Source organism: Gymnogyps californianus, chromosome 4, assembly GCF_018139145.2.
Source record: "Gymnogyps californianus isolate 813 chromosome 4, ASM1813914v2, whole genome shotgun sequence".
Classification (NCBI taxonomy): Eukaryota; Metazoa; Chordata; class Aves; order Accipitriformes; family Cathartidae; genus Gymnogyps; species Gymnogyps californianus.
The window spans coordinates 3966290-5119722 of NC_059474.1; the positions used below are offsets into that span (position 1 = coordinate 3966290).

The following is a 1153433-nucleotide window of genomic DNA, read 5'->3' on the forward strand; positions in this document are numbered from 1 at the left end:
ATCCTCCAGGAGAGGAAAGGCTTGTTTTGGGTTTGTTCCATAGTGATCTCTGTTTTGCCCACTGAGGGAACAAGACGGCACTAAATAGCTGGTATTCCACAAATACATCCCTGAGGAGATGCAGCTACCAGTGACTGTCACACATGCAGACAGACACAGTGTTGCTCAGTTTCTGAATATACAAAGAGCCAGAGCTTCAGCTGACTGAAGCGGTACAAAGCATCACATGAAGGGCTCTGTACCTCTGACAGTTTGTTCTAGAAAAGGAGCCCAACCCCTAATTAAATATCATGCTTTAGAAGCCATGTAATTCAGAGCTTTTTGTGCAGAACATGGTTTAACAGTGTGTGCTGTGGTGCTTCCTCCCTTTCTTAGCAATATTGGCGTTATCTGCTCATGACCAGTCTGTGGGCACAACCCAGGCTGTGTTGACCCCCTTTATAGAGCTCTAACAGCTTCACTCTTAGCAGCAGTATCACTGTTTTTTGAGGTTGCATGATGGTGGCAGAGGAGGGCCAGTATCATTCATATTGATGGGAGCTGTGTGTGCTTTGTGCCACTAAAGTCAAGGCATGCCCAAGCCTTATTACTGAGTTAGAAGCAGACTCTAGCATTGGAGGCAGATGTCCTGACTTCATGTCCCTGAAGACTTAACCCGTCTGTGCAGCCTCAGGGAGTTTGGTCAGAATCCCTCACACCAGCTTGGGGATGTCTTTTCCTATTTAGCAAGACAAGTGTGAACTCTTGACTGAGTAAAATTCAACTCAAGCAAAGAAATTTTGCTTCTGTTGAAAGCAGGAGGGATTTTGCCATTCATTTAAACGCACCTTCAGACTAAAATTCAGCTCTAATGTAGAGATGAATGGAGACGTGGAGCCAGTTGATTCAAGGATGCTGCATTGGAGTACTCACACTGTATTGGAGTACAAATCAACCCAGCTATGGGGAAAGGAGAATTTTGATTGCCAGTGAAACTCAGCTTGCTGTCATATCGCATCAACAGGACAGAGCCTTTTCAGCTGATCGATTATGGCAAAGGATATCTGGTTTAAGTTGTAACATATGCCGCATGCCTTTAAAAAGTGAGGGGGTCAGATGAAAATCTGCAGAGGGAGAGGGAGGTGTTCTTTTAGGACTAAACTAACGTTCTCAAGAAAGCTTCAACACTGAAGGATATGGCAGGTGCAGGAAGACGCAGACACTAAGAGTTTAGCAAGGACCTGGAAGGCTACAGGTCAAGACTGGGAGACTGCTGAAGAGAACAAAGAAATTGTGCAGAATTTGTTGGTACCCAGAAGACCACTGAGCTGACTGAAATCAAAAGGAGAAGCAAGGACACAGTGTCTTGTTCAAAACACTTGTTATTCTTGTTCTGCTTTACCTAATTGCTTTGAGTTGTCCTAATTAAAAAGGTGATTATTCTAGTCTGTGTACAACCCACTTTTTTGAGTTTAAAGGGCACTGTGGTCTTCATGGGGATATTACTAAATTATCTAGACACATCCTTCTGAAAGTTGTGCTTGATTTGTGGTCCCATCACCGTAATGAACAAAACCCCACAGCAATGCTTTCCAAACTGAATCAGAGTGCTATGGCCACAGGCAGGAATAAATCTCGTTCATGCTGGCTCCGGGCAAGCCATTTTTTCTCTAAGCCTCTCTTACAAGTAGCTGTGAGGTTTAACGAGAAGAATTCTGAAGAACACCAGATGTACAGTGACAGGTAGTTGTCACCCCTTCCATGAAGTGCAGGAGAGAGTGGATCATTGCTCCTGTTAACTGTAATCTGGAACATGAAAGTGTTCCCCCAAAGGTTTGCATTCGCCTTTCCCTGTGAACTCAAGGACTCACTGCATCCATGGTCCAAGTACTACCACAACAGATGATGGTAGCATTGGCTAGAGGAGGGCACCATACCTTCTGCCCTTCTGCAGTCTTCCCCTTCTGCTGACAGCCAGCAATCAAGTGAGGAAGTGGTGGACAAGGCTAGCAAGCAGAGTGCAGGGTGATGTGGACTTTATAATCAACAATACAGGATTAAAGGAGGCCCACTTCAAATGTATGGAGATAAAGACCAATGGACCTCTTCCACCAAGGCTATTGGTGGAAGAAGATCAGGTTAAAGAATACTTCAGGAAATTGGACATGTGGAAGTCCATGAGTGCTGAGCTGGTTGAAGTCACTGCAAGGCCACTCTCAATGATCTTTGAACAACTGAGGTGATTGGAAGAAGTGCCTGAGGACAGGAGGAAAGCAAATGTCACTCCTATCTACAAAAAGGGCAGGAAGGAGGACCCAGGGAACTACAAGCTGGTCAGCCAGCCTCCCCTCGATCCCTGGGAAGGTGATGGAGCAGCTAATCCTGGAAAAGATTTCCAGGCACATGAAGGACCTCAGGATAGTCAGGCACATGAAGGCACATGAAGGCATCAGGAGCAGTCAGCATGGATTGACAAAGGGGAAGCCATACTTGACCGACTTGATAAACTTCTACAATGAAATGACTGGCTTGCTAGATGAGGGGAGAGTAGTGGACATTGTCTACGTAGACTTCAGCAAGGCTTTCGACACTGTCTCCCATAAGATCCTCATAGAGAAGCTGATGAAGTATGGGCTGGATGAGCAGTGAGATCGACTGAATACTGACTGAACTGCTAAGTCTGGATATGCTGCTGTCCAGAGGGACCTTGACAGGCTGGAGAAATGGACTGACAGGAACCTCATGAAGTTCAACAAGGGGAAGTGCAAAGTCCTGCACCTGGGGAGAAATAACCCCATGAACCAGAACATGCTGGGGATTGACCAAATGAAAAGCAGCTTTGCAGAAAAGGGCTTGGGGATCCTAGTGGACACCAAGTTGACCATGAGCCAGCAATAGAAAAAAAGCCAACATTATCCTGGGCTGCATTAGGAAGATCATTGCCAGCAGGTCGAGGGAGGGGATCTTTCTCCTCTGCTCATCACTAGTGAGACACATGTGGAGTGCTGGGTCCAGTTTTGGGCTCCCCAGTACAAGAGAGACTTGGATGTCTGTCCAAGCATGTCCAGTAAAGGGCCACAAAGATGACTAAGGGATTGGAGCATCTCTCAGTGAAGAAAGGCTGAGAGAGCTGGGGCTGTTTCAATATTTGAGAGATCTTCCTTATGGGGGATCTTTCCAATGTGTATAAATACCTGATGGGGGAGTAAAGAAGATGGAGCCAGACTCTTCTCAGTGGTGCCCAGTAGAAGAACAAAAGACAACAGTCACAAATTGAAACACAAGAAAGCAATTTAAATACAAGAAAAAACTTTTTTTTTCCCGCCGGGCGGGACCCATCGCTCAGGATGCAGGGACGGAGCCCTGACCTGGGGGCTTTGTGCATCACTGTTTCCGCCCCCCCCCCCTTCCTTTTTTTGTTGTATTCCTTTTCATTACTATTATATTATATTTCATTATTACTATTGTTAGTATTATATTTTACTTTAGTTATTAAACTGTTCTTATCTCAACCCACGAGTTTTACTTTTTTTTTTCTTTCCTTTCCTCCTCCTCACCCCACTGGGAGGGGGAGGGGGAAACGGCTGCGTGGTGCTTACTCATCATGACAGGGTGATTGAACTGGAACAAGTTGCCCAGAGAGTTTGTGGAGTCGCCATCCTTAGAGATTTTCACACGCAACTGGACACTTTCCTGGACAACTTGCTGTAGCTGGTGTTTCTCTGATCGTGCATGTTGGAGCAGACAATCTCCAGAGGTCCCTTCTGAGCTCAACTACTCTGTGACTCTGTGTTCAGCCCCTCCATGTACCAACAACAAGGACCTCGGCTGCAATATATTTTGCTAATTACTCCAAACACTCCCCCCCCCCCCAAAAAAAAGAGGCGGGGCTGTAACCTTCTGTCTAATTAAAATTACTTCCTTAATGGAAGTAACCATGATACTAAACCAGGAAGTCTTGACCTCTCTTTCCACTGATAAGGGTATTATGGAGCTAGAGACCAATCTTTTCTGTCTGACGTCCCACCCTCCCCCTTCCCTTCTGCTTATGGGAAGAAGATGGATCTTTCCATCTGTGAATTACCCAATATAAATTATTCATGGAGCACTTTTATCAACCCTATTAGCTGCACACGAATCTAGGTAAATGTCAAGTCATCTTCGTTAATCCTTCATTCAGGCTGTTGGAAGTGATACTGCGCTGAGTGGTAATGCATTTGACCTCCCAGAGTATTCACTTTGCCAGAGAGTCACATTTTGATGAGAAAGTCTAAGTGCTTCTCTGTGGCAGAGCCTGGACTCCATCCTTTCTGAATAATTGGGTAGTAGGAGGTGGCCCAGATGTTTGCATATTTTCTTCTAGATCATATATTTCAAATGGAGGAAAAAAGGATCTACTAACTCATCTCATGTCCATTTGTGTAATACCTTCCCTGGTGCAGATGCCCTGCTCTCTAACAAGTTTTAAGAGTTGCACTGCTTTGCACTTCTCCTCGGCCCTAGCAGATGACCCTATCTTATATCTGGAAGATCTTTCCCAGTGAGAACATATCCAGTGGAACTTGTCTTTCACCCTAATCCTCAAATGAATTCCTGGACTTTAACAGGCCCAGTGTAGTGGATTCAAAATATGTCACTTGCTGTTATCTGGCACAACAGCTTTCCTTCCACAAAGACCTGAGTTCCTTGGTGTCGTGGTTTAACCCCAGCCAAAAACTCAGCACCACATAGCTGCCCACCCCTCCCCCCTCCCAGTGGGATGGGGAGGAGGAAAGGAAAAAAAAGTAAAACTCGTGGGCTGAGATAAGAACGGTTTAATAACTAAAGTAGAATGAAATACACTACTACTACTACTAAAAATATAATAATAATAATAATTGTAATCAAAAGGTATATAACAAAAAAAAGAGAAATAAAACCCAAGAAAAGACAAGTGATGCACAATGCAATTGCTCACCACCCGCTGACCGATGCCCGAGCAGTGATCCGCGCCTCCCAGCCAACTCCCCCCAGTTTATATACTGAGCATGACGTTCCATGGTATGGAATACCCCTTTGGCTAGTTCGGGTCAGCTGCCCCGGCCGTGCTCCCTCCCAGCTTCTTGTGCACCTCCTTGCTTGGCAGAGCATGGGAACTGAAAAGTCTTTAACTTAAGATAAGCGCTACTTAGCAACAACTAAAACATCAGTGTGTTATCAACATTATTCTCACACTAAATCCAAAACACAGCAGTATACCAGCTGCTAAGAAGAAAATTAACTCTATCTCAGCCGAAACCAGGACACTTGGAAAGAGACTTCAGCCCAAACCTGCAGCAATTGGCAAGTGCCTTTACAAGTGCCTACGTTCCAAGGACTTCCACAGACTTAAAGGTGCAAAGAACCCAAAGAGAACTCAGGTACCTAAATTGGGACATTAGTGGGAATTTTCTCATATGTACGCTAGGCTTCATAGCCCGTAACTCCCTGATTCCATAGATTTTACCCTTTGCAGTGTGTTTAGTCACACATACTTTCTCTCCAGCCCAGTGGATCTTGAATTGCTTCTTGGATGCTGACATGATTTCCAGAGGTGGGGTAGAACAGCCTAGTGGTGAGGACACCAGCTGCATATGCAGGACACATGGAGACTGGGTGGCACCAGATCTGGGCCATGGGATGGAGCCCATGTGAATGCTCCATCCTGCACAAAGTTGGGCTTGTTATTTTTAAATCATGCTTCCAAACAAACAGTTGTCATGACTGCATTTGGTGGGCAACCTGATCCCACTGGTCTGTGTTAGGTACAGTCTGAGAAGACCTAAGGGAATAATTTCCCACGAGACTTAGAGATGGTTTCTGCACCAGCCAGGCTTGGGCACAGAATGGGTGTCATGCCTCTCAGCCTAGCCAGGACAGATCTATCGGGTGGCAAATGCAAAACTGGAACTTTTGAATGCCTAAGGAATTTTTAAGTAAAAACAAATGCAAGATCTTTAGAATTTAGGAATCTGAAGACCAGAGATTTTCAGGATCATAGCTTAGGATTTTGGAACCTACTTTCCCTGCTTTCTATGTCTGGTATTTCTTGTGCCTTGCAATGGAGTCTGATGTGGAAATATCCATATTTCTGCCATGTTAACTAGAAGTAGCCAACTTTGAGAAGTCTACACCAGCTTTCCCTCTGCCCAGTCCTGAGCTGTGTCTCTACATGGTTCTGTACTGTCTGTGGAGATGTCACAACTCACCTGATGGTCCCTTTCAAGGTGTTTCTTTGCTTGGTGTGGTCACACCGTATTGTTTCAGATCTGGCCCTGAATAGCTTGCCCAAGGCTACATGGAGAGTCTGTGGTGGAGCAGAAACACGAATGCTGGCTACTGCCCAAATCCTTAATCCATCATTCCTGTGTGTACTGTAGTTGTCTTGCAGGCTGGCACTACACTAAATATAAAAGAATTAAAACAACCAGACAATATGCTTTCCACTTCCAGGCTTTCCTGGTCTCTCTTTTTGCATCTCCCTTGTTGATCCCACATGTAAAACGTAGAGTAAATACTGACTCATGCCAGCTGGAGTATTGCCTCGGTACAGACATGAAATGATGCTTCCCCTTGGTATCCTTCTTTTCCATAATCCTTTTCTAATCTGCTGGCAAGGAAAGAAAGACCGTATTAGAGCTACAGCTGCCCCTCTCGGATGGATGTAGAGACACAAGTTTGCACATACGTTACTCTGTTTCTGCCAACTCCACAACAATAACAAATTTTACTATTTAAAATAAGAGTGGTAGAAGCATAGCCCGTGGTGGTGGGGGAGTATATGACAGTGCAAGAAACTTGTAGATATACAATGGGCAGCAAAAGTATCTGAAATGGGCTTGAGCCCTTTCTACCAAATAGGTTATGAAGCATGCAAATAATTCAAGTATTATAAATCAAACCTGTTCATTTCACACACTTGTCAGCAGGCATTTAAAACTCAGCATCTCCTCCTTCCTGGCTGCAAGATCCTGGATTATATTCTCTGTAAAGCAGTATGGTTTTCTCGGCATAAAACAGAGCTTTTTTCTTCATCCATCTTCTCTGCACAGCAGAAAGCCTCTCCCACATATTTGACTAAGCATTTAAAGAGTAGTTGTGAAGTGCCCAGCCTGAGTGAGCAGGGGACGTAATGGGCCGACCTTTATTTACATCGGTACATAAAGAAGCTGAAGAGATTCATAGGAAAAAATGTCCTGCATTGAGGTCGGTTAAATATGAAAACGCCACCTCTCATTTAGCACAGCTCGAAGCCACAAGCTGATAAGAGATTGAACAAGTCCTCTGAGGAAGCAGGACAACAGGGCATGCTCCTATGCTCTTCCCAGGCATCCAGAGTTGATTACTGTCTGAAACAGGATGCTGGGCTAGGAGGATTTTTAGTCTGACCCAGCGCGGTCATTCTCACAGTCTCCTATTAATGGCAAACTGTGCAGAAACAGCCAGCCAGAGAGCTGAAAAAACACTATGCTAAGTTTGAGCTTGAGTAGCTGTAGGAAAAAGCAGTGGAGTATCAAGATCAGGGCCTTGTGACTCTGCTGTTTTCCCAAGCAAGTCAGAGACACGGCATGGCCCTGAGCTGTGGCAGCTGGCGTGAAGGCAGCTCTGACATAGCATTATGTTGCATGCATGGTGGAAACAAGAAGCATTATTAAACCTCTCTCTTGGAGAGCCTGGAAGGTCTGGTTGGTGAAAGCTAGAGCTACCTTCTCCTGGGAAAGAGGATTTGCCATATGGGGTGTATTTTCTGATGAGCTGTGTGAAATCTGAGAACCCCCAGATGAAAAACCCAGCACTGGAGCCTCTTTCCCTTCTCTACCTGGAAGGGAGCTGAACATTTCTGCTGGCTTCCCATTTCTCTTCTGTGCTTGCCTTCCTTTTGCTAGTTAAAAAATTCCCCTCTGTTTCCATTAAACAATTTATGACTGAAGCTGTCCTCATTCTTAAAATACATGGACCAAGAAGAAAGTGTTACAAGCACTCTCTTGCCTTGACTGGCCCACCAGGAATGTCAATGCTACAGTGGTTTGCGTTTTGATATCATGATTGAGTTAGTGGTTTCAATTTCACACTATACACAATCTTATCTTATTATCCATACTTTATGGACAGGGAAATGAGCATGTTGATAACCAAGATGCCTAAAAATCATGCAAGGAGGGGAGAAGGCAAGAAACTGAGTCTTCTTTCCAAGAAAAAAAATGATCCCCAGAAATAAGCAATTGAATGTGGCTGATAGGATATACAGACCACAATCCAAATGATACACATATGCAATTTTTTAGCTCTCTGAGTATCTAGATAAGCCTATCTGGTAGTAGCAGCAGCTGATCTAGTGACATGTGCAAAACTCAAATCCACCAAAAAAGAGATTACATTTTACATTTAGAAAGCATCTTTCCCTGAGGATAGCATACCATTTTGCAACTGTTAAATATTAACTTGATATCACACTAGCCCTCTGCATGTGTGATGTGTAAGGGGGCGAGTAACTATTTTTTATGAGACACCCAAAAGCAAGGACAGAGTAACCCACAATTATGGATTATGCTTCCTGTACCTATCTGTTGTAAATGCTAAAAACTATCAAATGTATTTATATTCTCTTGACACAAGCGTAAGCACATGCCTGGGGTGGAAGGATGTGAACAACCCCAACTGGAAAGTTGCAGAGAAATAGGGCGGTAAAGGGACTGGGAAAAGACTTGAATGTGTCTCCCACCTTTGACCTTATATCCCCATGTTATTCTGGGCAGATTGCTCAGTCTCTCCATACCTGTTTTCCATCCCTGAAACAGGAATATAAGTCTTTATTTTCTTTGCCTGGCTTACCTATTCATACTACAGTCCCCCAGGATGGGAATTTGTTATTATTTTGAGTTTGCAAAGTGCACAGCATGGAAGGGCCCTAGGCTCCAAATGCTACACTAGTGTAAGCAATAATAAAAGTCAAACAGTTCTTTGCTTCTCATTGCACAGAACTGGCCACAGTAGAGGAAATAATGTCTGGTTTGCTACCTCTGACAGGTGGAAAAATCTCACTTCTTTCCCAAAAGACTTTATCAGTAATCAGGAAGGAAAGCTTTCCTGCTGGAAGACCAGCTTGTGTACCTGGTGGAAAGACACAATTATATCCAATCTTGAAGCCAAACCATCAATACCTGATATATGAGTCTGTGTCTCTTGAGTGTGAGGGACTCCAGGAGCTCACACAGAGGTGAGCCCATGGAGCAGCCAAGTGATTACCCCACGACAGCAAATCACAGGAAAAGGAAATGCTTGTTGCAGGCTAGTGCTTCACAGAGATAACGAATGCTCGCTGCCTCCAGATTGGGAGGGTTGCAACCTGCTCCACAGAGAAGAAAAAGACCATCTTTTAGCCTGTCAGCAGCGAGGAGACAGATGGTCTTTTATGCACTAATCTTTCTCTACAGCCCCAGAAAATCAAGGGATTTTGTCAGTGAGAAACTACATGGCCAAACTCACTTAAAAGAATGTATTGCAAAACGATTTGGGTCATTATGGATTAGGCAAGCTTCCCACTTCTCGGGGAAACTAAACAACTCTTTAAAAGAGCTGTGTCAGATACAATCCTCTTTGATACACTCTGTCCCCTGTTGGCATCTCACAAGGGACTGTATACAGAGAGCACCTGGTTCTCCTCTCTCACACCAGTGACAATCAGGGGTAACGCTGTTATTGGGAAGACACAGGGGCATTGGGCTCAGAGTGTCTGATGGGACTGATGTTGGGTGCAAGTGATGGCATTGAGCAAATACTACTCAAGGGATGCGTATTATACAATGACTCTAACAGCAGCCTCCAATTTTCCCCTTTTTCTTCTCTCTCCTCTTCCCTGTTGTGATCTAAAAGAGACTGGAAATCAAGTCTGCAGAGATGAAAAGCTAAAGCACAAGTGTGCATTAGCTACCTTGTCTTATTTGCTTCTCCCAGGTGCTCTGTATTGTAAAAGTTTCATTCATTACATTTGAAATCCCATCGTTGTCAATCCCATGCATAATGGGAAAGGAAATCATTAGAGTTGAGCAAATGATTTCATGATTACTGACTTATTCAATGAATTTGCTGCACTTCACAGCTACTTTTTCTGAAATTTGATGCCATAGACTGATCAGGAATATTAAAATGTAATCCATATTGCATATTTATGACTGGCTGTAGAAGTCACATGGCCTCGATGCACCACCTGAATGACCATGACCAGCCAAACAGTCAATTTCTACCATCCACTGGCACAGGTCACTTTGGAGTTCACTTTCTACATCACTTTTGATCTGTATATTTTTTCATAAATTCACAAGATTTAAAGCCAGAGGGCTTTCTGGGGTCATCTAACAAGTTTCCCAAATTTTACCCGGTTTCTCCTAAGTCCAGTAACTTCTGTTTGATAAAAATGGATGTAGTTCCTGGATCGGTAACAAAGAGAGGATGAAAGAAGTTGTTCTGTGAGCAGAGGAGCTAACAAAACCAGCTTTGTTATAGGTTTATGCCTTCACAGCACTAACTCTAGCTCTCCCTCTGAGACTCTCAGTGTCTTGCTAGGTGAGAAACAATGTGTGTTATGCCTATTTCAGAGCTCTGCGTGCCAGCTGGTGGGCCAGTACCTGCAAGGCTGGCCAGCTGCCACCAAATAAATTGGCTAATGTGAGTTCTTCCTGTCTTTTCAATTTAGAGGGTGCTAATTCCCTTCTCTTTCCTCCGCCCAACGACAGACCACCACCCTTGTGGATACTGAATTCTCTCTGAACCTCCTGCCTCTTCCCCTTCAAATTTGATTGGGATTGACTAACAAGTTTCAAAAGTCATGAGGGGATGGAGGGAGGAGCAGGGGAAGAGTTGGTTTTTGTAGACATAAGATCACATAGCTATGTCTTCTTAGGAAGTTAATAATGAATGCAAACATGACTGAAGAAGGAATGAATTAAGTTAATGGAAGAAAGTTTATCTTTATTCTTCAAGCTCTGGGAAAAAAAAAAATCACAGAAGGGAAAAAAAAAATCACAGAAAGGAAAAAAGCCCATCTCTATTCCATTAGCTTGTATTCTCAAGCAGTGGGATTTGGGTACTGACCCTCAGCCAGGGTCAGTAGCTGGCCCTACCGATACTAGACTCATATATATATATCAATACAATAAAATGAAGAGTGAATCCTTGCTGAACAACAAATCAAAAAGCCAGTAGGTAGATTTTTCAATTTTAATTTTTTTTTCTTTCTAGTTAAGTATTTGGGAATTGTGATTGCCCTAGTTTTAAGCTACCAATGCAGTCACGTAGCTTTATGTATTTTTGAGAGCTCTACACTGGATGCACCAGCCACCACAAAGTTCCAGTTTTTCTTATGAGCCCTCCTTTAAGAGCTCAACATTTGCTGTCAATTCATTTTCCTCTTGCCCTCCCCTGTGAAACACCAGCTTTTCTTCCCACATTCTGGTTTTACAAGCCCTGCAGTAGCATTGTCAGAAGCACTAATGCTACGCTTAGATGGAGGAAAGACCACACAACTGTGTTTACCAAAGAAATCACAGGCAGAAAGTAATCAGCTAGAGGCAAAGTTATTTTGCTGGTATACCAAAGTCTAAATCATAGCAAGCCTTGCAGAACTGGTAGGGAGGAAGTTGGAAGGAGACATGATAGTGAGTCTATATGCAATGGTAGAAAACCAACTCCAATGTCTCTTTAAAAGGTCTGTCTTGAAAGGGACGCTTTAGTTTTACAAAGTGAGTGGTGTCTGACAGTATTGCCCAATGCCTATATGGGAAACAGGGAGAAAATTGGGGGCAGTCTTTTATCTGCAATAGTGGCACTGAACTTGTGCCTGTTGGGGAGCTGCTCTGTGATCCAACACATTCAATAGCGCAGCACCGTTAAGATGCCTGTTGATTTAAGAGAAAGAAATTAGAAATTTTATCAGCTGTATTTATGCTAGCTCCTTTTCTGGGGTGCTTCAAGAAGAGTTAAACTCTAATAAGCACTGACTATAACAGAGGGCACAGAAACCCCTATGTGATTTTATAACATCACTTTCTCTGAGGAACAATGACTTCCAGAGGTAAAGAGCTTTTCCTCTGCATTAGGTTTCTGCACTGATGTAACTGCGTTGCTTGCATCTGCATTGCATAAGCATAAACCCATATTATATAGATGTGCTGCAGTAGTGAGAAAGTGGTTTCACTTGATCACCCTCAAGCGGTTTCCCTCTGATACCCCAGAGTAATGAGGGCTTGTACTGAAACAGTCACACAAGTGCAGCTGCATTTTTGTTCAAAAGCCAAATTTTCAGTGGCCCATCATTTGGATCTCTGAAGGACCAAGGGCAACTAAAACTCAAACGTGCAAAGCTGAACTGCATTTGTAGCAGTCCAAGTACTGACAAGCCCAAGATTATTTCAATAAAAAGGCAGGAAATTCCTTCAGCATATGATGGTCTGTAACCACAGCAGCACATCGCTGCGTAGATCAATTTACAGGGACTTACCAAGGAGAAACAGTTATTGCATATTTTATTAATATTTATTTAAAGCAAGCCAACTATGCAATATATGACTTATGTAATATGCCACCAGTCCAAGTTACTGATTTCCTTTTTAAATGAGTGAGAATTTACACCCGAGTTCCCAGCTGAGAACTGGTTTTACAAAAAACCCCTACCTCCTGCTTTCAGTTCACAAATGATGCGGGATTTTTCAAGCAGACATGCGGCAAAATCAGAATAGCAGCAAATGCCGCATTGTATGATGTGCATCGAGAGGAAAATCCCAAAGACAAAAACTTGCTTTATGCCTTATTCATAAAAGGGAGAAACTATGGAATCACATGATTTTTAACTTTAAAGTGCTGGAGAATTTTAAACAATATGCTTTGAGTGTAGTGTTACATTGTATCTGAAAGGGTACCGCTTATAACTGAAGCTACTGGGGGAAAATTTCCCCTGACTTTGATGGAAGCAAATCAGCACAGAATCTGGCCCAGAATCTGTCTGCCTAACTGTCTGACTGTCACCTAGACTATTCATTTAAATATTTTTCTGCCTTAATACAGCTGAGGTTTCTCTTTTACCTTCAAATTGTCCTAGAAACTTTAATCATTGCATAGATTACAATAACCATTTCAAATTAATGCTGTAATTCAGTGCATACAGGTTTTCAGAAAACATTATCACTTCTACTGAAATGAAAACTGCACAGCCTTAAGTGTAATGTTGCTATCATTTTGCTGTAATTAACTGCTGAAGATCTGACTTAAATTTACGAAGACATAGGTCAAGTTAATTGTCTTGTTGCTTAGCAAAAGAGAAAGAGAACTCAGTAGGGTTACTGGAGAAGCAGCTACCTATGGTTAATAAAGATTTTGAAATACTGGTTTCTTGAGACCAATACAGCTTCAAAAATATGATATCCCACAGCCTGTAGAGTTCCAGGAACAATGACTTGTTTCCAAAACATCTGCAGATGAACAATGAAGTAGCTGCAGTTATGTCCAAAGGCATGTAAGAGAGTAACACAAAAAACTCAGTAGGCTGAAGATTTACAGTCTGGACCTCCTTTGTTTACTCAGAACAAGGTGCATAAATACCAGATGAGCTTTTTTTAAAAAAACTATCCACATGTTTTAAAATATAAGCTTATTTTCCAAAGGGAACAAAGAGCCAATCCCTAAATGGAGTATTACGTGTCAGACACCCAGTTAGTTTTAAGGATTTGGCTCCTAAGTCATGTTGATATGGATATTTTACTGCTTACACTAATTTAGCTGTATCTTGATAAGGGAGTGATTTTTATTTTTATTTTTATTTTTTTTTTAAGGTTAGACAAATCCCTTTTCCACTCAGGCAGGAACAAGGAGGTCAGCATCACTGTCCTGGTTGGAATTCACAGAGGTAACTTGAAGGTTTATTTACCCTTTGTTGGCAAGTCCATGGGAATTTGGAGTTTAAGTTCTTGTGTCAGTGGAATTCAGGTTGCCTGAAGACAGATTTTTAAAAGTAGGAACCTGTCTACATCTGTGGGCAAATACTCAAGCTTAAAAATCAAGTTTACTAATCAATGTGAGTAAGGATGGCTACATAAATCTGCAATTCGTTTGTCATGCAAAAGTGTGGTATAGAGGAAAAAGATTAGAGACATGCTAATTAATACCCTAGTTTTGCACTGATCATCTTTGCTTATGCAAAGAGCAGATAAGTTTACCTCCATACATATAAACATAAAGAAGCCAACTAAAGCTGTAAAACTCATAACCCTACCAATCAAGTTATTTCTCCAACAGATTGTAAAAGAAAAGGGAAGAATGTTGCTGCTATTTCAGCCTTGAAAGCTGTAGAGGTACCTGAGGAGCCAGGGGGAAGACAAAAGTCTGGAAACAGCTGGGGGCTGGTATCCTTCTGATTCCAGCCCAGATCTCATGACAGCTGAGCTACAAGTGGGTTTTTGGCCCACCGCTATCTTCTTCGTGGAAAGGAATATTTAAATTACGTGTAAACTAAAGCTGAATGAAAAACAGGCTAGAAATTAGAAGAACAGTGTTAGCTGGATCTATTTTTCTGAAAAAAAATTATCTACCTATCACAGACCTCTGCCATAGGATGAGAAGCAAATCCTCCAGAGGTGTTCATTTCTCTCCATTAGCTATTGAGAGTCCAGATAACCACCTTGCGAAGTGCCAAATTTTTGGAGAGCTGCAACTGCTCAAGAACAAATCTGATCCCCTGAGCCTCCCTGGCCTACCCTTTAATCTCCACTGTCCTTTGTAGCCCTTATCATGGTCATATAAAGTGAATAATCCTGTTACTTGGGGGGATCCCATATATTTAGGAGGACCATTTTGCTATAATTTCCTCCTCCTGTTTCTAGTTTTCATAATGTTTCTGGAGTATACACTGGTGATGTGGTTCTATATTCCTTCGCCCTACCAGAAACTGGCTGCAAACAGATTTATCTCACTGTAATATAACCAAATAAATTAGCATCCAAAAGAACTTTCTATCAAAGCCGGCAAGCCTAGAGGCACAGGAAAATTGGTATTACTGCAGAAGACAATTATTTGGTTTAAGACGGATAAAGATTCTGCAGGGATTTGATACTAGCTTAAAATTTGCAGGGGCGTTATAGCTATAAATCAGGAGGAAAGTAAAAAGCCTCAGATGGTCCTATTTGCTGACAATTTTTCCTCCACATTTATTTGAAAAAATATATCTAATAGCAAACAAGATTTGTTACTGTTGGATTTGTTTGTACTGTGATAGCATCTAAAATACTGCTGGAAGCTTTCCAAACTCAGTATCAGTTTCAGTACCACTCTGAAAAGTGTATGTTACATCCCCTTCATGCATCTCAGAAGAGTCTTGCATGAGAAAGAAATCTCATTAAAGGACCAGATATTGCCGTCCTGACTTTGAGCAAATACTGGAATCTGGGTCCTAGTCTAGGTTTTGGAAAAGCAATTAATTATTGCAGGTGCTTCAGGTATTAGGTGCTCAGCTAGAGACACCTTGAAGAAGGCTGAATTTCAGAATGTGCTATGCTCTGAATATAATTAGTGGCTTTCAAAAATCTTGGCTTTCCTAGTGCTCTCTGACGAGGACTGAATATTAAATTCCCACGGATGGATTTATTTTATCAGCCATTTGGGTTTTATTTAGTTGTTGGACTGCGATTGTTTGGGTTGGATTTTTATAGAGACCAGGACTGAAAGGTCATTCCTAAAAGGCTATATTATATGTTTTGTTTTAAGCATTTATTCTGCTGAATAGTAATATTTAAAACATCCAAACATGGATCATTTTGGTTAAAATGAAAGCTGAAACGCAAATGTCACTCTGGTCCCTTGATAGCGGTTTGAGTGTGTTCACTTTCCCTTTAAACCATCCATTTTCCAGTCAAAGAAAACCATCTCTGACAGATCTGTGATCTGTTCCAGCAGGGTAGATACGTCTAATTCCCATGTGGGTATCAGAATTGTATTTCTCCTATAGAATTAACTACTCAATCATCAAATAATGCATTGCTACACAATATATTTGTTTGACTACTGACATTTTTTATACATATCCCTTTTATTTCAGATAAGCCTAATTACACTCTGCTGTACCCTTTCAAGATACACAGTATGATTTTATTCTCCTAAGCACAGTGCTTTGAAAAAAGTCTGACCCAAGATTTATGAAAATCTCACCATAATTTCAAAAGACTTATAACTGCCTACATTTTGTCCTGATATTAAGCTTACCTTCTTGTATCATTTGTCATAATTTCCTGACAGTAAGAAAGAGGAATCCACTTGGGAATTTATATAAAACGAACTTGGATTTTTAAGTCTAAAATTAACTTCTCGGATTGATTTCTATGTCCCTCGCACCCTTCAAATAGAATGCACATAAAGATGTAATATCTGTCCATAAAATTGTCAATTTATGGAACTATTAAGTGTATGACAAAAATAATGGAAAAACGATGAGCCTGGCTTTTTCTCAGGCTCTTTCTAAATATCTTTCTGCTGCAGAACGTTACCCTACTTGGTTGTAGTGTGGGTCCTAATTGCCACTCAGGGTGGGAGTGTGTGCTCCCATAGGATTGTACTTGTCTGGATTTCTTCTCTTGATGCTGCTGATCCCTCAGGGATCTGTGCTTTGTTTCTGCTTTAGCACTAATGTTATCCATATAACTATCAGATGTTTCCTTAAGGATCTCAGCCAATCTGGGGTAGTAGGGCCAATTTACAGATCTTTAATGAATTCTTTTCAAAAAATGTTGCTTGATACTCAGCTGGGTTGGTTACCACCTTGGATCTCAATCTGGGAACATGTCGGAGAAGACAAGTTCTACCAAAGGGAAGTTCTGGCTCACTTCCAGGTGTAGGTTTTTGTGAGACTGTGAAGTCTATCCATACTGTGACCAGCAGTAAAAATCCACCTTGTGTGGATACAGGCATCTCCCTTGGGTAGCAGCGTAGTCATGGCAACATGGAGCTCAGTCTCTGCTGCCCACCGAGCATCTATCTGTCTTCTCCTTTCAACTCCCTTGGGGTGAGATCAGCTAAAAGGTAAAAAGCCCCTTTGTCTGTATTCTTTATTTAGAGTATTTGACTTTACAGCAAGTATTGTCTCAAACATTGCTTTGCTGGATTTTTTCTGTATTTCCGTGCCTCTGTAGCAGTGATGAGCTGACCACGTGCAACCCCACAGAGCGCATACAGGACTGCTCCCATCTAACTTGGTGTGGCACGTCATTCTGAAGGCCCGTCACTCTGGGATCCTCTCCTGCCCCAGTGTAAGACAGACATCTCCAGCACACAGCAACCTCTTCAGTTCTGAATCACCACCTGAAAGGGCCTCTTCCCAGCTGAGTAGATATTAAGCTCTGTGTTAGATTGTTCTTGTCTTATACTTGCTCGTTGGAATGAGTCTGCTAGTCATTGCAGACTAAGAGTATTCTTCCTCCTCTCACTGAAAAGATGATTGTCACCTTCTGGTAGCTACTTGTGACACTCTAGCCCTCAGTACACAAGTTGGTAATGAGAAAAGAGACCTCAGCCTTGCTTTGAAAGCCTCTGAAACCTTTCAGGTTATCTCAGTATTGACAACTACCCATATTCAAGAAGTCATGATCCATGCCTCAAAAATCAGTGCTGAACTCTGCAACATGAATAGACCCCTGTTCTCAAAACTAGCAAAGGAAGAGAAGTACCTCTTCTTCTATAGGTATCTCCATGTTATTCAGGTTGTGGGATGGTCTCCACCAATTATAGAGGGATCCTACCTTTGGGGATCATTACGAAGTATGAGAGGCTGAATCTGGGTCTCTATCAGCCTGACAACAGTTAAGGATCTAGCTGCTACCCTGCAGCGTTGCAGCCCTGAGAATGTGGAAAAGGTCACTGCTCACCTCAGTCCTTCTCTACTTTTTCATTTCATCTGTTCTTCCCACTCTGTACCCTGGCTCTTCCTGCTTTTTGTCTAGATTTCCTTTTATTCCCTTTTTACTGCAAGACTCAGCCCCTCTGTTGGCTGCAGTCAGGGGAAAAGCCTTATGATGACATAGTCAAAGAGATTTGACACTCTACAACATAAAGGGCAATGTCTAGGAAGGGCAGAGTGATGCAGCACAGATTCTGGATGTCAGATAACATTATCAAAGGGTAAAGTATAACATAATTCTTAGCATGTGTTTTATCTTTCAAAGCAAGCTTTGCCCTACACTTCATTCTGTGCTTCAGATGGTGACCAACCAAATGTATTTGTGCTTTCAATGTTTTTATTTAATAAATCCTTGTTACTTTGTCTTTTCGTTCTGCTCTAGCCCCCACTTTTATCACCATCTTCTAGTCTCAAAGAGTAGAAAGAAAGCTGTTGCTTAACACTTGAGAACTGTTGCCCTCTTTTCCCCTCATTTGTAGAGTTATATATTAACTCCTGCATTCATTAAGATTAGGATTTTTAAATATGCAGACCTAATTGTACCTTCTTTCATAGTTAAGTGTCCAAGTCAGTGCATTTTAGAAATGATGAGCCCCTGTGAGTTTAGATCAAGTCAGTTAGTTATCTTTGTCATTAAAACCCATTGTTTTGGGTGTTTTTAATCTTGGATTACATTTTGCATAAGCGATTAGGACCTGAGGCCAAACTTTTGAACAGCGATGCACAAAGCTAGGCACCCATTCCTATTTAGCACACAGTTAAAATGATCTAGTTTTCAGAGGTATTGAACACCCTAAATTCTAGTGCCATTTCTGGGATCTCCATACGCTCATTACAACCAAAATTCATGCAATGTTTAGATAGATGGACTAAGGTACCGCATTTCTTTTGCCTAAATCCATACCTAAAAACTCATTTAAAATAATTTCTCTTTATTTTTGAAATACCTTGCTAGTGCATAGTGAATAAATTGATGAAAATGGAGACTTTTTTCAATTATATTCATACAATATACCCAGTTTGTATCTTTTTCAAGCCTCAGTATAATTGCCAATGCTTTATTCCTCCACTGCAGCTGTGTTCCTGAATGTATTATTTCATAAATTGTTGAAGTGCATTCCCAAAATGTCCTCTAAGGATGTCTAATCTTACTTAAGCAATGAATTAAATCTTTCCACTGAGTCACGGTTATATTTGACAAGAAGGTATATATTTGTCAAGACGTCCTGTTTTCTCAACATTTTGGAGCTTTTGGGTCATCCAAATCAAAATAGCTTACCCCATCCCACCTGCTTTTGATGTCTTGACAACAGCTAAACCATAGAAGAAGGAAATTACAGTGATGTTCACATCTGCTTAGGCCTTGTTAATGCTCTTGAGTATAGTCCTTATTGCAAAGAACACACTCCTGAGACACTTTAAAAAAAAAAAAAAAATTCAGTCCAAATCCCCTCTCTGCTGTCATGATTTTCAAGATAGGTACAGTACAGCACATTTACTTGCCCTACTGTGGCATTTTTTGCTTCAGCACACACAAAAAATTACCAGTTGTGCCTTTCGGTTTTAATCTTGTTAAGATTTCTTTGCCATGAATTGCAAATAGATAAAAGGCACATCCACTGTGCTGATGTCTTTATGTGCATAGGGATTTATATGACCCAGTATCTGTACGTTTGCTATTAGCTGTAGTTAAAATAACATTAGCAGCGCTCATATGAGTAGATACAAGCCATAATAAATACATTTGGATATTTTATTTGAGGTAAGGTTGGGGGACTCTTTGCAAGCATGTAGACCTCCAGCAGCTCTGCTTGGCCTGACCAGCCCAGTGAATTAAAAGCCCAGACTCCAATCATGAAATGTAAACTCTTTCATATCAAAGCATTTACGTGTGATCTTTTGTTCTGAAGGTACTTATGTTTGTGGGTTTTGTAAATGTTCTTTCTCCCTTGGGACAACTGACTTACACTAGCTAGTAAAGGTCCTCAAGGAACCATTCATTTATCCAGTGAGCTCTGCCTGTGACCTTCTTATCTCACATGTCTTCATGTATCTTTCTGCCACATCCAGCAGTTGAAGGCGATATATCATCCAATTGTGCAGCTAGCCACTAGCAGAAGGTTTGTATCAGATGGAGACATATGGCTAATATCCAGGATATTTGCAATGCAACCTCGGTTCAAAGGGATCGTTATCAGGGGGGAGAATCGGGCCATCATTATTGTTTAAAATGACCTGTAACTATTAGGTCAGCTTGTTCACCAGCAGTATTGTGCCTCTGATTTCAGTGACAGTTTTTGATCTGTTATCTTTAGATCCCAGCTGGATTTTCAAAGCTAACTGTTGACAGCACATTAACTTTGTTATGCTTTTCAAGTTAACTGCAAAAGGTCGACAATGAGAATTTTGGGGCTTTAATACAATATTCTTTGCGTTGTCATGCTCACATTTATTATCAGCTTTAAAGAAAGGTTACTTCAATGCACAGCAGTGGAAAGCAGGTTGGCAGACCTAACAGAGGATCACAGTAAAGAGAAAACAGAGATGTACTGGCTGGACAGAGGGTCTCAGATGTGATTTGTGCAGATTTGAGCCAAGTTTGAGTATACAGTAAAAACACAGTAAGAATCTTTCATCCACTTTTCTAACCAACCAGGCTGCAAAAATATTTCCTTCTTCACTCAGGAGCCGGAAAGGATCTGACTGCTTCTGAAATTAAGTGCTCAAGGGCTTTCTCACAACCACCTAGGGCAGTGGATAAGACTTCTATTCACTTCAGTAGGACCCCAAATCAGTTTTTTTTCTGTGATGAGCTTGCATGCTTTGTCTGTGTTTTAGCCATGTCAAGGGGAGCTGTGGAAATAATACTGCTCTACTGACACTTTAGGCACCACTCCAGGTAAATGTAAAAGAGCCAGAAGTGAAATCCAACTCACAATTCACATTTTCTTATCGCAATCCTAACTTATTTTTTGACCACTAATGCAGAAAAAAATCAGGTGATATTCTTGCTGCCAGTAAGAATATCCATGAGTCTCTCAGTTCACATTATATACCTTAGTCATTTCAACAGCCGGTGTGATTTAAGAATGACCTAGAGCAACACATTATTTGAAAACGATGCCCTGGTAACAGGGATGTACATCCATGCTGCAACTTGACAAGTTTTTATCTCCACCGCAGGGGAGAGTTTAACTTTGCATCACTCCCATATGGCATGACTGGACAAACACATTCTGCTGAGTGTTCTTGAACTTCATTTCCTCTCTGCTAAGATCTCACTGCCTTACCTACTGCAGCTTCAAGGAAAAAAGCAAAGACAACAGCATTTACAGCCCCTCCTGCTCCAGGAATGCAGAAAAAAGTCACATTATCACTTTATGTCTGTAAAGCAGTATGTGGCTCGATTCACAGGCTATCCTGCAGAGAGCATCAGAGGAAGGGAAAGCTCTCCTTTGAAAAGTGAAAGTAACAGAAAGCCTTGAGAATTTACAGAAAAGACCACTCATTTATGTAGATGCATCTAAAATCTCAGTGCCTGATGTAAGGTCGCTGTCTAGGTTCCCTCAGTAGTCAACGGAAAAGGATTTTGGCACCTCTGGAAGTACGATTCATCCCATCCTTAGACAGTGATTTCAAATAGGTGGGATGTTGTCTCTCTCATTGACTGCAGATGATATGTGTTATGCAAAAAGCAACAATAATACTATTTCAGTATCTATATTTCAGTATCTATGCAGTACCTTCATAGATAACAGGCTATCTGTTGGCCTAGCAGAGCAGTCCTATATGGTCTGTGAAGGTGGATTAAAAGAAAAGGCTGAAAACCTTTTCACCCATTGAATGACTCCTGTTGGCTTTGAGTCAAGCCTGCAGCTAGATAAATTGAAATGTTTCCATTTGCAAAAAAAAATCTGATGTGTCATCCAATCAGCAAAGACGGGTAAATATACATAGAAGGAAACAGCAGCAACAAGTCTTCAGCAATTACGTTTGCCACACCTAGACAGAAGGGTAGAACGAGCTGTGAAAAAGAAGTCACAATATTTCTCCTGCTTATATGAATCTTGAGTTGAGGATGGTCAAGCTTTGTGGGAGGTGTTTTGTTTCTGTATAGTTTTGATCTCATTTGATCTGATTTTGTTTAGCTCCTATTTCAGTACAAGATGCCAGCTTGTTTCTGTTGATTGAAGGTACCTGTGCTTTGGCAGGAACTTCCTAAGGAAGAGGCATCGAAATTCATAGAAAACTGACTCAGCACGGCCCTGCACCTGACAAGGTGATGCAACTGAAGAGGTAAGTTTATGATACCTGCATTTCCCTTTGTGTGTTTGTACCTACGCTCCTGCTAAGAATTTATCACCTCAGCGGTAGCATTAGGACACACTTATTGTACCTATGTCATCACATATTTACCCATCCTGGTAGGGGTGGTGCATGCTCCATATCCACAGTTTCTCCTAACACCCAGCTTAGATCATAGTATTGCTTTGTACATTAACTGTTTTTCTACTTTGTCGCTTCTGTTCATCTGTCCTTGCCCCACCATATAGCTTGCCTTGAGGTAAGGTGAGATGTGATGTTTGCTTCCTCTACTTCATCATGCCATTGGTTACCTCAAAGCGTTCAAATCTGATACTTCTATCCAAGGTCTTTCGTGCCTCAGTAAACTCCACATCCCATGAAGTGTGTCATTCATATCAGGAAGGAGCATCAATACCATCTCCAGGAACACCGCCTGAGTAAGGAGGTGATTTTTAGCTCTTTGTTGGAGCCATTAGACCAGAGCAGATAGATACCTTCTAGAGCCCTGGACCCCTGTGGAGACTGCCAAATTGATGACAGAAGCCTCTGCCAAAGAACTGGGTGCCCCCACTAGCGGAAAGAATTCTTCCTCTAATAATAGGTGTCAAGAAGAGTGCATCATCTTCCCCTCCAAACATGGTAACCTGGAGATACCTTGGCACTTGTGGGGTTGCAGACAGAGTTTGTAATATGTGGGGTAGGACCACCAACAGGAGCTGCAGACTCTATTGTTTGGTCACTTTTGTCCAGCTATGACAGCTTTAGCTCTGGGCTGTGTTTGCAAGCCCACAGGATCCTCACAGCATTTATACAGACCTTTCCATGGAGGTGCCAAAAGCCAGAAAATGAAGCATCATTCATGCCTTCCAGGTTGCACCTCACCGATCATCTCTTTCTGTGGCACCTAAGGACTTGTTATTACTTGCCTGAGAAAGGGAGGGTAAATGGCGAAGGATGAAAAACAAAAGGCAAAGAAGAGCAATGGTCTCAAATTTCCTCTGAAATTGTGCTTTCTGTTGTGAAGATGGATTGGAACACATGGTTTCATTAAGAGCCTGCTCTGAAGACGATTGAAGACAATAGGAGAATTTCCCTTGATCTTGATGAACTTTTCACTGATTCTGGAAGACTGGACCTCGATCAGGAGACCCCCAGTGTGGGTCTCCAGTATGACGAAACTTTTTCTCTAGGGAGGGGAGAGATTGTTATGGATCCAGATGAGTCTACATATCCCATAGCCCTAAAGTTCCAAATTAAACATGCACTGAACTGAGGGAGCTTATAAAGGTTTGTAAATAACTTTTCTGGAAGTGTGATTGTGGCCATAGCACGCATGGCATCTCTGAGTAGGCGGGCAGCCCTTCTCATTCACCATTGTTTGAATAATTGGAAAATCACTCACCCATTACTATTTTATGGCCACAGCCGCAATCCTCCCCTGAGCTGACGCCTCAGCTGGGGATGCTTCATTTCCATTTAATAGGATGAAAACCATGTGGCTGTGAATCATCTGGTTCTGTCTCTGCCGTCTTAACATGAGCGCGTTCACTGTATTCAATCAACTGTGCTACAGTTCAAATTGATGGCAGGGCTCACACTTCATTTCCACACACAGAGGCTGTGAACTTTCTGAGGCTGTGAACATTTCCCTTGCCAACCTCCTCAGTTCTAGAGGCCTGCTCTTTTTTTTTTTTTTTTTTACTGCCATTGTGTGCTAGATACTTTGCAGACAGAGTAGGTACCATCATTCCCTAAAGCTTTTATTAACAGTACTTTTTCTTTCTGTCCAAGATTTTCTGCCACATTTATTATCACACATGCTCCCGAGCGTGTGTGTGTGTTAGGATGCCCATAAATCACCGTGCAACCCTAACTACACTCTAAGAGTGCAATTCCACAGTGCTTTAGCTAATCTAAACCAGAGCTACTGCAGTCGCTTGCTCTTCTTCACCCCCAGCCTCATGTTCCTACCTTCATCTTTGAGCTGGCACTAGCAGATTTGTTATAAAAGTTGATATTTTACGCAGTATCATGCAGTGAGCTAGCTCAGGGAGCTGATGCAGTTAGAAACCTGTCAGGCTAGTTTTTGGCCAGTCCATTTTCCTGAGCTATGTCATTATCCTGTACTGATAATGCAAGTCAGGGAATGATACCATGTGGAAAAGGATGGGATTGAGGGCAGTATGACAGCAAACCTGATTTAGAGTGGCTTAAAGTGCCCTGGTGCCTCTCCTCTGCACATGTGGGTGCATGCATGTGTTTTGTGGATGTTTATTTCTAGGTACACATGAGCAAAAATCTATAGATCAGGTGTTTCTAGACTGTTACACATAGCACTGAGGGTATAAAACCCTAATGAAAAGTTTGAAAGATCCCATTGGGAGGCTTTTACAGGAGCTGCAAGGTGACATTTCCCAGGAAGGCAGGCAACAATCTGGTATTAATCCTGACCTCCCTGGAGGTGCCGTTGGGTGAACACCTCAACACACTGATTAGTTAGTCAGTGATTAACACAGCTCCGCTCATCAGGAGTAACGAGCTGTAACTAACTGCCACAGCTTCCCAATCCATTCTGTTACTGGTGGGATGGACACAAGTGGTGCCAACACCTGTGTTTCTTGATGAGGGTGTAGGGACAGGGTCTGGGGTGAGTACATAAAAGGATGGTGATGAGGCTAGGGTGTATTTTTTGCATGTGGAGGATAAAACTAGGGTAATGGAGAGATGAGACTGGGTGATAAGCAGAGGGGAAGATAAATGATGTGCAACAGGGATCTGGGTGTGAAATGGTAGAGGGATGTGATAGATAGACGTGGTCAGCATTCTAGCCTACAAGGGCAGGGGGTGGGCAATGAATAGAGATTTTCCTTTGTTTCTGTTTGCATTTTTTCTAAACCCAGATGTGGCAATTGCTACCAGTATCTGTAGCTACTGCTGTTATCTGCAGTTCTACCGCTGTTGCTGGTAGTGCCTGCAGCCGCTCCATGGTTGATAGCAGCCAAATAGCTCGTGGCTGGGTTATGTGGCTGTAGACTGCAAGTACACAAGGCCTTGCAACGGATGCAGTGGAAACTGGGATACTACTGTACTAAGTCTGTGTGGGCCCAACCTTTATGGTGATGTAGGAGAGACAAGGCGTGACACCTCTTTTGCTGCTATGTGGAGAAGATGCCTTCACTTCTGGACAGTGGAAGGCAAACCACCTCATTCCACCTGGTTATAGTAGTAGTGGTTCCTCCAAGAGTAAGGCAGCAGTTTGATCACCTTACCAGGTAGTTCCTTTCTCTCCTTATTCATTTGTGTTCCTCTTTGTTCTCTGTATTGGTTGTGATTTTTCTCTTTCTAATATTTTCCACAACAGTAAAATTCTATTCCTCTGCAAACAAGCTCTGCTAATATTGACTCAGCCTTTATTACAAATGCATCAGTTGTGCTGTTATTGTCATTATTTAAGCTTTTACTCCTGCCCCATGACCCACAGCTAAATGAACATTTTGTCCTCTGTCTGCATAAGATATTTACTTACTTTTCCAGCATTTATCCTACACTTCCCATGTAATACAAATCCTGTTTCCTTTGCTTTTTTTAGAATAGCAGTGGTTGTGAATGTCAACTTATTTCACTGGTGAAATAAGCAAAAAAGTCATTGTTTTGATAGGACAGATTGTATTGCACTTTGCTTAAACACCTAAAAAATATGCAAAATGTTTGATGGAAAAGGCACTTCTGGAAGGGTGAGTTTCAACTTCCTAAACAATGAATTTCTCTTCCTTTCTCCTTTTGATCACAGAGGAAACCTAAGATCACTTAGGTCTTAGTGTAATCCTCTCAGTTAAATGTCTTTAAGTGGGTAGGATGGATCAGAGCAAAGGTGTGACTCTCGCTGAAGAATTTGATTTACACTAGTTCTGGGTAGGTTTTTTTTCCTCTTTCAAGTTTCTTTCAAGTTTCCTACATGAGAGCATTTTGCTCTTGCTGTGGCTCATGTTTATTGGAGGGAAAAAAATGCTATAAGCAGAGCAATGAATTAAGGATGTGGCACTTCATAAAGCACAGGAGAACAAGCATACCTGGATCCCACCTCTAGCCAAAGTGACCTCAACCTACTGTTGAGGCTGCACAGGAGCACCAAGTTAGCACAGCAAGGAAAGCAGGTAGTGATGCTACTCCAGTTTCTCTAACTATACGGCACCAAATACAACAGGGCATTTGGTTACAGTACTAACCCATGACTGCCCAAGCTATTTAATTATTAACATGCTCTTTGGTGCAGTTTTGTCTTTGTGCCAGCTAGTGGTCTCCCAGGCAGTGCCCAGGCATAGTCTGGGGAACAGGACTGCTCTCAGGAGGTTGTGTGGAGAGTGTGGTGTGAACTTTTGTCTTTCCACCTTGTACAGTTCTCCAAAGCCACCCCAGCAAGTTTTGTATTGTAACACACACTTACATGACCTCATATCACATCTCATGAAGGCACCTTAGGTCTGCAGAAATTTTCTTTTCCTCATGCAATTTATCAGTAGAGACACAACCTCCAAGAATGCAAGCAAACACTTTCCTCAACAGATGAATCAGTTCTGAATCAGAGTATCTTCTCCTACTTCCAATGAGCAAGGAGGACAATAACCTTTGGAAACCACCTGAATTCCCAGGAAGACCTCCCAATAGCTGTCTGCTGGAAGCTGCATTACAGCACTTCTGAGCCCCTCTACAAAGACAACAATAACTTACACCAGGGTAAGTTTAGCTGTAGCCATGGTATCATCAAGCAAGCCCAGAATTAGACAATAAGTTCTGACTCCAGTTTCCACCCTGCCTCCTCCTCCCATCTGCTAAATATTTCCTGGATTTCATAAGGCTGTTTTCCTTGGTCCTTCTTGATCTGCCACTCACTTGTAGGTGATCTCTCTACTCCAGAATCTCCCTCCAGGCAAACTAACATCATCTTGTGGGTGATTATGTACCAGTTCAACCTCAGCAAGGTTAGAACAGAGTTTATAATCCTTCCCTGTGATCCCTCTGGGCTGTCTTCATTCTCTATAGCCATTCTTGTGCTCATCCATGAATTCAGACAGCATTTTCTGCTTGTATCGCCCTTCAGGCGAGGAATCTTGGTTGGGGGCAGGGAAGAGTTATCTTAACATACCTTAAAATAAAAACAAACAAAAAACCCCAGCCTTTCCTACTTGACTTCAAGGCAAAAGTCTCATTCAAATTCTCATCACTTGGGATTCATCTTCTCCAGCTTTAGCTGTGTCAGGTATGTTTAGGCATGCCCAGCATCTAGTTTAAGCTCATGACCTAAGCTCCATGAGCAGTTGGCAAATAGATACAGGAATCCTTCACAGGTTATGTTTTCCTACCCTTTAGGGAGACAGGACGTTGTCAGGGTAAATGTAGCTGTGATGGGTAAATGTATTCCTAGATGTGTTTCTTTCCTCTGAAAATTCAGAGGAAACTGTGTCCTGTCATACTGAAGAGTACTATACCTTTCTTTTCCTCTAGTTCCCAGGGTAATTGTATTCATTTGTCTTTGGTTTCTTTTTACATTTAAGTTTTTTAGGGAAGATCACCCTTTTCAGTGTGTGTTTCCACAGTACCTAACACAGGAGAATCCTGCTCTGGCACTGCAGCTTCATGGTACTATGATAAGAGAAAGAAATAATAATGAATTAGGTATAGGAGTAGGATCAAGTACACACAAGTCCATGTAAGAAACTTTCCTTGGGAAGTCATTGATCTCAATGTGCAGCCAAGGATGAATCTAGCTTGTGACTCCTTGCTAGCACTCAATTTTCTTTTAGTCCTCTTTGGACTATCAGAGATTGTTATTTTTTTTTCACACTAAGAAACAACTATGGCAATATTTTTTTTTCTTTTTGAATTAAACTATTTTAATCAACTGGACATTTTGTTATAATAGATTATAAAAAGACTTATTAAGTAACATTATTACATTGAATATAATCCCATATAGACTTATTTAGCTTCTGCAGTCACTTGTTCCATCATTTTCCTTATAGTTTGCTGCCCACAGGTGATTCAAAGGTTGCTTTGACTAAACTAGAATCTAATAAATGATTGCAGTTTGTTATGAAGACCTTAAAATGTTTAACATATTTCAGTGCAAGTTCACATGGACTGCTTTGTCTAACCAGTTTGTAACTGAGAAAGCTGAATCTCTCTGTATCCATCAAATAGATTTGCACCCAGAATTTGTTGATATTTGACTGTTCCTGAAAATATCGAACAAGGACTATTCTTAATATCAAGACTGTAGACTAGCTGCATGCAGAAATATGAAATGGTCTCCGCACAGCTCATACTAGGGCACTCTACATGGCCAAGATTTCATAGTTAGGCTTTAATATGTGATTATTCTCCCTCACTGAAAAGAAGAAAAAAAAAAAAAAAAGAAGACCCAAGCTTAAAGTTAAGAGGTATTGAAAAGTATTGCCAAACTGGAACCTGCATCATCTTTGTGCAAAGGTAAATCTATTGTTGTCACAATCAAGTCTCAAGGGAACAAGCAGAGGCTACTGAATTTCTGTAATATACCTCCACGCCCTTGAAATTTCTCTCTCTTTATTATGTATTTTAAAATTCACTTCATTTCCAACAATATTCACTATTTATCCCTGAGTGAACCAGGGCGCTATGTTGTTGGTGTTTTAAGAAACAAACCTTTGACCCTTCAATGTGAGTACTTGGCCATTCTCTTTTAGACTTACGGAGTGGTAATAATTACCCTTATTAAAAGGAAATTTCTCTCAAGAGTTTTAAGATAGAACAGCTCAGATACCTCAAAAGAAGGAAATAGGGTAAGTATCCTATCGTATACTTACCACTCAAACAAATGCTTAAAAAAGAAGGGACTGGAGCTGCTGATTCAATAAATGTTCACTTTACAACACGAATTATCTTTATTCACATATAGTTAATTAATTTCTAAGACTTGACATTAACTTGCATGTCACAAATCACTTCTCACCCCCAAAAAGCAAAAAATACCTTAAATGAAAACTTAGGTTTCTCTTCTGAAGGTCATGAGCCTTCACTTGAGTATCCAAGCACGCACTTAATAGTAATTGCCTTTGACGGGACTCCAAGTTAAGCATATGATTAAATGCTTTGTGGCAGAAGTAGAAATTAAGCGTATTCTTATATGCCCAGTGGAATTTGAGACTGATTCGCAGGTTATTGGACTTACCAGGTATATTCTTGCCACTTTTGGAACCACTCAATGGCATACTGGCACTAGGAATACCTGACAAGGAAAGGTGTTGCGTTTGTAAAGTGATCAGCGCAGACAGATCCTGAAATTTTTGCAGAGCCCTGAAGCAGGCCTGGTAGTGTTAGATCTGAAAGCTGAAAGGGTCAGGATAAGGGTCATAACTTTTTATTGAGGTTTTTCTGCATTAATAATTCCCCACTTTTGGGAACCAGTTTGTTGGCTAACACAAGGTCGAAGCATGTTTGTGATATAGAGTAACCAGCTGGCTGGTTTGTTTGAGATCATGGAAAGCCTTACTGAGTTCTTTGTTCAGTCTTCATATAGTTTACATTCTCCTGCTTCAATATGCATCATATATATAATCGAATGCAGAAGACAAATATGTTGTTCACTTGGAAACCATGTGAAGTGAGGGAGAGGAAGCTGAAAATGAGGAGGGGGTTTAAAAGCACGCAAACTTTGATTGCTTCTATAGGAAAGTAAACAATTTGTCAGCCTAGCACTGAAAAAAGCTTCCATGGGCTCTTTAACAGGACAAAAATTAAGGCCTTGTTTATTTACTTATATGTATGCACACACGCAGGAGAGTGGAGGTAATTGTATGACATTCAAATGATTCCCGTATCTGTGTCTGAGTTCATCTAGCAGTAAATGTTAAGGTCATTCCCAATTTCAAAGATTAGGGCAAGACTAATCTTGCACTGAACTCAAGGCAATTGAAAAAGTTCAACACAAATGTGCTTTGCTGACATTGAAAGAAATTCAGGCAGGGAATTGGCAGACTTGAATCTATGCCCTTATTAAAGTCTATTTCTCCCACATGGCTTAGCAAGTTCAGCTTTTTTTTTTTTTTTTTTTTTTTTGCCAATCATAAAATATGTGCTTGAGGTGTAACTTCTTCCACCTTGGTGACACGGGCCTCTGCAAGAGGCTGCTTCCACAGGGGTAGTAGGTTTTCATCTTCATAAGTAAAAACACAGATTTTAAAAAAGGAAATAATAAAAAAAAAAAGAAAGCCTGGTGTTAAATGGACACACACAAAAGATAGTCCAGGAGCATATACTTTTCTGAGACTGCAGGGAAAGGAAAAGAGATATAAGTGAATCTGTAGCCTGAACTTTCTTACTACCTGCTGAAAGCAGGTAATGAAGAAGAAGAAAAGCAACCCAGGCTCCCTTCCTGCCTTGCTCTCTAATATGCTTTGGACGTCTCTTTTACAGCTTGGCCATCTTACTCCAATATTTTGTCTGTCTGTGATGGGTTGACCTTGGCTGGACACCAGGTGCCCACCAAGCTGCTCTGTCACTCCCCCTCCTCAGCTGGACAGGGGAGAGAAAATATAACGAAAGGCTCGTGGGTCGAGATAAGGACAGGGAGATCACTCACCAGTTACTGTCATGGGCAAAACAGACTTGACTCAGGGAAATCGATTTAATTTATTGACAATCAAATCAGAGCAGGGTAATGAGAAATAAAAATGAAATCTTAAAACACCTTCCCCCCACCCCTCCCTTCCTCCCGGGCTCAACTTCACTCCCAATTTTCTCTACCTCCTCCCCTGCAGCAGCACAGGGAGATGGGGAATGGGGGTTGCAGTCAGTTCATCACACGTTATTTGTGCCGCTCCTTCCTCCTCTGGGGGGGAGGACTCCTCACACTCTTCCCCTGCTCCAGTGTGGGGTCCCTCCCATGGGAGACAGTCCTCTATGAACTTCTCCAACATGGGTCCTTCCCATGGACTGCAGTTCTTCACGAACTGCTCCAGCGTGGGTCCCTTCCACGGGGTGCAGTCCTTCAGGAACAGACTGCTCCAGCGTGGGTCCCCCGCGGGGTCACAAGCCCTGCCAGCAAACCTGCTCCAGCCTGGGCTCCTCTCTCCACGGGGCCACAGGTCCTGCCAGGAGCCTGCTCCAGCGTGGGCTTCCCACAGGGTCACAGCCTCCTTCGGGTGTATCCACTTGCTCCAGCGTGGGGTCCTCCACGGGCTGCAGGTGGATATCTGCTCCAGCGTGGACCTCCATGGGCTGCCGGGGGACAGCCTGCCTCACCATGGTCTTCCCCACGGGCTGCAGGGGAATCTCTGCTCTGGCGCCTGGAGCACCTCCTCCCCTCCTTCTTCACTGACCTTGGTGTCTGCAGAGTTGTTTCACTCACATCTTCTCACTCCTCTCTCTGGCTTCTGTTCCACAGCAGGGTTTTTTTCCCCTTCTTAAATCTGTTATCCCAGAGGCACTACCACCGTCGCTGATGGGCTCGGCCTTGGCCAGCGGCGGGTCCGTCTTGGAGCCGGCTGGCATTGGCTCTATCGGACATAGGGGAAGCTTCTAGCAGCTTCTCACAGAAGCCACCCCTGTAGCCCCCCCCCTACCAAAACCTTGCCACGCAAACCCGGTACACTGTCTATTCAGATTCTCAGTATTTTAAAAGTATTTATGAACTTAAAAGTACATTTAATTTCTAACTAATGTTAGAAATCTGCTCTTTGGGGTGGAACAGTATCTTAGAACAAAGCAGGACTGGGCATTCAGATCAGGTACTTCAGATTACTTTCTACACCCACTGTTATATCCTTCAAACTGCTTTGGATGGGTTTCACCATTAGTAACAGCCTCACACACAGATTGAAAGATTGACCTACACCTACCATGGTCTCTACATATGGGAACTCAGGCTCTGATCTTTGGTCCCCTGAAGCGCACTTAAGATGAATGGCTAGAATAGCCCAAAGTAGGCAAGAAGGGTTCCCGAACAACTACAGCTCAGGCCATTTGACTGTGGGCACTTGCAAAAGCATCCACATTAGGAACTTCATTACTCACAGTCAAGAGAAAGAAGGACTTCTGCCAAAAACGTGGGTCATCTTCTGGAGCAGCTTATGTCCTTCAAAATTCACAATCCTAGCAGACTACCAAGACCTATAGTTATATTGACACCTTCTAGGAAGAGGAAAGACATTTTTATGTATGGTGCACAGACAACACCTGAGCTGAAAGCAGAGGTAGCAAAGAAAAAATTGCCTGATTCATCTTATACAAAACAATAAACACCAAACTGAAATACCATCTTAGGTTTTCCCAACAATACAAAAAATTAGTGCAGTGTTGCAATATCTATAGGAAGTCTTACTTTTCAGCTGAATTCTGATTTAGCCGTATTTCTTCCAGTTCACTAGATAGATAGACCAGCTTCTGACAGATTAGGGAGACATGTACTCCACTCCAATGTGCAATGTCGACATACTCTAAGAAGATAAAGAGCTGTAAGAAACCAAGAATTAAAAACCACTGGTCCATGACAGAAGGTAAATGCAATACTGAATGAAAAAGAAATGTCTAATGAATATTATATCTATAAGGGATGGAGATTCGTCATGTCCCCCCAGAGAAGACACCTGTTCAAATATCCTTGTCAGGATGATAATTAGAAAGATGACTCTTATGACTGGGATGCTAATGAGCAAAGTCACACATTTTGCTGCAAAGTGTTCCCAGACTAGCATGGATAACAAGTGAGCTGAACTGTTACTTGTCACCATAGGAATCAGAGAGTCCCTGATCACAAGAAACAAAAACTGTGAACACTAGATACTTGGGTGTTTTCCTTATCTGTAAGTGCAAAAAGGTTTGGGACACTCTGGGCAAGGCCTCGGGTCTGAGTTCTTCATGCCACACATCTTAACTGATCATTTGTGAGTATTTTGCTTTATTACTCACAAAAAAAATTCAATCTAATAATCTGAGTCTGGTAACAGGACATTCTTGTTCATTCATACAACAAAATCCTTCACAGATGAGAGTAGAGTGTGATTCACGTAGGATCTTCAATCAAAACGCCGGATGGTTTCCTAGAAGGTACAATCAGTGCCAGGGGCTGAGACTGTCTTCACTTACGTGAAAAGCCCTAACTATCACTGACAAAATCTAAGTTAGAAATGAGATCATGTCAGATGGGACATGACAACCACATTTAATAGACCATGTGAGAAATACAGTGAAATCTCAATGGCTGATCTTGCCCTACATTCATCTTAGGCAAATTCCCAGCAGTTTCTTTTTTAAGATTGCCTTTTTCAAGTTAACACTTTCATGAGCATTGCTTCAAAAACACGTTTTCTTGCGAAATTCTTTGCAGTCCTCAGGTAGAAGCAGCAAACAAAAATATGCTTGTGATTTATTATTACATACACTCAGACTTTGTAGTGAAGCCAGAGTCTAGTCAGTTGTTTTAAAGTAATTGAATACTACTATCAGAGAGGGAGAAAGTCATTCACTGACTGTGGTGGTTGAAAAGAGCTGACATAAACACAGAATTAACCGAGAAACTATCATCTAAGTATTCCCAGTTCTGTAGTAGTGGCCATCTGGCAAGACCTGAAATATTCCCTACCGCACTTTGTGAAGAAGAAGGCAGTCTTGTGTGAAATGCTCATGTGAGGTGATGAAAGGAAAATGACCTTCTGAAAAAAATTCTGATGCAAGATTTGCACTGGCAGATGTGCATGAACCTTTGACTACAGTAATTATGATTTTACATTGATAAAGCATTTCTCATCCTGAGTCCCACAGTGCCCTATGTAGGATCACACTGTTGAGGTGTCGACACTTTTGATAGTAGGATACCAGCAGGCTAAATCAAGGCATGTTAAGTGTGGCACTGAGGAAATGAGAAAATACTGTGATGAGAAAGAAAGCTTGCAAATGTAACCCAAATGCAGTTGCAGGGCTAGAAACAAAATTTCTAGTTTTAATAGATTATTTATAAGCCAAGTTTGCTGTATCTTTGAGGCTGGCTCATGACTTTTAAACACCAATTGTTGTCAATATTGAAGGTGCGAGCTTTGATTTCAAGTGCTTAGATCCTTCTCTTTTCACAAACATTCTTTTTATAGATGGTCCCGTACCCTAGGATTAGTTCAGAGCATTCAGTTCTTTAGCCTGGGAATAACGGCCACTGATCCTACCTAACTTTTTATTTGTAATTGAGAAGTTCAGAAAAAAAGTCTTCTCACCCATACACTCCTGTTCAGACAAAGGAGAGAAATGGACATCTTCTGGTGACAGCTCAGATTTTGGAAGTGTCTGTGTTCCCAACCTCGTCTCCTGCTTTAGACACCAACAGGCCAATGTGATGAGACTAGGACATACTGGGTACCTTTTCCTTTAATCAGTGGCAGTGAAGAATGTAGGAGCAATGTTGAAGGATGGACTATCTTTTGTTTACCCACTGATTGTGTTTTTTCTATCCATCAAGAGGTACTTGAATGGTGTGGACTAATCCAACCAGAGAACCTTAAATCTCCCTTCCAAGGGACTCTATAAAGATCTAAAATTGTTATAATATGCTAATAAATAACCTTGAGAGAAGGACTTGTGTGAGTCAAGTGAAACTTGAGATGGTTTTGAACCTGACAAGACATCAGTCCAAATTCCAAACTCTTTTCTGCCATTTGGAGCATCCTGCAGGACTAAGGTCCTGGGACAGATTTGCTAGTAACCTATATGCTAGCATGTCCAGTGGTCTTGCTTTCAGTATGATTAGAAAGACACCAATTCTAAAAAGCACCCTGTTTTTCTTCTGCATTTCAAGACTTATTTTCATTCACCTTAGGTTATAGCAGGAAAAAAAAGAAACTCTCTGAGGGTTATATTTTGAATTCCCAGGAGGGCTGACCTCCAACGTTATCTTCTAGCTGGTACTTAATGACAAAAGGACTTACTCTTTTTTTTAAAGAAAAAACCAAAAGACGTTCAATTTTCACAGGCATTTTGGGGGTGGGGAGCAGAGAGTTTGGGAATATGCAGAAGAAACATTTGTATTATAACTTTGCTAGGAGACAATGTGCTCTAATTAGATGGCAGCAGGCTTGCAATATCCACACAGCCTTACTCACATTATTAATATTTTATGCTAACTGGGACCCATCATGCATTCTTTAACATTCATTTTTTGCGCTTCACAGGTTACAGACAGGTCTTCACTTTCTGTGTCTATACAAGAATAAATCAAGGTCTTTAGCAAACATTTTACAAAAGAAAATGGGAAAATTTTTTTGCCATAGAAAGGTAAGGATTATGATTTACCCACTGCTGGGACATTTACTTATACTGCAAAAGATAGAAAAGATAGAAAATTGCCTTGAAAATTGCTTTGAATTATATGTATACAAAAATCCTATATTTGTCAGTGTGTAGGGGAGGGTGGCTGCAATACGTTTATTTTGCAGCTAGGTTTATATGCGTTCTGCCATACACAGGTTTAGTTTGGAAGGTCAGTGAGTATGATTCCTCATTTCAGATTCAAAGAAGTAAAATTACCCAGCTACCTCTGGCCTACATTTTCAGGAGTGTATGCCCGGCTTTCCTTCATCTGACGTTTCAAGATGGCATTTTTAAATGGATTTTAGCGTATTGCCAAGCACCTGCTCACGCAGGGTCACCACTAAAATGAACTCTGCCGTGAAAATGCATTTGCTGCACAGATGTTGCTGTCCAGATTTCCTTTGGTAAGAAATGGACCAAGAGCCTGGTTTCATCAGTTCGGTAATGAATGCTAGCACACGTGAACCTTCCCTGACATTATAACAAAAACTGTGTTCTTTCTTCAGAGTCCAACATAAAGGGTTTGACAGTGTAATGGAAGTACAGTGGAATGATCACTTTTTAGCTAGGGAAAAACTTAACATCAAAAAGTTCATCTTTACCTTGCAGTAGTAAGCAACTACTTGATCACGGTGTTCAAGTGCGACCATTAAGAGTTTTTAAACACACTTTCCACAAATGTTGCAGGGCCTGGGCTTCCCTGCTTAACTTCTGACATTGAGACAAAATGAGAAGCTTCATAAGTGAAAGTTATCAGAGTTACGGTTTACACCTTGTCCTGACACCCTTTATTGTGCTGTAGGTGGCAGGTGGGTATCAGCTGACCCTTGATGAACGCAAGGCAGTGGTGATGGATATTCACTTACCCAAATTCTTGCCCTACAAATAAGAGAAGACTGCAGGGGAGGAAGTAGGGACAAAACTTTGCTGGGAAAGAGGGCTGTCAGTTAAAATCGCAGCGCAGATATGTAAGAAAAGAGCTGAAACTTTCACACCAAGTTTTTCCATCAAGCTTCAAAGAAGTAGAGCTCTGTCTCTTTAAAAAAATATTCTGCTGTGTGGGCTCCTTAGCCTGCAAAGGCTCTTCCTTTTCTGTTAATTCCTACTTGCCCTACTTTTCTCTTTCCTATCATTGTTTTCTGTTGACTTATAATTCCCTCCATCTCTCTCTCCATCTTTCTTATTAAGTCTAATTGTTTCTCTCCTTTACTACTTTAGAACAAAATCATGTTGGACTTCTGTTTGGGTAGTTCTTTTCAATCTTAAAGATCATTTGCCTTTCATCTTCCATCTCCTTTAGAGGGGAGTTTTCTTTCAAATTTGGTCTTTCTTCATCTTCTTATTTATCTTTTGAATTTTTTTTCCTTTCCAGATTGATATTTTCCTCAGATTTCTTTTTACTGTTGCACAGTTAAATTGCTCTTTCTCTGCTAGGCTTCTGACCTCATAAACCTGTATCTTCTTTATCCATCAAAAAGATCAGAGAAAAAAGGCGAAAAGAAAAGGGGAACTCACTAAGAGGGAAAAAAATCAATACATTATATGCACGACACTCATTTGTGGGAACTAAGGTGATTCTGTGCTATCTGTATTATTGAAGCATCTAAGAACTTTACCGGGATCAAGGTCTCATTGTGCTTCACGGAAGACCATCCTTGCCTTAAAAAGTTTATACTCTAAGCAAACAAGATGTATAAAGAGTAGAAGAAAGGAGAATTCTCCATCACATAGATGGAGAATTGAGATTAAAGATGAGGTTTTCCAAAGAACTCAGCTATCATTTAGGAAGAGAAATAAGCCCAAATTCCTCTGGTCTAGCTTTTGTCTTCATCCCTCAGCCTGATATGTCCTTTGGGGTTGGCTCTAGGCTTTCGGAGACCACTAACATATGGACTTGAGTGAAAGTCATACAAGAAGAATGACTTTAAAGGCTAGATTTTCCTCAGGACATTGGACGTGAGGCAGTGAACTAAGCTGGAAAATCTGGTCATAAATGTCACAGGAAGAATTGAGGACTTCTGAATTTGTGGTTTACTGCTTGCAGAGCAAAGCAGAACAGCAGCCCCAGTGACTCGCTGGGTGCTTTCTTTGGGTCTCATCTTTCTTTCTGATCCTCGGTCGATTAGAAAGGCTGTGCCTACTTGGGGAATTATGTTCAGCAGGATTTGTATTTTTGCTGGTTTGCTTTGAAAAGTGTTTGCTTCTTAAGTATTTATAGGATTTAAAGGGACTAAGGAAGGAGGAAGGAAAGAGGAGGAAAGGACAGTGTGAAGGAAGGAAGGTGGGAAGGTTTACCCAGAGGACCAAGCAATAAAATGCAACAGCTCTGAAATAAGTTTTCAAAATCTTCACTGCAACTATCAAAATAAATCTAAACAAGTCTTATATGAATACTTCTTCCCTTCATACTTCTCCATGACTCCATGATGGCATTCCTGATTCTCACTCATGTAAATGAAATTAGGGAAAACTATAAGGAAGAGAATTTGTTGAAGATAAACTTTTCTTTTTTTTTAAGACACACACACACCCCCAACCATAAACAGGACTTTCAATGCAAATAATTTTTAAATAATTCTCTTTCTACAAGTAATGTTATAGAAGCTTCAGGCTCATTGGGTAGACTTTGATAAATCCAGAGTTTGACTGACAAGGTTCCTTGAAGAAATTGTTTTCTGTTGTCTCTGTTGTCTCTGTTCAAGTAATGAAAGAGTTTCAATTAGGGGAAAAAAAAAGTCAATTTAACACTGAGGATTTTGCAGTGAATCACAATGTGCCTCTGATTCAGTGTATTTATCGTCACGTTTCACTTGAGTAAACACGCTGTTGATTAGAATCCAAGCCAAATTATCAGGCAGCATGCTTGATGTCTGTTTTTATGTTGAATTCACACCGTATTTTATTTAAAGAAGACAAAAGCAATATTATGGGGTTTACCAGTATCCTTTTCTTGTTGCATAAGTAGTCCAAGCTTTAGCATCCCTGCAACATGTACACGCTGAGTAGGTTACTACAAGCTGTTGAAGCTGGTGATTTGTTTGGCAAATCTAGTCTTTAACAAACCAGATTTGTACACATATTGCTGGAGTTAACAAATCACTGTCTTTGAATCATTCCAGTCAAAAAGCAGTTTGTAAATGCTGCTGTGTAGCTTCCAAACATATTTGGAGAAAAACACTCACTCTTTCTACCACATTACATTTCATTAGTGTAAACGATGAACATGACAGCAGAAAAGTTCACATAATAAAGGCTAAAACACAGGGCAGCATTTTTAAATCCCTTTAGGACCAGATTTTCAAAGATCTCCAGGCTCCTACAGATGCACACAGACACTTTCTGGGATTTTCTGAGCATGCCTACACACATTAGGTGTCTGAAGTACTATGGGAAAAAATAAGTCATAATTGGGCCATTAATTATTTTTATAACACACATAGAAGATGATTTGTGAGTGATGATGTCTGTGAAGGAGGAGAAGTGGTCTGATTTATATAAGTCTTCCTGTCTGTGTGAATATTCTTTGTTATGTGGTTTTAGTCTGTCTTTTCAAAATGTTCACTTTGGTAGGATTTATCCAACAGCCAGACATCAAATACAAACTAATTAAGCCATACTTTGTTAAGTAACTCCTTCACTGGAAACAGGTAGACTCTTCTGATGAGATTCAGGCTACTGGTTGGTTATCTATCTCAAGGCAAGATGAATAGCCTTGTAAAAATTTCCTTCACTTTACTGTTCCTACAGACAACTAACTTAAATCAAACACTTAACTCTTATGTGGCTAAAGTTCAGTTAGAAATCCTCAGTGTAATGGTTTCAACTGAGGGTTAAAGCAATCTCTTCCCCCTCGCCCCTTTCAGATAACACAATTGCACTCACAACTATTATTCTAGACATAACTTAAACCGTGTCAGAAATACCTTATAACATTTCATTTCTCAGTGGCAGCCAACCAGAGGACCGGCAAAGGATTGACAGATTCTTCTTCTATTAAAGAACAAACAACCAAAAACCATTAATTAATAATTTCTGTTCTTAATTTTTGCAATTTTTTAAAAATCATGATGGATGCAAATACTTGAAAACAGAGCTATCTAAAAATAAATATTGCATCAGTATAACCCAATTACTCTTTCCTTGAATATCATTTAGACAAAAATAAAACTTTTTCTCATCATTATCAGAAAGAGAGCATTACTGTAACTCCTAGAAGCTCAAGCAGAGATTAGAGCCTCGTTTTGCAGATTACTCTACCAACCTGGAGACCCCAACTCCTCAAAATCTTAGACCAACATAAGAAATCGAAACAATTTCTTTCCTTTTAAAACTGAAGAATAAAGTCAGATGCCATGTGGGTACTGGACATTAAAAAGGTTAAGTAGGTCCTAATGTGTTTAAGGAAGTGGATGATGTAACAAGTTTGCAGAAAAATCATACATTTCAGACCGAAATTGGCTTATTTACAATGGAAGAACCATCCTCCCTCCCTAGTCCTGACTAAGTCAGAATATAAAATCTTGAATGAGTCTCTAGTTCAGAATAAAATCTTATCCAATGACTGCTGGGGGGGGGGTGTTTGGGGCTTTTTTTTCCTTTTTTTTTTCTTTTTTTTTTTTTTGCATTGATATCCATGGAGTGCTTCAAGCTCTTTATGCATATTTTAAAAAAGATCTCTACTCTTTAATCTCCTCCACGCTGAGATAACTGGCCTTGATTTCTTATCTTGGCCTAAGACTTGAGGAGCTAGTCTCTCAAATTAAACAGTTACTCAATACTTTGCATTTGACTGTGCAGCTGGCGTAAAATGCAGCTTGAGCGCACGTGTTTATAGAATAAATCTAATTTTTTTCCTCCTAATTGCATTTTATGCCATCAGCTATGAAAATGTGACCCACAGAAACTTAACGCTTCTCCTTGCATTACCTCACCTCCCATGTGGATACACACTCCCTGCTAAGAGTCTCCTTGTCAAATCCAATGATAAACTACCACTTGCGAGAACAATCTGCTGCCGTTCCTTTATTTTCCCAGTTACATTTACCAGGAGCTTGGTTGTAACCTTCCAGGCTACCAGCAGTGAGAGGCAGCACATATTTCTAGAAGATGCAATTTGGCAGCAAGGACCTGAGCATCCTTTTCATCTCTGACAAGTGGTGATTTGAGATGCAGGTTGGATCATGTGGTTAAGGCAAAGGGTTTGGATAAGCAGGTTATAATCTGTGACTTCAGGTAAGTCACTCAAGTTGCAATTCAGCTGTCTAAAGACATATAGGTGTCCAGTGGTACTTTAGACACCCTGGAGGGAGGCACTTGGCTTCCAGCTGTCTGTAGGACACTGTGACATATCTACCAGTCCTACTGGGTATCTCATATACTCAGGGTCATCTCAGATAGCGTTGGCTTCACCCTTAATTCCATTCCTTTCTCCATAAAGTTATTGGTGTAGTAGTTTGTGCTGATGTCACTGTTGTTATCAGTGATATGGTAGAAAGGGGCATAGGCACAACATAAGCTTGTCAAGCAATAGCATCACCCTGAAAATTTTTGATTTAAGCATCAAATAGAGAAAACAGACATTCAGCAAATGAACAGGGACTACAAAGGAAGGAGGAGACTCTTTATATATGTATATATATGTAGGCCAGATGTGCCCTGGAGAGGTTGGGGACATATAGCAGTGAGGCAGGAGTAGGTAACTATCCCCTCATAGCAGGATCACGCACATCAGAATGACCACTGACCTGGCTGATGAAGCAGTGAGTTTTTGCAGAATCTGTCAGTGCCCAGGCAGTAATTTACACCTTACATAAATTAAATCATGAGAAAGAAGAGTCTTGCTACATTTTTTACTGTTATAATGAGCAGGTCAGAAAAGACACAGTGTGGCCATTCCTTTTAATGACTACAAAACATACCTATTTTCATACCATAAATAGGAAGAAGTGAGCATTTGCTGCAATATTTTAATGCTTTCTTGAGGCTCTTGCTTTGCATGAGGGGATCTACCCAGCAGATTAAGGAGACTCCAGGTTTCTCATTTTCCATATTGCATTCCAGTTGCATACAAGAATATTCACCGTGTGGCTAAAGAGCCCTCTGCACCCCCCAAAACAGCCACAACCTGCCCTGAGTCCTCCAAGCAACTGGTCCAAAATAGTTTCTAGCATTTTAGCTCTTCTATGTACCAGAAAGAAGACTGAATGAATCAGCTTATGAAGAAAAATCCCTATTGTTTTAATAAAACACAAGTGCATAACCTGTCCACAGTACTTAAATCTCGTATGAGAAAGAAAACCTTTGCATTATTCTGCATTGCACGAGGTTGATGTAGGAATGCTGATACTGGCGTTTTAAAAAAAAATAAAATAAATCTGCCTTTGGAAGGCCCCAAGGGACTGTTATTAGCTGCTTTTACTGCAGCCAGAGTTATTCTTTAATATCACTGAAAATGTGTCACCTCATAGACATGCAGGATAGGTCTAAAGCGTTATCAAACAGCCTTGACAGAGACGATTGCTTATCCAGTTGGGAAAGGGCTCACTGAGGGCAGAGTTGTATCAGGTTTACAGTAATACTGAACATTTACTGTAGGCAGTGCGTCCGGTCCTTTAATTGCTCACCCGTGATGGAGAAACTTTGCCTCTGGCCATTTCAGGGCTATCATAGACAACATTTCAACTCCACTGCCACTGAAGGATTGGATGGTAGGCAGGCAAACAGACTGCATCCAAGCTAAACTGGGCTTGTTAGGGCTTTTTGATATCATGTCTCCTGCCCAGTCATTCATATCTATATGTCAGCTTGAAGCATAGATGCTAAATCCACCAGTGCTGGACATCGCTGATTTGTGGGAACGGTCCTGGAAAAGTCATACTTTTTTTCCTCTGTAGCCACAGCAACCTCCTGTGCTCTGATAGTCATGAGACTGGCATATGCCGTCTGGATCAGAGTGTGCTCTCCCAGCCCCTGGGCTGGCTGCTCCTGATTTACACCAACCTGGGGTTCTCTCTTCAGGAAGGCTCTAATTTCAAGTGGTAACCTCTGCAAAAGTGCCAAACCGCCTTGTCTTTGCTAGGGTTTTATCTCAAATTAGTGATGCCAAGTTAATTCAAGTTAAGAACAAGTCTTTTTTTCTTTTTTTCCTTTTCTTTCCTAAGTGAAAAGGGAAGTCAGATCACAAAGATGACTTTTAAAGCGGCACTGTTTTCAAAGGAAGCTTAAAGTGAACTGCAGTAATCTATCAGCCAGACTTTGCTGTGCAGTACACTAATTTCCCATTTCCACTTCATTTTGTGTTTAGCACTGTAATTTGTACATCTCAGAACTGCTACTGTAAAACCTCAGAGACAACCTCAAAAAAAAAAAAAAAAAGAAAGAAAGAAAGAAAGAAAGAAAGAAAGAAAAAAAACCTAAAGCAAACCAGGAATAAAAAGCCACAACAAAAAACTAGAAGTGTCTGGACTTACCTAGAATATCAATGTGTCCACAACAAAGGCTTTTTGTGAGTAAGCCCAATCTGCATTGCCAGTGCTCTTAGTTCTGCAAACTTTTCACATCTACTTAATTGTTCTCTGTGTTAAAGCACACTTTTGTATTTAAAAAAAAATATATATAATAAATTAATTATCTGCCTTATCCCGTAAAAGTGATCTGTCGAGATGCGAAAATGATGGCTCTTTTATAGCTGTGAAGAATTTGCATACACAAGCCGTAGGAGTCCCTGACATGTTGTTCAAAAATTAAATAACATGTATTCATCAGACAATGGACTACTCTTATACAGTAAGAGAATATTCAATCAGCTGAAGCAGATGCTTAGAGGAAGTCTCATTCTTGAGGCAACATTATGTTACCGACAGGTGCATAAAAGAGTCTTAGCTGTACAGACCAAAGATGCAAAATCCAATGCAAAATCCTTTATACTTTTTTTTTTTCTTGGAGATGAAAAAAAATCACTTTTAATGGGAAACCGTAGCCATTTTTGCAGCTGATGACAGTTTTAATTGTTTCAATGTGCGATCCAAAAATCAGCCGTGAGGAGAGCAGTGCTGGGGAACTGCTCACATCCCAAGCAGCAAGGCATTCCCACTCTCAGGGTGTCTTATACCCAGCCAGGGGCTGAAAGGGGACCTCAAAAGTAACTGTATGGGAGGAATAACTAAAAAGAGAAGAAAAATTCCCGTATGCTATTCCATTCCATTCCTCATATAGGAAAAGAGCTGCTGCGCTCCCCACAGTGCATATATGGCTCATTTGCTAAATGGTGTAGAGGAAAGGCCTAAAATCTCCCTGTATTTCATATAAGACAAAGGATTTCAAAGATAAGGATAACCTCTTTTCGGCAGCTTTTGGAGGCAGGGAAAAACATCTGATGACTGAAGTGTGTACTGGGCAAGTGAATTACTCGGGTTTTAACTTACTCCTGAATTTTCTAGCTAAGGAATAAACTACCAGAAGCAATTGAGGCAAGTGCATTACTGATTTCTGTTGTTGCTTTTAAAAGGTGTCTACGGGTCTTCTGCATGTGTTGGCACTCCCACCCAAGCATCACACATTTCTAGGCCCCTTTCACAGCTGCACAATTAATCTGGGTGGTACCTATAAGGTAAAACTCCAGACATTAAGAAATATGAATAAATCAGACAGGTCAGGCTTCAGAAAGGAGACAAGAAACTTCCAGAAAAATAATTAATATCCAGCAAAACAGCATTTTCAAACAGGAAAGCATTCTGTCAGAAAATATCTGACCAGTTTTACACAGCAACTGCATAAATTAATACCAACACTTTTGCCAAGGGGCAGGGAAGGGGAGAAGGCTGTTAGTGAAGTTCACTCGCTTTCAATTTTTTTTTTTTCTTATTCCCTCCAGAATATCAAAGACTTTTTTCCAGGGCATGAGGAAAGAAAAATTCACACTTGTGTCTTCTCTGATTGCAAGAACTCTCAGTTGCAGGGAGCCGACTTTACTGTCTGTCTTCAGAGGGCTCCTTTTGCTTCACAACTGCAGGGTCTGGGTTGGGGGAGGTTAGTGGCTTTTTTTCCTTTTCTTTTCTTTTCTTTTCTTTTTTTTTTTTTTTCCTTTCACACTGCGTTTTACATTTTAAGAGTTTCTTGGGTTTAGTCAAAAATGCCTGCTGGTGCTTTCAGTGCCTCTCAGCGTCTCCAGCAACAATTATCCCAGACCAGCTCCCTTCCAGAATCTCATAAAAATATGCTTTGAGATACAGTCTCTCTCTCACACAAGGGTTGCAACTGTCATTCTCTGTCAATTATTTTCTGTGGGAAATTAACTTGCTGCAGGAGATGAGGCAAGTCTCATTGAAGTCATCTGTGCTGAATAGTTTCTTGGGGTGGTTTTTTGGTTCTTTTTGGTAACAGATTTAACAGATCAGTGGCCAAGACTGTATTGTCTTGATTTTTGCATGCCATTGGCGAACTTAAAACTGTGCACTGGTACTTAGAGATACGTGCCTTTTATAAATATGGACTAAGGATGTTGATGCAGATGTCTTTACCATCTGAACAGCTCAAAATGCTTTTCAAGCTCTCATTTGAATGCAATGCAGCTCTCACCACTGTTCTGGCACAGCTTTGCTCGGAGCTGGGTGATGTTCATACCAAATGTAAATCAGTACACTGACCAAATGCATGGGCCTCATCCTCAGCTGTACTGTAGCTGTTTTGCAGCTTGTTGCCAGTACAAAATAGCCCCAAGGTCACTGTGATCACAGGAGGACTGTGGCTGCAATCCTAAAAATCTGCGTGGCCAGAGTAATGGTTTCACCCTGACCAGGACAAGGGATGTGGTTGAGGATCAAGGGCTGTTGCTGGGAATGCACATGTCCAGATTTGGCTCGCTGGTACCCAGCTGTCAGAACAGATTTTGGGGCAGTTGGCATAAGTTAAAAGGAGTAAATAAAAAGCAGAAGGAGGTTGTTTTTTGCTCTCTCCGCTAGACTGGGGTATTGTCCACACTTTTTAACCTCTGTTGGTGTTACTCTCGATATTGTACATTTGAAATCTCCATGCTGAAAACTCTTTACTTGTAATGGAGGAAAAGAAGACTCTCATTCAGTTACAGGAGGTGAGGATTTGGTCTTGCAAGGTGAAATCTTTCAAATCGTTCCTTGTCCAGTGGACAGCTGAGTACACATGGATGAGTGCCTCTCATGGTACTCTATAAATGCTCACATTTAAGCAAACATGCAAATACTAAAAAAGATGTTCTGCTACATAAAAGCCACAATTTGCCAGCTTCCATCTGCTTTGTCTTATTAAAAAGTAAAGTTTTACTCTTTGGGGTGGATCAACACCTAACTCTGGGGGGGTCTTGGATCATGATCACGGCCTCTGGGTGCTTCAAGAGAGAAATTACGATTATGAGTCCTCTGGGCTGAACACATGCTTGGGGCTGGCAGCTTGTTCTCTCTGCAAGTGTGTGCCGGTCAGCAGGGCTAGGGCTTCAGAGACCTTTTTTGTACAGTCACTAAGTGATAGCACCAGAGTGTTGTCAGAAAGCTGCAGCAGGATGCACTCAACTGGGGGAAAGCATTGAATCTGTGTTTCTTTTATCCCTATTCAGCACAGTTTTCTGCATGTTGTCTCCAATTCTTTGAATCTGTTAGCTGAAGGAACGCTCCAAGTAGTTCAAAAGCACACAGAAATTCTTTCTTTTTTTTCCCCGCTTCATGTCGGTACAGAAATGCTCTGAGCTCCTCATTGCTTCGCTGGTGATAGCGTCTAAATGCATGCTCAGGACGTGGCAGCAGCGTCCTGCAAAAATTGCCGCTTTGCTCTTTGAAAAATGCCACTGACCTTATGAAAAACAATCTTCTGACGCAGGCTAAAGGAGTAAATTATAGTACAAAGTTCATGTGTGATATTAGTAGTAGAAACCAAATGACAGAGTCGCAAGGCCAGCCTCTCAGCTCACCAGCCCCCGTATCAGCCCACTGTAGGGTCGTGGGGGAAACCTTCCCTCTGTTGATTCACCGGCGTGGTTAGGTTGCCATGCAAAATGGGTAACCTCAGCTGCATACAGCAATTTGAATTTTAGTACTGCCTCGGCCATCAAAAATTATGGTGATGGGGGCCATAGAACTACCTGACTATATAGATCACAGTAAATATCCTTCCCACTAAAAGGGCTCTATTCTCCTGTCAAGGCACAGTCCTCTTGTATTGCGATGGCAGCCGAACACATGTGATGATGGGGACAAATACCTTTAAGTGGTTTTTACTCTTCTAATCACTGAGCTGATCTTTTCATTCCTTTTGTCTTTTGCTGACTCTGTTCCTACTGCTTCCTTGCTGACTGCCTCTGCCTTATCTCCGTCTATGTACTAGTGCCATAACCACTAAATCCTCTCTCAGCCTCCTCAGTACTAACTGCTGTTGTCACCAACTACTTCTTGTCAACATTACTTGATCTCCTTTGTGCTTCATCCTGTCTTGATTCATTCTACCTGAAATTCATCAGTATATACAGGGACGAAGATATAAGGAGAGAGAATTCTGCCTTTCAATCCTTCTTTATTTGGAAAAAAGTCTCTCTTCCTACATGCACAGCTGAAAAAGGAATTGATTTATGTTGCTGCAACTCTACTGATTCCACCTGAAGTTTCTCTAATTTCCACTAGTGTAAGGGAGATTAAAATCCATCTCAGAGTACAGTACCTCACTGCTGCAGAATTGCTTTTGACTGGGTAAGAGATAGGAGGCATATTTCCAGCCTGAAATACATTTTCATCGTTATCTCACGCACAGGGCTCAGTGAAAGACTGTTATTGGAGTTCTCTGCAAATCACCTGAATTACCGATAATCCTTTAGCAGCCCATGAGCACTAAAACACCGTATGGCATGGGAAGTAATGTTTCTGCATGCCCTGGATGCGGTGGAAGCACAAAAACTGGCCGACAGCTGCATATTCAGTGTAGGAGTGCAAAAGAGTTGCCCTAGCTTGCACAAGGGCTGAATTTGGACCCCAGCATTTCTAACGGGCAACCCCACCATGTGATTATCTCACTGATCCGCAGCCACAGTCTGGCTCTGGGTTACCTTCTTAAAATGGTTCTTTTAGTAGCAAATGTTTTATTTAAGGCTAGGAATACATTTGCAAAGTATAATGTAGTGTCCCGATTTGTCTTGCCACATATGTTCCATATATCATGGAATATGTTCTCTTTGCTCTACCACTGACTTATCCAATAACCGTGCAGATACATTACTATTCACAGACCTGGGTAGGGGCAACACCGCTTTTTTCTCAACCACTTCACTCAAAGGAGAGATAGGAAGAGCGCAATAGTTCCAATCCCCGATTCACTGCTCCATTAGCTTCCAGTTTGCACCAGCTAAAGATACAGCCCAAATCTTATCAGTTTCCTAGAATATTCATTTATACCTCCTTCATCACAGATTCTCCAGCATTTCTCTCTTTGAGATGAAAAAGTTCTAGTTCGGGCAAAGTTGTCCATCTGTTTCATTGCCTTGCCAGGAGTCTCTGCACTCCTCTCTTCTAACCAGTCAATGGCTAAACAGATCATGCCACTCTGAGCCTTTATCTTACCTGGAGCCAACATTTTTTTTTTTCTCCATTTCATACCTTTGCTCACCATCATGACATCAGCCGATCAGAGGTGAAGCAGCCACTTATTCAGTATTTTTTTGCTTCCGAATCAGGAAAAAAAAAAACTTTAGTCACATTCACATTGCAAAATAAATGTGTGATATCCTTTTAAGTGTAAGAACTGAACTTCTGGAGAGTGTGATTCCTTGCTAGGAGAGAAGTGAGCCAGCAAAGAGTCTGGATATTGTATAATTGATCTCGGCATTTATATTTATGCGAAAGAGAGCAGGAAGGTGAATTCTGCTCCCAGGTCTCACGCTTGGTGCTGAGCTGAAGTTCTTTGTGCCCTAACAGACACGGTGATGGCAATTAACACTAATATTCAACCCAAATAGGGTTGCATCAGGCTGAGACTCCAGACTTGTGTCTGATTGTGTTGTTTGTGGCTATAAGTCTTTACCATCAAAAGTAATGTGTTAATGTCCAATTACCGCATTCAGACTTTGCTAGCAGGGTTTTCTTTTTATACGGTAAATATTTCAGCATCAAATGGGCTTACCAAACACCACAGACACCCCTAAGAGCAGCAGTAGATACTGTCTTCTGCAGTCTTGACCATCAGTATTTGATGGAGAAATTTAGTTCCCAGATTCATTTTGTTAATCCATGTCATTTCTGTTACTTTATGCAATACACACACATCCTTTGATTGGGTTAGTGACTCATTATAAACCACAAAAGCTACAGTTCAGTAAGTGAGAACTTCTCGGTGCTGGAAAGGAAAAAATCTTTTACCTTTGCTCATAATTGGTGTGAAGCCTCAAACTGTGCCCACTCAGAACTATTATCTTTACTTTTTTATCTTTTCCTAGCAGCAGAATGGAGCCAGAGCATCATTGCACTGGGTACTGTGCAAATATCTGACCAAGAGGGAGTCACTGCCACAGAGAGTTCAGGCATGAGACTTTGTAGAAGGTAGGAGACAGAGAGAGAACCATCAAACAACCTGAAAAGCAGCAGCCTCATTAAACTATCTGCCTAATCATTGCCAAGGTTGGCTCCTTTCTCATTGGCAGCACCACAAAGGGTTTTCAAGCAAAATGTGAAGGTGAGTAGTGAATTGGCTCTATGAATAGATTGTGGGTTTTACCTACAGAATTGCAGAAAATGGGATTGAAAAGAAGTTGAGGAGGTCATCTAGTCTCGTCCCCCTTCTCTGGTTAAGGGATTGAGGAGGAGAAAGGAAGAAAACAAGTAGCTAATATTTTTAGCAGACAGTCATGAAGTCTGTGGGCTGTGCCTGCGTGGCAACACCTCAGTAGGTGTAAGACACCATCAGCAGGGCTGGGAAAGGCTGCGGAGGTCTATGAAAGTGCACGAGTGTTGTGTGCTGAATGCTGTACAGATTTCCAGTGAAGGAATGCAAAAAAGGGACAAAAAGTGCCTTATTCCCTTAAATGACAAACTACAGTCACTTCACCTCTATTTTCAAAGGATATACATGTAGGAAGAAGTGGTTGTCAGGGGTAAGAGGAGCAAACGAGGGTGTGAGATGAGAATGACCTGAACAAGAGATTTCCCCTGCAAACAAGCCCAATCCTAAAGACATTGCATCACCCAAAATTGTATAGCTTCGATCTGGCTGTGCTGGGAGGGCTCAGAGGCGAGTCAGAGTCAAACCTACCCAGCAGAGCAACAGAGAACATATGAGTTTGCCATGGCTGAAGAAATAGAGTGAGTGGATGTTTGGTAGAGGAAGGAATAAAAATTCAGGTTTGACTATACTGATTTTAGGTCCACTAGGAACTTTCAGGTGGACAACCCCACAGATCAAGCTAGGAAATATTGAAGACGAGCTGCTGCTAGCTAGGCTGACCTTACAACAGGAGAGAGAGGGTCAAAGAGTTGAGGGCAAAAGAGACCCCAAGGGATGCTGCAATTCAGGCATCCTAGTAGCTTTCTTGAGCTTTTCAGAAGCTTAAGCAAAACAGACAAAATTACATTTACACAATCAAGAAAAGGCTGAGGTTTAAATACTGGTAAAGCTGATTCATTCCCTATTACTCTACTATTTTAAAGGGCAGACTGCCAGCTAGTGAAACACTGACCCTAACGTTTTTTCAGCAAGTGGGCCTCCCATCCCCTTAGAAACCCTGCCTGGTCTTGTTTGGTTTGAAAAAGCTGCAAGAGTAAATGTACAAGACTACGTGACTTGCATAATTCTGAAGCACAGCAAATTCATAAGTCCATATCTCACTGTTTACAAACACATTTACAACTCTTTCAATTTGGTATTGTGAGTGAATGAGCAAACAGGCTCAGTATATACTTACCTCATTTCCCTAGCACATTTAAGACACTTAGTTTATGCCAAAAAGCTATAGAGGATGAGATGGAAGGAGAAGTTCTTCCTGGTTCTAATTTCTAAATATATTAAGTGCAAACACTTCACTTTTATGAGAAAGTTTAACATTTAACTCTATGAATATCAATCTTTGGTAGCAGTTCAGATGAAGATTATCATGTTTCAATCTCATCACTTCTGTCACATCTATTAGATAAGGTCCTTTTCTGTCATTCTTCCATCCAGCTCAGGGTCTGAGATTACGAAATTAGCACGGAGCTATAAATTCTCCCTCCTGTCTGATTCTGGCCTCAGCAGATGTATTTTTCTCACTCAATTTCATTTCTTATTTTGTTGGTGCATTATATTTCAGAAATAGTTTGCTGCTTTTTTGTTGGGTTTTTTTGTTCTTCAAACAATTACCATGCTACAGCTAAAAAAAGTCATTTGCCTTCATGCAAGAAGCCTTCTTCCTAAGTGCCAATATGTAATACTGTAATATGCTGCAAATCCTTCATTTCTGTTTAGGTTCGGAGTGTGCCTATTAGTTTCTAGGGAATAAATCATGACTGTCTGATGACTGAAATGACCTTCAGTCTCTGTAGTAATTTAAAATGAAGCTGAGTTGATTCTCATTAAAAACCTGTAATTTAGCTAAGCATTTCAGTTACTTATTTTCTTTGTTGATACTGTATATAATTTCAAATCCTTTTCTGCAGCTAATTATCAAACTATATTTAGTTTTAAGTCTGAGTGATACTGCCATGCATTTTTAGAAACTGTAGTTACAATAGTAAAGTGTGCTCTCACCAAAGGACCAAAAATTTTCTGGGAATTGAATTTCACCTTGAATGACTCCAGGTTAGCCACATTATCTGTTTTATTAGCTTTACCTTAAAGCCTCTTTCTCCAGAGTTTTGTATGTGGTATTTCTCAAAACTCTGGATGTACCATTAGCTGATATCATTGCTTACGGTATGTAACCTCTCACTGCTATCCAGACAACACATAGATTTACTATACTACTGATGCTGATTTCCTATCATCAATGACCATTTACGCTAATAATTTAAGCACCTTCAGCAATAAGACACCTGAAATACCCACACTGCAGAAATTTTATGGTTTGAGAGCCAAGATTTTTTATAACTCTTAAGTGCACTTTCACTTTCTTTATTGCACCAAGTATGAAGTTAAATTTACCAAGTAGCATAAATCTCTTCCACCTGTGCACACCATGGAAAAGAAATCCTTAAAGGGGCATCATCATATCGTACAGGAAAAGCGGTGAAAGGAAGACGAAAGATTGAAGTAAAATGTTCACAGGTTGGTGCTTGGATTTTAGTATCCAGGACAAGATGTATCTCTTCAAATTTCAGACATCTGTGGTGTTGACACCCATCCTACACTCCTTTTAGAGGCATGGAGAGAAATGTGCCCTTGTAGGGGAAGATTCATGTGACCGGCTTTAGATACCTACTTAAGGATGAGATGATTCATTCTCTATCATGCCTCTTCTCTCCATTGACTGAAGGCAAAGTGGACGACCAAGTCAAACAGAAATATCCACATTGTATATTTGAAGTTGGGCAAGATGAATTCCACAGTTACAGCTGTATTTAAAAATATGACATTGAGCCCAACCCGAATGTGTCCCATCTTGCCTTTCTAAGTTTATATGATCAAAATCTTTAAAATGCCTGTTTTTCAGAAGGTCTGAGTGCTCCTGGTTCCCATAAAAAAACACAGGGACATACAGTCTCCTTGAAAAACAGTATCTTGGCTCTTGAAATCAATCTAGTTTTGCCTCCACTCAGGCCAGTTTTTAAATATGGTTTTAGCAGAAAAATTTTCCAGACTCCAAGCTTTAAATAGTCTCTTCTGCATGCTTTCCTAAATCCACATTTTTAGGCACCAGCCTTAAAATGTCCCCACTTTCAAAATCTCTGTTGGCATTAGTCAGAAGCCTTTGTAACAACTGCCTTCGGTTATGATGATTATGCTTCTTTTTCTAACTTTTTCGTTACTTTTCTCATTTTTCTCTGTTTAACGAAATTAAATAGATCTGCCTCAATTATAAGCCTTCCTGAATTACCAGGCTTGTGGGTTGTTTTGGGATTCTAATACTGCAAAGAATGTTTAAAGTAACAAGAAAATCATGAAACCAGATGTAAGCATAATAAATTGGCAAAACCTAATTCTTTTTTTTTTTTTTTTCAGGCTCCATTTTGGTGACCTACCTACTTGGCAAAGTTCTTCTAATAGTTAAGTAATTTTATCCTCAGAGGAATTTTTAATTTAAATACAACTCCATACGTTTTGGCCAAAATGAGCCTGTGAAATTAACACTGTTTTGGATAGCTGCAAAAAACCTGGAATCATCATCTAAAGGCATTTGCAAGAGTTCCAGGAACATCATTACATACATATTTTTAGTCTTCCTACTGGCAGCAAGAGCAGTGTAAGACAAATTTGCATTTCAAGGCTGGAACCAACTGCATTTCGCATGGATCTGATAAAAACATCAGAAGAACAACGAGATACTTTGGCACACACATACATTTCCTAAAACGACAGAAAAATGAGAATTTCAAGGATGCAGTTCTACACCTCCCACTTCAAAGTCTTGCTACTTAATCTCCCTTGAATAAGCTGCAAATATGTCTGACCTCTTAGTAAAACTCATTCATTTCTATGGTTTTTTCCATGTAAATCCCACAAAAGGACTGTCTCACTAAGTTTACAGATATTGCACAGATACTCAGTAAGAGTACAGATAACTTTACATTTATCAAACACAGATTTTTGCAATAGTAACAACCAGGACTTTTTCATGGAAATCTGTTCTCACTGGAGCCCCGCAATACCTGCTTCTCAAAACTTATCGCAGCACCCAATCTATTACTAGCTCCCTACAGTAAAGGCAGATCAAGAAGATATAACGTGGCTTGCGGACTCAGCTCCTAAGGTTGTTCCACAGTAGGCTTAAGGAGCACTAATGGAAAAGTTTTCTGTGCAAACTAGAGGATGCAGAGGGCTCTAGATCAAAATGTTTCACTTAAATCTTTCAACTCTGCTTTCTGGAAGTAATAGTAGGGTGAAGATAAGAACTACATTATTTGCACAAGTTGCTCCACAGCTCAGAAAACTCTGTTTGCTTTTTATTGCAAAAATTTTTGAAGAATCTCGACCTGCATGTGATGGCAGGAGACATTTTGTTTTCCAAAGTGCTCCGCTTTTGTACAGAAGATGTGTAGAGACAACAAAATGCCTCTTGGAGACATTTTATCCTTGCACGTAGTTTTGTTTGATCCCAAGTAAGTGATGTTGGATTGAAAGTACATGCTCTTCACTCTCTTGAAACAGCATATGCTCTTTTAGTATTGCAAGCTGAAAAAGGAGTATCAGAAACAAAACATCCTTATTTCTCAGAGAAAAGATCAGAGAAAATAAAAACCTTATCTGAATATAAAGAAAATATCCACAACTACTGGAGAATATAACTTTTGCAGTTAGGAAGGAGTTAGTAAGCTTAGCTTGACACATGATCTTTCCAACAAACAGACATACATTGGCAAAATTTCCTAATCTAACTGCTCTGCAACTTTTCCAAGTTCTCATATGTCAAATTTGGGCTTCAGCCCTGGCTTTTCTCCAGTAAACCTACTGATGCTCCGCCTCTGCATTCAGTCAAGCATGGCTCTCCATCTCTCACTGTGCCCCTCCAGCTGGCTTTGAAGCCAGGCAGGGGGCAAAAGAAGAGCTGTCCTTATCAGTGGCATGCTCCTGGCTCCCCGTCCAGCTGATGCTGGAGCATTGTCTGAGGTTTAAATGCTCAGCCAATACTGGAAACACTCACAAAATCTTTTGCAATATCCCAGACCTGGTGGTATTCTGGGATCAGTCTTCTTAGAAGCTACTTCAGGATGAAAATTGAACTGCAGCCTAGAGCAAATTATATTTCTTTAGGGACAAGCAGGACTCTTTTATCCTCATTTCTTTCGATCTGATAACCTATCTATCTGTTTCTCTTCTGAACGTTTTGCTCAGTTTCAACCAGAGAAGTCTCCAAGCTGTCAAGCTCCACCAGCCTTTTCGAAAGAAAGAAGAAAGAGGGAAGGTTTTGTTAACATGTTAATCTCATCCCTTGAAGGATTAACCTATTAACTAATCAGTATGTGTGTCCTGCCCAGGACACAGGCCACTTTCTTAATCCAGCAGGTAGGGGAGGTGACAATGAGACAAGGGAAAAGGAGGAATTTAGGATACAAATCTGTAGGAATCTCAGGTTTTTTACCTCTACTAAACAATATCTTTAAGCTTATTAACTTTATGCTCACCACGATATCACGTAGCAATACATTCCAAAGGCTAATTATGATTTTACCGCAAAAATTATTTTGCTTTCCAGTTCAAAATTTGTTGCCTTTCTATTTCAGGAAATACTGTTTGTTCCAACATTTTAAGAAAGTGCTAACCAGAGTTCTCCAGCTACTTCATCTGTATAGCTTATTTATTTATATAAATTTATCATGCTCTGGCTAATTTTTCCTCTCTGAGGTGAATGATCTCACTTTTTAATAGTTGTTGCTACAAATTACAGAATCATTTCCATGTCCGCTGTGTGCACTTTTGAGTTTAGGTGCTTGGAACTGCACATGGCATTCAAGGTGAAAGGGTATATTGATTTATACAGGTTTGTATCATTTTCTTTACTATTCTCCGTTATGGTCTTCATGTACCCTAGCAATTTTGTTCAATTGACCTTGCCTCCTCAATAAGTATTTTCATTAAGTTATTTGTAATGATTCACAGATCTTCTACTAGAGCTGAAACAGTTAATGTAGAATTTGCATAGCCAGCTGTATAAAATAAACATATGAGTATTTCAAGACAATGTCCATCATTTTTGCATCTCAACACTGAATTTCCTCTGCTGTTTAAACAGCTTGGAAGGCTCCTTCTGCCTAGATTTCTCCTACCTTGGAAACCATAGTAGTTGTTACCTGCATATTCCCCTCTGTCCCTGTTCACCGTCTCTTGTAGATTATTAAAGCATTCTTTAAACACCACCATGTTCGGAGGTGCACCTTTCAGCTTCCCCACTGATAGCTTCTTGCCTTGAGGAAAAATGAGCTTGTCCCTACTCCTTAATGAAATACTGAAGGGTTTGTCCTGGTTTCAGCTGGGATAGAGTTAATTTTCTTCCTAGTAGCTGGTATAGTGTTATGTTTTGGATTTAGTAGGAAAAGAATGTTGATAACACACTGATGGGTTTAGTTGTTACTAATTCAACAAGGATTTTTCAGCTTCTCCTGCCCAGCCAGCAAGAAGGCTGGAGGGGCACAAGAAGCTGGGGGGGGGACACAGCCAGGACAGCTGACCCAAACCGGCCAAAGGGATATTCCTTACCATATGATGTCATGCCCAGTATATAAACTGGGGAGAGTTGGCCGGGAGGAGTGGATCACTGCTCGGGTACTAACTGGGCATCGTTTGGCGAGTGGTGAGCAATTGCATTGTGCATCACTTGTTTTGTATATTCTAATTCTTTTAGTATTATTATTGTCATTTTATTATTATTATCATCATTATCATTATTTTTCTTCCTTTCTGTCCTATAAAACTGTTTTTATCTCAACCCACAAGTTTGTTTTTTTTTTTTATTCTCTCCCCCATCCCACTGGGTGGGGGGAGTGAGCGAGCATCTGCGTGGTGCTCAGTTGCCGTCTGGGGTTAAACCACAACAGGTTTCAGCCATCTTTATGCCAACACTTCTACTTGCAGCAGCATACCTGGAAGCAGCAATATGTTGGCAGATCAGGACAGATATATTGGTATTCTGTGACTGCTTTGCATTGCTCTGGTGATGCAAAGCAGATGTAAACCCAGATCATCTGGCTGGCTAGCTCAGGTCAGGGTAGGAGAACAATGAGATTGCTGCAGAGCCCCTGTCTTTGGAAAATCCGGAGTAGACCGGTACTGAGGTATTTTCAGAGTATATAGTATATTTAGGTATTACTCTTGTAATGTAAACTGGGGGTTTAAGCTAAATATTCATCCTGGTGTGATGTCCTATTCATTCATGATCTCCTGAGCTGAATTTTTGTATCAGCAAGAGGTTTGAGTAGTAGTCTGAATGACGTCACAGCACTTTTTTTAAACCGATCTCCATGCTCCTTAACCGGACCCACCAAAATCCCACCCACAAACTAGCACCTATAGTTATGCAATGTCCATCCTAATTTCCAGGCAGAAATGTAGTATCTTTATCGTCACCCTCCCCTCCAAACTCTCTCAATGTTTAGAACGGAGGGGTCTGCTGAGCCCGTGTCGATTCAGAAGCGATGCAAGGGCTGAATAGAGCTGTATTCACAACTCACACAGAGGAAATGTTATATTAGCTGCATGCAGATGAGCAGCCTGTGCCAGCAGCTGCTCAGCTTTCCAACATCTGAAAACTGCAGACCAAAACCATAACAGTGTCAGGAGGTGACCCGGCCAGAGTTTGATTTGTTTCCAGTATCAAAGCATGCGGTTGTTTTTTTCCTTTAAACTTACTATCCAGGATAGCCAAAAAGCCTGAAGAATGCATTGACTGTTTGTCTATGTAAAATAATGTTAAATTTAGCTACAACTGTGTTTGTATTTTGGGGGTATTTACCTAACTTAATGAGGAATGTGATCAGTACTAATGGGGAAAGCGCTGTGTTTTCATATGTGTATGCAAATGTAAGTAATTAGCATGTGCAAATGAGGAGTAGGTGTCCAGGGGAAGGTTGCTGTTTGCTTTCTATCACTTGTGCACGTTAATTATCAAAATAAGATTTGCAAATGATCCTATTTTTTTTATTCCAAGGTTAATAATACTATTCAGTGAGCTTTAAAAAGGCCAGGCTTGCATTACAGCTTTGGCAAGCTTCCCAAAATGTTATACAAACTCATAAGCTTTCCTGATCTAGGACCTTTAAATTCTTCATCTGACAAGTAACTGTCCTTTTTCAAGATACGGGCAGCTGATCTGGACATGTGTATATCTGATACGGACAGTATTATCAAACCCAGGTTTAAATTTAAGGTTTAAGTAAAATCAGCCCCAGTTTTCAAACAAAGAATTTAATTGTAGACAACTTATTCATATTTGTATACCTGATACTAACTGCCCATGAATCGGTAATTTCTGAGTGAAGGGTTTGTAAAGCATTTCCAGAAAAACAGCCTCCGTGGAGTCATTGTTCTTGAAATCAAGGACATTTCCTTAAATGTTTGTATATAATTGCTTAAATTAAAACTCCCAGATTAGAAAATCATAGAATCATAGAATCATAGAATCATAGAATCGTCTAGGTTGGAAAAGACCTTTAAGATCATCGAGTCCAACCATTAACCTAGCACTGCCAAGGCCATCACTAAACCGTGTCCTTAAGTGCCACATCTACACGTCTTTTAAATACCTCCAGGGATGGTGACTCCACCACTTCCCTGGGCAGCCTGTTCCAATGCTTGACAACCCTTTCGATGAAGAAATTTTTCCTAATATCCAATCTAAACCTCCCCTGATGCAACTTGAGGCCATTTCTTCTCATCCTAGCACTTGTTACTTGGGAAGAGAGACCGACCCCCACCTCGCTACAACCTGCTTTCAGGTAGTTGTAGAGAACGATAAGGTCTCCCCTCAGCCTCCTTTTCTCCAGGCTAAACAGCTGGTTGTCCTGTACGTGCCGCGTGATGGCACTCGAGGTGATCTGTTCCATAACCTTCTCCAGCACTGAGGTCAGACTGACAGGCCTGTAGCTCCCCAGATCCTCCTTCCAGCCCATCTCGCACATGGGCGTCACATTTGCTAAGTTCCAGCCAACTGGGACCTCCCTGGTTAGCCAGGACTGCTGTGCTGATAAATCTTGGCCATGTAAAGTTAAGAAGTTTTATCTGTGAACAAGCGTTTGTGTCCTATGAACTGTCTTTGATTACATCAGTCGTGAGTACACATATCCTATAAAGAAATCGAAACTATTAGACATGATTCAGCTTAGAGCCTGCAGCCTACTATACACACTAGAGATGCAAGATAAGTGTCTGTCTCAAAGAGACTATATTTCAAATATTGCAGGAAAATTCAAGGAAAACCCCACAAAAGACTATTCTTTTCTCTCTAAGCCCCTCTTTTGGTTTTTTTTAATCATTTTTTTTCTCTATTTAGGCATTAACTCTTAAAATTATGACTAACTATAGCATTTTTTTTAGCAAGCAAGACTGAATTCTGGTCAGAGCTTATGATTTCAACAAAACTTTACTACTGCGAATGGCAAATAAGCAACCAAGTGAAAAAAGAGCTGAGGATGGATAGAGAAACATTCATAAACCTCTATGAGGCCGCTGTTGACCAGCTATGAGGAACTGTTCCAACCCAAATCCTCCAACAGCTCCTAAAGTTATCAGTACAAATATAACCTTACGATCTTCTGACATGATGAGCCCATCTCTGAGTGGCAGCCTCGCATTTCACACTTTTTAAAGCTCCTTACATCAAGGCAGGGTAACATGCCCTTGTACCTCCCAGAAGAGAGTGGGCAGAGATGGAGCCAGGTTTGCAGTGGCTGAGTGGATAGGGGAGTCTAGTCTGATTCATATCAGGTTCAGTGACCCCTCTATACAGTTGTCCTGGACATCCCTATTCATCGAAAAATTCAAAACCTTAAGATACACATTTTCCTTTAGCCAAAGCAAGGATTTGCCGCACATTTGCATCCTGCTGTTTCCTAAGCAAACACTTTGCCTGTTGGCTGGAACCCTAGGATTAGTGAAGGACTTAGAAACGAGAAAGGCACTTGCAGAGACAAACACCCTCTGGGAGGCATGAACAAGGCCTTTCAGCTCCACTGAACACTGTGTCCAGTTATGGACACCATAGCTGAAGAAAAATATGGTCCAGCTGGAGGGAATCCAGAAAGGAGAACTGAGAGTGATCAAGTTGTTGACTGAACTGTTAAGCTGAAGGAAGAGGAGGCTGAGACCAAGAGAGATCATAGGACACCAGCATTGAGGGAGACAGTGAAACCGCCACTGCAGGGTATTTTTTTAGAACAAGGTAGATCAAATCTGTCAGAAATGGTATGGAAATAGTTGTTCTGGTCTGGGGAAAGAGGGAGGGACAAGCTCACCTATTCAGAGCCCTTCCATCAATCCCTCTCTTTTTATATATTCATGTGGCATCTTACAGTCAGGTGAGCGTCTATCATAGTCAAGGAGAGAATGAAGGAATTGGATTTGCTGAGTTTTCAGAAAAAAAGTCTTAGGGTAGATGTTAATGTTGTGCAGAACTACATAGCAGGAGGATTTAGGTAAGACAGAATGTGCTGGTTTTGGCTGGGATAGAGTTAAACCATGACACAGAGCCAGATGCTTCTCAAGGGTGCACAGTCCAAGAGCAAAAGGCAACAGTCATAAGTTGTCGTCCGATTAGATAGAAGACAACTTTTCCCACCATGAAGGTTGACAAGCATTGGCACAGGTGCCCAGAGAGGCGGAGTAATTTCCTTGAAGATACTCAAAATTCAACTCGGCAAGACCCTGAGCAACCTGATCTAATTTGGCCAGTTCCTCACAAGATGCCATCAGCCCCACAAGATGTCATGGGAATGAAACAATACTTTCCCATTAGTGCGTAGACGCTGAATTACAAGAGGAATTTGGCACTGCAACCATCAGCACTGGCTGCCATTTAAAGTTAGATAATCATCTCAGGGAGTAAATAGCACACAGCAAAGCAAAGCACCTATGCAGCTACGTGAGCTCTGGGAGAGCACTAACATCCTGAGTGAGAGTCATGGCATTAACATGACAAGCCAAGGAGAAATATCAACAGGAGATGTTCTGTCCGCATTTCAACCTGTCTCTTGCATGGCTGAGGACATGTCTCCAAGGGCTGCAGCTACAGAGCTGTGCATTATTGTAATTTAGACCTAGAGAGCAGGAAACCATTTCAGTCGCTTAAGTCACTATTTTCTCCAACAACTGATTACATACTTACTTTAGATAATTATGGGGTTAAAGAAACAGAAAGGAAAAGCAGAAGGAGACCAAAGGAAACAAACCTGCTTTCCTTACCCCTACCTGAATGTCCTAGCCAGCAGGCTACAAAGTCACAGCTCCTGTCCATGGGAATCAAGCAAGCCTTGCTGGCTGCAAGGGGGCTCTGCTTGAGTACACTTATCACTAAGGTCATCTATGCAAAAAGTGCACATCAGCAGACTTCAAACGGCAGCAGTGTTTAGATCAATATCCCACGAGACAGCTAACATAACTTTAATTTCCACCTCAGTCCAAGGAAATAAAAAGCTGTGTCGTTCCACAGCCAGGCTTGAAGCACCAGTTTATAGGATATTTTGCAAGGAAGCAAGTTCCCTCTTCCTCTTAGTGTTAATGCCACGAGGATGAAGGGAGACCCTTTAATCTGAAGAAAAACCTTTTTGCCTACTGCTTAGGACAGGTGGAAGAAGGGAAGAAGAAGCAGTTGTCTGAATTACCTGACTCTGGTGAAGCAGAAATATATCCTAGAGGCCAAACAGGAACATATGATATTTAAAAAACATGAGTCGCCCTTTCTGGCTCAATATTAAAAGTGAGTCAATGCACTGCATTGCACCAATCTGCCTCAAAGCTAACAAATGTTTTCCAGGAGCTCAGGCCTTGTGTGACATTTCTGTGTCCCTCAACTCCAGTTTAGTCAGTAAAAGAATAAGAAGTTAGCTCTGTAAAACAGGAGCTTAGCTTACCTGTCATCATCAACAATTTAGCCACATAACTTAAGTATAAAGTTTGCGCATTGTACCGAAGCAGACAGATCTTTGAGAGGTGACCCAAACTGTCTGCAAAACAGGGATCACATCCCAGGCAAGTGATTTTCAGGCAAAGGCGCTTTAGCCAAGCTTCTTCGCTAGTGCCAGGTCTTTTTCCCCTTGAAGTGAGTGGACTTTTGCCATTGCCTTCAATAGAATAAGGATTCAGGCAACAAGCCTCATCCCAGGCTGTTTGAATTTAAAAATGCAGCAGGGCTCAAGTCAGCAGAAGGATGGCCTTGAAAGAATGTATTACATATGTTAAAAATGTGCTTGTCTAATTAAATTGTCCTTCTACAGTTGTTTCAACAATTAATATGTTGAAAACAAATTGCAAATCTACATGAACAAATTTACATTTTTTCTTAATGGATCTAAAGGAAGTGACAGTTGTAACATGGCCAGAGAGGGTAACCCTGGCCATGCCATGCTCAAGTCGCTTTACTTGTGCCATAAAACGGGTTAGGTAAACCACACACAGGATTATTTAAGATAAACTGTTTTACATCAAAATATAAGTGATACTAAAATCAGACCATGTTCAGCTACTCTATCACATGGAGTAGGTGGGGATTTCTCAATGAACATAGTTCTTTTGCTTTTAATCTTCCAAACATATCTTGCTTTTGTTCAAGTCAGTAGTTTATAATTTAAGCCAGACCTATCATGGCCTATAGTCATATATCTTAGGGTATAAAACTAGTAAAGGCTACCTAGAAATGGGAACTATGGTATTGGATATACTGAAGACCTCTATGGAAAAAACTGGGCAACTCACGCACAGTAGGTCCACACGAGCGTGCAGAATCTGTGCGGTGACTGATGCTTTCCAAAATCATCAGAATTACTGCATATGCCCATGTGTTCAGCATGGAGGTATAGGAGCTCCAGCTTGCTGCCATATATCCACAAATCTTAACTATGAAGCAGTTCTAAATGTGTGACCATGCACATATTCTCTAGTTTTATCTAAAATTTCCCCCAGGGAAATGCTCAGTAGCCTGAAAAATAATTTCTAGGACTGCTAAAGTTCAAAAATTCCAGCTAAATTTTAAAAGGCTTCCCATGTTGACCATGGGAATTTTTTTTTTTTTCCTAGGAAGATTTTGAGGACACATACAAGAAAACGTAGTTATAAAGTAGTCCTAAAATTAAATTATTAGGGCTTTTATAATCTCATTTATAAATCAGTCAAGCTTGGAAGCCAATTAGGATTCATGCTGCCATTTCTTCTCTTGGAAGGCTCTGACACACAACCACAGTCTTCTTGCAGTTAGGAACTTCATTTTGATTTCCATCCTGAACTTATTCAGGTTTGGGTAATTACCTGTGATTCTCAGCCCGTGATCTGCAGGCACCGGGTAGTCTACAGAGAGCTTCTAGAGGCCTCTCGGCCAGCACAGACTCAATAGATGTGTATTAACTTCAGAGGATTCACAACTCCACTGGGAAACCCTTAGGTGCCTACCGATAACATAAAGAATGAAAATTGTTAATTCCTGTGTCGGGCATTAACTTGTGTTACAGCTCAAATGGCTGTTTCCACACCCCGCTGTTTAACTATGAAGTAGTAGTGTGCTATGCAATCATTTTGGGGATATGAAGCTATTTTAATTCCCTGTTATATGACATGCTCTTCATTCACCCAGTCGTACTCTTAGTCATTCCCTCCACTTGCAGAATAATTTTGCGGTGGCAATCCTTTACACCATGTAGCGAGAGTGGTTTATCCTGACTAGGTGTGATCAATAGTGCTGCTAACTGTCTGATAACATCACTTACTGCAGTGTCTGAGTTTTCCTTGGGGAACACTCTCACACAAATATTACTTGGGTTCAGCACTTAAATCCTCGTGAATATGGTTTATAAAGCACAAGCTGCAGGTACTGTAGCAGGATGCAATGAAGCATTTCAGGTGGTATTGGTATTTGACTGCATCTTTTAATAATTATTGGTCGGGTGCACAGCAACTATTAAACACAATACAGCCAGATTTTTTTTTTCCTCCTCTGCAATAACAAAAGGCCATAAAATGCTCATGTCTAGCAATTCATTACTTTGACTTTGCTATGGTTTAGGGCAAAAAAGCCCAGCAGTATTTAGAACAAAAGCAAATATACTTAAACCGGTGTTGTCACCACCATGTAAAATCTCTTCGCTATGCTCTGACTAAAGGCAACCAGCATAATACCTGACAATGTCTACCTAAAACTCTCACAGAGAGGTTTAGAAATGCTGATGTGTTGAAGGGCTCTTTTTTTTCAAAACCACCATGAGAGTTTGTGCGCTTAAATAAGAAACCAAGTCCATGGCAACAAGCTTGTACAAGTGTTCATCTTTAGGAACATGTTTCGTAGAACTGGTCTAAACCAATTTTCAACTAATGAGAATTCTGATGAAAAATAGGTTTCTTGAGTTTTATATACACTCTCTGGATATTTATCAGAAAAAAGAAGCCCCTGAAGTAAAATATAATTTCTCAGGAGAACAAAGCATTTCAGATGGGTTAAACAGCTCCTTTTTTGTTTTAAGATTGTATTTAACTGCTGAATTCAAATACGGTGACCAGCTTCAAAATATGATACATTTTCAGCGGGGATCTTAAAGGAGGTTTGGTGGCTATTTCTCCTCAAAAGGAAATAAAATTTTTAAAAAAACAACCTTCAAACCTGAACAGGAAATTCATATGCTTGAAGACAATTCTTTTTAAGAAAAAGCAGAATCTTCAGAATGAAAATTCACTATCTCTGAAGATTAAATTCATGAACCCGGCTACTCTTAGTGCATTAAGTTAAGCAGGTGGTAACTCCTCACAGATAAAGTACTGTATTGATATAGTACATCTACTTCGGTTCTCTCGAGCATGATAGATTGTAGAGGGGTATTTTAACAAAGTCAGACCTCCTGAATCACAGCAGGGATTTTGATGTTCCCTTATTTGACTCCACACTTAATCCAAATCTTCAGAAACTGTTATTATACATCATAACTACTAAAAAAGATTTTAAAAGAATGAGGAATGTTTAGAACGATAAACACTTTCTAAAGGTACTACAAACCCAAAGCTTGGCCCCTACTGCATGAAGTTTCTAGAACAGAGAAGTTCGATATTCTTTTTATTTATTTTCTGAGCATTCATGTTATTGCAAGGTTGTCTCTTCAGGCTTTTCTTCAGTTACTATGAGAACAGCAGTTCCCTTCTAGGTAAAAGCAGAGATTTTTCAAAAACTTCTTTACATTACACAATTTGATGGTCTAAGAAAAAACAATAACCTGATGTCGTAAATGCCTTCCAATATGCCTTCCCAACATTAGTCATGTATGGTTGACAAAGCTTCAACCCTTTAAAGAAAAAGACTTATGATGAGTTCTACGTCTTGCTATTTTACCAGGTGATTTCAAGTGTATTTTTGCCCTTTCTGGCTAATTTTAGCAGCATTTTTTTGGAAACAACTAGAGTTTAAGGTAGGCTTTATCTCTGCTATCTCCAACTTTCCGAAAGTTAGGGGTCTAGCTGAAATCTAGCTTAGTCACTCTGCATAGAAAGAAAGCACCTCCAACAGCCTCACAAGGTAGAGTCTGTAAAGACTCACTGACTTCATGATTTCATTGACTATTGAGGAAATCTAGACTGAGCACCCCATTTCTAGCTGTTCAGCAATAGGCAGGATGAATCTCATCCTTCTATTTCTTTTTCTTCAGTGCAAACTGAGATTCCCCCATAATGACATGACTTTTGAAGATGTGGCATTAAGAATTATAACATCTCAAGAGCTGGCAAAACCAATTTAGTACCTTGTCATACCTGATAAATAAACCGGTTATGTTTTTCAGGAGCAATAATCGGTCATGAAATGTGTGACCCTTGGTCCCATCCTGCTTCCAAAGTCGACATAAATGTATACGTTGCTTTCCTTTGTAACAAGAACACACCAGCTGTTCACATTCATTATCCCGACCATCCAATGGCAAGGATGGTTGCGGATTTTGGTGTGGATGTAGAAACTGCCTGCAAAGATGCAGGATGAGGGCTAAGTGGATGAATAACTGGATGCATCCAGTTACAATTATTGCTCAAAATCTACCCTCCCCATCTTTATAGTCTCTCCAAGCTGAACATTCCTTGGTAGATTTATGTGTGTTCTTAAGCTTTTCAGAACAGACTTCCCTTCCCACAGGCTATAAACCTTAATTAATCAAACACATTTTTCCAGTGCTGGAATTTATAAACCCAAAAATAAAATAAGAAAAGAACTTAAAAACAGCTGTATAGAGCCAGATACAAAATTCATCTAGGCTAATTCCTTATCTCTGATACCGGCCAGTGGCAGATCCTTAAGGAAAGTGTATAACTAAGAACGCATTTATAGTGAAATCTTTTCCCTGGCAAATCCTTCAGGCAGTCAGTGGTATAAGGACTTGCCACTGCAGTTAGTAGCTCCTAACTGACATATACTCATTGAAAAATTCTAGTCAGTTTTTGAGCACATTCATTCAAATTTCCACAACTTTCTGGGGCAACTTAAGTATGCTCCATATTAAAAAGTAGTTCACTTTCTTTGTTTTGAACTGCTTGCCTAATAATTGAATTCTGTGTCCCCTGTTCTGTGTATTTCAAGAATGGAAGAATAATGACTCCCTGCTCATTTTTTCAATGTCATTCATTGTTTTGTACATCTCTGATCATGTCCATCACAGTCGTTGCCAAGATAAAGAGGCTATTTTATAGGGTTCTTCCTTGTTGCAGAAGTTGTTACATGCCTCTGGCCATCTTTGCATGTTTTTTTCCCCTCCTTCTGAGGGGAATTACCCATTCTGAGATAACATAATTCTCAGGAGACACTACAGACGTGGATTTAAACGGAGTTGTGGTGGTGGTTTGGATCTCCATTCCCATCCTAACGATTGCTAAGATTCCTTCTGCCTCTAAACACCTTCTAAGTGCTGCACCAGCCTGCAGTGTCTCCAAGATCCCTGCTCTGAGTGGCAATTAATGTAGAGCCTTTCACTGAGAATGGATATTTATGGTTGCTTCTTTCCGCTTGGGTTACTTTGTGTTTAGCAATGCTTAATTTCATCTGCCATTTCCTCTTCCAGCCACCCATATCATAATTTAAATAAAAAATTATCCAAAGGAGTGACATTCGGTTCTTACACTGCTTCTTCCAGTGTCCACTGAGGTCAGCAGAGAGAATTAGACAGGCTTTCAGTTGGACCCTGATGGTATTAGGTTGCCATAGATTTTACAACATTTTCAAAGCGGAAAACCACTTCTGAAATAGAAATGTTTTCCAACCGTGTTCAGCAGCTGAGCTGCACATTCTGGACATTAGAAAGGGGCTGTCTTACCCACAAAAAGACTGGATGGCAACACCACAAAATTAGAAAGTGGTACCATAACACAGTTATTCAGATGCATTTTAATTCAAATTGGATGGAACTGCGGGGGAGGAAATGCTGAAAGCCACAGAAATAGAATTTTTCCTCTCTTGCTTCAGTGTAATTTAAAACATCAAACCATTTTTAATGAGTTTCAGTGAAACCAAGTCTTGGCTGTGACCTCCTATGCCAAAATTTAGCCTGGAGAAAGTTTTCAAAGCTGATTTATAAATCCTATAAAACAGGGAGGTTGATGGTGGAAACAGTGAGCTGCAGACACCAATAGGATATACTGTTACAGCCTTATTTTTAACTTTTAATCTGCGGAGAGGCTCTGTAAGGTGTATTTGCCCTGTATCCCAGTGCTGAAATTCTGCTTGAAACTTTGTCCTTATAAAACTATGACTTTGATATTTTGCACTTTGTTAGAATCAAGGAGAAAACCACGTTAGCCAAATAAAACCTACAGAAGGAAGCATGTACCACCAAGCTCTTATCTTCAACAGAGGCACCTCACTTACAGTAATAAACAGCAAAAAGGACACTAAACTGCTTATGTGGAAGGACAGCTTCTAGTCTTCTGTTGAACAAGTGGTTTCTGCACCCATTTCTCATTCTAGTATAAGGCTGAATAAGGTCTTCAAGGCACAGACTTTCTTACTGTCAATATGGACAGGGCCTGCCCCTGTGAACACTGTGTAGGATCTCTAGGAGATAACTGTTATGTAAATAATTAGTAATGACTAAGTTGCATCAGTCATTTTTTCCTTGAGAGTTGGTAATAATAAGATTTTGCAATCATCAGGTCTACTGCATAATGCTGCCTTATTGATTTCCTTGTCAACAGTTCATACGCTTGGGACCTTTTGCGCCAAAACGTAACTTGAGTTAAAGGTAAGGTCCATTATCTCATAGCCTCTGGCATTCTGCCTTGTAGAGGTCAAGGGCACAGGTACATCATATCACACCACCCATGGACTACCCATCTGATCTATTCACTATCCTGCACCATTCCCCACCAGCTTTTCCAGCACCTTCATGCCCCCTCAGTGGTGTGGTCTCCTATGAGCTACCTACCTGCACATGTGTCGTGGTTTAATCCCAGCCGGCAACTGAGCACCACGCAGCCGCTTGCTCACTCCCCCCGGTGGGATAGGGGAGAGAATCAGAAGAGTAAAAGTGAGAAAACTCATGAGTTGAGATAAAGACAGTTTAATAGGGAAAGCAAAAGCCGCACACACAAGCAAAGCAAAGCAAGGAATTCATTCACCACTTCCCATCGGCAGGCAGGTGCTCAGCCATCTCCAGGAAAGCAGGGCTCCATCACACGGAATGGTTACTTAGGAAGACAAATGCCATCACTCTGAACGTCCCCCCCCTTCCTTCTTCATCCACCAGCTTTACATGCTGAGCATGATATCCCATGGTCTGGAATATCCCTTTGGTCAGTTGGGGTCAGCTGTCCCAGCTGTGTCCCCTCCCAACCCCTTGTGCACCCCCAGCCTACTCGCTGGTGGGGTGGGGTGAGAAGCAGAAAAGGCCTTGACTCTGTGTAAGCACTGCTCAGCAATAACAAAAACATCCCTGAATTATCAACACTGTTTCCAGCACAAATCCAAAACATAGCCCCGTACTAGCTACTATGAAGAAAATGAACTCTATCCCAGCCAAAACCAGCACAACATGCTTATTTTCTCATCTAAGTAATTTTTCACTTTTACCATAGTCCTCTTGGTTCCTGAATTTATCAGCTCTTGCAGATCATACTAGTCTCCAGAGCTTACCATTCCTTGGGAAATTTCATCCACTACCTTCTCAGCACATACATTTCCTCTCCTCAGCCTTTGTTTTCTTGTAATTATTTCTCCATCCAAACTATAGACATCTATAGAATTTACATAAACTCAGGGAAAAGAAAATATCTATAACAAGAGAAGAAATAAAGTTAGGAAAAAAAGTTGTGTAGATAAAGGAATTTTGGTTGGGATTCACTTTCCTTCTAAATTTTGACTTTAGGTAGTGTTGGTGTCCCTATCTGAGTTGGTCATTTAAATGGCTCTCACAGGAGTTCATAGTACAGATCATCACAGTATGTATTTTAGGTATCTACTTGTGGTGAGATAAATTGTATGCTGTAGGAGCATTTCTTTCTCTCTCTTGACTGTAAAGGGATGCTCAATAGCTAGCACAGACGTAAATTATCTGCCTTGTAAATGCCTCAAGTCAGGCGAACTGTCTCTGTCCTTCATTTCCTTGCCCCACACACAGCACATGAGCAGGAGGACATGATGCTATGACTCTATCCTGCACTGACCTTGATGAAGGCAGATTTCTTGACCAATAACTGAAGTCTTGACTAATTAGTTAATAACAAGCTGCATTTATCAACTTTCTTTGTAAGAATTTCGCTGACTTCAAGTAAATGCTGTATGCACAAACCTCCTGGCAAAGCACAGACTTTAGCCCTTCAAATCCAGTTTAAAGCAACAAAAATTGTGATTATATTGAGCAAAACAGAGAGAAAAGTTCAGCAACGCTGGTGATGAACAGCACTCCGGGGAACAATTCTGCACAGAGTAGGATCAGTGGAAGTTGCTCCAGCTCCTAAAGAAAACGTACTTTGCTTAACACATTGGTGATGGAGGTGGTGGTGGTGGCAGGGTTATTTTATGATTCTATTGTTTTCTTTGTGTACTTTCTACTTTTGTACTTCATTTCCAAAATAAGTGGATGGGAGCGTGGAGACTTGGTGAATATTCCTAGCTCCATTACTGACTTGCTGCAGTAAATTAAGAGGTCTCTTAACCTCCCTGTACCTCAAATATTGCATCTGTGAAACGGGGCTTGTCCTTTCACCTCTATAAAGAACTTTGGGACTTAAGGGACTATTATCACTATATTCAGCGCAAAGCCAACAGCTCAAAACAAACACTCCTGATGCTGATGGTCACAGTGCAAACTGCAAGGACTATCCCTACCCAGAGACCAGTTACAGACTGTGAAAAAAACGAGGCTGTTTAAATATATTTCTAGTTTTCCTGTCCACCCAAGAAAAAAAGGAGAGAAAGGGAGACAAAAAAACCCCAAGCACTTCAAAGGGCTGGTCCCCTTGCCCAGAGCACTGAGATCTTAAAGCATGCTGTACAACATGGCTACAGTTCCCAAGCTAGAGAGAGATCAAAACTGCAGCTTCACCAGCTCTTCTTTACAATAAAGCTAATCACATTAGCCACTTCGCAAGAATAAATCTTTCATTTCCATTTCACTTTGATTTTCCCTTTTCATTTTTATCTTTAATGGGAAATGGTTTGAATAAAAATTTTTAGGTACGAGGGGGACAAGCTGGTTGCAGAAGGCATGTCTGGGATGAGACTGCAAGGTGGAGGCCCTGGAGAGGTCACCACCTTATAGGGTAGGCTTAAAATGTGAGCCAGTGGTTCATTAATCTGCTTAAGGATGTATATCAGCTGCTACAGTGCCCTGGCTTGGAGGAAGTTTGTTTTGTTTCAAAGCTTCCCTCTTCTTCACTTAGAGGGAAATACAAAAAGAGAAAGAAAAATAAAGTGTAAGCAGGAAAATATTTCATTTTTCAATTTTTCACTGCTATGAGTTTTGCCATGGCAGAGAAGGAAGAAGTCTGGTCTGATATTGCCTGAACCCCTCAATAAAAGCCCATGACAATATGTCAAGGAAGAAACAAGACAACAAGGCCAAGAAGCCAAAGAAACTAAAGGTGCTATCCTATCCCTAACACTTTAATTCAGATATCTGGGCCTGATTCTGTACAAGCTTGTACACTGAGACCTCTCATGAAGGAGTTCAGATGTCTCCAAAGTAGGATCATCTACTGACTGAGCCTCATGTTTAGTCCTTGCCACCTAATTTGCAATGCTTTGCATAAGAGTGTGCTATTTTCTTGTTCTGTATGTTGTACAGAATCAGGTCCCTGATTTTTGGTAGACTAACTGTGAAGAAACAGATTAAGATAAATGTAAATATGCAGAGATGTGCTTGGCATTTCAGGGAAGTTTTTCCTCTCCACATCAAAAATGTAACAAATATTACTACATGAGTTACTTCAGCAGGTAGTATCTCAGTTTCCAAACCCCTGGACTAGCTTGTTTTCCTGACGAGGGGTGGGGGAGAGGAAGGAAATAAAAATTACTCTAGAAAAAGCAGCAAATGAATTCCCAAGCTCCGCAAATCTTTTCGGCTTCTGGTATGCACGGTACCTCAACCCAGTTTGTTGTCCCCTGAAGGAAGCTATTTATTCATGACAATATTAATCAGTTTTTTCCAATGTTTTCTCACCCCTTCCCTTCCAACACCCTTCGTTCCCTACCTCCTTCATTTTAAAGGCATCAAACAAAATTTAACCTAAATAGTCAAATTATACCATCAGTTTCTTACTGCAGTCTCATGCAAATGAATACCCAAGGGAAATTGTGCTCGATTTAAGAGGACTCACGCTATAATTTTTAGCTTGGGTAGAGGTCTATAAGCCTGCATGAAAAAGACAATGGTCCTTCTTTTTCCCTTTTTTTTTTTTTTTGGGGGGGGGGGCAGTGTTTGTTTGGGTTTTGTTGTTGTCGCAAACGTTTCTATATCTGCAATTGCAGTTCAGGGCCAGAAACTTGCTGTTCATGAAAAATTAGAATGTGCAGCTTCTTGTCGAAGGAGCTGAAGTCTGCAGAGAGATGTGAAGATCTCAGGTTCTGTGATTCGCATGGGTGTGTGCCCACAGCTTTTTCCGTCCTCGTTATAAATACAAAGGTGTAAGGAAGTGTGTGCTGTCTGGCTCCCTGGTACAAAGGCAGGGGGATTTGCAAAGCTCTTGTCACTGCCATAAGCCAAGGGGTGATTTCAATGAGGACTGTTAGGCTAGAAAAAACTCCTACCATCAGAGACTTCAGGCATGGCATGGCATGAGGGGAGGAGAAGGAGTTCCCAGATGGACTTCATCTGCACTGATCAAGGAAATTAGAAATGCTCTGGGTAAAATTAAGTGTAAAACTGGCAGTGTAGGAGTGCACTTTTTGTTCAGCGTTGTGTGCCCTTCCTAAGCTGGGGAGGGAAGGCTACGTGCTCTCTTCACCGCTCCCCTCAGGATATTTGGTCAGAGTTGGAGTTAAGCAAGTCTTTTCTCCTGTATTAATAGAAATTTGGGCATCACTTTAATATGGGCCATGTCTCCAAACCAATATCAGTAGTATTTCTACTTTGTAAATGAGGAAACTGAGGCACAAAGCACTTAAGAGATATGGTCTGATTCTCGTCATGGGACAAAATTTGGAGTCTGCTCCATTTCCACCCCTATTTGCTATCAGAAAGAAAATAAAGGCTATATTAACTGTTATTTAAAAGAATGGAGAACCAAATACAGTATTTTTTAGAAGCATAAATATTCTTTCTTTGGTTATTTAAAGAATTAATAAAAAATATAGATGCAAATATTCGTATGTTTTAGGTATCCGAAAATTACTGGTAGGCATTAATATGAACAGTTGAAATGGGTCTACAGTCCATTCTGAGGAACTCAGCATGGAAATAGCTCTAAAATTACATAAACAAAGTACAGGCAGCACAAATTCCTAAACATATTAGAACAACAACGTGCTATACAATGTGGCCACATGTGTTCAAAAGTGTAAGAATAATAACAGGTCTCGCTGCCTGGAGAAATGCAGTCTGACTCAGGCATCAGGCAAAGGTTCGCTGCTATGATATGATAGAGCTGTCACCTTTTAATATGTGATGCCAAAAAAAAAAAAAAAGAAAGATTCATAGCTCCCTTCTCAGTCAATTTTAATTAGATTGGGGGAGGAGAAGGTTGGCTGTGGAGGGGGAGCCACCATATGCTGGTGATATCTGAACATACACAGACAAATACAATAAAACATTGCTATTTCTGTGTCTAGGTCTATCTGCTGCCCTTTTTCCAGTATGCATTTAATAAGGAGGTCAGTGGGGAAAAAAACCCCAGAGCAAGTAGTATCTCTATGACTAGTTCTGGACCAGCTATCTTAACTGGAAATCTTGGACATTCACCCAATACATGCATTATTTTTATCTAAGAGGTCCCCATTCCTGCAAACACAGGCAGGTTTGTTTAGCCTCCCACATACAAATAATTTAATTGATTTCAGGGGGGCTGCTTTCAATTCTAGCATTGAACATCTGCTTAATGCTTGAAGGAGCAGCACCCTAATTTTCTTTTCCAAATAAACCTCATGACGCATAAAGTAATAACTGACAGACAATAACTGCGTAAAATTAATTCACTCCATATGTGTTTACAAGGCTAAGAAAGAATACTAATAGAGAAATGCAGTTTTCAAAAATCTATGAGAGGTAGTTTCACAAGAGATTCATAAACCATCTTACAAGCAGTGTAAGATGTTTTGTCAGGGCATTTGTACCGTGCTTATCCCTAGGGTAATCCTAGTGTTTGATGTAGGAATTAAGAAGGAAAAGAGTATGGGAAAATTGGCAGAATGGTCCTGCAATTAAGATGCTGAGCTGTGATTCAATGCCTCGTTCCCTTCCTACCTCTACGACAGCAAACACCCTTTGTAACCTTGGGAGTTACTTTTCTATAGACTATAGAAACAGCACTCATTACTGGAGCTCTGAATACCTCAAAGCAGCGCCAGCCCCCAGTAATCCAATGGAAAACATTGCTCTTTTCAAGGGGACCTGTGGAAGGATGTAAAGATTTCTACTGCCACCTTCCACTTAATTTTAAACAGAGCTTTCTCACACAAAGGCCAAAATAATGCTAAAGTAAGCAATACTCCTGGCTCTCCTAATTTCACAGTAAAAAAAATTCGCAAGGCATAATTTAACCCTGCTTTCATTGGTTGGTTTATTCATTTATTTTGGTTTACATTATTTTTCAGGCAGGGCAGAAGTTGAGGACAAGAGGGACAGAAGGCTTGAAGACTCGAAGTGAAAATAAGCAGACTGTGGAGTAGGAGCTTTTTGGAAATGTGACACTTTTTAGTGGGGGCACAAAGCAGCAGATTGAAATAGCATAATTGCAACATATGCCTTTGGAAAATAACATGCAATAACTGCAACCCAGGGCAGAGCCACAAGAGAGTCAAGGTCAAGTTGCATGAACAACCTTAACTGTGGCATTTCCTGAGTTTTACTTATTTGACTTTACAGCCTGAGCTTTTTGTTCTTCTAGTTATTTTCTATTGCATATATGAAACACATTCAACCTGCACATTATTCATTAATAGCTGGTGTTTGAAAGGAAATGGAATAAAACCATGTGGGCTATACATGTTTGTGTGGTAAAAAATCGCGAGAGGGATCTTTGTAATATTTCTTTGGCCTTTTGTTTTGAGGAACTGCAGAGTGAAATATTATCCTCAAGATAGAAAAAAAGCTACTTCAGTGTTACATGAAGAAATTTCAGCCTTTAGCTCCAGGCATTGCATCATAATCTCAGTAACCCTCTATCCCTAGGCGATATTTTACCACGTTTTCCCTCCACAGTCACTATTTATAGGCTGGGAGAGAGTGCAGACAGTGTGGTATTTTATATGCACATGGTGGTTTGTTTTGTGTGTATGTGAGGAACATGAGGTTTGTTCCTAACAATTCAGGCAGCTTTATTTTATGTTCTCGGAACATGTACATGCAGAAAGATTCTTCATAACAATTCTAGACAGAGTGGTGAAAGAGGAGTTTCTCATATCAAATGATATTGAGGAAAAAAGAAAAAAACCACCAAACAACCCCTCCTAAAAACCAACAGAAGATATTCAGAGACCTTTCCCTTTGTTCACGTTCTCAGCTCAGGAACTAAAAAACCACATCCATCCAAAAAAGTCAGTCAAGGCACCCTAGTGAAGGTTTATATGGATGTAATTGTAATCCGTACTCAAGTCTTCTGCATCGTGTTTAACTTAGCAGCTTGTGAAATATATGGTACAGCTTGTGAAATATATGGTACAACTTGTGAAATATATGGTACAGTGGACTACACTGAGGCAGGATTCATTTGATCAACCTTAACCATGTAAAGTCACAGCTAATCTAAACTGGGCTCTTATAAACTTCCTCTATGGAGTTAGTGAAGAGTGATAGACAATTCGTTCCAACTGAGAATGTATATACAATAAGCTTTGCCTTTGGAGAAATGTCTTTCTCTCTGTCGATGATGGGGGTAACCTGGAGCCTAGGTATATCATTTTTCGATAGATGAAGCAAAGTAAGATGTGGGATCATAGGGTCATAGGAAAATTCAGGTTGGAAGGACCATCATGAGTCTCTGCTCAAAGCAAGACCAACTCTGAGGTCAGACCAAGTTACACCAGGCTTTGTCCAGCCTAGACAAGGGCTGGAGACTGTGCAGCCCGTCTGGGAAGCCTGTTCTCATAGCCAAGCAGTGGAGCTGTCTTCCTATCCTTGTCTCTCAAGTCTGATTTTTTTATCATGGAAAAAGTTCCTTTTGAAGAAGACCTCAGGGATTTATGTAGTCCAACCTCATACTCAAAGCATATGTCATCTTTCCAAGGGGATAGAGCACTGCATGGCATATGTCATTAGTTATGAACCTTGATATCATAAAGGGAAAAGCATTTTCTCCTTTGTCACTGATATTAAAAAGAGTTCTTTGTTGTCACATACATTCATCCTCTGGAAACCGCTGATTTAGATGTTAGATTAGCTCATTTAAATATAAGTGAAATTTTTAATAAGATATTCCAAAAAAAGTGCTTAGTTCAGTGGAAGAACAAGGGAAGAACAGTACCTACAAGGTAAGTAAGAGGATGAGAGGCAATTAGAGGATGTCAGTGGACTGTGCTGAAGGAGAAGGAAAGAGGTTTTCTGAGGAGACTTTCAAGTATTGGGTGCTGGCAATGATCTTGTTTAATGCTTTCACTAATAAACTTGGCAAAATGAGGAGTATGCTAATTAAACTGATGACAAAAACTGGGAGACATCAGTGACAGAGGAGTGCAATCTACTGAAATAATTGAACGTGAAGTGAAATAACAGAAATGGGATGAAATTTAATACTTTGAAGTTATAAGGTCACACACTTGGAGACTAGGAACAATTAATTTAGTAAAGCTTCAAGCTTTACAGTGCAAACAGCTGACAGGAAAATACAACGTGGTATATTAGCCAATCAGAGCATGGCTGTGAGCCACCAACATGGTATGGCCATGGAAAAGACAAATGTGATTCTAGGGGGTATCAGGTTGAATGCTGCAAATAGATATCAGGAAGTATTAATTGTGCTTTCCAAAGCAGCAGTCTTTTCTCATCTGAAGCTGTGCATACAGTTCTAGCCACTCCTGTTCAATAAAGATATTAAGCATATGATATTACATTCTTGTTTGGTAGAAAAAGGAAATTAAAATGACATGCAAGTGAGAAAGAGAGATTCCACTTTGATTCATGATATATTCCAAGACTAAAGAAGATTGGGACTAGGGAGAAGTGGACAGGCAGGCTTTAAATTTCTGATGTATTGGAGCAGCTAAGAAAATATGATCTAAAATTGCACTTTATTTGTACTTCCTTTAACATTGTTATAAATGTTATATATCCAATAAATATTCTAACAGAAAAACAAAACTTTGTTTTCTTAGAATAAAATGTTTTCTTCTTTAAGCTCATCTGACCTTAAGAGCGCGCTCAGGTCAGTATGACAAGCATGGACATGTTCTTTCCTCGGCTGTAATAGGTTCAACTGAGGGTGATTTACCGCTAAAACACGGGATTTGCAACCTGGCACATGCTGGGGATGCAAGGAGCTGGAGCATGCTTCCAGCTAGCCTGCAAGAGCCAGTGTGGGTCAAGCAGAGAACAGAGAATAATTTCTCCTGACAGGGTGTCAACTAATGTGCCATTTGCCAAAAACACATTGGTTGGCTAAGGGAGATACATCCCACAATGCCGAATAGCTTCAGATTATCAAAACAACATACCTCGCTGAGTCTTGTGTCTTATTTCCTAGTTAACCCAATTTATACTTTTTTTAACAAGACGAGATGGTCTGTGAAATCTTGGAAACGAGTTTCTTTTCTGTTTTCCCATAGTGTTTTCTGTCCTTTCTGGGTAAATAACAACTGAGAATACCAAAAAATCAGGAAAAAGACCTTTTCTAAGTTGCTGGTGGTGTCATTGTGCTCAAGATGAGGGTTGGACTGGTAGAACAGGTAATAAAAGTCGCATAATCCTTCCGGCTGGAATTGCATATTTTTAAAATCTAGTTTTGCACACAGAAGACTCCAGGTAGATAATGAGGAAGCTGGAGATTAAGGCAGGGACTGAAAGCAAATAAGTGACCTGGCTTAAAGCTTGCCAGATGGGATTTTGATAAATTAAAGAAGAATCTACCACCATTCTGAGTTTTATTAGACTGCATTTAAACAGGGCCAAGACCAGTGAATGGAAAAAAAATCTATCAAAGTAAAAAAAAAAAACCAGCTCTGGCATAGGTGTAGATGGAAATAATACTTTTAATTTGCTTGGAGGGAGATGAGGGAAGGTAAGTTTCTACTGATTGTTACAGTAATTATAGATATCAGGTCAAGAATACCTTCCCAACAGGAGCAGTCTGTGCTGATATGCTGTGGTTTTTATAACTCGGGTCTTTTCTTTACCATTGTTCATTGCAACAGTTCCACATTCTAATTTTTGCCTTATTAAAAACTGCTTATCCCAATGGCAGAACACCAGAGACCAACTAATTTATCAAAAAGCCATTTTTTTAAATCTACATCTGCAAAATATTGAGACACATACTATGAACATATTAGCAGATACCCACCAAAGAGTCCTCAAGTGTACATTTCTTGAGAAAACTTCCAGAGGGGAGCCTAGGAAAAAGAGCCAAGGCTGAAGAGCTGCAATTCGCTCTTCACTGTGGTCCTACACAGGGGTAATTCCACTAAATTCAGGATCCTGACTTCAGGCCCAAATGAAAGCAGGCTCAGCAAGCAGGAATTGAACAGTGCTGTAATGTCGATATGAATTCTGGAGCAAAGGGAAGGGAAAAGAAAAAGAAAAATTAAGTCATCTTGAAGGTCACATTTAAGACGGAAAATTACAAGGACTCGCTGCTGTGGTGTATAGTCCGTCCTACACATATCCTAATTTTTCTTACTGTTAAATTTTGAATGTGTTGCACAAAGAGATTATGACATTGCAAAGTGTCCGGAGATCAAAACAGTATTCCTCTCTCTCTTGAGGAGCAAAGCCTGTATATAGTCCACACAGCAGTATACGAGCAAATGCACATACCTCAGAAAAAAGACAGAGAACAAAATCCCCAACCTAGCTTTTTCGGTACGTCAAAAAGTGTTTCACTGAAATCAAAACTAAGTGGAACTGAATGCTCTCAACAGCCATCTAGCCAAAGAGAAGAACAGTGAGGAAAAAATAAAAAGATAGTAACAAGCAGAAAAGCAGACAAATTGAGGATAACAGCACCCGATGCAATAATCATAATGAGAGCAATTGAATTGCACCTTGAAAGGTCACATTTACTTGGATCCCATGCGGGTTCTGGATGTGTGTATTTGTACAAAAAGCCAGATGGCAGGACCCACCCCCTCCATACACCCCCCCCGTCTCTATCCATGCTTGCAGTTCCCAAGGGCGCTGTCACCTATGTTATCCCAGACCTCCTGGGGGAATCTCGCTATCAGCTACAGCGCATGCTGCCCTCCCTTATGGGGCTGTGCCTCCACATACTGCCTTGCCTTCCCTAGGTGGTGGCTTAACCATAGAATTGAGCCCCAAATCCAGATGTTCTTCTACTTTTTAAAGCAGCCGCTAGGCTAGGATTTATTGATGAGCACTTTGCAACCAACTGATGGAACGGGTTTGATGTGAATTGCTGGTGGACACATTAAACAGAAATGCAGCATTAATAGAATTATGCTGTGGCCTGGGATAGATCACTGCATACAAAAAGCACAGACCTGGCGGAGGTCTGACTTATCCCAGTGTGTAAAAGGAGCTACAGGTTTTGCTCAGCAGTTACCGCTGTGAATGCTTCTCTGTCATTGAAGTTCACAGCAAAAGCTCAGCACAAATAACAACAAGGTTAGAGTCACAGGAGCAAAGAACTGATGTGCGAAGATCATTGGCTATCGTGTGTTTTCCTCCTAATTTTGTGGTTAATTATCTTTTCAAACAACAGTGCTTAAATAAATATTAATGGTAAAAGTCTCTGAATTCAAGTGGCACATCAGAGCCCCACGTCACATCTGTGTCCAGTAGCTAATGTTACCAATGCCTGCTGAAGTCTAAAGCTGAAAGTCACTTCATAGATATTGAAGTTAGATGTTTAGTGAAGGCCAAGTACCTGAGCCCCTTCTATAGCCAATGGAGAGCATTAGGTAACTCCAGAGCTGCATCCTTTTTGTCCTTAAAAACACATGCCTTCATAAGATAAAGTGACAAATTTTGCAAAGCCTGAAGATAGGCAATGAGATTTCCACCTAGGACAACCATTCACCCATGGACAAGCAGGTCACCTGAGAACAGGCTGCAGCACAAAATCCAGAGCATCATTTGATTTTGCACCTCTGGATTTATCCAAAACTGTTTTTTAATTGATTTGTTACTGTGCCATCCTGATAACTAAAACAACATGGAAAATACTAATTTAACATGAAAATACACCATTCTATGCTCCTTCATTATCCTGGAATTAAGAGAATTCTGACGATAATGAGTCATTCTTTCCACTTGCTTTTGGCCTCCAACCAAAGGACCTCCGAATCTTCAGATGAGCTCAGGATACCCCTAAAAAAACGTATGTGCAGAGAATGTGAACCAAGGTAACAGGGATCTCAATGTCAGTGGCTGGGAGGGCAGATAAAATACAGGGGTTCAGACTTTTTCAGTAGCTTTCTGGAAAGCACAAACTAAGCGAAGCATCAGCATGTGAACATTTGAGGAGAAAGCATTATCATATCAACATGCACCAAGACCTGAGTTTCTCTCATTGCACTCCCATCCAGATGTTGCATAACCACATTAGCGCATTAGTACTTCTGGAGAAGACTAACCATGTAAGACTTACGAGCTTTATGGTTTCCTGACAGAAGCTGGCTCATATCCAGCCAGCTAAGAGCTTGGGCAGAGGAGTCTGGGACTGTCTGCGCCATCCATGCAGGCATGACCTTGGTTACAGGTCAATCTGCAATGAAGCATCTGACCCCTTTTAAAGAGGAACAATAGACAGTCCTGTTGCTTGGCCATGTTGTCGGAGCAACTGTAATTTAGCTTATAAAGAGAGTGAATGCAGTTCACTGCTGTCCAGTGCATTCATTGCTGTCCAGCAAACAATAAAATCCCCGTCTGGGTTTTAAGCACCGGCTCTGAACAGTGAGAGCAGCTCAGATTGCGGCTTGTGCATCCAGGCACGGGTAAAGGCAGGTGGACAGATATGGAAGTAGTGTCAATAAAAGCAGGACATATTAAAGTTAATAATAATCACAAAGCAAAATGCCAAGAGGACCTGAGCTGTTCCAGGCTGCACAGCTACAGGAGTAACTTCCAGCAAGTCATAGGCATGAGGGGACCGGGGGAACCGCCTGGGACAGTGACTGAGGGCATCAGCTGAAGTGCTTTAATATGAATTGCAGTTAGGGGAGATTTTCAAAAGCACCAATAGTACGTTCGATGCTCAGCCCCATTGCCTCGGAAACAGAGTCAGTCCCTTGGAAATCCCCACTTTGGCCCTTCATAAAGCAGTTTATACCTACGAAGCTGAATGCGCTTTACAAAGGAAGGCATTACCCTCCACACACTCTTAGGGGAATCAAGGCACACAGGCATGGGAAATCCTCGGTGGCAGAATTAGAAATCAAACAGGAATTTCAGCCTTGTCTCATCCACTTGGCCTTACCTTGTTGCCAATGCAGATACCAAACCCAGACTGTCGCACCTGCTACAACATGCGCTGTGGTCCATATGCTAATTTTCTGTCTGTGAGCTAATGCACATTTCTGCGACATTAATTACACTTTAAAAGTTTCTTCTGTCTCCTACTGGTTCCACTGGTCTGTCCTGACAAAGCATAGCCATATTTTTCAAAATTCAGACTACGATATCAAAGTAGTCCCTTCTGGCTTGAAAAAATGTAAGCTCATTGGTGTTTCAGACTGGAAGAAATGCTGTCACTAAATATAAGCCAACGTCTCTTTTCCTCTTTCTATCTTTTTCAATTTTTTGTTTCACTAGATACAGTAAAAACTTGGTCTCTCAAGCTACAGCAACCAGTCCCAGCAATGAGGCTGCATTTCTGCTTGGGGATGGTGATGGTTATGGTTTTTTATTTCCAACCACGTGCACTCGCTGTCAAATTCCATGTCATTTTTATTTAATCTGATTCTCTATCAAGCTGATTCTCTGTCTCCCAAGCCTTCCTGTCTTCCAGCTGGGCATTTTTTAAAGCAGTGATTTGCAAAACATTAAAGAAGGCATATAAATAAATTACTGTCTGGAGAGTGAGTCATCATTATTTAATAGGAGACTGTATCATAAGTAGTGGCTGCTTGTTGGCAAAGCAGACCCATGCTGCCCCCAGTTTTATCCTGCTGTTCTCTGCTGCTCTCCAGCTTTCTGAGGGCTTGTCCTGCTCTACCACATCCCGTAATATTTTGCCTCCTGGTAAATGAGGCTCTTGCTCTGGACCCCTGGTGTTACAGGAGCTAAGGGGAGGACAGCAAAGGCACACTAAAACCTGAGACACGAGAGCTACCCTGTTGTAACACGGGTTCAGAAGAGACACCTTACGCCTAGGGCCCCGTTAATCACTAGTTGCTGGGGAGCTGAAGGGCATCCAGAGCACACGGACGAGAGCCTGCATACACACTAACATTTACAGGCTTCCTCAAAAGAAATTATGGCCTGTGCCACATCCCTGCTCCTGAAAATGTTGTCTGGCCTTGGGAACAGGCTGGGAGCCAACTTAACTAAGAACATGCCTCAGTGTGGCTGCAAATCACAGTTGCATCTTAATTCTGTGACTTTGGGGCCTAAATTAAAGGAATTTATCCTGAGAAAGATCTGACTGTGCTTCTACAGTGTGCAAAAGAGAGGAATAGTGCAATAGGGATCAGTTTGTACAGAGATAGAAATCCCTCTCTCTTCTACTAGCCCCACTCAGTTGGGTCTCTCAACATCTCTATAGAGACTGAGCTTATTTCTTCATCTCCAAAATTCTGCCACAGAAGTAAGCAGGGAGGATACAATTAAAATAAACTTCAAGCACTAGTCTTTCTTCTGTCCCACCTTATGCTTGCTATGGCCTAGTTCCCAGTTATATCCAATATATTTAAACTCCACGAAAGAGCCATACAATGACCCCACCTGAGGCTTCAACTTCAAATTTTCCCTCCTCTCCATCACAGTCTTGAACTTCTGGCTCCCCGTCACTCAGCACTGTTGGCTCCCAGTCACCATCTTACCAGTGGAAAAGCTCCAGTCCACTAGAGGAGCTGCACGTTACTACCTTTAAAAATGATGCAGCAAAGCCTCCCAAAACCTCAAATGATGCAGCCAAACCACCGCCATTCTTCATTTCCACTTCTTCATTCATGACTCTTCTCTCAGAACCTGGGTTAGCTAAACCCATGATCATCTCTCATACAGTGAGGCTTTTTTTGACTGTGATGCTATGCTGACAGGCAGAATTCCCACTGATAGCCGCCACAATACTGACAAATCCCTTTTTATTCACATTGCCTTGAAGTTTCCACCCCATCCTTTCTGCGTGCAGAACAGATGTGACTTCAGTGCATCTATTTTAGGCCCTCAGTAGCATTTGAACAGGTATGAGGTACTTCCTGACGAGAATGCCAGCTAGAAAAAGGATCACATTTACACCTGATGTCAACCAGTGTAATTCCTGTGAAGTAGAAACCCAAGAACCATTGAAAGCTACAATAACTTCCACTATCTGAGGACTTGATCTGACTCTCTGCATTTGCATAGGGCCTAATACATCTAAAGGACCACCATAATATAAACAGAGAGTGCTGATTAATATTTTCCTACTTTTTTGATGGAAATTTTGTTTTACTTTTCTACTAAGACAGTTTGTTTCTAGAGGTCACAGAGCAGGATTTGGAGTCTCCTCTTGGTGCCAACGGGTATCCTTATCAACTCTATTCTTGTTTTCCCTACAATGACTTGTAAAGAAAAGCCAAGGGGGGGCAGGAAGAGGACAGTCTTAAGATCCAGGCGAAAGGTTTGGTCAGAAACTAGCAATGGCGTTTCAGATTTCTGTACTTCTGTTTCTTCTTTGGGTAGGCAAGGCCCATCTCTTCCTGTGTGTTTATACCATACTTAGCTTAGCAAGAACTTGATCTTAAATGGGACTTTTTGATAAGCCCTTATAAAAGAGAAATTTACTCCTCTTAACTTACGTACTAATGCATAGTTTATGGCCCATGGGGACTCCAAAGGGCAGAGCATCCAAGCTAAGTATCTGCCTCTCTCCATCACTTACATGTGGAATGAAGACTAAACACTTAATTCCTAAATAAAGCATCTAATAATAAAAGTGCCTTTCTCCATAAAAAGTGACTAAGAAGCAATAGAAGGCAACCTATGGATCCTGACTTACAGTGCTTTGAGTAACAAAAGGAAATTGGGAAAATTTCCAGCATACGGAAAATGAAATCAAATTCGGCTTAGAAAGGAAACCTGTTCTAAGTACTGAGAGCCAACTGACAGCAATGGTTATACTTGATACGTATCACCAGGTACGGCAATCCTTGTTCTCAGTAATGGCCATTTTTCCTACCTGGGGAATGCAGAACAAAGTGATAGATAAACTATTATGCCTTTATGCTCATGAAGGCTACAGATCGATGACCAAGGTTCTCTCTCCTTTTACCCTCCAGCTTTTTCCTTTCTTTGGCTAAGAGCCAGGATAGAAAATATGTTTACTCTCAGCAAAAAAAGCCCTGTTAAAGTAAGCAGAAAAGAATAAATAATTAGCAGCCCTTTAAAAAAATAATTTGGGCTAAATTGTTTTCTACTAGCAAAGATAATCGTCTTAATAGGTAGTTTTTATTTGGTTATGGTTTATCTGGAAATGGGAATCATTAAAATGCCTTGACAATAGAACAACCAAAGCTACTAATGAGGTGTAATTAAAACATAAGATATATATAATTAAGCATTATAAATTGACAAGTCCTTGACAGCCTGTAGTGAGCTAATCTCATGGTATTGCTCACAAGTGTTAGGAGTATTCAGTGCCCTTTCTGAGCTAAATGAACATTTGGGTAATACATTTTCCTTTCCCAAGCTCTCCCTGCAACTAGATAGCACATTCGTCATTTCCTGGCAGTATTTAAAATGGAATTTTAAAAGACCCATTGAAACCTATTTGTCCTATAGCCCAGGGTAATGACCATTACTGCAAAATGTGAGTATATATATTTGATATACTGAGAAGTGCCAGGATCCTGTATTCTAATGCACTTGCATCCAGCACTAAACTACTGTGAAGGTTGATGATGTTTTGCTGGAAAGGCTGAGGAATATATGCATGTCTCATTTAAAAACCCACCTGGTGTTGATATTCATGTAATAAACTTCATAAGCAGGTGATCAATTGCATTTGCATGCCTTCCTCACCTGCACTGTACCCTTTAGTCTATTTGTCTCCCTGAGTTCCTTCCAACTTTCAAAATCTCTGAATGGCTTCAAGCAGCCACTATATTATTTTAAACATAACCTTGTAAAGCTTCTGGGGCTTTTTCTCCATTTTGCCTAAAGGCGGAATTTTTCTTGCCTGAGATTAGGGTGCTCTCACTTGGATGCAGAATGAACAAGAGTGTTTCTGTGCAAGTTGAAAATCAAGTATCTTATAACACAGAGTCTATAAGGAAGTAGAGGAATTTTGTCATTGCAAAACAAAGATCTCCAGCTCCATAACAGGTCCAGCATTTGCTCCTAGATCCCAAACTATGATATATAACATTAGTTGTCCTCCAATTACAGAAAACACTGTTTTAGCTTATTTTACATTAAAGGGTTTTCAAACATTAGCTTAGGTTTCTCCTATCTCTTCATCCTTTCTAGCCAGACTAACGGTAACTAAAGCACATGACTGCACATATGGAATGAAAAATGAGTCACTAAAAGCTCTGAGCCATATTTAATCTGTTTTCCCTAATCACGAGTAACGCAGTACTGCAAGTGTGGACGGTCCTGCTTCCCTCTTCCCCATGTTATAGAGCTGTCCAAAAGTTAAGAGCTTCTGCAAACAGGAACATATAGCATTTCTTTTGTTCAGGTCATGAATAGTTTATAGAGGGCTCTCTAGCTTTCAGGTTATTCTTATTGCTGCACATGAATGCTCATTTCCTACTCACTGGCAGGAAAACATCTGTGGTCAGAACCTCAGCTGGTGCAAATAGGTAATGGAGACTGGATGATTTTTGCCAGCTGATGATCTGAAATAAGATATTTCAGCATTGAAAATCTTCCATTTCCGATTAGACAGAGAAGAGAAACACTGCATGATGTGAACAGCAGCTCTTGATATAAGTATTTTGAAGTTAGAATGGGGAAAAAATGTTATCTGTGTTTCACAAGTAGACTTGAAATTTTGGACTAGTCCAAGATCACTTTTCTTCTATTTTGGAGTCTTTTATTTAGATGCTGAGATCACCTCCATAACATCTGAACATTTTCGAATACCACACTGAGCAACATAATATCATTTGTCACATTTGTTCTTCTCCTGTCTCTGTAGCAAGACAAACATATGCAGTGAAGTGCCTCTCTTTCAAAGGGTTGTGGGGTCGGTTCTGTTTTTATTTTTTAGAATGTTATTAATTAGGGTACGTGGAGGCTGTGTGTCTTTTAGTAAATAGATACATTTTTATGGAGGGGTGGAAAAATAGGAAAAAAAAAAAGCAAGTATCTGGCACTTTGACATGAAGATGGTAAGATTTATAAGGATAGTGTCCTGGTCTCAGTGAATTTACTGCACATCTGACCTTTTACTATACTGAAGAAAGTCATACTGTGGCAAAGAAATGAACTTTTTGGCCATGATATTTACTCTGGAGATTTACATTGTCTTTTAGATATTCTGAGCCTACATCCTAAGTCTTGAAGATAACAAGTGACTTCATGAATGGAAAACAAATATGTCTTATTTTTTCTTTAAACAAATAGAAAATCTATGATGAATCTGTCTTAGTCAAAAAGTGGAGTTCATTTAAAAAGACAAAATGTGTAGTCTTTTTAATGGTGAAAATGGGGAAAAAATGACAGCTTTCATATATTCGTATTTTACTCTTAAAATCCTACTCAAAGAAATCAGGAAGAGAAGCTAAAATGTCTGCAGAAAAGCAAAATGATAAAGAGGTAAATACATCATAAAAGAGAAAACCAGAAAGAAAGGTGGGTATCAGATCCAGAAACTGTGTATGAAAGCCTCAGGGCCAGATTTTTATTCAGGGGTTGGTCTCCTCAGACCATCTCCAAAAGTATAAATACTTTGCTCCCTCAAACCCCTGAGGAGGGGAGGGACAATTCTGTTGCCCAATATTTTTTAATGGAAAAATGCCTTGCTTTTTCCCTTGGGATGACGACACTGAATGCGCAATGACTGACTGATTCCCTCTCTGGCTCTTGCACTGCTATTCTATGGTCATTCTATGGAAATCCTTCTTCTTGCAGAAAGCCAGGTTTTTGGCTGGTACCAAGAGAGGACAACGGACTAAGCATTCACCTGAGATCCCTTTTAAACCTATGGTTCTTTGATTGTCACATGTGGCTTCTTCGTGAGACTTCTTTAAAGCATGAGACTTTGCCGTCTGACTTTAAGGTCTTATGTCAGCAATGTGGGGCAGGCTAGGATTCTTCCTGTGGGCTCCTAGAAAAGGAGAAAAACACTTGGACAAGGATTTAATTGTAAAGAAAGAAAAGCAGGTCCAAGAACTTCTTTCCACTTTGTTAAAAAGAGGCACCAATGCATCAGAAGTAGTTGTATTTCACTTACAGCTTGGGTGAAGGGGACAGAACGCACGTAGAAAAGAAAGTTTTGCCTATCTACGCCTATCTGTGTCTGTCCGCACAGCAAGGAGTTGCCTCCTGACTCCTTTCCAGCAGCTCAGCAGAGCCATGCTGCCTACTCTGCCAGGCTGACCAGCACTGTTTCATTCCTTCCTCATACTTCCCTCTGACTCAATTGTCTCCTTTAATTCTCAAAGCCAGTCTCTCAATGCCAAAGCATCTTCTCCCCCACCCCACTTTGTACACACTACCTTGCTCAATGGAGTCTTAGTCAATGACCTTGAGATGGAGATGTGACAGCCTTAAGCAACTATAAATAACAAAGGTAGCTTTGATAGGTCTTTAGTTTGGAGTAAAAGTTTTTAACTTAATCCTCTTGAAACAGAGGAGGGGGATGGATCAATCCAGACCAACTCATTTTCAACCCACTCTTTCAGCATGAACTGATATAACTCACAATGACATCTATGGGACTAAAAAAGCACAAGCCATGTTAAGCCCAGTCAGTAGAAAATAAAGTATGTTACTATTTTGTTTCCATGCATTGATTTATGTCACCTTTTTTTATTTTGTTTTTCTTTTTTAGTTATCTGTATTTTAGGACAATAAATAAAAGCTGTAATTATAGCAGAATTTTTTTTTTGCTTGTACATGTAGGTGGCAATTCCTACACCAGTAAATCCTAATAACAGCATCTATTAATTTCATTTTACAAATTTGGTTTGTATATAGAGCCAATTCAAACTATTGTACAAGAGTCAAAAATATGCCAAGCATTTCCTAACTTACAAAAACTGTGATTAAACTCAGTTAGGATTCAATAAGCTCTGCAGAGGTTAATTAAATTTTTATAGATTTATTCTTCATTCAGTGCTGTAAAAGGCTCTTCTGTTTGGCTACCGTTGCCAAGCTGGTGATGGGGGAAATTGAGAATCCTGATCCACATCAATCTTCTGTGTTGCCAGACATTGAAATAATTTGCAGAATATTGGTATGGCATAAATTGGGGAAAGAAGGAAGAAACAGAACTACATCTGAAAGCTATTTGGGTGATCTGTGGGCTACTGTGACTGTTAGACTTCTGCAGGCACAAGTGACATATCGAAACTTTCTCTCACTGGGAATTAGCTTCAGAAGAATGAACACTTTTCATCTTGCTTTCAGGCAAAATGGATAGCCACTTCTCCACCGAGGCTATACAAGGGTAGAATGTGGCAATCTCAGTTCCATGAAGATATTACACTTACAAATAGGAATCAAGCACACAAGTGGGTTCTCTGCCTTTCCAAATTACTGGAAAGGCTACTAGCTACTAGGTTACTAGCAGTAGTACTATAGATATCTACAACGTTTCATCTAGAAAACCCAAGTGGGGACAGGTGTTTTCTTGAACTAGGTGTCAGGTAGGCAGGTAGCAAAGCAAAGCAAAGCAGTCAATGTCCCAGGAGGATTACAATCAATGTACTACATACATAGGAGGTGGCTGTGATGAAAAACAAAAAAAAGACGAAGGCTGAGAGATTAAAATAACAATATAAAGAGTACTTTGAAGGTGAAAGTCTCTGCTCAGCTTCTGCTTAATCTACTCTGTAAGTCACTCGTTCAGCAAAGCTGAAAACATGCTTAAGCCCAACTCTCTTCAGCAAAGCGCTATGGCATGTGTTTAGTTTTCAGCTTGTGATGAAGTGTTCTGCTAAATATGGATTGACTGCTGAATCTGAGCCTGAGGATCTTGTTAAAATAGTGGTTAGAGGAGATGCAGTTAACATTATTTATTAAAATGCTTTTAACAGCATTCTTTACAAAAAGCTGCTTAAGAAACTAATCTATCATGGGGTAAAGTTCTGCCTGGAGTCAAAAACTGGCAAAAAGAAAAAAAAGGATCAGACTTGATAGTCACATTTCATCACAGAAGGACGATTGTCACAAGAATCCACAACAGGAATGAAACTCTGTAATGTCGCCTACGGGGATACTAGCTATGTACACTGAGTAGCCTGAAGTGTATCTGGGAACAGTTGGGTTTTCTCCCAAAAGGTATTAAAAATTATAGCTTGCCTTTTTTTTTTTTTTAACAAGGTGTCGCTAATAATCATCCTGAATATTCCAGTTATGTTGTGGATCCCTTGCCTGAAAACTGTGTTTAATAGCCGAGCTCCTTGGAGGATAGCTCTTGCTTTCTTTTTGACTTCGAAAATATCTTGCATAGTCCAGGCAGTAGCTGAGACAAATAGCAATAAATATTGTTAATAATCTGGAACAAGGCCTTTAGCAGCAAAACATATTTTTTTTTTGCCAGGAAAAGTGTATTTTATGTGACATAAATTAGATCAGCCAAGACTAAATAAGACTTTGGAGAATTCTAGATGGCCAGACTAAACTGTCTGCACAACATTCATGACAGATGAAATTCACTGCAGATAAATTCAAGGTGATACACGCTGGAAAGGACAATTCAACTGCTCATACACATAGCTGAGTTATAAATTAACTGTAATCATTCAAGAAAAAGATCTTGCTGTCACTGTAGACAACTCCATGAAAACATCTGCTCAGTGCACAGCAGTGATCAAGAAGCAAACAAAACGTCAAGATGTATTAAGACAGGGTTAAGGTTTAAGGCTGGAAGTATTATAATGCCATGGCCTAAGTCAATGGTGTGCAGTCACCTTGAACGTTGTGACCAATTGTGGTCATCCCCCTTCAGAAGTAATTTATTGGAAAAAGAAAGGATTCAGAAAAAAAGATGTGAGGGTAACATTAAAATAAGCAACACAAACATATGCATTGAAAAGCTCAGTTTCCCCTCTCTTGCAGCACCCATTATGGGGTTAGCCACTGTCTAAAAGACAAATTGAAAGAAGTAAATTTTTGAGAATTTTTTTATAATTAACATGTGCAACCTATTCCTACAAAAACTCGGTTCAAGAGCTTAACCATTTTCAAAAATAACTGTCAATAACATTCAAACTTAGAGGTAGGTATCACTAAGAAGGGACATAACCAACGGAAAGAATGCCAGCCAAATGGCAGATAAGGACATTTGGAGGAAGCATCCCCTCTGGCCAGGTTATTGAATATATTTCATACTCATTAAAGACCTCTCTGGTTTTTACACTGCGGGTTCTCCAATTTGCCTACTATATCCTAGAGAATTTCATGCCATTTGCAACAGATGTAACACATGTGCAGACGTATCATACCTAGCACATGTAGAGGTACATCACTGGCAGAGCATGCTAACAAAATTTTGCACTATTAGCTATTATACCTTATTACCATATTCCACTACTCTTAAGTTTTTTGGAATATTGCCAGATCGCTTCAATGTGCAATGTTATGTTTCTGTGCTGGCTTGTTTTAGAATAACCTACCTGAATCAATGACTGGTGAATTAACTTTACTCTATAGAAACTTCCTGCGAGAGAATGCATCATGCCAAAATGTTAAAATAAAGATGTCAAAATAAATGTTAAAATACAGCAAACTCAGAAAATAGAAGGAAAGTTAAAATTTAGACCAAAAGACTCGATAAATGAGCCTAAAGTTCATATCGTTCAGCAAGCAAAAAGTGTAAGAAAAAAGTTCAGTGAAGGAAAAGAAATATTAGCCAAATACAGCTCTGGGAATTATTTCCCAACAAAAACATTTTAAGGATCTGAAGCACAAAAATCTATTTTATGCTTCTCTATGCAGTTGATCACGCATTCCTTCAGGCAGGCAAATCCTATTGACTAAACAAGATTGATGTGCAGAGAGCAACAATGGGATCAAAACTGAGGTACCAGCCAGTTAATATCAGAGCAAGGCAGGAAGCAGTTTTTCTATCTTTGCAAAAATGCATGCGATTTGAAGAATGGTACCTGTGTGTATAGAGATGAACTTCGAAACAACATTAATTGTGAAAAATGAGAGAGAAAGAGAGAAAGAAAGAAAAAGAGAGAGAGAGAGAGAAGGGAGGGAGGGAGGGAGAAAGGAAGGAAGGAAAGAAAAGAAAGAAAAGAAAGAAAGAAAGAGAAAGAAAGAGAAAGAGAGAAGGAAAGAAAGAAAGAAGGAAGGAAGGAAGGAAAGAAAGAAGAAAGAAAGAGAGAAAGAAAGAAAGAAAGAAAGAAAGAAAGAAAGAAAGAAAGAAAGAGAGAAAGAAAGAGAGAAAGAAAGACCAGACAGACAGACAGACTTATCTCCCAGGTAAGTCTGCCAATTAGAAGATTGGAAAGGAACAGACTGAAAGACACGTCCTAATATGTTCTAACAAACATTCACTCAATTTTAAGTAAAGTAAAATCCAAGAGACTTCCAAAAGATTTCATGATATCAGCACCTGAGTGGTTCATACATTATCTCAAGGGGAGATGGTGGAGCTTAGGTTCCACTTGAACTCTCTTTACAAACTGGTACAAACAAAAAATGTAGACAGAGGAAACCAAGTGGTGTCGCATGTTGTTACTTTATAGCGCCTAGACCACACAAATTTACCTACTTGTATTATGAATACAAGAGGCAGTGCCTGGTATCTCTTTTCCACTGAACTAATGGCTCTTTGGAATAGCTGACGGTGTCTCTGTGCCCCTTATCCCCATTCTTCTTCAGTTTGACAAGAAATTCTGCCTGCACCCAAATGTCTTTTCTGAGAAAACTGTTATCTAGTTTGCTTCAAGAAAAAAAAAAGAAAAGTTTTGATGAAACTGCATTTTATCAAAGAAAAAGCAATTTCTTAGAAATGTCCCAAACAGCCCTGGGTAATACTGTGTTTTCTTTCTTTAGAGAGACCTACCTTGCCTTAAAATGTACACACTATAGAAATACACTGCTAACCAGCTCTTCTTTCAGATACATCGTCTCTCCATGTCCACATGGTAGCTACTCCTGTACACGTAGCTAAGTAGTAGAGTTATATTTTGGTGCATTCAATAGTTATGAGACCACCTCCCTGCAAAAAGGGACTGCTGTCACCAGTATAATCTATTTTGTACTAAATATGTAGTGTTAAAAATTAAAGCTACTCTGGAACCGTACTTAAAGTAAGACAGAACTAAATTTATAAAAGCTACTGTGTAAGAACCTGATTCTAGCCCATAGGATGCTTGATTATTTACTTCAATTGTTGTAGTGTTCATTTCCTATTTTTCCAGTAGCATCTAGAAACTGTAAGCTGGGTAAACAGTCTCTTCAGTTAAATATTGTTTGTACAGGTAGGTCCCTCTAGAAATATTGCAATCATTGATGTTACTGTCATTAATGCAGTGCCATTTATCAGCTAAACTACACTCACTTGTCTTTTGCATGTTCTTCTCCCATTGCAAATACAAAGTAAAACAAGTTAACTGAAAACATCTTAATTTAAATGAACACATTTTATTTCATACGTGCAACAGATATAGAGCCTGAATATGGGTACACACTGTCCTTGAAGAGCTGAATGGACAAAGCCTTGAGCGATCTGGTCTGACCTCTCAGCTGACCTTGCTCTGAGGAGGAGGTTGGGCTAGAGATGTCCTGAGGTCTCCTCCAACCAGGGTGAGTTTACAGGCAATGACTGTTGTTGAGAGAACGGTCTACAACTCATGGTAAAACAGCTACAGGTGGTTGTTTACCCATAGCTTGAGTTCAGGTTTTGGGGGTAATTTTATTGTGTATCACTGAAAACTGTTACAAATTGACTGTCTCAAGAGTGAACGTTTGCCCAGACAGTTCAAGAAGTTGACTGATTCAAATAAACTTAGTTGCATCACAGTCGAAGCGCTACTTTCCAAGAGGCTTAGTAAGACACAGTTTACCCTATGGCATTGGGTTTGGTGCTCACCTGTTAGCATACAGTGTAAAGAACACAGCACTTCGCAGTTGGTGGTATCTAAAAATGGAAAAACGATGAAGTTTTCTGATATTTTCCTCTGAAATTTTGCATATTTCTCTTGTCCGACTTCCATCCATCGTTTGTGTCATCTTTCAGCTCAAGGTCAGTGTGAGAGTGAAGCAGTCACCACGAGGGTATCCTGCACCCCAAGCCAGCAGCAGCTATTGGCAGCAGTGGTTACCTCATCATTACACACAATGAGTCCTTAAGAGGACATAAATAATGTATTGAAGAGCACCATTAAACAGGAAGTAGAGGTTTTGCTCTGTAAGGACAGTTTCAAAGTTAGATGGCTGGAAAACTGCTCTCCTACTATTTTGGTAATATATGAGGCAAACAACATAGGGACTGTACTTTATTAACCTTTGCACCCTTTCTCCTCCTGATCTCTAGTATCCTGGAGATGTTTCTCTGCCCTCTGACTTATTAGTGTGACAAAATAAACAACTGCCATTAATTATGCACATAGCACCTCTTAATGCTGGCTTAGTGGGATTCATTTTCCATTGCCTTTTGCCATACAAAAGGGAGAGGGAGGAAAGAAGGAAGGGAATAAAGGAGGCTGCTAATCAGTTCATAGCTTGAGCTTTCCTGATTGCAATTACTTTTTTTCCTTAATCATTATGAATCATGAATAAGTACTTAAATAAATGAAACAGTAAGTTTGAATGACATCCACATGTATTGTCCTACCCAGCTATGATGTTTGTGGGTGGAGACAATGATTTACTTTTATTCATTAATCACTATGCAATAGTCCTGCTAGCTTGTTGAGTAACCAACAGATTTGTTATAATAAGAGTAAGCAAGTTCCTTAAACTCTTAAATATATCCCTTTTTATCAGCGGGCAGATCTTCCTTCCTGATCATGTGATGAAGAGAAATCACATATTGGTTTTGAAAACAACCTTCACACCTTTGGCTTTAATTTCAAATTGACAAACTTATGCTTACAGTCATCCGTTTGTAAATGCCTCAGTTCTTGCTCTTAAGATGTGACATCCACCAAGCTGCCATACAGCTATAATAAACTAGATGAGAGAAGCTTTCCGTGCAGTATTTGCTCGATGAGGCATTCAGAGTTGGCACAAGCACTGCATAATTAAAAGGGAAGTATGTTATACTGTGTGTCTTGGTTCAGCTTGAAAGCCGTGCTCCCATTCCCTTCGGAATCCACTTGCATCTCCTATCTATTGAAAACCTATTTGGAAAATGCTATATGGATCTTGTTATAGAATCCGGTCACAGAGCGAAAACCAATGTTTTGAGGACAAATTGAATGTGTTTTCACTGTCCCTGACAAACACTGGTTTAACCACTTCTTTAAAGCATATAGTGATGAAGAATCCACCTTCTTCCCTGCTCTGATACCAAACTATCTTTAGTCGGATGATTTTTCTGCTTCTAGACTTATCTTCTTGAGGAGAACACAGCAGATTATCCATGGCCTATCTCTGTAGGATATATCACCATCCTTGTATGGCGTATTTCTAAAATAAGAAAATTCTTTCTTCCCCTCCCCCAGATTTCCTTATAAATTATGAATCAGCAGTTTTTTGCGAACTGAATCAAGCCTCCAGGCTTTGAAGGTTCCCAGCCTCTAGCATTAGGAGTATAAACGAGTGACCCTGTATAATCATTCTCAGATTATCGTTGTATTTCCCTCTGTTCCCCCTTTGACCATCCCATGATGCAGACAGGGCATAACTTCTGTGTGTCCCAAAATAATATTCACTGACCCACTAAATCTAATCACATGCAAGGATGAGACATGGCCACAACACGATATAATCCACTAGCAAAGTGACTTTTTTGAAAAGAGAGCTTTCCAAAATGTTTGTCAGAGCAGTCCCATTGAGACTATTCTGGCACGCTTACAGTATCTGGGAAGCTTTTGTTTTCTGCCCGCATTGTGATAAATATCAGTACATCCACCTGAACGTTCTTGAACAAAAACAAGTTACAGATACCTCAGCAACAAACTGGTCAGCCTTTTATTTGCATAAATGTCCAAAATACTTTTCTCCTATTTGTCCCACTCTGTTGCAGATTGCTACGATTAATTATGCTCATATCAAAGTGCTCCAGTGAAACTGCTTTAGAAATAAATGCATACAGTCATTGACTTCATTTATTCTGTGTATTTCTTGGAGCCCTTTTTCTGGGGCAAAAATCTTATTTGTTACCTTGTAGTTCTGAAATGGGGCATTGTGTTTATATGTATTTTCAGAGCAGTGTTAAGTTGACATTTTTTGAGCCTGTTATAGTTGGAAAAAAATCGAGAAAATGGGAGCATTTGCCCCTTGGAAGACAGAACACGATTAAGCAAAAGCAGTTTAGTATTATATTGCAATCTGATATAATAATGTCCCACCACTGACCTGGTGAACCTGCCACAGAACTACGTCTAATACCATATTAGTTTCTTTCAGCATAAGAAATGTTAAACAAATGGACACACTGAGAGCCAGCAAAATTGTACCAACCACTTGAGCATGGCAAATGGGCAAAGTAATTATGCTACACACACTGCACAGAAGAAGAGGGATAACACAAAATAAAAAATAAACATGCCCTTTGAAAATCATTTGGGAGTTATTCCACAAATATCAAAATTAAACTTGCTGAGATTAAATCTAAGTACCCTTAAATACAGAGCATCTTTGACAAAAATGAGCCAGTGGACCATGAAACTCTCTCTTAGGGATAGGATATTCAACAGAAGTCTCTCACAGTCCTTAAAACTCTAGAAAGCTTTGGTTCCCACCTATGAGGTTTGCATCAGAGCTGAAGCAAGACCACATTAGAGGTGTTACATACACCGTTGGGGGTAGAGGAGGTGTTCAACAGTTGATGCAGTGGTAGAGGTGCCCAAGCTTGGGTGTCCATGCTCCAGCTCTTGCTATTCAGCAGCACCAAGCATCCCAGAGCTCAGCTTCTGCCCGTTCCACACCCTGTTTTCTAGCATTTGGCACCTTTTTGGTCTTGCAAGTCACCTCAGTCTTGTGCAAGTTCCCTGTAGTTTAGAGGAAGGGAGGACCACAGAGAGATGACTGTGCCCACCGATCCAGTTATTTGGCAGCACTAAGCTTAATGCATTACTTGTCTGTGTCTTCAAAGCTGCTTCATGAATGATGAGCTAGTTCATGGTTTCTATAGTATTTCTGCTACATTTTAAATGTGGGTTTGGTTCTCTCTAAAACCTATTCCATTGGTTCTTTCACTGTCTTCTTAATATTCTGACATCTCTGACGAGTTCAGCCTTAGGGAGTCAGTACTATTCATCTAGCATGGTGCCTCAGTTTGTACAGACTTGTAAGGAGACAGAGCAAACCTGATGCTCTGAAGGATTACGCCCTGTATAAATGCCAGAGCTAGATGCACATGCCAAGTCCTTGCATTCAGAATGTGTAAATATTTAACCTGTCCTTGCATAAATGGAGGCTACTGAAATAGCTTCCCTCTCTTCAAAAAATATGATCGGAGTTCACTGCTATCTTTTAAAACTGTGCTGTGGCACTACTCACCTTTCACGGTGTTCGGTGGTGGCTGAAGAACTCAACATGAAAGCAGAGGACTTAGTTCACTGCCCCTTTCATTCAGAAAGGGTTTCAGCCCACATCTTTCACCTCACAGAACAGAAGTTTAATCTTTTTCAACTTCGGGCCAGTCTGGGTACTTTGTACTTCACTTCTTAATGCTACTACTCGACACGTGTACAGGAGAGAAAAATGGCATAAACGTGTCTCTCTCTAGCCTGGTGCTTCATTTGACATGGGAAGGTCTGGTTTGCAGTTGCTTCCTGGGACAGTTTCTGTAATTTAGCAGTCATCGTATAACATGCTTAAACTGTCCGGATAAGATGGAGAGAACCCAGAATTATGTTCTTCTCTAATCTGTCAGCAAAAATTTCCAGTCACCTCTTTTTTACATGATTATCTTTCCTGGCCCCCTGACTTCTGCATTCTTGGCTGCAAAGAGCAGCAGCTTCAAAATAGCGTGATGGCAAGTACCTCACCTGTAATATTCCTGCATGACCCCATATACGATCCATATGCGTCAGCTGTTGATTATTCTCTTCTTCTGCAAGTTGGAACAGATGAGATTGAAAGCTCTCAGGCTGAGGATGGATTTTAACTCAGGACCCACATCTCTTGGATGAATGTACTGTTCACTAAGTTCCTATATTTTAAGGCAAAGATCACAATCATATCTATCCTTGGGTATCTCTCGTGGTTTAACCCCAGGCAGCAACTCAGCACCACGCAGCCGTTTCCCCCTCCCCCTCCCAGTGGGGTGAGGAGGAGGAAAGGGAAAAAAAAAAGTAAAACTCGTGGGTTGAGATAAGAACAGTTTAATAACTAAAGTAAAATATAATACTAATGATAGTAATAATGAAATATAATAATAATAGTAAAGGAATATAACAAAAACAAGGAAGGGGGGGAAGAAAAAAAACAGTGATGCACAATGCAATTGCTCACGACCTGCTGACCGATGCCCAGTTAGTTCCCGAGCCGCGATCCGCACCTCCTGGCCAACTCCCCCCGGTTTATATACTGGGCATGACGTTCCATGGTATGGAATACCCCTTTGGCTAGTTCGGGTCAGCTGCCCCGGCCGTGCTTCCTCCCAGCTCCTTGCACACCTGCTTGCTGGCAGAGCATGGGGAACTGAAAAGCCCTTGGCTTAAGATAAGCGCTACTTAGCAACAACTCAAACATCAGTGTGTTATCAACATCATTCTCACACTAAATCCAAAACACAGCACTGTACCAGCTACTAACAAGAGAGTTAACTCTGTCCCAGCCGAAACCAGGACAGTATCCTATGAAAGTGTTTGTTAGTTGGGGGTCCTCAACATTCCTTGACTCTATTCCAGCTTAAACCAGAGACAGATGTTAAAATTCTTGTTACAGGACAGGTGGATCTGTATGAGGACATGCATGTTTGAGATGCTTTTAGGCAGAGTTAAAAACAGAGCTGGGGATTGTATGGATCAGAATTTGTGAGCTATGTAATTTTACAGAAATTCTTCTCTGAGTTTCTGTCTTTTATTGGGACCTGCTCTCCATTATCTACACCAGGAGTTATCATCACCAGGGTCTCCCAGCTCTTGTGCCAGTTGCTGCATATTGGATGTGGGTTTTGCCAAAAGGAAGTAATGATCAATTAGTTGAAATGCCTGAAGTGGAAAGGACTTCAATGACATTCCTGTGGTGTATCTGTGATTTTTTTCTCCTGCGTATATCTGTGTATATTTAAGACTCCAAGTTTTTCTTTTTATCTGCAAGTCACATCAAGCTCCAACTAATGCTTCTGACTTTAAATACCTGTAAGAGAGAATATTTTCTTTTGCCTTTTATATTCTGTCAGCTACTTTAGGAGGTTTATTATTTCTTCTAGAATACACTTTTTCTCTCACCATGTATATCCCAGGACTATTAAAAATTAGCAATTCAGAAGTGTTGTTTTTATTTGGATAACCTTAATAGAATCACAGAATCATAGAATGGTTTGGGTTGGAAAGGACCTTGAAGATCATCTAGTTCCAACCCCCCTGCCATGGGCAGGGACACCTTCCACTAGACCAGGGTGCTCAAAGCCCCAGCCAACCTGGCCTTGAACACTTCCAGGGAGGGGGCATCCACAACCTCTCTGGGCAACCTGTTCCAGTGCCTCACCACCGTCACAGTGAAGAACTTCTTCCTTACATCTAATCTAAATCTGCCCTCTCTCAGTTTAAAGCCATTACCCCTTGTCCTATCATGACATGCCCTTGTAAAAAGTCCCTCTCCAGCTTTCTTGTAGGCTCCCTTTAAGTACTGGATGGCTGCTAGAAGGTGTCCCTGGAGCCTTCTCTTCTCCAGGCTGAACAACCCCAACTCTCTCAGCCTGTCTTCATAGGAGAGGTGCTCCAGCCCTCTGATCGTCTTCGTGGCCCTCCTCTGGACCCGCTCCAACAGGTCCCTGTCCTTCTTATGCTGGGGGCCCCAGAGCTGAACGCAGTACTGCAGGTGGGGTCTCACAAGAGGGGAGTAGAGGGGGAGAATCACCTCCCTCGCCCTGCTGGCCATGCTTCTTTGGATGCAGCCCAGGATACGGTTGGCTTTCTGGGCTGCGAGCGCACATTGCTGCCTCATATTCAGTTTTTCATCCACTAATACCCCAAGTCCTTCTCCTCAGGGCTGCTCTCAGTCCACTCTCCGCCCAGCCTGTATGTGCTGGGATTGTCCCGACCCATGTGCAGGACCTTGAACTTGGCCTTGTTGAACTTCACGAGGTTCACCCAGGCCCAGCTCTCAAGCCTGTCCAGGTCCCTCTGGATGGCATCCCTTCCCTCCAGCGTGTTGACCGCACCACACAGCTTGGTGTCATCGGCAAACTTGCTGAGGGTGCACTCAATCCCACTATCCATGTCACCGACAGAGATGTTAAACAGCGCTGGTCCCAGTACCGACCCCCGAGGAACGCCACTCGTACAAGCACTCGTACACTCATTAATATCGTACAAGCATCAGATTTTGCCTGGCCTCAGTTGCCCCCATTCCTGCATTACATAACCTGGCAGCTCAGGCTTCTGATTAGGCTTTGTAACTCCAAAAATGTGCCAGAACTTATATGTTACAATTGTTCGACATATCTAAGTGTAACAGGTAAAACCACAGGGAAATTATTTTCCTGAAAATTGAAATGGTTTCCATTTTGTTGTGTGGAGTAAACACATACTTTTTTTTTTTTCTTCTCACATCCTTATGTGTTCGCAGTGCCATGTATTTTGCTGTAATAAATTAGCCTTGTATTTGCACTAAAAATATAGGCCACATTGCAAAAGTCATAATTTCAAAGGGGATTTTTTTGCTCAGAAGAGTTTTTTTTAAACCAACCATTTTTCAACAAAGTTGTTATATCCACAAGGAAATATACAAGAACACAAGCCAAGTCTGGTTTAAAGCTTTTGGAATATCTAAGCTTCTCTTGCATTAAAAGTCTGGAACATCACTTTTTGGAAGGGAGAGTCAGTCCGTTCTTTTTTTTTTTTTTTTTCCCTTATGCTTTATTTCTTCTGGGTTTGGTCTTACTTTTCAGAGCAGGATCATCATGCTGGGCAGCTGCGATAACAGGCTGATGGACACTGGGCAGGCTCAGGGGAACCTGAGAAAAGAGGCAGCTCTTGAAGTGTGCGAGGTTTTGCCCTGGCCCTTTTTTTTTTTTTTTTTTTTTTTTTTGTGGGGAAGAGCTTTCAGATGAAAAAAAATAGCAACGATCCAGAAACATGTAGCTGTGTCCCTCTGGAAACTGGGAACTGCTGATTGCTACAAATCTGTTTAAGGCTGGAAAATCTGCAGCTGGCAGAGCCAGCGCTGAGGCTTACAGTACTGCCCCTGAGGCTTTCCATCTACTGATGGAATGAGGCAGGGTTTAAGTGAGGGAGCACGTGCAGGTGTCATTCAGCCCCTCTTCCTCGCAGCGAGTAGTGCTTTATTCTGGAAATCAATCCCCTAAAATCAGCCACAAAACATATGTAGTGATGGGAATGAGGGCAGCTAAATCTGGCCTGAAGAGAAGTGACAAAAATTACATATTGCACCTGAAGGAAGCTTGACACAATGTAAAGACAAACCGCAAATAAATCAATGTAAACTCAAATTCATTTGCACAACTACACGAAACCCCATTTTTCATGATGTGAATCGTCGCTTCCCATCTTCCACCTCTCCAAACACACAAAGGTTAAGTAGGGTGGAGGTTTTGATGGAGATGAACAGCTTTCAGCTGCCGGTGGGCGACTTGCAGCCCAGCTTGCCCATAAGCTCTCATGAGGAGGTGATGTAAGGCTAAATTGAAGAGAGGATAATGCGAGCAAATGTGACTGACCACAGGATGCTAATGTGAGCTGCTGCCATCACAAGTGCTCGAGACAGTGCACGTTTCTGAGGCTGTCATTACTAGTGACTCCGAGACTTTGCTGAGAAAAAGCACTTGTTTAAATTATTGCACTGGCTCTGAGCGCAAAACGCTTTGAGTTTAAATGAATCAAAGGCAAAGAATATCGCTTATCCTAGACATGGAAATTTCAATCCTTCAGAGAGATGAAAAAGCACTAATGCTTAATGACTGTGTGCACTTCCAGTAATTACTAAAGAATAAAGTCTGGTATCAGTGGTATAGGAAAGTTTAGGTTATGTAAAACTTGCCTTAAATGAAGGGAGTTTTTTGGGGGAGAAGGATGTGCATTCATGACTTCTTTTTCATTTGAAAAGTTTTGCTAATGGTAATGAAAATATGCTGTCTTTCCTTTAAATAAAACAGAAAATGTGCCGTTTCCCTAGAAATACTTCAGAAAAACACTTTTCTGAGTTTAAATCAGGGAGCCTGGACTCTGGCTTCTTTTTCCGGCTTTATAATAACATCACTTCCATGTTTCCTTGACCGAATCATTAAATCTGTAAAAATCTAGAAAAAACCTCTTGGTTCTGGATGCCATGAAACACTGACAAGGCTGCCAGTTTCCAAGGGTACTCAATGCCAACAAATTTGGTTGAAATCAGTGAAGCAGATATTCACAACCCAGTAAAGCCAATGGGTGCTCAAAAATTGAGGCAGTTATAATTATCGGGGACATGTGAACATGGATTCCCACACATGCAATGCAACCTTGAGCAGAAGTACAAAGGGGAAAGGACTGAATCAGAAGAGCTACCCCAACAGATATTGACGATTTCACCTGATTAATTCAGTATCCCCCCAAAATGTCGGCAATATTGTATTTATTTTTTCATTACTCCAAATATTTGGCATTCTTGCAAGCACCTTTCGAGCACTAATTAATTCTCTTTGCATCCCCTTGATCTGAGGATCATCTCCAGCTTCTGCGTGGAGAATCAAGGTTTTAAAAGGTGAGCCCACAAGCCAGAAATAGGAGATTTGGGCTGTCTGACATCTCTTGCTTTCCTCGTGGGACTGGAACAATAGATTAGCCTCAGAGGGGGGAATTCCTTGCTGCTTCTTTATTTGTGCTTCTGTGGGGTTTTTCTGTCTTCCTATCAGGCAGCGCTGTTCAGGCATAAATCCCGTGCTCTGCCATTGCCAAGAGAGAAGCCTCTCGACACTTTGAGGTGTGAAAGCGGTGAGTGCTGTTTATTTGAGTGCATGGCAGGGTGCCAGGCAGGTGGGTGGGCTGGAGACAGAAGCTGCCTAACACACGGGATAAGATGTCTGGGGAGGAAAAACTCTGAATCTTTCCTGTGCCAGGCTGACCCTCTTGTTTAAAGGTGAAGTTAAAAACAATCCTCCCCCACCCCCAACACACACAGATGCATAAAGAAGTTGAGAATTTTTTCACTACTGTTTGTTGCAAGAAAGAGAAATTCTGTAGCAGGATGGAGTTTCATTCTTTCTTTGAATTCCTCTGGCACTTAGATCTATTCATTCCCTTAGGACACCAGGGAGGCTTTTTGAAGATGCCCATGACAGACATTAGAGAGTTTATTACTTTCCCTTCGTTTTCACTTTGCAAGAAGCAGTAGCAGAACTTCAGACTGCCATAAAATCTCAGTGTTTTGAAATTTTTAAAAACATGTAATATAAGAAATAAAAGGAAAAAAAAAAAAAGGCAGAAAGCAGGTCTCCTGAGTGAGTTAAAAATTAGGAATGCCAAAAAGCGAGAGGAGGAAATGACTCACCCCAAGGTCACACAACAGCTTGGGAGCAACAGCGGTGAAAGAATGTGAAAATCCCAGTTCGTTGCCCTAGAGAGAGGACCCCCATCCTTCCCGGGCGTCTCTGGAAAGCAGCTGGGGAATGAAAGCGTCTCTCCCTGCCTGTTTCCTTGGAGATGGAGAGCAATGTCTGTAGCGGCAAGCGTGACGGGAAGTTGCCTTCTTGCAAATGGAGCCAGGTATCATCTGGCCCTCAGCTTGGTTGGATCCACGCGAGCAAAAAGTCTGCAGTGTAAAAAAGGAGCTTCTTTCAAGTGAATGTGTAGGACACGGCGATAGGAGGTGAGGTTATTTCAAAGCAGGATGTAGAAAACCCAAAGTTAAAGCTAAATCTTCCCCCAAAGCCTGTACTTTCAAGTTGCTAGGAGTAAGGTACATTGAATATGCAGGAGATTGGAAAAGGAAGGAGTTTGCCAAGTTATGTAATTCAATTGGATGGTCTCGCTCTAACAACTGACCTGGATCAAATCTGCCACCAACTTGCTCATACAAAAGTCAGCAGCTGGTTCTAGTACTGGCCTGGGACACGTTCTCATGTTCATTGCATGCATTTTCCAGTGGAAAAGTTATTAGAGAAATCAGAGAATAATACATTCTTTTACAGATTGTATATATATATAGCTATACATTAGAGCTAAAAAGATTTATTTTTATGCGCCTCCATATAGTTTTGTGGCTTTTGGCATTTTGTGCAAGTGTCTGTGTTTGTTATAGGGTGTTTCATGGAGGAGTTTGTGTCTTGTGATGTGCGGGAGTGATAGGAAGGGATGTGAGACTTTGCTGGGCTTACGAATCTGTTGCCAGACCGCCCGCGCTGGGGGGACTGGACTCCGAGCACAGAGAGTCTCTTCCAGGACTACTTTCTGAAGAGCTCTTCTCGTTAACTCCAGTGTGCTGTGGCCATACACTCGGAAAATATGCAGCTTTTATAAAGCATTACCTGACAGATTTCTATTGTGCATTGATTGCACTAAGCCACCTCAGATTTATGGCTCAACCTGAGAGTTCAGCTATGCACAGCAATCTCCCAGTTTACCTGACCTGTCAGTTAACTTGACCCATTTTTTTTTACAGGCAGCACCTTTTAGCTCCCTTGTTCATTTTTTTTCCTTTATTTTCTATTAATTTTCCTTTACAAGAACAGATGTTTGTGTAGACTGCAGTCACCATTCTGGCTGGCTGGTCTATACCTAACTCTTCTCTGGTGTGAAATGATCATGCTTTGAAATGCCGGAAGGCTGCGACTTCTCCATCCTCCCACTACCACCACAACTCGACTTCCTTCAGTCACCTCAGCTGTAACAGCAACACCGTTCTAACACCTTTGCATTGAAGTCAAACTCATTACTCATACTCGCAGGCAGTCATAACAATTCCAAAGAATCACTGTTGTAGATAAAAGGGCAAATGAATTTATGACAGCCAATTAAAGCGCAATTAATAATTAAATGGCGATGTGAATTCTTAACATGCATAGTGGTTTTTCTACAAAGAATGCTGGCATTTCACAGTGGAGTCTGTGGCTAAGTATTAAATAACATAGCACACCAAAGGAGTGGTGTCACTCCACCAAAGTTAATGAAATATTACAGTGGAGTCTGGTCCATTTTGCTCAGCTTCCAAATAAAGTGCAGAGATTTTAAGAGAATACATTAGATGTGAAAAATAAGTACCACATTTATGGAGTGGTTTTAGTTTTGTGGCAGGCTCTGTCTCTAACAGAGATGTCTCTGTCGAACCTCTGTTGGATTAAGGTTTGGCATAGACTTGCAAAAGGGTCCTAAGTGAAACAAAGAAAGAAAGAGAGGCAAAAAAGAACCTGCAATATAGTTACACTTTCCTGCCTCAAGCATTTAACTTAGGAAGGCAGATCTACATCCAAGACAGAAGGTTGCATGTGGGTTTTTGGCTATCACAGGAGTACGGAGGAAGGAGATACGCTGTGGGTTATAAAGCACAGCCTCCAGGAACCAAAGCTCATGTTGCCCAGAAGAGAAATGCAGATACATCTGTGGATGTAGTTGAGTCTCTGGACACCATGGAGTATAGAAGGCATGAACAAGAGATTTGGGCAATGTCCTCTTCCTGAACTTCTCTTATGGTAGGGAAACGTCTACCAGGGACATATTTTTGGTTGTTTACTCTTCCCCTAAGCTTCACATTTCAGATGTTCTGCTGTTATTTTATTATTACTCTCTGTTTTTCTGCCCCCGTGTTTATTTTTTAACAGCTTCCCCTTTAAAATTTTAAAATAACTATTTGTCTGCACGCAACCAGTATGAAAGCATATCCTCCTACCTCAACCCATGTGGTTAGGAAGCCCATATTTAAAATGCTTTCTCTCCCCCTACCTCCTTCCTGTACAAAAACAACCCAAACAAACAAAGGAGGCTTTCTTGGAAAGTTGGCAACAGTTTTCAGAGCTCCCACTGTCATTTCTTCTTTAAGATCTTCAACTTGTTTGTTTAAATGTTCATGTCTTTAGGCCTTTCTTCCTGATTTTATTGCTGGAAATCATGAGAGCTGCTATTTGTTCCAGAAAGCAGATTTATTATTTCTTCTCTACCCCAACTATGACTTTCCTTCAATTTAAAGTAAAAAAACCAATTTACTCTTCCAATATGCACTTTAACTCCTGCGACTTAGAGCCCCAAGCTGTGAAACAGCACATCTTCGGTGAGTTGTCGCAATTGAGAATCAAGAGTGGAAGGCACTCTATAAAATTTAGGTGATGCATGCCACAAACAGCTGCGATCTCATCAGTTCCAGAGTATGGCCTGATGATGGGAGTCAATATGCCATAATAAAATGTAAAAAAAAAAAAAAAGGATAAATATCCATTTTGCATTACATGGTATCAAATCTTGTCAGAATGGAGCTGGCTGGGGAACTTGCAGATAATAACAGTTATGTGGTGGATACCTGAAATTTTAATGAGAGTTTCTCAAGCTCGGAGGCACGTCTCATGAAGGCACAGGGGCTGCAGTTGTTAGTGAGCCTTGCTGGGGAGTGCGTGAGCGGTTTGCCCTGCTGCCGCCTCTGTCCGAAGAAGGATGTGCCACTGTGCCAGCAGAAGCCCAAGGTGATACACCGGGTTAGCAGAGGGTAGAGCGTGTGCCCAAAGGGGAAGAGAAAAGGGGTGCCTTCACACACACAGGTACGTAAGACTTGAAATCATTTGTCCAAATGGAAACTTTCCCAAGGAGTGCATTTCCTTTAGTGAAAAAATCACCCCACTCAAATGCAATTTTTCCTAGTATTCCCCAAGAGAATGCCCAACATAGGATAATAACAGAATAATCCAGGAGACTCTGAGTAGGTGAACGCCCAGGATCACTTCTTTCTATCCCATTTGAGCAGATGAGGAATTTGAATCCAGTGATCCCACACCTGAGAGTAGGGCTCTAGACACCAGCCTGTCAGTGTATTCTAGGGAAGGCAAGGGGTTGTTTTGTATATGTGACTGAAAACACATTTGCAAAACTTCAGTTCTGTTCTGCATCAGATTGGAAAATATATTTTGAAACCTGAATTTTCTACTAAACACAATTCTGGACTTCTTGCTATTCTACTGCAGAGATCAGCATGTAAAATTGTGCAACGGTCTTTTGATTACCTACAGAGTCTTGGTTCATCTATATATGTAAAAAGGTAATTCAGGTCATTCAGTTGTAAATAGAAAGATGATTTCTGGCAGGCACTGAAATGCATGTGGGAATTTATTTATTTTCTACACTGAATGAAGTTCTTCATGCTAACCATTCCTGCCTAAAACACAATCACAGCTAGTGGCAGCCGAGCATTCACCATGCTGTTCTTTTGAGATACATAACCATCACGACAAAGACGAATACAAAGAAGAGTTAGTGATAAGAAAGCCTTGGTAAAAATGGGTTCTGTGCTGATTGCATTTAAAGATTTCCAAATTCAAAGTTAAAGTGTTAAAAAGCTCATGATGAAAGAAATTCTGCTTTTAATGGAAGCTGAGTTGTGCACAACCACTTTGACAAGAATAAGCATAAGGCCAATAATCTGAAATGTTTAAGAGTCCCTATGAGTATGTAGTACTACAGATTGCAATATCATAGTGTTGGAAGTTATAGTGGCTTCTTATATTACTCATGATTTTTCTTTTCCCTGTGAAGAACTATTTTAATATAAAAACTCACCTTAAAGCGACAAGCCCATTTTTTCCAGCTGTTGGTTCGGGGGCAGCCTTGGCATTGTCATAGTTTTGCAAGGTATCAACAACGCCGTTAGTGTCTTCCACGGCAAGAGAGGATCAATAAGAGAGTGAAACAGATAAAATATGAGGATGGTCAAATTAGGCACCTTTGCAGGGGTGACTCAGGGAGCCATCCTGGTTTGCTAACATTTTATCCACACATTGAACAACAGTAAATGACTATATATTTCAAGAAAATAAGGAGCGTGGGCCAGTGTATCTGCAAATGTGTGCAGGTGTGTTTGTGGATTTTCCTTCCATCATTTTGCATCCCCTGATTTTCCCATGGAAGAATTCTTCTGTTATGATGAGTCACCTGTGCAGATCAGGATTTCTTCCTGTAACAGGGTATTTTCTGCAGTCTTGTGTTTCCCATTCTGTTTGTCTTCTAAATTCTTCTATCTCATGTCACTGGCTGCTATGGAAATGCTACAAATTCCCTGGACATTAACTGATACTGCTGTTGAAACACCTGGGAATAAAATGCCCTTTGATCAGAGAAGAACGTTGGTGGCTGACCTTACCGTGGCTCTGTGGTTTGTCTTCTCAGGATTCAGGGGTCTGACAATCGGTAGAAGTCCCATCTCCCTCTCACATTGTGTTAACAGAGCTTACCACCGGAAGACCAGATATGACACTGAAATCTAGTAAGTTAAGACCAGAGCTTCATTTTCTGGAATCATTCTGAGAAAGTACTTTGAAGTCAAGCTGAAAAGACAGGAATGCAACCAAACTACAAGCAAAATGAGTACGAAAAAATGGCAAAGGATATTGATTCTCCCTTGCTGTGTGTCTTTTGCAGTTGTTACCTTGAAAGGAGTACAGAGGAGAAGGAACCTCAAGCAAATTGGAAGGACGATGTCCTCCTTTCCAAGAGCATTGTGAGGGCTATCTACAAAGCTATAGTCTGAGCTGAACATCATCTCCTCTCTCACTCGCTTATACAAGTACATGAACACACTTGCATCATGCTCATTTACAAGAAGAGTCCCTAAAGGTTTGTAAGTGCTACCATTATGTTTATAGTAACACAAACCCACTAAACTAGAGTAAGAGAACTCTATACATAGGGAAATCTCAAATTTGCTAGGTGAGACAGATGACACTGAAGACCGTAAAATTGCTTGCTCCTTACGTCCTTGCAGGATAGGTTACTTTCCCCAGTACTGATTTCCAGCTTTGCTTTTTTACCTGCTTTGAAAAACTGTCCTCTTGGGAGTCTTCCTTCTCCCATCACCTGCAAAGGTTAACTTTGGGTCCCTTCCAAAAACGTCTTCATACTTCCCAGAAGTCTTTCAGTCTGCCCATGAACTGCAGTTTAGTCTCTCTCTGTCACAGCTCCATCCTATTTCTCCAGCCTGGACATACTCTCCAGCTGCCATACGGAAAGGAACAGTAGCCCTCTTCTCCACTGCCCACCCTCTCAGTGTTTAAACAGGCTGTAAAAGGTACATGTGCTAATAGAGTAAATTGTACAAGGACAAATCAAACATCTTTACCATCTGTCACAGATGTAGATAACTGGACATAAGGCAGTAGGAACTTAAGCAAAGACGTCAAAAAAATACAAGAAAGTGATTCAGTCCAACTCATGACTCCAGACTCATCAGGATCTTCCCTATAAATAACTATGATGTTGTTTTCATTTCTTTTTCTGGAGTTTGACTGTACTCCCACAGGCCTGGATGAGTATTTCCCACAGCATCTCAGTGGAAAAAAGTCTGATTTTAATGTGAAGAAAACTGGCATATGCCAGCAGCTCCAGTTGCAGTCAGTTCAAGCTACCCAGTAAGGAGAGAGTGATGTCCCTTTCCTTGTAAGAAACAGGATTCAGCCATTCCCATCAAGATGAGGAGCGATACCTGGGTAGGAACTGAATGGGGTGAGGAAGAGAAGGCTCCGTGTCTTCTCGTTTCCTTTTGTCTATGCAATTTCACTAGAATAAAATTGTATTCAACTTCTGTTTATTTGCCTTGCTGGCACCCAAACCACTAGCGGGTAAGGGTCTGTTTTCTATCTCATATTTGCTGTTATAAAATTTATAAATGAGTCTGCTATTTCAGCATTCTCTTCCTCTGCATTTTGATCCCTGAGTCTGAGGAAATTAGTACCATACAGTTGAAAATATCAGCAACTGCAGTTGATTTTTCTTCCTTTCAAAGTTGTCTTAAGCCTCATAACATGCCATATGCAGTAAGCAAATATAGTTTCAACAGAGCCTGTCTGAGGCAACCATCCAATACCATCCTATAAGTGGATCCCTATCTAAAAAGTAAATAAAACTGCATTAAGTCTGGGGAGAAGGAAGAAGAGCTTATGTTAAGAAGGATTTTAAAGCTGTTTCTTCTTTGAAGTGGTTTTATTGCAAATCATCTTACAGTGTAAAACTCAGCATTAAAACTCGTGTCTTCTTCTCAGATCACAAGTGTGGAATTCACCCACAGTTTACAGAATCAAAAAGTGCACTTTGTACATCATTTAAGTATTGCCACGGGATGGGATGTTTCATAATCCGTGGACGGTATCAGCTTATCCTCTCAGGTCAGGCCCAAAGAGGTTGCATGTCTAGTTTGGATAACCACTTGATTTCGAGTTGAACTATGTCCACTTCGCACATGTCAGTTCACATCATGGACTGGCTTTGGAGCAGCTGCTGCACATGATGTTCGGAGGACTAGTGTTACTCCAGCATGAAAACACTTAAAACATATACAGCGTGGACACGGGGTGCTCAGCACCAAATATTTGACCCTATAGATCTCTTCTTATAGTATCACATTACTTGGCAATGCAGCAATGGCCACAGACCATCACAGAAAGCCACAGCTGGAGAGGAACCATGGTCTTTTCATTAGCAAAATCACCTCTAGAGAGATGGTAGCGGTGCTAGGACCTGAATGCTGATATCCCGAATGCCATTTCCTATTCTGAACAAATACAATGCATCCTCACCGATTCTTCTTAAAAAGTGGAACATTAATTGAATTTCTCCGCTCATTCTTAGGGGGATCATAGTTCGCAATTGTCCTCTAGTTGCATGCCTCGCTGCAATTTTACTTTATTTCACACACTGTGATTATGAAAACTGGCTGTGTGGCATACAGTGAATCATGCTGTGATTTACTCTGAAGAGGTCAGCTTAAAAAATTTCCTGAGAGGAATTTTATTAGATGCAAACTGCACCACAACTGAATTAAAATGCAGCCTAAGTATTCTTATATCCATTTCATCAATACCATTATATTTCTCCCTCTGTTACACCATTATAAACTGATTGGAGGTGTTTTTTTCTTTAAAGTGGACGGGTCAAAAGAAGTTTTCTACAAACACAAGGTCAATTGTGTTCCACTGAAAATGATAATAGATAGCTCCAAAGCCTCAGTTACACTCTGTGATAAGTGGACAAAATGGACAGAGAGTGTAATGGAAGGGCAGATCTTGAAAGTATCATTTACTAATCACTCAGCCCAGAGGTTTGCAAGCATTTTTACCAATGGGCATGAAATGATGGAAGCCACCGTATAATGAAACCACCATTTCCCTCTTCATTTGAGCCAGACCCTCTTAAAGCACAGGTCTGCGCATGTCTTTCCCAGCTAAATAGAATAAATTGTAAGTATTAATGTAACACACAGTACAAAATTAGCTATCGCCGCTCCACTAAGCTATGGCTGTTGTACCTGATTTCATCAACCACTGTAGTGGTTTAACCCCAGCCGGCAACTGAGCCCCACGCAGCCGCTCGCTCACTCCCCCCTGGTGGGATGGGGCAGCGAATCGGAAGAGTAAAAGTGAGAAAACTCGTGGGCTGAGATAAAGACAGTTTAATAGGGAAAGCAAAAGCCGCACACGCAAGCAAAGCAAAACAAGGAATTCATTCACCACTTCCCATCGGCAGGCAGGTGTTCAGCCATCTCCAGGAAAGCAGGGCTCCATCACACAGAATGGTTACTTGGGAAGACAAACGCCATCACTCCCAACGTCCCCCCCTTCCTTCTTCTTCCCCCAGCTTCATATGCTGAGCATGACGTCATATGGTATGGGATATCCCTTTGGTCAGTTGGGGTCAGCTGTCCCGGCTGTGTCCCCTCCCAACTCCTTGTGCACCCCCAGCCTACTCGCTGGTGGGGTGGGGTGAGAAGCAGCAAAGGCCTTGACTCTGTGTAAGCACTGCTCAGCAGTAACTAAAACATCCCTGAATTATCAACACTGTTTCCAGCACAAATCCAAAACACAGCGCCATACTAGCTACTATGAAGAAAATTAACTCTACCCCAGCCAAAACCAGCACAACCACCTTCCACTTAAAGACAAGATCCTCATGCAGAATTTTTTGATCAGTCTTTAGTGTCTGTGTGAGCTATGAGACCTTGTAGATAAATATCCCTGTTTGATTCGAACATAGTAGAGGAATCCCTGTCTCATGTCTAGGGTACCCGGGAAAGACAATTATCTTTCTGTGTTAGCTAATAGATAAGGTATAAATAAATGATGCCAAAAACAGTGCAGCAGGTATTTTTGGTTTGTCAGTAAATTTGTTGTTCTGTACCAGGAATGGATGCCTTTTGCCAGTCTACATATGCTCTTAACAACGTTATTTTTTTCTTGTTACTAAGGATACTGCAGAGCTGTTAAATAACAAAAACTTATCTGCAGTTTTGGCTGAACTGCCATCTTTAATCATGTCACTCCAAAATGGCTTATGTAAATCAAAAATTGACTTGAAGCATCCGTTAATCTTTACTTGTTGAGATTGAGATGGCTAGTGGAAATGCAGAATTTCCTGGCATGACATATCATCCTGGCAACATGCCTGCAGATCTGGCAGCATGTAGATGAAGACACCTGGCAGGAGGAGAGAATTAGGAGATATTTTTAGGATTGATGCATTTCTGCTTTGAAAGTAGCAGTGGTAATACAGTATGCAATGAGTAAATGCTTCTGTACACACATGCATTTTGACATGTCCTACTTCTATACATGCCACCAACATGCAGAAAATATTTAGATATCTACTAAAATGGTAATAAGAAATAAATAAATTAAAAATTTATGTATTTTCTGAATTCTACCTATTTCTGTTTCTTGAATTATCCATGTTATGGTTTCCTTGGAAAACATTATTTGTATCTGTAGCTGAATATATTTTCTATGGCTCATTAGTGAACATTTGATTGTAATGATTCTGTATTGAAAGACTCAGTGATGCTCAAAGACATCATTTTATATGCTTAAAATCACTTTTTGGATGACTGTAAATCATAGAATTAGGTTTCTAATGAGGCTGTTATAATTTCTAAGTTGGTTTCCAAAATTCTGCTGGTACAGTTGTCTGTGAGAATGGGAATTATTGAAAAGAAAATACCATAGTGATTTAAAAGCACTTAAAATTAAAATATTCATGCAATCTTCCCCTGATACTTGCCCAACTCATAATTAAGAGGCCCCAGCTCTCAATTTTTTTCATTTGCAATGCCTAAGCCAAGGTATTTCAAGGTATATGATTAATTGATTTTAGCTTTGTTAGTACCTGTACTAAACCAGAGCTTTATGTCAGAAAGGCAGCACTAAAAGTCAGGCAAACATTGTCATTTGAATCCCTCTAAAGATGTAATTGTATATCATCTGCATATAATTAGAAGCAGGTGCACTCTCAGGCAACAAAGAGGTAACACTAAAAATTCAGTAAAACAGAACTCTGAGATACACGTAGCACTTGCAGAAGATAATTAATCAGCCTGGGACACCATAAAGACAAATTAAATGGGGTATCTGATATAACATGTTTGGAAAGTTCATTTGTAAATTTTCCTGAATGACTTAAAAAAACCCTGTGAAAATGCCAAGAATGAAGGTGATAGATTAAATGACTTGCTACATATAGTAAACCGGAGGCGGTGAGAGAATTTAGCCCTGTTAAAATGTAAAACCTAAAGGTCTCTGCTTCGTACCCTGCAGAGCGTTCACAGGATGCCAGTCCCCCAGCACTGACACCTATTCAGAGTTGTGTTTAGAAAATTGGGGCTTATGCATACATAAACAAGAGCCCATCTAGGGACTGGCTTTACTTGCCCTGACAGTTGCTTCCCATACCACTGCTTCTTTTCATTTTACATTTCATTATTTCCTTTTTTGACCCAAAGTCCATTCATATCAAAGGGAATTTTTCCATTGACATTCAATGGGCGTTGGATCATATCCTAATTTATCTGTTCCCAAGAAAGTGAGTCGAGAGCTGCCTAACTGCTGTAAAATCAGCATTCAGAAACATCCATTTAGACTAAGAAGGGTTGTTCAATTCAGCCAAGCCTCTGTCCTTTTTTATTACTAAAAACTGTATAATCAGTTATTTGCCCAACGAACAGCTGTTCTGCACCTCTATTCTTATGTGCACAATATTATATTATCGTTATTTTTCATTCATTATTCATTATCCTCCTATGAGACATCACTGATTTTTTTTTCTTTTTTTACAAAACCACCATTTCTCGAGGAGTCCTATTTTTCACTTTGCCCAGCATTTTGCAGTCATTGCTTTTTCAAAGAGAAAAAAAAAGACACACCAGTATTTTTGGCTATTGTCTTCTTTATTTTTCCCTATCTTTCTTTTCCCCATGACTTTTAATAGATAATAGGGAAGGAAAATGAAAACCCGAATACATTTTGTTTGGTCAATAAACAAAACAAGATGAGTGTTCCAAATGAATTATGATAATTTCTTTTTGAATCATCCCCACTTTCAAATTTTCAGATATCTATTCAAAGGAAGAAGAGTAGCATGTCTCATTCAGAAACAGCAAAAACCCCCTGAAATCTAAATAAATAGTGCATGAACACATCATGAGCCAAAATGTGTTTGCTTAGTCATTGAACAATTACAAAGAAGAAATAAGTACGCAAGAAAATCAGTGTGACTTGCAAATTATTTGTGAACAGAAAAAGAGCAGCCAAATACACCAGATAACTGATTAATTGTAATTAGAATGTGGGCTCCTGATCACGCATAGCAAATTTCCCACTGATCTGGTTTCAGTGAAAATAGGTTTTGGTCCATGCTAATGAATTCTCTCCTCAAATCAACTGATTTCAGTTCTCCTAAGGAAAGTATTTGGTTCACTTCAGCAATAAAAACTGTCCCCATTACCTAAAAAGCTTCATAAAAATTATCTGTTATTTCAGTCAGAAATTGTCACATACAGAAGAAGTGAGAAAAAAACATGTTCTACAGGACCTGTTGATGTGTGTTTGACAAAAGTACTTGGATCTCTGGTAGCACAACACAGATGGGCATGACAGCATCAAATGCCCCAAATAAATGCATATCGCTGGATTTATTTTATTTAAACAAAAGTTTTGCATCAACATACTCAAAGATGTGTATTTATAACTATCTCTTTCTCCATTAATATAGCAAACTGGCAGCAGCATTTAATTTTTCTAGAAAATCTATGATTTTTATATGTGGCTTGATAGAGTCAGCTGAAGCTGTCAAGAGTTTTGCTCGTGACCTCTCTGAGGGCAGGAATAGCAGGTATGTCTACGTTGCCTGCAAAGAATGGATGTGTGACTTCCTTCAAGACCAGAGCCATTGGCAATTTGCACAAACATGTAAGTCTGGCAGAGGAGTGCACTTGGCAGATGCCCGTCCTCCCTCTGCCTAAGAGCATCCAGATGGGTTAGCAAACAGCCAGGGCAGATGATCTGCAGTGTAGTAATTGCAAAGAAGTAGTAATGAAGAGAAAGTAACCTGAACGCACCAAAATTTCTCCAAAATTCAGATGTTTCCCTTCAAACAAGCTAATTCAGTAATATTTCCATCTTTCTTACATCACTGCTCAGTCTCTGAAAAATCACGCGAGAGTTTTGGCATGAATTTTGGGGTGCACATGGGCAAACGAGACTCACACTCGCAGGGCTGGGAGGAGGAACACTGGAAATCATTAATGTTAAATCTGAGGTTAAAAATTACTCTTGCTTCCTACTGTGTGCAAATGTAAATTAAATAAGCAGAAACAAGCCAGAGGAAATGCTGTTCAATCGGAAGCAGAAAGTTCCTGATTTTCCAGCTCTAAAAATGAAAGATTTCTTGTAACAACTTAGAGGTAGACTATTTCCACAATTCTGAATCAGGGAATTAACAACCTGAAGATATATTAATTGTCCAAGTGTTATGAGAGAATTCCTGAAGCATAGAAGTCATCCAGGCAATGATTAGTCCAGGAATTGAGCCTGACACCAGTTTAACCCTGAAGTAATGCCGATGATTTGCAGTGGCATGGAGACAGAACCCAGAACCGGGAGACCTGGTGGAGTTCTTACAAGAAGCACAAAAGGGAAAAGTGCATTAAAAACCCAAATTTACTCAAATAATTTTGGAGAGGAAAAAGATTGTGTGGATAAAAGTGAAATGCACTGAAGCAATATATTGCAAAGCATAATATTGCAGAGCTCTGATGAGCATCAGAGACAGTCAGACTTGTAGTAAATAAATGTTATTACGCTGCCACAATTACAGCATCTTCCTGTTTTCAGGCTGGTTGAGCCATCTGGCATGGGCATCCGGATAAAAGTTATGCAATTATTAAAACAAGCTAAATTAAATTAATTTAAATTAATCACAGTGTACGAAAATAACTGGCCAGAAGCATCGAATCATAGTTGTTTTGAACATGATGACCTATTTTTCTGTCTTTGCTGGGCTTTCTCTAATTATGAGATAACATGCTGCCTTTGAAACCAGTGGCAAAAGTCCAGTGAGTGAAAAGAGACGTTTGCGCAGGGTACTCTTTCCCTTGCACACTAACAGTGACATGCTTCATTAAAAAACATGCACATACAGCACCTAATAAAGGATACAGATACTTTTTTTATTACCGTCCGTTGGCCTGTCATGTAGGATGTGAAGTTCCTACATTACACCAAAATGTTTCCCACGCTATTTTGGGAAGATCCAAAAAGACTTTTTCATTCCCTTAAATGTTATGAAAAGTTTGTGTCCTTCAAAGTATTCATAAAAAGCTATTTTTTATTTAGAGGTTTCCAAAATGATTGTCTAAATGCTTTATTTGCCATAAATGTAGGTTTTCTGTTACAGATTCAGCCAATCTTTTGGTGACAATGTGTTTAAAAAACAGCGTAAAAAATGACTAACTGAAAATGGCTTGATTTAAAGTGCTGAAGCAAATGGGAAGGCGTTCAACTAACAACCTCCCAGAGCTGCTAGGAATAAGAGCAGTTGAGAAGGAGAATCCCAAGAAGGAGAACCCTGAAGAATTTATTTCTATATTTACCAAATCTGCTTGCCAGTACATGGAGGGAAAAGGCAGCATCTTGCCTACTGCTTGGTCAGAGGCAGCCTGGCTCCAGGTTTAGGAAGATGTTTGTGCCCTACTGATTCAACAGGACGTGTTTTCCATACGCAAGGCTCCTGATGGATGCTTGAAACCCAGCAGCAGACGCACTGAGGACGAAAGGATAGCAGCTTCCACAGCTCAAATCACGAGCATCCCCAGCTTTAGCTAAAACTCCCTAAAATGCTTCCCTGCATCCTAATAACCCATTAAAAGCCACCCAGCAAGGATGTACATATCCTCCTACAGCACAGACAAGAGCTCCCTCTGAACTCCATTTGGTTTTCAGTTTTTTTCTTCTCTTTTGCCATTTTTTTCACAATTACATTGACTTTAGGTAAACCCTTTTACAGAAGTTCTTCAAATCTATAACTGAATTGCATAAAGAGGCAGTTCAACTAGTTTAATATATTGGATTGGAATCCAAGCAGCAGATAAAACATGCTGTTTATTTGTTTTTATGCTCCTGATGTGATGTCCCCCACTGGGCAGAACCATGTGTCACATATTGAAGTGGATTTTGTGGGATGCGGGGAAAATCTGTACTAGATAATGACAAGTATTTTTTTCAGAAATGTTCGGGCAGGAGGTGGAGGCTGTTTAAAAACACATCATTTCTCCTAAGCGAGGTCCATACTTCTCAGAATAAAGCATAGGCAGGCATATTTATCACTGGCTTTTTTTCTTTCTTAAATAGGAAATGGTAAAAATGCATTCAGTGTAAGGTTCTATTTAAAAACCTAGCCCAGACTTGCCGTTCGTCACTTACCTAGCAAAATTAAAATGCAGAGGTGCTAACAGCTGTAGAGAAATCCAGATGTGGAATAGGTGACTTGGACCAATATGAAATAAAATGTTAGGCAGAGGGAATCTCTAACTGTAATTAGATTTTAACCTTAAGTAGCTGCAATTTTACAAATTTCTTCCCCTTCCAAATTGCAAAGAAACTCTTTTGAGTAAAGCTGATAATCTGCATACTTTCAGTCTAAGGAAATTAAAATGAATAAATTATTCACCCAAAATGACACGGGTGTTTACAATAGGAGTCTTATCTCTAATAGCATTGTTATTACCATTATAATTGTTACAATAATTTTCTTTTTAAAATCTCATAAGTCTGTTGCTCATACGTGCATTTAATTCAGATTCCCTTTCAAGTAAATATCATGCTTATTATGTCTAGGTTTCAGTAGACTTGCTCGAAATCTTTTCTTTCATAAGTTCTCACCTTCTGAGAATGTTATTGATCCTTAGAGGTAACGTGGTTATCTATCTGGGAGAGGAATTAGGAGTCTGGAGATGTAGTCCTGTTCTTGGCCCTCTCATTTAAGATTTGTGAACTTTAGCAAAGCACCTCAAAAAAAAAAAAAAAGCCTCAATAGTGAAACAGGATAATAGCCCATATGTGTCTTCTTTAAGTCAGTGAGTTTTGCAAAAGGAATGGACTAAATGTAAGACTAAGTCATTTTTTACAAAGAAGGTTTCAGATCTTCAGCTGCAAGTCCCTGGAAGTGCTAATTATTTTTATTCCAGCATCTATGTATAAATGATCTCACTGAACAATCAAATACTGCAGCCTTTTATATGTTCTTATGTGGTTAGTTCCACTACGATTACAGTATTTTAAAATATACATGAAAGACAGCAGTTATTAGCAAAAGCCTTAGAGATTCGTATTGACAGTGAGGACCAGAGGGTTAAAGTCAGCTATTTGGAAATGTCTGTATATAAAAACACCCACTAGACACATCAAGTCCTTGAGTGTGTATACAATGCAGCATCACGTCAGCTATCTGCATTTGTAAGCTAATAAAACCCATGCACAAATACCTGATTTATATGCATACCTTGGGGTTTGCACACATAAAAAATGGCAAGGGCAAATATCTGTGAACAATTGCATTTGCCTCACTTTGAAAACCTGCCTGTTAGGATAAGTCTGTATATTTTGAGAAACAACCCATCTTCCTCCTTCCTCCTGAGTGTTTATTATTGTAATGACCAAGTTAGCTCAAAAGCACAGTGAAAACAGGTGAACATTTAGAAGAGGGCAAGAGAGAGGAGTTCCCATCGTATGATTAATCAGACAAATGTGGTATTTGGAGAGAACTGTTTGCATGCAGCTGAGTTTTCTAAAATGTTATGAAGTAATTGCATTATGAAAATAATCAGCTGCTCTGCATTCTGATCATTAGAAGCTGATGATATAATTGTGTTATAATGAAAAGCATTCTGGTGATTATTCCATAGAGAACTTCTCTGCCGATAATATTCAAATTTACTTTATTTTGGCATCATTTCAAAGAAGCTGAAAGTACAATGGAAACAGCTGGACTGTGAGGTAATGTTATTATAACTTCTGAAGTATGTCCCCTTTTTTAAACTATTATCTTGAAAAAGTTCTTTGAGTTTATCTGCATAATGCCAGCTGAACTTGTTTATATTTTATGGTGGCTCATTACATAACTTTGTTCTGTATTTCCAATGGGAACCAGCAGTTTTATTCTTATTTTCTGAAGAATTAATTAGAAACCATCCCAAAGCCATAAAGAATCAATAATACTGTAATTCTCTCATATCCTGAAAGATATTTTATCACATACTCTTTTCTACCGATACCCTATGACAAATCTTAACAGCGTGTACTACTGGTGACTTAACATTTATGGCATTTTGCAGGGTATAACACAAGTCAGATCTTCCTCCATTGGTAACTTCACTATTGTTTCAAAATAAGCATGCTGTATTTTCTCAAGTTAATCAGCAATCTCCAAACTAGGCATCTGGTATATAAACCCCTCACCTAGGTGAATGAGGATCGCCTCCCAAAGACAATTCAATCCATTGGGTTTTAATGGGACAAACAACTCTACGGAGGAATCTGTTTTCCTGTTGAATACTGCCAGACTGTGTCTGTGGGTAAATTAATCTCCCAGCCAAATAAGAAAACTAAGTTATTCCGCTGTCTTGTTAAAAGCTGTGTATTTTTCTGCTATTGCTACAGTATTTGAATGCACCTTGAACAGTAAAACATAGTTTTATGCTCTGCTGACTATATTGCTTGCAGGGAGATGTTGTCTGGGCTACAACACAGGGTAATCTTTGACTTGTAACAAGCTCTTTGTTTTCTACTCCCAGTTTCTTCATTATCCTTCCTCAGATAAATATGTAACTGCAGTCCTATTTGATGGGTAATAGGGGTGAGAAAGCAGAGGTGAACATTGTTCTACTCAGTAAGACCCATTAGTTTCCCTTTGCTACAAACAAGCTTTTCCGTTCTCGGAATTTCCCAGCTGATTTAAATCTCCTCCCTGCCTTTTTATCCATGATACACACGGCTGTTTTTTGAATTTGTTGTTCAGTGCAAAGAGAAAAAATTGCCAATTCAGTGTGGTGTGGAGCCAGCCAAGTCTAGTAGCAGCAACGGTAGCTCGGGGGAGAAAGGGAAACAGTAAGTGTTGAACAGGGGATACTGAGATCTTGACCTCAAATGTCCTTCTGTAGTAGAAAATGCCAGTTACAAAGTTGTTGCATTACTATCTATAATAATGCAAATGTGGGCTGAGATTATCTTGAGTCCTTTAAGGGCTTTTGTTTGTAGTTACGGTCTTGCATAGCCGAGCCCACACTATTTGGGAGGTCAGCGTGCTCTCTGGGTCGGCGTGTGCTTGTTCCACCTTTACCTTAGTCCTGCTGTAAAACCAGAGTAATCAAATGGCTGTAGCACCGCTCTTAATGCACCAGATCAGCTCCCTCTGTTTTTCTCATTCTCAGGTCTTCGAAAAGTGTGTTCACATCTTCACCACTCTGCACTGTGATGTGCTGAATCAAGTGAGAAGGCTGGAATGAAATGCCCTGTTTCATTTGATAATGTTTTTACAGGGGAAGTAAAAGCCCACACCTCTCATTGACTCTAATTAGAACAGCACATAATTGGCAGTGCTGAAAATAAAGCCACTAACACAGATGTTTCTTGTTGTCTTCGAAATTTAAAAGAAGGAAAAAAAGGCAGCACCAGGACTTGAAAGAGATCTGTAAGCTTCTGAAAGTTATTTAGTTGCCTAACTCCACATTGCTTTAGTAAAACTTAAGCACCTAAATACACTTAAAGCTGTGTATATATATTTCTCTATGATTACTTAAGACAATAAGTAAATCTTAGACCTTTAGAGCCAGAACTCCATTTCCTGCTTTAACTATTAAGTGCCACTGCCAGATGGAAAGAGGTAGAAAAAGCTAACAGGACAGAAAAATGTTGTTCTCCTCCAGCCTCTGCAGTTCAGCCAACAAAGAGAACTTCTGCAGAGTCCAAATGCACTAAAGTTGGAGCTGATGTACCTTAGTCTATTGGCCTATGAAGTGGACTGCTGACTTGCTCTTTCTTACTTTCATACTGTAAGGGTCTCAAAATGGCATTGTAATAATAAAGTGCTGTAACAAGGAGTAACAACTGTGACTCCCTAGTTATGCTTTTTTACAGGGAGCTGGATTTTTCATGTAACTGCGATGTAAGTTTTTGAGATGTTGCTTTTTCAGTGCTTTTTATTTTACTGCAGTAATCAAAGAGAAAAATCATTTCTTTGACGTGTTATGTGAATCCAACAGAGAAGTGCTGGAGGGAGGCTTTGGGAATTGCTAGCTGCATATTCTACTAGCAACAGAAAGGACGGATTGGGATAATTCCTGCACCTTTGATGGGCTTGCACTATCTCCAGATATTGCCGAATCATTGAGGCCATAGAACTTCCACCTGGAACTCGTAAAAATGTTGGGGACAAGCAGCATTTCTGCCCAAAATTTACCACATTGAAGCATGTATTGGATTGACTTTTTTGTTTCTTTTTTTAAATGCCACCCTGGAGAACATCACCGGATGTACCTACAAGGTCTTTCCTCACCACCACCCTCCAGCGTATCTGGAGACATAAACGGAAGCTCTGGATATGCGGTTCTTCTGGGGGAAAAAAAAAAATCTTTTGCAGCTTTGCATTGGTTTCTAAATTTATTTACTAAATAGCATAAAGTAAAAGAAGTTTTCATCCCTTGTTGGGTATTGACATCTCCCCCTTGACATCTTTACGCTGAACAACAGAAGCAGATCTGTGAAGGTCAAAGTGAGATAGCAAGAGGAATCATGGACACAAACATGGTGTGGGAGAAGGCTTGGGAACCCTTGGTGCTGCTGTTACTAGACATGGTATACAATAAGACAGACAGGTTATACCTCTGTCATCAATTGCATCTATGAGCAGGGTCCTCAGAGAAACTATAGCAGAACATCTCTGTATTTTAAGCATTTTAAGACCAGATCTCTGCTAACAGTCCCACTAATCTACAGCTATGCTTGATTATATTATTATTACAAGTACTGCTATGGCACCTCATGTTGATAATATTAAAACACACACTTCAGCAGCACCTACACATCAGCCAAGCTAGCTCCTCCTTCCTCCCATGCCCACTGTGCTACGCAAATGACAGGTATGGTTAAAAAAAAAAATCCTAACCATTCTTACCCCTAGGCCACACAGTTTAAACATTACGCATAGCAGGGTGTTAGTAAGAGATGGACCGTTACAGTGTATGCCAGGAACGCCTACTAAGAACTGAATATAAGTTGTATCAGTATTGTGGTGGGGAAATAAAAATCCTCGTGAAGAGTCATTCCTGTAAGCAGTATAGTCTGGTGGTTTTAACTGGGGAGGTGGTGAGGAATAACAAAAGCAATCATTCCATATAATGGAATAACTACCTGCAACAGCTCCGTTTACATAGGCAGTCAGTTCTAATTTGTAAATAGCACAGAAGCTAAATTAAAGGAAATATTAATGGTTCACAGATTGAAACTTTGCAGAAGAAATTTTTAATGCATGGCGAACTTTTGCAGTCTATCTAAAAAAGGTGTTAATGGAAGTTTTGAAAGACCTTTAGTTAAGATAGCTTAAGGGAAGCCTTTGCAATTCATACTAATTTCTTTCTCATAAATGCATCATACATGTCCGCAGTATCTGCCATAATGTTATCATTTCCTCTGGTAATTATAACTCTTAACTTCTGTGTAGTCAGTCTCCGTATCTATAAAGCTTAATGTTTCACGTCCCGTATTATGCTCCCCTGGTAACAGCAGTTTGCTGCTACCGTTGGCTTTTTGTTATATGGCCTAGCATTACTGAATATGGTTTGTAATAGCCCATTTCCTTCTTTCCCTATTCCTAATTTAAAAGCAACCGTTTTTTAACGCTTGTAATATGCATGTCACTCCGAGCTGAAACATTTTGCTTAGGGCCAAATTCTGGTCTTCATTGACAGGAAAATGCCCATTCACATCAATGAAGCCAGGACGTATCTGCAGCTGTTTATACCTCATTTCATTTGGAAAAGTGAATTAGGTTTGTGCTTGGTGGCTTTGGTATGTCCTTCCAAGAAGCTGATAACCTTTCTACAAATGCTCTTCCCGAAAGGAAATGATCAGCAGAATGAGAATTAAAATGAGTTGAAGCAGAAAATTAATCAACCAGGAGCCGTTGATGGATTAACTCCTTTCCAGGCAGCATCCCTTCCAGCACCCCTCCACCTTTTCAAGGACAGGGTGGGCATGAAAACTGTCCCCTAACCTGGAGACCTGCCTAGCAGGAGACTAGCTCAGCTGGTCAGAAAAGCGTGCCCAGTCTTTTGCACCATTTGCTGAACAAATGATCATTTAATCTCTGATTAATCAGGACACTTATGCAAGTGCTAAACTGACCCCTAATACTTCTTTCTCTGACACCTGCAACAAAGTGCCGAGAAACCTTAGTTCCTTTGGGCTTTTCTCAAGCAGTTGTTCTCATGCCCAAGTTTCATCGTGCTTTCTGCATTAAAATCAAAGAAGGCCACCTGGTTACATTATACAATAGAGTATGTGACTCATCCTTATAAATATCTTCAGGATTTTTGCAAACCCCAGGATTGCTAATGTTTAAATCAACAAGAAACAAAATTAGTTCTAGCACTCTTTTCTTAAGGAACTCAGACACTAAAAAAGAAAATCACACGGTAAAATTGCTTCCCACTCTTAAATCCTGTGCTGTGTCACAAGCTAAATAATTCTAAATTCCCATGAAGTCTATCTGTTCCTGAAGGAGATAGATAATCTATCACCTTGTTGTATTGTGTTTGCAGGTTGAATATTCGCTAATGGTTTATTAGCACATATATTGTAGATGAGCAACTTTGATTAATGCCCAAGTGCTACAGTGTTTCTCATATTTAATAAATATTTTCAGTACTCCCTTATTGCTTTATCAACATAAATTACAGTAACTGTCTAATAATTGTAAATCAATACAAATGCTGCAGTAAATCATTCTGAAGCAGAGAGCTGTTAAAAAGTGAAATGCCAATCCAAACTTCTCTTTCACGGCTTTATTATACTTTCTCTGCTGATTTTTATTTTCTTCTGAACCCTCAGCCACGCTAGGACAGTATATTGGTTGAATCACCTCACTTGCACACAATTTTTCTTCTTGTCTCAATTCATTGAGATTAGGATCGTGTTCTTATTTTTGCTATAGACTGAAGAGGCAAGTGTGACTCTTGAGGTCTTGTGGTTAACTTAATTTTACTTTGCCTCTGGCTTTCCCTTGCTTTCTCTTCTATTTAGTTATTTTAACTGAAACTTGTGCATGCACTGAAACCAACGTACCCTTGTATGTATACCTTGAACAGACTGAACCCCAGATCCTTGGTTTCAGCACAGAGTGGGCCTTAAGAAGAAACTTCTTGTCTAGATTTAGGTTGGAAGACATAGCTTTCCAGTGGCTGCTCCCTTGGGTGTCCTCCACCGGTAGTGGAGAGAGGGAAGTCTTTCTAAAGAGCAGTTCCCAAAGTAGCTATCTAAAGCAGGCAGGATACATCTTCCTCCACAAGTGACAAAAAAGGGATGACTAACTTTGATTCAACACCTACCTTTTGGATGGCTAAAGTTAAGGAGGATGAATCATACTGTTACTGTGCTGGTCTCCCTCCTCTTTATAGAACAAGAATTTTGTTGTTGCTTCTGTCTTTATGTAGTCCTTGCCCCAAAATGTCTACTAGTTTTACGGTCTTTCAAAGACATATTTTACAGAATCATGCTACTGAGTTGAAATCACAGGCTGGAGTCTAGGTATGTGGAGACCAAAAGCCACTGGATTTAACTGCAGGATATGTTATTTGGTGAACAGACTTTCAATAAATTTTAGTATGGTTATTTGCCCTGGATTGGCCAATCTGTTTAATGCTTCCTGCTCTTCCAAAGCGGGCCATTACGTCTGGGATGATTTCAGGTAGTCAGGAACCTAATGTGAGTGAAAGTACTTCTAACAACAAAGTCTTTACTGTGTTGGAGTGAGTCAGTCCCTGCCAGCAGAACTGTTTGTTAAAATTACTGCCAGTTCCTGCATTATTTGTTAAAAATCACTTCTCCCCAATTCTATTTACTAGCACTGACTTACCCTCTCTGAAGATTTCTGCTACCAGACCTCTGCTCAGTGAAGTCTTTCAATGCTTGATGAGCACAGCTTAATTTAAGACACCCTCCACACCCCCCCTTATGGCTGAATATCTACATTTGCTTTGTTGTATGGAAACAGCCTATCTTAAATATTTTTACTAAACAAAACAATTATAAACCACTGATAATAGCAAACCCTGTTAAATTCTTGCCTGCTGCTTAATAAACTGATCTGACTGTCAATATATTTCTTCTTAGCAACACCCTCTAATATTCCCACATAGATTGCTCCTGCTCGAGACTTTTAAAACCGCATCCACAACTTCAGCTGCAGGCAATAGATGCAGAGATGACCCAACATATCACAGAAATGAAGTTTATAAGAGTATTTAGGTGCAGTTGCTCTGTAGGAAGTTATCTGGATTTCTTAAAAATATCAGGGGCAACAACCAAAAAAAAAAAAAAAAAAAGAAAAAGTGAGGTGCGTGGGAGAATGAAGGACACAAGATATTAATTCTTAGAGTCAGTGAGCTGTAGTGTACAAAATGAAGCCCAGGAACATATGCCACATGTTTGTGAAGCGCTAAATGATACCAACTCTCCTTTTCAGCAGGCACAAACAAGCCAGCTAGATTAGACGATGCCATGAAATGAAAAGGAAAAGAAAACAACAGAATTATCTATTTTAATTTTCCCCAAAGGACAATGCAACTTATCACAGAAGCTACAGAAGTGCATAAACTGTGGCCTAATATTGAAGATTTATAGATTATAAACTCAGAAGACACCATTATGTTCACCTAGTCTGACTTTTGGTACAGTTCACAATATATACTTTCACTGAGCACTTTTTGCATCAAGGCTATAACTTTCGGCAGCGTTAGGACTCTTCTCCTAGAAAAACATCCCAACATAAAGACTTAAAATGATGGGGAATCAATACCGTGCTTTAGTAATTTGTTACACAGAACCCCCATGGTTTAAAAATGTGTGTTTTATTTCCAAAATGATTTAAATGATTTTGTTCATTGGCTTTTGCCATGCTTCTGTCAGCTAGATTAAAGAGCTTTCCATTATCAGAAGTCTTCTCTCCATGTTCCTACTTATAGATTAGAGGGTGACTTAATCATAATCTTTTCTCAGATAAACTAAATAAATTGATCTTTTTTAGTCTTTGACTGTAAAGAAGGCTTTCCAGACCTCTATAAATCCAAACACTCTTCTAGACTCTCCGCTTTGCAAGATGTCGTTTCATACCTGAAATATCTGACATATTTTCTGCTTCTATTTGTATGACTTTTCCTGATTTTACTGAAATTTCTGTAGCTTAAATCAGGCCACCTCATCAAATGATTCAGAATGCTCTGTGAAATCAGCCCTTCATTGCAATTATTTCTTATAACTCAAAGCTCTTATTGATAATTAGTGTAGGGATGCTGTCTGATCACTTATCCCAGATCTACAGTTAGGTACTGTGCAGTACAGTTCTGATCCGGATTTTATTTAGGTTTTTAGAGATTTCTGATGGAGTATGTTCACATGTTGTTTGCAAAGACTCCTCTCAGAAAAACACAAAAGTATCCTTCTTTGTACTTATTTTCATCACAGTTTCACATACTGGTTCAGCTTTTCACTTCTGAATGACTGTTTCATAGACAACTTCTGATGATAAAGCTTGGAAAATACTATGACTTATTTATTTCCTTTTAACTGAACAGGTTTGGTGGTCTTGGTCTAGTTTTAGTGAGCAAATATCTTCCTCTAAAATTTATCAAAATAGCTAGTAGAGTTTACATACTGATTGGTCAAAGGCTGCAAATACCACAGACTACTTTCTTTACTTGCACATATGAGAAGTGCTAACAGTATTTGTGACAGCATATGGACTAGTTTCACATCATTTCTAAAATATTTCCAAGCTACATCACACGGCGGAGTAATCAGAGATATTTTGACTTGGTTACTCTGTCACGAATATGAAGAAAGGCTTTTGTAGCTCTAAGCCTAAAGGAGACAATTTAGGGAAGAGCCTTACTATATTGCTAAATTTTTTTTTTGTTTTTTTTTTAACCTTTCTTCTCATTTACATGTGTTTCAACAGTCTTACAGAAGGTGGTAGCAGCTACCCTAAAGAATGCTTTGTGCCTCTTACATGACTTCCTTTTGCAGGAAACATTTTTTTTCAGTTGGAGACCACCTTGCTCTTTAATCCTATACAGTTTTTATATAGGAATGAGTTGAAGTAATTCTTCTCAAGTGAAAATATGTTAAGGAATAGGAACATTTCATGTGTTGTTCATGTGTTTATGGCCAAGAAGTCAAATTTAAATCAGAATCTCAGCACCATAATCTTTTAGCAAATGTTACCAGCTGTTCAGCTCCACACTTTCTTCCTTCTAAAAGCAAGTAAGAAAGTGAAAATCCATCATAACAGCCAGCTAGTGGTTCTTAGTACCCTTACCTTGACAGATGATACATCAGAGTGCCTGTCTTTCTGGAAATTTTAGTTTTAATGGGCTGGGATCCATCTTCCTGCAAATATTAAAATAAAAATATGCATCAAGTCATCTATATATGACTTGAGCCTATATATATAGGCTCACTTTTTATATGTTCTTCTGAGAAGTAGTACTTAATTTTTCTTCTATGTCTATTTATTACATCTGACTCTATTTTTCTTCACTGAAAGGGCCAATGAAAGTAGCAGGGCTGCTCTAGTATTTTGAAATCCTTCCAAATGCAAAGAAGTGTGAGAATATTAAAAAAAAAAAAAGAAAGTAGAGACGTATAATAGGTAGAAAATTTCTGAGAAATTTGCCAAAAAATTAATTCAAGGGGAAAAAAAATCCTCATGAAAGGGGAATAAAAAAACCCCAAAGAAAGTATTTTCTAAGTGTTACAGTCAATGGGATCCCAGAAAAAAACTCCTTCTTCATACATATATAATTCTATATTATATATAATTCTAAATTATATAAATAATCATATAAATATATTCTTTCCTATATGCTATATTACCTAGACTGCATTCTTCTCTCATAGCTGTGCAGAGCCATACATCATAGAGTATGGATGCTAAACATAATGTTAGATGCTACTGTAGTAAAGATCAATATATAAATTTACTGTAATAAAGACAAATAAATTATCTGGGGGTGAACATTGTTTTTAAACACTATAATCTTTGTCCACGGAATAGCAAAACAATGTTTAACTCTGAACAGCTAAAATATGTGAGGTCAAATAGCCTCTAATCTAGCCTTTTTGCCAGACAGGTGTGACCTTGGTGGCAATGGGAAATGACAGATTACACTGTACATTTCTAGTACCAGAGAAACAGTCCTGGAAATATGATTTTTTCAAATTTTCTCCCGTCTGGCAAATAAGAACTACTTTGAAAAGCCAGCTGAAACCGTACGCCTTATGTACCAACCTGGGTAGCCTATATGCACCAACCTGGGTAGCCTATATGCTACTGGGGTTTTTTGACAGCAAAACTGGAGTAAGCGAGGAAAACAAATGGGGCACGTTTAAATCCACGACATTTTGTATTTTCATTTCTTATATGGGGGAGCTTGCCAAATATTAGAATAACTCAGATGCAAGCTTCATTTGCACGTCTATCTATATCAAATAATAGCTTCTTGTCTTTAAAGTCAAACCCCTTCATTACCTAGCTCCAGCCTGTTTGACCCACTAACCGGTTAGGACGCTGACCTTTCCCAATATCGTCAGGTTTTACTGTCCAGCTGTCAACCTATCCTGTACATCCACACTTTCCCTTGTACTAGTCTTCAACCACAGGAAAGGCTCCATAATAAAATCCAAACATCTGCTACCTTATCTTTCTTCAAATCCTGACTTACAGCTCATATCTCTCATGTAACCTACTTACATCTTCCTTTTTTGCTACTTGTTTACTTCCAACCTCTATCCTTGCATTAGCAACAACAAAAATACTAGAAATGCGTGAATACCTGATTTCATTTTTGTTATTGTCTGCTGACTGAAATGAAAAAAAAAATCAATATTTTCTTTTGATAATTCACTTTCATTTCTAGTCAGTCTGGTAAAAATGAAAAGAAAGATGAAATTATTTTGAATTGAAAAAGTATTTGCTTGACCCTAAACAAAGTAATTCAAATTGTTTCTTAAGCTCCATTTTTTATTATAAAGGAATTGATTTTTTGAAACACTATTTTTATTTAAAAATGATTTTTTCTAGCTTTTTCCTTTTTTCAAACAGTATGCACATACTTTGGTTGACACGATTCAGCCTCTTTTTGTTTTCATCAAAAAGATTTGATAGGAAAAACTTCCCATACTCAGAATCACAAATGGAACAGAAAATGTTGTAATACTTCTTTGCTATGTTCATTTATGTGCAAATTCAGCCTTCATGTCCTATTTCATGTGTTTGTGCCTTAATCTGTAAAGTTTGCTGGGCAACGATGCCTCCGTTTAGTGTTTGTGCAACACCTGCCACAAAATTTTGGACCTTAGCACGGACTTTTTATTTATAGTCCAAACCAAATGTCAGTAAGGGATGGAAATCGCCTACCTTTCCTGTCCTTTCCAGATTTAAGCTTAGATCAGGTATCTCACAACAAATATACTGAACAGAAATATTCACATGAATAAAATAATTGTATTTATATAGCCAAGTGGAAACACTTAAGGGTTGTTTAATGTGTAAGTACAAAACTATTAACAAGAACATAAATTTTGCCAAGAATGTTGACAAGAGATGATGTATTCCTTAAAGGATTTCTCTATACTCCCTAGTTTAAACCTTTAGCAAGACAACATCAGAAAATTTAGTTAAGGTGTCAGCTTAAAGGTCTGAAAAATGTTGGAGAAGCTTTGGACAGGAAAATTCACCTTTTGGTATGCTTTACATCCATCCAACCAAGGAGCAACCCACTATCTATCTAGGTATCTAGTGCAGTCACATAAAAAATGGGTAGAGTACGTATATATGTACACATATTTTTTTTTTAATTGGCATTTGGAAAGACAACATTCCCATTGAGTCAGGATTTGCTCTCACAGGTCATGTCTATCCAAAGCCATTGGTGCTCTGCACCCACTCCTGGGCTGTATGTTGGAACTGGACGCTGCAAAGTTGTAGGCTCCTGGAACGATGGTTAGCTTCTTCATGCCATTATAGTCAAATTGACGATTTAAGAAACAAAAGATAATGGCACAGCATTAGATTTGTCTCCTATGTTCCCCAACTGAAGTATATGACATGTTCTGCAGACTCAGGACTTCCTAGCTCTATGGGAATGTCCCATTCTGTGGCAGAAATGCTGGTGGGGAGCAATGATCTCAAATTTCTGGCCTATTTTCAATTAAGATCTGCAGTGTCCTTTCCTGATATCACACCAAGGACACAGAGTTTCAGTATATCCTTAGGATATCATATAAAATAACTGCTCTAATTTTTCCTAGCTGAATTATAGAATGAAGTGATCCTCTTTTAGTGTTGGTTTTTTTTTTCCCCTCCCCCTCTGATCCTCTTCTGATCCTGCGGCACTTTGCAGGTTTGGGACTATAATCAGCAATTCTTTGTGAAAACTTATCATCTGATTAAGCACTGTTGGTTCAAGCTGATAGGAAGAATTGCCTAAAAATAAGGAATCAATTTTGAGCCAAGTTTTGTAATTTTAAAACCACTACTTAAAAGGTATACGGTAATGTAATTAGTCAGGGATGTAATTAGAAACATTTCGATGATGGCTTGAGTGAATGACATTTCTTGCTTAGTCGTGCATTTTGAAAATGTTACAACTCGATTCCAGCTCTCAAAGTAACTTTTGTCTTGAACTTTGTACGCTATAGAAGTGGAAAAAATAATTGGCAATTCCTTTCAGGTGATGCTCTTCTGACGTTCCCCCAAAATGCCTTTGCTACAACATTGCTCTTGTATCGTAGCCTTTATTCAGATCAAAAAGCAATTTCAAGCAACCCAGCTTCATGTCAGATTAAGCAAAGACTAATCAGACTTTCAATCTTGAAGATACTCTTTAAGGAAGCGTGTTATACAGACACATTTAGTACACAGTCTGCTGATTAGCTTTCCATTTCTTAGCCATCTAGTAAAGCTTCTTGGTGAAGTTACCAACTTCTCAGCATGTAACCACATATGACAGAATCGTGGTTTACTGTTCCTGTGTGCATCCACAGCAAATGCAAGTTAATTTGACTTAAGCCATCCTAGAATGAAAGAGAATCAAACTTAATCTGCGTTGGCTTACTTCTTTCACAGGGCAAGGGCACACGCATGAAGAAATGTCATGCTCTAACTTCTAAGACTCAGTACTTTCCTCTTGGATCTGAACACTACGTTACAGATTGGACCAAGGAAAGCAACACTTGGGCTAGGACAACCTTTTGGCTAATGGTCAAAGATTTGGCTGTGGGATAACTTAAAATTCAGGATCATTGCCATTTTGTGAATGAGACTGAAAACTTACAAAATTAGGTGGTACTTTGTGGTTGCCTGGTCTACTGGGGGTTCTGTTGCCAGATGTCATAATCTAATTGCTTTGGTGCAAAACTAGTAAAGAAAGGTGCTTTTTGAAAAGGACTTAATTAAAAAAAAAAGTTAATAAACATGAACAGAGCAATATGAAATGGATAAGGACAGAAAAGGCTTCACTGAGGGTCAGTGTTATGGATGGTTCTGTATGAACATTAGGAAGGAAAAACAGTTTGGGATAGAAGTTGGGAGTATAACTGTAAGAACAGGTCCAAGTTTGGCAATGTAGATCTGAAGCCCATTATATGTAGGGATCTGAATCTGAAGTTTTATCTTTAATTAAATATTTTTTTAAAAATAAAACACATTTTCTTGGTATATTTGAAAACTGTTCACTCCAGGAGAAAACAACTGATATTTTTAATGACTAGCTGTTCAGAAACAGCCTAGTATACAAAAAACTGCACATCATTTTACTTCTGTGTACACAAAAGAAAAACTGGGTATTTTCAAGGTTGTATAACCTGTTCTTTTTTTTTTTTTTTTTTTTGGTAAGAGCTGGAGGGTTGGGCCTCTGTATAATTTGCCGAATCAAATGTTCTTTGAATCCAGTGATGGATGGAATGTACAGATGTGTCATCATCATTTAATACTGAGTAAACCTCTCTCCAGAGTTTCTCCAGATCTCCTTATCTGTTATGTACTACTCTGTTTAAAACTATGACTGATTTTTGCTATACTAAATCCTTTCCACAGAGTGACTTTCTTTAACAGTATGTCATTGATTATTTTTCCTATGGCATTCTGTTTTCAATTTTTTTATGTCTGGTCCTCTGTTTTTGGGTTTTTTTGTATTTGGAGGGGATGTTGGGTATGGTGAGTTATTTCAGGATGAACCTATCTTTCATTGGAAGGTAGTATCAGTTAAAAAATCTTCTATCTATTTACTCTAGACTTAGTATTTATCATGGCTCAGCTGAGCACAGGGAAGTGTTAAACAGCTGTATTACGGCAACTGTTTGGCACAATGCAGTGAATCCCCAACTCGGATGACACTGCAGTCACTGTGAGAGAGGGACAGTAAACAGCAGACTGATTAAACATCAGCGCCTTGGAGGAAAGCCTTGCCTTGCACCCTGTGACTTGTTTTTCTTGCTTGTGACATCTTGCAGATTTTTGTTTAAAATGTGCATAATTTTGTAGATACAGTACTTACAGACTTTAATCAGCAGTAAAGATAAAACAGTATCGCTTTTGTTCCTCTGCTAAAGCTCTTTTCATGTAGTGTCACTAGCTGCTCAACAGTCACATTTATTCTGAATGTCTTGTACAGCCCATCCAGTCCACGGGAGCAAGAACGTTCCTCACTCTTTTTTCCTACAACAAACATTTTCAACACATTTTCTATCCCAGGTTTATGAACCACGATTAATCCTGCAGTAACTTCTGTCCTTGCTCATCCCACAGCTGTGCACGACCCCCCAAAATGTCAGAGCACAACTCCCCCACTTTTCCATAATCCTCTCACTTTGCTGATGGCCCTGATTTGGCTAAAAACTCCAAAATGTAAATGGTGGAGGAGGAAGGAGGTCAAATTGATCGCTAACAAGACAGTTCTGACAAAATCACGTAGGAGGATTTCTTTTCCTTTCAAACCGGGAGGCATATAAGCAGACCAGAACTAACAAGTGCCAGATATAAATCTGGTACAAATTGATCTCTTTTTAGTTGAATGGAATAACTCAGCTTTCTCCCATCTGATGATTTGGCCCTTTGTTCCTCATTAGTAAGAAATAAATACATTTTTATAGACAGAGCAAAAAAAACATTAGCTCTGAAGACTGTTCATCAGTTCTTGTGTAACACCACTTGGATTAAGTTGGGAAAACTTAATTAAAACCAAAAAAATTTAAATTTCTCATGAGAAATTAAGTGCAGTGTGCTTCCTTCTTTCTGTGTGTATCTGACCCTCTTATTGCTGTTTACTTTCTGCAATATTGTAAATTATCTAAACAAAACTGAATCAGTGGACTATAGTTATACTGTGCTGTTTACAGAGAAATAGTTTTGTGCCGTCCTCATAGTAGGGGGACAGGCAAGAACTTGACATTTACCTCTGCTGTTTGCCAACAGCCAGCTGGTCGGACAGCATATGTGCATTAGCAGGACAATTGGCATAAGCAAAGCTTTATGTAGCATGTGCCATTTCTTGCAATGAGGGGGTCAAAAACCTGGGCGCAATAAAAGCTGGGGATACTTTAAGATTTTGAGGAGCATGTATAGAAAATATAGGACAGAAATCTAGAGAAAGATAAGTCTTTTAATACTATCCATGGAAGAGCTTATTGCACTTTATGCATAAATAACTGAATATTGGGGTCCTTTTAACATGAGCTTTCCTAGAAAAGCTGCAATACCTTGCCTATCTTAGGGTCTCCCATAATTCAATAATTTTGAGTTGATTTTTATAAATACAGAAAAGTCTACAGCTGAAAACTTTTCCTTCCCTCTATTTAAATTTGCAGTGCAAAAAATGATGTCCCCCATTCACATTAGTACAAGTTTTTGTCTGGGAAAGGGTGTTTGCCCCTATAGGACCATGAAGAATTTGACAAGAGAAGAGGTGATAAAGAATTTGGGTGCCTTAGGTGTTTACTTGATTGTAAGACACAGTTCCTAAAGAAGGATATTGCTATAGCCTAACTACTTTGGTTCCTAAGAAGCTCTAAGTACATACATCCTCCCCCCAGAGAACTTACTAAACCACCTAAATTTCTCCTACACTGCATAAAGCATGAGCATCTTGATTGCATCAGTGGCTATTTGCAGCCCAAGGCTACATGCAATTCAGAAACATACCTTTGGATCACCTGAGGAACTTGAGCTGATGGATACGTTCCAGCACAGGATGGGTAAGACAAAAAGCAGCCATCAGTCACAGCCGTTTTCCTTGGTAAGCCCAGTAACGGGGCAGAGCCAAGCCAACCTGTTAAAAGCCTGGGAAGAAGATCTGAATTGGAGGCCAGCCCGTCTCAGGGATTTCAAACCCACAGTTCCCACTTCAAGGAGTGGGCACAAAGCTAGAAGTGCTGACGTAACTGTTGGAACTGCCTGTCCTGCTGTAGCTGAACCTGGGCATATACATACAGAAACATGTAATTTTGGGACTTTCACAGACAAAAAAAAAAAAAAAGCATTTGCTAGAGCCTTCTTGTTCACTGAGCAGACTGCAGGAGGTGAGGGGAAGGGGAGCAGTCCCCAGTCCTGCTGTTTGGCACGAGAAGTAAAGAACCTGGAATCCATTTATTGCCTGAAACTGTAGTCTACCAGTCTGCAGTCCACTTTTCCTTTAGCATTGGAAAGATGGTATTTCTAAGTTCCATTTTACTGACACTAAAATGGTTCTAGGATGAAACGTAAAGACACAGGAGGCTCAGAAGGCGCATATGAGCCAACACGCGGGAGGTCTGCATAACAGCCAGAAACAGCACCTCCTCTCCTGTGCTGCAGTCCCACATCTAAGCACTCTATTACTATTGCACCGCTTCAGAATAAAGGCGTCAGTTTTACTTCAGCTTACACTTTGGTTCCAGATAGCTAGCACCTTATTTTTAATTTCCTCTGTCCTATCATGACATAATTTTCCAAGTGTGCATCATTATGGTCATTTACTTCATTAATTTGGATTGACTCATTAAATTGCTTCCTTTTCGTCTTTACAGATGAACCATATTTAATAGCTGTATTGCATAACATACACCTACCAGGACTACTCTGAACTTTCTTGAAGGGCAGTTTAGTTCTGTTCCACCACATTTATCTAAGCATCTAAATCTCATTTTGAAGATGCCAAATGTTCTTTCAATTACTATTCTGGTCACTTTTTGAGTTGCATTATAATTTATAATGATACAGTTTTCAGAGAGAATCTGGAGATAAAACAGAGAGAGATTAGGCAATTTTTCAAGAGATATCCACTGACACCTTATAAAGAAAAAGAAAGATTGTTATAAAATAAAAGTCCTTAGAATATTAGAATGTATTGGAATACCTAAATGCTTGCTTACTAAGAGAACATTCTTCCTGAAACATACTGTTTGGAAATAACATTACAAAAAACTCTGGGAGGGAGAGGTGAGATGCATAATACGATAGTATTAAAGCTCATTTGCTCAATATCTGACTTTTACAGTTTCAGCTTAGATCTGATGTCCACACAGCTATAACTCATCAAACTACCTTGTAATTTACATCTTTATAATTCCCTGCAACTAACAGAAGGTACAACAATTAAGGTCTTAACTGAACAAATGGAGGATCTTGTGACAAAAACCTTTGCTCACTCCTTCCCTTTTCACCACTGTTACTAGCATTAGGTGCTTCATTCTGATAAATTCAGATCGTGCCACTCCTTTGTTCTTACACAACCTTGCGTTGTGGGCAGTAACCTGGCGGCCTCCTTCCTATCACCAGAGGCTCCCTATTGTTCTTGGAATGTGAAAGAGGGAGTTTCATCTGGAGGCAGACCGAGGAGCCAGTATACGTCATCATCGCGCTTTTGCAGCACTGAAGACAAAAAGAGTTCAAGATAATTTGTCATTAATATATACTAGACCACATCCTGTGGCTATTGCTCCAGATTTAGGCATACCAAGGTCAAAGGAGATACTCACTTAAGACGTACAGGCGTTGAACCCTTCGTTGTGTTAGCTCCTTCTGTACGGTTGGGATTTTTTTTTTAAGAGGGACCCGTGTTGTAAATGCGGGCTACCTAAGCCTTGACCCACTTTTGGGAAAGGGATGTTATTACACACCACCTAAAAGGCTCGTAAGATATTTTTGGCCACTCACTAAATAATGAAAACATATATTCAATACTTTAATGCAGCATACTTCTTAATATTCTAAATGGGTCAAGGCACCACACCCACATTTACTTTTAAATAATGCTCATCTTTTATGATTGTTTGCACGTCTTTTTCTTAAATCATTAGTAAGATTTTTAAAACATCTATAGCGTCAAATAAATCACAGAGTTGAACTACTCTGACGGCTTTTTACTGTTAGGTCAGTTGAGAAAATATCAGTAACATACAGCTTGAGCACCCTTCATGGGGTGGCCTGTATTGGCCATTGACTTGCAGAAAATCAGATGCTGAATGGTAAGCTTTTTTTTTTCCCTTTCCACATCGTCTTGAACATCTTTATTTTGTCATTTGCTCTTATGATGAGTGTATTTCTATGACAGTGCTCCCTCAAATGTGTTCATAGCTAGGGCAGAAATTACAGATATTGTTAGTACTCACGTCCTTTTTACTGCTACCTAAATTTACTCCTGTTGAGCCTTTAAACAAGTTGTGTTATACATGCCAACTGCCAGTTTTACACGGTTTCTTCATGTCTAGAACCTGACTGAATGCATGACGGCTCTGAGTGATAGCAGAAGTCTTCTTTGGGCATACACATTCTCAGAATCAATTTGTCTGTATATTCCCAATACATGTGGATACATACAGCAAAGATACATAGTAAAAAGCATCTGATACACGCTGTTTTCCTGTGCACAGTACAAACTAATGTAATAACAGACACACCTAAATGTGTGTGCCAACAAGTATGCTGTCCTCGAGCCAAATGTCCCCTTAACAGAGTCAGAGCCCTCACATAAAGCACTAGTTTTCTCATCAGCTTTATACAAATAACCAATTTCCCAGGAGCACTTTCCATTTTACTCCCTATTACTCGAAGCTCTCCCAAATCATATGCATTTATAACCTGCTAACAGGACAAAAACATTGAAACATTAAAATAAATGCATAAAATAAATGTATCTCGCTCCTTGAAAGTCAACTGCAAAAGTCCTATTAATGTCAACGGGGGGGGGGGGGGGGGAGGAAAGAGTGAACTTAGCTAGAGTTTGAATATAAAAAAAAAAAATCAGCCATTTCTCTAACATTTCATGGTAAGAATCATTTTTCATAGGACTACATAACATCTCATATACAGTTATATGGACCATCTTTCTCTTCCATTCCCAACTACTTAACATCTCTGAGACAACTCCACGGTTCGGGGGAGAAAAGAACAAGAGGAAAGTCTGTGTTCTATCCCTTCAAGCACAATGCCTTTCAACATGTGCTGAAAAAATGCAGGTAACACTGGCTCCTGCAGCTCCTCAGCTCATCGATCTTAAATCAGCTCTTTTCTACCTGCTTTTTCAGAACATTACACCCTCTGCCATGTCTCCCCCTTCTTTTTCAGTATGCTCTCTGGTTATCTTGTTGCTTGCTTCGGGACATTCCCTTTTCCTTCTTTCTTAGCAACTTCAGAGCACCAGAAATAAGCTGCCATTAACCAAATGATTTCTAATTTCTTGACAGAACTCAAGCGTATATTGCTGCCCTGTCGATCACATTTTGAGAGACTGTGGCATAAACCAACATAGATGTCAGCCAGTCTTAGGAGATAGAATCAATCGATAATCCAAAAAAACCCCTTTGCATTAAACCCCATGATTAATCCATGTGTATAGGACACATCTGGCTTAATTTCAGGGAGGCATATCTATGAATTTTAATTAAAGAAATATCTTTAACCGTAATTTATCAACTTTATTGCCCCACACAAGTGAACTCTATCTTTGGCAACTCCTTCTCCAACCTATAGTTCTTATGTTCTGATGTCAAAAAATCTAAAACCTGAAAATACCCAGTCCTTTCCATACCTCTGAATGCGAAGACTCAACTACCAATTTGGTAAATACTATCCCCCATAAAAACTTTGAGTCAACTTTATCCTGTTGTAAATGCACTGACACAGAAAGACTTTTTTTTTTTTTCCCTTGCACTATTGCCTAACACTTACAGTGGTCCACCGGCACCGATATTAAATGAGTTCCTTATGTAAGATTTCATCAATGAAGTCTGTACGATAAATCTGTGCTATTTTTATGTCTGTACCTTTGAGAGTTCACCTGTTTCTTATTTACAAAGGAGTAGATGCAACTCCCTGTACCCACTTAGATTTCACTTGGCATTGTGCTACTGGAACAAAAATCAGAACTGTTAACATTTTCTGGCGATGGCTCGTATCTACACCATTGACTTCCATTTCAGAAACCACTAGAAACGGTTTAGCCAATGTTAAGTGTCATTTATTTTTCAGTCACTTGTTATACAGAGCAGTAAACAAAGTCAATTAAACTAACAATACTGTATCTAATGACATTACTCATTTATAAGACTAAAGCTATGTTCTCACGGGTTTACGATTATGTAGATGTAAGTTAGAGCATTTGAAATTAGCCTTCATCTTGACTTTGACAAATACTGAAAATTAGGGCATTGAAAAAATGCCTGGAAAATTTTCCCAAGAGGAAAAATTTCTGTTTTGACAGAAATGGCTTCATCTCGACATACTTATAATACAAAACAAAGCTAAAATAGAAAGATTTGTAGGAACTGTCATAGCAACCTGTTTTGATTTAATTTGCCAAAATTCTGTTATGGAAATTACTCAGTTTTTACAAAGTATTTTATGTAGTTTGCATGAAGAAATCATGAAATGGAATGGATCCTAGTACCCTGTCAGAGAAATTTCCAAATTAGGATAGCAGTAGTTTTTTCCGCCCACAACCTATTATTGCAAGTCCTATGATCATTATAGTTTGCTAGACGTTCCTTCAATATTTCTGAGCAGGTTCATTAATTTAATGAAAAAGCATTCTCTGTGTTCTTTTTTTAAGGGATGGTTCATTCAGCTGTCATTCAAATATGAAGAAAGCTTTCAAAATGTAAATATTCCTGCAGTATCATTCCCATTTGAGGTGTGCTTTACGTAAGGCCTTATGTAACTCTTGACCTGATCGATCAAGAAGTGCAACCCATTTTCAGAAGTAATAAGCTGCATAATTCAATTTGAATAGGCATAGCATTTTTGATATTGAAATCAAGATTTTTATCTAAATGCGGCATGCTCATTTTACATGGAGCGTTCTTCTCACACTTTTCATAATTCTCTCACAATTAACAGGTCCATGTGGATTTTCAGAATGTCATTTTCTTTCTGTTTGAAACTACATCCATCTCCAAACTGGCAGTGGATGAGCCTGCCGCTAGATAACTGTCTGCCTTCATAAGCCTATGTGATTATTCGCACTGGTCATGACAAACAGACAAACACAAAACTGAATTCTTTATATCATTCTTTAACTGTCAATAAAAAGTGAGGACAGGGCACAGGGGTGTGATATACTCCAGGCTTATTGCTCATGATTTATTAATTTGTTCATAATCAAAAAACTTGAATTTTATGTTGCTGTATTGCTACTGTAGATAATAAAAAGATTCCGTAGTTGAAGTACATGATCTTTAGCAGAAAAAAAGGTTTGACCTTTCTAAAAAAGTTAATTAACAAGAAAGACTCTGTAAATTAGGTCAAAAGGTCCATTAAGATGCAAGAAAATTTCAGCTTACAACAGACTGGTCACCACCAGCAGTAGCTCTTGTCATCAGCTTTCCATTATTTAATTTTGTTCTTGATTTTTCTCCTCTTTTTTACTTACAGCTGCTGCTCCTTTAGAAAAATCAACTTTCTGTCATTTTCATGATTCATCAAGGCCTGAAGGAAAAGACCAGAATCATCCATAGTGTTTTCATTTGTGATGCAGACTACTAACAACTTAATTAACTTTCTTCAGGCCATCTTTTAGTTAAAAGTCTTTTGTGCATTTTTACAGATGTTAATGGAAAGATGCATCGTCTTGGGCTTCTGTCAACAGAAAAAAAAAAAGAAATTAGAAATTTTACACACTTCAAGATGTGGGAGATAATTTCTGTAAACATTATTGCTTCTGAAACAAATCTTGATTATATCTCACCACTGCTTTGTGCCCACAAGATATCTAAGTGATTGCATTTTTTCTGATAAAAAATGTTTAGCAATTAATATATCACAAGTATCTGTTTTAACCCTTAATTAAGTACAGAGAATCTTTAACGTAGTGCAAACCAGGAACTATAAACAAAAAGAAAGGTTAATAAAAAGAAAAACAAGTTTCTTTTTCTTGTAGACCAGAAGTTCTACAGCTAGTTACCTCTAGATTACCAAGATGCAATGTCAGATATGGATATTCCCTGTCATGTCTACTAAAAGTCTCATGAAAACAACAGAAGTTTGTATACTAAGGCCTGAGAAAGGATAAAAATTTAGCCCTATACTTGTAAACGACATTGCAGAAAAGTACTATGATTCAGTGGAGGAATCCAACAATCTTCATGTAGATGAGCAAGTACCAGGCAGCTTTCCATCCTGCCTCATATGTATAGAAAGCACAACAGGATGTAATAATCGAAAAAGCAGAAGGTTGAGGACAGTAATTTCCCTGAAGTGAAGCAAATCCATTGGCTGTTTTCTTCAACAGAGGAATACTTAATGAACTGAATTTGGAGCCATGGCAGCACAGAAAACCCTTCTGTTCCTCAGACCGAAAATTTTGAAGAGAGTCATTCTTACTCTGTGACAGTTATTAGGATCTGGATATTAATCCTTCTCCCTAAGCCTTTCTTTGGTTAGGAAAAGAATGGAATTCTAGGGACAGAGCAGTTCCAGAAGACAACTTCAACTAGTTCTGCAAAAGCATGAGCCAAAAATACATACTGCGATTTTTAATCCGTCCACCTTCTGCCTAGTTTCTGTACCACCTCCTGTCCCTTCTCTCACACACTCAGCCCAGCTTCCCCCATAGACAAGACTACCTGAACATATACTCTGTGTACATATGAACTACATTGTCTTACAGTTTGCAACATAATTGTTTACCTCCGATAAATTTCACTAATTGAGAACCCTAGCAAGAAAAAACTATATTCCGGCATTGCGTAGGATTCAGAGTCATGGACAGACTTCCTGCTGTTTTGATGCAGTGTGCAAACATAAGAAAACAGAGCTTGTTTTCCAAGGAGCTAACAACATCAGCAGCACAAGACATGAAGTGTTTACAAACAACAGATGGGAAACAGCTAGAAGGTGGTGGTCAACATGAAAAGCAGCGCTCTCCACTTAAGAGCTGCTTAACCCATCAGGCTTTTTATAGGAGAGAAGAGCTTTAAGGAAAGATTAAAAAAGTAATTTTTCTGATGTATGTATAATTAAGACAACTTAGATGTAGAGAAACTGAGGCAGCTTTAAAGAAGTCAGATCAGTTATTCAAGGAGGCTTGAGGAAGAGCTGAGAAGACACATTTTCCTGCGTCTCAATCTTTTCCCTAGCTGCTACCCCGGCCAGATAGAACATGATTCGTTTTATAAACATGAGAGATTTTATGGCACTTGAATTGAATATTCCAAAGTTTACAGCACATTCTCTGAATATATGCAAGATTTCTAAACCCTTCTTTCTCCACTCCCCCCTTCAAAATACGGAGGTGCAATAAATCCACTGCACGTTGCCCTTCTTGCAATGAAAGGACGAGAGATGACCTCCACAAACACACACCCCTGCCCTGCCAATAGGTGGCATCAACTGAAGTTCAAAATAAAATTTTAACAAAATTTAAAATTTATTCCTGTGGTTTTGAGAAGTAACCATTTAAGGAAAAGGTCTTATAATAGTCTGCTATGCTGGTCATTAATCTAGTGAACATGAGCCTGACAACAGCAAAAAGCAGGTGTCTTTTTTGCATTTCTTTTGAATTTTTGAAGTCAGCTTTCTGAAAGAAGTGAAGGTAGTTGCCCCATCCTCTCCAGCATAAAAAAGTGGATAGACATACCCCTGTGGTTTTTTTTTCAAAACAAGCTGCATCTGCTCCTTGCCTTCTAGTTACTTCAGAGGTACAAGTCAGGGTAAATCCCTGGATGCTCTCACTGGCAGATTCTTTTGAGCCAGAGAAAACAGTCAAAAGGGCTGGCAGAGGGCATGGCTGGCAAGAGACTCTTAGTGTCAGAACCCACCTTGCATATGACTCTTTACACAATATCCAATTTAAATGACCTGCAGGGTGTGAAGGCTTTACTGTTGCTTACTGCGCTGCTCATGCTAATATCTAGCACAGAAGCGTCTCACTGCAGAGGAGAAGCAAGAAATATTTGCAACCCAGTGCTCAAGCAAATGTGCCGAAAATGACATACCTAAACCAAAATACGGGTCTCTAAAATACCTACCCAAAAGGCACCCAAATGTGCTCAGGGATGGTGAATGATTTTAGTCAATCCCTGTATATTTATGTGCACTCAGACAATCAAGTCCGAAAGGTAATGTCTTATTAATACAAGGCACTGAAATATCTTTCAGAGCTGCTGAGAATCTCCCTTCAGCATAGGCAGGCAACTATCTGCTTTAAAGAAACAACCTATTAGTTGGTTTGTCTTTAAAGATAACTAAGCCTAAAAGAAGCTTAAAGCATTCTAAGTTCCACCTGCAGCTTTCAAAATCTGCTCGAGTTGCCTAAGAGATACAGATCCTCCTCAATTTCTCTGACTTAGATACTAGTTAACTGATTCTTTCCATTAAAAACCCCTCTAGTCTTAGCTTTCCTGGTCTCAGAAATTCTCTTATTCAATAAAGTACAAATGTTGTCCAAATAGGAACAGGGATTCAGGATTAGGTGGTGAAAGAAACGAACTCCATCTAGACACAAAGAGGTATTGAGATAATAACAGAGGAAATAAGAACTCAAAAAAGTTCATGTTCTTGAAGCGAACAATCGAGACCGTTTCTAGCAATAATCTCTCCTCATGTGGAAGAAAGTTCTACAAGAGAAAAGATGAGCAAAAGGTGTGGACGGTTTTTTTTTGGGTATGCAGACACAATGCTGAGACTTTATGCTGGGGTAAGGGGGATAATTCCTGCTGTGGTATTTTCACGAGAGCTAGATGTAAAGATAAAAACATAGTCTGTAATACTTCAAGAAGTGGACTAACCTATTTTAAGACTGAACACATGTCAAATATGAGGTCTTACTGAAGAAGTTGATATTGTACAGTATTTGGATGCTAAGAAAACAGAGAAAAAGAGCTAAATGACATGACATATATTACGGCAAAAGCTAAATGCCCAGCAGTTAAGACAAATGTGGGAAAAAAATACAATAAATTGACTGCTACGCTAAAAAAAAGTAAAAAAAAAAAAAAAAAGAAAAAAGCTGGAATTAGCATTAAGATATAATATTGTGATTATATTTATAAGTATGGTCAGGTTAATTTTAGATCTACCCTCAGTGTAAATTCTTTTTGTATGCTGGAGAATATAAAAATTCTAGATTATTATCCCCACTATCCAAAAATAACTTTGTCAGAGAACACACGCAACATGTAATTTTATGGAAAAAAATCTGTATTTGCTGGATATCATGTCACAGCTATTGTAATAATAGGTAACAGACCATGGCTTGATTGCTACAGATTTAAATGGTACACAGAAGAAAATGATTTCCAGTACATTACATCACGTCAAGGTATCTGCTATCTAATGTTGTCATTTTAAAAAAAAAAAAGGATAGAAAAATATTTAATAGATGATTTAGAAAGTCAAGTTCAGATCTGTCTGGGCATCAGTAAACTACAGGTCAGTATTTGAAAACTGGGACTGCTATGTGCTGAAATTTGCTATGCGATACCCTTGGAACCAACAATCTGCCTATATAACCATAAATGCCAACATATAGTTCCTTAAGCAGAGAAACTTAAAAACCCCTTGATTTCTTTCACCTTTTATCTGAGGGATCACGCAGCTTTGAGTTCTTCAAAAGCAGCAAAGAGCACTGCATTTACAGAACCTAAATGCTCTTTCTGCCATGCAGTCTCCACAACATAAATACTGCAAATAAATACTTACAGAGCTCGTAAGACACCGTGGTTTCTCCTGTACATCTCCCTTCTGGTTGATCACACCACCACTACAGATCTAGGTCCTGCATTAACGTCTTTCAGCAATGATCCCACTCATTTCCTGATGGCCTTTTATATAGATAAGGACTACTATACCTATATGAGGTGACTGGGCACAATCAGAGGGTTCATCTGGCACATGGTGGGCTGAGGCTGTGTGATGCTGCTTCAAGAACCCCAACTCTGCCAGGACCTTTTGCCCATGCGTATTTATGTGTCTCCAAGCGTGTGTTCTCCCCCGAATTCTGCACATCACCTTTCTACTTCAATCAGCTGCTCTCAGTAACAGCTAAAGTAAATGCAACTTGTATCTGACCAGTTACTTCTTTGAGTAACTATTACAGAACTCAACATGAAAATCTTAAGTAAAGATTAAATGGCCAACAGGGACCAGGCTCACTGACAAATGTGAAGCATACCCTCTTTGTATTTTTCTGCAGTTCTTATTCTAATCATTCTTATTTTCTATGTACATGCTTAATATTTGGGTTCTTTATTGTGACAGTTCCAAAGTAGGCACAGAACTAAAAAAGCAACATGTATTTACAAAAAACATCCATGCATATTTCACTTAAGCAGAATAGTCTTTTTGTCTGTCTTGCTAATCAAAGTGCCCAATATTTCTGATGCTTTGGTGATGTCTTTTCTATACGTAGCTGAATGTTGGCAGTGGGAGATCCCATGGCAGTTGCAAGCGTTTGATAGGAGCTGTCAGTTGGCCTCCCTTGGCTGGTAAGAGCTACATTCATTTACAGAGCAGCTTAGCAGCTTATCTCAGTTTTTAGTAAACAATGGTAACAAATTCAATTTTCTTCCTTTTCTTTGAGACAGTTAACAGTGATAAAAAATAAGGGTAGTTTCAAAATCAGTTAATAACCTAAAGGAAAGAAAGAAATGTCTAAACAGTGGACAGAGCCCTCTTTCAGGACCATGAGGAAAAAAAAAAGTTCATACAGCTCTTCCAGATTTTCAGATTTCTTTATCGCATTCTGGCAGACCTCTTAGCAACAGTCCAGCAATCCATGTCTTCTGTCTTAGATAAAAGTAATCTGGACTAGGTAAGTAATCTGATTTGTTTCTTAAATTGACACACTTTAAACAGAAACATGCACAGATAGTTGAATGAGTCTTTTGGTTCAAATTTACAAGAGATGTATTTGCAGCTTAGTTACTGGTGAAGGGAAGAAGTTGTATCATTTTTCATAATCATGCTTATTTACTATTTGTGGTTCTTATATGTACACTATAGCTCATGCTTATTTTAGTCAAATGCCTGGAGAAACATTTAGCTGACATTCATTTAGTGATATAATGCACTGTGATAAAGGAGTAGGTAATTTACTATGTTCTATTTGGGAACCTTGCTTGTTTCCATTAATATTCACAATAGACTAACCAGTTACAACAAAGTAAGGCACTGCCCCTACCTAGAAGAACTAGTAATCCAAAAGATATGGAGTACAGAAACGAAAGCAAGAAACAGAACATCTGTAGGTAAAGGTTTCCTAACATTCAATAGGATGGGAAAGACAATATCAGTACCTATAAAAGTAATTTGATGCAACCTGAAAGCCTATTAAAGGCACAAACGAAATGCCTAGTTTGCCTTACAGCAATAATTTACACATCATCATAAAGGGCAAGCCAGCCTAGCATGATCTCTGTTTACACATGCAGAATAGGTCATGTTTCAGTCCTAAATGATACTGTGAGGTTAAAACAATTCAAAGTATTTCTGTATACTACCGACTGTGACTACTTACATCTGTTATATGGCTGTACCAAGCATGTGCCATGATGAATCTGATCACATTTAAATTCATGTTTAAATGAGCTCCTGCCTAAGAAATTGTTTTCCCTGCTTCAAACTCTCCCCTGAACTCTGTTGTTATGCCTTGATAAAGGGAATTAAGGTTCCAATTCGGCTCCCTTCCTTATTTATTCATTGTAAAAATGAATGTAGATCCTGACAATATTTTTCTCAGGCTGTGGAACAGAGAAGAAAAAGACTGGCAACTACTGCCTCTACTTGAGGCCTGATAGATACCTGTAGTACCAACATCATTCCCTTAGAGCCTGAGGCAAGGGAACTGTTTTGGCAAGTCCCCTCCAAGCCTAAAACAGGCAAGAAAAGGTAAAAGTGTGGAAGGACCCATCCTCCTCCCCTCCGCGTTGCCTGAGTTTACGTAGAAGCTGGCAAGGCAGATGGATGCCACAAGAAGTGCAAAGGATGTGTGGAACAACAGCACGTCAGTGGGATTCACACTGCCTCAAAACGGCAAAGTCCCTTCAACGACACCTACTCCACAGGGATCCTCCGCCACTGGGGCTTACGGGACTTCAGGCTCAGCGATTTTGGAGCAGGATGGTGGCAGCAGGTTCCATCCAAAAGAAACAGCAGAAGAAGGTGCTGCAGCATAGCGAAAAAACTTAAGCTTGGTAAGATCAGCAATACAAGTGAAGTAACGGAAAAAAGTAAAGTGCAAGGCTTTGCGGAGAGGGACAAAACCTGACATTTGGTGCAGAGAATGCAGGGCTGTACAACACCCACATAACAAGAAAGCCGTAAGCAAAGTTTTTGTAGTTTAAGAGAACAGGAGAGCTGACGTTCTGGCAATCGGTCCTGACGGTACACTCATAAAGCAATTATCTTCCCCCTGCGTAGTATCTGAAGCAGCGCAAGAGACCATTACACGAGTAAATCCACATAAACTCCCTCCCAGCTCTTTGTTCGCCAGCCCCTCCTGTCACAGCTTCCAGCGCTGTCCCTCGGCGACCGGGCTGCGCTTGCGAAGCCCCCATCGCCAGGCACAGCCTTTCTGCAGCTGCCCCTCGGCCTCCTCTGCGTTACCACTCGCAGAAGATGGACACGCCACGGTCACTCAATCGCACCTCGCCCCGCCGCGGTGCCGGGACGCGCCATCCCCTCCCGGTGCCGCTTTCCAGGCCGCTGGACTGGCTGCCAGCGCGGCCCGGTTCCGCCCCCCCCCACCCCCCCCCGTGGCCGCCGGGCCCGTCCAGCCGGGGTGCCCTCACCTCAGCTCTCCACCTGCCACGGCTGCCCCCACCACCACCCCGGGCCTCCCTCCGAGCCCTCTCCCGGCCCACACAGCAGCCGCCGCCCTCTCCCTCCGGCCCCTTGGGCGCCTCCCGCAAAGCCCCGCTCCCCTCCCCTCACACCCCCAGCCCCATGCCTCCTCCGCCGCCGCACCGCCCCCTCTCTCTCTCTCCCTCCCTCCCTCCCTCCCTCACCCGGCCGCCTGGTAACGCCGTTTCCATACTCACAGCAACTGCGCACTGAGGCGGCCCGCAGGCGGCCTGGGGACCCGCTTCGCCGGGACCGGCAGCAAGGCCTCCCCCTCGCCCCGTCACCCCCTCGGCGGGCAGCTCCCCGCTCCCCGCGCCCGGCGGCGGCGGCGGTGGCGGCGCAGGCGCGCTGCCTCCTCCCCTAGTGGCTGCCGCGGGGAGGCTGGCGGCCGCGGCGGCAGCTCCCGGGTCCCCTCAGAGCCGAGCGAGCGCGGCTTGGGCCGGCAGCGGGAGGCGGTGTGGCGAGGGCGGGAGGCGGGGGCCGGGGCCGGGCGCTGTGTGAGGGAGCCGCGCCGCACACCCAGCCCGTCAGTAACCGTCGCTGCTGGGGAGGAGGAGGCGGAGGAGGCGGCGGCGGCGAGAGATTCTCCCACCCCCACCCACCGAGCTGAGGTGAGGCCAGGGCAAAGCATCCTCCTTTCTTCCCCTCATCCCTTCCTCCCTTTCATCCTTCCCCCCCCCCCCCCCCCCCCCGAGCTCCTTCCTTTCATCCTTCTTTCCTTATCCTCCTTCCCCTCATCCTTCCTTGCGCTTCCTGGTCCTCCTTTCCTTTCTTCTCTCCTTAGCCACCTTTCTCCACTCCTCCCCATCCCCCAGACTCCTTCTCCCCGTGCCCACATTTCGCACCCACCAGAAATAATAATCACGCCGCCTTTTTTTTTTTTCTTTCCCCTTTTCCTTTTTTTAAATGCAATTTTAATTCTCGCCCAGTGAAAGAGGGAGAGAGAAAGAGACAGAGTCGGTCACAGACAGATAATCCCCCCTCCTTTAAAGAACGGATTTGAATTAATGGTCATTTTGTGGTGTGTGTATTATGGGAAGAGGGGGATTATAATTAGGGAAGAAAAGAAAGGGTCAAAGGTGTGTTGTTTCACTTATTCATCTATTTACCTAGCATCACTTCGAGGTGAAACCTAGCTCCGTATTATTTTAAGTCTTTTTTTAAATTATTTTTTAAAATTATTCTCCTTTCTTCAGGCATCAGAGGTTTCTTCCTCCCTTTTATCCATCCACCGTGCGTCTCTGTAATTTACAGTCGCTGCTGCTGCTGCTGCTCTGATTGTCTCAGCCGGGAGCCGGCGGGGAAGGGGCGCGGGGAGTGGTGCTGTGCGGTGGGGAGGGGGCGGCGGGCGCCGGCAGAAAGCAGCTTCCTCCATCCCTTCCCTCTAGGCCTCTTCCAGGGTCTGAGACCTTTCGAACCACCCGCTTCGTATCCCATCCGGAATCCAGCCCGAAAGGTGCCAGTTCCCATCAAAGGATTTGCTCCGGTGGCAAAGAGCGAAAGTTTAAATACGCGGCTTTGTCTTTACGTGGAGTGCGCTGGGGATGGCGAAAAGCTTGCGTGGATGTTGGCTGAGAGGCGACGGCCAAAGTGTCTCGTTGCGTGGCTTCTGGAGTGGAAGAAGTTTTGCTTAGACATGGTGGTGGTGGTGGTGGTGGTGGGGAGCAGCGTCGCTGCTGCGAGACTTCCCTGGCTGCCTTGCCTGTTTGGGAGTTGGTGTTGTGGATGTGTGTGCTTAGAGGAGCGTCAGTACCCCAAGGGTTCGGGAAAGTAACTTTTACATATTTACGGTGGGGTGTAGCGTGAGGAGTAGGTAGCACGCACCTGCTTCTCTGTAGATTGGAGGGGTGAATGCACTCCCTCGTGTCTCGCCGGTTGTGTGCGACGCCTGTTTTCTTTTTAAGGTGATGCTCCGTCAGTTGAAATGATCCGTTGATGGTTGTATTTCTCTCTTCATCAGTTGTGTAGTGGCAGAACGTTTATTTGATTGTTAGCATCCTTCAGACAATTTCAGCCTTTTTAAGCTTCTGTTTGCTGAATTAGAAGTTTGTTTATACTTCATCGGGATAGATATGTTTCAAAACCCCTGTTATTTCAGGCATCTATAGATACCACAGCAGCCGATACTATTGCAAAACTCTATCAGCCTGAATAATATTAAAACACACGTTATACATTATTTTGGCATGTATTCCCTAAGAAATGTTGATTCTGTTAACTTGTCAAGATTGCAATGAATGCTGCGTGTTTTGGAGTACAAGGTAGATAAGTAGCATAAATAGGGCTAGTCTTAAATGATGTTGCTGATGCGAACAACAGATCTTACTGGTTTTGTGGCTATTACAGTGCTGCTGGTTGTCCTTTTTACCTATAGTATCTATGACTGATATTATGTATTGTATCAGGCTTTTTATACTCCAGGTCAAACGGAATTCTTTCTAGAGGAGACAAAGTACTGACGTGAAGGATGAACTTTTTGCACTCAATTGTGTAAATCGTTGTTTACAGAAACACCACCTCAGCTGTATACAAGAGAGCTGTAATTCCATTAATGGGCTCTGTTGATGACAAAAGCCTCAACAGGAAAGCTCCAGTGTCACTTGAGCCCTTACATGGAAATGCAACCCTAATTTATGCAGATTTCTGAAAGCTCTTTTTAATATTAATGGCGAGCATGTATGGTGCTACTGAAATGCCTTTGAACTCCTGAAAAACAAGAGTGTTCATAGACTGAGACTTTAAAGCCAAAGGAAGCAATTAGAACTTCTGCTCTGACCCCTTGACTATTATGGTTAGTTGGATTTTATCCAGTTACTTTTGAGTGCAATAACTTGCATTTGGCTGAAATGTATTTTCCAGAAAAATTGGAATTTTGATCGGAAGAGAGTAAAAGGTGGAGAATCTGCTGTTTTAAGTTATTTGGCTTCAGCTTCCAGTCACTGGTTACTGATGTGCCTTTCTCCACTATGCTAAAGAACTCAAAGTGTTTTCTTACCATGAAGGTATTTATCTGCTGTAACCTAGTATTCCCTCTCTTTTCTATTTGAAAAAAAACAAGTGAACTAAAATTCTTTAAATTTGTCACTGCATGCATTTTCCTCACAACTCAGTTTCTGTGGCTTTTTTTCCAAATCCACTTTTTCAGTATTTTTGTGAAAATGTGAACTGGATACAGCATGCCAATGCCTTGTCTCAAGAGTGTTTTGTGAGTTTAAATATTACCTGTCTAGTGTTACTTTTCTGTTTATACGTTGCATTTACATATTAAACCTTCATCTGCAGCACTGCATTTTCGTCTCCTTTTCACTGGGTATGCTCACTGTGGCAAACCCTTTGCAGGACTGTTTCTTTCCACAAGAGTTCATCATTCTGTAGACTAGCACGTGTTTCTTGATTGTAGCTTTATAACTTTGTACACGGCTTTTTCTAAGAACGTTTTGTTTCTAGCACAGGTTGAATATATCAAACACTCCTGATCGCTTTTTGTAACTGATTTATCTCAGTTACGTAGCATTCTGTCAATTTATAACTTGTAAGTCTACACGATCAATCGTGACAAAATTTGCACAAATACTTGAAAAGGTGTTTCGTGATAGTGGCTCCACCTTTGTGGAACTCCATGTTAATCTGAGTTACGCTGTGATGCATTCTTCTCGAAAACTGTTTTTTTTTCTTTTTGAGTTGTCACTTAACCAGTTCTTCACCTGTTTATTTGGTGCTATTTTGTCGTCAGGTGGTCATAGAATACTACGCCAAGTGCCATAGAAGTTTATACATGCATATGGATATTTTTACCAATTGGAAGTATCAACTGTATCAAAGAATAAAGCCAGATTCATTTAAGAAGATAAATTTTCGTTAGTTCTACTTCCTATTATTTGTTGTATAGCTCTGATGTATTAGTTGAATCTTGTATAATTTTTCTTAAATTATTGTTTTGCTCAGGACTGCCATCATTCTAGCCTTCCTGTAGCTATAAACACTGTCTCACTGGCTCTTTTAGAGTACGGTTGTAACATTAGTGTTCATTCAGACTTCTGAAATTTCCCGGGTATTTTCAGAATTGCTAAAAATTCATGTCTGTGGGATAGACCTCTCCTTAGAGACTTGTGTGAGAACCCTCTTCTATGGTGATCTTTGGTCCTGCTGACCAAAAATGTTTCTTGCAAAGTAATATTGTTTTAATGTTGTACTTCTAATGGACTGAAGAAGTAATTAATCATTCTCATGAGGTGCCAGCAAATCATCCCACTTCTTTACAAATGCAGAATTACTTATTAAATATATCTGCCCTTTTGCACTATTAGTGTAGATCGGAGTCCTGTTTAGTAGCACACCTGTGTGAGGGCTAAGATTTCTTTTGTTCTTACAAACCCCCGCCAAACCCCTGCCCCCCCCCCCGTTTTTTTTGCTGTTGCCAAGAAATGTATTAATCTTCACCTATCAATTTTTTACACTTACTGTTTCAAAAAAGATGGAATTTGTTATCTTTTAATTTCTTCTTGTTATGTATGGCTTCTTACTTCTAATAGCAGTATTTATTGAAATCTATTTTGTTGCCAAATTGTAGTAGTTATGACAATGCCTTCTAGGTATTACATGCTGTCTGAACACACGAGTATGAGATTATTTTTTTTTTCTGTGTACAATGACAGAGCCATACAATTTATTACATTTCAGAGCAGAGTAGGCTTTTGCTTTTAATATAGCACGTTTCAAGGCTTGGCTAAAGAAAGCTAAGCTCTTTATTTATTTTCTCCATTCTTTGTTCATAGACAGTACAAAGCATAGGACATACTTTGGTTTTAGATATAATACCAGATGGTAGTGGAAATATGAAGGGCAAGTATACAGAAATAAATAATACAATATGTAGTTGGAAATAGGAAGGGCAGGCATACAGAAATAAAGAATAACAACATTAACCTAATAGTAATTACAGTAGCATACTTAGGTCATAACTTGATTGGAGTTTTTGTGGCTCAGGTCTGTAGAAATTCTTCCCCTAAAGCTAATTTGAGGTAAGATGCAAGGAGAAGGTATAAAAAGAACGGGATTGGAGGGGAAGATGAAAGTGACAAAAAGAAAGTTGTGTTTTAGAGGCTAGCTAAGAGCTGCTTCTTGGCTAAAATAAACTTGTTTATTTTGTATAAACATACCATTTGTTAGGATAAACTTTCTTGAGGAATTAGATAAACAATGAAGTGTATCAGCCGACCAGCGAGAACTTTCCCAAGGCACGGCTTCCAACCCAGCAGGCTTCTGCAGGAAGCAGAAGTGGCTGAGGCTCTAGTTCCTCTGTGGAGCTCCATTACTGATGGGTAAGGTCCTCCAGCTGTATCAACAACACCATGAAGCTGACTGTGATCAAACTGCTTCTAAGTCTAGCACGCCTTGAACGCTGTTGGAAAATAATTGTATTAATATTTTAATGTAAAAGAGACAAAAGTGTTTAAGACTTCTGTAACAAGTAAGTTGAAGATCTGACAACAAAGAACAGAAACCAGGTTTTGGCCCATTAAAAGAAGTGGTTAATAACTAAGTTATTCTTGTATTCTAGCTTCTTACTGTCTTATGGGAATTCATAATACATCTAAATATATCTCAAAGAGTGATAACACTATTGTATTGAGTCTTCAGTTGGGCAGGCTCAGCACTTTATGGATGTAAATTAGTTTTGTCTCGGGTTTCTGGATAAAAGCTCTACATCTCAGTTTTCTAAATGGCTTCCTCAACATCATACATGAGCCATTGAGAGAGTACTAAGATATCTGGTTCCAAACAATGGTTGTATACAAGAAGGCATTCTTGAAAGTTTTCAAACAGTAAGATAGGCTGAAGTCGTATTTACATAACAAAACATCAGCTGCTCTAGGAAATGAACTTGTTGTGAGCATCACTTACCAGTACAGTTGGTTGAAAATCAGGATTTTTGTGTAATAGAAAACCTTCGTCTTTGGAAATAGTCTTTCATTTTGGGTTGTAACAAGGTGGTGAAGTTTAAAATTTCCAGCAAAATGAAAATTATTTCCCCAAGTAGGAATATCACCCCCCCAACCCCCGATATACATATTTTGTTTCAAATTTCATATCCTGTCATCAGACAAAGCTTTTCAACTTTATGGGGAGCAGGAGGAAAGCTTTTCAATAGTTTTTCATTGAATGTGTTGACAAAGCACACCTTTCTTTGAAGTACTTTTACTCTGCTGAATCAGCATTTCTGGCAGCAAGTTGTTTTTTTTTTTTCTTTGGAATATTTTTTGGCTAGCTACACTTTTCAGTCACATCACCCCTTGCATTAGTATTCTAGTATTGAGAACAGTAGAGAAACATTTTCAACGTTGCTGCAGCAGAGACTGCCCAAGTTTTCAGGCTTCTTAAGTAATGAGAATTATTCAGTTAAGTGAAGCTGAATCCTGTAACGGTAAGAACATCTCACAGGGTTTTAATTTGAGAGGTAAGAGAAATAGTAGATTTTGCAGTTACACAAAAGAATCTCAGTATTTAGAGTATTGTAAAGCTTTTTTTATAGAAATTCCGAGCTGGTGTTATCACTGGTGTTACAATAATTATTATGTGACATTCCTCTCTCCTGTGTACTTGTCCTTTTCTTTGAAGCCATGTATTTTAAAAACAAGTATATGTTACATTATGCTTAAAGTAGACAAGAATATTAGAACAGAAGACAATTTGAATAAAGTGGAACTTAAATTCTGAATACACTTTTATGAGCAGAAAGTAGAAGTGGTTTCGGTCAGGCTAGGCTCCCAGTTGCCCAGGTGACTTCTGCAAATGGGACTTAAGCTTTTGAGTTGCTTAAGGCTTCTTGTAAATGGATTAATCAGTTTGCCCTTTTCTACAACTAATCAACTTTAATTTTTAATACTCTGTTATTTACTAACAAAAGCCACCCCTCTATATTCCATTGAATCTGTCGTTATGGAAATTCTCCATTAAAGCCCATTCAGCACAGCAAGGGCAGCTACATCTCTCAGTTCTCTAAGTTTTACTTATAAGAAATGGATCAATTGGAAGTATTTTATTCCTTATGTTTTAAATGCAGAAACTGTGTCCATCCTGTGCAGAGCTGAGAAAACTGCTTTTATCAGTTCTCTAAATCTTTTCAAACATCAAAAGAAACTCCGAAAGACCTCTTCCTAAAGATTTATCTTTCAAGTTAGATTATGGAGTAAAATACTACTACAAAATTTTAGTAAGCATTGGTTTTATTTCTGTTGTAGTATTATAATGTTTGTAGCAATAGTTGTGTCCTTTCCAAAGGAACCATGTTCACAAACATGAATAAAACCTCTTGAAAAGTGGTGTAAAAATATTTGCAGTTTTATATTTGCTCAAATAATCTGAGGCAGATATATTTATCTGATGAGATTTTTTTTTGCTCTTTCACTGCCTCTGGAAAAACATTTTGTTTTTTGCACCTTGGTCTAGTAAGATGTCCTCTTTCGTGTTCTGTAACTTCTGAGTCAATTTAGAGATTTTTGTAAATAAATGAGTTAATGAATATAAAAAAAAAGAATAATTAAGTTAATGAATATAAATAATTAGAGAATAGAGGTGATGTCCTCTGTCATTAAATATTATCTTCCTTGAACATTTATTGAATCGTCTCTCTTTCTGATACAAAATATGATCAGCTGTGATAAGTTACCCATGGTTAATTCTTCATGTCAGTTCATATCTGAATCATTACATATCCCCCACTGGATGCAATATTGCATCTGTAAGCAAGATGGGGCTCATGCATGGAGGTGAAATTTGTTTATGGCCAGTATTATGTAATGGAATATCTGATTATTTTGTTAGATAAAAGAAGCATAATACATATTTCCTATTAAGATGACTAGATCTCATGCTTAAACTCCTGGAAGCAAAAGCTACAGTTGCTTTAATTTATGCCGCCATATTTATTGGGCAACTTTGAATATAGAAGCCAATTACTTTTTGTTTTTTCTGCATCTCTGTAAAAAATCATATGATCATAGAATCATAGAATGGTTTGGGTTGGAAGGGACCCTAAAGATCATCTAGTTCCAACCCCCCTGCCATGGGCAGGGACACCTTCCACTAGACCAGGGTGCTCAAAGCCCCATCCAGCCTGACCTTGAACAATTCCAGGGAGGGGGCATCCACAGCCTCTCTGGGCAACCTGTTCCAGTGCCTCACCACCCTCACAGTGAAGAACTTCTTCCTTACATCTCATCTAAATCTGCCCTCTTTCAGTTTAAAGCCATTACCCCTTGTCCTATCACTACATGCCCTTGTAAAAAGTCCCTCTCCAGCTTTCTCGTAGGCCCCCTTTAGGTCCTGGAAGGCTGCTAGAAGGTGTCCCCGGAGCCTTCTCTTCTCCAGGCTGAACAACCCCAACTCTCTGAGCCTGTCTTCATAGGAGAGGGGCTCCAGCCCTCTGATCATCTTCGTGACCCTCCTCGAAAATGGTTATTTCAGTTTTTACCAAAATAGAAAAGGATTGATTTATAACTTTTAAAAATTGTGCCAGAATATTTCAGTATAATAAATTGTGTCATCTGTGCTTGATTTTGATAGAGAATTTATCAAAACTCTTCATAAATGGTTATCCAATGGTTACAAATGTTGATTGTTTAGATAACAAAAGACTGTTCAGCCTTTCAAGGAAAGGTATAAAATAGATAACAACTAGAATTTCAAGTGAGAAACATCCCGAGTAGGAAGGACGCATGTTTTAAGTATCTCTTTTCTGCTTTTTTACAGATGATGATCAAAAAATACCTCCATCTTTTAAGGCCAGCAGTGCTTGCACATAGCCAAGCTTGGCTTGAAACAATTGTAATTTAGTTTTCCTGTTGTTGATTAAGATTAGACTAGCACTCATCAGCATTAGCAGTCCTGTTTGAAATAATTTAGCAGATTAAATCTGGAAGTAGGAGAATAGTTCTTCCGTTTGTAAAATATAGGAAAACTGGTTAATTTAATTCTTGCAATTAAAATCCACAGGTGAATCTTTAAAATGAAGTTACAGAATTGCAAAGAAACAACTACCATTTGCTACCAGTTAGAAAGAAACAACTGCCATTTGTTACTGAGGTGTTTTTTTTTTATTGGGGTCAAAGTGAGAGAGATTCATGTACTTTTATTGCAACATATGAACTCATTTCTAGTTCTTATACAAATAGTCTTGAGTGCTTACTATAATCAAGTCAGAAATGCAAATTCAGAATTACAGCTGCTTAGTCTAATTTTAAACATATTTATTATCTCTGTAATCTACATTTCCAGTGCTTAGATGCTACGCAGAAATACTTCTAAGAAAATAAATTGTCAGGAAGTCCATGAATGAAGGAGGATGAGGCTGTGTAGGGATAGAATAGGAATAAATAGATTCAAACAAATATTCTGGTTGGGTGGGAGCACTAGTCAGAGGCCTCAGCAGTATGCAAAGCTGTCACTTGTACTTGGGTGGGCTGCCCATGCTTTCCGTAAAATTCAAGCCTATTTCATTCAGCTGACAAAATGTTTTGGACTTTTGGACTTGCTAAATATTGTTTCTGGGTCACATCTGATATCTAGCAAGAACAGGAACATTAAAAAAAAAAAAAGAGAAAAACTGTTGCTATCTTATGATTTAATTTTACTTGCATGGCTTAGGGAGAATTCAGTGTATAGCTAAGACAGCCAGCATACTGACTCCCTGGATGCTTTAATCTGCGCTTGCACACTAAAAAGTTGTTAGGTGACTTGCATCCTTGGACAAAGTTTTTTCTTTTATACTCAGATTCAAACCCTTGCATTCAGGCCTGAGCCCAGGGAATATTGGGTCAGTGCAGGTCAGAGTAATGGAACTGTACAGGTGCTTTCTAGGTGCTAAAGAGCAGTCGGGACACGAGTCCTGAGCAGGATTGTCTTCTACTCATGCTCTGTTTGTGTGAAAACCAGCATCAAACCTTATATAAATTTTCTCATTCCCCTGCGTGCTTTCCTCATCTTCTAAATAAGTTTAGTGCATTTCCAGAGCATTTTCTACAGCCTTACAAATACTTTTTGTCTTGCCTTGTTCTAGTTCTGTATTTACTACCAACAGTATTTTTGTTTACAAATTCAGCCTAAGAACCAGAAAATATGGGCTATCTTTGTTCAATATTTACCTTCAGTTGGCAGGGTAAGAAATAGCATTTTATTATTAATTTTTATTATATTTAATATATTTAATTATAATTTCCATAATGTGATTAGAGAAACTATCATCTTGCTTCTTGTGGAGTCTTCTTGGAATGCCAGCCAGAGGTACTGTGTGGTCCCAGGTGATCTCAAACGCTGCAACATAACCTAATTTACATGATAGAGTAATATAGAAGCATACATTTTGTGCAAACATAGCCAAAAAGCCTTCAGAATTAATGTCTTGAAGTAGTTGAGAAAGCTGAGTGACTGTAGTAGCTATGGTGACTTTTTTTTTGCTTTAAGTAGAAACATCACTAATTACTAACTTTCACGTGACCCTTAAGCTGGGTATGTGTTCAGCAAACTACAAATCTCGTGGCAGCAAAAGAAAAATCATAGATATGTGGACAGATTCAACACATGAAAAGCAGTGTGGTTTGGATGCAAAAATAGCAGGCTTGCAAACACAATTGAGAGCTGTAATGATGACACAAATATTTTTGAGGCTCCGCACTCCATGTTCTCCTTGTTTGCTACTAGTTTTAGAACTGTTTTGGCTTGACAGGCGCTGAAGTTGTACCCTTTAGCTCAGATGCTGTGAGAGACTGACTTTGGACTGACAGATCCTTCCAAACTTCGTTGACTCCTAAGGGTGGAGTCAGCTTAACTTTATTTTAATGGTTTTATGGCTTTTGGGTTCATGAGAATGATGCTGAGATGCACTGACAACATGAGTATGTTCAGGTCTCCTGTCAGCTTAATGAGTTTATTTTTGCTGGGTGGTTGACAGTCAGCCAAAAGAAACAAAAAAAATTACATAGCCCAAGAACAGCTTCTTGGCTGGTTTTCCATAAAAAGATCAGTCAGGAGGAAGGGGAAACACTAGAGATGACTATTTCTTTCTTTTTTTTTTTTTAAAATCAGTTTTCCATAATGATACAAAAATTGGGATCTCTTATTTTTGCTCTCTCTGCACCGTAAAAGTGTTGGAGAGGGTGTGAGGTCCATTCTTTTGCCATGATACCCAGAAGAAAGATTTGTTGTACCCTAAGGATGTTGCAGGACTTGTGATGGCTAAAGCCTTTCCTGATCAACCCTTGGGAGATAATCCACAATAATTAAGTATTTCTTGAAACAGAGCATGAGCGAGACAGACTCTGTAATGATTAGGACATGGGTGGATCAGAGCAATTAGTATTTGGTTACGCAAAAGGAACAGCTTCTAAGGAAGGACTAAAAGCCACACTCCCCAAAGAAATAAGAAGTTGGAGTTTAAACACTTCAGGTGTGCTTGAAATTAGTGGTGTGAATTGGGCAGTTTGAACCTGGATCTCCAAGATTTTGAGTGACCTTGTCCGCTCAGTTCTTGGCTATGCTGGTTTGGATGTTTCTCTTTTATTACTGTTCTTCATTAGAAGTTTTTTTCATTGGGATGAAACCAAGATAATGTAAGTCAGGAAAGAATTTTGAAATCACTCTTTTAAAAATGTATTTTTAATCATTTCCACCTAGCTTTAATGAGAAATGACTAAAAAAATGCTTAGAATTGAAATAACTTCTTGTCCATTGCAGCTAGGGTATAGGAAATACAGACAAAAACATAGCTGCTGTGGGAAAGGTATGTTGCAGGAAGACTTTCATCAGCTTCAAGTACTTAGAGCTCCTTTAAATAATAGGGAAGTATGTAAATAGAAAAAAAATACTGTGTCTTGAGTAGATGAACTTCCTTTATGCATTAAAAAAAAAAAAGAGCACCCATATAGAACGTTAGCTCTGGTGTTCCCGTAATACTCCTTTTGTAGTAAATTAAGTGCCTCAAATCTGAAATACTTTCTCCGATCTCAAGAAATGTGCAAAACATGAGAAGGACTTCACAATGACCAAGTAGAAAGATTTATTTTACCAGGGGCCTCTTCCAGCATTGCAGATGGGTTTCTGAGTATCTTAGCTAAGGGACTAGTTTGGGTATTCAGATTATGCAAGATTAAATCCTTGATCCTTTAAAAGTAATTACAGAATTTCCATTAATGTTGCAAAGCTCTTACCCAACACTTCTGCAGCTGGCTCTGCCTTTGGCTGTGGACTGTGTCTGTATCTTCTAAGTGTAGCAGGAGCCAGTCCTGTGTGGTATTACGACAATACATGAGTTGCTTAAGTCTCTGGAAAATTTAAATGCTTATCTGTGTTACCTTATAGAGCTGTTGTGCGTACTAACTGTATCTGTTACATGCTTTAGAAGGCAAATGATTTATGCGAGCAGGATTTTTTTAACATTTCAACAGTTTAAAAAAACCCCAAAGTAACAATCCAGTACCTGAGCTCTTCTTTGCATCTGATTTCTCAGCTGCTGCAAATATACAATGCACACTGCTCAAACTTTCATTTTAATGAGCTATTTTTTGTTCCTGCTTTGATGTAAAGATAGCATTTCGTCTGAAGTGAGAAACTCGTTCTGTCATGTTGGGCCAGTTGAACAAAACATTACAGATGGACTCAGTTACCTAAATATGAGTGTGTAGCACATCATTGTAGACACCTTACAGTATTCAGCTTGCTTTTCAGTTAGGTCATGGGTCTCATGCAGGTCCTGTACTGTATATGTCACTGCTGTCTTGCTTCTGTACAACATCCTGGGTTACAGCTCATCTCAGTGACAAAAAAAACCCAAATGCATTGGAGTGCTGAGTTACTTGATGAGTTTCATTGTATTTCTCTCAAATGGGGCTAAAGTGGGTGGAAGTGTGCCATGGGAGGAACCACAATTCATGGTTAGTCTTTAGTGTGGCAAGGTACATTAAATAATTATGAAATTTGGTGAGGGTACTGACATTTCAGAGATCCCTCGGGTAAGTGGAAATAGGGAGAATTATGAATGTTGTCTTAAAATTAAGTGTATTATAAGTGTATGTCTCATATGCAGAATATTCTGTGTGAAGAATCTAAATTCATTGTGGGCCTGTGTTTCTAAATACAGTGAGTACTATGGAAAATATTACAAGGTGAGATGCAAGATATGTCAAGGATGGTAATCATAGTCAATATGTTAGAAAGGTTTCATTATTTGTTTCTCCAAGGAAATTTTGGTGTCTGAAGAACAACTGTTGCATTTTCATTTTTGGATCCCACTAAATAAAATCGATGAATTTGATGAAGGTTTATAATCACTTAGATTTCTTCTGTCACAATAGTCATACTACCATGTGCAGTCCTTGCACATGTTTAATCACCATTAAAGAAAGTGTTGGGTTTTTAGCGATATTTGTCAAGGTCCTCTCATTTGAAAGTGCAAAACAAAACAACAAACCCACCGCATTTTATTCTGTTAAAGAAAGTATTTGTCTATTGTCATTCCTAAACTTCAGTCCAAACTTCAGTCCAGAAAGTGTATGTCTATATAGTTTTAAATAATTTAACAAAAATCATGTGTTGGTAGTATTTTTAAAATTAAAAACATTTGAATGTGTTAAAATTGAGTTTTGTAGAATACTGTGAAAAAGATGAAAAATAGACAACCTTATTTTTTATTATAATAAATTATGTATGCTTCAGGTGATTTCCGGATATCTTATGTGTTAATATAATGAACCGTTCCACTGCTGAACTATCTTGTGCTAAGTTATGTTCTTAAGCTGAAGGAAAAAAATAGTTTTTAAGAGCTGTGTTTCTGTGAAAACTGTTAGCAAATGCTTACAATTGGAGTGAGGCCTCAGTGAAGTGTAATCTATTATTCCTTGTGTTTTATTTCAAGACAACTGAATGTAAGGAGATGCTTTTTTGCTACACACTTCCTCAGAGTTGCTACAGTGCAATATTTGCTTTCCTATTGCTATTTTGGTTACTGCTTTTTGTGGTGAAGGCTTGTGATTTCATTAACAGTTATTTTAAAACCTGACAGAGGGCTAAATAGAAAATAATTCTGTTTTCCATGTAGATAAGCACAGAAATACATGAATAAAAATCAGGTTGGCCTCTCCTCCACACTTCAGAAGTCTCCTGCCTGGCTTTATGAACCTTTGGGAAATGGGCCACGTTATCTTTAATTTTGTAAATAATTAACGTTCTCTGTGTGATTATTTTTGTCAAAAGTGTATTTCTAGATTAATTTGTGGATAATAATAGTTGTAGTTCTTAAGAGGCTTTTCTTTTTTTGTTGTTTTTGTCTGTATTTCTGGCATAGGAGAGCAGGATCTTATCCCATTAGCCACCTTCCTTCTGTGGGAAGCCATGCATTGAATGAGGGAGTTAAACAATTTTCACAGACTTTGAACTTGTGTTACATTGTGATAACCCTTGAAACCCAAACATGTGTCTTATATGTTAACTCCACCTATAGTTTCCGCAAGTCATCTTAAGAGAGCTTCTTTGTCACTCAGAACACAGGGTCGTGTTTGTCCTTTGAATTAAGCAACAGTGATTAAATTACACATGCCTTCGTGATCCTTATTTTTCCTGCCTAAAGAATGGTATGGTGACCTTATGTTGACACTATAGAGAATGTGTGCTTTGTTAACTGCATTCGAGATCTGCCCCTGAAGTTTAAACCAGAGGCACTTGTTCTCAAACACCAGCTTTGTTTTTTGGGGTTATCACTATGACATCTGGACCTTCGCTACCTTAGGTGCCATGTGGTAGTACTTACTCACCTGGTATTCATTTGATGTGATTTGCTTAATATAAGAAAACAAGCCTGTACTACATTTATTTTTAAGTGAAGAGAAAAAAATGACTTTCTCTGGAATGATGACAATGAGCTGTTTATTACCACAAGCTGTGCATTTTATTTTCTTTTAGTTAGAAAGCAGTGATTTGTCTGAATTTTTGGAGTGGTTTTTAAGTGAATAATGATATAAGAGCCTTCTTACTTGAGGCTTCTTATAAATGTAGTTATTTATATGAGGAAAAACTGTTCAAGTGTGGATTATTTATGCAGGGGAGAAAACTGGCTCTGGATTGATATAATTTTTCTCTCCCATCTTCTCTGAACTAATTTGTTTTCTCTGTGCAGTGAGTGCTCAATATGCTTGCAACTTTGTTTTAGACACTTAGGAGCTCCTTGTACCATTTCCCTTGATGAAATGATCCGATGCAAACCTCACCTTCTGTTCTTCAAGGCAAACTTTGTTCCCATGTGGCTTCAAAGAAGTGTTATGACCTTTCTGCTTTCATTTTTAGCAGACCTGGTTTCATCATACATTTAAAAAGTAGAACTGAGATTTTTTTTTTTTCTTCGTCTAGTGGCATTGGCATGTTCTTTTCTTAATTTTTTGTATTTTTTTTCCTCCACAACAGTTGAGAGATGGATGAGAAGATTAAGTGCACTTTTGCCTCCCCTCTTTTGATTTCACTTTTGATGCCAGTCCTCTCCTAAGATGGTCCAGTCTATGCCTGGAGCCTGGGCTGAGCCCCCCGAGTGAATTGCGATGTGAATCCGCTCTGTTTAGCCACCAGATTGTTTCAAAATTGGTGATTCTGCCATTGGGAACATGCAGTTATTGGTAAAAAGAGCATCCAAGCAGCCTTCCTAAAGTATTGTTAATTATAGACAGTAAACATGAAGAGAAGATGTAGAGGATTTTATATCAATAAAGATCTCTCCTACCTAGAGCCAAGAATGACCTAATTTTTTTTTTTTTTAGATACACCAGCAGGATCTGTCTGTAAACAGTTTCTAAGCAACAGCTGCCTGTCCTCTAGAAAGAATGTCACTTTTTATCCATGACTCCTGGGTTTTATAGCCCTTCTGCCCAAATCGGCGCCTTAGATTAGAGGGAGGTTGGAGCAGTCTTGTCAGCAATGATAGTTCTCCTTTTTTCTAGTAGCAACCACCTACGGTTCGCTGAGGTGTGTTTGAAATTAAATCACTGCCTCCTTTATTGTTGGTTTCCCAACAGCTTTGCTGTTGCAGTCCAGCACTGTGAATTATTTCCGTGCAGTTTCATAAACATTCTGTAACGATCAAAGAACCCGTATTTCTACTTCCATTTAAATCCAAGAGGTGACAAACCAGAAACAGCTAAATAATTATTTTTGGTTTTTTAATGATTACATGGTTTAAATGGGTTTTGAGGCAAAAACTGAGTTTTCCCCACAGCACAGCAGGTCTCTTTCTTCATCAAGGGTTGCGTGGCATCTGTCTCAAAGACTGGGGTAATTCAGAGGCAAAGAAAACAAGAGCCCTTGGTGATCAGATTTTTATTACCTGGGAGCCTGCAGCTCGAGTGACCAGTTTTCTGAGACTTACCTGCATTAAGCACTGTCAAATAATTTGCATCTAGAGGTCAAGCAGTAACAACTACCCCAGAAAGAGAGCTAACTTTTTCCATGGTAATATAGTGGTAAATGGGAAAAAAGGGGAGAGAGAGTAATCTCACTGGACATTGTAAGCTCTTGTGATCAATTTTAAACAGATGTTATTTGAAAATAGCAATCATTTTCTTTTAGCCAAAGATCCGTATAAGATGAAGTATAGAAAAACAATTTTTAGAGGGATTTTTGTTTGTTTTGGTTTACTACCGGAATCTTTTAAAAGAATGTTAACCTGGGGAATGTGGAGATCAAGTAATTGGTTCAGGCTATTAGAAATTACAGTAGTCATAAATGTCAAGTTCTCTGTCTTGCAGCTGAGCTACCATGTCTTGCCTTAGCTGAGACTGCTTTTGAGGTCGGGAAACACAGATCTTGTAGAAAACAGGTTTTGCACCAAAGGACATTGGAATGGAATATGATCATAAACTCATTTAGTAAGAGGTGGGGAAGAGTCAGCTGGAATCTGTCTCACATTATATTCCAAGTAGCTCTAGAAAAGCACCCTCCAAGAAAATATGGTGAAGGTTACTTACAGAAAAAGCTTGAATTTTAACATACTAATTCCACGCTCCCATTTATGAGGTGTTTTTGCCAACACTGAGCCAGCAGAAGTAAACTTTCAGTTCATTGAAGATTTGGGAGGAACAAGAGTAGTTGCATCAGTTACCACAGGGTGGTAGGACCCTAAGTGTATTGTTCATTTTACTTATTTATTTTTACTTTGCTCTCTCTTATCTGCTGCTGTTAGAGTTAAATAGTGTTTCAGTTTGAAAAATGGTCTTACTGCTTTTACTAACAGTGCCTGAAGAGAAGGCCTGTGGATGCTGGAATCAGTTAGATTTGAGTAGTAGTTATGATTGATAATATAGGCTGTAGCCTACGTCCTGATTTAAGGGAATTGTAGAGTTTCTTTCTTCCCCAGAAGAGGTAAAATCATAGGTCTTTGAGTGCTTTTGAGAAAAACAGAGATCTCGGTATATGTTTCCTCTGTTGTTGCGAGAAGCTGTCTTGTTTCTTACAACTGTCTTTATTTCCTTTGTTTCATTTGAAATCAGAGATTTGTGCTATGGACAGAATGGGAAGTTAAGTAATTGAGGCATTTTTCTGGCTTGCATTAAGAAATAAAAATGAGTGGAAGGAATTCTGACTTATGAAAGGGAGGTTAGATGCTATTATGTGCAACTGGGTAACACAAGAAAGGCAGTTTAAAATACCTGTACGTTTAAAAAGCTAACATTAAAGTAAAAGAATGTTGAGTAAGAATACATATGAAACATGAGCTTTTGAAGAACTTTCTATGAAAAGGGCAATAAAACTAAGATTTGTGACCTTCTTACTTTTTAGGGGCTGCTAGGGTGGCTTCCTGTCAAATAACATAAAAATAGACTGTGATGAAAGACTGAGAGTAAATTCTGGTTTTTACTGTTTTCAGGATTCTCACCTTCTCCATTACATTTTGGCCAAGAGTAGTGTATTGTTATAAAATTCAGACTGAAAGTAAGCTTTTGTGGCTTTGTTTATTTCTGTTAATTTTGTACGTAAATGAAATGGTAATCTCAGTCAATCACTATCAATCTCTATCACTATTGGTTGATATTTCCCTCTAGATTTGGGCCAAATTTACTTGATAATTTCTTTTTCATGTAGTAATAATTCCTCATTATTATTATTTCTCTGTTATTCTGTGAGACATGGATAAATCCCAATGAAAGTATGTCTTTGTTACTAAATATTCTACTGTATACTATTCTTCTCTGTACAAGCAGAATTCTTCCATCTTTTGCAAGCTCTTAGTTTATGAAAAAACCCTCCCTTTTTGTAAGCAAACTATTGTAGATCTGTTTCCTGCATATATTAACAAAATGTTTGAAGACTGAAGGGAGCGACCATGCAGTGAGTCATCTTCTATTGAGAATAAAACCTGACACATTTGTGAATGAAATCCGGCTTTGTGAAGTAGAGCATGTAGTTTGTTATTATTGTGTTTTCGGGGATTTTTTTTTTTTTTTGGTATATTTTTGCTTTTAACAGATGTGCAAGTTAGGAAAGTTTTAATTAGACTTGGGAAGTGCTGTCTTACACATTTGTAAATCTGCAAATATTGGGATGAATTGGGTTTAGTAGAACTTTACTATCACTAGGATTATCTGCCCGAGGTGTTTTGAATAATTTTTGGAGGTGCCTCCATTGACACTATTTAAGGAACTTTGATTCCTAAACCTAAACACCAACACTAGGATGCCTAAAGACTTTGAAAGTGAACAGGATGCCAAAAGCTTGATGAAGCTCCTTGACTATTAAGTAGCTTGTGTTAGAACAAGTATAGGATTTTAGCAGAAATGTGAGTTGATCTGATGACATATGTGAAATGCCAAAGCCTGCATAAGTCCAAGTGTATGTTGTACAAAGATTTCTGCAACTCAGAAAATATTAAACATGGTGATTACAGGCAAAGTTAATAACAAAATCTGGTATTCTTTCTGCAATGGTAGTTGAAAACAAAGAGGACTTGTATGGGTTGATTCATCCCTGGTTATTCCATCCTAGCCTGTAAGAGCTAGCTATTTATGGAGTTCCCGAGTCTCAGCGTAGCAACTGGACAATAGTTTTTAATTGAGGACAGATGTGTTATTGTTCCATAACTTCTCTCGTTAATGTTCCCTTCATCTCTGAAACATCCTGCTGCAATTGGTTGCACAAATCTGAGGGAGGAAGTATTGCCTATTTGATACTTAGAAACTTGATGGCTGAAGAACTTGAGGTGCATTTAGGTTCTTGTATCATAGGAAGTATTGTGAGTTCTATTCATCTCCGTGCTGTCTGTCTTCACATGATTTTGATCGTATTTCTTCTCTGTGATTTATATTGAAAATTGAAGACTGAAGTGTGTTTAGACTCTCTTCATATGGAAAGCGTTCAATGCCTCTGATCATGGAGACTTTATAGATACATCTTCTAGTTCTACCAGACCTTTTTGGAGGTGGAAGGGCACATGGCATTAAAGATGTAGATGTGTAATAGATTTGTACCATGACGTACAAGTGTTCCCCCCCTACCCCCTCTTTTCTTTTCCTGAACAAAGCTGTGCAGAACTGCTGGTTTTTAGAGGACTTCCAAGTGTGACTCCAGGATCAGTTGCTAACTTCAAGCCAATCATTTTGTGTGTAAAGTAGGGTTGCTTTTCCCCATATTTTGCAGTGGTGGAAAATGCGTTTTCATCTGCCATCTTTACCCCTGGTCACTGAGCTTGATAAGATCTGCAGTTCTGTGTAGTGAGATTTATACTGAAGTATTCTGCCTTTTTTTTTTTTTTTTTTTTTTTTTTTTTTTTATCATTAACAAATAGTCACTTCACTCTTCACCTCCTTTTTTCCAAGTGGTGGGAGGAATTCAGTCTGTGGATTAGTGATACTATACAAGTTATATAGGGAAGATGTGAGGTTGTGCTTTACCTTCCAGAAAGCTTAGAGTCCAGTTAGATAAACAAGTTAACTATTTTAATAGGCAATATAGTTATATTGTTACGGACTGAAGTTCTGCGATGAGGTAGGAAAAGCTCACTGATGATGAGGCAGAAGTTGTCTGTCTGAAGACAGCTTTACTGAGCTGTAGTCAGGGATCACAGAAGAGGAAGACTCTTGGTTTTGAATGAGCATAGGACTAAAACCATTACTATTGAAAACATCTGAAACAATAATCATACACATTTTGGTTCAAAGCCTTGTAGGAGGTGGGGAAAAAAGCCAAATTCACTATAGTAGTGTTTAATCTCCAAAAGGAACTACACATGCAGGGAGACATGCTTAAAAGACAATTAAAAAGAACACTGAAACATATTAATTTCTTTTGGGTTTTTGTTCTTAAGAAATTTCAAGGTATTAAGGAATATAAAAAAATAGTCATTAAAATAGAAAATGAAGAAAAGACAATGAGGAATCAGGACAGTAGAGAAAGCTATTTTTAGATAATTAAATATTTTTTAAAAGGTAGCATAATGTGCAAGTATTCAAAGCCCAAAATATTATAAGGGAGGACAAAAATAATTCTGCAAAAATGTTCAAGATGTGAAAACCAATTATGAATCTCTTTCAAATCCTTTGGAAGCAAGAAGTGTTCCAGCGAGTTGGCAGCCAGTAGACAAGCGAGGTAGAAAAGGTAAAGTCAAAGAGCACGAGGCCCAGCAGAAAAGCCAGGGAGATTCTGTGCATCCTTGTTAACTGCGAAACAGCGTATGAAGGATTTTCACAGAGGAGCTTACAGAAAGGTGTCTGAGACCGAAGTGTTAATTAAAGGTGTTTTAGAGGAAATAGATACAATGAATAGTATCAGGTCACTAAAATTGAATTATTTTTTTTAGATCACCATGTATTCATTCTTTTAATGGTTGGTCTCACGCTTGTTGCTCTCTGTGTCTAAGATACAATGACAGGCTTAAGTGCCAGGTTTCATACCACAGTGGGCATTGATTAGTTTCGTCTTTTATAATTCCTGGATTGACATTGTCTGATTTTTACCAATTTTTATTAATGCTTAATGTATTATTTTGTTTGAAAAGGTATATAAGGTGACAGTTTCACCTTGTGGTTTTTTTTTTTTAAACCACTTTCCATTATAATCCTATATGAAAACTATTTGTATTCCATTGAGATGCCTGTAGTAGTTTATTTACCTGATGACCTGAAAAGTTTCATTGCCATTTTAGAGTTTATCTGGGTTCCTTTGTTCTCTTAATCTTCACAGAGATTTTTTTTTCAGACACACTGATCAAAGATTCACTATCAAGATGGAAACTGTGTATGAAAAGAAAAGTTCTTCAGCGGAAAAATTAATCTGATGTTAGCTAAATTGCTTTTTTGGAAACTACCATTTCATTGTCACCTGTTAACTTCTTGCATTTCCTTTAGCCTGCAAGTACTAGTCCATTTGTTAATTAATCCCATCATAATTTGCAGGTTTTTATGTATTTATGCAAGAAGTTACTTCATGTTTTAATGTTGGTAAAGAAGAAAATGCATTTTCTTTCTTTCTTTCTCCTCAACTTAGGGGGTTTTCAGTTCCAGTAAGAGTCACCTTGTAGTCAGACTGGAAAGGTGTTTTGAAGACTGAAAAAGAAACAGGTTAGATATGTTGGTTTCCTCTGTGGTCAGGGCACGTAGTGATGGTAATCACTTGGACAGGTTGCAAACAATTCAAAATACAACCCTGCAGTTACTGTACCTTTTTGTCCTGGATTTGAAGGCATGGAAAATACTTATTGCTGTTAAATATCTATATATCTATATATATTCTTTTTTTCTGAGCTGATATTATTCCCTTCTGTATTGCTTCTCCAGATTCTTCTCAGATCCATTAGTGCTGAAATCAGTTTCCTTCTGAGAATAGCACCATAGCATCAGTGAAAAAATGCTTTTAATTCTTTAAAATGTCCTCCCACAGAACCTCATGTAATAAAGTTTGAATTTTTTATATTTGAAATTCCAATTTTTTTGAGAATATTTTTTTTTAAATTTTCATATTAATTTTGAAATGGCTTCTTACAGAACTTGGTAGTGCAGAACCGAAAGCACCTCAGATTTAAGTAATCTGACCATATGGATATGGCTGGTATTTTGCAAATGAATGAATTTTGAGGATTCTCAGTTAAATATCTGATAAGGCATCTCTCTCACTGGAACTGTACAGCCTGTATCCATGTGTGTTTATATATGTCTGCTGCTTCAAAAAGTACAGTTGTAGTGTGATGGATATTTTAAGGATCAAGCACTGTTCTTCAGACCTCTTTATGTAAGAGATAGAGAAAGATCTCATATGTAAATGCTACTTGTTTTCTGGCGTATGGATTTTTCTGAATTCTCAAGAAGGTCAGCCAGTTTTTCTTCCTCTGTGGAGTTAGGACAAACCCAAGTAAGCTGAGTAACTTTTCTATATTTGTCTGATACCCCTTTGCTCTATCCTTCTCAAGAGCAGAGATTTATATCTGGAAAGCCAAGTATATTCTCTCTACCGTTTTGTAGTGTGCTTTCACAAGACAAGTGCTGTCCTGCTTCTGGTACAAATGGATGCAATCAAGGCAGTTTCTAATCCATGATGATTGCAGATTTCTTTGAAGTCAATGGGTGTCCTGAGCATCCTCTTATAGGCTCAGCAGAGGGGATGTTTGAACAGCTTTCTAAGTGTAGCAGGCTTCCCACCAACTCCTACGAAGTTGCTGTACTTTTCTCATCTGTTTAAAATTCATGTGCTCCTGGCTTCTTAAGACTGCTTTTCTCTTTTCTCTCTGTGTTCGTGATTCTTTCACCTTCAGTCAATAATAGGAAATCCTGTGCGACTTGAAAAGCCTGTAGTAGCCAGACGTCAGTTGGCAGTCACTATGCTACAGTGTTCCTTCAAGTCCGTTGTTCTCAAAGGAGAAGAAAATTGTTCATTATAAAAATATTTAATAAAAATCACACCGCTCATTGAGTTTTTGCTGGTTTGCCTGGGGGTGTGAATAAAAACATGATCAACTTAAACATGGCATCACTTTTTTCAGCATTACTGTAAAAAGCATATTAAGCTTTTCATTACGGTCTTTCCATTTTCAGAGTTTTATATCACCTAATAATTTACTCGTTATAAGAACATTACATAGAACGTCCATGTTGAACCAATCAAATTTTATTTGCAGAAAAATGGTCTCCAAACAGCCTTTCCACCTGTTCAGGAAGACATGCAGTTTACAAAAATTGTACTAAAAAAATCCAGACTCTTTTGTTCAGAGGGAAGGAATGTCAGATTAGGGTTCTCTGTATGATGAGAAAAAATTAGTTTAGCTTACAGACTAAAAAATATTTTTTCAGTGATTATTTTTCTTTTAATTCTATCTGTATGCTCAAAGTTCAGTATATAGTGGTATGCATATATTTCTTGATTTTTATTTTTTTTAAAGTTCAATCTAAGTTAAATAATAACATCTATTTAGTAATCCCTGAAAAGATTATTTTTCTCTATTTTTCATTGTTGTCCATTTAGTTATTTTGCTTCCTATATCTGTGTCCATATAGCAAGAACTTGATCCATAACGCATAACATTATGCCAGCGCTTCCAGATTTAATGCCTGTTTTAAAAAATGGGGAGGAGGGGGGAAGCAAGAGAACTTCACCTTGTAGTTGTCGTACACATGGGTAGTGGTGGTTTTTATGATTCTTTGAGAGGGAAGGGGAGGCTGGTTTTCCTATATTTCAGTACCTTTGATTGTGAGTTTTGGAGAAAGATCCCATTCTGTTTGTGCTAAGTGCTGTGGAAATACCCAGCAAAACCAGACTCAGTCTCTCTGTTCAAAATGAAAGACTACAGCTGGATTTAGACAGATGGAGTGCAAACACAGACTGAGTTAGAATTGATCAGCAAGGTAAGGCTTGGTGACAACAACCCATCCCAACCCAACCGCTATTTTTTCTTTACGTGGTGCAGCCAAGAAAAGTACTAGAAGGGGACTGAACGAAAGCAATGAGGAGACAGCTCTTTGGAAGAGTTTCCTTGCAGGTGTCAAGTGCAACTTTTGTCAAGGCGCGAAGTTACCTGTTTAACAATTTAGTCAGCTGCTTTATGGGATGTTTGTAGCTGAAGTCAACTTCCTGGTGCAGAAGTCTTATTTTCAGTAATTCTTTAGCTTCAGGGCTGACTTAAGCAGCTGCTGTTGATGATTCTTGTTCTGCGCCACCTCCTGAGCTATGCTGTAATATTTGTGCACAGCTGATCTGTGCTAAATTAACTTCCTTTTTAAAAAAAGGCTTGTTTTAAACCTGGATTTTTTTTCTTGGTTGCATCTGGTTTGTTATGCACCTAAAAAAGTACTTGTATGAGCAGAACTCAGAGCAGAGCATGGGGATAGGAAGAAGTGGTGAGGAATAGGTGGTTGCTGCTGAAACCATCACTGCTGCAGAAGGAAAGGCTCATTAAACTACAGCACACTAGGTGCCTGTAGTAAAGTTTTGAAAAGCTTTAAAAGTGAAGGTGAGCAATATGACGCAGAAAGGTGATTTAGTTAGTGGAAGAAGTCTGAGAAAGCATTGACTTTACAAAAAACTGAAGTATCTTTGTCATAGTTTCCTGAGTGCATTGTGAGGGAATAAGATTGCCATTAACAGAAAGTACAGAAAGTGAGATGCAGGATGATAATATCAAGAAGAGGAGGGGAGGAAGCTTAGTTTCAGGTATATGGATGAATCAGAATGTCATAAGAGTGTAATATCTGGAAGATTTAGGTGTAGCTTGGATTGGATGACGTAAAAGGAAATCCAAAAATAATACCTATATAACAGGACAGAGAGATAGTAATTTCATTTTTGATTGTGGATATGATTATCCAGACACAAAGTACAGAAGCCACATGACTTCCTTCTATACCTCTCTAGTTTCTTGGTAACTGCTCTAAAATCTGAATATCAGGACTGAATGCAGTATGGCAGTTCTGTTGCTTTCCATATGACCTTTAAAACCTTTTAGTCATTCCTTTTCACACTATTCCCACTCCCTTCAGAAGTAGCCAGTTGCGTTTTTGTTATATTGCAACAGTTTTCTTGAATGATCCCAATTTACCAAATAACTCAGATTTTGTGGCTGAACTATTTTCATTGTTGTCTGTTTATCTTTCTGGTGTTTGCAGTTTTTATCACTTTACCTGTTTTTTCTTTTCCTTTTTTAATTCTTTCTTCTGTAGAAATTATAAGGTGCTTGGGAATATATTTTATATCAAGTAATGGATCGCCAGCCTGAAGAGGCTGAAAAATTTTCTTCTACCTGAGAAATCATACCAACAGCTAAACTGATTCTCTTGAGGCAGGTAGATAAAGTGATTATGGCGGGAAGACGTTTGTGATGGAAAAGACTCGTAGCAGGTAGTTAAAGCCTTTGATTTGATCAGTGCTCGTTAGTCATGGTAAAAGGAAGGTAAAGCAGTAAAGCATCCTTTCGAGGGGTTATTTATATTGGTCACCTGGATGTTGATGTAAGCGTTTGCCAGTTGCTCCACATTGAACTTTGATGTGCAGATATTTTTAAATGACACTTCTGTTTTTTGTAGCAGCGAAGATATTTTTATTGATTGGGGGGTGGGGCAAATATTGGATTAATATACTCTACATTGATACATTGGAACAAGTGAATATTTCATTACTTAATAGTTTTCTTGAAGTTACCTGCAAGGCTAAGCATGCTTTCTGAGTAGATTAAGGCTGAAGTCAGAATTTGAATGGAGATGTATGTAAACAGTAACCGATAATTTCAATAGTTTACATCAGTTGTTGTTTATTGCTGCATTCATAGTATTAGTAGAAAGCTAAGGAAAAGTATAAATACATCATCAGATATATTAATTTTTGCCCTCATACATGCTTTTGAAGGAACTTTAAATCATACTTGTAAGTTGGCATAGACAATCATCAGGTAGAACGTATTAAATTAATATTTGATATTAAATGCCCCCATCCCTGCCCCCCAAGTCTAGGATGCTCTAGATATAATTTTGTGAAAGATTTCATGCAGGACATGCTTGTGTGATGTTCTCAGAGACCGAAGGAACTTAGAATCTGCAGAAATTTAAAAAAGTTAGTAGAATTTAAATGTTAGCTTAAATGGGGCTGAAAATACCTCTGTAGTCAGAATTTGCCTTTTAAAAAAATTATTGGATTTTAGAACCATTATATGAATTAGCAAGCTTAAGATAGTTAATTTTCCATTTACAAGATAATATAAATATAGTCAAGCTCTTCCATGGTGAAATTGTGGTATCAAAAACTATTCTCAAATACTTTTAAAGTCAGCATAGTGTGCTCATGATTTACAAAAAATAAGCAAATGACCAAAAAACTGGAAAGACAATTTTGTATAATATTTTTGTAAACTTCTTTCTCTATAGAAGATGTATTTATTGGGTTGAAAAGAACTCCTGATTTGCCTAAATGCTGAATTTCCCATCTGTACGGTAAACTTCTTTATGTGGCATGAAGTCTTAAGTGGTTAAGAAATCTCGTCTGGGACCTGCAAAGGCAAAGCTGGAATAAAAAGACAGTTGCTCTTACAGACAGGGGGGGATTTCTTGGTTCCCTTCATGGTGAGTCAGAACTGTGGGACTGGCAAAGGAAAATCCTGGGCCTATTATTAGATACAAGAACTAATTGTATTGGATGTATTTGAATTTTTTAATTTGGAATTTAATTTAAAAAAAAAGTTTTGGGTTTTTTTTTCCTTCTCTTTCTGATTATAATATGTCCCTCTAAGCATTTAGAGTAATAGCACTTTTTGGTACTGTTGTAGCAATCTTGCCAATGGTATGAAGTTACAGGCCTCACAGCTGAAGAAATAGTGTTGTAAAAAACGAATAGCTGTTTGTGTTGGCCAGTAGGTTTTATGAGCAGTCTCCACCAGAAAAGTGATATATCCATTTTCTAATTGTAGCCAGGAATTCAAACTAGCAAGTTCATTAGATAAGTTCCAGTTCAGTGGCATCTGAAATTTCCTCCCATCTCTTCCTCCACCAGTCTAGTTTTGACTTGGATTAGTAACAGTTTGTTAATTTGCACAGACCAGAAAGTATAAAATAAAAAATGGGAAGTTGCAATGTGCGATTTCAGCAGTTTAGTCCCTGTATTTTGCTGCTGTAATTCAGGCACCATTTGTAGTTCACGTGCAGTTGTCCATGGTGTGTGCAATGGGAGCAGCTCGGGACATGCGGCCATTTGCGCTACCTTGAGGGTGAAAGTGATGGTCAGGCTGCACCCGGGAAGTGGGAGCAGGAGCTGAAGAAAAGGTCTTTGGTTTCCCTTTTCAGTAAACCCACGTCAGAGACGTATAAGAAACTCACACGTGTTTCTACCCGATGAGGAATAACTCATTGGTGAGAGGTCTGGTTGAGTGGGTTGTGAGCACTGTCAGGGCACCCATAGCAGTAGCCATGTGCTCCTCTAGCGTACAAGAGCAAGAAATCAAGGTTACCACTCATTGAACCCCCTCCCACTAGCATCTACAAAACAGCATAAAACTTTTTTTGACCGTCTCTTCCGCAGATGCAGAAAATTGAGATGTTCCAGTAGCTCAGCATCACAGTGCCTAAAGAAATGGTGGTGGGTTATGTGGCGCGAGAGCTGGGATGGGATGAAACGTGGGAAGAGAAGACAAGACAAGACAAGGGAGCTCCTGCACCATGATGTTGCTCTGGCAGCACTACCACGTGCAAACAGGCTGTGCTGAACTGGTTCTTGCTGAGATGTCAGTGTGTAGTAAATTTGAACTATCAAATGGAATAAAAAAAAATATTTCAGAACTCCATTTAGATTTCTAAGCAGCACATCAAGGTAGTTCTGCTTCAAGAAAAAGAAATGGCTTCCCATTTTTTTTGATTGGGGTTAAGTTTTGGGCTATAGCGATTTTGTTAACTTTTAGTTTTTTTAGTTGTGTTAAATTTTGCTATTTGACTATGGATATGAAGCTGGTGGTTTTGGAAAAAGTAGATCAGAAATCTGTAAGTGATGTCACAAATTGTTTTTTCTAAGAGAAATGGAGAATAATCACATATCTTTAAAAAAAAAAAAAGTGATATTACCATTTCCTTCCTAAAACATAAAAAAATTTAAATGTATTTTCATGAGGCAGCTTTTCTAAGTAATGTTAAAATTATTTTATTCCCCTTAATCTGCTCCTTTTTTGTGTATAATTATTATCATACCATTGCCAGCATTATTTAATTTCTGTAATTATCAATATTAAAATGAAAAGCCTTGGTTTTCTGTCAGGGATTTTAACTAATTTCTCCTCTGACAGCTTTCTCTTTCTTAATTTGGTCTGTTTATTGAGAAGATCGGCAGTTCTATGGAATATGGAGTTTATAGAAGCATAGTGATTTTCATATATTAAGGAAAAATTAATTATCACTCTTTTAGTTCTGATTACTCCTGTATTGTTCCAGAGTTTCAGAAATGGGAATTTTGGGATTGAGTTTAGTTTCAATACTGCGACTTCTTGACCTCTGAGTGTCTGAAATTGCTGTAGAAATATTTTTAAAAAGGTAAAACAAATTTAAAAAAAAAAAAAATCCAATGACTTCGGTGTCATAAAGATCAAAATGAAAAGGAAAAGAATAGGTCGTATGAATTGGTTTTGGTCTTTATGCAGGTCAGGCAGCACCAGCGATGTTAAGATCCTTTGTACAGAGTTCCACCTTCTGAGGTCAGAGAAGAGCAGGAAAGAGCAGGTGCTTAGGTTGTTATCCTCTCGCTGCACCATCCTCTCTGGACATATTGGGCAGAATTTCCGTGGTTTATGTTACTGTTTGGTACGTGGTTGTTGCATGCTGGGTTTAGATGCTCTGGAGTGCAACCTGGCACTGCAGGAAAACATGCTCCAGAAATACATACTCTTTTTAATCATACATGTCTTTACATGGATTTGTCATTTCTGCTGTGTAGAAACGTAGCTTTGAGACCTGTTTCATTAAATAGGGAGGTATGGAAAATGGGGGTGAGGATCTGGAGAAATCATATGTACCTTTTTGTTTAGTAAGAGATGCCAAGTTTACCATCCTTATTCCAGTAAGTGAAAGAGCTTAAATAAGCTGAGAGTTGGTAGGAGAATCTTTCTGTGAAGCTAAGTTAGAGGTTATGTTTGTACCTCATGTGGAGCTCAGTTTTCAGATCCAAGAATATTACTTACACCCTAACTGAATCTACTGGCCTGTGAAAAATCTGCCCAAAGGGCATCTTCCCCACCCCCAGCATTTTTGGACATACAGATTTTTCTGCCTCAGCCTTTGGAGTTATTGAATCTCCTGTTATTGGAAGTTAGATTGATAGGTCTCTTTCTCCTTCCCCCAGGTTCTGCTTTAGGAATTCACTGAATCATTCCTGTTAAAAATCTCTCTCCTCCTTACTCTCTGAAACAACAACACAAACCAACCACAATCCACACGAGGCAAAGACCTAATGTCATTCCAAGTGGCCAAACTCAAATTTATAAGGACCTGAAATTAAAGGCCAGCAGTGAGATATTTTATTCCACCTTTGGTTTGAAGGTACTATACATGAGAAAGATGCTTAACCGCTTAGTTTGAATTTATTGCTCATCTTTGTCTCAACTATGTTTTCCAAGAAGTTCTGTTACATTTAAACTTATTTAAATCCAGAATGACTTCAAATGACTGCTTTAAAACTACATTTACGATGTCGTAAAATATTTCTTTCTTTTTTTGAAAAAGATAAAGGTTGAAAAAAGCGTAAAAAACTAGTCTGGACTGTAGAATAATGTTTGGAAATAGCGGAAATAAATCATGAACACAATTCTTTTACTTGAAAATCTCAAAGCTTCATTTAGTAGAGATATTCTTAGGTAGTTAATAATAAAGAAGTCTTACTCTATCTGAAAATGGTTATAGCATCGTTATTATTTCACTGTATATACTTCTCTCTACATATATTTCTATCTAGAGCGTATACAGTAGATACAGCTTTTTAATTTCACTTTGTTTAGATTGGTAGTATTCTTACAACTGTGGAAGAGTTGTTCCATATTTGATATGGAACATGACGGTATGTTTGTGTGAAAAGGTAAATACGTAATAGATAGATATCTACGTGCTTTTGTTTTTAATTATTAGATAGTTGAAAAGGGCACAAGAGTGCTACGGGTGAATCTGTGTAACGTAAGCACACACTGTTGGCAGACACAATTTAAATTTGAAAGGAGATCATCTCTTCTGACGCTGACGTTTTCTATTGCTGACGTTTTAGGCAGTAGAGCTATGTCTTAAACACTTCTTACTCTGTTTTGCTGTGGGATAATGTATGATCTGCAAGTCTCAAAATCCAAGCAATTAGAGTGGGAGAAGTCCTACCAAGTTTGTACAGATTATTTTCTTGACAATACAGGATTTTTTCCCTTAAACAACGTTTTCAAATATGTGTGCCTGTTCTAATCACAAATGCTCTTTCCAAAAGTCTTTTGCACAGTTTCTAAATACAGATCACCATTGGAAAGACATCATATATTTCCAGTTCTGTGGGTTCCTTGTCTTACTTCTCATTCATGTTAAAGAATTATGATTTTAAAAAAAAAAAAAATTTGAAGTTTGTTCTGTTTTTCTCCTCGTCAGTTACTTTTCTAAGAGGCAAATCATTCTTCTTGATCAGTGACCTTTAAAACTAGTTGATTTACATTTAAATACAGTCTGTCATTTACATTTCTAATAAAAATAAAGCCAGCAAGCTCCACAATACTCACATTTAAACATTACTTTTTGTCTATCATTGTAAAAACAATGGCTATGGAAAATACTACCATTAAAATTGAAATCAGAAGTCAAAACTTGACAAACTCACCCAATGTAGTTATCTTCTAAATATCCTTTGTGGTCTTTCACTTTGGCTGTCTGCTTATGAGCTTTTTAAATTCCTTTGCTTAATTTTTAAATTTTTTAATAATTTACATTTAAAGAGTGCTGGATAATGTTACTTGATAGACTGATATTTGTGTTGAATTTTTGAATGGCAATTTTAATTAAAATGCAGAAAATTGGCATTTAAATGGTTCTTATTTTAATAAAATGTATATGCAGGATGAATACGTTATTTTTCTTACCATTTAAATCAGTATAACAAATGCTACCTGTAGTTATGAATGATTTTATTTATTTTTTTGTGTGTGTATATGTTCATCATATCCTTTCAATTTCAGAAGTGGTAGATTTCTGGTAGATTTCTGATTATTATACTAATTTAATTTTTTTTTTTTCCTCTTTCTTTCTGTAAATGCTCAAATGAATCGAAGAAACAAAGCTTGCCGGCATTTTCAAATATCAGTTAGCTTCTGAACTTTGAATGAAAAAGATGTGGAATTAGACTAAACAGATAGACTGAAACAAAAAGAATTTTCTCACTGCACCTCCTGAAAAGGTTGGCCTCACAAGCAGAATTTTCTCCCAGCTACTTAGGCAGTCAATTCCTCCACTTTAACAGTTTGGCTTTCATTAGGGTGCACGTAGTGAATGTGTTATATTTAGATATTAATTTGTTTACATTCCGTCACTCCTTTATGATGACCTTTTTTCCTTGATAGTTTTCTTTAAATACTTTACGAATTTTATAATGCTGATTTGTGTAGTGTGTGTATATTATATATGAAGTGTCTTCTAGAGTAGAAACACAAAACCAACTGTGATTTAGAGTACATGTGTAGCACTAAAAAATGCAGCTGGAACTTCAGTTCTGACCTTGATAACTCCTGCAGAGAGTGTAGGGCAGTTTTACACTCTGCCTATCTCTCTGTTTATTTTGCATGGGGGTAATAAGTATACTGAGGATAGGCTTAGAATTTAATATTGTATTTATGGCAAAAAAACCCCCAGTAAAGTATGATTTTGAAAAGTATTCCTGGATAAAATAAGGAAATATAGAAAAATCTTTTTCAGTAAATAATTCTTCTGAATCTACCTTTTTTCCTCCCACTCTTTCATTTCACTAGTCTGACAGTTTCTGTCCCTTTACCAAACTATTGATTGAATTTTTAGAATGAAGTATTCTCTTACTTCCTCCAGCTAATTTGTACAAGATAGTAATTATAAATTGTCTGAAAGCAAAATTTTAGTTTCCAAAGACTTTTTATCTTCAGCTTCATTATAAATTGATGAACTTGCAAATTTAAATTAGTTTTGCTCATTAGTTTTCATCTTAGTGAGCTAGAAGTGCATTGTATTGATCAGAAGTTCTAAAATGGATGTAATTAAAACCCGTGAGTACAATGTGACAACACAAACCGATGTTGATCTCTGATGTGATTTCTGTTTCAAAACACAATAGAATCTTGTTAATTTGCTCAGATGGATGAGATCTATGCAGATTTAATAATTCGTGTTATAGAACAGGTATCAAGGACATTGAGTGACACATAATATCTTACCAATTTTAATTTTTGAGGCTCAATTTAATATAATATTGATAGCTTGCTAACAAATACTCCCTTTTATATTATTTTAAAATCATATCTCAGGAACGTGAAGTCAGGTTTCACTCCAGAACTGTGTTATGCAAAAATGAGGAAGATGGAACAAATGCAGTTGCAGCTGGCACTTGCCTATAGGCAGATATTTTTTTTTTTTGTATATGTATCTGAGTAAAAAAGGCATAACCAGTCGTATTTCAGTTGCCTCCGGAGAAGGTTTTTTTTTCCTTACTGTAGCTGCCCTTATGACCATAAACAGCTTCTCCTATGCAGAATATAGAAAAAAGAAGACTCTTTCCTCCCAAAATGTGATAAAAGTAAAATCCATACATTGGAAAGCTTGATCACAAATACTGATACTGTATTTGTACTGTACGTATCAGTGGAAAAATATTTTTCTGCTCTTACCTGCAAATCCTCCGTCACAAACTGCCTGCTGACAAGAAACCATCTGTTCAGTTTCTTCCATTGGAGCTCCCTGTAGCAGGTCCTGGGGAAAAGCTTTGCCAAACCTGCTCTTCCTTGAAACAAGAGCATGGCGGAATAAAAGATGTAGAAACACGTTTGAAAGGTAGTAATGCAGACCATCCACAGCGTGTATATACATGGGTTCTGAAGCATATAAATGTCTACATTAGGTAAAGAATACATTCCTGTGTTGAAAATACACCAGGAAGCTGGAGAACAGCAAGTTTTAAAAGCATTTTTTGGGTAAGGTTGGAAAAGTTTTTATTTGGTCCTGCCTCTCCTCCCCACCCCTTTAATGAGTAGATGTTTATTTCTGTTTTGTTTTATTTTTAAGTGACCTCTCACTCTAGAGTAATCAACTGATTGCTTGATTAAAATGAGACATTTTACATAATTAAATGAGCTTTTCGGCCTTTAGTGCTTTAATTTTTGCTTTTCATGGAGTGTTGTTTGCTCAGTGTTGCTGCTGATGGTCCAGGTATTTTCAGTTTATGGAGGTTATGGCTGGTAGGATTTTGTTTAATTTTGACACGCATTCATGCATTCCTGTAAATGATTCTTTTTGAGAGGTTGATGTGATTAAAGAGAATATAAGTTGTGCTTTCCATACTTAGCCTTTTCACGTTCTAACTTTTCCTTTTTTTCCCCCTTTGGTTTCTTTTTTTCTTTTCTTTACATCACAGTTCTTTATAGACTTTTTAGTGCGATTAATTTATAGTTCAAAGCCTTTGGACTTTAATACCTTGGGATGTATTTGGATTTCCTTCTGTGATTTTTTTTTTTTTTTTTTTTTTTTTTTTGAAAATCAGTGGTTTAAAGCAGCAGGTGGACACCTTGGAGCATCCTCTTCTCAAGTTCCCTGATTTGTTCTCTGCTCTTTGTAAAGCTTCTGTACTTCCTTCAATCAGTAATGTTCCTTTTCTTTTTTCTATGACTTTGTGATCCTTCCCAGATAGACATGTTGCAAACTCCTTTTCTCCTTTTTACCATGACTTCTTTATTTGATCCTTCGCTTGATGTTTACATGAATATCTGTCGTGTTTAACACGTCCCATTTAAATGCAGTAAAACTATTTCATATGATGAGGCAGCCTAAAGCAAAGGTTGGGATATCTGTGGTCAATTCTCTATCCCTACCAGTACTTAAGTTAATTACCAGTGAGTATTATTTATGAAACTGTAAATACATATGTCTGTGTGCTTTTAATCAGTTAACAGTTTCTGTGGTCATTCAGTTCTAAAAATACTCTTTGTCTTGGTTTTGATTGAAGACTTCACTTTCAGCATTAACTAATTGTTTCTTCAGATGTTGCTGGAACGTTAGATGCTTTGATATCTTTGCATTTAAGTGTCATTATTTATTAACAAACGTAACAAAAAAACCCCACCCACCACTGCACTTTAGTGTCTTAAACCCAGAAATTTCTCAGACTGACTATTATGAATTTTGAGGTAGCTTCAATCACGTTGTTTACATATCCTTAATTGTAATTATTTTTTCAGATTAGGGTTTTTCAATTATTTTTTCATGATGTTTTGTTCTAAGTAGCACACCTGTAAAAGGAGAGTCGGGGAGTACCACTGCTGTAAGGACAAAAAGACTGGGGGGCTGTAAAGGAGAGGAGGCTGTGGTCTGTTGCTTAAGGCATTTTCCTAGGGAATAAGGACTCTGGACTGAGGAAAGTATCGAAGACAGCTTTCTCCCAGTCTGCATGAAGACTGGTAACTGTGAGCTGGGTGATGAGACACTGTGACTGCTTCTTACGTCTCTAAATTCAGAGTGACCGTCGCTTCTGTTTGGATGGGATGGATTACTGTAGGAGGGGGCTGCCCGTTCCGAATCACGATGTGCAGCACCGTCATCTGGAGCTAAGTCCTAAAGCCTTGAAGAGAAAGTGGGCTTAAGATAAACTCTTTTCTGTTTCCAAAGAGCTATTTCAGATGGCATTCTGCTCCGAGCCTGGCTAATTTGAGGCTCTTGGAGGCTCTGTGTATCAGAGAGGCAGTTTAAATACCAGACACCACCGGTAGGTTCCTTCAGAAAAGTTCAGTATTGCAACAAAGAATGACATGAGACTTGACTCAGTAATAAGGAAGTTTTTGACACGTGATTCTCACGTGAATCTGGTGGCTTCAACAGAAGGACATGCAGGTCGTATAAAAACAAACAAACAAAAAGTTGCCTGTGAGGAGTCTACAGTCCTCTGTTTCTGATCTCCAGTCTGGTTTACCAACTTAGCATGAATTTTCTTATGAAAGAGAAAGTAAAATTATTGTTGGAAAGTGCCTTCATTCTTAAATTAGGGGAATCCCCTAGTAGGAAAAGGCAATGATATTTTGCACTGTTGGGTAGGAATTTTCTCCTGATAAGAACTATCCCCGTTTTTTGTCAAGAAAGCTAATATAAATATATTTTGTAATAGGGAAGAATATAGCCAGGTGTATGATAAGTAAATAATCTCACTTAAATGAGCTTATTTTGGAATACCATGCATGTTGTCAGCTCTGATGTTAAGAGCCTAAAAATCCCCTATTTTGAGACTACTGTTATACTAAAGATTTTTCTGGTCACAGTAGAATCAGAATCCGTTCTGAGGTGTTTGAGGCTGATAGTTTATATTTGTTTATCTAAAACAATGATTATACACTATGTAGTACACTGACAGTAATATGTTGCCATGAGAGAGCAAAAGGATAGTGTATAAAAACCAAAAGGATTTGCAAAACTAATCTAATCCAAAACTTTAAAAAAAAAATTCTAAATGGAAAAAGAAATTAAAAAACTTTGCAGTCAATTAGTCGAAATGTAGATTCTGGCTTCTTAATCAGAAGCTTTACTTCTGTATCTTTTTGCTGTGGAAATTTCTTGTTTAATGTAAAAATTTGTATAAATTATCTTCGTATTTTTATGCGATGTCACTGTAGACATTTCAAATATTAAAGCAAATTCTTGCTTGAAATGTCTTTAGAATCACCTTAGAGTTTTGGAAATGCTAAACTTTGGAAGGTTAACATCACATTTTCTCTAGGGATCGTAGAACATTCTTCTGGTAATGTTTAGTTTTTAATAATGTGTTAATATGAAACTCTTCGTGTCCAATATTAATATTTCCACTTGAACATAGATAAAGAAATCTGTCTAGATAAAGAAAAGCATTGGTCAAAGTACATAAAATTTTATGGTATGAATTACTGAACTGTATTCCTTGGAATAGTTGCTATGGAAATTCTTTTTTCTTGCTGGGTTTTTGTTATGTATGCAATGAGGCATTTAAATAACAGAAGGAATTACAGAGAAAGTTTGAAAAATAGAAGTAAACCTTTTAGTGGAAGTATTCAGAATAATCACTGAATTCTAGGTTGCCTAGCACTGTCCCATTCCTTTTTGCTCTGTCTATTCTGTTCACAAATTGACGATACACTTCAGTGTTAGTGGTATAATAGGTTATTTTCCAGGAAAATTTGGCTAAACAGAATGAACAGGCCATATTAGATACTGGCTTTATAGCTAGTGTTTTTATATCTGCCTCTCCAAAGCTAGGAAGAATAAAGTTGTTCTTGACCCAACACAAGGAGTAGGCTTCGAGGACCAGGTCTCCCCTCAAGCTCAGTAGTGCAGCAGTTGCTTCCCTGGCCTTTAAAATGAATGGATCTAAGTCAAATGTCCTCAGTAATGCGTATTTCTTCGTATATAAATTGTTTTCTTTCCCTGAATCAGATCTTAAAACATTATGAGCTTTCTAGACCAAAGTTAATAAACAAAGATCTGACACTGTAATTTAACAGTGATTATTGTTCATATCGCTGGTTCTAAAATGTGAGATGTTGTAACTAGGGAGAAATTTCTTCTGATTATTGTGAAGGATTATGTGAAATCCGTAATTCAGTTCTGCTGAGTGTATCATGCACAATCAGCTTAATATTATAAAAGAGGACGAGAATGAATCAAAATCTGCTTTCCCATTTCTTTGGGTTTTGGTAGGTACAGAATTAACTTTATTTTCAAACACTTAAATGTACCATGTTCAGTGTATACATAACTTTAAAACAAACAAACAAAAATACAATGATGATAATCAGAAACTGTCAACAGAAAGTAACTTATGTCTTTTAAATACTGTATTCATGGGAAAAGGTTTTAGAAAAGTTTTTGAGAGCTACTAAGAGAAGAAAGAATTGGGACAAGTCATCTGAAAAACCAAATTTAGAAATATTCTCCAAAGGTTATTAATAAAGCAATGAGATGTCCATACAATAGAAAGGGAATGGGAAACAGGAAAAAAAAAAAAAAAAAAAAAAAGAAAAAATTTATTGTCTTCAAAAAGATTAAGGGGTAAATCATGCTGGAGAATTTTTGGTGCTTTAGTCACCGTGCAGTCATCATCAAACTTACATAATAGGAACTCGAATCTTTTTCCCATTGAAGGCAATAGAGAAAATTGCTAATGGTTTCAATAAAACAGGTTTGGAGCCCATATCATGGTCTGTAAGGGGAGAAAAAAATCCCCACTCTTCTAAGATGCCTTTGTGTCTGACACACTCTTTTGAATTGCCAAACTACTGATGAATGCTATCTTAACCTGCAGCACTCAGGATTATAATTATAACTTAAATGTGGTGGATTGACTGCAGTACCAGGAAGTATAGCTTAAAAAGAAAACTAAAGTTATTTCAAATAATCTGAAGAATGATATCATGTGAGATTTGAGTCTCAGGTTTGTCATTAGGGTCATGATAAAAAGTCTGAAAAAAATCCAATTAAAGTCTGGTTAGTCTTTGAAATTTGTATACTATGTAAGTGGTCAGATTTTTTGAATTTTATTTTGCCAAGGTTTTTAATGAATCTACTGAGATGGCATAGCTCAGAAGATTAATAAATTGTATGCATTGTTTCAGTTATTGCTGGTAAATTGGTAATTTATTAAAAAGTGATACATTTAAAAGAAAAAGAGAGTGTCCCAGAACAAGTATAGTTTCCAATTTTCTGGTACTTTTATGTTGATTTTACTAGTGGAATGTTATCAGAAAAGTAATTGGTGCTAGATTTCTCTGTTATGAAAAAAATATTGAATATTAGAGAAGCTGAGTTATACAAAGGTTTAGATGTTTAGAATGTCTGAAATGTAATGAAAAGTAATCCTAATATAGCCTTCCTTTATTTTCTGGATGAATGAGATGCTGGTCACTGCAAGTGACCAAGTCCTCTTACTTTGAGTACACCAAAGTTTCATTCTAAATTTTACATATTCTATTTTCTTGCATAATACAATACCTGTATAGCTATATGGTTCTGAAATCATAATGTTGAACGTCTCACAATCACAAAATTATTTTTTCAGTTCTTTGGTGAACTGGAGGAAACACTATATTTGTTTATTGCAAGGAAAGGGAATGGCACAGATGAGGTGACATCTTGAAGTTACTAAAAAACCCTAAAGCTGAAGAAGGATTTGCAACAAAATTTTGTGACTTCTAATCCAGTTCTGTGTCAGTTACACCTTAAAGTGTCTAACATATGCCCAGAAGGAAAATTATCTATGCTAGAGCTTGCTCTCAAAAGGTCTCTGACAAAACGAGAAGGGAAGTGTGAGGTGTATGTGTTGTTCTGCTAGTAACAGCTCACTGCAAGTTTCTGACTTTGGTCAGGACGAGGGATCCCAGTCTGGGATGCATCTTTGCGTGCGGGTGCTGTAGAGTGCATGCTGTACAGATAGTCATCACGAATTATTTGACTTCTGTCTACGATGACTTCCATCTACAAGTAGGTTGTCTTGATCTTGCTATAGTTGCAGCAACCTCCTATTAATAGGGTAAGCTAATATTCTTCCTGGCTGAAAAGTTGGGGCACCATTGAACTGAACAGTCATAGAAAAGTGGAGTTATTTTCTTGGATGCAGTCACTGCCATTATTGCAAAATTCTGTGTTAATCAACACAATTTAGTGAATTGCATCGCTAGCATCCAAAACGGTCACTTTCTTTAGACAACCAGGCTCATTGGTGTAATCTGTAGGATGGATACTTTACGAGTGATGGTCCCAGAAGGACTTTATAAACAACCGCTACTTCACTGGGAGGTGATATCCTGTGATGACTGGCATTAGTGGTATAATTCAAAGTTACATATTAGTGTGGAGGTTCTGCAGTGAAATAAATGTTCCTGAAAGGTCAAATTGAATGTATTCAGTCAGGTCTGGCCCTGTTCCCAGATTTTATGAATGAAAACATAATATTGGGCTTGTAAAATCATATCCTTTCTCTTTTAGTGGAAAGTAGCCCTTTTAGCATACTTCCTTTAGAATTTGTAGCTGCTTGTGTAATCTGGTGTGAAAAATGAGATACTTTGCTGTTCTGTTTCGTTGGGTACAAGATTGTCTTCTGTGTGGTCCTTATTTCAGATGATTGCTTCTTTTGTGTTACATAGTGAATGCCATTATAACATTGTGGCATGACTAAGCATATGTGTATCCATGGCTGATACTCAAGTTCTTTCCATCCAAAACCTTTTTCGGATGTCTCCTTGATACCTAAGTCCTAGGCTTCCATAGTTAGAAAAGGAGAACAAAAACCCAGCAGATACATTGGGAAAAATTCATACATTTTGCTGCAGTACAAGAAAATGACTCTGTAGTTTCTGTAGGAGTTACACAGCATAAGGCAAAGCTGAAGTGGTTTATAATACTAGAGTCCTAAGTGAAATATATATATATTTTACCTTGGTTTGTTCTGCTTATTATTTTATGAAGCTTAGCTTTTTTTTTTCCCCCCTAAGACCTTTAATGAAAAATCTCAAAAATCATAATGTAGCTGTCAATGGGAACTTAGCTTTTCATTTAGCTTTTCTAGAGTTGCTGGCATATTTTAACTACTCTTCCCTTCCCATTATACCTTCTAAAGTAAATAGTCATTAGAGAAGCTGACTCTATATTTTACTTATAATCTGGTTTTGAGCATTTTATCATGTACAAACTACCTGAATTACCCATGGAGCCAATACCTAGGTTATAAAAAAAAAAGTAGTTGCTTACAAAATCAAGCTATGACACCAGTATGAAGGCAAGTGTGTGTTTGGTGCCTGGAGGATTCCACTATGGCTGGTGAAGTCATTAATCAAATATAATTCCTTGTTTTCTTGATAAAGATGAAACTGTTAAGGTAATATGTCTGTCTGAAGTATGACATTTTCAAACACTCTTTGTAGGTTCTGTTTTTACGTGCTCTTTCACATGGATTATGCTGAACCGTGACAGTAAGCCAGAACACATTTCAAGATGAGATTCAAGGGATAAGATGTAATCACCCAGCTGGCAGATGGCACTACTCGTTTTCTAGATGGGAAGTGGTGTTACACTTTTGGTCTGAAAATGGTAGAAATTGTCATAACTTGGGACTGTTGCTTGGGCAAACATATTCATCCAACAAGCTGAACTTTATATTGTGGTATGACCACGCAGACAGGTGCTAGTGTTTCTAAACCATGTTGGGACCAGGCATAGATCCTATTCTGCTGAACTGAAATGTAAACCGTGCCATAACTGTTCAATATTCAGTACTTGCTACCATTTGTACAAAGGAACAAAAGGTTGTTTTCCTCCTTCTCGCTCTCTCCTTCAACCAGGTTCTTTTTGGAAGTATGTTTTTTCCTTTTCTGTTTTACACCACAAGGGAAGAATAAGAGTTCAATAAATGGAGATTTCAGTGATTTGAGGTGGAAGAACGCTATGCGTTGTACTTTGTTTTAGTGAAATTGGAAGTGCCATTCAGCCTTATCTGGAAATTCCATCCAGCGCTCTCAGGTTCATGAGTTATAGTGTTGCATTGAGCAGAAACAATGTTATACGTGGAAAAGCGTTATTGTGCCCTTCAATTACTGTATGTGAGCCTGAGACAAATTATGTAGTTTTTCAGCTGAAGTAATGAAGCCCTTGGTGATGCAAGTGATGATAATTTAAATACTTTTGGTTAAATATTGGGAAGCATATATGTCTTCAAAGAACTAACAAAGTCCTCCAAAACATATATGCTGTTGTCTGGAGGAGGATATGCAGACCAGAAGATACGCAAATATTGGATTTAAAGGTAATTTGTGTAAACTGATGATCTAACACAGCTAATAATTGGAACTTACGTATGTGCTGGCATATAGGAAAAACTAATTAACCACTCGTGCCTAATGGTGCATAATAGGAAATGGTAACTTACAGGCAAATGCATGAAGAACTCATCAGATGCTTGTAAACAGGAGCCATGATTCAGATTTTTTGGATTCAGGCTGCTGTATAGTTAGATGCCAAAATGTTCTGTTGGATCAGCAATGTGCAGTGTTAAGCTTTCTGTGTACTACACAAAAAAATCCTGTGTAACAAATCCCATTTCAGCTTGAATTGTGTGGCTTGGCAAGTCTGAGCGAGTCAGGTCCGTGTAAGAGGTGAGATTAGAAATGGACTGTGGCGCTATCAGTTCTGGATAACCAGTAGACTGGCTGGAAAACCAGTAGACACTGGAAAGCTGAAAGTGGACAGTGGGAAAGGCAAGTAAGGTGTGGAACCTCCCGAAACAACATCGCTTTGTTAGAATTGAAATCACTTTGAAATTTTGTTGACCAGCAGTCATAGGGAATTTCTGGCTTTGAATGCAAAAATAGTCGTGCGTGAAAAGATTTGTATAAAATTTTAAAGCTCTTATGTGTAATGTTATGTTTAAACACTTTAGTAACTGCCACATTTGAGGAGAAGAGTTAGACAGTATATAAATGCTTGCTAAATGAGTTAGTGCTCCTTCTTGTTTAACAATGAAAGGTGCAAAAATGATGAATTGTCTCTTATATTAGAAAGTTGGCTTTGTACAGTTTTGTATTCCTAATAAAACTTATCCATATATTATGTTCTTCTGTGGTGAATGTGGAAATTAAGAGTAACTTGTCAAATTGATCTTTTTAATTTCAGGAAGAACTATACATGCTTTTCTTTTTCTTTTACCTAGAAGGAATAACTTGAATTTCCTAGGTTATTCTAAAGTACACTTACTTTTTTCTTTGTTTGTTTGTTTTATATTTGGGGAGGGAGTAAGAATAAAGAAAAAGAGGAAATAATTCCTAAACCAGCAACAATCTTTCAGCCATAGAAATATATTCATATTATCTCGCAAGAAGATGAATTAAATATTTAGTATATAACTGTAGATTTCCTTACATTTTTAGTTGTAATTTTAAGCTGTAGTTTACAACAACAGTAGAAAATTATACTATGGTCCTTTGAGACAGTATAATTTATGAGATGTATTTGTAGTTAGGCAGCTGGTAAGGACAGGATATGAAAAGGAAAAATCATAGCCATAGGGAATTGAAGTGACAAAGGAGACAATTTATGTGATTCAAACAGGATGGTGTAAAAGGTTGTTTCAGAGAGCAAGGTCAACTGTGTACAAAGCTGATTCTGAAAATGTTACATTTAAATTAAGTAAGCTTATTTTAATGGAACTAGAAGTAGCTGGGTCCTTACAGGGTATGGCTTTTATCTGGCCAGGATAAGCTGAGCTACTTCTCATTCCTCTGTTACTTGCTGGTAAAATGCAACAGATTGTCTTAAGGCATTCTAAGAGAATGGAACTGTACATGATGGATAGATAAGTCTGAATGAAAGCAAGACACAGCAGTGGTGATTAGGACATTGATTGTATCAAGAACATTTAAGAAATTGTCATTTTTTTCGCTCTTAGGCACTTGTCTCACTGATGACAGGATCAAAATTAATTCCACAAAATAATCTCTCTTGATTTCATGCTTTCTTCTCAGGCATGAATACTGTGTTTCTAAAAGAAATATGTAGCATCAAAAATGTTAATGGAAAGAGATAAGTTTGTGGCTCCCAATCTGAAGAGAATTGTATAGAAATTGCAAAAGGTGACATTGTAACTATAAAAGTGAAGATGAATGCTGAAGGTCTGTTCCCTTTAGGTCATCGTATTCTTGGAGGCAATGCTCCTTCTGTCCTGAGATGAGTACAAATGAGGGGAAATGTCATAAATTATGCCAGCCTTCCCAAATAAGTGCTATCAAGATGTCTGATAATGTGAGATACTTAACATAATGGCACTATTTGATCTTCTTGAACTCAGGCTTTGAATGTGATATTTCAGTGGCAATAGAAACAAAATGGTAAACTTTTCCTCTCTGTAATTTTTACTTTTTATTATTATTTTGGTAGGAAAAAGAATAAGTAAGTTGAGTTGTCTAACTCAGTTTAAAATACTCCACACATATGTATTTCTGCGATATTCCTGGCAAAAGTCTCTGGCCCATAAATCTTATTTCCAGGATTTTGATTTTTAGCAAATACTACCTTAAATTACCCCATATAGTTATAGATTTCAAACCTGTGTTTCTGTAAACAAATTTTGCTACACAGAGGTAGGCAAGATAATGGTAGATTTCTGGGATTAGCATTTTGTATCATTGAGGAATATACTGTATAACATGGCTTGAATTTTGCATACGTTAATAGGTTAGATTCGTTTATGGATTTGATTAAATGTGCTCTTTGTTGTGATGCATTATATTGTTGCAAGACTTACATAGCTAAGATTTATCTTCAGTTAATATTTTAATTTAATTGGCTTACTTGCAATAAACTAGTGAAATTATGTAGAACTAATTTGTTCTCCCAAAATTGCGTCAGTGGTTACCAATCCTTGCTCAAAAGTTTCCTTATGATGCCAACTGTGTGGTGATGTTCCCAAATTCATATCTAGCTCTTATACAACAAGGAATTTCAAAGTTATGGAAGGTTCAATATTTCAAATTCACGATGAACTTCTAGGGGAAGCTGAAGAAGTGGTTCTAATGGAACAATACAAAGAACAAAATGGATTAAGAACCAGTAAATTTCTGATGCTACTGCTCTTGGAAAGTTTTAATGTCATAGATGCTGTCACGAGCGATAACTTAAGGGAGAGATAACAAAAGAGATAAATAAAAAGAAATGGATGGAATTTTGTTGTAATTTTTCTGGCATTTATACTACAGTCCTTTTTGTAATAAAGCTGGGGTTGGTAAGTTATCTGGGCATTGCACAAGCTATTTTTCTTTAGTAGCAATTAAACATGTAAGCACTTTAACAGAATGAAAGAAAATAGGAACAGAAAAGCTGGGGATAATTTGATGTGGTTTCATAATATGATCTCATAGATTATTAATTTTTCCCCCACTGTGAGAGTTTAAGAATGGGTTTTTTTTGTGTGTGCTGGAAAAATTAGAACAGTAGTAGTTTATTGATATCTTTTTGATTATAGTGTATTTTATATGTTGGGAGTTTTTTAGAGTTAAGTTGTAGAAAAAAAAATAGCATATACTTTTGAAACAGTTTATTAAAAAGAAATTGGGGGGGTTAATTTGGTAATAATTTTGTATTTGGAGAAAAGCAATGTCTTTTATACTGACGTTATAGTAGATGACAAATGAAAGACAATTGCAAGAGTCATCCAGAGATGAAGTGGAATATTTATTGCTAAGGCATCTATTTTGATTTGTCAGATTATAGAATCATAGAATCATAGTTTGGTTTGGAAGGGACCTTTAAAGGTCATCTACTCCAGACCCCCTGCAATGAGTAGGAACATCTTCAACTAGATCAGGTTGCTCAGAGCCCTGTCCAACCTGACCTTGAATGATTCCAGGGGTGGGACATCTGCAGCCCCTGTGGACAACCTGTGCCAGTGTTTCACCACCCTCATTGTAAAAAATTTCTTCCTTATAGCTAGTCTGAATCTACCCTCTTTCAGTTTAAAACCCTTACCCCTTGTCCTATCGCAACAGGCCCTGCTAAAAAGTCTGTTCCCATCTTTCTTATAAGGGCCCTTTAAGTGCTGAAAGGCCTCAATAAGGTCTCCCCAGAGCCTTCTCTTCTCCAGGCTGAACAACCCCAACTCTCTCAGCCTGTCTTCATAGCAGAGGTGTTCCAGCCCTCTGATCATTTTTGTGGCCCTCCTCTGGACCTGCTCCAACAGGTCCATGTCTTTCCTGTGCTGAGGACTCCACAGCTGAACGCAGTACTGCAGGTGGGGTCTCACCAGCGCGGAGCAAAGGGGCAGAGTCCCCTCCCTCGACCTGCTGGTCACGCTGCTTGTGATGCAGCCCAGGATACGGTTGGCTTTCTGGGCTGCAAGCGCACATTGCCGGGTCATGTCCAGCTTTTCATCCACCAGTACCCCCAAGTCCTTCTCCTCAGGGCTGCTCTCAATCCCTTCATCCCCCAGCCTGTATTAATACTGAGGGCTGCCCCAACCCAGGTGCAGGACCTTGCACTTGGCCTTGTTGAACCTCATGAGGTTCACATGGGCCCACATCTCATGCTTGTCCAGGTCCCTCTGGATGGCATCCCATCCCTCAGGCATGTCAACCACACCACTCAGCTTGGTGTCGTCTGCAAACTTGCTGAGGGTGCACTCGATCCCACTGTCTATGTCATTGATGAAGATATTAAACAGTACTATTATATTATTTTCAGATACTGTAGTGGGATACTTCTCTATCTATAACACACAGAAATGGAAAAAAAAGTTTCAAAAGGAAAGTATTTTCTTAATAGTATCTCGTTTCAGAAGAGTTTGCCATTACTGTGTTAAAAAATTTAATTGCTGGTATGAATGTTTGAGTTCCTTTCTGTGATCTAAGGAAGTAATTAAATGCTGTTAAATAGAATCCTATTTCTTGAAATGAGTTCACTTTCTTTTGAATTTTCTCATTAGCTACTATCTTACCGTTAAGTAATTGTGCAAGATCATCGTGGATTAAAAGTAGTATAGAGGATTTAAACCTACATTGCTTCTTTTGAGAATGTGTGAACTATTGAGGGTATTTTAAAAGCTGGGACTAGAGAAGGGAAGAAGTGCAGAAAAAAAAATGTGAATATTTGATTGAATATGACATTTTACTGTCCAACTAAAATGATAGTAAGGAACTGATCGACCTGAAACGGACTAACAAGTGGTCTTTATATTTTGTTGCTGAAACGAGGCACAGGGGAGAGAAGGGGACGTGTGTTACCTCTATGGACATGACAAAGAAAAGGGTCCTTGTTTTGCCTAGTAAATAGGTCATGTACACATCTACATGGTCTACATGTATGTTGTCGCTGATGTGTTTTCTATCTCTTTCGGCACCAATAGCCCACAGAGTGTTGTCTGAACCTCCCTCTTGACTTCTAGTGGTGTGAGAGGCATTGAAAGCAGTACCACTGTGTCGCTGCCTTTTAGATACTGAAGAAGAAAGTCTTACCACCAGTTCAACACTTGACTTATTCTCTGTGTCTGTCATTCTCAGTACTGATTCCTCACTTCCAGGAACATTGTAGATCTATGATATGAAGTCATTTTCTTGAGTGCCTATGTGCTAAGCTGAATGATTCCTCTATGCACCTCTTTTAGTAAATGAAGCTGCTCATGCTTGAAAGGCAAATTGGAGCTGTCATCTCTGTGTTTACCCTCACTATCTACTGGGTTACTCGATTCCTGGTCTACCTTGTCAGGGCAAAGCTATTCCTGCTGTAATAGCTTGGCACCATGTGCCCTGGTTATTCTGTCACACAAGAAGAGCAAAGGGAGTAGATTTATCTCACTGCAAAAAGTTGACCCAATCTTTTATTCTTATTATATTTTGCTGGACTACCCTCCAAGCCTCAGACAGCCTGCAGCTCAGGGGCTTCAGGTCAATCTGTTAGGATTTGTTTGTTTGTTTTGTGTTTTTTTTTTCCCTTCCTTTCCTTTTCATGAATGTATTGACTTAATTTATGAGCTGATGTAAACTTCTAGCATCTGTAGTACCCTATGACAAGGAGTTCCAAAACCTTTGCTGGTAACTTAACATGTAGGGTTTTTGTTTGACTCTTTCTTTCTTTCTTTCATTGAAAGAGACAAAAGCAAAAGATTGTTTCACTTTATCCATGATAGTTCAGGTTTTGTTGGCTATATTCCCCCTCAGTCTTTTCTTCTGCATAATGAAGATTTTTAATCTATTTAGTTGTTCCTTGACGTCCTTGGTCATCCTTGTTACCACTGTATTTCTCAGTTCTATAAATAGTATTCATGATATGGGTTTATAATGGCATAATGGTGTTTTCTGTTTTATTCTCTTTCCATTTCAGAATAATTCCTCACTTCATTTTTGGTTGCTACTGTGTTAAGCTGGCATTTACATAAAGCTATTACAATTCACAGATTGCATTCCTGGGTATTAATAACCAATTTAGAGTCCATCGTTATGTATGTAATCAGGATCCTGGTCCTTTTTCCTGGTTTTTATCACTTTACATTTATCAAAGTTAAATTTCATCTATCTTTTTCATCGCCATTTTAAGAACTTCAAAGCAATTCTGCTCTATTGTTCTTGTTTGGTTGGAAGGAAGGAGAAAGGGAGAAGCAGCTAAGTGATGGGATTATGTGGGTTGGCATTTTGCACTTCAGTAGATGTTGTATTCAGTCCTAAGATCGGTTAATTTATTGTCAGTAACTAGGTTTCTCAGAAACATAAGAGGAGGGGGAAAGGACATGAAAGTAAAGGAAAATAATAAAGCTTGGATTGGACTATCTATCGTTTGTTTGAATTATAAAAGTATGGTGGATCAGGAAGGCAGCGTGAGATACAGAAGCAAGTCTGGAACCTGTAGCGGTATCAGAAACCTGATGCCTTCTTAAGAAGTAATGAATAGACACCCAAGAAGACATGTTATAACAGTGTTGGAAATGGACTTTTTCAGGCTATCAAAGACATAGGAAAATATGTTGCTATCCAACAAGCCTCCACAAAGTGCTAGTCCTGAGAGCAAGACCAAAGGAAAAGATCTACCCTGGAAGGACACGGTAGAAAGGAGATACAATTGTTCATAAATCCTTTTCATTTTGATTCTCTCTTTCTGAATTTTCTTTATTGTAATGGCCAAGCTGTGTTCTAATAAAATCTAGTTTTACTAATTCAAAGCCCTTGTAGTATTTTTGGTTCGCTTAATTGAAAGAAAAGCTACAAGTAGATCCAGGTCAAAGTAGTGGTTGATGTAGGGCCCAATTACAGTCACAGTGATGAATCTGAGAAATTCTCTCAATCTGTTAGCAATTGCAGATGTAGTCTAGACTGGCCACTAATTTTATTGGAACTGTCTTGTGTTCACTTGTGGTCATATCATGGATATCAGTAGCTAATTTTGAAAAAGGATTTTTCTAAAGATTTCTACAACAGTGACTGTAGAAGTTCTAGCTAGTATAGATAACATGGCTATATGTGTGACAATTGACTGACGAAAACTAGAAAATTGCAAATTTGGTTTGCTACTATGGTGGGGTTTTTTTGGTTTTTTTTGTTTTGTTTTGTTTTGTTTTTTTCCCCATATTTCAGATGTTGGTTAATAACACAAGTCTGAGGAAATAATTGTTTTTAAAAAAATAAGATTTTGGGCCTTTGAAAAGCACAATATTATTGAAAGGCCATTTATGTTCTGCAGGTGTTGCAGGTAATGTTGGCTTGGACTCCAAATTAATGCTCAGAGGACAACACAATTATATCTCAGACAAAAAGGAATGAATAAGACATGAAATGTATGAATAGGGAAGTCACAGAAGTAGTAGACTCTCATTTGTCCTTGGGATGATTTGTTCCTTCATGGATGAGGTGGGGAAAAAAATGTTTAGCTATGAGTACTACACAGAAAGCAAAAAATACGGACTGATGATAATACATTAAATAGTATGTTGCAAACTAGAGTATTAATAGAATTGCTGAGTAGACTAGAAGCAACCACATCTAGTCTGCTCTCAGACATTAGAAAGCTGGAGCTGCAGTGATAGGAATTATTTAAAAAAAATAGTATGGCACAGTGGAATTATGTGAAGACAAATAGGGAATTTAAAGTGGGATGTAAACATGTAGTAAAAAACAACTGAACAACAACAACAAAATAGCCACAAGGGACAAGCTTAGAGTGCTTTGTACATGGCAGCAGAACAAGTGATAGGATGCTACGGATTAGTGAGAGCAGGGGAATCACCTATTGAGTAGGTATTTGAATACAGTATATAAAACAAAAAACTACTCAGGCTGAAAGAATGAACATACCACGATCAGGAACAAATGGTGGTATTGGATACTTTCCATGCCTGTGCAATGAAAAGAAACGATGATGACACTTGCTGCTATTGAATTATCTTCTTCGTTTTCTTTAATTCTACTGTGAGGACCCTAGTAAAACCCAAGAACATTCATGCATCATTGTGATGGCTGGCAACATACGCTGAAGTTATTAGACATGGATGTGAGCCAAATAAAATAAATTTACTGTCTTGAAAACTGGCTTTTTTCATAGTAAGATATAAAGGAGGAAACTTTAAAATAATAGTATGCTTAGGAAATTAGCTACGATGATAGTAACTTTTTATGCTACTGCTCTGTATGTATAATGTAAATATTAGCTGTAACTAGATAGTTACCTTTCCATCTCTTGCTTCTGTAAGTAATCCCTTTAGCTAAAGCTGGAGAAACATTGCTTAAAACAAACCAACCCCAACGTGTTCATTTTTTACATCAAATAATTTTCTGTATTTTATGGGTAGTTTTAAAGAAATAGTGGATTGTACCAGTCAGTGCCAGTGGTTTCCAGCCGTGTGAATTATGTTGCCATGGAGCGTAAATGTCTAGATGTCACTGGCCTGTCTGACCTGTACTGGCACATTTGTAATTAGCAGGAACTCTTCAATCTGTATGCTTCTTATCTTAATGGAAAGTAGTGTTGTAGATTGTACGTGGTGTTCACTGCTAGAGTTCAAGGGTTCTGGAATTCAGTTTGACAAAAGCTGAATTTAGTTGTTGCTGGAGCATGTGAATTGGCTTCTCTGGAAACCTGGTTATTTGTTGGGTACCATAAAATGACCTTCAAAGTGTTCACATGGCTGTACAGGATTTTCTGAAGTGAAGCCAGATCCCATCCTTTGCTTTTGTTTTATCGAGTTTTTTTTATGTCTTGTGATGCATTTGAGGTTCAGTAGCAAGATTCTCCAGGTGCAATGCGGTAATAGTTTTATATTTTGACTGAACCAAGCATTCCCTCTACAACATTTTAAGCAGTATGTTTTCATACGTTGACAGAATGGCATGCTGGAAGGAAGAGATGCGATTAGTGTAATCACCTGCATAACATGCACTGTATCTTTTAATGAAGTCAGTCCTGTTTAAAGTAATCCTTACCTCTGAGGCAGTGAAGTTCTGAATTTAAAATAAGCAGTGATGGAAAATCCGTGTCAGGTTCTTGTAAATTGTTCCCCATAAATATTTTCCCTATTTAAAAATATTTTAGAAGCTGTTTATTTCTGTTAAGAACTTGTTTAATTTCAGCTGTCACTCACTAGATTTTAGTATATCTTGGCCTGGATTGAGGACTCTGTTACAATATTTTTTTTCTTTTAAGATCTCTAAATTTCTCTTAATTAAAAATCTATAAATCTGTGATACCAACAGTAATTTTGTAAGCCCCGTGTAATACTTTGTTAACAGATTCAAATGCCTACTTTTCCCATTGTTTTGTGAGAGGTTAATGTTGAATTGACAGCCTTACTCTGAGATCGTTCTCTCTTCAAATTTTAAGCAAAGGCGCAAGTTTTTTTCTGGAATGTCTTCAGTACTCCACATATTAAGGAAAAATAAGGAAAAATCAAAATTAGTCCAAATGTATAATAGATTAAAGAGAGGGGACAGATGCTAGGCGATCTGGTCTCTCTCTTTACATTTTTCCAAAGTTGTATGTAGGTTTTGGGAGAAACAGCTACTTTTTTTTTTTTTTTTTAAAGTTATTTTCATTAAGCATGTCATCTGCGCTGTTATGGCTTTGGATGTCATCTTTTACATTAGAAATGGTATGTGTTCTCTGATTGTCTGCATTACTTCTTTTTGAATAAAGGACTGTTCTGAATAGGAAACACAGACCTTTATTATCTTTAATTAAGTTAATTGATTTGAGAATATAATGGTGATGTGATTCTTATGCCACAATGTATTTCAGTATTTCTGAACTAATGAAACTACAGCAAATCCTGCAAACACACAGCTGGGGAAGATAAAAGTTTTTGGATATCGTCATGGATGGCTGTGTACACATTGTGCTTTATTTAAAACATCCATCAGCATAAGAATAACATCAGGAACAGTTTCAGTAATAAGAGATCAAGCAGAATTAAGCAATTTAGTTCTTATTCTTAAAATTTATTTCCATCATTACAGATTTTCACTTTGTCCTTTTTTTGGATTAGTGGAACAATGGTAAATAATTATGAAATGGTACATGTGACTTCTATCAGAATACAAGGCCTATTCTGAATGGATTTACTAGGGATAGAGCAACTTTCTTTAACATGTTTAAAGAAAGAGCAAATTTACTGGACACAAGGTTAGATGACAAATTTCTCTAAGATTTTTAGGAATTTCTCAGAGGCAACTGATGAACAGATTGACAAATGCAGATACCAGCAGCAAGACGATGTGTGCATCTAGAAGTTGGTGGGAATGTTCAGAAAGGTTATTAATGGCCCTTAATATTAATTGCCGAGGAAAATGTCAACTGTGCTCCCACAGGGCTTTGTTTGAAAACAATTCCGTTTAATGTGTTAATTATGGAGTTAGAAAATGGAACAGCTCCTTCTCCATAGTATGGAAGCTTGTAGACTTGACAAGGGCAGGGGGAGACTGTTGTCATCCAGTATGTCACGGTGAAATTGTACAAGCTTTGGGCTGCTTGTATATGTAGTTCAGATAACTGAAAGATTCAGTTCAGTGCAGGAAAATAGTGTTGCATCTGTAGGAACAAGAGCAAAAACCTCTTAATTAAAATAATTAATAGATAATTTAAAGCTTAATGGAGGAGAAAGATGCATAGAGATGATACTAGCAGTATTGCTATTGTAGTGAAACTAGCAGGAAAATAGTCTCCCTAAAAAGCCAACCAAACCAAAAAACCGCAAAAAACCCTAAAGCTTTGACTCTCCATAGGAAAAAAAGTAAATTGTTTCATTTGAAGGTAGCAGCGGTTGATCTTGTGGAATAAAGAGTTCTCTTTCAGAGAAATGAAGAAAAGCTGCAGGGAAATACAGAAGTGAGGTTAATTGTAGTTTCCAAGTATGAGGAATTGTAAATAGGATACTTTCAGTGAAAGGATGACCCCTACATGCAGAAGCAGAAGCTTGCAAAGTCACGGTTAGAGCCAAGTTCAAGAACTCTTTTTGAAGAACTTTTGGAATTTGAGATACAAATTCTGTGTTTCAAGGGGAGCAAACGTGTTAGTTTAAACCAAAGATGCTTAATACTTCTCTGCTCTTGTAAAATGTAAGCTGGTATTACTAATGCCAGTGTAATGCAGTGAATAAAAATAACAAGAGGTTAAATAGATTTAGTGAATAACAGTTGGGGTTTTTTTTCTGCAAGACATGAGATCAATGTTTCCTTAAGAAGGAACAGAACTTGAAAAAAGTTTTAAAAAGTTATGGTTTTATTACTAAAAAGGAGGGTCATTTATGTAAATTGATCATATCTACAGTAATCTAAATGTCTTATACGGGTCTTACTCTGCTATATGTAGAAATTTTCAGTCATTTGTGGGGAAAGATGATGGAGAGAGAATGCAGAGCATAGGATCTGCACCAAGGACCTGATTTAAAATAATTTGGTTTTCCTGGGCTTGCAATATGACCCTATGTGAACCAGCATCCCAGCAGCAGTAAGCTCAGAGGCTTTGATCATGTCCAGAACTCTGTGAGAAGACTTTTATTAGGAGGCACTGAAGAGCTGTGTGAATACAGAGAGATTTGTGGAAAAATCTTTGGTCGTACAGAAGTGACTTGGCAATCTTTTGCTGTGGCTTGGGCTCCCTTTCGGTATAGGTTTCTTAAAATCTTCACTTTCAGTAAGCATTTTAAGAAACTCCCCTACCTTGACAGTAAAAGTTATTTAGTGGACAAAAGCATGTTCTTATGAATAATACAATTTAAATCATTTGAATATAGGAATTTTATGTATGGCTGCTTAAAACAGCTTTCAAACATTTTCATTGCTTACTCATCTTGGAGTATATTACCTTTCACATCAAGCAATTCTACTCCTAATGTTTGTTAGAGCAAACAAATGTGAATCTCCCTCTCTCTTTCATCCTTCCTACTGATAGCCCTCTCCAAATCACCAGGTTACTCATGGAGAAGCAACTATTAGATTTTTAGGTGTTTTAAGAATTAGGTATTGTATCTAACATCCTCCTAGAGTGAGGATCTTCTGCGTAGCAAACTCCACCTGAGAGTTGAATTCATAGTCCAGTTTCTTGTCCCAGTGTCCACGGGTTGTCCTCAGATTTGTATTATAGTTTGTCTAAACCTTCTGAAATGGCCCTCTGAGGGACTGGATGCAGCTCAAAGGTGTGCTGGACCAAATGAGATGTAGGTTTGTACAACCACTGCCACATTGTGGTACCACGTTCCTCAGGAGCAACTCAGGCAATACGGATGTGAGAGTCCAAACAGATAGTCAATCTGTAGCTGTAGATGTGCGAGCCTTTAAAGTAGAATTATTTTTCTAAGCCATATAGTAGATAAAAACAATTTGGACATTGCACACAGCTAGGCTTTGCACAGAATTTTGAAGCATATTATCATTCGTTTTGGTTAAAGCAGAAGAGGAATCAGGTCGTGCGGGTGGGTGTAAGTGGAACCTTTCTGTTACGCTGACCCTTGCACTGCAGTTTGCACCTTCCCTGTGAGTTCCTTGTGGCCTTTTTGATTTCTGAAGGCAGTTTTCCCTTCCGGCTCAGTCAGGTCTTGGTGTAGGCAGTTGCCTCCAAGACTGAGCTGGTTAATGTGACTGAAAAGTGTGAATGACTCAACCATTGCCTTTTTATAGCTTTCCTGTTTCTGTGTCAGGGCACTGCATGGTCACCGTCCCACTGGCTTTGTTACCAAGGTAATCCTCCCCTTGTCAAGGCCTTTTTCCTCCTTACTTAATGGTTTATTGGCTAGAACCTGAGTTTGCATAATGAGCTGCTTCCATTTAAGAACTTTGTTTTGTTGAGGCCAGACCAGAATCTCAACCCAATGTGGAGGTGGAGGGTTAGCAGAAGGGGAGAGGGCTGTGAATCCAAAAGGAAGTTGAGAGCTTAGAAAAGCTCAAATTAAAAATTCTCTGCGTGGTTAAGCTTGGGAGTGGAGCCTAAAGGTTTATTTTGGCTTGTTTTTTCCTGCCTAAGTTTTAGGAAAGAAGAGAGGAGAGTCACATTTATGAAACAAAATGAACAAGTATGTCAAAAACTTGTTGTTCAAACATGCGGAGACAGATATTCCTCCAAACCATCCTGCTCCCTCTTTTTTTTTTTTTTTTTTTTTTTTTTAAATCTTTCTTTCATCTTTCTCCTTTTTTTAGGAAAGATGATGGGAACTGCCCATGTCAACTCTGATCGTTTCAGCCCAATCTGCTGGAGGCTGTACTGGGCTGTCATTGACTAACGATAGTTGCTTTTATCTGTAGAAAGGGAAGTTCTCTGTTCCCTTTTCCATTGCTCTTTTACTCCTCATTGTTAGTCTCTGTCCTCTTAGCATTTTCCCTTTATTTCCCTTCTTTGCAATTGTTATGCACTCATTCTTCTCTGTGTCCTTCTGTCTCTACTTGTATTCTTGTATTAGTAGAGACAGAGAACGGGCAAATGGATTGAGAATAGTGTTGGAAACCAGGCTCCCTTGAGTATCAGAGCTCTTGCAATTATGCTGCTCAGGTCAGATCACAAGGTATGTCTGCATTGCTCAATACTGCAGATAAACGTAAGGTAACAGCAGAATCTCAGCTATATATACCGCCAGGCATCACTGCTGTCCTCTGCCAGCCAGATCAGCCAAGTGGTGGGGTTTCTAGGACTGTGCGCGTTGCTAGTATTTCTAATGTCTGAGCTAGTTTGTCCGGTGCTCCAGCCTACCATGTACCCGTACGAGGTAATTCAGAGCCAGCTTGTGCATCTCTAATGTCACGCTGTTATACTCTGTAGGCATACTCAAGGATATAACCATTCAAGTATTTAGATTTCCAGCTCCCAGTGAAGCACATAAATGCATCTGTGAAGTCAGTCAGAATTTTTCTGTATCTGTCTCAAGAGATTGTGTATCCTGCTGTAAGGAATTCCATATTCTTCACATAAGTCTGTCTCTCTTTAGAGAGGTGTTTGTTTTGACATGGTTCTCAATCTAAGGATGCAAACCAAGAAAGCGCAGACTGTCTGTCGTTCAGTTTCTCAGTCATCTTAAACCAGTTTGTGTCCGTGCTGCTGCTGAAGAGGCAGTCCTGTCCTCCCCTTCACCTCTGCTGCCATATTCGGAGCTTTGCTTGTTGCTGGTGCTGTCATGCACGTGGCTCCGAAGTCAGGCAGGGAACTGAAAACTTGTTTTTCTTCTGTACAATTAGTTAGTGTTCAACCCGGTTATGTTCTTGATGGAATTCATAGCGCTGTTACAAAGTGCAGAGGATAGAAACATGCAGGAAGAGCTGAACTGGCCTCTCCACTGTGGAAGATCAGGCTGGTTTAAAGCATGTGTGGAAGTGCCCTGTTAGTCTGGACATGGGGACTGTAAGCTAACATGGTAATCGATGTGGGAGAATCGTCTGTAAAGCATGCTTTTTTTTTTTTTAATAGTCCATATAAATCCCTTGAAATATTAGGGCTATTATAAATTTAATATTTGGAAATGAGGGCTAAATTATTATTATTTTGTGTTTTGCCTCCTCTGAACTTACTGACTTTCTGCCTTGCTGGACATCTTTCTTTATCACCAATGAAGATCATTTTTTGCCTTCCAGTAACAAATATACTGTTGGAAGTACAGACTTGTGCTGCCAGTATTGCCAATCTAGTATTGCCACCAGATTAAGCCTACAGATTTGCTATGGATCAGGTAGAATACGTTTTTACTGTATTCAGTATGAAATGTTTAGCATCTGTCTTTCATGTCTGCAGTGTTCTGCATTGCAGATGTGAACTGGACTAACAGCTGGAGGCCTGTTCTAGGCTGGAAATGTTCATATTTCTAAAAAATTATCAGTTTGCTTCAGCAAATGTTGCTTTTGCTCATATAGAGTTGAAATATTTTTACTGTTACATTTAAGTTGCAGCCTAGAAATGAGATGCACTGTCACTTGTGAGCAGTTTCTGACAATCAGAATGCATATCTGTGTAAGTCGCAAGGAAAGTGGATCTATTGTAGAGAAAAACAATACATTATAGTGCGATAGACAAAAAAGTAATTTCATGTGCAGAATATTTTGGTTTTGTAGAAGGTTCCAAAAAGTAAAATCCTGCTGTGTGAAAAGGTTGGTGAAAAGGGTGGTTGTGGGGTTAGATTTTTGGTGACTGTTATGTTGATGAAGAATTCCACGTCAGTGGAATTTGGCTCTAATATAGGAATCCACTCTAATGATTTGTTGACTAAAGTAAATACTTATTTTCTTTACAGATAGGCTTTGAAGACAGAGTGCCTAAACAAATGTTCACATTGAATGATAGTTACCGGACTGGATAGAGATGTTTCTGTATTGCTGTATTTAGGAAAAACTAAAAGCTTAAAACAAGAGACAGATATATTTTGGCACATGCTCAAGGAAGAAAAAGCACAGTTAGGCAACAGAATTCCTTAAATATATTCTTGAATAAGTGTGGAGCTAGTTTCAGGATTAAGACTGCAATCATCTGTATACTTCTTTAGCAGTATTATCACAGTGCTATTAACGTACTTTTCTCATTTATTAATATCAGATTTCAAATTTGGACTTAATAATCACACTCTGCCAGTTGATAATATATGTGAACAACAGAGATTAAGTTTTACTGAAATTTTCTGCTAAAAATCTTTTCTTAACTCTGCAATCATAAAAACACCATGTGAATTTTAGTTCAATGAGATTTACCCCAAAGAACAATCAGTACGTGTTTCTAAATCACAGAGGTTGGAACTCAGACGGGAAACCTGATTTCACATTTTGAAGAAAGAATGGGTTATTTTCCAAGTATGTTGCTAAGTATTTAAAAAATGACAATAAATTGGAAACTCCAGGGGAAAGCAAAAAAATTAAGGCACTTAAGAAAATAGCAGATATCAGTCAACTCTAGAAGGTAATAGGAAAGGAGATCTTTTACTTATGGCTACTACTGTTTTCTTCTATCTGTCATAATACACTTTTATATAAAAAATGTTATGGGATGCCATTATCCTCTGCTCACACAGGTTATCTTCCTCACAGGTATTGCAGAACCCCAAGCCAAGTTTAAGCTATGAAGCAATTTATGTTTTCAGTCAAGTACTTAAAGCTAATTGTTTGGGGAATATCTGGTCAAAGATTCATAAGATATGGTTAGCATCCTTTCCTTTATCCAACTGAGCAGTCCCCGTTCACCTGTTCAGTCTAGGAAGATCATTGTAGAAATGGCAGGGAAGAAATATTCCATCTATTTGTATAGATACGCTTGGGCAGGTAACTTCTTTTTAGTCTTTTGTCATTTAAAATTGCTATTGTGACAGCAGCTGGTGAAATGTTGAGGAAAATGCACTAATTTGACTTTTTAATTTTACTTATTTGCTTTTGTGGTGTAGATTTTACTGCAAATGAAAAACTTTCTTATAGATTTTTAATAAGGCTTTTTCTTTGTAGTTGAAAGCGTTACTCACCCTTTCATACTGAATTTTGAAGGATATTTTTTCTATTTCTTAGTAAAGGTTGAAACTGAGGCAGTATTCAGATTGAAACAACTGATCATCCAGGTTATCTTTTGTGTCACCTGTATGATTGCCATCCACCGAAATGAATTTGCTTTTGTAGGCTTTGGACTATGTTACAGCTTTGAATATATTTTTGTATAATGAGAGGTGTATGTTTGAGTACCCATGTTAATAGTTAGTGAGGAAAAGTGTGCTTATTAAAAAGAAAGAAACTGTATTTGACACATTTAAAAGTAACATAACTCATAAATTATTGACTAGAATAATTGTCTACTTAAAACTTACTTTCTGAGTACAGAGGCCAACTGGAGGAGCAACCATCTTTATATAAAAAAGAAACAGGTTCGGAAAGACGATTAAACATTGTCTGTTGGAAAAATGAGGATAGCTCCCACATTAACCATGTTTACAGCAACTAGAAACTGTCTCGTAGTTTTCTTTAATCACATGTATGGGTGTTTTAAGCATTGTAAAACATGAAGCCTAATGATCTTTCGCAGAAGAGTGGAAAATGAATAATGGCAATTTTAGCACACACTAGATATTATCAGATAATTCTACTACCAAATGTTTGCAAATAAGAGAAGCTGAGGGTTGTTTTTATATGTGATTTATAAATACATTGATTAGGGGGTTCTGATACACCTCTCTTTTTGAGCAAGTATTTTAAGTTGTCTGCTAGTAACACAGTGAAAATCTTTTGCAGACTGTGAATGAATTTTGGGTAGACTTACTAGCCTGTTAATTTTGAGTGATAGTAATTAGTCAAGACATTCTCCTGAATAAAGCAGTAGAGCTTATTTTGTATATGCTAGATAATGTTGCTAAGTACTGAATATATACCTTATTGAATTAAGATTTATGAAGTGGATTGTTATTTAAGGAGCAATAGCTGAACTTCTGATTTTGTTCACTGAATTTTTTTTTTTTTTTTTTTTTTTTAATTACTGAAATTAGCTTGTCAGTTAAACATAGTTTTCTGGAGAAAACAATTTTAAATGTTTGGGATATTATATACAGAGGGCTTGATTTGAATCTCACGCAATGTACAAAGTGATATTATTGGTTTGTCTTTCTCTGCTAGAGTTCTCGTGGTGTTCTAAGTATATGGGACTTTTAATTTTTTATTTTAATTTTAAAATAAAGGGAAATATTTAAACCAGAATTATTTAAAATGAACATTTTTTTGTCAAATTTTTCTGTGTCTCCTTTTTTTTTTTATGGACAAGTTAGTTTACATGTGGCATTGCTTGTCACCAAATACTTACATCAGTTCCCAGCTCAATGAGGTGCATTGTATGTCTCCTACAACATGACAGCTGTATTTTTCTGTATCTGGAACTTCAAAAATGAAGTCAACTGTCTTGAAAATTTCATGAAAACCTGAAATGGCAAATAAAAAGACAGCAACTTGCTGTTGCCTTTGTTTTAGGCCTTGTTTAAGCTTTTAAGCCTAAGATGGTCTGGAGAATCCTTTTTGTTTTTAAATGAGTACTAGCATTTTTGGTGCAAAATTAAGAAATCCTGAATACTGTGGGGAAGTTTTACTCAAAAAGCTGAAGAAGCTTGTTGAATTTGTTGTATTCCATCTGTTGATGGGTTGACTTGGGTGGCTGCCAAGTGCCCACCAAGCTGCTCTCTCACTCTCTATCCTCAACAGGACAGGAGGAGAAAATAGGATGAAAACCTTGTAGGTGGAGATAAAGACAGGGCGATCATTTACCAGTTACCATCACAAGCAAAATAGACTTGACCTGGAGAAAATGAATTTAATTTATTGCTAATTAAAATAGAGATGGATTGTGAGAAAAAAAGGACAAAATTTAAAACACCTTCCCCCATCCTCACTTTTTTCCCAGTCTCAACTTCACTCCTGACTCTTCTACTTCCTTGCCTCTCCCGCCCCAAGCGGCACAGGGAGGATGGGGAATGGGGGTTGCAGTCAGTTCATAACGCTTCGTCTCTGCCACTCCTTCCTCACGCTTTCCCCCTGCTCCAGTGGGGGTCCTCTCCGTGGGCTGCAGTCCTTCAGGATAAACCTGCTCCTGCATGCACTCTCCATGGGATGCAGTTCCTTCAGGACATAATCATCTGCTGTGGTGTTGGGTCCCCGTGGCCTGCAGTAATATCTGCTCCGATGTGGTCCTCTATGGGCTGCAGGGAAATACCTGCCTCACCATGGTCTTCCCCACGGGCTGCAGGGGAACCTCTGCTCCAGTGCCTGGAGCACCTCCTCCCCCTTCTCCTTCTCTGACCTTGGAGTTTGTGGGATTGTTTCTTGCACTTTCTTTACCTCACTCCTCGCACTGCCAGGCAGCGTTTTTTCCTTTCTCAAACGTGTTTTCCCAGAGGCATCACCAGCATCGCTGATGGTCTCAGCTGTGTCCTGTGGTGGGTCCATGCTGTGTCCAGCATGCGGCAGCCCCTGGCCTCTTCTCACAGAGCTCACCTTGCAGCCCCCCCCCCCCCCCCCCCCCAAAACCTAGCCACGTACACCCAATACAATGTGGATGCAGCATGATAGGGTATCTATTCTTAAGAGGTATAGGAGAGAAAAAAATTCTGAATATAAAAGGTTAAGCACTCAGTGGATGTGGCAGTGGTGCACCTGGGAGTTCTTGGGAGTAGAGGAACACTGGCAAGATTATGGAGAAGTATTTTGTATGTGAACAGGAACAGCATATATGCTATTCTCTAAATAAATTATACGCACTATTTGGATATTATACTAATAATTTTCATGGATGTTGTGTAATTTTGTCTGTTCTAGGGAGTATGACTTCTGCAACGTCACCTATCATTTTGAAATGGGACCCCAAAAGTTTGGAAATCAGGACTCTCACAGTAGAGAGGCTATTGGAGCCACTCGTTACCCAGGCAAGTATCTTCGATTTGTTTTGCTTCTTCCTTCAGCCTGATGCTATATTTACTCATTGTACATAATTATCTTAATAATCTTTGATAATACAAACTTGAACAGTTTTTGTTCGTGATCTCTAGTGGAAAGCTCTGTTCAAACATGTTTAGAAGTTCTTGTTCTAAATAATTTATAGCCTCAAAGTATGAGCGGGAATACGGTAGCAACAACTATTTACTTATGTTTGTCTTTTAAAAGCAGTTTAGAAATTCATGAAACAGTCAGTTTAAGACAGGTATCTGACTCAGTACATACTCTTGGTTTGTTATTATACCATGAAAGACAGGTTCACATTAAAAACAAACAAAACCAACCAACCAAATTAAAGAAACTATTAAAACCTGTTTCATTTCATGCTGCGATCAATTAGGAGTGTATGCTCAACCAGTTATCTTTCAACTGAGTAAAATTTGCTAAGAGAAGCTAAAACATTTGTCCAGTGGTCTAAAAAGAGCAAGATGAAAGTGATGCTAGGTAACGTGTATAAAGTATATATTAGCGTTGTCCAGCTTTTAACCAGGTAGACCAGTTTCTTTATTGTCAGAGGAAATCTTTGTATATCTAGGCATATCACGTTTCCTGTGTCTGTACAAATTTACATGTGCTGTGAGTGCATGCACAGGGGCAGGAGCTGTGCGGTCCAGAGAAATATGGCAGTAGACATCAAACTTCTGTCGCCGTCAGTGCGATTTGCTGAGTCCGTGGCCTGGTGCCTTTCTGTCCCTGAGTTGCCATTAATAATGGGAAACTGGTTACATAATTTTATCCTAGTAAGCTTCAAGATGGATAGCTCCATTATTTAAAATACACACACAAGTAGTTTTTCTTCTAGGAATGCTCATTATATTAAAAATGAATGCCAGCTAACCCCATCTGTCCATCCACCTGTTACTAACAATTTTCTCATAGACATTGTGGATCTTGAGATTGGTCTGCTGGATAAAAATGTAGGCCTTCATTTGAGTCTGAGACCAGACGTGATGTTTTTGTTTTCAGAATAAAACAGGGATAAAATAGAAATTGCTACTTCTTTAATTTCCCCAAAATGATGTCTCTGTATGGTTCCTATGCTCCTTACAGTGAATCACTTCCCAAAGAAATTACACCTATTCGCCTTTCTTTGTTTTTGAAAAAAATTATGTTATCTTTCTACAAATTATTCTGGGCATGAAAGTCTCTAACAATGTACACAACTTTACAGACTCAAAGGCAAAGAGATATATGTTTCATTTCACATCACTGTTGATAACATGGTAATTAACTTTCATTATAAACCTTGATAATTTTGTTGTTGATATGGAAGACGGACTAAAATCCTGAATTCATTGTGATACTAACTGAAAATTAGGTTACGAGCTCTCTGTTATTCTGATCCTGGTGTTGGCGTAGTAAGTGAAGCTGATGTGAACCATGATCTGTTGTGAAAAGAGCAGATTATTGAGTCTTCTGTGAGTGAATTTCCTGTTTTCCTTTTACTTTCTTTTACTTTCCAGCACCTTGCCCAGAAGAGAATACATCAGCCAAGAAGTGAAAGTGTCATTGTAGTTTCTCAAGTTGCTTGGGTTAGCTTTTGGTTTAGCTAGATTTATGTTTGATAGCACGCCTCAACAAATATTAATAAAGAAATTACAAGTTGAACTACAGGACCTGGATTTCTTCCATGGTAGAAACTAAGGTGCCCGAGATCCTTACCTTTGTATTTTGATGAGGAACAATGTATTTCTATTTTAGCAGTATGTCAAGAAGACTAGAGAAAATAAAGTGCAGTCAAGAGGGGTAGAGAAATGTTGGGCTATTGTTTTATTCAACATTTATTAATATTTCCGTTCTGATTTCTTCATTTCGTAGGTTTCTAGATAGTATGGACATATAAAAAAGCCTTTTTGAACATATAATTTAATTTCTTGTATTAGAGAAATAAATAGCTTTACTTATTTTCCTCTACTTTGAATCCAATAAAGCATGTTTGACTAAAGCATGTTTTTGTGAGCCGCACAAACATAATCACGAAAGCTTCAAGTGATGAGAAGAGCTACCTTCAGATTGTTTATCTCTTGCATTTTTAGCTTAAGTTATTCAGCTGCTCTTTCTGTCTTTCTCAGATAAGTTGACGATCATCCCAGTTTAAAGACTTTTCTTTTTTCTAGCTAAAATTGCATATACAGTCTGGTCAAGTCAAGAATAGTATCTCATTTACCTCTGGGCTTAGATTGGAATCTGTATATGCAGTGACAAACTCCACAAGATAACGTGTGCACATTCCACATACGAAGATTTGGATCTCCTTCAAAAGTTTCAAAACACTTTCCTTCCTAAAGAGAACATCTAATTTGAAAGTTTATCTTGGCAAATAAATAAATACATAAATATTTAATCCCTGTTCAGTTTGAACTCTGAAGTCCACTGTAGTCATAAGAGCTGCCTAACACGGAAATCAGAGATGTGAAGTTTTTCCATAAGTCGTTAAAAATAGGTCACTGGATAGAAGAGAGAGATTTAATAGCCACAAAATGTAAAAGAACTGTGCTGCACAAGTTCCTGAGCAACCTTATCTGACTTTGGAGGCAGCCCTACTTTGACCAGGAGTTTGGAGTGGATGACATCCTGAGGTCCTGTACAGCCAAAATTTGTCTGATTCTGTGATTTCTAGCACCACCAAGACAAATCCATGTTTTATTTTGGCATTCACATTTGAATATTTAGAGTATCCTCTTGTTCTCCAAACTGTGTGTGATTTTGGAGAATGCTTGAAAAACCAGAAATGGTTGTACACAAGTCTTTGCGCTCCAAAAATGCTAATCAAGCCTTTTGTATCAGAGTGGGGGGGTAGGGGGGGATTTAGGTTCTCAACTCAGTGTATATATAGGCACATGAGTGACAGATTTTCAAATGGTGGTGCATCCACTGATTTCTACTGAAATTCTGGGGAGTAATACAGAAATGCAATGTGGATTTGAAAAAGAAGACCTCAGTGAGTCAGGAGAATGGTGTATTAAAACTGAATTTTAGACAAGCTCATTAGTGTTCCAGATGAGAAAATATGGATAACCTATGAATTGATTTAGAAGAAATTATAAGACAGGAAGGTTGTCTGAGCTGGAGGCAAAAAAAAAAAAAAAAAATCCATTAACTGATCATGAGAACGCATTAGAAATGACAGAATTGCATTTATTCTAGGAAGCCTTGAACTAGCAAACTAATTAAAACTTTCTCCGGCTGTCAGAGATGTAAGAGTATTGGAGCTTGCTGGGTACCCGTTTTCCCAGTGCTTGTTGGCATGTTTAAAGAGTAACAGATATGCCCTGCCACATGTCTTTTATCGCATTATCATCATTGAGATTTTGTAAGAAATGTGTGATTGAAAAATTTATTAGAATTTCTGTTCTCAACAATATTGAATTTAATAACTGAAATATGTTTCTTTTCTCTGGCTTCAATGTCACAATTAGCTAAAAGTATAAGGGAATTGTATTTATTGCTAGTTTTGTTTTCTCAGAGTTTATAACAGCTAACCTTTTTTTTTATGAATCTTGTAATTTTTAATTCTATGAAATTTTTATAAGGAAATGTGTAACTAAAATATATCTTCAAGGGTTAGTGCCTCTTATTCTCACCTTCATGCACAGTAACCAAAATGAATTACAGTTTTATTTGTTAGACCGTGGATGGTTTTCATAAGAAAAAAGAATTGCATTTCTAGGAAGGGCTTAACTGCCATTACATGATATTTTATGTGTAGCTGGAAAGTAGCACTTGTGGAGGTTGCCCATAGCGACTCAAGGGATATTTTCTGTTTGTTTGTTTGTTTGTTTCTAGTGGTTTTGTGTAATAATTAAATACAAATATGAATACAAGTTATGTATGTTAAGGAGAGAAAAAAAAACCCCAAACCAACCATAAACCAGCAACATCAATGCAATTGTTTTTTGGAAAAACACCAAAAATACTCATGTGTGAACACATGGATGAAAAGATGAGGGAGTTGTGTATAATTGTTGAAGATAAGATTTGCTCTTTTGATGAGATTTCAGTTTTCTAGTGTCAATCTGTGGTTCTTTTCGTTATTTTTTCCTACGTATTTTAAATAGCAGTGTGGCTGTTTTACAAATGTGCCTTTATTACCAGAGCCATGCAGCAGTTGTGCCTTTTGGGATCTTTAAATTTTTGGACTATTATGTATTATTACAGAATTCCAACAATAACACAAATAATGGTGAGTGTTCCTGTTGCAGATTTTTCATGACTGATTATGTTTTCCTTCAGTATGACACATTTTTGTCCTTTTAGATTTGCTGTGAAGACAATTCTGAATTGCAGTGCATGTTATGGTTTTTTTTTCCAGTAAATTTAAGATGCCCGTCACAGTAGCTTAGAATGAAACAATAGTATGTTGTAAGGCAGACAAAAATAATTGATTAATGATTTTGCATTTTTTTGTATATAGTATCACTCAGTAAAATTAAGTACCTGTATCTATAAAATAAACAAGTCCTTAGATAAAATTCCAAATAGTTCTAATTAGTGCAATTTATTTAGAAAATCATAATAATGACGTCTGATGTTATACTTCATGTACTTGTGCCTAATCTAATCCCTTGTGCAGTGTATTTGGAAAATGGACCGATTTCTATATCACCATGAGAAATATAAATATATTCCCAACCATTCCAGTTAATCGGATATTATTTATATTCAGTGAACCTTGTTTTTATGGCGTTTGAACCCTAAATCTGGTGCGCTAACTAATCTCCCTGGGAAATATATTGCTGATTACTATTGTCAGGGAGCTGCATCTGAACCACACCTATGCACGTACGCAGACGGCTTTCCTTCTGGAGGGTTTGTGAATGTGTATGCATGTTTCAAACAATTTTGAGAAAAGTTGAGTAACTGGTAATGGAACACTGTATGCCTGATACACGTTCCACTTGTTTTAGTAATTGCACAGAATTTTTGAGCAATTTCTCTGTTTGATAGCTGGATTGAGCTGCCTCAAGACAGACCTAAGGGAAAATGAATTATAAAGGCATATTTTTTTATCATTTGAGCTCAATTCAGCTGTACAATAGGGTCAATATTGGGGTTTTTTTGTTTTGGTTTTTTTTTTACTTGAATGGGACTGTTCTCCCAGTTGTGAAGTTAATTTCTGTTTAAGCTCTGTTTCTATCAGAACACTCCCACATCTGCGGTGTTTCTGGGAGTGCAGGAGGGTGGACTGTGCATCAGTCTGCTCTGGCATGGGCTAATTAGGCGCTGGCCATTCGTGTCAGGGAGTCAAAGCTGAATCCCATCAGAAAATGAATATGGACTTTTTCTTTTCTAACCGAAACTGAACTTGAAACATTATTTATGAAGTTATTCTGTTGAATAGGAACAGAATCCACCTTACTTTCTCCCACATTATGCTATGTATTACTTAAAATACTGAACTAAAAACTAGCAGGTGCCTATTTACTTCAGGGTGTTTTTTTAATCCACTAGATTCTGCAAGAAACATCTGCTGCATTCTGGCCATCACTGTTCCTTCTTTGCCATCGGATTCACTAACATCTGTGCCTCTCTGCCAGCTTTAGTTGGGATCTTCTCAGTATAGAGACTTTTTGTGCTGGCTGACAGAACCTTTAGCTAAATTTTCTCTTTTCTATTTTTATTCTCCCTTGCTTGAAAACTGTAGACTATTTATAGTATGTAGTGTCCTGTAAGGTCTGGACCTTGTCAGTCTATGCCTCCCAGTAATTTTATTTGCTGTTTAAAGGTGTTTATGTATGTGTTTGTACTTCTGAGTTTATGCATATGCAGGTTAGCATTTGCTGGGGGGAGAATGAAGACTCGGAGGGCTTTAGATCTCATCCGTTACTCCCATGTTCTGTTTTTATGGAATAATGGTGCTAAAACTCAGAGCAATGCAATACAATGGCTACTTTTTCTTCTCTTCTGCCACACAAGCCAATATGGAGACATGGTGAGAAAATTTGTTATGGGTGTATCATAGCTGGAAATGCAAGTTATGCTGGGAGTGTCATAGGTGTGCAGTAAATGGTGACTGAAAAAGCTTATGGCTAAAATGAACCTGCTCTACTGTGTAATTCTTTGTATTAAATGCTAGATTTTCCATCCATTGAGAAACTCTTCGATCTTGTTCATCGTTAGCAAATCATTAGTGGTTCAGGGTTGCCGGAAAGTGTTTTTGACTTTATGTGGTATGGACAAGACCATTTTCATCACGGTTTAACTTGAAAAAGCATTTACTGCTTTGACTCTTCAGTCTGACAGGTCTTGACAGTCTGACCTTATCAAGCAGGTTTGCTGTGTATGACATGAATATATCCAAGTGCAATGAGTAAGTTCTGAGAAGGAATTTGCTGGATGTCTTTGCAAATATAGTGAATAAATAAACTATCTGACTTGATGCAGTTGTGTACGTTGTGTCATGGCCTTGACTGTTATGTGAGCAGAAGATAGGTGCTCTTTCCCACCTACAGAGCTGATCTCTTCTCACAAATTGAGATCCATCTGTATTCCTGAAGTTGGACTCTCTGTTTGGGTTCAGGCTTCTGACATCTTCTCATCAAAGCCAAACCAAGAGAAGAGACACAGGGAATAAATATGTATCTAATGACAAGAAGACATAAACCATGTAGAAACATAGCTTTATGTAGACGGTGTGCACATTAATATAAGCCCTCAACCCCAAATCTCATTGCTTGGCTAGCAGGGATACCAGTTGTCCTTGCAAAGAACCTGAATTTTAACTTCAGGAGAGAGAACTGCTGAAAAGTTTCCCCCATCATGGAAGATTAGAGTGTAATTGTAATGGGACTCATGTCTTGACTGAAAAGAAATATAATGCATACACAACAAGAAAAGGCAGATAGCTGAGTATCAAGCTAAAGTAAACATTTCCAGTTGTGTCTGTGTTGCAAGAGGGAATGAATTGCAGTGGGGAGAGATCAGGGAAGGGGGGAGTTGGATGAATCTTTCCTATAAGCGTAGGGCATTCATCAGGGAAGAATTAGTACAAGCAATTGCGTAGCTGAAGCCTGGGAAAGTCCCTGGTACCGTCTTCATCCTGTCTACTGAAATAGTATAGCCTGGAGTTTTGAAACTTGTCTAGCCATTTTCCTAACCTTTTCTTGCATATGGTTTTCTTGCAACCGTTTCATGGAAGAGTTTTCAGAAAATGGTGTTCTTGCCTGGGATTTCCAAACTCTGAGCAAGAAGATCAAACTAATATGAATAATTATTGTAATACCTTTCTTCTCCTTGTGTCCTTGAAGATGTATAGCAAGATGCAGTGAAGCAGAGCTGAGCCTTTTTCTGTCCTCAAACATACAACTCAGCAAGTTCTTAACAATCCTGTTGATTTAATCGGGGTCATCGCTGTAGAAGGGGAACATCTAAAGGTTTTGAGGGAAAACTGGCTTTGGTTGCATTTTTAGTTGATTCTTTTCAGTTTGCTTGAAAAGCAGTTATGTGTTTTGTTTTTTTCAGAATATCTCATGAGCTACATGTCACTTCCAAAAATTCTCACAGTCAACAAATGTATTAGCAAATTACAGTCTTTTTGTTTTATGTCAAAAATGCTAATTAAAGCAGGATAGGTATATCAGCTTATGTTTTAAAAGATGATTGCATAGTTAATAGCTGGTGGCCTTGTTACAAAAGAAGTAATGGATTTTCATTTTGGCTGATAAGCAAATTCTTGTTGGTATCATAAACTTATACTTACTAAAAGTGTTTGACACATTTTTTCCAGTGGTTAAAATAAAAGACTTCAAAATTATTGCAGCACATATAACTGCTAATATGACAATTTATATAACTAGAATAGTTCTAAGTCTAGGATATTTTTGTAATGTAATTGAGTGCTTTAATGGGGGTTAGCTTGAAAAAAGTTTTTAATATCACCAAATGTGAGTCAAATATGTTAAAAATAAATAATGTCAGTCACGTACCATATGAGCAGGGCGTTGGTATGGTTTATTAAGCAGCAACTTCCAAATAGCTGTTATGATATCCAACTGAATGTGAGCTCATAGTAGCAAAAGATAATATGATCCTTAAGTGGATCAGCTGGTGGGTATAAAGTAAATTTAGTGAGGCAGTATTATTGTTATAACATAGCATTAATGAGATTATTATTGGAAGGATTCCCCATTCTCAAAAAAAATGTTGACAATTTGGAAGGAGATCAGAGAAGAATTATGTGAATGATTTGAGTTTTGTCTTTTAATGGCAGACTAAAGACTTTGGATGTATTTCATTTACATGCAGGATTATCAATAAGAAGTAATTGTCTTAAATTAACTGGCAGTATAGATTTTAAGACTATTTCTGGTAGCAGTTACAGTGTAAATAATATTCTAGAATTAATCTAAACTAAATTCAAATATGGGATTCACACCCTGAAACTACAACATCCCAACATTAAACTGATATTCAGCAGGAATTTTGAAGTAAGTGCTTACGGCAGTAGGCTGTAGTAAGTTAAGAGATACTATGATCTTAACCAGTACACATTTATGTATCAGCAAAAAGTTTTCTTGTAGTGAAGGGTTTTTTTAATCTGACAAAATCCTCTGGCTGGAAACTGAAATGATAAGTAAATATAAACTATAAATAAACTGTAAATAGCATACAAGCTGGAATAGTTCTCCTAGAATGGTGGGCAGCTCAGTGCTACCAGAATCTTTGATTAAGAACTGGATTTATTTTTGAAGGACATGCTTTAGGTCTACCAGGAGTTATAAAACTGGGAAAAGAATTACTAGAAGAACAAAACACTGCAATAATGGGATTTCTCGCTTTATGAATCAGGGAGGAAGTAGGAGCAGGATTGCTTGTTTTCTGTCATAGATCAGATTTGCCAGGAAAAAGAGAAAATAGATATACAACCTATGTGATTAAATATGTATGCTTCTAATGACTTCGGAAGCAATTTGGATATTAAAGTTTGTAATCCATCTTAGCTTCATTCTTGAGAGTGGTGTAAAAATCTTATTCGCTTTCTTATTTTTCATTAACTTAATTTGCTGTATGTCATCAATCCGCAAAAGTTAGAAAGGCTACAAAATAATCCTGATTACAAAAAGAATACACTGATTACAAGATTTTGCTTTGAGGTGTTAATTAACCTAATTATAATAGATTCATGTTCTGAAAAGCAATGGCAATTTTTGTTCCATTTCCCTTCAATACGTATTTCTGAAGATTGACTGATTTATTTGCAGTTCAAAGAATTCAGGGCATGGATACGTGGATCATTTTTTTTCTTTTTTTTTTTTTTTTTTTTTGTTTCCTATGTTAATTTCTTTGGAATATTGATTCTGTTGGGTGTGCAGCTTTTAATGGATCCAAATAATTTTTTTAGTGATCTTTGAATGTTTGGTAAAATGCAATAGTATGGAACTGGAGAGATCTGAGCTTTTGGTGTATTTTAAACAAGACATTGATTTTCAGCCAGAGAAATTTAGAAATGTATTGCAGTTTTGCCTGAAGCACATGGTCTGAATTACCATATTTAGTTTCCTGTTTGGTAAATTAATTTTTAGTATCTCTTCCCACAACCTCATAAGTGGTTGGTATTCTGGAATATTATGTGTCTGAGCAAATGCTCAGATTGTGAAATGTCCTCTTCTACTTGTCTCTTTCAATGGGATGATTAATATTTTGCCCTTGATGTATTGAAGTTTCTCTCTTATTCAGTGTATTTCTGTGTACAACTGTAGTCATTCAGTACTCATTGATGAGACTTCTCAAACCTTTTACTACTGTATAATGGGGGTATTAAGCATATGTAACTCATGCTTAGCGTATTGAACACAGATGTGTTCAACATTGTGCAGATGACCTTTGAAGAATACACAAGCAATATTGCTCAGCTGAGTAGAAACTTTCCTTTTTGTAGATACCTGTTTTTTAGAATAAGTCTTTTTAAAACCCTAAATGAAGTCAATACTAGAATTTTCATTCTCATTTAGTTTGTTGGGTCAGTGTGGAGCAAGGGACTAGTTGCTCAAATTTTCACTCTTGGCCAATAGCTAGCTCATAAATAAAAGGGTATTTAGCAAAAAAGCATAATCATAACAAAGGAGCCCTGACACCTTATTTTATGTGAATATTTTTCTTTAGAAATTATTTTTAAAGATGAAAATAGATGGAAATGATTATGCATACCATTTTAAACCAAGAAATACAGCTTAATTTTAGCTTAAGAAACTGTTAGCGTGGAAGAGGATAAACCAAAAATAATTCCTCGCCTGCTAAAAGTTACTGCAGACATGACTCTTCAGATTGCGCTCAGTCTGCTCTCCTTTTCCAAAGCACCTGCTGCAGCACTGGTATTTGGTACGTGTGGCTTAGCAGTGTCCTGTGCCGTGTCCCTTGCTCTGGGCTGTGCCTGACATGGTGGATCCGGGAGCAGAAGAGCTGTGGCAGAGCTCTGTGCTGCACCCAAGCCGGGTTGGTGCCTCCTACTTGCCCATTGCTTGGCAGCAGCCTGGTGTAGCCCCTAGCCCTGTCATACAGCCAAGGACACTTAGTTGTTGACCTGGGATCTTGCACAGCTTTCACATAACCCGACTCCTTTGACTGCTTCTCTTATCCCGCATGCATACATGCATCATATGATCCAAAATTTGAAGATTTTTTTCCACCTTTTGCCCCACCTTGAAAACTCTTGACAACATACGGCGTATTCAGCCCATGTTTCATTTTTCTATTTGTTTGCTTTTTCCCCCCAAACTTTATCTTGCCTGTCAGCATGCATTTGGGATGGAGGGGTGGGGAACAGATGAATTCTTGACTTTGTCTTCCTGACAGACCTGGTCATGTACTTTGTCTGACTTACTAGGGAGCACTTGTTGCACCAAGTCCAGGTCTAGTGTAATTCCCTCCTCAAAGCAACAATCAGATTGGGAGTCAGTCAAGCTTTCAAAGTTAGTTCATGATGCTTAGGATATACAACAATATACTGACCTTTCAAACTGTGAAATCACAAGCTAGCCCTGTGCTTGTGAGCATCATATTATGAGACGTGCACTTTCTTGTTCTAAAACCTTATCTGCTTGTACCAATGCTTAAACTGTAACTTTTCAGAGAAGGATTTTGGAGAAATGAGGTTTGCAACAGGAATTAATTTTCCTGATTCATTTCATTTTGCTCTATAGTAATGAAAATGTATTGTATCTGCTTATGCTAATAGTAAATTCTTTTATTAGAAGGTATTCATGTAGAAGCATAATGAATCCAGTGTACTGAATGGCTACTGAATATTGAGTTGTTTCCAGGGGATACGTATTAACCTATTCAATTTTTTGCAGCAAATTACACATATCTGCACTCTGTAGTGCAGAATGATTAAGCTTTTACTACTCTGCTTGAAATACTTTAATTGCCAGGTAGTTTTTTACTTTTTTGAAAAAGCAATTGGCTCAAAAAATTGAGGGAAATGCATGCATGAGGCACAACATGTATATTTTTTTTTCTTTCCTGTCTTCTACTCAGTCCGTATTCTTTAAATCTGCTTCCTTCATGTGTTCCACCATATAAGATCTCTTTGAATGTTTCCATGAACCTGTAATATTTGTATTTTTTATTTCTTTTTAAACTGAGGGACTCAGCGCTTCCATGTATGTGCAATATGATATTATTGACTATTGGAATGTTGTGGATTAAAAAAGTTTGTGGTAGTGTTTTTGTCCTTTGTAGAAAAGGAAATGGGCTTTATTTGTGAAGTTCCTGTCTGACACAACTGAAGTACTTGTTAGAGTAACTGAAAGCATGCAGGTGTATTCTTGGTGTAGTACTGACTATGATGAGTTAGTTCATTTTACAGTGTGGTCCATCCCCTGTAAAATAAGCTTTTCTTTATGAGCCACTTATGTGAAGAATAAATTCACTGTCAAATAGATATCTTTTTTTGGGAGTTTCTGAATTCAACAGTGTTCTAGCTTGTTTGTTCAAGATGTATCTGGGTTACTTCATTTATTTCCAGCCAAAAATGAATGCCACTTTACAGACATGCCTTCTCATCCAGAGCATATTTTTAATTGCATTATTGCAAGTATCAAGAATTCAGGTAAGAGAATTTAATTGTGTGTGTGTTTGGACACAGAACAAGAAAGTCTAAGGCTGTGAGCTACATCTGTCCGCTTCCCCATGTGGCAGACATATCGGAGACCAAAGTTTCTACTTCCTTGATAGCTTGCTTGGACAAGAAAGGAGGAGTTAGGAAGGTTATTTCCTATTTTCATATGTTGGTTGGTATCTTGTTGCTAGAAGCTTTCAGTCTCTTGTTAGGGACTTTGTGTGTTCCCGGCTTGGTTGCCTGTGTGTCAGTTTTCTTGGGTTCATCACGTGCAGTAAAGCCAGGTAGAAAGCTGCAGTGCCATATCATGGAGAGTGAAAAGTTGGTCTTCTGTTCTCAATCAAGGTAAAATTTAGGAGCCTCAGCACTTTATCAAATGTACTTTATCATCATTCCTCAGCCATTGTTAGTTTGGACCATTACTTGAAACTGAAAAGGCCAGACCTGGTTTTGAAGTATGCATACCTGCTAACATGGCAGACCACATATTTTTGTTATTAATATACCCTGTTACACAAATATTATAAATTCTTTGGGCAGAATGATTGAAGTTGTACATATTCCCATTACTGCCTGTCAACTTTGTTGATAGATACATACCAGTAGTATAATATACAGAATGGACTGATGCAGCTCAAAGCTATTTCTTTTTCTCTCTCAAAGGGCATCTTGTGAGTGCTTCTCTTTATTTATGTTTTAGTTTGTTTTGAATATTAAGTAGAAAGTAGTGAGAGATTTTTGTTAAAGAAAAAGGTGGGGAGGGTAGTTTGTGACACTAATAAAATTGCAGCAGTTGTACTGGTCTTTAGGGTCTTTAGTCTCCTATAAAAATTGACTTCTTGCAGTAGATGAACTGCAAGAGTGGAAATTATTATTGCAATCCATCCTAGAGCTTTTGCAGGTGTTTAAATTTTACTGAACAAAAGTTACTAAGCACTTTGAAACTGAAGACTGAAATTTTGAGCTCAATGTAGTAGTCACTGCATAATATTTTATACATCTTTTAATGAAGGCTGTAATGCGTATGTTCTTCACACCTCTCAGCCTTTTTCATTGAACTAAAAATGTTCAAGAGTAAAATTAGTATAATCAAGTTACACAATTGTGTTCTCTTTTCAAGTGATTGGCCCTGCAGTTTTCTCTTTAGACTTAGGAGAGTACCCTCAATTAATGTGAGGGATTTTGCCTTTTCTGATTGTGGTTTTTTGTGTGTAGTTTTTTGTTTTGTTTTGTTTTAGTTTTTTTTTTACTTTCTTTTCTTTGTTTTGCGATTGTTTTGTTTTTACAACCCAGCAATAACTCTTTAGGCTAGATGAGCCAGCAAGGACACTGAACATCCATAGATCATTTATTTTACATCTCTTATGGAAATGAGATAGGAAGTCCAGAGTATCAGTTTGTACTGAGCAGTGTGAGTTTTGTGTATAATCAAATGGTGAGAATGGTGTATTTTTATACATACTCTTGTCAGCAGAGAAATTCTAAAACAATTATGTCAGAAACCAAGTCAGAATAAATTAAGACGCTTATATGATGCTTCGCTATTCATTAACAGTGATGCTCCTAAAGCTGATTTGCCTTGAAGCAGGATGCGTCCTTCAGAGGTCTTCTGTCTGCAACCTTTCCTCCAAGTCTGCTGGGAAGCAAGGGAAGCAAGACTGACATTTTTCTCTCTGAGGAAGCAGATATAAGCCAACACTGATTGTAACAGGAGAGCTGCAATCGGATCTGCAGATGTCTGTCAATGCTCTTGTGAGCTGATGCCCGTAGAAGTCCTATTAAGTAGCCGATAATTTGGCGCTTAACTCTTTTGGAAATGGGATCGCTACTCCTGTGAGGAATCAGAGTGCAAGTTGCTATGAGTGGCATAGCCCTGAGTGCTGGTCAAGAGATCTTGTTGGTCTTGTGCATCTAAAAATCATCAGTTGAAGAAGGTACATGCTAATGCACTGTTCACATGTAGTTGTTAATCCATTACTCCATTTATTTCTTATTCACTACAGTCCTTCCACTACTTGAGACCAAGGACTTCAGTGACTGCAGCACTTGCACTTTTATCTGGAGTACTGTTCTCTGGCTCTCTACCTTTTATTTCTGAAATCTTGCATAGTGTTGAGTGACTTAGCAGTAGGTACATACCGCAGTCACATCCGATTGAGGTTACAGACTCGGTCAATATAAAGCAATATAAAGAGAGGCCACTAGAAGAGCCAGTGGTCATACCTACAATATGTTTTTTGAGCATCCTTAGGAAAACAATGAAACCCTTTCACTTTTGGGTAGTATTTTCTTCTTAAATCTCAATTCTGAAGAAGCATTTGGCTTGCTAAAATGTTTTAAAAAATGCAAAAACCTTGGTGCTTCTCAGGAGTCTGTATTCTGATAGCAGAGAAGAAGTCGTTTTACAGGGAGTATTTCTTCATCCCATATTAGAATCAGGTGCAACTGCAGAGCTGCTATGAAGGACAAAACATTGACCTGAAATGATTATGTGCTACTACTTCTGCTGACCTACAGCTTGTGGCTTCCACTGGACTTGATATCAAATGTTAAGCCATGACAGGGAAGCCAAAGGATCTTTACGTTTATGTGATGTAGTCCTCTCATCTCCTTGTCCTCCCGGCCTCCCCTCCAATCCTTTGCTTTTGCCAATTGTTTGGTTTTGTCCCCAGGCACTATTCTGTTCCAAAATACCAATAAAACTTATGAATTGCATGTCAAGAAAGTGTAAATAAATACTTTTGAACTGGAAGGTAAACTACTGAAAATATTTAAGCTCTCATTCTTTATGGAATGGAAATTTAGTAAAGAGAAGTAGTTTTAGAACTTTGGAGGTGAATGTTTTAGAAGTTTAATTTCAGTTTTTAGCTTCCTATAGTAATTTTATGCAGGATTGTCTTACTACTTCCATTTGACCAGACCATTTCTGTCTACTCCTTCAAACACTTCCTTTGGCCAAACAATTTCTAGTTATTACATCATCAATCTATGTCCTGTGATAATTTCTTCTCTTTTTTCTTCCTCCCTATTCTTCCTGGTTATAATATCTGGGTAGTCTAGATTCTTTTAAAATCATTGCATTAAAAAAATCGCTGCTCCTTTTAACCCAGAAATTCTTGTGCCTTTAATCAGGCCACACTCTGTGGTGGTCCATGTTTTTCTCTGCCAAACTCTTAGTAGGTCCTTGCTTTTACGGTAGGTACATCAGTAGTTCCTTAAGACTCCCATGGTAACATCTGGTTCCTAGGTACTTCTTTACTCTTTGCTCTGACACAGCTTTTGGTCTAGTGTGTTTTTATTACAGAAAAAGGCAGGAATCAGCAGGGTTGCATTTTTTGGTTTAGAATTTCCTGTTTTAGAGAAAATTATTTCAGGTTAACAGGCTGTTGGGTCTGAATTCATTGGCTAGTTATATGTTGAGTTTCATAAGTCTCATTTAAAGAAATCTCATTCATTCATTGGACAATCAGTCATGTTACAAATGTTCTGTATACTTGGCAGTCTGAACTGCAAATTTAATTACAAATTTTCCATTGAACTGCTGGCAAATACTTAGGTAACGTACGCTCTTTATGAGTCAACTCAGTTGCAGTGAGTCAGCTGCTCTTCTAACGTGTATCTTTCACTGATGTGGCCATCAGAAAGCTGAGGCTTCAAAGGCCACATATAAAGAAGATATATGTGCGAACGTAATATATCCTCTTTTTATATCCCTTTCCTCCATCACACTACCCAGTACTGTATAGAACATTATCTTCATTGATTTCCTTGTCAGTGGTTGCTGTAAGCTTATATGATGTATACTTGGAGGTTATATGGTTTGCTATTTAGGTATGTGATACTGTCACTGTGCACTCTCTATATGAGATGATATATTTGTCACCGCAGTATCTGAACACTCTGCAAGAAGCTTATTTGGCCAGAAAATGAATATGTGTAATCAGCATCTAATTTCACAAAAGTCCAACAGGGAAGCTTAAACTGGGTTCCTGCATTTCCATTTATGTAGGGTGGAACTATCAAAAAGCTAATTGTTTCATCAAAATGTGCCTTATGCTGGATTCATTAAGTTCCACTTTTGTCCACTGAGAGTGTGTGGGCAACTTGATATTCATAAAGCCTTTATTAACGTTTATAATTACATTTTTTACTACTGCATAACTCATTTTTACTTTTCATGAGATTTTTATGATGTTGCTTGTCCTTGTAAATTTATTTACTGCGGTCTTAATTTAGTAAATCTCATACAAGATACTGAAGAACTTTACATAAATAACATGATCAGAGGCTTTTTTATTGAGTTTTATTCTTGTTTGACACATTTTCTTTTTAAGTAACTATATAGTATTTCAAATGTTTCTAAGACTTAATAGAGATCTAGGTATAATAGATTCTGGGTTTAGTAAAGATTCTATCTTGATATAAGGTGCATATATGAAAAAATACTAGCATTTTACATTACATTTTCCATATTGATCAAGACGACATGTTCTAGTGACCGTATTGATCAATTCTGATTAACCACCTTAGCCCTGAATATTCAATTACTTTTATGGCAAGAGTCACACATTACTCAAATATTTTTCCTTTTATAGGAGGCCTTTTAGAGGGATGTCGTCCGTGGTCATCATCCCCCCCAAACAAAAAGAAAAGTTTTACTTCATCAGATTGTTTAGTTCTGGTCCTAAATGAATTTGGAAAATATATTTTGTATATTTTTTCCCCCATGTAAGACTTTATATTATATTGTATTCCCCAGCACAGTTTATATTCTAAAATTGGTTCTACTTAGAGATGAAGTGCATATGATAGTTCATTATCAGGTATTTCTGTTTGCCATATCGTATTTATTCATTTAACATACACTTTATTTTTAAAAGTCGTTCCACACAGAGAAACATAAGCCAGCTGATCAATTCCCATGCAAGCGGTAGCGAGCCAGTCAGCCCATCGGCAGCTGGAGGGATGTGGATTGGGCATACTGGGAAGCGAGTGATGGGGAGCTGGGAAAGCACAACACTTTAGAGACTGAGATGCTCATAGAACAGGTGCTCACAGAACAGTCTTGTCTTACTTATTCTGAGCACTTCATCCGAAACGAAATTACTTTAAGACTTATCCTCCCAAGGTAAATTTTTACGACAACAATGTTGTCCCTGAGTCTCTTACCAGACTTGTATAAAAGATTAGCTTAATCTAGTTATAATGAAAATCAGACCTGCTTTTGCCTTGCTTCCTAAATGGCTGATGGGAAAAAACATTCCTAGATGAGACAGATAAGCAGTCTTCTTACTTCTTGAAAGAAGAAAAAAACCTAACAAAAAACTAAGTGTGTGGAGAATGCCATAGGCAATTAGAAATTTTTAGAGCTCAAAAGAGAGATTGCTGTTTTGTGAGGTCTTTTATGAGGTGCTGTGGTAATGCAATGATGATATACCAGTAAGCTTTGAAATAAATTTTCTGTAAAACATTGGTGTTTGTTCTGTAGGCTTTTACTAGTATTTGTTTTCTTCTGGAATGGTTGCCCAGCTGTGGGATGCAGTTATAATACATTCTTTTCATCCAAAGTTTATCAGCTAATCCAAAATCAGAATACTTTGCAAGCATTACATTGTTATTACTGAGTTATGCAAAAGATGCTAGTTTAAGATCTGCATTACTTAAAGCAATGATTTGTTATAGTCTGATATAGGAGAGTGAAATTATTATTTTTTAAGTACGGGTGAAAAACTAAGAAGTTAGGAAAAGGTCCTGTGAGCTTTTGAATTGTTCCTGCTTATTGTTCATTTTGAGATTTCTGCAGTAGAGAGGTGCAGAAATCACTTGGCCATGTTTTGGAAAATTTTCAAAGTGGCAGTAAAAGCAAAACCAGCCATCTCCACATTCTTGTTGGGCAGCCTTTTCTCCCTCTTGCGCCTTCATAAATTGCATGTCTGCAATGCAAGAGATGGTGGCACTGGGTCTCCTCAACCAAAGGGCTGTAGGATATTGGCAAAATAACATGTTTTGAGTAATATTGGTCTGGAAATGGTAAAACCATTGTTGATGATCCTCTTCACAAAAATGTAGTATAATATGTACATCCAGAGTGGGAAACTGGAGCAAGTGGGAAGAGATAATTTCATGTAAATTTATAAATACTTGAAAACAGAGTATTAGTAGTTGATTGTCTCAAGTCTAATACTCACTACTTATTTGTTTACTTATGAGCTGAGAGTAATTAAAATTTCTACTTTCTAGTCCTTACAAGTTTGTATTGTCAAAAATACTGTGGCTAAGCAGCTATCTTTCTCATTTACAACATGGTTTCTTATAATTCTTTTGCATGATTCTGGGATTTACTGCAAGCAATGCGCTGGTTCATTCTTATTCACTTCATTCGTGAAAACAATTGAAACTCCTGCTAATTCTACTATAAGTACTTGATTAATGCGAAGTACATACTTAAGTGCTATCCTGACTACAGGTATTTCCTTGAGATGGCTTCCTGATAAGAACTGTAACTTTCAGTCCCCTGTTTCTTTTTAGCTCTTGTTTGTTATGTACAAGTGCCAGTTAAAAAGAAGAAAAAGAAAAAAAAAAAAAGGCAGGATCCAATTCCTTTTAGCTTCTGACAGTGGAAATCAATAGGGCTGTCCTGGATTGATTTTTGTACCTGTACTAAATAAATAGACATTTTTCTTAAGTGATATAATCTTTTTATAGTTGCATGAAAACAGTTGAAACATTTACATTAACTTTGTTGTAAACACATGACAGTAAATTACCTATAAAGTAAATTTTCTAAAAAAATTAGGACTGATAAAAGTTTTAGCTTGTAGATTCTACAAGTATCTCTACATTTATTTTAAATCACATATGCTTTTAGAAATTGACTCCTACAGGTAAATGTAAAATCAAGTTATTCAAAGACTGAGTAAATGCAAGTGCTTTTTCTTGTGAAGGAGCGTTATAGATAAAAGCCTTTTTTTTTTAATTCTGTACTTTGCTAAAAGAGATATTCAAGCTTTAAAATTCTGTTTTTCTGCATGTTAGAATAAAAATTACACGGTATGACCATAAGTATGCAGAGTCTGCAAAATGGTAATTAAAAAATGATGCTGCAGAAGAGGTGTTTGTTGCCGTACCCTGCCACTGCACATAGGAGTAATGTTTTACATTACTCGTTCAGCTACTCTAACCATCTTTGCTTTCGTCACTATCAAATGCAATAGTAGACCTGGGCAGATTTATTACCATTTGTTGACATATCAGTGGAGTTGAATGACCCAGTTGCTAGGCAACTTTTACACAGATTTTTCAGGTGGGACTGAATATGTTTTTTAGTACTCTGGTAGCCAAGAAATAGTTTTTTGGTGGCAAAAAATCTGATTGGTTCTATTGAAATTTTCTTCAAGCCCTCTAACATCATAACACACTGACACAGGAATTTTCAGTGCTGTGAGATAGCTGCTGCGTCCAAGCAGCCCCTTTCAGAGGCAAAGTCCTGTTAAAAACCAGCAAAAAAACCCTCAAGGACAGATGCTTTGATAAGACCTGATGCTTGTAAGGGCTGTCAGGCTGAGCTGTGGTTTGCCATCCCTCCTGTCTTCACCAGTGTCCAACAGCAGATAGTTACAGGAGATTGTGAGGCTCAGTAAATGCATAGAGATTACTGTCTTTGAACCCCTGATTGGCAGGAGCCAAGATTTCCTGAGCCTCAGACTTGGAGGCAGAGAGGAGGGAGGAGAACACAGAGTTCATGAAGGTTTCACAGGTATCACGAAGGTGTGTGTGCAGGGAGGAAGACTTGCTCTCTCTGGTCACTCTCCTTCCTCAGTTTTTTGTTCCAGTTCCACTGCATCTTTTTTGAGGGAGTGATTTGAATCTCAACTAGTAGTCAGCAACGCTTTTTGTTGAGTTTGTACAAGGGCATAAGAAACGTGGGTTCTTGCAGTTACCTCCTGTGTTGGGTTTGTGTAGCAGGGGAGGGCTACAGGGGTGGCTCCTGTGAGAAGATGCTGGAAGCTTCCCCGGCTCCAAGACAGACCCGCCTCTGGCCAAGGCCGAGCCCATCAGCAATGGTGGCAGAGCCTCTGTGATAGCATATTTAAGAAGGACAAAAGACTGCTGAGGTAGAGAGTAAAAAGGGTGGAGGAAGTTGGAGGAGGAAGAAGAAGAAGAGCTACAGTGAAGAGAGAAGGAGAGGGAGAAGAGGACAGAAGAAGAAGATGAGCTCCAGTGAGGAGAGGAGTGGGATGTGAGAGAAACAACCATGCAGACCCTGAGGTCAGTGCAGAAGGAGAGGGAGGAGGTGCGGGGGAGCAGAGATTCCCCTGCAGCCCCTGGTGAGAGGGCAGGCTGTCCCCCGGCAGCCCATGGAGGTGAACGGCGGAGCAGAGATTCCCCCGCAGCCCGTGGAGGACCCCACGCCGGAGCCGGTGGCTGGGCCCGGAGAAGGCCGTGACTCCGTGGGAAAGCCCACGCTGGAGCAGTTTGTGGAGGACTGCAGTGCGTGGAAAGGACTCGCATTGGAGAAGTTCGTGGAGGACTGTCTCCCGTGGGAGGGACCCCACGCTAGAGCAGGGGAAGAGTGTGAGGAGTCCTCCCCCTGAGGAGGAAGGAGCGGCAGAGACAACGTGTGATGAACTGACCCAAACCCCCATTCCCGTCCCCCTGCGCCGCTGGGTGGCGAGGAGGTAGAGGAATCAGGAGCAAAGCTGAGCCCTGGAAGAAGGGAGGGGTGGGGGGAAGGTGTCTTTTTAAGATATGGTTCTATTTCTCATCATCCTACTCAGATCTGGTTGTTCACAAATTAAATTGGTTTATTTTTTCCCCAAAATCAAGTCTCTTTTGCCTGTGACCATAAGTGGTGAGTGATCCCTCCCTGTCCTTGTCTTGACCCATGAGCTTTTTGTTGTATTTTCCGCTCCCCATCCCACCAGGAGGAGGAGTGAGCGAGCGGCTGCATGGCGCTTTGTTGCCGGCTGGGCCTAAACCACAACACCCCCTGTAACAGGGACTAGACTTGACCGAGTAAGGAGAACTTGGTGCCATGTATCTTGACTTCATTAAGACCTTTAATACTACCTGAAATGTCATTCTTAGGAGGAAGCCATAGTTTAGGTGAAACTGCTGTGAAATGAGATTTACTGCCAAGTTTCACTGTCAATATAGCTGAGTCAACTGAATGGTACTCTGATTTTTTCACTATTTTAACTAATGGTCCTGGCAATGGAATGGAGAGACGCGTACTACCTTTGCAGAGAACACCAAGCCAGAGTTGGGGCTGTAAGCATGCTGGTAGACAGAATTAGGAGTCGACATAACCTTGGCAAATTGCAGATGATAATCTGAAAATATAGAATGTAATTCAGTACAGGCAATTAGAAAGCTCTGCACTTGGCCAGGCATAATTAACTGCATAAATACACATCAGTGAGCTGCCATAGTAGAGGAGGCAAGGGATGGCAGTGGATCGTAGCTGAGCATGTCAAGAGTGTCATGATTTACTAAACAGGCATGCACTAAATTCAGCTGTAGAACAGAAATACACCTTCCTGAAAAATAATCCTCCCGTGCTTTTCAGCCCTGGGAGGGCTGTGCTGGTCAAGTAAGATGCAATATGATATCCAGTTTAAGCACCGCATTTCAGGAAAGATTTGAACAGTTATAAGGATTCTAGATAAGAGCAATAACAAAGATCAGAAGTCTAGAAAACATGACCTTCTGTGAAAGATTGGACAAACTGGAGCTGTTATTCTAAGGAAAGATGACTGAAGTGGAATGTAACAGTTCTTAAATACATGAAGAGGGAATGGGACAATTTGTTCTCCATGCCTGTAGTGGATAGGATGAGAAATAATGGACTTAAATTGCAAAGGGGAAGATTCCAGATAGATATCAGAAAAAGCTTTCTCAAAGTAAGACTAGTGAAGCATTGAAATAGATTTGCAATAGATCATGCAATGGGTGGTATTCAAGGTCTTTAAAAGTGGAGTAGATAACGGTTCTGCCATACCACTGTCGGGAATGGCAGAGGTAGAGCTGATTCTGTTTTGGGGTGAGATAGCCTAGATTTTTTTTTTTTACACCTTTTCCACGCATATGGTGCTAGAATGACTTTTCTGTTTGTTTGTTTGTTTTTCTGAATTTCTTTCTTGTTAAGTCTTTGCCTTTTTGACCATCAGTGAGCAGTGGCATTCACAACATCTCTTTGATCTCTTCTGAATACTGATAGCTTTGTATATATCCTTGTTTTTTCCTCACTGTGCATACCTTTATATTTTCAGTAGTGAAGTTTATCTACCATTTTATCACTAGATATAGCAAGTGTCCTCTGTGCTTCTTTGTGGTCAGCTTTAGTTTTGATTAATTTCATTAATATAATTTTGTATTTTATGCATACTGTGTCATCTGTTTCTTTTCCCCTTTATTCATATATCAAACACCAGAATCGTTCTTGAATTCTCCAGTATCTTTCCTATGTCCTTTGCTAAATTTGAAGGCTGAAGTATTTCAGTTAAAAATCTCTATCGCAGGCCCAAGAAGAAGTAAGAAAACTGATGGAGACCTTTGATGATCAGAGATACTCTGCATATAAGATCTTGGGTCCGGGGAATAGCTGTTACATTTTGATTACTTTTATTATTGAGTTATATTATTCTGGGGTTTGTGAAAGGTTATGACTACAATCTGAGCAATTTCCTGAAAAAAAGGATGTGAACAAACACAAGGCATAATATTAAGATTTTTGTCATAGAGAAAGCAGGAAAGGTCACATAGCTTTGTTTGACCTTTCTCTCGTTTCAATTCTCAAGATATTTTTCTTTAAGAAGAAAAAGATTGGCAGATTCTACTATCCTAAGAAAGCTGTAAGATTTTTATTAGGTGTTGGCATTGGGATCAAGGACTGGGTCAAGAATAAACAACCACAAGGTTTGTCCTCGCTCAGAGACTGATCATCAGAAATAAAGAGCAGTCAAATTTTAACTAAATACTGTGGGAGTCTTCATGGTGTTTTGCCTTTTTCTGTGAAAATTCTCTGCTATCTCTTGAAAGAGCGATTCTTTTCTCTGTATTAAAAACAAACAGGGAACGTGCTCCTGAAGTGTGTGTGTGTGTGTGTGTGTGTACGTGTAGGTTTTCATTTTTATTATTTTTAGAGACTGCATAGTTTCAGGTCAGCGCTGAGGCTTCTCAGTCTGAAAGAGCCTAATATTCTTGGTAAGAAAGTTCTGGCTTCCCCCCCCAGCTGGTGCTTAAGTTTGAGACTAATAAGCAACCTAATGGCTTCTTAAAAATCGGGAAATTTATCAGCCGGAGATAAATCAGCAGACATTCTTCCTGTGGTAACAGGATTTTAAATGGGGACTTTATCTTTGAGTGCAAGCTGTGCCCCCGAGTCATAGTGAAGCGAAGTTGTGATTCATTACAAAACGCTCAGGCATTAGCATCATATGCCTAATGAATAATGTCATGTATTTGGGCTTCAGTATCTTCTAGCCTGGGCCGCTGTGGATCAGAGCTCTGTTGTGCCATGTGCTGTACAAACTCACAACAAAGTGACGGTTCATACTTTAAAGAGCTTTTTGCTCCCTTAGTCTGTGCTACTTTCCTGTTTTTTTAGTTCTTTGCGCATCTATCTTTTAAATTCAGCATAGGGAGTTTTTATAAAGCTGCTTAAGGGTGGATTGTTTGAAACAAAAGGGAAGGCTGCTACTGAAGCTACAAATTTTTTCAAAGACACTGAAATAGAGGGGGGAAAACATCCTTCAGTGCGTCTGTAATTAAATAGGAAATATTTTGGTTTTGAAAAGTTAATAGGTGTGAAATCTTTGCTTGTGCAATCAAACATTAAAATTAATCAATTTTCCATTCATAACTGATTATATTAAAAAGATCATAAATACTTAACTGCTTGAATTCATATTCTGGCCAAAAATACTTAGCAAATGTAAAGTGGATTTCTATGATAATTTTCTAAGATTGTCAAACTTGATGTCCTTTCTGTGACTTCAGTTTCATTTTTGAAATAAAAGTGAATATTTAAGCCTCTTGAACACCTTACTTCCACCTGCATTTGCCGAAGTAGGAAACCATCAGGTTATTTAGATTTAGGCTTCAAGTTTGGTTGTTGGTGCCAGATAGTGGAAATATTGAAGATCTGTGTGTGAATTCTGTTTGTAAAAAAAACAAACAAACAAACTGTCATTTAGAGGCAAATCCTGCCTCATTTAGAGTCAAGGTTTGTTGTTTGCCACTTGTTTTCATGCTATACTATCAATTTTTATTTTATATGTAATTCAATTCTGTCTTATTTATCTACTTTGTAGTCAATATTATTTCAAAAAACCCACAAAACTTTCTGTGAATTTTGAATTCCCAAAGAAGCCTTTGGGGGAGAATAAACATACCAATGTCTATTCCAGTATTGAGCAGCTTCTAGCTCTTCTGAAAATCTGAATGTATTAATAGAAATGGTTTCTGTCCATCTAATACTGGAGGATATCTCTGGATGTTAACTAGAGTTGATTTAGTTACTGAAGAGTTGAACCTTTCCTGCTGATTGTGTTTTAAGTAATCAATTTCACACTGTTTGTATTCACAGTCATGGGTGAAATTTTTTCAAATTATTAAAACCAACAATAAGGACAAACCTTGAATATGCAGAGGAATATTAGATACAAGAGGATGACACCCACAAAATGTAAATCTTCCGAATTATTCTTATATGGCACACTGATCTATTTATCTTCCTGAGAAGAAATGTTATTCAATGTGTATAATCCCTTTCTTAACTTCATATAAATACTTCCAAGAAAGCTGTTTATTCTCTTTTAACTCATCCTTCTTAATTGCTGATGTTGTCAAGAAGTTTGTTAAGATGTTTGTCAAGCTTTACAGAGTTTCTTGTTAGCTAACAACAGTTGAAACAAAATTCTCCTACTCTTTCCTCACAAATTAATAACTTTAATAATTCTGTTAATATATTTCTGAACATAGTTGCTCTGTTGCAGACCTGTGACTATCTGCTGGGATGAGTGCAGTGAGATTGTTCTTCTTCAAGTTCCTCTTGAAGTTGTGGATTAGCTCTCAACAATTCAGCATAAATTAATATTTTTTTTTGTTTCTGGAGATTGTGTTTTCCTACTTTAGAAACAATCTGACCAACCAGCTGAAAAAAATTACTTAGCAGGCTTGAAGCAGTTTGTATTGAAATGCAGGTTCTTTGTTTTCATGGTAAAGCATAGAGATTTCAGGAATCTCATAATTTCTGGAGTTTCAGAGTGCTAATAGTTTTATTTGGCTGCAATATATGTACTGAGCAGTCCCTTTCTTCTTCCTTGGGAGTCATGATTTGAGATAAGATGAAACTGAGAATTCAAATGAAATAATGTCAAATATAGTCTAATGACCTAATTAAATCTAACTTGCATTTAGCTTTCAAAGGAATACAGGTTAACTGGCACCATATAATGTCGAACTGATCAAACCTCTCAAAAGGGTGTTCCACAGGATGTGTTCCATATTTTTTCTTCCAGTTCAGATATTAAAAACGAATAAACAAACCCCCAAAAACCCAACAACATTTGTTAGGCACGTGCTTTTGTATATCATACTCCCACATCTACTTCTAAAACCTCTTTCCACCTCTCTGACAGGTTGTCAACACAGTGAATCACATTTATTTGGCCTAAAATTTAATGGAAAACTAGTTCATTTAACAAAGGCCTTCAGACTTAAAAATAGGGATTTTTGATACTAAATGTTTTACTTAATAAATGGTACTAAATAATATAATTTGTAAGGCTGACATTTAATCTTCAATCCTTAATGCTAGTACTCAGGAAACACCTTTTGGTTAATGCTCTATCATGAAAACTTATGTGTACAGAAAAGGTTTGCATGGGTTTTTATTAGAGAACTTTAGGCCAAAAGTAGTAAGACAAAGTAAAAAATTGGAATAAAAGAGCAAAACCAGCTTGCAGTAGAATCCTGCTTGAACTTTTAAATGTAGTGTTATAATGGATAAAAATAGAGTCTGATTGTGTGAACCTGTGCTATATGTAAGAAAGTTCATTTGCTCCTCCTACCATTATTGTATTTTAAATGTCAAGTTGACCAAAGCAGATTGCCTTGAAGAAGTCCAAGATTTACATATTGAATGGAAAAAGTGCAAGATCATCATTTTTGGTAGCTAAATCCTAAGCAGTATCTAAACACTGAAGTAATACAATCAATCTTTGCGTAAGGGCTCTTACTTCTGCTGACTAACACTGTATTATTAGGTGTGTTAAGCCATTTGTAGTCAGGCAAAACTATAAGGCAAAATACGCTTGATTTTAAGTTCACAATAATTGGCCATAGTGGGCTTTGCACTAGTTTAACTCAACCAATTTGTGAATAAGACAATTTATTTGTGCCAAGCTAAAATCCGGTGTGGTTATGGTGTGCTGGTGTAGCAGGACCAGCAGCTGCAAGTCATAGACTCTTGTTCGTGATGGGCCAGTGCCGTTGCCTAAAAAAATCCCTGTTGAGGCTGCGGAGCGCAAAGCAGCCGTGCTTGGGGAAGAGGAGATTCAGCAATCGGCAACAGTTCTGGCAGCAAATCTTTCTAAAACAGATCTGGCCTCAAGTACAGTTTTGGAACAATCCAAAATGAACAGAGTTGGTTTACACTAGGCTTTTATATCTCTTTTATCCCTTCTCTTTCAAGAACCTCTGGTGACACCTCTAAAACTTCATACATTAGCAGTGAAGAAACGTTTTGGTTTCAATCACAGGCTGAACACGTCATTCTGTCATCCTTGTGGATAATTCCCATAAATAAAAATTTATAGAATTTGCATTGATAGATCGTAGTGAAATTGATGTTCAGTGATGTAGAATTATGTTGTATAGTGATTCAACAGCAAAATCGCCTTTTGTTAGCTCCTTCCAGAATGTACCTAAGTTAATCTATATATTACAGTATATAAATGTAATTCCCTTTACATTTATAAGGGAATGTTTTCTGTAGCAACTCAGAACCGTGTACTTCATAAAAAAATAGAAGGAAAATTAGGTTTTTTGTTCCTTCCTTGGTAATGGTGTTCATATAGTTTACAGCAAATAGCAAAAATGAGAAGGTATCTAGAAACAGTGCAGAAAATGCATTCATATTTAAATGTAACTTTAATCAATTAGCATGTTTAATTAAAAAAAGAAATTAATTATATTTCATTGTATCTAAGATAAAAGTACACAAACAATACCCAACCCAAGTATAAATATGCTCCTTGAAACAGCAATCAGAGCAGTACTTAGTCTAATGTACAATCTTTCAAGTGGCAGAGTGGAAGAATTTTTATGTTTAGTTTGACTAAATGATTGTTCTTTTAATCCTTTTCTCTGCTTTCACTGTGGTGCTTAACAAACATTTCCACTCATAGATACTAATCTTAATATTTCTGTTCCCAATCTCTAGAGTCTCCTAGGTTATACTACAGATAATATTTTTACAAGCTGTTACACATTCCCTATGATAATTGCCTGAAACTTTCCATATTGTACATTCAGATGTATTTATTTACATATTTTTGGTCTTTTGTGAGTCAATCCTTTCTTTTTTTCTGGTTAGATATGTACAAATTTCTACTGACTCTATGCATTGCTCTGAAGACGAAGAAATTAAACTGCATCCTCGAAGGCTATGTTGGGTGGTTTTCAACATGTCTAGTGGTGTTTGTGAAGAACTACCATTCTTTTCTTGAGCAGTAGTTAGTGGCAGAAGAAAGTTATGTTACAGAACAGTTGTGTTCGCTTCTGTAACAGTTATGTTGGAGAATTTTGGCATTTTTGAAAGGCTTTTCATAATTAAAGAAAACACAGTTAAGAGGTGCTTGTTAGGAAGCTGACTGGGGAAAAAAATCTACTTTTTAAAAAATTTTTAGCAGTAATAGCCTACTGAGATAATTGGTGTAAAAATGTAATATGGAATTATATATTGTTAAGGATGACATCCTTGTTAAATAGGTTATTGTTAAAAATACAGCCTGAAGTCCATATACTTTAATGTTAATTAATACATTCGTTCTTTAATAAAAAGCTTATTTTGTGTGCCTTTGTGCCAGAATGAGTTGAAAACCAACTTAATGTCACTTTCTGTGTTTCAGACATAACACTTTCTCTTTGGAACCTGCTGTTCTGTTCTGCGAATTGCCACTTACTGCTGGGAATATATATATCAGATTCGTTTCTTTTACATCTCTAAGACTTTTATTGGCTGTCATTGCCAGTTGGGGTTGTTTCCCCTCAAATTTGTAATTTTGTTCTTTCCTTCTCCACATGGTTAAGTTTAATCCAAAGTTATTGTTACTGCTTTACTATTCAGAAAATTGATGCTGATAGTGGTAATGGTAAGAGACAGTGGGTTAGGAAGGACTATTTCGTTTGCAGCAGGAGGGGAAAACAATCTGATCTCTTTACCATGGGGGGAAAAACACAAACCCAAATTCAGTTGTCAGGTAGGCAGACAAATGCCTAGTACTGTGGTGATTAGAAAGGTTTAGGTACCATATGCAGTGGGATAATTAGATGTATTACTCATGGTTTTGTTGAAACAAACAATGAAAAAATTGTTGATGTCTACTCAACTAGATCTATCTGTGGAATGTGTGGGACAGAAGTAGCTGTTAGTTCTGTGTGGGATGATGTTGCTGCTCTCTGTTCTTCTGACAAAAAAATCAAGATTAGCAGAAGGAGTACAGAGATGGTTTCTGTTCCTGGCAAATCCTGGGCGAAAGCCAGTACTTGCTTTTAGTTCGACCAAAAGTGGTTTCTGGAAAGGTTCTCTTTTGCCAGGTCTAGAATTCTGTCTCTGAATAGGCTATTTGAATTAGCTAGCTGTACTGCCATGGCAGATCCCTAGTGATGAAATTCTAAAATAAAATTAAATATGTTTGTGTGTCAGCATAGCACAGTACCCTTTTAATGCATGGAATATGCTCTACTGAAAAGTAATATATGCCCCCCAGCCCAAATGGATGAGGTGGTTGTTCTCTAGTGGCAGATACACCATATGTATGACCATCAAAAGATAGCTTTGAATCTCATTTTAGTTGAATAGTAATAAGTTGAAAGCTCAGTTGGTTGGTATTAAAAAACCAAAAAGAAACAAAGCAACCTTTCAAGTTGACTCCTTCAAGTGACACTTGACTCCTTCAAGTGTCTCAGTTTGTTTGTAATAACGCAATTGTATTCTTCTGTTTTTTAAGATAGCTTTTGTTCCTGTATTGCTGTGCAAAAGGTACACAATAGAGAGAAATTGAGTGTTTTGTCAAGGGAATGGATCTTGACTGTAGTTGAAATCCAGGCTTTGCCTTCTAAGCCTCTCTACAATGTATAGGGGATAGGTGGACTACAAAGCAGGTCAAAAACCGGCTGGACTTCTGCACTTCAAGAGTAGTGGTCAAAGATTGATGGCCACCAATTGCCAGGAGCATTCTACAGGGCTTGGTGTCAAGCTGATATTGTTTAATGTCTTGTCATTGGTTTGGGCAACGGGGTGAAATGCACCCTCAATAAATTTCCAGACCACCAATTTGGGAGGAATGTCGATATGCTCAAAAGCTAGGGCTACCATGAGGCGTATCTCAACAGGCTGAGGAAATGGGCTGACAGAAACCTAATGAAGCTCAACAAAAGCCAATGCAAAGTCCTGCGGGGAGTAATCTGATGTCATGATATGGGCTGGAGACAGGCTGTCTGGGCACTGCTCTGCAGAAAAGGACGTGAGAGTCCTAGTGCCCAACAAATCCAGAACATGAGACTGGAGAGCAACATTGTGGGAAGGAAGGCCAAACTCATACTGAGCTGTTTTGGTGGGTTTAGCATAAGCATAAACAGAGGGTCAAGGTAAGTGATTGTTCGCCTCTAATCAGTAGTTGTAAGACCACATCTGCAGTACTGAGTCCTATTTGGGGCTCGTGAGTAAACAAGACATTGCTGTACTGGAACAAGCCCTTATCTTACCTCGAAGTTGGCCCTGCTTTGAGGAGGGGCTGGGCTAGAGACCTCCAGAGGTCCCTTCCAGCCAAAATTAACTTATGATGATATATATAACAACATGATTTTTGAATTTTAAGTTGGCGAAGGAGATTTTATACAGTGTGTGAAATGTGCAAAATAAGCAGCTTAAAAAAGCACCATTCAGGGAATACTCTCTTCTGTCCCTTTGAGTGAGAATTTATAGGTGCGCTATATGTACAATCTCTGCAGTGTTTTCTTTGCTGTTCATAATGTAAGCATGACTGCAATTGAATGGTAGAGGTGTGGCTATTGATGCTGTTGTGTGATTCTTTCAAGACTGCATTTCAAATTACTTCAGAACTGAAACAGTTGGCAAACTAAAATGGAAAGACTGAAACAGTTATTCGCCTCTACTTGTGTACTTGCACCTATTCTGGAGGTTGTCATCACCATGAAATGGGTGGCTGAAGGTGAAATGTGCCGGCATCTGAAAATTCATGATCAGCAATGTTATTTTGTTCAAACTGTAATTCGAGTCGTTCTTTCTCCAAACTGGATACCTGAGTGTGTGCTTATTGGTTGATTAAGGGTAAAAAATGGTGGGGAAAGACAATAAAAAGTATAATAGTCTGGTCTCATCTGATCTGTATCAGATCATACCATTTTGTAGAGTTATGATCTCATTTAAATAAATTTGTTTTGGATAAGGATTGAAATAACATGCTAATAATATTGGCTTTAACCTGTCCACATTTTACCTTAAAGAATTTGGTACAGTCTTCTTGGAAAAAATATTTTCTTCATTTTCTTAGTAGTCATTTTAAATAATTTTCTTCATTTTCCCCAGTTGTTTGTTATTTAAAAAAAAATGGCTCGAAGAATAAGTTAATTTCATTATTCTTCATGCTATTGGAAATAGAAATCCCAGAAAATTAAATAATATCCATTTTGGGGGGATTTTGATTTAATCTGTTGTAGAAATAGAGTGGAAGATTGTTTGCTTCTGTTTTCTGCTATTCTTTATGGGAAAGGTTTTCATTAAAAAAGATATATTACTTGTTACAGAGAAACTAGAGTACTAACTCGCTGCATATGTCTGAAGTGTTTTACTTCCTTCGCTTCCAGTACTTTACATTAAATGAAACGGAAACTCCTGGGAATCTTTTTGCTTAGGTTTTTAGTGATGTCTAAGATTGTTTTAAATGCTGTTTAGGAGAGTTCGCAAATAACGTTACCCTAGGGGAGCTAGTCTTCGAGGCTCCATCAGTAGGTAATGGAGGGCACTCCCAGGAGCTCCAGCTTCTCTTCTTTGCCTAGTGGAAGCCTGGGGAGATCAGCCTGCCTATGGTAAATGTAAACGTAGTGCTACCTGCCTTTATAGTTGCCTGCTATCTTAGTTTAGTATCCAGTTCAGGATTATTTAAATCCTCTTATGTTATTTCCCCTAATACAATGTCTTAGTCATTGGTAAAAAAAAAACCAAAACCAAAGATAGATAATATTAAAGCTTCTATTCTAGATGCAATATCTGTTAAGGTAGGAAGCAAAACTTCCCCCCCAACATAAATAACCCCAGAATTAGTTAGAAAAAGCTGTAGAACCTTACTAAGGAAATTGCCATCTCTCTTTTGCCTTTTTTTTCTTTTTTTTTTCCCTTCCTAGCCAATACAACTGTTGCCGGCTTTGTGGTTGAGTTCCTTTGAGAACTCAATCTTAAATAATGCTGCCTTTAAGATTGTTAACAGATTTTTAAACCAAGAAGTGTCAAGAAAATGGTACGCTAAATATCAACTAAGAATTTCACTTTGTAAAGTATGTGCTGTTTATAGTGACAAGTCTCATACAGATCCAATAATACAGCACAAAGTACAATAAACCCAGGGAGTTCGCAAGTCGAGTGTTTTACTATTACTCTAGTGTGGTGTGCCCTCATGTGGTTAAATGAAATATCTTCATTGAATGAGTCAGACACCCTTTGAATTTATTGTCTATTCTGATAAAGAACTGGGAGAAATAAAGACTATTAGCTAAATGGGAGATAGTTTGACGCTAAGTAGATATTTGGTATTTTTTTTGTTCTACAGCTTTCAAATGGTTTAGTACTTAGAGATGAGTACAAATATGCTTGCATTTGGTTCTGATTCAACAACAGATGTGTGCATTTTGCTTGTCTTGTTTTTTGAGATTTAGAGGATCCACTTACCGATATTTAGGACAAAGTGGTTTCATTTCTGATTGGTTAACACTGATAACTCTAAGTATGGAAATGGAAACTTGTTTGTTGATTTTCTCCCACATAATATATAATACCAGTAGGCTTTTACTTTTGATACCATTTGAGTACCACAAGACTTAATTTTGTGATAATAATACGTAGCTAGCTGCTCTACATATCTCACATCATGCATGTTATGTGTTTGTAAGCTTGACTATCAGTTCTGTATTCAGTTTTGGAAGGAATTAGAATTAATGAGGTGTTATTTTTTATTTCTCATAATTCACATAGATCGCTAACAGCTTTTCTTGAGGGCTTCATGTCCTTACAGCAAATTGCATATGATAATGACTTTTCTTGTACTTATGAAAGTAGTGTAACAAAGTTTTGCCCCAAATTAAAAATTGGTAAAGTTGGAGAAAAACAGGAAAACGCACTTATGGCATCAGTAACATTTAGTATTTTAATTAACAAGGAAAACAACAGATGTTAGCAGGGGGTTTGCACTAGTAATAACTTATTAACTGCGAGAAGTTAAATGAAGTTATTGAATGCAAAAAATTACTGCATCCTCAATTACTGCTCAGTTGTTTCTAAGACTATTGGGCACAGCACTGAAAGTTAATATTTCTGTCTGCTTTGAGGTCACTACCACTTAATGTGTATTTACTGATTATCAGGTAGACTTCAGCTTTCTGATTATTTTTAGCTGAGTTAAGATAAACCTCATGTTCTACTGTTTAAGGGAAAGTTTTTTGAATTGTAGCCTGTTAACCACTGCTGAGTTGCACAGAGGTGATCATTTGGAGCTAACTTGCCTTTACTGGTTTCAACATTTTAGGTTCCCACATGTATACGTGATGTTGTCTCACTAGGACAATGGTAAACAAAAGAAAGATGGTCACAAGATCACAAGCAGGAAGGATTGGTATCTCCAAATGTTACTCCAGTTAAAATTCAATCTACGCTATATAAAACCCATAAGCATCCTTGATTTAGAGCTTTGGAAGACTCAAAGGTATGGAGATGCCAAGTCCTTTTAGGCACCCCAGCTCCTGGAGTGTAATTCATAAACCGAAGTTATATGATCAGGCTCCCTGTTCAACACATTGAGAAGAGAGATGCTTAGGAGTGAGATTTAGAAGATGGCAAGTGGGAGAGATGTCAAAGACAGTGGACTTTTTGAAATTCCATCCCTTTCTGGAACGTATATGCTCTGAGCCTGCAGAGGGGAGCTTATGTCATATAGTGATTAATAGACAGCAAGTTTGCTTGGAGTTAATCTAAGGCCTCCTTCAGGGTGAAAAAATGGCTCATTCTTCTCTTCTCAAACCCAACCACACTAGTGTTGCAGCCCACCTTCTTATATAATACTCTAAATGTTAAGGTATTCACCCATGAAGGAAGAAGACTTGGTTCACTTGTCTCCTGAGCCTGAGGTGCTTCAAACCCACATTTCCTACCCCCCAAGACAATGCTGTACCCACCAGTTCATAGCCTGGTCTCTAAGCTTCCTAAGGTAGTCATCCTGCTAAAATTATGCCATCATGTGGGGAAGAGTTCTTGTTCATCTATCCATCTGAGTATAGTCATCAGCTATTCTTACCCATAATGAAGAAATAGATGACAGAAAATATATGTTTAACACTAATCATAAACGTGTATTTTTGAAATGGTACAGCCTAACTTGCTTGGTGTAACCTAAAAAACTGAAATAATGGGAATCTGTGTATTTCATACTGTCTTCGATAGTTGCAGTTGACTGGGAGCAAGCCCTTTTAAGTGATTTTGCGCAATTAGAAGAAACACAGTGAATTAGAAATAGAGAGGAACATCTTAAAATTTTGCTTGCCTTTCATATTTTGCTTGCCTTAAAGGCATTGAACAGATTTTTTTTAGGAGTCAGAATAAGCCAATGGTTTTGTTGAAGACTCTTTTCTCAGAGCGATAGTAACCCATTGCATAATTGGTCCGATTAAACACCTGCTTAAGCTTTTCTAGCTGGGCAAAACCTGGAATTATCAAAATCCCTAACAAGATACTAGAAACCTGTATTCAGGAAGGGGATTATTTAGTTGTTAAGAGAGAGTTTTTGCAATCCTAACAGCACAGAGACAGAGAGGGTATCTTGTAATTAATGTTGCTGTTTGTACTGCCAGTTCCATGAGATGGTTTTGGTCCCAGTGGTGTTACCAGCTGAAAAATGTCCACACTACAGTGTGGCACCGCCATAAATGGCACTAATTGGCATTCTTGTTGTCAGGCTTTGCACGGAGGTTAAATGAGCTGTAGCAATTGAACAACTGTTTCTGTATCTTCGGGGCTTTTCCTGGGGTCACAGTCAAGGCAAGTTGTCTGGGTGGTGTGGGGAAGCTCGAGTCATGTACATGAGCAGGTGAATCCATAGGAAACTTGAAGAATATAAATCTGCTATCTTTCATGAGTGGTATATTAACATAATCTCTTTCTCCTGTCTACCAGATAACTCCTTATATGATGCAGTTATAAGAAAAGAAGCTGGAATTCATATTGGCCTTCTAAATAGCATCACAGTAGTTTAGTGCCAATTAACAGTAGAACTTTGTCACAAAAGGAGAATTTAAAAATTTTTCCTCCTAATTTATTACAAAATAGAGGCAAACTATATTAGGGGAGACATTTTATTGGCTTAACTTATATTGATTCTTGTTTCAGTTGTGGGAGAGTCAGTGAAAATATATCACTGGTTTGCATGTCTGTTGTATAAAAGATAATTTTTCAAGAAGACTTATGGGAGGAAAATAAGTGTGATGGGGTTTTTTTAAATTGTTTTTTTCTTCTTTTTGTTAACAGAACAAGTAGTAGGAAATTCCACAGAGAATTAATACTTGCTGAAGAACTTTAAAAGTGCCTTATATAATATTCATTCACATTGGCTAGGCTATAAGCCTCTTCCCATGGTGTGAACACTGATAAGAAGAATATAAATTAACAGTAACAGTGTTGCTATCTCTAAATTACATCCTAAAGGTACATCATGTAGACAGAATAGAAATATGCAAATTTGTTCAGGAATTTGTATTTGGTAGCGCAAACGTGAATCAGAGCAGCTAGCTGTCCTCGAGGTAGATTGGATTAAAATATACTGGCTCTAATCAGTGTTGCTTGAGTTATCTGTATACTTTGCATCCAAAAGGTAGGTGTGTCACTGGCATTTTTTAACATCCTAGCTAATAATTTATACATTAGAGAGAATAGTCTGCTTAATTATTAATTCTTCTAACCAGCAGGTGTTTGCAAACACTGAAGGGAACTGGAAGGAGTACAAAAAGACTGGGTTAAGACACTGGAATTTGGTGTGGATAGTGAAAGTTATATTTGTTGATGAAAATTCAAATATCTATATATAATAGAAAAAGAATTTCGGTTTTGTGAATTAGGTAGACAGCTGTTGCTAATTGTGCAGAGATAATTACAAGAGTTAATTATGTAAGCTGTTATGATTTATGGGCTAAGGACAGTGGCAAATTACCTAAGTTGATAGAGAAAATTGAAGAACGATTATTATCAAAAAAAGGAGTTATATTAAGGACTGAATCATGCTCAGCAGAACATATGTGTTCACAATTATATTGGTGGAATAAGGAAAAAAACGCAGTTTTTTATGTAGTACTAGAGAATAAGCACAAATATGGAAAAAAAACCAAGTTAGCTGCTTCTCTGTTTTGTATGTGAACAGAGTAGTAGTTGTTGAAAGTATTTTCTACTGTATTTTGCTCAATAATATCTTGTAGCTGGATTAGTATTACCTAATGTGCTACTGCTGAGAGCCTTATCATAAAGTAAGTTTGTGGTGTGCAGAATCGGGAATATATGAAGCAAAGTCTCATGTGTTTTTGCTCTGGTTCTGGATGGTCAAAGTGAAGAAGGTCACGAACACAGTGTTCAGGTCTGTTTTCTGCTTCATTTTGAGCAGGGAATTGAATCTGATCTGCCTACAGCCATGCCAGTGCTTTAACCCATGCCAGTGCTTTAACGCATAACACAATCTGTTTCTCTCCCAAAGTATTATGAAAGGTCTCTGTTTCATCCTGCTGCCAAAGGAAACAAAAAAAGAAAACCCAACCCTGAGACAGTTTGGAAAATGAAGTTCTTGTTTTCCAGACAATTGTAGTGATTTTTTTCTTTGATGAAACAATCTTCTTTCAGAAACAGGAGGATTTTGAAAAACAACGCTCGAGGGGATACCGTTAGTATAACCAGGGAGGCAATAAGATAGTGTATTCGAGTGGAAGGATAGCCTTATATCTAGAAGCAAAAGGGCCCTTACACTAAAATGTCAGGGCTGTCTTTTTTCAGGTCATTGAGTGTTTCCAGCAGGTTGGTGATATATGAGTGTATGAGAAAAGAGGAATAACTTGTAGCTGTTCACATTCAAGAAATGCCACTGGGAAGAACAAGTAATATTTACTTGAAAATAGAAGGGACAAAGAGGAAAATAGTGAAATTTTTTGCAAATAATTAATGATCTTTCAGAGAAACCCTTTTACATTGATTTCACCTGTCACAACCAAACCAAAGTATTTGTGTGAATGGTTTTCATAATGTATATGTTTGCATAGCTGTATTTGATTTACCTGCTTTGGTTTATTAAAAACAAGCATACAGGTAAATGCTGTCCACCCTCTGAAAAACTCCAACAGCCTCTGTCATTGATATTTAAAAATCATAGAATCACAGAATCATAGTATGATTTGGGTTGGAAGGAACCTTTAAAGATCACCTGGTCCCGTCCCCCTGCCATGCGCAGGGACATCTTCCACTAGGATCAGGTTGCTCAGAGCCCAATCCAACCTGATGTTGAATACATCCAATGATGGGGCATCCACAACTTCTCTGGTCAACCTGTTCCAGTGTCTCACCACCCTTACCGTAAAAAAAATTCTTCCTTATATCTAAGGTATATAATCTATATCTATTTTTAATAGGTATTGTATATAATATTTGTATAATATATTATATTCTAAGATATAATCTAAATCTACCCTCTTTTAGTTTAAAACCATTACCCCTTGTCCTGTCACTACAGGTCCTGGTAAAAAGTCTCTTTCCATCTTTCTTATAAGCCCCCTTTAAGTATTGAAAGGCCGCAATAAGGTCTCCCCGGAGCCTTCTCTTCTCCAGGCTGAACAACCCCAGCTCTCTCAGCCTTTCCTCATAGGAGAGGTGCTCCAGCCCTCTGATCATCTTCATGCTACTCCTCTGGACCAGCTCTAACAGGATCCATGTGCTGGGGACCCCAGAGCTGGATGCATTACTCCAGGTGGGGTCTCACAAGAGTGGAGTAGAATCATCTCCCTCGACCCGTTGGCTGCACTTTTGATGCAGCCCAGGATACGATTGGGTTTCTAGGTTGTCAGCACGCATTGCTGGCTCATACCTCATTTTTCATCCACCAGTATCCCCAAGTCCTCTTCCTCAGGGCTGCTCTCAATCCTTTCATCACCCAGTCTGTACTGAAAAAATAATAAGGCATCAGTCCTAGGTGAGTGATCAGTGACAAACCACAAGGATTAGTAGTATAATAATAAAAAAATGCGTATCAATATTTTCCTCAAAAATGGTCGATATAAGTATATTTTGTAACGTGGTTATGGAAAATTTTGAATAACAATTCAAGTAGATATTGAGGAAAGAGAAGGGGGGGAAGTACTACAATTCTTAAACTTTTGGCCCATGCATTTTGGAAATCTGTAGGGAAGACAGTTTAATTTACAGAGCCGGGAATGTTTTTCTATGAGCTGTAGCTGCTGACTGGGGATTAATTTGATGAGTATGTGATCTAGCTCTATCCCCTTTCACTTCTGGCATCCCTGCCTGCACATGACCTCTGCAATAGGGAAATTCATGCTAATAGAATTTTCTGCTTTTAGCAAAGACATCCTCACCTTTCTTTTGTGCTGCTGGAGCTGTGTAAGGAAGACTTAATTTGGGATGGGACTGAACTATTAATTAGTGAAGTTCTGTTTTTCCAACAGAGATCTGTGCTAGAACTGTGTGAAGCTTCTTTAATAAAATAAGAGAGCAAGGTTCCCTAGTGTGATCACAAAGCCAGGATCATTATAGGGTTGCCAGATGAGCTTATGGTAATTATCAAGTGATATATTTGATAATTGTACAGAATTTTGGGAGAGGTCTGCATTAATTAGTAACAGAAGCTGATAGCGACATTCTTTCCTTTGTACCAGCATAGGTGGGCCAAGATATTTAAAATAAACCAGTTAGCTTTAAAGCCCTGCCAGAAAACTGATTCTTGTCTTGTCTTTTTCCTTTTTCTTTTTTTTTTTTTTTTTGACATGAATGCAGTTAAAATCTTCTGGGTAGACACTTCTGAAAAACTCAAGCACAGTGTTAATAAGATAACAGGTTTTTTTTTTTTTTATCATGAAATTTATATTAAGTTATAGTTGATGTATGGCTTTTTTAAAAGGGGAAAGTAGCTAATATGCCCTGGGTTTTTCTGTCACTGGTATAAGAAGTCTTCCTCCCCCCTTCCCCTCTCCCAGTACAGCTGGCTTTTCTGAATGGTACTTCTAATTTTGGAAGAGACTGCTTTATTAGCATTTCAAGCTGGTAATTTAATGTAATTGAAAAGAAGCTGACACAAGGTGGGCAAAATTGCAAGATTCCAGTTTTTATCAGTGGTTTTCTTCCTGTAAGGCCTGTGTATTATGCAGAACCCAACCTGTTAGTGCAAAGACTGGAATCCAGAATTGCCCTTTCCCAAGGGAATGTCCTCACCCCACACTGAGAATGATTCCTCTCCTTGCTTACTGCCTTTTGGTCATATGAGTCTTCTGTCTCTTGCTGCGTGATGCTCCAACTTTGTTTAGAGAGAAGAAAACCCCACCATTCCAGTTAGCGTACAGTTCATTGGTTACGATACTTCCTTGGGAAGTGGGAGACCTCCTTTGCGTCAGGAGGGTCCCAACTTCTACTTTCCTTTGCTCTTTTTATTAAGCCATCATATTAAAGTTTACAGAATATTTTAGGAGACCTTGAATAAAATCTGCTTTATAAATGAAAATCATTGTACTTGCAGAAATCATTGCATGAGTTTTTCCTTATATCCAGTTTGAAGCTCTCTTGTTTCAACTTGTGCCTGTCTTTCCTCTATTGGAGGCCCCAAAACTGGACACAATATTCAAGGTGTGCCAGGGCACACTGCTGACAGCTTGCTGTCTATGAAGGTCCCTCAGGTCCCTTGAAGCAGATTTGCTCCCCAGCCGCTCAGTCCCTCCCCTGTCTTATTGCCATGGATTCCTCCTTACTGGTGCAGGATTTTGCTCTTGTCCTTGTTCGCTTTTATAGGGTTCCTCTGAGTGGCAGGCCTGCCCTGAAGCGTATCGACTGATCCCCCCAATCCATCATCTACAACATGATGAGAGTGCACTCCATTGCTGGCACCAGGTCATCTCTATCCCTAATATAGAGGTTAAGTCATCTAAAAATAGGTGCTGAGGAACACAAGACATACTCACTATAAAATTCTTTCAGTAGTACCGTAAGTCCATGACAGTTTTCTCTGTCTCAATGCATAAGGAAGATGACCATGAATGTTCATAGAATAAGGTGCTCAGCTTTCTAGGCATAGCGGTAACAATTACAGTAGGGATTTCTAGCTCATGGTACAAGACTAGGAAATTTCGTCATGTTCTTTGGAAAATATTTACATTTTGGAAAGAGCGTATACACTCTTTGTGTCTGCTGTCAATGCTTTCTTCACTATATATGTCACTTCAGCATCCTGAGACTTTCTCATTCACTCAGAAATTGTAGTTTTAAAAACTTGTAAAAGTTTTTAGACTTTTTGCTAGTCTCGTAAGTTTTGCATGAGCTGGTTTTGATATACCAATTAGTTTTTGAAGCTATACATTGGGAGTAGTCCGTGTTGGGCCGCATCATTCTGTTTGTGTTTACTCCTATACTTGCAGTCATTGATAAACTCAGAATGTGGAGATTTTTGGAAGGACATGTATTTACATGTGCAAATTATAGTATACGTAACAGATTTCAATTTATACTTTTGTTAAAAGTAGCTGAAAGATGCATACGTTAAATTGAATCTGGGTGCGTGTGTGTTTTCTTTGTCTTTTCTTGAGGAAACTAGCCTCCAGTGGTTGCTTCTAGACTGTCTCTCAAATGAATGAATAGTATTATTTTGATAAAATTAGTTTGGGACCCTGATTCAGCAAAATAATTAGTTTTATCTATTACGTTTGTTTAAGTGGATGTGGTATTGAATAATTTTCCAAGCAGATTGAAGTGTCTGGAATAGAGAAATGAAATTAAATCATAGATAGGAGACACGATGCGTACAAGGTCAGAGACTTCAGTGACAGTGCTAGGACTAGAATAGATGTTTTTTCTCTGCTGTCCTCATCCGCAGGACATGTTACAGCAGGAGATGTTAAGATGTTCCAGTGGTGCGCACAGAAGGTTCTATTGCTCTTCCTTTTCTTTGTAGTTTCTATTAAAAAATACCTTTTCATTAATCTACATCAGCCTTTTCTTTGATCTTAGAGTCTTTTTTTTTTTTTTTTTTTTCCCCCTCTGTAAGAAATTTGTTTTCACAGAAAAACATTTTAGGTCTATCTTAAAGCTCAAAACACTTAAGCTGGTTTTTTTTTGTTTTTTTTTTTTGTTTGTTTGTTTTTTTAAATAGTACTGTGAAAAATCTAACTGTTCCTGCCGGTGTTTTCCTAACCTAGAGTGTAAGAGAAGAAGAAAATTGTCCGGTCACTAGTCATTTTAATTATTGAAGTGGATTCTATCAACAAAATCAGGAACTACACTGTCTCCATTTGCCTTTAAATCTGTTTCAAATATTTAGAAACAAAAAAGCAGGCTGCTAGGGTTTCATATAAGCCAATGAATATTTCCAGATAGAAGGAGTGTCCCCAATATGGCCTAATTATTGTACTAAATTAAAAATAGCTACATACCGGAAAAAAAAATAATTTTGAGACTCGTAATCAACATAGTTATAAGGGGCAATTAAAAAAAAAATCCTAGCATCTGAATGCTGTTGTTTAGATAGTAGTGAGATGTTGCTATTCATGTATTTCATGTCTGTAGATCTCCGTTGTTTAAAATGTATAAGCCCTTGCTTCAAATTTACAAATCATTGAGGTACATTGGCAAACAATGTCTCTAGAGCCATTTGTGAGCTTGTGCTCTCTTGCTAGCATGTCTTATATGATTTCATGATTAAATTTGAGGCTAAGCTTTTGACATGCTAGAGACTTTTTAATGGGCTTTTTGTGGGTTTTTTTGGTTTGTTTTTTTTTTTTTAATGCTAGAAACAAAACAAAATAAGAAAAACAGCAGCAAAACTTTTATGAGGGAGTTGGGATCAAGAAGAATACACCAGCATTTCCTTTTGAAAAAGATTTACTTTAGGGATGCTTTCCACATGTCTGTTATAAGAAGTGGTAGCGAAAGTTTCCGTCTTCTGTGGCAATTAGGAATTTCCTACGCGTTGTGCTGCTTCTGGACTCACAGCAGCTCAGTGCATTAACAAAGGTTTTATGCCAGTGCTGGTTCCCCCTCATCTCTAGGACCTGCGCATGTACATCTACTCTACACAGATTCTGACACAGAGATTCTTTACTGAGAAGATTTTGAGTGCTGATAGACACCTTTAAGTGATTTTTCTGTATTGCTGCATATTAGTCAGCATAGGATAAAGCAATTGTCCTATGTTAAAAAAGCATTAAAGAAAATGTTATTAAATACTTTAATTTATAATTATTTCCATATGTTTTGGGAAGTTCTGATAAACTTTTCTTATTGTTTTATGGAGGTTTAGAATTGTTTGCATTTCTGTAGGTGTCCATAATTAGATACCAATGTGCTAGGAAGAGCACTATTTAAAGCTGAAACAAATATTTGCTGTGAGCATACTTTCTTTAAAAACGAACCACTCAGCTTTCTTCCTCTCCCCAAGAAGGGTTCCTTTATCTTTTCAAAATGGTTATAGATATATATTTTTTGTCTGTTTCTGTTGTAAAAGTATACTATTAAGTTATTTTGAAAACTCCTTAGTTTTATTACAGGTATGGAGAGAAAAAGCTCCCAATATGTGGGCCAAAATAGATCAATATTTATTTCTTGTTGCTTGATTTAATTGCACCTGTGATGTGCCCTTGCAGCCACCTCAGAGCTTGCTGCATAAGGTGCCTGTCTCCTAACTAGTCCCTTCTTGGGAATTCAGCAAACCACTCTCCATAGTCGGGGTTACAGACACCTACAGTTCACTCTGACTATGTAAGAAAATTTGAATTTTGTGTTTGTCCTTATGCTTTCTCGAAAAAAAAAAAAAACCCCAAGCCAAAACAAACAGTGATGACTGATGACCAGCCACCTCCCATTAAACAAAACTCACATAATTAAAATCAATGTATGTTCAACCAATTAGCATTTTTCCTTTGCATATTACATGCTTACCCATTCAAGAAATGGGTTGTTGCAGGACTTACCTCATACTTATCAGTTTTAGGAGGAAGGCCTCTCTTGTCACTCAACGCAGTTGGTGTAAATTAAATCAGGATATTTACTTTTCTATCTAAGTACGTTCTATTTAAAATTGTCTGGAGATAATTGTGTTATGAGGGCTGTATGTAAAATGGTTTGTTGGTTCTGCTGAGACCATTGTTGTACTAGTAAATGCAACATGTAGAAACATTTTGTTAAAGAACACACACACACACTCTCACTTTATATCTATCTGTCTATAAATACATATTTTTATATATATCACCAAAAACATTTTGGAGATTATCATGGTAAAATATTTATGCAGGATTTATTTCACTTAGCAATCTAATACCTATTTGCTTGTTCTCAGTCTGATTTTCTAGGTTCCCTTCCTCATCGGTGATGTCTCATTGACTGTCTATCTCTAGGCACAAGTTTTTTGTATTCTACAACAGCTGTGGTCCCTATTCCCATTCATTGACTGCATTAGTTCAGTACTTCTAGATTATCTGACAATAGATGTGTAACTTTTTTGTAGGTAAAGTTAGGTGTAAAGAATCCCGCCTGATAGTTGAATCGTGCACAGAAGGAGCAGACTTGCAGACTTACAATCCGGTAACAGTGATTTTGATGCTTTTTAATGGGGAACTAAAATTTTAGGGTACCAAAAGAAGTCAGCAATCCAGCTAATTTCTGTGTCTTCACAGGACTTCAGCAGTTCTTCTGCCAGCTACAACTTCTGTGTGTTTGTGCTATTTTGAGCAATTTTTTTTAGCTATTGACCCCTGCATCTACCTAATAGAGATCTATGAAATAATCTGATTTAACTTAATTTATTGACCACCTTTTCTTTACTTCAGATCTTTTTCTTCTCTATACTACCTGAACTATTCTGGCAGTCTAGTTCTAGTTTGTTCAATAAGTTCAAATAATTAAGATCAAGTTCCAACATTACTCGCTTCATCTTCGGGTCTCCTGTGTGAATTTCAGCATATGCTTAAACAATTTTATTGCCTGCTGTATGTGAAAGCTTTTCTTAGTCATCCTTATGAAGTGCTGGACAAATCCATTCCATTTGCTAAACCTGAGTTAGGTAACAAAGGCAGCCTAGTTAGTTTATTTATGAAATTTGAAAATCCTTAGGTAGACAATGATCAACCACAAAAAGATCTTCAGGAAATTTCATGAAGAATAATTTCAAGGGAAAACTAATAAAGAAAATATTTCTGAATATAAATAGTGGAAAAAAACAGATGATGGGAGAATATTACCTTCCTGTAGCCAGGCAGACTACTTCCTGAAAGAAGGCTCTAGAATACATTTTTTTTTCACCCAATACATCCATGCATATGCATATGGTGTTTTCAAGCCCTGATAATCTTTTTTTTTTGCCTTCTTCTATAGTCTTTAGTTTTTAGATGTGATTTGAAAAAAAGAACCTAGCTCAAAGAACAAAAAGAACCTAGCTCAAAGAACAAAAAGAATCTAGCTCAAAGAACAAAAAGAACCTAGCTCAAAGAGCAAAAAAACGTAGCACAAGCAGCATGACACAAGGCTTTTTGGTCACAACTGTACCAAACACCTTGTTACGCTTCTTGTAATAGGGATGGGATGACAGTGAATTTATATACTTCGTTTTGAAATCTTTTGCTTTGTAGTGCGCTGTCTTTATTGCAAAGGTTTTTATTTTCTTACAGTAAATTTCTGGGTTAGCACACCGATACGTCACTTCAACTGCCCTGGTTGGTATCCTGGTTAGGGTGAATCGCATCCCTCAGTATTATGGATCCATTGCTTTTTTTTCATGCATTTAACACCTGATGATATCCGATTCAGTATTCCTGTTTTACAGAAAGGCAGCCTTTTACTGGTGGAGTGACAGAAGATTTTTTTGATCCAGCAAAAAGCTGTGGTATACACTGTGCTGTATTGTTAAGCTTTGTGGTTAAAGCTTCTGATCAGTTTATCGACAGCTCAATAAGGAATTCCTTTAGGAGATTCTACAAACACGGAAGCAGATTTTCTTTCTTTTTAAATACTGGGGAGAAAGCGGGATCATTTCACTATCCACTGTTGTCTTATGCCAATATATCATAAATATACTGGAGCAATACTGAACTGAATAGTTTTAACCTGTATGTAATCTTTGCAGCAGGAGCTATAAATTCCTTAATGTCTGGAAAACAGCCACAATGTTTTTGTCACCACTTGAATGTAACTGACAGGACTTATCTCAAGGGACGATTGCTTTTTGAATGGTTTCTGACCTGTATGTGTTAGGTTTTCATTTTATCAGCTTGTTCATTTTTTAAAAATGAACAACAGTGACAAAAATGATGCTTTAGCACCAATGCCTTTCCATACCTATTTCTTATCTTTTTCTTCTTCACTGCTTGACTGTGATTTGCTTAGCCCAGACTAAATAGAAGTTAAAAGGAAAAACCTTTTTTGAGGTATGTGCTGCCATGCTTTGGATTTTAAACTTTAAATTTTATTTATTCAATACATGTGACCATTACATCATTTCAAGGGTAAAGAAAATAGTGGGGGTATTGAATTAGGTGGCCATCTATTGTGCTATTAATAGTTGACGAATCGTTCAAACTGACAAAAACTTGTTTTTCTTTCCCAAAGGTAACAACGCTTGTTAACACAAGCAATAAAGGACCATCTGGCAAAAAGAAAGGGCGCTCTAAGAAGGCTCATGTGCTGGCTGCTTCGGTAGAGCAGGCCACTCAAAACTTTTTAGAAAAAGGAGATCAAATTGCTAAAGAGAGCCAGGATCTCAAGGAGGAATTGGTTGCTGCTGTGGAGGATGTACGCAAACAAGGTATGTGGAACAAAATGCTTAACGGGGTAACTGCTTTATTTGATGCTTTTCAAGATTTCTTCTGAAACAAGTGTATCAGCTGCTTTGATAATGTAGTTAAAACTATGTCCTGTATTACAGTATATCTGTAATATGGCATATAAGTATTAAAATAGCTATACCTTAGTGAATGGCAATGAGCATAAAGAATGTTCTAACTTTGGTAAAAAAAAAATGTGTGTGTTTGTTTGTTTGTTTGTTTTCCTTTTAGCTGTTCTGTCACCAAATAGTGAACTCAAATATTAGCAGCCATGCTGCCTGGTGCCAAAGCTTATTGTTTAGTTTTCAACTTGCTTTTTATTCTACTGGGTAACAAAATGACATGATTTTTCACTTCGCTAAATTTGAGCAGTGGTTTAACGCCTGTTGATGCAAATGTAGAATTAGGATTATGGTGCATACAGTTCTGAACAATCTAACAATCATCAACCAAATAGTACAGCAATATAGAATTACTTGTGGTTTCAAGTGTATATTGAAATATATACAAAGATCATCAAAGTCTGAAAATATACAGATAATAGCAATCTTAAACCAATTTTTTTTTCCTGGGTGTTGGTGATAATATGATAAATGTTAACGTTGGTTTGCATACTGCATAAGTTAAACTGCAAATTTCAAGGTAGGCAATGTTACAAGAAATCGCCTAGGTGGGCATGGGGCTCAGGCGTGGGATACTATTTTCTTTACTGGCAGAAATAATCTTGATTTTGCACAATTTAATCTTTGAAGTTTAAAATGGTATTATAAGAAAACTGCTTTCAAATAAGGCTTTGAAATTTAAAAAATGTCATGGATATCCATGATGTCATGGCTATCATCTGACAATTTTCCTTCAAAAGGTAAAATGTATATCAGATGCTTTCAAATGTACATGTGTGGTAGGGGAAAAACATGTTTTCAATATATGCCCATAAGAAAACTTTTCCTTTTTATTGACTTTGATTGTAATTACCTTTATTGCAGCAGAATTAAGTACCTTTCAGGTTTTTTCCATTGTAAATCCTATAATCTAAAGATACCATCTGTCAGTATCATCAGTCCTGGGTTTTAGAACAAGACCGACAGATCTCCAACTGAGATTTTGAAAGGAATCTAAAGGACTTACGTATAAAATACTGATTCTCAGCGAGTTACTCCCCCAGCACTCATATGGTGATTTTTTCAGTTCGTGAAAATTAGACTCAAATGATCATATGTGCAGGCAGGGTTAAAATCTTGTATACATAAACACTGATTAGTCAGTATTCCAGTCTGTTCTATCTTGAGGCTATTTCTTCCTCTTATCCACTATATGTATATTTGGTTTCACTGTTTTCCTGTTCCTATGTGTTTTGGGTTTTTTTAGATATTCAATTGCCAGTACATCAGAATAAGTTGAGTATTTGCTGTGTACTCTATGTACAGTGTTATGCCAGTATTCTGGTGGTTTTTTTCTTTTTTTTTTTTTTTCTTTTGGGTGGGTTTTTGTTGTTGTTGTTGGGGTTTTTGTTTGTTTGGGTTTTTTTTTTAGAATTTTGATGCTGATGCCTGGTTGTTCTGGCGTGCAGTTTCATTTGTCAGCTACTTCAGTTTCCCATTGCTTACATTACTTATTTTGTGTTATGTCAAATTCCAGTACACCACCTTCAGCGCTGACACGAGTGCCCTTGTTTCCTCTGAATTTATAGCGCTCTCCCTTTGGGGCTGCAATGCTGACTCAGTTTTGCTAGCTTCTCCCAAGGAGCCTTCTACTGAGTTAGTCATCAGCCTAAACTGTTGCATGCTCTCTGATCTCAGCAAATATAGCACAGTCATTAGCATGGTATCAGAGCTTCTTATCTTTATCGGTAGAGCTTTGTATTAGTTAACAGTGATTTCTTTAAAGATTCTTGCTTTGTAAAGCTAGAGGCATCTGAGAGGATTTGCTGTGGAGAGTTTTGGTTTTCTTCTTGACCGAATTTCTGACTTTTTAATTGAAAATAAGCCTTTTATTCTTTTTTTTAATCTGTATTTTAAAAAAAAAAAACAACAACCCACAAAGATGGAGGAAGCAGAGAGGAAAAAAGATCTTAAACAGTATCATGCAGAATGATACAGGCATTCATCTTTTCTCACACTGCAGGCTAGAAAAAGGTCTGTCAGAAAAGTTGAGCAGCTTTTCTGGGTCTGTACAACATGAGCGCGTAATTAGGAGAGCAGGAGACACCAAACACCATTATTGGCACACACGAGCCACGTAAAGTAGACCAGCCTTGGTGCAATGTGAAATGATATGTTTAGCTCAGTGACATAAAGAGCTGGATTAATGAACTGAGGCTGTGTTTTGCCAGAGTATTGCTGGTTGATTTTCTGGCAAAATTCCAGCTTGGATAATTACACCATCAACCTAAAAATGTCTCCTGCAGTTACAGCTGGCTCTGGCGTGCTCCTCATTTCCTGCCCTGTATCGCTATATACTGTTATATACTACTATAGACAGTTGTTCAATTCATCCCGGAGAGAGTTGCTTTCCATTGATAGGTATTAAATGAATGTACCGTAGCATTTACACAATACTTCGGAATGAACGTGAATGCAAAGAATATATAGCTTTAAGATGCATGTTACGTTAATAATGTGGAAGGGTAAATTATATTTGGATAGCTGTACAAAACTGATGATCAACAGTTTTGACTTACAAAGTTCAGTTCTAAAAACCACAAAGAGTAAGAAGATAGATTTTTAATGATTTTTCCCCACACAATTTTATGAAAAGGATTAGATATTTTATGTATAAAGCTTATAACTGTGTATGTATGTGTGCGTATGTATGTATCCCATAATAATTCCATAATAGGAATACTTCGGCCTTATAGTTCCAAACCATCTAAGTGAAATTATCCAATTGCTATGCCATTGAATATTTTGCTGTATGGCTATTTATTCCCATGCTTTCAGAGTTGTGTAAAAGATCTCCCAGATGGGGGACAAATGAGACCTAGGAAATGCTGATGTTTGTCGTTCATGTCGGCTTACGTTAGAGGCGAGGGAAAGCAGGCAGGCTTCTGCATATTGAAGTTTTGGGACAAGTGAGATTTTTGTATGGTTTTTTTGGTTATAAAAACCCTAAGCCCTGAAACTACAAAGCCTGAGAAGTGCAGGGAAGTGAAGAAGAACTCAGAAATAAGAAATACAGTCTGGGGAGGGGAACAGACGGGTATGTTCTCATAGCATAGGTGTCTAAATGCAACTGGTCCCTTATTGATCATTACAGAAGAAGGAAATTCCCTGTGGAGGAGACATTCAGGTTGTGATTCACACAAAAATCTACAAAGAACTGCTGGTCCATTGGGCTCAGGTCTGATTGAATTTATTAAGAAACAGTCTAGGGTGCCAAGGAAAGCAAGACAAGGAAATAAATTATATTTATGTAAATTTATTCTATCTATTAAATTACTTTGGCTATGTTTATCTTGTAGGTATGTGCTAGTGACTGCCTGATTTGAATATAATTTTCCTAGAAGTTTTCTGGCATATAGCTAAAACTTCCATTAAAAATATGATTTAGTCTAGCAGATGATTGTTGTGTTTTAAATTTTTGCTTTTCACGCAGAGTAGATACAACTTTACACCATAATCTGAAATTTATACTGCAGTCAAGAGACAGAAAATAGCTGTTGATGTTTTTTGTGTTTGAGGACAGAGTAAACTCGAGGTAGACTTAATTTTTTGTTCATGCAGACGTTGTATAAAAAGAGTATGATCCATGTACTCCATGACTGTCAGTAAGCTTGAAAGTACTTATCAACATCTGACATGCAAAAAATGACTTTAACTTTCTTGGTAACTATTCTTCTCTGTGATGGAACATCCTAAAAAGTAATATTTTTAATGCTTTAACGCTTTTAACTACTTAGTTTTTAAAACTTTTAAAATGCAGATTTTAAACTAAACCTTGTGAAAGGGCTTCTTCCTTACTGGTCCCGCCTATCTTCAGTTACCTTGGGAGAAAAGCAGGGAATCTGCACATCTCAGGTGGTGGGAGCAAACTCCAAAATATACATACATGAGATGCTGGTTGTTTTTATAATAATTTATAACTCTATTTAAGCTCATTTAAGCTCTTCTGATTTCAATGACAGCAGTATGACACGGAGAGAGGCAGATTCTGTCTTGAGAGTTGTAATGTCACATACGCTGTCACTTACAACTGTCTCAGTTTTGTGTTCCCAGAGACTGCCAAACTCTTAGCCAAATGCACAGCATTCTTTGAGTGTTAAACCAGTACCCCAGTTCAGCTGGCAATTTGTATTTTAGGAGACCTTTCCTGATTGTACAATTTTCTTTCAGTTAGACCTTGTTAGACCAACAGTTCCTTCCTAAAATGCAGTCCTCACAGTGCCACGTTATCCCAAGTCTTTAAGACTTGCTGCATGGAGGTCTTGACTTTCCCAACTGAAGCAGAAAATCCCTGCTTGGATTTTGCCTTCCGTAAAACTTTTCCACTCTCTTTAGGTTTTTGTTTTCTGCCCTCTAATCCAATCAGTTTTGGTTTTTAACTGCATTAAAAAACTGCAGCCATCTCTGTTTCCCAAGGAGTCTGTGCTGCTCTACTGTATATTCTTCCTCTGTTTCCCTCTCCTTTTCTTTGCTACCTTCATGTGGTCATACACTTACTTTGTCTTCCTTGCAATTCAGGGCCTGAAGTTTCCCGTCTCATGGTCTCTTTAGATCTCCCATGCCCTGTTAACCCTTCTTACTTCTGTCTCCATCTCATACCCTTGGTCTGTATTCACGTCTCTCATGTTCAGTCACGGTTTTGCAATGCAAAGTAGAAGAAAAAATAAAAATCAAATGTCTTTTTCTTGATCCCTTTTTTTCCCCTTTACTTTACAAACTTAACATACCTTGTTTGTTGTCCTTGTTTTCTCTACCAGTAGATCACACTCCTCTCTGAATCCTTCTCTGACCCTGGATACCTGCTTCACACTGTTCTGTTAGCTCATCCTTCTGATTGTATTTATTTTTATCCATTCTGTCCTTTTCCCCCTAAATTTCCTTCCTTTCTCACACTGAAAGCATTCCTAGTAATCCTGTCTTATTTACATTTGAGTCCAGGGTGTGAACATCTCCTTACATAGCATGTTACACGGATGCCTCAGGTGTACTTGCTTAGCAGAGTCAGCTGCAACAGACTTTCTGGGAGCCCTGATTTACGCAATTGACTCTCTCGGCTGTCCTTTTGACTTGTTTTAAAAAAAAAAAAGTTTGTACCCATTAGTATCTAAAAGCTTTCCTGGAATAGTTTGGGTGTAACACTTAAATTTACATTTAAAATATAAAAAAACCTTAGCTGAATACATTACACTTTGGTTCTTTTGGTTAATAAGAATTCAACTAATGGATGTAGGCTCGCTCTTTCTGTCTCTCTGCTAGTTGTTCAGCATTTTTCCTAGTTTATAAAATATATGGAAGTGGAATTACTTCATGAGGGTGTTTCTGTAGAAGCCGTTAGAAGACTTGTCACAATATAACTATCACTTGATATGGGAAAGGAGGAAATTCTTTTTCTAGAGAAAGAAAACAATGAAGTATTGTCTGATTTCTGCATCTGTTTTCAACTCTGAGTCCCAGTGACAGGATTCAAAATGAAGGGTTAAATCTGCAATTGAAGATATGTAAAGGTATCTCTTACTGTAATAACTAAGCACTGATTAGTTCAGGGCTTTTTTGGCATTTTTCTGAGTCTTTCTGGCTGATTGTTATTCCCAAAGTCTGAGTTGAATGAAAGAACTGTAGGATATTGGGTTTGAATCTGGCAAGTATGAAGGAGGAATAATAGATTCTGGGAAAAAAAAAAAAGAAAAAAAAAAGAGTTCTGATACTAATATTTTATCACTTCAAATTTTTCTACATAACCTGAGCTATTCTTTCTTACCTGGGTTAGGGGCTAGAGAAGTATTTTTTTAGGGAAAAAAAAATCTGATCTTTTCACTTAAATGTATGTTCTCCCTATGTTTGTTTATAATACTTTTTACTGAAGTATATGAGAACTGCTCTTTTTTTTTTTTTTTTGCTTATAGAAGTTAGTGTCCACTAGTTCTTGATAGAGGAAAAAGTGTGTGTGTAGAAAGAAATTACTGAAAAGCAGTTATTTTAGACAAACTAGACTTTCTATCCATTTCTGAAAGACGAAGTGAGGCTTATGGTCAGTCCTGCTTAATGAGAGAATGAATCTTGGTCTGCACTTTTGAAAGAACCTGTGTGTATAATAAGCATATTATCTGTTTCACCAGTAGTATCTATGATGAGGTACTCTGAAACTTGCTTTCTGCCCATCTTGCTGATGGCTCATGCCTGTCCAACAGAAAGCTTTTGGTATGAAGATTTGAAGTCTTACATTCAGCAAGTTACTGAAGCTGTGGCCTGAAAACTCTATCTTGTTATTAAAAATATTCATAACCTATTTTGAATTGCTTGTTACATTTGGAAGCGACTTCAATTCTTATTCATGTTTGCAGTGCTCATCCTAAGAAATATGGCATGCTAAATGTCATTCTATGCAAATACTTTAATGCTAGCTCTTTCGGACCCTTTTCAAATCCATTCATTATCTTTGAGCTCTCGGAGAATTTAGTTTCTGAAAGACATTAAAGTTCCTTTTCTAAAATGATTTAAAACACTTCTGATGAAAAAGCAGACATTGTACAGATTCTCAAAGAGTTGTTACACAGATAAGTAGTGTCAGGGGTTCCCAAATCCAGTAGTGAGGCTGCTGCAGCTCCATGGCCCTAGGTCCAAACAGTAGCAAGGCTGAGCGTATATTCCCAGTAGGCACATGCACACAAACACGCATGTACAGCTTATATATACATACATACATGGCTGACCACACACATCAGACACTCAGCACTCACTATTCTGTGATTCCGTGAAACACTGGCACAGGTTGCCCAGAGAGGTGGGAGATGCCCCATCCCTGGAAACTCTCAAGGTCAAGTTGGAGGGGGCTCTGAGCAACCTGATCTAGTTGAAGATGTCCCTGCTCATTGGAGGGGGGTTGGACTAGATGACCTTTAAAGGTCCCTTCCAACCCAAACCGTTCTATGATTCTATGAAACAAACCCAACAGCACCAAGTCTCTTATCCTCACCTCCTCTCTGGCTGATTGGGATTGAAGTTCTGTTAGAGAGAAATACCTATATTTGTGGGTATAATGTAGATCCCTTCAGTAGCTGGGTTTAGCTTCTCAGTCTATCCCATAGCTGGCTCCTGGATCCTGGTCTCCCCAGTTGCCCCACTCCCAAAGACACACACAGACACAAACACATGGAAGCAGATGTCTCAGTCGACCTTCAGACGCTGTGGCTCTCCAGCAGCTGGAAATCAGAAATCTGGCCCAAGGCATGGCCAGACAAGTGCATTGACCAGCAATTTGTTCACACGCGGCTGGCCCCTTTTATCCTCTTATGCCTCCATTTTTCCATGCTTGTTCCTCCCCAAATCATCGTGGTCCTTCCTTTTACCCGCCTTCGGTTCCTCCTCTAAACATCCCATTACAAGTCTTGTGCAGTCCTAAAATGTTCTTCCCCTGCAATCCTGTGATGAGTCCTGGATCCTTGAGCAGGAAGCTAAAAATAGAGAAAGATGATAGGCATACAGGTGATTTTTCTGTACATGTCCTTAATGGTTCCAGCAGTTGGGGAGGTCTTGAACGGATGATGATACTGGTTCTTGGTAAAGCCAGCTGACTGAGAGCCTGTGCTTATTCTCTGCACCATTTCCAAAAGATTTATTTCTGTTACAGCCTTGGCTGGAGCTTTTCTAGTATTCATTTCACTTTTCAATGTTTTGTTTAAGCTCATGTTAGTTTAAATTTATGAAAGCAACTTTCATTTCCCAGATATGTTTGTTATAAAGCATAGTTGGCATTTAATATATTGCCCAAGTATGACAGTTTGAGACAGATTTTACAAAAGCACAGTGATATATGTTTGAAAAATAATATAAATGAATATATTAGGTGACTTTTCCTTTTTCATACTATATTTATTTATATTGCCTTTCTTGAAGATTTTGTTACTACTGTGACTCTATAGCAGGGAAGAATGAAATTGCTATAGAATGTTAACTTCTGACAGTTGTCAAATATTAAATTATACTCACAAATTGAAAGTTATAGAAATAGTGTTTCTTCCAGAAATATTTGATTTGAATTCTAAAATCAGATCCTAAAATTACTACTTGTTCTTTTAGAAGCAATATTTCTGTTAAGAAAGTTTTTATTTGAGAAAGGATTGCAGAAATACACCACAGTTAAAAAAAAAAAAATCTATCAAGGGATTGTAACTAGGGCACATTTTTCAGTAAATATTTTACTCCACCACCCATCACAGTGTAGTATTAGTATGCATGAAATTTCTGAATTCAGGTCAAATTTGGAAAATAGTTTCACTAGGATTTAAAAAAATAATAATAATAATAAAAAAATAGGGTCTTACAATTGGAACAGGCACCATAGGCAGTTATCTTGCCCTGTTCTGTCTTCCAGCAGTAATTCCAAAACTGAGTAGGCTTAGTCCACAGTCAGTAATCCCCAGCAGTATTAAATGTACGGCCTTTTCAATTAAGTTTTGAGATAACCATGAACAATGTTCTGCAAGAAGATTTTCCAGCATGCATGAAATCTGTATTTAAGTCCTCACTGTGCATAATTCAATCTAGAGATTTGAATTGAAGTCTCTGACCCCTCAGAAGAAAGCTGTTACCATGAAGCTATAGACCACCATGGGATGAGCATCTCGGCCTTTCCTTTTGAAGCTGTTCTAATTTATGTTCTAGTGAAACATCATCTGGATCGCAGCTGAGTGCTTGAAATCACTATTGATTCATTAGACAGAAATTCTGAGCTGAATTTCTTTTTGTTCAACCCAACATTAAAAAAAAAAAAAGGAAAAGTTTGATTCACCCTTTGAACTGGAAAATCAGTTATTTTACTCTGTCAGATCGAAAGTTTTTGGAAAGAGATTCTTTTCAGCTTGGCAATGGAGTGACCTCAGATGACTGTGTATAGGTGCCCTCTAAAACTTCCATCACCAGTGATGGAAGTTTTTAACAGAGCAAAGGTAATAAGAGTTTCACCAGCTGTCTTAATGTAGCGATGGATAGGGCAAACCACGGGGAGATCTGGAGCAGTGCAGAGACTTTGTCTTGGATATTTAAATCGGGAAGTAGCCTGTCGAAGGGAGAAAGTCAAGGAGATGGGCTTGAGATTTGATCATTATTTTATGCTTCAGTCGCATTGCTTTGAATGAAGAGCTGGTGGACAATATGGGATGTGTTACAAAGCCAACCTTCATCCAAAGGGAAAGACAGGTTTCCTTCTGCACCGCCACCGTTACCCTGTCCTGTTGCCTCCGCCTCTCCAGTCCTTCCCCCCATCACTGTGCTGAACGATGCATTTTCAGTCTTTCAAAAACGGTAACTGGAAAATTTCAAGAGTGATTTTGTAGTGATTACACAGAAAAAAGTTACTAAAATTTATACAAAAATATTTCATTCTGTTGAGTAAGTGTTGTAAATGCGGTGGTAAAATATATTTTCAATTTTAAAAAGCAAGGTTTTCTTTTTTCAGAAAGTAATTGCAAATGCTGCTGTAATTCACCTAAAAAGTGGGAACCTTGGGTTCTGATCTGTGTTGCCGGGATTATTTCTGCTACTTACCCAGTCACATTTATTGAGAAAGATATAAGCAGTCCTTGGAGCAATAAACTTTATCTGGAAGTCTTCTTTGCACCCTCCTTGGTCCTCCTCCTTGCCTAAAGTATGTTTCCTTCTGTGTTCTTTATTTTTGACTGCATTTTCCATAGCAGTCGTCCAACTTTAAAAGCAGTTGTGAAGAAGCTTCATTCTCCCATATAGATTAGGTTTTAATTTTGGATATGGTTTCAGAAAGTGGTACTCGATGAATGAGTAATAAAAATGACAGCATGAAAACTTGAAATACATTTCCTAATATCTGAATCCTGAAAGGTGCTTAGTCAATATATAAAAGACTTTAATTTATTGTCTTTCCATTTACCATTTTGAGCACGTCTTTGTCTGGAGTACATTTTTCACATATTATGAAGGCCAGTATTCTGAGTAATACTTTACAGGGTGAGGGAATATAAAATGTTATAATCAAATAACACGCACTGCTTTCCTCTGAGAAACGTCAAATTATAGTATTCTGATCACCAGCTATCTCATTCTCTCTCAATTTTAGTCCCTTTATCAGATACAAATACTTTTTAAACTTTAGGTCTGCAAGATATTATGGCTGCTGTTTATATATGAAAACTGGAAAAGGAGACGGTTCTGTAGGAATTTAGAATTATTTTTATAACTACTAAAAATAAAAGTCTAGACTCTCCACTGATTTTGATTTGTGATGTTTGCAAATCTCATTCATCCATAATTGTTCCAAATTTGACTTCCAGAGCTGTGCTTGGCTTTTTTGTTTGTTTGTTTTAGCTGCAGATAGATCAGTTTATAACCTCTGTTTATATTATTATGTGATTTCTACAGTATTTAATGAAACATATGTTGTTTTTCTTCACAAAAATGTATCAACCCTATCTTCCTTTCACCTGTTTCTTCTGGACCTTATGGTTTTAAATCGCTCTTAATTTTATTACTTTGATCATGCTGTTATTTTATGGCTAACTTGCTAGATATGATTGTCCACCAATATGTGCCTGAATTAAGCTACTGTTTAGTTAATCTTAATGTATTTCCCACTGGCTGAAGCAGTTTCCATTTTCTTCTCTCATTTGTCTGCTATTGTGCTCCTTCCCTATTGCTTCTACATCTGAGAACGCTTTCAATGCAGAAAAACCCTCGTTCTATTTGTTCTGAGTCTGTACAGCTAATAAAAAAAATTACTGTCGAGCATTAGAACTGTCCTTTATAGATACCTGGCCATGGCAGAAATTATGTTGAATTTATAGTATAACAATTAAAAAAAAAAAAAGAAATAGGTATAAATTCCTCATGAATACTATATGCTGGAAAATTAAAAGAAAGTTTCAAAGTCAGAGGAATGAGGTTCTGGAATAACCCAGACATAGCAATAACAGAGGCAGAAGGTGGTGAGGGAGTTGTAGAATAAATCTGTCTGTTTATGATGAATACTGGAAGACTGTATACTATGATTGCAGGTGGAAGCAAGTAGCTCAACGTGATGATCTAGGAATCCTTCCAGTCCTGTGTTCCTGCATACAACATAATCTGATTGAATGTAAGGATAATACGTGGTACTTAAAAAGTCATTTTGGCCCATTTTTAATTCTATTCAAAGGATCATAGAATCACAAAATGGTTTGTGTTGGAAGGGACCTTTAAAGGTCATCTAGTCCAACCCCCCTGCAATGAGCAGGGACATCTTCAACTAGATCAGGTTGCTCAGAGCCCCGTCCAACCTGACCTTGAGAGTTTCCAGGGATGGGGCATCTCCCACCTCTCTGGGCAACCTGTGCCAGTGTTTCACCACCCTCATCATAAAACATTTCTTCCTTATATCTAGTCTGAATCTACCCTCTTTCAGTTTGAAACCCTTACCCCTTGTCCTATTGCAACAGGCCCTACTAAGAAGTCTGGTCTTCTTTTCTAAGAAGAAAATTAACTCTATTCCAGCCGAAACCAGGACACCCCATCTTTCTTACAGGCCCCCTTTAAGTATTGAAAGGCCTCAATAAGGTCTCCTGGAGCCTTCTCTTCTCTAGGCTAAACAACCTCAACTCTCTCAGCCTTTCCTCATAGCAGAGGTGCTCCAGTCCCCTGGTCATCTTCGTGGCCCTCCTCTGGACCTGCTTGAGCAGGTCCATGTCTTTCCTGTGCTGGGGGCTCCAGAGCTGGACGCAGTACTGCAGGTGGGGTCTCACCAGCGCGGAGCAAAGGGGCAGAATCCCCTCCCTCACCCTGCTGGCCACGCTTCTTTTGATGCAGCCCAGGATACGGTTGGCTTTCTGGGCTGCAAGCGCACATTGCCAGCTCATGTCCAGTTTTTCATCCACCAGTACCCCCAAGTCCTTCTCCTCAGGGCGGCTCTCAATCCCTTCATCCCCCAGCCTGTATTGATACTGAGGGCTGCCCCAACCCAGGTGCAGGACCTTGCACTTGGCCTTGTTGAACCTCATGAGGTTCACATGGGCCCACATCTCGTGTTTGTCCAGGTCCCTCTGGATGGCATCCCATCCCTCAGGCATGTCAACCACACCACTCAGCTTGGTGTCGTCTGCAAACTTGCTGAGGGTGTACTCGATCCCACTGTCTATGTCATTGATGAAGATATCAAACAGTACTGGTCCCAATACAGATCCCTGAGGGATACCACTCATTGCTGATCTCCATCTGGACATTGAGCCATTGACCACTACCCTCTGATACCTTGAGGTTGCATGGTAGGACAAAGTTTTTATCTTCTTTGTTCATTGGTCTTTATTTCCACTTTCCTTTCCCCATTTCACTTCTTTTTTTCCTCTGCACTTTGGCTGTGATTTTCCTGACTAATCCAATCTCCATTTTCTGCCTTTGCCTCAGTGAAAACTAAAGATGTGCGATTTGGGAGGCTTTTTTGCAATTCAATGTGAGGTGGAAATACTCAATTAGCTCTAAATATGCTAGTTTAACTAGCAGAGATGCTCTAGCTAGGCTAGCATAGAAATCTATATGGACTAATACACCTGCTGACAAGTACATTGAATAGATGCAGCTGATGATTATTCCTGATAGTTAAGCACAGTTTTTACACCTCTCATGTTTCTTAATATGCTTCCACAGTGACACCTATATATGCAGCCCTCACTAATGATTGTTCCTTTCTGCTCTCGTTAAAAATCTAACAATAATCATATATTGTTTATAAACCTTTTATTATACAAAACATACTGATCTGCCTTTCTATGTGTTGGTGATGGTCCATAGATCGGCTTTGTGTTTTCATCCCTGCACCAGAGTGTAATTTCACAGTATGAAGTTCAAGTATCTCTTTATCTCTCTGCACAGAAGCTCTTGCAGTTTTTAAACATGCATGCAATGTGTATAGTTATATAAGGAGCTATGTTATATTAACATCTGTATGGTATATGAATTCCGATTGAAACTAGCAATAAAGTGTGAGGATATTAAAATGTTACCAAGTCAAGTTTAGATGAAAGATTGCTATAGTCTTTGAAAATTACTTTTTTAATGTAATTCCCAATTTTTGAAAGATAGGCTTAGTTTTCATGTAGGTTGATGCTTTGGGCATGATTTCAGAAATCCTTGACAAGTTCTTTTATGGTATAAAAATAACTGCATTTGGTCTCAAATATAGGTTACCATAAATAATATGTGCAGATTATGTGAACAGATAGTGGAAATGAAATAACTTAATCCTTTAAAAGTGCTATTGTACCTTCTGTCTCTTGCTCTATGTAAACCTGCAAGTACTCTCCTTTGTATTCTTTGTTGTCTTCTTTCTCATATCTTTTCTTATCGTAAGCCCATACCATAGACTTTCCCTGTGCTGGTGACTCTCCTTCATCTGCTTTTCTCCTTTCTTATGCTATCTCATACTGGAGTACCTTTTTCAATTCTTGTATTTAAATTTTTCCTGTTATTTTTCTGTCTTGGCCACCAAACCCTAAATTCTCCAACATTAACATGCCTGTTCTCTTAATCCTAGTCAGGGTGTTGCAGAAAGGCTTTTTTTTAGCTGTGTTTGTTCCCCAGATTTTTAATAATGATGTTAAGGATATGCTGTATGCTTCTATCATTTTCATAATCTGCCCGTTTCCTTTATCTCAGGCTCATCAGAAAGCTGGGTGATCGGCAGGCAGCAATACCTCTTGCTATATTAATCCCCAGGCTACAGTGTGCTTGGAAACGTGCTCTGTTCAGAGCCAGGTGGTCCCTGCTTCTCTTACGGCTTCTGGCAAGTCACTCACAGATAGGAACTAAGTATAAGAAAAAGCACAAATTAGCAGGGATACAAACCTCACCCCTTAAAACATCTAGTGAGCTGATCAGTCCGCTGGACTGATCAATCGCATCATCAGTCCTACCCACCTCCTCACAGTGCTTCCCAAGAGTGGACGTTAGTAACTTGCTGCTCCTTCTGTTCTCAGAGCTCGTTGGGAATTTTTGATAAATTTTGTTAAGAAAACATGGCTTGCTGGAAAATAGCAACCCTTTGCAACTGAAGCTTATCTCAAAAAATATCAATTTCAACTAAATTTTTCATTGGGCAATTTTTTTAATGTGATAATAGAGGATGATGGAACTGATTCTAATTATGATTTTGAACTTAGTTCACAGTGCCTAGGGCATAGATATAATCTACTCAGTAACTTGCTTGGCTATACAGTATTTGTAAGCCTCTTCAAACCTCAGAATGAAAGTAATATCCAGAATGTTGGAATCTGTCTGCCTAATGGAGAATGCCACAGTAGTTTTCTTAGAGCGCTTCCTTTTCTATGCCTGTTAGAAAGCTGTGTGTGCTTTTCAAATGTTGTTCCTTTCTACACCTGATATGTTTCACTTAAATTTGTTAATCACAATTCTCTTTACAATTCGTAAATTGTTATGCAGAAACCCATTAAATGATTAAATTCAAGACTTCAATTGCTAGGACTCACAGAAGATGATTTTTCTTTGTCAGTTACATTCATTTTAGTCCTTTTTTACAATAATTATTTTAATAAATTTGCTGTGCACCGTTCACCAAAAACCCAGCAACTTTTCCTAGCAATTGTCACTGTAGTTATTTGAATAGTTTTGTCTTGTTTATGTGATGAAATATTCTACTAATTTTGAATGTGCTTCTTGTCTCAGTTCTGCAGGTATCTGGTAAAGAAGGAAACACTTATTTTTAATTAGAAATCTCAAATTTTTAGAATAAACGTATAAATCATGGAAAACTACTAGCTGAACAAAGAAACAACAGGCTTCCTGCAGTGCTGAATCATGCGTCCCAGTATCTTGCTGCATGGCAGAAATCTGTTCTGCTTTATACTTATTATTAGAAGACAGTCCTGCCACTTTCAGTATCTGAACTCCCCAGACAAGCACACTTAGGTTTCCTTGGCAAGGATATTATATGATTGGGTTCACTCCCAGCTGGAGTGTGAGAGCAAACTAGCTTGTGTACAGCCGTGGACAATCAGGTTTATCAGGCCACTGGAACAACGCAAGGAGAGAGCCAATTTGGCAACACAGGTGCTCCTTTGAGATAAAAAGAAACATTTTCCTTGTCTTCTGTAGAACGTTGAAGTTCAGCTGCGTGACTTTTGCCAGGATACAAATAAGGCCACGTTATAATTCAGTTGAGTTTGAGTTTTAAAATTTGCTTCTGTATTTATTGATATCTTAAGAGGTCCAGTGTTTTTTCATGTTCCCTAGCACCAACCACAATGTTGAACATCTGAAATGTTCATGTTGATGTTCATGAACTCTCCAGTTCAGTGAAGGCTAATCAGTTGTTTAGTTTATCCCTGAAGGATGTTAAACTGCAGAGCAGCTGAGAACTGCAGACAAAGAGGGATTAGAAATGGTAATGTATTCTCACATCTAAAACAATTTACTTTTGAATTGAAATTTAATTAATGTTTTATTGTACTTAAGTGTATCAGTAATGTTTCAAATGCACTATTAATCTGAGTATTAATTAGAAAAGTTCTTTCTAAAATGTAACATTTGTGAAATAATTGTTTTAGCTTGTCATAGATATGTGGCTAAATATCTTAAAGTTCTGCACTCTTGGTATTTTACTGTCCCTGAGGAAAGAAGTAGTTGGGTTAATTAAAATTACATATTTTAATGGTCTATGAAGTGAATGAGATGGTGTGCTATTGAATCTAAATGTGAATATTGAATCTAAAATACATGCTAGCTTTAAGGATATCCATTGTGCTTTAAAATACATAGTGATTCATCTTCCATCACTCTATCTAAATGTCAAATGTAAAGTGAGACAAATTTAAGTGAACTAGATTGTCTGTATAATCAATTCCAGAGAGACGCAGCTCTAGTAGCTGAAATGTAATGGGAAAAGATCAGGCTAGATCATATATGGCCTTTTCTGGCCTTGAAATCTATTAATACGATGAGAACAGTGGTCATTCTTCCACAGACAGAGAACAAAATCCCAACTGCAAGTGAAAAGGGAAATGAGTTTAGGGGACATAGTAGTAAAGATGTGGAAGAAAAGTATTAGGGAAGGGGAGATGAAGATCTAACAGCCATTTGTGTGAAGCTTTGGGAATTCTGAATAGTGTTTTTAAAGCGTATTTATGTTTAGTAAGTGTACAGCATTCTTCAATATGAAAATACAAATTATTTCCCAAATTTTCACAAATGATTATACGATGTCAAACAGAGATTACTACTGAAATGAACTATTTTCAGTTATGGAGAATGGATTTTAAAGTACTGTAAACGAAATATGATGTTTTAAGACATGGAGTAAATAATCAGTATGATTATTAAGGCAGGAAGAATATACACAGTGAGCAACCAACCATCAAAGACCAGATTTAGTTCATTATTCCTGAATCAGAAACTTGACTGTTGGCAAGTATACTGGAATGGACAGTAAGTGGTCCTACTCTATTTGGTGAGTTTCTAGACAAGTCCAAAGGGGGTAAAATTGCAGAAGTTTGCATCCTGAAGGGTTTGGTTTTGTTCGTTTTAATAACGAGACAGCATCCATGAGGAAAGGATTAAAAACCTGCTTACATTATTTAAATATACTCTATTAGCAATTATGGGTTATTCAAATCTATCATATTATCATTTAGTATCATCAACACTGTTCTGTATGGAATCTGCAACTCAGTTTGGGTCTATACATTATTATAATTTAGAATAGCTTCATAACAATACTTTTGCTCTAATTACAAGGAGAGCACTCTAAAATACTTTAATTAGGTCATGGATCAGTTGTCACGTCTTTTTAATCTTGGACACGTAGAACAAAAGACAAAATCTAAAAGAGATGGATTAATTAGACCATAGCTTTATTAATTTCTTCCGTTTGAGAACTGCTCAGGAATGGTACATACAATCACGCTGTCATTGTTTCCTTAATTATTTCCAAGTGTTTGGATTATTGTCAGCATCCCCTACTGATCATAGCCATTCTCTAGATTGCTGCTTTGTGCCCACCATCTTCTGTCTCTTAATAAACACTACAAGGCTTTGGAAAAATGGCATTTCCTCAGTGTATTAACCATTAAGAGCTTTAGTCCATTCCTTTCTTCATAAGTAGATGCTTACCTTTAAGTCTGCTTATGATTCCAAAAGTTCCAGTAGCCCAATGCAGCATGTTTATTCATCCCTACCAAAAATGTGCCAGTAATCAACATTGGTACCTCTCAGCCATCCCTTTACTCTTTTTTCCTGTATGCCATCCCCAGCAACTTGCACTAGGCTAAAATAGGAATTGCTTTTTCGAAGCCACGGATCAGCAGGTATCTTCTTTACCCATGATAAGTCCAATCAATGATTTCCATAGCAAATGGTGTATAAAAATTAACAGCTTTTCATGTGTGTAAATGAAATGAATCTCTCTCTACAGGGCTTTTTTTTGTAAACTGCATGAAGTCAAAACTATTGTTTGTTACTTAAATACTATACATTTTACAATTATTTTTCAACGTGTTTTCAACCCATCATGTTGGCTTTGGCATTTGTCTGATGTAAGAGAAAACAGTTCAGTTTGATGAGCAAGTAGAAAATGGGTAGGTTTTTGTCTGGTTAGGTTTTTGCCAACTTATAGAAAACCAATGTACCATAGTGGGAAATGCCCACCACAGCTGGCATAGTGAAGGCAGCAGGAGTGTGTATGTGTGTGTCAGGCAAAGGAAACACAATTATTGCTGCTCCAACTTAGTCATGTATCATAAGAAAATTGGTTGAAGAGAGTAACTTCTTTCAAACAGAATTCCCATTCTGTATCCATAAAAGAAAGTGATTGTGCCTTTGTTTTTCAAGATACTGCAAATTACATATTAGTACTAAAGAAGCCGTGATCAAAATATTTATTTTCCTTTTGTCACTGTTGTTAAACGTTATGTGATTGCATCTGAAGAAAAGAGCTGATAAGATCCAGAGGGTAGATCATCTTGACTTCCAGTGTTAAGAAATTGTACAGTTAGGGTCTTGTTCCAGCGCTGTCGTGATACCAGCCATAGTGCACGCTCCTGAAGTTGTTTGATATCTGGAGGAAGGAGAGATTTCACAGAATCACAGAGGCTGGGAGGGACCTCTAGAGATAGTCTAGTTCCATGTCCCTACTGAAAGCAGGGTCAGCTAGAGCAGGTTGCGCAGAACTGTGTCCAGTTACGTTTTGGATATCACCACTGACGGAGACTCCACAGCCTCTCTGGAAAGCCTATTCTGGTTTTCAATCACTCTCACAATAAAAATAAAAATAAATAATAATAATAAAAAATTGGAAAATCCATTTCAATTTATGCCATTGCCTCTTGTCCTTTTATTAGATACCACTGAGAAGAGTCTTTTCTTCATTCCCTCTTATCAGGTATTTGTATGCATGGATAAGATCCCCCTGAGCCATCCATCTCTCTCAGCCTGTCCTCATAAGACAGAAACTCCAACCCCTTAATCATCTAGTGGCCCTTTGTTGGTTTTTGCCCCAGTATGCGCATGTCTTTCTTCTATTGGGGAACCCAGAACTGGACACAGCACTTCAGGTGTGGTCTCACCTATTCTGAAGAGAGAAGAAGGATCACCTCCCCCGACCTTGCGGGCAGCACTGTTCCTAATGCAGCCCAGGATGCTGTTGACCTTTGCCGCAAGGGTGCATCGCTAGTTGATGTTCATGGTGTTATCCACCAGGATCCTTGGGTCCTCCTCTGCAAAGCTGTCTTCCAGCTTGTTGGCCCTCAGCATGTGCTGATGCCTGGGGTTACTCCTGCCCAGTTGCAGCATTTTGCGTTTCCCTTTATTGGGCCTCATTAAGTTTCTGTTTGCCCATTTCTCTGGGGTGTTGAGGTCCCTCTGAATGGCAGCACGACCATCTGGTCTATCAACCACCTCTCCAAGTTTTGTATCATTGGCAAACTTGCTCTCTGTCCCATCATCTAGGTCATTAATGAAGAGGTTAAATGATCTTGGCTTCAGTATTAACCCATGGGATACTCTACTAGTGACTTGCCTCCAGCTGGACTTCATGCCACTGATCACAACCCAGACCAGCAGTTTGGCCAATTTTCAATGCACCTCACTATCCACTTAACAAGCTCACACTTCATCAGTTTGTCTATGAAGATGTTATGGTAGATAGTGTGAAAAGTCTTACTAAAGTCAAGATAAGCAACATGATGTGGCACTTGGAGACAAGATGTGGCACTTAGGGACATGGTTTAGTGGTGGACTTGGCAGTGTTAGGTTTATGGTTGGACTCAATGATCTTAAAGGTCTTTTCCAACCTAAATGATTCTATGATACTATGACTTAGGCATGTCCAGTCTATTTAAATGTTCCCTACGCAAGGGTAAGCCTGCCTGCCTTCTTTCCCACTGCTCTCAGGGGCCTGGGATTCCCAAAGACAAGTCTTACCAGTAAAGGCTGGTTATTTAGCCTTTTGTAAATATTAGTAATCTGTTACTCCACTTAATATGGCCACACTGATATTTTTAAACAGGTTTTTATCAGTATATTTGTTTGTAAATTAAATCCTATAAAAGCTCACATTTATGAAAATAGCACGGTTGCTTTTTGTCAGTGTATTGGGTTTGCGTGGCAAGGTTTTGGTAGCGGGGGGGGGCTATAGGGGTGGCTTCTGTGAGAAACTGCTAGAAGCTTCCCCTATGTCCGATAAAGTTAATGCTAGCGGGTTCCAAGACGGACCCGCCGCTTGCCAAGGCCGAGCCAATCAGTAACAGTGGTAGCGCCTCTGTGATAACATATTTAAGAAAAGCAAAAAAAGTTACAGGGGAGTTGCAGTTGCAGCGAGAGAGAGCGGAGTGAGAAGATGTGAGAGAAACAACTCCACAGACACCAAGGTCAGTGGAGAAGGAGGAGGAGGAGGTGCTCCAGGCGCCGGAGCAGAGAGAGAGATTCCCCTGCAGCCCGTGGTGAAGACCATGGTGAGGCAGGCTGTCCCCCTGCAGCCCATGGAGGTCCATGGTGGAGCAGATCTCCACCTGCAGCCCGTGGAGGACCCCACGCCGGAGCAGGTGGATGCCTGAAGGAGGCTGTGATCCTGTGGGAAGCCCGTGCTGGAGCAGGCTCCTGGCAGGACCTACGGACCCGTGGCCCCATGGAGAGAGGAGCCCACGCTGAAGCAGGTTGGCTGGCAGGACTTGTGACCCCGCGGGGGACCCATGTTGGAGCAGTCTGTTCCTGAAGGACTGCACCCTGTGGAAGGGACCCACGCTGGAGCAGTTCATGAAGAACTGCAGCCTGTGGGAAGGACTCACATTGGAGAAGTTCATGGAGGGCTGACCCCTGTGGGAGGGACCCACGCTGGAGCAGGGGAAGAGTGTGAGGAGTCCTCCCCCTGAGGAGGAAGGAGCGGCAGAGACAACGTGTGATGAACTGACCCAAACCCCCATTCCCCGTCCCCCTGTGCTGCTGGGGGGGAGGAGGTAGAGAAAATAAGGAGTAAAGTTAAGCCTGGGAAGAAGGGAGGGGTGGGGGGAAGGTGTTTTAAGATTTGGTTTTATTTCTCATTATCCTGCTCTAATTTGACTAGCAATAAATTAAACTAATTTTTCCCCAAGTCGAGTCTGTTTTGCCCGTGACGGTAATTAGCGAGTGATCTCCCTGTCCTTATCTCGACCCACGAGCCTTTCGTTTTATTTTCTCCCCCTGTCCAGCTGAGGAGGGGGAGTGATAGAGCGGCTTTGGTGGGCACCTGGCATCCGGCCAGGGTCAACCCGCCACAGTCAGTTACACTTGCAGGTTGTTTATTTTTTCAAAAAAATCATGTCATCATCCTTTAATTTCTCTTTGATATACATGCATAGATATGTACATATATTTTTGTGTGTGTATCTGTCTAAGAACATCACGGAATACTTACACATTTCTGTTGTTTATTAACACTTTCCCTAGATACTGGTATAATAAAAATATTTGCTTTTCAGTAAAAAATAGGAAGCAATAAGCCTAACAGTTTCTGGAAATACATTCAGAAAATATAAAATTTCTGAATGGATGTGTGTATATTGATAGTGTTTGAAAATGTATGTATACGTATATACAATTATAGGAAAAAATGTATAGATTTGTTGACTTCATCTGTTTTTCTGCTTTTTTTTCCCCCTTAGGTTGATTTTCACTTTTGATATGTAGTAATCACTTAACACCTTTCCAGTTGTTTGGGGCCTTATTCCATTTTAAGACTTTAATGATGAGAAGTAAAAATTTGAATAGGATTCAGCATGAGACGTGCAGTGGTTTGTACATTTGCCCTTTTGACGTTTGTTTTTTTGGAATGTTCAGGTTTTGGGTTATACTGAATCATTCAGATTTGGTGACCTTTGCAATCATCTGTTGATAGCTTTTTGCAGAAGTTAAGCTTGTAGTACTTGAATTACCCTACACAGATTACCAGGTGACTTGTATGTGTACATGATTCTGGTTAAGTACATGTAAAGACATACTTAACTGCTCCTATATGAGTGCCTGAGTTTAATATTCAAAATGAAATGACATCTTATTTTGAAAATCTAAGGGAAAAGGGGTTTTTTTGAGAATCAGGTCTAAAAGACTCCATTTCTAGATGCTGTAACTTTGTTAGGAGAAAGTGACTGAGTATGACTAAATGTAATCTTTCATTACCACTCAAGGAAGAATAGATAAAGTAGGTCCCCCAGTTAAATCCTGTCAGAGCAAGCTAAGTGGTTTGATAGTGATGCTGGGAGACAGTAACTGTAGGTTTGAACCTTCTCAAGCTGATGAGATCCCAGAACCTAAATAATAACTTTGGACACATCTTCTAATCATTACTCAAGTGCAGGGAAGTGGCTTATTTTGTGGCTGTTGTCAGATTCACAGAATCAGAGAATGGCTGAGGTTGGCAGGGACCTCTGAAGGTCAGCTGGTCCAACCCCCTGCTCAGGCTGGGCCGCCTAGAGCCAGTTGCCCAGGACTCTGTCCAGATGGCTTTTGACTATCTCCAAGGAGGGAGACTTCACAAGCTCCCTGGGCAACCTGTGCCAGTGCTCAGTCACCTTCACAGTCAAAAAGTGTTTCCTGATGTTCAGAGGAACCCTCCTGTGTTTCAGTTTGTGTCCATTGCCTCTGGTCCTGTCACTGGGCACCACTGGGAAGAGGCTGGCTCCATCCTCTTTGCACCCTCCCTTCAGGTATTTACTGGTAGTAGTACTACAGGTAATCGTAGCATTCAGGAATGAAGCTGAATTTCACTGTTAGGTTTTTTGGTGGTGGTGGTGGTGGTTTTTTGGGGGTGGGTTTTTTGGTTGTTTTTGGTTTTTGTTTGGATTTTTGGTTTTGTTTTGTTTTCTTTTTTTATGATAAGCATTTCTCACGTGGCTAATAGGGGCTTTCTCCACTGAATGTTCTAAGTTCTTAAAATCACTTTCTAACCCAACTAAGACTCTTCATTTACATGTAAATTAAATGCACGCTTTTTTCTCAAAGCAAGGTGCCAAAGAATTTAGTGCGTGGGTCTTAGCAAGAAAGTGGCTGACACTACGTGTCTAACAAAAAAGGTATACGAATCCTGCAAGGTATCAGGTAAAGTATTTCTTGTAGCTGCAAATGATATGTCCTAGAAAACTGCAGTTCTTATCACACGTATTCCAGAAACATAATTGTTTCATAGGGCTGCTGTAATGATTATAGGAATGGATATTCTATGCAGTAAGAGGATACTGAAGTACTGCCTTTAATCTGTCATGGCTCAACGCAAAAATGCATGAAGGAAAAAAGGGACAATAGGAAGCACAGTGGAAGAAGAATACTTACTTAAATTGAAGGACAAATGGGGCATGAAAAGAAATGGATATAAATTATCTACAAATACAGTCATTATGGCTTTAAAGTGTCTCTAATGAAAAAACGCTGTCAGATTCTGGAGTTCATTTTGGAATGAGTTTCCTACTTCCAATAGGATTAATTGCAGTTAAATGTCTGAGCTGTTTCTAAGATGGAAGCTTGATAAGTTTATGAGTGTAGTTATTATCATATTAAGATTATTATTAATTATATTATGACATGACTGTCTGCAGTGGCAAGGAAGCAGACCTGATGACTCAAGACGTGTGTGTTTCTTGCGTTGACCTAATTTTCACTGAAAGTAGTTCAATATAGATTACAGAATAACTTGAAATGAATTTGGAAAGCAATGGATAACTGAAAGTAGGGTTGGCTTTTTCCAGATAAAAAGGTTTCTCTGAAGAATAATTTTACTAGCTGTAGCTTCAACATTAGCTTTGGCCTAAGAGTGGTTTGATACCCTTGCTGTACAAGGATAAAAATAAATTAATTGGCGCTGAGATAGACAATCCTCCCTCCTCCATAACAGCTAGTTTTCTAGGTTATTAGATTTTAAATTGTGAACTACTAGTTCTTTATAAGTTTTAAACAACGTGTGAACTTTTATATTAATACTTTTTTTGATTTGCTTATTTGTTTATGTCTATTTAATACTTTCTACTTACTTATTTTGGAGAAGATTTATTTCGCCTCGCTTTAGCTTTCTAAGCTTAAATAACTAATCCAAACTTTTTAAACTGTTTTTTTGACCCTCCACGTATTTTCCCTCTGGCCACCAGTGTTGATTTTCCAATATATTTGCTAATTGTATCTCCTTGGATAGTCAAGCCTAAGAAGATAATTTTCCTGCTTGCTTTCCTGGTGCCACTGGCCAATTATCAAATACTATTTCCTTCTTTCATAGTTCAATATTAATATTTATCTGAAGTTACAGACTGGTAATTTGGCAGAAAACAGTAAAATATCTTCCGTACCAAAACGGAAATTAAACAATTTGCAGGCATCTGATTCCAAAATCCAAAGCTTGCTTTGGCTGCCGTTTCATCTTGGATATACCTAAAGTTCAAGTTGAAAAGTTTACATGCAAAAGTTTTGTTGCTGGATGCTCAGAATCACTTCCATCTCATCTGAATCCAATTTAGAGCTTAAATAGGGAAAGCCTTGCTGGGCTTTTCATACAGTTACATGTATCCCCTTGGGTTCAATGAGCTAGATATGCTCTAAGAGTGCGTATTGGATCAAACTTTCTACAAAAAGCTGTGATAGTTTGTTTCCTTTAATAAATAACCGAAGAGAAGATGATGCCTTCCCAGTTGTTACACTAATTAAATGAATCCACTCATCCACATTTTGGATCAAATTCCCTGGTTAGGAAATTCAAGTCTAACCCTTGCCCACATGCTAGACTCTAAGCTATTCTGTGGTCGCTCTCAGCCTCTCCTTTTACATGGAATATTTTGAGTCACTGACTCAAAAATAACAATTAAAAAAAAAAATTGTGGAAATTTCATTCCCAATTTTTAGCAGACTCTCAGCCAAGAGTTGTTGATAATTTTTTCCGATAACTATTTGTTTTAAAGTATGTGTCAGAAAAATCTTTGTGGCCTCAGAGTTCCTTGCTCCTGGTTTCAGTGATTTTTGGCACACGGGTAAAATGCTTGGGAACATAGGTACAGCAAACTGCAGTCCTCCTCGGCAGAAGCCTTGTTGTTTCTCTGCAGAGACCAGGTACCTAGAACTTTGGCTCTGCGATGCTGAGCAATATAACATTTAAGCATGTTTAGAGATTTGTTTTCTTTTCTCTTTATCTGACAATGATTGTTTGTTCATTGTCTCTTAAGAAATCTTTTGAGAGTTTTGGCAGCCTTATGGAAATCTAAGAAAAGTATGCAGCCTTAGAAACGAGCCATTTGAATTTTTCTACTTGAATTGTATATAATCAGCTTATCATCCAAGATACACTGCACACAAATGATAATAAGAACATGCAGTCCTAATGGTAATAAGGAAAAGAATTCTGATGGGAATTATTCACTGTGGCTGTCTTAAGCCTCTCCCCCACTGTTTGCATTACCTTATGGGAAGTTATGCAATCTGGGATTTTTTGAATGTTGTTATAATGGTCTTAAAAACAATGTAAATATGCTTTGATCTCACATTAGAAGTATTTTCTTTCTGAGTTTCTACACTGGAGACAAACAGGGTTTTTTTTTATTTTTTAATAATAGCAAAGCTTGGGTTAATATAAAATCTCATTTGAAATGGTGTTTGCTCCTCTTTCAGCCTGATTTCCTAGGGAAATGAGGCTTGCATAATTATTGATCTGTTGGCAACTCCTAATATATTTTAATTGTTGTCCAGTTTCAACTTATGCAAAAAAATGTAAGCGTAATTTAAAAAGTTTAAAAAATCAGCAACTGGAGAGAGAAGAAAACAAAATAAAAACTCAGACTTGTGTTCACACCAGTAAGTGCCAGTGGCTGGTCGAGCAACGCATGCGTAGTCCTGACAAGGCAGAGCACATACTGTTTCTCTCTGATTGAAAGTGTCATAGAGAAAATATGATGGAGTGGGTTTTCAGGCAGTACAGTAGCAAGATAGGTGAAAATTAACACAAACCTATTCATTCAGCTGTGCAGGCATAAACTATTATTATATAAATTAATAAAGTTGTGGTTTGAAAAGAAGGTCATGACAACCAAACAAATATAGAAACTGCTGAAAATTTATGATGCATTTAGAGAATGCTGAATTTTAAAAAAAGCAACTTGCATACAGAGCTTTCTTTCAGCAAAGGGTAACAGTACAAAGAAAGCTAAGTCAGTAGCTCGTCTTAAAAATCAGTTTTTGCTTGGCGTAGCCACAACATAATTCCAGGTAATATATCGATGGGATTGTATTCCATAGCTAGGCTGGCTTATTTGAAATACTTTTAACAAGTCTACGCAGCAGAACACAATGTATTTTGGAGATTCCCAGGCTGGTCTGAAGTTAGTAAAGCTGCATAACAGCAGGGCAGCCCTACGCAGCTACACTAGCTTGGATCTTGAGTCATCAGCGCGGCGCAGTCTAACCTAATTAGAACTGGCTCTGAGCAAGACTCATCAGCTGGTACATGTCACTGTGCAGATACAGCTAAGTTGCTTCTGACCGTGGAGATGACGAGCGCCTAGGATTTGGATTTAGAGTTTCGGTACTGGGTTGTTTTCCGTAGCCTTTTGAAGTCCTTTAAAATACACAAGTGTTTTTCTCATAGATTGGATTAATAGTAACATCTCTGAATTTCTATTTTTTAATGCATAATTTTTCTCCCATTTCTTGAATTCTGGAGGAAGATGATGCATTTTCCCTTCAGTATTTTTCAGCTGACACTGTTAAGAAGGAAGGTGGGGTAATCACCCTTTTCCTACAAGGATGAAGGTAGATAGCAAGTGTGCATGTTTTTTCCCTGTTGCTTAGAATAACATTCTATTAGTTCATAACAATTTTTAAGATTAAGGCTTATTCAAAAACTTTCTAATATCCTTTTTGAATCAGTCAATTTTTCTGGGGACGTCAGCATTTAATGTTAAGTTTACTTCTATATTCTAGTCAATTCATCCTTGATGTTCTCATCACAATTAGGAATCAATTGGCTTTCACTGCTGATGTTAAAATAATGCTTCCAGTATAGTTACTAGTATAAATATTTAGATTTCAGTTTTAATGACAGGTCCAGGTTCCTGTTCCTACATCTAGAACCATATTATTTTGCAAGTAACTTTTGAAATACAAATGCATTATTCTGTTTTCCCAATGATTAGTGAAAAAACTATTTTTTATGTGTCTGGAATGCTTTTGGAATATTATAGATTGATATATGTTCTACATTTCTGTATGGTCTATGTGCTATATTATTGCTTTTCTGGTGGTTACAAAAAAAGAAACATCCTATGGCACAAGTCCCTTCACTGTCTTCTGTGAGTCATATATAAAAGGAAAAGATACGTGCCATTCTTTTTCAATTACCAGTGCATTAAACTATTAGTTTATTTGACTTCCAGTAGTGTGCTGTTTATTTTTCATTCACTAAGTCTTTCTTACATATCAGAATTTACCTGATCTCCCTGTGATGTTAACCACATTTCTGTGTAATTTAATGTAACATTTACCTTTTTGGTTGAGCTTCATGTTCTGTGTTGGCTTAAATTAGATTATCAAATCTTTGAAAGATGGTTATGATTTTAAAAAATCTTTTATGTCCAGTTATGCAACTTATTCCTTGCTGTAAATAAGGGGGGAATAAAGTTCCCGCTTTCTGATTTCAAGGTCTTTGCCACTGGTATCTTGCCTACTTCTCTGAATGCATTGTGCTGTCCCTGGCTTCTTTCCAATCAGATATTTCCTTCAGCTTCTCCCTGTCCTCCTTTTGCTACCCTATTCCAACTTAGTCCTAGTCTTACTCCTTTAAAAGCACTATTTCCTTTAGTAGCTGAAAGCTATTAGATCTCAGCTTTACCAAAAGAACTCAAGCCCTTTCAGTGCTGGCAGCATTAAGTACTGTTTATTCTTCCTTAACACTTCCATCTGCTAAAAAGAAGTAGTAAAGTTTATCCTTAAAAATCTTGGTTTAGTTACCAAGTACCATGTTGAATAAGATGCTTGTTGCTGGAATTAAACAGGAATAATATGTCCAGGCACCAGCATGTTTCATTTGTTATACAAGAGAGTGTTTTACTTTGTCCACAGAGAGACAGCAATAGGGATATCTGGGCAGTTTGGGATGGGGAATAGGTAGAGTGAGTAGAGGAGACTGGGCAGTAAAATCGTAGCAGCGGTGGTCACAAAGGGAATCATGCAATTCAACAAGGCTGAGTGCCGGGTCCTGCACTTGGGTCACAACAACCCCATGCAATGCTACGGGCTTGGGGAATTGTGGCTGGAAAGCTGCCCAGCGGAAAAGGACCTGGGGGTGTTGGTCGACAGTTGGCTGAATGTGAGCCAGCAGTGTGCCCAGGTGGCCAAGAAAGCCAATAGCATCCTGGCTTGTATCAGAAATAGTGTGGCCAGCAGGACTAGGGCAGTGATCGTCCCTCTGTACTCGGCACCAGTGAGGCTGCACCTCGAATACTGTGTTCAGTTTTGGGCCCCTCACGACAAGAAAGACATTGAGGTGCTGGAGCGGGTCCAAAGCAGGGCAATGAAGCTGGTGAAGGCTCTAGAGCACAAGTCTTGTGAGGAGCGGCTGAGGGAAGTGGGGTTGTTTAGCCTGGAGAAAAGGAGGCTGAGGGGAGACCTTCTCGCTCTCCACAACTACCTGAAAGGAGGTTGTAGCGAGGTGGGTGTCACTCTCTTCTCCCAAGTAACTAGTGATAGGACAAGAGGAAATGGCCTCAAGTTGTGCCAGGGGACGTTCAGATTGAATGTTAGGAAAAATTTCTTCACTGAAGGGGGTTATCAAGCATTGGAACAGGCTGCCCAGGGAAGTGGTGGAGTCACCATCCCTGGAGGTATTTAAAAGACGTGTAGCTGTGGTGCTTAGGGACATGGTTTAGTGGTGGCCTTGGCAGTGCTAGGTTAATGGTTGGACTTGATGATCTTAAAGGTCTTTTCCAATCTAAATGATGCTATGATTCTATGACTGGGAAAAAGAAGTATATCTTTAATAGGAGTGATAGCTCTTCCAGGTGGAAGAGATAAGTGTAAGTATCTGAGCAAGAAGGCAAGGTACTGGGGAGCAGGAGTGAAGGAAAAGGATGTAGTTTGAAGGCAGAATTGTAGAGAGATGCAATTGGGATGATATTGTTGGGGTGCTCTGTCCCGTCCTCCCTACCAGTGCAGGTGAGTTCTGTATTTCTATAACACACACTGCTGTTTTTCTTATGTTGTGCTGGTTGCGCTCAGCAGTCTGTCTTGGTGTTTTGGTTTCCTTTTTAGTTGTTACAGGTGGCTGCTCTAGAAGAAGAACACTTTGGTAATAAAGAAAAATAGCAGAGATTATTGAGGCTGTTTTAAAAAAGTATTTCTCCTGAGCAATTCAATATTCAGTAACTAAGCCATTATTTTTTTTCTTAAAAGCAGTTAGTTTATTTAGTGAGTTGTTTATACTTTCTGGAAAAAAATGCAAGTGTAAAACTTACCTTTAATTACCTTTTTTTTTTTTCATTTCTAGGAGAAACAATGAGAATTGCTTCTTCGGAGTTTGCTGATGACCCATGCTCCTCAGTGAAACGGGGCACCATGGTGCGGGCTGCTCGTGCTTTGCTTTCTGCTGTCACTCGCTTACTCATCCTGGCTGATATGGCTGATGTCATGAGGCTTCTATCACATCTGAAAATTGTATGCATTTTTAACATTCTATATTGGTTTTGCATGTTTTGTGTGTAGAAAAATAAGGAACAAATCAGTAATGGATGTCACTGTTCACATTTCTTACTGTATTTCACTGATTTTTCTTAAAGTGCTAATAAAGAGGTAGGAGATAACACATTTCTACATTAGTCTCGTTCATTTTCTAATTTTGCAGAAATTAATTTTTGGAGACTTAAATTAAAAATTGTCAGATATCTTCAATGACTGGACTAATACTGCTGTTAAGCAGCTCTCTGAACTGAACAGATGTATTTACTTAACTCACCTCGCATCTTATCCCGATGGTTTACTATCTCAGTACTTGTAGAGTATTGCTATCTTGTGGCAGAGTTTAGGTACTACAGTTGTTCTACTTTTTTTTCTTTGTCTGCACAACTTCTGGATGTATCAAAAGATTGAATCTTTAATTTGGAGTGAGACGACAGTACAAGTGTCTAATCAGTCATCAAAGAGGAAAAATAGAATAAAGAGGAATTAAAGATTGACAGACAGTTTGGTATGGATTTGTATTCACTTTTGGCTGCCACCATTCACGTTTTTATACAGGAGTATTAAAAGACTTTGCAGTTGAAACTGGGAAAAGTGGTTGGTTTTTTTTTTTTTGCTAGTTATTGGACTATTTCACTTTTATTGCATAAACAAATAACCAAAAATCTCTGAAACAAAACAAAATTTTGCAGAAAATCATACATAGAATATTTGAAGCCTGCAGAGTGCATGTGTGAGTTTAGCAGAGGAGATGGGGAGTTACTTCTTTTTAATAACTGTCCAAAAAGTATTTTCTTTCTTTTTTTTTTTTAATTTGTCTTTTTAACAGTGTAACTGTACAACGATGATACATTCTGGAAAAGCAATGAGAGCCCTTCCACTTGCAAACTGTGCAGATAAGCTAAATAGTTTGAAAACAGTTTTCATAATGAAAAAGGCAGATTTTTCCGCACAGATTCTAGTGAGCTCTGCTCTAATGAACAGAATGCTGCTCTCGTAATTGTCAGCACGTGGCTCTGATTATGTGCAGTGTAAGCATTGTCTCTCTTGAATATGCTTTTAATTTTTCCCCACTGTCTTTTGTTAGTGAGGCTAACGCTTTAATATTATAAACAACAGGTTTTTTTCTTAACATTATGATTAAAATTCGGATTCAAGCTCTTTCATAGGTGATGAGAAATATTGTTCTCACATCTGAGATTTCTTCCGCCTGTTGCAGCAGTGTACTATGTTATGTAAAACACAAATGTTCAATACTGTTCTGTAAGTGGGTGTATTTACTTACACAGTGTGCACCCTAGATTTGCAAGGGCAGTGTATGGCAACGTGGTTTGTAATCTCTGCATTTATCAGATGTGATTATGGATCCAGTTTCCAAGAAGCCAGACATCTCTGGTTGTTTTTAGCAAAATTCAACTTATGAACCTTAAATTTCGTTTTTCTTCTTTCAGGTTAAAAAGGGTAATTTATTTCTGAGGATTGACAGTGTAAATATTTTTATCTTACCATTTTATAATACAAACTAATTTTAGATGAATAAAAATTAAATTAGTAGGAAAAAAAGTGTTTATATCTTACAAAATTGATGAAGGGACAGCTCTTGTATTGACTCAAAGGTAACACTCAAATACTGGTATAAGTTAACCATAAAATTAATAAACTTAAATCATTCTGCATGTCAAAGTTATGAAGCCTGATTTATACTGAAATGTACTGTACTCAGTTTTGACTGAAAGCATGTCAAAGGAATGAGTTATGCTTCAGACTTCATGGATAATAGTGCATTTTAATTAATGATTTAGAGCAAATATATGCAGATGCTTTCTGGAAGGACATTCGGTCATTGCTTTCAGATTATCTTTTGCATTACTAAAATTAGTAATAATGCTTATTGCAGTGAAGCTTGTGTAACACTCATAAAATAGCATATGCTGATATAGTATGTGATCATGCACATACAGAATTATGAGTCTGTTGTAATTAATTACATACTAGTTAATCAGAGGAACACTTCTGTACAGTTGAGTGAAGTTGTGGTTTTTTGAGGACAGAGAACTTGCTCCAACCTGAATTTGTAAAAGAAATTATAATAAGAAAAGGGGTTTTGCTCATGTCCTTTCTAATACTTGTCATAACCAGTTTCTTCAGTTTGGAATTTCATAGGCTTGAGCCCAGAGTGACACAGTAGAGCATGATCAGCATCTTTTGAAATCTGATTATCAGAGTGGAATCTGTAACAAATTCTCTAGCAATTTTATTTAATAAGGAGCTGGCAGGACTTACAAAAATGTGTATCACTTTGTCATGCCTGTGCTCGGCATTACAAACATATTAAAGATGAAAGTTTCAGGTAGTTTAGTATGAATGCTTATTGATATGAAAGGAAGATGTTCATATTTTGCTGGGAATCCTGCAAGAACTAATTAGTTAATACAGTGATGCTTTTGTAATTTGTGTTAATGGTTAAGGCAATCAGATAATTCAGCTTTAAAAACTACCTTTTTTTTTTTTTTAAAGAGTAAAAGAAGAGGTAATTTTATTCTGAATAAGGTGTAGCTTGCAGCTCTCAGATAGTGTAAAATTTCCAACATAACAACAGCTTTGGATTTAAGTGCTTGAATTATACATTTTCCAACAGAATTGTATGGGTTTGCTACTCTACTGCCCTGTCACTTGTAAATCCACACTAAGTAGGAAAAAGCTCAAAATAAAAATGTCCTCTCTCGCTGGTAGGAAAACACAGTTAGAGCAACAGAAATTACAAAAAGGCAGGTTCTGCACATAATTATGCCTTTCTAAATTAATTAGACACCAGCTACTGGTGAATTTACGGATTCCCAGCGACGTTTGGAGAGTAAGCTGCAAACCTCTGCTCTTGCATAGGAGCATGTCCCCATCAGAATTAGCCATTTCTCTTCGAGGGGAAAATTTGTCTGTTGTTGAAAACTTATGCACATTCTCGTGAATTGAAGCAATAGGTTTTAGAAGGAAGCATGAATAGAAGCTTTTCAGTTCTCAATCTTTTTGCTTGGAATTGCATTTTATCTTGTGAGGGAGAGAAACACAACTTTGAATTCCCACCTAGTCACAGGAAAATTTTCTTTACTTATTGCATGAAAAGAGCATTTTATCCCTTCAGATATTTTTTCTTGCTGTACATAAGGTAAAGTTTCACAATAAATTTAGTAGATTAACTTGTTGGTATAACTGGGGTTTTATATCTTTGCCTGTTAGCTACAGCATGACTGAGTAACTACAGGTATGTTTTCTTTGGTAGATTCTTTTCTCAATTTTAAAGTAACTGAAAACGGAAAGCTGAGAGCTGAGAAAAAAGAAATAATAAATATATTCTGGGTTGAATCTATTGTTGTTTCATTTATTTCACAAAGATACAGTGTTTTGGATATATCAGAGTAAATTTAAATCTTAGTAAGTTTGAGTTTCCTTTTTAAACATTATTTCTTGTCCAGAATTAATAACTTCCCTTTCTTTTCCCATAAAGCTTGTACCACACTTTAAGAACATATTCATCTATTTTGTTTTAAAACCCACAGATATTAAACATTTCATCTGATAAGTGTGAGTGGGCAAATTAATATAGTTATGCCTTTTACATTAGTTTTACATGATACCAAAAAGTACAGTAAACGGAAAGTAATGCAGAATGACAATCAGACAGCTTCTCTGCTAAGAAACCTAATTAAAGTTAGTGGGACTATCATAAAGCCACTGTACAGTGACGGACGTAAAAGCTAAATTGGGTCCATATAATAGAGAGTATTGGGTAGAATAGTTATAGACTTTGTCAAAGAGTGCACCCAGATTAAAATGCTAACACAGTTGATGTATTATGTTCTAGGTAGAGGAAGCGCTAGAAGCAGTGAAAAATGCAACAAATGAGCAAGATTTAGCAAATCGCTTTAAAGAATTTGGAAAGGAGATGGTAAAACTGAACTATGTAGCTGCTAGACGACAACAGGTGAGTACATTTGAAAGCAGTGGTTGAGAAAATCTTGGTTCTGAAGATCTTGTATTTTATGTCCAAATCCAGTTTAAAATGTACAATAAGTAATTGCTCTGTCGTGGCCTATAATTTAATCACATTGATTTTTTTGAATGTGATGAAGTTTTTAAAAAATGCAATTTCTTTAAGAATATTTTCCAAGTGGCTTCAATTAATAGCAGAATGACGGATGAAAAAGCAAGTGATTCAGGAGGTTAAGGATAGTTTTCATTTGATCATTATTCCCATTTAATTCTAACCTATGCTGATTTGAGGTCACTCTGACAGCTGGTAAAGCACAAGCTCTTTGGTAGTCTAGTATAATTCAAACTCAGGAAGAACAGAAATCTACTTTGTGTTTAAAACCATCATTATTAATTTTCAAGAACTTAAAAAACCCAAGTACTCAGTTCATTCATTACTAAGGCAGATGGAAAAGAGACCAGAAAGTCACAATAACGTTTATTCAATGCCTGCAATTATACAACTTTGCAATAAAGATAACTTTCTCCTGAACACTGCTCTTTTTAAGAGTCCAGACACTGCTGTCGCTGTGGAGTTGTATAACATCTCTCCAACTTCAATTGTATTTGAATACCGCCAATCATTCAGGGGTGTGTCGTCTTTGTATTGCATAGCACACCTGGTTTAGAAAGCTGGCTTTCCATATACATCCGTCTATTTACTTTATTTTCTGCATTACAGTAATGACAATTTCCTGCTGTATCACTACTGTATTTTTTTATGAAATACAGCATTTTCAGAGATATACTGAAATTAGATAAATTAAAAATGTAAAATCTAGTCACTGTATGAACAGTACTATTCTGTATGGTCAGACACTTCCCTTGTGGAAATATAGCTACAAATATGGGAAAAAGAGATAAATGTGAAAGCTAATGAAGGTATATGTCTCTTAAGTTCTTATTGGAGGTATGAAAAGATAACAGAAAATCTTAGTTATAAACCTTTTTAAAATTTTCTTCTTAAGGTGCATTTTTATAATGCCAGTAAGGTTTTCCATATAACTGTGAAAAATCTTGACAGCATTAGAACTTACTACTTAGATGTTCATACATTTTCCTTTCATCTCTTCTGTTTTGTAGCCTGATAAAGTTTTTAGGAACTTAATTCTCTCTGAAAACTGTTACCTGTCAGTCATGTGTGGTTGAACGTAGTCAATGAGTAGAACCTATAAATCCAGAATATCTGGGTTCTTTTTTAATTTTTGCCATAGATTCTATGTGTGAACATAAGTAAACTATTCAGCTCTCCAGACTTCTTTGTTCATAGTTTTAAAATAGAGGTAATAATGTTTTGTTACTCCTTATTGAATATTGTTAGGACTACTTTACCTAATGTTTGAAAGGCTTTCATGGACAGTGTGGTATATCCTAAAAATAAATAAATTCATGGATTAAATAACAATAATACAGTGTCGTTTTATTCTGGTAACATATTGTACAGTATCTGATGCTTGTTGTCAGGGGAAACAAAAAAAAGTATATGTCATTAAAACGAACACTAAATTATATGAGGAATAGAACAAAATATGAAGGAAAGGCAAAAAATAATGAGGGGCATATTTATTAGGTCTTTAAGAGCTAAATACATATTCATCAATGTAATATTTTTAGTTTTGGATTTTTTTAAAGGTCTACCTTATGATGATTTTATAGAGGACATAGGTATAGTACTTACAGAATTATGACGCTTGCTGCAACAGGATTGTTGCACTCGCATTGCCTTTATGGAATCAGCAGACTGAATCCAGTCAATCAGGAAAAGTAATTTTGAATGTTTTATATAATTGTTCTGCGGGTCTTTGAATAAGAGAAGCATATAGACTTAGCATATAGATAAGAACATATTGTGAGCGGAATGTAACAGCTGTAGCTACGCAGAAGGAATGGACTTTCTTGGGCAGGAGGGAAATTTCTTTCTGTGATTTATGGTAGATTCTGTCATTGATTCCATCTCTACAAAATCACTGGACGGTATTTATGCAGAGACACTTAAACTGTATAGACGATACATTCTAACACAAAAACTTTAATTTACAACTATAAAAATTGCATGTTTTTGTATAGGAACTGAAAGATCCGCACTGCAGGGATGAAATGGCTGCAGCTCGAGGTGCTCTGAAGAAGAATGCCACTATGTTGTATACTGCATCCCAAGCATTTCTCCGTCACCCTGATGTTGCAGCCACTAGGGCCAACAGAGACTATGTCTTCAAGCAAGTACAAGAAGCAATTGCTGGTATCTCCAATGCTGCCCAGGCCACTTCACCCACTGATGAGAACAAGGGGCACACTGGCATAGGAGAGCTTGCTGCTGCATTAAATGAATTTGATGTAAGTATCAGAAGTCTATGGGAAATGAAGGGTTTCTCCATGCAGTCTACAGAACCAAATTCTCATGGCTCTTGAACAGGACTCAAATTTCCCTTTTCATTCAAGTCCATTTCCTCAGACTGCAGAGGCAAAGTGCAGACACTGATTTGTGTTATTTTTAATGAGGAATAGTTGTTTGCTGCTAATGGGCTTGAATTATAAGGAGTTATTTGTGCTCATATGCAGTGGCTGTGATAGAGAGAAAGAAGTTCTCTTTGCCCTAGTGTCCTTGAAAAATCTAGCTACATAGTTCTAAATAATGCAAAGTCTGATTAACCTGGCAGTTTAGTCCTGTGACCAGGATCTGTGATTGGTTGAATGGTAAATAAAATAAAGATGGTGATGGAGCTGAGCATCCTGGAAACATTAACATTCAACTTGAATCATGAATTATGTTAATCAAAGATACGGAAAAAGTATCTTTCAAACACAGTTGATACCAATCACTTCAGCTGCAGGCAAAGTGATGCAGCCTCTATTCCAGCAATAGTTACAGTTTTGCTTAAGCAACTTTCTTAACAGCTTATTGTTTAACTGTTAATTTCATTGCCAGTCCCCTCTTATGATTTTTCCCTATCTCACACTTGAGGACTGTTCTTTAGAAACTGAAAAAAAAGCTTAACTGCAGACAGCATCTGAAAATATTTTCCTCTTTCATTCTGACTTTAGGTAAGGGTTTGTTAAAATTATTATTAGGGAATGGAGTCCTTTTCACTTTGATTAATACACGAAGTTACAATACAAGCATCTGACACACAATCGGGAGCTACTCAATCCTGCTGTATTGAGGGCTGGAAGTGTAGATGTAGTGCAGGTGGTTCATCTCATGTCGTGTTGGACTGGGCTTGGCTTCTGCATCTGTGGCTTACTGTCATTGGGTCTACTTTGGAGATGCTAGTAGAAAGGGTAAATATTATAGGCTCAGAGGAAGCTCCAGGATTGAGTAAGGTATTGAAAAAAGGCAGAGAATGAGTATACAAATAATAGCAAAAGGGAAATGGGGTTAGAGGTGGAAACATGACAGCAGAAAATGTGTGGATAGGCGTAGGAAGAGACAAGCAAAGAGGGTAAAACCATTCAGAACTACTGCAGGACCCAGAGGTTGACTCCAGTTCCATCATGCTTTTCAATTAAATGAAAGAGTACTGCCTGCATCAACTATACTGATCTTTTTTTTTTTTTTTAATATCTGTATTTCTAGATCTATAGTTTTTCCTGTAAAATTATTGTGGGTCAAGATTTAAGGAATTCTGCATGGTTTTCAGGGCCTTAGCTCACAGGTCCCGTATTGGTAAGATCCTGAGAATAGTATCCCTGTTTGGTCTGATTGTACTCTGGCTTTTGTGTGGGACTTTGCATGTTATGGACAGCAGAGGTTTGACAAACAGTGACAGAAAACATGTGACTTCTCAGTCCCAAACTGATGCTGCTGGTGCTCTCTGGAAAAGGCTGCTGTTCAAGGCAAAGAGAGTCGTTGTGCTTAGTGAAAGTAAATTTAGTGAAGACTACGCGAGACATCTAATATTGTCCCCTGCCTCTTTGTGAGAATATTTGTTCATCATTTTTCTCCTCAGGTAAAGTCTTTTCCGCTTCACGTGATGTTGCAGGCATCCTGAATGCCTATTTGAGATGTATATCCATAGTATTGTGTTCTGTTCACAATTACATGTGGAAAAGCAGTCTGTCTTTTTTGAGAATTTTCTCTTTCTAATTTTAAGAAACTAAATGAAAACTTTCTCCTCTGATTTACTGAGGATACGAACATTGAAACTATTGTTTTATCTGCTTTCTAACTGTATTTCCTGTTTTGCCTCACTGCTTAGCTGTTGAATGAGATTTATTCACACCTAATTTTGCAATAGAGATGACATTCCCTGAACTCCAGGGAAAACTGAAATTTATAGCTGCGATGGTGGGATGATTGTGAATTTACCTTTATGTTTTACAAGCAAGAAAGCAAGAAAAATTACCAGACTAGTGAAACTATGTCATGGGTAAAAAGATGGTGGAGAAAAAAGTTTTATTTTTATGCTGGCAATATATTACTTCAGCAAGGGAAAGGATGTTTATATTTTCTAGTGAAAATAATTTTACAGTATATTTATTTTACAGTATCGGTCATATTGATCGAGATAAATTTGTATTTGGTAGGAAGTGCATACTAAACTTTGTATGTTATGACAAGATAATTCTTCTGTATTAAAAATAAGTTTACAGTTTTTTCCATGATATTTAACACTTCTCAGCCTTCATTATTTCAAATTTCAGAATCAGCGTTCTGTGGCTTAATGCTTCAATTAACTGCAGTGTAAATCGTCTAAATACTTTCTCAATCAAAATATCGTCGCATGTAATATAAATAGTTATTCTACCTATTTTAAGCACTTCAGCTATTGTGTTTAAATCGGTGTCATGTTAATTGGCATACTCTATACAATGGTGACTTGTGGTATAAAGTCACCTGTGAGTTATTAGCAGGAAAGTTTTGGAAAGACTTGTTGTTTATTGCTTCTCGGAGATAATTTATGTAGAAATGAGGAGAGTTCACAAATCTGTTTCTTATTAGATTTGCTGCTTTAAAGTACTGTTTGAAGTTGACTGATTACAAAAGTATGTGTTTAATGCCTCATTTTTTTGTGCTTTAACTTAAATGTTCCTGCTTTAATTTTAGATCATTTAAATCCAGATATTCCTGGTTTTATTAGTAAAGTAATTTATTAGTAAAATTTGGTATCTATTTTATGCTCATTAAATATTGCTGGGTTCTTACTGCAATTAAGGATGCACCTTTTACCTCCCCTCATGACACTTGCCCAGATTTATTCAAGTTACATAGAGAAGTTTGTTAAGAACTTATTGTGAATTCTGAAAATATTCTGTTTTCGCTCAGGAAATGGTAGTTTTGGTCTGGTAAGGTCTCAGCCGTTCTGATTATCAAGGGACTACTGTGTTGTCACATGTTGAGTGTTGTGGGATTGATTCATCCGGTACCCTCCGTGCTCTCCCCATAGCCGTCACGATGTGTACCAGAGACAGGACCTACCCATCAAACTGGAGTGCAGTGGGGAGGTAGATAAAAAGATAGTAAAATTAGTAAGTGCGAAGCAATGAAGTGAGAAGGACCAGGAAATCTGTGCTAGATGAAAACTGAGGTGAAGATAGATGGCGTCTACACTCTGATGTGGGGTCGGCAACTGGAAAGAGGTAAAAGTATATGTGGGATGTGGATATAAAAATATATTCATATGTGGGTATAAAGTGATGGGATAAATAGATGTAGAGTGGCTATCTGCCACAGCGAGGGCTGCAGGCAGATAGGTGGGGAACACATTCTGCGTAACGGAATGGAGAGGGGGCAGTGACAGGCAAAAATAGTATTTATTGGGCACTGGGGATCTCTGATGAGTAGGAGAGTGCCTCCTTTCAGAATATGGATTGAGATGGTGATTTCTTAGTTTCTAGAAATGTAGCTGTGTCAGTGGGATGTGCTGACAAAACTTTAGAAGTGCTAACCACTGTGGAAATATAAATTTTAGGGGTTTCAAACAGGGCACCCTAAAATACTTAACTTTTTAAACAATTATAAATATTTTGCTTTAGATTTTGATACGAAAAATGAGGTAATCATTCTTGTACTGTACTGCGAGGGTAGGTGTAACAGTTTTGTAAATATAAAAAATGTTTACTATGCATGCAGCATAGACCCATAAAAAGGAGTATTTCTGTGTTTGGAGCAAGGCTAGGATTGTCTACAGTAAATTATGAGTCAGGGATAAAATAAATAAATAAAGCTTGTGACTTAGAAAGGGAGCAGAAGAGATATCTAAAGGAAAAAAGGGCCAAACCCCCTGCTTTCCATTGATGCTAAAAGCAAATATCTCTTGTCATTTGTATTGCTCCAGAGAAAAAGTATCAGAACTGATGAATCTGTTTAGCTGACTTTCTTCTTGAGGTTTGTGTTTGTGTGTCTATATGTAACAAATTAGCAAGTTCTGTATCTATCAATGGAATAAAATGATATTGTATTTGTTAAACTGTATGTATAATCCTTGCTTTTTAATACATGTTAATCCGAACAGACACACCCTATACTTGATGTTATTTTAATACTCCAATGATTTATTGTTTCTGTGTGTGTGCACACATCCATTTGTCTTTAAAGTTGCTTACCAGCAACGTTGATCCATGCTACATCTTGAACTGCTGTGCCTGCGTATCATCCCTTTACTCTTCAATTTCAAAATTGCATGAAGTCTTGAATGAATATGAAAATAATTTGGTTTATAAAGGAACTGATCTGGTTGAGAACTGAAAGAGATCGCTAAAATTATTTTTGGTACATGAGGTATTTCTGTATTTGGGATAGTCCTGAGGTACTGAAAATGTAAAATGAAGTTCATACTTAATAAATGGACTATCGTAACGTATTTCTCGAAGAGATTAATAATCCTTTGGGACTATATTGCAGGGCTAGTGAATGCAGTGCTCCTTAAATGGAGTGAAAGATCTAATAGGCGTGTAATGAAAAAAAACCCCAAAAAACATAGAAACTGAAAAGACAAGATACTTGGGTACAACAATAGCAAAGGATACTTTTTTAAAATACAATTAAGAGCAGTCAAAATGTGACATAAAGGTAGCATACAGAAGAGATGCTGTATCACTAAGTGACTACCTTTAAAATGTTGTTGCTTTTTGGACAAATAACTGTACTAGATGTTCAGCCTGAGAATGGATTTTGCAGAATATTTATGGAATCTCAACTTACTTGTAAATATGTTCTTCAGAGAAGTGATTTGTGATGCTGGAGATAAAATGACAAAATGTGAGCTTCAAAATAAGAATTGAAATGTGTTTGTTTCAGTATCGAAATCATAAGAAACAATTGCAAAAATATTACTGCACATCCCACATAGCAAGTTGAAACGAGACTTGTTGAGCTCTGGTGTCTAGGGAAGCACAGCCAAATGGCTATTTCTGTATAGTAGCAGTTATATATTGAATTTAAATAAGAATGCCTGTGTTAGTGTACACTGGAGAAAGTGTGTTGCAAATTCAGATAACCTCATATACGACTTTGAATGAAATGCAGGAGTTTTTTTCCCTTGTGCAGCTGAAGTGGCTTTTAAACTGGAATAGTGTCGAGTGGATCATTTCACGTGTGAAGGCAGTAGAGCTGCATCCCGATGCTTCAAAAGGTTCTGTTCAGTAGTGAGACCCTTTGGCACTTTCTATGCTCCTCGGATCTCCCGAGTGGGGAAAAATCAGACTAGTCGTCTTTCGCATATTAAGAAAATAATGAACAGCAGCACAATGTTGTATTTTACAGTATACCTAGAAAATTTATCTGTTTGCAGAAAAATATGTTTGAGGATGCTGAACTGACCTTTCAAGAGAGGAATAAGCAGAGTAATTTTTCAGAGTCCTGATAACACTAAGGGGCCGAACAAGCTTTTTCTTCCATGTCACTGCTGCACTTGACCTCTCACTACGACCTCTTCTGTGTGCTACTTTTGGGTGTTTTTCCCCCCAGAATTTTCCATGCAGAACGGGAGTAGTTTAGCAGCAAGAAACTCAAATTGAGTTTAGATTGAGGGTAGATTCAGACTGGACATAAGGAAGAAATTTTTTTACGATGAGGGTGGTGAAACACTGGCACAGGTTGCCCAGAGAGGTGGGAGATGCCCCATCCCTGGAAACCTTCAAGGTCAGGTTGGAGGGGGCTCTGAGCAACCTGATCTAGTTGAAGATGTCCCTGCTCATTGCAGGGGGGTTGGACTAGATGACCTTTAAAGGTCCCTTCCAACCCAAACCGTTCTATGATTCTAAATAGTTTTAATCACCTGTTTCAGAAGTTCATTCTACTTTTAATCTTAGTAGTTGGCTTTATGACATACCGTGGTTAATGTTTTATCTGTGCTTGTGTATGTATGGGAATGTATATATATTATTGTGGAAGTGTCAGCTCCAGAGTACAAGGGACAGCACTGGAAATGACAGGATTTTGGTATCAGACTCACAGCAGAAATGTGAGCTCTGTAAAGGGAAGCCCCCTTGCTTACTAGCAGTTAGGATCTTGTTACCTTCCTTCACCTTTAGCAGTGAGAATGGTGCTGCTGAGCTGTATTTTCTGTATAAGAGCACCATCTAGTGGGTTTCTTGAGGTTTTTTACTTTATTTTTTTTTCCCCTGAAATGCTCCTGTATCGTGAATTAGTATTGTAAAAAGATTTAGCAATCAGAAATACTGTTTGTAAGTTTAACCATACCACATTGCTACCACTTCTCTTGATGGCAGAAAAAGAAGTATGCCAACACGCCAGGTGCTTTGCCTGTTTTCCTGTCAAATACATTCGATATGTTTGTACTAGGACAGTAACCAGTTTATTTGCAAAGGAGTTTTTGTAGTGAACCCTCATCCAAACAGATTTGTTACAGATAGTAGAAATACACAAATGAAACACACTTTAAAAAACCCTAATCAACATTTATATAGAGAAATATGTTTTCCGTAGCAATACAATTATTCCATTATCATTCAATGTATTACAGGTTGCTTATTTTATCGTTAATAATAAGTATGAATATCTGAACTGTTAAATTAAAAATGTATTCAAATTTTGTCAGGTTACATGTAATAGCTCAAAAATCGCACTTAGCGAAATTTTCCAATTCGCCTACGCTTGGTGCTATTTTGAGTATGTTTATTTAGCACCTCTGAGATGCTTATGTAACTCACGTATGTGATAAGTGAATGCAACCACTACTTCAGGGAAACGATATCTCCATTTACATTTAGAGAACGGAGGTAGGAGAGGACTGCTGGGGGCTGTGGAGGTGGGGGCTGTTGCTACTCCGTCTGCTCTTGGCTGGCACTTCTACCTGAGTGTGATATTCGTCAAACTACTATGAATTTAGTTATCCCACTGTCCCAGGAGGAAAGATATTCACTTATTTCTCTGAATTAGTTCTCTGTTCTTTTAACACATCAGACCGGCTCATTGAAAGCTGCAGTGTGGCATGGCACTGTCACACTGTTCTTATTTCTTCAAATTGTAGCTGTATGGTGTGTCTGTGAAACGCAGCGTAGTGACAGGTAGAAACATTTGATTTATCGCTAAACAGGACCTAAATAGCCTTGTTAGCACTTTGGGGGACACTGACATATGTACATAAACCCAACCTGTGAGCACACTGCATTTGTTTTCACGGTAGCGCAGGCACTTCTGACAAAGAAATACATTGAACGCTCCTTATTTATACAGTCTTGTCTCCCAAGTTGTTCTGAAAAACTGGATCCCTCAGTATATTATGTGCTTCTTTTTATACAAAGGCAGTTTTTCCATACTGTCTTGTCATTGTGACATTGTTTATGTAAGTTATCTATCAATTTGATTTTTTTGATCGCATTTGTCACTGTGGTTTTGGTTCCTTCTTCTGACATATTGTTCACTTTGCAGTGGCATTTGCCTTAAAAACTGTATTTTCATTGTGCTAAATCACTGAGAAGCATGTTAGGAAATGGTCTCTGCCCTGAAGGTTTTACATTCTAAATAGATGAATTAATAAAGCGTAAAAAGAGAAATAGAAGAAAGAAGGTATCATTTGTCCAGAGTCACATAACAGATTCATAAAATCATAGAGTCGTAGCATACCAGCTTGGAAGGGACCTCAAGGATCATCTGGTCCAATCTTTTGATACAAGATGAATACAAGAGTCAATAAAGGAACCACAAAGCCCTGAATTCCATTTAAGTGTCTCTTCTGCTGTACTGTGCTGCTTACTGTGGTACATAATACATCACTTGAGTTTACTGGGATTGTCTTAGATGTAAATTTTTGTAAAACGATGTTATACAGAAGTTTCTTACTTGAAAGATACTTCTGTTCTATCTAGGATAATTCCTCTACCTGCAGAGCTCCAGCTAGACAGTTGTGTGATTGCAGCAGCTGCTTTATCAGTTTTATGCTACTACATTGTCTTGTACGACTACGTTTCAAACTTTACATTTGGGTTTGGTTTTTTTTTCCTTATAGCATCTCACATTAGATTCACAACTGTATTATTATGCCCTCAAAGATGCCTTTCCTGTCTGTGAGAATATGAGTCTGAAAAATGAATTCAACTTTCCTTCCTTCCACAGCCCTATAGAAGAGCATGAGTTGTTTGTTGGTATTTTAGTTTTGGTTTTGTGTATGTGTGTGGGGTTTTTTTTTCCTAATCAGTGCTTTTAAAATGTTTCTTTTCTCAAATAAGAAGGTTGTGTCCCATTAGAACAGAACAAGCTGATACTGGACTTCTTTTATATGATTTGATAGTTCCTTTTAAAATTCACTTTTACTCAATTACAAGAGGAAATAACTTTTGTTTAATTGGGGGGTTTGTGTGTTTTAAAGAACAGAGCACAGTAAATTGTATAAAGGACACAACAGAGGCAATCGTTATTCTTATCATCCTTTTACACAATAGAAAAATTAAGGAAGTACAAGGAAATATTGAATTCCTTCTCTCAGTCAGAGGTTGTATGGGAGGTAATTGAGCGGGGAATTCTAGAACAATCTGGATGAAGGTAAGAATCTGACCTTCCCTGTTACAGACAGACACACAACTGTACAAACAGGAGAACTCTGCAGAGCAGTTTGTTGGTGTGGGTTTTTTTTCTCCAAAAATGTTGTTTGTCACAATTTTTATTGCGAGCGATAGCAGAGCTATAATTTAAGAATCTCTTTGTTACCTGCTCTAAGGTGCTGTGGTTTCATTAATACTATTCAGTATTTTGGAAAAAAATTATGCTTTCCCTGTGCTTTTTTTCAAGCTTGCCAAAATGCTGAGCACTATCAAAGTTTATGAGTCTATCCATTAACTTAGGAATGAATTTGAATACATTTTATGTTGGCTGATTTTCAGCTTTTTCAGAACTGGAACTTCCTCCCTCCCTCCAGCCCCCCAAATCATTCACATCACTTATGTGTTTAAAGAGTAAACAAAGCTGTGGTTCTGAAGAAGCTGCCGAAATTTCCTTTAGACTTTCTACTTGCAGAAACCAGTAGCTGAGCAGATTTTTCATGAACAGCAAGGCAATGCACATAATAAGTTGTTGCAAGAGCACATGCTTGATTTGGAAAATGCAGACAATGATACAGTAATCATAGTTCGTTTGGAGTTGTAAAATTGTTTTAAAAGATTACTTTAATGTTTTGGTTTTGGTTTACTTTATATTTCTAATAAAAACTGGTTTTTTGGTATTGTTGAAAAAGATATTCTAATCCAGATAAATTTCACCAAGGTTCAGTGATTATGTGCTCTCTGCTAATACAATGCATTTATGTAGGGTATGTGGTTATTTTCAGTATTTTTAGTTGAAGTTTGTATAATTTGTCTGATACTTTAAATTTCAGAAGTGATGCCCTGCAGTTTATTAGTGTTCATGGTAGTTTATTCCTGTTTGAGCAAGATAAAGATGGCTTATAGTACTAATTAGTGTGAAGAGGTCTATTTTCTGAAAGTTTTTATTTATGAAAACATTGTAACTACTCTATAAACACACCTTTGTATAATTTAAAAAAAATGCAGAGTTCAAGAGAAAATAGTTAACTATAATATGCTTAAAGAAGATATTATCATGAGTTTAACAGTTTTCAAATAAGTCTCCAATTATATTTAAATTAATTTTCTTGGACTTTGTTTCAGCAACTGAAGCCAAAAATGATGTACGTTCACAGCAAAGATGCAGTTTACACTAATCTGTCTGCAGTTGTAAAGAGGCTTGAAACACTTATTTATAAGGCCTGAATTATGGTGTCACTCCTTGATTTATAGCTTTAATGTTAGTTAACTAATTAGAAATGTAAAATGTTCCAATTCATTTACATACATCGTTCATTAACTGGCTGTCAAGAAGTGACGGGAACTTGAGACTTTTGAAGCAATTTATTTAGCCAGATTTCCTGGCAACTGTTTTTTAATTCCTTCCAAGAAGAAATTATTTCCTTGTTAACATAACGTTAATATATGTGTAAGAACTTTGTACATATCAGTACCATAGTCTGAAGTTGCATGTAGATACCAAGCTTTCTTTGAAAAGGAGTAAAATCTTTCAGAAGCAAAAAAGAATGTCTCTTTGGGAACTGAATGTCAAAAGCGGTCATGTAGCAGGTTCTCATCCCCGTTCTCTTTTTCCCAAAGCTCAAAAACCTGTTGCTCTTGTGAGATATTTGAGAAATGTTTAGAGTTTAAAATAAACATCTAAAATATCATTTATTTATAACCGCCCATCAGAAAGTAACTACTTTGTTATTTATTATATTTTAAACAAAGCGTAGTTGTTCTGTTTCTTTCCTTAGAATCTCTAAGGTTTTCTTTCCCAGCAGCGTTTCTTGTTATAAAAGTGAATTAAGTGAGGCCCAAAAGTTAGTTCTGGTCATTTTGTGTGACGTTAGGGTTAAGCAAGCAGTGAGGCAAAAAAAAGCATTTAATGATCCTGGTGGACAGCAAGTTCAACCTGAGTCAGCAGTGCACCCTTACAGCCGTGCAGGTCAGCCGCCTACGAGGCGGCATTAGTAAGAGCGTAGGCAGTAGGTCAAGGAGGGTGATTTTTGCCCCTATATTCGGCACTGTCGTGGTTTAACCCCAGCCAGCAACTCAGCACCACGCAGCCGCTTCCGCCTCCCCCTCCCAGTGGGGTGGGGAGGAGGAAAGTTAAAAAAAGTAAAACTCGTGGGTTGAGATAAGAACAGTTTAATAACTAAAGTAAAAAATAAAAATACACTACTGACTAAGAATAATAATAATTATAATGAAAAAGAATACAACAAAAAAAGAAATAACACCCAAGAAAAGACAAGTGATGCACAATGCAATTGCTCACCACCCGCTGACCGATGCCCCAGCAGCGATCCGCCCCTCCCAGCCAACTCCCCCCAGTTTATATACTGGGCATGACGTTCCATGGTATGGAATACCCCTTTGGCTAGTTCGGGTCAGCTGCCCCGGCCGTGCTCCCTCCCAGCTCCTTGCACACCTGCTTGCTGGCAGAGCATGGGGAACTGAAAAGTCCTTGGCTTAAGATAAGCGCTACTTAGCAACAACTAAACCATCAGCGTGTTATCAACATCATTCTCACACTAAATCCAAAACCCAGCACTGTACCAGCTACTAAGAAGAGAGCTAACTGTCCCAGCTGAAACCAGGACAGGCACGTATGAAACTGCGTCAGGCCTTCCAGATCCAGTTTGGGGCTTTCCAGTGCAAGGAAGACTGACATACTTAAACAGATCCAGTAGAGACTACAAGATGATGAGGGGGCTGCAGGACATGACAAATCAAGAGGGGCTGGCAGAGATGGGAATTTTTCGGACTGGAGAATAAGAGGCTTTGAGGAGGGATCTTGTTGGTGTCTTCAACTGCCTAGTAGGATGGCGTAGAGAAAATGGAGCTAGAGTCTACTTTGAGGTTCATGGTATTGGGATGAGAGGCAACTGGCACAAGCTGATTGAAGAAAAATTCTGTTTGGATATTGGGGGAAAAAAAGGACAACACACCATGCATGTGATCAAACACTGAAAGAGGGGGCAGAGACATTTGGAAAATCTCCAAGGATGGAGATTTCATCTTGACTGGAGGAAGCCTTGAGCAACCTGGCCTGATGTTGAAGTTGGCTCTGCTTTAATGAGAAGTGAGACATTTATGGAAGGACTAGTTATGTTGCAATAACTGAAACATGAAAATTGCAATAGTGCTGTACGGATGTTGCTTTGATTGAGTTTATGGATTGAGAAAGAGGTTTGCTACAAGTAGAACATATGTTGGCTATCAGAAATCCTCTACTCTCTAGTAGCATGTACTTCCTGTCTTTGTTCAGGACCATTTTTATGGTCTCTTAAAAAAACCACAACCATTAACATCATTTTATGGTCATTTATTTAAAAAAAACACAACCAGATTTGAGTAAGGGAACACTGAAAATAATCTGAAACATGCAGCTAATTATTTTAATAACTTTTTACTAATGACTTAATTTGCTAAGATAGTTCATTTGATGGAATTTTAATCTTGCTACTACTGAATTAAGTATGCTGTTGTGAAGAGGAATATATAGTTGATTTCTGAAAATCCCAATGCTTATGAACATAAGTGTGGCAGTGGACTCTATACATTATCATTTGACTGAAAAGCACAGCTACATAAATATGCATAGGCCTAAGCCTTAGAGAAGTCATTTCTAATTTAGATGCTTGTAAAACTGCTTCGCTTACTGCTGTGAAACATAGACCCTAGAAGATACATGTGAGACATCGTTTCACATTGTGGGTAATGCTGCATTTATTTCTGCTAAGTCAGCAGTTCCTGGAGCTGGAACAGTATGCTATCTAGTAAAAATTCTTCTATTTTTCCTTTTTACTAAATAATGAATCTTCATAAATTTCCTGACATCCTTGTGTTTATTAGTATTTAACTATTTAACACATTCAGTTAACATACAGATTTCTCAGGGCTTGATCCTCTTTCTCTGTATAGTAATGAGAGTTATGGTTTTTGTGTGTGGAGTTAATTGGAAGTTATACTGAGAAATAAGCAGATCTTTTGCAAAAGCCTCGTCCCACTAAATTAAACAAAATGTACTCACTTGGAATCAGAATTTAGCCTAGAATAAGTTCATTTGAGCATGTTCTGATTCGTAATAAGCTGATACAGTTTTCAATGTTAGAGGCAGATATTGCTTATATATCATGTCCTTAAGTCCCGATTTACATTTTAGTACACTGTGGTGTGTTTTTTCAAATTAACTGTATCATTTGGCTTGTGCTTGTTGATTGCTCTCGTATATTAAAGGAAATAGACTAATCATAAAGTTATCAAAATGTCAAAATTAAAATGGTTCATTAAAAAAATCCAGTGTGCTTGAAAATAGATGTGATTATTAGAAAACAGAATGCTTTTAACTTTTTCAGGTCTGCCTCTTATATTCCTATTTCATGATCTATTTTCCTTTTAAAGCTCAAATAAGAAGTGCAGGGCTTACAGAGCATTTTTAGACAATATGCAATTATGAAACTTCTTTGTATGACTGCAGCAAAAGATTACTGAATTACATGGTGTTGCTAATGTGCCTGTCAGTGGGAGCAGCCGATGATTGCTTTTGTATTTGTTACCTTGAACTACAAAAGGAGAAAAGCAAGTCAGAATATAATCTAGTGGTGACTCAAAACTTATAATATTACATAAGGTTCTACACTAATAGGGGTAGAATCTATGTGGTTTATCCCTATTTGATATTTGGTAATAAGTTTGATATATAAAGTACAGAAGTGTTTAGCAGTGATCATAATTTAAGAATTAAAATGTCTTTAATAGAAAATAGTCTTTGAAAATCAGATTTTTTTATAGTGGAGTAAAGATATTTTGCTAACCAGTAGGCTATTTGACAAATTAATGACGTTTTTAGACTGTCTTCCTGTAGCGCTCTCTTTTTAGTTAAGTAATCCAGCACTTTCTCCTGATTTAAAAACAAACAAAAAAAACCTTGAAAAAGCCTTTAGAAAAAGGCTTTTAACAGATGTGCTACAGAATGGGAATCAGAGATATTTCACATTTTTATCTAAGTGTGATTATCTAGTAATGGTTTTCTTGCAGTGTTAATGACAATTCCCTCGTGTTTTTTCATTTAATATTGAGGTAATCTAGTAGCATTTCGGCAGTTTATTCTACTAATAAAAGTAATCAAAATGAAGGAATTAGTTAACAGAGAATATTCTGTTTTCTCTTCAGTCATAAATGACTTGTACTATTAAAACAATGGTTTAAATGTTTACACCTTTTATATGAATTTCCTGAATATCCAAGAAATTTTCAAAAGATTCAGAAAAGAATAATATTAGTTTACTCCAAGTTGGAATATATACATATAATATATAGAGACACACACACATATATTGCATACATAGTACAGTAGTTTGTGTTGATTTGTGTTTCCCAGATACTTATTTGAACCAGTTGTGCTGGTCTTAACACAGTTATAAAAGACTACTGTTGTGAATTATTTTTAGATATAATTATTTATTTTATTTATATCTTGGGATTTCAGAGCTATCAGATATTTCTGTAATATTGATTTTTCAGGAATGTGGTAGATAATTTATTGATACGAAAGACTAAGAACCCTGTGAAGCTGCTGAAATAAGAGACGTTTAAGAAATCCTGAAGACCCATGCATGCTCCTAATTTTCCCACTCATATTTTGTTTTTTAGAACAAAATTATTTTAGACCCAATGACTTTCAGTGAGGCCCGCTTCAGACCGTCTCTTGAAGAAAGGCTGGAGAGTATCATCAGCGGAGCAGCGCTGATGGCAGACTCTTCGTGCACGCGAGACGACCGCCGGGAACGAATAGTAGCCGAGTGCAATGCCGTGCGGCAGGCCCTGCAGGATCTGCTCAGCGAGTATATGAATAACGTAAGTTATACGCTCTTATTACTGGCTGCTTTTTCAGTAGGTGATTAAACCTTTCTGAGGCTAATGTTATGACTTTAATATTTAACAAAAACAGTAATGCGTCTTTATACCAAGAGTAAAGGTAATGCTATTTGAATTATTTTATTTTTTAATTTATTGCAAACTTTTGACAGAAGTTTGGTACAATCAGAAGCTCACAGGAATTTTTTTTTTACTTGCAAAGGAACTCCATGCTCCCCATAGCTTTAGCAAGTAATAACCAACAAGTATTCCTTCTGAGGTAAAATACTTTTTTAATGAAAACTAGTGGCAAGCAATGTAAGTGGGAAATGGCCTAAGAATTATTTTCTTAATGAAAGTGAATACAGTTAATTTTCAACACGATTTCCACTGTGTGATGGTGGTCATCGTGTTTGTTTATGAGGATGTTACCTATAGATACTCATGTGAGGTTGTCTGTTTGCTGTGTGGGTTAAACCCCTGAAGGTCTTCACTTGCTGTTGGAGCTATTAAATATTCAGTTGCCATGAAAGTGGTGAGTTTCGCACTAGTGCTGTTCGCACAAAGAAACGTATCTGCGGTATCTTAAATACAGCTATCTGTGTAGGATTTCAAGACATGTTAAATTGGTGAACATGGTGTTAACCTGTAGTGCATTACATTTGTTCTGTGTAACTTATCCCAGAAAATTCTCTCCACCTAACACTGTGTATTAAAACTCATAAGTACTATCGCTGTGTCTTTTGGAGGATGTGTGAAAAAGTCCTAAGCAACATCAACAACCTTTTTTAAAATTGAAATGTTTGCAAACAGGTGTCAGGCTGAGCATCCTATACTTTGCTGTTTCTTCTCTGTCATTGCTACCAGAGTCTCAGTGGCACATTTTGATCCTGTTTTGCTAGAATCATCAAAATAACATTGAAGATGATGTTCAAGGATGAACCTTTAACATTGTTATTTTCATTGGTACTGTTATAATTAGTTGGTAGAGTGATACAATGCAGTATCGATAGTGCAAACTTCAGTCCTTTAGTCATTTTATTGTACAGTTCAAAACTATGACTTTTTTAAGGCATTATTCCCTATAATAGTCATCTCAAGGAATAGCTGTTTCTGATGGTGCAGAATTTATAAGCATATATTATTTGCTTTTCAGTTTTTATGAAGTGATAGTTGAAAGGTTGTACTGTGAATGAAAGCAAAGTCTATGCTGTTGGTTGTTATGGGTTAGAAATTATAAAGAGAGCATTAAATAACAGATGATGAGACTGGTGGAAGAGGACCTGCTGGATTGCTTCCTACAGAATCTTGCTTTGTAGAACTATTACTGTTAAGTGTAATCTTTAAAGGTCTTTCAAAAAAACTTTGGGAACTGATGGATTGTGGCTTCTTATTTTATTGTGATGCCTCTTTTTAAGTACGCAGGTTTTTGGTAACGATGCAATTTTCCCTTGGACCAGAAACATTTTATTTCTGGCCACATTTACAGAGGAAGGAGAGTCTTAAATGACTGCAGGCATTTATGACCACACTGAAGGTGGCTAATATAGTTTCATCATTTTTACTTAAACACCTAATGGTGTGAGCATCTGTTTTTATGGTTACCGCGGTGTGTTTTTTTGAATTTGTTGTGCTCTTTTTTTCTTTTTTGTTTTTTTTTCCATTCTAATTATTCTGAGCTGCACGATTCCTATATTTTTTTTTATTTTCCTGCTTTATATTGGAATGTAATCAATTTAAGCTATTTTTTACAGCTATTGAGTAAACATTGTAAGAACTGAATGTATACTTAAGTTAAATAAAGTGAAGTCCTTTGAATTTAAACACATCTGGGACGATAGAATTTGAGAACGATACTGCATTAAATGTTGTCGTGCAAGCTGACCTTAGCAAATACAAGGGATGGGATTCAGTTTACAGATTAAGACACCTAAATTCAGGCTTCTGTACATAAGTACAGACAAGTAAACTAGGGGTCTCAATTCAGTTGTTTAAAGATAGATGCCTAGTGCCATTTTAAACTACCAATGTAAATAGTCCAGTGCTCATTTGAACAGAGGCTCCTCAATCTGCCACGCAGAAGCGTTTGGATCTACCATGCATGTGTTGTATCTGCCAGCCCCACTTCCATGTCATGTACGCTCTAGGGAAGAGCAAATGGCCAGACTCCTACCTTTATCAAATCGTTTGAGCCTCAGTTGCTTAAGCTCCTGTTATAATTGATGGAGATCAGATCAAGACTGGAGATCAGATCAATACTGCCAAGGGATCCTGAAGACCCATTCAGATGACTAAGTGTTATAATCTAATATGGAATAAGTTAAATAACTCTAGACTCCTCTGACTACATTAACTAAATCCCCATTACCTACGATAGAAGATTAGATACCTAGTTTGTAGGCAGCTCCTGTTTAGGCATCTATCTAGAGACTGAATTTCACCAATTTGTCTGCCCTGGCAGAATTTGCTTTAGTATTTAACCATTTGCTTGAAAGCTGGGGACGGATTTTCTTGAGGTCGCAGTAATGCTAAGCATGTTCATTGTGACAAAAGGTTTCACTTGGGAAGTTTTTTAAAAGCTTGGATGAGCTTCAAAAGGGTAAAACTGAAAGGCATACACCAAACATGACACCGTTATAAGTCTGATCAAGAGTCGGCTAGACTGTCAGAGCACGTTAGCTTTGAGATGATTTGGCAAAGATGGACATCTTTAACATCTTCTACCTATATAGCCTTAAACCACTGCCATCTTGCTCTTGCTTTAAAGCTTGTGAAATTAATCAGACATTAATGCTTTGGTTTTTTTGCTGTTTGATGATATCTGGAAAATGACGGATCATTTTTTTGGCTGATGATTGTCCATCAAATGTGCATACTGCTTTTGATGCTTGCCATGAGATACAAAGAACATAGAACAAATTAAATATTTTATGGTCATATTTAAAGGATACAGACAATGAAGTGCAGGGTATTGGCAATGTGCTGTACAGTCAATGTTAGTTCAATCCTTCTCCAGCTTAAAATTGTTTCTTTCGAGTTATCTACTTCTATGATTTGAGTTCAGAGGGGTGCTTCTTTTTGTATACAAGAACATTTCTATTTTTTGGTTGTGAAGTAGATTCTGTATTCCCTTTTACCCGTTGGATATTTACACTGCAACGTCCCATATAAATTGGTTGTGGTTTATGTTCTGTCTTATATGAAATTTTCATAGAAGCGGAGTAAAATATCGAGCACAAAAGAACATACGCAGAATGGAGACATTGTTCTTGAAGCTTCACTGATCTTTTGCTTTTGCACCAGCGGATGTTATTGCAGGCATGAATCGGAAACTGGAAGGTTTACAGGCAGCTGTGTGAAATATGAGGTTAGCTATGCGATGCTGCATACTTTCTAGCATTTCCGGTGATGAATGCTGAAGGCAATGCAGGGAGAAAAAAGGGTTTTCCCAGGTTTTGTGTGCAAGAAAAGGAAATAGCTTCCAACTGAACAATGTAGGAACTTCTGCCTTTGAAGTAGTATAAGATGTGTAAGAAAACCTCCTCCACCTGCGGAACCCCCTGCTGTGCCCACCTCTTTCTTAGAAAGTTCCCTGTAGAGAGGCATGCTTCTTATCTTCTGTGCTCCTGCGGGGCTTTTTAAGTACACCCATCATATCTCCAGGTATATTCCCTGTACCTGTGATCTATTTTATCGCTAGGTGCTTTACCAGACTTTAGTGGATCAATATGCTCGGCTACATGGCAAGGGAGAATTTAACACACAGGACAATGTTGTTTTCCCCATTTGTCCACCCGGGTTTTATGGATCCATCACAGGCTAACAAGTAGATAACGCTGTTCTTACAGTTAGTTATATGCCAAGGGTAAAATCTCTCTGTGTATTATCCAAAGTTTTACTGAAGTAAGTTGAAGCTGTTTTGCACTTCAGAAGACTAGATAGACAGATGGGAGGGGAACCTCAATCCATCCCACTCCTACCAGTTTGATGCCAGTGCCAGCAATAGTTGCCCAGAGCCTGGAAGGGGATCACAGGCCAGCAGGAGAGCACCTGAAGAACAGCACAAAGGAATTCCAGCCACTCCAGCCAGTAAGTCAGCTTCATCGGGGGCCCAGCTTAAATGCCTCTGTGCAAACGCACGTGGCATGGGGAATAAACAAGGGGAGTTAGAGACGTGAGCATGCCTGCAGGGCTATGATCTCATTGGCATCACGGAGACATGGCGGGATGGCTCCTATGACTGGAGTGTTGGAATGGAAGGATACAGGCTCTTTAGGAATGACGAGGAGGGGGTGTCACCCTCCATGTCAGTGACCAGCTGGAGTGCATGGGGCTCCTCCTGGGGATGGATGAGGAGCCGACTGAGAGCTTGTGGGTCAGGATTAAAGGGAGGGCAGGGACAGGTGACATTAGAGTGGGGGTCTGCTACAGGCCACCCGACCAGGAAGACCGAGTGGACGAGGCCCTCTATTGACGGATAGGAGCAGCCTCACATTCACAAGCCTTGGTCCTCATGGGGACTTCAACCACCCCAGTATCTGTTGGAGGGATAATACAGCAGGGCTTCAGCAATCCAGGAGGTTCCTGGAATGTGTTGATGACAACTTATTTCTCCAAGTGATGGAGGAGCCAACGAGGAGAGGTGCTATGCTGGACCTCGTTCTCACCAACAGGAGGGGCTGGTGGGGAATGTGAAGCTCAAGGGCAGCCTTGGCTGCAGTGACCATGAAATGGTGGAGTTCAAGATCCTTAGGGCAGCGAGGAGGGCGCACAGCAAGCTCACTAACCTGGACTTCAGGAGAGCAGACTTTAGCCTCTTCAGGGATCTGCTTGGTAGGGTACCATGGGATAAAGCCCTGGAGGGAAGAGGGCCCCAAGAAAGCTGGTTAATATTCAAGGATCACCTCCTTCAAGCTCAGGAGCGATGCATCCCAACAAGGAGGAAGTCAGGCAAAAACACCAGGAGGCCTGCATGGATGAACAAGGAGCTCCAGGACAAACTCAAACATAAAAAGGAAGCCTACAGAGGGTGGAAGCAAGGACAGGTAACCTGGGAGGAATACAGAGAAATTGTCTGAGCAGCCAGGGATCAGGCTAGGAAAGCCAAAGACCTGATAGAATTAAATCTGGCCAGGGACATCAAGGGCAACAAGAAAAGCTTCTATAGGTGTGTTGGTGATAAAAGGAAGACTACGGAAAACATGGGCCCTCTCCGGAAGGAAACAGGAGACCTGGTTACCAGCGATCTGGAGAAGGCTGAGGTACTCAATGACTTGTTTGCCTCAGTCTTCACTGGCAAGCACTCCAGCCACGCTGCCCAAGTCGCAGAAGGCAAAGGCAGAGACTGGGAGAATGAAGAACTGCCCACTGTAGGAGAAGATCAGGTTCGAGACCATCTAAGGAACCTGAAGGTGCACAAGTCCATGGCACCTGATGAGGTGCATCCGAGGGTCCTTAGAGAACCTGAGGGTGGATGAAGTGGCTAAGTCACTATCCATCATATTTGAGAAGTTGTGGCAGCCCGGTGACGCTCCCACTGACTGGAAAAGAGGAAACATAATCGCCATTTTTTAAAAGGGAAAAAAGAAAGACCCGGGGAACTGCAGGCCAGTCAGTCTCACCTCTGTGCCCAGCAAGATCATGGAGCAGATCCTCCTGGAAACTGTCCTAAGGCACATGGAAAATAAGGAGGTGATTGGTGACAAACAACATGGCTTCACTAAGGGCAAATTGTGCCTGACAAATTTGGTGGCCTTCTACGACAGGGTTACAGTGTTGGTGAATAAGGGAAGAACAATGGACGTCATCTACCTGGACTTGTGCAAAGCATTTGACACTGTCCTGTGCAACATACTTGTCTCTAAATCAGAGACACACATGGATTTGATGGATGGACTACTCAGTGGATAAGGAATTGGCTGGATGGTCACACTCAAAGAGTTGTGGTCAACGGCTCGATGTCCAAGTGAAGACCAGTGGTGAGTGGTGTTCCTTCAGGGGGTGGTATTGGGACCGGCGCTGGCTTGACAGGTTTGAGAGGTGGACCTGTGCGAACCTCATGACTATCAACAAGGCCAAGTGCAAGGTCCTGCACATGGGTCGGGGCAATCCCAAGCACAAATACAGGCTGGGCGATGAGTGGACTGAGAGCAGCCCTGAGGAGAAGGACTTGGGGATGTTGGTTGACGAGAAGCTCAATGTGACCTGGCAATGTGTGTTTGCAACCCAGAGAGCCAACCGTATCCCGGGCTGCATCAAAAGAAGTGTGACCAGCACGTCGAGGGAGGTGATCCTCCTCTACTCTGCTCTCGTGAGACCGCACCTGCAGTACTGCATCCAGCTCTGGGGCCTCCAACATAAGAAGGGCAGGGACCTGTTGGAGCGAGTCCAGAGGAGGGCCATGAAGATGATCAGGGGACTGGAGCACCTCTCCTATGAAGACAGGCTGAGAGAGTTGGGATCGTTCAGCCTGGAGAAGAGAAGGCTCCAGGGAGACCTTCTAGCAGCCTTCCAGTACCTAAAGGGGGCCTACAAGAAAGCCGGAGAGGGACTTTTTACAAGGGCATGCAGTGATAGGACAAGGGGTAATGGCTTTAAACTGAGAGAGGGCAGATTTAGATGAGATGTAAGGAAGAAGTTCTTTACTGTGAGGGTGGTGAGGCACTGGAACAGGTTGCCCAGAGAGGTTGTGGATGCCCCATCCCTGGAAGTGTTCAAGGCCAGGTTGGATGGGGCTTTGAGCAACCTGGTCTAGCGGAAGGTGTCCCTGCCCATGGCAGGGGGGTTGGAACTAGATGATCTTTAGGGTCCCTTCCAACCCAAACCATTCTATGATTTTATGATTCTGTGCCACAGGTTGTCTTATCATTTGGTGAGGAGGACACAAGATCGGTGAAAGAAAATTTCAAGCAGTGAGGCATAGGGATATGAGTTTAAAAAAATGCAGATAATGACTTTCAAAATGTTGGCAACCAAAGAAAAATATTAAAAGAAATTATATAAAGAGAAGGATAGGGCAGATTTCAACTTAGAAGAGCAAAAATAACACTGACTTTGCAGTTGTATTATTCTCTGTTATAAAGGTTTTAGGAAAAGTGACAGAAATGTATTTAGAGAACTGTGAAAAGACATGGTTGGAGAGGTGTGTTTTGTTTCCTCCTTCCTTCTCCTCAGATAAACATTGGTTTGTTCCATTTGCTATGTGTCAAATAAGATTTTTTTAATTTTTTTTCAAACTATCTTCACAAATATTCAGATGTTCTGGTCCCAATTCAGAGGTTATTTAAGCAATTATTGTTGTAGGAGGTTATTGCTACGGGAAAATTAGTCCCTAGGATCTTTACCAGTTCTATGAATAATTATGTATTTGTATAGTATATTGCATTGACTGGAGTCTCACAATACTCTTCAAGAACTTGTATGGAGATGAGATGTAAACTGTTTCATTATTGTTTCTACATCTAGTTTCATTTGTCTTATCACTAACTCTGTCAAAATATTTTCCCAGCATGGTATCTATTACTTCTATTAGTTCTATTCTACTACTTCTACGGTGAACTCAGCTGAACTTTGAAATCATTTATTTCTCGGAAGCAGGGGCAGGAGGACTCTCAGTCTGCTGGGTCATATGACCTTTTTTTCCAATCTCTCACAGAAAATTGATAGGGTTTTTTTCAGATTCTTATGTATATGGGATAAATCCCATCATTTATTTCAAAATTTCTAGACTTCTATCCTACAGAGTAGAACTAAATACAGCTCCACAGAAGCTCTTAATGCAATTGTTTTCCATTTGTCTAAATGAAAAAATTATTTAACGGATGGTTAGCTCTGATTGTGGTCTAGTTTCCTGCTGGTTTATTCTCCTGGATCCTTCATGATTTGTATTGGAGGCTGTCAGGGAGCAAAAATCCTAGAAACCTGGGAGTTCCAGCTCTTAAACTCAGACTCCTGAATCAGAAGTACACTGCTAAACTCACATAACCCAACACTGGGCACCCTTTCTAGCAAGCATCAGGGTGCTGCTGTGTTGATGTCTCATTAAGATAAGAAAGGAAGAACGTTATAGCTTTAGAAAAATATGCTTAAAAAAGGGTGCTTTGAATTCCCTCTGACATCATCAGTTTCAGTGCCAAGCAGAGACAGACTGAATTTTGGGTTACTGGGGTGTATCAAAGGGAAATTTGGAAAGCAGTTGACAAGTGAGTAAGCCATGACTGTTAAAGACCTCTGTAATCACTTGAATACTGACCTGACATTAATTCAAGTCTGCATTTGAAAAGGCATTTCCTGTTTGGTTCAAATACAAGGTTATCTTCTTAAACCTTTGGGGTCATTATTAAGCCAACCTTCATTCTCATGCCTTCCTTTTCCTCTCACCCGGTGCTCCTGCTCCCAGCCACTGCCAACATTTCAGAAGAGCTTGGGATTTGTTTTTGTTGTAATTGGGTTTTGGGACAGGGAATATTTCTATGTATCCAAGTGGAATGAACAGTTCTTTTTGAAGTCCTTGTGTTACTACTGATGATTTAATGTTTGGGCGTGAGGACCAGAGCACTGCAGGCTAGGCTTTTTTTTGTTGATAGTTTACTGATATTACCATAGGAATAACATTGCTTAGCGTTTGCTCTTTGTAATCTTGTTCTCTGAAGTTACTACCCATTCCTGATGTCTGTTCACTGTAACAGAGAAGCTACAGGCTCTTGAAAATGCAAAATATAAGAAGAACGAACGAGAAAACACAAGACTACAGGCCATTTTTCTTCACAAATATATCAGTAAAAAATTTGAATCGCTCAAAGTAAAATTATAGTGCTGCAGTATGTGAAAATAAAATGTCCTTAATGGACAGTTGAAGTTATTGTACTTGATTGGGGAATGAAAAACATGATAGCAAATGAAAATCTATAAACTCTCGATACTGTCAGCTTCCATATTTAACGGCTTCATCTGAATTCGTATTTAAGAGAAAAGTAATGATTTGTATGTACATTTCGGTTCTGGTGCTGACTTGCATAAGGTTAATCTGGGTGACAGTGAGCAGTAAATTACAGTTATGAGACAGAGAAATATCTGTAGCTGTCCTGAGATGAGTAATCAGGGATGAGTGACAAGAGATTGACTGCTGAGTCATCAGCATGAACTGGTTTAGGCATGACTGGCTCAGCAGGACAGTTCTTCCGTTGGTACCATTGTTGAGTTCTTAGCTTTCTGAATAATTTTTAGACTACAATGGCTTGTTTAAAGCTTCCTACTATATTTCAAGCTGGAGATCAGCTATTTTGCTATTCACTTTGCTCTTTTAGAGGCTATATGAGCAGTTTTGTCTTTCCTAACTTGGAAGAAACAAGTAGAAACATAGTAGTTATTACTGGAGCAATAGGACGTGTTCCCAAATGGGCAAATGTTTTATGATGTGTCACAGCATTGCTTCTCAGTCAGTTTAGGTTTCTTTGCATTTACACATCCCTCGAGTGCCTTGACTTCTCATGACTGTACATAAATCACTGTCTAAGTATGCTACCTACAATGTAACTTGAGCCACCTTTTAAAGAACCTTCTGTCTCTTCTTTTTTGATGACATCATCAGGGCCTCGTAGGGGATGCCCAGTATTTTTGATAGTTTTACAGAAATGCTACACCATGTACAATTGCACAAGTGAGTTTTGATTTATTTATTCATTCCTGTATTTTCTGGTTTTTCAAGTCCGTGTTCAGAGTTTGTTCTGGTTTTCCTAGCAGATGCAGAGAACCATGCTGATGTTTTCCATCAGAAACAAATAGAAAAGCTCTGTGAGAAAGTGGGACTTTATGGCTTGGAAATGAAAAATACGCTAACAATTTGTCTTGACTTCAGGTTCTGGTGGTTGCAAATTCACACAGCCCTGTGGCGTTTCATCTGTTTGGATGAGTAGATTTTAAAATTTCCTGAATTAATATTTGTGGGAGGAAATGCTGTTTCTGAACCACAGTGCTGTTAGCTTTTCCCTGGTGGTGTCCACTGAAGAACATTTTATAGGTGCCTCCTTTCTGCAATTTGTCTTTAAAGGCAGACCATGATACGTCATGAGAAAAGTTTTTTATGTCTTGTTAAAATGTAAATAAATCACATGAGGTTTTTGGAATCCAAGACTGAATTGCTATATTAGGTTGAGTGATGTTTCTGACAAGATATTTCCCTCCAAATTAGCATGGAAATTTTCTAGACTGCCAGTAAACCAACCAAGCGCCTGCACGTGAGGACTTATTTTCTCACTTTCTTTTATGTCTCTATGTAATTAATAAAGCCCAGTGATTGATCTGAAGGGTTGGGGAAAAAAGGTCTAACTGATGTTACATTCCAGTGCCTCAATGAGTTCTCTTTCTTTTTATCACTTTATTGTTATTTCATTATTAAGTAAACTACACTTTTAAGGATGTGTTTAAATCTAGACAAACTCATTACTGGAAACCATGCATTTAGTATTTCCGTAACTGAGGAGTGAAGACTGCCTGAGATTTGTCCAATACTTTTTCCTGTCCAGACATCTTGGTAGATGGTGGGTGATGAAGCTAACAGGCTTTCCAATTTAACTTTCCAAATCATATTAGATGAAGAGTGCAGGGGCGGCAAATATGTTATTCCATTTACGTGGGTAAAAAACTCTATAGACCTTAATGTCTCAGAATAGTTTCTGAGTAATATTTTGCAGAGCAAACCACCTCATGTAGATCTATAAGATATGAAGGAGCACCTTCTTACTACTTCCATGTTTATCCTTCCTATTCCACTTAATATTCCTATTGGTATTAACTATGATTGGGACTGTTATCTGAACCATTTGGTTCTCAGCTGCCGATGATAATTTTTTCAGATTTTTCTGTATTTTATATCCCACAACCTCTTTTATTATTGGAAATTAGTAGAGAAGCCAAACAGAAAACAAGCCAGCGATCAGTACGATTTTTCAGTAGGAGTATGCTCTGTTCACAGGAATCGAGCTTTAAAAAGTAATATATTGTGTGGCATTCTAAAATACCTCTTCTAATTCGGGTAATATTACGTGAATATATTGCTCGAAAAGATCGTGTAATCTCTGTCACTAGATGTTTTTAAAGAGTAGGTAAGAGGAATGATAGAAGTACATCTCATCCAGTTTTGGAGAAGAGAGTTAAACTAAGTGACAAAAGCCCTTTTTTTTTTTTTTTTTTTTTTTTTAAATTTTTTTAAATTATTTTAAATCTAGATTGCACACACACAGAGCTGGTTCAAGAGGCAGAATGGTTTACCTTTTCAAAGGCATTCTCACTTTTTTGTTTTTTCTCTGAAACACTTTTCCAAGTGTAATTTTTGTGTGTGTGTGTGTTTTTGTATTGGTCACTAACATAAAAATGGGAAGGACAACTCCTGCTTCCCTTCTCAAAATTCTGTGAATTAAAAAGAAAAAAAATTATTCTGAACCCCATCTGAAACAAATATAAAAGGCTTGTATTTTTTTGAAGTATATGTAGGTATATGACAATATGGGTAGGCTCATAAAATATTTAGGAGACCTGTGAGAAATTAAGTACAAGGAAAAGGGAGATGGAATAAGCTTAATGAAAGATGTCGATAGAATTGACACACAGTTTTGTTGACACATATGCAATACCAAAGTTCTTTCTGTTATCTTGTCTAGGTTCCACTACAATGTATTCAAACTGCTGGTTTACATTTTATATAATGTCTGGCTTTTCAAGAAGTATTAAAGATAATTCTTATGCATTTATTTTCAGCTGCTATGAAGCAGTTTGTAAGAAAGATTGAAAACAATATATTACCAGAAAATAATGATACCTGTATATAGTAGTAAATGTAACTTTGTTTATAATGATAGTAAATTGTCATGTGACCTAAGTTTTGGCAAATTTTAAAATACAGAATGACCAGATTTACAATTAAAACAGAAACAATTGTTTTAACAACTATGTTTTTGGTGGTGGTGGTTTTTAATGTTCTTCATCCTTTTTTGCTTCTCAGGCCCCAATACGTCCTATACACGTTTAAAATTAAGAGTCTGTTAAGTTGCGGTGGAATTTAGTCACAAGTTTAAATGTTTTGCCCAAGATTATTATAACAACAGTCCCGTTTCCTTGGGGTCATGAGGGCTGACAACTTCCAGACCACCAGTTCAGCCAGAGGTATCGTATCTTCCGTGTCCCTATTGGCATCCTTGTCAGTTCACATAAGAAAATAAAAGTTAATCCAGCATTAGCTAACTCAACTTCTAAGAATTATATTAAATAGTAATTATTTTCTTGGCATCTCATATCGTCTTTTTTAATCATTAATATTTCTAATATAGTCTAAATTTCTATCAGATCTTTTTTTCTCTGGATTTTCCACTTTTTTTCCTGTATTTGTCTTTAAAAGTACTGGATGCCTAATCAGGAAACACTGTTTTTTCCACAAGTAAATTGAAATGTTTCAGTCTCATAAAAAATTTAAATATACAGGAGAATTCTATAAATTATATTTGCTCCTTTGTTTGCTATTTATCTTAGTAGGAAGGAATGGATAGTGGTTAAGGCACAGGCCTGGAAGTGAAGTTATTTGTGCTTTATCACTGATTTTCTAGGTTCTTATAGTGCTTAGTCTTCCTAGGCCTCTGTCACTCCAACATTAAAATTGAGGTCATGTCAGTCTTAATTCATTAAAGTGCCTTGCCATTTCCACACTAAAAAATTCTGTAATAATATTGCGGTATTTGTATAATTGTAGTGTTTGACTGTTGGAGGGTGTGCATAATGTCTACCTGTTCAAAGACATAGGATTTCTCTTAATTAAATTTCTTCCTCTTTAAAGACTACCTGAGTCTCCTGAGCACTTCTACTGAATTTTTGCTATAACTGGGCAAATCATGAATTGCGTTGGTTTGGTTATTGAACGGAAAATTGGGAGAAGAAAGACATGGGGCAGAATGAAGTGGGCACAACAGTCATGGGGAAGATTACATGGGATTTCATTTTGATGATTTGTTTGTTTGTTTGTTTCCGACCAACAACCCAAACTGCTTTCCTATAAAATGGGATATTAATTTCCTACATGCCATCGTTGGGAATAAATGATTTATTAAGTGGACCCCAAGTTGCCTCCAGAAAACTTGCCTTTTTTGACAAATATATTTATTATTCCTGTTTGTTCTACCTCATATATGTATGTATGCATACAAAATGTCTGGCTATACTTCTGATACCTTATCAGAGTATGTACTCATTTTACACTCAGTGTATTCAGACAAAAAATGTTTTTTTGGAAAAAAAAAAAAAACAAAAAAAGCACAAACCACCAACCCCCAAAACCCATTGCATTTTCTTCCGGTGATTTTCACATTTTAGCTCATTTTATTTTGCATTAATTAGTTTTGTTTTTTCTAAAGTGTGTTCTTACAGTAGTAATGACTTCTGCATCAGTGCTTTTAATATGCTGGAAAGCATTGCCTTAATGTTTGCAAGACTTAGACTATCTGAAAATAATGTTGTTAAAGCTATTTGTTCACCTGTAGAAAAGTCCTTTATCAATCTTGTGTATATAGTGTGATTCATAACTTCTGTAATTTTTCTTTGTACTGAAGTTAGCATTTATGGGTCATTAATTTGTTGTTTTTCCATGTCTGCAAGCCAATATCAATATAAGAAGTTTTTCATGCGTTTTATACTACACCAATAGCAATATGCTTATTAGCTGTATGTGTACCTGCTTTTGGTGTATGGATCTTACTTTCAATATTTGCACAGTCCCGATTAATATTGTTGTGCGTTGTATTCTTTTGGATGCAAAGAAAAATATTCCCAATGCATATAGAGTTATTGGGAATGCATCAAAATAAAATAAGCATGGACCTACTGAAATTAGTGAGCTTTCAGAAAACCACATCAAAAATCTGTGTCTCCTGGAGGCTACGTAACATTTTCTGTTCACTTAAGGTTGGGGGGTTTTTTTGGTATGCATAATGTGTCCAGATTCTGATAATCATGTGGAAAACCTGAAGGCAGCAATGGAAACATAAAGAGTAAATTACCTATGCACGCTTATTTCTCTGAGATATTATTATTCTGCAGGTGAGCGGAGGAGGGAGCAGCTGTAAACAGGCTTGGGTTCTATAAGGGCGCAAGGGCCTACCAGCGATGTACCGTTAAGTGCATGTTTCCCTTCTTTAGGAAATAAGTCTCTATAACTCCTTTTGAGCATTATCAAAATCTGACATAGCCAACTGTATTAACATCACGATATACATTAAATCAGCTCTGAGCACTTTGTAGTAGTCTTTCTTCATTCTCGTTATGATCAGCGGGCTGGAATATCTCTGCTATGAAGACAGGCTGAGAGAGTTGGCGTTGTTCAGCCTGGAGAAGAGAAGGCTCCAGGGAGACCTTATTATGGCCTTTCGATACTCAAAGGGGGCTTATAAGAAAGATGGGGACAGACTTTTTAGTAGGGCCTGTTGCGATAGGACAAGGGGTAAGGGTTTTAAACTAAAAGAGGGTAGATTCAGACTAGATACAAGGAAGAAATGTTTTACAATGAGGGTGGTGAAACACTGGCACAGGTTGCCCAGAGAGGTGGGAGATGCCCCATCCCTGGAAACCTTCAAGGTCAGGTTGGACGGGGCTCTGAGCAACCTGATCTAGTTGAAGATGTCCCTGCTCATTGCAGGGGGGTTGGACTAGATGACCTTTAAAGGTCCCTTCCAACCCAAACTATTGTATGATTCTATGATTCATTAAAAGCTGGTAGGAAGTCACGTTGAATTAGGGGAAGGATAGAGGATGTGAAGTGAAATTTGTCTCGTTGAGTACATTAGATCATCATTTTGATAGTCAAGGATACACTTTACCACAGGCAAAGGTCAAAACTCTTTTCATATTAGTAATGTCATTACAGTATTTACACTTCGATTAGCAATCAAAACTACAAAACTAGAAAATTACAGTAGTGTTTGTAAACCTGCAGTTTACATATCCTGCATTGGTTTGCATTATTTGTTTTTTTGTTTACACAAGGAGTGTTTTTACAAATGAGAACAAGGCACTGCACGTTAGCGATGGAAGAATTCAATGTAATTGAGAGAATTGTCATCTGAAATGATGGTATGAGATGTCCAGAAGAGGGCACGCTTGCACGCCAGAAATGTTTTGTGCATCACTAAAGATCTGCATGCCAATGTGGTATAGCTGTATTCAGAGAAAATGTAGAGGTTACCTTGTTAGCAGTTATGGGATCTTTAGAAAAAAATAGATTCAAAAGGTTATTTGGGGAAAAAATATGTGTATTTTAATCAAATTAATATTAAATGCATGAAGTATCAAGTAGAAACGAGGTGTTAAGTTCTACTTGCATTTTTAAAAGGCATTGATATTTTCATTTCAGTAAGGAATTTGGCAGGCAAGGGGTAGGAGCCTCTCCTACCCTTTTGAAATTATTTCAGATGTAGATGTATGATGCAGAGCTCAAGAACGTGTGCATTGTAATACAAGCTAATTTCCAAGTTGCTTTCTACAACAGTCAAATGTATGATAATGCGAAAGAGATACATCAGTGTTTAATGGGGTTTGATATTTGACCTGGGAAATTTTCTTACAACTTCCAAAATACAATAGAAATGCAAGGACATCATGTCTTGTGACACAGAAACTTGTCACTTTTTCCAGAATTGTGTATGAGCCAGACATTGGGAGCACATGTGGTTTATTTTTATATTTTTACTTGAGAAATGAAAGACAGAAAAAGCGTCTCTACCGTAATCAGTTCCCTGAAACTTCCTTAGTGAAATAGTAGGAGTGAAAGAGGATTGTTTCTTTTTTTTTTTTTAAGATGACTGAGCTGAAGGAATAAATAATTTTCCTTTTGGTTTGGATTCTTTTTGGAATTTTAAGTATTGATCCAGTTTTCACAACATTTAATAGCATTTGGAAACTTTGTCAGAACCCTTCCTTTTAACAGATATTGCAACTGTTTAAAATATTTTAGCATGCATTTGGCTTCAACAGAATGAAATGAAACATTTTGTGAAATTAATTTGTCTATAATAAAGCTTTAAGCTTATCTGCTTTACAAAGTAAGCTACCTTTAAGTTTAGGGTAACATATTGACCACACATTTTCACAATACGTATGTTACATAGGTTTTTTATATATTTGTCAGATTAATTGACTGCTACCTTGACCAATTCTTTAATTTGTTAAGCAATTATTTAAAAAGAAAAAACAACACTAGGAGAGTGACAACCCATTATAATTGTAATTTTGCATTAACATTGCAATGAAATGTGTACATTTCAATGTAAAAACAGAGATCCCCAAAATATAATTCTGTAGCTTTAAGTGGACAATGACTGAGCTCTTTCTGACATGATCTAAAATACCTTGGGGCATGATGTGTAGTAATGTAGTTACTATAAGGCTGTCAAATGCATTGCCAGATAGTATTTGAATCCTGGGATCAGATAAATTAGATTTTAATTGGGTTTTAAGGGTAAGCTGAGTAAGTAGATAAGGTAGAATTAACCAGAGACATATTACCGTAATGAAACCTTTGGTTCTCTTAAAGCTATTGTATTAAACACCGTACAATCTCTTGTTGAAAAGAGACGTTATGGTAGAGTAGGAAGAGATTGACAGTGATGGGTAAGACAAACGGTGGTATCTAACGTAATCACATAAACAAATAACAACATAACCGCATTATCTGGAGCACCGTAAACCCAAGAAACTGGAGAAAATTGCATTAGTTGTATTTTATTATAGCATTTTGAAGGGAAAGAAATCAAATAAACAAAAAGTCCAAAACTGAGTTTTCCCAAGCTGGTGGGACCATTCACCCAGGGAATTTACTGAGGCTATTGAATGGCGGGGTTTTTTGTTTCTTGTAGAGCAGAACAGGAGCTGCTGCGATGTGAAATGGCCAGAATGCTTGCTTGTGTATTTCTTTTCTCTATGAACTACCTTAGGATGGTTTTCCTCAGTAGGATTTTTATTTTTATTGGGTGCATGACCTTTTTTCTCGTAACTTCCTTTTGTCTTCTATATAGACACATTCAGATGATTAAAATTTTTTAAAAGTTACAAAATTCAAGCACTTGAACTTATTGGTTATTTTATCTTTAGACACATTTTTTATCATTTAAAGCTGAACAATGTGTTTAATAACTAAAGGCCTTGCAATGCAAACTTTAATGTGAATAATTTATTACATAAGTAAAAACAGGGGTCTGTGTCATGAGTAAGATTCCATAATAGCAGTGAGTATCCAAAAAAAGTAAGTATCAAATTTTTTTTTAATTTCCAACATAAATTTAAAAAAAAGGAAAAGAGAAAAAAAAGAGCAGGAAAGTGGGAGGAGGAATTTTTTGTTGTTGATGTCAGTCATAAATCCGTTAGTTCATTACAAAATTATGTCTTATTCTTCTGACTGGGTAGGTGAGCACAAACCCTTGTGCCTCATGCAGTACTTTTGATTTCTGCATATAGGATGAGGACCATAGAGCCAAATCCCATGGATGTCAGTGAAGAGTCATTCATCATTACACAAATGCGTAAGGGATTCAGTTAGGAATATAAAATGCCTGACTTTCAGCATATAGATATCCCCAGGAAAGGCAGTAAGGCTAACTCTCAAGATTTAAAACTTAATTATATACATTGTTAGATTTGGGTCTTGGGTTTTATGGGAGCTGGTTCGTCCTGATGTGTTCTGCGTGGATAGCCATCACATGATTAATCCAAGTGTTCAATTGTAAGCATTTTGTCAGTGTGAATTTAAATTAGAGTTATGAAATCATAAAGTTAAAAAAACAAAGCATAAAGAAGTTAATGTTTTGCAATTTCATATCATGGTTTAACTAGTGAAACACATTTTGAAGCAGAAATACAGAGGCTTTTTTTTTTTTTTTCCCCCAGAAGCTATTGAGGAACTTTGTTTAAAGAAAACTGCCCATACCTTTGATGAACATAAATTTTATTTCTCTCCTCAAGCAATTTTTTTCTCTCCTTTCAATGTAAATAAATAAATAAGTGAATGAATAAATAAAAGGTATACCTGAGTATGTAAGACTAGACTTACAAAGTAGATCTACATCCAACCATTTGTATGTACCAAACAATAAAACTTGAAGGCTCATTAGCTTTGAATGACCCAACTGTGTTTTATGCGTAGGGGTCATTTCTCTACTAATGAGCCACTAAGCCAGATGGCTAACCCCACAGTAGTCTAACTGCATTAGTGTGATTTAGAGTTTTAGACAAACTGCTTTTCTTTTCTTTTCTTTTCTTTTCTTTTCTTTTTTTTTTAAACAACCAGGAGCTAGAGGGACAGCTTTTTCTAGAACTGTGTAAAAGAAAGTATTTTGCCTTAAAAGATAAATGGCCAAGGTGACTCTGTACTTCTTAGGGTTTTATATCAATTTCTAATATTTTTGCTGGTTTGTAGTGATCAGAGTCTTTTAGATACTGTCCTTCTTGGAAACTGTTTTGGGTAGAAAGTTATTTTGACTGTATATAACTATATTGGATTTTGTTTCGATAGATCATTAATCAAACCCATTCTTATTGCCTCATATCTGAGCACATATGAAAATACTTACATGTAAAATGCAAAAGAAGAATGATTCTGCACAGGTGACAGAGCAAGAATAATATTCACTTTTTAATATGTGTTTTCTTATAGAATTTTTGCTTGTCTTTATGAATTTAAGATGTTGCAGGTGATTAGGATGAGGAATGGTTGCTCATTTGGGCCCGGATTCGTATTGCTCAAGAAACCTTTCTCAGGCATGTAAGTGAGGAACCAGGTCATTGCGGATTCCCCCAAGTCAACTGAAAGAGATTGATACCCTCAAAGCATACTGTATTTTAAGGGACTTGGATTATTTTCTGGGAATGCTTTTCTCTCACCGTTGACTAAATCATACACAAGGCAAGTTCAGAAAAGACATAAAAATCTGTGTAGAGAACAGCCCTAAAGAGAAGAGTACTTAAAGGAGGGCAGTTTATGAAAGACAACATCAGCAAGATGGTTTTGAAAGTGTGGTTTTTTGCAATGATGTTAGATAATTGTATATAGGTTCTTAGCACTGAGAATTGGTCTTATCTTTAAAGAAGTTGGCTACATTTGAGGGAATAAAAACATAAAATGGCTCAGAATAAAGCTTTATCTGGCCTAGTATCTTATCTCTGATAATAGTCACGGGGGATGACTAAAGAAGAGTATGAGAATCTGACAAACATACTGTGATTGTGATTCTTCTTTGCAAAATTTATTATCTTAGCCTCCAGCAATTTATGGTTCAGGGAGTTCCTGAACCAAAGGTGATATTTACTGTTTAAAAATGAATCATCTAGGATGCTTACTTAAACAGCCTGTAGAGCATTAAGATTTTAAGGGATTTACATAGGTCTCTAGAATAGCTATTTTGCATCATTTTCACCCCCCTCTCTTTTTTTTTTTTTAACCCTTTTCTTCCCCTCTTGAGTTTTGCAAGGTGTTTAGTCCAGGATGAATTAGAAAGGGGAGAAATGGAGTAAGTAAGTAAAGGAGAGATGTGAAAACTATTACACTTTGGTAAAACATTTTTAAACCACGTTTTGTAGACATGATCAATTTTAACCTGCAGTCATTTACATTTTGAATACTGAAACAAAACTGAAAATGCTGTATCATGTCTTTTAAATGTATCAAGCCTAATACTCTGAGATTTGCTCACTTAATTTCCACCCGCTACTGTTTTCCTGCTATACCTGCCTCTCACTAGCGCCAGTAGCTTCCAAAGCAGTGTGATTTCCTACTGTGGGAAATCTGCCCAAAAAGAGCTCTGAAGAGACGGAGCGGGAGATGGTCTGGAAGCCTGTAATCTTACTGTGTGCTTCTTGAACAAGCCGTGCTAAAAGAAAACCTGGTACAAAAAAAATAGAAGACCTGGTACAGCATCTTCAGGGTAGCTGCACTGTGTGATCAAAATGAAGACATGGCCAATGCACTTTTCTTTGTCAGAAAATATAAAATGTTTAGTAAAGCTTTACTTCAGTAAAAGGGTTTTCCTCTAAGCAGTCAAAGTCAGAATCAGGGCCAAAAATGCACAAGATAATTTCCTCCCGAGAGGAGGAATAAAAACAGTGTCAAAACATGAGAAAAATAAATGAATTTTAGATGTGAAAGTGCAAGAAAATCTTAACACTATTGTGATTTGCCAATGCTCATAAATCTCTTGTCTACGAGAACTAGGACACAGGTTATTTTCTGATGGAGATACTAATCACAGTGAAAAAGAAGAAGTGTTTTTCTGTTTTATCCTGATTTGAGCTCATATTTCTATGAGTTCACATTTCGCAATGTATTGAGGGGAGGGGGGTGTGCGTGTATCTCACATTTTTAGCTTCTGTCTCTCCTAACCAAAGACAAATGAAGGCTCTCACTGAATATTAAGTGTTAGGAAGAAAGTTATATTCAAGTCCATCGTTGCTTCTAAGATTTGTTTGTGAAGACGAAACTTCTGCTTTCTAATTGAGCATGTGAATCTGGTCTCCAAATCATACCTTAATTTGTAGCCTGGGAAATGTAAGAGGTATTTTTTTCCCTTTACTTAGTGTTGCCAGACTAACAGAATGACAATAATATAACTGTTTTTTGTCAAACCATATAATTAAATGACTATGAAAACTAAAGAGCATTCCGTTCACTGAAGAGTGGTTACACTTTTACTGCCGTGTAAGCAAAATTGTAATAACAAAATGATAGAGCGTCATATGCTGTGGACACTTTTATTTGTTAATAACAAATCTAAAATGATAAATACTTCTGTAAAATTCTTACTGAATCTCTTGAGAATTGAGTAGCACTGTAAATGTAATCTGCAGTTCTTTACAATTATAGTTTAAATAGACCAAGTCTAAAGGGAGTCTGCCTATTTGATTTCCAAATTTGCATCACTTAAAATCCAATCAGACCAACTGTTCAGATTTTTATTAGATACGAAATACACGGATGAGTTCAAGGCCATGCTATGTATAGCAAATACATACCTTGTTTTACAGCATGGATTATCTAACTTGTTACTTAGCATGTGGTTTGACCTTCAGCCCACAAAGACTGCTTACTGACTTCATGAATTGTTACTATATTAAATCCTTCGATTTTCAGTAACTGGTGTTTTATAGGCCAGCAGATTGCATTTGATTTTGTGAATTTGCTGTAACATATTGAGTTTAACGGATTTATGCAGGAATGTAAACCAAAAATAATACAGCAGACGCTCAGAATTTTAGAACACAAGGGCATTAGGCTTGCAGATGGCCGATACGGATAATGACATTGAATAATTTAGTGTGGAAGGTAATCTGGTTTTGACAGAATACATTAACATTTAACCAATGCATACAGGTGTTTGGGTAGTGATCTGCATGCTCTGATCTAAGGCAGACCAGAGTGACTGTGTGAAATGCAGCATTCTAATCTCACTGACTATGCTTAAAGAAGGAGAATCTGTTCAAAACGTGCTAAAATAGGTTTAGAAGACCCTCAGTACTGCAGTCGTTAAAATAATTTCTCCCTGTGTGGTGTCATTTTTAAATTTTGATCATGGGAGAAGAGGAGGAACGTTTATTTAATGCTTTGATTATAATTGTATGTTCATTACAGGGTGGATCTAAGAAAACAAGGAGGAAGAAAACATAGCAAATAAAATAAGAGATTTCTCTCCTGTTTGTGTCTATTATGTCAAAACATGGTCTCTACCTTTTCCATCCAAATTCATGATGAGACAGTCCAATCTTTTTTCCATGGCAACACCTTTAAAATATAGTAGACACAATGTTAATCTTGGTAGTTGACAATTAGAGAGAGACAATCATACTAATAACCTGCGACTGGATTTCAGATCAGCTGGCAGGAGCTCTTTGGGTTGCATTTGCTTGGCTGCGTATGCATTCCAGTAACGAGTTGTGTCATATCTTTGCAGTTGTCTCTCCCTGAGACACACGTGCAAACACACACAGTGTCACAGACCATGTTAGTTTGTTTTATTTCAGCCTGAAGTCGGTTTACCATCACTATTATTTTTGGTAACTGATCTGTCTGGAAGAGAGTAACCAGTTCTCCCCAGCTCTTCAATGAAATAAATTTCTCTAAAATCCATATTAATAAAGGTAACAAAAATGTACACTTTAAGGAGTATTCATGATGACATTGGATAATGATTATGTGACTTGGATTATGTACATCATCTTTATCAAATTTAAGCCTGATACTTTTTTCAGGCAAATCTTGAATAATTTTTGCCTTGGCAGGAAAGAACCTGCCAGTTTGAATATTTGGGAAGTTAAGGAGCAAAACGGTTCCACTGTCCGTGTGTAAATGGTAACCTTTTCGGTGCCCAGCTGCAGTGCTTGAGCCATGCATCATCTCTTCCAAGCCGTGAATGTGTCCCTGCCTGTACTGCGTGATCAGCAGCAGAGCCGAGCTAATCCAAATTTCCAGCTTTCGGCAGAAACAAGGCACGGGGAGCTTGCTGAAGGAGACATTAAGGTTTGATTTCAGATGGAGCCTTGCATAGGCTGGATCATTTTCATGACCACTCAAGCGCTGCTTGAGTCCCTGGCTGATTGTCATTATTGAACCCAAATAAGAATCTGATGAAAGAAAGGGAGGGAGCTTTCAGCAATGCATGGTATAGGGGTTAAATTGAGTTAAACTTGCTGTTTTCTGCATCTTTTGTCTTGCTTGTTCAAAAAGACAATAGCTATCAGATTTTCTGAAAGGAACTAACACTAGTTAGAGCCGAATGTGGAGAATTTCTGTTGAACAGTTGAAGTTTTTCAATATCATAGGAAATTGAAAACTAGAAGATATAAGGGGAAGAAACCTTAATACAGTTAGCACTCACTATTTTTATAAAATAAACCATAAGTATTATGAATGCCAAGAATAGCCTAACCATCATATTGATTTTATAATGTTGTTTCTGACTCTAGTATTGCAGTGCAGTGACATTTCATTACACCCATTGGAACTATAATAACTGAAGTGCAACACCAGCTGATGGAAATGAAATTAAATCTATCTTCAGTAATAAAGAAGTGACGTCCACGAAGAATAGAATACAAACCGGTTTTATAATGTTCAATTACAACAAGCTATAAATAAAAAGTAGATATTTGTTGTAGCAATACTTCTTGTATATCAGCTAACAATCAGATAACCTGATTTCTCTTCGATTCTCAACAAAAAGTTCCTAAAATAAATGCATCTCCAACCACACTATTGTGAAATTTGTATTCTACAAAATATTTAACAAAGTTTCTTAAATATCTTCACATCTGTGGTGACAGGAACACAAAAAAACCCCAACCCTTTGTTGGGAAATTATAAATCTGGCCCCGCTTTGATGCTTACACAAATGCAGTATATCTGGAATTTTCGAGACCTTGAAAACATTTAAGCAACATCAAGAGTTACTTTGGATAGGAAATTCATCCTGTTTATTTCAGTCACTAAGTGATAGTAAGTTTGTTTAAAATTAATAAATAAAACAAACCCCTGACCTAAAAAGAAATATACAGTCTATACATTTGCAGTCATAGGGTTGAAATGTTACTGCCTGCACAAATATCAAGATACTGAGAGCAATTTGGCTCTTAAAGCATTCATAATTCATGTGTTGTCCTTGCATATATTATCTTGAGTTTTTCCAGATTCTATTTTAGTATTTGGAAGTGTCTTTAATACCCTGTTACTATATGAACAGATAGTAGGATCATGTTTTCAGATCCCCATCCGCATTTTGGCTTGTATAAGAGGCCCAATAGTGAGAGTGGGAGAAGGATAACTTGAAAGGGGATTTGAAGCTAGAAAGATGGGGAAATATAAAGAAACATAACAAATACATTTTAATCAGAGAGAAAAGTTAATTAACATTAGTGAGGGCTGGAATTTTGGCACAAGAAAATTTTTGTAAATAACATGAAGGCTTTACATCACTTGTGGAGTTGGTTAATAATGAGGCCTTTTAGGAGGAATGTTATTTTTTCATTGTCTTGAGGACATTATTTTTTTAGATAATGAACTTAAAAACAAACAAAAAAAACCCCCAAACAACCCCACAAACAAACAAACAAACAAACAAAAAACCCATCTGCATTTAGTTTACAGCCCTTCTCCTAAACCAAAGAGCTTGTGCCCCACTGTAACTTGTCATGACTGTGGAAAATACAGATAGTGGGGAGTTGTGAAAGAAGTACAATAACTTTTTTAGAGCTCAAACTTAAGGCAGCAGCTTGACATTAACATATATCCTGGGGGGTGTGTGTGGGGGGTGTGTGTGTGTGTGTGTGTTTTATCGGATTCAGAGCCTGGACAGACAAGTGGGCAGAGGCAGAGGTACTAGATGAAACCTCTGAAAACGTTAGGCTTCAGTACCTGGTTTTTAGTTCTTGCACAGGCTTTTGTGACAGGCTCTATGGTAAAAGGCTGAAATACGCTCCCTTGTTGATGTGTGTTATACGATGCCCCAACATTGCCAATCCAAAGTAGATCTCCCAGTAAAGACAACAAGATCCTTGACCTAGAGATATTTCTTGTTTTGTTTAATTGTTTTCTTAAAGAAAATAAAAATTACTGTCTTCGCTTGGATTCCTCATCACTCTGCTTCAAACACAGTATTTACCCTTGACTAACAGCGTGATCTTCCAGGTCACCAACATGGGGAGGAGAACCCCTTGGCTTCCTTGTTGACCTTTTATCTGAATACTAGGTGAAAGAAATTTATTTTTTGATTCTGGACATCCAAATCATCACTTGAGCTGCAAATTTTGCTTTCATTGTTTTGCTGGATACCAAAGGCCTTTGCAAAGGTATTTATTGTGGCTCATCTGATTCATGGCATTCTGCTAAGGGCTGCTATAATTGGATTTTGTGAATCCAAAGAAGGGGGAAGCTTGCATCCTTGGTGGGGTCATCATAGCCTAATGCAAAAAGAGTACTACTGGGCTACTAAAGGATTGGACTTCACAGCAAATATATGGACGGTTATAGTGCCCAATTCTTCAGTTCATGTTCTCAGCATTTTTTTGCATAGCTTTCTGTGAACTGCAAACCTTTATTAAGAGAGAGGCAAGACAGTAGATTTTTCATTTTGTGATATGTTATTGCAAAAGAAATTATATATTCTATGCCCGTTGTGCCATATATAGCACATGATGCAAAAGGGCATATTTTAGCTAATTTAGTAAGTTTTGGGAAAACAAAGTGCTAAAATTTGTCTTTTTTAGTTCATTCAGTTCTCCTTTGTGGAAGAAGGACCTAAACTCGGAGTTGCTAAATGACCTTTTGAAAGGGTTATTAAGAATTCAGAACAATTCTTACCATTTTCATCTCGATCTTGATGTCTGTATTACTCTTAGTAGAGTCATTTTCATTTCCCTGTCTCCCTTCCAAATTTCCTGACATATAACTGACAAGATCTACCTGGAACATAATGTGTGAAGACCCCAGCTGAAAGGGAGCAGAAGGAGCCTGACACTGGGATATGAAATGCAACCTTCGCCTGTCACTTTATGATATTAAAGTGTGTCTTGCACCTGTGATCACATTTCTCTGAGGGGGATGGTAAAAAGTGTAGTTGAGATAAGTTATAAACTGATCTAGTTTTGCTTTGTAACGGTCTTAATTTTTTTTATTTTCCTCATATCTGAAATTTTATGGGTTTGGGGGACCTATAAATATTTTCCTCTAGGTTCTAGAAATAATATTTCTTCCTATCCTGGTGTATTTCTTTTCTTAAATAAGTAAAGGGGTAGGAGTGGGTCGTGGCTATTGGGGAAACCTGATTTTTTCCTGTCCTTTTTAAAACTTGGAAACATTTTCAACGAGTTCTTTTAAAATACTGTTCTGTGGATAGAGAGCATTGAGGGATGAGGGGGTGGAAATCAGTACCTGGTTTTCATCATTATTGTTGTTGTACTAGGGTGGCAAAGGGACACATGTGCGAGTTTACTTGCCCATAAATATTGCATGCTTTGTTAGCCTGATAAAAGGAACTTTTGTCGCTAAAAGTGTCTTGGACTTAACTAATGAAATTAAAGAAGGGGAAGCAGGACAATCCCCAAGGAAGTCTACATCTATAAGAAGCGTTGATCTTCCAATTGGTGATTTCTTTGCTGAGTTGCTAGCTAGCACCTGTAACTTCTAGCAGGGAACTCTTAGCAGGGAACTCTAAAGAAATATAGCAAACTTCCCTGAAGTGAAGGGATTTGGCATTTAACAAGATTACCGGTTTTCCTCCCAGAGCGCAGTCAGGCATTGGAACAGGTTGCCCAGGAAGGTTGTTCAGTCTCCATCCACAGAGCTTTTCAAGACCAGACTGGATAAAGCTCTGAGCAACCTGGTTTGGCCTCATAGCTGACCCTGCTTGGAGCAGGAGGTTGGATTAGGTGACCTCTGAAGTCCCTTCCAGGCTGAATTATTTTATGATGCTACGATAGTTAAGAGAGTTTGGGCACGGCGACAGCCCGTTTGACATTCAGAGTTGTTGTACGTTTCCAGCTGACAGCAGTTTGTATTTCTGGCATTTCGCAGTGTGTGGTAGAACTCATACTCCCATCAGCTGATGAAGCAGCACGAAAGTAGGTTATTAATTAAAAATGGATATTGATTTCTTATAGGAGGATGGTACGAAGGTATGCTTAACTCCCAGTTCATTCCCCATATGCCTCTGCCAATTTTTAAGCTAAAAGCAGATGTTGGGTACTTTTGCTTCTCTTTTGCTGATTAATATGATGGAGAAGGGTCATAGTGGTAGTATCTTGGTTTTTTCTCAAATTAGGAAAAATAAAAAAGGTCTTTACTACACTAGCTGTAACCAATGTCTTACAACTTTGTGAAGTAAATTCAGTATAGAAGAAATGCGCATTGGTTCTTTGTGTGAACGCTGAATTCTACAAGCAAAATATATTTCAGAGTAATATACATATGATTAAAAAAATCAACAAAAAACATCCTCTTTTGATGTCTTTTACTTGAAAATCATGAATCACTTTACCAAATTGAATGAGTCTCTCTCTCTCTATTTTTTTCATTTTATGACTGCATACATTTTATCAGAGAGACACTTGAGGTAACTGGGAATTTACAAGCGGAACTAGATATGCTAGTTCTTGTCATTCTGTTCTCTATTCCTCAAGAATTTATTTGAATCTTTTTGTAAGATACCAATAATTAAAACCTACTGTTGAGAAATTGGGAATGGTTGTTTATGACTTGTTATTCAAAGTTTAAGATGAACGGTTTTGCAGAAATAGTATATATTTCTGTTTAACATAAGCAGAATTTACATCAGGGCTTAATGGTCTTACGTTCATATACACTTGCATTCATTATCTACCTTGGAATTTCTTTTTCTATTCTAAATCACGTAGAGAAAAAAGAACAAAAATAGTGGAAATAGGCAATAAATTATTTTTTTAAATGCTTATTAGACTTTTAGAGGGGATTTTTGTTCTGTTACCTGAGAGTTACATTTATTGTGTCATTGCTATTCAGTATAGTTTTGCTTTTGCATGTTATGAGACAAAATAATATGAGGCCCAAGCACACTTGCAAACTTTCGCTGTCAATTTGTAGTTACTTTTTAAAGTTATCAACAGATTTATGTTCCTGCCAAGGATGTTGAACACTGCCCCCCTCCTCCAAATATATGATTGCAGTTTGTGAATAAATTAGCTAAATTTGAAGCTTGAAGGCTACAAGCCAAGAAAGTAACATGTTATTAACTTGTGTTACCTACGTCATTACAACATAAGGAAACTTGCCAGATAAGTTCTTTGCTAGTTATCATTTCCAATAGAGACATTGATTTATGCATATTCCAGGGAAAATGATGTTCTGCAAACCCTATCTTTCATGAAGGAAAAGACTAATGAGGGCCGTCTTTGTTTTAGAGAATAAATTGAGATCCCTTGTGAATGCTTCAGATTTCTCAGTGTGTCTGTATTTGTATAGTGAACCTGTTGAAACAGTGATTTGCATTAGTTTGTGTTTGGTCGTGCTAATTTATAAGTCAAGAACTCACCTTTAAAATAAGTTCCCATTGCTTGTTTTTTACTAATGTTCTTTGAATTCTGTGACAGTACCTTGTTTTTTCAGTTGTGTTTTCAGTTAATCTAATTAAAACACATTGACTGTCACATAAACTATATTCAAACTATGCAAATGTGATTTATGAGACTATAGGCTTTTATTTACCTATTCATTTTTTTGTGATGTAAGCCTTTAAAAAAGATTAAAAATATTTAAAAAACCATAACTAAATCCCTGAAGTTAACATCATATAAAGAAAAACAAATGAAAGGAGTGTTCTGATCCCATGCAAAAAAAAATTCCAGTTTAAAATTAGTGGGCTTTTGAAGAGCTCTATCCAGTAATATTGTATTTGTCTTTTCCAAGGTGTTTTCTAAAGGGCTCGAGTATTTGAAATAAAAATGAACTTAGGTGACATTGGAAAGAGTGTAATTTTGGTTAAGAAACCAATTCACATTTGATTATTTTAAAGATTTTACTGAAGCTAATTTAATGATAGTTTACTATGGAATCAGCATGTCATTAGACGGTCACCAATTTTAACTTCATAGAAAAGCCACAGTAACGTAACTTTAAATCACGGTGTTAGTATTTACATACTTAACTTCTTTACTAACAGTATGTATTTAATTAGTAAAGGGGATATGATAAGTAATTAATCATTTAAATATTAATACTGTAGGGTTCATTTAGGAACAGAAAAATCCTGAAACATTCTTTAGATGTTGATCATGTGTTGAAGATTATGAGAGGTCTGCATGTTCCATGCAAGGATGAGAAGAATTAACACATTTTAAAATATGTTCAAAGATGTATAATAGAAATAATACAGTTGTGCCTGCTTTTGTCCTGTGTAACAAGCCACACTGATAAGATTTTGCTGGAGCCATGATGTTGAATAGAACATTTGATTTTCAAATAATGGTCGGGAATAAGAACTTTCTAATTCTGTGTTCATAAATTCTGTTTTTGTTCCAAAAGGCATTTTTTTGCCAGTCCAGGCTCTAAGCAGAGGCTCCTATGCTTCACTGTTCCTTTCATTTTTCTTTTTTGTGAGGGTAATGATGTGACTGATGATTAGTAATGTCATTTCATTTGCTCCTCTCTGCCTCCTCACCACTTGAACACGTGGCCAGGAGGGGGGAAAGTTGGTTACATCCTCCACTTGGAGAGGATCTGAATCCCAGCCTCCCTGTTTACAGCTCAGCGTGCTAACCAGGAACCCGGCTGTTTTGGGGGGGTTGAAAGTATCTTTCACTTTTATATTGAAATTAGTTGAATTCAGTAGAAAGTTTGTGTGTGTGTTTGGGGCTGGGGATTGTTTCCAGCACAATGTGCTTGTTTGTTTACATCTTTTGTTCTTACATTTTCTTTTTCTGTAGGTGTCATGTTCTTAATTTTTATTTAAAAAAAAAAAAAAGAAAAAAGAAACGATAGTGTTTTTACAGACTTTTAAATACTCAGAATAGTAAAATGAATGTTATGCTCTAGCTTCTGGAAGAATCTTTTAAATCCATATTCAGTGCAATAAGAGAAATCACAAGTTCTCTGTTCACTTCTTTTTTCCCTGGGCTTTGTGGAAAAACAAGTTTTCTTGTATGGATCTCAACATGCTTACAATACTTTTCACTCTGCTTTAAGACAATAATTGTTATCCAGTCTTCTAAGCAGACACTTCAGGTGAGTGTTTAAGGCATAAAGAGTATGTTATTCCATGGGTAAATTGAAATGTGGGGATGGCAGAGGAATTGTTCCTTTGTTCTCTGCCTTCACCAAGGTGAAAGTAAGTGACATTCGGCAGTATATGACTGATCTGTGCTCACAGTCTTTTCTTTATACTATCCAAATTTGGAAAAATCTGCCTGTCCGTTATAAATGTAGTGGGACATTAAGATTCTGCGTGTCTTTAATGAGCCACTAACTAAATTTTTTAATGTGTAACTAATTTCTCTTTTAAAAATTGTAGATCAGCGCAGAGATTAAAATAAATACAAGCATTGAAGATTTTTTTTTCCTTCAGGGCTATAGCATGGAAATGTAATCACCCTGGAAGAGATCTGGGTTCTCAGAAATGAGGTCACCTTGGCAACAAAATCTCCTATTATTGTCTGAAAGAAGCTAATCAGTGATTTGGCAGAGCAAGAGAATGATAAAAGGGATCTCTGAGCCATTTCCTCTCTTTTTGGTCCTCTTCTGCTGTGCGAGATGATGGTAAGGTGCTTGTATCAGAAGCGGGAGGAGGCTCTTGCCTTTCCTCAGTGCGTACAGACTCTCAGAGCACCAAAGGGAATTAGTGAACCCCCAAGAGGGACAGGATGTATTCAGCTTTTGCTACTGATCTGTAACAGCTTGGGTTTTATTCAATGACTAAAAGCAATGATGTGTTCAGAATGATGTAAAACCTTTCCATATATTCCCATGTGCTTGCTTGTTCTGTTGTGTTTGCACTAGAGAATTAGACTGAAACCCACGAGGTCCTCGTCTTCGGTGGGATTCTGGGAAAGGAATGAGTACGGGTGGTGGGTATGGGAGGACTGGTGAGTCAGGACAGATTCCTGGGGATAGATAGGTAGCTGGGCTATCAAATTGCAGGATGGAGTCATGTACAGTATCCTAATATTCACAGATTTCAAGTTTACTTTTAAATTTTACTTTTTTTTTAAAGTTTACTTTTAACTTTACTGTCAGAAACCTGCTTTTTTTTCCTAAAGGCTTAAAGCATTTTGACTGAGTCTTCTAGTAATAATGTACCTTTTGGACCTGACTCCTGTGATGTATCTCCCAAATCATTTACAGGGACAACTTCTAGAGGTGAAAATGGAATTGAATCTTCTCCCAGCTTAGGTGGGCAGGGAAACTTTCTATTCTTGCTTTATTTATTTGCTTTTGCCCTTCTCTAACACCCTTTTGCTAGCATTGCTTTTGCATCACCCTAGTAATTAGTTCTCTGCCACTGCAGTTGGCTATGCCTTTTTTATTTTCTTACTGTGGTGTGCTTTGTTTGGTTTTTTGGGAGGATAAAAGTGGGAGGATTTGAAATATTTAACCCAACTGAAGTCTTCTTTACATGGCGTATTTGGATGAAATGTAATCATGTGAATTATACTAGGTATCACACTAGATGATCTAATGGTCCTCTTTGGGTTTGCTTTCTATTGATCTATGGATCAATTGCAAAACAGTATATATTTACTTGTCTGAGTATTAGCCTGTTTCCTCACCCAGAAAACAATTTTTGGTATTGTCAATAAGGCTTACAGTTTACAATGAACTCTGTAATGCCATGGTGGAAATTATATAGGAATAACAGAGTCAGTCTTGCCATGCACTTTGCCTTAGAAAAGAAACATCTAAGCCAAATCAAGCAAAGGAGTTACAGTACAAAAATTTGCCATAGAACCTCTGGAATGAAATTCAGTGCCAAAAGAGGAATTTTAGAGCACAGAACTATTGACAGTGTTAGACCTATTTTGTTGGACTCTCAGCCACTTTGGTCAAAGTGTCTGTGATCGGAAAAGCCAATTAGAGCCTCTGGAAATTACCTTATCTATTTCTGTATAGACTGGACATGATGTTGGGATGTTAGACACCAAAATCATTAGTTCTTGGAGCAACTAGTTAAGAAAACAGCAAGAACAGAGAGAACCATTTATCTCGTCATTCTTAGGGACCAGACTGGTTCCAGATATTGCTACTGAATACATTTTGGTTGCCAAAATGTATTCAAATGGATGAAAAGCACACACACAGGCACACACACAGACACACACCACACGCCACCCCACCCCTCACCCCCAGTTTAACTAAAATCTAAAAAAAAACCCAAAACCAACCATAATCAGTGGTTAGTTACAAGAACAATCAGTTGGGAAACATGTTTACAAGCAGCATGGAGAGCTTTTAAATCTAGAGATATACATGAAGCTAGGTGCAAATCAGAAAACTCCCAAGAAAGAGTCTTAATGAACACACGCCTGCATGATTCCACAGCAAAGAAAAGGTGTCCCGTAAATAAAAGGACATTCTTTAAAAAGTTGAAATCAGAAGCCAATGAGGAAAATGGATAACTGAAAGGTAAATTGAATGTACAATCACAACAAGAGATAGACCAAAGTAATATTTGAGAAACATGTTGCTGAGGGCCAGTTGATTTCAAATATACCAGAAGAAAGGAATTGGATGCAACTCAGTGGTGGTAAATTCCGTATTGCAGAGATGCATCAGGTGATTAAAGAGGAGGTTGCCAAATATCCATTCACAGTCCCAAACTCTATCACTCAGGCTGTTATCACTCAGGCCAGGGTAGCAGAGAGGAAGAGGAGAAGACTTGGAGTCATTGTGGATACTTCTGTGAAATCATCAGCCCACTGGCCTCAGAAGGCAAATGGAGTACTAGGAAATATTGGTGAAGGAAGAGACAACAATGTGGTAAATGCTTTGTTGCCACTGTATAAATTCATTGTACAGCTGTATTTTGGATAATAAATGTAGTTCTATTTCTATATTAAGAAGAACAGAGGAGGTTCAGGGGAGATTGACAATGATGATTAGAAATATGGAGATGCTTTATGAAAAGGAAGGAAAATTCTTCATCTTGCTTAAGGGATGATTGAAGGGAAGCATTGTAGGAAATCTGATAAAGCCAAGAATGTTATGGCAAAAGTAAATTCGGAATGATTGTTCACTCTGTGGTACCATAAAGAAATAGGGAAAAGTTTAAGAAATCAGATCTAAAGCAAACAAGAAATAAGTAATTTCTTTTGCATGTCATATTTGTAGAATTCTTTGCCTTTAGGTGTTTTAAATGCAGAAGTTTAAATTATTTCAAAGAAGGACTATATAAATCCAAGCACAGAGGAACATTTGGTGGTGTCTAGTCCTGATGGTCCCCTATAATCACCTGAAGAGTTTCTAACCTTCAGATTGCATGAAGGCAGACTAAGGAGGAATTATACCATTTCCCTGATAGGTCTTACATTTCTTCCACTTTTGCATCCAATTGTTATTGATATTGATTAATATTGATGTTGTTTTAAAGTGTGTGCATATATGGTATATGTTTATTATGCCGTATTCTAATGAAGCTAGTAAGAGGGTTACAACTCTCCTCCTGGCATACTGTTAGATTGAAAAAGATTGAAAAAAAATGTAGGGAAAATGACATTTGCATAAGTCCTGTCCCAAATAAGATCTCTGGTTTCTACTATAAATATATATTTATTTTGAATTAATGTTTTTATTATATATCTCTGAAAAATGCCTTGTGTGATACTTACCATCTTAACCTGCAAGTTTTTTAGAATTGAGCTTGTAGATGAAATTGTGGCCTTATGCAATCGTTAATAGAAAGCCTTTGGAGTTCACTGACATTGAATCTAACTGTGGAAAAGGCAAACACACAATGTGATTTGGGTACTGTTGTATACTGATAAGGATTTCCCACTGCTAGCCAAAGATAAAAGAAATAAATAATCAAACATTTGCATGTTCTCATGAAAAGCAAATTAAGTAAAAGTGCCGTTTCTTTACACTTTTTTTGTGTCACCGTAACCAGCAGTACTTACTAAAAAATAAAGCTTGACATTGTAGATTGAAAGAGTAACTCTAAGCATAAAGTGGGCATGTAAGTCATTGCCCATTTTGCTAGTTATTCACAATTCCTCACTGGCGTAATCTTTTTCCATCTTCAAAACATTGTATACACATTTTTTAGGCTATCTTCTGAACTTTCTAGATTCCTTGTGTTAGGTTTAACTCGTTAGTAGATTCTGTAGCTGATATGTCTTGTTTAGGAGACAACAACAGGAAGATTCTGAGATTATTTGCTTATCATTTACTAGTGTCAGAATGATATATTTTATTTTATGCTGGTTTGCACATATTTTGCAGGGGGAACACTGCAAAAAATATAAAACCAAGTAAACATGGAAGCATAGCAAAACATATTTTAGAGCACAAGATCTAAAATGCTGGTTTCACTGTATTTATTTTTAAAAGTCTGATAGTTTATGCAAATTGTTTGTATTTAGTGACAATATCCACTGAATCCTGCAAATCAATAAACAACAGTGTCATGGCTTTAAATGCCAATAATCAGACAGGCAGAGACCATTGTTATTAAGATATACACAATTTAATGGTTCCATAGTTATTAAATCAGAAAAAAAAAATCACATCTGGTAAAGTACTGCTTAAACAGCAAAAGAGTTGAGATTAGAGAGGATTTTGAAAAAAGAGAGAAAGACGGTGTGGCAGGTGAAAAGGAAGGAAAATTCAGAGCTTTATGGAGCATTAGAGAAGGCATAAAGCTGTTGCTACACAATCAGAACAATAGTTCAGCACTTACTTCAAAGTCTGTCTTTTTTTTTTTTAAATAAGAGGCACAAACTACAACACTGTTAATGAAGAACATCTGTCGTTTAATTTTATAGGTTTAAGTATAAATGCTTGTTGTATTCTTTCCATGTATTTAAAAGATAAAGTTGCACAAAATAGCTTCCTGTTAAATCTTAAACTGTTGAATTCAAGATTAAGGAAAAGTTGTTCTTAACAAGTTCAGCGGAAAAATTGACCTGGAAACCAAGTTTGCAAATCCCTAAAATTGGCAACAAGGGAAGTTTGGTCTAATTTTCAAATGCTTGAGGTTTTGTTTTTAATAAAATATGCTTTCTTGCGCTATAAGAATTTGATTTTTTTGTTCAGAGAGTTTAGTGAATTCAGCTCAACTGTCCCAAATATTGTTTTACTCTTTTCTCATATTTCAATTCCTGCCTTATTCTAAAAAAACCCTCCCCCAAACCCCAAAAAAACCCCAACAACTGCAGCACTACATCTATCAGCTGACTGATGTCATTCCTTACAAGTGATCTACACTATATTTCACGGTGATACAAAGTGCTATGACTATGCAAAATAAGCCTTCATATTGTAACTCACTTGATGTGATAAATAGGAAATGTTGTATAGCCTGCAACAGCCACACAGCTAGTTAGAGTTAACTGTGGATGTAAATCAAAACTGCTTTTATCAATGGGAATCTATCTCAGTAAATCCAAAGGGGTGGAGCTATATCTGGTTTTGGGAATTTGTGGGTGAGAATCCTTAGATACACACATGTGGTTTTTTTCTATTTATTCTATTCAGCCGAGTATTTTTTTAGGTATTTTGATATCTATTTGACAGATTTATTTTCATCAGTGATGTAGTTAATGGTCTTGCAATTATGAGTGTATTGAAAGCATATTTATTTGTGTGGATTTGAAAGTTAGTTTGTAATATACTGGTTTTTCCCATTTTATCCTAATATATTTCTCATTTTCCTTCTCTTGCATTGTATTTTAAATCTTTTTTGTAGCTTTCTTGGGGTATTGCAAAGTAGAATAACCTGTCATAATATTGAGAGTGAAGTCCCTGACACTGCGCAATGGGTCTACTTCTATCCGTTGCTTCAGTCCTCTTGTTCTAACAAGAAGTCTTCTCCTTAGATGAATTCACAAGTCTGAAACCTGAATCCAACTTAAGTGTCTTCAGCTGTACTCAAGCACTATTGATATTTAATTTTGCCTCCTGTCCTCTGTTTCTTTCCGTGGGCACTTCAGACGTGACACAAGAACTATTACAAACAGACTGAACAAAAGACTATTAAATACTCAAATGAATTAATATGACAAGCAGGAGATTGGCAAGGCACTGACATAGGCCTTTGCTATATCTGACCCTAATAGTTCTCTCCATTTATTAAATCAGTTATAACATGTTACATTAAATGTTGGAGTCCGTAACAAAGCACAAGCATGATATGAGATGTTATCTGTTCAGAGCAGGAAATTAATTATTTTCTGCACACAGATAGCAAGTCCTCTTATTTTCACCCATCTTTTGGTTACAGTGCTGTAAATACTTATCGCTTGACCCTTTTTCTTAAACAGAAACAAAACCATTAACTCATTAAGGGGCTAATTTTTGGCTATGGTGTTTCCTTAGAGTCGTTCTAACCATAACAGAACTCTCACTCTTGAAAACTCTTTTCTATTAAAGACACACACAATAGTGGAGGATTGAGAGGCTAAGGGTCAGAGAAAAGGCTGAAAATTGCAACTTAGCAATTCAAATATTTTAGGTCTCAGAATTTTCAGTCTGTCTTGCAAAAGGTGGATTTTTATTCCAGCTTTTAACAATTGTTGTGACAATAGCAAAGGGCCATTTAAAGGGTGCTTTTAGGGTTAAATGTTAGGAGATTTTTAACAGCATACCAAAACTCTTGACTTGGAAGAATGTGCTACTCAAGCATAGAAAATATTCTTTTTAAAATATGATTGGGCCTTATTTTGTAATAAAATTGCCAGATGAACAGTTTGCCAGTCAGTCTTAAAGAATTTGAATTTTAGTAAGTCACAGCCATATGATAGAACTTTATTATTAATAATCTGCATGATTTATAATTTTCTTAATGATTTCTAAGTAACTTAATAATACTAAACATGCCAGAAAAATGTCTGTGAAAACATTGGTCTGTTTTCAAGTTCAGTTTTTATTATAAATAATATATGTAAGCCTTTCTACAGGTTCTAGCCATAATGGTCCTAACTGGCCTCTTTAATACTGGCCTTCACCGGCAGTGCAGTATCAGCGTTTCTGCAGCTTTTTACCCAAAAGACACTACGCCTAGCAATAACACAAATCATAGCTATAGTATGAGAAAGTCATATTAATTTGACCAGATTTCCCTTGTGATAGTTAAGATATGTGAGATCACAAAATGTAACACAGGGAAGGGGGTGGAGAGGAAGATGGCTACACGGGATGAAAAGTGTCACCTAATCTGAAGAGCAGGAGCTAGTTTGTTGAAAGAAAATATGCATTTGTTAAGCGTTTTGTAATACAGGTATTCTGCTTGCGACATAAATTTACAACATTGTTTTTTAATGATGTATTGTGTTTGGGAACGTGATAGATGATCCAAGGTGGGACAGTTTTTAGTTTAGTATAGATGGGATGTATTTATTCCTAATTTTATTACAGGCCATCAGTGTCTGTTAGTGCTTGTATGTGTAGACTGGCAACAGTTCAGATCACTTTAACTCAAAATATAGGTAATCCTACAGAAAGTATGAAAATAATACACCCTCAGTAGGGACGATGTCACAAAAACCTGCATAGGGCCCACTAATCTGTATTAGAAAATGGATTTTTGGAGAAGGCGGCTGATTTTAGAAGTGGTACTTGTCAAAATCTGAATGAACAGACTTTGCTTATCTTATACCATCTCTTACCTTCAATGATTCAAGGCACTCTCTTTTTTGTGTTTTGTTTTGTTTTTGTTTTGTTTTGTTTGTTTGGTGGGGTTTTTAATGATTTTTTAATGGCTAATGCAAAATTAAGCACTTAAAACGTGCACAAATTTTGAACATCTAATTTTTCTAGTATGTTAGTTTGTGAATCTACTTTCTTTTTCTTCTATAAAAAGTAAATTATACATGTATAGGGCACAGGAATGGGACAATGAATACACTATCTTATTTTTTTGTTGCTGTTTTTTTATAAGTTGTGATTGTTTGACGTCATTGAATTCCTTCATAAAATTTCCACTGACAGATTTCCACATGACTGCCCCACAAATTCTTCAGTTTTAATCAGTATTTGGGCTTTAGTTTCTTGTTGGTGTCATAGAGGATCTACATAGATAAATATGAAAAGGATGTTTTATTCACATTATTCAGTATGGAGTAATGCATTTAACGAGAATATAAAAATCTTTCTTGGAGCGGAGAATGGGACCTTTCTGATATTTGTAAAAGCCAGCAAGCAGGATAAACAAGTACCACCCTGATACAGAATACACCTCTCAAAAAAGAAAAGAGGGGGGAAAAAAAGGAATTTGCCTTCAGTTGAGCCATCTACAGGTATTGAATATAGATAATTAAGGTGATTGCCAAAAGACAGTGGAAAACACTCTTCAGGATGCTGGAGGATTTGATGTGGGGAGAGAGAATACTGATCTCTTTAAGTCAATATCAAACTGCCATGGTACTCAGTGAGGCAAAGATTTCACCTTTCGTAACTTGTTTACATATAACTACACACAACCATTTCATCATGACGAATCTGCAGTTCATTGCACCCTATGTAGTGGTAGTGCATACATTGCAGTGATAATGTGGATTTATTATAAGTAATTAAAGTAAATGCTGCTATGATCTTCATTGGTAGACCTTTGACATCTTTTATTACAGTTGAATATTTTCTTGAATATTACATCATTCTGAGAGCTGACTTGTTTCTTTTGTCTTATAAATAGCTTGAATTCCGTCTTTATGACAGTGAGTATATGAACATAAACTGGAAACAAAAGATTGCTTTTGCAAGTAAATCTAAAATTTCCATGATTTTTATCAGACTTTCTTAAGAATATAAACTAATTTTCCTTCATGTATGAATAATTATCTCTTGAAGGTGAAAAGGAAAACAAGATCATCTCTAATTACTTTTAAAAAAATGGAAACTACTTATAAGCATTTCCATTAAATATGAACTACTCTGACTTTTTCAAGACTGCAGTAATGGATCAAATTACTCATTACAGAGTGTTAGAAAAAACTGAAATAATATTTTATGGTATTTGTATTTCTGACCTGTTGACATTCTGCAGTGAAAAATCAGTCCATCTGTGAAAAAATACTGATAGCTTTGAGACTTGTTTTTTTAAGTATTGTTATTCAGACAAAATTGCTTTTATAGCATACATGTGTTCAGCTTGCTTATTCCACCCCCCGCCCCCCAACATTATCTTGCATAATTTACTGATTGAAAATTGGCCAAAACCCAGTATGGGATTACTTTACATCTCTTGTTGTTTGTGTTGCCAAACTGTAGGACCTAATAATTTTCTATAAACAAAGATGCAAACTCTGGCTCACTGAATCCCTAAGTCAAAATTGCTTGAAAGATCTACCAGAGGTGGTGGTGGAAATTTTTTCTTGGCTACCATCTGATATTGAGATTAATATGATGAAAGCACAGTAAACATCTCCTGAATGCCTTACCATGCTTGTTTAATAATAGGCAATATTGGTTTTCTAGCTATGGAAAAATAAACATTTTAGGGACCCTCTTCTTAAGAGATGGTAGTGCCCATTTAAAAACAGACAGACAGACATACGTTTTCTAACAGATATCCTGTATCCATGGTAGTCACATACTGATCTATGAAGTTATGGAAGGGATATTCATGAAATGAAGGGAACAAAACAACAGGATCCAGAATGTTCATTGACTTCTTGCAAAATTAAACAAACAAACAAACAAAAACCCCAAGAAAAAAACACCCAAACAAACACAAAATTAAAGTTGTTATAGTTTAATTTCATTCCATAGTGTAATGCATAGAGAAGAAAGGAGTGCTGCCAACCTATATGTATTGGAATCAAAGTGAAATATTATTCTGAAATGTATGTAGAAATAGAAAACAAAATTAGTAGATGCTAGATATTATTCTTCAATCACTGAGCTATTTTAACAGCTGTCTGCAGAGGAAAATGTACAATTCACTAATGAATACTGGTTCCAGATTGAAACTTTTATCCATGCTTCACTCATTGTAAGGTAATTTGACTTACTGTTTTTAGGTATGCAGTAATTAATGGGTAGTTATAGCTATTCCTTTGTAAATGGATCCTGGATAAAGCCTCCAAGAACTTATTATGGTTTTGTTAATCCTTTCCAATAATATCAAAGAAATCATTTTGTTCTGTGAGACACATTTAATGAGATACTAAGGCACCTAGCAGATTAAAGAGGCAACAACTAGATCCTAGCTCTTGTTTGTTAATGAGGAAACTGCTTCTCTAAGGTAGACAATATATTGGGTCTGTAATAGTTAACTAATACCTTCACTTAACACTAAATCCTTAATTAAATATGATTGTGCCTATAGTGGAAGAAAGAGCTCTTACCATGCTTTTGTCTGATTACATCACTTGCTACATTAAGTTCATTAGAAACATTAAGCAGTGAATAAAGGCCAAGGGAGATGAATCATTTTTAATGAATGATGAATGTTACTGAGACCATTTATTGAGTAAGGAGGAATAATAGTTACAAAGAATGTTTTTCTTCTTCTTCTATGGTCTACTAAAAAATATACATTCCTGGTGTTTTGTTTTGGGGTTTTTTAGTTAATTCATTAAATGTCTTAGGAAAAAAGATAACCAGAGCTCAAAATCATCTAATATTTTATCTTAATTTCCTTCAAAATTTTGACAATGCAAGAATAAACACCTATGTGAGCACTTCTATGACAGAAATGTCATGAGAGAACAAAAGATTGCGTCTAAATATACTTATATCAGCCTACTCTGAACAAAGTATCTTCAGGGAAACCTTAGAGAAGACGGAGAACACAGGGCTATGCAACAAGGTCAGAGGCTGGCTTTGGACACCAAGGACTCTTCAGAAAATTTGGTGCTAGTAGCTTCTTTTCATGTCTAGGGAAGAAATACACCATGAATGCCCGAGTAGATCTCAACAGTGTCATCTCAGTAGCATAAAGATGGAGGATATCTACTGTAACCCCGTTTTCAACAATTTTAGACTCTCTGTGTTATAATCGACATTCTCAGTTCCAAAGAACTCATTTTGGACGTCAGTGTATCCCACATCAACTCAAAAAACCCCCAAACCATCAAAGTTGGCTTTATAGGATAAGTTTGATTCATTCTTCATTTAATATGTACTACTGATATCACAGAATTGTTGAGGTTGGAAGGTGCATTTGGAGAGCCTCTAGTCCAACCCCTCTGCTCAGAGCATGACCAACTAGTCTACATTTCCCAGGTCCATGGCTAGTAGAGTTTTGAATATCTCCAATATCTCCCAAATTGTTTCCTTCTAAATACATCGTTGTATGATCCTACTGCCACTTACGTGCAAATATGATATTTCTTTGTGAGACTAGGTTAACACTGGTGGGTTATATATACTCTATTATTCCCATTCTGCTTGACTCTCAGTCTTTCATAGAGTTGTTCTGTCCTACCTTTTTACTTCATCATCATTTCAGTGCCCTACTTTTGCAATCATTTTCCTGCGTATTGACAGTAATTTCAGTTGATAGTAGAGTTTGTGAATCGCTTTCCTTAGGCAAAATCAGGTAAGAAATGAGAGCATGCTAAGTAGAAGGAGTAAATCATGTTTGCAGAAGCTACTGCTGGCTGTAAGACTGCAGGAGCTTTGACATTTACTATCCCTGAGCTTGATATTTACTGTTACTGAAACAGATTTTTGTAACAGTATTATTTAATAATACTTTATGAGGTAGTTTCCTTGTTGTTTCTCGGTAACACAGCCGTACCTATATCTGAGGGAGGGGACTGCAGTTTTAAAAACTTAAGAGAAAAAACAGGAACTTGATTAATAGTTTCTGAAACTGTTTCTCTTGCCTTGTATAATGTTTTGACTCCTGTCTCTAACCAGACTTTTACCCATGCAAGCAGGTTTTGGGAAGCCTATGACTTTAGTTGGGAAATGTTTCAAGACAGGGAATCGGGCTTTTTGTACAAAAAATTTGCCTCGTACATCTTGGGTACTGTCAAAGGTAAAATTGTTGCTACTTCTAATTGAAAACCATTAACATTGTAATTTTGTTTAAATTTAGGTGGTGTGAACATTGAAGCATTTCGTTAATCTTTCAATTGAATTGGTAAATAATTTTAGTAGCCTTTCCCTCCCCCCCCCGCCCCGAGATTACTACCCTTTTTAGCCCTGGTATGTGAAGATGCTGCTAAAATTCTAGCATTGTTAAAAGCACTTAAATTAAATAAATGACCATTCCATAAATATGCAGTTACAAGCTTTGCTGGTTATGGAAGTCTCACATTGATTTCATAGTTAGGATTTTGTTGCGCACAAAGTTCATGTTGCTTAATAACAGAATACTTAATGTTTCCTCTAGTAACGCTATGTCCTGGTTTCAGCTAGGACAGAGTTAATTTTCTTCCTAGTAGCTGGTATAGTGCTGTGTTTTGGATTTAGCATGAGAATAATGTTGATAACACCCTGATGTTTTTAGTTGTTGCTAAGCAGTGTTTATCCTAAGTCAAGGATTTTTCAGCTTCTCATGCCCAGCCAGCAAGAAGGCTGGAGGGGCTCAAGAAGCTGGGAGGGGACACAGCCAGGACAGCTGACCCAAACTGGCCAAAGGGATATTCCATACCATATGACATCATGCCCAGTATATAAACTGGGGGAGCTGGCTGGGAGGGGCAGATCGTGGCTCGGGAACTAACTGGGCATCGGTCAACGAGTGGTGAGCAATTGCATTGTGCACCACTTGCTTTGTATAGTTTAATTCTTTTAGTATTACTATTGTCGTATTATTATTATCATTATCATTGTTTTTCATTCCTTTCTGTCCTATTAAACTGTCTTTATCTCAACTCACGAGGTTTTTTTCCTGATTCTCTCCCCCATCCCAGGGGTGGGGGGGCAGTGAGCGAGCGGCTGCGTGGTACTTAGTTGCCGGATGGGGTTAAACCATGACATGCTACCTGGGAATTTCTCCCCAGCATTAACATTTGTTTTCAGCCAAGCTTATATAAAGAATTTTAAGTCCCAGTAGATGGAAAATAATTGAGGAAATTTAGTTGATGTACTTCCATTTCTGCACTTCATTGAGGAAAAGCTTGCCCCTTAACAAGTTTATGGTATTTCAATATTTTAATGTTTATGTACAGCTTGCATGACTCAAGACTGGGAAATTCACGAAGATACATCTGCATATTTAAGAAGAAAGATTTTGAGTGACTTGATACTTATATTTTCCTTCCAAAGTAATGGAGTGGAGAATGCGTAAATAAATTCCATCCAGAATTATTCTGATTTTTATAATGATTGTATTGGGCTGTGTTGCTCACTTTTCTTTATATGCTTCATTACATAAATAGTTTTGCCAATTGTTACAGGATTACATGCAGAATAAAATACTTAAGGTGAATAAAGGTGTTAGACAATGAGATATGTGGACTTCTACAGGGATTTCCATATTTCTGCACTATCGTCTTCAGTGTTTGCAGAATGAGCCAGGCAGAAGTCCTTTCTGAGAGGACTTCTGAGGGCAAACAACTGGAAGTACTCGAGATGGTCAAGACAAGAATCTCAAAGAAGCAGTAAAACTCACAATTTAAATTAAAGGAAAGAAAGAAAAATAAGAAACAGTCTTTGAGGTTTTTCTGGTGACCTCGCGTTGCCCCATTAGCAATGAAACAATTTTAGTTCTTTAAGACTCTTTCTCCAATATTATCTGATTTTAAAGTCAAAACATCTCCAACAGATATATACTATTCATTTGTGCATTCAGATTAGTTATCTTCATGTGCAGAGCATTTTGACCATTTTATGCTCAAACTGTTACAAGTTTTGATCTTGATCACTACATATATCTAGCAATCAAATGTTCTTTGTTTTCAGGATGAGAGAAGTTTAAAAAAATGCTTAACAGATGTATCTGTTTTTTTTCCCTCATAAAAAGCCCAGAGCCTTTTATTAGAGACTGGTTTGTAGTCACAGAACTACATTCTTTGTCTCTTCTCTTTGGCTGTCAGCTTTCTGTCCCCTTGAAGGTTGCAATGCCAAAGTTATTACAGGCAAATACATCAAATGGCTTGTCAAATCATGCTGATTCCCTTTCTAATCTCAGTGCAAGCTTTCACCTCATCAGAGGTCCAGGAAGGTTATGAAATGAAATTCAACAGTTAAAGGAAACTTCTTGCAAATACAGCAAAAGAGTCTGTGGTTCAGAGCCTGCTTTTATTCTATGCATGCTGCAGGATTTACCCATTATCCCAAGGGGAGGGGATGGAATCAAAATATTAAGTGGTACCAAATAATAAAACATAATTTTTTTCTACTTTCATTTTAATGCAGTTCCTTCCTAAGAGTAAAATATACTCTATTTAAAAATACATAAATCACACTCCATTCCTTCTCTAGTCTTTTTGATATTTTGAAGAAAGAATAAAGTCCAGAGGCATTTAATTCTCAGGCCTTTACTAAATAATTTTGCTTTCTGACATAAATTCAGGCTAGGGAAGGTACTGACCTGCTAGTTATAAAATCTGATACTTTCTTCATTTTTCTGATCCTTTACTTTTCTCATTTTTTGTATTCAGTTTAAATGAGTACTTCCACCTAATTACAAATAAAAGGATGTTACTTTGATTACCTACCACTATAGGTGTGAAAATAAGCAAGCAGTTATCATAGCCATTACACCAAATGGTGCAACATTAAATTTCTGACCTTACTCCTAGCAGACAGAGCTGTTCAATTGCAATAGCATCATAGTGTAGTTCAGTCGTTCTAATTATTGCCTTCTGTGAATGCTATATTTTGAACTTTGTGCCCTGGACTGTCTCGTTCACAACTAAGAAATAACAAGTGCCTTCATCAAAATGCAATGAATTCTCTGACATTTTGAAATAACTGCTAGAACCAGCTGGGGGATAGAAAATAATTGCCATTGAAATATATCATTTTTTGAGTTTTCCTTCTTGCTTCACCGGTGTCCTGTGCAGTGAAGTTCCTAAACCATAAACAGGAACAAACACTTGGGAGGAAATCAATTCTGTTTAATTAGGTCCTTCTTGCGGGTGATGTCTCATTGAAATTTTCTTCACCTGGATCCAGATGGAGAAGTTTGCTTTAAAACAGCAACTGTGGTTTTCTTTATTAGAGAAAGGTCAATTCTCAAAACGTACCAAACTGCGTATGTTAGATTCCCCATCTTCCACCGAGAGTCTAGGGAACGGGGAGAAATGTGAGGTGTCTTACCTGCTTTGGGTAGTGTCAACCTAGATCTCTTCTGAGGACAGGTGCCCTGACGGTAATGAAAGCCTTCTGAATAAATTCTGCCTGTGCTTTTCAAAATGAAGAGGAGGGTTACGTATTGTATTTAAGTCCGTTTCACTTAAATCTGGGGGAGAGAAAAGGGCAGAAAGTGTAATATTTCATCACATCCAAAAACATGCAATTGTTGCCTTCAGAATACATATCTTAGAAGCTAAAATGTATTGCTTTATAGCCTAGCAGTCTGGGAAATGGGTTCTCTGGACTGCAAGAGAAAAAGGAAAATGTTCCTTCAAGTGTTTAGAGTAGGGAAAATGAGGTTGTTAGAGAGAAAAAGGACATAGCCATAGCATCAAGGAAGCTGAAAAAAAGTTATGTTTTTCCATCTTCAGCAGGACAGGATGGGCAGTGTATCTGCTGTGGGTGCCTGTGTGGGGAGTGAGATCCATAGGGGCTTAAAGTGTCCAGAAAGTTTGAGGATCAACTAAGGAGAAGGATGTTGAAGGAGAAGGATGAAAGACTGAAGCAGTCGGTTCATTGCTGACAATTCTATGTAGTAAAGATCCTGTGCGTATCCATCTTCTGTAAAGAGCCCAGAAACTGCACTGGATTTAGAGAAAGACCTCCGTATTGCTTCATTAGAGCATGTTGAGCTGTTATACATTTCATCAGCCCACACCCTGTGGTCTTGATTCAGAAGATGCACGTAAGTAGGTGTCCCATTGCTTTTGGTGAAGCATCTCACAAACGCGTGAAGACACCTATCCAAAACTGAACCGTAAGCAAACCACCTGAAGAACCATCGTCCAGTTCTCAGGGAAAGTTACGTGATGGCAAACCTGCTTTAGCATTTATGCAGCACAAAAATCTATTGAATTCCTTTATTTAGAGATATTTGTCACTTGTTTCTGAAGTACATTTGACTATCTGAAATAATGTATAAATAAACAGAAACAGACATACACATATTTTTATTTCTCCTCATTTCCTGTATCAGAGATAATAATCTTGTTTCAAAACACTGAGTAGAATTTCATATCTATTTTTTTAGGCTTGAAGGCTAAAACACATAATCAGAATTGCACCTTCTACTGTTAACATTTTTAAACCTGTGAAGAACTTCTAATATGTGCAAAACTTGTTTTTCACTTCATTCTTCTTAGTGAACTGAGAAACTGACTTTTTTTCCCTGTTCAATGAGAAATGGTAATTTTTTTCTTTGTCTGCTCATTGTAAGAATAGTATAGGCGTATTGTCTCTTTAATCTTCATTATACGTCCTCTGCTTTAACGTAGGCTTCACCTGTGTTTTAATATAATCACAGATTTGTTTAGTGCTCCTATAAATAAGAAGCATACTAGCAATCCCCAGTGATGCAGAAACTTCTTGCTCAATTGCCCATATATGTTATTTTGACTTAATCTCACTGATATTTATTAATATGTACAATATGTACACATTCTCAAAATGGAAACACAGACATTTTAGTAACTTTGTTCTATCACCTGTCTCTGAAATACTCCTTATAATACTGGGAAAGTTTTATGCATGGCATAAAAATTTGGAAAGGCAGTAAATAATATCACCCTTATTCTGCAAATGTTTTCATCACACTAACTTGCAGGCTTGCCTCCTGTATTAATTTCTTATTATACATATCCTAACTTCTTATTTAAGGGGCAAAGAATGTCTTTGGTCGATGAAATTTTCATCAAAAAGAACATTATTCTAACTTTTAAGCTCAGCACGTACAGAAGGGAAATGATTATGCTTGTGCTGGATAGTCAGGAGTACATAGTTAATTGCATTAATTTTTAATATTATTATTCCGCTCTTTATGATTTGAGTGTTTCTAATTTTTTTGTGTTCACTATATAGTCAGTGAGAGACCTTACAGCAAATGAAGTATGTTTCATGGTTCAATTTTAGTTAAGTCAAAGAAGGAAATAGCAATTTTTTTCAAACTGTTTCTTTTTAAGTATTTGCCAGAGATTGCATTGCATCCTTGTATTAGTGTGCTACTGAAATGATATATTCCAGAAGGCAATCTGTTCTTGACTGGTTAATGACATAGACTTTCTCTCTGGTCTATATTTTTCTCTACATTAATATTTATGCTACAGTTTGACATAGTGGCGGGGGAGGCAATAAGGGGGGAAAGGAATGAGAGGCCCATCCATCGGTAGAAACAGTCACTATTAGCAAAGACAGAACTGGTGAAGACAAGTAAAGGTTGGGTCTGTTCCTGCACTGTAGATCGAGAGACGATGGAACAGAGACAAGACTTTCATTATGTATGTGCCAAGGGTGGCTGGGGGATGAAGGACCTGCAGGGGGGGTTAAGGAAGAGCACCGGCTGCAGTGTCCTGCAGAGACTTAGAGCTGAAAAGTAATAAAACTCTTAAAATATAAAACTACAATAAGTGATGCAAGACAGCTAGATATTTTCTGGATGCCAGGTGCCCACCAAAGCCGCTCTATCACTCCCCTCCTCAGCTGAACAGGGGAGAGAAAATATAACGAAAGGCTCGTGGGTCGAGATAAGGACAGGGAGAGATCACTCAGCAATTACCGTCACGGGCAAAACAGACTCGACTTGGGGAAAAATTAATTTATTACCAGTCAAATCAGAGCAGGATAATGAGAAATAAAACCAAATCTTAAAAACACCTTCCTCCCACCCTTACCTTCTTCCCAGGCTCAACTTCACTCCCAATTCTTCTATCTCCTCCCCCCAAGCGGCGCAGGGGGACGGGGAATGGGGGTTGCGCTCAGTTCATCACACGTTGTCTCTGCCGCTCCTTCCTCCTCGGGGGAGGACTCCTCACACTCTTCCCCTGCTCCAGTGTGGGGCCTCTCCCATGGGAGACAGTCTTCCACAAACTTCTCCGAAGTGAGTCCTTCCCACAGGCTAGAGTTCTTCACGAACTGCTCCAGCGTGGGTCCCTTCCATGGGGTGCAGTCCTTCAGGAACAGACTGCTCCAGCGTGGGTCCCCCACGGGGTCACAAGCCCTGCCACCAAACCTGCTCCAGCCTGGGCTCCTCTCTCCACGGGGCCACAGGTCCTGCCAGGAGCCTGCTCCAGCGTGGGCTTCCCACAGGATCACAGCCTCCTTCGGGCATCCCCCTGCTCCGGCGTGGGGTCCTCCACGGGCTGCAGGTGGATATCTGCTCCAGCGTGGACCTCCATGGGCTGCAGGGGGACAGCCTGCCTCACCATGGTCTTCCCCACGGGCTGCAGGGGAATCTCTGCTCCGGCGCCTGGAGCACCTCCTCCCCTCCTTCTTCACTGACCTTGGTGTCTGCAGAGTTGTTCCTCTCACATCTTCTCGCTCCTCTCTCCTGGCTGCAATTGCACAGTTTTTTTTCCCCCCCTTAAATAAGTTATCCCAGAGGTGCTACCACCATCCCTGATGGGCTCGGCCTTGGCCAGTGGTGGGTCCGTCTTGGAGCCGGCTGGCATTGGCTCTGTCGGACATAGGGGAAGCTTCTGGCAGCTTCTCACAGAAGCCACCCCTGTAGCCCCCCTGCTACCAAAACCTTGCCACGCAAACCCAATACAGCCCTTTTGCAGCTTGTCTAGGATAGCAGAAAGAAAAATATAATATGACTTTTTAAGTGAATCCAATCTTTTTTTCCTTAGTCCACGTGGGCTGTATAGCTTGTAGAATCTAAAGGAACTTTACCTTAAAAAGTGCTTTAAATCATCTTTGTTTATGCAGTAAGGGCAAGCAAGAGACAGGCCAGAATGTGTATCTAGCTTTTAACTGCCTATGCATGGCCCCGGGGAATATAGTTGTGGGTTGTTGCTAAGGCTTTTTTTTTTTTTTTTTTTGTCACATATAAACTTTCTTCCTCTGGAAACATAGTAGAAAGGTGATTATGAAGTCGCTCTGAGGTTTTATGCCCTCCACTAATTCCTCGTGCAAAAGTGAAAACCTTTGAAAACAATCTGTGCTAGTCGCTTCTAAGAATATAGCCTAGCTCGCTACCTTTTTTTTTGACAAAAAACAAACAAAAAATATGACATTGTGTGGTGCACTTGCATCTTGTTATGACTGAGCAACAAAATCAGAATCAGATGCTACATTTCATTTTGCTGAAAAAGTAAAACAAGTAAACTTTATTTTTAATGCCATGGTATTATACAAATAAATACTGAGATTAAGGTAGAAATGAATTGAGAATATAATTATAAGAATCTCAGGTAATCTTCTGGTTCATCCATGGTTTCTCCAGGCCATCATTTATGAGTAGACTATTTCTGACAAAGGAAGCAGTGAATTTTCTAGTGTGTAAAAAAGATGCATGAAGAGTTGTGAGTTTAAACTCAGAGGTGGAAGAAGCCAACAACTTTAATACATATAAATATACTCTAAAATGGTTATTTTCATTTTCTCTTGACCCTGTTAGGTTTCAAGATACTCTTATGTAGAAATAGGGTTTAACCTCAGTGTTCAAGAAAGTACTTCTCTGGAACATCAAAAGGTGATACAGACAATGTAGGTATATTAATAGAGGGATTTCTTTTATAACCCAGTGTGGCCTTTCCATTTCTTTTGTTGTCCTGGTTTCGGCTGGGACAGAGTTAGCTCTCTTCTTAGTAGCTGGTACAGTGCTGGGTTTTGGATTTAGTGTGAGAATGATGTTGATAACACGCTGATGTTTTAGTTGTTGCTAAGTAGCGCTTCTCTTAAGCCCAGGATTTTTCAGTTTCCCATGCTCTGCCAGCAAGCAGGTGTGCAAGGAGCTGGGAGGGAGCACGGCCGGGGCAGCTGACCCCAACTAGCCAAAGGGGTATTCCATACCATGGAACGTCATGCCCAGTATATAAACTGGGGGGAGTTGGCCGGGAGGTGCAGATAGCTGCTGGGGCATTGGTCAGCGGGTGGTGAGCAATTGCATTGTGCATCACTTGTTTTTTCCCTTGAGTTATATTTCTATTTTTTTCCTTTTTTTTCCCCTTTTTTTTGTTATATTCCTTTTCATTACAATTATTATTATATCTCATTATTGTTATTATTGTTAGTATTATATTTCACTTTAGTTATTAAACTGTTCTTTTGTCAACCCATGAGTTTTACCTTTTTTCCCGATTCTCCTCCCCATCCCACTGGGAGCAGGGTGGGAGTGAGGGAGCGGCTGCGTGGTGCTTAGCTGCTGGCTGGGGCTAAACTAAGACATTTGTCTGAGTTTGTTTCCACATTTATGTTTTATCTATTTGACTTTGAAAGAGAATTAGCAAGGAAATCTATATTTAAGATTTTAGAATCTCTGTACATTTTAATAAGGCTTAAATATAACATTCTGCTAAACACTGTGGGGAAAAGGCCAACTGAAATCACTAATTGCCAGCCACTTTTTTTAGAATGGCAGAATTATTTTTGCCTGTAATAATCCTCAGCAGTTTGCTTTGCTATTGTTGGAACATGTTTGACTACCAGTTGTTAAATGAGCTTGTATCATTTAAGAGTGGGAGGGTGGTGAGGCACTGGAACAGGTTGCCCAGAGAGGCTGTGGATGCCCCATCCCTGGAAGTGTTCAAGGCCAGGTTGGCTGGGGCTTTGAGCAACCTGGTCTAGTGGAAGGTGTCCCTGCCCATGGCAGGGGGGTTGGAACTAGATGATCTTTAAGGTCCCTTCCAACCCAAACCATTCTATGATTCTATGAAGAACATTTGAAAAAGGAATTGGAGTGTATTTATTTTAAATAGGCAAATTAAGCTGTCACAAATACCATTAAGAATAATTTCTAATAGACAACCTTCACATGGTTTTTGAAATTAGCAGTTTAAACCTCCCTGTGTGTGGTTTTCCTTTACAAATTTCTTTTGGAATGATAGGGGCTTCTCTAAATGTTGGTTTTCCCTGTTTTTCTTTGTATTTAGTTTATTGTTATATATTCCCAGCTCTGATTTTTATTTTTTTCTTTTTAACCTCAATTAAATGTAAGAATATAAGAATGTACAGTTCTGGACAATGTATTTGCAAGTGCCCTGATATTAAACACATTTTTATTGCAAGAGGTTATTTCCCTGTTTGAAAAATTCTGTGGGAAATCATTTAGACTCTTATAATACCCTAAGAACATGATGGACCAAATTGATACTTGCCGCTCTCAGAGAGTTTCCTCTTACCAGTTTGCCAGCCTTTCTGGGTTAAAATAATCCAACGTGATCATCTTCCCTGGTGGACACATCCATCCTCATCACAAATACCACCGTGATGGCATGATAAGGTGTCAGGTATGAATTATATCACTTAAAGCTCCGTGTACTCAGCTACTGGGCATCTAGGGCTGAACCACAGTGTTCTTGCTGTTAATAGGTATTTGGCCTTCTCTCACTCCTAGCTGTTTACTTCTTTCCTCATAGGAGTATGGGTTTCTTTGGCCTCCAGCTCATTTGAGAAATGATCCTAGCAGCTACATCAAGCTGCTGGAGTCCGTATTCCCAGCCCTAAAAGACGTGTGTGCTATTTGTCTCTTTGGAAGTTGATACAATGATGTGTTGGCAGGTGAGGACTAGTATTGCATTGTGTTGGAAAATAGTGCTTTAAAATTAATGTTTAAATAAATGAGCAGAGAAGTGATGGACCTGCATAAGTGAAAGACTGAGTGCCAAGGGAATAGAGAGGAATGAATATAAAAAACTACCGAGTAACTAGAAGGATGAGGGAAAGGGCTTGAGATTGTTCAGAGTCCAGAATAATTATTTGTTCCAGTTATTTACATCTATAAAGCTTCAGATCTGTCAGTGCAAGAAGACCTATACGCTGTCTTGTCCAGAAAAAACAGACCGACCAGCATAGACCAGCTCCATGCACGTGTGAACATATTTGTATCATTATTTCATTAATATTTTCTCTCTGTCCATTATGGCTCCCTGTTTATGATGATCTAGTCTGTGTTACATCAGATCAAAATGGATAAAAGTCAAAATAGCGATCTAGACAAGCAAATACTTAAACCTTAGTTGCCAGAGTAATTAGTTATGAGGAAGACGCTGATTAAGTGCACAGCAGTTTAGGTTCCAACATTGGAAAAGCGGCAAAGCAAGCAATCAAAAACCGGTGGGCAGTTAAGGGATTCATCTTGCAAATAAGGGGTGGGCTCTGGAGAAAGGACTGTCAACTGCCTGAGCAGAATGACGCATGAATCAATACAAACATAGGGCGTGGATCTACATAATACAGACTCCTTGGCGCAAAAAGGAGATTTTTGGAACCAAGCTGCTTTGTACTTAGAGAAGTTAAGTTAATAAACAGCGGAGACAGTATGTGTGCACGTTAGAAAGAAAGAAATATTCATCTTCTGAAGTGGTGTGCTTGCCTTGCAATTAAATTCTGCTTTATTTTTGGAAAGAACTGCTTCTGGAACAAAACAGTTTTGTTTAGTGGAAATTTATTCTGTCACAGGTTTCTAGAGGAAAAGAGTTTACAGGCTTCAATCCAAACTTCTTAATGTGACTTGTAACTGTGAAGATTTCCAAGTAAGAGTGATAGAACTGTGTAGTTCCATCTACAGAAAACTCGCATCAGAGGGCAAAGAGGCCTGAAAGGTTTCAAAATTAAGCTTGCTCCATAAATTGCAATAACCTTCGCGAACAGTCAAAGTGAAGGAAAAAACCACCAAACCTGAAAAGAAACACAGATGTACTTTACTGATTAAGAAAAAGATATGATTTCATATATTGCATTCTGAAATATAATTCAGTATATCCTTGTATCATCTTTTTTTTTTTCCGTATAAAAGTACCTATTGTCACTTGGCTGAGTATTTATTGGGGGAAAACAATGAAATTAGTCACAAAAATGTCTATACAAATGGATTGCTCAAATTATATGAACTCTATTATGAACATTAAATAGGTTGTTAGATATGCAATAACAAGCCAGTATGCTTATTTTTCTGGAGACAAATCAAGTAATATGTCATATTAGCTTTTAAACTTCTTGGCACACACATTCCAGATTTCTTATTAATAAGAAATCTTCATGTCAATAGGTTAATTGTGTAAGCAGTTGTAGACATGGAATGGAAATCAGTCCCTAGTAATGGCCACTTTTCTAACATTTATCTTTTTCTTATAAAGGGCTGCTTTAAACATGTCATCAGAACTTTAATATTGGAAAACTTGGTTTTCTGTGGTTATTTGTATAAACTCCCTGTGGATCAAAATATGATTTAAGGGTTAATCAGTGTTCTCCATTGTATTTGAAGACCCAAATATATACAAGAATGATGTTAATTTTGTGGGAATCTTGAAAACTTAAAAAACTCACACCCAAGCCTATTTGGTCAATAGCATTTGCAAGAGCAAAACACTGGATCGTTTCACATTGATTAAGGTGGTGATGGATCTTTTATGGACTAGAGGTAGAGAGGAATAAATAGCCCCAAAGATATCTGAACCTTTCAAGTTAAGGCGTACTCTGCACAGGCAGGAAATAACCAATTTTCGTTATAATTTCAAACCCACCTGAATTTTTGAAAGATATTCTGTTTACATACAATAACTATGTAATTAAATTATATTTCATAATTTAACAATTATGGGAAATATTTCATCTAAATCATGGAACTGGAATTTCTAGGGTTTACAGCCTTGTATATATTGTACAGCCTTGTACATGTATTTGGTACTTAAACTGCCTGAGAAATATTAATAACTTTTTCCTCTGAAAATAGATCAGTTCTCTAAATATCAGTGTACCAGCATTTACCAGAGTTTGCATACTGAAGCAAGAAACGGAAAGAGAAGCCTTGCAGCAAATTTCTCTGTCTAAGAAAGGGACCAAAGGACTTTAAAGTAGATATCTAGAAGAAAAGCTTGAGGGAGAGTTGAATTAGCTTTGGTCTAAACCATTTTTAAATAAAATAAAAAAGGGAGCAGTGTGGTGATTTGGATGCTTGTGTCCATTGTAACACTAAAAGCTGGATTATGTTTAGAGGTCAAGTAATCTCATATAAATTCTTAAAAATTTTTGGAAAATCCAGTTACCACTCTGAAATCTTTTCAAGTGAAACATAACCCTGAAACAAAATGTTGCAACTGTTTTACAGTCAGTGTCTTAATTTGGGAATTTGTTTTCTCACCGTTCTCACAAAAAAAAAAAAGGTAGCAAACCCCCCCCTATTCATTCACTTTTACCTAATGTGACAAATAGTTTGGATGTCTCCCAGCTTCCATTTTCAGAGGAAATATATTCACCAAAATGGAGGGGCTGTGGGGCAGGAGGAAATAAAAGCTCAGATGTACTAAAGTCCTACAGCTGCCAGTGCAAAAGTATCATGTTTTGAGTTCCCCAAATGATAAGTTCTCTTCTTAAATTACATTGGCATACACATCTGTATGTATTTTTAAAAGTTGTATTGAACATGTGTAGTGTGTCTTTGTTAACATGAAAGAGTTGGGAAAGTCTGCTATTGATCCATGGGTGCTTCAGGAGAAGGTTTTTAAAAAACAGAATGAATTCTTTCTTGTTAAATTCTAAAGTATTTGTACCATAAACAGTCTCAGTTACCTTTTTAGTGCATCTGCCCGGTTCTTGAGCTGTGGTGATTGCAGCCTGGTTGCAGAATTCCTTTTCAAACTAATGAGCTATTAAAGGAGAACTCTGTGCTTTGAGAAGGGTTAAAAAATTGCAGATGTTGGATAGGCTCCTCCAAGTGGATTTCTTGATTTTTAACTTCAGATGCAAAACTCCATTTATTCTTAACTGTAGATCTGCAACTTTTTGCCATATTATAAAGACTTCAATGAAAAAAAAGCAGAATGCACTTTGGAGGTTATCCTGAAGGTATACAACAAGCTCTAACACTTAAGAGCTTTAGTTAAATAGTTTAACTTTTGCTCTCCATTGGATTATACTTTCATACTTTCTCTCCCTCTATTTTTTTAACATGATATCTTTAGAACTGTTATTCTCAGTTTAAATGTTTATGAAGATGAGCTTACAAATAGCTGTTAGCTATTAAATCTTCATGACTGCATAATGAGTTATTGTCCTGACTCTTGCATCATTCTCTGAGGGATATGTGATATAATTTTTTTTTTCTTCATGGTCTTTCAAAATTTCATGTAAAAAAGAAAGAAATACGCAAAGGATATTTAATCTTTTCTTTTGCTGTCATTGCCATGGAAACATTAAAAGTAAGAGGAACTGTAGGAAGAAGATGAAAAGGTAGAGACAAAGAAGGAGATACAGAACAGTAAAGAAAAAAGGAAGGCATGCAGCAGTGCATTAAGTTGTAAGACAATATTTAGATATCGTTTCGGTTCAGAAATTCTATCATATTTGGAAAAGCTATACTTTTTAGACCTGAAATACAAGTTAGTTTGATCAATTTGTATAAAAATAAGAGTAATTTTTCCGTTCAGTAGAAATACTAAAAAACCCACTTCAATTCATGTCTTTTCTGATGTTTTCTTAGTATTATAACTCTGATAATGGTAGAGATTTACGATTGAGTTGCATTACGCTAGGATGAATGCTTCTGGGCTAGGATGTGCATTCTGTTTGCTCTTCTATCTTTTTTACATGCCTTGGACCATTGCCCAAACCCTTTGGAAAAAAGACTTTCCTGATAAGTGTAGAGATGTTGCTGAAGTCTGGATCCTTAAATGTAATTTGGTCTGAAGGACTTAGAGAGTGCATCATTGTTCTTTTCTCAGATGCGTGAATCTAATCCAATTTTATCTGGATGCACTTACTATAAATATCACAATTTCCCTTGTAACCAGCCACTCCCTCTTCTTTTTCTCCATCTAACAGTCACTAATTTATCAGTCCTGTCTTTATATTTGTATATTATGAAGTTCCAGTAGATGGCAGCCCTGCAGCATTGTTTGTGGGTTTTGTAGGCTGAATAAAACTTACTGTGCATTGCAAATGGCTTCTTTTGCAAAACTCTTTGCAATAATTCTGAAGTTCTGATCCCTTTCATGCCTATGATTTACTACTTGGAGAGAATAATGTCCCCAAATCTCCATTCTATGTATATTCTGTCCTATGATGATGTCTGCTATTATATTCCATAGTAAAATGTATGTCATGTTTTTTGTTGTTGTTGCTGGAATCTGTTCTTCAATCCCATGTTGTTGGTTAACTCTAAAACACATGCAGCACTTACATTGCATTAAACTGATAAAGCCATACTGTGTACAAAGAGCCATTCTCTGTTTTAATTTTAATAAATGGATGTTACGTGACTTGCTGCCACCATTTTGTTTGGGGGAATTGATATCTTGTTTGCATAGTCCAGTGCTGTGTGGGAATGAAGTAGGATGCTGTGAGAAGTTAGGCTGGCATGAACATCTCTGTATCACCTCTCCAGTCCCTTCTTCATAATCTGATATAGTAACAGGACTCCCACTGCATCTGTTTTTCCTATTTATTTCATCTATTAAGCAAACCTTCACTTTATCCATTTTTAAAGATGTTCTGGGCTTTCATAAGCACAGGACAGAACCTGGTAATGTATTAATTTCTCCTACCAAAGGAGAAGCAATAAGTTTAGTGATAACCTATTTATTAGAACTGTGTTCTTAAGCATTTTAAAACCAGAAGTGCATGGTCTGTGTGACCTTATTTTAGTCTTCTACATACTGATCCTATAAATCTTATTTGGGTTCTGGGATGAGAACCTGCTCCTTCGAGAGAGCAAGGACATAAGACAGAAGAACCCAGCTTTCTGGATAAAGCACTGGTATGAATGTCATTAAGCTGTTGTTTTCTGGACCTACTCATACATATGTTATTGTCACAGCCCTTTAAATAGTGTTGGTGTTGCTAAGCAATATTCAAATCATTTAAAGATATTTTGAAAGCAGTGCATACCTGTTAACAGTCCTTTGGGCTATACTAGTTGATTTACTACTGAACTGTATTCATGCATTTTTCTCTGTTTTTCCCTTTTTTGGTTGTTTTTTTTTTTACTCCAAGACTTTAACCTTTAAAAGTACAAAACCTGCAAAAATTGAAACGAGTGAGTCAGAGGAGAGAACCAGTGGGGGGAATTGGGGAGGAAGGTACACAAATGGGAGTGCTCTGCTCATTAATGCACATTTCCTACTGTTCTGCTCCTTGAATTTGAGAAATTTAGAAAGTGGAGATAAGAATTGCCAGACAGTGTTGTTGCCTGGCAGCCTGTAGAAATCATACGATGCTACATGAGGCTGCCTGACCTAAGTGAAATAGATATTTTTGCCCCTTTCTTCTTCCTGTTAATTCTTGAAAGAGCTGTTGGGATACTGCCTGGTTATATCGCTAAAAATTTCTTCCGTGAAGGAACACATATAGATACCAATATATTTTTAGAGGTGATGCAATTCATGTTTTAGTTAAGGTAGTATATTTTTACATTCTTAGTTGAAAATGAAAGAAGATATTCTCATAAAGAAAGGCTTTATTGCGATTTGTGATGGTAGTGTAGGCTGCAACTAATTGTGAATAAAATAAGTAACCTATGGATATTTTAGCTGTCTGTGTATTGCATAGGTTGTATTTCTTTTTAGAACTAAGATTTGGTATTAGTCTTTTTCCTTTTATTTCAAAGGCATTGTAGTCTTTTCCTTTAAATGAATTAAATCTTTGCAGTGAATCATCTTCTTTAAATCTATAGCGTTTTTTTCTTAATTTTAAATCAAACTCACACTAATAGCAAAATAGAGAAATTGCTACTTCCATATGCTGCGTATGAATCTCCTGCATGTCAATGCAGCTTCTTAAAGCAAGATTTAAAGAGATCTCTTGTTGGGTATATATGAGTTCCTCTTTATATTAGCTAGTTCTATTAAGGAGAGAAAAACAGCACTGAGTTTTACATTTGTGGAACTCATTTATTAAGTTTGTGAACCTGTATTTTTTTTTTCTTCTAATTGGATCTTGAAGAAAGCATTTGCTAAAGAGATGACAGTTTTAAAACCTGGTGTTTTACCAGTGTGTTGTAAAACGTCTGCATTGGGTCGCTGTTACGAGTAATGATGATGACAGCAGAGTTTATTACAGAAGGAAGTAGGTAACACCACCGTAGTTCAGAGCTCCATGATGGTAGATGCCATACATACTAATTGGCATAGTGTTTTTAGGAGGCGATTAATGAGTTTTCTGAGACAGTCTGCAAATATTGGAACTCTTTAACGAATAGCAAATTAACAAACATTAGGGGAAATAGCTTGTGAGGAAAATATTTAAAAGTCTGAAATATATGTTAAATATACATCTTCTCAACCAAAATATATTTGGATTATTCCTTGTTACATTTCAATGCAGTTTGCCTCAAAGAGTAGTTGCCTTATGCTTTCTCCTAGCAAAAGAGAAATAACGTGTTGAGTGATAAGCTATTATGTTCTTCATGAGTTCTCAGATATTATCGGACTTGTTCTTCTGTGTTTTAAAGTCAAAGATACTTTATAGTCAAAGCAGCTCAAGATAACAAGTCTGGATGGTGCTCATTTCTTTCCAGTGCTGATCTCCGGTTCACTGTCTCTTCTCGGGTCGATTTTTTCATGAGTTGGAAGCTTGTACTGCACCTGCTCGGTTGCAGATAGTCTTGTGGTTGCAGAGGATTTAATTTATGTGATCCTTTATTAAACTGCATTTCCTCTTTCATTTTTCTCATGGTATTTATACAAAATTGTGACACTTCTGTTTTTAACTTTGACGAGTACATGGTCAGATGTGTCCTAAGTACATGTCCTAAGTACATGGTCCTAAGCTTTTCACTAAACATATTTTAGCAGACAACATTTTGAGATCCAGAGTGTCGCCTGGGAATTAAGTAATGCCAAATGACAAATTTAGAAATGCTAAATATCTGAGTTGAATTGGTTGACCTTTTGGCACAAAATGATGATAATCCTGCCTTGAGGTAGTGTATTTGAGTGCATATTCTTTCATAAGCAATTGAGCTCCTAAAATTCTATGTTTGGCTATTATCTTTCATCATTGCTTTCGTAATTTTCTAACAAGCACATTTCAGATAACAACTTCAGCAGCAGTGGTAGCAATGGTCCTTCTTGGAGGTAAGAATAAAAGTCCAGAATCACTATTTAATTTTTCCCAGCATACAAAACCAAATCCAACTTTGGAGCATGGATCTATAATGGGATTTTGTTTGTTTTTTTAGGGCTTTGAGGAGTGAATTTGTCTTTTTAAGGATGTTTACATGGACAGTTCTAACCTCTGATCCATCTGCTAGTAAAGTTTGCCGGTGTCCAACTCATAAGTAATAAGGAGGCTATGTTTCTTCTGATGTTAAAAAAAACCAAAAAACTTACATATAAGCAGAGTTTGATCTTACTAACTAGTCCACTACAGCATTTTTTTTCCTCTCCAAAACTTGCTGTTATATTTACTTTTGTTCGGACAAATTTTAATTGCTCAAAAAAAAGAAGTTAGGGTTTCAAATGTCCTGTTTAAAATTCGTCTGACTCTGATTTTGACAGTTCTTTTCTACTTAATTCAGGATTTCACGAGCCTTGTAAAATCTTGCATTTGTCTCAATTTCTCCTGTTGCTATTACACTACACTACTTACTAATGTAGACACAGCCAGCAATGGACAAAAATCACCAGAAAACCATCTCCCTCAAGAAAAACATATCTAATATCTGATGGATAAACTGGTTCTGGATCTGGAAGAGGTACTGTATGTTCAGTAGCCAGATTTACATACCCATTCCCACACTTCAAAAAAAAAAAAAATTAAAAAAATCAGTTGTGGTCTGAGGTCAATTCATGTCATGAATTAGGGCCATTACAGAGAAATACAGCTGTCTTTGTAATTATGTAACTACTTTAGAATCACAGAATCATAGAATGGTTTGGGTTGGAAAGGATCTTGAAGATCATCTAGTTCCAAGCCCCCTGCCATGGGCAGGGACACCTTCCACTAGACCAGGGTGCTCAAAGCCCCAGCCAACCTGGCCTTGAACACTTCCAAGGAGGGGGCATCCACAGCCTCTCTGGGCAACCTGTTCCAGTGCCTCACCACCCTCACAGTGAAGAACTTCTTCCTTACATCTCATCTAAATCTACCCTCTCTCAGTTTAAAGCCATTACCCCTTGTCCTATCACGACATGCCCTTGTAAAAAGTCCTTCTCCAGCTTTCCTGTAGGCCCCCTTAGGTACTGGAAGGCTGCTAGAAGGTCTCCCCGGAGCCTTCTCTTCTCCAGGCTGAACAACCCCAACTCTCTCAGCCTGTCTTCATAGCAGAGGTGCTCCAGTCTCCTGATCGTCTTTGTGGCCCTCCTCTGGAATCGCTCCAACAGGTCCCTGTCCTTCTTATGCTGGGGGCCCTAGAGCTGAACACAGTACTGCAGGTGGGGTCTCACGAGAGCAGAGTAGAGGGGCAGAATCACCTCCCTCGACCTGCTGGCCACGCTTCTTTGGATGCAGCCCAGGATACGGTTGGCTTTCTGGGCTATAAACGCGCATTGCCGGGTCATGTTGAGCTTCTCGTCAACTAACACCCCCAAGTCCTTCTCTGCTAGGGATTGCCCCAATGCAAGTGCAGGACCTTGCACTTGGCCTTGTTCAACTTCATGAGGTTCACACGGGCCCACCTCTCAAGCCTATCAAGGTCCCTCTGAATGCCATCCCTTCCCTCCCTTTAATAACAAACAAGATAATTTCTTAAAGACAGGAGTTTGGCTGTGCTAAGAAGAGAAATAAATGCTGCTCCATCCACCAGTAACCTTGCTATTTCTATACTCAGGTGCTGGTATCCCAAGATTTGTCCCAATCTGTTTAAATTGAGTCCTCTTCTTGACCTATGATTTTCCAAACTGTGCAATTCAGAGCATAGTGGAGTTGGGGAAGGTATTTAAAAATCTTTGTCAATGAGTGAGTCCCTGTCAATGACTCAGTCTTTCATGTCAGTGTTGTCAATGAATCCCATTCCTGTGTTTGAAATGCTAAAATTACCCAGCACTATGTCCTCAGAGGAGCTTGCTGATCTTATCCTATTCTGAATATTCCAGTGCTTATGTCACCCGTACGTTTTCAGTTGTCCTGCCAGACATGTCTATTATTTCGTGCTAGCTGAGGGGGCAGTTACCTTCACAATACTGCCAGATATTCTGAGTGTATCACAGGTGATGAGGCTTTTCCTTTTATAGCCTTGCAACAGTGCAAGAATCCTGACTCCTGACACTATTTTGGGATAAAAGAGGGTGTTTTCTTCTTCCGCAGAACTCCTATCTGTTTCAGTCAAGCAAAAATATATTGCAGTACTTGTAACTATCAGTGACAAAGAAACTTTCTGTTTTGTGTGTCTGCATCATGGATACTAATGAGCCATGTAACACTGCACATTTGTTACTAACTTCGAGGTGATTGATCATTTCCATCGTGTGTGGATAATTATTTCCCTAAATAGAATTCCTAATATCATGACAACTCGCACAGCCCCCTCAAACTGATTCACTCATGTATCTATGGCAGCTTCTTGTTGTATTGTGCTGCAAAGATTGTCTGATTAGTAAGAAATTATGATTTATTTAAATAATCAAACTCAATGTACTTAACAGGGAAACTTAATGCTCTCTTAGAAGTTCTCACTGTGAATTATCTTCTCAATAGCATATTAACATTAGGGGTTTTTTCCCTCAGCATTAGCACATAGAATTGGAGTTTATGAACAACCATTACTGCACTAATACAGAATGAGAGAATAATTTTGGATGGAAGGAACAAGTGGATGTTATCTGGTTCAAATCTGCTCAAAGCAAAGCTACCTTCAATGTTTGATTAGGTTGCTCAGGACCTTGTCCTCTCACACTATCTCCAAGGGTGGACACTCCACAGTCTCTTTGGGCAACTTTAGTTTAGCAATATCTTAGGCTTTACCTGGACATCAGTCAAACTCGGTTTGAGTTGACAGGGTAGATTTAGCTGCTGGAGGTTTGCCCAGAGTGTGAGGAGGTGCCTGGCTCTGCATCTGCTTCAAAAGTTTTGGCATGGTCCTCTCCAGGGGTGCTTTCCCCCTGTCTATAATGGGAATCTGCAATAAATAACTTTGTTTCGTGAATTTTCCATGAAATGATCTGTCCTTTTTTTGCTGAAAATTGTATGAAGTGTACATTTCCATTAAAGGAATCTTTTTCTAAGGTAAGCAGTAAAGAGAGACTGGAGGGATGTGATCCACCTGTCTAGAAGGGGCAAGGGAATCTTTGGCAGCAGGCTGGCCCACTTGGTGAGGCAGGCTTTAAACTGAAGGACTTGGGGGGTGGGGTCCAAAGCGGCAACACTCACGCCATTGCAACCAACTGGGGAATAAGCCAGGCCAGCCAAAGCAGCGGCAAATGTTCCTTAGCTGCCTCCCAAGATGAGAATCAGAAGACCAACCACCTCAAGTGTATGTCTACCGATGCACGCGGCCTGGGGAACAAACAGGAGGAACTGGAGCTCCTTGCCCAGTCAGAAAGTTATGATATCATAGGACTAACTGAAACATGGTGGGACAACTCACATGACTGGAGGATTGCGATGGATGGCTATAGGCTGTTTCGTAAAGACAGGCAGGGAAGAAGAGGAAGAGGAGTTGTGCTCTACATTAAGGAGAACCTCGAATGTATAGAAGTCAACTACGGCAATTGTGGAAGCCCTATCAAATGCCTCTGGGTCAAGATCAGAGGGGTCGTCTCCAATGGGGATCTTACAGTAGGCATCTGTTACCGACCTCCAAACCAAGACAATAAGGCCAACGAAGCAATATTTGGGTCGCTTAAGCAAGCTTCGGGTCAACAGAACCTGGTTCTTATGGATGACTTCAACTACCCAGACATTTGTTGGACGAACAAAACAGCAGCTCACATGTCATCCATCAAGTTCCTGGAATGCGTAGAAGACTGCTTCCTCATACAAATGTTAGATGTGCCAATGAGGAATGAGGCACTGCTGGACTTGCTACTCACAAACCAAGAAAACCTGCTTTGTAATATCTGGGTTAGTTATAGCCTTGGCTGCAGTGATCACAATATTGTGGAGTTTGGGATCCTACTGAGCACGCTGAAGGTTAGTACTAAGACAAAGGTTTTAGATTTTAGAAGAGCAAACTTCAGCTTGCTCCGAGCTCAATTGAGGGGGATTCCATGGGAAGCTTCCATGGAGGATAAAGGAGCTAGCGAGTGCTGGGAGTTTTTCAAGAATGCTTTCCTGAAAACACAAAAACAGTTCATCCCCTTTAAAGGTAAGGGAAGTAGGTGGAACAAGAGACCCCCTTGGCTTAACTGTGAGCTTATGAGTCTGCTCAAAACCAAAAGACAAGTGTATCAGAGATGAAAAAGCAGACGAATACCCATTGAGAACTACAAGGACATTGCCAGGGCATGCAGAGATGCAGTTAGGAAAGCAAAAGCCCAGCTTGAATTGAAATTGGTCAGAGATGTCAAAAAGTACAAGAAAGGGTTCTTCAGGTAGGTAAACAACAAGCAGAAACAGAAGGAAAATATTGGCCTGCTGTTAAACAGGAGAGGTGAATTAGTCACCAATGAAGCTGAAAAGGCAGAGGTTCTCAACACTTTCTTCACCTTTGTCTTTACCAGCACTGTTGGGCTCCAGGCCTTGGGAACAAAAACCCAGGTTGATGCAAACACAGACCCACTGTCAGTGAAGGAAGAGTTGGTATGTGAACTATTACAGGAGTTTGACCCCTACAAATCAATGGGCCCTGACAATATCCATCTGAGGGTGTTAAGAGAGCTGGCTGATGTCATTGCAAGGCCGCTCTCCATAATCTTTGAGAAGTCGTGGATATTGCGGGACATCCCAGAAGACTGGAAGAAGGCCAATGTCACCCTCATCTACAAGAAGGGCTTAAAGGAGGAACCATGAAATTTTAGGCCCATCAGTCTTACTTCAGTCCCTGGGAAGGTTATGGAACGAATCCTCCTGGGGGCTATCAGAAGTCAAATGAAGCACGTGATTAGGAAAAAACAGCATGGATTCACCAAGGGCAAATCATTCTTGACAAACCTGATCGCCTTCTATGACAAAGTAACCTTCTCGGTTGATGTGGGGCCAAGGGTGGACATTGTCTACCTGGATTTCTCCAAGGCTTTTGATACAGTTTCCCACAGCCTCCTCCTAGAGAAACTGATGCGTTATGGTCTAGACAAGTAGTCTGTGCGGTGGGTGGGGAACTGGCTGACAGGGTGCACCCAGAGGGTGGTGGTAAATAGCTCCTTTTCAAACTGGCAACCTATCACAAGTGGGGTCCCCCAGGGATCCATATTGGGCCCAACGGTGTTTAATATCTTCATAAGTATGAAGTGATGGGTGATGGGATCGAGTGTACCCTGGTGAAGTTTGCCGATGATACCAAACTGAGTGGGGAAGTGGACACTTCGGAAGGGAGAGCCACCCTGCAGGAAGACCTGGATAGGCTGGAAGAGCGGGCTAACAAGAACCTTATGAAGTTCAACGAGCACAAGTGTAAGGTCTTGCACCTGGGAATACACAATCCAGGAGCGCAGCACAGGCTGGGATCTACCCAGCTGGGTAGCAGCTCAGTGCAAAGGGACCTGGGGGTTCTGGTGGACAACAAGCTCAATATGAGGGAACAGTGTGCTGCTGCAGCAAAGAAAGCCAACAGGATGCTAGGTTGCATCAACAAGGGCATCACCAGCAGAGATAAAGAAGTCATTATCCCACTCTACTCGGCGCTTGTCAGGCCACACCTGGAATACTGTGTTCAGTTTTGGTCCCCTCTATGGAAAAAAGATGTGGACAGGCTGGAGAGGGTCCAGAGAAGGGCCACAAAGATGATCAAAGGCCTGGGAAGCCTGCCATATGAGGAAAGGCTGAGAGAACTGGGTTTGTTCAGCCTTGAGAAAAGAAGGCTTAGGGGAGACCTTATCACCACGTTCCAGTATTTAAAAGGTGGCTACAAAGAAGATGGAGACTCCTTTTTTACAAGGAGTCACATGGAAAAGACAAGGAGTAATGGGTACAAGTTACTCCTGGGGAGATTCCGATTGGACACAAGAGGAAAATTTTTCACAATGAGAACAATCAGCCATTGGAATAATCTCCCCAGGGAAGTGGTGGATTCCCCAACATTGGACACTTTTACGAGTCAGCTCGACAAGGTGCTGGGCCATCTTGTCTAGACTGTGCTTTTGCCAAGAAAGCTTAGACCAGATGATCCTTGAGGTCTCTTCCAACCTGGTATTCTATGATTCTATGAAGATATTTGTATCTAAACTGAAAGAGGCATTTTGCCATAAGGCTGAACTAAGCCATGCATGAATAGCGGACCCTGCTATTCCATGCTGTAGTTCAGGCTGGGTTTTGTGTACTGACTGTGGGTTAGCAATAGTAAACTGATAATACATTTGATTGCCATAATTAAAGGCATTTGATTACATCAGCTTGGAACATTTTCTATAATATGATTAAAATTGCACTGGAACACATTCAGCAGTTTTACACTTCAATAATATACAATATGGAATGAAAACCTGGCAGCAGACTGATGAATTCAATGTTGCGTGCAGGAATACAGAGTAAGCACAATTACAGTGTTTCAGAAGTAGTGGACAAGTAATGCATTTCAACAAATTTTGCTTTTGTCTTTGCTTAGTCTTCAAAACGAAGCTTCAGATTTCACAAGTGCAACTTGTAACTCATTCAAGGTTGTTTTAATAGTTATTTTTGAAACTGTTCAAAGATCAGGATACATGCTTTATGATTTGTACGTTCTTCACATTTGTAATGAAATGCTTAGCTGAGTGCTTTTCTTCACTGAAACATCTTGTTTTGTTTGCTTCCTGCTGCTTTTCTGTCCTCTCTTGTTTTCAAAACCTGATATATATTACTTTTTTTTGCTTTGACTTTTTTTTTTTTCTTTTTTCTTTTAAATCTCCCATTCTTCATCTCTTCCGTTGGGACTCTTTCATTCTTTGGTTTCCCTCAATTTACTTCTCCCCAGTATAGAAAGCATTCATACTGATATCACTAAAGGTACCTTATTTGAAAGTGCCTTTCTTCTAAGTTAAAGATCTAAGGGAGACTTTCCTCTCTTTAGTCAGTTTGATTCCTCTGCTTCCTTCAGTGCTATCAGGTTGTCTGTTTTCATTTATTATGTCTAAATTCCCCAAAAGTTGGAGGAAGAATCAATGGAAAAGGACGTGTTGAATTGAACCTTAAGGGTAATCAAAAATTGAGACATCATGGAAAGGGAATGAGGGCGTAGAAGATAACTGAGCTGTCGGCAAGCAAACAGTAGAATTTCCATAATAGTAAAATAATGTAATTTTTGTCTGTACTATTACCTTACTTGTTTGTCTTCATTTTCTAATACTGTAAAATTTTTGAAGCAGTGTGTATGTTTTGTTGGTATTAAGCAGCATACAATTGTTTGTTGAACATTGGGGTAATAATTCAACTAATTTTGGTAAACCTGTTACTCATATTTCTGAATTTTCATCAGCTAAATTCTTATATATAGAATGAGAATTAACTTCTCTCTGTAGTTTTACTAGTATAAATCAACTTCAACCTTACTGAAAGGGTAAGGTCTCAAAGTGCTGTCTTGCCAATCTCAAAATTTAGTCTAAAAAAATCGCTGATAAGATTATATCAAAACCAAAGAATTTCTTTGGGCCTTTGAAGTGACAAAGTCACAGCACCAAAAAAGTGATAGAACAGGCTTCCCTTGGCAACAATTTTACCTTACCAAACTGATCGCAAAATAAATCATAGAATCATAGAATCATAGAATATCTTGAGTTGGAAGGGACCCATAAGGATCATCGAGTCCAACTCCCTGCTCCTCACAGGACTACCTAAAACTAAACCATATGCGTAAGAGCCTCGTCCAGACAGGCTTGGTGCCATGTTACTCTAGGGCAAAGCAAGACTCTGGTTTCAGAGCTGAGAAAAACTTGGTAGAAAGCTGTGTGATAGAAGCAGATCTGTAGAAGAAGGAGTGCGTCTTTAGCATAAAGGAGTGCTGGTGCTGAGGACCTGACGCCCACGTCGTACCTGTTTCAGAAGGGTTTGTGATGACCTAGGTCTAGTCTGGACTCGTGACAAGAACACCTAGCAGTGGCTGGAGCTCCTGAATCACACCATCTGGTTTAGTTTTATCTAGAACGAGTCCAGTCCATATATCTGAAAACCATGCCATGGTATGAACCAAAGTGCAGTAAACCATCAGAGGCACAGTCCTAAAATGCAGACGTAGAGTCACTCTTAGTTCCCGAATTGTTTCTCTGTGGAGTTTTATCTATAAAGAGACATCTGGGCAGATGAATCCCCACCCCACCTCAGCTTTGGAGTCATGTATCACAACTCTGTTCCTCTAGTTAAACATTTTTCTCTTCGCTGTCATGTTATGACTAGCAGTTTCCACTTGATGCCCATGAATCAAATCATTGTTATTTTCAAAAGAATTCACAAATAATATGGAATTCTAAGTGCCAGGTGTTGTTTCTTATATGTTCAAATAACACGAGTACATTAAAAAAAGCTGTCACTACAAAACTAAAATAAAAAATGAAAATACTAGAAAAAAAAGAAAAGTCAGTGTTATTGCTCATAATTTGATTTACTGCATTTTATATCACTTTTCTGGTAGGTGGTAATCTTCTCCAAAATTAAATGAAATACTCTACTTTGTCATGGGAGTAGGCATGCAGAAAAAAACACTTTCCTGGGATTGATGGATAATTATTTTTCCGTCTTAACCAGCAAATTTAATCACACTAACAAAGTACTGAAATTTTATGATATTAAAAATTTACTTGTAGAGCTTTGCATTTTGATTGTTGTATTATCTTGGAAAAAAAGTGTTTAGGTCATATAGTAGTTTCATTCATTAAATGAATATGATTTTGTGAGAACTTTCACCAGCACCACCAGCAGATATTGTCTGCATCAATTCAAACATTCACACAGAAATTGCCTTCTCGCATATTATAATCAAGACCTCATGTGTCATTCTTGTTCACTGCAAAGTTTAATTAAGCTGGAGTGAATTTAGGGTTCACTTATGACTGTAGGCTACCCAACATTCAGTATATAAATAAAATGAAAATGAATTGGGATATAATTGGAGAGTAACAGAATTCTCTCACACAGACTGAAGAGTCATTATTGCCACGTATTGGATACATCAATATTTATTTATAGGCTGAAATGGTGATGGTGATTGAATTTTTTTTTGACGTATTTTTATAATTTGGTCAGCATTATACTACTGCACAATCAGTGTAAAAGTGATGGAAATTGTCAGAATCACAGTGAACTTAATGTCAAAGTTGGTAAAATAACATAGGCTCAAGATAGCTTTGAAAAGGAGAGTTAGAGTGGAAAATGCCAGTGGAATTTTGGGGCTTAGATTTAGGTTTCACTTTTATTCATGGGAGAAATGTGCAAAAAGCCCACCTCACTCTCAAGAAAAGATTTTATTGTCAGTAACTTTGTATTGCGTGTCTGTGACCTTTACTGTTGAAACCTTGGTTCCTACTGAGGAAGAACATAAGAGTTATATTTGCCTACACCACCACGTGAACCAGGAGTGTCCCACAGAGGTAAGCAAGCCTGTGCTTGAAAATTGACAACAATGTCTGGAAAATACTTAAGAGTGTACTCACATGTCAAATTAGGCAGAAAGTATTTGCTGATCAGCTAACTCCAACAGGTAAAACCAAAACCCAAACAAGAAGATTTATTTAAAAAAAAAAAAAAAAAGAGATAAACATACAAAGTATTGTTTTAATTTCTTGCCAGCTATTAGCAGACAAAGGGCTCAATATTTTTTCTTTTATCTTTAAAAAGAAAAAAAACAAACATAATGGGGACAAAAAAATTACAAAGAGAGAAATGGGATTTTGGAAAAAAAAGAAAAAATAAGGCCAGGACACAACCGTCACAGTGGGTCAGGCCAGCAGACCTTTAGCTCGCTGTCCTGGTGTTGATATTTGCCAGTAGCAGATGTTTAGCATAGAGTGCAAGGAGCAAGGAAAATGTGGGGTGAGCTTTTCCCTACTATATCCTCCAAGCTTCCACGCAGCTGTGATGAAGAAACTTCCTGAGCTGAAATTAGCATCTGAATCACTGTTTTAATAGCCATCAATGGACCTATAATCCACTCATTTTTCTAGACGTATTGAACCCACCCATATGTTTGAGCTTCCCTGCAATGAGTTTCTGAAATTAATTAGATATTGTATGAAATAGTAATTATTGTTGTTCATTTTAAATGCCCTACCTGATTATCCTATTTTAGTTCTCCTGATTTATTGATTAGTGGCCAAGTTACAAAATAATGGGCTCTCCCTTTCCCTCTTTTGCTGACTTAATGACCATTTTCTTTGTTTAGAACCCAAACTGCTGCATCTACTAGTCTCTCAAGAGATGCTAGGCCCTCAAATATATATTTTCCTTTGCCATTTTATGCTTAAAAAAAGAATACCTTGGTCTTAAAATGTGTATATGATTATCTTTTTAACCTATCCTTTTTCCTATAATGTTTAGTAACTTGGTGCTATTTAATAAGTTGATTTTAAAAATGTGGAGGCAGTGCTCATATTCAACTGAATAATATCTTTGGAGAAAGATGGTGTGATAAGACATGCAGTACAACGTATTAACCTTAGGTGGACAGTTAGGGAATTGCTTTGCATCTTCACAGAACTGAAAAGAATGAGGTCAAATCCAAATCTATACAGAGCTCGTTTTCAGCCAAGCGTTTTGGTAATTTTTTTCGTAGAATTGGCTGTCCTGTTAGTAAGAAAATGGTACTAGGCTGGAGTGGTGAGTATCCGGAGAGGGTATCTACTTCGGTGTTCACGGCTGCCAACGGCGGCACTGAAATACAACGTGACGAGTTTATGCTGATGTTACACAGTTTATTATCTTTGAGTGACCTTTGGCTGACAGTTAGCTACAGCTGAATAATATTGACAAATCAGGGTGGATCAGTTTAATTTGTTTTTTAATACAATTTGCTAATTACTCTTGAAATTAGATTTTCGGGAAGTTTCATTGTAATGTTGGAAAAGGATATCGAGGAAGGAATTGAAAACTTGCAGCAATAAGCACAATGCCTTAATTTTAGGCTATTTCTGTAAAACATTACTGCCATTTTAACAACAAACAAGGGATCAAAATAAGAAGTGGATGCTTGGGAAAAAAAATGAGAAAGAGTAATAAAGTTACAGCTAGCTGTTTAATGGGATGTGATGATGGGGAAAATAAGTTTGCAGATTTGACATGCGTTCTCTCCATTTTGCCTAGATTCATTTGCAGTGTTAGGCACATTCCTTAGATTTCCATAATCCATGTGTACGTTTTTAGAGGAAAAAACTTTAATGTGGGCCATCATATGTTAATTTGTAATGTATTAAGGTAATTTGCTTTTGCTAGCATTATAGAAATAATTACAGTAGTGTAAAATGAGTTGCTTGTCTTCCCAAAGTAATTGAAGAATAATGAGATTAATCATGAGTAGGAGGGAGTCCAACAGAATTTTAATATGGAAGAGCGAAATGGGATTATGTGGAACATACCATCTTTTATCCCTCTTCTGTTAAAAAAAGGAAATATTCCATTGTGTGAATGGATTTTCCTAGGGTATTATGTGGTTGCTAAGCAGATGAGGTCAAGGAATAAAACCTCCCTGTGAGTGACTACGTGGTATAATGCCTTGAGTTCCAAGTATCACGAAGATAGGAAATCAGTGAAGAGAGTTCATAGGCTATAAACACTCAATAGTATGCCACACACACGATGCTTTCTCAACATGGTAAAGACTCAGGCTATGCTTTAAAAAGAATTATAAATTAAAATCTTAACAAGATGATGGTATCTCCGTCAGAGAAAGACTGTCATGAGAAGAGCAGGCAGGAGCGAGAGGTAAAGAGGCAGGGTTGCAAGTACTTCTGGAGGCTTTCCATGTGCGAGATGCTTTCACGGGCCCCCTTTGTGAGGTGGAAGAGTAAAGAGCTGAGGGTAGAGGTGTCCCAGGCTTCAATCTGTCCCTGATCCTCATGTGACAGGAATCTCCTTTCATCCATTGCCTTAAATAGGCTAGGGACCACTCATCGCAAGTTGTCACTCGTGTTTTAACTTGGACAAACAGGTATAGATCCATAGATTTGTCATTCTTTTTTGTGCGCTTAAAAGTATTCAGGTTATCTCTACTTACAGCAAATTAATGTGATGGAAAAGTACATGGTGATTTAATAATTTTGGAGACTTAATTTTATTTCAAATAATCCAACAGGCTAATTAGATTGCTGAATTTCACAGAAACATTTTTTCTAATCAAGGTTTTGGACAACAGGGGATTTGCAGGAAGAAGCAGATCTTTTCTTGTTAAATATTGTCAAACTATGAGATCTCACGCCATATGGTATATTAAGAAAGACACTTATCCAATCACACACATCATTTTGCCATTTTAAGTAATGCAAATAGAAATGTTGTTAAAATCTAGAAATTAATTAGAATGGCAATAGGTAAAGCAAGGTAAGTGGGAAGTTTGACTTTCCAATTAGTTGAACTTTTCTCATTAATGAGCTAAGTTAAAACCTGAAAAAAAAAGCTGTCATGGGCTGTTTGTTCTGGAACAGGGTCTGTGTAGAACAGACAGCATCCTAAGCTTTTCCTTAAACTACTTTTTTAAAGCATTATCATTTCTTCCGGTACACTTTATTGATAGTCTGACAGCAGCACGGTATGAAAGCCTGGAGAGTGACCCAGTGCTATTTTGTACTTTGAGGCTGTGCTTTGAAAAAAAAAAAAACCACCAGCTTTGGACAAAGAAATCTGCTTTTGTTATTATAGTAGATATGACACAATGTTCTTGGACATTTAATTTTAAATCATAGTAACTTATGTTATTGTGGCTTTGAATCGTTTATCAGCTTGTATGGTGAGGTGTTAAGTAGCTCAAGAAATATCACAATAATTCTGAAGTTCTCGGTTAATGATCTGCTTTAAAATGAACTTTTGAAGCTATGAGAAAGAAGTTAGACCCATGCAAGAGACACAAATGTTACCAGAAGAAGCAAGCTCTGAAGCTTTCTTTTGGAGCATTTCTCAATGCTCATCAAGACTAACACCTAGTTCAGGTTGTGTTATATCAAGTGGTGGCTTAGCGAGATTTGCAGAGGTGTGTTGCAGGATGTTATGTTTCCTTTAACAAGTAAGTTTTAGAGTACTTTAAGGCAGCCTCAGAAATGAAATTGGATAGTTCCTAAATTGTCAAAGGATGTCAGGGCTCTGGAAATGTTATTTTTAGTACAACTGTGCTGGCCTGTCTCTTGCCTGAGGTTATTTTTGGAGCATTCCCAACGTGGTTTGCATTTGCCAAGAATAAAGTTCTTATGCCCTAGACACCTGCATTCTCTATCCCCACTTATAATGTCACAAAACTTTATTTTTCTTCCACAAATGACGCTTGTTCCAGATACTGGGCACCTCTGAATTTCCCCTTTTGGGAGACATTTGACCTGTAGTCCTTTTAGGTGTTTTTGAGCCTCTTCTGCAGGTCCCCCTTCCTATTCCACCTTGGGAAAACTAGGATGTGTGTACATGCATAGCTCATGAGATGAGTAAGGAGGCTGAGGCAGCGGTGGTAAGGAGAGTTCTGAGACAGACTCCCAGACTCCCCCAAATATGGTGAATCTGAATAGCAGAGAAGTGGGGTGTATTGTTAGTGATGGGACTTTGCAGGGGATGCAACAAAAGCTTATGGAAAAGCTAGCATTCCTGAAGTTACCTCTGTGTGATAGAGTATGTTAGAATCATGGAAGTAGTTTTTAGGATGCACAAATGGGTTTTAGTGGGCATGCAGCTTGGATGCCACTGTGAATGTGGCTCTTGGAAGCAGTAGAACCATCACCAGCTAAGAAGTGTTTTGCATCTAAACTGCAGAGTCTAAAAAATGACATACTAACATTTTAATTTTTTTTACATTACTCCTAAAAATGAGCAGTAAGTAAACTAGTTACTTTAAATCACTGATCTTTATTATATGGATTATTAGAAGATGTACATTAAAAAAATAGTTACAACTAGGTATTAGATATTAGCTACTAGGTCAGTTAGGGACTGAAAGTGCAGGGCTATATGTTCTTCTTTGTGCGTGAAAACTGTTGACAACAGAAGAGCAGAAGTTCCTTGTGATTCTTTTCCCCATAGAATAATTTCCCAGAAATAGTGGTGAATTTGTTCTGAAAACTACTGAATATTCTAGAACCTGAGCAGGAGTGATGTGTATGTTATCTGGGGCTCTGTGCATCGCCGAACAGCCGGTCACACGAACGCTGTGGTTTATGCTTTGATGTAATCCGTTTCCTTCCTTCCCTTCTTCTGTACTACAAACAGCCCATCTGTTAAAGTGAGTAGATTGTAGACAGCATTTTAATTTTCAGTATGTTAAGTGTTTTTGATGTTTTCTGTAGAAATATGAGGCCCTCATAAATCTGCAATGTACTGATTCTCTGCAGTGAAGGGTATTTTTTTTTTTCCTACATGTGAGAGTTGAAAAAGTGTAGTTCGGTATAAATAATGATAAAGAGAATGAACAGTAGCGATTGGCTTATTTCTGATTTTCCCCTTTTTGGAAAAATATTGCAAAACCCATGACAAGAACTATCATAAACCATCTGCTATTGCTAGGTGATCTTGATCTTTTTCACTTTGATTTCTTTTTGATGAGCATGGCAGACAAATTGGATTTTTCTTGTTGGCTGAGTGTCTACATTATGGTCTCACCTTAGATAGCCGATACTTTCATTACAGAGTTACAATTAGATAGTAGAATGAAAATATCTCATTACTCTTTATAAGTTATAGTACTTGTTGCAAAATTATACTACCAAATTTGACCATGAGAATGTAAAATGTTAGTAACACAAGTGAATATTATTTATGTTTTACAAGGTTTAGGGTTTTTTGGATTTAACCACTAGACTGCTGGTTCACAAGCAAAGTTTATATTGAGTCTTTGGTGTAAAGTAGGGAGAGCCTTCAGTGGGAGTAACTGGCAACATATACAGGATACTTGAGGCTGAATAAGTGATGGCTTTGGCATGGTTCATCCAATTTGCAGTAGTGTGGTTACACATTGGCTTGGTCCCATTGAGGATCTTGGTTCTTTAGATTGCTGTGAATTCAGCTTCCACAAAAGCACTGAGTATGGAGGGTGGATGCATTTGTAGGCTTGAACACTGCTTCATACCCACAATCCCTTCTTTGGTACTACTGAAGATAAGATTTTGTAAAGCTCTAATGGAAATATAAATTCTAAATATTTGTGTTTCTTCTCATTTCTCACAAATCCCTTTGTTTTTCAATCAAAAAACAAAATATCCCTCAAACAAACAGTTGGTTATAGGCGCCTGGGCACGGTCAGTTTGTCATCCCCCAGGTGATAAATTAGGAGCAGTATGAATAGTTCTATTCCTTTTTTTTACACAGTAGTATAATGGAATTTCTGATACTAAGTCAATCTTTTTCATGGCTGTTTTCTTTAATAAGCCTTTAATAGTATATTTCTGAGGGTTTTATTATTTTCAGATAAGACTATATTCTTTTTGGTTTTGTTGACTTCCTCTAAAAACTGCCACATCAGAGAGGAAGGTTTTAAAATGTGGTTATTTCACACCGTCATCATAGATTTGTTACAACATTGTGCCACTGTTCTTAATTGTACTTTTCTGCTATATATTTTAAAGTTTCTCAGTACTGTTTTGTGAAGATAATAGTTAAATTTATTGCATTAACATTTCACCACATACAATATTGTTATTGTTAAGTCTTCCTTTAACACTGCCATGTTTATTCATTTTTACTGGTTGTTCTTTCCATCCTTAGTCTTGTCATTACAGTGATAGTCAGAACATCATTGATATAAATTAAGCCAGATTGTAAACTAGCTGGAGTAGTTACCATAGGATAATATGTCTCTTAAAACATTTTTTGTATTCTTTAATTACCAAAGAGAATTTAGATTATGATCCTTGGAAAGCACAAGAAAATGCACAGTGAAAATCTGATTTTTTATTTTGAATTTAATCAGAGGAATTCAGTGCTGACCATCAGTGGGTCTCCTTGGTATCCTGGATGAGTTGTATTGACTATGAGATTGCAGAGTCCTTTATGAAGGTCACAGTCCTGCAGTTAGTGTGGGACTAAAACCCACACCTGTTTATAATATTTTAAAGATGGTTCTCTTTCCAATGTGAGTAAAAGACTGAACTATCAAGCTTCCTAACATGGTGAGTTTTTCCTAGGCATCTTGCCATCTTGTAGAGCTCTTAGACTATTGGAATCTCAATCTACATGATAGATTAACAATTTTTTTTTTTAAATTTAAAGTGAATTCCTCATACAATAAGAATTTAAATGTATTAAACTTTCTTCCTTTTTCTTCTGTAATTTTTTTTTTTAACTAGAAATCTCTTTTACTTCTTTTATTTGGCTGTTGACAATTCTCTGCAAGATTGGTTTAGCAGACTAGTAGTCCATTATAATTATGGTGGGAAATTAAACCTCTAGGTATTACAGTACTGATTGGTATATGAAATATGAACACTTGGAATCTGCAAAATATTGAAGAATGTCTCGCAAATATTAATGAATTAAAAAGAAAATCCAGATCAGAATAATTTAGAAAATTTTGAATGTGTGAAGGCAGGTTGGATGATTATTATTATTATTATTATTATTATTATTGATCATAATTATAGGGAGTGCTACGTATGCCTTTAAAAGAATCACGGGGGGGGGGGTTGTATTTCTGCATGCATTGATATATGTGCATTGAAAATTACCCCAACTGTTAAAACCCTTTTGCATTGTTTATATATTGTCATCTATTTGGCTGTAGATGACAACCCAAAAGGATTGCAGCTTACTATTGTTCCCTTCCTGTTTGTCTCTGGAGCTGTTTTAGGACCATTGTAGGTCATTGTCATTGAATTTACACATTTGCAATACGGGATGTAATTACAGCGCTATATGCAGTTTATCATTATCTAGTGTAGAATTTTTTAAGTTCCAAGTTTGCAAGCTCTTTGATAGCAAGACTCCAGTAAGTCAGTCCAGAAAGCTCATCCTGTTTTCCTGCACAATAATACAAGGGAAACAAAGCCAAGTGAAGAGAATACATTTACAGAGGCTTTAAGAAAAAATGTCTAGGTATAACCATAAATTTTCTAAATTCTGTTTTGTGTTAAACCTGACTGTGATTTAGAAATATACAGTTACTACAATTAGCTATCTAAAACTGATACATTTGAGAAGTTGGCTTTGTAAAATGTAAAGAAGATGTAGTTAACTAAAAATTAAACAGGATAAACCAGATAAATCAGAAACCCATATAATGCAGATATGTATAGCGTGGTATATTTTACAGGAATATCGCTCCTTTAAGAACAGAGCATGGAAGCAATAAAAGAGATATATTACTATTTTAGAACTTAGCAGTATCAGAGGCTTAAGAATTAGAATCTTATTAAAATCATATTCCTAATTATATGACCCATAACAAACAGACTTCAAATTACTTTTTATTTAGCAATTTGGTTTTGGTATTTGCGGCAGAGATGTTTCCTGTTGCATTTTATTCTCTCAGTTAGTAAGGATTGGGGAATAAATGTATCAGTTTGTAGCATCTCATAAACTAATGGCTATTAAACTTTGATGTCGGGAATTCAAAAAGCTGAAAAATTGTATAAGTATTTTCTTTTTTTTTTCACCTCCCCTTTGGAAAATTTTCATTGCTGTATCTTGCTGTAAGATACATGGAAAAACTGTAAGAATTAAAATAATTAAAATATATTCTTTTGGTTTACATACTTTTATTCTTCTCAATATTCACATCTTATTCCAAAAATAATTTACATATATTCAGAATGGATGCTTGCACCAAATGTATGTGCTAAAAGTTAATTAAAACGTTAAGGCATGATCTTTTTCCTAATAAAGTTATATAACAAGAGCTTTTTATGATTTAAATTATTTGAAAATGTCCTTAAGAATATATAGGATTTATAGTCTAAAAATGTGGTTCCAATATCAAACTTAGACTCATTTATTACAACACAGGCTAAATTTCATATAAAACTTAAAGAAAATATTAGGTCACTCTGTTCTAAATCTTATGCAATTGTCTATGGAAGAATGTTTACTAAATTTTTTCCTCACTCTGTCAAAGGAGACATTGTGCATATTGTGCGTTCAGAATATTGTCTAGAATTGCCTCTGTGGTGGGTTGACCCTGGCTGGATGCCAGGTGCCCACCAAAGCCGCTCTGTCACTCCCCCTCCTCAGCTGGACAGGGGAGAGAAAATAGAATGAAAAGCTCGTGGGTCGAGATAAGGACAGGGAGAGCACTCAGCAATTACCGTCACGGGCAAAACAGACTCGACTTGGGGAAATTAGTTTAATTTATTGCCAATGAAAATCAGAGTAGGGTAATGAGAAATAAAAATGAAATCTTAAAACACCTTCCTCCCCCCCCCCCCACCCCCTTCTTCTGGGCTCAACTTCACTCCCAAGTTCTCTACCTCCTTCTCTCCTGCAAACAGTGCGGGGGGCAGGAATGGGGGTTTGGGTCAGTTCATCACACGTTGTTTCTGCCGCTCCTTCCTCCTCAGGGGGAGGACTCCTCACACTCTTCCCCTGCTCCACCCTGGGGTCCCTCCCACGGGAGACAGTCCTCCATGAACTGCTCCAACGTGAGTCCTTCCCACGGGCTAGAGTTCTTCACGAACTGCTCCAGCATGGGTCCCATCCACGGGGTGCAGTCCTTCAGGAGCAGACTGCTCCAGCGTGGGTCCCCCGCGGGGTCACAAGCCCTGCCAGCAAACCTGCTCCAGCCTGGGCTCCTCTCTCCACAGGGCCACAGGTCCTGCCAGGAGCCTGCTCCAGCGCAGGTGCATCCCCCTGCTCCAGCGTGGGGCCCTCCATGGGCTGCAGGTGGAGATCTGCTCCACCGTGGACCTCCATGGGCTGCAGGGGGACAGCCTGCCTCACCATGGTCTTCCCCACAGGCTGCAGGGGAATCTCTGCTCCGGCGCCTGGAGCACCTCCTCCTCCTTCTTCACTGACCTTGGTGTCTGCAGAGTTGTTCCTCTCACATCTTCTCACTCCTCTCCCTGGCTGCAGTTGCACAGCAGTTTTTCTCACCTTCCTAAATCTGCTATCCCAGAGGTGCTACCGCCATCGCTGATGGGCTCGGCCTTGGCCAGTGGTGGGTCCATCTTGGAGCCGGCTGGCATTGGTTCTATTGGACATGGGGGAAGCTTCTGGCAGCTTCTCCCAGAAGCCACCCCTGTAGCCCCCCCACTACCAAAACTTTGCCACACAAACCCAATACAGCCTCTTCTTCAGCTTCAAGGTGCTCAAATATTAGGGAGTCTTTCAGTTTACCTAAAAATTATCCAGCAGTTAAATTATATAATGGGTATTTCTTTCTTGGTTGGGAAGCTCATAATGGTTTATCAGTATCCTGTGCAAAACCGTTTAAGACATTATTTCAGATCCTAGTGATCTGGATGTTCAAAGATAGTCTGAACATGATGGTAGAGAATACCACATGTGAGGTCACCAGGGAAAGCCAGGATGAGTAGGGTTGTGGGATCTTTCTAAGGAAAATTCCTTGTAAAAAAAGTAGAGGTGAACTGGTTGGCCAACATCTGAAGTTAAAGAATGTCACCAAGTAAGTGTGTGTGAAATGGTACCTAATAATGTTTCTGAAATGGTACCTAATAACACTTCATGAGTCTTTCTCTGTTGATGCAAGCAGGTAAAATGTTTGGGTTTTTTTATTTTCCCCCAAGTCTTGAGACAGTGTGTATGCACTGAAGCCCTTGGATCGTGGCAAAACAGAACTAGATGCCTCCGAATATTTGCAGTTTCTGTGATGTGCTGCTTTTGTGATAGTTCTGGGAAGCATGATTAGGAAAGCCTTGTAAATTTATAAATATCAATCTTACAAAGTGAAAAATGCTCACTTTGGTACGGTTGTGTTTCACTCACTGTCACTACTGATTTGAAGTTTTAGATAGAGGATAACAAAAGAGATTTTTTTTTTCCTCCTCTAATCACTGTTTCTGACAAATTCAGAACTGATGGAATATGCCATTAAGAAAGAAAGAAAAGTGAAAAGAACAAGCAGAACCACTGCTTTGTGCCATCAAGGATTTTTTTTTTTAGTTGGGTGACATTTTGGGGATAGGCTGCAATTGTTGAATATTGTGCTTTTGAGTTGAAGGAGGAAGAGATGTTCTCTCATTCTCTCTTGTTCTCCATAGGCTGATGATAATATTCGGTACATGTTCTTTTGTTTCCCTTTGATATCTCGTTATTTGAGCAGATGTACTGCTACATCCATATTAAGAAAACCTTGTGTTTGATCAACTAAGCCGTTGCTTCTTATTTTACCTCTTTAACCTACTTTTTCTCTGGACATTTCTAACTGCCCTCACAAGTCCCTGTCGCCAGGCCACACTTTGCCATTTTCTGCTTTCTTCCTTTTGGAAATATTTTCATTCTGGTGATCCACGTAAACAGCTTTTTTACTATTTCCTATTACAAAACTAAGACAAATTAGCCAATAGATATTTACCTATGTCTTTCTATGTCTATGGGACTTTTTTGGTTATTCAAGGCTGTATGGGTTTCTCTGCAAAGAGTTACAAAATAAATCTTACCCAGTTAACCATCCCAACCCTTCAGCCAAACGCAGTAAAGTGCCCATGTTGTAGAGATGGAAATACTAGAAAATGTATAATATTAGACTATGAAATAGATGAATTTCTGCCATAAGGTAGTTTTACCATTTATTGTTACAAACTATGCAGACAGTTAATAAACCTAAGAAAGAATAGAAGGAAAAGTACTGCTCTCCTTCAGCATGTTAGTTGTCTGAGATAATGGGACTTACCTAATGTAATGCATATGCCTGCACTATTGTATTGGTGCTTTACATAACAAGAGAAAAGAGAGAAAAAATAGTCGTAGAGAAGAGTATAAACCCATTCTTTCTCTTCGCTTAAGACTTTATCCAGAACCAATTAAAATCCAGCTAAATCACTGAAGTGAACAACATGCACATTTAAAAATAGGAAAGGTGATTGGAAATCGGTGAGATCAGCAAAGCTACTTGAAACTACATTTGCGTTCTTTCACCAGACTGATAAAATTTCAAGTTGCTTGTGTCCCCACAAACAGCTAGTTCGATCTGCAGATAATATCAAAGTCAAGCTCATGATTAGGCAGGAGATTCATGGTGCTCTGCCTTGCTTAAATCACTGAACCAACATTTTCTTTCAAGCAGGAAGCAGGCCCAAACCAAAATTGCTGCTTTCGGTAATCATTTATCGTGATAAAGAGAAATATGTAACTGAGTGCTTGAATTACCAGTACTATACATACAAGGAAGCAAGGGTGACAGAGAGAGTCTGTTAAACTCCTTTAATCTTTACTCCAGCAAATCCATGCACTTTGCAAGTGCATTTTTGTTCGTCTTTGTGCTCCCTGCTATTTTGCTTCTCTGCTTGCAATTATTTGTACTATATATAATAACATAATTGTTTAATTTTATGATAATGTTTATGTATTCACAATTGTACTCAAGTTTCTGTGGGAACTGATATACTTGTAGCAATAGGAGGTCATAGAAATATTTCTGAAAAAACGGGGCAAAACTATTGTTATGTTTACTTATAACATTTAACAGGGTTTTTGTTGCTCCTCTTCTGCCCTTGAACTTGGTAGTTGCAGTGGAATGGCAGAAAGATATAATTTAATCTAAAAGAGCATGCTATGTTGAAAGTAACTTCAAAGCTATGATTAAACGTACTTACAATAATTAGTTTCAAAGCATTCTAATTCCTAGCAGTGTTTGAAGAATTCAATGTCTAATGAAGTAAAATAAATTACACACCACTTTGTTCATTGAATAACCAATTTTCTTCTCCTAACCACCATTTATCAACAGAGCCTTTCACTAGAAAACTTCTCAGCTCTCCTTTAAATATACTCAGACCCAAGCACACTCCTCATTCCCCTTCCCACACACACACAATGAGCTCGATTATAACACCTTCGTTGGATTATAATGTACAAAAACTAATAGTTCACTTTGGATTAAGAGTTGAATCAAGAGAAAGGAAATGTTCAGTGCAAGCTCTGTAATGCTTTGCTTTAAAGAACTCCTGTTAGTATTGATGAAAGAGGAAAAATTGCATTTCCAAAATTCTACTTTCTGATATTCTTAAGTAATACTAAATTGAGAAGCTCCACGTGCTATATAATGTAATATATGTAATTTTTTGTGGAGGAAACATGAAACTTTGTATTTGTCATCCTTGATTCACACCAAGACAATAGGTTAGTGTTTTGGATGACTGAAGCAAAAAATACAGTATTTGTATATCCACAAGTAATCTCACTGACAGTAGTGAAAATCTTTGTCTCACATTTTGACCAGAGGATGTGAAGTATCATGTGATTTCCCTCCCAGCGACACATTTCAGCAGCAACAAGAAAATTTAGGCGAGAAATTGAGAGGAACAGAGAAATTTCCATGTGAGAGAGAGTGCACCAGGAAAAGGGACTAGCTAGTGGTCACGTAGCCTGGCTTTCTTGCTTTTGATATATTGCAAGTACAATGAGGAAGTAAATTTACTTGAAATTTCTTATGGACTCTAAATGATTTGCAGTACAAGTGATGCGGCAGCTCTTCTGCCTATTATCCCTTTGGAAATACAAAAGAATGAGCTGAAATTGGACTCTTTGTAGAACTGGGAGAATCCGGCACATAGGAAATCCTTGATGCCATTGGGACATCAAAAAGTACACCAGAAGAGAAAAAAAAAAGTGGGCAAGAGGTCTGGTTGTTCCTAGCAAGTCTGAAGTTATCCATGTCCTTTAATGGGGTTTAAGTTCTTACTGTCTTTTGAGATCATGCTGTATTATTTTTCCTAAAGTAGGAATATAGTACAATTAGACTTTCTAACTGCCCATACAGTAATTTAACCAGAAAACCATCGTGCTCGTTACTCTTCCTCTCTTAGAATAAAAATAATTTATTAGTTTATTCTGCTGGAGTTTGCAGCATCTCTTGATGATCTGTACAGCTTGAACACCTAGGATCAAAAAAGGAACATCACCACTTTCTTCCTTCTCCGGTTTGACTTTTTTTCTTACTAGGAAAATCGGACCTGACCCTTACTCTTTCATTTATTTATTCATTCTTTCTTTTTTTTCTATTCGTATCTCTATATTTATGTCACAGTTCATATTGGGCCTGTCTAAATTTAGAGTTTACATACTGTCTGTACACACAGTCATGAGCAATATGTCTAACCATTCCTAGGCCTATTAACTTGAATAACAGAATTTTGTAAGGGTGATATAGTTTGAGTAAGTGTTTACTATATTAGGCAGTCTATTGAGATGCTATAGTAATATTCAAAATGACAAAAACACCGGAAGATTAATTTAATAGTAATTTTGAGAAACAATATGACTTATTTATTGCTAAAGACCATATCATATCAAAATGAGCTTGCATGCACTTTAAAAACATTAATCTTAAGCCCCTGGGAAACTGGAGACAATTTTTAAACAAGTTTCCTCGTTAATTTTCCATTTATAATGAGTATTGTGCAGGAACGTTTTAAACCCCTTGGGAATAGTTTGTCATAAATTAGTCTCTTTGTGACGTAATATTTCATTTAGGTAAAGTAATGAATAAGCAGACATTTTAGAGAGAGAGAGAGAGAGATCTCATAATCTAAATGCGCATATCTTAATAATTACATTTTTATTACCAGATATAAGCAGGAAAGATAAAGAGAGGTAACAGAGCAATTATGACACAAACCAATGAAACTTCAGAAATTAAAAATTGAAGGAAATGCTCTGTCTGTAGTCTAGATTGCTTACTATCTTTCTGTGTTGATTATTCAATACAGATTATTTATTAAATAAATCCCAGCAATAAAATATATAGTTTACTTGCTCTTCACTGAGGACATGAAGGATTGGAGCTCTATTTTCTTATAAAATTGTAATGGATGGTCTTAACAGACCTAGTTATTGATTTGGTATTATTATTATTGTCATGCTGTATGGATATAAAATGTGGCATTGAATGTATAAGAAGAAAAGTACTCTGTTAAAGTTGTTCTTATTTTACTTTGAAAGCTTTGGTTTCTCTTCATTACTATGCAGAAATTTTAGGACTATACTTGGCTATTCCATGACCATACTGAGCAGGTTTTACTTTTGTTTTGATTTTTTACTTCCTATATAGAAAATACATCTGTTCCGCTTGTACTGAATTACCAGACCTATATGCATATATATATATCTATATCTATATCTATATCTATATCTATATATCTATATCAGCCTTTGCACATGGAAGCTGCTGCCTCTGTATTCCCAGCTCTGAAAGAAGCCTGTAGGACTAGACTCCTGCATTTGCCTTTTTTTTTTTCTGTAATTCAATATGCCCAATGAATTGCATAGCTTCTTTGGAAAACATTTTCTAATAAGATTCCTACGACTTCGTGAAAACATAGAACAGCATAGGCAACAGGAGGTGCCTAGGAAAAAAATATATCCATAGAACAAGTGTGGAGTGATGGTTTCCTAGAATGCTTTCCCAGCCTGTGCTAAATCACAGCTTGTAAAGTAAGAAGAGACTGAAAATGAAAATGCATTTGTTAAAAAGTTAGGGGACAAGTTTTATTTCCAGTACTTCCTTGTGCAGATATTAAAAATGTGCGTATGATGTGCACGGTTCAGAGCTGTTGTGGTTAACTGGCTACTGTTAGTCTTTGTTATATATTTTTTGTAAGTAAATCCAAATTTGTATCAGGTTGCATAAAACAATGTTTTCATTGCTTTATTTCTAAGGTGGTTCCATACATGTGTTTTTCAAAATGGAGACATATATTCATGCTGACTTAATGTCATAGTTGGAAAGTTTAAGCAGATTCAGGTTTGTTTTTCCTGAAGTTTAAAGTTTACTGTTGTCTCAGCTTTTTCTTCAGTAGAAAATATACCTTTATTGAAAGGCATAGGTCATAAAAATACAGAGCTGTGCAATATGAAAAGTGTTTTCGAATATCTTTACTCCTTCTGTTGCTTTTAACATATTCACATGATTTTTTCTTTTGCAAAAGTCAATGGATTCTTTTGTTTCATTGGGTTATCAAGCAGCATCACAAACAAGTTATAAAGAACTTAAAAAGTTAAAAGGAAACTGAAAGGAGAAAAAGCCTGATATTTTTCAACGTGTCTGATCCTGCTTTATGTACAGAGATGTGTGTTCAAGGTTATAAGGAGTTTACAATACTGAATTCTCTGTTTTCTTACTGTATTTCTACTTTTTGGTATGAAAGCTGATGTGAGCTATGCCACTTAATGCTCCACTGGAAGGTGCTAAATTGATCATCTGTAGTAATTAGGATTGTCTGAGAGCATGCCCAGGAAAAGAAAGAACGCATTCTGAGGTGCAGAAGCTAAGCCGTTTGCGCTCGCCGGTGAAGCTGAAAGATATCCACGTAGTCTTTCCTGAAACAGACTTCTTGCTGTGCCAGCTTTTATTGTGTCTGCAGGAGAAAATGCAGGACTTCCCATCAGCTTGATGATCAATGCCAAACATTCTGTATTTTCTAGATTTATTTTGAAAACTACATTTAAAAAAAAAAAAAAGTGTTTTCATCACCTGCATCACCTCGACTTCTTGTCTCCCAAAAAATTGGGGAGCATATGAATTCCACCAGTTACTGCAGTCTGGGAGCTCTGGGCTTCCTGATATCTTGTCAGATAATTTTCCTCAAAGGTCAGGACAGAAAGCAGGTGAGATGGGACCCAATCGATGTATCAGTGATGTTAACACAATCTCACAGGCTATTTAAATCTATATAAATTAGCATTTTCCACAGAAAACTGTACTCAAGTCATAGACAAAGTATATTTTTTCTTGGTAGTATTGATGGTCCCATATTGCATGAAATGAACCCTTAAAATTTTTCTACTCAAGATCTATAATATATATTTCCATATAAATGCTTTTATTTAGTAAGTATACAGAGTTTTGGGCTCCTATCTCTACTATTTCCTCCAATATCATCTTTCTGGTTTCGGTTTGTTGTTTTTTTTCCCAAAGGGATAGTATTTGGGGCCATATTGATTTACGTAGCATTGACAGAAGGTTGAAAAAATTATGGGTACCTCTACAATAGCCCTTTTAACCTGAACTTCCCTGGCCATCAGTCACCTTGAGAGCTTCAACATGTATTTTAAATCTGGCTGCTCCTTCAGCTCAGTTGCTTCCTTCTACAGCTATTTCACTCCCTCTAGATCCACTTACAGGCTCCAACTATTCCCTTTGGATGTCGGAGATGCTGGTGGTGAGGCTCAGAGCACTGTCGTTGCTTTAGGGCTGCTTTCATGGGCCTGGGGTACATTATAGCAAGACGAGAGACAAGAATTTCGGTTTTGATGTGCAGCTGGGAAATACCAACGAGAGGGAAGAGGTTTGTTGGAAGACCTGGTCCAGTTTTATTTACAAAACAGTGGCCAATAGCTAATGAGCCAAAGAAAGACAAATAGATAACTCTTTGTTTAGTGTTTTATTCATAAAGGTCTCTTCTTGTACAGAAAAAAATCCCAGACCGTCCTTGACTCCTTCAGCAATGTTACAAAAGAAATCATTGTTTTAGCATACATAGAAGTAAAAGACAGGTAAAGTAGTAAAAGACAAGTACTGGCTAGATGAATGGGGCTAGTTTTTATAGGATTTTTTTTTTCCTTTTCTATTTCAAAGGCAAGTCCTGCTTGTCACTCTGCTGTTGAATTTTGCAGAAAGGAGATCAGCTTTTGCAGATCACAGATTAAAATCTGACAACACTGGAGTTGTTCAAGGCAAACTTATGAAAATTAATAACCTGTGAAGGTTACAGGCCCTCTTGTTACTGAAAATCAGATAGTTAACCTGTATTCCTGAATTTGTACTGTAGATCACAGAAACATAAATAAAATTACTTTCAGAGGTCATCTTATCCTAAAGGAATAACAACTAAAATAATGCATATGTATATGCATGAAAAAGATATTCTACAAAGTATGAGCATATAGTATCTCAAAACTGACTGTCTTGTCTATACGCTAGTTTTGCCCTCAGGTCAATTCAGCTTAACCTTGGATATGTGTATAATCACTAAGACTCAAAGTATGACTTTGACACTTTTGACTAATGCAGGGTCTAGTGATAACAGTGAATGTCTTTGTCTGTAGCTGGAATATTATGTTATGGCTCCTGTAACTCTTTGAACAGGTAAGGTGAAAGATGTGGAAAATCTGAAAAACAATGGGCCATAAATGATAGAGGGACATTAATAATTAAATGCATTACAAGTTAAAAAAAAAATCCAGTACAGCAATTCTTAATGATATCTTCCATGGACCATTTAAGTCGATGAATTTCAAGTTCAACCATTTGTGCTAAACAAGGTTAAAATGGCTAAAAGACTGACTATATTTTAATGTGCTATAAAGGAATTAAAAGCCTCCAGCAGTCCATAAAAAATATCATCCTTCAGTTCTGAATGCAATGCCCATTACCACGGAAAGATTTAGTCAATCACAGGGCAATAACTAACTCTGTAGGGCTGCTGTAATTGCTAATGTAATTGTGTAACTGAGGTTTACCCAGTTTAAATTCTACTGTTGCCTATTCCTTTAGTAAGAAATAAAGTTTCTTCATTCTTTAAAGAGGTACTATATTTTATACTATTATATTTACTTCATTCATTTAATCTACAGCTAAATTGTCTAATTACTGGTGACATGTGGTATCCAGTATTTAGCTGATTGAAAGGAAAATGCCACATTCATTTACTTTGCTTATCTACACATTTGCAAATAATTGACAATAAGAAGTGATTACTTTTATATGTTTCATTCTAGTACTGCAGTTAACCCCTTGACTGTCAGGATTTTGCTGATACATGATGCACGGTATTTTTACTATGTTGCACTGTTTCAACACTCCCAGCTCACTAATGTATTTATCTGTCCTCCCAATAGTAATTTAATCAGGTGAAACCCATCAACAGCAATATAGCCAAAGTATTTGATTACCTCTATGTTGAAAGAGAATTTTTGAAATAAATGTTTTCAGAATTGGATTTTATGTCTTGGATTCAGATGAGTTACCATTTTCTGAGTGGGGCAGATTGTGTTATCAAAGAGAGATCTACCATTTGGTGTCACAGCCGTTACATCCTTCACTGGTAAAAGAGATGACTGCAGTGCCGTATGTAGAGGTTGCACGAATGTCTTCGCATCCTTCAGGTCAGGAGTACCTGCTAACTGCCTGCAGCTGAAAAACTACGCGTGGGGCAGTGGGCTCATGTTGGCGGAAGACCAGAGAGGATAAAAAGTATTGCAATAGCAGAGTGAGCATAAAAGTGGAACGAGGCGATCCACCGTCCTTCCTCCCCTCTGGTCCCATCTTTTTCTCTCTTTTCCTTTGGGCAGGACACCATGCTTCCCTTTAGAAAGAGGAATGCTTTTCAATTCCAGTTCTTTCTAATTGTCTCTTTTTATCATCAGAAACTGGGATATTAGACAAGCAGAAAAGAAAGGACTTTGCTTGCAAGTTCGTTAGGAGCAACAGCAAGTGGGGAGGAGGCAGTCTGAAAAAGTGAGAAAAGTTGCTTTTGTGTTTTGTTTTTAATTATTTTTTTTTAAATTTCACTGTGGCTGCTTGGCATCTCATTCTAGGCAGCAGCAGAGGCACTGCAGCTGTCAGGCTTTGGAGGCAGCTATGGCATTGATATTCTTGCTTTCATGTTTCAGCAGTTATCTTTGCAGCTATAAATGACAGAACCTCTTTTTAATATCATTTAAAATAAAAGCTAGAATTCTGCAGACATTGATGGGAATCATGTGGGAAGTATTGCTACTTACCATGAAAATATGGCTTTGTTAAGCTTAGGATAAGAAATGCGTGAGAAATTTTGAACAGAAAAAATGAAGTTTATTTCCTTTTTTATTATTAATGAATGTGATTTGATAAACATGGTCAGTTTTGGAATGGCAGGTCCTCTGCTCCTGATATAGTAGGCTATGCACAGAATGAAGCTTCATGTCAAGAGTGAAGGAGAAAATCATGTAAGCTGAAGAGGAAAATGTCATAGCTGGGTGTTAGAACCTGTGGATGATCATGTAGGGTGTACAGCACGTGCATTTTCTTACAGCATGATGAGGATTGGAGCTGTGCCTTAAAACAGTTGAGAAAGGGTAAGTAGCAATGCTTGCTGTACCAAAAGCAGGAAGGCAGGAGTAAGAATTTTGCTAAATGATACTAAATTGGGAGTTAATGACCATAAGGACATCTTAAAGGTGAGAAGAACAAAGAAGAAAAAGACAAACTACACATTTCAGAATCATGGATAAACAGAAGGACTTCGTGAAAGTAGTTACCATTTATTAGTCAAGTACAAAATAATGAATGAAATGAATGTTTATTACATACAGAATCATGCTTGTGTCTATTGAGTAAGAAATATGGAAGAATAAATTACAAATAAATGGAATCTAAACCAGATTTTTTCATAATGTGAAAATAAAGCTACAGTTGAGTGCATCCTCCTAAATCTAAGAGCAGAAGGAGAGTGGGAACAGAAGAACATGATTAATCTTTAACAGTAAACTTTTTTCTTGTCACTCTGAATGTCTTGAATCAAAGGCAACCATGCGTCAGATGTTGAGTTTGAACTAAATAAATGATAAAAATGCATGATTTGATGAAGTCAGTGAAAACTACTGATTACTGATATCTGGTCACACAAAAAGTCTCTCTTCACTCGTCTTTAACATTGAATGGCTAACCCCTCCCCTGATTCTCTTCACTAACTTTTGAAAATTACAATTTAAAAAAATTACTTGGTTTTAAAAGAGAAAGGGAGGGGATATTTTGGAATTACCTGGCTTTAAAAGTAGGGTAGATCCCATGGACTAGTATACTGTATTGCTATAATTATATTTAGGATTTTGCCATTGAGGAACAAACTTAGAGCAGCCATAACTTCATTCCTGCCTGAAAACTGTAACATCAATTGACAGTCACCTATTAGCATAGGTTAAATTATTATTGCCATCAGAGGCTGAAGTACAGGAAAGAGCCACTGCAGAGGTGTGGATTCATCCAGGCAGTGTCAAAGAAATGCTAGGGCTTCAATCCTTTAGGAATTGATCAGCTTTGCATATGAATGTCTTTGCATCTCCTTGACCTACACCAGATGGGTGGATTTTGCAGTGTGTTCCCTTCCTAAAAAAAAAAAAAAATCATGTGAGAGAATCAGCAAGCAAGAGGTGAAGCCATGATCGTATCTGTAACCCCTACACGCGGTGAGATTTGTGTTTCTGGGGAGTCACGCTGTCCTCGGTGCAATTGCACCAGGCAATGCTGTCAGACCAAATGCCATGAAACACCCGATGACACCAAATGACCAAATGCCAGATGACACCGCCGAGCAAACACACTCGGAGGAACACTGTAGGAAAATACAGAAATCTGCTGGCCTTTCTGATCTCATTCAAGGACTGAATTGGGGTGTTATAATTCCCCCACCTGCAGTACTGCATCCAGCTCTGGAGTCCTCAGTAGAGGAAAGACATGGACCTGTTGGAGCGGGTCCAGAGGAAGCTACAAAAATGATCAGAGGGATGGAACACCTCTGCTATGAGGACAGGCTGAGAGAGTTGGGGTTGTTCAGCCTGGAGAAGAGAAGGCTCCGGGGGGACCTTGTCGCAGCCTTTCAGTACTTAAAGGGGGCTTAGCGATAGGACAAGGGGTAATGGTTTTAAACTAAAAGAGGGTAGATTCAGACTAGATATAAGGAAGAAATGTTTTACGATGAGGGTGGTGAAACACTGGCACAGGTTGCCCAGAGAGGTGGGAGATGTCCCACCCCTGGAAACCTTCAAGGCCAGGTTGGATGGGGCTCTGAGCAACCTGATCTAGTTGAAGATGTCCCTGCTCATTGCAGGGGCATTGGACTAGATGACCTTTAAAGGTCCCTTCCAACCCAAACCATTCTATGATTCTGTGATTCTATGAATGCCAACAGGAGGTAGAGCTCTCTGAGGCAGAAATGTGCATTTCTAAAATAGTACCTGAAACCTGAAGATTTTAGCTTGGCTTCTTTGTATCCTGCAAGACATGTCGAATGTTTAGCTTGTAACTGTATCTCATACCACCACATGTTAAGGCTTATAAACAAAAGCCGCGTTATATTTTTATGCAATAAAAGTTTCTTTGGGGGGAAAAAGAAACTTATTACTGTCTCTCATAATGACCTCTGTCTTCCTGTGAGCCAGGAGATATGTGAAGAAAAAAGAACAAAAGCACCCACCAACAAAACCCTTCCTGCAGAGTCTGTGTAACAAAAATGAAACATAATTATATGTGTGAATTGAAATAAATTGAACTTCGTACTGCATGTAAAGGGCTGAAGCCCATCTATGGTGCTAGAGTAAATTAATTCTAGCTTTGTCTCTTTTCTTCTTTCTGTGTTACTGGGTACTTCAGAGAGTCAGTGCTGAAAGCTCTGTCGGCCCAATAAAATATTTTTGTGTATTTCAAAGCCAACACAAAATTATACTGCCTGTTTCATGTCTCCAAATTCATGGAGATACACTTTGAAATACTGTTTTGCCCAAGAGGTTAACTGCAAGAATCTACATTCTTGCTGAAGTTGCCAGAAATTTGTTTTGTAAGAAGAAAATGTGCTGCAGCACATGCTCTTAGTTTTCTGTCTGTCTTAGTGTGGAGAGAGAGTGAAGTCAGGATAAATCCTCTGGCTTGCTTATAAAGTGCATTGTGGAAAAAAACCTTAAAATCGTGGATACCCCATGAAGTAAAAAACAAGTTTAATGTACTACAGTAAAGGGCTTGACTGTGTTACGTATCTCTTCTGTTTTCTTAAATTACTTTTGTAGGATATTCATTATTACCTTAATAGCTTATTGTATGTAAGAAAATTGGCTTAATGAGTAACAGGTAGGGATCTGCCCTTTGTTTTTGGTGTAGCCTGGAGCACATGCCACGATACAAACAGTAATTAAAACATCTCTGCTACAATTTTCTGCATTCAGGATCATTTATTCACATTTATCCTCTTAGTAATAGAGTTGTAACAGTCTACTCTATTGCTGCTTTTGTGATAGATGACATAATTTCACTAAACAACAGCGGGAATGGAGTAAAAAAAATATTTAAGTGTCTGTACAAATTTATCAGGGGTCATCTTAAAGTTGCGTGCAAGTTCCTTAACTAAATAAAACCACAACAAGGAATGTGAGAAAGAGCTGTAGCTATAGCACTTATGCACTGGAGCACATTTCTTTCTACTTGTGAGATAATAGACCATAGGTAAATAATATCTGTATTGTAATGGGTTTCAATTAATAAAAGAAGCCACCATGTCCCTTATGTGCTAGGTAAATCTCCTCTTCCAAATTTTATAATTTAAGGTCTTTCTGCCGAACCCCATGACTATGGCACGTGAAAAGGAAAGGGAGCATCACGGATTGAGTAGGAGGAGTGCGTGCCAAGGCAGGGTCCTCTCCTGTAATCAGTAATTACGGGGATTCTGATTTCATATTGGTATCAGCTTTTAATTTGCTTTCACCGTGTGCCTGCTGGCAGCATAGACTGGCGAAGCCCACTGTGCCGGGCCCGGCAGCCGCGGTGTCTCCTGCAGCCCTTGGGGTGCTGTCAGCCGACTGTAATGTTGGGAATGGGATGGGTTACAACGTCCAACATGCAGTGTGTCCTAATGTCTTCTTCTAGGTGGTTATTTCCAGCTCTCTATAGAATAAGCAGCTGTTACGTCCCTGCAACACTGAGAGATGATGGTCGGTGACTGTTGTGTAGGACTTGAAGCAGCGATGATTAAACTTACTGCTTGCCATGTTTTTTGATGTCTCTCGTGACTTTGCTAAAGTCATGTCTGATCCTCAGTTTACTGCCTGTGAAAATAAATAACGGTATTTTGCTTATTAGTTGGAGGGTTTCTTTTCCTTACCGACAATAATCTGTTGCTTTCTCCACACTATGGAAATTTTTCCATTTCGCTTCAAAATTATAAGAATGGTATCATATGTGGTGGCATCGTCATGGCTGACTAAAGAGACTTAAAATCTTTTTGAGAGATGGGGAGAAATGAGCCATTTTCTCCATCATACGTTAAAGAAAACCCATTAATGTCAAAATCTGAAGCTGTGGTATTAGTGTGGTGCCTGCGGTGTGATGGCTCTGGCTTCAGCACTTGGGAAGATGCCTCCGGGAAAGAGAAATGATGTTCCTCACGGACAGTCTTAGTATAAAGGGATGTGGATGGTAGACTGGTTCCCTTCAGCTGATGCCCTCTGTACTGTGATACTTTTTTTTAGACAGACTTCTCTCCTAGGTCACGATTTTTGTTGTTGTCTTAAATGGCACGATGCTTGCTGAATCAGCTCGTGGAATGATAGATTGGAGTGTAACATTTCTGCTCTTTAGCACAGCGCTGTACATGGAAAAAACCACGTTTGTTAGGATGGGAATTAGAATTCAGAAGTGTAACCCCCCTCCAAAAAAAAGTATGTATGTATATAGGATGTGTGAATGGGAAAGTAAAAGCAGGATGAAAAATATCTCTATTTTATGGTTTAGCATTTAATTTAATGTCTATATTTAGCATACTTATTCTGGTAACTATTAAAGTTTCCATATGTTTATCGGCAAATTAGGTTTTTTTTTAGTCTGTCTTTTAACTAGAGGTTGGCGGGGGGGAATCACATCCAAATGTCCCCCAAGTGTTGAATTATTTGTGAATATAAGAAAGTAAAACCAGCCACTGTTAACTCCATATTTCACATGCATATTTCCTCTCTTTTCATAAAAAAAGATAATTCTAGATTCTCTTTATTGTCTTCACTTCCCCCCTCCCGCCCCCAAGACAGAAAAAACCAAACTGTCAAGTTTTGCTTTTTCCATCTGCTTTTCAGTATCTCTCAGCCAGCTTTTTTACACCTCCAGGTATATTTATTTCACGTACCTTCACCACCCTTGATCTTTTATAAAGCAAGGTGGTCATTAGTGATAATTGGAGGATGAACATAGCTGTGCGGTGGAAATGAGCTGTTAGTTGTTGCTGCAGCCGAGAATACTAGGGAAACCGAGGCAAAGGTTTCATGTGAATTTATTTAAGTAAAGCATAATACAGGAATTGGGACACATGTCCACAAAGTTATTTAAAAACTCAAGCAGGTCGGAGTAGCTAAGTAAATAAGAATTAGATATACTGAAATTACTTGGGTCTGGTCTCTTGTTCAGGACACCAGGTTTTTGATAGAAGACACGAAGACTAACTGGCATCAATATAATTTCATTTACCATTCGTATTTGCAATTATAATTTGATCACACGTTTATGGTGTCATCATTCTCCATCACACTGTGCATGTTTGTGTCTCTTGTCTTTCGGATTGTAAGCACTTTAGATAAAACTATGTTACTATCCTTTTCAACACGGGCATTTAATGTACAATGAATATGAATCCACTGGGAGACAATTCTGTATTTTAGGAGATACGAATTGTCCATCCCAGATTTTCACGCTCTGTACCAGAGTTGCTTATTCCTAAGATTTTTATTGCTAGATAGGTACTGCTAGCCACCAAGGCATAAGTGTAACCATGCGTTGTGATACCATAGTAAATATGTTTATCATCTGAGAGATCCCTATGCCCCGTTTGCAATCAGTAGGAGCAAGAGCTGGAATGTGATTAGTGCACAGTGGGAGGAATGTCAAATTGTTAACAGCATCTTGCACCCAGGAGCAGCAGAACAGGTGATTCACGGCTAAACTAAACCAGGAGAGAAAGAAGAAAATGCCAATATAAGTTGAATTTTCAGACAGGATGTCGAAGCTCTAGATCATGAAATGAAGGATTGCTTTGAAAACCTGACAGCATTTAAATCCTCCCTCCACATTATATTTTCCTGCATTATTTCAGTCCGCAATTAAAAATTCATCTTGTGGAGTCTTTTGTTTGTTTATTTGTTTTGGAAATTCAAGATTTTCATTTCCAACATTAATTCTTCCAAAGGAGGATCTTCAGTTCGGTGACTCACAGTGCTTTTGTTCTTGGTGTAAGCATCAGTATTCAGCTTAAAAAACATTGTATTTCTATTTCTTTTCTGAAGTGTAATTATTTTCTTTCTCTTACCTTTTTTTGTTTCTCATTCTCTCCATGTTCTTGATAAACTGACCAAGAGGTTTGGCCCCTCCATCCACACGGCACAAGCGCCTGCCTGCTGGGTGAAAAGGGATTGCTAGAGAAAGTGGGAGTAGATTGCTAGAGAAAGCGCGACAAGGCAGGGAGAAGGAAAGGAGGGTGGATAGATAAAAGAAATGTAGATGGTGCAATTAAATAAAGTAAGTTAGAAAAAGGGAAGTGAGGAAGGAGCATAAAAGGAGGGGGAATAAGTGAGAAGAATGTCATGCACATTGTTTGTAAATCTTAAGCTCTGACAGCTTTTTGTTTCAAGTATGGGGGAAAAAAATCAATACAAAGAATACTGCTCAGAACTAAGCTTATTAGCAAGCAGAGAAGAAAGATACTGTTAGGTCCTGCTTTTCCACAATAAAAGTGCATAAAACTATGACAAATATTTTGGAGGGCTAAGTATAACATAATCTCCCTAGGTAACAGAAAGCAGCACTGAGAACTGCACAAATGAAAACAACACTGAAAACAGTAGTACCCCAGGTACCAAAGAAGCTTCAAGACAGTACCAGCACCATATTACTAAGAAGAAATATTTACATTTAACTTCTGAAAGAAATGCATTTTTGTGTATTTTGGGAGAGTCCATGCAGCAGAAGTTAAGAGTCTGTATTATCGTGTGCGCAAGTTTAATGGACGTCATTAAGATATTGTATATCTTGTGTATAATTGTCAGATAGGTCACCATATATTATGTCTACAATTAGGTTACTCTATTTTTGTATGTCTTATAACGTGTTATTTAGTATACCATTGAATATCACATTAAGTTCAAGATCACTTTACTCTTCATTATTTCAACAGTTAAGGATTTATGAACAGTTTGAAATGATTTTTCCAAATTGAGGCTACTTTTACTATAATTGGCACTGAATAATAGTAAACGCATCATAGCCTTTGCACAATGTGTTTCTGTAACAAAAAAATGTTACTTTGCTGTCATCGGTGTAGACTGCAGTGCAGCACAAGTAAAATTTCCCAAGATTTTAATTCATTCTAACGTAGTGAAGTATCTTTCATTCTCATCCTCCTTCAGAAGCACATAAATACAATTCCTAGCAAAAGACAGACATAGATTTACAGTTGGTGAATGAAGGAAGGATCATTTTGATCATCTGTTTTGACCTCTGCATAACACAGAGCAAAGAATTTCCCTCATTAAATTCCTATTTGTATTGGGTTTGCATGGCAAGGCTTTGGTAGCGGGGGGCTACAGGGGTGGCTTCTGGGAGAAGCTGCTAGAAGCTTCCCCCATGTCCGATAGAGCCAATGCCAGCCGGCTCCAAGATGGACCCACCACTGGCCAAGGCCAAGGCCAAGCCCATCAGTGATAGTGGTAGCACCTCTGGGATAACTTATTTAAGAAAGGAAAAAAAAACAACTGTGCAATTGCAACTTCAACTGGAGAGAGGAGTGAGAATATGTGAGAGAAACAACTGCAGACACCAAGGTCAGTGAAGAAGGAGGGGAGGAGGTGCTCCAGGCGCCGGAGCAGAGATTCCCCTGCAGCCTGTGGTGAAGACCATGGTGAGGCAGGCTGTCCCCCTGCAGCCCATGGAGGTCCACAGTGGAGCAGATATCCACCTGCAGCCCAAGCTGTGGAGGACCCCATGCCAGAGCAGGTGAATGCACCTGAAGGAGGCTGTGACCCTGTGGGAAGCCCACGCTGGAGCAGACTCCTGGCAGAGTCTGCCAGGCAGAGTGGAGAGAGGTGCCCATGCTGGAGCAGTTCGTGAAGAACTGCAGCCCGTGGGAAGGACTCACGTTGGAGAAGTTCATGGAGGACTGTCTCCCGTGGGAGGGACCCCACAGTGGAGCAGGGGAAGAGTGTGAGGAGTCCTCCCCCTCAGAGGAGGAAGGAGTGGCAGAAACAACGTGTGATGAACTGACCCAAACCCCCATTCCCCGTCCCCCTCTGCTGCTGCAGGGGAGAAGGTAGAGAAAATCGGGAGTGAAGTTGAGCCTGGGAAGAAGGGAGGGGTGGGGGGAAGGTATTTTAAGATTTGGGTTTATTTCTCATTACCCTACTCTGATTTTGATTGGCAATAAATTAAATTAATCTCGCTGAGTCGAGTCTGTTTGGCCCGTGACGGTAATTGGTGAGTGATCTTCCTGTCCTTATCTTGACCCACGAGCCTTTCGTTTTATTTTCTTTCCCCTGTCCAGTCGAGGAAGGGGAGTGATAGAGCGGCTTTGGTGGGCACCTGGTGCCCAGCCAGGGTCAACCCACCACACTATTCAAAGCACAGCATATCTTCCAGAAATAAATCCTTTCTTCATTTTTAAGTGGCCCATTATGAAGAATCGAGCATAACCATTAGCAGACTTTTCTAACGATTAATTATTCTCTTTGTTTAAAAAGTATACTTATTTCTTGTATGAATTTGATAGTTTCAACATTCAGTAACTCTTTATTCTCATATTTTTGTCTGCCATTTAGCCCACTTCCCTCTGCTGGGGCCAGAAGTAGAGCAGGAGTCTAGGGGAGCAGGTAGCTGAAGTGGTTGATGACTCTCGATGTCTGCAGATGATTTTGGAGCCTTTCCGAGCGGCTCTATAGATCAGGAGAGAAACCGGAGGACTTCCAGGCACTCCTTTTCAACTCACAGGTTGGAGAGCTGAGTAAACAAAATCCTTCTTTCTTCATATCTTCTTTTTATCTGTCATTTTTAGGAGCGGGAAAAAGTATCATCTGTCAAAAGGTTCCTATGTGACTGACAGATTTTGAACAGTTTCTAATAACTAACCAGTGTTTGGCCAACTTTCGTCTTTTTTGGTTCAAGTAGCTTGGAGGCTGATTCCAAGCTCATTATCTGTTGTATTTGACAAGGTGATGCTATGCTTGCACTTTGTCAAAATTATTCTGTTTCCCGGTACTGCTGGTGGAGGTTGTTCCTGAGTTTCTCTGTGTTTGCATCTCCAGCCAGGCTGTTTTGAGAGTACTTGCAGCGGAGCAGTAAGTCACGACGGAAGATATATTGGCAAGAAGAGAGCAACAGAGTGGTTATGGAGTGCCTACTGCTTTGGCAGCAGGAAAAAACAAGGCTAGTTATACCAAATGGAAAAAAAAAAAAAGTTTGCTGATATAGCTGCTTAGTGTACAAATTCAGGTTTCTCTTTCTGGAATGATTGATACAGGCATTGATTGCACATTTTATCATATTGGGTCTCTCTGCAGGAGATACTGATACAGGCCAAAGAGTCACTGAGCCATCACCTACCTGGCAGAAGGCAGGGGAATCTAAAAAAGCAACATGAAGGGCCAGGACAGGTTTATGCACTGGGAAGATTGTAGAGGTGGGGGAGAGAAAAAACAGAGAGCTCAGTCAAATTGCAGCTTTAAGATAACACAGCAGATTCCCAAAAAGCAGAGGGCTTTTCTATATCCGTTGAAGAGTCCGCTTAGTGCCCAGGACTGGCCAAGAGCTGAGACAAATACATCGGTGTTGTGCAGCTGTTGAGGAATCACTTACTTCGGCTTTTCTAAAGTGGAGGTTGACAGTCTTGACCTTTTCCAAGAGCGTCAGCAGAACCTAATTGCCCACTGAGGCTTGTCTCGCTTTGTGTTGTGTTTTGTTGTTTCTCTAAAAAGTGGCACTTTAACACAATCTAGTTACTGTTTTTATGGAACAAACAAACCATGAAATACATTAATGTTCCGTGGATCAATAATGAGGGATTTCAAGCCTAAAAAGACAACCGTCTGGTTTTCTTTCAAGTTCTTGAATGGTATGCAAAGGTAAGTTGACATGTTCTGTGACAGCCTCCGTCACAAGGACCCGTTAGAGCTCACCCATATGTAGAAGTTTTAAAGGAGCTAGATGCAGATGTTCTGAAATCGCAGTCGTTCAGTGATTTTGCAATTAAACAGAGAGTAAGAAAATGTGATTTGAGGTCAGTAGGTCATTACTTCTGGTAACGGAATTGACTATACGTTGCTATATGGCTTTTTTTCATTAGGAGTATAGAAACTGCCACTTTGGATTAGACTAATGGTCTTTCAGTTCCTCTGTACTCTTGCAGCTTACATTACCTATAGCTTTAAAAAAAAAAAAAAGGTTTTCTCCATATTTTAATCTGTGATTGTTAGAAATGGCCTGTGAAAATGATGGTCACCTCAAGGTTGTGTTTCAGTACTTTAATTAGTGTTTATTTGTGATCTGAAAGAAGAAACATTTCCTAAAATCTCATTGCTTTTTACCAAGTCCTGTATAGCTGAAGATTAAAAAATAACCAGATGATGCCTCGATACTTGTATGTGCTCCTGTCTAAATTGATCAGACAGCTAGATGGAAGAAACTGTAATTTATCTAATGTATTTGTCAATCTGCAAAAAACATTTCAATTAATTAGAGCAGTGGCTTAGTAAAGGCTCTGTTCCCGCATCTCACAAAGATGGGCATAAATGGACTATGTGTTGCTGAAAGTCATCTGAAAGCAAACACACAAAATTAAGAGCATGAGAGGAAGTTCAGAAAGGTGTTGGATTGATTTAATTTTTTAAGGAAAAGATTCACAACTATTACTGTTAATATCTAATTGTAGAAGCAATTTTTTATCCGGAACAGGACACATTCAAAACTAAACACAGACAAATTTGTTTTATGCCCATGCACAGAGCCTTCAAAGTTTAAATAGTCATTTGGTTGGAAATCGGGGCCCTTGGACTCTGTTCTCACCATAATTTAGAGATTTATTTACTTAGATAAGGCACTTAATCTCACTGGGTCTGTTTCCCAATAGTAAAACAGAAATAATAAACCTTAGCAGTCTAATTATAGGTGTCTTGTTAGGCTTAATTCATTTGTAAGGAATGTTAATATCCCCATGTGAAAACTGGTGTATGGTGTGAGATGCATGTGTGTATAATTACATGTAATACACACACACACACACACACACCCGGTTGTTAAAAGAGCACTCTTAGGGTTGCAAGGCCAAGCAGTCAGAAGGAAATATGAGTTTTCCATATGGACACTCCCTTCTAACTACTCATTATGGTAAATATTTAATTACACTATCATATGCTGTCGTCCCGGCAGAAAGCCTGTCTCATTCACTTCACATCAGCTGCAAATTTCCACCTCTTTTAGCCAGCCCTCTCTGGTACCACTCACTTTAGCCATCCGATTGTCCTTCTTTCTCCTTTCTGATCCTATTTCCAGGTTCCTTCCCCTTCCCCGTCTCCCTAATGTCCTTGGGAAGTTCCTGAAGAAATAGTTATGTCAAGGTATTTTTTCTTGACGTCTCAAGAACAGTTCCTTGACGTTCAACAGACCGATGCATGTGTGAAAACAGTGGCACTGTCTTCCTGATTACAGATACATTTCATGAACCAATTTCTAACTTCGCTTGCAGAAATCCGGGACTGAAGTTGGAAGAAAGTTTTGCTCAGCTGGGATGTGAGTGGTGCAGTATAGCATCGGGTACCTCAGCTTGGATGTTGTAGTATGGGTATTGAACAGATGCACATCGGCTTTGGAAAAGATCGTAAATTGACCATTTTGTGTAGGTCAAAGAACAATGAGACTCCCATTTGTTACGACAATTCCTATTAAGTTTTGGATCTATGAACCAGGAATTTTGTGCCAGTGCTAATTGCTTTCTTATGGTTACTTGTAAGAGAGAACAACTCTGTCTAGTACATGGGGGGTTTTGACATCCATATTTCATGTTCCTAGGAATGACTTTTTTATATTCAAGAAACTGATGAGTAAGACAATTGTTTTCTAAAATTAGGGATGAGGAAATCCATGGAAAAATCACTGAAGACAGTAAAATGGAATTACAGGATATATTGCAGACTTTGCATTGCATTTCCCCAAGCTATATGGGTTCACTGACTCTTTTGAAATATTCTTTCTAAAGGCTAATTTTGTTTTAAAAAGCATTTGCTACTGAGGAGTGCAAATATAGCTAATCTATTATCTACTGCAGCCAGCTAAAATATATGTATTTGCACTGTTTAGATATGCTGTACGATGCTGTTGCAGTGGCGCTACCATATGGCGTTCAAATGTTTGAATTCTTTGAGGTTCATTGAATAAAGCCTGTTTCACTCAGCTGGGAGAAAGGGTTATGAAATTAGCAGAAGTGCCATCATTAATACCTATTATTCTTGTACTTCAATAGAAGATAACCATGCTCGTTGCTTTTCAGAAAACAGAGATGTTTTTCCAGGGCAGAAATTACAACTTTCTTTTCTCTCTTGTTTAAAACTATTCATTATTTTGAAAGTAACAAGGAAAATACAGTAGGACAAAATTGGTATTTCCCATAGATTCAAACTTCTCTGAGAGCCAGAATTTTTAGAGAGGAAGAGAAATTGAAAATATTGCTAGTTTTACATCGTGGTGGAGACCAAGTCCTGTAGGCTTTTTTTATCGTTATTTTATTTCTTATTTAAATAGTAGCTTGTTCTTAAGATACAGACTGTGTTTTAACTCCCCATTCAAGGTGCACCTAGGACTCTAGTGAAGCAGTAATAAATGATAGAAAAGACCCAGAAGACTTAAAGATATAGCTAAACAGAAGAATGCAGGAGTGTTTTCAACCCTCAGGTCCACGTGCATGTATAGCTGTGCGTTAACTGTGTACCAGCACTAGCTTCGAGCACTTTCTACTCTGGCTTCATGTGACCACTTGAATGAATTTGGTCCTGTGTGCAGACCAGCGTAGAAAACTGTTCTCCCAGCCCGAAGCATCTGGGGTGTGGAGCATGCCATGAATTTAGGGGATCTGCTGATGCTGTAGAGTTAAAAGCATGTTGTCATATTCAGTTACAGTGGCTCTGTGCTGGTAATCTGTCACTCCTTTGGTTTGAAGCAGTATCACCATTACTTCCTGCGCTCTTCAGTTGAACTATACATGTTCAATAAGAAAAACAAACACACTGATTTGGTAACCCTAGGTTTCTCTTTCTTCAATTGCTACATACAAAAGTAGCTACATAACTGGACTGTCATGTAGATCACATGGGCAGTAATGCTGGACTGCATCCTTCAGGCTTTAATTCTCACATGAAAAAGGACTATAGAATCTGTTCCTTAGAAAATTAGTTTAGAAAAAAACCAAAAACAACAACAAAGGAGACAGCATTTAATGAGCTAGCCGATATGTCAGCTTATTGTTTGATTTTGCAGCTAGAGATAATAATGACTTCAAAGGCATTGTAGCCAAGAATATTGCTGCTAACTTTGCAGTATTAATGAAAGCGGTAGAATTATCTTTGAATGATGTGAAAGGTGAATTATACGGTGCCTACTGTCTTAAGTATTTAGAGTTGTCTAACTGTATTGTGTGTTTTTCTGTGCAAATAGCTCTAGGACTAAGATTTCAAATAATTGCAAAAAATCTATAATGCCAAAACCATAATCATCCTTTTAGAACTGACCTATAAAAGGTATTTCTATACAATTTGTACCTAGATTGTTTTGAACAATCAAACTTCTATTTTAAATTCGAAATCTAGTGTAAGAAGAAGGCAGGCCCTGTGTTAATAAGGTGATAAACAGACACTGAATTTTAGTTATAAAATTTTAAAATACCCGAAAGCCTGTAACATCTATATGCTAACAATTTATGAGTAATTTAAAAGTATAATTCTCCCAGGTACTGAATAATTACAAAGTAATATTAATGTATTTCTCTGACTCAAATGAGTCTCTCTAATGCTATGAAGGAATTGTAGGTGCATGGGATGTGGTTTGAGTGATGAGAGAAATTTGTCAGAACCACTGAGCTGAAGGCTCGTACGCTGCAAGGTCCACTAGGGATCATGTCTAATCTTGAGTGTGCAAATGGTGAGGATTAGGTGTGAAAGGATGTAAAAACCAAGTGCAGCTGGGGACAATGACGCCCGTTATAAATCTATTGAATATTTTGAACTGCTAGGTGAGCACTGTGTAAAATGTGCAAGAGATGGCATTGTATTGATTCAGTACATGTATTATTTTTAAAAAATCTTGCTTAAAAGCAAACAACTATTTGATGAGCATCTGCAGCACCATAAAGCTTGAATGTTTTTGTTAAAAGTTAAACCAATTGGGTTCACCATGTAGCCACTCCTTGAGTTTCCTGGGTCTTGGAGACTGAGTATACACCTTAAAGACTCAGTGAGAAAGACTATAACTCAACATGCTACCAAACCTGTTCAACGCCCGCCTACTCCACCAACAAATTTAGAATGAAGAGTGGGACCGAAATAAATTAGAAAATCTGAGGGGTCAAAGGTGAAAAAGAAAAAAAAAAAAAAGAACAGTATCTCATTTCAGCTGTAGACATCAAATTACTTTATAAAAGATTGAGTATTAATAACTCAATTTTAGATGGAAAACTGAAGGACAGAAAGATGGTACGACTTGTACAGCATCATTCAAAGGCAAATGGCAGAACTGGGAATAGGGTTCCTGTACCTTGAGTTGCACTCCTGTGAACATTGCATGGGTTAATCTGGTGTAACCGATCCACTGCAGCAGTGATTTACCAGGGAAGAACATCCCTTTTACTGGTCAACTCAATGCTAACTGATTTGGCAAAGGGAGAAGGTGGAGCAGGTGGATGGAGGGTAGAGAAGAAACCAGGGCTAGTATACAGGGTAGTTACTTGGAAACTGGAGGGAAGAGACAATGCAGCACACAGTTCCTTTGCTAAACTGGCTTTTCTTCAGCAAAAAGAATTTGTATTGCTCTAAGACACTGGTTTTATGGGGTCTGACATTTCAGCATTTCAGTGGCACTGCCTGACAAACAGTGAAGAGCTGTTGTGAATGCAGTTACTAGTCACCAAGAGAAAGATGTTGGAAACAAATATATAAAAAAGAGAGATGTCCAAGTATTAGGTCAAATCATGCATGTGGAGCAAAACAGAGAAGAGTCATGTTACGTTAAAACATGTTTTGTGTAGCTATTGTCTTCTTAAGGAGACAGAAGATTAGAATTTGGAGAGTAAAAACCTTTTGGTACCTAAAAAAAGTTTCCATTAAGATTGGTTTTGGTTTTTTAAACTCATTTTATCATGATATTTATTCCTTGTAGTATCTAGCAATTCTGCCATGGTGGTAAGAATCTGCTCATCTTCTCCCTAACGTCTGAAGCACTTCACTAATACCGGTGAAGAACATGCTTCTCATGAGGCTGTCCTAGCACTGAAACCCAAGCGCATTGTGAAGAGCAGTGGAGATGATCACTGGCAATACTAATGTTCTCCCCTCCTTTCTTAGAGAAAGTACCTTGTTGGCAGACCACTGCTAGAGCCACATGAACAAACTCATCCAGGAATCACATCTAGTCATATTTATGGTAGAGCAATTTTCATCAATGCTATCCACTGTCTTTGGCAAGAAAAATGGGACAGAAAGGACACTCCCTGTATGTTCAGGAAGGTGCACCTCTACAAGCCATTCTGGGTGAGATCCATCTCCCCTGAAATGATTCTCACCTTAGGTTCACTCTCCAGGCAAAGAAGAAAGTAAGTTTTCTTAAGGAGATAAATAGTCTCATTACTTCTCTTAGAGATACTTTAGAGAGCCAGGTATTGTAACCTAAAAGTTTAGATTTCCTCTTATTGACTATAAAGAGATCTTAGACAGCTAGCTCTAATATAGACATCTCGTGTCTGTGTTAGAGACATGTCTGTTTGGTTAGAGAAGTCCCACTCTCTGTCAAGGTAAGGGTATAAAATTGAGAAGATGCTGAGCTGGCGAGAGCTGTATGAGAACTACCTCTTGTTGGGTAGAAGCATGCCGAGATGTACCAGGAGCTTTCTAATCTGCCAAGCTTTGTTTTTTTTTCTTTTTTTTTCTTAAGAACACAAAATACTAAGCTAGAATATTGTAACTCTTTAAACAGACAAGTAGAGAAGACTCAAAAGGCATAGTGCAGCATTTAATGAAGATGTTTGGAAATCAGTCTCCCTGTTGCTGTGTCCTTCTAGATCCCTTTCTCCAGCCCAGCTTTCCTGTCCAGCAGTTTACAGTGATTTTCTGTTGAATAAGCTCCATGCAGCCTCTCATGTATTCCTAGGAAAGTGGAAGGGTACGTCAAAATACATGTTTTAGAAGTGTCATTGAAGTCTCTTTTATCAGTACACTTGCAGTTCAGATCAGCACTGCTATTGCTAAGCCTGATTGTTTACAAGTTTATATTATTTCCGTAAACCATCTCTTTAAAATAAAACCTGTTATAAAGTCTTGACAAAAGAAAACTTTTTTTTCCGCCTTTTAACTAAATTGAGTTGGTCCAGGGGTGAAAATTGGAGATGCTTGCAACTTCATTAAGCCATGAAAAAATATCACTTTTTAACGCTTTTGAAAATAATGCAAATACTTTGTCTTTGGCTAATAAAATCTATTTTTTTAAAGCAATGCATTGGTCACTGAAGACGCCAAATTGACAGTCCTGCTAAATAACAACCTCCATTCACAAATGAAAGCAGTAGATGCCATGGATTGTGATGCTAATTTCCATACTTTGAGCTTTAAAATTGTTCGGGACATACTATTTAAGCACAAAAGAGTTCTTCAGACAATGCTGATGCTATGAAATCTTTATTCTTTCCCCCTTGAGCTTGAAATGGCAAGTTAAAAATTGGTTCTCCTGACTAACTTCTCTTTGTAGATGTATCTCTGCTGAGGGTTCATACTGTGATTCTCATACATATCTAAAGACATTTGTTATTTTTCTTTCCCTAGTTTTATGTATTTTTATGTATAACTATTGACTTTAATGGAGCTGCTCCCAGTCTTCCCTGCGTGTCTAGCATTTATTTTATTTTTGCTTTTGCTTAGGCAGTATTGTGAATTGAGAATAAAGCCACCAGTTTGTCCTTTGGAAATATCCACCATTATTGCTATTTATTAGAGGCATTATGAAAACGATGAGCTAAATGGAGACGATGTGAGGAGAATTGTAATTTTCTGACACATAGAATATAGGCATTTGGGAAATGGTGCCTCTCACCCTGGGGGTCAGTTTGATTGTTCTTGTAGATATATATGGAAGATGATTCAATTATTTTCCTTTTAGTATGTTGATAAATATATATTGTTGTGGATAAAACTGATTTTTTTTTTGTTCTTTTGAGAACTCCAGGCTAAATTATGAACTTTGTATCTCTTCTTCTCTCATTTGTGAAAGAAAACCAACAGAGAAAAAAATAGAAGAGTGTGAAGTAAGACCTATTCGAGATCTTTCATTTTCAAAGCAGAGTGGTTTTATCTATGTAAACCCTATACTTAAAGAAGAGCTGGATAAAACCTCAGACTGTACATTGAAAATAACAGGAAAATGTCTGACTCGTTTCTTACATATAGGCACTGCACATCCTTTGTGTCAAGGACATAGGTAAGCAGTTTATATTTTGTTGGTTGATCTGTATTATAAACCATGTGGAAGCCCTGAAAAACTTCGAAGACCCAGAGCCTGTTCTTCGTGGGGTCAACAGAGAAACACCAGAAATGAACTTGTTGGCAGCACGACAGCGTGGCATCACTCAGACGTATCCCAGCTGCTATTTTAATTGAATGAGAACTTTAATGAGCAAAGTGAGGTTAATGTACAGTCCCAGCTTTCCAGCTGATTAGATTGACAGTGTTTCATTTTACTGTCAGAGTTATCAAAATGTGTTTTTTCTTCCCCGTGATATTCCCTTATTAGAAGTTTTGCAGTAGTAGGGGAATGCAATTGATATGCAGTCAAATTGTTCCTGACAGAGAGATTTTAAAAGCTTTTAGATTGGATGTAAAGGAGGAAATTTTGTCTTCACAGAGTCTGCTTAGCCCATCTATCTGCATTAAGTGTCTAACAGTTACATTGAACAGAAATGACATCTTAAGACTAAGTGCTGCTTAACTTTTTAATGTCATTCTGGGGAGATCTGAAGTTGAATATTTTTTTTCCGGGTTGCTGTATCACTCATTCATAGCATTTTATGAAAAATAAAACAGTACCTGTGTTCTTAATAGTGGACTTTCTATTCTTCCTTTTGCACCATGGAGGTAGGAGTTTGTGTCTCAGCATATGGAGTGAAAGCACTAATAAACAATTGATGCATGCCTGCATATGGATTGGTGAGAGAAGAAATACAGGCCACAAAGAAGCCTCTTACATTTCTTATGACCAGACCCCCACTATTGCAGACATGTCTGTTAATCCTACTTGTGAATCCGTGAAGATTCTCATTAAAATTAATGGTTATTTTTGCCCCAAGACTTCCTGAAGGGCTCTTTCAGAACCCCACTCTTGTTATTGTCAGAAACTTTGTATTTTTTGGATTATATTTATTCCTAGCCAATTCATAGCTGATTAATTTTCTGCCGACAGTGTCCTTCATCTTAAATAAATCTTACTCCATACAGTTTCATTCCATGATCTTTCAACAGAGCAGTCCTACAATGTCCCCTCACAGCCTTCCTTTTGCTATAACTACAGTCCCAGCTTTTTTAGCTTTTTTCAGCAGTCCTCCTAACTCCTTTTTTCTGCTTTGCTCATTTAAATTCCTTTCTTGAACACAAATGACGAGAAGTGCACAGTGTTCCAGATGAAAACTCACCACTGCCTTACGCAATACCATTAATATTTCCTATCTCTGTTCGCCCGACACTCCTAGTATTGCATTTGCCTCATTCACAGGCACATTATACTTGTAGGTTATACTTATTTAGAGTAATAGGTCTTCCCTCCATTACCATTTGCACCCGATGATTATGTAACTTACAACGAATTCTTATCAATAGTCCCTAGTGTAAGAAGTTGAGCTTCATGCTCTTAATTTCTAACCTATGTCTTATATTTAAACCTCATGGTTATCCAGTTCTTCACAGTGAGAGTCATTCAAATTTGTATTGAAACTTCTGTCCAATTTTTCTGCATAATCGAATTTCATGACTGCCTGAAGATATACCATCAGTATATCTGAAGGTACTATCTGCTTAGTCTCATCTACATTAAATTGAGGTATATTATGCTTAAAAAAAAAAAAAAGAAAATATATATATTTTTTAATCCATAGTTATTTAGTTAAATGGAAATAACCCATGTCAACCATCTTTTTATAAAAATAGTCAAGCCAGCAGCCTGGGTCAGATGATAACAGATACTCTATATGTCCATCTCCTGCTCATAGCTTTTGGCAATGAGTTCACTTCTCTCCTGCGCTGATTTTTCTATTTCTCCCTTGCCCAGGCTCTGCCCTGCCATTTCTTCCTTGGTCATATTGCAGCACCCTGCGGATAGGATGCAACGATCGCCTTCTTCCTAACCCTGCCATTACTTCTTTGTGCTCAGACTTCCCATTTTTGCCTTATTCCTGACTCTGTTGCCTTTGGATGAGCAAAGTGAAGACGTGCTCCCTCACAGGCTTGGCTGCGCAGAGCTACACTCCGAGTGCAGTATGCATTTCTACTTCTCTAATTCCTGTCCTCAGTGTTTAGCCCATCAGGGTACAAATACATGGGATGAACTGGAGGAAGACGACTGATCTGATCTCTTATAGCTGACCCTTCCTTGAGCAGGAGGTTGGACTAGTGACCTCCTGAGGGACCTTCCAACCTGAATGTTTCTGTGATCCAAGTGCTGCTTATTTTGAAGAATCAAAACTCCTTCCTTTTGTTTTCCCCCTTCCCTTTTTTTTTTTCCTTTTTTGTAAAGTATTCTGGTTCAAAAACCATTTTAAATGACATTTCTACTTGGACTCGGGATATTTGAACATGTGGATAACCTGCTTGAACACTTTTCTTTAATGAAATAACCCTAAAATGGATCATTTCTTAAAGTGTTTCTTTGTATTTAGTATTACCTACAAAGGCTTCATCTAAATTGACATTTCTGCCTCTGAGATACACTTAAGAGAAGTACAGAAAAAGTCTATGATCACTTAAGGTGCAATAGATATTACAGCTAGGGATAGTCCAAGGAAGTTTTACGTTGGAGAAGGATTTATTTGAGGGAAAAAGTACTTAGCTATTCACGTGAGCTAGGTCATATAAGTATAAAAGTTATTTTCAACATTGTGTCATTGGTTACATTGGGTTGTGCTGCTCGAGACGTTTTAATATTAACAATGTAAATGGTACAACAATGGTACCTCTGAGAAATATGTAATATATGTATGTGCTGCTAATACTATTCTTATTACCATTATCTACTTTATCTCATTTCCATTAAAGTGATGGATATTAAGCAATATGAAATAGAAATGGCCATTTTCTCTATTTTCTGCTTTGCTAGCTGGCAGTACGTAACTGATGAAAACTCTTATTTTATCAAGCACGTTTTATATTCCGAAACTGGACTGTAATAAGTGAATAGCAGAAATAATACTAACAATGAGTTTGGTCATTAGTATATAGAGACATTTATGAGGTGTGCTAAGGATATTCAGTAACTTGCTTGAGAAACCTAGCAATTCTTGTAGCCATGCATAATTTAAATACTTTTTTGCTCTTTGTATTCATGTAACAAATATATAGGAAATTATGGTTTATGTAACCTAGAAATGAAAGTTAATTAGCTTTTGTAGAACTTAAAAACCCAGATGAAATAGTTTAAGGCTTCTTTCAGTTTCAGATTTGCCTTTTCATCTCCTTTTTAAAGAATCATAGAATTGCCTACAAGACACCTAAAGAAATCACCCTGTCCCTACTTCTCATTTAATGGCGGGACAAAATAGGGTTCCCCTCCGTAAGATGTTCTTTTAGCCTGCTAAGGTCCTCTCGAGGTTGGCATTACTCATGCTGTACTTGACTAATGTGTAACTATCCATCCTTTTTTTTATTTCTTAAGGGTAAACAAAGAATCTTCTCTCATAGGACGTTTCCTGTATCTCTTCAACGTGCTTGCAGTTTCCCTTTGTACATTCTCCAAGAAGTTTGCAGTTATCTTAAAATATGATGCCCTAAATGGGCTCAGTGCTTTATCTGAATATCTCTTCCCCAGCCACTGTCGCCTTTCCTTTGTCATAGTCTGTCTTTATTGTTGACTCTTCTAATTCTGGAAAATATTTGCATTGAGTTCTCCAGTCATGGAAATGGCAGATATTTCCCGCACGTGCTCCCTTCGAACATGTGAGGCATGGGTGTACAGATGTGAGACTCTCTTAAAAGCAAGGAAACAATGATTCTTTTAAAATTCATAACTACTTTTTTCCAATAGCCACTAAAAAAGAATGCTGCAATTTATGTAATTACCATGTTGCACAGAAAACTTCTGGGGGAAAAAAATGAAATGAATATGAGCCATTAATATGCAAAGCCATAACTCAATACAGTAAAAAGAATTTATAGGCTTGTGATTACATTCAATGCAGTTAATTGACTTCCACTTCTTTATTACTTATAAACTGTGAGTAAAATTTGAGAAAGGCACACATACACATGCACACATTTATTTTATTAATCAGTAACTTTATTTTGTATTGCAATTAAACCGTAAAATAAACAGATCCAGGAATGAAAAAATATATCTGGGTCCTCAGCTTTCGATTGCTATCACCAGCATAGCAAACACTTTGGATGGCCAAGAGCCCCAAGACTACCCCACATACTTTTTGAAGCTGAGACACACAACTATTTTTTCACTTTCACTTACCTGCAAAATTCTTAACACCTTTTTTTTGAGTCACTTGGTTGTGTTGTTTCTTTGTTGACAGATGATGCAAAGGACTGAGAGGAGTTACAAGCCCAGAATGCCCGACATTGCTTAATATAAAGCCTTAGGAAATAAGTAATTGAAAATTGTAATTGACTTCATGTAATTATATCCCTAATTTTCAGAACATTTGTATGTTAATCTCCAGCCAAAATTTGAAATCCACTCTTCCGGGTTGTTTGCTTGTTGTAAAGACAGAATATTAAAAAACTTTGTGTTATTCCCTTGCCTGATTGTGTACTACAGAGATGAAATTGTACAAATATAATGTGCTGGGACAATTCAACTCTGAGCACAGCAGCCACCCTGCTATTTAAATGCTGGATAGCTGCCAAACAAACAAAAATAATTCATTTCATATCACACTATTTTGAATACTTTGACGAAACAGGGAAAAGCAACACGACATTAATTATGTGGCTCTGCCAAACTCTGCAACTTTTAGCAAAGTGTTTTAACTCTCCTTTGCAAGACTTTGCTCGATATTGAAATGGTGCCAAAATCTATATGTACCTTGTAGGTGCAGGTTGGTGCCATCAATCTGGAAACTGCTTCAGGATCAGCAGTGACACAAAAAACCCCAAAATATTTTACTTATTTATTAGTCCCACTGTGTTACAGTCCTGTCACGTTCCAAGCTTTGGTAAAGACTTACGTGGACAAATGCACTGAAGGCTAAACTGAGGGATATGGACAGAAAATAACTTACCTAGATGAATTCTTCCTCAGCTTCTCCCTCTCCTCTGTTCTAATTCAGGTCTTCTTCTCAAAACTGATTTGAAACAAGATCCTTTACAGTATTTGCTTTATGTCTCCTTTGTTATTTGTCTTGAATGCTTAGAATTGAAAGCTACTTTTTCTTTTTTTTTTTTTCTTTTTTTTCCCCTCTTTTTTTTTTTTACCTTAACCTCTTCTGAAGTGCAAGATTTAGTTGTTGGTCAGATGTGAATGAAGAATTTCCTTATACTGTGTTTTAGCAAAGTCTGGACTAAAATTGGGAGAGCCTAGTTCTTAGTAATTTTGCATCTCCCCAGTTAGTGAAGAGGTTATTCTGGGAAAGCTGTCAAATTCCATGAAGGGCTTTAAATACTACTTCACTAAGTCGCTATGCAGGCTTATGGCCAAGTTGTGCTTAAGAGTTCCTGCAGTGAGAGAGGCGGTACAGGTGCGTTTCTAAATCCAGAGTCTAATTTAGTGAGAGGAGAGCCCTTCACCTATTAAATACTCCCCCCTCAAGGCTCTAAAAAGGATATTAGGAACTCTTAAATGATGTTTATACAACACAGTTCCCAGGAGGACAGATCGCAGAGCACATCCCAGTGTCCAAATTTATCTGCTTCCCTTTCCTCTTGCTCGACTGCCCTCCTCTGCCAGACTGTCTGCCAGGTAGACAAAAGCGAGGCCAGCATTGTGTTTTGAGTTTCAGACAGTAAAACTATTTTGTCTGGTTTTATGGTTGTTGGCCTTTCTGCTTGGCTATTTCAGTCCGATGATACTTGAGGCAAACAAGGATGGGAAAGATGTGCGTCTCAGCTAGCCTGAAATCTTGCTTTTGTTGCGTCGTTTCAAGTGCTCTCTGCAATCTTGCCAGCATCAACTGGCTTCAGGATGTCTAAGACTTTGTGTCATGGCCTCCTTAGGGTTACAGTAGCGTCTGAGGGCAGGGGAAGCCCTTACTCCACCCCAGTTTGGTGTCAGTTCAGCTTTTTAACGCAGGAGATTGAGAACAGGCTGTACTTTTTCAATGCATTTATAGGAAACCTCAGCAGCTAAGGGATGGGAAATATTTGTGCTCAGCAATTACTCTCACTCTTTACACATGCTGAGCCGGCAAGGATTGCAATTTCTAAAAAGATTGGCATTGATCTACAGTACGTGTAACCACCTAGGAACCTCTTTTTCCTCTTTTTTCATGTTGGTCTTGGGGGGGTTAAGTAGAGAGGGTGAAACACAGCCTTGCACTTGGGAGACAATCTCCATTCTCCCCAGTTTGAGTAGTGCTTTAAAATATCTTGCTCAGGGACTGACGTGGTGCGTGAACAAATGTGAATGTTACTAGAGCGTCCGTTGAAGAACTGCTAGAAAGGCTGATGGATTTGAGGTGATTTTTTTGTGTGTCTACTTTTAAGTTTTTAGGCTAAAAGAGCTCTTGCATCTCTTTGTTCCTAGGTGTGCTGTATTTTCAGAATGTGCTTTCTGAACATGCACTGAGGGACTCTCAAATCCAAACCACATTTTTTTCACCAGAAGGGGGAAAGTGAGAAAACTACATTCAAATGTCAAGAAAAACAAAAAAACAGTTTAGAGAAAACTAGTAGGGAAAAAATCCATGGGTGTGCTAGAAATTGCAGAATAAAGTGATACCCTCCTCAGATGAACCTCAGAGAGTGTTACGCTGCTGATTTCAGCAGGTTATACCTACTACGATATAGAAAGCTATGCAAAGAGTTGCAGCACTGCCAAATAATTGTGAAAGCCCATCTGGAATCCTGCTAATAATCGTAGGGCTCTAGTTATTTGGATCAACATATTTCAGCAAATTCAGAGAACAATAGAAAAAGGATTGTAGGACTTGAGCAAAACATTGTGAGAAGTGATTAAGAGGTTGGAAAGTATACCGTGCTTTTAAGTAAGAATGAAAAGATGAGATGGGTAGAATTGAAGGAGTTTGTTTGGTTTTAAACATATCTGAAGGATACAGATAGAGGCACAATAATGGGCTTTTTCTTGTAGTCTCTCATTATGCAACAGAAGGCGAGGTAAAACACTCTAGCTTTGTGTAAAGGCTTCAGGAAATTTTTTTCGTAGGTAAGACTTCAAGTCTTTTCCATTCAAAGATCCTGACCTCTACTTATAAACAAGACCGTAAGAAAAATCTACAGAGAAAGGTCTACTTTTATGTAGTGGCAGATTAGTTACACAATATATCTTAAGATTGACTTTACTACCAAACCTCTATCTACTTTTTTCCCTTTTTTTTTTTTTAAGACTGAGAAAAAAATCAGTCTAGAGTCAATTAATTTTTTTTGGATTTCCAAAGGCACAGGTAGACAGCAGTGTTGAATTTAATTAGCAGTAGTGAAGTTGCACATGTTGGTACATCCCACTGTCTCAAAACAAAAAGCTTAAAGACTCTTGTAGTCTTTCAGAGTGTGAAACTATCTTGATGGTAGTAAATGGACCACTTACCCTTTAATTAAAAAAAAAGGGACATTAAAAAAAGTTATTCGTGTAGTGTCTTAGTGTGGTGTGTGGGAGTCTTTGAGACTGACATGCCTTTGTCTGCTTTCTCTGCTAGCGATTTGCAAAACCTTCTCCAGCTTCAGCTCCCTGCAGGGGAGCCTGACAGCTGTGATGAGCACCGAGCTCTCACTGCCGTGTAGCGCTTCTTCCAATCGGCTCATATCCATCGGTCATGGAAAAGAAAAGAGTATTTAATGAAGTAAGGGAATCCCATTCAAAATGCTGAATAAGTGCCGTGGTTTTGTTTATTCAGATCAGCAGAAAGTGTTATTATGCAGTTCTGTAATGGCTGGGGAAAAATAATAGATACCGTGGTTGGGTCACTGAAAAGGAAGGGAGAGGGTTAAAAAGGGAACCTTTAAAAATAACCACAACCCCCTTAAGTCTAGGAAGGTGGGTTTTTTTGCCTTCTTTCAGGGGCTGAGAGCCACTGTTAGATACCTGAGGCCAAGCCTTATAAGAAATTCACTTAAAGTATTAACTGAATCTTTTATCTGTGCATAGCAGCTCATCCTGCAGCCATTTAAGTATATTGAGATCCAGTTTACTACCCAAGTATGCGTTAGAAGGATTGTGGTAAGTCATGGGCAAAAATGTATGGAGACAGCCAAGTATTTAACTTTAAAATCTTCTGTCACTGTAGTCTAGATGTGAGGGACTTTCTTTTTAATTTCTCTTTGAGTAGAGTCCTGCTCTAGGACAAGCTTATTAATGAGAGAAGGCGGGGGTACCAGCTGGTCTCGTTCTGGGTCAAGGAATGTATTTCCTGGGTTTTAGAAGGTACTATAGTTACCATTCAATGTTTTATTTCCCACCTGTATTTTTTTCTGAATTCTGCATCATGGCAATTTTGTCCCACTGAGAATGGGAGAGGAGGAAGAGATCCAGAGGGGGCAAATTTGGGAACCTGCTAAGGACACTGCCTAATCAACTGTGGTTGTGATGTTAGCAGGAAAACAAGACAGTGCCTCTGAGTTTCATACCTGGGTGTGCAGAGCATTTACTAAAAGCCTCTTGGGTATTAAGGCATAATTTGAAATGGGAAACAAAATCTGACATTTAAGAAAAAGAAAACTTTGACATAGTTAATAGAAATGATTAGAATTGTAATCTCCCTGAAACACGTTAATTAAAATAACAAAACAAATGGTGCCTCAGTGCAGAGTTTGACATGCACTGTGGCTTTAAGTTGTTTTTAATAAACATAGTAGACAGTAATATCAATTTAAGAAAAAAGATAAGCAAGAATAAAATTCAAATTTAAATGCAAAGTTGAGAGTACAACAGATGACTCATGCTTTATCTATATTGAAGTAATTATACAGTGAGAACTCAACACTGGCTTTGGACTTATAAAGAGCAAATCACCATAGTGAGATTTATCTTCTAGCTAATTTTATGGGCAATACAAAAGTTTCTAAAAACTGCTACTTGAAGGATGGGTACGAAAGGTCATTGCTTCTTCATTTCTCCCCTTTTTTCCATTGAAGGACTTAACAATCATTCATGTTTACCAAATCATTTTACTTTTTCCTGAAATTTCCTATTGAGGCTGTTGATTGCTTTTTCTGTGCATCTCTCAACTTTTCAAATTACATTCACGTCTTTGTATATGATCTGCTACAAATGGTTGCCAATACGTTTGTAGTGTAAGAGTCTGCAGGCATGGTGATAAACAACACATTCTCCAAGGAGATTTGCTAGATTACTGCACTTTTTATTGTACCTTAACTCACCTATGAGCATCTTGAATGCTCGCTTGGACTGGTGGCTGTGTTTTCAGAAATGTTTGATCATAAAACAGAACAAAGACATTTTAGTTATGCAGATTATAGAGATCTTGATTGAAGCATTTTTAAAGTCTGATGCAAATAGATGTCAACCTGCAGTGTGTTACAAAGTCAGATTAGTGGGAGGCTATAAGGTGGTTTGCAGATGGCTGAAATGCTGCACCAAAACATTAGAAGAGAAAATTTATTTTCCCCTCAATCACAATTTCTCATTTTAAATGCCTTTCTCTTTTTTGCCCCTCAAAATCAAGGTGTTGTTTTTTTTTTCCCCTCAAAATCAAGGTTAAAAAATTATTGGTGTCTAATCTGTTTTCTCTCTGCGTTCAGGAAAACCAAATTATTAAATGCCATAATTAAATGCTTTGCAGATCAGATTCTGCCTCCTTTGACAAAAGGAAGAAAATATTCATTAACTCTGTGGTGTAGAATAAGTTTTCACCATTCTAGGGAAAGAGTTCAGGAGTGCAGGTGGGAAGATGAGTTGTGGGGAGATGCTAAAGAGACCATCCTCCTTCCTTGTTGTTTCTTTCCCTCTCTTCTCTACATCCAGTTACAGACCTGGATGAAGTGCAATGAAACTCAGTGATGGCTGGTAAGGACATAAGGACTTAATACTGTTCTGGGGAATTGGCATGAGGTTTGGTCTTCAATATCTGAGGACCTGTGTGCTGTAGAAAAAGTTATTATGAAAATACTTGAAGTAGTTATAAGGCAAATACATGTATCTAACCTAATACCTTATGTCGTATTTACTGGTTTGGAAATAATTGACTCCTTTGAACAGCGTTAAGCATTTATCTAGTGCTGTCCACCTTCAGATTCCTAAGAAACATTTGTCAGTCTTTTAATCCACTAACCAGACTGTTTCCTCCCTCTAGCCACTCATGAAATTGTATCAGTTTTCTTGGTAAATTGCCTTTCATGTTAAATTTTCAGTTCACTCTTCTGTTTTATATAAAGCTTAACAGAACTTGCTTTTCTCAGGGGTATGCTGTGGTGTTGTTCATAAACAGTTTCCATTTTCATTTTACCTAAGAGTCCATTTAGCGCGTCACGATAGAAGGACGTGGGCAGCCTCCCTCTTTGTGAGTGCTGGCAATCCGTCTTCAGTTCTGTTTGCAACAAGTGGAGTAAAGCACCAGAAAATGGAGTACACGGGCTAGAGGAAGGATGGAATGATGTTTTTTCCAGGGTGAATCTGTAGGCATGGATGTGTCGAAGAAATCAGTTGATTTCTTCACCTTTTTGTGATAATAAATTCCAATTGTTCCTAGCATTTCTATAGATCTTTTGACATTACAGGATGAATGGATGGAATAATTTTGAAACATTGTCTGGAAACCTGAATTTTCAGCATGACTTCATGCTTTTGTACATATATATATATATATATAAAATGTATTCAGACACATGCACTATATAATATCCTTAACGTTTTACCATTTTTACCTGTCTTGTTAAATAATTCGCACCTTATAATACAAAGAGTGCCCTTGCAATTTAATGCAAGAATAACACTGGTTCCTCTTGCATTGCAAAAGGTTTGTTTGGCTTTTTTCTCATCAAACCTCCTATCTATATAATCCGGGATTGTGCAGATGGACCTTACCAAAGGGTTCTTTGTTGAGTAGGAGTCAGTCAGTTTAAGGAGCAGGGCTTATCCACCCTAGCAAAAACAACTGTACCTTTGTATCATACTGTATTTCACTGTCTAAATGTTCCAGCTTTGTTCCACACTAGCTCAGATGTTGTTGTTGTACTGTGCTTTTATACAATGCAGATACACAGTATGTGATATTTTACCTTATGCTGAGGTGCCGTAACCAACGGAGTGAAGAACTTTCTGCTAGATAATTTGGCTAGTACCTTAGGCAAAGTCTTTCTTGTCAAGATGGTGGATAAAAGCAAGAAAACAAAGTCTCCTGTGACTCTGAGTCTAGTGTGGTCAGCAGAAAAGTACTGGATAGAGGTAGCTCTTGATTTATTGTATATCAGTTAGTAAACCATGCAATGAGAGAAAAGCTGGAAGAAGTCCTTGGGATAGCACTATTTATTCCTGGAGTGGGGAGACATAAGATAAACCTTCCTCCCTCAGCCTCACAAAAGTTTGCTGGCTTAAATAACTTTCTTTAAAAAAAGAAATTAGATTTTATTTATTATTTCTATTTTTAAAAAAAGGACTCGTGCATCTAACATAAGCAAATCTTCAGGGCCGGAAGATAAAATGTTAGAGATGCTGAGATTCTTTTAAAGGATTCCTGGTTTAGCTTTTGGACTTTTAAGGGAAGAATTACAGTAACAAAAAACTTTATTAAAGTTTAATAACTTTTGTTTTAAAAGCAAATAGGTGAAAGCAGAAGTAGGATTTTTTTTTTTTTCCTGCACGATATAGTTTTGTCAGCTAATCAGTTAAGAAAATAAACTCCAGGCAATAAATAATTCTGTAAAACCTAAAGAATAATAGCCCTCAGAGAGCAAGTGTTTTCAAGACTACAGTGCGAAGTGATGCTGGAGCCCCAATGCAGTTAGATGCGTATAATTGCTTGAAGGTGCTTTGTAGTGTATGAAATAACCTTTGAGTTCTAAGGGAAAAAGATAAATACATGGAAAAAGAAACAAACAAAACCTGAAGTCTACTGCAGTATCAGGAGATTTTGGTAGGTAGTGGTTAACAGCACGTTTAACCATGATGATTACTTGCATTTCACAAGAGTCACCTATTGCCACAATCAACATAAAAATCTTCAGGCATTTTAGAGCTTCTGTTCCGCCTTCCCTACAACTTTGCCTATAACAGTCAATGTATCTATTAAAACAATGAATTTGTTAAATGATACAACCTCTCACATTCAGTCTTGTTTTCTCTGAAGAGTCACTAATATAATTTTAGATGGGGTTGTGACAGATGGGCTCTAAGGCAGGCAAAGCTTCTGGCTTTGTGGAGGTTTAGGTAGTTGCTATGACATCATGAGCCCTGAAATGTTGGTGGGAGGATGATTTTGGAGAAAATACTTGGCGTGCGTAAGCTATCACCTGTACTATGCCATGAGTAGTCTTTTGGGAGATCTGACAGCAAAATGATAACTTGGGAAAGATACACATTCATTTTACAAAAATACTCCACCAAGCATGAAGTTGTTGTGAAGGGCAGGAAGACTATTCTAGAAATAATCCCTCTGCCAATGTGTTTCTGGGCTCCTGTCTTGAGCAAGGAAACAAGGAAGGATACAGATACACAAAACTTCTCAAAACAAACTAGTCCTGGACTTGAAGTGTCGAGTAGGTAGGGACCCTCTTCCTTTCCCCTGTTTTAAAGGTCAGTTTTGAAAGGTATCTGCTCAGGGATGGAGTGCTGCTCCATCCCCTTGCCTTCCCCTCTCAGGAGAGTTCGCAAAGAAATCCTGTTTAGCATCTTGAAAGGGAGATCGTTTCATGATATTGTGTTAAATGTTTATCTTCTGTAACTTCGTTTCCCATTTTTGGAATCAAGAATTTAATCTCTCACCATTGTTTTAATCAATTAACATTTTTGGTATTGAAAAGAGCTGAAATGAACCTGGCAGATATAAGACATATAGTTTCCATGAGAGCAAGGAATTCAAGCGGACCAGTGCATGCAGATAAATCTGTTAATTATGCAAAATATTTGAAAACTTTTGGACACTTAGCAATGTGGGATACTTTCCTCATGTCAGTGGAAGGACAGTTTCAATAAGGTCCCCCGTGTGGGGTGTTCAATAATGCTGTTCAGCAAGAGGTAAGCAGCAGAAAGCCATCTTCAAATTGACAGTGTCCATGCTCTGTTGTGTCCCTTCTCTGAAGGTTGTTGCTCCTTTAGTAGATTCAACAGAGAAAATACGTGAAGGTGCATTTACATCGATCTGCACGGATGTCAGCTGCGGTGGCTGGGGCTTGAGCACGGGCTCACTTTTGCCGAATTTCTAGGGACAGCAATATCTGGCAGAGGGACGGAGTGAGCAGCTGGAGAACAGGAACATCTTAAATCGCTACAGCTGTTTGCTTCTGTGCAGCTGAGCCAGAACTTCAGTCAATTCCCCATCAACTTAAACTGTAACAAGATAAATTGAAATAAAGCAAGGTTGCATTCAACTAAATCAAATTGTGAACGGTTAAATTGAAACAGTGTTCTCACGTAGATGAATCGTATGACACATTAGAAAGATAATTTAAAATAGAGTTAACTGCAGGAGGACTTCATTTAGGAGTCCAGATTAAGAAAAACAATAAAAATAACCTGTTTTTGAATGAGATTTTATTATGCTGAATGATGAAAGAGTATGGTTTGGAAAAAAGCTTCATTGTAATTTAAACACCTTCTAGGGAAAACTGAAACACTAGTCTAGTCCTTTACTCCCAGTCACCAATGTCTAAACTGCCAGCATAAAGTAAATGCTTGATAGCCAGGTAGAATACGCTATTTACTTCAGTAAAGTCCGTCCGGATTCTGGTTTTGGGGTTGGTATGAAAGGTAGGCTTGTGTGCCAAAGAGAAGTGGAAGAGCAGCAGTCTTGGCTGGTGCACAGCTATGCCATTGAAATTCGGGATGCAGGCAGAAAGGTTGGTACAGAAAACCAGCCCGAAGGACAGTGAGAAGTGCGGGTCCAGCAGGTTCACAGCTCGGCTTACACCTACAGTCAGCTGGAGTCATCCGCTGATGATTTTTTGTCAGTAAGGTGTTTAAAAAAAAAATAAAAATCAAAGTGATGGTAGGGAAGGTGAAGTGACTGTTGGGAGATGTCAATGCTTCATTCCGATTGCAGTGATTTGCTCTCTCCAGATTCAGATTCTTTTTTTCTCAATTTGTAAATTTTTCTCTCCAATTTGTAAATTGGATTTTCTTTATCATGTAATGTATGGCATAGGCGTATTTTTTCCAACCAGTTTCTTTTACTTTTGGCATTTGTAATACCTTGTTGAAAATCAGGTGGGTTTGTTGGTTTTGTTTTTTTCCAAAATGATAATTCTTTATAGCTCTGTTGCATTTGAGAATTTTGCAACCAAAGTCCTAATGAATACTTTTTTTTAGTGTAAATTATACTCATGTAGTCGAATTTGAAATATCAATTGTTTTTAAAAGGGCCAACTGTTGAAATCCCTAAATTTTCTTGCTCTCATGCTTATCAGCTTCTTCTTCTTCTTCTTCCATCTCACTGCCATGGTAGTGGAGTATTTTCCAGTAATGTATATTTAGTGATATGTCAAACAGCTGCTACGAACTATTTATCCTTCCTCTAATCCTTTTCAGAGTAAAAATACTTCTGTCTGTAAGACAGGCATTGCATTATTAATGTTTAATTTTCATGGCATTCTTTTCCGGATCTGCTTCCTCATCTTCCTATATCTATAGCTTTATTTTTGTCTCTACGTATCTATATCTCTATATATTCTTTAGCCTTCTCTATATTTTTATTGAACATAGACATCTGTGTTATTTTCTGTGGTTATTTTTTTTTCCCTATGGTTTCAAGCTGAGCAATAAAAAGCTGTCTCCTGCAGTGAAGAGTTTTACCTTTGTCAAAGGAGTGAAGGACAGATTTGCTGTTCCCTCTGCAGTCTGTGTGGCTGAGAAATCGGTGCTGTTCACTGCGCCACTCTCTTCTAGCTAGAGCTTCCAGTAGGGTGATGGCTTCTTGCCTGGCAGGAAGGGAGAAAGTTGGTTACAGGTTTTACAAAGGAAAAATCATTTTTAAGTTCCTGAAGTAATATCTATCCATGAGTTTTAGGCTGTATAATTCACTGGAAAATTAATTCTGTTTAAGTTTAATTAGACAGACTTTTTTGTTATTGCTTTCAGATACTTGTCTTGATTCAATTACAATTGTAGGCGATAACTGAAAGTCAAACCTTGTTGGATGGTGGGGAAGAGCTGATAACAGTTTGAGGTGTTGCAGTTGGTTAGCATGGGCACAGGGCTGAATTACACATTACTTTGTTTTATTTTGACCTAGAAAAGTGTTCGTCTGGTAGAGGATCATTGCTTGCACCTGGCAAAAGGCCAGCCCGTACTCACTGTGGACTATTTGCCATTGTTAGATGAGTCTCAGCGGGAAGCTGTAAACATTATTAATCATAAAGTAAAGCATGTGTGTTAAGGATCGTAATCAGATGATTGAAATGAACTGAGGGAGGTGATCTTGTAGACCAGATGTATGTTTCAGTACAAAATACTATATTATTACTGACTTTCAGTGTCACACAAGCATTTATTTGAAGGCATGTATATGTAGCGTCTTTTGTTGGGTAAGAGAAGATTTCTCTCATGGAGCAAGAATAGCTTAAAAAGTAAAGTTAATGTGATATTTATTTTTTTTATCTTAACTGAGTGCAAAGTATCTGGTTGACATTTGAAAAGATTTGAGGCAGTTAATCCCACCTTCAGGTGAATTATTATTAAAATTTCTAAACAATTTCTGCAGTCATGGATGAGGTCAGGTTTTGACCCTTTTTGAATCAAGGGAAGATCAGCTTGAGGGAGAAGAGAGGCTAATTAAAATGAAGCCTCCAGGCCTGATCATCTCTCTGTGGCAGGCAGCTGCACAACTTGAAAAATGACTTTCTGCTGCCTGGCCAAATTCTGGTTATTTGCTTGGCTGGATGATAAAACCATCCATGACCTTCAGCAATGTAGAAGACTACAAATCTTTTGTGGTGGAGAAAAACCCAGAAGCAATAGGAGGACATTACAATTTCTGAAGTGGAAACTCTCAAATCCTCTTTTATACTTACGTAAAAGAATTGTCAAAATCTAGTCTGTAGGGAGAAAAAAGGCCATGGAAATGTCCAAGACAGATTTATGTCTAAAGCATAATTTTAAATAGTTTTATTTTAATAAGCTTAACATTTTGGGGGGGTTAATATTTTGATTTATGTAGATGCATAGTCTTTTACCTGTTGAAGATGTCCAGCAGTATAGTAGAAATATGAAAATAGGCAGTGTTGCAAACAAGTACAGATAATTGGCCAAATGCAGATAATGTGGAGTGCCAAGCAATTAAAATACATTAAAAAAACTATAAAAGTGCAAAGTTCTGACTTTTTAGTAGTACTGACTGGGTTTGCTAGTACTGTGATTCAGCTTTTTTTTTCTGTTCGAACTATCTAATGGGCAGACAATGGTTGCCGGGGCAAGTGATGTCAAAACCTCTTTCTGACCGTAAAATGGAGTCGTGCCAATTACTGGTTATTGTGTTAGTCCACAGAAGGATTCCGATGTAGGGACTTGCACTGTTTTCCCTTGGCAATTGTCTTTGTTATGCGCTTTGGTGTAATATAGCTAAATACAATGAGTAGTGCAGCTATATCTACCTTTTCTTATGAAAAGACCTCCCGGCCTCTCACCAATGTGTAGGTACCTTTCTGATGATGTTGGTGATAATGACGAAGAACAAGGGCTCATAAATTTACTCTGTTTGGGTAATAACTGCCATTAGTGGCAGCAGCAGTATTGTTTGCCTGTACATTAAGTGCAGGCAGGCCCAGGAAAAGATATAACATGAGTCAGCAGTGCTGCCCTTGCAGCCAAAAAGCTAAAACTGTGTCCTGGGCTGCATCAGCAGGAGAGCAGCCAGGAGGCGAAGGGATGCTTCTTGCACTGTACTCAGCACTTGTTAGGCCACACCTGAAATAGTATGCAAAAATTATTTCTGCCTATGTATATAATATTACATATCATTGCATTACATATACATAAAGAGATATCTGCAATATTGGTATATGGCGTTTAGTACCTATATCTTGTGATTTCATCGTTTAGCCCTCCTGTGTATGAGTGTGTCCCCTTACAATTTATTGATTGCCAATGCATAGGGTCAGTACACGTGAGACTGAGTTACCCTGCAGCTCTGAGATACAGCTATTTACTGTTACTGTATTGGCAGTGGTATAATTAAAAACAGGAGAAAGAAGTTTCCAGAGCTTTCCTGGTTGCTCTGCAAAGATGTCTGGGGAAGGGACGAGGAAGTCAGGACCATCACACCGTGGTAATGATGCAGGAGCAGGTTTTCAACTCTAGCAGCAATTGCTTTAACCCCATCAGCAGTACAGCCTCTGGGGAGCAGTGAGAGGCATGAGGAGTTGTCCCCTCCCTTGCTGAGCGCTGGGAAGGTCAAGCACCCAGTCCTGCTGCACTTACACCTTGAGTTGTCACCTAGCTGGTCCTTGTATCGGTGACTTGACTGCACCTCGCAAATAAAGGCATCAATAGGCTCCTTTCAGCCTAAAATAGCCTCAACTTAGCCATTTTAATCCAAAATAATCAGTATTATTTCCTGTAGCCCTTTATCATCAGCAGAATGCATTCTTTCGGATACATGATAGAAAATGTGATCAGAATATAAATGTTGAATTAATTTGAAATCCCTTAGTTTTAATATAGAGATGTCTCTATAACAGTTGAAAATATTGTAGAGAAGAAAACAACATATGCTATTGCTGCAGAACAAATACTGGCTTTAGCCAGATTAGCAATATTAAAATGTCTTTGTTATTTTGAGTAGCTGAACTGTATAGAGAGAACTATTTATATCAGCTTTTCAACTCGAAAGGGAAGACAACTCTAAGCATGAACAATTATGTATATTTGTAAACGAGTGGAAAAGTATGGTTTATTTATAAAGGAGTTTATATGCATATATTAGTATGCAGGTTTTACATCCAGATAGGTCACTTGAACACTTTTTGTTATTTTCTTTTTCTGAAGTGAGTTGATACTAAATAGTGAGGGACTTCATATAGGTACCTAAGTGCCTACCTATATGCAGAGGGATTCTTTAAGATTTTAAAGGGTTAAAGAGAAGTCATAATTCTATACATAAAATGAGAAAAATGGAATATGTGGGTTTTGTGGGGTTTTTTAAACTTAATTAAAAAACATAAAAGAATGGAAATTTTAAAGACAGTTTAAGATTCACTCACAAATAATTATATCAAGCTCACTTCTGTTCCCCTGATAAGAAAGTAACTGACACACTGATTCCACAGAATTCCCTTGAGCAGTGGCTCAGGGATCAATAGCACCTCTAGACACCTATGAGAGGAATAATCCATAGCCAAAATAAAATATTGGCAACAAACTCTTAAAATACACATATCAAGACCCTACATCATAATCTCTCGCATGCTTTTATCTCCCTCCAATTAAAAATATGCTTTTGTAACACACCAGCAGTAAAATTCAACTCCCCATATCATCACGTTAATGATATTGGAAAAGTAAAGAAGATTCACGCTTCCATTTTTTAATGTGTTTAGCTTCAAAATTGCGTACTATAAACACTGTGTACTTTTGTTTTTTACAACCCAAAAGCTGTAAGTTTACACCCCAAATCCCGATTTTCTGTGTTTATAGGGTTCTTCTCAGCTATATGCAGCTGTGTAAAACTTATACCTAATGTATATCTATACCTATCTTACCTAATGTAAGATAATCATCCTTCTGTAGTCAATGGAGAGATACATAGAGGGGAAAAAAATCATGGACTATTTAAGACACCTGTTTGTGATGGGATGAATTATTCCTTGGAACTGTCAAGTGTAATGATCTTTTATTCTTTCTTTTTCTAAAATAATACCACTTAGCATAATATAAAGTTGGATTTTGAAACTCCCTGTAACTAGCTATTCAGATTAAAAAAAAAAAGGCATAGAAAGTTGTGTGGATGAAGATAATTACATTCATCACAAATAAAGAATTTAATATTACTTATCTGTCTTTATGCCTTTTATCTAGAGATGTCAAAATACATGACAAAGGATAAGAAGTATCACTATTGAATTTTGCAGATAGGGAAACTAAGTACTGTCTGTTATTTTACTCAAAGTCACAGAAGACTACAGGTATATCGCAAGTTATTTTATCATGCCTAATGCCTTGTCCATTGGAACATGCTGCTTCCAATAACTTTTCACCCCAAATTGGATTTCCATTACCACTCATGCCTTTAGGTTGAACCACGTATAAAATCTATAGCGCTGTTTAAAAAAAGTAATAAACTCTAAATGGCTTTCTCAGTCACGGGGTCACATTCAAATTGATGCTTTTCAGAATTACCATTTCTTGCTTTTTTTCAGGGAAAGAAAGAAGGAAAGAATCAGCTTTTAGCACCCCCTCCTCTTGCCAAGAATACTTGGCCTGTTGCTGATCCTAGGAGAAAGGTTTACTCGTATTTCTTTAATAGGTGAAATTGATATTGGTACTTCATCACAACTAAAGGTGCTTTGTGTAATAGCTGTAGATTTTTTCCTCTTTTTATCTTTTCTTTAAGCAAATACCTCTTGTACTTAATTCTTTCTCTTCACTTTTCCTTTCTTCTGATACTCTGCAACTGAAGGGCAAATAGTGCCATCAGCAGAACTTCCTAGAAAATATTTTACAAAGGCATTTTGGTATTAAAAATGAGAAGGCACTTTTAAAACAGAAAGAAAACAAAAGATAAATTTGTAGTCATCTTAATGGTTAGCATTTGTTGCAGTCCTCATAGCGTTTATTCATATTTTGACACTTACCACAGAAATTATCGTGCTTTTACCCCATTTTGTACTTTTTTCCCCCAAAAAATCTTCCAGGTTTTACAACATAAGAACCGTTACTGTGACCACTAGAGACTTTTAACCCTTCTTACAAAATTTAGTATTAAATCTTCTCACAACGTGCCTGTGTATTCATATGTATCACCTAACCAAGCTTTGCTATGAAGTTATAGTGTCCTTTATCTTATAGAAAAATCCTTATCCATGAGAATTTTTCATGTTCCCAAATCACAACAGTGGTCCAGCACTTTGTGAATTGTTAGGAACTGTGATACATCCGTGGAATTCAAACTCTTTGAATATTCAATAGTTTTAAAACATCAATAGCTACAGTTTAGGAAAAAAAAAAAAAGAAAAAAAAAAGAAAAAAGTTCTCCAGTTGCTAGCAAAAATAACAGTTTCTACAGGCTAATGAGGCTCATAGGTTAGATTTCACAACTCACCTGTCTTAGTTATAGTGAGAACTGGATCGGAGCTGCGTCTGAAAAGCATCATCTGAAACACGTGTAATTTTGTTTCATTTTGCGTAATCAACATCAGAGTGGGGTGGCAGTCTGTGCAAATTTGCAGCCGAAATCAAACTGATTGAGGGACTGTAGGAAAAGGTTTCCAGTCCATAGATTTACACAGGTGGTGACATCATGCCAAAAATTAAGATCCTTTGATATTTTAATAGAATAATAATATTTTCTTAAGTGTCTGCATTTTATAACAAGAGCAAATAAACATTTAAAAGTTGGGTTGTTATCTTCCAATAGATATTTAAACATGGATGTATCTAAATGCATGTGTGTGTGTTCATGTGGGGAACCTTATAGCTTGTATAAATATATATACATAAAGTACAAATATATATATCAAAAGTAGAAAACCAGAGCGGTTGGCAGCAAAGCTGAATATTTACTGCTTAAGGTACTTCTCAGCATTATCAGAAAGCACTGTAAATATTGCATCTGTTGTCCCTGGAAAATGCCAGAAAATATTGCTGATTTATTATGTGGGAGGAAGGAAGTGAAAAAAGTTATGGTGCTGAAAAATTGTATACTGTAGGAGAAAGAATTGACTAAACAATAATTTGCAAAGTTTTACACTTGCTGTATAAAAACTCCCTCCACTGATTTGGTTTTCAAGCTTATAAATCATCCATCTCTTCTCCGTGTATGTGCTGTACAGAAAAGGACTGTTGGGCTTTTGTTGGGTTTTGTTGTATTTTTAATTCTTTTCCTAACAGAAAGGATGCAACTATTAAGCTGGTATAGCTTCCTCCTAAGGTAAATCAATGCAAAACTATAATGTCCCATTTTCACTTTTTAATGCTGTATTTTACACATCGTGTCTTTGCCTTTGACCGAAAATAATAATATCTGTCTGTTTTGTATTTTAGGTGAGTTTAGTAGTTAAATGGCAGTCATCTCAGTTCTCTCCTCTGGTTTACAGTGTCTACAATTTCATTTAATTTTCTTCTCTTGAAAGCTGCCTAGTTAAGCTTAGAGAACATATACTGAACAGAATAAACCAAAAATCTTTGATTTTCAATAATCAACTAGTTCTGTTTTTATGATTTCAAACCAGTGCCATCTTTTTTGATATGTTCGTGTTAAATAGATAACATTAAGAAATTCAATCATTATAAAATACAAGCTGGAAAGATCTCAGGAGTCTATTTAGTCCACTTTTCTACACTACCAAAGTTCAGACACAAAGCTCTGGTTGTGAAAAATATATATGATGACAGATGAAATGGGGAGAGGGGGACAGGGAGGACCCCCAAAAATTAAACCCAGAAAACTCCTGAAGTGAACGGCTGAATATAAAGGGCGAGTTTCAGCTCCCAGGTTAAATGGCAGGGAGTGGCCTCAGCATAACTTGTCTTTTAATTAAACTTAAATATTTAAGCCTTTGATCATAACCACTGCTCAGTGACTTATGTTTTGAGATAAATCGGTGTTATATAATGAATGAGGCTGCTTCTGTAGGCACCTTACTTCATTAACTGTACGAGTTGAAAGACTATAGTTGGAAACAGGAATAGTCAGCAGGAAGACAAAAGAAAAAGGTAAGGAACCTTGTGGGGAAGCTTCAGGGTCCTGCCTTCAGTTCTGATGCTAAATTATTTGCTTAAAATTTTTTTGTGTGGTACTTGTCGAGGTGTGCAGCCTTTTCTTAGTGCCCAGACTGAGCTTCTTTACTCCTGACAGCTGCTTCGAAAATTATAATAGATGTGAACGTGAGTTACCTCTGATGTTGATGTGTGATCTGAAGGAAACATGACTTCTAGATCTGTCTCCCCTTTGATGTGCAGTATGGCCGAGTTCCCTGAAAAGAAGATAACCCAAGTTGACTGGAAATTTCCCAGTATAACATTTTTTCCGTGGGAAATATTGAGATCGAAAGTCTCAGTTTTGGCTAAATTCTGATTACGTCAGCTGTCCAAGCTCTCTGTTCGCTTTTTCAGTGCTTGCTCATGGTGAGGGTACTCCAGATAGCTCTGGGAGACTGAAAATGTTTGATAATTGAATGGTAGCTTGAGTTTTCCTAAAAAACTGTGGCATTTCCACATGATGAGAATGTGGTGTTTGTTCAAAAAGACTCTCCTCTGCATCTCCAGGGATTTTTTTTTCTGAAATGGGAATTCCAGTTTCCATACAACTCTTAGAGCATCACTGGGTTGCATGAGACACTGCTCATATATTAGAAATATGGTTCTGTTTCTAGTTTGTGTAGTTTTGGGGGATTGGTCCACCAATAAGTATTTTGACAAACAAAGTCTAATCAAATCAAGTTAGCAGAAAATTATGGACCTTATGATAAACTTGACAGGTTTTAGCAGCACGCTTCTGGCAAGCTCTTATAGCAAAGAGTGCAAATAATGATTTTCTGAAACTTATAATTTGGCCAAGTACAAACAGGTTAGCTTGAGGACATCTCTTTGATGGCTGCTAACTCTTGGATAAATTTCAAAGTACCGTTGCAAATTATAAAAGTATTAGAGTTATTAAGAAAACAGCTGGGGAAATGAATATCATGAGGATTGTTAAATGACCTTAATAAAGGTATTGATACTGTTTCCTCACATCTTCTGACAATTCTGAAGAGGACCTGGGAAAGAAATTAAAGTCATCATCATGCAAAACTGAGGTTGGAATATTAAGTTGTGAGGACATATATTCCAAAACAAGAAAAGCTTAAGATTTTTTCCCCAAAAAGGGGAAAAAGAAACTGAGAGAAGGTAGTCTAGCAAACAGTGAGTGAAGATTATATTGCTTTTAGAAGTGATGTTTGGAGATTCACATGTTTTCCTTCCACTTTCAGTCACCTTCATGGTATTTATTTCACTTAACTTTCTCTTTCTCTTTGTTATTGTCGTCTTCTCCTTTCCCCCCTTTTTTGTGTCTTTCCCTCTCTCTTTTCTTCTTCTTAGGTTTAAAACAGCAGCAGAAGAATATCTCCATGTGCCTTCTAAGATGTACTTTGCTTTTAATGATGATGAGTTGTATACATCCCTTTTCCCTTCAGAGCATACAAAACATTTCACTTGCACTAATTTTTTAGTTATTGCCACAATACAGCTATCCTTTAAAAGGCTGTAGCAGTTTCACAAAGATACAACAGCATTTGGAAAATACGGAAGTATTGAAGAATATGAATTATATTAGGGCAAATGTGCGAATAAGAAAAAATAATTAAGCGAATTAGAATGTGGTGAAAATAGGGATGTTTATTGGAATTATCAGAAGCGCTTTGGAGGCCTATTGCAGTAGATATCACAACATCCTAAAGAAAGAATTCCGCTCTAAAGAACATATGCTCTAAGTAAGCAATGAGTAAAGGGTATTTTATCAGTCTAATTATAAAGAGCTGGGCTACAGGAAAGAAGACTTTTTGCTGATAGTCCCATTAAATAACTTCTTACTACACAAGTAGTCCCATCAGTAGAACAACAGTTAACTTGAACAGCACTATCTGTGTTTCAGAAATCTAGTGACATATCCCAAGTCATGCAAAACGTCTGTTTGTCAGCAAAGTGTCTTAATTACAACACCATGATTTCGGTCTTTTTTTCTTGCAACGCTTACCTCGCCATCTCCATTGACCTCAAGCTGTTCAGACTTCATTTGATTTTATGTCATTTGATAGTAGTACATGTAATAGCTCACCACTGTCTCAGTTTGCGCTAAGTCTTTAATTGACTGTTGGCATGGAGAGAAGCAGGCCAGCTGCAATCTCGCATCAACGCCACCGCTTCCTGCAACACCCTTGATTACTCTTGGATGCTTTCCGTGTAAGTACTGACCGCTGCTAGGCTACTCCATGCATGCACAAAGTTCCGCTGTTACCTTTGCTGTAGGCAGTCGTTGAAGGCATGGTAGCGAATATGTTCTTTCCTGTACACTCAAGCATTTAAATAACATAGAGGTGCCATTCTGTGCCTTGTTTAAGAAGAAAGTGTGGATGTGCTAGGGACCTTGTATTTAACATTGCTGCAGTATGAGAAGTGAGCAAAGAGCTGAGCTCGGGCAAAGTTCCTGAGTGCTACAGCAATCTGGAAAATCAGACAGAAGTCTGAGATAGTCTTGAAACAGGATTTTCAGCTGTGTTATGTCATTTTAAGTCCTGCATTTTTAATTTTGCCCTTTTTTTTTTTTTTTTTTTTTAATCTGCTCATTGCCAAAAAGGTTGGGGCATTTTCTCTTTCTCCATAAATACACTTTGCTAAAATAAATCATATCACTCTCTGTAGAATAGAGACTGCAGCCATTACTAAGATGGTTACTGTCTTCAGTAAGTGTTGCAGGTGGTGAGGAATTTGCTCATAGCAATTAGTTAAGCTGTTTCACTCCCAGCAGAAGAGAAGACAGGTGAGTCTAGCGTGCAGAACAGAGGAGGAATCAGGAGAAATTCTCATGCTAGGGGCAGAGTGCATTTAAACAGAAATAGGATTTGAAAATAGAAGACCCATGGGGCGTTATTGGCATGTGTTTACAGAGGACGTGGGAATGACTATAGGTAGGTGGGGGAAACAAGATGATCTCAATACAGTCAAAGCTTAGGGCATAACAGGGGAAATGTAGAATATTTTCATGGACCATTTCACTCGTATGAAGGTATGGAAGTGAGGTAATGGATGAAATAGTGTAAAGATGAGAGACATAGATGTGGTACAGGAACATTCGGTCCATCTCGTCTCTCAGTAGGACTGGTTGACTCAGGAAAACTCCAGTGGTAGGTGAGCTTGTGAAGTCACAAAAGGAGATTGTGAAATAAAATATAAAGGAAAGACTGTTCCATTAGTCAGCCAGGAGACTGAGCTTGGAGAAAAGAAGAAAAGAATTAAAAAAAAAAAAGAAAAAAGGCAGAAGAGTGCTAGAAAATTGATGTAAAGGGAGAGGTAAAATAGAACTTGCCTTCTGTAGCCCCAGGGAAGCATGTGTTTTTATAGATGCTGTGAAGGCTGTGTTTGATGGGGGCTTTTTCCTTAAGCAAGGAAGGAAACAAAGTCCATGTAATATTATTTATGACGCTCTTTCTTCAGGTTTGCCTTTACTGTCCAGAGAGTATCCCTTAATTTTTCAGGATCAGCATATATGTCATATAATTTAAAGTATCCAAGAGGATATTGCAGAAGTGCAAGAACAGGTAGAATCCTTTTTTCTCTTGAGCCTAGCCTACCTCTGCTGCACTTCAGTAACTCACTGACTTGGACATTATTATTTCTGTGTTATTTCTATAACACATGTCCTACTTTATGGTTGCCTGTTAGTGGATGAAATTCCATGAGTTAATGTAATCAAAATCAACACTTCCTGAACATTTTCTTCTGCAACACAAGATCTTGAAAGATTCATCTATAATTCCTAGTACACATCTACTAAGACATGGTGCTTTTTTATCGCATACCAAGAGTATGATGTTTAGCTCTTCAAACGGAATCATAGACCTTCTTAAACAAGTAACACCTTTTTTCTTATAAAGCATACTTTTAAAAGTAGTTTAAAGTACTTTTTTATAAAAAGGAGTATTGTAAAATATAATTTGGGAGTACTTTAGTCCGTGGATATGGGACACTTCAACCATGATATTTAGAAAGCTTTGAGGTAAAGAGAGGAAAAAGTCCTTGAAACCAGAATTTTGTTGCAGACATAGATAGGGTCAGTGAAGAAAGAATATGTGTGGAGAGAAATCTAAGAAAAAGGAAAGGATAAAAAATAACATTCCATTTTTCTGCTGTTCTTGAGAAACAATATGTAGGCATAGTCTTAAAATTGAAAAAAAAACCCAAAAAACCCAACATATTTCTTTCTGTTTAAGTTCCACATTTTTTCAAACTTTTCCAAACCTTTCCAAAAATTTGGCCATGGTATATAGGGAGCTGGAACTTTTCATTCACGTTTTCTACCCAGTCTCAAAAAAGCATGAAGTGTGGGGTGCTACCAGGTACATACAGGTCTATATGCTCAATACACCATGGCCTATGAGTGGATGACCTCTGGGGACTTTATTTCTCTGGGCAGATCAACCATGTTCTGTGAAATATCCATGTGGATCAACTGTGTTGTCCGCTTGGCCAAATTATAGCTTGGAAATGCCATTTTTGGTAACTGAATTGACTATCAGTTTCTCCTGTGTGATGCATCAGCTGTATCTGTTGAAGAAAACATTTGAGTCATATGGCTGCCCAGGAAAGGTTCTTGCGGTTAAGGGACTCATGAGACCAATACTCTGTTGATTGTGCCTTAGCCGTGCTATATAGTCTTCGGAAAATCACAGACAGTAGAATTTGTCTCCAAACTCTAACCGTCTCAAATACAAGGGTCAAATCTAATCTTGTTGTTTGTGATCCCTCTGCATTCAGCAGAATTATCTTCAGAAGGGGATTCCTCCTAATCTAGAATAGTTGCCCATGATGGTTGGACTACAACTTCTGAAGAAACTGTCATGCTTTAACCCCCGCCGGCAACTAAGCACCACACAACCGCTCGCTCGCTCCCCCCACCCAGTGGGATGGGGGAGAGAATCAGAAAAAAAACCCTTGTAGGTTGAGTTAAAGACAGTTTAATAGGACAGAAAGGAATGAAAAACAATGATAATGATAATAATAATATGACAATAGTAATACTAAAAGAATTAAACTATACAAAGCAAGTGGTGCACAATGCAGTTGCTCACCACTCGTTGACCAATGCCCAGTTAGTTCCCGAGCCGCAATCCGCCCCTCCCAGCCAACTCCCCCAGTTTATATACTGGGCATGACGTCATATGGTATGGAATATCCCTTTGGCCAGTTTGGGTCAGCTGTCCTGGCTGTGTCCCCTCCCAGCTTCTTGTGCCCCTCCAGCCTTCTTGCTGGCTGGGCAGGAGAAGCTGAAAAATCCTTGACTTAGGATAAACACTACTTAGCAACAACTAAAAACATCAGTGTGTTATCAACATTATTCTCATACTAAATCCAAAACACAGCACTATACCAGCTGCTAGGAAGAAAATTAACTCTGTCCTAGCTGAAACCAGGACAGAAACCTTCCTCTCTTCCATGTTCGAAAGACAGCCTAGATAACTAGCTTAGGCTGGATGCCTCAATTTTACATGTTTATGGTTAGATGAAATTAAACCAACCCTTAAACTGTCTGTGGATTTGTCATATGCAAATTAATGTATTGTTTCATTTTCATCTTTTTCCCATAGAAGCAATAATTAGATATGACAGAGAGCTGATTGTGTTGCAGCGTACAAGTACACAGCACTTCAGAAATCATAAAGAAGAGAAACAGGATAGGTGGCTAGTGGCACAGAAGGCAAAAACTGATATGTATAATCGTATTTTACATTTTACTCCTCAGAAATCGTAATGACCAAAAGTACTCAATATAGCGTCCATCATTTCCTAAAAGAAAATAATAACAGACTATCCAGTATTGTAATTTTTTTTTTTTCACGGAAATGGAAAGATCTTCAGATTTGTGTTTGTGTTTTACATCTCCTCCTCCACCCTTCCATTTGTTAGTCTTCTTTCTAGCAGCTCCCAGCTGCCTCATGTTAACATTACTGTAGACGTTGCTAGTACAGAAGAAGGTCAGTTTGAAAGACTCTATGTTTTGAATTAAGTTCTTTATTATGACACTTTAGGCCTATTAATTAGATGAGTCATATACTTGATTCACCATAGAGTTTATCTTTACAAATAGTCATGAAAGAATTACTCACAGACCACAAGCTAGATCTCTAAATGGAAGCAGTCTTCTAAATATATAATGCTAAAATGCTAGGAATTATTAAAAAATAATAATAAAAAACCCCAAACAAACAAACCACAACCCGCCCCCCCCCCCCCCCCCCCAATTAAGAAAAGAGCAAGAAAGAATAGACTTTAGAAATGTATGACAGTGGAAATACAAGGAAAGAAAAAATATGAATGCACACAAGCTTTCCATAGATGCTATGATGAATCATCTGTTATGTAGTACGTGTAAATAGATAACATCAGTCTTACATCAGTTTTAAACATCATTCATAATATCTATAAGAATTGTTTTCAAACAATTACATTTTTAAAATTAATAGAACAAATTTCATGGAATCATTATAAAAAGTGGACAAATATAAAGTCACCAGCATTAATAAATCGTATGATATTGTGCAGTTATGCTGAATTAAGAGACTATTTGCATTTACTTAGAACATATCATTGGATATCACAATATTAGTAGGAGAATTAAAGAATAGTGATTATCCTTTACAAATGTATGTTTTGGTGGGAAAAAAAAAGGAAGCAAAGAGTATTAATAACTGAATATTATACTGGAAAAATGTGAGTTCTTTTTGCTTTTACCAATATGCAATTCCATCTACCCAGAGGGAAAAGGTTTTTTAAATAAAGTAAATCTAGACTGTAAGTTGATTGATCCTTGTGGATAGAACCTGGATTCTTCTGGGAGGGGTGACATAGATGGATTTATTATTACTTTTTAAGGCGGGGTGGGTTGCAACTGAGGAAGGGATAAGTCTACCTCAATGTCTGTGTACATTTGGAGAAGAGAAAGGGATTTCATTGATTAAACCGCCAACCACTTTTACCATCAAAGGTAGAGAAAGGAACAGAATTTTTTGCTACAGACCTTGATTCATCCATCTTGGGACATTTTATCACAACGGGAAATATAGTTGGCTTTTGCTTTTTACGACTTGCGAGAACTAAGTGTTTCAGAATTGGCGTGCATGTAGCATGAGAGGTGGCAAAGTCAAGGCCAGCACTGTGGATGGACAGAACAGTAAGGCATTCTGAGCTAGGTGGAATAAGATGTTTTATTTAATGTAACTCAGACGGCAAACCAGGTCCATTTTCTTACATCTGCTCAGCATCAACAGATCTTGCTAATTCAAAAAGCATGTTTGTAAAGAACATGGTGCGAGAGCTGCAATTCATGAAAGCCTCTGTTTTGTCCTTGACCTTTACATTTCAGCACTTCCACAGTCTGCTGGAGCCTGTTGTTAAATGCCAGCCTGGAGTTATGAAGGCATGAAAAATTATCAATTATAAAAAGAATTGCCTTTCGAATGAAGATCAATGCAAATCCTCATATTGAGGCAAACAGAGCTACATGCAAAAGCATTCAAATGCAGGAACGCAGGGAAGTATTTGTATTCTGACAGCAGGAGCAATGGCAGGGTGAAGGAGGCCACTTTCTGCTGTGGATAGGTCTGCATGAAGAGCATTGCGACCTGTTGGGAGACAGATAGCTCATGGAAAGGCAGACGTTCATCAGAATACTTGTAGTTTCCAGCTGTGCAAACAGGAAAGGGATATTGGGATATGATGATGACTTAAGCCGTCTTTTGAGGATTTTATGTAACTATACCAGTGAAGTTCGCTTGTCAAGGGCTAGTGGATGTGTAGGAGCATGCTTGACCCCAAAGTAGATAACGGTTCGTATAGTCTTCCAAAAAGCCACAGCCACCAGTCCTTTGCAAGAGCAGTAGGAGTCATCTCACTGTACTTTCAACTTTCACAGTGTGGAAGCCTACATCTGAGCTGGCTATAACACTCCAGTACTTAATGGGAAAAACAGGAAATTTTAGCAGATGGTTCAGCTGATGTGGTTTACACGTCTATCTGAAGATGAGTTTAGAGTGCCCTAAAAGTGCCCTGGCCCTATTATATATAAGTATAGAGACTTTAGATATCTATCAGAGTAGACATCTGTATTGTAAATATATTTCTATGCTCGATTAAAATGCCTTTTTTTTGTTTAATAGTTGCTACATTCCCCCACTGTTTTATTTTCTTACAGCACTCCTAGTTTATTGCTCTTCAAGCTGACGTTTACTGTGAGAAAAAATTATTGTATTAACAGACATACAATTCAGGTGTGAATTTATTTGTGGAAAAAAGAGAGCTCAAGTGATGGTAGCCTGCACAGCCCTTAAAACTTTTAATATACCATCTGTGCTGCAGGTCAGGTTATGTACAAGAGTCTTTGCAGTTGAAAATCATATTTTCCACTCCAAATGGAGCTCCATGCAGCCTTGATCCAATTTACACTGGAAAGAAAGGTGCTTGAAGACTTTTGGGGTATAGAAAATACTCCCTAACTACTGGGAAGTAACATAACTAATAATAAATATTACTTCATATTGTGTGTGGTAAGGGCTTAGGAAATTTGGAACAGAGCATGAAGAAGGCATGAGATATTTTCACAAAGATGCTGACTCTTTTATCTTGTGAAAATCTGCATTATAAAATGTTAAAACGAGATTTTAATCCGTTCAGAAGTATTTCTCTCAGATGGCTTTGAGGTTTGTTTGGGTTTTATTTTTTTTTAATTTTGAGGCTTTGCATTGTGCCAGTCAGGATCCTCCCTCTTGCCCAAGTATCTGCAAACAAACTGGGATTGCAAATACGTGGCAGAGTGTGGGACCCCTTACTAATTGCGTATATTCAATCTATTGTCTAGTGTTAATTAAAAAAAAAAAAAGAAAAAAGAAAAAAAAGATTTTTTCAGAGAAGTCTCATATATTCTGGGGACAGACGTATATGCAAATACAATGAAAGCACGATTTCTGTTTGTGAATCTTCTAATTAAGCTTGTCAGCGTAATCTTTTAATAGAAAAAACTGGCACATTAGCTGCTATTTAGAATTAGTAGGCTAAGTAATATTTTAAAATTATTTTCACAAAGCTTTTCTAACACTTTACAATGCTTACAAGAAAATTATATGATCCGGGATAGACTGTCCGTAAGTCATGAGTGTGTGAAATTTCATCTATTTTAACTGTTTGATCTTCTTCTATTCTTCAAACACATTCCATGTTGGAAATGTCCAAGAAAAATTAGAAGACAGTATCAAAGGCAGGAAAAATTACAACAGTTTAAGAAATCACCTGATTTTTCTATTCTGACCTGCAAATTACTGCTTGTTATAAAATATGGCAATAGAACAAAACATGTGAGGGCACTTTTAATCATTTTTAAAACCTTCGGAGATAAAGGTTTCTATTAGGTGGCTGCCTGATATTTTTTTTAAGCACTTTGGAAAATTGCATCTGAGATGAGATAAATGCAACTGCACATTTAAATTAAGATTATCTTTAGGCTAGTAATCTCATTTACTGTTCAGCAATTTTAATTCAAGTCAAGACAGTACAATTAGTGTCATCATCCTGCTGGTATTTCTCGTTGCTTTATGGCTGTATTTACTGTTGTTAAGACAAGACAACTCATATAAAGCGTAAGTCAAGATAATACATTATTAAAGGGAGAATACATCAGCAAGTATTGCTGGTGCAGCCTGATGAGCTGGACTTCCCTTCAGACATCGATTCTGTGGTAGCTCTAAGAAGAAGGTCTCATTAAAACACTTGACAAACTTAATAAATTTTAACATGGAGATAAGTTTATTTCAAATGACATTCTGAAAAGTCTTTGGTTTTTTCCCCTTCCTTTTAATTGCCGGCTTAAAACTATAGCTGTTTTGAATATTTATATTATAGGTATTAAAATTGTAAGAACCATTTTCTGTATGATAAATTTTATTCCCCCTAACAAGAAGGGATTTTGCTGTTACCTGTCTGGGCTGTGCTTAGGAAGGTATTTGTTCTGAGTTGCGTTATGCTGCAGCTTGCGTGAATATGAAAATGTCAGCCATTTCAGGTATGCAAAATGGACAGTAGCTCTGAACATATTTTGCCTTCCCAACCAGCATAGGTTTGAGGGCTTTTTATTAGTAGTATTCTTTATTTTCTACATCTACATCTACATTAGCAGGTCCCAGAGGAAACCAGATGTCCATGGGTGGGTGATTTTCTTCAAGCCTACAGCATTAATTACATTTCTGAATTTGGAATCCTGGAAGTCTAATTTTATCTTTTTTTTTTAATCAAAATGTTGTTTGTATGAGTGATTCTGTATGTGATCTGGCAAGATATGGTGCTTCGACTTGTTTTCAGTAGCAATGTATTCCCCGAGCCCCACTAGTAATGTTTCCTTTGCAAAGAACTGTTAAGTTGCTGCGAGAAGCCCATTCCAGGAAGAGTAAAGGAGGACTGATTTGTCCTGGGGATGCTTCCCTGAATATATTGCTGTTATATTCAATAATTTCATGACAGTAAAGATGAGATCTCCCCGCTGTACAATCTGCTAAGTCAGATAGAGTGCAAGCATGAGGGAGTTTTTTACAAGGAAAAGAAGAGACATGAGGGAATGAAGCAAAAGCACAGGAAGGAAACTTTAAACAAAAACAGGAGACATTAGGTTACATTTGAATCGCACGTTCAATGCATAGTTTAGCGTCGAAGTTATAAATGCACGTCGTTTGAAAGTATGTAGAGAGATGCAGGGGCACGACTGTATATATCGTTGTGTGGTAGGCAGTGTAAACTGTGCCGAAAGTATGTTGTGCCAGAAGCATTTGTAGTTTCTTACCGTTCAGGTTTCTTACCATAAAGGTGTTTAATGTATACCTGTCTTTAAACTTATGAGTAATGGGATTCATTTGAGTGGACTATTCATGTCTACCTTACTGCTACCAACTACCTCACGGCTTCAGCAAACAAAAGCATACGGTGCTATTAAGACCTTGAAGTGTACTCAGAGCTAAGTGATTGTGTGTGATATACACACATGTATCTCTCTCTGTATATCTATATATTTATATATGTTTTCAGAATTAAGGAAAATATTATAGAAAGCCTTCCCTGCTCTTATATACATTCTCCTCTATGTATATTTGTGAATCAACCCTGCCTAAGATGACTTCTAACCTGGCTAATAAATATGCTTTTCAAGAGCTGATCCTTTAATGATTCGCATTTTCTTCTTTTTGGAACATGCATTATTGGGTTTAATAGAGGGTATTTGGAGAAAAGGGGGAAACGGTGAAGAGAAAATTCCACAGAGCATGGAGAATGCCACTAGAGCAGAGTCACTCATGCCTCTCTTCTCTGTAAAGTATTGAGTGTGTTTTGTACTATTCATAAGATAATACTCTGGTATCTCAAATCTGATAATCCTGTTCTGCAGTAGCAGGTAAAAATGTTGGAAAGTGGCAGGATTTAGCAGATTGAGCAGAAAATCAAAGATAAACCAGTTCGTAATTGTTTAGCTAGGGAGGTTCTAGCAAAAATTTTAAACCAGGATCACCTGTCAGTTGGGTTAGGAGCAGGATCAAGTCCTGACTAGTCCTGCAAAACTGGAAAGACAGACAAAAAAACCCACTGACCATACTTCAGTATTAAAATTTTTATTCTTTCAGTGGTATTTCAGTATTTTACCATTTTTTGTAATATCTGCAGTGACAAAGTACGAGAGGAAAATAAGTTACTGAAAAATATGGTGGTTAGTGTAAAGCCAATGAAGTGAGATTTGATTCTCCATAAAGGCACCTAAATTGCAACATTTCAGTTGATGTTAATGGGATTTGGACTAAGCCCAGTACTAAAAGCTCAGTTTTTCAGGTAACTATTAGCATCGTTGGACAGACAAGGTTTCATCTCCAAATGGAAAATTCATGAGCTAAATTGAATTTAAAAGATTTTTGCCATCTCAGCTTAAGTAAACTAGAACACAGGTTGTCTACTCTTAAATCTAGCCTAGACTGAAGGAAAAAGAAACACTTCTGTGAATAACAGAACTACTGAAGTTGTCTCTTCGGGATGTGGGGCTTGTGGTTGGGTTCCCCGGCGAATAGTAAAGGTTGAGTTTACATTACAGCCTTTTTGTAAGGGGCAGAACAAATAGGATGTCTCTCCTCTGCCTTCCTGACTATGTATTTTCAGAAGTGAGGTATCTTCAGAGCTGCTATTGCCCTTCTATAAAGTTATAACGAAGCTGAGAGGGCGGTTCATATGATCTCTTTAGAGAAGGGTAGATAGTGTTTAAGTTCACGTATATATGCGAAAGCTTGCAGATAGGTTCACAACGGCACACAAGAGCGCACAAACCTCAGTTCCTTGAGCCTGCAGACTACAACCAGCATAGGATTCATATTCAACAAATACAGACCTACTGTGCTTAATTCTCTTAAGTTTAAAAGCCCTGTGTTTAAGATTTTAATTAGTAAATAAATATTTAGTTGTGATAAACAAGTTGATTAAAAGTATTCAGGTTTACTGGAAAAGACTGTTTTATTTGGCTAGACATGTTTATCAGCCAGATTTGGATCCCATGATGCTAAATGCTCTATACTGAAAGAAAATTACATTTCCTGCCCTAAAGCAATAGCTTCATTTATGTATTTTCCTAAACAGAATATTGGATGCAATTTGCCGCTGTTGCATTTTTGACTTTTTAATCAAATGCTGGTATTTATTTCACAGTTATTTATGCAGTGGAATTATTTGAATTATAGAAAGCTATCATAAGATAGCTAAGACTGTGACTTTAAGTTTCTTGCGTCATGGAAGTGACTACCTGTGTAGGCACTGGGAAATTCTTTATTAGTAGCCACTTGCAAAAGTACAGTACCTGTGGCAGGCACAGCGCATATGAAAATGCTAACCTCAATCATAGATCCAGATAGTCTCAGCTTTACTCAGAACATGCTGTTTGTATCCCATTTCTCTGGTTAGTGAAACTGGTAGATATGGTAGGAAAAAGGTGAATGAACACTAAATAAAATCAGTTTATATTTCACTTCTGTTTGTCAATGTTTTGTAGGGGATTTGCAGGGTAAGATGTTTCAACTGGCTGTGTTGTCTCCAAGGGATGGGAATGGAGACGTTAGCAGGTATTAACACTGGGTCCACCCTATGGGTTACCAGTGCAGAGGTCACTGTTTGATATTTTATTAGTTTTTCAGGAGCAATATACTCTTGTCTTTAGGCAGACCCAAGCTATGCTGGTTTGCAGATACTTCGATATGCATAAGTTTGCATATGTAATAGAAAATTCCACTGATATTTTTCCTGTCTGCTATTAAGAAAATAAAAGTTAATAAATGACAGGAAAAATATTAAATTATATTTGACACCACCCCTCGCAGTCATCTGGAAAATATCTCTGTGTGTTCTTAGAATATGCGAATTAATACAACTTTATACACTGAATATCAGAGTGTGGTTCACCCAGGTTTTGGTCACCACGTACACGTAAAAGTAAGTAATAAATCTAGAGAATATCATGCTGTGGTTATGATTTGGAAAGGAACTGATTCGTTCAGCTTGAAGGAATTGTTCTCATCTGGAATTATTTCAATTTTTGATCACTGCCGTCCCTGTAGATTTCCTTTCAAAGGTTTTCCGAGTATGCATGGAGTGAATCAGTCATCTATATGTGGTTCCTATATGTTAAACTATTTGCAAAGACTACATTAACACCTGGACTTTGGTTTTAAAACAGTGGTACATAATTCTTTCACTAGTACGTTGTTCTGTTTTTGACAAACACAGTCTATAGTGAAGAGCATTAAATAGGTAAAAATGTATTCCTTAATTGTATGCCATACCTAGAGTGCAGTTAATATATATTTTTTCTTTTAGCAGACTGAATCAAAAACAAACCAATGCCAAGCAATCACCTCACCTATTTTTCATAATTCAGTTAACACGATGCTTAGACCAGCTTTCAAAGCGTGACAGTGGAGTTCAGTTCGTACCACGTACAGTTAGAAAAACCTGCCACAGTTCTGTCCTGTATTTGTTTTCTGTTATGCATGATCAAAAGAATGACAACCACATATGTTTGGGGCAAACTCAGGTATTTCACCCTGAAAAAGGAGCAGCCTGTAATTGTGCTATTTCAGGAGAGAGGTAGGGATGAAATTTATCTGTGTTGCTCTTTATATGCATAAGGAAAATTAATGAAAATCTTGCTTAGAGACTATTCTTCTTAATTTCCACCCAGTGCTGATTCGGCCGAGCCGGGCTGTTGCAGGTACAAAGTCAAGGCTCTTCCCTTTCTGCACTTCACCTGCTCTTTAGACAATTAAAATTAAGCATCTACGTTTTCCATATTGTCAGCAAAAGGAGGCAAGAGGATAATTTTATCCACTGCCCTAAGTGCCTGTCTTAGGCTGGGAGGAATCAGGCTCTGAATACGCATTTCTCTTTCCTCTCTAATGTAGTTTATAGGCACAGCTTTAGGGTGGCTCACATCAGGTAAGATAAATTTTGTGCTCCTTCCCTTTCTCTGCCTTCATGTCCTGCTTTTGGTGCTCTCTTTTGTGGGAACGTCCATCCCAAATCGATACGACAACTCCTTATTCTTATTCACTCTTACTTGCTTATAGGGGAGCATTACCGATTTGGGCAGTAATTTTGCTCCATCTCTTGACAGTGTTTTCACAAAATGAATGAAATGAATGAAATGCCGTCATTTCCATTCCAGGTCATTCATTCCATTTTCCTACAAAATCTGGAATTTTCTCCTACAGGGCTGTTTTAAAATCTGCCAATTAAAGATCTTCTGCCTCTTATCCTGGGAGTATATTCCACCTCCAAACAGTCATCACTTGGCAGAGCTTGGAAAGTTTTAGGCTTCTTTTTGAATGGGTTTCAACCAGTAGTATGGTTATAGTAATAACTAGTGTTATAGTATTATAGTTATCTATAGAGCATTCTTAATTGTATATCTTAAGAGGCAATATAATATTGCTCATTGAAGTTTATGTTTTACTATTATCTTTAATATGGTCAGAATTTTTTCCTATGAAGTATACCTGTGATGAAATCTCATGTTCCATCCTGCGCACATGGTGTTATAATTTTATTTTGTTAATTTTATAATTTAGTTACATAAAACATGACCAAACGTCTTCTTTTACAAGTAAAAAAATTAAAAATTGTAAACTATTTTATTTACATCATGGATACGCAAGTTGTATTACTGTAGCTGAATGAAATAGCTGTAGCTAATATTTATGCATTAATATTTATAGATAAATGACATTTGCAATGGAAATTTGCTTGCAGATTCTCCATTATGTTATAAAACTGACTTCTGTAGAATGTTTAATCAGCCTCACCTATTGGCTTCTGGTCTTTTCTTCCCTACAATTTATGCCTGCTTCATTATAAGCCAAGCTCTTTATAACAGAGTTTTGTTTGAGTGAAATCTCTCTAACAGTAAGTCACATTTTCCAGAAATCAGTGTGCCAAATATTGCCAATATGTCAGATGTGGAAAGAGCCTGGTTTTGCAAGTGATCTTCCTTTAAACTTCTGTAGCAGTTCTTGTCCGATACTTACATGGCAATAATGTCAGGATAATTTTTGGTTTTATAAATTTATAAATTTACCAGTCACCTCTCTTTTCTGCCCATAGGTAAATAAATAAATAAATAAATACCTGAAATTAAGTCATCCATGGAATTACTTGATAATTTGCACTCATGTATTCTAAAAGGGGAATAAATTTTGCATAACTTGCATTATAATTCTGTCACTAAGTTAAGCACCCCTGTATTTTTTATGCCTGCCACCTAAGGAATAATTAAAGCATCATGCTAAGCTCGCTGATGGAGGAAACAAATGGGTTTGGCATCTGAGGCAGGCATGACTGTCTGAAAAACCTCATAAACCTCCATGTGGGTGGAGAAGCGGTAGCACTGCTTTTAAGATTGCTTCCAGTGCTTACGTTGACACAGCTTGGGACAAATGCCAGTCTTCGAAAAAGGTTTAAACACACCACAAACTCATTCTATTTAAGAAGCTTGAAGCTGCAGTATGTGTTATTTCATGATTTTTTTTTTTTTATTATTATTTTATAGAATCAGGTGCTCTGCCAAAACCTGTAAGCTTTTGGCTTCTTTTTCTGTTAGATTTGACAGGAGGTTTATCAGTTTACATTGCTGCTGTACTCTCAGATATCTATTATTCAGAATTCTCTCAAGGAGAGGGTGTCCTTTGGCCACTGGAACAACGTGAACAGTCTCCAAGAGATATCATAATCCTAGACTGCTCCAAATAACTTAAAGGGTAATACTTTGATATAGAATCACAGAATCATAGAATGGTTTGGGTTGGAAGGGACCTTTAAAGGTCATCTAGTCCAACCCCCCTGCAATGAGCAGGGACATCTTCAACTAGATCAGGTTGCTCAGAGCCCCATCCAACCTGACCTTGAATGTGTCCAGGGATGGGGCATCTCCCACCTCTCTGGGCAACCTGTGCCAGTGTTTCACCACCCTCATCATAAAACATTTCTTCCTTATATCTAGTCTGAATTGACCTTCTTTCAGTTTTGAAACCATTACCCCTTGTCCTATCGCAACAGGCCCTATTAAAAAGTCTGTCCCCATCTTTCTTATAAGCCCCTTTGAGTATTGAAAGGCCTCAATAAGGTCTCCCTGGAGCCTTCTCTTCTCCAGGCTGAACAAGCCCAACTCTCTCAGCCTTTCCTCATAGCAGAGGTCTTTCATTCCTCTGATCATTTTTGTGGCCTCCTCTGGACCTGCTCCAACAGGTCCATGTCTTTCCTGTGCTGCAGACTCCAGAGCTGGACGCAGTACTGCAGGTGGAGTTGCATATCTCCCATACAACCCAGTGGTGACTGTAGCACAAAGTCACTTTTTAATAATGGCCACTCTTTCTTCCATTCACATAGCTGGAAGTTTGGTTTTGATGTGATAAAGCACATAAAATTCTGTACCTACCTAAAACATATAGATGGGCTTAGTCTATGTGCACAATAAAGTGCTTTATTAGAACTGGACCTAAAATGCACGCCTTGATAGGAACCTGATTGCTTCTGCTTTCTGTAGCGATTTACAGCATTTCTTATTTGTGCTGTGCCTTGTTTCCTGTGAATTATAATAGCAGAGCTAATCAAAAACTGCAGTAAATACTGATATCGGTGACATCAGATCAGCAAAGGGCATTAATATTCATTGCAAAACAATTCTGCAAGATAAATTATTGGAGGAAGGATAGGCATTTCAGATTATTTTATTGAGACACCAGAAATTAAAATACAGTGCAATATTGACACTAAAGTATGTTCCCCTTTATTTGATTTGTTCAGTAATTTTTCAGTAAATTTTTCACACTTAGAATATAATAGCTTTGGTCAAGTTAAAAACTTCGACAATAGTCCCCCTCCAAAACCAGCCCAGATTCTAATGCTTAAATCCTTATTTACAAATCCTGTTCCACTGAAATATTTCTGCTTCTGTGTCTAGCAATTAAATATGGCATAATTTGGCATGCTGACATTATTGATCAAGTTATGAGATGCTCTCAGAATACTGTTACCCCCTGAGTCTTTCCACAGGGCTCAGTTTGCTGCATTTACCAGCAAAGATACAGATCCTACTGCGATCTGCAGCTGTGCATTAGCTCACCAGCTGAAAAATGTTTAACCTACATCTGAAGAAACTTAATATTAAGCCTAGGAGGAATTAGTAGACTTAGGGTAAGCTGAAAATTTATTCTATTTAAATTTGAGGAAAGGGAAAGAGTAGGTGGTTGGGGACAGGCATATGCCTTGGGTTTCCTTCAGGCTGCTAGCTGGAGCCTCCCAACATTTCTCTTTCTATGAGCCCATGTTCTGGAGCCGTAGTTGAGGGGATTCCCTTGGGCTATTGTAGTTTTCTGCATATTTTATTCTGGAAGGAGGGAGCATTCTGTCTAGGAGACAGGGAAATGAAGCGAATCTCATTTAGAGAAGCTGTGCTGATGCCTAATTTCTGTATTGTTAAAGCACAAAATTAAATTCTTGGTAGCTGTGCAGTTTTATATAATTACCACCATTTTTCACCGAGCAAGGGGAAAAAAAAAAGTGCTGCTTACAATAAGGACCATATAGTGACGCTGCAGGAGTATGTGGCCAAGGCTCAGGTCCTCTAGAAGTACAAATATTGATGAGTTCACACCCTCTTGCCCTTAATCTTTTATTCCTGCAGTCTTTCATCTCTCAGACAACATTCCACTCTGAAATTCATGATGTCCAGCACTGGATCGCAAACCAGCTACCGCATCCCAATTCCAGCAGCTGCGTCTGACATGCTGTAAGAAAAAACAATGCTCAGATTCAAGATTCATGATCCTAGCTGACCCGACATTTGTGAGGGAATGAGATTTCACCGCTGCTTCTTCTCTGATGAAGAACTTCCCATGTTTTCTATCATAACATCTCTATAGTTTTAATCAAGTGTTGTAAACTTGCTCACCAGTTCTTCCCTGGCATGTTTTGAAAGTGCAAAATATGAAATCACTAATAATCCCTAGAGGAACATACTTCATTTTGGATTACTTTTTTAATCTGGTGGCAGTTTGTGTTTGTAGGTAAAGGTTTCCACCTTAAAGCACAACTGCTTTTATCAAAATGTTTTTCTTACCTGCCCTAAGAAACTTCCTCAAAGAATTTCAGTCCCGTTGATTTGGATGCCTCTCAGCCCGAGTGAAGCAGTGGCGTCTGAAAAACTGATTTATCCCCTAAAGAAAGGAGTACGTGTTCCCAGGTATATTCTATCGAGAAGCTGAGAGCTCCATTGATAGATTATTTCTCAAATCACTGTAAGAAATAAACAGCCTTGCAAATTTAATCAAACAGGGAACAGCAGCGGTATAAAGCTCTTTAAATGTTTAGAGCTAGAGAAAGGGGATACAGGAGTTAAATAAGGAGGAGGAGAGGAGATGAAATTGTTACTTAACTACCAGTTTCTGAAGGGAAATATGTTTAGGGAGTGCATTTTGTCTTGTGTGTATTGAAAAGGAGACAGCGTTATGAGAAGATTTTTACACCTACTGGGACTTTTATGTTGTTGTAGACAGGAATAGAAGAGCAGAATTGATGCTCTGCGTGTAGGAAGCACATCCATTTCAAAATTTCCCTGGATTTAGCAGTGTAACCTATTCTTTCCCCTTTAACATTTTAAAACTTTATTTTTGTTGGAATTCATTGCAGTGCCAGTATAAAAATACATTAAGCTGTAATACAAACCTTGGGCTTGGTCCAGGTATGATGATGTCAGTAGGAGTCTTCCTACTGACTTTAGATGAGACTTATGATCGTTCTCCCAGCAATTATTTATGCCTTCTGGAAAAGAAGCATTTTTAACACAACAGTCTAACCCATCTACAGGCTTGTTGTGGAGTTCTCAAGGGTTTTTTTAAGCCTTTCTAAGATAAGATGCAACAGTACAGAAACCATTGAGTCTCAGTGTACTATTTTTTTTAAAGCTGACAGAAAGGAAATAATTTTCTATTATATCCATTTTTAGACATTTGAATAAATTGCCCGATTGTTAAAGATACTAAGCATTCACACTTCAGAAGAGCATTTTGTGTTAGTAAATGATGCAGGATGTTTTTCCCCCCCAAAGGGAGCACTGAAAAGAGAAGCAAATGTTCTGAAAATTAGTCACCGTAACCTATTCTGCCTGGAAACAAGCTATACGTGTTTTTCTCCTTAATGTCCTCCTTTTTGGCTTCCAGAGTCATGTCATTTTTTGATAACAGCTTTCTGCCTGAGGGTTTTTGTTGGATTTTGATCTTTGTGAGAGCAAATGCAAGGGCTTTATTTCTCCAGGGATAGTGAAACTTGTAGGAGAACTCGGCGTCAGAGAGTAGCCAACAGCGGTGGCTTGGAGCCTCGTCAAACAGAGCAGGAGGAGCTGTGACAGCCAGGAAAGGCTCTCTGGGTTAAGGGACGTGAGGCAGGAGCATGGGAAGAGCTCAGGGTTGTATGGAAAGGTTTGGGGTGGATGGGCTGCATCGCAGGTTGGAGGGGATGAGTGGGAAGAGATGTTATGAATGACAGAGAGAGGATTTGGGAACAGCATGGAGTGATGGGTTCTTTGTGGAGAGCAATTTGAGATGTTGGGACATGTTGGGGACTCAGAGTAAGGAATGGGGGAGTGGAGAGAGGTTAGGGTGTTTGCCACAAATTAAGAATGTAGTTGTATCTGCAGAGGTAGAGAGACCGAAGATCTCTAGGCTTAACCTGTTTGTGAGAGTAGCTGTTAACAGCTGCTTAATTAAACAGTAAAGCAGGACAAGTGCTGAGCGATCCTTCTCTTTTGGATTCAAGCAATTTTTGAGATAAAAGTTGCATCTGGGACATCTTGTGTAATAATTCTTGAATTTGTTTTACTGGGTTTTGAGTCCTTTTATATATGGCTGCAAGATATCTATGACAAATGTTTGTATATGAGAAAGTATTTATTTTCCTTTGTCTAATCCTTCAGTGCAGTTGTCCCCAAGGTCTTATATAATGAGAACAATGAATAATTACCTTCTATTCACCTTTTCCATTAAGTTTATAAATGCATAGTTCTGCCTTTTTTTTCTCCGTTCTCCACAAAGCTCATTTTGAATGGAAGAATTTTCATACCTTTATTCCTCTTGTCTGTATTTTCTGTTCTTTGGTTCACCCGTGGCATTGCAGGCACAGGCGCACCCCACATCTGTGTGGTTTCATGGCGATGGTATCTGTGTTGTTCTCTAACCCTTTCAAAATAGTTCCTTCTGTTTGTCTTCTTCATCATCCAAGAACATTATAGCTGTGCTTTTAGAGAACAACCCAAACTGACACAAGATTTCCTTCCTGAGTGAATTGCTGAAGTAGGTAAGATTATTGTAAATACACTGTTGGGGTGCTGCAAGCACTTTAATACTGAATTTCAGCTGTTTTTTTTTTTGTTTCTGAGCTCCTTGCAACCTTTCACACTGTCAATTAGTTTTGATTATGCTGAATATTTTGGTATCATAAGCAGATGTCACTACCTCACCAGCTCTAGATCAATTATGGAAATAAAGATGAGCCAAGACCCAAAGCAAATCCCTGTGGGATTCTGCTAATAACATCCCCTCGTTGGGAAAATTGACTGTCTTTGATATTCTAACAGGATACAAATCTATGAGGGAATTTTCCCTTGTACCAAATAGTTTCTTGTAGAGCTTCTGTTAAGGAATCGATCACAAAATCCTACTGATGTGGTGGTACTGTTCAGCTGCCTTAAAAAGCTTAGTTATACCTTGCTCATCTACCCTTGCCTGGTGATGCGTTTGTATGCAGCAGATGGATCTTAAAATCTCTAACTTGATAACTACGGAGAGATGAACAGACAAAAAAACTTATTTGTACAATTGAGTAAGAAAATTTTGATAGTAAATGGAAGAGAAACAGGACCTAAATCTGAGTAAATTTAATCAAAATTTGAAGGCAACTATAAAGAAGTACTTTATTTACCCATTTTCCTAGCAATTATTATGATGATAAGAATAAGAAGACTTTTTATTTCCAGAGAACGTTTACCTTGAAAATACAACCTTTTGATATACCTAAGATTTGGAGTGTGTTTGTATTATATTCCTCTCATAATCCAAAGCTTTTCATGATTGTTAAGACTTTACTCCTCTTCCTCCTTTGGTTTCATCATTTCTCTGACTCTTTTTGGCTTGCTGTGAGCGATTGGAGACTCTCGCCTCGAGATGTGTTACAGACAGGATGCTCCTACTGGGATTAAGTTCTTCTGCTTAAAGATGTTATAGTTACCAGACTGGGGGTCAGTAAGAATTTTTGCTCTGTTACAAAAATTAACAACGATTTTTGGGACTGAGTTGTCTGGTTTGCTTTTTGGAACCGCCTTGTTCCATGTAATCCATATGGTTAAAGGGAGCCAGGACAATGGTGATGGTTGTAAGCTGCCATGTTGTCTTCCTGCTGTCGGGTTTACTTGTAACTTTTGCACTCAGAATTTAGGCTTTAACTTAATTATAAGGGTTTTTAAAGTGTTTTGTAATCCCTGAGGCAACTGTTGCAGGCTGCCTAGTGGTCCAGTTCAATTCTAAGTTCTGAAGTTCTTCTGAAAGTCCAAATTGTTTTTATAGTAATTTCTTAATAGTCTTCAGATAAGTAAATTACTGAGAAATGAAATTATATTAACAATACTTCAGAGAAAGTTGTAGCTATAAGATCTGACTTCTACTATCCACTGAACATCTCTACCCTTCACAGCCATGCTAAATAATAATTTCTCTTGTGTTTTATTATTTTGTTTCTGTTATGTCAGTGTATTAATAAAAATGTCAGTATATGACTGAAGTACATCATTCTGTTTCATCAATGGAGAACTCCTGCCATTTAAAAAAAAAAATAATAGAGAGAGACAGTCTGTTTTATTGTTCTGACTGGGGAAAATAATCATATTTAAATACGAATCATGAAGGTGCCAAAATATGAAGGGTTTATAGTACACATTTTAAGAAAAATATGTTCTCTGATTCTATTGTGGTGTATCTATTTTACCAGTAAATTCTAGTCCTGTACGCAGTTATGTCTTATTCCTGCTTATTTAGGTGCACACATCTGGCAAATCCCAGTGAAAACATCCAAACTGAATGGCGTAAAATATTACGACATTGTCAGACAATCTTTATTTAAAAAGGATGTAAATCTGAGGTTATTCAGCTTTCCCCACACACACTCAACTGAGTTATTATGTTTATTAAAGTCCTTGTTTGCATTATTTCCAGACACAAGTCAAAAAACAATATTCTATACAGATAAAATATATTGGTTTGTTGGGAAATGGAAGAATTTTATATCATCTGTCTCTTGAGACAGTATTAATATTTATTGGGTAAAGAAGCCATTTTTTTAAAAGATGCCACCAAGTATGGGACAGCTTGGGATAAATTTCTCTGATGCAAGGTACAGACCATGTTCTCAGCTTTATGTACCTGATAAATGTTGTTCAGATTTTGTCAATGTCATAGGAGCCATTAGCAGATCGCTTCAAAAAGTTCAGTCATTTAAAAATGAACTGAGCTTTCTTTATGGACATCTATTATTAAAAAGAAATATAACAGAGTTGTCATGAATGACTTTCATCTCACATCAATTCCCCATCCATGTAACTGCATTGCCTTCAAGGGAGCTGTTCCTAATCTATAACCATTATAGATTTTAAAGTCAAAAGGGCCATTCTGATTATGTGTAATCTGACCTTTGGTATAACATATGACATAAATTTCCATCTGCATTAGGTCTGATGATTAAGCCCGTGCTTCTTTGAAAGGTGATGAATAATGTATCTCACCTAACTTCATCTCTCAAAAAAATATAGTCTCAGCTTTCTTAAGTAACTGGAAAAAAGAGAGGCGCCTTTTAAGAAAGATTCATCCCACGTGTTCAGTTACTTAAAACGTAATAATTTGAGCTGCCCGCTGGGGATCTTGTCTATCCCCACTGCCTGTACTCTGGTTTAGATTGGCCTTGTACTTTAAGTAGCTCAAATTAGTTGATGTGAACCCTTCCCATGCAGCTTTGATCTTAAGATTTCACTGAGCCTTGATCAGTTTTCCTCTGGGTTTTTTATTCTTGCTTAAGAGTTTATTGGTATTCTGCATTTGTTTAACTCCAATAGGCAAGTATTGAATCTTGTAAATAGATCTCTATCAACCGTCACAGGTAGAGTCAGAATCTTTTCCTCCTATAGAGAGGGGTAAAACTGAAGACGAAACTGGATCAGAAGGATGCACTATTTGCATTTCATCTGAAGTCTGCAAGATATCTGGGATGAGTGTATCCATATGCAGGCTTTTCCTTTTGAGTCAATTCATCAAAATAAATATCCAAAATATTTGGATATTATAAAATGTCTCAGGGAAAGCACTTGGGTTATCAGTGCCTCAATTCTACTTACAGCTATTCAGTGGAGCCTTTTTTTTTTTGTCCGTATGTGGATGTATGAACCCTGTTAATGTTAACTTGCCTCCCTCCAGAGATTAATTACCAAGTGTCATTAAAACAAATCCAAGAAAATTGTTACAGAGTTACTGTTTTCCCTCTTCTTGGGGGATTACATTTTGGTGTAGAATTGGGTTTTTTCCAAATCATGCTGCATTGATGTTAATAGGAGCAGGACTGCAACTTTTGGCAGCAAGCAGTCCATAAGTGCAGTTGTCCAACCTAAGAGACACGCTGAAAACATATTCAGAGTGGCTATTACGACTAGGGATAAGACTAGTAAATTTTTCTTAGTTACTGATTGCTGCTGGTCTAATAATGGATTTTTCTATATCAAGGCATTTTTAATCAATAAATCTGAAAAAGTATTTTAAAATTAATATACTTATATTGGTTTTTTCTCCCAGTGTATCTTGATGTTAAATTTTCTGTAATGCGTGGCATTTACTCCTACTGCCCTCAAGCATATAGATTTAGGCATCTTCCTATGCTAATGGCTAAGTCCCAGCCTGGTCAATGGAAAGGACATCCACATTTGGGACTGTTCTTTTTGGTTGTTACCTTAAATAGCTCTGATTGATAAGGGATAATGAATCCACTGAAGGTGCCTATTAGAAAAACAAGGTATATACCACACAAACCTGGTATTTTTGAGATCTCCCCTGTTTCTAGTCTTTCTGCAGAAGCAACCCCTGGGCTAGATGATCCCTCATGTTCCTTTACTCGCCAGTATTTCAGAGCATAGGATCTAGATGCTGAAGGGAGCTAGCTGACCTGGTGATCCAGCTACCCATCAATTCCCAGGAAGTTTGCAGGGCAATGAAGGGGTAAGAAAGTTGACAAGACCAGACAGAACAGAAATCTCCTTGATATATAGGATTTCACTGTGTCTGTGGTCCATCAGACAATTATTGAAACAAAAAACCCCTTAGCAAGGAACACTCTGGCAGTCTTATTTGAAGAGCTGTTAAAATATAGCCCTGGATGAAAGTGATACAGAAGTGCTACAACTTGATTATTTCATTGATTATATTATACAAGTGCTTTTATTTATTAACTGGGAGTGAAATTCTGCTGTTAACTGAGTGAATACAATTTCTGTGACTGCAAGAGTTTTGTGCAGAGGGCAAATTAAACCCTGGATTGTTTTTATTATTTGCATCATTAGCAGTCAAGAGAAAGCTTTCCTTTTCCAAACGTTGCCAACAATGATCTTGTTGTTTGTTTTAAATTAGAAAAATTAGTAAGATAGTCAGGAAGCAGGCTCCTGATATGCTTCTGAAAGGCATTAGAGACAGATCCCATCACCTATGGAATGAGAATTACTGAATAGTTGTTGAGCTATGATATGTTTCTACGAAAGAGCTCCATAAACTGCCTGATTAACAGATATCAGCCCCGGAAAGTCCAACAGAATCATTACATGGTATACTTTAATCAGGTACTTGAATACATTACAGGATTTTCTAGTTGCTGTTTTGTTTTAGCATTAGTAAATGCTAAAATGGGTAAAGCAAGTCTAAGCCAGAATGTTTAAAAATGTGCTCGGCGGTAGGCACTTTATCTTGCATTTAGGCCTTTTCAGTGCTGCCACCAAATACCTCTAAGTCTGTTCTTTGCTCTTGCAGCCCCTTCGGGGGCACAGCTTGGCCACCGCTTCGCTGTGTACATACAGCCGTCGGGCTCTGGCCGTAGCAATCAGGGCTTCGGCCACCTTTCAGCCCTCCTGCACGTTCCTGCTGTATCCTTTGAACCACGACGATTCAACCAGCGTGAGTTTATCTTATTAATAAGGCCAGGCAAGTAGCGATGACCTTATTACTGGATATTCACGCTGTATAGTATCTTTGTTAAATATACAGGTAGTGACGGATCTCTCGAGGGACTGGAAAGTAGCTTTATTAATGTCCTTCTGTGTCAGCGCTGTGTTTTGCAATCAGAGTATCTTGCTAAGAACAGTTTGTATCGTGCCGTATTGGTAAAGGAACAAAGTCTTTTGTGAAGGTAGAAAGAGAACAGGGTGTCTTCGGGTGTTCAGTGCTCTGTGAAGCTGTTTAATGTAACAGTGGTTTAATACGCTGCTTTATGTGTGTTCACGGACCACAGCAAGGCAACGCTGCCTACAGGTCATTTGTTAATTGAAGTTTCAAAGCGTTCAGCTGATATATGTTTTCTGGCAGCGGGTATATTGGAAATAACATATTTTATTCAGGAGACGTAGGTGAAACTTCAGAGTCACATGAATATAATTCTGCTGCTCTCCTTCACAGTGAGCCGGCAGCCTGCTCTGAGAGGGGAATAATGTAGGATAAAGAAAACCACAAAAGAAACTTTATTTATTTGTTTGAACTTTAATAAGAAATGTCTGTATACTCAAAAAGCCAGTCCCAGCTACTTCATATCTTTTAATGAAGAATTATATTTAATCAGCATCGCCTCTGACTTCAAATCTGAGAGGTCGCACATAAGCCTTCAGTTCCTCTCTAGAAGATGTTAGTCTTTTCCACAGTAAATGAGAAAGGAGTCCTAATGACACCAATTAAGAGATGTGAAGGCCTTGTTCCGCTCTTTATAGTCTGATAGGTCAGTTAAAATGAGACAACAAAACATACGGCGCAGACGGGAACAATTTGGGCTCTTTGTGGAGAGATGAATGTCCGTGACTTAACTAGCAGAGGGAAGAAAGAGCTTGCACAGCCCACCCAATTACAGTCGCTATCTCCCAAGAAATTGAAATAATTTGGAAACTTTGCAAACGTTGCCGTGTATTTATGTACAAAGATAAAATGGGCATTTTCATGTGAGCGGGAGTGCGGAGATCTGGAATCTCTTTGTGTAACTTGTAACCTTTCCTGGACCGACTCTGCCATTATCTAGCTATCGTTATACAGACTAAACCCCGTAAGTAATGACTGTTGGAACTCTTTATACGATCGAAGCTGGCAGGACTTTGAGGAGGATAGTTACAATGCTGACAGAGTGGTCTCTTCAGTGCAAGGCAGAAATTTTGCAGTTTTGCCCCTGCCACTGGATATGGAAAGTGCTCACGAGAAATCAGAAGCTCCGTTAGATTCCCCCTGTAATTACACACCTGGGGTTTAACCTTTTAATGACATACATTTTTTAATTACAAAAATAACTATTACTCTTCTTTTTCTCTTTTTGCTAGCCTGTTGCTCTAGGTGTCTGCTCCAGTCTCACCTTTATCAATGAAGGATTTGGGTTCAAAAAGGAAGGGAGTGTAAATAATTCTTATACCTTGATAATTACATTGGTAGACAGTGTACAATGTCTCTGGAAAATCAACCACAGGCAGGTCTTCACCATGCAAGATTAATGTCTCACCCTGATATAATATTCTGTTCAGGTAAAGCTCCATCTTTTATGTTCTGTGTTAGAAAAACCCGTCACCCAGTTTGCGGCCTCAGTGTTACTTGTTAAAATAACATAAGATCTGGTTCACATGAGGATTTGTGGAAACATTTCTTCATTAAAACTATTTTTCAAGTTGCACTTTCTCTTCCATTTTACAACCAATCCATAGTATTTAGTGCTAGATATGCTTTTTCTGGATGTACAACTTCATACCAAAAATACATGGTCTCAATCATGGATATGATGTGAATCCTTCTGTACTTGAGGGGCAGGGCATGAAAAGCCAAGCTGCAAACAGAGTAAATCTTTCCTTCCACTTTCATCTGGGAGTGTTAGATTTATCTCGTAATTTGAATTTTCACCAGTTCGCTCGAATTTGTTACAGATTCCTGTCTGCTCTTGCAGTCTCTTTGGAGACTGTCTGTGGTCTTCACACCTCAAATTTGTAAATGTCTCTTGAAGATTAGAGGGAAGCACTTGTATTTTGTGGGTTTTGCTTGGGCAATGGCAAGATATTTAGCAAGTTGGGATGTTTCTGGTTAATGCAAATAGCGAGTTGATTGAGTGGGAAAAGGGGGAATGGTACAAGACTGGCTGTTAATTAGGATGTGGGTTCCCCATCCTGAGGGGTTTGTGCAGGGCTATTGTGAGAAAAAAAAACAACAACGTGGCTTTTAGGACTGACCTAGCTGTTGCTACTGAAATCATGGGTAACTGTTATTTTGTTGAAAGGCAAGTGCTTTCAACAGCCCAACTACTGCATCTTTTGTAAAGCACTACTTATATGGAAATAATACAAATAAATGTACATGGGAGGTGAGGGGGAAATGCTTTCCATAATACTGGGAATTTAAGCTGATTCAGATACTTAGGTATCTATGGGCTATATAAAGCTTTTCACTAAGTGACTATTGAGAGAAGCCATTTGAAAACTCATTTGAAAATTAGCATATGAAATTTGAAGTACAAATATATGGTGTGACACTGCATTATTTGTTCAACACAGCAATATTTTAGAGGCATTCTTAATACAAAGACTGAAATGAAGGAAGTCGTTGCTAGAAAAAGGTAAAGAAAAACTATAAGAATAGAGATACAATAGAGACCTGTATAGGAAGCGACCCAGGCAGCACCGTCTTTGTTAATAATAAAGGAAACATTTTCCATTGAGTTAAACATTGTCTGATTACATGGATGAAGTTACAAAAAATAAGAAATGAAATCTCTACAGAGAGAGCTTTTTTTTTTTTTTTTAACCCCTGTTACTTTGAGTTAGTTTGCTAAATATGATTCCCAAAAGTCACCTTGAAGTTGGAAACGTTGGAAAAGTTTCCAGTTTGGCTTTTTTATGAAACATCACAGAAAAATATAGCTGCAGATTATGTGGTTGTAATAAATTGTACTGATCCAAGAGTGTGACAGCAGATGTGCTCGTGCAATGGCAGCAGAGAGGGGTCTTGCCTGCTCCTGCCTGCACTAACATTATCTGGTGAGGAGCGTATTTGTTGGAGCACCTGATTTGACAGTATTTGGAGTTACGCCGTTTCCCGTTGACACAACTGGTCCATCTTATCCAGTGGCAGGGAAAATTCTGCTTAATTTTGTAGAATATTTTCCGTCTTCGTTATCTGGGCTTCTTCATTCTTTACCAATACTCACATTTCAGCCTGAAGATTTCATGTTTGCATTTTGCCTGTAATACATTTTTTTATTATTATTGGATTTTATTTCCTTTTTTCTTTTCTTTTTTTAAGTGCCTACCGCCTGTGTAAAGCGCAAATCAAGATACCTCCTAGTTTAATCGTACAGTGTGTGCCAAGTATTAAAGCGATATGTAAATTAATCACGAAAGACTTATATTGACTTTTAAATCCTGCAAATCCAGTGTCCAATGCATAGCATGAACTCTGTGCAAAAGAAGGTAACTATTAATTTTGCAGTATTTAAAATCAACATTTTAAGAACTGTAGCCTATGGGCCTAGGATTATAAACATGTTATAATATTGCTATGACATGTAGTTAGTAACATAGCATACTTAAATACAAGTTTTAATATAGTGTTGTATATACAAATATAAAGAAATGCATTAAAATGGATTAGAACGCTGCTACTCACACATCAGTTCTTAACAAATAAGGCAATAAGAAGGAATGAAAATTATTCTTGACTAGTACTATCTTGTTCCTTATCACAGATAAATGATTACTACATTATAATGTGTTGTTTCATTCGGGTGGAAAATACCTGAAATATTTTGAGATAGTAAAATGTTTAAGCATAATAAACTAAAAAGTAAAATCAAATTAAATCTGTGATATGCATTCATTTTCATGGCCGATGTCAACAATGTGAATAAAAAATTAATATTATCTCAGTTGCTTCAGAAAACCATTGAATTTTTTTTTTTCCTAACCTCTTCCAACAGGAATTGTATCATATAACTTTGATAAATGGAGAAATGTCCACCTTAAAAACAGTTGGCCAGCTACTGCTCCCAACTGAGAAGTCATTTCAGAAACCTTAACGTTTCAATGGTTATTTATCTTTTCTGAATTAACCTAAATTAATTGATTATCATATCTAGTTGTTCTTGGGCTAGAATTGCCCTCTAGCTTGAATCAGTCTTTACTGCTCCTTTCTTCTTAGAGGTATTGGCTGTTCATAATATTGTGTCCTTCTGGTTTTATTTGCTCTTCTAAACACAGCAAGTTCCTCAGGGCCCCATTCCTTGCCCAGCCAGCCCTGTGCTTCCGAGTGCTCTGACAGCCATTTTCTTTCAGTACTTATATTTGGGGTTTATAGGTCTTGAACAGGAATGATGGAATTTTTTATCGTGTTTCAGTATCAATGCCTCACACAGCAGTAATAATGCCTTTCTGTACTGGCTTATACTGGCTTATACATGAACGCCATCATACATCTGAAAACCATATTTATCTTGCTATTTGCTGGTTTCAAGTCTCAGCTGAATATTTTATTTGCATTAATTATGACCAGATATAGATTCAAATTATACGGGAGGGGGGCCGGGGGGGAGGGGGGGGGTAAAGATTGTCTTAACATGTAGAAAGTCAGAACACTAAAGGTAAATAGTTTAGTGTGTCTGGACTAATGTGGTTTTTGCATTAGCTAGCCTGCTCCGGCTACTCATCCGATGAATATCAGCCTCTCAGCAACTCAGTTTTGATGATACTGTCAGTAAATGCAGAAATATACATTGAATTATAAACTTTCAGCACCATCCAGGGTAGTATTATTGCAAGGCTGAAATAATTTCTAGCTGTATCTCAGAAATGGTGTGTTCATCCAGAAATAGCACTGTTCAGGCATAAGGCATGTCGTATAAAAAGGTGTGGAACAGGTTTTGTTTTCCTTTGGAGTTAGTTTGGAGATGTTTTTTCTGAGAACGTGACAGCTTTCTATACCTTAAAGAAGGTACATTCTCTTACCAAATAAGCTTCACTAAGAGTAGCAACGGTGGTTGTAATAATAAGATATGTGCATAAGTAATATATGGAATGGGAATTTATAGATACATCCCAAGAACTTAACACAAGGGATTACTAATATATAGAAATATTAATGCGAGACATCTTAGGTGCCAGCGTTTTCATATTCCCTGTAGAAATACAGTGGTAGATGACACCTAGTGGAGTTTCACATTAACTACAGCAATGTCCCTAAGCCTACAAAACTGTTCATCATTGGAGTTAAAAGGAAAAAAATATTCCTGGAGCTGTTGAACTCTACCGTTCCTCTTGTTCTTGTTACAGATATGAGAATTTTGTAGCATTACCGAATTCTTCTTTCTGTTAAAAAATGATAGTCAAAATGGGACTGTAATGAGAGGGAGCACAAAGCCTTTTTCAGCCTCTACCCTTTTCCACTCGATATTTATTTTGTACTTCTTGAGGTTGCAGGATTTAGAATTATAAATACTCTATTTTTGGCTACTTTTAATGCTAAAAAAAATAGGTTTATCTTTACATGAGAATTATTATACCAAACTATACTACGGAAAAAAAGAAAAGCATTTTTTTCTGACAAAGAATAGAAGTTTCTGTTGTATTTGGCTGGTATCATGGTCTTTCTTAAGGGATAGTGTCATTACACAAAACAATAGCAAATTAATTATACTGGGCTTCACCTCACCAAACAACTCAGTTATTCTTCAGTCTGAGGAGACTTTTTTAGGGGTTCTTTTGAGTCATGTAATTATTCAGAACCTTAAGTGTTGTTTTACTGGTGTGTCAAAACACCTGGAAAGCAAAATATGAAATATGTTTTCCTCCTTTCTGTAGATAGGTCAGAGTTAAGGAAATAGGGGTCTTATAGTCAAACTTCGTTCCCTAATAAAAATACAGTTCAGTTCTTAATCTTATTGAAGAAAATGAAAATAATAAATTACTAGAACCACCATTTGCAGCGTCAGATGCTCACTAGCATGCATGTACTTGGCCTACAGCTTCATGAATACATGTCGGTTTCTGTTTACAAGATGATTTGGGTTCATGTTGGAAATTATACTCTTTGGGGATGTTAGACCAATAGGTCTAACTCACGTCTCTTGTACTTTCTTGTTCATGGGCCACATTGAAGAATTTGTCAAAAACTTCTGTTTTGGGTCTGGTCATCAAGTCAGCAGGTCAGAACAGGTATGTGCCCGAAAGTTTTGAGCAGGTATGTGCCAGGAAGTTTTGTGTTGATTTAGTTATGTCTCTACTTCTTAACAAGATAGACGTGGGAGCACGGTCACCTCAGTGAACATACAGAGTTATAATGCATCCAAGGATGTTTGTGGGGATGGTGGATCAGGAAGATTTGTCCCAGCGAGAGGCAGCTGACGCATTACTGTGTCTTTCATACCTTTTATATCTCTGGAGAAACTTCATTTAATAACCCACCTCCCCTGAAAGCACCGGTGGTTGATGTTCCTCCATGGCAGATGTGCTGAATTGGCCAGAGTCCATTTTAATCTCTCGTTTACTGGTTCTGATAATGAAGTCTTGACCTCCCAGCAGATGGGACTTGCAAAACAGTTCTGCTTACTGCTAACAGTATCTGTGGGCCAATCTGCGCCTGAGCATGTGGCTTTTCTATCCAGTGGAGTGGCATATTGGGTCAGGGACTGCAGGGTGCTGAAGTCAGAATAACTCTTGGAATTATTAAATAAACACATACACATGCACCACAGCAAAACGATGACTACGGTAGTGTCTGCTTTGCTATGGTCTCACCATGTATCCTTCTAGATACTATGTTCAGTACCAGCACGAGCTTCCAAAACTGCTTAAAACCATTTAGATCAGTAGGCAACTCAAGAGAGCAGTCCAAGTTGCCATGCTTTATCTTGTGATTATGGGGTGATTATAGGTGTGCTGCAACTTAGAGATAATGAATTTTAACAAGAATATTGGATCAATTTGCAAACGGTAAATGTGGCAGTTGGAAGGTGGTGGTGTTTGCACATCTGTGTCTTACGCTCAAGTTTCTTGAAAGGGTTGATTTAAAATGCATTTTCAGAAAATAAAAAAAGTAATTCTGATGCAGTAGAAGGGAAAGAATTTAATAGATCCATTGATTTGCATTCATTATAGTGTGCTTAATTTACTCTATAGGAACTTCTGTCATTTCATCAAAATGCAAACCACAAATTGTTGCATACCCAAGAGTAAACTCCATTGAACATACAGGCAGAGCGTATCCCGAGGCAGCTATGGTGACTAGAGCCGCCGTCCCCTGCGGTGCCGCTCACCGTACGGCACGTACTCTTGTGCCGTGCAATGCGCTCATGGCCATATGCAATGTCCATCCCCAAGGAGGTGTGCGGCTGTGCTGGTACGCCGCAGAACCGGGTTTGTACTCGGTTTGGATCAGTGACACACGGCCACATCACAGATGTAAGTTGTTCAGACTCCAAATTAACATACTGCTGGGTGTGAACGCAGAGCAGATGGGCTGCTTTGGGATAATAATACACTTGGACACTCGCAGAGGCAGCTGATTTTACATTCAGAAACACAGAAGTTGCATTGCACAAAAGCATTCGTGGAGAGCACCAAGGGGAGTCATGTTACCTTCGGCACCTAACTTGGGAAGACTCAGAGCACCTGTGGCAGACAATAAATCGATTTCTGCTCTGAATGGCCTTCTGATAGCACCTACCTTTCTCCATTAACTGTAAGAGGAACCCAAGCTACATCATATGCCTGAAGTTAGCTGGCAAATACTCATTTATATGTTCCGTGTGAGGGTTTGGTAGTACCAACCATATGTAGTTAGCACTGATAAAAGATGATAGCACTTTCAAAGTCCTCCTGGTGAATAATTTCTGGAACTGTTTACTTACCCCATCTCTCCTGAAGAAGAAGCAGCCTGTTCATTATGGCATGTCTGACTTAGAAGTTGCCACATACTTAAAGCAGTTGCATATACTGCACTAGCATACAAATGTCTTGATTTCTGTGCCATTTTGCATTTGAGTGGGTGTATGTGTGTGTGCCATGCACCCAGCTGAAGCAGGAGTGAGTTTGGTGTTTGACATCGGATGGAGAAGGCAGCCTCGTTGTGCCAGGAGCTGGGTCCATAAGGCAAAATCTGAAATTAGGGGTTTGCATTCAATCCTCACAAGTCTTCCCAACTTCACTGACATCAGGGTCGTATTCTTGAGGTTCTTATGCTGTCTGAAAGTCACATTACCTGGGAGGAGACACTGCCATCAGAGTTTCAGAGACGTGGCTCTGCAAACCCATTTGCAGACCCTCTCCTGGCTGGGCACAGAGGCAGGCGAGCTCACTCCGCTGGCCCTAAAACCCAAACAACTTAAATTCCAAATTCACCCGACGCGCTGACTCAGCTGTCACCACAGCGAGTAAATCTGAGCCCGACAGTGAGATCCATATTTATTTAGTGTGTGCTAAGAACAGAATTTCCTCGAGTCAGCGCTTCAGGGCTCAATGCCTAGTGAATATACATAGAAGCAAAAGGTATAACTTCTGCCTTGTCCACCAGCTCACAAAAGCCTTGATATTAAAAGAATAACTGGAGAGCAAGTTTCCTGTGCCAGTGCTGACTGCGATGCCTGGAGTGAAAATAAGTTAAAGACCTTTTTACACTGCAAAAGACTTTCAAAAATTAATCTTACAACAGCCCACATAGCGCTGAGGGCCTAAATACTTTGTTGACCAAATTGGTGTTCAGAGCCTGTTGCGAAAACTAGGAAGGGCTTGCATCAATTTATCTTTCCCATGTAATATCCTTTCAGCCATACATCTTCAGGCAGGGCTGGCTCTTCGGATGTTAATGTTAAGCTGCTGATCTGCATTTACTTTTGTTTGATAAAAGCGAGATAAAAACCCAGTTGCGATGTTCTGTAAAATCCATAGGTGTTCAGAAGTGTAACGCTTGCTATGGTATTCAGGTAATACCAGCAGCAATTTTGGCATGTGCTCCATATTTTGTAAAATAAACTGTGGACTTCAGAGTTAAATCTAGCCACGTAATAAGCTGCAGTCTTTGGAAGCTGGCTGTTATCGGTGGCCAGGCTGGTTTCTGTGCTCTTCATCTCTTTTCCAGTGGGATACAGGGTTTTGGAGCACATGCTGCAGTAATCCCACTAGATGGAGCAGGGTAGCAGCAGTGCTGTATAGCTTGGGCCATAAGGGCAAAACCGCATGATTATCTGCCAGGGAAAAGAAAAGAGAGAGGAGAGAATGGAATGAGAGGCAGAAGAGTGAAAAACAGTATATGTGAAGAAGCAAAGAACAGTTGAGAAAGACAATTAAAAAAAAGGCAAACCAGAGGAAACCTGCATGGGAGATGTGCAATAGTAATACAGAAAAACCATATGAAAACAGATGTTGGATCTTATGTTTAAGCCCCAAGTATATTTAATTTTTTCTTTATATTTTTGTACATGTCTCCTTTCTCCATCTTTCATCATACCTGGAAATAAAAAATGAGATTTTTTTATAGATAAAATTGTATTTTTGTCTTAAGAGTCTTACTTAAAGCTGAAGTATCCTCAGGAATGCATTTAAGTCCAGAATGTTTCGCAATCATAATTTTCATTGTTTAATTTCAGTAGGGAAGATTTAACTTCACTTGACTACTCCAGAAATATTCTTCTTAAACTACCTTACCATGTGGCTGAGCTCCACTTTTATTGCTCTGATTTTTTTGTTTTATTTTCTTGTTGATGCAAGGAAAACTAAGGTGTTCCGTTGTGATTTTTCCATTGCTGCTGCTAAATATTGTTGAAAAGAAATATTATTTCACTTGCTACTTGTAACGTGAACCCCAAGTGTAAAGCTATAACTTGATAGTCAGATAGTGAAAGTAGCCAGCTACATTACAGAGTTTGCCTTCTTGATCATTTTGGGGTATTAGGAAAATGTCAGGGAAAAAAAAAATCCGATGCAGTAAATCAGGTTTACTGCTGAATGATCTATATGAAATTAAAGTGGGATAAATCAGCAGAAAGTTGTAAGTGAATATTTGTTTTAATGGAAGTTTTCAAGACGTGCTTTTAACTTAGAAATGCAGAACAATTTAGCATATCTTCCTCCAGCAATAAAGTAACTACTATTACAATAAGAAATAGACCAAATCCTATAAAAATCAGTAAGACTCTTCTCAGACCTAGGTAGGGTTTTGATCAGACCATAGGGCTCTGAGATTGTGTCCTTTATAGCATCATACTAATGACATCAATTTCAGGAGAGTTCTGGGTGATTCTAATTTCTGCAACTGCAGATACATGTTTTAATAGAAGAGCAGCTGGGGCCATGCTGGTAATCCACTCCGGTTTACATAAGAATTTCCTTTAGGGGAGAGCTTCACATTACTCTTTCTCTGGTGAAAAAATGTGATTCAAGAATTTCAGTCATCCTCGGTTGCACATTTTCACTATCATGCTGCGCAAAGCTGCCCTTGTCATGGAGTCTCTCAAAATAAATGAGGCAGATACTTGAAATGAAATTTATTCTAATAAAAATTGTTTAGCACTCCGACAACTTTAACAAGCTACAGGTTCGGATGTCTGTTTAAACAAAACTAATACTACACAGCTGCCTTAAGAATTCCTAAGCTTTAAAACGATGACCCAAAATGTGCAATCACTCACCTAAAAGATGAGGGCTCTTAACCTTGAGGAGTTTGCTTAGTCGGCGTCCCAACCCACGGGGAGAGTCCCCGACTGCAGACCCGCTACTCCGAGGAGGACTGGCTCAATTTGCCTTCCGCCAGGGCTCCATTTATACCCTAGACGAATCTGACCTGTGGTCATGTATGCTCGCGTCAGCTCTTATTAGCTGAAGGCCCCGGTTACCGTAAAGGCATGAAAATAAGGGTGCGAAAGTAAGGGCACGAAAAGAATCAACGGCCAATATGTTTCAACAGCCGGAGAGCCCCGGTCTTTGTCAGGACAGGCGCACCTGCCACAGCCCTCCAGTTGCGCTTCTCAGTGAAATTATTTATGGGACTGCATTAAAAACTCAATCAATGAAGACAGCCAAATTAAAATAATAACGGTCCTCCTCAAAAGAGAGATTTTTTTCTTCATCCATATATTCTAAAGCTAAATGTGTTTGTGAATGTCTGCTCCCCAACGTTCCCTGTGCAAACATTTTACATCTTTTAAATTATGCATTTACAAAGGTCTATCTTAAAGCTGGAGAAAGTCAGTCTTGAAGGCAACCTTCAGTTGCAAAATCTCTGCCAGTGCCCCGTTATGAAGCAAGAGTTTCACTGTACTGATACAGAGTCTCTTAAATGCTGTTACCTGAAACAAGCTAAACCGAGTGATCACTGTCTGTCTCTGGTGAATCCCAAACCGTAGAAGAAAATTCCATAGGTATTGCTACCAGGGTCACTGGGCATGCCACCAGCATAAAAGCACTGGGTGTGTAGAGGCAACAAAAATTACAAGTTCAGAATTAAGAATTTTCTACCCTATTTTTGGGAGGAAATGGGATGAGAAATTATAGAGGCACTAAGGTAAGGAATTGTATGTGTTTTGATGACTCTTGCCCTCAGTGGGTTGGGATCATTGTTCATGAGCTCTCTACATTTTCTCTGGCATGGAATAAAAAAGTGAAAGAGTAGACACTGCAGTGTTAGAACTGTGATATCTGGGAATAGCCTTGAAAATGTTAACGAATCTCTAATTAGAAGCAGGAGTGTTCATGGGAATTGTGAATCATTTGCTGAGAAAAGCAGTTCTGAGCAAATGAAATGCCTCCAAATAGCAAGGACAGAGAGCTATACATGGAATTTGAGTACAGGATGACTTCATCTCGGTATCCACAAAGTAACAAAAGGCGTTGGTGGCAAAGGAAAAAAAGTAAGCAAGACTTCAATAAAAGACAGCAAGTCAGGAAAATATAGAGCAAAGTTGGGTAGCGCTGTACAGATTTCATGGATAATACCCAGCACCGAGACAGGCTGGACAACCCAGATTCTGCTTCCCATTTAGTTGTCCATTGCATAGTGAGACGTGCAATCACAGAATAATTAGGTTGGAAGGAACCCATGAACGTCTCTGGTCTGAGCCACTGTCATCTTAGATCAGGTTGCTCAAGGTCTTATCTGGGCAAGTTTTGAATATCCTTAAGGATGGGAATTCCAGAATAACAGAGAAAGAGCAATACCAGAATAACAGAAATATAGAAAATATAAGTAATAAAAAGGAGACAGAACCTACTAGGAGATAATGAGGTTGTGTTGGCAGCCTAATACAGCAAAGGAGACAAGAAACTGAGATGGACAATGAGTTGATGGTTCAGCCCTCAAAAAGTCACATACATTGGGAAAGACAGCAGCTGAGGCTGTGATGAGTCAGAAGCCGTATGCAGCAACTATAGACCTAGGACAGCAGAGCAGATATAAGTATAGTAAAGAACTATAGAAGTATAGTAGTATGGTAGTAAAAGAGGGGCCAATGTTAGAGCCAGGCAAGTATAGAAAAACTTGGTGCAAGACAGTCAAATAAAACTAGACATAAGGAATTCAAAGACCTTCTAGGCCGCTGTCGGGTGGAGAAAAATCATCAATGTGAAGTCAAGTCTCATCCAACCATGAAAAAATAAACCAGAATTAATTCTTATTTGAGAACCACTTGAGTGCACTTGAAAGCAAATAAATTAAAATATGATGGCAGTCAATACCGTGTCTTTGTGCTGAACTCTGTACCGATAACCCTGTGCCCCCGCAGGTCAGGAAATGCGTGTGTGAAAGGAATATTAACAGCGCAAACAGATAAAATAGGGCGCAGTGGCATGCACGGAGCTAAGAGGAAGGAACATGGGTTGCAAGTGACTAGGATATGAAAAAGAGACAAGAAAAAATTATATATATATGTAGACACTGGGATGCATATAATTGCAATTTAGCTGTAGATACAGCATTTCAGTAGATACAGCATTATATACTTACAGCATGTCTGCCAGTATTTATGTCAGTAATGAACCAGTCTAGTTGTACAATCAAGAAATTACCCAGTGCAAGATGTATAGTGCTTGAATTATCAGTAATACATATTTTAGAGTAAAGTTGGAAAAAGGGAATTTGCTGTTTATTGCTATAAAATGTAAATTTTGCTTCTGTCCAGTGAAGCTGATACTTGCTTGCTGTGAAATGGCAAAAATGCCTACAGTATACTGAAGCAACCCAGAGTTCATGGCCAGCATTTTCAGTAGGAGTGAATGTTTTAAGTGCCTTTCTTTTAATTCTTTCTTTTTTTTCCCTGCCCTTTTTTTTTTTTTTTTTTTTGAGTTTCCAATTTCAGACAACTTCAGTCAAGTCATTTGGGACCATTGCGGTGCTCTGTGTTTCTAGAAATCAGAGGCAGCTTACCTAAAACTTTACAATCAGCTTTTGAAGCTTTTTGGTATTCATATATTCCTTTGGGCCTATGTCAGGTTGGGCAAAGGTGCAGAGGAGTCAGCAGTGGGATGTGGAGTTTCTGCCTGTCATTTTGCTCCTCCAGGATTTTACTGAAAGGAAAATTATGTCAATGAGAGGAGTCTCGCTATATCCTACAATTTAGGTACATGGCAATTCAAGCACACTCCAGCTCCTGTGAAAATACATGAGAAGCACAGAGTGAGAAGAAAACCAGATTAGTATCACCAGTACGTATCCAATCTATTTTCGATCTGACATGTAATGGGCTATATTACAAGTTTTTGTTTCCTTCTTTTTTTATTTATTTTAATAGGCCTAAAACAAATGGAAAATTAAAATCTGAACAAAAGATATTCTACACCACTGAAAAATATTTTCTTCCTGACTTTCTGTTGTGAATTCATTATCTGAGAAGATTGTTTAGGTTTCAAAAACTGTCATGCTCAGTACAAAGAATAGCTTACGCCACCTCCTTCCTTTAACTTAGTGTGAATGTTAGGCACAAGATAGCTGACACAGAGTTATGATATTATCATCAGCATCATTTAACTTCTTGCACTTAATTTACCTCATTAACATTTTTATTACATTTTGTTACTATTACATTTTGTTACTATTACATTTTGTTACTATTGCATATTGAGAAAATGTAGTTGTAAAGTCATCCAGTTCAGGCTAAGCACCTATAGATGGCTCAGGGATGTCAACATGCTTTCATTGTCGCATTAAACTGGATTAAATAGTTAAGCTTTCCAGCTGCTCTAGTACCTGTCCAGTTGGCAAAGGTGTGGAATAATCTACGACTCAGGGTTTTCCAATTTTCAAGATCACATTTCTACAGGCTGACCAAATGATATGCTAGAAAGAGAAATGGTGTGTTGACCACGGGACCAGTATTTGATTTCAAGCTTTGATGCACCAATACTTCACTGGGAAATGATCTTGATAGGATGACAGTTTGCAATCTATTCTCAGACAGCATGAAGGTTGTAAATTACCATACTTGGTGTTTACCATTGTTTCTTACTGATAATAGGTGGGAAATTTTTGTGTGCGTTTGTGATATTTTATTGATTGAGTTACTGAAGGTCACGGATACCAAAAAGTTGAGGGTTTTCTGCAGTTATGTTACAGATTTTAATGAGTTTTTTAAAAGTATGTTGGCTTAATATATATGATTCTGAGAAGCATGCTATATTATCATCCAAACTTTTAGAGTTCCAAAAATTTAGGGGATCAAATTCTTCTGGAATTCTTGTAAATGCTTTCAGTATTTTTTTGTAATGTTAATGCTGTCTGGGTATTAGGAGCATGTAATTTCACTTTAACTTCCGTTCAGTGGTAAAGAACTGAAGGTCATGTCATTTGTTTCAAAATCTCTTTTCCTTTTAATTTTCAGAATGGTCTTTATAGCTTATGGACTGAATGTCATGACTTTTTAATGATGATAGAAATTATATAGGATACCAAAGAAATACATTTTTTTCATAGAGTTCCTAACAGTCTGTAACTTTACAGTAGGAAGCTCAATTTAGCCTTTAAAACTGAGTTTATTTGAAATAAGTAGTCAAACCAGTTTCTTAGATTAGTAATTTCTGATTATTTAATATATAGTTTCTGCTAAATAAAAGAAAATAACTCACATTCACTTTGGATATCTAATAATTCCTTAAAAGACATTGTAGAATATAACTTTGTTATGAGGCTTCTGAAGTGAAAAGGTATATCAAACTTCTTTTATAGAAACTGTGAATCTTTGCAGAAATTTTACTAATGAATTTTCTCTTTGATTCTTCTGACTAAGAGGTATTAACTCTCTTTTCAATTCAATTATATCCTTCTCCATTCAATCAATGCTAATAGGTTAATTTATTTTCAGCTATTATTATTCCTTCTTTGGTAATAAAACAAAAACACCAGGAGACAGTTTGTGATGAAGTGTCGTTTTGCAGCGAGCAATAGGCAGAGTCAGGGTGTGAGACAGCCTCTGCCATGAAGCATTTAACTGTTACACTAGGTAAGCCAGTGTGGGTAAAAAATGCCTTCCTTGCAAATAAAATGGCTAAAATCAGTGTTTAGATTGGTTGGCTTGCTTGATTTTCAGTTATTCCTTTTTTTGCACATTTGAAGCAGCCTGTGGAAAATATTTATATGGAATTAAGGGGTGAGAAAAGAGCCACTAAAGACTCAGGGGTAGTGAGAATGGAAAAGAAAACTTGAGCGTAGGCAGAGGGAGGATGAGAGTAAGTAACTGTGCATCTGGTTCAACAGCACTTAATCTTTATCAGCACATTTAGTGATGGTCTCTGTGGTATGCACCAGTAAACTATTGGGAGTGTGGTTGTCAGACCATACACTTAATATTGAATTTTCTATCCTACTAATTGTTTATTGTGCTGCTTAGCCTAAACATGGCTACTAGAGTCTCTGCTTTATTAGGGCTTAGTTAAACAATTTGGAAAGCCTTTTGAGTATGGACAGAGGACTTCCCTCTGTAACCTTCAGTACAGTCCTTAGATTTTTTACAATTCTTTTTAAGAATGACATTGATATCGCTGACGTATCACTTCCATGTCTGGGCATCTTTCACAGCAGCCTTCAGAGTCAGCATCCAGGTTTAATTTTCCCTAAATCACTGTTTATTCATAGAGAGGATAGGTATTTCTCTGAGGATTGCATCCACATCTGGTTATCACTGCTATGCTTGGAATCAGACTTTTGCTCATCCTAAATCAATTATTTCTAACAGGTGCAAAACCATAATCCCTTTGGTACCTGGCACCAAGCAGAGTTAAATGGAAGAGATGTGGAGGTTGGAGGACCATTAAGAGTCTTTTAAAGCAATTAAATCAGATTCTGTTTTGGTTACACATAATCTCAGTTCAGGTACCATCTGAAAGCTTTTTCTTTTAATGTTTGTTTTTAACGTTAAAATATCTAGATTGCAAAATGCATGCACCTTACTAAAAAAAAAAAGAAAAAAGGAAGTTTTATTCAATACTGTATAGTATTGTTCTTGTACAGTTCTCTAGTCTGCTTTTCCCAGAATTTCCTCCCACTGTGCTCTTCTCCCCATCTTCCCAAAATGCTTATTTTCAGCCTTGAGGAAAGAATATAGGAGAAGAAAAACCCAATTCTCTGCATGATTTGCTGTCCCAACATCTCAGCCACGAGACTTCTCAGCCTTGATGGTCTGGAATAGTTTATTGAAAGGATCCAAGAAGAGCTTGCTGCCTGATGAATCTAATAATTAAGCATTGCAGTTATTTAGGCTTAAATTAATATTAATAGAGTGTTATTTCTAATAATGAAAATAATCTTTTTAAATCAAATCATAATTTAATACATTGGTGTGTGGTTTTCAGTTATGCCTTTCATTTGCATAGTGCCTTGTTGTTTTATTTACGTGTATATAAACATATGTGTGTGTGTTTGTGTGTCTGCATACCAGAACAAATCGCTAAAAATGAGGGTAAAAAGCCATTTCTTATGCTGTGAAGCTTTCTTGTGGAATGCAAAAGGTATTTTGAAATACAGACCCATGCTACTGAGGGACGTGGGAAACGCAGACTTTGCTGTACCACAATTGATACAGGAATTGGAACCTGGCAGTCAAAACAATTACCGGGACCATAAGAGTGTGGAATTAGTGTCTCCCATTGCAGCTTTCAGTTTGTATACACAATTAAAGATTCATTGGTCTATACGGAGAGGAATTATTTATTCTGCCCTTTGTCTGTCTGAATGATTTTATGTCTGTCTGCCTCCTTCCAGAGAGTGCGTTCAGGAGAGTGAAGAAAAGTCTTGACAAAATTGTCAAATACTGATGAATCAGGATTCTCTAATTTAAAAAAAAAAAAAGATCCCAAACATTGACTTTAGGCTGTCTACAGTGTTTATTTTCCGTTTGCAAATCATTCACAGAGACAAAGAACTTCCTTTTTCTGTTAGGGAAGTTCACAGCATCTTTTAAGATAACATTAGAAAAACACGCAGGTGGAAAAGTTATTGAGTTGTGTGATTTATGTAGGAGTTCTCGGCGCTGTTGTTTATGTGTCTTTTTCAGGGAGATGATTAGCATGGAAAAAACGTGTGTCTGTAGATCAATTTATCTTCCTAGACGAGCTCTATTTTCACCTGTTAGCTTGAGAGACAGTGTCATGGATGGATCTAGAAAAAGGAAAGAACGAGGCTAGTGAGTAAGCTGAGAGTGATGGTTTTATGCCATAACTATCTTGCCCATTTTAATAAGTGAATTAAAGTAATTCATTTATTTGAATTTCAGACAGGTATTCCCCTGCGCATGACTTTGTAGCGCTAACTCTGAAATTAGCTCAGGAAAGCTTTGAATCTACAGAATATTTCATAGCACTGCAAAAATGTGAAGGAGCCGCCTCTTTTTCCTCACAGTCATGATTTCAATTTATCTTCAAAGCTATGGTCGTTATATTCAGAGGACTTTTGCATTGTGTCCCCTGCTGATTCTCACACGCAGGCTGATTTCAGCTATAAATGCTGAGCTGCGTTACACTTATATTCTGTTTTTGTTTTCATTTTATTTTGTCACTATTTTTCGTGTTCTTGTTGGACCTACTTATTCCATACAAAGAAGTGGAAATATCTTTTTGACAAAAACAAATACGAGGAGTGTGAAAGTTTGCAGAAGTTGTGAGCACAGGGAAATAGGAATGTAGACTGTTCTGCAGTCTCACATAAAGCATTTGCTGTCGAGCATCCACATCTACAATATTGGTAAGCATAATATTATATGCTTGTATAAAATATTCCTCTTTAACCCATTATAAGACCCCAGGATTAGAAAGTAGGGAGGAGGAAAGGGCTCCTTGATTTAAAGAAACATGTCCCAGTCTAACATCAGCTACCAGCTTACATCAACCCTTTCCTAAATAGACCAGGTTTCATCTTGAACAGCATATATTCCAATCCCTCATGCTAGGATATTTTTTTCATTTGTTATGCCCACTTGTTGATAGGTACTATTAACTGAAATATTTTGATACATATGGAAAACCTTTTCTTAACAGCAAAGGCCTCCTTGTCTTGTGGCATGGAAGACAGGGAGAAATGCAACGTTTTTGAAAGATCTGGATGACTTCATAACTCAGGGATGATAAGACCAAAGCTTACGTATGTGTAAATTTGGCACACATTAATTGATAATATTTCTGATTAACACTGTCTCAATCTGTACTATAACTGGCCAAGGTTGTCTGGATGAATTACCTGAGAAATTCCAGTGAAATTCCATGCTGTTCCTTTTGCACTCATTTTTATGTAGGTATTTTGAAGTCAAAGATCCCCAGACACAAAAAACTTCAGGCTTTTGATTATCAACAATGGCTTTTTGATTTTAGAGTGACCCTTGGAGCTGAAAACAAATTTCTCTCTGCAAAATGTGAAAAGAGACATCTAAGGGCTCTGAAAGGCAGGGATAATAAGTACTAGTATGTAGAAATCCCACTTACAGCTAAAGGGAAGACGTGAGGAGAAGAGTTAACTGTAAGTGATTGTACAATAACGCTTTATGTCTGCTATATTTTCTGTCAGGTTTAAATAGGTTTTGTCACTTTGATATGCTTTTCCAAAAAAAAAGCAGTGGAGTATATGACTAACTAGCATTAGACTCTGTATGAAAATGAGCAAAATCAGGCTATGGCAGGTCATTTAGGAACCAAGATACTCCTTTTTTACTTCTCCTACTGATCATATTTTTTCCCCATTTTAATCTATCCTCAAAAAAAAAAGAAACCCCACAACCAAAACCACTTTCTCTTGCCTGAGTTCAAAATTATCCACAGGAGGAGAATTCATAGGCCACCTACTCAAAGAAGTGCTTTTGAACACCCTCTAAGAAATTTCAGTTCATTAGGGAAAGACCAAACGCTACAAGTACAATAGACTATTAAAAATTGGTCCTGGGTCCTTGCAATAAGGGAACGTTAGTTGAAAATGACTCCCAAATAAGCAGGGAAAGCAGACCAGCTGATCCATCTTTAAGTGAAGGACTATAAAGCATCCTGGCAGGACTGTTTCTTCGGGGTAGTGGCCAGCTATTTGTGCCATGCTGTTTCCATTTGAATGAAAAATCAGCCGCCTTACAGACTCTTATTGTTCTCCACGTCTGGTGCTGTGGTTGATGCAGGGATGTTTGTTACTCTTTTGAAGGTTTCAGCACAAAATGGAAGATAAAATAGCATTCATAAAATAAAATTGAATTGTTAGTCTGCATAAATACAGTAAGTGCTTATCAAGCTGCTGCAAAATGTTGACAATGGCTGTGATTTTTCTCCGGAATGGTGGGATTTTGGCTGGGATTGGATTATCCTTGCAGTGACATAAGATCATGGGTCACCAGCTCTGTCACTAGTAAAATCATTAGGAAAATGTAGCCCTGCCAAGACAAGAAAAATCCTACTTGGCTGCCTATGTATCCCTTCCCCTCTGCACCACATTTGCTTGGGCATCTTTTGCCGTGTACAGGGAGACTCTGCAAGCAGTATACACACAATGTAAGAGCACAGAGCAAATATTTATTGGCTACTACACACAACGGATTTCTAAGCTAAATGCTACTCAGCTAAGCATTAATACGGTCGCTGCCCCGATGCCATACCCAGTGCTGGCTTGGAGGTTTTCAGCCAGGCATGGAAGGGTTCTCCTTCGTTGCTCCTTGGAACAGGCTTCCAACTCTTTGTTGTGATTTTTCTTTTCCTTAGGATTTTAGCTAGCTTTTCACAGCAGTATTTTTCTGCCTGAATCTTTAAGCTGTATCTTTGACTCCAAGAGAAGAGATGAAATCTTGAAAGAGTGATGGGGAGAGGAGCAGGTAGGGAGGTTGAAGGGCAGAACTGATGACGGAGATTTCAGTGGGGCTAAGAATGGATGTGGGCTTGACAGCAGTAGAAATGGAAGCTGAAAGACAAGAATAGTTAACACGGAGCCAAATATTTGGAGGCTAGACGAAAGCTAATGAAACAGGGAAAAAAAAAAAAGCAAGGCTTTTTTGAGCAATGCCTTTTTTCCCCTGTAAATTGGAGAGTGAGCACAACAATTGTTACACATGCCATCAGGATGCAGATCAAAGCAAAACCAAGATCAAAAACCCCACAATATTATTTTTATAAAGTATTGGTTTATGGGGGTTTGGGCCATTAACAGTTTTCAGTTATTCATCAGGTTTCTGTATTACTGTGATGGAAATTAGCGCAGCTCCTCAGAAGTTAATGAAATTGAGCAGCTCCCATTAAGTGTGAATTTGTCCCTCTAGATCTGATCTGCGTATCGCTTGACAGCAACGTACTTCTGTGGACTTCAGTGGTGTTAATCCTACGTCAGGCTTATAAGAACTTCACTGCTTAATTCAAAAAAAAGTATTTCTGAGGACATTAACTCAGCTTGTAACTCTGGACAGTCACTCACTCCCCGAATTTTAATAATTGCTTAAATTGCTTTCTAAAATGGTCTGATTTTAAAACTCTGACAGTTTTTTGTAAATACTGTGTATACACACCTCTTCACTTCTGTGCAGAACTAACAATATCAGTGGATCGGGGAGATGGGGTATTGGATAATTTTTGGCTCTTTAGTATTTTTAAACTGCTGGTTCATCCTCTGCAGCTGCCTTGCGTTTTATAGGTGCACTAAATTTGATGACCGTGAAGGGTTGTTAAACAATATACTGTGATAAAAATAGTTCCCTTTGCTGACATTATGTGTTTTTTTCTAAACTAGCTCCATAAATTACATCAACAAAAACTATTTACACTTTTTTATTTTTTTCCAGAATTTGAGACAGGTAAACTAAATTGTCTCTGTAGGACCGAGAGTGAAAAGAAGCACGTACAAATGATGGACCTGGCCCGCCGGTAGTTATTCATACTAAATAACCTTGTTCTTGCGAGTACTGTTATTTAAAGACACTGGACTTTTCCATGCCACTGTTACTGGACCGTGTACCCAAGAAACTCTTACACAATATCCTTCCTTGACGTCTGAATACAATTAACAAATTCCTGTATGTATTTCAGGCTAAGTGAAGTAATATGATGCTTGACAAGTGAATTGAAAGCATTAGTCGACCCTGGTATTTCTGAAGAAATTTCACATACTGACAGGGTTATAGAAGCTTGCATATAATACATAGTATGAAATAAGACTGATTTTAAAATGAGACTCTAAATAATATAATTTAAATAAGAGATAAGCATTCAATTACCTTGATCTAATAGGTCAAAGAGTTAGTACTGAGGGAGATGCTGACAATTTTAATAGAAGAAAAGTAAAGGAGAAAATATATTCTCCTGAGTCAAGAAAGAAATTACAATAGAGAGAACAGTATTTAGAGGACAGGCAATGTAGGGAAGCTGATAATAAGGTATATCATAACAGGAAAGGTCATTCGAAGAAACAACAGCTTGATTATTCAGCTAATCAAAAGAATCAGGAAGGCATTTTTACTTGCTATCGTTTCCCAACTTCATACAAGGACATATACTATCTACTAATAAAAGTATCGTAATTACATGTCTACACTGTGTCTTCCAACTCTTATCCTTCATATTGAAGGTGTGAAGTCAAAAAGATTATATAAATTGTAGGAGATAACGGAAGGACAGACAAGAAGAACTGGGTGATATGTTTTATTTTGAGAAGTTAAATGCTGGGATTTTGCAAAGTTTGGAAAGAAGTTCAGACATTCAGTGAGATTTCACTGCCCAAAAAGTAAAGTTCTAAAGATTCCAGCCCGAAAATAACTATGTTACAGAATTCCCCTTTCCCCTTGTGTTTAGTTTGACTTCTGAAGTTCATTTTATAGGGCCACTCTTCCTTGTGTACCTGTTCCCCTTACATCCCGGAGCACTGATCATCTAGCTCTTTTAAGACTCTTTAATGCAAATCAGTTAAACATGCTGATTTAAAATCTCCAACTTCCTTTGGAGTTCCCATTTCGTATCTTCCTTGTTACTGTGGAATGTGAAATATTTCATTATGAGCTGACATTTTATAAATACAGAAGATAGATACTTATTGAACACTGCTCTTCTTTGTATTGATATTGATAATATAATAGATGAATTATTGCTCATACCGCTCAGTAGTGGTGTATTAATTTATGATCCAACCACTCTTTTGCTTTTCATAAAAATCCTTTTTTTTTAAATAGAATAGGAATAAATTATCAGATTCCATCTGAAAAACAAACAAACAAACAAAAACCCAAAACCACAAACCCAAACTAAACACCAAAAACCTGCATATCATGAAAGACTGGATTTTTGGATTCAGATGGAATTTTCATACCTGTAGCGATGAGTAACCTAGGGAAGTTGATCATGGTGGGAGGCACTGTAGTCTTTGGAGTGAGAAAAAGAAAAGAAAAAAAGAAGAGAAAGACATTCAAGACATTCGGACTCTCATCATATGGTGCTCTGTTAGTTTTGCTTTCTGATTATTTCCTAGTGTTAGAGTACTTGAGCTATAGCATCCAGACAAAATCTGTTTAATTTCAAAAGCCAGTTATGGATTTACACAATTTGATAGTGTTTCTTGAAATGTTGTCATTTGTTCTGAGAGAAAAAAAAACTGCCTCAACTTGTGTAAATAATGTGGGAAGGGGGGAAAAGTTGACAAGAAGAGCTCATAAATCAATGATGATGAAGAGAAATCTGTCATCAGCTCAGCTGAATTACAAATTGAAAATAGTAGTTTCACAGTTGTCAAAAGAATAATAATTATGCCAGATTTCCACTTGTGTGGCCTGGCTTGATTTTTTGTTATTATTTTCTTAAGATGTATATATAAAAATGGTTTGGCGATATATTACAGCAATTTTAAAAATAAATCCGCTTTATTTTCACAATTTTGTTTTTCTGCTCCTGTAATAGCATGCATTTATGAATCATCCACCTTAACAGTGGTTGCTAAAGTACATTTAATTCAAAATTTAAAGAAAATTTTCAGCTTCATATTTATTTTTTGAAAGCCCATGAAAAATTCCTGTGAACTGCACCATCATATCATTTCCATTATGTTTGTGAAGGAAAAGGAAAGTAGACCACGCATTATTTGTCAAGAGCTTCTTTGCTGTGCCTTGGCTTCATACCCTCTTCTGCTCCAGTGATGAAAATTGAACATAATTTTCATATAAGCCCTTACAGCAATAGACTATTGCACCCTTCAGAACAAAGAAGCAGAAACAAACCTTACAGAAAAAAGAGGTTAAAAAGCTGTTCTCAGAAATGTAGGTAAGTGCAGATGAATCAAGCCCTCCCTACAATCAGCTCTCAGCAGTTTGCTATATAATGGTTGGGAAGATGCTTGAATGTTAAATTTGGCAATCCCTGACTCTGTTTAAGGCTCAATAATACTTGACATTGACATCCTGTCATGAAGAATTAGTTAAAACATTGGATCTAGAGCAACTAAGGAGGATGTGATATGTATGTAGGTGTTTGAAAAGCATGGATATGAAAAAAAAAAAGATAAATTGTTGAAGCTGATTATGTAACTGTTAGTTCCAGTGGTGTGTAACTTGGTGAGAAGAATGAGATGAAGCCAAGAAAGATTAAGGCTGAAGATCAACAATGTCTTGATTAAGAAGGTCAAGACAAATATGGAATTACTCCAGGCTCAGCAAACATAATGAGTAAAAGTCCCTTGACCAGTTTACGTATAGGTAAAAATAATTTCCTGGTAATGGAATTAATACACCTTATGCTGAAGTCAGTGAGAACATATTGTTGCCTTCTCTGAGAGTTGTATAAGGACAAGATGACTTTGCAGATATCTCCTGGTTCATTTTTAATGCACCTGTGAAAATTAACTGCTTTAGTCAAGTCTCCTGTACAGAAGGACCTGTCTTATCAAGTAAGACTTTACCAAATCTTTTTCTCTGCCTTTCTTCGAACATAAACCTAGTAACTGAAGCAAACTCACTTTTTGTTTAAAAGTCTGAGATTCAGAAACAAAAAATCCTCTGGCTGGCATAGGGTCATGAAACAATGGCCAAGGAGAAAGAGAGACACCAAATCGCCTCCAAAGGTCTCATCTACATCTGTTCTCTTTGACTCTGTCATTGCATCAACTCATTAATGACACTTAAAATCTGTGGAGATATGTGGTTGTTCCAGACTCTACCTCTTAAAGTTAAAAACATAGATAATTTGTTTGTCCTGCTGAATTATGGGAATAGCATCTCAGAAATTTAGGACAACCTTGCCATTGTAGATCAGATTTTTATTACATTCTGCATATATCTTCTTCCTTCCCCAAAAGCAATCAAACAAAAAGACAAAAACACTGAGGTGGAATGAGATTCTTTTCCAAACGTTGCGGTTGCATCATCACTTTCCTTGAAAGGTAATGTGTCTTTGTCTGATCTTTCAGAGATAAAAATGAAAACGGTCCTAAAAAACAAGTTGAGATTCCTTTCTGGAGTATAAAGTAGATCATTTGTCACTGAAGTCTTGTTAGTTTGGCTGCTGACAAGCCAGAAAGAAAAATGTTTTAGCAAAGCCATATAAAGATCCCAGTAAAGGAGTGGATGCTTGCTTTTAGCAGCAAGATTATTATCTGATAAGATTGCAGATCTCTTTGGGATCTTTGCCAAATTTTGACTAGTAATCACTGGTAGGCCTTCACTAAGGTTATATGTTTGGAAAAGGCAAAACAATAGCTTCAGTTAAATAAAAATAGATAAGTAATGAGGAACTAAAGGAAGTATTGTCTCTGTCCTTTTAATAGAGACACTTTTTCTCCTAAAGGCTCGCTCTCCTCGCTGCATCTGTATTTTTAGCAGGGTGGGCAGACTCTTAGCTTCGCTGGTAAAATTAATTCTAAGAGCTCCAAAGAAAGCTGATAACTGTTAACTCCTTGGTAATATTAAATTGTTGTAAACGCAATACAAGTAATTCAATAGATTCTTCAAGATTAGCATGACTAATAGTGAATAGTGTGGCTGGAACAGAAATATCGGTCTGCATGAATATATATAGCCATCTCTGTGTATATATATAGTATATGTAAGTATATATGCTTATATATGTGGAGAGAGAGAGGTGGTGGGGACAGATTATATATGATACTTACCCTTTCTGTGCTAAACCAAATAGCAAAGTATCAAGGCCAGGCTGTGAATTCATTAATTCAGCTGGTGATTGCATTTGAGCTAAGAGATGAACTGCTGCTTTTAACAGTCTTGGAGTGTCTATGTGAAATATAAGAATGGTTTATACAAATTACTCATGTGACCTCCCAAATAAATTGATTGAATTCAAACTCTTGGCAGTCCTTGCTTTAAAGTCTGAAAATGAGGTAGTTAAAAAATAATGTTCATAAAAAATATATTTAATCCTGAATATACAAAATAAAATTTCTAATGTGTGGTAATCAGCATTTCTGTCTGCTTCCACACAGTAATCATTTTTAGGAATAACTGTAATGAAAAAGCAGTAAAACTAAGGAAGTACCAGGCTATGATTACTCATACATGCATGTACAAAAAAAGGATATCCAATCAGATAGTGTTCAGCATTAAATTTTACATATATATATATATATATATAAAAAAGTATTCTTGTTCATAATGTGTCTCTAGATTCTTTCTCTGGATTCATTTACGTAATGGAAAACTTCCAGTGTTCACAAATCTAAGTATTACGTCAGTATGGATTTAGTCAGGGATTTCACTAAATCCAGTCAAATTTTGCCTGAATTAGGACTGAATAGAAACTTTCTAAAGACTGAACTTTTCCAGATACTACCTATGATATAGCTTTAAAGCTAAAGCCACAAGCGACAACAAAAAAAATATTTTTTTAAAATAATTTATAAAGTGTTATGTACAGATTGCAAATGAAGACACAGAGTATGTCCCAAATAGATTACAACCCAAACAGAAACTGGATCAAATGCCTGAAAAGCTGATATCACAGCTATACTTAGAAAGCTGATATATTTGGAAGTCATTCTGGCTTAATATACGCATTGAGTAACAGTGAGCCTTGGGGATGAAATGCATTTGCAGGAAATGTATGCAAAAAGATTAGCAAAAAGAGAAGAAAGAGGAAGAGTTGTAGTAGAGAAAAATGAAAAAATGAGGATGTGGCTAGATATGAGTAATTAGTCTTAAAAATCAGGTCTGTAGCCAAGGGAGATACATAGTGACAGACCCTTTCTTGAAAGCTCATGTGAAGATGTTTTTGCTAGTAATAATGTGGAAGAGGAAAGAGTTGGAGATAAGAGGGAGTCAAGGAAGAGATGCTGGTGCCAGGTGTGAAAACAACAAGGGGTGAAAAAAAATTCAGCCAAGAAAAATGTGGTGAAATGAATGTCGTTTACATGGGAAGGTGCATAAGAATGGTGAACAGCCCAAAGTCATTAGCCTCGGAGACAGAGAAAAGGGCAGATTTGTGTGTGCACACAGCTATTTCGGGGGGGGGCAGAGAAAAACACAGAGAATTTGTGACAAAAATCAGAAGTTTGTGTGAGGTACTTTGGTGAGTGTTGACTGTTGAGGCTGATCCTGGGCTGATTAATATGTGAAGTCTTTCCGTTTGTTTCAGTGGGCTTTGCATCAGGGCATTAAAGCGCTTCAGCATACTCACCTGTTAAACAGATTCACATCTCCCTTCCGAATATTCGTATTCTCATGAAAGCATTATTCCTGATGTGTGGTTTATTTTGTTTAATTAAAAATGGACGTACAACAAAGATCGGAGCTTAAAATAATATTTGGGGCGTAACTTAACCCTAACATGTTTTACACAATATTGAATTACATGATGTGGTTTGACATGTTCTGAAGACAGCTTTGACTTTTCGTAATAATTAATATAGTTCCTCTCAGCTCTGTAATGTCTCTCAAATGTCAGCTTACTTGGGTCACATCCAGAAGAAGCACTGCAGTACTGTCAGGAGAGCTGCCATTCTCTGAAAGGGATAAGAAAATGAAACTCCTGCCTTCATATGGCAAAAAAACTTCTCAATGTACTTTTAAAAATAATACTGCTTAGTAGCGTCTTGTCCGATATATCTTCGTTCTGATGACTAAATTATTTTGTGAAACCAAATTGTTGTCTTACAATAGTGTTTAAAAGTGCTTTCCAATACAATGTATTTCCAGACTGTAGTTCATGAGAGGAAGGATTTATTATTTTATATTGAATGACTGGCTTATTCCCAGTTTTAGGTCACTGTAAAGTATAACTCCGGTTAAGGATATGGTTAAGTGCCTGGCTGAAATAGGCAGATAAATTAACAACCCTGCTTGTGCAAATGTATTTATGCGTGGTCAATCTATGCGAAAGAGCTGCTTCATTAAAAAAGTAGTTCCTTAAAAGAATGTAGTTGGGTGTATACACTGTATTGAGAGAACTGAACTTTATGAATACACTGAGATATTAAGGAAACAAAACACAGACTATAGTGAGAGAAAAAAGATTTTTTTTAATTATTTGTAAGCATGGATATGCATAGTTTCAATATTTATACATAACAAAGCAAAATCCTAAATATGTTTCCTTGATCTTCTTCCCTAAATACATTTACATAACAGAATATGCATCTTACAAAAAGAAACAACTAATTAAGGAAGCAGAGATTCTGTAGAAAAGGAGGTAGGTGAGTTATATTGCGTCATAATCCGTTCCTAGGCCAGCCATGTATAAGCGGGATATGTTACCTAACCGCATTTGTAAGACCTTTGCTGAAGTACTGTGTCAATTTGGGGTACAGACTTCAAGAAAGATGAAGTCTGATTAAAAAGGAAAGTAAAAATAATGATCAAAGACCTAGAAAAATACGACTGATGAGAGAAGATTGAGTGATCTGGTGTTGTTACGTCTGGAGCAGTGAAAATCGCTACCATTTTTCCTCTAGGTCCTGAACTATGTAAAATGCTGCTGCAAAGTGGAATAGAATAAACAGCTTTCATTTCCCTGCTGGACAGGAGAAATAGTTCTGGAATAACGTTGCAGCAGGGAAGATTCAGATTAGAATTAAGGACAATGTATTAGGAGTACAGAGAGTTCAGCACAGAAGAGTATTGCCTGAGGATGCTGCAAAATCCTTATCAGTGGAGGTTTTTGATAACAGCCAAACATTTGTCAGGAATGATACCATTGATTTTTCCTTTTTGCAGGAAAGTGAGCTAAATAGCTTCTTAAAATGCTTTCAATTATTTTTTCTATCATTTTAGCAGCTAAATAACAATATTGAATACGCTTGTATACAATATTTAGAAAATGAAAGTATAAAGACGTCTTTGAATTAAACTGTACCATATCCTTGTTGTCGAACCCATCTGGAATCGTTAAAATTTTAGTCCTGTTCTGAATATGAAATATCTGAGTTAGTGATAGCCATTCTTTCTCCTGGCAGTCTTTCTTCTTTAAACTACTGCAAAAGAACAAAAATTCTTGGAACGAAAGGCAAATGAAAAACACAGGGATCAAAAATAGTCCAATTTATAAACTAGTAGCTTAATAAAATAAAACCAGGGACTTACACCTCTGTGCTACTCTGCCTTTATGTTATGCATAAAATAAGCAAAGAGAGTAATGCTAACATCATATGTCCTTGTTTCTGTCTCAAACTTGCACTTTGTTTTCAAAATCACTAAGCAGTGGTCTGCCTGTGCTGTCAAGTCAACAGGAATTTCCATTAACCTGACGATAAGTAGTGTTAAGTCTATCTGTATTGTATTAGTGACAACATGTAGATGCACTTACAATGAAAAGTGTGAATTTGTGCTTGTATGAGTGATACCACCTTTTAGATCAAACCTTGTTGTAAGAGTCTCACTACAGCTGCCTACTTACCTGATTGAAGGTTGATGGCCACTCAGTAATTTCACAGTTCAAAATGGTGCAGACATTTGTACCAATCCAAGTGTATGGATTTCTGCACACTAGCTTTAATGTAAAGGTTGGTTGTTCCCTGCCAATTACCTTAATTCAATTTAATGATTTCATTACGTCAGTTTGCATGCTGTCAAAAACTTATTAATACACATGCATGCACATATATATTTCACTTAAATATTTGTGTGCATAGATAAATTTAAATTAAGAAAATTGATGAGACGACAGTAAGTGAAAAAGGTCTTAATTTTTGCAAACTAAAATACAAAGTGTTCTTGTTGTTCCTAAAAAGCAATATAATATGGGCAGTTATTTAGAAGAGTCCTAATACGGTTCAGTTGCAATAAAGGATTAAAATGCCAAAATTCTTGGCACAAATAGAAGTTATTTCATCTTCTGTGCTGATCTGTATTTACAGTTAGAAAATGCTTTCTAATATGTAACCCAAATCTCTTTTGTTGCAAATTGAGCTGATTACTTCTTATCTTACCCTGCGTAGACATAGAGGACGATTGAAAACAGTTTCCCTTACAAAAGATTTGAAAACCTTCTGTCTTTTTTCAGAGCCACTTTTGTCTAGAATAGAGTTTCTTATCCTGTGAATATCATCTGATGCTATTCTACTGGCTGTTTAGCCTAAATTGGAAGTATTCAATTAGCTTTAATTCAGCCATTTGATATGCCAGTGGCAGTACCTTATTACAAGGAATTCTTTTTTCTTTTCTGACATTAAGCAAATCTATATTTTCAAATGACATTACTTACCTACTTGAGGAAATTACTCTGAAGTAGGGTGTGAATCTAGAGTGCAACAATTCCTGAGCCCTGATGGGGAAACTTGTATTACACAATCAGTCAGAGATAAAGGACCTTGCTGGAGGTGATTTCAGTTATTTTAGTGGAATTTGCTGCTGAAATTATGGCTGCTTCTGGAAGTAGCTATTCAAAGTCACTTTCAGCAAGCTGCTGTCCTCTCTGTGGGACATATGTGTCCTTGGGTGGCTTGGAGACTGTTCCTTCTCGGCTCTGAAATAGGAGTCCGTGCATTTTCTATCTATGTGAGGAAATGTTGTGTCCATAGCCCTGACTTCACACTCCCAAGAATCTTCCAGATCCCTGGGATGAGCTGGTACTCCCTTGCCAGCATAATTCTGGAGCAACTTCACTCATCTTTGAAAAATCTGAAGCCAGCCAGCTGAACACACAAATTTAGCAGAAACTTCCAGCAAAATGAAGGCTGTAACATCACTAGAGAAGTAGAAACCTTCTGGATTAACCAGACTACCTGTGATCTGAGAATCAAGCCTTTTAGTTACCATGGCAGAAGTAAAACAGCAAAAAAATATATCATTTTTTTTCTTCTTTGATGGCCCTGATATATTAATTTAAAACCTCTTTATGCTACAACCAACCTCTTTCACAGAGTTCTAAAAGAATGGTCTAATCGTCCGTGTTTATATTTTATTAGCTGTCAAGCACTGTCTAACAAAGGTAGCCACTGACAGTGAAACGAGACAACAACAAGGTTATTTAGGAGCACTGTATTGATAGGTGAGAATTAAAGATTGGTATGAGATTTAACCAAGCCCTTGATGGAGTGATGTGCCTAAGAAAAAAAAAAATCTGTCTTTGGATCCATCCAGACGTGCTCCGGTTTAATCAGCATCATCGACGCGAAGCACCCATCTGTAGAAGTGAGGCATACTCCCACCAGAGAGGCGAAGGGAAAAAGCTTCGTAACCAAAGAGGTTCTGGTTTCTCTGTGATACTGGTGTAATTGTCAATCTTTTAAATTCCTGTGATAAAATCAGACTTTGAAATTATCTGAGCTGAGCTACCAACTTCTCAGGACAGGTCTAGAAATAACCTGTTGGTTATGAAAACCTACACCGAATAGGAAGATTGCAATTGAGCTCCCGTTATGCACAATTAGCTTGGCTTCCTACAAGGCTCCTGTGGTGAGGAGTGTAATCAACTCACCTACAGATATTGCAATTTCAGACGTTAATGCCACAGCATTTCTAGGCCAACCTCCATTCCCTGGGAAAACACAGCACTTGATCCATGTTTGGATAGGGAGATGTCCTACTGTTCGCATTAGATGGAAACAGCAATGCTAATGGCAGCTTCTCATCAATGACCCTAGGTTTGTGTTACACCAAAAAAAAAGACCTCTGAAATAAGTGACAGAATCATTCCAGCAATATGATCCACCAATTTTTGAAAATACATACAAGCTCTGATGTTGTGCATTAAATTCAGGTATAGACAGTGCTTTATTAACCACCAATATTGTATTTAAAATCTTGTGTCTAGAACTGGGACCTTTGCCCGTGAATACTCCTACTCCTTGGCAAAGCTAGAGAGTCAAGACTATGTATCTTGATATAGGTCTGTGGCAAATGCCAAATGTGTTCCTGCCTGATTTTGTCATGTCAGCTGCCATTCTGCCTGAAGAACTGTTGAGGAAATGAGGCAGATTTCGACTGTAAAACACTGAAGTATTAATTCAGTTATCATACCAGCAGAGGTATCCTTGTAAGATAAGGTTAAGATAAGGTTATTAAAGATATGAAGAAGTTAAGAAGACTGGTATTTATTTCAAAGAAGACATATCCTTTTATATACATTTATGTTTGTTTACTTTTATTAAGATGGATTCAGTAAAAGGCCCTGAGCATGTGTATAAACCTGCATTGCAGAACATAGGATCTTCCCATTACCATTACCTTGCTTCTTGATTCAGTCTTGTAGTGAATTGAGTGCTGGAAATCTGATGAGGTTTTCACTGTCTCAAATAGTCTGAAAGTTTTGTGTAAAAATTGTTTATCTATTTTACTCTTGGCATTTTTACTAGCTTTCCAGTGATCTTCCTGGCTTCTGCTGGGCCTGCTTAAAAGTGCGTTCATATATGATGATCTTCATAGGTCTTTCCGGGGATGACAGACTTGACCATGACATATTTTCTTGTCCCTGATTTCCTAGGAGGCATCATTTAATTGTTAGCCATGTTATTATGTCTCCAAGTACACAACTGTCAGTAGCTGTTTCGTATGGGAATTAAATATTTTAGATCTTGTAATATGCAGTTTCCTTAATTTTGTGTTTTTCTTTGACATATCACTTTACACTTAACTATAAATAATAAACTACTTAGCTCATACATATCAATAAGAAAGTCTGTTAGAAGTGAGAGATTGCTTGCTTAATACCAGCAAGTACTTTGGAGAACATCAAATCCCCTGACAGGTGAGTGTTGCCACAAGGATTTATTTTGTTCAGGCTTTAACTAAAATAGCTTCAGTTGCATTTTGCTGTTTAAGGATATTGAAGTAGAAGGTTATAGCAAAATGATTCATAGATAGTAATTGCATTTCCCAGCTTACCTATTTCCATAAATGAAATCACAGATTCAATTTGTACTTGATCTTGAGCACAACAATGTCAATATTTGTATATTCATCAGTTTAACTAGAAAGTAGTTTTCTTTTGTTCCTCCCCAAAATATTTCGAAGTTTTAGGACACAGGCTAGTGTTGATTTTCTCTTTCTCCTCATAAGATACACAGAAATGTGTTTCTATATTTGGAGTATTCAGTTTGTTAATTAAAAGAAGCATCTGAATTTTAAAGCGGTAAGGGAAACATAGCAAAGGTATGTGTTTTTATATTGTATTTTCATATGCTATATAATTAGCATCCTACAACAGGGGAATCAGAAAAAATATTGAGTCCTGACGCATATCTGGAAGTTGAATCTTAATTAACTCATCCTTAGTTGCAGAGATAACACACAATCAAATCTGTTATTTCACTAATTTGATTAGACAAACTCATGTTGGACTGAAGGAACAAGAACCATCATATTTTGACCACTCGCTATAGAATAAATGTTCCCAATAAATGTTCCCAACTCACAGCACTCTGGTGTGAGTTAAGCAACTTAGTTCATTTTCTGGTAGTGAAATGAAGAACAGAAAAATTAAGCAATTTAGGTAAAATCATATAGCTCCAATCAATCCAAGACAAGAAGATTGCTGGGCAACTTCTAAAGCTGAACATGGAGCTTAGCACTTCAGTGAATCTAAGCAAGTTTCCAATCCCGTGCTATAAATAGACAAGTATATGTTGCTTAAAATCATAGACTTACTCCAAATAAAACGTTGCTTATGAAGACCAGGGGCAAAGGAAGGAGTTATGGCAGGAATGCTATTTCCTAAGTGGCTTGAAACCCTCTAAGTTATTCTCCAGTGTCCTCCTTGCTAATGTCACTAGTAAAAGAGAGTTTTCCTGAATATCTTTCCTTCCCGTTGCTTCAGTGCTCTCTTTTTGCTCTGTAAATTGTTCCTTTGTTGGCTCCCCAGGTTGTCCATACTTGAAATCGCAAGCAGACCAACAGGCCAGTCTGAGAACTGTCGCTTCATATGTTTGGTGTCACAGCTATTTAGACACTTGAAATTTCTTTCAATTACCCAGTTTCATTGGAATCTGTTACTGTGGTCTGCTAGCCAAAACAAGGACTTTACTAAAAAAATAATAAATTGCTGGCTAATATTATTTGCATGGTAATTGCTTTGCAGTGCCTATTAAATCAGTATTTCTGGCACAGTTTTGTGATAGCAGAAGTAGGGATATTAATATACTAGGACAAAAAGCTTTTCTCATTTTCTGTTTTTTAAAATTAATTACTATTTTCCCATGGCAGGGTTGGGTGGGAAACGTATCCATTGTTACCCTCAGCTTTGTGGGATTTTGATGAGGGCCATTGCATGGGCTGGAAAATCAGTGATGTTTGCAGGTGTTTAGGGAAATGTTTAATGGGACAGGGTCAGCTCTGCTGTAGACTTCTTGTACCTTTGTAGCCCAGCTGATCGGCACAGGAGCAGAAAATCCAGCCTGTTTCCAGCTTGAAAATGACTGAGGACATGTGCCATTCATCAATCTGAAATGCCTGCCATGCATCCTCAGCACAATTAATCTGCATGTGTGCTGGAAGTCCAACACCTTCAGACCACGCTGGATTTACTGTCTTTGCCTCCGTTACCAGCTGAGCACATACACAATCATTTTGACACCTCCAGATGAAATGGACTCTCTGGCCATACACTGGATGTCAAAGGTGTCCATATTTCCATCTGGGATTTGCAGGCAAGAAGTACATGAGCCTCAGATAATTCCTAATTTAGGATGTATAAAGCCACGGCTGTCTCATGGTTTGATCTCAGTTTGATTTCTCCCTCCAGAGCATTAATGGCGATTATATAGTGTATGTGTTGTCTGGGAAGAGTCTTCCCAGACTGCATTTGTTAGGTCTGGTCACAACACCTAGTTGTTTTTAGTAAGCATTTGGTGAAGTTCTGGATTGCGAAAAATAGTCTTACAGGAACAATTTTTAATGTTATATAATGTATCCTGCTTTAAGCATTTCTAAGACGCTTCATACCAAAGCTCGTTTGTCTGTAGTGCATCATTGCATACCATTATTTTTAGCTGCCATGATTTAAAAATGTTGCTGTAAAGACACTATCACATATTTTCTATATGATTTTTTCTTAAGTGCTCACAGGACTCGCTGCAATTTGTAGCTAGAGTTTAATTAATTAATAGGCATATGTAACTGTCAATCAATAATTTAGATACTTCTGGCTCACAGTTTTTGGAATGGAGCTTGGTTCATGAAGAGTGAACAAATATACCATTCCATCTGTTAGCCAAACTACCTAGCACAAAATCATTTGGGGCATAATTATGTCGTTGGCAAGAGTTTCAAAAAACGTGATTTCTAGAGTTTTATTCCCAATTGATGCTTTACTTTGTAGTGATGGAAACCTGACTAATGCATCAAGGACTAGTTCTTTTTTTCACACCTCTGAATAAAATAACTTGTGTTCACCTTGCAAAAAATGCCTAACATCGACGAATATAGGAACCAAGAGACAGGCGTGAAATAATCCTGAGAGCATAATCACAGGAATGGAATTGAAGCTGGTCCGTTGTTATAAGCAGCTGAAAGGAGTCATGTAGGAGTTGCATCATTGTCCTTTTAATCTCTATCGGAAGAGACTTGGGACAATTTGGGAAATGATTTTTCCTTCTTGATGGTAGTGCGAATGTTTTTCTGAACTCTGGGTTTTACAAGATTGCTACATCTGCAAATCTATTTTCCTATTCTTTCGGTGATAAAATTTCTTCTTTAATCCTCTGGAAGCACAGAATATACACATAAGAGACTTAGCAAATTATATTTGAAATATAAAGAAACTTTCTCTTTTTAACTCCTGGAAGGGGAAAACAAACTCATACAAGGTTAGCTATAGGTTAGATAAAAATTCTGAAGTAGGAGTAAATAGATACACTATTTAAAAAGAAAAATAAATTGCTCCAGCTAAGTGTTTACTGCTGGTTGCAAACAGTCTTTATGTGTACAGTTGAACATCATGCAGAAGTTGCACAAAAAGCGTGCATACACTATATATTGTAAAGCTGCAGCTAGGGCAAGGCTGATTTAATGACGTAAGGCGAGTAGTGTTTGTAAGGCACACCAGGAGACTTAAGCAGGTAGTTAGCATAAAACTTAGTCCTTTTTTTACTAAAATCTGTGAGAATATCAAACAGAACCCAGACCTTATTTTGAAGTTTTACTGTTTGCTGTTGTTCGGAGCATGTGGTCACACCCGAACAACTTGTTGTCATTGCGTTGTTACAGAAAGGCACAGGTAAAAATTTGCAATTGAAAAGGCAAAGAAATGAGGTTGTTGAAGAGGGGTCTTATTTATGAATAAGAAACATCTGCTCAGAGTAGTTTACTTTGTTAAGGTTTGCTTCCTTGTGATAAATCACTGGCATGCCATATTTTAGTGTCTGGGGAGAGAGCATCCTTAGTTTTAATTCTTTGCATGGTTAAAGTCATTCAGTTATCATTCAGTTTAATTAAATGGCTTTTAAGATTTAATTTTAGTGAAGGGAAAAATGATCTATCATTAAAATTATGATTGAATGTTTTCCGGGGTTTTTTTTATTGTGGCAGATATTGGGGAAGAGCCTTTGAGATAACTTTAGTAATAAAAAATGCTTCTGGTAGTCTGTAAAATGTGTTATCTGTAATGAAAAAAGAATTGTTAATATTGTTAATTAATAAGTGATGAATTAGTCTGGAACCTGACACTTAATTTACCCCAGTAATGGCATTCAAGGGAAATCACAGATTACACTAGGCTGTCATTCTGAAGAAGCCCTTTTTCTTCAATTTGTAGAAACTTACAGCTCTTCAGCTAAAAATCAGGGCTTGCCTTTTGTCTACTGTGAGGAGAAATCTAGGAAAAAAATATTTATTATTTGACAGAGTAAGACTGAGAAGAGTAAGTTCTATGCATGAAAATGCATTTCCTATATGAAACTAAGCATATTATTGCGCTTAAACAACGGGTAAAGAATTCCCACCCAGTATGAGGTGCTCAGCCGAATACTCAAAGTCACTCACTTGCAATTGCTTCTGTAATTGCCAGAAATATGTATATGCCTCTCTGTAAGTATTGATGGAAAAATAGATGTCCTTAGCGGATCAGTCTGGATGTCTTCTTTCCATATTGAGCAGAGAATCAGTTTTCTTTAGGTTTCCCTATAAGCTTTTCCTTCTACTTGCACCCATCCCCATAGTACTCAAGTGCCTTTTTTTATTTTTTAAATTGTCTGTACAGTTCCTTATATTCTTATTCTTGAAACTGTCTTGACAGTGGGCATTATGAATACAAGTGTTGTCTGAAATTGCATCAGTAAGGGATAGACTATCAGCCTTGCTCTGACTGTGGATAGTAATGAATTAATTTTATGCTGGAAGAGCAAATTGCTTACATTATTATATACAAATCATTTGAATAATCTGTTTTCTAAATATTTTTAATTAGGTAAAATTATTAAGACACATTGGAAATGGGTTCATTTTTTAAATTTAAGACGTGAGAAGTCAAACTGTGCCTTGTTTGTTGGCTTATTCTTTAGTTTCAGTTGAACAAATTAATAGCAACATATTAAAATTAACATAAAAGTGCTAGCTCCGAACTCCATTTAAACTAGTATTTGGTCTTCGCCAAAAGCCACCATAAGATACAGCAAGGCATGGTCTTAGATGGTTAACAGGTAATTTCAGAATAACCTATAGAAGGGCAGTAACCTTGCTTTAATTATTAAAATGCATACAAGAGTGCATAACGTGCTGCAAGCCTTAATTAGAAACACATTCTTGGGCAATTTCTTAGCAAATCACTTGTAGAAAGGGTTACTTAATTTGTCTGTCTGTCTGATAGGTAAATTAACCTATATCTAAAAAAACACTAGTAAGGATAGCATTTGAAGCAGAGATTGAGAAAATTGAAGTGATGGCAAGATTTTACAAGAGAAAAACTTAATCCCTTGCTCCTTCTCATCTTCCCTATAACCACAGCCTGTTACACCAGAGTTTATTAACTTGAGGATGTAGTAGGCTCCCTGAAAGTGCAACCAAAGGATGTTCACTTCTGCTCCAAGCCACCATGTTTCTTCTTTTTTTTGTTTTTTGGTAAGGAACAGGAACTTAAGCAAAACCTACAGTCCTAACAAAGTATTTGGTGTTATCTCAACCAGAAACAGAGCACAGCTCCTTTTCAGGCCTCAGCAGCACCCCTCGGTGCATCCAGTTTAGCATCTCAGCTCCTTCGGACCACACAATGTTCTGGGATAGGATAGTTAAAAGATAGGAACAGAAAATGGTCTGTTATATTGCATTATTCAGAGGAAATGGTAAAAATGGGGATTCTTCCAATTTTAGCAAATGTCCTACAGAAGACAGAAGAAGGAGTAACTGACCAAGAAGAACCTGTGTGTATTTGAAGCGTGGGGAAGTGAAGGGTTCATCTGGCCTCAGTTTCTCCAGGTGGCTGTAGCTGTGCAGGCTGGTTGGAAACACTGAAATTCAGTGCCCGGTCCATGAATAGGAAATTAAAAGGACCATTTCCACCAGATGGTGTGCCTTGTCCCAGATGCTCTTCCTAAAAAAGCACCTTTTTTAATCTAAAAAATTTTAGGGGTATATGTACAAAATTAATTCAATGTTCCCATTTCTGTACAACTCTTCCTTTTATTAATGCCTATTTTTTGCATCAGCGATGTCTTGTACAGTAAGTTCCAAAGTTTATTTTTTAATTTATTATCATTTCTGATGCTAGAGTGTGCACGGGCCCCTGTCACACTCCATATCCTCTTCTTGCAGGTAGGTACAAGCATATCGCAAAAAAATTAACGTCTGCTGTAAAACAGCTTCTGCGCTAAGTAATGACAAGAAGCAACAAAGGAATGCAGCAGGCAGTTTAATGAGGAACAGCAAATAATAATAATATAAAGTGAAGCAACATAAAATTGTGAGGGGAATAAAAAAGAAGGGGGGGTGTGCTTGTTTGGAAATCAGTTGCCAGTGTGTTGCCTTTCCCCTTCGTGATTTTATTTTGCAATAGCCCTATGTGGAGTGGCCACTAGAGGGGGAATGGATACACGTTTTGCTGTTGTGCTGCAGGTGTAGGTCCAGTTTCTTTGCCTCTCTCCTTACATACAAACTTTCCCAAATCATTCATCCTTTTACTTGTCAGTAGCTTAGCCTTATCTAGCAGTTACATCCTTTCCTAACTTATGCTTAACAGAACTGGGGACTGTTTTCTAACTGAAGGCCTAGTAGTGATTTATATCAAGCTATTTATTTTCTTGACAGCTGATCCGTTAAGTATACATTTGAGTTGTTAGTCCACTTTTCTTTTTTCCTCCTTTTTTCTTTTCTCTGCACACTGAGCAGAGATTTTCAATGCAATATCCAGAAAGATAGTTGCCCAATTGTTGCGTGTAAATTACATCACCAAGGCAGGGATGAACAGTTTTCCTTGTATGTTGTCTTTTGCTTTGTATTTGACAATTCAGAATTTCATCCCTCAAAGCTGATATAATCTCCAGCCTTTGGAAATCCCTTTGCACATCGTCATGATTTTCATTACTTTTTGCGATATAAATAATATGTCGATTGAAAAATGCCATACATTTCCTGAGTGTAGCTAGGATGATTCAGGAGCCCTGGCCTTGGGACCATACTGCGCTCCATTTTTTCACTGTATTGAGTAAAAAGCCACTGTATTTTTGTGTGCCTAGCTACTTTTCTATGACCATGGAGCTTGTCTTATTTATGGGTAACTGAACATCTTTTAAAGGTGTTCGGTCAAAAGCTCTTTAAAAGTCCAAATATAAAATTGCTTTTTTTGTATACCACTTTGTTAATATTATTATGGTCGTCCAAAAGCTCAGGACTGCAGGTTGTTACAGAAGCATGATGTTACTTCACAGACGACCAGTCAATTTATCCCTATGGTATGGTATTACAGACCATAATAAATCTTGAAATGAACTTAACAGCTCCTGGGATAAGACTTACCGGTCCGTTGTGATCATCTCTAATCAACTCTGAAATAGGGAAGTGCAGTGTATTTTAGTTATTCAGGTTTTCGTGCAACAGCTACTTTTACTAGAAATCTTCATTTTTTACTAGCTCCTCCACTTCATTTTACACCTTTTTTTTTTTTTTAATTTCTTGATAAACACCATTTGGATGTCCTGATTTGTTGTTTTAAATGCCCTAGTGCTTTAAACACTCTAACTTTTATTTCCCAATTGCTAACATCTCTATTACCTGGAAACAATAGATCTGGGATAGATTTTAGTGTTTGTTTCAAGTTTGATTTTCCCGGACTTATTCATCAAATCCTCATTAAGAGTTATCATTAACAGCCATAGCTTGACTCCTTTGCTAATGAAAAATGACAGCTTGGGGCTAGATTATTCTACATCATGGGAAAACATAACCAGGGAAAAAAGAGAAAAGTTTTCAACTCCCTTTTTTGTGACAGATACACAGCGTAACTTCATAAAACTACTTAAGGGAACTTTTTGGGAAGATCTTCATTCCATCAACTAGAATAACCTAATGTAATCCCTAACAGTTGCTGGAATCAGAGAAATACATACACAAACCCAATACAATAGGGTTTACTTCAGGCTAGAAGGGCCACCCATCGAAAAAACAACTATTGGTTTAGCATATTTCACATAAAGTAAAAGCACAATCTCCAAGGGTCCAGTTCTGTGCATAACAGCAATAAAACAGTTAAAATTTTAAAAAATATACCAAAAAGCCCATCGTGACGGAGCAAAGATGGACAGAGGAATAAGCTCAGGGTTCAGCTTCATGGGACTTCATGGATTGCTGTTTCCCCCACTGTAAATACATGTTTGTATATACTCATTTTGTCATCAAATATCACCACAGTGCTTTGTTATCCCTTGATGAGTTTCTCCTGTGTTGGTTATCACCTAATTCTCTTTCTGCTTAATCTGCTATGGGCACTGTCCCCTTTTCAATTTTCCCCCTTATTTTTTAGCAGTGATTTTCTCTATCCCATGTAATTCACCTTTTTGCAGTTGATGCTCAATGCCCTCCACCTTCTGAAAGCTCGAGTATTGTCCCACGCCGTGTTTTTTGTTTTATGGGTTTTTTTTCCCCATAGAGAGTATGTCAGATGCATTTCTTCTACTCATTTATTGTCTCTGTTATTTCTTTGTCTTTCAGGCCGTAGGATTCACATTCATTTTATTAGACTACAGCAATTACATAATAAATTCATTACATCCAGTTGTTGTCTGGGAATTTGATCTGACAGTAGCATTGGGTTCTGGGCTGTTTGTAAAGGTAGTTACGGCGCAAGGGGGAGGTTTGTGAAGATGGAGGCAGCTGCATATGCCAGTAAAGAAATACAGAATGTCCAATATGGAGTGACATTTACATGAAATTAAGGTAAACATTTGACATGCGGTGGCCTCTTTAGCATGGGGATTGCAAACCTTTTAGCAGCAGCCACAAATTTCTGTTTGCGGTTGAAAAATTGCTTGGGGAAATAATCTGGATCAGAGAAGTAAATTTTCTGTCAAGATAAACTTCAGTACGGAGCCAAGTTTAAAAAAAAGAGGGGGGAAAAACTCCCTAGGTGGTTTATCTCATTATTATTAACATTCTTTAATATTTACCAAGCTCTCTTAGCAAGCCAGACTGTCAGCAGAGGCACTGAACTACAGAGACAGATTCAGGTTTACTCCCGGGAGCTCACTTTACCTCTCGTCTCGCAAAGAGGGTTGATAGCAGATGTGTTTCAAAGGGCTGGCAGTTGTTAAAAGAATCAAAACCTCTGGAATTCAATAGCTGTGGACTGTTCCTGCAGTTTAGTTTGGGATTTTCAGGGTTTCCCTCTTCCCCCCTCCCGCCCCGCCCTCGCTTTTGATTCACTCTGCCTGTGAGGTTCTGGGAATGAAAGATGGGAGAGCGGGTCAGAAGGGATAAAAATTAGAGGGGAAGGATGGATTTTAAAGCATATTCAGAAACCTGTTTTCCGTTTGAGTGGCCCAGCTGTTGGGAGGATGGTTGCTCATACCTTACTGTAACCACTAGAGTACAGAGGTGTGCTGCTTCGGGGAGATTTGGTGTATATAAGCTGCATTGCCTTCATTGGATAAGCCCTTAAATCAATTTGATATGTCCATGCATATTTTTTTTATCTCTGATTTTACTGAAAATACAATTTTTAGTCCTCTCTCCGGTGTCGTGCTCTGGTTTGCTATTAGGAGAAAGGTACGGCTTGAAAAAGGCCAGAACAAAGTTTGTAATAAATGAACGACCGGGCTTAGTGTCTAACCACGTCAGTCAGAGAAATCTGCTGTGCTAAAAATGGTAATTCAGTGATGAAGTAGATTTTTATACTTACCTATTACCTTTGAAATCTTGGATTTAGGCTTTGTTAGCTCAGAAATGGAACCGAATTGGTCACGTTCCCATAGCACCCGTGTTGAAAGACATCTTTCTGGCGGTAGTTACTGTGTCTGGTGAGGATGTGAAGAACATGAGAGCAGCAAAATGGTTTAAAATAAAAAGTGCCTTAGCAGAATAGTAGGTGTTGTTTGCCAAGCACAGGCGCACATAATATTATCCTTTAGCCACTGCCAATTATCTCTAATTTCTATAAGAGATGCACATGTTTGGATTTTGGGGAAGAGGAGAAATGGAGGAAAAGGTGAAAAGCTGGTGTTTATTTTAAACTGAATTTCTTCTCTTGTAATGCAAATCTGGGTACTTTGAACTCAAACTCCTTTCAATGCAGCCTGTTACATTTGACTGTCTCACCCAACTATCACACCAGCAAAGGCGAATAAGAACAGTAATTGCTTTTAAGGCTGAATAATTGTGTCTGAATGCCAACAAGTGGCGTTATCTTTATAACAAAAACAATTGCCCTGTTCTCACGGAAATACAGATTTCATTGCAAATATGTTCACTTTAACGCAGACACACTGCAATAAAATTACAGTGCTCTGCAGCATTCATCTCGGATCTTCACAGCCACCCACCCAATTACAGGCTGTGTCTTGCCAGCAGAAGATTGTTGCTTGGTTTCTGTAATATTTTTGTAGCCTTGCTTGCCTCTACATAGCTTTAGAGGTAGACTGCTCTTACTCCTTTCCTTTCACCAGGTTCTTCTCCTGTAAAAAAAAAAATTGGCTGGTACGGAAAGTCTTTCGCATGGCTCTAAATGTGATTTTTTTTTACGTAGAATATACTCTGAATAGTTGTTTCTAATACCTTAATAGCTCTGGTTTATGTCAGTAATTATATGAAAGGTTAATCTTTAAATCACCAGCATTTCCTAAATTCCTAATCAACTTCATGCTTGGAAAGGAACCCGTATAAATGCTCAATTTGTTAATATTAGACTGGGTTGAGCAGGTCAAGGAAAAGTATAACCTTGGTGCATAATGATAAATTGAACACAGCAAAAATATCTCAGATCTGTTTGGCATAATAGCTGTGAATACGAAAGCTGAATATGAGGGAGAATGAGCGTGGATATAATTAGCAAGAGAATCTGCTATAGCTCAACATCACCCATCTCTCTAGATGAGGGTTTCTTAAGGGATGGGGGAAAAAAAGAGACATTTTGGGTAGAAAAGTCTGATTTTCTAGAAAATCTGTGGTGAACTGTTTACTAGGATAGCTAAGAAGTCCAGCCAAAAAAATTAGTGGAAGAGGCACAGTGCTGGAGTTCAGCGAACAAAATGATGGATGAGGGGGACATTGTGCTCGCAGGGAGTAGGGAGGTGGCAGAGGAAATGACGGGGTTGCGTGCGTGCGTGTTTGGGAAAGCGTGTCTGTCTGCGCCTCTGTAAATGAGAGAGTGTGTGTGTGACCGAGAGTTTGAAAAGACAAGGAGAGAAAAAGAGAGAGAGAGAGATGCTGGCTATCTTTCTTAAATCTCTGCTGTTGTCCTTGCCACAGTCTTCACGTGGGAGGTGAAGGCACCGAAAAATCTCTTTTTCCATGCGTGCACAGTGGTCCCCTTGCCTTCGCACCAGTTCTCGTCTTCCCTTTCATCCTGTCCCCTCCCCCTTTCCTTTTCTCTTTCTTGCCTGGGAAGCTATTTAGTGTTGTACCCTCCTTTCCAGAAGCTGTTTCATCCCTGCTTGCACAGTTTTTAAAACTGCTTTCTCCACCCACCTTCAGTCTTGGTTTTTCATCTGTGCTAGTCCTGTAGATTTTCCATCTTTAAAAAAGAAAAGGCAAAGGAATCCAGTAACAACCTGATTTAGTTGTCGTTACTCCAGTCTCTTCTCTCATCTTTCGTCTCCTCTTAATTTCTTTTATTATTATTACTGTTATTATTATTATTATAGCACTAGAAATAAGCTTCCTAACTGAATACTCCTTATTTGCCATTCTGAATGCCATTGGAGAAGCTGGGGGGAAGGGGAGGGGTATTCAGAGTGTCCTTTTGCTATTAATGCAGAATGAGACACCTACAAGAAACAAATATAGTCCATCTCAAAAGCAAATGAGGGGCTTTTTATCAGAACCAAAAAAAATGACCAAATAGGCTCATTTCAAGTGCCCCTCAATGCCTTAGCCATAAAAACATCCAGAATATATTAAAGCATACAAAAATATCCTTAGGTATCATTAATGATCTTTCTCTGGCACACGTATGCAGGGCAGTTATGAACCAGGCATGGGACTGCATCTTCAGACTGGTACAGAGCATCTAGCTATTGCTGTGCACATGGAGGAACAGGTCATCCCCTTGGTCTAACCCCGTGCAGTACTCAAACAGCATGGTAAAGGAGGGAATTTGCAGCTTTAACACAGAATTTCTTTGTATTTTATATATTCAGGCCAGAAACAGAATGTGGTACATTAGCATTGATTCTGTGGTTTCATATAACTTTTTTTTTTTTTAAAGTAGTACAGAAAGGAAGGAAAAAAGACAGAAAGGAAAATAAATCATCCCTTATATACATTCAAAGCATACACAGCAACAGTTCCTTCATCACTGGGTGCACTGTGAGTGTGTATTGATGTTAGCAGCAAGAGATTGCATATTAGAGATCTCTAACGCTGGTAGTGTTAACCATCCTCAAAAAAGGTAGTTCTTTTCCTTGCCTTTCACCCTGTCTTGTATGTGAAAAGACACTTAAAGAAAATAATGCTAATTACCTAATTATAAAAGGGAGATTAGTCCTATTAAGTGGAACATTAAAAGGGGAATATTTAAAATATTTTCCTTCCTTTGATATTCCCCAAGCATCTCTTGAACAAAAAACTGTCACAACTAACCCCAAAAGCATCTTTTTTTTTTCCTTCTCCCTTTTGATTTTGGAGCCATTTCGTAAGCCAGAATAAGGGCATCAAAAGAGAGGGAATGACATATCTCTGGACAGTTGGTGAACATGACATTTGGAAGAAAGAGTTAGGGAAAATTTGTCCCTGCAGTTGCTATAAATGCAGTACCAATACAGTAACTCTCATATATACCAATGCAAGCAGCCTGGTGCAGGATGAATAACTGGATTTGCAATAGCTGGATTGAAATGAAATACTTGCTCTTTTATTTCTTTATTATCCACATATTTTTAATGTAAACTTTCAGACGAGATGTGGGCACCCTGTGGAGTACCTTCATGCCAAGTCATAGCGGTGACACCCCTCTTTCCACCAGTAAATATTCAGAGGGTATCGAGATCTCCAGAGATCTTCTGGAGATCATTAGGAGGTTGTCTCTGGAAGATAATACCCTTAGAAAAGATTTCTGCATGAAGATTTTGAAATACATCATTTTCTGAAGTTTAATAACTGCTGTCCTCTATATGGAGGATCCATCCATCATCCTGCTAAGGGTGGCAAGTCATTGGTGGTCATTACCTCTCTTCAGGAGAAATGGCAACAGGCAATACCGAAATCAGCTCTCACTTAGGAAATCACTGCGCCTTTAAAGAAAAAGGTTCTGTTCAGTTTACTTGAGCTGTCAATGCAAGATGCATGAAGCACAGAGGTGAATAAATTCCAAAGGCGGAATTGCTCACGTCTTTGCAAACGTAGCTTGAGGTTGCTAACACCAATAAACAGCAGGAATAATTCCAGAGGGGTGCAATCACTAGTGTGTTTAAAATACAACCCACAAATATGCTAAAAATACACAGAAATACAACCACGGGATGATTGTTTGTCGGTATCAGTCTTGCATCAGATTTACAGGGGCAAAACCATGACTACACTGATACGTTTCCTTATAGCAACTGGGGGTCACTACAGAAATAAAGCTAATTCACGTATTTTTTTTACCATATGCAGACAATATTTTAACAATCTTGGTTGGTTTTGGAAGCTTCCTGGCAACTAGCTGTAATCAGTCCTTCTGGCTGCAGTGCTGCATGTTGATTTGAGGAACACACAACATAGTCCAAAGTTAGAGAGCCAATTTTTCACCGTTAAATTCCTTATTGATTTCAGAGAAGGGTTTAATGGGGACAATACATATAGCTTGGCCCTCAGTTAGCATGGCATAAAGTATTTTCTCTTAAAATACGATCAGGCACCCAAAGAGGCTCCTTACCTACGCTCTGCCCTCACTGTTAGGTTCGTACATGGACACTCAACCCCTCAGGTCACTTGGGAGTTTCAGGCTGGCTCAGGCCCTTGTGGGTTTGAGGCACAGAAACAGAAATGTGCATTTGTTTTAAGAGAGAAAAGCCTAGTTTTAACAGTGCGAGCTTGTTTCAAAGCTGTGGGTGAATTTTCAGTGCCTTTAGTAAAAAAGCAGTTGATTTTCATTAAATTTTGTATGAAAAAGTCCTTTCCCAATACATAATCTCATTGCTTTCACAGATGACATTATAGTCTCACTAAATAAAAATTTTTATTAAGTCTATTGTCATATTTAATATTAAACAGGATGAGATGTACCAAATAGAGGAAAATAAGTTCTGACTCCTTAAAAATAGTGTCAGTTAGAAAAAAATATAAAATTCACTCTTTACATTCAAAATTAATGGCTAAAACCTGCTGTGCAGGAAGAAAAAATGGTTTATTCTGTGCCTATTTTCTGCTTTATAAGTCTGCTGAAGCCTTTTAGAGTAGGTGGCACTTCGATGCTATGAAAAAGAAAAAAACCTGTGTTAAATTAAAATATATGTTAGATTTCTGAATTTTTGCTCTATTGGTGGTAACCTAAGGATAGAGAAATATGTACAAAGCATAGAAATGTTCCCCAATTCATTATCCGTAACATTTTATTAGCATGTCATGCTGTATGAAGAAAATTTCAAGATGCTCTGCCTGATGTTATAAAACTACCTCATCTTCATTAGTATGAGAGGAGTTATTGAAAAGATCAATCAGTAGATTGTTCACATACTGGAATGAAAAATCCGAAATACAAGGAAAGGAAGCCTTTATTTAAGGGCAGTCAAATAAAACAGCTGTGTGATTCTACATTATTAAATCACTGCTTATATCCATCAATTCCATTTATCAGTCATTAGTAAGGAGGGTTCGTATACTTTCAGCCTCAGCAGAGATTTTAGAGTTGTTTTGTTAGTGAAGGCTGGTGGTGAAAGTGAGGGACACGAGATAGGCTTTGCTCGCAGTTTACTATCAGACCCAGAAGTATGCTCTAATAACTCTCTGTCTTACTCTGACAGTGCTACAGCCAAGGTTTTACTCTTGAAAGACACACAGGTTTCACCACTGAGAACCGAATAGCTTTTGCTCTTCTCCATTCACCATGGCACCACAGTGCACAAAGCAAGGGTTTCTTTGCTCTTAGCATATCTCAAAACAAGCATAAAAGGGGGAAATGCTAGTAAAAGCCCTTGAATTTAGGTTTTGTTTATCTTTTTTATTTTAAAGAAAATTATGATCAGCACATTTTGGCAGTGTTTCAGTTGTCTGGGTTTTGTTGTTTGTTGTTTTTTTCTTAGTGAGACTTTGCGGTATGATCAGTTTTGATACAAAATACTCTTAGGGGTTATGATACAGTTTTTATGGATCTTACAGCAACGAACAAGTGAGCTGCACTTAAAAATCCTCAGAAATCCTGTCCCAGGGACACAGTGCAAACTTTAGCCTTTCTGAGGTGCACTGGCTCCTTGTTGTACTGACATCCAGTTACAGGTAGCACATTAACAAAAATATAATTCCAGTGTCATGCTTCATATCTCCAGTAACATGATGTAAGTGAATGTGTACTAATTACAATGTGAAGCCATCTGGTTAATTTTAAGCTTTCTATTTTACGTGGCTTCTTTGCTCCTAGACTTTCATTTCAACACTCAGTATGAAGAGAAAAAGAGGTTAAACTGTTGCATTTTGTATACAGGGAACAATTCATTTAATATACACCAGTCTGTAAAAACTGTAAATGCTATTTTTTTTTATTTTAAACAGTTTTCTTAGTTTACAAAAGATCAATAGTGGGTACCTTTTTACACTCTCAGATTCCTGAATATTGACAGATCTTCAAAGGGAGTATTAGCATATGAAATCTTAAGATTGACTGTCCTGAAGGTTTTTAAGACACGATAAAGCTAAAATATCAAGTCTTTTAGACAGCCCCTCTTAACATTTTCGGCAGAGGAGCGTGTCAGAAACCACCAGCAAAGCACAGCAACCCCCCCCGTGCCACTGTCTGCCTGCACGCTGTTATTTGGTTGCACACTGTTTAAATCCCCAAGGAAAATCACACCTCGCATTCCCTCGCTGGCTGCTGGTGACAGGAACAAGATCCGTACTCATTAATGATCACCAGGGCTCCCTCAATGTGGTTGGGTTTGTAATCAACGTAATACTCCTGGGCTGACATGGCAGCCATTTGATGCATGGTCTGTTTTTGCTTCTGCTTTCTGCGCTGTGTTACAAAGCACTGTCTTAGTTGCCTTAAGCTGGCTGGAAAGCACTTCCAGGAGACGTACAACACTAAAACCACGATGAGGAAGGAAAAAATCAGTGCCATGGTCCCCGTCACCACCTTGTGAATCTGAACGGCGTTCTCCGAGTTCTCGCCGGGCATGGTCACTGTTATGGCGTATGTCGTTCGGTCCCCTTCGCTGTCCTGCACGTCGTACGTGGCGGTGGCCGAGCCGTAGCTGAACGTTTGGTCGCTGTTGTTCGTTACCGGGGAGAGGGTGTTAACACTCGTTGGGTCTGCCGCGTCTTCACACAAGTGAAAAGCGTACACCGCATCCAAAACATCCTCGCCCTGCGCGTACTCAGGGGTGGCACAGAGCAGATTGCTGTCGTAGCGACCCTTGAAGTTGCTCAGCCAGGAGGCCAGGGCGCAAACGTTACGGCTGCAATCCCAGGCGTTTGCAGAAAGGCTGATGCTAGTGAGGGACTTCCAGGAGTCGAGGACTCGGGAGTCGATGTAGGTCAGCCGGTTGGAGTCCAGCTGCAGGGATTTGAGGTGAGGTACACTCTCGAAAACGTGAGGTTCGATGTATTCGATTTCGTTGCCGGAGAGATCCATTTTTTCTAGTTGCCATATCCAGTCCAAAGTGTTTACTACGATGGTAACTTTATTCCTTCGCAAGCAGAGGGAGTGCAGGGAGATGAGCCTGGGAAAATGGGCTAAATTCACTTTCACCAAGTCATTGTGCTCAAGGTGCAGCTCAGTGAGTTTGAACAAGCCTGCAAAAGAGTTTCGAGCCAGGCTCTTTAACTGATTGTATCCTATGTCTAGAAACTTCAGGCTGCGACAGTCCTGAAAAATTCTCACTGGCACGAACTTGATGGCGTTCGACCGCATGTGCAAAGTTGTTAGTTTTCTCAGCCCGTGAAACAGGTCAGGCTCCAAAGACTGTAGGTTGTTGTATGATAAATCCACACTGCGCAAGTTTGGCATGGGTCGGAAAGTGGTGTTGGGCAGTTGGGTTATTTTGTTGGAACTCAGGGTGAGCTCTTTAACTCGCCGCAATTTTTGAAAGGCATTCCCCTCCACTGAGCAAATGTGATTGTGATCCAGATAGAGCCACGTGAGCTGCATTAACCCTGTGAACTGTCCATCATGCAGCTCTGAAAGGCTGTTGTACCGCAGAGACAAGCCCATCATGCCCGACAGGTTGCGAGGCATCTCTGTAAGATTCAGTGATTCACAGTACAAAAGCCTGCCCTCACACCGACATAGCTGTGGACACCCACTATTCACGGCTGGAAGCATTTTAGAAAAGATACCCAGCGTACACAATATCAACCCCGGGGGCTTCCTCAGCAGCCAGTTTAAACAGAGACCAATAAGAAGGAAATCCATTAGCAAGAATATTTCCAAATATGCTTGAGAATGTCCATTGAATCTTTTCAAATTCTACATCATATTTTATTTAAGGGAAAAAAAAAACCAAAACAAAACAAAGCCAGAAAACCAAAGCAAAACAGCAAACAGAACAAACACAGAGGCAAATATTTCACTTTACAGCATGCAGGAGCTGTGCAGCATTAAAGTTCACAGACATTCAAAGGTAAAATGATAGTGATTTTGTTCATGTTAAATGCTGCAGCAAAGAAAAAAAAAAAATCTTTCTTCATGAAAGAATTTAATTAAAAAGTGTCTTACCCACCCTTTTCCAGAGAGTGACAACCTCCATTCAGTTGCTTCCTTTGTGTTTGGACTAATTATATGCAGAGCTAAAAAAGACCCCTCTGTGCTACAAATTCAGTCCCTTTCAATTTTGTGCAAGGCTGGCAAGCTCACAATGTCTCACTTCGCTTCTGCTCAAAGAGCGAAAGGCTTGTCCAGCTAGCTTTTTAGCTGACTCCTAGGACCTGCAAGTTTCAGAACTATGTACATGAGCTTGATCTTCTCCTTCTCCCTCTGTCCTTTTCTCTGCAGTTAACACTGTGGCGTGAAAAAAACTCCAAACTCTTTACTAACGACTCCACAGGATTTGTCAATCTGTTTAATGTCCATCATTTGCAACGACCATTGACCGGCACAACCTTTACTCCATAGAGAGATTACCATTCATTCACTGACCGGCTAAGGGTAGCTTTATTTCCCATTCTTTGTTCGCTTTGCTTGTTAGGTGATGCTTAGAGCAGAGAGAGACAGCAAGAATCCCTTCCCTTCAGCTGAGCAGTATGTTGCTAGAGCATGCAGAGGCACCTAGTGTTCACTGAGTGTCGTAAGCTGCTCAGGATTGTACGCCTGCACTGTGCATCTCAGACATGGGCAGATTGAAAAGGGGTGGGCATAAAACCAACATTTGAGCGAACCAGGAAAGTAATATATGCTCTTTGATGAAATGGAAAATACTTTAAGCCTATCTCGCCATTTCTCAAACGGGCACGCACACCCAGCCGCACAAATCATCAAGAGCGAGGCAGTGCTAAGTAGGAAGCTTGAGAATTAGGATTCTTTTTTTTTTTGCTTTTGTTTAAAGTCTGAATTTATAAACTATTAGCTGGGAGAGGGAGATACTTGATTTCTTGGTTTGGGAAGGAATATGTAAACCAGTATCTTTGGATTGCTTTTGCTCTCTAATTCTGATGATGAGATTTGCCTTTTGGAGTCTTGGGGTGGGGGAGTGTGGGGAGGGGGAATGTGTTTTTCTTCTGACATTGTCTAAATAGAGCATGATTTGAAATTCTGTGCATTCTTTCTCATAGAAATGCAGCCAGAGCTCTGCAAATAGGAATGTCTGGTTTCATATAAGCTTTAATTACATTTGGTCTTTTTCCATCCTGCATATTTTGTGTGTATTCAGCACATGCCTTTCCTAAAGGCTGCTTTTTTTTTTTTTTTTTTTTTTGCAGTGTACGCTACGGCACGCAAAACTATAATTCTTGCAGCATAAAGATTACTGTGCTTTTGGAATAAGATTAACGTATAGGTTACTCTAACCATGTCGGCAGCATGCAAAGAAGGGGTTTTAAACCTGATTAGTTCATAAGTTCTGCAGATTGTGCTGGTTTTTGTTCCGTGTACCAAAAAAATCCTTGCCTGATAATTTGCAGTCCTCATTATCTATGGGAAATGCATCGACAATGAGCTCTCTCTGTGATTTTACTGACTGAAAAATATACGATACTTCTGTCAGGAAAATGCTGGCCATCTTTTCCTATTATGAAATAGAGTCTAAAGCCTGTGTGCTGGTGAATGCAATCAGAGCTGACAGCTCACAATTCTGCCTGAATTCTCTATGAAGAAGTTTCACATGGAAATAGAAGTATTGCAGGAGATTGTGCAAATTTGAAGTCAACATAGGTTGTGAAATGCTGGAGGCAGGGCAAAACCGTTACATTTGCTTTCTTTTTCACAACCATATTAATTTTTTAAAAATCTTCTTTTTGAAGTATCTGTTGCAGAGCTGCGAAATCCTAGAGCTGTTCGTTGTGTTTGAGTGTGGCTGGCTGCTGTGAGTGTGTGCTGGGAGAGATCAAGGAATGCAGTAATTTGATGCAGTAAAAGTTGTTTTACAGAAGTCCTGGAAAACTTAAGCTCTCGTGCAGAAAAAGGTGTGAAAGAGATTCATTACAAATGTATTTGCCAAAAGAAGTCTTAAATAAATTACGAATATAAACCACTTTGACTGCGGTTTGAGAACCTGGGGATCAATGTGCTTTTATGCTCCCTATTCAGTTTATTTACATTTTTCTGCTAGTCACAGCCCTTGCATTTCAGTGGTCTCAAAGCAAAAATGTGATGCTTTAATACTATATGAACCTCTTATATGTTTTAGCATTTGGGCAGGAAAGCTGAATGTGCTTTTCCTCTACCAAGATCATGCTGTTTTATTCAAAGCAGGCTGTTTATGCAAGTGTCCACTGGTTGCAGTACACCTTAATTCTGTTTCTCAGTACACAAAAGCAGGAAGGAAAGCAATGACAGAACCAAGGAAAAGAGCATTGAAGCAGAAGAGACTAAAAAAACCTTGTATTTTGATGCAATTAGCAGGAAAAAAAATTTAAAAGATGACTTGAACTATACAGATACTGCAAAAAGCTTCAAAGCAATAAGGTTGTATCCCTTAGAAGACTGCAGCCCTACAAGTCTTCATGGGGGAGGTCTTAATGCCTTCTCCCATATAACAATTTGGGGAGAGATCTGCAACAGTAGCCCTAAAAATTTCAACTATATCTTCAAGGAAAGCTGACATTTTCTGCAAATCAGATGATGATAATGATCACTTACCATCTAAATGCTATGTATAAAGTGAAGAATTCCTCTAGTAGAGATGAAACTCCTTGATACATCACTGGGAAGAGCTGAATACTTTTTTTCACTGTTGCTTCTTGCTGTCACCTGGGATACAGCTTGGATCCTAACCGATCTGCCTATTCCCACACTGGCACATAATCTATTATCATTTGGTTTCCAGAGGTAGAAATTAGAGCAGACACTAGCAAACCTATATAGCATCAGCTGGAAGACTGACAACCAGAATTAGGAACCCAGAATTAATGGCCCTAAGCACACTATCTCGAAACTCTGTCAGAGGTCTATTGCATGAGAGGCTCTGCTCTTATTTGTCCAAAATTTGTTTGTAAAAAAGAATCCAGGTAGTCTTAAAATGAGAGACCTCAACGTATGTTTCAGGCTGTGATGTTGAGGCAGAGTAGTTACCAAATTCAAGAACTGTGGCACGTGGATCTGAAAAGACAAACTTGGGTTAATATATGTCTTAGCCCTGAAATATCTTTTGTACATTTGTTTCTCTTCTGTATTTTTGAAATTTACTTTTTTTGCAATAAAACTAGGAATCCACTTTGAACGTGATTGTAATGCAGAGGGCTTAATTTCCACTGTCTGAGCTGTTATCACAGCCAAACTGTTAAGTTTACACATCTTCTGAAGTTTCAAAGCCTCTGGCAAATCTCTATAAATTAGCAGATTTAAATTAGCTTTATTAAATGTGCTATTATAAAACATTTTAAGAAGCGCAAACTAAGTTTATATGTGTTTAAGGGAGATTGATTAAATCAATGTAAAGTAGGTTACAGAAGAACAACATGAGTAAAGTTTTAGAAAGTTTAGCTGGGAAGCTATTTCTTGGAGTCCTGACAAGTGTAATTCACTGGCAACACCCTGCAGTGATTGTCAAAATTGTTCAGGTTGAAAAAGGAAAACATTTTTCAATCTATTTCGTCTACACATTTTTAATATTGTGTTCAGACTAATGTCACATATCATTTAACTAGCCTCAGAATCATTTCATTCTTACTAATTCCTTGTATTGCATGGCATTACTGTTTGTACCTAGATATTTAACCTGCCTGAGTTTCCAAGCCAGGGGTTAGGACAAAGTGAATAAGATCAGAATCTGGCCACTAATGTCTAACTGTGCATATATACATGTTTTAATACATTAACCGACAAATACGAAAAGACAAAACAGTATATTAAATGCTGAGTATATTTCTTCCTTCTGGTATTTTCTGAGTGGTTTCTATCAGTATAATAAAAAGTGAGACTTTTAGTGGTGATTTTAATTTCCTTTCATGAATGGACAGACTCAAACCTTGATCTTACATGGTAGTCTTTAATTTTCAAGTGCGCTGAACCATGGCATTTTGTATAAAAGAAACATTTAAAAACAGAAAAGGGAAGAAAAAGACATGACTTCAAGTAAAGCAAATTCAATCTGTTATTTCTCTAGTATTTATATCTCGGCCATCCCTGGCATTTGGCCGGCTGCCCCTTCTATATAGAATTTAGGGTTTCGGCTGATAAGAAGTCCATCACCTATATAACATGTCTCTTTCAGTAAATATAAAAATGCACTATATTACCCAAGCTTTTGACCAAAGTACTTCTGGCGATTCAAGATGTCAAAGTAGTAATGATAACTAACTACCGTTAAATTATTGCAGTGCAGAAGAGACACGTTGGATTTAAACTACCTTTAAATAATAGATATTCTTATGTAAATCATCTTATTGTTTTTGACAATGTGACAAACACTTTTCTCTCTCATTACAGTCACTCCATTCTCGTCATCAGCCACATTCAATAGCAGGTAGTCAGGTACAGCTCTATAAAGACCTATGTCCAGAATTGTCGATGCAGTGCGGAAATGTCAATTTTTAGGAAAATATATCAATGGTAACATGAAGTGTCTCTCTCCTCCATTCATGACTGAGAGACTACTTGAACAAGCTAAAGAGTTCCTGACTCTCTTAAGTAGCTGTGAAATGACCTGTGGATTTCTGGATGTGCTGTCACAGCTCTAGATAGTGTTACTGGTTGTGAATGTCCAGGTATAACGGAAGAATGACAACAAGTAAAAACTATCCTTTTGTGATTGATCAACACATTGCTGAAGATCATGTAGCATCCTGGTTAAGCAAAGACTGGTGTGTTACAGTCAAGTTACCGGGTTGTTGGAACTCCTGGTTTATAGGGAAAGTGGAAATTTAAACCTTGGTTTTCAATTAACTCTTGCTAATTTATATCTCTCAAAATGTCTTGGGAAGTCTTGGAGGAAGCATGTGTAGAGTGCAATGATTAGCAATTGTAAAGGTTTTAGTTAGTCATATTTAATTGGAAATCAATTAGTTCCACCTTCAGAAATGCTAAGCTAGACACTCCAGAAAGGTTCGTCTCAACACCGTCTCAAGCATTTCTGGAGGTGCCAGTGAATGAACTGTAATTGTTTTCCAATTAGCTTAAGAGCAAAGGGGGCCACAGCATATCCGTACACTTGAATACATCTACTTTGCCCTCTTCTACTGTTGATAGTTTATCTGTACGGATTATTTTTGAATAAACTATAATGCTAAATGGTCTTTTATTTGTGTTTTAAGACTCCTTTTTACTGAAAGGATTCTGTTCTTACATGGATGTAGCTAACCCAAGATGGCTATTGATGCCATTGCATCTCGTGTTGGTTGGTTGGTTGGTTGATCTTGGTGTATTTACTCAGAATCATCAAGCCCACGAGAGGCTGGATGATGGTGCAACCATGAATACACCACAAAGTGACAGAATAGCAGGGTTGGTTAGGACTGTGAAAAATCTCCCCCGTAGCCAAATCAGTTATGGCCCAAAACCCATCATGTGTCCATGACTTACTGGCATTTTGTGTCCTTCTCCAGAATAACTCGTGTTCCTCAGAAAGCTGGCAAGTCCCACCTGGGGATGCAGGCATAACCATGCCAACAAACTCCTGCTGTAGAGAAGTCATTCGTATTATGTTGGGATAGCCTTCTTGATGCAAAACAGTTCACTCTTTTTATCAACGACATAACTTTAGTGGCAGTAAACACTTTTCAGACTTTCAAGGTGCAGGAAGTAGAGAGAATTGAGAGGAATTTATGAAATCAATTATTAAAAGCTAGGATGAACAAGTTAAAAGCTGTTCCTGGCAGTCTCCTGGAAAGTCTTTTTACAAATGGATGAACTGCTCTTGGAAAATTTTCCCAGAGCAGAAAATCTGTTCTTCTCAGTATTAGACAATCAATTGTTCTTAATCCATTTCTTTTGCTCCTTTCCAAATGTATTTTAAAGCACACTCAGAAAAGATAACAAACCTTATGCTGGCCTTTGTAGATACGTTATTGCAAGAAATATAGGTTGGTGGTAAAGTCGGTGCTAAACTAGTATTTTGAAATCAAATAAAGACCTTTATTGAATTCTCTTCCATCACAGAGGGTACCATTTGAATTAACTCTGAAGGGAGTTTTACAGGGAAACTCTGCTTTTGGATAATGTTACCTGGAAATAATATAATTTGAAATGTTCTTAGATCTGACTCCTGGATTTACTGAAGACCTGAACAATATGAGCTAGATTATGTAGTCATGGAAATAGATGTTGGACTGTAGCAGAACGCCTATAGCAAACAGGCAATCGGATCTTTGGCAGACTGTATTATTCTCAGTTACGTGTGCTTCTTGGTATATTTTGGCAGATGGAGAAGGCAGGATTTTTATGTTTCCATCCTTCTGCTCTGATGATATCCATAATCTGAAGGGAAAATGTAGGATAAAATTTGTTGAAATACTGGTTGTTTGTGTATTGCATCTTATTGGGAGATCAGAGGGAATCTGAATCATTAGCTCATACACAGAAGTAATAATGCAGAAACCAGGTTGAAGACTCACATTTCAGATAGAAGTCATTGTGATTTTTGCAAACTTAAGAAGACAGTTTGTTGACTACCTGAAATATTTATGGCTTCATTACGTATTATTTGTAACTGATGTAATGTCTAAGAGAAATAATCACGGGTCAGGAGTCTCAGAAGGACATATTTAAAGGCATAACAAAAGATAGTCATGCCTTCTAAAAAAAGAGAATAACCTGACCTTTTTTTTTTAAAACGACTTAGAAATACTGAGGCAATACCGAACAGTTTCAAATGGTGGGGGTGGTTTGTGTGTGGTGTATGTGTAATCTTAGAAACCCAGCTTTGCTCAACAGCTAATTTAATTTTGTGGGATCCAATGGCAGTCTTTGAAATGTGCCTTCCTGACTCTTGTTCGGTTTGATTTCAATGTGTTTATGTGTCTGTGCTAAAGACTTTTTGTGTCTTATAAGGAAGAAACATACAATGTAATCAAAACTTTGTGTTGCTCCTTTACTCTCGATAAATGTATAGAAAGGTACAGTCAGTTCTAATAACATACCCGAAGATCCTGAATTTACCTGCAAAGACATGGAAGGCATATGCAAACCACATTCTCAACATACATGCAATAATATGAATGTAAATTACCGTCACATTATATATGTTTTTAAAGGTGAAACAGCAGATTTGGAGCACAAATAGTAACAAAGCTGTAAGGTTCACTTCAGATATGTTTCAGAATCATATTTCCTCTCCTACTGTTGCATCTTTAATATTCATGTAAAATGAAGAGCTTATTGTTTCTTAAGACTCAATTTATATTTTAAATGAGTGGAAAGATGCGTAATCAACTCGAAAAGACAGGAAAAGATCAGCCTGTTTTTCAAGATACAGGACATTTTACTATGTGTTTTGAATTCTAGAGACCATTTTTAAAGAACACTTGGCTTACTTCTGCTCTTTTTTTGTAGTGCAAATTAATTATGATTTGACAAGAGAGTGCTTGATTTTCTTCTTCAGATTTGGTGTGAAGCCAAGCTTTATTAGTTAGAGCCTCTAAATCAAAATCAAAGGTCAGTATCTGTGAAACGCCTGTGGCTCAAGATCTATTGTAGTTTTTTCCCCATTATTCAGAGATTTTTGTCTATGAAAAGGTGTTTATGTATTTAAGTGTATGTTGCATGCATGGCTGTGGAAGAATAACCATTTTTCATGATTACATTGGTAATGTTCCTAACAGCAATCCTAAAGATGAAGGAAATCATTGGTGTGAAACTCCTGAATTATACACCTCTTTGGTGTGGTCTGTAAATGCTGGCTGAGGGTTCATATCCCACGGCATGTTGTACCCAGGAATCCTCCTTCTCCCCCAGCCCTGTGGATGATAGGCAGAGAAGCTGCTCCCAAATCTCCTCCGGCATCGTCCTTCAGCCCCCAGAATCTGTACTGGCATCGCCATGTACGTTGCTCAACGGGGGCCCGTTTGGGGAATCGGCAGGTAGGGGACAAGAGGTGATTAAGCAAGCTACGATAGCGATTGCCAAATATGCCAACAGAGATCAGAAGGGGAGCGAGAATGGCAAACGGGCATCGTTTTTGTACTTAAAAAACTGGAACTAGCAGTGTCTGAGCAGAGAGGCATTAAAGATACCTAGCTTTAAAAAAGAAAAATTAATCCTGGAAGCAGTACTATGTGTCCTGATCCTCACTTTGCCTCTTCTAATTGTATATCTTTTTTTTGCTTGTTCTATGCCCTTGTTCTTCCTGCATCTAGGGGTTTTTTTGTTTCCAGCTCTTAATTTCAGGGATTGTCTCTTCGTATGTCCCTGCATAATGCCCAGCATGGACTATCTTTTGCTATGTCCTAATGAATATGATAATAATCAACACAGCTTGGGTGTTCGAGGCAATAATTGTTGGACAAGAATTAGTGAATTACAGTGCTCCCAGATATGTAACCTATACAGCTGAGGTTTGGTCACGTTGTCTTTCTGCAGCCTGTTTTGCTAGCTGAGCTTGGACCACACACTGACATTAGGTCAGCAGAAGTCACTTCTAGCTGTTTTCATGGCCATGAGGGCCATGAAGGCATTGAGCATTAGAAGACATTGAAAATGGAGTTGGAAGAAGCTTCCCTAGTGCCAGAGGGATGAAGTTGGGAGGTATTTGCTTCTTTACCTTCTGCCCAAAGAAAATCATATTGACAGCAGTTATAAAAGCTTTTATCACCAAAAAAAAAACCCCTTTGATGCATGCTGCTTTTCATGGTCCTCAGTCTGCTGGACCATGGAGCCTGTTGGACGCATCTGCAGCATTGCAAAGTAATGCTGACCTTGGGATGCTTCCCTGAAACACATTCAGCTCTGAGCCTTTTGAGATGTGTTCTCTGACTTTCTGGATTTGCTGGCACCATTGTATCCATTAAATACTGATTAGATTTAAGAAATCCAAGAGACCAAATAATGCTATCATCTGTTCTCTACTTATCTTAATAATATTGCTAGTAATATTCCAATATATCAATTCTAGGATGTTCTATACCTAACCTGCTGCATGAAAAATAGGGACAGTATGCTTTTTTGTTTTAGAGGCAGAACAAAACCAGTTTATTTATTGATTGGATTTTGCTATATTGCCTAGAGATGAGGGTAAAAAGTGAATTAGCTACTTTCAAGGACTGTTAGAGAAATACATCATTTTTCATGATGTTTGATGAATTGCTTACAGTACTTGTTTTACTTAAAACTGCAATTAAAGATCGCCCTCTAGTCAAAAGAAAAATGTGATAAAAATGTGACTTGAAACTGGGCAGAAAATTTCCTAAAGCCCTTTGGGATTAATTCTAGTAATTATTCAATCTGACATTTTCCAGAGAAATAACTCTTTATGTATGAACTCCATTAATCATAATAACATAGTTCACGTGTCAGATACTTCTGTCCAGTCACTTCATACTCTACATTTAGTAAGAGACTAATAAACATCTTCACTAAATATGAGAAAATATGAAACTGCTTTCAAAAAATCCCAATGCAGGTGTATAGTTTTTAACTGGGTTTTAGTCTTGTGAGGTGGGACATGTTGTGCTCATGTCTACAAATACACTGAATTTCCAGGCTGTAGCTGTCATCAACATCATGTCTCCTGCTAATTTTGTGTCATTTCCTTCACAGCACTTTAAGGACATTCTTGCTTTCTTTTCTCCTGTGAACTGCCCTGGAGAGGTCTGGTTTGTCTGTCTGTCCAGTTGTAAACACTTATTTTATTAATTTGCTTATGTAAATAACTGGTCTTTTGCAAGACCTGTATGTAGAAAATAAAAATTCTACTTTAGATCATCTACAAATACAAGAGTGAATACTTTTTTTCTTGCATATGAACTTATTACACATTATTGGAACTGCACAGTGAATACTGAGTAACTGTCTTTGATGATAAGCAACTCTATGAAGATTTTTGTTATGTTTGTCAGTGTTTCATCAACTGAAGATATTCCATAAGATTATCTTTTGTTAAAAAGTGGTGGTTTAAAAATGCAGCGGTGATTAGATACTCATATTTGAAGAATTTACCAGATTCTGACATTGTTTTGTGCTTTTGAAGCTGGAAAGTGGAATTATCTGTGTTCTGATGAGAAGTGATAAATACAATCTTTTGCTGAATGTGGATAAAAGACGTAGGCAAATGAGATTGTTTTAACACAGCCTCCTCGTGCATCTTCCAACTTCTCAAAAGCTAAGAGTGGAGAACAATTCTTTGTCTTTGGAGATTTCCTTTATAATTTTTTTTTTATTATGTTATTTTAGTTATGGAGCAATATACGCTGTACCTAGACTGTTATTGTGACTAATGCTTTCAGTTCAGGATTTTTGCATGTCAGTTGTCATTCTTTGCACACTCCAGTAGATGGCAACTCCAGTCTTCTTGACATTTAATCTCCATTCAAACTAGAAATATTTTCTGTGCCCCCCCATCTCATCTATATAAATGGCTACAAGTTTCACAGAAACGTGATTCAATTTTACTTTTATTGAAATCACCACATAGTATCTGATTTGAACTCAAACGGTACCAAAAAGAAAAAAAAAAAAGAGGCCTGTAAGCACCAATCCTCCTGGATCATAAAGCACACGCTGATTCCCCCATAACTTTTAAAAATATTTTAGGAGTTTTCATAAAAAGGATTAGTACCCAAAACTTCTTTTTATGCGAAATAAATGAATGGGTTGGCTGCAAATACAGCATACTGGCTTTAAGTTTGATGGTTCGACTGTAAAGCGTATAGTCCATACCTCCCCATCATTAATGTTAAAGTATTTATTTTTGCTATGCACAGTAAATACTTGATCAGACTTTTAAAAAGTTGCAAATGATATTTCTTTGTGAATTTGATAATGATGTACCTAGATGCGGCTTGTCTTGGGTGAGGGCAAGAGTAGGACCAGGGGTTTACTGCGTTGTATTAGACATGAGAATATTCTCAGATTCCCCCTCTTGCTCCAAGCGCTGCTATATTCAGCCTGTCGTCTTTGTGCTTTTATTCCGTCCCACCAATTGTATTACCAAAGCATCAACGCAGAGGAGTCTATTTCTCCATTTTCCTCCGCTGACTTTCACAACTTAAATACTTGCCTGTAGAATTTGAAGACATAAAACAAAGCGTCTCTCTGTGAATGAATGCCAGACATCAACAACAGGCACAAAAGATGGTGCTTGCTCTGCCTGGGATAGAGACTAATGATCATAACAGTCACACAAAGGATCCTTTCTCTATCTCTCTGTATCAAGACTGTAGTTTAATTTTCAAATCACTTCCACTGGGTCTAGCAAGGTTTTATTTTGCGGTTGATGGTTAAAAAGGGGCACAGTGAGGGACAGTTAATTTTTTTTTTTTTTTTTTTTTTAATAAATACAGACCTAACTTCAGAAGAATACTTGCTACTTACCAGGTTTTGTTGTTGTTGTTTACCTGCTTGATCCATAGAGAGTTTTCAGTAATTGCATAAGAAACTTTCCAACTGTCACAGTCTGTAACATCAGTGATGCTATTTGATACTAGGTCTTACGGTCACAGACAGATACAAACATTTATTGTGTAAAATAAACTGCAAAAAGTTCTAAAGCAGAGCAATGTTTAAGGCCAGATTTAGATGTTCACGCTTTTATTGGTTTAGTAAAAACCTTGATTTTCAACCCAGACTTGATTAAACTATGGATATTTTTACTTCACAGAAACAGTATTAAAATAAATTATGCTCATATAGGACAAGCAGAATATTGGTCCATTTAAGCCTGACTGATTTTTATGTAACAAATTAGTGAGCAAGGTAATTAAATCTCTTTTGGATGCCTGTTTCATCTCTGGAAAGAATCCCAAGAACCTCAGAAAACTGACTTTCGGGTTATATACAGGTCCTGGGTCTATTGCAGCTAAGTGGCTTGTTTCTCATTATCGCATTTAGTGCTACAGAAACTACTCCACCAGAGTCTTTATTAAAACTTGCTTAAGGCTAGCATTTTCCCCTGGGTCAATAATGACTTTAAAGGAATGGATGTAGAAGCTAGATTTGTTCTAGCTACTGGAATGAATTATGTCTCATTGGGGCCCCCAGGCTAGTATTTCAAATTCGCCACCAGGCACTTCATCAAAAATTCTATTCCAGTATTGAAAAGACCTTGTGCTCCTATTAGTAAATGCAGAGCATACATTTGAAGATCTTGCCCCACACCCAAACTATACGACTATATATTTTTCTCCACTAAAAACCCATTGAATTGCCACACGCATCAGTGAAGATGTGGTTTAGAAATGTATCCTGAAGATCTCATGCATCGGGGAGATGGTTGCCAGTTATTTCCAATTAAAATATGGAGCGCAAAGCAAGCATCAAGCTAACTTCTGTGGTGCTCCTACTGGTAAAAGCCATTAAAATCCTACAGCTCATTTTCCTGTTGTGAGCGCAGTATTTATGAGAGGGGTAGTGTGGAAATACCATTTCCTCCTGCAAGTCCTTGCTCGTAAGTAATCCAACCAAGATCAGCATTGCTTATCATTGCGTATCATAGAATCGTAGAATGGTTTGGGTTGGAAGGGACCTTTAAAGGTCATCTAGTCCAACCCCCCTGCAATGAGCAGGGACATCTTCAACTAGATCAGGTTGCTCAGAGCCCCGTCCAGCCCGACCTTGAAGGTTTCCAGGGATGGGGCATCTCCCACCTCTCTGGGAAACCTGTGCCAGTGTTTCACCACCCTCATCGTAAAACATTTCTTCCTTAAAATTTCTATCCTACTCATACGAGAAAGTATTTCTGAAACGTGCGGTTCCTCAATAAGTAAAAACAACTGGTGTTTTTTCTAGTTTGGAAAATCTGCTCATGTTGATGGTAAGATAAAATATTGACTTAGAAAAGACTTTGGGTTTATGATCCCAAAAACAAATTGCTAGCTTTCCCATTACTGGTCTGGTTTTTATAAATGATCGTGTGAAGTTTACAAAATGTAGTAGTATAGAAGCGTTTGTTCTCTTTCGGTGTTTTTACAGACTGAAGTATCTGTTGAAATGCAGAAGTGTTTGATATTAAAAAGAGATTGGTAATGGATAATAAGCAGACAGGTGTTTGGCTTTTCTTTGTGCTTGTCAAGGACAAAGTCTTCCAGCGCATTACTTGGATAGCTCACAAGCACATTCACATTCTCATCTTATTTTTTCTTGCTGACTGGATTTTCCCTGAGTGCTATGTTCAGAGATTTCAAATGCAACATTACCTAAGAGGTGCCATTAAAATCTGAATCAAACGGTGAATGTTACGATGGATATTGCACTTTAACTGCTATGTCTGTAGCCCAATATTAAATATAAATCATTATTTTTATATATACAGTGAAATTTTCCCTATAACCATTTCCACGGTTTATTTCTAGCCTAACAACTGCAGGAATGGAAAAAAATTCTTCTCCTTTTGCTATATACCGTACACCACACTCCTTACTTTTCATTCCAAAGTAGATTTTCCAGATGTTTCTCTACAAAACAAAATAGACTCGTTTAGCAACTACAGCAGACTGTGAAAATATATTTGCTTTGTTGCAATGTGTTTATTCTATATTGGAATTTTAGAGAATACTATTTTAGACAACATCATGGCAAGGCTAATTGAGTAAATTCTGTGTATAGGCAATTCTTTCCTGACAGTTTGTAAGGCTGAAACAACATTTCACATAGTAGGAAGAAAAAACACACCTTCATATGATATTTGTAATCCAGTCAGCTTAAACAAAATATCAAGAAATACAAAAAATATGTATAGATGCAGTATATAGAGAATCATAGAATCATTTAGGTTGGAAAAGACCTTTAAGATCATAGAGTCCAACTGTAAACCTAACACTACCAAGTCCACTACTAAACCACGTCCCTATGATCCATTTCTCTTACGTTGCATTTAATCTCTAGGAAAAAAATGCAGCGTTTTAGTCAAGATATGAGACATCACCTTTTGCATGAACTTTCTCCGTTTAGTTTCTGCTTTAAACAGTACTGATCCAATACAATAGTGGAGCTTATTTTAGGTGCTTATTTTATTTTTATCTTTTTAAAAACTTTTTATTTTAAATCTAAAATAAGTTAGACTTCAGTGTTGTTTTTATAAAATACGGAAAATAGACAGAATTTAAGAACGCGTGTTCTGATCTTCTAAAGATCCTCTGGAGCTGAAATGGAGTCTCACCAAAATCATGGGATGTGGATGTTTGAAGTACCTTTAAAACTTTGAGTCTCAGCCCCGACAGTATTTTGGAGCCTCCTTATAAATACTATTTTACTTGTAGGTTCCTATCTAACCCAGTCTTCTTAAAGAAATATAAACCACTATGAATAAGAGTTAAAAAGTCCCTCTGCTCTGTTTAATGTGGTTCTTTCTGTTGGTTATAGCTGGGCAAGCCATTGCGACATAAACCTTCTTAGTTCATAGAAGTGCATTGGATTTAAGAAATCACCTGGTTCATCTTTTTGCTCTAAGGCAGTATTAGTTTTGTCATTACTGACACATCGGCTCCTCCTGTAAACTCCAGAACTGAAGACTTCTCAAGGAAATCTATTCCAGTGCTTCACTTTTCAAATTCTGAGAGTTTAACAAGCCCAATGCATCCAAACTTTTACTATTGGTGGAGTTTTTTGCCGATCTTTGGTAACTGGTTTTGATCTTTTTTGGATCCATTCTAAATGGTCCACATTTTCTTGATACACGGTGCCAAAAAAATTCCATAGTATTCAAGCTGAGACCTTGCTAGTTCAGAGAACTGGCTGCAGTTGGGTTTTTCTACCTGAGAACGGTGCTTGCCTTTTCCGCAGCTGGGTGACACTGATGGCTCATGTTCAGTCTGTGATGCACAAAAGCCCCTGGAACCTTTTCTGCCGATTTTCCACATAGCTACTACTCATTCGGTGTTTTATAGCTGGTTATTCCTGACTGAGTGAACATCTTGCACATGACCCTGTTGGATAGCATCTCTTCTTTTTTTTTTTTTTTTTTTTTTTTGAGGACATAAGTGCAATTTGTCAGAATCATTTTGAATTTTTATTCTGCCCTCCAGAGTACTTTCAGTCCTTCTCAGCTTGGTGTCACCTTCAAATTTAATAAGCGTATTCCGTGTTCTATCACCTAGGTCATTAATGACAATATGAAACATTGATGGACCCAGAAAAGACCTTTCTGTGTCATTTCTAAGTGAGTCAAAGAATTGCTTTTAGGTAGCAAGCTCATTATATGGCATGGATAATTATATTATATTAATGAAACTGTGTAAAAGAAGGGAGTATCCACACCTAACAGTGAGGATGGCAGAACTCACCTACACCAAGATTTCCTCTTCTCCTCTCAATTTTTCCCTGAGCTGAAGTTATGTGACTTTGCTTCCTTACCATCTAATGCTCACAGGAAGAAAAAAGCAGATTTTCTCCTTCTCACTCTAGGGCTGAGCTGGGCATTTAGAGTCCTGTAATGAGAAAGAAAGTGTTTAGGTAACATTCATAAGCAATGTAAGACATGCTTCATTCCTCTGCCTGCCCAGAAAGTCTGTAGAGTACGAATAAACTCTAAATTTAAATAAGGAAACCTGCAAGGACTTACAATAAAAGGGATTGTCTTCCTATTTGCTCTGATCCCATGGATGCTTACAGAACTGCAGCCCCCATCTTCACCATTTCAGTTGTGTAACAGCCTTTCCCATAGAGCTCGATGATGCTAAGCATTCACTTAAATGCACAAATCGCTTTGTGCTGAATTATGTATTTTCTTAACTTTAATATGAAATAAGATTCTAAAAAGTATTGTCAATGTTCTACTATGGAAAGAGATACATCTCATTTCTAGCTGTAAAGTTTCTGTGAGAAGACATACTACATTCATATATCCTGTCTCTATGAGCTCGACATAACATTTGAATTACTGATTACCTGCATTATATGTAAAAATTCATGGAGCTGGACAGTTATGCCCCTGAGGACTCTCAAAGGCATTAACTATTTCAGTGAAGCCCTGGAATATATTATATCCATTAAGTTGCATGTATATTTGCCTGCCTTAAACTGTAACACCTCAATGTCATCCCAGTCAGTCAGTGACCATCATATATGCAGAATATATTCGACTAGGAGACTCTCTTACAGCTTTGGTTTGCTGAGTTGAAATAAAGCTTCTGTTATTTTTTCAGTAGTACTATTCTCCCAGGAATATACTAAAAGAGTTTTGTTTTGGTTTGTTGGGATGGTTATTTACAAGTCCCCCACACACAATAAATGACAAGCAGATATGATTTTTTGTTATCTAAACAGCATTTCTTTGAAACTTTGGCTCATGTGGAATAATCTATTATATTATTACTTTCAATTTATTTGACACCTGTCCAATATTCTAGACACTTCCAGCTATCTAAAGTACATCTGTAGCTTCCAGTACAATACTATTTTTGCACTTCCAATATTTTTCTTTATGTCGTTTATCTTCAAAATGACTGTGTGAAATATTCCTGCTTATAAATAGATAGAGAAGGTAGACAGAGACTAAACTAACATAACAAACACCACACAGGAATCCTATGCTGAAGCAGAGATTTTGTGCTTCAGAAGTCATAAACTGGCACCCCGGGCATCCAACCCTTTTCTTCTGTAGCTTGTTGCATAAAACGCATTGTGCTCAGCTCATCCCCACACAGCGATTTGGTTTTCATGCCTACGAGGTCGTAATACCTTAATGAGGCATGTAAAGAAAAAAGAACAGCTTGTCCAGACCTGGCTTATTCTTTTGTATTTCTCATTCTTTCATTTTTATCTCAGATTTTGTTTCGTTGTAACCTGCCTCTCAGAAAAAGTTGACTGTCACACATGGGCTATTTCGCTGACTGTCCCAACATCCAGGCACTCACATGCCCCATCTCGTCAGCCCTTGGTAGACCAGATAAGTCATGGTGTCTTCTAGGCATACGTTTCCACCGTGGGGTCTGTAAAGGGCTGGCAGCAGGTGGACTCAGAGCTATTCTGCTCAATCCTTTTGACATCAGAGGCTTAAATTCTCTATAGAAGTATTTTGCTGAATCACGTTACAGTTTTTAAATGCTCTGTATAATATGAAATTTCCCCCAATGCGGCTTCAAATCTCATGTCCCTTATTAAATGCCTAGGGGATTTTTTTTCCCAATGCGGTAAAATCTATCATCTCTATTACGAATTACGATTTTCTTCTCATTTAATCTTACTGCTACTCCTCCCTGTAGGGCATGAGCCAATCCTACTGCTTTGGTTTTGGGGGTTGCAGCGGGAGATGGCCACATGCCAACAGCGACACAGGTTTGAGGTGGTATTTTTTCTGCACCCAAGCATCACCTATGCAGAAGCATTTGCAGGAGCTATCCCAAAGGCAGATCCCAAAGGCAATCCCAATGCCTTTGGGATCTGTATATCCCTTGAAACAGGTAATGCAGAGTGTGTCTCATGTTGCACCATGTCTTGCTTGACTGGCTTAGGAAAGGGAGGTAGACCAGTTCCTAGATGGCAGTTGAATATTTTCAGATGCATCATGTCGTGTACTCACTCACTGTCATGAATTACAGATAAAGGAGCAAATCTCTGCAGCGTATTTTGTTTGCCTGGACCTACCTGTGTCACAGACGTGAGGAAAGCTTGGCTGAGAGGAGTTTTGCCACCACCACCTCCAAAAGGGCCATTTTACCCTGCAGATTAATGTGTATTTTGGGCATGAGCTTCCTCCCTTATGGGTTACATGTTCCCCTCTCGGTACTTTCTCTAAGCTCCCTTTTCTGTGTCCTGTATTTTTGTTCCCAAATCAAGCAACCCCAGAGATGCTCCTGTTTCTGCCCAAAATGGAATCTCAGCTGGAACAGGACAAAACACCTGTAAATTGGCAGTTTTAAGGCAGGAACCACCGACAGCACTTGTAACCCTTTCTCCTCTCCTGCAAATCTCAGACATCCATATGGCCCGAATAAGCCCAAGCTGGTCAAGGCTCCTTGGCTCTGTGTGAGGAACTGGGTTAAAGCACGGCTTATAAATGGAGAGTCAGAAATTAGAGCTGGCTTTGAAAGGCAGGAAGGTAGGGGCTGCGAATCTGTGAGGTCGAGATTGTGAGTAATGAGAGAAGAGAGAAAACAGAGGCAGAATTGATTCAGAAGGATTTAAAGCAGAAAGTTATTGATATGGAGAAATACAATATTGGACAAAGGCAGGAAAAACCCCATAAATTTACAGGTACTGCTATTGTGAGAAAGTTGCAGGAATTTGATGGGACTGGTAGAAACAGTTTAATTTTGGAGACAAAAGTTACACGAATATACATGCCTAGTGATGCAGTGTTTGTAATCTTAGGAGAAAAATGTGTCCAATACGACTGATTTATGAACGGGTGCTGGGACCGCAAGATCTGCTGAAGCAATTCTGCAGTCTGTTGTAGAGACACAAAGACCATATTCATTGGGTTTACTCACAGCAGAGAGGAATATAGCATACGGGTGATATAGTTTGACCTGCTTAGCATATGGAGAAAACGGTATAATGCCAATTTGCTGCTACCGTGGTATGTTGCCTAATAATTTGGGATAGTTGAGTATGCAATTAAAATTTGTGAACATACAGATACTCAGTAGCTTTGGAATAAGGAAAAAAAAGAGGGTAGTAATAGTGAGGAAGTCTAATAGTGGAAATCTAAAGTGACATTTAAATTAAATTCTTGCCTCTGTAAATGTGGCAGTGTTTAATGCGGTTTTGATCAGTGCAATATGCTATCCTTATATCAGCATAGAAACGAAATTTATTCACAGTGCAGTCAGCATCAGGTTCTTGTGGGTGGTGAGGGACGTCCCTTTATAACAAGCACTTGATTTAAGTGGGACAAATGAGTTAAATACGGGTCCGTGTCTGTAGACACAGAAAGCCAAGCTAAAAGTCCATTTCTGTTCCTCATGGAACAGCTTCATAGCGCTGATTCAAGGCTTCTCTGTGAGCGCCCCAGAGCCTAGGAGAAATTCATACAAGCGGAAAAGGTCATATAATGCCCCAAAGAAGTTGCTTTAAACCGGGTAATCTATAGGGGGAATAAGGAAGATACGGGGTTTTTTTGTTTTTTCCCCCTCCAGAAATTTACCCTACATTTCTGCTTTGAACAGATGTCTTAAAAAAGTGTGTGGGAAATTTCCAGGAAAGTCTCATATGCTTGAATTTTATTATGTTTCTCAAGAATGATTTCAGAGATGATTGATGCTATTATTTTGTTTAGTTTGCAACATTTTGTGTTTCAACTCCTTTTCTTATGTTTGCACAAATACAAATAGCTGTAATACTAATCGCTGTACTAAATCGCTGAAAAAAGAATATATAGAATTTCAGTTTTTTAAATAACATTTTCCTAGGCTTGTGAAATGTTCCCATGCATTTTTTACTTCCTTCCCAGATTTAATTGATATTCATGTCTATCTATGAGGGCAGTCACACTAGTCATTGAAGAACATTCAAGCCCACCGTTCAAAATAAGCCTTTGTCTTTATCCTGTACAGCAGGAGAGACTAAAGGCTGAATAGCCAGTTCGTCCAAACATGTGGGGCAGCACTGAAGTAAAGAAACGGAAGCAACAAGGCAGAGGAGAAGTTTTAACTGAGATATTTTGAAGGACTGCGTTTTCAGCAGAGTGGCTTAACAAACCAGGAGGTGTCTCCATCGAAGCCGCATGAGCTCTTTAGGTGTTGGCAGGTCGCAAGTCCAGAAACTATTTCATGGGTGAAAGAGAATGACTTGGATGAGCAAGGAGGCATAAGAAAGCATACTGAACCATGGTAGCATCTCAACTCAGGGAACAAAAACACGCTGTTGTGGAACAGAGGCAAATTCTTGAGCACACGTGGTGTTCTGCAGAATATTGAGTGTCTAACAGACAAAATTCGGCTTATTAGTGGATGTATGGAAAGGGGGAAATGAACTTATGAAAAGGACCATGAAGATAACTTTGATTCTGTTGTAAGACAGATTACTCATAACACTAGCTAGGCGGTCAATTTGAGATTGTTTCTATGGAAAGAAATTAAACAATAAACAATAGAAATGCCACTAACAGGAGCAAACCTTGAATCATACTTTTGATGTGGGCAAGAAAAAGTAGAAGAGACATAAGAATCTAGGAACTGAAGAGACAAATGACTAAACCGCCAAGCTATCGTGCCTGTAACTAGCCTCTATGACAATATTATTATTACTGCTCTGCCTTCACCCTGCCCTTTCCCACTCACTGTAATGCACATCTCAATTAGACTCTTTGGGATGGGAGCTACGAGTCTAAGGACACTGACCTTGATGGAGGGATTTGAGTTTTATTCTGGAGGTGTGTCTATGTGCTTATACATATGGATAAGCAGTTGCATGTGTTTGTGTACCAGAAAATAAATGTTAGATAGCATTTGCAGGCTTCACTGAAGTGATTTAGAGGGAGTAGGTGGTTACTGCCCTAGAACATGGAAGGGGTTTGATGATATGAGAGAGTAGGAGGATAATTAAGATTGCAAATATTATTTATGTTTTGTAGTTACTGTAGCTAACTCTTCTGTTTCTGTATCTCCAAATATTTAAGTTTTCTCTAAATTCCCATGTCTTTGTTTCATGCAAAATGTTCTTAATTTTGTTTTAATAGAGGGAACTTCTAACCGATGGACATGCATAGAAATATTTGAAACACAGTTCCTTAAGACTTAAAGCCAAAAGACAAATAAGCATAACACAAAAAAAGTATTATTTTTTTTAAAAGCTTGTGTATTTTAAGCAGCATTCTTTTGTTTCCATAGTCTATGTTATGATTTTAAACTCTTCAGACTGCCATTATTATGTCTAAGGATCATATCTTTATTATGTTAAGTACAGTATGCTAATGCTATCTGCGAGGGATACAAAAGAGGGGAGTCACTCCACAAGGGTGCTCAGAAAAGAATTTTGGAAAGATACTAAATATCAAAATTTGTTGAAATTTTCCTACTATATTTATAATGTGTGTTCTAGGAATCAGTAGAGGAGTTTATTCCCCTTCCCCTGGTTTGGTAGTTCAGCACAAGTCCCACAACTGGATGAAATGGAAAATATTTTATAGATACGGTGTTGTGGACATAGAACGTTTATCATAGCAAGCTGGTTAAAGCATCATTTAGCTGTATGATTGCTCTCTGATGCTATAGTAATTGACATTTAAAAAAAGACTTGGGAGAAGAATGTTTAGGTTATTGGCTTTTTTAAATAAATATTTGCAGATCATATTTACAAAACAGAGTATTTCACCCTCTGTTTATGAAGCAGTAAACAGGTCTGTTCATTTTAAGTGCATTCTTTTGAAAAGATTATTGTATCTAAATACTGATTTTACAGTGTTCAGTTAAATACAATGCATTACTTTCAAAATTAATAATTTTTACGGTGTGTATCTGTGCAGGAAATCACAAAGTGGCTGTTCTTATTATTTACAGTTTAGGTGGAGACATGCCTTTTGTTTACTGGTGAGAGATATAATATGTGCCCAAATTCTCATTCCAATTCACTGAATTACCCAATTGATCCTACCACTGTTGTGCATCATTTCCCGGCAGAGCACAACTGGGATCTCACAGCTACTACACAAATACTCCATATAGTATGGAAGAATGCAGAGAAGAAACTTGGGACATTCTCAGAAATATAATTTTGTTCCTTAGACTAGTGGATTAATTCTCATTCCGGTAATACAGAGGGCAGAATTTGATTAATTTCAATTATTCTGATTAGGAAAAAAAATATTGAATCAAAAATACATACCAAAATCCCAATGAATCATAGAATAGTTTGGGTCAGAAGAGACCTTTAAAAATCATCTGGTCCAACCCCTCTGCCATGGGCAGGGACATCTTTCACTAGATCGGGTTGCTCAAAGCTTTGTCCAACCAGACCTTGAACATTTCCAGGGATGGGGCATCCAACTTCAAAATTTGAACTTTGAAATTCCTAAAATACTTCTGAAAAAAAAAAAAAATTTCCATTTACTCCGAGTTTCTGTATTTATTTCAGCATGTCATCTGGGGAATAATATAGCCTATAAAATCCATGTAGTGTAGAGCGACACAAAAGGCAATAGGAGTATTTGTCTGTTACTCTTACTACTGTATTTTTAGTTATTTTTTTTTTATTAATAACTGCACTGTATAAAATAGTTTGCGATCTCATTCAATGACCTCTGAAGTCAGGGAGCTTTTCCACTCACCGTCATAAACTTATTGTCAGGCACAGGAGATTAGACGTAATCATTACTTCTAGTCCAAGAAACTGAAAATTGGTCTATATTCATGAACGTGCTATATAATAGGCTGATATAAATCCAGTTGGGTTATTAGGATTTATTTCTGAAGGGAAGAATCATAGTCACATTTGACGTGCTAGAGTCAAGGCTTACAAAAATAACCAATTATAATCATGTTTGTCTTTTCTTATAAGAAAAAATAGCAGAAGTGATAGCAAAACCAGTTAAGTCAATAAAATGCAAAAGTCAATTTAAGTCACAAGTCATGAGGATACCCAGCCAAAATCTTTTGTGATATTTGGTGTTCAGAAGAAAATATTTTTCCACACCAGGTTTTGTTCTACAGCATTTCTCTGCAGATACTTACTTAATAGTGAATTAATTGCATTATTTCATGACTTTTAAATAGTGAATTAATTTCATAATTTCATGACTTTTAAATACTTTCCTGATACCATTCACTTCAGCATCACTACAGTTTAACTCCCTCCCCATCAATGCTGGGGAGCTTCCTTTTGTTCTAAAGTGCAAACAGGTCTGAGCAGACGTGATAACTGAACATCCCCATGACACTTCGCATTACTTTATAAATCCCATACTAATGCCAACTTGAACAATACCATTTTCCTTATAGAAACATTCTCTCTGATATTTCAAAAGAAAAAGTTGTTCTGCTCTGCCATGCCTACAGTCTTAAATACTATATTTTCTCGCAGCTAAATTGTGGGTTTGGTTTTATAAGGAACTGTGGAAACATCCAGCAACATTTTTAGACTACTGTATTAATCTGTGTTAATTTTGCAAACAACACATTTTAGCTACATAAACCACTGAGCAACAAATGAGGCTCATCTATCCTGTGCACATTAGCAGAGTTCCTGTGGAAAAATTAAGATCTGATCAAATAAGTGAGGACTGTACAATAACATGCGTGGATGAAACCAGGGGAAATTCTAGCTGAGCAGGCAGCTGTGATACTAGTGTATTGGGTTTGCATGGCAAGGTTTTGGTAGCGGGGGGCTACAGGGGTGGCTTCTGTGAGAAGCTGCCAGAAGCTTCCCCCATGTCTGATGGAGCCAATGCCAGCCGGCTCCAAGACGGACCCGCTGCTGGCCAAGGCTGAGCCCATCAGCGATGGTGGTAGTGCCTCTGGGATAACAGATTTAAGAAGAGGGAAAAAAAACCTGCGCAATGGCAACTGCAGCCAGAGAGAGGAGTGAGAAGATGTGAGAGGAACAGCTCTGCAGACACCGAGGTCAGTGAAGAAGGAGGGGGAGGAGGTGCTCCAGGGGCCGGAGCAGAGATTCCCCTGCAGCCTGTGGGGAAGACCATGGTGAGGCAGGCTGTCCCCCTGCAGCCCATGGAGGTCCACGGTGGAGCAGATATCCACCTGCAGCCCCTGGAGGACCCCACGCTGGAGCAGGGGGATGCCTGAAGGAGGCTGTGACCCTGTGGGAAGCCCACACTGGAGCAGGCTCCTGGCAGGACCTGTGGCCCCGTGGAGAGAGGAGCCCAGGCTGGAGCAGGTTTGCTGGCAGGGCTTGTGACCCCGCGGGGGACCCACGCTGGAGCAGTCTGTTCCTGAAGGACTGCACCCCATGGAAGGGACCCATGCTGGAGCAGTTCGTGAAGAACTGCAGCCCATGGGAAGGACTCACGTTGGAGAAGTTCATGGAGGACTGTCTCCCGTGGGAGGGACCCCACGCTGGAGCAGGGGAAGAGTGTGAGGAGTCCTCCCCCTGAGGAGGAAGGAGCAGCAGAAACAGTGTGTGATGAACTGACTGCAACCCCCATTCCCCGTCCCCCTGTGGTGCTGGCGGGGAGGAGATGGAGAATTTGGGAGTAAAGTTAAGCCTGGGAAGAAGGGAGGGGTGGGGGGAAGGTGTTTTTAAGATTTGGTTTATTTCTCATTATCCTAATCTGATTTGGCTGGTAATAAATGAAATTAATTTTTTTTCCCCAAGTCGAGTCTGTTTTGCCCGTGACGGTAATTGGTGAGTGATCTCTCCCTGTCCTTATCTCGACCCACGAGCCTTTCATTCTATTTTCTCTCCCCTGTCCAGCTGAGGAGGGGGAGTGACAGAGCGGCTTTGGTGGGCACCTGGCATCCAGCCAGGGTCAACCCACCACAACCAGTATTTTATTTTCAAGTGTGTGGCTCTGCAATTTGAACAAATTTTGACATAAAAAAAGTAGGGGCAGTTGAAATAAGGTATTTAACATAATGCCTAATATGGGGCATTGCCCTTCTTAGCACTGAAAATATGAAATATATCAGTCAAGAAATCATGGCTATTTTGAATTTTGATTTATTTTGATTGTATAAAGGTAAAACATAGTGGATTTGAATGATAAAAGCATTACATACACACACAAACGCATAAATATGTGTCATCTAGCTTTCTTTTTGTCTTGATAAAATCTGAAGTTCTGTGGAATATTGGAAATAGCTTTCAGAGGCAACAGCTCATTCTTCTGCATGTTGTTGCAATTTGTTTCTGATGTCAAAAATATATGTTTTTGGAGAGCAGAATGTTATTAGAAGTAGAGAATTTTACTAGGAGATGCTATTTGTTGTAATAAACTGCTCTGGAATTCATCAGTCAAAATGAATGCTGGCATAGGCAGTCATTCTGCTAGCCTCATTTTTAAAAAAAAAAAAACACTCTTACCCAAAATTTCTACTCTTTAGCTATATTAGATGACTGATGGACATTCTTATCTTGATTTAGGAAGTTATCTAAGAAATGAAATTTCATCCTTGAGTATACAAATATCTGTAAATGTGTGCACACCGTTGTGCATTTAAGGCAATCATTTTTTTAAAAAATAGATCTGTCTAAAGAGAAGCCCATGAAATATTAATTTTGCAAACACAGTTCCTTTTGTTTTGCATGAGCATGTGATATTAGTAAAAGAGGCTCACCAGAAACGTTTAGAAGTACCTCGCCTGATGTGGTCCTGGATTTGAGGTTGTCCGCTCCCTGTCTTGTCCATGCACATCAGGGCTACAACCGTCAGTGGGTGTAACATGATGGCCAGAACAACCGTCCTGCTGTAGTATTGTTGACTTTGCCTAATTTTCCTACATTATGGAGCAGTTTCCAAAATCACTTGGCATTGGCCGTTGCTTACCTCTAAATACAGACTAACCTCACCTTACAATTACTGTCTTTGAAAGCATACACATTTATAAAATCATTTAAAATATTATATTATTAAATTATTACATTATTACATTAATTAAATATTAAAGTATTAAAAAATTGGAACAATAAAACATAATTTCAAAGCCCTGCATTGAAGTTATTGTGTTTAATCCATTCCCCTTCTGGAGGTAACAGTTCCTAATCCCGGAGAACAAGCTACTAACATACAGATATTTCAGCAAAGAGCTCACTTGATGTATTTAGAGGCTTGTTCTGCATTGTTACAGAGTGCTTTGCAACACTGACTTGTTAAATGCTTTCCTGTGGCCAACCCTAGTCAACCCATCTGTGTGATGTGAAGTTCCTCTGAAGGTCAAACCTCAAAGATCGTTTCAGGACCGAGGCCAAAATGAGTTTACACTTTGTAGATACGCTTTTGCTCTTTCTCCTGAGCGGGTCACTAAAGGGCTCTGTCTGTGTTCAGAAGTTATGCCCTTGCAAAGTATAATTCGGATATCCATATGATATTTAATCTGAGAAAATAACCCTTTCTGATCTTTTTGGAATGAATCTCTTATGTCTATGAACAAAACAAAAGCCTGCATTGCGAGTTGTGTGGTTTTCCTCTTTCTTCTCCTCAGTCCCTGCAACTTTTAATAACAGTTGTCAAAAAAAAAAAAAAAAAAAAAAACCAACCAAAACAAGCCAGGAGACAAAATAACCTTTTCTTCTTGTTGAAACAGCCTGTTATGCATCTAGGTATTAATTACTTGCAAGAATCCCCTCTGTTCTCTCAGAAGCAATCATAAGGGTATTTTCCTAACCCATGCTGTGATCATAACTTTTCTTTCAAAATGACCTTCTTTTACTGCTGGTTTCAAGTCTGAGGAACAGAATGGGTGTGCAGCATGACATACTTGCACGACATACTTAAAGGCAAGCTGTGTTCCGCATTGTTTGACAAATTAAGTCTTAACTGGCATGCATCCCTTAACACTCCCAGAAATGCTAGTCTTTAACACAGGAGATCACTTCTCCATCATGCATTCCTTAAATGGGGAGCATTAACCAAATATATTTATAATTTCCTGGGCATTTCCTGAGAGCTCATGAAACTCTAGAAGATTCTTCCAGTAACAGTAGTGCGGTACAAATAGTGGAGCACAGCATAGTTTCACAGGTTGAGTCTTTACACTTCTCTCCCACATAAAAGATCATTAGAAAAATGAAGTTTTCATTCCTGTGCTTGCTCCTGCAAGATAAAGAAAAAAAAAAAAGACTGTTCACTTTATACTAGAGAGGTAATATGCATCATGGCACTACTTTAAGATGAGATACTTCCTACCCATTTCACACTTTAGAAATAATTACTTAACACAGTGCAGCCCATTTTATTCACAGTAACTTTTTCTCAGTAATTTACTTAGTAGTTTTGAAGTTAAAAGCATCATGCGGTGTGGAAAGTCGCAGAGCTTCTCCTGCCGGGCTTTAGTTTATTTTTTAAATTTCTTTAGGCATTTGATCATCATGGAATTGACTCACCCTTAACGCTAATTGCCATACTAAAAAAAACTTTGCTAAAATATAGTCTATTAGAACTGGACTGGGAATTGGAAGTAGAGTCTAGTTCCCATAGACTGTGAATTCAGTTGCCATCTTGTTGGTGTACATCATGACCACATGTAACATGCAGAATCTCTACAATTGTTCCTGTTTTATTGAAATCATTGATTTTTATAGGAAACGTTTATTCAATTATGATTTTGTAGATAATGCCAATGAAATTACAGGGTATGGCGTATAAGAGTAGAGTAATCAACAGGAAGTGTGGAATGCTACACTGCATTACTACGAAATTGCTGTTGAAGTCACTGCAGAGCCAAATTAGTGAATTATTAGAATAATACTATTTAAAATAGTTGATATGCTTATATATTAAAAATAGGTTTAATTTGGAACATCAAAGTTTAAGTTATTTAGGAGGGAAAGAAGAAAACCAGCTGTAGAGGTCAGTCGACACTTTTACCACTTGCAATTAGTTTCCATATGCATCTGTCATTCAAAGGTATTTTAAACATCTGCAGATGTCTGTGGATAACTTTTAATAGTGCATGACTTGTACTGAGACTTGCAAACTACCACGTTCATCTCAGTACAAACCATGAACTATTCCCCAGTAAAAAATCTCCTGCAGTGAATAACTCAGTACAACTCCAGATCAGTAGTTCACCTCCAAAGCCAATGCTAATTTATAATGGAAGGCATATCCAGGATAATTTAAGAATTCAAATTCCACAATCCTTTTGAAAATGTACACACTTGTCTCGTTGGATGAATTTTCAAAAACATCTAAATAACTTAGCAAGATATAAATAACTTTGGAGCTGACAAACCAAATCCAAGCACATTTTAATGTTCTTTGGACGGCTAGCCTTCCTTTGGCACCTTTGAAGGCTCGTTCAGTTTCATTTATGATCATCGGAATGGAAGTGGTGCCAATTAGCACCTGTTTCAAAGTTATTTCAAGTCTTGCACTGGAACCACAGGTTTCAGTCTGCTGTGATTTCACTTAACATTCTTTAAAATGTTTTACACTTCATTTCCTACAAGAAGTCTTTGTGGCAATCTACCAAAAGAACTACCTTGCTTTTAACCCCTGTTACAATATTTTGGGGATTTTAGTTGTGCCAGAAGATGAAGGTGTATCAAGGATGTTTGAAAAATAGGATTAACTTTATCTTTTTTATTTTAAAAGGCTAGGCAGAGTGTAAACTGTGCAGTGGTTTTGCGTGTTGCATATTCATATACTTTCTTCCGGTTCCATTGGCTATGAGATGGGCTCCAATGGCACTTTCCTGAACAGTTTCAATGCCATCATTATCAACGTAGCAGAGTTAACTTGTCATATTGCACATTCATGGTAACTCTTTTTGGAGGCATTTATGTGGATGTGCAGAGCTATTCATTCAGTTACCCTGTGGACCAGGCAGGGACGGTCAAATTAATTACTGTCTCATGAATATAGAAGATAAAGGGCCAAATCCAATTAAAGACCTCAGAGTCTATGAGCTTGGAATTACAACATGAACATTTTAAGTGATTTTTTTTACCACAGGGGTACCAGGACCTGGGCTATGCATTGTGACTATTGAAAAAAAAGTGAAGTCACCTCAATCCAGGAGATTGACTGTGCTGAGTACAGTCCAAGCCCCCAGGTCTTCTGGATCTTAAAAAGCAAGTTAGGGCTGGAAGGAGAAGGCTTTTTCCAGCTTATGCCCTATCCTAAAGACATGTATTGATAGTTATTTTTTTGAAAAGACTAAGTGAAGTTCTAAATCCCATAGAGGTTATTCGGCCTCCCTTTTTTTGTTTTTTTTTTTTAAATAGTTGAGTATCACCCAGGAGATGAGAGGCCTCGGCCTCATTTCCTGTTGTGGGGATTCACAAATCCTTATTTCCTTTATACCTCCGGACTAGGTGTATATTTTTACCTGTCCTGCCGAAACTGAGCTGTGGTGCAGTTTGGGATGAAAGCGTTGGAGGGACTCCAGGCACCAGAGCCCACCCCAGCATATCCCACCTGGGGACTCCAGGCAAGGCTTCGGGGGCAGGTTTGCATTTGTTTCTCCTTTTGAATCCACCAGTCTTGCATCCCTGCCTTCAGGGGGAGAAGGAGGAGTCCCTTCCCTTCCCTGTTCCCATTTCATCCACTTAATCCAAGTAATCTGTTTGATGATTCCAAAAATACAGCTTATATTCAGTGAAAATTTGGAGAGTCCATGAAAAGTGAATGTTCCAATTATTCAATGGAAATAATGGTAAAACTCCTGCTGACTTGAGAGGGAGCACAGAGAGGCTTTGTAAATGCATCAGTTATCGTTTCAGTAAAGGTCTTTATCTTTATGCATTTAGTTTTATTCTAAGCACAGAACAAAAGCCAAAAAAAAATTCTGATATCTACAAGGAGAAATAAGGACTCTAATCAGTTTATAGATTTAAAGCATTACTTTATGCCTAATTAATTTGTAATAGCATTTACAAAGGTGGGGAGGGGGTCTGTAAAAAGCCTGTTGATGAAAATGTCACAGAGTTATTTTCAACAGGCTTTTGCTTCAGATATCCCACATGGACATTCTGTTATTTTGTGCTGGCTTTTACACTAATGCCCTGTAATTGTGTTTCACTTCCTCTGATTAAACTGACAAGTAATTTGAATGGATATCACTTAGCACATTGATCTGAGGTGGTAACAGGAATAGACCGCAGCTTTGCTCTGTAAAAATAGATGGAGCCGGTCCTTCGCTCTTGCGTTCTTTTGAAAGTCTGGTTGGTGTTTAAATAGTTCTTTTATTTTTATTTTGTTTTGTTTTATGTCATCACTAATGCCTCATGGTTGTAATGTCCTACAAAGGAACATGCGGACACAAAGAAGCCAGTACTCAAAGTGAACGATTAATTACCATAATGAGGATTGAGTTATTTTCTTTCCCAGGCTTTCCTCTATCTCCATTCATTCAAAACGGCAGCTAAAGTTACAGTATGTGTCCAATTAAACCTCATGCGCATTGTTTGCTTGCAGGTGGGGTTTTCACTGGAGATGTGCCAGACTGCAAAGCCTTGTTGCCAGACACACGTCACTGCCCTCAGAAAGTTTGACACATGCACTAACCTGATATTGCGTAGGCTGCACAGTACACTGCCAAGTAGGGTGTCAGAGCTGGAAAGCAGCAGTGGTTTCACTGGCTGCAAGAAACCTCAGCCGACATAACTTCAAATATTGTTTCGGTGTAGACTGTAATTGAAAGTGTTCAGAACAGGTTGGAGGATAAAGAGAAAACAAAAAAAACAACCAAAAAACCCACCTGGGTGGTCTGGAGGGAACTGGCAAGGTAAGGGAAAAGAAAGTAGCACTGAATTTGAAAAAGCATTTAATTCTCTAAGTACAAATATTGATCTAGCATTGACTTTCAGCTGCATACATTGATGAACACATTTTTGATAGGAAATAAACAAGACCTTGTTTCCTTGTGGATCATCCAAGGAATATAAGTGTAATGCAATTAAAAAGAAAGAAATGCAGGTGTAATACTCGATACACATCTCATAAAGAGATCTATTAGAAAGTGACAGATGCAACAGGCTAGTTGAAATCCTATTTTTCAGTGATATTTGATAATCAAAGCACTGTAAGCACAGTCAAGACAATTCTGTGCCTCCTACAGACAGGCAAGATTTGGGGGGTTTGAACTCTAAGGCTATATAATACCTGTCTTTATGCCATTGTTGCGGATGGAGTTATGCACTTCACTCGGAAGAGAGAAGCAACAATATACTTTATTGATATAAAGTAGTGAGTTAACAAAGTTCAGTGGTAAATGTGACAGTGGTTTAACAAGATTCGATGGCAAGGTACTCTTCAGCATTTACTGTATAGAGAACAGGGTCAGACAAAACTGTCAGGGAGACCCTCCTGTTGAGTCATGAGGTTCAGAAAGGACCCCCTTGCTTCCTAAACTCCTTCTCAGAGGGGAGTTTAGGTGCGGCTGGATCCAGACTTAGTCCCAGACTTGGTCAATGGTTTATGTCTAAAGGATTATGTGTACACAATCAATCCTTTCTATCACTTAGCTAAGATTTCAAAGTTTCAGCACGCTTATTCCCAATTCGCTTACCGAGAATCTGATGCAATAAGGATTCTCTCAGCCTCGAGGAGTAACCTTGAGAGGTGTCCCTACTCAAGGGGAGATCTTCGCACGCAGCCCGCTGCCATGCAGGAGAGCTCAATGGGCCCTGGGCTGTCCACTATTTATAGAATAAGATGATTGACTTATAGTCATATTTGCATACCAGCAAGACGTCTGGGTCCCTGTTCCAGGCAGCCTTTGGCTACCATGTTGCCATCCGACCCCAAAGTCCAGAGTAAGCCAGATGCAGCCATCACAACCGGCACTGGTGGTTATGGCTCAAGCCGGGGGGGGGAGCACATGGCCACAGCCATTAACAACAATTCTGCATCTAAATAGAGTGGCATAGTTAGAACTTCAATATGTTCATTAGAAATGTTCATTTAATACCTGTAAACATTGTGAACTCTTTGATGTACTTCCGACGGTCACTTCATTTGTCAGAGATGTCTATTTGTTTAAAAAGCTCCTTTGCTGAAAAAAATGCATAAAGGTCCACACTGCAGAAGCCAACGTTATAGTCAAATATTGTCATCAAATGGAGCCTTTTTCTTAAATACATAAACGAACAAAAAAGTCTTTGCTTACAACCAAATAATATTATGTGGTTCTCCTATTCCTCCAAGAGGGAGACCTGAAAAATACTAAAAGGATGTTTTCAAGGGATGCTGAGATGTCTCAGGAAGTCCTGCATTTAATTCAGTGAATAACACTTATCCCTGTCACTTATGATATAACCTTTGATCTAAAACCAACTAGGAAGAGATTGGCTACAAGTGCTTTCTAGTGAATGAGACATAAAACAGAGGCCAGTGGTCATACCAGACATCAATATCACTTCCATTAAGAGTTCTAACAAGTATTTCCACTAATCTGTAACAGAGATTTAACAAAGATTTACTCAATAAATTTTCAGACTTTAGATGCATGCGGTATTGTTCGTTACATGTTGTAAGACATCCTGAACTTCTCTACTACTCCTCTTTTCTTAGTTGCCTGGTATTACTTCGACTTTTTAACAGATAAAATTTTAATAGAAAATATGATAGAAGGCTTTATTAGTAACAACTATTTCATTACTTACTAACATTAATTATTATGCTTATAATAATAGACTAGACTTTTCTCAAGAGCTTGTATTAAAGTGGGTAAATTTTAACACTTTTTATTCACATAATCCTTCACGATGGGCTTCCATATCTGAAGGGAAAGAAAAAATGTGTACTATCTCCTTTTCTTCCAGTTATTTTAGATTAAGAGAAGCCATCCAGAAGCGATTTAAAAGCAGATTGCAATTTACAGCTGGAAAGCAGTTGGTGGTTAAATGAGGAGTTAGTAGTGAACCCTTTGCAAGTAGATGTCTGTGAAGAAATTAGAATAATTTCAAATTCTAGAGTAAACATTTCTGACCTTCTGAATGGAAGCATCTGCAAGATTTCATTTAACTGATGAGTAGGGAGGTTCTCAGCTGGTGTAAATTAGTGTGGCTTCAGTGAAGCTGATGGTTTTATAACAGTTTACACCATCCACATTTCTTTCCTCAGAAATTCTATTTTTTTATATGCATTTAAGTGTAACAGCATCAATTTTGTGTAGTGACATCTTCTGAATAGATATATACAGTTTATTCTATGAAAACCCTTATTTTTTCCTCTTTGAGTCCTCTGAGTAAGCATTGCAAAGGCAAAGATGCTCTTTAACTACAAGAAATATTCTGCAGATCAATATTCTAATACATATTGTTACAAAGTCACCCCCCTCAAGCAGAAAGGAATGGGGGGAAGCTTCAGAAACATCAGTTCTCAAGGACATTAGGACAGAAACCTGGATCAGAAGTACACTTGCATGCTAACACTCGTATCACCTGCATTTGCGGTGATATAGATTACATTACACCCTTATTGGAGAGATTTCTTGAGGACGTACCAGAAAACCTGTCTCAGATTACCAGTCTTGGCTCCTCCGACAGCATTTCCTTGTTTTCCGCTATTATCAGTAAACTTCAGTTCCAAATTAGGGTAATGTTGGTTTATGTCTTTATCTGAGAAAGCTCAGATTAGAGAAATCCAGCTGTAACTGGGGTTTTTTTGTTTGGTTTCTTCATTAGGTTGTGATGTTTCTGTGACCAGCAACTGTCTGTCTCTTGCAATCACACCTATAATTACAGAGATAAGAAACAGTTTTTACATGGCGTTGTCCTAAGGCCATTGGTAGTGATGACCAAAGTATTAAAGTGTGTCTGTATGTATTTGTACGTTAAGGGTGAAAATGAGCGTGGAGAAACAAGCAAGACTGTTAAGATCCAATGCCGAATCTAAAATTTATGAAGTGTGTTTCTTTTAGACAGTGGGAAGAAAGTGAATTGTTTACAGAACCTCAAAATATCACAGCCTGGAAGTGCAGGAATGTCTTTTGGGGAAGCTTGTAAAAAGGTGCCCTTACAATGCTAATATTTTTAAATTCTCTGGAAGAAAATCATCCAAAACACACATAATTTGTCCAAGATGCAGTCTCTACCCTGATCCTTAGGAGGGCTGGACAGTCTCTGTAGTTATTAAGAAGGGGTTTTATCTCATGAAACTTAGTTGTTTAAGACTTAATCATCTAGTACCACAGACACCCTCCATTGTCAATGGAGAGAAGCAACCCCATGTGGTGATATGTATCCCATATTAAAATAAATATGTAAGACAGATGGATGCTCTAAAAATGCCTGTCACTGTATATTGAATATAGAAGGAGCTAAAATAACTAGATTTTATTCAGTATTTCTAGATGGTAAAATTAAATGAGATGGTCCTACCCTGAAAACTGTCACTGCTTTCTTGAAGGGCAGTGTGCGCTACATTATGATCTGAATTTAATTAAATGACACAACTCTTAAATGATGGCAGGATATTCTTGCCTTGGGGAAGAAATTCTAATAGATGCATGGCTTTCCCCCCCTTCCAAAAAAAAAGAACCAATGCATGTTTTACCTAATGAAAATCAATGAGATTTGTATGTTACATTTGCCTTTAACTTAGGAAAGTCCCACCAGTTGTGTTTTTTGCATTTTTGGTACCTCAGTAGGCTGTAAATTCCAGTCTTGGCTAGAAGCTAGGACTGTATCCTCGCCACAGTGATCTTCGAAACCTGAGTTCAAAAATACACAGAAATACAGAAATAGTCAATCTATATCTACAAATGAAAAAAAAACCAACACCAAAACCAACAAATTGCTGCCTTCATTCTCAAGAATGAAAAAGTTCTCTATTTCAGGCAGCCTCTAATGTCATTATAAATATAAATTCTTCAGGCAGTTCTTTTTTAGGGAAGCTTAGATGCCAGTACGTGATTATGGGTAAATATCAATTAATAGTAGCAGCTGCCACTTGGGAACTAGTAAGATCAAGCCCTAATCCTAACTGGTCTTTCAAATCAAACTGCTGTCATTGATAATGTTTCTGAAAATCCTTGGTTATTGCCAAAAGACAAGAAGGAGTTACAACAGTGAATTATGCAAAACAAGAAAAGCAATAGCCACAAACCAACCAAAGTAAAATACTCCCCTACACACAAGTTCTCCGTCTTGTGAGAAGGTAAAAGAAGAAACCACACATGGCTGATATTAAACACACCACTTAATTCACAAATTCATCACTTGAAGGCATTCAGATATTGTGGTGATGTGGACCGCATAAAAAACATACATAAAATAGAAAAAGAGAATCTCCTTCAACCATTTACATATTCCGTTTTCATAATTTCTTTATTTCATTGCATACTTGGTTTTAATTATGTACAAATCTAGCTAAAACTTGCTTGGATCCAGGCCAAGGACAAGATTTGCGCACCTCAGGTGCTGATATCGTGTCCAGCTCATGGTTCATTTATATTTTATTGACTTTATTTACTATCTGGGATTGCAAGGATGTGGCTTACCCAGTTCTCTGCGTAGTAGTGATAATTTATGCTACACTGGAACCAATTACACTCACTGTGATCTGGTCACAATTTTGTAAGGTAATTAAAACCTGCTGAAAGATATTGTTTTATTTTAGGAGAACTTCTTGTCTGTAACATACATTTAAGAGCAGGTTATTTAGTGAATGACATTCTCGAACTGAGCAGGATTGTGGAATTGCCATGAAGAAAGCCTGTAATTCAGTGTTTTATTGCAAAGCGGCAAGATAGCATCCATACTGGAGTCTCTGTCTTGTCCTTTCTCTGTGGTGACTGAACCTTTCTCCTTTGCAACTGCACAAACAAAGGCCAAAAGACCTGAGTAGAAAAAGGATATCTAAGCAACCTTTTTTCCCCCATTTATGCAAAATTCTCTTTTTTTTCCTCAAGAAAAAAAATGAATGATTAAGAGGAAAAGGGAACGTACAAATTTTCATCCCACATGAGGTGATTCTCTAGCAAAACTGAAGATGGAAAACAGGTGATTGCAGAACCTCCAATGTAGTTACTTAGAATAAATGCTAAAAACCAAAATAATTTGTAGGAATAAACATAAAGTATGGATGAAATCACTGAACTGAGAACAGTAATTCACATTCACGCTGTGCTCCTAAGAGACTTCTCACCATTCCATTTTTTTTAAAAATTTATTTATTCTAAGATGTCTTCTTCAGTTCCTCGGTAGAGGAACCACACAGATTTTCTAAAATATGTTTTCCTGACCCACCTCCCTAGCGAACAGCTAGGATTTTCAACTTCCAGTGAAATTTAGTCTCTACTCACTTCTGCTAGGACATATAGTTTAGCCTTTTCCTGACCCAAAATTAGTCTTCTTAACCTGTCAGAAGAAGACTATGTATTGGTACGTTTAAACCTAGCTTTCTGCTTAAAAGCACTGATGCAGCTTATGTCTGTTGTTCAAAATGTTTTTCCTCTTAGTACTAAGCTTCTCTTCATCACTTTTAAAAGGGCTATTGAACATGAGCATAGTTTTTAAAGAGTGACGTTGTTCAACATTTAAAATAAAATATTAGGACAGATATATTTTTGAGCACCAATTTACGCCTTAATAAAACATTGTGATATTGAAGTTCTGAATAAACTGTAAATAATGGAACCATCTACCTAGGGGATGATGAAAATATAAAAGTATATCAAGGTTTGGTAGCTTCTGGATCAATAGATAATCTTTCCACCTGTCTCCTGGAGACTAAATTACTCGATTAATGACAGCGAGGATGTCTTGGACATGCAACACGTAATATGTTAGGAGACTGAGCTCTCCTAGGTATTTTGGTTTATATCTAAAGCAGCAGAGAAAACAGAGGAATGTGTGAAAACAGTGGTCCCAAAACTTCTTACACGGTTTTAGGCTATTATTGTTTTTATTATTGTCATTATTATTATTATTGACAAGTTGAAACAGTGAGCTTCTAAATTATGCACTTTAAAGGAAAAGGCTAATAGCTCTCTCTAACGTCACTCATTTAGTTGTCGTACACATTGGTTTTTCATCTGTGACATTATGTTGTAGGCCTGCAGTTGCTGTTTTTGTGTATTTCTTGGCACTCCATCCCCATCTTTAATAGGTTACTATTGTCAGCCATGTTTGTCTGGCATTGATTATAATTTTTTTTAAACAATATGCTCAAAATAGTGGGTTTACATCTCACACAACTGTAAGTAATCCTAACTTTTCAATACGAGGATATTCATTACCATAATATCTAAGCCCTCTTTATAATAATAATTTTGGTAGTAGCAATTTTATCTGTTTCATGTGCTGAAATTTAAGCTCTATGATTTCCATATTGGTGGTATTTGGAATTATTCAAAACTAACAACACAGTTCCAGTCTGGAGCATCTTCTTCCAACGCTGACTGTGTGTCATCCAAAATGTGCTATGTCTCTAGGCTGATTGGCCTGACTGTCCATGTCTTGATTCTGTGATATTCTCTAGGGTTAGAAAAGAGTGTCCTATAAAGTACCTCATGCTGATCAAAAGAGTTCTGTAATGAGCAAGTCGTGGGATATAAGTGTCCCTAATAGTTGTGAAAAATGTTTTGGGAGATTTTTATTTTACTCCAACAGTATAAACTGTGAACAGCTCATGAAAAGAAGAAAAGGAAGGAGGGGGAAAAAGTCTTTTTTCAAAAGGAAAAACAGTGCTATATCTTAGCAGAGATCGTTCTAGCAGATGCTGAAATTTCTTACCATCCTTAAGTGCTTTTTGTTATTATTTTATTTCTCTTTCTAACTAAATGAGGTTGATGTTCCTTGTCTAAGTAAGTGCTTACCTTAATATTATGCAGTTTCAACTGTGAAGCTTTTTAGACTTTGTTTAATATAAGGAAGGCAATGATTGTATTCTGTTTTTTATTGTTCAAGTAATATTGTTGACAGTGGTTGCAACTGTAGGGATTTTCTACAGTAACAGAACAGTACCTAGATTTCTTCCACTAACTGGACATGGATGTGTTGAAAAACTACTCAACTTCTCATGCCAGGTGGCAAATCAGCCTTAAAAATGCTGGAAAAATATATTCAGGGAGCTGGATCTTATGTTGCGTGATCTGGGAGGGAGACTGCAGCCTTGGGGTAGAAGTGCAATGGAAGACCCATTCCTGACCTGGGGGACTCTGCAGATAGCACAGCCCCTGGTCAGGAGCCCGTGGAAATTAGCTCATCCTGATCAACTGAGAGTAACTCAAACAGGCAGGGAAAAGCTCAAAGGAAATTAGGATGGGAGTAACGCAGATTGAGAGAATCATTTGAAAATATCTTGAGTAAAACCAGTATGCAAACGCTGTTAATGGTCACTAGAAATCAGGAACCTGATTAATATATTCTACTGTAACAAAGTTCTCCTTATTACACCATGAATAGATGTAATTCTGTCCACAGGAGCTCTGAATACCAATATTTTGGCATTCAAGGAATTCTGTGCATTTCTCCTCCTTCTCCTTTTAACCCAATGCCAGCAGCAATTTTTACTTCCTTTTTATCTCATCTCCAAAGTATCTTTCTTCTCTTTGCAGAAAAAGATTAACAGAGAAATGCTATAAGGCTCAATACTAAGCTTTATGTTTTTTTCAGAAACACAGGAAACCACTAAATTCCTTTCTATCCCTTCTAGGAATGAAGGCCAAAAATTTATCACAGAGCAACATTAATATAAGAGTATTTAAGGACTTAAATAAATAAACTTTAATAAACTTATATTTTCAGCACAGAGCAGATGGTGTTTGACAGACTTGCCTGAAGCTATGTAACATCACATGCCATGCTATTTATTTTTCAATAATGTGATTTACTAAACAAATTTCTCCTTCTTTGAAATCATACAGTGAGGAAGGGGGTTTGTATCCAGATTAAAAGCCAGTAGCCATTTTATAACGGGTGAAGGACACTTAAAATTCCCAGATAAGTAAAAACCATGCAGAACATGAGAAGTATCTCTATGACTTCATCCGTACTCATATGTGTTAATAAAATATTGCCATTGAGACAGCTCAACTGGATCTCTGTCCACTTGGTCTGGTAGCCTGTTTTCCAGCACAGACTGGTTCGTGCCATTTAGCATCTCAGACAACATGTAGGCATGATTCGGGCAATTGCACAGAGCAGGGGGTTTTTCGGTAAACAATATAGAACAGGCTTTTCTCTGTTTTGGAGGGAGAAAGGGCTGGCCAGATGGATATTGACAGTTTGTGTTGTGTGGCCTAAGGGTCACAGAAGGGTTCCCAGTTGTCTTGTGTTTCACAATAAGATGTACCTTAAGGGCTACTGTTTATGTAATTTAAAATTAGACTAAAAAAGTTACAGGGTAAATTTGAAGAGAGGCTTAGGAGAGTTGCTACATGTAGGCTACCATGGGCCTACTCTCAGTGATAGTTTCCTCCTATAAGCAATACAAAACACCCGGGTTAGGAACCTAAATTACAAACTTTTAAGTCAATCTCAAAATTTCTGCTTTTTCCCAGTGACCATTTAGGGAATGTCAGGAGCCTTTGCTCCTAAACGGTGCAGTTTATCAGGTGCCTAATTTATTCAGTGTCATTGTATCCCATAGCTGACTGCCCTGGAAGAAGTCCCAAGTTCCTATTCAGGACAATTTTCTGACCCCCTAAATGGGTGCCAAGCATTGCTTGATCTGACATGTCGGTGGTGAACAAAATACATCTGCCCTGCATGAGATCAGTGAAGAACAATTGTTAACTAGTTGTTTTGTTTGAGAGCTGTAAAATACCATCCTAATGTAGCCTTAAGTGTCACGATGTTTGATTTTTGATTATTCACATTGTGTTAATATTCACTGCAATTTGCACAGTTTAGCAAATTATTCCCTGATTTTATTAAAGAAAAAAATAGGTTATTTTTCCCTAGCAAAAAATGTCTTAAAACATTTTGTGTGGTTATGTATCTTTCTAAGCCAATGCGTTAAACTTAAACAATGAGAAGGAAGAGAAGAATTTAAACAATATTAAAGAAATTGAATTATTTGACTGGAAAAATAAAGCATCCCAGAACGCTAATGTCACCAAGGATGCTTGGTTCAGCTGGTACACAGCACACAGCTGGAGTAATTGAAAGTTCTCTTAGAATATAGCTTTGTAGTCTAACAAACTAAGAACCTGGCTGAGACTAGCTCATCTGGCAGTCGCCGTTGTACCATTTAAACCGTTAGGAGAGGCTTCCTGTACCTTATCTTAAATATAAGGCAAGCTTATCTGCCTCATTTTTATTGTGAAATTTCAGCTTGAAAAACTATAGATTGTGTGCACATATGACAGCTGCTGTCTTGGACAAAATATCATGGACTGAATTTAGGACATCTAAAACTAAAAGCATGTGCTGACATTGCTTAGGCTAAAGAGCCATAGTTCTTTAGCTGGGGACCAGAAGAACTCAGTCAAAGGATGAACACAAGAAAAGTGAGATAAAAATATCAGCGTGTTACACAGATGCCTCCTCTTGTATCATAGCAAATGCTTTCTCTCTCTGTTTTCTGGTGTCAATTTGTACGATTAACTCCAGAATTTGTAATGGATTCTTTTTAAAAACCTAAGAGGTAAATTTATGTTTTGCATTAAATTCTGGTGGCACTTGATATTTTTATGTTTGAATTTCTAAATAAAAAAAGGGGATGGGTTTTACAGATTTCTAAATGATCATAAATGCATTGGCCTCGTATCATAATTAGAACTACAGACAGTAATAGAAAGCAGGCATTCTCTCGAATGAATGCTTAAAGCAGAAGACTGGAACACAGGCCACTTGCCAATGTGTCCATGTAGGTCTGATAACAGTGCTGTACATTTGAGAGATCATTATTGAAAGGGTATGTTTAATCCCCATCCCACCCCAAAAGTGACTTCTCAATAGTTCCCAGAAATGTATGCTATTAGGCTCAGCTGGAAATGGAAAATGGCTCTTAATCATATGCAAGGAACAATTCTAAATAGGAGTATTTGAAAACAGCGTTGGGAAGGAAAGAGTACTGCCAGAAAGAATGGAAGATCATTTTGATTCTTGATGAAAAGCTATCAAACAGAGTTCAATGTGGTAAGAGATGTGACGATCTCTAGAGAAGCAGTTTTCTCTTAAGAGAAAGGTAATAGAGCTGACAAAGTCACTTAATGCTTTTTATACCATTGAACCTAAAAAACCATTTTTTTTTCCATTCATTATGAGCCACAAAAAGCTTTTTCCCCCTTTTTAATCTTCGTGAGGATTTTTGCTTTGAGACTTCCTGCAGGAAAGTGTTTTAAGTGGAAGTCTTCTTTATACTGCACCTAATGTCTGCCAATATGATTCCTGTTACAGGCGTAGGGACCATTTTCCTTCTGTCCTCAAGCTGTGTTGCTGCTTATTATCACGTTTAACATTCCCAGTGCCTGGCAGGATGGAGATTAGAAACTCTTAATATTTGTTTTATAGTGAAAGGTCTTGGCAGATTTTTGGAGTATAGGCTATAATATATGCACATAATTTATTGGTGGAAAAGTTCTGAACTCTCCAGTGAGTCACCTTGATCTTTCTTCTTATCATTTTAGGACTGGTTTAAAATAATCTGCTATGCCCCCCGCACGTAAACATGTTAAAAACATTACATTGGAAATAACAACTTGATGGAAGCAAACAAAAAGAGATGCACAGATTTCCTTTGATAAATCTGTACTATTTTTTTCAAAAGTGTATATTTTCTGGAGTATTTTTCTCTAACTCCAAAATTTCATTTTTAACAGACTGGAAGGAAGGAGAAGGGGGACCCACTCAACATTGCTATTGACAAGATGACCAAGAAAACACGAGACCTTCGAAGACAGGTAATCTATGCTTTTTATAATGCTTCTTGATTTTCCAAGGAAGTAATTGCTTTTCAACTTCAGACTGGTTTTATCACGTGTAGAGGTATAAAGAATTTGTGTCCTTATTTAGATATGACACTACATTACACATGACATTAAGCAAAGGAGTAGTATTTCCTGAGCCAAAAATAAGGAGACTGAAACATATTCCAAGTGTAACCCCCAATGGTCTTAATATGTGGGAGGGTAGGCAGATAGGCCAGACTTTCACTGCCTTTGCAGCCCAGCAACCCCAGTCATAAAAACACTGGCATATGTGCTTATTTGTATTTATTTGAATACTCTCGTTGAAATAACAGGAACAATGAGCAGAATATCAAAAAGTTTGTAAGAGCAGAATATTTTCAAAGAAAACTTCTGAAGTACCGTATTAAATAAAGATCCTATGAAGATACGGAGAAGGCTAATAAATAACAGGTTGCCCAGAGAGGTGGTAGATGCCTGGAAACATTCAAGGCCAAGTTGGATGGGGCTCTGAGCAACCTGATCTAGTGGAAGATGTCCCTGCTCATTGCAGGGGGGGTTGGACTAGATGACCTTTAAAGGTCCCTTCCAACCCAAACTATTCTATGATTCTATGATTCTATGAATAACTGTAAAGCATAATTTAAACTATAAATGTTGACTTTCTTATATTACGTTTATCATTGTGTTTGGTAATAAGACTGAAAGATTGGTTCAAAAAGCTTGAGATGGAAAAGAATAGAAGGGAGATTGGCAAACAAAAGGGAGAAACCCTCTATAGGTTTCTCTTTACACTTTTAAAGTTAAGGCAGGAGGGATTGCCTCTTTTTACCCCTTTTTTCTCCTTTGGAAATGATCCAAAAAAACCCCATGATCCAAAATCCACAAATCTGCAACACCAAGTAAGGACTTAAATGTATCTTCAGATATCTGTTTGCAACATGCTAGTTTCAGAAAGAGTGGCCCCTATAGGCATTTTGAAATCAGTTCTCTGCACTGCTAAAACTCAGCTCATTTCATCTCTTCCTTAACTCTCAGCAAACGTGTTTGAGGATCATATTCTCAGAGCTTATTTCTCCAAATAATAAAAATATTGCAGTGGACTTACAGACAATATGAATCACTGACTCCTGTATAAAGCCTGGCATCACATCTGTTGCTCGGCTAATGACAGAAGAAAGATCTCTGCTGTTCTGACCTCCAAATTTATGGGATCCCAGGTTCTGCAGTGGAGCTTGTACCATGTGTTGCCTCCCACCTCTGTTCTTATTGCTTGAAGGAAGTAGCAGACTAACACATGAGTTGCTGTTCTGTGTGAGGCTCTCAGCAGTTGCCTGAATTACTCATCTCTAAAGCCAAATTTACTCTGAAACGTGATATAAAAATGGCACCTTTCTTAATAAACTGTCTGCTTCTCATGTATATTCAGCCCCATGGGTGTTGAATTCAATCTCAGAAAGGTTGGAACTCTGTATGTGGGTAAAGTGAAGCACATATATAATACTTTCCTGCTTGGAGATGAAGCTTTTAATATAGTTTCTGCTATTTATGAAAGTTAATCACGTAGGTATAATGTTTATTAAATTGTGGCAGTTGCTAGTAAACTAATCAAGAACAGATCGTAATTGTGCTAGGTTTTGCACAAGCATAGAGGGAGATGGAGTCTCTGCTTTCAACAATGTGTATTCTGACTATAAATCATTATCCTTTAAAATCATAATCAATGTTCTGCTTCATCACATGCATAATCAACAGTATACATGTGCGTGTCTATCCAGACCTGCCTATACACCCCCTGCTAAATTTCAGACTATGAGGATGTCACTGAGGGCTTAGTTTAATGGCTGGGGAGAGAGGCTTGAAGATTAAGAAGAAATGAACCACAGTTGAGATGGCAGTGTTACACTATTTCAGTTTTTCTATTTTGGGCTAAATCATGGGAGAGACAACCAACTTTGAATACCATAATGCCTTTTGTTTTTAATGAATCCCTTTTAAAGCTTGCTTGTCAGATTTATGAAGCTTAATGTTACGACCATAAAACTAGACAATCTACAAAATATGTTTTGGTAATGAAGAAGGTATATATATTTCATTTGGTACTCAGGCTCCCTTGCAAGGCTTCAGTAGTCAACCATCTAAGACTGATTTTTCTTTCCCTCCCCAGGTTACATAGCTCTTTATTTCTGAGATTTTATTTGATTATCTACAGAACACGCAGACATGTGAAATGATTGTGGATGGGATACACGGTGCTAAAATTCCATCTCACAATTTACAGTCACATCAATATTTCCTATTCTGATGGAATTACATCTTTTATACTCATCATTTAAACTCTCCTGGGCATTGGAAAACTATTATGGAGATCTAATTATATGTCTTAATATAAACTGCCAGTAAGAACATCAACGTAAGTCAGACTGAACAAGTTCTTGGAAGCAGACAAGTCTCACTAGCCCATAGCTTACTGCTGCCATTTCTTACTTGATTTTGAACAATTTGGAAAAAGCACAGGGTTCTGTGTCTGATAACAAGTTGTGCCAAATGGCAGGATTTGGGGTCTTTTTTCCCCCCACTATGCAAGTCTGTTGTAAAAAAAAAAAAAAAAAGAAAGAACAAACAAAACCTAAAAGCTAAACAAAAGCATCTTTCACTGTGTGGTACAGCAAGCGAGGCCGGCAGCAGGGTGCTTGTTGATGCCAGTTATTTTGGTTGGTTGTTTTACCTCCATAGGGAAAAAAAAAAGCGGCACGGCACACGCAGTATTTCAAGCATTGCAACTCGGCGGTGACATTGAAACAAAGATAAGCAGGAAGGACACACCAAAGAGTTTGGCTAACACACAAACTGGATGCCTAGCGAGGACCAACACGGTCTATAGATCATTTGGAGTTGTGTGAGCAGGGCACCAGCTGTTCTGCTGTCACCACCACTGGTGTCCCACCTGTTAGTGCCGCTGCCTCCCGCCCTGCTGCCGTCGTCTCTTTGCCTTGTGTCCTGTTCCAGTTGATCAGTTGAGCTTGTTCAGTCTGCCTTAGCCAGTCGGTTTCCCCGCAAGGTATAATAACCAAAACCATTAGTTTTCTCTTAAAGAGCAGATATCTGTACCGCTATTAATTCTAACAGAGCCGCCTGTCTGCAGTATTCTGTACAGTAGATTGAAATCAAATAGTTCTTCTTTTTTTGTCCGTTCAAGCCAGACTAATACTTTGTATGCCTCCAAGTGGAAGGAACTGTAAAGAAATAGGAAGATTTTTTACCAGCGATTCTCAGTTTATCCTGGAAATGATGCTTTTATATAGCTGTTAAGGACAATTCATCCACCTCCTGCAGACTTAGGTTTATGTCATTACTGAAGCTAGTTAGAAATACTGTAGAAAATAAATACTCAACCGAAAATTTTCACTTTCTTTAAAACTGAAAAACATCTGAAATTATCCAGAAATTTAATCCTGAAAATAAAAAAAAAAGCCTGACAGTGTTGAAAAGTCCCATTTTGATTTTTTCAGTAGTTTCAAACTTTCTTTTTGAAAGTTAGTAGTTTATTTTAGCTTAGCATTGCAACTATAAATATATACATATAAATAAATATTGAAAATTAAAAACACGTTTTCAGAATTGTCAAGAAGGTTTTCCATTGTTTTAAGGCGTTTTGGTAATTTTGAAATTTTCAGGTTTCATTCCAAAGTAGACTAAAGCAAAAATTAAAAAGTACTATATTTTTCTTAAAGTTGGATTTCTGGTTCTCCTTGCAGTTTTAGGCAACAAAACTTTATTATAAAATATATTAATAGCAACTGTGAAGTAGAAAGTCCAGAAATAACTGCATTACCAGTTGCATTTCGATAAATACTTTGAATGTTTAGACTGATGTCTTGGGCTTTTTTTTTAATGGAGTGGATGTCCAATAGAAAATAATGCTATTGTTAGATATATAAGTGTATGTGTGCAGTATCAAAAGGTATTTTTTGCCATCTGATTATCGTTTAGTGGCCTTAGACTATGTGTTGTTGGGTGCAATCCGGTTCAACCTGTTGGGCAGGTACCACAGAAAGCAAAATAACATCAACATCCTATTAGTAGCTACATACAGTTAGTAGCTAGGATGGTGATTTTGAATATGGAAAGCTGTCATCTTTTCTGGACTCGAAATACCTGTGCTTGTTCTCATGGCTAGATGAATTCTTCACACCACTCTCTGAGGCAAAACATTCTGTTTTAGCATTTCTTTTTATCAAAAATGTCCTCTTTTCAGATTGCCTTTTCCCAATGACATCCTACAAACCTCTGAGGAATACATATTGTGTAGACACAAGAGTGAAAAACAAAATTGTGAACAGCTCAATTAATGAAGTCTCGCTTTCCATAGCATTGTACTGTCTGTATGGGGCTTCCTACAGCAATAATCTCAGGTCCTCCCTTATGGTCTCTGATTTTCATATTTCTTCTCATTTTCTCACATCCATCCTTCTCCTCTCTGCTGCTACCTCATCTGCTGTAGCTCACTTGTTACTCCAGGCTGGCTGGTGAAATGCAGGAAGATGTGAGGCTGGTTTTGGCACCTGCTCTGCCAACTGGCCAGCTGGTACCCTCATGGTGGTCGGCCAACTGGTACCTATGTTGGTATGTTGGCCAGCCAGCTACTGACTTCACGTAACAAATTTCCCTCCATAGAACTCTAATTCGGGTCACTGTTCTCCTACCCAGACAATTTTTCATCAAACTCCAGCTATTTAGCATCCTCAAGACCTTTTCTGTCTGTCAGATGGTTTTAAAATTGGCTAACAGATTAAAATGTATTTGACAAAATGGACGAGGTTACTGTAATGAGCCTCATTTCCTCAGAAAACCAGTCTAGAAACAATAGCTTTTATGGTCAAGACTATGGTCCTGTTCTGTTTTACTCCATTATCTGCAACTGCTATTGGTATTGTATAACTATAGCATGTTATTATCCATAAATAAGCCCTTCAATATGATTTCTACAGTGACACGTAGCTTGTTTTCCCATATGATTTTCCAAGAATGGGTTTCATGTGTGGCTGTGGTTTGTCCTTGTTCTTGGTTACTTAATCTCAGCTACTTTGTAGGCTGAAGGCTGAAAGATAGACACTTCCACGATTTCCGTATTGGTTTGGATGAGTTGTCTCCCTCTTTCTTATGAATATAGATGGAGGTTAGGATATTGATTGCTTCTTCTCAGTGTCTGCTTCTTCCCAATAGCCTCTACTAGCACCCTGGAAATGGTGACAGACTTTTGGGTGCTCAGGATCAGGTTTAGCCATTTAGGCATAAACTAATATTAACAATGACAGTGCTATGGTGTCTTTCTACCAGCTGCACACTCAGACTTGTTCAGTCACATACTTTGCAGCAGCCAAATTAAAAAAAAAAAAAAAAGCCAAGTCATATGTGCCCTTTCTATACCTCTAATCAATTCTTTATGTATCAAGTAGTTAGTACATCCTTTCACATGACCCTTATGTATTTTTGATTGGTCATTTACATTATCCTTGTGCTAGCTAAGCTGTGCTCTCGCAAATACCTTTGTAAGACACTTGGTGGACTACAGGCATGGTATTCATTAGTCTGTAATCAGCCATATTCTCTAGCATACCTCCCTTATACTCCTTATCTTTTAGTCCTTGATAGTACTGTTTCGGTAGCTTTATTAGGCTACAAGTCAATCTTTCAAAAGGTTAAAGGTTGATGAGACAAATACCTCTTGTAATTTATTCATGCAAATTTGGTAAAACAAAGATCTTGGGGAGAACTTCTTGATCATATTCAGTTTTTACCTACTTCTTAGATCTCTGAAAGTACTCGCAATTCTGTGTACTTTCTTTAATATGGGTTACAACAGTTTGAATTAGGTAACATGCTTCATAATGTTCTTAGGCTTATTTGTCGTGTCTTTTTTTTCTAGGTCTTGAGAGGCAGCGTATCTCCATTTGCTCTTTATGTCAGTCACTTCCACTTAGATTAAGTGGTATCACTACTGTTTATGAATGCTATTTGCGGCAAAAAAGAAATCGTTTGGCACTTTGAAACCTGCCAAAAAATGACGTAGACTCTAGAGAGACTCTCAGAATAAAAACCATGAATATTAGCTCATGCAATTAGACTAAAGGGACACCTAAAACTGAAAAAATGTGTTCCGTTGGAACAGATTTTATCGCAGCTAACACATACAATGCAAACTGTACTATGGATAGACACTTACATAATGTTTTCAGTCTGTGGACTTAAATCTGTCTTTCTTCAAGTATATGCATAGCTTGCTTCTTTATAGTATGTAAATGCTTTGAAGAAAACACAGGACCCCCTCCAAAAGAGGAAATTTTATAAACATCATTTTGCACCCAAGCTACTGTCTCATATACAGACCAGATGACTTGTCAAGTGCTGTAGGGAGGGCCAGCGGCACCTAGAAATTAAATCTTGCTGCCCTGAGTCATGATTTACTGACTTAATTTTTGTGTTTATCCTCTCTCCCTTCTACAACGCTCTATGAAGACAAGCAAGAGTTACTGTCCAGTTTCAGAAGAATGATCTGAAACACAGAAAAGTAAAGTTGCTTCTGAACGTGAAGCTGCCTCAACTTAGGTATTCTGTGTTGTGGCAGCTTTAAGAGGTATACAGCATCTGCACATTAAGATATAAACCCAAGGGAAGTATGAGTGCTCAGAAAGCAACACAAAACTAAGATCTTCAGAAGAAAACAGTGAACACAATTCTGATCAAACTTAATAGATATTAGATAACCAACTCCTTTCAGCTTCTGTGAGGAGCTGAACAGCACACCCAAAGAAATAAGAACTCGTATTGAGAGGGTGGGGGGAAGAGAAAAAAAAGAGAACCCTGAGAATTCACACCAGCTGATGTCAAGTATGGAAATTGGGTGATAATATAAGGAAGCTGGTTGGCCTTCAATATCCTATACAGCCAATAAAGACTTCATCTTCAGAGGGTGGTTTTGGGTTTCAAGGATGTATTTTGCAAAAGCTTGTCTTTCTTCATGTATGGGGAATCAAGAACAAACTGCTTGCGAATTTAGGCACCCAAAAGATAGGAGCCTAAAGGTAGGTGCCCAAAAGATAGGAGCCTAAAGGTAGGTTTGTGTGAATAGTCCTTTTACTTTCAGGCTATAGAGCCAGTCAACGCTGCAGCAATAGGTGTGTTTCTAGGAGGGCTGGGGAAGCAAGTTCTGCCTCTTGTTACCGTAAAAGTAGGTTCTGATGTGCCCTTTGTTGCAGACAAGAGGGCACCAGTTAAGGTTATAAATCTTGAAGGTGGCTTTTTTTTAATTCAAGATCTGTATAATTTAAGGAGGGCTAAAAACACAGAGAGAGAGGGTCATGGACCTTACCTAGCTCACATAACACTGTGAGAATTTGTAAGAGAGTTGATAGAGTGTTTTGAAGATGCAAAACTTCATGCAAGTGTTAAGTAGTAGCAGAATATCCAAGCAAGTTGTAACTTCAAAATTTAGTCGTGCGTGAATGTTTACTAAAGATTTATTTTACAAAGGCAAAGTTGAAGCAAGGTCATACTTAAACAGATGATAAGGTTGTGCTATGTTACAAAGATGAGGTACCAGTTGTTCCCAAGGGAAAGCGCAGTGTGATCGGCGATATTGCCCCATTCTGTTGCATGAAAATGCTTCTGGACAAAATGTTGGCATTTTTTAAAGGGAGCCAGCCATAAGTCAATCTAAATGTATTTGAACTGAAGGCCACCTGTGGCGTCAGCCCTTGCTCATTAGAAACTCGTCACCTTTTCCTTGTTGCTTAGTAGGTTATATTTTCACCTGCAGTGACTCTAGTGCTCTTGATTATGGAAATCTGGAAGCTGGCTTTCTGAAAGCAGTCTATCAAATGCTAATACAGATTTTTTTTCTGTGCCAGCACTACATGTTTGTTCCTTGTATTCATTTAATACGGGTGTGCCGCATTGCGTGTACATCAGTACTTCTTTACTGGGTTCCTCTAGCAGCTTGTACAAAGGTATTAGACAGGACTCTTGTGTAATATTGGCTTATAAAGCAGAGATAGTAATGCTCCACTTCATAAAGTCCTCTACTCTTTCAGCTTCCACTGAATTTATAGCCACTCCTTAAAGCAACAGAAGTAGGCATACTCTGAATTTCACCAGCTTGGACTGAAAGAACTGTAAGCCCCTGGCATGCTGTTCAGTACTGCATCCACTTCTTGCCTGTTCCCATTTCGTAGACTAACTGGTGTATTTACTTTAGGAAAGGATTTTTAGAAAAATGTCTAAAAGTCTGATCTAAAAAACTAGAGGCAATGAACTGTTATTTAAATTGCACTTAATCGTGATTTTGACTTGAACTTATTTGAATGCACATGTCTTTGTCTCCCTCAAAATGCATTTCTTCTAGATGTTTATCACTGTGACATTGAGGTTTTTATGGTGCTCTGAAGTGCTTCAGAGGAAATGGAGAGTGTTTTAATACTGCTGATTTACTCTTTCAGGTCTGCAGTAATTTCCTTACTGCCTAATTATAAGGCTCGGTTTAATTTACTCTACACATAATGTTTACTGATGCACATATGGTGCCATATTTCAGGAAACTATACCCATATCAGGTAGTTTTGTGTAAGGCTACAGTGTGTAACATTTTCATCAAATGAAGGAAACTTTGATCTGCAACATAATACTCATGATGGATTATTTTTATCTGACAAAATCCAAAGAGTTTAGTAGCTATAGCTGCTTTTGCTTTTTGAAATAGGGACTTGATTTTTATTTTTTTTTTAAACTGAATGAAGTTGTGAGCACAGAGGGTTGGCCTTTCAAAGTGGCTTGTGAGGAATTATGAGGCAAAACTCAATGACAGCTATATTGCGTTAGAGTAGATTACTGCACATAGTTTGTCTATCATTCCTCAAATAATGAGTCTTTGTAAAAGCTCACATGTTTCAACAAATCTTTGCACTCACTCCAGGAACTTTAGAAGATGCCTAGCTCTGTAATCACTGCAGAGAAACAAGTATGGAGTTTTTAAAACTCTTTTTAGTGAGAGACACTGTAAATGTGGGAGAAGCTCAACAGCAGTGTATAATGTTGCTACTCAAAAAAACCCCCAAACCAAACAAAAAAACCCAAACCAAAAACCTATTCCAAGAAATTTCTGTTGATGATAGTTTTACTTAAAGAAGCTTTCACTGACACTGTAGTGTCAGCTAGAGAATGACCTGTAGTCACATCAGCTAAAGAAACTTATAGAAGCTTGGATTCATAAAGACAGCTTCAAATTTTGATGTTCATTATCAATAATGCAGCAGCATGAGGTAGGGAGCACTATAAATGTAGAAGAAAACATAGTCCTTTTCCAAAGACTTCTATAATTCTGTCCTCCTAATGGATTTATGAGCAATGGCCAAGTATGTCGAATTTAATTTCCAAATGGGATTTCAACATTGCATTTTTTTCTTAATTGACATTAATTTTGTTCTGTAACACTATTTCTAAAGTATTATAAAATGTCTTTAATGTTACTTGTTACTTTTTATTAAGCAACCAGAAATATAAAAAGTTTTGTTTTCAGTTCTTGCTTTGTAGAAATTACTGCAAAGGAGAAGAAAACAAAATAAGAACAAATTAAGAATAAAACCACCAAAAACCCCAACAAAACAAACCCATGAAAAAAACCTAGGCTGTGATCTCACTGCAGTAAGGGCTTTTTTGAAAGGTATGGATGATAATTGATAGTATCAGGTATCAGTCATCTCTGTCTGTGGGGCAGGATCAGTTTGTGACTTTGAGTGACTCGTGGAAAGGATGATGAGAAATCCATTTTTGCAGAACACAATCAATTTTTAATCTTGTTTCGGCCGTTGTCTGGAACTCCAATAGATAGGTCCAGCAAAGACAGCTGTCATCAGCTTTCATTGGGGCTAAACCTCTAGTTCTTAAAGAAGCTAATGATAATATTTAGTATGCCAGCCCGTTCGTGCAGCTGGAGTAGGTGGGAATGCAAGTGTGACACGTGTAGCACTTACTCTGTTAACCCTTTAAAGCTTGTTGGATCTAACTTCTTTTACGTGGAGTTACTATGCGTGCTTATCGTAGTGAGGATAACTTCATGAGGGATTTTCATAGACAACTTCCTTCCCATTTGTCACCAAATAGCTATTTAACCTCCCCAAACCAGTTTTGTCCACAATTATTCTTTTATTTACTGTATTTATAAAAAACCATAAAGCTCCAAAGCCACCCTACTTGATTTAAATATCATTTCAACAGAGCCTGAGACAATATATGAAGTTACACAACGTGTTGTGGTTCTCAGTTTAATCCATAGATGTTTAATCCATGATTTTTATTCTTCCTCATTACCCTTCTCCTTGTCACACCTCTTTTGCATCAGACCCTCTAGGCTTGCAGTCTTGGTGACATTTTTGACACTTTACAGTCCTCCTTGGTTTTCACAAGGATATTTTTCAGAGTCTTTTACCCTTTTCTTCTCTGCTGGGGTAACCTCCTACAATCTTTCCCTTCTTTGTTCCTACATGTAATGTCCTGTTCTGCAACTTCATCCTTCCCTATTGTCCTTGTCACAACTATAACTGCCCAGGTCATACAGAATGCAAAGGTTGATCACTGTCTTTCACTTCTGAATTATTTTGACTTCACTAATGCTTTCCACTGACTGTTCAGTCCTTACATATATTTCTGTCCTCCAGTGTTTCCAGCATTTTTTGATGGTAATCTCTGTACTGTCTTCTACCTTTTAATGCCGTGTATAATTTTTTTATTGTTAGAAGTAATAAATATTTGGTACTATCCCAGCATTCCAATCGGCATTGGGATTTTATTGTTCTACCCACACATGAAACAAGACAGAGTTCTTGCCCTGATAGTACTCATATGTTTGGGGGGTATGTGGATGTCTGTCCCCCAAGTTTGTAAGTTTTTCTCTGCTTTTATGTAACTACACTAATGTTGTTAGCAAGCCCGAGGCTTGCTCTTGCTGAAAAATGTTTTTTTGAAAAGGCAGTATAAGATTTCTAAGTCACAAAAGTTGATAAACCCCACCCCCACCCCCCCCACCCCCCAAAAAAGTTAAATCAATGGGAATTAAGTACCTAAGTACTTGGTAAGTAGGTGGTTCTGTGCTTCTGGCCATATACCATTTTGAGGAATCCTTTGTAGTGACCTACAACTAGCAGGAATGTTTTTGTATGTGTGTCTTATGCTTTTTCAAATTTCTGGTAAGAAATTGTCACTTCAAGTTGCTTTCCATTCGTAAATTCATCCCCAGTCTTTTCCTGACTAGGGAAGTTTCTCTTCAGCAAGAAGAAAGCAAGCTCACACACAGAAAAATATATGGAGAAGTATGATGAGTCTTTGTAACAGCGTTTCTTCCTGAGTTTTTATCTTAGGCTCAAATCTTAAATATTTTTATGTGGTATATTCCAGAAATCTGTAGTTTGGGTGTCCAAGTGTGATACATGCTTTACATGTTAATCTTTTTGCTGTTTAATCTGTCAAGACATAGTTGATAGCATTAGCGTCCACATCCCCCAATCTACCATTTTTTGGTCACATCTTCACAGGTTGTGTGCAGAATCGACCGAGACTCTCTTTAGCACTATACTGCAGTAGCTTCTAATGCTCACTGTCTTATTCTCCAGAACTCAATTCCACAACATATTGGAGGAGACACACTTTAACTGCAGTGGAGAAGGCTTTATTTTCATCTCTTTCAATTAAACTAATACCTGTTTGGGAGCGCTCTGCAACTGCAAACTGGAGTTGGGTTCAGCTTGTAATGCACGTTAAATAGAAAATGGTGAATAAGGTGCTCCTTGGTAATCTTTTGTTACAGATAGCTTTATACTGCCAGTCTTTATAAAGTTTAACAATCTGTTAGAGTCATTAATCTCCTGCTGTGACTTTACCTTCCAGTGTCAGGATTAGACATTTAATTACTAGACTATAAGTAGCACTGAGACATTTTGGTTCTAAAATTGTTATATAGCCATGGAAAACATCATTTCAGTGGGCAGTTTAACCTCTTTGAGCTCAATTATAGCTGTGAACCGACAATGATAAAACAGCCCTAAATAGTGCTTAGAACAGTAGAACATGATGCTATCAAAAACAGCAACTGACTCTGTGCGCCATAAACTGACTGAATTGACTGAACTGGAAAGGTATAAAATCCGCCTTGTGGTACACCATTCATACTTTTAAAAATATTTGCAGGTCTTGATGTTTTCCTCTTATATCTTTGCATTGGTCTGGCAAACTTATTCTTTTAGCTATATGTTAATTAATAAAGTTTTCTCCATGACAAAATGAATTAAGCAAGACCTTTATTTAATGTGCTTTCTCCTCTAACAAATGGAGTTTCATGTGGTGGAAACTACTCACACTTTGAAGTCACCTCTAACTTAAAAATTCAGTGGGGAGAAAACCCTAAAGCATTGTCTTATGGGTAATAGTTTGTGTTGTAATGTTTACATCAGAATGCAGGGTAAATTAAGGCATTGCAAAGATATTTGTTAATGTACATACGAGCGCAAGATCTCATGCTGGTTTTAGAATAAAACTTGGTGTGTTTTTGCCACATATTTTATGACCATTTAGGTTCCAGTCACAGACTTCTCCCATTCCCTTCTGAACTGGTGTTAGTTGTATGAAACAGTAAAATCTCTGGATGCGTAAGCCATCCGTTTGGCTGGACTTTGTTGCAGTACGCAGAGGAACATACAAGATTAGTTTTCCAGTAGTTATTTACCTTGATGAATACCCCTAATTGGATCAAATAGACTGGTAATGCTGAGCTACTACTTTTAAATGTCTTGTCTTGTGCAATTAATATTACCTTGTCATGTATCCATTTCAGCTATTGGCTGAATGTCTTATGTTCATACTCCTGTCACATTTAACAAATGATTTTGTCAAGTCATTCTTTATAGCCTGTGGTAATGGATAGCAAAATTTGTGGTCTCCTGCGTATATAAAAAACGTTAACTATACCTTTCAACTTCAATGCAAGGGCGTCCTGAAACTCAGATAACCAATTTCTAAAGAAATTATAATGCGTGTTTACATGAGGGGTTAGAAATAAGCTACTGACATCTATGATTAACATAGCATAGGAAAATAGAATTTGTTAACTTTATATTTATCAAACCTCTGACAGTCAGAATTCAGAATTTTTTCCAGCGTGCTGCAACTCAGAACGGCAGAAGGCAACATCCAGTTACCATTAGAAACTAGATACCCATTTTATTCATTCATTTTTATTCAGATATAACTCTACTGTATATTTACAGTGGTAAACCCCAAATTGCTGGTTAGCTGATGCTCTTACTGTCCTTTTTATAGATTTCTAGTATGTGGTTGTAGACTGGAGGTATTTAATACTGATGAAAATAAGCTGCGTACTTAAATATCCTGAGACTTTTCTTACAGTTCCATGGGGCATATTGTTATAATCGGATCTATAATACCACATTAACCTTGATTACAAATTGAATTGCTTGTTCATCGAACACAACACTTTGAAACGGATACCTCCTTATGGAACGATATAAACAGAAAAATGTCAGTGTTCATTTAGCGTTTAAAGTAGTTTTTTCAGGGCAGTGGACGGTAGGTTTTATTGATAACAGCATTGAACTTGAGCAAGTGGATTTTTTTTTAAAGGACTTTCCCTGAGAATGAGATGGAAACCACATGGGATTTCTAAAACCTTTGTGTGTTCCTTTGGAAACACCACCATATGGCATATTTTAGTCCAATGGATTTCAAAAAGTCTAACTGTAGGTACTGAAGTGAGGTATCTAACTTGGGAGCAGAGCTTCTCAGCAAGTGTTGGGAGATGGACATCTGCAGAGGGTGATTAAGCAAACATGAGACGAACCCTCTCTGGCAGTATCTCTCCCTGAATGCTGGCTATTGATGAAACTTCATTTAGTAGGAAGGATTGATATAAATAGCGATTGGAAATCTATCAGCCATATAATGCAGAGTGCTATGCTGGTGCACTATTCTCTGGCACTTAACATCTTAGTGTATTTTTTTCTTTTTTTGCTATGCTTTGATATATTTGGAGCAATATTAGTGTTTCTCTTTGTATTGAGATGGTACCTATGAAAACTATTCATGGATCAGGATCTCATTGCATAAGATGCTGTGCAAACAGACCCTAAGGACAGTCTGAAAGAGCTTTCAATATAAGAATAAAATAAGAGTCAGCAAGTGGATACCAGCAGACTGATGAGAGAAAAAAAGAAAGACTACGAGGTGACAATGTGATAGGTAGTAGCAACCACACACCAGCTTCCTAACTGTTGGCAGGTCTCTTTGATATATTCTTCTTCTCTTTTTCGTCCTTCCCCCCCCCCCCCGTTTGTATGTGTTACTGTGTTAGCTATTCTGAGTGCCTTTAATCATTCTGGAAGTGGAAAAATACTTTCCAGGTAGAATCTGAGTAGAATTAATTTTTAAGGGGAATTAAGAATTGTTTCTCTTAACACATTGGCTGCTTTAGTGGTAATAGAAATAAAAGGAATACCCCATGCAAACACCTATAGGCTATTTTGCTTTGCTTGTTTTTACTGCACCACTCAGGGATTGAATGGAAATATTCAGAGTTAGCTTTCTCCTTATTCAAATAGAGCTGACACTTGCTGCTGTCAAACAGCAAATGTATCTTGGATCATGTATTTACAGTGCCTAGCAATATACCAGTTTTCAGCATGATTGGATGTTTTGATGACACCTCGTCTAGCTAAAGCTTTCTTGTCTGGACTGCAAAATAGAGAAAATTACCTTTCCTGATGTTTCATCTAACTAAAAATGCGTGATTTAAGGAGACTAATGGCTAGCCAGATCTCCAGGCTGAATAGCTCTGTGTGTTGTGTTTGAGTCCCCAGTTTTTCATTCTTAACAACCAAAAAGCTGGAGAAAACATACTAAAAATGTTTCTGATCCATACTCCTATAGAGCAATTAAGTTTCCAGGAAGAATTACTTAAGATTTCGGTCGTCTTTCTGGCAGTCTTTCAAATCTTGGTGAAGTTCGATTTTCATTAGTCACTATTAGCAAGGTAGAGAAAAAGTTAGTGACATCATTCTTACAGTAATATTGTTGCAAACAGATGTTTTTCTTAAATAACAGGTGTTTAATATTCAGTAACTTGTAGGGTGTTTTTGTGTTGTTTTTATTTCCTTTGGAATAAATTGTAGTATGTTTTCTAATCCACCTGGAAAATGCCTAGAAATGTTTTCTGTTTATACCTGTTGGAGGTATCTGAAAGAGAATATGAAGCACAAGGCATGTGCTAAACGAAATACTCATTATTGCGTAGAATACTATTCAGTGCAGGAATTAGAGAAGGCTTAGAACTATTCAGGCTAATATTGTTAATGGTTGCTTGAAGTTAAGCTCCTTAATCCATATTTGGCTTTTAAGTGAGCTGAACTGTTTTTCAAAGTAGCGCGCAGCTTTCAATTCTCATAAATTTGCAATGTATTATGTGGGTAATCACCATCGTCTTATATAGATCCATTCAGTCCAGTAGGATTAGATGTATGTCAGCACGAATCTCAGGAGGGTTTTGCAGAGCCTAGGCCCTTAACTGTTTGATATTTGTATGCTTGCTGCAAATATATAACTTGGAGGAAAGAAAGAAAAAAGCCCAGACTCCCATACAGCGCTATGAGATGCGACACATCAATGCTTAAATATAAGTAGCCAGTGAATACAGTGGGAATGTATATTGATAATTCTCCTTTTATTTACTGGTCTGCTTTCTTTTGTCACAGCTACGGAAGGCAGTAATGGATCATATATCGGATTCATTCCTGGAGACCAATGTCCCATTACTGGTTCTCATTGAGGCCGCAAAAAGCGGTAACGAGAAAGAAGTGAAGGAGTATGCTCAGGTCTTCCGTGAACACGCCAACAAGTTAGTTGAGGTAAGTGACCTTATTGACACAGCTAGATTTCCATCTTGCCTCTCTAGGAGAGGCAAGAAAAAATATATACTGGCTGAAATGTTAGAGGTAGCATTTCTGTAATAGAGGTTTCAGGAGTTTTGGTCAACTTTATTCCGGTGATTGCCCAGCAAATGTCTGGATGACTGGCAGAGGGGAGCATGTGCTGTATTTTAGTAGTTCATTAAAGCAATTGAGGATGTTAAAAATGGTATTTCCAGTATTTTGTCAAAAGTCATGAGGAACAAGAAGTAAATTTCAGTTCAGCTTTACTAACAGTACGATAGATCTTAATCTCTATTAAGTAAAAAGCCAAATAGGTGCCTCACAATACTGTATCAGGTACTGGCCAAAGGCTGCTCTGGACTTAAGAACTTGTCAGTCTGAACTAAAATAGGGAAAAGGACATACAGAGAAGGCATAGCCTTAAGGCCATATTTACGCTTGAACGGTCTGTATTACATATATATACACATAGTATCGTCTCTTTCTGAAGAGACGTACTGTGTAAAGTCAAGAAATGATAATTTCAAGTCTTCAGGGATGATACTAAATAGCTCTATTCTACCATGAGAAGTATAAAACATAATGATTGAAACCTGCATGCTCATTGAATGGACTTTCAATAAAATAATGATAATGTTCATCTCAGTTCGTGATCTGTTAAAGGGCAAACTATGAAAAATGCTTGTATTTCTTGAAGACAAATATAACTCAGTGATTTGCTTGATATTGTTATGTGGCATTATTGACTTCTCTGGACTAGCATTATTTTGAAGAATAAGTAGCCCCTTTGCAACATCCTTTCTCTCTAGCCATGCCATGTGTTCTTTAGCAGAGGAAAATGCTATTAGGGAACTACTGATTTGACAAGTATTGAACTATACCTTTGAATGTCTTCTGTTCTTAAAACAGGCATCATCCTAATTTTCTAGTACCTGAGCTGAAGCAAGGAGTAAGGGTTTCTTGGTTGCTATTGACTAAAGCTAGGCAGTTCCCTGACAAAATATGTGTGTGGGGGGGTATTTTTAGTGGGAGTAAGGTGCTGTTCTGGAGCACGTAAGGTGCTGTTCTGGAGCACCTAAGGTGCTCACTCTTCCCATGTACAAAACAGGGAGTCAAGGTACCTCATTCAGGGTCTGGGAGTCAGGTGTTTGCTATAGTACTTAACCTGTAGGCATCTAAAGGTAGGTCCCGGGGTTTAAAAGCTCTGGATGGATTCTGTACAATGCTGAATACAGTAAGGTTTATTACTGTTATCTGCAAGAGGAGCACAGGACTGTCAGCAGCTTTCAGTCCTGACCCCTCTGTATTATGCAAAGATTTTTTTACTGCTGCCTGGTGACAGGAGCTGTGGCAATGAAAAAAGCAATAGCCAGTAGGTATATAAAGAGAGAAAAACCAAACAAACGGAAAACCCCTGCACAATGTTCATAGTTATATTGTAGTGGCAGTCAGAGTTGTAGCCTTATACAAAATATGCAATGAACATATGTGGTTAGTATTATAGCAGTCCCCTCCTCCACAGATTTGCAACAAAGTGTTGCAATTATGGGTCTAATAGCATTATTAAAAAGTTAAAAATATCTAAGTAGATCTTATTAAAAAGATAATAAGAGGTAGTGACATAAAAGCAGGAAAAATACCTTTTAAAGGCTATAGTTAAAAAACCCCAACACCACCCCACCCCTCCCCCCCCAAAAAAAACCCCAACTACCTTCAACTGGAAGAAACCCAACAAGAGAGTAGTTATAGTTACCTAGCTTTGGTTTTACAAGCCTACCATTACATTAGACTTGTACTTTAGACCAAACTAGAGTTTGGTTACTGATTTTGAACATTATGTGGTCATCTTTAGGTACCCCACCAATAAAACAATGATGATAGTAACAACAGATATCTTGGCCCTAATACCTAATATTTTTATTCCATTTAGGTTGTTCCAGACTATTAGAAGCAGATCCTTAATTGATTCTTGTATGTCTCTGACATCTAGTACTAGCCTGTGGGTCCATCCTTACTCTTTTCCAAGGATGCGTTCTTTTAGATGGATCTTAGCCTTCTATTTGTAAGGATTCTTTCTGTTTTGGGTAATAAAGTATCTTGAAGAAATTAATTTCTAGTGCAAGTGGAATTTTGAAACCCAAGTTTCAGGTTCATCAGACTGCACAAGAAAATAAATATTTGGAATAGATTTATGTCCCTTGTACACTAGATTTTGCACTTAAGGTAGTTTCATCATTTTTACTTAATGATGCACAATGGTATCTTAGCAGATGGACTTCTATGGTTTTGTGGGTCAAGTATTTTGCAAATAGTAAAATGTGGTTTAAAGATGAGACATAATCAAGTGACTATGAAATGTAAGATCCTTTCCCAGGCACAGGGCCAGAATTGCTTGCTAATATATGCAAACACAGTTCCACTGAAGTATGTGGAGTTGCACTTGCTTATGTTAGAGGAATTTGGCACTGCAAATCCAATACTGTGAAAACTCTATAATATTAATCATTAATTTTAAAATCAGAATCTGAATTTCTTGGATGTCTTACCAAGCTCAATAGAAATTCTATCAAAAGGTCAGGAAAAGTAACCCATGTTTTAATACTTCTTTATGTAAAAGCTACATTTTACCATTCTGAGAAAAAAAAATGCATTTCTTGATACTTGATGAATACAAATGGCAAAATTTTCTTTGCATAGCCAATACATTTTCAAAAATATATCCTGTAAGAGTGAGGCTTATGGAAGTTAACTTTCTTTTATAGTCCATATTGCAGAATACTTAAATCTTCTCTTAAGAGCTGTTTTCATTATTTATGTATTTTCCCTTCCTCACCTCTTATCATAACATTTTGTCTTTTTGCTTTTCACTTGACTTGCTAGGATGTGCCTCGTTTGAGAATAATAACTGCAAAGATGGATTCTCATTTTTCTAGACATTCACTGGCAACCAGTTTTGTCTATGGGTTATGTTGGAAATCCAGAGTAAGATGTCATCCCATGAAACTTGAGGCCTTTTGTCTGTGATACCTATTTTTAGAAGCCTTGTCTCAGGCTCCCTCCAGAGTCCAAGAAGGCAGAGCATCTCAAGAATGAGACCCAGCTTAACTATGATGTAAATTATCCCAAATGACTCAAATTGTCATACAGATACTTGGGGTAAAAAATAATAATAAAATAAAACAGAATTTAGATGGTACCATTCCAGGCTTGGATGGCTAACTCCTTTTCTTCAAATCATATTTCAGCAGTCGTCTCAACTTTTCTGCCTTCTGAAAAAGAAGTTAGAGAAGTGATGGTGACTTCCCAGGTCATGATCTTTACCTCATGAATCCCTTTAATGTTTTTAAAAAATTTATCTCTAATGATTGAAAGTCAGTAAATGCCTGAGTGGTATTGCCAGCTTCAAATGTGACCTTGGGAAGTCATTTAACTTCTGTATCCAGGCACCTCCGTTTGTAGCATAAGGTTAATGACAGATAATTCTAATAGCTACCACACAAAGGCACTTGACTGATAAATCAGCTCAGATTTATTCAATGCATCTATCAAAGCGCTATATGGCAGCTAATTAATTAATTTTTATTATTCTGTTTAGTAAAGTTTCCTTGATTTAACTGTTAGTCCTCTGGTCTGTTTCTTGCAAAATTAAATTATTAAATCCAACCAGTTTTCCTGGGAGATGAAATTCAGCATCCAGTAAACTCTCAAGAGCCATGATAACAAGCTGTTTAGTTGCTTTCAATAGGAAACATCAACATGTTTGAAGTTTAATTAAGAACTGTGAAAATTCAGATTATAGGGCCTTCTAGTTAAATTAGTGGATTGGATCAGGCTTTCCATCCTCACAAGGATGGAGAAAAGTCCAAGAGAGTTCTACTAAAGATTTAAGTTTTGGGGAGTTTTAATATTTTTGTGGAAGGACTTCACCATTTGGTGATCAGTGAACATTTGCAGGAGTTAAATCCGGTTGCATTGTTCTTCCTTGAAACTTCTTTCCAACAAAATTGGAATGAAGGGGATTTTGGCATGAACTGATGCAGCACCAAATTTGAAACAGATAAAAATAATCTTTTGAAAAGACAGTGCCTTACCAATTTTGCATGAATTAATTTTTATGAAAAATTTTGTGGAGCCTATGTGTATCTGTCACTTTCATCTCATACAAACTTAAAGATTATTATAGCAGCCTTCCAGGACCTAAAGGGGGCCTATAAGAAAGATGGGGAGGGACTTCTTACAAGGGCATGTCGTGAAAGGACAAGGGGTAATGGCTGTAAACTGAAAGAGGGCAGATTTAGATTAGATGTAAGGAAGCAGCTCTTCACTGTGAGGGTGGTGAGGCACTGGCACAGGTTGCCCAGAGAGGCTGTGGCTGCCCCCTCCCTGGAAGTGTTCAAGGCCAGGTTGGATGGGGCTTTCAGCAACCTGATCTAGTGGAAGGTGTCCCTGCCCATGGCAGGGGGGTTGGAACTAGATGATCTTTAAGGTCCCTTCCAACCCAAACCATTCTATGGTTCTATGATTTCTGGAGGCACCCAAAATAATCAAAGTTATCTTCTAAGAACACTTGGCTAGTGGAAGAACTGTGTTAGGCAATGGTTTATGGTGATTAAAATTTGATATAGTGCAAGCAAATCAATAGTATCACAAGGTTGGATAGTAATTTGTAGCAGATGAAACCTAATAGCAGCATTTCTGTTTCTGTTTTATGGTCTTTTTGTCCATTAGACTTGCAGGAGTCTTTATTAACTTTCTCCTGACCATGTAATTGCCACTTTGAAGAGGATACTGGGGTTACTTTTGGGAGTTTAGGGGTTTGTTTTTCTTCTTTTACAATGTCAAGGGGGGAAAAAAAAGAAAGTGTTTGAACTTCTTTATACACGATGCAGGTTACCCTTCATTTTCCAAAGAACTGTATTATTTGTAACTCCCTAATTCAGACTGATTGTATGTTTTCTCATCATAAATGTGGAAACAGGCTTGCACACTGAAGACAGGAGGGAAAATACCACTGCTAGTGTGCACAGCACACGAAACAAGCAATTGGACCTGCTCAGTGACCCCTGCTTACTTGATTTGGTAATGAGATGGGGGAAAAAGTGAAAGAAAATTTTACTATGGTGATTGACAGTGAATTTAATCTAGATTCACATCAGCAGTAACAGATCTAATATCCAACCCAGTATTTTTTCACTCCAGAAATATCTCTCAGAAAAGCACACAGAGCATTTGGTTCATAAGAAACGCAAAGCTAGACTTTCTCTTAGGGAGTGAAGATCTTCTGTGTAAATCTGCAATGCACTTGAGATCGATGGAGCTCTGACAGTTTACAGTGTGGCACTCTAGCTCACTTTCAGGAGGTACTAGTGATCTTCATAAGGAATGTATAACAATGGTTTTTTTGTGCTTTTGTAAATATTGCGTAAGTTCATGAACTGAGTTGGATTTTCATTTAAGACAGACAAAACCCAGAGTAACAAGCCTAAGAGGAAAAAATTTGGCCCGTTTATTTCTGCAACTTTAGTTCAAGGAATGAAGAGTGTTCCTACTGATATATTTCACAAATACTGTCCATATTTGAAATGGTCTATTCCTTTTTATTTAAGTGCACATCACTGCATTATCAGAGTATACAACTAGCTGTTTGCTTCTGGTAATGAAGAAAAAATGTCAATATTCTTTCATAGCTTCTGTATCCAACTTCCATCATGAAAAATGTATACATCCCTGGGTTTCCTCTTACAGACTGATCAGCTTTTATTCTTGTATTTTTCTTTTAGTTGACGTTAAGCTAGGTAAGAAATAATATTTAGAAGATAGTAATCCTTGGTTCTAATCAAGGAGTGTTAAGAAGCTCATAGATTAGTTTAATTCAAGCCCTTCAAGTTGAGAGATTTTATTTGAAATTAAAGCTTTGGGACCTCTGTGTCCTACTGTTTCATCTGCTTATTTTAATTTCCATCTCAGGCCTTTCTTCCCTGTGTGGGCAACAGATGTTCTTAATTCCTAGTAAACATCGTGAGTATATTGATGATAACTAAAACCACGAGTCCAATTATCTGCAATGAGAACATGAAAAGCTCGAACCCTTTGCATTTATTTCTTCCGGGTCCCTGCTGCAGCCAGATCTAGTTAGCCCATCTCTTCACCTTGGAGGTGTATATGTCTTCGAGGCAATGAACTCAAAGTCTTTCAGGATAAAACTTTCTGGTAATGCTATGTTATTGGTGAACTCTAAGCTGGCTTTTTTACTTACATTAGCCACTGGATATTGGTAGTCCACTGGGATCTGTGTCAGTTTCCTCTTCTGGTTTCTACATTAACACTGAAATGAAATCAAACTGCCTTATAGAAAAGGTGAGGCACAGAAATAACTGCTGCTCTGTGACTTTTTGAGCCTCTTGTGTACCTGTCCCTGAAGAAGGTAGGCTAGTAAAGGAGTGAAATAATCAATGTCTACATTTTCAAGATTGTTTTCATCCAAAAGCCATCTCTGCCTTCAGGCAATACGGGTCCATCTCTGAGGCTTACAAAGTCCTCTGCAGGAGGAGCAGTTGCAGAACCTGCCTGTGATCTCCAGGCTGCATGGTTAACATGGAAACATGGGTGAAATTAAACAATTTGGCAATGGAGAACTTGGCTACAGCAGATGCTGAAAGCCCTGGGTACTGATCCCTCGGCATCTGCCCTGGAAGGGGAGGGTCTTCCTTGTCTCATGGCTACTTTGGCAATATACTTCTGTTTCCAAAATTTTTTCCCACTAATAAACACCTGGGTAAACAAGCACTTCAGAATCTGTGAGACCATTAGCATTATCTTGAGTAATCCTTTTCTATTCATTTGTCCCTTTCCTTTATTCTTAGACTGCTAAGCTTCTACATCTCATAACAACAACAAAAGGGTTGAAGGATAACTTATTTGTTCACACATTTCTGTAATGTACATAATAAGCAAATGCTACATAAAGTTAGTAACCTGTGGGTAATGGTTCTTTTTTTTTCTTCTCAGAAGGAGAGTACAAGATTAAAAAATTAAAAAAAAAAAAGTGAGTGGTAAACTGCTGCAGAATCTCCATGTCAACTTGAATGCATCTCTAGCTTTGGGACTGTAGACATAAAGCCAGTGCTGTGCTGGTTCTGTTAGCTGATTTCCTATAGGTCATCATTCATTAGCAAATGACTGTATTGTGTGTTTTTACACATTGGGGAAACAAAAAATGCTGGAGGATTTTCTACAAATGAAAATGTACTTTGGCCACTTCTTCACTTTTGCTGTAATTCTTTAACATATCTTTTCTTTGTATACTCCATTAATTGTTTGCATGAGAAATACCTGGTTTTCTCCTTGCAAAAAAATTTATTCCTAGTAATTTCCCAATATTTTTCAGTTAGCTGATTTATTTTTTTAAAGATAATTAACTTTTAACCATGCTTATTTACAGCCTCTGTAAAAGAGATGAAATCCAATTACTCCCTTTTTAATCACTGAGTAATTTTTTAAAAATATTTTTCTAGTGAATAACACCTGCTTAGCTAGGGACTCACTTCTCCAGTCTGATCACGCTACTGTGCTATGTGATTCATGTGGTACATTTTCCCAAAATAAAATGACTCCTACAAACTCTAGTATCCATTTATGTCTACTATCTCATACAATCCAATCACACAGCAGTCTACGTGATTTAGAACTTGTTAATAATACAGTCAAGACCTCTTGGTACCATTTTAATTAATTGATTACATGAATGATGGATTTAGCTCCTCCTAACCAGTTGTTTGAATTTGTAACCTTGGTACACTAAGATGCCATACAATATCTAGGCTGGAAATCATCCCCTAACTCTTCCATAGGAAGGACTGCTTTGAAGGGAGTGAACCTGTTAGTGGAAGGGGCCCTCTGGAACCTAAATGTCCTTTTACTTTGAACTTAAACACTTCTGATGATAGACATGATTTTTATTTAGAGAAATGTCATCTCTTCCACTTACTTTCATCTTGTCCCTGATGGAAGCTCCTGAGACAATACAAACCTTCTTTAATTACTCTCTCATCAATGAGACAAGTAAAACTAGTTATCAGAGGCATTGCTCTCAAATTGTCAGGATGAATCCATGGCATCTGTGTGATGACATGGTGTAAAACTCCCAGCTGTGTGACTGCTCAGCCCACTCTGTTTAGCAGCTAGAAATCAATACTGGCAGGTGTGTAGTTTACCTACCTTCAGTTTCTTTTAGGTTTGGGTTTTTTAATATTTCTTTTCACAAGGCAGCAAATATGAAAGCCTCATCACTTAGCAGATGAAGTTTATTACCAGCATTTTGCACTGACCAACCTATTAGTTTTTTGGTAACATCGAAGAAAGTGATCTCTTACTGCAAAAAATGGATTGTGATTGGAAGTGGGAAGTTCATCAAGTGGTATTAACCTTTGACAGAGGTTAATAAAAGAAGATGGAAACTACCTGTCCTTCTGACAGTCATATGATGCGCCTTGCTTTATTTGTGTGTCAGCAGGACATCACTTATGAGACCACCTTTTCCTCTCCCATTGACTGTTCTTTCTAGCAACCAGAAGAAGGATTTGTTAGAGCAGGTAGGGCAGTCTGTAATAAGCTACACAGTTGGAGCTAAAAGGGCCAAAGATTAATTTGAGCAAACCTATCTCTTTGGACTAACGTAGGGTATATCGGGTAGAAATACAACTAGTGCTACAGCTGACTTCTACTAGCTTCCTTGTCTTTCAACCTGTTTCAGATGTAGTAAGGGCACTGGATAAGTTTTCAAGATGAACCCAGAGCAAGGTTCTTTTATTAGTGTTGACCTCAAGACTTGTGTTTTTAATATTCAGAATGGCTTCTGTCCATTAACTTCTTAATCTCTTCATTTCATTTGACTGTCCTGAATGTGTTGTGTAATGCAGACATCTTTCCTACTTCCAGTTGCCAGCTGCAGGGATCTGAAGGGAATATGTGCTTTTGAAGACAGAGGGAATGAGATACTTAGCGTGTTAGTTATTCAAAGGTGATATTTTCTAGACAGCCCCACCTAACTACCCCCAGTCTTTATTTTTACTCTCATATCCTTTTTTATAAAGTGTTTTATTCGTGCCTCTGGTAACAAGCCCTAACCATAACTGATGCTTTTCCCAGTGTTTCTTTAAAAAGGGTACTTCAACCTGTACTCTAGAAGCTGTATGTTTGGATTAATTTTTGCTACTCAAGACAGGTTAGCATTTTACTGCTATGTAAAATGTTTAGCATCTTGGCCTTTGTTCTGTGATGTATTAGCATGGTCATATTTCAGTCAGTGAGTATTAAGAACTGTGCTTTTACATATGCGTCTTAGGTTTCACTGTAAGAAAGAAGAGTTCAATCAAATAACCTGTCGTAGAGCATGAATTTTAAGAGAAATAAGGGGAATGGTGGGGAATAAAAGAAAGGATGAAATACAAGAAGCTATGCTGGTATTCCAAACTCACAACAAAGTAGGAAATAAAACAAACAGCTTATATTACTGTAGAGAAAGGGAATTTGTCATCCATGATTAAGCCATTTCCAGCATACAGGACAGAGATAGAGAGGCTAGAACTATTTAAGAAGCCAAAAAGTTCAGTACAAGCAGTAAGTACTTCTGAGGAAAGTGAAAAGAGCATTTACAAGAAAATAGTGAGTCAGAAATAAAGGAGAGCATTCAGACATGCTCAAAAAATCAGCAGAAGATGTCCAAGGAAAAGCCACGTCAAAGACTTGAGGACAGAATGGCATGTTTAATGATGGAGTTTTGAACTGATGTAAAAGAAGAAATTGTAATCAAGAAATCTCATGATTTTGAACAAAAGTCGTAGCAGCTTTGATTTTTAAAAAGATTGCGATCGAGATATATGTGGCAAAATTTCAAATATAGACCCTTGAGTAATAAAGTTTATTGATCCAGAACAAAGTATGCAAATGCAAAAAGCATCATCTCCAAATACTAGTATCGCAGGTATACTAGAGTTATACAGGGTCATCTGTGTTGCTTTAGCTTATGCAATGTATGTGTCAGTGTATCTTATCCTATTTTTTTCCCTGTATCCCATTAGCTAGATTCTAACAAGTGTAGTGGTCATGAGGATAAACCCATCGTAGGTATATCCTACTGCTTCTATTACAGTGTCAAGACTGTAGCTGTTTAGTTGGTAGTGCATGAATGTCAAAATAATCCTTATTGCTTAAGTGTTCCTGGTCAGGGATGCTGTCTGTGTTGGCTTTTCAAGGTTCCTGTGGCACAGGGGTACACTGGGAACTTTGCAACAGACTGTGTTTAGTGGCACCCACGTCCATTTCCCTTGGTATATTTACAATACCCTGGTGTATTTATTGTTTAGGAAGACCGGAATGCCTCCATCCCGAGTTTGGATTAGAAACCTTTCACTGATACTGAATCCATGATCAATTACGCCAAGTAACTTCAACAGTGAATTCCCCTCAGTACTAAGGTTTATTACTCTATCTGTAATCTAAAGATGGGTATTTCATGTTTTTTAACCCTTACGGTTTGTTCCACATCATATCTGCACCTTTGTTAAGAAGGACTGTTCTTATAATAAATCTGTTCTCCACATAGATACCTATAAATTTTAATCCAACAACTCCCAAACTTTAGGCTGTTAAATGAGGTCATTTGGTCTTTTCCTATAAGCCATTTTTTTCCCCAAAGTTTAATTACCTGTGTGACTCATCTCTATACCACCTGTTTTTCCAGCAATTTCACTAGTACGTCTATGTACAAACATAAAATGTCCTACTTTTTCTTAGCATTTACTAGATGGAAGTAATACCTGTAGGCATAGGGTTTTGTGGCTTTACCTGAATGAAAAAATCTTGTCACATCAATATGTTTTGTGTCTTTTCCTGGAATTCTAGGTGTTTTCAGTAATGAAATGCACCTTTTGCAATTTTGGATAAGTTCAATAACTGTTGTTACTGTGTTTTCACACTTATAGTCTAAGCCTTGGATGGCCTGTGCGGCTTTAAAATATTATTCTGTCAAAATAGATCTTCAAGATAACCAGCAGAGTCAGATAAACCATGTCTTTGTTTCCCCCAGGACAGCTGTTATTTGGACAAAATTTACATCTCTTGCTGGAAGCTTTTGCTACAGAATGGCACGAGGGAACTGGTAACAGAAATCAGGGTGATGCTGTGAACGGACACAGAGCAGGCTGTGAGAAATAAGAGTCTGGGAGGGCTGTTGGGAGAAGGGAAGGTTTTAGGGTGAATTTTCAGTGAAGTTACTTATACGTGCTTGTAATGCTGCTGCTGAAAGTCAAGTACGTATGTGACTAGATTTATTTTTTATTTTTATTTTACTCATGATTTTTTTATTTATTGACAACCCATGGATTCAACAAGAAAATTCAACATTTCATGTAGATATGGATCCAGAAAGTAAAAATTCCCAGTCATAATTATCCTAGGTAAAAACTTGAGCTCAGTTATGAAGGAGAAGAGACATTGGAAAACCTATATTGCTGCAACCCTGGTATACCTCATTAGATAAATACAATAGTAAGCTCATTCAGAAAATACCTAGATATTACTGAGTAAAATACTATAATCCTAATAACAAGTTTCCTCAGTGTTTGAACATGTATTTTATACCTTAACTTGGAGATAAATTTCCAAAGAAAAAACTACTGTTAGAATAACGTTATAACAAATGTGTGGATCACATTTCAGTAGAAAATCCTTTATGAAATATTGATGATAATAAAGGAAGACTGACTTCATGGCTTAGCATGAAAAGTCATTGTTTTATTGCTTTATTTCCAAGCTTGGATTTCTGAAAATCAAATAAGCTAATTAAGTGGATTTTCTTCAAAGTTCCAGGAAGTTTTTCCTATGGCCTCAGAGCAAGCATGAGGAACTTCAGCCTGAGGACAACTTCTTAAGAAACTTATAAGTAGCTGAGAAAAGGATTTTAGCATGAAAGCGTAATCTCAACAGTAAGTTTAGTTTCACCGTACACAGGTTAAAACTTGTGTTTTGATGATCCTGAAGTGCTTCAAAGACTTCAAAAGTTCAGGAAAAGAGGTTCTGTAAGCCTTAATCTCTTTACAATACGTTGTGCTTGAAAAGCACAAGATAGGGAAGGGAGGAAAAGTCAAGATTTTATCAATGCCCATACTTCTTGCAGTCAAAAGGACAGTAGGATAGAGGTCCTGCTTCTAAGAGATGAGTGACTTACAGGCTAGTGATATCACCCCAATGTCTGGGTCATTATACCCAGGTGAGAAAGTCAGGTCATTGCTTTATAATGAGAACCTTTTATCATAAAGCCAAAAATGGTGGTGTTATGTTGTCTCCTTGTAGTGCATAATTCCATAGTCATACCCCTTGAGGTACCAATTAAATGACTCAAGTTTTTCCTTTACTTGTAATGAAAATAAGTACAATTCTTACCCATAGATATGCGGAGTGTGTAGCAGATCAGCTGTTACCTTTCCAACACACAATGCATACTGTTCTATAGTTTAAAGGGATTTGTAAATTTTACCATGCCCAAGGAAACAGTTAAGAGCAGCCCTAAGATCTTAAACCACCATTTGTGGCATGACTGAAAAGTCCCATGGATATGTTTTGGTTGCAAAAATTGCTATTGCCATAATGTCAGAAGGAAGATGAAGGCACTCAGCAATGTATATTAACAAAAGAACAAGGAAATTAACATACAGAAGTTTTTAGATAGGTGAGGGGAAAATGAGAAAGAAGCAATAATGATACCTTATTTGACTCAGTGTAAATTCCTCAGTGGGATAATTGTTCTTGCTGGGATGCCAATATAGCTGAGTAGAGTTTATGCAGGAGAGGAAAAGAGCTCAGGCTTTGTGTTATCCCTCTCAGATAATAACAAAATTAAAGGACATCCCTTTTACATAAGAATGTTTGGTAATTTTGTTGGTTTAAGTTATAAAAATTAAAGTGTATACAAGAAATGGTAGGAATAGCTGCTACTGACCACTGTTCTTACAATATTGTATAATATTAAACCTCTAATCATACATAGTATTGGAACTAATCACTGAGTTACCTTGTGTTGTGATTTAACCCCAGCCGGCAACTAAGCCCCCCACAGCCGCTCGCTCACTCCCCCCTGGTGGGATGGGGGAGAGGATCAGAAGAGTAAAAGTGAGAAAATTCATGGGTTGAGATAAAGACAGTTTAAGTAAAGCAAAAGCTGCGCACGCAAGCAAAGCAAAACAAGGAATTCATTCACCACTTCCCATCGGCAGGCAGGTGTTCAGCCATCTCCAGGAAAGCAGGGCTCCATCACGCGGAACGGTTACTTGGGAAGACAAACGCCATCACTCCAAACATCCCCCCTTCCTCCTTCCCCCAGCTTTATATGCTGTGCATGACATCATATGGTATGGGGTATCCCTTTGGTCAGTTGGGGTCAGCTGTCCCGGCTGTGTCCCCTCCCAACTTCTTGTGCACCCCCAGCCTACTCACTGGCGGGGTGGGGTGAGAAGCAGAAAAGGCCTTGACTCTGTGTAAGCACTGCTCAGCAATAACTAAAACATCCCTGAATTATCAACACTGTTTCCAGCACAAATCCAAAACATAGCCCCATACTAGCTACTACGAAGAAAATTAACTCTATCCCAGCCAAAACCAGCACACCTTGACATCCACTGGTTTAAAGAAAGTCAAACACTTAAATAACACAAGTAGGAAGCTGTAACATTTCACATTCACAGTCTGTATAAGAGAAACCAAGAGGAGATGAAATGTTGTACCTTGGGTTGCACACAAATATCTCAATATTACTGTAATCTTTGCCCATTTCATTGAATAATGGTAAATAGATAGGATGAATAGATCACTGGCAACCTTATAAAAAAGGTTCTACATCAGTGCAAAATATTAATTATACTACTTTGTGACACATGACTTTCAAAAGCCTAAGAGCTAAAAGCATTAAGACCATAAATCATTAATTTAATCTGATTATTTTCAGTCAGTCTTCTATTTACTGTCTGCTCAATTAAAAACTAAGGTTAATGAATCTTTCAAATGTACTATAATATTCTAGTAATCATTATTTCCCCCCCTCCACCCCAGGTAAAAATCTATCCTTTTTCTCCTCTCCATCCCTTTTTGGATTAGAGAGGAACTTCTGAATCACACCATATATTTTCATTTCTGAAAGTCGCTGATAGCAGTTTTCCCATCTGAAATGATGTACAGAGAATGAGATGGCAAAAAGCCAGAAAGCAGTAGGAGCTCTGGCGTGCAATGTGCAAGTACAGTTTTACCTTAAGTCTTACCTTACATCTTTCTGTCTTTGCCATTTTCTGCAGAAGTTACCTTCTTTCTCATCCATGTCATGGCCAAAAATCATGTTTTACTTTAGTTTTATTTTTAGTAAAACTCAGAATTCTGCTGAGAAACTTGCATCTCTTTCCCCATTTTTGAATTTGCTGATTTGCAAATGAAAGCGGTATCTAAATATACCCAAACTTGGTAGCAATCATTAGAATGATTCATCAGTTTTATGCATTAGAGTTACAAATACAAAAACTTCTTCCCCATTATTTTTGCTGAACACGATCCCATTCCTTGTCTTTACCTGCCTTTTTTACTTTCATAAAGACGTTTCTCTTTTAGAGAAGAATTATTTCCCACATCATTAAAGCAGGAGAATAGCAACTTTTATTCCTTCTCATTTTGTAATGTTTAACACAATGTTTGGCATTTTGCAAGCCGTAAGTAAACATGTAAAACCAGATGCTTGGTTGGTGTAAAATAAGTCTTCCTCCATCTTCCCAGGCACAATGTCAGTCTCCATGAACCAGGTGTAAATCCAAGGCTTCTAATTGACTGAACTTAGAGCTACAACAGCTCAGGTTGTCTTAGGATTTGGGTGATGCTTCTTGCCTCAAACACCTCTTAGTGCTCAAGAGCACCAAAAGTCTGTCTTACATCAGATTTTTTTTTTCTGTTGAACTCAAAATGCTTTTTTAAATTTAATCATTGATATTATCTCCACTTTGTACGTGACATCCTAGAAGGTGAAATGATTTGCCCAGAGTGTGTTAGTGGACCTGTGGCAGATCTAGAAAAAGAATCTGATTACTGTGATTTCTATCAGTGGTTTATCAGTAAGGCTTTCACACTCCTTGTTCCAATTTCTAGATTTTAACTGTACTATCTTTTGAATTTTTGTTGCCTTGTTATTTACGAATCACTTAAAATAGTAAACTAGATACAAGTGAGCAAAATGCTTCGAGCATTTAGAAGCCATTAGATACAGCCTACGCTTTACTATATATAAGCCGGTAAAAGTAAACATAGTATACTTCCAGGATTAATTTTAAATAGCTGGAACCTATAAGATGAAATTCATTTTGCCAAACTTTTGCCTTAGACTAATCTTTTAGCCTTTGAAATGGCTATTGTCTACACCCTCTGGGTCATCGCTGTGGAGAGATGTGCTTCTAAAAGATGTTTCTTACCATCCCAAAGTAGGGCTATGAGTCAAAATACATGAGATGCATTGACTCTGAAGATACCTTTCTCTCTTGTGCAACTTTGTAGGGATCCTGGACAATTAGGTAGCAATAAATGCTTTTTAGACAGCTAATGTTTAGTTACATATGGTGAACCTCTATCTGTAATGACAAAAGTCATGTCTGTGGTAAAAGATTTTTACCGCAGAAGTCACTGCTATAGTCTGTGGTGTACTTCTAATTCTGCCCTCAGTTATTTGCAGTGAGGATGTATGTTCTTGGAATTACCTTCTCCTGAAAGCCCAGAATGCTTCATTTGCATTAAATTCTTCCCTTGTAATAACACTGCAATATCAAGTCTCTTTGAAAGTGAGACAACCAGTGACACATGTCTAAGGGGAGCATCAACATTTCCTACCTCACGCAGGCTGAAGATATGTTTCTCTAATATTTTCTTTTAAGCTGCAGCAAAAGAATAATATCCTGCAGCCACTGCCTGTGGTCGGTTGAATCTTAACCTGTTTGAGCTCTCTGAGCTTATTTTAGTCTACAGTGTCTGTCAAAGATGCTCCTGTTTCCATCTTATGTGCGTTGAAAGCTATCTTGGCGTGTAACTATAACACAACAGATGGGACACAGAGCAACTTGGCTGACCTCTACTTTTGGCATTTAAATAGCTAAACTGATTTTATTACCATAAAATAAACTTCCAAGAACTTCTTACACTGTAGACCAAGCTAACAAATGCCAGTTGCAATCCTGTAATTGCAATAGATGAAGAGGTCAGTTTTCATAACGGTTTCATGGGATTCAAAGATACTTCCATTGATTTTAATGAGAACCATAGGGATGAAATGCCTAGAAAACTTATGTTTTCTTCTGACTAAGACAAGGAAGCCAAAATAACATTGGTAGTAGTGCACACAGACTTCATTAGTGTGTGTTTCCAAAGTCATACTCTTATTTTTTCAGTATCATTGACAAGAGACTGAAGACAAACAGGGCTTGCCACTTAGAAGTGGTCAACACACTTTGTCTCAAGACTATCACTTTCTTGAGGTTTTCATTTTAGTATCATTGGTCTGTTGTTTTCAGTTCCTGATGCCCCCTTTTCTCCTGTTATCTACCCTCCTTTTAGGCTGGATTGTAACACCATTGGCTACCAGCTCTAAATCTTTAGCAGGCCAGGTTTTATTTTCTGCCAGAGACTTCCTGCAGGAACTCAAGAATACCATTGCAAAACTCAACAATACCATCCCCTCAAGAAAAATAAACACTATAAGTTTATATATCTATTACAATGTGAAGATCAGAAGACAATAGTTGTTAGAAAGCCGTTAAAAAAGACACTCGCCCCATACACCTTGGCTTCTGACAGAGGGATAAAAGTCTCATTAGCAATTTTTACCCTTTGCCAACACTTTTTTATCTTTAGCGCTGATTATTATTACACCTTCTCATGTCCAGGATTTGTTTTTCAAACATGAATTTAGGCTCCATCCTTCCAGCTCCTATCCCATTTGTTGGGCTGACGTATGGATGCCTTTGAATCAACTCACACTTTGGCAAACACAGATTACAAAAAAATGACATAATCAAATCAATGGTCATATATTAAAAAATGTTTGACACATTCTTTACAAATGTGCAATATTTATGGAATACTTGTTTTTAAAAAAAAAATCTGAATGACTGAGATAACACAGCATACTTGCTTCCTTTGGGCTGCTGTGAATATATCACGTGCTTTGTAGAAGGGCCTTCGTGTCCGATTTTTTCAATTATATCAACTACAAATATTGTACACATAGTTACAGATATAACCGTCACTGTACTATGATCTAACAACACAGACATGGTAAAACTGATCTTCCTTTACCAAATGTGAGCATGCTGTTTAAGTCTAGTTCTAGATGGCTTAATTATTTTTTTCAATGTTTTCAAAGAAAAAGGACAAAACAACTTTATGCAATTAAATAATAAAGATGTCTTTCGCAGCAGTTATTATAGTAGGGAGGCAGAAATCTATATTTTTATTTACTGATCCTGTTCTCTACAGCTTTTTCTGCTCAGGTTTTTGTACTTGTTTTCATTCTTCCTGCTTGCCTTTTTCTTCAGTAATATAATAAATAAAAACAAGCTCTTGTGTGTTCTTCTTCATATCCTATACTGTAATTATGGCATTTTTGTTGTAATATTGATTTGGAAAAAGAAAAAGCCCATCTGTATTTCTGTGCATAAAGAAATGGAAATCTAAATCTTACAAGAGGGAGTTATTTAATCTTTATCGAGATGATTTGTAGAAAGCTTGCAGGAGAGAGAAATAAAGGAAGAGTATTGTGATTTGAAACTCTACTTTCATTTTATAAGAAACTTTATTACAAAGTTAAGAATATATTTGTATATTATATAAATAATCATGTTCAAGAAGTTCTTGTGATCAAATTAAATTTCATGTTTGTACCTCATTCTACAACTCTGTCACACTTACATGATAATTATCATTATTATTTTTTCATCTTGATGTCTGTTTAAGAGAGCCTTTCATTGTGTTAGAAGACATTTAGGGCAGAATTTTCTTAAATTCTTCTCATAGGATGTATTTGATCCTGCACTTACCAGGAGAGTAGAATACTTGCTATGAAGGTGCAGGAGGCTGCCTGTAAAGTCAAAAAACCCCCACCCCCCAACCACCACCCCAACCCCCCCACCCCCCCAAAAAAAAAAAAAAAGCCTTAACAGGTGGTGTTGAAAACCCTGCTTATATGGTGAATGTTATAGAAATGAAGTGCAAGAAAGACCATCAAGTATGGTAAATCATCAGATCAATTTCTCTAAATATTCCATAATCTAATTTCTAATTCCTGTCCGATTTCTAACCTGTAAATTCCAGAAACTTTCAAGCTCTGATTCAGGAAGGTGATTCCAGAATTTCATTCCCATAATGATCACAAATCTTCTAAATTTCATTTTTAAAACCTTAGCAGAATGTGAGGCTCTAGTTATTCTTTCCTCCCAAGCACGTATCTCGAATGCCTTTGTAAAACGCTATTGTAGGTTCCTCTAATGTCCTATTTCCCCAGCCTTCCTAGAAACTCTTTGTACTTGTGCGGTTCACACTGCTATTTTTACACATATGACTGTTCTAAGTGAAGTTTTGCAATGGTTTGTACTAACAATTTGATATATTTTCTTAAATTATCACTGTTGATTGTTTTTCTTCAACATCTTTATCTGTCCCTGTGTCTTGGATGCTTTATCTCTGATCTGGTCTGTTTAGTCTTTAAAAATGATTACATAAGTATAGCTCTTATGATAGATTATCATCTGTGCTTGTAACCTGTCAGAGTTGTTATAATTCCTTATGATTGATCAGGCAATATAATTTCTATTTCTGCTTAATCTTTTCTGTGCTCTGCAGTTTCTTGGTCTGATGGACGTTGAGGTAATCCATGTTCCTTTGGCAGTTCCTCAGAGAGTTAAGTCCAAGCCTTTTGGCCTCATAGATACATCTAGAATTCTGAATAAAAGAGGATCAGAGAGCTAATGCAAGAGCTGAGATCATTCAGTGGAATTCTCTTATTTAACAATATAGACATAGCATAACATCTCTTTCTTAAAGCAACCATTTACATCCCTTCTTACATGACTGAGTTACATTTTAAGACAAGAAGGATCTATCGGGAACACATGTATAATCCAAAGGGACAGAGAGACAATGTTTAATCATTTGTGGAAATCACCTTGTGCCTGGAGACTCTTGTGAGACCGTCCTTCTTGAAAAGAAAGGCTCCTTCCCAGAATACTATTTGTTGAAGTCTGCACAGGCAGAATGGTAATGATGATGGCAGCAGCAAGTGGTACTTAATCTGAACTTTTTTTTTCCACCTCATTTTTTTGGCTATGCGGTTTCAACTATTTTACAACATACTGACATGTATTTTGTCATGTCAGTACCCTGAAAAATCTCGGGAATTCATAAAATGTCTGTGAAGCTCGAACTCTCAGGTAATTGATGATAATTGTTTGACAAATATACTTGCATCTACAGTGTGTGACTATATAAGGCTGAAAAATGGCAGGATGGTGCAGCAAAATGTCAGTTCTGTGAAAAATCGGTAGAAATTTTCAATGAAAAGAGCTCTCTGTTGAAAAATAAGACAGCTCATTAAATTTTGTTGGCAATGTCAGACGCTAATCTAAACACTAAGAGAATAGCCTTGATAATAAAGGGTAAAGCTTGTAGGTGGCAGGTAAAAGTAGTGGTTTTATTTGCATGCTAACAGGTGGAGCCGTTCTGAAGCTGATGCAATGAATGCATACAGCTGAACACAAAGTCTTCCGAGCCGTCTAAACAAATATACATCAGGGATGTTAAATGCAGAAATGCATACTGTATAATTACAGGTTTGAGTTATTCTGGAAAACCTGGAACTAGAGAGAAGCTGTGTGCAATTTCTCATATGAATGCTTTCCTGGTAAGAAATGCAGTTTTAGGTCAACATAAACTATTTGTGAAAGTTTACTGAATTTGGCCAATAGAAATATACTTGGTGTCAACCTGAGACAATTTTTGCGGTTATTTTTCATTGCAGCCACTGAACAGAAAAAAATATTATTTAAACAGCTCTATTTCTTGGCACGCATTTCACATACAGATAGTCTGTCTGGCACAGTTTCTGTATTTTTATTCTCTTATTATGAAAGAATTTTCCTGAATCTGTCATATATATTTATAATAAATCTCAACCCTCACCCATGTATATATTCTACTTAACTAACAATAATGATCTGGAGGAAAGATACAAGGATAAATTAATGTATTAATAATATCTTTTGAAATTGTATGGGAATTCTCGCATATATTAGAGACTTGGTCGTGTTTCCTGCAGTAGTGTGTAATATCAAACGTAATGCCCTGACTAATTACTGTTGGAACTGTTCTACTCTATCCGCCTCATTTTTGTTTAGTTAATATATTCTTCATTTCCTTCCTTAAGCTGAAATGTGAAATCGCCAGGATTTTTTTGTAAACAGCTGATATACTCCATTGTAAAAGCCACCAGACTTTTCTGGAAAGACAGAAAGTGATTAGCTGTGAGTTTGATGAAAAATAGCATGTAGATATTAAAGAAAATAAATTTTATCTTGACACTGTATTTAATGCATACATTAGGGGAAACAAATTACTGTAACAGGATGATACGATCTTGGTTATTTCTTGATGTAAACTTTTTTTTTTTAAGGTGTTCAGTGAGCCACAGTTTGCCAGGAGCAAAGAAACCATTAAAAGGAAACAATTTATAATGTTTTGTTTCCTATGTTTGTCTTTCTTTTTACTTGGACGTCAATGGAGTGAGATACATGATCTATAGTTTGAGATAGAAAGGAAATCCTGTAAAGATGTATTTTACTTGTGTTGAAGGAATGGATTATCTATGTTTTTAAAAAAAGTAAGCTAATGTTACAGTGACCAGAAAAAGTATATATGTCCGTATTTCTAAGCCCTGTAGCAGTTTAATGCAGGATCATAAAGGATCCTGATCAATGCAGGATCAAAAATATGTCCTTTAGACATAAAGGATTATGTGTAATTACTGTCTTTAATTAAACTCGCTAACTGTTGGAGAAATACACCAATGAGCAGATGCTGGTATTTTTTCCTTTTTGAGGCATAAATGACTGGGTAGGATTGCTTTGATTTTCAAGAACTAGAATTTCCTTGCATTAGCACTTTTAACTGCTTTAGCCGGAGTTTTACCAAAGGATGACTGTATTTTATTTAAAACTCCATTTGAGGGAGGTTCTGATTTATGTGTAAGTGACTGTATTTGGGTTCAGAACAAAACCTTCTCTTGATTTTCACTGAATCTTAAAGGTTTTTCTGCATAGTGTTAAAACTTCGGTACGAAAGCGGCAAGTATAAGTGCTTTGTAGTCTGGTGGTTTGAGCATTGTCTACAAAAGTTAAAGCTGTGGGTTTGTGCACCTTCAGGCAAAGAATGGAAATAGTCCTAGAAGTCTAAAAATTACGTTGTGGTACAAAGATGGGAATATATTAACTCTTCTTCCCAACATATTTCAAAATCAAGGAGACACCACTGCTGTTGGGAAGGTGGAATGGGAGAGGACATACATTCTGACCTCCTGGAAAATGTTATCAGCTGTGAGCCTTTGGTACAGAGGGTTTCCCTTGGTTCACTCATTTGTGCTATGAGAGCAAAACCAGCTTGAGATTCTGTAAAGTTGGTTTCTTACAAATTGCTCTGAGATCTTGAAGCCAGTTTTCACCACTAATGCTGAATGAAAAACATGTTCCTTTGGCTGCAGAAAGCAATAGTAGCCTAGCTGAGATCTGAGAGCCTGAGTAAGAACAGTTTTCTAGATTTTGTTAAATAAATGGATAAAGTTGGAGAAAATATCTTTTGGGTACACAAGTTTTTAATCAGCTATAGCAACTGAGTTTCAAATTTGTATTATTATAGACTGAAGCTGAGCCCTCCCTGCTCCTCCCTTCCGAACTTGCATAGCCCTTCATAACCACCTGACATTGAACTAACTTGGAAAAAATAATGTAGCAGCAAAAAACTATGATAGCTATTGTCTCTGGTTCATCTTTGTCAGTACTTTTTTTTTATTACAGACAAGAGATAAATTCGCTGTAAAGCAGAGTTGAGACATCACTGATAAGTTAAAATGCTCTCCAAATTTAGACCAGTTAATTATACATTATCTACCTTTTTACAGTGGACTTGAGGTTTTAGCTTGTTAAAGAAGAAAACTGCTTGATAGCAGCAGCTGTGCTATCAGTGAATATTAAGGAAGATGATTATCTTAGTTAATTTGAAAACAGCCTGTGTGCCAGCAATCTAGAGAAGAAGCCTCTAGTCCCACAAATCCTCACAAATTGTTCTCAAGTTTGATAGAACAGTTATTATTTGGGTTGAGTAGGAATTCTTTTTTACTTGGCTTATCCACTGTATAAAGGAAGGAGTTTCCCCTCAGAATTAGGATGGAGAAAATAAGAGAGTTTGTGTCGTTATTTAATAAATAAAGAGCTTACATTCTACCAAGTAAATGCTAGACAGCTTATAAAAGGTAGACTCTCAGGGAGCTGCTTGAAGCTTGTGGTGGTAGTATTTGTTCTTATCTTCACCCATGTTTAGGGAGCTTTATGGAAGTTTATGGTCTGATATACTAGCTTTTGTCTGAAAAGCAAGCTCGTCAATCTGTGTATGCTCATTAGGCTGGTTTTGTGAGTGATTAGCTTTGCTTTTCTCCGCTTTGATACCAGCTTGGCAGGGACTAACTACTCCTGCTCACTGTCTGACCTAGACATCCAAGGAATCGTAAGGGTCTCGTGGAGATGGGAGCATGGAAGTGCAAGTAAGGATTGTCGACTTTTGCCATTATATGGTCACCTTGCATATACTGAGATGAATATATAGAGAAATGGAAAGCAGAGGCTGCCATCCCTTGAAAAATAGAGCCATTTATTAACCAAAAAGGAAAAGCAGTACTTGCCTATAGGCCATTTGGGAATACAAGGGTGCAGTTCAAATGTGAAGAACAGCTCACTAAAGCCAACGAGTGATTCTGAAAATGGATAAAAATGCTTCAAAATACTTTGGAATCTTTCATGACAATACTGCAAGCTTGCACTGGCATATTTGGGCATCTTTTCTTAATTCCAATTTGAACAATGTTTCTTAGGAGAAAGAACTGTCACCTGAGCACTCTCAGTGGCATATTTGGCATTTGTCTGAAGACTGAAGGGTAGGCTTCAGTTACACTGCATAAATCCAGAGGAAGAACATGAGTTCAGTCCAGTATATCTAATTATACCACTTAGATGAATGCAGTATCTGCCCTATTTTATATTTAGGATTTTTCAAAAGAAGATTTATTCTTAGCTGGAATGTTCATTTGAATGTCAGTATCGAATGTCAGCTGGAGTGTTAAATGTTAGTTTGAGTGTCTGTTGTTTGAATTTGGGTTCCTTCAGTCCGTGTAGACGAAACTAGCATTTCTCAGCGTGTTGAAACAGTGTAGGTTTTTTTCCCCTCCCATAAATCATGTGAATTCAAGTAGAACATTAAGACTTTCAACTTGACTGTGTTTGCGTTTAAGCCATTCTCTTGAAATGAGATCGAGATATTAAATGTAAATCACCTCTGTGCTCCCTTCTCAAATTGAATGCTTGCCTAAACTGGGAATAACACAACATGAAAATCAGCTGTTCTTCTGTGAACTTCTAAAATGAGCAAAGCTGATCTTAAGTACGCCAGTGTTTTCTCAACGTATGTTCTATTCAAATATCCTCAGCACAAGTCCATTTACCATTATTTATATTGGGTTTTGACAGCTAGGAAAAGAAAATTTATGAATTTTGGCCCCAGATGATAAACTGAAAACTATTGTTTCTTCAAATTTTTCATAATCAAAGAATCCTGAACAGCTGCGTGAGTGACTGTGTCTGTGTGTGTGATGTTATTTTTTTGTAATTTTAACTGAACGGGTGAACATGCATTGCAGCAACATATTCACAACCTAACTCGAATGGCACTCTTGTGTTACTACACAGTTCTGTATGATTTTACATTGTTTCTTGATGTGTTTCTTAAGACTACAGCGTAACGTTAGTATAATAGGTAGCAGGTAATAGCTTGCAGACTATTTGACTGTCATTCTCTCAGAAAAGGTAGTTTCTCCGATGGGAACTGCCTAGGGTAGGTTATGTTTCCATTGACTCAGAAATGGAATTGGTTTCCTTGTGTTTATGCAAGTAAACACTTTCAACAGCTGTTATCCTCAAACTACTGAGCTCATTTCTCCTGTCACTCACACTGATGTAAATCAGGATTAATTCTGCTGAAGATGATGACCATATAATGCTAAATACGGAGACAGAAAAGAATCAATGATTTGATAGCAAACTGTAATTTTTTGAAGAAAGACAGAGTAAAAAGCAGTATTAAAAGCTTTTAGCACTGAAAAGTTGCGGCACGTGTTGCCACGTGGGAATCGATGTCTCTGGGACGAAACCCCGTCATACGCTTGGTTCAGCCACACGCTGTCAGACCACTTGTGCCATTCCTTCCCCTGCCCTTTTAGCTGGCAGGAGGCTGTCATCACGGCAGCTGTCAAGGGGTTTAAAGAGCTAAAGAACAATTGTAATGGAAAGAAAGTAAGGATTAAAATAAATAAATAAATAAGCATTAGCTTCCTGACAGTGAAAAAAATATGTGTATGTAACAGTTGAAGCAAGAAATACTCACCTGGCTCTTTGGCTTATTGTTATTCTGGCTTCATTCTAATGCAGTTTCCTCCTGTTCAATATCAGTTTATAAAACTGTGTTACGTGTTCACTGACCCCTGATAACTAAAGAAATCCCATTGTGCAGCTAGATGAATAAATTCCAGTTTGTAGTAGTGCAAATATATGCTGATGGCTGTTCAGCGAATTCATAATAAATTAACCATTAGAAAGAAGAGGGTTAGAAGAATAAAAGGATATGGGAACAATGTATTTTTGTAATACATTACTCATTATTTCTGGTAGCAATGATATATACATTTTTTTATATAGACTACAACAAGTTCTTTGGTCAACCAATTGTGTCTTTTTAATGCCAGTGAAAGAAAAGCTTTCATGATCAATTGCCACATTTAGAAAATCTTATTTTATTTACCTATTTCTATACATGGACTGCCACTGCAGAGACACTTCTACATAGAGTCCCATAAACATTTCTGGAATGCCATTGTACATGTAGAGAAGTGAAAACAGAGCAACGTTTACTACCATTTGTGTATTGTTGGTGGATGGATTGTGGAATTCATTTCTACCTTGGTTTGTCAAAGCTACAATTTATTGACCAAAGAGTGTGCTATATGAGCCAAGGCTGGTGTAAATCACTGAAGCTTTGCTGAAGTGGAACAAAGCTGCTGTACATCAGTTGGAGATCTTCAGCTTTGTCTCATTGGATGGATTGAATTAAGAGGCTTGGTCATTTTATGTTAGAGTTTTTGAGTTTCGTATTTCTGCTTTAGAATTATGTCATTGAGTGAAATGTTGAATGTGATCTGCAGTTCTTTACTGTGCAAGTGCTTAATTGTTTGTGTTTATAGCTGCACTTGAACCCCCTCTATCTCTTATTCTTGCACACCCAATTTAAAGAATTTATATTTAAAATTTGCTAACACATTTTAATGTGTTCAGGGCTTCTGTTGGTGTTTCTCACTGTGAGAACAGGGAATGGTTTTCAAATAGATAGAATTGAGTTGACTACGGTCCATTTTAAATAACATAAGTAGTGATCAAAAATTTTATCATTATATTTGCATTATTTGGGGAGTCTAAGGTACTACAGACATCTGAGTCGAGAAAGCAATAACAATGCATTAAACAGATCAGAGGAACCAGCATGTCACCTGTTCTGAAGATAACTTGTCAGAGAAAGAAAAATCTGTCAAAGATATGTTTTAATTTTTTTTTTTCCTTTGGCCTTCCAAGTGCATAAAGATATCGTAAGAGCTTGGGTAATATATGGAAATTTAATTTACACGAAGAGTTGTTTAGACTCAACTAATAATTCTTTGGGGTGGTGTTTCAAGCACAGAGATGCACATGCAAAAAAGACAGTTTGAAGGGATGTCAAAATTTCTTTTAGCTAAAAATGTCACCTACACTGATGTATGAAGCGTCTAGGTAGATCCCATTTTAAGGTTTTTTGGTTTGTATTTTTTTTTTAAGGTACTAAAGTTCTGTGAATTTATTATAAGCATGTAAAGATAGTCTTAATGGATGCAAATAACCTTACTGCTGTGCAGTAGATAAATGTTTTTTTTCCTTCTTCTCTTCACTCACAAAGTCTAATAGCTCAGATCTAGATTTTAGCTAACAGTGAGTCTGCAAAGGAGAAATATACAGAGGAAAGAAAAATGGGGTTTTGTTGGGTTTTTTTGTTCTTGCTGTCATTACTCAATCTCTTAATACGTATTTGAATGGGCCCTGAGCGCAGATTAGTGCACACTCATGGCAGTTGGTCTAGTAAATCTGACCTCGTCACACACTATTGCTATTTGTTTTCCCTAATTAAATGTTTCATGTACAGGAATAGAAATCCATACCACTGGTATCAATGCAGACTTCTGAGACTAAGTGAAACAAATATCTGCCAGGAATGGTTTAGGTACAGCTGATCCTGCCTTCAGACAGGAGAATCATCTGTCAAGTTTCCTTTTGGCTCAGTTTCCACAACTCGTAGTAATATTATATTAATATTGGTGTAGTGAAACGGATGTTCCTGTGGTATCTAGTCTCCTGATGAAACTAATCAAACTTGGCCAGAATGTTCCCAACATTTAAAGAAGCTTGATTTGCCTACTCCTAAAGAAGGATATAGGGAGGTGTTATTCCCCACCTGCTCCACAGATAGGCAATCTATGGGTTAAAAAAAAAGTACTGTTAGCATCCATCAACTTGTATGGACATATTCATGTGTGCAATTACTGCTTCTCAAAACAGCATGGAATGGGCCTGAGAGGAAACTTAATAATGCTCCATTTTATTGTATGTGTCCTTGCATTTCCTGTGTTTTTCAGTTTTTTCCTGTTCCAGAGGATATCTCAGAAATCATTTAATCTAAAGACAGATCTTGGAAAACTGAATGATGACCTGTGATTTGATGAAGGATAGCTTCCTAATCAACATGGAAAAAAATCTACTCTTATCATTCATTCATTCCCCTGTGGCTAATTTTAAAGGTGATTTACTGAAAAGTTCTTACAGAAGCAAGAAACCAAAGTGCCGGAGCAACTCCTTGGCCCAACCTAGGGTTTCACGTGTCCAGAGTGATATCAAAAGTGTTAGTTTCAACATATGACAAAGGTCAGGAGTCCCTGTAAAAGCATGCTAAAACATCTTCTTACTCCAAACCTGTCTTCTCGTAACCAACATGTAACCCCTCAGAAACACAGTAACTCCCCTGCTTCCTAGTTAAAGGTTTTTCAGATGTGCAACTCATGCTGTAGTTTCGTAGGAAGAAGTAATATCTTTTATTACACAAGCAGTCTGTAAACACTAGACATTATGAATCTTGCTTTCTTAGAGATTTGTATTTTTTGGTCAAGTGTCAGATCAGCTGAAGCTTTTCCCACAGAATTTATGAAATCTCTCACCTACTCGGATTCCTCAGTGTGGCCTATCAGGCAAACTCATTCCTCATTGAGGCATTCAGAGGCTAATAAGGTTTGTTTCCTCAAAACAGTTGCCTGTTTTCATTGAAATTTTAGGAATTTAATTTTCACAGAGACACTGAGACTTATCTCTTACCTTGAATTAAATTAATCAAAAGCTTAAAAAATTATTAAGATGGGCTGGTGGAGAGACTCTCTGCAGCTTTATCACGGACCCACTGGCCACAGACTTTGAACTAGCAGTTTGCAAAGGAGCCCAAATGCATACTGATATTGCCATTAAGTCTAATAGCAGAGACAATGGACTTATTATACTGATCTCTGCATGCCAAGAGGACCATAAATCAAAGCACAGTGAATTGAAGATCTCTGTCTGCAGTCCTATTTAGAATTTTGACATCAGTTTTTATTTCTTAGATATATGTTTGTTCCCATTTTATGTTTAATGCTAAAAGTCACATGAAGAGCTCTTGATATAAAAACTCATTATTAAAAACTATTTGCGTGTGAGCTGCATTCATATGACAATTTTTTTTTTTTGGAGGAGTCAAAGAAAAAGCCAGAAACAGCACTCTAATACACAAGAAATAATCCTGGTTTTGTTCAAATGGTTTTGGATATTTATGAGCTAATGATGATCCTTTGAAAAGGTAATCAGCTTTCATGCGTAGAACTGCCAATGTGTGAGAAATGGGATAAAATGTAAGACTGAGTCAGAATGGAACAATTTTTAATCAAATAAACCATATGATTGAGTTTACAACTAAGATGAAAATTTCCACATTTTTATTAGTACTATAACAAAAACAAAATTCTATGAAAAAACCCATAAGAACGCAGTCTCAAATTAAGAGGAAAATATAATTTGAGGGTATGAATTCCAGCACATTGAATAACTAATACTGCTTTTTTTTTTTTAATGTGTTCCTCTTTCAGAGGAGGAGAGAGAACTAAATATAAATGCAGTTTTTCTCACCTCATTGTCCTTTACTTACCTGTAAGAACAGATCGAGATGTAAGGTTTCTCAGTGCCACCTCTTTTGCGCACATCTTTTTAATAGATATGAGAGACCATGTGTTATACAGATGAGGTAGTTTAGGCTAAAACTCTGCTAAGGATTATGTTTACAGTTGAAAAAAGTGGATGAGTGTGTGCAAGTACTGAGGTCTGTGTCTTGGCTGTGATTAGCTTACTGGAATAAATGCAGCTGCTGTTAAACAACTGTATGTAAGTCATCTCTGTTTCTGATCATACAAAAAGTATGGATATACAGTGACAGGACAAAAAGGGAGGAGTAATTGCCTGACTAGTTTTTTGTAATACAGAAATGGGAAAATGCCTGTTATATCCACATATCGTTCTTCTGTTAAATACTCTGGGTCTTTGTTTCTTGGTGTCAGACACTCATATTGTGAAAATAATTATCATAAACATGACTTCTCCAAGAGAAAAGGGGATGTTTTAGCAGGAAAAAGGGCTACTAAGCATATGAGTAAACTAAATGATGTTTTGAGCCAATATGAGCTCTCTCCATGCCAGGGTTAAAGCATACTGACAGGAGGAATAGAAAAGGGAACATCTAGTTCTGTTGCCTTGTCTACACATTCTGGTTCTGGGCAGATGACATAATTTTGAACTACTGTTGAACTAAATTATTGTAAAAACCTTTTATAGACTATCATTGCACAAAAACTGGATACATGTAAAATCAATCTTTCTCTGAATGTGACTTTGTAAGCCTTTATAATATTAATCTAAATAAAAATCTCTTCCCTCACCCCAATGAAGGCAATCATAGTGTTTTACAAGGTTTTGTCTATGAGCAAGGGAACTAATAAGTCTTGATTTCTTAAAAAAAAAAAAGAATTTGCATTCTACATACCCTCTACCATGATATTCTCAGATTTCTTACACAGTTACAATCTTTCTTCTCATTCAATACCTACATTTTTTCCTCCAGTCCTTATGATGGTGTATCATATTTCTACTTTTGTAATGTCTCCAGTTCCCATCTATGCCCATATTCTTTCATCCCCATTAATTTCCTCATCTTACCTTCAAAGGTTCCTTCCATGTTTCCTATCTATGTTTCCTTTGATGGCTGGACAAATGCAGCATGAGCTGTGGCTGAATAAATGATTGTGCTGACCAGTGCTTCCAGGCTGTCAAGTAGGCCAAATAAAGCAAAAAGCTGAATTCTCCCTCAGTGGGACACTCATCTTGACACAGATGTGGGCTTTCATGTAATTCAGGGGATGACCAGCACACTGGTCACAAATCTTAACCTTGCCTCAAAGGCAGGGTCATGGATGAAGCACAAGCACTAGAAGTACGTTTCCCCTTAATGATAATAAAGTAATATTTACACAGATAGTAGTGCAGGATAGCAGTCTGACTAGTTCTGCGTACCCAGTTTTCAGGTTTTCATGTGAACAAGTTGCTATTGTTGAATGCTTATATAGAATTTAAAGATGTCCCCACCTGTGCTGTCGATCACTAGCAGCTGTAATAGATTGTTATACAATTCTTTCTTTATCTGCTCAACTTCAGCCCTAAAATTCATAGAATCATAGAATAGTTTGGGTTGGAAGGGACCTTTAAAGGTCATCTAGTCCAACCCCCCTGCAATGAGCAGGGACATCTTCAACTAGATCAGGTTGCTCAGAGCCCCGTCCAACCTGATCTTGAAGGTTTCCAGGGATGGGGCATCTACAACCTCTCTGGGCAACCTGTGCCAGTGTTTCACCACCCTCATTGTAAAAAATTTCTTCCTTATATCTAGCCTAAATCTACCCTCTTTCAGTTTAAAACCATTACCCCTTGTCCTATCGTAACAGGCCCTACTAAAAAGTTTGTCCCCATCTTTCTTATAAGCCCCATTTAAGTATTGAAAGGCCTCAATAAGGTCTCCCTGGAGCCTTCTCTTCTCCAGGCTGAACAGCTCCGACTCTCTCAGCCTTTCTTCATAGCAAAGGTGCTCCAGCCCTCTGATCATTTTTGTGGCCCTCCTCTAGACCTGCTCCAACAGGTCCATGTCTTTCCTGTGCTGGGGGCTCCAGAGCTGGACGCGGTACTGCAGGTGGGGTCTCACCAGAGTGGAGTAGAGGGGCAGAATCCCTTCCCTCGCCCTGCTGGCCATGCTTCTTTTGATGCAGCCCAGGATATGGTTGGCTTTCTGGGCTGCAAGCGCACATTGCCAGCTCATGTCCAGCTTTTCATCCACCAGTACCCCCAAGTCCTTCTCCTCGGGGCTGCTCTCAATCCCTTCATCCCCCAGCCTGTATTAATACTGAGGGCTACCCCGACCCAGGTGCAGGACCTTGCACTTGGCCTTGTTGAACCTCATGAGGTTCGCATGGGCCCACATCTTGTGCTTGTCCAGGTCCCTCTGGATGGCATCCCATCCCTCAGGCATGTCAACCACACCACTCAGCTTGGTGTCATCTGCAAACTTGCTGAGGGTGTACTCGATCCCACTGTCTATGTCATTGATGAAGATATCAAACAGTACTGGTCCCAATACAGATCCCTGAGGAACACCGCTCGTCACCAATCTCCATCTGGATGTTGAGCCATTGACCATTACCCTCTGGATGTGACCATCCAATCAATTCCTCATCCACCGAACAGTCCACTTATTAAATCCATATCTCTCCAATTTAGAGAGAAGAATGTTGTGGGGGACCATGTCAAAGCCTTACAGAAGTCCAGATAGACGACATCCACAGCTCTTCCCTTGTCCACTGATGTAGTCACTCCATCATAGAAGGCCACTAGGTTGGCCAGGCAGGACTTGCCCTTGGTGAAGCCACGCTGGCTGTCTTGAGTCACCTCCCTGTCCTCCATGTGCCTTAGTATAGCTTCTTGGAAGATCTGTTCCATGGTCTTCCCAGGCACAGAGGTGAGGCTGACAGGTCAGTAGTTCCCAGGGTCCTCCTTTCTACCTTTTTTTAAAAATGGGTGCAATGTTTCCCTTTTTCCAGTCACCAGGGACTTCACCTGACTGCCATGACTTTTCAAATAACATGGAGAGTGGCTTGGCAACTACATCAGCCAATACCCTCAGGACTCTGGGATGCATCTCGTCAGGTCCCATAGACTTATGTATATTCAGGTTCCCCAGGTGGTCACGAACCCGATCTTCTCTTACAGTGGGAGGGACTTTGCTTCCCCAGCGCCTGTCTTGTGGTCCATCCACTCGAGAGGTGTGGGAAGAGAGGTTGCCAGTGAAGACTGAGGCAAAAAAGTTGTTGAGTACCTCAGCCTTCTCCTCATCCGTTGTTACCGGTTGTCCAGTCTTGCTCATTGGGGGGGTACACTTTCTTTGACCTTCCTTTTCTGGCTGACATACCTATAGAAGTCCTTCTTATTATTCTTTGTGTCCCTTGCCAAGTTCAGCTCCATCTGCATTGGTCAGCTAATTAAAATTGGTTCTATCTAACTTGCAAGTTATGTTTCTTTAGGGATCAGTCATTATAATTTGTGGTTTGTTTATACCCTGGGGTGTCTGATATCACACTTTGTTAATATCTTCAAAGCTTCTGTTACTTTTTTGAGTTCCTATCACAACCCCTTGTTTTTCTTCAACAGCTGTCAAAATATAGCTTCCTGATAATATAACTAACGTTTAATTATCACAGCTTAGTCAGGCATGCATTCCTGTTCTAGGGTCACTGAATAGTTTGCCAAAATAGTGGACTGTTATTAGAGAGATGGATTGCTTTGGTAACTACTTGCTATTAATATCTATTAATGATAGCACTGCCAGGGGTATGTTGTCAAAATTGCTTTATGGGATCAACTCATACACATTGCAGTCTTGTAAATCTTGTTTCCATAGGACACCAACTGCCCTCTTGCCCCTTGAGTATTTCAGTACACATTGTTCATAATTCATTATGAGTTTGAATAGCAATGGCTTTGATTGCAGATTGGCCAGCGACTATTAAACTAATATAATGAATGCTTATAACAAATCCGTTTTAACGTGCTCTAGTCAGATCTGTCGTTATCTCAACCCTTCGGGCCCCACGTTGGGCACCAAAAAGGACTGTCGTGGTTTAACCCCAGCCAGCAGCTAAGCACCACGCAGCTGCTCCCTCGCTCCCCCCTGCCCCGCTCCCAGTGGGATGGGGAGAAGAATTGGAAAAAAAAAGTAAAACTCATAGGTTGAGATATGAATGGTTTAATAACTAAAGTAAAATATAATAATAACAATAATAATAATGAAATGTAATAGTAATGAAAAGGAATATAACAAAAAAAGAGGAAAAAAAACCCCAATAATGCACAATGCAATTGCTCACCTCCTGCTGACCGATGCCCGAGCAGCGATCTGCCCCTCCCGGCCAGCTCCCTCCAGTTTATATACTGGGCATGACATTCTGTGGTATGGAATACCCCTTTGGCTAGTTCAGGTCAGCTGCCCCGGCCGTGCTCCCTCCCAGCTCCTTGCACACCTGCTTGCTGGCAGAGCACGGGAAACTGAAAATCCTTAACTTAGGATAAGCGCTACTTAGCAACAACTAAAACGTCAGAGTGTTATCAACATCATTCTCACACTAAATCCAAAACACAGCACTATACCAGTTACTAAGAAGAAGATTAACTCTATCCCAGCTGAAACCAGGACAACCAGAAAGGATTAATACACAAACACCCTGAATTTCTTCCTTGTTTGTTGGTATACCAGAACAAGAAATTCTTTTGGCCATTTTGCATGCTTTCGAGCGTAACAGTTACTGTTGGTTAAAGGTTGTGTTGTCCGACATTTCAGAGATGTTGCTATAGTTTTTGGTGTTCCTCTATATTCTTTGTTCGCTGTTGTTTCAGTATGAATAGACCAGGTACAGATGAATGGTGTAAGAAATCCTTTACCTATTGTCAGATTAAATAGAAAAGTAACCAGATCCTGCTAACGGAGGTAAAAGAGCCCTGAGATGGGTCACTGGTCTCCGACCTATGCAGAAGGAATTCTTGTAGTTGGACATTTTACATTTGCTTTCTGGGAAAGGAAGAAAATAAATGTGTACCATTGCAATGTAAAATGCATTTATACCTGTAACTCAGAAAATCAGTAAATTAAATTAATCAATTCCAGCTATACTACCTAGACTCAGCAGCTGTGTTAGCTATGTGGTTTAGAACAGGATATCTGCTTCCTGGCCCACCTGAATAGATGGACAATACAGAACAGATCTCCTACAGCTTTATAAGCTGCTTTCTTGTAGGAAAAAGACATGCTGGATTTCATCAATGCAATGCTATATTGCTCAAGACCAGTTAAAATTAAAGTAGGAATCTGGTCTTAACTGTGTTCTTGCGACTAAGTCCTGCTCTTCTTCTTCTTGGTTTACTACAGCTGTTTGCTGTTTATTTCTTCAGCAATGGATGCACATGTATAGAGAGAAAATTCAGAAATTACATCAATGTAGTGAGCAAATCATTGAAGGGAGAGATCCCATATATCTGAAGCTGAGTGCCCCACTGCACTTCCCAGCTCCTGTGGGAGTAAACTTCAGGAGAGAAGCCCTTTTCTGCTGTCCTCATCTCCCTCCCTGCTGGCCAACCAGGAGGCACACAGGTTCCCCACTACTACTGACTATCAATTAATTGTATTCCAGCTGAATGCCTCAGAAACACACTCTTACGAAAATGAGGGAGGATCACCTGTAATTCCTAAAGGAGTTTTCTATCAAAGCAGAAAGTATTTCTATTGATTTCAGTTCTGGGAATTAACATCCGCACCCACTTTTCTAAAGTCCTTGAATTTCAAGCTATTTAGAGATGTGGTGGAACAGAGAACCCGTAACAGATGTATGCCTAGACTTTTAATTGTGGGATCGGGTCTTCATGTATGGAAACTGGAACAACTCTGAGCCTGTTCGTTCTAGCTGAGGGTGCAGGTTGATAGTTCTGGGCACTGCTCCGCTCTAAGTGCCCAACAGCATTGCTTGAATAATTTTACAAATGACACTTAAGAGGTTTCCAGAATTGTTTTTCGGGGGTGTAAATTGGAAAAATGCTCTGAAACAATCACCTGCCTTTTCTATAATCTAATTGTTTTCCCCTGTATTCCATAGAGAATGTTTGGGCTGGTCCTGCTGAGACATCGCAATGACCTGGAAAGTTGGTCTAAAATTGCAGATGCACATTGGCATCGTACCCCTCTTGTTTTAGTAGGTCTTTGGACCACAGTAGGGCATTTCTTGCGCTTGCAATCAGGCACATTTATCACGGCTGGGGCTCATCAGTGTGGTGTAGAAACTTGACCTGTTTCAGGAAGAAAGAGTGGTATGGTTAAAGTCCATCTAAAAAAAGAAAGGAAAAAAAAGAAGAGTCAGTATTTACTCCTAGTAAATAACTTTTTTATTCATATCTAAAGTCATTATTATTATCTAATATTAAAAGTAAAGGATCAGACATAATACAGTACCCTTTTCGTGTATTCTTTACTGGCAGCTCTATAATTGAACATGAACCAATGTATTTTTTTTCAGTTATGAAAATAGTAAAGTAGAAGGATTTTTGAAGGTGTTTCATTTTTGATCTCACTTCTATTCCATCCTATAGGCAATAATCATGGCATGTACTGGAATGGTCCTAGAAAATGGAGGAGATTCAGATTGCATTAACAACACTTCACTGTTGTCCGAAGCTAGGATTTTTGCATTTTGAGTTGAGCTTTCAATACACATGAGGCTTCTAACACTCTTAAGTTTCTTTCAAAAATCTTACTCCAAGACCCACTGAATTTTTTTAATTTAGAGTTACTTCGAACTTTACCAAAAGGTGAAATCTCTTAAAGCTCTTTCAACTAAATCTCATATGGAGGAAGTCTGAAGGGAATTTGAGTGAGTAGAAAAGCCTTATTCCTGTAGTAAGTAGAGTGAATATGCTGTTGACCTTTTGAGAAGTGAAAAGAGTTTTTCATGGGTTCAGTGGGCAGCATATAAGTCATTAAATAAAACATTCAACTGTTGTGCTTAAAGTTCTCCGTAGCTTTCTAATGCCCTGTTATTACCAACCTGCTTAGATATGTACAGAGTACTGTAAATGTCTGAGCAGTTTATATTAAATATGTTCAGGGTTTGGTATTAAAAAATTTTCAGAGCAAATGTCAAACTCAGTAAATCAGTTCATTAGTAATTTACAAAAGAAATGCCTTTTTTACTGCTGTGCGTGCAGTTAGATGTTTTAATACACATGAACGTATGTACATGTGAACAACTTAAAAATACATCTCTTATTTAGATAAGACTACGTGACTGGTTAATATAAGTGAGGGACAATTGGCAATGTTATCCAGTATGAGGTTGCCCCCATGCCATATGGAATAGGTACTGAGAAAGAGACCACAGTCTAATATTTTCATGGTAGCACAAATTGGCACTGCAGTGCATGAAGAGGAAGAGGAATCTGCTGCAATATGTACTCTCAGTGACATTTTGATTTTTGGCACTTGTTTGTGTATGTGCAAAAACATCCCATCTACTGATAAATAGAGTTTTGCTCATAATATAATGCTTGAGTGAATTAGAGTGAGGATAAATAAGTTGAAGATTTTGGGCAACTTAGCTTCAACTCTGTGCTGTCCTTTAGAAAAAATCTCTTATTTGTGGCTCCATGAATATCACTGGGCTGCCTACAGCAGTACCATCATTAATATATGTCAAAATTTTGAAGGATTCAGAGATTGTAACAGTATCTGGATAATAACTTACTAAGTGGATGGATAAATAATCACAAATAGTTAAGATACCACAGTTCAACAAGTTACTACTCATCAGCTGAAACATGGTGTATTGGGTTTGCGTGGCAAGGTTTTGGCAGCGGGGGGGGCTACAGGGGTGGCTTCTGTGAGAAGCTGCCAGAAGCTTCCCCTCTGTCCGATAAAGTTAATGCCAGCGGGTTCCAAGACGGACCCGCCGCTGGCCAAGGCCAAAGCCCATCAGCGACGGTGGTAGCACCTCTGGGATAACAGATTTAAGAAAGGGAAAAGAAGTTACAGGGGAGTAGCAGTTGCAGCCAGAGAGAGGAGCGAGAAGATGTGAGAGGAACAACTCCGCAGACACCAAGGTCAGTGAAGAAGGAGGGGAGGAGGTGCTCCAGGCGCCAGAGCAGAGATTCCCCTGCAGCCCGTGGGGAAGACCATGGTGAGGCAGGCTGTCCCCCTGCAGCCCATGGAGGTCCATGGTGGAGCAGATATCCACCTGCGGCCCGTGGAGGACCCCACGCCGGAGCAGGGGGATGCCCGAAGGAGGCTGTGACCCCGTGGGAAGCCCGTGCTGGAGCAGGCTCCTGGCAGGACCTGTGGCCCCATGGAGAGAGGAGCCCAGGCTGGAGCAGGTTTGCTGGCAGGGCTTGTGACCCCGCGGGGGACCCACGCTGGAGCAGTCTGTTCCTGAAGGACTGCACCCCGTGGAAGGGACCCACGCTGGAGCAGTTCGTGAAGAACTGCAGCCCATGGGAAGGACTCACGTTGGAGAAGTTCGTGAAGGACTGTCTCCCGTGGGAGGGACCCCACGCTGGAGCAGGGGAAGAGTGTGAGGAGTCCTCCCCCTGAGGAGGAAGGAGCAGCAGAAACAGCGTGTGATGAACTGACCCAAACCCCCATTCCCCATCTCCCTGTGCTGCTGCGGGGGAGGAGGTAGAGAAAATCTGGAGTGAAGTTAAGCCCAGGAGCAAGGGAGGGGTGGGGGGAAGGTGTTTTAAGATTTGGTTTTATTTCTCATTACCCTACTCTGATTTGACTGGTAATAAATTAAATTAATTTTTCCCCAAGTCGAGTCTGTTTTGCCCGTGACGCTAATTGCTGAGTGATCTCCCTGTCCTTATCTTGACCCACGAGCCTTTCGTTTTATTTTCTCTCCCGTGTCCAGTTGAGGAGGGGAGTGATAGAGCAGCTTTGGTGGGCACCTGGCATCCAGCCAGGGTCAACCCACCACACAGGGTAACTTGACTTTAGTCCACTGTGAATGTTACAGAAGACTCTGACTTAAACCACCTTCAACTCCAGCTGAATAACTCAGAAAGTTTCAGTTCCTAAAATGTGTGGTGTAGACAGGTAAGTTTGACAGTGTCTTGGGTTTATTTAAGTTGTTCTATATTTCCCGAAAAAAAAAACAACTTGCTGTAAATTTTCTTCTTCCTAATATTTCCATTAGTTAATTACAGTGGGAAAAAAAAAATGACATAAACAGGAAAGACACGTATAACAAAAGTAAAAAAACCCCACCATATTTACAAAGAATACACAAAACTAAGATATAAATGGATTGCATTCTCTACCTTAGAGTGGTGAAATGGTTGGGGAAGCTGAATAGAGCTGCTTTTGTATCATTTCTTCTAAGCAATCTATGGTGGAAAAAAAGAATAAAAGAAAAAATTAAAAAATAGAATATACATTAGCTGCAATATTCTGCAGCCTTTGTGTTGATATTGCTCCTTTGCTATAGCATATACTGCTCCCTTTTTTTACATTTTTGCTCTAAGCGATGGATTTCTATTTTGGACCTTTTCACTTACATTAAATTCAGAGTGGCCATGTTAAATCTTTGACTTCAAGTTTGAACCAGAGGACAATACATTTTGATAGTCATAGTTACCCTTAGTAATACAAAGAGCTCAAGTCAAAATTGGAAATAGTCTAGTTTACAAACACAACGAGAGGTAACTACACCTGATTTTCATCAGTGTAAAAATAAAGTAAATTGGTATGAAAGATCCTTGATTACTTTTGTAACTTGGAGTGCAATTTTATGGCAGAAATAAAGTTTTCCTGTCCTAAGTAGTATGCGTGGCAAAAGCAATGAAAAAAATGCTAATCCACGCTTCAGTTGCTACCTAGCGAAAAACTAGTGTAGGCGTTGCCTGTCCATACAGTACTTACACTTCCAGCTGCCATATAACTATATCTTTAGATAAATCCTGTCCTTGGTACGTCCTTTCAACAACGGTAATAAAAATTTGTATTAGAAACAAAGTCCTTCCCCACCCCCATCTGCTATACAGCAGAAGACTGCTTGAGGCTGAAATACGACCAAATACATGCAGATACATTTTATTGGGACTAATCCTGCATATATTTTGAATAGTTGAAACTAATGGAACTATTTGCATGATTAAAGATAGATACCTAGCAAGATGCAGAATTGCATCTTGGGCTGTCAGTGCCAGTGATAGGAAATATATATGAAGGAGTTAGTACGCACTTTTTCACCTCCCCAATTCTAGGATTAGTTCAGTGGCTTTGGTGAGTGCAGAAAAATACAGCATCACTGGAGCTGGAGTGTTTATTTTCTTGCTCATTACTTTTCTGTGCTCTTGCAGGACAAATTTAAGGTGTTTAGCGATTGTTTTGATGGAATAAGAGTAGATTAGCAGACTGAAATTCTGGACAATAATGTTTATCTACACAGCAGTTTCACTGTTATTAAGTTCCCCACGCATTTTGAGGATGATTCACAGTTCATTGATTTTGATATTTAAAATGTATTCATTCATACAAATATGCTTCAGACAGTTCACATTGATCTTAATACAAACTTAAGTTCTGTTTAGGTAATCAGTGAATTCAGTATGCTCGAGGAACTTAGGAAGTAGGAAAAAAAAAAAAAAAAGAAAAATTAATACCTGGTTGCTTCCACAGCCTGTCATGAAATCTCCTCTTCAATGCTTTGGTGGAGACAGAGCACTTGAAGCATAAAGGTAAAGGCTGTCAAATCAAAGTTTTGGCAAATTGGCAGCTACGATAACATACAGCCTTTTTATTCTCCTTTCCAAGCTATCTGCTCCATCCAACTCAGGAGTGGCATATTAAACGAATTCCCAACCTTGAAGAGTCTGGGTTCTTCACAATACATTTTGTATTAAATATGCACATGCAAAACAAGTTATAATGCACCATTAAAACCTCTTTTATTTCAGTAATACCTTTTTCAACAGTCATAAGGGCCAGCTATAATCTAAGTTTAAATAATACTCTAGATACATCTAGAGGATGAGGTAGTCAATCAAAGACCTGAAACAGTCTCTGGAAGTGCCTTTCTCTTTTTGTCCGTTATCCAAAGACATCAGTTTGGCACCTAACCAAAGTGTCTCAGCTAAGTGGGGTGGAATTGGGTCTAAGCTTTTTTGGTCATAGTTTTAGGTGAGAAAAATATCTGAAGTTGCTGAGTTTATAGTAGGCTAAAGCATGTTGAATTACCCCACGGTTTCTATCGACTAAGAGCATGCATATGGACCTTGCTGTGCCAAGAATCTTAATTGATGGTAACTTGATTGTGTATTTGATAACAAAGTCAATCAAAATAATTAAATAGTGTCGTATCCGGTGATTGAGTGTACTTAAAACTTGTACTGTTTCACAGATCCATGTTTGCATGATGGCACTGAAATGCAGGCTTTAGCAAGTAACGTCTATTTCTTGCCATGTTTTAAAAGTGAGTTTTGGGTAAAGTCATAGTATTTCTGATTTGTAGTGCTAAATTCAATTTTATCCAGATTGCTTCTACCTTTGTGGGATCTGCTTATCTCCATGCTTATTTGACATAATCAGATCTTCCCATGGTACAGGCTGGCATACTCCCTGCTGAATTGCGAAGGCAGTATTGCTTTCTGACTGCTGACGATACAGGACTGTATTTATGCAAGACTTGAAATATACCACAGAAACTGTTTGGATTAGGTTTATACATGATATGTATCATTTTTTGTTTTAAACAGGTAACTCTAATGCTCTTTTGATGCATATTTAGTGTAGCCGTAGATTACATTTGTACTCCTTCTGTATTGATAGTAACATCCAAAACAATGTACTGAACTCTAAATTATTTTACAAAAAAGGAGAAAAAGTTTTCTCTGGTTATGTCTGTATTCTTCCTTGGAAAACCAGGACACTTTACAATATCCAAATATTATCTCATCAGATTCTATTAAAAGAATAATTCACAGAGACAGAGGATAAATAAGTTTTATTTTCACTGATTTTTTCTGTGAAGATTTCTTCCAAGAGATCTCAAAGACTGGCTTAATAGTTTGATTGCCATTTCATGACACCCAGCCCCTTTCAGTCGCATATCTCACTGCTATCTGAGAAAAAGTAAGATATATGGTGCATCTGAAGCCTTAGGACAGATTTTCATCATGCTAATCACAAAATGAAAGGGCAATCTGAAAAACCACTTATTTAAAATACAGGAAGATGGCTTTTGCTGAACTTAATACCATTTGCTAGTTTTTAAGGTCTGTAATTTCCACTCGTGTTAATGCATTCTAATTATTATCCTGCTTAGCTTTTGTTTCTCATGAAGATTAAAGTGGTCTGTTTGATGTGTGCAAAGAAGTGACTACAGAAAATGGTAAATTAATTGGAAGATGTCAGCCTAGGAGAACGTTTTTGACATGAGTGCTGTAAGGCTGTTAACAAACAGACTAACTCATTTGTCTCACCATGAAATGAAAATAAAAATCACAACATTATGATAAAATCTTGACTAGGAAATGGCTGCAAGACTCTTTGAAGCCTTAGGTTCTTTTCTTCCCTGGGCTTTGGCACCGTGATATATGCAAACCACGTTCTACATAACTGTGAAGTGAAATAGGTTCTATGCAGAACAGATGGACCAGGGCTAATGTGGCGATGTGCAGTGGAGACGAGAACAGATTAATACCACAAGGGGAGACTGGAGGAAAATTGGAAAGATGGGGGTATTTGAACTAATTCATGAATCATTTCCAACTGATAGTTATGCCTTCAGGCATAGTGAAGAATATCAAGGAAGCATATTTAAAATTTTGTAAGTTTGTTTTAATGTAGTTTAGAATTAAGAGCCATACTTTTGGATGATTCAAAAAAATATCTTGTATTCCCCCATCCCAGAATGTACATTTGTGATTGAAATATCACTGATGAGCTTAATTATGTGCACTGTGACATGAATTGCTGTTTGGAAAACCCATGGCAGATTCAGGGACTTGGCACAAAGCTTTTGGGAATGGATTTTTTGCAAGAAGCGCTGTATGAGCTGGGAGAACATGCTCTGCCACTTGCATCCAAGCCACAGAGATGCGGCTTTGCAGTGTCTGGAGGCATGGTCTGCTTGCTAGATCTCATTCAGGTGTCTCTCTAAGTTTCCCCTATCTTCATCTTATCCAAACAGCCTTCAGTCTTGTGAGGTTCAGACTTCCCAAAGCTGTGCCAGAGCAAGCACATGTAGATTACCTACATCTTTGAATGAGATCTTCAGGCACACGTTACAGAATGAGGCTTTCAACAGAGACATTTCACGTGACGAAGTTACGATACTCTTGCTAATGGACATTTTACTCTAGGGCAGACAATCGTGTAGAAATAAAGAGGTCCACCTGAGAATTAAAACGATTTTAACATGCATAAAACCATCAGGATCTGAAACAATGAAGATACTTGAGAAATATGTAACTTCCCAGTATCAGTGAAGGTATTAGAGTTTTGTTTATGGGTGGAAAAACACAATTCCATGTGTTAGGACATCAAAGATTCTTCATTTTGCAAAGCTCAGAGTATAAGGATGAGCCTGATTACTAGTATTCATAATGGACATGGTTAACAAAAGGAAAAAGAAACTGTGAGGAAAGGAAATGTATAGATAATTGTCTGGATGCTCTACATTCTCTATATGACTTCTCAGGAGATTATTTTCAAGCTATAGAGGAGGATGTGAAACACTTGACAGTGAGGGAAGATTTTGAGAAAAATCTAATGAAGATAGCTAGTTCACTTTGCTGGTAAGGAAATAATCTACACGGGTTTCTGTTCACCAGCACAGAAGATGCTGTATCATTCCTCTTGTATACAATTCTTTCGTTCTAGGCAAGGCTCAATAAGAAGAGAGAAAGATATAAAATGGCCCACTTGCCTAAAACTTGATTCTCATTCTGCTGATTTCATTGCAGGTTGCAAATCTGGCCTGTTCAATCTCGAATAATGAAGAAGGTGTGAAGTTAGTCCGTATGGCAGCAACACAGATTGATAGTCTGTGCCCACAGGTGAGTAAGGTTCCTGCTAAAAAGTACTTGAGAACTCTTTTGGCATTAAAAATGATCAGTTAGCTGAGACAGGGAAAACAGCCTAGATGAAGATTATAGCCTTGCCTTTGTCGTTACATTGTTGCCTGCTTTCCACAAACTGTGAAAAATACATTCATATCTTGAGACCTGCATATCAAATGGATTGTAATGCTGTATTTTTAACACAGTCCGTAATCGATTTTTTTCTTTCCCTTGTGAAAAAACTTTGCCACTCCTCGTAACAAATGATTTTGAATAACAGGTAATAAATGCTGCGCTCACGTTGGCCGCCAGACCCCAGAGCAAAGTGGCACAGGACAACATGGATGTCTTTAAAGACCAGTGGGAGAAACAAGTGCGAGTTCTCACTGAAGCTGTTGATGACATCACTTCGGTGGACGATTTCCTCTCTGTTTCAGGTACTGGGATTAAGGGACTCTTCTAAAAATATACTACTAAATTAATGGGTCGGAGCAGAGAAAAGCTATAATTACTAAAGCATTATTAGTCCATTAGTCCGTCACTTTTGGAATGCTGATCTTCTACACTCAGTAGCAGCAACCAAGCCATACCAATTAATCCCTGGTAGCAATGGTTAGCTTTTCATCTCCCAGAAAATAGCACCCTATTCGTGCTTCTATTTCTAGAGAAGTTTTGTTTCAACTCAGGCACAAAGTAGGATTTTGGCCACATTTTAAAAATGTATTCCAGACCCGTGACAGGCTGACAGTATTTGTAAAAATTGTTAGAGTCCTTGTGCAGTTGTAGGCAAGAGGAGGAAAGATGAACTTTCCTTACTTTCTTTTGTAGCTTTGCTCAGATCAGCTGTGTCTAAACAGTGGGGCAGATGTACCGTACAGTCCTGGCCCCCTGATCATCCGTACCAGGTTACCAGGTCCTGAAGAGGGATAGGAAGAAGGGAAATAGGCAGGTGCTGCATAAGTCCCATCTAGGTATGTTGTCAGGACATGACCAGTGTGTACATTTCCAGAGAGCTGGGAGGCATCTCTGGGTCCCAGAGTTATTGGTGTAGAAATGCAACCAAACGCAGAGAAGTAGTAAAATAGTATAAGAAACAGCAAATCTTCGCACTTCTCTGACCTCGCTAGGAAGGATTGCAATGCAAAGCAAGTTATTCTATGAAAACAAAGTATCTTAGTCCTTATATAAAGAAGGAATGGAGAAGAGAAGGACATTGACTCTTTGAGTCACAGTCTTTTCTCCATCCTCCCTGTAAAGTGCTACAACTTGTGGCAGAGTGTATTGTTATAATATAGTCATACACAATGAATACTATAATTGCCAAGTGCTGCATGTCTTGAGTTAATTGTCTGCTGCAGAAAACTCATTTTCCTATTACGGTTTGAAAGAGATGAATTTCATTGTTGTGAAAAAGGACATAGAGTGTGCCAAGTGTGCTTAGCTTACTCTAACGTCACAGAAGAGCCAAACTTCAGGAGTTAGCTTGGCCTTAATTTTATGTTTCATTCTACATTCTTTTCCTCAACATTTCCCAAATTTCCTAATAAAAGTTTAAGATGTTTGGAGAAAAAAAAAATATTTATCCTTTAAAAAAATCCTTAATTTTCTTTTTTGCCCTCCCCTTTATTTTGGTTGGTTGTATCCCCCTATTATTAGTAACAGGGAAATGGTTTGGTTTAGTATAATTGCACTCCACTGTTCAACACCACCGCTAGAGTGTTTACTGCAAGCCATGACAAGAAAATGAAAATGAACTCTCAGAATAAAAGGGTACTTCAGAATCTGGTAGCACATAGATTTTTATTCAAGATTTGAAGCTGGCAAACACTTCAGCAGACCTAGTTCTACAATGAAAGGGCAGACCAAGCTGTAAACTGCAGACCCAGTCCGCAAGCCAAAGAGATGGCAAACTTGCTTAAATGGCCATTTGGATATTTGTTTGAGGACCTTGTTCAATCCAAGCACTCGTATCCATAAAACCAGAAGTGATTTAAACAGATGATTGTTTTATTTTGTGTTTTTCTCAAGTCATACTTTCTTCTAACATAGTCTTGACTTAGATCCAAACTTTCCAAGGCGGCTGAGAAGTAGTATTTCTGTTGGGTTTAGATTTTTTTTCTAATACTGTCCATATACATCTCTCTTAAAAATGAGAAAACATCTTATGTATCCAGAAAGCCTGTTCCTTCTAGCTGTAAGCTTGGAAGCCTCAGCTTACACAGGGTAGTTTTATTTTTAGATGTTAAACTAGTGTCTGGTTAAACGTACTCATGAAATGACACCTCCTCCTCGTCTATATTGAGTGTCACATTTGATGGCATGCTTTATTAATACGGTGGCTACCAAAAGAAGGCTGACCATAATTTTAATCAGTTACTTTATATTCCAAGTGCACTGTCTGTTCAAATCCATATAGTGCTTCTTGTTGGGCAAAATTTGGCTATGCCATGGTAAAAAAAATGATGATGGTGATGAGGAAATAGTGAAGAAATATTTTAGCAAATTTACATGTGGATAGAGAGTTTTTTAAACAAAGAATTTTGCCTTGCAAGTTACTCTGATTCACAGCTCAGGGGACTTTCAGTTTTCATTCAGAGTTGTTACAGTTTAAAATTTGACATCATGTAAAACATTTCTGAAACCCTCAAATGATCCAACCTTGGAATTTTTAACAGTGAAGATTAGTGTGTCATTCTATTTTTGTGGCCAACGATAACTAACAAAAAGCAGTTGGTGAAATGATTGATTCTGTTTTATTTATTACTACTACAAAGAGCAGCATTTCATTTTCAGCTGAGTGATGTCTGTGGCCGAAAAGTAAGTTGCTGTTTAGAGTCACTGAGTTTCTCAGAGTGAGTTTGCTCAAATATGAAATTCAGTCATAGTTTTATTATTGAAATGATTTTTAACTGTACTGGCTGCAGGGAAATAATGCCTGACCTAGTCAAAATCTACTTCATCCTAGTCAAAATCTGCTTCATCCTTTCACATTATCTATATGTGAGAATACTACATAAACTACGATACTGCAGCACGTGAGAGTGGATGGCCTGATTCTGAGCCGAGAAAAAACGGTGCAGCTCCCAAGATTTCAATAAAGCTACTTGATATTACATCATCTGAGCAGACTCGCTGTTGTCGACTCTTACTTCAGAATATGCACAGTCACATATAATTATACTGTGTGTCATGAAAAATTCACAGCTTAATCTCTGGCATAGATGGAGTAAAGGAGATGAACTGCTCATGCACAGGCTCCTTGCTATCTACAAAGGCCATTTGCTGTTGTCTTTTCAAAATAATTTATTTTCTTTTCTAACTTATTTAGGCACAAATGAACCAAACATATTAAATGTTTATGGGAATGTGTAAATTCATCTTCAGAAAATTGCCCAACTGTTTATTAGAGCATCTGCATAATATTTGACTGCTTTCCTTTTTGCGTTGATTTTTATTACACTTTCATTATAATAAAATTCAGTGTGATGTTTGAAATTAATGTGACTGTTTTTCAAAGAATTACAGGTTGGTACTCGCAGTATAGATGAGAGAACATAGCCCGGTCCTTTTTAAAGATAAATATCACACTTGGGATTTTTACTGTTATGTGGCACAGTATCACAGAATGGTATTTGTTTTGCAGACCTGGATAAGGACAGATATCAATTTTTCAACGTACTGACATTTGCTGTTTACTCAAATCAGTAAGCTTTGCTATGAGGAAGAACAAAATGAAATGGGCCTTATTTTTTTTCCTACATTCCAGAAAACCATATTCTGGAAGATGTGAATAAGTGTGTGATTGCTCTCCAAGAGGGGGATGTCGATACACTGGACAGAACTGCGGGTGCCATCCGAGGCCGTGCAGCCAGAGTTATTCACATCATTAACGCAGAGATGGAAAACTATGAAACTGGAGTTTATACTGAGAAGGTACTGGAAGCTACCAAACTGCTTTCTGAAACCGGTAAGCTCACTTATTGTTCAATATTAAGTCACTTAAAACTTTCAGTTAGTTCTCTGAAATCCGTAACTCAGAGGGAAACCAGTGCTTGAAAACAAGATATAAACAAACAAATTAATGACCATGATTTTTTTTTTATTCTCTACTCAATGCTACTGCAGAAGTCATATTGACAAGAGCCGTATAAGAGAAGAGATTCAGTAACCCATCAAGGCTAGTCTACTTCATCAACGTTTCAATGATTTGAGTAAATAATACACAGCCTTTTCTTCAAGTTCTTTCTGAGTCAGTTGATTATGTATTATGTGTCTCTAGAAAATCATTACAAACATTACTCTGTGGTCTGTGCGTGTGAATGTACTTGTTGGTGACTGAAGTTTTGTTTCTAAACAAAAGCATTTTTCATTGAAAATATGTTTGAGCAAATGAAAATGTATTACCTGATTGAAAAAATATAGAAGTCTGCTGGATTATATAAAAATAAATAGATTATATAAAAATATAAAAGTCTGCTAGATGGGTAGACTGGGAAAAAACACTGATTTTTTTTTTTTTTTTTTAACCTGTTTTTGCCTTGACAGAGCAGGGGTTGGATTCATCTAAGTGTAGGTGATTACGTTGAAGCTGGTCATTTTAGACTCCTTTATACTCAGTATTATCTGTTGCTATGTGCATCTGAATTGTTCAGTGCAGGCGGTACTATCAAGTGCTCTCATCTTAAAGCAGTGGTCTACATTTGCTCAGATGAATCAGGCTTTGAATTTCATTGACTTTATGGACTAGGTCTCCACTCACTGTACAAATGACCGGCTATGATATAGATGCATGTAGTGTAGATGTCTGAAAATGTCTGAGCTGATCCTCCCCTATCTGACTGCACTTGCTCATCTGGGCTTTAAAATCATCAAGATTATTTTAGAAGGAACAAATGAGAATGCACCAGTTCAGGACACGGCAAATGTAACATTCAGACAAAACAACCAGGCATCTCCCTGTAGATGAGATAGAAAAAGAAAAACTGTTGTAGCTCTGGCAGCCTCTGTGTTAGCTTTGAGAACAGAAATCAGCAAAATGAGCTAAAAAAAATGTTGGGATGATTTAATATTACTTGTTGTGTTATTGTTGTCCCCAGCTTATTATCTTTTAGCCGTAATAAGGACCCCAAGCCCTATTTGCACAGATAAATCCCAATGACCAAAATCAAGAATTTCTTCTTTTTCTGACCTTTCATTATGATTTATTGGAAATTATACCTGAAGTGTGGATTCTTGTGATTGTGATTATGACTAGAGGGTTGTGCCTTGAACACCCACGATGCTTGTAGATTCACACCAACCTGTAGAAATTAACTTTCACAGACTCTTTCCTGTGAGCTGCAGAGAGACGTTTTTGGGGAGAGATGTAACAAGATCAGTAACATGATCTTCAGCCTGTGGTACACGCTCCATTTGACTCTACACAGTTATTTCCTATGCAACATTCATGTTCACTTTACATCTGGCTGAACCCAGAGCGTCGGGTTTTGGCCATGTACAGCTTGAAGATAATGCGATAAGGTTTGCTTCTTTTTTTCCTCGAAGTTTAGTGATTCTATTTGTGTCGTGTTTTTTAGGTGGGAGAAGCAAAAGTGGGTCCAAACATTGTTTTTATTAGTCCCCCTATTTTTTACTACCCAACAAGAGATCAATGGAATGAGTACTGTAAATTTAGCTTATTTGAAAAAGTCTATGAACTGATACTATGAATTCACAGAAAGAAAATAATCTGTTCAGTTTGATATGGTAAAATATTTTTTTGCACTCTTGCGTTAAAGTCTCCTTTTGGTAAAGGAGAGATTTTGAAGAATTCTTCCTATCACTAGGATTTCTTTATTAAGCAAAACAAAACATATCTTCAGGCTTTTTATTCAGCTAAAATTTCTGACCTAATGTTCTGTAAAATTTTTTATTAATAATTTTTCAACAGAGTAACTGACAGTTATAAAGCACAGTTATATAGATCAATAATAGGCACAGTAAATACTTACACTCCATATTTAATGCACTTTTTGATATAATTTGAATTATAACTAAGTGCTGGAAGCTCTGAACTAGGTGCATCTTGACAACATCAACTTGTTAATGCTGGGATTCAATACTTAAGACTGAGTCCCTGTTCCTCAAAGTCAAAGTTATTACTTATTTTGTATTTTGTAAAATGTAAGTAAACTTGTGAGTAATAAAAAAAAATAAATATTTTAAATGTTAAGAACTGTATGTCATGTACAAATTGTGCAACAGAAGTTCAGAAGAGGGAATAGGCCCAAATTCAATGGAACCAATGAAGCTAAAATGATTTATGCCAGACACGAATGTGGATCATTAATATTACAGCACAATTTCTATCTGCAGCTTTTCAGGCCATTTACAAAGGCATTGATTATTATTTCTCTATGATTGTTGATTAAAAAAGGTAGAATTTACTGACTCATTTTGTCACCCTAGAACAAAGTGTTTAAAATGGTGTTTAGACCACCCTACACCATTCTGTGCCCTGCCCGTTTATACCCTGCCCTCTCCCCCAGAACAGGTCTCTGTCTACGTATGCATGCGTGTAGCTATGGATATGGAGATATGGGTATCTATGAATACATACATATATTTATATGTTCTTTCTATTCATCACCTTGATATGCAGTGCAGATTTTATCAAACACTCAAGAATGATGAGAGTGATTTATTTGGCGTCAGGCTCCACCCACAGACGCACGTATCAAAATCTCTGTGAGAAACACAATGATGAACGCCTCATTGTTTTCATCTTTGTTCGTCCTTTTTTTTTAATTGACCTTTATTTATTTTTAAATGAAGTGCTTTTGAAAGCTAGGAAGAATTTAATTAAATGACAATGGAACGGAAATAAGCACATTACCTTTCTCTTATAATTATTATTTACTTTTAACTATCAGCTCAGGAAAGGAGAGCCTCTGTTAAGCCTCTTTTTCCAGGGATTTCATATTGTTATAGGAGTAATGGGTTTGATCCACAGTGCAGAAATATGGATACACTCTTTTGGAAAGCGAAACACCTTGCTAATGGTTTTTTTGGAGGGGAGAAAATTAATCTTTAATGAAAGCTATATTGGTAGGTTCTGACAAATTGAAACTATGCAAACCTTACTTTAATAACTGGTTTCACCTTAAAGGTTTTTTTGTTTGTTGTTTTAATTTACAGCCTTTGGAATATATGGGGTGGGTTTTTTTAGTGTTTTAGTGCTTTCTTGCCTGTGCTTGACGAACCCACTGCCTTTATAGCCAACTACTTGGTAGAGGCTAGATTCTTATCTCTGACAGCAGTATTAGGGAGTGACGTATTGGTTAATGTCTTCTTAAAATTGGGTACTTTTATTTTCCTTTAAAACCAAAATAAAAACTTGACTCTCACTTGCTGACTTTCTTATAAATCCAAGACGAAAACTATAAAGCCACAGAGTCTACGGGGCTTGCTCGGAACAAACACAATACTCATAGATTTTAGCGGATGTTAATTGTGTGCAGGAGTAAACCAGAGCTTCAGAGTTTAATTTTTTTGTTTGCTTTTTGAGGCACTGTGAAGTTTTACTAATATCTTTAGCTTGGTTTCCTAAAGAGCAAGGCCCAGTGGCTCCCTGGGGGCAGCCCCAGCCCTGGGCATCAGGCACCTCCGTGGGGACAGGGATGGCCTGAGGCCAGGCTGGGATGTCAGCCCACAGGTGGGAGTCAGGATCAGGCCCAGGGAGGGGAACCAGGGTCAGACACAGCCCAGGGACTGGTAGGCAGGGCCACGCTGATGGCTTCTGTTAAATGTTATATCGGTATTCAGCATTTATAGAGAACTGTGAAATTATCCTGCTACAGATGGTTCATGAAAAAAAAAAGGAAGGAGAGAAGGGTGGAAAGGAAAAGAAGGGGGAAAGAAAAGGTAAAAAGCAAGGGAAGGGAGTAAGAGAAAACAGAGAGCACAATTTCTGTTTGAATATTGAGATCTCTCATACTGCTCAGCACCCTGTCCTAGCAGTGACCGAGGCCAGCTGAGAGTGTCCCATTGCCTTGAATAAGGAGGAGATCCAAGTCTACTCAGCAATTGCCTGAGAAGCTGTAACAACTGAAGGGAAGAAGCGTGAGTTTCTAAACAAGTAAAAAGAATTGTCCGCAGAAAGAAATCAAGTAACAGGCAAAGAGGCTGAATATTATTTTTCAAGATTTCTGAGATGCAAGGAGGACAAAAAGCTGTGACATTCTTCAAAGGTCAGAGGGTTGAATTTAAATTGGAAAAACTGGAGCAGACTTTGCAGTGTTGTAATGAAAGGGAGTGAATGGGAAATGAAGGAGAAAAAGCAGAACAAATGGGACCAGAACTGCCTGGGAAGGGCTGTGAAAACTTTCCAATATATTTTTTTTTTCCCTTCAGTTTGCATTGGGATGTCTGGAAACCATCCTGGAAGAGCGAGTACCATAGTACTTGGGTTACTCATTCCTGTGAAGGACATGGGAAATTTGAAATCGTCTGATTCAGACCAGAAATTTGAGTTTCAGCTTTTAGCATGTTTTAAAAATATCCTAGTAAATTTGTAACTAGCTGTTTTTAAGTAGGTCACTCTCTGACTTCTGTTTTGACTCCAGTTTTTTATTTTGTCTTTATCAGAATGGACTAAAGTTGAAAATCAGCACTACTGGCAATTCAGCAATAAGCCTGTGAGAGTTTTATCAGTGTGAGTAGGACAAACTTTAAAGATATTTATCACTAGGAAAAGGTAGCTCAATGATATTATCAAAGCTAATACTATAATGTGGTAAAGATGGATTTTTCAGCAGTGATTGAAGGGAAACAAAATGTAGAAGCAAGAAGATGAATTTAAGCATAGCTGTAGTCAAAAAAACCCCATATTGAATCTGAGGGAGAGCTAAAAATTGCAAAATGGAGCCTATTTAAAAAATAAATGATGTTAAATTCATGTTTTATGGGAGTTTCAGGTAGTTATAGTACAACTTATGGGTACCATCATCCTGAGAACATGAGATCGTTTATCCAGGGGTTTTGATGAAATTATGGCTTTTATTCTGCAAAGCACTGTAGCATTTTCTTTAAAGTTTTGCTAAACTGAAATCCAAAGGTCAAAGTATCACCAAGAAAAAACATTTAATGCATTATTAAAAAAAAGATGTTTTAGAAAAGGACCAGAGAATACGTAACATTATGTTCCACTAGTGCTTGGTTTGATCCAAATAATTTTTAACCAGAGCGACTGTGTTCAATATGCAGTGGAATACAGTAAGAAAACATGTAAAATATATTATAAAACAATTAAATGAGACTCATAAGAGATGAATAAATCATCACAGTGTCTAAAAGCTTAAATAATATTTATTTTTCTCTCCACTTTTAGAGTTTAGAAATAGAATGTAGTACTACAGGAGAATATAACATCATTGATTTAGATTTTCAAAGGCTTTTCATAAAGTCCTGCACAGTTGTTTGGAAAATGGGTAATCATGGAGTGAATGTTAAGGCCTTTGATGGATTAAGAGCTGGTTACAAGGTACAAGCAAAGCATAAATGACCATTTCTCAGCAGGCAGAAAGATAAATCCTGTGATGCTTCAGGGGACAGCGCTGTGGTTGGTGTATAACGTATTAATTAACAGGTGAATAGACAGAAACAAAATTTGCCAAAAGGAAGATGCTGGTTTGACTGGTGGGAGTAGGGGAGTTTCCTTATCAGAAAGACAACACTAAAAGATAATTTTATTTAATTTCTCTAGGTAAATGGAACAATTTAAACTATGTTATCTACACTGACAGGAAGGCTCTGAGCTAATTCATCCTCTCAGAAAAAATATGGCATCATTATGGGCAGCTGGGCGAAGATACCTTTTCCATGTACAACAGCCCTCACATCAGTGTTTAAGATGTTAGCCTGTACTTTAAGGCGGATATTCACTGAATGCCCCAAATAGTTGTTTCTGCTTTGATCTCCACAACGAAAAGATCTTCCAGAAATGGAAGAAGGTCGAGATAAGGATGACAAAATTAAAGAAATGGGGGGATTTAGAGGCACGTTAACTCCAGGAGAGTTTAAAAAGACTAGGATTATCTGTTTTGGATGTGCCAGACACCTTAGATAATGAATAGTACGTTAGAATAATAGCAGTGTCCATTTTCATAAACCATTATTACTTAGTCGATGTTCAAATCTTTTCTCAAAAACATCTTGTGTTCTTAAGAGCCATTTTTTAAAGTAAGGAGGATGGTTGTGGAGGCAGAAAAAGATTTATACCAAGTCTAGAAAATATAGGCAGAAAAATGCAGTGAATATTGACTAGCCCCAACAGAATGTTTTGTGAATATAAGTGTGAATTGTACAATAATCTTTTAAAATAAAAACACTGGCATTCCTTGCATCCCCTTGCCTACACACACCTACGTATAGATATACACAAACTTACAACTAAAGCCAGAAAGGGTGTTTTGCTTGTGTTATATAAGCAATTTTGTGTCCAACAGCATGCAACTCTTTTCTTGAGGGGATTTTTTGAAGAGCTGCAGCTAGCTTTTATTTGAAATATTAGCCTGAAGGGAATTCCATTTAGTAGTAATAATACTTTGGGGGTAGTCATTGTATGTAGTCTTTATTTGCACAAGTAGGCAGGAGAATGAGACATCTGAAACTGGTGAGACACATATGTCCCTGCAGCCGTCAATTGTTATCCTTCTTTGTACGCTTTGTGATGTACCCTGCCATTACACGATTGCCTACTATGCTGGCCGTGAGGCACCTCCCTGCAGACGCTGCTTACCTTAGTTCTCCCCTGACATTTTATCTTTCTGCGAATGACAGTTCAATCAGGACAAAGTTTGAAGGTTTGTTTTCTTTTCTGTGTGTCCATATCTCACAATACTTGGTAATGTAGCTCCAGACATCCCATTAATTTCTATAATGTACAGCTCACCTGTACTGCACATGAGCGAATCCAACATTTCCTGAAAGTGTTGCATTACCATGTCTATACTGCATAGTTGCATACACCCACAGATAAAGTAGGAGCCTTCTGTGAAGTGCCAGAAGACTTACTTAACACATACGGGCCAAACGGTCAGGACTTGGCCATAAATTCAAGGCACCCTGAGAACATTCATTTTACGGTCCGTGGCTAAATCAGTGATGCAGTGTATTGGCAGTGAAGGCTGATTCTTCCTGAAAGTCTTGTGTTTACTGCAAAATGCTATATATATATGTATATAGGGTATGCGTATTCATTATTTTACATCTATCCTTTAACCATTTCATTGGGGGAAAAGTGAATCAGTAAATAGCAAGAAGAGAAAAGATGGTCTTGTGCTTTGGACAGTGACGTTCCGTCCTTTTTCTATGCCATAGCACTTAAATCAACATGCTGCAGATTTTGCCCTGATTTTGCTTTTCCTCTTTCCTGAGTGACCAATGTGAGACGTATAGGGTTTGATATTCAGAACTGATGAGGATTCACATTTTTACTGATGAGTATTTACCTGTAACAGAAGTCAGTGACCGCTTCTCTGAGCACAGAACAGTAAACACTCTGAAAACCCAATCCAGTGACCTAAAACACAGACATAATTATATATGGGCATTTATTTATCCATGACATATATTATTAATATATGTATGTGTATGCATGATAAGTCTATGCACAATGTGCGTTACAAACATTGGATGGAAGCATACATCAGCCCAAGCAACAAAATATTTAAATCAAATCTGCTTCTCGGAAAACCAGTTGGTCTAATACTGTCATATTAGGCAACGAAGGGCAACGAAGCTGGTGAAGGCTCTAGAGCACAAGTCTTATGAGGAGTGGCTGAGGGAAGTGGGGTTGTTTAGCCTGGAGAAAAGGAGGCTGAGGGGAGACCTAATCGCTCTCTACAACTACCTGAAAGGAGGTTGTAGCGAGGTGGGTGTCAGTCTCTTCTCCCAAGTAACTAGTGATAGGACGAGAGGAAATAGCCTCAAGTTGCATCAGGGGAGGTTTAGATTGAATATTAGGAAAAATTTCTTCACCGAAAGGGTTGTCAAGCATTGGAACAGGCTGCCCAGGGAAGTGGTGGAGTCACCATCCCTGGAGGTATTTAAAAGACATGTAGATGTGGCACTTGGGGACATGGTTTAGTGGTGGCCTTGGCCGTGTTAGATTAACAGTTGGACTTGATGATCTTAAAGGTCTTTTCCAACCTAAATGATTCTATGATTCTATGATATATTGTGTAAAATTTCAGTAGAGCTTTATAAAGCTTTTTCTTTTTAATTAGTAATATAATAATCATGACTGAAATGTAAATTATGATATAATATGAGACTAGGGCTTAAAAAACATTTTATGAAATATTTAGAATCTTCTGATAAGGAACTTACAGTTCTTCTAGAAACAGACTTTGACAAACTCTTCAAGCTAAATAAGGTGTCACATTTGATTCCTTATTCATCCTTCAAACTAAATTGAGAAACTGTGCCATCTTTGACAGAGTATGTCAGATATCCTATAGGAATTATTTTTTAAATACCTGTTGAAAATTCTTAAACTTCCCAGTAGGCTGCGTTCTTTCCTCAGTTAAGTAAATTAATGGATTAATAAAAAAATGAAAAAAAAGAAAAAACCCTAGAAGAAATTTCATCCAGAACTCTGAAATTTTTAAACTATAGCTTTGTGAATTTCCTGTACTAAAGCCTCTTAAATCTGGATAATGGCTGAGCTTTTTTCCTAACAGAGCATCATTTTTTTTAATGTAGCGTGTCATTCATGGATTTTTTCTTTATTGGTCTCCCCTGATAACTCTTCGTTTACAAGACCACCAGTCATTCTGGATAATTTTGTTGATTTGCGTGACATACAAAACTATGATGTTTAGGAGAAGCACAGATTCTCTGTGTGAGATATTTGGGGATCCTTCCTTCAACTTTTAGCAGTGTAGCGGTCCAAACCTTTAGACTGCCATGTCATTCTCGAATAATCTTACCCAAATCGGACCAGATTTTTACAGCCACTTAAGGGCTATTTTGACCAGGTGATTGGCACCTAAAATTATGTGTCTAGTCTCTATGAACGTGGCATAGGGAAAATAAAATTTCCGAAGGACAACTACAAATACTTAAATGAATGCAGAGCTAACCAGAGCTAGCCAGAAGGCAAAGCTGAATACACCAGGGTATAGGAGATCAGTCACTTCTCTGGAGCTCAAGCATCTGGTTTGTCTGAGGACAGCGTGGCTCCAGAGAACAACCTCTGGTCTTTGAGAAGGGTGATTCCCTTGGATCCAAACCCCTGGATACTAGAAAGAGTTGAGTAGGTATTTGTCTCTTTAAAATGAAGCTCTAAGAAGTAGCTCTGCTGATGACATTCAAAAATAGTCTTCTGGCTAGAAAAATGCCCCAAAGATGAGACCTTTGGGAACCCTTCAGTTGTGGTGAGATTTGGATGGAAAGTAACCACTTCTTGCTTAGCCAGTGCCCTCCTGGGCACCCTTCTGATTTAGAGCCAAAAGTGTTCTAGGATTTGGTGCAAGAATGGGATTGATTTATGCCTAAACTTGATTGTCCAAAGCAGACATCTGGTCTAAGCCTGTCATCTGTCTTCCCTCTCAATTCAATGGGCAGAGGAATATCAGAATTTGATTCAGCTGAACTTGAACTGCTTTCTTAAAGTAGGTGTGATTAATTGTCTAATGGAAATATCGATTGCTCTCCATTTGATATAGGGAAACATAGACTTCTAACTTTCAGATGTATGAAGTAGTATGAAACCAGGCCAAGTTTCCTAACTCCCATTGATACCACTAAGAATTAGAAACCCATGCACCTGGAGAGACCTTGACCTTTATTGCTTTTTTGTGTCTTAATTATCCCTTTCTAGATTTCTGAACATTCACATCTATTTAAGATTTAAGGAATTCAAGTTCCTAAATAATAAGGCCATAAAAGTGCATTAAATTAGCTAGGCATTCATTTAATCTTGCATATTAATGAAACTTAATATTCTAATGCTATGAACAATAACACCCAAATATTTTAAATTTTTTTGTCTCAATAATTTTATTATGTAACTTAACATTTCCCTATCAATGATCTTATTGTTCCCATATCACTAAATAAAATTTGCAGCTATGTTTTTAAGTACAAACTTTGCAGTACAAACTGATTGCCATAGGAGAAAAAGTCAATAGAGAATATATTTTTAGAAAATAGATAATTACTTGATAATTTTAATATGCAGGAGATATGGGTGGGGTGGGAGAAAAACAAGAAAAGCTTTAGAGAAAGTATTTTCTATGTGGAGCAGGGTGGTTCACAAGAAAATACAGGTTGTATCAAGGCATGAATTCACCCATGGTGATGTGCTAGTTTTCTATTATGCTGACAGTAAAAAAGACAAACAAACAAAAAAATTAATCAATAGATGAAATGGAAGTAATTTTAACTTTCTTGTTTCCCAGTTTTTCTCCAGCAGCCGTTCAACCTAGATTTTGTTGGCAGTGATCTTACTTTCAATGCCATTGAAAACTCATCTACAGAAAGGCTTTTAAATCTTTATTTGTTAGAATGACAAAGTCAGTAAATTAGAAGTGTTGCTATTAACTTGGGACCTGATTCTGTCAACATTTATGCAGGTGTCTAATTAATTCATGTAGTTAGACTGAGAGATGTTAATGGATCACAGTTTTCAGTCTAAGTGTATGCATAACTGTTTTCAAGACCACAGCTCAAACTAAGAAACCAGTATTTAATTTGTCCCCCAAAGTATTGATTTGCTTCTGAATCTGAAATTCATAGCCAATCTCTCTGTACATAATAAATGACTCATCCTCTATCTGATGCATTTACAAATTTCAACTCCGGATGCAGATTTCATGCCTTTGCTTGAATTTTGCTTGTAGCTCTTTCACTGTTGGCGTAAGAGTATCCTTCTTTGTACAGTAAATGACAGATAAGAAAGACTGGAGGTTTTGTGGGTGCAGCTGAGTTAGGTATTTCCCCATACATCACTGTCATGGAGCTCCTCAAGTGTGGCCCAATAACCTTAACGGGAGAATAATACAGTTCTTAACTCAATTTCCAAAAACTTTACTGTATTAAATGACAACGTATACTTGGAGAAGCTATAAGTAATAGCATCTTATTAGTTTAAGATGTTTTTTCTTGCTTGTCTAATCAAAAATGAGCACTGATGTAAAAATGCAATTGTCAAGCAAGCAATTCATAATATAGTTTAATAGCTATTTCCATTTCAAAACAGCAGACAATGTTCACATGTAATAATATAAATTAAGGACTAGATTATAGCCAGGTCTGCAACGCCAAAATTGTTGAAAGAAGCTTTCACACTCAACGGGCAGTCACCGTGGTGATACATGTGGTCAAGAAGGAGTACCTCATGTTCACCGAAAGGAATAAAATGTAACTTTCCATCTCCTCCCCATGGCCTGATGCTTATGAATCTGCTCCTGCTGCTTCTTGAATGAATGAATGGAGTCATAACTGCTGGCATCTTTCCAGTGGCATAGTGAGAAAAATGACCTGTGGGGCTTCAATTCAGAACATTATTGGTGTAAGGCTTCATTGGCTGAGCTGAAGGACTTTAAAATTTAGGTAGAAAGGGAAAAAATCCCGTACAAAGAGGGTGTGGAAAAATATGGAATATCCTGTCAGCCTTTGACAATTGAGCTCTGCTTTGACCTCTATTTGTTCCTCTTGTACATCCATTTCGAGCAAAGTGTGGTCGTAAGTCCAATAGCATTGTATTAGTAAATTAATATATGAGTTTAAAACATCTCTCAGAAATTAAATGTTTATTTCTGGTGAGGAATGTTTCTCAATGTAGCACATTTTGCAGGATCTGGTGCTAAACAAAGATCCTATAGCTGTCTATTAAATACTTTAACAACAATTTCATAGAACCATAGAATCGTTTAGGTTGGAAAAGACCTTTAAGATCATCAAGTCTAACCATTAAGCTAGCACTGCCAAGGCCACCACTAAACCATGTCCCTAAGCACCACAGCTACACGTCTTTTAAATACCTCCAGGGACGGTGACTCCACCACTTCCCTGGGCAGCCTGTTCCAATGCTTGACAACCTTTTCAGTGAAGAAATGTTTCCTAATATTCAATCTAAACCTCCCCTGGTGCAACTTGAGGCCATTTCCTCTTGTCCAATTGCTTGTTACTTGGGAGAAGAGACTGACACCCACCTCGCTACAACCTCCTTTCAGGTAGTTGTAGAGAGCGATAAGGTCTCCCCTCAGCCTCCTTTTCTCCAGGCTAAACAACCCCACTTCCCTCAGCCACTCCTCATAAGACTTGTGCTCTAGAGCCTTCACCAGCTTCATTGCCCTTCTTTGGACCCGCTCCAGCACCTCAATGTCTTTCTTGTCGTGAGGGGCCCAAAACTGAACACAGTATTCGAGGTGCAGCCTCACCAGTGCCGAGTACAGGGGGACAATCTCTTCCCTAGTCCTCCTGGCCACACTATTTCTGATACAAGCCAGGATGCTATTGGCCTTCTTGGCCACCTGGGCACACTGCTGGCTCATATTCAGCCAACTGTCGACCAACACCCCCAGGTCCTTTTCTGCTGGGCAGCTTTCCAGCCACAATTCCCCAAGCCCGTAGCATTGCATGGGGTTGTTGTGACCCAAGTGCAGGATGCAGCACTCAGCCTTGTTGAACCTCATACAGCTGGCCTCAGCCCATCGATCCAGCCTGTCCAGATCCCTCTGTAGAGCCTTCCTACCCTCAAGCAGATCAACACTCCCACCGAACTCGGTGTTGTCTGCAAACTTACTGAGGCTGCACTCGATCCCCTCGTCCAGATCATTGGTAAAGATATTAAACATAACGGGCCCCAATACTGAGCCCTGGGGAACACCACTTGTGACTGGCCACCAACTGGATTTAACTCCATTCACCACAACTATTTAGGCATGGCCATCCAGTCAGTTTTCTACCCAGCAAAGAGTAAGCCTGTCCAAGCCATGAGCAGCCAGTTTCTCCAGAAGAACGCTGTGGGAAACGGTGTCAAAGGCTTTACTGAAGTCTAGGGAGACAACATCCACAGCCTTTCCCTCACCTACTAAGCGGGTCACCTTGTCATAGAAAGATCAGGTTAGTCAAGCAGGACCTGCCTTTCATAAACCCATGCTGACTGGGCCTGATCGCCTGGTTGTCCTGTACGTGCCGTGTGATGGCATTCAGGATGAGCTGCTCTATAACCTTCCCCGACACCAAGGTCAGACTGACAGGCCTGTAGTTCCCCAGATCTTCCTTCCAGCCCTTCTTGTAGATGGGCATCCCATTTGCTAACTTCCAGTCAGCTGGGACCTCCCCGGTTAGCCAGGACTGCTGATAAATGATGGAAAGTGGCTTGGTGAGCATTGCCACCAGCTCCCTCAGTACCCTTGGGTGGATCCCATCTGCCCCCACAGGCTTGTGTGTGTCTAAGTGGTGTAGCAGGTTGCTAACCATTGCCCCGTGGATTATGGGGGCTTTATTCTGCTCCTCGTCCCTGTCTTCCAGCTCAGGGGGCTGGGTACCCCGAGAACAACTGGTCTTACTCTTAAAGACTGAGGCAAAGGCCCCATTAAGTACCTCAGCCTTTTCCTCATCCTTTGTCAGTATGTTTCCCCCCGCATCCAATAAAGGATGGAGATTCTCCTTAGCCCTCCTTTTGTTGTTAATGTATTTATAGAAACACTTTTTATTGTCTTTTACGGCAGTAGTCAGATTAAGTTCTGGTTGGGCTTTGGCCCTTCTAATTTTCTCCCTGCATAACCTCATGACATCCTTGTAGTCCTCCTGAGTTGCCTGCCCCTTCTTCCAAAGGTCATAAACTCTCCTTTTTTTCCTGAGTTCCAGCCAAAGCTCTCTGTTCATTCAGGCTGGTCTTCTTCCCCACCGGCTTGTCTTTCAGCACATGCCCTTCAGGACTGCCTCCCAAGGGACTCTGTCAACCAGCCTCCTAAACAGGCCAAAGTCTGCCCTCTGGAAGTCCAAGGTAGCAGTTCTGCTGACCCCCCTCCTTACTTCTCCAAGAATCGAAAACCCTATCATTTTGTGATTGCTATGCCCAGGACAGCCTCCAACCATCACATCACCCACAAGTCCTTCTCTGTTCACAAACAACAGGTCCCACAGGGTGCCTTCCCTAGTCGGCTCCCTCACCAGCTGTGTCAGGAAGTTATCTTCCACACACTCCGGGAATCTCCTAGACTGTTTCCTCTCTGCTGTATTTCCAGCAGACATCTGGTAAGTTGAAGTCCCCCACAAGAACAAGGGCTAGTGATTGTGAGACTTCTCCCAGCTGCTTATAGAATATTTCATCTGCCTCTTCATCCTGGTTGGGTGGTCTACAACAGACTCCCACCATGATATCTGCCTTGTTGGCCTTCCCCCTGATTCTTACCCATAAACACTCAACCTATCATTGCCATCATCAAGCTCTAGACAGTCAAAACACTCCCTAACACACAGGGCTACCCCACCGCCTCTCCTTCCTTGCCTGTCCCTTCTGAAGAGTTTATAGCCATCCATTGCAGCACTCCAGTTGTGTGAGTCATCCCACCATGTTTCCATGATGGCAACAGTATCATGGTTTTCCTGCTGCATTTCCATCATACTGGGGGGAGTTCTGATTTAGCAAGTAAATAATCTCTTAAAATATTTCACTTCTGTATCTCCCTTGGAGATCTCTGGGCCTAAGACTACAGCTTCAGAGGGTCTGCTTGTGACCAGACTAGCATAACAAATACAGCATGTATCCCTGCCTGCTTTTTCTGTGTGCTTTCATATTAATAGGTCAGGTAAAAAAAAAATTGGAAAACAGTAATCGTAACCCAAATTAAATGTTTAGATGTTAAATGTAAATTTATACATATATTTATATATATTTATATACATATATTTATTATTTTTATATTTTTAAATATATATTGCAAGAAGAGACATGAATTGCAATGGTCAACTAAAATAAGCACTTTATCTTCTTTTTTTGGGAAAAAAATCTAATCAATGAACTCTATCAGGCTATGAATAATTTCCTTGAGGAGTTGGTGGAAGTTCCTTCATTGGAATATTTTAAACATGATTCAGAAATAGCTTCTAGATAAAGAGTATAAAAGCATTTATGTTATTTGAACTAAATGATGTTATTGAAACATAGAAATCCATGTCTGGATACAACCACAAAATACATTTAAAAAAAAAAAAAAACATTTTCACATCTTTCTTGTACATACGCTACAAAAATATTGGTCGAGTACTTAAAAAATGGGCATAGTACTCCAACTAGGGCCTCACTGCAACTTCACAGTATCTTCTCTCAAGTCTTTTTTTATATATTGTAATAATTCTAGATTGACTTTTGCCATTTTTTACTATAGCATCACATTGTTAGACACATTGCAAGAATCCACTTGACGTATCTTTCTGGTTTGACAATGTACCCCAGGTAATTAGTCCTTGAGATGCTTTTTCTCATGAGTTCCATGTTCACCTTATAGTAGTTTAATTTACATTTCCCTTGTTTTGCTTCTAAGAATGTCATGTGTGGCCACGTCAAAAATCTTATGGAAGTCAAGCTGTATCATATCTACTGCTTCTCTGAACCCACTAGTTAGCTGCCCTGTCAAGGAAAATATTGTAATAGTTGATGCAACCTATTTTGACAAATCTGTTGCCTGTCCGACATCTGCTCATTATTTACAAGATAATTAAACATTAATTGCTTTACATCATGTTTCATTTTCTTTCTGGGTACTGAAATTAAGCTGAATATCCTGTAATTCTTCCTTCTTTTCTTCTCTACCTTTATGTAAATTGATATGTGCTTTTTCTTCTTTTTCTAAATCCCTGGAACTTTTACTGTTATTGTTTTTCTTGAGTTCTCAAAGATGGTTCAGAAATTGCCTTGATTATTTTCTGAAGAACTGCAGGGTAAATTTTACTATGCTCTGATAACTTGAAGACATATTTAATAGACACCTTTCCTTATGTTTATGTAGATGTTCTCCAAACTGCCCTTTGCTAATTCAGGTCTGTTGCACTTACTATTGATTATATTAAATACCTGTCCACCTCTGCTATTTAGGAAATTCTAGACAGAAGTTTAAGGACCCTAAATATTAGAGTTCTTTGCCTCCTTTTTTGTTGTCATTTTTGCATCTCTAGCTTTACTGATTTTATCCCTATGACCCTAAATAATTTTTCTTTTATTCTTTATGTTTACTTGTTTTCATTGTATTTTTAATGATTGCTTTTTGATTTTCAGGCTAAAGACTTCCTTATGCAATCATATTAGTCTCCTACTACACTTTCAAGTGTTCCATTAATTAAGATAATTTGATATATGCATTTATTAATACTCTTTCCAAAACTTCCAGCTCTTTCGAACTCCTTTTCTAATTAAAATGTTTCCCCTCTGCCTAGCAATGTTTTGTTAATGTTTACTTTTTTTAAGTCTATTGTTGCTGTCACTTTTTCCTGTTTTCTCCAGTATATCCCAAGCACTTAGTGCACTTATTGAACAATATCTGCATGAAAGATACAATTCTGTTTTCATCTGTGTACATGAACAAACATATATATATGTGTGTATATACATAGGCAGAATAAACGAGATTTGAATAGATATATGCCTTTAAAGGGTTCCTCTTTAACACCCAATGAGTAATACTTAAATGCCAGAAACAGAAAGGTTGAGCTCGTAGTTGCTGCCACTTGTTCTTCAAAATGTAAGCTAGTCTTGAGTCATGGTTTTTTGTGTTTTTACTTTAAATCAAATAGTAATTAAGATGCATAAAACATAGTTTTCATTATGAGTAAAATATATTTAAGGACATTCAGTCAAGAAGAAAATGTGGTTTCCTGCCATGCTGAAAGTTTACTTCCTAGGAAAGAATGTCACTGCTCTTGATGAAAATGACACTGGAAATTCCCCTTTGTATTCATCAGTTGGAATCAGGCTACCAAAAAGTGTATTAAAAATAGGGTCTAGGGAAAAGATGATAAAGAAAGATAATGTTATAACAAAAAAAGGCAGCTGAGTTAGGAATCATCTTTTCCTGTTCTTCCAGTTATAGTGCCAAAATAATAAAGCCAATGGTACATGATTTGTATACCTAGATGCTAGAAGAAGGCAAATAATAAAAATTATGTGAATATAATGAAAAGATGGCTATCTATAAATCTTAAGCTTGACCCAAGTTCCTTAAATTTGTAACAATTAATCCCAATGGATTTTGTATCCAGGTTTCTAATGAAGCATTGATTCTACTTGTCCTGTAGTATATGAGAGCCCAATCCTCCAATATTAATGTTAAAATATTGAAGAATGGGTGTAACTAAGTACAGGAGTATGGGTGCATTATAATTAGTGGGACCTTATGTTCATGTTCCTGTTTGTAGGATTTGGGTTTGAGTTGTTAGAGGACTGATTTGGGGAACATTTATCTTTCTGCCTGCATGACATGCAGAATGTGATTATACCTTTAAAGGAATCCTGTATAAAATTTGAAGAAAAACCTCTTGTTACTTCAGGGAATGCCTTTAAACTATTTGCTATTTAATTAAGTAAATAATTGCTTTAAGTTATGTATTTACAAAGCTCATACCACAGTTTATAATAACGTTAGCTAGTATCTATGGCTATTTTTTGTGTTATATACATGATGATAGTGAAGAAACAGAATGTTCATTTACGTGCCTTCACAAAAGTAATTTGCTAGATTTTGCATTTTGTCCCTTATACAATTATTATTATTTAATATGAGCTAGACTGCAGTTAGTTGTCTAAATTAGTAGACATAATGGCTACATTTTGCTTTGATCATTTTGGTATAAATATGTACTGTGTTCATTCCAAGTTGTAAAGGTTTTAGATGTACTGTACTGATAGCTCAGATATGTTGCGGTCTTTTACAAGTTAGGAAATCACACTTTTTAAAGGAAGTTTTACATTCTTTGTTGTGCAATTGGAGGAGAGAATATGAAGATCGTGGTTTTCATGCTGTCAGAAAATGTGCCAGAGCTCTGCATGTGTAGAGTCGCTACAAAGCCACACCATGAGCCTTCCTGGGTCTTGAAACTGTAACAACAGTATGTACCATATCTACTGGAAAGTATTTATGCCCAAGGGCAGGGGGAAAATGTTTACGAAAGAAGGTGTCTAATCTTACTGCCTTTCATTTTCTTTAATCTAGTTATGCCACGTTTTGCTGAACAAGTTGAGGTTGCCATTGAAGCTTTGAGTGCAAATGTCCCACAGCCATTTGAAGAGAATGAGTTCATAGATGCCTCCCGCTTGGTTTATGATGGAGTTCGTGACATCAGGAAAGCTGTTCTGATGATAAGGGTATGTAAGGCACCTGGGAAATAAAAGTTGGGACTTGCAGGAAAGTATCACATTGGATGAGAGGAATATAAAAGCTTCTTGGAATCAACTTTGTTTCATAATAAGCCAGAAAAGCTTGACATTGAAACAAGCGTGAAACAAAAGTATGTGCAGCAAAAAAAAAATTGTAAGTAAAGAGATGAGGATATTTTAGGAGATGAACCACAATTAATTTGTTAATCACCTAGGAGAAGATTTGATCACAACTGCCAATAGATGCAAACTTCATTACTGTTTCCGTAGTAATAGCATTAATTTGCTAAGATCTTCAAATTTTGTGTAGATTCTTGTTGGTTTTTTTTTTCCTAATGTATGGGTGCTGCCTAGGATATGAGGTAAGTCTGGTTAAAATCTAAATGAATGAATAAATTATCTTGCTGCTCCAGTGAGCCTCTGCAGGGACAGTTTTGAATGTTTACTGAGGTAAAGAATGTGTCATTTCAGCATTGACTAACCAGTTGATTCAATTTGCTTAGGCATCTTTTAAAAAAACATACAAAAAAAATTAAAAAAAACACAGAACAACATAATTATTTGTGAAAGTAGATGTGTGTCTTGCTTTTCAGTGTAGTCTACAGTCAAAGATTTAAAAAAAAACAAACAACAAACCAAGCCTGGTTTGGACATCTCTTCAGCAATTGAAACTCTTATTTGAAACCCAAATTACCTTGAATCTGCCCCAGAGAAAGCCACATACAAATAAAGCTACAGTGAAAATCACAGAGGAAACTTATGAAGCAAATAACAGTGCTAAAACAACAACTCATCCCTTTGAGCAAACAGGTAACATACGCTTGTGCTTGTGAGTATATTATGGCACTGATGTAAGACTCCAGGCAGTTGGAGCACTCCAAAATAGCTTCATTTTAGTCATCTATCACTATGTATTAACATTTACAGAAAAAGCTTTTGACGGGCTTAATTTTATAACTGTGAAACATAAATTCCTTTCCCATACCGAGTGCTAATCTCAGGTAGCCTGAATTATAGTCATGACTGATGATGGGGGCAAACCCGTCCTGTTTTCTGGGTGTGCAACAGTGGGGTGTTTGCAACTCTTCTGGACTGGGATGGAAACAAAAGATCTGCATAGTAAAGGATCTCCATTTTTCCTTTGATTATCCGGTTCCTTAGTCTGTAACAACATTTTCCAAACTTCTCTTAGGACAAGAACCAATTCTAATCACATTTTAATCTTTTATAGTCTCTCATGAGTCATTTTAAATTGCTTCATGATACTCAATCATCAGGTGGGATCTGCTATAGGCCCACGCTTTCCCATCTCCTACGCAGAGTTCTGGCTTCCAGCACCCCCCTGTACAGCAGAGTTGTCCCAGAGAGGTTGCCATGGGACTGTCCATACTGGGTGAGATGTTTCTGCTAAGCACAAAGCACCATTTTAAATTCTGGAGGCACATTCACTTATTTCATTGCTGTCTTACTGTTATGTTAACTACTAGCTTGGAAAGCGGATCAGCATGCAGGCTTCACAGTCTCCTTAGAAACATCCCAGGTTACTTTTGCAATTGTATCACTACTACTTTCTGCTCCTTGTATGATATGAGCTAATGAATTCTGCTTACCCAGATTGGGAAGATGTATTTTTGCATTCAGACAGTTAACTTATTTGTGGAGCTAAATGTAGTACTCCTTACCCAGGCAGAGAACCAAAGCACATAAATGAACTCATTATCCTTGTGAGTTAACTGGGAAAATCCACATATATAAACTTACATAGACCAGAGTTTGCTGAATCAGAACTTTATTTCCTGTAGAAAACAAAATTAGTTTCAGTTTGAGACGCTCTTTAGCATTCCTGTCCAAACATCTCACATTGAAATGGAATGTATAATTAAAGGGTGAGGCATTAAGCTATAAAGGACAGTCTTTAGAATATTTTTATCTAATAATCTATCAAATGTCATGCACCTCTTTAATTCAGGCTGTAAAACTTCTTGCAGAATTATAAAAGAAAAAACAACCTTGCAAACTTTTTAGAGCATCTGACACAAACAATTATTTTCAGGCAGTAATTGTTCATGTGCGTGCCATGAAAGATTGAATTTATCTGAGATTATTCCCTCATTCCACAGAGGAAATAAAAACACTTTTTAAATTAATTTTTGTTGGTATTATTACTTTTAGTATGCTGAAGAAAAGGGGGATAATCTCTGTTCTTCTCTTTTCCCTTGAAAAGGGGAGATTTTATTGTCCCTTTGGAGGAGAAAGGAGACTCATTTTTGCATTGAGGACTACTATTATGATCAGTACAGAAGAAAAAATTTCTTTCACAACTTAATAAGTAGTATAAATAAATTTAGGAGTGTAATTATAGAACCTAAAAATAAGATAGAAAATAATAACTTAGTTTCAACATCTTTTCTATTACTGCGTAGGGATCAAATTACACTTTGTTTTTTTCATAGCTACTTATGAAATTCCCTCAGTTATTAGACAGAAACCATCTCTACAGTTAGGAAGAATCATAACAGCACCTTTTCTCATTCTTATGTATCTCCAAGGCCCGTCTTCTCTTTTCATACGTGGCCTTTGCTCTTGGCAACCTTGCCGTTAGTTGCATCTACATTAGCCTTAGTGTTACATTTGTTTGGATCAGGAGTGGACTTTTGGAGCCAATCTCCAGTTGTTCCCTCTTGCTGTGTCTTAGTTCACGTTACAGAGTAGTCTTAGAGCATATAAACTTGATTCTTTGGGGTGATCCTGGAAGATGCGCTCTAGGAGCATCTTAAATGCACGTCTGTTCTATCATAAAGGGACTTTCAGTTCATGGGAGAAGACTACAGCTAGTCTGAATAAAAATGAAATGAGGGTAGTGCAAATGTGGGGTCCTTAGCCCCAACTGTTTGGCTCTTCTAATCTTCCACACTTGTCAATGTAGGCTTAGCCATGTTCGCCTATGGGGTAGCCACTGTGGTGAAATCCAAAGTCCTGCTACATGTCAGATCCTCTGGAAAACTAAACTTGGTGCAGAATCCCATCATCTTTTTAAATAGCCTGTCTCCAAAGGGTGTTATAGGGTCTATTGTCTACACTGAGTGCCTGTTGCTTCTCAGGTTGAATTTAAAGTGTTAGATTTTACTGGAAATCATTAAACAGCTGAAGACCTGCTGTGAGAGAGGTCCTCTGACTTTGCCACTCAGGCTGCAACTGCCTTTGTACAAAAACAAATGTACAGAATAGTGTGGAGTTGAATAGAAAAGCATATTATAAAGGCTTTTTTTTCGCCTTAGCTTTTAGAATTAGAGGGTATTTTCATGGTAAAAAATGGGGGAATATCTTTTCAGTCTTTCTTTCCTCTTGTTAAAAGGTTAGCTTGACTTGGTGTTTACAGTGCTGAAATTCTTATAATTGCATCTTACAATTTTTAAGTGCCTACAGCACTATAGCATAGTGGGCTTTCTATCTTCATCAAGTATATTTGAATTGGTGAAATATTAAACAAGTAGCATTTATAAATCTGCATATATATGCCATTTTGCAACTTATACATGCCTGATTCACATTTTTATACTGCAGTTACAAAAGGTAAAACAAAATTATATTGATGGAAGATATTTTATTTACAGCAAGATCTTCAGTCTAGCAGCCAGAGAGATATTTAGGGGGAAAAAAAAAAGTTTCCAATGACTGGAAGCTGAAAGTCACCAAATTCGTATTAGAAATAAAGTATGCATCCTAAAAGAGAAAGTATATATTTACTGAGTGATTTATCTGGGATTGTGAAAGATCCTTCTTCACTGGGAGAATTCATCTGAATTAGATAAATGAAATGAAGGATATGCTCTACGTGTAGTAGAGATACTGTATTTGAAAAAAATTAGTCCTGGGAAGTCTTACAGCCTGTGCTACAGAACAGACAGACTAAAAATTATGAAAATGGCCCATTTTTCTGCTGAAATCAATGAGTTCATAAAATCTATTATTTTTGAAAAGTACTCTAGCTCTTTCTGCCACTGGTGGTTGTCAGAGTTTTGTTTGGAAGCTGTCTCCAATCTCAAATCCATGCTTCGTACGTCTGTGTGACCATAAGTTCAGATGTCTGCAAGACTGATTCAGTCTTTCCATCTTCCAACTCAGATAAATTAAGTTCCAGACTTTGTTGTCTTGGAAACTAGGTTTTACATACTAGGGTCCTGTTAGTTGTGCACAAAAATTAGAGTTTTTATGGTATGTTTAGAAGGCCCCGCTAAGACTAAAAATCTCTAAGTCAAGGTACTTCAATATAATATTTCTTTTTTTATACCTTTGTGTCTAAACAAATAGGAGACCCTATTATATATGGGCTGCATCTCCAAGAAATCAGATAAGACAAAGCAACGGTGCAAGAGTGAAAAGCATGCAACATGTTTGAAATGGCAGCATACAGATAACAGTTAACTACTGTTCTTCATCTTAATGAAAAATGTAGCTATTTTTGGAAGAAAATGAGGGTGTTAAATTCACCACACTTGAAAACCTTCAGAGAGTGAATCTGAAAGTTAGCTTTGAATTAGATCTCACTTGTACAGAGGGGAAATACTGAGATTTCTTGTGCTTGTAGTATATTGTTAACAGTTGCATTAACTTGTCCTTTTGGTTTGCACTACATTTTCTCAAAGTTCAACATCTATACCCATTAAGTTTCAACCTTTTAAAGACCACAAATTTTAAGATAATGAATGTCAGGCAGTAGCAGCAATACATTTTTTTCTGAATGTTTCTTTAAGAATAAATCCCTGAAAGGTAGAATTTTCAGGATATTTTAGCTTTTTAAGAGGCATCCTCATGTCCTCACTGGTTACAGTGTTGAGATGTAATATTTTGAATATTACACCATTACTTTACGGCAAATCTGACTGTGAAAGCCTGGGAAAGGGCTGCACATTATCTTTTATAGTCTTATTTATAAAAGTGGAGACAGAAGAAACTAAGAAACGTATACTTGGGGGGGGGACAGGGTACTGGTTTTACAATGACCAGTGCAACTGGCTAGTTGAATGGACTTGGAGGATGAGGAAGAGCCAGCTGGTTTATGAAGAAGGGGTTGAAACTCTCCGCCCTGTTCCTGTTCTTCACAGTAAAGCCTAGGCAGATGAAAAGCTGAGCCCTATGATAGGAAATGCTCTCTTTTGCTCAGGGAGTTGTATGATTCTTTTAGTAGCTGGTTTGCTTATGGCAGATTTTAAAGTCACATCCTGCCCTCGAGCAGCTGAGCAGAGAGAATAAAGTGATTAAAGGTGATTGGAAAGCAAGACCATTGGACATTATAATGATGGGTACCAATCTTTCTTTTTTTTCCTGTGGCAGTAGAGAAAAGATAAATTCATTTTTTCACCTAAACTTCATCTCCTGTCTATCCTGTTAGATACACTATTTGTACATGCATCTGTTCAGAGATGCAGCCTGAGTTTCATTAGCATACTGTCATACTTGGTTATTTCTTCCACCAGCGCTCAGCATCAAAACACATATTTAATTCATACTCTTTAAGCCAAATGACGATGGCTGTGTTTTACTCTCCCCATCATGTGCACTTCACCATGTAGCTAGCAAAGCAGCTGATTTTCTGTTACAAACAGTGATGTGCACTTCATGTTGGAAACGAGGCTGTAATATAAATATCGCCAAAAGACTTCTCTACATTATGTTAGAGGGTTTGGACCAATTCCTAGTGACTGAGCATCTTCAAGACAGAGCTGTAATGACAACTGGCAATGATTAGCACCTCTATGAGCAAACTTGACGTTGCCTCCAAGCATGAAATGCCAGCATGGATGATTTCTTCTGTAATGGTTGGCCCTCTAGGTTAACACTGAGGCATATGGGTATTCAGTAAGGTGAGGATTTCTCTGCACAGTTACTGTGATCTTCTTTTTCTATTACCACTATCGTGTATTGTTCCTACAGAAGTTACTCGTGGCCAGATTGTTGTACTAGATGCTATTCAAGCACAAAGTGGAACATAATCTTCCTTGTAAAGACTATTTCTGGTTTTGCACCGTCTACATTAAATATAGTACTAAATAGTTATTTGAAGTAGGCTGTCTCTCTGTATATACATGGGGAATTTTTTTTTCTCCTAATTTTTGCTAGAAGGTGAAAAAAACAAATAAACAGATCCATCAGTTACCTTTTTTCTCACTCCCTCCAACATTTCAAACAACCTGAAGCGAGCAGATATGTAACTAGATTTAATCAATCTGCCCAGAGACCCTCACACCATTCATAGCACCAGCAATGCAGATAACGTGGTTTCAGTTTAGGGGATGAGGCAAATTCCAAAGCTCTGTATCTGAAAAGAACCATGTGAACCAACAAGATAAAGCAGATTATAAACTTTACATTTGTTTCAAAACCAGTTGACATCATTTGCGTTTTCTTTCAAGGGGAAATCTTTTATTTGCTTTGATAACTTTTTCTTCCAGGATGTTAGTTACTTTTTCCCAGGTATTTACTTTCTCTTTTGAAGATTACGTGGAGATTCCAGTAATACAATAGTATTAGTGCCCATTTATATATGAAAGAACATTATTTTGAAATACTGCATTCCGGTTGTTAGTGTTTCCAAAGGATATTTGTTCCTGGAACTGTATTCATCATGTTAACAGAGTTAAGAAAAGTTGCAGCAAGGTAATGATAAATGCCATTTGTAAAGAAAACTGGAGTTGAAACAGCTTAATTTTTAAGACAATTCAATTTCAGTTCTTGACTGCTTGGGCAGACAAGTCAATTTAAAAGGAAAGAGAAACAGCATTTCCTGGGCAGGTAGTCGATGAAATAAGATCTTACTGTACGTAGGACTTTGTCTGTACCCTTTATAAGCTTGTCATCTCCTCTCTTTTGCTTTCTTTCCCTGTCTCTCTCTCTAGACCCCTGAAGAGCTAGAGGATGATTCAGACTTTGAGCAGGAAGATTATGACGTTCGCAGCCGAACAAGTGTTCAGACTGAAGATGACCAGCTTATTGCTGGCCAGAGTGCAAGGGTGAGTATAAAACCCATGTACTACATTAAGTGTCTGTATAGCTGCAAATAAAAAGCTATGCCTCGGAAAGCAAATGCAGTGATTTCAGTTCTTCAGGGTCACTTAAGAAAGGACAGGAGTTAGCTGACCTAGGGCTTTAAAGTTTTTTCATGTCTCACCTATTTGAAAAGCACTGACTTTATTGAATGATCTTCCTTAGGCTTATGTGATGCTTTGTATCAGCCGTTTGCTCCAGCTAGTGCTGTAGGAGAAGGCCATGCAGGTTTGGAATGTGCAGAAACCGTGAGAGTAGTCAGCAAATTTAAAAAAAAAAAAAAAATCCCATCAGGGCACCATGTGCTGTATCCAGAGAAATCTTACATTAGTCATATTTCCTAGTGTGCAAACCTGTCAAGAAGATCTGTTTAAGCTGCCAAGTAGTCCCTGTAATTTAATTGTAGTTGAAGACATTTGTTAGTGAGTCAATGTAATTTTACCAGGGTAATTACATCGTGATAAACTCGAGTCATTGTGATTTGTGACCTCAGCTTGTGCATGGGGATTGCAAATTAAGGTGATGAGTGCTTCAGGGGTCACAGGTGCTGGAGAAGTGAAATTTGTTAACTCTCAGGATTATGCCACCCTCTGATGAATGTTTACCTTTTACTAAATAGGCTGCTCAGCTCAGATTATTAAAAAAAAAAAAAATCAGAATATAATTTTAGGGGCAAACGATATCATGAAAATATATTTGACTGGAAAGAGAGTTTTAAAAAAAGCCTTAAAATTTTCCAACAGAGAACCAGTGGGGAACTGGGAGTTACCTGCATGATTTTCATGGCTGTTTTGCACAGGTCTGCAGTTTCTTCTGAGAAGTGCTAAAAGTGAAGTCATGGACTAAATGAGAAGCATCCTCCCCACGCACACTCAAACACTGTAGCAAAAGCTGGTAACTGGAACGGTGACTTCTTACCTTGAATTCTGGAAGAGGATTTGTAGGGCTGAGAACCTGAAGACCAAAAGGCAATGATGCTTTGAAAGATCAATTCAGAGGACCAGGAAAGGGGAGTTTTCAGCTGCTGTAGGAAGACCCACAGTATGTTAGGGCTTGACACAAACATTTTACACCCTGAAAAGAAACAGTAGAGTAATGCAAACCTAAATACTGCTTACTTAGAGGTATGGGAGGAATGTGAGACATTGAGACATAGATACAGTGGAATGGGCAGAGGTTTCTTTTGGTCTTAAATTAATTTCCCTGAATATTGAATACAGATGGTAAATAAACCATACCAGGTATCAGAAAAGCTGGGTTTCTATCACTACATCCCAAGGACAAAAAATTTTGTCCTTGCACATCAAGGACATATCATATATATATATCATTATCACCTAGATGAAGAGCAGATGGATTGTAGGTCCTATCCCAGAGAGGTGGGTGACCAGGAACTGGCATTGAAAACCATGCAGTCAGAGGAACTGCAGAATGATCCCTGGATACCTTCCCCCGAGAACAATGACAGAACTATGTTCTGGATGCAGTTGACTATCTTTGGGGGATTTTTATATTTTAAAGAGCATAAAATCCCGTTTGATGTATTCAAAGAATTGACTACTAAAGTAAGTCTCAGGTACCAAAGTATTGAGATACAATACAGTTATTTCACAGTCTTTTTTTTTTTTTTGGTTATGTCTAGGATTGGGTAGCATATCATCCTTTCTTGGTCTGAAAACCAAGTAAAGACTGCAGTAATATTTTTACTAAGAATCTAGTTCACCTAGGGACTTAGGAGTCTTAAATTCTATTACATTTATTGTGGTTATTATCACTGCTGCACTTAAAACCTTCTGCTTTGATCAGCTACACACTGTATAAACATAATACATTATAAAGACAGTCCCATTCCTGCTTAACGTAGAATGCAATATGTCACAAGAAGCAACAAACGGCGAAAACCTAAAATGAAAATGTGCTAAGCAGAAGCCGCCCAGTCCACAGTCTTGAGTGACTCATTGAAATGAGTCTGCTAAGCAGAATAGTATCTTATTTGAACCTTTTCTGTAGAAAAGCTGGATTTTTATTTGTGGAATGTAATGAATTTGTTTAATGTGCTTACTCCATAAAGCTATTAGTATTTCAGTAGAAAGACTTGTGCTGGTCTTCAGTAGAAATAAAACTTGAATGTGTGAGCTGCATTTGCTATAGGATATAGCTTCTTTGAAAACACATCAGCAGCTGGAATAGAAATGTTAAAACACTGTATACCAGTTTAAAAGGTGTGCAGGTGAAACTGCCCACAGAAGGAAACCACATGCAAGACATACAGACTGGTATTCCGAATTTTACTGCTCCTATCACATTCTCTTAATTTCAGTTAATTCATCTGTTCTAGTGTTTTATGTGTATTTTATATATTTATTTATTAGCTTGACTTACACTGCATTTTTCTGTGGAAAGACTAATATGCTAACATTTGAAACTGCTGAGTTACATTGATAAGGCCTAATTAAAACTCATGTGTTGAATTTTAATTTGATTAACTTGCAAATTTCTCATTTTCTGATCTGCTGTTTATAACCTTTTTTAATTTCAGTTTTGAAAAAGGTCAGTTATGAATTTTTAAAAGCCAAGAGCATTTTAAGAATATGTAGAGAAAGACTTCAGCTGATTGAAAGTGACATAAACAAGAAAAAATGTAATGACACTTAAATATGTCACACTCCATTAAATGCATAATGTGGTTTTCAGGACCCCTAAAGCCAAATAGTAGCTCAACTTGGAAAGCATTATTGGAAGTGTCCATTTGATCTTCAAAAGTAACTGTTATGATTTTGTAGGGTTTCTTTTTTTCTTTTTTGGGGGGGAGCAGGGAACTTTCTGCTTTGTTGATAATGTTGAGGCAGATTAGTATCAACCTGTGTAGTACCTTTTTGCATATCTTCCAAGAGACAAGTAGATCACTGAATATTATTGAAAGGTACATTCATTACAATTCATTTCAAAGGTATTATCTTGCATGTCCATAGCTTATTTCAGTGTTGGATTAAGCAGAAAACCTCTATTTCTGACAGAGAATGAGACTGGGGGAGATACTGGCAATTCAGTCTGCCTTTTCCCATCGATGTCATTCATTTTGTTCTTCCTAAAAGTTAAGATTTAACAGGAATTTTCTTTAATCTTCCTGTGTCGACTGGTGAATAATCTGTATATCATGGCATCACATATATAACTTTTAAATTCTTGAAGGTATAAGAAGAGCTATAAACATCCTGTGAATTTGTTTTCGCTTGTCCGATCAGAAATCAAATATGTACTGGATTTTGCTTGGCATCTTCAAGTCTCATAAACAGAAACTAAAAGTTGGGCATGCCGTTTGGACTACTGGAAATGTATAATTTCTAGCTTCCTTTTTTCATGCCCAACTTCTCCCATTTTTTCTTCAGGCTATCATGGCTCAGCTTCCCCAGGAGGAGAAGGCTAAGATTGCCGAGCAAGTAGAGATATTCCACCAAGAAAAGAGCAAACTGGATGCGGAGGTGGCCAAGTGGGATGACAGTGGTAATGACATCATTGTCTTGGCAAAGCAGATGTGCATGATTATGATGGAAATGACAGACTTTACTAGGTAAGGACAAAATAACGCGTGCTGAGGACTTCTTCAGACATCCCACATCTTTCCTTTTTGTTGCAATTTATGGCCTATTGAGATGATGTGCTGTGTTTGGGGGATGCAAACCCAGGTAACACACATCATACATAACGGGATGGGTTGTATGGTTCTCTACACATGACTGCTCTGGATATTTCTCCAAATGGAATTAATCACATGAAGTTTTTGTCCTATTTGCCAATCTGTTTTACTTGCAGATCATCTTGAATTTCAGCAGCAAAGATAGTCTGTGACCTTACAGACATTCAACTGACATTTCGTTTAGTACCCATCTAAATGCATGTGCCTCTCTGAACTTTCAACATTTCAACACAATTTGTGTCAATCAAAAATAATGGCAAAACTATTTATATCATTTTGAACACTGAACTTCTTTCCAAAAAAATCCCAAATGAAATGAAACTGTTTTGATCTAATACTTTACTGGAGCCTGTCAGTAATGATTTTTTTTGCTTTCATTTCTTTTTTCTGTTGATGTCTTGTTCTTTTCTAACTGCAAAGCATCAAAAGGCCATTCATTAATGGTATCATATAAACAATTATTTTGTTTAAATGTAGTCATATTGTTAATCACACCAGGGAGAACATTTTACAAGATTCTTTGAATTACAGATCACCATAATAAATTAAAGGTTTTTCAGTGTTTATTTTTAATGGGAGTTCAAAAGTTTAAATGGTATTTATCAAAATGTGATTAGACAAAACTAGACAAAAATTTTCATGTTTTTCTTCAGAACTAAAATAAGACATCCATTTATTCATCTCACTGAGATGCTCAAATAGATTTCTTAATCTCCATCTGATCACATGCCTTGTGTCTGGAGCCTTCAACCCTTTTTGGAGGAGACAGTCTCTGCCTTGACAATATAGGGTTCACACATACCTTAGGCAGACAGACAGACAGACAGACAGATAGATAGATAGAGGAGGGGGGTGTGTGTATAAATACCATTAATTTGCAAATAACTTGACTATTTGCACTTGCATAGTTAATTGGTAATAGGCAACAGCAAATATTTTTATCCATTTTAAATTTAATTATGCATATAAAAGGTTTGCTTACTTTAGTAGATTACTACTATACTTCTTTCCAAGTAATTATTCTCTTAGCTTATTTGTTTTTGTCTCAGTTTGTGCTTTTACAACTATTCTTTTTGCAGTAGACTCACCACTCCTGTATACCAAATGACAGTGTAGAACCTCCTGTGAAGGCTGATATTTTAGGGGAATCTTAATTACTTTTGTATTTGTATTGCCTTTGGGTCTCTGATCCTTCTGCCCCAAAACAGAGTGAAAAACTGTCCAAACAGTGCCATCATTTCATGGAATGAAGAAATAATGTTCTAAAGCAACAGCCCAGAGTATGAATACTTTTTGCAACCTCCCGGACAACCTTTGATACATTGAACATCAAATTGAAAGTTTTGTAATTACATTTTCTACCATCAAAAGAACAGAACTAATATGAGAATGAGAGAAAACTACTGTCACATTTGAAGTAAATTAAAAAAAAAAAAAATCAAAGTGCACCTCTGTCTACATCAGATTCAATAAAAACTTGTTTAATATATTCCATTAAAACAGAACAAAGCCTTTCACACCTTTTTGGTTGACTGTAACCTCAGCAGTGTTAAAATAGAATAATTTTTGAAATGCATGGAGTTTGCGACAGTCAGATCTGCTGATGTAATTAGTGTAGAAGCGTACGAGGTCATTACGAGGGATTCTTGCTACAGTTTAAGTCCCACAAAAGTGGGACACTTGTATTTCAATATCTGTTTAAGGTGGAAATGAAAGTATGGAAAGAAGATAAAAACGGAAATAAGTTTCAGTATGTTATTCTCAGCATTATAGATGAAAAAAAAGCAAAAGTAATACTATGTTGTGCTTAGAAAAAATGCCTTCCATTTTAGTTTAAAAAACCCTAAGTTTGGTGAAATTATGATTTTCCATCAGTCTTGTTTGAAGCTATATTTCTCCACATAGTATAAAAAAACCAAAAAAAAAAAGATAATCAGTTCACTTCCAACTGAGCCATTCTCAGGGGCAGTAGCAAATTTATTATTCCAAACAGGATTAAAGTTTTGAGTCTGAATCAAACTCAGAAAAGTCTGCAGTGATTTTTTACTTTTTGTCTATATACATTTTGGTAACTTTAATGACTAAAATCAGAGTTTTGTGCATCATCTTAAAAGTATAGTGAAATATCAGTCTTAAAGCTAATTATACATGTTTTAAGTGTAACATTTAAGTGTAACATAAGGATTATGCTTCACGCATCTTTGTTTTCTGACAAAAAATCTACTAAAAAATGTTCTCTAAAATGTGACATTGTTGCTCTAGACATGACAGGCTTAGCATTTAGCACTGGCTTGGGAATAACAGAATTTTGAAATAGTTGTGTATTCCAGAAAGAATGTTGGCTTAATGAGCACTTAAAAATGCATATACTATTAAGTATAGCTCATGTGCTTGAAGGCGCCATCAGAGCAAATTGGTAGTGAGGCATTTTGTAAGAGAGAGGAAATATAGCAGACCGATTTCTTAATCAAGCTGTACTATAAAGTAGTTAAAAGGTGAATTTGTAATAAAATAAGAAGTCATTCATGTTACTATTTTAAAATCAAACACAAAACAGGGTCACTGAAACCGTTGCCTTTCATGATTTATTTAGATTGTGCATACTTGTACTGTATTTCACAGAGGTAAAGGCCCACTGAAGAATACATCAGATGTCATTAATGCAGCCAAGAAGATTGCAGAGGCAGGATCGAGGATGGACAAATTGGCACGGGCGGTAGCTGATCAGGTAACAACAAAAATGAGCAGAAATATAATGTAACCTCTATCCATGAGTTGCCTTTTGCAGGAAAAGGTTATCTTTACTTGGCAGAAAATTACCTGTTGAAAGTCACTGCCTGGATACTGATTTACCCATTGAATACCAGTTGTTTCTTCTATACCAATCAGCTTGGGTTTTGCAGTACAGGAAAGTCATAAATGAGTCTCTCTCAACCTCAGAAATGCCTGAATTATTCCACAGCCTCACTTCTGGACCCAGGTGATTGTACTAGAATTAGGCTGATATATTTGCTGTCATGAAAGCAGTAGAGACTTGGATGCTCTGTTGCCCTTGCCATAGGCCTAGGAAACCTTATATTCTTCTCGGCTCGTTCTTCCAGCAATTTCTCTTGATATGGCACTTTTCTTTTTCAAGATTCCCTGACTCCCTTTCTTCTGCTTTGCATCAGGGTATTGTGCTTTCACCTTACAGCCCCCTGCTCCATGTTCTAGGGTCTGTGTCCTCAGTCCCATTACCAAATTCATGTCACAACTGGAAAGATGAACTTGCTATATTCGGCCCCTTTCTTTCAGATTGGATTATCTATCCATCTGGAGAGCAAGAGGAAGCATCATATTAAAAGTCAAGAGCCAAATTTCAAATCCAGGTCCTAGGTAGCTAATTTTAGATTTAGGCAAATTAAATTTGACTATTTTTTTCATTGTAAACTTCCTTCCTAGGAAAGTTTCTTTCCTTTCATTGTCATCAGAAGAAATTTTGCTGGAAGGGGGAACTGATAACTTCCTTGTCTCTAGTCTTTCTCTTCAAAATAAGTATTTATTTTTCTTCTTCAAGTAAGCATGTAATAATGTGCAACACATCCTGTCAGAGAATATGGGCCAGCGTGGCAAGAAACCTGAAGCTGCCCATTTTCCTACAACCTCAGAAATTTGGGGTTTAGATTTTCTTTATTAGCAGCAGGCATTTTTCCTGTAGTTAACCCATTCCAATCCTTCAAATGTAGCATCTGTTCATTTTAGCATAAGAAAGAAGAAATCCATCTGTCAGCTGATGAAATTCCTAGTCTACAATATTTGCAGAGGTGGAATATTTTAAAGAAAGAAACCCAAAGAGACTTGCTATGCTTAGAGTGCATTGGCTTGAGTCACATCTTAAATTTCAGAAGACTGTAACATGCACACTTTAATAATAAACAGTAAAATCACTATGAGAATGAAGTGTTTGTTTTAATGCTTGTGCTTTAATGATATTTTACAGAACTTTGGAGACACTCATGCCATATAAACTTTTTATGGACAGTTGCATTTTTAATTACTGTTCCAATGAGAGAGATCTTACATTTTCATTCGCTCCAAGGTACTTGTATTTAAAGCCTTGTCAGCTCTCTAGAAGTATTGCTTTAAAGTTCATTTCTTTCAGTTCATAGACTTCAAGAGTAGGGTAAATATTTCTGTATTAAATTGTCAGCGGTAGGGAGAAGAGGTCTCTTAGGGATTCATGCTTGAAAGATGTGGCAACTGTCTGAGAAAGAGAGGCATTATAGCATTGCCATAAGTATAGAGCAGATTAAACCTAACAGCCTACAATGAACCTCCAGCTTTGTTTATTGTTAGTTTTAAAGGGAGAGAAAAAAGCAAAGTGACTGCTTTCGGGGTTATAGATGACAGTATATGCAACTACTTCACCGCAAACATATTCCTTGCCAGCGTTAGCTGTTGGGGCTAGAGCAGTCATCTCAAGTCAGAGGTTGTGATGCTGTTGACTCACGTATGTTTAATTCTATCCGTTTTTGTTGAAGTGCTCTGATAATATTTTACAAAAATTGAGCATAAACTTTGTAAGATGCTAAAAAGACATATTCAGAATCTTTGTTCCCCAAGCTATACATTCAAAGAACATTGTCAGTCAGACTTTGTTGGGTAGCCCCGAAGAGTATTTATTGGAGACATGCTGTTAGCAATGGACCCTTTCAGCAACGTTTCATCAGAGTGATTTACTGAGGTCTGTTCTCTTGGGGCAAGACTTTGAATATTAACTACGAGAGTGTTGTTTATTATGCTGTTGATATTGTGCGGGATGATGCAGTTTCTATTAAGAGTCCCAAAGACTATGAATAAATTGTACTTGGACCTTTTCTAATTATATTGATTATAAAACCTTCACTGAGTCTACCACGTTTGACCTAATGTAATTTGTATCAAAACACATTTGAGATGTACGGCATCCAAAATGGTACGGGACTGTAGATAGCCTTCCCTCTAGTATGAAGAGGTATCCCTTAGACATGCAAAGGGACCAACTTATCTCACTGTGTTCGTGAGAAGGGCTGCAATACTGATGTCATCTGCTGAGAGACTCTGTAATATGTCACTTTCACTTTAGCAAATAATTTCCTTCTGGCACAGATTAAGGTATTTATGCATTAACAATAAGCTTGCCAAATCTGTCAATACCAAACCCAAGCAGCCTCACCTCTGCCTCTCGAGTCCTTAGTGTGTCAGCAAGAGGCCAGGCTTCTGCCAAGTCTGAAGCAGAGCTGTGTCCTCTGAAGGTCTGCACAAATGCCAGGGAAGCTGGCAAGACAGTCAAGAGTTGACATTAGAGTGGATGTAATCAGTCACAACTGGGTTTATCTGGACTTTAACTGGTCCATGTTGTATCTTAACCTGGACACCCAGCAGGCAAGCTGGAGTTCCAGGTCAAACTTGGTTTTGGCTGCTCAATAGATTCTTCTGTTCTGCACAAACTGATATCATAAGTGAACCTCCCCCACAAACATAGCAATCATATTATTTTCACTGTCTTTCATTAGTGGCTGACAGAGAGATTTCTTCTTTTTACAAAAAGGTATAGTGCATCTTCAGGTTACAATTCATAAGTCTTGAGTTAAATGAAAGGTAGAATTTGAATTTTCACATTTCATCAAGGTATCTCATGTAAAGACGAAGTGAAATGGATCCACCTGATACACACACATTGCCACTATCTCCTCTGATTACCTCTCTATAATCATATAAACTCAGCTACATCTAATCAAATATTTCTTTTGTCTGTAGTGCCCGGACTCAGCCTGCAAACAGGATCTGCTAGCCTACCTGCAGCGCATTGCCCTCTACTGCCACCAACTCAATATCTGCAGCAAAGTGAAGGCAGAAGTTCAGAACCTGGGAGGAGAACTTATTGTATCAGGGGTAAGCTGGTATTTGTATTTAGCCATTTATGTTTCCCATGTAGCACTTGAAAGGGAGCATTTTTGATAGCAATAATGTACAAAACAAAAATACAGTGATTCATAAGCAAGCTTTTTAAAATGTTATCACCATTATTCCAGACCTTACAATAACTTGCGTAGAGCAATTTGATTTTCCAATTACCCTTTGTTTATACTAACCTTGTAAAATCTTCATTCTTCCAAAAGAAAAGTAATTTCATAGCCTAGAAAGTCATTGCCAAGCTGTGAATATTATAATTATTTGGAGCTTTTGTATATTTGCTCATTATAAATCTTCTTTCCTTTGTTAGTACTGGTAATTTCCTTCCTCTGTGCAGAAGCCAGCTCTGTATGAAGTGCATATTATTAAGATGGTGATGACTAATGGGATTTCATTCACTCAGGTTCCAATGCACACTAGGTTTAGCAAAAACTCTGGAAGGCCGGCAAAATATTTTAAGTTTTGATGCACGTGCTGTTTTCAAATACTATTGGCAAGCACAATGATTATATACTCTAATTCCCATCCAGTTATTTCAGTTATTTTCAATGAACACTACAAACTTTTTACACACAACCTTTTTTAGAAATAAAGACAGGAATGTGCAGCAGCAGTAATATTACAAACAATGAGTTTTCTATATTTTTAAACTATTTTTTCTTTCCTTCTCCTAATGTTGGACTCTGTGCCTCTGGGAGATTACTAGAACCAAGCAGTAGCAATTGCTGCTCTTCATGATTGTCTTATTTTGTTCTTTTAACTAATCACCCTAGTATTAGCCCCATGACACCTTTGTTATTTTCTAACTCAAATACACACCGTATGTATGTATATGTATAATATGTTTCACTCTCCTGAGTGTGTTTTCAAAATGATGGTGATTTGTGAGACCCAAGATACTTGAAACAAGATTGTTTTCAAATGCAGTTTTGAAAAAGCACCCTTTCATTGTTTAAGCCCAATCAAGTACGAAGATTGTTAGGACAACTAACTCGTGCCCTTCATTTCATCCATAAGATTCCCCAGTGAAATCACTGGCCTTCCTCAAACATATCAGAAGTCAGAGCAAATATTCTCAACTACATAACATTTTGATTTTTTGCAAAGCACTATAGAAGGTCTTAAACATTTGCCAGGCTTTCTTGGATGAAACATTCTGAAGTCATATATGCAATCCTAAAAGGAGCTGCTTAAATGTTCCTGTGTCTGTCCTGCAATTGGTCTTCACTTCTTGACGTGTGTACATATGTAATTTTAATACCTTGATCTTCCCACAGCAATGAAAAGATCCTCTTCCATTTTCCTGATATTAACGGAGTGATCTGTCCTTGTATCGCTGACAGCTATGCTGCATAGTAAATGCTATGATCTTTTCTTACCTACTGCCACCTGGGTCCAGCTTTTCATATCCATTGAGTTGTCATATTCATCTATCTATAACAATTACCCAAATCAGTGCTTCTACCAGCTTGGCTTTTGTGGTTGTGTGTGTTTCTTTTTCAAGTCTCTTTATTCAGTGTATGTGGATGCTGAATAAGCCATTGTGAATCTCTGGCATCTATTCGTTACCGGAACATCACCATCCGTTGTGAAATTTAAGTGGCCGAACCGCTTGACTTCATCATTTCCAGTCTGGCATTGTTAGCATCTGCTGCTTACCAGGCTTCATCACCATTGTGTTTCTGTTTGGTTGGGTTTTTACAGTCAATTGCAGACAAAGGCAAAACTAGCTTCAACCACGGAAATTATTTGGGTCTGTTCCAAAGACTCAGTAGTACTGACGTACAGAAAGTTTTAAGATTGCCCAGCTTGCTTCTTCTGCTGTTGCTCTGAACGGGAGGTGATATAGAGAGTTGAACTCCTGTGCATCCCTTTTCGAGAGCATTATCTTGTTACCTGGTATAACACAGTTAGCACAGTGCTTTCCTGATAGTGTTTTCCAAGCTGTTTATCTTCAAGGTGCTGGGTACTGTATGCTCCTTTGCTATCCAGAGATCTGGTATCCAAGTGCACATCTACATCTGCTTGTCTACTTGCTGCTTCTGCTTCCATCTTCTTCTTCATTTTCTCTTGGATAGCCAATTACAAATAAACAGTATTTTATTTACATTAAAATGAAATACCATTATTTGGCAACTTGCATACAGTACAATGTTAGAAGTACAATAGAAATCCAGAATTCAAGCTTCCCAACCTATGACTACAGAAGTAAATTTATGTGAATCACTATATTTAAGTGTTTTGATGTAAATATCAAGCACCAGGATGATTATTACAATATTGTAATTTACTACTGTGTTTACAAAAAACCACACTATAATTCAGATTGATCCGAAAGATGACTAATGATTCAGAAGTATTATGGGGAGTACAATCTCTGCTTGAAATTTTGCATTATTAAGAATATTAATCAGTATTTATAAATGAAATGAATATATGCATATGTGTGTATGAATCTATGTGTGGGCATATGTATATTTATGTAAAAAGGAAAGAGACATAAAACCAATTAAAGCCTAAAAGACAGATGAAAGCCACCCCACAGTTCTTATAGTTCTGTTAGAGAAAAATGTGTTGCAACAACTTCAAAAATACTGTGTACATAACATACAATGTGCTATATATCTTTTGGTGAAACTTCTATTTCTTTTTTTCCTACAAGATTCAGTAGTTCAGTATGGTTTATCTCTGAAAATAAGCATAAAGCTGATCTTGTTTGCTTTTTCCTCTATAGATTGATATGATGTTAGCATAGCATATGAAGGGGTTCTTTTTGGCATCACTGACTTTGCTGCAAATAGAAAAAACAATCAAAAAGTAAGAAAAAGTCACACTCCTGAAGTGTAAATTATTTCAGTAAAGGAAAGAATCCACTGTTGTTTTTCCCTTTCTTTCTTCCATTCCTTTTCCCCCAGCTCTTTCTCTCCTTTGATCTTTCCCGTCAAATTCCCTGCATGCACATAGCAAAATTATTTTCACCAGATAAGTAAGATCTGGCAATTGAGAGTTAGCATACAGCAGCCTAACCTCATTAATATCAATGGAGCAAGGCCTATTTTGACTATCTGTTGATTTGGCCCTTTCTGTTGCAAGGTGAGACTCTTAATTCCTGATTCCAATTGAGTTTTGAGAAGTAAAATAAGGAAAAACTATGTGATACCTTTTCTTCAGTGAGGAGCCCGGTAACCTTGAAGAAGATTATAGGGAAGAAAGTAAAGAAAAGGGGTGAGAAGGAAGTTAGATAAAAGCGAAAAGGAATTAATATTAAAAAATGCAAAAGATTTAAAAAATATTTCTAATCTGTGTCGATGATATCCTTGTTCCTAATAAAAGTCTTTTTGACCTTGGTCCATAAACAGATATATGTTTCTGTAATTTTAAATTTGAATATTCAATTTCTAATTCCCCTCTAAGAATAAACAACCTCCTTTAATAAAATCACAGACTAAAAGCACTTCAAAATAATTTTATTTGTCTCTTGCCTTAGTTTATTTAATGTAATGTATATTTGCTTCCTAATCACTTGCACCATTGTATTGGAATGAATCCTCTGAGGTGCTGAGCATATGCTACTCTCAGTGAAGTAAATACCATTTACATATACTTAGCTCTTGCTGATAGATAGCCTTTTTGTGGTAGCTACTGTTGTTGAATAGAGTGGGGTTTAACCATGATGTTTGTTATTTGGATAAAAATTCAGACTTCTAACTCTAGGGCTGCTTTATTTTTTAGTATTCCTGTCTGACTCTTGTTAGCTAGACCATTACAATAAAACAGATCTATATATTCAGTTCTTACTCTAGAATAAATATCCACTTGTTCTGTTTACTGCTGCTCTGAAGCTGATCAGCTCATTTACCTACTATCCTTTTAGGCTATGAGCTTGCATTTTTTAAAATTCTTGTTTATGTTAGTAGCTTTGCTACAGTCTTTCCTGCAGGATCAGATTGAACAGAATCTAAGAAAATCTCTTATCCAAGGCATCCCCCTATCGTGTTCAGGTTTGATTTAGAACTCTACAGATATAATCGGCTGTATTATCAGGAAATGTGCCCAAAGAGTCGTCAACTTCTGAGCCAGATAGATATGCAGTGTCATACAGAGTAACAGCCACGTACCTTTGAACACTGTCCAAAAATACTGAATCAATAGCCAAAGCCCACCCCAAACATACACTTTAGCTGGGTCCAGTTTCCAATTATTTTCAAAGGCCCATTTATCTTAGCATAAAAGGCTCAGCTACAATACTAAGAGAAGGATTCTTATAACATGTTGAAGATACAAGACAGTTTAGTTAAGATTGTGACTTTATCTAGGAGTTCTTGCTTGGTGAATTTAAGTGAGGACTTTGGGGGAAAAAGGAAGATAAAAGGGCTGGAGCCACCCCATTAACTTTGGGTAGGACATTATGAAAATTCCCGTAATGCCTGGACTGGGAGGTTGGATACATAAAAATATTAACAGATATGGGATATACTGCAAAATAATTGTACGTTTATTCTTGATCAGTGATAAGAATAAGGTAACTGGAAATAGCTAGTCCTCATCAAAAAAGAATGAGCCTCATTATCTATCACAGAATAACAGCATACACCCAGCAGTTATTTCAGGTGAGCTGGCAAACGGTTACCCTATCAATTCTGCCTATGGATCTTACATCTAGTAAAATAAAATGGTTTAAAGGTCCTACTTTTCTTTCGTTTAAGGCCAAATCACCGTAAACTGCCTTGTGCTGTAAAAGCAAGATGGTATGTGTATGGGCAGTCAAGTATCATGTTGCTACTTATGAATTCTATAGACTCAAAGAAAAGTCAGGTAATTAGAAGTTCACCTGCTATTAAAAGCGAGTAAGGCCGTCTTTCATTGAATTTGGATTAAGCGCCTGTGTGTAAGCAGTTACTTAAGAATCACTGACGTGGTATTTCATTTCCCTGGGTCAGAAAGCCTTTCTGGGGTTTTTCCTTTGTTGGTTTTAAAGTAGGCAATCAGAGAGAACCTTTGCATTTAAAATGCTTAAGAGTACGGAGAAAATGATGTTTTGGAGTTTGGTAAATAAAGTAATTTAATTCCTCCTGAATCAGGCAAGGATTTAGCATTATGTAAAAGAAAGTTTGCTGAAGGGAGAGTTGGCAAATTGACAAAACTGTCAGGTTCCTTTTCTTCAAGATTCTCAGGAGTGCAAAAAGGTTACTCCTGTTACTTAGCTAGCAACAAAATAAGTTTTACTATTAATTTATAACAGAAATGGAAGAATGCTACATGAAGTATACTCACAGAAACAGTCTGACAAACCAGGGTTTTTAGATATTTCTGGGCTCAACTGCTTGGACTGGCAAGCTGTCAGTGTTTTCAGTAGAAAACACCTGAGCTAAGACCTTGCTGTACTTAATGATTCATAGATATCACTAATAGAAATTCTGTGTTTCGTCTGCTAGTGATTCAATCTACTTGGAGCTGAGGGTATGAGGAGTTATTCCTAAATAATTGCTGTGTTCATGTTCGTTGGACAATGAGTGCTCGAAGAGTTATACACTACAAAGAAGAGATATAGTCCTATGTCTAAGCTGACATCACTGCAAGACTAGGGTTTGGGTTATGGTAATACATGACAAGTGGATACAACGCAAGTGAATATACTCAAATCGGTAAAGGGAAGTGAAAGATGGACCCAGGGACCCTATAGATAATTACTAAATTGCTTAAGAATATAATTTGGCTTTTGTGATTTTCTTTTTTAATTTAGGCTTTTTTTTTTTTTTTTTGCAAGTTGCTTTTCATGTTTACTCACTGTTTCACCCACAAGATCGTAGTAAGAATTTAGAACGGCCAAAAAGGGAGTTTGCAAATATGAGCAGTGTAACATACGTACCAATGCTGTGAAAATAATGTAAGATGGGACTCATGGAAAGATATTTTTTTAGGATGAGGTTGGTGGAAAGGAGTTCTGTTTTGAGACTTGGCATGAAAGCAGTAGGTAAGGAGGGGACTTCAGAAATAATAAGAAAGTAAGCCAAAGAACTTGAAATATGAGATATGAAAGATTCAGGGAAAGAAAAAGCCAAACCAAAAGCAAGATAGGAAAATGAAATCAAAGAATTGCAATGGTGGGAAAGGACTGAAATAAAGTCAGGACCATAAAGTTGGTTGGACTCCACAATAATCTCTACTCTCTTAGTAGAATAAGCAAGGAGAGAAAATAAAAACTTAGGGTCTTTATTTCAGCTCTGAAGTTACCACTGTAAAAAGACAGCTTCCAGGACAGGAAGGCTGGGGCTAGGTGGGGAAAGTGAGAGACCTTGGTTTACCCTGTATATTCAACTAGCTCGTGTCATCTTCTTTGGAAGAAATGAAAGAAATTAAAAACACAGGGAGATGTTTCAGCTGTGCCATTTGGGATGGAGATATATTTAAATAACCTCTGCCTATGTGTTTGAATGTATGCAGACATATTGATATACGAGAGAATGAAATAAAGCCATAGTAAGTGTACTCTGTTCCAAAATATATGGCTATATGAAGCACGTAATACTTATAAATATACAGGTTTTGATAAGCCTTTATCTGGAACAAATTGTTTGAGGTTTTTTATTTGTGACTAATACAGGAGTCTCCAACTCCTGCTGGCACGGGCTGTATCCCTCAATACAGTGTCCAAGAACGGGACTACCTGATGATGTGGTAACATAAAAAATTTATCATCCTGACACTGAGTCGATTTACTACTCCTAAAGGATAAAGGCATCAGTGAGTTATGCAGGTTAATCAAAATGAGTGCTGATAAAGTCCCTCATGGTCATATATTCATTATATATGATGTATTTTATGGAAACACTGTCTTAGGGCTTTCTGAAAGTTAAAACTGTGAAGAATTCCTAATTATCCTATGAAACAGCTCAAAGACCGATAGAAAAAAAAGACATAAATAGATGTATTTATAGTGGCTCTAAAGCCATTTTCAATACCTCTTCCAAATATGTAACAATAATAAAGATTTAGTTCATTAGATGAAGCTTACCTATTGCTTCCCAGTAAAGGTAGTGCAGACTAGGAGCCCAGAGAATTTGTGTAGTTGGCATCCTTGGAGGGATTCAAGCCCCAAGTAGACAATGCAGGAGCTGAGTGGATCTAATGTTGGCAATCAACTCATTTCAAGTCGAAAGTCGTACAAGAGACCTCCAGAGGTCTCTTTCAAGCGACATTTGTACAGTGTTTTGATTCAGCTAAGTGAAAGATCCCATAGGATCTTATTTCTACATCTGTGAGTTCACATGGTTTTGCCTTTATAACTGTTGCTGGATTGGACAATAGTCTATATCCTGAGCTTTGGGCATCTGGGGGATCATAAGTATGATCCACATAAAGAATAGCGCAGAAGACTTTGGAAAGATTGACATATTTTTATTAGTGTTACGGTTATTTCTTCAAAGCAGCTGAGTGGAGCAGAGTTTACATTATGTAAGGAAAAGTAGATGAATGAAGCTTAAGACATAACTGAAAAATTCAACAAGAAAATATTTTTATGAAATAATCTCAGTTCTTTGGAAGCTACAATGTTTTGATGTAAGGCTCTTCAGGACTAAGAAAATATCTCATTGTATATAAATGCACATGTAAACACACATACATATAAATATGAAACAATATATCCTGCATAAATGGAAAGATGTTATCTAGAATTTCATTTGCAAAGCAAAATCACACTGCACTTGTCTTCATTAGAATATATTCATGGAGACAAGAATCCCGCACACCATCTATATGTCTACATTTAGTAGGTTAAAATTTAGACACATCAGACTTATCCTTATTAAAAAGCATTTTGGCTACAGGGAACATACTCTTGTGCTTCGTCAGGTAACAAATATTCATGAATTTCTGAAGATTACATTTATTGAAATTTCTCATTAGAAGAGTTTTCTGCAAAGAAAAGCATTTCTGATACCAGATAATGTTAAGCCATTTAATTCCATGAGAACAAAGCAAAGTGTTACAGATTCAAGATTAAGGCTTGAAACAAATATGATCATAGAAAAAGATTAGAGAATTGAAGGAAATACTAATGTATATGCTTCATTACATACTGCATTTATTTTAAAAATAGTAACCACTCTAAAATCCAAAGCTCGCCTGCTACAGCAGTTATGGTTTCAGTCCAGCTTGTTTTCCTATTCCAAGCCATGCTGAATGAGATGGGAAGAAAATGGGATTATGGCTTTCTGATACACAAACTGCACCAGCCCTGCAATAATTAGCAAGGCCTAGAGACCATTCTAACATACCCTAAGGTATGGTCCTAAAGGACTATTCCTATAGAAATTACTATAAAGAAAGAGAAGACTTCAGTGCTATCTCATGTTCACTTCTTTTCCTGTCTTACTGCCTTTAAAGGGGGTGGTTTGGGACCAAGCTTCACCATTTTGTATTAAATAAGAATTCCTTTCTTCTGTGGCATTTTCAGTTGGCCTCCTTAATGCACAGCACAGATTTGCTAAAAGGTACATCCTGAGGCTTTAAATAAAAATTAGGTTTGTTTCTTGCAAATGGAATTATGGAGAACTGAATTTACATAATGACGGATTTAACACACAATAGGAGATTTTGGACTGTGTTTGTTATACAAGAAGTACATCTTTTAGCTCTTGCAATTACTTAACTTCCTGATTTGGATAGTGGTGAGACTTAATCTCACTTCTAAAAGTACTACCAGATGATGCTTTTGCAGATATTAAAAGAATAACAACTTCAGTTCAGACTCATCAGTTTCTTTGACTTTAATTATAGTTCTTGACAACCTGAGTTGCAGATGAGTAACACACACAGAGAAACACTCACAGACAAGAAGACATACCTTCAAGGAAAAACATCAACAGGTTTTCCCAGCCTGAGCAGAATCAGTTGCAAATACTGAACAAAACAGCTTACAACAAAGTATTTAATGAAACTCACAATAGGAATTTATTTCCACTAAATGTAGGAGGTCGTAATAGCCTTTAGGAAAAGATCAAACTGAGTGAGGAAGGTTAAAAGTTGCCTTATGTCTTTAACCTCTGAAATATTTTCTTCCACACTTGGAACACATTATTATTACTATTACTGTTATTATTTATGAACCTCATAGGAACAAAGGAAAAATATGTCTGTTCTCACATCACATCATTAATCTTACATAACTGATAAGCAGCTACATCAACAAAAAGGGTTTGTTTTGTGTAATGTATTCAAGACATTGACATGGAGTCAAAGTAAAAAACTATCCATTATAAGAAAAATCAGTCCTAACCTCTTACTGTTAGATATTCTCAACCGCTTTCTTTTAACATCAATTCTTTCTAATTCTGACTAATACATCATCAAAATACCTTGTGAACTAGGTTACCAGATAGGTAACAGTATGACTAGAAAATGAGACGAAGCATACAAGTGATGTGTCCTAAATCTCATCAAAGACCAAATTAGAACTCTACAAAACTGGATTAGAGCATCAATGTCTGATCCAAAAGACTGCAGAAACATTTTCATCCTTTTTTATACCTGCAACTAGGTTCAACATTCCCATTGTCAAAAAGTTAGAGAAGTTACAGCTTTACTCAGTCTCAGATGGGATGTTACATATTTCGTCATTCCTTAGCTATGACAGATGATGAACAAAAAAGATTTTTCCATTGACCCATCAAGCTGATCCACTACAGCAACAGGACATCTTTGGGTTAGAGGCATGTCTGTGTTAGGGTCTCAAACTTTTATGATATGTGTTAGCTTGGCATTTTTACATGGCCTTTTCAAGCTGTTGTTTCAATTTCTTAAAATATATCCATTTTTACCTTCTGTAGATATACCAGTAGTACATACGTTTCTGCGTGGTTGGTACTCCTCAGCTTTTCATGGTCTTCCTGTACTCAAACTTTATAGACAGCAGCCACTGGTACCTTAGTGGTGCCTGCCCATTCCCCATCATCTGTCCATCTTTTTAAGCAAGAAAGAAAACACTTTGGTGTTTTTTCCAACAGATCTTTGATGTCAAACTGAACATGGACCCTTTTTTTAACTTGATTTCTAGTGCCTGGGTGCAAGTGATTAAATCAACTATCTGCATTCACGTAGTTTTCTTATGCTGTTGGGCTTAACTTACGTCCCTTAAGAAAATATTTGAGAGTATTAAAGTCTTCATTTACTGTCTCTTTGCATTTCCATGCATTCATTTAATGAATCTAATTTTTATTCCTTGGAACGCTTGGAAGATTTCCCTCCTTTCTTGAATGTATATATATATTTAAAATGTTTTCAGTTAGGTATATTCTTTCTCTGCTTTTGTTCACTGTTTAGGCGAGTAGTGTGTTCTAGTGTATGTTCACAAATCAGTCTTATCTTTTTTGCTCTTCCCTTAATTTTCTCTTTATCAACTACAGATATCATACTGAGCAGGTCAAAACAAGATTTCAGATTTGAGCAGTGCTAACCCAAAATACCATCTGGGGTATTATCTGCTACCTAATCTATTGAACTGTTTATATCACATTATCATGATGTAATCTACCATATTTCTCCATATTTATCATCTTGTGTTGTTACTGGAGAATATTCTTGGCCATACTCAGTCTTCCAGAATTTAATTGTGCTACTTCCATAGGTTTCAATTCCAATAAAAGATAATTTATTTCTTTTTTAGGAGATATTAGAACTGCTACTACAAGTGTAATATTTCTCATAATTAAGGATATATCCTCTGAACATCCAACTCTTTATCAGAATGGCCAAGCTTGCTTAGGCTTCATAAGTTCTGGTGGTCACAGGAGTTCAAAATACATTCCTACTTTATTTGGCAAAAACAACTGTGGTGCAATAGTCAAGTCATAGGTTACCTACGTTATGAATTAACTGAATTCTACCTGGTACATTTTACCATAAAAGCCTTTAAAAGTTCAATTTTTCTTTTCTCTTTGGCAGACTAGTAGACATACATGTTAATAAGGAGTACATGCAATATAGGGTACCAGAGGTGTTTTTCCTCCTCTCTATCTTCATACGTGCAAATAGCTTGAAATCAAGATGATCTAATGAGGAATCAGACAGACGTATGTTTAATTCAATTATGAACTGAAATTCACAGCACTATCATCACTTTGCATTACTCAGATGCAGCCTAGTTTTGCATTGTGTTCCTGAAGTTATATATCATCTCTAACAGTCACAATAGCTCCTCATTTAGGCAACTGGACTAGCCGATTTGTTGAGTTTTTAAATCCACAAATATACTGGTTTAAAGTAACATCTGCAGATACTGCAGGATTAGATTATGACAAAAGTTTTGAAGGTTAAGAAGAAAAATACTTGATTTCTGTTGTTTGATGAAGTGACTGGTACTAGACATTAGTCACACACTTTCTTTTTTCAATAGAAGGAAAGGAGAGAAAAACAAAGAGCACACAAACACAGCAGGGAATACACATTAATCATTACTAAGACTGAAAAAATAATCATGATTAGATTACAATTTGCATGATCCTTGTAGCAACAAAAAGCCTAAGGGAAAATGTCAATATTAACTCTGTGTGCTTATAATACATATTCTTAAAAGAGAATTAAAGAACAATTATTTTTCATCTTCCAAAAGGCAGGATCTTATGCTAACATTCTTTACTGGCACTGAATAGTCCCCCATTCTCTTAGCAGTTTTATTTAATGGAGTTAGGTTTAGCAGCATATACTATTTTTTTCAATTTTAGTATACAGCTAGGTTATTAAGAAAATCCCAGTGGATAACATAAGCAATTATGTTTACTCTCAAACCTACTTTTCCAGAATTTGGATGATAAAAATTCCATTTACAATAAATTAGAATGAATATCCCATTTTAAGCCCTTCAGTTTCAGTTCTTGGGAAGTTTTTTGAAAAAATGTGCTTCAGCCTGTAAGGTTGTCATTGCCTAAAAATGTACGGTCTTTAAAAGCATCACCTCTTTGCAATTTTGTTGATATTTTCTGGAACTTTAAAGTGTGCTCTGTAAATAAATGTATGCCCAGAATTTTTATACTTCCCTCACTTGTTCTTTCAGCACAGTTTGTCAGTTCTCATTTTCAATGTGAGAAAAACATAATTCTTTCCTGACCTTCATTGGCCTACCCTCTGGCTTACTCTATTCAAGGGTCAGCCCAGGCGACTGGGTTGTGTAATGTTTATTCAGCACTGGTGGACACAAGTGTAATTCCAGTTGTAGTCACTGGAATTTCAGCTGCTTGCATCAATGTTTATGTTTTTGTGCAGCCTGGCTGTTCAAAACCATATACAAAACAATGCTGCTTGGAAGTCTGCTAACCAAAGTCACACCTGATCTGATGTCAATCAGCTTTTAATGGGGATAGAGCTTTCTATCCTCTCTGGTTTTCATCAAAAGGTGCCAAAATTTATCCCCTTTCCCAATCAGCAAACCCCGTAGGGCTTGCATGCTTAACCTGTGCTATGGGAGCAAGTGAGAGGAATCACCAGACAGCGGGGTTACTCATCGTGGAAGAGTCCCTGTTTCCTTGACCAAGCATAGCTCCTTCAGCACACGTTTTCCTCTCTCCTCACCTCTACGCTATGGCACAATATTTCTCTTGCTCTCTCTCTCACTATCTCTTTTCTGTATCTCTCGGAAATCAGACTGGAGTTCAGAGCACTTTCACTACCTTTTATGAGGTAGAGTGTGATGTCATAGATGGGGGCAGGGCTAGTCAACTTTCTACCCACCCACCCACCTGTGCTGAGGGAGCTACGCTTGAGACCGGAAGCAGTGACTCCTCAACGGTGAGTAACCTCCTGTCTCATCTATATCTTTAACTCTTTCTATAGATCTGGGGGTGGAGGGAAAAGACATGAGAAAGGGGGATTTTTTTGTTAGCTTTTTTTTCTTTTTAATTTACCATAGGGCTCACAGAATGAATTGCATGTGTTGTCTTAGTCACCTGCAAAAAATCATTTCCTTCCTGTTCTGAAGTCCTAGAGTTAATCTGTCATCTGTAAAGCAATGATCATGTTTCTTTGCAGAGATGGTCCATTTACTGGTGGTTAAAACTGATCCTTCAATGTTTATCTTGCATTGTGAAAAGGCAGATTCTGGTCCCCTTGAACTCAATTGCTAAACTTCCATTAATTTAATTACAGTAGTGCTGGGCCATAATTTTTCTAAAGTACTTTGTGATTAAAGATAGATGATGTTATTTGTATATTTATCATTATTAACTGTGGATAACGCCTGTTTATACAGGACAGGATTTTTATTTTCTGTATTCTCTGTTACTGTTTTTATTTGCTTTATCCAGAATGTTTATGAAGCTATGTATTGACAATAGACCAATTATAAGACCTATTTTATAGATGAAATAAAATTCAAAAGTAAATTGTGGAGGATGTAAAATTAAGTAGGAAATCCAATCCCAGGAGATGTAACTGAGATTTATCTTTGAAATTATAAATCAAAGCATTTGATTTTTTCTGTCATGAGAACTTGAGATGGGCAGGGATATTGCTAACTGAATTTCTTGGTGTTTTTCTCGTGTCACTATCTAAACATTACTATTTTACTTTAAACCACTGTCTTGTTACCTATTTCCCTTGGCCCCAAGTATTACTGCTTCACTGTTTTAATATCCCTCAGCATTTTAAAAAAGACAAGATGGACTATGAAGAACTTCCTTTCTTGTCCTGCCTCTTGGGTATCTATTAAAGCTGTCAAGATGTCACAGCTCTCATACTAAAGGGCAGAAGAAGGATCATATGAAGATTTTGGCCCCTAGGGATACCGCAAATCTTGCTGTTCTTGTTCATTTAAAGCTCTTTACCAGCTCCGTGTGGGGTCTTGTCATATCTCAGTGAAAGGCACTAAAAGGCAGCAATGCATACTCTATAAATCAAAGACAAAGAGAGTGCAATCATAGCCTTTTCAGCAGAGGTGGTCCACAGTCTGATTGATGAAGTACTTCTATTTTCAGGTGACTAGGTGGCTTTGAGGAATTGAATATAGAATGCAGACCATTCCATCTTCTGGTCAGTGGCATGTATTGGGGATTGGTCAGTAGTGATGGATAGATATTCCTCCCTGATGACTCAGTGATGCCCTTTGTATCAACGCATAGGAGATCTGAATGAAATTCTGGGAGGATGAAAGTCTTGTTTACCAAGCTACCAAAACTTTCACTAATGACTGTTTCCCTTCCTGTCAGAGAGAAAAGTAAGGACAAAGAATATAAAAATTGGCTCCCTGACAGGTGGTAGCTTTTCTAGCTTTGAATAATGTGTGCAAGGAGCTTTATTACTACTGTTTATTCCTTTAGTGAACCAAACACTGACGTCTCCAAATCTTCCTTTGCAAAGCCAAGAATTTGTCTAGAAATTTAGCTTCCCTAGCAAACTTTGATCTTTTCAGTAGAAAAGGAAAGCAGGTTAGTCAATCTCTAATGTTTCATTGGGAAAACTTTATAGGAATTGCTGCTGTTAAAGACAATTTGAGGTTTGTTCTTTTCAGAGGCAAACGTTTTGAGGTAAAATTTAATTTCAATCCTAAGCACATCCTTTGCTGATGAGTTTACAAAATTGTCTTTGCACATAATTATTCTTGCATAATGCAGGAGCCTTTAATTTTTGCACAGAATTGGTAAAACATAAGGGCCAACTGTACAGTGCCTCTAATCTCACTTCAGTGATACGAAAGCATTTTGGTGGCATAGAGACAGAAACTCTTTTTAAAAGTGATATAAGGATTTGGAACAGGAAATCAGAATTGGTATCATTCAGTAATTATGGTGAATTAGAGATAGTGATCAGCACTGAGGGGATGTTGTGGAACAGAGATGTCAGTGGATTACTTTAAATCCAGAGAAATTTGCTCTCTAAATTTGTCTTGTAAGATGAGCAAATTAGCAGTTGGCTGACTTACGTATAGGGGGGAGTTTGTAGAGGGAATGATATTCAAAATGACATAAACTGTTGGGATAATTAACCTGGAATCTGCCTGTGCCAAATCTAATAACAAATTTTTGTCCGTGCAACCCCAGGATGTGAGTTTGCCTGAGTAACTTAACACTGGGAGAATAAATAGTCTGATTTTACATTTAGTGAGCTAATTCCCCTGTTAAATTATTTTACTGGCAGCTATGATTGATTAAAAAAAATTTAAAACATCTAAAGTGCACAGTTTCCTGTATTTTACAGCTTTGGCTTAAATATGTATTCAGTCAATTGCGATGTTTGTTTTAACTGCATATTATTTACATGTACATAAATTAAAGTAAAATATAATAAGGCCTAGATTTCAGCTGATTTTATTTAGTATGTAATATGAAAACTTTTAAAGCAAATATCTGAGCAACTTCTTCCAATAGATGCTGATTCAAAGGAGTTAAATCTTCATAAGTGTTTTGCAAACTGAAAGTTACTTTACAATAAGGCATTCTTAAAAATTATGTTGTTTTACAGCTGCAAGCACAGTGTGTATTACTGACTCAAAGCAAAACCAGGAAGTACTATATTTATACCTATATATTTATGGAGGTCAGCATTTAAATTACACATTTGTTCCTCAGTCATACTGGCAAGGTGTGAGCAATACTTTAACGATGTAAGATCATATATAGGTATCAAACATTTTTTCAGTATGATTAAGATGGCTATGTAAAATTCCCAAATTTTCTGTATTTGCCAGGCTGATTTCTCTTATAATTGAAAAGAATTAAAACTTTGTGGGTTGGTTCTTACCTTCTTTTTCTATATGAGAAGTGAGGGAGAGCTGTGAAATGCACCATCTGTTCGCAAACCGTGTCAGCTGGCAGATAGATGCTTATCACCCTGCCCTCTCTTACTGCAGTTTTAGGCTGGTATAACACCATTGACTCAAAATGAATTGCTTTTGATTTAATCTTATTTAAGCAAAAGAAGTCACAATGGTAGTGCACAGCATTCTAGACGACTCTTCGTGTTGATTTAAATTGCAATCCTTTTAAACTTCGACCTCAGCTCATTTGAATTGTCAACAAAAACGCTCAATAGCACTTGGACTGAGTATAGTGGTTGGAGGAAAGTAGGACTGCCTTAACACTCCGGACTTTCTGTTTCTGGGACAGTTGCATCTCGAAGACATTAAACATGATTCTGTTCAATCATAATCCTTTGGATTTTTATCAGTCCCATCTGAGTGTCTCAAAGCAAACGCGATGGTGTACCCTCGTAAAACTGAAACAAGAAGCAAATATAGTCATTATTTCCCTTCTGCAAATGAGAATACTCAGCCACACTCAAGGCAGAAAAGATCTATAGAATCATGATGAGTTTCAAACACTACATCCTCCTTCAAGACTCATAATTTTCAAGACCAGCATTTCTCTGTCTTCCATTCTATATTCCAGTTTCCACTCTGGATGGCCAACTAAAAATAAAAATAAAAATAAAAATTAAAAATAAACAGGAGAAAGAGTTCGCTGTAATTAAGAACTACGGTTTGAAAAAGATAGATTTGGAAAGAAATCTTGCAATAACAGGGGAAGGCTACCCCACTCAAGTTGTGCAAAAGATGAGAGTAGGTCTATGGTGTAATGGAAACTGAGTATTTTATTATTCAGAAAGATCTTACTTGAATTACAAAGAGTTTTTGACTATTATCTCCATTGCTATGTGGAGAGTGATTCATCTAGCGAAGTGTAAACATCTGCATCTGAGATGTTCACTCGAGGCTTCCTTTACAATTAGTGGAGATCAATAGCCATTGCTAGAGAGCAGACATTCTTCTTTCAGGTAGACGCTGACAACTGGCTAGATTAGTAACATCTTAAAAAAATTACAGAGGCATGGGCAGGTGAATTAAACTATGTATTCAGACAAGCATAGAGTCAGGGGGTTTAGCCTTGGGGGTCTTTTGAGGGTATATATTCATATGTAAGTGATGTAAACTTTCTGTGAACTTAGCTGCTGGAGAAAGGAAACTGCCTAATTTCTTCTGGACAGAAATATTTAAATTGTTTTGTAAGGACCATTTATCTATATAAAGTAGCTCTCTTGGGGCCCCAATCTCATGAGTTTCTGTAGGTTGGAGAGGTTGGTATGTTTTGTAGTATGTGGTTTTCCCCCATTTGACACTTTGGGGATCAAAAGAGAAGGATTAAGGAAAACAATCTCAAAAATATTCATGAAGTTTGTTTGGATTCTTGGACTACTGGGTCAAATCCAAGGACAATTTTTTTGCAGATGTTGAGCGTTTCTGCTCAGATTCACCGTACTGTCTAGGATTCTAATGCAATTTAGGATCTCTAAATATAACTAAAAAGTTGAGGTACTCTGGCCCATCTCCATAGAAAATGAACCCGTGAAAGATCTCAAGTGCTCCATGGTTCCTGGTCTTCTCCACCAAGCACAGAAGGATCTTGGAATGCCTTGGTCCAGCACCTGGAATTAGGTAGGATGAGTGCAGGATAAGACTTCATTTATAGAAGTGGAAACTCTGAAAACCTTGCCTAGGTCACCGAACACATTGTCTCAATGGTTTTTATGAGCAGCCCTATTTTTCTTGCCTGCATTCCTAGAGAAATTGTTCAATTACAGACATCTGAAAAAATGCTTCTGGGGGTTCTAGTGCCACCAGCTATGACCAGTTCTTGGATCCTGACTAATATTAAAAGACATTCAGTCATAATTTTTCTGATGCCAAGTAAGTGCAGACAAGTCTATAGATAATCATGACTAATGTACAATATTTAAGTTAAGTAAGAGCTTTATAAGAAAAGAGCCAGTGCAAATGCTTTTTCATTTCACCATTCTTCTAAATAACAGCTGAGTTTATACCTTCATCTCCTTTACATAAATTCTGGATTAGAGCGAAGATTTGGAGATGTGGTTGAATTAATTTGTTTTTGTGTACGGAAGATTGTCCTGAGGTGAAAAGCACAGAAACCATTTGGGTTATGTGAATCATTGAGGCTATAAGTACTTCTGCATTTGTTGTTCAGGGAAAATGCTATCTGAAGTACTGAATCGCAAAAGAAAACAGAGACCAAGTAAATTAGGATTTCCTAACATGAATATTTTCTGAAGAGAGTAGTACAGGACTTAACCAACTTGAGTGACCTATTAAATATTTGTCAATAATTGGTGATATTTTTTCCTCCCTTCTATAGTTACTCAGTTTTTCCCTTTGGTTAAGACACTTGCTCTTGTAACAGTGAAAATGAGATCACCAATATCATCTACACTACTCTTTTAGATACATTTGCATGTATACAGAAGAGAAGGCTAAGGGGAGATATTGTTGTCTACAATTACCTAACACGAGGATCTAGAAGAGTCAGATCCAGACTTCTCAGAGGTGCATCGTGACAGGAAAAGGGCAACAAACACAAGTTTTAACATGGGAAATTCCAATTAGATATAAGGAAAAAAAGTTTTACCTCGAGGGTAGTGAAATTCAAGTGCAGGGTAGAGGTCTCTAGTCCAGAGATGTAGGAGACTATCCATCCTTGGACATACTCTGAATTGGAGCAAAATCCTGAACAACCTCATCTAATTCAATTTGTTTTGAACAAGGCATTGGACTAGATGACCTCAAAAGGTTCTTTTCATCCTGAAGTATTCTATGATCATATGAATATTTGCATAATAAAATGTGAGTAATAAAAACGAGCCTTTACAATTCGGAGCAAGATTTTACTTATTCCAATTTATTCTTAATTTGCTGTCATCTTTGCTTGTTCTTTCCTTGTGAACTGCAACAGCCTTTACAATTGTTTCTGTTTTGTTCTGGTTTCATTTGTTTGCAGTTTCCAGTAATTCTTACCTGTTTTGTTGGTTTTTTAATAACATTTAGTGTTAGCTAAAGTTAAAAATGTAATAAACAAATGCATTCACAAATTGTATATTCAGTAATTGACCAGGGGAAAAAACTTCTAGTAAGGAACACTTACTGAATGTTATTTAACCATTGATTGAGTTGGTCAAACAAATAAAGCAATTAATTGTGAATAACGTATTTGGAATAAAATGTTAGAATTTCCTTCACAAATTATTTGCCATAAATTATTGAGCTAGCTCTGTCAGTGCTGGGACTTTTCTGAAAAGCTGAAATGGGGTTCTCTCTTGAAGACTACCGTGGATTCAATTTTGTTTCTTTATTTTGTTGCATACTGTTGTAAAGTCCTGGAAATTGCTCAGGGAATCAAACAGAGACAGGAATATTTTCACTGATTGAGTTGAGCATCACTGCAAGGACCCTCAACTCCAAGGAAGTAAAAGCCTTTTAGCACCTCAGAAGTGATCAATATCTTGAATGATTAAGCCCTTTGTCTGCTTCTATGAGACATAAAATATACATGAACAACAGCAGGCAAATGTTAGGAAGCAAGGAACAGTTGTCCTGGTACTATCTTGCATGCTACAAGAGGATTTTGTTTTATTCATTTTGACTCTGTTTGATGCATTGTTTCCAAGTCCTTTCCTGAGAAAAGCCAGCTATGCTTGTAGAGTGGCTATCTTCAAAGTGTCTCTGTGCTGACCTGGGCAAGCGTAACTTTAGAGATACGAAGCTAGCTGAAGGAGCAAATTTGCCTCAAAATGTGACAGTTCCTCACAGTTGAAGACATGGAGATAACTCACATATAAATACAATTCTGACACTTTTACAAATTAAAAAAGAAGTTGGGAAAATATCACATTTCTCAGCATTGCAGTCTGAAATCCTGTATTATGCTGCTTTTCTTTTTGTTTTCATTGTGACAAAATCAGGAGGAATAGCAGGAGATAACACATTCTCATGTAAAGAATATAGTGTTTCTATGCTTTATTGATTTTTTTTAATCCGAAGTCACCTGCATTTTATCACTGAGAGTACAATTCCAGCCAACCAGACATGATTTGGACTCCCTTCAGGTAAGACTGTAAGAAAGACATGCTTTTCTTGTTATTACACCTGTTGTCTAGATAAAGAACAAAAGGTTTGCTTCCAAAACTCAATTTGAAAGAGCACTAGATTATTTTGGGCTTTTAAACATGCTATCTATCTTCAAATTACATACAAGTCAGAACTCAAATCAGAAGGAGGGAGATCAGTAGCACAGACTAGTTAGATATCCTATACTTCCTCTTTCAGATTTAACTGTAATTGGATATGAAAGTGGAAATTTGTACTGAGATGCTTTTGACAGAATCCTGTCTGTGCTTTTCTGTCTGTGACATCAGGTTCAGACAATGTCGTATCTTGTGTAGACTTCTGGCATACAAATCCCTCTGTAAAATGGGGTATACAATCCTGGCGATACACAGACCACTTACATAAAGTTTTGCATTAATGACTTTTTTATTGGGCCTGATACTGAGCTTCAACAGACTTCTTACTCTAATTTTCTTCAGTAAGCCTCCTGGCAATATCAAAAAATCTTATACTTTGAGTTAGCCTATCCTGTCAAATATAGTTTGGACTTCTTCTTTGTTGCAGATGTTTTATCTTCTCCTTGAAGATTAGGTAGGAGCCTATCTTCAAATCAGTCATATGAAAGTCTGTTTCCTGTTAATCATCCAAGAATTCCGATCAAACCATTCCATGGGACAGAATAATTTTAAGTTGTAAATGTGGTTGTACTAATTTTGCTACAATTAGTAATGCAACTGTGATGGCCATTAGACAATCACATTTTTTGTCCATGACATTCCATCGTAGGCATCATCATCCTCCAGGCATTAGTTCTATGCAGAATGAGGCAGATTTAGAAGAAAAAACCTTCGAGCCATCATGGCAGAAGACTCATTCCCATGTTTGTCAATTGTAGGTTGATATAGAAAGTGATTCTTCCTTTACATTCAACCTTAGCAAAGAAAGTGTGTAGTATACACAACCACAGTGCTGGCAAAGTTGTGGGGTGAAATCCTGTTCCCATCTACAAAACTCCTTTGACTTCATTGACTGAGGATTTCTTCCTTGGTCTGGGGAATTGTTCCAGAGGTTTGGGCATTCAGACTGATGTCAAATATCCTAATTCAGTAACAGTGAAAGTTTTGAGGCAGTGTTGTAGCATGAAAATGACTGATAAAGCAAGCTTATTTAAAAAATTCGATGCTATATATGATTGCTTGTCCTTACAGTGTTTCTGGTATATTATATGAATTGTACTGTTCTGGCATCTGTTTCCTGCTGTGCAGTGGCAGATAATGAGCAGAAGAAAAAGAACTGGTTCTGAGAAATTTTTTATTATGGGTCAAAATATTTTCCCCCATTAAATTCTGAAAAGAATGCAACAATATATTAATTAAATATTAAATATTGAGGAAATAACCTACATTATGTTTGGTATCTACAAGAAAAATTGTAAATTTTGTGTTATAGCAGTAATGTCATAGTGGACAAATAATTTATTGACTGTAAATACAGTTGATGAATAGAAAAACTTTAATATTAGAAATTCCAAAATGTCTTTTTCATCTCTCCTGCCAGGCTGGAGAGAAGTCAGTAGTAATAATATTTCACAAAAAGAATTGGGTAACATTAGCTTTTAGTTGTTTCCAATTGTCTTATTTTTCATTTCACCATTTCAATTGTTAAAATATGAGCTTTCATGCTAGCTCATTAGAAGGACAAACACTGACAATATGGAACATCAGCCATTGATATAAAAATGACATTTTGATAATGTCTAAATCCAAAGGGCATTTAGTGGTTTCCACAAGTACAACAATTCATATGTAAAACTAGATGGCCTAAAGTAAAAGCAAGTGTCTGAGTCCTGCCTAAAACTGATACTAGCTACCTCATCCCTGAGCTGTGATCCTCAAACTCCAGCCTCATAAAGCATCTGCATTTGCAACATTAATGTTCCCCATGTGTGTGTTTTGCTCCAGAACATGCACATTAGTGTGTTAGTTAGAACTGTTCTTGGTAGCCTGCCACACTTAGGAAAAACCTAAACTTTGACAGGATTTACAGTTGGGTGCTTCACTATGTTACTAGATGACCCAGTAAGCAATTTCAGCGCATACATAACTTACTAGGGCAGGCTGGACACCAGAGTTGGAGATGCCTAATATCTCTAGTGGTGTACTCCTGGCTCTTGGGCCAAAGGCAACTGGATTCAGTATCCTTCAGACTATAACCTGTGAGTCAGGCTTTTTGCAAGGCTTCTTGTTAACGGTCCATCCGCTTGTAGCTATTGATGAGGGGAGAAGAGCGGACACAGCAAAGATAAGATGAGTAAATAGGCAAATGATCATGATGCTGAAGCCCATGTTTCAGTCTCTCAACTGAGAAGGCAAAAAGATTTTTTTTTCCTCAAAAAAATAAACATTTGTAAGCTTTCTGGCACCCACTATAAAATTTAAGTACAATTTCCACTAGCTGAGCATTTCTGAGTTGGTGCATGGCTTACTAGTTCAGATGCTTATGGAGAAACAAAAGATATGCAGAGCTTCTGGTGTTTCGGTGAAGTAACCTTTATGTCTTTCTACAATAAAATTAAAGGGTTTTTTGTAGGACTGCTGGATACATTTGAGGGCATTTAGGTGGTATTCCTTAACTTTATGTGGTTAGTATTCTTATCTTATCATAAACTTAGATTATTTCTTCAAACCTCTTCATTTAGTGAATGAAGTATAACCCCCCCAATTTTAGTGATATCAAGTGTTGAATTGTATTTTATGATTATATTTATATCTATATATTGTTTTTAGTTTCATATTAAATATTGTCCTCAAAGCAAATGAATTGGGATATCATTTTGTCTTTTATCCTTTTTCTTTTAAAATAGACTGGAATAAGTAAATCAACAGTATAAATGCATCTCTATAAATTTTCTGTATTATGTCTGTTTATCTTTTATTGGCAATGCCAATATTGGGAGTATTTTTATATCCTTATGCTTTTTCAAACTGGCATAAAGCAGTTGGTAACCTGTTGATCTTGTAAATTAAACGTGTTTTAAAATGGCAGTAGTCCACAGAAGACAGAAGATACCCGTAGTTCTTGGTATACTTGGGTGCTTTCTGTGTCCTAAGAGATGGGAGCCTTTGTTAAATACAACCAAATCGGCTTGGGAATCCCTATGGATTTCTTACCTGTAATTGAAAAAATGCAGATGAGGACAGTTATTCAGTGGATTGGCCACCTATAAAACACAACTACCCCCAGAATGAATTAAATATTCAACATGTATAAAGGAGTAAGTTAACTGCAATCAAATGTGAAAATAAATAGCTAGGAAACGAGGCGTATAATACTATTTTCTCTATGTAGCCACAGATCCCTTTCTAACATCATTGTGGCCACATTACATTCCAAATAATGACATTTTGTTTGTTATAGAATTTCAAATATATAGGATAGTATTCTCACAATGGACCCATATCTAGCAAAAACCTTATGCACGTTTTCAAGTGACTGACTGAAATACGGCTTCAGGCATTGCATAGTAGTGCTGATAAAGAGCAGATGTCTCCTACCATAGGGATGAGTGCATCTGAATAGCAAATAGGCCATTCTGGCATTGGCTGTCACTAATAGTATCACGTTTCATGCATGAAATGTGCCACAGAAATGTAAGACATAAGTATTATGAATAAGACCTTTTTCTTACATATATATCTTACATATATATCTAGGACTGGATTTACTATTAAGCACAGCTGAGAGGAAAATGTTCTGTTGCATAAGAATGTAATCTGGGAAAATGGTATTCCTGATTCACCCTCCAGATTCATAATTGCTTCATGTAACCTTAGTTGCGCTAGAGGCTGGTAATTGATTTTTGGTTTGTGATAACAGCAACTGTACCTGTCCATGAAAGTATGAACTTGCTTTGAAAAGCAGGAAAAGCAGGGAATGCACCCAGAGTTCACAGATAGACTTAAGGGCTTGGCAATGCCTAAATTACCTGCTAAAGGCATACAATTCAAGTCTTAGCCAAGAGTATTCGAAGCGTTACAGGTTCTTTTTCAACATGTTAAATAACTGACAATTGCTCCTCCCAAACTGTACAAAGTAAACCAGACTAAACTCTATTTATCAATAATTACTAATACTAATTTTTTGCATTCATACATTTCAAGGTCAATATGGGCCATTGTAATCATCTAAGCTATCCTCCTGCATAACTGATGCATAGGCTCCCTGAATTGATGTGCATTAAAAATGTCCAATAGTTATTCTTAGAGTGTACATATTAAGCAAAAACATCCAATATTGATTTCACAAATTCTAGAGGTAGAATCACTATCTTTCATGAGTTCTTGTGATTAATTAATATCACTGCTAAAAAATTTCAGCTAATTAATAACTAAAATGACCTGCTCACCTTTCAGCCATTAAGTTTTGTTATATCTTTGTCTAATCTGTTGAACTGGGAATATTATTAGCTTTCTGTTACTATGTACTTGCTGATTTCGATCAACTCACTTTTTAATCATTCACTTTATTAACGGAAAAAACAGGGCTGACTGAATCTTTCCCATAAAAGATGTTTTTTGTTCTTGAGGTTCTTCAGGTTCTTTCCAGTTGCTCAGTATTGTTCTTGCATTGAGAAGAGGACTTAGTATTCCATAACTGTGGACACATAATAAACTGAACATGATAATTTAACCTATTTCATCAATGTCCTCCTTTTTGTATACTCAAGGAGTGATTGCCTAGGATCCTGCATAGGATAAAGTTCCTTATTGTATAAGTAAGTATCATCTGCTGTAAAGTTGGCCGAACTGAAATCTACATTTCTGATGTTTACCAGCTTATTAGATATTAATCACTTGCCCTCTGTATGACTTACCACTTTCCCAATTGTTATGTTAGCTGCAAATTTCATCAGTTAAGTGACTTTTTTCCAAGTTTTTAACAGAAATATTAATATTGTAAAGCTGAAAAATGGTTTCTCCAAGATCCCACTGCAAAGATCACTGTTTAGCAATGATTTTTTTGTGCATACATAGGAAACTTAGCTATTAGAGCATTTGGAATCATTCTGTATGTGCTTTGTTAATTTTGTATCAGCTGAGTTTTTAATCAAACTGTCATGTAGTACCAAGCAAAACACCTTTCAAAGGTTCAATTATATCAACAGTATTATTTTAAGCAATCCAAAGTTTAATCATATCAAAATATGATGTAGGTTACTTTGAAAATTTTTTTACCCACAAAACCATTTGGTTACCATCAACTGTATTTCTTTCCTCCCTTTATTTATGGAGTCTGTCATAGACATTGCATTATTTTATTTGGAAGTGCTGTCAGCTGAACTGGCCTATAATTTCACAGGTCATTCTTTTTGCCCTGTTCAAATATTTCCAGACTAGGAACTATCTACAATTCTTTTGATGTCTTCCCCCACTTTTCAAGGTTTATTAAAGTCAACAATCGTGATATAGAACATTCTTAAACAACCAGCTCTTTTAAAACTACCTATACTATATCCTTGCTCACTGGAAATACAGATTTTTTTTTTTTCTCCATTTCCCTTACTTTTTGTAGTATATTTCTGATCGTGAATATGAAGATACCTCTGGAAATTAAATTTTCTCCTTTCTAAAATCTGTGGTATAATTCTTCCCCATTACAGTGATGTGACAGTGCAGGGAGAACATCTCTTTTCATTTGCTTTACTGTTAAGGAGAAAATTTTCCAGCTTTATTCTCTCCTGCTTCTTCAGCTATTTTGGTATTGTAATTGCTGGTTATTTTGCTTAGATTATGTGTAATGTAAAAGAAGCAAGAAATCTTGATTGTCACAAGATTCTGGAAAGTTCTGCATATAGTGCAGGAAAAATGCAGCACAGCTTATAACCAGATCAAAAACTCCTCAAAGCTTTATGGATTTTGGGGGGGAAAAACCCTGAAATTATCTTCTTGGCAGATAATAGGCTCTGCTGCTCCAGTGTTCTACCCTTGCATTCACTAATTACAAAGTTAGCTTGTAGCAAAGTATTTTTTTATTTTTTTCTGAATGATTTATGCCTTCCCTGGGTAGATGGCAGTTTTAACCTAGATAAGTGACCGGCTCCAGTGCAGTGATTCTTAGGTTCTTTAAGAATTTTGAATTTTCCCCAGCATTCACTGTTCTTGGAGTTTTATGGGCCAATAACCTAAATTTATCTCTTATGTTTAAGAGGCCTTTTTTTTCCTAAATGGAGGCAAACATATTTGTAAAGAGATCTAAGTAGCAGAACACTATTACTTTGTGTAGCAAGTCAAAGGTTCTCTTAGCTGTTAGCACGGAAAGCTATCGTTATATTCATAATTCCCTAACCATTGCTAGGGAGTGAATTTTGCCTTCTGTACTGTGCAGTAATTTCCTAGTGGTACTTTTATTTGAAATGTTAATTTTCCTTCTTATTTTTTTTTATTATTAACATTATCTGTTTGGAAAAGTGCATATGTTTCTGTGCCCAGATTTTGTAAGGAATTAACGCACTAAGGGCTTGATTCACTGCTGCCTCGTTTGAGCTTTACGCCACTGTAGCTCTGCTGATTACAAAGCACAGCTTAAAACTAAAGTAACACAGTGGTGTAGTAAGATCTGAATGTTAATTGAAATTATGTTCATTCAGTTTAATTCTTCTTTACTGAGCCATAATACAAGCAAGGAGCTGGAGGCAATAAGAAAATCACTGGAAGTGCTTAGGTAGCCAAATTGGATACATGGGATGGCTACCAGCAGATTTTGGAGAACACTCATAGCCTAATACTATTTTGGGGGTTTTATGTCTCTTTTCTGATTCCAAGACTTGAAAGCATTTTACAATATGAATGGATATTAAGGGCAAGGACTAAGTATCTGCATGTTAAAATGTGATTAATAATAGCGAAAATGGGGAGCTCTTATCTACTATAACAGCAGATTGAAGCTAGAGATAATTAAAATGGCATCAAAACATGTAACATGTAAATATGTTACAAAAAATCCGCATACGATCTTGCAGAAGTACATGCTTCTGCACACCCTTATCGATATACTCCATAAAATTACTGATGTGTTTAAAGATGTAGATTGCATCCCTTGTACGGTTTTAAGCATCTAATTTAGGTGCCTCCTCATTTCAAAATGCTTTCTTTAATCATTGTGTTCCTTAATATGTGCCCCATGTAAAACAGCTACCAGAACTCTTTTCATAAAGAAACGCTGGAAAATATGAGGCTATTAGAAACCTTCAACAAATAGAATTCATTCAAAAATGTGCAATATAGGCTTTATCCAGTCAGTTTATCCACGTTGATTATGAAGTAAATACTATTTGACGGTATCACTTTATATTCAATATCACTCCACCAGTGTTTCAAAAAGAATCATTTAACAATGAATAATGCTTGATTGTAGATCTCTGCAGTAAATTAGAATATCCTAATTTAATAGAGTATGATCTGTTATTTGCCAACAAACATACAGATTGCCTTATAAATCATGCAGTAGTGTGGTTATAGAATAACACTATACTGAATTATATTTCATTACTCCCTATTGAACAGTCATGTTTCTGCCATATAATGTAATTTTCCATCTTTTAACTTTGTTTCTTTTACTAGCAGAAAATACAAATTAGTCCTGAGGAAAAATATTTACTGGGGGCAGGCAATTAACTATGCATTTCAGGGAATGGCACCAAGTACGTGAAAATCATTAAAATGCTTTTTTGTTTTTCACCTCACTGTATGTAGCTGTTTATGTATTTAATGAATCATAGTGAGTATAAAGCCACAGCTGAGGAAATCAAAAATAATAGGTAAGTCTATAGATTAATGTGGTTCCAGACACAGGCTTTCTGTAATGTCTCTTCTTGTTCACATCAGTCACTGACACTTCAGAAAGAGGTTTCTCCTGAACTCTTCTTCTGTTAATGATTCAAAATAATTGAGGTGAAGTATAATACGGTTTTTGTTATTGCCTTATGAGTATTTATCCTGGTTACTTTGCTTAGCATTCATGTTAAGGAATCATATTCTCCCAAAATATGGAGCAGGAAAGGTTTGGAGGGAGACAAGCCTAATACAATACTAATTAAAAAAACTAAGAACTTACTGAGCAAGTGGGGTGGAATTAAAGAGTTAAAATAATATTACATCCAAAATCATTCCTACGAACTAGGAAAGACATAAAAAATTGAGGCAGCTTCCGTGGTAGAACTGAAAGGCTTTATCACAAAGAGTATATCCCACTTTTTCAGCATTTTGGGAAAGGGATAATTGAACATCCTAAATAGTAACCTGGGTTGCTACAGTACTTAAGACCGTATTTTTAGCACCTACTAATTTGAGGATGTCCAGCTGGATTTGGCAAGTGCCTAATTCGCATTTTGGAACATTGAGACATTGCTTTGGAAGTCCCATAATATGCTTAAATCCTTTTAAAAAATTTGGCCAGGGTTATGTACTTGATTTCAGTGTATGAGGGAAGCTTGCTGACTGGAAGTCCCAACGGTTTGAAGTTCAACAAGTTTTTAAGGCCTCTTACATCCAGAGGACCCAGGAACCTCAGGCAGACTCGTGCATGGGAGAAACACAAGGGTATAGGTACGAAAAGCCTGCTAATCATAAAGTAAGATTCCTTGTGAACACAAGTAGCTCACATATTACAGTAGCTACAAAAACCTGCAGTTAACTGTTTCATCTTTTTATTTCTTTAAGGGTTTCAAAATCTCCTTTCATCTTTTCAGATGGGATTCTCTAACAAGCTCAGCGCTGGCCTCACACTGTTCCTGTAGACATCATTGGGGGTGTTATCCTGGGCTTAATAGGAATAATTAGAACAAACCTGAACACTTGGGAAAAATCCCTGTTGACCTCTTTTGTGGTTTCTGACATGTGAAAGTAAATTTTTAAAGGTTTAAGTGAGAAGGAACCTTTTTCTGTGAAAAAAGAGGCAACTTCTTCACCCATAGAAAAAGAATCAACAACAAAAAACCAGACAACACAGGCTTTTCCTTTGAATTATTAAAAAAATTAATGTAAGGTACCACAGTCTTACCTTTACAGTTCGGTGCATGTTGTTGCCAGTGCTTGTTACTACAAGCTACTTGATTAATCCTGAGGGAGAAGACTCGTTTCATCTTTAATGAGATCTGAGAGTATCCAGACGTCAGTCAGGAAATGGTCCAGTGATCCAGTCATGGAGTAACCTTGCTGTATTTCATTTTCTTTTCTATTTGTAGCTGGACAGTGCCACTTCTCTCATCCAGGCAGCTAAAAATCTGATGAACGCTGTGGTCCTTACAGTGAAAGCATCATATGTGGCTTCTACTAAATATCAGAAGGTCTATGGTACTGCTGCAGTGAACTCACCAGTTGTATCTTGGAAGATGAAGGCCCCTGAGAAGAAACCGCTAGTAAAGAGAGAAAAACCAGAAGAATATCAGACAAGAGTGAGAAGAGGGTCCCAGAAGAAACATATTTCCCCTGTACAGGCCTTAAGTGAATTTAAAGCTATGGATTCATTCTAAAACTCTAAGCTTTACCAGGAGGGTTTTATATTCTTTTTGTATGCATACCTGCCGACTTGTATGCGTCTGGCATGGGGTGGGGGGAAGCAGTGTCAATTTGCATGCAACCTGAGACTCTATTGAAGTAACTAACTTTCTGCAATGCCAAAATTTAGGGCATTCTCTTCTGATGTTAAATAGACTTATTCCAAGCTTCCTTTTTAAACTAAACTATAGCATTAAATTGGCCAAAGAATTTGCATCACAGGGGTACGTGTGGGTTAAATAATAAATTCAAGTCTAAACCCAGAAATTTTTATGCATGCAAGAAACATTAGGTTGGCAGGTATACTAAGTGAAAAAAATGGAATTGTAATGGTAGACCATAAAGCTTGTATTGCTTCTGTTCCAGTGCAAAAATGTACTAGCCAATATGCTTAAATGTGTGGCCCAATAATTAAATGATATAACTTTTAAGTCATCTTCATTATAGTATGTGAATTTTTAAAACAGATACAAACTAATTCATCTTAAAAATGCTTCTTTTAAACCATATTTTGTTCTTTATATTCTAGTAGTGTTATGATTGCTCACATTTCAATTAATCCCATTAATATGACCAGAGGTTTACTTTTGCCAATTGAATTCCTTATGGTGGAGTATGAAGCACAATATGGTGATTGACATTGCCTTTTATATTATGATTATTATTATGATTATTATTATAATATTAGTAATAGAAGACCTGGTGGTGGAGTGTTTAGAGACACGGAAACTGACAGTGTGAGAATTTAGAGGCAAATATGTAGGTGTAGCTTGGATTACAGGTATCTGACATACCATTGTAACCACTAACTCAATAAACTCATTTAACCTTGGAATCCTCAATATGGCTTGTCTCTTTTAATGCACAGATATCTCCTGCATCATAGTTGATGTAGACAGTGATTAATTTTGCCTCATGCTTCCTTTTTTTTTTTTTCTTTTTTTTGTTTTGGTGAAGGAAAGACAACATTACATCCATTTTCTCATTTTTTATAACCAGGATAGCCAAACACGGTCAGTGGGTCAAAAACAGAGTTTAAATCTGAGACAGATTTAAGCCTCAATACATATATGTGTCAAGTGTGGGACGAAATTATTTCTTTAAATATAAAACCTCAGAAACAGCATAAAGATAGTTCAATTTATTAAGCTTATAAGGTTGGCATCTCAGAACCTTGGAAATCATCTATTGTGCCACACTGTATAGACTTGTATAAAGACCACTGCGCAAAGAAATGCGGAAATACTTTTATTCCCTTTTAGCCCCAACAGTTGGCTCAACTACAGAGATTGTATTATTGTTATGAAAAGGTCTTGGTATATATGAAAATACAACAATAAGCATGTATTTATTTGTCTTACAATTAAATACTAACAACTTAAGAGAACATTCATGACCTCATAAGGGAGTTGAAACACTGTGATAAACAGTGAGGTATACTGTAAGTGACATGTATAACCCTCACAGAGTTTTTGAGAGATATTTGGATGCTTGTCTCAGATACGCTGATTATTCCTCAGAATAGCAAAGTACCAAATTTTGTTCTATTGCCCTCCTACACAATCTATGTAAAGAAATGCACTCTCAGAGGCCTTTTAGGAAATTACTGTTTTTCCCTGGTTTAGTTGTAGTGTATAATAACAAGGTTCCCCAATCAGAACTGGAGACTATACACGTGATCAAAATACATTAGAAGATGTGGGGAAGCCCTTGAAAGGCTTTCCCTGTAATGCCCTGTAGTCTGACATAGACTGGCATTACTTGTGGTACCAATAAACTACCTAAAAGTAACTGGGATCTTTACAAATGAAGTCACAGAGACAAAAGATGGGTACTGAGTTTAAAGAAAAAATAGCAAATAACAGACAAATGAAAATGTCCCAGCATGGCGCATGAAAAAAGAAAATAGGCAATTGGCCACAAATGAAAGTAATAGCACTTCTTCAGAAGTGTTTTGCTCTGAAACTGTGGTGGATTAACTGAACGGTTGCTTTAAAATTATATTGTTGCTGTAAGAAGCATCTCAAACTTAGAGATGTTTAGAAGAAAGCATGTAGACAATGAGATCTATGAACGTGTCTTGTAGAGTCTCCACTGATTAAGGCTCCATGGCTAAAGAGGAAGACTGTAATAGAAGGAATCCATTATCAGTCACTCAGTCAAAATAGTGATGGTGTCTGCAAAATGCTAAGGAAAATTAGAGTCTGTGAAATTAGAGAATGATATTGGGCAACTTAGTTCATATGAATTAGAGTCCTACTTTAGGATGGATTATTTGCCTTTTGAAGGTGTCCATCTATGCTCTAAATATCTTTATGGTGGCATGATAAAATTTAGTGTTGATAAATTAAAATAAATGCACATGAAAACAAGAACCAAAAACCAACCAGAACATACCAGTTCAGTGCTCAGCTCATGTAGTAAAGCCAACAGAACGTTAAGATTGATGAGAAGAGGTTTAATAGAGACAGAGGAAAATATTGGATGATACTATACATGAGGGATGTGCCTAGGTTTGAATACTTCATGCAGTTTTTATCAAGTCGTCTGAAAGAAGAAATGGTGTAGGATGGAAACGTACATGGAAACATGAGAAGGATTACTAAGTCTGGAATTGCTTTCACATAAGGAAAGGCTAAATAAGGTAAGAGTCTCCAGTTTCTTCAGGGTCATCACTAGTGAGGCTAAGAGATGACTAAATAAGGAACAAGTAATCACTGGTCCTTATAACTCAAAAATTAGGGGTGACACAATGAATTATCAAGCAGCAAGTCCAGTATTTAAAAAAAAATACATTTTTCTTAAGATAAGTAGATTGTGGAATTAATTTTCACAATGACACTGTTGCCACAATGATAACAATTCCATTGGCTACACCAACCAAGAATTCATCCCACAGAGTTTCCATCTTGAAATCTTGCAGATCTGAAAGATCTAGAAGACCTTTAAGTCTGATATAAAGTGTAGGCATAAAATAATATGTGTGGATTTTGGAAATGTTCACTACAGCCAGTCCTCCACTGAGGTAAGGGAACTCCTATCAATCACCAGCATAGTGTAATGAAGAACTGCTGGACCTCCACAACCTTCAATCAGAAAGCCACATCTGTTTCTCATGACTATCACCTTGGTTCACATGCCAAAGGTATGGGTACCATACATATTCCTGTATACATACAACCTTGAAAGTTTTCTCTTCAGATTGTACCTACAACGCAAGAGAAGCAATTACATTGCTGTTTCTAGAAATTACAGTTATACATTTCTTGATGACAGAATTTAGTTATTTTTACATAATTATTTGCTTCCAGCAAATGAATGTACAGCAAATGACTGGTTTGAAGATCAGCATGGAGGTCAGACAGGCATCCCTGAGCTAGAGGCAGTTTCTATCCTAGTGTGGTCTTCCATGCTGTGGTCACTCTTCTTATTCACATGGCAGGAACAGTTTCTTTATGAGAAACTAGAAGCCCAAGTTACAAGAGTGAGTTATATGCTTCTTCCAGAAATGGCTGTATGTTTTGACCTGTGGCCATGAGGAGGCAGCTAGAGAAATGGGTTTGGCTCCATCTTAATAAAATATGGAAAAAGGGCTAGCAGAATATTTCAGTTTATAATATACTTCTTCAGCAAGAACAGCAGCCGATTTCTGAATCAAGAAGTCAGAGAAAACAGCCTGAGAACTTTTAGATAACTTTCAAAATAATTTTCCTAAGATTCCTTATTGGTTTATTTATTAAATTAAGCATTTGAAAGTGAGAAGAAGAGTTAAAATAGCTAAACACATATTCTAGGTCAAGGAGCTAGTAGTCAAGGAGCTACTGAGCAAGGCGTATTACTACAAAGCAATAGAGGTTTTGGATGGGGCAAAGAAATGAAACCTGAGTGTAGTAAAATAACTTAGCACATTACTCATACACAGCACTTTCGTATCCTTAATCCCCAGTGATCTCAATTACATCATTAAACTTATACATGAGTTTAAGTGCTTGGCTGCATACAAATGATGGTATTCATATGCTTAAAGCTGAACAAATGCTTTGATAATAAGGAAGCAGGGGATAAAGCTCAGCACAGATTCACTTTGATCCAGTATTTTCTTGCTACTGTGTCCTTAGAGTGTGAAATACTGATCAATAGTTCAGTTCTTTTACATTTAAAAAAGGTGGATCAAGGTGTGGAAATGCAGTGGGAAACAATCCCACAAGGACAAAAATACTGGGTAGATATTTTTGTATCTAGCACATTGTTTTGTATCTCCACATGAAAGCTGGCCAAAACAAGTTTCCTGTGTCTCTACGAAACTCGAGTTTAAGACAGAGGATGTATATTTATAGGCTTAAAATGACATTTCAGCATATAAAAATGTAGATTTCAATGGGATTTTCAAGCAAAAACCAAGTGAGTTGTTTTTTAAAAATGAACCCCTCAGTATGAATCTAAATTAAAGGCTAATAATGGAAATAAGGCAATGTATCTCCTTTCACTCTATTTATAAATATGCCATCAAACAACCTTTCAGATCAGGCTTGGTCATTCAGTTATTTTTGCAAGGCAGAGGGTAAATACATGTGAGGAGAAGGAAGGAAGCTGGAATAGACAAAGAGGAGAAGTTTTTTGGTTTGAACCTCATCAGTAGTTTGTCCAGAAGAGGTAGGTCACAGCTGAAGCTGTGTGCAAGGACAGACACGTTATTCCATGTCATCTTAGCAGTGAATTCAAGCATCTATTTGGAAGTTAAGCGCACATACCAAGCTTGCTGCTGAATTGCACCTGCAGAGATCAGGAATAGTCAAGAATTTTTCTGGTTTCTCACTGAATGACCAAGTGCATCCTCAAGCAAGGGTTCACACATTTCTCCTGCTTTAGATATTTTTCCCTTCATGACTCAGTTAACACCAAGCTATGGAGAACTTGACAGCTTGATAAACGCTGTGGGAGGTAGATATGTATTTTCGTGCTCTAGTTATACCTTTAAAGGAATAAATATTTAATTACTTGAGCAATGGTTCCTTCTTTTGATAATGTTAGGTGAAGTGTCATAGGTGAGTAGCTGTTACCCAATATTAGCCTCTCCCTTTGGGTAAAATTTCAAAGTTCCAGTGTTGTTTGGTAATTCCTGCATAATAATGGACTTGAGATGCATCTTTGCAGAATGTGTAATGTTTGTACTTACCTGTTTTATCCCAGCTCGTTAAAAATTAAATACAAGGAAGAAAGAGAAATAAAGTAATGTTTCCAAAGCCTCCTAGAATATTCAGAGGTAATGACTTTGCTAGAAGGATGTATTTGATCTATTACTTTTTTTTCTGAAACATTTCATGCAGACATTATTAAAAAAAGGTCCTTTGGCCTGCATTTCCAGGAGGTCATATTAAATTGTCTTAATGGCTCTATCTCCTCACTGAACCATAGATTTTGCTAACAGGAGGATAAATGGGGAAAAAAAATCCATTATTTAATCTTAATTTCTCTTAATCTATTTGATGATTTTTTCTTTAACTGTGTCTGTTTTTATTTATGTATACTTTGCGTGTGCATGCATGCACACACAAAAATTCCCAGGGTACACAGATTTAGACAGCCAAAAATCTACCAAGTAGCAATCCACTCCCCAGGAAGCAGGTGTGGCCTTTATGTAGCTGGAATATCACAAGAATGTCACAAGACCTTCTGTATGGGATGTATTGAGTTCTTAAGATCTCTGAAGATCCCAATGCCTAACTTTTCAAATATATATTTATGTATATGTGCATATATATGTATGTGTTTATATACTTTTTTTTTTTTTTTTTTACTATATGGAAGTCAAGCCTGGTTCAGTTAAACCATAGGCTCCTTGTTTTCATCAGCTTGCCAGCAGCATTACTGCCCAGTATTACTCAGTGTTAGGCAGCCTGGTGTCTGGAACCTGCAGGAGCTAACAAAGACCCTGCTAGTTGTCATATACAATTTTCATTATTAATTAGGCTCTGGTCTACAACTGAGACAGTAAGGAAGATCCATTATTTGGGCCATAATTGTGGAATAAATTAAGATCACTAGACTTTGTCATAGAGCTATGTGAAGCCTACGTGCCTCTTAGTTTCATTTGTCCCCTAAGACAGGGTTTTAAATCTGCAGCATGCACAGCTAAAAGCTTGGAGAAGCTCTGTGGTATTTCAGCGAGCCATTTATTCACCCTGTGAAGAAAAGCTCCTCCGGTTTTCCTTAGTGCTCTGATCTAAGCTGATTTGGGTGCTCACACAATTGTGTACGTTGGGGGAGCAGGGGGGACATTTGTGATCTCTCTTCACTGGCAATGATATCTCAAAAATCACATTACCTGGTTCTCACACACTATGGGAGATCCCTTTCACTGGGAGCAGTTTAAACTACAGATTTATGTTTGTGTGGATTGGTGGAAACATTCCCTGCCTGAGATCATAGGGCGTGCTACACATATGTTACACATCAGCTATATTGCACATCATTGAATATTAGTCACTATTCCATAGGAAGAGTTTTTATCTTTTCTCCATGTGTGCATCTTCAAGTGCTTCTATTGCTCATAGAAATCATCTTTATTTTTCTTTTAGCTACAACAGTGACTTGTCAAATGATTAAGTGGGAAAAAAAACCAACCTCCATCTCAGCACCTATTTTGCATGTACACAATATGAAAGAAAGTTCTATGGGAAGGGGGAGTGAAGTAAGTTCATAAATCATAGGTATTTCTTGAGTCACAAAAACTGTACTGGGTAAGATCCTGCTGGTTGCTTTTTCTCTTTCTTTCTTTCTTTATAATTTTCTTCCCTGCTTTGACTGATCCATTTCTACCTATTCTTTCTCTTTTACAGGTAAACTTGCATCACTTCAGCATGAAGAAACTGTAGTGCAAGTGTAAATACAAGTGTTATGGACAGGAGAGCTCATCTAAAGGACTGGAACAGTGGAGAGTCTCATGATTGAAGGGGACTTGGACAACTGTTTCACCTGTTAAAATTTCAGGGCTGGTAATTGAGTTTTGCACAATCAAAGCAATCATTTTTCTAATTTCTTTACTTTTTTAAGAGTCATGAAAAGGGGGTTATGTTCCCTATCTGTATGACAGCATTTGTGTGAAAGCTGTTATACTTTGTACCTTGAAAACTTTCAAATTAGTATGTTTGGGAAGAGGAGGAGAAAAAGCATTTTGCCCTAGCATCTCTGAAAAGACACTCTGGAATGAAGCCTGAAAACCAAGTCCTGAGATAAAATAGGAAATGGACAGGTATAGTCACCTTAAAGTTCTGTCAGGGTCATGTAAAAAATGCCTATTTCCTTGGAAATAAGTGAAGAAAAAGGATAAAATGGAGAAGTATTTATTTGGATGCAGCTTATTTGATGTTAAATTTTAAAGAGAAGTAAAGGTGTATGGAGGCTTTATCATTTAAAATTTAATAAAGCTTAAGGAAGAATGTAGGAAACACAAGGTTTTAATCAATCTTCAGTGTCTCTCTCCACCTCTTTGCATTGTTCCAAGGACTTGTCATGGTGACATCAGCAGTCGGATGAGCACATCATGCTTGCTTGGGCTGATGCAATGTTTCCCATCCGACTTTGTGTAAATACCACAGGCCCACAGAACACTGGAGAGGTGCCAGCATCGCTGCTGCAAGAGTCATCTGTAGGAGTTTAGAGCTGGACCAACATTGTTCAATATATTTATGTATATATGCATACATATGCATATATATGACATCAACAGCCTTGACTCCTATAGCTGGCCTGTGGCCATGCAGGGTCAGGACAAGGTAGGCAGAGGGCTGGAACCCCTGCAGAGACCTGGGCTCTAGCAGGCACAGCATCGCTCAGTCTGTGATCCACAGACAGGGTAAATATGAAGTCTGCAAAGGTTTTATATAAATTCTTAGACTAAAAAAGTCCTAAACCACCATGGCTGCTGTCTCCCCTGAATGAGAAGTAGATAATGGAGACTCCCACTTAACCCCCATAACCCAGCTGATGGTAAGAAAAACAAAACTGAACGTCAAGTATTAATCTAAGTGTACACCCACACAGATACTCACATGTAAACCAGTAATCTGTGTTAATTTGTTAAACATATTTCATCAGTGAAAACAACATTTTTTTGCACTGTCGTGGGTTGGATTTTCAGACATACATTGTTACTACATCCTACTTTATCACCACCAATTTCCTCAGCTAATTTTTATTTATCTAGTGCGATTTCTAAGAATCTTTAAAAAAATTAATTTGTGGTTTTTTCCTGTCAAACCCAAGTCAATAAAAACTGCTCAAAAAAAAAAAAAGGAAAAACAAAATAAAACAAAAAAGAACATCCTGATACGTATTTAATTGTCTCTTGATTCTTCCAGATATCAGATCTACCAGTATTATACCATAAACCAAACACACAACACCTGCAACTCACTTCGTTAAAAGGCTACACTCTGGGGTCAACATCTTTCAAAGTCAAACCATTTTAAATTTTCCTGATACGATTTTTGTGGATTATGGGAAATTTTCAAGTCTAGGTCTGAAATTACATGATACATGTAAACTGACTTCATGGATAAAGTTTTTCACATTAGGAGTTGTATTGGCCAGGCTGAGTCTAGGTGAAAATATAAACTGGGTTGAGAAAAAATGGCCTGACTCATGTTCCCATATGATGTAGTTGTGTATAGCTAGTCACAATGATTTTTAAGTTCTTTCCTTCAGCTACAGAAAGACAAAGCAGAAAGCTGCTTCCAGACTCAAATATAACTGTAAAAGACTGACATTTGTCTCCATTTCAGAAGCTACTGCCTTGGTTTAATGCAGATGTGAAGAAATCACTCCTCAAATGACTTTTTTTTTTAATCTCCTTCTCAAATGCTTTTCAGACTTAAAGAAAAAGAAAATTACTAGGGCAGTTCCAAAGCCTGTTAATTTATACTGTTCTCGCTACCAAAAATGTCTGAGAATATGGTTTGTTAATTGACCTTTTAATTGACCTGTAGAGCATCATGTGTTGGGCATACTAAGTTGTCTCATGATAATGCCCTCCTCATCAAGGCTTATTGCTTTAGTGCAGCTCATTAGGAAATGAGGACATAAATTAAACTTGAAAAGAGAAATGGAAATGCTGAAGTTGATGTGGGAATGTCTCAGAGTATCTTGTATGCTGCAGAGGGTAAGCTGGCCTTCGCTTCCTAATGCCTTGGCTAAGAGATGTATTTATTTAGGAGTTACGCCTCCCATATTAAATTTAATTGCTTCCCCTGAGGCTCTCCTGTTAAAAGCCTATTTAGTTGAATGAAAAGTGCTTCCTGTCTGAGAGTATGTGGTAAAGGTATGGCTATTGGCAAGGGAGAGTTTCACATTAATCTATATCTGGTATGTGGACTCGCTTGCTGCAAAGGTGATGGTAGGGGCTTCAAAGGCTCGTAGTGAGATTGTTAGATATAGCTGAGCTGGAAAGCAGAATACATCTTTTGTGTTATGACAAAGGTTACTCGTGGTAGGTAACCTGTATTCACAGTATTTCTACAGGAAACAACGAGCTAACCGAACTCATTCAAAAGCGAATTTCATTTATTATTGATGAACTATATTAGATTGCAGAGAAGTTTTATTTTTCCTTTCAAGATTGGTGTTTCTTATTCAGGAATTCTTTTAAATTAATTAATACATTATTAATTCAATCATACAGAGCACCTTACTTTTTAATTTTTTACTTTCAGATTCTTCTCACTCCTTCCAAAGCCACAGGATTTTAGGTTTGCAGTCAAGCTACTGAAAGCTCTGTTCTTGCTTAAATAAATACTTGATTACTGATTATTTTATGGGTTTAAAACTCTAGCATTGTGTCTCAAGTAAAGCCACTTTGACTTCCCCCCCCCACCCCCCCCCCCGCATTTTGTGCTCAGGAGGAAGCATCATTATTTATGTTAACCTAATTGGGTGGACATCTTATAATACCCCCCTGTGATGGCATCAGGCAGCTTTTTCAGTAGCCTGGGATGGAGGAAATGTTGTTGTCAAACAGCTTTATCCTTTATCACACATTTCTGCAAGAGAAAACTTGGACCAAGTGCCTCTATAGCACAAAGGTTTCAATGACACAGGAAATTCTCATGGATCTTCATCTTACACTATTCAGACGGGTCCAGGCTCTAGCCTAGTCTCTCTTTATTGTCTGTGTTGTTTTCTGAGATTGTGTCTATTTTGTGCCACAGAGCATGACTTGGAGATAACCACACTGGTTGTGCCTGAGTTGCATCTGAAACCAGAAGTATAACTGCACCACTGCCATATTCTATGCAAGTAAAACCCTGATAAGCAGCATTATTACTGGCTGAAAGAAGCCCAAGTTATTCAGGGTTTCAACACAGAAAAGACATGTCCTTTCTGTATAGTAATCTTTCAAAAGGAGATCAAAACAACTGTAGAAGTCAAGATTCATTGGAACATATGCCATAATATTTCTTAACATAACTAAAATGCAAAAATGTCTTGAGCAAACAGGATAGTCATAAAAAAAGGCAATATAAACAGCTTTACCTTTGTCCACTGCACTATTGCAGCTGGTTCCTTGCATTCAGGCTTAGTTTCCATCAATTATTGGCTTTCTGACTGGCAGCAAACACAGTCCTCAAAGAATCTCCCTTCCCATCTCCTTCAATGCCTACACATCTGCTACCTGCATTGCACAGATGTCCTTCTCTGAACTATGTGCTCCCGGCTCCCTTGTCTTTCCCCTTTCTTCTGGCCCCATTCTGGAGCCTGATTTCCCCCTTTCTCCAGGGAGGATCTACTTCTCCCCACCACTATTCCCAGCATTTCTCTGTCTACTCAAAGCTGGCTTGAGGGTCTCTGCCCCATGCTCTGTTGTAGGGTGAAGATGTGCTCTCTGTTCCAGGTATGTGAATTAGGATTGTCCAAAGCAGGGCTATCCCAGACCGTCTTCAAAGAGTTATTTGTCAGAAGCAAAATGTTCCTTCTGGATCATACACTTTATGGTGATTACGTTGAGAAAAGGGCTAATAGCTTTCTCTGCATTATCTTGTTATAAGGCACTCAGCAGTGACCTTGAGACCCTTTTTGCTAAACTACCTTGTTCAGTTTGCTGTTCAGGTACCTGAGAGTAACTTGGTTGAGATACCCCAGGAAAATACTAAAGGGCCTCCCCACTGTGGGCCAGCAGCATAAAGTCAGAAGAGAGGAGCCTACTATTTCTCTGCAGCAATTCCATACACTTTTGGGACACCCTTCATTTCCCAGCTACTTCAAGCTTGAAACTGGACTGTGTTTTCCCTCACTTTGGCTCTGTTGGGTTTTTTTGGCATTTGGATTTTTTTTTTTTTTTTCACATGGTTGATATCCTGTCAAGGTGCAATTTCTCTAAGTGGGCTTTGATGAGAGAGATTCGTGTCTATGTTTTATGTGACAGGGATGTGTGTGTCCTGCTGAACTGAAATTGTGCCTTGCATGGCACAACTCTTACTGTGGGAACCTACTACTCAGCATTGGCCCTCTTAGCAAGAGCTTCCTTTGCCTGTAAATCTTTTTTTTCTAGGCTTTTAATCTCTCATAAGGACAGACAGACCCTGAAGTGCTGGTATATTTGTTATAGTCACTTGATTAGCTCCTTTTCTAGGCTAATGCCTTTGTTTGTAAGACTCACAAAACTCGCTTGCAGTCTGCAGTGTAGACACGTGTATGCTGAATACCAATAAACTGTTGGGTTGTTTTCTGCAAGTAGTGCATAAAAGACAGTATTGGGACATCTAGCATAATTATTTGCGTTAGGTTGGATTTGGAGGTGCAACTAAGCTTTCCTAAAATGTCAGATCATTTAAAAAATAAACAGAAGTCTGGCAGACGTGGGAACTGATGGTGGAGGTGGTGAAGAAAACCAGACCATCATTAAAAAGTAAGAGTGGGAGATAAGTTTATCCAATCTCTTCAAAATACTCAGAACTTCTATTCTAAATGGAGGTGTTTGGGGTTGGTTTTTTGTGAGCAAGTTTGGTGTTGAAATGTTTCGTGCTGCTTGGTCTGTGTGTTCAGAATAAATCCATGACTGCAGTGCATAGAGCGTTAGAGCTGGCTGAGCAGGTTGGGTACCAGAAGCAGCCTGTGTGTAATAGCATGAATCTCGGTGAAGGTGTGTTTAACCTGTTTGCTTTGCTTTTATTCTCACTTCTGTCTGCCTGTCTCATTAACCTGCATGATCTGACTGCGTGTCTGTATGAGGCCACTTGAGCACAGAAGATCTCTGCCGGAGGAAGCTTCAGAAATCAATTTAAATTTGACAATAACTGATCAAGAAATTGCAAAAGACCCACTTCTGAAGTCATACATACATGTCAATGAATAGGAACTTCAGAAATATGCTATGTAAAATCTTCTATCCACAATTAATTCTATATTAAAATCCATACATTGGCAGATTAGGCGCCAGTACAGAATGGCTAATACTAAAGCAATGAGTCATATCAACAATGCTGCAGCCCCTTGTGAAGAATTTTATCAGGAGATTATATTAATCTTATTTGAAATTGTCACAAACATCCTTTATTCTAATTATCTTTGCCTGAGGTTCTGTTAAGAAACCGTGTATCATTTTGTAATATAAATGCTTCATAACTGTGGATTCTTGTTCTGTGCAGCAACATTAAAGTGACTTTATATCCCTTATGTATACAAATTAAACAGAAGAAAATTGAAAATATCCTCTCTTTAGCATAAATTGCCTATAATTATTTTGTCACAATGACTCTTCAATCATAAGTTAGCTTAGCTTATAATATGCTGATGCTGAATCTTGTTCTTATACATCTGTTTTCTCTAACAGTAGTGATTTGACCCAGATTTAAACTTGCACTAGCAAGGACATCTTTTCCACGAGTAGTGGGGTTTTTGTTTTGTTTTATTTTAAAGAAAGGAATGTTTCTTTCTTTACTGTAGTCAATTCAATATCAATCAATGGCAGCTCACTACCTTTTTGGAATCCTGTTGCAGTTTTAATGGATTTTTTTTTGTATAAAATTTAAAATGCTAGCCCAGGTTTTCCTTTAGCATCTTTCACCAGCAGCTCTGGGAATGCTTGGCCACTGGAGCTTGGCTGCTTGCTCTTACTGGGCAGAGAACTGTGCTATAAGTTTAAGTAACCTAGTGACTAATCCATATTATGCAAGAAGCCAAAGAATCACCAGAGCAAGGAGGTGGGAAGCTGTTGGGTAGGAGTAGCTGAAGGACTGTTTTGCACCATGGCAGGGATCCCTGGCATGCAGAGCATGTTCAAAATGCTTGCCCTGCCTTTTTTTCTGGCAACATATTCAACAACTCTCTTTAAAGAGATCACCAACTCCATGAGTCTTATGCCTTTTGAATTCTCCATATGGAAAACAACTTGAGAAATGACAGCCCTGTTGTTGAACCCCTCTCCAGGGGAAAAGGCTCACTACTGATATTTAACTAGACTAATGCAGCATCAGACCCAGATTAATCTATACAGTTTTGTGTACATTTTTTTTTACAATTTGTAAGCTTGTACATCTGTACAACTTTGTGAGACTTCTCATGATGCAACTAGGAGCAAAATATGGTCCCATATTTAGACAGCTTTGGTTTTAGCAGCAGACTATTTGAGTCAGTGAGTTCAGATAAGCTAAAAAAAGACCCCAACATTAAACAACCTAAAGTTTCTAGTGAACTTCTAAGGTATTCAGACTGCAGGAAACTGTATTTATTTGATGAAGTCTCACCAAGAATTCTAAATAATAAGGTCCTAACAAACTATCTTATGCAAGCACAAGGAGAACATTTCATCAGTAACGGATGGCTGGGGGTTTAATGTTGACTACAGCTGTCCTCTTTTTATTATTGTACTGTGACTTCACCAAGATTTCTGGTTTTACTCAAAGAGGCCTTGCTGTAGGCATTTAAACCTACTCTTACAAGCATACCACGAGTACAAGGCACAGCGCTGTCTCTGATCATAAAACTAAAAAGGAAATCAGAGAACCATGTTACTAATGAGTACATGTCCGTGTTAAAGTTGGAGTATTTAAGAATAACTTCTGAAACACAGAGAACCTTGACATCAACAGAGTTAAATGTCAAGTAGGGGAAATGTACAGACAGGTAGAGAAAAATGAAGTCTGGAAACAATTGAGTTTCTGTATTTTATAACATTTCAGAGCAAACTGAGGAGCCTCTTGCCACTCCTTGTGATTTCAGGACAGTTAGAGAAGCCCTGTGATGCTCCATGCAAGAAACAGCCATTGGCAGTTCTGGTCTCTATCTAACAATCTCTGGCCCATATTGGGCAGAACCTGGATATGAATTTTTCTGGAGGAGGACAAGAAATAAGATATTATTCAAATGATGCACCATATCAACACCTCTGCCATAGAAATGAAGAATAATTTTGCAATAAGATTCTAAGAGCTATTGGTGAAGGTTTTAGTTTATAGAATATATCCAAGGTTTGAAAGACTTCTGTGCTCCATATCTTCCTAGTAGGAAGGGTAGTACTATAACTGAGAGGAAACCTCTTTATTTTGATACTGTATCCTTAAGCAAAATCTTCCCTCTCTCCTGTCAGTTCCACCTTAAAATAAATATAAGAAAAGGCAAACATTTAAAAATATTACTTGCTTAGAATTGCATCCTTTTGAAGCAGAACTGGCTAGGAAACTGTCAGTATTTACTTTGAGGGGAAAAATATTTATTACATTATTTCATAAATATTTTCTCAGCATTTCATTTAGGGAAAAAAATCCAATAACTATAGTTTCCCAAAATACCAAATCTATTTCCACTCTCAGTAAGAAAAATCTATACTGAGGCATTGAAGGATTACAGTGAGCAACTGATCTTCCTGCTGCCAAATTTTAAATCAAACAAAACTTTCCATGAAAAAAGAAAGAACTTTTTTCTGTGAAAGAGGAATTTAACAATGTTTTTCCAACTAGTTCTGTTTTGAAGAGAATCAGAGACTTTTCCACAAAGCAGATCCTCATCTGATTTAAGCCAGAATAGCTACACTGACATCAGAAGTTAATCTCTTTAAGATCTTATAAGTTATTACCTGGTAGGATTTTAACAGTATGATGGTTTACTTCATTCTTCACACAGTATCATAGGCAGGATTCACCAGGGTCTGCATACTGGAACAGTTACCCAATACATGCCTTTGAAAGACCCGCTTTTTGGATGCTGGCCATTTTGCCAAAGTATAACCTTTAGGACTGATGTTTTCTACACTATGTGTTTACAAACCACCTGAAAAAAAAATCACCTGGACCAATTCTGTCCCATATGAGACTGAGGGTAGGAAAAAAACTGTATTGCTTTGCTCTGGGTAAGCACAAAGTGTCAATCTCTCTGGAGAGCAGGTCTCCACTGTCTGGAGCCCAATCCACAACTCTTGGTCCTGCTTTGCCTGTGACCAGCGAGTATCTCTGAGGACCACTCCCTAGTGTGAGCTGTGTTCCCTTCACCATATAAATGGAGCATTGCAATATGCCATTGGTGTCATTAACTCAAATGGCTTCTAGAGTGGATTTACATAGCACAACGTAGCTTTTGTAGAGATGCTCACCTCATGGCTCTGAGGAAATAAGTATGGGTCATAGAAACGAGAGCAGCTTTCTATTAGAGCATGTCCTTGCAGTGACGATTCTTCATATACAGTTGCATTTCAGTACAGAGGTAGGCGATTGGCTAGCTAGTTTTCAACATGTTAAATATTATTCCTGTGAGTTAGAGATTATTCTGATTTTTTTCAAACCCAAATGGTGTGTGATCCCATGAAAAATGCCTTGTAGAAATCTCAGTATGCAAAACCGACACCATAAACTTTAACAATCAACCAAATGTGCAATTTCATGAAAGAAGGTATCAAATTAGCTTGATAGGATCTGCTTTCAGAAGAAAATGCGAATTATAGTGCCTTCCTTTAGGTCTTTATCTCCTATATCCTGTGTCAACCATTATTTTCCTCAGAACCAGTGTCAGTCTGATGTGCATGTAATTACTTGGTTTATCTAAATACTAACACAATCTCCATTTGAAGAATGTGGATGCAGGGCACACAGGATTGCTGTGTTTTCAGATTTATTTTTTCAAAGATTGGAAATCACACACATTCATCCGGCCTAATGTGGATGCGTAAATCTTGCAGTCAAAGATGACACTGCTAGGTACAGCTGAGCTCTGGTTCATTATGTCCTAACATATAATCATGAAATATGTGAGATTAACTGAGCCCTCGGAAATGCCTATTTCTCACTATTGGTTATGAAGGCAGTTTAGGATGATTTGCTCATAGGCGTCCACACTGTCAACTTCTCAAATTAAATATTGTTCAAAGAAAGTAAATAGGACAATGGAAGAATACCAAAGCCTGTCAGCTGAGCAAGGTTTCTTAGGGAAATATAGTATGATTAGTGACTGTCAAGGAGGAAATCGCAATGCATGGATGTATGCATACAAAACATAGCTGACAGCACATGTTTAATGTTGCAAAATTAGGCAAAACTCAAAGTTAAGATGTCTGACTATCTGCTGCCTGCACAGCCAAATTTCTGTTCCCTGGTTGGTCTAGACTATGATACAATCTTTAATTACTTAAGCACGGTGTCGCAGATGAGTGATTTAGGATCTTTAAAGAATTTGTAAAAAATGTGACTTAAGAAAGTTCGATGGCAAGGTTCACTCTATTACTTACCACATAGAAGAAACATACAAAGGAAAATCGAGTTAGAAACAAGTTAGAATCGATTTTCCATGATTTGCACAGAGATCGGAGATGCAAAAAGGTGAGGGAGACCCTCCCGTTGAGTCACAAGGTTCAGAATGGACCCCCTTGCTTTCTAAACTCCTGATGGAGCTTAGGGGTGGCTAGACCTAACCTTAGTCCCAGACTTGGTTGACGGTTTATGTCTAAGAGATTCAAAAGGTAAGAAAAACCTCCCATTGAGTCACGAGGTTCAGAATGGACCCCCTTGCTTTCTAAACTCCTTCTCAGAGAGGAGTCTAGATGTGGCTGGATCCAGACTTAGTCTCAGACTTGGTCAACGATTTATGTCTAAAAGATTATATGTGCACAATCAATCCTTTATATCACTTAGTTAGGATTTCAAGGTTTAGCACACTATTTATCACTTACTTATCCATCTGGGCGTCCAGTGTTAGTTCGCTCCGAAGTTCAAACCCTCGATTTCCCAAAACAGACTCTCAGGCATTGAGTCTTATAAAAATAAATAATTTAATAGAGTGTTACAGCAGCAGGGTCAGCTCGAGCTGGGTGCCTCTGGGGGGGAATGAGAGAGGGGACGGGAGGAAGGAAAAGGAGAGGAAGGACCTGAACAAAGAAAGCCCTGGGCAATTATACCCTTACAGACTATTCACCCGCCCTTCACACATTCTTCAGACTCTATTCATGCACCTTCCATGAGCCCTTTGGTCCAACAGTGATTCTGGTCTGACACCTTCTGACTCCTTATTGGATTCCTTCACTGTCTCCAGACAGGCCGTTCATCTTGATAAGTTGCAGGTGCTGTTGATGGCTGTAGCCTTGACGCCTCCTTATCTTCTGATTTACGCTGGCTCTGGAGGTGGAGGCCCCTGTTTTGACTAAGTAAGTACAGTAAATCTAAGTGAAAGTTTACAGCTTGTGGCCTAAGGCTGCAGCAAATCTAGCTACTCATGCTAAGTAAAGCTAAGAAAACAGCATACTAAATCACACAACATTCTAACTTCAAGTGATTCATTCTATTTAAAACTTACTTATTTGAGCTAAACAACTAATATCTCTTAACGTTGAGAGGCGTCCCTGCTCAAGGGGAGAGTTGCCTGGCCCGCAGTCCAGTTGCTGTGCAGGGAGAACTCGAATTGGGCTCATCCAACAATCTGTCGTTGGTAAAAGATCTCGTTGCTGGAGATCACCGCCATGCAGCCACACTACCCAGCAGGGAGAGCTCAAAGAAGGCTCACTTAGGCTGTCGTATCTATGGGATAAAGTGGTTAGCTCGTAGTCAAATTGCATACAATGGGAGAGGTATGCAGAGACTCCTTGTGCCCACAACTTTCACTGTGTTGCTCTGCTCATTTGTGGGTTTCCTAGAGGAGTTCTTGGCCCGGCTACGGCTCAGGCCTTTACCTCCTTTGGAGCCCGTACCGAACTGCTGCTGGTTTGGTTAAGGGGGGTTGAGTGCATCTGTCACACATGGACAATTTTTTTTGTGCAAGATCCTGTCTTATTCCACATGTATGCTGGACTTCTGGGGATATATCATGGCTGCATAGTAGAGGAGGCTGTCTGTCAGACTTCATCCTCACTTTCTGTCAGAAACTGTACTGAGCAAGCCAAAGGATGGCAGAAACAGGAGACAGCCTCATGGTGAGGTAGCTGCTTGCTGCTCCAGGGAGTTAATTGTATTCCAACCTCTGCTTCAATTTGTGTGATACCTATCAAGTCACTTAAACCAAACTTTGCACAAATGGTCATTAATTGAGTGTTTCTCTTTTCCTGGTCTCTCACCTTGAGACCCTAGGTGATGACTGGCAGGAGTCTGAGCTCCTGCAGTAGCAGCCAAAGTCACTGAGTACTGTGCTTGCAAAAAAACATGATATAGGGATAAGTATCCTGAAAAAATAACATTCCAGGTGTTTCAGGCTGGACACTCCCAATTAGTGTATATGATTTTAATCTCTTTGTGCTTCGGCTGCCTGTTGGTAGAACAGAGATATTGTTGCCTCCCATCAAGGGTAACTTAATCAATATTTATGAAGTACTTGGTTTCTGTAGTGATAAGCACCCTAGAAGGTTCAGGAAGAAATTAGTAATTATGTTTTTGAAGTTGGAGTTGACTAGGGCAGAATAAATAAAGGCCAATAAACTAAAAGATGAGAGCATCAAGTGGCAGCTGATTAAGTGAGCATTGTCCTTCCTGTTCTGTGAATGAGGTGTGAAACAAAACCAATTAGCTTTCTGTCTGTCCTGAGCCCCAAGAAATCAGATAAGTGTAAAATTGGACCACTTCTTCTATGGAATTTTATCATGAAAGCTTTCTTTAGAACATTTTGTTACCCAGTGAAAATAAATTACTTTTTCTTATTAAAATAATTTGAAAATTTTTCAGAATTGCCCTCTTTCAACTGGAAAAGGAGGAAACAATGAGCAAAGCGTTTTACTCAAGAAAACATGTTTTGAACTTTTTGAACAGACCAAACTCCAAGCCTTTATATATTTTACTGTGCAGACTTTCATGAAATCTCAAAGCAGAACATCAATGCAGACACATAGCTTACGTATTAACAACATCTGTGTAAAGCTGACCACCTGACTTTCTGTCCCTAAGAAATACAAGTTTCTGTGTCAGGTCATTCTCGTGACGTGGCAAGGAACAAGGCTGGGTCAGCTAGTAATGGAGGCATAAGATTTACCTTATGATAAACTACTGGAACTTAAGTTGAGGGATGTTCTGAAGGAAGACATACTTCGAATCCCCAACATTTCACGTATTCAATGTGCTTGTGAAAATAATCCTGTCCTGCAATAATTGCAAATAATCATTATGATTTTATTTATTTTAACTAAAATACAACTGTACTGAAAACGCTTCAGGGGTAAGAACTTTGATTCTCATATAACACTTCTCATCAGTGGAATTTTGTTTTTAAAAAAGGGGAAAAAAGACAAGGAAAAAAATAAGCACAACCATTGTCTCTATTTTACAGACAGAGAAATTGAGGTCAGTTATGTTACAGACAACAGAAAGTGAAGTATCATAAAATGCCATTTCCACAGTATCATGTGTCATAAAGGCAGAATAAAAAAATTAATGTTCATTGCTCAATTAAATAAACAGGAATTGTTAAAAAATACAATAGATCAGACATTCTCCTTGTGCCAGATATGTCATCATTCTTCAGTGCAATATCTACCTGCAAAAAAAGATTGACTAGCATGCTGTTATCGTATTTAATAGTGCTGTTTGAAAATGTTCTATTGAACTTTTCTTTTTAAAAAAAGTTTGTTTTCAGCAACCTGACAAAAAGGGTGTTTTGTAATTTATTTTTTTTTTGGTAGTGAGAATCATCAAAGGTTTTTTTCAGCTTTCAGAAGAAAATCTGCATATTGAGAACAGCCTCATCTAGACTAGTTAAAGTGGAAAACTAATTTCTTATCTCACTTTCCCTGAAAACATTTTATTTTTTTAAGTCCTGGTTATAAACAAAAATGTTTGTTTCATCTATCAAAATTTAGATTGAGGTATAATTTTCCTATTGCCTATGGAGAGTGTCATATACAAGAGTCATCTTTTTTTCCATTGACCCTAAGACTAAGCAAATTACTTGTATACGGCAAAATGTTGAGGGCAGATTCTACTATCTTTACCCTGAGAAGCACGAGACACTATTTGAGGGGGTAAAAACGTTGCTCAGTAGAAGCAAAGGTTGAAGAATCTGCTCACTAGCAGAAATACCCATGAAATGTCGTGACTAATTGGAAAAGCGACTCTGAAATTAGCATTTGCTGAATGGTTTAATAAAATGAGCGTGGTATGAAAAAATAACAGCAATTACTGTGTTACATAACTCCCAGGAAACATCTATCAGACATCACAGACTAGCTGAAGATGTATAATTTAGCATTCCCCTTCCTCAGAACTGCTTGTTCTTGCTCAAGATGGTCTCTTTCCACCATATCCCCCATCTGCTCCACCCCCGCTTCCTATCCTGTCTGATTGCTTGTACACTTTTTTTTTTTTATTTTTTTATTGCTGGTATTCATTTTAAGGAATCAATATCAGTTCTGCGGTTGAATCTTCAAACTGCTGAAGGCCTCTGCCAGTTAAAAAGTTATTCCAACTCCCATTAGCTTCAACTCACTGGTTTCAATTTAATCTACCAGTTTATCTAGCCAGGCTCTGATATTGCCGTCTACAAGTGCTAGCAGTGTTCAGGTTGCAACTGTGTGTTGTCAGGAAAATTTCACAGAGGAATCCCTTCTCAGTAGTGCTGCTTTTAATTTCCCATGTACAGTGCTGACTCTTAATTCATTTGTGATCATGGGAGTAAAATGTCACAGTTCAGAAACTCTGAAGGAGAATGGCTGGGAGACACCAATGTGCTCTCAGGTTTAATCCATCCCCATGTAGAATAATTCTAATTTTATTTCTTTTTTATTCCTTTTTAAATTTTTTTTTTTATTTCTTTGGCTGTGCCAGTTTAAATCAGTGGTGTTTATAGCCAGGATCTGGATGTGTTTGATACCTGAAGAGAACTTACGAAGACTTCACCAAGGCTTCAACTCTTTAGGTCATAACTCATCACCAGTGTCAAGGACTGCAGATGGCATTAAGGACCTCTCTGAGACTCAGTTCATGCAGGTGGTGTTTTCATGAGGGTAAACAGTATAAAATTCCCTGATCCAACACCATTGCAGTTACACATGTGGGCAGGTAATGCGAAGAGAAGCGTACAGCAGTCAAATCCCTCGTTACCAGCAATGTAACTCTTAACTCCAATAACCCCAAACCCTCTGACTCTCCTTAGCCTTTCATACTCTTCCAATAGCTCTTCTACATCTCGTGACTCCTGCCTCTGACTTTTGCAGATCATTTGACCATGCAAACTATCTGAAATTTAATTTCAAGGAATGGTGCTTATAAAGATGTATAAATTACCTAAGATAGGACATTTAAGTTTGAAAATTTAGTAATAGCTTTGCTGGCTTGAAGAGAGAATGGATCTTTTAGATGAGATTTTGATGGAATTATCTGGTGAATTTAGATACTTTTAGATGTATTCAAATCTTTTTCTAATGGTGACTGACAATCTGTGAACACATAAAAAACTCCTTGCATAGCTTCAGAGGTCTCTCTTACCAACATTTCTAATTTGAAAACACATCTCTCCCAGACCACACAGCCTCCTCTTTAAGTGTCAGCAACTTATCAGTTTCCAGCTCTTACAGGGAAAAGCACCTTTTACAGTGCATGGATACGGCATGTGATAAAACAGACGGAAGCTTACAACTGCCTGTTTTTATTTTATTGACATTTCTGATGTGTGTAAAATTACTGTAATATAAAGTGAGTTAACCACAGTCTTTAGTTGAGAGAGTGCTCAAACAGTGACTGAAAATGAGTGGCTCTCTAATAATCACAGGCAATTAAAAAAAAAAAAAGTAAAAGGGTAGGAATCTTGCTTACCTAATAAATAGGTCACTAGAGAAAAGCCGATAACAAGAAAAAAAAATCAATGACTCTGACATGAGTGGAAAAGTAAAAACCACTGAGGACTAAATTTTCAAACCTACTCTGACAACATCACTTCCCTTGATGGTGTCATAATTGTTTGTGCAATTTTGTGTGACAACAAAATTCTAGTTATGCTGAAAGAAGTTTTATGACCTGCTATTACAGCTTTAAGTTTCCATTAAACGGTCACTCCTTGAATTCTCCTGCAATTTGTAGCTCATACTTTTGACCACAGAAAGACCTCTTCTTGTTGTTTTCTGTTCCCCTCCTACATAATCACGAAAATCTTACACTTGTCAGCAGCAATGAAACAGGATTCAGCCTTGAGGACAATAGATTGTTCTGCTCAGCTTCTTGTTGGAGACAAGGAGTACACAGAAAAGCTGAATTCTCTAGGGAAAAAAATTGAAAGAAAACCCCATATTCTTACAGATAGGTTTTTAGACATGAGCCACATGAGGACTTGTTTTTGTGGAAAGAAATGGAAATAGATTATATGCCTATGTAAAGCAATTTGGTGAAACTACATCCTCTAACGAAGTTGCTGTACAACGAGGAGTAGCAAATAACATATTGGAAAAAATAAGAGGCTCTAAAGAGAATAACCTCACTGTGCTGTGCTCATGGGCAGCACTATGAAGAAGGTGTTGACTTGACCTCTTGTGAAAAGTTTCAGCTATTCTTGTGTACTATGGGAATGCGGCGGCTGCTATTATTTCATGTTCCTTGGGGAGATGAACAAGTGTTGGCATCACTGGGATTGATTCTGCGGGCAGCTTCTGTCCTCCCCAAAAATAAGTCCTGTGGAATTTTGGGAAAAGGAAGGTATTGATAGATTCAGATATTCTCCAAATTTTTTTGTATTACCTGGGCATTTAAGTCAAAGAGATTGAAAATATCAGAATTCATGTGCAACAGGCATTGTACAGAATGCACAATATAGAACCGGCTGATTTGTGTCTAACATATTAAGTCTCGATGTCCCCAGAGGAAGCCTAAATGATCAAAGAAGATTAAATGCTCAGAGTTTAACTGGCTAAAAATGCATTGTATGAGCCTGATGTCAGGGATAAGATTTGTCTGACCAAAGACAGACCTCTGCAGTGCAGATATTTAAATTATTACAGTGAGTCACTGAAGACTCCTCTTATAGTAAAAGAAAACAAGCAAGCAATTGTGGGGTGCTGCTAATTGCATCCTAAAGCAGACATCTACCTTTGCTCAAGCAAATCACACTCTAAGATAACTATTTTTGTCCTTTGACAAAAAAAAGGAACCTGAGGTGACTTGCTCAGGTGTGAAGGTATATAAAGTTAGGAGACGTAAATCCTCATCTACACGCACTAGAAGAGAGAGCATTAAGGAATGCATAGGCAGGTGAGGGACTAACACTATTTTGTTAATGAAAAGGAGACAATCAAAATGCCTTATCTTAAATAAGAAGTAGGAGAATTTTAAAAAATTCTTTATTGTGGTTCTTCCTGACTGTCAAGGTTGTTTTGAGATGAACATGAACTTTGTATCAACTCTTCCACTGAAGGATAAATTAAGCTTGATGAGCACATAGATGAGTAAAGTATGTTCCATCTTGTGAGAAGAGTTTAGCTTTTTCAAGCCTTTCCGCAGCTAAGGAGGCCAGGATTAGCACTACTGCAATGTTTTTTTAAGTAAGTCCAGCATTTCCTAGTGCAATATTTTCTAAAAGATGAGAGGAGTGTGAAAATTAAAAAGAAGAGAGCTCTATGCCAGCATTTAAAGAGCTGCTTACTTTACCCCTTGGAAACAACGTATGGTCCCTAGTATGTTTTCTGGGTTTTTTATAGGACAAATATGTTTCAGTCTGCGGTCTAAGTTGATACAGCTTTTCTCTTCCTGATTGTATCTATTCTTCTTTAACCTTTAAAGATTAGGAAGATAAATATTTCATGTTATATATAACAAATGCATATACAAATATTTTCCCGTTCACCGCATTATTCAGTAGTATAACAGTATCTCAGCTGGAAGTCAGATAATACTGAGATGCTGTTTGAAGATTGGTTGTTTGTTAACGTTATTGTTAATGGAAGATTATTCTTGTTACTGGAAGATTATTCTGGTCATATGAAGGAGAAGAAGAGCATATATTAACAAATTATGCTGTAACAGAATATTAGTAGACAGATATTCTAAATGAGGGATAACAGGAAGTATAATGTTCTGCTTTATTCATATAGTATGTCTGAGGTTGAAATTAGCTGTATGTCACAAAAAATACAAAAGAGATGTGAGGAATTGTCTGAAGATTTAAACTAGATATATACGTCTTTCATTGTTCTCTTTAATCTTACCTCCATACACTGCATTCTTCAGAAGGAAGGGGGTAGAAGGATAGTTCACTGGTGATGGTATTAATGTGGGTCTATAAAAAGTGGGGTTCAACTTTCCCGAAGATTTCCTGGGTAGCCTTAGGCAAGGTCCAACTCCTAAGACTCAATCCATAATCTACTGTCTACCACCAAACATTGAAGCGGCCAAGCCCTGCCAGAAGTCACAAGTGAGGAGAAATTCCTTTGCTTACATTGCTTGAAGGCCCTGATGACGTCACCCTGCAATAAGCTCTCTTCATATCCTGAGGTCTAATGAAGTCACAGTAGCCACCATTGCCTGCACTGGAGGAGAGGAGACAAGGTGAAGCCCTTGCACATAGCTCGGTGCTCAAGGCATTGTGGAAGAAAGGGAGTTACCTCCCTTTTGTTCATCTTCATGCTTCTATGTCCTAAACATAAGGTTAAAGTCTTCTTGAACCTTTTCCATATGATATGTAGAAAGCATGATTCATCTGAGAGGGTAGGGGGTGAAAGTAAGAGAAAAATTCTGTAATCGCACTATTGTTTATAACTGTTTCCTCTTCCTGTCAGTACCTAAACACCAAAGACTGATGATGTCTTCTCAATGAAACAGTTACTGTATAAAATACAGTAAAAGTCCTTGGAGCAGAAAACACAAATCAGACCTTTCCCAGATGAAGTGGTCAACCACTAGGCTAGAGATTCAAACTCTCTCTCTCCCTCTAACCTAATGAATCTTTAATTGTATTATATGAAACAAATCAGACCCAAAAGGAAGGGGTCGAGGATTTCCTTCCCACTTTTCACCCTGGAATAGTTGTCGTCTGCTGGTCAGTGCATTCTCCTGGAGAAAGATGAGGTTTTGAATCCTCTCAGGGAAAGAGTAAATCAGGCATGTATTCCGCATCCTGGCTGAGTGCACTAAGTTCTGAGCTGTTAAAGAAAATTGAGACAATTTTCTTTTCTGGGTAAGAGCAAGAGCTGAAGAATAAACTCAGCATCAAAGACTCAGAGTCATCCAGCCTGGAAGGGACCTCTGGAGGTCATCAAGACCTGCCTTCTGCTTAGAACAGGCCACCAAAGTTGCATCTAACTTTTAAGTTAGACCAATTATTCAGGGCCTGGTCATGGGATTTCTCCAGGGATGGAGATTCCACAACTTCTCTGTGCAACTTGTTCCAGTGTTTGAATATCCTCATGGTGAAAATGTTTTCTCTAATATCTAATTGGAATTTCCCTTGCTGCAATTTATGATCATCACCCTCAACGTGTAGTTTTGAGTATACTTATATTGGTCCATGGGATCATTTCTAATTTACAAGATTAGAAAACAGATCAGTGACTATCTTCCTAATTTATTCTTCAAACACCTAAAGTCTCCCAGAGGTTGTGATCTGATGAGGAGATATCTGATTCATGCCTGAAGATAGATAAGCAGTCAGTACCTGCAAAAGTCATGTAATGAAGGTATACTTACCCACAGGACCATTTCTTGTTCAAGAGTACAAGGCTTGCTAGGTTGCACACCATCTGGATCCAGCAGTGTGCCTCATCCCCTGCGATTCTTATCTACATGAATTCAGACACCTTTACATGTCATCTGCATTTATTTATCTCCCAGAGGATTACAGAATTTTTCAGTATTTCCTCTGTTTCCAGACAGTACTATCAAAATGCCAAATAAGAACTGAACATAATGCAAACTTCGTTTTGGGGCAAATCTGTGTCCAGAGAAGACCCTTACAACTCCTCCTCCCCCCCAAAAAATACAAAAAAGAGTAAAACAGAGACTCACCAGAGCCAGCTCTTTGGAATATAGTAAAGGCTGAAGATTTCCCTTGAAGTATGGAGTTGTATGAAAGAGAAGGTAAGACTTCATTAAATTGGATAAGTGTGAATAAAAGTCCAAGATTTTGAACTTCACTTTTGCCAGATTTAAAGTCATAAAAAGTGGGGTAAATTGATATGCTGTTTACCTTTAATCTTTCTTGATGAATTTTGAAGAGAGATTAATATTCATACTTTCTGCCCAGGATCCACTTCTTTTTTTTAAAGCAACGTTGTTGAGATTGCTCTGGAAATTCATCTTTCTGGTGACTTAAACATCAGTGTCTTTTTCAGATCATTCATTATCATAGTATCTAACATGTCCCTTTTTGAACACATCCAAAATGTTTTAAGTTAAACAAAAATACTTTTGCAAAATCTGAAGAAACATTGAATATATGTACATAACACCTAAAGCATTTAACACTTCTATTCTGAAGAATTAATCTGTGAAGAAAGACTTCACAATCAATATATTTAATTCGTTTGGGCTAGTTTTATAAAGTTAGTTGAAAGGAGTAAATATTTTCTTATGATAAAATTTAGTCACCTTAGTTATTGTGCTCTATGTATAATTAATGATTTATATTCATATAATGGCTTCCAAACATGCAAAAATCAGATCTCATCAGTATCAACAATCTCACAGTCTACAGAAGACATTTGCAAATCTACGTATAGCCAATAATACGGCAGAAGACATAAACAGAGCATGGCCAGAGAATTCAGAAGAGCTGAAACACATTCATAGATCATAAGAAATGCCTTTTGTCTTTCTGCTCCATTTTCTATGCCTTTGTTTTTGTATTGGAAAGCGGTGGGGATAGTCTTCACAATCTGTGCAGTACCTGTCATCACTGCTTCTCTGGTCTTGATTGAGGACTCCAGGTGCAACTGCAACACAGTTAATAACATAAGAACAACATAAGAAGAGGATCAAAAGAAGCAGTAAGAAGGTGGGACAAAACCAGAGACTGATTTTATACTGTCCAAAATGGCCATGTTTCAAAATGAAAAAGAAGAGAGGAAAAAAGAAGGGGGAAAAAAAAAAAAGGGAAAAAAGAAAAAGATGCAGCACAAATGCTTCTTGGAAAGAAATACAATAATCTTGTTTAATCGTGAATCATTGTTGCAATCAATTCAATTTTGTAGGTAAGCTCCCATGACACATCTATTCCAAGAGCTAACAAGAGACAGAGCTGAAATACCAACAACCCCAATAGGAGACCCAATTTTCTCTTATGATGAAAATCTCTGCTTGGAGAGGTTTCAGATCTGCGTGATCAGTGTGAAATTGAAATTACTCCAAGTGATTCTGATGAGTGACTGTCTTCACAGACGAACTGTTTGATGTTAATGCAAGAAAGGAAACAGAGTGATATGAGAGCAAATGAAAGCTTTGGGGGGAAAAAAAAGTAAGAAAAATTCTGATGTTTTTTTTTCACTAATCATCATAAATATATGTGATAGAATTAAAAAAATGGAAAAAATGAAATAAGACTAGAAAGGTGAGCAGGGTTAGGCAGATATGCAGGGTTTATTCTTTGCACAACAAAAGAAGAAATGAAAAACAGCAAAAGATAATGTTCAACAGCACATCAATAGCTGAAATATGTGCGTATCAACTGAATCCTTCATTTTGAATTAAAGGAGTATTATATTAAAATAAAAAGGATCTCATGCACTTTCTGTAACTTATAATAAAGTTTCTGCCCTTAGTAGGGATAAGACCTTTTAATCTTATGAGGCATTCATACTGACAAATAAGCCAACCCATTTACATTAGCCAACTTGTTCATCTCCTTATTAATTTGCGTCACTAGCAGCTCTGGCTGAAAATGGACCATTCTGAAATCAGGAGCTGATGTTGTGCGAGGTGACACGTGCTCCTACTTTCCTCTTGCTGTGGATAATAATAGTTATTGCGCTGTAATTAACCCTTCAGTCTCTTCCATGAGTAGTCTGACTTCTCACTGGGGAGCTTGACATTTTAGTGTAAAACTTTGTGTATTTGGTGTATAGGGAAACTTCGGTCTCACCCTCTGAAGGTAGGTGTAAGTATATGTGAGCCAGTTTTTTTAGCATCAGACTTGAGCTTTCCTAAGACTGAAGCTTTTCAGTTTTCAGAGCTATTATTTACCAACATAGCGCATTGCATTGTTTCTAGTCTTTACAATGTAAGGTCACAGAGTATTGGAAACGTGCAATAAATCTTCTGGTGTTTATGTATCATTTTCATCTCAATTGGACAATATAATACATAGTCTTTCTCTAAAGATGGTATTGCCTACTGGGTTGTAAAAGTACAAAATGCCTTTAAATACCGATAATCAAACTACAGGGGCAGCTAATGGAAGTAATTTTAGACCTTACTGAGGGGCTATGCACAGTTTTGCTGCCTAGCAAGCAGAGCTGCATCCAAATTGTGAACTTGGAGTTCAAAAACTTGGTACTTGCTTCCTCCTTGCTCTGGAGGATAGGAAACTGTGCCAGCTCTCTACTTGGCATGGCTTAGTTCTACTTACATGCTCACTCAGGTTGGCTTAGCTCCACTAGCTGATGTATTGGCAAGATGGAATCAACAATTTGTGTACTTGTTTTTTAAAAACTGATTTTTATATTGTCCACCCTCTGTAAAAAAAAGAATAGCCTCCCACAAGCACACACTGGTGACATAGACACAAGCAGTACAAGGCAACCTAATGCTTTTTTTTCTTCCCTATATTGCTATGCAAGTGACTTGGAAAGAAATCCTTACCTATTCTCATAGGGCCTACAGCAAAATTGCTGTGCAACTTAGTCACATAGTAGAAGTGCACTTGAGTTGGTCTGGGACATGGGGTTTTTAACTGAATTTGGGGAAGTAAGAATTTCACAGCTATTTGTTTTGGAAAATGGACGCCAGGACAAATCTGAAAGAGTATTCTTCCTTGCAAGAAAATCCCTAGGTCTGATTCTTAAGGTCATGGGACTTGAATGGCTCGTTCCAAAGCAGTTTATTGTCAACATTGCTTGCATTTAGTATGGCATATTATATAATTATAAAATGATGATGTCTTCTTCTACTTGGAAGATAATTTTTGTGGGGTTTTTTTTGGTTGTTATTGGTTTTTTTCTTTTTCTTTGGGCCAGAAAGCAATACAAATTGTAAGTTTTACATCCCAGGTTAAGCGGGACAGCACTGTTTATGCCATGCAATTTATGCTCTAGTTGGTCTGAGTGAACTAAAAATCAGAGTGAATGGAAATTAAGTCTGTGCATAGTATCGTTATAGTTACAACATAGAGTGATATTATCTATTATATTGTTTTCTATTTGCAATAGCAAAGGACCTGAATTGTCAACATGTTTGGGAGGCTGAAGATGCAAACAGGGATCTAGAAAGATGACCAAAAGCAGGTAGATGTCCATGTTTGTCAGGTACTTTAATATTATTCCTTCTATCAATAATTCAGCAAGATGCAGATATTTCTGAAAAATCTCTTTAGCTATGTATGTGCCCTATTAGACAGACACCTTCAAAAATCTGGTAAAAATGCCACAGTGAGCTTCATGCCTCTCAAAGGCAAGGAAATAAAGAATTACAGGAATCTTACAATACTGGTACTATGGAACGGGAAGTATAAACTGACGGAGAGCTCTGTGAAATACCCTACAATAGCATTGGTTTTCAGATGTCCTCAGCACACTCAGCTTTCTCCCCGCTGAAGACACTGTGGTTTCTCTTTGATTTATATTCTCCTTATGACACTTGTTGAAGGAAGGAATGTCATAATTTACTGATATTTCTCTGCCCCTGTAAGGCATGGTAGGGACCCTGCACATTTTCTAGATGTCTCTAGTGCCAGGTTCTCTTCAAAGTAGATTTCAGGTATTAAAGGAATTTAGAAGAGGGTAAACCAAAGGGAACAGATGTCCCTTGAAAAGGCTGAGCATTTATATTCTAGATCCTCTAGATGTCCCGTGGCTGAATAATCTAATTCTAGTTTTATTTGTTTGGGGTTTTTTTGATGTTTTTTTTTTTTTAAGAAAAAGTAGAATTATTTTTTAAGAAAAAAGTGTATGTCTTCTTTAAAAAGAACTTATATTTATGTGCTTTCTTTTAGTCTAACGGGTACCAAAATGTTTACTAAATTGTCTATGTACAGAAGTCATTGACACAAAGTTGATGCAGAGCTGTGGGCTGAAGCATCCAAATGTTAAGACTGGAAGTCATCCTGTGAATGTATAGGAAATTTAATACGTTTTTCTCTCTTTTACTACATGTGCAAAGAGAACCAACAGCCATCTGATCTTCCTAAAATACGTTGCATAAACCAGGGAATATTTGAATGTGTAAGTCTCTCTTTAAAAATTGCCTTTGAATCAAGACTTACCTGTTCAATGTGGAGTAACTTTCAGGGATACTTTATCTCCAGGATAGTACCTGTAATTACTGGTAGATTTTAGAAGAAGGCTGAATGGTACATGCTGAATGAATCCTTGGTTTCTACTTACTGGTCTCTGCAGTGGTAGTAAAATAAAGAGGTTATTGAAATAAATTACTGAATCAGTACACACTGAATCAGTGACTATTTTTTTTACCCAGGGTAAATCAAATAATAACCCTTCTGTCGGCTGCAGATATCACAGTGCTTGGAAAAATGTCACATTACACTTTTCGTTCTCTTAGATGTACTTACAGGGTCCCCTAGCTTAACTTGTGAGTGGCAATGACAGCCTGGGACAGTTTGGCTGCGTGCACCTCATCAGCCTCAGTGGGACAATTAGATTCATCGGAAGAGAATCCTGTTGCTAAAAGCACAATCCAAATCACTTTGAAATAACTGGAAAAGCTGCCATAGGTTTTGGATCAGACCCCCTAGTGCAAGCTGGATGCAAGAAAAGCTGCTAAATTCAGCTGGTATTCTTTTCATCCAGATAAAAGATAAGCTCTTACTCAAGCTGTGAAATCCCAGGGGGAGAAAAATGAATAGAAGAGTTGTTCAAACACAACAGGCTTGATTGTGCCTGACCCTGTGTAGGTGCTGGGGAAATGGGAGACGATTGCAAATAAGCTTTCCCAGCTCCCTCCAGAGAGCCTACTCCAGGCTAGACACGGTTGTGCTCCCTGAGATCAGGGAGCCCAGGAGCTAGCATGGAAGATAATGCCTGGAGCAGGGAAGAGGAAAGGGATGTCAGGATGCAGAGCCATTTACCCCCGTTGGCACATTAGGAATCCTTTAAAGCGGGGCAGCTGCTGACACAGACTGGGTGAGATACTGGCATCAATAAATCAGTTCAAATTAGCACGTGCTTGGAGTTGTACGTAAACCGACCTGCTTAAGGAGATTTGGTTTTGTGCTCCCAGGAAACCTTGCTGGGATGGTACATGTTGCAACTGTGCTTTCTACACAGGGTTAGCACTGAAAAGAGATCAAGCAGCTGTATAAAAAAAAAAACCAAACAACCTGATAAAAGCTCCACAACACATTTTTTAAAATATGCAATCTTACATGGCCTACCAATATGCATATAGTGCTATTCTGAGAGGATGCACCAGCTTCTCCAGTATAAAACAAGGAGGCCCAATTAAATGGTCTCAAAACATTAAGAAGGACAATGTGCAGTTCATATTTACCATAGCAGCAATTCCCAGCTTGTCAGACTGGGTAATGAGGCACACCAGGACTAAAGTGCAAGCGTGGAGATGCAGGTGGCAAATCCAGACAGGAGAAGGACAGAGAGTGTAAGGACTAAGAATCAGCTACAGAAATCTGGACTAGAAGCGTTGTGATGGTTGAGGTAGTGGGCAAAAATGATGGGAAGTCTGCAGCTCTGATGTTACTTAAAAAGCCTGGACTCCAGTGTGTGCTCAGCATTCTCCCTACTGCAGCGCCATAGGAAAAACCCAAACTGTCCTCAAAGTACTGTCAGTTCCCCTTGTAAAAGGAGAGGATGATCATTCATGTCTCATCTGGTGCAAGCAGCAAGAGGCCATCACAGCTGTTCGGAAAGGACCTGGGGAAAATACACGCACACAGCAGTACTTCAGACTGTGATTCCTGTTGCTGCATTTCTGTACTGATGTATGGAAACAAGTTCTGGATGTGTTATTGCTCCAAAGGATCGGATTAAGGCTCTCAAATTTGGAATCGTATTTGTAGCAAGAGATGAGTCAGCATCATTAATATATCGTTACGGTTATTGGGTAAATAAGGCCAAAGAGAAGGCGGTTAGTGAACCTCGCTGAGAGTGTCGATGCAAACTAAAGCAAAGCATTCAGTGCCAGTGATAGTTCACGGGCTATTTAGCCAAGATAGTTTTTCTCTGTCCATTTGCTGTATTTTTTCTTCAGACTTTTGACCTTTCTAATCAACAAGAAAAGACCGTCAATTCTGCCTGTTACTGAAAGAACATTTCCCTTTGTCACTGAAAGGGAGAAGTCAATGGGCCTTTTTTTTCTGAGCTGGCATAGCTCCACTAACCAATATTTTTCCAGTGAATTCAGGACCTGTGATGATTGATTCACCCATCTAATGACAAAGCAGGCAAGTACTGTGCAGATGATGGCAGTAAAAGCTTCTGTGTACTTCAGGAATGATCTGGAAGGACCATGATGAGAAGGTCATTATTTCGGACTCCATTTTAATTTCTTTCTCCTGCTGAGCCTGCTGCTTAGTGCTGGCTGAATATGCAACTCATATCTGGAGCTGTGCAAAAAAAGAGTTTCAGTTTGGTTCCAGCTGACCCCCTCAAAAAATCTGATTGTGTGTAGCCTCTTTTAAACTGTTTCATGCTGGTTGTGGGTGTAGTGGAGAAGAATATTGTTTCAACGTGCAAAATTGAGTAAGTTTGCTTTGAGTATATCAGAACAAAGTATTTTGGCCTTTCTGAAATGTACTTTATGTTTTTCCTACTGAGATTATTTGAGAAATATGATGTACCTTTTCAAACCTTTGGAATCGAACGTAATGAGAATCTTTTGGAGATCATACCATTGGACTCAAAATTTATTTAAGATAGGTCATTTAAAATTATTAGAAAAATTTCAGTGAGCTTAAATGAGTTTAAATCTGTATCCTAATAAGAAGATGAATCTTGTTACTGATTGACCCACTGCTTTCTCTGCCTAATGTATGATGTTATGAAGTACTTGCCAAGGCTATCAGGGCCTCTTTTTTTCCCTAACCTCAAGCCAGGGCTTAGTCAGCAGCCACAGCCATTTGCCTTCAGTCCTAACTTTCGAATGCGAGGAAGAAAGCTTAAATACTGCAAAACTCCTTCTGACTCCAGCACAGCCAGATTTTCACTCAGAAATGTTGGATCTTTATACAAGCAGCAGACTCAGTGACATTTTGCTGCATCACTAAATCCATGCAAGCAGAAGTAACTTTTGCCAAAGTGAAGAATATGAAGCTGTTACACACAGTTAAGCTTTAAGGGTTATGCCAGAACAATTCCTTGAGTCTTTCTAAATCCAGCTGAAGGTGGCATCAAATTTATCTTCCTAGGCCTTATGCAGGAGGATAAGACTAAAATATCAGATCTGTCTCTGAACCAAGTCTCTATTTAGCAACCAATACTCTGGCTATCTATACAAGGTGTTTTATATATACGTACATATATATATCTTCATTGAAGTTAGTGGGAGTTTTGTGATTTATTTCACCATGTATAGATGGATTATATATCACAGGTTATTGAATAAATGATTCAGCATATATATTTCTTTTCTTGTATAAGAATTCATAACTATACACAAAGATTAGATGTTTTAAAACGAATTATTATAGCTTCAGCGGTCACATCTCCTTGACTAATTTAGGCTAGAGTGATATAATTTAATAACAGGAAGATTGTATTTGCTGCTGCTTATTATCTGTTGTCCCGGATAAATACTCTTTTAAAGGTGGTTTATTTGTCATCCCCCTTTAGAACATTCTGGCAGAACGGCATTTAAGTTATTTGAGGAGCTCTGGTTATGTGCTGTACGCCCAATATTTTTGCAAAAATAGCAAAATTTTTTTGGATTAACTATATTTCAGAATTTCCTCTTATAGCTCTTGTTTTCCCAGTTATTGCACTGTTTGTGTAATTTTTGCTGTATCTTTAGAAAACACTTATATGTTTACTTATACTTAGCTCTCAATATGCGTTCATTATGTTCACAGTGAATATCATTTTTCTGTGTGGGAATGGCACAAAATAGAAGTAGAACAAGTTAACTGAAGCCTTTGAAGATGAACACAGTCCACTGGGTGTTTCTCTTGCTACATCAGTTGGCTCTCCCTCACCTTCCCTTCTTCCCTGTCCCCTTTGAGCCCAGTCCTGTGAACAGTTACTTGTACCCAAGGTCCCTTGGAAGCACAATTGCAGATGTGCATTCCTCACCTACAAACCCTTAGGGAACAATGTCTTTTTATGCATACTGCAAAAAGCCTAGGTATTCTTTGGCACCACGTAAGACTTAGAAGGTTGCAAGTGGTGCCAGATGTTGAAATGATCTATCAACGCTGTTGGTAAGGATATAGATAGATATTCTTTTCAAACCCTTAAAAACAATAGCCTGAATGTGTATTCTTAGATCAATGCATAGTGAATTTATAAAATAGCATATGAGAGAAACAGATTTCTCCTTCTGTTTTCCATTTTCCATGGAGGTTAGGCTGTAACAGCATACTCTCAGGACATCCTTGGCTTATCTGACCCATGTGGAGGGTCTACACTATCTATGTCAGCTGTAATTTGTCCTGTGACTTGTCCTTTGGAGGTACCTGCCTCTTCCGATTGACTGCATGGAGAGATGACACACCACATTTATTTTGGAAAATCCACAAGAATTTATTAGGAATATGGTTGGGTGGTTTGTTGGTTGGTTAGTTCATTTGGTTTGGTTTGGTTTTTATGAGTATTACAAATGGGCATTGAGAAACTAAAGTAATTTTGAGTCCAGGCTGAAAATGAATAATTTTAACCAAAATAAGTTTATAAAAGACTGTAAAAATCCCCAACTGTTGGATTGGCATAGGCATTAAAATAAATTTATATTAATAATTAACAGTTAATTTTACGAGGAAGTTTACCATATGGAAAGTGGGAAAATAAAATAATTTTTAGTTGCATAACCACGAAACAAGTCTATCCTATTCAGTCCCTAAGTGGTTTAGTCATACCACTGGAAAATTGTTTATTTACCTAGTTCAGATTAGGTGTCTTTATCTGTGGAGCTCCGTTTTCTTTCATAATTGATAGCTGTAGTTCTCAGATCTCAAATTTCACTCCATCTTTACACAAAAATTACTTCTAATGTCATTTAAGTTTTTTTGGAATAGATACACTTTGATTTAATAAATATGTTCATATATCTTACGGTAAATTAATTTGGTAAACTATATGAGGTTTCTATGTGAGACGTGAAAGCTTTTGTTTGGTTCAGATAGTCAAGGATTCTGGCTGAGGATGTGAAGATGCCAGTTTTTGACCTATTTGTAGTGAAGTATTCAAGAGTTTTAGAAGAGGTACTGTACGATGCAAAACTTTGCTGGCAAGATCTATGAGGCTTTTTCGTCCCTACGTTATTGCTTACTGGTGGGGGGTGATCTCCCTCATCAGATGATTTCAAATGGCTGCACAGTCTGGAGTTTCCCATCAAGGAGGAGCCGATTATGCCTGGTTATACCTTCAGATCACTGAGTTTCTAGTGGTTCAGCTGGGATATAAATCTAGCTCTGTCTCCTAATCTGTTACAGAGGTTGTGAGTGGTACATGTGCCCAAGTAATTAAAAATTGTCACATTCGCTCAATGGTTTGAAATAGATGTTTTCATAAAAAATTACACTTGGGATTGTTTTGCTGGGTTTGACTTATCAATTCCTGATGCAGACTTTTGAATAAATAAAACTTTGCCTGGTATCACTTAATATCATTTCATACAATTGGTAAAAACTAATTTGATGATCTTGTAGAGGGATTTCTTTTTTCCCAAAGGAGCCAACAGATGACATCTATCTAATTTGCCAGTTAAAATTTGTACATGCAGCTCATATGAGAAAATTGACTGGAACTCACTTGACTATTGAATGAGATTCACATCAGTAAACATAGTGAATGCATTAGTATTACCTAAACTTCCAAACCAAAAAATACATTTTATCTCACTTTATTTGTAGAAGACTGGCACAATTATTTTGTGAATAATCAACTTCTCAATTTAGTCACAATTACATCCTGTTACAATAATTAAAATTGCACCCTTTATTTAGATAATTTGAATGGAATAATTATTTCTTAGCTTAAAATTTAACTAGATCTTTCTTTTTTCCTCCCATCCTTCAGAAAACAAGATTACGTTAAAATCATATATGAGTTCTACACTTCTGTTCAGTCTTCATCTGGTTTGGCCCACCATGCCAAAATATGGGTACTTGAATACCCATGACTAAAATTCAAGAACTGTATTATTTGAATTGCTCTTTATGGAAAAGACCTTTCCATTAGACTATTCATAGGAAAAGAGGAATTGCCATCAGGCTACAACTGAAGTTTCATTTACTTCAGCATCTTGTGCTTGTTGGTGGCTGGCAGATAATGCAAAATACTGTACAGTAGGCAGTTATTTTATGCATGGCATCAAGGAAAGCTCCTTAGGAAATGTGGAGGATTTATATATATTCCCTAATCCTTATATATTCACTATTTAAGACTCTTAAGTCTAAAGACTTAAATATTTGCTTTCTGTTCTTAAATGCACTTTGATCCACTTATGACTTTAGATACCTAATTGCTGTGTTGGTCCTACATCCTACATTTCAGTAGCAAATGAGGTCTGTGGAATATCTGCTCAGCTGCAGACTTCAAGAAAGATGTTTTCCCTGTGTCTCTAGCCTGACGGAGGAGGGTTTTCTCAGTAATCCTTTTGCTTCATCCATGTTTCTGAGCAGCATCTAAACAGAGCAAAATACAGAAATGACATACATATGTCTTCTCTCCTTCAGTTTTGGAGATTTTCTTCCTTTTCCTTTACTCATGAGTGGTCTTGTTCTGTGCCAAACATCAGAACTGATATTTCACCTCTCCATGTGCAAACCATGAACAGGCTCTCTGCCAAGCCCAATCCATTATAAAACTTTAGCAGATCTGACACATAGAGGTTGATGAATCTTCTGATGTCTTCTACTGTCACTTTTCACAGCAGCAACAGGACAAGATGATTGTCTCAAACTCCCCAGTTTCAGCTCACACAACTATTCAAGAAATTGCCTGTCCCAAAATAGTGTAGTGGGTAAACTGATATTATACAGAGATTTATTTGGGAATGTTAATGTTTAAGTATATATGAAGTAACTAAAAGGGCACCTAGGAGGTCTCACCAGAGCAAGTAATCTGAATAATCCCCTATTCTGTGCTTTGGACATAGCTCTGGCCACCGCACAAACCCTAAATGGGAGTAGTGTTTCGTTATTTGTAACAGAGCTGTGGAGACATTTTGTATAAGGACAAAACATCACTGCAGAAGGCATGAATGCCTACCACTTGGTGAAAATGGTAGGCATAATACTGGATTATAAAAAAAATAGACCTACCTTAAGAAAGTGCTGCTTTCTGCATCAGTAATCTCAGTGCCTCTCTAGGTACAATTCACAGCTTAGTAATAAAAAAGCTGCAGGGTACGTTAGTATTCTATGATACCACAGAGCTCTTTTTCACATGCTTATATATTATATTTCTGCGTATATGTTTGCACAATTAAATAACTTATAAAGATACATTAGAGAAGAAAGAAAATTAAATATATTCTTATCCTTAGCTTCACTGTATGAAACTGCAAGAAAAAAACTCATAATAGCTAAGACATTAAGTATTCTTATGAGGTTCTCTACACCTGGTCATCCGTTTTATGAAAGATTTGAAATCTAGTGTGTAAAGTATCCAAACATCTGTAGTACATTAAAAGCAACATCCAGCAGTACTGCATAATCAATTAGTACTTCATGAAAATGTTTATTGTCTAGCAATTTGTATTTGAAGCATAGTCTTGTGGTTTGAACAGAACGGCTATTTCAATTTTTGACCCTACTGCAGGTTTCGAGTATGATGATAGACTCTTCTTTCTGTATCTCAATCCTCTCTATAAAACGGGAACAATAAAGTTTGTCTGTCTCAAAAGGGGTTTTTAAAATGTAACCATAGAGTACATATATGACATCAACACGGTATAAACACATTCTCTTGGTTCACCTGACTCATTACAATTTTTAACCAGTGGAAACTTGTCGTGGTTTAACCTGGTGCTCAGTTTCCATGTAATTCCAAAAACTTTTTGTCTTTTTAGAGAAGTTTTGAGCCTTAAGACTGCAAAGACTCAAGCCTTTGCAGTATTGCCACGTATTTCTATGGAATTCCAAGAAAGCAAACAGGTTTAGCCTGGGTTTATCTACCCTCTAGCTTTGCACAGTAAAAGAAGTAATATTTTTATATGATCATGGCTAGTCCAAAAAATGAAAATAATATAGGATCTTACTGCACACTTTTATTGCTGTCCTAAATAATGCCTCAAACTCCATGCTTAATTTCTTTTCAAGACTGAACAAGCCTGAAGGCTTTTCTTCTAGGACGGTTCTTATTTTCAACCCTGAAGTACTCCTTTTATGGCTTGTGTATTTTGTTATGTTGTGTTATAATTGCATTAAAAAGATGGCAACCAGTGCTAAATTTTGTGCAAACCCAGAGACATCGACAAAACTTGCACTGAAGGATTGTCACCTAAATAAACAAGATGGGCAGAGGATATGATACCTAGCACTTGAATGAACAGAATGAATAGTAAAGGGCATATTAAAGCTGTGGTCATGGTAAAGGGTGAAGGCCTAAGGTGCAACAATGGCATTTATGCAAGAGGAATAGCTTTAAGAAAAAGGAAACAACATGAACTGAGCAGGATCCCATGAGGACCGTAAGAAAGACAGGTATGGAGTGGCCTCGATGCAAAAGGACTGAGAGGCAATGGCTTAGATAGTCAATTAGCATGGGAGAAAGAAAATTCAGTCAACACTGTAGGTACCACTCTGTAAAGGAATAAAATATTTGCCTACTTTTAGCTACTTCTACGCTCATTTTTCTACCAGATGCCAGCTCTTTTTACTCCTCCTCTACATGTTTTTGTTTGCCTGTGACAATGCAGGAAGAAAAGATGCCATAGAGGCTCTACTGTCAATAAGGCACGTGTTCCACACAGTTTGGGGTATAAGAACCCAGAAAAAGATTTTACTTTGTACTTTTCTTCCACTGCAACGATATCTATTTTACTTGGTCCTGCTTCTTCGACTCTCATCAGCATTTAATTGATCTGCTGGCATTATTACTCAAAACTGCGGGCTTGTCGTCAGCACTTTGAGAAAATATTGAGGATCTCATCAGCTGTTTCTGCTTCAGTTGCTAAATTCTACCAGGTTGTTTGCACAGACATTGCCTGCCTGACCCAGCTATATGCTTTATGTGAAGTGTTAAAGTAAGTGGAATTGCTCTTCATATCCCAGTGGACAGATGGGAAAGAGCATGTCGTAGAGATTAGGAGCTTCCACTGTGAATGTGGGCCTGCTGGAAGTTGACATGGTGGTACCAAGGGACAGTGTTGAATAATAGCTAGGAAGTTACTGGAAAGATCTAGAAAGAAAAATAAGAATTTAAACAGGAAAAACCCACATTTTTTCTGCTTGTTATTACTGTATTTTCAGTCTGGCACCAGCATAATTTTGAAAAAATCATACGAGTGTGCCTGTTAGGATACAGGCTCCCAAGAACATGATTATTTGGCTATTGTTGTTGCTATAAATAACAAAATTGGAAGTTTGTGATAGCTAATCTCTTGCTGTTTCTGAGGGTTTGTTTCATGATTTGGACTCAATGGGGCTAATTTGATGTAGTTTGCTGCCTGCCAAATGGCTGGAGTTGTATGGCACTGGGATCCAGCTACCTGCAAAGCTTTGCCTAGCTGGAAGAAGTCAGCACAGCACTGGAGCTTGCTTTATGCAGGGGCTGCTGGCTTTGTAACTCTGACCCTAGGCTGGAAGCCTGGCTCTGACAGGGGTCTATTAAAGTCCCTGAATTACTTGGTGTAATACCAACTGTTTTTATTTCAGCTGTGATGTGAGGCAAGACAAAGTTCCTTAGCCTCTAAAATTCCACCTAGAGAATCCAAGCTTTAGGCAAAAGCTCATACCCCAAAGCTTCTTTTTACCTTTGTATCTTGACTGGTACAAAATCCCATTCTAATTTAGAGTAGTTGTAACCTAACTGGGGAACAGATTACTATGAAGCTGCTGTAGCTAAATGCTTTGTGAATTAAACTTCTTCTGTCTTTATTGGACTCTAATTTTTAGATATTTATTTTTGAGATTTTTTTTTCCCCTTTTTTTAAAGCTTTTGTGTGTCTTTGGCCTTTTTCTCCTTCACAGCAGCTGAGCCTATTACTTCCAATTCTAATGTGACAGATTGCTATGGCAGGTTGACATTCTGGTGCTGATATGGTTTGAAAGTAACAGCCACATTTCTACTTCTGGGATTCAACAATCTGGAGGAAAAAAGGCAAACTCCCCTCCATTTTGTTTTGCTGTAGAATGTATGGTTCTAGCACAGGATCCTTGTGTTGCAGGTTGAACAAGAAGTTCACTTCAATACACAAAGCAGAGACAGAGCAGGATAGAAATTAGCTTAGTCACATGAGGAATGCAGTATAATACCCTCTTCAAATTTGGTAAGTGCACTGTTCGCACCTAGATGTTCGCTTACCAATCAAGAAATGCATTTAATAAAAGTTTTATGTTTTAGTGACTCAATAATATTGTTTCCTGACTCTCCCTGTTGTAAATCTGTGTGTTCAGCTGTTTATAACTTTACAAGATTTAGTCTTTTTTTTGAGCTGAAGTTTTCTGTTCTTGATGACTTCTCTGTGCTGAATTTTTTGGGATGAGTTTTGCAGAAGGAAGGATGCTCACAGAAGTCTCTGCCTTTTTTCCCTACAGTAAACCCAAAATGTAGACATGCTAACGTAGAGAAAACTATCTGGTAAAAGCACCTCAACAGAATTATAGCCTGAGGTTTAGAGATCACTAGATTAGGATGAGCATCCTGAGAACTAGAGAGCAGGCAAGAAAAATAAAAGATCTTGGACTGATTAGTGTTAGGATCGGGGCCTGACTGATTGGACTGAGAATGGAGACTGGTATCTCCTGAATACCTCAAGAGGGGCACTTGTAAGCAGGAGCTGGCTGGAGAAAGGGAAGATAATCAGTCAAGGAAGGTGAAAGAGAAAATGAAAATGGGGAAAATGGGAATGGATGGTCTGATTACTGAACAGGGTATCAAGAACCATTCACGAAGATTCAAGAAAGGGAAGATCATAGAAGAAGAAGAACTCAAATCTGGGAACAAACACACTTTTATGCAGGGATGTAAGGCATCTTACACCTTGGCTTGGTTTCAAGCCTCATCTGAGGAAAGAGTTCTGTTTTCAGCAAATATCTGAGTAATGCACTGTGTCCATTCTGCTCCTCCTTTGATTCCTGTAAAGGATGAATATCCCCTAGGGTTATCAGTAACTTTGCTAGCTTACTTAACAGAGAGTCGTGTGATGGAAATGAGTCACCAAGCACACTTGTGAACCATGTGGATGTCAGTATTATTTCTTATACTGGGGTTGGATGTATTTTTTGCTTACTGTTAGCTGTAAACACTAGAAAACTGCAGATTTTATTTATTGTTTTAACATAGGTACCCTGTGTCTTAATTCAAGCACAAGCAAAAGTCAGAAACTGTCAGTACAGTGGTTGTCTCTGCAACCCTAAATTAGTTTCTGTGCATTTATGCACCACAGTTACAATAAGTGTATATAAGACAAGGAGACATTGCCCTTTGCACCTTCTTGGGACTATTATTTTATTCACTGCACACATGGAAATGTCTTATGTGTGAGATGTAAAATTAACCCAAAGCTGTTCCTGGATGGATTTACCAAATGAAAAATGGAGCTGACTATATTGTTTCATGATTAAAAAAGGTTAGGAACTCCTTGGAGATGGATTCTCCCCAAAATCTTAAGAATTCCTCAGGTAATGCTAGGACAGTTTACTAGCTGCTACCTCTGTGAGTGCTGGTTCAGTTTTGAGACCATCAGTTCTTTGGTACTCGAGGAAAAACTCACTATTTCATCTGCAAAAATACTAAACTAAAGATGGAGAGAGCTGTTCTTTGAAAAGACAAATGCAAATATGCCTAAAATATTATACAGAGGTGTTTTGAAAGGGAGATCCAAAAAAAGCAGTCTTAATCACCCTCTATCTCAGTTCCCTTTCAACAAAATAAGGACAATAGTATTTTTCACAGAATCACAGACTGGTTGATGTTGGAAGGGACCTCTGGAGGTCATCTGGTCCAAGCCCCCTGCTCAGGCAGGCCTGCCTAAAGCCAGTTGCCCAGGACTGTGTCCAGACGGCTTTAATTCCACAGAAATGTTTTGAAAATTAATTAATGTTTTTGGAGCATTTGGTTACTATAGTAATAAGCATCACTGAAGAACTCAGGAGGAAACTGAGCACCATCCACTCTGTGGAAAGCAACAAAAAGGAATTAGCATGAGCTCATGTAATTAGAAAATATATTATAATGCACACTGGAGTACATTGGCTGATTTTTGTGGTTTTGATTCTGTGACCTTAGTAATCCTTTGATGCAATTTCTATGTTTTTGTTTTATAAATGCTCTAGTGGCCAAGCCAGCTAGTTCTGACTATAAAATATTTTATTTATCATGTTGGCGCTTAATTGATCTTATATTAAGACTTTGTGAGAATTCTTGGAGTGCTTATGCATAAACAGCAGACAATGATATACTGCTTTCCCTGACACCTTATTTGTTATGTGTGTAGCATAAGTATTGGTCAAGTGAATCAATAAACACTAAATACATCAGCTCTTGCATGAAGAATATGAATCTAGCAACCACTCACGCTGTATTATCTGAGATTTCAGCCACTTTGACTCATTCCCTTTCTCTTTTGTTTGGCAGTATATTTCTGTGACAGCAGATGAACTTTGTCCTAAGGATGTGATGGGAAAGTGTTTAATTAAGATAAGAATATACGCTGTACCCTACTTCTCTTCGGTTTTCATAGCTTCCGTTCATTCAGCGCAAAAAAAATAATTCTCTGCTATGTTAGCAGTGTTCTGTGGATGAACGCAAGGAAAGTAATAACACTTCCTAATCCTCCTTCATGTTAAAATGAGGAATATAAAACTTGAACTTCTAGCACCTTGCCTGCTGCTTCTAGCCATATTTCTGGATTTTCAGGTATGAATTTTTGCATTCCCACCTCCACTTTATCTGTTTAGGAAACAATGATCTGAATTCTGCTTTCTGACCCTGAACTGAATCCTTACTCAGCTATAATAGTTCGCTAACTCTAAGAGAGTGTTTTGTCCATTTTACCTTGCATTAGACATGAATTGAGTTTGGTAGGTCATATTGGTAGAATTGCTTTAATGTTTTGAAGTGCAACGAAAAAGTTAAACCCAGTAGGACCATATCCACTCCATTTTTTCACAAGTTTGTTCCATTTGTCTACATTTGCAGTAGTCTTTGCTGGAATATCTTGATGGATCAGGAAGGTGGGATAGAAGAAAAGAAAGAATTTTTTTTAAAATGTGTTTTTTGTGGCTCATGGGGAACCGAGAGGCAAAGGTATATGAGAGTCACTGGTATGTGAGGAATGACACTTTAATACATAGGTAACACACTTATTTCCTGTGTGGGATTGTAAGTTTTTTATAGACCCAGAATATCACCATGCACTTGATGTTACAATCTTGGTCATCACATCAGCGCTATATTAAGAGGATGATACTTTTCCTTCCCTTTTAACTAGCAGTGTAAGAGGGTAATGGTCAGTGCAGGGGGATGGTCACTTAATGGGAATCCCAAATGAAGCAGAAAATTGAGGGGATCTGGGTTAATTTACAGTCTTTTTCTGGGCACTGAGGCAATCAAAATAGGAATTGCAGAATCTCAAGGTCACATTTTCTTCATGCAACTCTACACTGTTTAAGGACCAGAATAATAAATTTCTCTGATATTCTGAAAACTTTGGTTTTGCTTCCACTCAGCAGCCATCCATCTAGGAGAAGTACAGCTCACATCACCTCAATATCTGAATGCCTCGCATCCTTAATGTATTGATCCACCCAGAATTCCTGAGAGGCAGAAAAATGCTATTACCCCTCTTTTAGAAATAGGGAACTAAAAGCATAAGAGATAAGGACTTAAAGTCATAGAGAAAGTCTGTCAAGGAGCAGAGAACGTAACCTGTCTTAAATGTTGTAATGCAAAGCCCAAACCATCCTCCACCTATCCTAAAGGAACTTGCAACCTCTACTATGATAAAGAACCAGCTGTGCTTTTAAACATTTGCTATTCTTCAAGAAGGCTTTAGGTCAGAAAAAAATGTGAGTTTAACTTCTAAATCTTCACACCTTTTTCTAGCAGCTGCTTCAAAAGCAGACCTGAAAATCTTGCATATTCCTTTGCAGGCTTTTGATTTTTGTGTGTGTATATTATTTCAGAGCTCCCTCACAAATTATCTTCCACTGATATAATTTTACTGCTCACCATTTCCAAAGGAGACAAAATCTTGATCATGTAGAATGCAATCAAAACATTTTTCTTGTAATATGGTAATCTGTCTTGAGACTGTATTCATTCAAAATAGTATGTAACAGTTTTTACATCGTTCTAATCTCCTCTTCATTATACCCCATTATTTGGACAACTACGTAAATTACTATCCATTTATTATAGTCTTAGTACTTACAGAGATAAGGCAGTCAGTCAGCTGTGTTTGTCTGAGAAGGCTTAAAATGCAGTTCTTCATGTGACTTGAAGATTGTATGGACTTACTACAAGTCTTGTTTTATAAGACAGGCCAACCAACCTGTGGATGGGAGCTCCTGTCCATGGGGATTCTAGTTTGATAATAATTGTCAGTTAATTTGGGGATAAAGTTAGAGGAAATTAAAACTGATCAGGAATAAATACTGAAGACTGGGATTTTCTTCAGATTATTCCTTTTGCTCTGGACTGCACAATTAACTTTTCTGGTGAATTAGTTGAGGTGTATTAGGTTTGCACTGGTACAAATGAGAGCTGGATTTACTCTTTTGAAATGAAAGACAGAATATGCTCCAGACTATGTAGCTGTTTTACTCTCAATGCATAATAGTTTGCTAGAGCACTAGTGCTTTAATTTAGGGTTTCTAAAAGTGATTGAAGCAACCAGCTTTCTACCATTCTCTTTGTACTATTTACTTCAATGTTTTTATATATTATGTATTTTTTCTTGATAGTCTGATTTGTTCTCAGATATTTGGTGGTGACATTTTTTCCATTTTGAGTTACAGCTAATTCAGTCTTTCTTGGAGGAAAGAAAACTCTAAACATTAGGTCCAGCTCTATTTGTGGTCATTTATGAAGACGCCTTACAGCAATGAGAATAGAACTTTAGCTTCATCAGCATTTCATGGTAATCCAAGCCTCATCTAGCCAAAGCATTTATGACTGCACAATACTTAAAAATTTGAGTGGACTATTTTGTTTTAAAAGAATGTAAGATAAAAGGTTCTATAACATAAGTTTCCATTTATTATCAGTGTTCCCATGGGCATTTCCATATTGTACAGTGGAACCCTTCAGGGAATCTTGGGGCAAAAAAATAGCAAAACAACAGGACCAGGTGAACTGTATTTTTTGGATGCTCAGAGCTCTGTTTTAAGACGAGGGCCTTTTGAGACCTGCATGGTTGTGTCTGCATGACACAGCACTGTTTGGCTGCAGCAGAAGGATTGAGTTAGCTTGTGTGTTTTTGCACCACCATCCCCTTTTCCAGGATAAGATGTCCCAGGGCTGTCCCAGGAAAGCTGTCAGCCCCATTGGCCAGGATGATACCCATCATGCCAAGTCAGCAGGAGAGGCTTTCCAGATCACCTTACAGACCCAGAAGGGTTACTACCTAGGCAATATGGGACACTTTATGAGAACATTTGAGTTTGCACAAGACTTATTATGGGATATTTAGGGGAAGAAGCAAAGACAGGGACAGGGAGGGATCAAGGTGGTTTGGGGAGGAGCAAGCATGTACTAAGGGGATAAAAGGAGCTGGTCATGTCTAAGTGGATTGCTGGATAGCGTGCTTGTCTGGCTGTGTCCCGCACAGACATGATCAGTGCAGTCTGGTCCGTCTTTTCATTAAACTCCATTTCTAACTGTTTTACTGGGTAAGAGGGTGTCTATTCTGTGTGTGTATGGAGGTCTGAGTGCCAGCAACTGGAGTCAGACCATGGGTCAGAGGGTTCCATGTGTCCATGGTGCCAGCAACTGGAGGGATCGGAGTGCATGCATATAGTGTGGGTGCACAAGTCACTGTATAATTGCTAGTGAACATCAAGTTGGACTATCCTTCGAGTAGAGTAAGAGGCTTGGGAGCCAGATATCAAGGAAAACCTAAGTCTGGGCCAGATGCTAGAGAGACCAGAGGGTCTGCAACTTGACAGCTGAACAGATCAGAAAGATCAAAGCCAAATAGAGGAGGAACTATGGGGTCTGGGAGTCAACTGAGAGACCCGTTTGCATATGCGTGTGTGTATGAGGCAAGGGGAGATGGAGGCTCAAGGGGCCAGTTACTGAATAGACTGTTTAAGCCCTGCTACTGGGGAGATCGGTATCGTATATAATATGTGTATGTTTCCCACTAATGGATCATCATGCTGATCAACCAGAGGCAGGAACAGCATCAGGCTGTTTGTGCCATCTGTCTTTGCATGAGAGTTTCTGTCTTAATTTGTGTGGCCAGGTGTGTTTACATGTGTATATAGTCTATCATGTGTGTATGTGTGCTTCTTGGGAATGCACATTTAGCCTCACTGGCTGGGCCTGCAGCAACCTTGCCTCTATCGGGCTACCAGATTTGGCAATCCCTAACAATTTTTTTATTATTTGCTTTGCTCTAGAGTCTAGGAGTCTCTTTTATAGCCTAATATCTTCTTTTAGCAGTCAGTATATGATCAACAGTCCAAACCCAGTTTGCTTAATTACAAATTTTTAAGTGATGTTCCTAATTAGGAATCTACTTTCTCAACGCTTCCTCTTTGACAGTGGCTGGTAATTTGGCCATTTTATGTAACGGTTCTCCATTCCTAAGAAAGCCCTCTATAATAGGCACATCAGTGAAGTTATTCATGTCAACTCTTTTTCTCTCTCTCTCCCTCTCTCTCTCTCTGTCCTAAATCATAGGTTCCTAAATTATAAACGTATAGTTCTATATTAGGATAGGGGAGAAGTATTCAGGCTAAATAGCTTTATATTCCAAACCTTACTCAAAAAGCATTGCTATTCTGGAATATACTCAAGGCTGGTTAACTTCAATGGGACTGGCACCAGATAAAAAGCAAACGAATAATGTGCCTTATTGAGTTAGGACCATTATGCATTTCCACTAATGCAATTCCACCAAGTTAAACTGATTTCTGACAACTGAAGGGAGAGAAAAATCAATGTCAAGGTCCCACATTGCTCTCCACAGCTGGTAATTTACAGGGGAATGTGAGTACTGACACAAAATCTCCCAATGCCGTTAAGTTCTTTTGAGATCATGGTCTAAAAGTGAAATGGGACTTCCCATGGACGACTAATGCATATGGCTTATGGAATTAAACCTGGTGACGGTGATAAAGTCTGTTTGTGAGCAGACTTGCATTGTTTGGCCTAACCTCACATCTGCAATAGGCTATCCTGGGAAAGATATAGTCAGGCTGTGTGATTTTCCAGTTGTGTTTTCAAGACGACTTATGATAAAGACCTGAGAGATTAAGCAGTTGTTCCAAAAAACAGAGTAAATGCATTATTTTGTTTTGTGGGAAAGATATTAAAGCTTTGAGTTCTTTCTATCCTACATCTTTGCAGAAAAGGTTATAAAAGGAGTCCCAGGAGGCAAGAAAGTAACCAAAACCAGGAGAATAAGTCTCTTTCAACATACAGAAAGGAGAGCTGGAAGAGCTAAGGAGCATTTCTGAAATAAATTTGCACTGACAGAAGGAAAAGAATTGGAAAGTAATGAACTTTTGAGAAAAGTTTGATTACAGAAACACACATAGGTGGGTAGGCTGTAGACAAGAAGATGGTGCCATAAAAGAAACTCATTAGTGACAATATACTTCCCTGAATATAAAAAAAAATTGATTTAATTGATTCAGCTGAAGAGAAGGTGTTACTAGGAACAGAACTCGCTACAGCCCAGTAATTTCTCCTCAGTCTTTGGTGTCATTATTTATCCAAATAGTCCTTCAAGTGGTTGTTTTTCTCTTTCTCTTCCTTAATTAGGTTGAGAAGACTAAACTTTTCATGCAATTGAATGGATTCTGTCCTGATTTTTTTGGAAAGGTCAGCTAAATTTGGTTGAGATCAAAGCAAAGTGTGCAATATGACTGGTAAAATAGGAGCTGAGATCTTAAGCTGCCATTCTTTATGTCGCATGAGTTCAAAGATGGCACAAGTCAAGACACTGGTCATGACATGAATTACTTTCAAAGAACTTTGGAAAAAATATCCTCTTCCACTGTGATGCAAGCTAAAATTAAAAACGAATTTGCAGATTTAGGATTTAAACATTTCACAAATGTTATAAAAATTTTTTGTATGTTCTTGCCCTGCTGGCTGTTTTCAGCCCTTCTAAGTTTGATATATTTCAGCGGTATTAACAAGATGGGTTTTTCTTTTTTTCCTTTCTTCTTTTGAGATTATGTAGTGAAGATATTTAATAGACCTGACCAAGGAAAAAGGAGAAGATCACACCTAGTTTTAAAATGTTTGATTACCCTACCCTCTTCTTTCTGAAATTTGAAAGCCATCTGAAAGATCTATAAGTTGCTGAAAACAACACAAGGAAGAAAATTTTACAAAAGTATCATCAAATTCTTTCCTGTCAATTGAAAAGAATGATTTTTAGCAATGAAATTTCATTAGCACTTGAAAATCTTGAGTAGTTCTAAGATCCAGCGTAACTCAGGTTTTTAGAGTGTTGTGTTAGAGGCTTTACTCCTACTACTGCACTCCTGTTTAATATATTCTTCTTATTTTCCCTCTTTTCTCAAATTACATGGTATGGATATACATGCTAGTATGTAGGCTGTAAATAAAATTTCATATACATCTAACTTTCTTCTTGGTAAATTCCAATGGGGATGTGAGATACAAAACAGGAAAACATGAATCTCTCTCTATGTCTTCGTTAGTGGAACATAATTTATCCTTCATTCCTTTTTTTATGAGTTCAATAATGTTTCACTAATGATCATTTAGAAAAATATAAATAAATTGCTCCTAGAGAAGAGAGACTGTAATCATCATTTGTAGCACAGAGGGAGAGCAATTCTAGACTTCACTGTGCTAAGTCCTGTGTAAACCCAAAGGAAAAAGATGTTCCCTTTGCTGAACTTGATAATTAAGTATAGGAGTATATAAAATAAAATCTGTGTTACCAAATGTTTGAGTCTCAGTATTTTTAAGTGAGACTTGGAGGACAGCAGCTTCAAGGTAGTTTTGGACAATCTCAGCCTAGAAGGCTCTGTTTTATTTTTGGTTTGTTTATGCCCTCCTTCCAATAAAAGACGAGTAACATTTTGTGTGAATTTGTTCTCTGGAGCCTGGTCATTTGTGCTGTCTTTGTTACAGTGGCTACAAAGTGTCACACTGAAGGTAGGTATTGATGGGAATACAGTAAGTTTTTTAAAAGAACTGTCATAGAAGTTAGCGAGGGAGAGGTTCAAAACAGATGAGGTAAGGACAAAAAGTCACTACAGAAACTTCATAGAAAAGGAAAAAGATTTCCAAAGTGTTAGGGATAGGTTTGCTTGCTCTAGAAATGGAGAGAAGTGGATTAAGGATGAGTGGGGAGAGTTGCCTTTTTGGGCACACAGATATAAACAAATCAAACTCTAACTATTAGGAGGAGATAGGGAATGAAGTTACCCTCAACACAGGAAACTGAGAGGATACTCTTCTGCTACAGATGTAGCATAGTTCTTTGTGAAATACGTACTCCCACCTCTGATTAAGAACTTCTGGATTCAGGTTGGGAATTTTTAATTAAGGCAGTAATTTAAAGATCATTGCCATCAGGTGAAGCTCTTTTTCTGCCCCTTCCACAATCATTGGGGATTTCCTGACTCAGTACTCCTGAGGACCTGGCATCCTTCAGTGCTTTCAGTTCTGTTCTCTGTTATGAATCTATTACCCTATGGAGAGAAGGCAGAAGAGATTGTACAAATTTGCCAAAACAATGGAAAGTCAGCTTGTTTGTTACAACAGGTGCAATCTATTGCACATAACTGCAGTATGTAACACCCACGTGGTAGCCAGGAGAAAATAGCTACTCAAGCAATCAAGATGGGCAGGCCAGCAAATAGCCCATTCTGTCCCCTAGTAAAAAGAAGGGGGAAGAGAAGGCACGTTGGTGGGGGTTATGCTGAGAAAGGCCTATGCAAGGAAAGACGGAAGAGAGGTAGGTTCTGTTATTCAAGTGTTAAATCAAAGATATAAATAATTAAACTTTAATAGTTTTGTTTTTCATTGAACTGCTTGTTGAAATGATATTCAATGTTTTTAGTTAAACTCTAAAATTTGTTCCTATAACTGAGACTGTAGATGAGAGGTTGGACCTCTTAATTTTCAGAAGATGCTTGCAGCTTTATTGTCAGAAATAAAATCCTGCGCAGTGAGGGAAAGATCTAATTGCAGAGAAGTTTGAGTTGTTCTTTCACTTAAATATCCTTGCATATGTTCAAGTTACTTCTGCTAACTCACTGGCTGTGTGTGTTCCCCTGCGGCTGGCTATCTGTACGGGTGTTTCTGTATGCAGACAGTATATATAATTTCAGGTATTCTGTTTAATGCTAATGTCAGATTGAAAAGCTATGCGTGTGACTATGACTTGAAGTAGGGAATATGATTTTTCAAGTGATGGTTATTAGAGGTTTTTTTTCTTAGTGCTGCTGGGTTTGATTACCCATACTGACACTGCTATGAGCCCTTTACTTCTCTGTAGTTAGTGTCTGAGGTGCAGCCTTTGAAGAAACATAAGGTTATGTGCTGATTGTGCCTCTCTAATTTTTGTTGCCCCAGTACAGGTGGAAAATATGCGATTTGGATGCCTCCTCTGAAGGCAACTGCTTATAAGGTCTTGAAGGTGTGGTTCCCATCAAGACACCACTTATGCTTCATTTTTCCAGTGTCCCATGACTGCTTGGCCCTAAAATTCAGTGAGGGCAAGTAGCTGAATTTCTGAACTTGAACTCTTAGTTTCCCTAAAGCAAAGCCAGAAGGGACATTCCAGTGACCAGAAACTAGTTTAGAAAAAGTGTAGGATCCGTTTTGTATCAAGAGTCATGTCAGATCTGGAGAGGGGAGTTGATGGGGTGGATAAGGAAGATGCAGCATCAATATATCAGTGTACTGCTTGTGATAGAGCCCCATTTCGAAGGCAGTAAGGAAAGCAATACATCATGAGCTGACTCTTGAATTTTCTCTGTGTCTCTTGTGTTATATTGCCTGACCCCCAAAACTGCTGATGTATGCTCTCCGGAGATGCTGTTTTCTTCCCCATTTGACCTGCTTCCCACTAGCAGTTTAAAAGTTGGGGAGTAGTTCAGATTTAATCAGAGCTTGAAATTCAAGCAGAGAGATTTAGAAGCCTGGGTTAACAGTACTACAGTCTATTTCCACTAAGCTTTTGTCTGAAGGTTGATGGGGTAACCGTATATGTGACAAAGAAAAATGTCATATAAAGCTAATTCAAATAGACTTACATTTCAGTCTTGAAACTAGTACTGCAGGTTACAGTCTACAACTCAACTAGTAAAGCTAAAACTAAATGTAATAAAAAATGCCAATATCTGATTATCAGGAAATAAAATCTGAGGATATATATTTCTGGGGGGCATTTAAATAGAAAGTAATCACTGTAGTGACATCAAAAGAGAAGGACATGTAGGTAAAGGAGAAAAAGAATACCAGAAATTATCTAGGGGTTGAAAAAACCCACTATACACAGAGAAGATGGGAATGGCTGCAACAGTAAGATTTAAGAAGCCACAAATATCAGCACTGTAAAATCAGTCAAGAAGCCAGAGTGTCACTCTCTTAAATCTTTCACCTATACTTGTCATTAGTAGCAGGACTTGAAATGTTAATGAATATGCCCTCATATAGTAGCCCTGGGAATTGCTGCCATTACCAAATTAAAGTTATAGAAAATGAGGCAGAGAGACACAGGTCCTGTAACTTTATGCATCTAGTCTAACCTTGTCATCTAGCTTCCATCTATAGTTCCTCGAGAGACAGGAGCACTTGCAGAGGGCAATTCAATTTTCCTCTGTTGGCTTCCTAAAGCCATTGAAAAGCCAGACTATCAGTTAGGTTTCAATGAATCCTACTTTAACTGATGCTTTCAAGGACACGTAAACCTTCTATGGCTATTTGGAGAATTGAATGCAAATTTTTTTCTTATGCAACTCAGGAAAGCATATCATTTTTTATAATAGTGCCATAGATATCAGAAAGTACTAGCACCAACCTCTGAAAGCCACTGAAGGTTTTGATGAAATGAGGTGGAGAGATGCAAAGCATCTGACAGTTTACATAGGCTCTCAAATGCTTGCAGTTCAGTATAGGGACTAAAGCAATCCCCACATGGCAAATGAATTTTCCAAAATTAGAAAAAAAAAAAAATTGAGCATTTTTTTTTATTTCAATGGAAGAGAAAAATTCCATCTCTCCATTAAACAGATATCTTTGATCTGATTTATTTTCACTCCAGTGACTGAACCAAAAATCTATTATTTGTCTCTTTCCTTTCATTCAGTTCCACCAATTAAAATAAAATTGTTACTCTTCTGCAATCATGGACCTCTTTGATCAGTACAAATGTTCCTTAGCGTCTACAGTCCTGCTAGTGACAGCTTTGTTTCTAGTTTATTATGGGATGTAAAATGCTGTAAATACTAACCTAAACTGATCAGAATCAGCAGCTGTCATCTGACATAGTCATCTCTCTGCTCGAAACCTTTGCTCTGTATCGTAATTAATCAAAGCTTTCAAAAGTCAATGTAATTAGAGCAAGACAGTTCTAATGGACAAACTGCAAGCTGTCTGCACTACATCTAAATAAAGCAACCAGTTAGTGTAATCACTTCCTTGGCACAACAGAAAAGCATCTGACCCTTTTCTTCTCTATCTGGTCTCCAAAAATGTGTGTGTGTCTGTGTGCTCCCACTAGACATTGTTTCCCCCTTTTTAGAAAGAAAATGAAATGCCAAAGTGCTGAATCACTAGGGAAAATGACCTTGCTGGAAAGATGAAATCTGAAAACTAACCACCTTGCCACTTGTGAGTGTAGAGAATAAAACCTGCTATTTGTGAACCTCTCAGGATAAGAAGTACTTCAGCAGGAATGGTTTTAGCAGACTGCACTCTTTCTTAAGAAGAGAGGAAAAATCATTGTTCTGTTTTGATCACTTGTTTTTCTGCTGCAGTAATGCATTCAGCTCAGCAGTCAATCTTACATTAATAAACTTAATGCAAGAGAACTTTACTCTTGAAGTGTTCTTAAGGTGAGCTGGTAGGTGAAATCTGTATGAGGATCAGTCACACATACCTGACATAACTTCCTCTGGCTGAAAGCATGTCGGCCATTAAACACTTCATAGATCTCTGTTGCAGGATTTGGGGACTGAAGTGAGGAAAAATGAGATATGAAAGAGAAAGCTAATTCAATGAAAGCTAGTAATTAAACTTCATTGAATTTGGCAGGAAATACTGGTTAACATGTATGCTTCAAGATACTTCAATTTAAGATCTCGGTGTGTTGTGGGTTTTGTTTGTTTTTTTTAAATTGGTTTGACTTGTTTAACTTTCCTTGAGCTTGCTTTAGGTGATCAGCTATGCCTTTGATCACTATCACCTCCTATAAATACCCAGGTCCTATTGAGTCTACTCTATCACAGCACAGCATCTCATGTCAGATGACATGCTCTGTGTTTAAAGGTATGGCCATGATCCAAAGTCGTCAGTCACAGGTAGGACGTGCTGTGGCGCAGGGTTCCTCATGTGGTCCCTACCAGTCAGGCGCTACAGGGACTTGCTGGAGGATGCTGCCCAGCTTACATCACTGCGTGTTTTCCGTGGTGGGTGGCTCTAATCAAAACTGAGTTAAGTGGGGCTGATTCAGCCCAGGGAAATGACAGTGGACTGGTTGGTATTTTATGGCTCTCTGAAACCCTATTATTTACGATACGTGTTTAAAATGAGCTCTCACAGTAAAATGGAGCAAACCAGATCATTCCAAACTATTCTGAAGTCCAAATGGATTTGGAATCAGTTTAAAACAGATCAGTATCTCTTCTGTACTGGAGGTAATGCAATAATCTTCCTATAAGACCTTCATAAACTGTGATTTTTGGCTGCTTTACTCCTGCTGCTGATTTTGATCTTTTCAACTTGCATAGCTGCACATACAGGAAAGCTGTTCAGTTATATCTTATTTTTATGTTTCACTATCTTATCAATGCACTCATGCACACAGAAGGAAACTAAAAATATTTGAAGTACAAAGTTACATTCTATGCTATTATGTGATCATAGAGCTGGTTTTTCAAAGAACAGTACGGGACTATATTTTTAATGCCTTTGGCATTTATTTCCATTATGCTGTATGGCACAAGTCTGATAAAACTTCATGGGATGTATTGAGGCTTTAAGATATTGCTGTGAAATGTTAGCCTCACTCAGAAATCCAAATGAATCCCGCAATTCGTTTACTTGCTCTGTATTGACAACAATAATTAGCAGTAAATATTAATGTGAATGCAGAAGTGCGTGGATTCATTAGATACAGTATCAGTGAAGCCTTTATGCTGTTTAAAGCTCCAGAACATGACAATTGTCAGCTGCATATACAGAAAGAACCACAGAAATATCACTCTTGATGTGGATGAGACTTGTATGGTTTTTGACAGATGAAGACAAATTGCTAATGATTATGTATTGGTTTTCATATAAATCTCTTAAGGAGCACGTGACCAGGCTGAAACAGGAATAGGATACATTAAATCATACTATGGTTCAATATTTAATTACTGAAAGTTGGAATAACTGTGGGGTTTTTTTTTTCTTTTTTTACCCCTTTAAAAATAAACCCAGTAATTAACTCTTCATTTAAAATTGAGTGTCTTGGATGCAGAATTTGTTGCCTGGGAGTTTGACTGACAGCTAGAGGATGTAGTCTCAGTTATACAATTCTTTCTCAAACGCTGTTCCCTCTCCCTCTTCATCGCACACCACCCCCCACCCCAAACCCCAAACCACCACAGATGAAAAAACAGCAAGTGGTGGCCTCAATATGGACATTGTATGACCTGAAAGATATTAAGGGAAGTTGCTGCTTTTTTTTACTGATTAAAGTAAAAAAGTCCTAAGGTCTTGGGAAATAAATAAGCAGCGAATGTGGAAGCACACCACCAATATGATATTATAGACTCTGTTCTCTTTCCAGCTCACCAATAAAAATACAATTCTGATGACAACTATGAATTCCACTTTCTCAGTACAAAGAGACTGTTCTAATACTGTTACAGTTATCAGAAAAAAACTTAAAAACTTAAATTTAAAAGAGTACACCACAGACCAGTTCTTTTATTCATTAATACAAGTTTATTAAGTAGAGTTCAGATTGCTGTCTGGTTTATCTGCCTTTCCAGAACATCAGCAGTGACACTCAAATGTTTGAAAAAGAGAAAATACCCAAATGATAAATGCTAATGTGATGCAGACTCTTTCTACACCCAAATTAGTGATAATTCGTGGTGTCTAGCTGCAGTCACTAAACTACTTTTGCTTTGTCCAAGGTAACTGTAATGGAAGCTGAGGGAGAGGCAAACAGCGATGTGTGAGATGAGGAAAGATGTGCCACCAGCTACTGGTGATGCTCTGCTGTTTCTGTGTGATTGAAGGTGCTTGTCAATATTGGGTGGCTCAGAATTTATTTCCTGAGTATTGCCATTGACACTGTCAACTGTAAAGTGTGGTACTTTTGCAGTCTGTAGCCGCAGTTGTAGGCGGGAGAGCACAGCATGGAATATTAGGCAATGGGTTGCAAAAGAGGTGTGATGGTGATCCTAGGAGAAAGCTAGGGACTCAGACTAGGACAGGTACCTTCTCTAGTACGGTTCAGCTAGACAGCTTTTCCTTTTTCAAGGGAGAGGGGATTTAAATGGTAAGCAATAATTATCGTGAACCCTCTTCTCCATAAAAAGTGCATAATCTGCAAGCACAAAGTGTTTGAGCTTCTCGGTAAGTACAGTCAAGATATTATTGCCATATAATTTATGTTCCCTAGGTGGAAGAGTACTACTTCCAACAATCGTGGAAGAATATAAGGGTAATCTTAATTCCACATTAATGAAGCCTCTTTCTTGCTGCCTTTTCCAGGTTATTTTTTTTCTTAATGGCAAAAGAATATTTGCTGTGGGAGATAAGGGTCAGTTAAGCAGGTACATGGCTTCTAAAGTTAAGGAGTATCTACATCTCTTGCAGCGTTTGTTAGAAGCAGATCATTTTCCTTTGTAGAGGTGGGAAAGGGAAGTTGGGGTAAGAGGCAAAGTAATTGCCCAAGGCCACCCTGCAGAACAAAAAGTAAAACTTGAGGCTCTTGGGTCCTAACTAAACAGCCTGTTCACTGGCAAAGCAGCTATTTTGTGATTGCAGAATATTATCTGCTCTACCCCCAGTGGTCTTATCCCTTTAGTTATGGTACAGTATAGTTAAAATTTGTGCTTTGATATGTTTGGAACCTTGACTGCTGGAACAGAATGAATGCGCAGGAATAGGATAGAATTCAGTTTTCCTAAATTTAGTCAGAAAAAGAACTAGAGAAAGTATTACATCGTGAGTACAATAATATCAAGCATGTGAAAGAAGGCTGGCATATTCCTCACTTTCTGTCCTCAAGCCCTCCATCATCATTCTAGCATCACATGTAACTTTGCCCACTTTCATTTAGAGGGCACCTTTTCCAGTTAGCCCCATGGCATGATTAGCATATTTAATAGCTGCTAGCAATTGCCTGCTCTGCACATGCTGAGAGTAGCAATTTCCTAGATGGTTGCGTAGTCCCTTTGATAAGTACACTGGGCCGAGCATCTACCCAGCAACACCCGTTCCCCTGCAGTACTCCTAAGTGCCTTCCCTTTCCCCGGTCTGATGGCTGTGCCTGGTAACGGAAAACTCAATTTTATATTAGTTTCACTTGTTCGTGATTGTTACAATCATTTTCAGGATCCTTCTGCAACCCACGTCGCTTGCGGGGACTATGAGGCCTTGTGTTTTCTTCCTTTCCCTCCCTCTCAGTCAGCGTGTGTATTTAGGGTGGCTGATTTGGTCCTCACTCGCGGGTGCCCAGGGCAGGCTCTCACAAGTAGGGGAGCATTAAGATATACTTGGCCAATTTGGTCTCAAATTCAGGAAACTAACTCTTTTCCCATACTTCATTTTAAGAAGTATTTTCAATGTTCCTGATTCTTTTTTCCCCTGTATTTAGATTACATCATGGGGTTTTAAAATAAGCTTTGGTAGCAAAATGTTTACAAATCATTCTCAGAACTTCTGTAAGTCCAAAACATATCTTTGGCAGCACGTCAGACAGGTTTATTGATTAAAAGCATGTTCCCTTGACTCATCTAGGGTCATGTGAAAATTGGGTGCTTTAAAATTGTCCTGGCTGGTCATCTTCATATGCAACTTGCAATATATTTTCTATGTCTTGGTCCATTTTTTCAAAGTCATGTTTCAATATTGTTTCTTCAAACAAGCACTGGACATAATATACCAGATTAATACTGAACAACTGAAACTATTTGGAGTATGACCAGAGCCATTACTTGTATCATGAAGCGTGAAGAGGAAGAGAAAAAGTAGAACTTCTGTGAACTCAAGGAAACAGTGGTTTTGGTTAGGAGCGTGCTAGGATGGCATGTGCAGGGATTAGCCTGTGCTAAATCAAGTTGTAAATGTTGAGAAAGCCATAACTACATGACGCAATCCTGAAATCTCATGTAAAATGATCACAGTACTGACAAATACGCAGTTGTATGGACTCTCTCTCAGTTTTGGATACTTAGTTTTCACTGTACAACCTATTCATTTGGACACAACTGCGAATTGTTCCAGGCTTAATTTTGAAGCTTTGTGTCTCTGTTCAGGTCTCATAGCATCATCAGTTCTTTGCTTAGAAGATCCTTTAGATTATTTAGCATCATTTGAGTAAAAGCTTTCTTCACTTCCAGGAGACACGGATCACTGGAAATCAATGCAAACAGTTATTTAGATCTTGGCATGTTTATGGAAGACACCTAAACAAAGAGCTTTCTAACCTTTTTGTAGCAGAGCTGTTGCTTCTCTCAGTGCTGTCTGCTGAGTGTCAGAGATCTCAGCCTGTTTTTTAAATGGCAAATACCTACCTTGAACTACTATGGGAACTGATAATAGTGGATGTCTGCATGTGTTTTCCTGCCAGAAATGTCAAGGTCTGGATGGCCACGAACACCGAAGAACTTCATAACTCCAGAAATGATCCCTCTAACTCATGGTTCAGTACCTTACAAGCACCCAGAAATGGTATATGATCTTTTAGGGTTTTCTAATAAATTCTTTAGTTTTAATTTTTTTTAATAATCACCAACAGAACCTGGGGGAAATTTTACATTGCTACTTGATGCTCTGGTGCAAACAATTGATTCCTAGGATATAAAAAGATGTTATGCATTGTTTTGTTCTCTTCCAATAAATGATGGTATCTCAGTTGATGTGATGACATAGGCGCATATGAATCGGTATGCCTCCTTTGATGATCTGATCCCAATAATTAAACTGAACGTCAGTGCTTTTTTTGTCATGAGAATGAGACTTAGAATTTTAAAGAGTAAGTGATATAGTTTGAAAAGATATTGAACACATTACCTGCCACTAGAATAACCTGATTTCATACAGTAAAGCTTGAAAATATTAGTTTTACCCCTTATTTTCTGTCTTTGAGAAAATGAGCAAGGTAATCAATATTCTTCTTGAATTATTTGGAAATTTAAAAAAAGATACCCTAAGGGTTTGGATGTGTGTGTGCGGGAAATCCCCCCCACACACACTCCCTTGGAGCATCTTAAGATTGTTTTAATCTTTTGTAAGAGTAAAGTAACAACAATCTTGTTTTCAGTCAGTCTTTGAGACTACAGTCCTTTCTCACTGCAACACAGCTTATGGCTTGCACTGAAATTGTGTTATCTTCCCCCCCCCCCCCCCCCCCCCCCCCCCCCCCCCCCCCCCCCCCTTGTTCCAAAGTGTAAATTGTTTCCTGCCACTCCACGGGATTTTTCTCCCTTAATGATATGGAGGGAGATAACTACTTATAGTGCTGACAGAGGTAAGAGTACTAGAATAAGTAATACTTCAGATACAGAATGTTATACTGCTAGTGGGAGTAAACTCAACAAAGATTCATATCCCAAAACAGTAGTTAGTCTATCAGCACTTCTGCCGTTATCTCTTAGGCCACAAATCTGAGAGAAAGTTTCAAGGTCAGCTGTAACTATATTGAAAATCTGTAGATCTAAGAAAAGCTCAGTGAATTAGCAACCTCTTTCTTGGATTTTGTCTCTAATGTGAGGCCACTGAGATGCCTCCATTTGGCTGGATCAGTGTAATAGGATAAGGGTAAATATAAAAGCCTCCACAGATAAAGATATATTTTGGGAGAGAAGAAGTAGTATTTGACAGCAACATCAGATATTTTAGCCCACAGAAAGTATGAGGTCAGAAGGCATTTTATGTTGAGGCTTATGTAATTACCTGTGTAAATAAACATACACCATTAATACTGGCACTATGCTAATTTGTCCAGAACAAAGACTGGTTGAATCAGCTCATTTAAAACTGTTCTTAATTGTTTCAAAGCCTTTTTAAAAAAAAAAAAAAAAAGGCAAAAAAAAAAAGACAGGCCTAAATTTAAGGCAAAGTTGTAACTTGGGAGCCACTTCCCTCTCAGGAATATTAAGTTTTTCAGTCTCTATACAATTAAACTAAAATGATTATTCAGATAGAGAAGGAGTGTTCCGCAGTGTTAATTTATAGTCCACTAATACTGTTTTTCACTGACTGGTGTGAAAAATTTGCCATCCTGATCCTTAGTGGAAGACTTCTCCACTCTCCCCCTTCAGTTTTTGGCATTGGCCTTATTACAAACATAAGTACAATCTGCGCAAAGCAGCGGAAGGACAGAAAGTATAGTAGAGATTAATGAACTTAAATAATGAAGCAAAGGAAGAGCCCATATGTATTATTAAAAAAAAAAAAAAGTGGAAACTAATCTTGTTGATTCAGGACAAATCGTAAGGGTAGACCTGGAAAAGCCCAAGCCAAAAGGAGAGGTATTTTGTGGTCTTTGGGTGTGATAACAAGATAACTTTCTAGAGAGGTTCATTACCAGTAATAGGAAAAAATGAATGAAGCTGTTGGTCTATGACTTGGAGAAGAGGAAATGCTATCTACAGATAGGGGAGGAGAAAGCTTAAAGGTCTAATGCTTTTCTGCATCAGTCATTCTGGGAAGGAAAACTGCAATTAGATCAGTTAGCATTGTAACAGACAGTAAATTCTCCTTCTGCGAGAGGGTTATGAAGCAAAAAACACATAAATATTTGGATTGGCTGGGTTTGATGAACTTGGGCTGCTGTATGCTTCAACTCAGAAATTTTTTCATTTAAAGGAGGTGTCAGCATGAAGAAGCAGCAATATTTCATACAAAATATTCTTATAAACAAGCTTGATCCAGGTCACTACCAGAACTGGTGCCATCCACCACCATTATTTCTAATAGTACTGTCTTCCAGGACTCATACTTGTACCCAGGGGAAATAATAACAATAATTCGGTAGGGCCTGTTGTGACAGGACAAGGGGTAATGGTTTTAAACTAAAAGAGGGTAGATTCAGACTAAATATAAGGAAGAAACATTTTACAGTGAGGGTGGTGAAACACTGGCACAGGTTGCCCAGAGAGGTGGGAGATGCCCCATCCCTGGAAACCTTCAAGGTCAGGTTGGACGGGGCTCTGAGCAACCTGATCTAGTTGAAGATGTCCCTGCTCATTGCAGGGGGGTTGGACTAGATGACCTTTAAAGGTCCCTTCCAACCCAAACCATTCTATGATAATAAAAAACAAACTTGTGAATCCCTGGTGTATATAAAATTACTATTGGGGGTGTGTGTGTGCAAAGCTGGTTAAAGTTCTGTTTTCAGAGAGTATTTAGAATGAGTCACAGACAGAAATGGAAGTGTGAATCACGTGAGGCTCTTTAAGGATATGTCCTAGTGTGGTGCTATTAAATCTTTTCATTAAGATCCAGATGACAGAATAGAAACTTTACTTATTGAATATCAGGCTGCACCAAGCTGAGAGAAATTGCAAGTACATTGGAGAACAGGATGAGAAGTCAGAACGTTCCTGGCAAATTAGAGATATGGTCTGAAAAAAATGGGTTGAGATTCATCAGACATAAGTTCAAAATTCTATACTTAGGTAGAAATAATCAACTCTAACGTGGATCAACTGAAGAATAAAGCAGTAAGAGTGATAAGGAATCTAGAAATGTCACCTCTGAAGAAAACTGGAGGTATCTGGGTCCTCTCTCTTGTAGAAAAGAGGAGACGTAATGTGTAATGTAAGTGCTACTGCAGGGAGGAAAGAAAAGGGTAATGGATGAGAAGCTAGTGACAAACTCAAGGTTACAACTGATTTGTTGGCCAAACATTCACTGTGAGCTCACATATGCACAATCTTGCAAACTCAGTGCTTTATTGACTGCATGGTGTAAACCTGTCTAAAATAAATTTCCCACCGGTATCAAACCCTAAGTCTCTCAGTGAAGTAGATCATCTTTTGCTTTGCTTTTGTTTCTCTGTAATCTATTAGTATGAGGTTGGCGCTAATGCTTTTTCCTACACATGAGATCAGGAACTGTAAATACTGTATGAGTAAATTTTTCTTCTATTTGTATCCGTCAATGAATTTGAATTTGAAACTGAAGTGTACATGCTCAAAGCAGATTTTAACCTTCATCTTAACTTTTTGAGTAGCTTTTTACATTAACATGCTGTAGCTGTCTCATAGTCTCATGTTACTATCCAAATTTAAGGCTCAAAGTACATCTAACTTCAGCAATTGCTTGTCACTCACCTGTTGAAATCTGCATTTATATTGCTAATTACAATGAGCGATTTCTTTTCCCTAGGACTATGCCCACTAGACTACCTACCACTTACCTGAATTTTCAGAAACCATTTTCCATAATAGGTCAAGAGAACTCCAGAATAATATCCTTTCTGCTAACGCAAAAAAGTATTTTCTTCTTTAAAACTGCAATAGTTTCAGCACTTTCTCCTTTTTGTGTTTGTTCATGCTCCCTGGAGCTTGGTTTTTGATGAAACGGAAGTGTGTTGGATGGATGCCTTCTTTCTTATGACCTGAAATTGGCTTTAAACAGCCATTTAGGAGCAATTCTTGCTCATTCTTATGAAACTTTAAAGACCATATGTGATTATGTGCTCATGTAACTTCTCAGACTAATCATTTATACCATGTATTACTGCCTTCATAAGTGGCTCTTTGGACATGCTGCTGTACACAGCACACATAATCCTGTATTTTCTTAAACATAACTTGTCAGGTATTGTATGACTGTAATGAAAACAGTATATCTTCTTTGAAATTAACTAAACCTTACCCTTATTCATGGGATGCTGCCATGGGGTTGTTAAGTTGTCCGGTAAGTGTTGATTTGGGATGAGGTGCTTTCAGGCTACCTTGCTGCATGAATTGTATTATGGAAATCTTTGTGCAAGGAGAACGTAAGCAAAGCCTTGAGTTAGGGTGACTACAACAATTGCAAAATGCTTTTTCATGCTAGTTCAAGAAGAATTAGATATGAAGTAGGTTTTGTCTTGTTTTAGGTGCCAAAATGTGTTTTTTATGTTGCCTATACAGCCACTGGGGACCGGTTGTCCGAGAAGTTGTTGATGCCCCATCACTGGAAGTGTTCAAGGTCAGATTCGACAAGGCTTTGAGCAACCTGATCTACTGAAAGATGTTCCTGCCCATGGCAGGGGGGTTGGACTAGATGATGATTAAAGGTCCCTTCCAACCCAAACCATTCTATGATTGTATCTTCATGGGATGACTGATCTGAACTTAATTTGGTATTTCAGGTACAGGGCCTGAATAATCATCCAGAAGATTACTTCTTTGCCAAATTTTCCCACAGTGCCGCTTTGTATAAGAGTATATATTGTTCCTTTTGATTTCTTATTTTTAAATTTTTAACACTGCATATTGACACTAAAGAACAGCTTGTTATCTCTCCAAAGAGACTGATATACTTAGCATTTACATGAAATGGGAGAATCTTGATCCCAGCCTTGAGCCCTCTATTTTAGATGAGTTTTGAATGACTGAAGCAATGCCTGGGAAAGGTATGGGTTTGTTATTTGCTGCAGGGCTGAGGCTGCGGTCCTCCAGTGCTCGGACAAGCCTTGGAGGCAGTAGAGTGGTCATAGACTTCTGGATAGAGCTGGACATATAGCACAGATTGCACTGTGTGGGATTTTCTTTGAGCACTTAAAGATCAGAGACTAGAACAATAATAATTTTAATTTTCTTTCTACTTTAAGTAGTGTATTTTGATAGCAGCTGACATATGGAAAGCTGGGGGAAAAAAAGTGCTTTGAAATGTAAGTAATGTTTGTCAGAAATAGAAACCATGTAATGATATGACAATAACCAAAACAGTTTGCATGGCCCCTCGACTATATTATTTGTTTTGATTTGACTGCAATAGAAAACACCCATCCACAGACTCTGCTTGGCTTGTCAGTTATTTAAAATTACAAACCCTAAATCAATGCCATCAGCTCCTTCTTTCTGCTAAATAACGCACAATCAAATACTACCACCTGCAGACACTGGCCCGTATCTCAGTACACCTTTCTGTTGAAGCCAATGAGCAAGAGCCATGTACGGAGTTAACTAAAAGTCCAAAAAAGCTGTTCTATACTTTTGTGGGTTTAATTTGCACACACTTAATCCCACCTTTGGTTGGCACCTTTATACAGTCTATGTACTGTAATCATACAAAAATAAGGTTGTGAAGGACCTTAGGAGGTCTGTAGTCCAACCTCCTGCTCAAAAAAAGGACTAACCTCAAAGTCAGAGCATGTTCCTCAGGCCTTTGTCTAGCTGAGTCTTGAAAATCTCCAAGGATGAAGATTGAAACCACTCCTTTGGACTTCTGTTCTGGCACTTAACCAGTCCCATTGGGAAAACGTGGGGTTTTTTTCCCCTTCCCCCCCCCCCCCCCTTGTACCCAATCGGAGTTTTTCTTGCACAACTTTACTGTTGCCTCTTGTGCTTTTACTGTGTTCTATGTTCTTGTGTCTTCCTTCTTTTAGATAAAAACAACTTTAAAATTTAATAAAGTCTTCTCTCTTCCAGGCTAAAAAACCCCTGCTTCCTCAGCCTTTTGTGTGCATCTCTCCAGTTTCTCCATCTGTCTTTTACTGGGGCAGGGGCACAAAGCTGCTCAAAGTACTGCAGATACAGTCTCCCAAATGAAAGAGGAGAATAATAACTTCCCTTAATTGACTGGTCAAACTCATTCAAAGGTAGTCAACTATGCAGTTTACCATCACTGTGGTTAAAGCACACACTGACTCATGTTCAGCTTCTTTACTGGGATATCCAAGTCCTTTTTGACTCTTTAGACAGTCAGCCCCCAGCCTGTGCTGTAGCATGGATTTACTTTGTCCAAGGCTCAGATCATCTGTCTGTCTTGTACTTTGCAGTCAATGTATTTTTCTAACTTCTTAACCTACCATCTAGCCAAGAAGGCCAATAGCATCCTGGCTTGTATCAGAAATAGTGTGGCCAGCAGGACTAGGGCAGTGATCGTCCCCCTGTACTCGGCACTGGTGAGGCCGCACCTCGAATACTGTGTTCAGTTTTGGGCCCCTCACTACAAGAAAGACATTGAGGTGCTGGAGCGGGTCCAAAGAAGGACAACGAAGCTGGTGAAGGGTCTAGAGCACAAGTCTTGTGAGGAGCGGCTGAGGGAACTGGGGTTGTTTAGCCTGGAGAAAAGGAGGCTGAGGGGAGACCTTATTGCTCTCCACAACTACCTGAAAGGAGGTTGTAGTGAGGTGGGGGTCGGTCTCTCTTCCCAAGTAACTAGTGATAGGATGAGAGGAAATGACCTCAAGTTGCACCAGGGGAGGTTTAGATTGGATATTAGGAAAAATTTCTTCACCGAAAGGGTTGTCAAGCATTGGAACAGGCTGCAGAAGGAAATGGTGGAGTCACCATCCCTGGAGGTATTTAAAAGACGTGTAGATGCGGTGCTTAGGGACATGGCTTAGTGGTGGACTTGGCAGTGTTAGGTTTACAGTTGGACTTGATGATCTTAAAGGTCTTTTCCAACCTAAATGATTCTATGATTCTCATAATTCTTCCCCAGTTTTATTTCATCCCAATGCTTGCTGAGAGTTCCTACAGTCACTAGTAACATGAGATAAAACTCTCCCCCCCTGCTCCTCCATTCCTGGGAGAGATGGGAAACTGGAAAAGAATCAAACAAATTGCTATACCTGCAATGGCAACTGAAAGGCACGTGTTGGAGACTTGGGGTGCAAGTGAAACAATTTTTGCGTTCAAACATCATATTGGTACCAGATTGTTAATGAACACTGTATCAAGGGAAAGATAGAATTCAAAAGCCCTGCACAGATAACTGCATGATTGAAAAATTGTCTGGAGGTGATGCCTGTGGAAAAGATTAAAAGAACAGCTATAAGGGAAAAGCAACTAATTTGGAATGGAAGCCGCACTCAAAGTCACCATGTCCTGGTAAGTCTGATCATGATTCTCCTTGCTTCAGATCCAAGGCTCCACATCTGAGCTACAACAGAAGCTGCATTTACTTGAGACAGGGAGATGTATTTAAAAAAAAGGCAAATGTGTTTAATATGAGATATATATTTGGAATGAATTTTCTGCAGAAGCTGAGAAAGTAATGTCTTTGCCTGATAGATCCTCCCAAAGGAACTATGGCTCAGAGCAGTATCATACTTGTCTTCATCTTTACAATGAAGCAATCCTGGAAGCAGATAAAGTGCACAGAATGAACACATAGAAGAAAGGCATAAGTTTGCCAGTGAAAAATAGCATTCATTCAAAGCCGGAGAGAGTTGTTTCAGGCAGGTTTCTTTGCTTTATTTTGTTAAACTTCAGTCTGATCGCAGCTTGAGCTCAACAGCGGTTTAAAAGCTATGACAGCACAAACCCAGTCGTTCTATCGTCCAGCTTATGTCAGCTTATTTTGATTCAATAGAAGCATCGGAGCCAGACCTGGGTACTGCTGTATGCACTATGTGGGTGCAGTTTAGTGCTCAACCTTCCTTTACAATGCCCAGACTTAAGAGATTAAAAAACACTAGCTAAAGGTAAGGAAAAGAGGAGGGGGGGGGAAAAAACCACAACCTTTTCACTTGCTATGTGAATCCATATGGTTTCTGAGGTAAAAACATGCAGTGTTCATGATGGTACATTTTGATTTCTTAAGAAAAACATCTCCGTCTTGGATTGATCACATGGTGGAAATAAGGCACAGAACTTATTTTTAGATACAAAGCAAGTGGCTCGCAGACACCTCGTTTAATGAGTTTCTGTTATATACTGCAACAAGGGCAAAAATCTCAAGTGCAGGGCTGTAAATGAAGAACTCTCCTGAGGAAGTAATCCTGTCACTATGGTCCCCATGTAGGTTAATTCCTAAACCTAAAGCACTGAGGTGTTTTCAAAAGTGGATATCCGCAGGAGGGCAGGCTTTCAAAAGCCACTTAAGTACCCAAAGCTGCAAGTAACTCCCTGTTCACTTTCCAATGCACTATAAAAGATTTTCAAACTATTGTTAAAATCATTAACCATTATGTGCCTCCCCTTTGCTACCTCCAGGACCTAGAATATAGGTTACCTCCACATGGTGACCTGAACCTGGACCCTAACTCGCTAACAAGCTTTCCGTGAAGCAAATTCAGAGCATGATTTAGGAGTCAGGACATTGCTGAGGTCATTCCCAACAGTTTGCAGTCAGCTATCATATTTCAGACCCTACAGCAGCATATCCTTTCCAATGCAGTTAGCTTTTGGGGCTGTAAATGTTAGCAGGAATACTGAATTTAGAATATAGCTATAACCATACTCTCTTTGACTATGTCTGGGGCTCATGAGAGAGGTCTGTAATTATTTGTAGACATTTTTTGTCTGGGATTCAGACTATAACTGCTTTCTTAAAATTTCAGCTTGCTTTGCATTTGTTGGCTAAGGCTCTTAAAACATTTGACAGATCAGATGGATGATCATGAAGTCTAAAAAATATGAATAGTACCTGGTTGTTTGAAGCCACAGAATAATGAACAGAATTCTGAAAGAAACAGAAGGTCAGAAAATGCTCTCGCTGATATCTGATGTTTTATACATGCAAAACCATGGGCATAACAGAAATAATTTCTTTGATCAGCAAGGCAAGGAGCAAAGGAAACAGCAACTTAGATGGGAGAAGGATGAGCTGTGAAATAAACAAGCTTAAAAAAAAAATTGTCATGGGAAAGGTGTTAATTTCAACAATTAAAAAAAGCATACAATTAATAAACTTTAATATGTTGTAGAAGAGTGCCAGTACTGCTACAGAACACTAAAACACCTTTCTGATTAAAGGTTGACTCTTAAGGCCAAAATCCTCTAAATTTAAAAAAAAAAAAACTAAAAAACAAACATCTGCACACTTCATTTAGTTAGGCTGTAGAAATTACATAGCCAATGGTCAACAAAATGTTGCCTGCAGAGTCACCTGCAGAAATTTAACTCTGTTCTCCTGCACATGCATTCCAATGGAAACTTAACTGGCATTTCCTCTTGAGCCCTGGTTATATGAGTATTTCTTTCTTATCTCATACAAAAAATGTGAGAGCTTCATATTCAGCAGGGAGCTGAAAATTACGGATGCAGCCTGTATGATGTTCTCCTCTGTTTTGATTGTGCCTTAAATTCTATAGGTACTAAATGAAGGGAAGAAAATAAAGGTTCTGCATGTCCCCAGTTGCTTGAATCCATGATCAATGGGATCTCTCATATCAAATTCAGCAGCACAATGTTTATCAAGGTCAGTATCTCTTTTTTTGCAGTGATTAAGGGTCATGTCAGAGAAGACATATTTCTTTGATTGGTTATGTTATTCACATCTGATAGGGACTGAAATCACTCATGACCAGTTAGACGTTCCAGCCTGAGGCAGTTTAAATGGATGCTGCTACTTCAGCAATGGTCAGAGTTCAACTTTTGCTGCACATACAGATTGTGTGGGATTTTCTGCGAGATACACTGGAGTTTTAAGGATTGGATGTTGCCATTGGGCACATTCCCTTGATTTGTCTGTTTTGATCCTCCTTGTCTGAAACACTTCAAAGTCAGTTTGAGGGTGAGAAACACTTAGACTTTTCCAGGTGCCCTTTTCTCTACCTGGCCTTTAAGGAAGGTCTCTGTTATGCAGATTTGCTGAGAGGGAGAAAAAATGTGGCTGGTAATTGCATAAGTTTATTATTCAGACTTTGCAGATAATTGGCAGTAGCACACCAATGGACAAGTAGTCTATTTTAACTGTGACTGAAGGGTCTGTGGAAAACCTTGCAGAGTCCCCCAAAGCTGAGAAACTGGTGCGAGTACAGCAGAGAAGGTTGGGGGCTGGAGCACGGGATGCTTGTGGATGGGATGAGAGAAGTTGCAAGGGGAATTATAGCAACCTTCCTTCCACTGCCTACAGCGGCATAGAGAGAAGACAGAAGCAAACTCTTCTTAGGGTTGCACAATGAAAGGTCAAGAGGCAAAGGCCACAAATTTCAGCAATGGAAACTCCAATTGGATATTAGGAATTTCTTTTTTTCCCCCATTACAGTGTTTACGCACAGGAAGAGGGGCCCAGCAAGCGGGGAGCAGAATCGCAGACCCTGCAGATTTTCTACACTCGGCTGCACAATTTCCCAAGGAATCTGATTTATCTTTGAGGTTGCTCCTGCTTTGAGCAAGAGTTTGCAGAACGGACCTCCAGAGGTCACTTCCAGATACAACTATTGCCCAATCCTGTGATTCTGATTGTATGTAATATCTGCTGGGGAAAGGGAGATCCCCTCTGAAATAAAAAGTGGCACTGGAGAAGCAGTGAATGCAATGTTTTTTAATTATGAGGATGAGCTCAAAGGGCTTTTGTCAGCTCAGTTCAGAGTAGTTATATATGACAGTACAAAAGTCAAGAAAACAAAAGTTGCAGGGAACTATAAATACTTTGGTGATCTCGGGGGGTTTCCAAAGTATATATATCTTCTGTTAATAAACCAAGCATTTCTAATTAGTGTAAGTGACCACAAAACTCTAACCAAAGAGCACAAATTAGAGAAAGCATAGCCTAATTTAATGACTCTAGAAGTTATTACCTGCCTATATGAAGTCTGACATAAGGCAAGTATTGACTGAATTATGTAGATTGAATGAGAAGTCTGGTGTTCTTGTGCCAAGTGGAGGAATGAGGGGGGGAGGAGGGTGGAAGAGAGGGGAAGCTTTGGCTTGTGACGGAGAAGCTCATTTACCCCAGATCTGAAATCCATATGCTTGTTAACTAGGAACTGGCTACATCCCAACATGAAAAATGAAGTTTACATTGTGTGTGTGAACCAGCAATTTGCATTGATTTGCACATGATTTGTGTCTAATTTGCTAATCGTTAAACTCCATGTGATCGTAAATAGGTAGAAAGTTAAAACTGAGGTTTTAAATTTAATTCACTTTGACAATTTAATCTCGTTGGCAGGAGTTGCCTTCTCTCACACAATCTGAGTACATTGAAGTTCACCCTCCATGAAAGGCTTGCAAAAAGATCTTTCACTCATGTTGTTTCCTTCTACTGCTACTGTCCAAAGGTAGACTGAACTTCTTTAGCAGTGACCTGTTTTTTAGGATTTTTGAGATATTTAGATTATGCCACAGCCATTTATATGACTTGTGGTCCATCTACAGGTGAGACTGACCAGTACAGCTAATCATCACTTTGAGATACCTGAAATACAGATGGCACGCAAAGCAGCAAATGTAGGAATGGCAGAAGTAAAAATAGCTGCCTGCAAGACACTGCAAGATTGGTGTTAATGTGAGCAGGATCAGGCCAAAAATCTGCAAGCAGACCTTCCAATATTTCAGATAAATATGTATTGTTTTATTTTAAATGGGTTTAAATGCAAAAGGATGATCACTGTATTGCAACATTTAAAAAAAATTAAATAATAACTTGGTCTTTTTTGACTGAGATAGCAATGAGAGGTGACGAAAACAGGATGTTTGATATTATCAGTGCCTCAGCTATCTTGGGTGATTTCAGGATCATGAGCGAGGTGTTATTATCAGAGCTGTAACAAAAATGAACAAGTTTCAAAGACCAAACAGTGTTTGACCTCCTGTTAAAGAAGGCCTTGTCAGAAATGTATGCAGTGCTAATACATGGTATGTAAATGAAGCTGTTTCATGTGTGGGTTGTTTGGTTGGTTTTTTCTTTGAAACAATTATTCAAACAAAAAGCATTTTAACACAACAAATCAGTGTGACTCAGCGAATGGAGCACTGGATTATCAAAAAAAATTAATGTATTTTCTCCAACTTGCTTTGTCATCAAGGCAAGACACAGTTAACAGGTATAGGAAAATCTTTATTTTAACTGAAGGATGTCAACACAAGACAGGGCTTATGTTGTGTCATATGTGTCTGTATGTATGCTAAAGCCTGGGAGCCTGGACTTGTTAGAGACGTCAAAGTTCAATGGTGATGTGTAAGCAGATACTGGACAGGATGCAACAGAAGAGAAACACCTATCCCATATCGAGCATACTTATATTTTATATGGGCTTGTACTGAATGTGCAGCAGGTAAACACATCTTCAGATAAAATCTATGTGAAAACAGTCTGAAAAATTAGCATAGACCATGAAGTAGGTTAAGTTTACTCTTTCAGTTTGTAGTCAGCTGTCAGTTTTGAGGTTTTTCTCTGAAATGCTGATTCAGAGACAGATGCAGAATGTATAAGGCACCTCACTTACGGGAAGATGCTTTTCAGGGTCAGCTCACGTAGCATAACTCTTCCTGAAGAGTGCTACGGCCAAGTGACCACTTGTTCCTGGCTGGAACAGTGCCACAATGAGAAACTGAACTGAAACTCTCACCCTTTACTCCCTTTTCCCCTTAGTGCAGGGAATATCCATGCTGTCATCCAATCCCGAGTTGCAGCATACCAGATTTTGCGTCCAAGCTGTGGAAGATCTTGCTTCTGCTCCACTAGCAGCTTTCCAAAATCCGGTTTGTTGGTTCAGAGAGCAGCTTCAGGTTCTAGCTGTCTTTGGTAGAATTAATTGGGTCAGATGTTCCCACAACCTGCTCCTCAAAGATCATTTGGCCTTCTTCAGCTACCATTACTTCTATCATAAGTACATTACTGGCATTACAATTTCAGTGCCATATATGAACATCTGTAAGATTATTTGGTAAGGTAGCACCTAGTAGAACAATTTTTGGTTTATTTCTAATTACCCTCTACTTCAAATTGCCAAAATATGGACCTAATGAAATCAAAACATGGAGGAATAAGTATGAAAGGCTAATCAGACTGTCTCCATTGGTATTAAAAAGTTTAACATGCTCCCCATCCATAAAAAAATAGACATTTTCTCTTAAATATAAATATAGCAATGAGCGTTTTCAGTAGGGTTGCAACAGTTATGCCAAAGGTCCTGCTTTTTTCAATGTCTTTTGAAAATCAGACTGAATTATTTATGCCTCCAAAACATTTTTGAATTGAATTAATTTAGGCCAAAGGAAAATATTTGTCGGTTAGGTATAGATGTTTCCACAGAAAAAGAGGATATCTCATTACCATCCATTCATATTTACTTCATCATGTAACATTTTTTAAATCTCTAGTAGAGACCTAAAAGCTAATTTAAAAATCTTGTAGGCTTTATTTTGCAAATGACAGAGAATCTATTTTGCATAACAAACTTAAATATCCAACTCCACTTGAAATCAAGAAAGCTGAGCGGACACCTTTAAAAATCCTGACTTATTCATAACACTTCTTTTCTTAATTATAGTCTACATAGGTTTTCTTATGTCGGCAGAAGGCATCACTGAAGAACATGATTTGGTAAATTTATCAGCATGGGGGGTGTCCTCGTTTTGGCTGGGACAGAGTTAGAGTCCAATGTGCATGACCCATGTGGCAGAAGTTTGTATGACGTGCACCACCATCATATGCCAATGCATTGGCAGTAATGGACTGGGGGGTATTCCATACCATGGAACATCATGCCCAGTGTATAAACAGGGGGAGTTGGCTGGGACGAGCGGATCGCAGCTCTGGCATTGGTCAGCGGGTGGTGAGCAATTGCATTGTGCATCACTTGTCTTTTCTTGGGTGTTATTTCTTTTTTTGTTGTATTCCTTTTCATTACTATTATTCTTATTCTTAGTTAGTAGTGTATTTTTATTTTTACTTTAGTTATTAAACTGTTCTTATCTCAACCCACGAGTTTTACTTTTTTTCCTTTCCTCCTTCCCATCCCACTGGGAGGGCGGAGGCGGAAGCAGCTGCGAGGTGCTGAGTTGTTGGCTGGGGTTAAACCATGGCAGGGGGAAAGAATTATTGATTTCTTTTGAATACAGCAATATCTTTACCCTCTCCTGTTCAATGTACCACTTTCTGTGCACCTGAAGTAATCACTTTTTTCACAATGCAAGATGGAAATACACAGGTCAGTCTTCATAATAAGGAGGAAGTATCTTCAAAGCAATTCTCTCCCTGCTGTGCCCAGCTTATAAATTTTTTTGTTTAAGGCCATATTTCTGCTTTTCAATAAGAATAATTATTTTTGAAAACTGTTGCATGGCCCAATCAGTTTATGTATCTTCCTTTTTTCCAAAGCATCACATTAGGAAGACAGAGGGATTTTAGTCTGCCTGTCACCCGTGGGAGTGATCCTGCTCCCTTCAAAATTATCATTGCAAATGTGATTGCAGAGTGATTATTACTGGAAAAAAAAATTGTCCAGAGCAGTAGAAAATCTGAGATGCAAAATCAAAAAACAACAACTTCAAAATGGTTACTTGTGAAGTTGCCAATGATTAACTCCATTTTTCCTGGCTGTAATAATGGATTGTCAATTTAATGGTAAAGAAATGTGAATGAAGAACATTGCCTTGGTTGCTGAGGGTTTTTTTGTCTTTCTTTGAAAGCCAAATATGTGATGAGTTGGAAGCTTGACATGTATCAATATCCTCTAACATTATTTTAAATGTTTTTCAACTCTATGTACTTGGCCTGCCTAGAAGAAGCAGCGCTGAGGTCATCTGAAATGCAAACTCAGTAGTTTGAGTTTGTGTGTGAACTGAAAGAAAATGGCCCTTCAAATATGATGCCTGTACATAGAAAAACCACCAGTTGTGATTTATTAAAAGCCAAGGGGAAAACAGTTACCTACGTATATTTATTCCTGCACTCTGTAACATAAAAACATCTAGGCAAAGGGGTGAAAAGGACAGGGAACTACCCATGCTGAGTAATTATTCTGAAATGTCTTTAGAGTGTGGGAACTGGCAGCTGATTTGAAGAAAAAAAAATTTAAAAAAACCCAAACACACTTCTAGGACAAATTTGAGACAGAGGGAGTACAGGAATTTCATTCAACAAGCTAGAATTTATGTGCAAAAATTGGCCTTGTGGTGCTAGAGGACCAAAGAGAGCTTAATATTTGTTTTGCAAGGAGTCAAGAACATGTCATACACTTACCTGTTTATAAATGGAATTGCAAACATGAGCGTCAAGCTAAGGCTTGAAAAACTGCGTCTATGCAATTTTCTCATTTCAATGTTCCTGTAATTGCAGTCATGTTGGACTAAGATGTGTACCCTATGCATTATTCTACTCTGTAAACTAAGAAATACATGGGATCATGATGTTTCAGATGAGATTTTTAAAAAAGCTCATTGACTTTATTGGAAACAATTCCAGCTGTGAGGCCAAAGGGAGCTAAATCATTGGCAAGTGCTTTGGAAGTCAGAATTTTCTGCCTTTTGCTTACAAGTTTATAAGTGTCCACTGGCTGATGGGCCAACCCTTCTGGTTTGCAAGACAAAATGAGCTGGGCCTATGCAATTACTGACCCCTGAAAACAAGGGCTTATTTTGTCAAAGCCATATCTGGCTTCAACTTTTTCTAGAGCCCTGGTTTTCCTTAAAGAAAGAAGAGTCATGAGAACTGCTTTTCTGATACCATTTGTTGTGATCTGTAAAACTGAGCATTAATGAAGTGGCTGAAATGAGGAACAGGACGTCTAGAAAGGTTAAAGCACTGATACTGCATGGAGGGAACCTGTAGTTCTTAGTTTCTGGTTTCTACTGGGACAATTTATTATGTTGCATCAGGTTGCTGGCTCCTCTCTTTCTTAATTAATTCAGTCTGCTAGTTAACGCAGCTGGTTACTAGCAAAGATAAGTGGCTGCTAACAGTAAATGAGAAGAGACTTCTCCTGATTTCAGGGAATAAAACCATGGGTCAAGTTCTTTTGTTACTCACACTGCACTTCCCCTATTAGCTGTTCCCATTCACAGATCAAATAAAACAACTTCAACAAGAGCTGGACATTTAATTATCTTTACATAAGATAACTGGCTCATATCAGAAATAGTGTGGCCAGCAGGACTAGGGCAGTGATCGTCCCCCTGTGTTCAGCACTGGTGAGGCTGCACCTCGAATACTGTGTTCAGTTTTGGGCCCCTCACGACAAGAAAGACATTGAGGTGCTGGAGCGGGTCCAAAGCAGGGCAACGAAGCTGGTGAAGGGTCTAGAGCACAAGTCTTGTGAGGAGCGGCTGAGGGAACTGGGGTTGTTTAGCCTGGAGAAAAGGAGGCTGAGGGGAGACCTTATCGCTCTCTACAACTACCTGAAAGGAGGTTGTAGCAAGGTGGGGGTCGGTCTCTCTTCCCAAGTAACAAGTGATAGGATGAGAGGAAATGACCTCAAGTTGCACCAGGGGAGGTTTAGATTGGATATTAGGAAAAATTTCTTCACAGAAAGGGTTGTCAAGCATTGGAACAGGCTGCCCAGGGAAGTGGTGGAGTCACCGTCCCTGGAGGTATTTAAAAGATGTGTAGATGTGGTGCTTAGGGACATGGTTTAGTGGTGGACTTGGCAGTGTTAAGTTTACAGTTGGACTTGATGATCTTAAAGGTCTTTTCCAACCTAAATAATTCTATGATTCTATAACTCCTCCAACTGAATGATAGGAGTAATTATGTATGATAGAGTACGAACAAGAGGTTTCAAAGTGGACTCTGCATAGCTAATGAACATCAGTCAATAGGTAACCTAATCCTGCACCAGTAAAGTCATCAGAAGCATTCGTCTTCACAGGGGTGCAACACTAGACCTTTGAGTCTGACGTCAATTTGAATCCTGCCAGCAATGCCTTATGAGTCCTACGGTTGTCCTTCCATTTCACTGCCTTGTGCCTTGCAGCCATTGAATATGGGACTATTTAGTTGATTTAACACTATTTTGATTGTCTTATAATGCAAATGCTGACCTTGATAAGGGAAGGCTTTTACTTTTTGACTTTTCTTTTTTTTTTTCAGTTGCCAGCATAGCAATTAATAAGTACTTAATAGAATCCAAAATTAGTCACTCCTGAAAGTAATTATGTGCTAATTATGCAATTATTTTATTTTATATAGGCAGCAAAAAAATTGTAAAGTACTTCAATTATAGTTTCTTCAAAAAATCAAGTCAACTACTACTTGACTTAAATAGTCATTTATGAAATAATTTGTCACTTGACATTTTAAGACTTTAGGTATTTTTACAGCATTGTTATTGTGTACCTAACAAAACTGTTTTTTCTTTATCTAGGATTTTTTTTTGTATTAGAAATTTGATGTGGTTTTATCTGACACATTTGTCTGAAATTAGCATATTATATGTTTATATAAATTAATTATTAGCAGATTATTATATATTTGTCTGACTCCTAGCAGTTTTTGTTGAGTTTGAAATAAATCTTTTAAAAGTAAGATTTGAACAAGGGAGCTAGAATAATTTTGTGTGTAAATGAGGCTGATCAGATCAAGCTCTTTTTGTATCTGATGCTTAATTTCCTTTTTATGCATTTTGAATCTGTTGGCCATTGTTGCTCCATTTGTCAGAAGTGGCAACATCTCCAGACAGAATGTTTTGTGAAAATTCTGTCTGAATAGGCAAACAACCCAAACTACTGCTTCCAATCAAAGAGAAACTATATAAGCTCAGTCTATTCTGTTTGGTCAGGCAGTGTATCAATCAGCACACATTTACCACTTGCTGATTGATGTATAGGTAGCTTAAAACCAGGTACAGCTCCCCAGGGAATAGTGATCATGACAAGGCAGATGGAGCATTGCAGTGGCTTGCCCTGTGCTGAGTATTGCAACAGGGAAAAGGTTTTGGGAACAGATGATGAGGCAAAGCAGTAGGAGATAGGACTCAAATCCACAGGAAAGCGGGCTTCTTTAGTTCAGTTGCTTATGAGTTATTTTAATTCTCCTCTAAAAGATGTCTCTACAGTGCTTTATCTCCATAACAATATTGTTTAAGACAGTATCTGCTGTGCTTAGAGGGCAACTCGCATTTGTGTACAGGAAACAAATAGCATCAATCAAATAGCACTTATGACCCTTTCTGCATAATACTACAATAATGTGGTTCTGATTTACTATTACTCAGACTACACTGGTAATTAGGAGCTCAAATGAATTTGAAGCTTTATTATTGTAAACAATATAGGAAGACATTCATAGAAGATTTACAAAATCATGGTATGCTGTTTGATAGCTGGGAATCTAATGCAGAGAGAGGTAAGTTACAAGCCTGAGATTTTAAGTGCTTGTTGACTCTAGCACTTAGTCAGTCTTTGTTGATACTAAATGAATTTTTATCAGTATCAAAAATCAAGCAATATTAAGGAGTTCACATTTCCTAACAAGGATTTTGCCAAAACCTTTGTAGATCCTGGATGGAAAAGCAGGATTGAAACTCCAGCCCATCTTTACAAGAAGGCTGGCTGTCTTCTCTCTTCCCAAAGGAAGACTTTTGATCACCCTCTTGAGATGTGGTTAGTTGCTTGCTACTATTTGCTCTGGATATGGTCACTCTTTCAGAAGTTTTAGCACGAAAAGTTTTATGTCATTCTTGTCAGTAAATGTATGGCTGGGAAGCAAAGGGAGATGTTCCTGGAGTCCTTGATCCCATCCAGCAGCTGTGGGTCTAGATAGTGCTTCCTGAGGGGCTGTCTCCTATAACCTAGCATTATTTCTTGCTCTTTCCTAAAGGAGGTGGGTGTGGGTGTGGGGGGTGTCTCATATGAGCTTTAAGTTGAAAGAAATAGGCTATAGGGATTGGATCTGCTGCATGAAGAGTTATATTGTAGGGAGTCTGATGATACTGCTAAATACAAAAATATTCTCTACCACCTATTTTTTCCTTCAATGCCTTCTGTAATCAGCTCCCTTATTCTGTTTTTACCTCACTCATACTGCTGTGATTGACTGGCAGATAGAGACCACAGCATTACCAATTTACATTTGCAATCAATAGAGCACTTAGATTTCCAACGACATTATTAACATACATTTAATAGACAACAAAGATAACTTTCAGCTGACATTTATGATTATCTACTGAAGCAGAAACACTTAAAATGTGATTACACAGAACTCTTCCTGGATGCAACTGTCTTATATACCTCTGCTTTCCACTTTCCTTCTCAGACACCATTCAGGACTCCTTTCCTGCTGAAAAGCTCCAAAATGTTTTGCCTTCTGACATCAGCAAATATATGTACACTATTTTAATTGAGAGCTAGTTAGCAAAAAAACGAGGAGCTCAGATACACACAGACGTAAGGATGTGGTGCAATTTCCTTAGTTTGTACTGTCTGGGAACTTTGTAACGTTTACTTTATTTTAGAGTACGTTTGCCTTGCAAAGTCACTTTAAGTAATCACTAACCAGATTTGAGCAGCAAGGTTAAGCTAGTCTGTCACTGAGCACCTACGTTGTGAAGTTAACTTACTGGGTTACACACAAGGAATTTGCCCTTCTTCTTGTATTAAGCTATAATGGTGGTGTGAGTCTCCATCTTCAGTCTGTCAGGTCAAAAAGGGAGGGAAGAGCTGCTATGCAAGTTTAACTGAAGACAGCACGACTTCTGTAATTCTTTTGGGTGTGCCATCTTGATAGGAGATGGATCAGGAGACAATGTGCCTGATCGTGAGAGCACAAGGAGAAAACAGAAGAAAACAACTGGAGAGCTGTCAATGCAAGGGACTCATTTTCCCTCATTTCAGAGTAGGTATTCTATTGCTTTGAACTATAACAAGTTGTCCCAAACTGAAACCTCTAGCTAGGCCAAGTCTATGAAACCACAAATGCAGGCTGAAGACTGTGCTTGATAAAGGGAGGTGAAAGACCTGTGAACAGTTGAGAGTGAGTCTCAAGGTATACATAAGAAATGCTCCATGAAGCTCTGCAGTGAAAATATAGCTTTACTTTAACATTAGGGGAATGGAAGGTGGGGGAAAGAACAAAAGAAAAGCCAACAGGCAAAAGATCACAGGATGCATATCATCTCCTTTGTTACAGGTTGCAGAAGCTGTGAGAAACAAGTTGTACTGGGTTTGCATGGCAAGGTTTTGGCAGCAGGGGGGCTACAGGGCTGGCTTCTGTGAGAAGCTGCTAGAAGCTTCCCCCATGTCTGATAGAGCCGCTGGCCAAGGCCGAGCCCATCAGCGATGGTGGTAGCGCCTCTATGATAACATATTTAAGAAGGGGGAAAAAAACCCTGCTGTGGAACAGCAGCCAGAGAGAGGAGTGAGAATATGTGAGAGAAACAACTCTGCAGACACCAAAGTCAGTGAAGAAGGAGGGGGAGGAGGTGCTCCAGGCGCCAGAGCAGAGATTCTGCTGCAGCCCTGCGGTGGGTTGACCCTGGCTGGATGCCAGGTGCCCACCAAAGCCGCTCTATCACTCCCCTCCTCAGCTGGACAGGGGAGAGAGAATAAAACGAAAGGCTCGTGGGTTGAGATAAGGACAGGGAGAGCACTCGCCAATTACCGTCACGGGCAAAACAGGCTCAGCTTGGGGAAAAATTAATTTAATTTATTACTAGTCAAATCAGAGTAGGGTAATGAGAAATAAAACCAAATCTTAAAACACCTTCCCCCCATCCCTCCCTTCTTCCCGGGCTCAACTTTACTCCCAAATTCTCTGCCTCCTCCCCTCCAAGCAGCGCAGGGGGATGGGGAATGGAGGTTGCGGTCAGTTCATCACACGTTATTTCTGCCGCTCCTTCCTCCTCAGGGGGAGGACTCCTCACACTCTTCCCCTGCTCCAGCGTGGGGTCCCTCCCATGGGAGACAGTCCTCCACGAACTTCTCCAACGTGAGTCCTTCCCATGGGCTGCAGTTCTTCACGAGAAAATCGGGAGTGAAGTTGAGCCTGGGAAGAAGGGAGGGGTGGGGGGAAGGTGTTTTAAGATTTGTTTTTATTTCTCATTACCCTACTCTGATTTGATTGGCAATAATTTAAACTAATTTCCCCAAATCGAGTCTCTTTTGCCCGTGACAGTAATTAGTGAGTGATCTCTCCCTGTCCTTATCTCGACTCACGAGCCTTTCATTATATTTTCTCTCCCCTGTCCAGCTGAGGAAGGGAGTGATAGAGCGGCTTTGGTGGGCACCTGACGTGCCGCTGGCACAGGAGTTCGCAGAGGTCTAGCAGTGAATTGCATAGTAGCTACTGTGGCCTTGTAGCTTCATACAAGTCTTTCATACTCAATCTCATGTATTCTGCCACTATACAGAATTAACCAATATACTGTTTGTGCTAGAAAGTCAGTGGAAACATAATTTTAAATGGCTGAAAGCTAAGTGGGCATACACAAGTTGAATGGGCACTAAGATAGGCCTTGTTTTGTAGATAATATTCATCTTTTTCTGTGGGGTTTTTTTAGATGGAGAAGAAAGGTTTCCCAGGAAGATTGTTTAAAAAGCTAAAAACTTGGAGGTTTTGGCAACTGGGCTGGCACATCTGGGATTGCTTGTTTGTGAGGGGTATTAGAAGCAAGCTTGGGATGCAAGATGCTTACTAGCTCTTATTAAAATATGACCAAATAAACAATTAAGGTATTTACATCACACTTTTTTTGAAAGTTCAGCATTTACCTGCAAACCATAGAATCACAGAACATAGAGACTGGAAGGGACCAGCAATGGAGACCCTAAAACTTCTCTGGGCAACCTATTCCAGTGTTCAATCACCTTTGCAACAAAAAAGTTTTTTCTTATGTTTAAATTGAATTTCCTGTATTTCAGTTAGTGTCCATTGCCTCTTGTCCATTCACTGGCCATCACTAGGAAGAGCTGGGCTCTTTCATTACCACCCATCAGGTGTTTATACGTGTTGATAAGATCCCCCTGAGCCTTCACTTCTCCAGGTTGAGCAACCCAAGTGATCTCAGCTTTTTCTCATATGGCAGATGCTCCAATCCCTTAATCATCATTGCAGCCCTTTGCTGGACTCACTCCAGTATGTCCATGAGTCTTCCTAGTGCTGAGTAGAGGGAAAGGATCAAAAGTCTGACCATTGCTGTCTCCAAGCTGTGTTTTCAGGTTTTTTGCATTTTTGGGAAGACCATTTCAGTTATCCTTTATTTCATGTTTCGCCGTTGCTTTTTCTTTTGAAAGCATAAGGAGAAAGAAAATTGACTTTCTGCTGTAAGCAGCCGTGGAAGGAAGGATATGGTGGGAGGAGAAGCTTCCCCTTAGTGTAGCAAATTTAAATCCCAGTCCTGGAGAGGAAAAGAGTATTTTTGTAGCAGAAGGAGGATTTCAAGGTTGCCAAGATTTGGGGAGTTCTTATGTGTTTAAATATTTAAACTTTTACTTCTTCTAAAGGTAAAAAAGAGAATAGGGAAGGAGAATGGAAAAAAAAACACTTAAGAATGTGAAACTTTTTTTTTTTTAGGAAGTATCAGAAGAAAGTTTTAAAATCAGAAAAAAAATAATCCAGAGAAGAAGAAAAACAAGCAAATGTAGTGGCATATGTTTTTAAAAGACTGTTTCGTTTTTACAGCAGTAAACATGTAGAGTTGGACTGAGTATCTGAATTTATTCTGAAGTTTGTTATTTTGGGGTTGTGAGTTACTCCCTGCTGAATAAGGACTCAAAAAATTATGGGTGTATGTTGGGAATATTAAAAAAATGTTCAATACTAAATACACTTTAATGAAGAGCAAAATAGATTTTTGTGTTAATTCCTGCTGGTATTATTTTTCCTATGTAAAATTTTTAGTACTGAGTAGACCAGGATTTGAACTATGTCACAGTGGAAATAAGTAACTGTGCTGTCTACTACAATAGGTTTATTTCACTTCTTGATATTAATCATTCAGCCATGAAATCAAACATGCCATCTGCAATTCCTGTTAAGATATTTGGCCTTTCTCTACTGTTAGACTTTTCTGCAAATATATCCCTAGGATCCTCTGGGTCTTGTGTCTTCTTATCTTAATAGTAGTACTTAGAAGGTTAAAGAAGTGCATTCCTAGGTTTCACAGTTTGAAAACGAAAATACAAATTGATTTTGTTAAAACGTAGCAAAGGACAGGGAGAGGAAGGCAAAACTGCACCTTGACAAAGTAGGAGCCTAATATTAAAAGTATTGAAAGAGAAATCAGAGAAAACCATTGTGATACATACCATTTTGTGTTAGGAATTTATATGCTTGCTTTCATAGTAAGAATTTATGGCAGGTCCAAAGAGTTGGCCATCTGAGTAGGAAGGATGCACGCTATTACTATTGACATTTTGCAGTTGGGAATGGCGTCGTGGAGTAATTAGATTGGCCGAAGGTCTCTGAAGAAGTTGGCAATAACCTCACCTTTGCTGAATGTTCATCCAGTTTCCCAGCTGCAAGATCATCTTTCATTTTAAGAATAAAGAAATTGTCTCTTTCCACAGAGAGAAAAAAAAGACATATTCAAATGTGTGAGTGAAAAGAAGCTCCTTTTTTGTACAAAATAGGTTTTCTCCCCATGATCAGCTGATCTCCAAATCTTTTTTTTTGCCCACTGTATTTTTAAATTAAAATGTGGAGATTTAAAATTCATTGTAATATATGGGCTTGTACCTTCAGTGAAAGAGAAGAGGAGACAAGGTCTCATCCTTAGAAATTGTTTTCTCGCAAGAGCTAAAAAGACCCCATGCTTTCACGATGAATGATAATCTTTAAGATGTTTGTCTGTTCTGCTGAGTAACTTCTGATTTCTTTAGTTTGGTCTCTTAATCTGTTTTTTACTGAATATTGATTTCAGTTCACTGCTTTTCTGGAAGTACTGTACCAAAGATTATCTTTCAATAGACTCCAAGCATGAGTGGCTTAGTAAAAGTCTCTCCTCTTATTAGAGGTTTATATTCTTACAGCAGGCTCTCTTTCTCTTGTAACACATGGGCTAGTACTGCAGACAGATGTCTCTACAAAGTCTTTCTTAACTCTTTAGGCAACCGCCTGCAATGACATTAAACCTGTGCATTTTTCAAATAGGAGATACGGATAATGTCTTCATGTTCATATTTGGCTTCAAATTTTGTATCAAGTTTTCAATAAGATGATTTCTATCAATCAGAACAGTTTTGGAAAAGATTTTATGCAATTCTTGTTTGAAATCTGCTGGGAAGGGTTTTTTTTCAGAATAAAGTGGGGTGGTGGACAGTGGAAAATCAATTAAGTGGATTCAATTAACTAATCAGGCAGACTGATGTATGATTAAACAGATAGTGTCCAGGAAAGCATCCTAATTACAACAAAGTATTTCTTTAATCCTAGATAAATCTAATTAATTTTAACTTACTCCAGTCTCTGATGTCATATTTCAGTTTTCTGTTAGAGTTACTATATGATGACCAGTCCTAGACTGGTGCAGAAAGGGACTCAACATCTCCAAATCAAATGACCAGAGATAAGTATTTGAATTAGGGGTGAGGGGCAAAATCCATGAGAGCACCAAGGTGCTTGATGTGCGTTTTGCTGCCTGAGTCCGATTGTGAGCCTCAAAACTTGTAACTAATTTACTAAGATTTGTCTATGTAGCTCAATGCAGTATTGCAGAGAGATGCCTAAGCTGTCTGTGAATGAATTAATGCCAGGACGAGAACCAATATGTGTGTTACGTTAGCACTCATCCTTGTCTGATGGACTATTGGAGAGCAGAGTTAAATAACTTGGGTCAGTCTACACAGCTTTGCATTGTGCCATGTCCGTAGCTGTTCCACTGTTCTTATGTATGCCCAGTAGCAGTCCCTCTTGGTGGGGCTGAAGATCTTAGTGCTTGAGCCTCTGTGATATTCCTTCTGCTTAGGTCTGCTGTAGGGTCCCTCTGAGCCTGCCTAATACACTGCTAGAGTGAGCACTGCACACCTAGCCCATATTGCAGCTTTAGCCCGCTTCAACTTAAAAAGACTGCAAAGGCTAAAAATTTCGTCAAATCCAAGTAAAGCTGAGCAGTGTCACTGTGCAAAAGAGATTTTAAGAATCTTGGGAGGGATCAAAGCATGAGCTCACTTCCTTGGGACAGGAGGAAAACCTGAATTAAAACTCTTTCTTCCAGGAATGTTTTCTCTGTGTTTTATAGAAAAGGTTATCACTGGGCTTCCTGTAGGGTGATTTAGTGCAAAGATGCTTCTGTCTGGCTCCCAGATGGTTTTGGCAATTCTGTAGCTTACCTGTACAAACAAGAAGGTTTGGCTCCATGAGGTGTGACCTTTCCATTGCTGAACTCCCAAAACTCCAGGAAGCAGCAACCCACACCAGGGAAAAGTTGGACATTACTGTGGGACAACATTTCTGAGAACATCACCTAGACCTAGTAGGTCTCCAGTTTGTCACATGGGCACCTGAATCCCAGAGACAGACAAATTTATACATATTAGTTGTCATATCTGTCTCTGCTCAACCTGAAAGCTATTAAAAATCCTGTAGAGAGGCAATTTATAATTAGAAGACAGTGGGAGTGTGATAAAACACTAGTATTAGACTAAGTAGTCTGCATGTCTGGATGTGCATGTAGTCTTTACATTGCTCTTATTTCCATTTAGAAAAAATTTTAGAGCAGATGTGAGGATTTCCTGCCTTGATTTGAAATATTTGGAAGTCTGATAGGCTTAACAGAGCAAGAGCTACAGCAGTGTGGCAACCGTGTATCAATAAACTTCAGAACATCAGTTGTCATGATTAGTAAATCTGATAGGGAAGGCAAAAGCCACTGTGCACCTATGAAGAAGGTTGGACATGTATGTTAAAGAAGGTTGCTACACGTGTGTTGTGTATGATGTCTTGGGCAAGTATTTCTGTTCTAGAAATCCCAGGAGTAGTGTGGGTATTTTGCTCTGATTTACAGTTGCATAAGCTAAAAAGATCCCAAATGCCTGTGCAATGATACCTCTGCTGAAAGACCGTGGAGGATGTTAAGTCAGATTAAATTGATTTGGTTTTGCCTATAGGCCTTTTGTTGAGTCAGAGACTGAATTCTAGTGACAATACAACTGTATAGCCATAAGCCCCCATTGCAATGCAACTGTCTTGAAAGCCTTTTGGGAATGGCTTATTAAGAAATAAGAATATAAATTTCTTGAAATTTATAAAGGAAAGGAATAAAATACAGTTTACCTGCTTGAAAACCCAACTACTTAAAAAAAAAAAAAAAAACAACACATAGGGGCTCATTCAGAATTCATGCAGAATCCTAACTTAATTTGATCAAAGAAATACCAGTTACTCTTCCTTCTCGCAGCCCTCCTCCCCCATAGAATGAAGGCAAACAGTGGAGAGGAAAATCCTCATTTTCAATTTGAACTTTATAAAGCCCTGACAGATCCATCTGCTTCATTCTTTGTAGGAAAAAACACATGCTAATGATTCTGACTTCAGTAATCATTAAAAAACAAATTATCTGAATTCTACCACATCACAGAATATAATACACAAAAGAGTTCTACTTATACTGTCTTGCTCTTAGTTAGTATTCCTGTCTTTTGTGGAATTACACCAATCATGAATTTTTCCCTTGCCAGTTTTGGTTATGTTTCTTCATTTATCATTTCATTTCATTTACCTTGTTTATTGGATTTTTTGGGTGGTTGTTTTTTGGGTTTTTTACGCTTCCAGCATAAACTCTGATTGCCTTTCAACAGTCAGCTTTTAGTAAGGCTCTCTATTAAAATCAGACAAACGGCACCCGGATGAAATATGCCCATTGTGTTAAGAACCAACCTTGGTTCTTAAACTTTTTTATCAAACCCTTAGTTTTGATGTCAACTTTCTGAAAGATTATTCAACTCTTGTTAAGTATAACAAAAATTGTGACATGAGAGTGTATCTGATATGGGGATTTAGAATGAGACTAACTCAGATTAAACTGAGATTCTCACTCTGCTCCACTCCGGAAACACCGTGATAAGAAAGTAAACAATTGTGTGCTATTCTGATTTCTGATTTGGTAATTTCTTAGCTTGGGAGATCAGCCATAACATCGTTAGGTTTGGTTTTGTTTGTAGTTTTCTGGTTGGGAAAGAGGACATTACAGTAAGGAAACAAAGCACATAGCCTCTTATCTCCTACCGCTGAGTCTACTGCAATATATATTAAAGGAAAAAAATATAGTCATACCATAGGAGAGGAAAAAGAATGTGCTTCCAAACTTAATCGCTTATGTTCTCCACACAGACCACAGCATTTGTGCTAGAGCTGATAGAAAATTGCAAGTAGCATTCACAAATCTCATCGTCTGGAATCTTCATTACCACAACCTCCTCTTCTCATCCCCTGGACAATGTTTGTCTTACCCCTACAATTTACTTCAAAGGCTCCTGTAAGATGTTTTTCCTACCTCATTGCTCTGATTGTATTACCCATTTCTCCCACGTGTCCATGAGCCCTCCTTTTCCACATCAAACATAATCTGTTTGTTTGTTTGAAGGTCCTTTCTGACTTAGCTTCTATTGAGCTTCTTAATTTTTTTAATATGGTGCGACGTAGTAGCTCTAGTCTAATTAATTTTCCTATTTCTTCTTTTTTGGTTCTTAAGCACAGACAATTTGCAAACAGAAAGCCAAATGAGCAGAGAAAATGTACTCTGGACTGTTCACTAAGCTCTAAATCATCTCCAAGCTAATCCACATAGTGTTCATACCTGTTCATTTTTTTGTCAGCTAAGTCTTATTTAGTGAACATAATGTTCCAAAGGTTCAATATTTTAAAGAAGTTCAGGTATTTTATCTTCTTGATCCTGTTCCATATTCCCTATCCTCTGGATTGCTCATTAGTCTAGGCTGGTTGGTTGCCATTTTCTCAGCATTTCGCTCCAGTACCTCCTGTAGCCTTTTGGGACAAAACTGGATAGTTCATCACATTTCCAGTCCATTTGAATGTAACATCTGTCACTGAACATAAGACTGTTTACTGTCCTCAACTGAATAAGACATTCATAATGGGGAAAAAAAGGTTTTCTTGAAGCTGAAGGAGGTTGGGTTTTTTTTAATTAATCTTTAATTAATCATAGACTTGGTTTTGATTTCCTGATGGACTGAGCCTGCCTTGGGAGTAATAGCATCAGCTATTTCCCCTTTACTTCTGCTCCTTGGAGGGAGAAAGCAGGGGAGGAGGGGGAAATAACAGCATTAAGTCATGCCTGTCTCTAACAATAGTCTGAGTATGGGAAAAAGAAACAGTGAATGAAAATGCGTTACTGCCCTTGATAAAGAGAACAGGGCATTTACTGAAACACTCTTCCAGCTCTTCTCCATGCTGCCTAGCAGTACGTGGGGATATATATGCTTTATCCAAGAAGAAATAATTAGTTGACTGTTTTCAACTTCCATTGCTTTGAAGGCTCCGTTCATGAACAGTTTTCGTCATTTGGTATGTCCATGGGATGTAGGGCAGGTAGAGATTTCCCGGGACATTGCACCAAGCCCTCTTCTTTCACGGGCAAACATAAAATTAGCAAACTCCATTCTGAAATTAGTGAAACTCTTTATGCATGCCATGTCAAATTATTCAAATATTTTCACTCCATGCTCAAATCTATTATCATTTAGGTTTCACTTCAACGTAGTTTTATGCCATTTATTTTGTTTAAAAGCATATTTTTTTATATTAGAATACAGGTATACAGCCCACTAGCACAGTTAATAGATGATATGACTACCTCTGTGGTCGCAACTGCTATTTAAACTCTGTTTTAAATATTTTCATTTCTAAACCACCTACTTAAAATGATGTCAAAACTCTGCTTGAAGAAGCCTGAGATTCACAGATTTGTATGTCAGGAAAATGGTATTATGGTCTTCTAATGTGATCTTTTTCATGTCACGGGCTGTGGGCCCCCACATGATAACAGCTAAATCACATCCATATGAGAGTAGCAGGAGGAATTATCATTCTCACGGCCAGAGTCTGACCTTTCTCCTGGCACAGCTGTCCGTTATGTCTAAGACATATCCAGGTAATCTGGCTTCCATACTCAACAAATAATCGTTTGGTTTCTTCTCAAATACTTTTTCTTGTTGAGTTTTTAGTAGCCAAAGTCACAGAGATTTCATAATTACTTTGAGGAGTTTAGTCTGCAGACTAATAGCTATTTGATATTGAGCCCAAAATTATCTTTACTGAATTTCCAGCTCTGTTTTTTTGTTTTGTATTGTTTTTTTAATGAAGTCTGTCCCCTCTTTGCTGCTTTAAAAATTAAAAATCCTTTCTTTTCTTGGTGTTTAGTTTTCAAATACACCGAGATCGTTATCTTCTCTCTCCCCCCAGCCATCATTCAACCATGCTGTACATAATTAGTTCTTTTAATTTTTGCTAATAATGCATCATGTGATTAAAAGCTAGCAAGGCATTTATTATAAAGTGTACTTTCATTTTAAATCAGGAGAGCTATGTTATGTCCTAGAAAAGCACATGTCAGAGCAGCCTTAAGTGTTCTCCTTGCCAATTTTTAAATGGGCAATAAGTCCTGCAGGTAATAGAAGACATTGTGTATAATGATAGTTAAGCTGGAATCACTGTTTTCATTCAGTTTAGGTATCCTCCCTGCCTTGTCCTATAGTTGGATAGAGAATCTGGGCAAAAAGAATGAACACTAATAAGGTCCTTTGTCTCCTTTTCTGTTCGGAGAAAATGAACATAACACCAGGTTTGGTGGTATTTATGGTACGAAGTTTAATACTACCTGGGCTGTTTTTTGCCCTAGGCATTTCCTCATGCCTCTTGGCAAAAATACACACTATGCTACATTGCATCTGTTTTCATGGAAGAGTTTAATGTGTAACTGCAAGACACATGTGCAGTACCTTTCTGCATATACATAGGATGTTCATGTAAAAAAGAAAATAAAAAATTATTATATTTAGAATCCATTGTACTTATATGCAGGAAAAAAATTAGGAGGTATCAGAGAGATAGGTTAACTGTAAGATTGAGTCAGTTACTTTTGTAGGTGGACAAAAAGATAATTCTTTTAAGTCTCAAAATACGTGCCTGCATTCTTAACCCAGTTCTTATTTTGTTCAAGATCAGGATTTAAACAACCTTTGGGATTCAGTGTAAAATCATAGAATCACAGAACAGCCCATAGAACAGATCAGAACGGACCTTGAAAGATCATCTAGTCCAACCTTTTGTGGGAAAGGGAGCCTAGATGAGATTATCTAGCACGCTGTCCAGTCACGTCTTGAAAACCTCCAGTGATGGGGACTTTACCATGTCCCTAGGGAGGTTGTTCCAGTGATTGATTGCTCTCACTGTAAAAAATTTCTTTCTTATATCAAGATGAATCCTCTTCTGGTACAACTTGTGCCTGTTGCCCCTTGTCTTCTCCATGTGGCTCCTTGTGAAGAGAGAGCCTCCGCCCTGTTTGTAGCCACCATTTAAATACTGGAATACTGTGATGAGGTCCCCCGGAGCCTTCTCTTCTCCAGGGAGAAAAGACCTAACTCCTTCAGTCTTTCTTCATAGGACAGGTTCTCTAGCCCGTTGATCATCTTTGTGGCCCTCCTTTGGACCGTCTCCAATTTGTCCACATCTTTCTTGAATTGTGGGGACCAGAACTAGGACACAACTCCAGGTGCAGCCCGGCAAGCGTTGAGTAGAGTGGGATGATCACATCTCTGTTTCTGCTAGTAATGCCCCTGTGGATGCAGCCCGGGATCTGACTTGCCTTTGTTGCTGCAGTGGTGCACTGCTGACTCATACTCATCTTGTCATCCACCAGGACCCCCAGGTCCCTTTCAGAAAGGCAGTTCCCTAGCCACACAGATGCTAGCCTGTACTGGTGTCTGTAGTTATTCCATCCCAGGTGCAGGACTTTGCACTTGTCTTTGTTAAACTTCATACTGTTCTTGCTAGCCTACTCTTCCAGCCTCTCCAGGTACTGTAACATGTATTTCTCTTGTCTATATTTTTGACAATAGAATCCACAATGAATTGCTGTTTCTCATCCCAGTCGCATTAAAAACTGGTTTGTGTTTCTTTATGAAAAGAATATATAGGGTGATAGTGTTGCAAACATAATAAGATGGATTTGCTCACAAGATTTTATACGTTTTGGTGTTTTTTTTCTTCAGCATCATTATTCTATATTTTTCTTGGTTAGTGTTTGTATTTTCAAGAGGAAGCTTCTCTGTTGGCTTCCTCAAACTTTTTTGTCCTCAGGGAACTATCTGGTTTCTGTGTTTTTCTAGCCTGCTGCTAAGTGGAATATAAGATTATAAAGTCTCTGTGGAAATTTTGCCTTGTTCATTATTCATTATCCTTGCCACTGCTGATAGTGACAAATGTCATTACTTTAATGACCATCGTTACCCATTGTCATAATTAAGGGAGATCATTTAATGAAACTGAATATAACATTTCTTAATGCATCAAATTAAGAAAAGATGTCATGACTAGGTACACAACATCACCCATCATTTTTAAAGATGAATCAATAAATTAAACAATTCCTCCTTATTAATATGACAACATTGTCTTTTTAAAGGTTCACAGGGGCAAAGAAAAAGGGTGACAGATGGTCCTTTTCCCTTATTTCCTCCCAATTCAGTGATGACATGGGAAGCTGGATTCCTCTGCCACTTTCTGGGGCTTACCCAAGAATGTTTCATGATTGCCATTTTATGCCTGGCTGGTGTATGGCTGCACCTCTCTAAATAGTCCATTAGGCATGTCATCCTCAAGTAGCTGCAGCTTAATATTGCTATAGCTAACAAATGTCTCCTTAATTTAAGTGACAAGCATCTGTATCTCTGCAACAGATGGCCATGAGCTCTGTACCATGGATCACTGTGGGTGGTCTGGCATATGTTTCAGAGGGCTGAAGCAGTCTCTGTACCACTTTTTTGCAGAAGCCATGCTATATGAAGTGCCAGTGCTCCGTAATAGGAATGGCAATAATCCTGCACAGCAGAGAAAGCTAATGAAGGTCCAATCAGGGTGTCATTTCCTGCTATTTCAACAAGTGGAGTCCACAACTGAGAGGGTTATTCCACCTTTGTTGGGCAGACGTACTAGATGTGCAGGACACTCATTTGGGCTGCGTACTGGTGGTCTAGCCAATCTTAGAGATCCTGTAGACCATCTGTGCTGACACAGCAAAGAATATGTGCTGATCATGGGAGTTTGGATTTTGATTTGATGGTGGGATCAGGAAGAACACAACATATGGTACATGGGTACAGAGGACGAGAAATTTAGAGGCAGAACAGAAAAAAAAGGAAAAGATCAAAAAGGAGGGAATTAAAAGATCCATACAACGTGGGTCAACATGTGAGGCGAAGAATTTGGCAGGCATGTGGGAAGGAGGTTTAGCCATGGATGATTGTGGCTTTGTGACAGATTAAGGAGCTCTAGAGTCACTTGTACAGTCTACATTTTGTCTAAGCAATCAAGGACAAGTCACCTCATCTCTTTGCAAAAAGAGAAGACCTCCCTTCTCAAAGGGTACAAGGTTCAGCCAGTGAATATGTGATATTCAGATCTTGTTATCACAGGCTGAGAAAGAGCGGGAGAAGAATGGATGATAAGGAGCAATTAAGAAGAGGATACACTCTAGTACAGCTCTTGACAGAGGAATCCCTTACCTCAGAACTAAAATAATTATTAAAACAACTACATTGTAGGCAACTCGTGTAGATGTGCGTATGTTAATAAGGCCAAGTCTTCTGTTTAAATATTAACAGGTACTGACTTTGTTTAGCTTGTGAATCCAATGAAATTAGACTAGTAGCAGAGCTGCAAACTAGCTGGCTACCTTGCAATCACATTTACTGACACATGAGAAAATATCCACAGGTCTGCAGTTCTGATTTAAGACTGAGCCTTAATGCTGACAGTGAGGAGTACACGGGAGTCTAAAGTATTAAAAATTATGCCCTTCAGGACTGAAAAATTCTGAACAGTATTTTTTTTCAGGACATGCAGTCATTTCTTAAAAATTTATTAGATGTTGTCAGTAAATCAATGGACAGTTAGCCCCACTGATTGGGATTTATAAACTGTAAAAAGTGTTGCACTCTCTAAGGATTTTTTTTTTTCCCCCCTCTTTGAGAACACTTTCAGCCTCAAGGACAGAATACATAATTGTGTTCATGAGGTACATCTATCACAATAGGGAAAGAATTCCCTTGTAAGTATTAAATGTTAGATATAGGGAAAGAAATCCTAAAAAAAAAAAAAAAAAGGACAAGATTAAAGCACATTCTACCTTCCCTTCACAACCTTTAGATCTCAGCTTTCACTATAACTTAAATCAGAAAGCTGCATAATGGGTAATCTGTGTCCAGCCATTTTACACATCTCATTGATTCCCAGTCCATGCCAAAGCATGACAAAGTGTGTGTGTTTCTGGCATCCAGTAAGAAAGTATAGATCCCATTTGGAAAAAGGAAAAAAAAAAACCCAAACAACAAACAAAAAAAAGACAAAAGAAACAACACCCCAAAAGTATCTACTTCTGAAGAAACCCATCCCTCATTTTCACTCTGTTCTTTCTGAAACTGAGGAATAGATTAAAACACAGCGATATAATTTACAGTTAGCCTTAGCCAGTTCTGAGTTATGCACTGTTCACACCTATAACAGCACAAGGAAGCAAGAAGCAGTAGATCAAAACATCCCCATTTTTCTTCACTTTGGTTCAATTCATGAATACATACTCTTTGTTGAATTAATTTATCTATCTGTCCAAAGAACAGCTTAAAAAAACCCCAATCACCAAAACCAAAAAAAACCCCCAACATTGCTGACCAATGAAAAATTCCCTTTGGGTACTATGTATTTTGCATGCTTGAAAAGGTTTTTAGTATTTTAACCATGATTGAGGGTGAGTCCTGTTGTTAATGTTACAGTTCCAGTTATAGATACGGGCATCAGGGCTATGTATCTGCAAAATGCACGAAGAAGCTGTCCCTTTCCTAAACAGCTGCTGTCTCATTAAACAAAACAGGCCAATACTGATAGAAAAGTAAGGTTCTAAGATTTACTCATGGTTCCATCACATTTGTAATCAGCCACCACAAAGCCATGTTTAACTTACCGTTGTCCACAGTGTAGCATATTCCATCTTTCTCAGTGGAATTCTTCCTTCTTGGGTTTCGCTTTTCAGTACCTCAAAGTTAATGCAAGGTTTTTGGCCAAATTCTACTCCATTACACTGACACAATACAAAGGAACTTCAACCAAATCAGTGGAAATATTGTAAAGTTATCCCAGTTTCATTCCATTTCAGTGAACTTAAAAATTTCATTTACACTTTTTGTTTGGGAGACTCTTTGATAAATAAAATATCATCCTGTGACTCTGAACATTCAGTCAACCTCCGCACTGAAATGAGAGTTGAAATCAATCAGACTTGCAAGTGCAGGTTAGTATGTATTGGGACATAAGTGGTTCTGGGTACTTGTTTTTCAGCAAGATTCTCAGGATCATCTGAATTTAACTTCACAGCAAACTCTCTCATTGTTTCTGTAAATCTGTATTGAAAAATCCTATTTAAGATGAGACATTTGATGGGATGCGCTATATACCTGTACAGTTCTGAGAACTGTAACACTTAACTGACTGTTTAGAATAGAGAAGGGATAGCAAGAAAGAAAACCAATTAATGCAAAACATCTATTTTTGTAATTTAATAGGCAATATAATAGACAATAGCTTCTCAGAGCTACCAGGGTGTCTCTGAGTACTTGCCGTTATATGCAACTTAGGACATTTTTATTCAGAACTGAAGGGAAGGTGTCAGACATGTGAAATTCTTTTCCTAGCTCTAGTGCTGAGTTGGCTTTTAATTTCAGTGTACCACTCTTTAAAGTGGCAACTCATGATAATTTGCCTCTCAGGAGTGCTGTAAGATTTCATAAATATTTTTAAGAGTTTTGAGATCCTTGGATGAAGTGTCTGATAAAGTGAAAATGAAAAAATGTACAGAGTTCAAGTGTGCTCCGTTGGTGATGTTTGGTTTTTTGACTGCTGTTTAGCTTAGCTTATCCGGTATTCTGCCTGGTTTGTGTACTGGAACCCAGAGCAACTAAAATAGCCACTTCAGTTTACTGTCAAGTGCCTCTGTGCTTCCCTTTCCAAGATAATGCGGACTGTGTATAGAAACGATGTTTTCTTGTTTATGAGCAGAATACTTGTATGACTAAGGAAAAAGGGGAACAATGTGAACAGTTGGGAACTGAATGCTGGTAATAAGTAAAAATGCAAAGACTCTTATCTGCTGTGAATAGCTCTGGACTAGAAGACAAGTTCAGCCTGCAGATTTTGGTGGCTGGATGTCAGTTACTTGCCTTAGGTTTTGAAGTGGTACAGAATTCAAATGTGTTGCATACCTGTTTGTATGCAATGCCACTGTGGTAAAAAGGAAAATCAAAAATTCTCTTATTTGGTGTATAGGAAAAATGAATCTCTGTTACATATTCCATAGCAGAAGTTGTAAATTGAATTTCCTTGTCTTTACCCTCATCTCCACCACCTCAAATAAGGTGCTTAGGAGTTACTCCATGCCAGTCCACCAGTGCCTGGAGTGAGCTAGGACACAGGAAACTGGGCTCCTTTACTTGTGTTTACTACATAGATCGCTACATTTGCTAGTGTCTAACTTGGGTAGCCTTGGGAATATACTTCATGATTCTGCCTTTCAATTCCTCTTACATTAAATGGAGATAAGACTCCACTAAGCTTTGTTGGGGTTTTTTGTTTAGTTTGTTTGGGTTGGTTTGTGGTTTTTGTATATTTAGATGTCCAAACTTTATATTCTTCCTAAATGGTGTTTTTCCTGATGAAGCATTGGTCGTCTTGTGTACTTCAGGGTGCTGCCTCAAGACAGGAAAGTTCTCCTTGTTTTTCCTGGTTCCATCATAACAACTGTGGTAAAGTGTTAATTAGTCAGCCCAGGCAGTAGGAAAAATTCATCTGCTAACCTGGAATATTTCCTTTTTTTCCTGAGTTATGTTCCAAATTTTATATATACATGTATTTACATGTATATTCATATCAGTTTAATTTTTAATGGCTGGAGGGTTCAGGTGTATCGTCTCAATTTTTCTGTCTAGGTATTTACAGTCCTCTGAGCATAAGGAACCTACCTGAGAGGGTAGTGCCAACATTTATATCTTAATACATCTACCTGAAGATTTGTGGGTGTTCTGCTTTGGAGTTCTTTCATACACTCTCCTCCTGGCCTTTTTTTTTTTTTTTTAACTTCTTTTCCCTGTTTGAATAGTTTAACTTGATGCCAACTTTGTAATATGATTTATCTTTAGCTCCAGATAAATTTATTCTTGAGTGCTAAGAGTGTGATCTTTAAACACTCTGAATGACAGACCTGAGAAATGCAGTTAGAGTAGTTCTGTCACGAAAAGTGAAATTGTGAATAATAGGTTGCTCTTAGTACTTAAAAGTAAGATACATGTCCAGTGATATTTTTGTTTGAAGTGTGACTGTGAACTGATAATTAGAAAGCTGGTTTCCTCTCAAAGAAGTTGCTTCACATTTATAATCTGATATTCTGTTTCTGAGGGTTTAAAATTTCAAGAGTGATGAGCTGTATTAGATGAAATATTTTTTGGAGACTACTAGCCTTATTGTGATCCCATCCTTATAAAATACTCTGCAGTTTCTTTCCATTTTACACAGCTATTTAGTTCTTTTTCAGAGGATAGCACACTTCTTAATTTTTTTAAAGTTGGTGGCATACTTAGGACACTTCAGTTTAGCATGGTATAAGGCGTGTTAAAAGTTAGCTTGACTTTGGACCTCAAAAGGTAATTTTAAAGAAAGCGATGTATTACCATGTATTAGTGATGGTCTCTCCATTGCAGTCCTCCAGTGACTAGTTATAAATCCAGTTCTCTCCATATCTTTTACGATAATATAACCTGAAATTGTAAATTTTGTAGTATCCAAAAATGATTTAAGTACAAGTTTGGAGACTTCATGAAGGAGATACAGAAATTGCTCAAAAGCTTGGAGAGTTTTATAAAATCAGTATAATTAGCTGTATAAGACAGCTAGTACAAGTGAGAAAGTATCTGATACTGGAGGGGTCTTTGAACTAACAGAAGCATCTTAATATCCAGTAGCTCAAAGGCAGAAGCTGGACAAGCCACAGGGAGCGTATAATGCAGTTTTGACCAGTCCGAGAAAAAAATAATATGCTCTCAGTCCATCTCTTAAAAGAGATTCCACCATTCAACTATAACTTATTGAGGTTGGTGCTGAAATTGGATAGACGCTGAAGCCTGTACTACTCAGAGTTATTAATTATTGACTGTCTACTTGGAACTCCTGCATAAAAAGAAGACCAAATAGATTATCTCATGTGTTCATAAAATGAATCAATCTGATTTTTAATACGTTTATATCCACATACCTTCTTCAAAGATTATACACAGACTTGACATGCTTCAAGACTTAACTTACTATTTTTCTTATTTTAATCAATTTCAATAAGAAACCTTGCCTATTGGAAAGTTTTTTAATTCATGACAGGAACTTCCATATTTTGTAGTTTCAAAGCAGGTAACAGTGATTCTTTTGTTTGTTTGTTGAAGCTGGTGCCAAACTTTAAAATAACAGTTGTACCAGCAATGCAATGCAACCCAGCACACAAAAGGATGTTTTCATTCATCATGAAAGATTTCATAACAGATAGTAGATCTTAGTTTTTGCATATTCCATTAATGAACCACCTTCAAGTATGAAGTGCAGCACTTGTACTTAAAAGTAGCCATCTGTTACAGTGTGGCAATCATGATGGTGATTCATTCTAGATGGATTAAGTTTGTGAGCACTGTGATTCTTACGATCTTTCATCTGCACGACATTTCGTTATTTTATGGAACCCTACCAAGTGTCTGGAGCACAGCAGTGCCTGGATGTCTGTATTGTTTTCAAAGACACTCACAGATTTGCAGAAACTTAGGCACATTTTACAATCCTGCTTTCCCTCTGGTTTTGTGGGAGGACTGAGGAAAATGCCAAAACCATCTCTCCTTCACACAGAATCACACTCCACCGTTTCTGTAGAACAAACCTCTTGCATAAGTTTCCTATATGATTGTACTTCTTCACCCATGATCCGTAATTTTGTTAAAACACTACTTTCCTTTCTGTCCTGGTGCTAAATGTCATTAAGGATTTCAGCATTTTAAACTATTGGGGTGATAAATAGAGCTGAACAGGGGAGCTAATACTGATTTTTTAAACTGGTTTTGTGGTCTATGGGTAATTACACACCTGGTTGAAACCAGTAGGCTTGGAAATAAACTGTCAGGAGCTCCGTGCCCTGACACATTTTACTATTCCAACTTTCTGATCATCACCAAATCATTGTTTTGCTCACTGAGGCTTATGCTATTCCATGCAAGTTTGAACCTGACGAGCTACTATCAGGTGCAGCCCTGCTATGAGCCAGTAAGACCTCACAGAAGGTCAGGTTACACATTTCCAGTCACTTAATGCTCAGAGTTTGAAAGAAACGGATGTCTATCAGATCATGGACTCTGACGGATTTCTGAGCAATGTAAGAAAAGCATTTGAAAGTTATTTTCCTATCATTAGAAAGACAAGCAGGTACAAAAATACGACAGTGCAAAATATAAGATTTCAAGCTCAGCTTAGTTGGTCAGCTATGGTAAAATCCAATCTTTTTTTTTTCCCCTCCAGATTTTCATAATTTTAACATTTTCTTCATTAAAACATAGTTAAAAATACAAAATAGTTTCAGCTTTTCTCAGTTCACTCTGACAACAATAGCTCTATCTTTTAAAGGAGAATAGTGTTGTTTCACTTGGAACTCTGTTCCAGTCGTGTGAACCAAATGTAGAAAGTAAACTTAAAAAGGAAAGTTCACCTGCAAGTTTTAGCTTGGACCATAAATACTTGGTAGATGATATCCAAATCTGAAACAGTAGTTATTTGTAATAGGCATAAGGCAGCGCTACCTAAGAAGCTTTGCGTAGCTTCAAAAGGGAAAATAAGGACACCATGGTTCTCAAGTTACAATATAATATACACTACAAGGTAGGAGAAAAATTGCTGCATTAATGTCTAGTATTTCAAATACCATTTTCCTTGGTTATTTTCCATTGCAAAGCAGCAGGGAAATAGCTCTTTCTTCTACCCCACTGTTTGTAAATTGTCACAATTTAGCCACTTCAGATGGGGTTCAACTTCAAGATTTAGACACCTAAACTAGTTACCAATGTGGGCACATCTACCAGTTTAGGCTGTCTAAGCTCATATTATAGTAGCAGGAGATCTAATCAACACAGTCAGTGCAGGTATTCAGGTCTCCCACAATAGACGCACATTTGGTGAGCTCTGTAGCTTTCTAAATTCCACTGACTGTATTGGCTAAGGGCTTAATTCAGTTGTCCACACATAGGTTCTTAGTGTCACTAGAAATACCCTAAGATGTCCAGTCTGATCTCCAATTGTTGGTTCAAAGGGACACGAGCCTTTTCCGGATCCTGCATCTTATCTGCCAACCCCACTGCAAAGCTAAGTTTTGAGCACATATTAGTCTGTGAGTTAAATTTCGCCCTTCTTTTCCTTAATTCAGTGTTTATGTATATCTCTCTATTGCTCTACATTAGGGAACTTTGAAACTTCAGAAAACATTTTAAATTGTGATACAATACGGGAAGGACTGGGTTAAAGGAAAGACATATGTTGTGGTTTAACCCCAGTCAGCAACTCAGCACCACGCAGCCGTTTCCCCCTCCCCCTCCCAGTGGGGTGAGGAGGAGGAAAGCAAAGGAAAAAAAAAGTAAAACTCGTGGGTTGAGATAAGAACAGTTTAATAACTAAAGTAAAATATAATACTAACAATAGTAATAATGAAATATAATAATAATAGTAATGAAAAGGAATGCAACAAAAAGAAGGGGGGGGGGGAGGAAAAAAAAAACCAGTGATGCACAATGCAATTGCTCACCACCCGCTGACCGATGCTCAGTTAGTTCCCGAACCGCGATCCGTGCCTTCCGGGCAGCTCCCCCCCTGTTTATATACTGGGCATGATGTTCCATGGTATGGAATACCTCTTTGGCTAGTTCGGGTCAGCTGCCCCGGCCGTGCTCCCTCCCAGCTCCTTGCACACCTGCTTGCTGGCAGAGCATGGGAAACTGAAAAGTCCTTGGCTTAAGATAAGCGCTACTTAGCAACAACTAAAACATCGGAGTGTTATCAACATCATTCTCACACTAAATCCAAAACACAGCACTGTACCAGCTACTAAAAAGAAAGTTAACTCTGTCCCAGCCAAAACCAGGACAACATATATTCTTACAAAACATTTCTTGTCTTTGTACAAGATAAGCAATAAGGTTTAGAGGATGAGGTCATCATTAAATTAGCAAATACAATGCTGCATGTAAAATTAAAGCAATACTGACTAGCAATACAAAAATACTATTGCTTATAGGTAAAGTATTAAAGTACGAACATTGCTGAATTCAAAATTTTCAGAAAAAGAAAAAACTATAGTTGTTCTGGAAAATCAGCCTGACAGTAATAAATGAATGAATACATAAAACATTCAAGCATTTAACTTAGCAAATGAAAGTTAAGAGAGGACCTACTGATGTTCCATGTAAATTCATCCACATGGAGAGCAGACTTCTGAAAGTAAAGGGCACTTTAGTCCATCAGGAAAAAAAGAAGTATAAGAAGCTGCAAAATGCACAATTTTAACAATTAGTATCATTAGTCATTACAACAACAACTCTATCATTTATCTTCTTTGAATTGAAAAATAATGACTTTCTAAAAGACACTCTAGGTCAAGTACAAGTTTTTAATTTTGATGTAGTAATAGCTTGGAGAAAATTTCTAATAAAATATTCAAAACATTGAGTTAATGAAGTGGCTAAACTGTGATAATTTACAGATAAAAGGATGAGAAAAGATACTTTTATTATGAAATAGTCAGATGATCTCCTCTGCCTGGATCAACACATGACAGAAATATGCATTTACTATATTTTTAAGAACTAGATAAGATTTTACTTATTGCCAAGATCTATCCTTTCCTTGTTTTCTTGAGTTTGGGGTTTTTTTATTATTTTTGTAATCAAAATGTTCATCTTCTACATAGGATTTGAATTTGCTTGGAAAAAATCTAAATGGTAGAACAGCCATTCAGTATTTAAGTTTAAAGTTAATTGAGAACAAAAGATAAGCAATGACTGACCCACTTATCAGACCTGGAATTGCATGTATAGTCAATAATTATACGTATTTCTGGCTTTGAAATAATTTTGGGTTAAAAGTAGGAGAGGGAGAGGCTTAGTATAAAATAGTATTTTTGCTATTTTCATATGCATATATACGTTGACTACCAATGTATTACTTTGGTTATTAGTAATTACAACAGCATTCTTATCAATTTTCACCTTCCACTTTGTAATTCAGTGTAGGAAAAATGCAAGAAAGAAAGAATTAAGTAATGAACTTTGTCTATTTTTTAATTCCTGTGTACAATAAATCACATATAGTGAAGCCTCTTACTTAAGAGATAATTAAAATTGGAATTAAGAAGTATGAAGTACCACTTTGGAGAAGAAATTAGAATAGTTGGAAAAATAGTGATTTATTAGTGTGATCCATAAGGGAAAGTGAAAAAAGAGGAAAAAAAAGTCTCAACACCCTCTTCTGATATGAGACTTATAAGAAATCTACTGACTAATGGTGGTTTGTGGGACAGATGGATGGAATTCACTTCCTATATTTCTTGCAATTATTAAATGTCACAGGCATATATAAGTAGTATATATTTATTTTCCCTCCTGCTATCTTTCCTTCATTCATAAGCTCCAGCCCACCTCCAGTTTTGACTATCTGAAATCAAAACTGCAGTCCTTAAAACCCCTCCATTCATCTGTCACTTTACCCTGGATGCTCTTAAACTCTAGTTTTCAATGTTATTTTCCCAAGCACCTGAATTTCTGCTTCTTGGCATGACCAGACTCCCAAAGCTCTCATGTCATCAACAACATAGATGCACACATCACACCTCTGGGATACTGTCCTCCTTTAGAAAATACTACTGCTGGCATTATTTTGCCTTTTGTGTTTGAGTGTGGCTTAAAGAGAAACATTGGGTTAATGGTCATGAATCCGTTTCAATACTGGCTGCAGAGAATATAGCCTCTCTTTGCTAAACCTATACCTGATACTATCTTCCTTCTCACCCTTTGTTTTTGTTGAGTGTCTCACTCAACAGGATGTATTTAAGACTTATCAGGAACCACAAATTAGACATTCATTCATGTCACCACAGGGGTTAGTTGACTGAGCCAGTGGCCAACAGAGAAAGTACAGGTTCATCATCTAAGGGCGAGAGCTCTTGTTTCTCTGGAGCACAGTGGGTGGATATCTTAACCCCATAGGCAAATATCTTAGCAGATTGAAGAGGAAAGCTGTTGTTCACTCATACTTTACTTATTCCATGAGGGGTGGAATAGCTTCAATAAGAGGGGTGGGAAGTCTCTCCCTTCCCTATACAACAGTTACAAGCTGCTCACTAAGCTTTTATTTAAAATGAGATTTTTCTCACCGTTTCCTTCTATTTTTTTCTTTAAAAGAAAGTATGTCTGCTGCTGTGATATTGAAAGAAAGATCACAAAGGCCTACCTTTAGTAAACAGTTTGTGCTGTTGGTTCCTAGTGATAAAGAATTCTTTTATCTGAATACCTAAGTCCTGGAGAGTGGTTAGATTTAAAAGGTACCCTATTTCCAGTGCAGGACCTAAAGTAACCCAGTCATAGAGCTGACGGGCAAAGAACTAGGCAGAAAAGCTTAAACTGTAATAAAGCGTAAATTGTATTGTCTGACTCTTTTTACATAGCCAGAGCATGGCGCTCTGGAAACTGAGAAAAAACCCAGACAAACAAACCAAAAAAAATCCAAGAGAAAGGAGCCGGTGATATGACAGTCAAAAACACAAGAAGTGAGAAATAATGGTTGACAAAGGTGAATTCGATAGTACCTCTATTCCAACACAGAAATTTGTTCCACAGTTACAACTAGGAGTCTATAACAAATTAATAATTAGAGAAGAAAGTGAAGAAGAAAACAGGAGGAAGTAGGTTCTGACCTAAAAACATCAAGAAACAACACAAGGACCCACAGTCCCCTGTGGTGATGCATAACATCTGAAGTATCTCACTTAATTATAGCTCTGCTAATTTGTAGTAGTTGCTACATAAATGTACTGTATCCTGTAGTCTTTGATAATGAAATACTAGTGAAACGGCATGCTACTCTATTTGTGCTTTAGAGTCTCACAGTAAGCTGGAGTAGGTATTTGCCCACATTGTTGAGAGTGCCCTGCTTGCTCTTCTTTAAGCTCTCCTTGGTGAACATATAAATAGAGGTCTCTCAATTGGCAGCCCAAGCAGATTCCTTCTGTGGGTAATGAAGGTGAAGTCCCCTACAATTAGGTGTTCTAATATTGAGTGTGATGGTACATAAATCCTTGTCTGCATTTGAGATTTCATTCTCCAAGACAAGAACTGTTTTGCAGTAGTTATGTACTAATTTTGGAGTCACTCTGAATACACCCTGGAGCCATACTTGATAGCAGAATTTGATTGCCAGTAGCATAGGCTTAACTGTAGGAGTTATGAATGGGAAAGTGCAATTAGGTGATGGAGCAGAATTGTTCCCACTGGTCTCTCCTCATTTAAAACCAGATTCATTTAAGATGAAGATATGCCTCATTGTTCTTCAGATAGTCTCAAGAGGGTCTGGCAGCTGGACTAAGCAGAAATTCGTCCTGATGGTAACACAGTGATCAAGGCACTCAGGAATGGCTGCATACTTACTGAATGTATTTCTACAAAGCATTCTGTATACGTTTTACAACCAGAATAAATGTGCTGGCAATTGAAAACTGGAAGCCTGTTACTGGAAATTATTTTTGCAAACTGTACTTATCCAGTGGCAATAACACATTTTAACATCTGCTGTTACCTTGTTGAAGCGTATGGATTTAGCTATTACTTGGAACTTAATAAGCTCAGTGCCTTCATCAGCTGCTTTCCAAATCACTGTATCATATGAGGAATTCTTTAGAGAATCGAAGCCATGGTGTGTTATAATGCATTTAGCAAATGACAAATGCAAACACATTGAAATATATATGCAGGGAAGGGAAAAATACATCTCCTGGGCTAGATACTTATTGGACTGTGAAAGCAGTCTAAAAATCAAATAAAGACCTAGAAAGTATCTGATGTAAAAAAAAAATTCTCTGTCTATGGAAGTACATGGACTAGATGATGGTTATAAAACATGTACAGAAATGGGCTGGATCCATCAATATACTCCAGCTGTTTCATTATGATGGGGAAAAGCAGCAGTAACAGTTAAATCAACCTTATGGCTGATTTGCATTGTTTGACTGAGTCAAAGCATCTAAAGCAGAATTGTGTCTGTGTAAATAGTGGCTTGCTCCTTGTGTTGTATTGTCCATCACAAAAGTTCCAGAGTTTTGCTCTTTTATAATTTATGCCCAATACCAGCAAACAAAGGCAAACAAGTTTCACTTAATTCTTAAGCTGATCATTGCAGCTCTTATGTGAGAAAGATTTTCCTAGATTTTGGACTTAGATGCACCCCATTGGTGCCCTAGTGCTACGTTAAGATGAGTCTTAAGAGACTTTCTGTTTTGTTGTAAGGGAGTCTTGGTTCTCATGTTCTTGCATCCTAGTGCTGTCACTTGTGCTGTTTCTTATGTTTTTTAGAACTGTCTTCTGTTTTCTTCACCTCTCCTATGCCTCATCAGCCATTTTTAATAGATATATCAATAACAAGCAGAGCTAATTTCATCTACAGACTTTATCACATCCTCCATGGAGTGTTAGTTCTTGTTTTATGTTTCTTCCACTTGCTGCAGCCTTCAATATAGTTTATGTTATCACTGAGTTACTTAAATGCAGCTAACACATTCTTTATTACAAAGTCATCTTCTCCTTGTGTCCTTGCTTGGCAGCTCTCTGCCTGGGCTCTTTTGGAGCCTGCATGACAAAGACTCCTCCACTGATTATACAAAGAGCATCTGCAATGCTTTTGAGGAATCTTATCTACAATAATTTTTACAAATAGCTCATAGGTGGTGTAGAATACATGTGTTTTCACTTTCTGTCTTCTGTTGCCTGTCTACCTTGTACTAACTTCCAACTTCAGCTTCCAAATCTTGAAAACCTAGCTGTTTACAGCAGTCTTTGTAGGAAAGCTTTTAGGGCAGACAGTCTTCTCTCTTTTCTGTAAGGCTCTGAATGTACCTTATACCAGAACTGTATCATCTTAGCACTTCTCTGCTCATTGCAGCGATTCTGATATCCTGCAGTTACAAAGAGAGTACTGTGGAGGTCTTTTCAAGAGGGAAGGAAGGAGCGCTGTCCTCTAAACCTTGACCAGTTCAGTTGCTGCTTTCATGATCAGTCCTGTTGGTTTGGAAGGGTGTCGTCAGAGGAATAGAAGGTTCAAAGGGGAGAAAAAAATTGGCTCCAACCTGCTCAGTTTGCTCAGTGTGGTTGGGCTGGTCTCCCTTGGATAGACACCTTCTGAATGATTCTGGGAGAAAAATCTATGACACGTATGACCATGCCAAAATATATATCAACCCAGGCAGAACAAATGGGTTTCATTATGGAAACTCCTAAAAAAGTAAGAGGATACAAGTCTGCATATGAATTACAAAATAATGACATGTAATAATAAAAGTTTACTGCTGTCCTGCAAAGATAAGTGTGAAATAGTAGCTGTAGCATATTATCCACACACTAATAGAAGAAGGTGGCTATGTGTCTAAATACAAGCTGAAGCAGCTTTCAAATATTTACTAATGCTCATAGGTCTATGGTAGCATTTCATAAAAAGAATGTTGTGTTGTCCTTCTAAACAGAGCATGTAACTTATTATCTTCTTCTGAGTTTCAGTTCCCTGAAGAGCCACAGTTGCTGCTGATTTATGAAGACTGACTTGATTTCCTTTGTATAAGTAATTAGCAAACTGGGTTTAGATTACTGAATTTATAATTCTGACAGTTTATATTTCCAAAATCAGTCTTTCCTTGAAAGATACCAGTGCATTGTAACTGTTTTAACTGACTGTAACTGTTGTAACTGACGTTTTACCCTTCCAATTCTCTCCCCCATCATGCTGATGGGGAGTGAGTAAGTGGCTGTGTGGTGCTTAGTTGCTGGCTGGGGTCAAATCACAACAGAGATTTAGGACATGTAGCAGGAAAAAGTCAAATGTTTCAAGAGGCAGGTACAATGCAAAGCTCTCTGTGCAATGTGTTGAACATTCTAATGAACTTGAATCTACATTCATCTTTGCTAGCTTTTAAGTTGAAGTAGGCAAATGAATGTGAAATCACCTGAAATTAATGCCTTTTTGAATATCCCTTTTCACCACTGTAATTTTTGGAGGTCACAGGCTTTAGCAAAGGAAATTGAATCCTATAAAACATTAAAAAAAAAAAAAGAAGACAAAGAAAAGAATTTTAATGAAACTTCTAGGAAGTTGTGATTAGTATCAAATCAAAGCCAAGTTTATCTATCAGTCCTCAGAGACAGCAGGGAGGCAAAAAAATAAAGACCCCATCTCACAGATACAGTGATAGATTTAATTTAATTAGGAACAGACATTCTCAGCTTGGCAATGGGAATTAATGCCTGGGTGCAAGGAACTGTATTGGGGAATGGTACTTTACATGAATGAGTAACTGAAGGCTAACCCATGACTCTCTGCATTGCGCAAAAAGGAGTTTTGGGACAACCTTTATTTTCCAGAAGAAGCTCCAGGAAGCCAAAGCCTTTGAAAACATGAAGAAAGTATTTACCTACTCCTTCATATTGCGTTTCTGGGGGTCCACTTTAACATAGCTTAGCCAGCTAGCCAGCTACTCAGAGCAGCAAAGGTATGGATGGAGACCTACTCCTCCCTTCCCATTTTCTACTGCTAAATGTATAAGGTTACCACATTTTGCAGAAATGTCTGCAAGATTACACAACAGTTGCAGGAAGACAAACACTGTCACCTTACTCCCCACTCTCTTTTGTCCCTTCACATTAACCTATTAGAGGATGCCAACAGTCATGAATTTGAAGCCCACAAACTCACAAAACTGATCACCTTGTCCCTCCTAAAGGTTATATACTCTGTGGTATCACCAGGTCAGGTCCTGACTGAGTATGTCTCTGTTTCATGATTAATCATTTCATCTGACTTCTGGATGTTTGGCATCTGGGCTTGAGTGCTGATGCCTGTCAGTGCTCTTGCAAAAGAAAAGACCACAGGTCTGTCTCACACTTCCACGCTTTCTCGAGGCAATGCTCGCTCCAGACCTTCCCAGCATTGTCTGCATGTCCGTGCACCAGTGCACATTTTTGCTCAGTGCAGGGAGACTTAAACTTGAAAGCACATTAATGTGACAAGTCCTCCTGTAATATTAACACCAAAGACATGGATTTCAATATCAGCATATGCGAGGGAAAGACGTAATTAATTAACTCCAAGTGAATCAGAGTTGCAGGTTTACCCGGCTGGTATAAAATATGTTGTGATCCTTTGTCATAGATCATGACTCTACTAGCAATTTGATATGTCTTCATGTATGCTTAACTCAGAGTGACAAGTGGCTATTGCGAAGAGAACGATGCAGTACATGCCTGAGCAACTCTTTATCTAGGAAATAATACCTAGATTAGGATAGAAATATAAATACTTTAATTCATGATACAGTGTGCTGATTCTGGCTGGGATAGAGTTAATTTTCTTCATAGTAGCCAGTACGGGGCTATGTTTTGGATTTGTGCTGGAAACAGTGTTGATAATTCAGGGATGTTTTAGTTACTGCTGAGCAGTGCTTACACAGAGTCAAGGCCTTTGCTGCTTCTCACCCCACCCCGCCAGCGAGTAGGCTGGGGGTGCACAAGAAGTTGGGAGGGGACACAGCCAGGACAGCTGACCCCAACTGACCAAAGGGATATTCCATACCGTATGATGTCATGCTCAGCATATAAAGCTGGGGGAAAAAGAAGGAAGGGGAGGATGTTCAGAGTGACAGTGTTTGTCTTCCCAAGTAACCGTTACACATGATGGAGCCCTGCTTTCCTGGAGATGGCTGAACACCTGCCTGCCCATGGGAAGTGGTGAATGAATTCCTTGTTTTGCCTTGCTTGTGTGCCTGGCTTTTGCTTTCCCTATTAAACTGTCTTTATCTCAGCCCACGAGTTTTCTCACTTTTACTCTTCCGATTCTCTCCCCCATCCCACCGGGGCGGGGGGGGGAGCGAGTGGCTGTGTGGGGCTTAGTTGACGGCTGAGGTTAAACCACGACTTACAGTTTGTCCTTTCTCTGACAGCATTGACTTTTAAAGAGGTTAAAATCAAACTAGAAGGCAAAATGCTTCAGTTACTTAAATACTAATAGCATAAAGTGATTATCGTAGCAATAGGCACTGGTCTCAATAAAGTAACATTTTGCCAGAAACTGAGAAACCAAGCTCTGCTATCACATTTTTTAAAAGCATTTCTGTGATTTAGGGATCAAAATATTTAGCTTTGAAGTTGCTGAAGCTCCAAAGTAATTTAGATGGGTTTGACAGTTTGAACATTCAAATTTGCATGTTGGGTCTGTTGGGCCACACAATCTGATTGTGGGCAATCAAATAAAAGAAGGTTGATCAAGTTGAACGAAGCTGAATAAATTAACATCCATGGAAGAGCTTTTGACCAGATCAACAGGCACCTAATTACTGTGAAAGATAATGAGAAACAGACCCCTAAAGATAAACATTTTTTTTTCCCCCATACTTACAGACCTTAAGCAAGGAGCTTGTATTATCCATGCCTGCTAAGAGTCAAAAAGAGCTACATTATACAGAATTATATGACAATTAATATGACAAAAAGTTAAAGACAAGGTGGTGCATATACTTTCACAGATATGGCAGAAATATACTTTCAGAAGCTTTTAATTAATCATATGATAAAATCATAATACATGTACACAGACAGTCAATGACAGTCACTCAGCATTTCCCTTGTTCTTGACTTTCTATGCCTTTGCAAATATAACAAAATTTTTTGATGCAACTGTACAATCAATGAAGAACATAATTGGGAAGATCACAGTTAAGAATTTTACCAATGCCTTCATTTAATGAATTTATTTAATGAATGCACAAATGTATTAAAATGGAAGTTGTGGATAGCATCCCAGATACTTAAGAGAGATCTTTCATGTCATCCAGTGGTTTCTGAATTTGAGAAGAATTTTGAAGGTAAATAATTTCTTAAATATGTCCAATCCAAGGGAAAAGGTATTTTTTCCATCTGTTTCATCTACACAATAAATGTAAATGAAAAAAGAGGAGGAAAAAAGGAATATAAAAATAACTATGTTGGAACATGTTATTGATTTTTGCATATGTTGTGTTCCTATTCAGCCAAAAAATATTGCAATGCAAACCTCTATTGACATTTACATGTTAAAAATGTTTTTCTTGTCAAAGTTAGCAGCCCATATAGCTTGTTACAGTGCTACATTTCACAAGGATATCATAGGTACTGCATCTCAATACACTTTGCCATTAAACTCGGTTGCAGAATCAATGTAGATGACCCCTTCCCTTCTTAAATATCTTGGGCAAAATCCTGATAATGTGTCTAATAAAAAGTGAGTTTCCCGCAAAAAATGTTCTGTCCCATTCACCTTGGTACAAATAATAAAATAAATATGATATAGCATTGCATTTCTTACTGTTTGTTATTTATGCTGAAAATTCCCTCCTTCATAGATAAGCTTGATTATCTTATCAATGGCTTTTGTAACTTTAGAATGAGAATGGTTGTGTGTATGCACATTTTACATTTGGTGTGCAGATAATCATCCACTGAACTGATGAGGGAAGGAGGACGGTTATTTAGTGAGACTACTTGATTAACAACCGGAACATATTGCCTCCACTTTCTGCTTTGTCTCAAGTTTCTCGTGTGACTTTTGTACAGTTTCTTCTGTCTGTGCATGCCATACTTCATCCTCTAAAATGGGAAGAGTGTGGCTTGATTTCTTTCACTCTTTTTATGTCTTGCTTATTTAAAATGTGATGTCTTGTTATAACATTTGCTGCAGTGAAGCTCCAGTGTTAGTTTCTATTGCAAGGTAAATGACAAATATTGTTTATATGCTGTGGGAAATATGGCATAAAATAATGAATTATGCACACTTTCAAAACACCATGCTGTAGCTACAACTATACTCTTATTTCACCTTTGTTCCCTCTTGCAAATGCTTGAAAAGATTTACCTTGGAAATTGGCAGGATGACTAATATGAAGAATGGACTATTAGACAGAGCTTCAAATTTGGGATAGCACTAAGCATATTGAATTCTTTTCTTTCATGAGAGCACATTAGTAAAGAGTCAATTATTAACTCTGCTACTTGATTTATTCCAACATTTTGAATGTATTAGAGGTCAATGTATTTAAGGGGTTTTTTTTAATTATTATTTCAAGTGGAAATTAGGTACTCGGAGGGTAAGTAGATTATAATAGATCCCAGCTCCTGGGCCCATGCACTGGTATGTCAGTAGGATTTATTATAACTCGTACCTTCAGAGAATAAGAATTACAAGTAATTTTCTCTTTTAGTTAATGAGATTATATGCTGCTCAATAGGTATTTTCAGTGTGATTTGATAGTGAATTCTTACTGAGAGATCCAGGCCTTAGCTTTATCAGCATGGTTTCTTAATTTCTGATCACTTATTTTTGTACCTTTCCAATTTAAAGTCACATTCACAGTTTAATATGCAAAGTTATCATCAGGTTCAGTCATACTGCATCACTTATGAGAATATTAAGCTGTGCAGGTCCAGTGAAAGCTCACTGAACAGTTGAATGAAGGCAGAGAGTTTGCAAAATATGAGTTTTATTTAAGAGTTAACAGCTGAATTATATGCCATAAAAGGGAGGGGAATGAGAGACAACCACTTGCACTGCTGGGACAGAAGCTCAATGTGTAAATGATCCTGACAGTATCTAGAACATGTTGTTACAGAATGTGTTGTTTATTAAATCAGACTTTTGTAACCTTAAAGGATTTTTAATCTCCTGATTTCATTAAGGTGCTATGATGAAGAAAGATTAATTTAATTTATTAACTCATTTACTATTTATGTAAAAACTGAACTGATATGTTTATTTATTGAAATATCTGGAGGTTTTTTCCTTAATTTAAGCAAACACAAGCTAAAGTAGTTGCAGAATCTATTGTATCTGCCATCAGAAAATGATATGACTGTTCAGGCACAAAAAGGGATCAGATTGTTCCTGTGTCTTGTTTAGGCATGAAGTGGGGAGAACACAACAGCAAAGAAAAATTATAGTTAAGGGTTTTTTCCATCTGTAAGTTGGGAAGCAATGTTGCTTTTCCTTTCCCACAAGCCTGAAACACATACTGTCCTTACTGCAATTGAGGACCAAAGAAAGTTGCTTTCTAACTCGGGTGCAAATCATTTTTTGATAGATAATGCCCCTCTGAGTGTAAGTGGTAAATCTCATTCTGGTTATTTTTGGGAAACAAAGGGTTTGTAAAAGATTTCTAGGTTCCTACCTAGGCAGGTCCTTGGAGTAGGGCACACAGAGAGAAGTAGAATACTTCTGATAAAAAGACCTGTTCTTCAAGATGACCTCAGTTGGAAATGTTGAAGTGCTGATTTCTGTTTGTCTGAGGCTGGGGTTTTTTTGGAAAAGAGGCAGATCTTGAGGACATGAGTAGAAAATGGTTTAATTTTAATTTTTTTTTTTTTTTCCTGGCTGATGAGTCCCCATGCAGACTTTGGTATTGTGACTTTTATAATCTCTGAACCACTCCTCCCAGTGCAACTTTTTATTTTGTTTTTTATATTTGTTTTTACTTTCAATGAGAGATTTTTCCCCAACAGTTTTCCCAGATACAGATAATATTATTAGAATAATAATCTTGCAGATGCATGTAGAGTTCAACTGCCAGAAGAAGGTAAGAACTAGAAATGTCTTTCCATTGGTTTGGTTTGTCCTAATACCTGTTTGGTCAGTGTCTAACAATCTTAGTGGTCCAAGAAACCACAGTATTGGAAGATTTCAAAATCTTCTACCTACTGATTGGTTTTAATGTATAAAGGAGAAATCGATTTTTCTTCACACTTATAAATGATTTTCAGAACACTGAAAAGGCTCTTTTGAGAATTAGTACATTATTAGAAATACTCTGACAATCCATAAGTGATTTTTTGAAGTAAATATAGACCTGCAACATAACAGAATTTTTTGTCTTTGATTGAGTTTAGGTGCGGCTGGATCCAGACTTAGTCCCAGACTTGGTCAACAGTTTATGTCTAAAGGATTATACATGCGCAATCAATCCTTTATATCACTTAGCTAAGATTTCAAAGTTTCAGCGCACTTATTCCCAATTCACTGACCAAGTATCTGACACGATAAGGATTCTCTCAGCCTTGAGGAGTAACCTTGAGAGGCATCCCTACTCAAAGGGAGATCCTGGTGTGCAGCCCGCTGCCATGCAGGAGAGCTCAATGGGCCCTGGGCTGTCCACTATTTATGGAGTAAGATAATTGACTTATAGTCATATTTACATACTGACTACAGATGTTAGTTTCTTCCAAATTTGGCTTGAGTCGGACATTGACCAGCACTGGGGTTAGGTGGGCGCATCGCTCAGATTAGCCCTTGGCTATTGTGGTGTTATCTGTCTCCCCTGAATGCACATGACCAGACGCATCCATTCCAGCCACCACTGGTGGTTATCACTTGAGCAGGGTTATGGGAAATACAGGTCAGGTCAGGAGCAGGAAGGGAGCACACCGTCAGATGCAATAGGTAGTTTTCTCATTACGTTGGGTTTGAACCCTACTAAAACTGTAGGCTAGTACATCCTCATCTAGTGCTATCTAGTATTAACTTCAAAGGAGAAAGAAATCTTAAATTGCATCAGGTACGGATCTTTCTTCAAGGTAAAAGTAGTATCTTATAAGCATCCAAGGCACTTCAATTTAAATATTGTAATGTGCTGCAAATGGAAATTTCATCATGTAAGTGGGATCTCCAAAGGAAAATGCAGGTTGTTACTTGACAATTTTACAAATAATTTAGATAATTTTTTATTGCTGGAGAAGTTAATGTCAAGATTGTTTGGTGAATAGAGTGGTTTCTTGTGTTGTTAGCAGCTTGTGTCACAGTTTTCAGCTCAAGCAAAGTGCTGGGGTAACGGTGGTGTTCTTATTACCAATACTTATTATTTATTGAGACTGTCACTGCAAGTGGTGCATAACAAATATAAGTCAAGGCAGGTTTTCCCTGGCAAGACTTCAATGAACTCATGAGACAAATCCTGCCTGAGCCAGAAATTCAAAAAGAAAAAGGAAAATGGAAAAAGGGAGGGCAGGCATAGATGATCAAACTGTTTATTCAGAGTCTAAATAGCATATATGGACAGGTGAAGAAGTTGTATCTGGGCCTGAATGAGGGCTGATATTATCACATCTGATGAAGAGGAGACATGAAGGAACAAAGATGATAAACCAAGGTAGTGATGCTTCTTCACTGTGTCCTGTATTGGCTGATGTGTTACAACATGGTTTCCTCATTAGCTATAAATAAAAAAAAAGTGTTGCTTCAGTTTATAGAAACAGAAAAAAAATAGAAATACTTCCACTGGTGTCTGATGGAAAAAAGAATTAGAGGCATAATTCACCTGCATATTGGTGGTGATTTAGCTTTTTTATTGCTGTATTTCCTACAGATAATATTCAGACCAAACTCTTGGATTCATCAGCTGAAAGCTTTTGGGAACAAAGTTCCCCAGAAGCATTGTTTGGGGTAATAATCAGACTCTATTATCAGAACTCTTTCGTAACGATTTCCTGTGCCCCATATAATTTTGAGTTGATTTTCATGGAGAAATTATTCTTGAAAAAGACTGTGAAATGAAAATCTTATTATTAGTCTGAAACAATTCCTGAATGATAGTGACTTTATTAGATAGATTTAATGCAAATTAACTAAAACCAAGTATTTTTGAACTTGTATGACCGCATAATGCCATGTATGTGCAATTCTCAAATAACATTGCTTGTCATTTTCCCTGTGAAGATAAATCTTGTATATAGAAGTAAGACAGACCATCAGAACAACTATAATTATTAACAGAATTTTTTATCCATTATCTTGGAAAAAAAAAATTACCAGTCATTTAGAGTAGAATTACTTCTAACTGTATTATGGTCTGAAAATTTTGACTATTGGACTCCACTTCCCTCACAGAGGTGGGTAGATGCTGCCAGAATTCATGGTGTTTTGAGAAAGCAGTTTTTTAAGGGAAGGCTGGCCACAGCATATTTGAAGGCGATTGTGAGTTTCTTTTCAAAAGGCCCCAGGGAAGCTCGCAAAGGACTTTAAATAATTCACATGGCAAAAACGCATCCAGAGAGCTTAAAGTCAATAAAGCCTCTAGCTCTTTATAGTACTTTATGACTGAGTCCTAGTATACTAATTCAAGCTCTTAGAGGCAAAGACACCATATTCTCAAACTGCTTCGGTGCAAATGTGAGATACCATATGGGACTTAGCCCCAAGAGGGAGGACACAATAAACCCACAGTCAGAAAACTTAAACAAGAAGTGGGATTGGTTTCTTTAGCATAAATAACACTTTTGCTACCCTGCATTTCATAAGCCTAAATTTCTGATGTGAATAATTTTGAGTAGAAAAAGTGTGATAGAGTAGAAATCTGTGTGGGATGGAAGATAAATTTAGGTCTGTAATGAGGGACAGTTTGAATTATGTACTCAGTGTATCAACTGTTAAAGACATTTTTCTTTGCTGCTGAAAATGCAGAAGCTTCAAAATGTTTTTCACCCAACACTATTTCTTTCACTTCCTATGGATGTTGTGGGTTTCTTAAGAAGAAAAAATCTGCAAATAATGTAAAAAGCTTTCAGCAGAGCCCATGACTGGTTTCCTACAGCCTATACTCAAGGGAAATGAAATCCAGCTCTGACCAAGCAGTTATTTTATATTAAAAATATAACACTTCAGCAGATGCAAAGAATGTACAAGACAGATTTGTTAACATAATTGAAAACAATTACTCTTGTTTGGGTTAAAATTAATATCCAATTTTGTTCATTTTAACAAACTTTATCAAATTCACTAAGAAAAGATGCAACTTTCTGACTAATATGAAATCTAATCGGAAGGTATGGAGCCCCTTTATCCATGATTTTCACCATTCTATCTGAACAACCCAGCTAAGTTAGAAACACTGGATCTTTGAACATAGATGTAAGGTTTTTATGCTACCACTGTTGATGTCAATCATCCAGTTACCACCAAATTTTAGGAGGAAAGAGCAAATCCCAAGACAGCACCAAGAGTTAGGGTGTGGAAAAAGTGATCATTGCTTGTCATTTAGGTTACTGCTTTCTGTTCGAGAATTTCTTAACAGATTGTACTTGCTCGAAGATAAGAGTGATTATTTCATGCTCATAGGATTCAGGTGAAGAAGCGAAAAAAATGGTGGCACAATTAAATAAATAAAGGCCTTCAAGAAAGCAGGGTAGAATAAAATTCATATGCAGTTTTGGGCAAAATAACTCCTCCTCTCTGCGTCAGTCTCCAAGTCTATAACAAGAAGTTAATAATTATTCCACTTGCAGGGATGACTGGCTCAGGTTAACTGAAATTTTCAGGAGTGCAAAGGTCTTAGCTGAGTCCTGTACAATTCTTGTTGTTAAGTCCCAGGGATATATGTGATACAACGATCTCAGTTGTCTAAACAATATTTGTAAATAGCTTCAAGAAGGGTATCTATACAAGTTAAAATTATTAATCTTTGAGAAATTTTCCCTTCATGTCTCTAAACCTTTTCTATTGCCTCCCACTTCTACACCTGTCAGCTTTTACCATTATCTTGTGGTGGTCTGAAAAAAACTGTGATTTGGCCCCTACCTTTCTTGGTTTGAGTCCTGGTGCCTGAAAAGGTAGCATCTTCTAGGCAGAGACTATAGAGAAATTCCCTTTTAAAGGAATTCCCTTTCCTGCTATAGAGAAATTCCCTTTTAAAGCCTGTCAATGCTATTTCTTAAGCAGCTGGGAATATTTGCTATCAAGTTAGCAACAAAATATAGACTCAAACCTGAGATGTCCAGTACAGAATCTGGTGTCCTACAGTGCATAGTACTAGATATCCTAGAAAAAGATCCAAGAATTTCACATTAGGCTGAAGTGTAATAATCTGTTATTTACATTATGTCTTCTGCTAATCTCTAATATTCAAAGTCTGTATTAAAACTGAAAGATGGTGTTTAATAACCTTTCAGAACTTATTAGCATTAACTACTACATCTCTACATATTTTCTGTAGTCTTAACGATGTCCAGTCTTTCTTTCAGTCTATTAAACTTATTAAAGTGACTGGTATCCACCACCCTCTTCATAATCCCTTTTAATAATTAAATAATAGTCCCTTTTAATAATGGGAAAAATTCATACACTTTGCAGCAGGTTCCACTGTCCTTGTGTCCTACATGCCGGTCCACACTGATGTGGGAGGGTAGGGAAGAGAAAGTCTGAGAACAAGGAGTGTAATTTATTTTAACTTCCCATTGAGCAGTGCCAGGAAGATGTTAGAAGCAGAAGAATTACAAATGAGAAGCCCCACAATCTTGTTTCTTCTATCCTTAAACTTCAGTGTGAATGTAACATATTGACGGGTCAGGTCCTCAACTCGGCTGCCAACAGAGGGTATGAAAGCTGGGACATGGCACGTTCAGAAGTTGTCACTGGAACTGAAAGACTCCTCTGCCTGTTTGGCAGGTGAATTCGGAAAGCTCTGTCCATCCATCCACCCACCCACCCACCCACCCATCCATTCAGATCTCCTTATGGTGTCAGCAGATGCTGAAGTGAGTCACAGCCTGTTTCCCCCTCCAAAGGCACAGTTGTGTTAATGAAGGATATGCAGAGAGCGCTCTTGGCAGGGACGTCTTTAATGGCTGACGTAGGCAAAACAGCCCAACTCAAAACAGAATAAAGTGCAGATATGACTAACGCAGTATCCATAACTGGCAACTGTCACAAAGGAGAGAATGCGAAGAGAATTGGACAGGATTTGGTGGAAAGTTGTGTGGTGGGGCAGCCCCACCATGGGCCACGTTGCAATGTCAGGACCAGCCAACATTGTGTTCTTGTTTTGGCTACAATTGCAGTGAGTTGGGACAATCTGGTACTTTCTTATCCTGGCTACGGTACAGTGAGTTAGGACGATCAGGCACTCCCTAACCGTACCTGAAACTCCTGTTGCCTGGAACCGTACCTGAAACTCCTGCTGCTTGGATCATGGCCCGCCTTGGAGGGTGCCAGAATCACCTGACAAGAATCATGGCCAGAATGGAAATACACTGACCACAGTCAATCATCTCGCGATCCCATAAATAGTGATCCCAAGTGAGACCCTTTGAGCTCTCCAGGATTGCAGCAGGCTGTGACCCAGTATCTCCCCTGAGTTGGGACGCCTCCCAGGGTAGATTTCATGAGGATCTCAAAGAGTAGATTTCACGAGGATTTCCAAGATCATCTGCTGATAGATGCTGACGAAGAAGGGGTCAAAAATTGTCTGCTGACAAATGCTGATGAAGGAGAATAGTGAGTAATTCATTACAATTAGATTTCATGAGGTTTTTTTTTTTAAGGATCATTTGGTACCAATAATTTATCACAATTGGCCAAGAGAAAAAATCTTGATCATAGGTTAACCTCTGTATCTGTGTGTGTGTGTGTGTTTGTGTGTGTGTGTGATTTGATTAAGGAAACTTTGTAGTGCTGATAGCAAACTTTATTAAATCACTCTGATTATTGGCTGATGATTAAGTATTGTTAAAAATCATATAACCTAATCTTGTGATTTATCATAACGTTGTTAATAAATCTTAAATTGCTGCTACCTCAGAGTCATACAGGATCCATAACCACTCATTCCCTGACAAATTGGCATAGTAATTTAACGGGAGATTTTCCTTACCCTTTGTATTAATTCCATTAGACATAAACCGTCGACTAAGTCTGGGACTAAGATTGGATCTAGCTGCACCTAAGCTCCATCAGGAGTTTAGAAAGCAAGGGAGTCCACTCTGAACCTCATGACTCAACAGGAGGGTCTCCCTTACCCTTTTGTGACTCCAGTCTCTGTGTAAATCATTCGAAATCGACTCTAACGCGATTTTCCCTTGTAGGTTTCTTCCATGTAGTAAGTAATAGAGTGAACCTTGCCATCAAACTTTTAAGTCACACTTTTACAAATTCATATTAAAAAATCACTTTTGCTAATACCTTTGGCAGTGATTCTTTAGGTAATTTAAACCACTTCATTTGCGACAAGTTGGGAGGATATGAAGTCAATTTGTTCCCTTTTAGGAATGAAGGCAAACACCATGACTCAGGGATCAGCAAGACTAGGACTGAAAACTGAAGCTACCTTTTGCTCCATCTGTATTGGACTCAGTGACACAGCATCTGGCGCTGTTCCTCAGAGTCTGGAAAGCTTGAATGATCTGGGTAGAAAGATGAAAGTTAAAAATATCCAGGCTATCCATGAATTTCCCAGAAAACCTACTATCCTGCAGTATAGGGAGCAAAGGAGCCAGGTGATACTGAAATGAAGTGTTGAAATGGCATCAGACTGAGAGTTTTGACCAAGGAATATTGAGTCAAATATAGGGAGAGTAGGTTGTACGAATGTGGTGACCTGCACCTAAATCTTTTCATAGTCAAGAGACCTTTAAACAAACAAGATAGAGAAGGCTAAAAATGGACCAGTCATGTCTGAATACTCAGGCATGGAAATCCTTTATAGCTGACAAAGTCAAACCCCAAATTGCCGATTAAGAACAAGTACGTATGCACTGTTGCCAACACCGTACTCAGAAAGGAAATGTGACGGAGCTGGTGATTCTCAAGAATCAGAATGCAAGGAGAATTGCTGGGGTCAATAGCAGATGCTCATAATTGGAGACCACTGAGAATTACAGGACTCTAAATACTAATCCATTAAAGTTGTATGTAATGAAATTGCTGGGCAGGAATTTATTATAGACTACCTAATCTCTCTAAAGAATGACCTAAACTACATCAAAAATTGTGTTACACTGAGCAATTTCAGCTGAGGAATATTAATTAGACATTGCAAAAAAACCCACTTAATTCTCAAAACATCAGAAATACAGCGAAGTCCTGTAGCAAGGGATATTTTTTATATTCTCAGTTAAAAGTGAATCACTAATTTAAAATACAGCAACTCTGCACCTAACCCATGATTATTGCCTGGTCAGGCTTGTTTTGTTCAAAGAATTTGTGGCCAACAACAAAATGTGGGAATGTTACAAATGAAACAAAGGAAGTGGTGAACTACAACAGGCATTAGCATTAAAAGACTATGAAACAGACATCTTAAAAACAGATTTGCCTTCCGCCAAGTCTGGGGATAATAGGAAGGGGAGGACTGCTTGCATTTGTTTAAAAAGTAAAGAGGAGACAACTGCTGATGCAGAAGGTGAGACAGCAGCTTATGTCAACTGCAAATAGAATGCAAATGATGATGGCAAGTGCAGAGACAGGCTGTTGCTCTGTTTGGGAAGGGGTAGTCTACCTGTCCAGGCATAGCTTGAGAGGTGAAAGTGGGAAAAAAGATGTCACTGCTTACATAGGTAGAGTGGATAGCTGCTCATTAATGGTGGAGTATATCAGTGATATCCTGATATCACCCTAAACAGTGTAAGGAAGAAAAACAGGCTGCTGTTCCCTTGCTTGTGTCAGCTGCAAGCTGTTTATCCCTGCTGCAAAAGATGATGAGCTTTCTCTGGTCTTGTAGATGGAATAGAAAACTTCCAAACCCTAATAAATTAGCAAACCAAGGTAACTTATATTATAAGCATTAAAGGGGTTAGCCAAGGGACTCTCTGTATCATGAATGTTTGTTAGTAACCAAGCTTGGATTCCAAAGTTTGGAAGATTACTAATTTCAATATTGAAAAGGCTGAAATGAATTAAGTGGGGAAATATATTGTGTCAATCAGTTGATTTATTTGAGATAAAATAACATAACCAGTAAAATATGGACGCAGACTCCAGCAGCTAAGGGCTAGAAGAAAAAAACCATGAGATTAATGTCAACATAGCTTCAAAGACAGAAGTTTTTGTAAAACAAGAGCATGTTTTATTTGACAGAATTTCAGGCCTAGCTGAAAAGGTGATAGAGAAACTTTGGTTTTCTCTAAAGCATTTGACGTATGACTGTCTGACATTTGAATAAAAGAAACTTTCCATACATAGAATGAACAAAGAACATTAGGCGGATTAATAACTTTATAACAGACAGATCTCAAATTAAGTTTTTAATGGGGAGATGTCATTAAAGAAATTGTTTCTCATAGGTTCCAGTCCTATATCCAATGACCTATATCTTGTCAAATCATGAGTACAGGAGACAGATTGCTGGGATATAAATAATGTTGGCATGATCTGAGATGCCTGGGAAAATGGTCACAATTCAGCAAAATATATTCTGATATATTTGGGATACAGCTATACTTTGGGAATACAGAACTCAGTTTTTCCTGCAGGATAGGGGAGTCTCCTGGAATGCAGGGACCTAGAGAAGATTTAAGAGTTATCCCAAACAGTCATCTCAATTTTCATTCACTGATGTTTCAACAACAGATTGCAACAGCTCTCCTTTTCTGTTTTGTTTGTTTTGTTTTGTTTTGTTACTCAGGAGAAGTTTTCAGTCATCAATGAGTTCTTGAGACCTTGGGGTTTGTATTTAACTATCCAGACAGCATTTTAAACAGTTTTTGTGCATTGGATCTTTACAGTGTCTTAGCATTGAAAATTTCTCAAAAGGAACTTCTTTTCAAAATTAGTTCTCCCCCATTTTATTCTGTTGTGCTCTGTGGTATTTTATTAAATTTGTTATTTGTGTGTAAGAGAGAGAAAGGGAAGACTGGCTTGAAAATGTTTTACAGCTAAAGAGAAGCCCCACTGAATTATTTTCCTGTGTTACTCTATGCAAAATGGGGCTGATGAAGGAACAGCAATTTGGCAGCCTGTTGTAGCAGTCTATATGAACCACATTGAAATAATGACCAGTCAAATTGCATGAATTGTGCTTTTCTTTCCACACACAGGTGACTGCATTATTCCCTACCATGCATAAATAATAACCTACATGCTCATTTAAAATAAAAAAAAAAAAAAAAAAGAAAAGAAAAAGAAAGCCTGTATGTCATGCAAGGAGAAATAATACTGACTGTCAGAAAAATCAAACAGGAGATACCAAGCATAGCTAAATCCTAGGCAGATGTGAGAGCTTTTGGCTGGCAGGTGAGCTTGACTCATATCTACTTCCTAATGGAAACGGTATTTATACTCCATCAGTCCCTTCAGGTGTTCTGGTAGACTTATTCCAATTATTCTACCATTATAATAAATTTGGTGAAATCCTATTGTGTCCCATCGTTCTTGCTGAGAGATGCAGAACGGAATAGTTATTGCTGAATGGTGAGCTACCAACTAGATCTCTATTATAGTTAGAAGGAATGGTTTTTTCTGTCTTCCTATATTTGTCCATTAAGGCTGAGAGATTCAAAAGAATATGACAGTTAGCTATTCAGCTTGCAAACCTGTGGGAGTGAAACGGGATAGTTTATGCTTTTAAAGATTTGTCTTTTTAGAATATCTAAATGGATATCCCAATGGGAACATTATTACTAAGATACCCTGAAAAGACAAGAACCTCCAAGGGTGTTTTACAGTTATAACCTGCCAGTGCCACTTTTAATTGCTTCTGTTCAGTGCTATGCTGAAGCTTATCCAGTGAAACCACATCAAAACCCATGAATATGGCTATTCTTTAAGCCTGTGCATTTGCTCAAAGCATCTAATAAAGCAATGCTGCTCTCATGCGGGCACAAATTTGAAGCACCTTTATTGATTGTAAGTGCTCCAAATTTAAACTTGGACAACTAATTCTCATTGCATAATACTAGAACAATACAGGCCACGTTCTCATTTTAAATACTCTGGGTTTGAGGGATTTATATTTTTCTGGTTGATTTCTGTGATGGTGATTTGCCTTGCACAGCAGGTAACAGGTATCAATACTAGAACAGAACCAATAAAAATCAGTGGAGCTTTGATTTCAAACCAGCATCAGGCACTGATACTGTCAGGTCTGTGAACACAGAAGCTATAACACACTCATTAAAAAAAGAAAGACAGACAGACAGACAGAAAGAAAGAAAAAGAAAGAAAGCAAGCTTCTAAAAAGGCTCAAACATTTGTTGATGTTTATGAAGGAAACTGAAGGGGGGGAAGATTCAATATAGTGTACAATTTCACCTGATTTTGCCAATATCTTTGAGCTGAATTAAATGTTTAACTCTATTTCTTTGACAGTGCAATCCTGTAGAAAATAATGAGATTGCAACAGGTAAAATTGGAGGTACAGAGCAATCAGGTTTTATCCTCTTCCCATCTTTCAAAATGACCAGTGTCAACCTACTGCAAATGTCTTTGCTACTCAATGCAGAATGCTAATTAAGGATGCTGACTTATCTTTTCCTATTTCTTTATTCAAACATTCAAAACAGTGCTAATTAGTCTGGCTATATAAAAACAACAGTCTCCAATTGGTTTAGTTACAGCTCCATTTATTCCCTATACAAAGATCCCCTTCTTGCCTTATTTTTAGTGTGTACATGTACATATGTGTGATTTTGCTTCCAAATAATTGTTCTAATGGCAGAAATGTTCAGTCCAGTAGTTCCCAGAGAAGATTATTTCCATTCCCCAGTGTACGCAGCCCTGTATGTAGTGCCCAAGCATGGGAGTGTGGCTGTGTGGCTGTACATACATTTAAGGGGATGTTTAGCTTTTTGCCTTTTTTTTTTTAAAGGACCTGAAATTATCTTGTTTAGGGATACTGTGCTGGTTCAGTTTTTTATTCAGCTTCTTGCCAGAGGCAGCTCAGGGCTGGAAGCTGTTTCTGAATACTTTCCCTGAGCATCCTGACTGTTTTCAACAGCCGTGGGTAAGTGTGAGGACTCAACATGCTGAGGAAAGCTTTCTTGCTCCCTTCTCCTCATCCTGTGAGGCTAGGATGATACCGAGAGCCTTGTTTTATTTATCCTTTAGAAAATTAAGTTGTGGATGTGCCTGACCCAGCTCTACAGCTGATGGGTGTGGTAGTCTGAGAGGCAAAGATACTCTCTGAGAATGGTGCTGCAGCTCTCCTGGTGTCAAAGTTAGACTGGGCTACAACTGGGCAAGGGGCGATGAAGATTAGACCAAACTAAGAGAGTAGAAGGTGCATAAAGGACAGAGAGAGAATATGAAAAGCAAGATTAATTGGTTTTCCTATAACCTCAGTCAACCTCTGGAGGTGACTCTCCATTGATGTCTCCATTGACATATTGTCCTGGTTTCGGCTGGGACAGAGTTAACTCTCTTCTTAGTAGCTGGTACAGTGCTGGGTTTTGGATTTAGTGTGAGAATAATGTTGACAACACGCTGACGTTTTAGCTGTTGCTAAGTAGCGCTTATCTTCAGCCAAGGATTTTTCAGTTTCCCATGCTCTGCCAGCAAGCAGGTGTGCAAGGAGCTGGGAGGGAGCACGGCCGGGGCAGCTGACCCGAACTAGCCAAAGGGGTATTCCATACCATGGAACGTCATGCCCAGTATATAAACTGGGGGGGGGGTTGGCCGGGAGGGTCAGATCACGGCTCGGGCATCGGTCAGCGGGTGGTGAGCAATTGCATTGTGCATCACTTGTCTTTTCTTGGGTGTTATTTCTTCTTTTGTTGTATTCCTTTTCATTACTATTATTATTATTCTTAGTTCGTAGCGTATTTTATTTTTACTTTAGTTATTAAACTGTTCTTATCTCAGCCCACGAGTTTTACTTTTTTTTCCTTTCCTCCTCCCCACCCCACTGGGAGGGGGGAGGGGGAAGCGGCTGTGTGGTGCTGAGTTGCTGGCTGGGGTTAAACCACGACACATATCTACATTGACCAGACACATATCTACATTGACAATCAGGCTTCCAGGTTAGACAGTTCAAGTTGTTGCCTCAGGCAGACAGACCATCGCCATTTGACTTTCCAGCTGAAATTCTCTCCTAATGTCTCTATTGCCTTCCACATCGCTACCCAGGAGGCAGTAGGAATTGCAGCTCTTCTCTCTCTGAATGAGGGGAAGTGAAATGAAGGTGCAGCAGCCCAAAGAGCATGGTGGGGTCAGCCAAAAGTCTAGGCAAATTGTACCACATTTCCATCTGCAGTTGCCCAAAAGCCACACTGGCTCCTGAGGATCAGTATCTTTTGAGGATCAGTATCCTTTGAGGATGCTGATGATAAATTCAAGAGAGTTGGCAAAGTGGCTGTAGTGACTCACTCCCCCACCACACCTGATGAGAGTCTTTATCGCAATCGCTTAACATTTTAGGGTTATTTTTAATGGAGGTTTGGCAGCCAGTATTTGGTAGTCCGCAAGCCTTTCATTGTTAACCACTCTTTCATACTACTGGGCATTTTTTTAAGCATCAGATGTGACATTCCTTCATCTTTTCCTCCAGGTTTGTTGCCTGAACTTGACATTTTGTTTGAACTTTGCTTTTTTAACTCCAGTTCTCCCTACAAATAAATTAGTTCAGAACATTTTTAATGTTATTATTATTCACCGTATGCCAGGTGCTATATTAACTCTAGCTTCTGGCACCATCCTGCTTTTATAGAGGCCTTTTTGTCACCTATCTAACACTACAGTTTAATTGGTTTCCAGCTCACTGCACATCTCTCTCTCCCTCACATGCACACACACACACAAGCACCGACACGCACACAGCGCTTCCCTCCCTACTCAGGATGCAGACTGAACGTAAGAAATCAAAGCCTGCAGCAAGGCTGAGCCTGTTAGAACCAGTGGGCCTGGTACTGATGGGTATATTGATTTTCTACAACTTCCAGGGAGGTAACAACAAACATTTTATCATCGACTGTACTGTATGTTCTTCTTAAGTCACTTCTGCACGCTGCAGTCCAGATAGGCTCTTTGCTCAGCGTGGTACTGCATACTGTGTTTTAATTTTTGAAATTCAGTATCTTACCTGGAGTCTGAAGAATAATGTCTGCTTCTGCTGGAAATACAACAGAGAGTTTGTAAAATACATTTTTCACGATTCTTACTTGGAATCCACTGTTGTACTACATGATTTTATTTATAATCTTTATTGTAGTTATCCTCAGAATTTATGTGGCGTAGGACATCACCTTTATTCTCCGATTTACAGTTAAAAAACAAAGGCCTATATGTTCAAAGTTACACAAGCATCTAATTCCAGAGGGAAAAACCCATTTAGCTTTAAGCTTTATGATCTGGGCTTAAATGGTATGTTCAAGGGCAAAACAGTAGCCTGTAGCTATAAGCTAAAAGCTATAGCTAACAAGTCCTATTTTGAGTTTCCTGCCTTGTCAGTGTCTTAAAGCTGCATTTCTACAGAACAGATAATTTTTAAAAATTTTACCTTAAAATCATTTATGTCATTACACTCCTAAATTTTCTCACATATGTTGGGTCCTCACCCTGTTATTGTTGAAATGCTTTTTAATATCAGAAGTAAGGAATATGGGAACAGAGGCTATGGGAAGGCGGCTTTGTTCCTTTGCAGTACTATCATTTTGCCTAAGCCCCTGCAGCATCTCCCTTTCTCATTCTCCTCCTGTCTGTAATCACTTCTGGAGTTTGCACAGCTCGGCACTTCCCTCTCTTGTTGCTCATATTATCTTATACTTATGTGTCCTGGGGCTCAAACTGTGACTAATCATTCCATAGTGAGACTTCTATATTATTCTGCAGGCCCTGGGCGCTGGACTATCATACCTTCAGACATGCTATTCCCTTTGTGATGCCATGGCTGGGGATATTCACAGGTGACCGTTCCTGCCTGGGTCTGAGCATGGTAGAAGCTTACAGGTTGCTCCTTCTACTTGCACTCACTCTTTTCTTTCAAGGTTATGACTTTTTCCTTTCTAAACCAATAAATCACATCTGGAGCATTTTGGTTTTGCTCAGTACTACTCCTTTATCATCTTGGCTCCCAGAGCACCTTTGATTTAGTGGAGGTATAAGGATATTTTATGATCCTGGGACATATGCTAGTCACAGCTTCGCTGGCAGCACATCTCCCAGCCCAGACAGCTTGACGGCTGGGGTTTGGAGCGGGGAGTAATGTACCGCTTCTCCAGACTAAGCATGAGCTCAGCACCTTTATTCCCTCAAAAAAGGTACAACCAACACCTGTTAAATCGCAGTGATGAAAACCTCAGTATTGTTTGAAAGGCTCTAATGCCAGGGCTGAAAAACACTGTCAATACCCTTTCTCACCTACTTTGCGTGGTTTTGAATCCTGTTCCTGCTCTACCTCAAAATGGTGCTGAACATGACTTACAGCTCCTTGGATCAGGTACCTTTTCTTACATGCTGGCAAAATATCAGACGATAGGGATTTGGTTTCTTTGTTGTTATTTTTTTTCTCTGTAAGTAATATTGGTTGTTAATTGGGAAGATGAGCTAGATTGACCAGAAGCTGCAGGACAGGTAGGCTTTTTCTTCTTGTACATTTCTTGCCCATATTTGTGGAATTTCTGCCTGCTGCTTTCATATTTGGCTTAGCAAATTCAGAATATAATTATAAGCCCTAACTTCCTCAGTCATTGAGATGGGTGGGTCAGTACTCATAACCATTTTTAATGGGGCAACTGAATCAAACATGGGTGATCTGTAATCAGTAACAAGAGATATTTTAGGTATTGGCCTGTATCTGCAATGAATACACACACAGACATGGAAAAAAAAAAGGACCAAGTTTTCTTGTTTATGTCCAGTTTTCTTTCTGCTGGAGAATAAAACATTTCTTCAGATGTACGCAGAGGAGAAGGTGGCACCATACATATAACATAATTCAGCTTCTTCCTCCTAGAGAGCAGTTTTGGGTGGTTTGTAGGGGGAAGACAGTTGGACTCAGCGGCACAGAAGTTTGGAGACTTTAGCCTTCCAATTTTATATCACTTAAGCATGCAGGCTCCCTTTTCCTTTCATGCAGGGGCAGTCACAAGATGGCTGTTTCAGGAAAGTGATGGTCTAATCTTGCTAATCAGTGGATTCCAGTCAAAGGATGTGTGGGTTAAAGGAGGACAGTTGTTTCTGCCAAGTACTTGATCAGGAAACAGTAACAATTAAAAATGAATGCTTTGCTTCTGCAAGCCAAATATTAGCACATTTATTACTTTCCAAAATTATTATGAAAAGGCTGCAATAATTGTTATTAATCAATCCATTAAAAGTAATGGGGCATGATACCTATTACCTTAATAATGAGTTTTAGTGTCAGAGAGTCCATCCATATTGCTTTTATGTGTTGAAGTCCACATCCTTGTTTCATGATAGTTTAGGCTGGAAATGAAATCCTTTGCCAGGAGATGAATTCACTCTGAGAGGTGACTGCATTAGCCGTGATTTATTTTAATAAACACATGGAACAATAGCTGAGAACAAACATTTTTTGTAGCAAATGTAATTACCCAGCAGAGTTTGTCACAGAGAGTAGTTGCCTTTCATTTAAGGCAAAGTGAAAACACCAAGGAAATTTTCATGATGGATTTTTTAAAGTTCAGGGTGCCTGTTCTCCCAGCCATGTGTGTAAATACAGAGAAGCCAGAACAGGAGAGATGGCCAATACATTGTGTTACTGCTCAGGGACACCCAAATCCTTGCTCTAGGCCATGAGGTTGGGGTGCTTTTGGCTTCTTTGGCTTAATCATTTCTTCATCTGTAAAGCTGGGGAACACGGACACTTTCCTATATCGCTGACACAGTGTGAGGTTTAGTTCATTAACACCCATTATGAGATCTCAGACACTGATGTGGAACAAGGGGCATATAAGAATGTGGACAGATCTTTCTGCAGAGCTGTTATTTTTCAAGTGCAAATTTTCCTCTGTCCAACAGCTGATGAACACACATTTCCTCTCCTTTAAATATTTTCAGGGTAATACAGCTAGACAGTCAGTTGCCTGTGATGCAACAGTTTTCTGAGAATTCTTTGAGGTTGTTTTAAGGAGTATTTCTGGGTTTAGAAGTGCTATTAAACAAATGACTAGCATTCTACCAGGTGATACACGAGAGAGAGTCTTTCATAACCATGGCAGGATGTAATTAGGATCTCTGACAGGACATGCAAAGCCTGCAGATGTTACAGTTAACTCATTAACTCTTTTTTAGGATAATGGACTTGTGCCTTGTAACTTCAGGAGGCAGAGTCTGAAAAGAAGATACCTCAGACAGCTAATGCTGATGTTGCAATTGTACATAGGTTTTGTACAGGTCCTGATGTAAAGAACTGAGAGACCTGGTTTGTTTTTTCCTTAAGCAAACTGTTTATTCAACTTTACTAAGACCTACTTTTATCTTCTTACTTTCACTTCTGTCTCAACCAACACCCACTAACGAGCTACAAGCATCAAATCCATTGATGTATGATGAGAGATTTACACGTTAATATGAAATATAAAGTTCAGTGTATAGAAAAAACTTCACAAAGAGATTTACTCATTGTCTGTCCAAGTGGGGGAGAGCTGTTAATATTTTTCTAATGTCTACTCAAGTGCAAGAGATAGCACCTATTTTTCTGAAGGGCCATTACGATTTCCAAGGCAGTAAGGGCAGTCAATACCTGGAAGAAGGAGTGCTGAAACTGCCTCCTAAATAAATTAAGGATCAATAATGTTTGGTGGGAGGAAGGAGGATTTTAATCTAAACGGAACCCCAAGGAGATTTAAGAAAAGAATTGAACATAAAAACTAGCACACTTTGCCAAGAAAAGCCTGTTTCCTGTTACAGCAACCTGAGCACACAGAATGGGCAAGAGAACATGTCACTGGCCATGGGAGTAAAGCAAACGTCGACAATACATCAGATAGACACAAAGAGGGAAAGAGAGAGCTTTTGGATTTGATCTTAGGATAATTAGATTAAGCATTCTTAGTTCTCTTAATTTTCTTCTGCCCCCTCCCCACCATATCTCCTACCCGTGTCCTCATAAACCTTTGCTGCTGTGTTATTGGTTTGATGCTGGAGGTAAATTTTAATTGCTTTTACCAAAAATGGCTCCAGGTGGGTCATAAGTGGAGATTTTTATGGTCAGGAAAGGGATGGATCTCCTCTCTCACACAAAGCCCAGCACCCTGGACCCCTTCTAGAAGTTGCTCAGTGTACCTCCACCTAACCCATGCTGGCTAGAAAGAGACTTAGCACAGGAGCTGAAGGTGGATACGTCTTCCTGTAATCAGCATTCCAACGAAAAATCCTTTCTGGGTTTGAGAACACATTGGAGAGCATGGTTGTGACCTATAGATCCCAACTGAGTCTGTAACATCGTATGGGAAAACTGAGATGCAGAGAATATAAATAAATATTCTCACACATCTCTCCAAAGTGAATGGCCCTGAAATTATAGACCGTTGTTTTGATCTTCCTCATGGATAAAGTGGTCAAAATCAGTATGAATACTGCTGAGAAAGATGAAAACACAACAGATGATACAAACAAATCACTAGAGAAAAACTGAACTTCATATATTTTGTGCCCATACTCTGAATCGTGAAATCTACCCATTCCAGGAAGCTGTGCGATTAATAAAGGGATTTACAAAAATCCTTGAATAAATATAATCTAACTGAAAATTTGAGAATAAATTTTACCAACATTTGGACCAAACTTGAGCATGTACATGCTTTAATGAACTTGCATTATGCATACATACTTTCTTGAACTTGACATTTTAAATTACATCTCTCAAAGTGAAAATCTAAGACAGGGGGTTTTTTGTACTTAAAGTCACAATCATTTTCCTTGTAAGGTTTCTGTCAAATCATTTAACCTTTACATATTTTAACGTGTATAAATTAAGAAAATAATATCTCGAACTTTCAGATTTTTCTTGTTTTCTGCAAAAAAAAAATTTCATTTGGAAACTCTGTTTTTTCATAACAAACTGATAGTTGAAAATGCACTTATTACTGAATAGCAGCTGGAACTGTGTTGGTAACAGATTTTCCTACTGTTAATTTAATTGACTGATCCGTGTTGTGTTTTTTTTTTTTATTTTAGATTAACATATTTAAGCAGAATATTAAGCTTTAAATCAACATTTTCTTAGGTCATTTGAAAAATTCATTTTACTTGTTCATTTTAAGAAAAACCTAATACTTTGTACTCAGATAAAAACTGAGACAAAAATATGTGAAGACAGAGAAGTGGCACTGTTGGGTTAAAAAGTCAGAATCCAACTTCTAAAAGGCAATGAAAAGATGATTTTAACTAAGCAGTTCATCAGTAATTCATAAGATTTCAATTAATCCAGACGTCAATTTTCTCAGTAAAACCTTGACCAGAAAATTATACCCAACTTTATCAGATATTTCTCTTCATTTTTTTATTTTATCCTTTGATTGGTCTAGAGAGAGGGTACAAGCGTCCAAAGCAAAACAGATTATGTTACAAAGAAAGCATCTTTGTAGTCAAAGGAAGAGAAATCACTTTTTGCAAATGTAACAGTGCTATTTGGGCAAGCATCCATCCCCTCCCATCAAGAAAATTCAAGATATTAAAAGGGGGAGTAGCAGATCAAAGGCAGTAGTTCTTACGGAGACTGCATAGAAGAGAAAATCTGTAATACCAGGGAGTTAAACAATCCTACAAATTTCCACCAATACTCTTATTTAAGTAGTTTGATTGAGCCAATGAATGGTAGCATAGCAAGATAAATTCTCATGACCAGTTTGAGTCATTCTGGAAAACCAGAACCTAACTAAAGGAGACCTCTTTGTATCTTCATGTAGGGCTGACCTTAACACTAAATTGTGCATTTCATGAGGCTAGTAAGTAAATTTTCTTGAGTGATTCCCCTCGACATAGAAGTAAAATTCCTGTTCCCCCTCTTGCAAAGCATCTGTAAAAGGAGGAACCCTCAGATCATCTATGTCTAAGTAACATGAGTGTATCTTTTTTTACACAGTTCTGTATAACACAAAAATTGTACAGTCAAAAATAATCACACTCTTGACTTCACACTGACAAATATTCTGACAAGATGCTAAGATTTCTTCCAAACATTTTCCTATCAGAAATTACAAGTGTTGCCAAAAGTATTCAAAATGAGAAATTTCCTATTAGGTTACAATATCAGACATCATTATTTTTGCCAGAACATTTCCATCCCACGCAAAACAGAAGTTGCATTAAACCTCTCTTCCAGCTTCCAGTTATATATCAAGCCATTCTTCAGTTTAAAAAATTAGAGAACAAAGATATTGTTTCTGAAATCTGAAACTGTCACTTTTCTGGCAGTTTATGATGAATTAGTATAGTATAATATAATGTAGTATAATGTTTATTTTAGCAAGAACAGATTTTTTGTCTGTTCTTCTGATATTCTTACAGACCTTGGTCTTGCGAAAAGCAGGAAGGGTAGATTCTCAAAGGAAGTCAGGTATCTTAAGGTATAAATATATATATTTAAGCAATATATAAATAGGAACTTCACTGTGTCTTCAGGTATCACAACAAATTAGGTGCTTTACTCCCACTGAAAGCAAATGGGGGAACAGCGTAAATTTTGCACTTCGTTGAGTATTTACTGTTTTATATAGAGTTTGTATATATTTGTCAAGGAAGAGGGAAAAAAGAGCACATCACAATGTCTCCTTAGCTCAGTGGTTAATGTAGGACGAGTATACAAGAGTTCGAGGCTGTGCCCTGAGCGTTTTGTACATAGTTAGAACGGATGATTGATGTCTAAAATGCACAGATAGCTTATGGAGTGTGAACTGCAACATGGAAATCCTGTGTCCAAAGGCAGTTCTACAATTGTGGAGTTTAAGAACCTGGATCACATTTACAAACTGTTGGATTTTGTCTTTCTTCTCCCTTCTTTCTTTTCTCCTTTTTGGCCTAGGGATTGTAGGTGTCCTAGTCAAAATAGATTATCCCATCTCCAGTGTCAATTACCTCTGAGATGGTGATTGAAGTCCTCTCCCAGCAGGTGAGAGCTGCAGTTCTGAGTCTCCAATAGGCAGTGGAAGAAATGGGATGCAGCTCTCTCATGTTATCGTCATGATCAGAGAGCAGTCTCTGGACATTGGAGATGTTCTCCAGCACTGAGACAAGACGACCTCCAGAGGTCCCTTCCAACCTGAACCATTCTGTGTTTTCTTGGAAAGGAAAGAGACATCCATGTCCCGCACTTGGATTTCGACATAAGCATTGTAGGCATCTTTCAGAAAAGCTGATACGGTTTTGAATCTTCAGTGAACCAAAAGGGCAGATTAGGTTCTGCCTCAAATATTGCTTTTCACCAGGACTTGCTTCTCTTCAGCTTTTGCTTCCCTGTTTGCTATCTTAGAAAGGTTTTTTGATGATTCTTCATCTCCTTTCCTTGTAAAAGAAAACTAGCTATCACTGATTCCTCTACATGGACTAGAATTTAGGTGTTATAATACTGAATATTCATACAAAGGGGGCCCAATTTCTTATTCTCACTCCCTAAGCATCCACTCTTGCACACCATTGCAAACAGCATAATAATCTATTTGTACCTTTGGTCTGACACGTCATGGACTCTCTTGTTTTCTCACTACTTGTAGTACCTCATGTCTTTTTGTACACTTGAGTTTTAGTTTAAGATGCCCCCAAAATTAGAACTTCTTAGTGTAAGGTAGAAGAAAGATAGTGTCTACCCTAAATATTGGAAATATGATCTTGTGAATCTTCTAAGTGAAATAAAAAATTATAGAACTAAAATGTGATTGATTTTGAATCAAGGTGTCAGATACATTAGAACTTCTAATGACATATCTACATTTCCCTTCAGAAATGGCCTATGAGAAATAAGGTAAACTAGGAGTTATCTCTTCATTAATATTAAGCCAACATAATGATTATAATCAACCCAGCTTTGAAATCAAAGGTAGTTAATAAAAAAGTTATTTAAAATAAAATGGAGGTCACTATCAATGGGCTGTCTTTTAATTATGCACGATGAGGAAAGAATTAAGCTTTGTAATAGCATGATCTGGTTTTCCAATGAGGACCAGCTGCTCTGTTGTCTGCTATTTAAAAAACAGAGTGTGATCGAGAAGAAATAGTGACTAATACAACCAATAGATCCTCTAACCCAGAGTAAAAATATGATACAGGACAAGCGTTGGTCTCTGAAGTGCAAGACATTTCAAACAGATGTTAGGTCATTTTACTTCTAATTCTGTAATTCTAATTCTTACTCACTGTGGGTCAGTGATAAGTCAAAATAAATTTTGACTGTTCTGTAGCTTTCCATACAGAGGCTCAGAATTTAATACAAGTTCTAGTGAAGAACTCAGTATGCATCAAAGCAGCACGATTAGGGTTGGCATTAATTTCTATCACAAGTCTTCTTTTCTAGTCTATGGCTGTTTCTTGAAGATGGAAACTGAAGGAGGTGGCAACACAAAATTCAGTATATTGTTTTGTGGTATTCCCTCCCATCCATTATAAACTTCTGTAGCAGATGGAGGGGAAAAAAAAAAAAGTTAGATATGGTTATCCTTTTCCGAAATACTTTATTCTTTTGAAGGATCAAAATTAAAATCTTCCTGTAAACCCATATCAGTTTGTTTTCCAGGTATATATTTCTGAGGTGACTAATAAAGGAGTTCCAACTTATAGAAAAGATAAAGGTGTTGGTTGCTTTGTTCCTAAATGAAACAAAAGAGGCAGAGTTATGTATCAAATGCTAACTTTGAGAAGTAGAAAGGAGGAATACCCCTTTTTTGCTAGGTATTAGCCAAAAAAGTAAACTTTTACTCTCATTCTTGAAAGGAACTTGTTTCTATGTTAGAGTTATCACACCCCAAAAATTGTGATGAGATCTTGATAAATACCACCCCAACATATACAGCCCTCAAGGTGAAACATGACGCCTACAGTTTCTCTCCCCACCTACCCCAGAATCTAGAATAAATAGTTTAATTCATTATAGATATACTTCACTGCTAATATTTCAAGTATATAGAGATCAGTTATACATTGGACTCCCCTAGCATCAGTGTGAAGTATTTTTGTGAAATACTTAGGTGTTTTTGTCCTTGACAATTTTACAGTTGTCAGTCTTCAGAAATCCCATTTGTACGTACTAGTAAAGCAAGATGCCTCCATGAAAATTTCTTCATCTTTTCATGTTACTGCTTCTCATTTAGACCTGCCGAGGCGAGATCATATCAACTGATTGACCAGTGTTGTTTCTTAAATCTTCCGGTCCTTTTCACATCTCATTCTTTCCATTTAATAAAGGAAAATGAGCTGTCCTTATGGTATAACCTGCTCAGTTTGCTTTAATGATTACTTGAGACTCAATACTCTTCATTCTGGGCAAAACCAGAATGAAAATTTCATTGTGGATCTCGCCCTATAAATCTTTACTGTGATGTTAGTCCATTTTACTTGAATAGGGACCAGCTGCATGAGAAACCTCAATGGCCATGAATGAGGATTTGCAGATGAAGGTTCACTGCCATTATCCTGATGCTGAGGTGGTATTGATTTCCTTCATGAGTCTACTTCGGTTTGCAGCTAATGAGGCTTCTGATTAGCCAGTGTATTTCTTACGTCCCTGTTCAGTCGACCATCCCCTACCAACGGAGTGTAAAACATTATTCAGGTGGCATAAACACATCATGTAATTTGTATTTCACATCCTACTGTGTTAGTTTGGGACAGTCCATTTCAGTTTACAAACTCTCTCTTACTTCTGTGCTGATGTATTGAGCTTATATTAATATAATGAAATGAGAGACATATTGTATATTTGCATTTGTAAAATTTCTGGGGAAGTATTAGCTTTGTTAATGCAGTGCACTTCAGTGTCTCGCTGAAGTATTGGTGTGAGATTGAAAAAAATCCAAGCTCTGCTTCTGTTCCTGTCAATGATTTACAAAACAAGCTGGCTTTGATTACACTTTGATGACAGACTTTTCTTTCAGTGTTCATTAGCATGGAAAAGGAGGAACACCATTATTGGAGTCTAGGAACAATTCATTATTTTCCGTTATATTTCAAGCTTTTGCACAACTTTAAGAATTCAGAACTTTTCTTTCTGTTTAATTGTTACGTGTCCTGGTTTCAGCTGGGACAGAGTTAGCTCTCTTCTTAGTAGCTGGTACAGTGCTGGGTTTTGGACTTAGTGTGAAAATACTGTTGATAACACGCTGATATATTAGTTGTTGCTAAGTAGCGCTTATCTTAAGCCCAGGACTTTTCAGTTTCCCATGCTCTGCCAGCAAGCAGGTGTGCAAGGAGCTGGGAGGGAGCACGGCCGGGGCAGCTGACCCGAACTAGCCAAAGGGGTATTCCATACCATGGAACGTCATGCCCAGTATATAAACTGGGGGGAGTTGTCCGGGAGAGTCGGATCGCTGCTTGGGTGTCGGTCAGCGGGTGGTGAGCAATTGCATTGTGCATCACTTGTCTTTTCTTATTTCTTTTTTTTGTTGTTGTATTCTTTTTCATTACAATTATTATTCTTAGTTAGTAGTGTATTTTATTTTACTTTAGTTATTAAACTGTTCTTATCTCAACCCATGAGTTTTACTTTTTTTTTCCTCCTCCTCCCCACCCCACTGGGAGGGGGGAGGAGAAAGCAGCTGCATGGTGCTGAGTTGCTGGCCAGGGTTAAACCACGACATTAAGTGATATATTTTTTATTCCAAGTACAACAATTAAGTTTATAAATTTCTTCCCCGTCAACTGGATAAACTATTTTTCTGCACTAAGCAAGCAAAATTACAGCAGTAATTAAATAGAATTGTTTTGATTCCTCCTTACCTTTTGAACAAAAGAAATCCAAAGTATTTTCTATAACTAACAATGAAATCTAAACAAAGTTGTCTTTTTTTTAAATTCAGAAAAAGAAAACAAAGAACTTAAATAAAAAGGGCATTGTACCTTGAATTTGCCTTATAATTGCCTAGACGCATTAGAGAAAGCTGGAGAATGAAAAGACACTTTGGTCTGTTATTATTATAGGTGGTGTGACTTGCCATCCACAATTTCTATTCCTGTTTCTGCCAGAACCTGCCCTGTGACCTTGGACAAGTAATTCCTTTCTATATTTCAGTTTCCTGATCTGTAAAGCTGAAATCTCCCAGGTAGCAGAAACACGTAGAAATCAGCTAAGACTTAGGGTGTCATTGCATTGACATGAAATTGGATTCCCCAGGGTTCCTGTCAATGGAAACAAGGTGCAACAGTTCATCCATCCCAAATCAAGATGCTATTGATTTATCTTTATTAGTAGACTTTATTAACAAAAAGAAAATGCTCCCTAAGAAATAAAATAGCATGTATTCTCCCTGAAGAGAAGTTAGTAATCTTTTATTTTTTTATTGTAGAAACTGTGGTATTTAGAGGATTGTGATCATGTTCTAGGACTAGGATTTCCAGGCACTGGTAGCCACAAATACTAACAGTAATAACAATAGTGCATAATACAGAACAGAGCTTTTTATGTCCAGAGTCCCTTCAGGTTATCATTTGTTTCCTTATCCCGTCCTTATACCTTGGCACACCACCAGATTTGGAATCAGCACTACTAGAAAGCAACTAGGATTAAGTGCTAAATTATTTCACAGCTAGGTGAAATGCAGCCAACCTCTTCAGCTTCAAACACAATAAAGGGTCAACGTTAGCAAGGCTGGAGAGCTCCACTCATCCAATTCTTTGTGGCCCTAGATAAATCCTCTGGGTTCTTTGGGAAAAAAAATAATTGGAAATTTTTGCATTCCTACAGTCTTTTCTGAACTTACATACCTTTTGGGGGTTGAAAGAACTGCCCAGCATTTGACAAGACCTGACTCCATATGAACTTACTGTTGTTTTTATTACTTTACCTCCATATTCTGCAGGCAGAGGGCAAGGAACTCTTGCTGTCTTAGCTGCAGGGTCCAGAAGGGCTCAGTTTATATATGGGAACCAAATCTCAAAAACTTCTTAGGGCTGGGTGAGAAATTATTTCCTGCTGAGAGAGAGTTTACCATAAACATGGTTTTGGCATCTGCTTTTAAGTAACAGCAGTCTTGTTTTTGCAATACTAGTCCAGAATTTCATACTCTTAGCCAAAATGAATTACTTGCCCTGCTTGCTGTGATCAGAAATAGTTCTTCAGCTATCACTGTAATTCTCAGCCACTGAAGGTGGTCTCTATTGCTAAATAAAAGGGGAATTTGAACATTCAGACTGTGATCATCCACACTGCAGCATTAACAGCTCACTTCCCCAGTTCTCAATTTCCCTAGTTGCTCCCCAATCTGCTACAGATCAAGATAACTCTAAGAAGAAAAAAGAAATCTGTACCACTTGGTTCCAAGGTGTGGATCAGTCCCATTCCTTCTTTGTCATTATAAACTTCATCTGTGTGATCCCACGACACAGACGGTCGTCTTGCTCTGCTCCTCCACAGCGCAAGGATGACTTGCACTTGCACTTGCACTTGTCCACAGCAGCTCCACAGGTGCTATAGAATACAAAAGAGTCCCAGAGATTTCTTCCAAATATGAAATAATGGTGGACCCTAGAGAAAAGGGAGCTTTTAATGAAACCTGTGGAAGTCTCTGTCATCTGATAAAAGTCTTAATGTTTGAGGACGAGAATCTGTATCTGTACTATTTTAAATTGATGATACGGCCAGGTGTGTCAATTTTTTGGTGGGATAGTAGAAGATATGAATGATGCTGACATGTGCATCCCTCTTTTGTTGTTCGGAGGCCTTTATCTTTTAACTGACTATTTTTTGAAGTTGGAAGAATGGAGGTTATAGAAAACTTTTTATTAGGCCACTGGATATGGTGGGCTAAGGGAGGGATGATTTTGTTGTAGACTGTATATCCTGATGTGGTAACCAAGGTGCCTTTGGTATAACTAAAGATTTTTTAGAAATTGGCATCAACTTGAGACCAAATAAAAAGATACAGACTTCTATGCTATGTCAAGAATACCACTAAGTTCCTCACAAAGAAACATTTCACATTGTTATTACATGTAGACAATATGATACTTATGGGAAGTTGTTACCTTGCAGCCACCTTTGATAAGTTTAACATGATGCCCTAAATCCTCAAGATCAGCCATGGCCAAGTTGACTGTGGCTGCAGGGGAATATTTAAATATTTGCAGCGCTTCAATGAGCAGGTACTGCTTTTACAATTCATGGATACCCAAGCCAATATGTTGGTCTATTATGTTCTTTCTTGTCTTGCTGATCCAGCTTTTCATAATAAATTGTGCACCTATGTGGTCTGGTTTACCGTCCCACAGCTCTGCAGTAGAATGTGGTGAATAGCTGAAAAGCTTATTTGCCAAGAAAAAAGAAATGTAGTTTCAGAATAAGTGAAATTAATCTCAAATTCCCAGTGAATTAATATAATTATTGCGGCTTGGTAACAGGGGAAGGGATGGAGATGAGGAAATCAAAGGGATTTACATCACTACTTCTGAAATTAAAGGTTTTGAAGCACAACACTTGTGTTTGGAAGTTTATCTGAATTTAATTAAAATATTATATAAGTATGCATGGAAAATATGAAAAATAGTAATTTCTTTCTGTGCTATTCCTGCCCTTCTCTTCTGGTATTTGAACTAAAATAATTTCTTTGAATAATCCTAATCTGAACTGAATGCTGCACTGTGGAATTAGCAAAAAGTCTCATGCAGACTTTAAGAGTGAAATCAGCCCTACTCTCCCATCCCAGTCTGGGCAGTGACTCAGAACATAGCTGTGGGCAAGTTTCTTCTCAGCACCACGCTAGTGGGGGCTCCCAGTATGGAGGGATACCTGCTTGGCTTCTGCTGCCAGGCAAAAGCACCATCCATCAACCATAGAGGACCACTGATGGGAATGAAACCACAGGTTCAATATGTTGGTATCTTCTTACAAGTAACACACAGTTACAGAACTATGGAATATTTTTGTCCCATCTTAATGCTTCTGCCAAGCATCTGCTGTGAAAAGCAACATAACAATGTGTTTCCAGTGGTCAATTCCATGAAAGCTGCAATCGTGCCTTGCCCAAGGCTACACCACTTTAGTTTTGTGCTGCCTAATTATTTGTGGGAGCTGGTGCTGCTTAGCTGTTGAGATCTCATCTAATCTCTGCTTGAATTACTCCTGGCTGTTTTGTGTTGGGTTTTTTTATATATATGTATAGACATTTATTTTTTTCTGAGAAAAGACCTTGGGTAAGGATTTCACTATATAGCTGCCAGCCTTGTGCTTCCCTTCAGTAACTATCCTATTGTGTATAACATTTCTGGACTTGACTGCTGTTAAAAAATGCCTCCTAAGGAAGATGTCTTCCCTTACTTTTACGGAGAGCTGCTATAGCAGGTAAAAAATGTGAGTTATCAGGAACAAGGAAGAAAATCAACCCAAATTTCTGATTATTCTGATTTCCAGTTTGTATAATGTTACTGAATGTTGATTAAATAAGATTATTTTGTGTGTTTGTTTAGTACAAGGGAAATGATTCCCTGTAGACTGTAGCTACCCTTTTCTTCCACTTATAATTACTAAAAAAATGGGTTGTTCAGACCTTTTCTCTATTTATCTACTTAAACAATAAATTAGAGATATGCATGCACAGAAGTAAAACAATCCTTTAGTAAATTTTTGTTAAAGCCATTGCTAGAATAGACTAAAAAGAAGTTCTTCAGGCTGCTATATGTGAGCCTCCTGGTATGGGGCCAATAATTATTCATGAGGTAGGACACTGTGCATTTTGAGCAAGCTTTTCTGAAACTGTTTTTATCTGGAAGTCACCATCTATCACTCATCAGACACATAAAAGTTAATCTGTATTTGGCAGAAAATTAAACAATTAATGGAAGAAGAAAGAAGAGAGAATTGAGCAAGTGAATGACGACTCTTTAATTGAGTAATGACCCATCCAGGAACATCTTCAACAGTCCTTGCTATTAAGAAATGGTCCTGCTGGCCTTGTCCAATGAAAATCTTTTTCTCTGCTGGAATTAAGCATGTAGAAGTTCAACAATAAGCTATTTACTCAGCACTGCAGTATGGTTAATTAACTCAGTTTCATACAGTGCCCTGCTAAAGAGGTTCAGATCCAGTGTTATAAGCAATATGGTGGTCTTCTACCACTGGAAGACTGCAGAATCACATTTTCAGAGAAAATGAGAATTGGATGCCTGACCCAATTTGTGAGCTTTTGGGGTCTTCTGTGGCCTTGATAATCTTCCCATTCAAAAATACAAATACCAAATGCATATTCTGGTGGTCAAAACCCAGATATGGGAATGAAACATTCTGGATTCTGTTCCTGGTTTAACTTTTTATACGTTATTTGATCTTGCATAAATCATTCACTGTATCCCATTTTCTCTCTGTAAAATGAGAAATATGATACTACAAGCTCCACAAAAGCTGCTATTTAAAGCACACAGTTACTTTTATTTGGTGCTACAGAATTCACGAAATACCCACATACACTTGAGCGATCTCGTGGCACCTTGTCTAGTAATAATTTATGATCATAGACATTAGAAATCTTAGTCACAGTTTCTAGGGGAGAAGACAGAAGGAGTCTTTACTATCATATGGCTACTTCCATATCACCAGAGCAGTAGCATACTGAGTGTACCACATAGGTCCCATTGCATTTTCCTGAAATCTCCCTTTGGTAGGGGCAGGCTGTACTTGGAAAACCTCAGAATTAAGGGACAGAAGATACAAAGGAGACTCCGGTGAAGTAATTCCCTCTGAAGGAGAATGATTTAAAATGGGTGGTTTCTTTTCCTATATATTTAATTGTAGCAAAGAGAAGCATGTGAAATAAAACATGCACAGCTTCTTTAAAGCTGTAGGTGGTGTCCAGGCAGAAGAGAGCTGAGAATGGTTTTAGCCATGAGCATTACAGTAAGCAGAGGAAAGAAAACCTACTTTCGGGAATAGTATTTCTTAGTTTATTCTAATAAACTTATTGTTTATCATTAGGATAAAGTTGCTTTCCCTCTTATCATATGACATATGGCACCTGATTGTATGGAGAAAACATTTAGGGTTATTCAGTGCTTTGTCAGTGGGCTGCTTCTGTTTGGTGTTCAAATTTCTTTTGAACCAAGCGATACCTTTCCATTAGTATTTATTGGATTCCTCTCACAGCACCAACAATGAAACAGAAATAACTTTGACAAAAGAAATTTAGACCACTAAATGTCCAAAGTTAACTCTCACTGCTTCCTTCTTCTCTTCAGTCCCGACCATGTCATCTCCAATTCTCCCCACATTTGCAGTTAGGGAAAACATTGCTCCCTCTCACATTTGATATTTTACTACCACCTACTTTGCCTCATGTCTCATCTCATGCTAAATAACAATACAAGGGCTCATAAGTAACATTACTCAAAAACCCATGAAAATCTAAAGAGGTAACCGTGGTATTTCTGTCTCTAAAATTACGCTTTCTTTTTCTGCTTGCAGATCATGGTTGAAATACCAAATATTTTACTTGTTTGTCAAGGGTAAACAGCCATAAACGTGAAAGCATAACTGAGAACAAACAGGACTCATTCTCTCCTTGTTATCTCTGCATGTGTTTCAATATTGGATAGGATTTATGATGTGCTGTGATTTCTCATTCACAAGGCTGTTTCAGGAGTGGCCCGTAAGGCCAGAGCTGTGATTTGTACTTGCATGGAGGGTTGTGTTTATGATTCAAATGACAGCAACTGGAAAATCCCACTTCAACACATGTATTTTACTAGGCCTATAAAAAAAATAAAAAAAATAAAAAAGTGAGACCAGGCTAATTCTTTAAAGTGTGCAATCCATGGTGGATGCAGAGCAGCAGACGTTACTCTTGCTGAGATGTCTGTGCTTATACAGAGCAAGGTGATAGTAAAGATGGTTCAAACTCCATTGAGAACAACTAATCAGCTACATATCATCTAAAGTACTCTGTCTTCCCAGTGAAAGTGGAAGGAATCCAATTAAGAGTGGGGGAGGCTCTGCTGAGATTTCTTTAATAACTCCATAGTAGCAGGAAGCAACATATGGAGTTAAGAGTCTACTGCCAAAGAAGAAAAATAGCAGAAAAGAAGAAAAATTCTTATGTCTTGAAGATCTTGGAAAATATACCAAAATACAACCTTCAGGAACTCATTTGGTGGGTTAGAAAACATGGGCAGGCACAGGATCCTGCCTTAGGACAGAAAGAAGGATTAACTGATCACCTGAGGTTCAGTTCCACCTTATCTTTTCCCTGGTGACAAGTCTTCAGGTCAGTGGTGATTAGCTGTAGAGGTGCCATTCAAGGAAATAAATGCTCCATTGCCACCATGGTGCTTCAATGGCTGCATCAAATTGTATCATGCTTCTGGGCAAACGTAAAAGAACGTGTTTTGTTTTACTCCATTATGGTGAGGGGACGACTGACTTCGAAGCTTCCAAAGGTGCTTTCATGGACAGATGGCTCTGGCTTTAGCAGAAAGTTTCAAAGTTTTGACTAATAAGGTCTATTGGGATACAGACTTCATAGTCAGAAAAAAGGATTGAGTTGAAACTGGAACAATGATCTGGATCATCTCCTTGCCCCGGCCAGGATGACCTGTCATCAGGTAGGGATATATCAGTGGGAAGCAAGGAAGGGTGTAAAGTGGGGATGGTATGATCATTAAATATTGGGATTAAACATTTGAATCTGGGTTATCTGTTGTATAGTACAGACTGAACCCAGTATTGGCTAGACCAGCTGTACAGGGAGGGGCAAGCCATATAATCTCCGCCTCAGTGTTCCTTTCTGTAAGGTAGGGATACAATTATTTTCTTAAGTATCTTTTTCTCAGAAAATTAACTTTTAAATGTGTTGTTAAAAAACACAACAAAACAAATAGCCTACCAATAACCCTAGGCTGCACAGATTTATTATCTGTCTAAAGAATTTGATAGGTGAAACTGAAAAAAATCCTAACAAATAATAGTGTTATTAATGGGGCTTCTCAAAGTATATTTTCTTGGCAATATAGGTATGCCAATAAAGGTTAATTAAAATAGCAGGCAATCATGATCAGATTAAATGGGGTGTATACTAATCTCATGCACTTGCATGAGAACCTAAAAAGCATATGACTTGAGGATGACAACTGAAAGCAGGGTATTTTTAGCTAGAATCAATAGAACTTTCTTCCACTCAATTAATTTCTGCATAATATGGAGATGAAACATTTGCTTTTCTTCCCATCATCTCTATAGGAGGAATGAGGCATAATAACAACATTTTTGGCACAAAAACATGTGTATGAAAATCTGAGAGTATTTCAGGAAGGGGAAATGCACCTATGAAAAGATACAGTAAAGTGTTAGTAATTTTTTTCATTTTCTTTCCATTTTTTCTTGTGTGGGACATATGTGAGGGACTGAACGAGTTAACGCCTGTCAATGTCTCAAACATTGTAGCAACCAAGGTGCGGTCTGCATAACAATGAGGGCCATCAGCAAGAAGTTGGCTGGCATGGGCACAGGGGGGTGCCAGAGGGTGTGCAGCCCTGTGTGCTGGCAGACCCAGCCTGGGAACCCACCCCATATGGCCAGAGGCCACACCAAGCTTATCTGAGGAGGGGGCTTGTAGCTCCTTGGAAAGTCCCTAAGACCACCACCCCAATAAGCCGCACATGCTCAGTAGGTGAAGAACCCTCTGGAACACTGCTATATATGTTGAGAACTGTCTGGAATGCACCCATATAAGTCTTCAAGAGGCGTGACTGTGGGTGGAGCTTTAGACTATAAAAGACACAACTGCAAAGAGCCACGTTGGGCGCGCCCATCACCGGAGGATTGCCGTGCTTGTCGCCAATGCCGCGGGATCCAAGGGTGGTGACTATCTCTTTTCTTTTCCCCCTCTTTCTTCTTTTTCCTCTCTTTTCTCTCTTCTTGTGAACATTTTGCTGCAACCCACGCTGCCCACCGTTACGCCCTCCACAGTTTGGATTGTTCATATAAAGCATTCAAAGTAATCGTTTGGTGTCGTTTCACCTTAATTTAGCCCGGGGGGATCCCAGAACCTCTACGACACTCTGGGCTGTCCGGTCTGGGTCGTAACAACATACTACATATGCATATATATATATGTATCTTTGTGTGTATGTATGTGTGTGAACAGTGTACATGTGTGTGTATGTACAGACAGCCACACTTGTAGTCCTTTTCAGGAAAAAGAGAAGGAAAACATATGAGAAAGAATAATGGAAGACTGTTAAAACAGTGTTGTATTGTATTCTGGTCTTCTGTCCAACAATAAAAATAAGACTGCATTTGCTGTTTAAATCTTACTGAGTGTTACAAGAAATTATACAATGATGTATAAGTATATACATTAAATAATCACGTGTCATGCGTACCATCTATGATCTGCACGTTGTCCTTGGGTGAAATGAAATCTGCCTTACAAAGCGCAGATTTGGTTGTCCAATAGAAGCTCTTTTTGACAGTATATATTACATTTTTGGATACTCCACTAGACAGCTAAGCATGACTTCTAGCAGCAGAAGGTACAGGATGATATCCTTCTCCCTTTGACATCAGTGATAGTTTAACCATTAATTTCATTATGTTTACAGCATCACTCATAGACATTTGGATGTCATTACTCATTTTTGGGGGTGCAGGGCTATCTCTGGCATCTTTTACTGAACAAGTTCTGGTAAGACTTTTGTCATCTCCAGCTATCTCTTTTGGCAAAGTGTTCAGATGCTAAGGAGAGCAAAGAAAGGTGCAGAATAAAGACCTAGATAGATTGGTATCTGTTGAAGTGTGAAATGCTAGTCCTAGTCACTCATTAAAACAAACAAACAAACAAAAAAAGCCCCAGAAGAGAAGCTCTCTGTCCTCATCCTTGATGCAGAGAATCTAAGAACAGTTCTAGAGAAGGGGAAAAAGTATAATTTTTCTTATCAGATGATTTTGCATTTTGAAGACTGTCTATAATAGTCTGCTGAGAGCACTACATGGTTGTTAAGGATGTGAAATTACAACTTGTAACATCTGAAGTTCAAAACATTATAACTTTATGAATAAGCACCCAAAACCAGGACTTTTTTTCAGACATATTCTTCATGTTCCAACTGTCTTGATAATAAATGAGCAGCAAGTTTCAGATAGATTCAGACACTCCATCTCCACCTGTTGGCAGGGAAGAACTGTACCTGAACGGTATAAAAAGACTTGAAGAGAAATGGTTGAGATCAGAGAACTTAGAAGATACTGTTGTGCCTGTTTAAATTTTCCCCTCATTATAATAGTTTCCATGAGCTAAGTACTGATACCTCAAAATACCGGGGAACCTGCACGGAAGGAAATGCAAATGAACTACCACGAAAACTGTTGTTTGCTCACATTAAGCTAACGCATTATAAAGATGTGGTAGTATTTACCATAAAACACGGTTTTGTTTTAATTTATAGACTTCTTTACATCCATACTCCTGTATCCCTAAGGGCCATAAAGCAAAACATGAACAGAAAATACAAAATGAATAAAATACATCTTGGCTTCATTTGTGTCAAAATCACAATAAAATGAGAAAATATAATCAGCTTAGATGTTGTTTTGCTTTTATTTATAAAGGTTACTGTTTCAGGCTGGTTTAATTATCATCGTAGTGGTTACTAAACTGTGGTAGCACAGAGAAGGCTGTATCCCACCTTGACAGACAGATTAGTATCTAGTTCTAAATGGAGGACACTTACTTTACAACTAGTTCTATAAATCATTCCCCAAGTCTACGTTTTTTGTGGTCTTGCTCCATTATTATTTTTTTACAAGTGCATTTCCCTTTAAGTTCACGGGTCTTAGTAGATAATTCTTTCCATCTTTTGGATGAAAGGAACTGAAAATTTCACGTACGATGCTGAATAAAGCCAACAAGTTTGGTTCTATATGAACGGTACATGGAGCTGTGTCTTCCCTACAGCACAGCAAAATATGTTGAACTAGATTCAATTGTTGAAAAACAGTAACATTCATTTTTATTATCAAAATTGGTGCAGAATAGGAAAAAGGAGAGGGAATATCAGAAAGCACCAAAAACAATGCTGATATTTTTGTTCTATCACTGCAACACATCTAAGAGTTTCACAATTTTTTTAACAATCAGAGAAACAAACAAACTAAAATCTTTTCATATTGGAATTGCTCTTTCTATAACTCTCTTAAGGACCATACAAATCTTGTTACAATTTGATTGAATGGCCATAGTTTGGTGCATTGTAATCTGCTCATAGGTTTACAGTATGCGGTTTATTGCTGCTTGCTGTGTTTCTGTGAAACAATGTCCAGCAACCAAAAATACACTGCATCTTAATAAATTCTCTCTGAAGAAAGTAAATAGCATGCTGAGACATACTGCTACACAATGCAAAATGCTTTGCGATCAGGGCAGAGTTGCACCTTCTCAAATAAAGTATTAAAAAAAAAAGTTATAAAAAGCCTTTGGTGCTCTTAATTAATAAACCGCCTTTGTGGTATGTAGGGGTGGTGGCAGAAGAAGTTCTATCATTGTTCAACGCTGGTTGAATGGATTAATTAAAGATACATTAATAACAGATAGTACAATCTTATATTACTTATTGATTTTGTTCATAACATAAACCTATTGAGGTTACTAAAGCTGTGGTTTTGTTTGTTTTTTTATGTTGGGTTCTTTTTAAATTATTGCAGGCAAAGTAAATGCCTCCTCCTGCCCCCCAACTGAATTATGTTTTCTTCCTTTAAAAATATTAACTAGGAAGGGATTGTATTATAGACAGTGTTATTTCATAAGCATAGACAAATTTGATCACTTATTCAAGGAAGAAAATAATGTGATCACAAAAGGCTGTTGTGCTATAAGTACAGTAAACATATATGTTAACTACATGCTGTTTACAAGCAGCTTGTGAAATATTAGGGCTTTACCCTTATTTTACAGATCATTACATATAAAAAAGAGAAGGGAAATGATCTCAGATAATTCAGCTAGACAGAGTAATAACCCACATCAGTCTGGAAAAGACACCTCTGTCGCTAAAGTTCATTTGCTTCCCTTGGAATTACTGGGTGAAGCTGGTGAAAGGGGAAACAGTCCAGATCTCTCCTGTGTCCCAGGCACTGAAGACAGTATGTGCATTGCAAGACAACAAACAGGCAAATTCAGTTATGTCAAGGCACTCAGTTTGCCCAGTTTCGGTACAAAGGGTGAAGGTATGGATGAATTTAATTAGAATAATTTTCCAAATTTTAAGCCTGGTATTACCGTGCTGTATTGGTTTGGAGAATATAATGGGTTTTTTAATCATTTAACTGATATAGTGCAGATCTGGGAATAAAAAATCCACTTTGTCTGAGTGTCGACCCAGCAGCAGACAACACAGAAGTCCTAATGCCTTATGTTTATAGATCAGCAAGCACAAAGAAGGAGAAATTTCCCGTTCAAGTATACATCAGAAAGTTTGCTTAACAGAATGTTTTCCCTTCCTTGCATTATGTTTGGGTTCAGTGAATAACAGAATATTTCCATTTGCATTGCTGATTTGGAGGAATTCAGTTCTACCACAATAGGCTACTTTAAAAGCCTTTTTCACAGCAAGGAATCAACTGTTCCACCACTGAATTATTTTTTTTAAACCTGACTGGTTTAGCATAGTCAGACAGACATTGAAACTTCTAAACTTTACCCAGCAGTCTGTTGGATATATAAACTCACAGTTTTCTATTCAGAAATATGTTGCATGTGTTCAATGACCTAAAACGACCTATAGGATTTGTAGAAATGTATTGCAACATGCAGGGTGGTTTGCTTCTGAATTATTTTGGTTTTTGTAATAGAGAGCATCAGAAACATCTGATTGTACAGTGCAGATGTGATGCTGACACTTATCAATCTCTCTTCAATCAAAGGATTACTTAGTGCTTAGGAAAGGCCTAGTGAACCATCTCATCTCTCAGCTGGGCTGCACACAGGGGTTTTAAGATAGCAAGGAAAATTTTAGAGGATCTCAAATACACCTAGAACCATGAAAAGCCATGGAAACGCATCTGATCCTGCATCAACATCTGTTCATGTTAGTTGAATCTGTTCATGTTAGCTTTTAAAGCCGTTTCACATATCACCTCTGATCTCTTATGGACGAGAAATGCATAATAGTCCTTTGTGCTGTAAAATGCTCATTTCATATCTCTATTAGCTGTTATTTGCCATAGATTCACTTGGGGTCCTATCCTTGATATATCAAATAGCTGTAATGTGAAGTGGAATGACAGAACTAAAAGCTTTCATAATCATGAATTTGCTAAGGTTTTGTTCATACTTCATTCATAGTGCAAGAAATGAGGGCATAAAAGCAGAGAGAAGGGTAACAAGTAAGTTATGGAAATCCCTGCTTTAGAGCATTGTACCACAAGATTTCAGCAGGTCTAAACACTGAAATATAGGGATTCACTTTTTATAGGAATTTTTTTTTTCTTATAATTATGGTATTTAAACAATAATGTAAATATGACTATAGAACAGAGCCCTAATATTATTTTTTCTGGCACTGTTTACATTCCCTATATATAAGATAGTTGACATTTGAAACAAGCAGAATCTCCTCCATCCTGAAAAAACCTCCTTCCTCTAAGAATTTAATAAAAATGAACCTTCAAAACCAAAACATCTAGAATTAACTTTCTAGATGAAGAGGCAAGACTTTCTTCAAGAAAACACCTCCGTTGACCTGATGGCCATGCTTCTTTTTATACAGCCCAGGGTACGACTGGCTTTCTGGCCTGCAAGCTCACATTGCCGGCTCATGTCCAATTTTTCATCTACCAATATCCCCGAGTCCTTCTCTGCAGGGCTGCTCTTAATCCATTCATCCCCCAGTCTGACTGATACTGGTAATTGGCTCGATCTGGGTGCAGGACCTTGCACTTGGCCTTGTTGAACTTCACAAGGTTCACATGGGCCCACTTCTCCAGCCTGTCAAGGTCCCTCTGGATGGCATCCCTTCCCTCAAGCAAATCAGCTGTACCACTCAGCTTGGTGTCATCCATAAACTTGCTGAGGGTGCACTCAGTCCCACTGTCTATGTCATTAATAATGATATTGACCAGTACTGGTCCCAGTACAGACCCCTGAGGGACCCACTTGTTTCTGATCTGTTGCAGCCATTGACTGTGACTCTTTGGACGTGGCCATTCAGCCAATTCCTTATCCATCGAATAGTCCATCCATCAAACCTATATCTCTCCAATTTAGCAACAAGGATGTTGTGTGGGACCATGTCAAAGGCCTTGAAAGAGACTCAGAGAGATTACAGATAAACACCCTGAGACATTTAGAGAGCTGGAAGGCTTAGAGAATTCAGCTGGTTTTGGGTATGTACCTGAATTAAGAGTAGTTACAGGCACCTTCAGTCCACAAATCTTAAAAAGCTTTCCTAGCATTAATCATATCATCCTTGCACAGTGCTGAAGGGAGTATATTTTCTTATCTTTATTTTACAAATAGGGAAAACAAAGGGACAGAATGTGATTTTGCAATAAGCCAAGTATCCTCCGCTCCCACTGATTTCAAGGGGGAAGACTACAGAATTGAGCTTGAAGAATCAAAGTTACAAAAGACCTCTAGGCTGGATTTTTTTCAAGTGTTTATAGCCTTCCATTTATGAAGCACTTTTGAGTGTCGGTCCCCAGTTGTTGGTAATAAAACACTTTTAGAATGACTCATTTAAAGGACTTGCCTACAGGAATGTGGCCAGCTTTTAATAAAGGGGAAACTGAAGCTGGATCTCTCAGTGGCTTCCTATGCTCTTAGCCACAATAGCATCCTTTTTATGTTTTCTTTTTTTTCCTCACCAGTCAGACCTTTTGCATGACCCTAGAAAAATACCCATGGAGAAGTGATCAAAGAAGAACAGTAAGAATAACAGCATGTTTTTTTTTTTTTAATTCCATGTCTGCATGCTGATTTCAACACAATGTGAAAACATGTTTCAACAAAATCTGTTTGATAGGAGAAATGAGTAGCATAAAATGGATGGAGAAGATACCAATTCATCAAGAGGTTGATGAGAAGAATTTTTTTTTCCATTGGGGAATCCTTAATTTCTAAAATTGAAAAATAAGGAGAGGAAACTGTTATTGATGGAGATTGCATTTCTGTCTTTAATTGATTGAATGTTCTTAGTGGTTTTGCAGATAAGAATTTTACTAGCCCTAAGAGACGCTGGAAGATAAAATTATTTCTATTATACTTAAATATACCACTTAGTTGCATGTATTTAATGCTGTTTAAATGAAGATTTCAGACTGTACTTTATGCCTCACTATTCTCCAGTATTATGGGGCAGGCAAAGCAAATACCTCTGGACCTCTAACTCTTCCTCAGATCATGTGCATTAATTTATAAGCTGATCAAATAATTCTGTAGTCTGTATGCAGTTTTGACTTTCTTCATGTCTTCTCCCAGTTCAGTTTGCATTGCCCCAGATGATGGATTAGTTTTAAATATTTATAATGTATTACGATGCTACTGAGAAGCCCAGCTGGGGTAAGGTCCCCCAGAGTTGGGTTTGTATGCCATGTTCCTGCTCTGCTGTGTTTCTATGACAAGGTGCTAGCTTCAATCACTTGGAGACCTCTCTGAGTGTGTAGCTTAACTGACATTTAATGGATCCTAATAAAAAATCAAAGCACAGGAAATTTTAGCTTGCAGTGATTAGTTTAGTTTACTCCCACTGAAGTACCTTGACATTTTTGCATGCTGTTGTGCATCCTGTAAGACTGAACATTCACATTGGTAGCAACAAGATAGGTCCACTCTCTGACAGTGCAGGAATTTCTCAGACAGAAAAAAATCCTGTGATGTTTTTGCATACTTTCCAGTTATATCTGCAACTCTGTTTTGCCAAATTTTAGATTAACTCAAAATTATAGATTTTTTTTTCCATTTAGAAAGTTATTGGTTTTTTTTCTAGTTAAATGATCCTCATTTTCCTTGGTTTGTTTTTCATGACCTATTTCCCTTTTATTTCACAGAGTCACACGCTGAAGTAAATTTACTATCAAAATAGTATGTACCTTAAGTAACACTCCTCACTGTTGACTGAAACCGGAAAATAATAATGCAAAATAGCAAGGTGAGAATAAAGGGTATGAATGTAAAAGGAAGGGGTCAAAGTTTGCCATGCTGTCCATTAACATAGCGCTGCATATAGGCATGTTACTCAACAGTAGAGAAAGGAAAAATATTTTTCTTTTCCTTGAAAATTAGTGATATCTTAAAAACAAAAATCCTTTCTGCATTGAGATGAAAACAAGAACTTTAATGGTTTAACATGCAGAAATAAGAAAAAATATGTACCATCCAAGATGAACTTATCTCTGGATATTTGTCCTGGAATAGATAGGTCTGATTTAGAACAAGTTTTGAAATGCTGTTTTCATAGCCCATGATGTTAGTATGTAAAATACCAAATTACTGATTAGTTGGGTTTCTTTGTTGCTTTTTCTTTATATATATTTCTGTGTATACATGTTGACACATTTATATCTATGTATATCGATAAGAAATAAATGCACTGGCATGTATATAATATATATTTCTGTGCTTGAATATATTTATATAAGCAATGAACATTTTGACAAAAAAATTGTATCGCAGCCTGAAAAGCTTTGCTTAAATAAAGTTCCATGGAAACTGCTATTTTCTTGCAAAACATTTTCTTCTTCTTAAAAGAATTGCAAAGAATTGTACATGAGTTTTTTTACCAAACTTATCTGAAAGACATGACCTAACTTCATAAAAATGAGAAGAATACATAGGCAGGAGGTATAAGTACTTGAGAAATAAGGCAGAAGTTTACCTTGTCTACATAGACCTATTAATGAGCAATAAGCAATTAGGAAAAAAAAAAAATCTAGTTGGAAACCAGATATCTTATAAAGGCTCAACCACTGTGCCTTCCAACTGCAATTGTAATCTGTTCTTATGCAAATAATTTAGTAAGACATCTTCTGCTGAGTGAGGACATGCTGTAACGAAAGAGGTCTCAATATGTGAGATCTTAAAACCAAACGAAATGTGAAGAACACTCAGTACCAAGAGGCTTGTATTCGCAATGATCTAATGACATGGAATTGAAAAGCACATGCCTTTCCTGGAAGAAAAGCATTATAATATTTATGTTAAAAGCCTTGTAATATTTATAACTGACTGATCGGGTGCCTTATGGTGTTACAGAAGGCAGCTTAGTGTGAGGCTGGTCAGGAACAAAATGCCGGTGGTCTGACATATCTGCCACTGAAAGCATATATCATAGAGACAGTTGGCAGACAGGGATATATTCAAGTGTGGCATTCAGATTTTTGTCATTTAACGCATATATACAGTCTGTGATGATAATATATTGACCAAAGTTCGAATACCTCAAAGACAGTCAATGTGGACATAAGATCTTACCTGTTCACTGAAAAAGATTTGGATACTTCTGGTCTGGGCAGGTGGGGTTTTTTGGCCATCCTATGTGCTATTGGAAACTGTCTCTCTTAATTTATTTCATCTGTTCTTTCTCCTGAAAGCATTTTCTTGCCCCCAAGTCTCACATTCAGGCTGCCTTCTGCACATGCCTTGGTCAGCCCAGAAGCAGATAAGAGATTTACAGCATTGTTCATTTTGGAGAGCATAGGGAGATAATAACAGTTGTTTATTCAAATATATAAAATGCATCAAATCCTGTTTTGGTATTAGAGGCGTTTTATCTAATAAGACAGGTGATTATCTCATCTTTTGTCACAAAGCAACTCAGTATGAACTCTGACATGTGAAACTTTCCTAGCTGTGTATTGGTTTATCAATAACTAGCATATTACGGAAAGGTAAATATTTGAAAGGTCCTGGGGATTTGTTTTAATCAGCTACTTTGTTCCCTAGTCTTATTCCTAATGTTTGGCTACAATATAGATACAACAGTCCTATCCAATTTCTTCTTCTTAGCTATAAGAAACTGTTGATTCTGGTTTTATTCTGGCACCACACAACTTAGACTGTAAGACTTAAACTCCTGGGACCTAAACTCCTGGGGCATGCTTGCAACTAGTAAAAGCACGTGCTTTGTTAGCAACACAGTTTTCTTCTTGTAGGTATACTCAGAATATCTTTGACGGGGGTTTTTTCTCTTGATATTTTAAGTTTAAAAGTTCATGGTTACCAATACCTGCTCTGTATGCAAAGAAGTCAGATGGAGCCATGACTCATTCTAAATATTTCTTTTGAGGTTAACATAAGTGCACTGCTTTTCAGGTGGAATTCATCAGGTCCCCAGAATGTGTTCTTGTCTACAAATTCTTCCTGCTGCATTATTTTGCTCTTCTTCGAAATGTTAAATGTCTTGATTTGCATTTGCATGAGTTGATTGAACCCTTGTTCTTGTTTGCATGCATAACGGTTGCATTTTATCCTCCCTTTTTTTCATTGTAGTTCTTAGTTCATGTTTCTTTCAGAGCCATTGTTATATGTGCTTAATTTTCAAATCATTTTACATATATTTTCCATAACATCTTTTTCTATTGTCACTGTGAATTGTGATAAAAATGTTGACTGTATTTTCTTTCTTTCTCATTTAATACTCTGTTCACCTTTTGAAATCTCCAATTGCATCTTCTGATGAAGACTGAATGAAATGCTGTCTTCATTTAGAAAATTATTCCATGCAGTATCTATGTCAAATCGGTTTTTCCATGAAAAAAAGAAAAAAAAATCAAAGAAACTCACATTTTTATCAAATCATGTTCTAAGCAAAATTTTCAATGGTATCATTATACTGATCTGTGTGGGAGATTTCAGAATAAAGGGTCCTCATTTTTAGTAAAAGAGCCATTTTCTGTTCTCCACTATGCCAACCTCCTTAGAGATCAGTGAAATTATTTAAATAGATACATTTTAGGAATAACTCATATTTTGATAAAGTATTTTTCTTCTATATCTTTCTTTATAAATTGGAGATTTTACTGTGCTGACTTGTTGAAATAAGAGTGACTAGAAGCTTTAAGGGTGAAGTGGGAGAAGACACTTAGTCTTCTACATGCATACATATGGATGTTTTATGGTAGAAGAATGAAGCTTTTTTTTTTTCTGGTGGGTAGTAAAATCACCATTCCAGGCTCAGATAACTAAACTAAAACATCTCTTGGCAACTTGCCAATGTGATCTGGTGTATTTTTACTCTTGGAGATGTTAAGTGCTAACTACTCTTACTGATAATTCCCCTCTGAAAAGTAGGCCAGGTATGCAAGTGCTTAATGCAAATATAATTGCAGATTTTGATGCCCATTCAGAGTAAACACTGGGGATTTATGAACAGTGTTCATAACATCTACCCCACTTGAACACGTTATAAACTAGGAGTGTCGCTCTCCTAGTCTGTCTCTACAAACACCAAACTCAAACACAGTCAGCAGACCAGTCACATCATAAGTGATCTGAACTGTGCCACGCAGGCACCACTTCTCCAACATCCACCGTCTACAAAAAGCCTGTGATGACTAAGATCCTAACTTATTCCTTACACTTAGGGGTGGAGCGGAATTGAAGACCATGAGCATCAAGCTGACACCATATGAGACAGACCTGGACTTGGAATCACTTTGCAAAGATGATCAAGATGGCTTATTCTCATTTAGACCTAGTCTGGAAGCAACATAATCACATTCAGGTGATGCTGTGCCAGACAAGCATAGCTCTCTTTTGGACTGGACTATGTTTGACTGTTATCAACATCTGTGATTCATCATTAAATGAATTCTGAATGTAAAAGTCAGTGTTGAAACTACCTATGGTCCCTAAAACTCTGTATCGTACCTGCTACTTCTCTGTATCACCTTACCTTTCTCTACCTTTCCTTTCATTTAGTGAGACTGCAAAGCAAGAGGGAAGATAAATTATCTTCAGTGGCTTATATATCTAAGAAACAGGGCCTTGTATAAAAATTATGGTGGATGTATACGTGATTGATTAAAGCATGTTGTTTGTATTGTATTTGGAAATGAAAATGTAGGAAGGAGGGAATTTCAACAGCAAAGTGGAAATGGTTGTCATCAGGATTAATGTTAAATGATCACTCATGTCTGCCTTATCTCACACTAAGTTTTCTTTAGTGGAATTTTAATAATGTAGACTTTATTGTGCATTATGGTGATAAGATCCTGCCAATGTTTGAGCTGGTTAATTTACAGGAGCTAATTTAAAAGGTAGCTATTGTATTAGGGAATCTGTCCTGTTGGACTGATAACCCAGGTTTTAGGATATTATTTCCACAGGACACAGATCTTCATCTTTTCTCCTCATCTATGTCCTTGCTCTCCAGCTTCTAATTATTCAAGTGTGAAGTGAATTTCCTTCGTTTGTAGACACAAACATCTTCAATACGCTATTTATGAGGTCGTCTGTAAAGCAAACTTATTATTTTGGCTTTTAAGTATTTCTATAGAATTTTGTAATATATTAAGTTTGCATGTAGGGATAAATATAAACTGTATCTGATATAATCCTGTCTTGGAGAGAGATTTTTCCCCTGAAAATGTTTAATGTATTTACTCACAAGTTTTATCATCAAATATAATCATTCAGCATACAACTTATGCATGCTTATAACACTTCACAAACACTTTTCTCACCACTGAAATTGAACCACTGACGTTGAATGTGGCAGCTATTTAACAATTCTCGTCTCTGCAACGTGAGAGTTTAAACAGAAAATGGCCTTACTGCTTACCCAACTTTAATGCATATTCAAACATTTTCCATCAGCTGTCGTTTAGTTTCATAAATTCCTCTGTGTGAGGCACTGATTACCATCTCTGTTTTCACTCTGAACTGAACGCTGTTATCTTCTTGAAAGATTTTATTCTATCTTGGCCTTCATACAGTTCTCAGCACTCCAGTATTTAGAGAAATTTCAAATAAACCATTGAAAAATGTGACTAACAAAATTAAATTCTCTGGCTGGTTCCTGTAGCCAACTCTCATCTGCTCATCAGCGACAGTGAAAGATGTAAAAAACATTTAGCACTAAGGGGTTTCAAACACTAACATGTCTTTTGTGCTCACTTTCTGCACACAACCAGACAATAAAGTTTTACTGGCACAAATGTTCACAGCAAATGAAACTCAAAGCCTCATATGAGCATCTGCAGAAGGCGAGATTTAAATCTGCCCAGAAAGGCTTCCTGTGGGAAGTCCTTCTGTGTTCATCCATTCAAGGAACAGGAAGATAGGAAACACAGCATATTTTCTAATTGAAAATGATGAGCAACACATGTTGAATCTCAAATATTTGCACTCAGTCCCTAGGGTAAAATACTGGAAGATGACAATGGTGAAATAAATTCATACAGCATCCAATCTAATACTCATTGAAATAAATGAAAAGACAGTTTGAAATGGGACTAGGCCTATAGGTCCCAGTCTAGTAAGGTACTCAAGCATGTGAGAAGTCTTACTGTCTTTAAGGAGACTAAGCATGTATTTAAAGTTATGCACATGTTTAAATGCCAAGTTGCTTTGGGGTCAGAATAAATTAAATTAAGGAAACTGTAACTTGCCCTCTGGGGGGGGGGGGCAGGCAGGGAAAGGCTAAATTTGCTCGATACATTTAAATGTTTAACAAAACATATCCTCCAGTTTAATAGAGATATTAAAAAAAAGTTTTCTACAGAGTTTTCATTGGCAGAATGTTAAATGGTTCACCTTCTTGAAGTGGCAGAATACTAGATGCCATCAGATAATTTCTCCAAATCCTTTGTCCTTTTTTGCAAAAGATTGTTCTCTATTACTCAAGCATGCTTTTGTGAAAAGATGAGAATTATAAACCTTCCTTTTCCTTTTTCCCCTTAGAAGTACAGAGTAAAGCACTTCAATGAAAGTCTACCCAAACAAACATACTTAAAAGCTTCATATCGCGTAACTCCATGCTCCACACTGGATTCTGAAGGTAAAACCTATTCAGAATATGTCCTCCAAACTCTTTTTTCCCCAGAGCCTTGTGTTTCTCTTTGAAACATTTTTATTAAAATATTAACCAAATCTGACAGTTTTGTTTCCATAAGTTAATCAGAGCTATGTGTTATGGCTGTAGATAAATTTTGCTGTCCTTCCTAGGTTAAATATGACTTTACTCTGAATACAATTCTAGTAATGCTGAGTGTAACTACTGGCACAGCCAACATCAGTAGATGTGATGATGTTTGTACGTACTTGAGGAAGACAGATTATTCAAAAACATTTCAGAGGAGTTTTGCATCTGAGGAATATCAAAACTAGGTTGTCTCTGGCATACATTGGTGAACTTATATTTTAAATTACCTAAACATGAACAAAAACTGCATATACAAAACCAAAAGAAAATGGAACTTTGTAGGTAATAACATAAGGAACAGGCAGAGGCAATGGACCGTATTAATATTGTAATTTTAATTTGAAGTTCTAGTCATCTCTGATTGCAAATCATTGCTTAGTTTAGTACCTTAACATCTCTGTACATGAACTGTGCCAATTTCCAGGTTGCTCATCACAGAAATCATATTTATTCTCAGAAATATGGAACGTACATTATTGGAATGTTTCATTTTGCTTTGTTATCAACTTTGTCATGGAATGAAAGAAATTCAATTTCAGATTGTATTCAAAACAGAAATTATTGATACTTTATCTGCTGTTGTCATGACAGTTAAAGATCTTTCCATATTTCAATTCTGAAATCTTAAATTTGATACCTTACCTCTCAGACATTCAATAAAAACCAAATCCTTAACAAACTTTGATTTGAAAAATAACATCCTGAATCTCAGCTCATTAACTTTTCTCTAACGTGCTTCCTTTGTAACTTATCACTTTGTGGATGCGCACATCCAAACATTATAAATCAAATTTCATACCTGCATAAAGCACTGAAATAAATGGCTTTAGACTGGCGTAAAAATCCAGTGATGAACTGGGCTCTGATCCTGCTTATTTTGTTCTCTTGGGAAATAAGAAAGGAAGACAAAGACAAGTAAAACATCAAGAAGAAGATCAAATGTGAGACAACATAAATGGCCTGAAATTGATTCCTTTTACTTTGGTGACATTTCATTAACTTCGGCGAAGTTCTGGAGGATTTTTATAGAAAGGTAAGTGTAGAAGAGAATAGGGAGAAAGGAAAGAAAGACTTTTCTTGCAGACCCCAATAGCCTGATTTGCTGAACTGTGATTTTATATAGGGAAGAGCAATACACTACTTTCAACTGTCCAAAATAACCTTGTCTCTCATCTCTTTGTTCACATATGACTTTGCAGGTCATTCGTATCAAGAATTTCTGGGGAAGATCCTAGCCATGAAGCAGTCCAGAAAAAAGGCTTGCACGTAAAACTGCTAATCACAACTCTGGTATTTTTAAATTAAAGTTCTCTTCAGCTTTCTTACTAGTCACAATAACAGGCTGTGACTACATGATTATTCAGAAATGTTCCAGGAAGATGGTTCATCTAAGGAAACCAAATACATTGTGTTTCCTATCTACTGGTAACTATTTTTTTAGTTACTTCAACCAGAACAAAATGTACAGACACACAGCCACTGTGAAGTAGAGCTTCTTAATTAAGATTAAGCAACGAATAGCAGTCTGTATTTGGAATATCCCCTGTTCCAAATAGTCAGTGGGGAAAAGTGAACACTACAACATTTCCTGACTTCAAAATCAGGCTGTAACCAGAATTAGGCCAAAAGTTCCTGTTATTTTTATCGTTGTACAGTTTAGTACTTCTCCTGGTTTAGGAGAAACATGAAAATTTGGGGTGGCAGTCAGCTTGCAGATTCTGATACATCTAAATGTAGATGGCTATATGTGAGAGTCTTGAGTCAGTTGCTGAAAACCAGCCGTCTGGAGCCATTTCAAAACACCATAGTGGATCTGTGGCACCTCCACAAGTTTCGAAGGTGTGACACATGACCAGTGAAAAACACATGCCCTCTGGACTGGTGTGTGCAGGCCATGTAAGATGTCCTAGAGTGTCTCAAATGACACCAGATGCTTTTGGCAAATGAACTGAACCCTAAGCTCCCATGGTAGCCAATGGGGCTCAGATAAAGAACTGTTCAGTAGACACTTTCACCAAATAGCTCTTAAGGCTCTGTTAAGTTCACAGCCAGGGCAGATCTAATCAGTATTGTAATTACCTGCATATACAGAGGTAAATTCAGGTGTTCTTGTCTGAGTACTGGACCGTACTTTTACTGGACAAACCAGCATCATGGCAGCCAAGAGAACCACTCCACTGTAGCAAATTTAGAATTGCTCCATGATTGTAGAACAGCTGATAACAAAATATGAATAAATCACTCTGTCTTGAAAACAGACCAGTAAAATGCCCTGTAACTCAGGCTTTGTATTGTGTACAGCATTTAAGAACTTGTCTGATATCAGTACTTACGTACAGCTGGTGCTCTTGTTCTTTAAAATCTGTCAATTTTATTTTCTTTTAAAAATAAATTTAAAAAACCTTTCATGACAGTCAGTCAGCATCGGTATGAAAGCAAGTTTTATAGCCAACTAAAATCCATGAAAATCTGTATTCCTTCTAGAAACATTGATGCAGCTGCTGGTGCGAACAGCAGTGCCCTAAGGTATGCCTATATTATTTTGCGAATGATGCATGCTGTGAAGGGTGGTTGAGCACAAAGCTACCAGATGCTCTCTGTGACTTGCGTATTTGTAGGTCATTTGTGCATTCTGGTGTCAGAGGTGTAAATGATAAAATTATGGAATAAACAATAAAATCTATATCAGGCCTGAAATTTGCCTTGTGACTACAATGACACAGTATTAGATCAACTTTTAATGCGACTAAATTTAATTCAGAAGAAGCACACTTGTGTCTTGATTCCACTTGTTGTCAGCTGCTGATAATGCAGTTTTCTCTCCCATGCTTTCAAAGGTCGCAATTGCGAAGGAAATGTGCTTATGTGTATTTATTGATCTCATGCGTAACTTCCAGCTTTATTCATTCAGTAGGACTCTTGATTGTTTTGGTTTGTGAGATGAGTGATATGTGGAAAAGACCAAATTCTTCTTAGTCTTTATAAAAATGCGAATGTGAAGTTATCAATCGTCATAGTGTTACCTAGAGACCTCAACAAATGTTTAATCCTTTGTGCTATTCTCCTGACAGAGTAAAGAGAAACTCCTGAAGGTCTTCTACGTTAAATTCACAGTCAAAAAGATTGAAGTGAAAAGAAACACTGAGGTGGAGCTGTTCACAGCAAATACTCCTGTATAATATGGAATATGTTGATCAATCATCCAGAGACAGATCTGAAATTACTCCTGATAGAATTTGGAGATGACCCAAAGATTTATGTTATATTAAACAGAAAGGAGGTGCACCAATCACACAAAGAAGTTTGTTTTGCTTAGTAACTTTGGATCTCAAAGTATGTGTCAGCACAGCTGAATAAAGCATTAGAGATCATGGAACCATGAATGCCAGTCATGCAGAATGAGAGACTGTGCTGGAAATTTATAAGGAGGTATAAGGATTTAAGAGTTGTAGTAGTCAAGAAAATCAAGCTTTTTTGCAATGATGTGGCTGTGATTCCTGATGTACAAAGCAGGGATTAGTTCATTAAAAATGAAAGTTAACAGTAGCTTTCATGTGGCATCTGTGAGCCCAGTATTGGAATACTGTGTACTCAGTGAGTGCCCAGTGATTTTAGTAGGATATTAAAAAGATGAAAAATGTGCAGACAGGAGGCACAAATAAAGGGTTTTGAAGACTTGAGAAATGCCATAGAGTGAAAAATGTTTGATTTTTCACAAGGAGGTTGAGAAGTGACTTCATTAGAGCACGTAAATACTCTCACTGAAGAAAATGCCAAGTATTAACAGACCTTTACTCTAATCAGATATAAAGGTTGGAATTTAGAAATCGTTTAATACAAATTCAAAACAAAGCACAAATCCTTAACATGGAAAGTAATTGCAGCCAAGTACAAAAACAGTGATAACTTCTCAGTCTCCTGAAATCCTCAAAATTGTACAAGTGTATGGAATAAAAAAGTGACTGCTGTCAGTCAAAAGACAATTCAATGACATTATGTGGTCTGTGGTATATAGGAATCTGACTGGGTGATCTAATAACTTGAAACTTCTATGAAAAGAGTTTGGGTAGGCTCTTCCAGGATACTACGAAGTAGGGGAATCAGGAAGTCTGAACAAGGAGGCATCTTGTGCTGAGAAATATGGAAGATGTCAGGGTGGACCGCAGAGAAAATTCGTAGCGTAACCAAAGTTTGAGGCAGGCTGAAACAAGCATGTAGATCCCTAAGAATACAAAAGCAGTCTTGAACTTGATCCCAAAGTCAAAGTGCTGCTATATGAGTATTAGAAAGTGTTGCTGAATGCTCACACACATTTTATGGCTAAAACTATTGACCCTGCCAGTTTCTTTGCTTTCTTTGTACATATCACTTCTAGCAATCTTAATATGACTTTCTTTCAGGAGCAAAGATAGTCTCAAGAAACCAGAGTAGATGGTGCTCTGAGACTTAGATGACGTTTATAGAGTTTTATGTCATGCATCTGTAATAATACCAGGGGGAGGAATACTGTTTCCATGTCCAAATACACTAGTCTGTTGGTATATATCAGACAAAAAATGCTCTCCAGAAGTACTAAGTTCAAAAAGAAAATAAATGAAAATATTTTGAATATTAAGCATGAAAATGATATTAAATAGGGCATGGCAAAATATATTAGGAAACCAAAATCTGAAGCTTTCATGGGATAGCTTGTTTATCATGTTTCCAACCTAGTTTATGGATCAGATGATAGTTATGGATAGGTTCAACTAGGCTCAAATGTTTTTGCATGCTTACATCAGTAAACATTCAAACCTTCTCAGATTCACTTATATCATTAATCATAGTTAGGCATAGGCGAACATGAAAAGCTACAGCCCACTCATTCTGTCTGAGTGTATTCAGATATGCATTCAGATTAATTTTTGGTTAATTTATCCTTATTTCTATAGCTTATGAGTACTTATTTATGAATTGTAAAAGACAGCACAGTGAGGAGATGTTAATGCAGTCTTTCCAAAGCAAAGACACCACTTAGGCAAATATTTGGCAAGAGCTACACAATATTTTATGCTTGCAATTAGCTTTTGGGGTCATTTTCCATATCAGTGGGAGTCTCGTTTGACAAGTCATCCACTATCATTAAGCCTTTTTTTGTTATATTTATAGACTCTAAAGCCAGAATGCTCTGCTCATAACATTTTATCTAGCGGTGCCTATATTAATTCCCTAAAAAAATCTGGTTAAACTTGCTAATATCACTTAAAAAAGCTTCTAATCTTGATTTGGAGACTTCAGCTGATGGAACTGATCATGTTCTTAGATAAACTTTTGAAATGGTTAATTAACCTCCTTCTTAAAATGTGCAACTCATTTCATATGTACATTTGTCTGTCTTTGGGCCCCAGAGATAACATTTTGTTTGTTCAGTGGTTTGTATTGTCAATGTAGACATTTCCCCTTCATCCATATGGTGCATATCCATAAAACGTGATCAGACTGAGATCACTCAGTGCTTCCCTGTAGGATATTTACGTGTAGATGATAATCCTGCATAAGATGGGGGAATTGTAAGGCTTGGTTCTCGTCTTTAGGGCAACTTATTCTTTTTTTGCATAGTTTCTTCTGTAGTAATACTGTTCACTATAGTAGCCGAGGTAATGATGATTTCTAATGATGAAAATTTTGCTTGAAAATCCCTTGCTTCGTAAGCTTTCCTGTACAGTTGATGGCATTTCTTATCAACCATAAAGAGAAAAAAAGAGGTCAACTTCCAGGCTTTAGCCATTCTTTTCCCTTGTCAGTACATTTGAGAGTAAAGTTGTCTGAAGTAGATATTGCCTTAAGTATGGTATGAGATTCCAATGCCCTCCTACTTTTCTAATTAACCCAGGCTACATTCTTTTTTTCAGATTCATCCCACAGTACCACCAGAGAGCCCAAAACCTATTAGTGTCGTGCCTCTAGTCAATAAACCATAGTGATGTATGGAATAGGCTTTGGGTACAAGAAGCTGAAGTCTTACTTTCTTAACGTTCTTAATACTTTTTGGCAAACACATTCTTAATTGTTAGGTAAACTGTTCAAAGTTAGCGGCCCTCTAAGTTTTATGCGCTTTAGACATTCTCGTTTCAATGAGATGTTTTGGTTGAGCACATGTGTGAGGGCAGGAGGACATTTCCTCCTGTCCTTCCTGAAGGTAAAGTGGTAGTCCTGACTCTTGTGCATTTACACCAATGTGGGTACAGGAGTATGAATAAATATACTTTTGTCCTGGTTTCGGCTGGGACAGAGTAGATTTTCTTCCTAGTAGCTGGTACAGTGCTGTGTTTTGGATTTAGTAGGAAAATAATGTTGATAACACTCTGATGTTTGAGTTGTTGCTAAGTAGCGCTTATCTTAAGCCCAGGACTTTTCAGTTCCCCATGCTCTGCCAGCAAGCAGGTGTGCAAGGAGCTGGGAGGGAGCACAGCCGGGGCAGCTGACCCGAACTAGCCAAAGGGGTATTCCATACCATGGAACGTCATGCCCAGTATATAAAGAGGGGGGTTTGGCCGGGAGGCGGGGATCGCTGCTCAGGCATCAGTCAGCGGGTGGTGAGCAATTGCATTGTGCATCACTTGTCTTTTTTTGGGTGTTCTTTTTTTTTGTTATATTCCTTTTCATTACAATTATTATTTTATTATTGTTATTATTACTATTATTACTATTATTATTATTATTTAGTAGTGTATTCTATTTTACTTTAGTTATTAAACTGTTCTTATCTCAACCCACAAGTTTTACTTTTTTTTCCTCCTCCCCACCTGACTGGGAGGGCAGAGAGGGAAGCGGCTGCGTGGTGCTTAGTTGCTGGCTGGGCTTAAACCATGACAACTTTTGAACTTGTTTATGTCACACACGTGTGTTTATATTAGTAAAGACAAGTAGGACTGCAGTATACAATGTGAAATAGTAAGGATTTTTGCTTATGGTTCCACTACATTGCTTTAATTAGAGGAACTAAGCAAACGAACTAACAAAAAAATCAAAGAAGCAAAGATTTTAGGTCAGAAGAAAACTTTCTGATTAAGTTTGTGGATGCCACAAGCTAAAGCATGTCCAATTCAGCATAGTCCATGCCTGTAGCCTTTAAATTGCTTTTAGATTATCTAAACCATGAATTGTTTCTAAATTGAAACATTTCAAATGATAAATTCCACAAACTCTAAGACTAATTTCAATTTAGCTACCTATGGAGATTATTCCAAAACAATTCATTATACACATTTTTTAAAAGACTTTCTCCTTGTTTCCACACTGAACTAACCTAACACTCTCTGTACAGTGGCCTAGATCTTTTTTTTTATTTTATTTTCCTTCAGAAATATCACTGAGAAGACATATTTTGTTCAGTTTCTTATTCTCCTTTATTTGCCCGCAATCTTAAAATGTGCTCCTCGATTCCCGATTGCTCCTCTTATCGGGCTTATCTACACTGGAGACCAAGAAGTTTTTCTCAGCTCCTGGTTGCCTGGCCAGATCACCCCTTGCCATGTCCTATGTATGTCACCCCAGGATGACATGCAGGGATGCACTGTTACCACTCCTCTCTTCGCAATGGCTAACAGGCAGAAAGCGGCCTCTGTGATAAAGTCTGAGGACTATTGGCTACAAAAAACATTTAATGGCTAGGAAGAAACCAAAAAGTGAGTAAGTCAAAAGGGGAAACCTTGACTTTGTTTTATTTGAGATGATGGAAATTATTTTTTTCTAGATGTCTTTGTTCTTCTAGTTGCAAGAAATGACTCCACTTGTAGAATGAAGAGCAATTATCTTGAACGACTGCATGGTGATGGAAGTTATACAAGGATAGGAGGTATCAAATATTTCTGCTGTGTAGACCTTTCAGTGTCAATTTATTGCTTTTGATTATTTTTACTCATAAAGTAGTTAATAAATTGTACAAGTACCTATTTACACACAGAAGTATACTTCCTGCAATTCCTAACTGCAAGATATATTTAATTCTAGGATTAAAAATCATGTTGGTGAATGATTTTATGTAAAAGTAGAATTAATTTGCATTGTTAAATTGATTCCTTTCCTACCAAAACAGAAGGAAGGAGTAAAACAGAACAAATAAAAATGAACAATAGCTTATAATTCCATTAATGGATATTTACAAACTGCAGGGTTATGCCATTTCTCACTGAAAGATTATTGTTCTTTTTATAATTCAAATAAAAGTAAAGAAGCCATTTGTTTCAAGCTTTATAAAATAAGTATCCTACTAATGTCTAAGCCATGAATTTTGGTTCTGGTCTTTTGCTGCACAATTTATTACATACGTTTATTGCATCCTTATGGAATCTCTTTTCTTTCATGTAGCAAAGACTTTGTTAGCTATCTGGACTTTGTTACTTATCTGCTTGCAATAATTAGAAAATATCTAAGGAATCATTTTTGTTTTCTGAGGGAAGAGATAGGGAAAATTTAAAGAAAAAAATATTTTTATGTCAGTTCATACTGGATGTCAGTTCATCTGCTCCTAGAGTCAGAAGGGTAAAAAGCAGAAAGCTGTGGATAGAAGGAATAGGATAACATCTACTATACAGGTTGAATATCAGCATCAGTCAGGGTCAGTGTTCTAGAAAAAACAATAACAAACATATTGTTGGAGACAATCTAGTTCCCTAGAGGTAGGGGCAAGATTTTAGCTTTATATATGTTTCTTCAGCTTCTCTCTTTTATGCTTTCTGCAATAGAAAAATCGATTGTACAGAGCTGTGGTCCAGGAGGTCGAAGAAAAGTGGTATTTTTTTTTAGGTCTCATGTAAGAAATTATTGACCTATCCATTGCTGATTGAAATGTTTCCAATATGCATACTCAGATTGTCAACATTAAGATGGTTTAAATTACGCTGAAAAAGATCAGTGTACCAGAGAGACAAAAGGACCTGTCTCTCTCCATCCCTGAGAGCATCTTAGTTTGGCACCAAAAATCACAGTCACTCCCAAGATACCTGTGAAAATCTAATCATTTTTACTCCTATTTCATTAATTTCAAATCTTATCTATTTATCAAGAGATGAACTCATTGATAATTTCTGTCTGCCGTCTTTAAACATGCACAGAATTTCTCTTAATTCTACTCTTTAAAGCCTGCTTTGTTCAATGTCTTCCTGCAAATCTTCGACTTATTTCTATCAACCCTTTAATACCTCCTCTTCCATTTTCTTTGGAAGGGAAGTGTATGAATACTGCTATTCCCAAAATAGTATTTCTATCAATCAAATTCAATCGTGATGGGTCATGTGAAAATACAAACACATTTCAACAAGACTGAATGTTATTTTCCAGGAAATTTTGTAAAATATATTTGTAGTTTTTGCATGCAGTTCTCACAGTGGCAAATTTTACCTTGTTAAATAATAACACTCACAGTTTTGTAAATTTAGTGAAATAATTACCCACCGTTTCAAACTGTAAAAATACAGGTACCCTCATGTGATGATTATTACTACTTTACTATGCTCCTGTTTTTCATAGACAGAAAGTTATTTTAGTGTATCAGGTATTCTTACTTTTTTATGGTGAAATGTTAAAACTTGAGGTGTTATCATCAACAGATTCCTTTGAAATGTCTTACCCAAGCCTGGTAAATAAAATTGACAGACAAAGTTAAAACTGTGGTTTTCTAACATAATCCCCACACATCTTTATCACACTGAGAAGCTGTTCCCCAAAGCTTGTCCTAGACAAAGTCATGTATTATTATTGTTGTTGTTGTTATTCACTTTGTTCCTATTTCTGTGTACCTGGACAAAGGTTTAGCATTCCCCAGGAGACACAAATCTGTGCAGTAGGGTGCAAATAACCATCACCAATTACAACTTGAAGGTAACTTTATATGAAATTAATTGATCATTCCTGATCAATGTCTGATAGATCCAAATCACCGAGAAAGACTGAATGCACGCAGAAAACTAGCTGCATACTTTGCCCTTACTAAGACCTTCCTAGGCCAGACTGAATGACCAGTGATGGAGAAAAACTTGCACTTTTCTAGTCTTAGCATCCTTTTCACAGACAAGTTCTTCAGAACTGTCAGTCTGGTAGCTCTAACCAGAATTTAGCTGACTTAGAAGAAATGCATATTACTGATTTTTAATTCATTATCCTACATTTCAGCTATGAGCTTTTAGATTGCTTCACTGTAGTTAGATTACTTCTTTTTCTTTCTAATATCTCGCTTCCCCAGCTATTCACCCACTGCCAGTTTCATTTCTTTATAATGCCATAGGTGAGCTGTTTTCATCTATAGAGTTCTTAAGAACATTAGTTTGCAAAAGGCTCCTTGCAAGACAGAATTATACAGACAAAAAAGAAGTCAGAAGCACTTACAGGAAGAAGAGATTACACTAGATGTCTTCATCTTGACACTTAAATGGAGTGTGACATTCTTAAAATATTAGTAGAACATGGGACGTCAAGAAAATAGTAAAATATTTGTGTTCTATTAACAAATAAAGATGTGTAGATGCATAAAGGAAGATTCAAAACCAGAAATGACAGGATGGGTTAGGAAAAAAAATCTAGTAAGGCAGTAATACTATCATGTGGAGAAAACAGTATTGTACTTTATAACAGATGAAAGCTTCTGTCTATTGTATGAAAGAGATAAAATGGAAAAGCAATAAATACTGCATAATCCAAACTCATTGTTCAAGCCATACACTGCTCATTCTCTGGCAGCAGTCCAAGGATAAACATCAGTGGTATGTATGTAAAGGCTTCTTTCATAAATATTTAAAAAATACTATACTGAGTCAGTGCAGTAAATAATAGAATTTATTAAAATAAATAGAATATGTGAATTAAGGTCACTTGCTAGCGCAAAGAATAGAGGCATCAATCTAATCCTGCTCAACCCTGGGATCGGCAGACTCAGTTTTTTCCCACTCAGAGAAACATTAACTGAAATATGTAAAGAGAAAACAGTTCAAGCCTGTGGCCCTCACATGTACTTCTGGTTCAATAATAGTTTACAGGGGCAACTAAGAAACAAAGTAAAACAAAAAATCCTTCCCAAAATAAGCAGTTCCACATTTGGTCCTTATCTGTTTCTTGTCTTGTCATGTTTAGGGAACACTGAAAACTTCTTTTTCTCTGTGACACATGAAGCTCTTGTCAGATATATAACTAAATAAAGCATAATCTATTGTTTGTCTTTTGTGATACTCAAGCTGAATTCTCTCATTTTTAATGTTTTCTTACCCTGATGAAAATGCATATGGCCTTGTATATGGGGAAATCTACTACAGGTAGGGTTAAATTGTCTTTTTTTTGATCGAAACTGTGGGATTTCTTTAGCATTGGCTGGTACCTCAGTGCAAAAGTGGAGAGAATGTAAGAAAGAATAAACATCAAAATAAATATTTTATTTGTTACACATGAATTTTCTTCTGTGCATAACTTCACAGACTGAAAATGAAAATGTTGCATGCTGAGATTATTCAAATGTTCCACAGAAAGATGAGCAGAGGGTCTTCAGAGGAAGAGAGTTTCACCAGTTAACCATTCTTTGAGAAAAAATCCAAATTTTCCAAAGTGATTCTGCTGGAACGGTAGGCACATTCCTTAATTTTAATTACTGCAGATGATGTTTACCATATTTACTAACGTCCCTACCTCCCAAACCTATCCTACAAGCTATTTACTCTCGCCTGGAAACAAAAACCACATCCTCTAAGGTTTGTGTATCATCATCACCAGTACTAAATGTCAGTTGCTATTTTTGGTGTCATGGAACAGTGCTCCTACAGATAACTGCATCCCTTACCACAGCTCCTTAACTGAACTCCTGATGATGGAATATCTTCAATAGAATTAACCCTTCTTCTGTTGCTGTATTAATTATAGGGAGTAAGGAAAAAAAATGGGCAGTTGTTCTCATCACTGCAGAATAAACAGAATATACAAGGAAAAAAAATGCATTTGATTAGTAACAGGATACTGAATCTATGAACAGAGCTCTAACAGATACTCCGCTTCTGCCTATTTTTTTTTATCTCCCCACCAGGGTGATTCTTGTATCAAGCTCATAACAACTTGTAAGTGTACTAATGCATTTCTTTTAGAAAATGACTGATTCCAAAATGTCGAGTGATGAGATATCCATTGTGCTCCTAAGTATAATGTTCCAATGGTTAATTACATTCATCCTTAAAAATGTTTTCCTTATTTCTGTTCTGAATATGTCTACCTTCAGCTTCCAGCCACAGCATCTCATTATACTTTTGCCTGCTAGATCAAAGAGGTCTCTTCCCTCAGAAATCTTTTTGTGTTAATACTGATCATCCATGATTCTATAAGTTGAATTTTGATGTTATTGAAGTTGATCTGATTTTTCATAACCTTTTTGACTCTTACACTAGATGAATACAGGAATGTAAAGTTGAAATGCCTGACATATTTCATATTGCTTTGTTTTAGTCTTTGCATCTGTTTGACAATCTGAATGACTATTGAAAGTTTGGGGAACTTATAAGTGTCCTTGTCAGAATAGTTGTTTCTCTAAAATGTTTTCCAAAACCTGCAAGACCCTAGAAACCTTTTTTTTATTGCCATAGCCAATGATCTTGTCATGGGATAATGTTTGAAATCATCCTTTTTCTGCCTGAAGTGATATTAAACTCTGAGAAAGGGATATACTTCAGAAAAAAAAAAAAAAAGTCAATCCTTGAGACTTAGTATGTAACAGGATACGGAAAATATTTTAAAGTTAAATCATATTATGAAGTTTAGCTAGTCAGTGTAATTTTAATTTTAAGAAACTGCTTTAAAGCAACCTCACACTGACCCACTTTTTTGTTGTCATTTCTTCAACAAAAATCAATAATACATTCTTGTCCTTGCAGAATTACTGTATTGACAGAGGAAATTTAACTCCATGTATGATTAATGACCAAGGTAGTGCTCTATTAAACATGCAACATGCACTGGGATATTCGATGCATCTGACAGCCCAAGAATGATTATCCTTTGGAGGAATGGAAAGCAGACCGTGACAAAATTACAGTTGCCAATGCATCCTGCCGCATCAATAAAATGGCACACCACAACAAATGGGACTCTTGACCTCATCACTTACAGTGGAACAGATCATTTGTATAAACAAGTTATTTAGGTGTTTAGACAGTTTTCTTTAATGTACTTGGTGGTTGATTAATAAGGCCTCCCTCTGCCTTTTGCACAACAGATGTTAGAGAGTGTTTCAGAAGGGAGAGAAGCAAAGCATAGTCTTGGGGATGAAGTTGGAAATTTCAATTCTGTGCAGAGCTTTTCTACAGATCTTTAGTTCTAAATTGGGCAAATGACATTATTTGCTAAGGCCTGACCTCAAGAAGGTGTCATGCATGACTATGCCTGTAGGTACCACGTATAAACTTAGAAATAGCCCAGAAATGCCAACTCCGTTTTCATGACAGACCTTTTGTATGTGTTATCATGAGCAGCACATCATCCTAATTTTTAAACCAACACAGCTGGTATTTTCTCTCCTAACTATAGATATCTGTTCTCCTACCAAACTATTACATAGCTTTCATCATACTTGAGGTAATTTTTCTCTTTTCTGCATCTTATTTTGGAATTTGAAAACATGGGAGAAAACAGAGTGGTTTCCGTTAGAGCCAGAGAGCTTATCTGGAATGTTATGCTGTGTATATTCATTGGAAATTCAGGATTTGCTGTAAAGGCAATGTTTTATTGAAGTATCAATTTAAACTAATGTTTTCCAAAATAGTAAATTTTCTACACCCATCTCTTCAACTTGTAACGAATGAATTTTCAAAGGTCATTCCAGGTACCCTAGTATTTCAAGTTGTCATCGGTTTCTCAACTGTAATGTAGGGAAATGATTCAAATGCAGGGCTGTCTGATTTCTAGGTTATTTCCATTATGCAGGGAAAGTCTCTAACTCCAGAGGACTCTATATAAGCTGGTTATAGAGCCAGCATGCATCAGGCAGCCTGTGTCTGTTTCTTTTCCTGAAAATAACAAAACCCTGAATTTATTTTACTTTTCTAAAACAATTTTTGGTTTTTTTTAGAAATTTGGAGTCTATGTTTCAATTTAGAACAAACCTATTTAAATAATTTCTGGTTTTGTCTACAGAAAGAAATACAGCATTAATGAGGTAGATAAGACTCTTTATTCACTTTACAGTCTTTATTTCTGTCCTTTTCTTTAGACTTGGATTTCAGAAAGCCTGGTTAATTCTCTTGCTTTTGTCTTTCTTATTGTTTCTTGGCACCATTCAAAGTCAAAAGAGGACATTGCCGAACAAAACAGTAAAATCCGTGCTTAAACTTCAGTTCCAGCTGGAGAGAGACAGATCTTAGAAATCTGTCAGGAATATCTGCTCTTGTCCATTTAAAAAAAAAATTAAAAATCAGATCATTTACCTAGACAATCTAAAGCATTTTGGGAGGCTCTTTAGTTCCACATCTCTTAAAAGAGCTGTAAGAACAAGTAGACTGTATTCTGCAGTCATATATTAAGTATTATTTTACGTATTTTCTTCGGTTTTACTTATTTTCATATTTTGCTTATTTTTTGGTGCATTAGCAATTATATTAAAACAAGAGTGAAACATTTTGCATTTTTGCCTTCTTGACAATTGTTGGATCATATGTGAAGAAATACTGATCTGCAATTTAAGCTACTCCAACTCATCCGAACTTTCATATTCTCCAATAGTTTACCTTTCCTTCCACAAACCGTACAATGTGTTATATATCCCTTAGCAAAAATTCTCACTCCACTCCCCTGGTGCATAATTTTCGAGGAAACATCTCACTCGATAGAAGCTTTATGATTAAACAATGAACCAAACTAACCGGAATTTGCTCAGTGCTTCACAGCAATGCAGGAGGAGGAAAAAAAAGATGCTACTCTTGGTTGAAGAAAAAAAAATGACTTCTGGGAAAGGCTGTCCATTTAGTGGTCCACTTCTCTCCATTAAAGTGTGTCCATATTTCCACACTGGGACAAAGCAAAGCTCTCTTTCCTCCTAAGAGCATAAGATATCTTGCATCTACAGCTAATGGGCTCACAAGGATCTTTCTAATTATGGTGGTTGGCAGAGCTGTGGAAATCGAAAGTATTACCTTTTACAACCCCTTTGCTCCATCTCTAGAAGCCAGTGAAACAGGGGAAGAGAAACTAAGCGGTGTTGGGCTGCTCAGTGTTGCATTGAATTGTTGCTGTCTTTGCTGCAATCCATCCTCCTGCCCTAGGAGGAGGCGAATGAGTGACTGATGTATGGCTAGCATTGGGCAGGACCGACTGATAGTTACTCTGTTTTGCTGCTCCTAGGTTTTTTCTGTATAGCTGTTTACACAACCTATGCCTGACATTGGACTAAACAATGTTGACCCTTAGTGCTCTGTATTAAACTCTTAGAGACTTATGTATTGATCTTCGCATCATCACAAATGTCTGTGTTTTATCATAGAATCATAAAATCATAGAATGGTTTGGGTTGGAAGGGAACTTAAAGATCACCTAGTTCCAAGCCCCCTGCCACGGGCAGGGACACCTTCCACTAGACCAGGTTGCTCAAAGCCCCAGCCAACCTGGCCTTGAACACTTCCAGGGGTGGGGCATCCACAACTTCTCTGGGCAACCTGTTCCAGTGCCTCACCACCCTCACAGTGAAGAACTTCTTCCTTACATCTAATCTAAATCTGCCCTCTTTCAGTTTAAAGCCATTACCCCTTGTCCTATCACTGCATGCCCTTGTAAAAAGTCCCTCTCCAGCTTTCTTGTAGGCCCCCTTTAGGTACTGGAAGGCTGCTAGAAGGTCTCCCCGGAGCCTTCTCTTCTCCACGTTCAACAACCCCAACTCTCTCAGCCTGTCTTCATAGGAGAGGTGCTGCAGCCCTCTGATCATCTTGGTGGCCCTCCTCTGGACTCGCTCCAACAGATCCATGTCCTTATCAAGCACTAACATCATCTGTTTAGTATAGCTCTTTGTCTTTTCTGATAGTCACGTTTCCTCACTGTGTTGTAGTTAAATCATGACAGAATTTAAATATTATGATTGCTATTTGTATGATCGATATTCATTTGCACAGCCAATATTCATTGTACTATTGGAGTCACGGGTCAGTACTGTGGTTCCTGCCTTATGCAGCTTTCAGCACAGGAGGGGCGTTGCTTTCCTGGAATTGTCATTATTCTTCTCTGTAATCTTCTTCTCATCAAGAAACTCCTGTGTTTCATTATGTTCCTGGTGATGTAAGTGGAGAGGAGCTCAGACCAATACCTAGATGAAGAACAGCTTGATTTTGCAGTTAATAATTTGACTGGGACTGAAACCAGAAGCTTGTACTCTCTTTCAACCCTAATCCTAGCTCCGTCTTTAGGTAGATCTTATTACAGTATGAGTGAATCTGTTAATTCGGTTGCTACAGAGAGCAGGAGATATCTGTCAGCACAGATGATTTACTGCAGTGGGTTTTTAAAACCCACTCATTTTAACTGAGAAAGTATAAATTAATATTTCTGATTCAGTTATGCAATCTTTGTTGACAAGTGCTGTCTCCTTTGTGATGAGTATTGTAATGCCTCCCTTGGAAAAGGAGTACACGTCTAAGCAGGGACGTAGTAAACATAATCTTGCTATCTCAATGTAGTTCAAAAAGATCTGACTGATTCACTGTGACTACAGGTAAAGGAGAGAGAGCTATCAATACTACACTAAAAGTATTTACATCTAAAGTATAGTCTTCTCATCCTTCTCACAGCCACAGAGAACAATTAGTTTATAATACGGTCATAAAGATTTGTTGGCAGTACCATGTGCTTTGGTACAGGAAAAGTTTCAGCTGCACTGGAACTACTTGCATAGACAAAAATGTACAGCTTTTTCCCGTTGGAAAATGAAGGGGAAAAAAATCTAGCAGTCTTTCAAAATCTTGCAGGGGAATTTCAGTATGTGTCGTGCTGCCAAGCATCTTCGTGGTTTGCCACTAAATTGGTCTTGTGCTGTTTAGAGAAGCTTCTTGGTGAAATCATTCCTAAAGATGGGGCGAAATGTCATTGCTATCCTGTGACACACAGCCGTACGTCTCTTGCCCTGGGGAACCTGCACCTGCTTCTGTGCTGTGGAGGAATGATTGATACATGTACCAATGTGAGATGTCATGACCATGTTATCCTAAACCCCGAAAGTCAAGTGATAAAACTTGTTTCTCCATCATGACCTTGCATTTGTGACAATTTCCTCTGGCTGAACCTTCATTTTTTCCAGAGATGAGGACGCATAGTGTTTTTGCGAGGTCATGACCACCAGGTTCAATAATTGTTTTTTCTCTCTGGCCTATTTCCGCAGTTTTCTCATTCAATTTCATTAACCTGGTAATGAGGGGAAGAAGTAAGACAGGTTTGAGTGTATACCAGCAAGTTTCAGGGTAAGGCAGACAATTCCATTTCTAACTCAACCCCACATGCAACATTTTGTATTACAGAACTCATGTGACTTGAGTTACATGGAGGAATTTGCTGTGCGACAACAAATTCTGTGCAGCACTGTAGATGAGGAATTAGAAAGGTAAATAAAGCCAAAAAAGACTCCCTAAACAGAAGAATTGGAACAAAACTGGAAAATTCATTCTGTGAACATTTTCAACTCTACTTGCTTTTACAGGGACTGTGAGCAAACAAAATTTTAATTTGAAAAAAAAATGGAAAAGATAAGCATTAGGGACGAATGCACAAATTGGCGTTTTATTCTGTATTCACATAGAAAGTGTTGCAGATACTCTCAGATCTCACAGCACTTTGGGAACTAGCAGCAGCAGGGAAGAAGAAATTTGGCATATGACAAGGGGGAAAAAATTAAACTCAGATGGAGAAATAAATTGAGAATTGTAGAAATGTCATAAAAACCAAGAGAGCAGATAGATGGGAATCACACACAGTGTTTTTTCGTGTTGACTGAGGCACATCTCGTGATGGCAATTTTGACATCTAAATGCCAAAGATGTCAATAAAAATATTCCTCAAAGATGCAGAAAAAGAGAGAATTGTCCTGGGCTCTGGTCTGTCTGAAGCCACCTTTTAGATATTTACAGTACTTATTCATAGTCCAGTGTTGCTTATAGACCACAGCCATCTTAGAACCCGCCCCGAGGCTCATTCAGCAAAGAGAAAAGAAATTATCTCTTTTCTGTCTCCTTGAAAGGTAGGAAAAGAGTAGTGTGTTTAATTTATAGCAAGGAAAATTCAGGTTAAATATTAGGAGCAAAAAGACTGTCAGGGCTGTGATACACAGGGATATATTGACTAGGCAAGCCGTGGCGTTGCCAGCATGGGAGATCATTATGAACAGGTTATACAAACTTCTCCTAGGAATGACAGGAACAACTGAACATACTTTAAAGCAGGCAGAAAAACTGTATGATTTTTGGCCCTTCCAGCCATATAGTTCTATATTTCTGGGTGATCGGGGATAAAATAGGAAAGCATCTGAGAATTTAAAAAAAAAAAAAAAAAGGCCAGCAAGAGCAATATAATTTATTCTCAAGTACTTTCCTTCCCTGTGTCTTGTATTTATCCTCTGCTGCCAGCCAAAATCCTTCACGGTCCAGGACCACCTCCTTTAGCAGTCCATCTCCATGAAGAGCTTCTCTCTGCCTCATTTCCTGCTGAGGAGGAAAACATTGAATGAGAAGATCTGTTCTCAAGTGTTCCTACAAAAGAAACACACAATCCATACAACTATGAGGTTTCTGGCCTCCTCCTACTGTCTTGGCTTTTTGCCAATTCTCCTCTTCTTCGTGTAGAGGTATGTCATTATTTTTTTTTGGTTCCTGTTCAAAGTTTGAAAGATATAGCCCCTGTATCATGAGTTCATTTACTAACCATTTTCCTTTACTGCTATATCTTCATTTTTTGCCCGTGTGAGAGCAGATTCCTCTTTCCAAGGTAGTTTTTGAATCTTGGTCACTCTACTCATCCACATTAGCAAATCTTAGGTGCTCTGCATTGCAGTATTCCCCTCACAGCCTCTCTCTTGATTAACTGCATAGGGAATATAGGATCTAAACTTTTGTACTTTGCAATATATTTAAATTAATGATCTATAATATATGGTGTGATCAGTTGTCTGGGTAAGTTTATATTAGAGAATTAGCACCTGACATAGTTTTAGGGTTCTTTTTTAAGCGTTTTAGCTGTTGATTTAAGCCACCACTGTGAAAGTAAGTACTTTAAAAAACAGCTATTGGACATGTAGTTCTACATTTGCCAGCTCAATATGCTTGTGCTCCCCAAAACACTCCTTGTTTAATGTTGTTATTATTGTCTTCCACGGGACTACCTGAATGAGTAAAAATTTCTCACATGAGCAAGCTCCGTGTCCCAGATGGCATTCAGCCATACCTGCAGCCTTCACAGCTTTCAAATTATTCTCTTGGCAGTATTGCTGGACCTCACTATTTGCACTGCATGTTTTCAAAGGGAAAAAGAGTGGGGCTGTGATTTGGCAGTTCTGGATTCTCTAACCGTCTCTGCTCCTGTCGTCTTCTATGGCTTCAGGAAAAATTTGCTCCTCAGTTTCTGCCTTTATACAACAGTGACAATAGTATTGATGTAGAACAGTTCTATGGTAAAAATACACCCATAAAATATTTCCCAGTCTTAGGATGGCAGAGACTAGATCAAGTCTAAGTCACTAGATAAGCTAGAAGGCAAAGATTAATTTTATGTAAGTATTTTTTTAATTGAAATTAACTCTGTGCATTGGGTGTATGAGGGGAGAAGGAAAGCAAGAGAGTTTCCATCCAGAAATGTGCAAAAAAAGTGGATTTTTTTTTCCCAAAAAACATTGAGGGCTTCTACCTTTATTGATTCAGATTTACTGCCATGGTTAGAAGTAGTGCACAATCTTTAAAACACACTTAGTGTTCACAAATTGGCTGAGTGTATGGTATATCATGCCAACACTTACACTCTTTTACTGCAGCACTTTAAGGCCAGGACCTAGCTATATTTCAGAGGAGTAAAAAAAGGCTTGTGGTTTCATCACTCTCCAAGTAATATGGTAGTACTGCAATACTCATAGGGGGGATATTGACTCAGTACTTACTGGTATTCAGCCCTAAATCACTACCTGTATGACTGATAAGGGAACAATACCTGTGGGCTGTATTGTAAAGAAATGGCATGCTTGACTGCGCTTCACTAAACGTATGAATTTTAAACGCATACGTATAAACGCATAGAGTCTGGAGATTTTACCACTAATTCAGAAAGACAATCTACAGAAGGAGTTCAGGCTTGAATGTGGGTAGTTGCCTGATCAATTTGTAAAATCACAAATAGGTGAAGAGAATACTACTTTTGTTTTCAGGGTATTTTGTTTGGATTGGTTTTCTTTTTACCTGCTGTATATACCAGCAAATCTGTTCTAATCGCATTCTTTCTATGAAGCCATTCTTCCCTGCGAACACTCTCCATCTGACTATTTGCAGATTTTTGTGAACAATTCATCAAGGAAAAAATGTCAAATGAATGTGACTTTGCAGCTAAAGCTGTGTGAAAGTCAGCAGGTTTTGTTCAATGGGATGTGTGCATGCACTGTATTTTGGTTTTGGTTTGCATGGATTCATGCCTTCTGAGCTACAAGTTCAGACAAGTCATCAAATCCCACTCCGAATCTTCCCATTTATTCTAGCTTCATGCTGAAACCACCGTAAACACTCGGCTCCTTTATTTGAAAATAAAAAGGCATGACTCACTCCTACTTTCTTCCAGCTTTATGCCATTTGTAACTCCACTGATTTCAGTGTTGGCCTGATTTCGGAGAAGTTAAACTGACATAAACTTAAAATGATACAACATTGAATCAGATCCCTCAGGCTTAAAAGATGTATTGCAATGATATCTGTTCACTGACCTTTGTGAAATGAATATGGAGATTTCAGTTCAGTTCCTATTTGCAGCACATAGTCAGCACTGAAGCCACCATCATTAATACATCTCCCTCTGCAGTGCAAGAGCTCTGCAGAAATATAGTCCTTTATTCCATTAGGACAAGTGTAAGAGACAGTGTCATATATCTCAGGAGGAGAGGGCATCTCTGGGGTCATCAAACACTGCATTCTGCATCCATATCACACACAAAAAAATCTCTTTTATGCATTGAAAACCTTTCTCTTAAAGAGGTGGGTTTTTTGTTCCTTCTCCTTGCTTGACAATAATCCTCTTCAGCTACCAGACTCGTCACTGAAAAAGCTTCTGCCAGGACCTTAGTGAATGGCTTTAGTTTGGTTTTTTCACCTTTCAGCTCCCTGACATGGAATAATAAAATATTCAGACTTTAAATAAAGAAACACTATTTCACAAATTGCAGGATAACCCTGCCACCAGAACTGTCCATGCGTTGGGAGCTACATGAGCATCTAAGAACTGAGGTGATTTTGCCTCTCCAATAGCTTCCTCTCAGAAATTTTATTCCCCTCTTACCCATGCGACCTGATAGTGACCTTTCTTTATCCTCTCTAAGCAGTTTTGTGACCTGGGCACGTCCCTCTTATCTTTCCCTACATTAATCACTGTGATCTGCCGTCAGAGAATACTTATACATGTGTGGTGGTGCAAACCTCCTGGGCCACGTTGCAATGTTAGGACCAGCCAACATTATGTTCTTGTTTTGGCTACAATTGCAGTGAGTTGGGACAATCTGGTACTTTCTTATCCTGGCTACGGTACAGTGAGTTAGGACGATCAGGCACTCCCTAACCCTACCTGAAACTCCTGTTGCCTGGAACCGTACCTGAAACTCCTGCTGCTTGGATCATGGCCCGCCTTGGAGGGTGCCAGAATTACCTGACAAGAATTACGGCCAGAATGGAAACACACTGACCAAAGTCAATCATCTCGCGATCCCATAAATAGTGATCCCAAGTGAGACCCTTTGAGCTCTCCAGGATTGCAGCAGGCTGTGACCCAGTATCTCCCTCTGAGTTGGGACGCCTCCCAGGATAGATTTTGTGAGGATTTCAAAGAGTAGATTTCACGAGGATTTCCAAGATCGTCTGCTGACAGATGCTGACGAAGAAGGGGTCAAAAATTGTCTGCTGACAAATGCTGATGAAGGAGAATAATGAGTAATTCACTACAATTAGATTTCATGAGTTTTTTTTTTTTAAGGATCATTTGGTACCAATAATTTATCACAATTGGCCAAGAGAGAAAAATCTTGATCATAGGTTAACCTCTATATCTGTGTGTGTGTGTGTGTGTGTTTGTGTGTGTGTGTGTGATTTGATTAAGGAAACTTTGTAGTGCTGATAGCAAACTTTATTAAATCACTCTGATTATTGGCTGATGATTAAATATTGTTAAAAATCATATAACCTAATCTTGTGATTTACTGTAACAGTGTGTCATGGTTTAGGCCCAGCCGGCAACAAAGCACCATGCGGCCGCTCGCTCACTCCTCCCCCCTGGTGGGATGGGGAGGAGAAAATACAATGAAAGGCTCGTGAGTCGTGACAGGGACAGGGAGGGATCACTCACCAGTTATGGTCACAGGCAAAACAGACCCGATTTGGGGAAAAAGAAATCAATTTAATTTGTTACCAATCAAATCAGAGTAGGATAATGAGAAATAGAACCATATCTTAAAAACACACCCTCCCCCTGCCCCTCCCTTCTTCGCGGGCTCAGCTTTGCTCCTGATTCCTCTACCTCCTCCCCCCGAAGCGGTGCAGGGGGATGGGAATGGGGGTTTGGGTCAGTTCATCACACGCTGTTTCTGCCGCTCCTTCCTCCTCGGGGGGAGGACTCCTCACACTCTTCCCCTGCTCCAGCGTGGGGTCCCTCCCACGGGGGTCAGCCCTCCACCAGCTTCTCCAACTCAAGTCCTTTCCATGGGCTGCAGTCCTCCATGAATTGCTCCAGCGTGGGCTTTCCCACGGAGTCACGGCCTTCTCCGGGCCCAGCCGCCTGCTCCAGCGTGGGGTCCTCCACGGGCTGCGGGGGAATCTCTGCTCCACCATGGGCCTCCATGGGCTGCAGGGGGACAGCCTGCCCTCTCACCAGGGGCTGCAGGGGAATCTCTGCTCCCCCGCACCTCCTCCCTCGCCTTCTTCACTGACCTCGGGGTCTGCATGGTTGTTTCTCTCACATCCCACTCCTCTCTCTGCTGCAGCTCTTTATTTTTAGCAGACTTTCCCCTTCTTAAATATGCTATCCCAGAGGCACTACCACCGTCACTGATGGGCTCTGCCTTGGCCAGAGGCGGGTCCGACTTGCAGCTGGGGAAGCTTCTAGCAGCTTCTCACAGGAGCCACCTCTGTAGTCCCTCTCCCGCTACCAAAACCCCGCCACAAAAACCCAACACATAGTGTTAATAAATCTTAAATTGCTGCTATCTCAATGTCGTGTAGGATCCATAACCACTCATTCCCCTACAAATTGGCATCACAATTTAACAGGAGATTTTCCTTACCCTTTGTATCCCTTCCATTAGGCATAAACCATCGACCAAGTCTGGAACTAAGATTAGATCTAGCCACCCCTAAGCTCCATCAGGAGTTTAGAAAGCAAGGGGGTCCATTCTGAACCTCGTGACTCAACGGGAGTGTCTCCCTTACCCTTTTGCATCTCCGGTCTCTGTGTGAATCATTCCAACTTGATTCTAATTTGATTTTCCTTTGTATGTTTCTTCTGTGTAGTAAGTAATAGAGTGAACCTTGCCATCGAACTTTGTTAAGTTGCACTTTTACAAACTTTGTTAAGTTGCACTTTTACAAATTCACATTAAAATCACCTTTTGCTAATATCTTTGATGGTGATTCTTTAAGTGATCTAAACTCTCATTCACAACAAATTGGCATAGTCAGCAGGATGGCAAGTAGTATCTCTGATTACTTACAAAAGCATGGTATTAATTCAAACCCCGGCTTTTCAGGAGAATGTGTCCGTGGTAATTGGTATGAATGGGAAGCGATAGAGAAGCAATTGAATGATGCAAGGGGTTCGATCAAGGATGGAAAAGATAAAGGTATAGTTTGTAAAATTCTGGCAACATGTTTAGAAGCGGCATACCAGGAAAGGAAAGAAACAAATAGTAAGACGAAAGATATCCAAGATGAAATAGAGGGACGTAAAGCTACTGAAATATTACTATCTTTAAGAATAGAACATCTGCAAAAACAACTTCAGGAAGATCATTTAAAAGCACAGAAGTTAGGAGAACATGTTGAAATGATGTTAATGCAGGCTCCAAAACCCCCCAACATAGTTCAAATCAGAAAACTAATAATGTCCCCCAAAGATTGGGATGGTAATATTTGGGATAATTCAAATAAAAGCAGCTCTGATGAAGATAACCCCCTCCACCTGTCTGAGCTTCCCCAATACACCGCTAGACCAATTATAAAAACAGGAGACTACCGGACCACGGGGTGGAGCAGGAGATCGCACTAGAAAAACAATCCCATTCGATCCGATTCAACTGGCCAATTTACAGGAACATTAAGACCGTAAGCCCGGAGAAACTGAAACAGAATATTTGTGGCATGTGTGCTTACCCGGAGGGGACAGAATGGGGATGAATCAAATGGATATTGGGGACCAGGTGTCTTTTTAAATGCTGGCCCTGACCCCCCGGAAAATTCCCATTCAATAACAAGTAGAGTGGCATATTGGACTGGAGGAATAGATGTGCTAGAGAGCGAGCCATCTATCATACCTATAAAATCTCTAGATGAATTTTCAGTTGCAGTGACAAAGGCTGCTTGTATACAGGCTATGCATGAACGTGCTCCACATGTTCCACTCTCAACAACCATAGATTTTGCCATGCTAAAACCATTAATCAAGAGACCCCCAACTGTGCTTAAGCCTTACCTCATTGCAAAGCGAGATGAAATTAGAAGGGACACGGAATATAATGCCCTCTTAGCCATAGAAGCTGATGGCAATGCAGCACAACAAGCCATAAGGCATCTTCCCACTTGGGCATAACTGATGCACGACATGATAAATCATAAATCTTGGGCGAGAAATGGGATGGGATGATGTGTACAGTGGAACCAGAAATACAGGTCAAAATGTTAGACAGGTTAAGTAAGCACCCCAGTGTGGCTATCAGGAATTGAGACCCATTGATTGACAATTGAAGGTCTGGGATGAAAGGAATGAATTGTGGAAACAAGCCCCGGCAATGGGTATTCCCAGAGCTGCCATTCATAGACAACCGACTGGAGTTATTTTAAGCCTGATGGAAGCTTTTCAAAAGTGAGACATAGCACCAGCACCTGCTACTGCTCCCCCCTCGATCGGCCCCCAAGGGACTTCCCAACCCTTCTTTTCTTCTGCGACAGGAATTAAAGGAATTGCAGGAACAGAAACCAAAAAATGGGTAAACTCCAGATAGCTATTGGGCCTGCCTGTCCGGAGAGTCAATGTTTACCAGTGGATAAGCAATGATGGCCCCTATATTATTCTTCCCATAGGTCCTCACCAACAACTAATTAAATTCCTAATAGATAAAGGACCACAGATTTCAATACTAGCAGAACAAGATGGCGAGAAGCTGGGCGTACAACCTGGACAGCAGAGAGTTAAAGTCACCGGAGTAAATGGAGCAAGTGTTACTTGTTAAACTGCAAAAGTTAATTTATGGCTCCCGGGTGAGAAGCGCATGTCATCTGCTCGCTTTGCAGTTAAAGATCATCATGAAAATATTTTGGGGTTTGATGTTTTGAATGGCTGAACCTGGCGCCTGCCAGACGGCAGTGTGTGGTTCTTCAGTTCAAATGTTGACCCTGACCCTGATAGAAACCGGGAGGCTACAGTGCGTGTACTCCGTGCAGCTCCCACACTCCCTGAGTCAAAGATTACCAATGATGTACCACAATACCCCATTTCTGCTGCGGCACAAAGCGGAATTTCTAAGGTAATACCAGATTTGGAGAAAAGACAAATTATCTCCAGGACCCATTCCCCACAGAACTCACCTGTCTGGCCAGTTCGGAAACCAGACAGGAGGTGGCATTTAACAATTGATCATCGGCGCTTGAATGCTAATACAGCCCTGCTAACTGCTGCTGTACCAAACATTGCAAACTTAACAGCTCCTTTGCAAGCAGCTGCACACCCATGGACGGCGGCGCTAGATGTGAAAGATATATTCTTTATGGTCCCCTTACAAGAAAAGGATAAAGAGAAATTTGCTTTTACTTGGGAAGGTGTACAATACACCTTTAGCAGACTCCCACAGGGATATAAACGTTCGCCCACAATTGCTCATGCTGTGCTTGCTGAACTTTTACAAATAGTCTCGTTCCCCCAAGATGTGAAACTATACCAATATATAGATGATATTCTGATTGGGGGAACTTCCCCTGAGATGGTGGGGGAAGCGGCGGCGGCAGCAGGAGTGCAACAAGCTCTACACAAAGCAGAAGTTGAGATCCCACTCGAGAAATGTCAAGGACCAGGTAAAGAAGTAAAATACTTAGGCCCTATTCAAGCCCCTAATTACAACCATATATTGATTACTTCAAAAACAAGTTATTTCCATATAATCTTGTTGAATGAATAGCATTTTAAAGAAGTAGTAAACAAATTGCAAATTCCTTCTCAAACAATATTTCAGGCAATTGCGATGTCTGTGCCAACACAAAGTGTCGCAACGTATAAAACTGAGATGTAGTTTGTACTTTCTGTGAAAAACCTACCTGATGCCTTGGTGGAAATCAAATTGTTTTATTTTTCCTTCTTATACAAAACCTGATGAAAACATGTTTCAGCTGGAATTTTTCCAAACCTTTCTAAAGATTACCTGCTTTGAAAAATACTTTGAAGCTTACTGATGAAAAGCACACTAGTTAGTAGCTGAATATTATTATAAACACATCAGACAGGAGATCTGAAAAAATTTATTATTATTTCCCGACTTATTTTATGGTGAAGAACATCACAGATTTCTGTTTTCGTTTATCTTCTATTGCTTGAAAATGTCCAATCACTGTTAATAGTGAAAATGTGCAGTTTAATAGTTTTCTTACCTATGTATTTATCTTGGCAGACCACAGAGAACCTTGATTATATTCACTGTCTTTAGCCCATGAAAATTGTCACCTTTTTTCCTTGATTTACACACAGGGCTCTAATCATAAACCATCTTAAAAAGAAAATGCGTGAGGCTGTCTGCCAGAGCTTTCAAAAAGAGCTTGTCATAACTCAACAGCCATTCCAAAAGTAATTTCCAAAAACTTAATTTTGTTGGCCTTAAAGATATTTGTACTTTAAAACTTAACTATTAGTTCCACATCTGTGTTCTTGAGGGGAAAAAAATTGCATAGTATATGCTTTCTGTAATAAACTTACTCTTCTCCAGAAAAAAAAAGAAAAAAAAAGAAACTTTTAATGTTTCTTTCACATGCAAATTCTAAAGAAAAAGAAAAGAAACTTTTAATGTTTCTTTCACATGCAAATTCTAAAGACAAAGTACCTAACTGCAATTTAATTGAGCAGTAAACCATGGGATGTTTTGGCTGAAATTTTATTCTGTAAGGAGAATAAGTGTGAATGGGATTATCTACTGAAAATAAGATTATGGACAGGAAATGCTATTATATATTTCTTATCCAAGATCTTTTTATCAATAGATAATAAAAATATATTAGCTATATTTTTATATATTTATACACACAATCACACACTCATATATATGTACATGTGTGTATACATATATCTATTTGAAATGTGTGCATGTGTATTTAGATAGAGCTGTATCTACAAATTTAGTATCTAACTTGAAAGGTATGAAAAAGATTAATTCTTCCATGGCAGCTTTGAAGAATCTATAATATGCCATCACAATGCAGGTAAAGTACATTTCAGCTTTGCAAGTTTATTACACAATAATTTGTTCTCTCTAGAAGGGATTCACTCATTGGGCAAGGAGTTGAGTTTTCAGAAAACTTTTAGTTGAGAAATCATATCTCCCCAATGTGCCAAATTTTATTCACAAGTATGTTGTCACTTATACTTCCATTATTCTCTCACCTTTCCCCGACCAACTTTTGGTCCAAAATAGCTGCAGACATACCCAGGACTCAGTCTTATCTGAGCCATCTTTGAAATGAGTTCAAGAGGTATCAGACTATCAGTGAAGAAACTTCCCTTGTATTCTTAGTGTTGCCATTAAGTCATCAGAGTTATTTTTTGCAAAGTGGGGATTTTTGTGCTGACGCATCTCATGAAAGTTCTACTGATATTAGAGTTTCTTCGATATTAATAAAAACTAGTGTGCAATCTATGTATTTCTGCTTTTGCAGTAGCTAATGAGTTTTTAGGTTTCAATAGAACAATGAATTGATAGAATGATCACTGCTTTAATGCTATAAATAAATACTGAGATGAAATAAGCCAGTATTTTAGGAACTGGTTGCTAGAATTATGCCACTTGGTAATTCAAAAAGGGATTGAAATCTTCCCTTCCTTCCCATAGGAAGTGGTAGGACTAATTAAATATTGAGCAAGTATAAGATGGAAAGGAGTATATGCCGCTACAAAACTTGAATTTACTGAAGTAAATTCTTTGTTCATGACCATTGCATAAAGAGAATGAGACCACACAAACAAGTGGAATAGGACCTATTCAAATTCCCAAAATGAACCAGATATCCTAAGAGCTGGACAATACTTGTGCATCTAAATTTAATATAAGGCCTGGACAGTGAAGCATGAGACTTAACTCTTAGACTCACAGAATAATTTGTGTTGGAAAGGATTCTTCATCTGCCTGCCTAGATATGGCTTCCAGGAGTTTTTATTCCAGAAGTATTTTCTCTTCTATAGATGTCTAGCTTTCTTAGCTGACAGATAGTGAATCAACCAAATATCTTGCAGAATTTAAAATTTAAATTTCTAAAGATTGAGGTTTGTAGCTACAAGCTTTTGCAGACTTTCTCCACTGGATGGTGAGGGCTTGAGAGAATATATATAATTAATCCTGACCAGTGGATTATGCAAAGCTCTTTGAACTCAATGGAACCTCCATTCACTTACACCGCTGCACGAAATTAATGTTGTTCAACCATGGTGTCAGTGGATATACATTGTACATATATACAGCATTACCTCAGCCTGGCTAAATGGCATAATTTCAGCGTGGGTGATTCAGTTTCAGTGTCCAAGTCAGTTTCAGATATTAGGTAGGATTTAAAAATATCTAGGAAGAAGTTTGAGAGTTCTATTGGACATTTTTCACACACCCACATCTGCTTACCTATCATACACTCTTAGGATGGGTGCATGTCCTTGAGTCACCTATCTCCAGTGATTTTCCACAGGGAGCTCTTAGTATTACCTTAGACTAAACTATTGACCTTTGCACAAAATGAAGCTAGGTGCCAGTGTCTTCAGTTTTACAGAAATTGCCAGTAATTTTACCTTTTTGAGCTGTGTTTTAATAGAATCTCATTTGGATATCCCAAAGAACATTAATTAGTCATTCAGCATTTTATGGATGGGCTGTTAACTGAGCTTTAGAAAACCAAAATTCTTGTTCTGCCACAGATTTGTTGCGTGACACTAGAAAATGCAATTAATTTCTGTTATCAACAGGAATAAAACCCCTACATGGCTCCCGGCTGTATCTTTTTAGAATATATGAATGGAATTGTATTTGTTCAGAGTTTAACACAGTGGATTTTGACAGTCATCACAGCCTTAAAGCATTACTGTGGTGTTACCAATTAACTGTGCATTCCAGTTCACTCTTTGGGGTTGTGTCACAAGCTGTTTCAGCTATATCTCTGTTCTCTCCCTCTGACCTCCTTTGAGACCTTCTTAGAATCACAGAATCATAGAATGGTTTGGGTTGGAAGGGACCTTTAAAGGTCATCTAGTCCAACCCCCCTGCAATGAGCAGGGACATCTTCAACTAGATCAGGTTGCTCAGAGCCCCGTCCAACCTGACCTTGAAGATTTCCAGGGATGGGGCATCTCCCACCTCTCTGGGCAACCTGTGCCAGTGTTTCACCACCCTCATGGTAAAAAAATTCTTCCTTATATCTAGTCTGAATCTACCCTCTTTAGTTTAAAACCATTACCCCTTGTCCTATCGCAACAGACCCTACTACAAAGTCTGTCCCCATCTTTCTTGTAAGCCCCCTTGAAGTATTGAAGGGCTGCAATAAAGTCTCCCCAGAGCCTTCTCTTCTCCAGGTTGAACAAGCCCAACTCTCTCAGCCTTTCCACATAGCAGAGGTGTTCCAGCCCTCTGATCATTTTTGTGGCCAATATTTGGAGATATCCTTCTCCAAATTAAAGTTTTACTTTGTCATTTTTCTTGGAGTAAAATCCCACGCTTGGTCCCTCTAAACCAAGGATGTTAAACTGCAGACTTCTCCAAATTACAATAAATAAGCTTTTTTCTGATCTGCTAGTTTTAATTTAGGGGGAACCTAGCAGAAGATTCTGCTATCTAGGGAACAACAAGCTCTAACAAGAGACTTGGGTAATGACATGTTCAAAACAAAAATATTTCAGAGAGGATATATCAGAAGGAAATGCATGTAGAAGGAGCACATCTGACTGCTGGCACCATGAAACTTATGTCACCCATCCAGTGCACTGAAATGTTAAGTTGTCGCAATGCTTGTCCTATCTTGGATTAAGGTTTTACTCAGCCTCAGGTCAGAACTGGCATTTGAAATAGTTTCAAAACCTTTGTCTTCATAGTCCTTTCAAAGCAGGCTAGACTATTTTGTTTTCTCCTCAGTGCTTTTAGACACTACATGTTTTTCCTCATCAGATGAGCCACAAGTACAGTCACTAACCAGATCATAGAAAAACATATCCCTTTTCAACATCGATACAATAATCTATGAAGACAGCAGTATTTCATAGCCTTTGTCACATGAATCCTAAATCTTTGCAGATTTCTTACACTTCCAGTTACCGCTGTTCTAATTAATAATCCTTCCTTTAAAAAAAAAAAATCCGTTCAGTATAAGCGGGCTAAGTGCTATTTATCTAAAAGCCTCTGGCAGCTGAAGTCTGGATTAATCTTCTAGCCCAAATCAAATCATGTCAACTCAGATCAGCTTCCTTGTATAATCTGATTTTTGTGGGAAAGTCAGCTTCTCTCCCTTTATATGACCTATGACAGCAATGTGAAGAAGGAAACTTGGCACCTCTGTGTGAGGTGGATCCTGAGACGGTGGAATTCGGCACAGATTTCTTCCTTTTCCTAGAACTTTATCAATTTAAATCACCTGAAGATATGGCTTGAACTCTTTAATACATTTCATGGACCATAAATTTAGAAAGTAATAAGTCCAAAAACTTATCTTCCTATTTTATTGCTTTCTCTTGTGGTAAAGTTTATGTGTGTCTATTCAAAAATCTTAGCTACCCTGCATAATTTTAAGAATAGCAACATAAATTCTCATACTTGTTCTCCATATGTATATTCTTATATTTAGCTATCCTGTTAGCTTCTATGCTGCTTTACAGCATTTATTTCACAAACTTTATGCATAAGAAAACCTATGCAAGTCTCCATTTAAAAATGAAAAGTCTGTAAGAGGCCTGTGGAAATTACAGTAAACAGCAAATGTTCCTGCAGATAGATATTGACTTTACAGTGTGATTAAATTATATCCATCTCCTCCCTCTCTTTCTGTCATGCTTTTGAACTAGACTTCAGTCACTTTGGTTTAAATTTCCATTTCCAGAGTAATGTTTTTTAGCAGTGACAATTGCTGATGATAATTTTATACGCTAAGCAGGTTAATGTATTAATTTTTTTCTTAAGCAAGTTGCCAAGTATGGTACATCCAGCGACAATTTACATTTTGATTCTAGTTTGGCTTCTGTGAGTCTCTTCTTAACCTTAATAATTTTGTTATTCTGAACACAGAGTTGCTGATCCGATCTACATTCTGGCCTACAGACTCAAGGTCAGAGATATTGGAATATCATTAGAGTAAATTGCAGCCACAAAAAAAAGAGTGCATCACAAAACACAGGCCTCATAAAAATATTCAAGTCTCTCCAAAATATACAAAAATCCCAAACACCGGACTGGAGGGTGGGTGAATCACAGATAGGGGACAATTTTGGCTCAGGCAGTTATATATGTACTGGGTTTTTTCTTTTCTTCCTTTTTTTTTTTTTTTTTAAATTCTGAAGGACAGTGTTAATTTTAAATCAGTAATAAACTAGCCGTAAGTTACTTCACTGCTGGCATTAATTTCATGTCGTATGTTATGGCCTTTCTCGCAGGAAGCTAAATTAGCTTTTTCATTATAAGTGAACATTTTTTCCCTCTCTTTTTTTTTTTTTAATGTATTCAGCATCTTTGACAAGGAGAGATAGTCCCGGCTGTAGATTACTCCCTGCATGCTATGTCAAATTCGCTGCTTTGCAACAAGATTCCTGTGAGCAGAACAGCTTAATCATAAAAGGGAGTTATTTAGGATTGAATTCATAACGGAAATTAAAGTGTCAAGTCTGACTCTTGCATTCAAGACATAACCCCCAAACTGAGATATCCACATCTCCCTGTGACATTCCTCTCCTGTGTTTCCTAAACTGAAGATCTGCAGGCAACGTGACTCATGATGCAGAGGTTCCCCAGGAGTCTCAGATTTCCTTTGGAGGATTTCCAAAACCATCTTATTCTTGATAAAACTGATCTTTTGCATCTGTCAGATGCCTGATCCCTCTCAGAATCACAAACTGAGATTTGTTATGCCTGTCATTAGTGCCGGCAGTGACAAGAACGAAAACTCATGCAGGACGTGGATTTATTGGTTTTTGACTGCCCAGGGACTTCAATGCCATAACTCCCACCACCTTCAGGTTTCTTCTAATAATCAGTAAATGAGCTATTCCTGTGTGTCAGGAGGTAAATATCTTTGAATTTCCTTTAATGAACTACTTTGACCTTGTGCAGAATAACGGAAGTTTCTTTAAGTTATCAAGCGAACTGTATTAGCTTGACAGTGTAGCGTAACAGTTGAGGTATCTAGCTTGGAAAGGATGATTAAGGGATGCACTGCATTCCAGTGCCCTCTAAATTATTTTATCTAATGTATATTGGAAGAATTGCTATAAAATAGGCTTTTCAAATCTTTTGGTGTGCTTAAGATGATACTTTAGGACTAATATTCTGACTGGAAAGAATCTATTGACTGAGATATTATCTATATATTCTTGAACACTAACAAATGATCCTGAACAAGATCTCCATGATCTCTTTAAAATATCAGTTACGAAAATAAGACTTAAAATTTCAAGAACAGAGTGATGTCTGTTCATTTTTGCAGAGACATGGGCCTTTGGAGCTTATGTTACTTGACATCAAAATTGACGAATAGGTGGCAGTAACGCTGTCCCTCAACAGTTTCCTCTGTCCTCTACAATGCTAAAGTGCCTTTTAAACTCATGCATAACTTTTCTCTCTTTTTTTTTAATATATATTTTAAGATCTCTCATATTAGAGATCCCAGATAATAGAGCATAGCATCAAATTCTTTAGAGTATTCTACTGTGAGACTGGTGAGCTGGCAAAGCTGGAAATTACACTAACATGAGCCACTGAAATCCCAGTGTAAGCATCTAAGCTCTTCTGTTCTGGCTCACTTGTCCTCTGGGAAATTTTAGCTGGAGCTGTGAATCTGTGAAAATAATGTCTCCACCTCAGAGAACAGTCTGTATATACTCAGTTTAGCCATTAGTTTCCCTGGAAACTTAGCACAGGCACCAGAGCAAAGTGCTTTCGCTAGGAAGTACTGCTCAGGAGCTGAAATCCTGCTGTCTGCACAGTGCTTACCATCTGTAGGTTAGTACTAGGTTTCCTTTGGAAGCTCCATCTGCTTTTACTGCTTTCAGTGACTCATAACTACACAATACTCCGTATTTTTAACATTAAGGTTTCCAGCTGGAGATCATTGACTGAAGTAAAAAAAAAAACTGGTGGCATACATGGATAATATACACGTTACTGATTTATAAAAACAACCACGACAAAGAACTGATGAGCTACTTGGGGAAGAAGAGCAATTACTACTTTGCTCAAACACTTCTGCCATCATTCCCAATTTGTCTATCTGCTTATCAAATTCTTGAATCTCCCTCTCTCTTTTTGTGAAGCAATTGATACCTACTTTCCCCTTTCCTGCAGGGCTTCTGGCTTTTCATTTTACGTTTCTTCTGTGTTGCTTTATACAATAGCTTATAGCAGTGCTATCAGTGTCACCTCATACAACGAACTTCTATCATCATTTCTGTTGTTCCTTTTCTAGGCTTTGATTGTTAATCTATCCAGATTTAATTTTGATCTTACTTAGGTGCAATCAGTTATTAGTATCAGGAAAATTCCTGGGTAACACTGAGATTGAATCATAGAATTGTAGAACGACTTGGGTTGGAAGGGACTTAAAGATCACCTAGTTCCAACCCCCCTGCCATGGGCAGGGACACCTTCCACTAGACCAGGTTGCTCAAAGCCCCATCCACCCTGGCCTTGAACACTTCCAGGGAGGGGGCAAGATCATGGCAAGAAGAGTAATAAAGCTGATCCAAAATGAAGGTACCAAGATACTCTTCTTTCAATTTTAACTTTAAAAAATACCTGCAGACTTACATGGGAATCAGAACCAAAGACATGTAGCCCATAGGTCCACAAGAAATCCCTGGAATGTTACCCAAGATTTTTTTCTTGTACGTCTGTAAAAAAGGGAATAGTTCCCACTGAAAACCTAGAGTGAAAGTATCTGCATTTAATAATAACAACAGTAATGAAAATAATAATTGAAAAACCCCAAGAAAACCAGATAACATTAATTGCTTAACCTTCTCCAGGTTTCTACCACAGCTATGGTTATTTCTATTTTATTTACAGGTGGAAGCAATTGGATCCCTTCTTATTAGTCTTTGTAATTATTCGCCTCTTCAAACCTGGTGGAGTATCCGATGAAGCGGCACATATTCTATACAAATGTGAAGTGACCAGCGTGAAGAGGTCTGGCTGGAACCTGATGAGAAATGTAATCCCAGAAAAGCCCCACAATCTATATAAATTAATGCAATTAAGGCTCATCGAACACTCCTCTGGACCCACTGTCAAAGCAGATAAACAACCATCCAGCAGTGTGTGAATGTGTAATCAGACAGAGTCTGGAATTCACTGAGACATGTGGTTATGCTTTGCACACAATGTCAAAATCATTATTTTGCCTTAGACTCTTCTGTTTCTTATACTTCTGCCTCCAGCTCAATAATTTATCCATCATACATTTAGAAGAACACAAGATAAACAGCAAAAAACTAGCACGTAGAAACTAGCACAGCTCTACACAATGGGAATTTAAACACCAAAATAGAATAAACTGTATTTAAAAGCTGGTAGGAAATATAACTGTGATTCAGTTGGACAGATATTATTGACTTAATGGAATATTAATAGGATATTCCATTTATATCTTCTGTTCTGTCCCAAAGTCTCCTGAGATATTTTCCAATGAGTTTTTAATGATAATATAAAATGCAGCTACTTCTGGGATAAACATCCATCAGAAATCAGTAACAAATCCATCATTTAAAAGCTGGGTAAGAAGAATTTGCTACCTAATTCCATAAGCTGGAATATAGCAAGAACACCAGGCATGTTTCTAAACCTTCCCCATGTAGTCATTCAAAATTCACAAACATGGTAAAAGCACAAAACCTAAGGTTATATTATAGAATCATAGAATCATAGAATCATTTAGGTTGGAAAAGACCTTTAAGATCAAGTCCAACTGTAAACTTAACACTGCCAAGTCCACCACCAAACCATGTCCCTAAGCACCACATCTACATGTCTTTTAAATACCACCAGGGATGGTGACTCAACCACTCCCCTGGGCAGCCTGTTCCAATGCTTGATAAGCCTTTCGGTGAAGGAATTTTTCCTAATACCCAAACTAAACCTCCCCTGGTGCAACTTGAGGCTGTTTCCTCTTATCCTAGCACTTGTTGCCTGGGAGAAGAGACTGACCCCACCTCACTACAACCTCCTTTCAGGTAGTTGCAGAGAGTGAGAAGGTCTCCCCTCAGCCTCCTTTTCTCCAGGCTATTATCTATTTCATCTTGTCTTCTCATTGTTATTCTTTTTCTCATTCTAACTTAAACAGAGAGCAAAAAGTCGCATAGTCTATAGCCATATAGTGTAATAGGGAAGTCTTCCCCTCTCATCCGCTCACATTTTACTTTTCTGGTATGCTTGCTTTCACTAATCGACCAGTTTTCCTGAGCTCTATGAGGAAATATGGCAAAAAAACATGAAGTGATATGGCAGGGAAGAGGATTTTTCAGATTTTTTTTGGCATATTAAAAAGGATAAAGCATTTCTTCCTCTTTTGCATCCCTTTGAACATCCTTTTAGCCTACATTACTAACAAGCCTTGTTGCTTCTTATTTAGAAATGCCAGAGAAAGCCTTAATTTCTTAGGAGTTAAACTGACAGGCTCCAGGGACTTCAAGGTGGTCTGTTGAATGTAGGACATAAATTTAAACTTGTTTTTGCTTTTTTAAAGCACGCAGATATAAACCTACTGGATGTAGTACATTACATTATGTCATGGTTTAACCCCAACTGGCAACTAAGCATCACGCAGTTGCTCGCTCACTCCCCCCAGCCAGTAGGATGGGGGAGAGAATCGAAAAAAAAAAAACCAAAAACTTGTGGGTTGAGATAAAAACAGTTTAATAGGACAGAAAGGAAGAAAAATAATGATAATGATAATAATAATAATAATAAAATTACAATAATAATGCTAAAAGAATTAGAATATATAAAACCAGTGATGCACAATGCAATTGCTCACCACTCGCCAAACGATGCCCAGTTAGTTCCCGAGCAGCAATCCGCCCCTCCCAGCCAACTCTCCCCAGTTTATATACTGGGCATGATGTCATATGGTATGGAATATCCCTTTGGCCAGTTTGGGTCAGCTGTCCTGGCTGTGTCCCCTCCCAGCTCCTTGTGCCCCTCCAGCCTTCTTGCTGGCTGGGCATGAGAAGCTGCAAAATCCTTGACTTAGTATAAACATTACTTAGCAACAACTATAAACATCAGTGTGTTATCAACATTATTCTCATACTAAATCCAAAACACAACACTATACCAACTACTAGGAAGAAAATTAGCTCTATCCCAGCTGAAACCAGGACACATTACATTCTTGCATTTAGCTGGTAAACACAATGTGTCTTCTAATGATCTAAACCTCTTCTCATAACTTCCAGTAAAAATATTTTTATGTCTTGTTGGTCTAAGTCAGATAACCAGTTAAGTTTTGATTTAAAACTTTGGGACTTCATATTCCTTTCCTTCTATCCCTTCCACTTTTTAAAAATCTTCAAAGAATTTTTAAAGTATGTAAAGGAAGCCCATGAAGTAAGGGCAAGAACAGCCTTACTGTTTTTTGCAATACCAATAAATGTGATTTTTTAGCGGATTTAGTGTGGTTTACTAAAATTGCCAAAGCCTTTTCCTTTTTCTCTTGGAATAAATAGAACAGCATACAGAACCTCTTTCAAAGGTATCAGATGGCAAATCGTAGAATCATAGAATCATAGAGTGGTTTGGGTTGGAAGGGACCTTCAAAGATCATCTAGTCCATAGCCCCTGCTATGGGCAGGGCCATCTTTCACTAGACCAGGTTGCTCAAAGCCCCATACAACCTGATTTTGAACACTTCCAGGGATGGGGCATCCACGACGTCTCCATGGGCAACCCGTTCCAGTGTCTCACTACCCTCATAGTAAAGAATTTCTTCCTTATATCTAATCTAAATCTAGCTTCTTTTAGTTTAAAACCATTACTCCTTGTCGTATCACTACAGGCTGTGGTAAAAAAGTCTCTCGCCATCTTTCTTGTAAGTCCCCTTTAAGTATTGATAGGCTGCAATAAGGTCTCCCCAGAGCCTTCTCTTCTCCAAGCTGAACAGCCCCAACTCTCTCAGCTTTTCTTCATAGGAGAGGTGTTCCAGCCCTCTGTCCATTTTCGTGGCACTCCTATTGACCCGTTCTAGCAAGTCCATGTCTGTCTGGTGCTGGGTGCCCCAGTGGAAGAAACACCTGCCTTGTCCTGTTGGCCACTCTTCTTTTGATGCAGCCTAGCATACAGTTGGCTTTCTGGGCTGCAAGCTCACATTGCTGGCTCAAGTCCACTTTTTCATCTACCAATATCCCCAAGTCCCTCTCCGCAGGGCTGCTCTCAATCCATTCATCCCCCAGCCTGTACTGATACTGGCGATTGCCCCAACCCAGGTGTAGGACCTTGCACTTGGCCTTTGTTGAACCTCATGAGGTTCACATGGGCCCAGTTCTCCAGCTTGTCAAGGTCTCTGGATGACATCCCTTCCCTCAAGCGTATCAACTCAGATTAGTGTCATCCGCAAACTTGCTGAGGGTGCACTCAGTCCCACTGTCTATGTCATTACTAAAGATATTGAACAGTACTGGTCCCAGTACAGACCCCTGAGGGACACCACTTGTTACTGATCTCCATTTGGACATTACTGATATCCGTTTGGACACTGATCTCCATTTGGACAGATATAATGATATACATTGACGTTACCGTAAAAATCAATAAATATTAGAGTCTGCTTGTGAAATGAAGCTCATTCTATACTCAGAAGAGATGACAGTGGAAAAGGAGTAGCCCCATCTACACTGGCGGTGGGGTGCATGCATTTGAAATCAATTCCAGGAGGAACAGGGTGGCAAAAAGAGCATGTACTTATTAACTACAAAAAGGATGAGAGCAAGGAAAGAAATTAAAGTAAAGAAACTAATTACATTCTTTTAGACATCTGCAAGTAGTGAGTGCCACAGTGCTTTGGATGAAGAGACTGAAAAACATATGTAAAAGTAAAACTTCCAAATAATACAATTTCCTTCAGCCCTCCTACCCGTGCCTTTAGCCTTAAAACATCAAGTGATGTTTTAGTCCTGGAGAAGTCTATCGGATTGACAATCCTGGAGAACAAAGTCCTTCTTTATTCTGTAAGGTTGGTAGAAAATAAGAAGTCATATCAACAAAAACAGTTCAATTTATTCTGTGAAGGTCTTCCCAAAGAATTAGGAGCTAGATTCAACTAGATGACATATCAGTTGGTTCTGCCAACAAGGAGTTCAAGATAATTCTGGTGTGATAGTTTTCTTGTGTAAAATCTTCTGCATTAAGATCTGTGGACTCTATGATTTATCTTATACACACCACAATTTTCTTCAGGTCTTCAGGTTATTGTTTTCTGTTTGAGCATTTTTAATCAAGTTCTCCACATTTCTGAATGACATGTCATTTCACAGTAAAAACAAGATGTTAAAACAAACTATTCGATATGTTTAAATTTTCTATCAGACTCAGTTTCTTCTCCCTTCCCACTCCCTAAACTAAAAACATTTTGCAAATTAACAATTTCTGATTAATAAAATCTGTGCTCACAAAACTTGGCCCCCACACTGCTGCTAGACCAATGGTTGTCTGCCATTTATGTAACTGCCCTGGAAGATGTACTGTCTTTTCATTATAAAACTAGAAGTGACCTAATTTCTTAGCAGGAGACATATTTGATGTCTGAAACAAAGCAAGAGAGAGCTGAGCCAAGGGGACCACAGTGCAACAGATAACACTGCCTTTTTCCTGATATGGAAGGCAGGTGAGAGAGTTGGATCACTCTCACGGGATTATTGTGGTAGAACAAAACATTTCTGTGGCATTTTTCCCATATTTTAATTGTGCCTTCATGGTTTTTTAGGTATTGAATCAGTGTCAGTTTACTGAACCACGTCTTCTGCTCTATGGTGCAGCCCTAAAATGCTGCTGAAAGCGTCATCTTCTGTATGAGGTGTAAAACTGGGGTCGTGATGGTAGTGATTAACAAGATCTATCTGGGATCTAGTTTGTTGGGGTGAAAGGCATGTATCCAGCTCATTATAATAATTTCATTCCATACTATTAATGTGCAAATAATCAGACACCTGTCCTTATATTGACATATTGTGACTGCTGAAGGCCACCAAAAAGCACACGGAAGACACTCAGTCTCCTGAACAAGTCCCATTTTGGTTCATTGCATTATATGTAGATAAGTTCCCCTGTAGTTCAGCATAATGTAAGAGAACGTACACACACATATCTTTCCCAGATGAAAACCCAAAAAGCTTTACAAAAGCACAGCCCATGATATCAAAGGCAAATTTCACTGAGAAATTCTCACTACTTTCTTCCTGAAGTGACCATTCTCTGTCAGATATCAAAGCATACAATTGACTGTGCTTTATATAAAATAAAGTAAGAATGTGGGGTTTATTGTTGTTAAGGTTTTTACATTTTTTATTGTACATCTGGCTTAAAAAAATCACCAAAACCTCCTCAAAGACAGACCTTTCTGCTCCAGGTTTCCCCCAAAATTCCTTGATATTACTTATGGCAAGTTGGTGCAAAAGAGTAAAGTTTTACGAAGTTATGAGCAAGTGTCAGAAGACATCCTTACTTAAATTATTATTAATATTATTATGGTTAATTTATTGAGACAGATCATGGATGCTTCAGCTATCCTATTGTTCCACACAAGTTAGAAACATGTAAAAGAAAGCCAACATGGATCCAAAATGCTCACTGTTAAAGCATCAGAAAAAACTTGCCTCAAATCTTGGTGCCAGCATTGTCCTTTCTACAATAAATATCTATCTACATTTTAGCACACAAATGACTGTAAGATATCACTGAAGACAGGTCTTTATAAGGTCATGCTCTACTTTTCTATTTCATGCTTTATTGTAACAAATCTGGCATTTTTCTATTTTAAAGGACACTGTGAGCTGCATAATCTGAACAGTACAGTCCCCTTGCCTTTTGTATAACACTGTACCTTAAAAATTTAAGTTCTATTTATAATGCCTTTGCAGAACACTGAACAGCAAGAGATAATTAGATGAGGGTGTTTCAACTCTCTCAGAGCTGAAGATTCTGAATTGTGAAAATTAGGAATTACAATTAAATCTGATCCAGATGTTGGACTGACTGATGTTACTCTAATTAAAACATTTATTACAAAGCTAGCAAAGGGCTACGATGACATATCATCTTAAAGCATGTCTCTTTAGTGATCTTAGCCTTCCTGGCTCTGTGCCAGATGATCTTAAAGGGGGACACACATGAATAATGCATTCTGTTGTCGTGGTTTAACCCCAGCCAGCAAATAAGCACCATGCAGCCGCTCGCTCACTCCTCCCCACTCCCAGTGGGATGGGGAGGAGAATTGGAAAAAAATTCAAACTCATGGGTTGAGATAAGGACAGTTTAATAACTAAAATAAAATTAAATATAATAATAACAATAATAATAATAATAAAATATAATAGTAACTATTGTAATGAAAAGGAATATAAAAAAAAGAGAGAAATAAAACCCAAGAAAAGACAAGTGATGCACAATGCAATTGCTCACCACCCGCTGACCGATGCCCCAGCAGTGATCCGCCCCTCCCGGCCAACTCCCCCGATTTATATACTGAGCATGACGTTCCATGGTATGGAATACCCCTTTGGCTAGCTCGGGTCAGCTGCCCCGGCCGTGCTCCCTCCCAGCTCCTTGCACACCTGCTTGCTGGCAGAGCATGGGAAACTGAAAAGGCCTGGGCTTAGGACAAGAACTACTTAGCAACAACTAAAACATCAGTGTGTTATCAACATTATTTTCCTACTAAATCCAAAACACAGCACTGTACCAGCTACTAGGAAGAAACTTAACTCTGTCCCAGCCAAAACCAGAACAACTGTAAAACAGAGTTTTTTTCATAACAGATGCCATTTCTCAGAGTTATCACTCGACTGCTGAGAATTAGTAGAATAATAACAATAATTGTCCAGTCCTGCAGAAAAAATAATTTTCATATTGTCATTTCCTACTTCGAGGGTAAATTTCCATATTTAAAGTGAAACCAACCCCTTTTTAGGGGAGTAGAATAGAAAAACAAAGCCATGTATGATATAAGTCATGTAAGAGGCCAGTTACAAAGAAAGGGGATACATATTGTTTGCCCAGATGTTTTGTGTCTTTGTACATATGATTATTCTGGGTTTCCCTGTTGGGGATGCAAACAATAAAGGAAACAAAAGAAAATCTAAGTGAGGATTTGTATATGACATTAACAACTTTACTACAGAAAAAAAAGATCATACATGTTTCTCTGAATGGCAGAAGATCAGACAATCAGAGACATGAGGAAGGGAAAAATTATTTATTCTTTCCTCTGGCCCCTGAAAAATTGCTTCCTAAGTGCATTCCTGACCACTTTCAGAAATAAATTTTTAAATTTCTACGTACTATTCTGTGCCTTTCCACGATTTCTCCTGGCTGACTGCAGTATCCCTGTCACTGTACTTCCCACAGTTAATGCAGCACCCAGGTCTGAGTGGCATGCAATGAAGCCTGGCTCTTAGCAGTTCTGTTTGGCTCAAATAATTCAGTTTGTATTGAACCTCTGGCACAGACCCATCGAGTGCCTTAATTCTGCTTTCAGTGAGATTCCTACAGCAATCTGAAAAGATGACAGCAGTGAGCACCAGAGAGTAAGAAGACACAGTTCTCAAAAGTAACCACAGAAGATTTGGTACTTTTTGAATTAGACACTTATAAGCTTTTTAATTTGTGCTCCCAAAAATGATAAGTCATTTGAAAAACTTGGCTAGAATCATAGAATCATAGAATGACAGAATCACAGAATCATAGAATCATAGAATATCTCAAGTTGGAAGGGACCCATAAGGATCATTGAATCCAACTCCCTGCTCCTCACAGGACTACCTAAAACTAAACCATATGACTAAGAGAGTAGTCCAGACACTTAGATCTCTATGTCCTGCATCTCCAGCAATGGGGTAATGTATAATACTTATTTTAGATGCATTCAGGAATTTGAGGTTAGGAAAGGTATAACTGTGGAAATAAGATACACTGACCATTACTTAAGTCATGAATAGGAAGTATAACTATGCCTTCTAAGAGAGCCTTGCATTCTGGGGCTGACCAAAATTGTATCTTCTCGGACTGAATTCAGGAATCAAATCCTAATGGCAAACAAAACCACCAAAATCTTAACCAAGCAGCACCAAAAATTGAAAGTTCCAGGAGTTGAAAGTGAAGATTTATGTTAGCCTTGAAATGTCTCTAATATTCAATAATCTTTTGGAAATGCAGATTCATATATCATTTACTCTGGTGTAAATTAGGAGTAAATTATTGAAATCTCTGTTAGATGAGAGGCCAGGTTGCGTGACTCTGGTCCAAAGGGCACTGAGTTCGATCCCCGCCACCAGCTTTGTGGTCAATGCCCCAAGCCTGTCAGTGTTTAAGGGGTATTCAGACAATGCCCTTAACAACATGCTTTAACTTTTGGTCAGCCCTGAATTGGTCAGGCAGTTGGACTAGATGATCATTGTAGGTCCCTTCCAACTGGAATATTCTATTCTATATCTTCATTCCCCCGGTCCCTGCCCTGAGCTTCAGGGGCTTGAGAGATGTGGGAAGAGACATTACTATTGAAATCTGTGATGAACAGATTTCTCCTAACAAGGCTGTGTCCCTACACATAATACTGTGTTAGACTGAGAATTCATACTGATTCCTATCGAATGCCATCTAGTGAACTGCTAACTGTACCTCATATAGAACATGAATATTAATTGGATTAAACGCATTTTGTCATATGAGGCTTAGTGAGATCAAGTCATCCATCATACAGTGAAAGGATCCAAACAACAACTCAAGGGTGCTATTGGTCATGAAGAGAACCTTGAAGGTGAACAGCTTATTATACACTAAGAGTTTGCAATTTCTCTGTTTCCACATGCTAAGTCTGGAAACTTTCTGTAATTCAATGCAGATGATGGGGTCAACTTTTAAAGCTGAGACACAAATCTTATTATATCTTCCTGGGATTTCACAATCCATTCCTTTGAACACAGAGTGCTGCTTTAAATAAACAAACACACGCAGAAAAAGATCTCACCTTCTATTCAGAAAATACAAAACTAACAGAGCCTAATCTTTCCAGCATTTAGATATTTTAATGGTGTCAAGGGAAGTGTGTGTGTGTGTGTGTGTGTGTGTGTGTTCAGCTTTGCTGAAGAGGAAGAAATTATACATGTTAAATAGATACTCAGTGCTTCTTGCAGGGAGGATTGGATAGAGAATGGTAATGCTGGAATTCACGGCACTGAATGCACATCAATGGAAGCTGACAGATAAAACATGGGTAACTTTAATTTAAACATATTAAAGTGAGTCATAAAACAATGTTATCATTTGGGAAATTGATTCTGAAATGTGCTCAGCTTTGCAGGAGGTTAAGGATGCTTGGATCTCAAAATTCAAAACATAAAAGTCTAAGGTCTCTAGGTATCTCTGAAAACTCGGTCTTGTATGTATCAAAAAGTGACAATTCACTTAATACTTAAACACTGATGGCACTTTTCATGTCCAAGATGAGTCCTTTGTATTCCTGCTTCATTCTCCCTTGAGCGTCTTCCCTGAGACGTTACAGACACGTCCAAGCATTATGGGTTTGCCCCTTTCCAAAATGACACAGATCATGCCTGGCAGTATCTCTGTCTTTCTTTTCATGCTTGCCACTAGCCACAGGCAAATTGATTCTTCCACTTTAATGAGAAAAATACCTCTATTCTTAAGATATGAAGATAAGCCAGGGAGTGATTGTCTCTCTATGCTGATTTATTTGAAATCTTTGCTTTCGCAGAAGTGCTGTGCTGTGAGTGCGAAATGCACCTGACTCCACTTTAAACATTGTGTAAGCTTAAAGTACCAAGTAAATGGGTTTTATTGAAAAAACGGGAAAGATTACAGTTTTGTTTATAAAGTTGGAAACACATTTACATAAGAAACACATAAAACCAAATATTGTGTGCATACTGATATGGTAGTCTACTTATAGCTGTGATTTTAGATTTTTTCTGATGTGTCTAGCAGGAAGTTAAAGCTCTGGCTTGGTAGGGCTTTACTATCAAATAAAAAGAGCAGCTTTTTTCAGGGTAATTTTCAATCTCTGAATTTCCATCCCTGTGTTCTGTTTCATATTTTTACTTTTATCTTGTCTGCTGTTGAATGTAAATTGAATTTCAGAGCATGTCTCTCATTTTTCTATTAATACCAGGGACTTTTCTTATTGTGATCTTCTTTTTTTTGTTGTGTAGCATCTAACAGAATAATAAAAGAAAACTCTAGAACTTACCTGGGAGCAAATCTCTTACAGAAGCAGAGAGAGACCTTAAAGCACTTATTCTTGTACACGTCATTCTTCTTTCAAAACAAGAAGTCGACTTGTACTTTTACACTGCAATTCAGCATAGGCCTTTTTGTGCAAATAAGACGGTTTTGCAAACCATACTTGATAAGATTTTTTGGTGTCATGCAACAGTTTGTCTTTTGGTTTAATAGAACCTTATATGTGATTATACATGCCACTTAACCACATGCTTTCCATCTGCAAGGTTTTATGCATTCAGAGAGTAGAACTGTGGCCATCTCATCCCAGCACAGACAAATATTCTCCATCAGTTATTTTGCATCTACTGTAATACACTCATGTATACACCTGAACTTGGCATACTACAGAGAAGCCTTCAGGCTGTTGTAACTGATGTTTATGAGCAGATGGGTGCTGGGATGGGACCAAAATTAAATTAGTACACTACAGGTGGTAACAGAACTAATTATACTTAGTGCTATTAGTGCAGAAATCTAGCGAGCACTGAAAGCAATTCAAATGGAAGTCCATGTTTCCAACAATGTTATGTGTGGTTAACTCACAAATTGCTAAATGTAATGATTAGATGTTGAACTTGAAATATTTTTTCATCAGATTTTTCTTGAATGCATATTTCAGTCCTTGACCTGTAGGTAACTACCCAGTCATTTTTTAGAGAAACTTATAAAACTCACTCAAGATCGTCCTGAACTGTACTTGTGCAGTGTTTCCTCTTTCATGGTTGGGACACTCTTGCCATGAGTGACTGCCAAAGGAGGAGATTGAGAGAGTGGCACAGGTGCCTAAGCCTAGGGGTCTGATGCCATTTTAAATGTCTCTGTGGACAAGAAATCTGCGTGGGGCTGGCTGGCGATACGACAGAGGAGCTGTGGGAGTACCAAGATACCTGGATTTCTCCCTCCACGTCGTTGCACAGTAGCGTTCACATGTAGGTCTTAGTGAGGAACGTCTCAGAGACAACAAGGGAGTACGGGGAACCGGCACTGGGAAGATGAAGCTGAGGGACAAATGGACAGAAATGCATTGGGACTACCTGCTGGGATATATTGCTCTGAGGGAAGCAGACAGCACAATTTGTCTGAGGGATTGCACTTGTGAACCTGCTGGGGATAAGACATCAAAACTGAATTCACTTTATTTTTCCCTCAGTGAATCTTTTCTATGTGGTAGAGCTGAGACAAATCTGCATTTTTCATTAGTTCAGTGTCATGTAGTATCGTGTACATAGGAATGACCTTCGAGTATAATATTCTCTATCCAGGTAATTTCACTAAGATAAAAAACACTGCGGGCAGAAAACCTGAGCAGTATAAATTTTGAGTACTGTGTCTTTTTTATGTAAGAACAATTTCATTGTGCCTGTTTTTGAAGCTTCTGCACTGAGGGCACATGCAGGAGAGCCCTCATGTTGTTAGGAACTCTGGTAAAGTTACTTTCCTCTACATGGGTCATCCCTGCTCAAGTTTTAGATAAATTTCTTTGATGTCTATTATTTAGATCCATGTCTTTAACTAAAGTTAGTAGAACACAGCTGCAAGAGACCCAGAAAGAGGGGCCTCTGTGTCTGTGACTGCTGAGATTGTGCAGACGAGAAGTTGGATATTTGGTGGAAGACTTTGAGGTCTCTGTCCTAGCCTGAGGTTAGGCTTTCTTTTGTGTTGTTTTTGTTTGTTTGTTTGTTTGTTTTCTAATTAAATGAACTGTAGCCTGAAGAAATTCTTTCTTGACGTATAATCCTTCCTGTGTGCAGGTCACATCTTTTAATGTATGTTTTGAGGGAGCAAGAGCACAAGCAAATGGATAAGCCACAAAATTTTTCATTTGGCTATGGGATCATTTTAAGCTCCATGTTTCAGCAGTGTTAAGAGCTCCAATTGTGAAACACTGACTTAAACAGGGATAATATAAAATTAGGAAAAAAGTGAACAAATATAAATATTTTACAGATTGAATTCCAGAGTAATTGTTTTTCTTCACTCCCCCACAACCCATTACATTTAAAAAACATATCTTTAAAAGCATTTTAGACAGGAAATAAAATGTGTAGTAAGCATCTCCTCATATCATTACTTAAAAACTCTTCCTGATAAACAACATTTGTGTTGCCATATTTTAATATCAAAATAGCTTCATATGGAACACTGTCAGTGTCAGAACTCTTTTATCATCTAAATAGTTTAATTACCTCCCATACAGAAAGTCTTTTACGTTATTTTAAATACACTCTTCGTATGTGTTTGTCCTCTTTTTTTTTTTTTTTCTGTAAGGGCTTCATGATATTTTAAATGCAAGCTTTTCATTGAAATCTTTCTAATGGCTTCTGATGAAGAGTGGGGCAATCTGTGCATTAGGCTGCTGTGAGCTCTATTCCCTTCAGTGGAAGCTCTTACTATTTTAAAGTCAAGGTTACTATTTCAAGTTCAGTTTTTATGCTGACTACAATTAACCTCCATGGGATTTTGGTCAAGTCCTAAAAGAAACCTTGGGCACAGAGACTTTAGTAAATCATTATAATCCTACTAAAACTAGAATTTTTACATTAGTTACCCTGCATGTGCCCCGCCTCCTTGGCATCTAGCTTTTTCATACTGTAGATGACCTGGCAGAGGAAGAATCTCCTTATGGACATGTTAATACTAAAATTTGCTATTTCTCAGAAGCTCCATAAAACAAAGCTCAAAACTGCCCTGTGTACCATCAAAGAAGGAACATGGGACTGAGAGAGATCCCCTGGGTTATTAAATACCGTCCTTTCCTATCATATTCAATTAACCATGTCTCTAAAGACCTTGTTTTCAAAGTACAGGACAAGAGAAAAGAACTGGAAGATCAGAAAGACGGAGAGCATAAACAAACAACCAGAGGATGCTCATCAGGATATTCGACTGTTATGTCAGCACACCGTCAGCGTATTAGTAATCTTTTTTTATTGTAGTTACCACAGCAAAATGTTTCTCATGATCCAGTCGCAGGAGGTAGGAACTGTTTTGCCTTTGCCTGTGATGTAATTGGGCTGACTATTACATCACTGTTAACACTAATTTTTATATTCTTTTGAACAGTTAGGTATTGGCAGCTGATAAAATGTTATTGCAGTGAGTCTAGTTATCCGATCTGGGATACCACGTTGCACATTACAAAGGTTCAAACCAAATGAGACCAATGAGATCCCAAGTATATTAGAAATAAAACCACCACCAAAAAATCCCATGTGCATCATTATAAAATCATCTGTCAAGCTGCCTCATTCAACTTTTAATAGGCAGAACAGAGCCTAGCAATTAATGTCACTAGCTGTTATTTTCTTTGTAAATGATGTGGTTTTTTCTTCAAATAGTCCCTGCTTTGCACTAATCTACTTCAGTAATACCTAAATCCCTTTCCGTTGGGATAAAGTTCAATTCAATTCCTTTGAGTGTTAAGAAATGTCATTAATGTGTCCTGCATCTCGTAAGAAGAGAAGAGCACACCAAGATGCTTTCATCACGAGTTCACTTAAAACTCGAGCTGTGCATGTAAATGAAACTGGTACCCTTTATTAAAAAGGCATGAGATGCTCTGACAAGGGTCATATTCACCTGGCTTAAATTAGTTGTCTGAAGTGTAGTCTAATTTCTTTCTCTAAGCTGTCTCTCTGATCAATATGCATCTTCAAATGCAAAACTACTTTTTTTTCTCTTCCTGACAAAACAAATACAAAATTTGTCATTCTATTCAATCATTTGAATGTCGTTTTTATTTGTTTATGGAATGCCTTGCTATGTCAAGAAAGGGTACAGCTCAGCTAAGCAGTCACCATGTACAAAGGTACAGGGTGCCCTGCACTCAATGAGACAGTTTGCAGTTTTAAGATTTAGAAATACTTAGACATAGCTCCTTACCATTTTGTCCCTCCCTGCTTTTTCTTCACCCTTCAAAAAGGACATGTGTTCTAATGACTTACTGGTAATGTGACCATCTAAGGAACCGGAATGTGCACAGGTCCATGCGATCTGATGAAATGCATCCGAGGGTCCTGAACGAACTGGCAGATGAAGTAGCTAAGCCACCATCCACCATATTTGAGAAGTCATGGCAGTCCGGGGAAGTTCCCACTGACTGGAAAAGGGGAAACATAGCCCCCATTTTTAAAAAGGGAAAAAAGGAAGACCTAGGGAACTAAAGGCCAATTAGTCTCACCTCTATGCCCAGCAAGATTATGGAGCAGATCCTCCTGGAAACTATGCTAAGGCACATGGAAAATAAGGAGGTGATTGGTGACAGCAAACATGGCTTCACTAAGGGCAAATCAATGCCTTAGCATTTGACACTGTCCTGCAGAACATCCTTGTGCTTAATATGGAGAGACATGGATTTGACAGGTGGACCACCCAGTGGATAAGGAATTGGCTGGACGGTCACACTCAAAGATTTGTAGTCAACAGCTTGATGTCCGAGTGGAGACCAGTGACAAGTGGTGTCCCTCAGGGGTCTGTATTGGGACCAGTATTATTTAACATCTTTGTCAGGGACATGGATGGTGGGATGGAGTATACCCTCAGCAAGTTTGCGGATGACAACAAGCTCAGTGGTGTGGTTGATACTCCAGAGGGAAGGGATGCCATCCAGAGGGACCTTGACAGGCTAGAGAGGTGGGCCCATGCAAACCTCATGAAGTGCAGCAAGGCCAAGTGCAAGGTCCTGCACAGGGGCCGGGGCAATTCCAAACATAGATACAAGCTGGGCGATGAGTGGATTGAGAGCAGCCCTGAAGAGAAGGACTTGGGGGTATTGGTGGATGAAAAACTGAATATGAGCCAGTAATGTGTGCTCACAGCCTAGAAAGCCAACCATATCCTGGGCTGCATCAGAAGTGTGGCCAGCAGGTCAAGGGAGGTGATTCTCCCCCGCTACTCCACCGTCGTGAGACCCCACACGGAGCACTGCGTTCAGCTCTGGGGCCCCCAGCACAAGACAGACATGGACCTGCTTGAGCAGGTCCAGAGGAGAGCCACAAAGATGATCAGGGGACTGGAGCATCTCCCCTGTGAAGACAGGCTGAGACAGTTGGGGTTGTTTAGCCTAGAGAAGAGAAGGCTCCAGGGGAGACCTTCTAGCAGCCTTCCAGTACTTAAAGGGGGCCTACAGGAAAGATGGGAAGGGACCCCTTATCAGGGAGTGTAGTAATAGGACAAAGGGTAACAGTTTTAAACTGAAAGAGAGTAGATTTAGATTAGATCTTGGGAAGAAATTCTTCACTGTGAGGGTAGTGAGACACTGGAACAGGTTGCCCAGAGAAGCTGTGGATGCCCCATCCCTGGAAGTGTTCAAGGCCAGGTTGGATGGGGCTTTGAGCACCCTAGTCTAGTGGAAGGTGTCCCTGCCCATGGCAGGGGGGTTGGAACTGGATGATCTTTAAGGTCCTTTCCAACCCAAACCATTCTATGATTCTATGATTCTATGACTCTGAAAAGTATGGATGAAAACCTTAATTATCGAGTTCTAGAGAGACTAATTTCATGAACTTTCCTTCACCCTTGCATGGCTCAGTTTCAAAGCTCACGCTCATCCACTCTTTTTCATGGAAGTGCAATTGTACTGCGGAAGATACTTCTTGCAAGAAACTATGGCTGTGTTGAAACAGAGATGATCTGCTATACAGCACCCTCTTTGAGGATTGAGGATGGTTGATGAGAGAGGATCCACCCAACAAAGTGGGGCAAGAGGATCTTTGCCAACTAGCTGCCCAGCCTAGCGAGGGGAGATTTAAACTAGGAACAGTGGGGCAGGCAGATGATGACCGTACTTAAGTGAGGTAGCAGAGGCAGAAGTGGAAAGCAGAGGATGCAGGAGGGTTGGAACAAGAGATACCTCAGGAATGACAAAATAGGGCGTAAGGAGATCCTCCACAAGTATATGTACACAAAGACACATGGCCTCAGAAACAAGCAGGAGGATCCAGAGCTCCACCTGTGGTCTCTGAACTATGATATCGTTCAAATGACTGAGATGCAGTGGGATGTCTTGCACAAATGTTTCGATGGGTGAATGGCTCTTCAAGAAAGATAGGCAAGGAAGATGTGAATGGTGCCTGTATGGAGCTCTTCTTTGGGACAGATGACAGTTTGGTTGAGAATTGGTAGGTCAGGATCAAAAGCCTTCTTTAAACAACTCAAGAAAGGTTCTAGATCACAGAACCTTGTTCTCATGGGAGACTTTAACCTCCTGGACATCTGCTGGAAGGACAACACAGCAGGACACAAACAGTCAAGAAGACTTCTGGGAGGAGTTAGGGATAACTTCCTAACACAGGTACTGAATGGGCCAGTCAGGAGAGATGCATAGCTGGATCTGCTATTAACTAAGAAGGAAAAACGGGGTGAGGGTGAAGCAGCTTTGGCAGCTACCCATGTGGTAGCTTTGGCATTAATAACACCTATGAAGAGAGACTGAGGGAACTGGCCGGTGCAGCCTGGAGAAGACAAGACTCTAGGGAGACCTTTTATCAGCCTTCCAGCACCAGTAGATAGTTTATTGAGAAGATACAGTGGGAGGATGGGAGACAACAGACATTACATGAAACAAGAAAGGCTCAGACTGGAGGAGGAGATTGGACTAAAGACCTCCTGAGGTTCCCTCCAACCTGAATCATCCTATGATGCTGTAGTGAAGGACAAAGAGTTAGAGATTGCTAAGTGTCAGGATAGACACAGATTTTGTTTTCAATAAGACATGTCAGTGTTTCAATACATATGGCTTCATTGCTGTATGTGTTCTGCAACTGAATGCAAATGTTCTTAAGCCTATCCAAAGAGACTTGTAAAATAGACACACTGTCTTCCAAAGTGCTAGATTTTCATTTGGATAAGTGAGTTTTCATGAACATACATGGCTTAAGACATAGCCAATTGCCTCTATATTGGCTTATTCAAGATCTGTCTGCTGGATGTGTCGAGTTCCTGATTAAGATGGTATGTAAGTCTATGAATGGATAATTTTAACTCATGGTGATTAAGCTCGAGAATTTAATCAGAACCTGATCTATGGCTATTTCATCTCAGTACATGGTGGAGACTGAATTGAATGGCAGTTAAAACTTTAGGGAGAGAAAGTGGAAATAACACAGCAAATCAGAAGGAACAATCAAAGACAAAGTGAGGATTTAATCTATTTCTGAACAAAAGTAGGAATAAGCATTATCTCCTGCATGTACTGAAGTTCCATCTATGTTAGATGTTCATCTAGTTACCAGGAGGTCTGTTTTATTTTTCATTTTAAAACTTGCAGATTGTGACAATGTTCTTGTACTTAAAAGATACTCCGCTGTAGCGTGTTCTGCATACAATGGCTGAGACCTCAAATGATTTTAGAAACTGAAACTACAGCAGACTGCATGTCATTTTTCTTCCTAAATGTCTCATGGGGTCTGCCTATCTCAGAAAATCCTTTTCTCTGTGTCATAGTATAATTAGCAAAGCAGCTCATTATGAAATCTCTCATGGTTACGAATAAAAGGAGTTAAATGGTGAGATATTTTGTACATCTCTGCTGCAATCCAATAGCTCTTATTTCATCATATCATTACTCACATTTTTGGCCAAGGAACATGATGGGTTTGGCTTTTGAAAGCTATGATGTATGGTTATGATAAAATGTATCCTCTCAGTATCCTCTCAGAATGGTCCTTTCTTACTGACTTTCTGTATCAATTGCCTCGACTTTTTGATACAGCTAATGTACTGAAAGCCTCTGGCAGACATTTTATTAGTATTCCATTACAATCAAGAAGGTCCGTGATGATTATCTAAGCTGACATTCTGCATAGCACTGATTTTTGCACACAATTCTTCTAGTGTTAACACTATATATAGCAATATTTGCAAAATTAAGTAAACTAGGAATAGGTATAGAACATAGTAGTTTCAGAACTGCATTAATAAATTCACCTGGCTTTGGACTGCACTTCCTCACCACCATCATCTGTTATAGATCTAGAGAGCTGTGCATATAGAAACATACAAAACCCATTTTCACGTACTGGGAAATCACTAGCTGAGTAAAGAGTTTGAAGATAGTAAGTCTGATAGGACTACACTCAACATATGGCTCTGGAAGCGGGCAGTACCAGGCAGGCCTTGAAGTTATGCTCATTCCCTGTTGCATGCTGATTGTATGACCTAAACAATATATGTGCTGTCCAGTCCCATGGGAATAACTGAAACATGTTACCCTTTACCTTAATTACTATTCTTGAAGGCTACAACCTGAAGAGGTCCTCAGGCTGGGGAAAATTAGCATGGCAATTCAACTCCTGTTCTTGTCCCACTAGAGGCACCTGTACAGGATTATTACCCAACCCACTTTAGCTTCCAAGTTACAAATGAGTGTCATTATTATAGTAAACTCCTTATTTTGCAGACTGGGGACTGTTTATGCAAGCTAAGTTACTGTTACTCTGCTGTCCAGGCTGCTCTAATTTGCTGCCGTGAAAGTGGAAGCTGGGAACAGAGGGCACGGCTAGAAACAATCAAGGCATTGCGCTGTAAATACATGGCAAAGAAGTCATTAAACACCTCCTCACACAGGTTTCTCCCTCTCTCCAAGCACAGAGTCAGCACCAGCTGTAACCCAATTAAACTCAACAGTTCACAGGTGTTCAGTGGAATGATTATAACACAAAACCACTTTTCTCTTTAGGCTTCCGTAACATTTTTACTGTTATTTAAGCTTCATGCATTTAAAAAAAAAAAAAAAAAAAAAAATCCCAGAGACTAAAGCCTGAAGTACAAAAGGAAGAAATGCTTCCAGATACAGTTTGGAGTTAATTAAAGCATTTCTGCAAACTGCCCCATACCTCCTGCTGCACTACCCCACAACTCCTAAAATTTAAGAAATTTCATGTTACGTATTCAGTTTGAAGACTCACTTAAGAAAGTAGAGCATGCATTTAACAAAAGAACCATGGAATTTGGTCAAACAATATCACCATAATTCAAAAGATTCCTCTGTCATACGATATCTTTCTTCTTCTGATAGCCAGCCTGTGCCAGAGTGATTGCAGATGCTGGCGTCCCTTTCCTGCCACTCCACTCTTACAACGATTCAAGCAAACCCAAACTGTTCTGTGGATGCTTGTAGCTTTTGTTGCTTAGCTGGCTGTATGCATGCATTTGTTAGATAGCTCTTGCTTACTGCATTTTTAACCTCATATATTGAGTGTATTGCCTCACACATACGTGGTGTCATCTGCTGGTTGATTATGTGTAGTGGTCAGTTTTGGACCGCGACAGTATGGAGTCTGCAAATTATTGTAGGATGATTTTGAACAGCATATTATCCTGGAGTCTTGGGTCTGGGAGAAGAGAGACTTTTAACGGTGGGATCATATTATGGCTCCAGTTCCTGCTCTGCAAATTGAAAGAAAGCTGGGAAAGACCGCCCTGTAAAGCACAATTGCTGGTAGTCATTGGGTTGCAAAAAACGCTTGTCTGGCTACGAAGCAGTAGCTTGACTTCTCTATCTGTGTGTCTGGCCAACCATTGAGAACGTTACAACTGCACCCTGGTATGCCACCTTGGAAAGCTTCAAGTAGTATAGGGGAGTGCAGGAAAGAAAATCTGGGTTTCCTTTCCAGCTCTGACAAAGTTTCTGCCTGTGATCTTCAGAAAGCATTTAAGTGAGAAGAGATGGGAGAACCTTTCCACCTAGTCTATCTTAGGAGCCAAGTTACCCTTGGGAATTCATTGTCCCTTTTCAGTCAGTGGAGGAGGATAATCAACTACCTTGCCATGGATGCAGAGGACAAAAACCTAAAAATTCATATTTGGAGGGATGCATTTCACCTAATTTTAGACTTCAAAAATTTAGTTATCTAGAAAAATGGATACTTCTGGGACGATTTGTTCCATCCAGCCTAGACAGCTATTTTCAAATGACTGAATTTCACTGATTGTAAGAGGAAGCCCATATTTGTGTAGCTTATACTAGATGCCTTTTTGACAGCTTAAGTTAGAATCCAGACCTTTGAGATATTTTTTATGGTACAGAGTATCTTTCTACAGATGTCCTCATTTAACCTTGAGTGTTTGGAATCAGTACAGGATTCTCGCACTGGGAGAGTGAATATAGAAAGGTCAGTCTAGATGATCATGATAGCACCTTCATCTTCTTTAGCCTTAAATTTTATGAAGATTTGGAAGTACCTGCCCTTTGTCTCAAAATAGCCGTTGAATCACTGACTGTAATTATAAAAGACATCACAGTGAAGAGAATTTATGGACTTTATCATCGAAGTTATTTTGCATACATTAAGATTTTACATATTCCACAAGTATTACAAGAAATCTCCTAATAAATATAGATTTTAACTACCTCTGGAAAACAGTGAAGCCTTCAAATAAATTGCAAATGAACATGATCTGTGTTATCTGGGAGCACAGAAGGCTCTTTTGTCTTACATTTCGGCTGGACCTTGCACAATGAGAATCCTAGGTGGTACCAGAACACAAAATAACTACAGATGATAGCATATGAACAGTATGAATTTTTCAGCCTTTTGTTTTTGTATGTCAGCACTCATTTCAACTCAGGTATGTAAATCAAATATGTTACCATGTTGACTCTTACTCTACTGTTTCATTTCATACTGTTCCCATCATCTCGTATGGTACTGTGCTATTTATCTTCCTTAATACCAAAGAAGGAAAATTGTGCTTTTAAATTTCTGAAAATATACACTTTTCAAAAATATGTTAGACTTATTGGGAAGAGAAAGGGGGGAGAGGAAGTAACAAATTAAGAAAACACTTTAGAATAAATTTTCAGGAGATCTAGGTACTAACCTGTCTCTTGGCAGCATAGACATTTGACAAGCAGCTTTCTTTTAAAGAAAACAGTGCTTTTTGTTGCTGATGTGCATCTAGATAACGATCCAGAACCATTTATAAATTCTATATTCATCAGAATCCTGATAAATAACACAAAACCTTTGTAAATATTGAGAAATTCACTTTAGACAGAGCTTTGCAGCAGGTGATGGGAGGTGATCCTTCCCCTCTGCTAAGCACTGGTGAGATATATCTGGATTGCTGTATCCAGTGCTGGGCTTCCCAGTACAAGAGAGAAATGGACATACTGAAGTGAGTCCAGTGAAGTTCCACAAAGACGATTAAAGGATGGTTAGTCTCACCACACAGGAAAATCTACCAAAAAAAGCAATTCATAAGAGAATAACCTGAAAAATTGAAACATTGTTTTCAAGTTTGTTTCTACTAATGAGTAAATGTTCTACTGTGTATGCAGTATTTCCGAACAAACTCACTCTTTCATCAGTTACGTAACTACAACTTTATTCGGAATGAAAAAGACACATTTTTGTACCTGATACATTCAGTTCTTTGCAAGTTTACTTGACATAAGGAAGGAAAGCAGCACTGTTTAGTAGCTGAAGGCATGGCTAGCAGGCATCACTGTTTAAATAATTGTAGCCTTGAGCCTCGTTTTCCATCAGCTAAGCATTTACCTTTTCTTTTGCCTTCTCCAGGTTCAAAGAGTTCTAAACAGTGGCGTGCAGAGATTTTTTGCAAGGTGATTCATCTTTTATAACATTGTGTGAATATTGTGTAGGAGAGACATTGCAGAAGTTACAGCTCTGCAAACTCACTCCATAAAGACCAGATGTTGGATCTATAGCTTTTGTTGCAATACTTAAAATCTGGTTTTTCTCCAGGTAAAAATAAAACAACAACAAATTTGACCATGTAAGTGACATAGAAATTTTCACTGATGATAGCAGTTTAACAACTGCAAAAATGAGCATAATCACGCGAATCAATGACGAGGGTCACTGATACAGAGGTGTGGGGAAATTCCTAAGTATCAATTTCCAAAGGAGTTGTCCTTATTTTCAGCTAAGTTTAAATCCTTACGTGATGGACATAATTTAGTTAATGGACCAACATGGAAATCTGCCTGTGTAGGATCCCTCTCCATAGCACTTTCCATTGTTCCATTTCGAAGTTTAAACTCCCAGTCATGCTGATCTCTCTCACAGACACTGCTGTATGCTTGTTTGCATTTGGCCATTTGCTTCTTTCTTTTCTGTATCTTTTCCAGTTTTACTTCATGGTTTTTGACGTAAGGAGAAGTAGTATTCAAGATGTGACCACTCCTAAGAAGCTGCACAGTGGCTTAATGATATTTTCTCTTTTATTTTCTCTTTCTTTCCTAATAACCTGGCATTGTTTTGCTTTTTGGCTTACTGCTGCATATTAAGTAATATTTTCTCAGAGTTACCTCAAACAACTCTAAGATATCTGGTTTGAGTGTTAATAAAACTCTGATTTGCATACTTTGGGCTGGTTTTTTTCCTACAGTGCTTTTCATTTATCAACATCTAATTTCATTTTTTATTTTCCAGTCACTCAAAACCGTGACCTCCTTCTGCCATTCTTACAGTCAACTTTCCCTTTTACTCCTTTGGCTAAGTTAGAATCAGCAGCAGCATTTGTCAGCTCACTATCCGTATCCTCTTCTAGATTACCTGTGAACACATCGAAAGGCACAGGTTTTAGCATAGATCCTTTGGGATTATGTTGGCAACTTCCCTTCATTGTGAAAACTGTAATTATTTCCTACCTTTTTTCCTGTTCATTAATCAGTAATTAATCCATGGGAGGACTTTTCTTTTTATCCCATGACAACTTAGTTTCCTTTGAAGAGAAGTGTTTTCAAAAGCTCTTTGAAAATCCAAGTATACTATTTATATATAAGTTTAAGAAGTGTACTCTTAAAGGACATTTTTTATTTATGGAAAAGTGACTTTCATGTCTTTTTTTTTTTTTGTGGCTGTGATTACTTCTTTATGCTTTGTTTGACATTTTGATAATATTTCTATGAAACTTCATGAATATTATAATGTTTGAGGAATAAAATTTCATTAACATTCTATGCAATAGAATGAAATGGTTCATGATGTATTTCAAGATAATTTCATGGGGACCATTTTTGTGATCCTAATCTTATATTTTACTAAACTTATGGTTGGAATACCTTCTTTAATCTTTATGTAATATTCCATCAAAATTTAAGAAGATATTTCCTGAGTGTTTCATGAACTATTTAATAATTATTTTTATCATTTTTTTTTTACTCTATGGAACTCCACTTCTGTGTTTGGAAACATGCCTGTATAAGACACTTTATTTGAAGCATTCATAAAAACATAACTGATCACATTTCAGCATAACCACTGTTTATTTTTAAGTGAAAATATACAAATATTTAATGTAAATTACTCTCCATCTCTAGTTCTATCTTTTTAATCTTCCCATTAAGTTCTAATGCATACTGCAGCTAAGCAAATAATTCAACACAATTTCAAAACCACTCATATTTTCATCTGTGCAGCTCTAAGCTTTCAGCACAGTTTGTCTTCTGGTAAGTTGTTGAAACACTGGAGTAGAAGGTTCCTCCTTAAACTTGAGAACCTGAGTACGATTTCTAAGCTTGCTTATCTGCTTATGTTGCTGGCCTGGGTTGTGTCCAGGGATGAAGGGTAGACACCTATGGATAGGTTTCCAGAAAGCAAACTGCATCTTCCCCTCAGCCGAGTTCTCAGCAGCTCTGCTGCCAGATGTTGCCTAGAGATGTTGTGCTTCAGAGGTGATGATTATCAAGAAAATCAGAAAATAAAAAAGTGACTATTTTTCTCCATCAATTTTGAAATATCACTCTTATAGCTTTTTTTCACCAGGAATTGGGCAGAATGGAGCTGAGAAGATGCTTTACAGATTGTGAGCTAAATTTGCTTTCTGGGGCTATGGCAGCTGGAACTTGCAGAAGAGTAAAGCTTTGTAGGCCTTTCTCGTGGCGGCAGAGCAAATCCCTTATCGGTGGGACCAAAAAAACACTTTTTTTTTTGTCTTTTTTTAGGAAGCTGGAGAGATGACCAGAAGTTACCTGGGCTGCCAGTAATCAAAATGGTCCCTTAGGAGATGCTCCCAGGATATAGCTTGTCTATGCTGGAAAAACAGCCAAGACACCTGTGCTTTGTAATGGAACACCCACTGCAAAGAACTGCTGTAGTTTTTATTGTACTTCATATTTCCTGTAGAAAAACGTGTGAAATACATATTGTCAGAAGCAGAGGGGTTAGCAGTGTTCTCAGATTACTGCCTCATTTGTGCTCTACTGTATTTCTGTACTTTCACACGTGTTCAAGCTTACACTCTGCAATACTTCCCCTGAAGAGTTTACCTGCTGCTAAAAGGCTACGCTTTGTACTGGATGAAATGTCTACATAAATGGCTTTAAAATACATACATTGAATGATACGATAAAATGCTATAAAATATACCCCACACAGTGATATGATGCGGTAGTCTGAAATGTACCTTATCACATGCAAAGATAAAACACTGTGGATTACATCTCACACAGTTCTGTGATACGACGGTTTGAACAGCATCTCAAAAAGAAATTCTATGAAACCTGTTACCTCAAGCAACACACTGATCAAATGTCAAGGCAAATTAATTTGGATGGTGTCTAGTTTTTGCAGTACTTAGTAAATGTGTTTCTGGTTAAGTTTTTATCACTAGAATTTGCAGGGACAGTGGGGAACTGGGCACTAAGATAGGAGACTGAAAGTTGGATGTATGTGCAATGGAGTGGATTACCAGGAAGAAGGACTCATGGGGGGCTACCGAACTGCTTATTCTCAAAACAGTAGTATTTTTTGCAGCTGAGACACTCAGCATGTTTGTTTTGAGCATGTGGGCAAAATGGGTGTATTGGGTTTGCAAGGCAAGGTTTTGGTAGCCGGGGGGCTACAGGGGCGTCTTCTGTGAGAAGCTGCCAGAAGCTTTCCCTGTGTCCGACAGAGCCAATGCCAGCCGGCTCCAAGACAGACCCGCCGCTGGCCAAGGCCGAGCCCATCAGTGATGATGATAACAAATTTAAGGGGGAAAAAAAATGCTTCGCAACAGCAGCCAGAGAAAGGAGTGAGAAGATGTGAGGGAAACAACTCCGCAGACACCAAGGTCAGTGAAGAAGGAGGGGAGGAGGTGCTCCAGGCGCCGGAGCAGAGATTCCCCTGCAGCCCGTGGGGAAGACCATGGTGAGGCAGGCTGTCCCCCTGCAGCCCATGGAGGTCCACGCTGGAGCAGATCTCCACCTGCAGCCCATGGAGGACCCCACGCCGGAGCAGGGGGATGCCCAAAGAATGCTGTGAACCCATGGGAAGCCCACGCTGGAGCAGGCTCCTGGCAGGACCTGTGGCCCCGTGGAGAGAGGAGCCCAGGCTGGAGCAGGTTTGCTGGCAGGGCTTGTGACCCCGCGGGGGACCCACGCTGGAGCAGTCTGTTCCTGAAGGACTGCACCCCATGGAAGGGACCCACGCTGGAGCAGTTCGTGAAGAACTGTAGCCCGTGGGAAGGACTCACATTGGAGCAGTTCATGGAGGACTGTCTCCCGTGGGAGGGACCCCACGCTGGAGCAGGGGAAGAGTGTGAGGAGTCCTCCCCCTGAGGAGGAAGGAGCGGCAGAAACAATGTGTGATGAACTGACTGCAACCCCCATTCCCCATCCCCCTGCGCTGCTCGGTGGGGAGGAGGCAGAGAAATCAGGAGTGAAGTTAAGCCCGGGAAGAAGGGAGGGGTGGGGGGAAGGTGTTTTAAGATTTGGTTGTATTTCTCATTACCCTACTCTGATTTGATGGGCAATAAATTAAATTAATTTCCCCAAGTCGAGTCTGTTTTGCCCGTGATGGTAATTGCTGAGTGATCTCCCTGTCCTTATCTCAACCCACGAGCCTTTCATTATAATTTCTCTCCCGTGTCCAGCTGAGGAGGGGAGTGATAGAGCGGCTTTGGTGGGCACCGGGCATCCAGCCAGGGTCAACCCACCACAATGGGATAAAAACATTGGACAGGTTACCTGGGGAAGTAACTTCTCTGTTTGTATTAGCCCCAAAGGCTGAAGCCACTATAACAGAACTAACGTTATCTATGCCTCTAAATTTAAAAAATACTTAAAAAAAAATCTATTTAATGGCCACATGAGAAATCCTTTCTTTTTTAAGTGCCCTCCACAGGACTTCCAGGGTGGGTAGCAACTGGTGTCTCCAGTTGTCTCCCGCTTCCTTGTGCTTCAAAGAGACTGTAATGAGAGATACATCCTCCTCAGAATGAAAATCATAGAAATCTCACATCTTCATTGCCTTTGGCATTATCTTCAGTGAAAGGCAGCTTGAATCAGAATCTTGACAGAATCTTGTCAAATTGTTTATTATAAGGACAGTTGGCAGATGCACTGCCAGAAATGCAATTTTTTTCCTTTGGTCATTGACTTTCTTATAATCCACTTTCAGCTCCTTGACCTAGAAGTGCTCTGTTTTCCAGGCCTGACTCCTCAGCTGCTCCTTTAGTAATGGATTTATATATTGTTATATTCCAATGGTTCTTTCGTAGAGTTTCCTATATTTTCACCTCTCCCCAGGAAGCAAGGACCTCTTCACATTTTTGGTCCAGTGCATGGAATAACACCACTGAATTGCAGGCAAGCTTTTAAACACAGATTTAAGAGCAATATAAGGCAGAGTAGTGAATAGATTGGTTAGTGACACACAGGTACAGTCAGTCTACAATGTCAGGTAGGGGAAAATCAAATTAATGCAAAGTAGAGATGCATCTACACAAAACCTTAACCTGTTTAACTCAATGAGAAGTCTCCTTAATGCAGTCAGGTAGAAATACAGTTAGCTGTGGTTGGAGCAGTGAATTCAGCCAAGAATATCACATCATATCAGTGTTTTAGATAGTGATAAATAAGGTCAGTATGAATGAATGAGAGGGAATCAAACAGTGCTGTAGAAAAGAGAGCTTTGTAGTCTATGCCATTTACAGAATCACAGAATTGTTGAATTTAGACACCTTTGAGAAATCTACCCCTAAATTAGTGTCCTGTATCCAACAGTGCCTGGTACCTATACCCTCAGTAAGAGTTGAAGGCACTGTCTTGAAGCTATAGAATAATTTGTCCTCAGGGAGAGTTCAAAGGAGGCTGGCCTAAGCCTGTACCAGGGAGACCAGTACCGTTAGCGGACTATTGCTTTTTTTGGTGTCCATACACTTTTACACGTAGTCCTTTGCATTGTATCCAAGTGTTACTGGTACCCACAGCGTAGTCCTAAAAATTCTAAATATTAGGTCGTATTTTAGTCTCTTTCAGTTCCACTGAGTTTCACATTTTTTGAGACAGAAAAAGAGAATATCAAGTTTTCGTACATTTACTTGGTATAAAAAAGATTTTTAGCGGAAGTCAGTAGAGCTAAGTTCTAGTCCCATCAACTTTGAGAACCACTGTTTCCATATATCCACCCATATGGATGAAGATATAATGAAGAAATAAAAGTTCCATTTTTCTTCTTTGCCAGAACTCTAACAAAGTCTTATTTCTGAAGGCAATGAAGTTGTTTTCATTAACAACTTTTGGTATCACATCTACCAGCCTGAGAAAACACCTCAGGAACTCTAGGAAATCTTATATGACAGTAGAAGCTGATGTTTCAGCAATGTTATCAAGCCCCTGATTCATTTACCCACTGACACGTAGAGAGAAATTCATCTGACTGAATGAGTGTAGGAATCTACTTCAGGGTAAGCTGACTAGCTCTCTAACTCCCTCTGAGCGTACTTCCAGGATACACTGTATGATCACCCAACCCACATACTGCACCCACATGTAGATTCCTGTGTTCAGGCATTTAAAACAGCAAGCTGAATCCCACTACTAAATTTTATAAAGCTGCTATGCAACTCAGTTGCCTAAATAGATGTTTAATTCCAGTTAAGTTACCCTATGTCCATCTAAGTGGAGTTGACAAATATGACACTGGCATTTTAAAGGACTTTTCTCAGCAACTGGTTTAAGTTCCTAAAGTTAAAAGAGAAATCTTAGGGTTAAATTCCATTGCCCACTTAATGGCTGGTAGGGCCACTGAAGACTTTGAGGGAATCTGAGATTTCCAAGTGGAGCGGACTGGTGTGAGCTGACATGATCCCTCTGACTTTCTGGAGTGGCAGCTGGAGATCAGACAGGGTACTTCAGGGCATCTCAAATGCCACTAAGCACTTTCACTTAAACTGCTGATCATTGAACTACTGTGACACTTTTCTTTGCATAGGAATGTTCAATTTTTAAAAAGGGGTAGGCTCCCAAATGCTGATTTCTGAAAATTTCATCCTGATCCTGGGAAAAACAAGGTATTGAGAGCATGTGTAGAGCAACAGGAAAAATCCTGTTGTGCACCTTTGTAGTATTTGTATTCCCTCCAGGTAATATTAGTAAGACAGAAGGTGACTGTATGAGCTGTGTTACTGCACAGCTGGCCTCAGGGCTTCTCCCACTGTACTGTCCAGATGAGACCAGAGGTGCTTACTGACGTGCCGAGGTCATCCAGGAAATACGCTGCGGAGTAGGGAACTCCAGTGAGTTGCCACATATCCAGATCCTCCTCTGTTTTTCTTCTAGCCAAATGACACCAACAAAGCTTGGGAGCACCAACAGTCATGCACTACTCTAGAGAAATTTATCTTTATTTTTTCATTATTATCCTGTAGAGGAGAGATGAGTTATCTGTTTGGCAGCAATCTGCATGCTGCTTGCATATGGTATTCCATTTGCTACTAATCAATACTAATATAATACTAATTTCTGTGGAAAGAGTTATCATCTGTAAGAATACTTGTAAAAATATATTTGTGGATGCATTAAAAGCACAAACCACCCAGAATACATACACCAAGCTAAATATTTTAATTTTTGAAGTAGTTACAGTTGAAATCTGCCTATAGGTGATGCTTTTTGAATGAATCAATCATTTCTTGAAGTAAAATAGGAAAAATAAATGTTTTTGTCTTCCCCTGAAGTTACCCACAACAGACATGGGTGAAAATAAAATAATCCACACCTCCTCAGATCTAGACAGTAGGAATTTATAAAACATGAATGTGCCATCCAGCGTGAAGTTAAGAGGTGTGTTTAATCTTGGAACTGATTATTAACCCAGTATCTGTCTTTTTTGCTTGCCAGACTGAATCAAAAATAGTACCCTAGCACCCTGTTCATGCAGTGACAGCTAATACCACCAATTTTAGCACATGCTAGTGTGATTTTTGACATGAAAGATTCCTAAGATATGTTTAAGGTGAAGCACCTTAGTTTTAAATTTCCACGTCAGAATGGCATGACAATAGTGACTGCTCAGCTCTGTCTCCGAGTAAACGGGAGGGGAGCTTTCATTATCCACTGTCCTGGACTCTATTCTTCAATACAAGCAGTATGCTTTAATTTTGAAACAGGCTGGTGAGATAGACATATTCTGGCATTTTCAGAATGAATATTTATAGTCTTCCACCCAACTGTTTTCTGCAAGTCACTCCCGCAAAACAGAAATCTTTGCTTTGGAATAAGAGTCACTTAACACACAGAGACAAATGCCAGTTTTGTAGTGAAGAATCGGATGTTATCACCTCATGGCTTGTGGGCCAATGCTGCTCATAGTCACAGGACATGCAAAGAGTTTTATATTTTAAAAAAAGCCACTGAGGGGCATTACAGTATAGTGTTCCTTGCAGGGCAGTTTTTGCTAAACATCAGTGCCCATAGGCCCATGAATGTTGGGTACCATTGGCAGAGGGTTTCCTGGAGGCTCAGGAAACTTGACTAACTTCATGGAAGTGTCTACATTTGAAAAGGTTTTCATGGGTTTCAAAGGCAATTCATCCTGACTGTGTTTAAGATTCATCATAAAGGTCCTTCTTGTTCCACCTTGCTCCTCTGGCAGTTGCCTTAGGACTCTTCACACTGGAATGCTTGCAGTATCTCTGTTTTCTTAATCATGGAAAGTTGATTTTACTCCTGCTACTTATAAACACCTACACTCTGTCTCCTGTTTATAGGACCCGGGAAGAGTGAGGAACTATCGGCATGCTGGTAGTTAAGTTAGAATAGAATCAGATTTCAAATCAGTAAAGGTAGCACTGCCTTTCTGTACCAAAGTATTTCCTTAGAGACTGTGACCTGGGGATTATAAAGAAACACCAGCCGAGGTGAACTATGTGCTGTACCTTTGTGAGAAAACTTCCTGCATCTCCCTGGGTGTCTGCCACTTAATCATATAACTGATTTCATTCTCTGCAAACTTCCCCAGTTTAATGTTGAGTTTTGTTCTGAATACTTCCAGTGAAAGCAATTTCACAAACTCCTCTGGCAGCTGATTTCACTGTCTAAGCAGAAATAAGACAATGAACTTTGAGAGAAAGCTTTCTTCAGCTTCCAGATGAAAATCTGTCTTCTAAACTGAAACCATCACATCACCTAAAAGGAGCTGATACAACCAAGACTACAGAGTGAAACGTAATACAAAACAGGAACACACCAACATTTCCCTCAAGTAAGATCTTTTATCATGTATTATATTTTCTGCATGCAAAAAATGTAAATACGTGAGTAAAGCACTAAAACGTTCAAAGAATATATTCCTTTTGTACTGGTCTGCAAAAAATAAATAGCTATTTAAAAAAAAAACAAACAAAACAAACCAACAAATTAATGCCTGGAAAGAAATAAAGCAGTTAAGAGACTAAGTTACATACTTGTCATTTAGACACTTGCAGTGCAGTAGTTAATGAACAGGGAACAAAAGCAATGCTATTTTTTTTCTTTCATAGCTACGGACCAGAAAAAAGCATAAATGTAAATTGAATTGAATAAGCTCTTGCTTAATTTATTGGATTAATTTTAAAATACACCTCATAATGACTTTATCCTCTGAGAAGTTTCAGAAGCTTTTAATGCTTAAAAGGCCAGATGCTGTACCATGCTGTGTATATTCAGGCATAGCGGGTCTTACCAGATGAAGAAATAACATCCTTAAAAGGTTTTTGTGCCTCAGAAATGCACACATGGGTAATTTGCCTGACATTTTAAAAATTTAATTTAGGGTTCTTAGGAAAAAGACATAATCATCAAATAACATCTCACTTTCCATCCATAGAAATTCCTTAATAATTCTAAAAATGACGTGTACTCTGAAAAATTACTTGACTCACAACCATGAACTTTTAACTCAATTAATTTAATTTGTAAATTGAACAATATGCATCATTAATGACTCACAATTTGCAATTTGCTGAACAGTTTCTGCCTCTTGTCTCAGTCATTTCGGTCAAGCCATTTTCTGCAGCTTTATGTTGCCTTTAGGTTTTGTGCAACTTTCCCACCTTAACTCCATAATGTCCAGTTTGCACTTTACTGCTAACTACTATTGGTGAAGACAGCAGTCTTGTTCAATAGCTGTTCACATCACAGATAATATAGCTGAGTCCTTTATTCTTCTCTCTCCTTCCAGGTGATGTGTGGGTTAAGGTCTTACCTGGCAAATTGTTCCTGGGCTGCAGCAACCGGCTGAGCAAAGGCATTTTCAAACAAGCTGATACCAATGCAAAGTACACCCAAGGCTAACCGAAATTTTCATATTCCTACCATGTATACAGATTGGTGGCCTGCCTCACCACTGAATTATCATTACATTTGGGCTTGATGTTTGAAGGTTGCCTCAGAGCAGGAAGTAAACCAGACTTGGTGAGATTTTGAATAGCCTTCTGAGAATACAAAGAGGCTATGAAATAAAGGAATCAAATGACTGCAAGCTTCTGTAATTTCTAAGGCATTAGTCAAAATTGCCTAAAATTGCCAAGCATTTCAGTCAGGCAAGAAAGGCAAGTGTGGGAGTTCGTGGTACGATCGTGACGTAACATGCTGCTGAACAAGCCCCGCAAATATAATTGCTCTGTGCGCCAGGGGTGGTCACTTCTGTGCTCCAAGAAGGTAATCCGTGATGCCCGTGCTGTCATGTTTGGGCCGTGATCACACGCTACAGGACCCAACTGTTCATGAAAAGGGGAAAGCAGTCGCTGCATGATGCTTGAATGAAAAAAGAAGGCTGTTACGAACTTCTTTGGGGGTTTTCCTCTTAAATGGTTGTGCCAAATCATGAGAATGATAAAACTGTCCTTTGGAACAACGAAGCAGCGATAGGACAATAAATTCTGGCTACCTTTAAGAATGACATACCCAATGCTGTGCAATATTTTGAAGTTTTGAATGGGTGCTAATGTTCTTTGAACATACCATGGTATGGGATGTTTCAACAAGATGAGGCAGATGGTGTGACATGCCTGAGAGATTTTGATAACTGAGATTCCTTACCTATGAGGCAGCTTGTGATGAAAACCGTGTGCCCATTCTGAAGCCCAGAAGAAGATGAACAGAAAAGGTTTCCATTCAACATTGATGCAAGTGATACCGGATCAAATAATTCAGCTCTTCAACATTTTAGGATGATGGACCAGCAGGATTAATTATTCCAGGAGTTTTAAAAACTTTATGGTTTTTTCCAGAGGTCTCTGAACTAAATATAAATAGTATATTTATCAGTAGGGTGATAGTTATTTTCATAGTCATATAGCCTTAATATGACTAGACACAGCCCAACAAAAGGTAATTTCTGTCTCAACTCACATAAAATGTGAATTATTAAGTACTTTGTAGGATGGAGGTATATGTAGGTATATGGTGACATCTGAGCTATATGCTTAGCCATTGTAATACAGCCATTATAATATTTGTCTTTTCTATTTTACATAATGTGAAAAAGCATGAGAAGGACAGATTCAATAGCCTGAGGACTGAAAAGAGAGTAGGACTTGCTGCAAACTATGCAGAGCTGTAGATAATTACCTGAGTGTGACTTAAATCAACTCATCTTCTCATAAAGAGCCCATGTATAAAAGTTGAATGCACATGACTATAATATGCATGTAAAGATTTGAGGGTTTGCATTCCTGAGGTGTGTTTGACCCAAAAGTAAGTGACAGCTAATAGTACCAGCTGAAAATCTGGGAATGAAAAATAAACTTTACTTGGACATGATTTTTTTCACTAAAAGGATTACAGATTTTTAAATTATAAAACAATTACTAGGATATTTAATGTAGTAAGAAACTCAGTTTCAGTAATATTTCAGCACATATTTCAAATTTTAAAAAATGAAACAGCCATTAAGTTTTGAACTAAGCAAAAAAAGAAAAAACATTGCAATTTTTTGCTATTTTTTAAATCTTGACTGTTGTAACAGTTAATGGCCGTCACACCTTTCTTTGCTTATGACATTCTAGTGTTGCTGTGTGCTGTTTAATTTTTCAAAGAAATGATTTATCCACACAGCAATCTCCAATGAGGGACTCTGTGGAGAAATTAATTGGGACATTGGTGCAATAATAATGTTATCAGTTGATCAGACAGGTTTTTTTGAGTTGCAATTAGGTTTAATTTACTGATCAGGTAAGGTATTTTTAGTTTAAAATATATTTATTTTAGCATTTGTATATAAATTGTATAAGGCGGGTACTTTGTGAAAAAATTAACTGAGGATACATTGATATTGAAATAAAGAATGCTTGATGGAGTCTACACAGAAAGAATTACTCACAATAAACTTTATTAAATGCAAATCAGATGTAGGCTGACTGGACTAAGTAACCTGGTGCATTGCATGTTATGTCAGGAAAAAAGAATTATGAAGTGAAGGGGTAGGAAATTAATCCACTTGTGATTTCAAATCTCTACCTGCACATATCTCCCAATTACATACAAGGGAAAGGCAACATTGCTTTGATATCAACTTTAAATAAGCCTAACCACTGTAAAGTTCACCACTGTACTTATTTGCACTAAGCATCCCCCCACCAAAACCAAGGACACAATAGGAGGTAGAGGGTGTATTTCACTCAACCTCCATGTGATTTTTCAGTAGATAATACCTTCTTGTGCAAGGTGATAAAACTGCTCAGTCCTCCATAACATGAAATCCTTCATATTGGAAGTTTAACCAAAATGGATATACTGATTAAAGTTCACTGAAGCTTTTAGTGCAAACTTTTGGGGGGAAGTCTTGATTATGCTGTGTTTTTTGTCAATGCACCACATATACACTTCCATCTGTGTAGGGGAATACAGTCACTGGTTTGCAAACAGATAGGAAGAGAATGTATGATAGACCTAACAACCTTACAATTTAATAGAACAAATCCCTATGTATTTGTCCCACTTCCCTCATGGCTGTATAATAATTTAGAACCATTGAAACTAATTGCTTAGCTTCTTTCATGTGAAAACCTGTCTACTTGTTATGTTCAGGTCTTCACTCAGGGCAAGATACTTCCTTGTCAGTCTCTGTCACTGCAGTTCTAAACACAGCTCTCTTGCTTTGGCTAAATTCATTTAAGTTTGTTCTTGTTTGTAAAAAACCAACTAACTTCGTAATTATCCCACCCCGATGTGCCAAAATGATAATGCCACTAAATACTAGTGAAAAGGTCAGAGGAAATAAATAGTTACAACTGGTATTATATTTGGCATTAGAAGAGAGAACACTGGAAATGTTTTGAGTTACATGAAAAACAAAGAATATATTTTCTTTGATTTCTTATTAAGAGAAGTCCACATTTTAGTTTTTTCATTGTACAATAATCTGTGGCCCATCGTGTGTCTTTTCTTTTCCTTTTTCTGATGACATCAGGATCTTATTGTGGAAAAAAACAGCTGGCCCCTTTCAAAATGTACTGAGGCTCTGGAAAATGTACTCTAAAAACCTCAAGCGTAATGTCTTTTTTTTTAAGAAAACCTTTCAGAATTCTAGAGCAGAGCTACGATTTCCATTAGCATATTCTATAGAGTGGGTAGGGTAAGAAAGATAATCAGTCTTATTACATTCAGTTGGACTTCACTATATATATATGGTATATATATGCATAGAGAGAGAGGGTTGTGTGTGTGTGCATCTATATATGTTAGGTCAAATTTTGGGTTACTTCTGTATCTAACATATCTTCATGGATCGCAGATATTTTACTTTGTTTCTATACAGCTTTGAAATCCTTGTTTATGAATTCCATGCACACCGCACTGCTGAAAGCTTATTCAGTCCAGAATACTTCTGTTAAGTTTTGAATAGCTTATAAAACAGTAAGGCAAAGCAGATTGTGTTATTTATTCTTACTATTTATTGTCGTTTCAGCCCGTTAAACATATACTCCTCTAGTCCCATAGGACATATGAATTCTGTTGGAAACATATTTTATTTTCAAATACAAGAAAGTATATTGAACTTTTAATGTACATTCATGTTAATTAGAAAAGAGAGATTGGTAAACAGAAATAATGCAGCTCAGGCCTCTGTTTTACAGATACAATACATGTTGAAAATAGACAAATTTCTGAAAGACAGAGGTGTTGTTCTCCTTCCGTCATATATATAAGAACTATTCTCAATTTATGTAGGGTTTCTGTTAAATGATTAGCACAATTTGTATATGAGCTTTGAGATCTGTATCAATTCAGAAACAGTTAATATATCTGCATTTTCAAGACTGTGCAAAGAAAGTCTTTGCCTCATACATGTATGAAATTGAAATTGAATGGACTGTGCTAAAATTAAATCCGTGAGAGAAAAGAAAAAGCATGTAGTCACACTGAAATCTGTTATGTCAGACTTGACTAATAATACAGCAAAGAATCATTCCCAGACCATGTTATCGTCAAAGTTTTATCTGCTCTACGTGACTTTTTAATACTCTCTACCAAACCTGGTCTAAATTTCAGCTGAATAGATGTATTTACTGTAATTTCTGCTTCATGTTGAGACCTTCCATATTTCAGTACAGAAAGATGAAAAATAGCTCTTACTTTCACTACCTGCAAAAAGGAGTCAACTAGTTTTGAGTGAAATTTGCAATCTAGACCTAGTTTAAATTCTGGGGACACCAACTGGACACATGTAAGGAAGGAACGTCACCTGACTTTTAATCAGTAATCCACTGTTTCAGGCACTCAAACAAGAGGTAGTGCAGGTAATTCAATTTTCTTCTCTACCTGTGGAGATTCAATCCTAGATCTCTCATTACTCACAAGCGTATCCCAGTTAACTTGCAATATGCTATTTTGCTGTGCCTTTCTCTGAAGTTATCCTACTGACAGTGCTCCACTTGCTTTCATGGTGCTTACATAGTCATTGAAATTAGGACTCAAATCCTGGCATTCTAGATTAGTTCCTAATCCCTAATTTATGGAGGTTTTTTCCCTTGTTCTCTCACATTGGCTTAATAAACAGCACCGACTGGAAAGACTGCGAGTGCCCTATAGTAAAATATACTTCACTGTATGAACAGAGCACTCTCAGCAAGATGAGAATATTAAACCTTGAGCTCCAGTTCCCAGGTGAGAGCCTGAATGATGGGGCTATGCAGTAAAGGGTAGTTAGACAGTATTACTTCATATTCCATTTTGGGACAAGTGCCTATGACAAGCCCTTCACTGTTTTGCTAGAGAGCTACAAACATCCAAGCATGAAACAACCCTCTGCATTCTTATTGTGAAAATAATTAACCGCTGGAAGAAATTACCTAGGGATACGGCTGATTTTCTATCGTGAAGTTTCGAAATAACGCCTGGATATTCTTTGAAGAGAGAATATTGTCTTATTTGAACATATATATGTCTGATTTGAACAACTAGTTGTTGGTTCTATGCAACAGTCAGTAGGTGAAATTTGAAGCCTCTTAAGCTGCAGGGCAGCTAAAATGATGCTATTAGTCTCTTTTGTGTCTAAAATCTATGAATATATGAAAAATGCTGCCTTGTGATTATTGTGTGTGGTTATTTATTGTCCACTCTTTTTGTCCCTTGCTTCATAATTCTGGAAAAACCCTACATTTTTATTCAGTGAAACATATATTTAAGGTCTGTGCCACGTAATGTATTCTTGTAATTAACATTTCAATGTTTGTTAACATAATGGCACTTACAGTATTGGAAAATGCAAACTATTAATCTTAAGAATTACACAAGCTTCTGTATTTGATTAAAATATTCTGCAAAGCACTTTGGCACAACACTAAACAAGAGAATGAAAAGGTCAAAAAAAATATTTTACTGGTTGGTTCATTGGTAGGCTGGTTCAATAAGTTAAAATTAGAAGTCTTTCAATAGAGAGAGTTGGAGGGAAATCAAAATTCTATAAAGCTGCTTTGCCATCAATAGATTAATACATATTAACTAAATCATGTATTAATGGGCAATACAAATAGATTCTCTTTTACATTTAGATTTCTAAGTAATATTCAGCCTGAAGTAAGTATACACCACTTTACATGGTGGTCTACTAAAGGTGACGTAGGCATGGGAACTGGGACCTATGACTAGCCCATCTGTAGGTAAACAGAACAGCAGTGCCTTGTGCTGCCCACTGAGCACTTTTCACACCACCAAGTCACAGGGGTGTTTTCTTTTTTGAAATGCTGTAGCTACTTTTGAATACAGAAAGACCATGCAAAAGAAATAATGACACAGGAAAATGAATTCAGAAAAAGATTGTCATGGACTCACAGAATAATTTAGTTTGTAAGGGACCTGTGAAGGTGTCTGCTTCAACCTCCTTGAAAGCAAGTCCAAATGCTGCCACATGACCTTGTCCAATCAAGCTTTGAATTTCTCAAAGGATGGAGATTTGACAGCCTGTCATGGAGAAAAAACTTTTCCTCATATTTAATTGGAATTTCCTGGATTTCAATTTGTGTTTGTTGTCCCTTGTCTTTTCCCTGTGCTCATCCACAAAGAGTCTGGCTCCGTCACCTCTATATTCTCCCATCAGGTAGCTGAAGACAGCAGTATAATCTCTTGCTAGTCTTACATTCTTAAGGCAAAACAAATCCAGTTCTCTCAATCTCTCGTAGTACGTCATCCAAAGCAAAGCACAGAGTATATTTTTTTACAGGGCTATAGGATTTACATCTCCAAGTCACTGCGACTATAAAGCTGGGACAAGTTTTGCAAGAGAATTAGAATGGCTGTTGTTTTGGAAGAATCTCAGATATATTCACCCAACCATGTGTCATAGAACAAGGGAGAAAATTCCCATTTCTGCCCCACCATGATGAACTGAGAGTTCTGACTGCACATTAACGAATTCTGGTCAGTCTTCTGAAGCTGCTAATATGGGCCTATTATAATCTTGGATACGCCTACACGAGTACATGCCAAATAGTGCCGATAATGACTGTGCTACGTTATTGTCAAACTAGTGGCAATAGCTGGTCACTAAATCTTAACTGGTCATTTACTGCACCTGAAACAAGCCAGGAATACTATATTTTTCTTACCTGCCTGAAAAGAAGGGACTGGAGAGCCAGAAATACTTCAAGTAGGACAGAGGGATTGAGGTGATACGTGAAGAGTTTAAGGGTTCAAAGAAGGATTTTAAAAAGGAAAAAAAAATTAAAGGCACCACAGGGAGCTCTAGACAGGAGGTAGAAAGACACAGACAGTCTTTTGTAGTGGGAACGACTGCTGTAGTGGCAGGACCATCCAAGGTTAGTGAAAGTACAGTAGAAAAATTCCTTGGTGAAAAAAGAAACGGCGACCTTGGAGCATCTCTGCCTTTAACTATGGCATACAGGCTAAAAGAAGTTTATAGCACAAGCCTCCTTTAGATTAGGACCTCACACAACCTCATAGGAAGTATCTGACAGAAGAAACTTAACTAAATCTGTTACAATATATCCTGCCACTACTAATGGGCAATAATCAATGCCTGTAAAATAGGGGGAAGGAAACTAATGCACTGGACCACTTGTCTGTTCCTACACTGCTCTTTAATCCACTAGATAAAGGGATATCAGGATTCAGTGGGTGAAAAGTGAAGCTTGCCAAATTCAAGCAAAAGCATGTATTTCAACAATGACAGTAACTAACCACTGGAACAGTTTATCAAGGGATGTGATTCTGTCACTTCAAGTCTTTACATCAAGACTAGACATATTTTTAAAATATATGCTTTAATTCCATACACAACTAGTGTGGAATTGCTAAAATTACATGGTCTATTTGAGGTATGACTAGGTTATGGCTATGGCAATGGATGTTCTTAGTCTGAAACTCAATAGATGAAATTCTTTTCTGGTTTAAGTTCAAGTGAATTTTCCCTTGACTTTTCTAGGCCAGGATTTCACCAGATATCTGCAAAACTATCTTTCTGAAAATGCTGGGCTGATTTTTATCACAAGCAGAAACTGATGATGAAATTAAAGGAAAACATGTCCTCACAAATGCAAAAGACTTTACTGTTGAATGCTTAGAGCCTTGAAATAAATAGTGCTTAGTAACACAGAGATTGGAAGGAAAGTCATAGAGTGAGAAAGATTATTCTGTAAAACATGCCAGAAGAGAGCCACATAAATCTGAATGAACCACCATGCAGAAAGGTATTTGTTCCATTAACAGATCTTACCTACGTATTAAATAAAATCTTGCAGTTTTATTAAAAAAAAAAAGGCTCTTTGAATGCATGTCAAGCCAACACTATTTCATGTTTCCTGCAAATTCACATCTTCTTTATAAATATTTATTGATTTGAGGTGATGGTTTATTAAATTAAAGGCAATTAAAAAAACCCCCAAACATCTAAACTGATGTTGGTTAGAACATGTATTATAAAGTTTAGTCAGCTAATTTGCCTCAAATACGACTCCATCAAATTATGCAAGCCTAATGCCAGAACCCAACGCTTTTTAATCATATGGAGGAAACACCTTTTTAGGACATAATCCCCTTTTTTTTCAGGGCATGTAGATATTTAGAACAAACTTATGACTAGGAATTTAGAAAGAATGCTTTAACACTTCACTATAGATGCTGTTTCACCACAATTTTGGGAAGCCTCAAGCTGACCTGAAATCAAACCTTTATCTTCTGGTTCAGAAGAAATGCTACCTAAATATGGGCCATTTCATAACAGGCCATGACAGGGCTTTAATTGTTTACTGTGGTGCCACTGCATTCTGTGTTTCCAGGCCAGAAAGTATAAAAGATTCATACCAGTATAATCTAAACTTCTGGTATATTATATATAGTAGAAGTTGATGATTACAGAGAAAAATATGACTGGAGGTGCCATTACAGACAAATAATCAAGTCATACACATACTGAAAATCTGAAAGGACATAAAATACCAAAGAAATTCAAATTTGGCACCTTAAACAATCAAACTGAAGGTGGGTTTTTTGGTTGGTTTTTTGGGGTTTGGTTTTTTTTTTCCTCATTTAATCCTGTCTTCAGTGATATCCAACACATAAAAAGAAGGGCCATGATCAGTTTTCAGCACTGAATCTAACGTGTTTTATTAGGCCCTTTAAATTAAAGTTGTAGTATGATTCCCACTCCTGTACAGTGTTAAAAATTAATGATCAAGTTCTTGGTATCACAAGCACAATAGTCTTTCAAAAATAATGTAGACTATCAGTGCATTGCTTTTCCCATGTTCCCAGCTGTATGACAACTAGCATAGATAAAACAGTATTAAACAGTTGTTTCGAGTCCCCTTTTGTTCTGTTACAAAGCATTTACCAGAAAGTGGATGACTGACAGGTTTGCACATAAACTAAACTGGTCTGTTGGCCAGTTTAATCTGTGAGCGGGACCAATGGTAAGGGTTGCTTTCTCAAAGTACCAAATAACTTTTGAGATATAGTTGAAAAACTATGCCCTTTAGTGAATTCATTATCTCTCTAGCCTTCTGCTTTCTTTCAGCTTTTAGCATATATATGCATTTCCCTAGGGTTAAGCTAATGCGTTTCTCAATTCCTAGATTGCTTTAACAACAAGAATCGAAGACGATAACAAAATGAATTCCCAAACCCATTCTGAAGCACATGAGTTTTGAATTTTAAGTATTTTGTTGTTTCAAGGTAAGAGCTATAAACAGTATCTTCTGAATCAAATAGAAAAACTTTGACTTGTTAAATGCCTCCGTGTTCTCTTCTCAGCCACCAGTCAAATTAAATAATTTTATACTTGTGTCAGAAAGAGCAAATCAATGACGATATCTTTCAGAAAATTAATTAAGAGCAAAGAACTCTGAAAAAGCACTAGCTATTTTAGATGGGGCATAATATGAGGGAGTTTTCAAATTTAAAATGTGAAAAAGACTTTAAAGAAAACAAACGAGAACATGTATTTATGCTTCCTGCTGTCAAGTATTTTGGATTCCCATCAAGTCTTTCTGTGATATTTTAAAAACACAGAAATTGGAAAGCAAATAGTAAATGGCTGACTCATTTGTCAGATTAATGACACTAAGGCTTGGTGTCTTGGTAATATAGATGGTATTACACGTTTTCAGATTTTGACCTCTCAAACGTTTCCCAAGGAAGTTGTAGTTCCTTGTATGAGTTTACAGACATGAGGCTTGATTTTCTTCTTAACCTGTCATAGACTCTGAAAAAGCTTCAGTGTTTCACAGGTGACAAAGTAAAAACCACCGATTTGCTCTAAAAAATACATGAATTGAAATAACTGGTCTGCCTTGGGTGGCCTCTGGAATTCCTCTGACTTTAGGTGGATAAAAATGTAGAATCTACTATAATTTAGTAATGTAGGCTTCTTCTAGTGTCAAGAAAGAGAGATCTCAAGATCTTTGGAATAAAACTGTCTTCTTCAGGTTCCTAAACTGGACATTTCAAAGCCTAACAGATTAGCTTGTGCTAAGACACCAACACATTTAGATGGCTAAAGCGGCTGATGCAAATATCATTGTTTAAGTCGCTACACAAAACTGCTCAAGATCTACAAAATAAGAATGAATTTACACTACAGTTCAAAAGCTTTTCATACAAGTAAAAGCCTTGAGCTGCTTTAAATTCAATGGTATCACAAAGAAAAACAGAAATTGCTTGGGTCCTGTTTTATCTGTTTATCTGTAGGGTATTCTTTGCTTTGAAAAAACCTCTCAAAGTGCATTGCTTCTGGGAGCTGAAAAGAGCACTGAAATTTTTGATAGGTGCACAAAGGACATAGTATCTAAAATGACTAGAAGAGTCCCCAGCTTGTACTTCGAGCAAACCCATGCACTATTTCTGTGAGGCCAATGTAAATAAGCTTAACTATTTGTGCTTGTAATAGAGTCTTGTATTCTTTAAAGACTTTCTTACTCAGGGTAAATAAGGCTTTGTTGAATAATATCACGTGCTACAGCGTGGTACTCAATACTTACAGCTTGCGAGGCTTTGTGCTTATTGGAGACAGACTCTCTTAGAGAGAGAACATGCAAAGATGGACTCATACACATCTACTCTACCAGCAAGGAGGAGTTGTTTTTTAAGAGTAAAACCAAAATGTGTCAGGGAAAAAAATCATTTCTTGATTAAGGTGCTGGAATAGCGTAAAAAACGGTATTCCATTCCCATGGCATATCTGCTTTTTCAGTCAATTCCCAATGATTTTGAAACCAATACCAAGCAATAAAATGAGAAGGAAAACATTATTGTGGAGGTACGTTCTGGGACACCTTGGTTAACTGCTGGAAAAACATTAGAAGTTTTAACCTTACCTTACAGAAATCAAAATTCAGACCTGTAGCGGTTCACCTGCCATCAAGAAAAAAGTATGCAGGACCAAAAGACATGTCTGGCTCCATGAAGTCTAGCACTTTTTTGTTTTTATCATCAGAGACAACTATACTCCGCAATTTCTATCCTAAACTTACCAAATTTTATGTTAAAATGAGTTATGGTGTTTGCCTTTTATATACCTCAGTAAAAGCTAGAGACTCACTCTGTTGATAGCTAGAAGCATTCCTGTTTATAGTCCAAATTATTTATAGCAAGTTTATGTTCTGCCAATACTGCCTGATTGCTCATAGGGCTGTACATCCTGCTCAGCAATTTGGGCTCTGAGCTGGGCCTGTAGGCTGGCTTTCTTCAGAACAAAGCTCTAGCTCCTGATCTGATGAAGTCAGAAAGAGAACTAGTGGGTTTTTGGTAAAGTTAGGTCTTTTGGGAGGTTAGATATACTTTTTTTTTTTAAAATAAAGGATCAAATACTTAATATAATATGGTTTATTGTCAGTCCATGAAGTTGAATTTTTTTTCTGTTTGCTTAGATTGATTCAATCGACACAATTAAACTTTGTACTAAAAACTTCAAAATGGGCAGATATGCTGCTAAGAGTGTTAGAACGATATTACTGAATCAAGAAGATTTTGGTCAAATGTCTGGACTTGCAGGTTATTTCCAAACAACAGCCATGCTACTGAGATCACATTAACAGGCTAGTAAAGACCTCAGTAATTGTTTTTCTCATGTTATTATAGACAATACATGTGCCAGTCTTCATTTGTATGGAACTATCTCTTGTTAATTAGAACAATCCTTGCCAGCAGACTTGCAGTTTCATTTTCTCTTTTTTATTCCAAGATGCAGGGCATCACGTCTCCCCCTTTGAACACATTAAACACTTTCAGTTGATAGGATATAAAAATCTATTATTCTGCACAGAGTGTAACTCCCTCTCGTTTCCATTGTGTCTATCCTTTAACAAGGTAATAAATATCAGTTAGTCACCCAGAGAGAGGCCAGATATGGAAGTCAAGCTGAGTTTCACCGTCCAAAGGGAAGAAAGGTGACTTGGAGGCAGAGAGGGTCAGACTCATGCTGGTCTGCTCAGGGCTGCCTCTTTGATCTCCCTGATTAGGGACTTGGGCTCTGCATTTGCTTTGGGTTCACTTCTCAGCAGCACAGAGAACCAGAGCTGTTAGACAAGCAACAGCAGCAGCAGCACGGGAGATGGAGACATCACATGTGGCAAAAACGAGAGGCATAGAAAGTTTAGGTGAGAGAGAAAATGCCTGAACCTGTTAAAAAAAATATATACATTTGTGACAAAACATGTGTGAACCAACAGCTGACCAAGTGATACTTTTTGCTTTTGCAGAAAGTTTGTGCTACTTTGATTTTTAAAAATGTAATCTTTTCATCGTAATTAACTGACTTTAAAAAAAAAAAATTACTGCTCAGAACATACAATTTGGTAGATCTTTTGTTGGAACAACAGCTATGGAAGTTTGCAGAATTTAGGGAAGAGGGCAACGACTGCAGAGAGATCTTTTGTCCCCTAACATGTTCTTCATCATAGAATGAAATGTGAGGACAGACGGACAGATACTTTACAGCAACTGAATTCTCCTTTATAAATTAGTTAGGATTCACCACCAACTGAGCAAGAAAACTGCATAAACCAAGTTCATCTCAACCACAAGCAGTGTATTAGCTTATACTATTTTCACAAGCCACTATGATAATACAGGTTTTGGGGTTTTTTTAATGTATTCAGTAAACTAGAAAAGGCTTCACTTAGGTGACTTAGAGTAACTCATTAGGCCACAGTAACTCAATCACTTGCAATTATTTCTCCTTATCCATACTAAATGACCTGTGAGAGGAAGGGTACAAATAAAGTAAATCAATTTTAATGAGAATAAATGTCTTAAAGATGATTGTTGGGAAGATCACATAGTGTTTTTGTTGCTGTTCTGGAAGTAAGTCCTAAAGTACCACACAGTAAATGATGAGTTAAAAAATATGTATTAACAATCTATGTAATTATTTCCTTCCAGCTTTTGCGCTAACAGAAGCAAATGTCTTGTGAGAAAAATGTCATGGAATTTGGTTGGGAGACTATCATGATGTGAGCACTCCAGCGGGTTAGATGCAAAGGCAGCTGTCAGTTTTGGCATTCAGTAAGCTTTGAGTGCCTGAATTTGCAGCCTTAGAGAATATCTTGTAGAATAGTTTTTCATCATGAAATATCTGAAGGGGTTTTTTTGTGTGTTATTTCATCACATGGCATCAGAATGGTTCCAATTTGGGTCATTGGACAGACTGGAGACCTCAGATCCATAGAACAAACATCTGTCACTTCAACTGCCTCAGTGACAGACAGCTGTAGGAGGTCCTTTTCTATCACATGGCCAATGATCAGAAAAAGAAGAAAAATATAGCTTGATGGTGGGATTTACTGATGTTGACTGGCAAAAAAATGAGGGCTAAGAAATCCGGAGTTTCTCCCAACGCGTAAGTTCCTATCACTGTCTGTGTTAATACTTTTTCCTGGTCATGACAATGTATCTCTCTTCTTCCATTCCCACCCTTTTCAGGCTACACCTATTGTTATTATAATTCCCCCCCCTTTTTTATTTAATCATTCTGCATGTCATTGTAACACTTGGTTATCTTTCTTACTGGTTTCTGGTTTTGCTTCACTTATTTTCTGTATAACTCTGTACAACCCTGTTCACCCTTCTGTTCCTCATTTCTTAGTAAGCCAGTTAATGCTGCTTTTTTTTTTTTTCCTTCCATGCTTCTTGAGTATTTATGTTGCAAATAGACTACTAATTCTGAATTTCAGTGATTCTTGTGAGGAAAGTTAGTTGCAAGAAAAGTCATCCTTGGGCTGACAGAGCCTCTCAGCTTTGTAATAAGGTGGTAGATACAATGAATTATGGCTCATCAGTATCTACATGATATAAGATGTTATCCAGAGTAGAAAGAATGGTTTGTACGTATTACCAAACTCCCCAAAGCTTACTCTGAACATGTACAATCTTTAATTTTCAAATATGTGTTTATATATATATGTATTTACAAAATTGTAAAGATCTTTACCACTGCCCTTGACAACTGGACACCTTTCAAACTCCTGGTCCTATTTCAAAGATTGGAAGCACTAGTATTTCTATGTGATTGGATTGTAAACACTTTTTTTAAAAAGTCTTCCACTCCTCTCAATCTTATTATTGGAGAAGGTTGAACTGTATTATTTGAAACTTTCAAAATCACATGTACTGTGAAGCAGAGATCTGACAGAGGATACATTATCCTGAATAGTTTAAGCTTTAGAAAATTATAAGCCTGTTTTAAAGTCTTACAAGTGAAAGTATTAAGCTACATGGTTTAGTTGTTCTCACCAAGGAACCCCATAACAACTAATTGTGTGGGGGTTTTTTCCCCTGCAATATCCATCTCTAAGGAATGCAGACAAAATATTGTAATTGATATACTATGTTCAAGCAGTTCAAGCAATCTCAACAGAACTAATTCCTGTTTGCTTCCTTGTCGATAAACCATTCAAATTCTTCAATACCTGTGCATCTCTTCAGAGTTCTAAGGCAGACCAAACAACACATGTTTTGTTCCACACCAGAAACTTAAGTTATTGTTTTTAGTCAACTTTTTACATCCTGTCCTTTAATAAATCTAGTGAAACCAGTCATCTCCTATACGTCAAAGATACTATTTATTTTCCACAAAACCGTGAAAGCAGCCTCCAAAAATCCTATTTGAAGGTTGCAATGAGTCAAATCGTGCCTTTTTAAGGGAGAATATGATTTAGGTTCTGTTCACTGTACAGACAAATGGTTTTTAGGAGGACTTGTCCTTCCTGAATACAGCGGCTAGGAATTTTCATGTAAAATATTCACCAAGTTGACAAACAGAGCAGAGCCGATAAACTCTAGTTGGGACTCCATGTAGTTGTAATGATGCCTGGTAGATTAATGAACAAGCAGAGCAAGTGGAGTATTTCCTCTCTGGAGCACGCAGGCTACAGATTCGTCTTTTAGAAAACAGAGCAGTATTTTCCCTCATTTTCTCCCCAGGAGACGGAGAAAAATATTTGCAGCCATGACTATGTTAACAAGAAGGTATGAACTGATGACACTAGAAACAACAGCCCTTTTCCCCCAGGCCTCAGAAAAAAGTCTGTGTTGCATCGCAAATTCAACTTAGGAGAAATATATATTTTTTTTAATCTAGAATCATGACTGCTTATTTCCGATTTCTGTACAAGACCAGCAGGATTTCTTTCTTGGCACTGCAAATAATATTTGGATCAGGCTGAGCAACTTTGTATATATGGCTAAGGATGAAATCTTTAAAGAAGGAACTGGCAACTCCCATGAACCTATCGCCCACTGGCAGTTAGCAATAATCAGCAGAAATTAATTATCTTTCTATTGGGTGTCCGTGGCAAGGCGTTGGCAGCAGGGTCTGCAGGGAAGCCTCTGTGAGGAGAGCTCTGGGGCTGCCTCATGCTGGACACAGCCAGTTCCAGCCAGTTCCAGCCAGTTCCTGTCCGTTCCACAACGGCCCCACCACAGGACACATCTGAGTATACCATCAGCCCAGCTGGTGGCACCTCTGGGAGAACGTATTTAAGAAAGGGCAGAAAACACTGCGATGGAGCAGGTAATTCCCTGCAGCTCATGGACAGACCACGGTGGTGCAGCTATCCACACGGCAGCCCACAAAGGACCCCATGCTGGGGCAGGTGGATGTGCCCTGAAGGAACTGCAGTCTGTGGCGAGCCCTCACTGGAGTAGGGAAAAGTGTGAGAAGGAAGAAGCAGAAGAGGTAAATAGCTATGTACCACCCATTCCCTGCCTCCACCGCTCAGGGTGGGATGGAGGAACTAGTAGTGAAGGAGTGAAGTTGGGCTTGGGAGCGGGGGAGGAAAGGTGTTGTTCTAATGTTTGTCTTTTTTGTTTCTCACTACCCAAATCTATTTTCAATGGCAGTAAATTAAATTAATCTTACCCAAGTTGAGTCTGTTTTGCCTACGACAATAATTTGTAAGCGATCTGCCTGTCTTCATCTTGACCCACAAGCTTTCCTGTTCCTGTTTCTCATCCTATTTTCTTCCCCTGTCCCACTGGGCAGAGGGAGGGAGTGAGCAGCTGGGTGGGAGTTTAGCTGGTGGCCAAGGCTAACCCACCACAGCTGTACTCCGGTATACTAACTTGGAAATGTCAGCCTGTACTCTGAATGTATACAGTGCTAGCTGCTGGCTTTGCTGATTTGATCAAAATCAATAGTCCAACACGTTTATGGATGCATGTGGGTACATGGCTTTGGACATGGTAGGGGGAATTTGTCTTTATGCTTCTCCACAAAGCTTGGTTCAGTCCCATATGCTTTACATTTTATTACTCACAGAAGCGGAAACGACGAGGCATGGGCAGGCCATAGCACAGAGGTAGCTGCATTTCCTCATCCTACACCAAAATCTTCATGACTGCAGGTCATGAGACACAAACCTCATTCCTCAGGGAACTGAGGGAATGAGGAGATCTTGGAACTTGGCCCCACATTAGACACTAAGACTGGACCTCACTAGTATCAGTTTCAGTAGTCTAGATTTTTTCATCCTACAGCTGGGGTTCAATTACCTTGTAGCCACCGTGCCAGCACAACCTGTCCACAAGTTGCATGATGTGGCCATAATGGGGAAGAAAGACTTGACCTCTCTGAAAGGCTCTGAAGCCTCTGTATGGTCATGCTGGCTTGAAGTGAGAAAATCTGGCTAAGCACACTGATACTAAGTTCATGCCTTGAATTTCTGAACTTTCACTGCTCCGAGTTTGACTGGAAAGTTTAATTACAGTTACTTTTCAGACATGGGTCAGTTTTTCCCAGTCAATCCATCAGTACCTTGCAACCCATTCTAATGGAAGCTGCGATGAAGTAAATGCTGGTGGAATTGGTACTGAAAATGTCAGTGATAATCACACTATGATGGCAATCTGAAGTGAAAAGGAGGTAGGTTTGAGGTAAAAAAATCCACAAAACGTCACTGTCTAACATTGAGCAGGGATTTAAGGGAAGTCATATGTAGCATGGAAGTGTGTAACATTCCCCCTTTGAAAATTAATTAGAAGGTTCTCCTTCATTTTGCTTATCCTTGCTACCAGTGCATGACAAAAGCTGTTGGATTAACAATGTGATTTCAAGAGGTGTGATACAATAAAAACTGGTGAACAAACCCAACCCCTGCTCAGCTTGGTTCAGCATGGATGTACTACTTTGTTTCTGGTCTTTCTACTGTATTGTATTTATTCATCTTGGCCTTAGTAATATCTCTTTATTTCTGTGGCAGTTCTATCTACAAGTCTAGTTATGAACTTGGGCTGTGTTATATTCAAACAGAAAGAGAAAAAACAGTTTTTGTTCTCAAGAGTTTACAAATCAAACCTAGAGGTAGATTTGATAATTATAGCAAAGTGATTTTCTTTCATCTATATTGCTTTGGATCCACTAGGTTTCACAACAGGCTATAGTTCTCAATTAGCTCTAAACAAAATCAAATTCAGCTGAAAGCTTATATGTTCAAATTTTATCCAGGTTTGGCAAAAACATAGTAATATGAATCTTTAAATTGCCAGCCCTCTTCCAAAAGTGGATAACAACATTCTTTGAATGCTTTTGTTAGTTTTTAAACATTCATCCAGACATACGTTCTTCAAACTCTATTTCATCTGATCTTACTGTGAGTCAAAAGTCTGACACTCTCATAGTGTAACAAAGAAGCTGTGACCCACAGTTCTCATTGTTTAATATAAGTGTACACGGCATAATTAAAGGCTATCCTAAGTGAGGAGGTGTATATTGGCTGTGCTATATTTTTTTCAGCCCAAAATAGAATCTGAACAGTCTTTAGCGGCGTAAAAGCTATTAAAATCCAAACCCTACTAAGATTTAAACAGAATTGTTAACTTTTCACAGACATGATTGATTTGCAGTTGCAAATTGTTGAAAGCCAACTGATTAGGCTTTTAGATAATCAATTGCATAATGATCAGCAGCAAATGATGAGGAACCAATAAAACGCATATGCTTAGAAACAAATGACTTGTAAAGACTCTCATGTCAGGCAGTTTAATCATGAGGAGTGCAAGCTGTGACCTCTGAGTGGGATGTGGTAATCTGGCAATCAAGAAGGTAGGAGAGGCATGATGCATTGGTCTTTCTTTGCTGGACCATCAAGAAATGATGAGATTGTTTGTAACTTGCTGTAGCTTGAAGTCATAATGTGACTTAACTCTTTTGTTGTTTCAGATTTCAGCAAACCTCTCTATTGTATGCTTATTGTCCTAAGAAATGTGTAGAATTCGTAAACCTACATGCCATGTTATAACATAATACCCCACAAAACCTGGCAAGTTTTCTCTTAGCCACTCTTTCTTTTCCTCCCACATCTTTTCAAAAGATGTGCATGAACCTGTCCCAGTAATTAAGAACCATTTCAATTCTTAGAATGGAATTCAAGTGAGGTTAAAAAGTCTGTTAGACTGGTGGATCTCAAGACTGGGAAGAACTTCACATTTATATGCGAAGATAAAAATAATTTTCCTCCCAATAATTATTAAAAGAAACAGAAGACAGATTGTTGCATTTCATTTTTTGAATGAACAGTTTGTCTTTGCAAAAAGTTTTCCACCAGTAATCAGAGACATTACTGAAACAAAAAGAAAAGCTAAACACTTTCTTTCCAGCTCAACAGAGAAGCAATCAAATCCCTTTTTCATCATAAAAAATCTGCAGACATTGGACACTACTGCTTGAGGTGCCTAAGCAACGTGGCAAGCTGAGGCTAAACCTGTGGGGTTGGCTTTCATATCATCTCCTATACATGCCCAATGCAAATGCTTCAATAACCACCAAGTCTGAAGTCAAGAGAGGCAAAAAAGCAATTCACCCTCACTCTCTCCTACCCAAGACTGTCAGACCTTGGCTTTCTGCAGACTCTGTGAGGAGAAGCAGCCAGGACAACTGAGCTCGTGGCTGCTGTAGGTAATACACCACGTTATTCACTGCAAGAACTTTTAGATCTAGGCAGGCAGGATGCAGTCCTCCTGGACCATAAATGGTTTGAAATGATCCTTGTTCTCTCACCATTAGAATCTACAGTAGATCTGATGACCGAGTTGTGGGTGAATGTTGCCCAACAGGTCTTTTTGTGACACATGCAGGAGCCAGGTTCTGGGTGAAGGCTGTGACTATTGTTCTCAAACACTGAAGAAATAGTGAACATGATTTTGGAAGGAGAGAAAAAAAGATGCTTTTTTTTGGCACTGAATTTGCTGAAGTGACAGATTTGGAGATCACTAAGTGAGAAAACTTTGTGACACTTGTATATGCCTATGTGTATATGTGTGTATATCTATATAAAAGGGAGAGAGAGCTTATAGTTCACAGATACATATATAGGTAAAGATTTATATTGCCTACTCATTCTGCTCATTTCTGGTCAGTAGCTGCTAGACCTTCCTACTAATACTAACCAATACAATGCAGCAGATGAAGATAAAATTAGTGACACCCATTGACCCTTATTTTTTTGGGCCTTTAAATTTTTATGAGAGGATTTCATAGTCATAAAATTTAACACTGTTTTTCATTACAGATTTCTTCTGCCTGATTTGTCAGCTACAATAAATAAGATTTTGTTGGATTAATACTGGTATGTTCATGAACAGCAACCACATCGAGTCATATCTGAGCCTAAATTATCTCTACTTTCACTAGAAAAGGGAAATCCAAGCACTACGAAGAGACTTATTAAGAAAAGCAATCAAATAAAATGTATGACTAATGGTGTCAATTCCTTACAGTGAGCATCTTTGCTCTAACCATTTGGAAATGGAAAGTTATTCAGATTCCTCTGAAAAAAAAACATTTTCTTCCTCTGTTATATGTCAGCCTTGGGTTAGTTATTGCATTCAGCTAGAGTCTAATAGCAATGTAGTACTGAGCAGAATCAATGTCTTACTGTATATAGTGATGGCACAAGTTAATTGCTCTTTTTAAATGAAATATATTTCTTTACAGTAAATATACTGGGGAGCAAAGATGATTAAATAGTCACTTTTATAAACATGACTGGTGTCTACTGATTACTTCACATCACCTGTGTACTTCAAACAAATAAAAATCCTTTGCTTTCTCTTTTTTTTGGGGGGAAAAAGGAATATAAAAAAGTGAGAATGAGACTATAACTGAGTTTAAAGCAATATACATCATGTATGAAACATCAGCTATGTTTTAGGAAGCCATTCCTACTCAGTTGTTTGGCAATAACCTGCATTCATTTGCTCCTGGAGGACACTCAACCAAATTTTAAATAATGTATTTTCTTTCGCACCAAAAGGGACCAAATGAAAAGTTTACCAGGTCAGTTATTTGCTAGTCAGATAAGGAGGTGATAATTTAGCTGAATGTTAAAAATTGTTTAAAACGTGTCAGATGTTTTGCCAGTAAAACTAACCCATGACTGTCGCATTGGAAATAGAAGGCTTAATCCACTTCTTCCAGAATGTAGAGGTTAAGGGTAATTGTATGTAGCTTTCATATAGCACATCTCATATATTGACCTTGAAGCACTCTAAGTGAAGATCTGCATGTTCATGGCTATACTGTGAGAGCAGTCACGCTCTTTGAAGTCTTGGTCCAGGACAAAGGGCCCATGACAGTACACACAAGTCCCCTCCTAACTTACACACCTATGGTGCATGCTTAGGACTTAACTCCTAACAAAACAGACAGCCCATGTTTACAGTGTTTTGCATATGGGAAATGAAGCAAAGCACCTGAAGTGACTTGCTTCAGGCTAGGTAAAAGATTGGAACAGAACAGAAGTGCCCTGCCTCTGGGCCATGCTGCTGTCTGCCTTCCTGAGGTTATGTTTGATTTATAGCAACTGGACCCGTCTATTTTCATGTCTCTGTGTTGAGGGTTTTTTTAACAAGCACTGGCTGCTTTGCCCTCTTGCAGCTATGAAAAGCGAATTAAACATTTACCTGGGTTATCGATTGCTTCATGTTAATTGTGTTTTTGTGGAGCAGCCAGAATATATTGAACAAGGTGTTCCTAAGTGCTTGCATCATTTTCACGAGCATGTAATCACAATTAACATAGAAAAAGTTCATTCAAACCATAAAACTGATACTGATTACCCTGAAATTTGGAGTTGTGTAGATAGTTTAACTTCCAGATCACAGATCCAGACCTAAAAAAATCCACGTCACTGGAAAAATATGTATTCATAACTAAATTTGACAGCCAGTATGTTTGTTTTATCTACTTTAAGCTACTTCTGAAAGTTAATTTAAGTGTCTTTCAGAAGACCCAAGTTCCTTGAATAGTTAATGGAAAGAGATAAGCTTAAAGCCACGTAAAACAACTTTCATGAATAATTCTACCTGACCTCAACCCATAAGGGATATAAACACGAGCATATACAGAATAATATTTGCATGCAGAACTGGTTTGTCCATGGAAACGGATAGCTGTGTCTGTATGCATGAATCCTGTGAGTAAATCGCTGTCTTTGCTGAGTTGTAAAGGACAGTGTATGCAAAATTACAGAAAATATTTTGAATCGTTGATCATCTTGATTATAAGAGGTACTGCAGTTTAAAGCAAGCTAGTAATTGTCACAATTAAGTGTGGGTTTGTGATATGCAACCTAAAATTTCTTTCCCTTGATTCAGGCTGCCTTGTTGGCTTCACATATCCTTGCAAGCTATATTAAGTTTCAGAATACATTATAAAGATAAATATTGGACCTTTCCGCATGTGGCATTATCAGTTAGTGGATAGTTTATAGAAATCCTGTATAAAACTTGCCAAACTTTAGAGTTATAGGAAAAATAATAATCTTTCCTGTCTCCATCACCTGCATTTTGACAGGTTGTAAACATAAGACAAACCTAAGTTATGACACATATATCCATGTCTCTGCTGAAACGTGGCTGCAAGACTTACAGAGCTTCTGTGTTTCACAGTGGGCTGTCCATCAGATGAAATCAGTGTTAACATAATAAGCTAGTTATTGCTGGTATTTGGAAAAAAAAAAAAAAAAAGAATTATAATAGGGCAAGTACAGTAGGAGTTCAACAGCTGCAGAGTAGCACTGAAAGAGCAGTAGTGGCCTGAAGCAAGAATCAAAGTAATTACATCTCTCACAGGAAGTGGTGAGCAGCAGAATTAGATGAGTTAGATGAAAGGAACGTAACCAGTTCACTTAGCCTATTCGTTTGCAAGAGAAATGCTTTCTTCTACTTTAGAGTAGAGAGCTTCCAACCACAACCCTTCCTCCTCCAACCCCAAATAACACCACTTTTAAGTAGCCAGGATTCAAACAGTGGTTTAAATCGCCCACACAGCAAGCAAAATGCAAATGCATGACAGGCACTGAGTGCAGCGTACCCATCTCCATACGTTACCTGAATTCCATAGAGCAGCACCGTTAGCATGTTGTGTGCATGAGGGGGGAGGGAAGGACTTCGGTACCTACCATGGCTTTACTGCTTGTGAATAAATGCATTAGTATAAAACTAATTAGTAAATCAGAAATTCCATTCAGCTCTTCCCAGCACAGCTGCAATCTGTTCAATACACTTACTAATATTTTGTCCCATCTCAGCTAAAGCGTCTTAGCTGAATGGGAGTGCTATGTGTGAGGTGAGTGCAAGATTTGAACGGGCACCCACAGGAGTGGGGAAGGAAGCGGGACGTGTCTGCAGAAGACATCAGTTAGCCGTTACTGGAATACCGTGCCCAGTTCTGGTGTCTAACTTTTTAAAAAATTGAACACATTTCTGAGAAATTGTATAAAGCTGTCTTGTATTCTTAAACATAGGCCTCACGGACAGAGATCACACAAGCTCAGCCTATTTAACCTGCTTCAGGAAAAGACAGGAAGACAATTTATGATTATCTGTAACCACCTACGCAGGGAAAGACCTCTTTTGCTAAATGTTTCCACAGTATAAAAATCATAGGCATAACAAAATCCAGCAGCTGGAAATTAAAATCGGACTAACTCAGGCTAAGACTAGTTAACAGAAGCTGGGAGGAGTGTGGGGGGGTCTGCCTGAGGAGGCAGCTGGTGCCTCCACACCTGGCAAAACCTGGCATCTACTTCATAAATAAAGCTAGTTCACATATGTTTAACAGGGTCATGCAGGCATTTCAGCGCAGCCAGTGTCACTACCTGAAAAAAGGGGATTAATATCTAATGAAAAAAACAGAAAACAAATCAACTTCTCACAACCAGAGGGCTCATTTGGACTAGCCTGGGTCATCGGTGGGAATCATTTTCCCTTAGCCTGTAAGTTCCTATCTTGCCGTTGGAGGTACCCCAGCGGCTCAGACTGCGCTTATCTCTTCCGCATGGATGTGATAAGATTCAGCTCGCTACGTTTTTTATAGCTCCTTGTGCAGTCTGATTTTTGCTGCTATAGGCTTTGGTACTGGCTTTCCAGAGGCACAGTTTTCCAAAGGTCAATAACAGCACCAGTCGCTGCTTTCCTTACGGCATCCCTGCCTGACTGCTGTTGTTTAAGGCAATCCTGTCCCGGAGGAACTTATGCCAAGAGAAGGAGGAGAAGGAATCTCCATTGACAAGTTCTTCCAGCTGTGCTAGAAAAATATCCACTGAATGGACTTGGAAAAAAACCAGTGAAACACCCTGTTGTGGATACGTTAGAAATTACTTAGAAATTTCTGTGGCTTTATTAACAGGACTGGAGAAAACACAGAATCTAATAATTCCTGTAAAATCTAAGTCTAAAATTCTGATCTTATATCTTGCCCTTTCTGCCCTTCAGGCTATCACCTTCCAGCTGGAAATACTGGAAAAGATGGGATTATCAGAGTAATAAGAAAATAATGGCAGGAATGTGCAGTTTTCAGGTGTTGTACGGTCACTGAGGGAACCATAGCCTGTGGCATAATTTAGACCACATCCAAAGGCTGCAATAATAATTTCCTCAGTTCCAGAGATTGGGCAAAACATAATTTTGAAAATGAATGATTTATAGTTGGCTGCTTGTCAGCCTTCCATCTCTCTGCCTGTAAGAAATGAAAGAAAGAAAAGAAAGAAATCCAGCCAAAAAACCATGCCCCAGTTGGGTAGTACACCTACATACTGGAAGACTGTGATTGTTTCAGAGAAATCATGGACTAAGAATCTTGTTAGGGAATATGACATTAAGGAGTTATTGTAGCAAAATATTAATCACTGTATTTTTTCCAGTAAAAATGTATTATAATGGGATTAAATACATATCAAAAAGGGGTTAAAGAGTTAAAACGTTATCTTTTTTGTAGTTTTTTTCCAGTAAAGGTGGAGTGAACTCTAGATGGAGAAGTTAGTGCCTGTACTAAGTATTATACATTACATTACTTAAATAACTATGGATCGTGTGTATATATGAAGTTATTTAACAGCACATATGCTAACATATGACTTTTAAAAATACCAACTATGAAGCTAATAACAAATAATAACATAAAAAACAGCCCCAAGGAGCAGAACACTTGGTGTATAAGCAAAATGATCAGCTTCAGAATATTCTGTTCCTTAGCATAAAATGTTTACTTTTAATTTGAAGGAGTAGGTATCGTACGAGAGAATAATTCATCAGTGATATAAACTTTTATGAGTCTATGTACGCTTTCGCCAGCAGGTGTATCTAGCTTCTTCCTAAAAGAGTTGTAATTACCATGGAGGATACTATCTTATGGTAAATGTATTTCTTACTAGTCTCTTGAACAGTCTTGTCCACTTGTATGCATTTGTCTCATGGAGAGCTGGTGCAAATGAGGGCCCTTCAGGAAAGCAGGCTTTTGCTATAGGGGGCCCAGGATCATCTGCACGAGAAGCAGAGACTTGCGTTGAAGACAGTCTCTTGTCCTTGAGACAACTGAAAGATCATTCCCTCACTTCTTTCTCGCTGCGGTTTTGTACAGAATGTGAGATTTCAGTATATTTTAAACCTGCTGAGGTTTATGTATTTGGAACTATTCAGTTTTCATTGTGTGAAGTACATGTGTTTTTTCTTTCAGCTTTTTAGCTAAGTAGAGATTACGTGTTGTCTTTTAAAAATACCATCCAGTTTCTTTGCATTTAATCTTTTAATGTCTTTTCCTTTTTTTGGTTTTGTTTATTTGCTGTTTTCTGTTTTCTTCAGGAATGATCCTCCATAGAAAATACTTATTGATATAAATATAAATATATATATATATACACACATGCATGTGGATATGTATTTCTTTCCAGTGGAGGTTGCTGGAAATTCTAGAATGAGACAAAACTACAGGAAAAAATTTCAAGAAAAACAGGTAACATGTCAGCAGACAAAAAATAAATGAACAAATAAAAAGCCATTAAGTTTTAAACTTATGCAACCACTTGCATGCTGGAATTTTAAAACCTTGACTGCCAGCAGTAACATTTTAGTAACATGTTAAAATACTGCATTTCGGCTCTGCCTTTATAAAAATCGTTTGTCGGTTAACTTGAGTCTGAAATGAGCCACTGAAGTTGCAACTACGGATCAGTAAAATCTATTTGCATGTGAAAGACAAGATGATTCTGCTTCTAACATTGGGCCAAGGACAAGAAAGCAGGAAGGTTATGGTCTAGCTGCTGCTGGGTGCGCACTATCATCATGAAAGGAGCACCAAATTCAGCTGATTCACAGATGGCATGTGTGCGCTTTCAAGGATGAGAGCTTTAATAACTGGGCAAGAATATGTAATAAGCGTGATGGCAGAATGCAAGTAAATGGCAGACACATGAGAAATACATGATAGAAGGCAAATAAATTGCAGGATAATATGAGATGCAATTTTAGGAAATGGCCAAATACATTGGTATAGAAAGAACCACAACTCACTCTGGATTTCAGCTACCAAACAGCTGGACTTTATTATGCTGTGTGATCAACAATGCATGATTTCACACTTATTGCCAGAGTAGTAAAGGATTCTGCGTAATGAACCCAACACAGAGTGAAGCTCTATGTCTCAGTAAGACAGAGTAAATAAGCATCTAGAAGAGATGAAGTCAGAAACAGTTTGGAGCAGATAATTATGATGAATGGAGAAATAGTTGCATGAGACAACAGGAGCAAATTCCTGGAATGGCATCTGTGGCCATTCAGGGAGAAAGATCCTGGGAAACAGAAGACAATTCTGGGGTTTTTGTTTGTTAGTCCTTGTTTGTGATTGTAGTTGACTGCCAGGAAGAGAAAGGTGAAGCAATGGGGTACATAATATGTACATAATTCAAAATGAACTAGATAACTGTGGGATTTCATGAGAGAGGAAGATGCAAAACAAAGTCACCATGTTAGCACAACCAAAAAAAAATTATATAGGTATCATCTCTAGGGCGGGCACTGGGACGGGAAAAGTTAAATGGTTCCATATGACCAGAACACTTCCCACAGTCAGGCTTTTCTTACAGAACCTATCATTTTATTATTTTTTAATTAGGTTGTTTTAATTTATTCATGATTGTTATTAAATTTACAATACTTTTCAGTTCTTAAATAATTCCTGTATTTTATCCTGAGGCAAAATGTCTTCAGCCTCTCGCACTTAAAGACTTCTCACTCATCTGCAATAACTACACTATCTGACTTGAAACAAAAGAATAAATATATGGCACCACACAGGGCAGATATTCAACAGTGTTATAATTTAATACGTTAGCCACTCACTTCAGAAAAATTGGGTAATAGTTTGTGTCATTCATCAGTGTGGAAGTTTTACTTCATGCTGTCACTGGGGCATCTTTGGGACATCCAACTCAGTCATGTTTGGGGACCAGTTCCTTGTGCTTCTGCCCATTGAGACAGGCTCTTTTACCGGGCAGTTCAAAGCACAAATCTACTCTAAGTGCTTTGAATCATGCCCCTAAAAAGCCTTTCTCTGTTCTTTGATTAGAGAAGAAACCTTAAAGGGTGTAGCAAATCATTCAGCAGGAGCGAGCCTACTTAAATGGGGTGATTAACTTTCTTCACCACTCTTTTCCATTTTTTTTGCTTTCTACAGTAGCATTGCTCTAGATAAACCCTTGGATTAAGACTCAAGAATTAGCAACATGGATAAAACGCATCATTTGCAGTTCATTTTTATTCTTCTCCTTTCTCCTAAGGAAAAATTTTGCGTGCATTGTGGAATGCTTTGTTTCCTAAGGTTCAGTTTGAAGACCATTTCTTTTCTTCTTTCTTTTCTTTTCCCTTAGAAAATATTTAGTCTGCTGTTTTGGTGAAAGCAGTCCAAGGCATTAACTTGATATAAAGCACAAGGTGATAATGACTTTGATGACCCGTAGTTTGCAGAGAAAGCTCTGTCTCCTGCCTAAACAAAGGTTATTGATGTGAGAGAAAACTTGTTTTCATTATAAGAACAAAGTTAAAGATCACAGATCTCCTTCTATAGCTTTAGGTGTTCATTTTGTTTTTGTAGATCTAACCCACTCATGTCAAAATAATACTTCTTGATTTTTCATAGGAAATCCCTGAAGAACAGAAAAAGAAACAAATTTTCTCATTATGAGAATTTAACTGTTGGGAGGGGAAAGAACAATTACAGCTTGTAGCTATTCAAAGTGTTTATGACAAAACTGCTCCATGAGCAGTGACCATGGAGCAAAGGTAAAGGCATATGCATGCCCAAGGACTACCCAGGGTCTCCCACTAAGAGGTGCAGAGTGGTTTGCGATCACATGGTTGAGGCCTATTGCTCTGCAGAGGAGAGTGCCTAGGTGGAATTCAGCTCCAAATTAATGATGCCAAAATTTAAATACCTGCATGCCAATGTCTTCAGGCGCTGTAGCTGTCTAAGCTCCTGTTCATATTCTGTGGAGATCTAATCAACAGAGTCAGTAGCATCTTGAAATCTATTCAGCTTACCCTGAGCTAGTTACCTGAATTCAATCAGTTGAGTTACCCTCCAGATTCCATTCACTATATTGCCTAGATCTGATTTGACTTTTGCCCTAGATTGTTTCTGCTAAAACAGAGTTTTAGTTGTTTTTCCAGTTCAGATATATGGAATAATGTGAGGGCTGTGCCACAGTCTGCCAAACTGAGGATGCAAGACCTTTTAGGACAGTAATGTAATTTTTTTCAGGACAGCAAAGCTCCCGAGTGCTCTACCCGAGAACTGCATTCAGCTTTCATTTCATAAAAGACTGGTTGGCTCATTGCAAAAGAAATTCCAGTAACAAAATAAAATACATTTTGTGTGGACAGTCAGGGGACTTAGCAGTGAACCAGACATTTATGTTACTTGACTGTGATAAGGCACACAATGACTTTTCAGGAAAACAAACAAAAGGAAAAATTGTTAGGCACATTTCTATGAATTATTTTGCTTTATCTGTCTTCTGGCTTTATTCTTCTGTATCTACAGTTTACTTTTTCCCATACCACGTTCACTAAAACATAATTTGTACAAAGATCTTTTATCTTTAAGGACAGAATCAAAAAGGTAAAAGAGCAAATTTTCCTTTTCAAGATTTTTGCTATTGTTGTTGCTTCATTTCTTACAAAAAGTACACTGGATTCCTGAATATAGCCTTTCTGCAAAGTATCATGCCTTCCTAAACAATGAGAAAAGAAGGAACATTCTGTTCTTTTTCATCTTTCTTTAGCTGGTACTGTTTCATTTCATGGTCTCCATTAAAAGCAAAAGCATCTTTCTACACTATTGTTTTGTTTACTTATTTGGCAAATACTTCCTATGGAAAACACTTCGGTAAAGGTTGCAGCCAGTGTCACTTGATGTAGCTTTAGAATGAATGTGTGTTTTCTCTGCACAATGTACAAACAGAAGGTGACTGCTCAGTTGGTTTCAGAGACCTGGGCTCAATCTCCTTTTCTAGCAAGGTTTCTCGGGTATTACTGGGCAAGCTATTTCAGACCAGATCATCAAAATGGCTCAAAATGACTCAAAATTTCTGGGGTGGGATTGAAATAACTGAGTTAGTTATTTATGTTCCTTATCCTGTACCTCAGGAGAATTAGGTTCCTTTGCGTAAGAATGGCTTTAGCAGTACCCACTGCACTCAAGCTATTGGGGTGCCTAATTTAGGCTACAGGAAACACTGGAAGATGGGGTGGTTCTGTGACATTGTCTTTTGCTGGACTCTTTGCATTTATCTATAACCCTAAGTTTCAGGATCAGGTGGGAACTCACGTCTGTAAAATTTCCTGTCATATATAAGCTTCTAAGACACCCTTTTAGACAAAACTGACTCATTTAAGTTTTTTTTAACATACGGATACATCATTTGGTATCATTTAGAGACTGCATTATGAATCCAGGAACAGGAGACATTTGTTCTAGCCTTTCTTCAGCTGCAGAGTTTTCAGATTTCCAGTTTCCTCTCTCCACAGAAGCACTCTCATGAGAAGACTTGTGCTACTTTCCCCATTCACTTTGAATTAACTGGAAAGAATTTTTCTTTTGGGAAACTTCACCAAAAAACCTATACGATTTAAAAATATTGATAAATTATAATGCCATTTTGTAATGTAAAACTATTTCCAAGCTGTTCTACTGATGACTCTATCAGCTGAATGCTTCATGAGCTTCAATGAATTTTATCCTCGCACGATATTTGTGATGTAAAACACTCAAAACTAATTTTTCTGTTGGAGCACTACATGAGACAGACTAAATGTTTTACTTGACATCACAAACAAAGTGAGCTTGGGACTATCCAGTTCTTTTAAGTCCTTGAATGTCACTGTCCACTTGTGGATCCTTCCCCTTTATGTGTTCCTGGAAACAATATTCTCAACACTCAGACAGGATCAAGAGATCAGGGAAGGGAAGAGATGGACTGGTTTCAAGAAGGTCAGGCTAGGTTAAATGCTTGGTCTACACGCTTTGATTGAGTTCCTTTAAATGCGCTATTGGAAGCAGTGTGGTAACATCGATGTAACTTTTTATTTGCTTTCCAAGGACTCTCCATTAGTCACTTGTCAACTGGCTTTTTATCCCTCTGAAGTCTTTTTCTTCTTCTTTTTCTTCTTTTCTTTTTCTCCTTTTTCTTGTACTTCTTCTTTTTCTTCTACTTCTTTTTCTTTTTCCTTTTCTTTTCCTTTTCTGCTCTTGCAGAAGCACTTCTTAGGAACCAGAGAGACAAAGTTCCACCAGTAGAAAAGAAGCAATTTCCTGTAGGCAATGTCACTGCTAATATGAGATGTCCAAAAGCAGATGTTGGTTGCTTCAGGCTGCCCTATGATATTCTTTTAATCCTTGACAGTGCATCATGGGTACTGGGTAAACTGTATTCATGCAGATACAGTTCGTGAAGGTTTGAAGTTGGTAACAATATAGCAAAGTTCATGCTCTCCTGAATAAACTGCACAATAATAGTCTTACCCTCTGCACAAGGCTTTCAACAGGGCTCCAGCTGAGACATGTAATTCAGAACAGGTGAAGCATAAAGAAGCATAAATATTGTACAATGGCTCCAAAAATGATCATGCATGACTGCATACATCCTAATTGTCCTTCGTTTGTATGTAGATTTAGCAGTGCAAACACCAGTGCTGTACCATTAGCACTACCAACATGCATTTATAAACCAACCTCAGGAAACAGTGTAGCAAAAAGACACTTGATCATTAGTGCATGATTTAGACCCAGAAAGGACTACTGGAAAGCTACCCAAGTGTTCATCGGGCAACACAGCAGGCTCATTATCTGTATTAAAGTCATTATTTCTGTAAAGAAAAAAAAAAAAAAACAAAACACAAAAAAAACCCCAAAACCAAATAAGGTGTTTAAAAGCAGGAGGTAAAGAAAATATGTGCTGCACATATGCAATGCGTAAGAGACTGTGCTGCAGTGAGGGTTGCCATGGAGACTGCTGGATGGCAGTAAAAATGCAATAGGATCTGAAAGTGAGGTACTGAGAGCATCCTGTATGAACCCTCAGCTCCCACCGAAGTTGAGGCAAGTCGAGATCTGTCCCTGTTTATTGCCAAAGCAGTCTAGCACTGGGCAAGATGAGACTTAGATGGGCGGCAATAGTGGCAGAGGAGCTACCAGGAGCTATTACCTTCATAGGAGCTATTCCCCAAGAAGCAACCATCCCAGGAAGAAAAAAAGGATTTAATTATTGCTTAGGAAGAATGCTGCCTGTGCAATAGCTCTCCTTTTTCAGAGTGAGGAGTAAATTACTTAGCCTTTAAAAAAAAAATCTTACCTCAGCTAGTCTGGCTGGTGAATCATGAGGCCTATGTCCTATTCCCACCTCTCATAAAACCTTCCCTTTCTGCAACAGGGAATATTAAAAGAGCAGCTGCTTCCTTTCTTATAACTACAACTACGGCTGGAGTACAGAGTGATAAAAAGGTGAGCCTTATTATTCTGTACAGCAAAGTACAGACGAGACAGCCCCATCCTCTGTTTCCACACAACCATCACAAATAACACAGTGGTGCTATCGTATCGAGAAGCACTTACAGGTTGTCACATTGGGTTTAAGCATCAGTCTCAAAATACACAACTGAAATCCCGGCCCTCCTGAAATGACATGGGAGTCCTTCACAGAGTACAGCAGGGCCACACTTCTTTCATAAAATATGAACTATAATAGAAGAGAGGCTGTTTGCATGGTCATCAGTCCTCACTGAGACTTTTGGGACTGATGCTGCTTAACCCCGTGCTTTCTTTTCTGATGCACATTCATGTTCACCATGACCCAGCCACCCTGGGCCCATGCAGAATCCCACTGACCAAACAGTGCCAGACTGCAGGATTCAGATGTACATGAGGATCTCTCATTCCTAAATCAAACCACTCTTCCTTAGCCCAAATGGTGACATCAACTTACAACTTCTCTAATAAAAAGCCAAACTGGTTATGTCAATGGGAAGAGGTCTTTTTATTTTTAAAATAATTTTCTTTTTTTCTTTTGAATACACCTCTCATTTGTCCTATTCCTGAGTTTCCTAGCAAGGGAAACTAACTGGCTTCCTACATGCTAGATCCTGGGAATTAAATGATGTGTTTATAGTACAATAATCTAGAAGCTAGAACCCTGGAGGTAAACAGGGAGTGAATCAGTTTATCAGTATAGATACTATAGTAGGTTTCAGTGGTGGCAAAATTATATAACCACTAATTGCTTGTTAAAGCAATTCTAAAAAAACCAAATTGCAATACAGCTTAGTTTGCAAAGCAATTGCATGGCCTACAGGCCTTGAGAAATTCTCTCTCTGTACAAGAAGCTGAAGTTTCTTTCACATGCACAGCACATTGTTTAGATCTAGTTTGGAAACAGTATTGAAAGAACTACCTCCTTTCAAATGAAAAATTATTGGGACCACTTTTGACCCAAAATTACAATGTGTAGTTGATTAATGGAGCACGTCCATGAGGGGAAAAAAAATCTATAACTGAAACCCTGAAACCTGAAAACTGCTAAAAAATTCTGAAAATGCCTAAGACCAATTCTTCCCCTAACAAACAGTTGTGATGGATGGAGGAGACTATTTATTACAGCCAAGAAGTTTGGTTTTTTTCATGTAAGAAAGTTAAATAATAGAGAAAACTTACATATAATTTCTAAATCACTGAAATCATTTCTTGTTGTGCCTATGGAAAAGCAATTCCTTCCACATATTACTAAGTTCTGCTCTCATTTTAGTCTTCCGTTTATCAACATCTCTCTGAGTAATAGAATATTACTTCTTTCAAATCATCCTATCATGCACACATAAATAAAAGATAGCAATCGCCTGCTACCTGTAAATAGTTCTGCTTATCAAGCATTGGGGGTTTTTTGGCTTGTTTTTATTTTTAAAAATGCCCATTTGGAATATCCATCTCAGTAACATACACTACCTAACTCTCCTGAAGTTACATATGCAGACATTTCTTGTGCCAAAATTAAGGTGAGCTATGCAATCTAAATCCTATCTTTTTGCTCCTCTGTGCCTCCATACAGCCTTTAACTACGTGTGATTTTTTTTCTCACTGTAGGAATTCAACCTTATTCAGTCAGCATTTTGGATGGTTATTGAGGAAAGACGAGCAAGAGGCCTGGAGCTCTCCCTCAAAAGTTGGACCGGGTTCTGTAAATCTTCTTTTTGAGTCCAGCAGTTTCCAGATGAAATGCAGAAGTTGACCTCAGTGTTCTCTATATTCATTATATTAAATTATAATCCAGTAGTTTCATTACTTTCAGTAGTTTGCCTATTGAATTAGCATAGCTAAAGTAGTTGCCTTAGCAGTTCACAAACCCTAAAAATTATCAAGCTGTTGCTTCAGTGTTTACTCAATATTCCATTTCTCCCTTATGCATCGTGTATTGTGCTGCTTCAGAAAAGTCCATATTTTGATGACACAGTCGATTTTCACCACTGCTAAATGGAATCAAACATAATATAATTTCTGCATAAGTTAATTACCCTGGTTCATGTAGTCCCCTGTTTCATGGCTTAGATGGTCTTCCTTTTCGACCTCACACCACCTAACCGTTACAAAAATTCTTGTCATACAGAGATGCTGTGAAAATCGAGAGCTCTGAATCTTAAATCCTGCAAAACTAGCTAGACTCAGAATCATGACAGTGCCCTGTGAAGAAACACGTATTTTTAAATAAGGGAATAACTTAGGATTTAGAAAATTCACACATTTTCTATTCATCAGGTTGTCATTCCTATGTCAGACTTTGACAAATTTTGCTGGTATCTGACTACTATATCGTCACTGAGAGTTAAAAATAAATACACATGAAGCATGGTTGCTTCTTCACCTTGATACTAATCAACTGCCCCACCCGCCTGGGATCTCAATCCATGCAGACATCAGTATTCAAGTTGTTGGTTTTGGCACCTTGCTTTAATTGCATCATTCCCTCCATGATGTGTGGCTTGACCCTTTGCATACCCGAAGCAAGCTTTCAAGCTTTTTTTTTAAAGTGTTAGCCTTTAAAAAGTCATTTACTTTACCCTATTCCTGTAAGACACATGATTTGAACAAGATAGTCCTCAACTTTGCACTATTATTGATCATCTGCTTTTCCTATCAACACTTCTACTATTTACATCCTCTGCTGAAAAAAGTCACTCTAAACATTTGTGAAGGAATTATATTATCAGTTTTAAATTCTTCCTTAAAACCTGCCTTGTCTCAGACTACCCATCCCTCCAGTTTTGTACTGGCTACATGGAAAGCTTTTTTTACACAGCTTCCTCAATGTCATTTTAAATTCAGCATCTGTGTCTATGCTGGGATAACTCACCAGCTACTCCTTGTTGATCTAAAGGCTACAAACACCATAGGTAGACAATATGCTTTTTCTCCCTTGTATAGGTCCTTCCTATGCACTGATCTTTGATTAGAGCTCTTAAGGCTACGCAAGCAATCAAGGCTTGTGCAATGCAATTAAGATTAATATTAATAACAACATTGATATAGTGATTCTTTAACAGAAATTCCCAATTGTCTTGGTAGAAGACCTGTTACCTTAGATATTTAAATCTCAGTTGCTTCAAGGAGTGGAATAGCTACCCCAGGGAATAATGCAGTTGTTGATTAATAGCCTAAGTCACTTGCTAGATATACTTTTATTCCTTTCTACGATCTATGAAACCATAGCACCACTCCTTACAGCTCCACAACTGTGTGAATATAAAGCCTGAGTTTCAGTACGAGTACGGGCATCTATCCTCTGGAGGGCCCAGCAACGCGAATGCCTTGCTGCAAAGGAGACTGCGTTCTTGAGTTTCAGCCTAGCAACCTCTACTTGTATAGCTGCACTGCTAAGAATCGTCATGGGAATCTGTGATGTGATCAGCAGGGTATGACAAAAAATGGCAACTGGAAGAAGAAAAGAAGAAACAGACTAAAGCAAGCTGAGAACTGTCATTGAAAAGCATCCTGGTAGTAATGGGGACAGTCATGGAATCCCCTGGTGAAGCTGGGGGACATATAACAGAAAGATTTGGGTTATTTGCTTGAGACAATAAATAAAGAAATAGATAGGTACATAAGTAAAAGCACTGGGGAAGCTTTCTAAAGATGTGTGGATCAAAAATCACTTCAGAAACAGAGTCACATTCAGATCTGTGGGACGTGTTTGTCAAATAACAAAAGATTGCTGTTCCTTTTATGCAAGGGAAAATATGTGTTTCCTTCTGTAAGTTAAGCAAATGCAAAAAATTGTAGATTCCAGGAAGCTGAAGCCAGACCAGAGACAACTGCCAGCTGGTCACTCGGGATTCATACAAATACCTCGGGCAAATACCTCATGTTACACATCAGTTATTATTGTCAGAGCATATATGCGGTTATTCAGTTTCTTTAATTGTTCTATAGGAAAAGTACATATTTTTATCTTATTTATTTGATTTTTCTTTTTGAGGTGGAAAAATTTCCTTCTTTTCGGGGGGAAAATGAGGGAGGAACACATATAAAGCTCTTTAGACATCAAAAAGGTTAAAAAGTGCCTGTTCAATACAGGCATGAGCCCGAGTTAGCACAATGTGGTACTCACTTTCTCAGGCTTATCTTGAGCTGCTTCAGGGCACTTCCAACCTACCTGCTTAAATTAAAAAAAGCAGCATACAGTAAACAAAACCACATTTCCCCTACACCTTTCATCGACTGCGTACTCCACGGAGCTCAAATGGGACAAGAAGCAGGAGTAACACATTGTTGAAGAAAGAGAATTCCCAAACTAATGGTATTGATATGGAAATCACTATTCTAGTAGTTCACCACAGAGCTTATTATTTAAAGAAACTAAGGATATGTCTAAAACATAATGCTAACTTTGTCTTCAGTAGAGTATAGGTGCACCTGAGTTACCTTTAAATTAATATCAGTCACAAGTTAACTGTAGCACCAAGAAGATCTTGGAGCTACAAAGTCCCCCGAAAAACAAAGCAAACTATCCCATTCTGTACTCTCAGACCTTTATGGATATGAACATCTGAAATACGTATCTCATAAATGATTGTCCTACACAAAAATACTGTGTGCGCACTCAAGGCATACATTACTAGTGAAACTGCTTTGTCATAAGAAAATCAGATTGCAGCACATGAATTAGATAATTGAGAGTGAGGAATGCATTCTTTTGGGTTTTTTTCAGGATAAAAACCCATCATTTTTTCCCAATCGAATAGTTTCACACATAACATGAGATATTCCACACCTTTCTTTGTTGGGGAAGAACTACATGGAAAATTTAATGTGAGTGTAGCCCAGCAGAAAGCAGGAGGGTAACGGCCAAAGTTGGGACCTCTGACTCTTCACAGAACTGCCTACATTCTTTGAGATTTTCTGTGTCCTGTGCTGAACAGCTGTTTTTCCTGATCCTTCCTGCCCTGTCCCTCCTAGTATTTTCACCTCGGGATCGTTCCTTTCCAGTTCTCCATGTCCTGCCTTTGTATCCTTCACATGATTTCCACTCCCTGTTCCCTCTCTCTTCTACTCCCATCTCCCCATCTTCTCCTGCCACCAAATAGGACGCTGGCTGACATCAGACTGCTAACTTTACTTGCTTTATCATCCCAAGCGTGTCTGGCCTCAGTCTGTAAACTCTCTTGGGAAGAGACAGTCTTATTTTGCATTGCAAAGCATAGGTCCATTCTGTCCCTTCAGCATGACGCTAATAAAGAGGATTCATAAGACAGACAATTAATCTCAATATGCATTACAAAAATGAATTAGCATTGGTTCTAATGAAAATTTAGAAATCGGAAAACTACTAATTACTAGTGCTGTTGGCTATACACCTGTAATAGTATTGGAATAAATGTTTGATGACCAAGAAGTTCCAGTGCATAATGCTGTCTTCTACTGGAGTGTTTCTGCCATCGGCAGCCTCCAGACTACACTAAATCAATATCTTCTATTGACTGTGTGAAGCTATACATTTATGCCTACCAGACATTGCTCCCTCGGTCACTTTATCACTTGCCTCCTCACGCTTGGCCCCATTGCTCCTCTGACCCTTTCCTACCCTCACAACACTGTTGCAGGTTCCTTTTCCTGAGTGAGGCAGGGTATATATCTATTCTGCATCTAAACACATTTCTTTTTGGAAAATAACTGTATTTATTGATTTATTCCATTTTCCCTTTCCTCCCAGCTCTTCAGCCTAAATGCTAAGCATAGTAAAAAGTTAGAACATCTGGTTCTGTGTCCTTTTGTATAGCAGACATGGGCTTTGCAACAGGATCCTCTTCTTATATTGGATTTATTGCTATACCAATTATAGAGAGCACAAGTTCTTTACAATCCCAATAAAAAACTCCAGCTGCAGTAGATCATGTATTTCATTAAAACTATGCCTAGTTATATTCTCATTTTGTCAATCAAGGTGGCAGCTCGCATATCAAAGGAGCCAGATGGAATTTGACCTGACTTCAGCTTTGGTGAAGTTCCTTTTCCACAAGAACCAGATAATTCTCTGCTGGCTGTAGACAGTGCATCCCTGAATAGGGAAATGAGTTTGTTTGCAATCAGAATATCAATTTTTTAGTTTCACCTCATCTTGATAATTGCCTAGTTTGGCTGTTAATTTGTTAATGCATTTTTGAAAATGAAATTATTACAAACTACATTTTTTTTCCTCTAGCTGCTAAGTTAAAATCCATATGTTTTAAAGGCAGAATGACAATGATGCCAATTACTTTTTCAACTGTTATTATTTTTATAGTGAGTCAGCAATGTCCATTGCATTAAGTGGTATGATACCCAGCTCACAGGAAGTGCAAACACAACAATCAAAGGGATTTCTTCAGACAGCTTGCTAGGAAGAGGAGAAGGTGTAAATATAAAGGCAAAGGGCCAGAACAACGTTTCATACAATTCTTTTTGCTGTGCTGGAGAGAGAGTCCAGCTAAAGCGTAAGCTGTTTTGATACTTAAGGATTCCTAAACTGATTTAATATTTAAGATTTAAACTTTGTGCTTTTGGTCCTTGGAATTACACCTACTGTGGGTGCAAAATTTTGACCTGGAGATTTTCTGTAGGTGAACATTAATTACAGTGAAGTAAGTATTACTTGAGTTTAGCATTAGGGGCATATAAAACTGACTCTAAGCCACTGTCTTTCCCTCCATGGCCTTCCTCCATGTAGATCTCAAACTGCAGAGCTGAGATCCAGTATTTTGTCTTTTGAGCTATCAACCAAAAAGATGGCTTGCCAAGTATGCCTCACTGACAGGTATTTTCAGAAAGCTTTTCATTAAAGGATAATGGGACAAATTCACTATTCAGTCACATGAAGGTACAGCCAGCCTGTGTCACTGGAGTTACTCCATATATAAGCAGAAAAAAAACAGAGCAGAATTTGGTCCATTATCTTTAGGATTAATGCCTGAATGACATAGCTACAATAGATCTGACAGCTTTTCCTGCTAATGTAATTGTATTGCACTGTATTATGAATATTATTAATTAACACTCCATTTGCAGGTGATCTAATCAGTTAATATACGCCTTTGAAAAATGTAATATTGCCCTACTGCAAATGGATATTTAAGCTGACTTGTAGAAATCTATTTCCGTTCCTTTTCATTCCAATATTCCTATTTCTAACTTCATTGCTTCAACATTTGGCAGGGAACACTTAGACTGTGTGAGGCATCCCGTGATCAGCATCCCTGGGCTAAAAATGCTGGTAGAAACCAGGGTGAAACTGCAGGGTTTCCCCTGAAAATACTAGCTCTCTGTTTGATCTCCCTCTCAAACAACATCTCTGACAAGCGGAAAAAAAAAATCAACAGTTTCACTAAAATGCATTCATGTCAGCATAAGTGAGTTCTCATAAATTTTGATGGGACATGTATGTAGATGTGAATCAGGAAATAAAATGAATGGGAAGTGCAACATAATCCATTTAGAAGTTCTTCATCTATGCAAGAATAATAAAGAGTCTCAAATTCATGATTAATCATAAAAATTATGAGAGACCTTTCCCCCTCCTCTGCCAGTATTTCCACACTTCTTGCTTTGTGTTAAGCTATAATTTGTTGATTAAATTAACATTTTCTATAAGCATGTTCATGGAATGAGCAGCAAGGGTTATTATGGTCTTAAAGCAGTTTCCTTGGCATTTTACAAGGCAAGCATAAATCGCATTTCATATTTCAGAGTTTCCACTTCCCTTGAGGGCCTTCAATGAGAAAAGTGCTAACTTAAGCAAAGGAAAATGAAATGCCTGTATTTTTGGAGCGCTATTGCAAGAGGAAAGTAACCATAGGTGGAAGGAATATTTTGAAAAAGACAGCATGGATGCTTTCACCCTAGTTGTGTGGCCTAGAACTTTGTTGTTTCTTTGATAATTATAGAAACATTGCAATAGTATTTACTGATTTACCAACTTATTTTCCTGGATGCTGTACTCATTGTTTAGAAAGAAGGCTGAATCATGTATAACTAAGGTTAAGGAAATGAATAAAATAACTACCTATCTAGAGTATGAATTTGTCAGCCCAGATACTCTCAAGCAGTTGGAACTAATCAACAGCACATCAGATTAACAGCTAAGTATTACAGTGTCACTCCTAGATCATTATCTATATAAATATTCATATAGAGAAAGTAAAACTGTATAATCAGAATTGTTTGCTTACTAGAAAAATCAGGATAAAGCATCATCAATGAAAAAGGATAGTTGTAAGTATGTGCAGGTTATGTAAATGCTGATGAAAAACTTTGCATTTTAGACAGACATTTTAATGGCTCAACCACCACACAGTTAAAACATATTTTATACTTCCACCATGGGGAAAGCAACGTCTCTATGAGGACACAATTGTATGCATTTCTATCTTCCCAGTTATGAACATGCAGGACATGCTTATGCTACAGAATAAATTAAAATGTAAGGACCCTGAAGCTCTGGATGACTTGAGCTGGTTGGCTGACACACTACAATACAGTATCACAAGGAGATACTAGTCAACATCCCAAAGCACTAAATGCCAACCAGTGTCTGAGGTAACAAGCTCTGTTTCTCAGCATCCATTAAAATAATGCCAAGAGTATGCAGATGCAGCTATATTTCTACATCAACCCATAAGCATTATCTTGGCTATCTCTGGCTCATTTTCTGTAGTATGGTGTAGATATAGCTATAGCCACTTGTCTTACTCAGTATCGCATACTTGTTTGCCAGTCACAACCTAATTTATTATGCTGCTTGAGTGTGTCTATACTCCATGCAGAGGGCATCCAAGATCATCTTTAAGAGTTAGACTTGCCATGCATGCAGACAGATGATTTGCAGCAGCAAAACCAGATTTGGAATAAGGCCCTAATGATTTATCCATAAGACTAAGTAGGATTGCAAGTTTAAATCTACTGCAACAGCTTGCTTGTTTCCACTGTGGCATCAACAGCAGCACAGAAGAAAAACGAAGTACTCCTAGACCAAGCTGCTCTCATCCCAGAACAGTCAGTCCTGGTTATTACTACACTTCTAGAGCATGATAACTTCCAGAATGCAAGTGGAATTTATAGGCACTTTAAGTATCTTCTTGCAAAAAGAAAGGAAAACGTATCTAGCGGGGCAAAGATTTGCCTTGCATAACCTAGGGATTCTTCAAGTCTACTATAAAAGCTAGGTTACACTGTTTGCACAATGCTGTTAGGCTGATGGAAGTCAGAACTATTCTGGAAAACAAAATGAAAATGAAAAATCAAAACTATGCTGAAAGAGAAGAGAAGGGTAGAGTCTGTCCCAGACAGGACAAATCTTATGTCAGTGGTCCACATAAACATTAAGAATACAATACCAGTTCGATACCCAGCTAGTTCTGCTGCAATAGCTTTCTCCTTTCAGACTCTTGGCTTGCATCTTACTGTCTTAGTTGCTCTTCATTTCTTTTAGCTTCTTTGGGCCCAATTCCAATTACCTCGAGAGGGAGAGTGGGATGGGAGGCTAAGAACATGTACAGAAATAGAACTTAAATCTTGTTGGACCTAGGAACGGCTGCAGAAGCTTCATTCCTATAAAATGTTATTACTGATGCTTTCTCATTTTTAGACAAACAAATGTGACATGCCATGACTGGGATTAGCTGTGGCAAATTGTTAATGGCTAAGAATGCCACCTTACTATATGCCAGTGGATGTAACCAGGGAGCTTCAGCTTGGTCTTTTTTTTACATATAAAGGATATTTTCTTTATGTCAGTTTTGATCTTGTCTAAGAGAATTAGTTGTAAATTTAGAAAAAATGGCTTTGCTTGACATTCATTTCTTCATTACCAGAATAGATTTGGAGTACTTAAAAAAAGCTTTCATAGAGTGACTGCTTGAATGAGTGAAATGAAAAAAAAATTGCAACAATAAAAAACCCTAAATACAATCAAGAGAGATTATAAATGTCTCACTAAAATTGATGACAAAAGCTCACTCCCCCTCATCAACATCCAAATCCTTAATCCCAAAAAGGAACAGGACATTAAAAAGCTTCCTTAGAATTAACACACTACCCAATTTTTCCTTCCAAGCCCATGTAACCAGAAAGGCCCAACTATTGCAGAATTATCAGTGTTCATTCACTAGGAATTACAACTGATTTATATCCATGCATATGAGAGAAACAACAAAACTACCAGGTGAACTTTTCCATAATATTAACAACAAAGAATCCTTTGTGTAATAATATTTACCACTTTTCAACTTCAGCAGCCATTTCAAATAGTATAATTTTGCTAAGTGGCGACTAAGAGAACATGATAACAGTCTGCAAAGGGTATTAGGACAGGAGAGTGAAATTTTAGGTCCTTCAGGGGAGCATGACTAAAAGTAAGGGAATGGAATTAAAACTAGAAAAATCAGTGGCTTGATCCTCTAAACACCCACCAGCCGATATCACACTTCCTATTTTGAGATCCCCTAATTAATTCCTATCTCTGTTTTTTGATAACACTCGTCAGATATTTATAGAGTACTATCTCTTCCTTGCTCATTGCTAAGTGAAGCAATGTTAATGGACTAGTTTCAAATAGCAAATGTGACTCAATACTACATGTTTACAGAAGTAAGTTATTAGACTATCTAACAGCTTAATAGGAACTGACTTTGAAATGTGACATTTTGTGTATTTAATCTTCCAAGTGAAGTGTGAAAGCCCCAGAACTGAGAAAGAACTTGCAGTGAAAAAGCTTGGTGCAGTTGTTTTAAAAGGCCTTCAATCGGAATATTTTTCTATACATCCTCCAGGCCATTAGCAGACCACCAGGACCAACCATCCAATTTCCAGTGCATTATTATAGCCTTTTTCCTGAGTGCAACTTGGGAAACAGTTGCTGATTATGTGAATTTTTCAGGCAATGGCAAGAGGCTATTCTGTGCCACCAGCTTTCTGGGCTGCCCAACAAGGCGATAGATGCTCATGTGGAAATGACCCAGAGGAAATGACCAAAGGCTTCCTTCAGGTCCCTGGAAAAGATGGTATCCAGAAGCAGCACCAGGAAAATTAATCTAGCCTGCCACCCAGTTCTAGCCTAGGTCTGAGGAACGTGCCTTGGACAGAGGTCTCCAAAGATCAGCTTGCAAAATGAGTCACTCCGCCAGAAGTCTGTTGCTGGATGACATCTTCCCAGGCTCTTCTCTGATACAAAGAGAGCAGTGAACACAGGTTTTGTGCAGTGTTTGATTTATGCATGTGTGGTCAGCTGTACTGGATACGTGTAACAGAAACATTTTTGTGGATAGTAGTGGCATCTTCTCACATCAGAGGTATGTGTAAGACCTGCTTTGCCAGACGTAGGGAGAGCACAGTTCAGGCAGAAGCCCATCAGCTGTAGCCAAATAAAGAAAGTCTTATCAATCATCTGCATTTTACTGTGGAACCACCAGATCAGAGAAGTCACATGAGTTATAGAAACTGGAGATTATATGTTAAAAAAGTCTCTGGCTTCTAATGAAACCTCAGGCCTTTGATTTAAGTTCTCCTCAAATAGCATAGTTTTTTATCTGAATGATTGCAACTAAAAATAGAGAGACAGGTATGCAGTTCTCAGCTGCAGAAAACTGGGGACTACTCGCTTTCTTTTGGGAAGTTTTAACTTTCTTTTTTCAATTGTACTGCGTCTTTCTTTTTCCTCTTCATGTATATTAGCTCCTACCTAAATCCTTCACACTGCATTTAGAACCAAATAAAGCATTAATATGTTCATCTGTGTGAAATGTTCTCTTAACTATTACCTCGGGCAGTCATTTAGTTGAATCTGATAGGGGAATGCATTGACATTGTTAAGGTTAATGACCCAATGATTAACAATACACATTTTGCAGCTCAATGATTCCAGTCACTGTTTCACAGAGTAATGTGAACAACGACATGTATATTATGCTACAGTATCTGGAATGGAGTCTTTCTTTCTACATAATAGGTGATGTAAAAGAAATCACCCCATGCTCAAATTAGTAGTTCTAGAAGATGGACCAAGTTTTACACTTATCAAAAACGTGAGGAACTGGAGCTCATAGATGACACTATATTAATCCTGATTAGCTCATAAAGTCAGTCAGCTTATAATTTGTGTCCCACTGCATTTAGCTAAATGATCCACAATTTTAAAAAGATACTTTTTATGCTCATGTCTTACTAAAGCTGTAGTGCTATATCGGATCATCCACACCACAGATCTGATCTGAACTGATGATCCACTTGATTGCACTTCTATCCAGAGCACACAATATGACTTTTATGCTGACCATGGGCAGACAGCTATGTTTGGCATAAAGGTAGACCAGTAGGGAAGAGCAACACTCAGTCTCACATGAGGTCATCTAGATCAAATTTACCTTTTTAAAAATTTTGAACAAACCTGAAATAGGAACCTGAGTTGGTAATGTTTCAGCGTGTGCACCATGAGGCCATGACGGGTTTGACTGGTGCTATACATGTGTACCGTCCTCTGGAAGCACGATCTGTCTTTGAGTACAACAGCTGCATCTGAAGTAGGGTTCCTTCTTCTTGAACACATATTCTGTGGATATTTTCGACCCTCACTGTTATGTAGTTGACAAGAGTAATCTCACTCAGTTGCCTTTAAAAAAATAGAATTTCCTCTCTTAGGTTTATCACATTGTTTTGAGAGCACTGACATCTAAAAACAGCATATCTGCAAGAAACATTATTATTATTATTTCAGCAATGCAATCCCCATTTGAGTATTGCAAAACACTTTATAAACATTAAGTAATTCACTGAGTTTCACAGCACCCCACTTTCGTTATTAGCACTGCATTAGCATTTTCAAATATTTCACAGGACCCAAATGTACGCTTGGACTTGCTTGTACTAAATAATTTTCAGGTTATTTTTAGGCATAACATAATGAACTGAGAAAATAAATAGGACAGTGGCAAGTTTTGCTAAGGAAGGACAGGAACAAAATCATATGGTTAGTCATATCTGTCATGAAGGCATCTTAACAGATTAGTGAATACATTTATTTTTATTTGTTTATTATAAATTAAGAGGTAAGTTGAGACATAATCAACTTACAACATATCAGTCATATGTGGTTTCCAAATTTAGGCACTTGAGTGTTCTGATTTTCAGAAGGCCTGTTCAAGAACATGTTCTGTTTAATTAGTGGAAGAGGTAAGCGTTCACAGTCTCTGAAACTTTTAACAGTTATTTAGGTGATTAAGCATGGACTGAAGCAACTTTCTTAATTATTTAGTTAAAAAATGTGGAACTACAGCCCAGATCCTCATTCGCATTTACATGTTAGATCACCGCAGCAAAATATATACACTATAAATTACACAGCACATACAAATGGGTCAAATTATTAGTCCTGGAGAATGATTTTCAAGGGGAGAAGTCCATCTTAGAGGGCCATTGTGCAGAAAAAAGTACGTCTCTTTTCTCAACCATCTACATGAGCCTGTGCCGCACAATACTCACCTTTCCCTCACATTGATTCATGCACTACAGGCTTTTAGAGGTTTAAGACTTTAGGAAGATTTGTGAACTGAGGCTTGGGCAATTACCGTTCCCCTACATCCCCCTTAAGTACAGTGCTGCATATGCTGCACCTGGTAGACAGGCAGTATATTGAAGCATTCAAAAGCTATCAGCATCAGAATGCACTACAGTGCTCTGAAAGGTCATTTGCTGAGCATTAGATGCAGAACGTATATGCTAATCCATGCCAATCGCTCATATCAAGAGGAGAAAACTTCATTAAGAGAAACAGCTCTCTTTATAAGAAAATCAGGATGAAAGGCTACAACTTGAAGGCACGGATCGAAGAAGAAGAGGTAGGAGGCAAATTCTCTCTTCCATGCTTGACAGACGTGGCAGATGTAGCCAAGATAATGGCAGTAAAACATACCAAAGACATATAGCTGTTAAGCAAAAATGTCTTTTGTTTAATTCCCATGATTTCTACTCCCTTCCCTCTATAACCTTATGGAAATAGACAAGGCCACCTGATTCATTCTTGACTGGTTTTGAAATGATATCTTAACTTTTTTACTGGCTCTGTACCTTCTCAATATTTGTAACACTTTCTGCTCACGAATATTTAGCTTGTTTAATGTATATGCAGATTACCCTTCTTCTCAGAGCAGGAAATTTTGAGTGTATTTTTAAAGGTTGTGTTTTAAGTAAGCTATGAATAGAAGAAACTTCTTGGGTCATCAGGCTCATAGAATCATAGAATCATTTAGGTTGGAAAAGACCTTTAAGATCATCAAGTCCAACCATAAACCTAACACTGCCAAGTCCACCAATAAACCGTGTCCCTAAGTGTCACATCTACATGTCTTTTAAATACCTCCAGGGGTGGTGACTCCACCACTTCCCTGGGCAGCCTGTTCCAATGCTTGATAACCCTTTCGGTGAAGAAATGTTTCCTAATATCCAATCTAAACCTCCCCTGGCACAACTTGAGGCCATTTCCTCTTGTCCCATCACTTGTTACTTGGGAGAAGAGATCGACCCCCACCTCGCTACAACCTCCTTTCAGGTAGTTGTGGAGAGCCATAAGGTCTCCCCTCAGCCTCCTTTTCTCCAGGCTAAACAACCCCACTTCCCTCAGCCGCTCCTCATAACACTTGTGCTCTAGAGCCTTCACCAGCTTCGTTGCCCTTCTTTGGACACACTCCAGCACCTCAATGTCTTTCTTGTAGTGAGGGGCCCAAAACTGAACAGAGTATTCGAGGTGCGGCCTCACCAGTGCCGAGTACAGGGGGACAATCACTTCCTTAGTCCTGCTGGCCACACTATTTCTGATACAAGCCAGGATGCTATTGGCCTTCTTGGCCACCTGGGCACACTGCTGGCTCATATTCAGCTGGCTGTTGACCAACACCCCCAGGTCCTTTTCCGCTGGGCAGCTTTCCAGCCACTCTTCCCCAAACCTGTAGTGTTGCATGGGGTTGTTGTGACCCAAGTGCAGGACGCGGCACTCAGCCTTGTTGAACCTCATACAACTGGCCTCGGCCCATCGATCCAGCCTGTCCAGATCCCTCTGTAGACCCTTCCTACCCTCAAGCAGATCAACACTCCCACCCGACTTGGTGTTGTCTGCAAACTTACTGAGGCTGCACTCGATCCCCTCATCCAGATCATTGGCAAAGATATTAAACAGAACTGGCCCCAATACTGAGCCCTGGGGAACACCACTTGTGACTGGCCACCAACTGGATTTAACTTCATTCACCACAACACTGTGGGCTCAGCCATCCAGCCAGTTTTTTACCCAGCTAAGAGTACGCCTGTCCAAGCCATGAGCAGCCAGTTTCTCCAGGAGAATGCTGTGGGAAATGGTGTCAAAGGCTTTAGTAAAGTCTAGGGAGACAACATCCACAGCCTTTCCCTCACCCACTAAGGAGGTCACCTTGTCATAGAAAGAGATCAGGTTAGTCAAGCAGGACCTGCCTTTCATAAACCGATGCTGACTGGGCCTGATCGCCTGGTTGTCCTGTACATGCCGTGTGATGGCATTCAGGATGAGCTGCTCCATAACCTTCCCTGGCACCAAGGTCAAACTGACAGGCCTGTAGTTCCCCAGATCCTCCTTCTGGTCCTTCTTGTAGATGGGCATCACATTTGCTAACTTCCAGTCAACTGGGACCTCCCCAGTTAGCCAGGACTGCTGATAAATGATGGAAAGTGGCTTGGTGAGCACTGCCACCAGCTCCCCAGTACCCTTGGGTGGATCCCATCTGCCCCCACAGGCTTGTGTGTGTCTAAGTGGTGTAGCAGGTTGCTAACCATTTCCCCCTGGATTACGAGGGCTTCATTCTGCTCCTCGTCCCTGTCTTCCAGGTCAGGGGGCTGGGTACCCAGAGAACAACTGGTCTTACTCTTAAAGACTGAGGCAAAGGCGGCATTAAGTACCTCAGCCTTTTCCTCATCCTTTGTCACTATGTTTCCCCCTGAATGCAATAAAAGATGGAGATTCTCCTTAGCCCTCTGTTTGTTGCTAATGTATTTATAGAAACATTTTTTATTGTCTTTTACAGCAGTAGCCAGATTAAGTTCTGGTTGGGCTTTGGCCCTTCTAATTTTCTCCCTGCATAACCTCACGACATCCTTGTAGTCCTCCTGAGTTGCCTGCCCCTTCTTCCAAAGGTCATAAACTCTCCTTTTTTTCCTGAGTTCCAGGACTCAGTGGTTTTTTTCTGCAACATTTACTTCTTAAAGTCTTCAAACTAAGGAGAGGAAAAAAAAAAACAAAACAACCAAAACACTTGCCTTTAAAACAAGGCAGATATATATAGCCAAATGGCATATTGTAGGGGAAAAGTCTCTTTCCTTTGCTCTAACTGGAGAATTTTTTCTGTTTGGAAAAGTTCTAGTAGGCATGTCCTAAAATTTTAAGGGTAGAAAGATTCAAGTCCCAGTGTTCAGAAATATTCTCTGTCACTGTTTAATTTACTAGTATAGACACAGCCTCTGACTCTGATGAAGTAAGTGATAATGTGCTGCCAGACACATTTCTTCAATTAATAGTCATACCTTAAATACTTAGAGAGCTTTTTATATTATATTATTGTTCAAGTGACCTTCTTGGACAGTGCATAAGCCAGATCACTTTTCACATAAGAAAGTGTTAGGAAGATATTTTTATTATATAGTGATATAAGTATGTAACTGCAATTAAATTTTATAAAAGAAGTTTGTAATCTCAAACATTCAAGAAACACCAGACACTGTACACTACAGAGGAAATGTGAGTCCTGTAACATTCTTGTGTGGAACTTCCAAATCAGTAAGTTTTTTGAACTTCCAAGACTTTTGAGTGTTTATAGAGTTACAGATACAGTCCTCACCATAATAGGTGAGATGAATATTCTCTCATGCAGACTCACATTATTAGGCAGGGAAGTATATATTATATCAAACATGATGGCAGGGACCAATATTTGGACTGTAAAGGAAAGTACTTTCAATAATAATGTCCCTTGTACCTTTTGATGGAGTTGAAGGTAGAAACTTTTGTTTGTGAAAATTCAAGAAAGCCCTGCCTATTACTTGGCAGGTTTTACAGCAACCTCTGCAAGTCCCCTTTCCTCATTTTTACTATTTTTATTTCTTTTGGAAGAACATAAATATCCAGCAACTCCTGATATTCACACCAAACCACTGTCTCATAGAAGAAGTATTGGTTTTGAATAACGCAGTTTTGCTGCCTATTTGACTATCGACGCAATATTTGTCTGTATCTGCAGTCCTGTTCTTGCAGGATCTGTTGAAGTTACTGAAGACTGCAGTGATCTAAGGAGGTAACTTATTATACTCTCTCTCAAGATCTTTTTTTTGTTTTGTTTTGGATCACTATTGAGGTCTTTGTCCGACATCAGTCCTAAAAATGTGTCAAATATTTACTTTGAATAATGAGGTATCTTGCAGGCACTGTTTAATTTTAATGCCAGAACTATGAAAGTAATAGTCACATTAAATCAGGGTAAAAATAAATATCTATAAATGGCTTTGAAAACTCCTCACAAAACAGGAGACAAATCGAACTTAAAAAAAAAAAAAGACGTCCTACAAATTTTGCTAGAAAAAAGGACAGAACCTCTTGACAAATCTTTTTTTTTCAGTTTCATATTTGTATTATTGTTTGTAAGTGGACTCTTTTCTTTAGTAATGTTACATTCCAACTAAACAAATGATAAACTAGAAGTTCTTCTCTAATGCAGGATTAAAACAACAGAAAAGACACCACCACAATTCTGTAACTTCATAAGAAGCACAACTTTGCACTGTTAAGCACCTGCTTGCGCCAGGACTGCTGCAGCTCTAATGTATGTAAATCAAGTTCTCCCCTACAGTCTGAATGTTGGTTTGCAAAGAACTTCTGGCGATCTTGCTGTTAAAATTGCTCTTAGAGTATCCAGTTACTAACAAAGAGCATTTTAATTTTTAGCAGTCCAGATTTAAAACCAACAGTGGTATCAGTGATTTTTTGCTTGTGATCTTTCCTTCTTCATCCAACAGTATAAATGTATAGTTGGAATATAGACCAAGTTTTACCTCTTCTTTTTTTTTTTTAATATCAAAGTTACTTTTTCATATCGAAAGTACATATTGTTTTACCTACTGGGGAATTTTCTTAGTCCTTCACTTTGTAAAAGCTAAATATATAGCAAACTGAACTGTTTTTTATGATTCAGTATAACATGTGACTAGGATATTGCTAAAATCTTTGCAGTACTGGAAACTAGCTAACTCTTTGTCTAACAAGGTCTTTGCAGAAGGATGTGAAAAGTGGAGATCATTTATAGCAGACATGGCTGGTGGCAGCTATTTAAACAACAGTGCGGCAGCAAGTCAATCTTCTTTCCATCACATAAGATACATGATACACTTCACTGTGCTTATGGGAAAGGTTTCACTCTTAAAAAAACATGTATATCTTTAAAAAACATGTATATCTTTAAAAAACATGTAATGTATATCTAAAAAAATGCATTCTATGGTCATGCCACTGCCCAGCAGAAGCAACTGGCAATTCAAATTTAGGACAAAGAGTTTGGGTTTTCATTCTCTTTTTTTTCTTATCCCATGAGATATCACTTGCTTTCAAGGTACAAGCTACATTTGGCAACTAATTTTGAATTTTTGTTAAAATCTCATCGTGATGCAGAAAATACAGTATGTAAACTAGAGATCACAGTTCTACAGTCTCCAGAGATTCACACTGTTTAGTCAAAGGCTGTTGACCACACTTAATTATCACTGAAAGTTAATACAAAACTTAACGTCAGCTACCTGAAGCTTGCATTGAAGTGACCTGCTTATTGCTGATGCTCCACCTCTGCTAATGACCTGAAATAATCAGGCTGTCTAGATGCAAAATTATTTACTACTTTAAAATTAATTATATCTCCTTACAAGTTAAACTGAGGAACCTTCCTGTTTGTTTCACTCTGGCCATTAGAAGGTCAGAAGGAAGGTATGTTTAATCAGATCAAACTCCTGCTCCACCAGGCATTCAGGCAGGTATAATACTCAACAAACATGACTGCTTTGGAACCAGTATCAGAACTCAGCATGGAGAAGCACTTCTGTGCTACTGACTCATCACACTGGACAGACTCAAAAGTCCCGGTTCAAGACCTGAGGACTACAGTCATGGGTGCAGGAAAGGTTATAGTGAAAAACTGTAGGAACAGCTAAGATTAAGAGAATGTCATTGGCGGTATGACTAAAATAAACAAACAACAAACAAAACAAAAGCAAGGCATCAACAGTTTTAGAAAACAGTCAGTATACATGTGCAAATACCACATTGCCAATTCAATTCTGGCTCCTGGCAGTGTTGAGGGGGTACAGAGCATTTTCTTAAGCTATAGTAGAACAAAGTTCATCTACATCAGTAGTGGCTGAAAGTTACAGGGCTTTGCTAGTTGATGGGCTTAGCTGAGTGGGTCACTGAAAGAGTGCCACAGCTGTCACTGATCATAGCTGCTCAGCAATGGTTATCACAGAGGAAGTGAAACTCCTCCGTTAAGATAGAGGAAGTGAAAACACACAGTGAAGATCAATTTAATCAAAGATCTGTCCAGAACTGAAGTGTTTCACTGAGGTAGCATGATTAAGGTTTACCAGCATCCTAACCAGGACCCACTTATAGATGGATAATGTGAAACAAATCTTAAACCCCTGCTCTAAGATGCCTTAGATGCTCCACTATTAAATCCTTTGCCCAAGGGCTAAGCTCTTCCACCAAAGACTTTGCTATTTGAATGGATAAGATAGACAAAGGATATTGAAGGTATGCAAGAGAGAGTTGACTTGCCCCATGAAGATACACTGCAAGGTACAGTGAGGAGAAACCTTCACCAACACTATCCACAGCTTATTTCATGGCCAATAATGACTGCTCCTCATTTTGAAAGGACAGTGACTAGCACATCAGCCACACCAATTATTAAAACAAAATGCAAAAAAACTTCAAAGCAGTAGATAAGAACTCAATATTTGGAAGCACTGTCACATGAGTACAGACAGTGGGGCTTTTACTCTTAATTATGTTCTTAAACTATCCTCTGTCACAGGCAAAAAAGCTGAACACCAGTGAATATCTCCAAGAAGCAGAAACGCTAATCATAGCGAAATTAATTCGGTCTTCATCAGAGCAAGTAAAATGCCACTTTTACTTTAACAAGACTGTACAAACAAATTAATTCTAAATGAGGCAGCATCGTCCTGCCAGCTCTCTCGCAGGGCTCAGTTCTACATTCTGCTGCTTTTCTTACTCTGTTTGGAAATTTCCTTTCAGGAGGCAAGGGAAGATTTCCACTGGGTGAAAACATCACACAGTAAAAAACATTGTGATTGTTTTGGCTGGGATAGAGTTAATTTTCTTCACAGTAGCCAGTATGGGGCTATGTTTTGGATTTGTGCTGGAAACAGTGTTGATAATACAGGGATGTTTTCGTTATTGCTGAGCAGTGCTTACACAGAGTCAAGGCCTTTGCTGCTCCTCACCCCACCCCACCAGCGAGTAGGCTGGGGGTGCACAAGAAGTTGGGAGGGGACGCAGCCGGGACAGCTGACCCCAACTGACCAAAGGGATACCCCATACCATATGACATCATGCTCATTAATAAAACTAGGGGGAAGGTTGGCTGGGGGGCCACTGCTCGGGGACTGGCTGGGCATTGGTCGGTTGGTGGTGAGTGGTTGTTTTCACTTGCATCACTTGTCTTTCTTGGGTGTTATTTCTGTCATTTTCCTTTTAATTTCTTCTTCTTCTTCCTCTTCCTCTTCTTCTTCGTATATTTCAATTATTAAACTGTTCTTATCTCAACCCACAAGTTTTCTCACTTTTACCCTTCCAATTCTCTTCCCTCCATCCTGCTGGGGGGGGAAGTGAGCAAGCGGCTGTGTGGTGCTTAGTTGCCAGTTGGGGTTAAACCATGACACACACACAAAAAGGAGATGAAAACCACTTGGCCTGCATACATCTTATTCAACTTTAGAGAATTAACTCAGGCACCCAGGTTTGGTACCTATTTACTCTCGACTTTTTCTAGATGATGTTCAAAAGAAAGCAAAATGGGCATTTCTGAACTGCTAATTAGATCTAGAGGTATATCCACTCAGTTCAGAAGGGGCCTGGGTTTCCAAGGAACATAAATACTTCCTTGCAATGGCCTGGAGTTAGATGGGGTGAAGCTAGGTCCTCCTGCATTTGAAGCACAGCCCTAAAGTGTGGGGGATGAGATAGAATGGGAATGTGCCATAGCTCAACATCAACAGCTGTAAGATGCTTTGGACCATCAGAGTGGGAAGGTGAGTAAGGCGTGATGATCCTTATTTTACTACTATTTTCTATGCTATCATTAAAGCAAAGAGACCCTGAGACCTCACTGGGATGTTGAGTCGGTGCTTATTAAGAAGCTTTTGTAGTCAAAACTGACATGGCAGGAATCAGAGGCATTATCCTTATTTTAGAGAAATGAATTTTGGACAGAAGATTAAACAGTTTGCCTTAGGTGACCCAGAAAAACAATTGGTGAGCAGGGAATACCTGACAGACCTCCTGAATCCCAGTCAGACCCATCAACCACATAAACTCCTGTTTCTCAAATTGTTCAATCATCTGGCCATGCACTACAAGCTGGAGGTGACTGGACAAGGTGAAGAAAAGGAGTGGAGGGCAAGGGAGGAGATTTCCTCCATTTCTGCCTCTTGCCTTCACATGGCTAAAGAAAGAGAAAAATCTTTTCCTATCTTTGATTTTCAAATCACAGTCTATGGCTTCCCTCTTTTTTCCCCAAGAACATCTTTCTTTTTTTACCTCCCTCTTGCCTTCATCTTTCCCTGCTCCCCTTCTCTATATGGTTCATTCGCAGTTGCGTAGCAACAGCACGTTTCTTAAAAGAGACTTGCTAGATATAAAAGACTGAATGAAAAAAGTGCATTGTACAAGGTCTTAACGAGACCATAAACCAACCACATTTTCTGACTGGTTCTTTCCAAAGAAGTAACTAGGGAGGTGTGTGGGCTGAGGGGACGTAGGAGTCAAAAAGAATCAGCATTTTTGACACTCATTTTGAACTGTCCTTTTCTAGGCCCCAAGGCAGGGTCCTCTGTAGCTTCCTGTATGTTTGGAAAGACCAAAGAAGAGTGTATGACAAAAGAAGGAATGAGAGTTTAAGGCCCAAACAATCAATGAGAAACCTATACCAAGGAAACAAAGGAAAGGAAATAAACCTGGTATTTTTGCTCACAGCCACGCTTAACTCCTACAAAAGCCCTAACTGTACCACTAGCTCTATAACTTTGAAGCGTTCTTCCCCAAAGGCGAACTGATTTGTTCAAGGACACACGTGAGCAAAAGCAAGTCTTAAACTCAGAAGTTATTGATTCTTCTCAACATATAAAATAGTCACTGGAGATCCCACTGTGATACCTTACTTACTAGTGCAGTTTAGCTGCATTTATCATAGAGAACACTGAGTCAAGTAGGATACTCCAACAAAGGCCAGGCTTAAGAAAGTCAAGCAACTTACACGCATAAAATGGAAGCCAGATATTTGATAGCATGTTGTTGAAGCGGAGCAGAGGAAGATCAATATTATACCGAAGGTTAATAGTGAGGATCAAAATAGTCTTCTCCAACTTTAAAAAATTATTGTTCTAAGACTGAAATCTAGTGCCATGGCATGTCATGTCAATTTGTTGCAAATAACAGAAGCTTATCATACAGAAGTTGACATAATTTCTTCAATCCATAAGTAATTCCTTGCTTGCTACCCCTCAGTATGTGAAGTGCCTTCTCTTCCATTTAGATCCATCACTTCTTTCACTCACTCACTCTGGAGGAAAAAAAGAAGGTGCAGTAAGAGCATGACGAAGGCCAGATTTCTGAGTAGGATGATACCTTTTGATAGATCTGACCTCTTCTATGAGGTGATCATGTGTCAACACAGTCAGTATCCATGGCCTTGATCTACTCAGCCTCGATCATTGTCAGGTTCTCAGCATGCAGAGGAAGACCTTTGTGCACAATGACAGAAGTCATGAAATGAACGTTGTGTCAGGAAAAGGTTCAAAAGCAACTCTTTGATGACATGAGTAGCAGCAGCCACTATGAAACAGTAGCTGTGCTTAGATTTAAATTTTCTTCCAACGCAGCTACCAGATGCATGATAGGACACAAGTGTCTGTCCTGGCCATAAAGCTAGAACAGAAATACCTAGATACTGAGAGAGACTGGAAATCTTGGTCAACCTGATTTTTTCATCTTGATCTTATGTTGATCTATTAATTTAACTTCTCCGATGAATCCTTTCCTGTAAAGCAGAAATAGTCTAGTTCTATTTCAGGGAAGTTGTGTGATGAATGTTTATAAAAGTCTATGAGGATAAAAGCCAGATTCAAGTACTAAGTATTAAATGAATGGGATGAATTAAGATAAAGTCTAGACAGATCCATACCCATCCTTCTCTTCCACTATTGGGAAATTTGCCCACATCTTCACTTTAATTTGCAATGACCGGCAGTCAGATATTAGACTTGAGCTACAGACTAGCAATTTTTTTCCTTTGAAATTTTCTAAAAGAGGAAAGGTTTGATTCCTTTCTATCTCTTATGGAAAAATGAGGTAATGGAATATTTAAAGAATGAAAACATTTTTAATTCCATGCCAGAAGGTCCAAAGAAGATGGGACCTGGAGTCAGAATGGGCTGAAATGGGTGACACATGAGAAAAAGAGCTGTGTGGGAAGGGACGAAGAACTCAAAAGTCAGAGGTCCATACTAAATCTTTCAGTAATCATGATCTCAGATCATTAGAAAGGAATTCAGAAGAGGAGATTAGATACTTTGAGGGAGTTTTACGATTAACGAATTCATGGAAAGGCCGATAAATAAGACTGGTACAAGGTAGCTGACCAGAAGTTACTAGAAAAAAGGATCAGTTGTCTGTAACAGAATGGAGTCAGGTAAGGTGAAAAGGTTTTTAAGTGCAGGAGATTAAATGTACCTAGTAGTGCCTGCTCCTGAAAACAGAGTACGGGTCCCACCCAGTGTTTGCCTAGGAAAACACCTGGTAATCCCAACTTGTACAGACATGGAAGAAAAGAATCATAGCTGAAATTTAATCACGGAAGACACATAAGCTAATATGCTGCATTAGGTCCAGCCATTTTGCTGATGTGATATACAAAAAGAAAATTGTGAAAAAGATTGCGGTTTGGTAAGGAAGTTGTGATCCCCTCATAGCCATAGGAAGCATAGATATTTGACGTAGACAAGAACAGAAATGTATCGAGACAGGAGACTTGCAGGAGCCAAGCGTGGCAAGTTTGAGTAGACTGAGACTGCAATAGCTGGAGTTTTCTTTTGGATGTGGATGGAAATTGTTTTTAGGGTTTCATATGAAACTAAGATGCACACACAGCATCAAGAGAACTCCAATTTAAAACATCTGAACATAACAAAGTTTCTGAAGATATTTAAAGCAAAAATAAGGCAATAAAGGCAATAAAATCTCAATTAAAGATGCTCATAAGCAGGCTAAACTACATCTCTATATGACTGATGCTGATGATATGGTGCAGATACTTTACTGCATCTCCCACGTAAACATCCTCACCTCCTTCACCTCCTGTCTAAAAATCACCTCCTAGATGGATTTTTATCACTTGAATCCAGATACATACAGTATTTATAATGGGCACATTCTTCTCTGAAATGCAGTTCAGTCATTAGATAACCACATGCACTTTTACATTTGATGAGCATCGCCCTTGTTTGCCAACTTCCAGTAACTACTCTGTTAAATAAAGTCCTTCAAATATTGTTCTGCGGGTAAACGTGATGCTGGTGCAGGGGAAATTACAACACTAATAAATTAATCTCTCTAGCTAACATGAACATTGATTAAACTACCTACGCTACCATGTCAAGAACTGCATACAGGACTACAGCTTTCTTTTAAGAGCAAGAGGAACTAATCTCTCCTGATCTATATCTTCTAGCAGCAGTGAAATATTTCATTTGTTCACTTTGCCCTGTCTTTTCATCTAATCTAAGGCTGTCAGCAAATGTTATGTTGGTTTGTGAATACAGAATACTGCATGAACTCACACTGAAGACATTAAATTCATATCAGTTGACTACTGAATAACCGTAAGATAGGAAAACTAATTTCAGGGTGGCATTCACCTCCTGGGACAAAATTCATCCATTCTCAATATCTATGATGGGTGAGATGAATTACTTTCTGGAGGTGACTAGTGCTCTTCATTGACTGCAGAGAAAGTCTACAAAACTAACTTAAACTATATACTGAAGCTGTAGTTGGCTTAAGTATATCCTTAATGACTTCCTGTTCAATCTGTGATTTCACAATGATTACTTCTTCATCCCATCACCAACTCTGTGAGCCATCTAATCTTTTAACGTTATGTTTTTGCATGAATTATTTGCCATATCCAGTATGATACTCAAAAAAAAAAAATTCTAACAGAATTCAAATCTGTAAGTAAAGCACTGAATGATAAGATAGCTCATGAATAAATAGCAATAAAGTGCATTTTTTATAAATTCAGTGACATTTGTTTCCTCTATGTCCTGATATGTAAGAAAGCAACTTTACTGTAATAGATCATCTCATAACATTTACTCTGGTGTTTGATTTAATGAATCATGTTTATTCTCAGAGATGAGCTCTCCAGATAAGCTCTGCAGAATCTTCTGTGGCAGCTTAACACATAAGAGCCCTCAGCTCTCTGTGCATCCATCTATTGGAGTTTTTCACACCCTTAACATAGTCTAAGAGAACATATCCCAATGTATCTGCTGCTGCATTTAATTGTTCAGTAGCTTAACTTATAATCACAGTGAAAATGAGTTTGCACTGATGTGGCGGTCTGTGAAGTGGAGCAAACTGTCAGATAACCACTCTTCTATTAAAAAAAAATGTATTTGGCACAGATAAACACATAGGGCAACAGAGGTAGTATGATCTGTTCCTTCCCATTAGTTCAAATGCTTCATTTAGAGCCATGAGGATGTGGGGAAACAACTGGAACAGCTACCATAGACCAGAGAAATTAGATCTGGGTGATAAACTTCAGGGCATACATGACAACAGGACTAATCATAGCTAACAACCATCTCTAGTGCTGCAGAGGATTTTAGTTAAGAGAGTGAGCTGATGTTATCAGAAATTAGCATAGCCAGGAGAATTACAAAATATAACACATAGATGCATTAGTGATGCACATGATGTGTGCACTTGGGGCTTAATAAGTGATTGGCTGTAGGCCTGAATGTGAAAATAAACCTGTGAACTACCCACTGGGGAGACTGCTAGAGCCGTGGATCCCAATGCTGGGAGAGGCAGGTTGGAGGGGGCAAGTTTCTGCTTTCTTGCAGCCTGAAGAAGTTATGTCTTCAAAGCGTCTAGCCAATTTTTGCCTATCCATCCATCAGTAAAGTCATTGCAGCATGGGTGAGAGCATTTGCGCTCTCTCTCAGTGTTGACAGTAGCAATGAGATTTCCTTCAAGCTCATCTGGTATGCTGGATAGTGACCAGGGCAAGTAATCACATCTAGACAGTACCGCGCCATTGCAATTGGATTGCTACTGCTACCTGGGATGAGGCTAGTTGGTGAACACCTACACACATTAAAGTGTACACATACTCCCAGGTGATACTGAATAGGAAAGAATTCATCTCTATTTGAAGGCCATGCAAATCACAAGGTCAAGGGAGGAGCAGAGACTAAATTATGACTCAGAGAATGAAAAATAAAACATGCCCTCTACTCAGGGCTTTTCATGGAGGTACCAGTTTAATCTGTCCAAAGCCTCATGTGAAGTGAAATCAATCTACTCTGACACCTGATTCCTTTGGAATAATCATTAGAATAACTAGTGGAGAGGCTAGAATGGAATGGAACCAAAGAATCATTTCTGTTTCAAGCAACTGCCAAAATACCTATTTACCACTGAGACCAGAACAACTCTGAAGCAGCTGTTGTGCTCTTCTGGGTAAATAAAATGTGTTAAAAAATGTATAAACATTTATACATGTTTACCTTCGAGACATCAGCTTCTCTGAAGCAGACATTTCCCTTGCTGCATACATAATATATGCTTTGTTTGAAAAACTGCCTAAATTCATAAAGGGAGAAAAACCTGTAAGGCACTGTATACGTACAGTGCTGTTATCTCTTGTAAATATAGACATAGTGGAGCCTTAGCATATAATATGGCCTTATACTCTGTGTTCAAAGTCTTCTGCAAGATGCTCAAAGCATTCCTATAAGTTTGGCAAATACTGTTATCTACCCATTTCTAAGAAAGGCCAGGAGTTTCAAAACTACTCACTGAACCGCAGGCCTTCTTTTGTCTAAGTCCATTGTGAACCACAGCAAAAAAAAGTGAAAACCTCCTTAACCAGTGGTGCTCCATAAGGGTTTCATCTCTTTATCCATCACCATTAGCATTAGGCATCTAGTCTCAGCTGATGGTTGAGGCTCCCTCCACAGTCTACAGTCCACAAAGAGTGAGAAATACGCTGTGTGCAGAGCTAATATAGTAATAATTCATCATAAATAGTATCACAAGTGACTAGCTGATCTACCAGAAGAAAATTATGTTTGGCCAATGCATGTGTCCAGACACAAGTTGAATCCTTGTTGCTGACCACTGACCACTACGCCAGTTGATCAAGCTATAAAAGGGCTTCTGATCCTCCAGACAGCCACTCGCTCCTTGAGCACAGAAACTTGCATGGTATTACCTACTTCAGTCAGATGAGACATCTTGACTCAGAAGTATCTTTGTGTCTCATTGCGATCCTGCTTAAGATCTACAAGTGTAAACAACTGCTCTATAAAACTTGCATGGCGAGATATAATTCAGTTTTCCTCTGCATCATCTTATCCACTCTCCAAACTCTGATTAGCAAACATCCATAAAATTAGTCATGTTTGCTAGGGGAGTCTATGAATTGCCTTAGTGGAAGCTCACAGTGGTTCATGCAAAGCAACATTGCCTCTGATGAATTAGACAAAAGTAAACAACTTGACAATATGGTATGTGGGATGCTATCCCTGGAAAGAAAATCTATCTATCTATCTATCTATCTATCTATCTGCCTTTTTACTGCTATCTGTTGGTAATCTTTTTATATTCCCAAAATTGATATTTAAAGATAATCCTTTTACTATTTAATAAAAATAAATTCGTTTGATTGTCCACACTAAAAACCTCCCAGTAGTCACTTGGCATTTCATATGCAAATCTGCAATAACAGCATATTGTAAATATTGGGTCCACAGAAGCAAGCAAGTTAAAAAGTATGGCATTAAAAAAAAAAAATCAAGTGTTTTTTAATCAGAAACCTCTTTATTCAGGAAGAACTAAAACCATATCTATTATTCTTACTATTTTCATCTCAAGGCACAAAGGCTAGGTGACAGTTTACAAGATGAGTCCCTTGCAATTATGCTGCATCTTGTTTTATTCTTCTAATCCACTTTCACAATTTCAACAATTTGATCAAGCATTATTCTCCACCTAGCATTCCTCTCATTGCCAAGGTGTCATTATACTCTGTAGAAAGACCTAAATGAGTCTCCAGTTTATAAATAATGGAGCTTTAATTATTAATTGATATATTATTGCTAAAATCATTATGAGAGGTCATGGCCTTTGTACCATGAATGGGGGGGAACCCTATGGTACATTTTTACTCTTCTTTATCTGGGAGATCTTTTTCTTTTCTAATATGTATTGTATTAGTTAAAGGATATTCTTAATAAATTAGTATTATTCCAACTGCATGATAACACTACTATAAAACAAAATTATCGATGTACCCATCAGTGCAAGGGTATGTGGGTAACAAAAAAAAGAACTTCTTATATCCTAATGATGCTGACATCAAATTCATGTGGCACTTTTTGTGTGGACAGATGTTACCTTGCTTTACACAAAAAAACGTTTTATAAAATCTATCACTTTTTACAGACCTTTGATGATTTCTTTGTGCATGGAAATCTACTTCTGCATGGGATTAATTCTATTAAATAAAACTTGATTTTCAGAACAGCAGAAGATGGACAACTCCTGCTGGAAATCAGGTGAAACTACTGATTCCCATCACCTCCACAAATCACTGAGTGAGTCCTTGTTTGCTTGTTTCTAAGTTCAGGTTCTGCAGAAGCATTTTCACCTGAGAGAGCTCTGAAGAGCTGAGCCCTGCAGTGGAATCGCTGGGTATAGCTCTGGTCTCTATTATAGAAAGGCTATTCTAGATGATCTAATGATCTTCCTTGGCCTTAGTCACTGTGCTTCTGCAACAGCCTTTAACAGTAGGTAGCTATGTGACAAAATTTTGTGTGGCAGGCAGTCAAGAATACCAAGAATCCATGAAAATTGAGGGGTATGGTTGTGTCTGACCAGATATGACAGCTCGGAAAGCAGAGCACCACAGTAGCTACAGTAAGTGCTCACAGTCTTGTTAATTTGGTGCAAAATCTATCATGCAAAATGAACTGGGGAATTTTCAAGGAAGGATTATAGGAGAGCTCTGGTTCCCAGCTGCTTTGCCCATGTATTTCTAAATAGTGTGTTCTAAATATGTACTGCTATACAGCTCAAGATGCATATGTATTTCCCTGTGCACTGATTATGATGGGAAAGAAACAACAGACCAATATATTGGCTGCTGATGACAGTGATGTTCAGAAGACAAATAGGTTTGAATATATCATCTGAAAACAAGGTGAAAACATTAAATAATCTTTAAAGAAAACTTTAAAGAGAAAGAAAAATTTATTATTGTTCCAAAAACTAAATCTATTTCCAAAGAATGTTGGTAATAGCCTAGTTCTGAAATCTTCAAGGGAAAGATTAATTTTAATAATCAAAAAAGAATAGAAATTATACAGAAGGTCAAGAACATAAAATTAAAAATGAAGTAACTGTCAAATTCAGAATTTAGCTTTAACTCTATACAAAGCAGCTAAAGAAAAAAAAAACAGAACAACTTTCTTTTTGAAGATGTAGTCAATTCATTTTCCAGGGAGTTCATAAGAAATAACCAAATGATTCCAATATTGAAATGGGTTCAGTGAATTGCATTTTATGGTTAAGATACTAGTTTATTTTTGAAGTTGGTATAAAAATTTCATATTATGCCAAAGTTTTGGACCATTCTGGTCTCTGAAGAAATGAAAATTCTAGGATCTTTTTGCAGCTGACGTAGTTTTTGTTAGCTTTGTTTGTGTTCAATAATTTTGTTGGCCTTTCCTTCGCAGTACCTGAAAATCTTTTTCAGTGTCAGAGGAGACCAAGCAGCATGCATGGGCAGCAGGCATATCCCGACTCTGGTCAGAGGAGTAATGGGAAACCTCCATGCTGCTGAGATGCTGGCTAAAAAAATTCATTGCTTCCAGTGGTCAAAGATGTCAGCTGCATGTGGTGGGAGATGAAGGAAATTATTCACTCCAGAATTACGGAAAGGAAGACTTTCCTGACTATAAAAACCGACAACTAATCTCATTCTATTCCAGGGTTTTTCCTCAGTGTTCTTTGCTAATAATCCTTTCTTAAATATCTCTCTCTCATGTTCAGGAGTTGAGATAAGACTGACTTTTTGTGGTAGCTCATCTCCAACAGCGCATAGGAGCCATACAGATGCATTTAAATTCAAACTTGGCATTGTGTTTGAAAGACAGAATATTAATAGGCTATCCAGGCTAAAGGGAATGCAAATAATCATTCCGTCGGGTATTCTCTTATTACAGTCACATCTAATATTTCCCTAGAGCCAAAGCCAAGCTCATGAGAGCAGAGGTAGGAGAAGAGAAGGTAAGGTAGGAGGAGCTGACAGTTAGCGAGGTACCATTCTAAACTGGCTGGAGAAGCTGGGGAATATATAAAGTCGCATTTTCTTGAAGCAGCTACGTATGCACACTCCTTACATTTTAGAAAGCTGACTTTCACCTCCAAAATAAACTTGCATCTTAAGAGAGTAATTCTATCCCTGAAGACAAAATCCCTTCACTCATACTGATGTAGCATGATTACACTGACCTACATCACGGACTAGGTAATTGTTGAGTTTACCGAGAACGTCTGCTGAACATGCTGAGAAATAGCCACAAACAATGAATGAGTTATCATATAGTCGTTGCAAGAAGTGGGCATACTCTCTGAATGAAATCTATAGACACCTTCCATAAGTAGTATATAATGTTTTAATCTGCTTACATATGTTACATCTCTATTAGGGACAAGAACTTGATTGGATATACATAATTTAGCTGGAGGCAATAAGGAGTCTTTCATAAGAAGCAAATATTAGTTCTTCTGCCAGTCTTATGTGGGTCTTTAGCACTGGAACTGCACTCTTGCATTAATTTAGGAGATAATTTAAAGTGCATTTAATAAGATTCATTACCCTTAAGCAGTACATTAGTTGTTATCACTAATAAATAATCTAAAAAGAAAAAAGAACTCAAAGAATTTATCCAGTTTTACATCCAACCTCTCTCCTTAAATGAAAATTTTATTACTGTAATTGAAGATAGCAGAAAGTACATGATACAAGACAGTTCTAAATATACAAATTTGGACATTTTACAAGCTTGGTTTGACTTTAAAATGCCCACTTGAACATTGCAAGAGCAAATTGCAGCCCTTATAATTTAAAATCTGAGTCACACTGATGGAGCTGAGTGGCTCTGCAGTGCCGGCTGAATGTGTTTGAGCTTTCGGGAGCAGTCACATTATGGCTGGAGTCATGATATTGCTTCTTCCCTGCCCTTTTGGAGAGTAGGAGTGAAAAAGATGTCTGTACTGTATCAGGTGCTATTTTCATACCTATTATTTTAGGTACAAAATAATCTCAGCATCTGATGATGAGACATTCTCTGGCTTCCAAAAACATCAAAAGCATCCATCTATGGCAAACCTAAAAGAGGCAACAAATCTCTGTAGCATATGCCACTAAGACTTTCTTTTTTGTCAAAGTTTAATTTTCTCTTGGAAAAAGAAAATTGAGCTGTCCTTTTCCACCAGATAACCCTTGGATCCTCTCCTCACCAGAAAGATAAGCATCCTCAATTTCATTGTTTTGTATATAGGATTCAAATTATTCCCCAAATGTCTTACTTCTTTCCAAGTCAAAGTTCTTCTTTCATGACTTCTATGTTAATCGCCCCTCTCAGCATCTCTTCATAGCCTTTTGTTTTCTAATTAGTTTCTTCTTTATACAGTATAACATCAATCTCTTTTTTCCCTTTTCAGGATTTTATGTCCCTCGGCAATCTGTCCCCTGAGGGCTGTTCAGCAGGAATCATAAGCTCAGCATAAGGTCAGTTTTCATGCAAGATGCACAAAAACTTTTGCCCTGTGTGATTCACCCAGCAAGTTAAAAACAGAATCAGTATTCTGCATGGACTAAAAGATGAGAGACCTTTTTGACAAATCACTGCAGAAGCTGCAAAGGTGACAGCAAAGCATAACAAAGTAAATGAGTAGGGGGAAAAAAAAAAGGATAATTAAAAGATATTTGGCAGAAACATTAAAATGTCCAATGTCTCCATACGTTCTTAAGAATTATGTGTAATGGAGACCTGTACGCAGATGTCCCATCTAATCCACATATGCCTTCAACATAAAATACTAATTTTATATGAAGTTGTTTGTTTTTTTTCCTTTAAAATTAATTTTAAATTATTTCCTAAAAAGTGGAACAAATTCAGCAGAAAGCAAAGAGGTTATTCCTTCTACTTCTGCCAATGAATGCACTTGAAAGATGGAAGGATTCAATGACCTCCCATAGGAGGACTCAAACCTAGAACACCTCTAGTTTTGGTGTGTGTCTTCCTGAGAGAAAGGGATTCATACCTGATGCTGTTCCCTCCTTCTGTAGTTGTCTTTTTGAAGAGTGACCCACATCTGCGCACCTTCCATAGGAGATGTCTAAAGCATTTACTTGCAGTAAGTTCAAGCTGTAGTGCCTAGATATATTTCATAGAATCACAGCATCGTAGAATGGTTTGGGTTGGAAGGGACCTTAAAGATCATCTGGTTCCAACCCCCCTGCCATGGGCAGGGACACCTTCCACTAGACCAGGTTGCTCAAAGCCCCAGCCAACCTGGCCTTGAACACTTCCAGGGATGGGGCATCCACAACCTCTCTGGGCAACCTGTTCCAGTGCCTCACCACCCTCACAGTGAAGAACTTCTTCCTTACATCTAATCTAAATCTGCCCTCTTTCAGTTTACAGCCATTACCCCTTCTCCTATCACGACAGGCCCTTCTAAAAAGTCCCTCTCCAGCTTTCCTGTAGGCCCCCTTTAGGTACTGGAAGGCTGCTAGAAGGTCTCCCTGGAGCCTTCTCTTCTCCAGGCTGAACAACCCCAACTCTCTTAGCCTGTCTTCATAGGAGAGGTGCTCCAGCCCTCTGATCATCTTCATGGCCCTCCTCTGGACCCGCTCCAACAGGTCCATGTCCTTCTTATGTTGGGGGCCCCAGAGCTGAGCGCAGTACTCCAGGTGGGGTCTCACCAGAGCTCACTGAAAGATAAACACAAAAATACTCTCCCACCATAGATTAGAACCAGAAACCGGGGCTATTAGTATTATACCGCTTTACAGGGTATGATGAGGATAACTGCATTAAAAATCATTATGTACTCCAATGCTACAACAGCAGAGGCCTAATAAGTTCTAAAGAAAATAAAGGTCTGAAGCTGTGGATCCTGCCAGGATAACCCAAGTTTATGAGGATAAGGTTTAACTGCACTTTGAAAATGCAAGAACTGTGACATAAACTGCCTCTTATAGACATAGCAAATGCATATGTATTTATAAAAGGAATTGTGAGTCCCCAAAAGTTTAACCATTACAGTGTCCCCATTTATATCTGCCAACCGATATAGGTGGCAGCCTGTATTTAACAGGCAGGCATGTGAAAATCAGGTTTCATGTGTGGTAACATTGTGCAGCTGTTGATGTCTTATTGTTGGCACTGGTTTCTGATACAGACACCTGAGGTGAAAAATGAGATGCAGTTTCAAAAGCAGGAATAAATTTTGATTGTGAATTATTCCATTTAGTTGCACAGAGGAAATAGCCATGTGAGGAGGATGTTTTTTGAAACTCCCTCCCACTGGCTTTGTTGCGACAAAAAAAAATATTTATATATTTCTTGAGATTGGAACAATTTCTGCAATTGTTCCATTTCTCCACTTTTAATTAAACAATGCTCCAATTAAATTTCAATTGGATTGCTTCAGGTAAAATAAAATAAAAAATGTTGAGCTCCAAAATGTAATTAATTTAAGTGAGAATTTTTTATCTTTTCCCAGAGTTACAGGACATTGTTCAGAGGACTTATTCATCTAGTCTTCTGCTTATCAATCTTTTAAACCAACAAGGTCAAGAAAAAAAAATTCCTCCCCTTCCATATTAGGAAAATAACTCACACTCATTCCTCCCTAACACCACCTGTGAGACACCGAATGTTGAAAGCATAAAGAACATATTTATGCAAATAGCAAAACACAGAAACTGAATTATAGCAAAATAGAGGAGGTTTAGGAAGCTAGAGAATTTTTTCTTCAGCAATTCTGGCATTTGCAGTTTTTGAACAGTAGCTATCCAGTTTCACTTAGCCTACCATTACTTCAGAAAGAAAAACTGCAAGACCTGATACTGTGAGTACCCTGAATTGATACCAGCAGGAATATAATGCATTCAGACCAGGAGGATGGTCAGCTTGTTGAAAATTCAAGGGCAGTAGCACTTTAGTCCCTGGTTTTATAAAGGGAGACAGAAATAGCAAAAGTGTTCATTAGATGTAAAAAATCAAGCTAAGCAAAGAGTAACCCTTGGCTGAGCACTTTGAAATACATAAAAGCAGAAGATTATGAAAAGTAAATATGATACAGTGACTATGCAGAAAGCAAATATCTGACCAAAGGACATGAGAAGCATCAAGTTGTGTACAGGTGATGTGCTGGGGGACAGCCACGCCACTCAAGCTCAGCTCTTCTCTGAAATGCATCACCTATACTCCGTGTCAGAGTATGAGCCACTCAGCTCTGTCCTGTGCCATGTTAGCCCAATTTACCCTTCTTTACAGTCTGAAGTCCCAGTCTCAGCCAGATTTTGTGTGTTTGAGGTAGGGAGCTGCAATTAGAGCCTGGTGGAGGATAAAGCTGGCTCTATGCTCAGCTAAAATATGCGGTTGCCCAAGAACTGCAGGCTCGTAGGGTCTGTCTGCACAGTGAAGAGTAGGAGCCAAGGTCCATTCTTTGGCCTTCACGGAAAGTAACACAGGATGGATGGATGTATATAGCTAAATTTTCTTCTTCTTAAATATGGTAGCTTCATGCGTAACAGCTGCTAGGGCCAGGCTATTACACACGCCATAAGAGGGCACTCGCTGGCAAAATGCTAGTTGGCAAATGTCAAAATTGTCATGGAGCATAATAACTAAATGTGCTTCACAGCAGTTCCCCAAAAGAGAGAAAAAAGGATTTTCCCCACTGCCAAACATAGCAGGTCTTGTTTCAGGACTGGGATTTGCAGGTGCTGGTGGAATGCAAGTAAAAAATGAAGAGATATGCATCTTTTAAACAAACAAGCAAATGGTTTAGCAAATCCATCTCTCTGTATGTCAAACACTTATAATAGAACTTTTTTCTCTGGAAGAAATCTCTAGCTTCTTCTTGCTCCCAAAGAGACAAAACGAACAGTTACAAAATTTACAAAGGAAATACACTTCAATTCCCTGGAGCAGTGCAAAGTTACGCCTACACACTCTAAAAGCTAAGGGAAACGATATAAAATAAAATTTCTTATATAAAAAAGAATAGAAATGAGTATCTTCAGAGAGCAGGTATATTTTTTATCAGTCTTTGTGAGGAAATTCCCAAGAAGCAAAACAGTGATATTAATAAAACAGTGCAGAACCAAACATTTGAATACATAAGAATGAGTCTGAATATGATACTTAAACAAAATATAGAGACAAAGATGAAACACTCTATTTAAATCACAAAATTCTTACCGTATGACTATGCAGGGGAAGATTTTATATCATTCACAGCTTCAGAACTGTTTCTTTCCATGCATAAAATTTTGAATGCAACGTATCTCTAATTTCAATGATTGACATTTTGTATGCTGTTCTAAATTCAAATGCATACTGTTCTATTTACTTTAGAAGATGGCAGATTTTTTGAACAGTTATTTTATATCTCATCATAAAAAGAAAAAGCCTAAGCAACTTCATTTATAAAGAAATTAATGGCTGGTACAACTCACTGATAATATTAACTGACACATCCATGAAGTAAATTGAGAAATTTTTTTTTTCCTCATGTTAAAATGTGTTCTGTCTCTTTAAATCAAGAGTTTGAAATATTTTCAAATGACTCAAAGCTGTCTCCACCGATATATCTTCTCATCCAGTCCATAGAATTAAATCTGAATTGAATTCTGAACTCGGATTAGGCTGGATCAGTTCTCCTGATGCTTTTATGTGCAGCTCCTTGAGACCGGGAGAGGGACTGGGGGGAGGACATCCCTCTTTGCTTTTACCTCATGTCACCATTATAAGTCACCTATTTTCTCTTTACTGCAGTAAGAAATATGAATGTAGCACTTCACTTCTTTGAAGAAATACCTTTGCAGTCATCACAAGTAGGAGCTCTGACAAAGAGCACCAGAAGATTTCTAAGATTTTTAAGGAAAAAAAATGATCCTTTTGTTCTAGGAGTAGTTCTCCCTTTTTTTTTTGTACACTGGATCATTATGGTTGCCAAGTTTAAATCTCAGGATTTTGCTCTAGCAGTTCCTTCTGTTTACGCTTCTGAGGTTTAAGATTAATGAGTGGTTCAGGTAGAGTCGTTCTTAATATACTTCCCGACAACAGTTCCACTGGAGAGAATCCAGATGCAAGTGATCAATACGTCATAATCGCTGTACACACATCTTCTCATGATTTTTACCTTTTTTTTTTTAAGTTTGCGCCACTCTACCTCCTCTTTGCTGAGGAGTTAACGTGATTTCTGATATGAGTGTTAAAAAACCCAAATCAACATTTTCAGCAAACACAGGACATGCATCAGAGGTGTTAATATAAGGCCCACAGCCTTCTACGAAGAGCTTACGAATTTCACATCTTGTAAGTGCTGGCTTCAGTTTTTGGATGACATGTGCAGCTGACATCCGTAAAAGTACAGCCGGGTTAGTATACATGGAGAAATAATCAACTACAATAATGTATGTGTGTCCTCTCCAAAAAAAAAAAAAAAAAAAAAAGCTGTTGCTGCCTGCTGCCAAGGTCTGTCAGGTAGCTTTGTAGAGATTAATGATACTAGTAACTGTTTCCGGGGGGGGGTTGTTTGGATATTCTTGTTTGCTTATTTTCCCTCCTATGCTATATTCTTCACAGCTGTTACTTAAGTTTGAACTGTTCTAGTCAAACCCTACAAACTGCTGTAGTCATGCTATGCCCTTGTTTGTGCTCTTGCCTCTCTTCAGGATTTTGGAGAGCAGCTATTCTGAAGTCTCAGAGGATTAAATATACTTTCATTCCATAATCCCAATGTCAGATATCTGAAAGTCAACTTGTGTTTACTACTGTGGCAATCGGTCTGTTGGAATTTCACCCCCTTGACTCTTTCCTCTTTGGCAGCAATGAATAAATTTTATTTATATTGAATAAATAATGAATAAAAAATTAATAAATGTGATTTATATTGATTGACAGAGTATGATTATTGTCAGGTCAATATTAACATATATCTACTGGGGCATCTTCCTCAAAAGTCTGTTCTTTTACTTGAGTTTGTGCTTAACAAAGACTTTCCATAAGAATATTTGCTGCTATTAAAGATTAAAAGAAAGCACCGTTTCTGATCAGAGTCTTTGAATCTAAAAGGAAAGGTCATTTGTTGAATATGAATCCAATAATGACAGAGATGCTACGATCTGTTTTGGTGTTATCAAACTAGCCAAGTATGTAAAGACTAGGCCTTTTGCAAGTCCCCGTGGCTTTCTGAGCAGCCTACGCACTGGAACATACCATTTTTTTTATTTGTCTGTAACTTTTTGATATGAATACAACAGGGTGCGTTTTTTGTGTCCAGACAGGTTTTCTTCAATGGGGAGAGAGAGATATATACACACCAAACAACTATGCATCCCTTGTCTTTACCTCTGTATGACAGGCACAATATAGAATATTGTGCCAAAGAGGTAGATCTATCAATACTTCTTTAATTATGCCAAATGGCTTTGTTGCTTGCTTTCCAAAATCTGGTCTTTCTGACCATTGCAACATTGCCGCATTCACAAACTTTGCTGGGCTTTTTCTGCAACTGCAGAAACGTGATGGTTCACCAGAACTTCCTATTTCTTAATACCATACAGCACACATTTTACCTGCTCCTTTTCACGGGTAGTAGACTCATTCAGAGCAAGGCCAGCATGTTGAGAGTATCTCAAAATTCATCATGCTCCGTTTTATTTCTGTCATAAACCAACACATCTTCTGCATGGTAAAGGATGCCAAGCAACCCTGGCACCATCTGAGATTTCTTTTTCAGAAATCTTCTGTTGCTAGAGTGATGCTGACTGGGAGCCAGCTGACACAGTACCTTCCAAATATAATGATGAATACAGTTAATGCTTAGATTCTTTCATGAAAAAGCCAGGGAGGAGAAAGGCCAAGAGGACTTTCATAGTATATAACTTTGAGAATATTTGGTTTATGGTAAACAAGCTAATATAAGAAGCTTGTTTTATTTCTCCACATACGTATGCTAATTTTCTGCTGAGCTTTGGGACTTTCATTGCATATGAGTCCTTAAGGTACATTTATCTGTCAAGTACCTCTCGTATCTTCCATTCTCTTTTCCTCTTTTCTTACCTTCTCCAGCAAGAAAATACAGAGGTCACAGACTGTTGTAAGAATTGCTGATGTCACAAGTTTGATTTTACATTCTCTTGGCAACTCTTCTATTCCCATAAAGACATGTGGCTACATCTCTTCAGTAATTTGTCTTTTTGCTACTGATGCATCCTTGACCTTGTTTTGCTGGCCACCTAGTAGGAAAGCATCAGTCTTTGCATTATATTTTTCCAAGGACTGTATTTTTCTCCAGTTCATCTGGATACTGACCACAAACATCCTATGTTGCATTCCATGCAACTACGCCTGTATATATTTTCATTTGCCTTTCCAAATATCCATTATTAGACTGACTATAAATTATTATTGAAATTATAATGAACATTTTTGGTTAAGAATTTCAGCATTCTGTTCATGCTGGTTTTTTCTATTATAACAGAAATAAGGATTTGCTGCTACCTAAAGCTAAAATTCCTCGGATCATTTTTATTATTCTGGGAAACTGGCATGTTGCTGTACAATGCTCTGCCTTCTGGTGTGAACTATATCCTAATTCTTCGGCTAAACACAGGTGTCAGCTGTACTTTCTGCTTTACTACATCTTCCACAATTTCCCATCTCCCTGCCCTACTGAAATTTTTTGGTCTTTCAAGTCTTAGTGTAGTAAATTCATTAGAACTCTTTCCTTATTTGTGTCTTCATTCTTTATTCAATCAATATTGTCTGAGATTATCTCCCTTTCTGCTACTAAAAAAAGAGAGTCATATCGCTACTTTTTCTTTTTTTTTTTTGTGCTGGATCGTTTACTGGAATGAGATCTAGATATAACTGAAATTGTGCTAATAGAGCAGTACCTCTGATACCAGCAATTACCCTCCTCCTTACTAGGTCTCCTTTTACAATTTCATATTTGCAATGTTCAGTTAGACTGACCTGGGTAATAAAAGCTGCTTCCTCTTGGACCTGGTACCTCCTTTTACATTTGACCCTTTCAAATATTTTATAATTTCTGCCTATGAAATGAGCATCAAAAGCTTCTCTTTGTTGCAATTTGTTTCTGTCTCTGGCAGTTCAGAGCACATAGCTTATCACTATAAGAACAATTCTGACAAACAGCAGAATCTGCTATTATTGGGCTGTTCATTCCCTCCTAAAGCAGAAACCTTCCTCTATCTTCTGTCTGGATCCAGCAAGGCCAGATGTCGGAAATATCAAAATCAAATTGCTCCAAGAGCCATTTCCCATCTCTGTTCCAGTACTGAAATGACCACTTGGTTAACAAAATTTTCATGGAACTTTCCCTTCCGTTCTTCTCTTGCTTTATATTGTCATGCTTCTGGTTGCTCTTGGAGTCTATTATTTATTTTGTTTCTTGGATGGTATAAGACAAAAGACACAGTCGTTGACTTGCCCTTCATGAGCTCCCTACCTATTATATCTTCCCGATGTGATATATTCTAGCTTTTCAGTAACATATTTTCCTTTTCCCTTTTTTTCTCCAATATTTCCTGTGCGCCTTAATTTTTTACCTAGTAGGAAAATATCACTAACTTTCCAAAAAAATTATCTTGAGAGTGAAAGTCACTATTTCTTTCCAGTATTACTCATACTACATATTCTTACAGGCACCAGTAAATTCATTGACTATAAAGATATTAGGTCATTAGGTAAAGCAAAGAACCCCCTGGAAACCTACAGAAGCACCTATCTCACTTCACTAACCACACAGGCAACCTGTGCTGCTCATTTCAGATGACTGGTTTCCTTCCTGTGTCCTCTGCTAAGAAACTAGTACTTAATCACGTCCGTATCTACCCTAGGTTCCTAAAGTAATTACCCTGGATCAGAGCCTCTGTTTGTTTATTGATACATTCACTGTCTGCAAAGGATATAGTTTCAGGAAGTATCTAACCAATTCCTTTACCTCTACTGGTGGGTTCACTCAGTGACAACTCAAGAGACTGGTTTAACTTCAAGGAGAAACACAGGCACTTTGGATGTTTTTGGCTGGAGAATAAAAATGCTAAAAGCAAACCTTGGGCCACAGTCTAACTAGAATCCTACTTTGATCTCTTAGTTCATCTTATATTTTAGATTATTTATATAATTAATTTTAGATAATTTTACTTTAAACTTAAAAAGCATATAGTTCAGTCAGATATATCAAACAGGTATAATGAATCCGTAGTAATGTTTACTTTAACATAATCTAAAGACAGGTGTTTTCTTTTTTCTCATATGCATACATACACATCTTTACACCCTATGTGATATGTCAGTAAAAAGACAGATTTGTCCAAGATATACTGTCTTTTGCTTGCAATGGTATATTGTTCCATATTATATTTTATCATTATAAGGCTTCATGGTTTTTATTGCATGTTCGTAGATGCAAGAAAGTTTTTGGCTTTTTTTCCCTGTTAGTCAGTCTTTCCCCTTTCCCTTTCCCTTTCTCTTTCCTCTTCCCTTTCCCCTTCCCTTTCCCTTTCCTGCTTTAGACCGTGATTTTTCCAGTTCTTGGTCTTGAGCACCTAAGTTCTTAAGTATGCTGATGTGGAAATTCACCCTTTTTTCTGCAAAATACCTTGAGTTTCTTGGCCCTATGCACAACATGGCAATTCCTCCATTGGCAAACGTACCCACAAAGGCCACCTGCATGGGGAGTTCTTACTTTCTCTTTTTCTTTTTTTAATTCTTCCCCCCTTCCCAGTTTTCCATATAATCATTCTGTACGTGTACAACTCAAATGCTTTGTATGCAGAACATAGTGTGTTGGGCTCACAGTCATGTACTACACCAGAAACGTTTGGATTGAATCCCCATTTTGCTGCCTGTAATTTAGGGGTTTGCTAACAGGATCTCATTTCAAGACTCTAATTAGAAATGGTCTGGAAAAATAAAGTACTCCAGGGCTAATCGCGAGACAGCTTGTTCTGCTGCCGATAATGCCGTAATTCACCTACTCCTTTGATGCTTGTAAAATGTTAACCTGTCATGCTTGTTATTTTTTTTTTTATTTTTAATGTACTATAAAATTATATCTTCCTCAATATTTTATGCTTTTATTTATATTTTATGGCAGCAAACAATGCTTGTAAAGCATTACAGGAAGCAGATTTCTATTTACCTGGCAGTAAAGCGTGCTGCACATGCAGTAACAACCACAAAGTGTTTCAGAGAAAGGAGGTGTAAAGTTTGTGAAGCTCAAAGATTTTTTTGGTAGCATCCATGACCTGATTCATCAGCTCTTTCGGCTCTTGATGCTGACATCTCAGCCTGTGTAAAACCAGCATTAAAAATCATCATCCCTTGTTAACAGCAAATCAGTGAAAAAAAGTATGTCCTTATTTTTTTCACCTTCCTCCCAGCCCTCATCTACATGTCTAACACTCAGAAAAAGCAACTGGAAGTGGGTGCCTAAATATCATTACAAAACTGGGTCCCAGACACTGTTGCAATGACTATGACACAAAACCGCACAGAATGGAATAGACGGGTCCAACCTAGAGTTATCAAGCTCATTGATTTTTTTTTTCCTGAAATCAGTTTAGGTGATACGCAGCTCTGAGTAGATACCCCTATGTACCGTGCTTTTACAGTGCATTATGCTACCCGCTCCTGATTCTCTTTGGGGCTTCAGGTTGTGACTGTAATAATTTTAATTGTGGGACAGCCAGTGTTGACTTTAGATAATTATGCCTTCCTTTGAAAAGCCATAAAAGAGGAAAAGTAATAATTTGTATTTTATCTCTTTAGTTTATGAAGTTCCAAGTGCAATAATGTAAAGGTTATGAACTGATACTCAGACATTTTCCCCATCTATCTTTTTTGTCACCAACAACCTGGCTGAAAATGAATTGTTTCCACAATTTTTTAATTATGAGGAAAAAATTCTTGTTTGAAATACATTTTTTCATTTTTAAAAAAAAATCAAAATGAAATTTGAAATGAAATTTTTAAAGGAAATGTCAAGCACTGTTTAATACAACAATTTAGACATCCCATTTATAACTCACAATTTTCTAAATTATTGGAATTCAAAAACCAAAGTCCAAACAACATAAGACATTTCCAAAACTGATTGCGAATTCGCCATAAACAGTTCTTGTGTAAATACTTTTGTTCTCCTCATTGACTTCGATGAAAGAGTCTCTGAAACCAAAAGGAAGGCTCACAGATCAGGACAAGGGATTATTTTTATCTTCTCATTTACCCCAGAGATTGAATATAGTGTGTACCTATTCGCAAAACTGCAACCATAAACTAATGCAATGTTTGCCTCTCACACCACATCATCCCAGCAAACACTTGCTTACCACAGTCTGAAACCCTAAGCAACACACCGTTTAGTTCTAAGTCCCTTTTTAGTGGTGTCCCACAATTTGGATGAATTACTTCCACCCATCTGTATCTGGAATTAAAGGATCTGTCCTACAGTATTGCAGGAAATTATTTAAAACAAAAAAAGCATTCATTTGGGATAAAATGACATCACACAATGGCAAGACTAAATATTGAATCCATTTACATATTCAGGATACTATAAATCAGGCTCTAGCTTTAACTGTATTTTTCTTTGATAAGTATCATGCAAAGAGAAAGGAAAAGTTTATGCTTAAATGCAGTAATATGGCTGCAGGAGTTGGCAAAACTGATGAGCTAAATCCTGCCAGTTACGTGAGGATGCTGAATTTGCCACTGTAAGAGCTCAGCTAACTTTAGGAACAGAGTTGTTGCCATTAGCAACGGGCCAGTCATTTATAGAGGGAGTGATGTTTATCATTCAGCGTTGCTCTGAATTTTTAGTGCTTTGCTCAGAGTTAAAAAAAAAAAAAAAGGATGCTGCTGTGTTTATTTGGTATTGGCTCTGGTCTTGTGCTGGTTGGGAACTAATTGACTGGCTAGTGCGAAGTGCAGTTTGCACAGAGCCACACACCTGTATTTGCTATTGAATGTATTTACTTTGCTAGTGTTTTATTTCAGAGCTTGGCGGCGGGGGGGGTGGAGTTCACTTTGATTCTGCACTGCCTTGCACAGGCTTTTATACTCTTCTCCCCGCAAACTCTCAGAAAGCTGTTTCTTAATCCCTCATATACAGACATGGAAAATTTTAAGTGAATAATGTTACAAATTTTTACCTGACTTATTTTGACAATACATACTCTTCTTCACGCTTCTTTTGATACTACTGCTTGTACTATGATGTTTGCTCTAGTTTCCTCAGCATAGCTCTCTTCTGTCAGTAGATCCTCTATTTCTTCTTTCTCCTGTTTTTAGTGTTTGAAGGATTTTTGCTATGGCCCTTTCTTTTTCTTCCTTGACACTGACTTTCTGTATTTGCTGAAACAACTGAAATATTATCCTACCTCTCCTGCTTTTGTGTTCTCCCCCTGTATCATCAAAATCATCTTGATCATTAGGCCCGTACTCTGGGTGTTATTATCCCCTTATCATCTCCACATATAATTTTCTATGGTTCTCAACCAGTTTATTAGCAGCTCCTATCATCTCGATTATTGCAACATTTTCCCCCACCTGTTACTTGACATCACAGGTCTGTTCACTGAGACAAATGTAGACAAGAACAGCTAGAATGATTATGAAATAGAGTCTGAGATATAACCAGAATTTGCTTTCTTTACTTTAGTAAAACACAGCCTTTCTGTAAAACTTGGTTTACAAAACCACAAACTGTAAAAAATATGGAAAGAAGTTAAACAGTGTTGGCACAGAAATTAATAAACTGACCATGACTGCATTCACTTTGAAACAAAAATCTCTCCAGTCATTGAAGCTATGAGTTTCCAGAAAAGTCCCACAGCAGAAGTATTTGATTTAAATATGTAAATATTTTAAAAGGAAGCTTCATGTACTTATTAACAAGATTATGTAATAACATTATACGTGAGTGGATACAGAGACACACGAAGTTTGTTTCAGGACATTCATTACACAATGATTTCTTTTCAGTAATGTTTGTAGGATAATCTCACGCTTGAGGACTAAACTGAATATGAGTCTCTTGTACATTGTTCCCTTGTCATTTGCTTGTCTTACAACTCAGTGCTGTAAAATAAGTCAACTGCATAGTTGCTGATACAAGAAAATTTAAACACATAATTCTTTGCATAACTGGGATGTGCAGTTCCTTGGTCCATGGTCCAGAAGAAATGGATAATAGTATTAGCGCTGAAATCTTTAGGGAAGTATAAATGACAATGGGCAGTGTTAATGCAGAGAGAACAATTAAGACCTGAATACGGGTAAATTCTGTTTTATTTGAAATGTTATAATTATAAAACACTCTCGGCTATTTTGTGGTGTTATTTTACAATATGGTATACAGCTCAAACAGAAAGAGAGCTCCAGTCAGCAAGGCACAGCACAAAAGCAGACTAAAAATGACTCCATTTTTTTTAAGTAGATGATGGAGACAGAGAACATGAAAGGCACATAGGAGAACGAAGTAACATGGAAGCTTAACAGATGAGAAGTTTAATTGTCATAGCTGTTCAACTGAAATAATGAGCTTAACACAGTAACTGAAAAGGAGCTGCATATTAGACTAACAACGTGGATGTCTGTAACGCATCAAAGAACTTGTGAAGGTCTTCATAAGATTTACAGGGTACTGGATAGAAAAGATATATGTGGCATTCAGTAGGAAAGGACACACAAACTGGAAAATGCCCAAATATGTCACTAAAATATAAAAAAGCATGAACTGTAAAGATGTGGATACTACAGCCTGGAATTTGTGTGCATGCTGATTATATAGGTAGAATAATTAACTTGGGATCCTCCAGAGTCAGCCTCCAATACAATGTCTTGGTGCCAGGACAATAGCTGCCACTGTTTTGCAGAGGACAAAAGACATCTCTATCACCGCACATGGTCAGGTACAAAGGACAGAAAAGCTTTTGGGAGAGACAGTGATCAGGAGAAGGCTGCTGCAGTCAGAGCCATCTGGTTCCCTCAGTCTGAGAAACATCCAGAAAACAGGGTAACTGAGAGCGGGTTGATTGACCAGCTCTGCTAGCAGCAGTCTCCCTTGCTTGTTATCATTCCTGGAAACTTTCTGCCCAGGCAGGGATTTTGATAGACCTACCATGCATGTGATCAGACACTCTGAGCACGTACAGTTAATCTGATGCTTCCTGAACGCATGAATCTTCTGAATATGTGAAGATGGACACCGGCGTGCCTGATCATTTTGGTAACAGTGTATGGTCCTTCCCAGTCACAGGGAGAAGGCTCAGGGACCGCTTGGATAAGAAGATTGGGATAGAATACATTATTTGTAGAACATACTCTTCAAAAAAAGGAACCCTTTTCAAATTGGTATTTCTTACAATGCTGAGGATGATGGTCTATCTTAATACATGGTGATAACCAAATCAAAAGTTGCACCTTTAGAGGTGACAGTGTATAAGACTAGTACTCTGAACTCAGATTTGCTCCATCAAGTTCAAATCCAAAGAAAAGTTCAGAAAAATTTTGTAATTACTATGAATTATTATGGAATAAGTGTATAGAGGCATAACTCCTCTTCATCCTAGCTCCTGGTGGTCAGTTTACATCAGAAAGAATGAGGCTTTCATACCCCTGAAATATCTTTTTGCTGACAGCTACAACGGTTACTTACTTTTCTAGGACGTTGCTAATCTTTTGGTGTTAATAATATAGCCTGGAAGTCTGTTCCTCAGAAATGTAGTTTTTAGTGGCTTTGTGTTTATTTATTCATTCATGCTATTTTAAAGCAGAAATAAAGAATTAACACAGGGAAAGATTTGCAAGCATTTCTCTCCTTAACCTTTTCAACCATAGAGATTATCCACCTTCTCCTCTGCTTTTTGACTGACAGTCTGCAAATGCCAATCTTTAAAACATTAATGCAACATCAAGCACACTTAAGGTTAAGTGTTTAACTTACATTTAATAGAAATCTTTCTAAATACATTTTTCTCCATTAGCTTGGGTTAAGAACATCTCCAGTATGTCTATATTTAGTAAATTTTTGATATAGAGGCTGTTTAGCCTCTATATCAAAATTTCCATGTGTGTTCTGTATGTGTTCACATTTGTGTAAAAATGAAGAGTACTCTGAATGTGTTAACCATGTACTTTTCCCCTCTGAAAGACACTGACATTATAGAGAGAAGTATATTCATATTGATTAACTTCGTATCATCAAGGGTTTATAATTCTGATCAAAAACTGTCAAAAATGTTCTCTAAATTAACTGTATTAAAAAGCAAAGACAAAAGCAGCAGGCTCCATTTTTTTTTTGACTTCTTCAGGCTTATCAGCATGGTGCAGCTGGGAAACAGGCAGACTTCTGACATGCAGATGAGTTCCACAATAGATAATGTACTCGTTTGGGGACAGTGGTGATCTGCCTCTTTTTCTGAAGTTGCTTCAGATGCTGTTCAGTCTCAGAACCAACATATACTGTAGCTTTAATGACTTACGGTATGTAGCATTGTTCCTTGAATATATAACACATGGAATATAGGTGGTCTATAGCTAATTGCTTGTTTTCTCTGACACCATAGAAATTCAAACCTTCTATGAATGGTACACCTAGTCTGAAAGATCCTGGGTGAAAAGGGAGAGAAAAGGTGAGGTCAAATATTTATTAGCTACATCTATATTAGTAACTAAAACAGGTCAGTGCCTTTTCTACCTGTTCTCTGGCCCTAACGGAAAGAAAGAGTTACGGCATTCACCTGGCTGAACACTCTTTCTCTCCAGAACAGGTTGCTTCAGCTACAGTGACTACTTGAGAGCAGGTTTTGTGCTGCCCACCAGACTGTGACCACATGCAGTTTGGGAGACTGAGAATGAGCCAAAACTGTGTCAGAGAGAATATTAATAATTAAGCAGTTTGTACAACATGCCAATGTTTAAGACCACACACTGGACTAGTTTAGACATTAGTATAGCCATAGCCATTACATATTCAAGAGAGATCACTTTCATCTATTTGCCTATAGATACTCATTTGCATAGGCACAGGAGCACTTTACAAAAAGATGGATGTGGAATTCAATTAATTCATTAAGAACTGTGTTCCTGAACATCAACAAAATAACCTGATATTTAAAAGTGTTGATCATCCGGTCAACAGGAATGCATATTTTCTGCGAATTTGGAATGAGGAATCTAAGTCTCAGTATGGTGTGTGATATCGTTTAAGGATTAAACCATCTCAAATTAGGCATTTTCATGTAAGTGTCTACATGTGAAATACTTGTCTATGTTCCCATTAGAGTCAAAGGAGATGTAATCAAGGGACTCCAAGGATCTAGTGACTTAACTCCATTTGACTGCAAAGAGCTTAGATGTCTAATTCACATAGAGACATCTACATATAGATACCTAAACGTATGTGTCTTGATCCACAGACCGAATCCAACCCACAATGATCTGCCTGTGCATGACCTGACCAACACTAGTAAAAGAGCAATTGGTAAGGCCAGTTGTAACTCAAGATTTTCCAGTCTATATTTTCTTTTACTTCCAAAAATATTCGTCCATAGAGTTGGAAATTTTTTCCAATGAGATCTGACAAAGTTGCTGTGTAGTCTATAGCACACACATGCATCATCTCTAATCACATCCACATAGAAAGTGTAGGGCGTTTTGTACATGTACTATAGCACATATGTTCACATGCTTCTGTCCATGCCATCCCATTGGTCTACTTGTCCTCAAGGCCCAAATCAGTTTTTTGCAAGTGCAGCAGTCTTTTCTGAAATAGGTATTGAATGGTCCTTTTTCTACATACAGATGCATTGGCTGCTTAGCAGAGGACATGACATAGCCACAGTTTGATAGTGTATTTCTGTTTGTATTAAAGGTATTTCTAATGACAATGAACATTCTCAAAACATAGGAATTGATACGGTTTCTTCCCTCAGAGAAGAAAAGTTCTTTGCTGTACTCTCTTTGGATCCCACAGGCTGAGGTAGGGAGATGGATGTGCTGTGATCACATAGCAAAAGTCAACGTCAAGGTTGTAAATGGTTTGTGTTTATTTATATTTTAAGGCTTTGACTAAGGAAAAAAAATAATTCAGAGCACAGGATTTGATAATATCCATATCTTAGATAGTGAACTGTCTTGGACTGAGAACTGGTAGTGACAGAATGGGAATTACTGGATTTGTATTTTGACACTTCTTCCACTAGATTCCACATGTTTTCCACTAGAATGTATTTTCATATAAAGATATTTATAAGCCTGAAGGAGTCCAGATTCTTAAAAATTTAACCTTGTATAAAGGGCTTAAATATTCTTTTGGGGGGCATATTAAGAAGGAAAGACTGGATTTTCTTTCTTCTGTTTCAAATCTCCATTAAAGAAGGCTTTCATTGGATTAGCAAAGCCTAATTTCATCCTCACAGTATTAATTATGATTTGTTCCAACTCAGGATGGTAATTCTGTTGCTTTTTTCCTTTTTTCAAAGAGAAATCAAAATAATCTATTTAGTAAAATATGGCTTTAAAAAGTTGAATAGAGAATAAATGCCATGCATAACATTTTTCCTCAGCCACCCACTGCAAAAATTTGAATACATGTGTTTTAATTGCTAACCTACTTACCAAATAGAGGAAGACAACATAAGAGATAAGGTTTACAATTTTAAAAGATGCACAGAGTCAATTAAGACTTCCAGTAAGTATAATTGTTTGATTAGTTCTTACAACGACCATTTCCATTGCCATTTCGTTTGAATTTCAGGTGTAGCCTGTGTCTGAGCATTTACCTTTTGTTCTTTTCTGTATTTTCATTCTCTTAATCTATAATTGAAGTTTTTCCATATGAAAGCATACTGTGCATGTATGGAAAACCCACCCAGCACAACAGGAGATATTTTTATATTGGCAGATTTTCTTGCAACTAATGATTTGAAGGTTATTCTGTCCTGCTGCAAAATGAAGAACCTCAGACTTCCAAGAGGTGGAAATTTACTTAGAAATTATTCTAAAATCTTTTTGGCAACAATCAGCTTTATCAGTAATAGTTACCCTTAACAGTGAATGGTCACAGGGCATATCAGTATCACTGTATATTGATAACATGGACTGGACCAGCAAACAACCTAGTTTTAAAAATGGAAGAAGGATATTAATGTGGGTCTTTGCAGAAACCTTTTATCCCTTCTCGGTCCTGCACTGCCATGTGGAGATACCAGACAATCTGGAACTAAGTCAGAGCTCTCTACATTATACGCCCTTGCCCACTGTAGGCAGCATAACCTTGCTCTTAGTTACTAATCCTTGGCTTTTACATCACTTTGGACTCTTCCCAGTCTTCATAAACAGTGTGGTTCAGGATTACAAGGCTATGTTGACAGTTTGTTTTGGACCCTCCTCTATGTGAGAGCACAGAGATCTGAACTCAACAGTCCATACAATTTTTTTGTTTTATAGCACTAGGGTAGGTGTGAGATACAATGACAAAGTTAGTTACTCTTACTCTAACTATTCCGGGATGAGGAACACAACATCTTTTACATCCCAACCTGTTGACTATGGAAATTACTTTTCTTTTACATTATAACACATCTAAAGCGAATATTATAGAACTCACTGGGAGCTTAAAGTTTTATCTGTAGGACAAGACTCTACGGTATATTTGATCCCACTGTAACATTTGTAATAAAAAGCTAAATATAAGCAGTGGAAATTAACCTACCAAAATTATCCAACAATCCAAATGAAAACTACGTACATGAATGTACCTGAATGTACATGAATCAAGTACATACCACATGTCATCAGCATATACACAGTAACATATGATCCTGATAGTATTATTTTAGCATGTGCTTTCCATCTACGCTTTATTTATGTGATGCAATCCCATGTCTGGATGGGGTAGGAGGATTAACGACATCCTGCACATGCCTGTTTCTCTCCGTCAGCTCTAAAAGGGGCTAAGAGTACGTCATGCAAATGAGTCATCAGGGCAGACTCTATCGGACTCTTGACTTCATATTCAAATTGTACACTAAGTGATCATCTCTTTGACTTATGTGTACCCAGTACCTAACACACCAAACTCACAAGTAATACAAAATCTATGCATAAGCAATAAATTTAAAATTGATACACTGAAAAGAAAGTCTATTTCTTCATATGTAGGGTTTATTTTCTCTGTTCAGAAATCTTCAAGGCTCTTTTATTATTCATTAGAACTAGTCAGGAAAATAACACAAAAACTAATAATACACTGGATGCTACAGAAGTTCATACAACAAGCCCTCAACCAATAGGGCTAATTGTAATTCTTGTTGTTCAGTGCTGAAATTTTTTTAACCTTGTATCTATGAAGGCAATTACGTGAAGAATTAGTTAATCCCCTAGACATCAGCTTTACCTGCATTATTTTAAGCACCATAGCTACTGCACAACACATAGAGCCTGCACAGAGATGGAAAACACTAGGCAGACAGGTAAACATATGTGTATGAGCAAATACTATTTTGGGGTAGCTCCTAAAGCAAGCTGTACACTTCCTAAAATAGAGACAGACAAAACTCTTTTCTGAAATCTATGCAATCTGTCAGAGAAAGATGAACTGATCTTGCAAGATATCACTTATACAGTATTAGCAGCACATCACAGCCAACTGATAATTGAAACATTATCTGCACAGCTGAAGGAAAAGGTGTCCTGTTGTAAAATTTGTCCCATAGCTATTACCTGGTGAAACTTGAAAACACTCAGCCCATTAAGTCTCAGGGAATGAGGGCATTCAGCTGAAAAAGGGGGATGTAGTATCTGAGAAGAGACATGCTGATGTCAGAGTGCCCTCTTGCACCTAGGATGTTGCTGCTGTGGATTTTCAGCGATAGGAAGCAGCAGGCAGTACGAATGGGAGATTCAGTTATTAGGTGCATAGATAGCTGCATTTGTGGCATGTGAGAGGACCGCATAGTAACTTACCTGCTGTTGGATGGAAAAGGTGGAATCAGACCTCACAGGATAAGTTGTACAGATATGCAGTGCAGGAACCAGTGTCTGAGGTTTGTGTTGGCATCAATAGCAGAAAAGTAGAAGAGGGCAGTTCTGGGACCTACATTCAAGCCACTACTACCTCCACGCTAGCGTTCTCCACAATGCTGTCAAACATGAAGCCTCCAAGGCAGGCAGAGATCCAGAGTCTCAATGCAGTGATGAAGTGGTGGTGTAGCTAAGAGAGACTTAAATTTACTATAAATTGGGGAACTTCCTGGGATTTGAAGAACCTGTACCAGAAGGAGGAGTTATATTCAATCCAAACGGATCCATGCAAGGTCACAGAAAAATATTCAAACTAGGAATGGGGGAAAGTCAAAAGGCACACAAGGTATCCCACAGGAAACAGTCCTGAAGCTAGTTTTGTTCAACTAAACAAACTCACTGATCAAGAGACATGTATAGAAAATGAAATATTTACATCTGCAGATGCTTGTAATCTCTTTCTGGCAACCAAAAGTCACACTGAGGGTTAGGAATTACAAAAAGACCTCATAAAACTGAGTGAATCATGAAAAAAGTGGCAGAAGTGCTTTTATGTAGTTAGAAGTAAAGTAATGCATCTACAGAATAATGTAAACCATGTGTACATGATGCCAAATTTTGAACTGAAGTCTTCTAAAACAGGTGAATCAGTGTGCAAAGGCAGCCAAAGAAGCCAATGAAATGTGGTGTATTATCAAGAACAGTATTAAAAACTAGGCAGAGGTGCCATTTTTTCAATGCTCAAAAAAGTAGAATTTTATCTTCCTGTTTTGAAATAGTTATCTAGAAGTATAGAAACTTCTCCTTTTGCAGTAAAGCGCAAGTAAAGTAACCAAGATCCTCCCATATGTTTTATCTGGCTTGACTGTTGCCTGTGTGAATAGCTAAAGATGGGGATAAAAGCAGCTCAAAATGTGTAGAGAAGAGCGAAAGATGCACCCTGGTTTCCCTAATGAAAGCACTCCTCCCTAGTTTACAAGTTGTTCTTCATCTTTTCTGACTATGGTTCTGCTGCCAGATTCCTCAAGGCATGACAATGTAAGAAGAAAGTGAATATGTCCATCAACCTGCAGGAGCAGCCTGCTTAAAAGATTCTCCAAACATCATTAGCTTAAGAATGTTTCTTAAATAATACAAGAGGTGGGCCAAGAACTTTGGAAATGTTAATCAAGCAAACCTTTTGTGCCTAACTGGGAACTGAGCCCTCTATGGATTTATTCCAGAAGTGGTGAAAGCTATCATTTCAGTTTACTGAAATAAAACATTACAGACTGTTTTTTTCTAAATAATAAATGAACGGATAGAGCTATAATGTGAGTATGAAGCCTTATCTTAGAATTTCCTAGGTTGGATTCCAGTTCACACTTAAGAGACTAGTTAGTGTCACAGTTTGCCTGGCACTGACACTGAGTCTGATGTTGACAGTTAAAAATATAATATACTGTAGACAGCAATTCTCTGTTGGCAGGTCTTTGAAAGCCAAAACATGAAATGATTTCCAACTCTAGCTATTAAATTTAAGCATTGTTTCTAGAGCTTATCCCTTTAAAAAAAATAAAAAAACCACATCTGTATTTTAAAAGTAGCAAGGCAAAACAACTATCCCAAAAGCTGAGCTCGAGGTCCCTGGTTGGGTTATGAGTTGTAAAGTGTCTGAATGTTAAGCATTGGTTTAAAGCAAAATTTATAACCTTGAGTAAGGTACCTACAGTGAAATGCAGTTCAAATTCAAAGTCTTGATTTCTGGCCTAACATTTCAAAGGAGATGTCTGTAACATGTTCAGAGAAACCCCTGCAGTAAAAAGCAGAGATAACCAATCCAGGTTCTCACAAGTAGCTCACACCCAAGTAACAATGTGGGTGTTATTTGGTGATCAGACTCTACTAAGCCATCCTGGACTTCAGAAATGTTTTGTAAACTGCACTAAAACCTGTGCTGCTGTAACTAAACTGATAAATTTAACCTACCCAGGTAGCATCGAGCTCAGGTGTTTCTCTCCTCCATGGCCATCAGTTCTGTGGGTTCTGGCTCATGTTTCTATTTTGTTGTCTGAAGTGGTCATCAGCACTAGCTGTGCTACCCAGCCAGAAGCTGGAGAGTCTGTCCTTCCTAGAAAAAACATGCTATAAACTACAACTTACAGCTTGAGTAATATATACTGCAAGAAGTGGATGGCATTAAGAATGTCATTCCATGCAATATGGTGAGCCAATGTAGTAACTCTATCACCACAAGTGGAAGTTCCTTCTTATCCATCCCTCTCCCCAGCCCCTCCTGCTCCCAGCAGGTATTGGTACACATTGAACCCTTCTATGAGCTGCTGTATGCCACTAATTCAGCAGAAACTAAATCCAGAAAAAAAAGTTGGATTGTTTTCTCGCATGCTAGTGATTTCATGGAAAGATCCAACAAGCACTGAAGTTGGAGCAAGGCAGGAGACAGGGTTAGGAGGTCAGCAGCGAGTCATAGAGAAGCAGAACTAAGGAAGATCAAGGGAATGGGAGACATCCCCTTCTTCTGGTGGAAGCGCTAACTATCAGAAAGACAAAGCTACCTATGAAATTGTGTCTCAGGACTCTAAGTTACATAAACCACAGTGACTCAAGATTTGCTACACCTTCATGTCAAATATTCGTGCTTCAGATATGTTCCTTCATTACAGCTGCTGAGGTTGGTAGCTGTCCACCTGTGAACACAGAAAACGAGCCTGGCAGTGTGTATCAGAGCACTGTTACAGCACCACAGATGTTTGCTCAGTGTTGTCTTTGGATATCGTGTCAGACAATTAGCACTCACAACTCTGCATGAAACAAGCATCACTATGTTCAAGGGCTGGAACTATATCTAGACACAGTGGGTAACATCAGAGGACTCTAAGTGGCTGCAATTTGCACTTCCTCCAGGCCCCGATAAAACAGAAGTTATACCAACTTGCACTCCCGTAGGCTACTCATGAAATAAAGATCTCTCTGTATGCGCCTCTATTAATCTGCCAACACTATTTTCAACGTATAGCTCTGTTTCTTCTCAGATGTTCTGTTAGACTGAAATTTTCAAGGTTGCATGAAGACTGACAGGTGAGGTTTGTTAAATCAGGATGATCCTCTAAACCACAAACAAAACGTTAAACCAAACACAGAATCTTAAACCAAGGGCCTGGTACCCCGTCAGGAGGAATGATTTGTCAAAACAGGGGTGTACTGGTTTTGGCTGGGATAGAGCTAATTTTCTTCATAAGTAGCTCGCACTCTGACTATAAAATAATTTACTAAGTATCTTTGATACTTTTACGGTCCTGACTGAAAATTGATTTCTATGTTTTTCATCACCTAACCTCACCAGTTCAAATCAATTAATTTGATGGGGACCTGATTTGCCTCTAACAGATTTTGGCAGGGACTCCCACAACAGTGTTCACCAAAGAGCAAAACCCATTGCAGTCAGGTTTTAAAAATGCCCTCTTTCTTGTGTTACTGGAAAAAGGACCACATTCTGTTCTTGTTTACCATAGTTTCTGTCAATTATGTGTAATTCTCTAGCAAATCTGCCTTGAGAGAGTTAAACTACAGCAAAAGTCAGGCTGCTCAAGTAGCTGGAGTTCGGGGGTTAAGCACTTGCAGCTGCTGTAGAGGTGACCCAGTTGAACTGTGAATTCTCATGTCACAGATAGAGATGACCAAGAAAATATACCAAAAACGACTGCAAAGTGTGATTGGTGTGTACATTGCAGCCAGCTAAGGGCCAGTGACATTCGCAAGTTGGGCTCAATTAGTGGAGGGAAACTATTTAGTCCACTTACCATCTGGTCCTCAAAGGAGGTGGGCAGGGGAATCTCTTTTACAGAGACTATTACAGACTACCACACCACTTCAGAGTACAAATACTGTGACAGATTGTGTCATCTAAGGTCTGACTTTATTATCAAAGCCTACAGGTTATGTCAAATTAGCTCTACACCTTTCACAAATGAGCTAAGTTATAGGTAAGAGAGTTTTAATCAGATTTTTTGGATCTCTATAGGAGAGTTTGGGTTCTGGTGGTTCTTGGGTATTTTTGCTGTCCTTGCTCATGTTAGGCTGAAAATTGTTTTTCAGTCTTTTCTTCTCCTGCTCTCCAGCCCATGAGTCACCCTTTATAAGCTCCTGTTAGGCAAAAATGGGTTTTTTTGCCTCTTCAGGGACTTCAGCCTATCTGCCAGAGACAGTCAATGTCCCCTATCTGTGGTAGTCTTCAAATATTTTTTAAACTCGTTTATGCTATTGGTAAATCAGGTTCAAACATATTCTTGTTACAGGGCCAGCTGCTCTTTAGTTCCTTTCTTGTAATTGTATCTGACCAAATTTCTTGGGAAGGCCATGAATACTATCTGAATGGCAATGCTTCCTACCAATTTTGTACAGGTATTTCTAATGTAGGAAGCTCTACCAATACCTATATCCTAGAGTCTATGTCTATACCTATACCTAGACTGAAGAGATTAAAAGACACTAAGACCTGTAAATCAGGACCCAACATTCATGCTGAGCCACATCACTGATGCCCTCAAATAAGAAAACAAGGAAAATCCACTAAGGAAAAATATCAGTAACCAGTTAAGAAAAATATATCTGCTATGCATTTGATTTTATTATGGCTTTCTTGTTTTGACTGATTTGCTTTTATAATATTTATATTCATTGATTGAGTTTTTTTATGCTCAGGTTTTTGATTGATTTGGGAATGAGCAGAGATGACATCTAAAACATTAGCTCATAAACAGTTACAAGCAAAACAGGTGCAGCAGTAATAATAATAAAAACATAAATCACTAAAATACTTTTTTAAAAAAACACAGCAATGAATTTATATTGAACACACTGTTTCTCTGAAATGAATTTTTAGCCCTTTGGTGCTTCTATTTTCTCTAAGATTCTGACAAAATGTGATTATTTCCTGCTATCTCACATAGGGTGGAAAGGAAGAACAGACATTAATAGACATATTCTTAAAACACAGTGGGAAGACAAAAAGAACAATGGAAAAAACAAGTAAGACTCTTTAAATCTAAAAACTTTCATTTCAAGGTCCTGTGCAAGGATTTCTCTACACCAATGATATTTAAACCTATTCAAAGCTGAAACAATATTAACATTTTATTTTAAATTTAGATAATAAAAGAAGACCAAAACATTTATTTCTCATCTGCTTTTCACAGTGCATCAAGTTAAGGCCTATAGTGAAAGTAGTATTTGATCTGTAAAATATCTTTTTTTTGTTTTAAACTCCAGCATTGACATAGTATTAAAGTTGAAAAGCTAAGTGATAAATCTTACAGCAGCCACATTTTTTTCCCAAAGTGGTTCCTTAGGTATTACCTGCTAAATGTTTGAAAGCAAAAGATTTACGGTTTTCTAAAATAATGTAACGTTCTTTGAAGACCAGTAAAACACAAAGTCTAACCGGATGCTTTGGCACCTTGAGCGAGTGGAGTGAGAAACAGGCCCATTCTAAGATGTTATTCAGCCCAGATAAGATGTATTGCCTTCTGGAGTTGTTTATCTGTTTCCATTCCCTTGACAGGATACCTAGACAGTTACTTTAGATGAGACACCTAAATTTCAGATAGCTGAATTTTAAGATAAATGAATCACCCCCTTAGTCTGTACTCTTAGCTGCTTTTACACTAAGCTAAGAAAAAAATCGTCTCTTAGTTCTTCCTTCTTTGAATATGAAGGGAGCAGGGTTAGAAATTTTTCTGATCAAGCTAGAAAATAAAAGGTTTTCATCAGACCAATTTGTACCGTGAACTTCCTGTCACTTCAGAGCTGCAAGTTCAGGGAAAAGAAATGGCAACAAAATGCATATTTGAAGCAACAATCAGCTGTTATATCGCTAATGAAGGTAATTGTATGTTCATTCTCTTGAAGGGTAAGAGGCTGGAATGGGCACATGAAAATTAATCAAGTCATTTATAGCCTTCTTACAACACGTACCAAAATTTATTTAAGAATCAGTCAAAAAAATGTTCTAAATCCCAGACAGCAGAGAACAAATAATCCATGACCCTATGGAATGTTATATTACTTATAAAAATTAAATCTATTCATTAATATTTTTTCATCTTACCATAAAGCAACAGAAAAATAAACAAAAACTGAGGTAAGAACTTATCCTCAGTTATTAAGAGAATTCTTCTCACCTTTCTTACCTATTTCAGCTGGAAAATTATGAGACAAATTCTAAGAAACAAGTAAATAACTTTATAGAAACTTTTTATAATCCACATGCTGCTCTGCATTTAGCTAATGGTTGTGGATGCATGCCTGTAGTAGCTGAAGTGTATGATGAATCAAGCTGTATAATGTGACTCCTCTACTTTTGTGAGTCACTTACAACTGGTCTGGAATATATTATATTCATAGAATATTTTTACCGTTGCACCAATCAAAAGCAAAAGGGTATTAAGCACACAATGTAACAGAAAATCTTGAGCTGTAAATCAAGGGCCAGATTCAAAGGATCTTGTCCACGCGCTCTGAAAATCAAGACTTCACCATCTCAATACTCATTCATAGGAAACTTGTCTGGGCGCCAGTCAATAGCTATTTTACCTGCCTCTCTTTAGAAAGTTGGTCCAGTGTACATTTTTTGGTGGTATCGTGCTTTATCGCTAGACTGGGTTTTATTTAGAAGGTTGTGGAGATTCTCCCTTTATGGAGAATCTAAACAATGATCTTAATCTAGATGTTTAAACTAGATATGAAGACTCGCACCCTCACTGCCTCAAGTGCCCTGTTGTTTGCACACAGGGAGAAGCAATCTACTTGGTTCAGACTTTTTGTGCTCTCAGTGTGATGTAGAGAATACAAAGAAAGTGAGCGATGTCCTATTCATTATATGTGTAGCTGCCCCATTACTCTACAGGATAATGTGGTTCAGTTTCAGTTCATAAAAATTCACTCCTTTGCCATAAAGAACTCGATGTATTATAACTCATATAAAGGGGGATTTTGAAGTGAACATCTGATTTATTCACCATAAAATACTAAATAACATGATGACCTCTAACTGATCTACGCTGCACCAATCATTCCTGAGGAATTTCAATTTTCTTTTAATCTATACAAACCATGTTCAGGCGCACATTACAAGAAGACTAATGCAAACTGCCCAGTTGCGCAAATAATGTATGCAAGATGCCAATGGCATGTGTTATTTACTTTGAGGATTCCATGATTTTACTTAGCATAATCCCACTTAGCTGAACAAAAGAAATTCAAGTTTTCTCTGACAGTTTAAAATAGTAATTACAAAGAAAAAAAAAGTGATTAGATGTGGTTTGCAAGACAAAAAAGGAGGAAATATTAATACACGGATTAAAGGTTATAGAAAAACAATTTTCTAAGTGAAAACACCTGGGTTTTTTCCCTCCTTCTTTTATGCCCAAAGCAATTCTTCTGTTCAATATGAATGCAACAAAGTCCTTGTATGTTCAGCCAATAAATACGGATTTCTGAAGTCTGGTCCTTGTAATGGCACGCAGAGCAGAATGATTGAAATCATTGTAATTGAAATTACTAATTTTCAGTCATGATTTAAACAAACAGTTATGATATAAATCTAAAGGAGAAACTGAGGATGGTTGTACCGGGTCAAAACAAATGTCCTCATATCCAGTGACAAACAGCAGATGTCTAGGGACAGAGTATAAAACAGGAGACATACAGAGCTATCTCCTTGTGTATCCTCCCAGATTTTGCTTTTAATCTAAGATTTTAATAACGAGATTTAATTTTGCTTTGCCTTTTGTACTATTCAATTACCATTCTAAAGAGAGATTATCAATCATCAGTTGCTTTAACCTGGGACACATTTTTGTGCCCAGTTGGATTAGTCTTGAGATATACATAGATACATATATGGGTATGAACATTGCCATTTTTGATCCATCCTTCCTTCTGGGCCTGCATGGCTTCTAGTGCCTCTGTACCATGACATACAGGATTCAGTGAAACCCCCTCCTTACATAGATTTATATTGCTTTTAGTTTCCTTTTCATATGGAGCCAGACCTCTGAAGGTCAGAAAATAAGCTGCCTGATTACCACAATGCATCGAACAAAGCAAACAACTGCCTCAGCTTTCTACTTCAGAGCTTGTGGGGCATTTTACAACAAAGAGGGTATCTCTGCAGCTGGCTGCACCTCACTTTTCTTTACTTGCTTATTAAAGGATGTTTTTTCATGGCAGATGCATGAAGACTTTTAGAATTCTGTCGGGTCCTGAAATGCCAAGAGAAATGGAATCCCTCTTTCTCATCTCCAGACATACAGTGCAGGCAAACATTTTCAGGTTCTTGCTGTAACAGTGAATAGCTAATTCTCACTCACTTTGCATTCAGTGTAGCTACCAGTGCCACTGCAAGATGACCGAGTCTAAAGCAGATGACAAAGTTTATCAAATCAGAATAGTAGTACCTGCCTTTTTCATATATCCTTTTTTTTCACATCTGCACTGCCTTTTCATATACCCTTTTTTTTCCACATTGCACCCTGCTGCAATTAAAGACTGTGGATTTTTGCCATTGGTTTCAGTGAGAGCAGAACCACAATTTAAGTTACTGCACAGACCATGTAATAAAGACCACGATCTTGTCTTCGTGATTTCAACTTCTTGTAACCATTTCCCTCATTGCTAGGTGCTCTTTCTTTCCCTGTCAACTCTTTCTTTGTATTGCTATCCATATTTAAATTGTACAGTGAGATGCTCAGTTCAGAGGCTAGCAGTTAATTATTATTTTTCTGTAAATGTTTGGGATGCCTTTATGTGCTGCAAAAATGGAATCAGGACTAACTAAACCTGTCAAGGCTCTTCATAAAAGAAGGCTGGTATCAGTCATTAGCAATAGATAATCAGCTATTGTTGCTCAGGACAGGAGACTACTTAAAAGACAGTGCGGTTCTAAGAAACTTCTAAATGATGGGTCTTTCAGAAAAAGAAAAGGCACATTTCAAAGGCTTTAGAAAGTAAGAATTATGCAATGATTAGGGACAGGACTGTACTATTCTGAAGAGCTATCTCAGCTGAATAGAGCTAGGAATATTAGTATTAGGTTGTCCGCAGTGCGGGGTGGGGGGGCAGAGGGCAAAGAGAGTTTTGGTAGAAAAGTTGCTGATTGGGGAAGAAGAAAAGAACATTTTCTTCTTAATATAACTGAAGAGTGATCTTTGCATTGTTCAACCCATACATACCAAAACCTAGGAAAAGTACACTTGTGTCTTCTGCTTCATTGCATGCTGATCTGGCCACTATATAGTGTACTCAAACAGCATTATACCGTTGCATGTTACAGAGTTGCACCTGCTTTATTGGCTATCAGCCATAGCTTGCAGTGAGACATTTCTCTGACCTGAATTACTGATGTGAAGGCAGAACAAAATATAAGCAAGGTAAGGCAACTTAAAACATTTTAACCATGCTGAAGAATTGCCCCCTAATGAGGAAATCTCTGCTACAAAGCAAAGGGGAAAAAAGCAACACAGAGAAGAACGTGCTAGGGCTTGGGGGCAAGGCTGCTCTTTTACAGGGCTCTTCCATTGTGCAAGTCCTTTCAACAGAAAGCCACAGTTAACAATGGGGCCCTGTTGTCAGATTGATTGTGCTTTATTGCTTTGAAGCATACAACTGATTGCCGGTCTTGCCTTCATCATATAAGTGCTCTCTGTATTCACATCCCTCACTCTGTTAGCTGCAGCTGCAAGTCATCTCTGCTGCTGGAATCGGATTTTTCCATTGCCAGTTCACGGATGTGTTATAATTGAGTGCACTTGAAGTATCTACCGTATGCACCATTGATATTTAGAACTTCACAAAAGTTTTTGTTGTTGTTTCTTGGATTCTTGTAAAATTCCTGTGTCCTGAGAGTTTATCGTGTGGATTCTCTGGGTTTTCACTGGCTTCTCCTGGTTAGGACTGGATAAGTCAATGTACTGTGCTCTACTAGGGACAGGAGCAGAACAATGTATTTGATATTTTTTGAGACTCTATCTTCTGGCAACATAGGTCCTTGATATCCATGGTGAGGAAAAGCAGACCATTGCACATTTTGCTTTTAACCCACTGGAATTGTGGCTCTTCATCTGGTTACAGCGTTTTAGTCCTGTTGGCTTGACTTTCTCTCTGAATACAATGGAGTGTCCCCTGGCACTATCAGGGAATGCAAGAGGATCTGGGCATTTGAAGGGAAGAAGATACCCAACACTCAGTGTTAAGCAATTGTATCCCAGTTCAAATCGGCTGAATGGTTAATGTGGTGGAACAAAGACAGCTGAGCTCACTGCAAGAACTGAAGAGTATAGCCAGGCAGTCAGTCACAGCTCTCGGTATGAGGTCTGGTAGTATGGGTGAGGAAAGTCCCAAAAGGGCCATTAGAACAAATCCCCAGCTGGTATAAATTGGCCTGGCTCCAGCAGAGCTCCAGGGCTGGCACAGGGCAATGCTAAAAGGCTTTACAGAAGCCATACGTATCAAGGAGAGAGGGGTGAAAGGGAGGGGGAGACACTAAGCTTAGAAAAGTGGGAAAGGGAAGACCCAGGGAGCCTAGCAACAGAAATTGATGACTATTTTAAGTAATAAAACTACCAGCATCTAATTTTCCTGCATGATCCCAGGTTACTTCAACATGCATTTGGAATTTGACTGTCTATTGCATTGCACCTTTTTTGTCATTTTTAGAAGTATTACAAACTACTGCTGCTTAATTTGTTTTCATCTTGCACATGTGAAAAGTGCTACAAAAGACACAATGCAATGACAAATCTGACTTTTTATAAACAATACAGAAAAATACCTTCTGTCTTTCCAACATTTCAATTTTTCACAAACTAAGTTACTCCATTTCTAATAGTGAGTCTGACATAAAATTCAGATTAGGCTGATGTGCCAGGCTTGATATCCAGGGAGATATATTGATCGCAGCAGCCATTTGAATAGCAAATTTATCGCACTTTAAACATGCAGTGTATATTATTTTTGTCCATAAACAAGTCACTGACATTTCAACTTCACTGTGAGATATTATTTTAAAAGAAGAGGAAAATATGAGTATGTGTCTTGTAATATTTCTCCCTCAGAAAGGTTATAAAAAACATATTTGGTTTGTAGATTCGTTTAATGTTGATAGAGAAACAGAAGGTGAATTCACTAGAACTTGATTCTCAGCCACTGCAAAATGATCCAGGAATAACGATTCAACAATGAAGACAATGCCTTGATAACTGTTTTACGGTCCTATTAACAAACTAAATTTTCTTTTGAAGTAAGGAAATAAAAGGTAAATAAGTATACTGTGTGTAGCAAGGAACTGTCCACGAGACATTCATTAGTGAGAACTTTGGATAAAGTTAGAAGAAAATCAAACTTTATCTGATGCCAAAAGACAACAGTCAGGAGCTCCTGACCTCAGCCACGATGGAGTTGTACATCATGGAAATGATGCTTGTTTTCTGAAAAAGCAGTTTTGCAGGCATATATGTGGCTTTTTAAGTAAAAGGTTACAGCTTCTACACTCTGCATTAAACTTTACTTTTTTCCCAGTTCTTATGCAGGACAAGCTTCTCTGATCGTACCTTTGATCAAATACAGCATCATAGATGTAAAATAAAAAAAAATATACCAACCAACTGCAACAGAATTCTTCCCCTTGGTTTGGGAAGGAAAAGATCAAGTCTACCTTTGAGTGTTGAGGTTTTTGGGGAATCACAAGAGTTACAGTGTCCTGATAGTGTAGTCTACACAGAGACGATACAGAAATTCCCTTCTTGACTGTATAACCGCAATTCCTTCCAAAATAAATTAAGCTGCCTTGTAAAATGGTGGATAACCTGGTCTTGCCTCAGCACAGTATCAGAACAGACAAAGTATGCCCTCAGGGACCAGAAGTGAAGGACGCAATGCACTGTTCTGTAGTAGTAAACAAAGAAACTGGCAAGAGAAATTATTCAATACACCTTGCTGAAATTAAGATGACAAAATGGCAATTGATAATGGACACAGTTCTTAGGCCAGTGTATGCTTTGATCTCATTTGCATTTCAGCTACCAGTGTGTTTGCAGCTCAGTAAGCCTTTGGGATGACTCAGGCTGATAGACCTAACCTTACTTTTAAGCAAGAACAAGTTCCATTGAGACAGAATGTGGTTTTCCTTGTCTACGCAAGTGCTTTGCTCTAATACAAACATACCAACGCCTGAAATTTATTCTCATCTCCTACATGTTGACAGTTAAAGGCAATAGGCAAAAAAAGAGGGAGAACTATTTAATAGCTACGTGCGTCACCAATTTTTTACAATAGAGAATGACACTGACACAAATTCCTAAATATGGCTCAATGAAAGGAAAGGTTTCCCTAGATTTATGTGAAAAGCTGTTTTTAGTTTTGCACTAGAAAACAGGCTAACCTGTTGCCAAAAGCAATCTGCTTATATAACGCTCATTGAAGTGAACAAGAGAACAGTGTCGCATGTACTGGAGTCTTTACCACGGTCTTATGAAGAATTAGAAACCTGAAGACAACAGTACTATGCTAATGGAGTGTTACAGTGGTGGGAGCAATCTAAGTGTCTAGATTAGCTACATCATGCAGAGTATGAAAACTAAAGAGTTGACTGAGATGTCCTAAGGCCAGAAGAGAACAAAAATGATGAAAAGCAAATTGGCTGAGGTCTGTTCTTTGGATTTCTGTGTTCCAGGCAGTTGGCAGTAAGTGTTAGCACTACAAATATGGCTACGGGTCTTAATTTTCCTGATCAGCCTTACCCGGGGCCCCTACCCCTGCCCTTTGCCCATGGGCTCAGGAGCTCCATTTAAGCTCCATCCTGGGCCTTCAATCCTTGTCTGATCTATACTGTAGGTTTAACCAGTCCTGTTTCTGTCTCCTGGATGGACCTTGGCTGTATCTTGTTAAGTGTATCCATCTCCAGTCATGTCTCTGGCACTGCCTCCCAGATGGACCAGTCAGACCGATGTTGTAGCCCTTTCTCCAGTTCTGTCTTTGGCCCCATCTCCTGCTGCTCCTGAGTGGGGGACTCCCTGGATGGACCTGCAACTTGGCTCCTCAGCTTGTCTTTCTGAGACTGTCAGCAGACCTTGTTATCAGCACCCTGCCCTGCTGGCTATGTTCAGATGCTGTGGGACTGCACCTTGGTTGGTGAAGGCACTGCCTGGGCTGTGGTCACTCTTGGCTTGTCCCCTCTCATGTAGCATTCCTGCTTGTGCTGTGCCTGACATAGATGACACTATAATCTATAGGTAGATGTATTATCCTAGCTGTATCTCATTTAACCATATTTGCATGTGAGGGGGGGAAAAAAAGAATTGTTAAATAGCCTCCTTCCTGCTATTATTGTTGAGATCCTCAGGCCTCAATACACTGCGATGGTAACTAACTAATGCGCTTCTGATCTTACCCATTGTGTTAAACTCTTCTTTTTTTCCACAGAAACTCCTCTAAAAATGCCCTTCACTAGCATAGGTAACTAGTTCATCGAAATCCACAGGTATTGACCACAGCTGGGAGTTTTGTTCAGACCCATCCAGCCACATTTTTCCATCAGCTCCTAGCTCTGCAGACCAGTGTAGTGTGCAAATACAAAGGCACTGCAGAAGCCACATTTGCATTTTTGTTCTATTTACTGCTCGTGACTGCAGGACACTGGGATGAAGAAGGGGAAGCTGATGTTTTGTAGGCAGAGCACTAGAGAGTATAGATATATTTACACATATAGCATTCAAAAGTTAAATTTTAAGCAGTCATTGCCGTGCCATCAGGGATTAATGCTATGTAATGGAGGGCAGGGGGAAGTACTCGCTATCCTGAGCCCATGGAAGAAGGAAGGTTGTTGCTAACGGTAGATATAGTGATGAAGAGAAATAAATGGGTAAATACTTGCATGGAGACGGCCACGTTACAGAAAAACATGACATTATTACTGAGGTAATGATGTTGCATACCCTACACCTTTCAAGGAAGATCACTACTGAGACTAGGTCCTGCCAGTCTGAAATGAGGAAGTGATAATGGGAGGCAGGAGGAGGACCATGGGGTCATGGTTGTGATTAAATTTGATCAGGCAACATGATCAGGAGCATATCTTATGAAATATTTTCCTCTTCACAGAGGACAGGTAGACATGATGTAGGCAGGTCTTCAAAGCGCAGTGCAACATCATAACAAGCAGCACCACAATGCAATGCAGTGATGCTGACTTGTGAATTATGTCATCATAGAAAGATGACTTTTGGATATGCAGCAGCATATAATTAGCAAGATGGTTTTTGGTTATGTAAATGTGAGAGTAAGGAAAGTCACTTGAGTAAAAAAGACTGGTTAGAGATAGAAGTTTCCTTAGAAAAGATGTAAATTTTATAGAATAGCAACTGGGGATTGCCATTTCAACGTGCAGTATGAATGCAGTCACACAAGAGTTCTTATACACAGCACACTTACTATATTTCCTTCACACTTAGTACATAAGAATTTGATTGAGATGCAGATCATTTCCAAGTAGATTCAAACCTAGTGAGTACAAGCCTTTTGGCAGAGAAGTCTTAAATGTTATTTTTCTATTCCCATCCAAACCATTCCAGTGAAACTCCCATCAGTCAAGAAAAAGGATCAGCTCCTTGTAGAACTAGTTAGGCTGAAGCTTCAGTTCATTTCTGTGGTATTTCCAGCTAAACGTCCAAATTATATCAGCAAATTTCTGCCATCTACAAGTTAACAAGGACTTAAGATGGTCTGCCTAGCTCAGCAACTTGTCTCTTGCAATGGCCAAAAATGGATTCCTAATAAGAATCACTGCAAGAAAATACACCAATTTGCTGTATGCTGTCAGGTGCCAACTGCTTCTAGCTCAGAGACTTCCTGAGTCAAAAGTGGTTTCTACACATTAGTAAATCTAATCCATCTGTCTAATCTAATATTCTAAACCAGCTTTATAACTACAGTAGAGAAAGACAGACATCTCCAGAGAATGATTTATCCACTCTGAATGTGGGTGTCCAGGGTAAATAAGATGAACTGCTCTTGGATTCCACTTTTCCTCCTTCCAAATGTTCTGTTACTTAAAGCTCCATTTTAGTGTCATATTACATCTTAAGGGGCAGCAAATTCATTGAGGATAGCAGGAAAATCAAAGGCAGAAATGAATTTGACAACATGAGGAGACAAGAAATCTAGTAGTAGCAAACTCACCACAATTTGCCGTTTTAATCAATAAATCTCATTTGAAAACTACGCACTTTTTTGGGTCAATTTGGCTCAAGATAGCCACAGGAAACAAATATCCTTCACATTCTTACAGGTAGGTCAGATGAATTATCAAAGTCACCAAATGAGGTTTACTCTGAGAAACAGGACCTGAGTTTTCTATCGTCTCAGCCAGTGCTCTGAACATCAGCATTTGCCTGTTCCCATCCTCCAAACTGTACCTTTGGTTTTGAGAGCTCATACACGCAAAGCAAGGGAGGGGAGGAGAAAAACTCGGAAACCCTAATAGTTACCATTCAGCTGTCAGGTAAGAAGCAAGTAGAAGCAAATATCATAGTTATGTATGTTTGTTTTGATTAAACGTACTATGTAAATATAACATGCAAATTCTGTGCAGGCCTTACGCTCTTGGCAAAATTGCTAATGCAGCCCTCAGTATTGTGAGGTTTGGGCTTCCCCACTGTTGATTAAGAAGTTTCCTTGATAGATCTATAAATATGGAACATTAATCTGATAAATGTGGTAATTTGCTATTACAGAAGTATGTATAAATGCAAATTGTAACCACTGTTCTTTTGCATGACATTGTGCGAGCAGAGGGGAGAAAAATGAAATAAATATTGTCTTTGCTTGGGTACTGAGAATTCAGCATTTGAATGTTGGGTCCTTCGTAACTATAAACAAAGTGGAGATGAAGCCTGGAGCCAGGTTCAGACAAGGAAGCTAGTCCTAGTTGTAGTTCTGACGTACAACACACCAGTCACTGCTTCTTTGCAGACCCACTGAATTTGCACAGCTTCACCTATCATTCAAGCAGTGGTGGGGAGGCTGTATTGCAAACGGAGCACAGCAAAAAGACATTTGTTTGTCCTCTGTAGGGCTGGAACGTGAATGTCATTTTTGCCCATCATTGCAGGGAAATCAGTGCCACAGGAATGTAGTGTCAGCTCAAAATAAACACAGACGTTTTAAGAAATTTCATCTATCTATCTGAAGAAATACTAGTGTGGCCATCTATGAAGAATAATTGTACATATCAAATTCAGCACAGAACATCTTTTTGGTAAGATGTTGGTATGGGAAGATGCTTGAGAGGGAAACAGTGACTTAGGGCAATGATAATTAATCCTTTCTATGTCATTCATCCTTTAGTTTTTAGTTCAGAGCAGGATGAGAGGACTTTTCACCTCCACGAGATGTTTGGGTAGGAGAAGTAGTAGGGAATACAATGGTTGAAGCAGGGAGCTACGGATTCAAAAACTGAGTTCAGAACTACCACTGTTCAAAAGTCCTCGAGGAACACAGAGAAAAGGTACCTCGAACAGGTACATTTTTCTACTTGGGGAAGAGGGAAGGGAAGGGAAGGGGAGGGGAGGGGATTCACAGATGATTGCAGCTGACCAGACATTTTTTCTGGCGGGCATTATATATGCTGTTTCTAGCCATATAGCTCTTCTCGCTCAGTGATAAAGCATCAGAGACAAGGGGGACAAAGTATTTCCTTTCCCATAAGAGTTTCTAGTCCAGTGGCTAAGGGAGAGGAGAGGAAGAGGGTCTAATGGCCAAGACCTTGGCCAGCAGTATATTTGCTGAAACAGTGTCATTATTCCTGACTCAACTACAATGAATCCCAAAGAACTGGCGGGGGCAGGGCGAGGGGAAGACAGACACATTCTGCCATCTCCCTTTCTTCGCTGGAGCTAGACAGTCCCTTTATTGGACAACAGTGACAGTTTCAACATCAGTGGTACAGAGCTAAGCAACTGCCCGACACTTGCTGGTACCTTGATTCCAACCTGCCTATTTAGCCATTTACTGCTGGTAAATCATGACACTTGCATATAAGTTTAATCACTTAATCAGTTTTCCCCTAACAAAATCTGCCAAAATAAATCCTGAACTCTTTGAAAAAACAAATACACAAAAAATCCCTATTCCTTTAACGTGGAGAACTTCTGAAATGCCCCCCTGCCATCACTAAAGGAATTAACATCTGTAAAACACTTTGAATGAAATGATGTTATGATGCGTTTGTACTGTTTTATTACTGACAGTTATAGCTGAATGACTCTATTTGTAAATACTGATAGGGAAAAAAGTGGAAAAAGTTGTGACTTATTCTGGACCCACCCCAAAAAACCCCATGGTAACAAAGACTGTAACAAACCAATTTATTTTTTCAATGTTTTCTCTTTATTTATCTCTGGGGTCCTCCATATGAACTGTTTGTCTCTGCAAACTGTCCCAGATGAAACTGCACTTACATAGTCTCACATGAGCAAGATGCAGTATGCTGTATCAGTAAAAGTAATATATCGCATGCACCTTTGACAACATCTTGGGAAAAAAATAACTAAATCAGGAGTTCTAAAAATCAAGAAAGTACTTGCCATAACTCAAGAGAAAAGTCATGAATTCTTACCACTAGTCTAACCAGCAAATATACTCCTCAGACTTTCATTAGGATGGGTACAAAAACATAGATATCTGTGAGAAATAGAAGATAGAGAATAGCATGTTAGGAAGTGGGCATTCTAGCTGATCAGAAAATGAATATAAAACAATGGTGTCAGTCTGCTGCTGGAAAGAGAAACATTGTCTTACATTTTACGATCATGAATATTTGCATGAAAGGTGAATATCCCTTCCAGCCTTCAAGAACTGCTAAAATCTCACTTAGAGTAAGACGTTCAGTTCTGCTGACTGACTGTACTTCCAGAATGATGGAGAATTCAGAGAGCCTCAACAAGAATAACTGAAGAACTAGAAAACATGACCTAGGAATACTTTTATGGAATCCCTAAAGAAAAGAAGACTTTCAGGACACATAGTATTGATTTTCAAATACAATAAACATGCAAAGAAGAGCTGCCAAGATGAAAGGAATAAAATTATTCTCCATATCCACTGTGGATAGGACAAGATGTCATAGACTTTTCATCTTTACTTTAAATCCACTGGTAAGTAGAGTGAAGCACTGGTCTGACAGAATTAAAAGGGTGTGGAACCTCTGTCCTTTGGTGCTTTCAAGATTTGGACATTTACCAGAACCAGTGTAAGCAGCATGGATACTAACTTGGCTAGGATACTTCAGATGTTCTTGCAATCTTGCAGTCTTGTTTTCTCCTATTCTTGGAGAATAGTCAACAATCAATGGGTAACGTGAGGATATAAAGGTGTTTAACAGAGGGCATCCAACAAAGCTTCTGAATGCTTGTTGCTAAATATTACGTCCATATCACAGCTTGATACTAAGACACAAATGAATTTAATCAGTTAAATACATAACAATTATTTCCAAGCGACTAAACCATCTGCAGCTTAGGAGATCTATTCTGCATTTTCAGCACTATACTAAGACATGTACATTAAATTTTTTTCTTACTTTAGGAAGGTCTCTTTTCTGTTCAGGGCTAAAATGGGACAAAACCCAAAAAGCCAAACAAGAATATTGGCTGTTTTAGATTCTTACACCCCCCTCCCCCTGCCCCCCAAAAGCCATAAAAAACACTGATTTTTTTTTTTATGTGAGCATAAAAAAATAAAGAAACAAGCAAAAATTCTTGCACTGTTCTTTTCCATTGTGGCTTTTAAATACCAAGACTTCTGTAGCTATATAAAAATACAGATAGGAAGGAAAGGGGCATGATTCTTCCTTCTTTTATCCTAGTGGAAATCAAGAGTGACCCCACTGACATCCGTGGAATTACGATGATGTAAAACTGGTGTATATGAGGGGAAAAAAAGCCATCCAGAGGAGTATACTTCATTGGTTTCAATAAATTCTCTCCCTTTTTAACACCAGCTGTATAAAAACCTCCAATAAAATTTTATGTGCTAGGTCTGGTGCTGAAATGACCAGACTCTTTCCAATAACATAAAACTGCAGTAAGCAATTAGAATATTTCTGCTTAAATATGTTGTTCCAGTTTGTTTAGTATCTCATCCTGGAGTAATTCTCCCACATCATCCACTATCGCCAGTATTATCAGCATGATTTTCTCCAAGATGCAGAGGAATATGATATTGAAACTTGCATTTATATCTACATCTTTCTGAATATGTATTTCCCCAGATGTTGTATTCCAAAGTATTTCTCCTGAAGTTTTGCTGTTGCCTTGTTAGCAATTATATTCAAAATGCTTATGTTTTGTACTACTTTATTCCCACCATGAGAGTATCAAACCATCTGCAGGACAAATAATATGCAATCATGGAGACTTACAGATTTAAATATTATAGTACACATTATTTAGTATTACAGTCTTGTATGAGTTCACTTAGTTTTTAACTTACCATTCTATTTTGCATTTAGGTAGCAGCACATGAAATTTTTACAAAGACAGACCAGACTTGCAAATTAATTTGTCCAGGATTTAGGTGAAGTTGAAAAGTTCTTTAAATATATGTTATTGCTATATATATAATATATGTAATATATAATGCTATATATATAATATATGTAATCCCCACATCTTCCCCTTCAGTTAATGAATCCATATATTTTAGTGAAATTGTGTAAATGTGAAATCTATGGTCACCCACTTACAGGTTGTCCTATTCCTTCTGTTACTGTAAGTAATCTATTAAAAAGGTCAGGACTGACTTTCTTCCTACAACTACCACTGCTATTACATTGAGCAGAAACAAGTATTTGAAATGTTTCACTATTGATTAGGACAGGCAGCTAGTTCAAGTTCTAGAATGTGAGTCAAGATTTTAAATGCTTGTGACATGCAAACCTGTAACAATCACTACCAGGTGATGATCCAGTTACAACACAGCAGAGAGGTAAACATTTCAACGATGAACTGTAGAAATAGTCCTTGCATGGTGAGGACATCTGATTATAGAGTGTGGATGGGGACTCATTTTTCAATTTGATGACCAAATTTATTTTAAAAAAAAATGGTTGTTGAACTGAAACATCATTTATATACTTAGGCTAATACAAATTCTTATATGGTATCAAACAAATGGGATTTTTTTTTTTTTTAGTTCCTTCCATCACATGCACACTCTTAAACAAAGTTTGTTTTCCTCCACCTTTTAAAATATAAGAACATATTAAGATGAAATCCATCTTTTCAAACCAAATTAAAATATTTCATTGAGAAAAATGTCACATTTGCACTGTCCACAGTGTTTGCATTAGTTTGGCATGCCTATGTGGTCTTTGCTACACAGACATTTTGGTGCAGTAGACTGTAAACCTCCAAGACCTCTGATCCTGATTTTGTGGTTCACTAACTCTCTCTCCTCTGTACAGTCCTGTGTCCATGGAAGAGTCGGCTTACTTTAAGAACTGTGAAGCAGAGAATTTTCATGAATTAGAAAGAGAATATTTTAAACGCAGGTACAACACTAGTTGGAGTTCTACACCAAAGTGGAACCAATTATACCATTGGAGAAGAAATATCCAAGTTCGAATCCAAAAACTGTAAGCTGTGAATTTCTGGGCCCTTTTCCAGTGCTAATTCTTCAAGGTGAAGAATTTTTTCCTCCCTGTCAAACAGGCATTTCCCTTGTTCCAGCATGTGTTTTGCAACACACAGAAACATGCAACATGTTGCAAAAATACACAGCAACATGCATTCAGTCACTGAATTCCAGCGCTCGTGCTGCAATTTGTGATTTGCACATATGTGCATATGCATTTGTAAATATACATATATATTCTATTCACGTTTGTAAATATTACATGCATACATGCATAGAATATAACCAATATACATTTTATAGAGGAATATTTAGGCACAGTATAGTTAAATTGACTAAGGAAATTGCAGACGTCTATATGAAAAGTATGAGCTGAATTAAGAACTCCTGAACCCTTATTTAAACCAGTGCTGCCTTCTGCCAAATGAAGAACTTAGTTTCTAGTAAAAATTCACTGAGCTTAACAACCTCAAAACCATCTTCCACTCCTCTTTGTGCTTGCTATTGTTTCAAGTTAAAAAGTCTCTTTAAAAGCGTCTCTCCAGATCCTAAGGGTTTCAAAACACGAATATGTAAGTGTCTCTGAAAACATCAATTAATGTCACCCAAATTCTCTTCCCAACTGAAAGTTAAAATGCAAATAAAAATTATACCTAATGTGTGCAGTGGATCCAACACACGAATTACAATTACAGGAGAGTTTGTGGATAGACCACCAAAAAATGCATACATAGTTCAGCATTTCTAAAATAGACACCAGACAGCAAGATATTAATAATTACAATAAGCCTGACTTTAAACACCCTATAACTTCATATTTCAGATGTGTATATGGTATGCCTCCAGATACAGAATTTGCCAGAATGCTCTGTAATCCTTACTGTTTCTGCTTGGTGAAGTTTTCTCATGATATATGCGATGGCCACCTGTTTGGCCATTCATTATCTTTCTTTTGTTTGATTTCTCATCACTATTCTCATCTTTTCCTCTTTTTTGGGTGAAACCTTACACAATAATTTTTGCTCTTTTGATTTATTATGAAGATGGCTAGTTTTCATTTTCATAGTTTTGTATATTTTCACACATCTTGGCAAATAATCACTAACTAATTTTTAACACCCCTATGCATTAGTTGAATTTTGTTTATGTTAGTTATGCAGAAAGACAAACTGAGATGCAAACAGGTTAAATTAATTTGTCTGAGGCTATGCAACGAGTAATCAGTAATAGAAAGGCTCAGAACAGTATTAACAGTTTCTGACTTTCAGTTCCATGGTTAGACAAAGGAACAAGGCTGTCTCTCAATTTACTTTAAAGTAGTTCATTAGAGTTAAGGAAAACAGACAACTTTACCATTTCTTACTGTGCCTGTTTACATTGCTGAGGTATTACAATCCATGGCTGTAAGTGCCGTGAAAAGGACACATTAGCTCACTGAGGTGGTCAAAGTAGTAGTACTGAATAAATGAGTCTATAAAATCTGGTAAGACACAATTTCAAGATACAGGGAACCTCACAGCAGTATCTATCTGGATATATGTCTTTTATTATAGTAAGGAAAATATGCTGCCAGTCTTCCAGTCAAGTGAAAAGCGGCCATGGAGCTCATACAAGTCAGTCAAAATAAAACCAGCAACAAACAACAAATTTTAATACAAAGTAGAGAAATATCACATAAAGGAAAAATGTAGGAATCTCTAAATATGCCAAATGGCTGTTTGTTGCCTCAATAGTTCTACAGACCATCATGGAAGCCAGTCCTGACTTAATCCTCTATTGAATGCAAACACAGGCTCAAGCACAATTAAACTACTAAGTAAAATTGATTGAAATAAATGTAATTCAGTTTTATTTCTTTCAGGGAATAAAGTTTCAAACAATGAATAGTGTAAATTACAATGAAGGAATTTCATTAAAATATCAGGAAATGAATACAAACCATAGGAGATAACCAAAAATTAATAGTTAATTACCTTGCTAATACCCAAGGCAACCGTATCAGTGTAGTGCCCTGGCACACATCCAGTGCTCATTTTCCCAAGCATTGATTGAATATAGCACGTTAGCATCTTCTTATCCTATATCAATGAGTACTTTCATCCTCCTTAGAATTCTGTACCTATGTTCAGCTTAATCAGTTGTACTCATCCAATGTGTGACAGAATACTAAAATATAACCATTTAACATCTCTGCTCTTTTAGTAATGGCAAACGTAAGGTCAGATAGGCCCACTTGCCTGCCATGTCTGGTAGAGAGTATAACACTTGGGTTTCAGCTGCACTCCTGGCTGACCTCTTTTGTTAAAGGTTTAGCCTGTTAGAAATCATCATATTTGGAATTAGACTATAGACATACTAGGAGTTTTGGGCTCTGTGACCGGAGTTAAACTTTCAAAGCTGAACTTTGATGTTGAATCTTTATAGGGATGCTAGGTGGTGTTTTTGTGAACTGAATTTGCATTTTTGTATTCAAAGACAGCTTTTATATTTGATACCTATAATCTAGAAAAGATTAAAGCCCTGGTATATCCAGCTTTGTGAACTTTTTATATTTCTCTGCAATCTTTTGGATGCTTCAGTTATCAGTGTGGTATCTGACTGATTTCTGTGTCTTAGCATTGTGGTTAGAATAAATCCTGTGTTGCTCAGACATGGCACTGAATATTTTACAATGATCTTCCTGACAGCTGCCTCAGGAGCGAAATGGGAGACAAAGAAAGAAAGAAAGTCAGTTATCAGACACCAGGAAAGATGTTCTGAGGGTGGTATAGCCACACTGGTGGCTGATCACAACTACTGGAACAGGACTGGAGCCACCCTTCCAGTTTCAAACCTCCTCAAAACTGTGCTAGGAGGAGCACGGTGCTCGACACATATGCACAGATATGTAGGTGATTAGCTAAGTACCTTAAATTAAAACAGGGGAGGAAGAGAAGAGAAGACATTCTGCATATAAATATTTCATATAGCTAGAGATATGAATTGTATGCTATGTATCTTTGTGACAGCGAAGTTAATGAGGGCATCTTGTATGAGAAACAGAAAGTAACAAGGCTTGTAGTAATTTTTAAACTATAACATCAAATTCTATTACTTTTGACTTACAGTCAAAGAGATTTTGTTAGAAATCTTGTTCTCTGAGCTAACTCTTAACCCCATATTAAAGAGGGTGATTACTAATTTCTATTTTTTCTTCTGTTCACGCAAAAGTAGAAGTGGTGGGGAGCTCTCTATAAATAACTCTATCAAGGAGGCACTTGGAGTTATGATACTTATGGAAAAGGAATATTCCATCCAATTTATGCATTTGTCTAAATGGCTTCTCTTGATGACGTGTGTAGGAATTAATACTTGAGAGACAGATGTCCAGAGAAGCACTGTTCAACTGCTTCCCCAAATGAGTATCATAGTTCTAATTCTTACTGCTTTCAGATATATATCTATTACAGTAAACATCAAAGGTCATGTTCATATGTGCATTTCCATCAAGAGTATTTCCAAATCACAGCTGGTTAATTTGGTGACTTCAGTTAGTCATTCTCAACTTTAATTCTGATTTCTCAAATACTAGCTAAACGTAAATTAAAGCAATCAAAACAATATGCTTCTCATGTGAACCACCAAAAAGACATTTCAGACCAGAGAAATTTCTAAAAACCAAGTTATAATCCCTTAGTTATCAAATATGTGGCAAAATTTAAAATATTAACAGATATTTATGCTTTATACATACAAGCTGGAGTTGTGGTGTCATTTTCCAGTCAGAAATTATATAGCATACATCAGATGAAAATTTGTAAATGCAGATGAGTGATAAGGATGAATCCATCAAGTTTAAAAACATGAGAAGACTGTAAATGGTATGAAAAGAAATTGGTCAGTCAAGCAGATCCTTTGCAAATGTAATCAATCTTGGTTAAATCGAAGGCAGAAACTGTATAAAAGCTATTACTGATCAAAGAAACTACCTTGAATTTATGAGTAAGCAGTGCAAACAACATCTTATGAATTGATGCAAGATACTTATACGGAAGCATATTCTGAGGAAAACGGAAAGATTTCATGGACGATTAATGCCTATACAGCAGAAAAGGTGAGAGCATAACTTCATTTAATGTAAACATGATTATGATCCCGATTCTGCACGAAATTCAAGTTCATGCTCACCTATTTTGGATCTCTTTGAGAGTTTAAAGTTCAACACATTCTTAAGTACATTGCTGAACTGTGGAAATGTGTCACTATGTGTGACAAATACTAACAGCAGTATGTGATGAAATAAATATTAAAATACATTAAAAATATCTCATATATCAGAATTAAGTTTTTAATACTTAGTTTATTACAAAAGGAAGTTCTGTGGAGAATGACAAAGAATTAGAGCATGAAGTTGAATTATGCAAAAGAAACCAACAAGAGACCAGAATGTTTTATATACCAATTTATAACGACAAATGGATGGAATTTATTCTGTATGAAAGTATTTGGAAAAGGCATACAGATACTGTTAGTAGTTCTTGTGCCTCCAGGGATACACAGGCCATAGGAAATAATTTTATAATTTATTTCGATTACTTATATGTTACAAACACCTGTGCTTCACCCTTGTGCCTGTATTGACCTCAATGCAGAAACATTGCTTGAGTGTGTCTAAAATGTATTCCTGAATACAATGAAATTTGAATATAAAGACTATCAGAACATAGAGAATCTGCTGTTTAACTTGGCAGTTTGTTCCAAGGTTTAAATGTCTTCACTTTTAACCTGAATATACTTCCCATCTAAAATTTTCATTCTATCTATCAGATACAGTGATAGAAAAGTAATGTCATTAATAATAAAGGTGATTGATACACCAAAAATACCAACAAGCAAAGCCAACTTACCAACAGAACATTTTTCACAGTAGGAAAAACTATTATCAACAGGCTTTCTCTTGAAAAATTCATCTTAATTTCAAATGTAGTACAAGGTTTCTAGTCCTGCTGCTGTTGCTGTATGTAACAAGGAAAATAAACGGAACTTCATAGTAATAACTTCAGCAGTCATTGAGGTTTTTGTTCACTCATTTTTTTGGCTACGAGACTTTGTGCATAGGAAACTGGTTTACTTCATGGCATTGCTTCTTCTGCTATTCCTATAAAATCAATGTCTTTCCTACCTCTGGAACTATTTAAGAAAAATTATGGGGCTTTTTCTCTATTAACAGATATTGAAAACTCAGAAATTTTCTTGACATCTTCAGTTTCCTGGATCACTTAAGCAGTATCTTTTCATACTGCTAAGATAAGTAAGCATGAAATGACATGGGACAGTTGGCTTTCTGCATTTTTTTCTGTTTTTTTTTTTTTCTTGTCTTCCTCCTTTCACCTTTGTTAGATGCTGCAGAGAAGCTGCTGCTGGTGCAGTCAGGCTTTTTTCAGCACCCTGCACATCAAAGCAACCGTGAAGAGACTGAGGACACTGAGTGTTCACCAGTTTTCACCATCCACAGTTAGATGTGGAGAGCAAGAATATGCCATGAAAAACTGGAATTGTCCCAAGGAACTCTCCCTGGAGCACTGCTTCATTTTCCAAGAGGCTTTGGACTTATACTGAGAAAGGCATACATATTCAAGCATATTTCGTTGAGCAGAATTCAGTACCACAGCCCACCTGAACTCGCTGATAGCAGTTTGCATCGGTGTTTTCAACTAGTTGAGAATCAATGTTTCTCAGGATGCTCCACTCCATGTTTATGTGAATATGACACCAGTAAAAATGGCTATTTCTACAACTAACAACTTAACTTCAGACATTAAAGTGATGATATCATGGTGAATCCTTTGTTCTTATGGTTGCAACTTGAAACACAACAAAAGGCACCACAATATAAAAGAAAAAGCAGTATGCTACTTCGCCATCAGATATTTTTCCATCATTCACCAGGTAAATGCAAAGAGTATTTCAATTGACTTATGCTCTATGTGCTGTTATTCACTTGTTACTTGGGCTCTCCAGTGGATCTGCAGAACCATAAAGATTTCTGAAAAAGTAGATACAGGGGTGTTATGTACACTAATGTTGTATATAAAAAGGGAGAGGAATTGGAATGGGGTAGAATTGCCCTCTAAATATTAGCCAAGAAGGTTTTGGCCAGAGAAGTGAAAAAGCACATTCATTCCTCCATCCAACAGACTCTCTAAGCAGGACTGTTTTGGATCTGTATTATAAGTTAAAACTACCACTTGGACCACAAAATTTCTCTCACAAAAACCTTATCTTACACTCCTAGTAGAATGCCATATATCATGCAAGAAGGCAGTTTCTAAAGGAACGCCCATGCATTCAGAAGATGCACTATTCATGTCAAGTGAAATGCTAAGTATCGAAAGGCATTTCTACACTGCACAATAGAGAAATTCCCAAGCTTCCAAATGTTCATACTGGTATTTTCACCAATTACACAGCTGCAACAGGCAATTTAAGTCTGGCATCTACTAGCCACGTTAACATGATACTGTATCTGGCTCTTACTGTTGCAAATACAGATATTTCACAGAAGCTTAGATATATCCACATTGTGCCTGCTGATGCCACCTAGTCTTGGGTTAGCATATGATTAGTGATTTGAATGTCTCTGCTTCCATTGTATAGAGTAAGCTTCCTCAATGTAGCTATGATAACCCTTCAGGAATGAACTAGTTTTAGGAATGAAGAACCTGGGAAATTGGCTCCAGGCCACACAGAAGCCCATTCTTGGCTAAATTCCACAGTAATCAAATCATCCAGTATGTGAGTAAAAAGAGAAGAGCCCTATATTCTAGACGTTGTTCAGTTAAGGCTTCTTCTGAGATAAAAGCAATCATACAGGCTTAACCAGATACACCTTACATAGCCTTGGGCCAGCGCTAGTTAACCTACACCGATCACCACTACTGTAACTACTGACAGACAAAACCCAAGAGGAGATGCGTTCATATGACACTTTTTATTTTTCTCTTTCCATCTATATACTGCTTGTTGTTATTTTATCTTTGTGAACAGCCCACAAAATATAAAGCCAATGAAAATGGGGACTGTTCGCCTGTGATGCATCATCTGCCTTGGAGCAACATGATTGCCTCGAACATTTTGGCTAGGAATGTTTTCACAGACTCTGAAGGCAGCTGCCGTGTTGTCACTGTAACCCAAAATTCCCAACAGAAACTCTGACAACTCAGAAACAGAAGGTGAAGAGGGCTCTGACAATGCAAACTTTGAAGAACAACATGCAGATTGACCCCTGGGGAACACCTCACAAACTTTCTGTTCAGTCGAGCGAACAAGACAGAATCAAATCCAATAGCTGTAATAAAGAACAGACAGATAAAGGGGAAGCAAAAGAAAAAGAGGGGGGGGAAAAAAAGAAGAAGAAATCTGTGAAATAGTAAATTATGTTAGCAAAGCAGGTGGGGATATCGCACGTCTGATCAGATATCCCCAATCAGAAGTACAGACATAAACAGCTCTGAGTATCCACGGATCTCCTTATGGCAGAGGATTCTGGAAGACCTATGGTGGGAGGATCAGAGTAGGCAGTTTTCATGGGTACCCAGAGTATTCATCTCGGTATTAAAAAGGTTGTATGGCGAAAGATTTTTTTAATGATGGAGGAGGTGATAGGGGAGGTGATCTCTGTTGTATAGCTGAAAGAAAAGGAGGAACAGGTTTGCTCTGACATGCACTCAGCCTGCCTCCTGCAGGAGCAGCAAAAAGTGAGTGTATGTTAGACTGGATCTACAACAGACCTGCTTTTAGCCAGTTCCCATCTTTTCTGCAGAAAGAACAAGGTTAGTTCAAAATCCTACAGCACGTCCAGTTTAGCTAACCTTTGACAGGGAATGTTTGGAGATTCTCTCCTTCTTTTGGGCTGACTGCTACATATGTAGCAGCTAGATCAACAATTCCCAGAGTTCCTGCAGTCTGATCACAGTGTCTGATGGGGCTGATGTCCAGAAATCCCAGAAAATGTAAAAAAAATCCATAAATTCTGCCTTGGACAAAATTGTGGAGGAAAAATAGAATGTATTTGAAGAAATTCTAAATAAGAGTGAAAGTAAGATGAGACCTGTGTATAAGGATTTAATATGACCCTCAGGATGCAATAAACCATATAAAGACAGTGAGGAAATATTTCATATGATTTCCTTACTCCAGAGTCTTCCTTTTCATACTAGACATTCAGGGTGGTTTTCACCTCTGACCATTTTAAATATTTGCTTTTATCTACGTTCTCAGGCTCCTTCTAGAATCCAGGGAAAAACATATGCTCTTCCAGAGGGAAATTCACCCCAGTTTAATATGACGATGAGATTCTTCTCAATGGACTTTTACCCTCTATAAATTAGGTATGTTGTTTATGCTGTTGATTAGGTCCATATACACGTGATTATAATATCAAAGTCAACATATAGAATTATTTCGTTCAAGCTTCAGCCATCAAATTATCTAGCTACTTACTTTATACATTTATTTTAGAATGGAATTAATTCATCCTATTAATCCAAATAATCCCATCTCTGGAAACAGCTACGAAAAGAGCCCAGATTGCTTTCTTACAAGTTAGATATCTAACTATCTAACTTGTACATGGAAAACTTGTGTAAAATGAATGATGATATAACATCTGTTATAGAAGATTGTGATGAGAAAGGAAACAGAAGAATCCTTATCACCAGATGATACTTTGTACTGTCTTACTATAATGTTCTAATACTATAGTCTGCTAATACAATAATATAACCAGTTAGACACCTGTGTAAGGAAAACTCCCGTGAGTGTATTTGTAATGAATGGGGATGTATATTCAGATAAACAGAGAATAAAAACATGTTTATTAATGCATGTGGCTCTAGTGCTAAGTACAGTACACTGTACTACAAAGCATGGTTTAAAATAATTACAGTATATGCAGTACATCCCAGTGAGCAGGGACTAGGGTTTAAGGGAAATGAAGTGGGGTTTATTTTTTTACTATGAACAAGTGCTACCAGCCTTCGGGCACCTCATTTTCATCAGCCATTAATTAAGGATTATGACACTTATTTCCTACGTAAACTACAGCACGATGTCTTAAAGAAATTATTAGGTAAATACTAAGTGCCACTGAATCAATATAGGCCAGTTTCACTGCTGATGTCAATGAAATGCTACCTATTTTCTTTGCTAGGGATATGAAAATTTTGAATATATTCTGCAGCAAAGCAAAGACCATATAGAAAGCTTTAAAAATAGCAGAAGCAGTAAGGAAGGAAACAAGTTGACAGATGTAGAAACTTATAACACAGTCACATTAAGTACTGATTAAATTTTGCACTTCAGCATGGTCCCACAGGCTACACAGACTGCAGTCACACCTGTGGGTAATTTCAGTTAAATAAAAACATGGTCAAGGGTGAGACTTTGTAAGAAATGTCAATCCATAATTTGTAACGCACAGAGCAGAATCACCACCTATAGCACTTCCCTTGCTAAATTAGCAACTGATTTAACTCAGTAACAAGCCGCAGCAATGTGTAACTCAGTCTTGCATGAACATCCAGATTTGCATTTCTTCATTCAGCCATGCTTCTGGATATTACCCTGTAGTACCATGACAACAATGTGGCATTCTGCCTTTGAAGGATTTGACAAGGGCATGGCTTAGGGGACACAACGGAAAACACTTGGCTATGCTGTAATAAGGGGTCCTGCAGGTGAATGCTGTTCTGCTTACTTTTGAATACTTTCTTGAGAAACTTAAAGGGCATTTCATGATGCTTTTTGCTCAAAGAAACAAATTCTGAACTCATTCTGTGTTAACTAATGTGTTTTGGTGATTCGGTGGTCTCAGGAAAGAATCTGGAGCCAAATGTTTTGTATTAGCAATGTTTTCCAGCTATAACAGAAAAACGAGGCAAGGTTCAAATCAGTTCTCCCCTAAAAGATATCCTCACAGCTACATGTACACTATCATCGGGGAAATTTACTCACCATTTCATTCACGAGTTCTGGTCTCCTGATCACCTGCGTGGCCTATGTGGTAATTTTCTTGGGAAACCAGGTAGTGTTCTCCAAGAGTAAACCTAGACAGAGGAGAAAAAATGGGTTTCTACACATTCTGTTGCAGGCAGAGTACAGATATAGACTATAACAGATTAGGTTGTCTCCAAAATCTACCCAACTACCCTTGTGCCGTAAAATGCCCCCAGTGCCCTCATGCTACATGGTAGCCTCAATGTCACGCGTGAAAGCACTGTGCTGCTGAACTGCAACACACACTTTGTATTATCTTAGGCACTTTGATTAAAATTCTTATGGAAATAATCATGATATCTCAGGGTCCATGGGGCACCATATGGAACGCACAGGAAACTCAGCCAATGCAATGCAGTAATGGATGGAAAGTCAGTCGGTCCTCTCTACAGAGGCTGACTCTGAGCAATGGGAATACAAACCACTCCTCCATTCAGCCTGAGGGCCAATGATTATTTCTAGGGGCAGATGGCATTTGACAGGTTAAATGAGCCCATGATATAGTCAGCAGCTGCCGTTGTACTCGTCAGCTGTTGGTCCTTTCTGCTATTAGTGCATGTGTATTGTCAGCACTGCCATCCTAAAGACCTGAGCGCCAGTGTGGGTGGCATCTGGAGATGCCAGTGCTACTCATACAACACAAAACGTTGTTGTAAGTTTGCTTTGGCAGCACAAATTCAACCTGTTTGATCATAAGGCATAGCCCTAAAATGCTAATAGGTACAAAATGTTTATGTACCTGTATATACATGTTAGAACTCATCGGCAGAAAACTATGTCTGCTAGGTCAAGTCAGAATATACGAAATTTCTGACTTCACTTATATACAGTGGTCAGTACAATTCTGTATTAACATCACACCTGTAATTGGGCTGGGAGGTTCACAAAGGTCTACCTCATGGTCATGGGAGCATCTGATGTCCCATAAATATATATCCCTTATTCTCTCCCTCTAGCTGTGATATGGCCCTCCTTGTTTCATTAATATACTCATCTTAACCCGTTCAACTGTTGGTCACTATTTCCATAAGGTATACTTTGATTAACCTTTTAGCAGAGGCTTTACAAAAGTAAACACACTACTCAAAACTCCAGCCAGGCCTAAGGCAACAACAAGCAAAATAAATACACCAAAGTAAATAAGCCTTCAAAGGTAACCTAACTAAAACTGTTATGCAACTCATTTTCCAGCACGTGACTTCATAGTCATCTAAGCTGTAGAGAGCTACAAATATAGTGATAAAACACATGCACACACATGCATATAAATATGAGATGAAGATCATTGTCCATATAGCCAGTCATTTCATCACAGAGGGAGATCAGGTTAGCCAAGCCTGAGCTGTCCTTGGAAAATGTGTTTACTGTTCTCAGTTAGCTTCTTTTCATCTTTCTTTCTTGACTTTTTAAATAAAATGAGTGCAACATTAACATTTTTTCCCTTCGCTGATTGCTGTTTTTTCATAAATGAGGGAGAGCTTTCTCCCATTCACATTGGCCAACTCTTTCAGCACCTCACAGAGTTGAGCACGTTCAGCTTCCCTTGTTAGTCTCTAATCTGTGCTCTCACACTGCTGGCTGCCCCTTTTCCAAATCTTGTTGGTATGCAGAGATATCTTGAAGCAGGCTTTGCCAGTAAGAACTAAACAAAAAACCAGCCTTTAATTTCTGGCTTTTCCACATTGTGAATCACAGGATTGTCTCTCCCACCCATCAAGGGACCCATATTTTCCCTGAACTGTTACTGTCCATGAACCACTACTGTGAGCCTTCATCTCACCAACCTGCAGACTCAGAACCAAGACTGGGCAAGAGAGACGGTACTTCCTCATAAGTGAAAGCAGAAAAGGAATGCTCCCTGGGCAGTCCACATTCTTATTCTTGTCCTGCTTCAGCTGGTAGAGCTGCCTGAGGACCCCTCCAAAGTACGAAATAAAAATTTCTGCTCAGTGCCCGCCACTGGACAGACTCAGGCAGCATTGTGCTATCTAACACCATATTACAGCAGTTGTCCCACAGTGGTAGAAAGGCAGCTTCCGTACTGTGCAGAAAGCCGAGTTTCTCTTCTGTGTACATGAAATCAATGGTTGCCTGCAGAAGGGGGCCAGTGTTCTCTTAAGAAGTGGAAATTTTGGCACAGTGGAGAACAGGATAACAATTGAATAGCATTACAGACACAGTGTAAAGATGAGAAGAGGAAAGAGGAAGATGAGGAAATATGGAGAAAAAGACAATATCTAAGGCAAAGACAATGAAGACAGAAAAGGGAGAAAACCCAGCAGTGCACACAAAGAACAGGCAATCAGAAAGCAGAGAAATGAGAGGCTGAAGACAAAACAGATCAAGGGCTCTAACAATATATCTCATTGTGCCAAATAGGGAAAAACACTGACTCACCAAACTCATTTAGTGAAGAAAACAGTAAGGTAATGAGAAAGTATGAACCATAAAGAAAAATAAAAGTCAGTCTATCAATCCAAACTAGATTTTGGACTTGGATTTTGTGATTTTCATAGAAGTCTCTGAAACCATCATGACTGTCTCCCTCTGGTCAATGACCACATAGCCTTTTAAAGAAAAAGTAGATGAGTTGCATAGCAGAGACGAAAAGGAATGTGCTCTCCTTGGTCCCTGAAGTTGAGTGTAGAGATAACAATGTACTGATATAGAAGAAGTTACAGGATTCTGTTTTCTGCACTTTTAGGAATTTGCAATGATCTGGGCTGCTCTGGCTGAGTCACTGTTATCTCAAAACCTCAGAGTTTGTTCCAAGACTGCCGAACATATTGTACGTGTTCTGGGTAAGGAGGCATCTCTGTTCCTTACATCAGAAGCTCTGCTGTTTCCTAACCTGTCTGCCTTTGTTTAATGCAGAAAAAAACTGTATGTAACTATCAGCAGTAAGTGCATCCCATCTGAAGTAGAGGGGACTTTTTCTATTTGCATATTGAAAGCTACTTTTTAAGAATTAAACTCTCCTAGAGAGTCTCTTACAGAAGACTGCATATTACTAAAGAGTAACTGCACATTATTGTTGACTCCTAAGCATTGATTACAACACTGCTATACAGAGTATTAATATGCCATTTTCATAACTAATATAAAGATTTCTGTGTATGTACAAAGTTATAATTTATAAAAACTTTGGTTTTGTTGAGCATAAGAAATACATTTAAGTTGATTTTTTATGTGTGTTCTGTAGACTATAATGATTCCATTACCAGCCAGTATACTTTGCTCTTTTATTCAATTATTCATAGTTAAACTGACATCAGAGACCATCTTTCATTCAGAGACCAAGAAGGAAAAGATGATTTTTGTAAGTGCCATTTATGAACACAAATTCCTTCCTTCTAATCAACCTGGTAATTAAACTCTCAAGAAAAAGTGCTACTAAATAAGGAAAAAGAAACCAAAGTATCCTGCTAAAGTCCTTTTCTTGTCACAAAGCTTCTTTTCACTCGAGTCTCCTAAGTAAAGCTGCCTTCATCTAACACCACTTACGGTTTTCAATGCCTTTCTCTAAAGTGTCCCTATTTTCTTTCTCTTTTCCTGTTCTTAAGGCTTGATTGTACTTACACCAATGAAAAATACTGAGGTTTCTGAAAAATGTTGTAATTAAGATCACTTGAGAAAACTGTGGTGGATGTATTTATTAATTTGTACTTGCATTACAGAAGTGTTTGAAGGACTCTCTGTGATAGGTGAGGTACAAACACTTCTTGAAACATAGTCCTGCTCTAATGTTTTTGTAATATGAAAATGAAAGGGAGAAGGATTTGACTGATGTGAGGATTATTATTTCCATTTGCGAATGGATACCTGAAGCACAGATAAATGTAGTGTCATTCTGAGAGTCATGGAGGGGAACTGTGCCAGAACTAGAAATGCATCAGGTCTCCTGAGTCCCCACCCTGCGTTTCACCCATGAAACAATTTACACCTTCCCATATGTTTTCACCCTTCATTGTCTTCCAAGGGGTTTACACTTTGAAGTTCTCAATCATATTCCAAACTGATGAAATACATTATGGGTAAAATAAAGTTACAAAAGTAACCTTATCAACCTGACAGGCCCTCTATCAGAATTTACCATACAAATAAAACTAAATCCCATAAACAAATGACTGGTTTAACCCTATCGGCAGTGTTCTGTATTCAACCAGACACTCAGTGTTTTCTTTATACTCCTTGATCCACATTGCTGTGTTGCTCCCATCAATACTAATATTGGGTACTCCTTGCAGAGCCAAAGGGGTCAAAGATCGACCCCAAAACATGGTATTAAGTTCCTGGGCAATGACCTGAACTGATTTTTCTGTTTAAGTCTATCTAGCAGACTTGAGGCACTTCCTGAAAGAAGAGTACAAGTGAAGTTCTTGGCTATTATTTGTTCTAGTTAAACAATCTCAGATCTACATGAACAAATAGTGATAATAGCAATTCCCAGCTCTAATAAATTAACTCCCAGCTCTAATAAATTGTTAAGGGTTTTGTAAAGGTCATCATGAGTCTTTTAGCTTACAGTAAACTGAGGTAAAATGATACAGACATCTCCCAAAGATTCCTGACACGAGGTGGTGACAGGAGAACCCAAGTCTCCCATGCACTACTTTCTTTTTCACCTATCCACTCTACTCTTCACATTATGCTTTAAAATCAGCTTCATTTTAATCTGTTAATGCACAGAAAGAGTCTCCAAACTGATTTTATGGGTATTAGAGGACTGTGGGACCTGCTGGACTGTACCTTACATAGGGCAGGACATTCCTCATGGCATTTATGCATTACCCTTATGTAGCCCTTATGAGGTGGTGTTTCATAGGTTTTAGGTCTCAGCCCAACAACATTTATCATTAAGCAACCCTCTTTATCAGCAGGGAAGACAATCCTTTAATGTGAATACTTGGGTTGTTCACAGCCAGTCAGATGTTACAGAAAAAAAAAGAAACGTGAAATTGCAGTCTAATCCAAACAGTTTTAATCTCAGGTTGGGATCCCATAGTATCTCATAAATAAGAATTTAGAAGCTTTCTGTTCCAAATTTATTAAGTTTCCAAAGAATATTTTTAAAACCAAAGCTTTTAACAGTAATGCTAATAACACACATTCTAAACTTCTTTTAATCAAGGTTTTCTTTACTTATTTGTTTGGAAAACCTCCCAATTCTTGTAGCAGGCTGATTTTTCTTGGGCTGACAGTAAGATTGCAGTCAGGGGAAAACAATATTATAAAAATGAAATATTACTGTTTGAGCTAAATGTTTAAGACCTCAGAGTGGTAGCTGCCAGAGACTCATCAATTTCTCACTAGCCACTAAACAAGCAAGAGGAAGACCAACCTTTTCTATCATAACCTTTGAAGCTGAAAAATTACGCCTAAACTGTTAAATTCACTATGGGAGTGTTTATACAAGGGATTTGATACCATTCACTGAATTTAAAGCCAGAAGAGACCATTAGATAAATGGATGTAGTTTTCTGTGTAATAAAGATGAAATATTTCTATCTGATTACCCTTGCAAAGATCCTAATAACTTGTATTTATCTACCTTTTCGGAAGCCTTCGTGACATGAATAAAGAAGCACGAACTGGAAAAGAGCTGTAGAGTTGTTTCACTGGAAGCAACTACCAACACAGAGATTTTAGGAGACTTCATAACTGAGAACTTCATTATAGATGACCAGATGAAAAAAACAAAGCTTTGAAGAGTTCTGTTTCATACACATTAAATTATGTTGTCCTCTTGTATAATTATAACAGCTTTGAGAAAGTTGTCATCACATATAATACTTTGGACTAACAAATGAAAAAACAGAACGCCATAACAGAAAAAACATCAGAACAATACTTTGGGAACACATTTCCCCATTGTTTGGAAAGAACACAAGAACTGTAGGGAAATACAAAATGAGGAAACAAAACTGACAGAAGAACTAGAAGATCATAAGACATAAAGTGAGACAGTAAGGAAGCTAAATTTATGGAAGAGCAAAAGCTCAGGGGCAACCTGATCTCAGTCTAAGTATCTTCAAGGTAAGGATATAAATGAAAGGAGGGAATTACTCAGTCTCAAACTGTAAGTACTGGAGGAAAAGGCCTGGACCTAAGAAGGGAGTTTAGGTAAAAGTTTTTAGCTATAGGAGGAGATGAAACAGTGAGCAGACAGAAAACATGACATTTGAGGTACTGACCCTGAAATGGGGTGTTCATACCAATAGATATGTTTCACTTGTGCATTTTCATCTAACAAATTTCCTGCTACTACAGGAACCTGAGCTGCCCTTGATTTCTCTTGATCTCCTCTCAGGCAGCATTTAAGTTTCTGAGACTTTAGCATAATGTGCTACTGGTTTTAAGTTTGTCATAGGTTATATGGGAAGGGAAAGATATTTGATGGCCTGAGATAAGCGTATCTCTACGAAGCAGAATGGGGAAGGTAGAAGAAACATTTTTATAGCTCTTTCTGGAGGTTGTTACATAGATACCAACTTCTGTGGATGATATGAGTGCTCTTTTCCACAGCAACTTCCAAATATCACATCTATCCTTGTTCTTGATGCAGACACTTGATATAACAGACACTTCATTTTCTTTCCAAAGCTTTGTATCATGCTTCACTGGAATACCTCCTTAAAAATACTCCTACATTATTCAAATGGCTTCAGACACCCTCTTTTACTGCTATTCCTGCTCCTTCTATGACCCTACCTTCAATCTAATCCTTGATTGTGACCACAATCTTGAAAGAACATCTGAAGAAACCTTCACAAATTGCAAGCGTTCTAAAGAAGGAACTTCCAAAGCTTTCTCTCCCTCTCCTTCATCTTTTATAGCACTATTTAAAGTATCAGATAAGGTTTATCTCACCTTAGAAATAGTTATTTCCAAAGATGTGCCAGTCCTCTGCCAGCTCATATACGACCATAAAGTGAAAATGTAGCACATCTTGGGAATTACTATATTCAAATGATAAAAATATTAAGGGCTGGATGGTGGGCCTGTTTAATAAGCTTACCAGAGATTTATGGCACTTCTAAGCCACTATAAGCCTGCCTGCATGTTGCTTTTAGTGAAGAAGGTAGCAGTCATTTCTAAAAACTTGATGGCAACTTGGTGTAAGCTTTTCTCATACTGTAGGGGAAAAAAAAAGTTTCAGACCTGCAAGATCATCAACAAAATAGTTCCCTGAGAACCTGGATCTTGTTTCTTTCCATGATTGCCCTAAGACAAAATAGTAGAGTACGTCCCTCTTGTGAAGGAAGTAAAACTGAATTCAGTCCTTTGAAAACTAGATTTTACCTACATCCAATGAACACAAACCATATTTATAGAACAGGGGACTTTGTCTCTTTGGCTAACGAAGTCAATTTAAGCACCGTACTATAATTCAAAAGGCTAATGTTAGCACTGAATATGTTAAAAAAATAGTAAGAATAACAGCCATATTCATTTATAGATAATAGAATCAAGTCTGCTGGCTTACCACTAACATTGGAAATACGAAGAGATTCCAAAGACGACCAGAATCATGATTACAGAATTAAGAAGTTGACAAAAAGTTTATAGTTTATAGCAGGAAATTTAACTCTAGCACATAAGGGCTGATCATTGCGGGGGGAAGAGCAGGTGCATAGTCTTCAACTATATGAGACTACTGAAAGAAAAATGAACTAATCTGTTTTCCTTCTTCACAATGGATAGAACAAGTAATAAGAGGTTTATATTTCTGAAATAGAGATTTAAGTTAGACCTCAGGAAAAAGCTTTCCAAACATAAGTATAGTTAAGTACTGGAATAGATTTATCAGAGAGATTATGAATCATAGAATCATCTGAGTCTTTCAAGAACAGTTTAGACAAACTCCAGTTAAGAATGGTTTAGATAGTGTCGATCCTGCCCTGAGGCAAGGAAAACTTGTATTTGACTCTGCCAAGAAGCAGAAGGATGGACCAGACAACCTCTTGAAATCCCTTTCAAGGCATTTCCTATGATAAGGTTTAATGAATGAAAGTTGTAGCTAATTTCATTTAGGCAATAGATAAAATCTATATTTTAATAGGGAAGACAATTTAATACTGAACAACTGAAAAACTTGATCAGTGCTATGGTTGATTCTCCATCCATTTTAAACAATATTTAAAACAAGACTGAACACAGAAATATAAAATAACAGCCAATTTCAGTTGTAGCTAATTGCCAAGACAAAGGAATTATTTCAGGAGAAGTCCTATGGCTTTTGTTATTCAGGATGTCACAATGGCTCTAACTGGTTTAATAATCTATTACTTCTACTTTTTTTTTTTATTTTGTTTGTTTGCTTTTTCAGTTGGTCATGTTAATTTATCAAACTGCTTCCTGGCTCTTGGTCTCTGACAGCATGTAAAATGCTTTAAAAATTTCTAAAGAGATAACAGCTTATCCCATATACCCCTTCTAGTTGTTAATGCTTCCACACTTAGTGGTTTACCCACTAAGGGTAGGGGAAACAATTCCCTTTTAATGACTGCAGACAGTAGGATAAAAATTCCACTAATGTGTTTGAGGCAAACATCTTTATAATAGTTAAGTTAATGAGGATGTGATTAATGGAAATACAGATGAAATGCATTCTCCACCTCAATGGAAATATCCTTAATTAAGACAGATTTAAGTACTAGGCATTAGATTGCAAATGGAAGCAAGAACAATGAAAGTACTCAGAACAGTTTCTCTCCTTTCATGCAGCTTTTTGACATATTTAAAGAATTACTTGATTTACTCTCCAGTTTGCAGATATGGGGCTACATGCCTGAGCAAAACAAGAAACGATACATTACACAAAGAGTTGTATTCATCCCCATCTGCCACTTCCTTCCCTAAACGACAGAGGTGTCTACAGCACAGACAAAAGGCCAATTTGCCCTGATGAGTTTAAGTGCAGCTTAAGGGCAGCTGGTCCACACAAAAGTAGAAGAAGAGAGGAAAGATAAAGTCCAGCTCCAAAGGAATTTGAGTCACTGAGTAATTCAAACAGCAAACTGTTTATACTCATGAAATCTACTCCAGCATTCACTAAAATAAAACGTGAATTCCCACTCACTTTATATGGGCATGGCGCCTTCCAAGAAAAAACTGAGATTAAGTGAATTGATATTTTCATTTAAAATCTTTGCACAGGTATATGGAAATTAGACTGAAGATTTGCGTTCCTGAGACCTGTTCAATGGACTTCTTTATCTCACAAAATTTCACTTCATTCCTCTAAGACCTCTTACATGACTATCTCATTTTTCTCAGAGAAAGATATCCCACTTTTTCCTTATGTCTCCTGCTTGCAATCTGTAAAGGACAGTAAACCAGTAATGATGAAAAATAGGAGGGATAAAAAAGATGCAAGAAGGCATGTCAAAGGACTGCTGTGTACCTGTTTACGCAGTTGTTACGCAGAACAACAATTACATCCATCGGTGTGCTAAAGGTCAAAACAAGAGTAAGAAATTCTTTTAGCCCATCTCTGCTCTTCTTCTAGGGGATTTAGTCAGTCCAGATCCACTCTGCTGCTGCTCTGCAGCATGACTTTCACCCTAAGTGAGATAAATAAAGTACAGCAGAAAGCTATTTCCTCCGCACTTAAGCAACAATTTTAGTTAGATCTCAGCATTACTTTTTAGGGCTGATTTAGTCAAGATGCAAACAAGAACAAAGGTTTTATTACTGAGTATCAGATGTTTCCGTTCCATCTGCAGTGGCAGGTAAAGGGGTGCTCACAGACAATGGGAGAGGGGCGTAAAAAGTTCACTGTCAATTTTGATACTGACTATTCATATCACAAGTACAAGCAAACCAAAGCAAGATGAATATTTGAACTGCTTGCAAACACAAATCATGTTGAACAGGGTAAGTGCATCTCCATTTATTATGCAGGGCGCTTAGGAAGGCAGAATATATTTATTGTTAATAGAATATTCCCCTCAAGCTATACCGATATGGCTTTTGTTTTGATAAAACTTGTCCTTAGGGAGCCAAACACAAACTTCTGAGCTTTTGCAAGGAATGATATATATTTTCTGGTTAACTCAGTATGGGTCTGAGTTGCCAGCTGACTTTTATGCTGAAGGTGATTCTGCATCTGTACAGAGGGAGTGAAACCACAAAAGCTGAGAACAGAAGTCTTCTACCTTCTTTTTGCACCTGTATAAAAGATGCATGGAGGTGTAAGACATCATGGAGTTACACACAGTGCTCCTTTTACCCCTTCCTGCAGAAGAATGTGATTTTAAAATTAAAAATAAATTTCATCACCAGAAGTCCAAACAAATGCAAGTACTGACAAGCAATGAGTTGCATTGGCCAGTAAAATTAAAAATAAATTTCATCACAGGAAATCCAAACAAATGCAAGTACTGGCAAGCAATTGGTCAGCTTCTATAAATGAGAAATAGTGTAACAGCATTACATGTTTTTCTCTATCTTTGAAGCCTGGGATTTATTTCAATTCTGTGTCTGCAAAGAAAGAAAAAAGGCTAAAACCTGAGATAAACAACTGATAGGTCCAAACCACACAACTGAGAGCTGAAGTTTGAAAGTACCCTGATTCTAGAGTAATAAGGATCCGTGCTTTTGGATCTAGATGGCAAAAAGGTCACTTTTGACCTGAATCCAGACATGTAGGAACAGAATCAGATGCGTCTGTTTAATTTATTGATATATATATTTATACAGACACACATATATATTTATCTTTGTTTCTCTTCTCACATTATTAAACTCATAACATGGCATCACATACAGCACAGCAGGTAGACTTTATGGAAGAAGATGATAAAGGGCAAAAATTTACTGAATAACACAAACTCATTATCAGGGCTAAAAAGAAAAACACAAATTGTTTGCCACATCCCAGTGGTCACAGGTCATTCTAAAGGATAAATCAAGGACATAAAAATTAAAGCATCAGTGACTCTGCTGGAATATGCTTGAAGCCATTTTAATATCTCTTGCAAAATGGGTTGAGAAGGAAAAATTGTGTCATTCTGAAGCAATGTAAATGGATGAACAAACAAAATGACCACCTAGAAAAGTCTTACATAGCCTTTATTACTGCCATAGCAGCAATAGTACTATTAAATAAATACAGAGTCTTCTATGGATATTCATATTTAAAAGAGTCAATACCCAGTACTTTTTAGCCTGCTCCATATCCCTTTATTGCTGTTCTAGTAGGAGGGAAAAAAAGCATTAAAAACTGACTCATATTCGGATGACCAGTTTCAGATAGTTATGATCAACACAAATGAGAAGGCCACGACTAGGGAGCAACTCTGCAGGAAAGGCAAGAATAAAATGTTACTCTCTATCATATCTTCACTGGTCCACTTAAACAAGTGATAAATTTAAGTTCTTTTCAGGAATACAAAATGAAGCCCTTAAGTAAGATTTCATAAAACACAACTGGATATTTAAGACTTGTACACAGAGGAACAATGTGAAATAAAAAAGTAAACATGTTCTGGAAAATAGTAAGTAATCCAAGAAAGTCTGGACAGTGCAATATGTTTTTACCTTCTCAGAGATGATAGTATGAGGGTAGCAGCAATAATAGGTGGTTTCAAAACAGATGTTATAGTCCTATCCAGTTCCATCTGAACTCCACATGCTTCACTGGACAGAAACAAAAATGCTTTAGGATGAGATTGTGCAAACTACCATGTTATTTTCAGTTAGACCACTTATGTCATTAAGGTTTTGCTAAGCTCGCTAATAGTTTTCAATTCTGAACTGAGTGGAGAATCACTACAATGCCTTCTGAGATCCTGAAGGCAACAGCCCCAAATGAGCAGGACGCTATTTACTCCAAGTGAAATGAACTACAAAATACAAAATTAATTGACAGCTGTTCACCTTTCATTAGTATGCCTCTACAGACAAAACTTTCCGACTGCTGCTTTCTTCACCTGACAAACTGTTCAAGTGGCTTCTCCTTAGTATACCAGAAAGCTAGCAAATGAGCTAAAAGCAACCAAGAATCTTCCAAATACTCTTCTTGGAAGATACCCTGGCTGGTAAATTAGAAGAAATACTGTATGAAAACACTGCTTTTTCTAGAAATATAACATCACCGGACCACCCTTTAAAAAAAGGATATTTTGCAATGTGAGATTATTTTCTAAGTTATATGCACAGACATTTTATTTCCACAAACTACAGGGATAACAGTGTTAGCATGGTAAGAAGGTAAGTCCAAGTACAGAAGTTACATAGAATCATAGAATCATTTAGGTTGGAAAAGACCTTTAAGATCATCGAGTCCAACGGTTAACCTAACACTGCCAAGTCCACCACTAAACCATGTCCCTAAGTGCCACATCTACACATCCTCTAAATACCTCCAGGGATGGTGACTCAACCACTTCCCTGGGCAGCCCGTTCCAATGCTTGATCACCCTTTCGATGAAGAATTTTTTCCTAATATCCAATCTAAACCTCCTCTGGTGCAACTTGAGGCCATTTCCCTTGATCCTAGCACTTGTTACTAGGGAAAAGAGTCCGACCCCCACCTTGCTACAATCTCCTTTCAGGTAGTTTTAGAGAGCAATAAGGTCTCCCCTGAGTCTCCTTTTCTCCAGACTAAACAACCCCAGTTCCCTCAGCCACTCCTCATAAGACTTGTGCTCTAAGTCTTTGCCTGAATCTGACCTGCTTGGAATCCCAAATGCTTCAGCAGGGCGGTAAGAAGAGGAGGAAGGATTGTTGCTGTTCTTGTAGGCTCAAGAATAAGGTTGCTCTTGTGGGCTCAATTCTTAGTCACAATCCTCTTAGTCTTTTTTTTTAAATGCTGAAATTTTTTTTATCTAGAGCAAAACGATCTTTTAAGATGATGGTGCTGAAAGGTAATGTTTTCCTGTAATTAATTAGTTGAAACTGTTAATAGCATTAACAGTCTGTTAAGAGGGATTCAAGTTCAAACGTGCATAAAGTGACTTAGGAGTGACTTTAAGGTCCCTTTGAGTAAGCTGGAATCTGTAAGGCAGTCATCCCCTTTTATATTTGGCTTTAAAACACTTGATAAAGCTATGAAAACTGCCTCTTTGTGATGGAGAGTCCTTGAACGAAATAGTCTGCAAATGCTTTCTTTCTAGGCTTCTCTGTTGCTGTAAGCAGTCTAGAGAAGGAGCAGCAGAGGCTGGAGGACCAGCAGTAGGGACTGGTGCTGGCAGGCTTCCTTTGCTTAAGGACTTGATGAGTGCAGCAAAAGTTGCAGACTTTGAGCCCCCAAGTCTGTAGGTTTTGCTGAAGGATGTACAGGCTAGATGGATTCAGTGACAAGGGGGTATGTCCTCTTTTTCCTTTCCTTCCCCTTCCCTTTTCCCTTCCTTTTTCCTTTCCCCTCCTCCTCTCCTCTCCCTTTCTTCCCTTCTTTTCTCCCTAGCACAGAACTCAATTCAATGAGTTCTTGATCTCTCTTGGATTTCTTTTTGCTAATATAGTATTAATACTGCTTCATTTAGACAAAGGATAATACAGTGATGTATCTGCAAAAATGCTGGAAGGGTTTTTTTTCTCTCCTTCCTTCTTGTTTGCTCCATTATTTATAGCTCTGTTCTACAGAGCAGAAATCCAGCATTAAAGCTTGAGTTAAATCTTCAGTCTGTACTATCCAGATAGATTTAAATTAGAAAAAAAGGAAAAGAAAACTTATTTTCTATGAAATAAGACTTTATTTTCCTCATCTCAAACATCGGGTCTCCAGTCCATGATGCAGCTTCTGAGAGCTAGTAAGTAATAATTAAGAAATGGAAGAGAGAGTTATGTTAAGAGAGACAGAAGAGAACTCAATGTTTACTGAAAGAGTATGAGTGTAAAAACTTCAGGTTGAAGGAGCATATAAGAAACAAGAAAAGATAATAAATGAGAAAACTTAAGAACCTCGCCCTGTGCTTCACAATAAAACTGCTTTCTAAAAATGTGTGCCTACACTGAGTTATCTACTCTGAGGTAAATCCTTAAAGGAGGTAAGACATTTCTTAACCTTGATGAATTTAAAGCCAAGGAGATCAGGAAAAGTGACAGAGTTGATGTCAGCTAACTAGCTGAGGTAATACACAACAATGCCTGGTGTCCTCCAGGAACGTGGAGCATCTTGATGTAAAAAGAAGATCCTAACCTATTTTGCAGAGACAAGGCTTAAAATGGAGGCCTTGTGCTGCCAACTACAAAGGAGAGTCAAAGCAGCTTTCAAAAGGCAGGATCTTTTCCAAATTAAAAGGACATATAGATACTTCTCCACAGGAAACAAAGATTAATAAAAAGTACCCTATTATCTACATTACATACAAAAGGACAAATCGCTTGCTCATTAGTTTTAAAAGAATAAGTCACAATATATGCAATACCTAATGCGTCCAGCAGTCAGTCTAGAAAGGACATTTTTAGTATCTCACCACAGATTCTCAGCAACGATGAAGTATACTGAAGACACTTACTTATACAGGCAACATCCTGGGCAACAGAGAAAACAAACAGCAGACAGGATAAATCAGAACTAACTTCAAATCTGAAAAATGTGCTTACAATAATGAATGCTGTGCTTGAAGTATATGAATTTGAAGGATTCCTCTACAGAGTACTAAAAAGAAAACATTGGAGAAATACCTCAAATCAGTAACGTTTAATAAAAAGATTGTTTGTTTTGTGATATACTCTAAATGTATACATATTTAAAAGATCTCATGTAGTAGTCATTAGGTGAGGATCCATATTATATGAGATATCCAACTATATGATGGAGGTTGTGGATTCTCCCTCCTTACAGATGGTTGTAACAGGCAGGTAGATTCCACTGCAATAGCCTTTAAAGCTTCTATAGTTTTTAAGGTCTTGTATCTGTCCAAATAATGTTGAAAGAAGCAAAGAAGAATTGTGCCGTACAGTGTAATTTTTACTTTTCAATCACCTGCAGCAGGGTAATAGTTGTCAATTGAATAAGTGTGCGTAAAAGAGGTACTTGTCAGCATTGCTGACTCAAAATCATGGTCGTCTTCTCAGAAGCCCACGATTCGTCTCCTTAAGGCTGAGGACTGAACATGTTTTAGGTCTGCCATTGACAAACCAGCCTTTTCAAAAAAATCTGAGTTATGGAGCAATGTCACTGAGAAGGTTTAAGCCACAGAACAGAGCCACCAAGGCAAGAAGACAAGCTAGGGAATCAAAATATAAGAGGTACAGCTCAAAAGAAGAAAACAGGTAAAACCCAGCTTAAAGCTGAAGAAAGGCAGTAAAAGCCTGCCCTCAGACCAAAGCAAAAAAGAACAGATTTTGGAACTGTAAAGATTTAGAAAAACCAAAAGAGCCTGATATGATACTTTAAGATAGAAAAGGCAAACCCTCCAGCAGTTCGTCATAGAGCATTTGATTCTGCCATGAATCTGATCTTTGCCTGAAGTATGGGACAGATTATCAAAGCCAGGAAAAAACAAACACATAAAAAGATGGAAGAATTAATGCTCTCAGTTTCAGTACATTTCAAAGCAGTGCTGATCATCTCCTTGCCACAAAGTAGTTGTCAGTACCCTCTACTTCTGTGATATGTACCCCACTATAGTCCAAACCACAGTGTAATATACACTTCTTCATATATTAATACATATTTTATAATTTCATATAATTGATACGGGGTTAATTAGGGAATAGTCTCCTCTAATAAATTAGATCCATTAATTGCTATGGAGCACAATCCAGAGTGCATGCATCTTCCTACTGAGACTGTAATAATTCATTTAGCAAACTTTTCTGATCTATTCATTAACTGTTTAGAAACTCCTTATAAAACGTTATCAAGCATTAAGTAAAATAAGCAATTCTTTAGGGCAGCAATACAAACACTTCTGTGTAGCTACTTCAGAACCTTAACAAAAATCAAACCACTGAGAAAATATGAGGGGAGACCTTATAGCTCTCTACAACTACCTGAAAGGAGATTGTAGCGAGGTGGGGGTCGGTCTCTCTTCCCTAGTAACAAGTGCTAGGATCAAGGGAAATGGCCTCAAGTTGCACCAGGGGAGGTTTAGATTGGATATTAGGAAGAATTTCTTCACTGAAAGAGTTATCAAGCACTGGAACAGGCTGCCCAGGGAAGTGGTTGAGTCACCATCCCTGGAGGTATTTAGAGGATGTGTAGATGTGGCACTTAGGGACATGGTTTAGTGGTGGACTTGGCAGGGCTAGGTTTATGGTTGGACTCGATGATCTTAAGGGTCTTTTCCAACCTAAATGATTCTATGATTTTATGAAAAGGTGGGGGTGTGCGGGGTGGGGTAGGATAGGGTGAAGCAATGCCAAATCTGAAGGATTCCTGGTAACACTGTGATCTATAAACTCTATCTTCTAAGGCTCTTCCTGTTCCCTTCCTAATCCTCCATCTGCTCTTTCATTCCTTCTCTCCCTTCCCACAGAAACAAGAAATAAGAAAATATTGCTACTCTGCTGGAAATTTGGAGGGTATTTGCACTGGTTTTGATAATTTTACTATGAGTGACTCAAAGATCATTTCCTCCTTGTCTAGTCTCACAAGACTGTTTCCCTCAAAAACAAAACAAAATATACAGCTTCACACACAAATATGCGTTCACACACACACACACACAACAACAACAAAAACCCACTTCTTGAAATATTTGCTCATTCTTTGGAGAATTCTGAAAATTAACAAATGGTAAGGCAGAAACACCTTTTTCAAGCAAGATTTCCAGATATATTTCTCAATAAAAATGAACACAGGAATTTTCTAGTCAGCAAAATACTATGGAAACGGTCAAGCTAAGTATTTGAAATTGCAATGAATACTAGAAAACCCAGCATCTAAGAAGCACATTCACTAAGTCATGTGTAGGTTATCTTTCTTTTCCTTTCTTTCTTACATTACTATGTTAATGTAATTTATATGACTTTGAAAAAACATAAAATCTATTAAGATATGAATAATAAATCTTACTTTGTCACCATTTCTTGTCATATAGAATAGCACTGTTTTCAGAAGAAAATGTAAAGATATAAAGTACTGTTTCTGACAAATAATGATCTGGAGGTAGTTTCAGATTAGTTTGCAGAGATATGGCAATTTAGGGCTTCAATGTAGTTGAGCTATATAGTACAGTGATTCTATAGTCATTGTTTCACAAAAAAAAAAGGAAACATTTTTTTTTACTACAGAAGAAAGTCACATTGTGAATTCAATATCAGCTCAAGGAAATACACTGCCAAATTATAAATCATAACCAGGGACAGAAGAAGAACTAAAGGTGCAGACACAAAATTCTCTCAAGATTCCTTCATTTTTGTAGAGAAGTGATTCAACTTGCTTTGATAAATTCCTAATGTAGTGTGGAAATGAGTTTACTAGACATATAGTGTATCATCTGGTTACCTGCCAAGGAATGTAAAACTCACTGGGAATCCTATTCAATGTCGATTTTGAAGTCCCAGTGAAACTAAACGCCTATTAGCTTAAAGGGTCAAATAAGTGAGCAGTGTCAACAGGATTTCAGTTATTTTCAACCCTGTATGCACTCACTACTAAATTCTTTTTGTTCTGTGTGTGTGCCCGGGCCTGAACAGAAGCACAGGTATTAGTTAATCCCTACTGATTGTATTACAAACAATCATGCTAATGAGGGGGATTGCTAGTAAGATAAGAAGCCTTTAACCTCTAGTTTTCAGTTCAAAGGATGTCTGGGTCGATAGTAGTCAGAAGTCCTTTATCACCTGATGGCTGCTAGATGATGTGAATGAAATAACAATGGGTGAATTCTCTTTCTAAAACACAAGTCAAGCTTACCAGAGGAAGGATAAGGAGGTTTATTTAAAGAGCTATGTGCGGTCAACTCCCCAGAGCACAGGGGTACTTGGAAAACTTAAAGGTAGCAAAATAGGCTTGCATCTGCTGTACTTCTGTGAAACACAGCCATGCTCTCTAAATCTATTTACATCCTACATGGCTCTGCTGTACTGCTCTTCATGGTAAGTTGAAGGGCATTTATTTGATATTAGACATTGAAGGCACTTCCTGATCACTTGGAGTGTGTTCAGAGGCCTCCCTGGTATGGAGAAGAGAAGAAAAAAGACAGGGAGAGTCAGACAGGGAGAAATGACTAAAGCTCACCTTCCTCCTTTGCCACAGATTTTATTGGGTACATCATGGGGAGTCTCAGAGGGTTAGATTCATTTTACATCTGTTATGTGTATTAAGATCTATGTTTCACGAATTTGTTTCCAGATGAAAGAGATAACTGAGCAAGCAGACTTCAGGGCCATGACTCTAAAAAATCTGTGATAAGAATCAGTCCCCTCAGAAATAAGAATAAAAAAAATATTCTACCAGTTGCAAGAAGTCTGCTAGAAATAACCAACAGGAAACACTGAGCACAGTGGGACCCTTTTTTGCTTTTATATGTCTCAGTGATGACTGCCAGGACAGGTTTCCCTTTTACAAAAGAGCTCGCCGTGATGGCGTGTAAAGCTATGCCGATACCTCACAGGACTCAGGTGCCATCTCACTTAGAAATCTACTGAAACTTGTCAACTAACTGCTCAGGACAGGCAGTTTTGGAAACAAACAAAACCTTCATTTGTTATTTGAATTTTCAGGCCTAGGAAATGGTAAATGTGTTTGAAGCTGAACAGCCAACATACTCAGTTTGCAGGTCTGGACTTTCTGTTAGAGCGCTTCAGAGTTCACCCCTGGCTGTTCCACACGTCAGTCGGTTTTCTGTAGAAAAAGGATAAGAATATTTCTCTACATCCCTGGGATGTTGTGTGAATTACCTCTTGTGCAAAGGTCTAAATAAGAGGTATTATATGGCATATAACAACCTAATTTGCATGTGCTTACAGTCATGCTATATAGACTTTTCAAATAGAGCACTGGTTTATTTAATGAAAAAAATGTGGGCGTGATGAAGTGGTATGATTTTATGCACGTGTTGCACCATTACACAATGTTATGCTTTAAAAACTTAGCTTGTAAGATGTATTCATGCACGCTTAGCTTGTGATTTTTTTAATGAGTACCCTTTTTTAAGGTTTATGGTTGCTCATACATTTTCTCTTGACCTCCACATAGCAGTCTAAACTGAATTTAGAACACTTGGAAAAATCAGCTGCTTAATTATTAAAACAACTCACTTGTTTTTAATAGTTCTAGCCTCTCTAATGCTAAAGGCAAACCTTCCCTGTGCTTCCATGGGAGCAGAGCTAAAATTCAGAAGAGCACACTGGAAAAATTCCACTCCAGTTGAGGGTTGTTCTACAGTATCTTTGTCACATACCAAATGAATTTATCTTGTGTACAGGTGTACAGCATGCGTTATATAACCTCCATATACAACAGGGTTGCCAGTGATGTAACTTGGGGGGGAAAAAGGTCTAGGAAAGTCAGCAGAAAAAAAGACAGGAAAAAGCTTCAAATCACACAGGTAGGCTAGTGTTGCAACATCACTTTGAGAAGCCTTTTGTACAGTTGTAATTCATCTTCATACCGACATGTTTGGAAGCAAATAATTTCATTTTATCTGCTTTTGATAGTAGCATTGATACGGCACATAACTGTCCATTTGCCTCCATGGCTGAGAACATTGCTCACAGGTGAGACAATGAGCTTCAGCATCTCTCTGTGCATCTCTACCAGTACAATAAGCATCAAGGAACAGGGCAAACAGACAATACAGTAACTGACAACAGAGGAGGACAAAATGTTGCCTGGTCTCGCTGCATCGAGTAGTTCTCCACAAAACACTAGTTGTGGCCTACATCTACACCCAGAGGATTGATTCCTATCAATAAGAACAGCATGGCAACAGGTACAAAGTGCTGAACTTTAAGTTAGAAAGTTCAAAAGAGGTCAAGGGCCGAATGGGGCATATAGAATGAGCTATTTTTTTCCCACTCCCTTAATATATGTTGTCAGAGCTGTATGGGGAAGTCTGTAATACAGCTCCATGTCCTTTAACTGAACTGTGAATCTCAGTATCTAAGAATAACAATATTTAACTCCTTTCCTGACAGCAAAGCTGGAGCAGGTTCTAATACTATGTGACCTGTACATTAGCCTGTGAATTATCCCATAGATCTCTTCAGGTAAAAAGCTGTCTTTATTACAACTAACTGTATAAAAAATAAAAGTTTCTCTTAAGATCAACTTCCAATGACTTCCATCTGATCCTTTATATATTTTACATGGTGATAAGAACTAGACCTGTTATTCACATATTTGATGTTCAAATATGTAATGTGATCTGAAATTCTTTATTGCTGTTGTACATGTGACACCTTCTGAAGGAAATATATGTATGTACTGGGAGAAACTACAGCGATCCAAACACATTTGAATTTCTGTTTTGATTTATGAACCTATGTCTACTAGAGCAGTCCCACTGGCACTTACTTATTGCGGTGGTTTAACCCCAGCTGGCAACTAAGCACAATGCAGCCACTCGCTCACTGCTCCCTGCCCCCCCAGTGGGATGGGGAGGAGAATCGAAAACAAGTAAAACTTGTGGATTGAGATAAGAACAATTTAATAATTGAAATAAAATAATAATAGTAATAATAGTAATGAAAAGGAAGGTAACAAAAAGAGAGAGAAATAAAACCCAAGAAAGACAAGTGATGCACAATGCAATTGCTCACCACCCGCTGACCGATGCCCCAGCAGCGATCCGCCCCTCTGAGCCCATTTACATACTGAGCATGACGTTCCATGGTATGGAATACCCCTTTGGCTAGTTCGGATCAGCTGCCCCGGCTGTGCTCCCTCCCAGCTTCTTGTGCACCTCCTTACTGGCAGAGCATGGGAAACTGAAAAGTCCTTGGCTTAAGATAAGCGCTACTTAGCGACAACTAAAACATCAGCGTGTTACCAACATTATTCTCACACTAAATCCAAAACCCAGCACTGTACCAGCTACTAGGAAGAAAATTAACTCTGTCCCAGCCGAAACCAGGACACTTATCCATGGATAATATAAGAAATCAAATAATTTGTACGCGTGAAATGGGAATTTATAGATTTTCCGCCATATACAAATATGCACTTCATTAGCCACTCCCTGCATTTATTTCATGGGGGGAAGGAAAACCCAATTTATGCAAAGCACCTCCCTTCTGCAGCTTTAACTTTTACTTTCAGAAAGACTGTGGCTGATAGGAAAATCACAGATTTACATTAAAGAAAACTGTAATATAATTCTCAAAAAATTAGCAGATGTCCTCTTTTACATTTTCTCTGCATAGGGAAAGCAATGAGAAGTTGATAACAGATCTATGTTAAAATTTAAGTTTTGCAGTTAACTTCCTGACCAAATAGACTGTCCTGCTGCTACTCATCACCAGATGGATAAGGGAAGGAAATACCATAAGTTTCCACTGCAATACAGTGTGATGCATATGTGAATGCACCTTCTCTGCAGATGTTCGTCCTTCTGGAAAGAAAATCAGCAAGGTTCTGGTGTGCTACCACAGCCCTTTCCTGACGTCTCTGATGGGGAAAGCAGCCACTACCTGAAAAACATGAGGTTTGTTTTTATCCTTCCTTTGGACAGCGTACTCATGAGGTTATCTGCGACAGCTTGAATATCTCAACTATAACAGCAGTAATAAGAGTAATGACTAATATGATTTAGCTGTTTCCTTCAGACATAGGGGGTTGCCTCCTTGGATGGTAAAAATACTGCCAATTTCAAAAGCAGGTTTAATTTACCTCCTTGTGACCCTGAAGTAGGAGTCTCTAGAACAAGAGTCTAACTTGGAACTAGAATAGCCTCAAGGTTAGACTGGTCTCTAGCCTCTACTTGTGTCTGAGGGTAGTCTGTAAGTACCTCCTGTAAGAGTGCCAACAGAGTGCTTCTAAGCACAAAGTCAATACAACATTTAAAGAATTCTGAAAGATCTGATTCCTGTTTCCCCAGTGGTAATACGCCTCTTGATTGCGACTGTAGCCTGCAGTCATCTTGGCTAGGCTTCCTTATTGACATCAAAGCAGGGGTCTCAAACTATTTTTCTCTTTTGATGAACTAAGCTTTTTACAACCTCTCCTCCTAATCATCATAATCAGAGAACTAAATACTTCTCTGTTAGACCACTGGAACATATTCCAGGTGATTAATAATGAAGATGACCAGAAAACCCCATGTGTTGCCTGTCTGACAGGAAGAGAAGATGAACAAATGACTATTAAACTTACATGCCACCCTCTTGTCCCCTGTCAGTCTGCTTCTGGATAAAGCACAGTACAGAATATAGGACACTATAAAAATATCTATAATCAGATAGTCCAGCCATAACTATGCAGGATTTAGCCTCATATATGCTTTGTAGCAAAAAACTTTCCTTCTACTCTGATTGTACTTTGTAAGAGGAATGAGACATATTGAAATCGATTTGTGGCTGGACTATTTTGTATGTGCATAGAGTCATAAGTTTGAAATGGAAAGGAATTATCTTCAATGTTGAGCCATTTAGTCAATACTTTTCCACTGCTGGACTTTCTTTTGCTGCAGAACTTATTTATTTCTTCAGCAAAATTCTGAATTGGCTCAACCATGTCCTTTCTATAATCACAGTTGTTTGCCAAATCCAGGATGTTGATCAAACCTGAAAAAACTCTTAAAACAGAAAGATTCAAAATACATTTTAGGATAGCTATCCAAACATAAGGTTCCAACACTTCAGAAGTCTGCGCTAATTATCACATTCCTGCATAATGCAGAACTGGGAGAAGTTCCAGTACTTTGGGAAACTTTTAAAAACCAGGAAAACTAAAGCCATGCTATCCATTCCTGGGATTGTTCCTTATAGTCCTACAACCCATGAAGTATGTAAACTTCATGGCTCAATAATTGATTTGCTTATCCAAAAAATGGCTTTTATTTATCTTTTCCATTTTTTTCTGTCATCATATATAGTTTATGGCATTTTATGCAATATCCAGATTTGTTTGCACATGGCAGTTGGAACTTTATACGGAAGATTAAATTTACAGGTATCTGAGCAGTTACCTTATCAAAACCCCTGTGAGACTGAGGGCGTTTCACATAGGACCAAGGAAAGCTTCTTTTTGAAAAGCATTCATATATAAAAGTCTACAAGTCTCCCAGCCCCCAAAAGTCATGCTGTTAACCAAAAGATCTTTAGGATAAAACAACAACAACCACCACCACCCTCCTCTTCTTTTTAAAGTTCATTATTTAACATGAGCAAGCGTAAAACTTGACAGGAGCTTTGGGAAATACAAGTTTAAGTACCTTGGAGCCAATGAGCTGAAAACATTTTATGCAGTGGCCGCAAAAGTATCAACTCAGGCATATAAATTGTCTAAAATACACATTAAACAAGTGCTCTAAGTAGCCATATCCAGAGTAAGAATTACAAGTTGGCTGAATTCAGGCAGAATGTGTAAGATTATGGATGAAGCACTTTGTAAGGTGTAAGAATCAATGAGTTAAGCAGTTAATGTACTGTTGGCCTCATGAATATGAAGTCTGGTCTGAAGAGGAGACTGGGAAGAGGGTGGATTAAATAAACTTGATGGAGAAAGAAATTTGCTAGGAATTATATACTCTGATATATTGAACCATGGAAATCAATAACGTACTACCCAGGCAATGAAGACAACTGATAGAGTACTAGCGAAAACCTGGTCTAATTGAGCAAGCATTGAAACAAGCCTTGTTGGACAGGAATGAATGGCAAGAAGTAATAAGCAGCACAAAAATAAAAAGCTAAGGAATAGTAAGGAAGCATGAATCTGTGCTGATTGTGAAACATGGCTGAGTGATAAAAGGGTCATCTGGCATGCTGAGAAGGCAAAAAGTGATCTGAGAATAGGAAGCTAATGAGTACCGTAGATCACACACGATAAGATAAATGGAGGGGTGATAATACAGGCAGCTAGGGAGAGCATTAGCATAAGGAGGTGATAATAGTATGCAATTGGGAAAGGAGACTGTAAAAATCTAAAGATAAATCTGGTAATAAACAAGTACCAATATACTTGACTGGAAAGAAAAGGAAGGAAAAATCCTTGCGTGTGCAGAGACTTCAAAGAACTTAAGTATCTTGTGAAGATTACAATGGTCCAAATCCAATACCGTAAACAGGTAAGTCAGGTCTCGATTCAAGCAGAAACTGGTCCTCCTATGAGCAGCATCTCTGTGAGAAGCCATGATGTCAGAAAGAAGCCACAGCTAGTTGATGTCTGGGAACATTAAGATGCCTTTGCAGATTGGCCCAGGTGTGATCTCAGCTGCTCTGCAGCCACCCCACATATAACCCTGTTCATTCTCTGTTTTACCTGTGGTAGCTAAATGTAAAATTGCATGCTAAAGGACCAGCTGGTTAAAACTGTGGTTTAGGCCCAGCCAGCAACAAAGCACCATGCAGCTGCTTGCTCACTCCTCCCCCCCCCCTGGTGGGATGGGGAGGAGAAAATATAATGAAAGGCTTGTGATTCAAGACAAGAACAGGGAGGGATCACTCACCAATCATGGTCACAGGTGAAACAGACTCAACTTGGGGAAAAAAAGAAAACCAATTTAATTTGTTGCCAATCAAATCAGAGTAGGATAATGAGAAATAGAACCATATCTTAAAAACACACCTTCCCCCCACCCCTCCCTTCTTCCCAGGCTCAGCTTTGCTCCTGATTCCTCGACCTCCTCCCCACCCAGCAGCACAGGGGGATGGGGAATGGGGGTTGCAGTCAGTTCATCACACTTTATCTGTGCTGCTCCTTCCTCCTCAGGGGGAGGACTCCTCACACTCTTCCCCTGCTCCAGCATGGAGTCCCTCCCACGGGGGTCGGCCCTCCACCAGCTTCTCCAACGCGAGTCCTTTCCACAGGCTGCAGTCCTCCACAAACTGCTCCAGCGTGGGCTTTCCCACGGAGTCACGGCCTTCTCCGGGCCCAGCCACCTGCTCCAGTGTGGGGTCCTCCACGGGCTGCAGGGGAATCTCTGCTCCGCCATTAACCTCCATGGGCTGCAGGGGGACAACCTGCCCTCTCACCAGGGGCTGCAGGGGAATCTCTGCTCCCCCGCACCTCCTCCTTCTTCTTCACCAACCTCGGGGTCTGCATGGTTGTTTCTCTCACATCCCACTCCTCTCTTTGCTGCAAGTATTTCAGCAGACTTTCCCCTTCTTACATATGCTATCCCAGAGGTGCTACCACCATTGCTGATGGGCTCGGCCTTGGCCAGAGGTGGGTCTGACTTGGAGCCGGGGAAGCTTCTAGCAGCTTCGCTCTCTGTAGCCCCTCCCCTGCTACCAAAACCCTGCCACACGAACCCAACACAAACTGTTATAGGTCATTGCTATATTTTGAATGTTTGAAAGTCATTGCAGCAAATTTGCTGTGTACAATTTTATCATAGAATATTAAAAGTAATATGCCTTACAGAAGAAATCCAAATTAAAAAATCACCACAATCCAACCATCTCCACATTCCAACAAGTGTTGAATCCCACTCGTAAGAGAGATGAATGAATCACTTCCAAAAATAAAAACCCATAAATACAACCCATTGGAAATAGTCACTTAAGTCTGAATGAAACGCTGAAGTTTAGGAAGTTGTCTTATAAAGTCAAGTTCTATTTTGTCACACACATGCCACCTGAGATTGAAATTCAAGGATAAATAAATAAAATCCTCAACTGCCACTCTAGTTACTGTCTCACGAAATCTGCACTGAATAAACCTCCTAAAAACTTATTCTTGCAAGCCAAACAATATCTCTGTGGGACTCATTAGCATTATTGGGTTTTTGGTTAGATGAGGGGAACCAACATATACAGTCAGAGGTGAAATTATCCTTCCTGCTGTCATACTATTCATAGAGACGAGAGTGGAGCGATTTAAATTCAAGCATTCCTCCTAACACTAAGTCCATTCCAGATGATTAAAGTCACAAAGACTGATAGTGAAAGATAAACTACGTTGGTTGGAGAAGAAATTAGAGACTTTTTTTACTAAGGCAAGCCATGTATTTCCTTACTGTAGCCCTGATATGCAAAGCAGAAAGCACTAGATTTCAGGAAAAATTCACCTGCTCGGCAGTTCATGACCTGCTCACACCCAAGGGTGCTCAGAAAGGTGCAGAGGACATGGGCACAGGCTGCAACAATTACCCTGGGCCATGACTTCTATACACTGGCCAATATGGGCCATGAATTCCATATACTGATTTAGAAATTTGGTTGCGTAGAAATGCACATGAATTCAAGAGTGGAGTACTTCTGAGTTACCAGCACTGCTCTGATTCTCCTTCCTTTTGACAAGTGTAAGACCTTTACCATTGAAATCATGGCAAAATTCCGAATAATTTTGATGGAGGAAAGGTAGGTCAAACAATGTGCATGTTTGAAAGTACCCCCACTAAAAATGCTCTACTAAGCTTTTTATCATTTTGTGGATCATTGTTTAAGCATATAACCATGCAGGTAAGAACATTTTATCATTTACAGGAAGAGCTTGATCACCTGTAGCCAGTGATTTGAAGAATAAAGGGAGTCACACTAAGGCAGGAGAGTTACACCAGCAATAATTCTGGTTTTTATTTTCTCAAATATTCAGAAATCTTAGGTACATCTCCCATGCACTCTGGCACCATTTGCTATTCACCAATTACTTATCTTTTACAACAGTTGTAATTCACTCCAAGGGTTATGCTTTCTTGCATGTAGGTTGAGATACTAAAGGTCAGGCTTTTGCTTTGCAGAAAACATTGACCTTAGCAAGTATAAAAAAAAAAAAAATGTTATTTCATTAAACAAATACACAGCTGTGTGAATGTGTGCATATATACAAGCTAACTCTTGAGATAAATTTAAAGTTGGGCTTTTGTTGCATTTTGTCTTACAGTAGCCAGTACAGTACAGAATAAATATTCAAAAAGAGATTGCAATCCCATTGCAACAGGCCTTTTTCAAGAAAGTGAACCTCCTCTGCCCTGGATGAGCTTCAAATCTAAATAAAGACAAGTAAAAGGTGGAGAGGAAACGTGGAGAATTGCAAAATGCTGGTGAGAGCCAATAAGCAGGACTTCCCGGCTTTTACTTCACTACCTAAAAATACCGTTTAAATTCAAAGCTACTATATCCTTTATAATCAATAGGTAGAGAGAAGCAAATCACACCTGAAGTAGATGTCTTAGGTCAAATGAACTGTCCCCTTGAAGTACTTAGGGCAATCACTTCAGAGACGTCTAATGTTTAGATTCCCCTTTGCAAAAGATTAATTTAGCCCCAGCTTCCCAGACTCCTAATCTAATGCCCTACCAGCTGGATAATTCAGCTTCTCCTCATGACATTTCTTTGATTTTATAGAGTTAGGATAAGATAATAAGGGTTTTGTGAGGGTGAGTTCCCTCAGGTTGTTCCTTTAGGTATGAGCAAACTGGCTATATGTTTTATCCAGTTATATTCAGCTAGTGCTGTGGTATGGAGAATCTGCACAGGCTACTACAGTTCTTGATCGATTACTTCGCTAGACTGACAAAGGATATTTCCCACCCTCAGATAGACCAATTCCACTGAACATGCTCCAGTAATTTTCTGCAGAAGCAGAGTTTGTGTATGAGGGCATTGGTATACTTTATTTTTCTTTATTTTATTAAATCTATATTTAATACTAGAAAATCCCAGCTGCTGGTGCATGCCAGCTAATACACAGGATCATTTCCATTTGAGTGTTAAATCAGATATTACCAACCAAAACTATTAAAATCTCATTGATATCACTATAATCAGCATTCAGGATTAGTAATGAATCTAAGGAACAGGTGAACAATTAGAGCTTAAGGTACATATGCCTCCCTGCATTTCAAATTATGTTTTTGGGGTTATTCTGCTGAAGGATACAGAATCAGACTGATCGTCACCATCACAGCTATAAGAATCTGATGATGAACAGGCAATAATATAGGGGGAAAAAAGGGGGAATGGACAGCTTTGAGAATAGCTCTATGGGTCATTAACAACATGAAAACTAAAGGCTGTGAAAGCAATGTGCTGATGGATGTTTTCCCATTTTCTGACTCGACAGAGATTGTATTGCTTTGTTTTTTTAATTGGAAATTGGGTATATTTTTTCTACTCTTAGAGTATACACCGGTATATGTCAGACAAGGCATCAGAGGTAAAATGATAATGACCTTGAAGGCAGAATTTCAATTTAGAGGTAGCTCTTTTCCACTTTAATGACTTTTATAGAAAGTGCAGACAATAGGATTTAATCATTCAGCACTGTTACCCATATAAAAGTGATGGTGGCTTCTAAAGCAGTTCACTTCATAATGAAGCATCAGGAAAAGTATTTGTATGCAAGAGAAGACAGAAGCTGATGTAGCACTGAAAAAGTCAGAAGTCTTTTACTCTCCAGAGGTAAATTCATAAAGATTGCCCTTCAGTAAACAGAGTAGTAAAGTGCTCTAACTCTGCCAACTTTTACGTTTGTGCTGTGAGTGACAGAAACTGATGAGATGTATTTGGTAATTAGGGATGCAATTTAAATTTTACTAGGTTTATGAGCACTTGATGTTAAATGCCCTAAACATTGGCAATGCCATGTCCTTCTGTGTGATTATGTCATGAGTTTGAAGGCATCTAAATCCCTCACTATTCACATACCACCTGGCCATATTTTATAGGTTTTCTCCACTAGTGAAAGCAAAATACTCCACAGGAACCTAGGGAACACAAAAAACAGTCCAGTCTCCCAGTGACTGTAATTACTAAGCTTACTTTCCTAAACCAGGTAGCGAGGGCTAGTCTGTTCACACAGTGCATTTAAACTTTTGATTTTGGCAGGAGAAAAAAAAAAAAAAAAAAAAAGGAGGATTTCCAAACACTTTAAGTAAAGTGCCAACATTGTCAGCATTGAGTTTTTTATATTCAGTGCCTCTAGATGTTGTAAGAGGATTTTTTTAAGGAAAAACAACTGTTTCAGGAAGAGAGGTGAGTACAATCAAGGTATTCAAATCTGCACATTCCATCCATAAGTAACAGAAAAAGGACCTGGCATCCCTGCCCTTCTAACCACTAGTGCTTCTCAACTCGTAGCTATGGAAGTGCACTTGTTTAAGTTGGCTTATATAATCAATTGCATTAAAGCACAAAAGTGATAATTACTTATTACAGTGGTAGGCAATCATTAAGTGGCAGTCACTTTCTTAATTTTATTTGTTAGCCAGGGATAGTCAAGCCTGATTTTTTACTGATGGGTGGTGGGCAGAGGGAGAAAGGAAAAAAAGTGGGTTTGTATGCAAGATTGTTACTGAGATTTCTTACTGGTGGCAACTGAAATAAAGAACAAGCACTTCACAAGCAAAACCCCAGCCGAAGCCAGTATGATCCTCAGATTTGCAGGCACTTCAGGCACTGTCAATGAACACTGAATCCAAACTCTCTGGCAGATGCCTACCAGTCAAGCTAAAGGAGCAACTCCCGTAGCTGGTAAAATAAATACATTCAAGAAATTGCCTCCTACAGATACGAAGGAATCCAGACAGTCTCTAACTTCAAAATCCCCACCTTCCTCACTGCTGAAAGGCATGTCATCATTATACCATGCTTGTCCTTTTTCTCATGTTCGCTCCCTGAGCGGGAATGTTGACCACTGTGAGAAACATGAGATTACACTGTTACGGCTGCTGGAAACTCTGATCTGATCCAGGAGGGCAAGTCTTCAAACACTGTTTTCTCATTTTTCTCTTCAAATTGTGGCTTTTTATGTGGGATTCAATTCACATTTATTAAAATGTTCATAACAGGTGAACAGAAAATACACAGTGACAAAATATTCTGTTGCAGCTGTTGGCTCAATGTCAGGTCAGCTATTAAACTGTGAGGAGCTAATCAACACAGCTCTAGCATTACAATGAAAAAGGCGGTATCTGCTACGAATTTTCACTTATGTGATCCCAGTGAGATGGAACAAACTTAACTAAGAGTTAATCTTGACCCTTTCATCCCCTCTCCACTTTTTAATTCCTTTGAAATATGAAACTATTACTCTTTTTCAAGTTTAAGACCAGAGACTACTCCCAGGAGCTGACCTCTATTTGTCTGTCCTTTCATGTAACTTTGGAACACTCCAACTATTACGTCAACATTTTTCTACTTCCTTTTCCACATATATTGATATTCTATTACATCATGGTTGAGAGACATTTGTAAAGTAATGCAATTATTCTAATGAAGCTACAGATTCTCTCTTCGAGAAGGATCCCTTCTGCAGCTGAACCATCCTAGCGCTAGTTGCAACATAATGCTAACCTCCCAGCAAACAATGTAAGCTGCTAGCTTCTGCCTCTCCCCAGAACATATTTTTTATTTTAAATCATCCCATATGCAAGATGGCATGTTTCAGCGGCCCAACAGCAACCTCTAGTTACCAAACCTGTTTGGTTTGTCTTGTTCCTGATGTCTTTTCTTGGATGGGTTTGGACAACAAGACATCAGTCTGAAGCTATTATTTTAAGTTTGGAAGCCAGATGTGAGACAGAAAGTGATGCTAGTAAATATAACTGAAAAGAAGTTTGGGAGTTTCATTGAGTTTATTTTTTATTTTATTTTGCCACAAAAATGTCAAGGAATAAGACACAGCCTATGGATTCAGACATTTGGCAGCTCTTTTAAGATGGGAAGAGGGTATGATATTGGCAGCCTCAGCAGAACCAGCCTTCCAGTTAGAGTAGGATTGCTGAACATCACATAAGACACAAATAACTATTTAAAAGAATCCAGGTTCCTTCAGAACAAAACTAAAAATGGAACTTATCTGGAGTTCATCCAGATGACCACCAACCTTATTAGGAGTAACAACAATGTCTGACATTGCTGTTTATACTGCTTAGCATGACATGTGGGCTAAGCAGGACAACTCACAAAGTAATTGAGGTAACAGTTCAGCTAGATACCATTTTGTCAAACAGAACATGACACAGTCCAGCAAAACCTTCATCACCATTTGACCTAACAGGATTTGACATTGTCTCACATTTGCTTCAGCACTTTTCAATCTGGTGTCACACAACACAAGAGGTTGTTACTGCACTGTCCAGAGATTTGGGTTGGGTTGTCATGATCACAGGGCTAATTCCCTGTTACCACACTGCTACTGGGCACAAGAGATAATTTTAACATTAAGCTGGACTTCACACTGGTGATCAGGGCCAGTTTAGCTATCCCAAACACTTACACAACTGGGAAAGTGGAAGAAAAAGATTCTAAGGGCCTTAGGGTTTGGACTCATGGGACTTCTGTCTGCTTGTTGCCTACACAATGTTAACTCTGAAACAAGACTCTCACAAGTAGCATAGCTTAGGTTTGTGACTAGCAGGATTAAGTTTCAATCCTTTGAAATAGAGCAATACTAGTAACCTGAGACAACTGTCTCATAACATCAAACCTTGCCTGATTTAAGCCAGCATTAGGGTGAAGAGACCAGTTTCCCTCACAATGTCATCCAGCAGCTTTTTTCCTTCTTTCATCTTAATACATGACATTTATAGATTGCATGCCCTTGGGGCCTGAATCCTGCTAGCTCTTTCTACAGCAAAGGCAGGAAAACTCTGTAATCCACAGTTTAACGGATTTTTCACAGCATTTACCAGAGAAGGATACCATTCATAGGAAAATGCTGAACTCCACAAGTAAAGAGGAAGCTCAACCTATGTTCAGTTGTCTATCAAAAACAAAAGAAAGGGGGTAATTTTGGCTACTGATCTTCTCTGGAAGCTGTGCTGACAATGGGCTTGCGCTTCTGCATGTTGAGAGGAAACAAGAACATGGCCAGCAAACCACTGACAGCTCCTCTGCAGGCAACGGTCCTGCAGCGCAGAAAGGAGCACGCAACTGTATTGGTAGGTATTTGTATTCTCCGTTACTGATGTTTATGAGTCTCCCCCCACAGTGCCTGGCTTCAGTCATTTATAAACAGTTTCACAAGAGAAAATCATACACATATATATGAATATATGCACTTCAAATTGTGTTTTCTAATGAGGGTGAAAGTATTACAGAAGAAATGCCCCTTCTTGCAGAGATGAAAATGACAGGTCACATCTACAGTTCCTCTTCCCTCTACCCCGTTCATATTTTCATATTAATTTACAGCAATAAAGAAGCATATAATAAACCACTCTATGACGTGCACTAGCTTCCATGCAGTAACTTCTTTTTTTATTCAGAGACTTATTAGCAGAAGGCCCAATAAGAGAACTGAAAAAGTTTAAAATGCAATAAATACATCTCATGCCCCTTCCATTGCTAAAAAAGATCATAATTTTTAAAAAATTTAAAAAAGTCAAAGCACATAAAATCATATAAGTGTACCCAATTACTAGGATGACACTGGTGCCTGCAATGGGACACTGCAAAGCAGTGCATTATAAATGCACAGCCTGACGTTGGAAATACCAAAGCATCCATCTGAATAATAACCTAAGAACAAAAGCTAAGTTATCAGTTGATGGCATGCATACTGCCATCATTCAAATCAAAATGTGAAAGTGGGAATCAACACAGGAGGTATAAAAATCCTCACAAACCAACATTAAATTCACGATTATCTGTTATCCATGTTAGTGCAGAACTGCTATAACATGTAAAGGAAAGATTGTCTTCTACTAGAGAAACGATTTTTGTCAGACACACGCAGAGAAAATATGATGCAGTCTAAAATCCACAGTTTAATGATATAGTGACAGTGAAAATCATTTTGCTTACCATAGGATTCCAGATGAAATAAGGATTCCAGGCAGATACTGGCCTACTATTCATGAATAACTCATTTTGACAGTACTTGCTGATGTATGGGTTCAAGCACACCATGCCAACCCATCACTATGCACAATCAATGGGTTAGCAGGACAAACAACCCTCCTTTAGTAATTTACAACACTGTATGTTTTGATTCTGGATTCCCTAGCTGCTAATGTGTTTCTCGCAGTGGGGTAGAATGGATGTTCTCAGTTTGCTGAACTGTAAACATCAAATAGATTACGATATGTGTGTATGAGAAATTAGAGATATCAAAATTTCAATTTATGTGCACTGCAGAATCTTATTACATTTTAGTAGACTTAATACATTATGCTATTATAGCTAAATACTAAGGTTATTAAAGATTTTTTCTAAATGCTGCAAAATTTTGAATTCTTTACCACAACACTTTTCTTAAAAAAAACAAAACCCAAACCAACCAACCAACCAAACAAAAAAAAAAAACCCACACCCAAAACTAACCAACCAAACAAAAAAACCCACACACATTCTTTTTAAAGTACTGGTTTTAGAAAAGACATTTCGCAGCAGTTTGGGATATAGTGTATTGAAAGTATTATGGTAGGAGAAAAGGAGGTGGGGCAGGAAAGATCCCTTAATGTCCCTCTCTCTTCCAGTAAAAGTCTCAATTCCTTTCAAATCTTTCAACAGCATATACACCCTCCATAATTCCATTTCCAGAGCTAACATTTATGTTGAAGAGTTGAAAAAAATTGCTATTTCCGTAAGACTTCATCATCTAAGCAGAACTATAATTTTATTGTCAAAGTAGCTGTAGAGCACACAGTGCATCAAGAATAAAATATAAGGTTAAAGATGATATTTCCTCAGGCTGTTAAAAAACAAAATGGATTAGGTGCCTCAGCTATTCCTACAAGGTAAGGGAGGACACATGACCAATTTGTCTTATCTCACCCTTATTTTATGCTTTTAGCAGATCAACATCTTCCTCAAATATTGTTTTTGGTTGCAGTCAGGATTTCCTCAATGTCACAGATTAGTTTATCTAAATCATTATCAGAAAGCTTAGTGTCCCCATAAAACTAGTGTTGGATTGCAGCACTAACAGAAAACTGTCTGTTACTTACAATGCAGCTGAATATTCACAGAGGACTCAGATCACCAGCTTCCCCTCCTCCGTGTTTTACGACCATATTTCCATGTGACTTTGAATAGTTCTATTGTGGTCTTTTAATGTATTATTTACAGATTTTATATACCACTGGGAAAAAAAAATATATATATTCCCATTTAAATATAAATCTATAGCATTACTTTTCTACAGTTAGTTCAGTAATAACAAAATGTGTTTCTCTGACTTCTTTCGATATCAGGGAGTTTGGTTTATTCCTAGAAGTAAATAGCCCAAACAGCAGAATAGATCTGAAATCAGTTTTTACCATGGAATAATACTGAAGACACCTGGAAGTGATGGACAGCCTTTACATATGTCTTGACTTATATCTAGCTTAAAATGGTGGAATTACTTATGTGCTTCTATAATCAAAGCATAAAAGATAAAGGCTACTCAGTTTGACATAAGAAATTGGCACTAACTCATGTGTCTGACTCTTCTTAGAGAGAGCTACCCTGCTGACAAAAACAATTAAAAAGAAAAAAAAAATATCATTGTTAGGGCAGTGCAAGAGCCTTCATCCAATAAGAAGCAAATGGAGACAAATGAAAGATTTAAATAGCCCACAGACGACTGTAACTTACAGTCACAGCTGATCTTTGGTAGTTTTTGGTACCTCCATCACCTGTGTGCTCTAATCCCTCCATTCCACTAAACAGCACTAAATAGTCCGTCCCATAACACACCTGAAAAAGCTTCCTTGAATATAGTGAAATAGAATAAAGTCCATCTTCCTTGGAGGATACAAAAAAACTCCAATTGAAGTCCAAGGTTTATGCAAGAAGAGTTGTATTTGAATAGTACTCCCCACTGAATACAAAAAACTGTATAAAAGGATTATAAAGAGATATAAACTAGAACAGTGAAAATCTGCACAGAAGTTCACTGGTCATCTCCCTTATACCCCTGATACAAAGCAGCTGCAAAATAGTTATTTGGGAATGCCAAGCAATGTATAGAGTTTGAGAGGAAAACCTTAAAAACTCTACAGAGATAGATACATCAGTAGTAGCTCCAACAGAGTAACAGATGTGACATTTCTATCATTGGCAGAATCACAAAGAGATACAGGTCTCTGCATGGAGGTCAATACATGATTCATACTGATGCTGTGCAAGAATGTATATAGACAGTCTATGGTTTGGTAGCGTGCCTTGTAAACAGCTAACTTGTAGAAGCATACAGGATAGTCCTTTTGTTTTCTACTACGGATGCATGATATCTGCATTAGGGATGTTTGTATAACCTGGCAGTCAGATACCAATATGCATCCAGACAGAAGAATAATCTGAGAAGCAAGGAATTTTCTCCTCCTGAAGTTTTTGGTCTTAACTTCCCTCAAGATGAAAGTGATGGGAAGTTTCTTCTGAGCAATGCTCAAAACTAGCGACTTTTTCTACTTCCTGGTGTACCAGCTGAGAGATTTTCAGTGATCCTATTGCTTTCTGGTCTCTCCAGTCTCTTCTTTTGATAGTCAACACAATTCCCTTTGCCATGTTGCTGTGTCTGACCAATATGCAAACAGAGATTGATAAAAGTCATCCAGCTTTTGATTAAAGTTTGCATAGTTTAAAGATGCTGTCCTTAAGGAAGAGAGCAGCTGCTGAGAGACCCTAGATACGGGGAGCTGGTTGAACTTCAGCTTAGACGAAAGCTTCAGTCTGCAAAGTATGCTGCCTTTAAAAGACACTTTCTAAGAATAATTTGAGAAAATCCCCAATAGCCTGTAGATTTATATAGATTAAGAAATTTAAAATTTGTGCCATGGAGTTGTGGGAACTCCCACTGTGGCATGCAGACAACCCAATGAATTACTGCAGTGTTGAGATTACAGAGTGTGCACTTGTGAAATGCTAACTCCTGTCACATTCATTTAAAAAACCTCAACAACCAGTGTGCTGCATTTTGATAATCACATCTGAAATGTCACAGTGTGGGCAACTGCCCTGTAATACATCACCTTTCTGTTTAGTCAGAAAGTGATAAAAAGGGCACCGGAAAATAATAGATGATATGCTTCATTTTTAACACTTCTTTATGGAGGAAAAAGAACCTGTGAGGCCTTCCACGCCATCTGTTATCTGAACACGTCAGATTATTACAGATGAGAGACAGTTTACTTTTTAATACCAGAAGAAATTTATAGGAATTCCGAGCAAAGTTCAGTTCAAAACATATGGTAGTATCCATAACGCACCTGTTTTAATGTTCAGCACTCATTACTTTGTGGATTTAATAGTTTGTCCATTATTAGTCTTTTTAGCCGCAAGATAATCATCAGCTGTGTTTTAATGAAAGCTGTGCAAGTCAAAATGGTTCAATTTTGAATGAAAACAAATTACACATTTTACTTAACAAATGAATGAAATTTGAATATTTTAGTCTTTTAGATAATATTTTATAATAGTACAATTTTCTTCAAGTGGCATACAATTCATACTGAAAAAGGAAAATACTTTTTTTTACATGTAAATAATACAGCTACGTTATATATTCAGCAAAGCTAACACATTCAGCTTTTCTAATTCATTAACAAAAGCACATATTGCATACTTAGATCCAGAGTAGAATACAGGCACGTTTAGAAACTATAAAACTTGAATTTAAGAAATACTGTCAAGTTGAAATTCACATAACTAACTTTCAGACTAATTGTCTTGTTTGTAATTAATAGATTATTTGTTGAGTTTGTTTTCATTCAGTTTCTATTCACTGCCCTGTTTTTTTTATGTCTGGCTTCCAAGGGAGAAGATATAAGTGCCACTGAAAAGTTTTTATGTATAACCAAAATGCCTATAAACTTATCAGTCTTTGTTGCGGGTAGACAAATCTGATCGGCTTTGGGACTCGGGAGAGATCTCCTTCCCAGGCTGCTAGAGCCAGACTGGTGGAGCCTGAGAGCCAAGGGATTCCTCCCATCCCTGTCTGGTGGATGGTGCTCCTGTGGTTTGCATTTTCAGGTCTAGCCAGCAAAGCTGACCACATGCTCCAAAGATGCAAACACACACGCATAAAATACATATGGCCAACAACAGAGATTAACACAGACCAAGACCAGTGCTTTCACTGGCAGTCACATTACCACAAGGCACTGTCACATACACATACACATGAGCAACACAGCCTGACCCTGGTCCTCCTCTCCAGCTGATCAAGACTGCAGCTTACTTGCAGAGCATACACACTCACATTCATGGATGCCTAGAACACCAGCACAGACTTTGAAGTTTATCCACAATCACATCGACCAGGGAGGCATGGACCCAGGCCCCTTTCCCAGTTACCATCTCAGACCTCAGGTCTTTCCAGTGAGGTCTCCTTGGTTGGTATCAGAACATAAACACACATACCCCCAAGGTCTCTCCAGCAGCCAGTCTCAGGGGTGATCTGTACAGCAGCACTCAGACCACGGTGCATCCCGTTGCCGGGCATCCAGATCTCATATCCTACTCCCTGGTTAGTCCAGCATGACATTGACTTAGCACATCAGGCACATAAAACGCACACACAAAAATAAAAAGCATACTCACACCAAAAATACTTAGGAATAATTATTACTTTAATAAGCAGATAGGGCAGACTGTGGTCATCAGGCATAGGTCTCAGCCAGAAAAGCATAGGGACCAGCAGCTTGTTTACATGCAACCAACCCCTTTTATCCTGCCCACTCTCCATTTTCCCATGCCTGTACTGCTATCCAGCCTTCTCTGCCTCTGTCCTCCCTGATTAGCAACCCTGCCATAATCACTTCTCTCCCATTGGTCCTAGTTTTGCTACATCCGTACCCAAATTTCTGATGTGTTTACCTAGGTGATCTTGGTATTAAATGATATTACAGATATGGTTATCTTGGTACCAGTCCCTTATAACTCCCTTTAATCGTCCTAAGTTTGGCTGTTCCTCTCAAAACTCTCCCTTAATTGCCTAAGAGATTTGTCCATTTCTCATGGCACTATCTATAATTTTGATCAGCTTCTCACACTTCAATAGAGCTTATACGCTCATACAGCAAATGAGCCATTTGTAGAAGGAAGAGGAGTCAGTGCTTGATGGTTAAGGTTTAGCTTCGGTTCCTTTCTTACCACTGTTGACGTCATTGGAAAAAAAGGTTAAAGCTTCCATTGAGATCTAGTTCATATAACAAGAGCTATAAAAAAACCTTTTGGATTGGAGAATATTTTTAGCCCACAATAAAATTCCTGCTCTAAGACAGAAATGGGCAAGAATAGGATAGTCATTAACCCCATGTTATCAGATTCAGGTGCTATGCTAAAAAGCCAGGTAAAAGCCTCTTTTCTGAATCAACCATCACAAAGAACTGAAGCTGGTTCTCACACAAGCAAGGCTGCTCCCCTAGTCACCATCAGACCACGTGTCCTGGTTTCGGCTGGGATAGAGTTAAATTTTCTTCCTAGTAGCTGGTACAGTGCTGGGTTTCGGATTTAGTGTGAGAATAATGTTGGTAACACGCTGATGTTTTAGTTGTTGCTAAGTAGCGCTTATCTTAAGCCAAGGACTTTTCAGTTTCCCATGCTCTGCCAGCAAGCAGGTGTGCAAGGAGCTGGGAGGGAGCACGGCCGGGGCAGCTGACCCGAGCTAGCCAAAGGGGTATTCCATACCATGGAACGTCATGCCCAGTATCTAAACAGGGGGGAGTTGGCTGGGAGAGCCGGATCGCTGCTCGGGCATCGGTCAGCGGGTGGTGAGCAATTGCATTGTGCATCACTTGTCTTTCTTGGGTGTTATTTCTTGTGTTATACTCCTTTTCATTACAATTATTATTATTGTATTATTATTCTTAGTGAGTAGTGTATTTTATTTTACTTTAGTTATTAAACTGTTCTTATCTCAACCTACGAGTTTTACCTTTTTTTTCCTCCTCCTCCCCACCCTGCTGGGAGGGGGGAGGGGGAAGCAGCTGCGTGGTGCTTAGCTGCTGGCTGGGGTCAAACCACGACACCATGAAAACATGAAAAGTAACAGTTTCACTGAAATGCAGAAGTTTTCAAAACTTAACACATTTTTCATACAACTAAAATATTACTTTCATCCTAAATATTGTTAATGCATTTTTTTCTTTGACAGAAGAGAGGATCTATACACAAAAAGTGACCAGAGACAAAACCAACTGCTCCCCTGAGGTTGATTACTCATGTGTAAACAAAAATGTATTTGCACATGTTGTGCTGCTGGTGAATACCTAAACAATGTATTGCCCGTGGAAAACAACCTTTGACAAAGGTTAGAATGTCTCTAGCACTACCAAAAGCTTCCATCACATTTGTCAGCAGGCTGAGGGAGGCCATCCCTCCCCCTCTCCTCAGCACTGGTGAGGCCACACCTGGAGTACTGGGTCCAGTTCTGGGCTCCCCAGTACAACAGAGATACGGACATACTGGAGAGAGTCCAGTGCAGGATCACAAAGAAGATGAAGGGAGAGGAGAGATGCTCCAGGGAGGAAAGGGAGAGAGCTGGGACTGTTCAGCCTAGAGAAGAGAAGGCTCGGAGGGGATCTTATTAGTGTATATAAATACCTGAAGGGAGGGTGCAAAGAGGACGGAGCCAGGCTCTTTTCATTGGCACCCAGTGACAGGACCAGAGGCAATGGGCACAAACTGAAACACAGGATGGTCCCTCTGAACATCAGGAAACACTTTTCGACTGTGAGAGCGACTGAGCACTGGCACAGGTTACCCAGGGAGGCTGTGGAGTCTCCCTCCTTGGAGATGTTCAAAAGTCGTCTGGACACAGTCCTGAGGAACTGGTTCTAGGTGGCCCTGCTTGAGCAGGGGCATTGGACCAGATGACCTCCAAAGGTCCCTTCTAACCTCAACCGCTCTGTGAGTCTGTGATTTATTTTACATAATGTACTACTGTACTTGAATTTCTCATCTCTTCCGAATATTACTTGAACAATAGAAAAACTAAGAAATGTTAGACTTGCTTGTCGAGTAGAATTCTTCCAAAGGTTTCCAGCTTTAAATCTGTCATTAAATAATAAGTTGTTTCTACAACTCAGATTAATGGGATTCTTAAATGCATTTAAACTGAAATCAGATTAACATTATAAAATATTTTAAATTAAATGCAACACTTGGCATGGGTATCACCGTTCAGTAAAAAAGTTTGTAATTGAAAATATTACTGTGGTGCTAACAAATCTTATTGTCAGTGACTATCCCAACTTACTCCTGTTTTAACATAAGACAAATTGTCCTCTAAAATATTATCTGTCCATTCATTGAAGAGAGAGTCCAGAAAATTTAGTCTTTTAGCTTTTAGATAGCTGCTCTAATGGGTGGTGAGATTACTTCTGTCCTTAGAATAATAAGTTGCCTTGTACATACGCATTATCTATTCATACCCTCCTCTTCTTCAAGCATTTTCCTGCTCCTCATCTGTAATTATTTTGTCAAGTGCCTCTCTGACAGAAACCACTACTGAACTTGTTCCTCACCAGTAAACCCCCTCCACATTGTCTCACATAAGGTACTGTAGGTGTTACCTCCTTCTGTAAACTCTTTCAGCCCAGAAATCCACTTACTCTTTACTTGCAAAATCTCCAAGTATTTTATGCATACACATGCACTTAGAAATCATAAAAGCTTAAAAAAGTGTCAGTTGAAAGGGACCTCTGGAAGACATCAGGTCCAACTCATTCAAATGAGGGCCAATTTTGAAGGGTCATAATTAGAGAGGGTTTAAGAGGTGATCATTCACAAGAAAGAGCTCCCACAGACTAACAGAACCCCTTTACAACACCATGAATTTAGGGTTCTGAATCCCTCCAGCCAGCAGTCATTCTTCTGGCAAAGTGGTGTTAGCATCTACAACAATACTGCTAGCAAATGTAAACCACTGATTCAGCAGTTGCACAGATGAATCCTTTCCAGACTCTATGGTATTCTAGAAACACATCAAAAGTTCCTTTTAACTGCCCTAGACAATGATTAATTCTCTGACCTTCCTTTGTCCATTCATATAACAGCCCCATATATGGGAGTGTGGACTGGAACTAGGCAAGCAGGCACCCGTTTTCATGAATATTTAAGGTCAAAATTCCAATTGGACATCACCAGGCAAACTTTCTGTCTTTATTTTATATTATGGAAGGAAACACTATATCCAATTTACCTTTTGCATTAGATTGAAACTTAAAAGTAAGAAAATTTTGCATCCAAACCAGGAAGAAATTGGTAGAGCCGTATAAAACAGGGAGAGGCACACAGTAGGTGGTTACAATACCACAATAATGTCTTTAAACCATTATGTTCCTGCACAAGAACGCTCACTAGCTATACTTAGAAAACAATAATAATAAACCAAATAATTTTGTCCTTGTGTTAGCAAGGAAAAAGACATCCATTCCACCACCTTGAGCAATTTTGAAGGAGCAGTAAGGAATAGTTAGCAGTCCATTTTCAGCATCATACCTGGTGGTTTCCATTACTTATACTGTTATTGCTCTCAGGAGATGCATAACTGGTTGTCTAATTGGTTAGGCAATATCTTGAAGAATTACTTATTAAGCAGAAAATATGCCAATAGTAATTCTATGCTCACAAAAACCAATGTGAAAATATTTCAAAAAAAAGCAATTACATAACCATCTCCAAATTGCCATCGTTAGTTATTCCCATCAGAAAGCTGGTTGCTTCATGAAAATGCTCTGAAAAGAAAAAGTGTTTTCACCTCAAATTACTGTCTATTAAATGACAGCAGAATGTCTGGTGGCAGAGGAAGGAGAGCTTAGGGCTGGAGGGACCTGCATTCAGATTTCTCCTGCACTACAGGTATCCACTGGTATCTCTGGCAAATCATATGATGAATGTCAGCATGGCCCTCTGCAGCATTTTGCAAAAATACTGAACTAGCTCAAATATGATAAAACGTATTGCTGTACACTGACAATTCAAACCCTGTATCATCGCTGAGCAGTGACACATTGGAGTACCTTGTTAATGAGGTTATACTGCTTGTAACACCTGAACAGGCTCAGGTATATCCCACACATGTGGACACAGCTACTCTGTGCCTGACATGCTAATCTGTAAAAAGAATTTTTTTTTTTCTTTAGATGAATGATACTGCAAGGACAAACAAAAAAGAACTCTAAGGCATTCAGCGAGTGATAGTGGGGACTAAGCATACATAGACTATATAACCTTTATTTTTAAGAGGACCTATTTACATAGACCATTGGTGACTGATTTTTTTAAAAAATGTCCTTTCTTATTTAATCTATGACTTCCAACACAAGCCACAGGAACTCAACAATACAATCCTTACATAAAGCCATATCATCTATGGTTAAATGAGAGTGTGCATTTTGTGGAAACAAACTAGACTCTCCTGATAACCTTGCTAACAGTGAGTGTCGAAAGTCCAATACTCTGACCAGGTTCTTTTAGATATTCCATATGTGGAGGATGCAATGTTTAATATAAAATTTACTTATTTGAAGATAGTTGATGTTACATGAGATTTCTGATTTAGCACGTTGATACAAAATATACCAAAACCACAATACAAATGTAAGTTGCAGCTGCTATATATTGCTAAGTGTGATACACAGTTCAATCATGATACCATGGTGGTTCCTATTACCGATCTCTAGAATATGCTCACCGTCACAACGCTGGGCATCCCTAATTGGTGGGAAGGAATATGTGGGTTGAAGTCACCCCAAGCCCAGTACTCTCTTTGAAATTCTTTTGTTATTCAGTTTTTATACTTTATGTTGGGCTGAGCCACATATTCTCTCCCTCCATGCTGGTCTGGCTAACTCAGGGAGACATTCATACTCTTTTAACAAGATTAGGGAGAAATATTTATACCACCAGTTGATCCACTCAGCTGTTGACAGCTGTTTATCTAAACCAAAGGCCACCCTCCAGACCCCTCTGTGTTGAGACAAAGTCAGCTTCTTTACAACAGCTGTGGTCAGTCCCATCCTGTATTATGCCCTGAGCTTCACGGGCACATCACCCTTGCCCATCTCCTCTGAGCCTTCTTCCATTGTAGGACTTTATTGATCAGTTGCAGTGAGCTAGACGAGCATTTGGTAAAATACTGCAATATTCATTTGTCATTAGTTTTCTTTAAATGTAAAACTATCTTTAAAAGTCTCTTTTCCCCACTTGACTTTTCTAGCCTCAGTTTCAAGTCCATAAATTGGTTACTTTTCCTGTTAAGAACTCTCTGGTATTGTATGTCTTCTTTCAGTGCAAAAGTTTACCCAGTTACCAGAGCTGTATATGCAAGCAACTAACAAATGTACATTTGATATACAGCTTTGAGACTGTCACTCAAATACCTTGGAGAATATATACTGCAGGAGAAACAAAAGATTCATTAGGTATTTGGCACAAACTGCCATGGCCACAGCATACAAACATTTGTTATCTTAAACGCTGTCAGAAAGCCCAAGCTAATTATACATATTATAGGTAGTGTGGGTATTGGTGAAATGGTAGACAAGTGCCACCAGCATCTGATGCTGAAAGGGAGAAATTCTTCTGTATGGCTTCAGCACCATTCATTGCACAGCTATATCCACTGGAGGTCATGTCAGAAGTAGATGTAGAAATGTATTTTTAGCAGACAAATTTAGTAGGACTAATTTGACTCAAGCAGTCAAAGGTACCCTTTCTTGGCTCTCCTTTTATTCAAGGGAAAAAGAGGTACTTTACGGGTACAAGTCACTACCTTACAACAGTTTGGGAAAGCCCATTTCTGCCACTTAATGTAAATGGCACTTACAGGGACTACTCAAATGTAGATATCTACACAGCAAGTATCTCAGACTAGCTGAGAATTGTACCCACCTCCAGTTTAGTGGATAAGGTGACAGCAGTGAAACAGGAGACCCAAGATCAAGCCACCACTTCCATCGTCAGTTTAGTTTAAAAGACTACGTACCTCTATCAGAAAGAAGAGAGCTGTAAAAGTCTGATTCTCATACATCCCAGGCTAATGCAGTCATTTCACCAAAAGTTCCTGCAGGAGTTAAACCTCTGTATACTATTCCTTGGTAAAGGTTTTGTAATAAGAAGGGAATGGTTGGTGTGTTTCTCTTGAAGTGAAGCATTCACAAACTCGAAAACTAGTTCTTGCCTCTTACAGGGATAGTTTCTCTCATACATGTTAACATATTTCAGATGAACTCACACCTTTTCAGATTAGAAAACTCAGATTTTGATGTGCAAAGATTTATTCCAACATTCTTCACAGACTTCTAAAATTTTATGTGTAGTTTTGATAAAGCATGAAAAAAGCTTAAGTCTATATTCTGTCAGGATTGTTTCTGAACTCTACTCAGAGCATGTTTATCATGCATCTTCTGTCTGGTAGACAATACTCCCCAAAAGCCCTCTGAAGAATTTGAAGAACTGAGACAAAGTTTTCTTACTATTTTCTTATGTATTTATCAATGCTAGTAGAAAAGTGAGATTTGTAGACTACCTAAAGGGTTCTTGCCCATCATTGTTCCCAAATAATGGCTATGCACTGAAATGTTTGGTGGTGGTGGTTTTGGTTGGGTTAGGGTTTTTTTGGTTTAGGTTTGGGGTGGGGTTTTTTTTTGGGGGGGGGGGGGGGGCGGGCAGAGTGTGTGAGTTGTGGTGGTGTCAAATTCAGCCAGAAGCACAGTGTTTATCTTGAGGGTGTGAAAGACAAGATGGTAACTGCAATACTACTTACTTAGAAAAACAAATGCTACCTGAAACTATGAACTTTTACCTCGGGGTCGACATGACCTGAAGACCCAAACTAAGCCAGCTCTTACCAGCTGAGAACACCCCATACCAATGGCAAAACAATAGAAGATTTACCCTTCAATGAAACCAGGCATATAACCACAGCCAGAACTGCAACCGACCAGAATCCAGGATACATCCTGCCCCTTGGCATGCGACATCGGCTTAGAACAATGAAGATTAACACACCACTGGCCATACATCCATTCCACCTGGACGGAACAAGCATGTACTGATCCTGCACAGGACAGGTACATACCAACTACGTGAGCAATAGTAACTGATTAGTCCACCCCTTAACATAAGTAATTTGACTGGTCTACACAATTGTATTGTAACATATATAAACCCTGCTTTCCTCTGTAGCGGGGTCCCCCATGCGTTAGGCTGGGGCGCCACTATGTGCATAGCTAAAATATAAAAGAACAAATTCCCTTCGTAATTCTATGCTAAGCGTCCTTGCCTCTCTCCTCGGCTGATGAAGAACTGACTTTTACAAGGGTCAGGTAAGGGAACAGAGAGCACCTGTGTGCAATCTAGTGTGCATTTTATTACTTCAGGTTAACTTGGTAACAGAAAACCACCTACCACCTTCGTATGCAGTGTGGCTCACATTAGTGAGCTAAACATGTTTGTCCCTCTCAGATCAGACAAGGGCGTATGAAGATTTGAAGCCCTGCAGAATTCAGTTCTTTGAGGAAATGAAAGAACTGCAGATATTTCTTGAAAGCCACTCTCTGCTTTTGCAAAGCTTTTCCCAAGTATTTTTAATATTGTACAGACAGATAATTTTAGCAGAGGAATATTTTAGTCTAGCTCTCTGACGATGTGAGATCAGAAACTTATGAAATATTTTACTGAGAGGTAGGCCAGCTATCTGTTTTCTGAAGTGTTACAACATTTTGTACTCAAATATTTTTCCTGTCATATAATTTTACAGATTACATCTGTATTTCAAATTTATCATCAGGGCACCTTCTGCTGAGTTTGCTATACACTGATGTACTTCCTCGAGACATTACTTTTTACAGTGTTCACAATAAAGTGGTCAGCCCTAATTATTCTGGCCAGCAGTAAGGGACTGTACTTGGTAATCACTCCTGCGCAGTACAGAGATGTGACTGTCAACTTCGATCCTAAATGAAACAGCACGTTCTATTACACTGCACTATGAAGCACAGTGCAGTCTGTTAGAAAATAAGGCAGTGATCACGTAGTGATCATGTACTGTAACTATTATCTGAGCTATGACTATGATCTGCTATTGAGTAACGTGTGGGATAAATATACCACTTAAGATAATACATTATAATAATGAAGTGGGCATGCTCACCAAATATCAAACTCATTATCTAGTACATACAGGATTGTCCCCACTACAAAGTTTTCCAAAGTCATTATTACTTTTTGCTTAAGAATTCCCTAAGACATAGTGGTAGAAAGAGGAGGACATGCTGGATTTGTTGTGTGAGTCCACTTATTCCAAAACTTTACATACATAGGTGGATCAAGCATGAGCCATCTAAATATTTGCAAACAGTACAGAGAGATGCACACAACAGTGGGGTTTTATTTGTTTGGTTGGGGGGGGAGGTGTTTGGTTTTTGTTTGTTTTGGGTTTTTTTGTTTTGCTTTTTGGGGGGGGTGTGTGTGTGTGTTTGTTTGTCTGTCCTTTAAGATCACAGATCCAGCAGTAGATGTCTTGCAACAAACTGAGCAACCCTGATATCCTTCTAATCTATGCTGGTGTTATCAGTAGCAGGCAAGATTCACATTCACAAAATTTTAAATAAATGCAAGCAAATGATAAAGCATGATTTAGTATAGATGTAAAACATGACTGAGAAAAATGAAGGTAGCTACATCAGTAGCTGTTCCACACAGCCACACTCAGCAGAACAAGTAGAAATCCAACAGCGAGACATTCTCCTGAACTGCATCTTTATGATGAGCCCCCCTAGGGGTCACAGTAGTCCCACTTTAATTGACTAAGAAAATTACTAAACTATATGTAATAAGCCAACTTTTAGCAGAGACAACAAAAGCTTTTGTCTTGGCTTTCATGTGAATTAGAGCAGACCCTTGGTGACTATTTCTATGTTTATTTCCTCTGCAGGTTTTATAATAAAATCTCTGCCTTCCAAAAGGTAAAATTATTATTTAATCTTTCGGGGGTATTAAAATTCAAAGCAAACACCAAATTCACATTTGCACAGTTAAGAACCTACAGAACTAATCTGAAGTATTCTCCTGCTAACAATCCTATGCTGTGAGATTCTATAATGTACTAAAGTGTGTATTTTTGTACTCTAATTGTTAACACAGGTGTGTACCACTGACATCCATCTTCAACCTTACTTATTTTTTTGCCTTTGGCTCACTTGAAATGTAAGTATAGGCAGAAAAGAAATCCTCAGGAAAAGGGAGAGAAATTTAGTTGGGGTTCTTTTTAAATATTTAATCTATATTGATGCACGTTTCGGAAGAAAATGGGAATTTATGAGCAGAGTCTTACTACCTGTATTACTCCAATATAAGAGAGAGATAATGTAGAACTTAACACTCCTAATTCTTTTTACATTTCAAGGAGAATAGAAAGATACTATACATCAGCTAGTTATACTACTTCACATCTGACTGTAAAACTGCTTAGCTCCAAACACTTCTCATCCTGAGACTAAGATTATTCAACAGAGCTTGGTATCAAACAACTCCACACTTTGGAAGAATCCAGCTATCCATTTTGATGTCAAAAGGGGAACTGAGCTCTTTGCCAATACTATTGCCAACTGGCACGCTGACTAGAGACAGATTTGACAAGAGTCATCACTCAGTTATCTCACTGAAAATCCCCTAAATTTTGAGGTTTTGATTACACTATCTGTGATCTGTTCTCTCTGAAACTGAGGGAGAGATTCATCACAGATTGATAGGATTGAAGGGACTCAAGAAATCCTGCTGTTTATGCCTCTGCAAAGCAGAATCAGCTATACCTGCAATTTTCATGACAGATATTTTCCTAACCTGTTCTCAAAAGTTTCCAAAGTTGGCAGCAAGGCTGCATATTTTCTAGCAGTTCATTATACTAGCCCTTCATTTTTAGTGGTTCTTCCCCCTGCAATTGCCCAATATGAGTTTTCCTAGCCACCAAGTTAAGTCACTGCTTTGCAATCGACATCTGATGAGTAGGGAAAACATTATTCTTCTATACGGCCACATACAGAAGATACTATACTTATTGTACCCCCCCCACACACTCACTCTTTTTTTAGAGCATAGAAACATCTACATGACCAGTCTGCATCAGACCAAACAGCCACTACCATGTATTTTCTTTCCAACAGCCATCCGTGACACATGGGTTAGAAAAATCCTGTAAAAACTGGATATGGAAAGAGACCTCCCTCATACTATTCCCCAAAATTTCAGCAACCACAGTCCAGAGCTTCCTGACATTACTTCCAAGTTTTTTTTATTTTTTTTTAAAACTTGTTCATGCTTTTGGCTTGCATAACATCCTTTGAAAGTTCTGCAGTTTAGTTATTCATTACATGAAAAGAGAAAGTTGAATAATCATCCCATAATCACCTTTTCTGTACTATTGAAGATTTTCTATTCTCTATCACGTTTTAATTACAACAGCCTCAGGTCACTCTGTCCCTCTTCATAGCTAATGGTTTCCAGACCCCTATTCTTCCCCAGACTCAAGTGTTCTATGTCCTTCTTGAAATACAGTGCCTCAAACCAGAATACTGTCACACAGGATTAAGTCTTATCGGTTTGCTGGCGGTTCCCCCTCTCAGATTTTTTTGACTCATTATTTGTGAGTCAAAGTAAAACCTTGCATTTTTCTGTAGTGAATAGCATCCTTTAAACATTTTCAGACTGTATTTTAAAATTGACAAAATTAATTTGAACTTGTGTTCTTTCTTTCAACGTACCTGCAGCCATGAAAATCTAATGACCATAGGCTATGATCTATCTTCTAAAAAACTGACTACGTTATTGACTGATATCAAATCCAAGAACTCCAGGAAACTTCTCTTAATATATTCTTCTGTTTTGATAATAAATCTCTGATAACTACTCTCCATATGTTTTTCAGGACAGTTTTGTATCCATGCATATTTCAAATTATATTTAGGGTATGGATCCCTGGGCTGCTCATGAGAATGTCAGGTGAAAAGACTTACTAAAATTGTTATCATTACTTACTAAAAGGTGAAAACTGCTGCTAATAGAACTGCTGTTTCAGGACACTCTCCTTTGTCTACAGCACTTGTTAATGTGTTGTAGAAGGAAACTGGATCAATTGACCTAAATCCATAACCATTATTCATCTCCTTGTTTTCTTGTAAGTGATATGAATAGCTTATTTTTCTATTTTTTTTTTTTTTTTTGAGAAGTAACCTGAAGTTGATCAATCCACAACTCCCAAGATTTCCTCTCCTCCCCTTCTCTTTTTAAAGATCAACAGCAAATTCTCCCTTTACTAATCCTTTGGTACCTCATCTATTCCCCAGACCTTAACTGCTTTAGAGAGTATTGTCACCTCTTAAGTACCTAGAATGAAGTTTACTGGGCACAGACATTTAAAAGCCTCTAAATTACAATTAGAAAGTATTCTGTGCTGAGGGCTTGTGTGTTTCTCAGTGGTGAGAAACCCCCATCGTCTCACCCCCAATGATGTGTTGGGGTTTTTTTGCCCCTAGACTTAAGATGGACGAGGAAAAAAGGGGAAAATGCTTCAGCCATAGCAGCATAACGATCTGCTATTTTGCCCCTCTTCTGAATACTAGCTAGATACTTTACTAGCCTTTCTATTAGCACTAATTGACTTGTTACTCTTGATGTCCCTTGGTGACTGTGTCTTTTTGTGCTTTGGCTTTTCTCACTGGGTATTGAGCAAATTTTTATGCTTTCTCCTGTCACTTCTACAAAATGACCGTGCATGTATACATGCAATATAGTGGCGTATTTGTTACAGATTTCTTTGTGCCCAGTTCCACAGAGTAAGATTGCGTAGCTGGCCAGAAATTGCTTTGCAAATTTAAAAAAAAAAAAAATCAAAATAAAAACAAGTTTTGGATATTTCAGTTTCAAAATAAAAGCTAGAATATAATTTTTTTATTCCGATACCTCAGGGTGGGGGAAATAATTTTCAGACCTTACTGTTTAAATCCATTTTGATTCTATTCCCAGCTTTCTGCTACAGAATGAGATATAATTTAGACATTTAGTATTATATTAGAAGCTTAAACAAAATATTTTGACATCATCAGAACACTTAGTTTATTCAGGGTTTTTTTTAAGCCACAATTACTACATTGGTAGTAAATGTACCTTTGGAGGCCAAAAATACCCCCCATCCCTTCCTCCCTCCCATAGTTTCAAGTAGTATTAAAAAAAAAAAAGTAAATTTTAGGGAAAATCAAAATTAACTTTGATACAGACATATTTTTTCTAGATGAAGAATGAACTCTTGGACTTAAGCTTAGAGTGTTGTTAGTGTCCACAGAAAACTAAGTACAGGATCATCAGAAAAGGAGTAGGGAACAGCATTATGCCATTATATAAATCCAGAGCTTACTTTTATCTCAAAAACTACACGGGTATTGGCTGCCATCCCAGGAACAACACCAGATGACTGGGAAAGGGGCGAAGAATAACAGTGAGGGTGTATCAGAGGTATGGTGTCATTATTACATGGTCTTATATTGGAAAAAGGTACCTGAGGCAGTAAATGATAAAAAGGTATAAAAACATGAGTGACAAGGAGAAGATGAATAGGGAAAGACTGATGTCGGCTCCTTCCAGGGAAGAACTAATGACCACAGATTAACCAAAGTTAACAGGAAGAAGAAAAAACAAAGCAGAAGGATGCCTTTTGTGTATTTACCTGAGCTGGGGAATCCCTTCCAAAGAAGGCTATAGATTTTAGAAGCTTACAAAGACTCCAGTAAAGATTGTACAAAGTTTTGAACAAAAAGTTTGGTGAGGATTGCTACAAACACAGAAGCCACTACGTTCTCTGGAAGAACTTGACTTAAAAAATGGCTGCAAGCAGGGAGAACATTTATTTGGGAGCACTATATATGATAGCTTGATTCCTCTATTTTTCCTGAAACACCCACTTTTGGCTGAAACATGATGCTGAGGTATCCAAATACCACACATCTTTCAAGCTTCTCTTTTCCTCTGAAAACACAGCTTTGTTAAGCATCTACACTATAACATTTAATCTCTTGCATACCACTTCTTGGCACCGTGTGATAACCCTCCTTTTAAGCCATCGATGTTGACACTATTTTCAGCACTTTTCCCATTCTTTCAAATATATTAAAATCAAGGAGTATTTGTGAAGTTTGTTTTCCTAATTTTGTATTCCAGCATTGGATTTTCATATGATTAATAATCAATAAAATCTAATTTAAGCTTTTCTCATGATTGTGACAGTAATTTCTTTTTCACCAGCATATTTCCTGATTTCTAATAAAGTGATTAGATAATCATATGACCTTTCTTGTAGCGAAGTGAAGGCCATGAATATGGTTTCTGTCTGCTACATGGTTGCCTAGTTACATAAAGCCTGTAGGAACATCTTGCCTTTAACGCCTCTACTAAATTTGGTTGAAATAGGTAGAAACCAGAAGTTGTTATTGCAAAGGAAGCACATAGGTATGTCTTGTTCCTTCAGGATATCAAACCAGAAAACCCACATTAATTAGCTGCAGTACATAGCAAAGATCTGCCCTCAATGCTGTTAAACATAAGATGGAAAGACTTTATGCTTACTTCATAAAAATACCCAGCAGTACATTCTGAGTGCTAAGTGAAATTTTTACTATGGAATTATTTTATTTATTATTTAGTAACTTTTTCCATTATTGAAATATATATCCTGTTGTGTCAATTAGCAAGCAGTTCCTGAATAACTTCTTTTTTCTCCAAATTCACATCCTTGTCCTGATAAAACAGGAACACCAAAGTGAATAAAAATAGTTTTATTCCCATGCCTCCAGCATTTTCAGAAACTTTACATCTCAAGCTGGACTGATGCAATGAGAAAATTCACTGCACTGCTAAAATACATTGCAAATACAAATTTTCTATCCAACAGCCTCCTAACTTTTACTGGAAGATGTTTATGATGAGAATAATTAAAACATCCCATTCACTTATTGTGTCTCCTCATATCCACAAAAAGAATCCTTGTTCTTTTAAACACTCCCCCACCAAAATCCACATGGCAAACTCTTCTATTAATTTGCTGCAGTGCAAACTAATAAATAAAGAGGTGTTGATTTGGTTTGGGGGTTTTTTTTGTGGTAACTGCAGTGGAGCAGATTATTACAGATAGGGCTTCAAAATGTACATCAGATGGCACAGCTTTGCTTGCACAGCAAGAAAGCCACAGGCCCATCTTAAACAGCAGGGCTTTATTCTACCCATATTGTCACAACCTTAAATTCTTGTCGTTGCAATCTTAAAAGACATTTCCTATTTACATAAGCAGTGTATAAAAATAGTAAGGATAAACTGAACATTTTCTCTAAAAAGATAAAATCCTTCTCTTCCTACTCTCTCTCTTTCTAGGTCATCTCCCCATTTATTGCTCATTAAGAATTAGATTTTATGCCATATGTACAGCTACGTTGCAGTGACACACATGAAAATCACTGGGAAAATACATGATTAGTTATTGCCCAGCATGCATCAAAGGGGCAGGTAAGTCCCAAATGAACAATGGGAAAATATTTTAAGACACACATTGTAGCACCCCTTGAACTGAATCCCAGGAGAAACACTTTTTAGAAACTCAAACTCTCAAATGATTGGGATTAATCTAAGTGGAGAGCACAGAAATGAGGGAAGATGTCTTCTGAAGATATAACACTTCCACCTCACGTCACCACAGAAGAAAGTTTCACAAGCCATGAAAATGATTAAGCCTTTCTTCCTTTGCCTGTGAATGAGTCACTAGTGAATTATCCCCGTGCAAGACCTGATGGAAATTCTGCATGCTGTTAGCACGCTCACCATATCTGTCCAAATCCTTTCCTCACTCCGCCTCCCTCCCCAAAGTAGGTTCTTTATTAATACAAAGGGGAAAGTGTCAGGTACAGTAATATAGATCTTAAGTGATCCCCACTACTTATTCAGCAATTTTTAAAATTTTTTCTTAAGAAAATATGTAATTTTTAAATTATTATTTATTTTTTTAGTTCTCACTCCCCCACCGTTGGCAGAAATAAGCCAACAAGCTCAGAAGTTATAGACAAGGGGAAGGCAGTTGGGCACACAGGCAGACAGTACATTCACACACACACAACATACAAAAGCAGTACTAATAATCTAATGTAAAATGCAAGCCAGCATCTCTGGAACATGTCAGAATATTAAGTTATTGTCTAAAAAACCTCTTCTGGTTTAAAAACACTGAACTAGAAAGTAACATATCTGCATTCACTTAGCAATACATCAGTAGGGATTTCTTTTTCCCCTTCCTTTTTCCCTGACTAATCCAGTCAAACTTAATTGGACTATGATTTAAAAAGCAGCATTGACTTAGTTGTCTACTGATCTTCCATTTTAAAACGTTTTGATCTAGAAAACATACGTTAATACTTACTTCTTATCATATCATTAGGGGCCTGATTTTGCTGGATTTCAACTGAACAACATGACAAGTACGAAAGCACTTTTAATTTAGGTCCCCGTTTGTTTTAGATTTTATTGGTTCCATCCTATGAAGACTAGTACTTTTACATTCTAGTCCATCCAATTAATAAGACAGTTTCCATCCTGTATCTCTTTTGTCAGTAATTCAACTAACTCAATTACTTCAACTGGAATATGGCTAACTCTTACTCCCCTCCCAAAATTCAAGAAAACCATTTTGATGGAGATGCTTACAAAGAGCATTCATAAACGAAGCTTTTCAGCTCCTATTCTATGTTTCATGTATTAAATTCTGACACCTTGAAGTAAAGTTCTGGAATCTAAACTAGTCTTTCTTTAGGTTACCATCTGGATGCCTCTCACTGGAAAGAATTCTAGTAGCTGTAACAGTGTCTGGAGAAGATCTAAGGATTTCAGATCTTCTTAAATACATATTTATTATACAGTTGTTTCTGATTTTTAGTGCTTAAGACTTTCAGTCTTAAATTTCTATAGCTTAACACCTGTGAAGAGATTAACAGGATCGTGCTGAACAACTTTCACCCCTACTCCTGAAATAAAGGATATATAGAAGGAAAGCTTTGATTTTCCTGTTTGTATATAAAATTGAGAAGGTTACATCAGTTGACTATACACGATGGCGAAAAATTGCGTTTCTCTCAGACTAAGGTTTATTATTACAAATTGTTTGAATAGGACGTGTGCCAACAGCTTGATAAATGCTATTTCTTTCCCTGCCCATTCCCCCCAAAATTCTCAGCAGAACTGAAATTATTAGATGTCAGTATTGACTAATTCATTTAAGAAATGGACTTAAAAAAGTCCCAAACTTGCTGAATATTTTCCATTTCAGCTATTTTCAAAGAGGGATGAAAAGGAAGTACTTTCAGTTTGTACTAACTTTTTGTTTTGAAATAACTCTAAGAAATTGAGATCAATACTGAATGCTTTTTGAAACTTTTTATATGCAAGGTTAACCTGAAATACTTTTTTTTCAATTTGCTGACTTGCAAAGGTGTGAAACATGGATTTCCCCCCCCGACCCCGAGAAATACATTAAATAAATAAGTATGGGATGAGAGCACTGTTTCTTATCACTTGCTGGTTTAGAAAGCTACTGAGCCAAGGGTGATCCTGCTTCGGAGTTGGTGCTTTCACATTTTAGTTCGATTAGCATCAATGCTACTCTTGCATAATTTTGGGGAAGTAATATAATCCCTGACTCATTTCCCATGTGTCAAATGAAAACAAATTTCTTTGCAAGACTTACTTTTTCAACTTTGTTAATATTATTTTTGGCACAAGAAACATTCTCATTACACCTTGAACAATCTGACTTTGGCTATTACACAGTACTCTAGTACGTACACGAACAAATAAATTTCTTTAAATATTTATTTCAACATACATCATCTTGACAGTCTGCAGATTTAATCAGGTTCTTAAAAATATTTCTATATCTTAAAATATTATTATATATGACTATATTTACACAAATGTTTTGGACTCCAATTCCCTCCGATTCATTTAGTTTGGACAAGTTTGTAATCTTTGGAATTTATCTATCCTTGCACTTAACTCTTGGCAAATCTGCATCTGCTGAATCCCTGGCGAGTGCCGTAACAACTGCGAAATGGGTTGTTCTAGTATGAATCTGGAATGAGAGGTCATCTAGGGAGGCCTCCATCAAAACCGGCACATCTCTTTGGAAAGTTCCAGCTATCCAGTACCACAAGCTGTTTAACAACATGACTTATTGTCAGAAAATGCCACACAGCTTTTGTGAATGTTCCTTAGAAGCCAACAATTTTTTCTTCCTAGTTAACTGATTCTTTGCCTACTTGCTGTAATTAAAATATGTCAGAATCCTTGTCAGTGTTTAACAGATTTGATTCTCCCTTTAAAAATTGGGGTTATCATCCTTCTGACATTTTACAATGAGAGTAAACTAAGCCATTAGACACAGACAGGGAGAGAGAAGATTTGGTTACTAAAACAGAACTTCACTTAACAGAACAGTCAGAATGTTTCCTTCTGTCCTGGCTTACTTCTTTGCTTAGTAATCTGGGGACATATATAGAGTTTCTCATCTGTAACATGCTTTTACCTGGAGCTTTGAGCTAAAATAGCTTTCACTTGCCGTTTTCTTCCTTGACCTCCCCTTCTGCTAATGACACCATTTAAAACCAGTTAATGGAAGCTGGAGAAAGCCTGCCACTTGACATATTTAGCGCTGAAGAAGAAAAATAAGCTCTGCAGTAGTGGCTAAAAGAATTGACTTGCTATTTGGTTGTCTGCTTCTTGCCAACCTGAAAATCCTTTCCTGTTTTGATCCTACTTCTGGAAAATGTCTTTTATGAAAGGGTATAAATTCAACAGTAAGTAATTGTTCTTTCTAGCACAAGAGCTCACTCCCTTGAATTTTTGTGTTCTAGGTTCACTTATGAGAAGCAAGATGGCACCTGTGGCACTAACCATACTCAGCTGAATCAATACTATTAACACAGTAAATTCAAAATGGGCAGAGATAACTGGACTCTCGCCAGACAAAGAGAAGTAAGTTCCTAAACTGCGAGGTTAAGGCATTTGGATTAGCCTTGCTCACCATGATTGGAAACTCCAACCCACAGCAACTATTCAGATCATATTTTTCTAGTCAGAACGGAGAGGCAGACTGTTCAGATGTCTAGTCGGGTGATGAATGATTTTCCTAGGCTGTGAACATTTTCTTAGTCTGCAGAGAGATAAATTTAAGGTCTTCTAAGGTTGACATAAATGCCTATTTCAGAAGAGGCACTTAAGGCATTTACCACAATGTGGGGGACATATTAATACCCATTCTCGGCCTCATTTACTGCAGAGGCTTGAACCAGTCTCCCCTATCCCAGGTGAGTGCTGTGACCACTGGGACACCAGCAAATCTTTCATGGCATGTACAGAATACCTTTAATAGCAGAGACAGGGAGTATTTGAGAGTGAAATTTCTTGTCAAAACAAGAAGAAAGGCATTCAATTCAGCTATTTATCTGAAGCTGTCTGAAGGAACATTTACACTTGTTCCATTTATGGCCTATATTTCAGAGCACTCAACAGCTGAATGATAAGGACACTCACTAGATTTTCAAAATTTAATATATAGTCTCTGGTCCAAATCAGCTACAGAAGTCTTCAGCCTAAGCAAATATCTGCATTTCAAACTAGCTTTTTATTCCAATACTTATAACCTTCTTTTCCTTCATCTAAATAATCTTGCAGTTTGCTCCACTTCTCCACCCCCTCAGTTTTTGGAAAAAATGCAATTCACCACAAGATTTTCAACTATATGTAGATACATAAAGACACATACAGATACAATGCCCATAGCCAAGCGTATGGCAGCCTCTATTGAATAGCTGATGAGTAGAGAAGTGTGCCTCTCCACTCTGAAGAGACAGTACCGGTGCGTTTCTTTGATTGCCAAAGATGAAATATGTTTCTCCGCCTCTTGCTGTGCACCTCATCAGCTTGACAGTGTGTATAAAAAACCTCATAGCTATAATACCTGAATTATACGACTACTCCACGTCTTCTTGCTCAGAATTATGCTCACAACAAGAGCATACACAGCTAGTAGCATTTGAACTGCTAGGAACTATATAGCAGTAAGAGAGCCAAGAATCTACCTTATGCTATCTTTAGGCTGGGATCTGGAAAATCCCTGTAAGGTAACCTTAGGCACGAGTAACTGAAGAGTCAGTGGTTCATCACTCGCCTGTTGCAGTACTGTGACAAAAGAAAGATCTAACTTCCTTCCATTTGCCAAAAAAAGATAAAAACGTAATAGTTAATTTACATGTTTTCTCATAACAACTTCAGATGAAGGTTTTACAGCATATTGGAAAAAAGGAAATAAACGTATAGGCTTTTTTTTAATAATAACTAAAAAAAAATGACAAAAGCATTTGTGGCTCACTAAGTAACTGCCTTAAGTCTTCAGGAATCAAAAAGTTCTACTGGAGAGTTAACTTTTATTCTGTGAGCATCTAAAAACTAAAACTTATTTTTCTTTTCCTTGCCACCACCTCTTTTTAGTCCATCACTACTTTTCAAATAGCTTTATTTCTTCCTTTCATTTTTTAGTCCCCTCCCTTTTGCCCATTCTCACAGGCAGCCTCTTTCTATTGTTTATCATTCTCTTTCTTTGCAATTTACCCAGAGAAAAATTCTCCTCTTTATGCAGAGGAATCCAAAAGCCTGTTTGAGATTTAGACATAAGTTTCAATAACACGTACCTACACGTTACTGAAACGTGCAGAAATGTCTCCAACAGGGCTCTCTAAAACTTGGACAAAGTATAACCCCTCTCAGCACTTATATGATAATCTCTTAGTATAAGCAAGCCCTGTACTATTTCCGAGACAAGCTGATGGTAAAAAAAAACCCTGCCCTCTTGAACAGTGCTAATGCTCAGTGCTGGATGCTGTTCCATATTCTGCATTTGTTTCACAGGAGGAACGCTGACTGAAATTGATAGGAGTCTTCATTCACAATATGCAGCTTAATTGTGTGGTAATTCTATCATTCTGTTCAGCTCAAAGCATTTGGCAAACCAGTTATATGGCATCATTGGAATGCACCCACCTCTGCAATAGAGGTGAGAGAGTAGAGGGTAAGAGTCTTAAGAAACCAAGTACTTTGAGGAAACACTCATTTTTATACAGAAAAGTGACACTGAGATATTATCATCTAGCTGGAGAAGGAACTTTGTTTCTCATACCTGCCTTTTTCCAAAGACTCCAAAGCAGTTAACATTTTGGTGCTCGACTCATTCCCAGCAAGAGGAAGAACAAACTTCTACTCAAGTCTAGACATTTTAGAATCTGTATTTTAAGTTTAATTCTGAGGTTAGGACGATACTCAATTCCAAAACAGTAATCCACATTCATCTGCTCATCAGAGAAAAGTACGTATTAGACTCAACAGGGATCATAAATTATTATAGAGAAGTGGAATGATTTTTAGTGTTTAATGTGAGTATTAACTGTTAGATTTCCTTTTTATCTTCTCTGTTTCAGGGACCAAATGGACTGAGTCAATACGTTAAGAAAGTAGAGGCCAAGAAAAGGCACATAACTTCATCCAGCCCTGAGAACCATAACATTAGTTCTTTGAACTACATTAATTATTGTCAAAGAAAAAGCTCCGTTCTTTCATAGTCACTAGGAGCTTTCTGAATCCTTTGACATGTAAGTATCATGACTAGTAGCATATCAGACTAAGCTACACAACAGTAAGCTGAGCTCTCCTAGACTCTTTCTCTGGTAGTGTCCAACACCAGAAGGAAAGTGAGATGTAAAAAACCAACCAACCAACCAAACAAAAAACCAAACCAACAAAAAAACACCACACACAAGAAAAAGAAAAAAAATTACTAAAGCAAACATGCCCTTTCTAAATCAAGTCAGAGATTACTAATGACTTTATTCCTACCTCAGAAACAGTAAACAGTGGAACATTGAGCTACAGAGCCACACAGGTAAACTAACAGCATGACTGACAAAGTAAAAAAGGAGATTGTATTTTAACAAATGTGCAGCCTAGAAGACAGCACTTGTAAGTGGACATATCTTGGAGTCAAGAGCCAAAAACATTTCTTACAGCTGGTGGTGACAGAAAGTGAACATATGGAGCAAGTGAGGAGAAAAATGCTGGTGGAATGAAGAACATTTGGAAAGCTAAATCATATTACAAGTAGTAATCTATCAAATTTTCAATCAGCATGCCCTTCCTGCAATGACTTATGGATGGGAATCTTGAAAACTTGCTAGAAAAGACGAAGAAAAAAAGAAAAACAGATAAAAGTTACTAGGGACCGATAAGTAAAAGAAAATAGAAATAGTACTTGCTGTCCAACCTAGGAGTGAGTGGTTATCATCCTGACCATCATTACGTTTTAAGACTCAAAAGGGAAAAGCCACAATCCTTCACTTCCACTATCTCTATGACTTCTGCCGACAGAGATTCCCATTACTGGACAAAGCCACAACCCTTTATTAGTGGACCAATAACACACACATTTAAACAATTCAGGACACCATTCAAAAGAGAAAAGTGGTATGTATTAAAAGAGATCTGTATGTTCCTATAATTGAATTTTACTGTAAAGTTAAATGAATGTTATGTCCTCATTTTGTGCCAGATACAACAAGTAGACCATCTTCAGGAACAAATAAATAAAAAGGACATTAAAAAAAAAAAAATCAAACTTAATTCATCAGGACTGAATTAAAAAAGTATCAAGCAGGAAACACATACATCATATACAGGCAAAGAACTGTTCAGTGTTTAATCACTTTTGCTAGCGTTCAGGAAGAATTGGTATCTGGCAGAGTGGCTCCCTACACTTCTTGTACCAATCAAATGTAAAGCAAGGTCAGTACTCTGTATTATAGCACTCCAAGGAAGATTAAGTGGAAGGTCCTAAATTATAAACAGCAGGTAAGAATATGCAAGCATCAGTTATCACAAATCAGCTCATGCAAGACAATTTGTTGGAGGAGAAGAGAGCTGTTCTTGACAGCAACCCCAGGAGCAAGAGGACCCGAGCAATCATTTGGCTTGCCTGGCTACATTTATTTTTAATTCTGGCTGGTCCCAGAACTTCCAGGACTTGGCTGCATAACTAACGTGATTCTGAAATGAGCTGAACTCTCACTGTTTACACACGTCTCAGCGAGAGCTACTGACTGCAGAGGGAGGCTAAATAACCAACAGGGAAACGATAATTACCTTCTAGATGGGCTACTCCATGAGATGTGTTCCACCACTCATACTCAGATGACTCTCTATAAAGCAATGGTACCTTTAGATGCAAAACTGTGGCGTGATCTGCAGCAGGTCAGATAGACAGGCAAAACAGAGAAGCAGAAGGAACCAAGAGGAGTCTATAGCAGACTTTCTATTTTGAATAATCACCCTAAGAACCAGAAGCCAAGAAGTCAGTCTTCTTGCTACTACACTGAACATCTTCCTAATTAGAAACAAGTATTTTACATGAATGTCACAATCTTTTCCAATATCTTTTCTAGATAGAGTTAAAAGTTCTAGATGCGCATCTGCCAAAGATAGTGATAAAGAATCTGTAATTTATCCCTTCTATCAATCACTGCAATTCATGAATCACCATGGCGTGTAGCAAAATACTGACTGCAAAGAAGGGAACATCTCAAGTCTCCAGCACCACCTTTTCTGAGCCAGCTGAAGTTTGTTGTTGCTGTACTTTTATAGACTGAGATTCCAGGTAAAAAAAAAAAAAAAAAAAACAACAACAACAAAAACCCAAAGTATTAATCATTTTAATGAGATATAACATTCTATGAATTATTCCAGTGACATAGCAGTAAATTTAAAAAAAATAAAGCACATAACAGTTTCAGTTAAATGGAAAGCAGCAGAATTAACTCATTCAAGCAATGAGAAAGTTTACAAGCCATTTTACTGACATGTAGTTTAATATCTTAGAGTATCTAAAACTTTCAGGCCAAAAGGTCCAAAGAAAAGAAGGTGCTGATATTTATATCAGAATTTTCATAATGAAGGGAATATATATATATCTATCTCTCTCTATATATATCCGTATGGCATAGGAATGCCTGGAGTCCAATAACTCTTGGAAGGAAATGATAACTGCTCTAAAAGGCATAATTAACAATGATATTCACTTAACCTTAGAGATATGCATTTCTGTTTGCAGAATGTATATAGACACTGAAAGATCTATTGGGAAACTCCAGGATATAGATTTAAAGGCAGCACCAGACAGATGATAGCTGGATTTAAAGGCAGCAAAGATTTGCTTTTTATAGCTTGCTAATTCCTTTTAGTTCTGCAGATGTGGAATATGCATTAGAAGTTAGCATTTCACAGTCATGCTTTGATACTTAGAAATTGATCATTAAGTATTATCTCCCTCCTCCACCAAAAAAAAAAATATAAATACATATTTAGAAGCCAATAAAAGGAAAAAAGAGGACTCAAGGTATTCATTGCAAATACAAGTATATTAAGCACAGCAAATTGTTAGCTACCAGCATAAAAATCAATTTCTGCTAGTTACGAGATGAATCCATAAAATTATCATGAAAAGCTTTCATGTAACTTTAAAACATTTGTTGGCTAGGATAACTTCAAGACAAAAATATTTTTATTAGGGGCAGAAATATGACTCCATCACTTTGTTATACAGCAGCACAATCTGCTTGTTCATCATATACAGATCTTTATAGTGAAGAGTAGTCAAGAGTTATCACTATGGTAACACAGGGGCAACATACCAAGCTTGCGTAAGTTTCTCCTCAGTCCTCCTCTATCATTGAGTTAAGTTTAGTGAGTTTACAGTCAAAGGAAACCAACAAAAGAGGATGTCCCAAAGGGGAATGTGACCTGAGAATGCAGGTAAAGAAGAAAAGTAGAAGTAGTTATCCTGGATTAATGGAAAGGAAAATCAGAGGCGGTTCCCAGAAGTGTTTTTTGGCAACTGCTCATTTTAATTCAACCATTATTATTGAGTAATAGCCAGGGAATGTACCCTCTATGACCGAAGTGACAAATTTGAGCATATAGAGGATGGCCATTTCCTTAACACGTTTACTGGCTAACAGTATTCAGACAATGAAGCACACAAAAGAGAACAATGCGAACTGTACAAATAGATGTTATAGGCCAGGTTCTGCTTGCTTCATTCCTGGGCAGTCCCGTTAACACCTCTTGGATCTGTTTGCATGAGTAAAGTGGAAAGCACTGGCTCTAAATCAGTGCAAGACACACACATTTACTTAATCCCACCCTGAAGGATCATATATGGCAATGATACAGTGGCCCCTGTGAAATACTGGAGAATCTCTTTACTACTTCAGAAGAACAAAAAAATGCTGCATCATAATCTACATTTGCAGAAGATTTATTAGAAATGTGAACTGAAGTCAAGCCTTTTAGTGGTCCCCATTTTCTGGTTAGTAAATCTAATGGCAGGATAGCCTTTCCAAATGCAATAATATTGATCCGGGCAACGCAGCATCAGTAAATTAAAGTCAGCTTTTAAAAAATTTCTTCATGCCAGCTATATAGGAGGTATATGCAACAAAAGACTGCAGACCAGATATTTAAAACCACACTTAGAACCAGGGCTACACAGAAGAAAGTACAATGGAATATGGCAAAGATTCAAAAGCTGAGAAATGTTATTTGTTTCAAGAAAAATCATTTCTCAAAGTTCAAGACCAAACATTCTAGCCTTATATTTTTCACTAGTCAACTGAAATTTACTAGGTGGTGTTGCAGGCCCAAGGTCAACATCACTAACTAGATGTAGGTTATGGGGTTTACTGCAGAAGCAGCTAGCAAACGCACAAGGTTGTTATTTATTTAGCTTGCAGTGTTTCATGATAAAAACTCTGCAATTCTGCATCAGTTCTGTGTTCTCCCTTTTGGCATTCAAGGTAAGCAAACAAATCGATCAACAGTTTAAGGGGAAGAGCGCCATCCCATATGCCAGTGAAATTCTTTCAGGCTCCTGTGCAACAGAAGTCTCCCTTTAGAAGTCCACACATCCCCCCCTCCCATACTGAAGGGAAAAAGAGCTTCTTGTATTCTGTCTCAGAAGGGTTATTATCATCTGGCTGAAAGCAAGGCGATGTTAACTTCAAATGCTATTTTCTAGGCCTGGAAAACTGTGAAGGGGGAGGAGTGAAGAGGTTGTGAAGAGGGACCAATTCATCTATTCCTAACTATAACTTTTTGGAAACAGGATTCAGAAACTGGATCCATTGAAAATTTTCCTATTGTATCACAAATAAGAAATAGGAAAATACAGAGCTATCTATAACCTAGAGTCTCCAAAATACATCCCTGGACACAGTGAAGAAAGAGGAATGTCTGCAAGATATCAATGCTTTGGGATTGAAGTTTGTCCTGCAATTACGCAAAAAGCCTGGAGTTAATAGTTAAATCTAAAGGAGGATGCAGACACTCCTTATACATTTGTCACAAGCAAAACAGTCTCGACCAAGGAGTTTTACCTAATTTATTGCCAATCAACACAGACTTTTGATCCCCGAGTTTGGTATCGAGGAAAAACAATCCCAAAACACAATTAAGCAGACACTCAGGAAAAGACCTTCTCCCCAGACTTCCACTACACCACTTCTGCTCTCCCCTTCTCAGTCTCCACCTCATTGTTTTTGCCATGTGTTACACTCAGTCCTGTCCTAGCCCCTTCGGTGAGGCAACGGGCAGTTCAGGAGGTTGGGGTCAGTGCATAATGGTTGCTTTCTGCCACTCCTTACTTCTGACTTGGTTTCCTCCACTGGTCTTTACTTCTCAATTGTCGTCTTCTGCTCTAGTGTAAGTCACCCACAGGCCATAGTCCCTCAGGGTTGTTCCTGCTACAGCATGGGTCCTCCATAGTCCACCGTTACCGTCCAAGGTATCCCTGCTCCAGCATGGAGTGTCTCCTTCCAAGACTGTGTCTCCAGCTGTGTACCCCGACAATGTCTCCTTCCACATGTCTTCGCCAAGAAAAATCTAATGTCATCATTAATTCTGTCTCCTTAGTAAAGTCTTATCATGTTGCTCATTTTCATCTGTATTTATCAGAAGGGTTAATTCTCAAAAAAAAAAAAAAAGTTGTACAAGTTTCTTGAAGAGATGGTATAAGAAAGAGACCTTATTAATGCCCTCATAGAAAAGGAGCTTTACAGAGCACAAAAGCAAAGTCTTCATGAACGACCGAGTATAAAACAAGTTCCCTTCATTCTGCTCTTGATGGATACAATGGCTGTTGCTTAGGGTAATCCTTTAAAGGCCTGGAACCGGGAACAAGCCAGATATGAAATCTGCTGTAAACCTTAAAATAGGTTCTATTAACTGAACATTAAAATACAAACAGACATTGAAAATAGCCCAGAGGGTATTTAGATTTGACCCTGGAAATCAATGAGCAAGCTTTAATACTAACCTTGAGTTCTGAAAACACCTGGAAAATGGCAGAACCCTTTGCACTTTATAGTATTTAATAAACAGATTGTGCCATAACCAGCAATAGAATATAATCAAGTAAGTAATTTCCAGAACTTAGGGGTACTAATTTAAAATTGCTTCCACCTCTTCCTCTCATAACGCAATCTAGCTACCCTACTTTTCAATTTGCCTACCACAATCATGTATTCTGCTTACGTTACGGAGTTAAGTAAACATATCTTGGAAGGTTTTAGAGACAGCTATTTCTGTGCTAGTCTGCTCTTTCCTAATCTGAATTCCTTCATAGGTGCAGGACTACTATTATTTCACTGTTTATTTACACAGATAGCAGTAGAATGGGGAAAACACAGGATTAAAAAACCCCTATATTCTTTTTCTTTTGGTTTTATATTCTTTCAACACACATAACACAAAAATGCAAAACTATCTCATCATAAACAGATCCATGAAATGGAGTAGTTTGGGTGTTTAAAAAAAAAATTAAATAGGATACATGCCCCAGAGAGGAGGCAATCCAGAAAAAGCACATATGAAAGTGCTATACCATACTACAGTATGCTTGAATGCTCTTTGAAAAAAAGAGTTAATCAGTGACATGATGAAAGTGGTAAGAATTAATATCTGATTTGCCAAAGGAAGACAGAAGCAAAATAAAAGGGTAGCCCTTAGAAGGATGAAACTAATCAGATCAGTACAGAGGGATCAACAAAAGATTTGTAAAAACACATGAACACTGAACAAATGTGAGGTTGCAGGGAATTAGACACATGACTCTTTCCAGCCTGGGAAATGGCGATATGTTTGTACAAAGTGCACCAGCCGTGAAAGATTTGAAGTCTTTGTGCTTGATTGTTAATGTCACTTGTTCAAAATGCACACAGGGACATTCTCTGATAATTTGTAATTTCTGTGTAAGTGGTTGTAGTCTGTACAGCTTTTTTTATCTCTCTGCATCTATTTTGCATTACTTAAGGGAAATCATTCACACTGCTTTAGCCATTTTGATTGATAGATTTTTTTTGTCAGCTGTAGTCGCTGTTCCACCTATTTTGCACGGCCAAAGCACCTTACAATTAACAGCGAGCACTCCTAGGACCGTTTCCCAGGTCAACTTAAATCAACAGAACACCCCGTGTTATCCCAAACCAGCTTGTAAACATCCAATAATCACTCAGTTCTCACCACCTTCTGCTCCAGGTACAGGTGCATATCATTAAAACTGCATACTTAAAACTGTAACTAAACATGATACTCCATTTCAAGCACTTTTTTCCATAAGAGGAGACAATAGGTACACAATGTCAATTATGTTGCTTAAACTATAAGGCACTTAGATACAAGAGGTATCAGCATAGTATGCCAAATTACACAAAAGAAAACCCAAGCTTAAAACTCATGATTTACACTCATAACTGTTACTTATGCAGCAGAAAATGCCTTCAAAGTTTTATTATCCTCCTATATACGAAGAACTAGATTTTATACAATCATCCAGTAACTATGTCATGACTTCATTTCAAATAGGGATGGCATTAGAGCACACCTAAAAATTCACACTATTCATACATACACATATATATTTTATATATCTACCTATACACACACAAACCCACCCATCCCTCTGACACCTTTCCTTCAGGCCAGACCTCTCTACGTTGGAGCATCTTGGTCATGAACTCAATCAAATAAGCTCAATTAACTCCACATTTAGAGAGTATATTCGACGGACATTAGATTAAAGATATCTGAAGAGTCAATCAAAATGTAGACTCTGAGAAGCATGGATACACAGAACTACAGGTAGAGACTTAGCTTTACATTTGAAAATGAAGTATTTGCGTTCAAACACAAATATGCAACAACGTAGTACCAGCAAGAAAGGTATCACACCCAGTATATCCTCACTGAAATACTATCTGAAGACAGAATGCATTTTCACTGTAATGCAATCACTTCAGCTTCAAATTGTGTTCTTTATATTCTATAAATCTTAAAAGAATATTTGGTATTAATGTAACACTAACTTTGAAGCAGGCCTAACACTGGCCTAAGGAAAACAGCACACACTCCCATCTCTGCCCTAGTGGTCTTTCTTCCGACAGTGCTCTTCCTCTGCAGAATTACGCTCAACACTGTAACAAAATAGGATGCACTGCCTCTACTGCTCTCACTCCCTTCTGCAGCCCTAAACAAGACTTAATGGAATAAAGTAATTTTTTGCCAAGATTCCTGACGCTATTGAAACATGCAGCTGCTTTCATACTCTTTAGCTGGAGGTTAGCACATTAACTATGGTTACTTATTGCTTTTGTAGCTCAGAGGTGAGAGCATTACAAGATAACAACACCCTGAGGAACAAGGCAGGTATAAACAGACAAAATAAGATATCTTCTTCTGTTTGACCTTTTCTTTTCATAGCAAGAAACGGGTAGATGCCTTTAAACCTCTCTCCCCTCTTGCCCATTTTTAAGTTCCCTTCTAGCATCCCCCCCCCCCTTCTTTTTTTTGCCCTTCTTGGAAGATTTTTCTTGGTGATGAATGAGCTGAGAGACTGAAAACATCAGCTGAAATAAGCATTCAAAAAGACCAAATGTTTATGCAAAAAAAGGTAGCCACAGTGTTCCAGTTCTTGATTCAGAACTCAACTTGCTCATTTCTTCCTCCTGTCAGGCTTTGCTCCAGGTTCATCTTTAATCCAAAACCTCTGCAAACAAAAAAAAGGTCTCATATGGGCAATTTCAGAATTGATTAAAAGTGAATAATTTGTAATAGAATGCTCAGTTGCGGAACTCTTTGCCACAAGATATTGTTAGGTTTAACTGGATTAAAAAAAATGATTGAGTATTCCTGTTATTCATTTAAAAGCCCAGTTATAAATATTAAAAAGAGATGACAGGAGTTTTGAGAAGATTATAAACTGACATGCTTTTGGGCTTAAGCTAATTTTAATAGGGATTTAGCAGAAACCCCCACTGCGAACAGGTCATTTCATAGCATCTTTCCAAAGGCTTTCTTGTGCCTCCTTGTGAAAGCAGCTTATACTCAGCCATCTCAGGGACAGCTATTTCGTAGGACACTTGCTGATTTTATTACCAAATGGCAAGTTGTCATGGTTTAACCCCAGCCAGCAACTAAGCACCACGCAGCCGCTCACCCACTCCCCTCCCGCCCCTGGAGGAATGAGGAGGAGAACTGAAAACAAGTAAAACTTGTGGGCTGAAATAAGAACAGTTTAATGATTGACATAAAAAAATCAAATTATTATAATAATAATTGTAATGAAAAGGAAAATAACAAAAAGAGAGTGAAGTATCTCTCAAGAAAGACAAGTGATGCACAATGCAGTTGCTCACCACTCATTGACCGATGCTCAGCCCCAAGCAGCGATCTACCCCTCCCGGCCAACTCCCCCCAGTTTATATACTGGGCATCATGTCATATGGTATGGAATATCCCTTTGGCCAGTTTGGGTCAGCTGTCCTGGCGGTGTCCCCTCCCAGCTCCTTGTGCCCCTCCAGCCTTCTTGCTGGCAGGGCATGAGAAGCTGAAAAATCCTTGACTTAGGATAAACACTACTTAGCAACAACTAAAACCATCAGTGTGTTATCAACATTATTCTCATGCTAAATCCAAAACACAACATTATACCAGCTACTAGGAAGAAAATTAACTCTATCCCAGCCGAAAAAAGGACACAAGTTTTGTGTATCAAGAAGCAGAATGCCTACGGCTATATCAGATGTCAGCGGTCACTTAACAGCAGACCATAAGCAGGGGATGCCTATACAGACAGAAAGTGAAGATCCTGGGTAATATCCATTTAGAAGTTTTCTACATGAGTACAGGTTGTCAGAAAATACATGCAGGAACCAGCATGAGAGAAATAGCTTGGGCGGTGAAAGTTGCAGTTAGCAATAGGGATTGTAATAGTTCTTTTAAGCCTACAGTGAGATGCTGTGCTTTCTCAATGAGCCAGGAGCCAAAGAAAGGATGAGGCCTGAGTCACAAAAATTTATCAAGAAATTAAGGTAGTCTAGACAGGGTAAACAAACTAATTCCATTTGTTCAGGAATTCTGGTAATTGCAGCTTCTGGCTAATCCACAAATAGCTAAAACAGGATTGAACTGCACGGACAGAGGCAGAGGAGATGACCACAAGGAAGACAGAAAATCCAGGGTAGCTGCACATTTTCCTTTCTACCTTAGTCCTACGTACATACAGACTCTCAATACAGTTAAAGTACATGTGAAGTTGCGCTTCAGTCACAACCACGAAATAGCTTTTAAATAGCTACTTCAGGAGATGGTAATAGTCTAGATGCAAAAACAGATAACTTACCACAGGTCACAAAAGCATCCCCTGCTTGTGGTTTGCTGTTAAGTGACCCCTGACATCTGATACAGCCATAGGCATTCCTCTTTTCGATACACAAAAGCTATGGGACAGTATATTAGACCATAGCGAGAGCAACGTAGCAGTGCCAGGACTAAAATCAGTAAGTTTATCCCCTGGCAGCTAAACTGTCTCTAATAATTTTCCCATGATACTAATAGTTGCTATTGATGTTAGAAAGAGAGTGGATTTAGATACAGATCTCATTGTGCAATTGCAGGACAATAAGGATGTATAAAATGTGCAACAGCCTCTAAAACTTCTTTTGAATCAACTAGTCAGGCACAAAATTCAGATCACATTTGTGTTTCCGGGCTTTTCCTGTGAAATATAATGCCTCTGCATAATGTAAGTAGACAACCAGACCCCTTCTTTATTTCTGTTTTCTGTGCATCAAAATGAGGTCTATTACCAGGCACTTCAACTAAGACCCCTTACGTAACTCCAGTGCCAAGGGTAAGCACCAGCTATTTACTCATAATGACCACAGTCATTTGGGGAAACAATAATACAAATCTAGAAACATAAGATTTTACTTTCCCTTTAGCTGCATTTAATCAACTTACCTTCCAAGCCTAGCCCCATTCCTTCCATACTTTTGTTTTATTCACAAGAAAACAAACACTGTTTTTGAATGTCTGACTTACTCTCTGTAGTTATTGCTGAGTGCTCCAAATTCCTAATCTTTAGCTCTGGCCGTAATCTTAGCAAATACGTACAAAATATTTAAATAAGCAAAATCGTTTTTGCACAGAACATCTTAATATCCCTACTATCTAAAATTATTATTCATTAGGTAGCAACATTCAGTGAATGCCATGCTTTTTTTTTTTTTTTAGATGTCATTACAGACCTTTCCATCATCCTACCAAAGAACACTGTTAGACCGTCAGCTCCTTGGTGCAACAGGCTCTGTTCTCCTTTTATTTTGCTGTGAATGAATGATGTCTAGCATAACAGGGTCCAATTCCATGACTGGGGACTAACCGACATTGCCACAATACTGACCAATGATACTGACCAATTTGTCAAAAATCTCAATCAATTCTTCAAATTCATCAGTATTATAACAGGACTTTAAGGCAAGTAAGATAGATCTTTTACAATGAAAGTAAAGAATAGTTCATGTAGTTGCAAAAATACCTGATCTTTTCATTGTGCTAATATTTACTAGAAGTTTGAGGACCAAAAGAGAGGCTTTATATCATTAAAAAGTTAGATTAATAAAGCTGAAAACCTTGCAGATGAGATGAGATTAAATTAAATACTTCAATTTATCTCAGATTTTCTTAAGGTCATATTTTCTAATTGAAATTACTTGTCAGCACTGACACAGAAGTTGTGTTATTTCTTCATCAATTTGAATTTGCAGTTTTCTGTGTAGCATTTTTGGCTGAAAAGTTCAGCCTAGATGTAATGATTGATTAATTTAGCAATGAGAAAGGCCTGACTCAGATCTTGACTAATTGCTCAGTTTGTATTAGTCACTGTAATGAGCAGACAATCTTACTGATACATCCACAATACAGTTGGTTCCTCTCTGTATACAAGAGGAAGGAAGAGACATTTCTGAGTATTGTCACAAGGAAACTTTTTGGCTTTTAATGTCAATGCAAAATACAGTTTCTGTATGCATCGCTGGAAGACTTGGTTGGTTGAGAGTTTAAACATGAGAAAAACCCTCCACACTTTCTAGTGTGAGGGTGACTGAACACTGGAACATGTTTGCCCAGAGACTTTGTAGAGCCTCCACCCTTTGAGATACTCAAAGTTCAGCTTGTCGTGGCCCTGAGCAACTCACTCTAGGTGACTTTGCATTGAGCAGGAGGGTGGGACTACACAATCTCAAGAGGTTTCTACCAACCTCAGCAGTTCTGTGCTTCTCTTTGGTTCATACATTTCCCTTAGAAGAAAATGTAACAGGTTTCAAATCTCAGGTTTTCCTCCCCCAGGGTATTTAACAGTTTATGTTAGACAGCCTTTAGATTACACTGGAACAGATGCTAGATAGCACACTGTCACACTCACAAGGGAACAGTTTAACTCCTATACCACAGAACCATTATCCTACTTTTTGGTACTTTTATGGCACCATGATCCTTGCACTATTGGCTGCACAGTGACCCAGTTTTATTAAAAAGCGTGCAGGGTATTTCCAACCAACGTGTTCCTTAACATGCTACTCTCTCACCTCCCTGTCAGCTATTTAACTAGCCAACTAGTATTCAAGAGATGAGCAGCACAACTAATATTTTCTGCTCACATGGGCATCTTAAAGAGGTGTACCAGTTAGCTACAATCAACAGGATTATTTAATTTTATAGCTTTGGGAAGCACCTAAGTCTCTTTGGTTTTTTTTAAAACACATGTCCCTCATGTACAATTTCATGCTTACTCATGTTTTTAATATTTAACACACTGTCTTCTGTCTCTCACTGAAGAAATTATATTGCTCTATCACCATTTCTACTTATTTTGCTGTGGTGTTGTGAAGCTCATTTTAGACATGCAAGTATTTCCCACTCAACTGAATAGGGATTTATATGCCTTGAAAATCTCACTTTAGAGACAGGTGAATAAAAGTTAGGTACAGCAATGTTCAGCATTGCTTTCCTGGATCTTGCTTGCATAAACCAGGGACATCTATTGCTGAAAGTTAGTGGTCAACTTTTCCTTTTCAACAGGCCGAAAGTAACGTGTTTTTTTTTTTTTTTAAACACAAGGGCATCTTTAATGTTTAATATAATTATTGTCTGAGCTGCTCAGACATTTAAATAATTCTACAGATTGCACGTGGTCACAGCCGTGGCTTCTTTTCTTTAAGAAAAGGAAAGTCAGAAGTCACCTAAAGGTTTTTTTGGTGGGCTTTTTGGGTTTTGTTGGTTTTTTTTTTTAAAGGGGGATTGAAGGCTGTAGAGCCATGCAGCCTGGATGGATTTTCCTTCTATTCTGATCTCCCCCTACAAAAAAAACCCCTAAATAACAAAAAACCTACAAAACAAACAAAAAACCCCCACCAAAACCCAACTTACTTCTGCAGACAGTATTTATGAGCAAGGTTCACAAGTCAGTAGCTGTGACTATTCTGGTAACAAATTTATCATTTCACCGTGCTCATGACTCTTACATTCTCTTGAACGCAGAAGCTCTTGGGATAAGTCCTGCCCTTGTTCTGTTTCACTTATACAACTTCTACCACATTACAGTTGAAATACAGCCTGAAAAACAGGTGTTATCACAGTTTACATATATTCTGTAAACTTTCCAAAAGGATATTTAGACCTGATCCAACATTAGTAAATTTCCATGTAAAGCTGGTTAAGGAAAAAAAAAAAAAAAAACCCGCGAGTGAACCACTTTTTGTCACAAACAAAGCTCTGAAAAACGTGGACTTTGCAAATCAGTGCCAATTTCAGCAAAAGTTTGTTTTAAAATAAAACCAGGTAACATTTAAATGCATTGGAGTGGACCGCTTCAAATTCTCAGAAGTGAAACCCTTCAATTTTTGTTTTGAATTTATTTTTTTATTTCTGATTGTTAGGACTATAGTATAAAAAGGGATACTTAGATTGCCCCCCACCTACCCCTACTATAATGTTTCAATCAATCCCAAATAATTTCTTTTTCCCCTCTGAAAAAAACCACTCTCATAAAGACTTCATGCTGGCAGATTACTTCTAATAGGAATGTAGACAAGCTTTCAAACCCCAAAGTCCGTCACAACATTCCTTCCACTGCACAACTAACTGAGCTACCAGGCTACTCTGTAGCCCTCAAATATGGGGCTGCCTTTCAGACAGCTATGCATGCTACTCTTCCCTCCTTTTTAACTCAGCTCATGGCCTTTTCCACATACACTGTCCATTGCAAATTCATTACTAACCTACTCCATAACTATACACCAATGCCAGCAACACAACACTGATGCTGAATTCCCACAATACAGGGCTGTGTTCCAAAGATCTGAGCACCTAAAAACCCAAAACCAACCCAGAAGTTACTTTAAATAAAGACATTTTAAGGGGCAAGGGTGGGGAAGAAGAGAAACACGGTGTGGGACACTAGGCTTATATGGATATTTTCCATTTTTAATCTCCAAAACACAGATTTCCTCCTTGAGCAAACGCATTCCTGTCACCTGTAAAGAGTCAGTGGTAGCACTTTGCGTCTGGAAGAAATTATTTGGCCCTGGAGACAGATCTACATGAATCGAAGGTCAAAGAGGTCTGTTATATTGCACAGTGTATTCCCATCTTTCTTATCACAACATTCCTCGGATTTCTGTGTAGCTACTAGAGTGTATGTGCTCAAATGAAGTATTTTGCAGGCCCTTACAGAAGAAAAAAACAAAAACCAAAATGCAACTCTTTAATATATCCAGAACACATGTACACACAGCATTGTAAAACTTTCTCCATTCAGAGAATGCAAGAATAGAGGAGTAAACCCCTTGCTGATACCTACATCAGCAAAAACCTACTCCTTGAGCACCTTTGTCATTTCATGAATAAAACACAGTATAAGAATTATTGGTGCTAAAACTCCACTAAGAAAACTACATTCTTTCAAACCACTCACTGACATCCTGTTCATTCACATACATGCAAGTATCCCTCAATTACAGCACTTTTTTTTTTTTTAAAAACCAACCAGCTCTCAGAGGCAGCTTTCATCTACTTTCTCCTTTTACAGAAAGGTCAGTAATTGTACTATTTCTGTTCTATTCTCAGTCCAGTCACTTCTGCTTTGAGTGTCCATGTCTCATCTTGTCTGTTTAGATTTCACACTCTTAAGTGCACGGTCTATACCTCACTTTGTATCAAATTTTAAGAGATTAAGATGCTGGTGTTCTCTAGGTAACTTGATAACTTGGTCTGTGCTTGCTCTGAACCACAAATTCCGTATTAAAGATGTTCCAGCCAGACAAGGCAAAACCCAAATGAGGCAATTATAACTAGCACTATGAGCTTGAGACAATTATGAAAACTGCACATAACAAAAGGAGCATTCTATTAATAGCACCATCCAGAGAGAACGCTATAGTAACCTGGAAAAAGACTGCAGTTTAAATATCCAAATACAGTCTGACACAGCAGCAAAGCATCAGCCAAATAAGCAATGAGCAACTAATTTGTTAGCCATGCTTAGCCCATCAAAAGGATGACTGATGACAGGCAGCAATGCCAATTGCTTACGCTGAATATCAGGAAGAGTAAATCCTTGCAGCTGAAGATTCTTAGGTTTTTATCATTTTATATATATAGTTATTAAAGTGACACTTCAGACATATAGCTGAATGCAATATTAAGTTTTTCTGCTCACTTTGCAGTGCATCAGATAAATTCTTTAGAAATTAGTTGCTATATTGGTATCATCTTTGCTCTTCTATTAGTTGTTTAAGAGCTGTGGCTGAACCTCAAGCACCCAGACAAGTCCCAGATAGGCAGGAAAAACACTGCTTCACTACTGTGGTTTGTCTTTGATTGCACCATCCATTTTTGGCTTAACTGTCACTCACTGGTGATAGAAAGCATTTTACGAGAAGAAGGAATATTAAGAACTATTTAACTACAATAAAGTTCACTTTAAGAATGGAAATGTACCTTCAAACTCTAAGACTTCAAATAACTTTTTATTGTAGGGAATTCATGCTTTCCTTTCCATTCGCATAATTTGAGTATGTGGAAGTAAACCAGGTTAGTGTAACCCCTTTTAAGCCTCTGTCATTTACATTCTATCCAAAAATCTTTAAGAAATCTGGACCCATAACATCTCCACAAACTGCAGTGACATATGTTCTCTGAATCCTCCACAAGCTATTATGTCAGGTCAAGGTATCTCTCTTCCCAATGCACAATTCTGCTGACTTTTGTCACCCCCATCTGTCCTTTAGCACATCTTTCTCTAATTTGGTTATAAATGCCTTATTTGTAACACTAAGCTTAGTGCTCTTCTATCTCTTTACCAGCCAGTTCCTGTATCTGGATGCAATTGCCCTCCAGGTAGAGCAAAGACCACTGTAGCCACTTTCAAACCCTTTCAGTAGCTCCACTTTACCTACCTAGACAAAAATTTGCATGTCCTTAAGATACTAGGGTTTTTTCCAGCAAGTAACATCTTGTCAGCGGAGGAACACGGATGACCAGGTGTACATGATGCTGTTCTGTGCGGCTAATTCTTTATTGAACCTTGGCCAGAATCCTGGTTGGATTTTCAGAACTTTTTAAAGAAACAATTCTGTCTACTTTGCTGGGAAGTCAGGCTTTTCTGAAATCATGATATTGCTGCCTGGTGTAGGGCAGGCCATGATGGTGGGAGTGAGAACTTCTGTAGTAAATGGATCAGACAAAAACTTCTGAGCCAGAAGGAATAAAAGCAACCTCTGAGCTCACATCATTAAGAGCCAAATGAAAAGCCTGACCAAGATTTCCTGCAAGTTCAACAGTTCCCTCAAATCCTTTCATTTAGAAAGAGCAGAGCAATCCCCCAGCCTGCTTCTTTGGATACAGTAGGGAGTGAGGGAGAGAGAACATGGACATTGTTTACTTAATGGCCTAGGCTCAGACACTCTAGTGATAAGGGCATAGAGGTGGATAGATTATTTGAGAGCCTGTCAGTCCTAATCCATCAGCCATGGCAGAGCTACGGCTAAAAAAATAAATAATTACAGTACACACTGATAAGGTGAAGTCATGACTTCAGCTTTTCCGTCCCTCCTTCTCAGAGCTCGGCATTGGTCTTGATCTGTTTGCTTGCGCTGTATTGCATTGCGGGCGTCTTGGGGCTGGCACTTCAGGCTGGCCAGAATTACTGCCAGTGTTCCAGCAACACTATCTTATAAGAGTGGTTCTTGCATCTCTAATCAGTGTAAATGTTTGCTGGTCATCCTCACAGCAAGAGGGTAAGTTAACTATAGGCTGTATACAGGAGAACTGGAGGTCTGAATACCTTTTATTCATTCACAAGTTAAATAAACACCCTGGTTACAGATCCGCTGATACTCCTGCTGCACCAGTCACTAGCCTTGGCCACACAGCACTCATTCCAACAGGAATTTGCAGTTTATGACTCCCTGGAGAGTAAGCTAGTAGATCTAATGAAACTCCTAGGCACCAAAAGTTAGGTGAGAAGAAAATAGCATCTCAATAACTGAGATGATGTCATGAAGCATTTCATAGAGCTCACCATATTTGAAGACATCTAAGAGCGCCCATGCTGATCCATGGACCTTTTTGAACAGCAAAATAACTGGGCAACAGTGCAAGCTTTAGAGTTTCGAACTACTTTTCACTTAAATCTGCCCATCAGCAGAGCAAGACACTTCAGTGACGAGTGTGCCATGTTTTTATGTGAAAAACAGCATTATTACTGAGACATGCATTCATATTTTAGTAGAAATCGTATTTTACAAAAAAACACAGCAATAATAGTGTAGAATCTGATTACAAGTTGCATGGTACATTAACGTTTTCTATAAACAAACATCCAAGAAGTAAAACATATGCTAATGCAGAACAAGATTTTATACCCATACCTGCCAAAAACAGATGGAAAGAATCTGAAGAATTCTGAAACTATCCAAGGCCTTTATGAAAAGCACATTCCTTCTAAAAAACCCAGGGGATTAGCTGGGATCCAAGATTTCATCTGAGATTTTAGCCCAGTCCCGTTAGAGATATCAATTGCACACATAAAATAGTAAAGAGACATTTTCTGCTCTGATAACCTATCTGAAAGGTGGAAGACAGAGTTTTTCCCCAAGGCAAAAAAAAAAAAGTAGTAGCGAAGTGGTCTAATAAAGTTAGACAATGAGACAGTCCCCCTGCCACAGCCAAGAACAGATACAAGGCCTGAGGCTTACGAGTGCCACAATTTAGTATTAAAAAAACACCACCACAATTTAAGGAGATTCCCTTCTCATATTTGTATTTTAAAAGGCAGAACATACACATGCATTCTTTGCTTTGTCACTTCTAGAAAGACGACTGAAATATTGTCAAGGAAAAGTACATTCTGTCTTGCTGAAAAGCTCCAGTAACTGCTTGGCTTAAGTTGCTTCCCCATCTCCCACTCCCAATCTGCCCTGTACAAACAAGATGGAGTCTTGTATCGACAAATAAATAAAAAAAGAAATCAATTACCAGAAAAAAAGTAAAAGATTTAACATGCAGAAAAAGTAATGCTGAGCTGCTCCTTACTAGAAAGGCAAGCATTTCTAGACTTCATGACCCTAGCATTACAGCAACATTAGTAAAAAAAAAAAATCTGAACTCTGTATAGAAATACAGTCTTCTGCAGGATTAAAAATAAAAACGAAATCGACGAGTAGATGAAATGCAATGACCAACATTTGTTTAAGAAACTGACTGTGGTATATATGAACCACTGTTTTCTACCGGACAGAACTGCAACTTACCTCTGCTAAACCTGGCCTATAACACACTGATGCGTAACATCAATATTAAATTTGCTGAGCTTTCACAGGTAAGAGTATACATCAGTAATTCCACACCCACTCATGAAGACAATATTTCTCCATTAACTTCAATGGATATTGGATTAAAGTCCAAAGTCTTATTGTATTTAGGTTTCCTCACTGAAAAGCTCTAATTTTTTCCCCTTGAGAGATTTTTATCAGTCAAAAATATAGAGGACAAATTAGGAGCCCCTCCACACACATATTTTGAACACAGGCAATTCAACAATACTGCATTATCTTGTATAAAAGCCTAAAGCAGAAACTTTAGCTCATGGAGCATGTAGCTGAATCTGAACCTCAAACATCCGACTCATAACTGCTGCTTTTCAGCTTTATGTTAATGCTTTTTCCAGTTAGCACTCTATTAAGTTTCATGCCTGTAGAAACATTATATTCATATCATTGTGCTGTAGCTTTCAGTCACTCTAGTAAGTATGCTGACAATATATCATGTCTGAGAGCAAAGAATGCCTCAAACCACAACACACTAGCTTTGGAAATGGGATTTGAATATCCAAATATATGGCAGATTTCGACTGCTTATGAAATGCAGTATTTTTGAAAGAATAAGGTTGTAACTTAAAAAAAAAAAAAAAAAACAACCACCCTGACAAAGTGACAGATGAATAAGAACTACCCAGGTCCTTAACTCCAACAGAAGCAAGAGACTGAACACAGCAAGCTGGGGAGTAACAAAATAACATCATCCTGATTGTTGGCTCACAATAAGGCTTAAAAGTAACTTTTCTGCTTGAATCTAAATCACTGTTAAGAAATCCAACTATAATCTTAGTATTTCTGTGTTTTGCAGCTACAGAAATAGCACAGGACTGATCTGAATGAGAACAGCCAGACTTCCTCTCGCCCCTTCATACAGGCAATCTTACGGACTGCATGTGCATGTCAAGTCATATGCTAGGGAACGCATTAGCTTAGATGACAGGGTAGAACCTCTGAACTACCTGAGCAGATCTTTTAGTTTATCATTTCCTACCTCTATGCTCCTACCACACCACCAATCACCTCCCCTGTTCATAGCACAGGACATCAGTCAGCAACCTAAACCTGGCACAGGGAGTTGTAGTGACTGGAGACTTGCTGTGGGGCTGAGTTTAATACTACACAGGTGACAACACCACAGCAAGGCAGTGAGAGATACTGCAGGTCAGAGCAAAAACCCTCTCCTTTCCCTCCAGTAATACCTAGTCTGTGTCCTTGCATGCATGCACACACATGCACAAAAAAAAACCCCAACTAACTCTGCAGATAAGTATGACTTCAGAACGAGCAGAAGGCCAGCATCTCCTACACCATTCAGGCAGAATGTTTGCTTGAATTTTCAAAGACAGCTTCCACAATGTCCTGACTGTATTCAGGAGTTAGAAAAACCAAAACTTCTCTAATAAACCCACAATAATTTTTATATGGACATAGAACAAAGGTGAAGGATATGCAAAATTGTTTGACAGAATTCAGAGAAGAGATTCGTAGCAGGATTTAATCTTCTGCAGTAAGAATGTTTGTTGAATAAACATGCCTGCTGCACATCACTTTTGGTGATGAGGAAGACATTTATTCAGAGTGTATGCAAAGATGCCAGTCTACTAAGCTATGTCAAAACATCAGCTCCCAAGTATCCAAAAAAAGAAAATTGAGGCAGTGGTTGTAGGAATCAAATATCTCTTTGCAGCTTTTGTCCCATATAGATAGTAAAAGTAAGTAGTGGAACTTCTGTGTTAAGTATAGTTATAGAGCATATTTATGATTACAGATGGATACTACATATTTCATACATCTGTTTAAATTAAAAATATTTAAAATGTCTTACTTCAGGGAAAACTATGTGTACCTTTTCCATAGATTTCCACAAGCGAAAGGCCCTTTACCCTAAATAGCACTGTAATAAACATTTGTTAAAACAAAGACAATGCACTTGATCCAGCCTCAGTTTTAACTACCATAGCAGAAGATTTGACATATGTGCATTATTTTCCTCATCCTCCAGAGGTTTTGGAAGTCAACTAAAGAAATCTGCCCTTTCTGTTGCATTATTTCTCAAAATTCAGATTACTGGTTACTCAGTTGGCTAACAAACCCTTCATTGCTTTTGAAGGCATAAAGGCAAATATTAGGTAGTAACTGTTATGAAACTCTAATAAGGCACACAACAGGTTTGGTTCGATTTTCTACTGGTGGAATGCCTTGCTATGATATCAACCTGGTAAGTTTGAAAGGGATTCTGCATTTCACAAGAAAAATTATTTCCAGGTATCCTCTCCCTGTCCCACGCCAAGGATGAAAACGTTACAGAACTAGTTTTATAATGGTACCTAACTACTTGCAGTCTGGATCTGTTCTGGAACGCAGAACCGAAAAATAACGTAATTTCTAACAAATCAATGGAGTTTTGAGGCCAAGGACTACTGTCATGCAGTATTTCTGTGAAACTGAGTGGCAACAAAACCCTTAGTTTTTCATGCAACATATCTGGGCTTTCTTATTCTCATTTGAGCCAGACGTAAAAAGTTGTTGCACTAGGGTTGTTTCTTTTATACTTCTTTTTCCTCATCTCCTAACAGTTCCTTAGCTTTCAAAAAATTAAGAATTACTTTCAGTATATGCATATATGTGAAATTGAAAGAGATAAAGCAAAAAAACTGAAAATCCTCCTCGTGCCTTTCACAAAATACAGACTGTGTAAAGTAACACACAAAGTTTAACTTCCATATTTTATATTCAGAATTATGAGATAAAAAAACTGAATCAATTTTTTCCCTTGCTACCATCTGACTCTATATACCAAGAAATAGATTTCATTACCTTGTCAGTAGAAAATGGCTTTCTTACAATGATAAAAAGATAACACTGTACAAAATTTTGCAAATGCACAAATTGCTACATGACCCAGCACAGATGCAGTCCCTAAGTACAGAACCTCAGGGGCCAAACTGTTTTAGGTATTATGCAGCAGGGGAGAAGGATTTAGCATGACATATAGCAAGTTCCATGTATTACTACTAACCTCTTTGAACCTCTTCTATCTAGTGTAAATTATAAATGACTTTTGCACTGATCAGAATGACAATCTGGGAGCTTTATTATATGCCACACAGTTTAGTTTCCCACCTGGAAAATAATTCACTCAATAAGGTACGAAAGGACTTGAAGGAAAAAAATAGTAATTGAATGCAGGATATCCAATAAGAAAGCTTTAAGCATAAGGCTATCAGTATGTTACATTTAACAGTCTAGCAGTGTTTCTCCCCAGTTTTAAAAACCCAACACTAATTCAGTTTTTAATCTCAAATGACCATGTCAGACTGTATAATCAAATCATGTGAATACACACTAATTCAGTTTTTAATCACAAATGAACATGTCAGACTTCATAACCAAAATTACAGCACTTTTTTCCCTTTTGTGTAACAGCAAAGATCCGAAACAAGAAGGGAACATGCAGGTCAGCTCTTGTGACATCCACCAATTTGCAGGGTTCCACTAATCAGTCCAAAATTATTTAATCTAAGCCACTGCTGAAGAATCATAGGGACAGCAAGTCAGCTGTCTACTTTTACAATACAGGCTGCCTCCAAATTGGTCAGTGGCAGCAACTGTGCCAACTGATTTAAAAACAAAACAACCAACCCCACAAAAAAAACCCCACACAAACAACAACAACAAAAAAATCAATAAAAAACCCCCAAAACACAACACACTACACATACTAAAAACCCCATAAAGACAAATAAACAACACAACACTCCACGGATACATCTCAGGAATTAGAATTTATGGTCATCCCTGACTGTGGTATGTCATATAAAGAGAATTCCACTAGCTCTCTACATTTGATGAAAAGGGTTCATCCTGCTGTGTGTTTTGGCACCCAGTGTGGATTGCTGGAAGTGGCGGTGACCAGCACAGGGCCTTCTCCCACACAGGTCACCCCACCTCTCCCTGCTACTGAAACCCTGCAATTCATGCCCAATACATTCCGCCCCTTGCCTCTGTGAAGCATATATTTAAGAACTGTTTGAACACACAACTATTACAAGCTCTACTTTCAATATCATCACAGCCTTAATATAAACATAGAAAAACTGTTTGTCACCTGTTTACACAGTTTGCACCTAGCAAACCAGCCAACTTAAACCCCAAGCCATGCCTGGTCCCCATGTTGCCCACACACTCCATCAGTGGGCAACACAGTCTCGATTCAGGGCGTTTCACTTAACTTACTACCAGTTAATATAAACTTTTGATTACTTATTTAGGTATTAAGGGGAAAAAAAAAACCAACCACAAACACTTAAGGAAACACCCTTCCTTCCCCTTCCCCAGGCTCAACCCCAGTCCATCACCTCTCCTGCCCCCTTCTAGCCTTAACTTGCCTTGTTTTCACTGGGAGTTACACTCAGTCCATCCTCATCCCTTCTGTGAAGCAACAAGCAGCGCAGACATCGGGGTCACCAAATAACCGTTTCCACCTGCTGCTCCTTGCTTCTTACTCCTTTCCACCATGCTCCTTGCTTCTTCCTGCTCCAGCACAGGCTACAGTGCCTCAGAGTGTCCCTCATCCAGCCTGGGTCGGTCCCCTCCAGGCTGCAGTCCTTCAGGGGCACCCCTGCCCCAGGGTGGAGGTCCCCCAGGGCCACAATCCTTCATGGTATCCCTGCCCTGAGGTGAGTCAGCTGCAGCCCCCTCAGAGGGAAGCCCCTCCTCTGGCATGGAGCCTCCCCCTCCCAAAAAAAAAAAACCCAACCACCTGAAACCATGACTTTTCACACATCTCCCCCCGTAGCAGTTACTGCCCTTTCTTACATACACCTGAGCAGCAGCACCATGCACTCCTGCAAAGTTTTGGAGTGAGAGGGGGTGTTCCCACCTCTTTCAGAGGTGGCTGGAACCAGCTGTGACCGGCACAGGGCAGTTCATGGCCTCCCCCCACACCAGGCACTCTTGCAGCTCCCTGCTACCAAAACGCTGCCATTTATGCCCAAGATGCTTAAATACAATCCAGTGTGATATTTTCACATGTCACATAATGTTCTTTGGGACACTCAATAAAATGAATAAATGTTATCCCTTACCGGGCAGGCAACAAGAAATGCTGCAAATAGTAGCTAGTTCCAAAATGGCTTCTTATAGAGCTGCCAGGGTCCTAATGCTCTCTCAAACCACTAAATAATAAATAAAATACTAGGGTCAGAGGCAGCAGGAAGCAGTGTGATTATGCAGCAACCTCTTTAATGGCACTGCAGGACTTCTGCAGGTGGAGCTCCTTTCAGTGATTACACTGGGGTGGTCACCAGGCGTGTGAAGCAACCTCCCACCCACAAAGTACATGGTCTACAAAGGTCTGCAATGGTGAAGCACAAAGAGAAGTGGAACAGCTTGTCCTGTCATACCAATAAGACTGTATGGATGCGACTGCAGCACTCTAAAGAGGCCGAGGTAGGTGTAACAAGTTGTGCAGCCATTATTGTTTAAACAACAGCGAGAGATGGTTGTGTACCTGCATTGGGCAGCTGTGGCAAGGTTTTGGCAGGAGGGGGGAAGCTGCAGGGAAGCCTCTCTGAGGTGAGCTCAGGGGCTGCCTCATGCTACACACAGTTCCACAGCGGACCCACCACAGGAGTCTGTCAGCGAAGATGGTGGTGCCTCTGGGAGAACACACCTAAGAAAGGGTAGGAAATGCTGGACAGGCAGAGGAGGAGGGAAAAGAGTGAGGAATAACAGAAGGAACCAAGGTCAGGGAAGGTACAAGAGGGGCTCCATGATGGAGGAGATATTCCCTCGCAGCCTGTGGAAGAGCCCATGCCAGAGCAGATGGAGCACCTCTTCTACCTCCCCTGACCTTGGTTCCCCGCTATCTCAACCCATGAGCTTTCTCATCCTATTTTCTCCTGTCCTGCTGAGGAGGGGGGCATAAGTGAGCAGCTGGGTGGGAATCTGGCCCTTCACCACCGTTAACTCACCACAGGAGGACTTGTGATGTCTGCAACAAGAGGAGTCCACAACAAGAGGACTAGTTAAAAAAAAAAAAAAAAAAAATGAAGATTTTAAGAACACAAAGCATAGTATTACGCTGATGATTTGTTGTCTAGTAAACAGACAGAGAAAATGTTCCTTGCATGAATGAAGTAGCTATTTGTATTTAAATCTATAAAGCACATCTATTTTATGCAATACTAAATATAACAAAACATTACAGCTAATCCGTTCAATTTATAGCACCTAGATAGCTTTTCGTGCTTCTGTTGTCTGGACTATTAAAACATATAACTGTAATAAAATAATACCTATGGGGGTTCATATTCACAACAGCGATACCATTGCATCACAACTTGAGAGCAGAAAACATATTGAAATAACATGATATTTAAATGCCACCTCCTCAGAAATTAAATTTGATCTTATTAATAAATAAGAGGGGCAAAATCAAACAGAGCAAAAATGTTTACTTAGACTTCTCTGCAGGGACCAGATGTATAATGTGAGAGGAAAATATGGGTCTAATGCTGGACTTGGAAAATGTGAGTTTAAGTCTGTTATGAGGCCTTTTTGTAATTTTGTGGAAATCCTATAGGTCTGATTAATTCCTGTAACTGAGGACCACAAGAGAGGGACCTATTCAGTCAGGGCACCCCTGCTCTCAGCCAATATAAACAAGCACCTCAGCTTTCTCCAGGTGACATGTCACTGCCATGGGCACAAGAGACAAGGTTAATGTCATGGGGGCTGCAGTGGTGCTCTGTGTGGGAGGAAGCCATGAACTGCCTTGTGCTGGTCACAACAACTGCTGGGGCAGGAATATCCCTGACGGACAGCAGCTGTGGGTGATCCAGGCAGGGACAGCCCCTGAGGGGCTGCGGACATGGGTGTCACGCACTGGGCCACGGACACTAAGGAACAGTGCAACAGGAAAACCAGTAAGCAGTGCATGGCAGAAAACCAGTAAGTGGCACAGAGCGGCTCAAAGAGAGGGTCACACATGTCCTCCGCCTCATGTGTCACACGCCTCACTGGAGGAATTTGGGTGGACTGAGTGTAACTTGCAGCAAAATTAAGGAAATCTGAAATTCAGGAGTTGCAAGGATAGGTGTCCATCTTAGTTTTTATTTAAAAGTGTGTGTCCTTCTTTTTCTCAATACTGGAATCAATGATCAGATGTTTGTGTTGATCAGCAATAAATTAAGTAAAATTCCATGACTTGAGACCGTTCTGCCTGCAGCAGTAACCCCCAAAAGAGGCCTGGATTAGTTCATTATCTGCCAGTGCTGCACAGTAAAAGAAATGGGGAAAGCATGTGAAAACAGGCAGATTTGAAGTCCTCCAGGAACAGACTTCTACATCAAATCACCAGTGTCCATACCTCGTAGCCTGTTTAAGGAAGGGCAGTGAGAACCCGATTCCACTGGCTCAGCCTCTCCTCCGCAGAGCGGAACAGAGCAATTTAATGTCTTTTCATCGCTTCCCTAGAAAATGACTGGATTCAGGTGGTTTTGTCCTGTAATGAACATGTAAGTGTGCCCAAAACTGTCTTTTTTTTCCCAGCACCCAGAACTTTGAGTTGTCTCAGCATCTTATTTGGGGTAGGGGAAGAGAAGAGTATGGAAGCCAGGACAGAGCGCAATGAGTCAGGAAACAAGACTCAAATCATCAGGTGGCAGGGACTCATCTACTGGAAGAAGTCCTGATGTTTTATTGATATAAAGAAAAATACTGGTTTACTGGCCCTTCCCACAAACCTTATAGACAAAGAAAAAGCCTGTCTCAATCCACCCATAAAGAAGAGCATGCTGTGCTCAGCGGTCTGTGGTCATCTAAAAGTCTTTACAGAAAGGACTCTTGTCCCCTGCTGCTTTGCAGAATACTTAGCAAGGAGCCACAAGTAGGCTGCCGGCATCCTGAGACAAAATACTGTCTGAAAGACAGGCAGTGCTGAAAGAAATCTTTTTCTTGTCTTCCAAATTACTGTGCCCCTGTCAACACTTGTCCTTAGCCAAGAAAGAATCCTACCCATTTTTTTGTCCAATTTTGGCGTTGCCTAGGAATGAGGGCTGTCTGCCCAAGGACTGAGGCAGCTGGCTTGGTGAAAGCAATAAAGGGCACTGATCATGAGCACACTCCTTAGCTATTTGTCCCTGGACCCCATGCTTTTCTAATAATTGTCTCTAAGCCACAAGCCCTCGGCTCCGTCAGACCTTGATCTCTGCTGGAGCTGGCTTTGGAGAATGTCCAAAGCTGGTTTGGAAAAGTCTTTCTCAGACATATGTCTGTACTGAATATATAAATCATGCCAAAATACTGCATCTCCTTCAACTCCTCCGATTCCAGACAGGAGGGATGGAACCCTGTTTCTTCTGAGACTGGAAGACAGCTCTCATTTTATAAAAGCTTGAAGTAATTTGTTTTGGAGGTTTAAGAAAAATCACTCAGCCTCTCTCCCTTATCGCTGCTCAAATGAATCTACAGGGTTTGTGAGAGGGTAGATTAGAATTGGCCATTCTTGGATTATTTGCTTACCCAACCCAGTTGTGTGAGAAAGGCAAGGGAACAGCAGAGCAAACCTCGGCTTCCCTCAAATCTACTGGTCTTTCATGTAACATAGATTTATATATTATGTATTCCTGAAACCTCTACACACATTTTCATGTGTTATTTCTGAGACTGCCTAAGAGGAAATGAAACTTCAAGCAAGCCAATTTGTACTTTGGTCTTTGTACTTGGTTAGCAGTGTTAGAAGTGGAGTACCGAGCTGGGGCCAGGGCCAGAAAGGTGCGGAAAGCACTCTCACTGGAAGTTAAAGAGTTTTAGAGGTCCTATGGCTCAGCTGTTCGTTGGATATACATTCCTATTCTCACAAAATAAATTGTGTTAGGAAGTCTGGTCCGTCCCATCTGGATGTGCCCTTGTCATTAGAAAAAGCACCCCAGATTCCTCCAGTCATGGATGAAAATCATACACAAGTATGGTTGGTGCAACAACAATTATTTTTACTTCTCCAAACAGTCAAAATCATCCCATGGACATGAAAGCTGCTGATGCAGATTTCAGGGAGTGCCAGCAGAAAATGCTTTCTTGAAACAGCCGGTGCAACCCTCCAGGTTCAGCAACAGGAGGGAAGTCCTATGTAATTTTTGTCACAGAAACTTTCTTTAACCATTGTCATTACTCTCTTTCTTTCTATTTATTTAATTGCTATTTTTGGCATTGATTACTGAACTTTTGTGATTTTTTTTCTGTACCAAGAAACTAAGCAAATACCCAGACAGTAAGATTACTAATTACAACAGTCTGATCGAAAATCCATTTCAGTGAAGAGACACCTGAATCTCTCCTCTCTTTCCCATCTGATGACACATCATTCCTTCTTTCAGCTTCTGCTCACTTGGAATAGATTCTGGGCAGTGTGAAAATCGTATTTTTTTTCCTTTGAATCTCTGTTCTTTGAACCTTTTTCTTTTTTTCTTTGAACCTTTTTCTTTTTTCTTTGAACCTTTTTCTTTTTTTCTTTGAACCTTTTTCTTTTTTTCTTTGAACCTTTTTCTTTTTTTCTTTGAAACTGTTTGCTTTTAAAAGATAGAATGAAAACAAATAAAAGGAAAGTGGAATACAGGACAGAAGTTGTAAGAACAAAGAATGCAAATAATCTTTCATTCTCTTTTTTTTTTTTTTTGCACTAAACTAAGATCAGAGGGTGGCAGAAGGCCCTGAAATACAAAGATACATGTGGATGTGACTCTGTGTGTGCAAGTGTGTGTCACAGGGTTTGGAGAGTTATTTAGAAATACATTTGAAAAAGTTCTCCAAATCACAACTAGATTCAGAAGCATTGTAATATTTAAATATTGATATTTCTAGGTAGACGTAGGTGGCAAGATGCTAAGAAATCTGTAGGTTTTGTTCTTTTTCCTGTTTTCAAGAAAAGACTAAAGCCAAATTTTCAATTTCAAGAATTTCGGTCAGTACAAAAAGGTATTCATTTCTGTTTCTGCTTACATAAAATAATGCAAAATCTGTCTTTCTGCCCTTTATCTGTGAGTGTAAAACACAGAGATTATGTTATTGCATTGTAAAGATGCTGCAAACTGAAACAAAGCAGATGACTATTTAGGCTCTAGTTTTGAGAAAACATATACCTAGAACAATCCTTAATGATTCAGTATGGGCATTGATGTTGATCTCACCTATCTTATTCAAGGCACTGAACTCAGCTTTGTTAGCTTCTTGGTACAGGAATGTTTTCCTCCTGTGATCTGGTACAGAACCTCATCTAGACTCTTTTGATTGTTACCTGCTGATATTCTGTGCCTTCCATTTATAATTTTTATTCCCTTTCCTATCAGCTCCTCATTGACTTAGACAGGAAGTTAGTTGAGGCAGAAACTTCCAGGCCTGGGATAAGATAGTGAGCCATGGCTTGGAAACCTTCTATGTAATTGAAATACAAATGGAAATGAGTCATGCTAACAAAAATAGATTAACCACATTAACCTAATTTGTTACCTTCACTGTGGTCTTCCCAGTCTCTTCCCAGAACATAAAATTCCAGTATTAATAGTCTTTACAATTCTATTTTGTATTTTTCATCTCATCACACATTATGTGACAGGTTTTTTTTTCTTTGGAGAATGGCAAAATTGCAGATGCTGTGGGCTATTTAGTTGAATTGCTCTAGGTAGTATGGCAGACAGTCAGAATTCTGTTAAACACTGACAATTTTTGAAACAACAAAAGAAATAAACTTTGCGACCAATACAGATCCAATAAATAGAACTGAAGTTCCATTAAAATTTCATTAGTCTATTCAGCTATACTGTTCACACTCCATTCCTTCCCTTCGTGGGCTAAATCAGATGTTAATGCACATATATTTTTGACAGATTTTGATAACTTTGCTGCTTTTTAGAGATTAAATCTGACAAGCCAGCAGACCCATTCTATGGCTGGGAATATGGAGATGGCAATAACAGGAATTATTTTAGGCAGGGGAAGCTGCGTTAATAATGAAGAACAGTTTTCAAATAAAGCAGAAATTAGTGAAGTGCATTAAGAAATTCTTTAAAGTCTCAAAGCATTGCCTCTTTTCCATTTCAATAAAATCATAGTAAATTTCTATGAAGAGCTTAATGACAGAACCATTTGCTGCTGCAGTAGCTGTAAAGAAAAATGACTTAATGAACATGAAGACATAACAAAAAGTTGCAACACTAGCTGTTAATATAAAAGCCTGTTTTTCCCAGGCCAGGGAATGTAAGTTTTGTTTACTAACATTAGAATTTATAAACTCTTACACAACCTTATTACAAATAAATAATTACATTGAAGAACAATTCCATTAATTTCCTGAAATAAGGTTGCAAAGCTGAGTGCACGAAAGCTAGGGAATATTAGAATTAACATAGTCTCAACTTTTGTTCCTATGTTTTTCCTAGAGCTGTTTTCCGCTAAGTAAACTGAAAATAAAAATTGCATTTTGTGGAGAAACACTAATGGCGTCAGGAGTGGTCAGTAGGGCTAGAAGCTTTACCTCCACTGCGTAGACCCACGTGCCTAGGGCCATCATTGAGTCTTGAAGGAGCGTTCTCTAGAGCGTGCTGTATCCTATCTCAAGCCTGAGCCTTCACACTAGTCCCTGATACAGGTTGCCTCTTTCTCATGAGCAACTGCTCATTTTAGGCTCACTCTTTACACTGAATAACCAAGTCTTTGCTATTCCTTTTGCCACTTATTAGTTGTTTAGCTCAAAAAGTCCTAGTTTTCTCCTTTCCTTTGGATTCCCTACCCAGGGCCCCAAACACTCTCTCTAAATATGTCATCCTCCTTTCTCCTTCACACATCCCATGATCTAGTTTCCAGTCACTTTGCTCAATTGGCTTCATTGCTTCTTCTAACTCTCTTTCTTACCTTGGCCTCTAAGTGCTTATCCTTCATACAGCCTTGATTCATGATCAGCCTCTACTGTTTCTTTCTGTCCATCAGCTCCTTGACTTACCGAAGTATTGCTTTTCCCCAGTGCCTGTCTCAAACTCCTTGCTCACCTGTATCTGTTTCCACTGCCAACTTCTGGAATCTTTGGCGGGGGAAAGAAAAATCTTTCCTCCTCCCACTCTCAAACCATTTAACTCATTGACTTCCCTTCTTCCTGAATGACAAGAACATGAAAATCCAAGACTATCTTTTTCACCTAATCAGTTTCATTTTCTTATCTGCTCCAAGCCCCTTTCTTCTGAAGCAGTCTGTCTGAGTGTCCCCCAATTCTCAGACAGTGTAGGCTTCATCTTATCTAGCTGTAGCTATGTTAGATTTAAGAATTTATGCTGAAGTGGCCTGTTGATCTCCATCCACTGTAAGTTTCCAGAGAATTAGTTGTCCTCTCCCTGATATCCTCAGGATGAAATATGCTTTGGTAGTGTTTCTCTCTCTTCATTGAGCTAAGAAATCTTAAAAAAATTTTAGACCAGATATTTAGCTTTCAAATGATTAGTGGTAAGATGAGATAATTTCTGAATTTTTCTGCACCCCAGTTACCTCTTACAATTCTCCTCTCTTACAATTCAACTGCCTAAGTAGGATTTAAAGGAAATCCCTAGTTGTGATTTAAACCCCCCCAGGTATGATTCCTTTCTCAACAAAAGAAATGTATTTTCCCCTTATGTTTTCTTTAGAAACACGGGACTATTTTGGCTGGAATCTTCCAGAACGTTTTTAGCCCAATGTAGACATTTAATGTGCAAAAACATCAGTTTGAGTGTTTTAGGTTTGTCAACCAAAGTTCCATGTGGCCAAAATTATGATCTTGGGTTTAGTAGATAACCTTGATAATACCATGGTTATAATAGTGGGGAACAGGTCAGATTGCCGAAGTTAGTAATGGACCCGGAGAAATCTCATTTCCCTACCCAGTGTTCAGCAGTCATTAAAATTGCAGCCTTTTGTAACATTCATTTGTTAATGGTAAAAAAGAAGAATTAATTACTGGCTAAGAGCTCTGTTATACACTTTTTAAAAGGTCTAATTGAAAGCACATAAAATTCAACAGAAAAGCTTGAAATTACTTTGTTGCACATTTTTAGAGAAAGAAAAGAGGCATGTCCCTGTACAGCCTGGAGAGAACACTGAACTCCTTAGCATAGATTAGCAATTAGGGGAGAAATGACTTTGTATTTCTGGTAAAGTATCTTCTCCTGACCAATCCCGTTTAGTCACATACCCATTTAGCAAGCAAAGCTGGATGTCTCCTCAAGGGTATCAGTGACGTGAGTTGCAGTTTCCTAAAATCCCAGTTTTGAATCTGCACTAGGGAAGGATCTAAACCCATAGCTATAGACCATTGACTGAGAAGATTATTTTCCATTTCTCTCTCATTTCTTCTTGCCCATAGCGCACTTGTGTATGCCATAGAGGGTATATGCAAAATTATTTTCTCTCTGTCTACCTATGCATATTCTTTAAGGAAAGGGAATAGTTCTTGAGGAGCAGATTCTGTACTTCCATTTGTGTCAACTTTGCTGTCCTTGCTCCATTGAGGGAGGTTTATTTCTCAATTTGGCTTTTCACAGCTGGCCTGTATTTCAACCTAGATAAACTGATCCCCTACAAAGACAATATCTAGAGGTAGCAAAATTTTCTGCTGACTCTTGCCCCAGATGTTCAGCTTCCAGCTGCTTACGATTGCTGAATAGGTTTTGATTCATAAACAGGCAGTATTGACAGTAATCCCTCACAAAACCGTTACTTCATATCAGACATTTGCAGCACATAAATCCTATTCTCCAAGGAAAATACATTATGTATTCCCCTTTATACACTCAGAAACACTGCATACAATGCATAATATCATTCCCTCATAAAGAAATTTAATAAGACAAGAACATGTAGCCATAACCTGCTTCCATCAATGTGTGCAAATACATCTCACTTGCACATCACTGGGGATATGGACAGATAGAATGAGCACTTGCGATGACGGCAAAAATTGCACTGACTTGTCCCCGTTCTGAATGGATGGATTTCAATTTTTGCCCCCTCCCCCCCCCCCCCCCAATTTCATGTGATCAGCATTGTCTCACCAGGAAGTTTGCTGATTCTCAGTAGGAGTTTAACATACAATTTGTTAAGCCACTTCTATAAATTCTGCTGGCTACTCAGTGGAAACCTTAAGCCTTCTTTGTAAATCAAGACATTGAGCTTCTGAATCACTGAGACTCCTCTGAAGTCTGGACCAGACATCTGCAGAAAGAGAAATTGCACAGTGAGTCAAAGATTAGAATAGAAAAAAGACGTATCACTGATCAAATTAGCTGATCAAATTAAAAGATGGACAATGAACCAAAGACAAATGGATGTCTCTTCTATTGCACTGATGTGTTAATTTCAGACTTTTGTTATACATTTTAAAATAAAACATAGGTTGCAGATATTATTAAAGGAACAGTATCTTTACAGATGTCGTGGTTTAAGCCCAGCCAGCAACAAAGCACCACGCAGCTGCTCAGTCATTCCTCCCCTCTGGTGGGATGGGGAGGAGAAAATACAAGAAAAAACCTCATGGGTCGAGACAAGGACAGGAAGGGATCACTCACCACTTATGGTCCCAGGCAAAACAGGCTCGATTTTGGGGAAAAATAAACCAATGTCATTTGTTAACTACCAAATCTGAGCAGGATGGTGAGAAATAGAACCATATCTTAAAAACACACCTTCCCCCCGCCCCCACTTCTTCCCGGGCTCAGCTTTGCTCCCAATACCTCTACCACCTCCCCACCCAGTGGCACAGGGGGGCGGGAATCGGGGTTGCGGTCAGTTCGTCCCACATTGTCTCTGCCAGTCCTTGCTCCTCGGGGAGAGGATTCCTCACACTCTTCCCCTGCGCCAGCGTGGGGTCCCTCCCACGGGGGTCAGCCCTCCACCAGCTTCTCCAACTCAAGTCCTTTCCACGCACTGCAATCCTCCACAAACTGCTCCAGCGTGGGCTTTCCCACGGAGTCACGGCCTTCTCCAGGCCCAGCCACCGGCTCTGGCGTGGGGTCCTCCACGGGCTGCAGGGGAATCCCTGCTCCACCGTTCACCTCCATGGGCTGCAGGGGGACAGCCTGCCCTCTCACCAGGGGCTGCGGGGGAATCTCTGCTCTGGTGCACCTCCTCCCTCTCCTTCTTCACCGACCTCGGGGTCTGCATGGTTGTTTCTCTCACATCCCACTCCTCTCCTCTCTGTAGCTCCTCTTCTTCTTCTCCCATCTTCTTCTTCCTCTCCTTCTCTTTTTACCGTAGCTCTTCTTCTTCTTCTTCTTTCGTCGTCGTCGTCGTCGTCGTCGTCGTCTTCGTCGCCTTCGTCGTCTTCGTCTTCTTCCTCCCCCATCTTACTCTCCCTCAGGAGTCTCTTTCCCCTTCTTAAATATGCTATCCCAGAGGCGCTACCACCGTCGCTGATGGGCTCAGCCTTGGCCAGAGGCGGGTCTGAGTTTGGAGCTGGGGAGGCTTCTAGCAGCTTCTCACAGGAGCCACCCCGGTAGCCCTCCCCTGCTACACAAACCCAACACAACAGATGCGTAAATGGTGCATAAAACAGATGATAAACACTTGCATCAATGTATATTCATAAAAGTACTTGGCCTGAGAGACCATAATTAATGTGCTAAAAGAAAATACAGTTTTGTCAGTTGATAACCACGGGTGATGTGTATGTGTTTTGTCTGTGTGGCGAATGAACGAAGGAAACAAGAAACAATTAAACTGGAGATTTTAAATAAAGAAAATATACTTTCCCACCAGGTACAAAGTCAAGAGGCTCATCCATTTTCATGTCCCAAATAATTTTTACTCTCCCTTGTAAGATGGCATGGGTTCATTCCTGTATAAAGATTGACCCTAAGCCTATGGAAGTCAAAAGAGAAGATTTTAATTGGCTTCAGCTAACTTTGAAAAAGATCCACAGATAAAAAGATTTTATACTGTTTACCATATATAGAAGGGAAAGAAGCCTAAAATGCATAGAACAAATGTACCTTAAGCTTGGTCTTGTGCTTTACTAGTCACTACTAATTTTGTAACAAACAGAACTCCCTCATCTTTTTGAGCAGGAATGCATCTTCAAACACTAGTAACTCAGACCACAGGATCATAAAATGACTAGAAAGAGATAAGTGCAGTGCAGGGATTTATGAGATTCAGCTATATGGACAGTTAAGCAGTATCCTTTAGATTGACTCAGTGGATAATCTGATGCTGAGTCATACACTCTTGGAGTGACTGCCTGGTAATGTTTGCATTAACGATCAGAAGGATTTATAGAACAGAAGCTCAGCAAGACACATCTGAAAACATCACCTGTCTTAATGAAGGACATTGTATTTCATAGTTGGGGCTCCAAATAAAGCATAGTTTCAACAGAGTTTTTGAGAGCTCATGTGACAAAGAAATCTGTGTTCGCATTTTGTGTTGCCTGAAACTTTTTGGATCATAATCAAACCATTTCCTGTTGGTTTATTTTTAGAGTTTTTTTCCTGTGGTAGATGTTTTGTCTTTCCTTTCCATACTTGTTGTTTTATGCTACTTGCCCCTCCCAATCTGCCCAGCCAGAAAAGGCAGATCTCATCTACTCATGATAGTACTTACCTTGTTTTCGATTTTGCCAGTTGTCCTTCACGTGTATTAGGCAGGATGTCCTGGCCATTTGCAGTACCTTGTGCTTATTTTGTTCTTTGTTTGGCACCTTTTTATCATTTGAGTGTCTTCAATTTTTCCACCTTTAGTCATCACATTGCTTTGATGCTATAACAGTGTTACAAAAAAGTTACGTGTTCTTGGTTATGCTATTTTAGTATGCATGTAATGGGCTCAAGGCAAGCTAACATTTGTTGTATCCTGATTAGTGCATTTTTAATATGTAAAAGTGTCACAGTCCTCTGCTTTTGCTACACTAGTCTTCCCTGTTTACAGTAAATAAAATGTATATTAGATAACATGGGAGATCTGAGGGAAAACCTCCTCAAGGGAGGCATATTCTCCAAATTCTTTCGGTTTGAAATTTGGACATCCTCTTTTTTGCACGACTAATGAAGTTAATGACTCAGCCAGATTCACTTTAAAAATAGCTACTATAACTCCACATAAAGCCTGGATCTTTATTTGTGGTGTGTTTGCCTGCCCTCTATCTAATACCTGCCTTCACATTTTCTTACTCTCTTGAGAGTCTTTAGATTAACAAACGTCACACTTGTGTCTGTATTGGCTCCAGAGGTCAGTCTGCAGAACAGCATCTCCACTAAAGAGAGATGAAATAGCATAATCCAATCACCAGTGCATTAGAATAACAACCAGGAGACCTGGATTTTATTCCTGGCTCTATCACTAACAGTCTGTATGACTTCGAGCAAATAATTCTGTTTTCTGCCCTTTCTGTTTTCTTATCTATGAAAAAAAAAAAAAGACACTTTGTTTTAGTAACATCCGTGAAATTAAAAATAAAATTACAATAATGCATTGAAAATAATGTGTGAAAGCTAAATATGGCCAACCATTCTGAGGTTTACTTGAATTGATTGTCTTTCCTTTTTAATCCAGTGGGAAAAAAGATCTGCAGAATGAAACAGGAAAAGGATTAGGATTCAATATTGTAAGACAGTTTTATTGCCAGTGTTGGCTCTTCTGTTTTCCTATAGTTTGGAATAGAGGAAAATAAGCTCCTTTCTGTCCTGTAATTTTTCACTTACATGTAATTGCTAAATTATTCTACACTGGCTTGAAATTTTGGACCAAAAATAGCTTTTAGTTGTCATTTTAGCAAGAGATACAATCAAAAATAAACATATAAATATATTTGGTAGACAAATGCAAAATAGAAAAGTAGTAAGTTTATTTATTTATTTATTTTTTAAATAAGGAGTTTACTTGACAAGAAAACCAAGGCCTATGTTCTAATTTTACCTAATTGTGTTTAGCTTTCACGAGCTTTGTAAATGATGCCCTATATTTCAAATTTCAGTGCTTGTGGTAGGTTCAGGAATCCATAAGTAGAATTCTCTGGCTGATACCATTCAAAAAGTCAGACCAGATATTTTCTATTGACATGATACAGTTGTTCTTTGAGTAGTAACTATTTTTAGGTTTATGAATTGCAGGAATAGAAGTATTCTGAAGTCTGGAGTTGTCACACCTCCCAGAGAGGTTTAAGGGTGAGGATTTCTGGGTCTACTAAGCTTGCAGAGTAAGAAGAGAAAGGAAACCGCTAAGAAACAGAAGATGAAGTTTGGGGCAGGGAGCAAGAAAGAACTGCAAGATGAGCAAAGCAAGCCTCTGGGACAGGGAGCAGCAGTGATGAGAAGAAAAAAAACAGGTAGCTTCTGAGAGACAATATGAGAACTGAATATGATCCTAGCACCTCTATGAGCAAACCAGACTGATTTGTCTCTTGTGCAGTCCTAATGCTGTGAGATCCTTTTGCAGTCACAATAAATCAGAATTAAAAACATGACTCTGATGAATGTCCATGTAGCAAAGAGATCTTCAGAGGAAAATAGGGATGTTTTCATAGATAAATCATTTTTTATAGCATCTCTTAGCAGAGTGGAGACACTTCACGTCTATGTTATAGACAGCAAAGATTTGAAGTGGTCACAAAATGGAAGTAAAAGTGGAAGAAAAGCAAACTGGAGAGCTAAATAACCAGGACCATACATTAAGGAATTAAAAAAGATGTATTGAGTGGCGTGGCTGAGTTGCTTGTACAAATATGCAATGATTCTCATTAAAGCCACAGGACCCAGTGATATTTTAAGAATGCACCAAAGAATGGAGCCTACGTACTCCATTCCTCTCTTGGGATCTCCATGGAAAGGGGTTATGACTGTTTGAGGCACAGACTTTCATTGTGACTCCATGTTAACTTTTAGGTTTGACATAAGTGTCCCAGCCTAGCCTTTACTGTCTGTACCGTGCTTTGAAAATGACAAAAATTGTGTACTATCTAAATTGACTAAGTGTGTAGTAGTTTGCTATATTTAGATCCCAGAACATCATTAATTAAGATTCACTGAATTCAACTGAGTAGATTAGGTTGTCAATGAAAGCAGACCTCTCAGGTAGATATTGTAAATACCAGATCTTGGCTGCATGTGAAGAGCAGTCACAACATTTTGAGCTTCTACACTGGCTTGCCGAATGATCTTGCACAAATTTGCCACTGTGTTCCAGTCTTCCATATCCCAAGACTGTTCCCTGCTTTAGTTTCAATATTTTCTTATTCATACAGAAATACCATTCATTTTGACAATATGGAATAAATTTCTTATATTGTATCAGCTTTTCTGAAAACATGTCAGTCTTGGTGATTAGATTATATAAAGCAAATAAATATGTTGTTCTCTCTTTAGCTCCAGAGCCATCACAATAAAATGGGTATTGTCATTACATACGAAGGACCAAAATTCATTTGACATCTTGCCTATGAAAACCTCATGTTACAGCACATGAGAGCTTCAGAAAAGGCCTGGCTAATCCTTTTCAAAATAAATCAGTATTCTGAAAGCAGAGTTTACTTTTTCCTCACTTGGTGCTGGTGTATTTCTTGGATCACATTGTGGTGAATTCCTAGTCAGTCTTCAGTGTGGTTACATTCTTGTATCAGCTGAAGATATGCCTCCTTTTTCATCAAAGCCATTCAAGTATGGCTTTTGAATACTTACAGGTCTTCTAAACTGATGGTTTTCTAAGGGTAAAGCAATAGTAAAACTCTGACTTTAATTGTGCTGGGGAGACTTTATTTTTATTAATTCCATTAAAAGTAGAGGACTCTTTCCAACGTGTAGCTGCAGGATACTGGTGGCCATCTGCAGACACCGTCTGTCAAGGGTGACAAAAATAAGGTGAGGCATATTCCTGGGAGGCTAGCATGCTGGACAGTACTACAGGGGACTGTACGCCTGCAATAAGGAGCTGTTTGAGGTCCAACCTGCCAACCTTCCTCCCTATTCTCAGTGTTTTCGCAGCAAATTTCTAGATGACTGAATTCTTCTAGACAAGATACTATGAAGTTGCACTTCCTAGTGTTCCTATGGCTTTAATAAAACTTGACATATACTGTAACTTTTGGATGCAATCAGACAGCACGTGGGGAAATTAGACTTTATCATTGTTAGTGCGAAATAATCTCCTCCTCAATAAACTACTTGAAAAGTAACCACTGAAAACTTTCTTTAGGAAAGGAAAGAGAGCTCTTTCTATTTCAGGTCTTCAAAGTTCAGTAAGATTCTTAATGATGCTTTCTGAGTGGAAAAAAAAGAGGAATGCCTGCACACCCCTTTGGGTATTAAGAATACAATATAGATATTCCTGTTAGGAACATTTACAGCACATTTCTGTCCTTTCTTCTACCCATTTTCTAGAGAGACGTGGTAGAAGAGGGAAAGTGGAACTTCACTTGATTGTGGAAAATGCAAACTAACTCTACTGCTAATGAATGCATCAATATCAGCAGAGTAGGAACTTTAAAGTGAGGGAAAGGGAAGGCTCTTTTCAGAGTTTCTTGATGAACGTGATGGTTTCACATGGTTGTGTATTGACATCAATGTTTGCCATGCATTGTCATAAAGTGAACATTCTGAACAAAAATATTATCTAATATAAAGGGAAACCAGTGTATGCATCTTTGCTCCTACAGCAAGTATGAAAAGGGCAAGTACTTAACAGCTCATAAAATGTTCTTCATGTGTCTGTCTTGCATTTTACAAGAGCTGATTACACAAGTGCTTCAGAATTCACTGTCAAAAAAAATACAATATGAAGCAATGCCACAAACTATATCACTAAGAAATCATGATCTCCAAATCTTACCCATCTTCTTATCACTCAATTTATTAAACTGATGGGTCTATGAAAGATGATACCACCTTCATAAATTTCCTTTTACTATGGATAGCCATAAACTCAGGCCCGTACGAATAGCTTTTGCTTCTCCTCTTGCACATATATCTGCAGGCCATAGTCATGTCTTCTTACTCTCCTCTGTTTCTTCAGTTTGTTCTCAGTTCCTGATTTTTCACGAAGGCCTTTTAGTATGTTACATTTAACTGTGCCTTCACTGAAGCACTCCTAGAAGATCATCTTGATTTGATATGTTATTAATAAGTCATCTGCACTTTAGCTGTGCAAAGTCAAAACCGCATATTCTCTCTTTTATTTTGTTATTTTTTTCTCAGAGAATGGAAGTTTAACCACATTATAAAGAAGAAATCAGAGCTTCTGTACACTACACATCATGCCACAAAAGGCTAGTCTTAGGACAATATGATTGCATTCAATGCCAGGTATTACTGGCATGTCCAGAAAAGATATCCAGAAAACTCACATTCCTCTATGAGGAGCATAAAATGTGGAGGGAGTACCTTCGCTGTTTTCTCTTTAATTTTTTGATGCCTGTAGCCTGTGTAACTCTGGATGTTATCAAACAGAAGAGCAAAAAATACAGATGGCACAAGTGCCCCAGTTTCTCAAATGTGTGTTCTGCCCATTCCATTTTGACATGAATAATTCTTGTATAGTGGAAATTTGACAGTGAGTCTGTGATGCATCTAAACATATGTGGCCAGGCTTGACAAAACCAGTGCACTGAAGTCCACGGCAGAGGCTGTTTATCTCCATTATTAATAAATGTAGTGACCATCTGGAAAGCTCATTATGCAATTTGAATTTTCACTGGTGGAAAATCTCAACCTGTCTGCTCCATACTTCTTACCTCAGGTAAGCATGCGATGGACTTTCATTGCTAATCAATTTAATCTTGTCTTTCAGTTGTGTTTCTCCAGTATGAGAGGTCATAAGAATACCTTCAGAAGAAGAACAAGATTCTGAAAAAAGGGATCCACTCATAGTCTGCTTTTTTAAAGAAAAAGTATTTATTTTTCCAGTCCATGTAAGTTGAAGGGAAAAGTAAATGAGCAAAAAGAGCCATGCAAGATGTGTGCTGCTGTCTACAGGTTACCTGAAAGAATGGTTCTGTGCAATGTGACTGTCATTTTCTACAGTCTTTAAACCTTTTAAGTCAAGTAATGACTTAATTATATAAGCTTATGCTCAGATTTCACACAGTAGGGCTATATTTTTAGACAGACTTGAGATATCTTTGAGATGACACCATACAAGTGGTATGTGCTTCTCCAGATGTTCTTCATTCTTAATATTAGTGTTGGAGACAAGATGTTCATTTCTTATTTCCAAATCAAACATAATCTGCGAGAATACCTGTTTTAAGCTCTCAATGCTTTTTTTAAATCCATGATTTTTTTATAGCAGACAATGTAACAAATTCATAAGAAGTAATCGAAACCTGGTATTTTTCACCTCTGAAAAGCCAGAATATATTCACAAAGTGCTTTTTTCAAGATGGACTCTGACATAACAAATGAGAATTTTTCATGCTGTAACCTATTTATTTGCTGATGAACAGTAAAGTTCTCACAAACTTTCTTACAAAGTTTCTTACAAATGATGCTATCAGCTTTACAGACCTTGATCCAGGAACTCATTCAAAGACTTCTAGTAGCCAAGGTTTCCAATGAGAAATACCTTTCCTGACTGTATTTTAAACTTTGGGAAGAGGAGGCTACATCCAAGAAAGAAAATAACTGTCATGTTTCTGAATTTACGGAAATGGTGTTTGGCTGTGTAACAAAAACTTTGCTGGAGATGGTAGACTAGATGCAAAAGATTTTAGGGGAAGGCCAGGGAAATCATACTTGTTACTATCACAAATTCTCGGTTGTGCTATGAATAACTCAGTAGCAATTTCATATTAATGTGTGATGGAAGTCTCACTAACTTCAGTATCCTGCAGACACTGTCCCTCCAATAAAAAGGGGATAAAAGGGATAAAAACCTAGGGAAAGATTTCCCACAAAAGTTCATTGAGGTTTAATTAGTTTCCTGATTCAAATCTTTTAATGTACATGTCAAACATATATGACACCTCATCAAGCCTATGCTGTGAATGTGTAAAACATATCCACAGATGTCTTAGAGAAACCATCTAGATGTCCAGCTCCACTAAAACCTCACACTTATCAAGTTGTTGGTCCTCCTCCCCACTGTGACTGATTTGGCAAAAGGTGAAATCATGAATAATTGCCTCCTTTGAGTTTTTCAGCATTTTTACTTCCAGCTGATACCTACAAAAAGTTGAAATTTTATGAAGTACAGAAGGAAAAAATAAGTCATCTTGAGTTAGCTGGTCTTCTCCTAAAGTACCCAAGATGGCTGACTGTGCAGGAATCTCATGAAAAATATCTCATTATTCTTTGGTAACAAATTCTATTTCTTAAAAATCTGGAGAAGAAAAATACAGTAAGGAACACAAAATAGAACATAAATTGTGAAACCCATTTCTTTCTTTCACTTCTTCAGGTGTTCAGTACTATATACTGGACCGTAGCTCATGATGGCCAGCCATAATGGATTTATATTACCAGACACTTATTCAACGCATTAAATTATATCTTGGATTATAAATCACCAGAAATCAAATGCATGAGAGTAATCCAGATGGGAAATGGAATGTATCTTTCTCAATCCTCTTGAAGCAGTGACAGACAAGACAATTTGGGAAAAGAAAACCTTTATTTTCACTTTCAATATTTGTGTCCTATAGTAATATTGGACGCAGCTGTCTGCAGCTTCTTTTTGTAGGGCCAGTGCTGTTCCTGTAGGGATTACATATATTCTGGTGTTGGTTCCAGTCAGTCATTAGACAACAGAGACTCCTGAAGTTTAGTCATGGCTCTTCCTGGCTTGAGCAAATACCTTCAATAAAGATGAAACGGATTAGACCTACATTATACAACACAGCTTATTTTATGAGGAAGGAGTTTAAAATCACAGATGTTAACCAATCATTCTTTGATGTTAAATTGATTACAAACTTGATTAAAAACTGCACAGTGCTTACTGAGTAGAGAAGCATTATAGCACCCATGGAACATGGATTCTAGAAATGACACATCAATCTGCATAAATCCTGCATGTATGTGTGCTTAGCAGTATAAGCCCAAGCTGTTCTGTTTAGGGCTTGACTGACTTTGATTTTCCCAAATACTTAGAACCATCTCAGAGGCTATGAAATCCCTTTTCTGCTAGCTTGGCTAATGGAACTCTGTCCCCCTCTTCAGTTGAATTGGGATATACTATTTACCACAGGTAACCACTTGCAAAGTGTATCCTACTTCCATTTTGAAGTAGGAGCCAATAGCATTGAAGAATTCTTATTTTAGTGTGAAATATTCCTGTTCTGAACTGTCATGACAGCCACAGCAACTGAGGCAGAACTTTTTTTCTCCTTTTTTTTTTTTCTTTTTAGACTTGAGGATTGAAGAGGATTCTTGAGAATTGAAGGACAGGCAGCTGAGAAATACTAAAAAATCATTTATTGGTGAGTGTATAAACCCACCCATATCACTGAAAGAAGATGTGGAGGTTTTTCATTTGTTCAGGTCTAATGCATACATTAGTATTCATTTTGAATGAATCTACTTTGAATAGGAGCTGTCCGTTATATACAGATGATATTCTGGAAGTCAATGACTAGTTGAATTGCCTCCAATGTTAATAGTCTTATAATAATAATTAAAGCCTATGCTATTCATCCATCCATCTCTTCCCATTTTCCTTAAATACTTTCTATGTCATGAATGCCATGCCCTGCAGCCCAACAAGCTTAGCTGAGAGAGAGGACTAAGAGAAAAATCCCATTGTCCAAATGCTTGCTCAGAGGGTACTGCAGAAGGCTTGGGCTAGAGAACATTGGTGCCAGTTTGCTTAGCAGGTGAAGAAAGTGACAGTGTACCGAGTAAATCAGAAAGAATCTGAAGAGTTTACCTAAAGCCTAGTAATCACTCAATTCAAGACAAAAATTCTTGGAACTGTAATTAGCAAGTAACATTTATTTCTGATCCTTTCCTGCAAAGGTATGATGCAGTTATAGAGGATAACCTGATGACAAAAGACGATGACAAACCTGAACAGGGATCATTAGGTGAAAAATATTCATAATAGCTAAAAATAGAGTGAATTAATTTTCCATAGAAGAGCTGTGCCACTGGTGATTTCTCACTGACATTGACAGAGGTGAAACGGTCAAGTGTCGGCTCTACTATTTTTTTATATTTTAAAGAGAAACCTTATTCATAAAGGAGTAATTGCTTTGTGCACCATTGTCAAGAACAATAGATTTCTTCAAGAAACCAGTGAGAAGACTGTTATAGATGTTATGAGTTACACCTCCAAGCTCATCTAAGCCTGAGTGGAAAGTCCATTGATATTACTGTCAAGTTTACACCTTCTTTAATAGAATAAGTCTCACAGTTCCAGGACAAATTCATTCATTTTCTGTGTTATCTCTGCCTATCCTGTCATCACTTCTTCCTGAGTCCAAGGGTAAAGGATTTTACTAGCAGGTGAGAGCATGTTATTTAAACTCATCTCTGGTTGTCACAGCTGCTGCTCAAGGATCTTTCTACAGCAACCGTGGATCCTTATGACTTGTCCTTAGCACCCATTATTACACTCAGAGCCACTCTTGAGTCATTCTGTAACCTGTATCACTTATGTGCATCTTACTATTTTCTCACATAAGTTTTCTATTACTGTCATGACTTCTGAGTCTTCCCCTGACATTGCAGACAAGTAGGTACCTTTGTTCAACTTGTCTTGAGTTTCCTGGTAGCACTGCCAGTAGCTTGGTGTCACTTCTGAGTCTTCTGCCTCCATGAACTGGCTAGGCCATTAAAGACATTTCTGCACTGCTCTATATCAGGTTTTCTGAGTTTATATCTCAAACATAAAATAAAGTCTACCAGTTACATGGTGCTGTACCCTGTGTAAGTTGCCTAGCAATTGGGAATTTTAGCTGAAGAAACTTCTGAGTTCTAGAACTGGGTCTTAGAGGGAAGAATAGGAAAATGTGTCTGGTTGGAGCTTTGTCCATTTCTACTTTTTAGCTACTAAAATTTCTAAGTACTCCAGACAGCAACTGAATCACCATGACCTGTACAATAGATGGACAAGTCATTTTCTCTTTTACTTTTTTTTTTTGCAGGTGGAAGATAGTGCTACCAATTTGTCATCAACTTTTAATTTGATTTGTTTTCTATTTTGCTTGTCATTTGGTAAATGACATATTACTGGAAATAAAAGTTGAAGATGGATGTGCTACTAAAAGCACATGAAACCTGCTAAACAATGAGAACATTACCCCCCAAACCCTAAAAGACTATAGACCTGGAAACTGGATTTGCATGAACTGCTACAAAGTGACTGCAAAAGAGGAAACCCATGATCACCAAAACCCTCCCAAATAAATGAACCCTCTTACTAAAGGCGCTGTCAATATTGGAAGGTACTCCTACAGGAGATATAACCAGATATCAGACTTATTTTCTTAAATATATTATTTGTGTTGACAGATGGACTGTAAGAAATGAGGTACAGCACAGAGGTGATCAAAAGCGCATGTTCTATTTTACTACACTTAAATTAGCCATCATTTTGTAGTTTTTCCTTTTTTGGGTGAACAAAGACCTGATGATAGCCAGATAAGGTGTTAAATGAAGAGAAGCACTACCAGTGATTTTATTGACTATCAGATTGTTTGACAGGTCCCAGCTGAACACTTGTTACTTCTGTTAGGTTTGTTGGTAGCCAATCACTCCATAATTATGATATTGTAGGTCATCATTTCCTTATCAGTGACAGGAGATTAATATTTTCAAAGTCAGTAACTTGTTTCTACATCTTCAACTTTATTAACATGTTGAGTGAGGTGGCACTAGAAATATGCTAGACTTGTTTTCCTTTTACTTGTATTGGTTAGTAAAGTTGGATATCTAATTCTTATTGCCTGCATGTATTATTCACATACCTGTCCATCAGCTAACTGAGGGCTGTAGGACACTAGAAGTTTTGGAACTTGTAAATCTCAGTGAAGACCCAGTCAAATTTCTTAAACTTTTTCACAGTTGGTGTTAAAAGATCTCCACAGGATCTGGTGGGATTATAACCCACTCCCAGTGCTGAACAAAGTAAAATAATACCACCAGAGTTTTATCACCCCCAAATTAATTGGTTGGCATTTGGAAACCTATCCCAAGTCACAGGTCTCTTCCATCTTTTCTTGCTTGTCCCAGAGAACAAAACTCCTGATTCTTACTAGAGGCATCTTCTCTTTGCTGCCTTTGTTAAGGGAGCAGAGTAGCTTTGTGGAAATAGGCACCTGGGAGGGGATAGTCACAATCTCATACTAAATGTTTGAAGATATCCAGAACTCTGGCAATAAGCCCTCACTTATTCTTTTAATAAATAAAGAACTCAAAAACAATCCCACTTCTTTAAGAAGCTTTAATCCACTTCTTGGTTATCATTTAACTTGTACCCCAGAAATGCAACCTCATGGAAGAGTTATTTTCCTGTTATCTCAGCAGTTGCTTGAGAAATTTCAGGTGATCACATATGAATGCTCAGACATCATCCTTAGTTCAGTTACATGGAACAGCACTAACACAATCACTAGCATGACATCAAAAATTCAAGGAAGAGCAAAATGAAAGTAAAAAGTTGTGAGTGTAAAGACACTTAGAGACAAAGGAAGTCACAGAAGCGCCAATAATTAAATCATGGGTACTGAAATAACTCTCATAGCCAATTATTTCTGTGTACCTAATATCATTGTGTAAGCTTGGGTGCAGGAGTCTGTATTGAATTCTTGCTGAATGAATCACTAGAAGAATCAAAACTTTTGCACAAGAAAAAACTAATTTCTCAAGAAAATAGCTTTCTTGAAAGCCCTGCTTTTTCATAAGTATTTATTTTTCACCCCTTCTCAGTGAGCACAGCATTCAAACGTGAGGAATTCAGAAAATAAGTAAACAGATTGATTTGAATATTCTGATGCATACTGGGATTCCCCACCCCCTCCAATTTAGTAGACGTTTTATAAACACCTTCATAACAGGCTGCTGACAGTGAACAATTAATTGAATCACAGAAACAACCACAAAGGATGCTCAATGTGATACTCACTCAAAGCAGAAATTTATACAATTCCTGACTTGAGTTTTGGGGACTCAATGTCTTCATCCAACAAACATGCATTTTCTTGTTTTACACTCTTGGACATCTGAGTTTGCCATGCTCTGCCCCAAGGGAAGAATAACTGTAGCCCAAACCCTTTTGAGATTTTATTATGATGATGGGCATTGCTCATTTCTCTGAGGACACAAATACATGATTTGTTATAAGGTTATATTCTTGCTCTGATTTCCAGTGTCTCAAATCTGTAAGTATATCAGTACAAAATTCATCATATTCACCCCTTTTAAAGCAAATTTATGTATTTCATCAAGCCATTACATAATAGCTGTATAAGTTATAAACAGGTATAGTAGAGTAAAGCCCTCCAGTTTGGGCTTCTGTCATTCAAAGAAGAATAGAAACAGATCCTTTCACTGCATGTTTAATCGGTACTGTTGCATCTTCTACCTATTTGGCTATTTCTGCTTGATCCAGGGTGAATTACTGCCACATTGATAACTGGTTTTTCTTTCCCAGTGTTACAGGGGTATCCCTCATGGCTCTGAGGACTGTTTTCACTAGGAGAGCAAGATAATAGATGAAGAAATATTAACGCAGAAGGAAGCATCAGAAAGATAAGAAAAAGCTATTATTATCCATTGTACTGAAGTTGTAATGTTTTTACATGCCTTGCAGTCCATTTGATTTGGGTTCCATTCAGCTGGGACTCAGAACTATGATACTGAGACTGGCTTATTGCAAGAGGGATAAATAACAGATATCATTAATAGTTTGTGCATGGATCCTGAGCTCAAACCCCAGATGATCTGAGCCAACAGAGGAATCAAGTATGGAACTAGAGAAAACCTTTATGTTGTTCGGCATGTGAGAGGTTACCACAAGATAGGAGCCAGGACATCTAAAGCATATCCCTAATCATCTGTCAATTAGATAGCTATTATTTTGTTTGTTTGTTTGTTTGTTTGTTTTTAAATGAAAAGTGATTGGGAGTTGTAATTACTTATATACACTGGAGATTATAGTTCAGCCTAAAGACTATGCCTTGTGAATTTGGCAAGCATGTGAACTAAACATTTATTAAGCACAATTAAAAACCAAAATTCTTAAAACCACAGATTTGAAATCCGAAGACCTTAATTTTTTCCTCAATCAGTTTTCGCCAAGACAACTCTTTTTTTCCTTCTTTCTCACTCTTACAGTTAAGTTAAAGTTTATCCAGAATATTTTCTTAACTTTCAGCTCAGCTTCTATCAGTATTTTGAGTTTATAAACCTAGGAGCAAAGTTTCCAAGTGTAACCAGAGCTCATTTGGCCAGAACAGAGTCTCAGTCTCCAAGCTAGAGCACATTTTGTCAATAAAAGTGCTGTCAAATTGGGATGCTAGTATCTACCCACTAGTAACACAGCAGAGAATGAGACCAACAGACCTCAGATTCACATTAAAATCTAATAAGTGAATGAAAATGAAAGAAAAGTAAAACTTTTCTAGGGCCCAAAAGGAACTGTGAACAATTTGTTGCCCTCTTCTTCCTGATCCGCCCCCCATCCCAAGCAAGCTACTGAACAAAGAGTAAACCTGGAAGGAAAAACACAATACAGAGTTTTGTTTACCGAGCCTTTTATTAGTTGTTTTTATCTAGCAGATGCTTTTGTAGTTAAAAATAGGCTTTACTTCTGTCTGATTTTAATGAATTATAGTGCCAATGATTAGTGCTCTTTTGGTATGTTTGAACTAAAGACATGTTCAAGTATATTTACCTTTAAACTTTGGCATGTTAATGTAACTATAGATTATGGAACTCTAAATGGTTTCAGCACTACTCTGTTTCACTCTTCACACACAAGCTTCACTCTTCAAATATGTATTTAAGCAGATGTATTTTAACTTTTATTTAAGCACCTGTACTTTACTGTAGTAAACCAGCTTAGAACTTGTAGGCCTAATGGCACCTATGGAAGTAAGGTCAGAGGATCTTGAGCGCCTGCCTCCTCATTTAGGAATAAGTATAGAAAAAACAATTGCAACACTGAAAGTTACAATGAGAGAGCCTGTGTTTATCTCCTCCAGATTCCTGATATCAGTTGTAAGAAATGAGCCAAACAGGGTCAGAAGTAGAGGGTTCCCCCTGCCTTTTTTTTCTACCTAGTAGCCCTTGCAGGAATTCAGCAACATGAAAAAGCCTTACAGTACAGCCGATCACAGTTCTGCAACAACTCTGTGCAGGAGCTGCATGGCACAGAGAATTTGGAACATCTAAAACACCACCAGATAAGAGATACCTATGATGTTCTTTCTATTTACTGTGCACATCTATCCTATCAGAAGCCAAATTTATATATCACTTGGGTACCTGAACAAGAGGAGAGGATCCACTGACAACGATCAGGGCTTGCCAACAAGCTAGTAATCAAAAAGTAAGTCCACAGTCATAATGCAGATCTCAGGTCAAATCAGGAAGGCAAGCAAGCAGGTCCAGATCAGCACAGAATTGAGCATAACACACATACAGCACAGCTCAAACAAACACTGGTACCAAGTGCCTGAGCTTAAATGCAGTGCCTGGCAAAAAGGAGCTTGTGGATGGGTGGAGGTCCCAGCTAAGGCTGCTCAGGGCAATTAGAGCCTGTTGGTGTACTCAGGGCTCTGGCAGCACTGTTTAAAGACATCAGTATCACAGGTTTCATCCTTTAGGAAGGACTGATGAAATGATAGACTTTTCAGGTTTTGTTATAATTGGTTGATGAAGCATTTTTAGAGTAGTGATGTAGGAAATAATGCTGGTAGATTTTTTGAAAGATGGTGTATTTGTTGATGGGAGTGTGTCCTGGTTTTGGCTGGGACAGAGTTAACTCTCTTCTTAGTAGCTGGTACAGTGCTGTGTTTTGGGATTTAGTGTGGGAATGATGTTGATAACACGCTGATGTTTTAGTTGTTGCTAAGTAGCGCTTCTCTTAAGCCAAGGACTTTTCAGTTCCCCATGCTCTGCCAGCAAGCAGGTGTGCAAGGAGCTGGGAGGGAGCACGGCCGGGGCAGCTGACCCGAACTACCCAAAGGGGTATTCCATACCATGGAACGTCATGCCCAGTATATAAACTGGGGGGAGTTGGCCGGGAGGCGCGGATCACGGCTTGGGCATTGGTCAGCAGGTAGTGAGCAATTGCATTGTGCCTCACTGTCATCGTTCCCCCCCCTTTTTTTGTTATTCCTTTTTGTTACTATTATTAGTATTATATTTCATTATTACTATTGTTAGTATTATATTTTCCTTTAGTTATTAAACTGCTCTTATCTCAACCCACGAGTTCTACTTTTTTTTTCCTTTCCTCCTCCCCACCCCACTGGGAGGGGGGGGGAAGCGGCTGTGTGGTGCTGAGTTGCTGGCTGGGGTTAAACCACCACAGAGTGGAATTCACGTACCAGTACAATGTCTCACCTTTCCTCTAGTTTTTCTAACAGCCACTGTTTTTTCCTAAAAGACTCTACTCTTAAGTGTGTTTGGCTTTTAAAATGATAGCCCAATTATCTGGGGAAATTCTGAAGTATGATCTTAATTATGAAAAGATGGTTCTGAACTGTGAGTAGGTTTGGGTGAAGCCATGAGGCTTATTAGGAAAGTTTTGCAACAGCTGCTGTACGAATGACTATGGCAAGAGATGTGTAGAAACAGATCCCTGGCTGTGTGCAACAGTTGAATTCTAAGTGTTCGTTGCTCTTTCTAAATGATTTGAAATTATGCATCAGTGTGTGCAGCTCTTGCTTTTTTCCCTCGCATCTGCTTGCCTAAAATGGTGTTCCTTTCACCAAGAGAGCTTGGTGAATATTCCTAAATAATTGGATTTTATTGCGTTGCAATTGGTTATCTTTCTTTGGTAGTTTCTTAACACAGATGTTGCTTCAGTGAATCTGTGGTCTGTGTATATTGGTGTAACATTTCTGAAACTACTCAGACTTACATGAAAAATAGCAAGAAATCTTATCGGAATGGGGTCTGTCTCATAAAACTTAATGTAGTTATGACTGACAGGCAGAATGGGGTGCTAGAATGGATCTGCTTTAAATGCCTCAGTACTTTCGGGGACAGTTATGACTTAAATACAAACACCATTCAAAAATGCTGTGGAAAAATACGTTGCATTGATTTAGCTGATATTTCCATAAGTTGTTCTTATTTCTGATTCAGTTTCACAGAGGAAATGCTCAGCAACCTCATTGAAATGCCTCATCTATCCTGAACAACTGTTTCTGTTTCTGGACATCACAGAGGAAAAAGTGAGAAACAGAAGAGATGTGGGAGAAGATGGTTGCAGACAAGTGGTTGCAGTGGAAAGGTTAGTGACATCTGTCTTGTTTTCATCCTTGAGGAGACACGTACTACTTTTAGAACCTTTTACTTGTGGTAGAAACAGCTCAGTGAAGTTCTGTATCTCAAGATACTTGTCTAAGGAGCAGGATGAGCATCTTATGTGTCAGATCTGAAAATACCAGAAAAGTGGATCCAGCTCCATGTGGTTATGGCTATGCTGAATGTACACAGGTGTCTCCATCAGCATTATTTTCTTGGGATGTATATTTAAATCAGATTTAGTTGTATACAGTTTCCATGTGAAGTTGCATCTTTCTCCTGTAGAAAGAGAGAGTATCCATACATTCTGATGATTTTAGCTGATATGTACTTATCTACTACGGGCTTATCTGTACTGTTTGGGGTACAATCCTCGAAGCTTTTCAGGCCAGGACCTTAGGGGTTTGAAGAGAAATAGGATGCTGTATTGCTTAGCCAGGAACTAAGCTATGAACTTAGTTATGTATTTTTATTATTTTTAAAAAAAGGACTAATTGAGGTAGGAGGTCCTTGCTGCTGCTTTTTTCCATTCCTTCGCTATTGCTCTATTTCTGTCAAATCAACCTATTCTTTTTATTAAATATAGAATTAAATACATTTATTCTTTTTAAATAGATTCTCAAGGCAAATTCTTATCCATTGTAATAGTGTAAATCCATGTTAGTGGCAGGGTAAGCCTCAGGCTTAAACAATTGGAATCCCATTAAAAGCAAGAAGCTTTGCAATGGTACTGTAAGGGATAAGGGATTTTCAGGAGTCCTCCACACAGGCATATATGCTCACTAAGTCTGTCAGGGAAAGGTATAACATAATAAACCTCTGATTCTTTTTAGAGTATCCGTGAGAGATTTTACAGCTGTTTAACTAGTTCACAGTTACTGTATGCACATCGTGCTCTCTTAAATGGGTATGGCTGAGTGCCAGGGTGGTAGTTTGACCATTTCCCTTCTGCTTGTTAGAGTGCTTCCCAGTGGGGGAACCCTCTGGAGGAAGGCTGAGACTGCCTCTTCCCAGAAAGCAACTGGCTACACTTGGAGGAGGAGGTTTGTGGAGTGCAGAGGTGGGCACACAAACACCAGGAGATACATAACCTATAGCACAGCAGAGATCAGAAAATGCTGAGAAAGGTGGAACTGACACATAACCAGGCCTCGTGTAATAGAAAATATTTTTTCCTAGTGACCAGAGGTGACTTTTATTACAATTCAGGATTCCATTGAAAAGAGTTTGGACTGTGACCAAGCTTAAATGAAAAAGATTTGCACCTGCAAAGACACAGTGCGCAGGCGGAATTAATGGTTTTTATTTCTGTTCTGCTTCTTCTTGAGTTTCTTCCACTTCAGAAACTCATACTCATTTTTGCTCTCAAAATCTGCTTTTTTTTTTTTTTTTTAAAGTCTGCTTGTGGTGGTTTTTGTGTACTTTTTAAGAAGAAAGGTTCTAGTCAGTCTTGCATCAAAGTCCTGGCAGTCCTAGGATCCAATAGAATAGAATAGAATATTTCAGTTGGAAGGGACCTACAACGATCATCTAGTCCGACTGCCTGACCACTTCACGGATGACCGAAATTTAAAGCATACTAAGGGCATTGTCCAATTGCCTCTTAAACACTGAGAGGCATGGGGCATCGAGCACCTCTCTAGGAAGCCTGTTCCAGTGTTTGACCATCCTCTTGGTAAAGAAATGTTTCCTAATGTCCAGTCTAAACCTCCCCTGGTGCAGCTTTGAACCATTCCTATGCATCCTGTCACTGGATACCAGGGAGAAGAGCTCAGCACCTCCCTCTCCACTTCCCGTCCTTAGGAAGCTGTAGAGAGCAATGAGGTTGCCTCTTAGCCTCCTTTTCCCCAAACTAGACAAGCTCAAAGTCCTTAGCTGCTCCTCATAGGACATTTCTTCCAGCACTGTCACCAGCTCTGTTGCCCTCTTCTGGATGCATTCAAGGACGTTCACATCCTTCTTAAATTGTGGGGCCCAGAACTGCACAGAGTACCCAAGGTGAGGCCATACCAATGCTGAATACAGCGAGATAATCACCTCTCTTGACTGGGTGGTTGTGCCGTGTTTGATGCACCCCAGGATGCGGTTTGCCCTCTTGGCTGCCAGGGCACACTGCTGACTCCTATTGAGCCTGCTTTTGACCAGCACCCCCAGATCCCTTTCTGCAGGGCTGCTCTGAGCCACTCTTCTCCCAATTTATATTCTTTTCAGTGTTACTCTGTGACAGTATATATTCCATTTTGGCCTTATAGATTCACTATAACTGATATATATGTTTATTTTGCTAGAAAATTTTGGAAACACTGCAGCTGTGCAGGATAAATCTGACTCAAAACTTGGTCAGGTAAAATAACACTCCATTTCATAACATCTATTCAATTACTGTTCTTCCCAGGGACAAAAATGCTCCACTTCCTAGGTATCACTTTGTTGTTTTTTTTTTTTCCTTTTACTAGTATAGCATTATCTTGGGCAGTTGATTACCCCTCGACTTGCTAATGTCTTCTGCCCTAAGGTTGTGAATGTTCTGGAATCATATTGAATACTGGAAAAAAAAAAAGAATCTGAAAACTTTTTTTTTTCTCCCAGGAAACACATGCTTATAGAGGAAGTCCATCACAAGCAGGATAGTTGCTTATTTTACCTTTCTTTCTTTAATTTTCTTTTCCTGTTCTATTTTGTTAGCAGATTGTATGCAGTTTGTTACTCTGCACCTCAGCTTTTTGACCATGCTGCTGTATGGTCTTTACCTCCCACAGCTGAGAATATGTTTCATTAGCTACATGCAAACTGAGAAGGGGATCCAATCACCAGGCAATTTCTGATACACATATATGTATTTTATATTATATATATATTCATGTAAAAGTATATTCTTCCCCCTCCACCACTTCTCTGGCATTATGGTGTGCTACTTGTACAGTACTGTCCCTGGGGGAAGGAACATGCTGTCACAGGAGGCCTGTTGCTTGCCAGGGGCAATCTGGGAAGCCACAGAGAGACTGCTGAGCCTTGTCCAACCCTAGCACCAGTACTGCACTTTGTTCATCTGCACCAGTACCATCTGCATTAGCACCAGTACCAAGGGAGGCCTGGAGCAAATCAAGAGACACTACAGACCTCTAGGAACAAAATTGAAGGACATGGGAGCCCTGATGGGCTCTCTGTAGTCCTAAGTTGGTCTTGCTATAGGAGACAGTCTCCAACAGAAACGGATGCATCGTGTGAGTTAGTAACTGGCTGTGTGGCTGACGTTGCAGGCAGCCCCTTGGCTTTTGTAACCATGGATCCTTCTTTGAAAAACAGAGCAAGAGACAGGATCCATCCACAAACTATATAAGAGTACTTTCACCAACAGGGTTGTCAAGCAGATGAAATTTTAAAGTATATATGTTCAGGGTTGGCATTAAGATCTTATGGCAAGATGAAGCAAACAACGGCAGGGGTGGTAAGTGCATGAGGCAGAGTAATAAAAGTCTTGGGAAGGGTAAAACTGGTCAAAAGAGGGCACAGCAATGTCTGTACAGAAATGCATACAGCCTGGGAAATAAGAAGGAGGAGCTAGATCTCCTGTACATGGATGCAGCACTGCGATGCCATTAGAATTGTGAGGGTGGAGTGGGATGGCTTGTGTGACTGGAGCTCTGTGATGATGGATAGGTACAGGCTTTTCAGGAAAGACAGGCAAGGAAGACAGAGAGCAGGGTGTTACCCTTTACGAGAAAGAGCTGTTCAGATGTGTGGAGCTTTTCTATAGACCAGACAACAAGCTGATTGAGTGCTTTTAGGTCAGGATCAGAGGAGAGGCCATTGAGGGTGACATTGTGCAGGGGATGTTACAGACTACCTGGTCAGGGTAAAGTACTGGATGAAATCTCCAGATCATTTTGTTCCTATGGGTCCAGAGATTCTGTCCTGCCATTTACTGAGAGGGTAGTGTGGAGGGATGCAAGCAATTCAGGAGGCTTCTGGAGGGTGTCAGGGTTAGCCTTTTAACATGGATTAGCTCAGGTATAGATGTCTGTGTGGTGAAGATACATAGTCAGGTGAGTCCTGGTGTCTATGAATTCTTGGACTAGATGACAGTACGAGCATTATGATACCTTGAGCTGGTCATAAAGGAGATTCTAAAGTGATCTGTTTCTCTTCACAAAGCTTCCTTCCCTGGACCTTTGCATTAGATATGTATTACATATGCTATATTTTGTAGATACTCATTTGCAGTTGCTTATATTTATTTAAACTGAAGCAAATAATATTGTAAGGGATTATAAACTGTGTTAAGGACAATTAATCTGTCCTTTGGAGTAAAATCAGTGGATCAAGCTGAAGAACTAATGTATCTTGTTTTCTTTTCCTGACTATTGTATCAAATATACATAATTTAAGAAAAAACCCAAACAAAAATATCCACTACACCTTCTCTGTGACTATCCAATTCATGTTGCTTGTCTTTCTGAAACTTTAGAAAATAACTCAGTATAACCATATGGACCATGCACAAGGCCAGTTGAGACAGTTTGGAAGGTAGTAGCAGTAGCACGCTTTATCAATCTGTATCTTTAAAAATCAACAAATTAAATCCAGACTAGTAAAAGAATTATGCAGATGTTCTTGATGTGATGATGTAGTCCAGCTGATTTATGGTGTGACCAAGGACATTAAAAGGCTTCTAAGGGCTCAGCTTTGTTCTGGCTGGGGATAAAATGTGATAGCAACTCTTATATGCTACTGATCTTTGATGTTAGAAAGAAATAATGCTCTCAGGAAACACTCGTATGTGACCTTTGTCTCATACTGCAGTCATTCAAATACTGATACTTAAGTTATTAGCCTGAAATACCTTGAGGAAAATGTCCTTGAGCTGAATGGAGTAGCTCATCCCTCCCAGAGAATCTCATATCTACCCCTGCTATACTAAATTCATGTTTCTGAGGATTAGCACCCAAAGAAGCAGGATGGAGATTGTTGTTTTAAGCAAAAAATTGTAATTGTAGACTACAGCAGAATTCTTAGCCAGAAGGAGTATTAGCACCTATAGTTTACTTCTGTGCCCTGATCACATGCTTTTCTTCTGTCCTTTAGTCTTGGAAAATGTCAGATAACATGCATGTTCTCTCTCCCAGTGACTAGCAACTATAAACATAATTCAGATGTTTCACTAGTGTTATTTAACATTTGCAGAAGACTCTGGGTCATTAGTGGTATATTTTCCTAATAGGAACAAAAATCATATCCATCTCAACTTTCTAGCCTTGGTGTGCCCACATAAAACCTCATTTAGCTATCAGTATAGCACTCCTTTCTGAAAATTGGTAAAATCTGTGGTAATTTTTTTGAATGTTCATTGTTTGAATGTTCATCTCTGTACTCTTTGAACATATCTAATGGTTAGTGTTGGAAATAAAATGAATCTTTACTGTTCCTTACTAAAACTGTGAAAAGGAAGGAATGAGATAGTCACTGTTACTATTGTACAGAAGAATACTCAGATCACCTCTCTAAAAGATTTTGATCTAAAAACATGAGAGAAGATGACAGCTCCTTCTACGAAAGCAAGATCTTACCACTTATGCTTTAGCATCTTTGGGAAGGCTGGAGATGCAGTAATCTGCCTGAAAGTAGGTTTCCCTATTCTCCCTAATATCAAAAAGAAGCTGGATAAGAATTTAGCTAAAGCGATACAAGGTTGGGAGTCAGGATATCTGGACAACTTTGAGCAAAGAGAGAAGATCACTGAGAGTGTGAAACATCCCACCTGAATCTGCAAGAGAAATCACAGCACAAATGAAAAGTGATGCGGTGACTTGCAATCTTTCTATTCAACTATTTATTGTCTGCTCATTTAAGAGGGTTTTCTGTTTTGTGAATGTATAGTGAACATCACTGATGATGCAAATTCAAGTCTAAGGAAATGGCAGTGTCCACTGTTTACGCAGTCTTCTCCATGACTTCTTTGGGAAGTGAGTGGCTCATAATTTAACACGTCTGTAGTTGACCTCTCCCCATCAGCATCCCAAGAATTAATATTCTACAATATTCTGTGAGTTGCACAAAGTTCTCATCCACTTCTTCTGTTCAAGATATTTTGTGTCGCAGCTGTTGTGCTTACAGAACTTTCAATATCATTCATTCACAGTGTAGTTTGTCTTCCTGACTACAAAAATAGCTATATTTACTCTGCAGTTTCATTTGTTTCAAATTTAGATGGGATGAAAACCAATTGTAATCATACCATAAGACATATGGTAAAGTAAGATCCATAGATGTGCATTAATTTCTGTGATGTGTTTCACTTTCAGAAAGTGGTATTTGAACATGGTGAAACTTCAATACTGCCCAAATTAAGACAGCTATGCCACATCCTTAGAGGTTTTATCAGAATATATTTGCTTAATGCAAATAAAAGTGCCAGAATTAATGTTATTCTTATGAAATGTAGTGCAGGGAGACTTACAGTAAAACCCTGCAGGAGGCTAATAGAATAGAGTCATAGAAAGATTTAAGTAAAAGAGACTTCCAGTGAACTACCTTTTCAGAGAAGGGCTAACGAAGGTATATCCATTTGCTCAGGGCCTTATCCAGTCAAATTCTGAAAATCTTCAAGGACAGAGATTCCAAAACCTCTTGGGATAATTTAATCCTTAACCACCATCACAGCAGACTTTTTTCCCTTATGTCCAATTAGAATTTCCCTTCTTGTAACTTTTCTGTTGCCTGAGTCTTTAGATTCTGATCTCTCCTCAGCACCAAGCCTTCATCATATAAACAATTCCCTGACTCTTCTAGATGAAGTAAGAAAAAATATCTTTATGGATGATGATTAAATGAAAGACGTGCTTTTCGATTCAAAACAGTATAATGTTATGCTGGTCATTAAAGTGAACTGCTGTTTTCCTCTCATTTTTATGACAGAATTGAAGAGAAAAGCACTTGAAAAATACTAATCTTACAGGATGAAAGGGTATAGTATGATCCTTTGCAAATGGTAATTTGCAGAAATAAGTGCTGAGTTCATGGATGTACAGGGAGCGGGATTTATTTCATCTGATTTTAGACATCCAGAATGAGATGTCTGCAAGTAAGCTAGTAACTTCTGTAGTCAATGGAGAGAAATAGACACTTTATGGAAATAGTTTCAGGGTGTTATTCTCTTCAGGAAAATATTCCCTATATTAGAAAATCAGTCTATTTTCAAAGAATTTGCCTTCTGTGCAGGCAAACACACAAAGGGAGTCTGTATTTTGGGGTCAGCATGTCTATTCCAATCTGGGGAGGCTAATAGAATAGAATCATAGAAAGATTTAAGTAAAAGAGACTTCCAGTGAACTACCTTTTCAGAGAAGGGCTAATGAAGGTATATCCATTTGCTCAGGGTCTTATCCAGTCAAATTCTGAAAATCTTCAAGGACAGAGATTCCAAAACCTCTTGGGATAATTTAATCCTTAACCACCATCACAGCAGACTTTTTTCCCTTATGTCCAATTAGAATTTCCCTTCTTGTAACTTTTCTGTTGCCTGAGTCTTTAGATTCTGATCTCTCCTCAGCACCAAGTCTTCATCATATTTGTCCTGTGCTACTTCTAGCACAGGACGTCTGTCAACAACATAGGCCTCGTTTCAAGAGATGTCCAGGCTTCTCATTTGGTGCAATCAGGATGCTTTCATCTATTTCCCACTGGCCCTTTGGGAGCTTGATAGCTTTCCTGTTTCCACCACTGGGAACCGTGAAGTTCGTCTCTGTGCGTATTTTTTCCAAGTGGATATCCAGCTATATGAGGACCAGCTATGATGTACCAAATACATCCGTGCATCTGGTTATTCTACACTCCAACATATGTTAGTAGTAGCATTAATCTACTTTTATATTCCAGACATTTATTTTGAAGACTTCTGTTCAAACCCATATCAGTTGATGGGCAGCTGCAAAGTTCAGATAGCGTCTGACTCATAGGAGGAATGGCAAAGAATCTGATTGCATTGCTTGGTTATACTTCAGCAAGAAGCGGGGTATCGAGTGAGCTGGAACATCCTTTTTTTAATTATTTTGGTCAGAACCATGAGCGCTTGGAACACTTCCTTGAATATCCAACCAATTCTTCTCTCCTCCTGTTCTCCCCCCTCATTTTGTTTCTCACCAATTCTAATTTGTAAGAAAGATATTTAAATGGAGAGAAATTAAGTATAAGTCAAGTAATGTGAGGGTACTTGTGCTTAGAAGGTTCACTGTGTTCTTGTCTTTTGTCTTTCAAGCTTCATTCAGGAATAGTTGTGAAGTGTGCAGACTGTAATTGTACTCGTGCTCACAGGCTCTGAAGCCAGATTACAAAGAAGATGTGTGAATGTTGGATGTGAAATTTCCTTCTATGTATAGAATCCCATTCCAAAGTCAATACTCCGCTGAGTTGGTCATTTGGTACTCTTGGTTTATTATTAAAAAATTGCTGATCTTATGAGCAGTCCTCAGATTCACTGAGCTGTATTCAGAGCTGTGGCTAAATCCTTTGATTTCTTGTTGCATTAGCTGACCTTTACCTCTGATCACGCCAGATAAGTTTTCACGTCATTATCCAGGACAGTGGTGTTTCTGTGATGGCCTTAATGAAAATGTGCTGTATTATCTAGGGTGACTGAAGCAGCTGTTTGCTTTTGTATTTAAAAGCCTTGTATAGTTACTCTAGGAATCTTAATTTTCTGCTGACAGCAGATTGAAACTTTCGATGTTGCGAATTTATGTTATGTTATTATTCTCATGACCAGAATCATGAGAAAATTATCACTTAGGAAGCCTGACATTGGTATTGAAACAGTTCACAGCTTTAGGCAATTTATCACATCTTTCAGTTTTACAGAACCTGGGCAAAATATTAATTGACAGTAAGTCTGAAGAATATTCAGATAGATGGATGTTTGTCCTAGGTATAGTGTATGGAAGTCTTGTGAAGATCAAATGTTTATATTCTATACAATCCATTTTCTCTAAGTATGTGGTTGCTGTTTGATTGCTTCTGTATTTCCTCCTATTTTTTTCTACCCTTTATTATTCTGAACTAGTAATCTTAATAAAAGAAAGGGAAATAAATGTTACATACTTGATCATAATTCAGTTGTGATGAGTTGGCCCTTAAAATCAGATGGTACTAAAAGTTTACAAATGACATTTCCTGTTAGAGACGAGCACCAGCTGTATAGTTTGGACATGGATTTCAAGCCACAAAGATGTTCAAATCTGTGGGTTTAGTTTTCTTGTCTATCATCACTCTATATTTAGAGATGTATTTTAGAGATGCCTCTCTAAAGCATGTTTTCTCTTTTGTAAATTGCATCCTATTTCTGTCCCCCTACACCCCCCTCATTCTGTACAATTAACTGTATTTTAATCTAGCTGTATGATGCATTCTGTTCTGAACAGGGACCATCATTTATTATAGTCATTTTCTGCAGTGTCTGTAAATCAGATAATTATTCTCACCAAGCTTTCCAAAAGGAAAGAGTCAAGTTGGTTTTTGCTCAGCAATGTATGCATTCTGAGTAATTCAGCAGTGTCCAAATAATTATCTCTCTTTAGAGTTCTGAGGCGGTAGAACAATAGCTAAAAGCAACAGTGAACTTCTTTTCCCAGAAAGGCGTGACATAAAGATGCAGTCTAAAATCTTATTTGTTCTCCTGCTAGGTCTCACAAGCTAAGTAGGCTCTGGGTGCAACACAAAAGAGGGAGATTGCTAACCCAGGCTCCCAACTCTTTGAAAAACTTTGGAGTCATGTATTGAGACCTGGCACTAGCTCCTAAGCTATTAGAAATCAGAACATTAGTTTTTGCTTTTTGAACTGAATTGTTGCTGGAAATCCCACACTCTAGATAAGAAGACATCATTCATAACCAACAGTTATTTCTAAATTTGATGTTAAACTTTAGTTCAATGTCGATCATCTGTTTCCTAACTTTCCTGTCTTCTGTGTCAGCATCTCCATGCATGAGTAATTCTAGCTAATTTTCTTTTTAACTGACTCCCTCATAAAAATTCACCCATGCCACTTTTCTTCTGTAAGGAAGGAAGAATTTCTGTGTGCTTTTCATTTGTTTCATTTTTATTTCTCTCTCTTTTTAATGGGCAGTATTACCATTACAGTAATTTTAATGTAGGGTAGGGACTCTGTGGCTCTCAGGTTAAACATGACTTCAGATTTCATTTCCCACTGCTTGTGGTTACAAAAGGTTTACTACAGCAAAGAAGTCCACGTCTTCCTAACATCTCACTAAATCAATTAAAAATATCAGAGTCTGCTTAGGACTGTGAAGGTGTGTTATATGACACAGACTTAGCACAATCATTGAGAAATAGAACTGCATTCTGGAAGTATTCATCTATTCATTTTTCTTAAGCACTCTTCCTTTCCTCCCAGAACGTCTTCACCATGTTTGTCTCAGTTGGGAAATGATGTCTTGGCAAGAAATCTGACCTTATTATTGTTCCATAGAGCTATGTCCAACAGGATAGCAGTTCAGAAATTAAATTCATAATTTCTGATCGACCATTTTTTTCAAGTGTTTGAAAAATCAAAACAATGGTACTTTCTAGCTCTACTACTCCATATCTCAGGAAACAACTTCAGTGCTGTAGAAGGATAGGTATAATCTGGCATACTTGCATTTCTGAAGGAATCTATTTCAAAAATATTGTGGTAGAGGGGATAAGCCAGTAAGACTGCTGTGTTCCAAACTGACAGAAATTTCTGTACTTTAATGAAAACAAAGCTGAACTCTTCTCTCACCTTGCTATTACACAGTTCAAAGCTGGTAGCTGAAGGTAAACAAGTAAGCACCTCAGATGATAAAGACATATTTCCAAGCTTGTGCATAGTAATATCAGTCTTCTTTTTCCTGCAAACATTAGAAAGCTTGTACCAGAATAATGTATTAATAGCACATTCATAATATGCTTTCAGTCACATCTATAGTAAAAAGCTGTCTTAGGCACAACATGGAGGCGTAATATTTTCACTGGTTTTCTGAACTCTGACTGGATTGGATGGCTCCACTTTGAATATGAGAATAAGGTATATTCTGAAGATTTAAATTTGCTCATGACACTTGGTCCAAGAAAATCAAATGTTTTATTAACCAGAAGGCTTTTGAAGAAATGTACTTAGCTTGCATAAACCCATATGCTGTCCTGCAGACAGAAGATGATACAACATGATGTCGAACATACCTGTTTGACTACCTTAGGGCATCAGAGCTTGGTTTGACTCCCAATTTACTTTTAGTACTGGTATGAAACCTTTATTCCTAAAACATACTTTCATGTTCCTTGCCATGAGTCTTAGTGTTAGAACTTGGTGGACAGTCTAAATAGGGGGTGATTTATTGTGGAGAGGTTGATAGGAATCCACTAAAGAGCTCAAACCAATGCCTGCTGTGTTGAACAAGTGTCAGTCTGCTTCTTGTGCAGAAGTTTACTTCACACCTGGGCTTAATAATCTGTGAGGACCCTTGATAGTGTGATTAAAATGGTCTTTTCTGGCCTTAGTCTTTTAAAAAAGTATGAGAAAGCAACAAACCTTAACAGCTCTTGATCTTTCTGCCAAATTACTTTTCCCTCTCTCATTAAAAGCCATCTATTGTTTGCTAATTCAGGTGATTTAAACTAACATGATTGCATGGAACGTTTTACAAAGTCTTTTTTTAGCCTGGAAGGACGTGACGTGACGCTATTTATGAGTCAAAGTAGGCTACATTTAATTGTCACTGAGCCTATGATTTATTTGGCAGGATTACTGGATTTTACTGATTTATCTGTTTATTTTGTTGCTGTCATACAGTGCCCTTTACTTAGTGATGGACTAATACATTTGGTTTTGTTTGCTTGGTTTTTCCTCATTAGTAAACAGGTCTAGACTCTTTTAATTTGCTTAAGCCATATGCTTTCCAGAGGCTTTGGCCATTCATCTAAGATAAGAAGCATGATGCACAATGTGCTATGCATGGCTTACCTTGTGCTGTCCCAGGTGTATCAAGTATAACGGAGACCTTTTCTTTTTTCTTCTTATAAGTAGTGCTATTAATTTCTCTGTATACATTGTTGCTGCAAGTCTACCTACAGCTGAATCAGAAACTGCTCGCCAGCAATGTGGGAGGGAGGAAGCCTATGAATTATTTTAACTCTTTACTGATCACTTTGAATTTTATGACAGTAGATTTTGTGTGTGTGTTTTTAAAACAAACAAACCCCCCAGCTCTTCCAAAATTAAATGCGTTGAAAATAGGAAGCTACAGATCCTTCTGGAAAAGCCTGGTGGATTTAGTAAGAATAAAAGAAGAAACTTTTACAGAACTGTACATAAATTATAGAAATGGAAATACCAAGTTCCATAGAAATTACTCTAAAAACCCTATAGAATTTAATAGAAAATGAGAGTCTTTCTAAAATTGCTTTTTTAACCATCCTATAAATTGTTAAAATGAGGTTATCATTCTCTACTAAACTGTTTAAGGAGGCTCTGAAAGTCTCTAATTCTCTATTCAGTTTCAAAGGGGTGATCCCAATTCTGCAGTCTTTCTCACATGATTGGATTCATTGACATCAGTGGATTTGTTCAGAAAATGCAAAACCTATGCTGTATGTCATGCCACATTATAAGAAAGTTATCTAATTGTGGTGGGTTGACCCTGGCTGGATGCCAGGTGCCCACCAAAGCCGCTCTATCACTCCCCTCCTCAGCTGGACAGGGGACAGAAAATATAACAAAAGGCTCGTGGGTCGAGATAAGGACAGGGAGATCACTCAGCAATTACCGTCACGGGCAAAACAGACTTGACTTGGGGAAAAAATTAATTTAATTTATTACCAGTCAAATCAGAGTAGGATAATCAGAAATACAACCAAATCTTAAAACACCTTTCCCCCACCCCTCCCTTCTTCCCAGGCTTAACTTTACTCCTGAATTTTCTACCTCCTCCCCCGCAGTGGCACAGGGCGACGGGGAATGGGGGTTTGGGTCAGTTCATCACACGTTGTCTCTGCCGCTCCTTCCTCCTCAGGGGGAGGACTCCTCACACTCTTCCCCTGCTCCAGCGTGGGGTCCCTCCCATGGGAGACAGTCCTCCATGAACTTCTCCAACGTGAGTCCTTCCCACGGGCTACAGTTCTTCACGAACTGCTCCAGCGTGGGTCCCTTCCACGGGGTGCAGTCCTTCAGGAACAGACTGCTCCAGCGTGGGTCCCCCACGGGTCCACAGGTCCTGCCAGGAGCCTGCTCCAGCGCGGGCTTCCCACAGGGTCACAGCCTCCTTTGGGCATCCCCCTGCTCCGGCGTGGGGTCCTCCACGGGCTGCACATGGATATCTGCTCCAGCATGGACCTCCATGGGCTGCAGGGGGACAGCCTGCCTCACCATGGTCTTCCCCATGGGCTGCAGGGGAATCTCTGCTCCGGTGCCTGGAGCACCTCCTCCCCTCCTTCTTCACTGACCTTGGTGTCTGCAGAGTTGTTTCTCTCACATATTCTCACTCCTCTCTCCAGCTGCAATTGCTACTGCCCTGTAACTTTTTTTCCCTTTCTTAAATCTGTTATCACAGAGGTGCTACCACCGTCACTTGTTGGCTCGGCCTTGGCCAGCGGCGGGTCCATCTTGGAGCTGGCTGGCATTGACTTTATCGGACATAGGGGAAGCAGTTTCTCACAGGAGCCACCCCTGCAGCCCCCCCGCTACCAAAACCTTGCCACGCAAACACAATACACTGATATAAAACATTATCTTACCGATCATTCATACTGCAGATTTTTATATTCCTAGGGCAGAATCTATAGATTGGTTTGGTGGATGGCTGCCACACTAGCCTGGCTGCCACCAGCTGAATTCATGTCCAGAATTAAGGAAATAGGTTTAGAGCTGACCAAATTATTTCACCAGTGGAACAAAAAAGAGTCTCAGGAAGCAGTATGTCACCCTGGGAATACCTCCACATGTCCACTTGTTCTCTCAACTGCTGGGTGTATTCATACTTGTAGACTTTGAAATGCTACAGAGGGAGCCTTCCAGCCAAGGGATTCTCCTTTTTCGAATGTAATTGTCTAAAAGGAGGATGGTTGATCTAAGCCAGTTTTCTTAGTGCCCTCTGTGATAAAGAGTGGGTGAAGATATGAAAAAGAGAGAGAGCTTCGTGTGATGATTCATGATATTTTTTATTCTTCCTAAAAGTAGTTGTCTAAGTCAACTTTTGAAAAGTCTCCTTCTTTTTAGGAAAAGCTGACTCATCTTCTGAAGGTGCCTATTTCTCTCTGGGACAGCAAGCCTGTGTTGAGCAGAGAGGCATAACTGCAGGTTACATCTATATTATGGGAAGATGTTAAGAATTGCTGTCCAGACTTGTATCATAGTCATGTCTGAGAGTTTATCAGGTGAAATCTGGACACACAATAGAAGAGGTATTCCTCCAAACAGGACCTTCTCTCACTCCATGCCAGTGTGAATGATTGTTAGACTAGGGCTCTATCTCATGCCAATAGATAAGGGCAGGCACAGCCATAATCATTCCTGTTCATAATGATGGGACAAAAAGACTAGATGGTCCTCACTATTCAGGATCTACAATAAAATCATGAACTACACAAAAAGAAAAACAGAGATTGTGCTTTTTTCCAATACTAAGTCCTAGCCTATGGCCCTCCCTACTACTGAGTTTACTGTGAAGTTCACCATTGCCATTTTACTTTAGAGTTCTTAATGGACAACTAAATGGACACCTTTGTTTTGTTTTTCATTTTGACCTATGCTTAATTTTGAATCGGAGTGATATATGGTAGTGATCTCATTTGCTCAACCCATGACAGCTACCTCGAATGCACTTCCTGAGACCAAGGTCTTCATGCCTTCTTGTTCATATCTTGTTTGTGAAGATGTTCTTTATTCCCCCAAAATACAGACCCAAAAATGCTTCAGGGCTGTATTGCAGTTAGTTTGACTTCTTATTTTGAAGGGAAGCTTAACACAGAGACAGTACTCATGTTTTCTTTCCAGTCAGATGCTGTAATACAATTTTCGTACATCACACACAAGATTTTAAAGCACTTGTATACTGACTCTGTCTCTTGCTTTCTTTTTAGTCTTTGTCAAAATAGTACTCCTGCAAGCCACCTGTTTTACAGAAGGTGAAAAAAATAGAACAGGTGTAACCAGCAATCTCCGTGTTCCAACACAAAGAATAGAAATGGCTTTAAGATTACAGTGTAATTTCAGGCTCAGAAGATGAAATCGGTTTCATCCAGGAAGAAAGGGGGAAAAAATGGAAAAGAAAAAGAACTGCTATTGAAATGTTTTCTTTCTGTCTCTTTTGGCTTTAGTTACTTCTCCCTGTTTGGGCCTGATTGCTTGTTGAAGTGAAGTATATGTTTAACATTGAAATGGTGAAAGCACAAGTTGTTTACCTGAAATAAGTTGCATTTAAAAGGGAGCTGTCATCTTTCCTCCCCCTTTTCTTCATGTCTTCATACATTCTTTTGAACCCCAGGATAAATCAGATGGAAGAAATTATATGCTAGAAACAGATTTACATTAATGGTGATTCTAATGGTGGTAATCAGCATTAAACAAAGGTACTTTGAAAGATTACTAAGGAATGGCACATTTTCAAAAGCAATCAAGTTGTTACTTTCACCACTGTTACTGATCCTGTGCATACTCTTAGGCTGCCCCAATTGTGAAGGAAAACATTAACTTAAGCCGCTTTAGCAAATAGACCCTGATTTTTTTTCATCTGGGGCTGTATTCATTAAGCTACGGATACATTAAAAAATGATGGACGAACTTCACGATTCCTAGCAAGGGTCAATTCGAAATGGCATTGTGCCTGGCCATGGGATGAAATGTGCATCACTGCAGTCAGTGCACTGTCTTCTGCCTGTAGTGCAATGATACTGTCACCCCTCAGTAGTTACTATACGTTTGTGTTGGGGCTTAACCCCAACAGGCAGCTCAGCGCCACACAGCCGCTCACTCACGCCCCCCCCAGTGGGATGGGGGAGAGAATCAAAAGGGTAAAAGTGCAAAAAATCGTGGGTTGAGATAAAGACAGTTTAATAGGTAAAGCAAAAGCTGCATGCACAAGCAGAGCAAAATAAGGAATTCATTGACCAATTCCCGTCGGCAGGCAGGTGTTTAGTTTCCTGTTCCAGGAAAGCAGGGCTTCATCACGTGTAATGGTTACTTGGGAAGATGCCATCACTCCAAACATCCCCCCATTCCTTCTTCTTCCCCCAGCTTTTGTTGCTGAGCATGATGTAATATGGTAGGGAATATCCCTTTGGTCTGTTGGGGTCAGCCGTCTCAGCTGCGTCCCCTCCCAGCCTCTTGTGCACCCCCAGCCGCCTTGCTGGCAGGGCAGTGTGAGAAGCAGAAAATGCCTTGGCGCTGTGTAAGGACTGCTCAGCAATAGCTAAAACATCACCTAAAAGTAAAGCATCAACACTGTCTTGGTCACAAATCCAAAACATAGCACCATAGGAGCTACTGTGAAGAAAATTAACTCTCTCCCAACCAAAACCAGTACAGTTTGAGAGTCATCAGGGAATATATGGCTCATTCTCTTCCTCTTCCCACCTCATGGGGATATTTGGGATCTGGTATTGAAAAATTATGGTATCGCTACTAAACAACAATTTCTGAGAACTTTCAATGTGCAGCAGCCAAAAAAAAAAAGACAAAAAAAGCCACTTTACCCAAACTGTCACATTCATGTGAAAGACAATACCATGGATAGAAATTTCTTTCAAATCTTTCTTCTTTATTGCTGCCCCACATGTTTGTGTGTTTGTGCTTTAATTTAAGGAAGACAAAATAAAACTTTGCTATGAACAACTGTTCTATAGACCATCTAAATTGACTCTTTATTCTTTCAAATAAGAACAGGTAAAATATTTGAAGACTGTCAAACTGGCATTAATAAAATTTGTTCAGCTGAAGGGAAAAAAAAACCAGACAAAATTTTTGAAAGCCTCAGTATTTAAAGGCAGTGAAAGCATTTTAAATGTATTTTCCTTCTTTTCCACATTTTTAACAAAGTCAAAATATTTTGAATTGTGGTTGTTAACAAGAAAGTCTCCAGTTGTAAACTGACAAACAAGATCAAATGAAGACACGGTAGCAGTATTAAAGTATACAGAAAGGTTGCTGCAGACCAGGAAATTAACTCTTCTCCATGACCACAGATAAGTTAAAAACTCATAGGCTTAAATTCCGTCTGTGAAGATTTATGTTGAACTGGAGGAAAAGTGTTCTAGTGGCTCATTGTAAGGATCATGAAATGGGTAATAGAACACCTGAAACAATTACATAATTTCCATCTCTGGAAACGTTTAAGGCCAGGGTAGATAAATATTGGTCAGAAATGGTAAATGTTTAGTTGACTTGGGTTTGAGTGAAAGACATAGTAGATAACCACTTGATGCCGCTTTCATCCTTTTTTTATATTTATTGTTTAATACTCTACAAGTGACCATGGATTTCATCAATGAATTAGTTTTATTGGGCCTGGTAAACCACCTTATAAACAGGGGGTCCCTTTCAGAAAGGAACTGAAGTAGGTTCATTTTTTTTAATGACGAGAAGTAAGTGCCTGAAATTAAGTAGATCAGATGAAATGAGCACTCAAAGTTCTTACTTCTTCCCCCTGACAATGGAAAGATCTCAGGTGACTAGCTCAGTTAGACATTGATGCTGTCAATGTCTAAACTTAGCTGAAATGCATCTCCCACCCTGCCTAAGTCCCTGAGGCCTGACTTCAATAAACATGCTCAGAGTCTATCTAACACAAATCAGAAATGCGAAGCTCTTCCCAATATGAAATGCTAGACATTTTCTTTTCAAATAACATAACTTGAATAGTGTGGCCATCTGTAAAAATGAATAGAAGATTTGGTTGGATTCTCACCTTTTTCTGGAAAAGGTTCAAACATAGATCAATCTCTTCTCATAAGAGAACTCCCGAGAAAGCAGAGTAAATTACCTCCACAGCAAAAATTTCAATATTTACGAAGTCTGTACATTGCAGCAATGAAGTCTGACTCCGTGTTTTTGGAAAATGGATGGAGGAAAAAATTTCAGGATGTCAGTCTTGAAGGGACAGAGGTAATTGCTGGCAGCCCTGATTTTCACACACAAATTCTGGAAGGGAATGTGTCCTTCTTGCTGACAGCTTTAAGTTGTTCTCTAGTTAAGAGGAGGGATTTTTCAAGCTATTCTTTGGCACATGTTGCAGGAAGCCCAGCTGCCTAGGGTCAGCATTCTCTATTCCATCCATGGATAAGTTTCAGGCATATAAATATTTCATGAGAATTTGAGATGTCTGAAAATCCTGCCTCATGTCTTTTAAGATAAAAAACCCAACAAAATAGAAGTTAAACAAATCACAAAAATTATTAAAAATATCTTAAAACTTCCTGAAACAGCACTAAGACAAACAACTTGTTGTTTGTTTAATAATGCCACATTTGTTTATTTTTAGTCTAATTTTGGGGGTTAGATTTTTTCTCTAATTAGCTAATAACATGCATTCATAACAATTTGTGTGATTATAATTTGACTTTAATTGTCTGTATAGTGCCCTGAGTCACTTGGCAAAAAGGAGGCTTATAAATATAACTCATTATATTATTGATATGCTTTTGTAATTTTCCATTTTCCTTTTAGAAATGCAATATTAAAATATTTGAAGCAATGAGTTGTAAGGAGAATGGGAGGTGCATCTATTTAATTAGCTTCCCAGAAAGAGAGAAATCTGCCTGAGATATGATCACTTTTGATTTTTACTATATCTAGAGAATTCAGTAGAAGCTTATCAGAGGTTGTACCAATATTTACCTAAACATAGTTGTCTTTTAAATCTACCTGAACACTTTTCTCTTCAACAAAGTCCTCAAAGACATGCAGCAGTAGTTAAATAGTGTCTGTCCTGATTTCACTGTTTGTCGTTAAGAAGGATTGTTTGATTGTTTTGTTGTGTTGCTTGTCTGTTGTATCCAATTCTGTCTTAGGTTACATCTGCTCTGCAGCCACTTAAACTAGCTAGTTTGAATGAGAGTAACAGTGTAGGTAAGATACAAGTGTAGGCCAAGATAAAACAACCCTCTGCAAATCAAAACTGATTTGCGTACAGCTCAAGCTAGGCTGATATCTGTACCCAAGCTAGCTAATTTGCAGGGAGTCTGCTTTGAAGGCATCGCTTTGACTCTGTTCCAGGCAATGACATTTGGTTTGTGTCTTCAAGTATAAGGAATTATCATGTTTCTTGATGGGATTAATAACTTGGAACTTAAATTAATTCCTTCAACCAATATCAGAACGCAAACACTAATGCAGTTGGTAAACCTTAAGCCTTAGTCAGTGGAAGCTGACGTAAGTGGACATAGTTGTTACTTTCTTCTCTGGACTCTACCTAAACCAAGCTGCTTTTCTGACCTGATTTTTGGACCTTCCATAAAACCAGTGAGAAACTGAGATGCTGCAGCAGGCAGCCAGATTTGATTCAGATGAGTTTTGCTTTGCCCTTCTACATTTAGTCGAAGCCAGTCTTTGGTACTGAAACAAAAAGAAATATTGAATAAAGGTACCTTCAAACAAGGAATATATTGAGAAAGTCCTTATTTGCAAAGTTCTAGGACACACTGCAGCAGTGAACAAGATATACATATTAATGCTTTGGATATGTGGAATATTAAACTCTAGGTTTGACTTTTAAAATGCATCACATTAATGGAATACCCTTTTCTCTAGATCAGCATAAACCACTGTGTGAAAACTGATGTTTCCTGAGTATGGTTGTCACAAAAACATAAAAATTGCTCTTGGGCCAGACGAAAAGCCCATCTAAACCAGAACCCTGTTTCCAGTAGTGGCTAAAACCAGATGCTTAGGGAAGAGTGATAGAACAGGACCAGTTTATACTAAGCTTTCTATGAATATCCTTCCAGCCCCAGGTACTTGCATAGAAACCACCACCGGCTTTGCATTTAGCAATTGTCAATGGATTTCTCTTCCGTGAACTGGTCCAGACTCACCTTGAGCTCATCTAAATGTTTATGATCCACAGCAACCTTCATTCACTAAAAATATTAAAGATATTCTTTAGGTATTTTGAGCTATTTTCTCCTGCAAAATGGGTTTTGTTGCAAGTGTGAGGAAATTCGAGGTTTTAGATAGAATTATTCATTTTGACAAAAAAAGACCTCTAAAAACATGAAAAGCTAAAAAATAGATTAGGTCTGTGTTTTGCATGTTTGATGTCTTCTACAGGTGGGGCTATTCCTGCTTTTTCTGCTACTTTTTTACTTGTAAGGATCAACAGCTGTAATTGTTCTTTTGGTACCATGAGAAGTGAAGAGATATATATATGTATATTTTAATACAAACATGTGAACATGATACTGGGAACAGACAAGCTAACAAAGTTATAAAATATAAGGGGACTAAACAATAAACTTTTAATATGCCCATTATTTACATTAGGTATCTGTTGAGGATTCAATAGAGACACTTCTATTTCATCAAAAATGTCCTTTCCCTAGTAAAAATAGCCTCCACCATTTTCTTCACTGCTGCAAGAGGTACATGTGATTCAGCAGATTTGGAGCCTGGTTACATCATTTAGCATCTGTGTCTCTATCTAGCTGGCAAGGTCAATTTGTTTCTGCAAATAGATTTCCCTCAACTACAAGGGGCAATCAGTTCATGAATTCCCAGAGGTTCGGTTCTTCTTGCTCTCCCTTCTCTCTGACACAATTCCAGTTGGGGATGCTATTATAGAATCATAGAATCATAGAATGGTTTGGGTTGGAAGGGAACTTAAAGATCATCTAGTTCCAACCCCCCTGCCATGGGCAGGGACACCTTCCACTAGACCAGGTTGCTCAAAGCCCCAGCCAACCTGGCCTTGAACACTTCCAGGGAGGGGGCATTCACAGCCTCTCTGGGCAACCTGTTCCAGTGCCTCACCACCCTCACAGTAAAGAACTTCTTCCTTACATCTAATCTAAATCTGCCCTCTTTCAGTTTAAAGCCATTACCCCTTGTCCTATCACTACACGCCCTTGTAAAAAGTCCCTCTCCAGCTTTCTTGTAGGCCCCCTTTAGGTACTGGAAGGCTGCTAGAAGGTGTCCCCGGAGCCTTCTCTTCTCCAGGCTGAACAACCCCAACTCTCTCAGGCTGTCCTCACAGGGGAGGTGCTCCTGATCATCTTTGTGGCCCTCCTCTGGACTCGCTCCAACAGGTCCATGTCCTTCTTATGTTGGGGGCCCCAGAGCTGAGCACAGTACTCCAGGTGGGGTCTCACAAGAGCAGAGTAGTGGGGGAGAATCACCTCCCTCGACCTGCTGGTCACGCTTCTTTTGATGCAGCTCAGGATATGGTTGGCTCTCTGGGCTGCAAGCGCACATTGCTGGGTCATGTTGAGCTCCTCGTCAACCAACACCCCCAAGCCCTTCTCCTCAGGGCTGCTCTCAATCCATTCTCTGCCCAGCCTCTATTTGTGCTTGGGATTGTCCCGACCCACGTGCAGGACCTTGCACTTGGCCTTGTTGAACTTCATGAGGTTTGCATGGGCCCATGTCTCAAGCCTGTCATCATATAAGCATTATAAAGTTAACCTTTGGGTGTATACTGGTAGCAGCACTCAATTTTTATCCATCTTTTAGGTCCTTCAGTGCTGAAGTCCTTGTTATAGTCATGGACTATATTGTCTACATGATATTAAACACTTGAATGAGTTGCAATCTTTATTACTTTCGAGCATTGATGAATGGAAGGTTGAATGATGTTTAAAACAGCTTGAGAATATTCATGTGTAGCTGTTACAGCTGTGAGTTAATCTTCATTGCAGGTCAATCTTGCATTCCCTTTTCTTTTGAAGGAGTTCAAAATTAATTGCCATCTCTTCTTTGTACTGATGCTTGCTTCTGTCTACCCTAAGTTCAGCCTGAAGCAGACATCACTCCTGTACTCATTAATATGATGATATATCAGAATTGTCTGCTTTTTATCTCCTCCAATTGTTATATCTCTAGGTTGCCTCGCCTCCTTGAACTTGCGTTTTATGAAACATTGACGTGTTCAGAAAATATCTCCCTAAGAACCATGGTGCTTCAGATAGTTATTTCATAGATCCACCACTGCTGCTCTGAACAGGAGCTTGTCACTAGTCTCTATTAGCAGCAAACTGTCAGACATTGCTTCCTCTGTCTCAGCTCTATCTGTGCACAAAACATACAACTTTGAGAAATGACAGCATTGAAAGATGAGCCTATCTTTGAGTTTATTTACACTGTACAACAGAATGGAAGGTGAACGTCCCCAAACTAATATCAAATGCCTCATCCATTTGTTTCCTCTTTCCTTGCCCTGTTCTCCTTACCTGCTTTGGGGACAACAGAGTAATTGCTTTCTTCTTTATACCTTACACCCCAGTGTTATGTGTAGTATGTAAATTGGTCTTTTACACTACTGATGGGTTGGGCTTTTGTAGATCACAAAGAAATCCAATGTTTTCAACAGAAAATTCTTTCTTTTGTTTTGTATTTACATCGACTTTTTAAAACAATTTTTTTCTTAACTGTTGGTGTTGAAGGAGAACTGCCAAATTGCATGCTTCAGTCTATTTCTTTTCAGCAGCTAACACTGGTAATTACAAGAGGAATTTTAAAAGTTTATTTTAGTTTATTGGTTCAATGTTTGTTCACTTTCCCTCAGATGAAGTGTATAGTGGATCAAAACCATGTTAGTAAAAAAAGTATTAATTTAGTATTGCAGCTTTAAAAAAGCAGTATAGGACAGGCATATTATGCCAAAATTATAAATGGATTATTTCCTTGGAAAACTAACAGTCTATATAAGTCAATACCATACCAAATTAAAAATACTATGTTTAGTATTTTGTTTAGCAGGAACATTTTATTAAATCAGACGTCTGAGTTTTAAAAGAAATAAAGGAGAAAAACCATGTAACATTAATTGAATTCAGTGCCATTTGTTTTATCCTTTGTTAAAGTTTATTCAAAATGAAATTGTATAAAATAAGTGATTTCATATATATTTATAGGAATCACTCTTTTCTTCATTTTCTGTTCCAAGGAAATGGTTGGAATACCTCTTCTTAGAAAAGCAAGTGTAGAAATAGCATATAAGATGTTAACGAAAGATCAAGAGTAATATGAAATAAGTATTTGGCATTTAATCTTCTCCCTTGTAACCTGGTTGCCTGACATAACTCCACTGACTTCAGTGAAACTACATCAAATTACAACAGTTGGCTCCAGGCAAGTGAACATAAAGTCCTTTCAGAGTGGGGCAATTGAAGTCCTCCCTTTCCAAAACATCAAACATCCAATAAAACACAAGGAATAAATCTCCTGCCACTTGGGTCCCATAACTCATAGTGACAACTCAGGTCAAGAAATAGCTCAGTCACATTAATGCAACAGTAATAAATCTTTAGAGTACCAAGAGCTGGGGTATTCAGTATGAAGAAAAAAACTCATGGAGCTGTGCAAAGCCAGCTCAGGTCTGTCAGGGTCAGCATTAGATGGGGTTAGCAAATTCCTTCCATTCCTGAGAGCATGGTATAGAGACATTCAAGTTAGGTCTGGAACCAGGAAGGCCATGTCTACAATCAAGCTAGTAAGCTTTGCCAGACTTCAGCTGGCTTCCATGAGTTTGCAGTGTTTTGTTAGTGCCAGCTGGATAACCCACCCATGGCTAACAGAAAGTTGACTGCACTTGCTTCTTCTCAGAGCATACTTTAACCTTCCTCTCTCTTGGCAATGTGCGAAACAAACATAATAAGAAAAACTAAGAGCATATGGATAGGAGGTAACGCCTTTAATTGGGAGTTTGCATATGGCTGCAAAAAATAATTAAAATCATGCTAATTCTGCAATAAAAATCCCTGCTATGAGGTAAAACACTGAGACAAGCACATAGGAAGGTTAAGGTAGGATGGTTACAGAAGTGCTTCTGTGATTCTTCACTTTAGGAACTGGGCTTCAGTCTCCTGATTATCTCTTGGGTAATTTTTGTGAAATCTCTTGAACACCTGTCTGATCACAGTAATAAACATTTTTGTTTATTCACACACCTTGACTGCAAACTGAATCTTTCTTTTTAATATACGTGGAAGGTGGATGGTGCTGTGTCTATACAGTCCTAGAAAATGAGGAAGGTAGGGAACAAGAATTAAGATACTGTTCCAGTAGTATCTTCATTCTATTTGTATGCTTGCTCAACTAAACACTCAAAAAGCCTCGGGACAAACTTTCACACAGTGAAAAACCTCCACTCCAAGTCATGTTGCCAAGGGATTATTCTTCTGAAAAGCCACAATTTCCCACACTTGATGAATTTCCAGAAAGTTCTGAGAAAGACAATGCTATTTGATAGGCAATGTTGCCAATGGAGTCCATGTAAGATAGATTTACAACAATGTAAATCTTCTGTGTAAATCAACTATGTGAAGCTTCTTGTCCCTTTTTAGGGGGGAGTGCTTGCTACTTCAAGGTCTAAAAGTCTGTCCCATGTTAAGAGAAAATTTTCAAAAGGCTATACATATATTTTTAAATTATTATTAATTTTGTTAACTGGTTTACAAACACAAATTCACTCGAGAGTTGATGTGCTAGATCTATGGGTTATGAGTATACGTAGAGTTATCTCTATACAACGAGAACAAACCTTATCAAACTGTTACTGGTTTTTATCTTGTTTTGCCTTTGATCCTTATTTCAGTTGTGTTCCCTGAAGTGGGTGGGAGTATGGTCAGGGAAGCTCTGAGAGATCTGCCTGGAGCCTCTGAAGATATTGGCTTCCCTGGCTGTCTGCTCCTCTCCTCTGCTGAAGGCTGCTGCCTCCCAGCAGAGATGACAGAACAGCCTACATGTGTGATTCAGCGCAAAGTCAAGCAGTTTAGCTTAAACTCATCTTCACTGGCTGTTTAAACTAAAAGTCATCAGTCTTCACTAAAACAGACGACAAATACACACATGTTGTTAAAACAGCTTTTCTGCGAAGGCTGAAACATCAGGCAGAGTAACAAAAACCTGGAAGGGTAAGGATGAGTGCAGTAACATTTGAAAGTCTGACAACTCTTTCTGTTTTGTATGTATTCCCACAACCTAAGACTCCTCTTTGCCCATCCTATCTGGTTCCATTTCATTAATTACATCTCATAGCATGTCCAGTCTCCTACCTCTCCGAGGAGAAGAGAGATCTTTTATTTCCTACGTCTTTTCCTAGTGTGTCAAGATACAAGCATTACAATGTGTGGGATCTTTCCAGTCCCCATTGCTCCTGAGCATCCCAGTCTGAACCTGAAGGTTTTGTTTAAGGAAAACTACAAACTGTTAGGAGGCTTGACTAATAAAAATCATGATCCTCTGAATCACCCAATGAAGAAGCCCATTTCTCTCCACTCTTAAGCTTAATGTGCTTTTAAAGTAATCCAAAAGTGAAAGTGTATCTGATTTTCTACCCACATCCTGTAACAAATGGGAGATGCTTTGTTGTGGTATGGACGTATCACAGTGTGTGATTAGCACATATGTGATATGAACATACTGTTCGTAATATGGAGTGAACTTACAAAGCTCTTCATAAATGTTACAAAACTAGAGGAGAAGACACTGCTGGCACTCAAGGGGGAAGATTTAAGATATTATCCTAATGGCTTTATTCCTTGCAAGAGAATGTGATGCAAGGCGTATGTAAACTTGAGAGTATAGCAGCTTGTTATTTCTTCTTGAGGACCTCCAACTTGTCAGGTTTTAGGGAATAGGAAGGTAGCCAAAATTGGTGAGAACAGAATATCCCAAGTAGACAAAAATCTTACTTGTGCCGTTCATAATTTTATTCTGAACTTTAATTCATTTTCTAAAGTTAAATTACACATTTGATAACAAAGTTCATTGAGTCTTTCTGCATAATGAAGGGAGATTGTTAATGTTAATGGCAGGACATATAAAAGATTTCATGGTGCTTTTTCCCTGAAAGCATTCCACACTTGGCTGAGATCCAAGGGCCATGTATTCTGGATCCAGCTCCTAATACAGAATGCTTGAATAACACAGAATAAATTATTTTGCCCTTTTGTGCCTCAGTTTCCTACATTTGCCAGGAAACTATTCTGACAGAATGAGAACACATCATAGTCTAAGGTTTTAATGGAGGTACAGGCAGCTGAAATACAGACTTCAGTCCTGATATCATCAGGGTGTGTCAGAGCACTATCTGACACAATTCTATGCCCACTGATGTGCTTTATAGTGTCATTACAGGTGGTTTAGAAATTTTTTAAAAACACATTGGAAAGAAGTAGCTGGGCTGACTAAAGATATGCTTATGTAAGTATGGTCCTAACCCCTGCATCATGATGAAGACTTCTAGGTCACGTCTCCATAACTTTCTGCTGCATCACCTCAAGTCCAAATTGTTCTAACTGAACAGCAGGACCAAAAATCTCTTTAGGATGTGTTACAACAGTCCAGCATTTAAAAAACTGGAAAATAAGAAAGTCATAAGGAGATGAAACATAGATGAAATATAGAGATGAAAAAAATAATGAATATAATCCCTTGCCATAAGGCACTCAAGGTGTCCATAAGATTCTGTATGGATGGACGAAAATCTGACCTAAAATTAACTTCTGGTCACAACAAAACGTTGGCCAAAAACATTGCATTTTCCTGGTGTTGATGCTGCATTTCTCATTATTATATTTCCACAGATCTGTAATACCCCTGAAATTACCTCTTATCCATCCATTTATCCTGCTTCAGAGTTCATTTGCATTTCCTTCCATTACTGACCCTGTCACTTTGCTTTCACTCCAGACTCCCATTGTTCTGCTCAAACTATTTATATTCTAGTCCTTGGTTACACTTCAGTCCATGACTTATTTCTGAATTAGTTACAATCCCAGGCACATTATTCAATCTACTCCTTTCTTTTCTCAGCATCTTATCTCTCTATCAGAATTCATCCTCCCACTTAGTTTTTCATCAGCCATGTAGGTCAAGGATGGCTGATCTTTATTCACAGTTCACAACCCAAAAATATGAAATAACACTTTTTTACCTACTTCCTAAGATATTCATTTTTTTTAATAGTTAACATACGTTTTGTCTCCAACAATCTTTCTTAATAAGACACCATTAGTGAGTTCACAAATTCCTCTAGATAGTCATGAAACTAGGCAGGAAATATTCCTACCAGTCAGCTGTACCTTCAGCAGTTCTGCTTGCAGCTGATCCAAAAATGTGCGGAGATGTGTTTCGTGGATACCTGTTGGGTAGTTACTCCATTGGGTTTGCACCTCACCAACGGACACCGGTTTACTATGTGATTCTGAAAAATTTTGGGGAAAGATTTTATTTCATCCACTCTCTTTTCTCTGTGCCGAGTAATGACAAGATGGAATAAACTGTATTCTGGTAGTCCTGACGGATGTACATAATGGGTCAAAATAATGTATCTTTCATATTTTCTAGGAAGTGCACTGCCAGAACCAACCTTGAAAGGTTAGTGCATACATCCAGCCTCTGATCTTTGGTAAAGTGGGGAGAACTAAGCATGACATACTGAGATTAATAAGCTTTGGAACAGTCCTTAAAAAGACAAAACTCAGAATTATTTTAATACTGCAATACTGATTTTGTAGCAACTTGCGTGTGATCAGATTTTGTTCTGCGTGTTTTCCTTTAACTGACCTTTGTGTCTGTTTTTCAGGACATTGTTTACTCTGTCTGTATTATGCTGTCTGACTTTATAAATGGATCTGTTGTGTGGTAAAGTATCAAATGTTTTTTTTCTGAAATCTAGACAAATTATGCCCAATGCTTTCACCTTCAATGGGTTCAACAAAATCAATTCAGTTATATTGGTAATGTACTTTCCAACACTCAGCAGCCATCTAGGCCTGAATCTTAATGAAACCAACACACTGTGTACAGGCTGCTGCATGAGTAGTAATAATACCTTGCACTTATATAATAATAATTCTATTTACTAGGCAAGATACAAATAAAACACCCAGAATGTAATACCAAAAAAAATTAGAAGTCAAGATATTTTTTCAAGCACCATTACGCCTGAAAATACAGTGAGCTGTAATGCTTTGTTTTTTTCTTTTCTCCTTTCCCAGACCCCCTTAAGTAGGGAGCTACAATAAGTTTAGCTACTCGGTACTTGTGCGAGCTGTTGCACTGAATGCGTGATGACGTGTAACGAAGACAATCTCTAGGTACACTCTGTACTGTTTTGTGCACTGCATAGCATATGGAAGAAAGTAAATCTGGAATTATCAGCCAGCTAGCAATGAAACAGCTAAGTCTGGGACCTTTTCCTACCACCTGTGCTAATACAAAAGAGCTAATTCCAGTACGACAGTCTGCTGCCTCGTCTGTATGACTGCATTACCTCCTATTGTCTGGATTGCTGAGCCCAGAATCCTGCAGTTATACAGGGTTCATCCAACATTAGCAGATCTGATATCAGATTCTTCAGGTGCTAAATTTGAACACTTGCAGGAAGAATTTTCCAAAAAACCCAACAACACAAGCTGTTGGATGTCTGGAAAAGACGGAGAACATCTCCTCTTGCGCTAAGGCAGTATTTTACTACTGAAAACAGTAATTTACCACCAAAAGTGGAAGTATTGGCAAGACAATGAACGTGTGTGGTAAGTTGAACTAAATATCTCTCAGAGGATATTTATACACTTATCTCATTTGCTAGTTGTAATGTAGTTATTGAAAAAGGTCTGTTTATGAGATTTTGTTTTATTTCACATGGTTTCACAGGATCTTTAAAGTGATTAAGGGGAACTGCCACATAATATTGTAAAGAATCTGGACCCAAGGCATTGTGAAATGGTACCATCTGCATCCTCCTGCTTTCTCTTGCCGTTGCTGTTACTGTTGTGTTTATTATCCCAGATTAGTTACTCACAGAAGAGATGGGGCACCCTGTAGTTAGGACAAATACTCATTTTCCTTGTCCTCCTCTCTCTGCCAAAGCTTTATGAACAATAGCCCCTCCTCCCTTAAATGTTCTAATTAACAGTGTACTACTAATAGGAAAACTTTCATCGTTTTAGCTTGGAGTCAGTGTTACATGATTAACATACCCTAGTGTGATGTCATACTGCTGTGAAATACCTTGACATGATACATCATAGCAAAGGATCCACGATTAGAACTGTATCCCAAGAAATAGTATAAAATAAACGGAAGTCCTACAACACATTTCATCCTAATTTAGAACAGAGATTTTCCACACAACAGCTTTTCCCATGACATGAAAGTCTAAGTTTTACAGGTTTTAATTAATGTCTCTTGAAAAAAACCCCACCACATTTGCAATGTATGTATTATTTCCCCTCTGCTGGTGTTCTTAGAGCTCCAATTCTGTTCCTGTTCTTCTTTCACTGGCGTGTATACTGTGCAGAAGGGAGCTTCTGTGAATTGTCACAGTTTCAGTTGAATGAAGCTATAATAATGTGTTTCTTCTGAGAGTTTGGTCGAGGGCCTCTGCTAACACTGTGGGAAAGCATCAAAAACACAAATTGGAGATGAGTGCTCAATGACTCTTTGCAAAGCTCTCTCATCAAATATACTTTCTTCTTTATTAGTACTGTAAATGCTCTAAGTGTGGAAAAATCATTTTGTACATTGCTACAGAAGAGCTTGGTTGAAAATGTATTATGAAATATGCAAAGAATTTTCCAGTCAAAATAGGACAGAAATGCACCTTGTAATTATTTATGTTCATTTTGTGAGCACCCAATTCACGATCCTTGGGGCCTGGATTCAGGGAATCTGAGCACTCACAGATTCATTGGCAGCTGGAGCTGTATGAAGCACAGGAAATATAAGTTTAAGAATTTTACCCATTACATACCCAAAGACAAGGGATTCTACAATTACACGACACTTAAATTGTGCAAATTGTATCTGAAGCATGGGACTAATAAAGCCTAGTTTTGTGTTGCTTTGTGTCTGTGCTGCCCAGTAAGCTTCAAATTCCAGCTAAAGCTTCCTTTTGCTTGTCACAATGTCACATGTTGTCTAATAAGGGTTGTGCTCAACTTCATCCTTACTGGAGGAATCAATAGGGTAGTTCTACTCTATCTAACTTCCTAATTTGAAAGGGAGGAAAAAAGGAAAGCATGTCTTGTATAGTATGTCATTTTATTTGCAAACTCTACACTGTCCATTGGATTTGGGTGGAAGTGGTCAACAGGCTCAAAATTTACTGAAGAAATAAGCCAGACTCCCAGAAATGCATGTCTGCAATACAACGTGTTTCATTGCTTACAAACCACACTGCATCTTCAGCCAGTGTAAATCTATTTATCAATACTGCTTCTGTGAAATTATGCT

General features: G+C 38.2%; 2 protein-coding genes across 4 annotated transcripts; one reads left to right on the top strand and one right to left on the bottom strand.

The window, feature by feature from the left end:
• Positions 1-147384: 147384 nt before the first annotated feature.
• Positions 147385-676387, top strand: CTNNA2 (catenin alpha 2). 3 transcript variants are annotated; one of them, XM_050895304.1, is made up of 19 exons: positions 147385-147418; positions 207238-207344; positions 252831-253026; positions 282191-282357; positions 286238-286357; positions 288472-288738; positions 303025-303228; positions 548271-548351; positions 564167-564319; positions 606973-607065; positions 607349-607505; positions 610835-611035; positions 629271-629422; positions 636331-636444; positions 639868-640049; positions 642798-642903; positions 645954-646088; positions 658749-658892; positions 675233-676387. In XM_050895304.1, exons 2-19 carry the CDS (start codon positions 207243-207245, stop codon positions 675518-675520), a joined length of 2862 nt encoding a protein of 953 aa, XP_050751261.1. In that variant the 5' UTR covers positions 147385-147418; positions 207238-207242; the 3' UTR covers positions 675521-676387. The 3 variants fall into 3 exon arrangements, with proteins under 3 accessions (XP_050751261.1, XP_050751262.1, XP_050751263.1); XM_050895305.1 differs by lacking the exons at positions 147385-147418; positions 207238-207344; positions 252831-253026; ... (3 more) ...; positions 303025-303228; positions 548271-548351 and adding an exon at positions 555327-555442; XM_050895306.1 differs by lacking the exons at positions 147385-147418; positions 207238-207344; positions 252831-253026; ... (4 more) ...; positions 548271-548351; positions 658749-658892 and adding an exon at positions 555456-555471.
• LOC127015422 (leucine-rich repeat transmembrane neuronal protein 1-like) lies at positions 505111-506676 on the bottom strand. Its single transcript, XM_050895308.1, has one exon. It carries the CDS (start codon positions 506674-506676, stop codon positions 505111-505113), a length of 1566 nt encoding a protein of 521 aa, XP_050751265.1.
• Positions 676388-1153433: the final 477046 nt, after the last annotated feature.

What these genes read in the sequence shown, in the direction of transcription:
- LOC127015422 (XM_050895308.1), bottom strand. Translation starts at nt 506,676, where the DNA reads ATGGATTTCCTTCTTATTGGTCTCTGTTTAAACTGGCTGCTGAGGAAG.
- CTNNA2 (XM_050895304.1), top strand. Translation starts at nt 207,243, where the DNA reads ATGACTTCTGCAACGTCACCTATCATTTTGAAATGGGACCCCAAAAGT. An exon ending in TGGAGCCACTCGTTACCCAG is followed by an intron (nt 207,345 to 252,830) that starts GCAAGTATCTTC and finishes TCTTTCCCAAAG; the next exon opens with GTAACAACGCTTGTTAACAC. An exon ending in GAAATGACAGACTTTACTAG is followed by an intron (nt 640,050 to 642,797) that starts GTAAGGACAAAA and finishes TGTATTTCACAG; the next exon opens with AGGTAAAGGCCCACTGAAGA.